The sequence below is a fragment of the Panthera pardus genome, unplaced genomic scaffold (assembly GCF_024362965.1).
Source record: "Panthera pardus isolate Hobbes unplaced genomic scaffold, ASM2436296v1 HiC_scaffold_6, whole genome shotgun sequence".
NCBI lineage: Eukaryota > Metazoa > Chordata > Mammalia > Carnivora > Felidae > Panthera > Panthera pardus.
Window position 1 is genome coordinate 36,813,590 of NW_026526991.1, and position 1,039,974 is coordinate 37,853,563.

The 1,039,974-nt window shown below is 35.7% G+C and overlaps 2 protein-coding genes, 1 non-coding gene and 3 pseudogenes across 21 annotated transcripts; 4 read left to right on the plus strand and 2 right to left on the minus strand.

The window, feature by feature from the left end:
* The first annotated feature begins 244,596 nt into the window (after nucleotides 1-244,596).
* LOC128775119 (U6 spliceosomal RNA) lies at nucleotides 244,597-244,703 on the plus strand. The gene has a single exon (XR_008419771.1). It is a non-coding gene; the product is annotated as a U6 spliceosomal RNA (small nuclear RNA).
* Nucleotides 244,704-298,327: 53,624 nt separating this feature from the next.
* PPFIA2 (PTPRF interacting protein alpha 2) lies at nucleotides 298,328-773,882 on the plus strand. Of its 19 annotated transcripts, XM_019455214.2 has the most exons (35): nucleotides 298,328-298,436; nucleotides 299,168-299,274; nucleotides 303,460-303,710; nucleotides 381,322-381,375; nucleotides 574,968-575,069; nucleotides 586,188-586,352; nucleotides 592,375-592,449; nucleotides 625,433-625,549; nucleotides 651,734-651,955; nucleotides 660,853-660,999; nucleotides 662,014-662,148; nucleotides 667,063-667,149; nucleotides 667,577-667,660; nucleotides 667,918-668,049; nucleotides 669,602-669,664; nucleotides 674,454-674,545; nucleotides 678,721-678,856; nucleotides 680,925-681,145; nucleotides 693,842-694,079; nucleotides 697,414-697,443; nucleotides 701,300-701,430; nucleotides 704,554-704,708; nucleotides 713,606-713,699; nucleotides 727,377-727,385; nucleotides 738,592-738,673; nucleotides 742,620-742,820; nucleotides 750,701-750,763; nucleotides 752,319-752,348; nucleotides 753,934-754,127; nucleotides 758,337-758,434; nucleotides 764,522-764,697; nucleotides 765,587-765,655; nucleotides 769,253-769,412; nucleotides 770,643-770,734; nucleotides 772,985-773,882. In XM_019455214.2, exons 3-34 carry the CDS (start codon nucleotides 303,462-303,464, stop codon nucleotides 770,699-770,701), a joined length of 3,870 nt encoding a protein of 1,289 aa, XP_019310759.1. In that variant the 5' UTR covers nucleotides 298,328-298,436; nucleotides 299,168-299,274; nucleotides 303,460-303,461; the 3' UTR covers nucleotides 770,702-770,734; nucleotides 772,985-773,882. The 19 variants fall into 19 exon arrangements, with proteins under 19 accessions (XP_019310759.1, XP_019310765.1, XP_019310768.1 ...); XM_019455218.2 differs by lacking the exon at nucleotides 298,328-298,436 and having other exon boundaries at nucleotides 298,856-299,274; nucleotides 753,952-754,127; XM_019455220.2 differs by lacking the exons at nucleotides 298,328-298,436; nucleotides 752,319-752,348 and having other exon boundaries at nucleotides 298,855-299,274.
* LOC128774960 (40S ribosomal protein S10-like) lies at nucleotides 444,735-445,292 on the plus strand (annotated as a pseudogene).
* LOC109270228 (hsc70-interacting protein-like) lies at nucleotides 682,251-684,079 on the minus strand (annotated as a pseudogene).
* A 3,237-nt stretch (nucleotides 773,883-777,119) lies between the features above and the next one.
* Nucleotides 777,120-930,751, minus strand: ACSS3 (acyl-CoA synthetase short chain family member 3). Its single transcript, XM_019455239.2, has 16 exons — nucleotides 930,182-930,751; nucleotides 896,564-896,708; nucleotides 882,676-882,864; nucleotides 878,386-878,520; nucleotides 874,198-874,338; nucleotides 864,496-864,576; nucleotides 864,319-864,414; nucleotides 838,739-838,890; nucleotides 824,468-824,571; nucleotides 808,124-808,219; nucleotides 805,344-805,407; nucleotides 795,066-795,147; nucleotides 792,767-792,889; nucleotides 778,941-779,040; nucleotides 778,675-778,850; nucleotides 777,120-777,287 (listed from the first exon to the last, which is right to left on the minus strand). The coding sequence occupies exons 1-16, from the start codon at nucleotides 930,493-930,495 to the stop codon at nucleotides 777,219-777,221; spliced, it is 2,067 nt and encodes a 688-aa protein (XP_019310784.2). The 5' UTR covers nucleotides 930,496-930,751; the 3' UTR covers nucleotides 777,120-777,218.
* A 98,670-nt stretch (nucleotides 930,752-1,029,421) lies between these two features.
* On the plus strand, nucleotides 1,029,422-1,030,380 carry LOC109270559 (KATNB1-like protein 1; annotated as a pseudogene).
* The last annotated feature ends 9,594 nt before the right edge of the window (nucleotides 1,030,381-1,039,974 follow it).

The window sequence follows — 1,039,974 nt, forward strand, 5'->3', positions numbered from 1 at the left end:
AGGTTTTAAAAACTAAGAATTCAGTAGTTACCGTATGTATTTTTAAAAAATATAAACATAAAGGATGAAAAACAACACACATACAGAGCCAATATATATATATATATATATATTTTCCTTTTGGGTACAAAAGTAAGATTATATTATATACATTTTTCTGCATTTTATCTCATATTACATTACTTCTATACTGTGATAATCCATCTGAACCAGCTGAAAATGATCAGGTAAACTAATGCATTCTTTTGGGGTTTAGATAATATCCCATGACATGAATTTACCACAGTGACACACATTTGGCAGTGATCACAGACATTTTTATTGTTACGGCTCACAGGAGTGGAAAGTACTACTGGCATATAGTGGGTAGAGACCAGGGATGCTTCTGAAAACCCTGCACAAGATAGGCTCCCACAACAAAGATGTACTTAGTCTGCAATGTCAATATGTAAGCTGAAAAACCCCTTTCTCTAGGGATCCAAAGAAAAAAAGAGACAGATATAGCTTTTCTTTTCTTTTTTAAAGAAACGTTTAAATATTTATTTTTGAGAGAGAGAGAGGAAGAGAGAGAGAGGGAGGGAGGGAGGAATGGAGGGATGGAGAGGGGCAGAGAGAGAAGGGGGGAGATGGATAATCTGAAGCAGGCTCCATGCTTCCAGCAGATAAATGGATTTAAGGCTTCAACTAAATAAACCATGAGATCATGACCTGAGCCAAAGTTAGACCCTTAACTGACTGAGCCACCAAGGTGCCCCCAGACATAGCATTTTTGACACAAGGGAAGTCATTTTAGCCCCCCAGCTATTTTCTATGGTCTGTGCCTTACTCTGCTCTACTGGCCCAAGCACACTTCTGGCAGAACTTCCTAGGTGGGTGTCACAATTACAAAGAAATACAAAAATCTCAGTAGTTAAGGATTTTAAGGGAATAAAAAGGGACGCAAAATGTAATAGTTTCTACCAGGCCTGGAAATAGCCTAACCACCGACAATAAATCAGTGGTAAACGTCCCCAGTGCTCTTTCAAAAGTAAGCAAGACCTTGTATCCCTTAGTGGGGATGAAGGAATCCAAGACCTCATCCAGTTTGTATGAACTCTCTGAGCATGTACATAGCCCTGTCCCCTTGTCCCACAGTTAAGACAGTTACATTATAATGTTAAAGTCTCCATCCTAGGAGGAGTGCAAACCTCATAAACATAACATAGGATGCAAGTATAGGCTTGCGTTTTAAGTACTCCTGCGAAACCTTACGCCAGCCTTTACATGTGATGACAAAGTTCCCCTTTCTGAATATTTATCCTAAACCCTACATTAAAAATAATAGCCCTGCTTACCTCTCCTCGAAGAGTTACCGTTTTGGAAGTTATCCACCGTGATCTCCTTATTTTTTGCAAATAAAGTTGTCTTTCTGTAACCACTCCACTGTCAGGGAAAAATCTGTTATATGATGGCCAACAGGACTGATAAGGGAATTCAGTCCCTGCCTGAAGACTTCCCTTCCGGGTTTTTGTTCCCACCCTGCTTGCCTCAGGTGCCAAATTACTACTAATGAGGAATGAGGAAGTAACAGCCTATAAATTGTCCCCTCTGTTGATGCTCTGGGTTCAGACCTCTGGAGAATGACCTCCTCTTGAGCCCACCAGTGTAAAATAAACCTCTTGCCTTCCAAGATCTCTGAGTGCCGCTTGGTTCTTCTGCCAGGTGATCCAGACCAGTTTCCATAACACCACCTCGTGCAGTCTCTGCTCACCAAGGAGAGAACTCAATGTTAGTTCTGTTTCAAACAGTGCTGCCCTGGAGGAACCCTGACTAATCATGTTATGCTCAAAATTCATGATCCCCAAAGACCACCAGGGAACCAAGTCCGATGCAAAAGCAAAGAGCCTTTATTCAAGCTAGCTCGAGCTCAATCCCCTACCTGCACCAACGCAGCGGTGAGATGCCTGAGAGAGAGCGAGTTTCAAAAGCACAAAGGTTTTATAGGGATCTAGGGGCAGTTGGTGAGGTGATGGTCGTGGCCTTAGCCAATTGGCTGGGGAAGGGTCAGAGTCCTGATGCACAGGTTGCCGGGCATGGTTTGAATGGGAAGTTTGAACGGGTGAGCAGGAAGTTACTCAAGGGGAGGAGGCATGGTCTGAGGTTTGAGCAGGAATTGCTTTCTGTGGTTTTCCCAGAAAGGGGGCCAGTCGGGAACATAGTCACTCAAGATGGAGGACACAGAACAAAATGGAGTCGGCTGGCCTAGGTCTGCCTTTTTAATCATATACCTCTTTCTCACCTCTTTGTTTTTCATTTTTGATATTTTAGTATCAAGTTGCAAAAAATCTATTTCCTATATTGGTTTTATAAAAGTCTTCTCAAACACTAGATTTTAAATACTGTACAGCCTTTTAAGTTTCCTTCTAATACTTTTATTCATTTTACACTTAAATTTTTAATTTTGTTTTCAAATGCTGTGAATTGGAGTTCTAGGGGGAAAAGCCAATTTGCCAACACCACTGATTAAATAACCTTTCTTCTTTCTTACTGAATTAAAATACTATTTCTGGGGTAGTGTTTCGGGATTTTTATTTTGTTTCACTGATTTATTGGCATATCCTCATGCCGGTAGTACATAATTTGATTATATTAATTTTAACATCTGTTAAGGCATGATGAGCATTTTGATTTATGGTCAGGCTAATCTCACTTTACTCTTAGTAGTGGAATACCAGTGTTATAGGGGATGCCTACGTTCAACTTTAGTACATACTACCAGTTTTCTAATGTGGTTTGTGATGAGGTTTTGGAGTGATGGTGGTGTTTAAAGCTGACAGCCAAGAAAGAATTCTTAAAGACATCTTTGGTGCAAAAAGGTGATTCTATTAAAGCACGGGGACAGGACCCATGGGCAGAAAGAGCTGCACTGGGGTTGTAAAGAGTGATTGGTTATATACTATGGAGTTGGGGGAGGGAAGGCAAAAGGGAGGCCTCCAGAAGGACGTTAATATGCTAAAGAGGACTCATAAGATACCCGTGGCTTTGCTATTACCAAGCTAAGGTTATTTTCCCTCTAGTAAGGCATTAACATTATGACAGTAGGGAGTTGTTGGTGAAGTGTTATACTCTGTATTTGCCTCAAGTGTTTATCAATGGGCTGCAGGTTATAAAACAATTCCATTTTATCTGCCATTTCCTTCTTGCCTTTGTTTTCCGCATCACTATGGAGGAGAGAGGGATATAAGGGCTCTAGGAAACTTGAGTCCATAGGTTTCTGGAGATTAGGCTATTGATATGATTGCCTTTTTCTTATAATTTACTAAGACATTTGTAAACTGAGGGAGACTCCTGTCCTTTATGACTGTGAGCTCTATCAGTTGATCATTTGTTTTCTTTCCTTTTTTTTTTCTTGGGCAGTCAGGAATGCATGAGGAGTATCACACATATCCCACCTGGGGGATGGGGGTGGGTAGTTGTACTAGCTTGTGCTTTGCCCTCAGCTGGCCTTATGGTCTCTCATCAGCTTGTACCAATTTATATTCCTACCAGTAGAGTATGAAGGTTTCTATTGCTTTACAACCTTGTCCATACTTGGTATTATCAAACTTTTTAAATTTACTCCTACTAGCCTTTGAGGACTTGTATCTCGTTTAGATTTTAATTTGAATTTCCCTGATGTCTAATCTCATGTACTTACTGCCTATCATATACTGCGTTTCAAGTTTCTTGCTCATTTTCCTTTTTGGGTTTTCTTTAAATTTTAAATGTTTATTTATTTTGAGAGAGAGAGAGACAGAGAGAGCACACCAGCAGGGGCGGGGCAGAGAGAGAGAGGGAGAAAGAATCTCAAGCAGGCTCCATGCTGTTGAAGAGCCTGAGGTGGGGCTCGATCTCAGGAACTGTGAGATCATGACCTGAGCCAAGATCAAGAGTCGGACGCTTAACCAATTGAGCCACCCAGTACCCCTGGCTTTTCTTTTTATTTTTTTGTAAAGTTATTATATATTTTAGATGCTAGTCCTTTGTCACTTATAGCACACTTATCTTTTCCTTCATAATTAATGCTTTTCCCCCCTATTTAAAAAGCCCTTTTCTACTTCTATTTAAAAAGGTATCCTCTTACATTTTAATATAGAGGAGTTATTATTTCCTCCTATTGACTCTTTACAAGTACGCTCCACTTGGAACTAATTTTTGTATATGTGAGAATAGGTAAAGGATCAAGTATTATCTTTTATATGGATATTAAATTGAACAAACATTGTTCTATGTATTTAATTTTTAAAACAATATTTTTTAGGGAAGTTTTAGGTTGATGGAAGAGTTGTGCAGAAAGCACACAAGATTCTCATGTAGTCCTTGCCTTCCCATTCCCATGCACAGCCTCCCCCACTATCAACATGCTGCATTAGAGTGGTGCATTTCTTCTTCAGAATGGTATATCTAAAGTCCATAATTTACTTTAGGATTCACTCTTGGTGTTGTATAATCTATGGACATATTTTATTTTTGATGCTGATATAAGTGGTATCATTTAAAAATTTATTTTGTAATGTTTGCTGATGGTACATAGAAATGCAATTACTTTTTTTTTAATGTTTATTTTTGACAGAGAGAGAGAGAGAGACAGAACATGAGCAGGGGAGGGGCAGAGAGAGAGGGAGACACAGAATCTGAAGCAGGCTCCAGGCTCTGAGCTGTCAGCACAGAGCCCGATGCGGGGCTCGATCTCACGAACCTCGAGATCATGACCTGAGCCGAAGTCAGATGCTTAACCGACTGAGCCACCCAGGTGCCCCGAAATGCAATTACTTTTTAAGTGATCTTATGTCCATCAACCTTGCCAGATTTATTTGTGAATTAAAAATGTTTTTCTATAGATTCTTTATTGATTTACTAAAACACTGTCATGTTATCTGCAAATAATGTTAGGTTCCCTTTTTTTTTTTCATTTTTCAGCGTCTTTTTTTCTGATTTTTTATATTCTTTGTACCATGAATTTACTTTTCTTGCCTTAGTGCACTGGCTATGTCTGCTAGTACAATGCTGAATAGAAATTGTTTTAAATATTTATCTTTTTAAATATTTTATGTAAGCTGAACTCAAGTTTCCAAATTTTGGGGGGAGGTGGTAAGGAGAGAGGGCATTAAGATAATGCATCTGTACTCTAGAAATTTGATTTATTTGAGAATCTGTTTTGTCTCTCTCTAGATATGGGGTTACTTTCCATCTCAGTCTTTAGTTTGACGGCCGGAGTGCCTTAACTTCACTGATAGTTAACTGTGAGAGGCAGAGAGGTTGCTATTTTTATGGGTTAGTGATTCGTTGGCAAGTGATTTGTTTCTTTACTCTCTGATCCCTCATCTTTCCCCAAACTGGCACTATCTCAGTCAAAATAACAAAGAGAACTCAACCTGTCCATCTGGCTTCTCCTTCATTCTTTGGGGAAAATCCTCTAAGAAACAAACATTACTGTGACTAGGTGCAAGCCAGGCTCTCTTTGGATTCAGAAATTAGTTTTAACTCTCAGTTCAATTTTCTACTGCTCTTACCTTGACTTTTGTCCATATCATCTCTCTCCTTCAGAATCCCCAGTACACAAGGTCTTATTCACTTCTCCTGGACACTGGAACCTGCTTGACTTGAGAGAGATAGGAAGAAAGAATATGGTTGGTGGATGAGGCCTGAAATAGCGATCTTCTTTATCTTTGATTTAGAAAGAATAGTAACTGTTTTCAGTTTCTTTGTATAAATAGATAGTGAATATTCTGTCAGGTTGTCTATCTGCTTTATTCTATTTTCAGCTGTTCTAAAAGAAAGTAAATTTTACACATTGTAATAGGGGAGGAAAAAAACCTATTTTCAAGTAATGTTCTTTTCAGAAAGTTAAGTGCTACAATTCTTTAAGAGAAGATATTGCAAACAACTCATTTGAATGCTGAATGGTGGACATTAATGGTTATTTATAGTGAAGGCCATATCTAGTAGATTCCTTAAATTCTCTTGGAAGGCAATGTTGGTAAGATTCTTGTTAGGAATATGCTTTCTATAAGACTTTAATAGTAGTTCTATTTTTATCTGGAAAGAAATGAACCTTATAATACTAATTTTCTAACTTAATGGATTTTCCTTTTTTAAATAAGCCCAATCCTCTAATCTGGGGTGAGGAGCAGCTTGCTTTTAGCCTGTATAGAAAAGTACACTTACATTATATAAGGGAAAAACAATTCAAGTAAAATAGGATTTTAACCTCTTTTGGAAACTGAAGAAATCAATTCCCAATTTTCCTTCATGTCTCATTCTGGAGGTTGCCTTTGCAAAATCTAGGCTTTTAAATTATGCATTAAGTATTTTACATGATGTGTGCATTGGTGAGAAAGAACATAGGTTTTTAAAAAATGCATGAGAAAACACAAAGGATATGTTTTTTTTTACTGATTTAATAAGTATTTCCTTGTATGCTTACTCTGTGTAGGCACTAGCCCAATCACTAGAAAAACTGGTGAACACAACAGATGATGCACCAGCCTTCAGGAAGCTTAAATTTGTGTGTATTGGAAGACAAAAAAAATAGATGAACAAGTATATAACATGATATTTGGTAATGACAAGTATGATGAAGGAAACTAAAGCAAGGAAAGAGCATAGAGTTAAGTGCTATTTTAGGACACTTGCATGTTGAGTATCAGCTGGTGTATGTATATATACATATACAGATACATATATATATGCATGTGTAATTTATTATAAGGAAATGATCCACCTGAATTCAAAATTTGTTGCCATTTATTTATAGGTATGATTTACTTATAATTTTATTGCTTTTTTATCTGTGATTGTGTGTGCCTTTCTAATTCCTATATTTGTCTATCTTTTGCTCTTTCTCATTTTAATATGATTGATTTATTTTATTGGTCTCAAAAAAGGGGGGGTGCACCTGGGTGACTCAGTCAGTTAAGTGACATATTTTGACTCAGGTCATGACCTCGTGGTTCATGAGTTTGAGCCCTGTATTGGGCTCTGTGCTGACAGCTCAGAGCCTGGAGTCTGTTTCAGATTCTGTGTCTCCCCCTCTCTCTGCCCCTCCCCTACTCGTGCTCACTCTCTTTCTCTCCAAAATAAATAAACATTAGAAAAAAAAGAAATCTTTGATTTTAATTTATACTTTCTACATTGTTTTGTTTTTATTTTCCTAATTCCAGCCTCCATCTCTATTATCTCTGTATACTTTCTTTAAATTCCTCCTAATTTTTCAAAATGGATATTAAATTTCACTACTCTAAACTTTATTCTTACTAATTAATTCATTGATGTCTATACATTTTTCTTTGAATAACATGATGGACATACTCTCCCATCCCATTATAAGGGTGACCGTGGAAGATGAAGAACTTCCTGGAAGTGAAGCCAGGGGCCATGGAGGACAGTGACAAAGAAATTTTGTCAAAGAATAGGAGAACCAGGGGGAGCCAAATGAACTATTCAATAAATATCCCCATAGCTAGGTGTGGAGTTTGATTTTTGAAGAGCAGGAATCAATAACTACTATGGACAAGTGATTACTGGTATTTTCCTCCTGTTTCCAAATGGAAGCTTTCATTAATGTTATCTAGTTCCAATTCTACCTTTGTATATTAATTATCTGGGTAAGAAATTTAGGTATGTAGCCTTTAAAAAATTCTTTATTGGACTATGAGCAGCCACTTTCAGATATGGTAGAGAAAACTGATCATAAAGCAGAGAGCCTGGACTTTGTAATGGACACACTGAATGTATTGAATTTGGAGTTATTTCCCTTGGAATAGGGCAAGTGTGTTTTATCTACTGAAAATAGGATGCATATTCGAAAGGAACGGACTATGAAAGATACTAATTAGCCCCTAATATTTTTTCCCGCCTGACTGCTCAGTAGAATTTTTAGCTTCATTACTCCAGATGAGGATTTTATTTATTAGCCTCTTTGTCTCTAACAGTCGTGTGTGACAAAGGACTGATCAATGGGTTGTGAATGAAAATAATTTGTCCAATTATTATGTCAGGGGCTAAAACGGAAGTGTGTGTCTTCCCTGTGCTCTTCTTCAAGTTCTGCTGCTGGAAGAAGATATGATGGTATAAAGTGGAACATCATTTTGAACAGGTAGGTGGGAACTATTTAAGAATGGGCAACATAACAGAAGGAACATGGGTCCCTATTGATTGTAGTTTGTATACCCATCTTAAACTCTCAACATGGACATTTAAATGAGAGGGAATTTAATACCTACTCTGCTTAAGACATTGTTAATTCTGGGTTTTAGTTATAGTAGTTGAAACTGTATCCTAAGTAATTGTCAATGGAAAGAAGCATTCTCAGACAAAGAAACAGAAGTACAATGGCCCTGGGACAGAAATATGCCCAACATTTCGAGGATGAGCTATGAATTCTGCTTGGCTGGAGCACATTGTGTAAGGGGTTGAAAAGGAGGAAGTAAGGTCAGAGAGGTGACAGGAATTGGGTGTGTGAAACCTTCTAGATCATAGATTTTATTGGATTTCATTCTGGGGGTCCTGAGAAGCCACTGAAAGGTTGAGAACAAGAGAGTGATATGAGCTGATTTATGCTTTAGAAAATACACGAAGTGTAGAGTTCCATCTGCAATTTCAACAGGCGTAATAATATTGAAATTTCTGATTCAAAGAAAATAAGCACATCTTTTAGTCTCATAGTACTTAAAAAGAAAAAAAGCTAAAGTCCTGCTCCTGACTAGACATTATTTTATTATTGCCAGAGACAGTTTTAAAGTCACAAATCTGATCCATTATTCCTTTGCTTATAAACCTTTGATAGTTCCCCATGGATAAAGATTCTTTAACGTTGTCAGTAGACCTAACTGGCCTGGTTTTCTGACATTTCCTCATGCTGTAGCATGGACACATGGAAGTAATTCAAACAATAAACAATGAATCAGTTATTACGTGTCATCTACCATCTACTGGTATAGGTGAGGTTCCAAAATAAAACTGTGAACAAGAAAGACAGTATCTGCCCTCATGGAACTTAGGGTTTTAAAGGAAAGATTTGTTAGACAAACAAGTCCTGAGAATGTAAACTCCGAGTGAGCACCTAGAACAGTAACAGGAATACAATAGATGCTGAAGAAATATTTGTTGAATGTTGAACAAAAGTTAGTGAGTCTTTTCATAGGGGATTAAAAAGGAGTAACAGAGCATTTAGCAATAATATTTAGTTTGATTTGAAGCTGTACTGCCCCATACCACAGCTGGCTCTTTAAATTAATTACAATTAAATAAAATAAAAAATATAGTTCCACAGCCATTTTGGTCAGTTATATTGGCCAGTGTTCAAGAGCCACATGTAGCCAATGGCTACTTTCATTAGACAATACACATGTAGAACATTTCCATCATTATAGTAGGTTCTGATGGACAAAGGATCATGACAGAGGAGATGGTCTAAAGGATCATGGATGGCCTTCTTGAGAACGTTTCTGAGTGCTAAGACCTAAAAGCAGTTCCATACCAAGAGTGGTGTGGGTTGGTGGGAATGGTCTTTCCCAATCGAGGGAAGTACTTTATTACTTATGTTTTTATAATTGTCAGAATATGGTTTTGATAAAAAGTAGACCAATTATTAGAGAGTTTTTTGTTATTTTAAAGTTCTCTATCTACAATGCATTTCTTATTGCCTTCACCTGAGTCAGATTGTTTCCATAGTAACTTCTCTCTCTTTTGGTGCATTCTGTCTAGAAGATATACAGTAAACAGTTAAATAAAGAGTGTGGGGATAATGGTGGGGTGGAGACATATTGCTCAAAGGAGCAGGAACAGCATGTACAAAGGCCTTGGTATAGGAGATACCCAGCCTTTTCAAAGACCCAAAATGAATCTAATATTGTTATAGCATCAGAGAGCAAGAAAGATTTGTGATGATGCTTGGCAGTCATAAAAAGTTCAGATTGTGTAGAGTATTGTAACTCATTTTAAGAATTTTAACTTTTAAGGGGACATCAGAAGAAAAATGTCATTAAGTTAGATCCGATGTAAGGTTATTAAAATAATCTGAGCGAGAGAAGATGATAACTTGGACTATGATGGTGTCAGGGGATATGGAGATAAGTGATACATTTGAAGTGTGTTAATAGTGAATAGCTTGTTGGGATGCCTGGGTGGCTCAGTCAGTTAAGCATCTGATTCTTGATTGAGGCGATCTCACAGTTTGTTGAGTTCAAACTCCAAGTTGGGCTCTGTGCTGACAGTGTGGAGCTTTCTTGGGATTCCCTTTCTCCCTCTCTGTCTGCCTCTTCCACCTTGTGCTCTCCCTCTCTGTTTCTGTCTGTCTCTCTCAAAATAAATAAATAAACTTAAAAAATAATTAAAACTAGTGAATAGCTTATTATAGAGGGCAGTGAGGGATATAATAGGGTGAAAATGACTGACTTCTGGCTTGCACAGTTCTGGGTGATATTTAATGAGATGGAAGTTGGGAGATGAAATTTGGTTTTGACCCACTAATTTTGAGTTGCCTCCAAGACACTTCCATTTTTGGTGGCTGTTTGCTATTTTGCATGCAGGTTCTCCTCTGTGAAAGAGAATCCCTAACCAAGACTCAGATTCTCAATGTAGCTTTAACAGGAAGCTCTAGGCATATTAATTGCTCACTCATTTATAATTCTGTAACAATTTAAACAGAACCTGACTAGAGGTATAATTATATTAAACAGCCTTGTCTGTGCCCTCTCTCTTTCCCCAATAGATGAGAAGCTTCTTGAGGGCAGTTACATCTTCTTACTTTTTATTTTACTTTCAATACAGCTCAGAGATGCAAAAGTGTAGAAGAAGGTCATCCCGAACATTAGTAAACATAAGCCTTTAATCAGACTGCTAGAACATGAGAACGCCAAAGCAGTGTTCTGGTTTGAGGGAAGAAAGGTAGAGATTTCTAGAGAACTTTAGCAAAAGGAGTCAGCCAGAGTGTTACTAATTTCTGTGACATGAGATCAAAAATGGATTTTGGAGAAAAAAAAATTATTTTTATGGTTTAGCAGATGTAAGTTGAGCAACTTAAGTTTAGCAAAAGAGAAGACAAGGGAAAGTTGGAGACTAAGGACATGAGAGGACCACGGTGATAAATTTTCAGTCTTTTAGGTCTCTTGAGTGGTAACTATTACATTAGTTTTTGAATGAATAAATAGAAATAATCCTCCTATTTCTCTTTCCCTAGACTTCAACACTTCTCCACATCTGGGAGAAAGGTTCTTGTATTAGGTATGGTGATAGGTGATGTACCAAATAAACCTTAGTTAGCATCTTTGTGTTTTAATATACTGGAAGTTGATTTCTCATTCAGGTCATAGACCCTTGATAGCATTCCTACCTGGTTGACTTAACATAGGGTCCTTTGGACCATGTTGTAAAACTTGAGGCTACTACTTCCTCTAGGTTTGCAGATTCCTTTCTGATTGGTCCTAGAGTTGAGATCAGAAACAGGAATCATATGCGGAAAGTTTTAAATCCTACTCCTGGGAGTGGTGGCTATCACTTCTGTCCATATTTCATTCACCAGAACTCAGTCTATGGTCACACCTAAATGCAAGAGAGTCAGGGAAGTGGGGCCTAGCTATATATCCAGGAGGAGGAGAAAACAGGTGAGCATGAAATGATTTTTGTCAGTTTTCAGTAAACTTTGTTCATAAATAAATGAGTGAAAGAATGAGTGATGATTTTAAATTTCATAGAAGAGGAGGACAAATGGAAGAATATAACCTCTTCCTTCTTGCAAGGGTATTTTCTTAGAGTTTAGTTTGATGGAATTTTGAGAGTTAGTTGAAATATTTAAATTACAAAGAATGGAGTAAGTTCAAGTGTGATTGCCTGTTGACAACAGATAAAAGTGATGTTAAGCACTTTTAATTTGCCTTTTTCTCCAACCTATAATGTAATCAATACAAAATTAAAGTGCTAGGGTTATTTTTCTTCCTTATATACAAATTTGAACTTGGCTTGATTATTTATTGTATAGAATTCCTTGTAACCAGAATAAAAAGTTGAATTGTGGTAATCAACTGAATGAGTAAAATGGTAAAAGACAATCAATGTAAATATAATTTTGTCATTGAAATGCTCACAAGTCATTAGTCTTTCATTAAAGAGTTATACGATTTTTAAAATCAACTTCTGAACATATTACTAGAATACTTTAATCTTTTTCGTTTTAAAAGTTCACTGTAAGTTTAATCTTTGTTATACTAAAAATTGTATGTTAAAATACAGCTTCTTTTATACATCTGTAACAAATTATCATTGCCTATGTAATCACTTTTTAAGTCATTGAAAATAGAAGGCTCTTATAACTAAAAAAAAAAATCCTTTTTTTTTTTTTTTCCCTTGGAAGGCTTATATATGTATGCCTTTCCTTCATGGGATACTATATCATTTCAGAAAATAGTTGACTTTCTGACCTCCTGATCTATGTAAGTATTATTTTGTCCTGGAGTTGCAAAATAAGTAGGATTACAAATAAATTTGCTAGGGGGCGCCTGGGTGGGTCAGTCGGTTGAACGTCCGACTTCGGCTCAGGTCATGATCTCACGGTTCATGAGTTCGAGCCCTGCATCAGGCTCTGTGTTAATGGCTCAGATCCTGGAGCCTGTTTCAGATTCTATGTTTCCCTCTCTCTCTGCCCCTCCACCGCTCACACTCTGACTCTCTCTCTCAAATAAATAAATAAATAAACATTAAAAAAAATTTGCTAGTTGTTACTCATACTTAGTTGATTTTCTATTATTACAATGAAAAATTTCCAGAGTCTAAATATACAATTTGATAAAAATAAAGAATCTGAGAACTAGAAGATATATAAGAAATCATGTAGTAAAACATTTTCATTTTATAGATTTAGAAACAAGTCTAGAAGATAAAGTGACTGGACTAAAGTTCTAGAACTCTTTAGCAACAAAGCAGATATTGACCACACCCATGCTTACAGTCCAAAGACTTCCATTAACTCATCAAATTTAAGCTCAATATATGAAAATCCTCCTATCAAGCATAATTTAGAGTTTCTTCCTCAATATACATATATATTCTTTTCTGTTCTAAATTCTATCAAACACTTTTTAAATATTGATTTAATGGGTTTTTACTTCAAAAGAAGTAATTAAAAATGTAATTCATTATAATTAATTTAGAAAATAGTTTTAATTTAGCACTAAAATATTTTTATTATGCAAATAAGGTGGCCTACTTAAGAATAGTATTAAATAAACAATTGAACAAATTAAAAAATGAATCCTTCACAAAGGACCATAGCATACAGTTGTTCAGGGTGTTAACCCACCCAATAAGCAGATAAGTTAGTGCTGAAATTCTTCCTGATGGAAGAAGTATGTTTTTCTATTTTGCATAAAGAAGGTGAATAAGTTAGCAGGAGGTCAATTTTAAAACATGTTGTAAGATTAGGAAAGAAATATGTGCTATTGTTAAATAAAAACTATCTGGAATTATATTTCTGAATTCCTTCAGAAATCTTTGCTCAGAAAGACTGTTCAAAATTTATTTAACAAATGAGCAAAAAGACACAAGCTTCAGGAGTTAGAGTGAAGTCAAAATGTTCCCTAAGATTTGGAGATATTTAAATGAACTGATGTTAAAGAAAGAGAAACCTAACAAGATATTGGTCATCCCTTTTGCTAATACAAAGGGTATTTTGTATCTTCTCTTTTAATTTAAAAGAAACTAAACAAAGTTCTCCCTGAAACTCAATTTCTGAAATTCAGAGAAAAACTTTGCTAAAAAGTTCTTGCTTATCTTATGTATTTATTGCACTGACAAATTTCCTTTTTGTAATATTAGCAATGAAAAGCTTAAAATTGTTTTGAGTACTTCAATATGAATAGCATATTATAGTGAAATACAATGTGAGTTTGTACTTACCTTTGCAAACCCTAACGATGTTCTAGATTACTCTTGCAGATATCTGGAACAAGTCTGGCATGCTTACAATGTAGAAAGCACTGCTCTTAAGAACTTTAATTATTTTTGTCAGTGAGGCCTCATTATAAAAACACTGGATACTGTACTTTATAAAAGTCACAATGCAAATGAAAATGTTTAAAAAATTATTTTAGCTGTTATACTTTATTTGATTTTGTGAATTATTTTTAAAATTCTTTGGAAATGTGCCAGCTTATTGTTTAGATTTTGCAAAGACATTCAATAGTCTAGTCTTACTTCCAATTCTGAGAAAATAGATGCAAAGCAATTGTCACTGATGTACTCAACATATTTGAAAGAGCACAATGGCCTTGCTTACCTCTACCACCATCCTTGCAGTCCTTTTTAGTCATTTTGAGCTGATTATAAGTTTTCAAAATATCACAGTTTGGTGCCCTCCTTTTTTTCCACTTGGAATTCCATCTATACTTGCCATTCAGAAATGTAGTCAATTAGAATTTATACAGGAAATATTCATTCGTGCCCACCCTTACGGGAAGAATTTACTTCCCCACCCTATTGATCTCAGGCACAGCCATGTGACTTGCTTTGGCCAATGGGATGTTGAAAAATAAAATGGTAATGCAAAAATTCCTGGAACTGAATGATAATGCAGACAGGTACAACATATCAAAACTTGTGGAAACTGTTAGAGGGAACATTATAACCTTAAAAGTCTATATTAAAGAAGTGATGTTAAAAAAACTCATTGGATTTACAAAGTTAGAGCCACTGACATTTCTTATTCTCACATCCTTATTCTTGCTCAGGACATACAATTCCACCAATGCCCACCTAAAGTTATTTCTGGGTGCTCCAAGTGGGTCACTTTCTCATGTGCTCATAGTTAGTCATTCTTGCTTTACAACTCAGTCTGCCTCTTATCTTTGAACTCTATATGTAATTGAACATTACATACCATTGTCACTGTTGTGGCATTTTTCCAGGAGTGTTTGACAAAATAAGCTCTTTGGATTTTTTTCTATTGTTCTTTTAGCAGCTTTTTTGAGATATAACTCATATCCCATAAAATTCATTCATTTTAAGTGTATCATTCAATGATCTATTTCTATTTTCAGAATTGTACAACCATCATTACAATCTAATTTTAGAATGTATCCCTCACCTCAAAAAACAAACCTTGTGCCCATTTATAGTCATCCCTGATCCCCTCGGCCCAGGCCTAGGCAACCACTAATTTTTTTGGACATTTTATGTAAGTGAATTATATCATATGTGGTCTTTGGTATTTGACTTTTTTCACTGAGCATAGTGTTTTTGAGGTTTATTCATGTTGTAGCATGTATCATATTTTTTGTTGCCTAATAGATTGGTTTTCAGACTCTTTAGAGGGAAAAATTAGTTAATTTATTCCTTGACATAATTTATGGGACTCTGGACACAAGCAGTGCTGCTTCGTAACTCATGAAAAAAGTAAATATCGGTGAGTTAAAGAGAGTGTCATTTCCCTTTCCCTCAATGCTACATAGAATATAGTGTGACCTTGACTCTTCAAGAAATTACAGAATTCAAACCATCAGTTGTACCCTTGGCAAAGATGTTGGTATTCCCATGTTGAATCTAGCAATTTAGGTAGCTTGCTCGTTAGTATAGCTAGTAAATGCTAAAGTCTGGATTCCAAATCAAGAAGTCTGGATTCAGAGTCTCACCATTAGGATATACTGACACTTATGGCCAGAACTCAAGGTATGGCAATGATTCCAACAATAGAAACATCTTTGATTCCCACCACTGGCCACTTTGGCCCTGGAAAATCACACTGTCTTTCTCTCATTTTAGGATTCTTCAAAATAGGAGAATGTGTTGATGGAGCCTAAAATGACTAACAATCACACAATGTCATATGTTTTAGTAAAACAAATGAAAATGATAGCTGGAAATTATAAACATTACTTATCTTTCAAATAATGGTCCACTGTTTAAGTTTAATGTACAAAGATTTTCATAAAAATCAGTGAGGAAAATAAGACAGCTAGTATTGAGTACTTTATATGTGCCAGGTTTTATTCTGACCATTATTAATGTAGTGTCTCATTTAGTGATCATAACAATTCAGTAAAGAAATACTATTTTCCTTATTTAATAAGTGAGGAAATACTTTTTTTTTTATTTTGTAAATGAATGCAATGAGTCTCAGAGAGGGAAATAGCTCACCGTAGGCCCCATGACTAATAGGTGACAGATCTTGGATTGGAACCCTGTGTCTTTCCTTCTAGTCATTCCATTTTGTTTTACTTCCATGAAAGTAAATGGTTGAAAGCATATTAGGAGGATAAGGATGCATAGAAGAGGCTGTGAAAGAAAGGCTGGTTCTTCCACCAAGTTTCATTTTTGTGGGTTTTTCATAAGTTATGAGATATTTGTGTTGTGCATATGTAAAGCTGTGTTTGCACTCTGTATGGACTTTACCTGGAAGTTAATTACATCTAGTCAGCAAATATTTATTGAGCAGCTGAGATTAAGTTACTAGATTACTGTGCTGATGTGAAGTCAATAAACTAAAGGAGAGAGAGAGGGAGGAACAATAACAAAAACTGCCTTCCTTGAAACCCCAAACTCATTGCTTGTGTGAATTCAATCTTTTCAAACATAATTGAACTTGCTCACACCATATTGTATATGTGGGGATAGACAAATATCTTATCTTGCAGAAAATGTGAAAATTGATTTTGACATAATATTCTCTATCTAACATAAAAAACAGAATCACTGAATGTTAGAACTGTGAGAGATGCCTTAAAGCTCATTCAGTCCAGTGATTTTCAAACTTGACTGCACAACAGAAATCAACCAGAGAATTTCCTAAACTCCAGGTTTTGAGATTCTGATTGAGTATTCCAGGATAGGTCTTTGGGTCTGAATTTTTAATAAAAATTTCCAGCTAGTAAGTATCAGGTTTGTACACAGGCCTTGGGAAACCATTTAGTCCAAAAACAACATTTAAAGGTGGAAAATGGAGGCCCTGATAGATGAAGTGATTCTATTAGGTTCAGCATGCATTTCCAGAAGACAGAAGTGGCCTAATATTTTGTCAAATATGCTGCCATGGACGTCCTCAAGTAATTGCATGTCAATTATACAGAACTTAAATAAAAGTTGGGACAATTTATGCAATTTTATTTTTTAATGAGAAGAATGTGAAAACATCTCAAAGCATTAACCTCACTGCTTGATAGAATCATGCTAAGAGAAAGGTTATTTATACTTTCATTTTATCAGATAGAACTGATTAATTTCAGATATATGCAGAGTTTATAGACAAAAAGTTGTCATTTTATAGGAAAGCAGAATTTGTCTTAAAACAGTGACTTTTAAAAGATTGATAATTTTATTATTTTGATTATTGATTTCTACTTGAAGTTACTGCATGTGATAAATGGAATATTCATATTACAATTCTCATGTGTCATCATTAAGTTTAGGGACAGTGAGACTAAAAAGTGTTAATATTCTGGGGAGCCTGGGTGGCTCAGTCATTTAAGCATCCAACTTCAGCTGAGGTCATGACCTCCTGGTTTGTGAGTTTGAGCCCCTCATCGGGTTCTGTGCTGACAATCCAGAGCCTGGAGCTTGCTTGAGATTCTGTGTCTCCCTCTCTCTATGCCCCTCCCTTGCTCGCGCTGTGTCTTGCACGATCTCTTTCAAAAATAAATGAACACTAAAAATTTTTTTAAATAAAAAAAGTGTTAATATTCATATTGAAGCACATTAAGTTTTCTCCCTGTTCTTTTTTATTTCATTAAAAGATAAAAATATGATGTTGCATTTAGTTTTTTGAGGTATTGTGTTTGTAGTGAATGCATACAATGGGTAAAATCAATATTTATAGATAATTATATAAATATTCCAATGACTCTTATTTTTATTCCTGTACTATTAAGAACTCTTAGTGAAATGTGTACGTGCTTTATGGTAGGAGAGGCTTGAGTCTTTGGATGTAGTAAGGGGTAAGCAGGAGTTATTCAGAAAATAAACATCCCCAGAGGCAATTGCTACTTTCATGACAGTTCACTCACATACTTTCTTTGTTGAGGTTGCCTTATCATAAAATGTAATAATGTTAACTACCATATTGTCATATATTGTGAAGATTGAATATGCATGCATGTACAGGCACACACACATAAACACATTTTGAACCAATTGTCTTTTTGGTCGGTCATGCTTATTAATCACACTCATCATTATTGATACTTAAGTGTTCATCATTCAATCATTCATACATTCACTCATTGAACAAACATATATTGAGTGCATACTACGTATCAGGCACTAGAGGTACTCAGAGGAGCTTTCAACAGCTATACATAGATATGAAGACAGATATTAGAGTCCTGGACCCAGCTATGTACACATGAGAATGTCTAAGGGCTGCACTCTGGATGTAAAGATAAAGTGGAAGCAGAGAGGTCCTTGTAGGGAATTTCAGCTTAGCTTTGAGTGATCTTAATCTCTGAAATTGGGTTAAGATGATCCTGGTGGGTTCATGCCCCTAGGAGACTAGAAGTTCACTTTAATCCTTTCTGGAGGAAGATAACATAATTTTAGGATCCAAATTGTTTCTACCAACAATTTTTCAAATACAGTGCCTGACACTAAAAACCTAAACAAGAGGAACCAATGTGGAAAAAGAAAACAGTAAAAACGCTGTAACAGGCCCTATGATATTGAGAGGATGGTGGTGGGAGAACATGTTCTGTTGAGTCTATGGGAAGAGCCAGCTGGAGAATCACAAAAACTTCCTAGAGTTCTAGAAGAAGGTCATGCTAACTACAGTGGATAATTACATGCCTTTTGAAAGATAGTTTTTGAAATGCCCCTGCACACTGGTATAGAGTCTCTGTACCAGACCATGAGCCATCAAGTGACTTCTAGGATTGTCCATCATGAGACATGGGAAACCTACCAAGTTGTAAGGTCAAGCAAAACCAGTGCCAATCTATCAGAAGATGAAAGTACTGAGCACTTGAACATGAGCAAGATTGAACATGAGCAAGACTCAGTGACACACTCCAACTGCATAAACAGGTAGCCCAGACACCCACATTATCTACCACCATTGTCTGATCCCATTTCTCAGCTCACACCCACAGTCATTGGAGGAATTCTTGCAAGCAGCTGATAGAGAAGAAAAATTCCTGAGCTTTACATACAGGTTCGCTTGGTACCTGGGGGCAAGTTAAAAATGGAGAGCTGGACAATAGTCTCACTCAGGGGATGGCCTTGAAAGACTATTGCAAGGGAAAATCCTTCCATTAGGTAGATCTTTACACAGTGCACATGTGTGGCCCATGATAAGAATATGTGTAGAGTCATGGGCAGTGACAAATATATATATATATATATATATATATATATATATATATATATATATATATATTCTCTGTTTCTCTGTCTCTTTCTCTCTCTCTGTGTATATGTGTCTGTATGTGTGTGTGTGTATATATATTCTCATTCTCTCTCTCTCTCTCTCTCTCTCTCTCAATTATTTGTCAGATGCATGTATTGTGAATACATTTTCCCCAGTCTGTGGTTCACTTGTTTATCTTCTTAGTGATAGATTTCAATGAGTAGAAGTCATTAAATTTTTTTGGTGTCCAATTTATAAGTTTTTATGGCTAGTACTTTCCATGTCTTTTTAAAAGCCAATATTATTTTGAGTTTTCTTCATAAACAGCTAAAATCGATCCTGCTGATATGATTTTTCATGGTAAGAAAATACAATTAAAAATATGTCAGCTTCCAGTTGAAAATGAATATATCTGTTCCTTAAAGGTATGTTTCTTTGATTTTATTAACCTCTTTAGATCTCAAGTGATAACTGGTAATATGAATTTAAATTTAAAGCACATTTCATATCATAAAAAACCAAACATATTTTTAAACCTCATAAAATTTGTTCAGCATATTAAATTAGCTGAACAATGTATTCCAATATTAGTGTAAATATTTGAGAGCTGACTATATAGTTAATTATTTGGAAATTTTTTATGTGTGGTATACTCACATTATTAATCTTTCCCTATAATATAAATGCCAAATAGATTTTCAACATTAAAAATTTTTTGATAATGTTAAGTGTGGTTGCATGTGTGTATGTATGTATTTGAAATAGAAAAATTCATCGAAAAGGAGCTTTTAGAATAATGAATATAATATTTTTATACAGTGCAAAAGAGAATTCAGCCTAAAAGTATAAGAACTCAGTAAATTCTTTAAATAAGAAAATCAGATGATAAGAAAGTTGTGTTCAGTTTAACATTATGCAGAAGAAATCTGTTTACATGCTAAAAATGGAAGCCATGATACTTAGGATAATTTTTAACATTTATTTAATACCCAACACTTACATTTTTCCTGAAATGGTAGGCACTTTCTTGTAAAAGCATTGAGCTGCTTCTAAGTAAAGCACTGAAGTAGGTTGGTAATTAGTTAGTAAAATAAATTTCAAAAGGAAACATAACTGTGTTCTTTAAAAATATATCTAACCACCAATTTTATAGTTTTCAATTAATTTGCAAGGTGACATCTAGGGCTGATTTTTAAAATACACTTAAAACATCTTTTCTCTGTGCCTCAGTTTCTGCAATGCATCTCATTTATAGTTTAAAGGAATATTTTTTTTTATGATGAATAGTTTGCTCCCATTTTTTTCTACCTATGGTTAGTTAATCTTGAACTTATCTATCTAATGTGAGTTTAAATCTTGGGTATACTATATATCATAGCTCTACTCTGAATACCAGAAATTACTTAATATATGACCTTGATATGATAATAATACATAATGCACAAAATTGTTGTGAAAAGTAAATACAATTATGCATATAACTGGCTTAAAATAGCATGTTGGGCATTTGGTAGGCATTTAATAAATGTTGACCATTTTTACTAGTATTATATGTGCATACATATATTCTTAGTCTACTTGAGCCGCCATAACAAAATACTATATAGACTTGGTGGTTTCAAAAGTAGAAATTTATTTTTCACAGTTCTGGAGACTGGGAAGCCCAAGGTCAAGTTGCCAGCAGATTTGGTTTCTAGGGAGATCATTCTTTCTGGCTTGAAACGGCTACCTCTTCCCTTTGCCCTCACATGGTAGAAAGAGAGAGAGAGACAGAGAGAGAGGGAGGGAGGGAACTCAGTCTTCTTTTAAGGCCACAGTCTTATCTGATAAGAACCCCACAATTATGACTTCATTTAACCTTAATTTCATCCTAAAAACCCTGCTTCCAGATTCAGTCCCTTTGGGGGTTAAGGCTACAGCATGTGAATTTTGGGACAATACAATTCAGTCCATAGCACCGTGTTTATAAACTGTCAATTTTATTTATTTTATGAAAGGATTTGTATGTATGGAAAGATTTATAAATATGTACATATATAATATATATAAATATTTCTTATACAAAAAAATATAATATACATTTTTAGTCTTGTTTATATTTCATATATAATATACATAAATATTTCCTATATAAATATAATTATTTACATGATAAAAATTCCATATGATTTCACTCATATGTGGAATTTCAGAAACAAAACAAATGAGCAAAGGGAAACAAAAGAGAGAGGAACAGGCATACCAAGGAACAGACTCTCAACTACAGAGAACAAACTGATGGTTACCCGAGGGAGGTGGGTAGGGGGATGGGGGAAATAGGAGAGGGATTAAGGAGTTCCCTTGTGATGAGCACAGAGTATGTATATAAGTGTTGTATCACTATGTTGTACACCTGAAAACAATAGTACACTGGATGTTAACTAACTGGAATTTAAATTAAAAACAGAAGAAAACTAGGGTGTTTTTTTGGTATCTTTATCTACAGAGACCGATTTTTTAAAGAATGGCACAAAAGATGCTATTGGAATTGCTATAATGCATATGGAAGACCAGGCAACTCATACACACACACAATTTAGAGGTTTCTTCCTCTTATCTTTTTTCTCTTTTTTTCTTACTTTTTTCATCAACTTAGATTGCTATAAGTGACAGCACCTTCGTGAAGAATTCATCTTCTATACGCTGTTAATTTTTCCATAAGGAAATACACAACCATATACTTTCAGCTTCAAATGTAATCTCAAAGAGATATCATTCTCTTCTTGGTGAGGGTTGAGGGAGAAGAAAATAAAAGAGATTGTGTTGGAGGATGAAAGCAAATAACCACCCAGAATGTGGATTTGGGATCAAATAAATGGAGTTTCTTCAAAAAGGTTTTCAGAATTCTCCTGATACATTCTCTTCCACATGTGATGAGAATCCAAAGGGTGCCAGTGTTGTCTAGCTGAGCTGCTAGAGCGTTGCCGGGTACGGACACTGCTAAACTAACAGTGAATGCCTCAGAGAATCACTTTCCTTTTTGAAAATTATTTGTATAATGTTTCTTATTCTTTGGGGAACTGGATTTTTTCCCATGTGGTTTTTATGGTTAAAATCAGGAGATTAATATAAAGTTTTCCCATATATATATATATATATTAGAAATATATATAATATTATATATATATATATATTAGAAAAATGTAGGTGACAATAGGAGCTCTAAGGTTCAGAGTTTTAGATTTCTTAAGAGTCTTATTATTTTTGGTCAAAGAATTTTATAGAAGGCTCTGAAAATCATGCAATATTGTTTGATGATGTTTATTAAATGACAGTATTATAAGGTCAGAATACCTGAATTGTATCTCGGTTTTGCTCCTCATTGCTCTGTCACTTTCTCAGTCCTTCTATCCCACAGTTTCCTCACCTGTGAAAGAGAATAATAATAGCACTGATATGTCAAGTTTATTGTGTTATTTAATTCTTGAGATCATATGCAGAAATATGCCTGGCACTAAATAAACCGTAATGTTACATATTACTTTTAGTTTATTAGCCATATTTAATCCCACTGCTTTGTTAAATCTGGTAACAGAGTGGGTCTGTGATGCTGTCTCTGGACAGAGTATTCCATCGCTCAGTTTACAATAATAGGTTTGTTTGAACATGCGATGTAAACTAGACCAATCAGAGTCTCTTGTGGACTTAATTTACTTCAAGCTTTAAAAATAAGGTTGGGGTAGGGGTGCCTGGATGGTTCAGTTGGTTAAGTGTCTGATGCTTGATTTCGTCTCAGATCATGATCTCACAGTTTGTGAGTTTGAGCCCCATATTGGGTTCTATGCTGACAGTGTGGAGAGCTTGGGATTCTCTCTCTCCCTCACTCTGCACCTCCCCTGGTTGCTCTCTCTCTCTCTCTCTCTCTCACTCAAAATAAAAAAATAAAATAAAAAAATATTAAAAAAATAAAGTGGAGTTGTACCAACAATGTCTATCTTTCAAGAAAATCTAGTGGGGAGAGAGAGAACAAGAAAGAGAGAGGGAGAGAGAGATGGAGACTGATAATATTTGAACATCTGAATCCATTTATGCCCGAAGGAAGCATAATCTACTCCAAGACCATTTAGTTGGCCATTAATTTTTTTGTCTTCCATCCTCTCTCTTTCCCTCCCTTTCTTTCTTTCCCTTTCTTTTTTCTCTCGTCTCTTCTTTTCTTTACATTAGTTTGAATTGATTTTCTGTCACTTGCCATTTGACCAATGCACAGGTTTTCTCTAATGAAGTTAGAATAATAATAATTTGAATATAGATTTAAAGGATCTGAATAGGCTAATGGAGAGCAGACACAGGACTGGGATCTGTGGTAATTGTTTCATTGTGTAATACCGAGTCAGTCATTTGAAACAGTAAAACATATTGTATATATTTAACCTTAGTGTAAATTATTTATATAAAATCACCCAAAACATTACTGCTTATACAACAAAATTTATCTAGCCTCCTAAACTAACTTCTACTTATTATGAAGGACATCATTAGATGGTAAACATTTAATCAAGGAACTCACTCTTTTGTGTAATACGTGTACTAAAGTTTAATGTCATTAATTGAATTTCAGTAAATTATAGCTCTTATTTAGGTGAGACTCAATCACTGAAGAAGAGTCATTGATTTTTCTCCATAAACATCAAGCTAATGTTTACAAGTATAAGGAATACCAAATTTGGAATTTTATAGGCTTGGACTTATGATTAAAAATACTTGGCATACTTACAGACTCACAACAGCCAAATAGAGTGAGGAGATTATGATAACAGTTTTTAGAGAAGAAATCTTAGCATTTACCAAGTTTCATGGAAGATCTACTAGGATGATTACTACCATGGCAATGAATGCAGAACAAGACATACAAAGTAGCCGACAAAGTTCAGTTTTTTGGTGTACTTGCAAGAAAAAGTACTTGGAAGAAGTTTCAGAGTGAATCCGACTGAGTATCTTAAAATGTTAGCAAATAATGACATGTTGGATCTCATTGAAGGCCTCTTCACTGTCACATTGTCCAATGGAATATGTCTGTATTTGCATGTATCTGGGACATATTCAATACATCCTTGTTAAGCCGCTGAGAAAAAATAATGGTTTTTGTATTACAGGAAAGCAAGGAACCTTACATTTCAGGACCTGCCTCTCAAGACTGTCACAACCTCTGGATTAATTCATTGGCTTTTCCATATCTCTTTTGTTTTTATTTCATTAAAAAGATATAGTTTCAGAATTTTTTTTTCTGATTATACTTAGGGAAATAGAAAGATACTAAAAAATGTTGATAATTCTACGTTAAAACTCTGATTCTCATTGATCTCTCAAATCCAAGTTTAGGTTCTACCTACTTCCCAAATCTTTGCCTAAATTATTCGTTGTTTTTTCTGAGATTCTATATTGTATCTACTAGTCATTTAGTACTCATTGTTGAAGCTAGTGGGGGTGGCAATAAAAACTATGCCAGTACCTTATCCAAATTCTGAAGCAATTAAAATATAAGACAAATGAGCAGACAGGAGATAAAAAAATATATCATTAGTGATAAACTTAATATAGCTAAACGTGGTTCATATCTTATGGCCAAATAGGTTTGCTAATAATTTTCACCAGAATATTGTAATTCTACTGTAGTAGAAATAACAACTGCTTACCAAATCTCCACATCCTCTCTCCAATATTACCTGAACCCTTTGCAGTTAAGCCGAATAATGTCACTAGTTCTAGACATATGCCAGATGTTAATTCCAGGTTAAAGTGTTTAAATTCACTATACAATCGATTTTTCTTCATCTTAGCAACACTGCCAGAAGTTTACATGTTCAAATAGTATCATGGCAAGGTGTAAGCCAACTGGATCCCTGAGTCATTGTGTAGAAATGAGTAGCCCTATAGAGCTACTGATCTAAGCTGATTTCGGTATGTGAAGCCACTGAAATTTTGATATCTCAGCATTGCCTAATTCAACATACCTAAAACACATTCTCACCTAGTCCTTTGGTGGTGGCAGAATTTCCTCCTGCAGAGAATGGGACAGCAGAGTGGAGTACATTCTCTCTGTAGGGAGCACATTCTCTCTCCCAAAAGAGAAAGACAGCAAGTAGCTGGGCTAAATGTACCCAATTTCTTTTTACCAACTCATGGATCATGTGTGGTGGTGGAACAAGTAAAAAGATACAATGATAGTGGAGTTCTTGCCACATACAAATAAACATCAAGAGTGTGAAGAAAAGTTCAACTCCTCTAACATTCTAGCTGTTCCTGTTCTCTTAGCCCACTGGATTTAATTTTAATAACCCATGGATTACCAGTGTTGTGGCTTTTCTTTTGGGGGAAAGACATCATCAGCTTATAAAGACAATCTCCCTCCTACGTTCATGAGGCCACATCCTTTATATAAACAACTGTTCTTTGGGGATTTTTTTGGGACCAGTGATGGACAATATAATTTTGTTGCCACAAGGCTCTGAAATTGGACCAAAAAATTCAATATTAAATTAACATTTAGGTCTCACTTGTATAAACACTGAAAAATTTATTTACATGTTTATTTCTCTTGCCATTTTGTTCCAAAGTAGCCTATCAATAGTTTATAATTACATTATATGACAACATCAAGATGCAAATAATGAAGTGTCAATATCAGGATCCCCCAAATCTGCACCATGAACCCCTTCCTATTATTGATCTTTGGGGAGAAATCAACATTCAAGGAAATTTAGTCCTCTTGAAGGTCAAGGTATCAAAAAAAATGCAAAAAAAAAAAAAAAATGAAGTTAATATCAAATGCTCTTGTCCCTGGCTATTAAATTTCAAAAAAATTAAAGTCCAAAGTTTATCCTTTTCTTTTTTTTTTCCATCTCAGCTGGAAGGATTTCCTGTGTTTGGGGTGATTTAGGACTTCTTCAGCAGTCTTACCCTGCGGGAACTCAGAAGTTAATTAATTGAATGCCAAGCTTTTAAGTGGCTCGCTTTTTAAGACTCCAAATACTTTGTAGAGCATGCATGATAAGTATAACTCTAATCCCAAGTCTATTAAATTTAGAAAACTAACCATTCCCCATTTAACAGAAGTTATTCCTGGCCAAATTTTATTGCCAAAAGCTATTAGGAAAGACTGAGTTATTTCAGTGAAGGAGAGAGGAAAATAGGGACAGCTCCTGCTCTCAAGGTTTGGTCTCTAGGATGGCAGTGAGTTTATACCAAATGTCTGAAATACATCATGCCTGCGAATCTAAATGCAAGAAGTATAGTTCCCACATTAGAAGGTGAATTTTAGGGGTGCCAGTGTGGCTCAGTCAGTTAAACATCTGAGTCATGATTTTGGCTCAGGTTGTGGTCTTACAGTTTGTGAGATTGAGCCCGGTGTCTGGCTCTACAATGACAATGTGGAGCCTGCTTGGGATCCTCTCTCTCTCTCTCTCTCTCTCTCTCTCTCTCTCTCTCTTTCTGTCTGCCCCTCTCCCATTTGTGCACAGGCAGGTGTACTCTCTCCCCCTTCTCTCTTTCTTAAAATAAGTAATAAACTTAAAAAAAAGATGAATTTGGCATCATATCACTATCATACCTGTGGGAAATACTCTCATGCTTCCTGGTCATGCACGATGAGAGATATCAGGCACAGTGTCTGGATTAATCTGCTGCTATAACAAACTATAATATGATGTCAGTGGTTAAAAAAATTAACATGTTAGCTTCTGGTCACTTTAGGTCACCTGTGTGACCCAAAAGATCTGTCCCACATCTCTTTTTATTCCAGGATTCAGGCTGAAGAATCTTTGTTTATTTGGAGCATGCTGTTCTCATAGCAGAGAGAAAAGAGAGAGAGGGCAAAAAAATATTCAGTGGCTATTAAAGCTGTTCTGTGGACATGGTGAATGCCATATTTGTTCATATAAAATTGGTCAGAGCAAGGGATGTGGTCAAACTCAACATTAGTGTGACAGATATGTATACTCCTCCACTGGAGGTACCCCATGCCTTATGACAGCAATGACACTCAGAATTTGCTTACAGGAAATGGGAGTAAATATGTGAGAACAATACAAGTTATTAGGAGTTACTATTTCCTTCTTGCTAAGTTTAGATTTTTATAAAGTGGGTCATCCAATTGCCTCGTTCATTAAATATATCTCTTTTTTAAAGGTTTATTTATTTATTTTGAGAGAGCACAAGCACACATGAGTGGGGGAGGGACTAAGAGAAAGAATCCCAGGCAGGATCCACGCTGTTAGCACCAACCCTACCTGGGGTTCAATCTCACTAACCATGAGATTATAACCAGAGCTGCAATGAAGAGTCCAACGCTTAACCAACTGAGCCACTCAGGCACCCCTATACTAAATATATCTTAATTTCTGTCTCCTCTCTGAGTGCCATACGTCAGGCTCCCTGGTATTCAATAAAAACTGAGAATAGTCTAGTGTAATTGCATGAAAAATCTCCTGTAAGAAAGTATTTTCATACATTTTCAATCTCTCTTGTCTAGATTTGCTTAGGTATCAAATAAACTAGTCCCCTAGGAATTTTTGTTATAAATTCTTTGACTCATGTAGTATTGGAAGGGGTATTTTTAATATTCTAAATGTGCCTTTTTGATATTAACTTGTAATTTAATATCATTGTAGTCACAAAATGTATAATTCAGATTGTGGATTTTGAAATTGGTTGAGAGTGGTTTTATAGCTTGGTGTGTGGTGGCTTGTGTAAAGAAATTATGTGTGCTTGAGAGAAATGTGCACCTCTAATGTGTGGGTACAGAGCTTTATATGTATCCATTAAATAAAGATTATTAGTTATGCTTTATAAACTTACTACATCTTTATTAACTTTTTTCCTTCATGGCTCATCAATCATTGAGAAAGGCATATTGAAATATTTCACTGTAATAGTCAATTTGTCATATTCATTCTATAACTCTAATTGCCTTATATGTATGTTAAAGCTATTTATTAAGGGCTTTCAATTTTGTAATTGTTACATCTTTCTGTTCAATTGGATTAGATGGCACATAGCTTCCTAGCTAGAAAATTCCTTTTCTGGTCTCTTTTGCAACAAGCTGTATCCATATACCTAACTAATGAGGTGTTCTAAATTCTAATTAATGTAGTGGGAGCAAAGTGAAATAACCTCTCATTATGTGCATTAGAAGGAAGGTAATTTCTCTCTCTCTCCTTTTCCTCTTTCTGTTGGCTGAGACATGTTGTTGACCCAGATTTATGCATTAAAAAAAGCAAACTAAAAAGAGAGTAATACTCAAAGTGGTGGTGGACCATCAAGGTTGAAGGACTATGAGTCTCTTAATGATCTTCTGGTCCATTGCTGCTACTTTCCCACAACTGGCTGACCTCTTGCTTCTGGATTGTCGTATGATAGAACAGGTGTGTTTGGAGTCTAATTTGTTACTGCGGCTCAGGCTGTACCCCAACCAAGTTCATTGGCTGAAATCGACTTGGTCTGAAAGTAAAAGAATCACTCAGGTTTCTTTTTTAGTATTTTGTTGGTATATCCTTTTCCAGCCTCTTCTATCAAACTTTGCATTTTATCATATTTTGGGTATGTCTCTTATAAAGACCATGTAGTTAGATATTTCCCCCCTTCAAATCTGAGAATCTTTGGCAAGTTTAGTCCATTTAATTTTATTGTGATTGTTGGTAATTTTGGACTTGTCTTCATCATTTTACTTTTTTTTCTATTTTGTCATGTTTTTGTGCTTTTTTTTCTTATCACTTGCCTTTTCTAAAACCTTTATTTTTTCTCACTTACTTTTTTCAGTGATACTGTGATATAGTTTTTAAAGTAATACTTAGGGGCGCCTGGGTGGCTCAGTCAGTTGAGTGTCCAACTTCAGCTCAGGTCATGATCTCACAGCTTGTGAGTTCGAGCCCTGCATCAGGCTCTGTACTGACAGTTTGACATTTATTTATTTTTGAGACAGAGAGAGACAGAGCATGAACAGGGAAGAGGCAGAGAGAGAGGGAGACACAGAATCTGAAATGGGCTATGCTGACAGTTTGGAGCCTGGAGCCTGCTTTGGATACTGTGTCCTCTGCCCCTAACCCACTTGCATTCTGTCTCTGTCTCTCTCAAAAATAAATAAACATTAAAAAAATTTTTAAATAATACTTAAAAAAATCAAATTATATCTTGATCCAGTTTTGAGTTTGTTAGAAATTAAACAACATATCCTTGGACAACCAATGGGTCAAAGAAGAAGTCAAAAGACAAAATGATATCTAGAAACAAATGAAAATGAAAAGATAGCATACCAATACCATGGAATGCAACAAAAGTAGTTCTACAAGGGAAATTTATAGTGAAAAATTAAAAAAAAAAGTTAGATCTCAAGGAAATAATCTAACTTCACACCTTGAGGAATTAGAGAAAGAAGAACAAACTAATCCTAAAGTTAGCGGAAGGAAGGAAGTACTGAAGATCAGAGCAGAAATAAATGAGGTAGAAAATAGAAAAAAAAACAGTCAATGAAACTGAGAGTTGGTTATTGGAAAATATAAACAAAATTGACAAACCCTTAGCTAGACTAAGAAAGAAGACTCAAATAGATAAAATCAGAAATAAAAAATAAGACATTACAACTGATAACACAGAAATACAAAGAATCATAAGAGACTAGTATAAAAAAATTATATGTCAACAAATTGGATAAACTAGAAGAAATGGATAAATTCCTAGAAACATACAACCTACCAAGACTGAATCATGAAGAAAAGAATCTTAACAGATTAATAATGAGTATAAGGAGATTCAATAAATAATCAAAAACCTTCCAATAAGGAAATATCCAGGACCAGATGGCTTCACCCATGAACCAAACATTTAAAGAAGAGTTAATACCAATCCTTCTCAAATTCTTCCAAAAAACTGAAGAGGAGGCAACATTTCCAAACTCATTTTATAAGACCAGTATTACCATAATTTATTTTCTGAAATTTTTCTTTCACTTTTATTCTTTCAGCAGACTGTATTTTCCAAAAACAGCCATCACAATATATACCATCTCACATGCCCTTGTGCAACTTGAATTTGCCATTTCATCATCAAGAAATGAGTCTCTCTCTCTACCCTTGAGATCCGGGTGGGCACTGTGACTCTTTTGACCAATACAGTCAAATAGAAATGGTAGAAATGACACTGGTGCAATTCTGAGCAAGGTCCTTACATGGCCTGGAAGACTTCCGCTTGTTGCTTCTAAGAATTAAGATTGTTAATAATTTTTTTAGTGTAAATGTGTCCCAGGAAATACTTAAGATATTTTACACTAAGAAAATTTGTTTGTTTATCTGAAATTCAGATTGAAGTGGGTGTCCTGAATTTTTAAAAAAATTCTTTTAATGTTTATTTATTTTTGAAGGAGAGAGAGACAGACAGTGAGCAGAAGCGAGGCAGAGAGAGGGGGAGACACAGAATCTGAAGCAGGCTCCAGGCTCTGAGCTGTCAGCACAGAGCCTAACGTGGTACTCTAACTCACAAGCTGTGAGATCATGACCTAAGTGGAAATCAGATGCTTAACCAACTGAGCCACCAGCACCCCATGTCCTGAATTTGTATTTGCTGAACACAACAATCCTACTTGAGAGCCAACAAACATACCAGAAGTGTGATTAACCTGAAACAACCATTCTTGAGAAGCTCAAGCTGAGTGACCAGGCCTTGTAGTGTGAGTCACCATGTGGAGAGAGAGACAAGCCAAGGAGCATCAAGGCACCAGCCATATGATTAAAGAAGACATCTTGGAAATAGCTCCTCCAGCTCTAGTGATTCCCACTGATTCCAAGTGGATCAGGTATGAGCCGACCAGCTTGGACTTTCCCAAAGTCCTGGCACACAAAAGTTGTGAACAAAATAATAATAATAATTTTAAGCCAAACATTTTTGGGATGGTTTGTTATACAACAATTCAGAATTAAAATCGATCACTGTTTGAAAACAGAAAACAAGCCCAAATACCATGTCTTTGTCAATTTACATTTGCTGTTACTATTCCTGATGAATTATTCTGGTTTTGGTTAGCAATCATATCTGATTGCTTTTAAGATATTCTCCTGGAAGGAAAGGGAAATTCTATTTTGTTCTGCTGGAACCAGGTCCCAAATTTAATGCAAGTGACTTAATTTTAGCTCCGTATCTCACCAGAGACCTCAAAGTTTAGTATTCTGATCTGAACAATTACATGGGCAGCCCTACCTTTCACCTTCACTGACCATTAATCACTCCTATTTAAGTTTCAGCTCATGGGCTATTGTTTTTTCTTATTCTGGACATAAAATTGTTGTTTTTGGACATTTCTCTTGGTTACTTTAAATTTAACAATGGCTTAAAAAGTTTTTTTTATCTAAAAGTGTCTTTTTTTTTTTTAGTAGAGAATCTCTTAGATATCTATCTGCCTTATTGCACAATTTCCATCTGTTATTTCTTCAGAAATTTTAAAATGTTCCTAGGAGAGACAAGGTCAATTTATGAGGTCCTAAAGAAGCTATACTAAATTCTTTGGAAGACCTCCAATCTGTGGTTGTGAAGAAACCCCAAGTTCATAAGGAGCATTAAGAACATTGACTGAGATCCAGCATGATAAGAAGTTGGAGAAGAATTTTATTTCTTTAGGCTGTACTTAAAGAACAAGATGGTCCAACTGAAGCTTTAGCTCATTTGAATCTTGATGTTTTTAATTTATATCAGGATTTAGTCTTTGCATTTTAATTTCTTCATTGGAATATAAAAAATGACAAGAAATTTATTTTAGATTTGTAAACTTTTACTATTATTATTGGACTATCCTAATTTAACATTTGAACCTATGTGCAAAATCTTTGCTTATATTGGATAGTGTGGGTGGATATAATTTGAGATGGAAAATAGAAGTGAGAGTATGCCGTGACTTTAGGTACAGAATGGACTTGGAGTTAATTCCTGGTGGAACAGGAAATGATCAGTCCTCCATGGTAATTAGTTTGTACACAAGGAAAAAAATCATCAGGTTCAACTTGCGATGGCCCTGTGCCTTTAATTTCAACAGTGTGTAATTTTATGCAGTTATATAAACAATTCTAGGATTTTCAAATTTACTCTTCACATGAATTATCAGACTGTTAAAAGTATTTTGCACTTTTTCATTTCTCTGATTAAATAAAGAAAAAGAAAATTTGCCTGGTTAAGTAGGTAATTAGCTGAAACTCTGGAAGTAGGTTCTTTGAGCTTGACTTGCAGAGTTTGGCTGTGAAACTTTTAGATAAATCCTCTGAGTTAAGTTTTTAAAAATTTCTGGAGCTAAGAATAAAGATTTTTCTTCCTTGTCATCAAAAACAGTCTATAAATAGCCCTATGCATTTCATAACAGTAGCCCTAAACTTTTCCTTCTGGAGGGGTTAGTCAGAAAATTTTCCTCAGCATTTAATTAATTGGAATTTTTAATTATTTTGGAAGCTTTGAGAAATAAAATCTTCACTGTCTACTGGTCCCAGGAAGGTACTGTAAGAAGCAAAGATTGTTAAGGGGAGTAGTGGCTTCATGAAAGAAAAACCAAACTGTCATGATTCTCTTGTAATCTCCAGCAATGGGGACAAACAAACAAACCCCCATGTAACCATACACTTAATGTTTAAAGTCAATGGGTTAAGAGAACCAATAGCTAAGGAAGGTTAGTAGGGGAATGCTTCTTCCTATTCTTGATATTTCCTTATCCCTGGAGGGAGTTTCCATAGTATAGCCCTCCTTGCCTCTCTCTTATCCCTCTACCCCCACTTCTCCCGACAAATGAGGAGTTAGTTATGTTATTGGAGCGCTTACTTTCTCAATCTTTCTCTCTTTCTCTAACACAGGTGATTTTTAAACTTTAGTGTGATACTAAATATACTAGAGATTCTCTTTAAGAATTTTTCTGAGCCCTCTCTTCAGAGATTTGATTTAGCAGGTCTAGGGTGGACCCATGACGTTACATTTTTAATAGTTTCTCAAGTGATGTTGAGGCTGCTCATCCAGGAACCGCACTTGGAGCACCACTCTGTAGTAACTCCCTGGCAAAAAAGAGCATGCATTCTGCTCTGTTCTGCCATGTTAACAGTTCTTCAGTGGCAGCTTCTGCCTCCCTGGTAAGGCCAGCACTACAGTCACGTCTAACAAGATTGGTAAGTCTGTCCAATTCTGGTTCAATATAAGTAAGCCTACTTTGCAATAAATAGAAATGCCTTACCCAGTTTTCATTCTCTGTCTTAATATTTCATGTGTATTTTAACATGATCAGAAGTTGAGTGGGGAAGAAGGGAGCTCTTACTGCGTGCGACTTCTGAAAATCTCAAAATGAGCACATGTTTTCATGCAGTCAGTCGACCTGCCTAGATTGAAGGGAATTTAGAGGTCTATATCTTGTCTACCTTGTAAAGCCAGTATGCAGCCCACTGCTGTTCACTGTGTACTTGAACTCAGTGCTTATTAAATAAAATGTAGCTTATATATAAATGTTATTGTTGCATCCTGGGCAAGGAGATATTTCAATGTTAGTTGGAATTTTAAAAGTTACCTCAAACATATGAGTTCAAACATGAAATATGAAACACATGAAATTCAGCAATCTGTTTTGAAGATCTGATGCTGCTGAAATCATTAAATGGGACTTTCAAGAATGTCCAGGGCACCTGGGTAAAGTGTCCAACCCTTGACTTCAGCTCAGGTCTTGACCTCACAATTTGTGAGATCAAGCCCTGCATTGGGTTCCACACTGAGCATGGAGCCTGCTTGGGATTCTCTCTCTCTCTCTCTCTCTCTCTCTCTCTCTCTGCCCCTCCTCTGCTTGCACTCTTTCTCTCTCTCTCTTTGAAAATAAATATACATTTAAAAAAAAAGAATGATGTCCAGTGCTCAGTAAATGAACCATCCTGATGTGTGATATCCTGGGAAGTTAATTTTTCAAGTTTAATTTATCATTGACTTTATTCCTTCAAGGTTTTTTATCTCATGCTGAGTGGATTACAGTCCAGCAACTACTCCTAGCAGCTAGCCAGCTGGTGATAATTGCTGTTAATTTCCTGGTATTTGGCAACCAATTGTTCCTTGACAACTGGAAGGAGATAACAGAAGTGTCAGAGGGAATTGCAAAAATAACATTTATTGCTTTTGCTTGATTATAAAAATGGTACATTCTTCTTGTTGAAAGTTTAAAAAATATGGAAAATATAAAGAAAACAGTAAGAGTTTAACATGACTCTTCTACTCAGAGGAAATCACTTGCATAATTTAGTGAATTTCAGCTCCACCTATCATCTATCTTTATATGTCTTGATAAATACATACAAATAACCACCACCACTTCTAGTAACAAAAATGTTGCATCATACTATTTATTCAGCTCTGGATTGTACTTTTTCTACTTAAAGATATATCCTCAGCATTCCCCCTCTTTAGTTTTCAGAAAGGTTATTTTTTTGGCACTACAATATTCTTTCATACGGTTGTGGAGTATATTGGTTTAAGAAATAACCAGGAGCAAAAAAGTCCATCAAACTGGCAATTTATCCTGAAATTTATTCTTGAATACAGGAGGAGTAATTCTCAAAAACAGTCAGATAATGTAATTTCACTTGCTAACCAGAGCCTAATAAAGGCCTAGGCAGCCATAGAAACAAGCCCAGTGTTGTTGGACACTATGCTATGTTTTTATTGCTTATATTAATGAGTAAAAACCTAGATATAAGGAAATGAGTATTTCTTCTTTTTTTTCTGATGTGTGTGTGGGGGAGATATTTCTCTCATATCTATTTGTTTTCAATAGGCAAACCTTTCTTTCTTTCTTAATAACTAAATCTGAGTCTAACCTAGATTTATCTCCTTGGTTTATGGGTAAATTCAGTCATAGGTCTCCTCCTTCTCCCAGGTATGCGATGTATCCATAGTTCAGTGCAGCATCAAGATATTTTCTACCTGTAAATGCTAATTGGGGTATAATGCTCACTGACCTAGCCTACAGGTACTGTTCTAATGCTTAAAAATTACCTTAAAGGTTGGGACTTGTATTAGAGTTTTCAGGAGAAGCAAAACCAAGAGCATCTATAGAGATATACATAAGAGGATATTATTACAGGAATTGGCACACATGATTATGGAAGCTAAGTCCCACAATCCACCGTCTGCAAGCTGGAGAACCAGGAAAAACAGCGGTATAATTCAGTCTGAGTCCAAAGGCCCTGGGAACCAGGAGCTCCAATGTCTGAGGGCAGAGAAGATGGATGCCCAGGCTCAAGAAGAGACAGAATTTGCCCTTCCTTTACCTGTTTTTTCCCCATTCAGGCCTCCAATGAATTGGATGATGTCACTCATATTGGTGAAAGTAAATCTCCCTTTACTGAAATAAATGCTAATATCTTTCAGAAATATCTGCACAAATACAGCAGGAAATAATGTCTTACCATCTTTCTGGGCATCCCTTAAGCTAGTAAAGTTGACATATAAAATTAACCATTGCAGTACTCCTTGGTGAGTACTGTTTGGATGCCAATTTTTTAGGTATGTAACACAAGCCTTTCTGAGTTTTACCAGCCTCCCAGCTACTGTCCTAAAGTACATAGGGGTGAAACTATCCCCCCCCCACCCCATTCTCCAAATTTATTTTAGTCTGTGGAAACATCTTCTTTCATTTTTATGATCTTTGAAAACATATTTTAATGAAATAGGCTACTAATTAAAATAGGAAAAAATACTGTCTTCCAATAGTTTCTGTTTTGGTGAGCAAAAATCTTTAAGATAAAGAAGCATCATGGTCCTGAATAACTGTTTGGGCTGGAGTGAAAAGAAAATCACATAAAGTTTAATATATATTTTTGAAAACATGAATGGATAAATGAATAAATGAATGAAGGGTCACTAATTTCTAAATACCAAGGATTTCTACAGTGTAGACAATCACATATATTGTCTTATTTTACCTCACAACAGCTCTGAGGTAGTATTCATTGTTCCCATTTTTATAGGAGAAATAGATGCTTGAAATAGTTTTTAATTGCCCAGGGTCACGTTGTAAAAAATATCCATGTAGTTTTGATCCTATGGTAAGTGTTTATTTTGCCAAACACGGCTCCTCTGTTATGATGGAGTAACCACTAGAGAAAGAAAAAATAGCGCAAGAGTCTTAAGAAAACTGAACATCTAAAAAATCTGTATCAAGCAGTCAGAGAAATGGAGACTGATGTCTCACGAATGGAGACAACAGTTCTGTAGCTTTCTAACTAATACATATGAGACTTGTGGCATCAAGGGTCACACTTGGGAGGAACATGGGTTCTGTGAAAGAAAGATGAGAAAATATTTGGAAATCAAGACAAAGTCACACAGAGTTTAGAAAAGTGATATAACTAGGAGAGTAGAGGGATAAACTGATCTACTGGAGCTCCAAAATCAGTAAGCATGTTCTATTATAGGAAACATAGATTTCTGGGAAAAAAACAATTTAGCAGTGTAATAAATCCCCTGAGTTTCAGTGATTCCAATAATCCAGTTTTGTTCCTGGAAAGAACTGATGATTTGTTGTTGACTCCCTGCCGAGGGTTGTAGAAAGAAGGGGATCCACTGGAAGATGTGCTCTTTAAGTAAGGAATTGTAACAGACATCCTGCCTCTACTCAGTCTAATCTGCTGGATGCTAATTGTTGCTGCTGAGTTATAATAAGGAGGTAAATGATATTTCCAGAACAAAGCTCCCTAAAATCTTAGAGAACTGTGTAATGTGGTTTTGAACAGCAACTGGAAGTACTTCAAGGAATAGTGATGTTTTCAAGTGAATTCAGACATTACAAGTGGTAAAAAAAGGGCATCTAAAATCTGAATCCTAACACCAGAAGCTTGAGTCCTTGACTAAGAAATTAGTTGTCACACAAACCAAGAAGAATGTTTGTTTTTTAAAAATGTACTGTATTTTATTTTATTTTACTTTATTTTATTTTAATTCCAGTAAAATAAACATATAGTGTTATATTAGTTTCAGGTATACAATATACTCATTCAACAATTCTATGCATTCCTCAGTGCTCATCATGATAAGTGTACTCTTAACCCCTTTACCTATTTCACCCATCTCCTTCCACCTCTTCTTTGGTAACCATCAGTTTGTTTTCTATAGTTAAGTGTCTGTTTTTGGTTTGTCTCTTTTTTTTCTTTCTTTGTTTTGTTTCTTAAATTCCGTATATGAGTGAGATCATATGGTTTTTGTCTTTTTCTGACTGACTTATTTCACTTAGCATTTTACCCTCTAGGTCCATCTGTGTTATGGCAGGATTTCATTCTTTTTTTTTATGGCTGAGTAATATTTCATATACACACATATATATACCACTTCTTTTCTATTTATCTTTTGATGGACACTGGGGTTGTTTTCATAATTTGACTATTATAAATAATGCTGCAATGAACATAAAGGTACATATATCTTTTTGAATTAGTGTTTTTGTATTCCTTGGCCAAATACCCAGTAGTGGAATTACTGGATCATTTGGTAATTCTGTTTTTAACTTTTTGAGGAAACTCTGTATTGTTTTCCACAGTGGCTACACCAGTTTGCATTCCCACCAACAGTGCGTGAGGGATCCTTTTTATCCACATTTTTGCTGACTCTTGTTTCTTGAGCTTTTGATTTTAGCCATTCTGACAGATATGAGGTGATATCTTATTGTAGTTATGATTTGCATTTCTCTGCAAGAAGTGATGTTGAGCATCATTTCATGTGTTTTGTTGGCCATGCTTATGCCTTCTTCGGAGACATGTCTGTTCATGTCTTCTGCCCATTTTTTAATCGGATTATTTGTTTTTTGGGTGTTGAGCTTTATAAATTCTTTGTATATTTTAGATACTAACCCTTTATGAGATATGTCATTTGCAAATATCTTCTCCCATTCAGTAGGTAGCCTTTTAGTTTTGTTGATTTCCTTAGCTGTGCAAAATGGTTTTTATTGTGTAGCAGTGCCAATAGTTTATTTTTCCTTTTGTTTCCCTTGCCTCAGGAGACATATCTAGAAACATGTTGCTGTGACCAATGCTGTGACCTTTTCTCTGTGATCAGAGAAATTACTGTCTGTGCTCACTTCTAGGATTTTTTGTGGTTTCAGGTCTCTCATTTAGGTCTTTAATACATTTTGAGTTTATTTTTGTGTATGGTGTGAGAAAGTGGTCCAGTTTCATTCCTTTGCATGTAGCTGTTCAGTTTTCCCAAAACCATTCTTTGAAGAGATGGTTTTTTTCCCATTGCATATTCTTATCTTCTTTGTCAGAGAATAATTGACATATAATCATGGTTTTATTTCTGGGCTCTCTATTATTTTTTATTGACCTATGTGTCTATTTTTATGCTAGTACCATACTGTTTACTACCATTTTGTTATATAACTTGAAATATGGAATTGCAATATCTCCAGTTTAGTTCTTTTTCAAGATTGCTTTGACTATTCAGGGTCTTTTGTAGTTCTATACAAATTTTAAGATTATTATTATATTTTTAAAAATGTTTATTTATTTACTTTTGAGAGAGAGTGTGAGTAGGAGAGGGACAGAGAGAGAGAGAAAGAAACAGAATCTCAAGCAGGTTCCACACTCAGCACAGAGCCCAACACAGGGCTCAATCTCATGACTGTGAGACCATGACCTGAGCCAAAATCAAGAGTCAGATGCTTAACCAACTGAACCATCCACGTTCCATGGATTACTAACTATTAATAAATACAATTTATTTAAGACACATTAAAAAATAAAATTTATGGGGCACCTGGATGGCTCAGTTGGTTAAGCATCTGACTTCAGCTCAGGTCATGATCTCACAGCTCGTGGGTTCAAGCCCCACATCAGGCTCTGTGCTGACAGCTCAGAGCCTGGAATCTGCTTTGGATTCTGTGTCTCCCTCTTTCTCTGCCCCTCCCCCACTCACACTCTGTCTGTCTCTCTCTATAAAATAAAATAAAATAAAATAAAATAAAATAAAATAAAATAAAATAAAATAAAATAAATTTATGGTCTCAGATGTATCATATACCAATTTCCAGGGTATGGCTACTAAATAAACTAAATGTGAGATTATTACATAAGGTGGTAAAGTTTAACCACATTAATGTCCTGAAGAGTTCTTGGAATGGATTCACAAAGGAAATAAGCAATTGGAACTTGTAAAAATACACATAAAAGTCAGGAGAGGAGGACCGGCAGTAGCCAGCATCAGGAAGAAATATGATAATATATGCTGAACTCCCAAATTCACTGGAGCTGTAACTGATAACAGATGTGAATATACTCTCCTCCTAATGCCAGTATACATATATTTTATGTGCACTCATCTTCATGGAGTTAGGAACCTCTTGGAGAAAACAATGTGAACAAAACAAAAATGAAACAAATCAAACAAAATAAACTTTCACTTGTTCAGTACTTAGGGTATAGATCTAGGCTAGATAGGCATTACTGGTAAATTGAGACTATGGGAGGCATCAGAGGCCAAATTATAATGGGCTGAGGGTTGGGGTGGACTCTTTGGCACCTGAGAAATAATTCTTTTAAAGGAAAGAAAAATTTTGAGCATCACAGGAGTGCAATGGCCTTGACTATAATGGGGAGTTGGAAGAAAAGTGAGTTTATAACTGAGTTCCTCACCTTTTCCTCTGGGCAGGCAATTTTGACTGGACTATACCTCCTTATGAATGAATATTCTGGTGAAATTTTCAGGCTGGAAGATAGATAAAGATCTTCCAGGAGCTCCTGTATACTGACCACCTATTGTTTTAGCAGAGAACTGGTTTGAGAGGTCTGTTTATTATAAATAAACCTATAATTTATGGATTGATGAGATATAGCCAAACTGAAAAATAGAAATTAGTCACATAATTTGTGTAGCTACCTGAATTGTAAGGTGTGAAATCTAAGAGAACCTCAAATTAAGCAGCTTCCCTGTAAAGTTTATAGCAGACACTGTTAGTGCTGGTCATTCTAACTTACAACACACTTCAGAGTGGAAGTAATTCTAGGAAAGGGAATCTGGTGGAGTTAGGACATCCCAGATTTTGATTTGGCACTGATTATGTCTCCTTTCATGATTGTGTCCTTTGTGAGTTAGTAGTAAGGCTTGGTGCTGGGTAAGATGTTTTGTGTAATCCTGATTGAGAACTGAGCCCTTTGGAGGAGGGCACTAGCTATTACTTGAACTAAAGATGGACTAAGAGCCTACAGCCAGACATGAGAAATTAATGAACTAGCAAAGTCTAAGTCTGTGACTTAATGTTAAAATGACATCAAACTGGAGAGCATTTGTGAAAAGTAAAGGAGAAAAGTGCTCAAGTAATATCATCTCAGAGCCAAATACATAAATGCTACTTCTTCAAAATTCTTACATTTGAAGGTGACAGACTAACAGATGGAGGGAATGGATGATGTGTTTCTGACACAAATTACAGAACTGGCACAGAGGCAAAGTGAGGGACTTTCTGGACATCTGCTGGAAGTCTCAGTTGGCTAAAATCACAGCATCTGACAAGTTCTTGATTTGCCTTGCTGATGACTTCATCTCCCAAAAGGCAGAAAAAGTAAGAACAGAAATTGCTCTCCTAATTTTGACCCTCTTCTCAAAATAATTGGTAGACTAAAAGAGATGGAAAGCCTTGAGGAAAAGAAACAATGCTGTTTTGGAAGTTAGTAAAACCATGAACGAAAGGCTGGGTGTGTATTGACAAATAGTCTACATATGGTGAAGGTCAGCTTTATAAATGCATGGATTTATAGGCTCACTTCCATGAGCTAGAACTCCACAAGGGAAGAGTTGTGAGTGTATTAGTTTTCTATTGCTGCTATAACAAATTATTACATAATTCATGACTTAAAACAGCACCAATTTGTTATCACAGGTTTGTGGCTCAGAAGTCTGGACACAGTGAGGCTAAGCCAGATTCTTGGCTTAAGACATCATGTGCCCAAACTTAATATCTTGTTTGGACTAGAGTCCTACTGGAGGCTCTGGGGAAAATTACACTTTTTTTTAATGTTTATTTATTTATTTAGAGAGAGAGAGTGTGTGTGCAAGCAGGACAGGGGCAGAGAGAGAGGGAGAGAGAGAGAATCCCAAGTAGGTTCCACACTGTCAGCACAGAGCCCGTGGTGTGGGGCTCGATCTCAGGAACTGTGAGATCATGACCTGAGCTGAAATCAAAAGTCAGATGCTCAATGGACTGAGACATCCAGGTGCCCTGGGAAAATTTCACTTCTAAGTTCATTCAGGTTGTTGATCAAATTCATTTCCTTGAGGAAATGTAGTACTAACATCCCTATTTCCTTGCTGGCTGTCAGCTGGGGCTAATCTTTATTCTTAGGTTGCCTATGTTCCTCTTTCATGCTTTTTATGTCACTGTTTTCAGTAACAGCACATCAAGTCCTCCTCACATTTTTAATATCTCTGACTTCTCTTCCTCCTGCATCTATCTGACTCCATATGTAAAAAATTCTCTGCCTTTAAGACTCTTGTGAAGGGCACCTGGGTGGCTCAGTTGGTTAAGCATCCAACTTTGACTCAGGTCATGAACTCAAGGTTTGTGGGTTCAAGCCCAGCATCAGGCTCTGTGTTGACAGCTCAGAGCCTGTAGGCTGCTTTAGATTCTTTGTCTTCCTCTCTTTCTTTCTGCCTCTCCCCTGCTTGTATGCTCTCTCTCTCTCAAAAATAAATAAGTAAATGTTTAAAAAAAAAAAGGATTCTTATAATTAGATTGGGTACACATGGGTCATCCAGAATCCTTGACCTTTCCTAAGGCCTGTAACTTTAATTATGTCTTCAAAGCCCCCCTGTATTTTTTTTTTCATGTTAAAAGGCAGAGATTAGTGCATAGGTATCTTTGGAGGATCATTTGCATACCACAGTAAGGATCTTCTTAAGATTTGAACTATACAAAGGATAAAAGTAAGGTATGAAAAAGGCAGATTAAATTACCTTGAGCTCACATTTTAAAAGAGTACTTATAAAAAGTTTTTTAAATACTTAAATTTTAAGAATAGTGTCAGGAAGACTAATATCCTACATGAACTGATACATTAAAAATGTTTTAAAAAATACTGAGAGAGCCTTTACATTTATATTTTCTATAAAGAGATAAGGTTTTAGTCCTGGGGCTGGCTGAAAGAAGAGTATTAATGAATATCCAGGAGATAACGGAACTTTGCCCTTAAGATAAATAATCTTGGTGGAAAAAAATTCACTCAAGAAATGTGAGAACTAATTGTTTTAGATGCTCAAATGAGCTGTGTCTTGGCCTACTTTAGCTGAATTATATGCTAGAGCAGTGAGAGGATTTAAGGAAGAAAGTACCAAACATGATTTTTAAGGAATCCTATTAAATGGGAGAGATTCAAGAAACACAAAGTAAAGGCATTGACATTGTTTTGTTCTATTTAGTAGTTTAGACACAGACTTACATGGAGACATAGAAAGGGTTGCTCAGAAGTATCTTGTTCTGGGGGCACCTGGGTGGCTCTGTCGGTTAAGCCTCCAATTCTTGATTTCAGCTCAGGTCTTGATATCATGGTGATGGGTTCAGGCTCCATGCATTAAGCTCCTTGTTGGGCTCAAAGCCTTCTTAAAAAAATAAAAAAAAGTATCCTGCTCTTTAATCAAGAAGGAGAGTTAAAAAGAAAAGGAGAGTTAAGGCACATTTAAACTTTTCAAAGTTCTGATTTCAATGTTTATCAATGGCTACTAACCATGGATACTTATTCAGATGTCATTAATTGATGTTGACACAAATAGTGACCAAATAATATTCTTCAAAAGATAAAAGAGAATTTACAGTGACTGAAGACTATTCTTGTTTTGAGATAAACAAAAATACAAAGATATATAAGTTCTGATATCAACCTCTAGTTTTTCTATGTTAAGAAACTCAAAACCCATAACCAGTATGGAAAAAAATAAATTTTCTGTTGTCTGACCTATAGTCTTTATTTCAGAATTTGGTAATTCTTTTAAAATTGGGCCATGTTCCTCTTGTCCTGAACAAAAAGGGTTTTATGACCACTTTTTATTTTAAAATGTAAATAAAAATAATGTATTCATTTTTCTAACAAGTGATTTTTGAATGCCTGTAATAGGTCAGAGCTGGCTCTAGACAAAATTAATTTCTTTCTTGCATCTCTGCCTGTTTATGAGATTAATTTTCTTTCTGTAATGTATTCCTGAAGATAGTTTCCTCCACTGAGGATATGTTGATGGTAAACTTCCTTAATTCTTATGTGTCTGAAAATATCTCTTTCACACTCACTGTTAGATGATAGTTTAGGTAGGCATAAAATCCTAGGTTAATTGTTACTTTATTTTAGATATGAAAAGTATATTTCTTTTGTTTTACAGTTTTTTTGTTGTTGCTGTTGCTGTTGAGTTCTGTTATCTACTAATTGTTATTATTTTCTTGGTGATCTGTTTTTTTCTCATTGGTTGCTTTTCCTTGTCTTTAGCATTCTACAGTTTCATTTTGATGTGTCAAAGTACAGATTTGGTTTTGTTTCATTTTCCCTGAATTGTTTTTATACTTTTTAAAAAAGTTTATTTTGAGAGAGACAGAGACAGAGAAAGTAGGGGAGGGGTAGAGAGAGAAGGAAAGAGAGAGAGAATCCCAAGCAGGCTCTACAGTGCCAGCACAGAACCCTATGTGGGGCTCAAACCCACAAAGCTGCAAGAACATGACCTAAGCCTAAACCAAGAGTCTGACCTTTAACCGACTGAGCCACCCAGGTGCCCCTGTTCTTATACTTCTTGATTGCTGTTACTTGATTTTCCTTTACCAATTCTATAAATTTTTTAGTGATTTTTTTTCTTTGAAATTTTGCCTCTCCCCTATGCTTTCCACTTGGTAAAATTTATACCTTTACACTCTCAAGAGTCCTTTAATCTCCATTTATAAAACTTTTCTCTCTTTATCTCTGCCTGCTACATTTCAGATAATTTCTTCAGCTCCAACCAGCATTTTATTAATTATCTCTTGAACAATGTCTGGTCTGTACCAAACCATTGAGGTTTATTTTTATTTCAATGACGACATTTTCAATTTCTATAAGTTCTTTGGCTTCTTTTCCAACTTTCCTGGTCTTGTTGTTTTATAGAGTTCTTTCTCATATCTTCAATTTTTATTTGTATAATTATTTTAAATATCCATTTGATCATTTTTTAACTGTAATTCTCAGGGGTCTAATTATTGTATGTGTTGCTTTTACTGACTCTCACAACGTTTTTTTTTTCCCTCCCATATTATGGAAATTTGTATAATATGCTTATTTTCATGAGAGATTTATCTGTGGGAATCTTATGGGGCCTCAATTAAATATATTTTCTTCTGTCAGGCACCTATGGGATTTATTATATATAAAATTATAAAGTCAAAATTCACACTCTAACCTTATATGATGGCAGGACTTTGCAAATTCTTAGGAGGAGACTTTTTGTTATTATTTCTATCAAGATTCTAGGCAGGAATCAAATTTTCATTTGTTAGGAATTCAGTAATTTTTTAAATGTGAATATAAAACGGAAGGTAGTTTATGCAGAAAAGTGGGGCTTAATTATGGAATGCAGTGTAGCTTCATTGAGAACCAGACAGATGAGTTATAGACAGTCATACAATCAGATACTGGCAGATAGATTATACCCAGCCCATCTCTCTCCCTCCCTCTGTCCCTCTTTACAATTATTGGGAAAGGGCGTATGGCATCAATTCATACAATCTGGGAGCTTGTTCACATCACGCAAAATGGATTCTAGATGACTAGCTCTTTAGATAGGTAGAAAATTAAAGAAGGGATAACTATAATTTTGAGACACTTAGGACTATTATTGGTATAATTTAAGCTAACAGCTCTCAATTCTCAATTACTAGGCTTATTTAGAAAGTCATATGGTAACTGATGGTATCAGCACATCAAGAGAACTACCCAAGTGAACATGAAAGTTAGAGAGCAGACACATAATGAAAAATCTAAATTATGAAACCTAAAAGAATAATGGAAGGAAACATGAAATGTAGAGAATGAAGAATTTAACAGTCACAAAGACCACTATACAGACCAGGTACTGTAAACGAAATCCTACAAGTAGTTGTAGGGGAAATGGAGTCAATGTTTTACTGATTTAGAGAATGGAGACTGTGAAGTTTAGGTGGCCCAACATCATACAATTAATAAAAAGAACTGGCATTTGAATCCAGGTCTGGCTCCAAAGGTCATCCTATGAGCACAGTGTTTTGTAACACTACACCATGAGGAGAGCACAGAATCATGCGACTCAGATAGACTTGAAGATACCATGTTCTTCTAGTAAATTTTGACAAGGAGTCACAGAATAGCTTCAGAATGAAATAAAGAACTTACCTATCTTCAATGAATGAAACAAGTTGATTTTAAAAAATCTACTTTATAACCTTGGTTTCAATCCTTCATCTACTGTGATGAATTTTTATCCCTCATGTAGTCTCTTCTTCTGAATCCACATCCAAGTAAAACTTTAATTTCTTATGTCCCTCTCTGCTCTGCACCAACTAAACTCAACTCATGTTCCTCAGTCAAAAGCCCAGGTTTTGGAGTCAAACAACCTGACATGAATCCTGGCTTCACCACTCAACAGCTGTGTGACCTCAGGCAAGCTATAAAATCTCTCTGTGTCTGAGTTTCTTAGCTAAAAAGCAAAAGGGAAAATAATAATAGTCAATACCTCCATATGGCACATAATAAGAACTTCCAAAATGTTAACTTCAGAAATATTCTTGATGGAGAGAGGGACAATACACATATGTAGGTGATACACAAAATCTTTATGTTTGGCATACATGTAAACCAATTAGAACAGATACTGACCCTAGCACTGGAACAGGATCTTGGAAGCATTTAGCTTTTCATTGCCAAATAGGGGGAGGTCCCATGGGTCCTAGAAAAAGACGAAATTATTTGGGCAGTGAGAAGGAACTCAGAGGACAAAGTGCTGGTGCTATTAGCCAGTTAATGTATGAGCATTCTTATCATAAACAAATAGTATAGTCACATAGTATGTACTAGTTTGATATAGTCCTGAGCATATGAAAAAAAAAAAGACAGTGATGAGAGAAACTAGTGTCTATAAAACTAAAACTAGCCAGGCTCAAGATTTTATATTGGAACATTGTTCTTCTGATGGGAAGATTGCCTTTAAATCTCATTCCACTAGTGTAGTTGGTAAGAAAAATAATAATAAATATTGATTGAGCATTTCTTAATTGTGAGGCATTGTGTTAAATAATTTTCATGCAAAAACTAAGCTAATCTTCACAAAAACATATTGAGGTAGCACCATTAAAATATGTACCTTGCAGAAAAAATGAGGAAGACAGAGTGTTAGAATTCATTGAGGAAAGCAACATACCAAGTATTTCAGAGTACATTTAATATGGAGGATAAAATAATGATGAAAGTCAAATAAAATAATGATGGAAGAGAGCAAAAAGGGGGTGCCAACAACATCTAAAGATAATAATGGTTGGGGCCACTGGGTGGTTCAGTAGTTTGACTTCAGCTCAAGTCATGATCTCATGGCTGGTGAGTTCAAGCCCCATTTTCAGGTTCTGTGCGGACAGCTCAGAGCCTGAAGCCCATTTCAGATTTTGTGTCTCCCTCTCTCTCTGTCCCTCTCCTGCTCTCTTGGTCTCTGTATCTCTCTCTCTCAAAAACAAAAACAAAAACAAAAACAAAAACAAAAACAAAACAAACCCGCATTAAAGGTAAAAATGTTTGGTAGCAGCCATCATTCCTGGAGCTAGGAAACAAAAGAGAAGAGATATATTATCAGATCATAGGAGATTAGAGAAGACAGCCTACAGGGTTCAAGTTTGGACTTCTTTGGGGAAGCTCTGCTCACCAGGGCTCAGGCTTGGAATTCTTTGGGAAAGCTCTTCTCAACTGGTGTCAGATCTCTGTGAAAGTGTCATAATCTGCAAGGTACACAGACGACCAAGGATACTGTTGGATACTTGGAAAGCCTAAGGATCATTTAAACTTTATTATGTAAAAAAGCTTATTTATTTATTTATTTATTTATTTATTTATTTGTTTGTTTGTTTATTTTGAGAGAGAGGGCGGGGGAAAGGAGGGGCAGAGAGGGAGAGAGAGAGAGAGCAGACTCTCTGCTGGCAGCACAGAACCCGACGTGGGGCTCAAACACAGGAACCATGAGATCATGACTTGGACGCTTAACTGAGGCTACCCAGCTGCCCCAACATAAAGGAGCATTTAGCTCAAAGGATAAGTAAGTGAGGCATAGGAACAGGTTCAGGTTTATATCCAAACCTGAGTGGGTGTGGTGAGGCTACTGTTTGATGTGAAAGAAGAAACCGTAGGCTACAGCCAACAATTTGCTGCTATTGGATCAGTGCTGATGGAAACTGAATAAAATGTGATTCAAGGCCCTTCCCTCACACACTTTCCCATTTCTTTTTATTGCCCCCCAAGGTAGAACCTAACAGCTGACAAAGGAGACTGGAAAGTGTAATTTTCATAGACTCCACACCAGCATCACAGAAAAATGTATGGAATGAAGAGCTTGGAGCTGAGAGCTGTGTTGCATGGTATTTTGTACAATGTAGGTATATATAGTTTAAAATGCAGAATTTGGAGCTGTGTTAGTTATTTGCCCTCACAGAGATTAAGTAAAAAGCACCATCTCTGGAAACCAGGTTTCTCACTGTTGGGAGGGTAAGTTTACAGATAAGCATGGGAAAGTGATCAGAATATTCCATGTGGCATGGATTAGAGTGGAGATTATCAATATGAACTCATTTTAGCTTAATATAGATACAAAAGTATGGTCACAAACAAAAGCATATATGTATATGCGTGAGTGTATACAATATGTGTGTATATATACACACATGCATGTGTGTGAGTTAATATACATGCATATATTTCCTTCTTTTCTCAGCTAGAGAGTCTAGAAGCAATGGCATTTAGTAGCAATGATCATACTCAAAACCCAGATCTTTTTTTTTGAGAGTTGGGCACTTAACCGACCACCCAGGTGCCCCCCCCCCTTTTTTAAAAAGTTTATTTATTTTTGAGAGAGAGAGCATGAGGTGCAGAGAGAGAGGGAGGGAGTGGATCCCAAGCAGACTCCATACTGTCAGCTCATGGCCCAACACGGGGATTGAACTCATAAACCATGAGATCATGACCTGAGCTGAAATCCAGAGTCAGATGCTTAGCTGACTGAGCCACTCAGTTGCCTCCCAGATCTTATTTTCTAATGACATTTACCAGTAAAAACAAAAAAAAAAAACAAAAAACAAAAAAAAAAAACAAAAACAAACAAACGAACAAACAAAAAAACAACAACCAGGGCTTCTTGGGAAACTTGGTTGATTCTAGGACTGGGAAAGGAAATATATGAGATGAGCCTGTAGCATCATATTGTGTGAGAATGAGGAAAGTCCAAATTGCTTTGAAGGAGGTATGTCAAAGGGTACAAGAACCAACTGAAAATTCTCCCAGTGGAAAATTTAAGCAACAAAATAAAGTAGTAATGGGTTATAACATAAAATATAAAATAAATCGATGTGAGTCTATACTGATATAGATGATTAAATAACACATAAATGAAGAATAAGAGAAATGTCCTATGCAAAAAATTCAAAATAATATATGTCAATACTCTGACCTTAGGTGGTGGAGCATAACTACTTTCTCCTTAAATATGGGTTGTACAGGAGAGCATCTTTTGGGATAAGCACTGGGTGTTGTATGGAAACCAATTTGACAATAAATTTCATATATTAAAAAAAATATATGGGTTGTACACAGTGACTTCATTCCAAAGAGTACAGTATGGAAAGAGGTGCAGGGAGGATAACTTTACAGTGGAGAAACCTGACAAATACTATCTTAGCCAAGTGGCCAAGGTCAATACCAATAGTGGTAAGTCATGTTTATAGTTTGTACCTTTGGTATGATGTGATGAAAATGACACTTTATCCCTGTGGTCTTCTTCCCATCACACCAAATCCACAGTCTAATTTTAAGAAAAATATAGAGACAAATCCTGGTGGAGGGCCATTTTACAAAATACCTGACCAGCAATCTTCAAACCTGTCATGGTCATGAAAAACAAGGAGAGTCTGAGAAACTGTCACAGTCAAGAGGAACATAAGGAGACGTTATGACTAAAGGGAATGTAGTGTACTGGTTAAGACTTTGAAACAGAAGGAGGGCATTAGGTAATAGCTAAAGAAATCTAAATAAAGTATTGACTTTAGTTATTAATAATGTTTCAATATTTGTTAATGGTAACAAATGAACCAACTGCACTAATGTTCACAATTGGAGAAACTAGGTTGGAGGTATGTGGGAACTCTGTACTATTTTGGCAATTTTTCTGTAAATCTAAAACTATTCTAAAAAGTCACCATCTCCCTTGGAAATGTGGATTATATAATTTATTTTTGTATATATACGTGCATATAAGGCTAGATTATACTATTTTACATAGATTATATTATAGATTATATTGTAAGACTGGATAAGAGAAGATTTGTTGAGGGAAAGGGCACTATTTTATTACCTCACATTCAAGTTCTTAGGAAAAGAACCTGTAATCTGTCTTATTAGCATGCTCAGGGGATCTTGGAAACTTGGAAAAGATAATGGTGCATTTGAAATGAGGTGAAGATGCGAGGTATGCGTTACTAGAGTGTCGAGGAAAGCTCAGAGAGGTAGGTACTGCAAGATCTCAGTACCCAACAGAAAACATGTGCCCTAGGGTGCAAATAGGGTATCTTCTTAACAACAGATCAAGGAATGTACTATAAAGGGGGCTATCAGCAATACTGAGAAGCTCAGTGTTGCCTATCCTGTGTTGAGCAGGGTTGGTTGTAGGAAATTCTGGTGAAAACAGGTTCTCGAGTGTCATTAAAATAATAGCTTCCCAGAAGAGGAGCTAGGGATAGCACCTAAACATTTGAGGCAAGGTAGATGATATTAACATAATGGGCAGCAGACCAAATTGCTCCAAGGAGTTATCAACTGCAGGGATCAGCCTGGGTGTTCTTGGGCAACTAGGTGGATTAGAACTGGATAAGCAAGTGGCTGATGCCACCTACTGCCATGGAAAATGACCATCATTATTCAGGTTTGAAATGCGATCCATTTCTCAGACCTAGAGCCCATCAATTGATGAATAGGCCATGTTCTCTAGAAGAATCCCACAACAACCCAAAGATATACAGTAGTGATTCCCTCAGTCATTAACCCCCCAAATACTACTGTCATTTCTCAGAGTAACTGAATTCTGAGGAAAAGAAATTTCCAAAACTTTTTAAAGCTTTTGGATATAGGGTTCAAGCTTACACTGATATTGGGAGTTCAAAAATGCCATCAAAGGGACACCTGGGTGGGTCAGTCAGTTAAGCATCCGACTTTGGCTCAGGTCATGATCTCAAGGTTTGTGAGTTTGCACCCCGCATAGGGGTCTGTGCTGACAGCTCAGAGCCTGGAGCCTGCTTCAGATTCTGTGTCTCCCTCTCTCTCTGCCCTTCCCCCACTCGTGCTCTATCTCCATTTCTGTCTCTCTCTCTCACAAATAAATAAATATCTTGAAAAATTTTTAAAATGCCATCAAGGAGCCTGTATTAGATTGGGGCTCAAGCATCTTTTACTGTAATTTTGAGGAGTCCAGGGCTAACCTGTGTGGTTATTTGAAAATTTCCCGAATTTCTGATATGTATGTATTTAGCATATGGAAGAACCATCATACTGTTTCCATGTAAGGAAAAGCCAGATCTCTAAAACTATATTATCTTGGCCAGATTAATAAATCAGAAACTATAGTGCATCTGAGATGCATAAATGACAGAGTTTAGTGCCACCCTCAAAGATCAGTGACTACAAAGATCAATGACCCTCATTATATATCAATATAGTTTACTAAGCTGGCCCCTTCAAAGGCGATAGATTGTAGTGAATCACAGTGGAATACTACAAAATTTTCCCCATGGGTGGAATGAGAAGAGTGATCTTATTTGAGCAAAGAATGGCTGTTTCTTGTCTTTGTCCTGTATAGTTGGGACTGACCTGGGAAAGTATTACACCCATCACTACATCTATGGGAGGCAAAAGAGGGCATTGATCAGAAGGTTTTGTGGAAAAATAGTCTCAGAAGCCTTTGTATGGGTTAGGTGCAACAGCCCCAGGGGACTCCCTTACATAAGGCATAGAGCCTACGGAGGGGTGGTGATGCCCTGGGTGCTAGTAGTGGGGGATACACAGGGGAAAATATACCTCTCAAAAAAAAAAAAAGAAAAGAAAAAGAAAGAAAAAAGGACACACACAAAAACAATAAAAAAGAAAATATACCTGTCACCATCTTCAGAAACTGCAGCACAGTGGTCAGAAAGCACATATATGAGATCTGACAAATGATTTTAACATAAGATCCAACACATGAGTTCAAGTCAAAGGGTTAGCAGTGCACTGCTGGTATCTCAAAGTTCTGAACTCATTCTATGCCCAATGTTAGTGAGCATCATACACAATCACTTGTCAGGGGTATTCTGGAAGCCAATCTTATGTAATCCTGTGAAAGAAATAATACACTGGCTTGCAGAGAGCAAGGCCACCCTCTAGGCCACCCTCCAGGAAATAAGGCCTAGCCCAGGGGCCTTGGGATGACCTCCCAGGCATGAGTCATGGAGCACCTTGGGGCTTCTGGTTGATCTTGTGCACAGGATTGAAATTTGGGAAGTATCTGAAAGGGAAACACAGAGACCAGGGGAACCCCACTTGGCTCCTCCTCTGAGCCTAAGACTCTACCCTGACATAATTTCTGGCATCAACTGGCCCCAGGCACAGAGGGGGAATTTTAACAATTTTGAGGAAAGCCCATGAATGTGTAGGGCCTCTTGAAGAGCAGAGCCTGGATCTGAGGGAGTTCTTGGTCTCTATTATGAGTTCCAAGAGGGCAGGAATGGGTCTGTTTTGCTCATGGTTTCCCTGTACCAAACACTTAATTCATTTTTGAAGGATGAGTGAATTGGAACTTGATTGCCAAAAACATGAAAGATTAGTTAATCATGGAAAGATTTTAACTGAAGTTTGTATTTCCTTAAATGTAAAGTATATAGCTTAATGCCTTTCTCATAAGATTTTTAAAAACATTACTGTAGTAAGTTATATAAAGTGCTTAGAAGATTATCTGGCACAGAAATATACTTAATACATATTTGTTAAGAGATAAATGAATAATTAATGAGCCTATGAACAGAAGAAACGTTTTTTCAGTTTTTCATGATTCTGACTCTATCATGATTTAAAAAATTAATTTTAGAAATGGTTGTTCTGGCTCTGATTTACCCTGGCTGATAATCAGGAGAACATAGAGATTTTGTCTCCTGACCATTTTTCTTCCTTCCTTCATTCATTCCTTCCTTCCTTCCTTCCTTCTTTCCTTCTTTTCTTCCTTCCTTCTTTCCTTCCTTCCTTCCTTCCTTCCTTCCTTCCTTCCTTCCTTCTTCCCTCCCTCCCTCCTTCCCTCCCTCTTTCCTTCACTCCATCCCTCCCTTCCCCCTCTCTTTCCTTCCTTCCTTCCTTCCTTCCTTCCTTCCTTCCTTCCTTCCTTCTTCTCCTCTCTTCTTTCTTTCTTTCTTTCTCTCTCTCTTTTCAAAAAATGGAACTTCTGGGTTGAAGGAAACCAGTATTTACCTTAGTGTCTACACACAGTAGGTACTTAGTAAATTTTAGTAGAGCTCAGTTGACTTTATTAAATAAAACTAATTGATTATAATGGTGATGCTCTTGTCTAAAAGCTTGCCAATATCTTTATAGGAGTCCCAGGTTTTTCTTATCTGCCCTAAGTGTGTAGAGGCCTTGAAGGTTCTGAGAAAAATCAGTTTTAGAAACTTTCCACTAGAAAGCCTAAAAAGTGAATTTATAGGAGTTAATTTCCTTATGGTTATTTCTAGTTTTTCATTTATTTAAATTTAAAAATAGCACTCTCAGAGGCTTAAAAGATTACAGAAAGCATAACTCAAATATTTTGAAGCCTATAGAAAAATGCTTGTTTTTCATTTAATCTTAAGTTATATGCATTGTATAACAAGCAGAAATATGTTGGATATTTAATTCATCTTTAAGACTCTCTAATTCATATTAATAAAAAATATGTTGAGATTTATTCCCATTGTAGTTTTCCTTGGAAAATCTTTGAGGGCTAAGATTACTCTTTTATACATACATAAAACCCTCAGACTCTGGCACATTTTATCTGAAAATAACAACTACTGTTCAAGAAAAATGTATTAATTCCTTGGTAGCTAAAAGCTAGAAAGATCTCTGCAGAGGTTTAGCATATTTTGAAGGAGAATAAAAGAAAGTCTAAATAATCTTATTTGAATGTGGGGTTAAAATACTGAAAATGTGTACTTTTTTTTTTTTGGTATTTAAAAAGTCATTAGTATGTAAGGACACATAACTGGTATCTTAAAATGTCAGCCATATTGCTCATCTTAACAAATGACTGCATTAGGAGGACAGCTGTCAGTATGATCTTCTGACATAAAATCAGGACTCTGATAATTTCCACTGTTGCCTTAGTTACCCATGAAGATGGTGTCATCTTCAATAGTAAGTAGAAAACTGTCCTCATCACAGGATGTCATGATTTCCTTTAAAGTATTACAAAGATTCAACATGAATATGCTAATTAACATCATGCTAATGGGCACTTTATTGTTGATAATAGAGACTACTTTGTTTCCTTCTTTAAGGAAAACAGGACAACCGATAAGTTGCATCTGACGAATGCATGGCTGGACAGCAGCTCTACATTCTTTGCTCATGACTAACATGCGAAGCATTTCTCCGTCTACTACTTTTAAAGCATCTTTTGAAAAATAAAGCTTTTTTTTAACGTTTATTTATTTTTGAGACAGAGAGAGACAGAGCATGAACGGGGGAGGGTCAGAGACAGGGAGACACAGAATCTGAAACAGGCTCCAGGCTCTGAGCTGTCAGCACGGCGTCTGACCCGGGGCTCGAACTCACGGACTGCGAGATCATGACCTGAGCCGAAGTCGGCCGCTTAACTGACTGAGCCACCCAGGCGCCCCATGAAAAATAAAGCTTTTAAAAAAAATCCCTTACTCCTTTCCTTACATAGAAATCCTGAAACAATGGCAGTGGCCCCTATGCTTTCGATTATTGTAATGATCATTGCTTTTAGGTTTCATTAATCTGGAATGGAGATTTGTTTCTGTTGAGCCTCACCATCAAACCTGTGAAAACATTGATGGGCTATGCAGTGAAGCACCTGTAAAAGGGGAGTATGTTCAAAGAGTGAGGGAGGGTGTGCTTTAGCTCTTTCTGCTTTCCTAATTGCAATTGAGTTCTGAAAACTGAAAGCCTCCACATTCAGAATGTTTTCATCTGACACTTGTTCCACACTGTATGCTTTTTTATTATTTCTGGAAATTGTAACTGGTTATAATATCACTAATTGAACTTTTAGTTTGCTTGTGCTCATTTGATCAATTTGGATGTTGTAAGCATGCAATATACATTGTTAATGAAGAATGCAAAGAAAAATGATCTCACAAACAGATCTTGTTTGTTGAGTTATATTGGATTAAATACAGTAGGTATGTGTGGGGCGGGGGGGGGGGGGATCCAACAGAAAAGAAAAGTATTGTTGATGCCATTCTTCTGGAATAATTCTATCAACTCAATCCAATGTATATTACTCACATCTAGACATACCTAATGTTAAAGATATATAGGTATATACAAAAAGTAATAAAACCTATATGAACAGCAGAAAAATTAGTATTTAAAACAGATTAGTAGATGACAAGGAAGTTCTAAACACATATTTGAATGCTACATGACTTACAGATTTCACCATCATATCATTTTTAGGAAATTTTCACCATAATTTTGGGCCATTAATCACTGAAATAGACAAAGTACATCTGTAGTGACCTAGTTTAGGCTTAATATACATTGAAGTTTAATTTGGAAGGATTTTTAAATTAAGGTTGCTTTTAGGGCACCTAGATGGCTCAGATGGTTAAGTGTCTGACTTTGGCTCAGGTCATGATCTCAAGGTTTGTGAGTTTGAGCCCCTCATAGGGATCCCTGCTGTCAGCTCAGTGCCCCCTTCAGATCCTCTGTCCCCCTCTCGCTCTGCCCCTCCTCCACTCCCCCCTCTCAAAATGAATAAACATTTAAAAAATAATTAAATTAAGATTGCTTTTTTGCATCTGATATTAATGCATGATAACAATTAGGCAGTCTCCTACTTTTCGTGACTCTCCGGTTATACCTGCACACATTTAGCATTCCCTTGATGACAACTCTGCTCCATCCCTAAGCTTCAGTCCCCTCCTTAGCAGTAGATATTTAAGACGCTTTAGAGAGCAGCTTGGCCTCTAACTACTTTTGCTATTATTCATGCTCTAATTTGCCCCAGACCAAGTATCTGAGCTCTTGTCTAGAGTCCCTCTCTATTACATGGGTTCCTGCAGTATTGGCCTCAGTCTCATTCATATTGAATTTAATGCAGATCTCATACTACATTTCCTGCTCATGTTATGTTTCACACATTTTGGTCCCTGTATTAGTTTACTAGGGCTGCCATAACAAAGCACCACAGATGGGGTGGGAGGGGGTGCTTAAACAACAGAAATGCATTTTCTCACAGTTCTGGAGGCTGGAAGTCTGAGATCAAAGTGTGGGCAAGTATGGTGTCATCTGGGGCCTCTCTCCTTGGCTTGCAGATGGCTCTTTTCCTTGTATTTCCACATGGTATTTCCCCTGTGCATGTCTGTTTTCTGTACTCATGTGTGTTTTAATCTTCTCTTCTTACTGGAATGGAGCATACTCTGATGAGCACACCTCATTTTAACTTAATTACCTCTTTAAAGACCTTATCTATAGTCATATTTTACACTGCGGGTTAGGACTTCAATGTATGAACTTGGTAGGGGAGTAGATTCAGCTTATAGAAGTTTCTTCTTTTGTTACAACAGCAACAACTATTATTATTTTTATGGCTAACATTCATTGAGTACTTATTATATGCCAGCCACTGTTCTAGCTTCTTCACATCTTCTGTGCCATAAAGACTGGAGCTCTGACCCCACACCTCAGATCTCTAACCTGAGATGTGAGTCTTGCTATCAGCTGCCAGATTCTCTGACATTAGCTGCTTGATGCCTGACTTTGCAGAGGCAGGGTTGCCTAGTTATGAGTGGACTCTAGAGGTGGAAACCATGGGTCTTTGTTCTAGTTCTGCCTTTTATTGGCTGTTCGACCTTGGGCAAGTTACTAACCTCACTGCACTTCAGTTTTCTTGCTCTGCATAGATGGAGAAATGATACTAACTATAGGGTTGTTGGGGAAGATTAAATGAGTTTACTATAAGTAAACCCCTTAAAGTTTTGCTGGGTGTGTGACTGGCAGAATGAAACACTGAGATAATGTACTCTGCAATAATGACATTTTGGATAGAATGTAATTTGCAGTTAGCCGAGTCCTCTGCAGCAGCCTCACCCCAGTTACTTTATTAATTTCATATAGTGTAACTTCACATCGTACAGGTCATTTTTTTAAATCTCACATACAAGTATTATGATGGAATTTTGCTGTACTTGCTATATTTTAACTCTTGTTACTATTTTCATTTTTCCTGCCACTGGTATTCCTACTTCTATTTCTATACTCGCCTTTGGTAACATCTGTTGTTATCTTCTATGTAGGTATCACCTACCTGAGTTGACCCCTCCCTTATTACTTGAATACTATGCCAGCCTTACGGTGCTTCTGACTGCTTCCTGTATTGACTATGTCTTATTTCTCCCCTGGCTTGGTCATCAGTGCCTATATCCCATACCTACAATAAGACATGAATCCCTAAGATTAATTATCTGTTGCAAATAATTTTGCTGTCTGTGTGTAAACCCATGACCATATTCATTGGAGGATAAATGCTGACCTGTCTGTGAATGTTTCATTCAGTAGTTAACTGTCAACAAACAAACAAACAAACCTCTATTGCCGCGTGCAAGAAGTTGTGGGCATAGTAGTAGTACTTTTGAATATTGTTACAGTACATGATTTAAGACTACCACCTTTGGAGTCATATTGATGGATCTGAATATCAGCTCCACCATTTACTACCTGGGTAATTTTAGCTTCAGTTTCCTCATCTGTAAAACTGGGATATGTGGACCTGTGGGGAGGATTCAGTAAAATAATTTACTAAACAATACATGTCTCAAGTGCTCTACAAACATTATTTTATTTGATGCTCACAGCAACTATGTTAGTTTTATCATTCTTGTTTTACAGAGATATTATGATTCAACCAGAGTAGACCCTGCATTCTTTCTATACTTTCTTGCCATTTTCCTTTAAAATACCATCTATTATTTGGATGCTCAGATATTTATGAATATCCTGGACAGGGAGAGTTCGTTTTGTTTTGCAGCTCTTACTCCTGGTAATTACAAAATGCATCTTTTTTAAATAAGTAAATTAATAACTTTCCCAAAAGTGATTTTTGTAATGAATCTGTCATGGCAATTAGAAGTAATTAATTTTTGGGTCACCTGGGTGGCTCAGTCAGTTAAGTATCTGACTTCAGCTCAGGTCATGATCTCACAGTCAGTGAGTTGAAGCCCCGCGTCAGGCTCTGTACTGACTTCTCAGAGCCTGGAGCCTGCTTCAGATTCTGTGTCTCCCTCTCTCTCTGCCTCTCCCCTACTTGTGCTCTGTCTCTCTCTCAAAAATAAATGAACATTTAAAAAATTAAAAATATATATATATATAAAGAAATAATTATTTTTTTCACTTTTCTAACAGAACAGTCAAATTGGGAAGGTTATAAAAATCCCATAAATAAAAAGCATGATATCAGAAGACACTAATTGCAAAAGATCATTGTTTCCAATAGATCATAATGTAGACTATCTTTCTTTTCTACAAAAAAAGTTGCACAGCTTTTATTTAAAAAGGTCATTAATGGGTTGGCACATCTTTAAAAAAAATTAACATTTATTTATATTTTGAGAGACAGAGAGAAAGAGAGAGAGAGAGAGAGAGCATGAGTGGGGTAAGAGCAGAGGGGTGGGGGAGACACAGAATCTGAAGCAGGCTCCAGGCTCTGAACTGTCAGCACAGAGCCCGACACAGGGCTTGAACTCGCAGACCGTGAGATCATGACCTGAGCTAAAGTCAGATGCTCAAACAACTGAGCCACCCAGGTGCCCCGGGTTGGAAGAGCTTATATTTAATTTTGAATTATTTTCAAAAATGACTGGATAGAAATCCCTTAAGTAAGGCAACCATAGTAGAAATGCAAACATGTTAGAAAAAGGCATATAACATCAGAGCTATGATTAGAACCTTGGTCCTACATGCTCAAAAATGTATCATATTGATAAATGTTGAAAAGAATGGCCTTTAAAACCTTGTATATGTTGTACAGATTTATTCTAGTATAGCAAAGATGTCAGACTTGCCTCATTTAAATTCACTTGCCACTGATGTAATTAAGTTCAGCTACTATTTGTATATTTGTAGCTCACTCGTGGGTCAGTTCTATTCTATAACTGCTTCACTAAAACACTGTCCTTTATGCCACATGCAGCCATTCAATTTGCTCTTGGTTGCATTCGTTGAATACATGAAGGAATTATGTTATGTAAACATAATTTCATTTTGAATTCATTAGAATGAAACCTAAGCCTAAATGCAAGGGAAACTGCCAGGACACATGGGACCTGGAACTCTTGTTGATCTTGCCTCTTGAGAAGATGGTTGTACTCTATCACAAATTGGTAGAAGGGGTAATTGTAGAGAGGACCACATATCCCATGACTGATCCGTTTCTTTTCTCCTCAGTATCACCACATGTGGACATTTCAGTATATCAGACTTTCCTGAAAATACAGGTTTAATATTATATCAATGAAAATAGCTTAGAATTGAATATTAAGTACTCTCTCTTCTAAAACAACGCCTTTAGCCACAAGAAAGCAATCCTCTGGTTCCTTTGTTGTGTTGTCTCTTTCTCTCTCCCCCTTTCCCCTCTGAACTGCTCTCCACTATGCCATCCTCCCTGTCTGATTCTGTTCCTCCTCCCCCACCTCCTTCCTCTCTTCTCTCCTTTCTTCTCTGCTCTCTTCCATCCTAAAATTCTCAATGATTTATTATGAAGTAAAGCTCAGCTATGTTTTTTGTCTGCTTCATTATTGTATAACCTAGATTCAGCTTCCTCCCTAATAAGGCTACATCCCTCTAGCAAATTTGGAAACAAGGAGTTTTGCCTCGCATCTGCTGCTGAATCAGTTTTATACTGCAGCTGCTAATCTTACTGCCTAGCTCTCTTCCTCCAAGTGATGTTTCAGGTAGATACTGTCCCACACAAAGATGCTCCCAATTTTATAAGCAATTGGGGTATCCATGTTGCGATAATAATTTTTTTTTATCTTGGTAGACTTAAAAAAAATCTTGCTCTACTTTCTATTTGCCTGTGTCACTACTTGACCTTGATATTATCTAATCCAGTGTTGCTCCTCTGTACACTGAATCAAGATATTTCTAATTCTTATTTTATTTCCATATCATTGTAGCAGTTGGTATTTAATATGCATTTATGTTTCTTGTTAGAGAAAAACACAGATGATTTATTATATGCTTCTGGTCTGTTCACTTTTCCTCCTAAACTTTAGCTTGGGAAAATAGCTTAGTATTTAGAAATTATGGAACAAAAACTTAAGCAAAAAATGTAAATGGATCCTTGGCTAATAACTAGCAAATGTTATATCTACTTTTTACTTCTGCTATAGAATTATACAACTTCTTTAACATCTGAAAAGGCAAGACTCTGAGAACTGAAACAACTTTAAGGTTATAACCTGTAGGCATGTCAACCTCATATGCAGAAATCAACTCATTATTTTCTGCCACAAGGTGTTTTTCCTTCTTGGTTTCATGGCACTTCCATACATGTCCACATGGCCAATCATTACACAGGGATTGTCAATGGCATTGTTCTCTCCTTCACTTCTTACATTTAAATCTTCTCCAATGTCTGTCAATTCTAATAGTTGGATATCTCTTGAATCGTTTATTGTTAGTCTATCTCTACTGATAGCACTTTGCACCAATCTGCTAACTAGTTTCTGTGTTTCTTATCTCAATTCTGTTTGCTCTTTACATTGAAGAAAGAGTGACATTTCTAACGTGACTGTCTGAGTGGGTTCTTCCTTTACAGTTCAGTGGCTCTTGCTTATATGATACAATCTGAAGTTACCTGCCAAATACAACAGGCCAGTTGCCTATGTACTTAATTTTCCTTTTTCCATTATCAAGTGCCCCTGATTTCTATTGGCTCACTATGGTGTCAGGGATACGGATTCCATGTAAGTTTCAAGGATTCAGCAGGAGACCCGGCTAAGGCCAGTCTGTTTCAGTACCTAGCTTTCATGTGACCTAAATGGACCAACCAAAATGAATCTGTGGATTTTCCTGGAAATAGGACTCGTCTTCCTTTTTTGTTTCTATGCTGGGTGTGATGAGGAAGCAAGCAGGTCTGTGTGGTGCTGATAGTCACTATGAGACCATCAGTGCAAGTGTTTGGGTGCCAAGGATGAAATCTTGGTGAGGAATTGGACCTGGGAAAAGAAAAAAATAAACTGGGTCCTAGCCTAATTGCTTGCACAGTCATCTCAGGACCTAGAGGGATTTGTTTCTGTTACTTGGTTTTGAAAGCATCTGTTGAAAATATCTTAACTTCTACCTCTCTCACCTCAATTTAATCTCTATAATGGAATTGTACAGAATTTCTTTCGGGTCATTCTTTCTCTTATCTGTGGATCATTGCACATACGGTTTCCTCATGTTGAACAGTTTTCTCTCTTTTCTGTTCACTTCTCAAAACTTGGCTAATTTCCAAACATCTTTTAGATCTAAGTTTTGATTTCCAAAAGACTTCCTCCAATTTCAGAATTCATACCACCATTGTGTCCTTCTCTCTTAACAGTGTTTATGATATTGGTTCCTGTAATTGTTGACTTGTCTATACCTTCAGTGAACTATAAGCTCTCTCATGATAGGGACCATGTCTACATTGTTTATTACTACATCTTTGGCACCCAGGTCAGTGCATGACACGTGATAACAATTTGTTCCTTCATCCACTCAGTAAATGTTTATAAAGCTCTTGGTTTGAATCTGGGCATAAAACAGAGTATATTATAGAGAGAATCCTCCTCTTGTGGCATTCATATTCTCGCAGGTAGATATAGACAGTACACCACTGAAACAATACCTACATAATAGGTTAGGTGGTGATAATTGCTATGAAGATGAATTAGATCAGGGGGAAAGCAGAGTGAATGAATGAATAAACTTCAAGAAATTGGGCTTTTGTTTTATGTTGACAGTGTTGTAAAATCTGAGAAACTTAATTGTTCTGGTCATTTAAAATGTTCCTAACAATTATTTTTTATATAGAAAATGATTTACATTTTGAAGTAAATGACCAGCCACTGAAAGACCATTGTTTAATCATCACCTATAAACATTTCTCTTGAACCTCCCCCACTCTACATTTTTAGTGCAAGTAATATTTCTAAGAATCTGTTAGGCATCTTCTTAGCCTTTTATTCATTGTGTTTGAATAGTTCAGATTATTATTAAAGTATAGGTTATGATAGCTTAAAATAATAAAACCTAGAGAAAATTTATGAATATTTAAATTCCTCAATCATATCTTTGAGCAAGTTGTCAGTTTAAAATTGTCTTTAAAATGATTTCTTAAAGTCAGTTTTTTGTTTTCTTTTCAGAATCATGAATTATAAATTATAGTTTGGAAGTACCTATGAGATAAGATTTAATAACAGGGGCTTCATAACATCTTTGAAGTGGTTTGAAATTACCTTAATTTCAGCTTTTGAGTCCTGATACAATTTTTATTGAGACTAGACAGATAAACTATAATAAAGGAAGGAGATTTTTTTCCTATTTTTATGAGTACTGACACTTTTAAAAAAGATACAAAAAACTTTCATTTCTTGTTCAAATTATAGTTATTTGTAAATACAAGTTTCTAGCCTAGCAGTAACATTTTGCTTCTTGTGTTATGTGTTTCTTTTAAAATTTATTCTCTACTATAGATTTTTAGTTTTTCTTAGAAGGTCCACTTTTCCTTGAAATATCAGCAAAAAAATCTAACGTATTACAATATTTTCTTCTGTCATTGTACATAAAAATGGTAGAAATTTTGTACTTTTTTGATCAATAAATATTTAGACTGCCTATTACGTGCCAAGCACTATGTGTTCATCACTCTCAATTATTTGAATCACAATGTAATATAACCTTATTAAAAATATCAATAGAATTCCATCAAATTATATCATTGAAATGAAAATTCCCTGGTTTTTGGAAGTCTTTCTTTACAATTAGTGTGAATTCTGTAGCTCTGAGACCTTAAAGGGTAGGGGGAGAAAATATATTTGTTCTAAAGGGTAGATATGAATAAACTTGAGACCCTTCCCAAAGTATCTAGACTTAATGGGACACATTTGCTTAAGTATTTAGTTGGTTGGTAACATGTGCAAAGCATGATGCTCAGCAAACATTTTGTCCTCTTCTATGCTTTCAGCTTTGCAACAGTGAAGCTTTCAAACATCTACACTGTTTTTGCATGATAATCTTAGGTTAGAATAAAACCTATGTCTCTAAAACATCCAGCTTGCTCAGCACACCTTGTCTGGGCCATTGGAACAAGTGGGCTCTGCTCCACAAGGTGGATAATGGCAGTATGTGTTTGGTAGCCAGCGTCTGAGATGACACCTAATGATTCCCACCTTTTTGAATTCACACCTTTTTGTAGTCCCCCACCACACTGTTACCAGGTTGTCTGTGTGATCAATAGAAGTTAGCAGAAGCGATGGTATGTCCCTTCCAAAATTAGGGGTAAAAGACTGAAGCTTCTGTCTTGAAATTTCTCTTTTCTTTTTCTTGCTTTAGGGAAGTCACGATGTTGTGTGAGCAGTTTTAGGAAGAGGAATATATGGTAGAAAAAAAAATGAAACCTCCATCAGAAGTCACATGAGTGAACTTAGAAATGGATTCTCAGTCCCTAGAACTGCAGCCCTGGATGACTTTGCTGCAATCACAGGCAAAGACTGAGCCAGAAGCACCTAGTCAAGCCCCACCTGAATTTCTGACCCTTATAAACTGTTGAGATAATGCATGTTTGTAACTTAAGTTACTAACTGGGGGAATATTTTGTTACATAGTAATAGATAACTAAAATACTTTTAAGTTATTCCATTTTGTGTTTTGGGTTATAAACTAGGTCAGGAGTTCAGCACGATGAATTTTCAGTAACTGAAACCTATTCTTAGGATGAACTCAGGAAAACTTAGAAAGACTAACCACTTTTCCATGATGTAGAAAATACTTGTCATCCTATTTTTTCAGCCTTCCTTTCTCTTAAACCCATGGACATGTCTTCAAAGAAAGGAGGGAAAAAGAGAGAAAATGAAGAGTGTTGAGGGGGAGTATAGTGAGTCCTAGCTATTTTTCAGGTTTGTGTTAGACAATCCATTTACTCTTGTCCACAATTGCAATAAGCCTTGACAACCCCCTTTTTACTTAAAGAAATTAAATGATATAATGCAGCTAAAACATTTCGCAACTGCAAAAGAAAGAAACTGGATCACTTTCTTACACCATACACAAAAATAAATTCAAAATGGATTAAAAACCTAAATTTGAGACCTAAAACCATGAAAGTCCTAGAACACAGGCAATAACCTCTTTGACACTGGCCAAAGAAACTTTTTTCTAGATATGTCTCCTGAGGCAAGAGAATAAAAAGCAAAAATAAACTATTGGAACTACTTCAGAATAAAAGGCTTCTGCACAGTGAAGAAAACAATCAACAAAACTACAAGGCAACCTTTGGGATGGGAGAAGATATTTACAAATGGCATATCCAATAGAGAGTTAGTATCCAAAACATATAAAGAATTTATAAAGTTCAACACCCAAAAAACAAAATAATCTAATTAAAAAATGGACAGAAGACATGAATAGACATTTATTCAAAAAAGACATACAGATGGCCAACAGACACATGAAAAGATATTCATCATCACTTACCATTAGGGAAATGCAAAATCAAAACTCCAGTGAGTTATCACCTGACACCTGTCTGAATGACTAAAATCAATAACACAAGAAACAGCGTTGGTGAGGCTGTGGAGAAAAAGGAACACTTGTGCACTGTTGGTAGGAATGCAAACTGGGAAAGCCATTGTGGAAAACCGTCTGGAGATTCCTCAAAAAATTAAAAATAGAACTTCCCTATAATCCAGCCATTATACTCTAGGTATTTACCCAAAGAATACAAAAACACTAATTCAAATATGCACCCCTATGTTTGTAGCAGTGTTTTTTACAATAGTCAAATTATGGAAGCAGCCTGAGTGCCCATTGATTAGTGAATGGATAAAGAAAATAAGTGGTATGTACAATGGAATATTATTTAGCCATAAGAAAGAAATTCTTTTTTGCCATTGGCAATGACATGGATGGATTTAGAGAGGATATTGCTAAGCGAAATAAGTCAGTCAGAGAAAGACAAATACCATATGATTTCACTCGTATGTGGAATTTAAGAAAGTAAACAAATAAGCAAAGGTAAAAAGAGAGAGAATTACCAAGAAACATACTCTTAATTATAGAGAACAAACAGATGGTTACCAGAGGAAAGTGGGTTAAATAAGTAATAGGGATTAAGGAGTGTACTTGTCGTGATAAGCACAGGGTGATGTATGGATATTGTACACCTGAAACTAATATAACACTGTGTTAACTATTTGGAAGTAAAATAAAAACTTAAAAAAAATTAAAACATTTCACAACCAGAAGTTAAATATGAGTATGCCTGACTCCAATGACTGATTTTACATTATACAAAACTGCCAAATACAAACATGAAAGATTTAAGTCCATAATGTTGGGATGCTATTTTTTTCCAGTTTAGTTAGAACCTCTGTTAAAATGTTTGGGAAATCCATTTTAAAGGACGAAAAATATCTATATTGACGGATTTGTTGTAAGAATAAAATGAGAAAGCAAATGCAAACAAAACTTTCGCAACTGCAAAAAAACATGCAATATAAGTCCTGGTATGATTTTCATAGGTCTTATGGTGGATGGTCAGTATATATTTGCTCATGGACAAAACAGAGTGAATTTTGTCCTTTTGTACGTAAAATGAGTTTTAATACACATTAGCTTGTTAGACTGTACATTTCTATGACAGCATGGATTTCTATACATATTTCTGATATATGGCTATTTCTTGCATGTAGATTCTATTTTTGAAAGATTTCTACATATATGAAATTTATGAGACAAAATAACCTTTAAGGTATAGTATGAGAATATTATACGAACTGCACATTACCTGAAATGCAAGTATTCAGATGAAGCATTTTTATTTATTTAGTTAGTTAGTTTTTACTTAGTATTTTATTTTATTTTTTTTAAAATATATGAAATTTATTGTGAAATTGCTTTCCATACAACACCCAGTGCTCATCCCAAAAGATGCCCTCTTCAATACCCATCACTCACCCTCCCCTCCCTCCCACCCCCCATCAGCCCTCAGTTTGTTCTCAGTTTTTAAGAATCTCTTATACTTTGGCTCTCTCCCACTCTAACCTCTCTCTTTTTTTTTCTTTCCCCTCCCCCATGGGTTTCTGTTAAGTTTCTCAGGATCCACATAAGAGTGAATACATATGGTATCTGTCTTTCTCTGTATGGCTTATTTCACTTAGCATAACACTCTCCAGTTCCATCCACGTTGCCACAAAGGGCCATATTTCATTCTTTCTCATTGCCACGTAGTTATTCTATTGTGTATATAAACCACAATTTCTTTATCCATTTATCAGTTGATGGACATTTAGGCTTTTTCCATAATTTGGCTATTGTTGAGAGTGCTGCTATAAACATTGGGGTACAAGTGCCCCTATGAGATGAAGCATTTTTAAATTAATGAAAATATATGTGTTGATGTCAATTTTGAGTAATTTATCTTACATATCAATTTGATTTAGAGGTCTATTTCGTTTTTGATTGCTTGACATTAGTTGAGGCATTACCAATGTGCATTTTTGTGAATGGTTTGCTTCAATCAATACCATGATAGATTTGCCTTTGTTCCTTTCAACTGAACGTGTTGTTAGTTGATGTTTGTATTTTAATCCTGTTGCTTTACTAATGTCAATTCCGGAAGCAGTCATATGCTGGGAGGGGGAAGGGTAGGCTAAATGGGTGATGCGGATTAAGGAGGGCACTTGTGATGAGCACAGGGTATTATATATAAGTGGTGAATCACTAAATTCTACTCCTGAAATCAATATTACACTCCATGTTAACTAACTAGAATTTAACTAAAATTTTGAAACAAAAAAATAAAATAAAATCAGGGCACCTGGGTGGCTCAGTCGATGAAGCATCCAACTTCAGCTCAGGTCATGATCTCATGGTTTGTGAGTTCAAGCCCCACATTGGGCTCTGTGCTGACAGTTCAGGGCCTGGAGCCTGCTTCAGATTCTGTGTCTCCCTCTCTCTCTGCCCCTCCCTGCTCATGCTCAGTGTCTCTCTCCCTCTCTCTCTCAAATGTAAATAAACATTAAAAAAAATTAAAAAAAAAATGAAATAAAAGCAGCCATATTTACTGACAAAGTTTAGTAACTTATGTTTCTAGCTAATTAACTAAATGAAAAACTGAATAATAATCCATGCCAGCTATTGGCTTCTCATAAGGAAATGAAGATTCAAGTGAATAATCTGGGAATGAAGGTTTAACTGGCCCTCAGTGCTCACTGGTGTAGTTTTGATGGCCTACAGATTAGATTTCAGCATCTTCATATGTTATAGCAATAGTTAAAAAATTAGTTTGGAAATTATTTTGTGTTCTATGACCTAAAAGACCAGGAATGTATTTTTGTATTATTTTCTATACATAAGTTAAGACTAGAGTCCGAGCAGTTTGCTTGCTAAAGCTTCTAACATGGGATTCAGGGCAATATTCATGCTTGTGGTCATTTAAAGAAGGGGAAATGGTGATAAAAAGGAAGCTCTATAGAGGTAGGATTGTGTTGGCCACATATTTATTAGAACCATATATATATATATATATATATATGAAATTAATAAATAATTGTTAAATTTATAAATGAATTTATGAAGCTGGAGAGGCAATTGTGTGCCAGTCGTTTGGGTTATGATAAGGCTTTGTAATTTTATGTTGACAGAATTGGGGAACCATTGAAAGATCTTTTTTAAAAAAATATTTATTTATTTTGAGAGAGAGAGAGCGATAGAGCATGAGCGGGGGAGGGGCAGAGTGAGGGAGACAGAGAATCCCAAGCAGTCTCCACACTGCTAGCGAAGGGCCCAACATCGGGCTCCAACCCATGAACTGTGAGATTATGACCTGAGCCAAAATCAAGAGTCAGACACTTAACCAACTGAGCCACTCAAGGGCCCCTGTAGGATCTTGAAGAGGAGATGCATGGACAAGTTTTGGATTATACAAAGATTATCTGATAGTAAATGGATTGAACTGGAGGCAATAAGACTAATTAGATGGCTGATCCAGGCCAGAGATGTTGGTGTGTTAGTAAGAATATTTAAATGCGATACAATTCTGAACATGCTAATTAGAAAGGCATTTGACTGAAAGTAATAGAAAATCCAACTTGCAGCGATAAATGTCTACTTTGTTTCTTTCACAAACAGATGCTTGGAAGTAGATGGTGGCTAAAATTGGTTCAGGAACTCAGTGATGGAAGGACCAATGTTTTTGTGGTTCTTTGGGAAATCTCATACTTGTTCCCTCTTGAATACAAAAAAAGTGAGCCAGGAAATGGCTGAAAGGAAAAGGGATGTGCTAAGTGCATATGTTCTGTTTTATCATGAAGGGAAAACCTTCCCAGAAACTTATTCAGCAGTTAACTTAACTTTAACTTCTCCTTAACTTCTTTAAGTCTTTTAATCCAGAAACAGATGCCATAGCCATTAAATTAGGAGAAAATATGGTCAAGATTGGTTATCATGATCCATCACTGGGGTGCCATGTAGCTTTCCCAAAGAAAATATGATTCTGTTAGCAAAGGAGAAAGGGAGAGTGGATGCTGGCAGGAGAATAGTATCTTCCACAGCTAGCCATTTTGACCCAGTGGCACAGTGAAATAGGTCGTCATGACTCTCTGTGCTTCGGTGTAAATGTGCTGCTTTATGGGCTGATCCGTGTCCATGATTGTTTATGATAGTCCTAATTAGTGAATATGTACCCTAAAGGAATGTGAAAATTCAATTAAAAAATAAAACTTCTCAGGCGATTTAATTTTCCTTATCTTTTATTTTTATTTATAACATCCACACACATAACCTGCACCCACCAAAGCATCTCTCTCTTTAGCCAGGCTGCTGTGGAGCTTTTTTTGTTTCATGGTGATAAAAAGGTATGATTTTCATTTCAATTAGAAGGAATTGAAATAGACTTTAGCACTAGAATGCCAAAGGATACCATACCGCTGACTTGTATGAAAAATTTTTTATTATCCAGATATTTTATGGTTTAAATTTTTTCATCAAGGCAGTTGATTTTCCCTGTAGCAGTAGTCTCTCAATAGGAGTAAAATCATATGATTATGCAGCCTGGCACAATCTGCTTCAGTACTTTGGCAGTAACTGCGGAAAGGACATTAACTCCAGGGAGCCTTCATCAGGCTTGAAGAGCTTTGGCATCTGGAATGTTAATCAGGGATTTTTGTAAAGTCAGTGAAAAGGAGGTATCTCCTATGTATTTTTAATTTGTTTAAGAAAATTGAATACCATGGACCTTTAAATGTTATCAATTTAGCAATTGAATAACAGCAATCAAGCTCTTTGTCTACTGAAGTGAAGGTATTTTGCGTTTCCCTAAGATGTATGGAAAAGACCTTGCTTCCTGCTACTGTGCAATAAATACTACTTACTTTATCTTTAAGGGAGAATTGAATGTCTTAAGCAGTTTTGTTATGCAGTAATCTTTTGGGTGGAAACTACAAAATATGTACCTAATATACATGATCAGAAAAAAGAAAAGCTAACTATCTTAGCCAATAGAATTAAATTTATGCCACATTTTCTACCATTTTCTGTTTTCTATTTTCATATTTTATATTTACATATAATATATTTTTCCTGTTATCTACTGTAAATGAATTCTTAGATTTAAATAGATATGTCTTATTCCATGGTGTTTTTATGTGTTAAATTATATTATAAATTTTATAGGCTAAATGAAAATATCCCACTTGTCTGGAAAATGAACAAAACAGTCCACATTGTAAACTCTTAGATTTGTTGAATTTTAGATTACAGAGATGGTTTGAGAGATCAACTTCTTCAACTTATTTTTGAGATAAGGAAATATAAAACCCAGATCACTGAGTTGCGTTTTCAAGATCTCACAGCTCACTAGGGACAGTCAGTAGTAGGTTCACAGGCTACTAATATTCAGTGTTTTCTGACAATTCCAAATTCATTTTTTTAATATTTTATTTATTTTTGATTGAACAAGACAGAGCACAAGTGGGGGAGGGGCAGAGAGAGAAGGAGACACAGAATCCGAAGCAGGCTCCAAGCTGTCAGCACAGAGCCCGACACGGGGCTTGAACTCACAAACTGCAAGATCATGACCTGAGCCGAAGTTGGACACTCAAACGACAGAGCCACCCAGGTGCCCCTCAAATTCATCTTTCTAAATGAAGGTAGAGTCATTGATCAAGCCAGGAAGTCTTTCAACTGTAACCTAATATCAGATTGATGAGATTGGTCTGTTACGAACCAAAGGGCCCCTTAAGTAGTTACTCTTTGAACTTCAATTTGTAGAAGGATGAACCTCTGGTGGAAGGGTGAGAGGTAGTTGACTGGAAATCATTAGTTTTGCTTCATTCATTCATTGATATAGATACATACAGAGTATATGTCAAGAGCCATATACTGTTTGAAGAACTGGGGCTATAATAGTACACAAGACAGTTGAAATTCTTATTCCATAAGTTTGCTTTCTCACCTGTAAAATAGGTCTAACACTATGCACAATACATATTAAGTACTCAATAATGCTATTTTCCTTTACTCCCATCATTCTTAGGGTTGTATCTAATTTGAGGATTATAGATTCAGTGTCTGAAATGGGCCTGAATAAATTTCCTATCTAAGGAATCTCTATCCAGAATCTAATTCTGTTAGAGGTACAGAGTAAGTAATTATTAAGAGCTGGTAAGATAGCAGTATCTAGACATTTTGTCCTCTAGTTAAGGACATAATTGAGTCTTCACTAGGTTTTCCACCATTTTATGAGTAAGACCGATAAATCCATAGACACTAACCCTTTGTCTATGTCTTTTGCCATTTGTCTGATGATTAGAAGTAATGTGTGGGACAAAATGTTGATGCATTAGGCATTTAGTAAGTCCACAGATGGTGGTTCTGATAAAAGATAATGAGTAAGGAAAGCAAATTCAAAAGCAGAATGAGTGTTTATTTCCATGAGGATGTTTTACTGCCTTTTTCACGGTGGAAGAGATCCAAAGTAGTGATCTATTTTAGTATTGTCTTGCTGGTTGATTTTACTGAAGCATGATAACAATGCTGAGGGACTAGTTAGTCACCACTTCTGAAAAACTGGATGACAGTGGTAGTAGACAGGTCAGTCTTCATGAAGACAGTCTCATGGCATTATGTTTGTACATATTCATTCTATGCCCATGCCACCATGGCCACCCTCCTTACTTATGAGCCAACTGAACAAGCACTAGGTTGCTGAGAAGAAAGCTTACATACACCTAAAGTAGATGAATATATGCATCCAATTATTAAAGGTCTACTTCACTGTGAGAGTGTTTTGTTGAGTTTTCTCCCCTACTGTTCTTAGTCCCAAGTCTTTAACCTTGTTTTTTACAAGTCTCTGATCATTAGTCAAGTATTTATAATCCATAGCTCAATAATTGGTATGTCTCCTTATCTTAGGCTATCTATCTTTGCAGGCAGTGGACAATGAGATATAAGGCTAATATTCTGCCTGCTGAAAGGATTTCCTTTAGTCCCTAACCTTCAGAATCTTTTAGAATGTGGTCAAAACGGTCCACTTTTGAATCTGTGTCTCAGCTTTAGACTATTTCATCTATTTGTCTCTGTCAGACAGTTTTGATAATATTTACTTTAAGACAAATTTTAATAGCTAAGAATATGTACTTTCAGCATTTTTCTTTAAAAATATTATAGCTGGGGTGCCTGGGTGGCTCAGTTGGTTGGGCATCTGACTTCAGCTCAGGTTATTATCTTGTGGTTTGTGAGTTCTAGCCAGGCCTCAGGCTGGCACCCCTATGGAGCTGGCTTCGGATCCTCTGTCCCTCTCTCTCTCTGCCCCTCTCTCTCTCTGCCCCTCCCCCACTGGCACCCTCTATCCTAAAGATAAATATTTTAAAATATATTTAAAATAAAAAATATTGCCAATCCTTGCATATTTTTTTCTTTGTGATTTTTATGTTAATTTAAGAAGACTTCATATTTTTATTGTATAACTCATCAGTTACTAAAGGTTTAAGACTTTTAATAAAATTGAGTATAAATGTTGCCTGGTTTTGAAGGCCCTCCAAAATATCAGGACCTCATTCAAACTACATAGCTTTGCCTTGGTAATCAGACTTTTCCCCTCAGAGATACCCAAACAGCTATTTAAATGAATGACAGCAATAAAATATTGTGGACTTATTATGTGCCAAGTAGTTAGCAAAATTGGTGAAAAAATGCTCTCTTTCTTCCAGAAATTTGTGATATAGTAGAGGACATTTGTTAATTTACAAATAACAATGGCACAGTCTAGTCTTTAATAAATGTTCCATAATAAAGATGTGAATGAAGTGTAAATCCAGACTTCCCATCCTATTTCTATCACTTTCCTAATGTTTAGCCATTTTCAAGGCCCAGATGAAAATCATCTTCTACATAAGATCTTCTCTCATGGCCATAATTCTTAGTGATCTAATTCTTCCACTATTCCATATTAACTACATTACCAACATTAACTACATTTACCAACTACATTACCAACTACATTACCAACATTAACTACATTACCAACATTTCCAGTTTGTGTTAGATATTGCAGTATTGGCTTTAAAAATTTATTCCCCAAATTTTACATAAGAGGATGTATTACTATCATATTCATTTTATTGATGAGGAAACAGAGGCTCAAATAATTTACTTCCTCCCAAATCATGCAGTTAATGACTGATGGAATTAGAATTTGACCTAGATTTGTTTGGTTTCAGTGTTCAAACTTTTTCCAATATATTTCCTCTTCTCTCAGATTAACACTAATTTATATGCCATATTTTCTTAGCTTCTCATTGAGCCATGTACATTATATCCTCAGTGCCCATTTGACACTAAAATTCGGTCAACATGTCTACCTCTTTCAGCGTCATAAAAAATTCTTCTACATATTTAACAAGTTTTATTTTTCATCTCTACCTTAAAAGAAAATCTTCACTTTTACCTTGAGAATTTTTCAGTTATGTATCTTTGTATTTTATCACTAGGTGATCCTATAGAGTAGTGAATTTAGGAAGTAATTCATAAATGTTATAGTTTAAAATGTAATGATGGGGTACCTGGATGGCTCTGTTGGTTAAGTGTCAGACTCTTGATTTTGGCACAGGTCATGATCTCACAGTTCGTGAGTTCCAGCCCCACATCTGCTATCAGCCAGAGCCTGCTTGGGATTCTCTCTCTCTCCCTCTCTCTCTGCCCTTCACCCACAAGTGTGCTCTCTCAGCTTTCTCTCAAAATAAATAAATAAACTTTAAAAAATAAATAAAATGTAATGAGAATTACACCTTGGCTATACATGACACTTAAATTTATCTAATATAGTCATTTTCTTTATTGTTTATTTATTCAGTGTCTGTTAACTGCCAATTTTACTATCTCTCTGCTATACTGAGGATACCATGGTAAATAAGGGGGGATACAAAGGGCATACAGGCAGGAAACCCATACTGATTCTTAGTATTTCTGAAGAATGTAACACCTAAACTGAGAGCTGATGGATGAGGATTAACTAGACAAAATAGGGGAAGGGCAGGTTGAACAAATGGAAAAAGTATATGTTTAAACTTGAGATTAGGAAGAGCATGGAGAATTACTGAAGAATAGAACACATGTGTAGGTATGGGTGGGACTTGAGAGTGTGTGCTTGGTAATGGAGAGAAAAAGGGCTCAGTTGTATGCAGGGGATTGTTGTACAGTTTTTGGAAAGTCTGGACTGTCTTGGAGTCAGTGAATGATAGCCAGGAGACTTCAGAGTGTAGTGTTATACTCAGAATTGGGTTGTGGAAGAATTATTTTACTCTAGCTGCACTTTGGAGGATGCATTGAGTTGGTGAAAGTGATAAGATTAGAAGCAGACTTCTCAGGTCAGTGGACAAACAGAAAGATACTGAGGTGGAACCATCAGGACTTTGTGACTGAGGGAATGTGGAGATTCAGGAGTGCAGCCAACTGAAAACAGTGTACCCCAGCAACATGCAATCTGAAGCTACAGCATTTTGAAGAAAATATTAAAGCATAATAAATGCAAAGGTGACTATAATTACAGGAGTTATTTCCTGATAAGTTATAGAGTAGAAATGAATTATTTTATAAACAGTATTTAAAAATAATTTCTAAGTGACACATCAAATGTTAAAGGGGCCCTCAGAGATGATCAACATTAAAGGCTGTTTGAAGAGTGTTGAAGCTACAACTTGATCTATTCTTGGCTTTATTTACAAACAATATTTACTTAGCTATAGATTTTCGGGAAAACAGCAGTCTTAAATTATACACAGTGGGTTTGGCTAGTTCAAACCTAATTAGCTACTTATATTAATCCTTACTTGACAATGTAGAATGTGTTGTAATATTTTTAAATGCATGTATTTCATGTCAATTTTATGTTCTTGCTGCTATAATATATTAGTACTTCTCAGAAATCCATTTTCAAAATCTTTTTTTATTTATTTTGAGAGAGAGAGAAAGAGAAGGAGAGAGAGAATCCCAAGCAGGCTCCATGTTGTCCGCACAGAGTCCAACACAGGGCTCAATCTCACAAATAGTGAGATCATGACCTGAGCTGAAACCAAGAGTTGGATATGCTTAACCAACTGAGCCACCCATATGCCCCAGAAATCTCTTTATCTTACTTATTACTCTTTTCCTCATTGCTACCTAATTTTGATTCTTTCCAAATTGTTGCATTAACATTGTTTTCTCAGATTTTTCTGTTATCCCTATAGGTAAAATGTACAAGATGAAAATTAAACTAAAATTAGACATAATCAAAACATGATTTCATCATAACTCACTACATATTCTCTAATGAACAGAAATCTTTTGTCTTGTTATACACTAATGCCTTAAGAATGAAAGTAGATTACACAGAAAAATTGCCATTGAAGAAAAGAGGGAATAAATGAACTAATTGCAATGAGAGGACAAGTGATTAATCTGTGAATATTTCTATGTTGTTTAATTGCAGTGCACTCTTGTGGTGTCAATATTACTCAGTTATTTAATCCTAGCTACTGTTATTTGAAGAAATTCTTATTCCAGGATACAAGAAAAGGTAAACACCACTGGTACTGTAACACTAATTAGAATTTTTGCATAATACTGGTGGGTTAAATTTGTTTTTGTTGTTTTATTTATATTCTACCTCCATTTAAGAGTATTTGGATATTTCATTTTATAAAATGCTTTCATATTCTTTATATTTTTGATATTCCCAATAATTCTCTTGGAAAATCATCTTTATTCTCATTTTATATGTGAGAAAAATTGAGACTGTGAGGTTGTGTGACTTTTCTGACACCAAACTTGTAAATATCAGAGCTGGCCTTCAAACTTAGATATTCTGACTCTAAATCCTAGCCTTTTTCCTATATCATCTTCATCATGTTAAAAACCCACAAAACATGATGAGTTGTAGTAGCTCATTTCCAATTCCACTAACATTCATTGAATGCTAATTAAGTGCTGGATGCTAATTATGTACAGCTCTGATCAAGGTTTTGAGGCTAACAGCAGGATCTCTTCTCAGATATGAATAACCTCAGTGCATCATAGGGTATGCTAGTCCATTTACATTTTTCTTGAGTTAGTATATTCTTCAGTGAAGAATGTTCTCTTATTATTATGTTCATGAAAACAAGAGAAATGTCATCCACTGTGAAAATTGAGAAGAATCAAATTCCAATCCAGATTGGTTTTCTTGGATACTGGTGATGAGATAGGAGATGATAGTCTTTACCAGTAGCCAGCCTGTGAACACAAGTGTTTTTGTTTTTTCTTTGTTTGTTTCTGCTTTGGTGCTGAAGAAAAGAGTCCAGTGACTTTAGAAACCATTAAAGCCCATGCATAGCCATCTGCCATTTGTCTGATTTTACATAACTTTATTCAGCAAGACAAACAACACAGTATACCTAGTTTCCATATATAACATGAACTAGTGGGATAGTCCAAGTACTACATTTAAAGCTATTTCTCCTTGGGGCGCCTGGGTGGCTCGGTCGGTTAAGCGTCCGACTTCACTCAGGTCATGATCTCACGGTCCGTGAGTTCGAGCCCCGCGTGGGGCTCTGTGCTGATCGCTCAGAGCCTGGAGGCTGTTACAGATTCTGTGTCTCCCTCTCTCTCTGCCCCTCCCCTGTTCATGCTCTGTCTCTCTCTGTCTCAAAAATAAATAAATGTTAAAAAAAAATTAAAAAAAAAAATAAAGCTATTTCTCCTTGAGTGAAGAGGATATAACTTTCTGAATGGTGTGAAGGCTCAACTCTGAGAAGCTTTTCATGAAAAAGAAGAAACAAATATATATTCCTAACTGGCTTTTATATAGTTATTTTTCAGCTAGGAATGGGACTTACCTTTCTTTGTCCTTGAAAAGTATCTTAAAGGAAATAATGATTTAAAAACTACTTTTTAAAAATTAGGGATCAACAATAAATATAAATTTCTTACAGCAAAAAGTTTCCCCCTTTATACAAGCTTGGGTCTTGGGTGTATTTAGATAATGTTTTCAATTACAGAAAATAATTTATTAGGGACCTATTAGAGATGAAAAGATTGCCAGTAGAGCAAACATTGCTTTCAGCTTTTGGCAAGTTGATTATAAGGTTAATAGACTATAGGTAGAAATTCTCAGAGGTAAATGGTCAAATACAAATTATAATGCTCTGAATGAAATTATCTTGGGGAATGTGAACATTTTAATACGTTTGAAATTTTTATTCATAGCATTTTTCTTGTTTTAGTTTACTTCTGCTCGTAGCCAGAGAGAGAGAAAAAAATGTACTTGTTGATGTTTGATTCTGCTAGAACCAGTTTAAAACTTTTTTTTTATTGAAATATATTGGACATATAATATCACGTACATTTAAGGAGCACAACATATTGATTTGATCCATTTATATATTGTGGTACGATTGCCATTGCAGGGAGGGTTAGTATCTCTGTCACGTCATGTAATGATCATTTCTTTTTTGTGGTGGGATAATTAAGATCCAGTCTCTTAGCAAGTTTGATGGTTATAATACAATATTGTTTTCTATATTCACTGCACCATACATTAGATCTCCAGGATTTATTTATCTACCACTTGCAAGTTTGTATCTTTAAACAACATCTTTCCTTAAACAACATCTGCTTAAAAAATATTAAAGACCTGGGACACATGAATGGCTCAGTCGGTTAAGTGTCTGACTTCTGTTCAGGCCATGATCTGGTGGTTCCATGAGTTTGAGCCCCAAGTTAGGTTCTTTGTCTGTCAGCACGGAGTCACTTTGAAGCCTCTGTCTCCCTCTTTCTCTGCCCCTCCCTCACTCATGCTCTCTCTTTCTCAAAAATAAATAGACATAAAAAAATACTGAAGACCTTTTTTTCTGTATGATCGTGAGGTCTACAAAGTATAAATAAGCTCCAAGAAACTACCATACAAATTCTGAAATAATGAATGAAGGCAGAGAATTCCTACTTTATATCCTGAGCAGGTTGTCTCTATTCTCTAAAGAATTTAAAAGAATCCAGTCCTGGTAAGAACACTGTATTTACTCTAGATACCTACAATGTCCTGTCTTAGGCTAATGGAAGAATCGGAATCATTTGCAAGTAGGGACAGAGTAACCTTGTGCAGCTGAGTAGATTGCCTGAGTTTGGTCCCTGAGGGACTGTATTTGAAGGAATATTGATAGATATTAATCATCTTTATTACTTTTGTAAAACAAATCCACAAAGATAATGTGACTACTGATCAAAGTTAGTTACAAGTACAATTTTGTTATGAATATTGTACAATTGTATTCTTCTGTAAAGTTATAGAATTTAGAGGCCTCAGAAGCCTCTGGCCTCATGAAGGCACTTCAGAAAAATAGCTCGAAAGTGTTTCTATTATATTTATGTGTCATCAAGTGCCTAAGAACATGGGAGGAAAACTAAATATGTGTATAGATTAACAACATTTTTAGTAAAAATATGGTTTTAAACTTATATGAAAGATATACTGAAGACAAGTTTATGTTCCACTGTTTCTTGAGTCTGATGAACAAAAGCTTTGTTATCTTTTCATTTTGAAATAAATAATAGACCTAAGATTATTATTGGATCTAAAAATAAATTATCAATACATATTATTGTTAACCTTATGTTAAACAAAAGAATATCATTTGAATGTATTGCTCTTTTACTCTACAAAAAACAGTGTTTCAACACAATTTTATCATTGATTATTTACACCTGCAAAGTATTGCTACAATAATGAAAAAAATGTTTTCCAAATATCAAAATTTGTAAGATTATCAAAAAGTCAAGCATGCTTAAAGTTGATTTAAATGCTTTGTAGTGAGAGATGTATGGATTCTCTGCTTTTGAATCATGCATCTCTTGCTTAAGAGCTATATTACTTCTTTAGGTGAGTAACTCCTTTCATCTCATCTTCCTTCCATGTAACATTGGGTGATAACCATTCCCATGCAAGAGATGTCATCAGGTAACAGAGGCCAGACTAAGCTACACTTTCTGAGAATTCCATTATAAAATGAACACAGAAGCCCAATTTTATATAGTAGAATTATAAAACCTGTGGTGTATTTTAAACATTTACTTTTATGTATTTATTTATTTTGTAGAAAGATAGAACGTGTGAGTGGGGGAAAGGGGCAGAGGGAGAGAGAGAGAGAGAGAGAGAGAGCGAAAGAGAGAATTTTAAGCAAGCTCCAAGCTCAGCGCACAACCCTGGGATCATGACCTGAACCAAAAGCAAGAGTTGGACACTCAAACAAGTGAGCCACCCAGGCATCCTTAAACATTTACTTTTAAATAAATAATATTGGGAACTTTTTTCTCTGTTTATAAATGGACTCTCTGAAGCATAAAAAATGCAAGAAACTACATACAAAAACATGGTTCCATTTATAACCTCATATGGTATATAACCAAAATTCCTCATTTAAGTGAGTCCTGGCTAAGGAGATCTCCTGGTTCTTGCTGGCTATTCCACTGCCTTCAATGCTGAATTAATGGTAGAGCAGCTGTGATGACTAACTACAATATTTGAAAAGTATCCAGTAAATGCTTATTATATCTTTTCTTGTCTTTTCCCTTCATCTGAGGAAAAGCATTTGTACCTTTTGGATTAAATATAGTTATGAGGTCATGGAATTCAGTGTAGATTGTCCCCTACCCCCTATTTTTAGAGACCTAAATTAACACTTCTATAGTGTTGGAGTAAAAGAGTTCTCTAGGGGCTTCCAATCTTTTCTGATAATGACTTACATGATCAAGTACACACACACACACATGCACACACACACACACACACAATATAGGCATCTCTCATTACTGAAACTTAGCCCATTTCTGTAAACTTGTTTAATATAAAATTTTTAACATAGTAGGAACCTTGATGGTCATCATTTAAAAAAATTCAGTGATTTCTCAGCCCATACAAAAGTCCCCTCAAACTTTGCCAAAGTTTATTAAAACAAATAACTCAAATGAATATATAAAAATCTATTAGGAGTTTAAGGATATTATAAATCACTTAAAAGTCTAGTTGACTAATATTGTAACACTTAACGAACTCATTTGTAGGCATATTTTGAGGAAAAACACAATGATACTGTGTATTTTATTAGATACAAAATACATTATCATTTTTCAATGCAAGGGACATGTAACATAATATGATGCAAACAATTAATGGCATGATATTTTAAAATTTCATAATGAAGCCAAATACATTTGGAAAAATAAAAAAATGTAAAAACTTCTAAAATGAAAGCTACTTATCAGTTGAAGGGAGGTAGGATTTAGTGGTGAGAAGGTGGAGATGAATGTGGTAGTCCTCATTGATGTTTGAGGGATGGGCGAGAATGAGCCAGCGAAGGAACAAGTAAAAGAGTAAATGTCCAAATTCCATTTGTGACAAATTCAAAGATCTGGTAGATAGTCTTCTTGGGTCCCAAGATTCTTTAAGAAAATGACTATGCATCACCTATCGTCTGAAGCCTTAGTCAAAGCAATGCAATGAACAACAGAAAAAGTCTTCTTGAGATCCTTTCCCTGCTTAATACTGGGCCTGATAAACCAAGATTTTTTTTTTTGTAATTGCATTTTTGAAAATAAGCTTTCAGCTTATGTCACACTCATTCTCATTGCAATTTAAATGACTTTGTCTTTCTAATATTTTCTTTTTCCTTTAATATTTGATGTCAACTATCCCTGGATCTTTAGATTGACAGTGAAAATTAAATTGACTGAGTGCCTCAATGATAAGCATGGAAATTTGCTTTTTAGTGTAATTTTTTGGGAAAAATTGTTTCTGCCTCACTATCTGTGGAAGGCATTTCACCCATTATCTTATATAGATTTGCATATTTTTCTCAGGTCACTGATGCATCCAATATTTATTGAAACCCAATTCCTGCACCAAATCAACTTCTTTCTTGATTTCCTCTTTCCTCAGATTTTTAAATATGTACAACATATTTTGTAGTATGCATGTGATACTTGATGGCCAATAATCCATTACAGAAAAGATTCTTTAGTTAGTGCAAAAAGATTAAATTGTAGTTTGGTAACATGGTAAAGCTTTCTAGAATCAAATGCCGTGTCCACCATATTTGTTTATGTTCTTACTCATGTCCAGGTTTACAACCTTTATGTGCTTTACTCTATCTATATGGTTTACAACTTCCAACTTCTAATGCATGAGCCTTTCTAGGTCTCTGAATTCAATTACCTTATTTGAAAACATGTACCATTTTTTGAAGACGTTTTTAAGTTAATAAGGGGTGGGTTGTAGCCATAATACACAATACATTTAAATGACAGAAGTACACAATTTGATCCTGTTTGAAGAAAATCTGAACGATGATAACAAGTTGATCTTATATTTTCTTAGACTCACAGGCAACTAAACTATTTTTGTTGGAAAATGCATATATATTTATTATAAAGCTTTTTAGATTTTGACATGATATTTTGAATACACATGATTGCATTCCATTGAAGCATATGTTCAGATAGAGAAACTTTGGCTAGAGGTAATGTGGCTAACTGGATTATTGTTCCAACTCTTCAGTAATAGGATTATATATCCATACCCTTTACCATGTCACTTTGCAGTGCCCTTCCACTGTAGGAAGACTGTCCTTCCTGATCTCTTGGCTCTAGGTTCTTAGGTGACTTGGTCTGGCCAGATATTTGCTGATATAATGCAAACAGAAACATGAAAAGTATATGTGCCCCAACTACTGCCATGGGAAGAACATGAATATGCAACGGCAGCTCTCTGGTCCTAGGAGGAAGATGACAGATCATGGAGTAGAGCCAACCTGAGCCAAGTTGACCACAGAACCATTGACACCCATCCTTTAAAATGAATGAGTCCAGTTGAGATTAGTAGAGGCGTTTGGTGAAGCCTAGACTAGAATAGGCAAACTCTAACCAACCTACCAACTTCAGAGCTAAATAAAATTTTACTGTATGCTGCTGAGATTTAGTTTTCCCTGTTTCTTTTTTTAGTATAGAGTTATTATGGCCATAGTTAAATGATACAGAGGATATTCATATAAATTACTGAAATATAAATTTCACAAAACAATGTTTTTATATGCCAGCTTAACATTATTAAATGCTATGAACTCTGATTTTTTCTATAATTATACTAGTCTATTTTCATTTTCCTTCTTTTTTGTTTCTATTTCATTATTTAAAAATGATGATTATAAACAACTGAAATAAATTATTAGACAACCAATGGATCTCCATCCAAAATACTTTTACAGTTTTGTTGTTTCAGTTCTGGACTCCTTCTATATACCTCATGGCATCTCATGTTCTGAGTTTAAATGTAATATACTCAATGTAGAGCTTCTGTTATTGTCAAGCAAACACACAAGATTGGCAAGGCCAAGCCCAAGGCCAGACTACTTGAGCTGGTAAGGATACAATGAGCCATTTACAGATTTAGACAGTTTATTACTTACATAAACAATGAAAAGAATTATAAGCCAAAGGTGCCCGTTCCACGCTATTTTTGTTCCATACACCAAAAAGGATAATATGGAAATGAAAAGGATGGGAGGTTGCAATGAGATCTTTTGGACATACTGTTGCTGAGGAACCAAATATAGACTGTAGCTAAGTAAGTTTATATTCTGACACTATTCTGGGGGAGATGAGCTAGAAAGTCCCACACCTCATCAGACCCCAGAGACTATGAAAAACTGTTTCATAACAGCCTCTCATGGGATAAAAAGAGTGAGTAGGACAGGGTCTTACAGGTTGCAGCTTTGCAAAGGACCAAACGTTGTAGGACCATATGGCCTGCTTCAGCCCACTGCAGACATGGTAAAACTCTTCACCAAAGAACCCCACTGACCCCTCACATCCTCCATATCTATATTCATTATAGCACCCATCTTAGCCCTCTCACTCGCCCTACCCATATGCATCCCTCTACCAATACCATATCCACTCATTAACATAAGCCTAGAAGTGCTATTTATATTGGCTGTGTCAAGCCTCCCTGTCTACTCAATCCTACGGTCAAGATGAGCCTCAAATTCAAAATACGCTTTAATCAGAGCCCTCCCAGCCAAAGCCCAAACAATCTCATACAAAGCCATCATCCTCCTATCGCTCACATCTCACACTAGCCATCATCCTCCTATCAGTACTACTAATAAATGGATCTTGCACACTAGCCACATGAATTACCGCCCAAGAACACCTATGATTAGTTTTCCCCACAAGACCCTTAGCCATAATATGCTTCATTTCAACATCAGCAGAAACTACTTGGGCTCCCTTTGACCCAACAGAAGGAGAATCAGAATTTGTTTCTGGATTCAACGTTGAATGTACAGCAGACCCCTTTGCCCTATTTTTCCTAGCAGAATATGCCAATATTATCATAATATAATCGTAAAAAACATCCACACAACAATATCACTCTTTGGAGCATTCCGCAGCCAATATATACCAGAACTTTATACAGTCAACTTCACCGTCAAAACCTTACTCCTAACAATTACCTTTCTATGAATTCCAGCATCTCTCCTATTCCAAGAGAATCATAAAGCATCCTGCCAAGACTCAGATATGATGTGATTCAAACCTCTGTTTGTATGGATGTGTGCAAGGTAACCAGGGCACAATGGTGGAGTTGTTTCCCTATAGTTAACACCTTATCTATTTTTGTGGCAGTTAAAGGTCAAAGTTCACAGACTTTGCAGAGTACACAGGCCTCCAATTGTCTATAGAAAAATAGTAATGGCCTGCCTTACTTGTTATCCCAATGGCTGCACAATACATATATTAGCATCTTTTTTATAAGTGCACTTAGTGACTGACTTTCTCCTCTGACCTAATAATTATTTTTTCCTCAGTGATTAGCATTATTCAGACCCTCGTGATTAAAGGGTTACTTAAACCTCTTTTGGAAGGATGAGCAATTTTCTGCTTGAAGTCTTAGTTAAATATGGAATTAGATTGCAGAGTACTATGGGGTTTCTTGTTTAATGCCAATAGCTCTTGTCCAGAAGCAATTGTTCGGAGATTTTAACATTTAATCATTTCATTTGATATTATTAATTATTTCATCAGTATTATGCTAGAGGAAAGATACTGATTAAATAAATAATAGTTTGAAATTTGCATTTCAAATAGTGTTGTCAGATGTGAGTTATTTGTGACCAAACTTTTCAGGGTAAAATGTTATTACACTAAGACAGTGAAAATCCTCTATATAATACTATAATGATAGATATGTGCCGTTGTACAATTGTCCAAATCCTTAGATTCTGCAGCATCAAGAGTGAACCCTAAGGCAAACTACAGAATTTTAGTAATATGATGTGTCAGTATAGGCTCACCAGTGGTAGCAAATGTACCACTGGTAGTAGATATTGGTAATGGGAAGGGTCTGCATGTGCAGTGGGTAAATAGGAAATCCCTGTGCCGTCCTCTTAATTTTTCTGTAAACCTAAAACTGCTCTAAAAGAGTAAAGTATTTTTTTAAAAAAGGCAAAAGAATTTATTACAGCTCAACCATTGTGTTGTATGTACTAAAAAGGAGTTTGTTTCAAAATAAAATTCATTTTCTATAGTATAACAAACTCCTTTTTAGTACGTACAACATAATGGTTGAGCTATACATTTTCTATGCAATTAGAAAACAATGAATTTTCCCAGCATTGGCATAATTATAAATTACTGCAATAATTTCATTACATTTTTTGTGAACAAACATGGCTTGATTATTCTGAGAGGGAAAGCAATTAATTCTGCACACAGGTTCTACAAAATATTTCAGCTAATGAATTTATCAAAATAGCAATTTATACCTGTTAAGTTACTTTTTATAGTCTATAGATAAAAGTGAAAATATCCCCCAGTGTGAGTGCTCACTCTGATGACTTAAAATAACTATCCTTAAAGAAACTTTGTACAAGTTCAAAGTTAGATAATAATTGTTGCAAAGATGTTAAAAATAAAAGAAGAAAAAATATGTGCTCCTTTAATATGCGTAGTCAACAGTTGCAACACTTTATAAAAAGAAGGTTATTTCACAACTTTCTAGAAATTGTACTGGAAAAATTCTGCTATTTTTTGGTTTTCTTTCTCTTCAGGATAAAAGTATACTCTTCATTTAGGGATCCCTTGTTTGCTTGAACCACAATGGTCCATTATAACCTTGTGATATGTCCATTGTATTTGTACCAAACAGTTCTTTGATTTATTGATGTCAGAGACAAAAATGGTAATGGGATCCCAATATAGCTTTCTGATTTGGAAGACTGCATACTTTAAATAATCTAGAATAGAGAATACTACTTTTGGCAAGGTGCACTGGTGTTAATCTTGCTCTGGCAGGTCATCAATGAACAGGGTATTTTCCTGCCCTACCCCGGTAGGAAGTTCTGCTAATGCCAGAGTTAAAAAGTTCCCTTAACATTCATTCATAATTCAACACGTGCCTTCTGATTTCTGAGGACTGTGCCTATCGTTGCAAAAGAAAAATATTTCATTGAAACACAAAATACATGTGATAAGGCAAAATAAATTGCTTTGTATGGGGAAAGGAAATATTTTTATTTAGTGTTTATTGAAATGGTGTTAGATTTAAAAATCCTAACATTAAGGATAATACAATGAAAATTAAGTTTCTTTCCATTACATATCCACATCTCCTTCCTCAGAGGTAGTAACAATGAACAGATTTTTGTATCTTTCTTGAAATAATATTCTATGTTTGCAAATATAAATACTTATACACACACACACACACACATATATATATATTTAATTTTTTTAATGTTTTTATTTAGTTTTGAGACAGAGAGAGACAGAACATGAGCAGGGGAGGGGCAGAGAGAGAGGGAGACACAGAATCCAAAGCAGGCCCCAGGCTCTGAGCTGTCAGCACAGAGCTCGACACGGGGCTCGAACTCAAGGACTGTGAGATCATGACCTGAACTGAAGTCAGATGCTTAACTGACTGGGCCACCCAGGTGCCCCTGTTTTTAAAGCAAAATTGGGGCATACCTTGGAAAATATTTTAATTAATATACTATATATAGGTATTCATATAGGTAGTAAAGTGGAAATATTTCTTATGGGTATATTTAAAGTATTTTACTGTCAGTAGCTATTTCTCCCTAGAGTCAGTTTATGGAGAATAATTCAACATTACCTACAAATTATTTGAGTACTTTGCCAGACTCCTATAGGGGACATATTATTCAAATAAGACATTATTAACTTGAATAATAACAGTAATGAATAAAGTTAATTGAGTGATCCGTATGTACCAGACCCTCTAGTAAGTGATTTACACATATAAACTTATTTAATCATTGAAACAAAAGCTTACTATGTTTATACCATTTTATAGATGAAACTGAATCACAGAAAGACAGGTAACCTGTGAAAACTCACACAGCATATGAATAGCAAAGGCAGAGTTTGGATCCACATAATCTGCCTCATGTTTCTATGTTTTCTGCTATATTAGCTATCAATACTTAATAAGAACTACTTCTTTGTTCTTAATTTGAAAACATTGTCTTTGAATATAACATAGATCTTTTAAAGAAAATGCATGTTATGACATAATATTCCCTTTTTTCCCCATTCTGTGTGTTCCAAACATAAATGACAGAAAAGTCTCTTTCTTTTTGTCCATCATAATATACTTTCTCTGCATTACTCTCCACAACCTAAGTTGCTGTCATCCCCAACTCTTTCCAAAGAACTCTCAGAAATCCTATCTATGAGACTGTCTTGACAACCACACAGAGTGTGCTGGATTCATCTTATGTATCTGAGGTTATGGCACCAAACTTCTGGTCTTATATGATCCATTTGGAAATTGACTTCCTGTCTCTCAGCGTTGGGCTCCTCAGCTGTGTGTGACAGCTGGATAGCTATTGGGCTCTCTCTTGGCTTCCCTCCTACCTTCCCTGTCACTTCCATCAAAACAAAGAATCCTTCAGTGATATATTAATTCTTCTAGAATCAAACCTTTGTTTAAAGGAAGTAATCGTGATTTTACAATGAAGTCCTCATAAGTGTGGAAATGTTGACCCATATTATCTTCCTCAACAGCAACATTCTGCTAACAGTGCCTGAGTGCAGCTGTGCGTGACCAAAATACTTCCATGGACAGTTTCCATTTATCCTTACAGAGCAGAAGCTAAACAATGTTGGTGAAAGAAAAAAACAACTAAGATTTTGAATGTTTTGGAGGAAGATCTCAGCTTCTTTTTGAAATCATATGCATGCTTATCAGTGTAATTAGATATTTATTTTCAGTTTTATATCTCAAATTATAAAACCATCAAATCATGTCTAATGAAGAAGTGAGAGTCACCTGAGAGAGAGAGAGAGAGGGAGACAGAGAGAAAAAAGAGATTACTGCAGAGTAAGGGAGATGTTCCTAAAATTACTCTAAAAAGAATATTGGCTTAGAAGCATGATTTAATCCTTCTTGCCTGACTGGGAATACCCTCTGTATTGCATTTTACATTCAATTTTATGCAAGGGTCAGTTTTGTTCCCTTGAGAATGATGAGCTAGAGGGATAGGTTGACTTGGTGCCAATTTCTATATTTTTTTAAAGGGTGCAAGTTGTAAGACAATATTATAGATTTGTTAGGAACTGGAGACTTTAACTGCTTAGTTGAATTGAGTCTTTCCCCTTCTCCACCATTTATATGTGCATATTTGGGGGGGGGGGATTTTTCTGTTTATTTGTTGTTATTTTGTTGTTTATTTAACTGGTTTATTTTCTTATAATTTTATTGTGACTATTCACAAATATTCCATTTCTCTGCCTTTGTTGCTTTGACAGACAAATTATGAGTAAATGTGGTATGTGGAACTTCCAGGTGTTATCATGTCAGTATGGGATGGAGACTATCAGTCTCAGACCTTGAATGAACTACATGAACAGGCTCTTTGCTGATCTGCTTTGGACATGTAGTGTGAGGGAGAAATAACCCTCTATTGTGCTAATGCACTGAGATATGGGGATTACTTATTACTGTAGCATAACTTAGACACCCTTGCCTATGCTAACACATAATTTTTCTCTTCTGAATATATCCCTATGGATCTTGAATGGTGTAAAATTTGTTAAAATTTATATCAAGATATCTTACTGGAGCACATTAGTTTTGTTATTTCAATTGTCATATATTGTTATATCATTACATTACAATCCCCATAATTCTTATCCTTTTTTCTGCTCCTAGGAGAAATCATACCTGGTTTTCCATGCTATTACTTTTTTCTTTCAAATCACATCCATATGTTCTCTGATTTTGTCTGAGTTGTCATATTCTCACACAATCTTAGTGGTGAGCCACCACTAAGTGAGCCACCACTGACCATGGGTTTGACTCTTAAAATTAATAAGCATGTTGCCCATAGGGTTTCACCTGATACCTACTCACACTATTGTTTGTAATAAGAGGATGTATCAGTCTTTTGAGAAGTTGTTCTGATCTCACTAGGAAAATAAGCTTTTCTCTCCCTGCATTTATAGCATGGAGGAAGAATTCCTGTTCCATTTCAATTGGCAACCCTGGCTCTATAAATAGAATGTATTCTTTTGGAGTCTGATTTCACGAAGTCATATAGTTTTACTTAATATTATTTAAAAAATAAAATCCAGAAATATCGTATATATTGTATATAAATATTGACTCAGGTCAGCCTTTCATTCAACAACAAAGCTTTAAATTAAGATAAGGGACCTCTGGGTGGTTCAGTTGGTTGAGAGTTCCACTTCAGCTCAGGTCATGATCTTACGGTTTTTGAGTTTGAGCCCTGCATTGGGCTTGCTGCTGTCAATGCGGAGCCCGCTTTGGATACTGTATCCCCCTCTCTTTCTGCCCCTCCCCTGCTTGCACTCTCTCTCTCAAAAATAAATAAACATAATAAATAAATAAATAAATAAATAAATAAATAAGACCATTGGGGAGCACAAATTTTACATCAATCATTTTCTTCATTAGAATATATTTCATAAATGATATTAATTTCTCAAGAATTTTATCTCCTATTTTGCAGTCACTCCCTTGTGACTTAACTTTAAGCATTTAAATATATTCATGTAAATAATCTTTCCACTACCTTATACCCTCTGGCATTGACCTCCTCTCCTCCATGACATTGTTCTTCAACCTGCCTTAGCCATACATTTCCATGGGAATACCCTAAAGATCTTGTCCTTTATAATTACAACCACTCCACATTTCAATTTTATGTATCCCTCTAACTACATCCTCTTTTTTTTTCTTATTTTACCTCAAGACCCAGACCCCTAATCTTCTTCAATCTAACCATACCTCCCCCTGTCTTTTTCTTCCACTCAGCTTAAAATCATGGTTTCTGATTTTAATTTCTTATATACCCTCCCTATAGCCTTTTCTTTATGTTATCCTTGCTTTATTTTTTACCTCCTTAGCAAAACACAAATCTCGTTTAATTAAACTCTTCTCCTATACCAAGCTCCACCTGTGCACCAAAAGGCTGGGGGGAAAAACACAACTATGCTAACTTGTTTTACTTTCAATTCATGATTTTGAATCACAAACAAATCCTTCATTTCCCTCAACAATCACACTATATATCCCTAATCATTTCATATTTCTTATCTTCTAAATGACCACTTCTCTTCTTTCCTTCTCAAATTCTTACATGTCTCCATCCTCACCTTACTTTCTACTTTGCTGAGAAAATTATAGCTATCATCAATAAACTTTCACAGAAATCCATGACTACACTTCTTAACCAGCCACCAATATTAGCATATTCATACTCCAGTATGCATACTTGTTGCCATATATGAGACCACAGTGTTTTTATTTAAACATAACACCTCTGCTCATGCTCTAGATCTCATCTCCTGTCACCTACTCAATGTCATTATTCCAGAATGCACTCTTCTCCAATACGTTTGTTTCTTTTTTACTTGCTGCTGGATCAGTATACAAATATATTATTATTTCTTCTGTTTGAAAATATTTCTCTCCCTATTAGTTCCAATGCCAGTTTGGCAAAGATCTGCAAATGACCAATAGGTGTATGAAGAGGTGCTCAACATCACTAATCATCAGTGATGATGATTAGTCAAAACCACGGTGAAATGTTACCTCACACCTGTTGGTGGTTATTTTCAAAAAGACAAGAGACAACTGGTGCTGGAGAGGATATAGAGAGAAGGGAACACTTGTGCACTGTTGGTGGGAATGAAAATTGGTATAGCCATTATGAAAAACAGTATGGAGTTTCCTCATAAGATTAAAAATAGAACAATCATATGATAACAATCCCACTTCTGGGTATATAGCCAAAGGAAACAAAATCACTATCTTTAAGAGATATCTGCACACCTGTATTCATGTGGCATTATTCACAAAAACCAAGATATGCAAACAACCTAAGTGTTTGTCGACAATGGAGAAAGAAAATGTGATATGTTTCTACAATGGAATATTATTCAGCCTTAATAAAGAAGGAAATCCTGCCCTCTGTGGCAACATGGATTAACTTGGAGGGCATTATGCTAAATGAAATAAACCAAACACAAAAAGACAAATACTGTATGGTATCACTTATATATGGAATCTGGACCAAAAAAAAAAAAAAAAAATTGAACTCAGAAACAAAGATAGAATGGTGGTTACTGGTTCCTCTGAAGGTGGAGGAAAGAGGCAGATATTGGTCAGAGGGTACAAATTTTTAGTTATAAGATGAATCATTTTTGAGGATTTGACGTACAACATGGTGACTATAATAAGTATTTTGTATACTTGAGATTTGCTGAGATTAAACGTAAGTGTTCTCAGCACACACAAAAAATAACTGTATGAAGTGATGCATGTGTTAATGAATTTGATTATGGTAATCATTTAACAATGTATATGTATATTAAATCATCACACTGAGCAATTTAAATACATATGATTTTATTTGTTGATTGTAGTTGGGAAATGCAGTTGTCAATAAAGTTCGAGAAAAATTAACCACTTCAAATTAATTCCTTTCATAGAAGAATATGAAGTGTCCCATATTTAGCCACACATTTATATTTTTTAGCTTCTAATTATTTTTCTTAAGTTATATATAGTTTTCTTATGAAAAATCTATTTGTATACCTTGATTTCATGTTGAAAAACTAATAACATCCCACAAAATAATTGGTAAACCTGATGATGCAAATTTACCCCCCAAAAAATGATACCTTCAAATAATTTATTTGTTAAGACACTGTAAACAGATTTTATTCCAACTGTTATTTCTGTTCTTACATGTCCTTTATAGAAAAAGGACATAGTGTTATAATGTATTCCAGATTCATTTGTAGATTTATTCAAGAATACTGTTAAATATGGAAATGAAGTTGGTCTTAAGTACTATAAATGGTACACATAATTCTATATTATTCTATAGGAAGGAAATATCTCATTTAAGTCATATGCCTGCTTATTCTATATATAATTCAAAGATATCTTTGGCCAGCTCAAAATAGAGTCTTGCTAGCTCCCAAACTCAAAGTGGAAATTGAGAGAAAATAACAGAATGAGCAATTCTTGTTGCAAAATATTAATGGTAGATCATTGCAAAGTTTTTTTGAATGTTTTGCCTGACTTTTCGATGGGTGGTATTTTACATATATTTTGGGTGTGTTTTTTACAACACTTAATTTATAAAAATGATACCACACTTAGATTAATCCTTGTTTCTAGTTAATAAAATTACATTTATTTGCCTGGAAAATGTTCTAAGAGTCCAGGGTTTTATGAGGTTACACTTTACAAAATTGTACATTATTTCCTATACATTTACATAAATGATGGTGTCTTATTTTAAATACTTTGAGCACCTTTTTGGAATTGTTTTTAGAATCAAGTTTACTATAAGAGAACTAACCAGATGAAATTGAATTGTGATTCCCTCTTTTTGCATTGGTTATCATATTTTTATATCTGTTAGGAAAATCATATGTAAAATACATGTATATGTATATGTGTGTGTGTGTGTGTATATATATTTGTATATATATATAGTCAGTCTTCTAGCAAATTGTTATAACTCAACTCATTATAAGCATCACCAGCCTTCTTCAACAATCACTTATGATTTCATTTGTGATCCTGAGTTTTTTCTTTCCTAGAGAAGTAATCAAGGTGAGAAGTGAAGTCATAAGACTTTTAAACTGAAGTAAAATAGCTATATTGAGTTTTCTCTTTAAAAATAATCACCATTGGTGACTATGTATTTATGTCATATTAAGTATTTTAGAGCACCTTTCTGAAAATTTTTTTGAGTCAAATTTATGAGTAATAATGTAAGTTGCTTATTGTTAGGCTTAATGTTACATTAGTAATAATGTAAGTTGCTTATGGAAATGTAGTTGTAACCATACCTGTATTTTAAGAATCAAAACAGCACTATGAAATATTAGTCTGGCAACTTTAAGTTGCCTATTACTTTGAATGAAGAAAACTTCAAACACAAAAGGAAGAAAAAAAGAAAAAATGTTTAATTTCCTATATTGAATTAAAGATCCTATCAAATTCTACTAATCCGTGTTATACATTACCTTAGGGGAATGATGGGAAAAACTTATTAGGGAACACTGTCACACATGTAAAAAATTACCTGACATTAAAATATAAATATTGCCCAAATCATAATCCACTCATCAGTGGTATCATTTCAGTGGTTCTTTACAACCTGCCATTGGTCATAAGACATGAGTTAGCTACAAGCATTTCTATTGATTTCCATTGTCTAGAAAGAAACTAAAATATTTCATTTGAGCCAGTGTGCCAACACTGAAATTATTTTTCTGACAGCTGGGCAATATTCATCCTGGTTTGTTTAGACAACCAATTAAAGTAAGATATCAAATCAATTGCTGATTTTTCTATTGTAGTAAAGTCAACACCATGATATTACCCCTTTCATTTTGTCTCATATTTTCATTTTGTCTCCATGAGAATAGTCCTGTAGAGTGTACCAGCTTTTCTCTATTTTCTCTCCGCCCCTAGATTCACTGGATGTGGTAAGTAGAAAGTAGGGAGTACCCAAGAGATTAGTAACATATGAATGCCAGAGAATGAGAGATAAACTCCATGAAACTTAGAAGCCTGCCACTTCTGTGTTGATTCTAGAGGCTGAGACATCTGCCGCATGTCAGGGGGCTCTGTTTAAAGAGAAAGGTACATTTCTCTACATTACACCACTCACCCATGAATAAAGAGGCACAGCACCTACAGAACCTCTCTGGATGTTGGTGTAGAGGCCACATTTCAGTATGCTGCTCTGATGCCCTCACCATAAGCTTTGAGTGGGATCCAGCAAGACAGGGCTCTGCAGAAAGTGTGTGGTGTCCACTCTCCTGCTCCTCGGGCCTTAATTATTCAAAATTAATTGCACATCTTTGGTAGATATTGCATCATTTATAAAAATGCTTGTATTTTGCATATGTGTAACTGTGTAAGTTAACTCAAATTCTTAAAAAGGCATAAACAACCAAGCTGTTAGATGAACATAGAATGAAAAGAATAAAACTAGAAATGGATTTGCTTTCCTTTTTATAAAATGAACTTGCTATGAGGCGTAAGAGACAGATCTATGAATGAAAATCATAACTCCCAATTAGTTAATTAGCTCATAGGTTTACTAAATAAACAAGTGAATGTTAATTTTAAGTAAAAACTGTCATTCACGAGTCTTTTTGGTGGTACATGTTAATCAAGAGTTGAAAATTTTTTGTGATAGATTTCAAATATCAGCAGCATTTTTCTACATTTCTCATGCTACTGAATTTTTTTTGTTGTAATTTACATTATGAGATGGGAGGTAGTATGATATAGCATTTAAGAATTTAGACTTTTGGGGTGCCGGGGTGGCTCAGTTGGTTAAGCCCCTGACTTGGGCTCAGGAGATGATCTTGTGTGCGTGGGTTTGAGCCCTGCATCTAGCTCTGTGCTGACAGCTCACAGCCTGTAGCCTGGTTCAAATTCTGTGTCTCCCTCTCTCTCTGCCCCTCCCTTGATCCCACTCTGTCTCTCTCTTTCTCTCAAAAAATAAACATTAAAAAATTGAAAAGAATTTAGGCTTTTTAGTTAAACTGTATAAATTTAAATGTTAAATGTGTCATTTTTAAGTTTTGGTGGCCTTTAGCAGGTTGTGTAAGTTTTCTGAACTTCAATTTTCTCCCATGTAAAGTGGGGATAATAATGGTACTGGGTCAGAGGTTGGTATGAGGTTTTAATGATATAGAACATGTAATGTAGTGGCCATAGAAGAAGCCTTCAATAAATATGAAGTATTAATATTCAGGAAACTACATGTCAGCTTCTTTAATTGTGAAATAACAAGCCCTTTAAAGCCTTAAAATGGTAGATGTCTGCTATTTTAGGTAATATCTATGTAAAGTGAAGTGAGGATTTAATCAGTTATTTCATGAATAGAGAAAAGAACCACTATGTAATCAAGGTTTATGAACAAATTATAAGGACTGACTATATAGTAGTGACCCACTGAATAATTACTCATGTTTTTTAACTTTAAGAAGTCAGTCTCATTAAAGTCCCTTTTAAAAGCATTTAATTATGCCATAGATCTAGTTATCTTGTATGCCAAATTGTCTTAGCTCCTAGCTACCTCATCCTTTTTCTTCCAACTTATATATTTTTATATCTCCCTCACATAAGGGATTTTGCAATTAGAACAAATAATGTGTACAATTAGCAGTTTAATTTAGGTTGAAATAATGTTTTCATCTCATGTCTGGTGAAAGACAATTTTTTTTTCTAAAACACCTTAATTCTCTCATCAGTACTGTCAAAGTAAATATTTGTTAAAGGCAGAAATATTAATGGGAATGTGGGTCCATTTTCTTCTTCCCAAGAAGGGCAAAAGGACCCAAACACAAAGCACTTTTTTGGCATTTGCAGTTATAGATCTCACAGAAAATAACTGGGTAATTGTTTTGTCAGTTTAGAGATCACACGCAGAATTATAGCGTTTGCTTCATTTCACTTCTGTCTTGGATTGATAGGACAAGCTATTTGGGGGAAGATTCTGGTTTCAAAATACGCTGTGGAATTTTTCCATCAAATCAGTATCTCTAAAAATTTGTGCACGATGAATGAAATTTTGTGCCTTTAATGGTGACCTCCACAGTTCTCAACTGTTTCTCACTGGGGAGTACAGAGTAGTTATCATAAAATGAACTCACATCAGGCTTTCTATTGTCTTCTTCAAGTTGTGAACTGATTTCATATATTTGGATTTCACTGCCTGACCTGAAATTGGTTCATTGATTGTGATATGTCTCTCCGTGCTTCTTCTCATATTGTTTTCCAGAGAATGTGACTTACACGTTAAATGCTAAGTACTTTGTGTAGGATCGGGGGACATCGATAATGAACCCAAGAAGAAAATGCATGATATGTAATGAAATATTGATAATATTCAGCTCATATAACACTGTGACTAGCAGTTTTCATAGAAACCCTTACAATTAAAAGTGAACTTATAGTCACAGACATTCATAATTCTATTACTCAAAAATCTTTTTCTCAACTATGAAAAACATTAATACTTTAGTACTGGTGACAGCATCACAAACATCCTGTTGGAAAACCAGCTTTACCTGATTCTTTCTCTGCAACTCTTCTGCTACTCCTAAATTTAGACCAGATCTCACAAACTTAAATGCCTGAGGGAATTGTACTGTTAACATCTCTTCCATAATGTGTAAAGAAAAAAGAGTATCAGGCAATAAATGCGTTTATGAACCCTATGCATAGCATCTGCCTAATTTCACTGCTATTTATACCAGCCCAAACAAGTCCTACGTTGGTTTAGATTAATTGTCACAACTTGGTTTAGACCATACCTTACCATATACTGTTTCTGCCTTCCATCTCTAATAACTCAAGTACACTCTGCATACTATGTACAGGTCTCCTGTATAACAAGACTGATGACATCGTTTTCCTGTTTACAATATGCTTTCCCTATGTTACTTGATGCACACACTTCACTTTCTAATCCCATCTTCTACCCCTCACCTCATTGCCGCGCGACCCGTGCTCTGGCCCCATTGAGTATCTGTCATATTGAGACTCTTGAGTCCCTCAAGATTTTTCATGACTAACATTTGTCCTTTAATATCCTTCACTCCTAGAAATGTACATAGTCTGTGAATCTTTCCTTGGAAATCAGCAATTTTTCATCCAGGACCCGGGGAATAGGTTCTACCTATTTCCATACCACTTCTCCCGTTGTATTGCAATTTTCAGGGTATGTGTATGTTTCCACTATCTGCCTTTCAGGGCAAGGAAAACTTCTTGTTTATGTTTACAAGAAAACCTAACAACACCTAAACAATTTTTAATTAATTAAAAAATAATATGTGCATGTGTGTGTGTGTGTGTGTGTGTGTGTGTAATAAACACACAAGGTAGCAGTATGGTAAATTAAAATTCTATGTGCACAGCAAAGCACAATAAATGTTTCTTTTAATTTTTCATGTAGTGAAGATTTCTTTCAGCAAAATTGAAAATACAGATAAAAACAACAAATGCAATGAGAATTTTCAAAGGCAATGTGTCCTTTATTTTCATATTAACGGAGGTCAGTCTGTACACAAATCCATATATCTACCATTGTTTCTTAGCCTTGACCTAAGTGCCTTCCATATCTACAGTTCTTTTATAATTTTCTACTTTTCTGTAGAGTTTTCACCTACTTTTCATTGAAGCAACAGAAAGAACTGTCCTTGGAATTTGAATGTTTTAAAAGTAAATGTTTTAAAGTAAATGTTTAGCTTTATGCTTATGAGATAACAGACTTTTTTTATGATTTCCTGCACCTGAGTCTCAATTAGACCTCAAAAGACAAATTGGAAAAAGCACAATAAACTGCCATTTGGTGCATGAATGTGTGTGAGTGTGTGTGTGTGTGTGTGTGTGTGTGTGTGTGTGTGTGTGAATAGTATGGGCTAAAGCTAATGATTTAAAATTCTAAAACACATATTATTACTATTCCTCCATAAAATCTCTGTTTTTCATTACTGGACTTAGAATATTGCTATTACCTGTCTTTGTGATGATTCTGCTGTAGTATCGTTACGATCTCTTCATTAAGCTTTCATTAAAATTGATTTAAAGACGGATGGAAGAGCATAGTCATTGCTTATTTTTTTCAATAAAGGCAATGATGTATATCTAAGGTGTAGTATAAAGCTTCCTCTTTTTTTTAATTTTGGTATTTTTTCTGATTTCTTTAAAAATACTATCCATATTTTTATTAAATCACACTTTTAAAATAAGAAATGTTTATATTTATTTTTTTTAATTTTGTTAATGCTTATTTATTTTTGAGAGAGAGGGAGAGAGAGACAGTGAGTTGAGGAGGGGCAGAGAGAAGAGGGAAACACAGAATCTAAAGCAGGCTTCAGGCTCCAAGCTGTCAGCACAGAGCCTGATGCAGGGATCAAACCCACGAACCATGAGATCATGACCTGAGCTGAAGTCGGACACTTAACCGACTGAGCCACCCAGGTGCCCCTAAATGCTTACATTTCTTATTGCTTAATTACTCTAATAGTTTTCTGTCCTTTTCCATTTCTACAAAGTTCTAAAACTATTCTCTTTGATTTCTGAGTTCATCAGAGCGTTCAGGTAATGAATTAAAGCTCTAGTGTCAGAAATGGTTTGAATAACATCTCTGCCAATTATCTCTATCTTGACTAAGATATTTAACCTTTCCAAGCTGTACAAAAAAATGGGAATAATACTGAAACCATGTCACAGAGTCTGGAAGATTAAATAAGCTAATGTATGTAAAACAGACTGTAAAGTATCTAGCCAATAATAAGCATTTAATAAATGTCAGTTGTTGAGATAATGTGATGTTGATGATGACGATGCTGTTTTATCCGTGTCTATTACACTACGATGCCATTGCAATCCAGCTTCCACCTATGTCACTTCACACTAAAAAAATTGCTGCCTATAATGATAACTGTTTGTCACATCATTCAAAATGATCTACAGTGCACCAGGCCCTGTTCTATTGGATGGAGACACAGCAGTGTATGAACAGATGAAAGTCCCAGCCTTTTAAAAAAGTTTTTTGATGTTTTATTTATTTTTGAGAGACAGAGAAAGACTGAGCATGAGTGCAGGAGGAGCAGAGAGAAAGGGAGACACAGAATCCAAAGCAGACTCTCTAGGTGCCGAGCTGTCAGCACAGAGCCCAATGCAGGCCTCAAACTCATGAACTGTGAGATCATGCCCTGAGCTGAAGTCAGATGCTTAACTGACTGAGCCACCCAGGCCATCCAGTCCCAGTCTTTTTAAAGCTCGAGAGGCGATAGACAATACACAAAGAAAAAGTGAATTATGTTGTATTTTAGGTAATGCTATGTGTCATAGAGAGAAATAAAGCCAGAGTGAAGTATAGATAACTGGGAAGCAATGGTGAAGTTTTAAATAGGGCAGTCACAGGGCTCCTACTAAGAAAGTGATATTTGAACAAAGACAAAATGAGGTGAAGAAAAAACCAAGACACTTGGGTGAATTTCCTAAGAAAGAACATTTCAGGTACAGGGCAAATGCTTACTAAGTGCGAGATCAGAATAAGGTCAGAGGATTAAAGGGATCCAGTATGACTAGAGATCAGTTCCACTATGATATAGGCCATTACCATATGTTGCTTTTCTTCAGGTTAGTAGAGATTTTGAGCCCTAGTAATGACACCCTTTTCAATTTAAGATTGGTTTATGTGTTTGTTCACAGTAACAGTGAGACACTGAGCACCAAAAGGCCCCAAGTGGATCATTTGATCTCCACACAGATTCTTCTCTGTCTTCACCGTGTAAAAGCAGCTCCACCTCCTGCTGATTGGAGTCAGTATCCCAAAGATGATGGCCAACTCCTCTCTTTGCTGTTGATTCCTTGCGAGAGGAAGCCTAAAGCTCTGACAGCAGCTGCAACTTATAATTCAATAGACCCCTTGTGGTATCTCCCGATGAGCCTGTGCCTCCTCTGGGCTCTGAGGCTTCAAGCACTGACAAGCTCAGAGGGATGGGGCCAGGAAGCACAAAATTCTCCAGAGTGTCTTTGGAAGGGATGATAAGTGGGATAACTCCTGCTTCCTGGAAGGACCTATATGTAGCTTTCCTATTACAGCCCTATACCGTGCTCCATGATTTAATGACTACATTACCTTGAAGGATAATGCATTGTCTTTTCATAGTGCTTTCACTTATAACAACAGTTACAACAGTCAGAAGACTGTTGTAGCATTGCATGAGATTAGCTGCTTCTGGATGGTGAGGTTTCAGATTTGACCTGTGGATTCTATGGTCATGGGCTCACTCTCACAACTTTAATGTGAAGTGAGTGCCCTGACCAGAAACTATGTCATGTGGGATTCCACGCTTAAGAACTAGATATTCTATAAGCCTCTTGGTGGTGGTATTGGCTGAGTCTCTGCAGGAAGGGAAAGCAAACCTAACCCACAGTAAGTATCTCCTTCTGAGGGGACAAAGAGCTGGCCCTTCTAGGATGGAAGGAGGCTAATATAGCCAATTTGGCATTCACTGGCTGCTTAGCCTTGTGAGAGAATGATGCCATTTTGAGAGCTCAGTGTTGATGTCTGTTGTTGACAAGTGAGACACTCAGAAGTATTAGTAGGTAAATTTACTTTGAGAGGTGGAGTCCATCATTTTGGTATCCATATGTACTCTTCATGTCTGTCACTGGGGTGACTCTAGAGCAGCTTGGGCTTGATCCCAGCTGTGTTATTTTCATTGTTCTGATGGGCTGCTGTTAGGCGTGTTTAACTTTATGACTTGGCAGTTCTGAAAGAAGCCAACTCATCATGAGTAGCTCTGGATGCATATTCACTGAAAGTCCCCTTGGTCAAACATTTCTTTTCTATCAGGTCCTCAGACTTATTTTTCAAAGGCATACGATTATCCACATGGTGTTGCTTCAGAGTCCCAGTGGTTTACATCTGATTCTCCATGAGAGCTTGCTATAAGCTCCACATTTAATCCTTTCCCATCATGGACATCTCCAACCCCATAACATCTGCCGGATCACATAATGTAAGCAGGAGAGCAGACTGTACCAACCCTGGACCTACTACAGCATCTTTTTGTGCTCCAGGCCCTAGTCAGTGTGGCCTACAGTTACATGTTTCATTTATTCTATAGAGAATTCAAAATGCAGCAATTTGTATTTGAATTTGTGGGAAAACACAGCATTCTTCTGACCACAGGATTCCTGAAAATTTTACCGGAGTTTCCTGTCTCTAAAACTTTCTAGCATTTATTTCTCATTACTATGGAACACATGTGTCTTACCGCAGCCTCTAAACTACTAACTGCCTTCTGCTCATCCTGTTCAATCAACATGATGTTCATCAATGTAATGGATCAGTGAGATGTTCTGTGGAATGTCTAGGTGATACAGGTCTCTTCAGACTATGTTATGACAGTGGATAACACAATTAACACAGCCCTGAGGCAAATATGCAAGTGAAAATTGTCTATTCCATATGAATGGCAGTGATTTCTTATCTTCTTTTCTAATTAGAATGGTAAAAACACATTCACCAAATTAACAACCACCAGTCATATACTTGTGATTTTGATAATCTATTCCAGCAATGACACCATGAGCAGAACAGTCCCTGTTATCAGTACTGCTTTATTAAATCGGAAATAGTCTACAGCCATTCTCAGTATCCATTTCTTCAGGGGCTAGTCTGTGAATTAAGTTAAGGTATAATATGGAGCACTGCCCTTCATCTTTAGTCTTTAATGATAGCACTTATCTCTGCTATAACTGCTGGGACATGATATTGGTTTTAATTTTCCATCTTGGCTGGCAGTGGATGGTTGGAAAATGGACAGTTCCAGAGATTTCCCTTTGGCCTTTCCTAATATTATAGCTCTTATTCTAGACTAGGGACTCTTATGGACTCTACACTAATTCCACTATTCCCTCCAGGACTGGGAAAACAAACACTGACTTGAGTTTCTGGACCCAGTGGGCACACAGTATTTTAGAATTTTGCCAGGATTCTGTTCATTACCTGTTTTCTATAGACTTTAGCGAAAAGGACTGTGATAAAACTACGAGTCTTTAGGTGTCAAAGTCATCTCAGAACATTTGTCTAATAGTTATTGAGAAGTCTGGCTATTTCCCTTTAACTAGGCTACAGTATCTGAGTAAATGGTCATATGTAACTCCCTTTGGAGAGTTTCCATGTTACATACTTGCCATGGTGTTGCCAGGTTATTCTTCCCAGAGATTGGAACACCTCTTCAATTTGTAGGCTCCAGATATGAAAATGGGCTCAGGTATGGAAACTGAGCAAGGAATTGTGATTTTAGTTGAGACTCATCGTCCTGTTTTGCCATTCTTTTCAGCTTGAACTTTTTCCACATTTGTTAACTGCCCGGGTATTTTTCTTTTAGGGACATCATGGTCTATTAATCATCTTCACAACTTTCTGCAGGTAAAGTCCCCTTGTTTGCTCCCCTGACCTTACTGTCAAACAGTAATTACTGTCTCTTGGCTTCTGAATATTAAGTACTACCTATAACATCTATTACCCTGAGGTCCCTATTCGCCCAAGAATGTTAATGACAGCAGCTCACTGATCTATCTCCTCTTCTACATCTACTTCCCTGGGCCTTAGAGATCTATCAAAGATTGTACTCCTGTCACCACACATGCCTGTAGGATTTGTGAATTGTGTATTCTCTGGACCCTCTCCTGGATCAGAATTGTTTGGTGGGTCCTTTGTCCTTACATAATATATCCATTCCAGCATTCCCACTTCTCTTAGACTCTTAATTCCTTTCTCAATCATCTGCCAGGGAAACTCAGGCATTTCTACTTCACTTAGAGTTGGCTATCATTTTTTCCCCAGGCTTCTATGAACCACTCCACTGCAACTTTCCTTCATCTGATGGTGTCCTTGGCAGAGTTTTAAATCTCATGTCCCAAGAAAATGCTCTACCTTTCCAAGTCAATGAATTCTTGTTTATTCAGTCTTACATTCTGGCACTCTTAATTAAGCACACTTCAAATCTAATCCCAGGAGGACTCTTTAGGCTCCTGCTGATAAATGCCAGCTAATTCTTATAATTCCTTATTGTATATAGTCTCTATCCTACCTTATCAGACTGAGCACATCCCCAGCTGAGTTATACTGGGATTTTACTCTGGTTGTCAGCTTAGTGGCCACCAGAGAAGGCGGAAGGACACCTGATGCTTCCTGACAGAGCGGCTCCTGCAGCATATTATAGCAGAGTGAAGTGCTCATTCTTACCAGAGAAGCATGGGTCAGCTCTTACCAGAGAAGCATGGGTCAACTCTCTGCTAGACCTGAGAATTTGAGTGGGTCAGGCATCTCCATTCAGATGTCTCTGAACCATATTTTAGCATTTCAGGTTTTCTATACCAGGCCCTGAACTTTGTATAACATACTTGCCTTAATTGAGCATTCTAATATCTCTGGAGCTTTGTACTCTAACAATCTTCAACCTGGTGCTTGACTGTGTTTGTCCTTCTACTGCAGGTAATAGGGTTCTCTATTGCAGAGGCTCTTGGCTCTAGAACTTAGTCATTAACTGCTTGTTAATAGCCTGAGTCTCTCATTATTTTTACACAGGGCAGCAATACAATATAGCAGTACCCAGGCAACTCCACTATCTTTGTAAGCATCCCCCCCCACCCTGTTAAATTTTTCATTGCCTTCATTCATGTCACCTGCCATGGCACTCTTCTCCATTGGGGCTGATTTCTTCTTTCGTTTTATTTTTTTTTCAAGTCCCTACACGTAAAATTGTTAGCAATTACACTGCCACTTTGAACTAGGGATCACCCATGCCTCATTTATCAACCAGAATGGCATTCCCTTCACTCTTGGGGTGATGGCGAGCCAGTCCCAAATCCAAAACTTACTTCCCACTTTCTCAGATTACTGTAATTCTGATACCCCTTCTATAGTCTAGACCTAATAAGAAGTAGATAATAAGATGGGCTTAGTTAGGCAAGGATTTTCTTAGAGGAGATGCCTCTGTGACATAAAATGTGAGGGAGCTGGAGAAACCTGGGAGAGGTAAGTCTGACCCTTACTAAAGAAAGTTGTATGGAAGCATCCTAGTCTGCCCCACTATCTTAGAAGTTTCAACAGAATCATCAGAGTCTTGGAGGCCTTTTAGGATCCCTGTGTGTTCAGGGAGAAGCCAGTGAGTATGGCCTTGGTGAAAAATGTGGTGGTGTGTTCAGAGTGTAGCAGCCAATGCCTTTGGCCAATTAAGCTTCCTAGACCTGGAGGTCTGCAGGGTACATCCTCATGCTGCCATATTAAGTGAATAAAATATAATACATTAGTTCAAGGGGTAGAGGGGGCTAGGTTACAAACTCAAATAACTACAGGTATGAGTCTATATTATCTAATATACATATATATTATCTAATATAAATGAACAAAGTAGGCAGCCTAGTTACTGGAAAGGAACACTGCTCAAGCTTGAAGATAATTTTGTCTCAGTGTTGGGAAAACAAGGTTTGGTGCTGTGAGGGAATGATTGTTGCATGCAAAAATTGGAGTCAAGCATTTCCAGATCTTCTGGGGTTTTTTGTTTGTTTGCTTGTTTGTTTTGTTTTTGGTGTTTTCTTTTTGTGAAGCCAGAAATGTAGATATTTATATGATATATGAATTGTACATACGGGAAACTAATTTTTAAAAATCTATTGGGTTAGCACAATAGAACACATCAACAACTTGATTTTAGGTTAAAGACTGAGTTTATGCTCCTCCATTTAATTATCTTAACCATTCTTCTCATCTTCCTCTCTGTTCACATACCCCAGCCAGCTCATTCTACACTCTCAAATGTAAGATGGGATAATGTCATTGCCTACCCTTTCTTCTATGTGCCTCCTAGTACTTGAATTCCTGGCATTGCAAAGACAAAGGCCTAAGATACCCTGTCGAGGCAAATTCTGCTCCCTTGTGCTGTGTCAATGTCATGGTCACTGCCAAGGATGCCCCCAATCATTCTCTACTCGTCCCCATTAATATACTTTTTAGAGTTTCCTACAGCCCTTGCCAATATCCTTCTCAGACCTATTGTCGCCACTGAGTATCTGTTGTCATTTCAATTCAAACTAGTAGACACACACTAAGACACTCTTACCTTTAGACAAAATATGTTCCATATGTATGCACCTGTAACTTGGTAGCTTGCTTCTTGTTTTTCAGATTGATAAGCCAAGAAAATAAATATTCCTGGGATTTTTTTCCCTTGCTCTAGAATGTCAGCATCAAAATTTTTCTAAAATTAGGGTGGGCTGAAAGTTGTTGGCTACAGTAGAATGTGAGTGCCTTTTCCCAATGCATAGTTTTCATCTGAATCTTAAAGGAGTCCTTGACCCAAAAAATATATATATGAAAATTTATGTGCTTTGTTTTGTTTTGTTTTCTAATTCAGAATCTCTTCTATAAGAGAAATGTACTTGGTCCCATGCACCCTTTGGACATTTTTCTATGCTGTTTCAAAGCCATAACTTTCTCATCCACCAATAATAGAGATTTATAAAAGTACATTTTTTCTCCTGCACATCTCTTTGCATCCCAATCATTTCTCTCCTCGAATTAGTCAGATTCAATAAATATGATGGTATCATTTCACCTTTCTTTGCTTAAGTGTCCATCTGAGCAAAGAGTGTTTAGAGAGCTTGGGAGTCTGTTCACGGACATTTTTTTCAACCTCTTGCAAGCCCAGTCTAAGCTGCTTGTTTATTCTCAATGCTGAAAACAGTTTAAAATAAGAAATAGGAAATATTATTGTTGCATGTGTAGATATGAAAGACTTATTCATCTAATTCCTTATAAAAACAATGCCATGAATCTTACATTTACCATAAGAATGTTGTTGAGGATGTCACTCTGTGCATTAAAGAGGGTCTTTTATAAGTATCCACAAGATACATTTTACTCTGACCTCAGAACCAGAAAGTTATAGCTTTCCTTGAGAAACTACTTTTTTTTTGTTTTCAGACACTGAGAATGTAACTGAATACATGTCATTCTTCTGGAAAGCTTGGAGCCAATCTGTGAACCCTCCAAAAGTTTAATAGTATTTATTTATTTGTGCTAAGTTCATGCTGGCTCCATTTTATTTCTCCATCCTTATTTTCTCTTTGCCTCATTTTTTTCTCATTTTAGAATTTAATCTTACCTAGCTATATCATTTCTGTCTTTCATTGTATATCTCCTTAAAACTACTTTATGGACCAAAACATATAAATAAATTATACATAAGTCAAAACTCCTCCAACTAACAAGTTCCTAATTACATTGAATGACCACATCTGATATTTAAATATCATGTAAAATTTCATGGGAGCCTTTATCCTGTCCAGTGCAAAGACATATTACCACAGATGGGATTCATTTTAGAGTTGTTTCCTGAGTACATGGTGACATTTATTGAAAGCACATTGCAGTATAAATGCATGGAGTGGAATTAGGTTGTGTCTACTAGCAGAAAACTTGTTAAGTGTGGCTGCAAATGCTGACATTCTTCAATCTCTGCTTCTTACCAGGCTCAGAATAGTCCTGTGAGATGTGACTTCCTGAAGAAATAATTTGATCTTCTAAACCTAGACATTTCTAAAGTAGAGAGGAATTTACCATTCTTCCATACAGATAGGAGTGAAGAGAAGAACAACATGAGCAAGTCAATGTTTCTTTAAACTTCTGAGGCTTAAAATGTTTGGTAGATCAATAACTTCTCAAAAGAAAGTCAGACATCTACTTTAGTTGACATTGTCTTTACAATTAATTTTTTTTTCCATGTAATATAATGGTTGATGATTCCTCCATTTTTTTTCTCTAAAAACTCTATGTTGTTTCGTTGCAATGTGGATGAGTTTGTGCTTGCTGGTTATTGTACATTATAATTTAAAAAAACATTCATGGAACTTACACTTAATCAGATTGCTCCTCTGTCTTCACCTCCTACATTTTCTCTTTCATTCTCAGGGTCCAATTTTCTTTTTATTCTTTTAGCAACCAATATCACTTCCTTCTCAAGTATTGCATTTCCTCCTTCCTTTTCATGAAAATTTCCCCTAGAATCTTCAAATGTCTGACTCTTTCTCTTTATTCAAATTTGGCTTAAGTACACCTTTTAAGAAAGAGGCTTTTTAATGAACAATAGTCTACAGTGTCTATAACAGACTATTTTCCTATGTTCCCACCCAATCATCTCATTACACCATTCTTTTGTTTATTTTATACATCTTATATTAATTAGTTTTATTTATTTGTGTCCTTATTTACTGTTTGGTTTCCATTGGTTGAATGCAAGCTTATTGAGGGAGTAAGCCAGTTTGTCATATTGACTGCCCTATCTTCTGTTTTACTGACAGAACCTGGTGCCCAGTAATTTCTCAATCAGCACTTTTTCTTATGATTTTAATGAATGTAATAAAAATGAAGTACAACAGCTTATACAAACAATGCTGGTTATAAACCTCAATTGTGCTTTACCAAGATGGTGGACAGTCTTCCTGGGAATGTCTTCTTCCCCTACTCTCTAGAAGCTGGATAAGGACTGCGAATGTTGAAATTTTCTTCATTCAGTGACCGTGTTTTTTTTTTTTTTCCTATGTGAAAATTGGTATCTGTGAAATATATTCATTAGTTTTAAATAGCTCAAATGCATGGCCAATAGGTCATTCTGTAAGATTTACTTTTTAATTTGGCAAAGCTCAATGGTTTCACTTGAAAACACTGTGTACTTTCTACTTAAATCTCTAATTGAAAATTACAGTAAAACCTTGGATTGCAAAGTAACTTGTTCTGTGAGTGTTCTGCAAGATGAGCAAACATTTCTAATAAATTTTAACTTGATGAACAAGTGACATCTCGCAATACAAGTAGTATGTGAAATGCCGAATGTCACAGGATGACAACTGAGCCAATGGTTCTTTTCTCTTTCTCTCTTTGTCTCCCTCCATCTCTCTCTCTCTCTCTCTCTCTCTCTCTCTCTCTCTCTCTCTCTCTGTGGGATTGTGGATGATCATATCCCTCACTTGGATGCTCGGTCTCAGGCTGCAGTGTTTGGCAAAAAACTGATTTTTCAGAACCTTGGAAGGTGCCCATGACTGGCACTAGTGTATTTTTTGTCACTTCAAAGCATCTATGGACAGTACTTTGCTTTCCTGTACAAGAGTAAGTTTAGGAATGCCTTGCTTCCTTCTAGGTCAGGCTGCCTGCAGACATAGACCCTTTTCTCTGCTGTCTTATTTCCAGTTACATTATATACAGTATAAGACAAGACTTTATTAATACTATACTGTTCTCAACATCTGTTAGTGATAGTGAAAGTCATCCTACACAATAACCCTCCTCTCTCTTATCTTCCTCACACCAGCCACAGAAGTTTTCAAAGGTAAGTGCAGGTTAATTTGTTTACTTGTCTTTATATTTTGTATTTTCTTTATTATTTTTTATTATATTATGGCATTGTAATCATTTTTATATTAATATTTTTGGGTTGTGGAACAAATCATCTGAGTTTCATTATTTCTTATGAGGAAATTCACTTTTATATATAAGTGCTTTGGATCAGAAACATTTCCGGAACAAATTATGCTTGCAAACCAAGGTATTACTGTATATACATTTTGCTTATCTGCATTATTTTAAAGTTAGTTTCAAAACCCTTGAAACCCAGAGTTGCACAATGTGGTCATATAAATCAGAAAATCATTAGAATGAGATTTGCCTTCCAAACTCCATATTATTTTGTCTTTACTCCTGTTCTACTACATATCTGGTGGAAAAGTTATTTTATGATTTAACCTCATATTTTATACAAAGTACATGAGAGATAGTTGTGAAACATCATATTGAAAACAATAATATTAATTGCATTCACATCACATGCTAGACACTTTTCTAAACACATTGATGTATTATCTCATTTAATCCTAAAACAAACTTCCTTGGCAGTACTATTATTAGTCCCATTTTACAAATGAGGAGACTGAGGCCAAGAGCTCAGAGATAGTGTGGACCTAGGCTTTGACTACAGGTAATCTGACAAATGGCCTTTGTGGCTACCAAAAAGGGAGAAGGACTGACATTTTCTTTTGCTCTCAGCAGAGAAGCTGGTTGACACAGTTCTACTTGCTGTTTGCCTGGATCACAGACTAGACAGATTGTGATGTCTGTTGCTCTGAAAGTGTCTCCTAGGATCTTCTTTCCACTCTACTGAGAAATCTCCTGCCCATACTGCCTTTGGACATACCCTTCAGTCCTTCTCTATTTCTATTTTGTTTGCTTTTTCTTTATTTTTTTTGTTTGTTTGTTTATTTTGAGAGAGAGAGAGACAGAGAGAGAGGAGAGGTGGCAGAGAGAGGGAGACAGAAAGAAAATTCCAAGCAGGCTCTATGCTGTTAGTGCAGAGCCAGACCTGGGGCTCAACCTCACAAACTGTGAGATCATGACCTGAACTGAAATCAAGAGTCAAACACTCAATAGATTGAGCCACCCAGGGACCCCTCTATTTTGTTTGCTTTCTATGATTACAAAAATGTTTGCTCACTCTAGACTATTTTGTAAAGAGTATTTATGAAAATATAAAAATCCCCATAATCTCTAAATTATTAATAATTAGTTGTTTTCTTATAGTCTCTTATGTTGTCTCTCCTTTATAATTAGATACTTCGTGTCTTTATATCCTTATGTTTTGCTTTAGGTCTCCTTAGAAGTGGCTGCAGAGATGGGACTAGACATGCAAGAGATTTATTGCAGGAAACACCTAGGCTGAGACAAGCGGGGAGAACTGGAGAAGACTGAGAAAATCTTCACATCATGACACAGGTCTGATGCCAGTAAAGGAGTGCAAGGAGTGAAAAGAATTGAATATGCAAAATTTTAAGCCATAGGGCAAGTCTAAAAGTTTCAGTGCAGTGGCAGATCAGAGACATAGCTGGTGGGCTGTCAGTTATGTTCTATGTGGCTCATTATCAGGGTCACCAAGATTTACCCATTATGCAGCACACATCTATTTCTCCATGCACATTCCAGGAGCATCTCCTCATGCTCTTGTGGGTCTCTCAACCTGAGGAAAAAAACCTGAGGACTATTGTTAGCAGCATGAACAAAAGTCAATGTCCCTGCTGTTGATCTAGAGGCCACATCTGAGCTTCCTTCTCTACCATCCTTTTGAAACACTCCTCACCTTTAGCTATGACTGCATCAGGTCTTAGTAGATGGTCTAATTTGGGGATTCAAACCTACATTTCTGAGGAGTCTAAGACCTTGATAATTATACCCTCCTCAGGTGAGAGTCACTGTATGTGCTTCTTCACATTTGCAGTGGGGTCAGGTAATACCAGAAGGGTCAAATGAATCATCTGGGTTCCATATGTATTTCTCCATACCTCCATTGTGTAAAAGCATCCCTACTTCTTCCTGATGATCACAGTCAACTATCTATGCCACCATAATGACTTCTCTTCTTACCTACTGGGTCCTAAATATAAGAAATCAAAATTTTTTTGGTAGCAGACATAACTTGTAGTTCAATGAGATCCTTGCTATATCCTCAGGCAAGGATATGCCCCCCTTTGTGGACCACAACATCCAACACTAGAGATCCCAGAGTTGATTTAGACAAGAATGAAAATTCTCCACTAGGTTTTGAGGAGTGATGGTAAGAATAATGCTAAAGACACTCAGTGGTTCTGTCCCTGAATTCCCAGAGACATGTAATCTTCCCACTTGGGACACAACGTCATAGTAGAGTTCTCTGATCTCATACATACATAACATCATGAAGGATATCATCCCATCTTTTCTGGATATTGCCTCAAAGCTAGAGTTTCAGCTGTGCTTTTAGAAGGCTGTTCTATTGTTCTATAAGGTTGGCTATTTCTAGATGATGAGATGCCAGAAATAACTAGTGAGTCCCATAGTCATGGGCCCACTCTCATTCCTCTTTGCTGTGAAGTGGGTCTGCTGATTGGATGCTGTGATACAGGGATTCAGTATCTGTAGATCAGACATTCTGTAAGCCCCAGGATAGTGGTTGGTAACTGAATCTCAGAAGGCAGGAAAGAAATCCATATCCTGAGTAAGTGTCTATCACAATGAGGATGACCCACAACAGTTATCAGCATGGGAGAGCCCAAGGCAGTTGGTTTCCCAAGTGACCAGTTGGTCTCTGGTGGAATAGTGCACACTGGGAAGTCTTGTGATGTTATGGATTGAATTGTGTCCACCCAAAATTTATATGTTAGAGCCTTAATCCTTATTGTGATTCTATTTGGAGATAGGGACCATAAAGAGGTAATTAAGGTTAAGTGAGGTCATAAGGATGGGACCCTAATCCAATAGAATGGATATATTTATGAGCAGAGGAAGAGACATCAGAGCTCACCCGTGCACTCTGTCTCTCCATGCATACCCAAAGAAAAAGGCCATGTGACAACACAGCAAGAAGGTGACATCTGCAAGCCCAGCAGTGAGGCCTCGCCAGAAACCAATCATGTTGGCACCTTGGTCTTGGACTTCCAGCCTCCAGAATTGTGAGAAAATAAATTTATGTTGTATAAGCCACCCAGTCATTGGTATTGTGTTATTGCAGCTAAGCAGAATAATAGGTTACTGATAGGATGGAAATTTAGATATGTAGGACCTGAGTTTATGAGTACATTATACTCTTCTCAGCAGATCTAAGACAGTGGAATATTTCCAAGACTTCCACACATATTCTCTTATTATTCATTAGGCAGACAACTCTGGAGAAATTGAAATTGTCTTAAATATGAGTGAATTATAAAATGCTAATAAAAAGCATTCTCCACTCAAATTCTTATTGAGCCCCTGACTATTTAGGTTAACAGTTCTAGGGAAGAGATGGTTAATACAATATCTCAGCCATTAGAGCTTCTACTAAACAGTGGAAACTCGATTGATATGGTATTTCTGCAAGAAGGTATCTTTTGCCTTTGGTTCCAAAAGGCATTTTGTTGAGATTGCCAAAATTAGAAAATGAAATTGTCTTGAATATCTTTTATGGTTCATTTATTAAACATTCAGTATGAATAAATGTGAATCTGATGTTTTTTAAATCTTGAAATAGATTTTTAGGAAATGACTTCCTACTTCTTTGGAATTGACATCTTTTCACCAGTAGAAAAATTCCTAAATAATTCAGCAAACTATTTTTGCACCTACTATGTGTTATTGTAGCATGTAATGGGGATAAAACAATAAAAAAGACAGGTGTTAATTACTCCTGCAAGGAGATTATGGAATAACGGATTCTTTGTCAGAGATTCACTGAAGGTGTCAAGGTCAAATATTTGTTACATCTTTTGATGCAGTTTTGAGGCCTGTGTATCTGCTTTAATTCCATTAGCATCTGCACAGTCAAGAGGAATAGCATAATGAAAGGAAATACTGCCCAGAGTGTGTGTCATTTTATTCAGTTGATACTCATTGTAAAGATAAATCTTACTAACAGGGTGAGCGAGGATGAGCACTGTCATACTGTGGGTAGTGAGCTGGAAGTACAAACATAAAAGCAAATAAAGGATGCCCAGTTCATGCAGCGAAGCTGGTTCAAACCAAATTTGTGGCCTACAGAAATGGGACCTGGGTAAAATTTTCTAATTGTTGTATATTATTACTCTTCTAAGTTATATGTAGTAGACCATTTGTCTACTGTATCCTAATGTGAGAAGATATTTATAAAGTAGTACATAATTCCCAGTGAGGAAATTCTTTTGTTCATCACTTTTGTTCATCACTTATGATCTTTTAAGTTATCACTATTATTCTTGCACTGTCATGTAGTATATCAAGTGTGCAGTGTGTACTGTGTGTACATGTGTGTGTGTGTGTGTGTGTGTGCGCGCGCCTATGTGTGCATTGCTAGATACAACCCTTCTATTTCTGCCTACAGCATCCAGTTCCTTGTTTTACAGTATACACATTGTAGGGTTTTCCTAAACTACTGTTCTGTATTAAATTGCTAATCCTCATGGGAAAATGTCTTTTCTTTCCCTAAATAGATTTAATATAGGCATACAAAAGTTTATTCCCAAGACCTTTAGCTATATCCAATAAATATGTCCAAGGAAGAACATGCATTATCTTTCATATCATCAAACTCAAGGACAGTATCACTAGAGCAACTTTACAGCTCTCTATAAAATTAAATGCACATAACTCTTTTGTTACAGTTACCACAGAACACATTGTATCTGAAAATGTTTCCAAGAGCCACACTAAATTCACAGAATTGAACGAAGTAGAAGATACTGCTTTATTAATACAGTTTACACTAAACTCACTTAAAAAACTATACCCTGAGATGTGGTGGTAAATTTTCTTCTAAATTAAATTGTAAAAGTCTACCCCATAATTAGTCATATTTGCTAGAATACTAAAAACTGCCACATCTTTCCTCACATGATTTGGTTGCTAGACTACATAGTTAATGATGCGTAATCTATGAAGGTGTGAGTACTCCCTTAGTACTCTGACAAGATGTTTCAGTTAATTGTTCCTCCTTGTAATTTATCTTCAGTTTTGAATGTGATTCCAGGGGCAAAAGCTTTATGAATAAAAATAATCTTTGCTATATCATTTTGCTTTCTGGATGAGGAAATACCTAGGCCTGGAAAGAAGAAGAACAAAGGAATACCCAGTGTTAGGAAATGTATGAGTAGGATACTCTGTTCTATTCAAAAGTGTGCTGCTTTTTTCTTTGTGAATAATATAAATAAGGGTCTTATTTTTTCTTGTTTATTGATTTTTTTGTCATGGGTCTAATCTTATTATTTTTTTTAGTCACTAAACACTACTTCAGTTGGTTTACATTTTTTTAATAAAATTTTTTAATGTTTATTTATTTTTGAGAGAGAGAGACAGAGCATGAGTGGGGGAGGGGCAAAGGGAGAGAGAGAGAGAGAGAGAGAGAGAGAGAGAGAGGTTGACACAGAATGCTAAGCAGTCTCCAGGCTCTGAGCTGTCAGCACAGAGCCTGACACGGGCTTGAACCCACAAACTATGAGATCATGACCTGAACTGAAGTCAGACACTTAACCAACTGAGCCACCCAGGCACCCTGGGTTGGTTTATATTTTGTATAAAGCATATTAACGAGTACCAAGACTGGTGCTGTAACATGCAATCTATATGTGACCTTAACATAGAGAATTATATAATTATGAAATTAGAGTTCTGATTGGTTTTATTTGGTTTGAACAGTAGTGATCCACATTTCAAAGATGCAAGAAGCATAAAACACTCTTGCAACAAACATAATACTGCCTGATTTTATATGTGACAGCTTATATTTGTTACACACAATTTTTTAGGATGGCAGTTCAACAGATTCAGCAGATGAAATAACCGAAGACACCAAACTCATTTATATTATTGTAACAATAAACCAGATATATTCTGGATGGAGTCTCCTGTTCCTTTGAAATAACTTAAGACAGGCTCAGACTCCAAAAATAACCTTTGGAAACCTAAGCCCTTTCTCTAACATTATGTGAGCTTCTGTGAGTATGGTTCCTCTGCCTTTGGGCTTATGCTTTTGTACATGCTGTTTCACCCTCAAACAACCCAGAAGTGAGTTTATCCCCATTTGCAACGTATCAAGAAAAATATTCTACAAAAAAATCACTCGTAACTAAGATAGTTCCATTAAATACTATTTGAGAAGCAGATGATGGCAGGGTGCTGGAGCTGACAGAAGAGAGGCTGTACATTGAAGCAACAGAAAGAGTTAGAAAGTAGATAGTTTCTAATGGATACTTCTTACAGATGTCCCTGCCATGCTCCATCTCTCTGGTTCTGACTCTCTCACAATTCTTTGTCTCCATACACTTCCCTCCTAAGAACAAAAACTTCATATCTTTGTTTCTTACAGAAAAGTGTATCACCATTGTATAGTTTGGTATTTTCTGATACTAACCTTCATAGGATTTACCCTCTATAGAAAGTAGCTTAGCAGGATAATTAGCCAAAGGCATTTCCCTTCTAAGGGAAGTTATTTTGTCTTGTCCAAATGACTTCTGTGAATGAAATATCCTTAGATTAACGAGGCAGAAAGGGTTCACTTGTAGTAACTGAGGGCTTGACATTCTGTAGTTAGGACTGTAGGGGGAGTCTTGAGGTTGGTGGTCAACAACTCACAGTGATCCAAACATCCTATGGGAAAGCTATCTCTGTAAAAGTAAAGTAGTATTTCATAGGAAAATAATTCAAGGGCCTCTTCCTTTGGCTTCAAAGTGTTTCAGGATTTCTTTTTTTTACCTCAATACCTGGGGTTCATTGTCCTGCTGCTTCGAAGAATGAAGAGGTGGACACAAAATAAGCAGCAGGCAAAAGTTTATTACAGTATGAGAAAGTAAGAATAGTATGAAAGCTCTCTTTACAGAGAGGGTGCATTCGAAAGTGAATGCCCATGACTATAGGCAAGGGTCTTTATTTTATAAGGTTTTGGTCGCCCCCCACTCCTACCCCTCCTTTCTCCCTTGTTTCTTCTCAGGTTCTACCCTTATTGACTGAGTAACTCTAAACATCTAGTCATTCTTTTTTGATTGGTTCATTTCCATTGTATGATGAGTGTTCTATGGCCTTACTGTTCCTTGTGGGTCATATGTTTTATGGTCTACTTGGTTTTAGTCGGGTCTTTTTTCAAATTCTTAGGGGAACCTGAGGGGTAGTAGGTGGTGTCCTTTATATCCTTAAGAGGAACTTTACCCCTTGAGGGGGTTTGCTATGGTCAGATACTCCCAGCATTGTTCCAAAATAAGTGTTTTCCCTACCCAAGGAACTCAGGTCCTAATCTTTCCCTCTCTGCCTACTTTATCTTTCCCTGTCGTAAAAAGACCAAACTTACCACTTACAGCTTTATATGAAAAGTGAGTCTTCTCTTTTTGGTTAAGAAGTGACAAGTATATTCCTGGCCTTGTAGTATTAGTGAAAACGTACATTTATTAAGTAATAAATTGCTGTATTTTTAGTGGTGTACTCATAATAAAATTACATTAATTGTGTAGTAATTTCTAAATTAGAATACATGTTATCAATTCAGGTAATACCTTCTTGTCTTGGTATTTTCCCAGAAATAATATCTGTAAAATTCTGTTTCCAGAACAGAATGCATTGATCCAGAACACCCAAATGGTTGTCTGTTTAGAAGTGCTTCAACATTTACAACAAAAAACACAAAAGTATTTAGAAAAATTCTGTCTTGGCAGGCTAACAGGGCCAATTCAGAACTGAAAAATTGTTATTTAAAACTAACTCGATTGGGTTAAGATTTTGCTTTCTATTTCACACTCAATCCATCCACTTTCTTTGAATACACTCACATACATATAATTCATTTTTGAAAGAGAACACTGAAAATATTTATTTTGAAAATAATATGGACTGGATATACAAAAATGTCAGACATATTGCCATAGACTTTACATGCTCATATTTTAGACATGTTTTCATATTTAAGACTTGTTTTACACCGTTGCTTAGCAACATTCTGGTCATTTATTTCAAAAACAACTTCTAAATTACAAAGCCTTTTGTGAAAAAGAAATAAGAAAATTTTGACTTTTTTTCATGTATAGAAAAAAATGCAGAGAAAATGTCCATTGTTGTGCATAAAAGGACTATTGTATTAAATGCTGAAAAATAACATTCTGAGTAAATTATTTGTTGTGATCTTTAAGTCTTTTTATTTAAAACATTAATAACAATGAAGTCATTTGTTCTTCGCTCTTTTCAGTTACTGGTTAATGTGGCATCCAATTTATGTCCAAAAGGTTAAGTGTATATAACAGCCTAATATTTTAAGAAAAAAGCTGGATGAAAATGAGGTTCTTTGTTTTCTGTTTTTGTGTTACCTGAAGAGGTGACTAAGTAGGGAGTTAATATTTAAAACACATAAATATGTATTATATGCAGAGCACTAATGCATCTATTATAAAAACTTGTTACCTTCTGCCTGAGGTATTAGTTTTTTGCACATATTTTATCCTCCACACTAGTCTCTGTGCTCCTTAAGATCAAAACCTTTTCTTTTTTAAAATTATTTATTTTGATAGAGAGAGATAGTGCGCACTCACAAACGAGTAGGGGAGGAGTAGAGAGAGAGAGAGAGAGAGAGAGAGAGAGAGAATCCCAACCAGACTCCGTGCTGTAGCCAGAGCCCGACGTGGGGCTCAATCCAAAGAACCATGAGATAATGAATGACCTGAGCCAAAATCAAGTGTCAGATGCTTAGCCAACTAAGCCACACAGGCACCCAGAACCTTTTCTTATTTGTTGTTGAGTTCTCATAATCTGGTAGTATCTTGTGTATAACAGGCATTCAACATGTGTCAAGTTGAATATTTTAATAACAATAATTATCATAGTAACAGTGACAATATTTTTGAGCAGTTGTCTATGTGCCATGTACCATATCAAGCACTCTATTTTAATTGTAGAAGCAATTATGTTATTTTTTCTGTTTACATCATGGGCAGGGGAGAAGGAACTCTTAAATTATAGTGAATACAAAAGCTGGGAAACGCTCTAATATATAACCAAGAACTTGCAGTCTTCCACATTGTGATAAATAAGGTAAATTGAAATGCTTATACTTTTAAGTATTGATAGGCTTAACAATTGTTTTTCTCAAGCTTAGATCTCAAAACACACCAAGCATAATTAGTTATATCTTGGTGTAATGGATATCTGTTGATTTAGCCTGTGTAGTGTATGTTGTCTCATCTGGTACAGCATCCTGTTTGTTGTTGTTGTTGTTGTTGTTGTTGGGTTTTTTGATTTGTTTTTTCCCTTGAGAAATCTCTCCTCCATTCTCAGTTCATATGGTCACGTGGGACAACCCACCCTCCAACCCCAGAAGTGGGAACATAATCTATGCCTTATCCATGACAGTGGCCTTTCCTTTGGCTATCCCTGTGGTAATTCAGCTATTAATACATGACACAAAGGAAACAATTAGCACTAGGTGTTCTGTTGCAAAAGGGGAAAGAGGTATGCTCTTTTCACTGGGATTGTTGAGCTGGTTGGATTTAAGAGTAGAGCTACTGTAGTCACTATTTCTTCAGCACATCCCTTTGAGACTGAAGCTAGTGAGGAAGAAACAGTGCCAAGGCAAACAGCAAAGAATACCTGTTCCTAACAATGTCCACTGATGAATGCTAAAATCACTGGGTGAAAGTTTGAGGAGAAACAGGATATTAGCATAGTCTCAAAGTGCCTCCTCCAAGTCATTTATCAATTACAAAGGGAGAAATCTTAATTTTACAATGAAGAAATCTGGCAGACAAAATTTAACCAAGCAGTCAAGGTCAACATCACCAGAAATAAGATATATTAGCATTAGATTTCCTCAATATTATATACTTAAAGAGGAAAAATAAATCAATATTTTGTGGTATTCTTGCCAAAAATTCAGAAACTTAACCTAATCATCAGACAAGAAGAAATGTCGGACAAACTCAAAATGAGGCACATCTACAAAATAAGTGACCAGTATTCATCAAAAGTTTCAAGATAATGAAAGATAAGGAAAGACTGTGGAAAGTTTTGAAGAGACAGAACAACTAATGCAATATGGCAACCTGGATTAGGTCTTGGAAAATAAAAAAAAGATTTTAGGCAAAAAAAATTTGGTGAAATTTAAAAATAAGGTCTGTAAGTTTAATTAATAATATTGTACCAACACTAAATTTTCCTGGGTTTTAAAAAAAATTAAGTTTATTTATTTATTTTGAAGAGAGACAGAAAGAGAGAGAGAGAGAGAGAGAGAGAGAGAGAGAGAATCCCAAGCAGGCTCTGCTCTGACAGGGCAAATACAGGGCTCAAACTCATAAAGAGTGAGATCATGACCTGAGCTGAAATCAAGAGTCAGTCGTTTAATCAACTGAGCCACCCTGGCACCCGTCTAATTTCCTGGTTTTGAAAATTGTATTATGTCTATCTAAATTGCTAACATTTTATTTTATTTTATTATTATTTTTTAAGGTTTATTTATTTATTTTGAGGGAAACAGAGACAGTGCAAGTGGGGGAGGGGCAGAGAGAGAGGGTGAGAGAGAAAATCCTAAGCAGGCTCCACACTGTCAGCGCAGAGCATGACGTGAGGCTCAAACCCATGAAGCCTCAAGATCATGACCTGAGCTGAAATTGAATTGGATACTTAACCAACTGAGCCACCCAGGTGCCCTTAAATTGTGAACATTTTAGAGGAAACTGAATGAAGAATATATGTGAACTCTTGGTAATATTCTTCCAAATTTTCTGTAAGTCTAAAACGCTTTCAAAATCAACAGTTAAAGAAACACACACAAAAAGAAATTGAGTCAACAGATTAAGATTAGATTCCTGGCAACTTTGTGTACCTCTATTCAGCCATATTTGAGCACAGACATACCCATTAGTCTTTCAGGTCATGAGTTGAAAAATTCTTTAATCATTTTAGTTGGATTTCTCTCACTTTCAAGCAAAAGAGATATGACAAATATGTATTTATCTTCTTTGCCAGTGAGTTTACTGTGGTCTCTCTAGAAAATGCCTCATGACTAATAAGGTGTTCCATGTAAGGGGATTTTCCCAATAATTTCTATGCTCAAGGCAATACTTTTTTTCATTTTAAAAATAATTTTGCATGGAGGCGTTTTTCTATAATGTACTTTTCACTTTTATATCTTTGCTGTGGAGTGTACTAAATATGAATTTTCATTCTTCCAATGATTTTGAGTCATCATTCTGAACATAGATCATCTTCTATCACAGAATGTGTTGGTATTGATTGATTGATTGATTGATTGAAATATTGAAATGTATGCTTATACATTAATTGACCTCTGATTCTAGAATTTATTTATTTTGTCCATTCTTATAATTTATGAATCCCACTTACCTTATTGGTTTTACATACATTTTCTTACTGTTAAACTATTTATAACAGTGTTCCTCCCACCAGAACTTGCTGTTGTATATCTGCTGTTGGAGAACACAATCTTACTGAAATCAAATTTAAATCAAGAGTCATATGGTAACTAAGGAATATCATAAATATTTCTTGTATGATCAAAGTTCATAGATTTTGTGATATCTTTTTTAGGCACAGAATTTTTGTGGGCTTTGTTTTTTTCATATATGTAACTATGGACTATGATCTATGTGGGTGAATTGAATGTGTCACTTTAGGATATGATAATGTGACTCAATTAGAAATTAAAGTTTGTAGTTTATGTTTTTATTAATATTTTCAAGTAATTTGTTTCCTTAATAAGTCATCAGTGCTCCTGCTCACCATGATATGTTTCCCAAGATGGCCTAAGAAAAATGAACATCACAGAATGACAGGGAGAACTACGAATAAGTCCCTTGGGCAGATTAAAAGTGTCTCCATGTGCCAGGGCCTGTGATTGCTTCTTCCCGCTTACAGAATCATTCATGACATTCTTTTTGTGACAGGTCTTTTGTCCTAGCTGATGTAAATATAGAGCTTCCTTTTTGCCTGTATGTGTCAATTCCCGACAGTCACCTTAAATGCCTATCCCCTTTTATCTTGGTCTCCTTCAAAATGTGTCTCGTGCACATGTATTGGGCTTATAATTAATCTGAGCTGATTGCACTTCTCCTCACTGCCCATATGCATCTATTATTATCCATTCTTCTTCTTTTTTTAATTCCTTCAAGTCAGCAGCAGCTATACTGTGCTGTCATTTCCTTGGCTTGGAATCAATTCTCTTTTCCTGCCAAGTGCCATAGATCCTACAAAGTGCTTCTGTTGCAGTAGTAATTTTGTTACCTAATATAAATGAACAGTAAGGCTTCAGAGTCTACTATAAATAGCATGGAGTTTCTCAAAGGTCTCCCACTGATTGTTCACCAGACTGATTTAATCTCTACTAATAGTCTTAATTCATAAATTGACATTTTAGCATTTTTTTCTGGATTTTCCCCACCACAGTCCCAATTAATTTTTTTTACTGTTTGTAGAGAATTGGCCCTTAATTGTTTTAGTGTACTTATTTGTAACTCTAGCTAGTCTTAAAGAAAGAAGAGAAGGAGTAATAAACAGGGAGATTCAGGTTTTTCCACTATTTCTTATTCTTGTGAACTATTTGTCCCTCAACCTCCTGAGTATAACATAACTGCGAAGGGACTCTTTCTGTACATTTTGTCAATTAAGGTCATCAGCTTGTAAGAAAGTCTATTGATGACTGGCAATACTCAGGGTATAGTGTTCAGTAAAAGGGAAATAGCATAATGATGTAATGCAGAAAATTCTGGGCAGGGAGTTGAAGAGATGGAATTTGGTCACAACTAGACTGATATATTTCTGAGTAATGTGTAAGTTCAGTTCCACCTTCTGAAAATAGTTAGGCTTGACTACATGAACTTAAATTGCTTTCTTCTTTAATATATTATGAGTCTAGAATACTGTGTTCCTCCAGGAATTCACAATTTAATTGAAATGTAGAACGAGAAGAGTTGCATTGCCTGCAATTCCTTGTGAGAGTTTTATAGCACAGGAGCCATGTTTTATTCTCTCTCAGGTCTCAAGTCCAAACACAGCCTAAAACAGAAGATCCAGGTTTTTTTTCCATTGAGACACATATAACAGATGATAGTCACACTTACAATCCATACTTAGAGAAGCACATGTGATTATGATCTATTCCATGTCCACATGGGAAATTTCTCCCCTTCTCTGTCATATTTTGAAATCCACTGTTGAATCTTCTTTTGTTCATTTATTTATACATCTTTATTCAGGTGTAATATACAATAAACTTTATATATAAAGTGTCCAATTTCATCTGTTGGCACATGTATACACCTGAAAAATGATCACAATATAATGAATGTATCTAGCAACTCCAGTGATTTCCTCATGCTTCTTTGTAATTCCTCCCTTCTGCTTCACCATATTATTCTGTCCTCAAGCTACTACTGATCTGGTTACTATCATGAGAGATTAGTTTGAGTTTTCTAAAACTTTAAACAAATGAAATCAAGAAATAGGAAGATACTTTCTGGCGGGAGGTGGGGATTTGGGTTTTCATACTGCACAATTATTTTGTTCATCCCTCTTGTTGTAGGTATAAATAGGTCATTACTCTTTATTGCTGGGTTACATTTCACTATATAAATATACCACAGTATTTTAATCCATTTCCCTGCTGGTGAGCATTTGTTTGTTTCAAATATTTGACTATTACAAAACAAAGCTACATGAACATTCGTATATATAACTTGTACGGACATGTGCTTTCAATTCCCTTGGATAAATACTTAGGAATGATTGGATCATATGGTAGGTATATGTTTAACCTTTTAAGACATTGCTCTTTTCCAAACTAGTTATACTATTTTACATTCTGACTTGCAGTGTATAAGAGTTCCAGGTGTTCTGTCTTCATCAGCATTATAGTCAATCATTTTGATGTTAGCCATTCTAATAGGTGGTAGTATATAATTGTGGTTAACTTGCATTTCTTTAATGATTCATGATTTGAGCATTTTGTGTACATGTATGTCAGAGATCTGTGCATTCTTTGGTAATATGCCTGTTAAAATATTTGCCTATTTTTAAAATTTTTGGGTTTTCTTTTTCATAATTCCAAGTCCTGAGGGTTCTTTATGTATACAAATTCTTTACCAGAAACATGATTTATAAGTATTTTCATTCAGTATGTGGCTTATATTTTCATTGTCTTTATAGTTTCTTTTGAAGAACAGAACTTTTAAACTTCATGCTCTAATTTATTTTTTAAATAATAAATGGCTTGCAGATTCTGGCACTTTATTAATATTAACAAATAATTTGTTACTTACCTCACACCAAATCATGATACATAAATGTGACTTGGTACTATGGAAGAGGATGCTGAGTCCCTACTGGTGGTGAGGTCATGATTAGTGCAGCTATTTTATGGTATTTTTTTTCTTTGTTGCATAGTAATTGCTGATACCCAGTCACTTCATTTTTAGGCCATTTGAAAATAGCTTAGGGTAAAGGTTGTTGTAGATGTAAGCTCCAGGTTGGATAACTTTGTGGATTCATTGTTGTATTTTCAATATTGGAATATTAAGTTTATATCCCTGAAGTGGAACTGCATTGTTGAAAAAACACAAATGTCCTCCTGACAGTCCTAAGCAATTGCTTTTATATAATGCTTTTTATATAGCAATTATGTTTCTTGCCCTTAACTTTATTACTGACAAAGAGTAGATGCTAATCTCCAAGACAGGATTTTTTTTTAAGTTTATTTATTTTGAGAGAGAGAGAGAGTGAGAGGGGGCAGAGAGAGGGAGAGAGAGATCCCAAGCAGGTTCTGCACTATCATCAGCCCAGAGCCCAATGTGGGGCTCGAACTCAGCAACCATGAGATCATGACCTGAGCTGAAATCAAGAGTCAGACGCTTAACTGAACTGAGCCACCCAGGTGCCCCTCCAAGATAGGATGTTTTATGCAAACAAAATATGCAGTCTCAGACTGCTAAAGACAGAGAAATGACAAGACTTGTGACATACAGAATCTGTTCATTCAAAGAAGTGCCATCCCTATTCATGGTAATGAGAAGCATGGACGTGGGAAACTGGAGTCAGTTCCCTTATGGTTGATTCATGCCTTCCTATTCACTGCCCCCAATTTTTGTACACAGAAATGTTGTCCATACATTATCACATTTTGGTTTGATCAAAGTTCGGTCTTAGAATCTTTAGTCTGCTCCAGTAAAATAAAGGTATGGGGTATCCTCCTGTTTGAAATGAAAAAATCCTAGAAAGTATCATATGATATTAAATCTTCACATTTTATAATTGAACTTCATCAAAATATTGTCTAATAATTACACTACACCTGACCATTAAGGTCATGGTAAATTGGTTTGGTGTGAGAAAGGAAGGAAAAGTAATTTTGGAATATCGTCATTGACAACAGGAGAAGGCAAACACAACAGGTTATTGTGTGGTAAGATAAAGAACTAAAGACAAATACTAGAAGTCAAACAATATCTATCCATTATCTCTTTCTTCAATATTAAAGTTCCCAAGTTTTAGCTGAGCCTGTGATTTTCATTTGCAGGCTACGTTCCCACTTCCTTTGCAGTTTGTGTACTCGTGTGACTGAGTTCTGGACAATAACGCATAACTGGAAATAAAGAATGTTATTTGGTCATGCCCATAAAAAGAATTGTACTTATGCTTTCTTGCCTTCTTATTCCCTGCTGTGACAGGTGACGAGTACTTGACAAGACAGCAACTGTGGACCCAAAGATGGAAGTAATGTGTTTGGGACTATAGAATTACCTTCTAATCCAGGCTCCTTACTTCTGGAGAGGTAAGGACTTATGAAAGAAATAATAAACATCTGTTTTCTTTAAGTTTCTGTATTTTTGGATTCTTTGTTATAACAGCTTAGCCTGTGCTCCAATTAATAATGTCAGGATTATCAAAGAAGAGAAGATAACACTAATTTCTACAGAGCATAATAAAGGTAAATTTAAATGTTTCATATATTTTAATTTTTATGAAGCTTGATAATATATGGACAATATTTTTTGTATACAAAACTTGGACTATTTCCTCAAAACAAAATGTGTACTTTTTTACATTACAGGGAGGTTTAAAGAATTCATCTGCCAAATTATTTTTTATATGTAAACTGCATGCAATGACAGAGGTCAGTTTAAAATCTAATGGATACTCTCCTGAATGGTTAATAAAGTATCTGATCTCAAGATTAGAAATTATTGCCTAATTACATATACAGCAGTTAGTTCCTTCTCAATGAATTTACTGAAATATATGCATACACATACATATACATAGATTCATACAGAAAGGTAATCATGTTTAAAACTGATAACTCAGGGATACCTGCATGCCTCAGTTGGCTAGGTCTCTGACTCTTGGTTTTGGTTCAGGTCATGATCTCACAGTTCATGGGTTCGAGCCCTGCATCGGGATCTGTGCTGACAGAGTGAAGCCTTCTCAGAATTGTCTCTCTCTTTCTCTGCCCCTCCCCTATTTGAGCTTTTGCTCTCTCTCTCAATAAATAAACAAATAAACTTAAAAAAAACCCTGATAACTCAGTCTTTAGGAATGGCACAGATCTGTTTTTTGTTTATTATTGTTATTTTTATTGTTTTATTGTATTATTTGTTCCAAGATTTGTATATTTCCCAAAGCCTGGAGATTTTCTATTGGGGCTTAGAGGTAATTTTAAGCCTTAAGTTAGCAAGTAGGAACTGTGGTAGGTTTTGACCTTAATTATATTCAGCAGCCTATGAGTTTCTTGAAGTTAGTGTTTCCTATTTTGTGGTTGACTTTTTACCTATAGCCTGGGGAGATTGCTTTGAACTTAGCTCCTTGTAAAGGCTGGCCACATGGGTTTACGAACTTGCCAGGTTACCACACTTTATGAAGGCTTTATTCACAGGCTTGTGGCAATTTTTATTTAGGTGAACGACTTTTACTCAGGCTGTTTTTAAATCATTAGGACTACAGTAACAACATTAGCAAATGCAGGAAGACAGTCCTGCCCTTAGCAATCAGGCAGAGCAGAGGCAAGGATTCAATTAGGGAGAAAAAGAGTATATTTGTTTCCTGAGACTGTGTAACACATTTCCACAACCTTAGCAGCTTAAAACAGTACAAATATATTATTTCACAGTTTCTATGGTGAAGGGGCCGGTAGATTTTCTGCTCAAGTCTCACACGGTTGTAGTCAGGCTCTTGGTTGGCAGGGAGGGTGCTCCATTCTTATCTGAAGTTTGAGAAACTCTTCCACACTCATTCAATTTGTTAGCAAGATTCATTTCTCTGCATCTGTAGAACTCATGGCAGTTTCCATTTTCTTCTAGGCCAATAGGAGAATGTCTCTCAGGCTTCACCTTATTCCTTCGATCATCTATCTATCTATCTATCTATTTATCATCTATCTATCAATCTATGTATATAGCTATCATCTCTCTATCTATTATTGTAATAATAACATTTAATAGGAGAGCTACCCTGTTGACAAGTCTTGACGGACACAGTACAGTATTGTTAATTACAGGTATAATTGTGTACAGCAAACCTCTATAACTTATTAGTCTTGAACAGCTGAACATTCATTGAACAGCAACTCTTTATTTATCATTCTCTCCAGTCCCTAAAAATTCTATTCCCTGTTTCTCTTAGCTTGACTATTTTAAATACTCACATACATGGCAACATGCAGTATTTATCCTTCTGTGACTGTCTTATTTCACTTAGCATAATGTCCTCGAGGTTCACCCATGTTGTTGAGTGGTGTTGAGAAAACTGGATATCCACATGAAAAAGAATGAAATTGGACCCTTTTACCACACACAAAATCAATTCAAAATGGATTAAAGATTAAAGACTTAAACATAAGGTTTGAAACTATAACACTTCTAGAAGAAAACAGGAGAAAAGCCTTCATGGCATTTGTCTAGGCAATGATTTCTTGGATATGACATCAAAAGCAAAGGCCTTAAAGGCAATAATAGAATGTGAGAGTACATAAAACTAAAAACTTCTGCACTGTAAAGAAAACAATTAACAGAGTGAAAAGGCAACCTAGAAAGGGAGAAAATATTTTCAAACTATATATATGATGAGGGGTTCATTTCCAAAACATATAAGAAACTCGTACAACTCAATAGCAAAAAAAGCAAATAACTCAATTAAAAAATAGAGAAAGAACTTGCTAGACATTTTTCTAAAGAACACATACAGAATGGCCAATGTGTATATGAAAAGTTGCTTAACCTCACTAATTTTCAGGGAAATGCAAATCAAAACTACAGTAAGCTAGCACTTTACTTCTGTTAGATGGTTATTATAAATCTAAAGAATTAAAAATAGTACTCTCATATCATCCAGCAATCCCATTTCTGGATATATAGTGTCCCAAATTGAAATCAATATCTTGAAGAGATATTTGCATTCTCATGCTCACTGAAACATTATTCACAATAGCTAGGATATGGAAACAGCCTAAATGTCTGTCAACAGATGAATGGGTAAAGAAAATCTTGTATATACAAATAATGGAATATCATTCATCCTTAAAAGAAAAAGAAGAAGAACGTCCTGTCACTTCACTTTATTTTAAAGGACTTGGTTAATTAGATCAGACTCACCTAGGATAGTATCTCCAATTTAAAACCAGTTGAGTAAGGATTTTAATTACATCTGCTAAACCCATAGTAACACATTAGTGTTTGAATCACTAGGAAAAAAGTTTGTACAGCAAGGGCTGGGAATCTTGAGGCAGAGAGAGGGGATATCTTATTCTTATCAATTCTGCCTACCACAGGGAATCATTCCTAAACAGACCTTTAGATATTACAGTAGGAAGTCATCTTTCAGCTTCTTAAATAGACTTTTTAAGCTAAATCTATAAGCCGAGTTCTAGGCTTTTATCCACAGAGTTGAGTTCCACATGATGCTATAGAAATCATGTGATATTTTAGATTAAAATCGTTCATGCCAGGCACACCGTGCTAGGCATACTGTCTCGCAGTCAAGACAACTTTCAACCAATCTGCTCTGGAATTGTTAATCACTGAATTCTGAAAGTAGCTTTAGATAGCTAAGTCTCAATGTGTCATTTTTTCACAATGAAGGGATAGATCTTATAAGTCAATAAATAAAAGGAAATAATTTTCTTATTATAAAAAGAATAATCCTTCTTCCAAGGTTGTGATGGTAGAAAAATACATTACTGTAAGCCTCAAGGCTAAGATGCTGGTAGTTCTCATATAAATAAAATGGCAGAGTAGCCAGAAGCTGAGTAAAGAGAAACAGGGAAAGAGACAATCAATAAAAACCCTCCTGGGATTACAGACAACTCTAGGGTTTGGAAAGTCAGTGCACATTTTTTCTAGGCTGAACTTGCTCAGGAACAGTCAAGAGGTGGGGTAGACTTGAAAGCATTCTCCAAGGCTCAAATAGATCAACAATGTCTGAAGCTTCACAGCAAAGAGGCTGAAACACCACCTCTAATGGGACAGTGCCATAACAATAACCTGCTCTGAACAGATCTGACTTCTTTAAAAAAATTTTTTTTAATGTTTACTTATTTTTGAGAGAGAGAGAGAGACAGAGAGACAGAGAGTGAGCAGGAAAGGGGCAGAGACATAGAATCTGACACAGGCTCTAGGCTCTGAGCTGTCAGCAGAGAGCCCAACACAGGGCTCAAACCCATGAGCTGTGAGATCATGACTTGAGCTGAAGTCAGACGCTTAACCTACTGAGCCATCCAGGCACTCCTGATCAGAGACGACTTCTTAAGAAGCCAAGTTTTAAAATAATGTTACAGTCATCCCTGGCAGCCTCAAAAACTATATGAATGCCCAAGGCCACATTCTCTCAAGAATGATCAAAGAGAGAACCTCCAACCTACTCTTCCTGGATGAATATGGGGGAAAAAGTAAAATAAAATTCCTGGACTATGATAGTCTCCAAACCACTCACGCATGTCCAATAAAAGGTAAAACCACACACACACATGTCCAATAAAGGGTAAAAATCTAACTGCCTAAGGAGGCTTATGTGTAATCTTTGACCAATAAGTGGTTTATGCTGACCCAAGAGTGACCAAGACTAAACTACAACAACAATAAGAGAGGACAATATGAGTGACAATATCAGAGGCTGCATACTGCAGGAAAAATGTACCTTATAGAATCATTTCAGTCAAGTCTCTAAACAAAGAAACCAGTGACCGGGCAAATAGCAACCAGGTATAATTAGAATCCAGAATTTGTACCATGTATTTTTGAAAATACCCCATTTTCAACAAAAATAATGAAACATGACAACAAACAAGAGAGTGTGACTTACATACAACAAAAAATTTGGCAATAGAATAGATCTTTGAAGTCATCCAGACGATGGACCTAGCAGACAAAGACTTTAAAGCAGCTATTGCAAATACGTTTAAAGAAGTAAAGGAAGCTATGCTTGAAGAATGAAAGAAGGTATGATGATCATCTCATAAAATATTGAATATCAATGATGAGATAGAAATTATTAAAAAGAACCAAATTAAAATTCTGTGATTGAAAAGTACAATAACTGAAATAAAAAATTCACTAGAATGGTTCAACAGTAGACTTGAGCTTATAGAAGAAAATCAGTGAACTTTAAAATAGATCAATAGGATTATATAATCTGAAAAAGAGAATAAAGAACAAAGAAACATTAACAGAGTCTCAGAGAAATGTGGAACACTATTAAACACAGTAGCATACTTGCAAGAGGGCTACAAAAAGGAAACCAAAGCAAAGGAGAGTATAAATAATCAAGGAAACAAAGGCTGAAAACTTCCAAGTTTGATGGAAAACATTCATGTACAAAGCCAAGAACCCCAAGAAACTATAAGATAAGCACAAAGAGTTGGGGCGCCTGGGTGGCTCAGTTGGTTGAGAGTCTGACTTTGGCTCAGGTTATGATCTCATGGTTTGTGAGTTCGAGCTCTACGTCCAACAGGCTCTCTGCTGTCGTTGCAGAGCCTGCTTCGGATCCTTTGTCCCCCCTCTCTCTCTCTGCCCCTGCTCCACAGGCACACTATCTCTCTCTCTCAAAAATAAATAAACATTACCAAAAAAAATGAAGATAAGCACAAAGAGGAAAACACCCATACTAGTCACAGTCAAAATGTTGGAAGATAAAATCTTGAAAGAAGCAAAAGAAGAAGGAGCCTAACATCAAATTACAGAGTTCAGAAAGAAGTGGGATGACACAAAGTGATAAAAGCAAACACTGTTAAAAAATCTTATATCTAGCAAAATTATCTTTCAAAAATGTGGGTGAGATAAATGGGTGAGATAAAGACATTCTCAGATAAACAAAGATGAGAGAATTTGTTGCTAGCAGATCAACCTTAAAAGAAATAATAAAAGAAGTTCTTATGACAGGCAAGCAAGTGACACAGACAGTAATGCAAAACCACAAGAAAAAGCAGAGTCCCAGTAAAGGTAATTATGTAGGTAATTACAAAATACAGTGTAACTGCACAGTTCTTTTTCTTCCTTCTGTTGACTGATTTAAAAAGGAATTGTATAACATACCATGTACATGATGCTATTATTGGGCATATAACACATGGAAATGTAATATATTTGACAATAACAGCACAAAGGGATGAACAGGAACAAAGCCATGTTGGAGAACAGAAATGACACTAGACAGAAGTAAAGAGAACTAGAGAAGGTAAATAATAAAGTTAACATATATACATGCTTTTATTTATTTAGCTTCTTTAAAAATTTTTTTTAAATTTTATTTTTGAGACAGAAAGAGACAGAGCATGAGCAGGGGAGGGGCAGAGAGAGGGGGAGACACAGAATCTGAAGCGGGCTCCAGGCTCTGAGGTGTCAGCACAGAGCCCGATGCGGGGCTCAAACTCATGGAGCACGAGATCATGACCTGAGCCAAAGTCGGACGCTTAACTGACTGAGCCACCCAGGTGCCCCTATTTAGCTTCTTTAAAACATATGATTCTATGAAGTCATAACTATAACAATATATTGTTCAGTTTTTAAAATATATAGATGTAGTATAAATGACAATAATAGCACAAAAATATAGGGAGGAAATGGAGCTACATAAAATTTTTATATTTTATGTAAAGTTAAGTCAGTATTAATCTGAAACAGACTCTAATAAGTTTAGATGGCATGTTGTAAGTCCTTAAGAAGCCAGTAATAAATTACATTCAAAAATGTAATCAAAACTTTACTAGAGATTTAAAGTGTTACACTAAATATAATCTGATTAATGTAAAAGAGGTTAACAAAGGAAGAGTAGAGGAACAAAAATAAAAAAAATGAGGCACATAGAAAACAAAAGATAAAATAGCAGATTTAATTCCAATCATATCAGTAATATTAAATGTAAATAGATCATACAATTCAATCAAAAGTTAGAGGAAACATAACTCTATGTTTTGTCTTAGAAGAGACATACTTGGTATTCAAAAACACTAGTAGATAGTACCAGCGTGGAAGAAGCTATACCATGCACCAGAAAGGAAAGGAAAGTTGGAGTAGCTATACTCACATCAGACAAAACAGATTTTAAAACAAAAATGTTACTGACACAGAGGTAAACATTTTACAATGATAAAGGATCCATTCACGAAATATGTAACAATTATTGTTGTAATTCACCTTACAATGTAATGTAATGTAATGTAATTCACCTTACAATGAAGTTCCAAAATTGTACTAAATTGTGGGAGGAATATTCAGCTCAAAAATAATAGCTGAAGATTTCAGTCCTACACTTTCAATAACAGAAAAACAGTTGGGCAGATCAACATGGAAACAGACTCACCAGACATAACAGACATCTGTAGATAGAACCATCCACCCCAAAGCAGCAGAATGCACATTCTTTTCACGTGCTCCTGGGACCTTGTCTAAAACAGACTATATGCTAGGCCATCAAGCAAGCCTGAATAAATTTAATAGGATTGAAATCATACAAATGATGTTTTCCAATATCAATAAGATTAAATTAGAAATCAGTAATAAAAGAAAATATGGGAAATTCAGAAATATATTGAAATGAACATACTCTTCAATAATTAATACATCAAAGAGATAACAAAAGAGAAAATAGCTTGAGTAGAATGAAAATATAAAAGTATATGGGGATATGGCTAAAGCAATAAAAATTTAAATAAAGCTGTAAATGCCTATATTAGAAGATATATACTCAATAATTTAACCTTCCATCATAAGAAACTAGAATAAGGAAGAGCAGATTAAGCTCAAAGCAAGTAGAAGGAAGGAAATAATAAATATCAAAGTAGAAATAAATGAAATAAGGAGGTAAAAACAATAGAGAAAATATAAATAAACCCCACATTTGGTTCTTTGAAATATCAATAATATTGACAAAATTTTAGGTAGATTAACCAAGAATAAAAGAGAGAAAACTTAAATTACTAAAATTGAGAATGAAATGAGGGACATCACTGCTGACCTTACAGAAATAAAAAAGATTGTAAGGAAATATTATAATAATATTATAAATTACTATGAACCAACAGGTTAGATAATAGATAAAATGAACTAATTCCTAGAAAGGCACAAATGAAATCTGACTACAAGAAGAGATAGAAATTCTTAGTAGGCCTGACAACAAGTGAAAAGGTTGAACTAATAATTTTAAACTTTCCAAAAGAAAATCCAGACCCAAAAAGTTTCACTAGTAAATTCTACCAAAGATCCAAAGAAACTAAATATAAATTCTTCACAAAACCTTTCAAAACATAGATGAGTTGGAAACTCATTTTATGAGTCCAGTAATACAATGATATGAAAATTAGGCTAAATATCACAAGAAAAGAAAAAAATATAGACTAATATCTCTTATGAATATATCTACAAAATTACTGAATAAAATACTAGCAACATAAATTCAAAAACAAAATAAGGACTATACGTTATGACCAAGTAGGATTTATTCCAAGAATGCAAGGTTGAATTTGTAACCAAAAATCAATTCATGTAACATATCATATTAATAAAAGACAAAAATCATATAATCATTTGAAAAGCATTAGACACTATTTAACTCGCTTTCATGATAAAAACATTCAACAAACTAGGAGTAAAAGGGAATTTCCTAACCTGAATAAGGATATCTATAAAAAAAATACAGCTAATGCTGTGTTTTATGATGAAAGAATGAATGTTTTTACACTAAGATCAGAATAGGTTTTTTAGAGGAGCCAAAAATGTTGTATCATTAGATTGTTGTGATGGTTGCACAACCCAGTGAGTATACTGAAAAATGTTGAATTTTACATTTTACATCAGTGAATTGTACAGAATGAATTGTGAATTATATCTTAGTAGAGCTGACTGAAGATAAATAAAAACAAACAACAACAAAAAGGGAAATGATGCACGAGACCTGTGACTTTTCCAAAGCTCAGTAGGAAAATGTACTGAGGATTATATGACAGAAGTGGATCCATCATAGGCCTCTGGAGTCACAAGCTAGACAAAACAAAACAAAACAAAACAGCAACAAAAACCAAAAACCAAAACCAAAAAAACAGGAGACCATTTCCTTAGAAATATGCTGAAAAGTATATCTCTAGTTGAAACAAATGAAAAGGTTAGGGGAAACCTTTCCTATGCCATTTAATAAGTGTCCTTATTAAATGACTGAACTACATCATAGGGCTAAAATGTTTATTTATAAGATAGTGTGAAAGCCCCCCCCCCCAAATAAGTGGATTAGGAGAGATTAAATTTGATGGCTAGATGGGGAGGAAGTAAAACAGCAAAAGGTGACTGGAACTGCTAGTAATGCAAATTTCTAGACATTGTAAGAAGAAAATAGCTCAAACTCAGCATGAGAAGACAGTATGAATAGGTGACTTTCACCCCAAAATGAAAAATGTTTAGTGAAAAATATTAACCCCTGATGAAAATTTTCTCTCAATTATGTTTCTCACAAGTGTATTTAAATATATGCTGGCATTGAGTACCTGAAATCCCACCATGGCTAAAATAAGTGTTTTCTGCATTTCTTCTCCTTTCTTCAAAAACTGTTGAGTTTATGCTCTGGTGTATGGGAGTAGATTTTTAATTCTGGTTGGATGTTAAAATACTTTGGGCCAAGATGTACTTCAATAGGTGAATAGATATAAAAACTGTGGTATATTTATATACTAAAATTTTATTCAGCAATAAAAAGAAATAAGCTCTCGAGCCATGAAAACACATGGAGGAACTTTAAATGCATCGTGCTAAGTGAAAGAAGGCAATCTGAAAAGGCTGCATATCGTATAATTCCAACTAGGGAATTCATGTGGAAAGGTTCAACTCTGGAGACAGTAATCAGTGGTTGTCCCAGGTTCAGGTTCAGGGAAGAAGGGATAAATTTTTAGGGCAGTCAAAGTTCTATATGATACTGTAATGATGGATACATGTCAGCATACATTTGTCAAAACTCAGAGAATGTTTAACACAAGGAATGAACTGTCATGTGAACTGTAATATAAATGTAATGTACGGACTTTAGTTAAAAATGATGTTTCAAATATAGGATAATCAGTGTAGCAAATGTACCACACTGATGCATGATGTTAATAATAGCAGAGAACAGAGGGGGAAGTGAGGGAGTATATGGGGACTTTTTGTACTTTTTGCTCAATTGTTCTGTTAACATAAAACTGCTAAAAAAGTTTTTTTTAAGGGAAAAAAAACTGGGGAGATTTAAAAAATGTATCAGCACAAATTCCTTCTTTAGAGATATAGATTTAATTGTGCTTGGAAAGATACCAGAATCTTTTACAAGTACTTCAGGTGATTATAATATACAGATAAGATTGTGATCTGTTGGTTGATGACAACAGTAAGTATATTCTTGTAATATAATTTTAACAGGGCATGTTTGGTGTTGTGGTTTGGCTTGTTTTCCATATTTTTCAGGAATGGTCCAATTCTGTGATAATAATAATGTCCTGCTAATGCTTTGATTTTTTTTTTTAATGAGGCACATTAGAGATTTTGATTTTAGATTCAACTTTATAGGTACTATGGGATTTATAGCTTTTCCATGAAAACGATACAATATCTGTAAGTATTATGACCTCTTCTTGCAGAGACTAAATGAGATAAGAAATTGAGGGGAACTTTAAATTCACTAGGCTTTAAATTCTTTCATCTGAACAAGATATTTTGATTTTAAACATAAAATGTCTTCTGATTTTTTTCCATATCTTCCCATGAAATAATTATGGAAGAGATTTGTATTCAAATATGGAGCATATCTTAACTGTTATTTTATCATTGGCATATCTTAGTCATTTAATCTTATTGCAGAAACTTTGATGAGCTATAATGAACAGGAATTAACATAATTTGAGGTGAAAAATAGAAGAGTATGCAATTTTGGATTGAGCCATGCTTGGCATTAATTTAACTGATAAAGTAGTTTTTGGTGGGTTCCTCAGTTTTCTGTGGGATATACATTACCCATCAGAGGATTAAAGATAGTCCAGACAGAAGTCATTCATATTTTGGTTGGAGCCTCTTGAGTATGGAAGCAGGATAGTTCTGACAAAAATACTGATATGCTTTCATGAGAGGCGCAATCACTGCCCAGGTTGACCGTAAGTCAAATGATCGTTCCAATAGCTAAGAGTGCACAAAGCTTGGGGGTGGGGAGTGGTGGACCAAGACCACTCCTTTCTCTAGCAAGCCTTCCCTAGAAAGGGTTCTCCAGATGGACTGAACATTAGTATCATCTGGGGAGCTTTAAAAGTCTCAGTGTCTGATAATACCCAGACTAATTAAATAAGAATGTCTGGGATGAGACCTAACATCACAGAGGTGGACATGACTTACCTTGTTTGGTGAATTTGAAGAATACATTGAATGTGTGTAGCTCACCCACTTCTTTCTGCTCTCATTTTGAAGTTTGCCTAAGTGCAGAGATGTGTATTACCTGTGCCTCCATACTGTGTTTTTTTTTTTCAGTTACAGGCCCTTGTACCTTGACACCTGTAGTATTCCTTCTGAGGTTGTGCATGGGTAGGTAAATCTGACAAATTTAGGGTGAGTTATTAACAGACTTAGCTTTTATCACTAAAGCTGTTTTGATTTCTTTTATGTTTCTAAAGTTACTTCTCAATTGGTTCCAAGTTGGGGACCTAATTTATTATCTCTGAATGACCCTAACAGATTTGATGGCCTGTAAAGCACTGAGGAGCCCGAGGAATCTCAAGGAACCCAGTTGTAGGAAATACAGCTGATTTCACATATATTAGAAGGTTAATAAGCAGCCTCTGTCCCAATATCATGTCCTTTCTCTTCCTTACACTCTAGTTCTCTCTTACTGTAGCTATTTGTCTGAGACTGTATGCTGCACTTTGGCTTCATTGGTCTCTTCAGAATGTCTTGAATATGACTCTCTCTTAACTCACGGTGAGTGTAGGTCTCCACGACAGTGGTTCACACACCCACTGAACAATACCTTATAACTTTGAGAAACAATACCAAAAACCTAAATCCGTGAATTAGAAAGCAAATTTCTGAGAGAATAAGATTAGGTTATTTTGTAATACATGTGCACCTTTGTTCCCATGAATTGTGTTTGCAGTGAAGTCACGGTCACATAGGAGGGCAGCCCGCCCCTTTATCAGAGTCTGGGTCTGAGGATGCTTCTCAGAGAAGTTTTGGCTGCGAAGGCATTTCGTGGTATATCCACAGATTCACCAGCTTTCTTCTGTTTTTACATTTATTTCAGCTCTCCTATGTAACCTTCAACAAGTCATTGAAACCTTTCATCCCAGAATTGTAAACTTCTCCTCGTGAGAATAAATAACATAATTATATGCACTATTTTGAGAATTTTAGAAAAACCCTAATTCATCATATTTTTAGAGAGTTCAGTTGTGTATATTAAAATGTGGGTGAAATAGGAGTATTTAAACTTCAAAAGTTGTTACTATTTTTTAATAAAAAATGATTATTGGAGGTTATATTACCTTAGGAAAGATAATAATCACAATCATTTTATTTTTATAATGATTCCTTTTTAGGCACTAATTATTGCTCTACAACATTTTTTTAAATTCTTTAAAGTGTGTTTTAACTGCCTTCTTGAATTTTTAATTTTGTTTAAAAATAGTCTCCACTGAATTTTTCCTTTCAAGTGAACTCTATAAAAATTGATTTTTGCCTTTCAAGAAAAGTGTTAGAAAATGTAGTTTAGGGGAAGTGTATTATTGTGTTTTCTCCCCCCATGTTCTCTTGTGCTTTAGTTGTTTAGGTTCCTGTCTTTTAGTTGTACTTTAATATTGTAGAACTTGAACATTTCCTAGGGAGACAAAAGTGCCTATTTTAGCTTTGCCTCCATTAACTAATCATTGGATAGAGGCAGTGCTTTCTTTTCTTTTCTTTTTTTCTTTTAAGTTTATTTATTTATTTAAGTAATCTCTACATCCAACGTGGGCTTGAACTCCTGACCATGAGATCAAAAATTCCATGCTCACATGACCAAGCCAGCCAGACATCCCAGAAGCAATGCTTTTTAATGTTGAGATGCCATTAGACAGTTTTGGAAGATTCCACCTCTCTGTAACTAATGAACTAACTGTATGACCCCGGGCTGGTGACAGACAATATTTTTGAATCTCAGTTCTCTCATATGTGAAAGCAGGTAGTTAGAATATATTTTCTCTAATTTCTGATATATTTTTCTGTAAATGGTTCTGTGGTATGATTCTTGGTTCACAGTTTTTATAGTAAGCAATTACATAAACAGAGATTTATATTTTAAAATGTCTATGAAAAACCATTAGAGGTTCCCTGCCACTGAGAGAATCTTGAACCACAAACACTTGACAGTGTTTCTCAGAGAGTTTCTCTGAGTTTGCCTGAAGATCCAGAATGCCATGGTGTTAAAAATAGGGAGTGCCATGGATATCCAGAAATAAAGGATATGAAATTTGAAACTTGTGCAAAGAATAGTATCTTTTTTGAAAAATGTGAAAATAAGTACCCCCTAAATTTAGGAAAGCTTCTATATGGATGGGGCCCATTCTCAGTTTTGTTCATTGGTTTTATGGGCATGTGGACAAAGGAGGGCTCCCAAGACAAAGGCCTAAGCCCTGAATTGGTATAATGTCATTCGTGTTGTGTTGTGTGGGTGAAAGCAAGTCAGGATATCAAAACTTGTGGGAGAATAGACTTTATCTCCCTTTTAAAAATAAAGTTTATTTATTTTTAAGAGTGAGAGAGAGAGACGGGGAGGGGAGGGGTGGAAGGGTGGGCAGAGAGAGAGGGAGAAAGAGAATCCCAAGCAGGCTTCACACTGTGAGTGTGGAGCCCGATGTGGAGCTCGAACTCACAAATCCTGAGATCATGACCTGAGCCAAAATCAAGAGTTGCATGCTTAACCAACTGAGCCACCCAGGCACCCCACACTCCATCTCTTGATAGGAAGAGCTGCAAAGTACTGAGGTCATTTTTGAAATCTATGTATTTCTGATAAAATTGACAAAAATATACTTTGCAGAGTTTTCACGGGCATTGAGTGAAATAGAGTGCTTGTTTCAGTGCCTAGCAAAGAGCAGCCAATCAATAGATAACTTTTTATCAGCTACATAATTATTATTAGAAATGCTACCTGTGTAGAGTGCCTGGGTGGCTCAGTTCCTTGAACATCTGACTTTGGCTCAGATTATGATCTCATGGCTCCTGGGTTCTAGCCCCACATCGGGCCCTCTGCTGACAGCTCAGAGCCTGGAGCCTGCTTCAGTTTTTGTCTCTGTCTCTCTCTTTCTCTCTCTCTCTCTCTCTCTCTGCCCCTCCCCTTCTGGCACACTCTCTCTTTCTCTCTCCAATATAATAAACATTAAAAAATAAAAAAAAAAGAACTGTTACCTATGTTAAGGTCACCAGGAGCCCAAATCCTGTTACTTCTACTCCTATCTTGTATTCCTTCTTCTCTACCTCTATTGCTATTGTCTGAATTGTGAAACCCAATTATTTCTTGCCATGAATGTTGAAACAACCTCTTGAGTAAAAAGCAATTGGCTATTCATCTCTATTGAGAAACTATAAACTCCATGAAGGGCAGGGAACCTGACACTCTGATTTATAGTTGCATTTTCTTTTTCTGATACAGTACATTGATCACAGTAGATGTTCCACAAATATTTGTCAAATATGTGAATAAAAGATGAAACTCTACATACAAAGAAAGCTTTAAAAAATCCAAATCTTGTTACTCTGCCTCCTCATATTCTGCCAATATCTCCACACTTTTCTAAATAAAATTTAAGCTTCTTGGTGTAACCTACAAGGCTCTCCATGATCTGATCCTTGCCTCTAACTTCATCTCTCACTCTTCCTGTACACATAGCTGATCTACCAGCAATTTTCCTGAATCTATCATGATTTACTGAAAATGTCCTTTCCCCTGGAAAAGCCTATTCCCACTTCTTCACCTGGCCTAACTCCTACAATCTTTAAGACTTATGGCAATAATTTCCTCTTCTGGGACATCCTCCTTAATGTTCCAGCATTGGCCACATGCTACTCTTCTTGTCTCCTATCACAATCCTATTACAGCAATTATCACTCTACAAACCAAGTGCTTATTTTTCATCTCCATATGACCAGCAAGTATCTGGTATACAGTAGATGTTTCATAATTATTATGTGAATGAATAAAGGCAGAGTAGCAGGTTTGAAGGAAGGGTAACTCAAATCCATTGTCAGGAGTTTCACAGAATACCCCACTTAAGCCTGGGGATGTGTTTTCCTCCCTCATTAAAGTCTCATTAGAGTATTTTTTCCCCACTAAATGGATGAAATTGCCTTCCTTTGTCCTTAAAGTAATTCTCAGTAGTGAGCTTGGTGTTACTCTGTCCCCAGGTGGCTATTGTTCTAACCTTTATTTGCACTGAAGCCTGACTTCATTTCTCTTTAACTGCTTTTGTTGATTGAGCAGGTGGCTTATGTTTTATTTCTGAACAATCTCAAAAGACAGACTAGTCCAAGTATAAAGCAATGTTTGTATAATGCTAAACTATAGAATTTGGTAATGACTAAATTATTTTGGCATCTTGAGCACAGAGCTAGGCTCAGCTTCTTCCACAGTAATGACAATTGTGTTAATAGAAGTGCCTTCAGGAAAGAAGAGAAATCCAGCATCAATTTGACATGACTAATGTTTAAGTGGATCCTGCTGCATTTGCTTTTCAATAGAAAGTGAAAAATGGTAGTTATTCGAAGCACCCTGTGAATCTTGTGTGTGCTGTTTGTGCATAAGTTAAAGTAGCCCCAGGCAACTTTTTACTTACTCTTCTTTGATTTACTGTCTTTCTTAAATTGGAACACAAATACATTCTAAACAGTTTTAGGTCACCTAGTGCTTTTCCTTATTTCCCAACCATAGCCCAAGCCTCTAAATTCTTAGCTTTTTAGAAGAAGAGTGACAAAAGAGGCATATAACTTAGTACAGAAAGATACAACAGAAGATCACAAATAATCCACGATATGTGAACAACCACATTTTCCAAGTTCTTAAGAGTAAACTGGAGCTAACCATTCCATAAATACATTTGGCAATTTCAGAAGATGTATGGACTTCTTTTTGGAAAAATGTCACCCTTTACTTTCCTGTATAATGTTACTTAAGATTGGGCACGTGCTTCCATTATATATCTATTAATTCCTCTCCTTACTACACTAAATAATAGCTGACATACCAAAAATGCATCTTAAGATGAATAGGAATCTTCTTAATGAAACCAACATTCCCTTTATTCAGGTTAGAAAATTAGAAAATGGAGCCCTAAGGAAGGCAGATGACTAGAACAAATTCACATAGCTATCTAATACAAAAGCTAAACTAGGGCAAAGACCTCATTCTCTTCCCTTTCGATTCTTTCTACTACATCACTATATATTTTTTATTCTACTCATTCTTTTGGTTTTATCCTTTTGAATGCTTATTTATAACAAATTGTTTTAAAGGTAGTTATACATTTAAAAAGAAGTGAGATCTTTAGCTTAAAGGAATTATTTGTAAGGATTTGGTTAGAGATGCAAGATGATTATTATCTAGTTCTAATTTCATAAGCTCTCTTTTTAAACAATATTTTACATAAACAAAAAATAAATTAATATTTAATCAATATTGCTATTGCTATAAGATTGTATAAGTCTTATTTAAGTTATTTTGGGATATATGCTGTAAGCAAGATGTTAGAAATAAAGTATATTATCTATATTTAATTTGTATTGAATTTAATTTTTATTTGATGCCCTAGGAATTGCTTGGGAGTATTCTAAAGTATTGTTTTGCATTTGCTTACAGCATCTTATTATGTTGCACTCAGTCTTTTACATAAATCTACCATATAGAAACACAGTTACATTTGTGATCAGGTCAATGTTGCATTTCTGGCTAGATCAATATTCATGCAATTAAGATACAAATATGTCTGTATGGTATTAAACAATGGTTGAGTTCTTCTTCCCCTAATTTTTTATATTGGATTTTAATTCCAGTATAGTTAACATACAGTATTCTATTAGTTTCAGGGGTACAATATAGTGATTCCACAGTTCCATATACTACTCAGTACTCATCAAGATAAGTGTACTCTTAATTCCCTTCCTCTGTTTTACCCTCCCCCTGCCCACTTCCCCTCAGGTAACCATCTGTTTGTTCTATACAGTTAAGAGTCTGTTTTTTGGTTTGTCTCTTTTTTCCCTTTGTTCACTGTTTTGTTTCTTAAATTCCACAGGAGTGAAATCATATGGCATTTGTCTTTCTCTGTCTTATTTCTCTTGGCATTATACTCTCTAAGTCTATCCATGTTGTTGCAAATGGCAAGATTTCATTCTTTTTTATGAATGAATAATATTCCATTACATATTTATATAATCTGTATTACATAGATATGAAGATTAATTGACCATAACATTGTAAGTTTATTTCTGGGCTTTCTCTTCTGCTCAATTGATCTATTTTTATTTTTGTTATTTTTTTATTTTTATTTTTATTTTTGAGAGAGAGAGAGAGAGACAGAGCACCAACAGGGGAGGGGCAGAGAGAGAGGTAGACATAGAATCTGAAACAGGCTCCAGGCTCTGAGCTGTCAGCACAGAGCCCGACGTGGGGCTTGAACTCACAAACTGTGAGATCATGGCCTGAGCTGAAGTTGGATGCTTAACTGACTGAGCCACCCAGGCACCCCTATTCTGCTCCATTGATATATGTGTCTATTTTTGTGCCAGTACCATACTGTTTTACTACAGCTTTGTAAAATAACTTGATGTCTGAAATTGTGATATTTTGGGGTTTTTTTTTCAAGATTGTTTTGTCTATTGAGTGTCCTTTGTAGTTCCATACAAATTTTAGAATTGTTTGTTCTAGTTCTATGAAAAATGGTGTTGGTATTTTTTTTAAGTTTATTTATTTTTGAGAGAGAGAGAGAGAGAGAGAGAGAGAGAGAGAGGGAGAATGAGCAGGGGCAGAGAGAGAGGGAGACAAAGGATGCAAAGCAGGCTCCAGGCTCTGAGCTGTGACACTGGGCTCAAACTCATAGACCACGAGATCATGACCTGAGCCAAAGTCAGACGCTCAACCCACTGAGCCACCCAGGTGCCCCAGTGTTGGTATTTTGATAGGGACTGCATTAAAACTGTAGATTCCTTTCGGTAGTATAGACATTTTCATAGTATTTGTTGTTCCAATCCATGAGCATGGAATATCTTTCCATTTCTTCGTGTTGTCTTCAATTTTTTTCATCAATGTTTTATAGTTTTCAGAGTACAGTTCCTTTACCTCTTTGGTTAAGTTTATTCCTAATTGTCATTATTTTTGGTACACTTGTAAATGAGATTATTTTCTTAATTTCTCTTTCTGTTGCTTCATTATTAGTGTATTGAAATGCAACAGATTTCTGCACATCAATGTTGAATCCTGTGACTTTACTGAATTCATTTATCAGTTCTAATAGTGTTTTGGTAGTCTTTCAAGTTTTCTACATACAGTATCATGTCATCTGCAAATAGTGAGAATTTTACTCCTTTCTTATCAATTTGGATGAAAGACTTTCATTTCTTGTTGTTGTCTGATTGTTGTGCCTAGGACTTCCAGTACTATATTGAATAAAAGTGGTGAGAGTGGACCTCTTTGTCTTGTTCCTAACCTTAGAAAAACTCAGTTTTTTTCCCCATTGAATATGATGTTAGCTGTGGGTTTTTCATACAAGGTCTTTATTATGTTGAGATATGTTCCCTCTATACCTACTTTGTTGAGAGGTTTTATCATGAGTGATGTTGTACTTTGTCAAATGTTTTTTCTGCATCTATTGAAATGATCAAGTTTTTTTCATCCTTTCTCTTATCAATGTGATGTCCCTTTCTCTTTTAAAAAAATTTTTTTAATGTTTATTCTTGAGAGAAAGAGACAGAGACAGAGCATGAGTGGGGGAGGGGCAGAGCGAGAGAGAGGAAGACACAGAATCTGAAACATGCTTCAGGCTTTGAGCTGTCAGCACAGAGCCCGACGAGGGGCTCGAACTCACAAGCTGTGAGATCATGACCTGAGCCAAAGTCGGAGGCTTAATCGACTGAGCCACCCAAGTGCCCCTCCTTTTCTCTTTAAATTGAATCATTTGTATACATACCAAGGTGCTGGACTGTATATGAATTCCACAGAGTATGGCCATATTTGTAAATATGTGAAAATAACTTGGAAGGTTTTATTTTCAAAATTATGGATTGGATAAATAAAAATGTAAGTATTCTTATATATATCAAGATAAAAATGGCGTATATCTAAGTACTTACATATGCATTTTTAAGAGGTCATTTGCTTAATACCACCTAATTTTCCTCTACTTTATAATATATATCTACCTCTTTTATTATATCATTATCACAGAGCAGTTCCTCATTTTTCAAAACATTTCAGAGTTCTTACTAATTAAAGTTTTGTGACAACACTATGAAGAACATATGTTATAATTTTTATTAGCATAGAAATAAAAAGACAAATATTTTCTAAAAATGTGTTATCCCAGCTGTTTTGTTGTTGTTGTCAGAATAGGTGGGACTGGTTCTCAGGTTACTTGGGTTCCTTTTTTAATACAAGTCATGGTGAAACTTTGTCTCCTTTTCTCATAAAAATGGAGAATATCATTTGGATTAACTTTGATGACTGCACATTCTCAAATTAACTGTTTATCAAGTATGAGCTAAATGATAACTAGCACTCTGGATTTGTTTCCGTGTGTGTGCATGCATGTGTGTGTGTTGACTTGGGAAAGAGGATTAATGATAATGGAAAGAATATGAATGTTTCTGGAAGAGCATGAGAATGTTTGTGGGGTTGCTATTAGCCTGACCTCAGGAGAGAAGGAAAGAGGTGGCCAAAAAGAGAACTGAACAAATGGTAAGAGGAAGCACTGAGAAAGAAACCAACCTTTAAAAATCCCTAGATCAGGGGGTGCCTGGGTGGCTTATCAGTTAAGTGTCAGACTTTGGCTCAGGTCATGATCTCACAGTTCGTGGGTTTGAGCCCTGCATCCGGCTCTGTGCTGACAGCTCAGAGCCTGGAGCCTGCTTCAGATTCTGTGTCTTCCTATCTGACCCTCCCCACTCACACTCTGTCTCTCTCTCACTCTCAAAAATAAATAAAACATTTTAATAAAAAAATTTTTAAAAATCCCTGGATCAGTCAGATATGCTTTGGGATGCAAGTAACAGAAACCCAGGTCAGTCTGGCTTAAGGAAGAAGAATCCTTATTATAAAACATCCAAGGAACAGATATAATTTCAGGCCAGTTCAATCCAGGGTTTTGATACTTTTGATGTCATCAAGATTTTTCTCTTTCTCCATTGCTCAGCTCTGTTCTCAGTAGTTTTTACTAGCCTGACATTTAGGAGTGAGACCTGTAAAAAAAAGGTATAGATTTTGGGGTTACCACCCCATAACTATTAATTATATCCTTGGGAAAGGATGAAATCACCTTTGGGTTCTAGAAATCACATCTGGGTTCTAGAGTGAGAAAAGAAGATCTTGAAGAGAATCTTGACAAACACCAGCATTGAAGGTGGAGGAATAAGAGTTCAACATGGAGACTGAGAAGGAACCTTCTGAAAATGAAGAATACTAGAAACACAGAATCCATGGGCATGGTTTTGTGTCATAGATACACATTATTTGACTATCTGATATATTACAATTTTCCCTTTTTCTATAAATAGTCTCCATATGCGGGAATGGCCACCAGAACTATATGGCTATGATTCGTGGCCATAGCTGAATATTTCAGGTGGGTCCAATTGAGCCAAGCTCACCCATCAGACTCTTGTTTCTAAGAAACTAAACTTTAGAACTGAGAGATGTGGAAACCACATATGGCAGGCTGAGTGGAAGCAAACAAGTAAAACAAATGAAATAAAAATAGAGTCATGGACCTAGAAGGAAGTAGAGGAGTTTAAAAGGGCTCAGAAGTAGAGGAAAAGGAAGTATCTGTTGGAGGAGTGTTGAGGGAGAAAAAGCATAGGGCCTGGGAACATTTTTTTTCTTTTTTTTCAGGTTGTTAAAGACCTGAGTATATTTCATTTTATTTTGTTTTATTTTATTAATTTTATTTATTTATTGTGTATATTTTCAGATTTATATTGTCTCTCCCTTCTCATCAGATAAGCTTGCTTCCTAAATTACAAAAGAAATAGAAGTCAAGAGGTAGAACATGTCTTAATTCCTTGCCACCAAAACTGAAAACTATCAGCATCTGTGTTTATTCCTTTGCTCTTCTTTGCACCATGTCACAATGGAAAACTGCTTCTCTCTTGTAAATTACCCCACCATAACATTGCAAGAAGGATCCCAAAATTAAATAACCTAATATGGGGGGGGAGGGGTACAATTGCAAGATTAATGAAATGAAGTCTGTGTCTACACAGCTATCCATCCTGAGTTCCAGGGGTCTGTCTGCAAGATCCAAATCCAATTTGTCCTGGCTGGTGTTTGGCATGACTTGATAGCTGCTCTCTGCTCTGGCCTAAATATACATGAAGATGATTCTAGGACCTAAAGCTGGCTGTGACTTCCAGGACAGCACTTGAAATTCCAAGAATATTCCTACTTGTTTTGCTTTTGTAAAATTGGGACTGAAAAACACTGCTAACAAAAATATTTTCCGATGCCTGCAGAAAAGGAAAGTATTTTCCTGCCTGACTCCAACCCCTGTCGTATACTTCCTGACTTTCAGAAAATAAGAGCTTTGATTCATTCCAGTTTGAGAATGGGAGCTGGATGGAGAACAGGAGCTGACTGCCAGGTTTACTGTATGTCAGGTTTCTCCTGTTTTCTCAAACATATTTTCCAGGATCTTTGTATCCTTGGTGCCTAGCATAGTGCTGAGTACATAGTAGGATCTAAATGCAATATTGGAGAATCTATGACTGGATGAATAATTTATGCAAACTAAGGGAGGCCTGAATTCAGAGCACAAGATAAAGGATACATTTTAGGGAAGAGGAACTCTTTTTTATTTTCTACTGAAACTTCAGTGTTCTGCAGAGAAGGGAACAATATGGATGCTGCTTCACACATGAAAAAGAAAAAAGAGAATCAGATCATAGATTTTTAATGTTCTTTTAAATTCTGAGAATGGTGCCCTGTGTGAATAAAGAATTATAATTGGGGATATGTTTAAATATTTACTTCTGATTTTCATTTCCAAGTGAATTAATTGAAGTAGTTTGATACAATTTTCCTATTTTGGAACAACCAGCATTATTAAAGTAAGTTATCATGGATTTAACAGCTGTGAGTTTTAAACTAAGCATGGCTATTAAAGCAATGTATCTTAGTTTTGAGAACCAAACTTGGTTTCGCTTTATTACATTGCAGCTATTAAAATGTGGCTATTTGATCAAAATCTTCAAAAAATTTTAAAGGAAAAAACATGTATACACACGGTTTTAAATTGTTAGTTGTTTGCTTTCTTCCTTTTCTTTAAAATAGAGAACAATCCCTATTCCCTAATGCTCTTGGAAATTAATGTAGGACAGGCAGAAACAACTATCTTGAATGAGCTTTGTTTTATTTTATGTCTAATAGGCTACCCTCTCCTGAATTTATTTCATATTGTCTGACTTTATCTCTTGTTATTTCTAAACCATCATGGAACACTGTTTCTGTTTGATAGGCCCTTTCTGATGAATAAAAGAGAAGGGAGAGGGGGGAGAGGGAGAGGGAGAGGGATAAGAAGAGGGAGAGGAAGAGGGAGAGATGAAGGAAGGGAAGAAGGAAGGAAGGAAGGAAGGAAGGAAGGAAGGAAGGAAGGAAGGAAGGAAGGAAGGAAGGAAGTGTCGGGGGACAATCCCTTAGAAATCTCTTTTCAGATCACAAAGAGTTGGAGATGCTTTAATATCAAAGAAGTAAATAAAAATAAGTGCAACTTTGTTCCTTTAATTGCACTTGAACTCCACACTTAAAAGCCCAAGCCAAAGTTAATTGAGGTAACCGTTTTTGAGGGTACCTGTCAGGGAGAGTCTACTATGATGGTTAAATTTGTGTTAACTTGACTATGCTAAGGGGTGTCCAAAGAGCTTGTAAAACATTATTTTTGGGTGTATTTGTGAAAATGTTTTCAAAAGAGTTTAGCATTTGAATCAGTAACACTGAGTAAAGATCTGCCTTTACCCATCTGGTCAGGCATCAACTACTTTGTTGATGACTGAATAAAGCAAAAAGTTGGAGGAAGGGTGAATTCTTCCACCCTCAGATATCCAAGCTCCTGGTTCTCAGATTTGTGGCTTAAGACCAAGAGTTACACTATTGGTTCCACTGGTTCTCAGCTCTTTACTGTCAAACTGAACTACAATAGTGCCTTTCCTTGTTCTCCAGCTTGTGGACAGCAGATTGTGGGACTTCTTGGCCTCCATAACAGCATTAGCCAATGTCTATAATAACTCTTATCTATCTATCTATCTATCTATCTATCTATCTATCTATCATCTATCCCTATTGGTTTTGTTTCTGTGGAGAACATTGATTAATACATTTACCTTTATCTTTCTTAGAGAAAAAAAATTGAGATGAGGAAAGAAGCCTTCAGTTAAAAAATAATACTTCTTAATGAGTAAAAAATAAACTTTTGCTTTAAAACATTCGAATGTGGGCCTTTGTAAAAAAAAAAAGTAGCTTTTTTTCACTAATAAAGGAGCTGACAATCAGAAGTAAGAGTCTTCCATGAAAATTTGAAAGTAAAATATGACATTGGCTTAGGAACAGGTGGCTAGATAGACGGTATCCATGTTATGTGGTAACAATCTATTTTATGCTGTAGCAAAATATTTGGTAAATCTATCTCCTAAGCTAACTTTGGGTGACATATCATGTACACATGATCTTAGTCTTAGGGGAAAAAAGTTGGGAAAGAGAATGCCAACCTGCATGTTCATTGTTGATTACATTTGCCCAGGAATTTTAGAGAAAGATGAACTCAAAAAATGAATTTTCTGAATGTACAGACAAGAATTAATAGGACTAGATACTCCAGAAACTCAAGGCCAGAGACAACTGTTTTTAGATCTTGAAGTGGAGATAACAGTGAGAAACACTTTGAGTAGCAAAGATTGATACAGGTAACAACAAAGGCTGATCTTACCACATCTATCAGAATAGCTAAATCTGAAACACTGACAACTCCAAATACTGGTGATGATGTGGGGCAACAGGAACTCTCGTTCACTGCTGGTGGGAATGCAAAATAGTACAACTACTTTGGAAGACAGTTTGATGGTGTCTTACAAAGGTAAATATAGTCTTACCATGTTATTCAGAAATCCTACTTTTATTTATTTACCCAAAGGAGTCAAAAAGTAATATCTACACAAAAACCTGGACATGAATGTTTTTGGCAGTTTTATCATAATTATCAAAGTAGAAACGATGAAAATGTGTTTCAATAGGTGAATGGATAAACAAACTGTGGTACATCAATGCAATGGGATATTATTAAATGATTTTAAAAATGAGCTATGAAGCTAAGAAGAGACATGGAAAAACTTCAGAAGTATTTTATCAAGTGAACTAATCCAGCTTATAAGGTTACATACTGTATAATTCCAATGATCTGACATTCCTGAAGAGGCAAATGTATGGAAACAGTAGACAGATTAATGGTTGCCAGGGGTTCATCAACTCCCCCTACACACACACTCACCTGACAGTATGTCAGATACTAAGATTTTGAGTCAGTACATTCATTTCAGTTCTGACTAGACATTTCTCTTATTTGAGTAGTGTTGAAGAAGTAGGAGGCTCAGTGGTTAATTACTTTCTAATCTCAGTAAGACTAAGGAAACACTAGTTCAAACAAGAATGAGAATCTAAGACATTGTACAAATAATTTGCAGTAGTGTTAGAGTACTAATTGCATGTAAACTTTGGGGATCTTTAGGAAAATATTTTTCTCCTTATTACTTTATCATTTTTGAGAACAAATAGTTATCTTTTGGAGAACGTGTGTGATTGAGTATGTGAATGTGTGTGTTTATGTGTATTTGATCCAGAGTCACACAATTTTTAACATAAGAAGTCTGTGCAAATCTTAGTGGTGAGAAACTTGGAAGAAACATCAGAAAAATTTATCTAAGTAGACATTGTAGTATCTTGGTAAAACCTGGATTTGAAGTCAGGCAGACTTAGGTCTAATTCATGTTTTAGTACTGTGAGCACCTGAAGAAGTTTTGTTAACCTCTATGAATTTTGATTTACTTCTCTGCAAAGTGGGATTCATAATTTATAGCTCACAGGATTACTGTGATGATTAAGATGATAAATGCGAAGGGTTTGGCTCACCACAGAAGCTCAATCAATGTTAACTAATTTCATTTGAATAAATAGTGGGTCAAGTGAGAAAGTAAACACAGGAAGACACAACCTTGGTTCAAGCTCCATATAGATCTTTGGTACAAATGAATAACATTTTCTTTATACTCAGTCTTAATTAAATATCTAAGTCCTATATTAGACTAAGGTATATGCATTTAAAAAATGTATAATGCTTTTCTTCAAGATGCTTAGAAGGGAGTTCAGAGAGCAGTTATTTATATACCCAACAGAACAAACAACAAACAGTACTAAAATGTGAAGGCTAATTGGCAAGTGAGCACAAATTACTATGATGTGGGAATGTCAACAAAATTCAAGTGGAAAATAATGGATTTTATCTGGGTCTTAAAAGAGGAAAATGGCTTAAATAAATGATTATGTAGAATTAGAACCTGGGAAAGGAATAGATGACTGATGTTGAGTGTCTACTATTTTTCAGGCACTGTCTATTGATACTAAAATATGTACATAGAGCCTGATACAGTGTTTTCATACAAACAGACAGATGGAAACAAAGAAACAGAGAGAGAGAGAGAGAGAGAGATCTAAAAATAGACACAGATGGATATACATCCTCATTTCAACTCTTAAGAGTAGCTGTCATTGGGATGCATGGGGGGCTCAGTAGGTTGAGCGGCCAAACTCTTGATTTCAGCCTAGATCTTGATCCCAGGGTCATGGGATTGAGCCCTGTGTTGGGCTCCATGCTGAACATGGAGCCTGCTTGAGATCTCTCTCTCTCTTTCTCTCTCTGTCTAAAATAAATTTTTTAGAAGTGGCTATTATTAACTCAGTTTTGCAGATAAAGAAATTGAAAATTATTCAGTGATAAACTTGTCCAAGCTCTTATAGACAGCAGGTAGAGAAATGGGTTTACCAGCCCAATTCTGATGCACACTATGTGTTCTTTCTAATATAGCACTTCTTGAGTATTAAAGTGTTTTTTGAAGACAGGTAATGAAATACAAGTTTAGAGAGGTTAAAATTAAGTTACTTACTTATAAAATTTCTGCTCTCTCCTATTCACAAATATTTCTGTATAGATCAGGAGTAAGTCTGGGACCATGATGGTGGAGAGAGGGAATAAAGAAATAAAGATAAAGAAATGTAAGCCTTATTATAGAATACTAACACAATTTTTTATTTGGATTTTTTTTAAGGAACGGTGATTTTATTATTTTCTTCAAAGATGATTAGCTTTTATTTCAAATTGATCTGCAGTTGGCAGCCTCCTACTTTTCTCTGCCTCAGTTTCTTTTTATTGTTATTTTTTGTTTTTAAATTTTTTTCATATTTAAATTTTAGTTAACATACAGTGCAATATTGGTTTCAGGAATAGAATTCAGTGATTCTTTACCTTCATACAACACCCAGTGCTCATCACAAGTGCCCTTTTTAGTACCCATCACCCATCTAACCCATCTCCCACCCTCCTCCCTCCATCAACCATAGTTTGTTTTCTATCAGTAAGAGTCTCTTGTGGTTTGTTTCCCTGTCTTCTCTCCTCCGCCTTCTAATATGTTCATCTGTTTTGTTTCTTAAATTCCACATATGAGTGAGATAATATGGTATTTGTCTTTCTCTGATTGGCTGATTTTGCTTAGCATACCTTCTAGTTCCATCCACATCATTGCAAATGGCAAGATTTCATTCTTTTTGATGGCTGAGTAATATTCCTGTGTGAATATATGTGTGTGTGTGTGTGTGTGTGTACACATATCACATCTTCTTTATCCATTCAGCAGTTGATGGACAGTTTGGGCCCTCTCCATAGTTCATCTATTTTGATAATGCTGCTATAAACATTGGAATGCATGTACCCCTTCAAATCTGTATTTTTTTTAAAAATTAATGTTGATTCATTTTTTGAGAGAGACACAGATGGAGGATGAGTAGGGGAGGAGCAGAGAGAGAGACACACACACACACACACAGAATCTGAAGGAGACTCCAGGCTCTGAGCTGTCAGCACAGAGCCTGACTTGGGCTCAAACTCATGAACCATGAGATCATGACCTGAGTCAAAGTCAGACGCTTAACTGACTGAACCACCCAGGTGCCCCTGAACCTGTATTTTTGTATCCTTTGGGTAAATACCTAGTAGTGCAATTGCTGGATCATACGGTAGTTCTACCTTCAGTTTTTTGAGGAACCTCCATCCTGTTCTCCAGAGTGGCTGCACTAGTTTGCATTCCCACTAACAGTGCAAGACAGTTTCCCTTTCTCTGCATCCTCACCAAAGCCTGTTATTTCTTGTATTGTTAAGTTTAGCCATTCTGACAGGTGTGAGGTTGCATCCCATTGTGGTTTTGATTTGTGTTTCCCTGATGATGAGTGATGTTAAGCATCTTTTCATGTGTCTGTTAACTGGATGTCTTCTTTGAAAAAGTATCTATTCATGTCTTCTTCCCAGTTTCTTAACTGGGTTATTTGTTTTTTGGGTGTTGAGTTGATAAGTTCTTTATAGATTTTGGATACTATCTGTTTATTCGATATGCTATTTGCAAATATCTTCTCCCATTCCCTAGGCTACCTTTTAGTTTTGTTGATTGTTTCCTTTGCTGTGTGGAAGCTTTGATCTTGATAAGGTCCCAATAGTTCATGTTTGCTTTTATTTCCCCTACTAGCAACATGTATAGTAAGAAGTTTCTATGGCTGAGGCCAAAGAGGTTTCTGCCTATATTCTCATCTAAGATTTTGATGATTTCCTGTCTCACATTTAGGTCAGTCATCCATTTTGAATTTATTTTTGTATACGGTTTAAGAATGTGGTCCAGTTTCATTCTTCTGCTTTTCACTGTCCAGTTTTCCCTACACAATTTGTTGAAGAGACTGTCTTTTTTCCATTGGATATTCTTTGATGAAGAATAGTTGGCTTTGATGAAGATTAGTTGGCCATATAGGTGTGGGTCCATTTTTGGGTTTTTATTCTGTTCCATTGATCTATTTGTCTGTTTTTTTGTGCCAGTACCATACTGTCTTGATGACTGTAACTTAGTAATATAGCTTGAAATCTGGAATCATGATGCCTCCAGTTTTGTTTTTCTTTTTCAGGATTGCTTTGGCTATTCAGGGTATTTTGTGGTCCCATAAAAGTTTAGGATTATCTGTTCTAGCTTTGTGAAAAATGCTGGTCGTTTTTGATAAGGATTGCATAAATATGTAGATTGCTTTGGGTAGTATAGACATTTTAATAATATTTGCTCTTCCAACCCATGAGCATGGAATGCTTTTCCATTTCCCATGTCCTCTTCAATTTCTTTCAATTGTTCTATAGTTTTCAGAGAATAGATCTTTTACCTCTTTAGTTAGGTTTATTCCTAAGTATGTTATTGCTTTTGGTGAAATTGCAAATAGGATTGACTTCTTTATTTCTTTATCTGCTGCTTTGAGATTGATGTATAGAAATGCAACAGATTTCTGCATGTTTGTTTTATATCCTGTGACTTTGCTGAATTCATGCCACAAGAAAAAACTTGGAATGGTTTCAAATACATAGAAGTTAGTGAACATCCTACTAAATAATGAATGGGTTAACCAGGAAATTAAAAAGGAAATTAAAAAAAAACATGGAAGCAAATGAAAAAACACGACTGTCCAAAACCTTTGGGATGCAGCCAAGACAGTTCTAACAGGGAGGTATACAGCAATTCAGGCCTGTCTCAATAACCAAGAAAGATGCCAAACACACAGCCTAACCTTACACCTAAAGGACCTAGAAAAGGAACAGCAAATAAAGCCTAAAGCCAGTATAAGAAGGGAAATAATAGAGATTAGACCAGAAATAAATTATATGGAAACAACAACAAAAAACCCAGTAGAACAGATCAATGAAACTAAGAGCTGGTTCTTTGAAAGAATTAACAAAATTCATAAACTTCTATACAGATTTATCAAGAAGAGAAAGGACCCAAATATATAAAATCATGAATGAATGAAAGAGTGGAGGTCACAACCAACACCACAGAAATACAAACAATTATAAGAGAATACTATGAAAAATTATACGCCAACAAACTGGGCAATCTGGAAAAATGGACAAATTCCTATTTGGATTTTCACCTTCTAAGTTCAGAAATTAATTCTTGATATCATTAGTATCTCTTTTATGACATTTGCTTTTATAAAGCTTTTATCCATTAGGAATTTTTCACATCTTCATTGGATTTCTAGGTAGATGTTGTGTTCAAAATTCACAAGCTGATTTCTTCAGGCAAGGTGGTAGAATTGAATTGTATTGCATTATCCAAAATACAATCTGGTAACTTTAAAATTTTTTTTAACATTTATTTATTTTTGAGAGATAGAGTGAGACAGGGCATGAATGGGGGAGGGGCAAAGATGGGGAATGGGCAGGACCTAAAGCAGGCTCCAAGGCTCAGAGCTGTCAGCACAGAGCCACACGCGGGGCTCAAACTCACAGACTGCCAGATCATGACATGAGCCGAAGTTGGACACATAACCGACTGAGCCACCCAGGTGCCTCAAGTCTTGTAATTTTTCTAATAGATTTAAATTTTAAGGAAAGAGTGTTTCTGGAATAAAAGACATTCCTTAAGGATATCTCTTATCATTACCATACCCTATGATTAAAGTCAATGGAAAACTACAATAACGATTTAGTACTATTAATGTCCAGATGCTTTAGGAATGAACATTTGAGTCATCCATCAGGCAAAGAAAACCATGAGCTAAAATTGATGTTTCCTAGAGAAGAAGAAATTGTCCTTTAAGACTAAAGTATTAATCTTACCCCAGTATCCATCCTGGCTCTCTAGGTTTTAAACTCAAGCTGCAATATCAACTGTTTGAGGTACCAGCCTGCCAGACTGCCCTGCAGACTTCAAATTTGCCAGCTCCCACAGTTGCATGAACAATTCCTTAAAATAAATCTCTTTAGATAGAGATAGGTAGGTAGATAGATAGATAGAAGATAGATAGATAGATAGATAGATAGATGATAGATAGATGATAGGTAAAATATATATATTCTATTTCTATATATAGAAAATACATAAACATTATAGACAGATACATATGTGTATATATATGATTATAGAAATATTAGAAATATATAAATAATATTAGAAATATTATTATAGAAACATTATAGATTTCTCTGGAGAACCATGCTATAGTGTGGAGAACATACCATAGCAAGTTTTAATAATTCCTTAAGTCTCAGGTGCCTGGGTTACTCCGTCTGTCAAGCGTCTGACTTCAGCTCAGGTCATGATCTTGCAGTTTGCGAGTTCGAGCCCCACATTGGGCTCGCTGCTGTCAGCCTGTCAGCATACAGCCTGTTTCAGATCCTCTGTCCCCATCTCTCTGCCCCTTCCTCACTTGTGCTCTCCCCCAAATGAATAATTATTAACAAATTATTTAAGTCTCAGTTAGCTTATCTCTTATATGAAATAATAAAATCACTTATATCATAGAGTCATTAAGAGTAAAAAAAGAAACAGTGCAATCAAATTACTTAGCAAAATATCAGACAAATCATAAGTACTTGATAAACATTAGCCTTTGTTCATTTTCTACTACTCTGATTATCCAGCCTACAGTATTCCAGGTATAAGCTTTTTAAAATATCTTTTATCTATATCTCAATTTATTTTAACGTGTAATAATTTTATTTAAGTTTTCCTCCAGCAAGATCCGAGAAATGGTTAAATTTTCTAGTTGTTAAAAGGATCAGTTCTTCTTTGACAATATATTTATTGATTAACTCAAATTTCTCAGGTTGGCTGAACATACACTTTAAGTCTCTGAAACCATCGTATAATTATGACTACCATTAGGACAATGTCCACGGAAAATCTATGACCTAAGAAGAAAATGACAAGGAACTCACACCTTCCCCAACAAACCTTTGGTAATTTGAGTTTAAATTTTGTCCTTTTGACCAGTTATGCAAATGAACACCTATTGTGTTCTACAGATTGATCAAATAGCAGTAAGTAAAACAAAGTCCATTTTCTCATAAAGGCTGCCTTCTATATGGCCATTGTAAGGCTTTTCCTCAGCAGGAAAACAGTAGCCATTGGAGGGTTTTGAACACAGGAAAGAGAGGTGAGGAAGCAGAATTAATAGTGTACCCAGATTCCATAATGAATAAGTGTGCATATCATCTCCCTTGTCATAAACAAACTCTCTATATGGTAGGATACGTAAATAAGCACACAAATAAAAATAGGGCCATGCTTTCTGATTCTAATTCTCCAAATAAATGATATGGTGTTATTTTCCCATAAGTTACAAACTCCTTAGCAAAAACAACCTTATCTATGACTTGAAATGCTAATGAACACACATGATGATTTTGTTATATAATCAATACATATTTAAAAACTGATTTACTATCTTGAAGAGATGAATAAAAACTTGGTTGTCTTAGTCCTCATTCATTTTTCTTTAAATCCTTTTTACATTTTTTATTTGATTAAAACTGGATGATAAGGAAAAAGAAAAATTGTTAGAACAACATCTTTGAGTAATTGGGAGGCCAGTAGGATGTGTGCTAGTACGTATGAACAACAAACTCTCTGGAGAGAAGCCTTGATTTGTTGCATTTGCTGATTTTTGTGGTGTAAATACTCCCTCCTAAAAATTGAACACTGTTCAATTTAACAGTGATTATGGACAAGAGAGGTAAATGCATCTATCTAAAGAGTGTCATTTACACAGAATTTTTTTGAGAAATTTTTTTAGGAAGTAAACATGTCTGTCATTTCGTCATTATTATAACAATGTTCACACATCACAATTTCTAGAATGAAACAATGTGTGTGCTATGGGTTTTTTTAAGTGATAGTAATTTTCCTCTTCCTCCATCCAAGTAGGAATAATAGAAATACAATAATAAAGCTATTATATTCATAATAAAGACACTAAAAGAATTGAATGAAATGATGTCTGAATTCAGAGTCATTGCCACTCCAGTAGACCAGAATTTAAATGGATTGAAGCAAAGCATCACAAGTTTCCCCTAATTTGGGGAATCTTGATATATGACATTGATCATTTCTAATGTGGCAAAATATTCATTCAATAGTCTTCCCTCAGTTTATACACTCTTTTTTTAAGTTCACTTATTTACTTTTGAGAGAGAGAAAGCAGAAGTGAGGGGGGTATAGAGAGACAGGGAGAGAAGGAGAATCCCAAGGAAGCTCCATGTTGTCAGCGTGAAGCCTGACATAGGGTTCTATCTCATGAACTGTGAGATCATGACCTAAGCCAAAATCAAGAGTCAGATGCTTAACCAACTGAGCCACCCAGGTGCTCCAGTCTTCCCTCAGTTTAAAATACAATGGAATATTACTCAGCTATAAAAAAGAATAAAATCTTGTCATTTGCAACAACCCAAGTGGAGTTAGAGGGTATTATGCTAAGTGAAAAAAGTCAGTCAGAGAAAGACAAATACCATGATTTTACTCATATGTGGAATTTAATAAATGAAAATAAATGAACATTAGGGGAAGAAAGAGAAAGGGAAACCATAAAATCGACTCTTAACTATAGACAACAAACTGAGGGTTGATGGAGGGAGGTAGGTGGGGGAATGGGTTAAATGGGTAATGGACATTAAGGAGGGCACTTGTGATGAGCCCTGGATATTGTATGTAAATGATGAATCACTAAATTCTATTCCTGAAACTAATGTTATACTATGTGTGAACTAGCTGGAATTTAAATAAAAACTTGAATCTAAAATAAACACCATGCTTTATGTTTTGTATAAAAAATAGTACAATTTTAAATTTAGATGTTGATCTGAATAATCTGATTTTAAGTTAATGAACAGAGATTTTACAATCAGTGAAAGCCAAATATTATGCTGTATATTCATTTATTGAGCACATAATTTTCCAAATAAAGTGGTGAACTACTTGGATATAGTCTCAGCATTAAAATATTCTGGAGACTTATAGTCTTACTATTTTATAATGTTTTAAAAGGAAACATGTGAAGTATTGTTCATGTGTATTTTAGGAAGATAACTAAAGGTAATGTTGGAGCCTGTCATGGGTTGAGGGATATTCTGAGAAAGGATTTGCATGTGAAGTTTATTAAGGAGTATTTCCACAATTGTAGAAGAAGGCAAAAAAAGCATACTGGAGAAAGGGAGAGCAATTGTGATGCAAACACAGCAAAGGCTTCGGCCAATCCAGAAATTCAGAAAATGATATGATCTTAGAGAGTTTTCCTAAGTTAGGGCAAGTTTTAACAGGCTTTAATAGCCTCAAACAGTCATTAAATGCTGGATATTCTGGGAAGAGCCATGACCCTGGGTGAGGAGATTCTCTTCAACTATAACATTTCTCAATGAATGCTCTGTGATGGTATATTTTATTTATCACCCTGACTAGGTTATACTCTCCAGTTATGCAATCAAACACTAATATACATGTTGCTGTGAAGGTCATGTCAGTTGACTTTAAGGGAGATTATCCTCTATAATCTAGTTGGGCCTGATAAATTGAAAGGCCTTAAGAAAAGAACTATGGTTTACTTGAGGAAGAAGAAATTCTACTTGTGATCAGCAGCTTCAGCAGGTGCCTAGAAGGTCCAGTCTGCTCCTCCTGTTAGCCTGCCCTACAGATTTCAGAATTAATCTTACCAGTCCCCACAATTGTGTCAGTCAATTCCTTGCAATAACAGAACCTACTGGTTCTGTTTCTTTGGTTGAACTTTAACTGATGCAAGCTGACGGCTGAGAATTGTCTACAAACAGAATGTCAAGTAGCTGGTGGATTAATCTGTCACTCCAGAAGGGAGTGAAATCTTTCACTGGGTAGGCATCCCAGTGTTCACCATGGGATAGTTAAATTATTTCTCTATCTTTTACATTCAAATTTATATTCCTGCCACTTGCCAGGCAGAGAAAGATGAGGAGAGACTGGGAACAACTCTTATGTTGTTATACTAGCGATGACTCAGATCAAGATGCAGCAATCCGATTCAAGCAGTCTCCAGCACATATAAAATGAAAATCTGGGAACAATGCTAACTTCAGGTGCTGCTGAACTGAGAGGCCCAAATAAAATGATAAATTTTTGGATTCCCATTCTTTATCTTTCACCTCTGCTTTTCTCTGGATTCCCAACTTCACCATTTGTCTCCTTCACTGCTCAGGACTTCATAAACCTCATTCTAGCAAGTCCAATGCAAACATTCTGATTTTAGTTTGATTTCTCACATTTGGATGATAATACTAACTGCAAACCAATTACTATGAGCAAGAAAGATAGACTATGCTAATTTAACAAAGTCTGAGTAATTAGCTTACTACTGGAGACAGGGGTTTCAAATTTCATATAAGGAAAGGAACTGCAGCCTTGGTGGAGAAGGGAGAGTGAGATAACGCTGGGAGAAATCATTAAGGATAAACTAGAAATACACACAAGTCAGTATGAGAAGATGACAAGGACATTTGTCTGCCTTAGCCTGGACTCTGGAAAGAAAAATAGTCTCATTATTAAATAAGTATGTTTAAAATAAAGGCATAAAATGTCAAAAAATAATAAGTGACAATGTTTATGAAAATTGATGGGATTTTAAAAAGAATAAAATAAAACGTGTACAATTAAAGTATAGGGTTATTGAAATTAAAATTAAAACCCCAGTAGATGAATTAAATAGCTACTTAGTCACAACATAACATAGAATTAGTAAAGTGGAAAATAGATTGAAAGAAATTGATTAAAATGCAGCAATGAGAATTAAATAAAGAAAATCTGAGAAATTAATATAGAGGGAGGATTCAGTATATATTGAATATGAATTACATAAATAGAAACTAAATGAAATGAGAAGTAACAATATTTGAAAGTATAAACACTTAAAATTTTCTAATATTGATAAAAGTCATAAATCTTCATGTTCAAGAATCACAATGGGTTCCTGAGAAACCAGAATAAAAATCAAGCCACCCCTTGGAACATTATAGTAAAAATGGAGAACACCAAGACCAGGTCTTAAAATCAGATGTAGGAAAAATTCAGATCAGGTACAGATGAATTATTAATTTTTAAAATAATTTATTTTTTAATTTACATCCAGGTTAGTTAGCATATAGTGCAACAATGATTTCAGGAGCAGATTCTTTAACATCCCTTACCCATTTAGCCCATGTCCCCTCCTACAACCCCTCCAGCAACCCTCTGTTTGTTCTCCATATTTAAGAATCTCTTATGTTTTGTCCCCCTCCATGTTTTTATATTATTTTTGCTTCTCTTATGCTCATCTATCTTGTATCATGAAGTCCTCATATGAGTGAAGTCATATGATATTTGTCTTTCTCTGACTAATTTCACTTAGCATAATACCCTCTAGTTCCATCCACATAGTTGCAAATGGCAAGATTTCATTCCTTTTGATTGCTGAGTAATACTCCATTGTGTATATATACCACATCTTCTTTATCCATTCATCCACTGATGGAAATCTGGGCTCTTTCCATACTTTGGCTATTGTTGATAGCACAGCTATAAACATTGGGGTGCATGTGTCCCTTGGAAACAGCATACCTGTATCCTTGGATAACTATGTAGTAGTGCAATTGCTACGTTGTAGGGTAGTTCCATTTTTAATTTTTTGAGGAACCTCCATACTGTTTTCCAGACTGGCTACCCCAGCTTACATTCTCACCAACATTTTTTGTTGCCTGAGTTGTTAATGTTAGCCATTCTGACAGGTGTAAGGTGGTATCTCATTGTGATTTTAATTTGTATTTCCTTGATGATGAGTGATGTTGAGCATTGTTTCATGTGTCAGTTGGCCATCTGGATGTCTTCTTTGGAGAAGTATCTACTCGTGTCTTTTGCCCATTTCTTCACTGGATTATTTGGTTTTTGGGTGTTGAGTTTGATAAGTTCTTTATAGATTTTGGATACTAACCCTTCATCTGATATGTCGTTTGCAAATATTTTCTCCCATTCTGTCGGTTGCCTTTTAGTTTTGCTGATTGTTTTCTTCACTGTGAAGAAGCTTTTTATTTTGATGAGGTCCCAATTGTTCATTTTTGCTTTTGTTTCCCTTCCCTCTGGAGATGTGTTGAGTAAGAAGTTGCTGCAGCCAAGGTCAAAGAGGTTTTTGCCTGCTTTCTCCTCTACAATTTTGATGGCTTCCTGTCTTACATTTAGGTTGTTCATCCATTTTGAGTTTATTTTTGTGTATGGTGTAAGAAAGTGGCCCAGGTTCATTTTTCTGCATGTCACTGTCCAGTTTTCCCAGCACCACTTGCTGAAGAGACTGTCTTTATCCCATTGAATATTCTTTCCTGCTTTGTCAAAGATTAGTTGGCCATACATTTGTGGGTCCATCTCTGGGTTCTCTGTTCTATTCCATTGATTTGAGTGTCTGTTTTTGTGCCACTACCATATTGTCTTGATGATTACAGCTTTGTAATACAGCTTGAAGTCCAGGGTTGTGATGCCTCCAGCTTCAGTTTTCTTTTTCAAGATTGCTTTGGCTATTCCGGGGCTTTTCTGGTTCCATACAAATTTTAGGTTTGTTTGTTCTAGCTTCGTGAAGAATTCTGGTGTTATTTTGGTAGGTATTACATTGAATATATAGATTGCTTTGGGTAGCATTGACATTTTAATAATATTTGTTCTTCCTATGCAGGAGCATGGAATATTTTTCCAATTTTTTTGTGTGTCTTCTTCAATTTCTTTCAAAAGTTTTCTATAGTTTTCAGTGTATAGATTCTTCACCTTTTTGGTTAGATTTATTCATAGGTATTTTATGTATTTTGGTGCAATTGTAAGTGGTATCAATTCCTTGATTTCTCTTTCTGTTGCTTCGTTATTGGTGTATAGGAATGCAACTGATTTCTTTGCATTGATTTTACAGCCTGTGACTTTGCTGAACTCGTGGATCAGTTCTAGCAGTTTTTTGGTGGAATCTTTTGGATTTTCCATATAGAATATCATGTCATCTGCAAAGAATGAAAGTTTGACCTCCTCCTGGCCGATTTGGATGCCTTTTATTTCTTTGTGTTGTCTGATTGCAGAGGCTAAGACTCCCAATACTATGTTGAATTAACAGTGGTGAGAGGGTACATCTCTGTCTTGTTCCTGACCTTAGGGGGAAAGCTCTCAGTTTTTCCCCATTGAGGATGATATTAGTGGTGGGTCTTTCATATATGGCTTTTATGATCTTGAGGTATTATCCTTCTATCCCTACTTTCTTGAGGATTTTTATCAAGACAGGATGCTGTATTTTCTTGAATGCTTCCTCTGCATCTATTGAGAAGATCGTATGGTTCTTGTCCTTTCTTTTATTGATGTGATGCATCACATTGATTGTTTTGTGGGTACTGAACCAGCCCTGCATCCCAGGTATAAATCCTACTTGGTCATGGTGTATAATTCTTTTAATGTATTGGATCCAGTTGGCTAATATTTTGTTGAGGATTTTTGCATCCATGTTCATCAGGGAAATTGGTCTATAATTCTCCTTTGTAGTGGGATCTCTGTCTGGTTTTGGAATCAAGATAATGCTAGCTTCATAGAAAGAGTTTGGAAGTTTTCCTTCCATTTCTATTTTTTAGAAAAGCTTCAAGAAAATAGGTCTTAACTCTTCTTTAAATGTTTGGTAGAATTCCCCTGGAAAGCCATCTGACCCTGGACTCTTGTGTTTTGGGAGATTTTTGATTAATAATTTGATTTCGCTACTGGTTTTAGATCTATTCAAATTTTCTATTTCTTCCTGTTTCAGTTTTGGTAGTTTATATGCTTCTAAGAATTAGTCCATGTCTTCTAGATTGCCCATTTTATTGGTGTATAATTGTTCATAATATTCTTTTATTATTATTTATATTTGTGCTGAGTTGGTTGGGATCTCTCCTCTTTAATCCTTGATTTTATTTATTTGGGTCCTTTCCTTTTTCTTTTTGATCAAACTAGCTAGTGGTTTATCAATTTTGTGAATTCTTTCAAAGAACTAGCGTCTGGTTTCATTTTTCTGTTCTACTGTGTGGTTTTTTTGTTTGTTTTGTTTTGTTTTTGTTTTTTGTTTTTTGTTTCGATAGCATTGATTTCTGCTCTAATCTTTATTATCTCCTGTGTTTTGCTGGTTTTGAGTTTTATTTGCCATTATTTTTCCAGTTCTTTAAGGTGTAAGGTTAGGTTGTGTATCTGAGACTTTTCTTCCTTCTTTAGGAAGGCCTGGATTGCTATATACTTCCCTCTTATGACCACCTTTGCTGTGTCCCAGAGGTTTGGGGCTGTGGTGTGATCATTTTCATTAGCTTCCATGTACTTTTTAATTTCCTCCTTAACTTCTTGGTTAGCCCATTCATTCTTTAGTAGGATGTTCTTCAGTCTCCAAGTATTTGTTATCTTTCCAAATTGTTTCTCATGGTTGATTTTGAATTTCATAGCATTGTGGTCTGAAAATATGCACAGTATGATCTTGATCTTTTTGTACTGTTGAGGGCTGATTTGTGTCCCAGTATATGATCTATTCTGGAGAACATTCCGTGTGCACTGGGGAAGAATGTGTATTCTGCTGCTTTAGGATAAAATGTTCTGAATATCTGTTAAGTCCATCCAGTCAAGTGTGTCATTCAAGCCATTGTTTCCTTGTTGATTTTCTGTTTAGATGATCTGTCCACTGTTGTAAGTGGGGTGCTGAAGTCTTCTACTATTATGGTCTTATTATCAATGAGTTCCTTTATGTTTGTGGTTAATTGACTTATATATTTGGGTTCCACCACATTTGGAGCATAAATGTTTATAATTATTAGGTCTTCTTGGTGGATAGACCCCTTAATTATGATATAATGCTCTTCTTCATCTCTTGTTACAGTCTTAATTTTAAAGTCTAGATTGTCTGATATAAGTTTGGCTACTCTGGCTTTCTTTTGTCGACCATTAGCATGATAGATTGTTCTGTATCCTCTTACTTTCAATCTGAAGGTGTCTTTAGGTATAAAGTGGGTCTCTTGTAAACAACATATAGATGGATCTTGTTTTCTTATCCATTATGTTACCCCATGTCTCTTTATTGGAGCATTTAGTCCATTGACTTTAAGAGTGAATACTGAAAGATATGAATTTACTGCATTATATTGCCTGTAGAGTTGGAGTTTCTGGTGGTGTTCTCTGGTTCTTTCTAGTCTTTGTTGCTTTTGGTCTTTTTTTCCAATCTTTTCTCCCCTCAGAAAGTCCCCCTTAAAGTTTCTTGCAGGGCTTGTTTAATGGTCATGAACTCCTTTAATTTTGTTTGTCTGGGAAACTTTTAATCTCTCCTTCTATTTTGAATGACAACCTTGCTGGATAAAGAATTCTTGGCTGCATATTTTTCTGATTCAGCACATTGAATATATCCTGCCACTCCTTTCTGGCCTGCCTAGTTTCTGTGGATAGGTGTGATACAAATCTGACCTGTCTTACCTTGTAGGTTAAGGAATTTTTTTCCCCTTGCTGTTTTCATGATTCTTTCCTTGCCTGAGTATTTTGTGAATTTGACTATGATAGGTCTTGTTGATGGACGGTTTTTGTTGAATCTAATGGGAGTTCTCTCTGCTTCCTGGATTTTGATATCTGTCTTTCCCCATGTTAGGAAAGTTTTCTGCTATGATTTGCTCACATAAATTTTCTACCCCTTTTTCTCTCTCTTCATCTTCTGGGACCTGTATGGTTCTGATGTTCCTTTTTAATGAGTCACTGATTTCTCTAAGTCTTAAATTGTGCTCTTTTGCTTCAGTGTCCCTCTTTTTTTTTTTTTTTTTTTGTTTCATTATTCTCCTTAAATTTGTCCTCTATATCAGTGATTCGCTGCTCTTCCTCATCCCCCTTTGCCGCCATGGCATCCATTCGAGATTGCAGCTCAGTTATAGCATTTTTTTTATTTCATCCTGACTAGCTTTTACTTCTTTTTTCTCTCCAGAAAGGGATTCTAATCAATTTTCAACCCCAGATAGTATACTTATTATTGTGATTCTAAATTCTGGTTCAGACATCTTGCTTGTATCTGTGTTGATTAAGCCCCTAGCTGTCATTTCTTCCTGCTCTTTCTTTTTGGGTGAATTCCTTCATTCCGTCATTTTGAAGGAAGATAAGAAATTATTAAGGTAAAAAACATTAAAAATTAAAACAACCACCCAAAAATCAAATAAAATGCTAGATCATAGGTGTGTTTTGGTCAGGTTGTTGAAAGAAACTTGATAGATTAGTGAGAAAAGGGAAAGATAAGAAAAGAAAGAGAAAAAAAAGAAAAAAGAAAAAAGGAAAACGTTTGAAAATTTGAAAAAATGAATACAATGAAATAGAATAAAATGAAATGATGGAAGTAAATTAGAATTTGAAAACTTTACAGAAAAGAAAAAAAGTACAGTAAAAAATTTAAAGGAAAATATTTTTGATAAAAATTAATAAAAAAATAAACTTTTTCTCTTTCTGTATTCAAGAATAAGAAAAGAAGGGAGTGCCTGGATGTCTCAGTCGGTTGAGCATCCAACTTCAGCTCAGCTTACAATCTCATGGCTCGTGGGTTTGACCTCCACATTGGGCTCTGTGCTTACAGCTCAGAGCCTGGGTCCTGTTTTGGATTCTGTGTTTCCCTCTCTTTCTCTGCCCCTCTCCTGCTCACACTCTCTCTCTGTCTCTCTCTCAAAAATAAATAAACATTAAAAAAATTTTTGAGGGGGGCCTGGGTGGCTCGGTTGAGCATCCAACTTTGGCTCAGGTCATGATCTCATGGTTTGTGAGGTCAAGCCCATGTTGGGCTCTGTGCTGATGGCTCAGGGCCTGGAACCTGCTTCAGATTCTGTGTCTCTCTGCCCCTCCCCTGCTCATGCTATGTCTCTCTCTCTTAAAAATAAATAAACATTAAAAATTTTTAAAAAAATTTTTAAAGAACAGGAAAAGAAAAGAAATTGAATAGATGGACCAGTGAACAGACTGAAATACGATTGAAATTACATTGTTTTCCCTTAGAAGTCAACCTAAGAAGCACTTTATAATCCATAAACTAAGCAGGCAGAGACCAACTAAGCAACACCCAGTTGGGTGGTGTTTAGTGTAACAGCTCTGTTCTCCACTAGATGGTGCTGCTTAGCTTGCTGGGGTGGATTGTTGTGGAACTTGTAGGTGTGTGTCTGCATGCGTGGGATGGGTGAAAATGGCGTCACCCAGCTACCCAGTCTCTAGTATCAGAACTCTGCTCTCCCTGACCAGCAATCACACACCCCTCCTTTGTCTCTGGCTTCTGCCCACTCCCCACTTTTACATTGTCCATGACCACGTCATCAGTTTGCCAGATGGCACCTCCCTCTTGAGTTTTATCTCAGATGTGGCTGTGTTTCCCAACCCCTCACTTCTGAGGGACTGTAGCTTTGACCCGCTCAGACCTTCTGGGGGAGGGTGTCACTGAGCAATGGCCAGGTGCCAGCTGCACCCAGGATGTTCGCAGGACCATGCTGCTGCCAATGCCCAGAGACTGCAGCTGGGTACCAACCCACCCTAGAGAAAGTTCACATGATCGTGTAGAGCAATGTTTCAGGGTTTATGGAAAATCACAACACCCATCTGGCACCACGCTTCCCATTTAACATCCTTCTTCCAGCACCAGCGAATGTGGTTGTTCTCTAGGGTCCATTGGGACCTTTGCTTGTGGAGAGGCCACATAGCCCCTACCAAATGTCCTCCCAGCAAGGGAACCGCCTCTCCCCATGTGGCCTGAGGAACCCTTGGACCTCTTTCTCTGCTGCAGGGGATTTTCTCTTCTAACCAGAGCACCACTAGGTATTGAGTTGCAGAGTTTCAGACTCAGTTCTTCCCCTGTTTATAGAGTCTTAATGGACTTTAAACCCTCTCCTTTCTCCTTTCTCCCTTTTTTTTGTTCACTCCCATGAGTACTCTTTCTTTTCTCTCCAGCTGCTTTCAGACATGGGGATGCTTTCTCATACTCTCCCCCATCCCCTGTCTGCAACCTCTATGCAATCAAAAACAGCTCCCTGCCCTCCTTGGCCTCTCTCTCCCCCAGTTCACCTCTCCATGCCACATACCTGCTGAGTTCTGTGGTTCAGGTTGTGCAGATTGTTGTGTTAATCCTCAAATCAGTTTTCTAGGTGTGCAGGGTGGTTTAGTGTTGATCTAGCTATATTTCAGAGATGCAAAAAAAATTTCTATGTTGTTCTGCCATCTTGGCCCCTTCTCAGTCATTTTTCACAGTAGGCTTTTCTCTATAAAATCAAAAGTCAAAAGAGTATAATAATTAGCTTGAATATAGAGAGAAAAATACTGTCACTTAAAAGTCCATTCAGTAGTTGGCTGGAGCCAGTTCATACTGGCTTGCAAGTGCAAGCTGTTAAACCATTGGCTGCTTCAAATCTAAGCCAAATAGCAAAGGAAATTCCCAGGGAGAATAGGATCTCTATGATATTAGCCAAGGATTTACTGAATTTATAAAAGACTAATTCAGAATTCAAAAGCTCAACACAATTAGGGAAAACAAAAAGCAACACATTTGCAGATGCATCAGAGTGAAAATTCAGAACACGAAAGGCAAAGACAAGATCATAAATGAAGCTGGAGGAACAAAAAGAGGAAAACTAATGCTAATCTGTTTGTCAGCAGTTTTATCTATGTAACTAATGGGAGTCCCAATGCAATGGAATAGTATCTTACAATTTAAAACTACATGCTACTCATATATATGTATTTAGCTAACCCTATTTAAGAAATAGTGTATTTTAATTTGAATTATAATATAAGCATTTGATATTTTAAAAACCGGAATATGTTGTATGTGATTATCTTTTCATATTACACTAAACCTAGAGTGGGAATTTGATTTTAAGAAGTTATTTCTCCCCTTTAAAATATGTTGGCTTATTTTTTGGTTTCTCTTTTACATATTATATAAATATGTATATATGTATAATATATATTTAATATAGGCATACATAAAAATAGACATCTGATTCAGAAAGTAAAAGTATGATTTCAAATCTTCTGTAAGTTTTTTATATTTTTCTATAGAAGTAGTAAAAGTTACCACTATATAATCATACATTTGGACCTTGAACAATGTGGGGATTAAGGTACTGACTATCCACATAGTTAAAAAATTTGCAAAAAATCTTTGTTTCCACCTAAACTTCATAACTGTTGACTGGAGGCCTTATTCATACATAGTCAATTAACACATATTTTGTATGTTATATGTATTATATACTTTACTCTTACAATAAAATAAGCTAGAGATTAAAAAAGTGTTATTAAGAAAATCATAAGGAAAATAAATTTATATTACTGTATTTTATTTACCAAAAAAATCTGTATATAAGTAAACTTTCACAGTTCAAACCCATGTTGTTTAAGGGTCAACTGTATTTTGAATAGAAGGAGTAAATGAGGTATAAAGGGAATGATAAAAATAAAGGAAAAAGTTCATCTTTTTCATCAAATCCTTAGATCATCTGGAAGTACAAAGGCCATCTGAAGTTACAGGCTAGAAGAGATATATTTATTATTTAAAAGCAATTATGCCTATTTGAATTCCTAACACCTCCCAGAAAGTATCTGTATCTACTGTCTTTGACCAGTTGGTCAGTCTGGTAAGTGGACTGATTCATCCCACTGAGTAAGTTCTGATGGACACTATGAACAACCTTTAGTTGTCTTCTTATCCTATTACCTCATTTCTTTAAAAAAATGTTTTTAATGTTTATTTATTTTTGAGACAGAGACAGAGCATGAGCAGGGGAGGGGCAGAGAGAGAGGGGGACACAGAATCCAAAGCAGACTCTCTAGGTGCTGAGCTGTCAGCACAGAGCCCGACGTGGGGCTCAAACCCATGAACTGTGAGATCATGACCTGAGCTGAAGTCAGACGCTTAACTGACTGAGCCACCCAGGCACCCCTTCTTATCCTATTACTTCATTTAGTTAATGATAAACTAATTTTTTAAAGAGATTAATCATGTGTATTTTATGATTGTTTTTGACAAAACCTTTGGTTAAAATTTCATATGAAAGTAATTTGATTAATATAAAACCATTGTACCTAATTAATATTTGTATTTTCCTTTCTTTGTTTTTTTTTTAATTTTATTTATTTGAGTTGTCTCTATAACCAATGTGGGGCTCAAAGTTGTGACCCTGAGATCAAAAGTCATGTGCTCCCCTGATGGAGCCAACCAGGCACCTCTATTTTCCTTTCTTTGAAAAATATGGAACATGAATTCTTCAGTGCTTATCTGACCTTCATTATGTACTTCAAAATTAGTTTTTAGAATGTAGATAAGATGAAGTCTACCCATTAAAATTTTAAGTAGGATGTTTTTCAAAGAGAAATTAGTATGGATTGAGAAGACAAATTTTAGTTTCCTTTTAGAAAACCTTTTAAACAATCACACTGGAATAAAAATGAATAATTTATGTGGTGCTGGATATCTGAAGGTAGGAGATAAAAAAAAATTTTGAATTTGGCAAAGCCTGGAGTTAGAGTATAGCAAGTATAGCAAATTTTTACTTCTGCTTATAGGGAAAAAAATGGTGCAGAATGAGAATGTGAGGCAAGAGAAATTTGTTTTTGTTTCTTAAAACAAAAGAAAAAAAAAACAGCATGAAAGATAACCCAGGAGAAAAGGAGGACATGAGAGAGAGAAAGAGGGAAATTTTGGAAGCAAAACTCTAGACTATGAAAAAGCACATAAATGCAGGGCACAAGTGGCATTTAGAAATACAAGTTGTTCATTTCTTTTTTTTTTATTTTTTTAATTTTATTTTTAGAGAGAGAGAGTGAGATCGAGCAGGGGAGGGGGCAAAGAGGGAGAGAGAGATTGAGAGAGAGAGAGAGAGAAAGAGAGAAAATCCCAAGCAAGGTCCAAGCTCAGTGCAGAGCCCAACATGGGACTCGTATGCATGAACTGTGACATTATGACCTAAGCTGAAATCAGGAGTTGGCACTTAAGGGACTAAGCCACCCAGGCACCTCTGTTCATTTCTTAAAATGGTAGGTGAGACAGAGGAAATGATGACTATAGTGTAGTAGATTGAGGCATATTATAGTGAGAGAATGAAAAGTTGTGTAATAGGATCTGAATACCTCTCTCAAGTTCCCATTCTCTGAAAATTCAGAAAAAAAGTATGATTTTTGAACTTTTCTTGCTTCATGAGAGAATAACAAAAAAAAAGAAAAGAAAAGAAAGGATACTAACATTTAGAGAATATATACCACATTCCAGGCACTCGAGAAATTTTACTTATGCAGTTTTTATCCTCACAAAACTCTTGAAATAAAGGCATTAGTGTGATTGTTTTACAAATAAGTAAACTGAGAAACAGAGTGATTAAACTATTTGTTTAAATGACCCACTGCTAGAAATTAAAAAGTCAGAATTTAAAATGGAAATCTGGCTGACTTTAGATTCCATGTTTTTTCCATAACTCATTACTGCCTAAGTAATTGAAAAATCACATGCAAGAAACTCCATTTCATTTTAATGAAAAACTAATACTACTATGTTTTAAAAATCCTAGGCTGTGAATTTTATGATAATAGTTTGAAGCAATTATTATAAGCTTACTTTTTTTTTTTTAGTTTTCAAGGATTTAAGACCACATGGTATTCTGGTAGTACTTAACAGACAATGCCAAAGAGAGTGCACTTAGAAGCTAATATGTACTTTTACAGTTTTATTTTTTATTAATTTTTCCCCTTCTTAAAATAATTTTTAAATTATAGTTTACACACAGTGTTACATTAGTTTCAGGTATACAATATAGTGTTTCTACAACTCTACATGTTATGTTCACCACAAGTGTAACTACAGTTGTCACTAGACAACACTATAACAATAGCACTGATGGCATTCTCTATGTTGTGCCTTTCATCCCGTGACTTATTCATTCCATAACTGGAAGCCTGTACCTCCCACTCCCCTTCACCCCCTTGCCTACAGTGTTTTATGTTTGTTAAAATAAAGTTCCTCATTCTTTAGTCGTGATACTCTACAAAACAGCTCAGAGAGTTGATTGAAGAAATGGAAAAGTCAATGATGGTGTACACAGGAAACAGAAGAGAAGCTCAGGAACTCAGGGTGCTGGGTTTTCTGCTACCCAGCACCTTGGGAAGGTACCCTTTCTGGTACATCTGCTGGCGTGCCTGGCTTCCATCATGGAAAATATATTCACAATTACCATGAACTGGGCTGACCATCACCTCCAGACATATATGTATTTCTTCCTCAGCAGTTTCTCCTTTTTTTACAGTTCAAAATTTGTCATAATTTGTTAACTCCTCCATTTTGCTACATAATTCTGATGCGCAATAATTTCTTATAATTTTTTAATTGACAATGCACCGTATGTTTAATGTCAAACACTTAGCACTGTCTTCACAAAGTTTTGCATTACAGGTGATATATCTTGCATTTTAAAAACAGCGCAGTGTCAGAATGTAACCACCCAGATGGTGCTGAATATCAGTAATTCTTTTTTATTTGTTTACAATAAGAAAAATGAGTTGTGTATTTTGCCATTCTATTAGTATACATGATCATTTATAAATCAACAGCTTTGCATTAACAAAAATAATTGACTGTGAGTGATTAATATTTTCCTTTTCTTACTGTTAAGTACATAACATATTGAGTTTCTCTGCTTTTTCTTCTTCAGTGTTAGGAGATAAATATTTTATGCTATCCTTATACAGGAGATTAAATAATACTTGAAAAATCTTTATAAATTAGAGAAAAGAAACTTCTGTTCTTCTTTGCCTAATTATTATGAATATTAATACATCTCTGTCAAAAATCAGAAATATGTAGATCATCAAAAGGGACTCTGTCATATATAAAGTTAATAGAATATAGAATAATTTCATTGGAAGTCAAAACAAAAATACAAAGAAGCATACTGATATTATATATAATTCTACCCCTCTTCTCCTTTTCAACAATGGAAACCAGTAGCAAAGACAGAACAGGTCTTCGAAAATGTTAAAAGTTTATACTTGCTCAAAAGGGAAGTTTTCAAAAAAAGGGTTATACAATACATAGGGATGGGCTGTTGTTTTTTAAAAACACAGTGATAACAATCAGAAATATTTAGATAAATTATTTTATGTTGAATATTATGGATGGTGCATAATTAAAAGGAGTCTGGATTATGTTAACTTTTTTGAAAGGGGACTACCAAGCTTTGTTCTGGCAGGGGGATCCCTTTAATTCCATTTTTTTTTTCCTTTGGACAGTTTATTTCAATTTTATTTCCACTCCTCGAGTGTGGTCTTATTCTATGCATGGTCTGTCCTCTTAAGATTTGAACTTTAAGGGGTCTCACTTGAGTGATGGCCTTCCAAAAACATTCTCCTCTTTCAGCCAAGCAGCTTAGGTGTTTCCCTTTGCCTTTGCAGCCCAGCCATTGATCCAAGACTCATAAGGAACCCGCACACAGACTTCTGAATCCTCATCAACCTTGAAACCCTAACTTCAGTCTGTGACGCTTAGTTCAGTGAGACCGTGACTCATGGATTTTGTCTAGTTTTATAATTATTTATGGTGGAGGATAGTTACAATACCAGTTACTCCATTATAGCTGGAAGTGTGAGGTTTTTTTAAATAAATTATTGACCAAAATAAAATCAGGTGTGTTTTTGTTTTCTCCTAAGAACTCTCTTTTCCTGAAAGATATGCATTGAATTGGTCCTAAAATTATAAACGTGACATGTGTATTGTAGGAGAAAGTAAATAAGTGTTATCTTTTGTAACATATTATTTGTTGGTAACAAACATTTTCAGCACAAAGTAAAATGATGGAGGAATTAAAGCAAAGAAGCTAAGGAAAACCCTATAATTCTACTGTTCATGGGAAATAGTAAGATCACTTTAACTTTCCTTTTGAAAATTTACATATTGCCCATCTCTACTGATTGCAAAGATCTAGAGGCAAAGACAGCATAATAGTATTGAACCCTGCTAGCTCTAAGTATTGGTCTGTAATATCATTTCCCATCAAAAGATAGGAGGACTCCTTGAAAACATGGCTGATTTCAAGTTTGGGTTAGAAAATGTAGAAGAGGAGCCTAGGACATCATGTTGTGCTAGAAAATAAGCTGTAAAAAACTAACAAGGTGATATCAAAACTTCACAGGTACTGTCACTGACTGAAGATGGGGCAGTGTGAGTCTCAGGAAAAAAACTGATTTTGATTAAAACATTATGAGTATTAAAGACCATGAATTTCGTGTAGCACTTTTTTTTAAAAAAAAAAGGAGAGGAAAAGGAAATAAAACTCAGTGCATATCACTGGAAATAGATAGCATACCAATAACTCTAATAATTGATAATTTAAAAAGAAATAATTATGCAATTATTCTACCTTTTCAACATAAACTGTAACTTATGGTAACAAAAAGATACTAGCAGTTGTTGGAGAAAAGTTCTTTTACGGAGAATAATTACAGCTAATAAAGGCAGAAGGAATGACAATTAGAAAATAACTGTTTTGCTACCACATACAAAAGGACTGATTTAGGAAATGTTCAATAATGGATGCTAAAACCATTCGGTGAAACTAATGGAGAACTTTGCACTGAAGGAATCAAGATGTTACCGTCTGAAACCACATATCAACCGGTATCACTGAAGCAAGACAATCAATGTGTGCCTCCAAAGGGATGCAATATAAAGTACAAAGGATTACGTATAGGATGCTCTTGTGAAAAAGAAAGAAAAAGTACTTGAATTGAATTGTCTTTAAGAACTTATATCCAGGGAGCCTGGGTAGCTCATTCAGTTAAGCATCTGACTTTTGGTTTTGGCTCAGGTTGAGTTTGGTAAGTTCTTTGTAGATTTTGGATACTAACCCTTTATCCGATATGTTTTTTGCAAATATCTTTTCCCATTCTGTTGGTTGCCTTTTAGTTTTGTTGATTGTTTCCTTTGCAGTGCAGAAGTTTTTATCTTGATGAGGTCCCAATAGTTCACTGGCTCAGGTCACCATCTAACAGTTCGTGAGTTCCAACCCCACATCGGGCTCTGAACTGTCAGAGGGATTGGCATTCTCTATCTCTGTCTCTCTCTGCCCATTCCCCATTCATGCTCTCTCTCTTTCTCTCAAAATAAATAAATATATTTTTAAAAAGAAATGAAAAAGAATTTATATCCAGTCTAATGGAATGTATTGTGCAACACCTCAAGAAATAATCAGCCAAATCTTGACTGTGGATCATCAATAGGATTACTGATCTACTTTTTTTCAAAAAGGCAATGATGTGAAAAATAGAATGGGAGGAGGGACACTTATCTATATTTAAAAACAGTGAAGAGAGGGAAGGAGGGGAGGAAGGGAGAGAGGGAAGGGTGGGGAGGAATACAATAACCAAATACAAAAGTGGACTGTTTGGAATCCATTCTCATTCAAACTAAGGAAATGTAAAAAGACATTTTGAGACAAGGACATTTTAGCTGATAATAAAAAAAAGTATTGCTAATTTTGTTAATTATGTGTAATTATAATGACATTATGGTTTTGATTTAATTTGCCTTTGATGTATATTGAAATAAAAATGACTTGCTGCCTGGGCTTAGCTTTAAAATTCTTCAGCCCTGGGGCACCTGGGTGACTTAGTCAGTTGAGTGTCTGACTCTTGATTTCAGTTCAGATCACGATACCAGGGTCGTGGGATTGATCCCCACACTGAAACTCATGCTAGGCATGGAGCTTGCTTGGGATTCTTTCTGCCCACCCTCCCACCTCTCCACACACATAATGTCTCTCTCTCTAAAATAAATAAAATGAAAAAAATTGAAAATAAAATAAAATGTTTCAGCCCTACCCCTACCCCTACCCCCCTTCCACCCACAAAAGGCAAGTAAAATAGATTGAAATAAGTATATAGCAAAATAGTCATGATTTTTGAAACTGGATGATGGGAGTCATGAAAATTTATTTTACCCTACTATTGCATATGTTGGAAATATTATTAATGCAAATTTATAAAGAGAACATGAAGTTACCTGTGAAGTTATATTTTACTGTCTTTGAAGAGAAAGGAGAAAAATGGGCCTTATTTTAAAATGTAATGTTAATTTCCACCCTTCCCAAATGTTCAGGATAGGAACTTGAACTCAGTTCATATGTAGCCTCAGTATGATACATCCTGTATATATCAGGCAGGAAACTGATGGGATCCTCCAAGAAGTTAACTGATGAAAGTTTAATGCCTGAACTATTTATAGAGGTGAGTTCAGGGTGAATGAAACCAAGGGATGGTGAAGCCTAAGGGATTTATGGAAGTCAGTGTCACCTGGGACTGCAGAGACAGCAGGAAATTGGAACAGTGATGCTAAAACCTGTGAGAACAAGCTCTGGGAAGGGTCTATGGGAGAAGGTAGAGCTGTGTAGAAAACATGCCTGAAGGGAAAGCACCATCTTCTAACCCCTGCTGGTGTCTTCCATCCCTGTAGTCCAGCTGTCAGAGGTGAAAGAGTCTTCCGTCCCACAGAGTTCAGACTGCAAGAGCACAGAGCAGGGCAGAGAATGGTTGTTGGTTGGGGAGGCAAGGAGAAGTGATGGAGAAAATATTAACCTGAATGTTTATACCACTAAAGATCTGATTCTGATTTTGAATAAGTTCAGGTAATATAAGGTGAAATTTTACAAGGTCTTCAGAACTTTCATAATACAGACAATATCTTTCAAATTTGTTTGTATAATTCATAAATTGGCTATTGCTTCCATATTTTGGCTGTTGTGAATAACATGATAACATGGATGAAACTTGAAAACATTATGCTAAGTGAAATAAACCAGACAGAGAAAGACCAGTACTACAGCATGCCACTTATATGTGGAAAGTAAATAAAAAGTCCAACTCATAGAAACAGTAGAAAAGTGGTTGCCAGGGGATAGGGGGTAAGGGGAAAGAGGGAGAGGTTTGTAGAATTATAAGATGAGTTCAATGGTTCAATTATAAGATGAGTAAGTTCTGAGGATCTAATGTATGACATGGTAACTATAGTTGTTAACCCTGTATTATATAATCGAAAATTGCTTAGAGGGTAAAACTTTAATGTTCACAAGCATACACACAAAGATAAATATGTGAGATGATGCATGTGTTACTTATACAGATGGGATGAATCCTTTCACAATGTGTACATACATCAAATCATCACAATGTACACTTTCCATTTCTTACAACTTTATGTCGATTATGCCTCAATAAAGGTGAAAAAAATTGCCCATTGCCCTAAGTGGAATTACTGTTATGTTACATTTTTAAAATATTTGATCACTATATCTGTATTTTAGAGTGCACTAAAATGTGTCCTTTTCCTGAGCATGTTGTACTTTCTCTTTTATTTGCTCAACTTTTTAATAACATGTTCACCTTTGTTTTTAATAGTTTTAGCTACTTGAAATACAAAAGAGGTTACAATGACTTAATTTTTAATTTCTATAATAATTTATAAAGTTCTAAAATCAAGGTATCCATGAGAAAATGACATTGAATAATTTTTAAAACTAGATCATGGATGTGGCAAGAATTTAAACAAAAAATTTAAAGAAAAGACATGGGTGTGAAACAATATGGACCAGGATCATGGTATTTTTTTTTTGTTTTCAAATATACTAAGATGGAGAGAAACCAATGAACTCGTTCAAGAAATGTTAAGCCTCACAGTCTTATTTAATTTTGTATCTGTGCTGCTTAACTGAGTGAATGAAAGTTAGATTATAAATCAGGATTGAATCTCTGTCCATTTGAGCCAAATGTTTGCATAATTTTCACTGAAAGAGAACTTGTAACAAACCAGTTATACAAGCAAGGTCACCTTTATTTAAGACTATTGCAATAGAAGAGAGAGATCACTGTAATAGAGAAATAATATTAAACTCCACTCCACAGAAACAAAGGTGGAAAAGCAGAAAGGTACTGAAGTACACTGTGTGGAGTGGAGGGTTCAGTTAATGAATTGGGCATTTGTGTCTTTTGACTGACATTTATAGAAGTTAGATTCTGACCCTCCCACAGAAACTGGGAGATAGGGGTATTATTTTTCTTGAGGATTACATTTCAAAGGATGACTTCCAAGTCCTTGAGAAAGCATTCATTGATTGTAGAAGATTTATAACTCAAAGGGCAGAGCAAGAATTTACAGTTTCAAGGTTTCTAAAGTAAATATCCTAAGATGCGAGGTCATGGAACTATACAGAGGAAGAAACTGGCCTAAAGTTTTGTTGAACTTAAGGGAATATTAAGGAACGCTATCTTAGTCAACCATATCAATATTCTAGTTATTGAACTTGAAATGAAGATTTCATAAAAACAGTAATGCACTCTATACTTTGTGCTCTGAAGGCATTTAGGGGCAAGTAACTTATTACTATTTCAAAGTTAACCTTATGATTAATCTGTAGAGAATTTGGTTCATTGTACATTTTGTTTAAGTTCAAAGAATTATGTTTCCATAAAACTAAGGCTTCCATATAATAGGCAAAAGGATTTGAGGACTCTTTATCCCAGGGTGAATAAGCAGCCAGTATTTTGTTATAGATGATGAGGGACAATGAGAGGCCCACCTGTTGAAAAAAAGGAATAAACCTTTCTGTTAAGTAGAAAGGAACTACCAGGGTTACCTTGCGGGAGGGTTGGCAGAACCATAAATTGTAAATCAAAGTGCAAACAACCATTGCATGACAAAATATTATTTCAGGCAATTCAGTGAAGAAAATCTATGCATAAATTGTTCTCTTCTCTCTTTTATGATTGATATGTAGTTTATGTTCCAAAAGGCTCTAGTCTCTCTTGGCTTAAAATTTTATACTTACTGCTTCTTGAGCTGTCTTATTTTTTAAGCTGGTTGAAAGTGCACAGGGAAATTTGTCAGTAGACTATTTAAAGGACAATAGGTCTGGGAGATCCCTTGGAAAAGGTAAGAAGAAAAAAAATGAGCATTATTTTTGAACAAGGAAAGGACGAAATTTCAGGTTACCTTTTCTTAGATATGCTGGAATCCAAATTCTGGAATCCAAATGCTTTTCTTAGATATGCTGGAACCAAAATGCTGGAATTGAAGACATTGGAATATGTGGGTTTTTTTAAAGTTTTTATTTAAATTCCAGTTAGTTAACATATATAGTTTAATATTGGTTCTAGGTATGCAATATAGTATTTTTACAAAAGAAAAGAATGAATATTTAGGTTCAGAACAAATATTTGGAAATGTCTGGGAAAAAAAAGAGTCTCTTGTAGTTTGTTTCCCTCTCTTCTCCCCCCCTCCCGCCCCCTGCTTCCTATATGTTCATCTTTTTTGTTTCTTAATTTCCACATTTGAGTGAAATCATATGGTATTTGTCTTTCTATGACAGACTTATTTCACTTAGCATAATACATTCTAGCTCCATCCCTGTCATTGCAAATGGCAAGATTTCATTCTTTTTGATGACTGAGTAATATTCCATTGTATATATATACATCACATCTTCTTTATCCATTCATCAGTTGGTGGACATTTGGGCTCTCTCCATAGGTTGGCTATTGTTGATAATACTTCTGTGAACATTGGGAGACATGCACCCTTTCAAATCTGTATTTTTGTATCCTTTGGGTAAATACCTAATAGTGCAACTACTGGGTTTTAGGGTAGTTCTATTTTTAGTGTTTTGAGGAACCTCCATACTGTTCTCCAGAATGGTTGCAGGAGTAAAATGAATCACTGAATTCTGCTCCTGAAACCAATATTACATTGTATGTTGACTAAGTAAAATTTAAATTTAAAAAATCATTAGGAAATCCAAATCAAAACCTCAATGAGATAACACCCCACATCCATTAGAATGGCTACTACCAAGAGAAACAGAAACTAACAAGTGTTTGTAAGGATGTGAAGAAATTGGAAGCCTTGTGCATTCTTGGGAATGTAAAATGGTGCAGCTGCTGTGGAAAACAGTATGGCAATTACTAAAAAAATTAAATGTTGAACTGCCATAGGATCTAACAATTCCACTTGAGGGTACACTCAAAAGAAGTAAAAGCGCTTGTCTGGACAAGCACTGAGTAATATATGAAACTGCTGAATCACTATATTGTACACATGAAATTAATATAACACTGTATGTTAACTACACTGGAATTAAAATTAAAAATATATTAGAAAAGAAAATCAACCAAGGATTATGATGAAAACTTGTAGACGTGAAGAAAAGAGGTAATTTTCTGAAAATACTGAGGAGAAAATAACATTAGTATTTGAACACATCTATAGATACAGCCTTATATTAGTTGTAGTTTTGTAACTACCCATGCCTGGTTGATAATTATAACATTAAGTATAGTTCATTCTAGTATGAGGTCATGCATTTTTAATTATACTTATACGTATTTTAGGCATATATATATATATATATATATATATATACACACATATATATGCCTTTTTTTCTCCCTTCCTTTTCAAGATTTTTCATCTCTATCTGCTATCAAATTTGAAGCTATTCAAAAAAAAGCTCTTCAAAACTTCGTTCTATACCGCTGTCTCTAATCACTCCATCCACATTCTCAACCCAATTACATCTATGCCCCACTCCGCATATGGTGTGTGTGTGTGCGTGCGTGTGTGTGTGTGTGTGTGTGTTACCACATGAAGGGTGATGGATACATGAGTCACATATTTGTGCATCTAATGCAGGCCTATTCTCTAAGCTCCAAAGCAAAACCAATAGTTTGCCTGACAACTTTTCCTGGGTGTCTGATAAAAAACCTCAATCTATCTGAAGCTGAACTAAAGCCAAGCATGATCCTTTGCCAATCATATCTGTCTTATGAAAAGTAGCACACAGCTCACCTCCCTCTCCCAAACAACCTTCCATATCCAGTGCTTTACCATGAATTGTTACTTTTATGTCTTAAATATCTTTTGAATGCTTTTGCTTCCATCCATCTGTAATGTCACCATCTTTATCCAAACTGCCATCATTTGACATCTACATGACTGCAACAACCTGGACCACCTACATTTTTCCTCCTCACCCTTTCCTCACCATCTCATACCAACACATCCCTTTCACTTCTTCTTACTACAGCTGGAATGATCTTTCTGGGATGTATATCTGGAAATTACATCAACTTCTTCTTTCAATTCTTCAAGGACTACTCTTTGCTTTGAGAATAAAACAGGATTTCTTTACATGACCTTCAAGGCTTCTACTACTTTGCCAGCCATATTCCACTCCATGCTCCCCCTTAGTGTTTCTCAGCAACCACACTGGCTTTCTTTTGCTCCTTTACTACTTCACTAACATCCTATCATGTTCCCACCTAGGGATTCACGCTTGCTGATCCCTCTACTTGAAATATGTACTCCCTAGATTGCCAAATAGGGAGATGGGTCTTGGCTCACTTCCTCAGTAAGACCTTCCCTAACCACCCTATTTAAAATTTAAAACCCCTCTCCCCAACTTCTGTACTTCCTATTCTTTACTCTGTTCTTTTAGTGCCTTATGTGTCTCCATATCCCTTACCATCTTGATATGTACTATATATATTTATTTATATGCATTGTCACATTAGAATGTATGCTCCTTGCTTGCAGGTGTTTTTCTGTGTTTACATGTAATATCACTGAACCTAAAAGAATACCAGGAACACAGTGCTAGATAGTCTTCATTTGCTACACCAGATCTACCCCCAAGTTTTTTTCTTGCCTGTTCTGTGCTATGGGAGGCTGGCCTCTACAGATTGTATATCTGGACTCTCGTCCTCTGGCTTACACTCAGAAGTTTGCCAACTGGGAAATACTTTCAGAGGATTGGAAGAGAAAGGGTATTTAGGTTGGATATTCATTTCTCTTGCAGCACACCAATAGTGGCTATATCTGTCCAGTGAAGGCCAGGGCTGCCCCATAATTCCTTTCCAAAGGTTGTAGGATCTCCAGGTTTTGGTAACTGCTTCCTGTCTTTGCTTCTTAGGAGACAAGTCTTTTGTTTTAATTCTTATACTCTCATACTCTTCCTTTGGTTTCTTCAACCCTTTCTAAAGCCTTGTAATCTGCCCTTCATCAGAATTACCTCAGCTACCCATTTTTTTTCTTTTTTTTTCTTTTTTTTTCTTTTTTTTTTTAATTTTTTTTTTAACGTTTACTTATTTTTGAGACAGAGAGAGACAGAGCATGAACAGGGGAGGGGCAGAGAGAGAGGGAGACACAGAATCCGAAACAGGCTCCGGGCTCTGAGCTGTCAGCACAGAGCCCCCCGACGCGGGGCTCGAACTCACGGACCATGAGATCATGACCTGAGCCGAAGTCAGACGCTTAACCAACCAAGCCACCCAGGAGCCCCCCTCAGCTACCCATTTGAGTGTACCATCTATTTCTGCAGGTACTCTGATCAAATAAGCATTCAACAGTAAGACCACAAAACATATATAGTTAGTGTTAATAAATTATCTTCTAGGAAGATATACTGTTTAAAACCCAGTATATTTCTGAGTGCATTGTAACTTTTCAATTAGTGGTGATTATTATTATTATTATTATTATTAGGCCAACATTTATTCTCATTGTTAGCATCTTAATAGAATTCCATACAGCATTTTGTATATAGTACAGCAGTTTAGCATATATGGCACATAATACAACATTTTACTAAGTCTGTCTGCTTTTTCTCAGTCTGAAATATTTTACCAATAACTAGAAAGTCGCGTAGTGAAACTTCAAGATGTCGGTCTTCGTGATAAATTTATTGTCATTTTATAAAAATTCAAGTGCACCCTCCAAAACTGCTGCAGTGGCAGAAATATATTTATTTTGTTTTATGTCAACTGGGTGACTCCTCTGTGTACAATAGTGTAGTTCAAATACAGCTCAATTTACAATGCAAGCAAGAAGAAGATAAATCATAGAACAAAGATTCTAAAAATAGCCAGTGATTACCTGTCAGCTCCCTGAGTTTCACACTGCTAGTAGAGTGGCTCGCTTCTACTTAATTCAGACAATAGCCACAACATCCAGTTGGCCTGGGTGTTTATGCTTTTAAGCTATAGGGTGTTTAACAATGAACTTAAAGCTAGGTTTTAAAATTCTATGCTCTTCTAATTAATGTTTGTGCGTAAATTTCTCCAGGAAGGTAATCTACATGATGCCATTAATGACTTTTTAAAATTCTCTGCTGGTGAAGAAATCAACATTGCAACCTTCTGTTTAGAATTTCTCTTAAGCTCACACCAGAGCATAATGTAGTCTCCATGACACCACAAGGGATTCCAGGAGATCTTTAATGAGCAGGTGCAGAATTACTGGGATAAGAATGGGATGTCTAACAAGTCCTTCAAGGTCTTCATTGCCAAAAAGATAAACTTTTAAAAAGGGAGGACCACAGCCTTTGATCAAGATAGAAACTCAAACAGAAAATTGAGAATTTTTATTTCTATAGCCACATTATGTAATTTTCTTCATACCTTAATTAAAATTTTAAACTGCATAATTAGTACTTTAAGTTTTAGTAATTTAGTCTAGGAATGTACTTTATCAACAGTACAAATACAAGATACCAAATAAATCTAATATTTTTAAAGGCCAAACCTCCTTTGGAACATATCAAAAAAATCCATGAGAGGTCTATATTTCTATCACTCAGATCCACTGTGACCATGGAAGGCAGGAAACTTCATATTCTTATACTTTCCATAAATTTTTTAATTCAAATTTTTCTGTGTCAACTTACAACATTTGTCTTCCAGATTTATAGTTAAGCAATTTGTCAGGCATCTCTTCACTCCTGGCACATACAACCCAACCAGCTGTTGTCAATTTTCATCCCTTCCAAGCCTTTTGGCTCAGTGACAATATCTCACCTCAAAAGATTCATTGATGTTTTAAGATATGATGAGATAATGAATAAGAAATTTCTTTGGAAATCTCAATATTTTCTATGTACAGAAATTGTTGAAAATTATATTTTAGTAATCTAATCTTATAGATTGATTTGCATCTTTAACAACAGCATATCTTCTTTATCTCCACCTTACTTGGAACCTTTGTTGTCTTCATCCTTATATCTTGAATCTAGTAACGCCTTAACAGTCATTCTTTCTAATTGTCACCGATTTCTCAGCTCCAGAGTAGAGAGTGTCCTTAACTAATCCACATCCAATGCCTCATTTCTGCCCCAAATGCTTGTTTGAGGATGTGGGCAGTCTCAAAGCCAAGGGCCTGCTTAGTGTTCTTCTATAGGTGTATAATGCAGGCAGTAGGATTTCCCTGCAGAAAGGCAAGAGAAATAAGATGAAAACCCTACAAAAATATTTATTAGTGTACTTGTAATGCCATAATAACGTTAGTATATCTGACTACAACTGGAAAGAAAGATAAATGAGTAGCCATGATATCACACACACACACACACACACACACACACACACACGCACACACACAAATGCTTCTGGGAGTGAAAGACTATTATTTCCTTAGTCTAATGATAAAAACAGCTGGAAGCACAGTTTGTCAGAGATCTCTTAGGATAAAGAAATGCATCATCGTGTTCCAGAGAGTCCAATTCTGAACATTTCTTACTCTAGGGTAAAAGAAAGACTGCTATGTTAACTGTTGTGGGTATTCATCTTAATTTGTCTAATCTAGCCCCATTTTTGAAGACCTAAAGGTCTTAAGTTTCATGAAAATATGTGGAAGACTTTAAAATGAGGATGACTCAAATTTGTTGATATTTAAAATAGTGGGCTTAAAAATGTAGTTAATAAGAAAGTCTAACTTTCGTTTTTACTTTAATAATACTTTATCAAGCAAATCATTTGATTTTTCCTCATAGATTTAAGATTCTCTACTTTGGCTAGCCCCACTTGACGAATTGCAGACAGGTAAGCATGACAGAATCTGTGGCATACCCCTTCCCTGTTCTGTAACATCTCCACATTTCCACCTCTTTGTGATATAAAGGAAATGGTAGATGGAAAAGAAAGAGCAATGAGAAATGAATACATGATCTCTATGGCTCTTTCCAGCCTGAAGAGTCCATGGCTTGAGATTACAAACTAAAGAACTCATTTAATCCATTTCTACATAGAGAGTACGCTTTACATATATATTCAGCAATTATAATAAGATTAGGTTTTAGGATAATTGCTCCATCAGGCATATTGTAACATTCCATTTTACTAGATTCATAGACTGCTGCATTTTTCTCTCCATTGACTACCCTCCCTATTTTTTCTTTCATATAACATATATTTATCAAAGTAATATGGACATAAAATTTAAAAATACATAATATTGAAAATCACACCCTCTACTGTTAATCCCCAGTGACAAGCACTTCTTTAACGCCTTTATTTCTTAATTTGTATCTTTGTACAATACCTATTGACTTCCTTTTATGGCTGAGGAAGAGTTAGTTTCCTTGCATTCTTGCTATTCTTTTTCTTCCACTCAATATGGAAATCATAATTTGTAGTTAAATCAGTAATCAGTGTTTACCTTATCATGGCTATGTGAATATTATACATTGTTGAGTGTACTGTGATTTATATTTCCTCTGTTGAATATCTTTTCATGAAGTTAAAACTTTTTTCTTTTTCCATAATTTTGTTTTTGTTGTTGTTAATTTCTCTGGTGAAAGCCTACAGTCACCCAGGTGATAGGAAAACATCGAAGGGTAATATCGAAGAAGGCACACCAATGAAAATTTTAAGTGTTAAAAGTCCATTGCATTAGGGTTCTCCAGAGAAATAGCTCCAGTAGGATGTATATGTATATCTATCTATCTTCCTATGCATCTATATATCTATCCATCGAGAGAGGGATTTATCTTATATTAATTGGCTCACACAATAATGGAGACTGACAAATTCAAAGTTGCAGTGTGTGGGAGCTGGCTTAAGACACAGGAGACCCGATTATGCAGTTACAGTCTAAATGTCAACAGTCAGAGACCCAGGAAAGGTCTCTCCCTTCTGCTTAGGGAGGCCAATGTTTTGTTCTATTCTGGCCTTTGACTGATTAGATAAGGCCCACCCACACTATGGAAGGCAATGTAGTTACTCAAAGTTTACAGATTTAAAGGTTAATTTCACCACATAACACTCTCCAATAAGATACATAAAATTAACCATCAAATCCATGATTTTGTAATGTGCAGTGCTGTTTTAAATTATATCCCAACTCAACCAGATTTTCCCCCAATACAAGTATCTTAAAAAAATGTTGAGAAAAAAATGGTGTCTTTTCTACATCATTATTTATTTGAAATAGTAATTAACTTTGCTAAGATAAGGTGCTCTAAACTAAACATGGCTTGTTTTTCATCAGGGGATATAAAAGGTCAAGTAAAGAGAGTATATGGACTTTCCATGACTAGAATAGAAGCAAGGGTGTAAGGAATGAACTGAATTTTTTTTTATACATATGCTGCTGCCTCTTATCAGTGTTTTCTTAAGTTGTTTTTCCTATACTTCCTTAGATTTGCACTATGCAATAGGAAAGTGACTAACTACATTGGCTCTTTAAATTGAAGATTAAATACAATTCAAATTCCTTTTCTTGATCACAATAGCTAGACTTCAAGTGTCCAAAAGCCACATGCAGATACTTGACTGCACAGTGCAGGTAGAGAGCATTCATGTCATTATGGAATGTTCTACTGAACAGCACTACTCTGGACAAATACTATACAATTAGTAATTGTAATCAAATGCATTGTTCCTGTCTTATGAAAAGATTGAAGTATGAGTTGGTCTTAAAAAGGCTGCTTGATTCTTTTTTCCATTAAAAAGAGCTATTTGGACTTCACACCTAAGACTTGAAAGGAATATTACCTTTAAATCACTCAATGAGGACTTTTTGGTTTTTATAACTGAACCCATTCAATTGATAACAAAGGCCAAGACATGAGTGAGAACATGGGCACATTAGAGGAAGATAAATATGCTTCATATTTTTGAATATGGTACATGAGGAGAGATTCCCAGCCGGTCAGGGGCAGGTGAGGGCTAGGTTCTGAAAGGGGATGTAAAACATGTTGTAAGTTTAGTTTTAGTCCCAAAGACAGTAGAAGAGACATCGACATCTAACAGTTTTAAACATGGAGGTAGTATAAGCAGATTATTTTCTTTAGAAGAAGCTCACAGTTTTATGAAGAAAGCAAGCTAGAAAGAGGATAGGATTTAAGAGTCAATCTTACCTGGATTCATATTTTTCCATCTGCCACAATCAGAATTGTCTTGTACATGTTCCTTAAGTTTAGTCTATCTCAGTTTCTCATTTGCAAAGTGGAGCTAATAATACTTCATGAGTTGTTAAGATAAGTAGATAAGATATGCAAAGTATCTATTGAATACCTGGCATTTAACAGGAATTTTGTAATTTGCTGGTCCCTAGTCCTCCTCTTATTCACATATGTTTAAATTGCAAAGACAAAAGGCACAAAAGGGAAATTCTGCAAGAGGATAGTATATTTGATCCCATAATTCAAGACGATTTATACATGGCTTAATCGACGGGAAGTTCAAGAAGTCTGAGATCAGATGATAGCTTATCGCCCAGTGACAGCTCTGAGTAGAGCAACATCAGAATAGAAATGAATGCCTGGTCATCAAGTGGAAGCAGACCCAGTGCTGATGTACTGACCACCTAACTTAACTGCTACTCTGAGACCCATCAATACAGAATTAGGTGTGGCCACAGTAAATGCAAAAACAGAAAGTAGTTTTTATCCTATCAAAACTGATTTTCAGTCAGTGTTGTGGATCACTGGGGTACCACAAACATGCACAGATGTGCTGCTGATCTTCAAGAGACGTGTATAATTTATATTTTCTACAACTGAGAATACATATTATAATGCACTTATTTGAGCCACCCATATGGCTGGAAAGCTTTCCTCCTAGAGAGTACCATAACTTGTATTTTTGCTTCATTCAGGTATCTGCTCAAGCATCTCTCTTATGAGGGGAACACTTTGACATGCCATCTAAAATAGCAGTTTTCCAAAGTTCTAAGTTTTACTTGGACGATCCAATTTAATCTTTGGCAACAAATACTGTCGGTTGTTTTCTTGAAGTGACAGGCTCACTCTGTTCATTTTCAAGCAAATGTCTGCCAATTACCCAAGTCTGAATAACCGTGGTTTATCTGCCAGTTCTTTCAAGTAAAAATGTTGTTTCATGAAAAAGGCAGCTAGTTTCAGCTCTCAACCCGAAAAATATACAAGTTTCTTTTTTTTTCTGGTTCAACCACACTTTAGTTATGTAGCAAAAGCACTTGTTTTTTATGTTTATATTTATTTTTGAGAAAGAAAGAGGGAGCGGGGCAGGGGCAGAGACAGAGGATCCAAAGCAGGCTCTCTGCACTGACAGCAGAGAGCCCAATATGGGGCTCGAACTCAGGAACTGTGAGATAATGACTGGAGCTGAAGCCTGCTGTTTTACCAACTGAACCATCCAGGTGCCCCTCTAGGAAAAGTACTTTATGCATACTTCCCACTTCATCACATGGAACATTAAAAAGTCAACATTTAATAAAAATAATAATTTTTACTGTTTTAGTTTTAAGCACAACTGACTTTTTCTGCAAGTGCATGGTCAAATGCAATAATAATTGGTAGTACAGTTGGGTGTCAGTGCCTAAGGCACCAATAATTCCACCTACCATTACTTTTGCACTATCTAAATTGCTCACAATAATTAATTAGTATATAAATATTGTAAAAATACTGATAAAATAAATAATTTTATTTATTGTTATTATTAAATAAATCATAACATCTAGGCTTTAAGTATACTCATAACATTAATAAAGAAATATGTTAGAGAAAACACAGATGCACAAAATTTAGAATTAGAAAAATACAATCACATAAAATATTTTTAAATTATAAGAGATTATAATTTCCAATAGCATTTTCATAAATTAGAAATACTTCATGTAATGGCTAATTTTCTACAGAAATGTAAGTTATCACAATGTACCCAGTAGAAGGTATATAATGAAGAACCTGAGGAAACATTAACAATGTAACTTAACGTCAGTGATCCTAAATTTATTTTGGACAAATAAAGGGATAAGATTAGCAAGAAAATATGGGTTGATAATAAGAAGAATTTCTTTTATTAATTTATTTATTTTCATATTTTCTGCAATGAAATTTTATTCATTATTATAACAGAAAAATGATATTTAAAAATATCAACATCTTTCTCTTTTAGAGAAAGGTTAATTTTTAAAGACTATACTTATTAGTGTTAAGAAACAATGTCACTGATGATTAAACTGATGTGAACTCATAAGAATATGAGTTCATTTTTCTCTTTTCCAATTAAAGTATAACCATACAATTTGGGAAAGATAAACATAAGCCATAACAAGTGAAGCAAGGGCTGGGAGAATTGACAATTTAGATCATGTTGAAATTGCCTCACTGATTTTTTTGTCAATGTTTCCCACCTACCATGTTAAATATCCATAGCAAACCCCCCTTTTTATTGGAATTTTCCACTTCTAAAACACACTTTAAACACTTCCAAAAGATTCCTATAGCAAATTCACACTTCCTATCTCCAGATAGCTGCAAATAATCAGATCTGGGACTAGATCATGTTCCTAACTTGAATGCTTCAATTTTGGAACTTTTCTGATCCCCGACGGCACATTGGATTAGGAATTAGAGCCTTTACTCCCAGGAGCAGAATTTTTGACACAATTTATGCCACAAAGGTTGCAAACTGAATGCCACCTTATTACACCTGCCTGGAGGCATTTTTTTTTTCTTTTTGGCCCACACAAGGTTTAAAAAATATTGAATTAACAACAATTTGAAAATATTTGCTTTCATAACAAACTGAAATGTGGGACCCTGAGCTTCATTCTTTCTATCTGGCATGGCAAAAAATCTTCTGGAATAGATAAATTGCAGAACGCCCTAGATGGGGCTTTCACCAAGATCCGCATTGCCTACTCCTTTACAAAATTTGAATTTATGATCACCTCCTTAGGTTATGTACAAAATCTTGCTGTTAGAAAATGATTTCCCAACATACCTGCTATGCTATCATATTCCTATAAATAAAGACTTTTTTTGGTTTATGGAACTCTACAAAATTTCCAGGAAGAGAGCAGATGTGTATCATGGGAGACATTGGTAATTTCAATCTCACATTTACAAAGATTGGATTGTTAATGCCCAAGCAGGGAATAAAGTTCCCAGTGAAGGTGATATAAAGGATATGTAAGTGTTCATGGGGTTGCATTCAGAAGCAATGGGTACCAAACATCGATGAAAGTCTGCGTGATCAGGCTGTGAAAGAAGTTAAAACAGTCCACAGAAAGCAACAAAGTTACTTTTGAAGTTAATGTGTAAAAATTTCCTGACCTGTGGTGAATACAAATACTAGCAGATTAAAAAGCTGCTCACATTGGCTTTTGAACAATCTGAGTCAGTTGCAGACTTCTAAAATGTGTGTTTAAATATACATGTCTTTTAAAGAAAGAGACTGCCATACAATATGTTTAATATTCTATAGTAGTTTGATCTCAGGAGTGCTTTTTAATTCTTATCCTTTCATGAAAAACAATTTTGAAATCTGTTGTTTTCCTTTCAGTATACATGCAATTCGTCTATTTTTGACATTGCTCTAAGAGTAAACATGATTAAAATGGTAATGAAACCATTTATACAGCCACTAATAAAATGTGAATTAAATCCGTATTTAATCCCCAACATGGTTCTTTCTATAAATCTATTCAACTTTTTGAATTTTATCTCAAATAATTTGGAATTGAGATTTACCAGAGTCAGCAGTTCTCAGAATGGTTTACTGCCTAAGGGGATAACAACAACTGGGGCAGAGAATTTAGGTCCATCTTGGGAAACTAGAATATATTCTTTTACTCGCTCAAAAACATTTACCAAAATCTGATCATACATTACTCACACTAGTCCTTGCTGAAGCTATAAAGAGGAAAAGACACGGTCCCTGTTTAAAAGGAGCTAGCAACTTATCTGGCAGAAAGACAGCTGACCAGTACCATGTGATAACTGTGGTCATGATCCCAGGCAACTGCAAAGGAAGCACGGAGGAAGGATAGGTTAATATTGCCGTGAAAATTAGAAAGTTTCCTCCAAAAGCAGTAACAGTGAATTGGACTCAGAAAGAAAACTATGATTTCATCATATAGTGAAGGGATATATGAAAGCACATGGCAGTTCAGGGAGCCATAAGTAAACCCACATGATGGGAAAATGACTTTGATGACAGAGATAAGGATGCTAACGGGTATTGGGATAGGGGCCCCTGGGCGGCTCAGTTGGTTAAGTGTCTGACATCAGTTCAGGTCATGATCTCACGGTTTGTGAGTACCATCTGGGGCTTGTGAGTTCGGGCCTGCGATGGGCTCTGTGCTGACAGCTCAGAGCCTGGAGCCTGCTTCGGATTCTGTGTCTCCCTCTCTCTCTCTTCCTCTCCCCTGCTCATGCTCTCTCTCTCTCTCTCTCAAAAATGAATAAACATGGAAAAATTTTTTTTAAAAAATGATATTGGGACAGAGGGCAGAGTGTTTTATATTATATATATATATATATATACACATATATATACATATGTATATATATGTGTATATATATATATATATTATATATTATATATTCCATTGTCCTAGGAATATTGAGGACATTTGGGAAACTTATTCAAGAGTCTAGGAGGTTATGTACAATTTAAGCAATTGCATGTCTAGGAGTTTAAGAAAATAATGTGGAAAGGAAAATATGATAGAGTAGCAAGGATGCTCCTCACAGCATTATCTAGAACACAAACATTTGGAAACATCTGGAATAGGTAACAATGGGAGCCTGAAATAGGGGTAGACCTTTAGAAATACCTACATTTTGGTCTGTAAGTTTAAGATATTATAGTTAAAGCAAACTGAGTTAAACAAAGACCACTTCAAATATCTAATTTTCTCAAGACTTGTGCTGTTTCTCACATCCTTATCTGCAATCTTCCCATTGACTTTAATGATTTATGAAGAAACTAGCAGATTCAGGGAAGGCCTGGGGTAAATGACGATTGGCAAAGTTAGTCTTCCAGAGAGTCATATTTCTGCATTTGTATCCATCTTTTCACCCTTACCCTTTGTACCTACTGTTCACATGCTTTACTTACACTTCTTAAAGCCAAATTTATCACTCTCCCTGAAGTTAAACATTCTTACTGTGTTTTGTATACACCAAGTAAGACACGTTGCTGTCAAAAGCTATGTTTAAAATAACTCTAACCTCTAAATTCTAGAGTGGCATATGAAGCCAGGCTGCTTAAATGCACATTTTAACTGCCTCACTTTCTACCTGGGTGGCCTTTGAAATTGACTTAACCCTTCTCCTCCTCAGTTTACTCATCTGTAAAAATTAGGGTTGAAAATAATGCCTACATTTTATAGCTTGAATTTTGTCCCTCAAATACTCATATGTTTAAGTTCTAACCTCTAGTACTTCAAAATATTACCCTATTTGGATATAGAGTCATATATAATTAGTTAAATGATGTCATACTAGAATAGGGTGGAACCCTAATGCAATGATTGGCATCCTTATGAGAAGGGGAAATTTGGACACAGACATGCACGCAGTAAGAAGACTAAAGATGAAGGCAGACATCTGCAAGCCAAGGCACATGAACAACTGCCAACAAATACCAGAAGTTGGGAGAGAGGCATGGAACAGATTTTCCCTCAGAGCCCTCAGAAGGAACCAAACCTGTGGCATTTTGATCCCAGACTTCTAGCTTCCAAAACTCTGAGGCAATACGTTTCTGTTGTTTAAACCACCCAGTTTGTGGTAATTTGTTAAGGCAGCCTACCTCAGAGGACAATGGAAAAGTCAAATACAAAGCCTATAGAATGATTCTTCTCACGTAATAAGTTAACATTATCAACCATCAACTAAAAGAGAAATAAAGGGGTAGGTACAGTGGTTCTTTGTGGTACTCCTGAATTATGATACCTATCTGAATCTATCTTGCTGTCTGTAAGTTAGGGAAATTCAAACTCAACACTTACATAACCAATTCTTTTTTTTTTTTTGAATGACATTGTGAACTTTTCTCTCAGGCTGCCTCCTGTCCAGATAACTCTGCTATCTTTTGTCCACAGTTCAATTCAATGTGAAAACTTCAGCTCATCTTTAGCTTTTCTATTTCCCTCAATATTGTTTATAAAGTCTTATTTTTTTGGTATATGTTCAGATTTTCATAAAATAACACTTAAACTATCTTAAGGGTCTCCATATAGTTTTCCCTTTATATTTTAGGCACTGCATTTTAGGCACATCATTCTGAAATGTTCATTTGAGTGCATCATCTCCTTGCTAGAAAATATGCACTGTTTTCAGAAATGGATTTAAACTTTTTACTTAGCATTCATGATCCTTTATGAGTAAACTACCATTTAGTTTCCTAAACTCAGATTGCATTCTTATAAAGTTGATTTCCATTAGCAGTTATTCTCAGGGATACAGGTCATAGCAAAAAAAGGGGAAAAAAAGCCTTCTGTTTTTGCATTTCATCTTGTACCAAATAAATAACATAGTTCAGTTTTCCTATAATCTGTTCTTCTCCTTGGTTCCAGAATACTTCATTGCTATTCTTTAAATACTTAAAAGTATTTTTAGGTTTCTTTATATATTGTGTGTGTGTGTGTGAGAGAGAGAGAGAGAAAGAGAGAGACAGGGAAGGGGCAGAGAGAGAGAGAGGGAGAGAGAGATTCCCAAGCAAGCTCTGTGCTATCAGTGTACAGCCCGATGCAGGGCTTGATCTCATGAACCGTGAGATCATAACCTGAGCTGAAATCCAGAGCCAAACACTTAACCAACTGAGCCACCCAGGCATCCCTATTTTTAACAATTATATTAGACTTATGAAAAAGTTTATAAAATAATATGGTGAATATTCATGTTCTTGTCACCTACAATAAAATATAAAGCATTAAGAAACCTTGGAAGTTAATTATGTTCTCCTCCTCTCCTCCCCTTCTTTCTTTTTTAATTTTTTAAAAAATGTTTATTTATTTTTGACAGAGAGAGAGACAGAGCATGAGCGGGGAGGGGCAGAGAGAGAGGGAGACACAGAATCCGAAGCAGGCTCCAGGCTCTGAGCTGTCAGTACAGAGCCTGATGGGGGCTTGAACCCACGAACTGGGGATCATGACCTGAGCTGAAGTCGGACACTCAACCGACTGAGCTACCCAGGTGCCCCTCTCCCTCCCTTCTTAAACTTCAGAGAAAACCAGATCCATAAATGTCTTTACACCTGCACTATGTTTCCGTCTCTAAATAATGTATAGTACCATTTTAAGATTTAGTATTATATATTTGTGCTGTATGTATCTTTCTGCAACTTGTTTTTTACTCGGTATTATACCTTTAGGACTCATCATGTTGATTCATGTGGACCTAGTTCATTTATTTGCCTTTTGTATAGATTTTTTACTTATGACTATACCAAGATAAATCCATTGTCCTGTTGGTTGACATTTAGTTGGTAACCAATTTTATTTCATTCATTCACTCAAGAAATATTTATTAATCATCAAGGATACAAAAGGAAAATTAGTTCCCCATTCTCCCGAAGCTTATGTTCCAGTACAAACCTGTCTTTTGCAAATGAACAAAAGTTTCTGTAGAATAAATTCCCAGTGGTAAAATTGCTGTGGCATTGATTATTTATATCTTAAAATGAGTAGGTATTTTAAAATTTTTCTCCACAGAGATTGTACCAGAATATTAGAACGTTATTTGATCTATATTCTCACCAATACTTGACATAGTCAAATTTTAAGTTTTACCAGTCTGATAGGTATGAGATAGTATATCCTTATGGTTTAAATATGCAATTCCCTAATTCCTAATGATATACAAATATTTTTATATTCACAGGCCATTTGTATGTCCTGTGCTCTTGCCCATTTTCTACTGAAATATGTAACTTTTTTTTAACTGCTTGGTAGGGGTTGTCTGTCTCTCTCTCTTTCTCTCCTCTCTCTCTCTCTCTCGTTTTTATTTAAATTCCAGTTAGTTAACATACAGTGTAATATTGGTTTCAGGAGTAGAATTTAGTGAGTCATCACTTATATACAACACCCAGTTCTTATCACTACAAGTGTCCTCCTTAATGCCCATCACCCATTTAGCCCATCCTGTGCCCCTCCATCAAACCTTATTTTGTTTTCTATAGTTAAGAGTATGTTTTATGGTTTGCCTTTCTCTCCCCCCCACACACCACGTTCATTTGTTTTGTTTCTTAAATTTCATATATGGATGAAATCATATCATATTTGCATTTCTCTGATTTTTTTTTTTTTTTTTTTGCTTAGCTTAATACTCTCTAGCTCCATTCACATCATTGCAAATTGCAAGATTTCACTCTTTTTTATGGCTGAGTACTCTTCCATTGTACATATATACCACTTCTTCATCCATTCATCAGTTGACGGACATTTGGGCTTTTTCCATAATTTGGCTTTTGTTGATAGTGCTGCTTTAAACACAGGGGTTCATTTATCCCATTAAGTCAGCATTTTTGTATCCTTTGAGTAAATACCTAGTAGTGCATTGCTGGGTTGTAGGGTAGTTCTATTTTGAGCAACCTCCATACTGTTTTCCAGAGAGGCTGCACCAGTCTACATTCTGTGTATTTTTTTACATGCTAATCTAAAGTTTGAAAAAACTTTCAAAAAAGTTTTATAATTTTCTGTACAAAAGGCTTACTTCTTTCATACATTAGTCCTACTCTGTATATTAATTTTTGTAAATGGTGTTTATAAATTACATTTCTAATTGTTTGGGTTGTGAATAGATTTTATTTGGAGATCTAAGTCAGGTGTAGGCAATTTTTTTTTTTATAAAAAGCCAGTTGGGGCGCCTGGGTGGCTCAGTCGGTTAAGCGGCCGACTTCGGCCCAGGTCATGATCTCTCGGTCTGTGAGTTTGAGCCCCACGTCGGGCTCTGTGCTGACAGCTCAGAGCCTGGAGCCTGTTTTAGATTCTGTGTCTCCCTCTCTCTGACCCTCCCCCATTCATGCTTTGTCTCTCTCTGTCTCAAAAATAAATAAACGCTAAAAAAATAAAATAAAATAAAATATAAAAAGCCAGTTAGTAGGCACCTGGGTGGCTCAGTCAGTTAAGCATCCAAATTCAGCTCAGCTCGTGATCTCGCAGTTTGTGGGTTTAAGCCCCACATCAGGCTCTGTGCTGACAGCTTAGAGTCTAGAACTTGCTTTGGATTCTGTGTCTTCCTCTTTCTGACCACCCCCCCCCCCCCCCACACACACATTCTGTCTCTCTCGCTCTCGAAAATGAATAAATGGTAAACAAATTATAAAAGGCCAATTATTAAATATCCTTGGCTTTGCAAACCACGGCACAACCATTCTCATAGAAAAACTAAGAGCCCTTTTTAAACTAAGTGTCATAATTTGTAGATTTGTGTGAACTTTCTAGTTAGGCAATCATATCATCTATGATATGGGATGATTTTACCTTTCTTTCCTTTTCAATCATCATAAAATTACTTCTCTTATATTACTGCATTTGCTTAGGACTTCTAGAAACATATTGAGTAAAAGTGTTGATCGTGGTATACTGTTCTTGTTTTTATACAGAAGAGATTATCTTAATGTTTCACCATGAGTATGATGTTTGATATGAGCTTGTATAGAAGCATTCATCAACTTAAGGGATTATCTTCTATTCCTAGTGTCCTGAGAGTTTATTATTATTTTTTATTACAAATGCATATTTAATCTATGCTTAATGCTATTTCTTCACTTTTAAATTAAGATTATTGTATTTTCTCTTATGATGACTAAAGCAAAGCATATGAAGACTTTTCTGATGGTAAACTCTTTTGCATTACTTGTATTAATGCATTGATAAATAAAATTTGCTTCTATTTTATTAAGAATTTTTCATCCATGATAATATGTGAGATGAATATGTAAATTTTCTTTCTTTTATTGTCCTTTCTGGTTTTGGTATCAATGCTATACTAGCTTCATAATGTGAGATAGAGATTACAATCACTTTATCATTCTTTGAAAGTATTTGCATGCAATTAAAATGATCTATTTTGTGAATATATACACCTCACTGGGAAAAATACCTAAGGCCAGTACTTTTAGATGTGTTTGTGTATGAGTATAGGTTTTTAGTTATTGACCTAATTTTCTAATGGTTATACATCTATTAAAATATTTATTTCTTAAAAATTAGGTTTGATAAGGTATGTTTTAGAATATTGTTCATTTTACCTAAGTCTTCAAGTTCATTGTCATAGATTTGCACCACTTTTGGTTTTAAAGCATTTTATTATAGAAATTTTCCAAACATGAATCCATTGAAGTAATAAAATAATCTCCCTTGTACCCATTGCCCAACTTCAATCATCTATAATTATATAAACCTCTACTATTTCATTTTATTTATCTTCCTGACACACTTTTTTTGGCTTGCATAGTTTAAAACAAATCTAGTAAATCATATAATTTTACCTATATATAATTCACAATGCATTAACTAATAAATTAATAATAATAATTATTAGATTTCTTCTAATAAGTGTCTTCATTTAGTTTTCCTGTTTTTTTTTTTTTTAATGTATGCTTTTGGGGAAAAAATTAAGGTTCAAAGCTCAGTATGATTTTCTCTGTAATTTTCCACTTAGAATGAATGAGTTTTAATAATCATATGACCTTGTTGACCATTTTATCTTCATGGCTAAAAATTATTCCGTAATTACAAAATAATATTGCAAATAGAAAAAAAAACATTGGAGTTGAAATTAGAGAATCTTAATTTTAGTTCCCCTTTTCTAGCTATCTGTGATTTGCCAATTATTTAGGGCTTCTGCGTATCTGTTACCTTAATTGGATAAAACAAAGCAAAAATACCTTCTACTGAGAATGCAAAAACTTACATACATATTAATATACTCGTAAATTTTTAAATGCTATAGAGAATGTCATGTGCAAGAATGATATGTAACACTGTGAGTGATCAGTGCAAATTTCTCTCCACTTCTGAACAGAGAACTCAGTGTGCATTAAGTACTAATGGCATATAAGTAACCCCATTTCTAAATGTTAGGAATTGTGTTTTATGTTTGGGCTCTGATACTCAACATAAGCAGATTTTTGCAGAGGAATATGATTTAATAAAAATCTTACTGCTGCTCTTCGGAGTTAGGTAGAGGAGGTGATGACGTTTTCAACTTCTCTTTTAAAGGTTTGTGTCCTATCTAATGGCAAAAATAAGAATTTTCTTTTTACTACCCCAGGATTTATACCTTGAAAATTATAACAGGAGGGGATTGGCTAGGACTGTATGTATCTACACCTTTTCCATTATCACGTGCGACCTTTTTCATTTTTTTATGTTCATTTAAAAATTTTACACTTAGCTTCTAAACTTAAGCAATGGCCAATTTTTAGTTGTTAAAATATAAATGAGCGACAAGTGCAAACAGAAAATGTGTTATGTTGTCTTTGTCTTCATGCTGTGTAATCATGGAACTGGATAAGGAGTGGTAATAGAGTTAACTCATCTTAGTAGAGAAGAAAAAGTGGAAGCATGAAGGGTAGCTGGGTATCACAATTGAGGTTACATTAGAACTTGAAATGCTGCAATGTGAGAAACTTGCTCCTATTTCCTGCCTTCCTCCCAATCACTTCGCAGAAAAAGGTAAGCAGACATGCCTAGTTCCCACAATTGCTTATAACACAAATCAATACAATGGCAATAGCCCATGTGAGGCTTTTAATACTAGCTAATGTCCAGACATTTTATAACTTATCATCCTCCATGACACTAGGAATCAAAAAATTATTTATCATGCGTTAGACTGACATTGAAAAAAGGGCCAGTGGCCATTTTGAGTGTTAAAAGACTTTTGTTTCTACAAAAATATAAAACTATAAAATTGACTCAACTAGTAAAGGCTTCCACTTCTGCAGATAATATTAAACTGTAACTTTTTTTTAAAAACTGGGACTATCAATCATTTTGCCATCAAAATATCAAAAACTTCCGAGTTCTCAGTTTTGACAGCACCTTGGAGGGTAGATATTGAACCATAAACAGTGACAAGAAGAAAACTATGCAGAGTAAGACGTTTCAACCTGCTCAAGCCACCATAAGATGAAATATAACTTTGTAATGCTATTAGTATTGCCATTATATGCCTCAGCAGGTATATACATATGTCATACTGACTGGGTGTTCTGATCATTCAGGCAGTTCTCATGACATACAAGTTGCTGAAAGTATTGAACATTATCACCGTTTAACTTTCTTGTTTTTAAGTGATATACACTTAAGAACCAGATACAGTGTAGTGTTAGGGGGAGAGAGGACATTTTTGTGTGCGGTACCTAGAGGAAGTGATGGATTAGGTGGGGAGAAGGAGAGTACAAGATGATTATGCTCAAACTTGCTTCCATTTACTAGTTTTGAAATCCCTAACAAGAGAACCATAATTAAAAAGTGAAGGGAAACATTTTCAAAGGGATTTGGGAAATACAGGGAATATATAGTGCTGTCTCAGGGTTTCGGAGACAAAGTGTGATCTTGAGTAGTCAGGAGGTTTATTTCAATTTCTGTGAAGATCAAACTGCAACTCTGACACCATGAGAACCGACACATCATTAGTGTGTATGAGAGCTTCACATCCAGGTGGAAACAAGTAGAAGAAATTGAGAGAATATCTTTGAGAATGTATAAAGCACACATTGGTGACCTTCAGAAAATAAGTGGAGATTGGGGGAAGGATAAAGCAGGTGTTGTGGTCCTAAATTCATTCTCTTAAAGCTAGAAGGTAGCAAAACAGGGTAATAATTTGCATAAATATTTGCATAAATATCAGTTTCATGAACAGGAAGGGATTGTGCCTCATGATTTGATCTTAATAACAGATGGTATAGAGGGAGAGACTATTTTTGTGTATTGCATCAGGTTAAGGAATTATCTCATATTCATAAACTATTTAGTAGTAACAAAACAAAAGCAAACAAAAAATCACTTGTGAGGCTTTTTCTCTTAATACAGAATTTAACCAAGTTATATTCATTACAATCAAAATTTTTGGTTTTCTTCAGGTCATTTATCTTATGTTTAATATGCTTTTTTAGTTTCCTATTTTTAACTTTTGCTTTATGTATAAAGTCACCACAGCTTCCTATTTTTAAAGGTAGTGTTGCTATTTATATATTTCTTTTTTTTTTTTTAATTTTTTTTTTAACGTTTATTTACTTTTGAGACAGAGAGAGACAGAGCATGAACAGGGGAGGGGCAGAGAGAGAGAGGGAGACATAGAATCTGAAACAGGCTCCAGGCTCTGAGCTGTCAGCACAGAGCCCGACGCGGGGCTCGAACCCACGGACTGTGAGATCATGACCTGAGCTGAAGTCGGACGCTTAACCGACCAAGCCACCCAGGCGCCCCAATTTATATATTTCTATACTGACAGTAATTTTCTCTGTATACTTTAAACATTTTATTTCACGGTCTCTGGCTTGCATTTTTATTCTTATTGAGAAAACTTCCTTGATTTTTACCATTGTTCTTTATAAGTTATTTTATCTTGCTTGGGATAAAATGTGCCTTCTGGATAGGTATGTTGTTATTTTTGTTCAGAACTCACAACCATTATCTTTTTAAATGTTTTGGTTAGTACATGTTGGATATAGCCTTTAGATTGTTTTACTTTCACTTTTTTTTCTTTGCTTCTGATATTCCAATCAGAATATCTCTCTCATTCTGCCTTCCATATTTCTTAATATTATAAAAATATATTCATGCCCTTAATTCTGTGATGTATTTTGGTCATATATCCATATTACAGTTTACAAATTACCTTTTTGTCTCTTTCTCATCCACTATTTAACCTACTAGTGCTTCTTTTTTATCTCAAAATCATCTATGGTTATTCCTGGAAGTTTATTTCTAATTATTTTTTTTCCTTATATATATTACGCAGACTAAAGGTTTAAAACAACTCATATGTAACTGTTCTAATATTTGTAATTCCATGTCTTCATAAGTGAATATTTTAGATCTTTTCACTCATTGTTTCATCTGACTCTGACTTATGCACTTTGACTTCTTTCACATTTGGTGATCATTGGTTGACTTTATCCATTGAGAATCTAACACAAAACAATTTGGGAAACATGTCTTCCAGAGAAGATTTAATTCTGGATTTACTAGTGTCCAAACTGAGATCAGCCTCCTGCTGACCATCATCAGTGGGCAAATCACAGACTCTGTTTTTCTGCTCCATCCCATCTAAGACTGAATATCCTGCCAGCATTGTTATCACTGGAAAACTCTCAGAACGACCCATTTTAATGTGGGCATGTATTGTCCCAGCACCAGATCACATTTTTTTTCATTATGAGGAGAATAATCAAAGATCTCTTTACTCTTGTGAAGTCAACTATGCCTCATGGAAAGTGTTCTATTTAGGATATAGTTTGACTGTAGTGAGAATGGTTTATCAATTCACTTAGCCACTTATGTGTGAAACAAGTCCCATTATATATAGATGCTTGTCATCATTATCTATTAGTGTCTTCATTGTTAGAATCTATAAAATCATCTGGACTATTGGTGTGCAATGCTTCCTGTTTTACCTGACATTACACTTTACCCTTTTTAAAAATCTTGGAAGTAAGCAATTAGAGACATGGCAAAGGATTTCATTTATTTTTTTTCCCTGTTGTTAATTTTAAAGCTTACCTTTTTTTTCCATTGTGAAAAAATGTCATGCTTGGACAATTATTTACAAAATACATATTTTAAAAAAGAGGAAGGGGCGCCTGGGTGGCTCAGTCAGTTAAGCCTTCGACTTTCGCTCAGGTCATGATCTCACCATTCATGAGTTCAAGCCCTGCATTGAGCTCTGTGATGATGACACAGAGACTGGAGCCTGCTTCAGATTCTGTGTCTCCCTCTCTCTCTGCTGCTCCCCCATTCATGCTCTGTCTCTCTCTCTCTCTCTCTCTCTCAAAAAAAATGAATAAACATTTAAAAAAATTAAGAATAAATAAAAATAAAAAAGAGGAAAAATGATAACTATAGTCCCTTCACCTAGGAAAATATTATGATCATTTTGAGTCATTCAGTCACAGTATTTATGTGCATTTTATTAACATATTTTTATTTAATATGAATTTTTGCTAATATATTTTCCTTTAGGGAATAGATTTTTTAAAGTAAATTTATATGATTAACTTAGAAATTCAAATAAATTTCAAAAAGTAAAAGAAAAAAAGGCATAACATTTTAACACCATAATGTAACCATTACTATACTTTAATGAACCCTTTCAAGATCTCTAAGTACACACACACACACACACACACACACACACACAGAGTTTCTATCTAGATATATAACATTCATTCTTCTCATGAGATCTCTCAAACATGTGTCTTTGTAAATTATTACCTCCTGTGATTTGGTTCATTCTCATTCATTCTTGCATGCATGTATATACATCAGGCATTATTCTACTATTGAGAGCCTATGATTCTCAGTGCTAGAACTTGATGCAAGGAGGCAAATGCAGCTCTGCCCTTGAGACATACTGACTTAGTGAAGAGGAAACAGAATTAAACACGTATAAAACATACTAGTGACCTATATAGAAAACACCAGGAGTGCTTAGAGGAGTGGGCAATTCTTCCCAAGAGGGAAATGGTATAATAGCCTTAAAGAAGAGTATCTGAGTTGAGTCTTTAAGATATAAAGATGTTTGTTTACCTTGTGGACTTGTAAGCTTCAGGATCAGGGAGAAGAAGTATGAAACAGTGGCTGGTATTCAAGGAAGAGCAACTTCTATAGATTCAGTAAGTCAAGAGTGTGGGAGAATTAACTTATAGGTAGTGGTGGTAGTGGTAAGTGTAATTAGTGAAATATTAAGCAGAAATAAAAAAACACATTTTCCCCAATTCAATTCGTTTTCAGTGATGTGTACTCAGACACAGCTATAGTGTATGCCCTCCTGCTATGATGGTGAGATTAGATATTCATTTCAGTAAACACTTGAGTATGTTTTAATTAAAATGTCTTCTGAGGAAATGGAATGTCACATTTTTAAATAGAATTTCAGGTTGCTATAGTTACTAATAAAACTGTCACTATTTATTCTAAATAACATAAAAAGCATCTTTAAAGATGGTAAATCATTTTCAAAATATCCTGACCATTAGTACTGATATTAAATTGAGTTGTAGTAACAACTAGTTGAATGTTTCATGTGTGAAAAACTGCAGAAAATGGATATAGGAAAATAGAGAAAATAGAGATATCTTTCAAAAGCTTATGAGTTAGATGGAAACAAATGTTAATGCACCTTGTACAGAACAGGAGACAATTTCTCTTCACTGATCAGATCATCTGTTAAGTTCAAATGATGCAGTAAAATTATTTTTTGTTGTTATTCCCACAAAATTATGCCAGTCATTGAAGCATAAAGGTAGTTAAGTGAGGGGTACATTGAGTGACATAAAGGAATAATGCATCCTGGAACTATGGGGCTTTTGTGGTCATATCCCTACAGAAATTCTACCCTATTGCAGACTTTATGACTTCTGAAACAAAATGTCAACTACAAAATAGTTCATATATTTTAAAAAATGGTTTGCACAGTATAATCAATACCATCCAGAATCTCAGACTTCCTGATATGTTTTGAAAATTCATACAGTATAATTAATACATAATCATGTCCCTATTTACCAGATAATGGCCGAGACCCCCAGGATAATTACAAGAAGTAAAGTCAGGAGCTGTGGTCAAGAAGGTGGTCAAGTTTAAAAGTTAAGAAAAATGCCAGCCAAAGACTTCCCAGATGTATTCAAGGCTTGAAAGCAAATTACAAAAATTACAAGTGGCACATAGTACTAATCAACACCATGATGCTTTCTTCCTTTTGAAGAAGGAGCATAATTGCTATATGTTTCTAGTTGGACTTAGTTTCCTCATCTTTCTCTGGACTTCGTTTTGTCATCTTACAAGAAGGGGGTGGGGGTGGAATAATACCTACTGTAAATAAGGAAGTGATTTTTTAAAGTATTCTAGCATAGCACCCTATAAGCCTTGGTTCCATTATTTTGCCCACCCTTTTCAAGTCTCACAAGACCTAATAAATGCTATCCTGTCACAGAAATTTACAGAAGAGTACTTTCACTGAAGGATACAACTTTGAAGTTAAGGAAGAGTTAAAAAGTCCTGCTTTTTTTTGTTTGTTTGTTTAAAGCAGCAGTCCACACATCGCAAAGTAAAGAAATTGGTTTCATCAATAAAAAGATGCAAAAAGGTTCTGAGATGATTCATAATGCACATTTAATGATTCATAATATACATCTAAGGATTCTCATCATATTGTTTTGTTTTGTCTCTTTTATATTTACTAGAATAGTAAGAAAAATGTATTTATCTTCCTTTATAATGTTTTAATGTTTAAAGGATTTGAAAAACTTCACTGAAAATCCTCCTCACATCTTAATGTCTTTCAGGGTTATTCATTTATCTAAGCGGGTTCCTAGAATTTTTTACGGGATGATCGCATAGATGTATGTCTTTCATATTAAATGTCTAATATTTTATGTAAAATGTATACAATATTTATAATATGAAATATTATCATTTTATTTTATAATATATTATAATTTTTATAATATTTATAATTATAAATATTAAAATTTTATAATTTTATTATATATATGTAAAATATATAATATTTATAATATAAAATATTATAATTTGGAATAGGAACAAAATTTTTAAATATAATTTTTGGATTAACCATTTTCCTCATTTGTTTTAGCAATACATGATGGCTAGCATGTATTTTCTTAGAGAAGATAGAGTTAGAAAGTATGATCAAAAGATAACATTTTTTAATGTTTGGTTATTTTTGAGAGAGACAGAGACAGAGTGTGAGTGGGGGAGAGGCAAAGAGAGAGGGAGACACAAAATCTAAAGCAGGCTCCAGGCTCTGAGCTGTCAGCACAGAGCCTAATAGGGGCTCAAACCCACAAATCCTAGAGCATGATGTGAGCCGAAGTCAGACACTTAACTGACTGAGCCACCCAGACACCCCTTAAAAGATAACCTAAATCCTACTAAACAGAGAAAATAATTGCCATGGATTTATATAAAAAATGAATAAACTAGTACTGGACATGTTATTATTGCTTTTAAAATAGTAAAATGAAATAAAATTACCTCTATCTATTAACCAAAATGATCCAAGAAACAGATGGCAAGAAAAAATATTTTGTGTACCATCAATTAATCCATGTTAGTTCTAGCATTCTAGGGAAATAAATATTCTTTTCTTAAATATTATATATTTTTGTAATGCTTAAAGGTAATCACTCTGATATTATGAGGTGGTGAAATAAGGAGTATAAAAATCAGATGCTAAAATTAGAGAATTTTGAATTTTCATCCCTTATCTAGTGAATATATATTTGGCATTTTACTTACCTTCTATAAACCCCAGTTTCCTAACTGAAAATGGAAAAAGTAGTTAACAATTGTGTATAATAAATAAGATAATGTATGTACACCCTTAGTAACCCATTGGTAACCATTAGAAAAGATAGAAATATGTACTCATGCTTTTTCCAAGGAATATTATAGTATACCAAATAATCAGCATTTGCCCTAATATAAGAACTTGACTTTTTGTAGAGTAGAGGAGGTCACAAAATGATTATGATTTCCTTGACTGAGTATTTTAGTTTTTAAAAAATTTGTACATCCCGAGTGCATATATATTTAAGACATTCTACTGTACATTTAAGCCATATATGTCTTAAAGAGTATAACAACTGTATTTAAGGCTTAAAATATCAAAGGTAATTTTACTGCACCACAGAGATAATTCTGAATTCCATGTAATGTGCAATTAAGGACTGACATCAAGTAATATGAATAATTATATGCTCCTTCTCTAGATTCATATAATAGCCATTTTCACTTATGCATTTGCATGACTTTAACATATCAGAGGAAGTGCTTACAGAATGCAAAATGTTTTAAACAGTGTTTCATAAAGTATTTGGGGAAAAGCTTCGTAAGAAATCGGAGAAAACTGGTTTAGAATGTATAAATAGTAGTTTATTCATTTTTATATAAATGCATAGTAATTATTTTCTCTGTTTAGTAGGATTTAAATTACACATTGTTTACTCATGCAATCCCTATCAGCACAAAATTATCACGGTGGTTTTTCATTTTTTCTATATATAGTGCTTTATATTTAAAAAAAATTTGTAAGTCTCAGAAAGGGTTTCTGAACAATGATACCAAATTTGTAGGTTTATTTTCTCAAACCAGATTGAAAGTTCCTAGAGGATAGAACTCCTTTTCATCAACTTGGAATGAACATTGATCAATATGTTATATTCTCGGCAGTTTGATTGGATTCAACTGGATTGCATAAAAGATTCCTGAAGTCTGATTTTTGGAGACTTAGATTCATATTCTAGCTCTACACTTAATAGTCTGTGGACCACTTTTTGCAAACACTTAAAGCCTCTGATTCCTCAGCTGTCAAGCACGGATCATAACATGCTCTGCTTTGCTGACCTCAAAGTTCTGTTTAGTGCAATAATATGAATGAAAACATGTTATTTACAATGAATGCATTGTTTCCTTTCTGATCACACACCCACTCCAGTCAGGGGCTCTTTTTTTACCAACTGATATCAAATTATAGGGCCCAGATTTTACAAAGTCAACCTTTGATGGCAAAATAAACAGTCCTTGTCCCACTTCTTTTCTCGTTGAAAACAAAACAAACTCATGTACACAGATGATTAGCTTATATTCTTCCTATAGAACCAATTATTCAGTAAAATTAGGGAGGACAAAGGTTGCCAAGAACAGAAGTATGTCTATGTTCATTGATGTTTTGAACATAATTTATATCTAGACCCTCTTGTTAATTCTATTATTCATCTTTAATTTTCCTTGTGTTTTATCAACTGTGATCATTGCATTTGAATTGGATATATGCCTTGCCCTGAAACTAGATTAGTCTTTCAGGCAGTTTTTCTTAAAAAAAAAAAAAAAAAAAAAAGAAAACAAGAACAAAAACATAACAAACATCATAAACTAACCACAAACTTTTATCAATGCTTTTATGATGCTATTTCTGGCAATTATTCTATTGAATTATGTATACTATAATATCTAATATGTATTTGACACCACTTTTTAAAAACCCCCATAGTTACCCAGTGTGAGTGTACTATCTATTTCCTGATGGACCCCAGATACAGACTAGTAAGGATAGTAGATAACAAGCAAGAGAAGCTACTGGATATAAAGGATTTTCATTTCATTAAAAGAGTAATAATGAGGGGGCCTGGAGTTGGCTGAGCATCCGACTTCAGCGCAGGTCATGATCTCGCATTTCCTGAATTCGAGCCCTGCATTGGGGTTTGTGCTGACAGCTTGGAGCCTGGAGCTTGCTTCGGGTTCTGTGTCTCCCTCTCTTTCTGCCCTTCCCCTGCTGGCACTCTCTCTCTCTCTCAAAAATAAATAAACATTAAAAAATAATTTCAAAAAGAGTAATGACTTTATCTCATAAATGCCACTGAAGGTTTTTAAATAGAAGAGTAGTGTTTTCAAATGTCCATCCTTATCCTAGTAGTAATTACTCAGACATGACAATTCAATACATTAAGAGATTCTGAAATTTCAGAATTGAGCATATTTAGATTCAGTGGTTTAATAAAAACCAAATGAACAAATAACTTGTCTACATCAGTTTATTGACTGCTGTTAAGGTATGCTTAATCTACATGGGGCAAGATACAAAAAAGAGGGCTTATCAATATTAGTCTTTTCTCAAAAACACCTTCAGACTCCTCACACAAATATTCAAGGACCTCCATTCGTAGACCACTTTGTCATATGGACCATCATTATCATCCTCTCCTTGTCTTACTAAATCAAAAGTACTGACTGATACGTGTTTGACATCTTACCTTGACAGGAATTGTATATTATTCTCATTTCTGAGAAGGAACTTTTCAATCCTCTAAAATTTGTTATGCAATTTTTCTTATTACCTTTTGTCAAAGTCTGAGACCTCCACAACTATTCCCATAAATGTCCTCATTATCTATTCTTTTCAAGGCTGCTGGCGACTTTCCACAGAACCTAAAGTTGCTCAATCTTAAACAAGTTGAGTAAGGGAGACAAAGATCTCCATTTAAAATTATATATCTGTAGTATGTAGACAGCTAAAGAATCTGTTAACAGATTTGTTGTGGAAAGGCATAGTGGTCTTTTAGTGGTTGGATAGAGAAGAGAGGTGAGAAGACCCGGGAGGATACAATTTTAATAGTGTAAATAAGAGATGATGAATGAGTGAGAATAGAATGCAGGGAAGAGATCTAAAAATTAGTCACCAAAAAGAACTTGCAGACTACATGTGGATGATGAGTTAATAGGAAAGCTGAGGGTGGTTATAACTTGACTGAGGGTTGCAGGACCTCATATATTGTTGGTGGAATTATAAACGGATATTTCTTCTCTCATATCATTCTGACTAGGCCTTCACTTCCTCTACTCCAGTAGGAATTGCTCTTATGTAGGTCACTGATGATTTGTATGCTGCTGAACCCTAATGGTCAAATCTGTTCTCATTTTATGGGACCTCCCAGCAGCATTTGACAAAGTTGATCACTGTGTACTTTTTCATACATTTTTGCCACTAGTTTCTGGACACTGTACTCTTGGTATTTTTTCTTTCCCCTCTATTTAAAAACAATTTTATTTTAATTCCAGTATAATTAGCATACAGTGTTATATTAATTTAGATGTTCAAGATAGTGACTCAGTAATTCTATATGTTACTCAGTGCTCATCACGATAAGTGTACTCTTAATCCCCTTCACCAATTTCACCCATCCCCCCCAGCCTCCTCTCTGGTGACCATGTTTGTTCTCTATAGTTGAGTTTGTTTTGTACATGAACTAACTAGATTTTAAAATAAAAATTTAAAAAGGAAAAAAAAAAGATGTTGTATGTAAGTGGAATCACTGAATTCAATTCCTGAAACCATATTGTACTGTATGTTAACTAAGTAAAAATTGAAAAAGAAAAAAAAAGAGTTTATTTTTGTTTGTATCTTTTTCCTTTATTTGTTTTGTTTCTTAAATTCCATCTCTGAGTGAAACCATCTAATATTTGTCTTTCTCTGACTGACTTATTTCACTTAACATTATACCATCTAGACCCATACATGTTGTTGCAAATGGTAAGGTTTTATTCCTTTTTATAACTGAGTAATATTCTATAGTGGGTATTATATATACACTATACTACACACACACACACACACACACACACACACACACACACACACACATCTATTCTTTATCCATTCATCTATTGATGGTCACTTGGACTACTTCCATAATTTGGCTGTTATAAATAATGTGGCAATAAACATAGGGTGCATATGTATCTTTTTAAATTAGTACTTTCTTATTCTCTGGGTATTTTTTTTCCTCCCTAATCTCTCTTTATTTTTCTTTTTTACTTCTCCATTATCTTCTCCTTGACCTTTTAGTGTTAATGTCCCAAGACATTCTTCTTTACCTCTTCCTTATAGTCTTATCCAGGAGACCCCAACTTTTTCCAAATTTATATTTCCTGCTAAGACCCCTCTTTCTCCAACTCCAGGTATGAATAAAAAAACTACATATTTAACATCTTTACTTGAATGCCAAGTGGATATTTTAAACTTGGATGAAGACCTCCAAAAGTATGCTCCAAGATATTTCTTCAACAAACTGTTGTCTTGCCAGACTTGTCATTTCAGGTCATGGCAACTCAGACTTCTGGCTGCTCAGACCACAAGTCATGGGGTTATCTTTGACTTCTATTTATCTTCATACCCCACATGCATCCTCTTAGAAGTCCTTTTGTGTCTAATTTTCAAATATTGTAAAATCCAATCACTTCTTACAAAATTCAATGATGCAAACTTGATTCAAACAACCATCAACTCTCACTTGGATTATTGTAATAGTCTTCTTACAGATATCCTTGTTTCTATCCTTGCCCCTGTACGGTATATTCTCAATACAGTATCAGGGATGGTCCCTTTAAAACATTAATCAGATCATGTCTTTCATCTGTTCAAAATTCCATTTCATTCAGAATAAAACCCAAAGTCCTTATAATGACCTACCATTTCCTGAATTATCTGTGCCACCGCTTACTCCATTGTCTTTCTGATTTCACCTCCTAGTCATTCCTTCATCTATAATGGCATTCATATGCAAGACATTTTGCACTGCTCCCTCTACTTGAAATGTTCTTCCACTCAATATATGTGTGGCCAATTACCTCACTTCCTTTAATTCTTGCTCAAGTTAATTTTCAATGGAATTTATTTGCAACCTTCCCGTGGACAAGTTTCCCAATTCTCCTAAACCTATTGTACTTTTCTATTCTCCATTATGTTTACCACCTTCTGGCATATTTTGTAATTTACTTATTTTATGTATTGTCCACGTTCTCCGTCTAAATGTAAACCCAATGAAGGCTGTTCTTTTCTTTCATTCGTTGATGTATTCCATGGATACAAATGATGCTTGGCACTATAGTTTTTCGATAAATACTTAATGAGTGAACCATTTCACAAATCAGTTTGACCTTGTATTGTGACTGAACAATCATAAGGTTTCAAGTAATTCCATTTCAAGGTACATATACCCAAAGGCAACTTCAGCACACTTGTACTATGCAATATATACAATCCAAAATATATAGGAAACTCCTACAACTGTATAGCAAAAATAAAAACAAAGCTCAATTTTAAAAACTGGCAAAGGACTTAACTAGACATCTCTCCAAAGAAAACATCCAAGTAGCCAATAGATAAATGAGAAAGTTGTCAACATCACTAATCATCAGGGACATGCAAATTAAAACCACAAGGAGATATCACCTCACAAATGTTAGAATAACTTTTATGGGAAAAACAAAAGATAACAAGTATCAGTGAGATTGTGGAGAAATTAAAACCTTTGTAACCTGTTGCTGAGGCTGTAAAATGGTGCAGCCGATATGGAAAGAGGTTCCTCAAAAAATTACAATAGAAGTACTACATGATTCAGCAGTACCACTTCTATGTATATATCTAAAAGAATTGGAATCAAGGTCTCAAAGCCATATCTGCACTCCCATGTTTATTGCAGCAGTATTTACAATAACTGTGATATGGGAACAATACAAATGTCCATCAATAGATGAATGGATAAAACAAATGTGCTATTCACCTAAAACTAATACAATGTTATAATTCAGTTATGTCTCATTAAAAAAATAAATAAATAACTGACTCGGGGCACCTGGGTGGCTCAGTCAGTTAAGCGTCTGACTCTTGGTTTTGACTTGTCATGATCTTATGGTTCATGAGTTCAAGCCCTGCATCAGGCCTAGTGCTGCCTGTGTGAAACCTGCTGGGGATTCTCTCTCTCTCCCCCTCTCTCTCTGCCCCTCCCATGTACTCTCTTTTTCTCCAAATAAATAAAATTAAATTAAAAAAAATAAATGACTAGATAGATTAACAAAAAAAAAAATGAAAGAATACATAAGAAAGCAAGAGAAAATGTGTCATATACATACAATGGAATATTATCCAGTCCAAAAAGTAAAGGGATTTTTTTAAGTTTTTATTTAAATTACAGTTATTAACATTCAGTGTAATGCTAGTTTCAGGTGTACAATTTAGTGATTCAGCACTTAACATTCAAAACCCAGTGCTTATCATAACAAGTACACTCCTTAATCCCTATCACCTATTTTTTTTCCTTTTTAAGTTTTATTTAAATTCCAATTCATTAACATATGGTGTAATATTAGTTTCAGGTGTAAAATTTAGTGATTCATCACTTACATATAACAGCTGGTATTCATCCCAACAAATGCCCTTCTTAATACCCATCAACTATTGAACCCTTCTTTCTACCCACCTCCCTTCCACTAACCCTCAGGTTGTTCTCTATATTTAAGAGTCTATTTCCTGGTTTGCCCCTCTTTTCTTTTTCCTCCCTATGTTTATTTGTTTTGTTTCTTAAATTCCACATATGAGTGAAATCATATGGTATTTGTTTTTCTATGACTCATTTTGCTTAGCATAATTCTCTCTAGCTCCATCCACATCACTGGAAATGGCAAGACTTCATTCTTTTTTATGGCTGAGTAATATTCTATTTTATTATTTTATTCTAATAATCTAATATATATATATATATATATATATATATATATATATATATATATATACCACTTTTTTTATCCATTCTTTGGCTATTGTTGATGATGCTACTATAAACATTGAGGTGCATGTATCTCTTCAAATCAGGATTTTTGTGTCCTTTGGGTAAAAGACTCCTAGTGCAATTGCTGAATCATAGGGTAGATGTATTTTTAACTTTTTGAGGAATCTCTGTACTATTCTCCAGAGTGGCTGCACTAGTTTGCATTCCCACCAACAATGTTAGAGAGTTCCCCTTTCTCCACATCCTCATCAACACCTGTTGTTAGCCATTCTGACTGATGTGAGGTGATATCTCATTGTCGTTCTGATTTGTATTCCTCTGTTGATGAGTGATGTTGAGCATCTTTTCATGTGTCTGCTAGTCATCTGGATGTCTTCTTTGGAAAAGTGTCTATTCATGTCTTCTGCCCAATTCTTACCAGGGTTGTTTGTTTTTTGGGTGTTGAGTTTGATAAGTTCTTTATAGATATTGGATACTAACCCTTTATTAGATATGTCATTTGCAAATATCTTCTCCTATTTTTTAGACTGCCTTTTAGTTTTGTTGATTATTTTTTTCGCTGTGCAGAAGCTTTTTATATTAAGTCCCAATAGTTTCTTTTTACTTTTGTTACCTTTGCCTCAGGAGACATATCTAGTAAGAAGTAACTATGGCCAAAGTCAAAGAGGTTACTTCCTGTGTTCTCTTCTAGGATTTGATGGTTTCCTGTTTCACATTTAGGCCTTTCATCCAAAAAAATGAAGGGAATCTTGCTATTTGCAACAATATGGATGAACCTGGAGGACATTATGCTCAGTGAAACAAGCTAGTCAGAGAAGGTCAAACACTGCATGATTCCACTTATATGAAAGATCTAAAACAGTCAAGAAATAGAAGTAGCACAGGAAATAGTCAAGTACAGGAAAATATGCAATGAATTTTAGTAACAATATTGAGTGAAAAATGCAGATCCAAAGAAATTTTATATTGCAATGAAAGATATAATACTCAGATTACAGACTGGATCAGAGGAATAATCCATAATAAATATCCACTAGGGCTAATATTATAATTTTTAATTGGCAGTCTTTTTATGGGACTTCTTATTTTTATGAAGAATACAAGACAGACAGAAGGCCATGTATGAGCCAATGTGAATAATGTTTCATGAACTATAAGCTATTATAATAAGCTGTTTATCTAATTCTTTTCACTTATGTTCCAAAAAGAAAAAAAGAAGAGTATTTGGAATTTGGGCAGAAATTGTTTATGTTCTCATTGGTTGTGCTTCAGCTGTCCTTTCATCTTCTGACTGGAAAGCCTTAGGATGTTCAGGGAAATCCTCTTCTACTTCTCTGGCCTGGGTGTCTCAGCTCTTACAGAAGAATGCTCAGTTAGCTACTTGAGTCAGGTTATGTCTGTGGTGCAGAATCAATAAATCTCCAGGTGTGCTCCAAAATTTAAAAAGGCCAAACACCATTCTCTTCAAGCAGTTCCAAAAGTGGAAATTTGTTCTCAGCATGCAGCTATCACAGTAAGAGAATTTAAAGGGTCTTTAAACTTTGAAGATTTTAAGTCAAATGCAAAAGTAGTTAATTTTAAGGACAACAGATTCTCTAGTTTTTGAAATAACCGAGAAAAAGTAGAATAAGTAATCAGTAATCAACTACATGGATAAATTAAAATGAAAATAGCCAGCAACATAATGAAATATATTTAAAAATCAAAATTGGTTTTCTTTGAAATTTTGTCAAATTTCAGTTAGGATGTTTTGGTCACTGAGAACTTTTTTTGGCTTTCCAAATGGGAATGTTTGTTTTCTTTCTTTTAAAATATTTATGTATATTTCAGGGCGCCTGGGTGTCTCAGTCGGTTAGGCGTGGGACTTCAGCTCAGGTCATGATCTCGCGGTCCGTGAGTTTGAGCCCCACGTCCGGCTCTGTGCTGACAGCTCAGAGCCTGGAGCCTGTTTCAGATTCTGTGTCTCCCTCTCTCTCTGACCCTCCCCCGTTCATGCTCTGTCTCTCTCTGTCTCAAAAATAAATAAACGTTAAAAAAAATTAAAAAAATAAAATAAAATATTTATGTATATTTTAAAATTCAGCAATATCTTTGTTTCTGAGTTTTATTTTACTTTAGAGACATAACAAAGTAAGTGTGATGGTGATGATGAAGGAAATATGCTGTCTGGCTATGACACTTTCTGAAAATAAGGATTTTTAAAAATAATATTATCCTGAATGTGTGCACTAGAAAACCAATAAAAAATGGAATCCAGATCAAATAATTGGCATCGTCTAGGGAAAAGCCTAGCATTTTAGTCTGCATTAGTCATGTTTTTCATACTAGAAGACACTTATGAAATATACATTTAATATTCATAAAAGTCTTATGAGAATAGTAGGTTTGCATTTCCAAACATACTTAGCAATATGTGAATAATATTATGCTGCAATTTGTATAATAACAGTTATAATTATTTTGTAATCAAAGGGTAAATGATAAATGGGAAAAGCCAAGAATTTTGGCTAGGAAATATTTATTCCTTCCATATGAGACAGAATATTTCCCACTTTCCTGGTTCTTTACCCTGTAAAAGAACTAGATGAGGTGAACATGAAACAATTGTCTACTGTGATAACAATATAAATATCATCAAGATTTACTAACATTTCTAATAAGGATATGGCTTATGATTTTATTAAACATGTTAATTTTATGTAAGAATTCCATCTTGTTATTAGACCACTAATGAAATGAAATTGGATTCATATCTTAATTTTAAAAAATCTTATGTTCCACACAGGAGTTGATTCCAATCGCTTATCAAAAATAAAATAGATTTGTTTGTTTCTTTCTGAGAGATGTTAGCCAAAACTTGCCTTGATCATTATTATAATATAATTAATTCAGATGACACAGGTAAGCAAGGTAGCATTGCAATCATTTATCACATTAGTAAAGTATTTCCTCATGTTTAAATTAAATACTAACAATCACATTCTTGTAATATGCTAGGAGTTCTTACTCCAGCAACACAAAACCTTCTATATCTTCACAGTGCATGATCCATTTGATATTGATAAGAAACCTGATTTTTTCTTGTATTAAACATAATTCCATTTTGGATCAGTAAGAAAACTGCAGTCCACTCAAAACAAGAGATGAAGACCAAATCATACTGTTAACAAATTTGCATGCTCTGAGATGTTACCAGCTGCTGCTCTTAATAATAAATGAAGTCATCACTTTCAGCAATCTGGAAAAGAAACTGAAATAATTATGTTTTCAGTTTTGATTTAACTGAAAAACAGTTAATGGGAGAGAACAAACAGTCTCCCAACTGAAAAAAGCTGTAGTTCACTAACAACCAGGTCAAGTGTGCATTTTTCACAATGGCCTAATTTGTTGGTACGCATATCCACTGAAGTGAGGAAGACCTCAGAGGGCCATGATGTAACGCCCAGGAATAAAACTCAAAAAGCTCTATATTCACAGTCACCAGATATTACTTAAATACATTATTTTGTGATTACTGAGTAGTTTCTCAGTGATTTTCTGACTTTATTTTATAACAGCTGACATTATTGAATAATCTCTAACTTGCTTCCCTGCTACATTAAATATCACATTTAATCCCCAAAATATACCCAAGAGAAGGTTGATGCTATCATTATTCCTACGTTAAATGTAAGGAAACTGAAATCTATTCACTTGCCCAAGGTCACAGAGTTAGTAAGTGACAGATCTTAGATTTCCAGTCTCTCTTATTACAGAGCCGAAGATTTTTTGTTACCTCTGTAATACTGACTTCCTATGGGCTCATTATTAAACCCACTATTTACATTGTGGCATTAATATGTAGATTGTGTATTTGGTTTAAGAAATGTTTTCAAGAAAAACAAAGAAATTCTTTATCTCTTCAGAAAGCATGGCAGCCACAGCATAATTCCGTGAAAACTTAAGATCCCAATATTCCAGAAGACATCACTAAAAGTATCTTGTAGATAAAATAGTTTCTTCTCTTGCTTTGGGTCACAGATCCTTGATTACCTGGTGGAAGTAACTAACTCACTTCCCCTCAAAATTGTGTGTGTGTGTGTGTGTGTGTGTGTATATATATATATATATATATATATTCAGTTATTTTGCATACAATTTTAGAGCGTTCTCTGAGCATTTGAAATCTATTCATTGACTCCCTGAATTCTGACAGGTGAAAAACAAAACAGCAACAACTGAGCTCATTAATTAAGCCAAAATGATGGCAGATAAAAAGGATCTGTGATTTCTTTACCAGAAAGTCTGTAGTAACCCTTTCTTTTTCTAATTCAAAATGCACTCCAAATCTGCCTGCCTCTTCCCACTTCCAAAGCCCCTCTCAGACTGTAGCCACTGTTTGGCTCTCTAGAAGATAACTCATCTAGTCTGTGTTTCCATCCTGCCTTCCTATACTTTGTTCTCTGCACTTCAGCCAGAGTGATGTATCTGAAAGGTATCCCAAATCATGTTACCCACTCATTAAAACTCTAGAGGTTCTATTTATATTAGAATAAACTCACACGTACCAGGGTCTACACGACTGGTATTCTGGCTTGTGCTGACTTCCCCAACCTCACCTGATACCCTGCTCTCCTGTTGTGCTAAAGCTCTAGCCGACTGGCTGCTTCTTCCTCTCCAACGGACAACTTTGTTCCCATCTCGGGCCTCGGAATCTGCTCTCTTTTCTCTTCAGGTCGTCCCCAACCTTCTCATGATTAATTCCTTCTTATAATTACAATCTCAGCTGAAATGTTTAAGCCTAAAGAAGAAATTCCTTAATAATTCAACCAAAAGTACCCTGCTATCCTCATGTCACTATTTCAATAATATATTTTATAACAATTATTAATATCTGACAAATTCTGATTATTTGTGATGATTTACACCACTAATCCTTTTCTCTCTCTCCCCACACACATCCCTCAGTAGAATTTGAATGTTTTCTTCTCACCATTCCTATCTGCCTGGCACATAGTAAGTTGTCAATAAATGTCAGTTAAATCAATTTCTCTAACTAATTGAGACTATGTGTCATGCAGTATTTAGACAGAATCTAAATTACCACCTTTCATGTGTGTCCTGAACAAGCGTACAGTTTTTAGTAATTGCTTCATGTAGACATTTCTGAGATGAAAAACTAACTTTTACAGATGGATTTAGGTTTCTATATAGTGCTCTAATTTGTTTTATACTTACCCTTTTTAAAGAAATGACTTAAGCATTCTTATTTAAAAGCTTGAACTTTCTGTGTATCTAAAGAGAAGATAAAATTCTCTGTATTCTTCCTTATCTAGCTCCTCTGCCAAATTGTATTTCCGCTGATGTGAAACATAAAACAAACACTGCTGAACATTGTTTAGTGTTGCTCCGTAGGTACTGTACAACCAATCCCGAGTATTTGAAACAAATAAAATAAAAATTTAGAACTAGACTGATTTTTAAGTACTAGAAAAACAATGAGTAACATATATAGGATAACTTCTATTCCCTTAAATCCATTTTAAAATATGGGTAGGATGACCATACGTTTCATTTTCCCTCGGATAGTGCTACTTTATGTCGTCTTATCTTAAATATTCATACTTTCTCTCTCATAGTATAATTTGCATAGACAGCAAATTATATGCTAACTATGAAAATGGGCAATATTAACTTTGGTAGCATTATTTGTCAAATAGTAAGAAAGGACAATGAGATTATCTACTTTCATAGGTTCCTGGAAGAATTAAATGAGTTAGTGTATGTAATGTCCTTAGATAGGTGCTTGGCATCTGATGCATGTGAAGTAAATGTCAGCTATCATCCAGGTTTTTTGTTTTTGTTTTTGAGAGATAGAGAGCAGGGGAGGGGCAGTGGGAGAAAATCTTAAGCAGGCTCCATGCTTGCCCAGAGCAGAGCCAACAACAGGGTCATGTGAGATCAGAACCTGAGCAGAAATCAAGAGTCTGACACTTAACTGACTGAGCCACCCAGGTGCCCCAGCTATCATCTAATTCGGATGGAAAAGACAGACCAGTAAGTGCTGCCCAGCTGGGCAGAATAACAGCATTTAGTGGATCCAGAAGTACTGCCCCTTCATAGATGTCTTTTACTATTTAGCTGGATTCAATTTTCACCTCATGTTTGCAGATTCCCTGGTTTTAATTTGTAAATGAAGCCAAACAACTACCCGGACCACCTGTAGTCCTTTAAAATGATTGCTTTCCAGGGGTGCCTGGGTGGCTCAGTTTGTTAAGCATCCGACTTCGGCTCAGGTCATGACCCCTTGGTTTGTGAGTTCAAGTTCCTCACTGGGCTCTGTGCTGACAGCTCAGAGCCTAGAGCCTGCTTTGGATTCTGTGTCTCCCTGTCTCTCTGTCCCTCCCCTGCTCATTCTCTGTCTCTCTCTGTCTCAAAAATAAATAAAAAACATTAAAAAAAATTTTTTAAATGATTGCTCCCCTTGTAGATATATTTTTCTGGCATTTGACTTCACTAGGAACAGGTTATGCTGAACAAAGGACCTTGAAAAAAATATGAAACATTCAGACATTACTTGGTTAGGAAATAGGGATATAATTGTCTTTTCATGTGGGGAGGAAATTGGATTTTGGATGGTGTGAAAACTGGAATTCAGGCATCCGGTGTTTGATTAGAGGTGTTGTTCTTTAGGCCTCTAGTTTTAGAATAGAATTTATTTATCTTAGGTACATCTGTTTCAGATGTTAGCAACTCTCAACTAAAATGAAAGTACTTATATTATATCCCCAACTCACCCCAAAGAGCTGTACTACTCATATACTTAGGAACATTGTGTTTTATGATGAAAAAGATGTGGGGGATTCCTTTCTTTGTGATCCTCAAGATAATGAGCGATATTTAAGAAATACAACTCTTTTGTTTTTCTTTAAAGGAAACACAATTTTATGTCTTTCAGCCTATGCATGGAGATTTCAATCATATTAAATTTGAAGCAGTTTACTTAAATCTCACTGGAAATGTCCTTAGTAGTAGAAACATAATTTGTCAGGAGATCTTCACTCTTGAATATGTCTCTGTGAAAGTTTATTATTTATTTCAGACTGCTAAAGGTATTATAAACTTTTCTTCAGTTAAAAATAAATTGTACAAGGATTTTGGAAAATGTTGCTGATTTAAATTGGTCTTTTCATATCAATTAGTTATCCAGTTCTAGATACATTCTTATGTATGTAGTGTTTTGGGGAGAAATCTACAGAACTATCTTGATGACGGAGAACTCGGTAAATTCCTTTACCGCCAAATTTTGTCTCAGGACAAAAAATTTTCAAAGCTTATGTTCAGTCCGTATTTCCTCAGACTATTTTCTTTAGTGTATTAAATGTTTCAATTTATTATTTTTTAATTTATAAAAAGTGTCAAAGTGACAAATATGCTGTACTTAAATTGTGCATTACTGTGTAAATATAGATCCTTAAATTGAATTCACAATCAGTTTCACTGGCTTAGATTTATACTTCCTGTAGAAGAAAGCAGAAAGTGGAGATCACTTGCCATTTGATTGGTTGTGAAATACCCGGAACCAGTAGGAAGATAACCTGGTTTGTGAATGACAGAAATCCTATACGATTTAAAAAGTTGGAAGATGATGGTTTGTCATTACAGGGTGCTACAACAGAAACTGATGTCGTATATTCTGAAAGTGACTGATAAAATGGCAGCAAAAGCAGTGACTCCTAAGAAATAACATGTGTGATATAGGTTGTCAAGTAGTAACTTCTACATAAGACTGGATTTATACACCCAACAAAATCAGTAGCTTGTTGTTTATTGAATGAATTGCTGAACAGTTTATTCAATGGATTACTCCACTGAAAAGACAACCAGGAAAATGTAGTATTACCACTTTACAAAATTCATCATTGAGTTATTGAAGATACTAACTCTCTTCAACAAAAATAAAGACTAAAAAACTATTGCTGAACCTTTATGCCATTATTTTTAGTGCATACACAGAAGCCAACACATCAACTTACTATAGGTTAGATTTAGAGATGATTATCAATATTTGGATCATTCATTTATTCATTTATCAAATAACTACAATAATAAATATAAAGGAAACAGGCATTTATTGTACAAACCCCTGGAGATTCAGTATGGCAGAATAATTTATTTTCTTCAGGTAATATGAAATACTTTATGGATCAAATGGTATGCTAATGATATGGCCTTAAAAATTGGGTTTACTGTTTAAATTCTCTCAAGTTATCGTCGACTGACAGTTTTTCAGCTATCTTATAGGAAGAACTGGTTGATAAGGCAACTAAGCAAATGTCAAGAAATATTTCATAGTGGAAGCTGTGCTGATAACATTTACGAAGCATTTACTGTGGGTGAGACTATATGTTATATTGTTCCTCACTACAACCCTAGGTCAGTTGTATTAGTTAGAGTAGGGTGAAATGGCAAATGGCTCAAATCCAAAAGCTCAGTTGAATAGTCCAAGGATATTATTGCTGGTTGTTGGACAGATGTTCTCCATGCAGTGATTCAATGCACTGAAAAAGAAAGCATGGAGGAAAATATCCTGCTTAATTATATTGGCTCAGGACAGACAAACATTACTTTTCCTCAGATTCTATCAATAAGAACTGGTAACATAGCCATACCTGGTTGCAATGGGAACTGAGAAGTGGAGTCTCTAGATGAGCAAACATCTTCCAGCAAAACCTGACTAACATAGAAGGGGAGAGTGTCAAACAGCTAACCTACATGTCTGGTATGTGCTAATGTAATGGACATTTTACTGATGAGGGAAGTAAGCTGTAGAATTTTTAGAAAACTTGCTTAAGATGACACAGCTAATAAATGGTATATTTAGGAACTTTATTGAGAATATGCTCACCTTTCATTTTGTATTTCTTAATTTTCAACTACTATTCAAATTAATTTATATGAAATTGCAAGTTACTTCTTAAATTCCCTTCAAGTTTTTCTATGTTTATATTTTTATTTTTCCTAAATAGCATTTATACTTTATAGCAGAGATTCTGCCTTTTTACATTTCTGTAACACTAATATTTTTGTGGCTCTGAGATCGTATCAACTCATAATTAATGTTCAATATATCTTATCTAAATGTCTGATTACAGGTTAATGTTGGGCCTAGTTTAGAAACATGAGGCATGATGTAGGAGTTGATGTAAGAGGAAGGGAAATAATGGTTGAGTTCAGGGTCTTGGCAAATTTTCAGAAATAAATTATAATGTAGCAAGTTAAACTATTAGCACAATCTCTAACCTAACCAAAGAAATGATGCATGTGATATAAAATATAACTGAGTTTTTTTTCTTTTGGTATCATATGAAAATGTCCTTTCTGTATGAGTTGTTAGTATTGTGTGATAAATAGAGGAATGGTTGCAGTGGAGTGTTTAAGTTTATTTTTAAATGCATCAAAGTCTGGGATACCTGTGTGGCTCAGTCGGTTAAGCATCTGACATCAGCTCAGGTCATGATCTTGAGGTTTGTGGTGGGTTTGTGAGTTCAAACCCCTGCATCAGGCTCTGTGCTGACAGCTCAGTCTGGAACCTACTTTGGATTCTGTGTCTCCCTCTCTCTCTGCCCCTCCCCTGCTCTCTCTCTCCCTCTCTCTCTCTTTCTCAAAAATAAATAAACATTTAAAAATTTTTAAAAATGCATGTGTCCGAAGTAAATGAGTTACAGCTATACTTTTATGTCATTTTATTTTCAAAAGCAATAGAAATGTTTTCCAACCAAAAAGAAACAAATTTATTATATAGATAGTAATAAAAACACACTGTAGTTCAAAGTGCTCTGATAATCAAATATAGTGGTTAACTTATGGAATATTCCATTAAAATATTTTACATATCATTTCCCCCTTCAGTTTCTGTAGAATATTTTGAATGTAGATACAAAAGGGGAAATGTGTTAAATATGTTCTTTAGGAAGGGAAAGTTCAGACAACAAACAAGATCATACCACACTTGTAGAATTCATGAGAAATATTCAAGGAAAAATATAAGAACTACCCTAAAATTTTTCAGGTTGACTACATGTTGAAAAGATAAGGAGATAAACCTTAGAATTAAATAAATGTTGCATTCTATATAGAATGGACTGGAAAAGTCTTTATAAAAGACAAATTTAGTTCTAAATTTATTTTGATATATTAAAATGTTCACTATTTTGGTGAACTTAGATTTTTCTTTATATATTGCTTTCAAATCTTGAACATACTATTTCCCTAAGTTTAAGCACTAATGTACAACCTTTGAAATTTTTACCATTTTGCAAACTGCATTAACTATTATTTGTTAAATATTGCATTTAAAACGACTTTCCTTATTTCACTTGAAGAGATTTATTTAAAAATAAAACTATATATCATGTCTTTATATAAAAAAATCAACTTCCACAAATAAAATATGAAAGTTAATGAAATGAAAACAATTTTGTTACATTTATTTATTTAAATAAATAAATTTATAAATTGTATAATCTATTTTACAATTATTAAAATTTTACCAGATAAATATTACTTGAAAAACATATGTTATTAAGTCTAGAAAGGTGTTGAAGACAGCAAAGTGAGATTTTCTTTCTGAGGTGATGAGAGAGATTGAAGATGTACATGTTTCACTCTTTGATTCAATTTTTAACATTGTGTTCACATACATAAAATCGTCTTTTGCCACCAGTGGTATGATCCCACATATTGGAATGTATCAAGAAAATGTATTGGAGATTTTATTGTTATGGAAAGCACTAGTGTTTCTTAGGGGATCTGAGTACCTTCTAAGTTTTTGTATTATCGCTACAGAGAGCAAGAAAGTTGGTTTACTTACCGACAGTAAAATAGTTGTGAATTTTTGCTACAGCCATTCTCTCTGTTTCAAGTATCTTCACTCCCATTTATGCCTGTTAAACACTTCATCTTTTTTTTAACCAAACAGAAATGTGTATATTGATTCACAAAATACATGCCCCAGAATGTTCATATACTTGCTATTTATAACAACCCAAACTGGAAAGAGCCCAGTTGTGCATCAACAGTACAATGGATAAATAAATAGTTCTGTAGTCAGTAAAATGAACACTAGGCAGCAATGAGAATGAATGACCTATTGCTATAGCAGCAACATGGATGGATTACACAAAATGTTTTTAAGCCGAAGAAGCAAGGCACAAAGAGTATATGCTGAAGAAATGCATTTTTTTAAGTATTAAAATAGATAAAAATAAATCTATGCAAATAGAAATAATGATGGCCACTTTGGGTGAAGGATAGTGACTGGAAGGTAATACAAAGGGGCTTTTAATTACCAGTATTGTATTTGTTTTAATTTTATTTAAATCCAAGTTAGTTAACTTGTAGTATAATAATGGTTTCAGGGGTAGAATTTAGTGATTGATCACTTAATTAACACCCAGTGCTCATCCCAGCAACACTGCTTCATCTTTTAATCCCCAAATTTAGGGCGAGCTCTTCTAAGAATCCTTTCAGGATCATCATCTGCAAACCACCTCTTCTCAACTGGTATCTGTTGTTCTGGAATCTCATCTTATTTAGTGTGTGTCCCAGAGTTTTCTCATTAAGTATTATTACTAATAGCACATTAAAATAAGCTGACGTGCAATTGGTTGACTTGACTCTGCCCCATTTCTGCCATAATATTTCCTAGCAGTATCTAAAATACACATGGAGTGCACAGTTTTCACTTCAAAGTGCGTGTGAAACTGGAAGACAACCAGCAGCTACCTATGTCTTTTGCCCCATTCTCTCCAGGCACAAGATAACAAACACTTCTCTTCATGGACAACGTGAAGAACAAATAGAATAAGGCCTTCTAGGCCCCACTAGACTCTGATGTGACAGTTTGTGCATCATGGCGCATTTCACAACCTGAATGATAGAGGAAGCTGCATGGAAGCAGTTGGCATCAGTAGGAAATTATAGGTTAGGTGTAGGAAACATGAGCAAGAAATAGAGGCTGAGCCTCGTATTTTAAAAAGTATACAGAGTCCAGGGGTGCCTGGGTGGCTCAGTCTATTAAGCATCCGACTGCGGCTCAGGTCACGATCTTGCAGTTGCCAGTTCGAGGTCCATGTCCGACTCTGTGCTGACCGCTCAGAGGCTGGAGTCTGCTTGGGATTCTGTGTCTCCCTCCCTATCTGCCTCTCTCTCACTCACACTCTGTTGTCTGTCTCCGTCTCTCTTTCTCTCAAAAATAAATAAACATTAAAAAGAATTTTTAGAAAGTATAGAGATTCTGAATGTTCTTCCTGCCATGGTTTTCCCATTTATTGTTTGATGTACATACATAACTATTAATATATGCTTTTATTTTATATTTGTTAATATCTTTAAATTCTGACAAGTCAAAAAATCTAATCTCTTGTTTAATAAAATGTGAAATACTGAAGATCCATTTCACATGAAAACCGATGTTGATTGTGTAACTTGCTCAAAATGTTTGCTTACATTTAATATCTGCCTCGGGGCTTATAATGATATCAATGGCCCATGAAAATAAAAAGTTATAAATCTGATGAAAAGGCATCAGCATTTACTTCAAATGTAAGTATTGTAACATTCAAATTGTAAGATGTTGTCCCAGAAGATGAATAATTAACTCATGTAGTTGTAGTAGATGTATTTAGGGAGCTCTCTCTAAACCATGACTTTTTATTTAGAGCAAACAAGTATTCTTTTAAAATAATGTCACCGTGTTTCTCCCAAGTTTTCTTTCGCACATACAAAAAGTAAAACCGTCACTGTCAGTGTGTTGGCTCATTAGCAGAAGAACTGTAGAAACAAGTAAAGGATACGTTTTTACATCCACAGTGACTTTTTGTCAGTATTACCAGAGAGAAAATCAGTTGAATGAATTCACTGTTTTCATTCATTTCATGAAATCAAAGTAAAGCTTTTGGAAGTTCATTCTACACATGGTGAAATATCTGACATTATTATGAATGCTGCTGTAAATTCAGTTTAGAAATTCAATGCTTACCATAAAATTAGTGATTTTATGATGAAAATTTAAATGCAGATTTCGAGGAAGCACAATGTCAGGGTAAACTGTTTCTTATCAAATTCAGAACTCTTGGAATAGTAATGTGATTTGATTTTGATTGCGGGGCACATGCAAATTTGTAATTGTGTAGAAACAAACTGTGATATTCCACCAATCAAAATAGGGTTGTACAATAATTACAAGAATTTTTTTAGTACATGCTGTTAACTAATTGAACTAAAATATTTTACGATGAAGCTGATATTAAATACCAAAAAATTACTTAGCATAGCAATATGTAATTTCTATCTTTGCTGCCCATTTCCAATTGGGTTTTAAAAATATTGGGCCTTTGATGAACTACTTTGTAAAATAATCTACGTGTCTTAATATAATATCGAACTTATTTTATGTATTAGTGTTCTAAATTTATTTGCATTTGGCCAAAATCAGTTGGAAACCTGTAACCAATAAATGATGCACTAACAATCTCCAGCTTTTAGAGCTTTTAGTAAGTTACAGTCACCACAAATAACACTTGGAAACAGGAATTCATTTGCTATCTACAAAAGCAAAGGAGGAAGTGAGCAAATTAAATGATGGGAACACATATATGAGATGTAGTTTTGAAATAGAGTAATTGTTATTATGTATCAATTTGTCTTAAGACTCTTTTGAAGGAACTCATATGCTTAATTGAATAAATTTATATTCTATGCTAAAATTGAATTAGCTTGAGGGGCCCTATGATTTTGCAGCATCTAGAGTTTGTGAAATTTTAAAAAGTAAACATAGAATTAATTTATTGTCTAGTTTACTTATAAGATGTAATAAAAAGTTCCTCTGAGTGAAGGCAAAATTTCAGGTATATTTGTAAATGTTTGGGTTGAAATAGATGTCCATTTCAATATTAAAAAATAGAAGTGAAAATACACTCCATTGACCAAAATCTTCTCTGCGTTTCCTTTACTTCAGTGCCTATAGAGACATTATTTTCTGAAATAAGATTATGATCTTTAAAAGAGGCTCAATTAAATAAGTCAACCATTTAAAAGTTATTAGCCACAAATGCAATTTTGAAGCTAATTACAGACAAATTTATGAAAAATAAAAGTCGTGAGACCATTTATTCTTCAGAAAAGTAGCAGATATGACATTAGAATAAGAGACATTTATGAAACTCATTAAAGCTTATGAATACTTACCAAGAACAATTCTTTTCCTTATATAATTTATCAGTGAGTTTTAAAAATTATTAGTTGAAGTATATGTATACAAGTGCACAAATACTATATGTACAACTCCATAGAGTTTCACTAATTGAACTCACTGATGTAACCAGAAAACAGATCAAAAACAAAACATTACCAGGGCCCCATAAGACCTTCTTATGGCCCCCTCTACTCACTATTAAGCTATAGATTTGTTTTGCCAGTTTTGAAACTTATATAAATGGACTCATACAGCATGCAGTTTTATTATCTGGCTTCATATCTCAATATAATATATTTCTTCACTTTTTAAATGTTTATTTATTATTTTTGAAAGAGCGCACACTTGTACTTGCAAGGAGGGAAGGGGCAGAGACAGAGGGAGAGAGAGAGAATCCCAAGCAGGTTCTGCAGTGTCAACACAGAGCCTGATGTGGGGCTGGAACTCATGAACCATGAGGTCTTGACCTCAGCTGAGATCAAGAGTTGGGGGCTAAACCGACAGAGCCACCCAGGCGCCCCTCAATACAATGTTTTGAAAGTCACTCATACGTATATTTGTAGTTAATTCATTCTCACTGCTCTGTAGATTTGCATTACGTGAATACCAAAATTTATTTACACATTCTAATTTTGATGGACATCTTGGTAGTTTCCAGTTTGGGCTATTAGAAATAGTGCTGTTGTGACTATTTTAGTGTACGGTTTTGAAAACATATGTATGTGTTTTTGTTGAATATATAAATAGAAGTAGAACTACTGGGTCATAAGATCATAAGATTATAGTTATGATTATAAGCATTTTATAGATCAACCACAAAAAATAAGACAGTTTTATAAGCCAATATATAAATATTTTAAATTTTTGACTTAATTTTAAGGTCTCTTTGCCCTCTCAAAATTGTCCCAATTTGAAGAGCAAAATAAATGATCACACTAATGATAACATGCTCCACTTTATCAGTCTGCAAACAAAAAAAATGATATGTCAAGTGTGCTTTTTGTTCCCCAAATAAAAGGACACACTTTTCTACTATTAATAAAATGTATATACAATTTGAAATTTGCTTTTAACATAATTCAAGTTGAATACAGATCAAGATGGGACATAAGTAGAAAATATAACATTCCTTGCATTTGCTAAATTTCTTTTACAAATAGTGATGAAATCCAATTTCAAGTGAATGATTAAAAGCACAAAAGTAATATAAAAATAATTTACAACTAAAATTATCCTCTCTTAAAATCCATTTTATTTAATGGATAAATGCCAATATTGAAAAAAATAACGTAATATGTTGGAAATATGTCTATATCACCAATACTGAAAGATTTGAAAAAAATTATTTTAATTATTTATTTTTAAATGTTTATTTATTTTTGAGAGAGAGAGCGCACAAGCGAGGGAGGAGGAGAGAGAGAGAGGAAGACACAGAAATCCAAAGCAGGCTCCAGGCTCTGAGCTCACAGCTCAGAGCCCCACATGGGGATGGAACCCACGAATTGTGAGTTCATGACCTGAGCCGAAGTCAGACACTCAACCGACTGAGCCACCCAAGTGCCCCTGAAAAATTTTAGTTACAGTAGAATAGCTAATGGTACATTTCAGACTATCTAGAAAGAAAAATAATGCTTAACCTTGAATAGATTTAGAGGGAATTGGACTTAAGCCATTGATATTTACTGATAGGTGACATGAACAAATATCATCAAGCTGTTATTTAGTTCTATGGTTAGCTCTTATGTCTTGAATAGTTCTATCACCAACAGTAAGGAAATGTGGCCTGAGAAGCAATTATTTTTATATTAAATATTTATACAAACATTTAATAAATATTATAAAGATATATATTCATAAATATTTACTCAGCTTTTTATTCAAATTATGAGTTGCAAATGAAATATCTTACGGTAAAGAATATCAAGGACTTATTAGTTCCTTTAAATACACTTTATATAAAATTAGCTTGAGGAATTTCCTTATTTGTTTAGCATTTGTTTATGAAAGGTTTGTATAATCACAGTACCCCTCCTATGCTAAGTATGCTCTCATTCTGGAAGCCACACAGGATTAGTCATAGTTAAAGCTCACATGAGAAAGAGAGAGGCCAATATTCCATTTCAAACGCTTTATTTGGTATTGTTTGGAATATATAAAGCATCTGGTATTTTGTTTCAATTATTTTCCTTTACTCGAGCAACCAGCTGAAATTTTATTTCTGAAAAATTTGTTAAAGTTGTGCAGAACAAGTTTCCCCAAATGTGCCATGTGGGCATGTGGACCATTTTGAGCTGAAGGAGATTGAGACTGCAGGCTCACGTGAAAGTTTTACCCCTCCATTTACTACCACAACAATCTGGGGGTCTTTCCCAGACTTAAAGTTATTACCAGAGATATATTTTACCCGAGGGATTCATCTGTATTGCAGGACAAACATCTAATTACCAAGCATCTGCTCTTCTTACTGTCTTGTGAAATGCCCTCCTCCCCTTTGAAGCCCAGGTCTCTATGTTATTCCTTGTCTTAGGATAGGATGTATGTACCTCACTTTGCTTTTTTGTCTTGGAACTTGTCATGTATGTGGGGTTCCAGTACATGTGAAATCAAGTTTGATTTTCTATTATTAATCTGTCTCATGTCAATTTAATTCTTAGACCAGCCAGAAAAAGTTTTAAAAGTTAGATAAAAGTTTTCCTTCCTCAACACCATACAGCCTGTAGGCCATGAGTTTTGTCAGGCATGAACCAAATGATGGAGGCTATGTTGAGGATTTTGAATTCAGTCCAAGGATCAAAGGAAAGACATTGTCAATTTACATAATGTAACATGATTGCATTTGAATTTAAAAATAATTTTGGAGGGAACAGATAGGATTGATTGAGGAAAAAATAGTAAGTTGAAGGACAGTATATCAATTCAGCCTCCAGTTTTCCCCTCATTTTGATTTTAGATCTTCCCTGCGTCCTTTCTCATTCTAAGCAGAAAATCTTCAATAACTTCTCCACTTCTTATGAAAGCTACATTCTTCAATACCAGCGTATAGAAGAACATCAAAAGAGAAACAAGCCCACTTTTAGTATTGGGGAACAGGAGTTAGTCATAGGCATGGACCATAGATAAAGGGAACAGAGAATATGAATGCAGTAACGGTAGACAATGAATGTTTTGAAGGCTAAATTTTTAAAAACCACTGCTCCCATCAATTTCACTTAATTTCTATTTCTTGTCAAGATCTTTGACTTAATCATATATGAGTATGTTAAATTTAGGAATAATACTATATTAATATCATATTTAAAATTTTTGACTGGAACAGGAAACAGTTTGAAAAGGTAAGAGACAAATAGGACAAATAGTAAGAAAAACTATTTTTAAATTATACTATTTGAATTCTCATTCATATTTTTGATGTGTGAATTTTTATATTGGCTCATGAAGCTGAAGATAAATTATATTCCAGTTGATTAATTATTTTTGCTAAACTCATGGAATTTATCACTTTTGAAGTAAATGATAAATTGCAAGTTTATTGCTTACTCTTCTATTCATCTCATGCACATTATGACCAAATAGAATGAATGTTTTAGAAGAAAAAAATGATTATCCTTTAAAATGTATTTATGATTTAAATTATTTTCTTAAAATTATTTTATTATATAAAATCTTTTGCCTTTGATTGTCTCAAAAAAGAAGAGATTTATTAAGCCATATATTTTATATGATATAGAAGATATAGATTTTATATATATCTAAGAAATTCAATGCATTTCACTTGATAATTGACATTCATGGTGCTAAGGTTTTTCTTACACAACTTTACTTTGAAAAGTAAGTATAAGCTTTATAGGGACAGAAAAGTTTTCCCTTCTTCCATTCTAGGTTCTTTGGCTGATCTAATAATTAAATAGATAAAAGATAGCATAACAGGAGAAAAACAGTTTAATAACATGCATACCTACTCTATAAGTGGGAGAGACCCAAGAAAACAGAATGCAACTCTCTAAAATGGTCAAAGTAATCAACTTAAATATCATCTTCAGCTAAAGACAAAAGAACATATTGGGGGAGGTGCTTGTGAATGAGAGGGACAGTCATGGTAGGCTACCAGGAAAAGCACAATAAATAAAAGAAAGATTGTAATGCACATGTAAGTCTTTTTTGATTGCAGTTTCTAAAGATTTCGATATCTTCCTCTTCCTGGTATGCAAAGGAGATCCCCTTACAACTAAGGAGATTTCCCCTATAAATGTCAATGTCTCTTACAAAAGGGTAACTTTTATTCAGTTTTCAGAGCTTCACTGTGTCTGCCACTTCTTAAAAATAACTATTAAAAAAATCAATATGCCAAAGAGGCATATTTCGGGGTGGTATATTTTGCTCCCTTTCAGCTTTATCAAATTAATAAATCATCTTTTCTCTTTTATTTTCATTTTTGTACATAGATGATAATTTTCACATGAACTATTATATAAAATATCTTTAATTCATTCAATGTATATCATTTAATTAGGCACTTACTAGCAGCACAAAATTAAGTATTCAACAAAGTAAAGTAATATAGGCGTTTTTCAAGAGCTGGCAATCATATGGGAATAGATGAGAGAATGGTAGGCATCATGAAAAGTACAAGTAACTGAGGAGACAAGCTCTGCACTGAATTAATTCCTATTTGAAAACCACATCCAGGTTCACAGCTATGTGCCTCATTGGAAGGGAAAAGGACATATGAATTTAAGCATACAAGTGTTATGGGATAAAATTATTAATTATTACGAAGAAACATTTTCCTTAAAAAATCTTCCATTTTCAAAAGTGATTCATCATGTCAGGACATTAATTTAAAAAGATTCATGGTCTTGTCAGCAAAGCCTCACAAAGCATGAAGAAAATAGAAGGAAGTCATTATGTATCAGTATAAAAAATTTAACCAAACTGTTTTCCAGACTTGCTTATACTCAGTCTTAGACAGGAAGCATATTATAGGAGGGTATATTTAGTGGGACATCTTTTCAGCTGAACTCACTTAAGTTTCCATAGCTAAAAATCACAGCTTTCTCCCCTACGTTTTCAAAGCATTTGATCCTACCTATTCGTGTGTGTGTGTCTGTTTATTTTTAGATTGAAGTCCATATCTATACAGTTAATTTCACTAATGTAAGTGTATGGCTGGAGGAATTTTAACATATGATTTTTACATATGAATATACCCATCTAACCACTACCCAGATCAAGATATTGAACTCCAGAATATTCCCTTCAATCTGTGCTCCATCCCAGGGTACCTTTCTCCAGATAGAACTAATATTCTGGTATATATTGCCACAGATTTGTTTACCCCTGAAGCTAATCTAAATTGAGTTATACAACATGTATAACTTCTTTCAATCAAATAATATATACGAGATCCATTTAGGCCATTGTCGTTATCACAAATTTGTTTTTTTTTTAATTTTTTAATTTTTTTTAACGTTTTTATTTATTTTTGAGACAGGGAGAGACAGAGCATGAACAGGGGAGGGTCAGAGAGAGGGAGACACAGAATCTGAAACAAGCTCCAGGCTCTGAGCCACCAGCACAGAGCCCCACGCGGGGCTCGAACCCACGGACCGCGGGATCATGACCCGACCGTCCAACCGACTGAGCCACCCAGGCGCCCCACAAATTTGTTCTTTTTTATTGCTGTGTAGTATTCTTCTATGTATGCACATACACAGACTATATATCCATTCAATTGTTTTTGGACATTTAATATTTTTCCAGTAATTGAGAAGTATAAGTAAAGCTATCATGTACAAATTATTTGGTATACCTATTCATTCTTAGGAGTATCTAAGCATAGAGGTCTAGTGTAATTTGTAGGTTTAACTTTCATAAGTACCCTCTAAAAAGGTTGCCAAAGTGGTTTTACCAGTGTACATGACCACCAGCAGTGTATGAGGATTTTCTTTCCTCCATCTCTATTTTCACACTTGGAATATTCTCTTAATTTAAGTCACTGTAGTGGGCATTTTGTGGTTTTAATTTTAATGTCTTTGATAGTAAATAATGTGAAACTTCTCATATGCTTATTGACCATTTCAACATCCTCTTTTTTGAAGTGTTTGGTTAGTCTTGTCACGGCTTTTTGAAACTGAGTTACTTATCTTTTCATTATTTTTTAGTGAGAGTTCTTTTTATATTCTGGATATGAGTCCGTTGTCAGATTTGTTTATTGTGAATGTTTTCTTCTAGTATGTCTTCCATATTAATTCTCTTGATAATCTTTGATGAACAGATGTTCTTAGTTAGCAATTTTTTAGTGAATATCTTTTGTGTGCTTTGCTTAAGAAATCTTTGCCTACTCTAAGGTCACGAAGATATACCCGTACGTTCTATTCTATAAGTAATATTGTTTTACCTTTCTCATTTGCATCAATAGTCAGAATTGAATTTCTTCTTTATGATAAATATAACAATAGAGATATATTTTTTCTTATTTATATTTAATTTTATAGTGCCATTTACTGAAAAGGCCACCCATTTTCCACTGACTGGCATTGGCATGTGTATTTATGAATAAAATAACTTAGTGTGTTTAAATCTTCTTCTTGACATCCTATTCTAGTCATTGGTTTATTTGAATATTCTTATTTCAGTACCACACTGTCTTAATTACTGTAGCTTTGTAAAAAGCTTTATAATCTGTTAGTGGTAAATTCTATAAAATTTCATTTTTAAAATTTTATTTGCTACTCAAAGTTCCTTGGAGTTTGTTTGAGAACCCTAGGTGGGTTAGACAAAGTCCAGTTCATATTTTAATTAGTCTGTAAATCTTTCTATGGCAAGCAAGGAGTTACTACTTTATTACAATATAAAATTGGCAGGTATTTTTTTCTTAGTGAAACTGGAGATAGCTCCAGTGAGATGTAATTTTTATTATGGACAAATTTGGATTTTGTAATGTGTCACTGAAATTATTCAGACTATCTAGACTCATCAAATGATATGTAAGGATAAGAAATTCACTATACATCACCTTCATATTTAAGCAAATGTCATTGAGCCAAAATAAAATTCCAAATAGTTATGTAGAAAATTTATACTTCAGCAGTTGACTGTTTTAGGAAAATACTATAAATTGGATTGCAATTATTTTTGTTTTAATGCAATTTGAAAATGGTTTTTATGTAGATTTTAAGAGTTGGAAAAAATATTTTTAAATCCTTCAGAACTCTTTTATATCTTTATCAGAAGCAGGAAGAAAATAGGTTGTTAGCCAGATAAGGTTGTATGATGTAGGAAGGCCTTGTGTTTGTTGTCTGTTGGATTATAGGCTTGCTCATCTTTAAATGTAAACACTTGAAAGGCAAAACATGGATATAAAGGAAAGAGAAATAACAACCAATGTCATGAATTGAGGTTCCTGAAAGATCAGAGGGGTCCAAAATAGAAGGATTGGGCTTGGATAGGATGAGGGACACCTCTTTTGAAAGCGGAAATACAGGAGAGAATGAGTATAGATAAATGGTTTGCAAGATAGGTGGGAGGAAGTTGAATCCTTTCCTTCTGTGAAATAGCAAGGGACACCATTTGCTGACAGGGAGGGAGGCAAAGGATAGGATGTAGAGTAGAGAGGTTTTCAAATAGTTTATACAGTAAGAGAGCAATTTAACCAGAGAAATTTAGCAGGATAGCTGTTAGGAGGGGTTGAAAGTTAATATTAGTTTTGTTATCATAAATTTGGTTATCATAAATTTGGTTATTGTAGAATTCTCTCCTGAAACAAGTGTACAACTTGTCATTTTGCAGGTAACACCACAAGCTACTGTATTTTTAAAAAGCTTTTTAAAATATGTTCTCTCACAGACATTTTTTTCAATACAAGTCTAGGTATTCCTTCATATAGAAACATCCTTTGATACAGAATACTATTATGCTTAGAATTTTTTTAAAAAGTCTTTAATATAATTTCCTTATATTATAACTTGGTTCTGAGTGTGATGAAGAAAGAAAATAATTATTAACTATTACCTGTATGATTAATCATCAGCTACTTAAAAGTCATAATGAAGTCACTTCAGGTTGTAGTGGCATATTATATGTGTATATATAATATATATGCAATAGGGTACCTGAACTGTGTGTGTGTGTGTGTGTACATATTCCTGACCCCTGAACAACATGGGTTTGAACTGTGCAGATTTACTTACACGTGGATTTTTTTCAGTACATACGGTACAGTACTGTAAATGTATTTTCCTTTTTTATGAGTTTAACATTTTCTTTTCTCTAGCTTACTTTATTGTAAGAATAGAGTACATACTACATATAACATACAAAATATGTGTTAACTGTTTATATTATCAACAGTAGGCTGGCTATTCGTTGTTAAGTTAAAAAAATTTTTTTTCAATGTTTATTTATTTTTGAGACACAGAGAGACAGAGCATGAACAGGGGAGGGACAGTGAGAGAAGGAGACACAGAATCCGAAGCAGGTTCCAGGCTCTGATCTGTCAGCACAGATACCAACGTGGGGCTCAAGCCCACGAACCGTGAGCTCATGACCTGAGCTGAAGTCAGACGTTCAACTGACTGAGCTACCCCAGGTGCCCCCATTAGTTATTAAATTTTTAAAGAGTCAAAGTTTACACAAAGATTTTTAACTGTTCAGGGGAGCCAACTGTGTTGTTCAAGGGTCAACCATATATATATATCCTATTATATAACCTGTATAATATATCCTATTATATAACCCTTTAGATGAGTTTCCCTGCTGTCTTCTGTTCTTTATATTCCTTCTAATTGTCAGATTTAGAACTCATAATACCTTATGTTTGCATAAAATTTCAGAATTTACCACGTATTTTCCCCTCTCTTGTCCAGGTTCATTCAACTGTTGTGCTGCATGCCTAGGCCATAAAGTTAATTATTCTGTTTCTAATTCTAGTGACATTTCCTCTATAGGACAGAGGGACTACAGTAATACATTGTTAGTCAGATTGATTTAGTTACACTGGAGACTTGACTTGCATTTATTTCTGCATATGTTGTTATTTGAACATAAAGATACAGATATAGGATTTTTTCCAAATATGTTTCATAAATATTTTGTGTAAATTCAAAATTAATTAGTCAGGTAATTAAATCCAGTGGGCTAATGCTTTAAAAGAATTCTTTAATCATTTCTTTCTTTTTTTTTTGGTAAAAATACATATGATCTTACACTAATTTATTTGTTTTGTAAATATAGCCTTTTTATTCCATTTTTTCTAGAGTGAGACATACTTGAACTTAAAAGAAGAAAAATTAAACATATAATGTTAAATAACCAAGAAATTAGACATCTGCATTTCAAATCTATATATATTTTAGGAAACAATTTCAAGCTTTGAAGACATGATTCATGGTTTAATGTTTTATATAAATCAACAATGGCTGAGATCCAAATATAAACAGTACAACTAATAAAGAAAAAATGTTTCTATTTCTTTATGACCCCCATTAATTTACTATTCCATAACAGCACTTGTAGTGACAGTTGAAAGACTCTTTGAAAATCTCCTCAAAATCTGAAAAATCAAGACAAGATCAGTTTTAATTAGATTCATATAAAGAATTCAAACAGATATTTCTCCAAAGGTTATAATCATATTAAAAGGAACTCAATTTCACTAGTCACTAGGAAATGCAAATCAAAACCAGGATGAGATGTCATTTTATACCCACTAGAATTGCTATGATAAAATAGATAATAATGAGTGTGAGCAAGGATACGGTGATATTTGGACCTTTATACATTGTTGATGGAATCTAAAACTGTACAGACACTTTGAGAAGCAGTTTAGCAGTTCCCCAAAATGTTGCACGTTGCACATAAACCAGCAATTTTACTCCTATGTGTATATCCAAGGGAAGTGAAAATATGACCACATAAAAACCTGTGGATGAATTCTTATAGCAGCCTTATTCATAATAGCCAAACAGTAGAAACAACCCAAATGTCTGTCAATTGCTGAGTAGATAAACAAAATATAGTATAATCCATAAAATGAAATATTACACTGCAGTAAAAAGTAACGAAGTTCTGATACATGCCACAACATGGATGGAACTTGAAAGCATTATGTCAAATGAAAGACATCAGTCAGTCACAAAGACCACATATTATATAATTACATTAATATGAAATTTCTCAGAGTAGGCAGATACATAGAGATACAAAATAGATACTTTATTATTAATGGTTACCTATGCCAAAGGAAAATTAAACAGGCAGGGAAGACTTTATTCAAGACTACTGCAATCAGGGTGAGAGACTGAACTTCCTTTCTCTGAAACAAAAGGTGATAGGATTAAGTGCTGGGGTGAGCTAAAGGAAAAGTACTAGAAGATATTAGGGTGAAGTAGATCAGTGTGATTAGGCCCTCTATGTTTGCTAATGTAGTTGGATTCTACACTCCTACAGAGACTGGGAGATAGTGCCGGTATGTCTTTTGATGATTATATTCCAAAAGGATGACTCCCAAATCCTTGTGAAAGACGTTCCTAGGTTGAAAAACTGGTAAGAGGCTGGAGGAAGATTTATCTATATTTCAAAAGAGCAGAAAAAGAATATGCAATCACAAGTTTTTAAAGTAAATTTTCTAAGGAAAGATGGGGAGTGGGTAGGGGGGTCAAGTGTCTATAGTCAGGGAAAAAATCATCTAAAGTTTAGTCAAGCTCTTGGGAAGGCCATCTCAGTCACCTAGGACTAGGAGAAGGGTTGGACAAGAACAAGAGTGACTGCTAATGGATACAAAGCTTTCTTTTGGAGTGAGGAAATATTCTAGAATTGATTGTGGTAACTGTTGGCCACCTCTGTGGATATATTAAAAAAAACATTGAATTGTGTACTTTGAATTATTAATTTAGTTAATTATTTCTCTTTTAAGATGCCTATTTTTTTAAATACCTTGTATAATAATAGGTAAGTAGTCCTACCTATTACCATTTCTTTGCAAATTACTACAAGAAAAAATAATGCAGTGCAATCAGTTATAATTTTGTCTGTGGTGCATGTCTTTTCTTCTTAACAAATTTTACAGGGCTCTCATTACTTGACTCCAGGTGCAATTTAGTGTTTGCTTAGCACCTTTTTTCTCTTCTTTTATACTACCTGAGTTGTCAGCCAGAACAGTCAGCCATCAACATTGTTGCCCCATGATCATTTTATCTAAACTGAAAAGCAAGCTAATGCCCATATCCCAAGTGACAAAATATGTGCTCAGCCAAATGTTATATCATGTACCATGATTTGGATCCAAACCTGGTGTGACCTTCAATTCTAATTTATTCAACAGGTACATACGAGGACCTTGAGAACTTGTCTTGCCTTTTCAACACATATCTTTGATTAAAGGTCAGGTGTAAGCAATAAGCTTTGTTTTTCCTTTTCCTGAGAAAAAGGTTACATTTGACAAGTCAGCATCATTTGACACATTTGACCTCCTGGAAATACTGCCTGTTGCATATTTTCATAATACCAGATTTTGCCAGTTTTCCTCCTACTACACTGACTATTCCCCCTCTCCTTTGCTGAATCTCTTGTTTTCAAACTTCTGAATGTTGGAGTACTCAGATTCCGTGCTCTCCTCACTGCTTTTCTTTATCTACGTGTCTGTCCTATGTGTACTTTACAGGTACACAACTTGCATTTGCTAATTAATGACAAAATTTACATAGCAAGAAAAAGAAGTTTGCATTACTTCATTCAGGTAGAGACTAAATAAGAATGATTTTATTCAGCTATGAATTTAATTTATTATTTACTAAAATAGGTGTTTTAAAGCAGCTTTTTTCATGTCACTAGGAAAGTGCTATTAAAGTGATGAGACTTTGATATTATTTTTGCTTGTATAGTGTTATAAAATGACTACGTCCTTATTTCACATGCAAGAGAATTTTCCAGCAAATATGGGAGAGTATGGTCAACCCATTAACTCTTTTTTTAAAGCAGCAATATGGTATTAAAAAGCAAATGTAAACTCATTCATTTAGTAAATGTTGGTAAAATGTCTCTTTTATGACACGTTCTGCTTCGGAACTAGAGATATAGCAGTGAACAAAATTGAAAAAAAAATTCTGCAATATGGATTCTATATTACACTGTCAAGAGAAAGACAAAAAGGAAACAAATAAATATATAATATACTGTAAAGTAATAAGTGCTATAGAGAAAAATAAATAAGGACAGGGAAAACTGAATATCTTAATGTCTTAATAAGGACATTACAAGAATCTAGGCAAGAGGTGGTGGTTGGTAGTGATCAGCATATACATATACCAAGAGTAAATGTGTATGGATTGAATGTGGAGTATGAAAGAAAGAGAGATGGCAAGGATAACTCCAACTATTTGATTACGTGAGTAGCTAGAAGAACAAATAGCCTTTAACTGTTAAAAGTATTAATGCAGGGTGAGGGGTGTGAGAGGCTCAATGCAGAGATGGTTAGAGCAATGCTAATTTTGAAATGTCCATTACGCATTCAAATGTTGAGAATGCAATTGAATGTATGAGAATGGAGTTCAAGGAAGAGGACTGAGCATGAGATTTACATTTGGGAGTCATTACTGTAGATCCATTATTTATGAGTGAGATCTTCAAGGAAAGACTAGACACAAAGGAAAGTGACCCGATTCCTGGGAACTGAGAGTCAACACAGGAGACTGAAAGGTAGCCACAATGAAAAGAAGAAACCAAGGATATATGGTGTGCTGGAAGCCAAGTGAGTATAATGAATAAAGGTAGAATTGATCAACTGTGTAAATGTGGCTGAGGGGTCAAGTAAGATGAGCAGTGAGCATTGACTATGAGATTAAGCAACTGGTGACTTTGAAATAGAAGTTTTATTGTCTCTGGAAATCCAGTGAGTGACTCAAAGAGAGAATAAGAAAGAAACTTCAGTAAATATGACTTTTTGATTTGTTTTTGTTTTTATTTTGTTTGTTTCTTGCTATAAAAGGGAGCAGAGAAATGCATATATTAGATTGATAACAATGAAGCCATTCAGTCTCTTCAAGGATTCCTGCCACCAGATGTCTTAGTTTTTAAGAATGCAGAAGACACATCTTTTAAGCAGAAGATCTATGAGAACCATGATATCAAAAAGATTTTTATAAACCTCAGTGTTAAGGACACACTCTGGTTTTGGTCTCTCACATTTCACAGTAAATGGGCTGTGGTGATAGAGAATAGAGTAAACTGAGACAGACAGTTCTTCCTAAGGCTTAGAGTACAGTAGAATTAAACTGCCTTCACCCAGCTCCCCTTCTTGTTATTCCTTCATCTCTCAAGTAAGTGCCACCTTCAGGTCCTGTCTATGAGCTTAAAACAAAGGACTTTGAAAAAATAAGACAGATTTCTGGGGCTGCCCCAGTTTAGTTCTATTTGTAATCCAATTTTTGATCCCACTAACAGTTCTGTCCTCTCCACATTATGGTAATGGGATAGGCATGAGCAAGTACCCAGCCAATCTCTTATAACAGGGGGGATAATTGACTGCAGGCACAAGATGGTACTCCTTGAAATCTATTTCACAGCCTGCCTGCCTTCCACAACCTGCCTGCCTACCCCCCTCCAGTGACTAAATGTAGTGGGAATACTAAAGCAGATCCCTTCTAGGATACACAAGACTCTTTTGACCAACTTTGCTTCTCAACTCACAAATGGTTTTGCTGAGCCAACCTTGAACTCCATCCAACATTCTCTTCTTCTGTCCTTCATTTACATCACAGTGTGACAACTTGTCCACCCTTCCCTGGTTCCTTCTCTATTTCTTTTTGTGCAAACATTTCAGGGACTATTGCAAACAAGATCTGAGTTGTCATCAATACCTGGAGATCCAAAGCATTTTCATGCTCTTCTTCTCTGTCCCCTGTTCAAAGGGGAATGTATAGGGGCCAGGTAAAAAAAAAAATGAAGTTTTAGTGAAAGTCTGGCCCACAGTAAGCCCACTGGGTCTGCAGACTCAGTCTGTGGTCATTTCTTGATTCCTGAGCACAGAAATGGAATGGGAATACTTGCCAGTAGGAGTCACTCCAGATTGAGTCCCTGGTCTATGGAGTAAAAGTTAATATAATGGGGGAAGCCTAAGAGGATACTTTAAAATCACTCCTCCTCCCAACCACATCCAAGGAAACAATACCTTTTCCTAATATATATGATGAAGACTAGTGTGACTATTAGACCTAAAAGATACAGAGATATTGGGTCCCTATAACATATATATTTAATTTGGTATTGTACCCCCTGCAGAAACTAGAGAATTAATTATTATAGACTATCGCTGGCTCTATAAGAAGTAGCCCCAATATCACCTGCTGCATCAGGCATGATGTCAACTTCTAGAACAGATTAATAATGTCTCAGGCAAATGGTATATGATCATTTATTTCACAAATGGATTTTTTCTATTGCAATTATAGAAGAAATGAGAAACAGTTTTCATTCACATCAGATAGACAATACTAATTTATAGGTTTTGTTTTGTATTGTTTTCTTTTAATATATGAATTTATTGTCAAATTGGTTTCCATACAACACCCAGTGCTCATCCCAACAGGTGCCCTCCCCAATACCCATCACCCACCCTCCCCTCCCTCCCACCCCCCATCAGCCCTCAGTTTGTTCTCAGTTTTTAAGAGTCTCTTATGCTTTGGCTCTCTTCCACTCTAACCTCTTTTTTTTTTCCTTACCCTCCCCCATGGGTTTCTGTTAAGTTTCTCAGGATCCACATAAAAGTGAAACCATATGGTATCTGTCTTTCTCTGTATGGCTTATTTCACTTAGCATCACATTCTCCAGTTCCATCCATGTTGCTACAAAAGGCCATATTTCATTCTTTCTCATTGCCACGTAGTACTCCATTGTGTATATAAACCACAATTTTTTTATCCATTCATCAGTTGATGGACATTTAGGCTCTTTCCATAATTTGGCTATTGTTGAGAGTGCTGCTATAAACATTGGGGTACAAGTGCCCCTATGCATCAGTACTCCTGTATCCCTTGGATAAATTCCTAGCAGTGCTACTGCGTGGTCATAGGGTAGGTCTATTTTTAATTTTTTGAGGAACCTCCACACTGTTTTCCAGAGCGGCCGCACCAGTTTGCATTCCCACCAACAGTGCAAGAGGGTTCCTGTTTCTCCACATCCTCTCCAGCACCTATAGTCTCCTGTTTTGTTCATTTTGGCCACTCTGACTGGAGTGAGGTGATATCTGAGTGTGGTTTTGATTTGTATTTCCCTGATGAGGAGCGACGTTGAGCATCTTTTCATGTGCCTGTTGGCCATCCAGATGTCTTCTATAGAGAAGTGTCTATTCATGTCTTCTGCCCATTTCTTCACTGGATTATATGTTTACCGGGTGTGGAGTTTGGTGAGCTCTTTATAGATTTTGGATACTCACCCTTTGTCCGATATGTCATTTGCAAATATCTTTTCCCATTCAGTTGGTTGCCTTTTAGTTTTGTTGATTGCTTCCTTTGCTGTGCAGAAGGTTTTTATCTTCATGAGGTCCCAATAGTTCATTTTTGCTTTTAATTCCCTTGCCTTTGGGGATGTGTCAAGTAAGAAATTGCTACGGCTAAGGTCAGAGAGACCTTTTCCTGTTTTCTCCTCTAGGGTTTTGAAGGTTTCCTGTCTCACATTCAGGTCCTTTATCCATTTTGATTTTATTTTTGTGAATGGTGTGAGAAAGTGGTCTAGTTTCAACCTTCTGCATGTTGCTGTCCAGTTCTCCCAGCACCATTTGTTAAAGAGACTGTCTTTTTTCCATTGGATGTTCTTTCCTGCTTTGTCAAAGATGAGTTGGCCATACTTTTGTGGGTCTAGTTCTGGGGTTTCTATTCTGTTCCATTGGTCTATGTGTCTGTTTTTGTGCCAATACCATGCTGTCTTAATGATTACAGCTTTGTATTAGAGGCTAAAGTCTGGGATTGTGATGCCTCCTGCTTTGGTCTTCTTCAAAATTACTTTGGCTATTCGGGGCCTTGTGGTTCCATATGAATTTTAGGATTGCTTGTTCTAGTTTTGAGAAGAATGCTGGTGCAATTTTGATTGGGATTGCATTGAATGTGTAGATAGCTTTGGGTAGTATTGACATTTTGATAATATTGACTCTTCCAACCCATGAACATGGAATGTTTTTCCATTTCCTTATATCTTCTTCAATTTCCTTCATAAGCTTTCTATAGTTTTAAGCATACAGATCTTTTACATCTTTGGTTAGATTTATTCCTGGGTATTTTATGCTTATTGGTGCAGTTGTGAATGGGATCAGTTTCTTTATTTATCTTTCTGTTGCTTCATTATTAGTGTATAAGAATGCAACTGAATTCTGTACATTGATTTTGTATCCTGCAGCTTTGCTGAATTCATGTCGGATTTTCCATGTATAATATCATTTCATCTGCAAAAAGTGAAAGCTTGACTTCATCTTTGCCAATTTTGATGCCTTTGATTTCCTTTTGTTGTCTGATTGCTGCTGCTAGCACTTCCAACACTATGTTAAACAACAGCTGTGAGAGTGGGCATCCATGTCATGTTCCTGATCTCAGGGGGAAAGCTCTCAGTTTTTCCCCATTGAGGATGATGTTAGCTGTGGGCTTTTCATAAATGGCTTTTATGATCTTTAAGTATGTTCCTTCTATCCCGACATTCTTGAGGGTTTTTATTAAGAAAGGATGCTAAATTTTGTCAAATGCTTTTTCTGCATCCATTGACAGGATCATATGGTTCTTATCTTTTCTTTTATTAATGTGATGTATCACACTGATTGATTTGCGAATGTTGAACCAGCCCTGCATCCCAGGAATGAATCCCGCTTGATCATGGTGAATAATTCTTTTTATATGCTATTGAATTCGATTTGCTAGTATCTTATTGAGAATTTTTGCATCCATATTCATCAGGGATATTGGCCTGTAGTTCTCTTTTTTTACTGGGTCTCTGTCTGGTTTAGGAATCAAAGTAATACTGGCTTCATAGAATGAGTCTAGAAGTTTTCCTTCCCTTTCTATTTTTTGGAATATCTTGAGAAGGATAGGTATTATCTCTGCTTTAAACGTCTGGTAGAACTCCCCTGGGAAGCCATCTGGTCCTGGACTCTTATTTGATGGGAGATTTTTGATAACCGAATCAATTTCTTCGTTGGTTGTGGGTCTGTTCAAGCTTTCTATTTCCTCCTGATTGAGTTTTGGAAGTGTGTGGGTGTTTAGGAATTTGTCCATTTCTTCCAGGTTGTCCAGTTTGTTGGCATATAGTTTTTCATAGTATTCCCTGATAATTGCTTGTATTTCTGAGGGATTGGTTGTGATAATTCCATTTTCATTCATGATTTTATCTATTTGGGTCATCTCCCTTTTCTTTTTGAGAAGCCTGGCTAGAGGTTTATCAATTCTATTTTTTCAAAAAACCAACTCTTGGTTTCATTGATCTGCTCTACAGTTTTTGTAGATTCTATATTGTTTATTTCTGCTCTAATCATTATTACTTCTCTTCTTCTGCTAGGTTTAGGGTGTCTTTGCTGTTCTGCTTCTATTTCCTTTAGGTGTGCTGTTAGATTTTGTATTTGGGATTTTTCTTGTTTCTTAAGATAGGCCTGGATTGCAATGTGTTTTCCTCTCAAGACTGCCTTTGCTGCATCCCAAAGCGTTTGGTTTGTTGTATTTTCATTTTCGTTTGTTTCCATATATTTTTTAATTTCTTCTTTAATTGCCTGGTTGACCTACTCATTCTTTAGTAGGGTGTTCTTTAACCTCCATGCTTTGGGAGGTTTTCCAGACTTTTTCCTGTGGTTGATTTCAAGCTTCATAGCATTGTGGTCTGAAAGTATGCATGGTATGATCTCAATTCTTGTATACTATGAAGGGCTGTTTTATGACCCAGAATGTGATCTATCTTGGAGAATGTTCCAGGTGCACTCGAGAAGAAAGTATATTCTGTTGCTTTGGGATGCAGAGTTCTAAATACATCTGTCAAGTCCATCTGATCCAATGTATCATTCAGGGCCCTTGTTTCTTTATGACCATGTGTCTAGATAATCTATCCATTTCTGTAAGTGGGGTGTTAAAGTCCCCTGCAATGACCACATTCTTATCAATAAGGTTGCTTATGTTTGTGAGTAATTGTTTTATATACTTGGGGGCTCCCATATTCGGTGCATAGACATTTATAATTGTTAGCTCTTCCTGGTGGATAGACCCTGTAATTGTTATATAATGCCCTTCTTCATCTCTTGTTACAGCTTTTAATTTAAAGTCTAGTTTGTGTGATATAAGTATGGCTACTCCAGCTCTCTTTTGACTTCCAGTAGCATGATAAATAGTTCTCCATCCCCTCACTTTCAATCTGAAGGTGTCCTCAGGTCTAAAATGAGTCTCTTGTAGACAGCAAATAGATAGGTCTTGTTTTTTTATCCATTCTGATACCCTATGTCTTTTGGTTGGCGCATTTAGTCCATTTCCATTCAGTGTTATTATAGAAAGATATGGGTTTAGAGTCATTGTGATGTCTGTAGGTTTCATGCTTGTAGCGATGTCTCTGGTACTTTGTCTCACAGGATCCCCCTTAGGATCTCTTGTAGGGCTGGTTTAGTGGTGATGAATTCCTTCAGTTTTTGTTTGTTTGGGAAGACCTTTATCTCTCCTTCTATTCTAAATGACAGATTTGCTGGATAAAGGATTCTCGGCTGCATATTTTTTCTGTTCATCACATTGAAGATTTCCTGCCATTCCTTTCTGGCCTGCCAAGTTTCAGTAGAGAGATCCATCATGAGTCTTATCGGTCTCCCTTTATATGTTAGAGCACGTTTATCCCTGGCTGCTTTCAGAATTTTCTCTTTATCATTGTATGTTGCCAATTTCACTATGATATGTCGTGCAGAAGATCGATTCAAGTTACGTCTGAAGGGAGTTCTCTGTGCCTCTTGGATTTCAATGCATTTTTCCTTCCCCAGTTCAGGGAAGTTCTCAGCTATTATTTCTTCAAGTACCCCTTCAGCACCTTTCCCTCTCTCTTCCTCCTCTGGAATACCAATTATGTGTAGATTATTTCTCTTTAGTGCATCACTTAGTTCTCTAATTTTCCCCTCATACTCCTGGATTTTTTTAATCTCTCTTTTTTTCAGCTTCTTCTTTTTCCATAATTTTATCTTCTAGTTCACCTATTCTCTCCTCCGCCTCTTCAATCCGAGCTGTGGTTGTCTCCATTTTATTTTGCAGCTCATTTATACCATCTTTTAGCTCCTCCTGGCTGTTCCTTAGTCCCTTGATCTCTGTAGCAAGAGATTCTCTGCTGTCCTCTATACTGTTTTCAAGCCAGCGATTAATTTTATGACTATTATTCTAAATTCACTTTGTTACATTGTTTAAATCCTTTTTGATCGGTTCGTTAGCTGTTGTTATTTCCTGGAGATTCTTTTGAGGGGAATTCTTCCATTTCATCATTTTGGATAGTCCCTGGAGTGGTGAGGAACTTCAGGGAACTTCCCCTGTGCTGTCTTGAATAACTTGCATTGGTAGGCGGGGCCGCAGTCAGACCTGATGTCTGCCCCCAGCCCACCGCTGGGGCCACCGTCAGACTGGTGTGTGCCTTCTCTTCCCCTCTCGTAGGGGCAGGATTCACTGTGGGGTGGCGTGGTCTGTCTGGGCTACTTGCACACTACCAGGCTTGTGGTGCTAGGGCTCTGAAGTATTAACTGGGGTGGATCGGCAAGGTGCACGGGGACGGGAGGGGTAGGCTCAGCTAGCTTATCCATCAGTGATCAGCTTCGGGAGGGGCCCTGTGGCTCCGGGAGGGAGTCAGACCCCCCGCCGGAGGAATGGATCCACAGAAGCACAGCGTTGGGTGTTTGCACAGTGCAAGCAAGTTCCCTGGCAGAAACTGGTTCCCTTTGGGATTTTGGCTAGGGGATGGGCAAGGGAGATGGTGCTGGCCAGCGCCTTTGTTTCCCACCACACTGCGCTCTGTCGTCCGGGGCTCAACAACTCTCCCTCCCGTTGTCCTCCAGCCCTCCTGCTCTCCAAGCAGAGCTATTAGCTTATAACCTTCCAGATGTTAAGCCCCCTTGCTGTCCGAACACACTCTGTCCGGACCCTCTGCTTTTGCAAGCCAGACTCGAGGGCTCTGCTTTGCCGGCGGGCACCCCTCTGCCCCGTCTCCCTCCTGCCAGTCCGTGTAGTGTGCACCACCTCTCCGCCCTTCCTACCCTCTTCCGTGGGCCTCTCGTCTACGCTTGGCTCTGGAGAATCCATTCTGCTAGTCTTCTGGTGGTTTTCTGGGTTTAGGCAGGTGTGGGTGTAATCTAAGTGATCAGCAGGATGTGGTGAGCCCAGCGTGCTCCTACGCCGCCATCTTCCTCCCAGAATACAATATATATTGTTTTACAACTATCTGTTTCACTTTGAAGTAGGTTTGGAATCACATTCATGTAAAATGCTCAAACTTTAATTTGAGCACTTTTCCCTCATACATAATATTTAATAAATTCAGAGGCAATCTTGTTTGGTAAATTGGTCATATATTTAGTGTTAGATTGTGGGAGAGAAACTCATAATAGACTGCTTTCCTAGACTTTGGGCACCCCGTCTGGAGGGTCTCAAAAATGAGCTCTCAAGTCGGCCTCCCTGAAAATGGCCTTGTAGTTTTATCTTAGGACCGTGTCAACTCTCCTATGCTTTCTCATATTGAAGGCAAAGAGATTCAGACTAGAGGGAAATCCCGTAGAACATCAGACTAAACCCTTACATCAATGGACATAATTCCAATGTGATAGAGTGAACAAAAAATGACCTGAATTAAGAATATATATCGATTCATTTTAATGACCATTGGCCTGGTCAACCGGTCAGGGGTCTGGATGGAAAATGTTGAGAGTGTGCTCGCTTCGGCAGCACAAATACTAAAATTGGAACGATACAGAGAAGATTAGCATGGCCCCTGCGCAAGGATGATGCGCAAATTCGTGAAGCGTGCCATATTTTTCTGGATGGACAACAGGCACATGAAAAGATGCTCAACGTCGCTCCTCATCAAGGAAATACAAATCAAAACCACACTCAGATATCACTTCACGCCAGTCAGAGTGGCCAAAATGAACAAAACAGGAGACTATAGGTGCTGGAGAGGATGTGGAGAAACAGGAACCCTCTTGCACTGTTGGTGGGAATGCAAACTGGTGCGGCCGCTCTGGAAAACAGTGTGGAGGTTCCTCAAAAAATTAAAAATAGACCTACCCTATGACCACGCAGTAGCACTGCTAGGAATTTATCCAAGGGATACAGGAGTACTGATGCATAGGGGCACTTGTACCCCAATGTTTATAGCAGCACTCTCAACAATAGCCAAATTATGGAAAGAGCCTAAATGTCCATCAACTGATGAATGGATAAAAAAATTGTGGTTTATATACACAATGGAGTACTACGTGGCAATGAGAAAGAATGAAATATGGCCTTTTGTAGCAACATGGATGGAACTGGAGAATGTGATGCTAAGTGAAATAAGCCATACAGAGAAAGACAGATACCATATGGTTTCACTTTTATGTGGATCCTGAGAAACTTAACAGAAACCCATGGGGGAGGGTAAGGAAAAAAAAAAGAGGTTAGAGTGGAAGAGAGCCAAAGCATAAGAGACTCTTAAAAACTGAGAACAAACTGAGGGCTGATGGGGGGTGGGAGGGAGGGGAGGGTGGGTGATGGGTATTGGGGAGGGCACCTGTTGGGATGAGCACTGGGTGTTGTATGGAAACCGATTTGACAATAAACTTCATTTATTGAGAAAAAAAAAAGGAAAAAAGCTGAGAGATCTGAGACAAGGTCTTTGGTAGAGTTGTGTGAATGGATATATGGCAGAGAGCATAGAGTGAAGATTTTTGTATTTATATCAGAAAGCATCCATCATGGAAGAGGCACTGCACAATGAAGTAGACAAAATGACTTAACCAGCTTTCTTCATTGACCATCCTGTAATTAGGATAATGAGCACAATAAAAAAACAAATGGCCAAAGTGGCAGAGTTGGAGACTATTTATGGGCTCAATTTCATGAAGTCTGTTACCAATGTATATCTAGTCTTTGCTGCCTCTGCATGTGCAACTGTCAGTGATAGAAATCAACACTGAGCCCCTTGAAAACAGTCAGGAGATGACCTTGATCAGCTGAAGACTGGAGACTAGTATTACTGAGGAGGAAAGAAAGGAATGCATGTGAAACCCTGGTGATCCATTTTCAGTGCCTCCTGGTATTCCCTTCCCCAAGTGCTGTAACTGTGGACAGATATGTGCACAAACTGAGAAGTGTATGATGGTCAAGTGTCAGACCACATAGAGGGGGTATTTTGGAAATGAATTTCTTTTCTTAGCGTTGATTGATTAACTCTTGATATGCTACATCTAGGCTAAAAAACATACTAGCTTTACTTATTTTTAGATAAAATTAGAATCTTCTATATAGACTTTCTGTACAGACTTCTTATCTTAATTTAGATTGAGATTGATGCAAAAAGATTTTATTTAGACATATATCTTAAAGATAATGGTTAGTCCACATATTTTCACCTACAATAAAGCAGCAGGCAAAATTTAAAACATAGTCTTCCTGTTTCTGGTTACTCTTAAATGTTACTGTGTTAGATAACATCCGTTTATCCCACCTTTTTTCCACTCTGCTTTCTGAGATCGAAGACTGACCTGAATAGACTATACCAATGGGTTCCCTTTCCCTATAGCTTTCAGTTAGAATCAGTAATTTGGGAACTTGCAGGAGATCAGAAAAAGGTAGGAAAGTAAGGTTGGGGAATCTTTTACCCTGAAGTCTTTCCTAAAGGAGTACTTTGAATTGCTTGTTTTTGTCAAAGGTCCCAGTTCTTCTAAAATTGGTCACTGGAATATGATTATTTGCTTCTAGATTCTCTTAACTCCACATCTCTTTTTTTTCTCTTAGGGCATACTGTTGATAATACCTGCCCTCACTGATACTAGCCCCAGGATATTGCACTATCTTTTGTGGTTTTCCAACACCTTCCCCATAGCTTTGTAAATAGTTTTTAAAATGAATTCTCCTGGGACTCTAAGTGATACAGTAATTCATTGTTTTTCAACATTTTTTTCATTATCTATCCCTTAAGGAATATTTTTAGACATTATTAAATGCTATTATAATATCCCAGATTTTTTCACACTCAAAATCCAATTTCCCCCACCTGGGAGTGATATTGCTCCTGTTGAGAATATAGGAGTAGCTGGTTAACAGAGGTAGCCTAATGGGATTTATGGTTTACAAGCACATATCATCAAGGACTTCAACTGTTGGGAGAAAATAGGACATGGTAGGCTTATAGAATGTGATTTGTACCTTGAACTAGCAGTTTATAAATGCTTAGAATGCATAGATCTGGAAACCAAGAGGTAACAGTGAAGGGTATCATTATTACATATAGTAACCCCTTGAGAAAATTTTCTTCTTGTCACTGCAACCTTGAACTTGGTGAGTGTGAGAATTGACTATGAGAATTCTAGTGCCCAAAGCAGGAATCTTTACTCAAAAAGATACAATCATGATTCAATGAATGGGAGGCTAAATCTATTCCTGGCCACTTGGGGCTTCTCATGTTTCTTCATCAACAAGAAGGGAACTTACCAAAGTTATTGATTAGGTTCCCTTATCAGGGAGGTATTACAATAATGTACAAAAAGAGGGCTATTATTGGAATCCAGAAGATTTTCCGTGGTACCTCTTGCTATTTCTTTGTGTTTATTAATACCCATAATCAGTGGAATACAGTGGTAAAGCAATGTGTCAGGTTTCATAGGACAGATGGTTCAGGTTACCACATTAAAGAACCCTGTCCAGAAAAGTTCTGGCAGAGAGTAAGGAGAATATGAAATGTATTATGAATTAAGGCAGTTACAATCACCAACCTAGGTTTTTTTGACTAGCTAAAAAAGTGGGGACTTAGCAGCCATATTCTACAGTATTTAACTTTATTTCCTCCCTCCTTTCTCCCAGGATATTCAATATGAAACTAACTGAAGGAATATATTTGGCCAAAGAAAATAATCTGAATCTTGAAAGCTTTGAAATTACTAGCTTGATAAAAATTGAATACAATCTGACTTGTTAAAGTCAGCTGTAATAAAGTGTAATGTTGTTGTACCAAAAACCAAGTTAATTTTCAAAATCAAAAACTTATATGGTAAATTACATACTATTCTACTTATAGGAAGGAAACTTAAGTGAATTCTTCTTTACATTTGTTATTTTGCTTAATTATATATAGGTAAAAATCATGTATACACCTAATGTGTCCTAACTGTATTTAGTTTAGTATGTTATTTTTTAATTTTATTTTTTAATTTTTATTTATTTATTTATTCATTTATTTAGAGAAGAAGAGAGGGGCAGAGAGAGAGGGAAAGAGAGAATCCCAATAAGGCTCCACACTCAATGCAGAGCCTGCCCCTGGGGCTCATCTCACAACCATGAGATAGACACTTAAGCTGAAATCAAGAGTTAGATACTTAACTGATTGAGCAACACAGGCACCACAGTATATTATTTTTTAAAGTAATACTTCAGTTTATACATTTTACATCCTCAAATATAAAACTAGGTTCTAATTCAAACACTTTTTTAAAATTTTTTCTTTAATGTTTATTCTTGAGACAGAGACAGAACATGAACAGGGGAGGGGCAGAGAGAGAGGGAGACACAGAATCTGAAACCGGCTCCAGGCTCTTAGCTGTCAGCATAGAGCCCGATGCGGGGCTCGAACCCATGAACTGTGAGATCATGACCTGAGCTGAAGTCGGACGCTTAACTGACTGAGTCACCCAGGCGCCCCTCAAATACTTTTAAAATATTATTAAGATGATGTTTCTTTCTGATTAAATATATCATCTTTAGTGTTTTGTCTCCAGGTTATAGCACGGTGAGCAACTTACTTTTAATGAATTACAGTAAACTAAGCTATTCGTTGAATGAATGAAAACTTAGTTTAAAACAAACAAACAAACAAAAACTACCAAAAATATCAGGTAAAACATCCAAGAGTTTATGTCACAATCTTATTCGAGATCTAAGACTGTTGATGATCCTTGAATTTTTTATATAACCCTTTATAGATAATATACAGAAAAAAATGTTGGCATTGTTTTTTTTTTTTTAATTTTTTTTAGCATTTATTTATTATCAAGAGACAGAGACAGAGAGCGAGTGGGGGAGCAACAGAGAGAGAGAGGGAGACACAGAATCCAAAGCAGGCTCCAGGCTCTGAGCTTTCAGCGCAGAGACTGACATTGGGCTTGAACCCACTAACCATGAGATCATGACCTGAGCTGAAGTTGGTCACTTAACCAACTGAGCCACCCAGGCGCTCTGATGTTACCATTGTTTTCAATGAAAAAATATGAAATATATTCTAGAAAACTATATCAATTAGAAAGATGAATGATCCAGATATTATAATTAATAATATTGAATTTCTGGAATGTGATAAACCACTGATTTTCTTCAATCTCCCTTACTGTAATTAATTTTGTTGGTTTAATCCTTTTTTGAGATCCAAATCTTTCAAATTTGGCCTGTGGTAAATTAAATTAAAAAGTACATATTATGTTCCATGATACAGACTGACTTTTGTTCATAGCAATGTGTCTACCAACCTCATATTTGCAAGTGTGTATGTGTGCATTTATTGGACCAGACAGTGAACAATGTTTATTATAGAATCTATGAAATTCTTGTTTATCTGAGCTGTGTCCATGTAATGACTTGATTGTCCATAAACCAAAAGATGAACTATTTGGAATTGAATAAAAAGAAGTTTCTAAAATTAACAAGTAAAGTAATCATCTAATAAATTCTAAGTTCCTCTATTTTGATTGTCATGAACATTACTAAATACCATAAAGGAACTAAAACATAGCTCTAATCCATGTGCTTCATTCAAATAAGGGAGATAAAAACATAACCACCCTTCATAGTTTCCTCAGAGAAGTCTGAGTTTATACCTGTGTCCCTACCTTAAATATTGATGCCCCTTTTATTCCTAGAGGTGGTCATGTTAGGTTAATATTATATAGTCATCACCTTAGAGGTAATGCATATAAACCAATAACTAAAATATGGAGTGGTAACTAATTAGTATCAGGAAATAAGATAAATACAAGCAATTACCATTGGAATTCATGATTGGGTGAGTTCAATTCTCTCTGGTGATCAGGGAAGACTTCAAAGCAGATATGGCAGACAAATACGCCATATCTTAAAGAAAGAGGACTATTTCAACAGAGAGAAAATGAAGGAGAGGCAGTTTATTCAAAATATCTATATGTTTAATGTGAAAAATTATTCACACTAAAGTTGAAATGTTGATTTAAAATGTGGATTTTTTGGAGTGCCTGGATGGCACTTCATGACATATATCTCAAGATTGCTTTGCCTATTCAGAGTCTTCTGTGGTTCCATACAAATTTTTTGGATTGTTTCTTCTAGTTCTGTGAAAACAGTTGGTAGTTTGACACAGTTGCATTAAATCTGTAGATTGTTTTGGGGACTATAAATATTTTAACAGTATTTGTTCTTCTAATGGTTGAGCATGGAACGTCTTTCTATTTCTTTTTGTTGTCTTCTATTTCTTTCATCAATGTTTTATAGTTTTCAGAGTATAGGTCTTTCACTTCTTTGCTTAGGTTTGTTCCTAGGTATTTTATTATTTTTAATGCAGTTGTAAAAGGGATTGTTTTCTTAATTTCTCTTTCTGCTGCTTCATAATTGTTGTAAAGAAATGTAACAGATTTCTGAATGTGGATTTTGTGTCCTGCAAATTTACTGAGTTAGTTTATCAGTTTTAACAGTTTTTTTGGTGGAATATTTTGGGTTTTCTATATATATAGTATTATGCCATCTGCAAATAGTGAAAGTTTTACTTCTTTCTTAGCAATGTGGATGCCTTTTATTTCTTTTTGTTGTCTGATTTCTGTGGCTAGGGCTTCCAGTACTATGTTGAATAAAAGTAGTGAGAGTGAGTGGACATCTTAAGGGAAAAACTCTCAGTTTTTCACCACTGAGTATGATGTTTGCTGTGGGTTTTGCATATATGGCCTTTATTATGTTGAAGTATATTCCCTCCAAACTCACTTGTTGAGGGTTTTTATTGTGAATGAACGCTGTACTTTGTCAAATGTTTTTTCTAAGTCTATTGGAATGAGCATATGGTTGTTATCCTTTCTCTTACTGATGTGATGTATCATGTTGATTGGTTTGTGAATATTGAAACACTCTTGCAACCTAGGAATAAGTCCCACTTAATTGTGGTGAAAGATTTTTTTAAATGTATTATTGGATTTAGTTTGCTAGTATTTTGTTGAGGAGTGTTACATCTATGTTCATCAGAGATTTTGGCATGTGGTCCTGTTTCAGTGGAGTCTTTACCTGGTCTTGGTATCAGAGTAATGCTGGCCTCATAGAATGAATTTAGAAGGTCCCCCCCTTTATTTATTTATTGTTTTTTTGAATAGTTTGAGAAGAATAGGTATTAACTCTCCTTTAAATGTTTAGTAGAATTTGTCCATGAAGCCATCTGATCCAGGACTTTTGTTGGGAGGTTTTGATTACTGATTCAATTTCTTTGCTGGTAATTGGTCTGTTCAAATTTTCTACTCTTTCTGTTTCAGTTTTGGTAATCTATATGTTTCTAGGAATTTATCCATTTCTTCCAAGTTGTCCAATTTGTTGGCATATAGTTTTTCATAATATTCTCTCATGATTATTTGTATTTCTGTGGTATTGATTGCTATTTCTCCTCTCTAATTTGTGATTTTATTTATATTATTCCTTTCTCCTTTTTTCTTGATAAGTCTGGCTAGAGGTTAGTCAATTTTATTGATTTTTTTTCGAAGAACCAGCTCCTGGTTTCATTGATCTGTTCTATTGTGGTTTTTTGTTTGTTTTTTGTTTTTGCTTTTGTATCCAAATCATTTATTTCTACTGTAATCTTTATTATTTCCTTTCTTATACTGGCTTTAGGTTTTGTTTGTTGTTATTTTTCTAGCTCCTTTAGGTACAAGGTTAAGTTATTCAAGATAAACCTGTAATGTTTAAACTTCTCTCTTAGAAAAGCTTTTGCTGCATCCTAAAGTTTGTGGATCATGTGTTTTCAGTTTGATTTGTTTCCATGTACTTTTTCATTTCTTCTCTTATTTTCTGTTTCACTTACTCATTTTTAGTAGCATGTTATTTGGCTTCCACGTATTTGTAGTCTTTCCAGATCTTTTCTTGTGGTTGACTTCTAGTTTCATAGGATTGTGGTCAGAAAAGATGCATGGTGTGATTTTGATCTTCTTGAATATGTTGAGGCTTGTTTTGTGGGCTAATATGTGATACATTCTGGAGAACGTTCCATGTACACTTGAAAAGAATGTGTAGTCTACTGTTGTAGAATGGAACGGTCTGAATATGTTTGTTAAATTTGTGTCATTCAAAGCCATTGTTTCCTTGTTTATTTTTGGCTCACATGATCTATCCATGGGTAAGTGTGGTGTTAAAGTCCCTGACTATTATTATATTATTATCCATAATTTTCTCTATGCTTGTAATTAACTGTTTTATGTATTTGGGTGTTCCTCTGTTGGGCATATAAATATTTATAATTGTTATATATTCTTTTTGCTTGTTCCTTTATTTTCATATAGTGTTCTTTTTGCTTCTTGTTAAATATTGTTTTAAAGTCTATGTTGTCATATATAAATATTGCTACACCAGCTTTCTTTTGCCATCCATTTGCATGATAGATGTTTTTCCATCCCTTCACTTTTATTCTGCAGGTGTCTTTAGGTTTAAAATGAGTCTCTTATAGGCAGCATATATGTGGGTCTTGTTTATTTTTTTTATCCATTTTGTCACTGTATGTCTGTTGATTGGAGTGTTTAATACATTTACATAGATATGAGTCTTTGTCATTTTATGATTTGGTTTGTGGTTGTTTCTGAAGAGTTTCTCTGATCTTTTCTTGTCTTTATCTTCTTTCATGGTTTGCTGATTTTCTTTAGTGATATATTTCAATTTCTTTCTCTTTATTCTTTGCATGTTTAGTAGTGGTTTTTGATATATGGTTGCCATTAGGTTTGTATATAACCTTTTCTGTAAGGTTATATACAGAAGATTTGTATATAACCTTTTCTATTTTAAGTTGATGGTCATTTAAGTTTGAATTCTTTCTTTACTCCTCTCCTCCCCACATTTTTAGGTATATGTTGTTATATTTTACATCCTTTTATCTTGTGAGTTCCTTGAATGATATTCATTTTTACTGCTTTTGTATTTCCTACTTCTATACTGTCACTTTTGATCTCTTCTTTCCACTCAGAGTCCCCTTTAGTATTTCTTGCATGACTGGCTTAGTGGCCATGAACTCCTTTAGTTTTTGTTTGTCTGGGAAACTCTTTATCTCTCCTTCTATTCTGAATGATCATCTTGCTGGGTAGAATATTCTTGGGTGAAGATTTTTTCCCATTCAGCACTTTGAATAATCATGCCACTCCCTTCTAGCTTTCAAATTTTTTGATGAAAAATCCCTTGCTAGCTTAATGGGGGTTCCTCTGTATGTAACTGTATTCTTCTGTCTTCCTGTTTTTAATTTTTTTTCTTTATCACATTATTTTGTCATTTTTATTTTGCTATTTTGATTATATGTCTACTCATGGATCTGTTTTTGTTGGTTTTATTTGGGGTTCTCTGTGCCTCCTGCATCTGGATATCTGTTTCTTTCCCCAGATTAGGGAAGTTTTCCGTTATTGTCTCTTCAAATAAATTTCTGCCTTTTCTCTTTCTTCTTCTGGGACTCCTATAATGTGAATGTTATTACATTTGATGGAGTCATTGAGTTCCCTAAGTCTACTCTTGTTTTGCATAATGCTTTTTCTCTTTTGTTCAGCTTGATTACTTTCCATTACTCTGCCTGCTAGGTCATTAATTTGTCCCTCTGCTTCTTCCAGACTGTTCTTCATTCCATAATGTGTGTTTCTCAATTCATTTTTTGAGCCCCTTATCTCTGCTATGTTATTCCTTATGTCTGTGTTAAGGGTCTCACTGATGTCTTCCACCTTTCTCTAAAATCCAGTGAGTATCCTTATGATCGTTACTTTAAATTTTCTATCAGCCATGTTACTTATATCTTTTTCACTACAGACCTGAATGTGATGTGTTTTACTAGATGTGCTTGGTCTACTTGTGAAATAAGACTTGTCGCCATGGCTGCCAGAACTGAGGCCCCACAAAATGCCCAAATCTGGAGATGCAGTGCTGGTAGGGGTTTGAGCAAGTTTTCTGGGAGAAGAGTCCCACTGTGCTGGGACTAGGGCAAGTGTGAATGGGGAGGGTGGTTCCACTGAAACACGTGGGGGATAGGGCTTGGTATAAACAAATGAAGTTGTGAGTATATATGCTGTGTTGTTTCCCACAGATGGCCATGTGCTTATGCTGAGGGGCAGGAGAGGAAATGGTGCCTGCCAGTTCTTTTGTTCCCAGAGGGTTTTTTCCATGAATGCTGCATCTCTGGGACATGCCCCTAGATGACCAACTAGCCTTCACACTGTGTACTCCAGATGCTCTTCATATCGCTATTTCCATGCTATGTATCTGTGGGATATTTGCCCTGCCTTCTCTGCGAGAATAGCCTCAAGGCCTCTGGGCTCTCCTCAAGCCAAGTCCACTGATGTTTAAAACTCCAGGCTTTCAGCCCTACTGGTTGCAAGAAGTCAAGAAATTCAGCCACTACCACTTTCCAAGCCAATCATTATGGGGAATCATCTTCCCCATGTGCTCTCCTGTGTGCTACTCTCTCTTGCCCTTCACCACTACAGCTCCCTCCCCACCTCACCAGCCATGATCAGTTTCTCTCCCAAACCACCACTCCACACTTCCTACTTCTTTGATGTGGCTCTTCTCTATCTTTTGTGAAGTTCTTCTAGTTTTCAGGTCAATTTCTGGGGGTATTTAGGATGATTTGATAGTTATCTAGTTGTATTCATGGGATGAGTTAAGCCTAGGGTTCTCCTACTTCACCACCATCTTCCCCTCCTCAATCAGGCATTATACTTTTAGGGCACCTGGGTGGCTCAGTGGGTTCAGCATCTGACTCTGGACTTCAGCTCAGGTCATGATCTCAAAGTTCATGAGATCAAGCCCCATGCTGGGGCTTGTGTGCCCCTCCTGCTTGTGTGCACGCTTTCTCAGAATAAGTAAAATTTTTAAAAATTAGAAAAGTAAATAATAATCAAAAGTGTGCTTCTCACCACCCATCAAAAAAGACACCTGCACAGAGTGATGTCAGCAAAATGGCAGACTAAGAAGATCCAAGCTCCCATCTTCCTCAAAGACACACCAATACAAAACAAAACAAAACAAAAAGCCCAAAACAGAACAGGCTCTGTCTGAACAAATTCTATAGGAGCACTGGAAAACAATGAAAGGTTTACAGCAACCAGGCGAAAGCCCAAACAAGCAAAGCCATGTTCACAGAGGTAGGGAGGTTTTATGACTCCTTACTCATGCCCCACAGTCTTGGTTTCCTCTCCTCAAATGCAGACCCTGTTTGTTCCAGTCTTCCTGGGAGATACCTGAAAGACTGACTTGCTCACTCAGTCTCGATGACTTAGAACATGTGCAGGAAAAAAAGGCACACACCCTGCTTTAAAAAACTACAAGGTAGGCAACAAATATAAAAATAGGTTTAAAAAAAATACTTCCATGCATCAAGGGACACAATCAACCACATGGAAGGCAACCTATGAAATGGGAGAAAATATTTGCAAAAATAGAGGTGAATATCTAAAAAATGTGAAGAAATTCTACAGTTCAACAACAACAATAAAAAACTAACAGAAAAATGGGCCAAGAACTTACTTGACTATACATTGCTCCCGAGAAGATTACAAATGGCCAAGAAGCACATGAAAAGATGTTCATCATCACTAATCAGATTGGGAAATGTAGATCAAAATCACAATGAGGTACCACTGGATACACATTACAATGACTATCATAAAAACAAAACAAAACAAAAAAGTAAACATTGTTGAAGATGTGGAGAAATTGGAACCTTGTGCACTGTTGGTGCTAATGTAAAATGGTGCAGCCAATGTAGAAGAAGGTATACTCATTCCTTAAAAAAATTAAATGAAATTGCCATGTAATCTAGCAATTTCATTTCTGGCTATCTACGCATATTATTCACAATGGCCATGATGTGTCCACCCAGTGTCCATCAATGAATGAAAGGAGAAACAAAATGTGGTCTATACATACCATACAATATTATTCATCCATAAAAAGGAAGAATATTGTGATACATATGTCTGCTTTTACTCTTTCATTTCGACAGAGAGAGTTCCTAATCAAAGGGATAAGATGAGACACACAAAGGAAATACAAAGAAAATATAAGAATTATGAAGGAAGTGATAAATCCTCTTATTTGCATATGATACAGTTGTCTACATAGAAAAATCTGGGAGAATCAAGAAACAATTATAAGTGATTCAGCAACATTGGTCTTTATAAGTTCCACTTAGTAAAATCATTAGCATTCCTATGCCCGGTATAAATAAATATAAAACATAATAGAAAAACCAGTGAATTCAAGGCTAGCCCTATAATAACATCATTTTACTCACATTTCTTGGGTGGGAAGCAAAAGTTGTTATACTAGGCAGAAAGGGTGAGAGAGAAAGAGTCTCAAGCAGGCTCCACACCCAGCGCAGAGGCCAACTCTGGGTTCCATCTCACAACCATGAAATCATGATCTGAGCTGAAATCAGGAGTTGGATATGTAATTGACTGAGCCAACCAGGTGTCCCAAGTTTTATTCATAATCCAAAAGGATATGGGGCCAGAGAGCCTCTTTCCCTCATTTATCTGACTCTTTCTTTGTCAAATCCTGGAAAGGAAAACTCATACCAATTTCACCTTCTCTCCTCCCTGCTTCCATAATTCCATGGAACAATGAAGGACTGGCTTATCCCTATCCTCCATGTCTCAGCTCCCTCCTACTAAAAACAAAAGGCCTCAAAACCGAACTGTGACAGGAGGAAGAGGCATCTTCCTTTTGCTATTCCTGTGTCCTTTTTTACTGCTCCTCAAAATGCTGAATGGGAGCTGAAACAGTCTGCTAATTTTTTTTTCCTTTTCATAGAACTGGCTCTTCATGACCAGTGTCTTGCTAAAGAGAGCAAAGTCTCTACCCCGTCCTTCTCAGAAAACTATAAACTTCTTCTGGAGGTGGGAAATGAAAAAAATCAAACATGATTTAAAGGCAAAATTAAAATACATTTGGGTCACCATTTGCAAAATATAAATCATAACACACAAACTTGTGTCTTTCAGCAGCTTTTCTTTCCCCCTTACCTTGTTCGCAACATACGCCTTCATAATGGAACACGGAATAATGATGTAAGCATCTGAAACCCTCAAAAGTATAGAAAATTGATATTTTTAACAAAAACAATTAAAAGTTCTATGCTACCCATTGTTAGTACCCTTCAAACTCTAGCTTTTATTTGCCTGGGATAAAAGAACTTTTATGATCAAAGTTCCAAAAGTGACCCCTGTATAAGAATATTGAAACCTTTATGCATAAGAATAAAAACAACAGGTCAGCACTCTGTCATAATTTACAGCATAACTCTCAAATTGTACCTCTGATTTATTTTGTTCTTAATACATATTTAACAAAATAAGTTAAAATTAGGTGGGTTATACTACCAAAAGGTAGCATGGAGTTCAAATTTATCTCATAGTAAGATTCTGTCATTTTTATGCCTCAAAGTAAAAAAAAAAAAAATCACATCCTTCAGTTTATCATAATTTTCTATGGTAGGAAAAAAGGAAAGCATTCTGTCTTGTCTTTAAAATATACTTTGATCACTGCAAATATTTCTATCTTTTTCAATTCTATTAGATATTTGCTCTATTAGGATAATGAGGCAGTTAATTTTCTTTATGATCGAAAATCTGAAGGTTACGTGGTTGAGATCTAGTAAAGCTATTCAGGGATGTCTTCAGGGAACCAGGCTTCTTCTATCACCCTTCTCTTCCATCCTTAACATATACCTTTTCATTTGCTGGCTTTAAGAAAGCTGTTGCACTTGTGATTATCTTTACATTCTAGAGGGGAGGAAGAAGAAAGGGGAAGGTCAAAGGCAAAAGTCTTATTTTCAACAAATTTTGACATTTTGTTCAGGAAGTAAAGCCGGGGGTATCTTCTACATTCTGCTGCCAAAACTCTATCTCCTGTCCAACCCTGTAGGGAGGTTGCAAAGGACACTGGAGTAATTAATGAGTATTTTCCTTCCCAGCCTTCAGAGTAGAGGAAGGCAGTGAGTCATGAGTGAGCCAACAGCCAGCATCTGCCACACTGACATGAGTCTATCTTTTGGCATGTGTTCAAACTTAAAGAAGCTTTGAAAAGATCATTATCTATCTCCATTCATAAGTATAAATTACATTGTAATGATAAAACTTTAGTTATAGTAAACATTTATGATTTTAGGTAATATGTATATTAACTATTGACTGAACAATTTTATGTACTATGCAACACGGGGCATAATTAAACACTAATTCTGATCTATCATGACAGAAGTTTCTTCATGACTGAGACCATAATTCTTAGTCAAAACCATAGTAAGATGACAGTATTTTCAATTATAATAAAAAAGCCATGGTGTGCAATATTAATTTTTCCTCAGGAAACAAAAGAAATTGATTTTCAATTGAAATTCTACTTGAGTCCCAGTGAAAAAATCCTTTGGTCAGCACATCGAAAAGAATACAAAAAGAAAAAGAATAAGGCAAAACTCATGAATAAGAATGAACTTGATTCAGGAGAACATCACATTTAGTTCTTTTATTTTCTTTAAGTAAAGTTCTTTATCATAGCTTCAGTTTAAGATATTATAATAGATCTGATTATATACTATAACTATGCCACTAAGAGACAGGGAGCATTATCTTGAGTTTTTGTTAATACTTTAATATACAATGACAGGAAACTGGTGTATGTTTAATAAGTGAGGAAATTAATTCATATAAATGAGGGGGATGCATGTAATTCTTATAATTTCTATTGGAGAAAAATCCTGAAACCAACTTCTGAAACTGATTTCTCATAAGAAAATAAATATCCTAAAAATACAACTCACGATGGACAGTTTTGAAGAACTTTACCTACATCTGCAGAAATTATTTATTCAGGAAATATTTATAGAGCATCTATACTGTGCTAAGACACAGTTGGAGGTGATGAGAATATAGTAGCAAATAAAAGAGATATTAAGATATTTGAACCATACTTAAATAGTTCTGCCCAGAGAGGATGATATCATTATGCAAATTTGGTTTAAGGGCCCATAACTAGGGACTGTTAGCTGCTGTAATCAAGAATGCACAGTCTGGGGTGGTCAGTCCTCATTAGTGAAAAGTAGTGACTCTGTCCTATAATGATGAATACTGCATTTGGGCTCTCCGCAGAGAATCTAATAATATTTAAGAAATATCCATTGGTGAACATGTTTTTAGAAATACTGTCTTTGCACCATGGAGCATAAGACTCTAACAATCCTGCATCTCGTATCCTACAGTTAGCCTCAGGCAGGGTGATGGCTGGTGCCTGAAGATGATCACAAGTGTAACAGAGGATAGTTTTTTCTGCCTCTTATATAAAAAAAAATGTGGTTGGAGCCCCTAAAAAGACAGAGCTGGGACGTTTTGATGTATAAAATACTTTGTGTGACATATTTTGTGCCTGCTTGCTAATGACTGTACATTTACCAAAATCTGACATGTAACAGAACTGGTCTAAGGTAACTTTCATTCTGATCTAGCAGTAAAACTGTGGAAGAAAAGGAAAGCTGTGGAGGAGGGCTACCTCTCTGGCAGTTGCTATAATGTACAAACATAAAACTAAAAGAATAAAAGCTTAAAAGTGGTGCTTCAAAAAATCTATTTAAATCAAATTACAACAAAATTCCCCCACCCTATGGAGCTTATATTCTGGTAAGAAAGATGGACAATCCATAAATAAATATACCACATATTAAACTAATTTATTGGGTATTCACGGTCCGCCTCTAAGTGAATGATGTCTGAGGTAAGACCTGAATGAAATAGATTGAGGCAAGTTAAAAAAAAAAAAAAAAGATTACATCAGAGTCTTGTCAAGAATCACCAGGATCTGGAAGCCCTTCTTGCTAAAGTGTATCTAAAGCAAGGTTGTTGGAATTAAGTGTATATTAATCATGCAAGGTGGTAGGGAATAGTCTAGATTCTAAAGGACAATTTTATTATCTAGTTATGAGGCCTGGGGAAAGACCGTGACTATTGTGTTTTATGATATGTAAACTGAGGTTGAAATAGAAAATATCTCATGTCTCTTTAAATACTAAAATTTTTGTGATTCTTATTCTGAATACTTCTAGAATTAGCTGACACTCCAGGCTTTGGTATAAATGAAAGTCAAAGCAAACATTTTTAAGAGCTTTAGTGATATATAATTCATACAACTTATAATTCACTCATTTATGCATGTACAACTCAGTCATTTCTAGTATATTTACAGTCATACAACTAACACCACAATCACTTTTAGAACATTTTAGTCACCCGCAAAAGAAACCTTGTACCCATTGACAGTCACCGCCCCCTCCCTCCACAACCCCCACCACCCGTACTTCTTCTTCCAGGGCTGGACAACCACCAATCACCTTTCTATCTCCATTGATTTGCTTATTCTGGACATCAAGTAGAAATGGAATCATGCAATATGTGATCTTTGTGGCTGGCTTCTTTCACTTAGCGTAATGTTTTCAAGGTTCATCCATGTTGTAACAGGTATCAGTACTTCATCTCATTTATTGCCACATAATATTCCACAGTAATATATTGAATGGATGTACCACAGTTTACTTATCCATTCGTCAATTGACATTCAACTTATTTTCACTCTCACCTATTTTAAATCAGATGCTGCTATGAGCATTCATGTACATGTATTTGTATGGACATATTTTAGTTTTCCAAGGCATATGCCTAAGAGTGGAAATACTGGGCCCTATGACAATTCTTTTTAACCTTTTGAGGAAGTGTCAGACAATCTCCAAAGCTGATGTAACATTTTACATTCTATAAGCATGTATGAGGGTTCCAATTTTCCACAAGGTAAACATTTAAAGGTAAGCTTTTCAAATTCAAAGGGTCATCTTGAGGATAGAATAGCAGTTCACGGCCCCCCTAACTTGTACTTAGTAAACCTCAAAACCCTTCTGATTGTGACACTCTGAGATAATCTGTGCAGGTTTATCACCTGTTGTAACTACTAAACAGCATACATTTATTTTTCTCCTCATTCTTTAGATTCTTAATTCACTATCTGCTGTTACTGAAAATAATGACCTTTCTCAGGCAGGATAGACTGAAAAATGGCCCCAAAATATAGTAAGTATTAATCTTTGAGATCTTTGTAACCTTGTGTGGCAAAATGGACTTTGCAGATGTAAATAGTTAAGGGTCTTGAGGTGGAGAAATTATCCTAGATTGGCCAGATGGGGTCTAAATGAAATCCCAAATTGTGAGGCAAAGGAAGATTTGACACAAATAAAGCAGTGTGACCGCTGAAGCAAGATGCCATACTGCCGGTTTTGCTGGTTTTGAGAGAGGGTCATGGGCCAAGGAATGCAGCTCTGGAAGCTGGAAAGTCAATGCAATGGCTTCTTTCTTAGAGCCTCTGGAGGTTGCACAGCACTGCCTATATCTTGATGTTGACCCAGTGAAACTGATTTGAGATATTTGACCTCCAGAATCATAAGAGAATAAAGGTGTGTTATTTGAAGCCATCATATTTGTGGTATCTGGTTATAGTAGCCATAGGAAATTAATACATTAGGTAATATATTTGCATTTTAATACAATTCTTGGAGCTACACACTCTATTATTATATGAATAATTCTGATGATAATTCATATATGCAGTAGGTAGTCGAAGGAGATATTTGGAAGTATATAAGCTTTTTTTTTTTTTTTAATTTTTTCAACGTTTTTTATTTATTTTTGGGACAGAGAGAGACAGAGCATGAACGGGGGAGGGGCAGAGAGAGAGGGAGACACAGAATCGGAAACAGGCTCCAGGCTCCGAGCCATCAGCCCAGAGCCTGACACGGGGCTCGAACTCACGGACCACGAGATCGTGACCTGGCTGAAGTCGGACGCTTAACCGACTGCGCCACCCAGGCGCCCCAAGCTTTTTATATCCCATAAAATCATACATTCTATATGGTAGCTTATTCTTAAATTTCTATAATTGGGAAAGTACACAAAAATCTTTAACCATTGAATAAATAGTGGTCAGGATTCCAGGTAACAAAATCTATTTTCTATCAATTCAGTGTGTAGGCATGAATTCTTCATTGTAATGCCCCCGATTTCGAATCCGAGAGACCACCAAGGAGCCGATACTGATGCAAACGCAGGAGGGTTTATTTGCAAGCTCGAGCTTGGGCCCAAGTATACCCGACACAGCAGAGCAGAGACTTGGACCCCTAGGTTAAGAGGCGTAGCAGCTTAATAGAGGCCAGTGGCCAATGAGATTGTAACACACACAGAAAGTTGCATAGTCATGTCAGTCCACACGCAGGTGGCCAACTGAATTACAATTTACCCTATAGTAACTGTTTGAACTAGCCTATCACTCTGGTCAGAATTGGTGCGCAAGTTTGACGGGCAAAAGGCAGGGTTTACATTCTTTGGCGGTTAGGGCTTCCGCATTCCTATTTGAGCTGGTTTCCAGTAAGGGTGTGCTCAGCAGCTAGACTAGGGTGGGGGAGTGTCTTAAGCAATAAGTAGGTCATATGGGGGTTATACATGAGATGGTGGGTGTAGCACAAAACGGAGTTAGTCTTGCTCTGCTTGTCCAGGGGTAGGGGATTTTTGTTAAATTCCTTGGGTCCCACATTCATATTTATCCTTAATTCTCTTTCCTTTACCAAAAATACTTATAATCACTAGGGGTATGCCCTTGACTTTTCTGTGGCTCCAGTGGAAGGGAACTATAGCCAAATGGTTTGCAAATTCATGTTTGGTATCAGCCTGTCACAAATTGTGCAGAAAAACACAATGCATGTAGATCAGAGATTGTTTTGTGAGGATTGAAGGAGATAAGTTTTGTAAAATACTTAGTACAGAGCCTAGTGTCCAGCCAACATTCAAAAGTGGCCTTTACTTGTTTTAAAATGTTATTAGTGAAGGTATCAATGAGCGAGATCTGCATATTGTTGAAGAGCTCAGATTCCGAAATCAGACTTCCTAGATCTGGGGTTTTCAGACAATATTAGGTGTATGACCCTGGATAAGTCATTTATCATCTGTCTGTTTCCTCCTTTATCAAGTCAATTTAATAATAGAACCAACTCACAGAAACTAATTCATGAGTTCATGAACTGAAGTATGAAGATCCATGCTTAGCACCTGGAAGCTCAATAAATTTTCGTATTATTTATTGAGGAATTACTTCAGTTCTACCTTATCACATCTGAAGGTCTTGTCTTTTCAGTCTGTATTTGTTTATAAGTGAGTAAACATGTAATGTTCCTCTAAGTGCCTTCCAGCTTATTGTTAAACTGTTCACACCAAACAACACTGCCTAGTTCCTGAACCGGTGGGGGAAAATCCCCTTAGGTGGCCCATGTAATCAATCCGCTCAGGCTTTTGCAGTGCTTGCTGATAAAGAGGCTTCTGCAATTCTGAAGGCTTCCCTGAGGGCAATATCCCCAGGCCCTGCTGCTTGTGTGCAAATCTGTTTCTACTTTTGGGAAAGGAGCCTTATTTACCTAATGAGGTTCAGTTTACAGAATCCAGGCTCCAAATTCAGGTCAAGTATGAAGAAGGAGCAAAGCACCCTGCCCAAGCATGTCAGAATCAAGGGAATGAGCATAGTAATAACCTGAATTTTTTAAGTTTATTATTTTGAGAGAGACAGAGACAGCATGAATGGAGGAGGGGCAGAGAGAAAGGAGAGAGACAATCCCAAGCAGGCTCCTTGTGCTATCAGCACAGAGCCGACAATGGAGTTGAACTCACAAACCATGAGATCATGGCCTGAGCTGAAATCAAGAGTCTGATGTTTTAACCAACTAAGCTACCCAGGCGCCGCTATCCTAAATTTTACGTACAGATTTTCCCCCAAAATATTCAGACCAATTCATATAATTTGATTCACACAAACATTTATTTGGAAAACTTTTCTTAAGCACCACGTTTCAGTGTCCCATATGTGCCAGGCACTTTAAATATATCATCATATCTACTCTTGACCACAATTCACTTGAAAAGGTATTATCAGCCCCATTCTGCATTTGATAAAATGAAGTCTAAGATAAGTGAACTAACTTAGACACAGTCAAGACACAGAGAAGAGAGAGAATCAGTATTTAAATCTATGCCTACCTAGTCTCCCAAAAGCAGAAAGATGTGCCAATATTCTTTTAATCATTTTCCAAACGTTGAACATGTAGGTTGTTCCCAATATATTGCTATTAAAAGTAATGCGACAATGAACATATCTGTGCATTAATCTTTGTCAGAATTTTTATTGCCTCCGATTAGAGAACAGTAGGAAGTAGCACACTAGGTCAAAGGGTATGTAATATTTTTAAAGATTTTTTTTTTTTTTAATATATGAGACTGCCTCCCAAAAGAGATTGTTCTGGGCCTTCCTTCCAGCATGAGGAAGAAAGAGTGTCTGATTCATGTACTTTTACCAGCACCATCATCCTGTAATCTTTGCAAATTTGATAGGCAGTCTGTTCTCTCCCTTCTAATTATGTATAATTTCAAATGGGTGCTACTGCATAGATAAACACAGCCAATGGCAACAAGTGAATGAATTGAAGCATCTATATCTTGAACACAGAAAAACTGAAGCAGCAGACATTCTACGTTTGCTTTTGTTGGGGTGACAAGACTGGAAGGAAATTCAAAATGTCACTGAATTTATTTTTTAATTTTTTATATCAAACTGCATTGTACATACATAACAGTGCACAAATCAGAACTGTACTGCTTTGATTAAGTATTGAAATAAATACACCTATGTAACCTATATCAAAATACACTACAGCCTCGTACCATGAGAAGACTCCCTCATGCCTGTTCCCGTGATGTCCCCGCAGATGACCGCTATTCCAACTTGCATCATTGTACAATAGTTTTGTTGCCCTTTTTGCATTTTACACGGGTGGATTTAAACAGTATGTGATGTTCAGACAGGGTGCTGTCGAAAAAACCACCAGATGGCGAATAGAAGCGAGGCAAGATTTTATTCATGGCAGGGCCAAACCTGATCTCCTGATCTTTTTTTTTTTTTTTTTTTTTTTAATGTTTATTCATTTTTGAGACAGAGAGACAGAGCATGAATGGGGGAGGGTCAGAGAGAGGGAGACACAGAATCCGAAACAGGCTCCAGGCTCTGAGCTGTCAGCACAGAGCCCGACGCAGGACTCGAACTCACGGATAGTGAGATCTATGACCTGAGCCAAAGTCGGCCACTCAACCGACTGAGCCACCCAGGCGCCCCCTGAGCTCCTGATCTTAAGGAGAAAAGTGCAGAGAATGGCCCCAACAAAGGTAGCAGTGAGCTTATATGGATTTTAGCAAGTCAGAATACATCATTATTTGGTTAACCAATTACAATTTATGGCGTTTCATGGTAGCCAATTATATTGTGACACACAGACGTTAGTTTTGGCAGGAACCTATCAATTTAAAGTTCTTTGTCCTAAGAGGGTTTAAAATGACCAATCATAGTTAGACACCTGAGATGCCAGAGGGCAGGGAGTACCTGACTTTTTACATATTGGTCTTGCCTAGGTCAGATCTTGGTAGAGGGGGTGGGGGAGCGTTTTGCATCCTAGGTTATCTATTTAGCAAGCAGGCGAGGTCACAGAAGAGATATAGGGTGGTTAGTAATTTACGATAACCCTAACAGGGAACTAAATAAGCCTTTTATCTCAATTATTCATGAAAGGTGAGTTTAAGCTGAACTTATGTACAATAAGCTTTCTGATATCTTATAAGTTGACCTATTACAATGTTTTTATATCTTCAGATCTTTAGATCTTTTGGTATATGATTTTTTGCCTGGATTCTTTTGCCCAACATAATGCATTGATTTTTTTTTTTTTTCATTGTGGTACAATATTCCATTTTAAGAACGTGACACTATTTACTTATTACTGCTGATGATTACTTAGGTTGTTTCCAGTTTAGAGTTATTATGAAGAATGCAGCTATTAATTTAGTGTTGTGCTCAGATTACACATTTCTGTGTGCATGTCTACTTGCTGTGTATATACCCAGGAGTAAATGATTACAGTTAGTTTTGTTAGATACCATCCAACAGTTTTCCAAAGAGATTGTACTTATCCTCCTTGGAGCAATATCCAATGGCTATTTATCCTCACCAACATGTGGCATTGTCAGCTATTTCTTAAGGTGAGGATTGGTATTTCACTGCTCATTTTCATTAAGGATATGCAACACCTCTTCGGATGTTTAAAGGCCGCTTAGATTTCCTCTTTTGTGAAGTGCTTATTCAAGTCATTTGTCTATTCTCTTTAAAAGAATCATCTATCTTTGTCTTGCTGGAATTTTTGAATTTAAAATATTTTGAATGAAATTTCTCTTTAGACACAAGTATTACAAATATCATCTCTCTGAACCTTGGCTTTGAATAGTGCCTTTTGATAAATAAATTTTAATAAAGGTATATCACAAATGGAGAGACATTGCTACCGTGTGGCAGAACTTAATAAATAAGACCCTTTCTGTCTCATTCATCAATATTCTGCCCCCTCCCTTTCTTGGTGGCCCATTTAACCAATTTGTGCCGATAAATTCCTATAAATTTATCCTATAATGTTTTTTTTTCTCTCATGTTCCAATCCATAAATATCATTTATCTTCAGATATCTGTATTACTTGTGAATAAAATACATTATTTGTGACAGGGAAAAAGTGTTTAATATTTCAAGTCCCCAAAGCATTGTTTGCTGAGCTGGGTGATAGGAATGATGAAATTTGCAAAACTAGGAAATCTGATATGTAGGTGAATTCTGCTGAAGAAGAAACTGATGAGCAGATTCCAACGGGTTTATAAAGAAGCTGTGGCCCTGGAGTCTGGAGAGACCTTTGTGGAAAGAGAGCTAACAAAGGGGAATAGACCAGAAGGTGTTTGTGAATAGTCTTAAGTTTGGCTCTGTGGTTGCAATGAATTTCCACTTTGGTAAAATCTACATTGCAAACTGTTGCTTTCTAGAATTGGGTCCACTCTGAGGTAGGGAGTGCAAAAATTTCTTGGGATGATTCAGGAAAGGCACAAGAGAGTGAGATGCTGATCACAGGAACTCCATTACACTTGGGTTACTTGCAGCTCTAATTTGCATCTGCACAGTGTGATTTACGCTGTTTCCAGCTGCATTTGCAGTCAACAATAGCAACAATGATTGCAATCCTATCGCAATATATTTATCACAAAAAGTACAATTATATCATATTTCCAATCTACTATCGTTCTCTAAATTGTGGACATGTGAGAATTATATCAGAATATATCAGAATTGGGCTTGTCTTTGAAAATTAGCCTTTTTTTTTTTTTTGCCACATTATATTTCCATGGTGAATCAAATTTACATTGGTAATATAGATGGTCACTCGCCATCATGTTTTTATAAAGTGGGCTTTGTCTTATTTGACATATTTTGGCCAATCCTTGGTTTTTCCTCTCAATTATTTAGCTTGTCAGGGAAATGAGGTTGCATTGTGTCCAGAAAAAAAAAAAAAAAAGAGCAAGAATGAATAGTAATATTAATAATTGCCTGTCTTTTATATTAATATTTTCTTTTTAAAAAAATGAAAGCTGCACCCTTAGAGGGTACTATTAAGTTTAGAGACCATATTCTATTATGGAATACTACTAATCTTTCCTATTCCAGTTGGTTCTCTAATGTTTTCTCTCCTATAGTGCTGGAAATTGATAAAATTCACTGAACTACTATCCCTGGCAGACAACTCCTGCTTTCCTTCCTACAAAAGAGACTGTCACATAAAATTTCCGTCAAAAGGATTTTAAGACTTCTACAATTTTGTATGCATGTAAAATTCATGTAACATGTGCATTCACAAAGGCCCTCCACACTGCTAAAACTGTGACTTGTGAGAACTGATCAAATGGGCAGGAATGCCAAATGGCCCTGCGGGTGGAAAAGGGATCAGATGATTTCTACAGGGAACTTGAGTGTCATAACTAGAGTCCCGATAGTACACTTTGTTTACGCTTCTAACAGAGATTTTCAAAGTCATGAACGTAGATGTTGCTAATTCCAACATTTCATAAAATGACAGGTAACTCATTTTTTGTGGTATCTTCTATGAAAAAAAATTTAATTTTTGTCTTTGTCTGACTGTCAAGGGCTGATTAGGTAGCACAGAAACTGAATACTAAAAGACTCCCTTTTTAAATTAAGGAATTCATGTCTACAAGTCTCCAGAACAAAAAAAGATTTCTACTCTCTTGCCAGTGGGATGAAGGGAATTTTTTCTAATGGACTAAACATGAGATCAGGCAAAATGTTCAATAGACATGTAGGAAACATTTTGTCTAGCGTGGACCTAGGATTTCAGGAAAGCCCTGTATTCTATATGCACTGCCTTCTCCGTGTCTATGAACAAAGGCCACCAAAAATTCCCAGCAGCCAGTGGCATTTCCTGTTGGAAAAGTTACTCTGCCTGAGTTTCAACACTCAAGGAAAAGGGCCTAAAGATTCTTTTACTTCTTCTATTAGCCTGGAGAGAATGTTAATGATCAGATGCCAATTCTCTTTGTGCTTTTTTTCCCCCTCCTCAATTACCTTACAAATTGGTGTCTAAGTAAGGCAGGCTTATTTCTATTACTATTTCTTTCTTTTTTTAATAAATTTAAAAAAAAAAATTTTTTAACATTTATTTATTTTTGAGACAGACAGAGAGAGAGAGCATGAACAGGGGAGGGTCAGAGGAAGAGGGAGACATAGAATCTGAAACAGGCTCCAGGCTCTGAGCTGTCAGCACAGAGTCCGACGCGGGGATTGAACTCACGGACTGCGAGATCATGACCTGAGCCGAAGTCGGGCGCCCAACCGACTGAGCCACCCAGGCGCCCCTAATATATTTTTTATGTTTATTTTTGAGAGAGCACAAGCAGGGCAGGGTTGGGGGAGACACAGAATCTGAAGCAGGCTCCAGGCCCTGAGATGTCAGCACAGAACCTGATGTGGGGCTCGAACCCATAAACTGAAATCATGACCGTTGTTGAAGTGGGATGCTTAACCGACTGAGCCACCCAGGTGCCCGTACTATTACAATTTCTTTACATTTTACTGAATCTTGGAAAATGTGTCACACAAGACCAATGTGCAGTGTCCCCATTCCAGCTGAATCTTTCCCCTGCCATCTGCTTTATGATTCTTTGCTTTGCTGCTCCTTCCGGGCCCTAATAATCAAGCAAACAGAGAAGGTAGCAGCAGTCTCAATGGTTTTTCTTTCATCCAGCGTGTATCCTCTTGCTGATAATTTTGTTTTCTTGATACCAAATTTCACAAAAAAATGAACACAAGTGTCTGGAAGGCAGTATGTTGTGGTGTGAAGACAGAGGGCTTTGGGGCCAAGCGTCTTTAGTTTGAATTGTGGTTTTGTCACTTTGTCAGGAGTGTGGATTTAGACAAGCCCACATCTCTGTGTTACCTAGTTTCCCTAATACAAGTGATGACAATACCTAGCAGGAAGTGCTGTGCAATTAGAGATCGGAGATATGTATTGTTCTTAGAACACACCGGGCATGATTTAAAAGATGGCTAGAAGTCAAAAATTAAAATCTAAGTTTTCTCTCCATAAGCAGCTTGGAATATAATTGCAGATACATGACTCACACACACTCACAGAATCAGCATTATAATACAGAATATGATTTTGACAAATGATTGATCGGGATAATCATTATTAGGGAATTTCAGAAACCCAAAAGGAAAGATTCTGTGACTTTCATAAGTTAATGGCCTTTTCTGAGCCAAAAGCACCATGGAGGGATCACTGTCTTAGACAAGCGCTCTTGGCATGAGTTGATGCAAGACACCAAAAGTGGTTATGGGAGGTTAGAAAGCTATTGCAAAACTTTAACGACATGTTAAAGGCTGGAATTGTGCAGACAGATAACTCTGTTCACATTGGAATTAAAAGCATTTAAGGACTGAGAGGAGCGAGCAGCACAAATAGGTAATTTGTTCACCAAATGTTAAATAGAGATAAGCACAATTTCTTCCACAGATACATTGGTAGCATCATTGATTTGAAATGAATTAAATTGCATTGAGCTACTTATTAATCCAGAGGAAACCACTTGGGGTTCTGAAGAAGTTTCTTTACAAATTATGTCCCTAGCAACTTCACATGCTGGCGCTAGTGTGGAATTTAATAAAACAGGGTCAAAGAAGCTGTGGCAATTGAAGCACGTAGCTTAGCTACAGAGCTGAGGGAGAGCACACAGGGCTTTATCCAGACTGTTTCACAGGGATGTGTAAGCACCACAGAGAGTGCCCTCAGGATCTGCTTTCTCCCAAGATCCTATTCCTCCCTTCACTGTTGACCACCTACACAGAATAACAATAATTCCAGTGCCCAATTGAGTAATAACAATAACTGTATTATTCTACATTTGCTTAGTACTTTATGATTGTTCAGGTCAAATCCATGTATTTTCAATAGTTTTTATTGGTTATCTTCCCTAAATTTCTTTAAAAAAATTTTTTTACTGTTTATTTTTGAGAAAGCATGAGTGGGGAGTGGGGCAGAGAGTGAGGGAGACAGAACTGAAGCAGGATCCAGTCTCTGAGCTGTCAGCACAGAGCCTGATGCAGGGCTCAAACCCACTAACCGTAAGATTATGACCTGAGTGGAAGTAGGACGCTTAACTGACTGAGCCACCCAGGTGCCCCAAGTTATCTTCCCTAAATTTCTAAAGATATGCTTAAAAATGCATTTCATTTTTTAAGAGTTGCATAATATTTACATTGTTGAAGGACTTTCTGTGAATTAATTTTTTTAAAAAAAAAGCTTAAAAAATATACTGATTTTCAAATCATTTTAGTGATACTAGATGAATAGAAATGTAAAAAGTTTGGTCAGAATAATTATGTCTCTTGGTAGGGAAAATAAACAGAAGTGTGGAGAATCTAGATTTTGTTTTAAAAAACAAAATGAAGTGTTTGAAATACAGCCTTGAAGATTCTGGGTAGTAGAAAAACAGTAACAGTTTCCCCCATATCCCAGTCCAGCTTCTTGAATGCATCAGTTTGTTATTAATATGGTTATATAAGTCTTTAGAGAAAGAGAATAGAGTTTCCAGAACTCTAAACCCAGATATTGAGAATAGCAAGTGTTCTCTTAATATTAAAAGTGACTTTAACAGCACAGTGTGCTCAAGGACAAATGCCCAAGTCGGCAAACACGTATTTCTCATCATCAACTTTAATAAATATGAGCTGTGCAAGTCACAATCTATCTACCACTGTCCCTGACAAGGAAATGAATATTTTTTAAAAGTATGTGCCCTGAGTGGATGATTCAGCTCTTCAACTACAGGAAATCAGTGGTGAAGCATAATAAGCCAAAAGCAAATCAAATAGTAGGCGAGCCTTTTAGTGTGTGTGTGCGTGTGTGTGTGTGTGTGTGTGTGTGTGTGTGAAAGAGAAAGAAAAACACCCAGAATAGCTAGAAAGTTCAGATTAAAGAAAATTGAAAATGAATTTTTCAAAGTGTAGAAGACTGTGTATTTCAGAACGATGATCCCGAGGATTCAGTTCATACATTTTCTAAGAGCTTGAACATCTATTTGGGAAGGGCACAGAAATAATTAATTAGGGACTAATCATACTCTCTCTATCTTTTTCTCTGTTCGAATATGTTGTGAACATAAATTTAAGCCAAAGTCTCCATGAAACTATGTCCAAGGATATTTTAATATGGCAATATTGTAATACTAATGTGTAAAGTGATATTAAAATGAGAATTCCTTGTGCTGCCTATGCTGGACAAGACCAGAGCTGAAGCTGGACATTTCAAAGTAGTGGTTTCCCAAACACATCTTGCCATACTTAATGCAAGAATTAATAGTTATATTTTATTAAAAAAATAAAAAATTTGTGGACAAATAAAAACTGGGTGTGACACCATACCAGCAAGCATAATCCAAGTCTCTCCTGAGCAAACCAAGAAATGTCATCATTCTGGTCAGGAGTAAAGTCAGGGAATTTGGTTTTAAGAAAGTCAAGGAAGAGAGAGTTCTGGGAGACAGGATTTGTCGACATTGCCAACTGTGTCTCGAGCTCAAATTAGATAAAGCCTGTCAAGCATTCTTTTGGTTTAGCAACATGAAGCTCAAAGCTGACCTTACTTAGAGAATATCGGTGTGGGTGTTGGGATGAGTGGGGGCTAATGAAATGGACAGGTGACAGGTGAATATGTCAAGAAGTGTGACTGAAAATAAGAAGAGATCTAAGGTAGTAATTAGTAGAGTAGATGGGTCCTAGGAGGAATTTCAAAGATGGATGGGACTTGGGTAAGTTTATATACTTGTAATAATAAGGAGTCAAAAGAAGAGGAGAGGTTGATAATAGAGAGAGAAAAGATGAGTAGAACAAAACATGGAAAGAGCTCTAGAGACAGGCACGTATTGGAAACGAATTTAAATAAATTTGAATACTTATAAAAAGTTCATTTGTACTTGGGTGAAGTAAATCTAAAGTGAATTAGAACCAATAGAACTAACATACAAATACAAACATACAAAACTAACATACAAAAACACTTTTTAAGAGGGGTAAACTACTAAGTTATGAAGACAAGCTTTCAGTAGTTTGAAATGAATTTCTTTATAAAATACATTAAATAAATGAGAAAATATTAAGAAGGTTGATCATAGCGGTAATGGGTTTTAAGTTTTATGAAATGCTGTGATAATTAGGTCAGAATTTTCAAGTGGAAATTGAGTGGAAATCCTTAGAAATGCAAAATAGTAATGGAACCTATAACAAGAGTGCTATTAAAGTGTTCAGATAAATATAATTCTAGCTCAAATAATTAAGCTTTCATTTATCATCCTGAATCTCAGTAAAATTTGGCTCCAAATGTTTTTATGGAAACTAAAGTTCTGTTTAATAGTTTTTACAGGGGCACCTGGGTGCCTCAGTCAGTTAAGTGTCTGACTTTGGCTCATGTCATGATCTTGTGGTTCACAAGTTCGAGTCCCACATCGGGCTCTGTGCTAACAGCTCAGAGCCTGGAGCCTGTTTCTTGGATTCTGTGTCTCCCTCTATCTCTGCTCCTCTCCCACTCATATTCTCTCTCTCTCTCTCTCTCTCTCTCTCTCTCAAAGATAAATAAAACATTAAAAAATAGTTTTTACAGTTTCTGGAATGAGAATTTCTGAAACTTCACTAGGGTTGAAAAAAAATTTTTAAGAGTTGAAAACCAGTGAAACTACTATGTAGAGATATAATTAAAGAATTCATCTGTTTAAAAACTTTGGTTCAACTCAGTCATTGCTTCTCACATAGCAGTGTAACTAGATAAAGTTTTCATTCATTGCCTACATTTGGCTGTGTCATTCCATCCTTCCATTATTTATGTCACTACTGGAAAGAAATCAGTATCTGTTTATATGCTATGCCTGATAAAAATAAGGTTTCTTCATTATTAAGGTAGATGATGTAGTGACTCTTAGTAAAAACCTAAAAATGAGAAACCTTATAGTCTATGTGGAATATATAGGAATGTGACTTCTCATTGTGTAACAATACAAACACCAGGCTATCTATTTATATTTCACTGCTGCAAGTAAAATTAAATAAGATAACAACTTTCTACATATTCACAAGGGAACAAATTTCATAGATATAACCATCCTATCCTCTATAGCATTTAGAGATTACTATAGCTATTAATGATATATTCTATTTAATGTTGTAATTATTTTATCCAATGTATTCAAATATTTTCGTTGTTGTTCAGGAAGCTCTGTGGCCAATGTGGGACTTAAATAAATCCTGAGATCAAGAGTCCTATATTCCACTGACTGAGTCAGCCAGGTGCCCCTCAAATATTTTTAATAAAACAGTTTTCCCTTGCTATCAAAATGAGTCAAAATAGTTTAACTGATGTTGATTTGTAGCGCTGAAAAACTCACAATGTGGGTCAGAAACAAATTGTTCTCATGCAGGGAAAGAATGCATATGAACGACACCATATTTAAATACATATTGAGAAAAGAGATAGTTTTTCAAAATTAAACGTATCTTTTAGTTGAGCTCAAAAAATATTTAATGTGTGACTTCAGTTTAATCATTAAAAAGAATTCCAAGGAAAGGTGGAATGATATAAACCAAAGGAACATAAGTTTTGCCTAGTTTTATCTTTTCTTTTTTATTAGAATGATTACCCATGTGTGAAAGCTGTTTGTAAACTGTAAAGTCCTTTACAAAAATGTCTTTACTAATATTTTCCTATTCTGGTAATTAGAGTGATTTATTTCTCAAAAATCGTGATACTAGGAGAGTAAACATACAAGATGGGTTTTATGAAACTGTGAAATTTTATTTTCATTTGCCACAAATTTGGATAATGACATAACCATACATTTTGGCCCCAAGCCCTTTTGAATTGAAGTAGCTTATTCTACATATTGATTATTTAATTAACAAAATTGTTAATTAACTATTTTCCTACCTTAATTATTCTTATTATGGACAGGTGTTATGTGAAATATGAATTATAACTCATTACTTCTTAAGTCAAATGAATTTAATTTGGTTTTAAAAATCCTAATTACAGGGGCGCCTGGGTGGCTCGGTCGGTTAAGCGTCTGACGTCAGCTCAGGTCACGATCTCGCGTTATGTGAGTTCGAGCCCTGCGTCGGGCTCTGTGCTGACTGGCCAGAGCCTGGAGCCTGTTTCGGATTCTGTGGCTCCCTCTCTCTCTGACCCTCTCCCGTTCATGCTCTGTCTCTCTCTGTCTCAAAAATAAATAAATTAAAAAAAAAAAATCCTAATTACAAAATGATTCTTTCAGTGACAGCATAGAATTAAATAAATTCCATAATTTATGGAAACAGCTTTTTTTAAAGTACTTTTTGTTTATCACTGTTGTTTGCAGTCACACTATGTAATGATAAAGGGGGAAAAATAACTTAAAGCTGTTTCAGTATGTTACTGGGTCTCTCGGTTCTTGTCCCAGATGCACCAAAGAATTGGACACCCAAGATCAGAATGGGGAGATAGAGTTTATCGAGTAGGTAAGTATAGTACACTTTCAAGAGTAAAAGGGGGCCACTTCCAGAGCAATAGTGGCAATGGCACCAAAAAACTCTAGCTGCATCTTTTTTTTTTAATGTTTATTTATTTTTGAGACAGAGAGAGACAGAGCATGAATGGGGGAGGTGCAGAGAGAGAGGGAGACACAGAATCAGAAGCAGGCTCCAGGTTTCGAGCCATCAGCCCAGAGCCCGAAGCGAGGCTCGAACTCACGGACCGCGAGATTGTGACCTGAGCTGAAGTCAGACGCTTAACCGACTGAGCCACCCAGGCGCCCTAGCTGTATCCTTTTAAGTACGCTTGGTTAACTTGTAAACTTGACTTTGACATTTTTGATTGACAGCTGGTGGTTATAAAACATTTTGACCTCTGTGTATGCACATACCCATGATGCATTGCATTATAATTGTACTTATTTATGTGTTGCCTAGTTATGGACATTTAATAAGCTTTGTTGTGACCTTAAACGTACTTAAGGGCAAGTTGCACCCTTTGTGTACATGCTCAGTTCTTAGAAGTCCCCTCATGGCTTTTGAGCCAGCTCTATGGTTATGCCTTTCCTGTTCTGTTAGCTTCTTAGAAGTGGCTCCTCCAAGGGTATGGTGAGCATCTGCTTTATCTCTTCTCACTCATGCCTAAACAGCTGTCTAACATCCCCCGCTCAAGTGATTGGACCCCAAATTACTGGAAATTGGGACATGACCACTGTGGCTTCTTCAAGCTGCTGGGGGCGTTATGAAGATTTTGGGAGTTCAACACCTGCTCACTATGGATGAGAGAAGGCAGTGGTGGTTGGCAGGCTTCCTCCAGGGACTTCCTTCCCAAAGGAAAGAGTTGTAGGCATCTGAATGTTGATATCTTTGATTGAGGCCCAGTTAGAAATTGGTGGCGGGTACCTTGGAGGAGACAAAGGATACTAACGTATTGAGTAGCTGTGGTCCAAAGAGTAACATAAAAAGAGCCCCTAGAATGAGGAAAGGCAGTCAGGGTGTAATTGTAAGCAGTTGTGATAGATTACCCAGGAAGACAGGTGTTTCTTTGGTATGGAAATTTTTAAGGCAGAAAGGGAAGGGAAAAGTTTGTAGGAGATCTGATTCCACACTGGGGAAGAAGACAACTGAGCTATAAAAGGAAAAGATGACTTTGCCAAGCCCTATTCCTAATGGGATAATGCAGAGAAAGAGAGAAGACTTATTTGTCATGAGGTGGAATAATCAATTCTGCCACTCTATACGGTTTTAAAAGAAGTATCCTATCACAGGTGAATTTGGGTATGGGAAATGCAGGGAGATTAGTTTGTATAGAGGAGGGCATCTATCCAAAAATGGGAGTTAGAGATGAAGGCTGCTTGTAAACAGGAAGTTACTGGAAATGGTGACCACATCCAAAGAACAGATCCAGTCAACAGGGAATCCTAGCCCACAGCAGTGCTCAGGCTGTGGGGTTTATGGCAGGCAAGGGTCATTTTCTGGTTCCTAGAGGTCACCTAGCCCACTGCAGCACATGCAAAGCAGCTGGTGTCAGGGAGCAGGGTCCACTTCCCAGAGGACCACAGGTGGAAGAACCAAGCAGTGTTTGTCACCAGTGGTGGGAACAGTTTCAAGGCAAACCCTCAATCTCATAAAGAACTGGACAGAGGGGCGCCTGGGTGGCTCAGTCGGTTGAGCGTCCGACTTCGGCTCAGGTCATGATCTCACAGCCTGTGGGTTCGAGCCCCGCGTCGGGCTCTGTGCTGACTGCTCAGAGCCTGGAGCCTGTTTCAGATTCTGTGTCTCCCTCTCTCTCTGACCCTCCCCCGTTCATGCTCTGTCTCAAAAATAAATAAACGTTAAAAAAAAATTAAAAAAAAAAAAAAAAAAGAACTGGACAGAATTAGGGAACTAGAGTAGAAACTTTCAGACTATACAAATGTGACAGGAGTAGGGGAAAGAAGCAGCTGGGAGCACTCTCAGCTCTTCAAAGAACTAGCTCTAGAAAATGTCTTCATAAAACTAATTCTAAAATCACACTGCTGACTTTCACACGTTTCTCTGGAATAAGTAAAATGTAATGGAGGGCATCAGCAAGTGTAGCTGAGCCATGAAACATTCTCAGTAAACTTCAAAATACTGGTGTACTAGAAATTGTACAGAGCACGTTCTATGACCAGGTTGTGTGTGTATGTGTGTATTAAAAGATATAATATATTGGGACTTCTGTCTGGCTCAATTACATGTCCGACTCTTGATTTCGGCTCAGGCCATGATATCACAGTTCATGAGTTCCAGCTCTGCATTGGACTCCACACTGATGGTGTAGAGCCTGCTTGGGATTCTCTCTCTCTTCCCCTGCCCCCCTCCTTGTGTCTCAGAATAAATAAATAAACTTAAGAAAATTAAAGTTTTGAAACACAATTAATATTCTGCAAGGTTTTAAAAGGATGTGCTATAAGGACAATGTTCTGGATTTTGTCAGTGTGCCCCTCCACATCTATTCCTTCCCTCTCTCTACTAAGTTCTATCTAGACTTGTATAAATGTCACCAAGAGCTTCCTTGACCTCTGGTTTCGAGTCAGGATGGGACTGGAAGAACAGTGGGAGTTTTCTGCCATTCCCACTCCCTGCTGGGTGACTAAGGTTAGAGTGGGCTGGTGGTTCCTAGAAGGCAATCCTATCTACCCAGTCCTCTCTGGATCTGTATTTTGGGGTTCTTCCAGGTCTAGAGAGATGGGAAGATGCCCTCCTATTACTTACCAGTCCCCCCCCAGTTACCAGCTTCCAGTAATCCTTGTGGTTTTTCTTCACCTCAACCATAACTTTACAAAGAACCCTTAAAATTATTTTAAGTAGCCAGCTGGAACCCTAGGCAATATATGTTGTTTGGTATGACAAAAGGAAGGTGACTATGGGAGGCAGTAAATCACAGCTGTTGAACTTAAGATTCTGGAGTCTGAGCTTGAGTCTCAGCTATACCACTGACTAGAGTAGCTCTGGGAAAATTGCTCAACTTCTTTAAGCCTTAATTTTCCCATGCCTGGATAAAGCAGACACTTTTCTGTTCCACTGGGCTATCATGAAGGTTAACTGAGAATATGAGTGTAATGTACTGACCCAAAAGACTGGTCATTAGTAATAAAAGGCAACAGGTGCTGGTCACTTACCGTGCACCACATATTCCAGGCACTCTATATGTACTATTTTAGTCTTTTCAATAGCTTCGGAATAGAGAGCATTACATAAGCTGAGATGTATATGTGTGTGTGTGTGTGTGTGTGTGTGTATATATATATATATATATATATATATATATATACATGTATGCCTTAGAATAGCATCTGAAACATAGCAAATATCATATAATTGTTTGTATTATTATCATTGTCATCTAATTTCCTAATTTTAAAGATGAGGAAACTGAGAGGTTCAATATTGAAGGTTGGTTTATCAAACAAGAAATTTAGCTTGGATTTGAATTTAGGAAGTGGCTTTAAAACACAATATTTTGGAGTGCCTGTGCAGCTCAGTCAAGTGGTTGAGCGTCTGATTTTGCCTCAGGTCATGATTTTGGGGTTCATGAGATCGAGCCCAACATGGGCTTACTGCTGTCAGCACAGAGCCCACTTCCAATCCTCTGTCCCCCCCTCTGTGCCCCTCCCCCACTCATACTCTCTCTAAAAACTAAAATAAAAACATTAAAAAAACCCACAATATTTTATGTGCACTTATCAAATTGATATTACCTATGATTGTTACTGTTTAAATGATTCTATTTATGTAAACATATATTAGAAATATATTTTATTGTATATATGGTGTATATATATGGTATATATATTTATTATATATATATACACATGATATGAGTATTTGTATGTTCACAGACTATGTCAAGGAAGACTACATAGTAAGCCATTATTTCAAAATTACAGATCTGGAAATTCAAAATAAATTATATAAGTGTATCTGTGTCTATCTACGTGTATATCTATGTAGTGACTACCTGACACATATAGATCTATCTGTCTATAAATGCGTACATATATAGCATATAAAATTGTAACCTATTTATTTCTACATGTATGACAAAAATTAGTACATGTGTTTAAGATTATTTTTGCCTACGTTTCCTAATTTGAAGAATATAACTTTTTCTTGTAGCTAATGAACAATAGTCAAGAGTTTGAAACTTGTTTCATCAAACAAAATGACTAAATCACTAAATATACCTTATGTTTTGAAAATATGTAGTTGTGATATTTTAGGGAAAATAGTGTTTGTTTGCTTATGGATATGAAGAAGGATATCTCTAGCTATGTGAGAGGTATTTTTGCTTTTGTGCTGTCATCTAACATACACAATGATGATTTTTGTCTGAGAAATGCTATTTTACATGTGTCAAAGGAAAGGGTATACTTTGTTCATTTCTGTTTTTTTTAGGAGCTGCCAATATTATTTAATATAAGTAGTTGATCTTTTAAAACCCTTGCTCTTATTGTATCTCCCTCAAGAGGAGAAGCTGCCTAAAAATGCTGAAATATGCCTCAAATGATGGACATAACACAAATTAATACAATCTCTGACTAATGCAGAACTTCTTCTAATGTAACCATGGTTTCATCATTGAACATTTCTATTGTTAGTTCCCATTCTCGTGGAGAAAGGCAAAACAGCAGGACTTTTTGATATCTGAATAATTTGAACATAAAATGACAGAATATAATACAAAAGGAAGATAGCTGAGCTTTATGTACGTATGGATTTAAATATGTATTTTAATTTCCAAAAGGTAATATGGATTCCTAGGCCAAAACGATGACTCTAATTTAAACTACAATTTTTTGTGGAGAATGAAGTGCACGATGAAACATTCAGGCAAACTGTCAACACTGATGCTTGAATGTTGTGATTACAGTTGCTATTTGAGGGCAGAGATCATTTTGCTTGAATTCCTTGCTGGTAAATTTATTGTTCAAATAATATGGTGTCTGAGATGTGGTATAAAATGGATAACTGCAATCAATAAACTTGTGATTTATTTATCTATTGCAGATATTTTCATTGTCAGGTTGCTGTGTACAAAGAAAATAAAGAGGGCTGAGTGGCGAAAATGCTGAAGATGCAAATTACAGACTATGCTTTTAATTAATTCAGTGGCAAGGAAACTTCAAGGCATATACCAGTTTCACGTGTTTTATATTTTTCTTTCTTGTAATTGGAAGACACTAAATGTTCTAAAGGAGGTGCAAAATAACAAGAAACATTAGCTCCTTTGGTAAATGATATTGAACAATGTGATGGTGAAGTTAAATTATACATCATTTACATTGATGAATAGATCTGTGACATAATTGATTAAATTAATAGTTATAATGTGAAGTTTAAATTTAAAAGCTCCCAGAGCAAAACCCTCAAAGATAATTAATTAGCTTTCCTTTAACCTGTTGGCCAAATACTGAGGGACACAAAAGAGAATACCTTTTTTCTGTAATTTTTCCCTTAGCCTCATCAAATTATGTTCAACTAAATAAAAACCTCCTACCTGATCTCTTAGAATGTTATATCAGAGTTCTTAGGTAGATTTTGGCATATTTTTTAGAATTGCATATGTTCTTTAAACTGAAATATCGTAATGATGATCTAATGGTACACTCAAGTAAATAACTCTTCGAGCTAGAGCTCAAAGTACCATTTTTAATCCAAGACTTTCCATATCTATATTTTATTGTGTAGTATTGGAAGATGTTTCCTGACTAATCAGAGATGCAGATTGTAAGAGTGGATATTTTATTTTAGTTCTAGCTTTGATTATAAGCCACTGTATGAAACAAAAAAGTGATTTAATACTTATGACCTAATTTCCTTTACAGGAAAGTCTTTATTATTATTTATATTAACACTATTGTTTTTTATTTTAGTTCACAGTGGGATCATGGAGTGGGGTCATATATGTGGCAGGCAAAAATTAATCTCACTATGGAAATCATATATTATTCTCAAGTTTCTTACATGTGAATAAATTAGTCGTGCATGAAGGAGTTAGAAATGTTTACGTGTATTTTAAGCCCCATACACCATATTTACTACTTACTTCTACTACCATTGTATCTGATCATACTGGAAATTCTTTGAAGAAAGGCAATATATTAGTTTTACTGTTCTCTGTCTTCCACAAATTATATATATATTTATATGCATATGCATTATATATAATTCTGTGTATATATTATCTAGATAAAGATATAGAACAATTTTTCAATCTATGATGCAAAGATAAGCAAATGATTTGTTTTATTTTGTCTTTTTTTGCATTTTTAAATTAAAGTTTTCTAAAGTGATTTTACTTTTTATTTTCAAAGATCTAAATGAAAGTGTAGTGGTTACACTCAGTTTAAAGGCATCATTTAACATGACTACATTTTAATGCAGTTTCCTTTCACAATAATTAAATTGTGAAGTGCATGGCCATAATGGCTCCTGATGTGAAAAATTTGCACTACAGTGATATCATTTAAGAATTGATTTATCTTAGAAAATTGACAGCATAATGGATATAACAACATTAACCTTGAAACCAGGACTTATAATTAGCTGAAGTTGACGAGGAACAAAGGTCACCATCTGAAGGTTATCTTCAATATCTTTATCTAATTTCTAAAGGACAAACTACTGTATCTAACACCCACTGTCTATGTGATCACTAAATAATCATTGAAAATTAGTCAAAACTAAATTACCTTGTCCATCTGTATAGTTCTTTTGTTCTTTGGTAGGTAAGTGACAAAGAAAGAGAATATTAGATTACTCTTGATGTCCACATGTTGCCTGACCCATAAACATATGCAGCCTATTAAGCTAGTGCTGTTTTATTAATCTTGGCCAGATTGGCCAATGTGGCTAGTTCTTTCTAAAATGTGCCCTTCCTTCACAAGTATAGGTTTTTCTAAAGTTCCTCAAGTAGATGATATCAGCTCAACCCTAGAGCCTTGAGTAGTTTTCCTACTTGAATAAGTTAATCATATCTTTGGGTCATGAAAATGCAATTAATTGAATCATTTGAAGGACTTTTAGGCAGAGAGGCAGTCTTCGATTTACATGGTAAGTACATTATTACAGTAAAAGACAAGAAAGTAAATAAAATATTAGTAAAGACACTTTTCAAGTAATGTGGGTTAGTAAGATAATATAAAGCAAGATTTAAACTAAAATGCCTAATATAAACGTGCATGTAGGAAATAATATCTCCTATCCATATAATGCAAATGGTAGGCATAGATGATAGATTGATGATGGATAGGTAGGTATAGGTGTGGATAGAAAGAAAGATATTGTGTTAAAACAGCAATTGTGTAAATATGCAGTGACTGGGAATAAAATATTTTATGGAGTTGGTAATTGATAAATGTAAGATATCATTCTTTAGATATATGCTCATTTTACAATGTTATGGCAGCACCTATTTTATTAGTCATATCTTCAATTATTTAGACAATTTTAATTGTGCATAATCCTTTATGCACAGTTTGAGTTGAAATTTAGAGTACATTCATATGAAATATTATAATTTATTTGTTGAAATTGGACCATTTGATATAAATATAATGTAATGTCTTTTCTGAAATGAACCAAAATATGAATTACCCATTTAAATTCTTGAAATGTAGTGTTTATGGCAATAAACATAAAAGTATATAATGATATTCTTAAACACTGACAGGAATATTGTTTATTCTTGTAGTAAAATGGAAAAGTTAAATTGTATGTTCCCATATTACAACAAAGAAACTCCCAGGTTTATTCCCAATATAATTTTAATGTTCAGTTTTTGATATGAACCCAAATATTCAAATTATCTTAGAGTACTTAAGAGAGTTTCCTGTAACATGCCTTCTGTTTGGAAATTTTGTCACATTTTACCATAAAAATAGTTACTGTGAGTTCAGTATTTAAAAAAAAAATACACGTTTTATTTAAGGTTTTGAAGACGGTTGCTTTTCTAGGAAAGAAAGAAAGAAAGAAAGAGAGAAAGAAAGAAAGAAAGAAAGAAAGAAAGAAAGAAAGAAAGAGAAAGAAAGAAAAGGAAAAGAAAGGAAAGAAAAGAAAAAAAGAAAAGAAAAGAAAAAAGAAAAGAAAATGTTCCCTTCTAATGAAATGCAAAATCCCAGTACTGGGAGATTAAAATATTTTCTCATAACTACTATCCTTGATGATATCAGAAGTTAGCCTGAAACTTATAATATTGACATGGAAATCAAATAAATGACATCTTGGTGAAGTAGAAGAGATACATAAATTAATGAATAAATAAAACAGTTTGATATAGAGTAAAGCAGTTATGAAAAATTGGAGTGCTATGGAAGCACATACTTCTTACCAATTTTAAAGTAAAAATAATACCTTAGAATAGTTTAAGTAGATATTGCTTGTTTTGATAAGTTACTCATCTGAAGTTAACAATTATATAAATTGCTCAAAGAAAGTATGTCACATTCAGTGTTGTATCTGACATAATAAATATTTTTGGATGAATTAATAATTTATGAATTTAAACACAGGGATATCTTCTATAGTTCAAAAACATGTATAATCCTAACATAGTTATATTAATAATATTTTGCCTTGTGTTTTCATGCCTTTTAAAAGAATTCCCAGATAGTCTTGTCAGAGAGCTAGTGTTATTTGGATATCTCTGTCTGGCGAATCAGTATTATTTGGATATCTCTGTCTGCTCTGCCTTCTCATACACTGAGCTCCATACCATACAATTTAGGAATACAAGCTGAAGTCCCAAAAAAGGGTAATTTGAAATGTATTTTCCCCCAAATGAAGATATAAAGGGTTCTCACACAGTTAACAATCTGACCTAACCACGTGTTTACACTCTGATAAAGAGGCAGTGAAGATAACTGTATTAGAAAGCATTTTATAAAATCATTAATAAACGAAATGGTATGTTGGTGCCTTAAATGTTAACATAAATTCCGTATAATTTAGTTATGCATTTTTTACTTGAAGCTACAGAATTGAGAGGGTAGAGCAAGGTATGTTTATCTATCAAGACCATCCCTGACTTTTATCTGCTTATACAAATTTGCTCTACTGTGACCTCTAATTTTTGTCTCAGCTGCAAATACTAGGTTTTGCCTGGTTTCCCAGGTCTGGAATCACTGGTGCTAATAATAGCTGGCATTTATTTAGCTTTGTATGTAAATGATCTTCTTTAATCCTACGTTGTAGATACGATTTTATCCTTCTTTTACACATAATGAAATGGGAAAGACAGTTATTTCCCATGCATTTATTTATGTAACTTTATTTTAAATAAAGTTTAAATCATTTGCCTAAGGTCAGCTAGCCTATGATAGGATTTGAAACCAGGCAGTCTGCTTAGATAATGCTTTCAGGACGACATTTTATTTCCTTGGGGCAAGTTTTCTGCCTTTCTCTTGCAACCCTCATGTGGCTGAAATTGCGCTTCAGTGTGTATCCGAGTAAACCGCACATGCTGCCAGACATCCCACTCGCTCCTGCTTGACTGCTGGAGTCTCACCTGTTATGTGCGGACATGATGGTTCAGATGCTCTGCCTGCTGAAATATTTGTGTATAATCTGTCACTACACCTCCCTCCTTGAGGCTTGCCCCAAGACCGTTTATATTCTGACTTCTTCCTACACTTGTTGAATGCCTACAAGATTATTACAGTCAGTTAAATAACTTCTATAATAATATGGTGTAAGATTTACATCACAATGAAAGAAAGAAAAAAACCAGAAATACTTTGTAGTTAAAACTCAACAAATCTTGATATCATACTAGATACCAGGCCAAAATACAGAATTAATTAAATAGAGATTTCAAAATTATGAAGCTTATTTACTGGAAGGTTGGATGTGTCATTCAGAGCAAAGAGAAACTTGAGAGGAGGTAGGGATACAAAGAAAAGAAATAAACCTGGTTTTGGCTCCCATGAGTTTGAAGCAAAGGAGAAACATACAGAGATTCTTGATATCACCATGTCCACATGTTTATTTGATCACCATGCATGATATATATTTTTAAATTTTAATATCTCATAGTGAAATAGCAGGAGCTTGGGAAATTGCAGTAAGAAGTACATAATAGGTGCTCTGGAATTTCATTGTAAATTTAATTGTAATTAAATGACTAAGGCATAGATTGATATCTAATTTTGACAGTTTCAAGGCCAATTCATTTCAAATTGAATTTGCTACAATTGTTAATAAATTGAAAAATATATCAAATGTTGTCACTTAAAGCAGAATCTGCTTTACAGGTATATTCAATTAATCTTAAAAACTTTCAGTATTATATTTAAAGGCGCTCTAAGAATTTTTATTTTTACCCTTAATAACTACTAAATGAAATTAAAAATCAGTCTAAAAGTTTCTGATTAATGATGCTTAAATTTTAATTCCAGGTCATTTTAAAGGTGTTTTAATAACTATCTTAGTATAGAATTTTATTTCATAAGGAAACAGAGGTTTGAAGGAAAAGATTATGAGATTTGTTCCTGATAATTTGCTTGGGAAGTTGTACATAGTTACTATTTGTAACATTTAAGTATTTAATAAATTGATGCAGTTATGTTTTTAGAGAGCAAAGATTATTTTTTATCTTTGTTTTCCTTCACTTCTCTTCTGTTATTTTTTTTTTTAATTTGTATGTAAGACACTGAAACCCAATTGGACAGAAATTAATTTCCAAGAGAATTATATTCTTTGGTATATCTTTAAAATTGATTGTCCTTAGATTTTGAAGAGGTTCAGAAATCACTAATACAATTTTGTGTCATTTTTAATCCCTTTTATCTATACACGCATGCTCTTACCCACCTGCCCTTTGTGCTCTGTATTTAAATCTATTTTTTTTGTTTGTTTTGTTTCTTAAATTACACATGAGTGAAATCATATGGTATTTGCTTTTCTCTGACTGACTTACTTCATTTAGTACTATACCCTTTAGGTCCACCCATGATGTTGCAAATGGTAAGATTTCACTTTTTTACAGCTAATATCCCATTGTGTATATATAGCATATCTTCTTTATCTATCCATCTATGGATGGACACTTGGGTTGTTTCCATATCTTGGCTATTGTAAATAATGCTGCAATAAACATAAGGATGCATATATCTTTTTGAATTAGTGTTTTCATATTGGGGGGGGTAAATACCCAGTAGTGTGATTACTGGATCATATGATAATTCTATTTTTAATTTTTTAAGGAAACTCCATACTGTTTTTCACAGCAGCTATATCAATTTGCATTCCCACCAACACTGCACGAGCGGTCCAGTGTTCACCAACACTTGTTTCCTGTGTATTTTTAAAAGTTTTTTATTTATTGATTTTGAGAGAGAGAAAAAGAAAACATGCACATGCTAGTGAAAGGGGCAGAGAAAGAGGGTTAGAGAATCCCAAGCAGGCTGTTAGAGTTCACAGCCTACAAGGCCTTGATCCCACAAACTGTGAGATCACAACCTGAGCCAAGATCAAGAGTGGGTCACTTAACCTACTGAGAGGCCCTGATGCCCCTCTTGTGTTTTGATTTTAGTTATTCTCACAGGAGTGAGGAAAATCTGGTTGTAGTTCTCATCTGCATTTCCCTGATGATTAGTGATGTTGAGCATCTTTTTATGTGTCTCTTGGCCTTCCTTGGAAAAATGTTTATCCAGTTCCTCAGTCCATTTTTAAATTGGGTTATTTGTTTTTTGTGTGTGTTGAGTTGTATAAGTCCTTTATATATTTTGGATGTTAACCCCTTATCAGATATCTAATTTTGTTCTTTTTTATTTCCAAATAATTATTTCAAATTGTTTTCTTGTCAACTTTATTAAAATGTGGAAACATCATAATAGTCATAAAAGCCACACGTGAAAATAAACAAATACAATGAGACAATAAAGAACAATTTTGTAAAGTGCATTTGAGGGGTGCCTGAGTGGCTTAGTCAGCTGAGCGTCTGATTTCAGCTCAGGTCATGATCTGTGATCTCACTGTTCATGAGTTTGAGCCCCACATTGGCTTGGTGCTGTTAGCCTGTCAGCACAGAGCCTGCTTCAGAGCCTCTGTCCCCCTTTATCTGCTCCTCCCCCACTTGCACTCTCCCAAAAAATAAATAAATATGTTTTTTTAAAGTACATTTTATGTTTAAGCTTCTCTGTACCTTAATAGAAATGGATATAGAAGTAAAGTGCATTTTAAGAGTAGGATATTTATGACATGCTTCTGGGTAAAAGATTCTTTTTGTATATACACACGTACACACAGACCATGGGTCCGTGGTTTGCAAGGCACTGGACAATAACTGATGTTTGTTACTGGGTCCCATTGTACTGATGAATTGTCTGATAAAAAGAAGATCTGTAATAAATATTTTGAAATAAATGAATACTGGTATATGAACTCCATGAGCATAGGTTTGTCTTTTAAAATTCACTGCCACTTCCTTAACATTGACACATCAAGATGCTTAAGACATATATAATATGAAAGAAATGAAATCCATAAATAAGGAATGAATTAGAAGAGGGAAGAAATTATATGAATATAAAAATGTATTTCCAGCCACTTGGATTAACGCTGTTCCTCCAAGCCCTATATGCTTAATTCCAAACCAAGTATTAAACATCATCTTGTATTTCCAAGTTAACTGCTTGTTCCTCCTCCTCTGTTACCTATTTCCACTTATAATCAACATAATGTTGTTTTTCCTCTGTACTCCAAATGTCTTTGGTTCCTTCTTTCACAAAAGTTTTGGTGTCACTTATTTGAGCAGGTGAATAATTGGCAATTTTGCTGTCTTATCACTATCTTAGGATGTCTTTCTAGTCAGATGGTCCTTCTCATCATAACTCTTTCTCCACTACCCCCATCCCCCAAATTAATTATGTGTAACTCTTCAAGCTGTTTACTCATACTTTTACTCATTAAAAAAAAAAAAAAAAATTAAACCGAATTAACTTCTACCTTCTTTGAGAACATTACTGCTTTGATTTCCATAAAATTTCACTGGATTATACCTTTACATTTTTATGCTAAAGTCCATTGTGATTTTGTCTTATTTATTCCTTAGGACCCCAGGGAGTGTGGCCCATTTTCTTTTTGCATGGTTCATATTAAGTAATATTCTGTCATTCCTCAATATATACTTGTTCTGTGAAAAAAAATAAAATTCTTGATGCAGTCCTTCCTTTGCATTGGTTACATAGAATGGAAAAGGAGAAAAACCTGAGAATGGCAACAATATCCCAAGAATATTGATGTGTGAACACATTAGCCAAAGATATGATTTTGGAAAGTATATTAATATATTAGGCTAAAGGAATAGCATCTCTCTTGGATCTGTGGCAGAAGGAAAAGAGCCATAGAAAAACTGTGATAAAATTTTTTTAGGTCCTGGTATGGCCACTTCTTCCATGAACACAGTCAAGAAACATGAGCAGGCTTATGTCAATACAGGAGGGATGCATACTCTTCCTATGGGAGGCAGTGCAATAAGCATTGCAACAGGTGGGGATTTAAAATCTTCTTCAGGGAATATTGTGAGTAATAGCAAATAGTAATAAAATATATAACAATATGCATTATAATAAAGTAAGTAGATTTGTTTTCTTGTCTCATAAGAACTAGTCACAATAATATATTGTGATTATATACAAATTTAGGTCTCTGCAAGTTATAAAAATTATACATAGAGTATAAAAACTAATGGGTATCTAATATATTACATACAGCTCTGGTTACTAATCTTTTGATCTCTGACTTCCCTCAAGAATCTCATACTATCCGGGCGCCTGGGTGGCTCAGTCGGTTAAGCGTCCGACTTCGGCTCAGGTCATGATCTCGCAGTCCGTGAGTTCGAGCCCCGTGTCAGGCTCTGTGCTGACAGCTCAGAGCCTGGAGCCTGTTTCAGATTCTGTGTCTCCCTCTCTCTGACCCTCCCCCGTTCATGCTCTGTCTCTGTCTCAAAAATAAATAAAAACGTAAAAAAAAAAAAAAAAAGAATCTCATACTATCAATATTCATTTAAAAAATGCACTTGTGTATATACACATACAAATTATTATTTGTGTATTATTTCAGGGGATTCTAGAACTTTCTAAAGCCCACCAAAGGACTATGTGGAGCTCTAGTGACTCCAAGACAAGAACTCTTATATTCTCTTTTCAGTTTACTCTATCCCTTTCCCACCATCAGTAGCCATATTCCTTGGACGGACACTATTTCAACCTGTAATCTCCTTAAGCCATTGTGATTTGTCTTCTATAATTATCACTTCAATGAAACTTTCTTTACTCAATATTCTAGACCATCCCCCACTTTTTGCAATTTTTTTTAACTTATATCCATGTCATATACCCTCCTGATTTTTCTCTCTTATATGCCTATTTCTTGTTAGAATCATTTTGTAAATATTAGTGTTCACTAGGATTCTGGACTTCAGCTCTCTTTTCTAATCCTGCACTTTTTGTCACCAATGTTGTTCACTTCCATGGTTTAAAATACCACTAATGATTTCCAAACAATCAGAGTTCTCATTTGATAGGTTAGCTTTTCCAACGTATTTTGAATATCTGTAAATGGATGGCTCACAGTCAGATAATAAATTTCAACATGGTCAAAACCACATTCATTTTGTTTTAACCTAAATATTCTCCTGCCTGTTTCATATGCCACTGAAGAGTGTTTCTATCTTCATACCTTACCTATAATAGCTTTCTTCTTTCCTATTTTTTTATCCTGCTCCTTCCAAAATATGTTCTCCTTTTTCTTGATTTTAAATTTTCCTAGGCTCCCTCAGGATAAATTTTAGGCTCTTTAACAAGATTTACATGTTCTTTCATGGTCATGGCTGCTGCTTCGATTTTTATTCTCTTCTCTCAGTCTATGTCTCCCCCATCTTCACATAGTAGCCAAACTGTCACTATGTCCTCTTCAGTATGTAAGTTATAGTTTATCTGTCTCTGGTTATTTGCCATTGCTATTACATTTTCACACCATCCATTCATGATTTACTTAGTAAACCTTTCTCTTCCTCAGCTCTGATTTCTCATAAATAGATTAGATGGTTCTTTTCTGGGTTCCCATATCACCTCCAAGTTTTCTCTTATCATATTGTGTGACTCCTGACTCCCTACGCCAGCTGGTTCTTAGATGATTCATGGACTCCTAGAAACAGGAATAAAAACCTTGTTTACAAATGTATGATATCCAAAATCCAAAGACTCATTTTATAATACGAAAACTCTAAAATTGATTGAGAAAGTAAATGAAAAGAAAACACAGACGTGTACTGTAACGAATATTTACTATAGTAAATGATTACTAAAATAAATTTAATTACATAATATGCACATTTGCATAATTTCAAGATTAATCAAAGGATCATAATGAGCCTTTACTGCCAGCTTGCCAGGAGTCCAGGTTCTGGGTCCCCTATACAATTTTAACCTGGACCCAGTCGCAGGTTGGCACCATTTGTTGGTGGTTGTCTGACACAACTTACACATATGGCATAATTTTGGGTTCTGTGGCTGAATGAGACTTCAGGGATTCCAGGGAAAAGCCAGTTGACTGACACCTGGTAGGTTAAGATCAGGTTTTTTACTGTTGTTTTTTGTTTGTTTTTGTTTGGGGCCCAATCCAAAAAGTATGGAAAAATACTTGGAGTTAAAAGAACCCAAACTTTGCCTCCTCACTTCCCAATATGAAGTGTCATAGGACATTGCCTTAATACAATGAATAGTAGCCTCCAAGTAGATCAACAGCAAGCTATCCGGGGGGTCATGATACAGAAAAGCTCACAGAACAAATTAAAATACTTAAATGACACATTTTATCTAGTTTATTAAAAACACACAGAAGCAAAGGGAAAGAGGGTAGGTTAAGACACAGAATATGGTACAGTGCGGAAGGGCTACACGGTCATAATCCTGAGGTATGCAATCATCAAATGTCCTGTTCCTCTCTCTGCTACATCAACCTTCCAAACTGATGGTGTGGTCACAAAGACCAGGCTTGAAGCTTGAGCTTTATTCAAAAGACAAAATACACTCTGGCTCAATGATTCATAGGTGCAGGGACAAATACACGTGGCTGATAGATGTAGTTCTCCCGTTAGCCTAATGAACAGCAATGAGTTTTATTTGTGTTATTTAAGCAGAAGACATATAAAGTCATAATTGAAGTCACCAATGATGGCCAAATAAAGACTTTTGAAAGATAATTTTTCATGTATATCTATTGTATCCTAAATACATACAGGCTTCTTGTATATTTATTATTAGGTATATTTACATACTATAAATATATAGTTTCCAGGTGTCTCATGAATATTATGTATCTCTGATATATCCACCCCTCTCTGCCTATGTTTAACACAAGTATGCTCTGCTTTATAACTACTTATCTTATATTGGACAATTCTCATGAATTCCACCCATGTCTAACAAACATTTTACTTACCAACTCTTCACCTATTTTTAAAACATTCTAAAATACTTTGCCTACACTTTACAAACTAAAAACTTATTCATATAATAGAATATTTTCATAGCAAATGTGCATTTCACAAAAGTAGCCTACGGTGGGTGATTGTATTTGCTAAAAATGGCTTCAATATTACTTCTCTTACCATGTGATTTTGATGCTCCTCCCATTGAGAGGTGAGGGTCTATGTTTCATTCCCTTGAAATCAAGTGGGCTGGTGACTGGCATCCAATAATGAAATGTTGCAGAGGTGACACCTTGACTTCCAAAGCTAGGTCATAAAAAGTGACATAACAAGCTTCTGCCTTGTTCACCACTTGGTTTGACTTCTGCTGTGATATCTGACTGCCCTTAGGCTGCCATGCTGCGAGGAAGCCCAACCTATCCCTTTTAGCAATCCACATGTAGAAGCCATAAGACCACAGAAGGAGGGGGTGAGAAGAGAAATAGAGTTAGAGATATCTCCCCAGTCAGCCTGAGCTGTTTTAGCGTTTCTACTCTCCCAGGCCTAGCCACTGTCACATTACAACCACATGAGAGATTCTAAGCCAGAACTATGTAGGCAAGAACTTCTCAAATTTTGACCAACTGATACCATGATTAAATAAGAAAATGTTTGTTGTTTTACATTACTAGGTTTTGGAATGATTTTTTACCCATTAGCACATGCTAGAACACTTGCCATTTCCCCACCTAGTCTTGACCTCCCTTCCACATCTCACCCCTCTACATTTATGAACGTATTTCCACTCCATTTCAGACTGAGAACACAAGAGCCATTTGTTAAGTACATTATATAATTGTCATTTTGAAGAAAGTTTTGTACAGACTTCAACTGTCTAGGACTCCTTGTTATTAAATTTTTCTTATTAATTTAGGGGCACCTGGGTGTCTCAGTTTGGTTAAGCATCCAACTCTTAATTTTGGGTCAGTTTCATGAGTTTGAGCCCCACATCAGGCTCTGCGCTGCTGGTGTGGAAACTGCTTGGGAGTCTTTCTCTCTCCCTCTCTCTCTCTGCTCCTCCCCCCCCCCCCCCACTCATGCTCTCTCCATTTCTTTCAAAATAAATAAACTTTAAAAAAGTAATTTTTTCTTATTACTTTAATACTGAAGATACTGTTTTCTAATTATGGTCTTTCTGAATCATACATTTATGTGCTTCATTACTCTATGAATTTTTAAAGTATATCCAAAGTGAAGATTACCCATCTAAGTTATTTTCATTGTTTACTTGACTGTCCGTGACTGCTTGCACATGTCTTTGAATGAAAAAGAAATGGTGATTTTTTTCCCAAAGATGTCTCACCAAAAGAACAGCAGTAATCACTGAGCTCAACTTTATTCAGTTTATTTGTGTTGCCAACTGATTCAAAGAAATATTAGATTGGTATCAGTGATGTTGATAATCAAGGTAGTTAGCTAATCAGAAATAAGTTTGAGTCAAATTCTGGAAGATTTATATTTGACAGAAGTTAAAAAGTGCATATTAGAAGTCAAGCCGTGTGTACCTAGCTTCTTCAGGTGCTTGACCTGGAAAACCCAGGAATTATTAGTAATGAGTTTTAATTTACTCACCTGTAAGAATGGAGTTAGATTAGTGTTCCCAGCATAAAATTCTATAATTCTTAGAGAATTATAAGTGAGGATCCCAGAATTTGAGCAGAGGCAAAAATGAAAAACTTTATTATGGGGCTTTATATTAGAGTAAATCTCTCTAGGTGAAAACAACTGCTGAATGTATTTAGGATGTTTCTTCTCCCTTGATATTTCACCTCATAATGATCTAAAGAGGAGGAACATAACAGATTTTTCCCCTACAAATGTTATTTTTCCTTTTAAAAGGAGAAAAAATATTTCTGAAGTTTTCACTATTTTGTTTGTTTCCAGTGCCTTGGTATTAGTCTTAGATTTGATGTCAGATAGCACAGAATGATGCAAGAGAAAATTCTCTGGAACTTGCCTTCTCTTCTCATACTTTGACTTTAGACAATAACAGTTTTTGCTTTTCTCGAATGCTAAGATACTCTTAGTTATGAGCTGAAATCTCAGTGACTATTTGTCAAATTGGTACATTTTACAGTAATCCCATGTAAATGCATGGATAAAGGCTGATTAATGTAGTCTTTTCACAACAATTTATCTTGTGAGAATTGATGCTTATATATTCATGTGGAGGCACAAGAGTTAGCAACAATGTGCTTAGTATAGCTCTCCTATTCTGCAGTTTGTTTTTTAGACAAGTAAGTAATGTGTAGCATTAACACAAGAAACATGAAACCTACATAATAAAAAGTGCTTGCTATTTATGATAGAACCGGATATGAATTTTATGACAATTCATTTCAATTAATTGCATTTGATCTATTTTTTAATATGTGCATAACAGAAAAATTAAACATAATATGCTTTTACATATCTTTTCTTTCTATTATCATTTCACAAACAGTATGTGGGAGAAACTAAGTTTTCAACAAGAGCCTTTTTATTCTTCTTTCAGCCTTAAGGCTCTGTGGACTACTTTTCCAGCTTCTCTTATAAGTGGATATTGCCATGTGGGTTGTTCTCGGGAATGGAACATGAGAAAAGTGTGTGTTACTTCTGGACCAAGGGTTTTAGAAGTGGGGTGCTTCCTGTACCCTATATTTTTCCTTTCACCATCTGGATATAAAACCAGAGGAGATGGCAGGGGCCAGCTAAGAAAGGTGCCCAAATTACTGTGTGAAAGAAAGGAGACCACTGACCACGTCTTACCCTGGAATATTGAGAGAGTGAAGAATAAACTTCATTTGGGATTGAGTCATTATGTATTTGGTGTTTTGTTGCTTATTCTAAATAATACGATGTCATAGTATTGTGTGGCCTTGCTGCTTAATGAAATAAAATAAAATTCACATTCCCACAAAACTATAGGTAAAGTGTATGAAAGGAGTTACTTCTATTTTTTATTCAAATCTGTCTTCAGTTTTAAACTCAACAGTAAGCATAAGTGCAAAAAAATGTCATTTAATTATTTTAACAATGTTAACATAAACTATTGTGAATATAGGCGAAATATTTTTAGAATGAGTAACTATACGATTGAAATGAGGTGCTATTGAGATCAACATGTCTATTACAACTAATATTATTTGCTTTCTTTTTGCATCCAAATTATCCTTGCACTCAAAAGACAAATTACTGTCACTTACCGAATCTTTGTTGTTGTCATGGCCCTTGCTTCTCTTGTGCTTTGATCTCAGTAACTTCATCCTTATAAACAAAACCATCCTTGATCAAAAAAAAAAAAAAAAGCCCTTTTTATTATTATTACTAAAGAGTAGTTGTATGACACCTCCCACTTAAGAAATTATATAGAAAAAAATCGTATGTAAAATAAAATATATGGAGGGAACATTAGTAAGTGTGACTAGTAACACTGTATACCTCTATGGACTAAATCCTTCCATTGATAAAAGGTATTGGGACTAATGAAAGGGGTGATTTTTACTACCTCTTCCCCCTTTTTATTTAAAGTTTAGTTATTCACTTTGAGAGGAAGAGTGAGCTGGGGGAGAAACCCAAGCAGGTCTCCACTGTCAGCACAAGCCCGAAGGCGGGGGCTTGAACTCACCAACGGTGAGATCATTACCTGAGCCGAAATCAAGAGTTGGACTCTTACTCGACTGAGCCACCCAGGTGCCCTGCACTATCTCTTCCTAACACTAGTTGACCAGAAGATAAGCATATCTCATCTTAATCAGTGATCCTTGGTTATTAAAGAGCAGATGGTAACTGTAGCATATCAATTGGTTCTATATTTGTTTGAGAGACTTTTTGTCTTCAATGAACAAGATGAAATGTGTTTTTTGGATCTCTATGTATTTTGTTCCCAAATTCCTTCAGATTTATTTAAGCAGTAGTTCTCAAAGTGGGATTCTTGACCTAGCAGTAGTCCATTGCCCGGGAATTTATTAGCAGTGCAAGCTCCCTGACCATACTACAGACTTGTTGAATCTGTAACTCTTGGGATGGAGTTCAGAAATCTGTGTTGTTACAAGCCTTCTGGAGATTCTCCTACATGCTAAATTTGAGGGCTATTAAACTAGAAGAACTGGTGTAGAGGGTGACTCCTCTTTACTCATGTGAATTGGCTGACCTAATTTCTCCTGCAAAATTGCTATTTATAAATGCTTCTCAGTTTTGATTGAAAAGGTTATTTTTTTTTGTAGTGATGTTAGTGGTAAGAAAATGAGAACGTATAGTTTCTAAGCTGAGAGTGCCCATGAAGACTATCTCTTCTTACTAAAATATTTTTTACCTATGACTATTTCCAGCCTTCCATCATCAAATTCTTCCTTTTTGTGATAGCATCTACTGGGTATCCTTTAATTGTGTGTCAGCCGCATGTAGGGATTATACTGAGAATTAAAACATTTATTTGATGTGTGAATGGGAGTCAGGCAAATCAACACTCTTCTTGGAAATGGTAACAATATCTGAAGCTGTACAAGGCAAATGTTGATTACTAAGGAAATTAGAACCAAGGTTTAATAAGAAAGGAATTCTTCTACAGAGTGACATATAAACTCTCTTTAAACATATGAAGTTTTTTCAAGTATAAAGGGCATTTTATGTCTTCTGGGAAATGCCAGAGAGTGAAAGTTAAAAGAGTACTGATATATGATTAATATGCAAAAATTATTATTAAATTAGGTCTATCTGAAAATGGACTGGACTATTGCATGAGTTAATGAATTTTCTGTAGTTAAGAGTGGTTAAGCCACATCAAATGGTAGGTTGATTGAGTGGTCTAGACCCTTGTTAGTCAAAGTGTGATCTTCTCTGGGAGTTGTTAGAGGTATAGAAGTTCAGGGTTTACCCCAGTCCTGGAGAATCAGAATCCACAATTTAATAAGATCCATTGGTAATCTATATGCATGTTATGTTTCAGAAATAATGGTTCAGTAGACATCTAATGAATCATCTAATTATTCTTCTACTTAATTATTTTTAATTTAAATCCAAATTAGTTAACATAAAGTGTAATAATGATTACAGGAATAGAATTTAGTGATTCATCACTTACACATAACACCCAGTGCTCATTCCAACAAGTGTCTTCCTTAATGTCCCAATTCTTTTAGCCCATCCTCCACCCCAACACCCTCCCAGCAACTTTCAATTTGTTCTCTGTATTTAAGAGTCTCTTATGCTTTGTCTTCCTCTCTGTTTTTACATTATTTTTGCTTCCCTTCCCTTATGTTCATCTGTTTTGTATCTTAAATTTCACATATGAGTGAAATCATACAATATTTGTCTTTCTCCAACTGACTTATTTCACTTAGCATAATACATTATAGTTCCAACCACGTTGTTGCAAATGACAAGATTTCATTCTTTTTGATAGCCAAGTAATATTCACACACACACACACACACACACACACACACACACACACACCACATCTTCTTTATCCACTCATCAGTCGATGGACATTTGGGCTCTTTCCATACTATGGCTATTGTCAATAGTGCTGTTATAAACACGGGTGCATGTGCCCCTTTGAAACAGCATTCCTGTATCCTTTGGATAAATACCTAGTTCTTATATTTAATTACTATAGGATTATGTCATGATGCAGAATTTGAATAACAGTCTAGAAGAGAAGGGGGAAATATATGAACTTGACCTCGCATTTCACTATGGGGTTGCTAACTGAATTAAATGCTACTCCAGAAGAAAAGATCCTGTTTCCTGATATTGTACTTGATTTAAGTGAGATGGTGTTTACAAACTATTTTTTCAGTTAGCTTCGGACTCTTTGTGATACATAAAAGCAAAACATGCCTTTTGGATTTCTTGCCCTAAACCCTGAGGATACTTGCATTAATCCCCATATTATACACAGAGTTTAATCCTTCTCCTTGTTCCCTTCTCCGTGGCCTCTTCCCGTTCACTAAAACTAGGCGAGGCTAATTTCCTTCCCTGACAACCTTTCCTCCCTTCTCAGAGTGGGTACTGGTTTTGTCTCCTGCTTCCTCCCTATTCCTGGCGGAATGAGTCTGTACTGACGGCAGAAGGAAAGGAGAAGAGCTTAAAGAGATGTGTAGGTATAGAGGGGGACTGGAACCCCTTTCCAAAGACCAGACTTTGCTCAAAGCTGAAATTTACTAGGGCGGGGGAGGACTTCGCACACCATCCTTATCGCCAAAGCAATGCATGGAGAAGAGCTGGAGAGGTAGCGAGAAGTGACAGATGCCACCACACCCTAGCTTGACTCAGGTCAACCATGACTACCGTGCCTCGGTCCGGGGAGCAGGGCGCTGCTTAGAGAAATGACAAGCACGGAAGGCCAGAGAGCGAGAAGGTGCCCAAGCGCATCGGCCTCCCCACAGCACCAGCCGACACGCGCTTTCCTGCGGCGACCATTGTGCGGGGGGAAGCCCGGACGAGGAAGAGCGCACCCCCTGCCCACACCTGCCCACCCCCAGCCTTGGCTTCTCAGGGGGCGCTGGGACGGCCGCCAGCCCCAGCAGCCCGGGAGCGGCTTTGAGGGAGTCGTGTGTATCCGCGAGCGCGTGTGCGTGAGGAGGAGAGCAAAGACGTGATTACTTCAGAATTTATTTAAGGGCCGGTGGAAACCACTGCAGCAGCTTCCAGGGGAAGCCCTGGTTCCAGAGGAAGAGGAGGTGGCGGCTGCCAAGGAGGAGGAGGGGGGAGAGGCGGGGGAGGAGGAGCGGCGGCAGCGACAGCACGAGGCGAGTGAGGAGAGACGATGCTGTAGCGTCCGCACCGGCTCCCGGCAGGTTGGTCCCCCCCGGCCGACTGGTGCAAGCAACGAGGCTCGCCAAGAGGCTGGGAGGAGAGTCGGGTGTGGGGGGCCGACGGCTCGCCTCTCCGGGGAAGAGGCGCCTCTTTTGAGTTCGATGAGACGCCCTGGCGCGGAAACAGTCTGGGGGCCGGGAGACGACCTGTCGTGCTCCCCGCATCCCTGGGGAGTCGCTTCCCTTTAGCTTCCCAACTCTCGGCGTTAGCCATCAACTCCGGAGAGGCTCCGGGTGGGGGCATGGGTGGAGAACTTCTCTTCCAGATACTCCTCTCGCCTTTCCCCAAAGCTCGCGCTTGCAGGGACCCCCCTCCGGGTGGCCTGCGAGGGGGGATGGTGGCCGGGGGGGGGAGGGGGGGAGCGGCGCCGCTAGGTTAAGTTTCTGTGAGTCCAACCCAGTCCCCTGCTCCCGGCTTCCCGCCCCGGGTCACCAGCTGCACGCGGGAAGCCGAGGCTGCTCCGCCAAAGGGGCCGCTACTGCTTTAAGAGCCGCCTCCCCCTCTCCTCCCTTTGACAATGGTCTGAACCGAGCTCTGCTTCCCAAAGCAAAATTTGTAATATGCCATTTTTCCGATGGACGCTTCTCCTTTTGGCTGCTGACGGAGCCGCGGGAAGATGCCGGGCTGCTGCCACGCCACCCAGCCGGGGCACGTTCAGGGAGGGCGCCGGGGCACGCGAGTGTCTAAGCTGCCTTTCTCCTCCGGTTGCTAGGGAAATGGTCCAGGAGTGCCGGCTGTGAGCTTCCCCTCTCGTCAAGCCTGAGACTGCGGTTGTCATTGATCAACTGAAGAAGCAGGACCCGAAATTACAGACATTAGGTACCGAAACTGTGTTCGAGTTGCAAGGTTTCCATTCCGCCTTGTTTATTTATTTATTTATTTTTTTACCACCCCCCTCCCCGGCCCCACCCCGCCCCCAGGGAAGATGAGATGCAAATTCCTCCTTGCCAATTACTGTTCCATACCTTTTGCTTTCCACCCCCATCCTCTCCCTTCTCCTGTTTCTCCACCTCCTCCCGACTTGGCTGTCTCTCGTTGGGCAAACCATACAGAATTTTAGTGTGGAAATTATGAAGTCAACTTCAGGGTGGTGGTGGGGGGGTGTGGCTGAGAGATAACTGTCCAGCTGTGTGGCGAGGGCTGGCTCCTGGCCATCTGTAAAAGCACTGGGGTAAAGAAAGTGCAAAATGCTTCCATTAGAGGTGGTAATAATATTTCCTGAGGACAAGGGATTTCAAAGAGTTAAATAGGAGGAGGAATATTCATGTAATGTAATCAGACAATGGCTAGGATTTCTCTCCTTGTGGGTTAACTGAGGTGGAGCTGGGTTGGTTCTTAAGACTAAATCTTTGAAGAGGAAACTAACTACCCAGAATAATTGCATCTTTGCCTCTAGTCGGGTCTAAATCCCAAGGATTTGCTTCAATAAAGTGATTCATTGACAGAAAAAAAGCCTTTTGTAACATTGTCATATCTGAATAAGTACTTCTTGAGAGGCGTATATTACTAAGAAACACATTGGATCTTGAAAGCCCTTGGGTAACGACTCCAGTGGGCATTCAAAACTTTTATTTTGAAATCTGTGAGATCTGGAAGACAGTCAAGGTTACATACTAAGAGTAAGGGAGTTGGTTTTCCTGGTATAACATTCTTCCAGCTAAATTTAAGCACTGGGACAATTAAACCAATCAGATTATCATTTTTTTTCCCTTTCACAACAAAATAAACAATGTCTCTAACTAGGTCTTGAAACCTTAGGTAATTTAATGAACAGGCATCAACATCTAGAAGAGGATAACATAATTCATAAATTCAATTGGCTTTGGAGAGGGGTGCTGAAAAGGCAAATATCCAAGTGAGCTGTTAGGATGTCCTTCCTGGTTTTTCAGGAACTATGTGGTACAATACAATTTTTAAGACTGAAAATGATTGTAAAAGTTAAAAGTGGTATAGGAAGATGGAGTACACTAGAGGGTAGACAGCCTTTGGAAGTTGCTTCAGATGTTGGCCATTCTACAATAGGGTGTTTAACTCTTACCTTGAATATATGATCTTAATACCCAAATATGCATTTAGAAACAAGTTGTATTTTGTCTTCAGGGTTATACAAGTATTTTGTCATTTATATAAGACAGGATAGGAGTTCTAGTGCCAGAAACTAAGCTAGTTCATGAAAGTGGCCTTTAAATTTTTTAGAAAAAAATTTTTTCTTCTAGTTTTGGTGAAAAGACTTTAGATTTGCTCATCTGGGTTGTCTGTTGGTGAAGAAAAAGCAGATTAAGTCATCTATTTCCTAAGTAACTTTTGCATAGTTTAATTTCTCCCAATTGGATTTGAAGAGTTCAGAGTACCCACTGGAATTAAAACTTTAGGCCTAGAATTAGAATGAATCATAAAGGGAAAATATTCTGTCTGAAAAGGTTAATGTTGTTCACTTTATACAATAACTAAATAAATACTAGAATTTTTAATTGCCCTTTAGAATTTTACTGTGTTATCTCAGTCAGGTATTCTATTGAAGCCTTACAATGGGCTTGTTTTAAAAGAAAATCATGGATTCTACCCCTCCCTTACAGAAGAGAATACTGAGGTTTTGAGAGGTGATGTGACTTGCTCTCCTTCCAACGCCTTAGTTGTGAAATCAAGTTGAGTGAATTAATAGGCTAAGACCCTAAGTCCCTAAGCTACTTCTCATTGTAGCATCTCTGGACTGACTAAATCAGACACCAGCTTTTATACTGATATAAGAGCCTAAAGTTCGTGAATGTGTAATGTCCCATGGTGACACCAAGCCTTTGTTAGCACTAGGGTAGTATATCCAGGAGGGCATTGTAGCTGAGGTAATCACTGCAGTTATGCTTTTCCTTGGAATTTCAAGTTTTTATGAGTATTTCAGAGTTAAGATGCACGAAGGGCTTTTTCCCAAGAAGGATATGATGTAAAATACGGATTTAAGAATGTTTAAGTAACCCTAAAATGTAAACCTTGCAAGTGTTCTGGCACAAATTGTCACAGTGCTATAATTTCCTCTCCCAGTGTTTTGTTTTAACCTTAAATGTCAAAAAGAAACACATTGGCTCCTGCTAATGATTTCTCAGAATGACACAGCTGTTCAGTGTGTGGATTTTCATGCATGGCATGTGAACTAATTGTTTTTAATATTCAAATGCGTTGGAACATTTTTTTTCCCCCATTCCTTCTCAATTAATGAAAAGAAGATGTATAGCAGTTAGAAACGAGTCTTCTTTCCATTTTTGTGATAGTGTTTCAATAAAATTCAAATTGAGAAAAATACAACAAATATTATATTTTTATCTGTTAAGTGGTTAGCAATAGTAACAATGTGTGTGCGCACTCGCGTGTGCATTTAAATACATCTTATGTATCTATTCTTTTACTTATTTTAGGGTGAATAAGAAATTGAACAAGTCAATTCTTTTGCCTTCAGGTAGCCCAGTGTTTGGAGTGATGAGCAACAATTCAAACTATTATCTTGAATTATCCTACAATTCATCCCCCCCCCTTACATTTTTATGTAGAATATCAACCACAAGATACTTTCCTTTTATCTTTTAAAAAGTTTCTCCTAGTTTTCAGTGTGCCCTGACCAAATCATTCAGATAATTGAATTTATCTCCTCAATAACCCAATTTATATGAAGAATTGCATAAAAGTAATTAACTATTGACCTGTTAAGTCTGGACATTTTATTTGACTATATCACCAGAAATATTTTCCCCAAGGACAGGAATATATAGGCAGAAAAATGAATTGAACTCGCATTATAAAACCAAAGAATGCTCTAGGATCAACAGCAAAACCAGTATTTCTCCACATCAGCCTTCTGCAAAACCAAGCCCTCTAATTAATAGCTCCTGGCCTCAGTACAACAACTGAAATTGAGATGGGTTTGATTCTTTTTCAAACATAAGATAGAAGGTAAAAGGGAAAATGAGATAATTTCTGATTTTTAAAATGCTATACAGTATATCAGTATATCTAAAAGTCTGTTGTCTATTTTAAATCAAATTAATAAATGATTTAAAAATATTCTAAGCAGTTCATTTATTTCATGACTGGAACCTTGTGATTAACAGCTGAGATGTGAAGTTACTACATTAGCTAATGTAGTTTATGGTGTCTGTTTTGTGGAATATTTGAAAGAGTGTTAGCTTGTATTGTTTGGATGGAAAGCAGACAATGCAGTTCTCAGGAGACAAAGGAATACTAACAGTAATTAGGGGAATAATGACCTAAACAAACTTATGCACCTCAGTCTGTTTCATAAAGCCTCTATCAAATTTAGTCAATATCACTTTATCTACTTTATGTAGACCACCTTAACAATTTAGGTAGAGAGCACATAAAAGTAATAAAATGGGAGTTGTAAAGTCAAGAAACTATAAACTAGTTGGTATGCAAAAAAATCTGTTGGTAAAATTAAAAAGTCAAAACTGATTATTATATAAAATGAATACTCAATTATTCATAGGTTTCCTAAATGAACGAGTGAACATTAATTCATTCAATTATTTAAGTCATTCAAAAATCATTTACTTCCTACCCATTAAGAGCCAGACACTCTGCTTGCTTTTAACAATATAACAAATAAGGGTAAAATGGAGGTGTTAGCTATAAGAGATTTGTAAACTTACAGGTGAAGATCACTTATTAGTAAGTTGAATAACATATTACTATAAATTGAATTGGAGGAATAAATCATGAAAAAAACCCCAAATCTTCGAGAAGTAGGTGAAACCAAGTTGTATCTTGGGTAGAAGCTTTATAGATTATCAATAAAAGAGAAAGGGTGTAGATTGGCAGAAGTCAATGAATCATATTTCATTGAGGTCAAAATATTTAGTTGGAGTTGGAACAGTGTGTAGGAGAAGAAAGAGACAATCAGACTAATGAGTTGCAGAGTTTGGTGAGTTGAGGGTCAAGTGGCATTATCGCAAGTAGTTTCTTAGTACTAAGACTTCCCTCCCCTTTACTTCCTTTAAGCAATGATGTGTGAAGTGATGCCCACGATTAATGAGGACACCCCAATGAGCCAAAGGGGGTCCCAAAGCAGTGGCTCAGACTCAGACTCCCATTTTGAGCAGCTGATGGTGAATATGCTAGATGAAAGGGACCGTCTTCTAGACACCCTTCGGGAGACCCAAGAAAGCCTCTCACTTGCCCAGCAAAGACTGCAGGATGTCATCTATGACAGAGATTCGCTCCAGAGACAGCTCAATTCAGCCCTGCCACAGGTATGATTCCTGGTAATATTTGTCTTTCCTATTGCAATCACAAATGTGACAAGACTGCTTTATTTCTATTCTTAGAATTATCTTTTTGCTTAAAATGTATGATATGTATGTTTTGGTGAGAAAAGCATAAGAATAGATTACTACTGGTTCACATAAAATCTTATCTTAAATTTGTAGTACTTTGGTGATGGTGGGTGTGAAGGCTGAGTTCCTATCAGGTCTTTCTTTTGAAAATTTTATCTGAATGTTTTGGTGGGTGTAGAAAAATCACCTGTTGATCAGCTTTCAATCACCCAAATATGGGAATAGTTAGTTTTCTCTTTCTTGCTCTTTAAACAGTATTATGACATTTGGAAATATGTGTTTTCCATTTTCAGCTGTGTGGTCTGTCTTTGGAAATAATCATAGTTTGGAAGTCTACTGTCTTTCTTTAAAAATGCCTAGCACCTGCTCAAAAATTCTTGGAATTTTCAATGTATTATACCCCCTTCTTCAAAAACATTTCAACCAGTTTCTTGAAAATATATTTTGGAAGTTAGAGAAAAGGCAAAAGTTCAGCCTTACTCTAAGAAACTTAAAATTGTTAGATTAGCTATTTTTCAATATGTTTGTCAAGCATCTTATTTTATAGAAAAAGATACCATTTTAAGAATTTCAAGCTTATTTACATACAAAGTTAGTACTGACACTCAATTTTCTTATTTAAGAATAGAATAATTGTGTTTGTTTTAGGTATGAGAAAAATTATAGAATATGAATGATATTTTTAATAATCAACCCCAATACACTATATTTTTCTCTTAAATACAAATTTGATTGGCCCTCCACTTTAACGACAGTATAGAAATGTTGACAAGTTGACCTCTCTCCATGAAGTTATGTCTTGTAGCAAATATCTTTTCATAAAAATTGAAAATTATATAATCAAAGTTGATAAAATTCTAAACCCAGATGTACTATTAACTTGAAGTGTGTTGTTGAGATATTAAAGACTCTCAGAATGGAAAGGATCACCTAGAATCCTTTATCACATCCCCACTAGGTAACCCCATAACCCTATATGAAGAACTCTTGTTGTAGTCCTTTTTGTTTTCAGTTTGTCTTGTGTTAAGATGCAATACTGTTTTCTGTAACCCTCACCCGTTGGTACACCGGTTTATTTAATTACACAGAATGAGTTGATTCATCTCAAAAGACAGCTATCATATCTTTACCTAGAGTTATATTTTTCAGCTGTATTGAATATTTTGATTATAATAACATCTAAAATTTTAAGTTTTTTTTTAAATTGTTTAATGTTTATTTATTTTTGAGAGAGACAGAGACAGAGTGTGAGCAGGGGAGGGACAGAGAGAGAGGGAGACACAGAATCTGAAACAGGCTCCAGGCTCTGAGCTGTCAGCACAGAGCTCGATGTGGGGCTCAAACTCATGAACCATGAGATTATGACCTGAGTCAAAGTTGGACGCCCAACCCACTGAGCCACCCAGGCACCCCTAAAATTTTAAGTTTTGGATTTGAATTATATTGGTCTGCAATCTCTTATCTCAACACTCTGGGGCTAGTGTGTTTCAGAGTTCAGAATTTTCTTGACTTTTTTGTAAGTAAATGATGTATATTATGGAAAACTAGATGCATTCTGGGAAGCACCCTATAATTCTATGTTTTCATATCTGAAAAGGATTATATGAATATTCCTATTGCATGGAAAAAATAAAGACCATAAATCTCTCACATTAGTACAGCTTTAGTTTTGTACCTATCAAGTTTGCAACATACTTACAAATAAAATATCAGTTTTCAGGGTATATGGGTTTTGGAATTATAGGTTAGGGATTATGAACCTGTATATTCAGATGGACATAGTCCCAAAGTCTTTTGTGAATACTTTGACACTTTTCTTGTTGTTGATTTACATCTTACTATTCTACGTATTTGAATAATGCCTGCAATTCACAGGTCCTTAAAGACAGTGATGGTCCTATAATATTTTTAAAGTAAATTTTAAATAATCTAATCTGTAACTTAAGCGCTCTGGGTATCCTGCAGGCAACAGAGGAATATTTTTCTTTAACTGGTATCTTTGAATATTTTTGACTTTTTTGTAAGCAATGTGCCTGCACTGTTCAGTGGCATTGCATTGGATACTTAGCTGGAAGGAGAAAATGACTACTATAAATGTGTGTTTTGAGACAGAATAAAGCATGTAAAATTGAAAACTACTACAATAACATAAAAATGAAAATTATTTTAACAAACATGGGATAGAATTCAAAGCAGAGTCAATCAAACTTTATGACACACTATGTTTTATATAATACTTTTAGGTGTTGGTGATTTGATGCTTTGCTTTAGTCACTTTCTCTCAGAACATTCCTTTATGAACAAACTTAGCGATGATTTTAACAATCCTAACCATATAAAGTATTTTGTAGCCATAGTGTTTAGTTTTTCATCACTTGATTGGGCGTAACTGTGTTTAAAGAGTACTTATAATTGCACATCACCAGGCCTGATGTTTCTAACCTTCACACTCAATTTTCTACCTTTCTTATGCACAGATGAATTTAAATGTTCCATAGAACCTCAGTTTCAACATGCCCCAAACTCAGTCATCCTCTGCCTCCCATTCCCCACCCAAATCTGGGTGCTCTATCTCCTCACCCAGACACCTGACAGTCCTAAATTCAATCATCATTTAGCCATGTTGTTTTTAATCTTCTAAATAATTCTCAAATCTCTCTATATGTTTTTTGTTTGTTTTTGTTTTTGCACCTGGTCCCAAACTTCTTTGTTTTTACATCTCCTAACATTTCCACTTTAGCAAATGCGTCATGCCATGTGTTTGAATAATATTGCTCAGCTTGCAGGATCTCCATAAGCTTCAGGCTTTTCCGGTCTCTCCTTTGTACATATTCATCTCTATGCCCATAATGTTTTTTCTCAATGTCTTTGCTTCACGTCTAAACTTAGCCAAGACTTTATCTCTTCCAGGAAGGCTTCTCTGAACCCTCAAGTACATTTCCTCTGTGTTCCTTAGCCTTATAATTTCCCATATTATCATTAAATTATCTGTGTATATGCCTGTTTCCCAACCTGGACTATATGCTTCTTCAGAACAGGAGCATATCTTAATCCTCTAACCCTGTGAACCAGTGGAGTACCAGGTCTGGAGTGAGGGCTTTTAAAGTAAAATCAGAACTAAATGCATATTCATTTGGATGGAGAAGTAGCAATAAACTTGATACAGGAAGATCTAGTTTGTATTGTGGCTCTTCTGTGCATCATCAACTTGAGTCAGGACTTCAGGTTTCCAGGCTATAAAAATCAGTTCATACTAATACTTCACAGGGTAGTCTGTGATGATTAAAGAAAATAATATAAGTAAAAACTAATTAATTTGCAATGTATAAATATAAAAAGGCTTGCATTTGTTTTGTCTCCAATGCCAAAAGATAAATTAATTTCTGTATATGTATGGAGCGTTAGAATAATTTACTAGGAATATTAATCAAATAGTTTTAAAATTTTTGAGTACAGGACAGATATTTGTCAATTACTAGTATGCTTATTAAGAATATTTACAGGAAAGGTAAGAGGAGGTAAGAGGAGTGAACTTTCCATTATAAAAAGTCCATTTTATATATATATATAATTTATATGAAGATATATTTATATTTAGTTTATATTTACATATTTTTATTTACAGTATTAAAAAATTGCTATATTATTTATATTCTATTTTTATATTTATTTATATTATTTATATATAGATATATACATATATATTATACATAAAATATATTAGTTCTTCATTTAGCATATATTGAGGGTCTTCTGTGTATTATTAACTAGTTACATGTATTTAAAAAGGGGATAAAGGAGAAAAGGCACATTATTTGGCTCCCAGAGAACTTAGGAAATAAATTTGCTTAGAAACAATATATAAACGAACCCAACTTAATATAGTACCAGAAGATTGTACAAGTATTGAAAAAATTTTGAGCTATAATCTAGGCATATGATTAAATATAGAAACTTTCATGTGTAAAGTGATATTAAGGAGGTCTTTTTACGAAAATGTTGGAAATAATTCAAATATATTCTGTGTGGAGTTGTAGAGTTGCGCATAGGGCCCTCTCAAAGACTTTTGGGGGGTTAAAGTTCAGCCTATGCTCTTCTTTCTAGTCTAGGCCTGAGGTTCCTAATTTGCACAAAGGAGACAGATTAACTAGCAGCATGCCTGAGTTTTGTTTTTATTTTTTGAAAGACTATATAGGAATCAAATAAGGAGAATAACTGAAAGATTTGTTTGTCAAAGGGTTGTAGTGTAGGAATGAAATTTTATATACTGGCAGTGGAGGAATATGACCTGTTAACAATAGGAGTTTGTACACAGTATGATCAGTAGAATTTGGAGTGAACTGGTGACATGATGAGGTAATGATGAAGGAATATTACTCTGCCATTTTGATTTAGGATGGATTACATAATGTACTCATTAGCTATCTATCGCTGTGTAGAAAGACAAATACCATATGATTTCACTCATATGTGGAGTATAAGAAACAAAACAAATGAGGAAAGGGGAAAAAAGAGACAGGCAAACCAAGAAACAGACTCTTAACTATAGAGAACAAACTAATAGTTACTGGAAGGAAGGTAGGTGGGGGGATGGGTAAAATAGGTGATGGGGATTAATGTGTGAGCTTGTTGTGATGAACATCAGGTGTTGTATGGAAGTGGTGAATCACTACATTATACACCTAAAACTAATAACTGTATGTTAACTAACTGGAATGTTAATAAGAACACTTAAACAATAAATAAAATTATGCTATGTAACAAACAACACAAAATCTCAGTGTAAAACCTCATGTAAAATTTTGGATTTATGGAATTCAGCTGATCTTGACTTAGATTGGTTGATCTTGCCTGGGCTCATTTACGCCCAGTTTATGGTTAGCCCAATTTATGGTTAGCTGAAGGTTGGCTCAGTTAGCTGTATGTTGTGGCTATTGTTTGAATTAGGATGGCCTTGGCTGGACCAACTGGGGCCATTCATCTCTATGTATGTGTGTAATCCTGCAATAGGCTAGCCCTGGCAAGTTCTCATGGTCGTGGAAGAGGAGTAAGAGCAAAGCAGAGACAAGCAAGTGGTTTTTAAGCTTCTGGTTGAGTCTTATTTTGGTAAAAGTTATGGCCAAGCCCAGAGACAGAGTGGAAGGCAATACATAATTACATGGCAAAATTACAGGAGGGGATGAAGCATAAGGACCACCACGGTAACTGGTCTATCACAAATATAAGCTAAAAGGGTCATTTGGGCCATTATTATGTTAGGGACAGCTTATTGTGATAATGTAATAATTCTGGTGGGTTGTGGGAATTTGAAATAGGATTGTGCAACTTGAATCTAAGAAAGACAATAGAAATGTAAAGAATGTTGGGGAGAAAGGATGGACAAAGACTGGTAATGAACTGAATGGCAAAGACTTGGAAGTTGAGTCAGAAGATCTGAATTTGAATTGGAGTTCTTCCACTTATTAGCTGAGGGACCATTGGTAAGTAACTTGACTTCTCTGAAACTCTATTTCCTTAATTCAAAGGAGGGATGATATCCTCTCTTGGGAGTGGTTAAAAGGAGGCATGTATATATTCTTCAGAAACCTTGAACATTTAAAAATGTCAGGAGTCATTTTTCATTAATTGGTTTGTGCTAGTAGTTTACTCTGAGAGGAATTAAGTTAAAGGAAGCTACTTAAGGAGAGCAGGAATATGTTTATATTTTGACATTTTAAAATGCAAAATATTTAAGTGACACTTATGGAGAGTCACTTTTATTCTGGAGACAGACTACCTCCTAGGTATCTTTGTGGCTTGCAACGTACTAGCTCAGTGACTCTGGTTAAAGTAGTTAATTCAAATAATGATAGACCTACCTCATAGGATTATTATGAGGAATAAATGACCTGGAACATGTCAAATGATCAATTCAATGCCTCACAGATAGTACATGCTCAATAAATGTTAAATGCCGCTATTGATGCTGTTATTATTATTATAGATATTATCATAATTATCCTTAGCCAACCTTAACTGCATAATTTTGCTGGGTAATAATGAACACCAGCACGAATTGAAAGCACTAAAATGCCGTACTCTCTGCAATCTTTATCAAATTTTGGAAGTCCTTTATCTTTTTTTAAAAAAAAATTCTTAACTACACTCTTCTAAATGGCTTCCCCCAATTTTCCACTTCCTCAATGACCAGTTTCACATGTCCCGTGATTGAGTCAAACAATATCCCTTCTTATTCTACTGAGAAGATAATATCTGGATTGAACTCTTTCCTTTTCAATGAAACCTAATGTTAGTGCACTAAGCATTTTATCCCTTGCTCTGTCAAAGATGCTACATCTTTTGCTGCCTCTTATTATAGTTATTCTATTTTCTTAATGTGCTTTTCTTTCTTCCAGTTAGTTATTTTTCCCCTGGCCAAATGAAATGGTGTTCACAAGCAGCCTTTGTTTCTCATGATTTAGATCTCTTTATTTATATGTCTTTCTTAACCTTTATTTTCAGATGTCTATCATCACCATTTTCTTAAAAATACACTTCTGCATGCCATCACTGGATACAGATTTTGCAAATCTAGTGATCCTCTTTCATTGCCATGCTCCTTGGCATCTCTGTGCCAAGCAATACTATTAATTATTTCATCTTATAATTCCCATGTCCTTAATTCTTTATAACCATTCCTTTCCTAGATTACTAGTTTTGATGTCCCCTAATACTGATTCTCTTCCCACAAATCCCTGTACATTTATTTATTCCATACTCATCTTCATTTTCTTGTGTTGTCCAATCTTAAGCATTGCCCTTTTTGTTTAAGGCTAGTACCTGCCTCTAGATCTTTGATGTCCCCTTCTCATGTCCTTTTGATTATTTTTTTGTCTCTACTATCTTCAATCTTTCTTGCTCTATCAGTTGGCTTTTTTGTAACATATCCAAATCAATTTCTTAAAAGTAAAAGTACAACAATACCCACAAAAGAGTTGCTTAACACTGTGTCTCCGCTTAGCTACCAGTCTATCTTTTCTTTTCCTGTAACTTTATTTCCCAACTTGCCTGTTCTCACTGTCTCAATTTCTTCATTTTCTATTCACCTTTGAGCAATTGAAGTCTGGCTTTCCCTCAGATTCCCTGCTCAAAATGATGTAATCAGCAGCCAAGTGATGGATGCAGTAGGTCTGTTTTATTAAAATTCACTGCAAAATTTGACACTGTGATGACTCCCTTCTCAAAGAGCGAAACAAAACAAACTAAAAAGCCAAACACCTTACACTGTTAACTTGTATGACACCACACTATCTTGGTTTTTAAACATTTTTGACTTTTTCCTCCCCATTTCCTTTTCTGTGAATCCACTCCTTAAATGTTAAATAATGAAGATATGATGGGGGCACCTAGGTGGCTTGGTCAGTTAAGTGTCCAACTCTTGGTTTTGGCTCAGGTCATGATCTCACAGTTTATGAGTTCAAGCCCCGCATAGGGCTCTGGGCTGACAGTGCGAAGCCTGCTTGAGATTCTCTCTCTCCCTCTCTCTCTTTACCCTCCCTGCTTATGCTGTCTGTCCCTCTCTCTCTCATCCAAAATAAATAAATAAATCTAAAAAAAAAGATATAATGAATAATAACAATAGCTAATATTTCTAAACACTCCCACTAGGCTAGGCAATGTTTTATTTAAGTATTCAGATATTAAAATGGGGGTCTTTCTGTCTTTCTCTTTGAAAGAGGCTAAATAAGTGAGGTGTAACTATTTGCAGAAAGTACTAGGACATAATCCAACTAATAAGTCCAACGTTAGTTCAAACTCCATTTTAAGTCTCAACAAAGGTTGAGGTGGTAAAGCTAGAAGAGAGACTGGATTGTTTTGGAGAGCTGTTGGTTTGTTGTACACAATCTACCATTCCATGTAGGAGGGATGGGGTGATTACCATTCAGTTGAACCAAGTGAGAGGAACTTCAGGGCAGACACTTATGAGAACTTGATGTATTTCCTCCAGAAGCCGAAGGATATAGTCTGAAGTCTAAAAGCCACAGCTGTGGCTGGAGATGCCCCTGCCTCTATAATAGATTAGAAAGTCACATGGTAGGAAAGCTTCAAGTCCTCCAATGTCAGAATAAAGGTTGGTAAGATTTTGAAGCCCAGGTCCCAGGTGGTGAATAACGAGAGAGAAATTGGAGGATTGATTTCAAAGGACAAACAGAGCTAGTCAAATAAAACTGGGGAAGACAGATTCTTTGAGAAAGCCATGAACCTGCCCCAGAAGAAGGGTCATTAATTGTGTATTTGCCATTCAGAAAGCCCTGAACACACATGACAATTGTGTCAGCCACATTCCACTGTGATCTTTCATTCCAATTTCACTTTCCTAGGGTCTGACTCTGGAACGGTCAGGAATTGTTGCTGTGAATGTAGGCTATCAGCATGAAGGAGACTGCCTTGTCCCACCCTCCATTGTAGACTTTAAAGCTTGAAACAAGCCTGAGCTAAGTGAAAGGGTGAGCTTTAGGCAGGACAGAAGCTTGGGGCTTTGTATATTATATAGTCCTATATGGAATGAAACTATGAAATTGTTAGACTACTTAATTCCCAAACAAAAGGACAGATAGTTTATTTTCTAAGCATGAGCAGAAAAGCTAAGACACCCACCTGAAATTTTATTTGGGGTTCATTTCTTCACCTGAGGAAATCAGGAGACACAGAAATGTTGATTTCTGAATCCAGCTCCTTCATTAAACTGGTTAGATGTATCATCTCAGTTAATCCTCAAAACATTCCAATGAGGTCGTTATTATTATTATTCCCATTTTACAGATGATACAACCGAGGCACAGAGAGGTTAAGTAACTTGTTCAACACCACACAGTTGGTAAGTGGTACTCACCAGGATTTTATTCATGGCTTACTTTTGTTTTACTCTGAGCCATCTCCTTCATCTCATTATGCTCATTAGATACAAAGAAACCTTTCTTGAAACCTTCTTTATGAGACATGGGCCATTGAAAGTATTTCTCATGACTACTGCTAAGTTTTTAATAAGGCAAACATTATGATTTAAATATGAAAAGATTATTAGAGTTCATATAATTATACACACAATTATTTAAGAATCTCAGTTCTTTGTATTTATAAATTTACCTTTTAATGTATTAAGCATACTTCATAGCCCATCATCTACTTTTTATAAGCAAGAGTGTATGGGTTGCATGGAAAAGTATTTAACAAGAAATTATAGTACGTGGGTTTCATTTTCAACTTTGTGAAACCCCGTGACACAGAAAAACCAGTGAACTTCTGAGGCTTCTTGTTTACTTACATGTAAATGGGTAATTCTGGTTCCCTCTAATATGTTGAATACTTTTGTTAATTTCAAATGATTATAAGGGTATAGACTTCAGCTTTATTGATTTAATAATCACAATTTAATAAACAATTGCTATTTATTTTTATTTAATTTTTATTTGGGGGGGCACACAAGCTAGGGAGATGGGTAAAGGGAGAGAGAGAGAAAAAAAATTTTAAGCAGGCTCTGCACCCAGTGCAGAGCCTGACATGGGGCTCGATCCCATGACTCTGGGATCATGACCTGAGCCAATATCAAGAGTCGAACGTCCAACTGACTGAGCCACCCAGGCGCCCCAAACAATTGTTTTTTATACAACAAATATTTTAGGGCCTACCATGTGTGAGGTTCTATGCTTACAGTATAGTGTTGCTGATAACTATGCTTTATTTTAAAACTTGACTAACCATGAGTCCTAGGAATGTATTGTAACAAGAAGGTAATGCCTACAATCCACTGGATATCATGTTCATTAGTAAATTCTTTGAAATGAGAGTTATTTCTAGTTGCTCCATTGCCTTTTATCCTCTAATGTAATGAACCGTCCATGTTCCTTGAAAAGGGCAGTCCCTCTTTTGTGTTCTAGAAATCACCCCCTCTTGCTATTTCAGGACAAAACGTTTCCCCTCTTTTTCCTACATCATTAAAAAAAAAATTCTATTACCAACTCACCTAACCAAGTTACCACCCCATTTCTTTCCCTTTACAGCAAAAGTTTAAAAAAATTGTCTACAATCATTATTTCTCATTTCTCTCCTCCTGTTTTCTCCATTTTCTCTTGAATCTACTCTAGCTGGGCATTTACCGCAAAAACTTCTAACCTGCTTTGTGAACAATACCTGTAATCTCCATAGTGCTAAACGCATTGGTCAATTCTCAGTCTCATTCCTGTTTATCAGCTGTATTACATACTTTGGGTCTCTTCTTTTTTGAAACACTTGCTTCATTTGGCTCTAGTGCAGTGCATTTGCCTGCTTTTCCTCCTATCTCTTTGGTCACTCCTCAGTCTTTTTTGTTAGTCATTCTTAATCTTCCTGACCTATTAATGCTTGATTATTCCAGGATTCAGTTCCTGTACTTTTTCTCTTTCCATCTTGGGCTAATACCAGTGATGATTTCTCCTATCTCCTAGCTTTATGTATTATCTAACTATTGATGACTTCAGAGTTGACCTCCCAAACCCAGACATTCCCATGACCTTCAGACTCCTATTGTCAAATGTAGAAATTAAACATGTCTCAAACTGAGTTCATGATCTTCACTTACTCTTCTGCATCTAAATTAATAGCAACGTCAGTCTTCTTTTGGCTTAGGCCAAAACCTCAGTGTTTTATTTCTTTCACGTTCTGTATTCCATCCAGCAGTGAAGTGTCTCTATTTTATCTTTAAAATATATGTAGACTTGAACCACAATAATCACTTGTACAACTCCATCCTGGTCAGAGTCACCATCTCTTACCTGGATTAGACAGTATTTTCCTTTCTCCTTGCTCATGTCTGTACCTCATTAATCTATTGCCAACATAACAACAAGAAAGATCCTGATTCTGATAAAAGGTAAGTCAAGTTTTGTTTCATATCTGCTCAAGTGTCTGAAATGCCTCCCCTTCTCACTGTAAATGCCCAGGTCTTTAAATTGGAGTAAAGTTCTAACAGCCCTCCCCTTTTTCTGTCTGATAGCATCTCCTGTAGTTTTCTAGCTCATCCACTCTACTCCCACTATCCTGGTGTCCTTGCTGTTCAACATGTCAGGCATTCAACTGTGTTAGGGTCTTCGCACTGGTGTTCCTTAGGCCTGGAAAGTTGTCCCCCAGACAGCTATGTGACTGGCTCTTTCAACTCTTTAGGGCTTTACTCAGATACCACTTTCTCAGTGAGGCCCTACCTGAGCAATGTATTTTAAATTAAAATAGCTCCCTCCTTAATATTTCCAATCCCTCTTCTCTGCTTTTTCTTCCTAGCACTTATCACCATCCAACACAGTGTATACTTTATTTATTTATTTATTTTTGCCTTATTTTCTATGTCTTTCTTCCTCCACTAGATTCTGTTCCATGAAACCTGGGAACTCTTTTCTAATGATTTACAGCTGTATTTTCTGCCCACAACAGTATCTGGCACTTAGTTATTGTTCAAAAATACTAAATAATGAAATGAAAACAAAAGTCATTCTTTTGCTTATTGAACACATTCTCTGTGGTATCTAGTTTGTGCTTATTTGGCAAGTCTCATACAGTCATAAAGAATTACATATACTGACAGAACAGGAAAACAAATACAATTTATACAGTATTATGGCTAAAGTGTTTATAACACTAAAGTCATAGTATATATGAGGCTGGTGTTGATATTATACCTCAAAGGTCCTTCTAGAATGAAGTGGGTTTTATATCAAAAGATTGTGGCATTTTTAAAATATTTTATAAATCAGAGCAAGGAGATCAGAATGTAAATGGCTTGCTTTGAAGGTATGAACAAAAGATATTAGTCCAAGGCTTTTTTACTTCAAATTCCACTTTTTTCACATTTTCATGTTCTTTTATAGGGAATTTATTGCTTAAATTAAACCAGCTTTCATGAAAGAAATGATGTGGAGAGCTGTGCAATGTCATAATACTACTACCATGATTTGAAATCTATATACAAGTTTTATTTCATGGAAACAGAAAAATAAAAGAATATTTTGGTTAATTTTTATTTTTTAACAGTTTATCTTTTAATTACTGATTTTCTATTTCTTTCTTTCTTTCTTTCTTTCTTTCTTTCTTTCTTTCTCTCTCTCTCATTCTCTCAGAAGGAATTATATCAACAGAAAAACAGCTGTTAGTATTCTCAAGATGAATTTCTAACTTGAGTTTTCCAATCAATTTTATAGCATAATTAGGTGTGCTTAATACTAGCATGCATATGATTCATTTGTTTTTATTAATCCTTGAAGAAAAATTCTAGGTTCAGTAACAGAGACCTTGAAATTTACAGTTTACTTTTTCTTGGTCTTTTTTCTTCAGGACCTTATAGCTTAAGGCTAGATAGCAACCATCACAATGTTCTAGTTTGGGAAAAGAGAGAGTTTAGAACTGTAGTTTAGAATGCTTTACAAACATGACTTTCACACTCTAGTTAATTATATCACACATTTTTGCATCCATTTCTGCAATTTAATTGGTTTAGCTCTCTATTAGCTTATATGTCACAGATCTTAAGTGGGCACCTAAAATTTGTTGTCTGATTACTTAACAATCATAAAGATTACGTGAATAATTCTTAGTGAAGATTAGTAGATCGAAGGGAAATAGTGCTTGAATTTAAATTTTTCTTTGCATTGCAACTGAGTTTGTGACTCTAACTTTTTTTTTTAATACAGTTCTAATTTCCCCCAAGTGCAACAGAATTTATTGAGTGAGATTTTGAATGATTGGTACTTTCTTCCTTGGGCCTTGAATTAGGACAAATTTTCCCCAAAATGGAACTTTTAAATCCTTTTTTGCTTCCCAAGAAGTGAGATCCTTGATAGCAGAAGTAGGAATAGGTGCTGTAGGAACAAGGTAAATATTCCACTTGAGTCTCCCTCCCAGGAGATCTAGAGGTGTCAGATTGCCTGCAAAGGCAGGTGTGAAGATTGACACTAGTTCCTAAGGTATTTGGCCTAAAATGAAGATTTCTGCTTTGCAACACTACTTTGCCTGCAAGCCCACGTTCATTTTGATGTTAATTAAAGGAAATTGTTCAACCATGGATGTGAGCAAGTAGAATTTGGCACTATTTGTCTTATGCTCAACTAATTTTCCTGTTTTATTATTACTTATGATTCTCTTTTTATGCCCACTTTTAGGATAATCTGCTTCAATTAAAGTATATAATATTTTGGCTCAATTTATTATATATTTATGCTAGGGCTTAGAACATGCATTTATGTTTTGGTGACTTACAAAAGATCATTAATTGATGAGCTTTAAAAAATAGTGGTCATCCCCAGCAATAGCACTGCTAGGAATTTATCCAAGGGATACAGGAGTACTGATGCATAGGGGCACCTGTACCCCAATGTTTATAGCGGCACTCTCAACAATAGCCAAATTATGGAAAGAGCCTAAATGTCCATCAACTGATGAATGGATAAAGAAACTGTGGTTTATATACACAATGGAATACTACGTGGCAATGAGAAAAAATGAAATATGGCCTTTTGTAGCAACATGGATGGAACTGGAGAGTGTGATGCTAAGTGAAATAAGCCATACAGAGAAAGACAGATACCATATGGTTTCACTCTTATGTGGATCCTGAGAAACATAACAGAAACCCATGGGGGAGGGGAAGGAAAAAAAAAAAAAAAAAAAAAAAGAGGTTAGAGTGGGAGAGAGCCAAAGCATTAGAGACTGTTAAAAAACAGAACAAACTGAGGGTTGATGGGGGGTGGGAGGGAGGGCAGGGTGGGAGGGAGGACAGGGTGGGTGATGGGTATTGAGGAGGGCACCTTTTGGGATGAGCACTGGGTGTTGTATGGAAACCAATTTGACAGTAAATTTCATATATTAAAAAATAAAAAAAAAATAAAAAATAAAAAAAAAAATAAAAAAATAAAATAAAAAATAGTGGTCATTAATTTAAAAGTTTTTCATGATAAAATCTTACCTAATGATCTATTTCTAAGATAAAGGAGAAAAATCAGTTCCAAATGACAGCGAGATTATTTTATCTTTGTTAATTTTGTATATGGAAAACATTATTTAGCGATATTTATACAAATGTCATTTGGAAAATTCTGTTAGTTAATTGCCTGGTCTATTCTGTCATCAAAATACAGTCCTATGAACTATATTCAATATGTACAAAATAATCCATGGCAGTTGATATTGCTTGAATTAGAAGAAATTTATCAATTAATATCTTTTTAGTAGAAAAGATTTGATGTCTGAAATCAGAGTTTTTAGTAATTATGTTAGGTAAATTTAATTTTTCTTCTAAAACCTTAACTTCAGTTTACAGCTCTAAGTCTAAAATTCTATGTTGGTACGATCACAAATTTTATCTCTTATTATGATGTAGATTCTCTGTTTCTCCCCTCAATTCTATTAATTTTTACATGTTTTGAGACTCTTATTAGTTGCATTCTACTTTATCATTATTCTATTTTCATGGTCAATTGAAAATCAATGATCACCTTTATTCCTAAACAGGCATTTTCTCATAGATTCTGCTTTGTCTGATTTTAATTGTACGATAGAAGATTTCTTTTTTGCTAATCTGTACTGTACACATTTATCTATCCTTTTACTATCACTGTGTCTGTGTTTCTATGTGCATTATTCACAGATAGCAAATTTTATTTTTATGAGTTTGACAGTCTTTCTTTTTTGGTCTTTTTATATTGACTATAATTACTTGAATGTTTGTGCGAAATATACTGTCTTACTAAGGGCTTTCTCTTTTCCTTTTCTGTTTTGTGTTCCTTTTATTAACCTTTCATGCTTAACTTTTGAATTGATTGAATATATATTTTTGTTGTACAATTTCCCCCTCTATTGTTCTGGCAGTTTCATATTCTTTTGCTGTTCTTTTAACAGTTAACACATAAATTGTGATGTGCATTCTCACTATACCAAAATGTAATGTTTAATGTGTACTATTCCTGCCATCTATTCCCATGTGTGTGATGTGAAAGATATTATTTTGTAGATTTATACAGGCAATATTCCTTTAAATTTATTCACACATTTACCATGTGTGTTACTAATTCCTCTTTCTGGATATTGAATCTTCCATTTGAGATCATTTTTCTTCTTTCTGAAGAACAACCTTCAATATTTCCGTAAGCGTAGTCTACAGATGAATAATTTCTCAGCTTAAGACTTTCTGAAAATGTCTTTATTTCACCTTTATTCCTGAAGGATGTTTTCACTGGATATAGAATTTTAAATTAGTTGTTATTACCTTTGGCATTCTTTTTTGTTTGGTTTTGTTTTAAGTTTATTTATTTATTTTGAGAGAGAGAGAGAGGAGGAGGGGCAAAGAGAGAGAATTCCAAGCAGCCTCTGAACTGCCAGTGCAGAGCTCGATGATGCGGGGCCCAAACTCATGAACTGTGAATCATGACCTGAGCTGAAATCAAGAATCAGCCGCTTAACTGGCTGAGCCACCCAGGTGCCCCTTTCCTTTGGCATTCTTTACATGCCATTTTATTCTGACCATCATTCTTGCTATTGAGCAGACAGTTGTGAATTTAATTATTGCCTCTTTGAGGGTAAATTTCTTTTGTTGTTTTCTGTTTTGAGGGAAAGCATGAACAGGGGAGAGGGGCAGGGGGGGAGAGAGAGAGAATCTTAAGCAGGATCCACCTTCAGCACAGAGCCTGCTGGGGGCTTGATCCCAAGACCTTGGGATCATGATCTGAGCTGAAATCAAGAGTCAGATGCTCAACTGAATGAGTCACCAAGGAGCCCTGTTTTTTGTTTTTATTTTTGGCTTCCTTAAATAATTCTTTTTTTTAAGAAGTTTTAGTATTATGTGCTTAATATGTATTTTTTAAATTCTTTTTTGCTTTGTGTTCAGAGGGATTATTGACATTGTAACTCAATGCCCTTTATTAGGTAGGAACATTTTTACTCATTTTAAAAATTCAGTTACATTCGATCTTTCCTCTCATTCTAGAATTCTACTTATTTATTAATCTCATTTTATTCTCTCTTTTATACTCTTTTCTGTATTTTCTATTCCTTTATCTCTCTGTGATTTGTAGGATTTTTTTTGTACCCACCCTTTGGTTCACTAATTTTCTCTACTGTATCTTATTTGATGTTAACTTATTTATCTGGTTCTTTATTGTGTTTGTTGTCCCTTCTGATTTTACAATTTCATTTGTTTGTATGTAAATTTTTAGCTTTCTGTGAAGTTTTACAATCTCATCTTTTATCACTTTGAACACTGTAAGTATAGTTATTTTAAGTCTTTTAGATAACTTCAATGTTTGGGACTCCTGTGGTCTGTTTCTGTTGTTTACTATTTGTATTATCATTTATTCTTATTGTCTTGTAATCTCATGTGTATGGTTATTTTTGACTGTGTGGCAGACATTTCATTTATAAAGTTGTGGAAGTCATTTTAGTTCTAGAATTATGTTATCTTCCTACAGGGAGAACATGTATTTATTCTGACCAGGTGCCTAGGAAAATTGCAATCCTCATTCACCTTTATTCAAATAATTCCTGGGGTGACCCATCATCCAGGGATATTCGCTCTAGGGACCCATCATCCAGGGATATTTCAGAGTCTCAACTTCAAATGAGGAGGATTTCCTAGGGCCCCTTCATCTTATCAGAACTTGACTCCAACGCCTGTCCCTCTAGTCCTATGAAACAGTCACATGTACTGAGCTAGTCCCTTTAAAACTAGGGGAAAAGCAGATCTAAATGTCTGAGACCTAACTTTTCCCCTGATCCCAAATACTCAATTTTTTACTATCTTTCTATATTAGGTCATACATGAATACAAAATAAAATATAGATATAAATAAATATGTATAGATAGATATATCTCCAGTGTTTTTAGTTTTCCTTATCTAGAGAAGTAGTCCAAATTGCACAGTCTGACATTACCAGAAACAGAAGTCCAAGAGCTTTAATGAGTACAATAAATGTAATTAATTGAAAAGAGAGCTGAAAGCAATTTTCTTAAAATAAACATGCTAATTTCTGTGAAAAAATTAAGCAATTATCTTTCTTAATTCATTTTCTAGTATACTCCTAGTCTTGTTATATATTCCTGGTAGGCTTCTGGATGTCAGTAACTGTTTCAACAGTGTTGAAAAATAATCTTTCCTCCAGCATTTCCTCCTTCAAATACATCCTCCTCACAGCTGCAAAAGTCTCTATTTAAAATGCAAATCTGACTTTGCCACTCCTTTCTTAAAATGCTTCCATGTCCACAAAAATCAAAGCAAAACAACAACAAAAACATTATTAGAACTAATACACTATTTCAGCAAGGTCACAGAAGAAAAAATGATTACACAAAAATTGAGGTGACTGATGATTAAACCAATATTTATGATGATATGTGATAGAAGTATAACAATGATAGAAGTATGTAGCTAATGAACAAAAGCAAGGAGACCAGAGCAATGCAATGGGGGAAGAGAAGAAGCATTTGTTGGTCATGTATTATACATGTATAATCATGTATTACATTAGTTGCCACCTTCGAATATCTTATTTTATCCTCAGAAGAGTCCTGAGATCAATCTCTTTAATTCTACATAGACATAGTAAAATGAAATCTCAGGAAAGTATGTTTCCTACTGTCAGATTACTGGTAAATGTCAAAAGCAGGATTTAAATTCAAGTTTCTCTAATTTTATTTTATTTCATTTCATTTTATATTTTATTTTACTTTTTTATGGTATGTAAGGGCACTTAACATGAGATATACCCTGGTAATTTTTTTTTAACTGCACAGTCAGTATTGTTAACTATAGGCACAAAGTTGTATAGCAAATCTCTGGAACTTATCCATCTTGCATAACTGAAACTTTGTAGTATTGCACCTTTAAAATGAAACTTCTCTTATAGCACTTAAGATTATAGAGTCAAAGATAGTCAAAGATAGTTTTTTTTTTTAAAAAACATTATCTATATTTCCTTATTTAGCAAAATCAGGAAAATAATTGTATGATTTTTGCCCAAACTATAAAATTGCTTTAAGCTGTGTTTTTGATTAATTACATTTGTTGTACACTATTCTTGCTCTTTTCCCATACTGAACTTGCCCATCTGTGTTAACATAAAACTTGTATGCATTTTTTTTTTTTTACTTAAGATGTCCATAATTGCATTTGGGGTTGCAGGTAAGTATTCAGCACCTATTTAAATGCAATGTTTAATATATTTGAATGTTTGTATCATTTATATGTTCACCATTTATCCATTTATTCCTATAAATAGGAAGATACTTCATTTTGATTTCATCCATTGGCCTAATGGAATGTAACTTTAGTCAACCTTCTCAGAAAGGTATTTGAGTGTTGGCATGTTTCTGAACACTGAACATATAGGGCAGTGTCTATTGATTTAATATAAGGTCATACTTCATGTTACATCCAGCTATTTCCTTATGTCATGCCATTGCACAGGTTTTGTAATTGGCTTTCATGTTTTCATTGTGTTTTCTTGTTTAAAAGTTTTTACAACTGATCTTCATGCATCCCTGCACCACTAGCTCTTCAAGTGGTAACTACAACCAGAAACAGAAATGACAGCCTCTGTCTGAGAGTTTTTGTACCAGATACAGTTCTAAGGGCTTTACATGTCTATGTAAATATGTTATATATGTTAAATAACGAATTTAATTTGAACCACCACAATATGGACTAGAGGTACTGTAATTATACCCCTTTTACAGCTACGGAAATTAACATGGAGCATGTTCCCAGGCTACAAAGGTAGTATATAGTAGACTTTCAGTTCTCATCATGATGGTCTAATTTCTGAACTGGACTGATACACAACTCTTAAAACCATTTCAAACTTACATATTTTTAAACTAACTGATATGTCTTAAAAGGAAAGGTTGAGAAGTTTTTCACATAAGATACTAGCAAAATAAAGCCCTTTTGTGAAACTTGAGACCCTGAACTCTACAAGACTCTAGGCCTTGATGCACAAAGAAAAGCATTGCCTGTGAAATTTTAAGTTTAGATTTCAAGTTACATCAATGTCTTGAACCTCTCTGTGCCTCCCAGTTCTTCGTTTTTGAAAAATTAGTGAGGTTCATATCCGTAGCCAATAAAAAGTCAGCAAAAAAAGGACTGAAAGTATTTCACATTGTTATGTGGAACAATGGAAAGGGACACTGGAAAGTTACAGTTCGAGTTTCACTCCTTCCAGACAGACCAGAGATAGCCTTCTTTTAACTGCTGGAATCAGATAGGAAAAGAAAAAAGGGAGAGGAAAGAGAAGAAAGCATTTTTGAGCAGCCAGCACCAGGCCAACAGAGCAGCATCCAAAGACAGACTTCTGACAGCAAAGAGTGTATTTCACCTGAGCTTTGTAGCAGTGGTGACAGTGACGTTAGCGTATGGAAGTGGTGGTAATCAGAGTAGCAGTATCAGGATGGCAGGAGACCCAGAGAAGTAATGGCTTAAGCCGACTGTTGACTCTTTTTTGTTATCATTAAAGAGTACCTTTGAGCACTGAACAATTTCACTGTGCTTTAAAAAAATAAATGGCATGTATTTCTTCTCTTGATAGTTAGAAACTTTTCAGAAGCCAAGCCTGTATCTAATTCAACTTTGTTATTTCTAACACTGTACATCATGTAAATATTGTAAATTTCCTGCAAATTTTTGGTAAAGTAGGATGGGCAAAAGTCAGTTTCAATGAGTTTAAGAGAAAATGAATAGAGTACAATTAGAGATTTCAAGTATAAGGAGATGTTTCAAGGAATTTTGCTATAAATAGGAAGATATAAACAGGTGATAGGGGAAGTGGAATCAAAAGAAATAATTTGTTTCTTTTCCTTCCAGACAGAATAACAGGATGTTTTTATGCTGATGGATGCTGATGAGAATAATCTCCATAAACTTGTGATGTATAAAGGTGGGGTGGGGGATGACTTCCTGGATTAGGTCTTTAAGGAGGTGGAAAGGGAAGATAATGAGAATGGTTTCAGTTAGAGAATACCTATTTTTTTGTATGCTAGTAACTGAGATACGTTGGTAGAGGTATTGGTAAGTGGACAGATGTGATTAGGAAGTCTGTGAATGTTCTCTGCTGGTTGCTTCCGTTTTCTCAGTGCAGTAGGGAGCAGGGCATAAGTTCAGAGTGATTATGGGAAAGAAGCTGGACGTTTGAGGATAGAAGATATGAAATAGTTTCCTAAGAGTGTGAAAGAAAAAATGAATTACAATATAGAGTATAATTGCGGAAAAGTATTAACAACCCTCTTAAGATTTGTTATAGCATCCGTTATTTACCTATTGTCTTTTTGCTTTGTGTATCTATGCTTTCTTCTTTTTTCTTTCTTTTTAAAGAATTTTTTAACGTTTTATTTTATTATTGAGAGACAGAGAGAGAGCATGAGCATGGAAGGGGCAGAGAGAGGAGACACAGAATCTGAAGCAGGCTCCAGGCTCTGAGCTGTTAGCACAGAGCCTGATGCAGGGCTCGAACTCAAACCACGAGATCATGACCTGGGCTGAAGTAGGATGCTTAACTGACTGAGCCACCGAGCGCCCCTCTTTTCTTTCTTGATTAAAAGATTCAAAAGGTTATCTGTTTCTTTTCAATTAACTATTGTTTGGATTGTCAGCTGTATAATTTTTTTCCTTATTCATTTATTTATTTATGATTTTAAAATGATTTATTTTTGTAAGTTTATATTCTTTTTTCTATGAGTTGCATGTTTAATTCACATATTTTCAGTATTTATTCTTCATTAATATGAGTATTAAGGCTTTTTTCCCCCTGAGAACTGTTTGGTTTCTCTCCATTAGGTTCAGATATATATGGTATTTAAGATATTCTGTAGTTTTTAAAATATTAAATAATTGATGAAAATTTTTGATTTTTAGGTGATGGGATATTTTTAGCTTGTTTTCTAATTATTATTTCTATCTGTAGTGCATTGTGATCAGAAAATGTGGTCTCTACTAGTGCCAGATTTCAAATTATTGATTTTTTTTGTGTTCCAATATGGCAAAATTTATGAACTAAGGGAATTTGGGAATCAAACTTTATTATTTTTCAAAGCGTAGAATTCAATGTGGATATCATGTAGACCTAACTTGTTTGTTATTAAGTTCTTATAAATTGTTATTTAATTTTTGTTCACTTGATCTCACATGAACTGAGAAAAATCTGAATTAATTATATAGGCAATTTAATAACATTTTGTCATTCCTTATAATTACAGAGCTTTCAAGTTATCAGCCAGGCATAACATAATGTCATTCTGAACTTATAATAAGTAGAATAATTAATGATCACTATTAACAATGTCAAATACAGCCTTTTAAAAGAGGATATCCTATAAATCTTTTAACATTTTTAAGACTATTCAAATTTAAGATAAACAGTTGAAACCAAGACAAAAGATGACTGGAAATACTCTCATATGAAATAGTGGTATTTTCCACTTTATTTTTCTCGTATTTGCAGATAGCTCCATTATTTAAAATAAGCAAAGCAATAATAGTTTGAAATTGCCTTAAATGTGCTTCAATCTCAGGCATTTTAGTTGACAATTTAGATAAAATTAACAGCAAATATCATTTATAATTTATCTCATTTTCAGTCTTGAAGGAGAAATGTCTCTTAATTTTACCCTCTAATTTGTTCTTTCAGATATAAAGCACCTTAAGTGGGGGGAAATTATCCCATTGTAATATGCAGAATTTTCTCAATGAGCTTGCTTTATAGACAGAAATTCTAGGGTGTCTTTATATTTCATAATTTGCATTATAATAGATGTTTTTGCAAGAACTTAATGCACTCAACTGGAAGCTTTTCAGTGTGTAGAGGGAATTGTATTCTACTAAGCAATGACATGATTTTTTTCATGAAGAAAAGTAATTCTTTTCTTGGATACTTGGGGAATGTACTAGAATTGTATATCAAGGACAGAATAGGTGACGATAATTGATAGTTAAAATTGTATTTCATTGATCCCCCCCAAGTACATCAATAGGGACAGTTTTCTGCAGAGTGTTTCCCCTTCGTCATTATTTTTATGAGGCTTAAAAAATTAGTTTTCTACTTATTAATTTTTTTAGCTCTATGTATTTAAAACTAAATGTAGGTATGTCACATATCATCTCCTTTAATTGTCACTATAACCTATGAGGCAGCTTGTACAGTCTTCCAGTTGCATTTTCTATAGACTGACCAAACACGTCCTCCTTATGTTTTGTATTCAACTGCAAGCAGAAAGGGTGCAGTCAGCTAGTTGGTATTTTGAGATGTTAATTACAGCTTTCAAAGGGGATGCATGGAGTTAGTGGAGTACGAGGCAGCAAAGGAAAGGCACAGTGTATTCATAACCTTTATGTTCTTGAACATGTTTGCCTACATGCTTTAACCTGTACACATGTGCAACTGAACTTTTAATTGAGGTGAGGCACAGATGATAGAAGGTTATATCCTCTGGCCAGGTTCCATTGTTTGCAGTTATATATTGTCAATTGATGTGTAATTCATGTATGTCAGAAACCTGACAAGTTGAAGAGGTAATTAATTTCCCTTATGCTTGTTGCACTGCACCTGTGAACTCTCAGAAGAGAAATTTGAAAATAAATCATATCTTGGCAAAGCAGCAAGACCAGATTAGATAAGCATCAAGTGGACAGATTTTTCAGAACAGGAATCTTGCTTAGGTGGGTTGGAATGAGAGAATATGGAAAATCAATATTAAGGCCTCAATTCTGGATAATACAAAAAAAACCACCAACTTCCTGTGTAGAAACTGGAGCTTGCCTGAAATGGTGTCCTGATTTGCATTTGGGAAGGCAAAGAGGAGAAAATATAGTAACTATTCCTCAAGGAATTTTTCTGTGGGAAGCTGAAGTTTAATATAGGAAGTGGGATAGATGCCCTTTCTCTCATGGGGTTCTGTGATGTTAGATAATACTTTGTTGATAAATGAGGAATTATTTTTTATAAAGTATTGAAGGAAATTACAGAAGCTTTGTTACCTTTTATCATATAAATACATTAAAAATGTTAATACAGATTTAGCCAATTTAGATTTGGGAATAAGATATGTGTTCCATACACTTTAAGAGAATCCCCATAAGTAATGACTTGATGGACAATAAATCTTAGAGAAACATCTATCTCAAAGGCAGATTGATATAGATGAAATCAAGTTCTTATTCTTGTATAATGTATTATAACATTATTGCAAAGTCTAACACCATTTGATTTTTGGTTAAGATTAAATTGGGTTGGAAAGTGGGAGTTAAGGGAGAAGGTGAGAAGTGTGTTACATCACAAAACTCATCTGGTTTATACCTATTCTGTATCTATATGAAGATACATCATCATCTATATGAAAACTATATTATTTTAGAGATAAATGCTGTAGGAAATGTTTTTCTCTGAAAAACTGATGCATTTTCCCTTCTGGACATTAGGAACAGTTATAAATTACAGCTAAATTAGTGACCTATACTTATCATACAGATATTTTTTGGTTTTACAATACATTGTTTTAAGTAGTAAAAATAGCCAATGTTTATTAAGCACTTATAATACATCAGACACTCAGTTATCTCATTTAAATCTTTACAAAATTCCTTTGAAGTTGATAATTACAGTTGACTCTTGAATAGCATGGGGGTTGGGGCACGAGTCGCTATGTTGTCAAAAATCTGTGTGTAACTGTTGAGTCCCCAAAAACTTTACTAATAGCCTACTGTTGACTGGAATTCTTACTGATAATAAAAAAAACACATATTTGTATGTTACATATATTACATACTGTATTCTTACAATAAAGTATGCTAGAGAAAAATATGTTATTACTAAAATCATAAGGAAGAGGAAATACATTTACAGTGCTGTATGCATATTTATTGAAAAGAATCTGCATTTAATTGGACCATTTAAGTGGTTGTTCAAGGGTCAACTGTATTATTTTGTATTCCAGATGAGGGGTAAGGAGAATTATTGTCATGTCCAAGGTAAAACACCAATAAGTGATGAAGCCAAGGCATAAGCTTAGGCAGTCTGATTTCAGAACTAATTTTTTAAAAAATACCAACTACGAGTTAATATCCTAGTTTTAAATTTGGGAGATTTTTATATCTGCGATTCTATTTTCTCTTAAAACTTGGGTAATCTGATGACTAGATTTGTATTTATTCATGGAAACAATGAGCGTAAACTGAGTAGCAATTGATCCATTAGGCACATTTCACCAGGGCTCTCACGATTGTACTCATGGGAGCTGAGACCCTGAATGATCAAAGTGATTATGTTCTCTTTGTTTTGATCATTGGGATATTCAGAACATTTATGATTGAACAGTAATTTTTTTCTTCCTTCTGGTATTGATTTTTAATGTTCATAGTTCTCTAATGAACATAATTTGTTGTGCATTTCTTTTTAGGCATGCCAAAGTTTTTGTAGGATGCTTTATTTGACTATTGTGCTAATAGTGCTCTTCGTGTAATTGTATAAAGAACTTGGACTTTAAATAGACATAATTTTGTCAAAAAGAATTTAAATAGATTGCTATGGAAGAGTATTAGAGCTTCTGTGGTGGAGTTGTGTTATTCTTAAGTATATGAAATTTGTGTAGCTAAAAATATATGGATGGTATAGTATCAGTGCTATATCATGAGATTATGAAGAAAGGAGTGGAGTTGTTTTTAGAAAATACTTGTAGTAAAATAATACTTTTCTAATGAAAAAATTGGGGGGATATGCTTTGTGAGACCCCTAATTACAGCTACCTAGTCACTGGGGACAATTTTAGAGCTCCAATAGCCCTTGTGTGTGTGTGTGTGTGTGTGTGTGTGTGTGTATGCTTTTTAAGTGGAATGAAATAAACATGTATTAATGGAATAAAAATTCTGCACAATTCGCTCTACCAGATATAGAAAACATGGTAGCCACAAGCCCTGCCTAGTTGGAGCTTAAAAATGCATGGAGGGATACAAAAGAGTTTAGAACACCTATACAGCCAAATATACAGTCCTGAAGAGCAGACTATGGTTAAGCAAAAATGATCAGGGGAATTTTTCTAGGAAAATCTTTGGGATCAACATGAAAGAATTTCCAAATTTGGCCTCATCTACACTGGTTTCCCCATTTTATTGGAGGTTTTACGCTTTTCCCTTTTATTGTAGTACTAATGTAATTTGTAATTCTTGCAGGAGGCAGTATGAACTGTCAATATTTTTGTCTTGCTAAGGTGTTATCATTTATTTCATAATCATCTGCTTGTTGCATTTTCCAAGTCGAGATTTATGGGACATTCTATATGCCAATTCTGATTTATTTGTTATTACTGCCACATAGAAACATTTCATTTTTCTCTGAGCATTTAACATTTCATCATTTCTAGGAGCTTTGATTGGTCAGAGATCTTGCAAGTTGCAGAAGTTAATTTTAACTAAATATAGTGAAAAAAGAATTAATTAGACATATACAAAGCAGTGCAGTCTCAGAAAGGAAACCCAATAGTTAGGTCTCAGAAAGAATAGGGATGAAAGAAAATCCAGGGATGTGAGCAAGAAGAAAGCGAAAGTCATTCGAATGGTGTTTGCATTTGGGTTGAGCCCCCTCCAGTTCTTTTCAGTGTTTCTGACTCTGTTCAAAATTCACATTCCCAGGTAAAAGAACTGAAGCAGCTGAAGTTGATTGAGAAGCTCACACTTTGGCCAGAAGGGAGCAATACTTTCATCAGTGGTCTTAGCGTAGGTGATAGAGAGGGGTATGTTTCTAAGAAACTGAGGTCTCATTAACAGAAAGGTGGGATAGGCACTGTGCAGGGAAACTGGTAGATGACATTCCTGCTGGAGTCTTAAATTTGATCCATTTTAGTTCTACTCATACTTGTGTAGCTCTTGGCTGTACAAGAATGAAGTTAGAATATGCATTTGACATACAGATGCAAATGTATTTAGTGCCAGTAACTTCAACCAATTTTTCCTCCAAAAACATATTTTATAATCAGTTAGAGCTTTTTCCAGAAACATTTCTCTTCCTAATTAAAGAATCCTGTTGAGAGCAACTGTCTGCCCAGAAGTAAGTAACAATTAGGGATTTGATTTTATTTGAAATTTAAGACATGAACATATATAGGCGATGCTGCTTCACCAATTATATCATAGGTTACTCATATTTGACCCCTTAAGGGACTCATATTTGACCCCTTAGAGAATGCCAGATTAGGTTTAAACTGCATTAAGTATTCTTGAGGTTTACCAACTCTAAACATATTAGAAGGGATATTTTGTTAGTAAAGCAAACATCACTCTTAAACTGCAAGCAAATGAAATAAATGCTTTAACACCCAAATATTCTATATAGTTAAAAAGAGAACATTTAAATAAATTAAACTAATTGTGCTATATGTTACTTACCAGAAATATACTATTTAAAAAATTTTTTAATGTTTATTTATTTTTGAGAGAGAGAGAGAGAGGGAGCATGAGTGGGGGAGGCGCAGAGAGAGAGGGAGACACAGAATCCAAAGCAGGCTCCAGGCTCAGAGCTGTCAGCACAGGGCCCAATGCGGGGCTTGAACCCACGAACTGTGAGATCATGACCTGAGCTGAAGTCGGATGCTTAACCAACTAAGCCATCCAGGCACCCCAGAAATATACCATTTTTAAAAGTCAGAGGACATATATACTATTTTGTAATGACTTTGTCCTGGCAAAATATTAAAGTATAATTGCAGAAAAGAATTGAAGTTTTATTCATTTATCTTTTTAAGATCTCTGGTTAAATACTGTTTTGAATATTTTTTTTAATGTTTATTTATTTTTTGAGAGACAGAGCATGAGCAAGGGAGGGGACAGAGAGAGAGGGAGTCACAGATTCCGAAGCAGGCTCCAGGCTCCGAGCTGTCAGCACAGAGCCCGAAGCGGGGCCCAAACTCACGGCCCTCGAGATCATGACCTGAGCCAAAGTCGGATGCCTAACTGACTGAGCCACCCAGGCTCCCCTTGAATATTGTTTTAATTAAAATAGATAAAGATGTTTAATTGAAAGATTTCACTCCTCCACATATATCAGTTTGACATCATTTTCTAATGTCATTGATATCTCAACATATTTAAAAAAGAGAAGTGTGACACGGAAATGGAAATTAGGCTTCTATTTCAAGGATATCTCAGAAAGGGCTAATCACCACACCAAGAAGTTTTTTTTCTTTTCTTTTTATTTTTAATGTTTATTTATTTTTGAGAGAGAGAGAGAGACAGCATGAGCAGGGGAGAGGCAGAGAGAGAGGGAGACACAGAATCTGAAGCAGGCTCCAGGCTCTGAGCTATCGGCACAGAGCCCCAGTGTGGGGCCCAAACTCATGAGCCATGAGATCATGACCCGAGCCAAAGTTGGTGGCTTAACCAACTGAGCCACTCAGGTGCCCCCACGCTAAGAAGTTTTTACTGGCAAATAATCAGGAAGCACTATTAGGATCAGAAAGTCTTATGTAGGAGATTGACATCAGAATGAGATATGGACTATTTAAGGTAAAGCCAGAAACAAGAAATTGTGTTTGAAGAAAACAAGGTATGGCTTTGCATTGGAGAATATAAAGTATTTTGATGTAATTGAGTTACTGGATATAGTTACTCTACATTCAACAACAACAACAGAGCACAGAAGCAACTAATAAATATTTCTATGAAGGCCAATACTAATATGAAATGGGATATTTCTTTCAAACTAATAGAAGCAACAGGATATCATTAATGTTATTGGGTATTCATGTGCAGTGTCATTTTCAAATTGCTTTATAACTACTTACTGATTACCCTTCAAGGATGGTCTGCTGTTCTCCATTCATCAACTTGAGCATAAAATACTTTGCATTGGACCTAGTAGAACTGACAATTTATGGAGCTATAGTCATCCTGGAAGTAGCTGACTGTTGCATGTAAGGAAAATATGGCTCACTTGCTTGAAACCATATCACCATTTCTCTTCCCCAATGTGCTGGAGTTACAGCTAGAATAAATGCCATGCTCATGCCAGACTGTGAGCATGCATTCTCTGTACATCAGCCAGCTCGCTCTCATCCTCTTGCAGTTTTGCCATTGATGGGGTGACATTAAGATTCAGGACTTAAACCTAATACACAGAAACTGCTCAAATATTTATAGCAGAACTTCCTTCAAATGTACTAACTGGAAGTTGCTTTCCATATACTTTAGAACTCTATCCTTGTCTTTTAGCTTCAATGAGATTTTTTCATTGTAGAAATTCCCTAAAATTTAGAAGGTAGACCAGATGGCTTTTGAGAGACCTCCTGGTTCTAAAAGATATCTTGTGGAACATAGCACTTTTGTTTTCTTAGTATAAGAGCTCAACACCCTACAATGATCTGTAAGGCTCTTTATGATTTGTCACCACTTGTTTCCTCTTCAGCTTAGTTCCTACCTACCTCATTACCCATCCTCAACTACTTCAGCCACATCCACTTTCTCAAACTTCCTAGAAGATTCTAAGGCTAGTTCTTTTTGTTTTTGAAGTTTATTTATTTTGAGAGAGAGAGAGAGAGAGAGAGAGCTAGCATGAGTTGGGGAGGGGCATCAAGGGGAGAGAGAGAAAGAGAGAGAGAGAGAGAGAGAGAGAGAGAATCCCAAGAAGGCTCCCCGCTCCCCCCCCCCCCCACCCCCAGTGCAGAACCAGACTACAGGATTGATCTCACGACCCTGAGATCATGGCCTGAGCTGAGATCAAGAGTTGGATGCTTAACCGACTGAGCCACCCAGGTGCCCCCAAGGCTAGTTCTGTCTTGAGTTAAAGTCTTTCTTTTGGATAACTGCATGACCAAAACTCTTAATTTCCTCAGGTCTCTGAGGAATATGTTTAATATATGTAACTTCCTGTAAATTTTCTCCATTGTATCAATGTGAAGCCAGTCCCCAGATAAGACTATTTCTTGCTTAGATTTTACCTCTTCTACTAAATCTTCCTCCTCCATTCTCCTCTTCCTTAGCCTCTGCTTCTATGGAACTTGACCCAATGCACTACTTTGGAATGTAAGCTGCCTGAGGTTAGACAATTTGTGTCCTTTATTCACTGCCACATTCTCAGCATTCAACTTGGCATCTGTAAATACTTAAATATTTTAGAATGACTGTTTTAATCTTGAAGGCCCTAATTATTTTAGAGGATTTGAGTACTCATTCTATATTGGGTAAAGACAAGCAAACAAACAAATAACAAATAAAAATCAACCAACATTATATTCTCCACTTGCAAGCATCTTAAAATTCAGTTAAAAATGAGTTTCACTAACCTAAATCTTTTCTATTATTCTCAGTGAGCAGTGGGCTTTTTGAAGTTCTGTGTGAAGATTTAGGATAAACTCTGACCTGTGGGTCAAATCCAGCCCTGTTTTGTATTGTCCGTAAGATAAGAATGTTTTTTTTGTTTGTTTGTTTGTTTTTTTACATTTTTAAATGGTTGAAAAAAGATTTAAAAATAATACTATTTCATGATGCATGGGAATTTCGTTGTATGAAATTCTAATTTCAGTGTCCATAAATAAAATTGTATTGGAATAGAGCCATGATCATTTATTCATGTATTGTCTATGGCTACTTTCATGCTACAAAGGCAGAAATTTTTAGTAATTACAAGACTATACTGCCCACAAAGCCTAAATTTTTACTCTTTGGCCCACTGCAAGAAAATGTTTGCTGATCCTTTTCCTCAGATGTAGACTCTCATGTCTCATTACCTCTTGGATTCTTATAAGCACCTTTCATTATCACTTTAGATCATGAAATGTCTTTAATCCAACAGACCCATGACACCATACTTTTCCATGTCATTATTTTCTGACTTCTTTCATTCAAGAAACTAACTTTATTCTTTCCTGTTGGGAACTTCGTTTTTTTTTCCTACTTACCAGCTGTTACATGTCTAGCTGGTAACTTTCTTAGTCATCCAAAACATTTACAACTCTCTCTGAGTATATTTGCTGTCTTACCCAGGAAAACATTCCTGCCACAGTCTTACTAGTAGAAACAAGAAAAAAAAAATTGAATACATGAAAATAGAACGAAAGATTTCCACTTGTGGCAATTTTCTTCTAAGTTTTTATTGTTTATCAGATACAAGTCCCACAGTCTTTTATTCCATATGAAACAAATTTTGTCACTATCTCTAACTTGCATTCTTAGATAACAGGTCTTTTTTTTTTTTTTTTTTTTTTATCATTCCTATGAAAAGTATAGAGAGGAGCCAAAGCTTGTGTGTGTGTGTGTGTGTGTGTGTGTGCGTGTGTGTGTGTTGATGCTTTCTAAGAGGTAGTTTATTATCCAGCTGAAGAACTGTTAGGTGAGAAATAGAATCTCAAACAATAACCATGGATTACATTTGATATTAAAAATGAATGTCTTGGCAGTTTTATGAACTGCTTTATGATTTAACTATTTCAGTAGTTAGATTGTAGTGCTAATGAGTTGAAAAGGATGAACTTGTTTCCTATAGGCTAATTAGCTTTATGCTCTTCTTTGGCCATTGAAACGTCAATTTGGTGAGATGTTTTGCTGGTCCAGATCTTTATTAGCATAGAGACTACAGCAACAGTGTGGATGAAACCAGTAAAATTTAATTATACAGCTTATATACACATTTGAGAAGAAACCTTATTTTATGTAAGATATTTAGATTATATTTTAATATTTATAAGTCTTATTATTCTAGATGATGCATAGATAAATATAAACTCAAAGGTAGGGGCATCTAGGTGGCTCAGGTGGTTTAGCGTCTGACTTTAGCTCAGGTCATGATCTCACAGTTTGTGAGTTCGAGCTCTGTGTCGGGCTTTGTGCTGACAGCTCAGAGCCTAGAACCTGTTTTGGATTCTGTGTCCCCCTTTCCCTCTGTCCCTCCCCTGCTCATGCTGTATTTCTCTCTCTCTCCCAAAAATAAATAAACATTACAAAATTATATAAAAAAACAAAACTCAGAGGTAAAAGTGAACAATTAGCCATTGTGACTAGTTGACATAATGACAATATTAGAACAAATTTTTGTTACTATTTCAAGGTTAATGTTATTCGTTGATTTATTCAATAAATCTATTAAAGATTTATTAAAGAAAATTGATTAAAGAAATTTACTCCAGTTCTACCTAAAATTTCTCTGAACTTTGAGTTTAAATTTAAAATTTGTGGTTCCATACAAATCGTAGGATTGTTTTTCTATTTCTGTGAAGAATGCCACTGGAATTTTGAAAGAAAGTACATTGAATCTATAAATTGCTTTAGGAAATATGGGCATTCTAACAGTATTAATTTTATTGATCCATGAATACAGGATATCTTTCTATTTATTTGTGTCTTCTTCAATTTATTTAATTTGTGTCTGACAGTTTTTAGTGTAGTGATCTTTCAACTCCTTGGTTAAATTTATTTCTAAATAGTTTTGTTTGTTTTTGATGCTGTTATATATGGGATTGCTTCTGCAGTTCATTGTTAGTATATAGAAACACAATTGATTTCTGTATGTTGATTTTGTATCCTGCAACTTTACTGAATTTATTAGTTCTAATATTATTTTATGTCTTTAGGGTTTTCTGTATACACGATCATATCATTGACAGAGGCAACTTTACTTTTTCCTTTCTTACTTGTTTTTATTTGTTTTTCCTGATGAATTGCTCTGCCTAGAATTTCCAGCACTATATTAACTAGGAGTGGTGAGAGTGGGCACTCCTGTCATATCTCTGACCTTAGAGAAAAGCGTTCAACCTTTCACCATTGAGTATGATGTTAGCTATGGGCTTGTCATATATGGCCTTTACTATGCCAAGGTATGTTTCTTCTATACCCTGTTGATTGGGAGTATTTATCATGAAAGGATGTTGAATTTTGTTAAGTGCTTTTTCTGTATCTATTGAGATGATTATATGGTTTTTATCCTTTCTTCTATTAATATGGTAGATTGATTTGTATATGTTGAACTACCCTTGTATCCCAAGGGTAGGTTGAAGTACCCTTGGTTACTGGTATGATCTATTTATATCCTATTGACTTTTATTTGCTAGAATTCTGTTGATAATCTTTGCAAGTGTTTGTATCAGGGATGTTATCCTATAGTTTTCTTTTCTTATAGCATCTTATCTAGCTTTGATATCAGGGTAATTGTTGCCTCATAAAATGAGCTTAGGAGTGTTCCCTTCTCTTTAATTTTCTTGAAGAATTTGAGAAGAATTGGCTTTAATTTTTCTTTAAATGTTTGGTAGAATTCACTTGTGGAGCCATATCCTGAATAGTCAAAGCATTCCTGAGAAATAAAACAATGTTGGAGGCATCAGCCTTTCTGATTTTGAACTATATTATAAAGCTATAGTAATCAAAATAGTACAGTACTGGTAATAAAATAGACATAATAGCCCAGTGGAACAGAACTGAGAGCCCAGAAATAAATCCATACGTATATTGTCAAGTAGTATTTGACATCACAAATAATCAGTGAAGAAAGGATGGTGTCTTCAATAAGGGTTGTTGAAAAAACTGGATATTCATATGCAGAAGAATGAAATTGGACCCCTATTTTATACCGCTCATAAAAACAACTTAAAATAGATTAAAGACTTAAGTGTAAAACCTGAAACTGCAAATCTCCTAGAAAATAACATAGGGGAAAAGCTCCTTGACATTGGTCTTGGTGATGAGCTTTTGGATATGGCACCAACGTGCAAGCAACAAAAATAAAAAAATAAACAAGGGGGACTATATCAAACTAAAAAGCTTCTGTACAGGAAAGGAACCAATCACTAAAATGAAAGGACAAAAAATGGAATGGTTATCATAAAATCTGGTAAGGAGTTAATATCCAAAATATATGAGAAATTCATATAACTGAATAGCAAAAATCCCAAACCAAAACAAAAAAAAAATGATTTAAAAATGGGCAAAGGAACTGAATAGTCATTTTTCTAAAAAAGACTTAGAAGTGGTCAACTGGTACATAGAAAGGTGCTTAGTACCATTAATTATCAGGGTAATGCAAGTAAAAACCAGAGTGAGGTATCACCTTATATTTGTTAGAATTGTTGCTATCAAAAAACAACAAAAGCAAACAAAATAAAACAAAACAAAAAACAAGAGATAACAAATAAAACAAAACAAAAAACAAAAAACAAGAAGGATGTGGAGAAAGGGGAACTTTTGCACACTTTCGATGGGAATATAAATTGACACAACCATTGTGGATAACTGTATGACGGTTCCTCAGAAAATTAAAAATAGAACGACCATATGATCTAGCAATCCCACTTTTGGGTATACATCCAAAGGAATTGAAATTACTATCTCAAAGAGATATCTGCACTTTCATGTTAACTGCCTAAGTGTTGATTGATGAACGGATAGAGAAATGTGCTTTGGGGGCACCTGGGTGGCTCAGTCAGTTAATCACCCAACTTTAGCTCAGGTCATGATCTCACAGTTTGTTAGTTCGAGCCCTATGAAGGGCTCTGTGCTGACAGCTCAGTGCCTGGAGCCTGCTTAGGATTCAGTGTCTCTGTCTCTCTCTGCCCCTCCCCCGTGCTCTCTCTATCAAAGGTAAATAAACATTAAAAATTTTTTTTTTAAAAAGAAAGAAAATGTGGTTTTATATATAGAATGGAATTATTATTCAGCCACGAAAAAGAAGGAAATCCTGCCATTTGTGACAATATGGATGAACCTTGAGGGCATTATGCTGAGTGAAATAAGTCAGAGAGCAAAAGACAAATACTTTTTGGTACCACTTATATGTGGAATCCAAAAAAAGCCAAACTTAGAGAGTAGATGAGTAGTTTCCAGGGGGTGTGGGTGGGAGAAATGATCAAAGGGTACAAACTTTCAGTTATAAAATGAATAAGTTATGAGGGCATAATGTACATTATAGGGACTAATACTGTATGGTATACTTGAAAGTTGCTAAGAAAGTAGATCTTAAGTGTTCTAACAAGAAAGAAAGAAAGAAAGAAAGAAAGAAAGAAAGAAAGAAAGAAAGAAAGAAAGAAAAAATAAAGGTAACTATGTGAGGGGATGGATGTGTTAGCTAACCTAACCTTATTATGGTAATTATTTCATAATATATATGTATATCAAAAAAACACATTATACACCTTAAACTTACAATATGCTTCTTGTCAATTATATCTCAATAAGGCTGAAAAAAATTAAAATTTGTCTATATACCAAGGTCATTCATATGTAATAAGCTGTAATTGTGTTGCTAATAATACACTAAAGCTTGTTCTAATTTATTTTTATAGAGCTATAACTGATATATGACATTATATTAGTTTCAGGTATACAGCATAAAAATTTATTATATGTATATATTGTTAAATGATCACCACAATAAGTCTGGTTACATCCATCACCATATATAATTACATTTTTTCCTTCAATGAGAACTTTGAAGATCTATTCTTTCATCCACTTTCAAATATACAATATATTTTTATTAACTATAGTCACCATGCTGTATATTACATCCCCATGATTTGACTTATTTTTATAGCTGAAAGTTTATACCCTTAAAAGTTATTTTTAAATAGTAAAAAATAAAGGTAAAATGAGATCAGAGGTATATAGGCCATTAGTTTCTCTTAAAGTCATGTGAATTATATGTTTTTATCAGTAATTATTCATTTGTTTTATATAATTTAGATTTCCTTGCCTAAACTTTGTACTCCAGCTTGAAAAGCATTACACTTAAATTACAAATGTGTTTCTCATTATTTACCCTAGCAATGAAGATTACATTCATAAAGTCTACCAGCAAATGTTACATTACTCTCATTGATGTTATGGTCCTCACCTTAATGTTATTGGGGGGAAAAAAAGAACAAAAGCTGAGAGAAAGTACATCATATTTGATCATCTCCTGATCTGCTAATACCCAGCAGCTAACATGAGGCTTGAAAATTAAATCATCTGAAAAAAATGAAGTCTTATTTATTATACCCCTCCCTTTTTAAAAAGTGTTGTCTGTATTAAACTTGGGATACCAGCATGATTTTAAAAATGTGTACCAGACTCAGCAGTTAGTGTGTAGCTACTAACATGTAGTATATTCAGCTATGACATAATTAAATTCTGTTAATATTAGTAAAAAGAGGGAATAGATTAATGAAAATAAAGAATTCTCAGTCTTATAAATGTATAGAAATTGTTCCCAGGACTATACACCTATATAAATATTGTATTTCTGTGGTCTTCTGTTAACATTAGGAAATTATCTGCATATACATACCAGGGTTCTTGTGCCATTTTATGAGGTTAGAGTCAGGGAGTACTTTTATATCTTCAACAATTTGAACTCCTGCTGGACAGAGTAATAGTATGAATAACACCCAGATTAATAATAGGAATAATGCTAATAATACTCAGGAGAATTTGTTAACAGACTTTTCATTAATATCCATTGATCATTTACAGATATTTTATACTTTTTAAAAAATTTTAGTGCTTATTTTTGAGAGAGAATGAGAGACAGAGCGTGAGCAGGGGAGGGGCAGAGACAGAGAGAGGGAGACACAGAATTGGTAGCAGGCTCCTGATGTGGGGCTTGAACCCACAAACCACGAGATCATGACCTGAGCCAAAGTCAGACACTTAACCGACTGAGCCACCCAGGTGTCCCTATAGATATTTTATTTATAACAAATCCTCCACCATTAACTTTTGGAAATGATAAATGTTGGCTTCTGCTCTTGACCCAATTTCATATCAAGAATTAACATATGTATTCTTCTTCAATGCCATTATTTCATAAAATTGTGGGGAAATAAGTTCAAGAATTCCTTATACTTACATAAATGGGTTAAAAAAAAAGCTTAGGGTGGAAAGCTGCCACCACAGGGTGAAAGCACCCAAAGTTAGCTAGTGAGATATTATATCACGAGTAACTTGTATCACCTGCAGGAAATAACTTTGCATCTGGCGCCAATATACTTTGACCACAAACTCCACTTACCGCCCAGACTCTTTACTTCTTACACACAGGAGTTAATGGTTACTATCTGATTGTTTTCTTCATGTTCGCCACATGTGTAAGATCTTGAGCACTCAATAAATATGGAGAGGAAACCCCTGCTCAGGGCTCTTATTTCCTCCCAGACATTAGCGTCTCTCATTTTCACTTCTGCATCCGTTCTCTTGCTGGACAAGAGAGAACTCCAAACTCACAGTCTGTGACATAAAATAATATCAACTTTATATTCCTCTTAGTTCATTGTTAAAGCCAAAGGATCTTCCCTTATTCAAGTACTATATCTCCATGAATTTTACATTGTATCTTTTATTATTAAAGGAGTAGTTGCAAAACATGGTATTCTTATAGAATAGCATCTGAAGGATATTCAGACTCTCTCTATTCCTTCATGTTCTATAGTCTAGTTATTTTTTTACTCAGATGATATAATTTCTTTCTCATCTTCCTAGCCTCTAAATGTCACTATGCACCAAATTTTGTCCTGTGTCTTCTCTTTCTACATTGAGTCTGAGGTGATCTTATCCAGTCTCATGGCATTAAATATGATGCATAATGTGACAACTCCCAGATTTCATCTACAGCTAGTAACTCTTCCTCAAGGAGGACTCATATCTGCAACTGGGTTATTCAACAGTTCCTTTTTGACATTGAATAGGAATCTGAAATTTAACATATTTATAACTTGAATACTTGATTTCCACACCCAACCCTTCAAAAAATATTGCTCACCCAACTTCCATCCACATCTTTGTAATAGATTGTATTCTTCCAGTTACTTAGACCAAAATTTGAACTAATTCTATACTTAATTTTCTTTTTCTTTCATATCTATCCAAACCAGCACTTACCTTCTTGGCTCTACTTTCAGTACATAAATGTATGCATTTATGTATATATGTATGTACACACACATATTTACATACACATTTCCCACTTCATCTGTCCCCTGCATCTTTTTAATCCATACTATTCCCCCCCCTATTTCTTTCCTCCACTCACACTGGCACCCTGGCTGTTCTTCTTAGAATGGTCTTTTCCCAGAGATATATGTGGATCACTTCTTCATTTAATTTAGACCTTTGCTCAAGTATCAATCTCTTGTTGAGCACTACCCCACCATCCTATATAAAATGACTTTCCCCATCCCTGACTTTTTCTTACAAAGTATTTGTAGCTAACTGGCTAATTAACACTCCCCACCCTTATCTAGAATATAAGCTTTGTTAAAGCAGCAATTTTATTTTATTCTCTGCCATTTTCGCAATGGCTGCAACAAGTAATGGACACATAGTACGCATTAAATAAATTCTGATGAACAAAAGAATCAAACTGACCTGCAGGTTAAATTAGACAGCAGAAAATGTTATGATAATGACATGAGGAATATGCTATAGGTTAAGCACATTGGCAAGCTCATGATATACTGCTAACACGTTAGGATTTACAGAACTTGTTAGAGGTAATTAAAATTGGGTTGCTGTAGAACTGTAGAAGTTGGCACTGTTGAATCAAGGAAATGCTGTCTCTAAAATTTTCATTATGACCTTGTTATAACTTCGGACTACGGTAGCTGGAAAAAAAAAATGTAAGCTACATCAAGCACTAGACAGTATACTCTTCGAGAGTGGGCGGTAGAAGCAGTCTGCCCTGCCTTTGTCTTACCTCTACTACTCCTAGATAATAAGTATTGGCAAGTATCTGAATTTGTTGTTGTGTCAATATTCTTGTCTTTCCATTAGTAATACAAATAGAACTAACTTCGTGTTTGCTAAAGGTTAACGGAATGAGTACACTTAAAGCTCCTAGCGTGCAATCAGCCCTCAAAACATTTCTACTTTGATTGTATTTTCTAATAAACTTGTACTAAATATTAAAGGGAATCACAGAAATACTAATCATGAACATGAATCACATGGGTGTACATTTGACTTACTATTAAGCAAGAGTGAAAAAATGAAAAAAGTTAATCGTGGTATTTTAGATTTCCAGAAATAGGCTCCAGCCCTTGCCTTGAGAATAATGACCTAATGATAAAACAAAACTTTACCTACTCAGTGGGACTCTAGCCACACCATCTCTTAGAGATGTAGTTAAAAATATCAGAACCTTTAAGGAAGTTTTAGGCATGGACAGGATGGCAGCTCCATAAGCCAAGTGAAAGGCACCACAATTGGAAGTATAACCTAGCCTCTTTTTGTGGTTGATGTCCAAAAAAAAAAAAAAAAAAAAAAAGAAAGAAAGAAAAGAAAAAGAAAAAAAAAAAAACAGTGATGTCCCACTAAAACATCCTTTTGTGTTATTGTTAGAGCCACAGTGAAGGGGCTGAGTCACCCGGTAAGCCACCTGTTAAATCATGATGTTTCAAACTCTATCTACCTTCAGGATATATTTAAGAGTGGGCTGTTCATTAGTCATAACTAAAAATATGTGGTACTGAAATGTAAAGTAAAAGGCACATTGTCTCTATAACTGATAGTTATTACTCAGCTCGTACTCTAAGTTTCCAAGTCTATTTAGAAGTTTAGACAGCCTTGCTATTATTTGGGAGAGATGCATTTGCAAATAAGCATTTTTGTCCCATAGAGGAACAATATTATTAGGGATGTTTTCTTTGCAATCAATAGGAAACATTAAGTACTTTGTATCAAACTATTCAAATGGCACTTTGATACAAGCCTCAACACATTCAAACTTGCAAAATGGTTTCTCTGATATTATTTTTGACTTTTGCTGAATATTAAAGATAAAAGTGTTACTAACATATAGCATACATGTGTCATATGTATTATAATATATGTATATTGTGTGTGTGGTGTGTGTAATTTTCAGTCTTGGGATAAATTAGGTCCTTTTAAAACTTGATACTGTAAATCTTGATATAAAAAACTTGGTATACAAATTAAAGTTGATATAAAATGTTGGAGGGAAAACCAATTTGACTACAAAACAGCCAACCACATACAATAAGACAAAATACATATTAAAAACTGGAAAAGATATTTGCAAGTTGAGTACATGTATTAAATACTATTAATATATGAATGATCTTAGAAATCAATGAAAATGGTAAATTTTTCAATGGAAAAATTATCACAGGCCATAAATCATTTATTGAAAAGGGGATGATATATCAACCCATATTGAATTGGCAAGTATTGATACTTTCAGTATTGCCAAGAATATGGAGAAATAGTCACTTTTGCACAATGTTGATATAATTAGAAAGAGAAAACATTTTTGAGGAGAGTACAGCAATATGAGTCAAAATTTAAAATGTGTATATTTTTATTTATTTAGCAGTTTAATTAGGGGGATTTATCTGGCAGAAATAATCAGGCATGTGTTCAAATATCTATGTACAAGGATGCAAATAAAAATATTGTTTACAACAGTAAAAAAAAAAAAAGGCACTAATCTAAATATCAACAGTAGGGAATTTGATAACAATATCTACTATATTTGGATGGTGGGCCAGCCTATAACCTTTAAAAAATTTGCTATAGAGATATGCTTTTGGGTTTTGAAAGCTCTCATAATAGATTTTTACTAAAAAAAAAAAGCCTGGCTACCAATATCAGTAGCAACATGAAATTAACCTGGTTATATACATATGTGAATCTGTGTATGTGTATGTGTGTGGTATGTGTGTATACATACCATCAGTTTGTTTGTTAATGGTAGTTTGTTAATGGTAGTGGAAGAACCAAATAAGGTTTTAGTTCTCATGGAGTGTTCTACAGAGGGAAGTTTAAGTGTAAACAACTAAGCATACAAATTAACAAGATACACTCAGAGTTGATGGTTGTTCTGAGGAAAAGAAAGGAATAATTTCTGCGTTAGGGGAAATGATGGTACTTAAAAAAGGAACTCTGGAAAGATGTCTTTTAAGTAATAATGTTTGAACTGAGACCTAAATGAAAAGAAGGAGCTTGTTGTAAGAGGATTGAGAAATCTAGCCTTCTAAGAAGAGGGAACAGCAAAGACAAGGATTCTCTGACCACAATAGGTTTGTAGGGCTCAAGCAGAAAGAAGCCATAAGTGATACAGAGATTTGAGTAAAAAATCTTGCTCTCTCACTTGAGAGAGTGTGAGAAAAAAATCTTTACTATGCTGTATGTTACCCAATTTGAATTTAAATAAATTAATTAAAAAAGAAAGATTCTGTCTGCTTCTCTCTCCCTCTGGCCCTCCCCCACTTGCACACACATACTCTCTCTAAAATAAAAAATTAAAAAAAATTTAAATATTAAAAAAAATAATCTGAGACCCTAGCAATCCAATGAATCCAGTTAGGAGTCTTTTAAAAAAGTGTATTTTAATCTTAGTGCATGTATGAGTTAAGCAGGACTAAATTTTACAGACACAAAAAATTAATGAAATAATTTTATTTTTAAAATTCCCTTGCCTTGAAAAGTAAAAAATTCAAATAGAATTGTTATTGCCTTCCTAAAACAAGAGTATTTCACCTTCCCTTCCCTAAGTTTAATTTAACAGTGAATCAGGTTCACTGAATCACAGCTAATTGTGAAGCTTTCAGAATTAGCAGAAATCTTCCATTAAGGGCCCGGTGATTATGTTTATTAGTATTTGTGGCCTGATTTGTTATTAGGTAAAGAATGCTATTACAGTGTAATCTCATGCATTTTAACAGCTGTGTTATTCCTAATCATTTGAAGGAAGCTGTAAACTGAGTCTCTTACATTAATAGAGATTCCCTAAACACAGTAGATAGTAACAATCCATTTTATTTTAAGGCATTTCACAGAAATTGGTGGTACTATGTAATTAGTTTAATGTTACTGAATGCCACTATTGCTTTATATTAACTCAGCTAAATAAAATATTAGTTGTAATTTTTGTACAAGTAATGATTTTATTAAAATAACCAGAAAACTTTTTATATGAGGGTCATTGACTTAAAAGTAATTTTTAAAGGTACCTTCCTTAATTTTACAGTAATTAATGAATGGGTCTCAAAATATCTAGTTTAGGTTTCACAAATAGATATTGACTATTTGAAGTCATTTTTAACTTAATTCTTAAATTATGTTATCATTGTACTTTTATGTTTCTTTAAAATTAAAAATATAAAGGTAATCACCATGAATATATAATCGTTACACATTTCTACCTGATGTTTATTTTATCTTTAGCTTTAACATGTATAAAGTGCTATTAGAAATCAATAGATTCAAAGGAGGGGATACATGGATTGGAAAAATTAAGTATATTTGTATGTTAATTTTCTAGGGTTCTGGAAATAAGAAAAGTAACAAATAAAGAGCCTCATTAAAAAAATAAAGGTGGTTATGAAATTTCCCATTAGTATAGGACACCTTAGATGTTTTTAGGTTTAATTAAAATTATAAAATACAGTTTCCCTAGGTAAAACTACATTAAAAATGCTCAATGCTTCCCCACATGTATTACAGATTACTACCGTGTTATATAATGCTAAACTTTTATGGTTTTCATTTAAGGCACATATTATTTAGAGAGGATTTTATGGGCTCAGTGTTGAGTAATCTCTAATCTTCTAAATTGGTCTTATCCATTCCTGGAGAATAGTATTAACTTGTTTTATAAACGTCTTAGTACAGCACAGTCCAATAGAAACAGCTGGACATGTAGTTTAAAATTTTCTGGAAGTCACATTTAAAAACAGGAAAAATAGGTGAAATAATATTAATAATATATTTTATTTAAATCAGCATGTGGCAGTAGCCACGTTTCAGGGGCTCAGAGGCCACCTGTGGCTAACAGCTCCAAATCTGGTCAAAGAAGCTTTAGAACATGCATTGATCTAGGACTTAAAAGAGTCCCTGTAGACTGTAGTTTCTCCAAAAGAGAAAGCGTGTTTCAATTAGCAAACATGGTTATAGTGGTAGAAGGCTAAATGGCTGATTAAATAATTTTGTATCATGACAGCAACTAAATGTATCACTCTGCCTTGGATTTTTGCCTTTTTACCTTTTAGTGGGATGTTATGGCTCTGAGTGAACAGTCTTCTATGCTGCAAGAACTTGTTGTATTAATTCACTGAGATGTGCTCAACCCTTGACCTGGACTGCTTTGCATTCCATATTCCTCAGACACCCCGTTCCCTGCCCCCCACTCCCCAGACCTATGACTTTGAACAGGTCATTCATTCTTTCTATCTGGAATAAGCTACTGTCATTTTATGGAAAATCAAAACTCTACTTACCTTTGATGCTTGGCTCCAATGCTTTGTAAACTGTAAAATTGTAAATTTGTAAATTGGCTCCAGTGCCTCGTAAATCCATCTTAGAATCCACTAGATATATAATTCATTGACCTCTCGATAGTGGGGCCTCCATAACATTGTATTATGTCTTCTATACTGCTTGTTGCACTGTGTATATAGACTTGACATTCGTCTCATTATCTTCCTTCCCTTTCTCTCCAACTGGATTATGGAAGCTCTGTGAGTACACACCATATCTTATTCATTTTAGCCAACCTGAATTCAGCTAGAGGATAGACACAACATAGGCCCCTAATAAATGTTTATATATTAGATTTAAATTGCTATCTCAAAGTATTGTACACCACAATTCTGAATTTTTCTTGTAAGTTATCTATATAGTTATTAAAATTTCTCAAGGCACATGAAGCTTGTATGTGCACATTTATATGTAATTTGAATCTGCTACTTAGTGGGATCTACTTTTGTCCTTGATTTCATCTCATTTCATTGGTGCTCACCTTTTGAAGGGCCGTGGACATTTAAGGTTGCTGTCATCAAAGAGACCCATTTGTTATCATTAAGTTTTATTAAATATTTTACAGCTATTTGCGACATCATGAAGTCGTTTCATGTATCCTTTAACCGTTGCTTTGTGTTTTTAAAACTTAGGTCCTCAAGAATGTAAACATTTTTAGAGAGTGATGACTATTTTTATTTTTATTCAACTCTCCCCATAACACCAAGCAGTTTTCTGGGAATAGTGTAGGTACTAGGTTCAGTAAAATCTTCTTGATGAACCCACAATATTCCTGCATAACAATTATGTGTAATATTGAGAGGTTACTCTATATCAATATAGTTAAATTTTTTTAATATTGTATAATTTATAATAAACCCTACTTAATTATTTAAGTGTATGTTGAATGCCTGTTTCATACTTGAGTTTATTCATTCAGCTTTTTGAGTGCAACAAATTAGAGTGCAGAAAATGTATTAGATACTGAGCATGCATTAAAGAAAACAAGGGACAAGAGCCCACCCCTGTGTGTTTTACAGTATAATGAGAAGTACCCATGGCAAATAAATAAGCAAATACATATAAATGAATTCTTCTTAATTCAATGAAGGAATGAATGGTTGAGGAACAGAAAAAAAAAAAAAACAAACAAGAGGAATACATATAGATGCAGTGGAGAGGGACTCTACAAATAGAGGACATTTAAACTGGGGCTTGAATGGGGTCCCTGGATAGCTCAGTTGGTACAGCATGAGACTCTTGATCTCAGGGTCATGAGTTCAAGCCCCATGTTGGGTGTAGAATTTACCAAACTGGGCTTCAGTGATTAGTAAATCATTGCTGTGTGAAGGTGGGAGAAAGAGCATTCCCAGGAGAGGAAACAGCCTTTGTAAGAGCACAGTGCATATTGGAATTTAAAAACTGGCCAATGCAGCTAGGACCCAGTGAGCCAGTGGGAGTGGCATGGGATGAAGATGGAGGAAGAGGGAAGGCACAGGTTAAGCAGAGATTTGCAGGCTATGCTAAGGAATTAGGTTTTACTCAAGGTTTTTAGCAATGAAGGACACGACTCATATTGAACAGAAACTAGTGGAGGAGAGCAAGAGGGTGAATGGAATAAGATTAGGGGCACATTATAGGAATTCTTATGATAGAAGCTGGTGGCTTGGGCTAGAGTTGTCACAATGGTGACAAAGAGAAGATGACATATTGTGCACCGGTTTACAGAAAATTTATCAAGAGATTGTAGATGAGGATTGAGGAAGGGTGAAGAATCAAAAATGACTAACAATTTTTCTGCTTTGCAACTTGTGGATGTTAGATTTTTTTTTTTTAATGAGCTGGCAGAGAAAACACAGTAAGAGGGTTGTTAAAAATAGTTTTTAGGAATGGATAGAAGGTGGCAGAGGTGGACCCTGAGTTTATCCCATCCCACACTTACAACTAGGTATCATCCACATGCAAGTCAATAAACTGGAGAGTGATCCAAAGACTGACAGAACAAACTCACAACTAAATGTAAAGAAGCAGCTGCATCTGGAAGGTTGAGATCAGAGAGGCAGAGGGAGTCTGCTTGTAGGAGGAAGGCAGCTTTGCATGTAGAGAGGGCAGAGAAGCAAGCCCTTGAGGGCCTAGGTTGCTCAATGATATATTTTGGTTTCTTTCTCTTTATTCTTTGCATACTTGTTAGTGGTTTTTCATATGTGGTTACCGTTAGGTTTGTACATAACATCTTCTGCATATAGCAGTCTATATTAAGGTGATGGTCATTTAAGTTTGAACCCATTCTTTACTTCTTTCCTCCCCACATTTTAGGTATATGTTATTATATATTACATTCTTTTTTGTGAGTTTTCTTGATGGATTTTTTACAGAAATATTCATTTTTAATGCTTTGATGTTTCCTACATCTATACTGTCACTATTGGTCTCTCCTTTCTACTCAAAGAGTCCCCTTTAATATTTCTTGCAGAGCTGTTTTAGTGGTAATAGACGCCTTTCAATATTTTGTTTTTGTTTTCTTTTTCTCTGGGAAACTCTTCACTTCTCCTTCTATTTTGAGTGATAGCCTTGCTGGATAGAGTTGGCTGCATATTTTTCCCATTTAGCACTTTGATTATATCATGCCACTCCCTTCTGGCTTGCAAAGTTTCTGTTGGAAAATCTCCTGTTAGACTTATGGGTCTTGTAAGTTACTGACTACTTTGGTCTTGTTGATTTGAAAATTTTTTATCATTATATTTTGCAAATTTAATTACAGTATGTCTTGGTGTGGGTCTGCTTTTGTTGCTTTTGATAGTTGCTCTCTGTGCCTCCTGGTTCTGTCTCCTTCCCCAAATTAAGGAAATTTTCATCCTTTATTTCTTCAAATAACTGCCTACCCCCTTTTCTCTCTTCTTCTTCTTCTGAAACTTCTGTAATATCAATGTTATTATATATGCTGGAGTCACTGATTTCCCTAAGTCTATCCTTATTCTACATAATTCTCTTCTTTCTTTTGTAAAGCTTGATTACTTTCCATTACACTGTCTTCTAGGTCACTAATTCATTCCTCTGCTTCTTCCAGCCTGCTGTTCATTCCATCAGATATGTTTCTTATTTCCTTTATTGAGAACTTTCTCTCTGCTGTGTTATTGCTTATCTCTGTATTAAGGGTCTCATTCATGTCTTCCACTCTTTTATCAACTCCAGTGAGTATCCTTATGATCATTGCTTTAAATTCCCTATCAGTCATGTTGCTTATATCTGTTTCATTTACATCTCTGTCTATGGCCTTGTCTTATTCTTTCATTTGCAATAATTCCTTTGTCTTCTCATTTTGTCTGTCTCTCTGTGTCTGTTTCTAAGTATTAAGAAAGTCAGCTGTGTCTTCTTGAAAGTAATGACTTTATGAAGAAGAGATCCTGGAGTGTCCTGCAGTACAGTGTCTCCTATTCACCAAAACCTAGCAATTCAGAACATCCTATGTGTGTTGCTTACACCCTGCTGTTATGTCTAAGTCACTTTTCCTTTTGGTTCAGTCATTTGTACTGACTCTGCCTCTTGTGGGCTGTGCTTGCTCTCTGTGGTGTTATTGGGACCCAGGCAGGACAGCTTTGAGGGGGTGTGCTTGCTGGGGAACTTGTGAGTGGGGCAGCAGTGTTAACAACATTTGTGCTGGTCCACTAGTATTTGCCAGATCCCCCCAAACACTGCAGTGGTTAGGGGCCACATACCAAGGTAGTTGGGGGTGGGAGCCTGATTGCATTGCACAATGATGACTGGGTGTGGTTGGGTCTAGTGCCTGAGGGTGGCTGAGGATGCACAGCTGGTCATGGCGTGTCATATGGCTGCAGTGCACAATGGCAGCTGTGTGACCCAGTGACTGGGCGAGGTGCGTGCCCGGCTTTAACAAGATTTGCTTGGAGTCCAGGGCTGAAGCTATCAGACTTGGAGTATGCAAGTCCTCATGAAAATCAGTGGGGATGGCACACTGCTAGTGGGTTGGGTAGCAAGTGTCTGTGCAGTCCCATCTCTCATAGGTGTCTCTGTTCTTATGCTGGGGGAAAGGGTAGGAAAATGGGTCCTGTCAGGTCCCTCATTTTTGGAGAAGTCCCTCAACTTTCTCTGAAGCTAGTAGGAACAGATCTGTCTTCCATTTACCCATGGTGTTGTGTACACTGCCATTTTTATATTGCTTTCCTGTGTAGGCTGCTATCTCTTTAAGGGTAGCAACCTTCTATCACTAGCTCTCCCAACTTGCCTGGTGCTGAGTCAGCTGACTTTTAAAGCTCCAGGCTCCAAGTTCCACTGATTCTACAACTCACAGAATTCAGCCCCTCTAGTTTTCAAAGTTAAATATTATGTGATACATCACATCAATAAAAGAAAGGATAGAAACCATATGGTCATTTCAACAGATGCAGAACAAGTATTTGACAAAGTACAATACCCATTCATGATAAATACCCTCAACAAAGTAGGTTTAGAGAGAACATACATAATGAAGGCCACTATGAAAAACCCACAATGAACATTATGCTCAGTGGTGAAAAACTGACAGCTTTTCCCCCTAAGATCAGGAACAAGATAAGGATATCCACTGTCACCACTTTTATTCAACATACGACTGGAAGTCCTAGCTCCAGGTATAAGACAACAAAAGGAAATAACAGGAGTCCAAATCGATAAGGAGTAAGTAAAACTTTTAGTATTTGCAAAGACACGATACTATATATAGAAAACCCAAAAGACTCCACTAAACACTGGCTAAAAATGATAAATTCAGTAAATTCTCAGGATACAAAATCAATGTGCAGAAATCTGTTACATTTCTATGCACCAGTAATGAAGCAGCAGAAAGAGAAATTAAGAAAACAATCCTACTTACAGTTGAACCCAAAATAATAAGATACCTAGGAATAAACCTAACCAAAGAGGTGAAAGACCTATACTCTGAAAACTATAAAACACTGATGAAAGAAATGGAAGACAACGCAAAGAAACTGAAAGACATTCCATGCTCATGGATTAGAATTACAAATATTGTTAAAATGTCTATACTACCCAAAGCAATCTACACATTTAATGTGATCCCTATCAAAACATCACCAGCATTTTTCACAGAACTAGAACAAACAATCCTAAAATTTGTATGGAACCATGAAAGACCCTGAATAGCCGAAGCAATCCTGAAAAATAAGGCACAGCCAGACATATCACAACTCTTGACTTCAAGTTATATTGTAAAAGTTATAAAAGTTATATTATGTAGTAATAATCAAAACACTATGGTACTGCCACAAAAATAGACACAGAGACCAATAGAACAAAATAGAAAACCCAGAAATATATCCAAAATTATATGGTCAATTAATCTTCAAGAAAGCATCTAAGAATATCCAATGGGACAAAGACAGTCTCTTCCACAAACGGTGTTGGAAAAACTGGACAGCCACATGCAAAAGAGTGATACTGGACCACTTTCTTACACCATAAACAAAAATGTGTCAAAAACGGATTAAAGGTCTAAATGTGAGACAGGAAACCATAAAAATCCCAGAAAAGAACACCGGCAGTAACTTCTTTGACATTGTCCGTAGCCTCTTCTTTCTACATGTCTCCTGAGGCAAGGGAAACAAAAGTAAAAATAAGCTATTAAGACTACATCAAAATAAAAGGCTTCTTCTGCAAAGCAAACAATCAACAAAACTAAAAGGTAGCCTTATGGAAAGGGAGAAGATATTTTCAAATGACATATACTATAAAGGGTTAGTATTCAAAATATATAAAGAACTTGTAAAACTCAACACTCAAAAAACAAATAAACCAATTAAAAATGGGTGGAAGAGATGAACAGGCATTCTCCAAAGAAGAAAGTGGCCAACAGACACATTAACAGATGCTCATCATCACTTACCATCAGGGAAATAAAAATCAAAACTACAGTGTGATATCATCTAACACCTGTCAGATTGGCTACAATCAACAACACAAGAAACAACAGGTATTGGTGAGGATGTGGGGAAAAAGGAACCTTGGACACTGTTGGTGGGAATGCAAACTGTTGCAGCCACTGTGGAAAACAGTATGGAGGTTCCTCAAAAAGTTAAAGATAGAACTACCTTATGATCCAGAGGTCACACTACTGGGTATTTACCCAAAGAATATAATAACACTCATTCAGAGAGATCAATGCACCCTTATGTTTATAGCAGCATTAGTTATAATTGCCAACATATGGAAGCCAAGATATGGAAGCAGCCCAAGTGTCCATTGATTTATGAATTGATGAAGAAAAGATTATATATAAATAGAATCTTACTCAGCCATAAAAAAAGAGTGAAATCTTGCCATTTGCAATGACATGGGTGGAGCTAGAGAGTATAATGCTAAGCAAAATAAGTCAGAGAAAGACAACTACCATATGATTTCACTCATATGTGGAATTTATGAAAGAAAACCAACAAGCAAAGGGGAAAAATAAGAGACAGATCGTGGGGGTGGGGAGAGAGAGAGAGAGAGAGAGAGAGATCCATAAACAGACTCTTAATTATAGAGCACGAACTGATGTGCTCAGAGAAGAGGAGGGTGGGGTATGGGTTTAAATAGGTGATGGGGATTATGTCATGATGAGCACAGGGTGATGTATAGAAGTGTTGAATTACTATTTTCTATACCTGAAATTAACATAACACAGTATGTTAACTAACTGGAATTAAAAAAAAAAAACTTAAATACAAGAAAAGGAAAAAAAAATAGACTTAAGTTTGAGGTGTCTGGGACATGCCCAATAAAATGTCAAATAGGCGTATTGTTTCAAATATCTGGAGTTCAGAGGAAACTTTGCGGGTAAAATGCACAAATGTGGAATTCATTGACACACATAGATAGCCTTTAAAGCATGGAACTGGATAGAGACCCCTGGGGGGACAAAGTGTGGAGAAGAAGAGGTGAGGGTTCGAACTAAACCCTGGGGAATACCTGTCTGAGGTCAGGCTGCCAGAACAAATGCCATAGGCAGGCTGTTTATTTATTGCTCTATTTATTATTTCTTTTTTTTGGAGCAAAATGGTGCTTTTATTGTAGCATGGGGACATTTACTTCTTACAGTTCTGGAGACTGGGAGTCCAAGATCAAGGTACTAGCAGATTTTGTGCTTGGTGAAGACCCTCTTCCTGCTTTTGGACGTCTGCCTTTTTCCTGTATCCTCACACGGAGGAAATAGGGACAGCTCTGTGTCTCCTTTTTATAAGCGCACGAGTCCCATCATGGAACTTCACTGTCAGGACCTGATCTTAACCTAATCTTGTCCACAAAGCTCCACTTCATAATACTAGCACACTGTGGGGAGGGGAGTGGAGGGCTTCAACATATGAATTCTGGGGAGATGCAAACATTCAGTCCATGACAACTTTCGTTTGAGAAGAATACACCAGGGAAGTAAGATTAAAACTCAGATATTGTAGTGTATTTGGAGCCTTGCCCTCCCCCCAAAAATCTTTTTGCGGCTTCCTGTGGCACTTTGGATAAAACCCAAGATTTTTAGTGTGTTCTATAAATCTCAGTGTTTTAAAAAAGGATGCGAACACCTCCAGGAGATGCCACTGACATAGTAAAATGTATTTAAATAATTGGGTGATGTCAACAAGATTGGCTTTCCAGGAGTGGTGGTATTTGAAGGCAGATGGGAGTTGTACGCGTTGCATGCTATCATGCAATACAGTGAAGGGAACTAGTGGAGACAACGTTAAAAATTTGGCTATCAATGGCAAGAAAGAGAGTAGTAGCTGGGAAAGAAAATGGACTGGGAAAAGATACATTTAGCCTGGGACATGCTATAGCACTTTTGCATATTGAAGGGGTGTGTGTGCAGAATTACATCAACTTGCAAAATCTGGGCTAGAGTATGGCACTAGACAAGAGTAGTCACAGTACCATTTGTGGTGGGGGTGGGTCTCAGAGAAAGAAGCTACACTCCGGGTGTTTGCCAGCTGCCCTATTTTTCTTATTCATCTCCAGCAACCAGCTGCTAAGAAGCAAGTGATAGGAAATGCCTGCTTACATCCCACGTTTTCTCTCACTTTCTCAAGTTTCCAGTCTGCTGTTCTTTCTCTTTCTTTCCTTACTTATCCAACTCTTGTTAATCTAAGCTTCTAGCCACTGTCTTTTTTATTCTTTTTACCTTGCCATAAAAACTAAGTTTATTTTTATGAAGTTAACTGAAATCAGAAAAAGTACAGTTCAGGGTTTATCAGAACAGTTATGTGACTGATAAAGTGAAGCATAAATAAAACACCTCTAGTTTTAATTGAGGTCTTTTATTATTATTATTATTATTATTATTATTATTATCATTTTGCAAAAAAAGAAGAGGAGAATGGTAGAATATTAGGCAGTGACTGATATTTACTTACTGATCACTGACTATGCTTCATAAACTGTTTACATGCTTTATGTGACATGTGCTATATACACTTCACAATAATCCATTTAGTTACCTATCATTTTTGTCCTTGTTTAATAGATAAATGAAGAGGTTAAGTAACTAAGATAATGCATTTTGCAAGTTTTTGGAGCCAGGACTTGAACCCAAACAGTCTGAAAGAGAGCCTAGGCTCTAACCCCCTAAATCTTGCTGCCTGGAAATGGTGTGGATGAAGTAACAGTGCCAGCATTACGTAGCTCCTTCAAGATGTTATCCTTCTGAATCCCTCAAAATGCATGGATCAGTTTGACCCATACCCCGAAAGGAGGGCACCGTGTTTCTACCAACACCTACAAGTAGTAGTATTAGCAACATCTATGACAGTCACATTTGGTAAGAGATGACCTTTGTTACATGATGACTGAATGCCAGGCACTGTGCCAACAATTCTACTTGGAGCATTTCATTTAATCTGCCCAACAGTCCTGTGCAGGGCTCTCACGATGGTCTTCATCTCACAGATGAGGGAAATGAGATTCAGAGTGGGGTAATTTGCCACCTTGCCCATAAGTACAGGAGGACACAATATTACCCCAGAATCTAGGCTACCAATCTCAAAATCTTGAACACTTTTACTTGTTCAAAATTCTTGATGAGTTTACCCAACTCTCCGTAGCAGTCTCTGCTTTATCTTCCAGATTTTTTTTTTCACTCCAATTTGGGAACAACTTGTAGTTCCCAATTGATAGTTGGGAACAATCAACATTTTATTGATTTTTAAAGTACAAAAAATATAGGAAATTCATATTTTGAGCATTCTCAGTGAAATTTATTTCCATTCAAATTTTTTTCACTCAGTTTTTATATCCAACTAATTTATTTAAATTTTATGTTTCCTTTCTTTCTTTCTTTCTTTCTTTCTTTCTTTCTTTCTTTCTTTCTTTCTTTCTTTCTCTTCTTGGTTGTTATTGGTAATTGTTCTCCGAAATATTTCTGTGGTAAGTTTTAACCATCACTTACTTTTTATATCATTCTGAACACTGAATGAAATTGAAATGTAAATTCAAACATAATGCACAATGCCAGAAGTGAAACTAGTAATCTTTTACATGGTGACATAAAATTGTTTTGAAACACATGTTCCAAAACCATATGCTGTGGAATGTGCCAAAAAAAAAAAAAAACAAAAAAAACCTTTGGACAGAAAAAGTTTTCAGGTTCTATATATTTTTCTTATAAGCTCATCATTTATGTTTTCACAAGCTATGATAAATTTTATATTTAACGGAAGAAAACATTTTTAAAAAGCATAAGAACAGGAATTTTACCTTTTTTAAATTTGAAAGCAATAGACATATATTGAGTCAAAATTTGTCCTTAACAATTGTAATTTTTAAAAACATTTTCATTTACATATCAAGTGCAATTTTGTTACCCTTGTGGTTAGATAGGCTTACTGTGCTTTCTGAGTTAACTGTGGTCCCCAGAGAATAGCCCCAAAAAGCCAAATGATTTTATGTAACAAGGTCAGACTTAGCATTTATGGCAAAGAAAAAAAATCCATTTTTTTGGTCATTTTGGCCCTTACCTGGGGACTTCATTGGCAGCACTGAACAACTCCTTAAACACAGCGGCGCCCCAGAGAGGGTGCAAAAGATATTACTTTCCTAAGATACAAGCTACTCCCAAAGATCAGGGTCAGTAGGATCCTACCCCCAAATGGAAAACAACTCACATTTCTGTCCAGCCATAATTTTGTGGTCCTCAACCTGAGAGTTGCCAAAAAATTTCTCAGGAGACAAAACAAGTCGAACAAGAGGTCAAAGCTGTTCAGGAAAGAGAAAGGATCCACAACCAATGAATACTTGAAAGCCTGAAAGCAAATTCAGGGGTCACAATTTAAAGAGAAGTTATATCTATATCTATTTCTATATGTCTATATCTACATCTATATATTTATAACTATATTTATCTATCTGTATCTACATCATCTATTATCTATATCTATGATGGGTTTTTTGTTTTGTTTTTGCCAGCCAATCTGAATTTGGAAAGGAAAAGGGAACATAAAATTTCACCTTCCTCTCTCAACCAGGCACACAGATAGCTATCTAGGAGAGCTGGCTTTGGTAAGAATTCTTATCCTTTGCCAGCTTCTGCCATTTTTCCCAGAATCTAGTCTGCAGACTCTGGAATGAGCAGATCTCATCCTAGTAATGATAAACTGTAGACTAGGAAAAATAATTACCCTTTATCCTTTATGGTGAGTTTTTGGCTGAGACCCCTTTTTCTGTAGGGCAGCTCATAAATGGATGAGCTCATAAATTACAGGCCTCTGTAATTCAAGACTATCTTTGATAAGTTTAACCTGCTCGTTCAGCCTGGAAGTAGAATTTTACTCACCTGAGGTTTTGCACTCGACCCAGCGCAGCTTTAAGTCCTACCAAGAATGATTGTAGACCAGAACGACTCTGGACCTGGTTTGGTTTCTGAGTGGGACCCAATTTGACCCTGGACAGGATCTGGTTTCTAAGCCGGAAGTAGTTCAACGCCGGACCTGGTCTGGTTTCCACGCAGACGCCTGGATCTGGTCCAGTTTGTAAGCCAGTTCCTGCCTGAACTTGGACTGGTCCCGTTTCTTTGTAGGACCCAGTCCAACCCTGAACCCAGTCTGGTTCTAAGTCAGACCCGTCCAGGCCCAGTTGGTTTCACGGTCCAGTCCAGAAAAAGAAATTCTCAGAGTCTGAAAGTTCATAACGCAAAGCTGCAGAGGATCCGAGAAGGACTTAGGACCCCTTGAGGCAGTGAGAAAGCAGTGAGCTCAAGAGGCTCAACAGGTACCCATCCATGTCTGGTTGCTCCTTGCTCCAGGAGCTTGGGAGGCGGGGAGATCGGGGGTCTCCTTTGATTTTGTCTTTCGACACTAAGAACTGTTAAGCTATAAACCGAGGCATATTATACATTTTAAGAGTTTACTTGAGCAAACATTGATTCAAGTTGGGCAGCATCCAATCTAATTTATAGGAAGGAGCTCTGAGGAGCAGTACAAAATTAAAGACTCTTATAGAAGGAAGGGAGCAGGAACAAAGAGGTTATACTAGGCAAAAAAGTGAGTTCATTACTTCAAAGTTACTTTTGTTTTAGGGGATTATAAGGGTCTGCCATGAATATTACCTAACTAGTGCTGATCAGGAGATTCCTGACTGACTGATTTAAGTAAGATTTCATTTCTGGGAGAAGTCTTGGTTCAGTATTGACATAGGGTTTAGCATAAGCAAATCCATTTTGGGCCTGTTGTCTTTTTTTTTTTTTAATAAAGGATATAATCTTCTCCAACAATAAGATACAACAAAAATCTTGAAAAAACAGAAAAAAAATATTTTTCTGAGGAATACAGCTAAGAAAAGACTAGATAGAATGATAATGGGATCTTTAAATTTGTGCACGTCCTCTCCACTACCTTCCAAACCAGTGTTTTACCAAATGTTATAGGATTGATTTCACATGCCTAGCACCATTATTAGTTCCCTGTTTTATTCTTTGATGACTCCTTATCTATAGTCTATACACAGCCTGTACACCTCATATTTTACCCATCCTACAAAAACCAACATCCTTTGCTAGAAATGCAGATTTTGATTCCTATACCCACGGAATCAGACACTTTTGGATAAGATGTAGAATCTGTATTTCTGTATTTCACATCTGGAAAGATGGGCACAGAATTTGAGACTTACTTAAGAGGTAAAATTAGAAGGCCTGGGTGATGTGATGGAGAAAGGAATCATCCAGGGGTTCTACAAAGCCTGATCTGGGTGATGAATGGTGGTATTATTAATTGAGGTGGGAGGGTCAGTTGAGAAGAAAAGATGAAGACTTCAGTTTGGATACATTACATTTGAGATTTCTCAGTGACAATAAGCCACAGGACAGATAAAGTTTCAGGAATCATCAGTACACTATTGCTGGTAATTATTTCCCTATAAATGGTTGAGATCCTCCAGGGGAATCACAGAGTAAGAAGACAGATGGGTCAAGGATTTAATTTTGAGGGATACTAGTTTCAGGTAGAGACAGGCATGAAAGAATCTGAGGAGTGGTCATTGGGGATAGGGTTAGAACTAGGAGAAAGTCCAATATTTTCATGGAAGCAATTTTCATAGGTTTAAATTTCAAGGAGTGAAGATGCAACCATGTTATAGTCGTGTGGACATCTAATAAGAATTTTATTTACGGGCGCCTTCGTGGCTAAATCAGTTAAGGGTCTGACTTCGGCTCACGTCATGATCTCATGTCTCGTGGGTTTGAGCCCCACGTCAGGCTCTGTGCTGACAGCTCAGAGCCTGGAGCCTGCTTCAAGTTCTCTGTCTCACTCTCTCTCTTTGCCTCTCCCCCACTCAGACTCTGTCTCTCTCTTTCAAAAATAAAATAAACATTAAAAATTTAAAAAAAAATATTTAGACATACGTAAAGATCATTGTGCCTTTGGCAAGATAAAATTCAGTAGAATTTGTAGAAGCAGAAACAGGTTTGGTATTGAATAATTGAAGATATAGGAAGCTAATATACCTTTGCTTCTTCTAAAAGATGGACTAAAAGGCAGGAAAGACAGGAAGATACCTAGAGGATGGTTCAGGGCTAAGAAATGTATATTAAGATACAATAATTAATATCATTTAATGTTGTAAGACAATTACAAAGGATAGTGATAAAAACCACTAAAGGTATTCTTTTATCTTTATGGAATCATCTTAGAATCCAATAATTTGTTTCTTTTTACATTTTGTAATTAGATTACACTTAATCTACACTTGATTCTAATGATCAGTGGAGAAGCTAACTTTTGTTTTAGGGAGTTTACAATAATTTTTATGTTTCTATATTCTGGATAAGGGCTTACATGACTACTATGAACAAAGTAATTTTACCACTACACAATTTTTGATACATAAAATGTTTATGATAAATGTTGGGGAAAAATTTTAAAACAAGAAGGAAATATCTATTGAAAAATTAGTGTTTACACAATCTTAAAATCATTTAAAAATAAAATAATTTTTATGTAGATTATATTTATTTATTTATATTAAAAATGTTAATGTTTATTTATTTGTGAGAGAGAGTGAGCATGAGCAGGGGAGAGGCAGAAAGAGGGAGACACAGTATCTGAAGCAGGCTCCAGGCCCTGAGCTGTCAGCACAGAGTCCAACACAGGGCTCAAACCCACAAACTGCGAGATCATGACCTGGGCTGAAGTCAGATGCTCAACCAGCTGAGCCACCCAGGTGCCCCTTATTTATATTTTTTAAATAAAATGTTTCATATAATGTATACCAGAGTAGGGTCTGCTCAATCCTAGCAGATTTAAAAAATTTTTAATATTTATTTATTTTGAGAGAGAGAGAGAGAGAGCGCGCGAATGCGAGCATGAGTGAGGGAAGGGCAGAGAATCCCAATCAGGCTCCGTGCTATCTTCACAGAGCCTGAAATGGGGCCATCACATGAACTGTGAGATCAGATCTCAGCCAGAATCAAGAGTTGGATGCTTAACCAACTGAGCCACCCAGGTACTCCAACCCTATCAGATTTTTAAACTGCTACTGAAACAAATCAAATACAAGTCAAATTGATCCTGTTTTATCTTTTATTAATGTTTGAGGATATGGGTAGTTAATTTGCCCATTAAAAAAGGTTTCTACTCTATATATCATCTTTAGTGAGTTCTTTTAATTTCTTGAATCCTATCATGTTTCATTTCTGAAGTCTTTATGTTGTTTTATAGTAGTTCTATAATCTGATTCTTTATATCCTTTGATAGTAGAATACTGATTTAAAGCCTTTTCTGAGTTGGAAGAAATAAGTTTGTTTTCAGAGTTACTCATGGATAGCAAATATCTTAGCTTTCCCAGTATTTATAGTAAAGTCCCTTTTGCTCAAATGCATTTATTTTGATACATGGGAATTATCATGGAACATGGAACGAATAACTTAGATCCAGTCTACTTAATCCTGCTACTTTAAAGAAGAAATGGAATGAATTTTCTTTTCCACTAATGGAAATATGTTTCCACTAATAGTGTGTGTGTGTAACATATTTACATTTGTCTGTGTATATGAAAATGTGTGCGCATGATTGTGTATGTAAAAGCCTATGTGTATATATGTGAGTATACGTATATGTATAAATATATATGTATATATATGAAGATATATGTGTGTGTAGAAATATATATGCCTATATGAAAATATATGTATATATAAAATATGGCTTATTTAAAAATGTCATTAAACAAATTTATCTGAATAGGATTATTCTTATCACATTGGTTATAGTATTCTGTATTGCAAATTCTAAACACCATAGATGAAGGTATTTAAAAATTAATTTCACATACTTCCTTGATTGATCATTGTAACCTAATTTGAATTAAAATAGTATATTCATCCAGTCATTCAATCTCACTTATTGAGTACCTGTAGACACTGACCCAGATACCTGTAAAGTGACCAGTGAACAAAACAAAGCCTTGGCCATGAGGAAACGTGCTGAATAGTGAGACAATGTGAGAGCATTTGCAACATTCTGGAAGTTTTTCTGTTGATTGATTTTCATTTTACTGAGGACAACCCATGTTCTCTTGCGGTTTCTAGGTTAATGTTATTACCAAAAAGTGTAAGTTATCCTCTTCTGAATAACGTAAATCTAAATCCAATAGTGTGATATAATTATGTATAGATTTTTCAGTTGAAGTGGCCTTAAAACTCGTCATAATTATAAATCCAACTTATTTAATTTATCCTCTTTTCCTTTCCTTCCCCAGACTAATTAAATATCTCTTCCTAGTCTGAGCTGAGAATTGTTGTAAGGGGAAAGAATTGTAACTAGAGTAAATAATTGTATTTTGTGAATCAGTTTTTAAATAATTTAGCATAATTTTCTGTAACTTACCATATGGTATAACATTTAGTGACTCCAAATAGCCTTAAGGTTTTAAAAATGATTTACTGAGAAATTTTCTGATAACTTTCTGATAAGACCTCCAAAGTGAGAGAGAGGAAAAGATTGTCTTCCTTTCTATGTTTAATTCATTACACAATTAAAACATATTCATTAGAGAAAATTTAGAAATTCAAGGGACAGTCTACATTTTCTATGTAAGCCTGCCACTTCTGTATTAGGTAATGTCTGTCTGTGATTCATTTTAACCACAAAAAATTATTCTAGATTCACAATAAATCCACATTTAAGATTAAAATCTTTTACTTTCACAGGCAAACAGTATCTTGCCTCTCAAAAGAAACAATCAAATTGAAAAGATAGAACGTTATTTCCTTTTAAGTATATGAGGTTTAAGGCTAAAAGAATATCTTTTCATCTTGTGTAGAAAAACATAGCAGGAGATCAAATAGGTCAAGACTAATTAGATCCTATTTTAATAGGTTAACTTTTTTATCGTCTGTTTTCCAAAAAGTGTCCAAAACATTTTTAATTCCTTTTCTGAGAGAAGAATTGAAAACATGATATGGCTTGAGAAATTGCTTGTTCAAAAGTAAGCTTCAAAGAAGTGAAAGCACAGTAATATGTGTTAACACAAAAAGTTTTGCTGAAGCCGAGAAATGCAAGAAGACTTGAAGAGATCCTGCTTAATTTTAGGTCTCACTAAACCTGTAAAAATATCGTGAGATCTATTAACCCTGCCTTATGCCTCTGCTTCATAAGAGAAGCTTGTTTATTTCATGATTTTGTAAGTCAAATATTCAGGGTTTAAGTATGCCAATATTTAAATATGTCAGTCTTTTTTCCTTTTCATTCAGTCACATTGTCTCCTGATGAAATTATGTCACCACGTCCTCATGATTGGATGAGATGCAGAGCCTGGAGGCCGCAAACCTGGTAAAATTGAAAGGCCATACTTTTTTTACTCTGTCAGTATGTAATTCAGAATTTAAAACAAAATACATCAAAACAATATTGCGGTGACTACGCCTGCAGCTGCTTTTGCTGCCTGTGCTGCTACCAGCTAACCCTTGTTTTCGGTTGCTATGCACAGTCATTTACCCTCCCTACCGCCCTGTGAGACAGGTACTATTACAGAAGTTTTATATGTGAGACAGGAAAGCACAGGGATATTAAGTAACTAACCTAAGGTTCCATATCTGGTTAGATTGAAACCCAGGGATTCTGGCTCGAAAGCTCATATTCCCTAATTACACTGTCCAATGCCACATATTAACACTACCACCAAACTATATGACACAGAACCACAAGATGTTGAAATTAGATTATCTTCCTAGTCTATTTTCTCAGTGCAGACTTCTGGATAAATTTGTCTCACATTTTGGGGGACCCTGCTTGTTCAGACAATTACATAATAGTCCTGGAAATAAGGAATGAGGTCAAGGAGTTGCCTAAGGAAATGAGTTGGGGATATAAAATGCAAAACCATTTAGAAGAAGTGGGAATCGATGGTGATCATTTGAGCAGAAAGATAAGGGTTTTTAGGAAAATGTTTTTAAAATGTTTCTGGCTGGTTTGTGTGTGTGTGTGTGTGTGTGTGTGTGTGTGTGTGTGTGTGCGTGTGCATGTGCATGCGCGCGTGCAGAAGAGGCCGGATCATTGTAAATGCTCATATAAAGGGGAATTCTTTATAAGGAATTTTAGTGTCTTTTGTACTTTATAGTGCTTCCTCAAAAGGATGTTTTTAAACTGCCTTATATATTACTAAAGCACTAGGTAGAAATGAATTGGATGGATATGCTCATATTTTTATTAGACGGTCAGACATTGAATGAGGAGTATTTTTAATCTCTGTTGTAAAATATCTCAGGTTAAAAATAAAGTATGAGTCATCTGCTCTGATGGTATATTCAGTAGCTAAAAATCACAGTGCTTTTAAAACATTCTGCTGTGTCAATTTGACTAAGTTGTTCATACATAATTGAAAAGAAACTGCTTTTTCTTTATAAGATTCCATATTGTAACTGATAGTTACAAGGCTTTGAGGTATCAAAACTCAACCTTGTAGTAATCATCACCAAAAAATGTTTTTCTTAGAAATTTAAGAATCTTTATTCAGAAATGGCCAAGACAATGGAAATGTGTTTGGAAGAAGGCATATTGTGAGTTATGCATACTTTTTTATGATTCATAGTGATAAGTATCAATGATGCAGCTAATCAATTGATCACTTAGTGTTTTTTCCCCCAAACATTGCTTTGATTTTAAAAATATAATTATAGTTGTACAGATGCATAAAAAATAGAGGAATGCTTATTTTTTCTGGATATATTAGTATAAAAAGTTTAATCCTGTGCAGTATTTTTGTTTTATAAGAGCACTTATATGGAGAATATATAAAATTGATGATAAAGTAGAAATGTATGAATATTGGGTTTACTTGCTGTATTAGCTATCTAGTCTTTTGTAAACAATTACACAGTTTTGTAAGCCTCAAAACTTAGTGGCTTAAAACAACAGCATTTATTGCCTCACGGTGTCTGTGGATAGAGGTTTGGTGCAGTTTAGCTGGGTCCTCAGACCCAAGGTCTCCCCTGAAGCTGCAATCAAAATATTAGCTAGGGCTGCAGAAATGTCAGGCTCAAGTGAGGGGGGAACTGCTTCTCAGTTCACTTGCATGAGCTTGGCAAGCTTCAGTCCCCAGCTGGTTGTTGGCACGAGATGTTTGTTTCTTGTCACATTGACCTCCCCACAGGGATGCTCACAATGTGGCAGCTTCCTCTAGAGGGTTCTGAGAAAGAAAGAGAGAGAGAGGTATCACAATTTTTTCAAAACCTAACCTAACCTCACAAGTGACATCCCATTACTTTTATCACATTTTCACTAGGTCCAGTTTACATTCAAGGGGAAGGGATTACACAAGGGCATGAATTCCAGAACATGAAATCATTGAGAGCCATTTTAGAGTCTTTCTACCACAGTGTCCAAAGACATACTAAACAATATTGTGGAAGGGGCGCCTGGGTGGCTCAGTCAGTTAAGCATCTGACTGTTAGTTTTGGCTCCGGTCATGATCTCACGGTTGGTGAGTTTGAGCCCTGTGTCTGACTCTGTGCTGACAGCATGGGACCTGCTCGGGATTTTCTGTCTTCCTCTCTCTCTGCTACTCCTTCTCACTCTCTCTCTCTCTCTTTCTCTCTCTTAGAATAAATAAATAAGCTTAAAAAAACCCCTAATATTGTGGAAGAAGGGAGATGTATCTTTTTTTCTTCTCTTTCCCTTTTTGATAACTTTCTTCCTTACGGAATTCTCTCCTTGGGTCTGAAATGACTTGTCTCTTCTCTACGACTGATTAAAGTTTGCTTTGAGCTATTATCCATCAGTAGGTACTTGTTGAAGTAATCTTATTTTGTGTTCAAGATGCTTAGCAAATGCAGCGTAGACAGTAAAAGAATGAGTAACTTAATGTACTTCCTCCCAATGAGTTTGTGCTGGAAGTACTTAAGATGGGTTAGAATATGTTGAAATGATTCACTTAGTGTTAGTGACTAATTCCAATAATGAGTTATCTTTTAATTACGTCTTAGGTTTCAGTGCCTTAGAATAGGAGAATAATGAGTAATGGGACCTAAAAGGGAATCCTTTTTGGTAGAGGCTTTAAGAACACCTTGCTTCCACTGCACAGACAACTGTATACTCCAAGCATCCTTCCTTGAATTTGGGGTTTTTGAATTGACATATTTATCAAGAGATTATAGAACATAGAGAGGTGTAGATAAATCTCTGCTAAGGAAATTAAAATTTTATACAAAAAGAAAACAATGTATGACAATTTGTACATGAAAAAAATATAATGGAAGGTCAGTGGATGAAGAGGTCACTTCTGGCTGGGTTGGTCAGAAAGTGTTGTTTGTTTTGAATCTGAGATATCCTTACAGTTCCTGTGATACAGGCTAAGCCTACTCTGGCTTATATTTTTAATATCCCCTTATGGTAGGTTGAATAGCAAACCTCCAAAGGTATTCACCTCTTAATTCCCAGAACCTGTGAATATGTCACCTTATGTGGTAAAAGGGACATTTCAAGTATGTTTAGGATCTTGAGATGAGGAGATGGTTCTGAATTATTTGGATGAGTTCCTGTAATCATTAACGGGCCTTATAAGAGGGAGGCGAGAGGATTAGAATCAGAAAAAGGAGATGTAAAGGTAGAACAGAGATTGGAGTTCTGCTCTCTGAAGTTGGAAAGTGGGGCCATGGAACAGGGAATGCAGATGGCCTTTAGAATCTGGAAAAGGCAAGAAAGAGTTCTCCCCAAAGTCTCCAGAAGAAACGCAGCCCTGCCAACACCTTGATTTTTAGACTTCTGACCTCCAGAATTGTAAGAGAATAAATGTGTGTTGTGTTAAGCCACCAAATTGTACTAATTTGTTACAGCAACAATAAGAAATCAATACACTTCTTATTCCCTGAAATTCCACTTATCCATCCCTAGGCTAAGTTACTTAACCCTTCTAGGAAGTCTCTTGGGTCAACTACCTTTCAGCATGTACTCCCACCTGTGTAGCCCAAATATGGTCTTCAGGATTGTGTGTGTGTGTGTGTGTGTGTGTGTGTGTGTGTGTGTGTGTTTGTTGGGGTAAGTGAATAAGAAATAGGGGGCCACCTGGGTGGCTCAGTCGGTTAAGCATCTGACTCTTGATTTCGGCTCAGGTCATGATCTCATGGTTCATGAGTTTGAATCCCTCATTGAGCTCTGCGCTGACAGTGTGGAGCCTCCTCGGGATTCTCTCTCTCTCTCTCTCTCTCTCTCTTTCTCTCTCTCTCTCTCTCTCTGCCTCTTCTGTGCACTGTCTTTGTAATAAATAAACTGAAAACAAAAATCAAAGAAATAGGGATGTGTTTTAGTGCCCATGTCTGAAGTTGCCACACATCCTGAAGGCAAAGATACTGCATTGTGCATGAAGAAGATTACGAATGTCAGTGAAGATATGCAAACATTGGAACCCTGTACTCTGTTGGTAGGAATGCAAAATGGTGCCGCTGCTATCAAAAACAGTATGGAGGTTCCTCAAAAAATTCAAAACAGAACTACCATGTGATCTACCAGTCTCACTTCTGGGTATTTATCCAACTAAGAATTAAAATTAGGATCTTGAAAAGATTTCGGTGTAGCACAATTTACGTAGAAATGTGGAAAAATTTTAAATAGATAAATGGATAAAGAAAATGTATGCTTACACATGTGCATATATACACATATGCTGTGCACACACACATTAATACATATGTATGTACAATGAAATATTATATGGCTTTAAAAAAGAAGGAAATCCTGCCAAATGCAACAATATGAATGAAGCTTGAGCCTTTATGCTAAGTGAAATAAGCCAGTCACAGAAGGACTGATTCTGCATGATTTCACTTATGTGAGGTCTCTATAATAGTCAAAATCATGGAAACAGAGAATAGTGGTTTCCAGGGACTCTAGAAAGGAGGAAATGGGGAATTGCTAATCAACAAGTACAAAGTTTCAGTTATGCAAAATGAGTAAGTTCCAGGGAATTGTGTAACATATGCCTATAGTTAATATATACTTAAAATTTTAAGGGGTTAGATCCCATGTTAAATGTTTTCATTATAGTAGAATATATGTATAGAAAGATTTTCTTACCCAATATAACCAATAATGCCCCTCTTAAGACAAGATGCCTGTGAATTTTGCCAGAAACTTTTTTTTTTAATAGTATTCTAGCATGGCCTGGTGTAGCTCCTTGCTTGAGGATGTGGGAATATTTGTCACCATAACATTGTTCCTGGTTTTGGGCCAAACTAAAATTGAGACAGTTTTTAACTTTAATATTGGGTTATACATAGCCACTGCATTATGCATTCAGGATTCACAATCCAGTTTTGGGGATGCTGGAGGCAGAGAAATAAAGACTGATGTACCATTACAATGTAACTGTAGGTAGTCCTTAGTTTCCATGTACTGTGTTACCTGAAACCAGTGGGTGTCAGAACCAGAGAGTGGTGTCCTTGCTTCATACAGTAGCTGTGTTACCACAGAGCCATGCGAAGTCAGGACATGGTTCTTACATCTACCAGTTTCAGTTAACACTGTGCCATGTGAAATGGAGGATTGTCTGCATTTTCTGTCTGGGTGGCTTTAAGCAAGAGAAAGATTCATACTTCTTTGTTATTGCACTAATCCCAGGAGACTTAGTGTTCTGTTCACTTTGGAATTCTTAACCTGGCTGTGTGGCTCAGTTGAATGTTCTGTTACATCTGAGAAGAATAATTAATAGTGAAAAATATATTCCAGAAATATGAAGGAAAAGAAAGATCTGAATACAAAATATTTTAAATCATAGTAAATCAAAGCATATTATAAATGTGAAGCTTGGCTTTATTTATTTATTTATTTATTTAGGGAATCTGATCAAATGAGTAGAAGAAAACAAGGCTGTCTATAGAGCATAAACTGATTATAGAACATTCTGTCATTGACTCTTTAAGTCTTCAAGTTAGAAGACTCTTGCATTATATTGTAATCTCAATTAATTTAGCAGCATAACATCAATGCATTTTATGTTCTCATTTCAGTGAGTTCATTTCCTTTCATTTAATAGTATTTTGAGAGTATGATATAGATATCGTAAACATTGATTCATATCAGAATTTTGGTAGCATCAGTTGAAATGGAGCTGCCCAGAAGAAAAGTAGAGAAATCATATGTTTTAATTGCTATTTCTAGTTACCATTCTAATCATCATTCATCATTTCAAAAGCAGAAAAAATAGGAAGTGAATTTGAAATTTACTTCTTATGATTTAGAACTTGGTAATTTTTTTTTCCTGCCAAACTAAATAGCAATGCAAAGGGAATTTGTCTGCATATCCCTTAGATTCAGATTAGACTCCATTCTGAAAATTTTGCATATCTGATTTTTTTAATGTTTTTATTTATTTTTGAGACAGAGGGAGACAGAGCTTGAACAGGGGAGGGGCAGAGAGACAGGGAGATACAGAATCCGAAGCAGGCTTCAAGCTCTGAGCTCTCAGCACAGAGCCTGACGCAGGGCTCGAACTCACAGACTTTGAGATCATGACCTGAGCCAAAGTTGGACGCCCAACTGACTGAGCCACCCAGGTGCCCTGCATATCTGATTTTAGATAGTGCTACTGATTCCTGTGTTTTCAAGTTCTCATCTCTCCCCTAGTTCTATCTGATTCCTCCATGGCTGTCATTTCCAAAATTAAAGTATGCACATGCAATACATAATGTTTAGCTGACAAACCCATGCCAAACTTTTCTGAAAGTATGAACTTAATGTATTTGACAATATTTTATTTGCTCTCTTGCCAGCTTCTCGTAATTACCTTAAAAACTATTAATGTTAATTGGCCAAATACTTAAATATATTAAGAGAGAAAGATAGTTAGATACTTATTAGAATTATGTGTTTAATATACATATATTTTTTAATAAATTATTTGCTCTGTTTTAGTTTTCAGTTCACAAGCAATTCTTTCTTGCAAGTATTTATAAGTCAAAATGATAAATGGTGTTGAGGTATTTTAGTGTAATTAATGAAATTCCAGATAATAGTTGTTGGAAGGATAGATGTATTTTTAAAAATCACCTTAGATAGGATAATCTCCAGTTAGTTTTTCAACCCAGCAAATATTTTAGGCTCTTATTTATGGAGTTAAAAATAAAACCGGATAAGGGTTTTTCTTAAGGGTAAGATACTGTATTTTTTCCTAGTTATTGTGTTTTGTGTCTGGTAGGGGAAGACTAAGTATAATATAATTGGAGGTTTCATTGTAAACTAAGATCACAGTAATTGAGTCTCTGACTCTCAACCAACAAAGGCTGATAGATAAATCTCCCATAAATTATGTGTATCTAGGATTATAGCATTGATATCCTCTTTTAAATGACAGATCTTTTCTTTCAGTTCCTATAGCACATTTTGAACAGGCTGAAAGCTGCCCACTATGGTACATAAATATGTGATGTCAGATAACACACACTGAAAGAGGAATAAGTTGTGTTTAGGTTGATGGTATGAATTTTATTCAGTAAATAATTCTACAGCAAAAAGATTGCTCAAATTTTAGTAAGAAGAATACAAATTATATATTTAAAACTAATGGTGAAAATTTATAATAACCAAAGCCACAAAAATACCTGAAAAATTATAGGGTGCATTGAGGAGGTAAAATACAGAATTTAGGGTCTTTTGCCTTTCAGGGAAAATACATTCTATAAATTTAATGAAGATTTATAGCTAGAATTAATCTGTATCTGGGTCTTATCCATATGTATTCTAATCCATATCTGTTTCAATGTATACCATGTAATCTGTGTTGATAACCTATCTTTATTTTACTTGTTTATAATCTAATTTGTTGAAGCATTATTTCATGTATAGTAATAACTAATATTAATTGAATATTTACTATAAGTTGTCAATAAGTAACTTTCCATGAACAGTCACAATTAATATTCCAGTGTCCTCCTAAGATAGGTACTAGGACATAGATTGACTTATTTTACATGAGGAACATAAAGAAATTTGCCTGCGTTCACACAGCTAGTAAGGAGTGAACATAGGCTTGAACCTATTCTCCTAATCACTGAAGTATTTCTTCTTTCATATGTATTGCATTTTGCAGACTTGAGGTAGAATTGAAGGGCTCAGGCAGGGTCTCTTGGGATGGTGCCTCTGTTGTGTTAACAAAAATATCTGATCACTCTTGTCATCCAGAAGTTGAATTTCTGTAGTAAACTCAAAGGTAATCAGTTTCTCAGTGGTTGCTTTACACTAATGAAACAAATATGTAATAAGAATGAAAATCTATTATTATAGGATGATGCACATTTCAAAGCAGTCCCAAGCACTAATGTCAGCCAATCAGCTCATCCTCTCCTTGCAGAAGGAATTCATAGGAAGCTAAATTCAACATAAATGTATCAAATTCCTCTAACATTTATTGGTTGTTTTTTGTGGTAATTTCTTAGGATACAGAAGTAATAAATGCAGTACTGAGCTGATTTAACCCTCAAATGAATGGGAAAGACACGAGTAAAATGACAATTACAAAATAGTATAATAAAGTTGCGATAGAGTTAGGTGCAGAATACTGGGGATGACAGCAGAACCATCAGTCTCATTTGAGGGACTCAAGAAAGTCTCCTGAGAGGAGGTGATGCCTGCAGTGTATCTCAAAGGGTAAGATTTATCCAGAGGAGGGAGGTGGCTTTCTAGGCACTAGCGTCTGTGATGCAGAAGCATAGAAGTAAGAAAACACTTGACACAACAAAGGAAGTACAGGATTCATTATGATAAGGGTATAAGGGTTCTTTGAGGAAGTGGTGAAAGGTAAAATGAGAAAAGTAGTCCATAATGATATAATGAAAGACCTCATGCATAAATACACTTGATATTTTTTCTTCCTAAGAAGAATGGGGACTTTATGAAGAATTTTGAATTTGGGAATAATCTACACATATTTGTATTTGAAACACATCATTCTAGAGTAGTGGTTACCGAACTTTAGCCTGCATCAGACTTACTTGGGGGGCTTGTTAAGCAGAGTTTCCAATTCAGTAAGACTGGAGTAAAGCTGAAGAAAATATATTTCTAAGTTGCCGGTGACGCTGATGCTACTGGCCCCTAGACCACTCTTTGAGAATCACTTCTCAGTAGATGAGATCGTATGAGTGTGAGAGTGGAAAAAATAACTCAAAAAATACACTATTTTGGAGAAGGCCTACGTTGGGGTAAAAATAAAATGAGATTCTAAACTAAGGCAGTGAATGCAGTAGTTATTAAAAGTAGGCAATGGATTGAGCTGAGCAGATATTTTAGAAGGAAAAATGAACTGGCTTGGTATATAGATATCAGGATGAGGGAAGACTTTATTGAACCTCCAGAAATCCAGATCGGGCAACTGAATGTTTATTGGAAGGACCAATAACATAGGAACTGGGGGAAGAAATTGAATGGGAGGCAGCTGACCATAGTAATTGCAGAGGAGGAGAGGAGATGATGTCTGATTTGGACTTGTCGAGTTTGAGATAACAAGGATACATCAGTGTATAAAAGTTGGCAAAGAGGAGCTGACAGAGACTGAGTCAGGATTCAGCAAAAGATTCCCTTTATCACCTGAGCCATATGGAAGGGAATAGAAAAAGAAAAAGTAACACACAAAACATTCATAAAGGAAAGCGTTTCAGAGAAGGTATTTCATAGAAAAGGCGCAGAACCTTAAATCTCTTTGGTACTTTCTTCAGAAAACCCTGTTCCATGCAACACTAGCACAATTGTGTCTTTGCTACATTTTAGATGTCCTGTTTAGGTGTGAGTTTGAGGACAATGCTTTGAAATTAAAAATATATGCCAGAAATCTTTGGAATTGTACTTTTTTGCTAAATTCAATGGCATTCACTCTCATATCTTTAGGTCAAAAAAGGCTATTCTTTTTCCCATCAGAGGCGATCCACTTCACCTCAGAAAAATTCTGTTTGCAAGTCAATTCATTCTTTCCACAAATATTGAATAAATATGTTTTCTCTCAAGTCATTATGTGGCATCCCAGGAAGTACTCCCCGTTTTCTCCCCACACCTCCACTTATTTAAGAGAGCATAATTGTTAGAAATCATTGCCTTTGGAGTCAGCCTTTCTAGATTTGAACACTTATTAGCTGTGCGATTTTGGGAAGACTCTCTTCCATCTTAAAAATGATGGAAATTACATCTAAAAGAGCTAAGATGCTATGTAGTAGGACAGTAGAGCTGTTTATACTGTGTCTGGTATAGTCAGTGCCCAGTTAATGTTATTTTGTTACCCAGCCAAGGTCTTAGGACAAACTTACACAGTATGCATTCAAAAACAAATACTGAAACTTATTGTCACCCTATAAAATCTACTCCTACAACACTTGTATAGTATAATTTTAACAACTTGTTTCTCAGAATTCTTCCTCATGTTGTTAGATTGAAAGATCTACTTTTACTCTTAGATTGACACACTCTTTGATTGAACAGATCCTTGAACTGAGAAAGCATGTCATAGCCTCTAGATCCCATACATCAAATTCTGTGTGATGCCTTGTGCTTATTATGTGTACAATATACATATACTGACTAAATTGTCTTTGTCATTTTGACTCCCTACCAGACTCAGAACTCTTTGAAAGCTATGACCTTGACTTATTTACCATCATGCTCTTCATGTTCAGCACAGTCACCACATAGGCTCAATCATTCTTTTTTTTTTTTAATTTTTAAATTTTTAACAATATTTTTAGAAAGATGGAGAGATAGAGTGAGTGGGGGAGAGGGGCAGAGGGAGAGAAAGGGAATCTATGCTGAGCATGGAGCCTGATGCAGATCTTGATCCCATGACAATGAGCTGTCAGTGCAGAGCCCGATGTGGGGCTCGAACCCACAAACCGTGAGATCATGACCTGAGCCAAAGTCGGACACTTAACCAACTGAGCCACCCAGGTGCCCCTATTCTTTTATGAAAGAATTGTGTGGCTCATGGAACATTCAGATTTGGGCTGGACTGTGGTCAAAGTAAAAGTGTAGATATTTTCCTTTTTTTAATTTCAAAGAATGACTACAAAGGGCTTTTTCTGGCTTCTGTAGGAAAGGAGGTTTATAAAACTGGTTGTGTGTGTTTCCTGCTTCTCTGCCTCCCAGGAAATTTACCCTGTAAAGTTGCCAAGGAAACACTAACAGCCGAAAGTCTGGTAGAGGAGAAAGATGCCTCATTAACAAACTCAGCTTCATTATTTGGATGCTTGCCTCAAGGAGATGCTGTTCTCTGATGGAAGTTTGTTTCCATTAAGCATTGTGTGAAAAACTGAATGATTTTTAAGGAAATTTTTTCTTCTATTACTCCTCAGGGCTGTGAACCTACACACTATGAGATGTTACATAAAAACATTATGGAATTGTAGTTTAATGTGTTTGAACTATTATTGCTAAGCATATATGTTAGATCAAGTTTTCAAGCATATCACTGTATAATGATTAAGGTGTCAGGTCTTTAACTTGAAGTATTGGCAGTATTTCACCAGAAGATAAATTTAATATATTGTTTATTATCTATTAAGTCATTTTGTATATTTCCCTCTTATGAACTAGAAACCCTGGGATATATAGAAATTTGTTGCCTTAAGATAATACAGAGTTGAGTGCCTTTTCCTTTAGTAGGATGTCTCATCAGTGATGTATAATGGAAAAAATGTACGTGGTGCTTGGGGTTATAACACTTGGGATTTCAAAGTTTCTTTCCAGAATTTACCAGCTGTTTGATCTTGGGCAAGTCATTTATTAGTTTGTTCATTCAGGCATTCTATAAAGATGGGTTGTGCAAACACTGTTGCCTTGAGCCATCTTTCAAAGTGATATATTTATACAAAAATGAGAAATTCTTCATCATTTCTATACTCTGAGCCTCAGCTATTTTGTGTATAAAAATGGTATTATGTGCTTTATTCAGTCAGTCATTCATCCAGTCAAAAAGTATTTATTGAGCTCCTACTGTGTGGCAAGCTGTTCTAGAGAGTGATGGGAGGTGTTCACCCTTTATTGGGCTCTTGACAACATTGTTCTTTTATCTTCTTTGGATTTAGGGTTGGGTAAAACTTCCAGCTATTACTAATCCCTGTGCTTCCCTATTCTCCTGGATCCATGGAACCATCGGTACCTCTGTAAAGCATCCTTGTATTAATTGCTCTTTTATGATGTTTTTGAGTTTGCCATTTGTTTCCGGGTGGAGCTTTCACTGATTTAGACAGTTAGGGAAGGTCTGTTTGAGATTTTGATACTTAAACTGAGATCTGATGGAGTGAGTTAATTAGGAGGATGTATAGGAAATGAGTATTCTGAGAAGCATGAAAAGCATGTGTAAACATGACCCTAAGATAGGCGTCATATTTGGACTGTTTTTGGAACAACAGTGGGGTCAGTGTGACTGGGTGGCATGAGAGAGTTGGATAATGGAAAAAGGATGATATCAGAGAGATGGCCAGATCACTACAAGACATTGCAGGACATGGTAATAAATTTGTGTTTTATTCTAGGATTAATGGAAACCTCCCTGGGGGTTTGGATCAGAGGAGGAATCTGACGTAACTTACATTTTGAATGGATAGTCCTGACTGCTGTGTGGAGAATACGTGGGGGAAAGAAGAGACATGGACAGATGTAGAGACAACAGTTAAGCTATTTCTTTAGTCAAGGGAGAAATATTGATACGGTCCAATGAAATAGGATGGTCGGAATGTATGTGGTAAGGAATAGTCAAAGTCAAGCCATTTTTTATTTTTTACTTAATTATTAAAAAAATTTTTTTAATCTTCATTTATTTTTGAGAGAGACAGAGTGGGAGTCTCTGGGGAAGGGGCGGAGAGAGAGGGAGACAGAATTGGAAGTAGGCTCCAAGTTCTGAGCTGTCAGCACAAAGCCTGATGCTGGGCTCGAAATCACAAACCGTGAGATCATGGCCTGAGCTGAAGTCGGATGCTCAACCAACTGAGCCACCCAGGCACCCCAAGCCATTTTTTAAAGATAGAATTGGCAGGATTTGCTGAGAAGCTGGGTGAAAGGTGATGTGAAGATGGAGAGCACCGGGACAGGAACTTAATTTGCGGGAGGGGTAGAAGTGGGAATCAAGTTTGACTTTGCATTATTAAATTTTAAATGGCTATAATACATCCAAGTGGAGATCAGAGTAGGCAGTGTGCATCTCAGAGGATAAGTTGAAACTGAATATGTAATTTCCTAATTCATCAGCATACATGATATTTAAAGCCATGGTAGCCAGTACAATCATATAGAGGGTGAAACTAAATGGAAACCACGAGGAAAAGTATTTGAAGGAAGATGGAGCCGTCAGCTTTGTCAGTGTGGCTTAAAGATCAAGGAAGGTGATGATGAACGTTGACCAATGATTCAGCCAATTGGATGTCAATGGCAGCCTTAATAAGAGGGTTGCAGTGATCCAGTGGGGACAAACCTGCATGAAGAGAGAATGGGAGATGAGGGACATTCGAGAAATTTTTCTGTAAAAAGGTTGAGAGAAATGCTTAATTTTGATATTTTGAATATATAAATTTTGTAAGCTTCTCTACAAACATAAAATACCCTGTTAAGTGTTTTTAAATACCTTGGCACAAATTATAAATATAATCATCCAGTGAAAATGGTTGATATCTTTTTTTTATTGATTTCACTATACTGATAGACTTTTGATAGATTATTTTAATGCACTCTGTATTGCTACTGAATCACTTTCCCTCAAACAATTTCTAAAATGGTCCCAAATTTTAAATATGTATAAACCAAAATTTAAAATATCAGTAGCTGATAACAATATTACAATGTTTTAAGTATTTTTATATTATGTAAAGTGATTTTTTAGAAGTGTGCAACTTGAAAATTTGATATTAATTTAAATGCAACTCTCAGATTTCGAGATAGTCTGGGTTTATGGCATGTGCAGTATTAGATTCAGTGTGTTATTTAGAATTTAATTTTCTTCATTTTTAACGTATTTGATACCCAAGCTATTTTAACATCTTTTCTTTGACCATACCTGGCTGATCCACTCTTTAGGGATAAAAATAAGGATATGGCAGTAGCCCTGAGGGAGACCTCAATCCCAAAATCTTTTTTTTTCCCACCTGTATGCAGGGGAAGCAAGACTTAAACAGTGAACTTAAATGATGTGCACTGAAAACCACATGATTAATCCCTAAGCTCCATTATTCAAAGTGTCTGTCAAGGGGGAAAATATGTCAACTCTTGGAGAAGGAGTCACGGGGAGGAGGGTGCAGCTGGGTAACCAACAGCATCAGTGCAGCACAGTGTGGAGTTTATTTAACCTGTCCTGATGCGATCCTCGGTGTCCAGGCTGCCCTCAAATCTTACACTTCTTGGAGCCCTGACACTAATTGCTGCTCTTGCAGCTCAACCTTCCCAAGACTTGAGACTTCTGATTCATAAGCCAGCCTTGGCTGACCTAGGAGCAGAGCTCTCCTGCATTAGACGAGGCTGTCTTTACATGGCTTGTGTCAAGGACTAATAATGTCTCTTAGGTATTTGACACCTTGCAGGACAAGTGAAACTTTCATGATCTAAAATCGTGTTAAGAGATAAAATTGTTTGTATAGTGAAGGATCCTAGTCAGCAGATGATAGCAACACATATAGCGGAGGCGATGTCATACGGGTGTTTAGCAGCAATGGTACCTGAGCGGCAGCATGTGGGCAGGCACTAGGCTGGCTTGGCATCTTTTTATAAGTTCAACCGGGAAACAAGTCAAATGTATTGAAAGAGTCTGTTGCATACACAGCATGACCAAGGTCACCATGGTGTTAGCTCTCTCCATATCCCTCAGAGGGTCAGGACTTGGTGAGACAGGTGGGGTGCTTAGGGCACAAACCTTGAGGAGTCACTGACTCCTAGGATTGTACAGATGCCAACGCTGCTCTTGTAGGCACCTGTAAGAATCAGGTGCCTAAAGGATAAAATTTAAGGAGGCACTCACTGCCAGGATCCTGCACCTGCAGGGTCAGGTCAGTACTTGTATGACCCTTGGAACGAATGCCTCCTTAAATTGTGTGCCCTAAGAGAGGAAAGCATAAGAGACTGTTAAAAACTGAGAACAAACTGAGGGTTGATGGGGGGTGGGAGGGAGGGGAGGGTGGGTGATGGGTATTGAGGAGGGCACCTTTTGGGATGAGCACTGGGTGTTGTATGGAAACCAATTTGACAATAAATTTCATATATTGAAAAAAATAAAATTAAATTAAAAAAAAATTGTGTGCCCTAGACATATCAGTTACCTCACTCTTCCTGGCCTGGTCTCTTATCCCACAGGACAACACTAAATTGGGTGGACCAGATGACAGCAATAGTACGAGGAAGAGGCAACGGGGAGTAGCAAATTCCATAGTGCATCTAAGCAGTTTTACAGCTCGCAGGTGGATCTAGGTTGCGGAAGAATGAGGTGGAAAGTTCCCTGCCTCATTGGTGCCAGAGAGGCAAATGAGAAACAGCTGTATGGAAGCTCTTTCTAAGACTGCCTACCTTGTTATGTTCTCAGAAGGCTGGCAGGACATTCCAGTAAGAATTAGGCCAGCCTGTTGTTTAACTCTGCCTACATGGCCCATGTGGATATGTTCAAGGTAACCAGAATGCAAGGGTAAAGCTATTTCCCTATGGCTGGTATTAAAAAACACAGGTTTGCAGTCCTGCGAGTATGTTTGTAACACCACTTCCTGATAGCTATATGATATTGGGTAAGTTATATAAACTTTTAAAAAAAATTTTTTTAATGTTTATTCTTAGAGAGAGAGAGAGAGCAGGATAGGGCCAGAGAGGAAAGGAGACACAGAATTTGAAGCAGGTTCCAGGCTGTCAGCACAGACCCTGACATAGGGTTTGAACCCACGGACCATGAGATCAGGGCCAGAGCCGAAGTCAGATGCTCAATCAACTGAGCTACCCAGGCGCCCCAAGTTACATAAACTTTTTAACCTCTTAAATAAGAAAAGAAATAAGTACCTTATAAAGCTATAATAATGTTAATGTTTATAAAACATTTACATGGTATGTAATGTTTAAGTAGTAGATATTTTATTAGATGTAAATGAAGCTATTTAAGTGAACATGGTATGTAATATAGTTAAATAAATCCTGTAACTAGTTTTAAAAATCAGTTTGTTTTCAATGTTTTAGTGAAACAACATTATTATAATAGAAAGTTAACAAAGTTTCTAGGAAATCAATGTTTTTTACTTTTTGATGTACTTTTGTTATCTATATAGAAAGATATCTAAGTAACAAGATAGATGGATTTGTTAAGGATTTAAGTTATATTTTGCAAACTATTCAAGAACCATCAAAAAATGGACTCACTTTCAGTTCAGTGTTCCTCAAAAGATTTATTTATCTCACCTTTTAATTTTACAACATAAATGCATTCATGCACACTTACGCTCATTATTCACACCTGAAAAATTTATTTTTGCATCAACTGATAGATAAACTATAATTTTGGCATCTGTCCAAGTAGGACACTTTTTTCTAATTTATACTCAAAATAGCACATAAGCTCAAAAAATCATTTTTTCAATTAAATGAATAAACAGTAAGAATGTGCATCTGTACTCTGTTTAGAGTCATGAGTTCCTAGTGTGCTTTAATTCAACATGTTAAAAATCATAAATACCAATGCCTTTGAATTCATCTTCTAAATTCTTTTGCTTAATTTTTCTGAAGATGATAACTATCATGAAAGGCTTAAAATTTTAGAAATGTGAAAATTTGCTCAACTTATCTAAGATAGCAAGAAATCTTCATATCTATGATACCAAGAAATCTTCAGATATAATTACAAAAAACATGACAATGCAGGGGTGCCAGGGTGGCTCAATTGGTTGTGTCTGACTTCCACTCAGGTCATGATCTCACGGTTCGTGAGTCTGAGCCCCGCATGGGGCTCTGTACTTGACAGCTTGGAGCCTGCAGCCTGCTTCAGATTCTGTGTCTCCCCCCCTCTCCACCCCTACCCCACTTGCACTCTGTCTCTCTCTCTCTCCCAAAAATAAATAAATGTTAAAAAAAATTAAAAAGAATAAAAAAATTAAAAAATGGCAATGCATTAAATAAATGGCTAAACTACTTTGAATCTGAATCAGTTTCTCTGTTACCTCTCTGATAATGACATCAGAAATGTTTATCTTTAATGTACTTTATATGTATGTCTATTTAGAAAGGCATATATTAACTCAAAATGTACTTAACGTTATTTTCTTTCATTTTAAATGTACTTAGAAATAACTTTTAATATGAATAGAACTTTGTTTTTTGTCATGGTCATAACAGGTGTGTTTATAAACAGTGCAATGGCTGTGTGTGTTTTTTTTTTTTCTATTTATCTAGTATTTTAGCTACTTTACTACCTAATTTTGTCAGTTCATTCCATGAAATTCTAAAACAGTTTTAAAAGTTATATTTTACCTTTAGATTAAAAATGTTTGCCAGTTTATAAATGTTTCATACTTTACTTTTATTATCTAAGGACATAAGATTACTTAAATGATTTAATGATAACGTTAAAGAACTTGTTAGATCAAATAATTTAAATGATTTGATTGTTTATGGTGTACATGGTAGTGAAATAAAGAACTTCAGCAAGACAGAAAGGGAGAGCCTTTTACAATAGACTTAACAATGCAGGCATATTAATTGGGATCTTCCTGTTTTTGAGAGGCAGAAATTTAAAGTTGCAGGCAGGAGAACATGTAGTTTCAAATGTGGCCCAAATGATAGAATCAAGGACTTGGACCCTACCATTATATCTTTCTAAATCCACATTGCCTTAATTTTCCATAAGACTTCTATCTCATTGGAAGCAGTGTTTCTAAGCCTCTTTTGGAGCTAGAGTGAGGGAGAGGAAGTTCCTCAAAGGGATGCTGACTGTGGAAAAATATGATATACAATATATTTGTTACAGTGAAGACAACTTAATAATTTTCTTGGCAAGCATTCCTTGTGGTTGCCTTATCATTTATGGCCCTTGATAAAATATGCATGTAGAAATTCATCGCCCATTGAGTTCCTGTTCAAAGTCAGCTTCTTCTGATGGAAACTTCCATCACACCATTCCTTTCTTCTCCCTTATCCTGCCTTTAATGTTGTCTAATGTTGTCATCACATGCTTATTTCAGCCCCTTGTTTTTGTTTTGTTTTGTTTTTGTTAGGACTCCCTATTTTTGAGATACTAGGGAAATAATGTGATTAAGTCACGCATGAATTTGTAGCATAAATCTTCTTAATGGTATAAAGGAATCAGCTATTTCTCTGATCACAGGTATTTAATTTTCTCTTCCTTCAATCTTGACTCCATTCTCTTTCATCTTTGATTTCTTACTGTAACTGTATTTCCCAGGTTCCTTATCCCTATCCTTTCCACTAGATGCAGACAGATAAGTGACCAGGGTCACAACCAAGAAACTTTTTATGAAGTATAACTCTTCAGTGGAGCCCCAGACTCCTATCCAGCCCCCTTTGAGCAGAGAGTTTTGGTTTTGTTTTTTCACTGGGGGGGCTGGGGTATGATTTAAAACTACAGTGGTTGCAAGCATTAAAATCCTGAGAGGTTTTAGTTAAAAATCCAGAATTCTAGCTTTTGAAAAAGTCACATGGTTAGTAACCCTGGAAGCAAAGTCCGGCAACCAAGGTGGAGCTGTATTCGTACCTATAAACAGGCACATGCTCTCCAGTTTGTCGCAGTCACCTGTTTCTCTGTTTATGATACCTTTGACAATATAATCATTACTCAGGCATGATCTTCTGCGGTTACTGATCCAAGATTCGAAATCAGACCTTGTAGAAGAATAGCTAGTCTTTTTTAAAAATATTTTTATCTTCCAAGTACAGTAAAAGAGTAGACTATACATAATTAAAATTTTTATAGGTTCAGCGTTTTCCATGGGATTTGTATTCTTGCAAATAATATGTTAAATTGCAGTTTTGTTAAAATTACTTTTTTTTTTTGTTCTGTCCTCATTTCAACACCTTAGAGAACAAAACATTTGCTTTCCTACCTAGAGCCTAACCTTTTTTTTTTTTTTCATATTTCAAGACTTGTCTATGTACATTTTTTTTCTTTTTACAGAGTGTGCAGAATTAGAGGAAATATCTAGATTTTTAGATACAGGTTATTTGTATAATGTTACAGTATGCAAGACTGTCTGAAAACAAAACAAAGAAAACAAATGTAGCTGTGTGCCCTAACTTAGTAGCTAAAGAAAATATTATACTATGGGTTTGGGAAATTCTCCATGCTGTTGAGTAGCATTTTACAATCAACACCTCTCCCCTTTTCAGGATATCGAATCCCTAACAGGAGGGCTGACTGGTTCTAAGGGGGCTGATCCACCGGTAAGTTAGATTCTTCATTAAATTTAACTATTGACAAATTGAATTATGTACACACCAGATCATGAGATAGTTACTTGTATACAATTTGTGATATAGATACCTTTTGGAAATCTGTAGTTATTGCATAACTAATACAAAAGTGTGAACTGATTTGAGGTGTTGTTTGCTATTTTTAAAAGTTTTAAGATCTCATAAAATTATCTCCATGTACTGACTTTAAAAATAAGAGTAAAATCTTCATTAGAATGTGTAAATACTTTACGTCCTATGGCCTACGCCAAAACTTTTGGAACATGAGGGGAGGTTTTACCATTCTAAATATGAATGTATGATTTGGGTTGCAATATATTTTCTAGTTACTGAGAAAAATTATTGTATCAGCCCATTTTATCAACAGTGTTCATTTGTGATATTGCTGTTTCTTTTCTACTTTATCTGGGAAGCTTCTGGAAAATTAGAAAAAGTGCTCTAAAGTTTTAAAGGATTATTATTTGTAAGCAATAAGAAGAGATTGATAGTCTAGTATTGGAATATCTTGGTACTTTCTGTGATATCTGCTTTCAGAAAATATTGATTAAGATAATGTTTATGTGATTCCATGTTTGAAGTACAAACATGAGTTCGTGGTGTATATCTTAAGTAATAAGATTCAATCTGTTTCAACAGAGAATCAATGCATAAATTTCTATCACTGTTTCCTTTTCACTTGGCACTGTAAGGTTTAATGCAGAACACACAGAACCTACTCTCATCAATTTTATCTATACTTCCTCTAGGTCTCTAGGATCTAGGTGGAGTGCATAATCACATTAAAACATCAGTGAGGTGTTCAAAGACAACTTTGAACGGCACCTCTTTCTCTCCTGTGTCCCTCATGTGTCCATGATGTTGTCTGATCTTCATCAAATTACTCCTAAAGTAGGCTAAACAACATATTTTAGTCCTATCCCTTCCTTTTTTTTCAGTGTCTGAATTTATGTGGGAAAAAATGTATTGTCTTCAGGTATCTTATATTTAGTCCCTGAACCTATTACATTACAGTATAAAGCAAGATGAAATGTAAGTCAGCCAGCGAGTATATTGTGACAGGACTTACAGGCAGCCCTATATTCAAGCAGTGTAGGTGAATGTTTATGTGATGTAATTTCAGCCTGCTGCTTAGCATGGTGTTTTACATAGCACTCAAATTTTATTAGGAGAGTAAACCCATTTCGTTCCAAATCGCACCCTCATAGGTCTACTGATTCTTAAAAGAATTCCACAATTAGAGATTAGTTGGTTTTAAAAGGATTTGTCCCTGGCTCAAATAAAAATTAAACACCTCTTTTCTGCAAGGGGTGATTAAAATCTTATTCATTATTTATATGTTAAAATAAGTTAAGCATGTCCTTTCAAGAAAACATTTTCCAAATATGGAAAATTGAGTGGGCTTAAAGCCTAGTTGTTGAAAGAAGCTCCTTGCAGGGAAAAAAGATCACAGAAAGGAATGATGGTGTACAGAAGGCAAGCCTCATCAACTTCATTCCCAGTTGCTAAAAGTGAAGTGTGTGTGTGTGTGTGTGTGTGTGTGTGTAGTTTATAATATTGTGAAGATAGATGTTCCCTCTTGGCCGTGCCCTACCATGATGTTGGATATTTTATACTGCTGCCTGTATTTTCAGAAATTCAATGACTATGCCTATTTTTTACCTTTTTGTAGAATGGAAAACATGCAGATTTTAGAGTACATAATAGCTTAGGCAATCTAATTAGGGGTTAACACTACACATAAATTTAGTACCCCCCCCATTGTTAAAGATTTATCTAGAATATATTACTGGATGCTATATAATAAAATCATTTTTAGTCCCATATAAACCTTATATAGGACAGTCTAAGTAGAGGTGAAATGGTAATAGTATCTAGTGTTACTTCAGTCATTTAAGAGTAAGACTTTGAATGGAGTTGTTGTTCTTGCCCCCAAGTTAGAAAACTGAAAGTCAGATTATATTAATTATAACCTAAACCCATTTGAAGTTTTATATAACTTTCCCTTTCTCTAAAAAACATCTTTATAATAGGTCATCTAAACACTATTGTCCATTTCTAAAGTTATGTCTTTTGCATAAGTGTTTACAATATATTACCAAAATCATTCAACAATGAAATTTTTATTGGTAAGAAATTCAAGGTCCTTTACTTCCCCCTCATTATACAGAATGTATAAAGTGCTGAATGAATGGCGTCTTACAATACCATCACAATGGTGCAGAGCTGTGAAATAATTTCTTTACCAGTATAACAGAAATCTCAGGGATATTTTTAAATGTGTTATATTAAAAAATTGTAATTTTTTTCTCTGGGTATGCATGTATTATTTCTGAAGCATGGGAAAAAAGTGAAGTTTATATTATCTTAAATAGTATACATGTACAAAAAGTTGTGTACATTTGTAAATGTAATTATAAATAAGTTTGCATACCTGGAAAGAATAAATTTGAGGAAGTCCAAGAATATAATTTACATTAATATTTTTAACAATAAATGTTAGCAAGTTTCTTTTTGAAAATTCAAGCAGTCTCAGTTTCAATACTGATAATGAATGGGAGTATCATTCATTTATGATTTTCAGGAGCAATTCAAGTTTTATGATGGCTTTCTTTCTCTGAAAAGGATTTCAAGAGGATTTTTTTTTAATTCAGAAACTGAAAATTAATTGATTCAGTAGATAGAATTTACAGATTTTTCTAAATCACAGTTATTTTTAAGAACTCTTCTATCATTGAGAAATGTATTAATAGTTTAATATTACCTTGAAACTGCTTTTGAAAAACTGTATCGGACATAGTCTACATTTAGCATATGTTTTTCATTCACAAAAATTGGATCACAAGTTAACTTCCAGTGTAAAAACATAACATATATTTACATATAAAAATAAAGTGAAAGAAAATGTATAATTAAAATCTAAAGGGTAAAAATATCATTAAGTTAAATAGTGCTTTTTATATACCATTTGCCATAGTGTTTTAATTATTTTTCTTGGTTTTATTTAAATTCCAGTGTAATTAATATACAGTTTATGTTTCAGATATATAGTGATTCCACATTTCCATACAACGCCCAGTTCTCATCACGACAAGTGCCCTCCTTAATCCCCATCAATTTCACCCATCTCCACCCCTACCTTCCCCCTGGTAACGAGCAGTTTGTTCTCTATAGTTTGTTCTCTATAGTCTATATAGTCTGTTTTTTGATTTCCCTCTCTCTCTTGTTTTTTCCCTTTGCTCATTTGTTGTTTTTTAAGTTCCACATATGAGTAAAATCAAATGAATTTATCTTTCTCTGACTGACTTACTTTGCTTAGCATACTTTCTAGCTCCATCCATGTCATTGCAAACGGCAAGATTTCATTTTCTTGTATAGCTAAGTAATATTCCTCTGTGTGTGTGTGTGTGTGTGTGTGTGTGTGTGTGTGTGTATACCCCATGTCTTTTTTTTCCTAATGTTAATTTATTTTTATTTTTATCTTTTTAATACAATTTATTGTCAAATTGGCTTCCATACAACACCCAGTGCTCATCCCAACAAGTGCCCTCCTCAGTGCCCATCACCCACTTTCCCCTCTCCCCCACCACCCATCAACCCTCAGTTTGTTCTCTGTATTTAAGAGTCTCTTATGGTTTGCTTCCCACCATCTGTATTTGTACTTTTTTCCCCCTTTTCCTTCCCCCATGTTCTTCTGTTAAATTTCTCAAGGTTCACATGAGTGAAAACATATGATATCTGTCTTTCTCTGAGTTATTTCACTTAGCATAATACCTCCAGTTCCATCCACATTACTGCAAATGGCAGGATTTCATTCTATCTCATTGCCAAGTAGTATTGCATTGTATATATAAACCACATCTTCTTTATCCATTCATCAGTTGATGAACATTTAGGGTCTTTCCATAATTTGGCTATTGTTGAAAGCGTTGCTATAAACATTGGGGCACAAGTGCGCCTATGCATCAGCACTCCTGTATCCCTTGGGTAAATTCCTAGCAGTGCTATTGCTGGGTCATAGGGTAGTTCTGTTTTTAATTTTTTGAGGAACCTCCACACTGTTTACCAGAGAGGCTGCACCAGTTTGCATTCCCACCAACAGTGCAAGAGGGTTCCTGTTTCTCCACATCCTCACCAGCATCTGTTGTTTCCTGAGTTGTTCATTTTAGCCACTCTGACCAGTGTAAGGTGGTATCTCATTGTGGCTTTGATTTGTATTTCCCTGATGATGAGTGATGTTGAGCATCATTTCATGTGTCTGTTGGCCATCTGGATGTCTTCTTTCGAAAAGTGTCTATTCATGTCTTTTGCCCATTTCTTCACTGGATTATTTGTTTTTTGGGTGTGGAGTTCGGTGAGTTCTTTATAAATTTTGGATACTAGCCCTTTATCCGATATGTCATTTGCAAATATCTTTTCCCATTCCATCAGTTGCCTTTTGGTTTTGTTGATTGTTTCCTTTGCAGTCCAGAAGCTTTTTATCTTGATGAGGTCCCAATATTCATTTTTGCTTTTAATTCCCTTGCCATTGGAGATGTGTTGAGTAAGAAATTGCTGCGACTGAGGTCAAAGAGGTTGTTGCCTGCTTTCTCCTCTAGGGTTTTGAAGGTTTCCTGTCTCACATTCAGGTCTTTCATCCATTTTGAGTTTATTTTTGTGTATGGTGTAAGAAAGTGATCTAGTTTCATTCTTCTGCATGTTGCTTTTCAGTTTTCCCTGCACCATTTGCTAAAGAGACTGTCTTTTTTTCCATTGGATACTCTTTCCTGCTTTGTCAAAGATTAGTTGGTCATACGTATGTGGGTCCAATTCTGAGTTGTCTATTCTATTCCACTGGTCTATGTGTCTGTTTTTGTGCCAATACCATACAGTCTTGATGATTAGCTTTGTAGTAGAGGCTAAAGTCTGGAATTGTGATGCCTCCTGCTTTGGTCTTCTTCAGTGTTACTTTCACTATTTGTATCCCACATCTTCTTTATCCATTCATCAATTGATAGACACTTGGGCTGTTTTCATAATTTGGCTGTTGTAGATAATGCTGCTATAAACATCAGGAAGTATATAGAAATACAAGTCTACCTTAAGAAGCAAGAAATATCTCAAATAAATAACCTAATATTACATCTAAAGGAGCCAGAAGAGGAACAACAAATGAAGCCTAAAGCTAGCCGAAGAAAGGAAATAAAGATTAGAGCAGAAATAAATGATATAGAAGCTAAAAAAAAAAAAAAAATAGAACAGATCAATGAAACCGGGAGTTGGTTCTTTGAAAAAAATAATAAAATTGCCAGAATAATTTGCCAGAATTATTAAAAAGGAAAGAGAAAGGACCCAAATAAATAAATCACAAATGAGAAAGGAAAAATAACAATCAACACTACAGAAATACAAAAACTCATAAGAGAATATTATGTAGAACTAAATGCCAGCAAATTGGATAACCTAGAAGTGGATAATTTCCTAGAAACATACAAACTACCAAAATTAAAACAGGAAGAAATAGAAAACTTGAACAGACCAATAAGTGGCAATAATAAAAGAAAATCTTCTAACGAATAAACAAAAGTCCAGGGCCAGATGGCTTCACAGGCAAATTCTACCAAGTATTTAAAGAAGAGTTACTACCTGCTCTCTCAAACTGTTCCAAAAAAATAGAAATAGAAGGAAGACTTCCAAACTCATTAGATGAAACCAGCATTACCCTGATACCAAAGCCAGGTAAAGACTCCACTAAAAAAGAAAACTATAGGCCATTATCCCCAATGAACATGGATGCAAAAATTCTCAATAAAACACTAACAAACTAAATTCAATAACGTTTAAAAAAATCATTCACCATGATCAAGTGGAATTTATTTATGAGTTGCAAGGGTGGTTCAATATTTTCAAATCAATCATTGTGTTATATCACATTAATAAGAGAAAGGGTAAGAACCATATGATCATTTTAATCGATGCAGATAAAGCATTTGACAAAGTACAACATCCATTCATGGTGTTTTAAAGTTTAAAAAAAATATTAAAATGTCAAAATCTGATGAAATTTCTTATGACGGTGTCCAGGTGATCAGTTGTCAGACAATGTTTAGGAAGACCAGGGTAAGATCTAAACCACTCAGCTTTAGAGAGCCAAGAGGATTTTGGATACTGAAGACTGGGGCACAAAGCACAAATATTCCTAGACAGATGTTCTAGCTGCAGTTGGTATCTGGAGAGCTGTGGTATGTAGTCATGTGAAACCAGTATTGTGATGGATCACTGTCTAGCCCATGAGCCAGAGCCAGAGGTGTTGACCAGCCCCACTCAAGAACCAGGATTTGTCCCAGCCTATGGGCTAATTCTTTTTTTTTTTAACATTTTTTTTAACGTTTATTTATTTTTGAGACAGAGAGAGACAGAGCATGAACAGGGGAGGGTCAGAGAGAGGGAGACACAGAATCTGAAACAGGCTCCAGGCTCTGAGCTGTCAGCACAGAGCGCCTATGGGCTAATTCTAATCTGCAGCTAGAATTTAGTAGCTCAACTTGGCCATAAATCTTAAGTTTAATGACAGCAGACCCATACAGACTAACATACACAATGAGGAAGGTTTCTCTTCTTAATTTGGTTTAAGAAATGTCTGATTATTAATTAGCTGTTTGTTTTCTTATCATTTTTGATTCTTTTTAAGGGTCAATATGGGCAAAATCTGATAGGGACAAACCCTAAACTACATGAAACACATTTTTGAACATATTTCACTGTAACATACACATTGGTTAAATGCGGAAATGTCATGATATTTCATAGTGCTAGTATCAGTGTTTGAATTAAGTCTACCTCATTGCCTCATCCAGAACTTATAGCAGTAAAACTGGGGCTATGCAGTCCCTTCCCTGTTTTTCTTTCTGTTTGTTACGTTGGAGTAACAGGATCTATAAATTTGCTTCTTACAGAACTTAGTTCTTTTCATTGTTCTGTTTCCTTTATCCAAATGCTAATGGTTCTTTTTATTTCTAAAGTATGGTGAATAAGTGGATGCCCATCTAAGCCATATCCTTGGGTTTGATATTTACACCATCCTAAACATTCTCTAGCTTTATTAATTTTCTCCACTAAAGAACCAGAATTGTACATTCCATATTTTGCTTTTTTCTGTTCTCATTTTAATATCTTCCTGATGGTTCTGAGCAATTTGGGTAAATACTCCATAGAATTCGAAACAGATTTATTTTCTTGAGGGTGGTGTTTAGACCAGGTTATATATTTTTCAAGTTCTGAATGGTCTTAAATTTTTAGTCTCCAAAACCAATTTTAATTTGATTATTCTAAAAATGCCAGTGTTCTACTTATTTGCTTCAAAAGATAAGAGAATAAAAAAAGTAAATCTGAATTGTGATATAATATAGTTTATTTCAACCTAGACTTTATATTGCTATATTACATACTTTAATTCTTCTCTTTATTTATTTGAAATTCAGTGTATATTTGAGTATACACTATGTGTTAGACATTCGTTTAGGTTTTGGAAATAGTGATGTACAACACACAGTCTCTCACTTCAGAATCTTATGATGTAGTGGAGTAGACAGGTTGGTAAAAACAATTCCAGTGTAAACTAAACACAGGATGAGATGAAAATGAGTAAGATAATTCATATAATCTGATTGTTAGAAGTGAAAGGGGCTGGAGAATCAAGGAAGGTGAATAGAAGAAAATACTGCCTAACTTAATAAGTATAGGATAAGTTGAAGTTTGCCAACTGAGGAGAGTGGGGCATGACATTTTAAGCAGAGGAAACAGTGTGTGTGCATAGGTCAAAAAAAGTGAAAATAACTTACTGTGGCTAGAGTATGAATAAGCTGGAGTGTTGGAGGTAATGGTGAAGATAAAAGGCTAGGTTAGGCCAGGGCAAGACATGAGAAATTTCATGGAAGGAATTTGTTCTCTATAGTAAGAACCATGAAAAACCATTAAAGTCTTTAAATAGGAGATCACTTAATCAGCTCTGTCAAACATTTTTTTTTTTTATTCCACTTGTAGAGTGATTTATAAAAGTCTAAAAAGCAAGAGAACAAGTGAAAGGCTCTTGCAGTCATCCAAAAGAAAGATAATAAAAATGATAACTGCAGCGTGTGTGTGTGTGTGTGTGCATATCCCACTAAATTATAATACTAATAGAAGGCCATATCTCAAGAGAATGTCAACATTTTGAGTGAAACACTGAATGATTAATATGAACCTATAGAGTGGCAGTGAGAATGGAGAGGGATGGACCGATTGAGTTAGTAAGGACACAGTGAATACTCAAGAATAAGGGGTTGTTCAGAGAGGGGAGAATGAGACATACTGAGAACTTAAGGCTGACTATGTTTTGGCAATTGAGTGAATGGAAGACAAGAATAGAGACAAGAATACCATGAGGTAGTGCACTTTTAGAGGGGGGATGATGAGTTCAGTTTGGACACATTAATTTGAGCTGACACAGTTGGGAATGTATGAATGGTGTTGGAATTTCTAGGTGAGATCTCATTTAGAGCCATTGATTTGGACATGTAGAATAGTAATTGAAGCCAATGGAGTTGATGAAGTTACCTCCAAAAAAGGTATTCCAAGTGATGTTCATTGTAAACTTCAGAGGAAGAAAAGAATTTAAGTAATAATCAGAGGAAAGGGAAAGATCAGAGGGAAAGTAGGCCTCAAAAAAGAGCAGAGATGGGTGCAAGGAAGGAATACCAGGAAGCTGTGGAATCAAACATGCTAAAGTCAAGAGAAAGTGGTGATAAGGGTTACTAGCAGTTTCACGACGTTGAGAGTTCAAGGAGAACAGAGTGCCCGTTTTATTGAGCCACAGGAAGGTAAAGTGTTCTAGGTGAGAATAATTTAAATGGAATTAACTTGGGTAGAATCACATTTCCAGTGACCTGAACGATAAAATGGAAAAGAAGACTTGGATTCAGTGACTACAGAAAACATTCTCAAAGAGCTTGATTATGAAAAGTGGGAGGGAATAATATCTGATATAGGTTATGAGGTCGAGTGTGTTGAAACATATGGAAAGCACATAAAGCGGGAGGAGAATTTACTGAGGAAAGATAAATTAATTGATAGAGCACGAGGTGAGGCAAAAAAAGCAAGGACTCCAGCGCATATTATGGAGAAAGAGCAATGTGTCTACAAATGTGAAATGAGTGAGAAAGAAAAGATTGTTTTCAGAAATATGTTTCTCAAAAACATTCACAGGTGGAGGTCTTAAGAAGTTGAAAGTTTCCATTTAATAGCTTTTATTTTCCTCACAAAGTATAAAGGTGCTAATTAGCTGATAGTAGCAGGGAAGAAAATAGAATAAGGAATTTCAGGAATACAGAGATTTATCTAGCCATTATGGATTATGGGAGAACTATGTAAATCACAGATGGATTACTGGAAAGTGTTAGGGGTCCACATGTGGTTTTAGGCAGTGAATTTGTAATGATTTTAAGTGACTCAAAGGTGTGTTTTCAAAACAGTGCTCAGGTGTTGGAGGGGAGAATGCCTGCAAGCATTTTAATTTCAGGTTGCTCTGCCAGACCATTGCTATGGAAGGGCAATGGGGCAAGATAATGGAGAATGTTAGCAAAGATGCCGTACAGTCTAAGCTGAATAAGAATTGCAGTGGAGATAGGAAGAAATTGATAAAACAAGAGGATTCAAAGTTCTTAATAAATTTGAAAAATAGTTGCAGTGGGTGTAGGGAAAAGGATAAAAGGTTATGGTGAGAGAGTAAGATGCTTGATTTAAGCATTTCAGGACCCAAACATTGCCAGGTCTAATAAGATCCAGGTTGTGGTCATGGGAATGGGTGAAGTGCAGAGGGAATGAGGCTCACTGAGTTTGAGGATGCCAAGACAATGAGGGACCAGTGTAGGATGATCATTTCTGTGAATCCTGCAATCTTTCTTACTACATTCATTCCCTTGATAATCCCAACCTATTTTACAGCTTAAGTGGCATCTAGGAACTGATAACTGAATAATTTACATTTCTACACTGGATAACTTTCCTGAACTTTAGACTTGTGTATCCAACTAAATGTTTGACATATCGTCTTATACACTCAAAAAAGGAATTTAAAGCATGACAAATTAAAAATTGAGCTTCTGATCAGCTCTGTCGCTCTCTACAAATTTCCTGCAGTTTTCCCCATATCAGTTAATGGCTACTGTTTCAAAAAAATCAAGACCTAGAGTCATTTTACAGGTTCTGTCTTCATAATTTATGTAGAATCCAACCAAGTCTCACTACCCCTAGAAAACTACCAGCCTTGTCAAAGCCATCATTCTTTCTCATATGCATATGCTCAGTGAACCAAGCAGGATAAGTTTGTTAAAGTCAGATCATGTCACATCTAGGCTTGAATCATTGTTGGCTTCCGATCAGATAAAAATTCCCAAAGCTAGTGAAGTAGCTTCTAAGACCCTTTATGACTTCTCTCATTACAGTGCCTCTAGGAACTCATCTACCTTTTTATTTTTCCAAAGGTCATTCCACTTTGGTTGTACTAATAATTTGCTACTCTTTACCCAGGCAAGCACTTGCTATTGTTTCTTCTGCCTGCCATGCTCCTTCCCCAGATATCACCATGGCTTACTCCCTCATTTTCTTCACGTTTCCCTTAAAATGCTATTTGAACAGAGGGATCATCCGTGAACACCCAATATTCTTTTCCTTGCCTCTATGTGTTTACTGTTAGTGTTCTTCAACTAGAATACAAAGTATATGGTTAGGGTCTTTGTCTCTTTTGTTCAGTATAACATCCAAAGATCTAGAAATAAAATCTGTTATATGAATTCTTCAATATAGATTTGCTGAATGAATAAGTAAGAACAAACACATTTTAGGCACATGATTTATATGATTACATTTGTGTGCTTAAAATGATTACTAGAATACTGCACGGAGAAAGAGATTAAGAATGTTATAAAAATTCTGTAATGAGATTACACAGTTATACTATGATAGTGGTAGTAAGAATTAAAATAGCAGAGAGTTAAAACCTTAAAAAAAACAATATTGGTAGAACTTTTTGGTGGGGAAGGAAGTGAGACTCATGGATAAATTAAAAAATTGGCCACTGGGAAAAAAAATAACAGCAATATAAAACCAGAAGGATATATGTTTGGATACTGTGTATCTTATTTATCTTGTTTACTATCACTATATAATAATTCCCCTTGAAAGGAGAATGCTTCTGTCTGGCTTATAGCCACATTTTCAATGCTTTGAACATAGTGGGCCTTCAGTAAGCGTTTAATGATCAAATGAATGAAGCAAGAGTAGTAACGCTAAAGGGTCTTCAGAAGGTCAAACTGTGAACCAAGTATTGCAAACTTCAGTATAAGGGAGGAAAAAAAGGAGACGTAGTATAAAAGATAAAAAAAAAAAAAAAAAAGAAACTTCCATTGTTGATTCAAAATACTACTTTAAGCTCCAAAACATATACTACTAATGATAAATATCCCCACATTCTATGGAGAATGCTAGACATACTCACCACAGACTTACTAAGTAATAATTACAGTAATATCAGTCCTGCCACTGTGATTCTTGAGAGATGACCAGAAAGGAGTCAGCAAAATTTCAGCTGTAGGGAGTGCTACAGGGTTTTTACCCTGTGAAAGAGAGAAGGGTGTGCTTCTCCTAAATCAAATGAGCCCAAAACAGTGACTCAAAGAAGGACCCAATGGCATCTGCATGTTTGGATATTTATTCAGTAGCTAAATCAGTATGTCGTTTCATGGAATAGATGTAAAGTAAGGAGGGAAAGAAATTAATGTGTATCACTTGGATGCATAACCATTAAATTAGATATTTGCTTCCTGTCTAGTAAACTTGAATGGCAGAAGCATGATTAGAGCTATCCTAAGTCAGGGCAATGGAAAGGGGTCTTAATAGGAGTGGCTGTTACAACTAGAGTTTGTTGTGTCAAAGATGCATGAGCTTCTCATGGACCAGGTTGATGAGGTAGAAGGATAATGGAACCTTCCTAAGATGGCTACTTTCTACCACAATGGGACCCAGTATTAAGAATTAAAAGAATGTCACATATTCTGCCAAAGATAGAAGCTGGGATATGAGGGGAGGCAAGTGGTTAGTCATGAAGCAAATAACAAAATGCCTGTGTCAATGAACTGTGTAGCATGGGACATCCCCATGGGAGGATGTCCAGGGAATTCCCTAATGAATCCCAGTTTAAAATTTTAATATTTAGGCACCTGGCTTATATAAGTCACCAATCATATAAGACTTGGCCTATTTTTGTCTATTATCCCTTTCATACCCCTGTCCTAAACTAGAAGGAAGGTCTGTGAAAAAGAAGATAGGTGAAAAAAAAAAAAAAAAAGAATCATTTCCCTCTTCCCAATATGAGTTTCTCACTCCTAAATCGGACTGATCAATTGAGTTGAATAAGAAAAAAAAGTTAGAGAGGGAGGGAACCAAACCATAAGAGACTCTTAAAAACTGAGAATAAACTGAGGGTTGATGGGGGGAGGGAGGGAGGGGAAAGTGGGTGATGGGCAATGAGGAGGGCACCTGTTGGGATGAGCATTGGGTGTTGTATGGAAACAAATTTGATAATAAATTTCAGGAAAAGAAAAAAAAATAAAGTATTCAAAATGAAACAAACAAACAAAAAAAAGAAACTAAAGTTTTGATACAGTCTTAAAATCCAAAATAAGACTTTTCTTATAAGGAATATGCTCAAGCTGAAGGAGTTAGACATAAGGAGGGAACATATGACAAAGCTTATTTAATGGCAAGGATGGATGAAAAATGAAGTTGGTATTTATTTAGATCTGTTACCTGTATGCAGTTACTCATTTAAATTGAATTCAGCTCATTAAATAAAGTCATTTATATTGTGGAAAGACCATGACATTTATAGCTATTAATGACAAGGAGGGGTGAAGCGAGGGGTTTACTCGAAGTGAAGATGGTTTTACTGGAGACTGGAGGAGTAATGGATTAGAAATTCTAATGGCTTTCAAGAAGGATGCCAACTTTACCTTCTGAAGTGAGCTGAGAAATTATGAACAGAATAATCTTAGTGCTACCCATGAAGCCATATAAATTCATTTCAGTTAAGATGAAGCGATGGTGATCTCCTTCAACAAAGTGATAAAATACACAGGAAAGATTATTTAGTATAAAATAGGAATTTCAGAAGGCATGATGAAAAGTTTGAAGGGAAGAGTGGAAAGTAAGATAAAGAGCAAACAGAATACTACAGGATAAATATGCTAGAGAGACTTGGTGACTTAGAAAGGTTAACATTTTGTGTATCCCCTAAAGATGAAAAAAGTTAATAACTGGCAGGAAACGTTCTGTAATGATTCATACCAAGTGTACATATAGATGCTGCTCAGACTGTAATTTACAAAAAATAAACTCTCTCTCTCTCTCTTTATATATATATATATATATATATATATATATATATATATATATATAATGTATATATAGACATAGTCTCTCTGTCTTTGTCTCCCTCTCTCTCCCTCCCTCCCTCCCTCCCTCCCTCTCTCTCTCTCTCTCTCTCTACACACACACACACACACACACACACACACACACATATTCAGCAATGTAGTATACAAATTACATTTTTTGTAAATCTATACTTGAATTGTTTTGTAATCCATGAGAAAATAGCATAAGATGTAGTAATTTAGAGTGTGGGCTCTGGAAAATGGCCTCAATTTGAGTTTTGGCTCTGTCCCTTTTAGGTATGTGTAATCTTGACCAACTTATTTGAAGTTACTTACTTCATTGTGCTTCAGTTTCCTAAACTATACGATGAGGGTAAAAATATAATCTCTTTCACAGGGTGGTTATATTTTTTTAATTTTTTTAATGCTTATTTTATTTTATTTTATTTTTGAGAGAGAGAGAGAAAGACTGGGCGTGAGCAGGGAACGGGCAGAGAGAGGGAGACACAGAATCTGAAGCAGGCTCCAGGCTCTGAGCTGTCAGCACAAAGCCCGACGTGAGGCTTGAACTCACGAACCATGAGATTATGACCTGAGCCAAAGTTGGACACTTAACTGACTGAGCCACCCAGGTGCCCCCACAGGGTGGTTATATGTAATGAGATACCACATACAGAATGCTTCAGATAGTGTGTGGTATGTGCAGATCCTCAGTATTTACCATCGTAATTTTTATATAAATGAAAGTCTTCATTAACTAATATGGGGTCATTGCAAAGAATTGGCTTAGAGTGTATGCTATATTTTAATTGGAGATGGAAAAGCAATAGTCTGTGTAAATTATTTTTAAATCAGTCCAACCCAATAATTTGATGAACTCCTAAGGATGTTCTTCTTAAGACGTGGGTATATACCAGGGTGGATAGGGAATAGGAAAGAAAGGAATCTGTTTCATTGCAATCAATTAATATTTTTAACTTGTCAGAAAAGGTAGTTAAAATATTGATGGTATGAATATGTAGCCAAAATGCTGAAAGTAGTTCAGATGCAGAAATTTTATCATGAGAGAAATGTGATTGTTAGCATATATGGTACCATGATTCCCATGCTCTGTTATTTCCTACTCATTAAGGCATTACTGATTAGAACTCTTTAAGTGAGCGTCTATATTTCAGCACAAACTACTCACTTATAAAGGGGACATTAGAATGTGGCTTCCTATATTCAAAAGCATGTGCTAAGTGTGAAAGTGAGAAAAGAGATGAATTATAGACTAACATCTGAAAGCTGGGTTTGGAATAATACTGAATGTAGGAAGCATTTATGAGGTCTTTCAGCATATTGTTTCACTAATGATTAATGTGATAAGAAATATTTTAGAAATGATTTCCCCAGTGTAGGTCATTATTTGAGAAGCTCGGGTAATGAAACAACTCCTTGTTGGAAATAGAGTCTTGGTATTTACTGTTAATTTTTAATTTTAAGAAAAAAGATTGTTGAAAAAAATTTGAGGGAAAACCAAAGTTTTTCATGTGAATGAAAAAGACAGAAGTAAAATAAATTATGAACTTACATTATTGCAAAGATACATTATTTTTGTTAATAATAATATTAAACATTGGAAGATATACTGATATATTCTGTTTTCTGATCATATGAAGTTCAATATAAATTAATGCACTTATCTTTGCTCTCCGAAATACCTTTTTCCAAAATAGTAATATAATTTCAACCACAGACATTGTACCTATTTATATTTTGTTCTTTTGTTCCTGCCTTCTTTTCTCTACTATTTATTTTTATTATATATAATGTGTTTATTTGTGTATATGTACATATGTATATTTTTATATATAACATATGTAAACACATATATAACATATATAACATATGTACTCATATATATTTATATATATATATACTTTTCCTACAAAGAACAGATTTTTTAGTCTCTTGAGTTCTTAGCTAAATAAGAGGCTGGTTTCTAATTAGATTGTTATTATCTAACACAATAAAGTGGAACTATTTTTATTTTTGATCAAAGATACTTATAATTTAGGATGTTTTTCTGAAAAGACAGATGGACGAATACAGCTTTTTACATATAATTGCTCATTAAAATGTGAAAAATATAAAGTAAAAATAAAGGTTTATTTAGAAAGCATATCTGTAATGCCTGTTGTGTACTTAGTGCTATTCTAAGCACTTTAGAAAAAATATCAAGTCAGTGCAATAGATTTTTGCACTCTAACTGCTTAGCAATTGTTTCTTTTTAAAACATGTTTAATAAGTATAAAAAAGGGTATATAGATACATTATTATTTTTGTATTATATGGAAATAATTACGGGAAATGTGTTTTTGGGTATTTGATTTTCATTTTTTTGGAAGACTGTTTTGAAAGGTAAATGTTAAGCCAGGTCTTAAAGAGCTAATTTGCATTAAATTAAAACTTATTTTCTGGATGGAAGGAAATCCTCGTATCTAAAGTAGTTCAATTCTATATATAGGTTTTAGCAACTAATAAAGCTGGCTGCTGCAACTTGGTTTTTAGATATCCTTTTCAAAAGTGTGTGTGGGTTATTGTTTTTCTAGGAAGCCCCAGATAACCTCCACGTGCCTTGTAGTTTAAGAACTAAACATTGGTTCACCCTCAGTGAGACTAGGCTCCTGGATGATGCTTGCTGGCCATTCTGGAAAGTGGTTCTGATTGCCCCCAGGGGCCCTCCAAGAGGAAGGGTCTAGTGGGCAATTCAGCATAGTTTGAGGTGACAGGACCTGCTCAGATCCAAGGCTGCTGCTTTTGCTTTTCCAAGAATCCCAGTAAGGTGATGTTCTACCTTCTTTGGAAAGATGAAAAGGAGCTAGTTTTCTAAGAATTTACCCCCTTTACACTTGTGTTATTTATTAAAGTTTTACTGGTAGGAAATTGCAAACTCCTCTGGCCAAGATCTTCCCCTTTTCCCTCATTGGCCTCCAGGGGACAGGAGGCCGCCTGAAAGCTTGCTTGCCTTCTAGCCCTACAGCAGGAACTTGTGTCTCTGTGTGAAGGAACATTTATCTGGAAGGAAAACCACTTGCTCTGACTAGTCTTTATAACCAGATAAGTCTTTTTCAGATGCACACAGTCAGGGAACACGAACCAGCAAAATGCAAATGTTTGAAATTGCATGCATATCCTTCTTTCAGTTAATATTAATTATAACCAGGGCAGGAGCTTTAAAAAGGAATCTCCTGGTATATTCATAATAAGTTAAAGTTGAGATTCTGCAGAATTCTTACTTTCAGTTAAAGTCTATCTATGTTGCTTCAAGAACACTGTATGATAGGAATATGTCCTAAAGATTTTATGATAGGCTATTCAATTATTTTTTGAAAAGATATTTGAAGCTGTTGAAGTATATTTAGAAAATTATAAGCATTATGGAAGAGTGGAATGTTAAAATACCAGAAATTTAATATTTGACAAAAAGAATTCACCAAGATTTTCTGAAAATTTCTAAATTGTCTTCTGGCTACATAACAAATTCTGCAGATATTTTTTATTTCACTAATAGAAATCATTTATATTTTTATTGGAATTTTGTGGAAAAGCCTGGTTATTTTCTCTACTTTCCCTTTCTTTTATCACAGATAAAAACTAGTAATCCACATAAATGACTATTTTATCTCTCTATAGACAGTTCTCTCTGCAAACTTTATTTAAACATTTTTAAAGTTTATTTATTTATTTTGAGAGACAGAGGGAGAGAGAGAATCAATCCTAAGTAGGCTCCACGCCGTCAGTGCAGAGCCTGACACAAGCTCGAACTCACGAACTGTGAGATCATGACTGAGCTGAAGTCAAGGGTCAGATGCTTAACAGACTGAGCCACCCTGGCGCCCCTCTCTCTGCAAACTTAAAAAAAAAATCTTCCTGTTATGCCTACTCAGAAGCACTGGATTTCATTTAATTTATATTACCATTCTCTAAAAGAGCAAGAATTTAACTATAATTTTACATTGCATCCTACCTCATTATTCTAACTTTTACATAAAGGTATTTAAGTAATTGAATTACATTTAAGTGGGGAAAAATGGTCAATTTGAGATAAAGATTACCTGAATAATTTTTTTTAAAGTTATGGGTTTACAAAATAAAATTTAAATATAAGAATAAAGAAAGGTTGAAACTATGATGATAGAAAATATGTACCATATAATACTAACTAAAGAAAAAAAAACCTATGCAACTATATAACATCAGAAAATAATCTTTAAAAGATTGCTAAATATAAAAAGAGAAATACTTTAAGAATAAAAATTGATATAACAGGAAGACAAAAAATTTTTAATTTTATGCACCTAATAACGTAGTCTTAAAAAATAGAAAACAAAAATTAACAGAAATAAAAAGATTTAAAAAATCTATTATGGTGGAACATTTTAATATTTTTCTTAGTACCTGGTTGAACAAGAAGGTGAAATCTGTAAAGGTAATGATAAGTTGAGCAATATGAAAAACAAGCATGGCCTAGTGGTATTTATAGGGAATCTAGTGATATATTTAGGGAGATATATATATATATATATATATATACATATATACTAGATTTCTCTAAATTAACCAAATGTGTGTCATACAGGAAGACTCCACAAATTTCAAAGAATTGAATCAGTTGGAATATTTTCTTATAATAGCAGAATTCAGCTAGAAATTAGTAAAAAAGATGAAATTAAAAAATTAGAAAATACTTATGTTTTTGAAAAGTATGGCAGCTAAATCTAAATAACTCACTGGTTAGAGAAGAGTTCAAAAATTAAAAATTTTTACATTCAGTGATATTGAATACTGCATATTGAAACATGGAGGAGGCAATTAAAACCCCACTTAGAAATTTACATTTATATATATTAGAAAAAACAAAGGCTAATAATCAATGATGTAAATATTCATCTTGTGAAGCTATGGGAAAAGAAGCAAATAAAACCTAAGGTTTATGGAAAACAAGAAATAATGAATCAAGTAGCAGAAATTAATAGAGTAGAAATATTTAAAAGTTACAAATAGAGCTAGAAATTGGTTTGTTGAAAAAATTATTAACGCTAATAACTCTCTGGTGGGTTGGTAAAATAACGAAGTGAGAAGGTGCAAATAAATTAAATATAATAAAAGGAATTTTGAACACAATTTATGCATATGAATTTTAAATTGTAGATGAGATGAGGAAATTCCCAGGGAACCACATATGGCCAGTTTAACACAAGAAGTAAGAAATACAAATAATACTTTTACTATGAGAGAAATCTTCAAATAAAAATCACACAAAGAAAACTACAGGACCAGATGGCTTCACCAATGGATTCTACAATCATTCAACAAAGGAATTATACCAACTATTAAAAGCTTTAGAAGACAATTAAAAAGAAAAGAACACTTTCCAAGTCATTTTATGAGGTGTATTAATTTTCTATTGCTGTGTAACATATTACCACACCTTAGATGCTTTAAGCAACACAATTATCTCAGGTTCTGTGGGTCGGGAGTTTGGGAATAGTCTAGCCGGGTATACTGGTCAGGGTTTAACTGGATGTGATCAAGGTGTGTGCTAGGCTGCATTTTGTTATGGAATTGGGCTCCCTTTCCAAGTTCATGCAATTGTTGGTATATATGCCTATATATACATATATACAAATATACACACACATATACTCGTACATATGTAACAGTGGGAGTGACATCCTATTACGTTTGCCATATTGTTTAGTTAGAAGCAAATCGCAGACACTGCCCATGTTCAAAGGGAGGGGATTAAAGAAAGGCTGAACATGGGGCCATCCTAGGGTCTGCCACATGAAGCCAGAGAGAAAAATCTTAAAGCAAAGCCTGAAAAATTAACCTAAATGTTAGCTAATTAAATGAAGCCATACATAAGGATATGACATCAGAAACTAGTTGGGTTTGTTCCAGAAAGGGAAAGTTAGGGGCGCCTGGGTGGCTCAGTCGGTTAAGCGGCCGACTTCGGCTCAGGTCATGATCTCGCGGTCTCTGAGTTCGAGCCCCGCGTTGGGCTCTGTGCTGACAGCTCAGAGCCTGGAGCTTGTTTCGGATTCTGTGTCTCCCTCTCTCTGACTCTCCCCTGTTCATGCTCTGTCTCTCTCTGTCTCAAAAATAAATAAACGTTAAAAAAAAAATTAAAGAAAGGGAAAGTTATTTTAACTTTCACAAATCAATGAATGTAATTCATCATATAATTGTATACATGAGTATAATATGTGCAGATTTATGTGCATATTATATACATACATAAGTGCAGACAACATGTAGATAAAAACTAAGTACTTTTTAAAATGGTATATTCTTATATATCATATTCTTATATATGACATATATATAACATATGATTCAATATCATTATATATTAATTATATGATTATTTTTATGATAAAAAGTCAACATTCTAGGAATAGAAGTGAACTTTCTTATTCATTAATTACTCCATCATTATTTTATTCAAATATTTATTCAACAACTAATATTCATCAGGAACTCAACTATTTTCCCTGTCCCTATGTGCTCATAAAGATCACTCCCTTTAAAATATTGGCAGCTCTTCATATTCGTTCACTATACTTATCCCACATTATACTTATCAAAGTACTTACACATCAGAAGTACACACAAAGTACTTTACACTAATCAAAATTTACATCTGAACTTATTTCTATTTGATAATAAATATTTTTCCTCCTGTCCTTCCTTCTGAATTTCCTTCCTTGTATTTAACCAAACTTAGTAACTCTTCCTTATCTTTCCATATTTAGCAGTTGGAGTTGTGTCCAATTTTCAAGGTTTATTTAATATAACTACTCCCCTTTAATAGATCACACACATATTTTTTAAAACTATGAAATGAACGAAATGAAAATTTTCAAGGAAGTATGACTTAGTTTGATTTGTTTTTAAAGTGGAAAGAAGGCAGACTATTGCAAGTGAATTATGTAAAATATACTTCCCAGGTAATTAGGAGTATGGAAAAGTTTGCAAACATGAAGGTATTTATACACAAAGTATAAAAATAGCATTATATTCTTTATGTAAAACGATAACCTGCTCCAGAATGAAGACTTGAAAAGTAATATACTCTTTGTTTTGCTGCTCTGTGCAGAACTTCAACTCTACAAACAAATCACCAAAATGCATACATCATTAGCAATAATTAGGGAGGGGATTACAATAGTATTCTTTTAAAGTACTTATAAATGTCTGGAACTTGTTACTTGTAATTATGTTTTGTTTATTTTATGTTTGTTAACATTGGGACTTAATATTTCTCAGCCTAAGGAAAACAAAAAGAGTTCAAGTTTTTAGATGACATTATTAGTATTAAGCAAAAGAATACCATTGATATCATATGGTAAGACTCCCTTCCCCCTTTAAAGTTCTGGTTATGAATCAATTTCTTTGAGGGCAGTAATCAGCTCTTTGGATTGGATTATATGGCAGTCTTGATTTGCTTATCTAAACTAGATGAGGTTAGATGCCATAAGAAACATAGGAAAAATGCCAAATTCTTGCTCTTAAGAAATGTAATTCTGAAATCATCAAGACATCAGCTTAAGTTCACATATTTTAATGCTATTCAAACAATTTTAAATATTTATTTGGACATGAAGGAATTCCATTTTCAAGACATTATAGTAAGAAAGATTGCTGCAAATACTTGAAAGGAAGTTTCATTTATATTAATGTTGAAGATGTGACAAGAATTCAAATGTATTGCCAAAGTGTAACTATAAAACTGCAGGTTTTGCTAAAGTGTATGAAGGTTTTATGTAGATACCTACATCAATCAGGATATCCATAGCCACACATCTAACTCTTATCTCCTGTCAAGGTTGGATTTAATAGGAATGACTCAGAAGCCTACTTTCCTTCCTTTTCCACTCTTAAGATGCTATTGTCTTTGGAAAGCTCATTTTTTTTGGAAGACAAAAAATAGTTCTTTATTGCTGATCCTATCAGAGGACTCTTTAGTCCTTACACTGAGATTAATAGACTGGAAAGTCTAACTTTAGTTTTTGTTCTTGTTTGTTTGTTTGTTTGTTTTTTTAACAACTCATATAATACTAAGTGTTATTGCCCCATGTCTTCCCTTTGAATTTCCATTATTTTCTCATATTTTTTCTTTGACATCTGTTTATTTTTGAATTTTAATTTATTTTTTATCTTATCTCTACACGCAGTGTGGGGCTTAAATTCATGACCCCAAGAACAAGAATCACATGTCTGCTGAGTGAGCCAGCCAGGCACCCCTCTTTTGATACCTTTTAGACCGACAGATGTTCCTGCTCATTTTCTTTTCCTCCTTCCTTGTACTCTTTATACTGAAGGTGATTTTTAAAAACTCTTTCTATTTCTAAAATATCCCACTCATTTCTTGCTAGCTTCCTTTGAGTATATACCATGACAAAGTTAAATTAAAAAATGTTCTCGTGTTCTTAAACTGAGGGTTGATGGAGGGAGGTGGGTGGAGGATGGGCTAGATGGGTGATGGGTATTGAGGAGGGCACTTGGTATAATGAGCATTGGGTGTTGTATGTAAGTGATGAATCACTGAATTCTGCTCCTGAAATCAATATTGCACTGTATGTTAACTAACTACAATTAAGATAAAAATTTGAAAAGAAAGAAAAAGAAATGTTTTCATGTTCTTAAGTGATCATACAGCATGTACATGTGCACATGCATACAAATATGTTACTATATTTATGTTTTCTTTTATATTTATATATTTATATTTAGAATGTATTTATATTTAGTATGTATATATGTATTATATATGTATTCAGTATGCGTGTGTGTGTGTGTATAATGTACATGTACACATACACAATGTGCTGCATATAAAATATACCACTGAAATTATGCATGTTTGGCTAGTATTGTGAAGGCAGCAACAGAGAGCTATTATTAAGGGGGCACCTGGGTGGTTCAGTTTGTTAAGCGTCTGACTCTTGATTTCAGCTCAGGTCATGATCTCACGGTTCATGGGTTCGAGCCCTGGCGTCGAGCTCCACACTGCCAGTGAGGAGCCTGCTTGGGATTCTCTGTCTCCCTCTCTCTCTTCCCCTCCCTTGCTCAAGCTCTCTCTCTCCCTCAAAATAAATAAATAAACATTAAAAAAAAAGATGAGCCATTTAAAGTGTAGATGATGAATGATCTGGGCAATAATATGAAGAATGTGGTGGATTAAATAGTGTCCCCCAAAATTCATGTCTACACAGAACCTAAGAATGTGACCTTATTTACAAAACAGATCTTAAAATGAGATCAACCTGGATTTAAGATGGGCTCTAAACCAATGACAAGTGTCTTTATAAGAAGATGAGAGGACACAGAAACGCACAGAAAACACCATGAAAATGGAGACAGATATTGGAGTCATGCACTTATGTATCTCATGCAGTAATGTATCAGCGAATGGCAAGGATTCCTGATAGCCACCAGAAGCTGGAGAGAAGTATGAGATAAGTTCTCCCTCAGAATTTATGTTTAAAACAGCAGCAACAACAAGAGCAACAAAACAACCTACCCAACAACTTGATTTCAGACCCCTGGCATCCAGAACTATGAGAGAATAAGTTTCTATTGTCTTAGGCCACCAGGTTGTGGTAGTTTATTACAGCACCCTTAGGAAACTAAGACAAGGTGCACAGGACCTGGACAAACATGGCTAAAGTTTAGTGAGCTACAGGAAGGTGATGTTAAATTAAACTTCCCCCGCGCCCATCATATTGGGTCTTATAGGAGTTTGGGGTTTTTTTCATGTGCTATGGGAAGTCATAGGAGAGTTTTATGTGAGGGAAATACATGATAACATTCATATGTTAAAAATATTATGCTGCATGTATTACACTCTTTAAAAATGAGTGGAATAAGACAAGAATGGAAGCAGGAATCACAACTGTGTGAGTCCAGGTAAGAGATGATGGGAGTCTGACTTAAGTTGTTGGTGACAGAGAAGTGAACTAGGCTGAGGTATATTTTGAAATTACAGTTGATGTCTTGATGGTGGTTTGGGTTTATGTGCTGACAAAAATTTAAAAAAAATGCCCTTAAGTTGTGGGCTAAGCTACTGGATAGATGATTATGACATTTACCAAAACAAGAACAAAGAAGAGAAAAATTTGGAGAAAGGGAAGGAGGAGAATGTTATTTAGCTTGACAGGTGTGAGTTGTTTACATGGATTGAGATGTAAATTTCTGGGATGATAGTATATGAATAATATTTAAAGGCATGAGAATAGTTAAGTTCTTCTAGGGAAAGAGTGTAGAAAGAGAGGAGAGAGAAGTCCAAGCCAATATTGAAGCAAATTAGAGGAGAAGTATGCAATATAGGGCATTAAATAAGGAGCTTCCTGGATGAAAACGTAATGAGTGTTAGGTTATAGAAGAAGAGAGCTCTAAGTGGGGAGCCAAGGTCTATTGCCTCACGATATTAGAGTACATATAACATTTACTTGTACGTAAATGAAGGATTTATGAGTCAAATGATTTAGAGTTCAGGACTTTAGCCTAACATCTTGAGAAAAATTTTCCCCAGCAATACATTCAAAGTAAGACTCTAGCATATCTGTGTCTTTTGTCTTTGTGCTGCTTTTTACTATTGAAGATGATACAGAAATGGAATTCTGAAGCAGATTGCCAAAGACATTTTTTGTAAGGTCACAAATCTAGTTCATTTTGCTTTCAATAGCTTCTAAGAGCAATAAACCTCAATAGCATTCTCTTCTTAATTTCATAATCAGATCAAATGGTATAACTTAAAAAAAAAGTGTCTATATGTAAAGGCCAAGTAGCAAGTAAAGGAGGATACAAACCCACAGCCAGTCCAAAGTTTTGTTCATACATATGGCTGAGCAGTATTCCAGTTTTAGACTCAGAGGAGTGTGGAACTGGAAGGTCTTACAAACTGTCTGGAAGTATATCTTTACTCAAAAATAAGGGAATCAAGAATCAGAAAGGCAAGACCAACCAAATAAAAACCAAACTTGCATATAGTCTTATCTTGGCAGAAATGGAACTGGCTTTTTTTTTTTTTTTTTTTTGGTCAAAACTGTACTATTCCCTTATGATAGATAAGGGAATGCTATCATTCAGAAGGCAATAATAGGTTCTAGTTTCATGAGGGAAAGAACAAAAAAAAATTATATACTGTGGTTATACAAGTTGTAATAAAGGACCCTAAGGTTTAATCCCAGTTTTATCACTTTAATAAGCACTTTGATTTTCCTCAGGCAGCATATTCTCACAGAGCATCAGTTTTCTTATCTGTACAATTAAACCTGCATTTCACAAATGCACTCTTATGTGAGGGTTTGCGATGATCCTTTAGTAGCAATCATTAAGATTCTGAGTCTCTTGTAGCCTTCAGTCATAACACCACTAAAGGAACACAATTTTGACTCACCTTGGAAGCTGGCCTTGACAGGAAGAATCAAGTAGAGGAAAGAGGGAAGTCATGAAAACAAAGATAAAAACAACAGTATTTTAAAGTTCTGGTCATGTACGTGTAACACCAATACACTGACCTTAAACTATTTATCTATTACTAGATACAGCTACTGTACAGCTTTTTGTAAAAAATGTTATAAACTTCCCCTGCAGCAGGTTTTTTTTCATTATTATTCTAAACCTTCACTACTTCCCATCTTGTTAGATTACTTTTTTCCCATCTCTCATGGCTTTTTACCTATAGTATCACTCCCCCTTTTTCTTTCAGCATCTTGGGGATCTTTAACCTTCAGATAGTACCTTTTCTCTCCAGCAATCTCTACCTTTCCACTGACTCCTCTTTCTCTACTTTCAAATAGTCCCTGTGCTTTAAACCCTTCTGTAAGATGATACTGTCCTCTCGAGTTTGGGTCTGTATCTCTTCTACGCAACCAGATTCAAACCACATGGTGCCCCCTGCTACAGTTGCTCAGCTCCCTCTCTCCTTCATTTTCTGTGAAATTATGTCTACTCCCAAACTATAACAGAATGTTTGAAAATTATATTTGGAGCTGTCGTAATTGAATCCACTGACCTAATTTCATTCTTCATTTCCCTTGCTCTCTCTGTGGCACTTGATGCTGCTCTGTCCCTGCCTTGAAAGACTCCTCTTCTTTCTCCCACTGCAACCAAGTGAACATACCCTAAAATTCAGTCCTTGGTCATATGCTTCTCTCTGCACATACTTACATTTTTACAGTGCTTAAGAACTACCATGGCTTCTACTATAGTGCAGCTAAATCTAAAATCTCTGACTGCAGACCTAAAGTCTCTTTTGGTCTCTAATCTTCCACTTGCAATTAAAAGGAAAAAAATAAAAACATATTTAAGGAGTATTACAGAGAGGTATCTTAACTTGTGACCCACCCTTCTCCCTACCAATTGTTTCTGATAACCAAATCTAGTTTTACCTTCCTTTGTACATTTTTACAAATTGTACATTTGATTTCATTCTCCTATTCAGGAGTTTTTACTATTTCCTGCTGACTATAGATTATAAGCCTATACTCAAGTGGATTGTTTCTTATGCATTTGGAGTTCTAAGAGCCAGAAGACAAAAAAAGAAAGAAAGAAAAGAAAAGAGTTAAAATTATTTTTGAAAATCCCTTAGGAAGAAGCCATTATAAAGACAGATAGTAAGTACACTATGTTCAACTCATCCAATATATTTATTTAAAAATTATTTAGGTGTAATATATAGGGAGTATATTTTACACTTTTGAAGTATACTGTTTGATTAATTTTTAGTCACCACCCCCATCAAGATATAGAACATTGCTGTTACCCTAAAACTTTCCTTGTGTCCCTTTGTAGTCAAAACCCTTCCTGACACTTAAACCATGGCAGACGTTAATCTGCTTTCTGTGAGGATAATTTTGATATTTCTGTAATTTCATATAAATGTAATCACACAGTATGCCTACGTCCACTTAGCATTAACAGTTTTGAGATTATTACATAGTTTTGCCTGTATCAGTAGTATATTCTTTGTTATTACTAAGTACTAACCTGCTGTATAGTTATACCACAATTTGTTTTTCCAGTTGCCAGTTGATAGACATTAGGGATATTTCTAGTTTTGGCTATCGTGACGAATCCTGCTGTGAGCATTCAAATATGTATTAACTTCTCTTGAAAAGATACCTACAAGTGCGATTTCTAGATTGTCTATTAAGTGGTCTTTATAAGAACCTCACAAGCTGTTTGCCAAAGTTACTTATCATTTTGCATCACTGACACAAAGTATGAGAATTCTAATTGTTCCAGCCTTCTCACCAACACCTGGTATTGTCAATTCTTTTTATGTTTGTCACTCTCGTGGGTGTTTCGTGGTATCTTGTTAGAGTTTTAGTTTTCATTTCTTGATGAGTAATGATATTGAACATGCTACCTAATGCTTATTAGCCATTATGATTAATGGCTGTATGTCCACTAAAAGATATTTTTGTCTTTATTAGTAAGTTTTCATAGTTCTTTACATAGTGAGGAGACAAGTCCATTATCAGATGTTTTACAAATATATTCCGATCAGTTGCTTATCTTCATTTATTCCAACAGTATCTTGCAAAAAGTTAATTTTAATTTTGATGCGGTCCACTTTATCTTTTTTTTATGATTTGTGTTTTGGGTCCTAAGAAATTTTTGCCTAAATAAAGATAAAAAACATTTTTTTCCTATAGTTTCTATGGAAGTTTTATAGATTTAGCTCTGACATTTACATCTGTGTTCCGCGGATCATGTGTCAGTGTTGTGTTTTCTCACATGGATATTCACTTGCTTCAGTTTCAGTGGTTGAAAAGACTATGGCTTCTTCATAACCTTTGCCACAATAAATTCACCATATCTGTTTTCATCTGTTCCGAACTCCCTCTTCTTTTCCATTGATATATAAGTCTGTCTTTTCTCAATACCACAGAGTCTTGATTACTGTGGTTTGATAGTATACTAATTCTTGACAGATTTACACTTTTGTTCTTATTTTTACTATTCTAGGTTTTCACATTTCCATGTAAAATTTGGAATCAACTTCTCAAGTTCTGTTAGTGAGAAGCAGCGAAACAACCTGCCAGGGTTTTATTGAGATTGCATTAAATCTGTAGATCAGTTTTGGGAGAACTGATATCTTACCAGCATTGAATTTTACAATCCATGAACGTGGGATATCCCTCTTTATTTAGGTTTTTAAAAAAATTATCTCAGAAATTGGTTTAATATTTTAATTTCCAATATTCTATAAACTTACAGTTTGTTTTTCTACATTGACCTTATATTCTACCATCTCACTATATACTCTTATTAGTTCCAGTTGCTCTCTATGTAGATAATCATATTTTGTGAAAAAAAAAAGACAGACTTTATCTGGTTAGGACTTTCCAAAAAACACTGAAAAGCAGTGGTAATTCTGACATCCTTTTCCTGTTCCTGTTTTTAGGAGGAGTAGTATTTTGTTATTAAGAAGGATGTTGGGGAGTGCCTTGGTGGCTCAGTTGTTTAAACGTCCGACTCTTGATCTCAGCTCAGGTCTTGATCTCAGGGTCTTGATTTCAGGGTTGTGAGTTCAAGCCCCACATTGGACTCTACGGGAAATTAAAAACACACATATATATTAGCTCTAGGGCTTTCTTTTTTGTTTTGTTTTATCTAATTTTAATAACTTCTTCCATTTCAAATTGAAGAATTTCCTAGTTTTTAGGGACCATTTTAATGAATTGACTTGTATTTTATGAAATTATTTTCTGATTTTCTATTGATTGAAAAATGTATTTTTTCTAGTAAATTGTATGAATTAATTTTGATTGTTGAACTAGCTTTACTCCTATACTACAATATGAAGCCTTGTGGTTTTTATATAATCCTGGGCAAATGTATTTTCATTAATTATGGGATTCTAGATTGAGATTTTTTTTTTTGCCTTTCAGTAAAGGTATTGCTTCATTGTGTACATGCACTCACAATTTCTGACAAGAAGTATCCTTTAATTTGTAATTATTTTTTTCATATTTAGTGTCTTTTTTCTCCTGAGGATACCTTCAAGATTTTCTATTTATCATTGATTTTTAGTACTTTTACTATGATTTGCCTATTTATGTTTTTCTTCCTATTTCTCTCTCTTGGAATTCTCTGAGCTTCTTGAATATATAGTTGTTGTTCTTTTTTCCATTAGTTTTTGAAGTTTTCCATGTATTTTAGACTGTTGGAAACTGTCTTGCAGGTTTTGAAAGTTCTATTCAATTTTTTTTCCCATTCTTTTTTTCTCTACAAGTTTCAGTATGGATAACTTCTATTTACTTATTTTCATTTTCAAGTTTGTCTGCTTCTAAGTCTATCAAGTGAATTTTCAATCTCTTCCTCTCTCAAGAGGAAGAGAGAGAGAGAGGGAGAGCTAGAGGGAGAATGACACTTTCATTGCAATACAAGCTTAAAAGTCCCCCATTTTTCAATTGTATCTATTTTGTATTTTATGTGAGTTTTGGAATGACAAATGGTTTGTTGAAATGTTCTATTCCTCTCTCAACTTCTATAAGACACTATATGCCTATCCTACAAGGGGGGCAGGGAGAAGTCTATTTGCATTCTTGCATCTTCTCTAGCAAGAAATTGCAGTTGCTTGTTACTCATTGCAAGGCTCATGGTAGGAGCCAGGGGAAGGAGGTACTGGGACTTGATAGTTCTCTTCAAGTCTTAGCCTTAAATTGGCTTTGTGGACCAAGCCTCAGGACCAAGTGTTTCTGCATTGTCCTGCCCCTTCCAGGGTGGAAAATTTTCTATCCCTCCTCCAAGGTAGCTGACTGCCTTGATTCAGTAGGTGTTTCAACAAGCAGTTTGCTGCTTCCCTCAAGCAAGAGACCTCTTCTTTAGATCATTGTAGATTCTTGGGATTGAGTAGGTTACTTCCTCCTCCCCCAGTGGCAGATAACTTTTTCTTACTGTCAGTGCTGGTTAGAGGGAGTGGATTTCTGTACTTCTCCCAGTGGTGATTGCCTTTGGCCTGGGAGCAAGGGGTGAGAGGGCTTCTGATCCCTTCCTCAGTGAAAGCCAACCTTTACCTGGGACTTACAGCAGGGACTTTCTATCTCTTGTAGATAGATGACTTAAAAAAAAAAAATTAAAGCAGAATCAGTTGTTTGATATTAGAAGGGTTCTAGCCCTTCTCCCAGTGGCAGATATCTTTTTCTTTTTTCATACCTGTCCCCAAGCAGCAGCTGAGCTCATCTTGTTAAAGAGCTAGTAGTAGACAGGTGCAGACTCCCTTTGGGCATGGAGCTCCCAGGATTCAGATCTCTCATGAGAGCCCACACTAGACTTTTAAGAGTTTGTTAAAATGTGAGTTTATTTCTTCTCACTTACTTTTACACCACCTTTTATTTGTCTCCCATGTTCTGCCAACAATTATACAGTTTTTGTATCCTGTTTTTCCTTAGAGGGGCTTGTCAACCTTGGAAATTTGTTTCGTCTGGATGCCTTGTGTCCTCAGTTTTGTGATTGTTAAAGAAAAAAATTGGTTTTTTAGATCACCTGGTTATTCCTCATTGTTAGCATAGGAGCAGTATTCTCTTAATGCTTCTGTATCCTAAGTGGAAGTAGAACTCCTCATCCAGTTATTTTTTTCCAGTATTGAAATATATTTTTCTTCTTTAGCTGATTACTGGATGAACTCTTTGACTTTCCCTGAGGAGTGATGTAAACATAATATAACAATTTGAACACTAGAATGGGCCTTAAGAAGGTGAGATGTAATACTCTAAGAGAATTGAGGGAACTCAGGGCACTGAAGAAATAGCAGATTCAAACTTCCCACTTTATACTGAGGAAATACAATCCTTGAAAGAAATGGCGAATAAAATCACTATTGTTATTCAATTTCTTTCCTTTTTTCCTCTCTCTCTCTCTCTCTCTCTCTCTGGCTTTCCTCTTTCCTTCCCCACTAGCTGAATCTGTACTTAGTTTAAAGTTAAAAGCTTTCGAAAAAAAAAAAAAAAAGAGTTAAAAGAGGGCTACCCCTAAAAAAAATAAATAAAAATAAAGTTAAAAGCTTTTAGATAGTGTTTCCATGCTCTATTTTAGTTTTCCTGTATTTCCAGAGAAGAACATCTATTCCAGACACATTTATCTTCTTTCTTCTTTCCTTTCATGTTTTTTCTTCTGAATAGAATGCATTTTATTGTTCAGATTTTAACCCTGAATGATTAAGACATCCAAATTTTTAGTAATTGAATTGCTACTAAAACTTACTAGTACATTTAGCAATTTTTAAATAAAAATTCAACTTTAATCCACTAAGTGACATGGGATCAATAAAAATAAATTTTAACTAATGCATGCATTTTCATGGCTCGTTTGATGATTCACAATATGCTGAAGCTTGTGTAATGTCTTTGAACACTATGCAAGTAAAGAACAAAACTGCTTTCTGGTGGAATTTTTAAATTAAGAGCACCACCTTGTGGGAATATGTATTTATATGAAATGTGAGACAGAAATAGTAAGGGAATAAACCTCATTTTGACAATACCTATAATCTATACTAAATTATTAGTGTAAAAAGAAAACATCATACTTTTTCCTAAGGAAGATTAAGAGATATCAAGATAGAATTAGAAAATTTTTATTGTGCAATTTACATCAGTTTTTTTCATACTTTATGAATCAGTAAGAATTTTCTGCAATATTACAATTGCTAATGATTCCTTTTAGATAAACATTATTCTAGAACTGATTTTTACCATAAAATAGTGAACATTGTTATAAGGAACTATTAAGATGATCTAATCCAAAAAAGCCTTACTTTAAAAATAAGGAAATCAAAATTGAGGGAGTGTATTTAGTATGTCCACTAGGTATAACCAATGGTGGGATAGGTATATTCATTGAAACATTGTTGCTGTTTGCATAACTGGTTTTGATCAATTAGCAGAAATTAGAACATGATAATGCTTCATTGACCTCTACTGGGAATAGATTATTTAAGAAAAGTGAATTTTGTTATAGTAAAGCAATGCATAATATATAATATACTATTGTATGCTTAAAATGATTATTTTTCTACAATCTTTCTATGGTGTATTCTTATTTACTTTTTAACATCAAATAATGTATCTATTGTCTCATGGAACTTAATTTGAAAAAAAAAGCTTAATATTTTTATGGATTAAAGTATTGCTGGTTCTTTAAAAAGTTCTACATTTGACATTCCTTCATCTCAGCTTACTTTCAAAGATTGGACTAAAATTTGTTGATATTCATGGGATGAGGAGCCCATGACTAAAAAAAAAAAAAGTAGTTCTCTCCACAAACAAAAAACAAATAGGCTTTTTTATGTCGCAAACTCAAACACTGGTCTTCTGCTTTGGAACTTCAGATTCCCTTACTACTTTTTGATATCAAGTCATAATCATTCTTCCATGTTGAAATTGCAGAAGAATAAAATATGCTTTTTGTTGCTGTTTTATTTTTCTTTAAACATGGAGTTTTGTTGAGCCAGGTTTTCCCCTGTTGTAAATTGTGTGAGTTGGGCAAATATTTCTGGTGAGGTTAAGCAATCTGGCTTTGATTCTTCCAGTTTGTTGGAATCTTCATGAATTCTGATTCTGTTCTTTGTTTCTTATTTCTCTAACTTTGAGTGATAAATAGAATTTATAAATATGTTTTTGAGTCTTCATATACAATAACAACAGTAAACTAGGAGGGGCCAATTATAAAAACTTAAGTCTTGCTTCTGGTACATTTAAGTGACTCTCCATATAGTTATTCGTTCTGCTAAGAAACCGTCTCACCACATCATCCAACTTGTGTGTCCTTATCTTTTCTCCAAGAGCCTTGACTCAGGTGATTATACTCACCAGGATTGTTGGGCTGTAGTAGTATTTATCTCTCTAGTCTTATAGCCAAATATAATTCATATAAATCTATTTGTAACTATTTTCATTTCATAGTTTATTGCATCTAACAAAGCATGAATCTGAAGAACTAGGTTGCATAGATTTATTGAACTATGCATGATTTCCAGAAGTCATTTACAGAAACTTTAGGACAAAAGTCTGAAAATATTTTGGTGCTTTAGGGGACTTTGATATTTATCTTTCAGTTTTTAGAAGTCTTACTTACGGTATATTTACTAGAAACTTATCCTTCAGAGAGATAACGTGACAATAAATTATTTTGGGTAAATTTCAAATAATAATTCTCTTGCTTCTTTTTTTTTTTAATTCTCTTGCTTCTTAAGCCAATCTGAATAGAGTATTGAATGATAGCATATTTTTTATAATGATATTTTAAATAATTTGGATATGTATGTTGCAAGAATTAAATGAGTGTATATAAAATCCTTGGTACAGTTTCTGGCACCCAGAAGTTTCTGAACATGTTTGCAGTTTTTATTAACATTATCATCATCATATCCCCAGGAAAATCTTGTAGCATATAGAAGGATCAGAGGGCCCTAAGTATTGTACAGATGTGAAAACCAAGGCCAGAAAAATAAAATAACCTATATAAAATCTTATATAATTCTGTTTAGAAATTGTTCTATAATGAGAGCTAATCTTCCACCTTTTTCTGCATTTCTTTAACTCAGTTACATAAGCAGTTTTATGTTAGTCTTTTTATAACAGGTATGTGATAAAATGTGTGTGTGTATGTGCGTGTGTGTGTGCGTGTGTGTGTGTGTGTGTGTGTGTGTGTGTGTGTGTGTGTGTGTATTTGAAATAGCAAGCCTGGGGTAACTACAATAATGTAATCAGGAGGTAAAGTATGCCAATAAATTTAATCAGTAAGACATCATTATGAGAAAATAATATGAAACTGTGAAATGCAGTATGTAAGTATAAAAGTGAGGGAATAAATAGTAAGTAGGCTGCTTTGACTAGAGCAGAGTTTCATAAATAAGTAGCCTACATTTTGATGCATACTAGAAACCCTGGCACTTAGTGATTTAAAACAGCAACCATTTATTTAGCCTGTAGTTCTGTGGGATAGCAATTTGGGGTGGGCTGTCCAGGCCAGTTCTGCTGATGTGGGCAATGCTCAAGTGAGCTTGGTTGGGCCTGTTCATATGACTCTAATCAGTTGTCAGATCAAGGATGCTGGCTGGTTCAAGATGGCTCAGCTGGTATAGCTGTCTCATCCTCCTGCTGGGCAGATATGTTTAATAGCTAGCAGGAGCAGAAATCTCAGGAAGGAAGGCAGAAACATGAAAAGTCTCTTGAGGTTTTGATTCCAAACTCACACAACCTCATTTCTGGAGCTTCTGTGGTCCACAGTAAATTACCAACCAGCCCAGATTCAAGGAGTGGGTGACTGCACCCCTTGTTAGCAGATAGATCTGCAAAGAATTGTGGTCACTTTTGTAACCTACTGCAATCAGAATTGGTCGCCATCCATGGAAATGAAAATGGTACATGGTGAAATAATGATCCGTGGGACTTGGAATCAGACAAATAAATGAAGAAGGGAGAAGAGTCAAGTTTAAATTATTGGAACTACGTGATTTAGTTCATTAGAAGCAACATACTTTATATGGTTAAAGATTTGTAGTAAGGTTCACCTGGATTAAAAGTCCATTCAATTTTACCAATTCCCTTCCTAAAAACTGGCCTTAGGCATCTCATTTAATTTCTTTAAGAGCTCATTTGTTGCTTCATTTGTAAAAAACTGGAAATGATAACAGCTACCTCAGGTGATTGGGAGAATGAAATGAAATCATGCAAGTAAAGTGCATAATTGTATGCTTTATATACTAAGGGTTCAAAAGTGTCATTAATTCATTATTTGCAGAATTCATACTTTACTGGTAGTATTACAATTAGTATCCTGATTACAACAAAACCACATCTCAGGACGAAAACTCAGTTGAAGATAATTCTGTTTGGGACAATATTTGACTGTATTGTCAATGGAAATAGTTGCTGGGGCTCTGAATATTTTAAACTGGAGCTTTAGATGGAAATCAGAGACTGAGATACCCATATAGAGATGATGGTTGAAACCAGGTAGTGGAGGAAATATAGAGCAAAAATCTGTGCAAGGAAAAGAACACGCAGCCAAATCTAAATATTTAGGAATTTAGAAGATTAGATTATGATTAATTCAGCCTGTTTGATCAAACATATAAGGTAATATGGTATTTTTGTTGTTGTTTGCTTTCCTGGCACTAAATTTTTGCTCATTCTGTTTTCAGTCATTACTGTCATCACCAACTGTTAGATCCTATTCTGCAAAGAATTATTCATATATCCCCTGCTTTCCATGCTTAATGATCTCAGCCTGTATTGTAGGCAAATAACAGCTCAAGAAATATTTTAATTGAATAAAAGGAAATGCAAGATTCATAATAGGATTCCAGAATTTTATAACACTTCATATATGATAAACATTAAATTTAAACATATCTAATCATATATTTATATATAATCATGTTCACATTTGAATATCATGCATCATAGCTAAACTTCCCCAAACTCAAATTAAACAAAACAAAATAAAACAAAAAAACCTAATAGTTCTTCCTGATAGTTGAGTATAAATTTGCCAGGTACAAATAATATTTACTAATTATATCTGATATAGGAAAACATGGAACCATCTGGTTTCTTCAAGCACAACCTTTTATTTTTTTTATTAATGGCTCACCCCAGGGTAGAGCATTGTCCAGATCAACAATTTTCGTCTCCATTGTATATTTAGTATTATAATCTTAGTGTGAACTCTTCTGTGAAATATTGTATCATTTCTCAGTCCTATTCAAGTTAGAATATATTAGGTTAGAATATGCTATGTGAAGAATGTTCTTGTTTATTAATAAAACGTTTGCCACCTTTGTGTGAAACACATATATTTTAACTTTCTTATGTTAAAATCACAAAAAAAAACAAAATAAGACATTTCAGCATTGGTAGACTATGGTGACTATATAATTTATTTTATTGCTGACTTCAGGAAAACTAATTTATTTCAACTGAGTAGACATTCTTTGTAAATGTGGTTAAGGGGAACGTGTGTGTTTGAGTCATGCTGGAGGTAGGAGGGGATGTGGGAGGTTGTAGTTTATTTTTCTAGGCTGTAGGTGGTATTTGGATATTTTGGGGATATTTCAAGGCTTAGGAGTGAACGTTCTATTGTACTTTCTATTTTCTTTTGTCAGAGATATGCTGAATAGTTGTTTTTGTTGTAGGTGGTATTTGGAAATTTGATCCAGAGGAACATGTTTTAAGAGAAAAAAAGTAGGGGGAAATCAATACCAGTCAAACACTCCTACACTACTCATCTGGTAGTTGTTATTGCTTTTGTAGTTTTGTGTTTTTCATGAAACAGATACTGAATGATGAACAAATTGTTGGCGTTCATATTTGACGCACTAAGGACTTTGACAAATCCCTTAATAACAAGTACTTCCCTCAAAGGAGAGAAGAGAAAACTTGACAAGAAACTAGAGAAGAAATACAGGAAAGAGGTTCCAAAATATATAGAAGTAAGAGAGAAAATTTAAGGCAAAAAGAGGAAAGGCTAGCATTAGTGTTTCCATTTTACTGTGTTAAATATGGAGCTCTAAGAAATTCTTGTATAGAGATTCCAATTTTATAAAATTATTATCATCCTGCATAGATCTTAAACAAACATTGCTTCAACATCCATCCTCCGCATTCTACCTCTCTCTCTCCATAAAATCTTGAAACTCGTGATTCCAAGTATAGCTATAAAAATTACTTATCACTGTAAGGATAAATTTATCTGTTACTATATAGATACTTCTATTATTTATTACTTAGGTTTTTCCTGAGCTCTAGGTCCACTTTATAACTTGAGTGTCACATAAGCACCTCAAGTACAAATCCGGTTATTAACCTTAATTTTTTCTTTTGTGTTCTATGTTTTACTAAATGGGTCTACTACCAAATCAGGCACCCCAGTTCAAAAGTTGGATATTGTTCTTTTGGACCACTCTTCCATTACCAATTTTCATCAATTTAATCTTCAAAATACATCTCAAACCAAACATTTCCCTTTCTTGTCACTTGTCACAGCCGTAGTCTAAATCACTGCTGTCTTGCAGTTAGACCTCTTTATTAGATTCCTTATACCCTGCTTCATTCCCTCAAATTATTCTATAAATATACACTGTGTTTTTCCATAATGTATAAATCTGATCACAGTTTAGCTGCAAAGGAATCCCTGAGGAAGTAAGTTGGAGCACAGGAGACTAGTCAAACGGTTAGAATCCTGAAACCGAGCTTTAGAAAATCACGTTGTCACTGATGATGGTAATAAGATCAAGGTATACCCATCAGCATGTGTCAGAGAAGAACTACTGGAGGTGAGGAGACTGAAAAGCTCAAAAAGCACTTTGTTGAATGAATTTCCTATGATTTTTCAAGCCATTAAGAATGGTGATAGGAATAGGTAGGAGGACCTGGACCTCTACCCTCACCTGGAAATAATGAGGCAGCATCTCCCTCTCCTAAGCACTAGACTGGAGGCATGCTGAAACATGGGATTTTTTGTAACAAAAAAAAAAAAATTAATGTTTATTATTGAGGGGAGTGGCTGAAAGTGGGAGACACAGAAACTGAAGCAGGCTCCAGACTCTGAGCTGTCAGCACAGAGCCCGACGCTGGGCTCGAACTCATGAACCACAAGATCATGACCTGAGCTGAAGTTGGACGCTTAACCGACTGAGCCACCCAGGCGCCCCTGAAACCTGAGACTTAAATAAGATCCAGGGATCATAACCTAATACCCAGAATGTCCAGGTTTCAACAGATGTTAATCCTGAGATGGCCCAATGGTTAGAATTCTATGACAAGGATTTTAAAGCAACCATCATAAAAATGCTTCAATGAGTAATGTTAAACGTGCTTGAAACAAATAAAAAGTAAAGTCTCAGCTAAAGAATAGAAAGTATCAGTGAAGCATTAGAAAATATAAAGGGAGCCAAATGGAAATTTTAAACCAAAAATTACAGTACCAAAAGTAAAAACACAGTGGCTGGGCTTAACAGTGGAATGAAGGCAGAGGAAAAAAAATCATTTGAACTTGAGGAAAAAAAAAAAGATAGGGATTATCTGTTCTGAAAAACAGAGTAAACAAACTGAAAAATGGTCTCACAGACATGTGGAACTAAAACAAAATCTCTATTCATGTCAATGGAGTCCAAGAAAGAAAGGAGAAAGAAGGTGAGTTGAAAAAAATATTCTAATAAATAATAGCTAAAAAATTATTTTTGAGTAAACCCCAACCAAATAGGGTAATTTCAAACATCTACACCAGAAATTTCTGAAAACAAGGACAAAGAAAAAAAATCTAGAAAGCAACCAGAGAGAAATGACACATTATCTATTAGAGAAAAACAATACGAATGAGAGTAGAATTTCATAAACCTTGGCTATCAGAAGTGATACAGTGTTTTAAGTGCTGAAAGAAAAGAACTGTCAGCACAGAATCTTATCCTTATCTACTGAAAGTATCCTTTAAAAATACAGAGGACAATCAGGACATTCTCAGGTGATTGCAAAATAAGAGAATTTGACATCCACAGACCTACTTAAAAGAATGTCTAAAGGCAGTTCTCTAAACAGAAAGAAAATAGCAGTAGGCCACTTGGAACATCAGGAAAGAAGCAAAAACATGGAAGAGGCAGAGCTACAGACTTTCCTTCTCTTGAATTTTCGAAGTTTGTTTAATGGCTGCAACAAAAATGATTACACTGTCTAATGTGGTTCTCAAAAGCAATTATTATGAGAAGTAATGTATCTGAACATTGTACTGTGCAGCATGTCCCTTCAAGGAAAAATACTCCACTTTCACCACAAGAGGGCGATGCAAAAGCATTTGGGAGAAGGATGGTTTTAACCGCGAAGAATTAATGTAGAAGTCACGAAAATGACTCAGATTCAGGAGGTTATTAACAGCCTTCTCAACTCTGGGGAACAACAAAATCACAATTGGATTGGATCGCTTCATCAGTTCACCTGAAGGCCAGAAATACGCTGTTTACTCTAAAGAATACAAAACGAAAAACTTAAACATTTTTCATCGCACAAAATAAGCCTACAGAAATCGTTCTGGTGTTATGAAAAATGGTGTTAGTGGTTACAGCAGGAACATTCAAAGAAAGAATGGAGACCTCTTGCCTTGTCCACAATTTCAAACCCTCAGCTATGAATTTCATTTTGCAGGCTACAAAAAGATGCCAACCTTCAAACCTACAATTTACACAGAGCAGCCTATGAGAACAAAACCCACTATTGTAAAGGTTAGAGACTTTCTAGAAATGAAAGAACTTTTATTTGGAATCCATATTTGGTGTGGCAGGGCACAAAACCTGAAAAAAAAAAAAAAAGGAAAGAAATGGTAACGTTTTCCTTATATTTCAAGCCATTCCGAAGTGAAAACCAGCTGAACACAGAGCACCCTTAAGTAGATTCTTTTTTACCTCCAAGCTTTGCCAAAGAGCCTGGCAGTGTTTAAAGTACCTGGTCTTCTCATTTTTGGCATCTATTCCTGAGCTCCTAGTAAAAATACAAACAGCCTATTACCCCCCTCACCACCTTAACAAAAATCACATTACCCAGAGGAAAATTATAGCTACTTTGATACTCTTCTATCGTGTTTGATGGTTTCTATTTAGTCTCATTATCTTCGTATGTTTAATCGTACGGTTTTTACCTGTGTATATGTTTTTGAACTTTAGTTTATTGAGATTTTTTTCCCTGGCTCATAAAATTCCTCTCCCATAGAATTTCCTATCCGTGCATGGACCATACCCTTCTCTACTAGCAAGCTGCCTTTTAGCTTTTAACAACCACTTTAAAAGCCACTTCTGCCGGGAAGTCTCCCCAGTTTTGTTGTTTTATTGTGTTTTTGTTTGCTTTTGTTTTTTGTTGAATGTCTTGTTTTGTTTTGTTTTTTTTCTGTCTTGCAACAAAAAAGAAAAGCAGCAGCAGCTACAACAAGCTAACCAGGATTACAGCACTAGATTTCACATCTAAGTTCCTGGGTGATCACCAGAATGACTTAGGTCCCATTATATTAGAGTTGTTGGCACATCTGCTTCTCCACAAGTTTCTCAGCAATGAAAAGTGGTGACAATGAGAAATTTATCACTGAATCTCCAGTAGCTAAGGCAGGACCTAGCACACGACTCCAGTGTCTGGTTTATTAAATATTTCCTAAGAGAAAATAAACTTTTTTTCTTTTGAATTATCCCAAGCCTTTCTACAGGTTATTCTTTTATGTTTTGCGTAAGAAAGAGAAATTGCAGGTGTGCTTTAGGAATATGAGATTGGAAAGTATTTTCTTTCCTTTAGTTCCATTAAGCAGAAGGGCACTATAATAAAAATAGCAACACTCTGTTTTGGCCGTCCGACAGTTCCCACATTCATCACTTACTAGATATGCGAAAATGACCAAATTTTTAAAATCTCTGCAAGACTCAGTTTTCTCGTGAATATCATAACTACCTCGAAAGGGTTGCCATGAATATTAAATGTAAAAAACACAAGTAAATGTAATAGAGTGCTTTGCACAGTGTAAGCATTCATTTTGTTTCCTAGTCAGGCAGAAACTGAGATTCCAGTTAGGTCTCCAGTGCCACTAAAAATGAGAGCTCCAAGAACTTTAATAGAGACCTATCACTTGGCCAGAGCCCACAGAGGCTGGGACAGAAAAGAGCAGAGCATTTCAGAACAACCAAGGGCCATTGAAGCCCTCGGGACACAAGTCTCTGACTGTAAAAAAACGGGAGCATTCACAAACATCCTTGCTTACTTTTCTTTGGCTCAAAGACTAAGAAGGACTGCATTTGCATCTTGCAGGCTTCCTTTCTTATTCCTAGGGGGGCTGAGAATGTAAATTTATGTAATTTCTATCACCAGTTAAAGAAAGCTACTGGTAAAACAAGGGGAATGAGAAATGCAAAGAGAAGAAGAATGAAGTAGCAAAGATATCCAGCCCAATGTAGAGTTTTTCTTCCCATCAAACTATCTTATGTTTGTATTGCCTTGATCTTTTGTTAACTGCCTTTGCATTTTTAACAGGTTTAGTGCAGTATACACCTGATCACTTCCAGAAAGATGATTCGTGTGTATATATATACACACACGCATACATACATAATTGCATACATTTACATATATATTTCTACACATGCATATATATATAGTGGGTTTCATTACATGTTTTTCAAATGATGTAAGGATGACCTTTATTTTTATTTATTTATTTTTTTAACGTTTATTCATTTTTGAGACAGAGAGAGACAGAGCATGAACAGGGGAGGGTCAGAGAGAGAGAGGGAGGCACACAATCTGAAACAGGCTCCAGGCTCTGAGCTGTCAGCACAGAGCCCGACGCGGGGCTTGAACTCACGAACTGCGAGATCATGACCTGAGCCGAAGTCGGATGCTTAACTGACTGAGCCACCCAGGATGGGTGACCTTTAAAAGAAATCAGATACTTTTGTCTGGTAGGGTGACAAAGTTTGCATTGCCAAAAATATTGCAGAATGATTTTGGGTGATATTTGTAATTAACTGCAATGAAAACAGGAAAATAGATGACTGCAGTTTACAGAGTCGTTGATTACTTTTATATTCAGAGTATTTTATGGTATACGCATTACTTGAAATTAGAAAATACAAACCAATATGCCACTTTTGTTATTTTCTGTTAACGAATACTTTTGAACGTTGTATTTTGATAAGAAATCTACTTTAATACTATGTAAAAGCACATTACAAAAGATGATTATAACAATACTAGCCGTATATTGTGAAGAAGGATAGTGTTATTTCAGTGAAAAAAATATGTTCACCACACTGGTGCATGGAATACATTATGTAAAGACACATGTATAAAAGATATTTCTAGGAGAATATAAGAGAAATATGTTTTAAAAGACCTATTATTTGTACATGTACTGGTTAATAGTAGTAGAAATGTGTAGAGTAAAAATAGTATGTGTCCCTAAGAATGAACACAAATACACTCAATACATATTTGACTTGTCATAGTTAACATTACTAATATTAAGAACTAACGTGTACTGAGTAGTTTTCTGTGCTCAAGTCACTTAAATTTTTTTAATGTTTATTTTTAATACAGAGAGACTGAGCATGAGCAGGGGAGGGGCAGAGAGAGAGAGGGAGACACAGATCCAAAGCAGACACCAGGCTCTGAGCTGTCAGCACAGAGCCCGACCTGGGCTTGAACCCATGAACCATGAGATCATGACGTGAACTGAAGTCAGACACCCAACCAACTGAGCCACCCAGTCGCCCCAATGTGTCAAGTCTCTTAGGTATTATATGTCATGCCATGGAATCTTGTTACTAACTTGTACAGTAAGTGCTATGATTACTTCAATTTCAGGCATGAAGAAAGTTATTTGGAGATTGTAATTAGAACAGGTGAGAGCCAGAACTGGAAGTCATGTCCATTGGGAATGAAGATTTTGTTCTTGAACACATTTTTACACTGCTTAAATATTTTGGAGTCACTGTAAAACAAAATTAGGATGAAAGCATTTACAGAAACATAAACACTACTACATAGTAGGATTTGTGGCGATTATGTTGTAACTTGGTTGAGATGGTATCTTCTAAATTTAAGATTTAGCAATTCATAACTTTGATCTCCTGTATTCATCACCAGAAAAAATGTTGAGAAAGAAAAACTTAACTTCAAATTTTGCTTTTTGTCTATTTTTGTCAGCAATTTTATAATTCTGTACAATGTTGTCAGTTGTTTTCTTTCATTTAAATACCATCAGACCTTGTGATTAGGTGAGGTAGAGGTGTAGCCAAAGGAACTGGGCTTAGCATCATTTTCACAAGATCAGCTCTTCATTCAATAAGAACTTTATCATGAGGGGTGCCTGGGTGGCTCAGTCGGTTAAAGCGTTCGACTCTTGACTCTTGATTTTGGCTCACGTCATGATCTCGTGATTTGTGGGTTTGAGCCCCAAGTCTGGTTCTACGCTGACAATGTGGAGCATATTTGGGATTCTCTGTTTCCCTCTCTCTCTGCCCCTCCCTTGCTTGTGCTTTCTCTCTCTCTCTCTCTTTATCTCTCTCTCAAAAATAAATAAACTTAAAAAAAAACCTTTATTACTGTATTGTGAATTTATCCAGGCTCTTAACTCATCATTTTTTCACCAGACAACACTGACAAATTCAATAGTATAATCCAATTTTATATTCATTACAATAACTAGAAATGTGTTTTAGTGTAAACGTTACTAATAGCATTGAAATCAATGTCTAATTGTATGGATCAGGATCAGGTTAAAAGAAAGTTCTACAGCCCTTCCATAGCAATGTTTATGTAAGAATGGGACAGAGACTAGCAGCAGGAATTTTTTTTTTCTTTTAATGAAAGCATTATATAGAAAAGACACAATTATATAGAAAATATTTATTTTTTAATATCATGGCATGTCTGAAATAGCTATAGTTTTAGCTACAGTAGGAACTGGCTTTGATCTCTAATAGCTAAAGTAGAAGTTTTAGTTTTTGAAGTTTTATGATTTTGCTTTGAGCTGTTGGAAGTAGTGATCTGGGAAAGAATGGAGGTAATGGATCAGAAAGTCGTCAGGACTAGAACATCAGGCTTCCAAAAGCAATATGATGATGATACAATCCAAAGAATAATGATAATATGAAAGTATAATAATAAGAGATATTTGTACTTTCTTTGGGTTTCCTAGCACCTGAATCTCTCCTATGCTTTGAGGATTCTTCACCATTTACTTCTTCCCCCACTGCATCTAATTTTATTTAGATTAAACTGAGACATGACATTGTGTAAGCTTAAGGTATATAACATAACAATTTGATATGTATGTATATATGTATACATGTGTATATACACGTGTATATATGCTGTGAAATGATTACCACAATAAGTTTAGTTCATGCTCATCCCTTCACATAGTTACCACATAGTTAACATTTTTTTTTCTTGTAATGAGAATTTTTAAGCTCTACTTTGTTAGCAACTTTCAAATCTGCAGTACAGTATTGTTAACTATAGTTCCTATGTACATTACATGCACAGAATATACTTATCTTTAACTGGAAATTTGTCCCTTTTAACCACCTTCCACCTTCACCCATTCTATTAGCCCTCACTCCCCACCTCTGGCAACCACCAATCATTCTCTGTATCCATAAGCTGGGTTTTTTGTTTTGGTGTATTTTTTTTTTTTTTTCAGATTCCACCTATAAATAAGATCATACAGCATTCTTCTTCCTCTTTCTGGCTTTTTTCACTTAGCATAATGCCCTCAAGTTTCATCCAGGTTGTCAAAAAGGCAGGATTTCCTTCTTTTGATACTCCTTCCTATATATACCACATTTTTTATCCATTCATCTGTAGATGGGCACCTAGGTTATTTTCATTCATTGACTTTTGTGAATCATGCCAAAATGAACATGAGGGTGGAGCTGTCTCTTCAGGATAGTGATATCACTTCTGCCAGATACCTGGAAGTGCAATTGCTGGGTCGTAGGGTAGTTCTGTTTTTAATTTTTTGAGCAACCGCCATACTGTTTTTTCAGAGTGGCTGTACCAGTTTACATTCAGTGCACAAATGTTCCCTTTTCTCCACATCTTCACCAGCACTTGTTATCTCTTGTCTTTTTGATAATAGCCATCCTAACGGGACTCAATTGATTTCTCATTGTTTTCATTTGCACATCCCTGATGCTCAGTGATGTTGAGTATCTTTTCGTGTGTCCATTGGCCTTTTGAATATTTTCTTTAGAAAAATGTCAGTTTGAGTCCTTTGCCCATTTTTACATTGGATTATTTCAGGTTTCTTTTTGCCATTGAGTTATAAGAGTTTCTTATATTTTTTGGATATTTACCCCTTATTAGATGTATTGATATGCCCAAATTCGAAAGACCCTCAAGAACAAACCACCAGAGTCCAGAGTCAAAGCCAAGCTGCAAGGGTCGTTTATTGCAGGTTCGAACCCAGACCTCCGCACACTCATTACCGGTGACGCTAAGAGGTCCCGAGCGAGGATCTTACAGCTTCTTTTATAGACAGGCACAAACAAGTTAGGGATTTTTCACGGTTACAGAGCTGTTATTGGTTGACATTTAAATTTGAACACTCAGCAGAACTTGATTGGTTCCTGCCTTTTTTTCAAACCACTCAGCAGAACTTGATTGGTTCCCGCCTTTAGGTCAGACCACAACCAGGCACGCCCTGGCTGGTTCCGGGAACGGCCGGGGGGGGGGGGGGGGGGGGGGTCTTTTCTTTGCAGTTGTGCATACACCTGGTAATTTTTCTCTTAGTCTCTCAGTATGATTGGCATTTTTCCCATGGATTTTTCCCATTGCATAGTTTGCCTTTTCATTTTGTTAGCTGTTTCTTTTGCTGTGCAGAAGCTTTTTAATTTAATGTAGTTCCACTCATTTATTTTTGCTTTTGTTGCTTGTCTCACTGTGTGTGTCAGAGGGAAGCAGAGCCTCTGTGCCCTATAGAAGCTACAAAAATACTGGCTTTATAGGCTGTCATGTGGTTAGGCATTAGCTGCATTCCCTGGGCCTGGCAAGTCTGATGTACCCAACCAGCATTGTAAATGAGCACTAGTGATCAAGGAGGCATCTGCATTGGGGGACTTATTTGTTTCTTACTGCGACTCTAACAAATTACCACAAAGTTAGTAAGTTAAAACAACACAAATGTATTATCTTTTCTAGAAGTCAGAGGTCTGAAATTGATCTTATTAAGCTAAAATGAAGGTGTCAGCCATGTTGTGTTCTTTCTGGCGGTTCTAAGAACCTGTTTCCTTATCTTTTCCAGTTTCTAGAGTCTACTGCATTCCATGGGTCAAGGCCCCTTCCTCCATGGCCTTGCCAGTAGCGTATCATGTTCAAATCACCTTCTCACCCTTGCATTCTGCCTCCCTCTTTTAAGGACCTTTGTGGTTACATTTGGGGCCACTGAATGATCCAGGATAATCTTTCCACCTCAAGATCCCTAAGTTAATTAGATCTTTAAAGCCTTTTTGCAATGTAAAGCAACACATTCATAGATTTCAGAGATGTGGATGTGTTTGAAGAGCCATAACTCTACCTGCTACAAAAATCCTTTCTGTGGATCAACAGAAGCAGCAATATTTATCTCCTAGGGGCTTCAGTGATCTAGGTCTTGGTGGGAACATCTGCAGCCCATTGGCATTTAGTGTTCTCTGACAATAGTATGTTCATTTGATGGGTCTTGTGGTTTGGGGTGGTCCCAATTACTCCAGACCCTCTGTTTTTGTTTTTGTTCTTGTTTTTCCAAGCCAGGTACCTCAATTGCTTTTGGTGGTTCTATGAGCTACTGTGTACTTTTTCTATACTTTCCTTGTCTGCTTAAGTTAATTAGATCCCTGTATGAGAGAGAGACCATATAGTTAGTATGGGTGAGATAGATGATATTTGAAGATGGAAAGTCCAGGCAAAACAACAGCAACAAGAACCCCCAAAAACAGCAAACAAAAAACAATTAAGTTTCCAGCTTCTAGCTGTTATAAAGGCTAATCACTGATTTGTTGAATAAATGTAGTAGAGATTAAGCAGTTATTTTTAATCTTAAAGGAATTTTATCTAAAAATAAGTGTTTTAGGGGTGCCTGGGTGGCTTAGTTGGTTGAACAGCTGATTTCAGGTCAGGTCATGATCTGGCAGTTGGTGAACTTGAACCCCGCATTGGGCTCTGTGCTGACAGCTCAGAGCCTGGGGCCTGCTTCAGATTCTGTCTGATTCCCTCTCTCTCTTCCCTTCCCCTGCTCACACTCTGTCTCTTTGTCTCTCTCAAAAATAAAATAAACATTAAAAACATTTTTAAATATTTTAAATGACTCCTGGATTTTAACTTGCTGTATAGTTAAATCAAACTATCAATGCTCATTCAATGTAATGTACATTGCATTAAAGTAATCGATGCATTATAAAATCAGTCCATCAGTCTCTCTGTATATATATATATATATATATATATATATATATATATATATATATATATAGGTATCTCCTGAGATCTATGTTACATGAACATTCACAAAGCTTGTATGATTTAGTTTGTGTCTGTTTCTCATTGTGGTGGTGACTACAGAGCTGGTTTTACCTTTCTTTTTGGCATATATTCCTTCTGGAAGAGGTAGAAAGGTCAACTAATTCAGTTTACCCAGGGAAACCTGCTTAGCATCTCTCTGCCTGTGGTCCTCTCCCTCCCTTTTATTGTTCTGCACCACTCCTTGCTATTCCAGCACTGAAAGCAACAGGGACTGTAAATATCATGTGTCACTGTGTCCTTTTGCTCTGAGAAGAACTCTCTTTGAAGTTTACAAATGTGACGACAAGGCAGCATCTTTTTTAGAGGAATTAATAGATATTTTGACTTACATTCTAGAATTCAGCTAGAAAGACAAAACAAAACAAAACAAGAACATAACTCTTCATTGCTAGTTAGTTCTTGCTAATGCGATGTAGGCCACAGCTAAAAGGGATGTTAAGATCACCTGGCTCGAACTTGTCATGTTACAAATGAAGAAGCTGTGGCTTAGAAAGCTTAAATACCTAGCTCAAGATCAATACATTTTTAGCAGCTTCATTGTCTGATTGTATTATTTCTTAAGCTGTCTTTGAAAATGAAAGTGCTCAGTATATTAAATATGTTAGGTAACCAAGAATAAATCCTTTTCTAATACTAGTACTTTTCTAATAATAATATTAGATTATATCCTAAAATTTCTCTTTCTCTTGAAATTTATGTTACAGATAGCTTTAGAACTTAATTTGATGAAATTAAATCATATTAGTTTTATGGATCAATGAGTGTCCACGGTTTAAAATTAATAACCATAACAAGACTCCATTTACTTATTTATTGTATTTCTTGAATAATTTTATTGCAGCCAGTTTTGAATTTTCAGAAATCAAGATTTGGGGCTCCTGGGTGGCTCGGTTGGTTAAACATCCAACTTATGCTCAGGTCATGACCTTGCATTTTGTGGGTTCGAACCCCACATAAAATTCTGTGCTGACAGCTCAGAGCCTGGATCCTGCTTACGATTCTGTGTCTCCTTCTCTCTCTGCCTCTCCTCACTTGTGCTCTGTCTCTCTGTCTCTCTCTCTCAAAAATAAACATTAAAAAAATTTTTAAAAAGAAATCAAGATTTTACTTATAACTTACGTTGAAGAATATTCATGGATATTTCATCTTGAAACATTATAAAGTGAATTTTAAGATATAAACCCTCAAATCATTTCCTAGATAGAAAAAAAATACCATACATGAAAAATTTTCATTTTGTTGTTTGTAGCATCACATATGGCCACAAGAGGGCAATCTGTGAAAATAATTGCAATTGCAAGGACCATAGCATTTAATAAGTGGATGTTAGGTACCTTTGATCATGAATTTAGCATCATTGTCAGGATACATAAAAGGGTTCCATTTTAACTACATAGTATTTAATTTTAAATAAGACAAATTAAGCTCTACATTTTCCTATAGGTTGTAATGTTTATAGCTATGCAATAGATATATCCCATGTGTGACACTGGAATAAGATTACATTCTTGTAACGATACCTCAGAAAAGCAATTGTAGTAAACTGCCAATACTGTCCTAGGAGAGTGACAGTGATCAAAATAATTCTTATTTGTAAAGTTGTCGTGGATTTTGATGACTCTTGCTTAATCACTGATAAAGGTATTTCTTGCTTTGACGCACATCACATAAGACATAAGGAAAAATAAAAGGATCCCTTATGGATTAAAAGCTTTTTTGATAGGTAGAAGTAGATCAGTTATTAATTTTATCTACATCCCTATGACTCAAGTTAATGTAGCACAAGAATGATAACTCTTCACAGGACCAAAGAGGAAAAAGTGTTTAGAGGATAAAGAACGGTTTAGCATACTGAGCACTTCAAAAATCTCTGCCCACACTAACTTCCCACCCCAACAATCCCCAAAATAATACATGTCATCTAAAATGTACATTCACTTTTGTTCTTAGGAAAATAATGCAATGGAGTCTTCCAGTCAAATTTCTGGAAGCAGGTGTTCTTTATGATAGCATCACCTTCATTCCTGCCAAGAACATAATGTTCAGCGCACAATTCCAGTTTTATTAATTTCATTATTTTGTGCAGTACTCTGCCCATTCTACCAGACATACTGCAGGGTGACTCAAACAGCTCAGAAGAGAATTTCTATTTATATCCAATGTTGTGTTTATTTGTTACATCCCTTAATTTTTTTAAGATTATATGCTTTTCAAATTTAATAAAGATGCAGTAATAACAAATTTATTACAGAATTATATTTTTGGTGGTACTTCAGACTATGTACTATAGATTTAATTTGAGATTTTATAAATTAACTAAGCTACTTAGTAGAAAACATTCCTTTGAAAATATGCAATGGAAAAGGCTTGAAAATAGCTTTTTTTAATGTTTACTTATTTTTGAGACAGAGCATGAGCAGGGAGGGACACAGAGAGAGGGAGACACAGAATCTGAAGCAGACTGCAGTCTCTGAGCTGTTGGCCCAGAGCCTGATGCCGGGTTTGAACCTATGAACCACATCATGACCTGAGCCGAAGTCAGATGCTTAAACTGACTAAGCCACCCAGGTGCCCTGAAAATAGCTTTTTTTTTTTTTTTTAAACTTACAGAGAATAATTCTTTTACATTTCTTTAAAGTTCTTTTTGACCTAAGAAGCATCCTCTCACTACCTTTAAGGTTCCTGTATTAGGTATGGTGTAAAATTTACACTTACTAAGTTGCTATAAATGGTAGCACCACGAGTTAATGATCAAACTTAGAAAAGGAGTAACTAAAACTAGTTTTACATGTTCTGCTGCAGGAACTGGACATTTCCGTCAACTAAGTGAGGCTCTGGGATTGGGTTTTTTAATGAAACCTGATAACGATTGCTATTGAGTATGGTTTCTTTCTCTTTCTGTGACTTTTGCATCATATTTCTTTTTGTCACAGACACTGAAGCTATAGTGCAAAAAAATTATGGGATGTAGAAATAGAAGAGAGGGAAAAATAAGGAAATAACAATAATGCGTAGAAAATGCCCACAGAATAATAGAAATAACATATAAATGAAATCAACAAATATTAAGGTGTCTGTAATGTTAGTTATTTTCAAATAATATGTCCAGTTACAGTGTTCTCAAGAAATTTCTCAGGTATGTGTTATTGTAGCTAGTTTACAGCCTGAGAAACCATGATGTTAAAAGTTAAGTATCTTGCCCAGGGACACATAATAGCCATTATGCAAAGTAGCAGAGCCATGATTCAGCTGGTGCCATCTGAGACCAAATCCAGTTTATGTGTGTGTTATTTTGTTATTGTTTGTTTGCTTGTTTTGCTCTTGTGAAAGTTCCTAAAGGAAATCACTAAACTACCAGAATACTAGAGATCACAAAATTTCTTGAATATTCATAATGCCTAATAGAAAGAAGAGTCAGAAGGAGAAAGGATGTAAAGAAAGGGAAAATAGAGTAATAGCAAGAAAGAGGAATATAATTTGCCAGGATTGGAAATGGAGAATTTTGATATGGTATCTGAGAGACACCAAAACATAATACAGAGTAGAAGGCACTTTTCCACACATATGCTTTTACTCCCCTGCATTCTGCCCTAAACCCTGCTTTGCCCATGTGCTGTCAGCTCTTGTGGTCTGTGCGTAAGGTCTGACTCACACAGGCACCACAGGGAATAAGGGGCTCGCTCTCAGATGTTACAGCTATGTTACTCAACTTCAGCCAGATTTCTAAAGATTTTTCGGGCTTCATTTTAGGCCCCTTCCTTCCTTCCTTCCTTCCTTCCTTCCTTCCTTCCTTCCTTCCTTCCCTCCTTCCCTCCTTCCTTCCTTCCCACACTGTATTGATGACACCAGTGCTGAGTTTTGACACACAGCTTCCAGATCTTTCCTTTCACATTGAGTTTTCCTGCCTTCTTGGAGTGTTATCCATAGAGAATTCAAATTGTAATAACGAATCTGAACACTGTATCTGAAGTCAAGCATGATTTTTCTCACTAAATTTCATGTTTTGGGATGTAAATGCAGACTTCTAATTCCCCATTCACAGCTTTTTTCCCAGTGCTCAGGACATGTCCATGCAAATTGACTGTAGTATAGACAACCTTGACATATCAGAATTACTGAGACTGATAAGGTTAGGTCCCAACCATGATCTGGTTTAAAGTGTGTAAATGCACAAATTTAGCAGTTAGGCACGAATCTGAGCCCAATTTGTCTGTAGATTATAAAAAATTCTCATAAGCTGAACAGAAGCAATTCTGATATCCCAGAAGCCTCCTGTTCTTTATGTAGAGCACGATTATATGTGTGTGTATGTGTTTGTGTGTGTATTCATGCAGACATATATTGTGTATATATAATATATATATATTATATATACACACACATGTCTGTGTGATATGTGTATCGTATCAATATATCATATATATATTGTGTCATGTCTGTGGTATTTTTCCTTAGAAAAATAAAATATGCAGTTTTATTTATTTTAGTGAGAGTAGTGACATGTCCCATACTTCATAAATTTTTATTTAAACAACCATATTTTTTAGCTAAGTAGGTCCTCCTATGACTCAAGACAAGCTTGGTGATGAACATGGATGAATTCTAGTAAATTCTAGTACCACTTCAGAGAATAAAACTGATTAATTTATTATAATCACAGCATTACTTCATAGCATCATTACCTCTATATTTTAACAAACTGCCTCAAATTCATTCTGTATGAAATTTGCCCAATTATTAGCATTTTAACAGACTAAGTTATTCTGAAATGTTTTTTTATAGCATAGTTAATTGCATTGTGGCCTAACCTCCTTCACTTTTGCATTGATATCATATTTAGCATATGAAAGGGTCTTTTTCATTTATATAACCTGTCACTTAGAAGTTGTTACTTCCATTATTAAAATTCTGAGAAAGCCTGGGACTAGTAAAAGACTATGCCATTCATTGCCTTAATTCTGGTCGCTGTCTGGGGTAAAATGTGGAGAGGAAATTCCTTAAGGTATTTTGTCATCACCCTTATCATAGTTAGATATTATATATAACCCTGCGACCTGGGACAAGTGCTAAAGCAGTGTATAAATTATACGATTTGTCCTGGCTAACAAATTAATAATTAAGAAACAGAATATATAATGAGCATGTATCTACTCTATATTTTTCTAGATTTGCCAGTTTGATTATGATTGTCATATGATTATCAACTACCCTAGGAAGACTGTGTTTTGATGTTTAGTGCTTATACATATGAAGATCCATTTTCCAAACCACCTGTCTCTTCTGTTGCACCTGTTCCTTCCTAGTCACCATTTCACAAGGAATGTTTTCCCTTGCCAAAGATCTATTATTGCAAACCAATTAGTATAAAATATGACAAGTGACTCACTATAAAGGTTTGGTGGCATAATGTTCTGATCATGAACATAGTGAACATTGTTTTTTGTGGTGTGTTTTCTTTTTATGCAACTATTTGACTAGTGCCCAAATGTAACTGCCTTGTTTACAGGAGATAAAAGAGTACTAAGTAAAATTTGCCTTTTTTAACCCCAATGTCACAGTCTTACTTTCATCACATCTTAGTTGGAAAATGATGTGGTTAACACTTCTCTATTCAAAATAGACTCCAAACTCAAAAACATGATATCTTTAGCTAACACATAATAATTTCCATTTCCACAAAAGATTTCCTGGTGTCCTGATGTATCTAACTTAAATTTTAATTTTTTGATATCTTTGTATAAGTTCTGTTAATTGCCATGTATACTTGTGTCATGTCTGTGGTTCTTCAAAACCATAATTATTCCAATTATGAATTTTTCTAATTAACCATTCAGTAAATATTGTTTTAGTAACTTCTTAGCATAGAAGATAAAGTTGTGAGTACGGTCTTTAATCTCATAAGACTTACAGAATCAATTTATAGATAAAGCAAGAAAAAATACAGATTTTTCTGTCACATTTTATGATCTAACCATCGGTAACTTAGTACTAAAGGTTAATAAGCCATTATCCATGGTCTTTAAGAGAACTGACAGTGAATTGAAGGAAATGAATATACAAATAATTCTACTGTAAGAGATAAGGTTGTAAGCCTTCTAATAAAACTATAGACAGCAGGATCTGGGACTATCTGAGAAGGAGAAATTATACCACTGTTTGAATATAAGAATGGATAATTATTATATGAACATTTATATATTATATTGAATGAATAATTATAGCATAGTAATTCACACAAGGATTGGTTGCAACTATGATAAACGGAGTTATTTAGGATGCAAGATTTTCCTTTGTTCTATTTTATACACACATGCACAAATGCACACACACACACACACACACACACACACACACACACACAGAGGCTTTTTAAGAATTCAAAGTTAAATATTTATTTCTCTTTTGGGCGACCTGCAAACTGAATTTTAACCACCTATGGTTGGTTTTGTTGTTGTTGTTGTTGTTTGTTTTGCTTCTATACTTTTGTTTTGTTTTGATTTAACCTGCTTTGGCCTACTTCTTATCTGAGTAAAAAAATCTAATGCCACCTAACCATGTTATAAGGCTTTCCTCTTTCCCTAATTACTTCTGATGATTATCAGCATAGGGACAATTAGAAAAATCAGTTCCTGTCTCCTGCAGTTTGTTTTAATTACCAAATGTTGTTATGTTTCTATATTCACCAAAAATGGAGTGTATTGTCTATAATTTGGTAGTAAAAAGTGAATATACATTTTAGGGCCTCCTATCTATGCAAGTCTATAATTCTACTATTCAAAGTAACTTTTTTAAAGTGAACCTTTTTGGGGTGCCTGGGTGGCTCAGTTGGTTAAGTGGCCAACTTCGGCACAGGTCATGATCTTGCGGTCCGTGAGTTCGAACCCCGTGTCGGACTCTGTGCTGATAGCTTGGAGCCTAGAGCTTGCTTCTGTTTCTGTGTCTTCCTCTCTCTCTGCCCTTCCCCCATTCTCGCCCTGTCTCTTTCTGCCTTTCAAAAATGAATAAATGTTAAAAAAAATTTAAAAAAAATAAAAATAAAAAAAAAATAAAGTGAACCTTTTTACTGACTTCCAGGGAATGGTGTTGTCACTATATCTTGTGTATGTTTCTGGCATTCATTCTATCAACTAATATTCATTGAGTTGTGACTTTGTGAGGCACTCTTCTAAGCAATGAGGTTATAACAATGACCAAAACAAAATTCCCTGCCATTACATAATTTACATAATTCTAGTAGAAGGAAAAAATGAGTTAGTTTGTTTTTTGGTATCAAATTCGTATAAAGAAAAGGTCCAGATGCATATCTGAATCATTAGGACATTTGTTCTTCTTTTGAATGCCTGGTTTTAGAAACTGTACCCACATACCCATAGGATGCAATTGTGGATATACTGTATATGCAATCTGAAAACAGATTGTAGTGGGAGTCTTACATTGCAAATGTTAGTTACTCTGACATCTTTGCAGATCACTTAACTGCTCACATTTGTAAACACTGTTGGCCTTAGACAGAAAATTAATGTTCCAATTCTGTATAGTAGATGGATGAAGTTAATGGCATATCATTTTAGGTCATTAAAATTGCCTAAGATACTCATTATTTTAATGAGCATTTATAAATACCAGTTTATATTTCTCATGACACTTATTCCTTTTCATCTACTCTTTTAAATTAATGCTGTACATTTTGAGCATCTCTGTTTTCACTGTTTTGAATATCTCCTGAATATCTCACATCTCTAAATAAGCTGGAGTATTCCTCTTGAGGGACCCCACAAGATTGCTTTCCTATTCACACTTCCACTTAGTGCTGGCAGAAAGGCTTATCTCTCATTTGATTAAAATAGATTAATATTGCAACTGTGAGTTCATTATCATGCCTCCTCTTTATTGCAACTTCTGTCTTGGTGGCTGTGGAAGAGCATAGTCACTATGTTGTTTCTCTTTTTTTTAACTTTTTTTTTAAGTTTATTTACTTTGGGGGTGAGGGAGGGACAAAGACATGGAGAGAGAGAATCCCAAGCAGGTTCTGCCCTCCCAGATTAGAGCCCTATGGTGGGAGGGGGTGGACATGGAGGGGAGGAGTGTGCTCAGTCTCAGGAACCACGAACTGAGTTGAAATCACGAGTCAGACGCTTAACCAAATGAGCCACCCAGGCACCCCTGTTTTAAACTTTTAAATGCATCTTTTTATTCCCTTATTTTAGATTTAATGTGTTCCTGAAATGGATAAACCTCACTAAATGTGTGTATTCTTATTTACATCAAGGTTAATTTTCTTCTACACTATTAACTTTCTCCCTTTCTTTAAATTACAATTTATTTAAAATGATTGATAGATAGCCCTGGTTATCCTCTTTATGCTATCAGTAGTTTTAGAGATTTTGCACATCATAATCTAGGGAGGAAAAACAATACATTGACAACCTGGACATATTTTATGGAGGTCCTTTTCCCCCAAACCTTTCCTGACTGCTGCAAATGCCGATTATTTTCCCCTCTGAACTGATTAAGGTTTTTTTTTTTTTTTTTTTTACATTTACTCCCAGATTATTTCAGGTACTGGCGTTGAGCTCTGTATCAAATTTAGGCACAAGTTGTTCATTATTATATTCCCCTCCTGACCCTCCATTAGAGTCAGAATGGGAATATAATCATGTGACTGAACATCAACATCATGAACATCATCTAGTTGACCAGGAAAATGCCACTTCCTTTTTCAGTCTACCTGGTTTGCTATCCAAGTTATCGGCTTGGCCAAAGAGGCTGCCTTCTCTAAGTAGAAGCCTTTTGCTTCAGGTAGGAGACTACGAGTGGGATGCTCCACTGGTGAAACACCATCCGCATCCTAGTGTATTGCTTACTGGCCCCTCCTTTTAGCTTCTTTTGCTGGCCCTTCTTCATTTTGCTGGACTCTTTTAATATTGGGGCACTGGAGGGTTTAGTAATTAGACTTCTCTTTTTTTCCAGTATTTACTCCCCTAAGTCTACACACTGAAGACTTCCAAATTTATTGTTCTTGGTAAGACTCTCCACTGAAACCCAAGCTCATGTGTCCAACCACCTAGTTAAAATCTCCATGTGAATGTCTAATAGATGTCCATGTTGAAAATCGAGTTGTGGATCTTCCTTCCAAACTTGATCCAACCATAGTCTTCATGTAGGTAGAATTCTTGGAGTTATGCTGGTTTCTTATTTCTCTTATTTCCAAATCTACCTTCAAAATATTTTTAAAGTCCAGCTAGGTCTCAGTCGCCTTTACCACTTCCACCTTTGTCTGAGCCACCATTAGCTTTCACCTGAATAGCGCCCTAGTTCATTTCCCTTGTACCCCTCTAACCTCCCCTCCCCAAGCCTCATTCTTTTTTGTTTTTAAATTTTTATGTATTTTTAAAATTTCATTATAGTTAAGTTTCAGTTTTACAAAATAGTGATTCAACACTTGTGTACATTACTCAGTTATTACCACTTAATCCTCTTGATCTATTTAACCCATGTACACACCCACCGACCCTCTGGCAACCACCAGTTCTTTATATTTAAGAATTTGTTGTTGGTGGTGGTGGTGGTGGTGGTTGGTGGTCTCTTTCTTTTCTTTTGTTTGTTTCTTAAATTCCACATACGAGTGAAATCATATGGTATTTATCTTTCTCTGACTGACTTATTTCATTTAGTACTACACTCTTTATATCCACTCATGTTGTTGCAGGTGGCAAGATTTCATTCTTTTTTATGGTTGAGTAATACTCCATTGTGTGTGTGTGTGTGTGTGTGTGTATACATATATATATATATATATATATATATATATATATATATACACACATACAAACATATATATCACATTTTCTTTATCCATTCATCTATCAGTGGACACTGGGTTGCTTCAATATCTTGGCTATTGTAAATAATGAAAAGGTTCTCTACATCACTTCCCATTAGAAAAATGCAAATCAAAACCACAGTGAGTTATCATCTCACACCTGTCAGAATGGCTAGAAACACATCCACAAAAAACAACAAGTGTTGGTAAAGCTGCGGAGAAGAAGGAACCCTTATGCACTATAGGTGAGAAGGCAAACGTACAGCAATTGTGTAAAACAGTGTGGAACTTCCTCAAAAAATTTAAAAATAGAATTACCCTATGATCTAGTAATCCCACTACTGGGTATTGTCTATACTTTATTCTTAACCCAGAAGGCAGAATGATTCTTTTAAAACGTTGGTCAACCATTTAATCATGTCTCTCCTCCCCTCAAGGCCTTCCATAGCCTTCCACCCTGCCTCCTGTCTTACTCAGAATAAAAGCCAATGCCCAGTTAATGCCCTATAACATCCACCATAATATGGCTTCTTGTTCTCATTGTGATTTCATCATCTAAAGCTCCCTTGCTCATGTACCCAGCTTGGGACACCACCCTCCCTTTTCTTTATTCACACCCTGAGCATGCTACCACCTTAGCACCTTTGTATTTCTTCTTTGCTTTACCCAATACCCTTTTCCTTTGGATACCTCCATGGCTCATTCTTCACCTCAAGTCTGTTTCTGTTCAAATGTTACTTTTTCCTGGGGGCCTTTTCTAATTACTTTTTAAAAAATTCAGTTCTCCTATTTACTCCACTGGAAGGTAAGCTCCATGAGGAAAGGACTGTTTTTTCTGTTTTGTTCACAGTAACATCCTCAACAGTTCAAACAGCTTTATAGAAAGTATGTATACACACACACACTGATTTCCTAAAGCACATATATATATATATGTGTATATATATATATATATATATATATATATATACACACATATATATATACACATATATATGTATATACATGTATATACATGTATATACATACACACATATATATATGTATATATGTATATATATGTATATATGTATATATATACATATATACACAAATAAAGTATATATACATATATATATACACACACATGTATTTGTATATATATACACACATACAAATATATATTTTTAAATAAATAAATTACATTTCTTTAAGTTCTTTCCTTTAATATTGAAATATGTAAATAATATACTTTATCATGGGTGTGATAGATGTTAAGGTGCCCTTACATTTTGTTAAGATATTTCCTTTAATATCTAAATAATATATCTATCTTATCATGGGTATGATAAATGCTAAAGTACCCTTAACATTTCTGTAGATGTAAAGGGGGATTTTAAATTTGCCTGCCATTTGCATCAAACTTGTTGCTTCTGATTTATGCTGCAGGCTCAATTCCAATGACCTTAGATACTCTTAGATACTACCAGAATCTGTCCTCTCCTTGAACCTCCTTGACTCATGCATGGAGGCATTTCCATTACCTTCTTTCCCTAAATTGTAACAAATACAGCTTTTTATGGATAATTTTAAGATAACGAAGGTATTACATCACCGAACAGAAAATAATTTAAAATCAGTAGTAGACATAATAGTTCATAAAGTTTATTGGTCATTCTCTGCCTCAGACTGTCTTTCTGGCTGTCTCTCACGTGAAAGTTTGGATATTTGTTTATATCTTTATATCATTCTAGGTTTTATTTAAAGTCTAGGTATAAAAGTATAAATGTTGGTACATTTTAACTTATAGATTATAAAAACTACTCAGTAGATCTGGTACTGCATCATTTTGGACCCAGAGGACAAATTTGAACCATATAAACCTTTATGTTTCACTAACCCTTAATCTAAGTGTCATTGTCATCAGGACCAAAGCTCCTAAGAATAGAAGGAACATTTACCAATTCAGGTGCTCCTGGTCCTTCACCAGGGAGAAACAGTTAGCTTTACTCTGAATCCAGGGAGGAGACACACACAAAAATATCAAGCTTCTGTGACCATTGCTGAATGGTAATTTAACTCAAAAAGATTAGCAGTGTGATTATATTCACAATTTTTGGATTTCAATTTTTATAATATATGTATAGGGGTTTTTATTAAAGATTACTTTAAAATAATTATCTCCATTTAAACAATTTTATTATTATTTATTTTTAAATTCTAATATAAATAACTTACAGTGTTATATTAGTTTCAGGTGCACAATATAGTGAATTGCTGTATCCCCAGTGCTTAGTACAAAGCTGAGAACATTATAGGCACTCAGTTTTTAATTGTTGAATTGATGAATCAGTGGTCCAATTTAAAGAAGTTTGTCAGGAAATTTTTTCAATAGAAGTGCCATGGACATCAGAAGCAGAACTTTAAAATATAAAAACTCTTCCCAGTTATTGAGAAATAATAGATTATTGACTAAATTTCAGTCTTCTTGGCCCTACCTCTGATATTTAATAATGATTAGTTGAAGCTAATTATTACCTACGTTCATTTATTCAATGAATATTTATTAACTTTATGCCAAACATTATGGGAATGAATGCAACAGTTAATAAAACAAAAAAAAAATACATTCCTTTATAAAATGAATAAATGTCATTTTTCACATATAGTGCAATGGAGAAAATAAAGCTGACTAAGGGAATAAAGTGTTGCAGGGAAAGAGTGGGGACATACTTTTTAGACCGTCTTCAGATAAGAACTTACAGAAGTGCTGATGTTTAGGCATACCCTTAAGTAACTGATGGACGGAACCATCTGACTATTGGGTGGGCTGGGGAGAGAGCCAGGCAAAAGGAGCCGCAGTTGCAAATACCAAGGAGGCAACATCAATATGGAATTTGAAATCACAGCTCACTAATCCCTCTTCCTTTGTTCTAGTGCCTGTTTCTCTTCACTCTTCTACTTCTTTCCATTACACTTATCCCCTCTGACATACAATTTAATTTACTTATTGTATTGGTGGTTTTTGCACTTCTTCCCACTGCAGTGAGAGCTCTACAAAGAAGGGTGTCTATTGTGTTTACCAATATATGCTAAATGCCTAGAATAGAATCCACCTCATAGCTGGTACTCAGTAGATCTTCATTGTATCAATTGACATTATATTTTGGGAACTGCAAGGAGATCATTTGGCAGTGGACAGTATATAGGGGCGTGGTGGCATGAACTGAGGACAGAATTGTATTTAGGGACTTTGCATTTTCTTCAAAATATGACAGGAAGCTTCTGGAAGGTTGAGAGTAAGAGAATGCAATGGCCTGATTCACATATTTAACAGATCTTACAGGCTGCTGTGTGGAGAACAATCCACATTCTCCAACAGCCCCCAGTTGAGTGTACAAGCACACCAACATGCTAATAACTCACCTTTTGCAGACTTTAGTAAGGGCCACAATTGAAGTGTGGACTAATTGTGTGACAGTAAAAAGTTTCTGGATTGATAAGACTTCATAGATGAGGGGGCAGTGAAACTAGATCTTGAAATGAGTAAAAAGAAAATTCCAGGCAACCAAAAACAATTGGGCAAGGGATAAATGAAACACAATTGTTGTTGGGTTGAATAAAGAAATTTGGAAAGTCGGTTTGGATTCTGAGTGCTGAGAGGGTAACAATGACAGTAAGTTTTTTTTAAATACATTATCTCTGTTTTTACAATGAGTTGAAACCTATTTTATTCCCCACTTCAAAGAAACCTGATGCACAGGGAAGCTAAGTCAAAGCTTTATTTATCAAGAAAGAAGCATGGAGATTTGAACTTGGATCTGTTTGGTGCTAGATCCCATGTACTGAGTTGGTGATTTAATAATAATACAATCAAAGTTCAAAGAATTATCAAATTCCTTGCATCTAATAAGTTCAATCACATTAATATTTATTTTGTATGACTGGGGATGCTAGAGTGTGTAATGCTGTCCAAGGCATCGTAATCATGTTACTGATTATGGCCCTTTTGATATTAAAGCAATGCATTTATAATAAGAATTTCTGTCTTTGTTATGAAATGTTAATATTTATGTTCCTTTCATTTATTTATGTGTGGTGAATGTCAAGTACAAGGCAGATAAATTGAAGAAATTAATGTATGCCCATAATTTATCATGATATAATAAACTCTTGATTCTGTATCTGCATGGCCTTCTAATCAACAAGCTGAAAAATTGTGACTTGACCATAGTCATTTAGATGTCTGCATTTCCAACCAGGAGGTTGTGATCCAGGACATAATAATAACTTTTAATAATTCACTAATACTCATATTCATTTAAAATGAAGTTTTGCTGAGGTCATCCTCTACATGGTGTTTTAACTTTTCATTCCTTACTTAGTTATTGGACAGAAGAAATTACTGATAACACAAAATTGGTCACATGACCTGGGCTTAGAAGAGAGAGGAAACATTAAAAATGGAATTACAAAAGTTTTTTTTAATGTTTTATTTATTTTTGAGAGAGATGGAGAGACAGAGTATGAGCAGGGGAGGGGCAGAGAGAGAAAGAGAGAGAGACAGAATCCGAAGCAGGCTCCAGGCTCTGAGCTGTCAGCACAGAGCCCAAAGCAGGGCTCAAACCCACAAACTGTGAGATCGTGTCCTGAGCCAAAGTCATACGCTTACCCGACTGAGACACCGAGGCGCCCAAAAAATGGAATTGAATGGAGAAAAGGTGAAAAGATAGACTTCTCAAAGAAGAAATATTAGCCAGTGGCTCTTGAGGATAAGCACACACCAGATCAGTGTTTCTCAATCTTGCTCACATTGTAGCGTAAAGAGGAAATCATAAAGTTTTCCATTATACTAATGTAGACAGAGGAGGGTGCTCATGCCTAGTATTGAGTACCTCAGGAGCTCTGGAAGTCCCAGGATTTGACAAATCACTCTGAAGCTGAGAGACTGGTGTTTCAGTACACCTGTAATCTGTTTGCAACACACCGGCTGGGAAGCTCTGTCCTAGTTAGCTCAGAATGATTCATGGTATCACCAAGAAAAGCAGGACATTTTTATCTTGCTTATGTTCGGTTTGACTATAAAAAAAGAATTCCACTACATCAGCTATCCCTTAATCCTGTTTGCACATTGAAAAAAAAAATCTGGGGAGATTTAGAAAAACACCGTTTTGTCATCCTTAAACTAATTACATAAAAAATCACCAGCGTTGAGGCCTAACCATTGGTATTTTTTAAAGCACCATAGAGGATGCTAATGTGCAGAACATTCTACTCCACTAGATGATCACTAGTGTGTTCTATATCTGTAACCATCTAGGATTTTAAGTGATGTTAGGAGATAGTCTATAGCAACCTAAGTTTGGAGAAGCCATTGAATATGTGGATGCTTTGCAGGGACAATTAAGGAAAACCCACAAAAGAGACTGTCTTTCAGAAAAAGTGCAAACCATTGCTAATGATGCCTAAGAAGATCCCCAGAGTTAAAATTGCCTGGAAGCTTCCTTTTCTCCTTGTGACAAGATTCAAGTGGAAGTATCAGTCTCAGACTTTGAGATGAGAGAAGAAGAGATAAGGATAGGGGCAAATAGATATGAGATTGTAAGGAAAGGAATTTTAGTATAAAACAATCAACTATTAATCTGCTGCAAATGAGTGAGCAAGCAACAAAGAGAGGCCTTAGCAGACTGGAGAAATGTTTATTATTGACCTGCTGTGAAAGGAATGTAAGGGATGAAGGGCCAGGCAGTACAGAGAGCACTGCTGAGGTTGAGGATTATGAATTTGTCAGTGTTTTGATTATCTGAGGTGCTCCAACAACACACATCAACTCAGGTTGTAGCAGAGAAGCTGGACGAGTGGATTAATACAACTGTTTACTGAATGGGTCAAACAGAAGTATATTAAGAAAATAGAGTGAGGGTTTTGGCAAGAGAATGAAAGATATGATGGACCATGGATTCTTGGTTGGGTATAGAGAGAGTGAAAATGGGAATTAGCAGATAGATTGGGACAGAACTTGGTCAAATGGTATTTATTTTCATGATGTCCAAGAAAAAGTGTAGTGAAAATAAGAGAACACGAGAATGGAAGAAAGGGGAGTCACATTCTGGGGAATACATTCCCCTCTACTCCAGGTGGCTGGACTCCCATTAGAGTAATTCTTCTGGCCCCATTAGAGTAACTTGTATGCCCCCAGGAAGAAATGACTTCCTTAATAGATGAGTTTGATAGAATGAACTGGGCATGTGTGACTCATCCCTTTCCTCCCTTCTGTTCTCAGTCTGTGGAACTGCCTCCTCCAAAGAGCATGCATTCTAAACTGCTTTCTGCCATGCTATAAAAACTCTAGCTTCTAGCAACCCACCCATTCACAGCCAAAGCTTTTAATTGAAGAAGTTAAAATCAACTGATTTGCTTGCATGTCTAAGCTTGTTCTTTAATATAGGTATATTTTATTATTCTCTCTCTTTTACATGACAGTTTTACATGACAGTTTCATACCATTTCCTCACTTCTTCAAACATTCACTACTCCCTCCCCTAAGCTGACTCTCAGCTGATATCTCAGCTTCCTATGTTCCTGAGCAGTTACACAAACCCCCACCACTATAGTTACCAGCAAGGGAAACCACATGCTCTGCCTTCCCACCTGTTATGAAAGATGGTGTTGTCTTCTGTCTAAAGCCAGTGTCTTCTCTCATACGTTCTACCTCCTTTCACCTACTGAAGGACATTTCTCCAGAAATTCACCTTCTTCACCTATGATGAGCCTACATCACAATCTTTCACCTTCTGCTAGACCGTCTCCCTCAGCACAGCTTGTTCTTATTTCTTTCCCTCCTTTCCTTGTCAGCTACTGTCTCATTTCTTTGGTTCCTTGTACAGCAGTGTGCTTTAAAAGTATTGTATAAACACATGGTTTCCATTCCTCTCCTCCCATTTCATTTTAAATTTACATCGATGAGGCTTTTTGCATGTTGTGCATGCCCCTTCCTTTCCAACTCTGGACCAGGACATAGCAGGTGCCGAGATGTTGATGCCCAGGAAGAACCATACTGCCATTTATGAACTCCCTTTCAAGGAGGGAGTGATGGTGGCTAAGAAGGATGTCCACATGCCTAAACACCTTGAGCTGGCAGACAAGAATGTGCCCAGTCTTCACATCATGAAAGTCCTGCAGTCTCTCGAATCATGAGGCTGTGTAAAGGAACAGTTTGCCTGGAAACATTTCTATTGTTAGTTCACCAACGAGGGTATCCAGTATCTCTGTGATTACCTTTACCTGCCCCCTGAGATTGTGTCTACCACTCTGCGCTGCAGAAGTCCTGAGATTGGCAGGCCACAGCCCAGAGTTCTGGAGAGTGATCTGCAAGACTCACACAAAGGGAAGCTGATAGACACCTATAGACCAAGCGCTGTGTCCCCTGGTGCCGACAAGAAAGCTGAGTCCGGGACTGTCTCAGTAACTGAATTCCAGTTTAGAGGTAGATTTGGTCATAGATGTGGTCAGTCACCTCACTAAAGTTGGAGGAGGTTGTTTTGTGTTGAATAAATCTGTAGTCAGAAAAAAAAAAAAATAGGCTTTTCTCCCAACCATCTGCTGAATCCAGTGGCCAGTGCTCAGTCCTTGTTTTAATTGATCTTTCAGCACCATTTGATACAGATGATCACTCTTGCCTAGCTGCTTCAGTGCTCACCTCTGGACTTCCAGGACACATCCCTCTCTTGGTCGCCCCCACCCCCACCCCCACCTCACTCCGCTGGTTTGTTCCTACTCATTCTCCTTCGCTGGTCTCCCAGGCCTCTTATTTTTGGAGTATACTAGGGCTTGGGTTTGGACCACTTCTCTTGTCTATTTACATTCACTTCCTGATGACTTCATTCCAGTTTTTTGGGTTTCAGTCTGTATGCTAATGTGGTCTCCTGATTTGTGTATTCAACTGCCAATGTGACACCTCTATTTAGATGACTAATAGAATCTCAAACTCAACATGGACAAAATTGAACAATTGGATTTTTCTCAAACCTGCTTCTTTCACAGCCTTCATCTCGTTGGTAGCAATTTCCTCCTTTCAGTGCTCAGGCCAAAAACCTTGTAGTTGTTCTGGATTCCTTTTTTGTCTTTCACAAACCACTTCTGATTCATCAAAAGAACCTGAATACTTCCATAAAATTAAAATAGTTCATCAGATAGCCAATCACCAAAGAATTATTTCGTGTGTGAAATCAGTTAGGAATTTATTAATTCCATTTTCATATTGTGTACTGAATTAAAATCAGTACCAGATAAAGAAGTACCAAGATGTAATTTTGATTTATGGTGTGCCTTTGTAATCAGATAGAACTGGTTTCAAATGATGTGACTTTCCCATTTGCCTAAGATGTGATCTTAGACGGTTACATTTCCCTAAGACTCCATTTCCTTATATATAAGTGAGTTATAAATACCTCCTTTTAGAAGGTTTTGTAAAGGACAACTCTAGCATCCCTATAAATAATATCATTCAATAAGTAGCAACTATTGAATTATTGTTCTTGCTCTTAAACAAAATAAGACAGGATAGTGATTGGCTTTGTCTTTCAAATGAAATTCTTGGAAAAAGTCAAATTAAGGAGAAAATAATGTACCCGTTACCATGGCAACTGAGGCAGTAGAGGCAGTAGAGATCTTAAAGAATAAGAAATGATAGTCTAAAGATTGCTTTAGTCTATATTTTCCACAGTTTTGACTAATAATTGCCTTTGTTCCTGTAATCTTGTGATCTTTGTAATCTTAAACATGGGATTATGAGTAGAATGTCCATCCCTATAAATGAATGTTTTTTTAAATGTTCTGTTATTCCAAGATAGCTATGATAACATTATCTGAAAAGCTCTTGTATAGAATTGATCACCATGATTCTTCTCTTCCTCTCATCCTATCAGTTAAACCTGTATCTTCTGAGATGGTATAGACAAACTACTTAACATCAAATGAACTATATGAAGAGCATTAGAACATCTGCTTTGTTTGCTTGGAATATACCTTTCTTCTCTTTAATATGATATTTCTCCCAAAACTCCATGAATGTGTGCATGGAGATGAATTTATGTGTGTGTACGTTTAAGTGGGTGGATACATGTAAGTTTGCAAAGTTTCTTTCTCATTCTATTTCATATTTTTTAAATGTTTATTTATTTTTGAAAGAACAAGCAGAGGAGGGGCAGAGGATCTGAAGCAGGCTCCACTCTGACAGCGGTGAGCCTGATGTGGGGCTTGAACTCATGAACCGGGAGATCATGACCTGAGCTGAAGTTGGAGCTCAAGTGACTGAGCCACCCAGGGGCTCCAATCTGTTTCCTGTTTTTTAAAATCTATTTTTGAAGCTTTTTTTAAAAATCCATTTTCTAAACTACTAGGCAGCATTATTTAATACAAACAATATGAGTTGGTAGTTAGAATATCTGTGATTTGTACATTCTCTCTTTTTGTTTTTCATTTATTCACCAACAACTTGACTATTATGTACCAAGAAGTGCATTCAGCCCAAACTTTGAATGCTATATATACCACATATTAACTATAAGAATCTGGGAATAAGAGTAAGTATTTTTTGAGTTCTCAGGACTAGTCAGCAAGTCAAAATGAGATAATTACTATTAAAATACAACCCATGAAAAGAGAGAAACAAAACATCCAGAGGAAGATGTGTCAAGTATTTCCCAAATATTTATTGGGTGCCTTCTCTATGCCTTGCGTTGTGCTGGTTTTGTTAGTAGACAAGAAGGTCTGTGTAAGGCCGCTTTTGCACACTAAGGAATCTTATTTCATCTCAGACTTTAGCTGGAAATTATGCTTCTTGATTTAAAAAATAAAATAAAAATTCTGTATCGGTTACTGAGAATTCTTTTGCATCCTGATGCGGTAATTATGGTGTATAGTAACAGAGAACATCTATGGAAACTGGACAATAAATAAAGTAAAAAAGATTGATTTATCCAGAGTGGAAATATTGGTTACAAATAGCTAAGAATTTAGCCAATTTCTAAGAAAAAGGGAAACTTAATATCAAAACTGTACTATACAATAGTATAGTACATGTAGGGTATATCCATGTTTAAGTTCAATATGTAATATTCTATATGTAGGTCTCATGCCATAGAATAGACCCAGTATTTCTCAACTATTTATGTTTATAAAAGTCAGAACTCAGAAACCCCTTCAGATGTTATAAAAACTTGAACTATGTGGGCGTCTGGTATCCACAGTGGTAGATGAAGAAATAACATCCTGTCATAAAACTGTAATGTGAGATTTGTAAACCAGGCTAATGACATGTATTTTAGAACATGAGAGAAGCTTAACAAAATATAGTAAAATTATTGAGTCATAGAATTATAGAGTTCTAATCAATCAGTATTTTTTTTGTTAAAGGACCAAAACAAAACAAAGCTCAATCCTGAATTTCAGACAGTTTAATATTTTTAATTTAAGCATGAAGATGTTTATGGGCTATTATAATACATGTAAATATTTGTGAAAAATGTCATTCAAGCAAAGAGAAACCAAAGTGCAAAAGAAGAAGGATTATGGAAAGAAGATACCATTTTAAAATTTTCTAATTTGAGTTTGGAAGACAATATATATGTAGGTATGTTTGTGCATGTATGTATACATATGTGTATGCACATGTGTATAGTCATACATGTGTATAATGCACACACAAAACATACATGCTCATAAATATATACATGCATCTACATACCTGCCTGTATCTAGACATATATAAAAAACTTTATGAGATTATGTGAAAAAAAAAATAACCCAACACACTATCATCAACATGTGAACTGAAAGCATATTTAATATTTTTGTCTTGTTACAAATGGAAGTTTGGAAATTTCAATATGCTTGATTTGTGTTTATTTATTTAGTCCACATAGCTACAAATCTTGAAGGATCACAAAGGGTTCTATATTTATTTACTTGAGACACTCTCAATGAGTAATTAAGTAGCTAAAAAAATCTCTTGAACTTGGAAGAAAGTCTTTGAGGCATTACAAGTTTTGTTTTGTTTTGTTCGTTGTTTTTTAATTTGGATCTTCTAATGTAAGATCTCACTGCTGGAATTGATTATACCTGTTGGTGGAGTGTCTCATTGGCTTACTACAAACAGTGTTTCCTTTCACTTCATTCACCTGCCCTTCATTTCTGTTCTAACCTGTAAAAGGTGTCTGGCACTTCATTGCTCTTCGATAAAAATTTTTTGAATAAATGCATGAATAAATGAATGAATGAACAAAACCTACCAACTTATGCACAAGCAGCTGTGACTCTCAGGAAGGAGACTCTGAGGCAGGGTGTAAAAGTAAACTTACAGTTTTGTCTGTGTACACAGGGTCATCTTTGCTCAATCTTGTAGAAGTCATGATATGAAGAGGAGGATGCAGATATATAGAGATGCATAAATATGACTACACATTTAGTAGATAGATATGATAGATAATCTAGCTGGCAATATGTACTTAACTAGCTTCCACATGCCATCCATATGGATCACTAGGATGTATTGCCCATCTGGACTGCAAATTTCACTCCATCTGGCATGACTTCTAGCTGAACGCTTGGCTAGAGAATTCTTTGTTATCCTATAGTGTTATGGTGTAAATTGTAGTGATATCTCTCTTCCTCGTCCTCGTCTTTCTCTCTCTCTTTCTCTCTCTCTCTCTCATTCCTATTTTTGTCCAGTATGGCATTTTTCCTCCTGAGCATTTATCAGAAACTAACAGCACATGAACAGCCCTTTCAGTGTATTTCTTAATTCCCCAAAGTATTATCACTCTAGCAAATTTTTGAGCTTCTTATTCAATACCTGTAAATGAACAAAAAAAGGTGTATTGAATTGCTTGTCTTGAAGTAGAATATACCGAACAGTTATTTGTTTAAAAAGTTATATTCAAGGGATATAAAAAAAGTGTGAGCTGAATCCTCCTGACAGTATATGGAATAGTAGACTCCAAAGTATTTTTTTGAACTTTTTATCAAATCAAGTTGATAGCATACATTTCATAAGGCTTTAAGAATAATTATTCTCAGAGGCCAAGAGGTGGATTCAATGACTTCTGGGAATCTTCTCTGTAAGTCTATTAAAAACAGTGTCTGGCTTCAGGACTTTTATTTTACCCATTTTTAAGAAAGTGTAATTTAGTTATCCTTTTACTTTCTCATTTTCGAATTCCTTCTGTAAAACTTCAAGTGGTTGAGACAGCTAGAATTAAACTTTTCTGGAGTTTGTATTCTTAATTTCTTTCTTTTGAGAAGAGATATATCTTGAGAGATTTTTGGGCGGTGGTCCGTGGGTAGCAATTAAAATGGATCTTACCAGTACTTGATGTGGTTGGTAGACATGGCCCAGAAACTAATGAGTCCTGGCCTGAGCACAGTAAGTTTTGTTTCACATAGTAATATTGTGCTATATACTTTTACTTTCGAGTTAATACTTAAAATAGTGTTATTATAAATTGAACGCAATCAAACTAAGAATGAAGTTTTTGACAAGCCAAAAAAATCTTGGAAAGCTATTTGGAAAACTTAAGAAAGATGTCAAAATATACTAACCAAAAGTATGAAAATATGTCTCTACATTTTATATATTTTTTGAGATAAGAATGTTCTTACTTTACTTGATTTCATAGAAATGGGGTGTTGACCAGATTAATAAATCTCTTTATTAATTTCACTTGAGAAAAGTTTATATATGAGAAAACACGTCTAACACAGTTACCTCAGGTGCCCTGAAATGCTTTCAGTCATATTTCCCAAAACATGCCATGTCATCTTATATGTCTTCATGCATTGTTCCTTCTCTTCCTTCAACCTCCTGCCTTTGCCAAGGTCATTTTGATATATCCCTGTATTAGATACTTTTCAGATGAACTCAGTCTCCTTTACATTAAGTCAGTCATTAGCACTTACTAAACTTCATGTCAGTTGTCTTGTTAGTTAATAACCTCTTAGTAATCGATGTCTCTCCCACCAAATTTAAAATTCCTTAATAAAGACAGAGACTGTATCTCTTATAATCATGATGCTAGGGCCAAGAAATAGTACCAGACTTCTATAACCAAAATGGACAAGGCAAGGTTCTGTATCCTTTCAGTTTTCAGATGTGGACACCACTTTCCCTGTTGGCTACCAAGCAGAGAAAGAAAGTTATCTTCAAATAAACATTCAGTACAATTATATACCATCATTATCATAAATAGCCTGCTTAGAAAACAAAAGTTTGGGGAGGAATGTATCTTTTGGCAATTTCTGCAACATTTAGAGTAAAGCACTGTATTTAAAATAATTATATATTTATACTGTTTCTCCTTCCAGCTTACTCAACATTAATTCTTTCTTCCCCTCCCCACACAAAAACTGTGAAAAAGAAAAACCTGTACCTTTCTTGGCTAAAAAGCTTCAGAATTCCTTGCTGAAATAGTTTGTTGGTTGAGGCAAATTCAGCAAATTATGCCAGGGATATGTAATATTATACCATGAATATTTGATTTACTGGCCTTCTAAATAATAATAAGAAATCTAGTGAATCATATGGTCTGTATTATATCAGAACCAATTTACAGGTAAGCATAAAACACACAGGTTTTATTTGCACCATAATAATCTATTTGGCAAAAAAAAAATAAATAAAAATTCCTTTAAAACTTGGGTTCACAAGAAGCTTCACATTTGTTTTCGAGACATTGTTTCCACTGATAGCTCTTTGAGGAGCAGACTTACCTGGCCCTGCCAACCATAAGAGGAAGTATCTCTGAGTGGGAAAAACTAAAATTTTTTACATACACAGCTAATTACCAAAGCTAGTATGCCTGTATACTTATTTTATTTAATTTGATAGTCATTTGAATGAATCCCATGTAGCCTAAAAAATCAGAAGGGAAAAAAGAATTTTTAAAAAATATAAGGTAGCTGCTTAAATAATCATGAAAAAGAAAGCACGATTTTTCTATTTAAATTGCAGTGGTAGAGTTATAGTTAAGATAACTAATAGTTTTAGTAACTAGGTAAATCATGCAGGAGGAAAAAAAGCAGTTTTAAAAAATAATCATTTTTGTGCTCAAAGGAAAAAAAGGATGGGAACACATCAAAGGGAAATAGGAGCCGACCTGAAGGACTTCCCCGTAGCCAAATCTGGGATGATTTAAGCATCAAAATAAATTATATTGTATAATAACTCTACGTATAAAATAAATATCTCTGAGTTCATACTGGTAGAAGTAAATAGTTGAAAAAATAATTATAGATGAGGCAAATCTTCCCTACAGAAAAATTCCATTTAATACATATAAACAGTACCCTCCCCCAGGATGTAAAGCTTAATTTTACCACTTTCTATCACCTCTTGGAGAATATACTAGACTTAGTGGCCAAGTTCCAAAGAATAGAGTATGGAAAGGAAAACATAGTAACTTTACAGTAGAGAAACCTGGCAAACAACACCTTACCAAGTGATGGTTAATATCACTAGTGATAGGTGGATATCACATACTCCCATGATGTTGTGATGAGGTCACTTCATTAATATATGATGAGAAAGACACTTTACCTCTGTGGTATTCTTCCCTAAAACCCATAGCCCAATGCTAATCATTAGGGAAACATCAAATAAAGTTAATAAAAGCATCAAAGCAGGGTAGCCTGTGGGATACTTGGCCTGTAAATCTTAAGTCTTCCAAAGATTATCAAGATCATGAAAAACAAGGAAAAGCTGAGAAGGTGTCACAGGCCAGAGGAAACTCAGGAGACACGGAAACAAACTGAATGTGAAACCCTGGATTGGAACCAAGAACACAAAAGAGACATTAGTAGAATGACTAGTGAAACCATAGTAAAGTCTGGAGTTTATTTAATAATAATGTACCAATATCAGTTACTCAGTTTTGACAAATGTATCAGAGTAATACAAGATGTTAACAGAGAAATCTGTTGAGGGATATATGGGAACTCTCTGTACTATCTCTGTAACTCTTCCATAAATGTAAAATTATTCTCAAATTAAACATTTGTTTAAAAATTATCTTCTGGGGCGCCTGGGTGGCTCAGTCGGTTGAGCGGCCGACTTCGGCTCAGGTCACGATCTCGCGGTCCGTGGGTTTGAGCCCCGCGTCGGGCTCTGGGCTGATGGCTCAGAGCCTGGAGCCTGCTTCGGATTCTGTGTTTCCCTCTCTCTGACCCTCCCCCATTCATGCTCTGTCTCTCCCTGTCTCAAAAATAAATAAAACGTTAAAAAAAAGTTTAAAAAAAATAAAAATAAAAAATAAAAATTATCTTCTGGTTTATTTAGCAGTTTGCCGAGCAAACATTTACCTACTTGCAGAATTTACCAGAATGTGGGGGTCCTATCTAAAGAATTGAGAATCATTTTTCTGCTTCCTCCTCATTGGTATAAATTTGAATCATAGTTGGCAAATAAAAGCTACAAATGAATAAAAAGTTAAGTTTTGAGAGCCCATCACCATCATAGTTTGATCGTCTTCAGGTTCAAAGCAGGTGGTTCCTGGTTGTTAATTATATATAACTATGCCGTCTTAGATACATTCACAAAGTCACCACTTTGGGCTCATTCTCATCTCTGTTCTCCTGAAGTCTCCACCTTTGAACCATGTGTAAATGGAGCATTTATTTTTACCTCTAAAAAGTGTAAAGTCATCTGAATATGATCTTTCATACAGACTGAATAGTCTGTGTTAAAAGCCATAAAAAATGAACACGCTTTGCAGCACAGCCTATATGTTTACAGTTAATGTTTTTGGATATCGACTTAAAAATCTTCATGTATCTAAAAGATAATTTTCTTTTTTTCTATATATGAGAGTTAAAGTTTTGGTTTTTTAAAAACAAGTGTATTGTCCTTTTTTAGTTAACTTTGAAACTTAATGATTTTTGAGTTAAAATGGGAGAAGTAGAGTAATGATTATGCTCATATTGTGATGTGCGTTAAGAGTTCAGAAAAGTAGAAATATTTAGTGCATTTTATTTGACAATACTCCTAGTATTATATAGCTTTCCTGAATTGTATGTCTTGAGCTTTAATGTTCTAGCCAACTATAATATGCTTTGATCTCTAAACTTAAAAATATTCTTCCCTTTCAAAGAAAAGGATTTGTACAAAAGTCTAAAATCTCATTGAAAAGGCTGGGAGTAACAAAGAGATCTGGAAACATACAGAAATAAGAGTGATGGAACAATAATTTGTTGCTAAATACGGCTTTAAACAGCATACGAAACATGCTTCAGGTTAGTCAGAAGAGGTCCTCTGTATTACACTGTGCGCGCTTCCCTGAAATGAAACTGTATGTTATTGGTTAACCAGGATATTTAGCATAATCACTCTGCTAGACTGTGGTGGAGGGAGGTGATTATCACTGAGAACAGATGGGCAGGTCCACAGCACTGCCAGATTCTGCACAAGCTCCATTTATTGTTGGTTCTTGCTTTTTCCCTTCTGTGTTTTAATTTTTTAAAAAACATTGTACGTTCTAAAGAACTAGCTGCACAAAAGGTCGGTGGCTGATAACCTTTCAGCTTAGATTTCAAACGTAGGAGAAAGATTCAAAATGCTATCACTGTGTATCTATGAAGGATGGGGCAGATTTCATTTTACCCTCTAGCCTCCCTCAATGCATGCACGGATTTATCTGTACGCTAAGCTCTCTGCTCTGCATCTGTAGCTCCTTGTGGATTATATTGTCTCTGTGATCAGAAATGATTTTCTCGGATATGAACACCGTTTCTGGCTCCCCTAAAGTGCATCCTCCTAATGGGACCCGGTTTTACACTTTTCAAGTAAGTGTGTTTTAAATGGCTTCACTACTTAGGAAGTTAATGTATAGTCAAACTTTTAATAAAAGGAAATATAATCAAAGGAAAACTGCAAAGTGTGCAAGTGTTAAAGAGGATGTAAGAAATGGATAATGTGCATGTCAGTTTAATCTGTTTTTTAAATATGGAAATAGGATGGCATTAGAATTCTCTGTGAATTCAAGCAAAATAATAACGAACACTTAATTTTCTCCGGGATTTTAAAACTTGCTACTGTGTCATCCTTGAGGGTTTATGAGATGAGTCTCCTGATACTGTTATTTATGGCTATAATATGGTGAATATTAGAGTTACTTCTCTTCTATATCACAGAGAGAATAGAAGTAAGAGACATATTATGGAACTTTGAAAACTATGTCCTCTGGGCTTAGAAAAATGTTTTCTATTTCATACACATAGCTCAACAGAATTTGTTAGTTAATTTTGTTACACGTGCAATATACAGGCAATCAATAATATAGGAAGCTTACATATCATGTTTAGTATGCGTTACAATTTGAGATCAAGTAGAAACTCATTAAGATGGAAGCTTTTCTGTGTTATCAAGAAGTCAGAATGATTTATAATATAAATATAAGTGTGAGTAACAAAGCTGTTACCTACTAAATGTATTTCAGTTGCCTGTGAATAAATCAGTCATCAGTCTGGAAAATGGATAAGCCTAAACTACATCAGATTCTTCCTCATTTTTATCCTCAAACTGCGTCTTTTAGTACTAAGGTTTACTTTGTAATTCAGTCATTTCATCATTACATGAAAAGAGAAAATGAACCTCTTCCCTCCATATATTTTACTTTATGGGAATATAAACAGCCTGGCATTTAATTATTTTAGCTCTACAGTTACAGTGTTCTGAAAAAAATATATATAAAGACCTAGAGATTAATATGGGAGAGAGTCAGAATTCTTTTAAAAGAGGGCTCTGAATAAATGCACATCTGATTTGTTAATGTCTTTTGCCTTTGCAAACTATGAGCAGTAAATATAATTACTCCATCTCTCTCCCCGTTTTTATACTTCTATTTTTAATCCTGTTGCCTCTCCTGCTTTACACTGATGTCTACTGATAGTGCAAGTCTGTGCTGTTACAGAATATATTCACTTCCCAGTGGCGATCTGCTTATTGTGGCAGTGACTCAAAATGCAAGTGCCCTGGGGCTGTTCTGCAGAATTATTACTTTTTTTTTTCTTCTCCGTACACTGAGATATAAACACTCTTTACAATATCCTGTAGCTGGCTCTTTGGGGCAGCTTTTGACATTAGGTATTCTACTTCAGTCTTTTAAAGTTTAAGGGTCAGTAAATTCCATATGCTCAGTCATGACACAAGCTTTTTACAATTCCTTCGGTAAAGATCTTGCTGACACCTTTCTTGGCAGATGATTTTCTTTGAAAACACACTGGAATGATTTTTAAACACTCATTTTGTTGTTGTTGATGTTATAATGATTCATGTACAAACTCTAGGAATTTGGACAAAATAGAAATGTTGACAAATAATGAACTCTATTTCACATTTTTAATTCATAAAGTGACATTTGATCCTGACATTTATGGTAACAGGCAATGTGCGCTTAACTTTTTGTTGCTATTCGTTTTTGTTTTTGGCAGAAGAGAAGGAAGAAAAAAAAAGATCATTTTTTAAAGCATAAAGGTAAAGATTGATAAAAGCTGACTCTTTTTATTTTCAAAGGGCAGAATTAAACATGATTAGTTTTCTTCGTTATATGTATCAACCTATTTTAAGGCAATGTATTTTCTTTGGTTGAAATATTGTTATAAGAGATGAGATGCTGGAGAAGTAACAGACCATTTCTGGGGAAAAACATGAAAATGATTAGTTAAATTTTCAAAAGTGGTTCTCATTATGGAATGGCATGCATAAGTGTGTTTCAGAAACGATTCTGCATCAAGGAGTTGAGATTTTAATGCTTACTTTCTTAAAATTATTTTAGCATAAGAGTTAGCATATGCAAAACATTTAAGATAGCTTAGCATGAATAATATTCAGTTTGAGTTCCATCTTCTCATTAAATGTTCAAACTGTTCTGTCATATTTGCTGAAACTGTACATTACCAAATTTTAAGAGTAAGATTTAAAATGTATTTGACCTGAACAGTTCAAAGGTAAAAAGCCAACAAATAAGCTAAAGGATATTAAGACTTTCTTTTTCATTATATTTTAATTTAGTCAAATATATTCATACTTCTACATACACATGCAAATACTGTTTTTGTATAGACTATCTAACACTTAATTTAAATTAATTTCCTTATGTGTGAGATCTCAGTTCTATATTACTGTGAATATACGCGTATCTGTTTTTTTGTTTTTTTGTTTTTAATTCAGAGGTGCTTTGATCCTGGATGATGCCAGAACTCAATTTGCACTATATATTTAGTGAATTGTTTATCCCCCAAAATCAAGTTCTGGAGTGTGGTTGCTTAGAATGCCTTTTGGTTGACAAAAATTAAGATTAAATGCTACCATAAGAAAAAATTGATTATAATGTTTGTGTGTATTAGAACTGCCAATTTATGGAGCTCAAATGTGTATAAGTGGGAAATCTTATTTAAAACAAATTTGAATGGATATATATATATGTATATATATATGTGTGTGTGTGTATATATATTGTATATATATATGTGTGTGTGTGTGTGTATACACACACACACACACACACACACACACACACACTATACATAAGAATGCAGTAAATTCTCCCTAATTTTATGTCCATAACAATTATGTCCCAATGTGATTTCACATTTAGCTGTAGTGTTGCAAATAAAACAGTCTATATGCTTTATTAAATCTCTAGATCGGCTAATCATGACTTAAAGTGTGAATCCTCCCAGAGGTATTGGGGTCCAGCATACTACCCCTCATTTTCTAGAGATAAACTGTCTTCACCTAGTGGTTTTCAGACTGTAACCACGCAGCCCTGAGACTTCATGAAAGTTTGTTAGTAGATGCCATAAACAGTAGGGAAGAAGAATACACTCTGAGGCTCTTAATGTTTCCCTATTCTGTATTTACCAGTTTTACTCATTGGAGCTCTATGCAAGTTTTATGAACAGCAATAATAACAAACAGCATGGTGTTATCAAAAACAGAACAAAATAAAGGTTATGTTATGTACTACTTCCTCACATTAAAGGAATTTATTTCTGATGAGAGCAACTTTGTCTATTTAATCTGCAAGGAAGTTATTTCTGTTTAGAATACCTTTTTTTACCATTTAATCCTAGCATTAATAACATCAACTGCCAGGACTGTGTATAAGAGTGACTGACTCTGTTGCCCCCTGGGACCCACAGAAAACAAAATATGGCCACATAGTAATCACCATTTTTATTTTTGAAATAAATACTTCATGTATCCTCCATCCTTAAAGGATAAAGTTCATCTCTCCAGCTTGGCATGAAAAGCTCTTCATGGTCTGGTGCACACGCAACATACTGCTAATTTACTTGGCTTTGCTCTCCCAGAATACTGTCTGTATACTTCTGCTGCCCGCCTCTTCCATGAACCTGCCCACTGGGATTTTTTTTGTTTTGTTTTGTTTTTCTTTTTACTTGAAGACTCATCTCAGATGCCACCTCTCCTGTGAAGCTTTTACTCATTCACCTCATTTCTGCAGGCTGTATTAAGTGGCTTCCTTCCCCTTGCTCCTTTGCCTGTGCGTACAATCATTGGAACACTTATCACGCTTTGTCTTAATCCCCAAGAACATTTTATCAGTCTGTGTCCCTAGCACATGGATACTGTCAGTATCTCTGTTTTATAAGCTGGGGGCATATATTAGAAAGGTAAATGATAAAAATATGAAAACTTAAAACAATCAGCAACAAATTCTTTTTTTAATGATATAGGCAGCAGGTGAAGCATTACTGTTAAAATATCTAAAGTGTATGTAAAGGTAAATTTAATAGTAAACTTTTGTGTACTGCTGTTCTTCAAAGTTCTTCAAAGTAGGTAATGGTTACATGAGTAATCAAGGAAAAATGTTAATTTTATTATTTTTAAGATGCATTTTTATGGCAGCTAGACAAAATCTCCTTGAGATTTTCTTCTTTCTATCTCTTTACCATTCCTTATTACTCAGGTTTTTTTTATATTTCATCAAGAGAGATTTAAAATTTCATTAGTATATAGATTTCCCATTCAGCAGATAGGATTAGCACCCAAAATAAACAGAATACTAAAAAGTAAGCTACTAATTTCAATTGCATGAAGAATTTTACTCAAAAGATTTACTGGTTTTTAGTGTGGCACACCATATCTTTGTTATTGAATGAGGTTGAGATAATTCTGGCTTTTTAGCAAAGAGCCAGATTTTTTTTTTTTTTTAACATCTATTCTTTTGGTACTACCTAGGAGTCCACTGTTATTTTTCTATTATTTGGAGCACATTGTAACTTCTTATTGTTGATGATTTTGAAATGCATTGAAAGTATCTAGTAGAACACTTGGCACATGCTATGTGTTAAAAAAAAAAACAACAAAAAACTGGGGCAGCTGGATGGCTCAATCAGTTAACCGTCCGACTTCAGCTCAGGTCTTGATCTCATGATTTGTGAGGTTGAGCCCCGCATCGGGCTCTGTGCTGACAGCTGAGTGCCTGGAGCCTGTTTCGGATTCTGTCTCCCTTTCTTTCTGCCCCTCCCCAACTCACGCTCTGTTTCTCCAAAATAAATAAACATTAAAAATTTTTTAAAATAAATAAATTAATTAATTAAAAAGAAATAAATAAATTAGCCCTATAGAGATAAGAAAGGCCCCATGGCTCCAGGGTTACATAGCAATACAGGCAGAGATCCCCAGCTAAATGAGAGAATTGCGTTTTTTCTCTATCATCCACTTGTATGCAGTCATGATTACGAGTGGCAGAGGTACATAAGAGGTGGAACAGATGGACTAGCATATTCAGAGGCACTTACTGGTGTGTGGGAAAGGCAGAGTTTAGTATAACAGGAACATAAACTGGAGATAAGAAATGGTTAAAAGTGAAGTGTGCAAACTCAAAAATTAAACATAAATTTGAATGTCATCCTCAGGGATCTTGGACTTGAGATTTAAGGATTTTCAGTGAGGATTGACAAGCTTGGAGTTGCTGTTTAGTTAGAATTTTGAACTGTGCCTTGGCTTGATGATAGGACTAGAGCAGAGAGAACAATTCAGTAGCTTTCAAAAAAATTCAGATGACTCTTTATGATTTCTCTGCGCTACAGATGAAAACAAACACTAAACTGATACTCAGAAAAACTGATGCACACAAAAGGATTTCAAATAGTTGTTAACAGTGTAGAGTAAATAATGTAGTTTCTGTCTGAAATCAAAGTTATGGGAACCCAAAAGTCCATGCTCTTTCCCTTATAGTCTGCTGCCTGTAGTGTTGATATTTAAATATATTAGCAAAAGTATTCCAAGCTGCATAATTTCCAACCTCAGTGATCTATCTATTTATAAACATACAGAAATCTGCTCTACCACTAAAAACATTGTACTACAGTCTCATTGTGTGTGTGTGTGTGTGTGTGTGTGTGTGTGTGTGTGTTTAACTTAAGGTTTTCATTTAGTTACCCCTCCTCATTTTATCTTTACTGACACGACATTCTCCTATTGGAAAGGCATTTTTATAGTAACCAAACTATATCCTATACTATATCCTATTACTATATCAGTAAACTTATATCCTGAAATTGTACTGAATGACAAAAAGAGAAATTGGGAGGGAAAGCTCTCCTAAATACATGCCTGTATTAATTAAATAATACTCTGGACATCAGTGAGACCAACCAAGGGAATCAATGAGTAGCCCTTGGAGCTTCCTGTAGGAAATCATAATTCTTTAACCTGCAGAGGTTTCTGCTTATTGAAAATCTCGTGGACTATATGTTCTGTGAGCACCGTGTCCTTCTTTTCACTGTTAAATCACTAACACCAAGCAGAGTGCTTGGCACAGAGCCATGATTAGCAAATAATGTTGAATTGATTAGCAAGTTGAAAGGAAGAATGTCTTGTCCTGCATCATGTAGGCATTACTGATAGCCTGATATAGAATGACCTTCCCCTAGGAACACATAAATGGTTCTAAGATTCCCAGTCTGATGTCCACAAATATATTTCACTTATACCTAGCTAAAATAGCTTCATTTTTCAGGTAGTGTCTGGAGGGGAGGGTAATTGGAAGTAGGGAAATGATTGAAGATGCTTCTGAGATAATCATTTCATGCACCAAGCACAGTGCCAGGTGGTTAGTAAGGGCTCCATAACCAGCAGCAACAGTATCAGAAGCAGCAGAGATAGGGTCTGTGGACCACACTGGAGGTGGCAAGGATGAGCCAAAAGAAATTAAGCATGAGGGAAAAGCTATTAAGAGATACATTCTAAAGAATTTAACTTACTGAATATAGGACACAAAAGAGGACAAGGCAAGATTACCCCCAAAGTTTCTAATGAGGGAAAGAAGGATATGGAGGAGGAACAGCTTTGAAAAACAATATATTTAGTTCAGTTTTGGACAGATTGAGTAGACCAGTTGGAAACACAATTGTGCCTCTCAGGAGAGAGGTCTGAGTAGTAGATGTAAATGTGGGAGGCATCTGCTTACAGAGTAGAGAACACTATGGAAATGGACGAAATGACTTTGGCAATGAATGAGGTGAAGGGGGCAGATGGGACATGAAATCCTTGGACATATCGACCTACTCAGAAGTATCATTATGGGTATATGTACTTGGTTTATTTCATAAACATATTTGGAAGCCTTTTCTTTATCACTCCTCCTTGAATATCACCCCTGAACCTAATTAAAAAAAAAAAAAGTAAGAAAAAGAAAGAGAAATGAAAGCAAATTAGCCCTATAGAGATAAGAAAGACCCCGTGGCTCCAGGGTTGCATAGCAATTCAGGCAGAGGTCTCCAGCTAAATGAGAGACTCTTGAGGTTTTTCTCTGTCAAGTTAGATGTTCCTGCCTCTTTATGTGTGTGTTTGCTTTATTTTGTGAATGCGTTTTGGAAGCTAAAATTCTCTTTCAACCCCCTACTTGAATGTCATTCCTGAACCTTAATTCTTACACTTGCGTAAAGTAATTGACGTATATCTGTTATACCGCTTATGATACTGTGTGTAGTTTTTCACTTAGCTCTAAGACTAGTCTGTGAACTCCTGGAGAGAATAAAATGTATTTTACTTAGCTACTTACAGTTGTTCATTGACACTTAGCCTAATGTCTGTTAAACAGAGGTTGTCTGTATTTTTTGAATGAATGAAATAATTCATGTTTAAGTTGGAGACCGCCTAAAATTAATTCTTCTCTATTAATTCATGAAATCATTAAACACACCTTGTTGAGTATCTCCATTATGCCATACTTTTACAATGGTGAGCAAAACACCTGGTTTCTGCACTTAAAAATCTTAGAGTTTCCTCAAGGAAAGTTATCCAAAAAGTCACGGTAGAACATTATTTGGTTCTCTGGAGTAGACAACCAAAATGCTTTGACTTTAAAGGTACATATAAAGATAGTTTTATCATAACTTGGAAATTTAAATTAAATAATCCTGTGTCCAAATCCACTTTTAATTCTAGTTCATGGTTAACTTTTCTACTGTTACCATATTGGTAACAATAAAATTCCATAATAGTTAAGATTATGTCCTTTGGAATTAAACACAGGATTGAAAACCAAGTTCCGCCATTTATGGGAGTGTGGCTATGAGCAAGAAGAATCATTTCTGTATTTTTGCTTCCCTTAACTATTTATTGTAAAAGAGTAAGTCATGAGGTCATCATTAATGCTAAGTAAATTATTTATGAAATTGTGTAAAGTATTTCCTTCTAATAAACATGGCCCTCAATCAAGATTAGCTATTGTTGTTTTTAATGATTAATGAACTTTCCAACTAAAAGCATAATTTATTTTACAAGTTATATTTTTCCTTTTGGTTTATTTTAAATTTAGAAAAAACTAATGCTAAGAGAGCAGATTTTACCACTTTACTTCATGTACAGGAGCTTATTAAAATATATTTAATTAACTTTTCAAGATCTTAATTTTATATAAAATAGTTTTGTGCCTATAGAATGTATACTTTTGGAGCATTGATACTACATATCCTTTTGAAAATGTACTTGGAGTCCTTTTTACAAATGCATTCTTTATTATCACTTATTATCATCTAAAGTTTTGCACACATGCAAATGCAAATTTAAAATCACCGGTTTGTGAAATTGGCTAATGTAGTATAAAATTCAAAATATCTAAAAATTCTTAGAGAGTATCTCACTTTGTATGTTGGGTGCTCCATACACTATGTAAAGATCTAAAGTAGTTTATGCTACTGGGAGCCAGCAAAATTAAATCTTATTATTGGCAGCAGAAGCATCTGAGAATTGCTGAGCATCTCACAAATAATGAGGCATTTTAACAGTACTAAAAGGTGTGTAATGTGTTTAAAGAATTTCACAAAATGATGTGTTCAATCACAAAGCAGAGCTGGCAAAGTTAAATGGAAAGCTGAACGATGTCATTAAGAAGAAATTATTGTAACCTAGTTCCTGTTGCTTAAATATTCACAATTTCAATTATGTTGGTGGAAAAAAAAATACAGAAGATTCATAGAAAACAGCATTACACTTAGTTTTTCTCTACCAGGTACATTCAGTGCAAAAGTGACAGCTCTGAACTACAGTGTCATTTTACACTGTTACATAGTATACTGTTTCCTTTTATTTGTTTTTCTTATTTAGCATAGCATTAATCTGTTTTCTAAAATGATCCATCTTTGAAGTTATGATAGGCCTATAGAAAGCCACGTGTGTATTTTGATTCATGTTAAATGAGGAAACCTTGTTTGAAATCCTAAAATATATATTATTATAAAATATTATATATTATATTTGAAGAATTATACATTATCATTGTTAAGCTACATTGTTTGTTTAATAGCATTTTGTTTAGACATTAAAATAGTTAATGCATAAAGAACCAAATCATTCGGGGCGCCTGGGTGGCTCAGTTGGTTGAGTGTCCAATTTTGGCTCAGGGCATGATCTCACGGTTTGTGAGTTAGAGCCCCGCGTCAGGCGCTGTGCTGACAGCTCGGAGCCTCGGAGCCTGGAGCCTACTTCGGATTCTGTGTCTCCCTCTCTCTCTGCCCCTCCCCTGCTTGTGCTCTGTCTCTTTCTGTTTCTCAAAAATGAATAAATGTAAAATAAAATTAAAAAAAAAGAACCAAATCATTCAACACACCTTGTTGAGTATCCCCATTATGCCAGACTTTTACAATGGTGAGCAAAACACCTGGTTTCTGCACTTAAAAATCTTAGAGGGTCTTCAAGGAAAGTTATCCAAAAGTCATGGTAGAACAGTATTTGGTTCTCAGAGTAGACAGACAAAAATGACAGAAGTTATAATTAAGGAATAATTTATTTTTGTATAGATTTTAAAATACAGTTAAGGTCTGTTGAAGTGCTCCCTCTGGGAGTCAACATGCACAAATATAAAACAGGTGTAAGTACAGAATTCTTTTTATTAATATTATTATTGAAGTATCAAATATTTGAAAGAAATACTTTGTTTCTCAAGAATATAATTACTTCCCAGGGCATCTGGGTGGCTGAGTTGGTTAAGCGTCCAACTCCGGCTCAGGTCATGATCTCTCAGTGCAGGGTTCGAGCCCCATGTTGGGCTTTGTGCTGACAGCTCAGAGCCTGGAGCCTGCTTCTGATTCTGTGTCTCCCTCTCTCTCTGCCCCTCCCCCATGCACTCTCTCTTTCTCTCTCTCTCTCCCCCCCCCTCAAAAATTAATAAACATTAAAAAAAATTTTTTTAAAGAATATAATTACTTCCTGTTGCCAGTGCATATTCTTTCTGAGAATTGACATTGGAATTTCGGATATTATGTTATTGACTACAGTTTATTTTATCCTTCCTCTCTTGTGGATCAGTGTTAAAGATCCTTAGAATTGTTATAGCGATTCTCAAGCTTCGGAATACGTAACTATCCAAAATGCAGCTACCAAGTGCCACCCCCAGAGATGATTCAGAAAATCTGCTAAGGGCCAAAGAATTTTCATTTTAAATAGAATTCCAAGTGATGTCTGTTCAGAAATGTCACAAATTGGGAAACAGTGGACAGGAGGTGGAGAATTTTTTAGCACTGTGAGAGTTACTTTCTGTTTGAAGTACAGCTGATGAATAGGTGGGATACCCATAAGGCCTTGCTCCAGTTTTCAATACAGTTGACCCTCAAACAATGTAGGAGTTGGGGCGCCGACACCCTGAACAGTAGAAAATTTCTGTATAGCTTTTAATTCCCCCAAAACTTAACTACTAATAGCTTACGGTTGACCAGAAGACTTACCAATAAGTTAATTGGCATATGTTTTATGTGTTGTATATATCATATACTCTATTCGTACAATAAAGTAAGCTAGAGAAAATAAAATGTTATTCAGAAAATCACAAGGAAGAGGAAATACATTTATATTACCGTACTGAAAAAATCTGAATCAGTGCAGTTCAAACCCATGTTGTTAGAGGGACAACTATAATTATTCTGTTTTAGAAAGACATGCTTTTGATTTGTTGTGATGAAGTCATTTAGTTATTGCTTTTCATGTTTCAATTTTTAACTCCAATTGATGTATGGATTTTGAGGATTCCAAACTACTGCCAAGAGAACCTGATTAAATCAAGGACGAGTGCTCAAGAGTGGTGAACTTTAGCTTATCTTTCCTTTAGGGCCTGTGTTGGTCACAGAATTTCCAAATTCAGACGTCATATATTGCCATGTCAAGAAAAATATTCGTTTGTTTTTAATTATTTATTTATCTGTCACCTAGAAACTGTGTAGGATTAAACAAAATCTTTGAATTATTCACTGGTTATAATATAAAAAATAACCAGTTCCTTTTTAAAAATCCTGAGTTTAGGGGCGCCTGGGTGGCTCAGTCGGTTAAGCAACCGACCGGCTCAGGTCATGATCTTGCGGTTTGTGAGTTCGAGCCCCGCGTCGGGTGCTGTGCTGACAGCTCAGAGCCTGGAGCCTGCTTGTGATTCTGTGTCTCCCTCTCTCTGCCCCTTCCCCGCTCATGCTCTGTCTCTCTCTGTCTCTCAAAGATGATTAAACGTTAAATTTTTTTTCTTTAAATCATGAGTTTAAAATAGAACTTGATTAAAATAATAAGTGTTCATTAGAAGAGGGGTGTTAGGTGGTTGCTCTACCCGGCCTACACGATTCTCAGTTATCAAGAATAATCCCTCCTTGTGTGTTTAGCCATTATCTTTATGCCTTCACCTAAATCTCAATTTTAAGGCTTACAGAATGGCACTTAATTTTCATAAAATATCTGCCCTTATACCAGGTTATATCTGCAACTTCAAAATCATGGGTTCATAAGAAAATTGTGATTTTAAAACCCTCACGAAGAAAGTTAACTGTTTAGTTGTAAATTCACTAATTCTTTGTCTCCAGAATTTTTTTTAAGTGTGTTTACTTATTTTGAGAAGACAGACGGCACAAGTGGGAGAGGGGCAGAGAGACAGGAAGAGAGAATCACAAGCAGGATGGGTGCTGCCAGCGCAAGGCCTGATGTGAGGCTCCAACCTACGAAGCCATGAGATCATGACTGAGCCAAAACCAAGAGTCGGATGCTCACCAACTGAGCCACCCCGGTGCCCCTCCAGATTTTTTTTTTAATTTAGCTTCAATGAGAAGAAAGTTGACAATATTACTCTAATTTTGTAAAATAACAGCTATTAAATATATTTTACCTATTATAGAAAAAATTGTTTTAAAATACCAGAATTATCAGTGTTGACTAATGTCTCCATCTCATGCACTTTGTGCTGTATTTAAGAGGGACAGTGGTCACTATGCAGACATTTTTAATCTAGCAGGGTCAGCCCAGAGCAGATAATATTTTCTGAGAATCATGTATGGTTGAAGGAGTGTTAAGATTTGGAATCAGATCAACATATATCCTGCCTTACTGCCTATGTGACTTTGGGCCAATTATTGAATTACTCTGAATTTTAGTCTTCTCACTTTAAAATGAAAATAATTAAACCTGTCTCCCTAGAATTTTAGGAAGCTAAGAAATGATGCAAAGGAATTTTATGAATATTAGCAATGAGTATACTGCTAAGTACATGGTAGGCCCTTTTATAATAAAAATGATGATGATAGTGATAATACTAATATTAGTAATACCTGATTTGTCTTCTGACTTCCTGATAACCTCCAATGATTCTCACCACTTGCTACTCATGCCTTTGTGTAGAACTCTCCTTCATTAAACTAGAACTGACGCTGTGTGAATAATACAGGGTTCAAGTGACAGTGTGTGCCTTCTGAAATGAGATCATGAGGCATTGCAGCCTGTACTTTGTGCCCTTGGAATTGCTCACAAGCCAGTTGCCATGCTGTGGGGGTGCTCAGCAGCCCTGTCAGAATAGCCCCACATGGAGAGCCGCTGCCCCCGCCCGCCAATTGCCAGCATTAACTTCCCAATCATGTGAATGAACCATTTTGGAAGTGGATCCTCTAGTAGTTAAGACTTCAGATGACTGTTGCCCCAACCAACCTCTGACTGCAGCCTCAGAAGAGGCCCCGGGTCGAACTATCCAACTGAGCCATTCCCAAATTCCTGACGACTCATAAAAAAAATGATAGATGATAAATAATCGCTGCTTTTCAGCTACTAAATTTTAGAATTTGTTGTGCAACGATAGGTAACTAACACAATAACAAAGGTCAAAAGACAATGTTGTCATCTCTAAGCAAGTTGATGGTAATGTATTCTGTCCAGATATATTTCATTATCTCTAATAGAACCTTCCTAGCCAAACTGACTTGCTCTTTCTCCACCTAATTTATCTTTGCTCCCCACTTTACTTCTCAGTGCATCTACTTCATGAATATATAAATCTTACAGCATCAATATCTTTCACATTAAAGTTATTTTATGTACTTTTCTTCCTGAAAGTCTTTTCTAAGATATTTACACAGTACCCTTAGAAGTTGCTTGTTAGCAGGTAACTTAACTTCTTTTATTCTTTTAAAAGAACATATGTATGTATGCTCTCTGGTATTTTCCAATGGCTTTTTCTTAGTAGAAAAAGCAGGTGATTGAAGGTTATGTCTACTTGCTAATACTGTGCATAGGAAAGGAGCCTTTTTTTTTTAATTTTTTACTTTTTTTAATGTTTATTTATTTTTGAGAGAGAGAGACATAGTAAGAACAGGGAAGGGGTAGAGAGAAAGGGAGACATAGAATCCGAAGCAGGCTCCAGGCTCTGAGCCGTCAGCACAGAGCCCGACACGGGGCTTGAAACCATGAGCTGCAAGATCATGACATGAGCTGAATGACATCTGACGCTTTACCAACTGAGCCATGCAGGTAGTCCAGGAGCCTTTTTTTTTTAAATTGAAGTATAGTTGACAAATATTACATTAGTAATATTGTACAATGTAGTTGACATAGTGTACAATAGGTGTACAGCATAGTGATTTGATAACTGTACATTGTTATGCTCACCACAAGTTAACTAACATCTTTCAGCATAAAATGCTATTACAGTACCATTGACTATATTCTTTGTGCTGTGCCTTTTTTAAAAAAAAAAATTATTTATTTTGAGAGAGAGAGAGAGAGAGAGAGAGAGTGTGGGGGGCAGGGGAGGGGCAGAAAGAGACAGAATCCCAAGCAGGCCCCGCAAAGCCAGCGGAGCCCCTTGTGGGTCTCAAACTCAAACCATGAGGTCATGACCTGAGCTGAAACCAAGAATCAGTGTTTAACCGACTGAACCACCCAGGCACCCCATCTATGCTGTCCCTCTCATCCCCGTGACTTATTCATTCCAAAACTGCAAGCCTGTAACTTCCACTGTGTTCACCCATTTTGCTGAATACCCTTTTCCCTCCACCCTCCTCTCCTCTGGCAACCATCAGTTTGTTCTCTGCATTTATGGGTCTGCTTTTGTTTGTTTGCTAATTAGGACAGGAGCCTTTTATATGGGAAATAACCAATCCAAAGAGAAAATTTAGAAGAAAAAAAAAAGTAAAAGAAGTAACTCCTTATGTGTTTTTTTTATTTTTTATATTTTAAGACCAAATACACTAATGCTTAACTTCCTTAGGTAAAATACCATTATGTATTGAAAGAATTTGAATCCCTATTGAGTAAATCTATAGATCAGAATAGCCTATTTAGTAATGCATTTTATTATCCTGACCAACAAAATTCAAAATAACAATTCTCATATTTGACTTATGATAATGTTTATGTGAAATTCTAGTATCTTCAGCTGTATTTCAAAACTATTCCTGCCAAGTCTGGATTTAAAAAAAAAAAACAAATGACTGCTCTAAAAGTATTTTAAATAGTTTTGGATAAATTGCCAATACCCTCTCGTCAAAAAATAAATGGGCAGGGGATATTTCCAGAGAATATGTATCAGATGAAAGCATAGCAGTAAAATGGACTTTAGGACATGTTTTCAAAGGAATATTTTCTAAAATGTGAGATTGATCACCTAAGAATTTTCAAAATCTTTACTTTAGCAAAAGTACTTCAAACAGCTTTTATAAAATATGTATGTATGTATATGTGTGTTTGTGTGTATATATATGTATACATACACAATATGTATATATGTGGCATACACATGTGTGTGTATATGTCTATGCACACACACACTTGTGACATTTATATGATATTGACAGGAGAGATTTATTTACTTGTGTCTTTGATACTGTTGGAAGCTTACACAAACTCATTGTAAACCTATGATTATTAATAAACAAAACTATGCACCAGCCTCAAGAAAAATAGTAAAATATGGAAACTAGACCTTATCTAAGGGGTTAGTAAAGGCTGTTATATTAGATAGGATTAGTTAGGATTAGTTTGAATTGCATATTTTAAAAATCTCAAGGGGTGCCTGGGTGGCTCAGTCGTTAAACATCTAACTTCGGCTCAGGTTATGATCTCACAGTTTGTGAATTCGAGTCCCCACATCGGATGAGTTCAAGTCTCACCTTGGGTGAGCACGAGCCCTGTTCTAGGTGAGCCCCGCTTCTGTCTGTCTCTGTCTCTCTCTGTGTCTCTCTTCTCACCCACTTGTGCCCTCTTTCTCTAGGGAAAAAAAAAATCTCAAAACAGCACTGCTAAAACAAGAGATAAGTTCTTTCTTTTCCCACATAAAAGACTACTGGACACCAGTGGTCCACATCCCACTGCAAGGGACGCCGGCACAACCATGTGGATTGTGCCTTTGCCTGGAAAGCCCTTCATTCTCCTCCTCCTGTCACCATCTGTCACCACTATTCACCTTCAAACCTCAGATCTAAAGTCATCTTGCCTCCAAATATCAATTTCTTTCTTCTTTATTACAAGACTCCTGTACTTGCCTCCAAATATCAATTTCTTTCTTCTTTATTACAAGACTCCTAATTCTTAATTAGGCACATTTCACATAGCCGCACCATCCTCTTCTACAGCTAGGTATGGCTGTATGACTAAGTTTTCACCCACTAATGTTTGGGAACAGGTTGTGCAAAACTTCTAGAAAGCTCTTTAAAGGAGATGGAAGGCACTATTCCCCACTTTACTCCTTCTTGCTGATTTGAATGCAAACTGATTTCTGGAGCTCAAGCAGCCATCTTCGACGATGAGGCAGAAGCACATACTTAAATTGGCAGAAACCAAAAAAGGAGTATAGGCTTCTGGCTACTTGGACTTCCTATAAATAGCCTTGGACCACATATATCCAGTAGGTTTTTTTCTATGAGGGAGCAGTAAACTTCTCTCTTGTTTCTGTCACTTTTATTTTGTGATTTTTATATGCAATTGAACATTAGCCTAACTTATATAACAGTCTTTGTTTACGCATTAGGTAAGGTCAGATTTCTCTATTTTCATAGGTTTATAGCACCATATTCTTTTCTTTCATACTAGTTATGTCACTATATAATTATACATTTCTATAAATTGGCTTTCTTTCTTTTTCAGTGTAGACTCCAGACAGCAGGGCCCAGTATACTTGTGCTTACTTTTATTCACTGAAGCCTGTCATAGTGCTGATCACAAAGTCAATATTCCATAGATATCTGCTCAATAAAGAATGATCACAGGGTCAATATGTATGAGCTGAGGTTGATAAGCTTAAGTGGGACTTTAAATTTCTATGAAATACGGTGAATAATGATTATGTTTCAGGCCCACATTTGCACTGGTTGTATGGCCAGTGGTTGTAATGGATTTGTAACTATCTACTTTGTCATAAGAATTAATTGGTGGGGGTGCCTGGATGGCTCAGTTGGTTAAGCGCCTGACTTCAGCTTAGGTCATGATCTCACAATCTGTGAGTTCAAGTCCCGCATCGGGCTCTGTGCTGACAGCTCAGAGCCTGGAGCCTGCTTCAGACATGTGTCTTCCTCTGTCTCTGCCTCTCCCCTGCTCATGCACTCTCTCTCACTCTCAGAAATAAATAAACATTAAAAAAAATTTTTTAAAGAATTAATTGGTGAAAGGAGCGGTATGAGAAATACTGTCTATTTTGGTGGATGAAATTCACTGATGTCATCATACTGTGATAAAATTCAGTTTCCAGCTGTCTTAATTACATTTGTCTTTACTTTTAGGAATTATTTCCATTGTGGAGATGGGGGTATTAAAAAGTAATTATTGGGGGACCTGGGTAGCTCACTTGGTTGGGCATCTGACCCTTGATTTCAGCGCAGGTCATGATCCCAGAGTCGTGGGACTGAGCCCGGCATTTGGCTCCACACTGAGTGTGGAGTCTGCTTAAGATTCTCCCTCTTCCTCTCCCTCTCCCTCTCCCTCTACCCCTCTCCCCTACTTGTGCTCTATTTTTCAAAAAATAAAAGTAATTATTAAGTGTATGGTCATAAATTACATCAAGTGTGTATGTCACAGATAAAAATTTACCAATTTTAAAATCAGTGATCTCAAAAATAGTGCATTTTTAAATTTAAATTTAGAGGGCATCCTTTGGAAATTATTACTCTTCAACCTCCTATAAGCTTTGAAAAAATTTTAATAACTATATAACTAACTATAACTATATATATGTTTTTGCTTCATAATAGAATAATCTGCCGGTTTTCAGAACCAAAGGAAACATCAGTTTACTTCACATTCAAATTACTTTTAATAAAATTACCTGAAAGTAGGAGAAGATATCAAAATCTTTTTGTTTGCATGTCATCTAACCTCAGGTAACACAAAGCCTTACCATAGCAAACAATTAATCTTGGGAAACGTGAGAGCAGTGTAAACTATAAAAGAATCAATCAAATTAGGACTGTGTTTCTATAAAGGAACATGTGACTCATTGAATGCAAGCCCTCTCAGGAGAGCGGAGGTTTATTTTTTTAAGAAAAACAAAAAGTCTGTAAGGACACCATGGTGCCTGCAGGTAGAAATGCAGATGCACATATTTTGTTCATGGGCACTGGAAAGTCAAAGGGTATTCTAGGGATCATATTACTATAGAGGCAATTGACGGGTTGTGCAATGTGTTATCACTGCATTCGTTTAATGTTAATGGAAGGATGCGAACTTTTGTGCCTGGGAAGCTGAACACAGTGACATAGGAGTAAGAATCACCTGCTCTAATTCTGACTGTTTTCTATTTAGTAGGATTTTTGTAAGCTCTTTTTGTTTTTAAATACAAGGAATTTCAAAATCCTGATGGGGCTTCTGAAACATCGAGAAAAAAGTCAAGAATGGTTCATTTAGCGTTAATCTTAGATATATTAAAACTCTTTAAAAAATGATCATCCATCACTATTACACAGAATATTATGTTATCTAGAATTCTCCATTAATTCCCTAATTAAAACAAAAATATATTAGCAAGCAATCCATCAACAGATGGTAAGGCGTGGCATGGAACCTTCTGGCTGCACAGAAGTAGATGATAAAAGAGGAAATGTGAGTTATTTTTCCTGGGTGTCTACAGAAAATGGATATGCAGCCCATGATCACTATTTTTGTATTGTGATATTAGAAATTGTAACATTAAATGTGCAATTGAATACCATCTGTCTAGTTGCAAGCCAAAATCATGATCACAGATCTGACATATTAAGTAAAGCTCTAATGAGAGAGTGAAAGTCAGAGGTACAATTCCTACTGAGAATGTTTATAGCCTGGAACGGTATACAGATGGATTCTTTTCCTTTTGTTATGATATTAGAGTGCTTTTAAGGCAGCATTATTGACCGCTTTGAGATCTTGGGGTCAACCAAAGCATCTTTAACACCCGTAATAGATATTCCAAAAATAATATAATATAGTTAAGGGTGATACTTAATTGCTATTCTGCAGGAGCGTTTTAAATAGCGGTTTTGGAGCTCCTAGTAGCATCAGGGATTGAAGCCCTGCTGCTCTTTTTTGTGTTCCTTCAGGGGGGTTATATGTTCTTAGCTGCAAAGAAAGATTTGTGATTGGACTGTCAGACCACACACAGGATCAGAATCACCAGATGAAAGCTCTGAAATCAGAGGCAGAGAGAGGAACGCGGGGTTCAAGTTTATCAGAAAGGACCTAGAAATAGTGATCACGTGGAGAACCTAAGTATTGACTCTGCCTTTTCTCCTTTGAGGGTGCAGTCTCACTAATGTCTAATGTGGTTCAAGAATCTGAATGGCTGTCTGTAAATACCTGTTAGATGGACATGCATGGATTGTTAGCATTCCAGAATGGTGACATAACACACGCATTGTCAGTAGCAAAGAATTGGCTATTTTCACACTACTACAGAGAATGTGGTACCAGTTGTGTACCTACCCTTTAGGAGATCAGTGGATAAGGAGAAGACAGGCCAAGATATGCTACTGCTTTGTGTGGCACCCCCTCTTTTCTTAAGGTTGGTGACCGTCACCATATTGATTAGGAACTTGTTACACATATCTCTGTGCTGTTCCTTCCCACTAATCTGCAGCACAATCTAAAAATCTGATAGTCATATATGACATTTGGAGCATGACATTTCATTTAAACTTATTATTAGCTTAATTAATTAATTAATCTCATTGCCTTCTCATGATACCAACTAAACAATATTAGTTCTTGTTACATATTGCATTGGTAATTTTAAATATAGGTTATGAATTTTTATTAATTTTTCTTTACATATTTTCTTTACATATGATATGTTAGTAATTCACACTATTTAACAACAAAAAATAGACATTTATAAAAAAACAGCCTTAGTGAGCATCATGTTTTTTTATATGGTCATAATTATTATAACTCTAAGAAAACTCTTATTTTGTTCTATTTTGTAAATTAACCTAGAGTAAAATTGACTTTTTTTGGTATACATTTCTATGAATTATAACACATATATAGATTGCATGCAACCACTACCACAACCCAAACATAGGACAGTTCTGTCACACCAAAAATTCCCTCCTGCTATCATTGTGTCATCACACTACCCCCTGCCCACTATCCCCTGGCAATTTGATCCGTTCTCCATCACTATAATTTTACTTTTATCTTTTCAAGTGTTATGTAAATGGAATCATATATAATCTAACCTCAGGACACTACCTGCTATCACTCAACCTAATACCTTTGGAGAGCCATCTAAGTTGTTGTATGTATTAATACCATGAATGCTTTTAAAAGCTTCTTATACACAGTTCCAAATAAATGTTTCTTTCTCCTGTGTAAATATACCATGGACCAAATTACAAATTTGGTATTTTTTACTAGGAACAGCAAATCTTAAACTACAAGGCCCCCCAAAAGTAATTTGATCTCTATTACAATAATGTGGGGAAAAGATTTTATATTAAAAAAAACACACACACACATTTGCTAGAGGTTTTATAAAGAGAGCATTTTTAAATTACATTTAAATTACATTTAAAAATACTGTTTTTTAAGGGTGCCTGGTTGCTCAGTTGGTTCAGCATCTGACTTCGGCTCAGGTCATGATCTCACAGTTTGTGGATTCGAGCCCCACTTTGGGCTCTGTGCTGACAGCTCAGAGACGAGTCTGCTTGGGATTCTGTGTGTGTGTATCTCTCTCTCTGCACCTCCCCTGCTCGTGCTCTGTCTCTTTAAAAATAAAGAAAAATAACTTTTTTATTGATCTTTCCAAACATTTTATCTTCAAGAATTAAAGACATACCTTGAGTGTGTTTAATGGGAAAAGTTGTATTTGAACAATCATTTATATTAATGATCATTTAATCATTGACTGCAACCACAGTGATCAGAGATACATATTAATAGCTCTGTAACCTTGGGCAGTTGACTTAACCACTTCTAACCTTTTAAAAAATCAATAAAAGGAATAATGACAGTGCCCATTACATAGATTTTGTGTCATTAAATAAAATCACATATATGAAGCTCTTTGCACAGTTCTTTTATTCATTAAGGGCTCGTGGAACGTTTTGATGTTATTATTTAATTTTTCTTTAATTCCACAATAAAAATGTTCCAAACTTGTTTAATATTCTACTATTATGTTTATTATTTGGTGTTAAATTAAAAATATAGGACACAATGTTCCATGTACAGTATGATCCTTTTGTTATAAATGCTTTTGAGTGAATGAACTTTAAAAATTCCGGAAATATATTTTGAAAGTTATTACAACCATTTTTCTTTTCCTGATTTTACATATTATAAAATATGTCTCTCTCAAAAATAATAAACATTGAAAAGAAATAAAAAAATAAAAGCATGATTCAAGATGAATGCACATTGATTAAATTAAAATAGTTGAAATATTGGTTTGTTTTTTAGCAATATCATTATGAAGAAAAACAGAAAAATACCTAATGTAGTTTTACTTTAAACAGGTTTTCTATTTTGGCCATATACACGTATTTTATTATTTTAAATAGATAACAATAAGTTTATATCCTTATTTAACGAAGGATAATGTTTTGAAAAAAGATAAACTGCTTTGTTTTAATTTCTCCATTAAGCCGAAATTTCATTTGTAGCTTCTGAACTCTGACCTTGAGTAGTGATGTAAAGAATGGGTAAAGCCTGATCCTCTCTATAAGAGAAGAAATGACAGGAAGGTGGGACAGATATTGGTCAGGTTAAAGATCTAAAGATATATTAGATAAAAGAGAGGCATATAAAGAAGAAGGAGGATTTGACCATATTGGATTCCCACTCTTTATTCTGAGATGAGACTCCCTCAACTAGGGGTATAAGGGAATGTGGTTTCCTGGACATGCCTATTTTCCCTGTAGGATGAAAAGGCCCGTGGGTTCTCAGATCAAATCTCCCTGAGAGGACGTGATGGAGGCAATTGGTTTGAGTATTTGTGGGTTTGCAGTTGGACCAGCCTTGGGAAAAAGCAGTTTGACCCTGCAGTAAAAGTGGGAGGTGGACGACCCGTACAAGGAGAATCAATGGAGCATGGGGCTTAGGTAAGTATAAGCTGACTGGCAACAGTGACCAGGCTCCATCAGAGATCCCAAGTAACATTAACCAGAGACAGTTTGTGATTATAAGGGAGATGGACAAGGGGTGGAGGAGGTAAAGGACAGCATCTTTTGTGGCCCCTGACCCTTACTCCTTTTTTGTGAGTTTGTATAGGTTCCATCATCCTGAGCTGTCATCTCAGATTATAGGCAGGGCACAAGATATGGAAGTCTTGGGGAATCATAGCTTTATTTAAAGGGACTGTTCAGGGGTACGGGGTGGCTCAGTCAGTTAAGTGTCTGACTCTTGATCTTGGCTCAGGTCATGATCTCACAGTTCATGAATTTGAGCCGCATGTTGAGAGGCAGCTTTGTCCATCAGCATGGAGCCTGCTTGGGATTATCTTTCTCTCCCCCTCTCTCTGCCCCTCCCCTGCTTGCTCTCTCTCTCTCTCTCTCTCTCTCTCTCAAATAAATAAATAAATAAATAAATAAATAAATAGACTGTTCACATTATCAGACTAGATTAAGTTCATTTTTTATCTACTACTCAGTGTGTGTAGCTTCTTGAAGAAGCTTAGATCAGTTACATATTAAGCAGATATACAGGTCACTCTTTACCTTCAAACATAGTGTTAGTACATTTATGGCATGGTCACTGCACTGTGGTTCTGATACTAACTACCCAGAGTTAGCATAGGCTTCACATGTTGAGGGATACAATTTAGACATCAGTTGCAAGCTCTGGGCTTCCCAAGCCACTCACACTTCTGACCAACTGGCTATAAATTTGAGGACCCCCACTAACCCTCTCAAGTTCAATAATTCACTAGAACAACTCAATCAAGGAATATGCTATATTTACAATTAAAGTTTCATTACAAAGATTACAAATTAAGGGGCACCTGGGTGGCTTGGTCAGTTGAGCGTCCGACTTGGGCTCAGGTCATGATCTCACAGTCCATGGGTTCGAGCCCCACGTCAGGCTCTGTGCTGACAGCTCAGGGCCTGGAGCCTGCTTCGGATTCTGTGTCTCCCTCTCTGCCCCTCCCCTGCACATGCTCTGTCTCTCTGTCTCAAAAATAAATAAATAAACATTAAAAAGATTACAAATTACGACTTGCTAAATGTAGAGACACAGGATGAGATCTGGGAGGGACCCACATTTAAAGCTTCCATGTTCTCAGAATGTATCATCCTCCTGACATATTTTAATCACTAATAAGGAAGCTCATCAGTCTTCAGGTATTCAGTTACGGTTAATTGAATCATTGGCCAAATGATTGAATTCCATCTCCTGTCCCCTCCTCTCATTGGAGATCATGAAGTCATGCTAATACCACATGGCTGAAAGCCTCATTACTCCAATCACATGGTTGATCTTTCTGGATTGCCCAGACCCTATCCTGAAACTATCTGAAGGGACTACCATGAGTCACTTTATGAACATAAAGTCAGGTGTGGTTTAAGGGACCCATCATAAGTAATAAAGACAACTCACCACCGGGGACATTCCAAGAGTTTAGAATTTCCCTCCTAGAAACCTGGGACAAAGACCAGACATATTCTTTATTATGCAACAGTTTGTGTATTTTAGAAATTGTATCACTAGGTATTTTGTTGTTGGAGCATTTTAACAAAATTCAGATTTCTGAAATAAGCTTTAATACCATCAAAACATTTCTTATATATGTATATAGTTGAATATTGATATACATATATACACACCATATATGTATTTATATTGATCAGTATATATACAGGTATGTCTCATATATATGAAAAAGAGTATATAAAGTAGAATGGCATCACTTACATATATATCTTATATAAATTTAATTATTCATGTACTGCAACATTAAAAGAAGGAACGGAGAGACAGCCATTTAAGAATTACAGAAGATTACATACAATGAGCGTATTCTCTCCTAGTGAATGCGAGATCAGAAACCTGAACAATTTCTGAAGTTGCTTCTGTGCTCATGATGTGAACGCCTCATGATGCTGAATCAGTCTGTTTTTAAAGATATTTCTCATACATTAAAAAGTACACATTGTACTTTAAAAAAAACAAAGTCCTTATGGTAGGATAGGTCATCCATCTGGTGCTTTTCCCCTGTAGGAGTGATATACTCTTAAGTTGGGAGGAAAATCTCTCAGAGTGGACTGAGTGGGGCATAGTATGTTAGTTTCTTGTGTGATGTCTCCCTGAGGAATTGTTTAGAGTGGTTTTGAGTAAGTTGATTTTTCCTTATGGGCTGACTTCTAAAACCAAACCCACCCCACAGAGAAGATGCAATTTTCCTGTAAATATGTACATTTTGAGAACATCAGCTTCAGGTCTGCCGTTGGCAACTAATTTTTTTCAAAAGGAATAGTTGTGGATTTGTGCTAAAATGAAGTGATCAGATGACAGATAAAGGAAATATTTCTTGCATTATCTTTGAGATATTTAGAGACACATCTTGTAATTTTTTTATAAGATATGAAGGACATTTCTAGGAATCTTATTTTTTTGTTCTTGTTTCTTAGAGCAACATAGTCTCAGCTGTGTTAAGTACCATCCATTTGAGGGTACCTGGGGGTTTAATACTGCATTTAGGAGTTGATCCATCATTTTATAATTGGAATAAATGATGGGGTGGGAAAAGCATGTAATACTCATATACACATTAACATATTTTTCTCTGGACTATTATAAATGTTTTCCAGAAAGGGGTGTGTGCACTTCACTGTGTAGTCTTACTTTTGTGCTCAGTTTTTCTGGTTGGTGAAAGATCATTTGGAACAGAGCCTCGTGGGTTCTAATCCTGTTGTGCCCTGTGTGTGACTTAGAACAAGTGTCTTCCAGAGTCAGTTCCATCTTTATAAAACAATGAGTTTGGACCAGATGGTTTCTGAGATCCCTTCAGTTTTAAAAGTCTTTCTCAGTTCAACTACACCACCTTTGAAGTGCCATTTGATTAATAATTATTTTTATAAGTATTTAATGAAGATGAATGTTTTCTATCCATAACGTTAATCAGAACTAATACTATCACTTAGACTAGTTTTTCATACTTAATCTGTTTTGCAGAATGAGTAATGGTTTATGTCATTCACACAGAATTTTTTAGAAGCTATTTTTGTTTGTTTCTTTCCATTAAAATGAACAGATTTATATATATATTTTAACTTTATATACTTGAATGGGAACAGTGATTTGTATTGAAGTATTTTAAAATGAGACCTCTTCCGTGATACGATTTTACAATGTAAATATCTCTTTTATAGCATTTATCATATTTTATAACAGTTATTTGTGTATTTTTCCTTTAAAAGTTCATATATTATTTATTTAAGTTTATACTTTGGCACCTACCATGATGCCTGTCAAATGATACTGATTAAATATCTGTTAAATGAACCAATTAGTGAATAATGACTGAACACTGTGTCATTATTGAAGTCAAGAAAGGAGATAGTTTTAAAGGAGGGAGTCATAAATTGTGTCAAATGCTAGACACATTATTAGATGTGGACTAAAAGGACCATGGATTTAGTCCATTAAAAATGAAACTGGAGTGCAATGAACAAATTAAAACCAAATGGAAGCAGTGAAGTTATACCCTTTAAGAAGCATAGTTATAAAAAGGAGAAATCTAAGGCAGAAGAATAAAGGTTGTACATATATTAAAGGCATCATTTTTAAACCTTTGAATATATTACTAGTATATAATGTTTGAAGGTCATGCTGAAGGATCCGATGGAGATACTGGGAGAGCAGGGTACCTAGGGTAAGTGGTGGAGTGACAGACACATCAGAGGAGGGAGAAGACAAAAGTAATGACATGTAAAAATGTATACTTTTAGAAAGGAATAGATGGTTGAGTTCTTTGGAAAAGATAATTTAAAAGGAAACTACATGTGGAGTACCTGGGTGGGTCAGTCAGTTGAGCATTTGATTCTTGGTTTAGGCTCAGGTCACGATCTCAGGGTTTCGTGGGTTCAAGTGCTACATCGGGCTCTGTGCTGGCAGCGTGGAACCTGCTTGGGATCCTCTCTCTCTCCCTCCCTTTCTCTGCCCCTCCTCCAATCATGTTGTCTCTGTCTCTCTCAAAATAAATAAATAAACTTAAAAAAAAGAAAATACATGTAAAAGAGGGCAAAATTAAGAAATTTATTCCTAAATAACACTAAAAGTGGAGGCTGTCACTTCTCTGTGTAGACAGTGTTCATTGTGTTCATTGTTCATATGTCCATTGTCATGCATAATGACTTACAAGAATGTCTCTTCTTACCTAATAACCTGAAGAGGTCTTAATACTACCATATTGGAATTCTCCAGAGCCAGTGGTTAATGCGTAGTCAACATACACTCTCTTAAAAAATAGCTATATGCTCTTGAAATATTCCTCAGTGAGCCTTATTCAGCTATCACCTTTAATCCTAACTACACAGAAGTTTTTAATGTTTTCTCTGAATAGTTATCTGTATAATAAAAAAACAAATTATTGTTTGGCAAGAAAATAATGCACTATCATTCTCCAGATTATTTTTATTTTATATGCTGGCTTAATCATTTGTCACATGTTACTTTCATGGAGAATACCTATGCAATTAACCCTTGGTTTATATTAATACACCTTATTCTTCTTAGTAACTTACCACTTTTAGAGTCATTCAGTTCTTCTGTTCTACTGGGTCTTCAGAATTTTCTCTTTATGTCCCCTAAGTTATATTTATTTTTCTGCAGTGCTTGCTAACAGACAACAGCTATAAAACTAAGTCTGAAAAACATGCAGTCCCATCCTCTACTTAAGAGATAAGAACACTTTAGAATTAAAGAAGTTGTGTCAATATTAACTTATTAAAGGATTTTTATCGTTCATGCTATCTCTGTTTTCTGTCACTAGCAAAAAATGTGAACATAGAATATTTGTTACAGTTAAAAGAAAGCCTAGCCAGATGGCTGGGCACAAAAGGCTGTTACTGGACATTGGATAATATTGCCCCCACTTTGGTGGAATGAACTGGCTCTGTCCGTATTGTTGTTTATCACAAGTCTCAGATTATAAACCTCAAGTAGAAGCACCCAAATGTCTGAATGTATTGGTGCTCCAGTTGTTAAGGATCAAGGTAAGCATCTGACCTTTTTGCAGCGAAATGCAGATATTTTCTTCCTGGAGACCCACCCATCCCTCCATCTAACACTCTCTCACCTAACTCAGGTTGGGTTGGCTACTTTAGGTCAAATAGTGACCACCTGATCTAAACTTGCCAATAAGATCTTGCTAGGGAATTTTAGGAGAAACAGGAAAAGAGGAAGCTTTGTGCTTGTACACATAAAGTTTGGAAGCAGTATGAAGTCCCAGGTTTTTTCAAAATTAGGGAGCCTATGGTAGAAAAAGGAGAACTTAAGAGGAGTAACAGAGAAAAGAACCAATATGATTATGACAAGGGTACAGATAAGAAGAGTGAGTCTATGGACATTCAAGTATGCTTTCTTAATTCCTGAGACCCAGTTCTTTTCCCATCCCTGAATTTTGTGAGACATCTATTATAATAATTTGCCCTTCTTACTTAAGTAAATTCAAGTTGTCTGTTAACTCTGGTTCTGTAAATACATTCCTTATTTGTAGGTCAGTTAAAATGAGATAAAATATGGTGAGATTTGATGTGAGATAGTGAAATATTTATATAGTGTTTGACATTTATAAACTTTTAAAATTATGAAATAAATTCTGTAATAAATAATGCCACATAGTTTAGTATAATATAAAAATCCTATTAAAAAGGAGAGAAAACAGAAACTGTACCCTCAGAAAAGCCTGTTATGGTTTGCTTTGAAGGATTAGTTCTTTGACGTGTAACTTACAAACAATAGGTTATTTCTATGTCAACAAATTACTTGCTTACCTGAGTACATTTCTTCTGAAAATACTTTCAGCTTTATGTGTCTATGTTCAAAGTACAAAGGACCTAAAATTATCCCATAGTTAATGCAAACTGGTGTAGCCACTCTGAAAAACAGTTTGGAGTTTCCTCAAAAAGTTAAAAATAGAACTGTCCTACAATCAAGCAATTGGACCACCAGATATTTACCCAAGGAATACAAAATATGAATTCAAAAGGATATATGCACCCCCATGTTTATGGCAGCACTATCAACTATAGCCAAATTATGTAAAGAGCCCAAGTATCCTTCAACTGATGAGTGGTTGAAGAAGAAGAAGTGTGTGTGTGTGTGTGAGTGTGTGTGTGTGTGTGTGTGTGTGTGTGTGTGTGTGTGTGTATGGAATATTACATAGCCATAAAAAAGAATGAGATCTTGCCATTTGCAATGATGTGGGTTGAGTTAGAGAGTATTATGCTAAGTGAAATAAGTCACTCAGAGAAAGACAAACAGCATATGATTTCACTCATATGTGGAATTTAAGAAATGTAACAATGGGGGCACCTAGGTGGCTCAGTCAGTTAAGGGTCTAACTTCAGCTCAGGTCACGATCTTGTGGTTCATGAGTTTGGGCCCCAAGTTGGCTCTGTCCTGACAGCTCAGAGCCTTGACCCTGCTTTGGATTCTGTGTCTCCCTCTCTCTCTGCCCTTTCCCCGCTTGCACTCTGTCTCTCTCTCTCTTAAAAATAAATATTTCCTAAAAAAATTAATTGCCCCTACCCTTCCTAGACTAAAACCCCACAAAGGCTCCTAATTTTGCTCCAAGAAGACTGCCCATTCTTCCTAACAGAGTTTTAAAAGCCCTAGAGGTTGGCTCCCGGGATGTTTTTGGCATCATTTCTTGCTGTTGTCTATTTTATACATTATGCTTAATTAGTTGCCCTCCACATTAAAGCCTATTTCTTATTGTGTGCTTTGCTGAATTTATTCCACCTTTACCAGGTAACTCTATTTAACCTTTAAGCTTCTTCAGATTTCACGTCTTTATTTATTAATCCAACAGTGTTTTTATTGAGTAGCTACTAATTATATGGTGAGAAAGAGCAGAAACAGTGCAGCTGTCTTAGAGCTTCCTGTCTAAAAGAGAGTAAATATTTATCAAATACTCAAAGAAATATAAATATAAAAATTAGTAAGACCTATAAAGTAAAGGGATGAAGTTCAGAAAAAACTTCCCTGAGGAAGTCCAGAACTAGAAAGAAGACTTGGACTGAACTAGTTCAAAGGAAGGACAGGGAGTATGATGGTATTGAATGAGCCCGTGGACAAGAGGTTTTCTACCATAGCAATAGGTTCAATTAGGTATTTTCTTGGTGCCCCTGTATGCCTGTATGCACATCCTGGGACTTATCTCATTAATTTGTTATTTCTACTTGCTTCACCAAAGAGATTGTAGAATTTCTGGAGCATGAACTGTGTCTAATTTATTCTTGCTTATTCTATCATAGTCGCCTGTCACAAAGAAGACACCCCAAACCACTTTATGAATTATTAGCTTATATCCTAATTGAAATGTTATGCTTCAAACTAGTGAGATTAAATTAGTTCCAGTATCATAAGAGAAAAGTGGGACATAAGAGTCAGCATATTGTATGTTCATGCATTTTGCTCTTTGGCATCTCATATAATATATAGTCTGTGTCTGTCGTTTCTCCTGTGTCAGCCACATTAGAAATATGTGCTATCATTTTAAATGAATCATAGGAATAATTTTGGCATGTTATTATACTTTTAAATTTATTAGTGAATTAAGTAAACTATAGCAGTAAAATAGCTAAGGTATATACAGAAATAAGCAGTTAGCTTTTCATTGAGAATAAAAGCTCGTTTATTATAATTTGTGCAGAATGTCTTTTGCATAAGATGTGGTTTATCTGATGCCTATTCTTCCCTCATCAGAAGTCTCAATAAATTAAATGTATCAGCTGTTTTGAGGTAGATGTATTTTGTTAAGTTTTTTGAATTTTCTAAATTTAAGCTTCAAAATCGTTCCCATAATAGTCAGATCTGAGGCCCTAGCACTGAAACTTAAACTTAGGTCTCTGCGACCTCTTTCTCCTATTCCGTGCTTTCTCTTGCTTTAACAAGTAAAGGTTACATGATGCTGGGAAATAGTACAGGCAAACTGTTGAGACATTGAAGCTACATTAAAATGTTTAGGGCTATATACTTAAGATCTGAAAAAGTCTTCTATGAGAGAGAGCCCACTTTCTGCCTGACAAAGTGTAGACCCTTAATGGACATTTGTGGACATTTATTAAATAAGTCAATCCAGTTTTTATTTAACAAAAACTAAGACATCCTGATAAATCTAGTTCTTTTCAAAACACTTACGATCCTCTGTTAGTATTTTATAAGAACAAGTAAATGGTGAGAACACTTCAGTGCTACAACAATTGTTATATGATTACATATTGCTTTTCACATACAATTCTATGTCCAGCGCTAAAGGATTTTTTTCTCTTTTCCTGGCTGTCTGTCTCTCTCCGTCTCTCTCTCTGTCTCTCATGCACACACACGCACACAGTATTTTGTCTTAAAAACCAAAAAACAAAAAAAACAAAAACAAGATGCCAGTACTTTTGACAATGTTTTAAACATTTTAACCATGCTAACTCTGGTAACTGCTGTTTCACCCACATTTTATCTTTCTTGCATCCCAGTGACTGGTACCTGTCTTCCCCAAGACCCAGGTACAGGCCGATAAAAACACAAAAGCAGGTCAGTTAAAAATAAGAAAGAGGGTTCACAGCTTTTTTGCCTCTGTCACTGTGAGGCATAATAACATGCGTTATATTTTCAATGGAGGAGGCCACATAGATCAACCATAAATTAGCATTTGAACTTTTTTATTCAGGCCAAATGAGTCTACTGAAGTAGGGTGATAATTAATTTGAGCAGATGTATGTCAACATCCGTCTAAGGGGAAAATGAGCCAGAAGACTGCCAAATAACTTAGCGTCACAGAACAAACACTGGATAAGAAAAACAAATGAAATGTAAAAATCATTTAATAAGTATCACTATTTTGCAATTTTAGAGGCTTACAACATCCCACCTAAGTATAAAGATGTTTTTCTTTTGATGTTTTTGTGAACTTTTAGATACAATAGCACTTGATCCTATTCTCTTTTTAAAAATGTTTTTTTAGGGGTGCCTGGGTGGCTCAGTTGGTTAAGTGTCCGACTTTGGCTCAGGTCATGATCTCCCGGTTTGTGAGTTTGAGTCCCGCGTCGGGCTCTGTGCTGACAGCTCAGAGCCTGGAACCTGTTTCAGATTCTGTGTCTCTGCGTCTCTCGGCCCCTCCCCCGCTCATGCTCTGTGTCTCTGTCTCAAGAATAAATGTTAAATTTTCTCAATGTTTTTTTATTTATTTTGAGAGAGAGAGAAAGAATGTGTGAGCACAAGAGAGAGAGGGGGAAGGTCAGAGAGATAGAGCGAGAGAGAGAATCCTAAGCAGCCTCTGCGCTGTCTGTGCAGAGCCCCATGCGGGCTTGATGTTGCGACTGTGAGATCATGACCTGCACTTAAATCAGGAGTCAGATGCTTAACCGACTGAGCCACCCAGGTGCCCCAAACCCATTCTTCAGTCTAGAATTACTGAGCCCTAAGAAAAAAGTCTTGTAATGGTGTCTTGGGTATAATTTTTAATATATTTATAAAGTTCACTTAGGTTGAAGTCATAATTTTCATTGTGCAACAAAAACCACTAATTTAACTTTCAGATAAAAAGATATTTTCCTTCCAAGTGAATAAAACTTAGGAGAACCTATAACACGCAAGTCCATGGGATTTCAATCTTATATCATCTTTTCTTGTCCTCTAGTTTCCTTACCACTTAACATACAAACATACATACATCCACTGCTTCCACACACATTTTTTTTTTTTAATGGGAACATGGCTCTTTAACACTTATTTTGAAATGTAATTAGCCGTTATTACCTGAATTTTGTGCCAGTTGGAGCTTCCTAAAGCAATCTTGACTCTTTTAAAGAAATGAAGGATGGCATTTTCTTTGTTTTAAAATTGTTTCAATTATTGCATGAAGTACATTATTCACAAAGGTTCAACTTTTTTTTTTTTTAATTTTTGGGATTATTTTGGATTTAAGAAAAGAATATAAATTGTTCAAATAGCCCGAATTGTAATTCATAAACTTAGAAAACAAATTTCATGCATTTTCTGGTGCAGAAAGGACTGTATTGCAGCCTTTTGAACACACTACATACTCCTCTAGATATGGTACCAATACTACTGTATGGTATAAAATCAAACACGCATGTCTTCGTAATGTAACAGCATGAGCTTCCTCAGGCCACTGCAGCCAGAGGGTAGATTGGTGGAGAGTAACCCATTTTTCACTAGTGCCTCCCTTACTTGCCGTTGCAGGCCTTTAGTTAACACAGAGCTGTCCACAACTTCAGGTATTTTCCAGGTCTCCAGAAATGCCTGAGGAGTCCTCTTAAACAAACCCTTGAGTAATGCACATCAGTTGTCCTGGCTCTTTGGACTGTCCTGGCCTCATTATCATACACTACTCTGTAGCTCTGTGATGTAAGATGGTCTTGTCTCCACTTTCACAGATAGGTTGGCCATCCTGTGTTTCAGGCAGATATGTGAGAATGCTTTCTCTGGGTAGTGCAGTTACCAGCGGTTTATTTGTATGTTGCTTATCTTGATTTCCTAATTATTCTCAGTGGACTCATACCAAATTAAAATTTATATGCAAATATATTTGCATTAAGGTAAGTAAATATAGTAGATCATAGTAACTATACATCACTCCTCCATTTGTTTTAAATATTGGTTTCAGGTCCAAGCTTCACAAATGGAGAAGCATAGAGAACATTTGGAAAACCATGACTATAATTCTATATTTTAATTTAATAATGAGAAGGATCAGATATCATAACAATAATATTTCTTACAAACAAGGCAGAGTTAATCATCTACATATTCTTTGAGAAATGAGCCACAATCCAGGGATCCCAAGAAGCTATAATTTGATAAAACCTGGTAGAATCTTAACCGTTAAGGTGATTTGTGTATAAAAGGGATATCTTCAATATAACATAATGTCTCAAAATACTATCCCTACTATAATGCCATTTTCTCAGGCAAGACCACCTTGAGAGAACCCTATAGTTTTGCCATCCTGTGGCTCTGATATAAGAATTTCTTTAGTTTACCAAAATACATACATTTCTTATCAGCAAGAGTAAGTTAGCTTCTATAACTTCGTTCTCCATTCTATAATGTTCACCCTTGATATGTGTACATAGCTTTAAAATTTATAACATTCTCTTATGGATGCTTCAAAAATACACTGTGGATTTTATATTAAAATATTGTTTATCTGCATGTTATGTCAAATAGCAGCAATTAAATGCGCAATATAATTTTTATAAGACTGACATTTTCAAATATAGCTAAATATGATGTCAAATAATTAGATAAATATATTTCCTTACTCTTTAAATGATCTTTAAAATAGACCATTTATTTCATTATTCAAAATAAATTAAAATATTGTATTATTACACTTCTACATATTAATGACTTACAAAATTGAATTATAACGTATTCATATAATAATTCTTTTTTCAATTAAGGAAGGACTATGTTAATGGCTGTCATGAAATTTGACCCAAGTACAATTCCATAGTCCTGTCTTTCAGATTTTAAAGAATTAGACTGAAAATTTCTATGTCACGTTTTTTGGCTAATAAGGAAAAATTGGGTCTACATTATATTTTGTTTCTATTAGCTATGTAGATTTCTTAAAAACACACATGAAACATTTTAACTTTTTAAAAAAGTTTTTATTTAAATTCCAGTTAGTTAACATACAGTGTAATATCAGTTTGAGGTGTACAACATAGTGATGCAATACTTCCATACAACTCCGATGCTCATCACAACAAGTAAACTTCTTCATCTCCAACACCTGTTTAACCCATCCCCCCACCCATCTCCCTCTGGTAACCATCAATTTGTTCTCCATAGTTAGGCGTCTGTTTCTTGGTTTGCCTCCCTCAACATATTTTTTAAGACTGTCACTAAAATGTTTCATCTCTGATGAAGTAAAAGAAAATATCATATTACACACCCACCAAATTGTGTGGACCAAAAAATGAAATTAGAAGGAAATTCTGGTGTAATTTTAAAATTATGACCTAGGCTACCGACTCCCAAGTACATGACTTGTAACTGGAAACTCACAGTCCTTCAAGAAGCTTGTTGATTCCCTTTCCTATGGTAATGCACTTGGCTCTTGAGAGACATAGTATCTAGTCAGATCTCAGCGTGTGAGCTTAGTGCAGTAATAATTTGTTCATAGGAATTAGGCCATAGCTTTCCTGTAGACAGCTTTCCTGGGTCTCAGATGATATTAGAGAAATAATTTATAGCCAGAGATTTTCTAGGTACATTTTTGCACAGGCATTAATTATTTCAGACCATTAATACTTTTAAGTAAATTACCCATTTAGTGAGCTAAATGCTATTTAATTTGAGAAGGCTCAGTTATGATCTGAAAGTATTTAACTCTGAGTAATGACCTAGACTTAGTGTATTTTCAAGAATTAGCTTAAATAATAGAAAAAGGAAATTATTACAGCTATTCATCTATGCAAAGACTAACTTTAATGATAGCTGGTGGGAATTGCTGAAAAGGGTGCTATCCAGAACAGTTGGTAACCTTTATCATAAGATTTTGAATAAGAAAACATTAAGTGTAACAATTATATAATTTTTTAAGGTTGATCGATTTTAAAGATCCTGCTCTAGTAAGCAGAAGGGAAAATAGGCAAGAATTCTAACTACAGTGATGACATTGTGTGTCTGCAGCAGAAAGGATTTTAAGTATTCATTTAAGATTTGGGGATTTGGGGGCGCTTGGGTGCCACAGTTGGTTGAGTGTCCGATTTTGGCTCAGGTCATGATCTCGCAGTTCATGAGTTTGAACCCCGTGTTAGGCTCTGTGCTGACAGCTCAGAGCCAGGAGCCTGCTTCCAATTCTGTGTCTCCCTCTCTGTCTGCCCCTCCTCTGCTCGTTCTCTCTCTCTCTCTTTCTCTTTCTCTTTCTCTCTCTCTCTTCCTCTCTCTCTCTCTCCCTCCCACTCAAAAATAAACATTAAAAAAAGATTTGTGGATTTTGAGAGTTTATCTGGGGCAAGAAATTATGTTGATTTAGGAATATCATGATGAATGAAAGTAGATCTGAACCCTCCACTCATGGAAATTTAGTCCAGTTGGCCAACAAAATGAATCAAGTAATCTAAGTAATATACAGCTATAGATAAGGAAAGATACACAGTTGTGTACAAGCATGTTAGAATGACTTTTCTTCAACTTGGGAAGAGGATAGAAAAGGCTTCCATAGATGAGTATAATTATATTGCTCTTGATCATAAATCCGGTATCTCATCAATTCTCTAGCAGTCTTTGTAACCACAATTTATTGGTAAATTGATTTGGTTTTACAATGACATATCTAAACGTGAATAGGGATGGGAACTATATCAATTAGAATAACCAAAATTGCAAGAATGATTGGTAGGATTGAATTGGTTAGATAGTCTTAACTTCATTTTGTGAAAAAGACCGCCATTGTGTGTATGTGTGTGTATGTGTGTGCGTGCATGCGCATGTGTATGTTTTGCATAGACCTGATAAACCACTTCTTATTTAATCCCTTCTTTTTCTTATAACATCAATATAAGTATAAAAGATTGTTTTCAGCATTTTAAGAAATTAAGAGCTGCTAGTGTAAATTTATATTGAATCCAAAAATTAGATAATCTGCCATATTCTTTCTACTAAATAAAAAATACAAATAAGTCGAGAAGTGCAAGATGTACCATGTTTATGTACACCCTACATGTTAGCTTCTCTTATATCTATCATGAATTTCAGTAATAAGGACCCCAACAATGAAGTTTCATTCTGTATGTGGAATTTCTCTAAGTTTCTCTAAAGTTGTTGTCACTGATAAGATTTTGCTTGATGTCTTACCAGCCACAGAAGTTAGTGTAGGGGGTGGGTAAATTGAACCAAAACAACCTAACAATGCACTCATCAAAAGCTGGCTTACATTTCTCCACTTCTGTTCCCACTTCATTGCCTACCTAATCTCACCTTCAGCAACAAGCTTTCAGTCATAGGATCACCTATTAAGTCCAATCAACAAATTTACATTTAGTTTGTAAAAGAAGAGTTCAGAATTTTGCATGTTTTAATGTGCATGGAAAATTGTACGAAATATTCCATAAGTGATCATCAAATCAAAGTCAATCAAGTTTAACAGGGAACTAGTTTAAAATGTTAGAATCTCAATGAACCCATTCTATTATTCATGATAAGATGTGTTATTCATTTGATAGCCATAGACTCTTATTTATTCATTGGGTTAATTTTGATAAAATAACCACCACACATTTATCAATGAATAATTATTGGACTATCATCATTTCAAAGTATTTGGCCTAATTAGTAAGTTTTCATTATGATGAATAAGTAATGATAATCAAAAAGTGTGTCAATATAACGTACATTATATAGAGTATTTGGAAATAGTTGGCAAGTGACCTTCAAATACCCAGTCCAGTGATTTTCATATATCGTGGCTAGTCATGGATTAGTGGTATCAGGATCATCAGAGGTGCTTTTGAACATAAAGATTTCATGGTTCTAATAAGAGTTTCCAAAACCTTTTTACTCAGTTTATTTGGGGTTAAAGACCCCCGGGGTCTCTATTACTAAAAACTATTTGGATTTTCCTGACAAGCAGCAAGATACCAGAGTCACTGATTTTTTGTCCTATTATATTTAATGAGGGCCATATTTGAACACCCAGAAGTATAACTGTAACATGTGCATCTCCAATTTTGAAGCTTTTTTGTTCTTTTTTTTTTAAATTTTATTTTTAAGTAATCTCTACACCCAACGTGGGACTTGAATTTACAACCCTAAGATCAAGAGTCACATGCTCTACCAATTGAGCCAGCCATGCACCCCTAATCTTTAAATGTTTGATCTGCAGACATGAGTTGTGATTCTGGATATTTTCTTAAGAAAGATTAAAATGTTATTATTTATTTTGAAAAATATCTCAATTCTGTCAATTTACTGAATAATTAAATTGTGCTGTAGTCTTATTCTTGTCCTTTGTAAAATTAATTGTAATGTTTTGTGTTTTTGCCATTCAAAATATCAGTAAAAAGATTAAATAACAGAAATCAGTGACTATATAACTGTATATTTTCTCCTAATGAAAGTCTGTCATTGTCTGAAAATTATGCCTAGTAAGATACGTAGATTGACAATTCAAAGGATCTCAGATGAATGCTTTTTCCTTTTGGGAAAAAATAGGAAAAGAATTAATGCCAGTGTTATCCCTTAGTTACAGTTATCATATTTAATGAGATTTCTTTCAACAAATAATATATATGGTGATGATTTTATCCACATTATTATATGTTGTATGTTACACAACGTATACTCTAAATTGAAATTGTAGTTTAAATATTTTCTGGTTTGAAATCATGGAATAGATTTTTAAATCAATATTATCTTAAGTGCATTTTCCACAACTGTAATACAGGATATTAGAAAGGTTATTTTTGAATATTGTCAAGTACGTTAGATAACTATGGATATATAAAGTAGGGAGAGGGAGACAGAGAGTTTTCAGATCTTCTAATCTATATAGTGAATGCCTAAGAGGCAAACATAGAATGTAGCACTTGCAGAATCACATGACCACAAAGGTCTGTGTTTTTAAAGTATTTAGAAGAATACTCTTTGGGAAATGCTCTTCTAAAGACAATGAACTTTCTTAAGATTTGCTCACAAACCACACCATGCAATCCTATTCCCCAAAGAATGGCTACCTTTAAATAAAGGGGAAGAGTCTTCCTTTTTTAGAATATCCACCCAACGTTATCACTGATAATTTGAAATGAACTCACATGGTACCGAATGAGAAAAACCCTAGCATACATTTCAAACAGCCTTCAATTATTGTGCTGAAAAAAAGTGCATAGCTTTTTAGTTCAGAAGACATTTCTATTTCAAATACAAAAATAACTTCCACTTGACCTATTGCCCTTTCACTTGGACATAATCATTTTCTTCTATAAGACTGTCTCACACCACAGACAAAACTCTCCTTTGCCACTTTTGAGAATATGAGCACTAAGAAATCAATTATTTTTCAAATATTTGCCCAGGTATTTCTGAAACAATTTGTTCTCGATCTGAGAAAGACAAAGTAGGCTTTCTATTGGATTTTGGACTATTAAATGTAAATCTATTGGATTTTGGACTATTAAATGTAAATCTTAGCTTATGTGGAGGCCATATTTTCCTCCATCCAATATTATTTGTCAAATCTAAAATTTCCTACCTGAGAAAATTGGAAGAAACCATTATACAGAGAGAGAAAAGAAGGAAAGAAAATTCAGAGGAGAAGAAAAGTAGAAAGAGATCTGGGACATTGGGTTCCTAGCTCCAGTTGTCCCAGACACCCAGACACACACATCTCAATCTTTCAGTTCTAAGAGAAACCCCACTGTTCTGCAAATATGTCGCATGTTGCCTTAATAAAATTTAATTTTCTGTAATTTTTGACCATTTGAATAACCCAAATTGTATCTCCCATCCAACTGATCATGTCCTACAAAATTTTTTCTCCTATACAGATCTTGACACCATTTGTGTCCCACCTTCCTCCCACTATTACCATTTTATTTCAGGCTCAATATTTTTATTTCAATTAGTGAAGCACTCTTTTACCTGGTCTCTTGATTCTAATGTTAGACTCTTTCAATTTAAGTTCAAATATCTAACCTGCAAATTATATGAGATCAATTCCTAGCAAAAAAATTTATATGGATCATTTTTTTGTTTTGTTTTATCACTCCCGTTAATATAAAACCAAAATCTTACAATGTCAAGAAGACCATTCTTAATCTGATTCCCAGCTTCTTATCCAGCTCTGTCTCTTGCCACCTACCCCTTCATCACCATCAAAACACTCTTAGTACACAAAAACTTAAAAACACAGTGGCTTAAAACAACCATTTATCATGATTTCTCCTGATCTAAGAGTTGACTAAATGATGCTTGCTGGACTCTGTAATGCAGTTGCAGTTGGAAAGCAGTTGGGGGATGGAGTCAGGTGAAGTCCCAGCTGGGGATGTTCAATAGGGTATTCAGTATTCAATATTCAATATTCAATAGGATATTGGCTACATCCAGATCTCAATGTGGTCGTACAGAAAAGAGCATTTTGAGTAATAGAGGAACTGAATTAATTAATCAGATTATTTTTTTACTAAAACAGTTACAGTGTATGTTCTTATTCTTTTGGAGAAAAGTTTTAAAGGGATACAACTGAGGGGCGCCTGGGTGGCTCAGTCGGTTAAGCATCTGACTTCAGCTCAGGTCATGATCTCGCCATCCGTGAGTTCGAGCCCCACGTCAGGCTCTGTGCTGATGGTTCAGTGCCTGGAGCCTGTTTCAGCTTCTGTGTCTCCCTCTCTCTCTGACCCTCCCCCCGTTTATGCTCTGTCTCTGTCTGTCTCAAAAATAAATAAACGTTAAAAAAAATTAAAAAAAAAAAAGGGATACAACTGAGACTATAATTAAGGCTATGGCAAGGAATACATTAATCCACTTATTTGAAAAGATGTTTATGTGTACAATTTTAAAACATTTTTAAAATAAGAATTTCACAGAGTTACTCTATAAATTTTATAATACAAAAATAAGTTAAACATATAAGTGAAATCGTATGGTATTTGTCTTTCTCTATTTGACTTATTTCAGTTAGCATAAAACTCACAAGGGTCCATCCATTTTGTCACAAATGGTAAGATTTTATTTTGTTTTATGGCTGAGTAATATTCCACTGCATATATTTATACCATATCTTCTTTAGCCATTCATCTATTGATGGCTACTTAGGTCGCTTCCATATCTTGGATATTGTAAAAAACAAAACAAATGAACAAACAAACAAAAGTCAGAAACAGGCTCATAAGTGTAGAGAGCAAACACAGGGGAGGTGGGTAGGGGCATTGGTGAAATAGATGAAGGAGACTAAGAGGTTAAACTTCCAGTTATAAAATAAGTCACAGAGATGAAAAGTACAGCATGGGGAATATAGTCTATGTATCATAATAATGTGGTGTGGTGACAAATGGTGGCTACACTTGTTGTGGTGGACATTGAGTACTGTATAGAATTGTTGAATCACTTTGTTGTACACCTGAAACTAATACAGAATTGTATGTCAACTGTACTTTAATAATAAAAAAAATTAAGTAACTATAAAAACGTAGTCTCTAAAAAGAGACTACTTCCTTATAACAAAACATCTTCCTATGAATATCATAGTATTGTAATGTAACAAAGTTAACTAAATATCATATAATAACACAGCACCCAATAATAAGGAACATTGTTGATATTCCATTTGGGATATGAGTAAACCTGGAATTTCATTTGTCATTCATCTCTTCATTCAGTTACCCCATAGTCTTTTATTCAGCATCTGCCATATGCTAAGTCTTATTGTTTTGACCTTGGTTTGTTGACATTGCCACCAAATTCTGAGTGTAAATTTGTAGCCCGATCATTTCTCCACTCAATATAATCTGTGTTCTCCCTAACCATGACAATTAAATTGCTTTTGCCATGTTTTCTGTCCTGTTTGCCAAATTCAATGAATATTTTTCAATTTATGTCTTATTTGATCTCACTGCATTATTTATTACTGTTGATAACCCCTTCTTAAATTCTCTCACTGGGATTGTAAGAGTTCAGTCATCTGTTCTTCTGATTTCCTTCTCAAACATCTTCCTATCTCAGATTCTTCTTTCCCTTAGCCGTTAAATATTAATTTTCCCTAGGGTTCAGTCCTCAGTCCACTGGTCTTTTCACTTATATGTTCTTTCTCAATATTTTTATTCACATAGTTGCCTTCATTCTCTCTTTTATACTAATAGCATAGCAAAGACATCTTGACTTTATTTCTACTCCCAGATGTCCCATGTGCATGTCAAGATCAGCTTAACTCAAATGCCAAATTAAAAACCATCATTAAACTCTCTAACACTGTTCTGTGTAGTTTCCTCAACCAGAATCCTGAGTCCATTGAAACCAAAGTCTTAACAGGAAACTTGTGCCTGCTCAAAATCCTCTAAGTACTGTTTACTTCCACTGCCTGCTTTACGACCTTCACAACATATCACTTTAATCCCCTGCCTTCTGGCTAATTGCATTGCATCATTCTGTGTGTATCCTGTAAAAGATATCTTATTATTATTTTTCCAAATAAAAATCTTCCATGCTTTTACAAATGCTATTCCCCTGGGTCTGGAGTGCCTTAACTTTCCTAGTGCCTAGCAAATTCTTATGCATCTGGGAAGACTTAACTCAGATCAGATGTTTCCTTCTACGTGAATTTTGCCTTAGGCCATGAGCTCTGTAATCTCTGGATTTTCCCTACTTCTTAAACATCTCATACAGCTCCATTATAGTTCTTAGTGCATTGCCTGTCATCTTTTTCACCTATCTTCCTGACTAGACTGAATTCTGAAAAGGGGAACAGTTTTGTTATTTAGCCTGTATCTCCTGTGTCTAGTGCTAATTAATTGGTCGATTTATTTGAGATTAAAGATTAAAAAAATTAGACTAAATTATTTTTTTACCACAAAGATCACAAATTTTTGTCAGGAAGGAAACTGTTTTGGAATATACCTTAATGAACTTGGTTTCTTGTTAAGATAAATGGTTTGGACTGATTTAGGAAAAAACAGAGACAAATAAATTGCTTTACATAATAAGTTAATTGGGCTCTGCAAATGTGGAGAGAAAATAATAGGGACCCCAACAGGAAATTGGTCAGCTGGACAGCAAGTTTTTCAGTGATGTGGAGAAATAGCGTCTCAGAATACATTTTAGAGTAAAAAAGCTTTATGCTCAGGTTATTATTTATCCTGATGCTACTATGCTGTACTATTATCTATTCTGAGATTACTGTATTAGACAATATCTATTGAACATGCAAATGCCTTATGTGAATGATGTTTTGAGAATATTTAGGGAAAGGGGCCATATTCAAGAATTCAGTAAGATTAAGCACTTTGGGGTGATGAGATTGTTGTGCGAATGAACACTTCTGTATTTAAAAAAAATATCAAGGGTGGGGGTGTATTGGACTTCCCATTGGACATGATGTGGATTTAGCAATCAGTATTATTTAAATTTCAAAATGAAGGAGACCTCCATTGACATTGAGGTCATATTTTAATAGAAGCTAAAATTTCTATCAGTTCCTGTAGTGTTTCTAGTATGTATGCACCAGTAGGTATCTTAAAAGTAGATTTCTTTCTTAGAATACGCATTAACTTTCCACTTGTCAATTCAAATATTATTTTCAATTTTAATGGTAGTCTGTAGTATATTCCAATAAAACATGTAACTCTTACTCAACATCATTAAAGGACAAACATTTCTAGAAAGACAGATATAAAGCTAGAACTATATATAAATAAAGGCAATAATAATATATGTGCCAGTGCTCTTTCCAGGAAGGCATGTGTTTCTAAAGGATATAGTTGGGTTAGGACAGATGGGACAGTATGATTCTCTACTTGTGTGGAGGCAAGCTATGGCTCAAAGACATGATTTCTACTATTTATTTCTCTTGTGGGGAATTAAGCCTCCTCATGTTTTTGCTAGTAAAAAGTTTACTGACTAAAGCTTTGAAATAACACATGTATTTCCTTTGCAAATTTGGTATTATAGCTCCATAATAAGCACCTGTAGTGTCTTTGTGTAAAATCATAGTATCTATTGTAACATTAGTTTAATGATTACCCTCATAATTCCTAACTGTGGCTACAGGTGTCATGAATTAATGTTGTCATTGTTTAAAGGAAAGTAAATATTCTAATTATCTTCTTACTTTTTTTTTTAAATAAGAATAGTCCTTTGCCAGAAAAACACAGTAGAGTTTTGTTTCATTTCCTTATTACATTTTTCCTAGGTAGTTGCTATTGTTATAATTAGAGATCAGTTATTATTTTTTTTTCTACTCAAAATAATAGTTATATGGAATTCACAGAGATTGTCAAAGAACCATATAGAAAATCATTGTGGAATTGAGCTCAAATGCACAGTTTTCTTTGTTTTTTTCTCTAATTCTCTGTTGCCTCTTCACATAAATTTATCACTGATCCATTTACAAGTTAATCAACAAGTTAATAGTTACCATAAAGTGAAGAGTATAGAATTTTGTTTCAGATTGAGACTCAAAGGTAGACTGTGGGTTGATACCTAGATTCAATTTCATTCAAGATGTGTAATTGATCAATAAGATGTTTTGGTAATAAAGTAGGAATACAAACAAAACTTATACAATACAACTTAGGTTTGTAGTTAATTTAAAGTGAGCATAATTCCATAAAGTGAGCACAGTTTCTATAAAAGATAAATGCAGATTGTCATGGACTAGTAATTTTGCTGCCAACACCAGAATCTAGGTGCTGGAAAATATTATTTCCTTTTCTCTTCCAGCACACCCATCCCCAGCATCTGCCACACTTCTCATTGCCAGGCTTAGGACATGATTAGGAATTGAGAAGTCACAACCTGCTAACTCTTTCCATACTGGAGAAGAAAGCAAACAGAATCAGGAGCTTCCTGGACCAGTGGTGCTCAAGCCTCCCAGACCCTACAACCCTGACTTATAATAAACCCAATACTTTCTAATGCATTGCTCTTTTTTGCTTCCTAAAGTGACATTCATGCAAATATAATTCATCTAAATATGTAATTTTTTAAAAGTCAACATAATACCATAACTGAAGTGTAAAAGAAATTTAATGCATAGCAAATAGCATGTATTTTAATATATAAATGTTCAGGCATGTCCAGATATAATGAATTTGTTATTGTTTATTTGTATGTTTGATCTCTGTGAATATGGCAGAAATATGCTCTATTGGTGACTTGACTCACTGGTAGTGGAGCTTTCCAAAATGTTTTCAAATAAAATCGAGTCTGGTCAATTTTCCCTTTGCTACTGAGGTGCCATTTCTTCTTGGCTTTCCCAGCTGACAGAACAATTAATTATATGCATATGCTAATTCATATGTATATGTACATACAGATAGGGTAGATAGATCGATATTAGATAGATAGATCTGTGTTAGTTGCCTGTGACTGTTGTAACAAATTGCATAAAAAGTGAAACAGAAATACATTCTCTCACAGTCTAGAAGCTAGAGTCCAAAATTGAGGTGTCAGCAGAACCACACTCCCTCCCAAGGCTCTAGGGGAGAATTCATTTCTTGTCTCTTCCAGCTTTTGGTGGTGGTAGGCATTCCTTGGCTTTTGGCCACACCAGGCCACTCTCTGCTTCTGTGATCTCATTGCCTCCTCCTCTTCTGTCTCAAAACTCCCTCTCTTGTAAGGATACATGTGAAGCCATCTGTTTAGTTAATTGTTCAATTCCATCATACATCTATAGTGGTGTTAAATTGTTAACTGATAGCCTGGAGCAAGTCATCTGAAGAAAAAGTTTCTTTTTATCTCACAAGCCTGATCCCAGATATCTGAAACACTCAACTAGAAGTCTTTTGTTTATTGATCATTATAAAGACATAGCCTGGGGTACCTGAGTAGTTAAGTTGGTTAAGCATCCAACTCTTAATTTCAGCTCAGGTCATGATCTCATGGTTCGTGAGTTTGAGCCCCACATTGGGCTCTGTGCTGACAATGTAGAGCCTGCTTGGGATTCTCTCTCTCTCTCCCCATTTCTCTCTGCCCCTACCCCACTTGTACACACACACACACACACACACACACACTCTCTCTCTCTCTCTCTTTCAAAATAAATAAACTTAAACAAAATAAAGACATAGTCCATCTGATTAATATAAAAAGGGAACTATTTGTTGATCAATGACAGTTTTTATACAAGTTGATTTTCTTACAGAGAAAATAAAGCCCTTTCCACATTGTTGTAGATACTATAAAGATCACATAGGGACACACCAAAATGAATTTACTTTGTTGTATATCTCTTCTTGGAGTTCACGATTTTCCTTTAGCACTGGATTTCCCACCACAAAAGACAGCCTCTCTCATGGGAATTTCTTATAGAAACATTAGTTTTTACACAAAATTATCTTGTATTAGTATGGACAGTTGTTAAGGAGGGGCTCATGGACAGGGTTGTTAGATTTGACTATGCCATGGACAATTTCCTACAGCTGAATTCATTTGAATAGCACTCATTAAAAAAGAAAATTCCTGCCAATGAATTGTTTGTAATGCAAGGGGAAAAAAAAGTGGAAATAACCTGATTCTCTCTAAGAGAATAAACTGTTTTGTTCTTATAATAAAAATGATTTAGCAATTAAAACCAATGAACTACAGCTACATATATCCATACTGATAAATTTTGAAAACCTAATGATAAGTTATAAACCAAATTATTTATGCAAATGTTCAAACACTGAATGATACTATATTTTTTATGAATACACATATATGTGTATAATATGCAGGAATCTGTAAGGGAGTAATATAGTTCCATTTCAAGATATTGCATATCCCTGGAGAAAGAGATAAAAAAGGACTAGATGAGGAGATACAGTCTTTCATTGTATCTGTGACATGTGATTTTTTTTCTAAAGAAAGATCTAAAGCTAATGTGGAAACATGAAAGATCTCTAAAATCTTGATACATACAGGTTATATGTCATATTATTTCTGTACTTTTCAATATGCTATTTTTATTGAAATGTACCAAAATACCTAAAAATTCTAAAAAAATAATATATGACTATCATACAATTATTTGAGTATTAAATTTTTATTTTGAATACCCCTTTTTATCAATAATACAAAAGGGTATATCGAGATATATATATATATATAGTTTTTCTCTTAAAAATATTTTAAAGCCCTAGTTGAATAGCTATATTTATTTAAAATGAAATAGTTGATAAATTCCCCGTCCCAAAGTTCCATCTTTTAATGAGAGATAATTTTTTCCATCTATCTTAATAGCAACTTAATCTTTACATAGTTCTTGATTTGACAAAATATTGAGATCAATCTCAGCCTTCATGGTGAGTTTGCAGGGAAGTTTTTCTACTTGTATACATATTTATTGTTGAACATGAAGAGGTTCTGAGAGATTAAATCACTTTCCCCAAGTTAGATGTTGGGCTAATATCAAACACAGTTCTTTCAGTTCTTAACTGTTAACTCTTAAGACAAATCTCTCTACCATCCTTAAATATTAAAGAAAATTTCAAAAGATCTGTTGTGTATTTACTTACTGATTTATGTGTTTATTCCCTTGCTATTTGTGATTTTGTATGGTTTATTTGCTTTGGTGAAGGTAGGAGTGGGAGTTGGTGAGAAGTATAGAATCTGCCTGAAATAGGCAATTAATATAAACATTCTCTGTCTCTCTGTGTGTCTCTCTTTTTCTATCCCTCCTCCCCACTGAGGGAATTCATTTGGGTAAACAAGCTCTCTTTCAGAATGCTAATTATCCCTAGATGGGTAAAAAAACCTTAGTTACATTTTCATTGCTTTAATTAGATTTAATGGAAAGGAATTGAAGTTAATGAAATCAACTGGGGAGATTAAATTTGCTTAAAGCAATCATGCCTAAAAAGAAATGGAAAATGAGAAAATAAGAAATATGAAAGTATGTAAAAGCAATAATCTAAGTGTAGTAACATCTTAGGGTCTGCGCTCTCTGAGTGATTGGTCAATACTGTATCTAGTCGAGTGTGTGGTTCTTCACACAGGCTCCATGACAGATTTTTATTAACATTTAAGGGAATCCTTGCAAGTTCCTCCATTTTAACCCAAATCCAACTACCTCCAAGGCAGTGGTTCTTAAACTGAAGCATGCATCACAATCATCTGGAAGAGTTACTAAAAACATGAATTGTTGGTACCACCCTGAAGCTTCTTACTCCTTAAGGCATGAGTAAGGCCAAAGAATTGCATTTCTAACCCTTTTCCTGTGATGCTGTTGATGCTAGTTGGGGGAAAATCATACCTTTTGCTCCTACTTCACTGATTGTACCTTCTCAATTTCCTTTGCTGATGTTTCTCCTTCCCAGACCTCCTGCTACTGGACTACCACTGAGCCCGGTCCTTGGCTACTTGATGATCTTATCAGGTATCATCCAGTCTCAGGGGTTTTAATACCATTTGTAAGCCAAACACTCTCAAATGTATATACTTCCTTCCCGCATTCATCTCCTGAACTTCAGACACAGATATCCAAATGCCTACCCAACATCTCCATTTCTAGTTCTAATTGACATCTCAAGTCTGACATGTACAAAACTAGAAATCTTGAACTTTGCTCCCAAACTGATCCCTCACAGACATGCCCATTTCAGCTAATGACTAGTCAGTTCTTCTAATGGATTGGTGTAAAAATCTTTAAATCATCCTTGATCTTCCTCTTTTACATAATACAATATATCCAGAAATCTGACCAGATCTTAACCATTTATATTGCTACTACCCTGCTCTGAGCAAACCTCTCTTCTGGATTATTATAGGACTAAGTATATATCCTAAACCTTGCTTTTACCCTCGTCTCTTTACAGTCTATCCTCATAACAGATGTCAGAGCGAAGTTAAAACTGTCAGTTCTTGTGGTTTTTCTGCTCAGAACCCTCCAAAGACTCCCTATCTCCTTCCAGATAAAACCCCAAATTCTTAAAAGGACAACACAAAATTCATGCTCTGGCTTCACCTCATTCGATATTCTCATTCACTCCACTCAGGCTATACTAGCCCCCATCCTCTTCTACACAAAATGTCAGGGCTTTATACTTTAAGAACTTTACATTTGCTGTTCATGCCAAGATGATTCTATGCCTGAAATCTACATGCTCACCTCCTTCAAGACTTTGTTCAAATAGCATCTTCTTAATGAGACTGATGGGAATTGCCCAATTTAAATTTAAACTCCTGTTCCCTCTCCTTCTCTGCAGCATTTTCTGTCTCTCTGTATCTTCTCTCCTATTTTTCCTGCAGCACTTATCATCTTCTTTCTAATTATATAAAATATATGTTATATTAAATATATATATTTATTGGATTTTTATATTTACCTCCATCCCCACCAGAATATAAACTCTGTAATGTTTTGTACATGGATGTATCCAAACATCTAGAATAGTGACTGGCACTCAATAAGAATATGTTTCAGAAAGGAATTAATTAATCATCAAGATCCACAACTTCATCTTCTTTGCCTTTGTTATTGTTACGGCAATAGGAACATTTTCTACTTGTTGTGAACATGCAGTGACTGTGCTGTGGTATTTATCCTACTTTATCTTTTTCTAATATTGAAATCCAACTTTTGAGGTTAACTGTCATTATACTTATTTTAGAAATGGGGAAACAGGCTTATTGGGATATAGTAACTTCCAACACCAGCAGCTAGTGGGGACGGTGACATTTGATTTAATAAGATATGATCCAGGGGTTGTAAGCTGAACCACAAGGCTGTGATGCCTGGCATTCACTTGTTGGGATTTGTGCTCATGTCAAATTATGAAAATGGGTGATGTGAGTCTCAGTTTAAAATGTGGGTCCGCTCTTAGCATACTGTCCATATCAAATGTTTCACCATACAAGATGTGGGAAAGGTACTGATCTGGGGAAGATTCTGTAAGGAAATGTCACACCTTGAGATCCTTCATAGCATTCAGCTCTCTTCTCCCTCAGAGCTCAAATGTCTTGTTCAGACTGAACATCTGCATAGGCCAGGCACTGCGCCAGGCCCTGGAAGACATTGGTGAGATAAAGAACTCATTCACAGGCTAACAGGAAGAAGGGATTCTTAAAATACTTTGTGATCTGCACTCTACTAGAGGTGTGTTAATGGTAGAATAAATGGTCTATCAAGAGCATGTACATTTTCCAGGAGGTGTAGAAAGGCATCTCAGGGACCTGGGTTAGAGGAGTAAATTATTTACCAAACGTTGGTGGAGAGCAGTAGAGGGAATCTAAATATCCATTGTATGGGCAAAGGCACAGAAGTGAGAAAGAGCTGATGTCTTCTTGGATGCCTTTGGTTCTAGTTCAGGCCACACTGTATTTTTCTTTCTTTCCCTTACCTCTTTTCCTTCCTTTGTTTCTCCCTTTTTCCTTATTAGTTAGGGAGTAAGGGGTTTGGGGGCAGTGTCTGGATTGCCAGTGGGGAAGATTTGTGGGGAAAAAAAAATTGATGTTTTTTAACATGTTTAAATGTTTAAATGTTGGCTTTAATCTACTACATAATTGTCCCAGCAGAGAACTTTTTTTCTAAACTTGTATCACATTAATTTTTTTTTTTTTTTTTTTTTTTTTTTTTTTTTTTTTTTTGGCCTGGTTTCCCTATCAGTGTTTCAGGTTGAATCTTTTGTGTCATCTATAAAATAACATGTGTATTTAGGTGCTTTATTGGAAGATACTTTTTTTTAATGTTTATTTATTTTTGAGAGAGAGAGAGTAGGGGAGGGGCAGAGAGAGAGGGGCAGCTGCCAGCACAGAGCCCAGCACGGGGCTTGAACTCACAGACCTCAAGATCATGACCTGATCCAAAGTTGGATGCTTAACCAACTGAGCTACCCAGGAGCACCAGAAGATACTTTGTTTTAATTCATTTTCCTTCCGCTTCCTACTTAGGTTTTTAGGGCCCTGTAGTATAAACAGTATGTGCTTGATAAATTAATATTTACTGATGTAAAATCATAAGCTTGTATGGCACTGGCAGGGAATCATTCATGGGTTTTCAAAAATGTTTAATTGTTACACTGAATGTATATTATATAATATATATTAGTAATTTGATAATCTACAGTAGCTAATTTGCCATTCATAATTTTTATTATTCCTTAAGAGAAATTAAATAATTTTATTCTGCTCAATAAAAAATTTTGGAACTTTGAGAGACAGTTTTTCTTTTTGATTTTCTGTAGTAATATCATTGGGGGGAAAACAAGTGATCTTTAGCTGGTGTCTTAAATAAGGTGGTTGATAGTTTTTAGTATGGTATTTGAGTAGTTTGGAAAGTATAATTAAAAGCTTTATTTGTAAAGCACAATAAAAGTCATATAAATTACAGTTTATATATAATATTAAATATTCATGAGTATGTTAGAGTAAAATGTGGAAATTTTACTCTGAGCTAGTGAGGATTACTGTTTTGATAGTTCAGAACAGATGATACATTTATCTTGTTTCATGTTTATCTTAAGCCAATCTCATATGGTAGTAAATAATAGTTGTCAACTTTGTTGTGATTTTTGATGAATATTAAAAATGGGCAGAAGACATGAATAGATATTTTTCCAATGACTTAAGTTTGAAACTCAAAGTTCAGTAACGAGTTCTTAGTCTTTGAGGTCCTGTTACAGACTTTTCTAAAAGTATTCCAAAAGATGAAAAGTAACAAGAAAACAATTTAATTTCCAAGAAGAGAAAATGTATTGGCAGTGTTTCAAAACACAGACCCCCTTCATTGTCTCCATTCTTCAACTTATAAAAAGTCCAGCAAGGGAGTGATAAATGAAAGACAGATATGATGTTATTATGCAAAGTCACTGGGATAGGACAGTGGCTCAAAGCAAGGAAATTTGAAGTTAGAAACCATTTTGACTGAAGAGGATAAGGGGCACCTGAGTGGCTTAGTCGGTTAAGCATCCAGCTCTTGATTTCGGCTCAGGTCATAATCTCACAGTTTCGTGGGTTCAAGCCCCGCGTTGGGCTCTGTGCATGCTCCAGAGCATGGAGCCTGCTTGGCATTCTCTCTCTGCCCCTCCCCCAGTTGCTCTGTCTCTCTCAAAATAAATAAATGCATTTAAAATAACTGCATTTATTTTATATAAATAAATAAATGCATTTAAAATAAAATAAATGCATTTAAAATAAAAAAAGATCTTTGCCATACCATTGATAAGTTCTAATATTTCACACATTTATCATGTTAGGACTATTTCTAATTAAGAGCAATTTTTGCACCCAATTTTATTCCCATCCTGAAACTTTACAAATTTTAAAAGTTCATAAGTAGTGGAAAATCACTATGGACAGTCTTCAACCGAATGTAATCTACCAGAACTTATTTGCCATAGATCTTGAGGTCTGTTCAGTTGTATTTTTTTTAAATCACCTGGGCCTAAACAATAGGATAAAAAGAATATTGAAGACATACATTTAAAGAATATATATATTCTTTCTATACATATATATGATATACCCTAGAATCACAAATGATCTTTAGAGAAAATTAGTACCTTTACACAGTATCCTTTTGTATTAAAATATTGCAGTATTATTTACAACAGTACCATACCTAAATACTTACAAGCATTTTGAACATTTTAACCAGTGCACTTTTCATCATGGTTACACACTGCACTCTATTACTTTCTTTTTTCAGCCAGGTGACATTGGATATGAAACTGAACCCTCCTTTACTCAGAAAGCTAAGTACCCCTTCACAGCATTTCACACCAATGTTACAATGCGAAATTGGAATGTCAGCTAAATTTTGGCCAAAAACCAGATACGTGAGAAACATACTATTAATAGAAAACTCTTAAGTGATATTTGATAAATGGAGACTGATTCTTGGTTGAGATAAAGGGGCTCTTGCTTCCATTGGTGAGAAGCTACTTTAGTTAATATGTTGAGAGAAAGAGGCAAATAACAATTTAAAAACATTTCTAGGTACTCTTCTAAAGAGAAAGAGGTTATGGAATGGGGGGAAACAAACAATAGGCATAGTTCTTGCCTTGATAATAAAAATGAGGATCAAGATAGATTCCATCATAATATCAAGAACTTGCTAATAATTAACACCTAAAATTCTGAAAGTACAACAGACTACCCAAAACAGATACGCTGCTAGTACCTAGGTATTCATAAAGAGGCTAAATAACTTAATAAGTAAAAGAAATTCCTAACTACATTGTATCTTATTTATTGATTGATTTATTGCATTTCCTACCCAGTGTTGCCTTGGTTGCAAGCAACATATACGTACATGCAAACGTATGTATCAAGATCAAGAACAGGGAGTATTGATTATAAAGGTTTGAAGACCCTCACAAAATCCAAGCACGGGAGGGAAAGACTACTTGACTTCATGAGAACTGGCAGGTCTTTAGGAGCTGAGTTGCTGTGACAGTCCCTCAAAGACTACATGATTCTTATCTCATTTTCCTTTTTTATGTCTGTTCTGCCCTCCTTTATGAATTGGCTTAGTCATAAGTTTGCAGAAATTTGCAAACATCCACTCCAGAACCTAAGGGCACATAATCCCCCAGCTGTAAAGTAAATAGCTCACTAGTAACAATCTCTACATCTCTCATCTGATTGCATTAGCACATCTCTGGCTTAAAGCCAGACTACCAAAATCCTAAATTTCACCTAGCAAATGTCATGGCTGCTTTTATTTCAACTTATTTTATTTTATTTTATTTTATTTTATTTTATTTTATTTTATTTTATTTTATTTTATTTTATTTTATTTTATTTTATTTTTTCTCAAGTTAGTTAGCATACAGTGTAGTCTTACCCTCCTTGATGCCTGTCACCCATTTAACCCTGTCCCCCACCCACCTCCACCCCCACCCCATCACCATCAACCCTCAGTTTGTTCTCTGTATTTAAGAGTCTCTTCTGACTATCGCCAAAGGTTGTGGTTGGGGGTACAGGATTGTATTAAAGACAATGCTGATCATTTAGGAAACCAAGCAGCTCAGTTATCAGGAAATGTGTCCATTACATTTATTTTCCTAATTAATATCTGCTTAATGAATTCTCAATTATTTCCAGAACTGATTTCTTAAACGTGAGAGTTGATCTCTGAGTTTCTTTCTTAGTTTCAGACTCTGTTCTAATTACTTCTAACCAATTTTGTTTATTATAGCCCTTAAATTCAATCTTTTTGTCTCTAGTCTCAATCCATTTCAGTGTACCCACCTGTGTTCTTCTCCTTTTTAAAGAAGAAAAAAAGTCTTTACAACCTCCCAGTACCCTTAGGAAAAAGTCTTTCCTTCACATATCCTACTATGTTCTGGGGACTCTAGGCCTTCTTCCTTTCTGTCTCATGTCTTGCCATATCATCACATACCAATCTGTCCATCGTCCTGATCACTTGCTGCTTGCCAACTAGTATTATCTTCTTCCTTATCATTAGTCCTTTTTTTTTTTTTTTTTTTTTAATGCAGTTGGTTAAAACTGATTCATTCCTAGCCCAGGGAACTCTTCATTATTTAAAATTCTATCCAAACAATAATTTACCCTGAAAGTCTCTGATCCTTTGATGTGGTCCTTTGCTTCCCTTTTCTAAGATTTCATGGTACACTCTACTTACACTATCATCGTATTTCTTTAATGTTGTTATTTGATTATGTGTCTCTTCTGCAATACTATGATTTTCTGAAGGTCAGGGGAATTATCTTTCACCTGTGAATATGCACTGCCTAGTCAAGTTCCAGGTACATTGTAACTAACTGATCAATAGGCATGTTTTAATGAATAGAGATTATACTGCTTATGCCAGTTTGATCTGCTGATGTGGCATCCATTCCCTGAATATAAGAAAACTGAAAAACTTAAGAAAGGTGAATGATATGTTAGGAAAATAATTCAAGTTATTTCTTTGAAATGATTTTTGTATCTTTGACCAAAAAAAAATATGACTTTTTGTACCTTATTTTTCTCGCCCATAAAATGAAGAATGAGGAATAAATGATCTCTAATAAGTCCTTAGCACTAATATTATAGAAAAATATTGACATTTTAGTGTTAGTAACATCAGTTTTTTCATCACAAATATTCCTAGGATAAGTCAAAATTATCTGTTGATACTTATACTCTAGGCTTACCACCTAATTGATATAAATGAATTTGAAGTATATTAATACAAAACAAGGAAGCAGATAAACAGGTACAAATTTCAAATGTGTTTCTCCTGCCCTGACATCCACCGAATCCTAATGTGTACATCCAGCTACCAAGTTCACATCTCCACTGGGATATCTCATAAATGTCTCAAAAGAGACATCTTGATTTTCCACCTTTAAAACTTGTTTCTTTTCAGTCTCAATAAATAATGCCACCATCTTTTCAGATTCTCAACCCAAAATTCTAGGATTCATTCTTAATCTCTCTCTTTTTCTTATATGTCTCCCCCATCCACAAATTCCCAATGGACATCAGCAAATTTTATCAGCTTTACATGATTTCATGCATCCAAACATCCTAATTTCCTTTTGGCATGAAGCATTGTCAGATCTTAACTGAAATATAACAGTAGTCTTTTAGCTGGCCACTGTGCTTCCATTTTTCTTTCCCTACATAGCTACCAAAGCGATCACTGAAAAATGCATATCCGATCCGAGGAAAAAAAAATCCCTCAAATCCTCACTCTGGCCTTCATAGCCTAAAGCGCTACACTCAAACCTGCCCCAGTGCTTTGACTCTAGATATTTGAATCAGCCTTAAATGTCACCTCCTTCAATTCTTGTTTCTCTCATCATCCTATGATCCACTTGCCTTTAATCTATATTATCCCTTTAATATATATTTTGCACATCCATGTTTGTTTGTTTCCTTAATTTTGCTCTTCATTCCTACCTTTTGCATACATCCATAACGTCTATTTTAATACATAGAAAATACTTATTTGATGATGACTATAGTTTTAAGAATTAATATTCAGGAATACAGGAATATAAAGTGGTTTAAAGTTATAAGTTCTAAACTTAATTCTCTCATATAAAGCTTTAAATGTTAAATTGTGAATCATATTTTTCTACTCAAAATTTTAGGAGATTTTAACTTTTACAAGGCTTTTGTTAAATCCATACTTTACCATTTATAAACTTAATTAATACATTTTTTTTTTATGTTCTGGTCTGCATCATGTAGTTAATAAATTTGATTTCCCTTTTAATGACTTTAATCGTTTGACAGATAACATCATTTCAAATTGCTTAAGTTACTGTCAAACCTTAATTGTAATATATTCAAGTTTAATTTCCCTTAAATATTTCAATACTGCAAACTTAATAAGAATTTTAGTTCTAAATCAAATGACACAGAACAAGAAATAGTCTTGCTCCCAAAATATTCTTAGTGTCTAGAACAGGAATATAAAGCTTATGTTCTCCCTGGAGGTTATTCCTTCATGTTGGACTCTTGCATTGGGTTTTAGTTCTCCCATTTGATTTTCTCCCATCTTTTTTCTCTCCCTTCCCTCTAAACTTCTGTTTTGTTATGTTTTTTTAATACACATGAGTCTAGAATTATGCAATACAAAATTAAAAAGTGAATAGCATTAGATTGAAAATAGAAGAAAAATACAAAGCAAAAAATATGATATTCCCAGTGGCTCAGTTGGTTAAGCATCTGACTCTTGGTTTGGCTCAAGTCATGATCTCACTGTTTAGTGACTTTGAGCCCTGCATCGGGCTCTGTGCTGACTGTGCAGAGCTTGCTTGGGATTCTCTCTCTCCCTCTCTATCCTCCCCTCCTCCACTCACGCTGTCTCTATCTCTTTCAAAAATAAATAAACTTAAAAAAAATATGATACTGCCTTATCACTTGATGCTGGAAAGGTAAGTGAAATATTAGCATTAGGCTCAGATGTCTTTTTTTTTTTTTGGTAGAAAATATATGATTACCTCATTTTGTATTTTGGACTTAATTTTTTTCAATTTTTTAAAAAATTCTAATTAGTTAACATGTAGTGTAATATTGGTTTCAGGAGTAGAATTTAGTGATTCAACAAATACATATAACACCCAGTGCTCATCCCAACAAGTGCCCTCCTTAATACCCATCACCCATTCAGCTCATCTACCACCCACCCCCCCTCCAGCAATCCTGTTTGTTCTCTATAGTTAAGAGTCTCTTATGGTTTGCCTCCCTCTTTTTTTTTCTTCCTTCCCCTGTGTTCATCTGTTTTGTTTCCCAAATTGCATATATGAGTGAAATCATATGGTATTTGTCTTTTTCTGACAAACACTCTAGCTCCATCCATGTCACTGTAAATGGCAAAATTTCATTCTTTCTGATGGCTGAGTAATATTCTATTGTGTGTGTGTGTGTGTGTGTGTGTGTGTGTGTGTGTGTATAATTTCTTCTTTATTCAGTCATCAGTCATTGAACATTTGGGCTGTTTCCATAATTTGGCTATTGTTGATAACTCTACTATAAACATCAGGGTGCCTGTGTGCCTCAAATAAATATTTTTGTATCCTTTGAGTAAATACCCAGTAGTGCTATTGCTAGGTCGAGGGTAGTTCTCTATTTTTCACTTTTTGAGGAGCCTCCATACTGTTTTCCAGAGTGGCTGTGCCAATTTACATTTCCACCAACAGTGTAAGACGGTTCCCCTTTCTCTGCATCCTCTCCAACATCTGTTGTTTCTTGTGCTATTAATTTTAGCCGTTCTGACAGGTGTGAGGTGGTATCTCATTGTGCTTCTGATTTGTATTTTTCTGATGATGAGTGATATGGGGCATCTTTTCATGTATCTATTAGTCATCTGGGTGTTTTATTTGGAAAACTGTCTATTTATATCTTCTGCCCATTTTAAAACTGGATAATTTGTTTTTTGGGTGTTGAGTTTGATAAGTTCTTTATAGATTTCAGATACAAACCCTCAGGTCATTTGCAAATATCTTCTCTCATTCCTTAGGTTGCCTCTCAGTTTTGTTGATTGTTTCCTTTGCTGTGCAGAAACTTTTTATTTTGATGCAGACCCAATGGTTTATTTTTGCTTTTGTTTCCCTTGCCTCTGGAGACATGTCTAGTAAGAAGTCACTGCGGCCCATATCAAACCGGTTGCTGCCTCTGTTCTCTTCTAGGATTTTGATGGTTTCCCGTCTCCTGTTTAATACAGAGAAGTGTTTACTTTGTTGGTATTTGTTTGTTTAATGTGATTCACTAAAATAAAAATGATTCTCATTTTAGCTGTCAGTTGGATCTTTTCTTCTTTTGACACGTTGGCTTTGATAATGTATTTCTTTCTTAGTTCCAGATGAACTCTTTTTAGCATTGAGAAGAAAATGAATTTCATTAATGAGGTATCAATTAGGATATTTGATTTTTTGCATTTCTTCTTCTAAAATTGGAATGCTAGCTGCAATGCTTTAATTTTAGAAAAATAATCCAAAGTTAGAATATGATATATCCCACTGGTAGTGAAAAATATCACAATGTTTCTTTTCATAGTAGTTATCATAAAATATATATTTTAATACTCATTGGTTTACTTGTAATTGTAGAGTGCACCATGGCTGTTTCATATATAAAATATAATTTTCTGTTGTGTGGGTGAGCACTGCAGTCCCATGATTCTGAGAAAAATAAAGCTTGGCTTTAGCACATTTCCTCTGCTGCTGATTATAGAGGTAATTATTCTGATGTTGCTGTGGAAATACTTTTAATAACACTTTTTGTAGATTGTGTTGCTGGTGTAAATTTCTGTTTATTTACTTACTTAATTACAAATTGGTGAACTTAAACATTTTGTGGGCATAGACAGTTATAAATTATTATTGTTTAGGTCTGAACACAAAAGTACTCAGTAATTTTAATGGAATGCGAATTTCTACCCATTGTCAAGAACTTCTTTTATTTCACCTCAGACCTAGAAGTTATGTTTTCCTATTTTCGTTTACATTCAGCTTTTTTCAAAACAAGTGCTGCCTCTAGAACATATGTTTATATGGATATTTTCTCCAGTTGAAAGCTGATCCTTTATATCTAATTCTATTCTAGAAGGTGGAGTCCTAGTCTTTTTGTTGAGTCTCTGAATTCTTGTTACCTATATCACGATCTGATTCTTGATCTCTTTTAATCAACCTGTCTGCTTTAAGACTGTATGTACCCTGACATCCTGTGGCTACTGATGGTGGCTGCGCTAATTTTTGCTCACTTGATAAATGGTGCTTCTTCATTCATTCAACAAATATTATTGGGTGTCTACTTTTCTAGGAACTGGGATAACCTAATGAATAAAATAGAGACCCTCCTTTGTGAACATTACAATTTAGTGGGAATGAATGGTGGTGATGATAAACATAATAAATATAATATATAATAAATAAATAAAATGTAATAATATATCAGACGATCACTAAGCACTAAAGAGAAATGTAAAGTATAGGACCCTGGAGGTATTAGGGAAGGCTTATCTAAGATTACATTTGCACAACTCATGTAAGAAGGTGAGAAAGGGACAATGCAGATATACGAGAGGGTATGGGGGTGGTCACTGTGAACCTTTTCAAGGTGAGTTTTAGTTAATAGGGTTTGAGAGAAAACAGAAAGAGTGGAAGTAAATACCATGAGTAGAGACCACTTTTTCAAAGAATTTTATTCTAAGAAAAAGCAGAAAAATGGGATGGTAGCAAGTAGGAGATAAGAGGATTAATGATATGCTTTCCAGATAGTTGAAATTGCAGCATGTTTGTATACTGATGGAAATGGTTCAGTGGAAAGAAAAAAATAATAATGCATCAGATGCCCAAATCTCGTTTCTTAGTTTGCTCATACAGTGCTGATACCTATTAAAATAAGATATTGATTAGCCCAGTTCCTACAGGCAAAGAAAATGTTATGGTTTAAAAAATATATCAAGACACAAACATCTTGATCATGAATTTTCCAAAATTAATCTTTCCTGCCATTACCATTTTATAGGATTAGCTGAATTTCCCACCAGTTGTGCTATTATGCCACAGCCTTAGTTCTGATCAAAAGCTAATTTATGTTCTCATAGAGAAAAATCTTTTATTTTAACCATTAGGTCATACTCCCTTCTAGATGCATAGATTCTGTTATTGGAATGCCAAAATACGAGTACCAGTATCTATCGATTTAAACAAACATAAATCATGTGTACACTAGACCAGAACTATCAAGTAGTTAGAGATAAATATCATTAAGAAATCAAATGTGTTAAGAATTTTAAAATATCTGATATTTGTTACTTTTATCTTTGTAACTCAATATTGGGGTAACAAATGCATTATTTTTGGTTTATGTTATCATATGAGGAAAGTATTAACAAAATACCAAAATTATCAATTCAGTTACTTAATATTTTTTAAACAAACCACTAATCGAATGACTGATATTTATACCAAATCCTAGTAATTCCTTGAGAATGTAGTTTTAGAAAGTCTGTCCATTCTAACTTTATGTGTAAGCAACAAAATCCCAACCAAAACTGGTTTTAAGCTATGTTGTGATTTACTGGTAACTGAAAATCCCTGAATAAAGCAGGATTCAGCATTTGGTGGTACAATATTTCCACTAATGTCATGAGAAACACGATTTCTTTTGTTTCCTTGTTCTGCCCTCCAGAAACATCATCTCTGTCATCAAATAGGCAAAACATGGCCATAAATTGGCTTCCATTAGCAACCAGAGTTACCGACATCCTTATTCACATCTAGTAGGAGACAAAACACTTTATGATTCCAGAATTCCAAGTAAAATATTCAGAGGTTACATCCCTAAGACAGTGTCTGAAGACAAGAAAATAATGCTAATTCTCTCAAATCAAAAAGGTTCTCTGAAGTTATGAAATTAATTAGCTTTTTTTTCATACTGCCTGGGATACATGTAGGAAGGGTAAATAAGTGTTCCAAAATCTGGATACTTAGGATAAAAGGAACCAGCAGTGTCATCACTGACCTAGACTTTTATAATAATTTCCTGATTTTTTTTTTTTTTTATTTTGCTTCTTTTACCAATGATTGTATTTACTAGACAAGAGTAGAGGGACATGTACGGGAATTTTCTTGTGTAAATATATTATTAAAATATACTTAAAAAAATGATACTTATTAGTAATAAAAGATTTACTAATTTACTGAATTTTATAGCTAAGAGGGAATTCCTGCCTTCAGGGAACTCAGAGTCTTACTGGAAAAAATATTTGAACAAGCCACAGTTATAGCATGTTAAGTGTTGTGACTGAGTTAGTACACGCTTCTGGGATAACATACATAAAAGTTCTGTATTAGTTTTCTAGTGCTGAATAATGAATTACCACAAATAATACATACACATTTATTATCTCACAATTGTCTTGCTTCTGGAATCTGGGCACGATTTAGCTGGGTTTTCTGCTCAGTCTCACAAGCCCATAATTAAGGCTTCAGTCAGTCAGATCTCAGTACTCATTTGGGGCTTGAAGTCCTCTTTTAAACTCATAGGGTTGTTGGCAGAATTCGGGCCCTTGTGATTGCAGCGTGGAGGCCCTCAGCTCCTAGAGACCACCTACAATCCCTTTCGACAGGAGAGTCTTTCATCTTAAGGGAGGCCAGTGTCTTTCTTAAGGCTTTCCCCCTGAATAGATCAACCCCACCCCCAAAAATAATACGTTTGATTAACTCAAAATCAACAAATATGGAGCATTAATTGCATATGCAAAAATCTCTTTACCTTTGTCATAATCTGTTGGCTAGGAGCAAGTCACAGGTCCTGTCCACACTCAAGAGAAGGAATATATGGAAAGTGAACACCAGAGGATAAAATATCAGTGTCATGACCCTGGCCCTAGGTTCCATTCACCATAGGAGCCAAGTTGACTCTATCTAGAGGAGCAGAGGATTAAGGAAGGCTTCATGCAATGGGTAAAATGTGAGTTTGGTTATGGAAAATAAGATGTTAAAATTTTGTGTGTGTGTTTATTTTTGAGACAGAGAAAGACAGAGTGGGAGCGGGGGAGGGTGGGACAAAGAGGGAGACAGAACCTGAAGCAGGCTCCAGCCCAGGCTCTGAGCTGTCACCACAGAGATTGATGCGGGGCTTGAACTCACAAACCATGAGATCATGACCTGAGCCGAATTTGGATGTTTAACCGACTGAGCCACCCAGATGTCCCTAGGATATTTTTAGATAAGAGAGGAAAGGACATGTGGGTACTGAATTAAAATGAATAGAAGTGTAGATGGAGTTCTAAAAGTGATTAAAAGTAGAATAGAAAAATAGGTCCAATATTGTTCAACCAAAGTGTTGGTAAGAAAAAAAAATAATGTCTTTAGTTTTGATTATGTGTGGCCACATCATAATATGTCATAAAAAGTTTACACTTTCCTCTTTAGACAATGGAGAATGATCACAGGCAATTTTACTTTTGTCCATGCATCCATCCATTCATTCATCCATCAATATTGACAAAGTGGTACTTTGTACAAAGCACCTCTTAGATACCAAGGATATGCCTTTCCCTGCCACCAGGCACTTGCAATATAGTGAGTAATGAGTCGAATTCATTTAACAAATTGTATAAATGGGACTATGAGATAATTATAAATCTGTAGCTTACTTGGTTCAGTCCCAGAGAGACTTTGCCATCCACAGAATCTTGTTCAGCAACCAAAATTATTTCAAAATAATTCAGTTCCTTTACTTATGTTGTTAAAACGGGGAAGGGAGCACAAAGTTTGGTAATAATATTTTCTAAACTTTCCCTCATCTTTCTCCCCATTCGCTATCCTCAAACTAGAAGGAACCTGTTAAAGATCACAGAACGTCCATCCACTGGGTCCTGGAGTGAGTGTGTGCAGCAAAGTTTCCCAGGCCACTAATTAGAAAAAATCTTCTATTGAGATGAAAGGGTTTCTCTGTTGCCAAAGCTACCATTACCATAACTAATAAGAGATATTGTCTCCATGGATAAAAGCATAGGAGAGCAATGCATTCTAAATAAAGCTCGGTTTCAGTCAAAACAGGCAGATGGAAAAGCATTCTGTGAAGAATGCAAGTAAATAAGAGAGTGATTTATTATGGGAAAGGGCTTCTGAGGAAAAAAATGGATAGGAGGGAAACAAAATGGAGTGAAATGAAGAAGCGATATAACTTTTATAAAGATAAGTCTTGCAGCAATATGTAGGGAGGATTGTAGTACTGAACCAGCAGGAGCCTGCAGGCAGAAAGTTTGTGTGATTCCCGATTCAGAAATATTTTTATTGTATACTTAAAAGAGAGGTAGTATTGGGGCGCCTGGGTGGCTCAGTCGGTTAAGGGTTTGACTTCAGCATAGGTCATAATTTAGCCATTCATGGGTTCGAGCCCCATGTCGGGCTCTGTGCTGACAACTCAGAGCCTAGAGCCTGCTTCAGGTTCTGTGTCTCCCTCTCTCTCTCTCTGCCCCTTCCCCGCTCACAGTCTATCTCTCTCTCTCTCAAAAATAAACATTAAAAAAATTAGAGACGTAGTACTGATTGATTCAAGCTTTTTATGTCTAAAGCATTCTGTATAAGAACTTTTAAAACATTTTTTCAGAGAGCTAATCTTTAGATAGGTACAATACTCTTATTTATTTTTTAAATTTTTTAATGTTTATTTTTGAGAGAGAGAGAGAGCACAAGGGCGGGGGCAAAGAGAGAGGGGGACACAGAATCCAAAGCAGGGTCTGTGCTCTGAGCTATCAGCACAGAGCCTGATGTGGACATCAAACTCACAAACCACAAGATCATTACCTGAGCAGAAGTCAGATGCTTAATCAACTGAGTCACCCAGTCACCCCTATAATACTCTATTTTAATGTATTGTATCTTTCTGAATATATGGCATATAGAGTTATATTAAATTTTACATTAAATTTATATGTGTGTATATATATATATATAATCTACACTAAATGATTAATGTGTATTTCTAAAAAGAGGGTATTTGTGTATATAGGAGAGTACTTAATTCCCTGGGAAGGTGTAGGTACTTGAACCAAGAGAAAATATAGCCTGCAACAAATTATTTCAAAGCAATTAGATAACTAGCTTTAAATATCTTAAATAATGAATGTACTCCAGTTCACATTTATTATATATTTCTTCTTCTTTTGAATCTATAGATTTAATATTTTCAAAAAGCTATTATGGAACAAATATGAGGATAGTTGTATTTCAAATATTTTATTAGTCCTAATATCTTTCCTTAGATAAATATATTTATGTGATTATGTTTTGTTGGAATAAAAACAATCACAAATATCAATCTATGCTCTCACCTTTACATAATAATCTGCAATGTAAATTTTATAACAGAGTCAAGCAGGCCCAGATATAATTTAAATTCTTCATAATATAAGAATTATATTATGTGCGTGTGTGTGTGTGTGTGTGTGCACAGCGATTTTAACAAAACTCTATTAACATTTCAAAATGTCTCAATTTGGATGACGTATTGCTATTCAAAATTGTACTTCAATTAAGAAAATAGTCTTGGGGCGCCTGGGTGGCGCAGTCGGTTAAGCGTCCGACTTCAGCCAGGTCACGATCTCGCGGTCCGTGAGTTCGAGCCCCGCGTCAGGCTCTGGGCTGATGGCTCGGAGCCTGGAGCCTGCTTCCGATTCTGTGTCTCCCTCTCTCTCTGCCCCTCCCCCGTTCATGCTCTGTCTCTCTCTGTCCCAAAAATAAGTAAAAAAAAAAAAAAAAAAAGTTGAAAAAAAAAAAAAAAGAAAATAGTCTTATTAAGCACTTACTGAATATACAGACCACACTTAATATTGTGGCTTAGACATTTCAGGTGCTTGCAATATATTGGCTCTTATCCAAAGAATTTGTGATTAGTAAAGATCAGAATAAACTTCCATCCACTCAATTCTATGATTAATATGTCAAATTACCACTCACCAGAGTTACTGTATAAGCAGCATTTATTAGTGGCTGTTATCTAGGGCATGCAGAAGGCTGGAAACTCACTTTGATCTTTTGCTAGTGATCATTAGACCACGCTTTCTTTCATATGACTCCTGAAATCTCTAAGAAGTGTCAGGAACACATTGTTTTCCATTACCACTAATCATTTAGCTACACTCTAGTATTTCTTTTATGAGTATCTAGCACTACTCTTTTTTTATAAGTGTACTATAATTTTTGGGTTTATGTGATTCTTTAACATTATATACAAAATAGGGTGGCATATAAATGAGAAGTTTCTACTATTACCTTTGACAATCCATTGATAATTTGGCACTCCTCCACCTTCCCTCCCTCCCAGACAATGGCTTCTTATTAACTTCCAATAGAATCCATACACCCTCCTTGGAATACCAGGCACTGCATGGTATCAACCCTGCCTACCTACTCTCTCTTCTTTAACACACTTACTGTCACCCACCCTGTTCTCGGCACGCTGGTTCTTAAAATATACTCTGCTTTTCCCACTAGAGGAAAGTTGAGTGGGTGCTCTCAGGAAAGACAGTCACTTCTGATCCCCCCTTACAGCTGTTCTCTTGACTGCCTGCTTTCTATCCTTCAGATCTCAGTTAATTTGTTTGTTTTATTTGTTATTCTGTCAAACCTGTCAAAGTGACTAGCACATAATAGATAACCAGAAAAAGGAAGTGAAGGAAGGAAAGAAAGGGAAAAAAAAAAGGAAAAAGGGAAGAGAATAACAATTGTCTTTTGCATTGTTTATTGCGTACAGGATGGAGTCACAGATACATAAACCCAAATAATTCCTTTTAAAACTAATTCATCATGAATATTATGATAAGCTCTAAACAGCATTTTCTGTGATAAAACTGTGCCGTTTTTAGGAGCATGTTAATTAACACAAGGACTTGAAACATTTCTTTAAGTATACTATTTCATGCGATTTGACATACTGTAGATCTTTGGACGGTTCATTATAGTAATGAAAGCAACATTGCTGTAAACAATCAAAGTAACATGCACGTAAGTGTACAGATATAGGCTCTCCTATTTCAAGCTTATGTAATATGAGTCTCTATAATTAGCTAATCAGTTTAATAGTTTTTACTAATTTAATTTTCTTCTCCATTTCCTATTAATAGATTGTCATGGTTGATTTACCTGATGTAATTAATAACTTGGGAACTACATTATGACTGCTGAAAGGCATCGTTAAATGAATCTTTAAATATTTTCAAACTATTTAATTTCCTTTCTTAAAGACAGATTGAAGAGTAGAATCAATTAGAAGAGAATAAGGGTTTCAGTACAACATTAATATAATTTATTGCTATTTTAATTGGCCATTTTAAGAATTCATTCAATTAGGTATCATATACTTTTTAATCTTTGAAAATTATATTGTTGCTTTTTGAAGTAATTATTGTTACAAAGGTGGGAAATTCTAGAAGAGGAAATAGAAAAGGAAAATTTTCATAGATGTATATTCCAATTTCACAATATATAGCCAAAAGAATACATTTGTATTTTTGTATGTCATTGACTTTACAGTGAACTTTTCCATTTTCCATTAATGGGTAGACCAAATAGAATTTTAAGGAATTGTATTCTATATAACTCATTTTTTTCAGCAAAATATTTGAACATGTATAGTGTTCTAGTTAAATTAAGGATTTATTACTAGATAGTTATGTTGTTAATTTACTCAGTAAATATTTATGGAGCTCTTACTTTACGCTAGACACTATTGTACATTCTGAGGCAACAGCAGAAAAGAAAAGAGTCTTTGGCCTCATGGAAATTACACTCAAGTAAGAAAACAGGCAGACAGATAGATAGATTTCATGGAAAATTATTAAGTCAGGAAAAGTGGTTTAGAGAATGTTAGGGAAGAGAAGGAGATACTTGAAAAGGTGACAGTGTACAAGATTATAATGATGAGTTGTAATATCTCCGATGGGCAGATCGGCATGTGAGGACATGAGAAAGAATGAAGAAATGATAGGCAGTGGGTATGCTCCTTCTAGCTTTGAACAATTCCTGAGTTTGGGGTATGAGACAGTAGAAGATGGTTTATAGAGAATGAGTTGTTCATCATTGAAATTATGGGAATTGGGGTATAGTTATATTATTAGTGGACAGAGCATAAGCCTGAAAGTGGGTGGCTGAGATATGATTGAGAATCAAATCATTGAAAAAGAGAAAGTCAAGATTCTTCTCCATGAATGTTGAATTATTAGGAATTCTGAATGGAGAAATCAAAGTGGTGGTGAGCCAGGTGTTAAACTCATTAAGGAATGAGTGGAAATCATTAAATTACATTTTTAAATTACTTCAACAAAGAAAGGTGGCGGGCAGTGTAATCTGAGAGTTTGGGCTTCAAGGTAAGCAATTTTCAGGAAGCAAGTAGTCTGGAAGAGGCAGTGAAGAGAAGGACGCCTATACCAGGCATTTTCATTGGGCGTCTAAGGTGCTTCCATAACAAACCAACGTTACTAGTTTATCAGGTGGCTATTGTGGATTGGCGCTCAACACTTTGCCACCCTTGCTCTAATGGGCCTTGATGACCAGCAGAATGTGGACAGCTTCAAGCTACATTTTCAAGATTCTTTTGTAGCCAGGGCTAATCACATGTGATTTAGGTCTAATCTTATGCCCTCTCAGAAAGCTCTCGTCCTGTAACTTCTGCTCAGTTGGCTGACAAGCACACCAGAAAGGTATGCGGGGCTTCGGACGCAGACTTAGGGGCAGTGTCAGCATCTCGTCAGGCCCCTCGTGGACGCGGAGAGGCAGGGCATGTGGCACAGATCTCACTGGTGTAGACTGGAACATTTTATGTGCCATGGTTCTGGAGCTGCCACTGCTTTTGTTTTTCTGCTCAGTGCGATGGTGCAGAGACTTCCTGATTTGGGGCAGGGAGAGCAGTTCCCCTGGATCTTTGTTCTGTGTAGTATCTTTAAGGTTAGTTAGTAAATGTTTAACCTAAAGTCTGTTTCTTTAGCCCACCCAGTGGTTCAGTCATTCAACATGCTGTGACAAATGTCCCCACAACTAAAGTGGATTCTGGTCTCTCCAATAGAGGCTCGAGCCATATAGAAGAGTTAGAGTTCCACACATGGTAGACATATGGGTGGGGGGGGGTGGAGTTAAGGAAAAATGTTACATAAATGACAGCTTTCGCTTTTGATCGTGAAGTCTTCCCTTTGGCTCTGTAGCATGTAAGGACTATTTATTCAACATGTTTTCATGTAGGTTCGATAGACTTCCACGTCTGGCATTATCAATATTTTTCGTTAATTGTCTTGTTATCTGTGGTACATTACTAAGCCATATGACAAACGATCTACATACTCTAGATGCATGTCTTTTCATAATTAACCTTCTAAAATAGTTAACAAAAGAACAGAAACATTTATAGAAAATACAGTAAAACAACTTCACTAGTTTGCCCAGGCTGCTGTAACAAAGTCTTACAAACTAGGTGGCTTAAACAACAGGCATTTATTGTCACACAGTTCTGAATGCTCAAAATCTGAAATCAAGCTGTTGGCAGGCTTAATTACTTCGGAGAGCTGTGAGGTGGGGTTTGTACCGTGCCTCACATTTAGCTGGTGGTTGCCTCGGGGACCTTGGTTTGTAGATAGTGTCCTTTCTGTGTCTCCACATGGTCTTCCCTCTGTAAATGTCTGTCTCTTTGTCCAAATTTCCTTGATTCATAAGGACACAATCATATTAGATCAGAACCCAACCCAGTGACGTATATTAATATGAACATCAAAGATCTTATTCCCGGGGCGCCTGGGTGGCTCAGTCGGTTAAGCATCCGACTTTAGCTCAGGTCATGATCTCATGGTTTGTGAGTTCAAGCCCCACATTGGGTTCTGGGCTGACAACTCGGAGCCTGGAGCCTGCTTCAGATTCTGTGTCTCCTTCTCTGTCTGCCCCGCCCCAACTTGTGCTCTGTCTCTCTCTGTCTCTGAAAAATAAATAAATGTAAAAAAAAAAAAAAAAAAAAAAGATCTTATTCCCAAATAAGGTCACATTCATAGATACTGGGGGTTAGGACTTTAACACCTTGTGGGAAAGCACAATTTAACGCATAACAACCAAATAAAAATACAAATGTCTAAAAGGCAAGTGTATAGTAGATTTGATAAATGGAGACTGGAAGATTGTATAACTAATTTACTAATTTAATCTCAACAAGAACTGTAATTGACTAATTTAATTTCGACAAGAACTGTAGCAGGAAATACCATCCTCATTTTGCCAATGAGTAGACTGTGTCTCTGGGTATTTGCATAATTTGACCAAGTTTAAATAAGCATAAAGACAAGTGTTTGAACTCTGAAATTCTAGAACTGATCTATTTAAAATAAATCCAATACACTTTTCCACTCTTCTACACTGTTTTCCCAAAATAGAAAAGCTACATAAGAATTATAAATCTAGAAAGCATCTTTTTCTCAATGCTTGCAATCCTCATGGAAAATAAATTGTTTCAACTATTATTGAACTACTTCAACCATGCAGAACAGAAAATGTGTATGCTTGGAATTTAAGGTCCTTCCAGGTATGGAAGAATTTGATATGGAAACTTTGGTAAGAGGTTTGGCAACAGATGATGAGGACTGTGGAAAAGGAGAGGAGGGATGGGATCCCAGAAATATATCTGGGTAGTATTTGTAAGTTTTAATGATTTATTAGATGTGTAGTAATGAGAAAAAAAGAAAGTTTAGAATGATTTCCAGATTTCTGTTTTGAAAAAAAGGAAGTCAGTCACGAAAGCATTCATGTGTATATAGAACCATATCCAAAAAGAAAAGATACAGGAAAAGTAAGTTTTGAGGGCATGTGATTGGAGGTGACTTTGAAACATCCAGATGAAGTTCAAATATGAGAATCTGAGCCTATGGAAAAAGCCAACAATAGTCTTCAGAAGCCAGGACTGAATATCAGAGTGAATGTGAAAAGTAGTCAAATTCAAACATGAGTCAGAAATAAGAGAAATGGATAATGAAATGGAAATAATTGTGACATGATGTTTGTTTTTGACAATACACATTTTATTAATTATGTAAGCACAGTATGCTGATCAATATCAGTATTATGCATATGGATTTGTATATTTATTTTATATAATCAGAGTGTGATTATATACATATTGGTTAATCCTCAAGACTTCTGAGAAATAGCAGGTTTTATCCTACATGTAAGGTTCCTTTTAATTTACCCTTTGCCAACAACTCAATATATCAAGCAAGTAGGAAAGAGGGGTGTAGTCTTAATGTAGCTTCCATTACTGTTGAGTTAGCATTATCTGTTATTTTTCAAATCCCAAACATTGTTCATTACAAATAAAGTATAGTTTTGTCAGCTCATTTGTATTGTGATTTTAAAGTACATAAAAGCAAACAAATATTGTAAAATTCATGGAGATGTCAGTAATAGGATCATGTTAATATTTTCTCTCTCATTAAATTCACTTTAGTTTCCCCGCTCATGATCTTACAGATTAAAGCAAATAGCAGGGAAAAACACTGAAGGAATGCAAAAAAATGCATAAGAAGAAAGGCACTAAGAATCTACAAGTGATTCTTCTTTAAAATAAAAGCATAAATGATAGCTTAAATAGTAAAATGTCGTAGAATAACAAATGAGTTAATTTATTTCTACAATGTGTTATCAAGAAAAGGACAGTGGGTTGAAGCAAGGAAAAAGGCTAAACCATGTAGGATAGTTTAATATATTTACTTTGAGAAATAGAAATCAAATTTATTATTATATATAAGTAACTATTTTAAATTTCCAGCTGTGTTATAAATGTATCATTTAGTTGTATCAGAATACTATTTTACCTCCCTAAATCTTTCTTTTCTAATTAAACAGTCTTGCTGAATAATTTACTTACATGTGAATTAAATTATAAGAGAATGCATAACTTTAAAAAGATCCTAATTTTGTGTAGATGAAAATACTCTTTTAAAAATGTACTTCTGTGGGGTGCCTGGGTGGTTCAATAAGTTAAGCATCCGACTCTTGATTCTGGGTCAGGTCATGATCTCATGGTTGTGGGATTGAGCCCAGCTCTGGGCTCTGCGCTGAGTGTGGAGCTTGCTTGGGACTTTCTCTCTCCCTCTCTCTCTTCCCCTACACACGTGCTCACTCTCTCTTTCTCTCTCCCTCTCTCAAAATAAACATTAAAAAATAAAACTTTGCTTCTAACAGGGTTAAAATATCTGTTTCTTCTAATGAGTGTATAGTATTCTGTTGTGTGAATGTATAATGATGTATGTAATCATATATAAATTAATGGGCATTAGATTATTTCTATTTTTTTATACTGGCACGAAAAATGATATGCAGTGAACATACATTTACATACCTTTTAAATAATTTTGAAGGTATGTAGTAAGGTAAATTCTTAGAAGCAGGTTTAAGTCAAAGAGTACCTGCATTTTTAATTTTAATAAATATTACCAAGTTCCTTCCCAAAGATATGTATGACTTTATATTTCCCTAGTCGAGTGTGTGCCTAGTTTACCTAAGTCACCTTATAATGACATCTGATATTTATGAATTTATGTATGATATCTATGATACTATAAGGAAACACTGGCTCCCTTTCATAAATGAGGAAAGTGTATTTCTAGTCACATGGGATATTTATTTCTATGTTTATTTATTGGCCTTTTGTATCACTTGGTAATCCCTCTTTTTCTGCCCTTTATTCAGTTTTACAAAATAAATTTGGCTTAGTTTTTAAAAATCACTTTGTAAATTTTCATTGGTTTGAGTTTAATCTATCTAAGCCCTTCTATTTTCATTGGTAGACATTGACACTGTTTGTCAATAACTGTACAGTGGGTTTTATATGTCTACCTAAACAGCAAGAACATGATTCACATATCCCAACAAGAAATAAACCACCTCATTGACTTTTTGGTTTCTGTGTTTGATTATTTTCCCCAAGTCTACACTTTGAAGACATTAAGGACTAAGGTAAATATACTCTCAAATACAATTTTTTACTTTGTTAGAAAAAATAGTATCAAGGCATTCCCATTAGCTGTTAGATTATTTTAGGAAAGGAGTCTTAGTGGTATTTGAAATATGAAATGCCTTTATCAAACAAGATCACACATATGCTAATGATGAAGAAAAAAGCAAATGATCAAAGCCCATAACAATAAAGCACTGTATTAGAAAAAGAGGTGTGTGTGCCTGTGAGATGCCTATGAACATAAAGTGGTTCATTTCTAATTTGCAAGGTAACTTGGAAAGCTCGGTCCATGCTAAATGTGCTTTTATGCTTAATTGGCCTCTTTGGTAAACTTGCCCTAAATAATGAAAACGTTCTTTGAAACTTTAAGCCATTTTGGATTTCGAGCCTGAGTACTGTAATTTCTAACTAATTCAATGTATCACATCAATAAGAAGATTTCACAAGTTCTGCTCCTGTTTCTGTACTCATCCATCTGAAAACACTATGCTAGGCAATTTATTCACCCCATAACTATGTATGGAGCTTCTGCATTGGGCCAAGCTATGTGCCGTGCACCAGAAGAGATGACTGAGATACAGAACCTGACCTTGAATAGGTGCCACTCTGGCGGGAAGTCAGTCAAGGAAAGCTGCAATGGTATCAAAGCCACTTAGGCATGTGTAGAAGAGGAACCCCAGGTCCAGCTGGGAAAGAGAGGACAGAGAAAGTTTCTTGGGAAAGGTGACAGTTGTGGTGAATTTTAAAGGAAGATTAGAACTTAGATCAAGGCAAAATTGTATTGCAAACTAGGGTACAGAAAATACAGTCTAAAGTAGAGAGTTCAGGGAATGTAAGTAATTTAGTTTGGCTGAGGGTACACACAAGACACTAGTGGGAGATGGAACAGGAGAGGTAGAAATGTGCCAGCCCATCAAGTGTCTTTTGTGTCAGTTTGAGGAGTTTAGATTTTGTTATGAAGACATTGGGAAGCCGTTATGGGATTTTAAGTAAGGAATAATAAGGTAACATCTACTAAGTATTAAACACACTGTTAGCTAACATGCTGACATTGATGGACACTACAGAAAAAAGAACTAAAAGCAGGCAGAAAAAAAAAAAAGTACATAGCGCATCTCAATAGATCCTAAGGGATTAAATTTATTATGATAATTGTAGCTCTTACTTATTTAGTGCTGTATGCTTATGGTTAAATGCTTTTCATGCTTTGTGTCATTTAAGCTGCACAAGAACATTATGAGGTTGTTTCTAGGCTGCTATCTTTTTTAACTTATTTTTTACTTATTTTTTACAGTTTATTTATTTATTTTGAGAGAGACAGAGACAGTATGGGTGGGGGAGGGGCAGAGAGAGAGGGAGAGGGAATCCCAAGCAGTTCCTCACTGCCAATGCAGAGCCCCATGTGGAGCTTGAACTCAGAACCATGAGATATGACCTGAGCTGAAACCAAGAGTCGGAAGCTTAACTGACTGAGCCACCAAGGCACCCATCTTTAAAAATAAATGAATAAAAATAAAAAAGACTCTATTGCCTAGTTTTGCAAAATTAAAAGGAGATGCAAACGTCCCTTCCTTTGACTAGAGAATATCTGCTTGGTAGAAGTGCAGTCAGCTTAGGAGTTGGAAATGATTGGGTTTAAAAAACTCCTTACCAGGCATGCAGCTATAAATACTCATTTGTTAATTTTCTGTTGTGTTTTTTGTTTGTTTGTTTGTTTTTGCCCTGAGCATTAGTTATGTTCCTGATATTGAACTAGGTCCTGGAGACATGGGAATGAACAACACAATTTTTTCCTTAATGGACCCTCCAGTATACAGGAGGGTCTAATGCAGCTTTGTGTGTTTTTATGTATTTGAAATCAAATTCTACACACACACACACACACACACACACACTTGCCTAGTGCTTTATAAAACAATATTATTCAAGAAAAATTTTCTATGGCTTTCAAATTTCCATGATTTTAAATTATGTTTTAATCAGTTTTAATTATAAGTATCATTGTATATTAATCTTGATCATCAATTTTATTTCCTCCTAATGATTTTCTAGAGGAGGTATTACTTGCTTAGCAAATAACTTTGCACAAGGTTGTACCAGTTAACACTCCCACCAGCAAAGTGCCCAGTAACAGTGTTGAGAGGAGTTTTTTAAATGTTATTTCTTGACATATTGTTGGAAAATGTGCAAAGATGGGTCAAAATGGTCACAAGGTTGATCTAGCATTTTTCAGAATTCTCTTTGAATGCCAAGGAGTTTTCAGCTTTCATTGTTTTGGTTGAAAATTTTTCAAATTTTTTATTGCTAACAATGACTATTTTTAGAAAAGCTGTCATTTATTTTGCAATAAAAATCTTACAATATGCAGCTTTTCTTGTTGCTAGTAAATTATTATTGTGAGTTTAACAACTACATGTCTACTTCTATTTGAAGATTATGGAAGAGATGAAGATAGAAAACAAGAAAAATAAGACAGTTAATTAGAATATTTTACTAGGCACAACGGCTTCCTGGCTGAAGCTGAGTTACGTTTGTGGGGGTGGTTATGTTTTTAGGCTTGGTCTTCTTTTTATTATTTCTAGTCATGAATATTTTGTTTGCAGTAGCAATTTCTTTGATGAAGGCTTTTCTTTTATGATGACATACAAAATTAGTACATCATGACATTAATTAAATGAAACAGAAATAGTTATGAGCAGACTCTGGAGTTATATTCTGTGTTTAAATCCCTGCTATGCCACACATTTATCACATTTGTGATTTTCTGTACCTCCGTTGTTATCACTAAAATGGATATAATCATGAAACTTATTTCATGGTGTTGTCTAGAATTAAAGATGTAAAATCTGCAGTGCTTTGAATAGTATCTGGCACCTAATAAGTGATTAATAAATGTTAGATATAGTATCATATATTTTTCTTCTAAAAATCAATTCAGTAGTCAATGATTTCATGTTGCTGTGCTAATAGATTAAAAGTTACACAAGGATAAAACGCAAATGTAAAAACAAATTTGAATTTTTTCTGTAATAAATAGAAAAATTAACATGTAGACAAGTTTGAGGTTCAAATTACCTGGAGCTCAGGAGAAATGTATATTTCTCTAGGAAGTTATTATATATATGTATATAATTTGTATACATATATACACATATGCATCTGCCTTTCATGTTTATTTATATATATGTTATTAAGGAAATGTGAAGAAGAGCTGTTTGAAAAATACTCAATTTTTGGATATTCAATTGAGATCTGGAATTGTGTGTGAAGATAACCTTTGGAATCTGCCAGTCGAAGAAACCAATCTATAAGGCATAGGCAACTAGGTGATTTGAATAGTTGGGTTGCACTTTATCTGTGGGATGTGTGTCTTCCTTTTTTCTTCTTCTACTCTCCTTTAATATTTATCAGAATATAATGGTTCTAAACTTTTAAAAATGTTCACATTACTTCTGATGAAGAAAGACAAGGTTGAATTCTCACAGAAACCATCTTGAATCCTTTTTTGTCAGGGAAGAGAGAGAATTTTTTCTTTACAGTCGGTGTCCGACTTCCTCTCTTGTTCAAGCTAGGCTTTTGGAACTCTGACCTGTTCTGGGTCAACAACCGCCACATTTGATTATGGCAGTAAGTAGAGGTCATCCGCAGCTGTGAGCTTGGGGCAGAGAGAAACCAAAGACTGCATTTCACACAGGAAGACTTTACACATTTTTAAGTTTAAAGAGAAAGTTTGGGATCAAGCGCTAACACTGAAATGAAGCATCCTCAGAATGGCTTAGATGGAGCAAGTAGATTTAGACCACAAGGCCCGGAAGTATTTATTCCCTGGAGCAAGCAAACATGGTGAAGAGTGGGGAGCTGCCAAGAGCCCTGAGATCCTTGGGACACTTTATATAAATCCCTACAATTAAAAGCTTGTTCACCTCAGCTCCAAACCTGGTATTTGACCCTGATTCATGATCTCAGACCAAAGGTGAGAGAAGAGGAGGATGGAAAAGACACCCTTAGTAATATAATTTGAAGGTCTGTCCTCATCAACAGGAAGGCTAGAGTTAAAAGCCTTTTTTCCCTTACCGTTTTCTAAGTCCTATATAATACGTGAAGTCTATGAGCCCTTGTGGAGGGCACTACTCACATTTCTACTGTCTATACACCCAAACGCCTCACCAGGAATTCATAGATAAATGGTTCTATTTTGCTTTGATCCTCAATGAAGTGGTATTGTTTCTATACTTTAAATGCCTATAAAATATGCTGTTATTATTTGTAATTCTTTAAATTTTAAGTTTTTAAGTTTATTTTTTATTTTTTTTGAGAGAGAGAGAGCAGGACAGGGGAAGAGAGAGAGAAAGAGAGAGAGAATCCCAAGCAGGCCCTGCACTGTCAGCATGGAGACTACTGCAGGGCTCAAACTCATGAACCATGAGATCATGACCTGAACCAAAATCAAGAGTCAGATGCTTAACTGACTGAGCCACCCAGATGCCCCTGTAATTTTTTAAATTTAAAATTTTAAAATGTTCCACCATAAATATTTTCTCATTTGTTACTTGCAGATGATATAAGAAATAGGATTTGTACTATGAACTTTATTTCAAAGATGAAAAGCAAATATACAGATGATAAAGTTATTGCCATGCCATACAGTTTAGTAAAATGTGACTAGAATCCAGAGCTAAGGAACTTAGGACTTAGGTCAGAAGTAGGAGTAAAGGCTCTTTGGTATTATTATTTTTTAAATCCCTAACACTAATAAAATCATCAGCATATAGATGTAAATTGAGGAAGCTCTGGTCATATAACAGAGCCACAAATGCCAGATGTTCTCTATGCTAGCCTCAAACCGGTCACAGTTTGACAGGTCCCTCTACCCTTTAATAGACTATTATTCATTTAAAGTTTATTATGTCTTGGGGTTTGAGCAAAGGGGAGACTTGTGTGTTCCATGTTTGTTTTAAAAAGATCTCTCTAGAAACTATGGTGAGAATAGATGGAAAGAAACAAGATAAAAGCAGAAATCAATTATGATGTCACTGCAATAATCCAGAATACGCATAAGGACAGCTTGAACCAGCATGGTTGCTGGGAGAGAAATGGATACGTTTTGAAAAGTAGAGCCTGATGGAATCTCTTAATAGACTGAATGAAATGAAAGATAGGAGTCAAGGGTGATTTCAAGTTTTTTTGCCTTGTTAATATCTAAAGAACTCAATGAAAATAATATATCTACTGTAAACCTTCCTGATTATATAATATCATATTATGTCACATTTACCACAAAAAAATCATGAACATTAATTTCAAGATAGAAATCAATGGAATAGTGTAGGAATAATAAAACCTGATATATGTGTTTAATTTAATCCAGTTCATCAAGTAATAGTTCCTTAGCATAGATCCCATGCTGTGTTTGGTTTGGAGTTAAGCAAGAATGAGCCACAATCCATGTGCTTAATGAACCTATATGGTAATAGAAAAAAATACACATAAGCAGATGTAATGCTGTGTAGCAATGTTAAGTTAGAGTTATATGCAAAGACCTATCTGAAATTAAGGTAATTCTGCTGATGGTGTATTGGGGAAAGTTCATGCAGTGTAGGCATGTGACCTGGGCTTCAGAGGACCTTGGAAATTGGACAGGAAGACAAGAAAGAAGCATCCTAAGAGAGAGAGATGCATGAACGAAGAATAAAAGTTATAAAAGCATGTGGGTCTTGGTCCATTCAGACTACTATAACAAAAGTACCATAGACTGGGTGGCTTATAAACACCAGAAATTTATTTCTCACAGTTCTGGAGGCTGAGAAGTCCCATATCAAGCACCAGCAGATTCAGTGTCTGGTAAGGACCCGTATTTTGCCTCAGAGATGAACGTCTTCTTTCTGTGTCCTCACGTGGTAGAAATGAGAAGGGAGCTCTCTGGGGTCTCTTTTTAAGAGCATTGATCTAATTCATGAGGATTTTACCCTTATGACCTAATCACCTCCAAAAACCCCACCTCATACTAAAGAAACATTTAACATATAATTGGGGGGGGGGGGATACATTCCGTCTGTAGCTGGTCTCTGTTGAAAAATAAGTACAAAGAATATTTTATAAGCCCAGTTTAACTGGTGGTGGGAAAAGGAGGACAGCACCAAACTTCCATTTGTATTCTTGTTGTAGACCCTGCAAATGTTCTGGGCAAGCCTGTAGCCAGATGCCAGAAAACAAGTTCCAGCTGCTTGCCATCACTATAGACCTGGGTTTGGATCAGACCCACTTGCATAGGGAACCAGAACTCAACAAAGACACCAAATATAAACGATCATGGGAAAAACATGTGGCCAAAGAGAACAGAATGCCAGATCCTGACCTTTTGATTAATGGCCAAGATTTTCTCTCTCTTTACAAAGATAAAGCCTAACAGCTACTCTACCATTACTCTCAATACATTCGGCTGCCCCTTCTTTTTAAGTTTCCCCTTTCCTTTCCATAGTTCGCTTGCCTCTGAGCCTCAAAAATTTATGAGAAAGAGGATTAATATTTTTAAATACTCGGGAAATAGCTAATTTATTTATGATTAGTTTATTATTTACTGTAAACTGCATATAAAAATATCCCAACCAATTGTAACCTGCCTCCAGAATATCACCATCTCTAATCATCTTACTTTAAACATAGTATTACTTTGCTCAAATTACCTTCTTTGTAACTTTTTCATAAACTACAACAACCCAGAGATTTTCTTTTTAATGAGTTTTAAACCCAGCATTACTTAGACGTCTGCCCCAGTTTTCTATACATTGTAGGTTCTTCTTAAAATAACTTTTTTGTGTGTTTATGCATAGACATTTGCATGACTATTTAGGCTGTGAGGTGAACTTTAAAAATGTAGGATTTATAAATAGGGAGAAAAGAACAATCTACTCAATTTCCCAGGCACCCAGGAAAATTAGTTTCTGTACAAAGACTATAGTTTTCAGCTCATACTTTACCTATAAGGTTATCAAAAACTGCATCAATGACAAAGATTTCATCCTTTCTGTGTTATTTCTTCACTTAGTAAAGTTTATTCTTTTTATGAAACAAAAAAAGAGTGAGTAGTCCTATGTATCTAGGTTTGGCTAGCTAGAGTTGCACCGGAAAATTTGATCTGAGTCAGATTGTGGAAAAGTGTGTATGCATTCTAAACTTGATCTTTGAATAATGGGGATTTGTCTGGATTTTTTTTTTTTTTTTTTTTTGACAATGAGATGAGCAGATCTGAGTCTCAGGGATATTTCTTGGGACTCTGAAGGGATGTTTGCAGACTGAATATTAAAACAAACACGAAAACAACACACAGGAAACTAGCTAGAAAGCTGTTACCATAGTCTTTGCTGGAAGTGGACCCTGGCAGTGGCAGTGCAAGGGAGAGAATGAGAAAAAAGGGCTAATCAAAGAGAAGTGTTTCTTATGGAAAGAAGGAGTGTTCAGTCTGGAGAACGAAAACCTCAGCCAGGGTTTCAAAATTAATTGAAGATCTTGTGTTTGGTCTCAAGTGAAATTAAATTCTCTCTCTGTGTGTCTGTCTCCCTGTCTTACTTTCTCTTTCTCTCTTAAAATTTCTGTGGGCAGATGGCTTCTGATGAGGACTGCAGTTTCTTCTAGAGGAGACATTCCAACTAAAGGGACCAGTATAAGTTGTATTAGGTAGTAAATGGTGGCCTAGTTTTACCATATCTTTGATATTATTTAGATAAATAATAAAAAATAAATTTAGGTTAATTTAAATCAGATTCTCTAAGAGTGAGGCTAAAAGAGAAAGATTGAAAGGTTTGCTCATAATGAGAAAAGGTCACTTGATCTACTTGATTAAAATTATTAATTAGGTCAGGGCATGGCTTCCATGAAAATATGGTCTTCCACTGGAAAACAGAGAAATGCTCAAAAATGCACATCTCATTTTTTTTTTTTTTTGAGAGAGAAAATATTCCTTATTATGTAACTTCCTCTCAACACCGGGGCTCAGATCTATTCCTCTTCAAAGCCACATTAGTGTCTCTAGCTCTGTGCATCTTTGGCTTTCAGTTTCTTGTTCTTTGATCTACCCTTAGGAGCATATTGACAATAGCAATGTTAGGAACACTATTTATACTTAAGAGCCGATCTTCACCTTGGAAATACCACTGAGCATACTATTAAAAATTTTATTTAAAAAATAAAAATAGTAATAGTAATAGATAAACTTCTAACAACAAATGTAAAGATTTAACAAAATATGGCTGCATAATATCAGCTTCTTCGTTAGGCTCCATAATCTAGCAATGCTCAAAATGGAGAAAGGTGCCTATGTCATGGAGCTTACACCATGTTCAGGGGAGACAATAAATAAACTCATTAAAGCAAATATATAGAATGTTAGCTGGTAATAAATACCCTGGTTGAAAATAAAGTAAAAAAGAGTGCTGCAAATTTAAGTAAGGTGGTCAGATAATGCCTTGATGACAAGAGGGCATTCAAATAAATATTTGACTGAACTGGAGAAGCAATAATCTGGGAAAAGGCAAAGAAAATGGCGAGTGCAAAGGCCCTGAGGTGGAAGTATTCTTGGCATATGTAAACAGAGGGAGACCAAGTCTACTACAAATGGTTTAGGATTAAAATATCCTGTGGTTAAATCAGAGAAGAGGGGCGCAGATCGTGTAGGACATTGCAGGCAATAGCTATGACTTTGACTTTTACTGTCAATGAGGTAAGAAGCCACTTGAGGACTGTGAGCAAGGGGTAGTTATACTGGTCTGACTTTGGTATAAACAGGATCTCCTGGCTACTGTGTTGAAAATAGACCAAAGTAGGGCAACGACTATTATTGGTTTTGACCTCTTCCCTGAAGCAGCTTTATCTGAGTTAATCTGATTATGAGGAGCAGAGACCAAGACTACAAGAATCAAGTCCATGGATAAACACAAACAGTGGTTGAGAAATCAGGGTCAAATTAACAGCTAACATTCCAAAAATCTCACAGTTCAAAGGTATGGGTCATATAGCAGATCAGGATATGAATTAATTACTGCTTGACTCTATTTAATACAGCATAACACCCAAGTAAGATAAAATATGATTATGTTAATTTGAATTATATTTAAAAACATAACTTATTATGGAAATGGCAATGGAACAGTTTCTCTTGTGCATCAGTGGAGGCACGTTGTAGATTGACGAGATCCTGGATGCTGAGTGCCAAAAGCAGTGTTGTCTGTAGAGTGTGCTTTTTTTTTTTTTAATTTTTTTTTTTTAACGTTTATTTATTTTTGAGACAGAGAGAGACAGAGCATGATTGGGGGAGGGTCAGAGAGAGGGAGACACAGAATCCAAAACAGGCTCCAGGCTCTGAGCTGTCAGCACAGAGCCCGACGCGGGGCTCGAACCCACAGACCGTGAGATCGTGACCTGAGCTGAAGCCGGCCACTTAACCGACTGAGCCACCCAGGCGCCCCTAGAGTGTGCTTTTTGATCTGGAAGCTTTCTGATCTTAAGGGTTAGCAATTTGGATAAAATATGCAAATATACTCAGAATTAATAAAATGTCATGGAAATTACTTAATTCAACAGCATTTATGGAACATTCATTGTGTTCCAAGCAGTTTACTACAAATATGGGCTTGGCAGGGATGAGTGGTACAGGGGTGCATAGGACAGGGAGGGGGCATAGGACTGCAGTGGTTATGAGGTCAACCTTTGGACCAGAGAAGCTAGAATAACAGTTCTGATACTTGCTAACTTTGTGACATTGAGTAAGTAATTTAATCTTTCTAAACTTCAGTTTCTTCAAGTGTAAATGGCAATCTCAATTTCTGCTTCATAGGGCTGATGGAAGATTAAATTAAATAATTATCTGAAGTGCTTAGCAGAGAGCCAAGCATGTAATGACCCAGTTAATGGTGACAGTTGTTCTGTTGCTGCTTTTTGTCCGAGCTTAAGAGTTTATAGGTTAAGACAATAAATTTACATTTCGTAATGTTATGTGTCATAAAATAGGTTCAATGTAATTGCAGGAATCAAGAAAGATGTCACACAGGTATGCAAGGGAGAAAATAAGATGGATTTTGAAGAATGCTCAAGGTGGAGGTTATCATTCATTCATTCATTGTTAGTTTAATTAATAAATATTTATTTTGTGTATGTTGTATCCTGGAATTGTGCTAAGAACTGAAAATGGTAATCTTTACAAGAAATAAGCTTTGCCCAGCATTTTCCACTATGATAGGAAAGGGCAACTTGTAAGAATCAACGGTTACACCATGTGAATATGTGTTCCCTAAAACTTCCTATATGTTATATACCCTGAGAGTATAGTGGAGAGAAGGCAAAGCTTGATTCTGTTTGAAGTAATGAGAGGAGGAAAATGAAAAGAAAATCCTGCAACTATCTGTTCTAGGAGCTTTATACACTCAGCCCTTACAGCAGCTCTCTGAATTAAATGTTTTCCTTATTTTACAGATGAGGAAACTTAGAAGCAGGGGTGTTAACTATCTTGGCCAAGTCACTTAACTAGCAAAGGGAGGAATTAGGATTTGAAAATGGCCATAGCTAACTTCATGGGGGAAAGGGAAGTGCATGTTGCTATGTGCCCAACAGGAAAGAAGACTTGAAATATTTGTGAGCATCTCTCTCGTGACAACCACAGAAGGCTCCCTGCTTTGAGGAAAAGGTCAGAGTTGTGTTGGCCGAAGTAAATCGGTGCAGGAGGATCATGTCCTTTGGTTTTAGAATTCCTGATAAAGACTGGAAATAGCAATGCAGAGTATTGGAACAGTAGTGTTCTGGAGAGACTATAAAGAGACACTTAGGCGTGGAGAATGATCAGGGACCCAGACCCAGAACCTCACATGAAATTAAAAGTCCTTAGGAAGCACTGGACTGTATATACTTCCATTAGAATTATGTGATCAACAGGGGTTCTCATTTTTAATAGGAAGCGTTAATGCATTGGCATGAAGAAATTTGTTTTGTAACTTCAACATCTTTGCAGACAGATAATGTTAAAGCCAAGAGTAAATTCTTACAAAGAGTAAGAATCTTTTGTGTTTAGTTTCTCATTTTGCCACATTTCCTATAAGAAATCCTTAGTTATTGTTGGGTGGGATTCAGGGAGCCATCAGAAACACAGAAAAACATAATTTTTATTTGCACTTTAGATTTGTTTTAGAGTAGGACTGGCCACGTGAGCGGGGAAGCACCGGGCCCTTAGAGGGAGACACACACACCTCAGACCTTTAACAGAGTTCATTCTATGTACAAATGAATAGCATTAAATAAGAACTTTTTGCAGCCCTTGTGTGCTGCAGATGTTATTGTTCACATCATTTCTACCTTTCGAAAGGAATCAGAAGCACAGAAGTAGCCACTACCAGTTGTCTCAGGGCAATTACTAGGCCATTGACCCTCTGAGAGAATGGGATCGAGATTGTATTTGGGGATATCAGGAAGATGTGTGCATTTCAACCATGAACTCAGAGGGTTTACATGGTTTACCGCCTTCAGGTGAGGGAGGCAGAGACCTTTGGTCTTTACCCTTTATTACCTGGCTGACTTTGAAGGATTTTTTAATCCCACTGGACTCTACTTTCCTCATCTGTAAAATAGGGAAAATAACGTTCACCTCATAGGTTTCTCAAATATAAATGAGATCTAATGAAAAGTGCTCGGCATGGTACCTACAGAATGAGTCATTTTTCCCTTCTCCTTTCCCTATTCCTCCACAAATAATTATTATTCGCTAAACCTCTACTCCCAGGGTGAGAATTAACTGAGGGAAGAGGGTGAACTCCTCTGGGGCATTGCTTTTGACTGTGTTTCTCTGCTCAGATGTAGAATCAAAGAGAGGAGAGAGATAAAAAAAAAAAAAAAAAAAACAAACAGAATATGAGAGTTATAGACTTTTTTTTTTTTTTTTTTTTTTTTAGTTTATCAGCAATTTCTGTAGCTGGAACAAAAGAAAAAAGTAGTCACTGACTCCCCCTAGTTGTCATTGTGGTTGATAACAGAAGATGGAGAGCAGATGTGGAATTGGTGCACCCTTCGAAGAGGCAACAGAGGCATTGTACAGAGATAGGATGTATGTCCTAGCAAAGAGAGATGTTCCTTGAGGTCACTGCAAGGGTGGCAGGCTGCAAAGATTAATGTAGCAGAAGCACAGAAGTTCTTGTAGCACGATACCTGCTAGCTTGTAGTATTGGTTTATGGCTGGTAGGCCAGAAATGCCAGCAGAGAAAGAGTATCGTAACAATTTTCTTCTTCATTGCTTGATGCACAATGCTTTTATCTTACTTCCCAAAGGGAACCATGCATTCCTAAACCTCTATGACCATACTCCCTGAAAGGACGCAAATAAAAAGGGCACATCATCTTTGTCATATTTTTACAAAAAATTCATAACCTCAGTGTAATCATAAGAAAACATCAGATAAACCCAAATTGAGAGCCATTCTACAAAATATGTGACCAGTACTCCTCAAAAAGGTCAAGGTCATGGAAGACACAGAAAGAAGAGACTGTTATAGGGCAAAGTATGCTAAGAAGACATGATGACTAAAAAAAAACATGGTATCTTGATGTCTTGGATTGGATCCTGGGACAGAATATGGATATTAGTGGAAAAATTTAGGAAATCTGAATAGTTTATAGTTTTGCACCACTATTTTTTCATAAAGGTATTTTCTTTCTCTCTTTTTTTTGAGAAAGAGACACAGAGAGTGCATGGGCGTGAGTGGGGAGGGGCAGAGAGAGAATGCCAAGCACGCTCTGTGCTTGATGAAGGGCTCGAACCCACAAACAGTGAGATCATGACCTGAGCCAAAATCAAGAGTCAGACATTCAGCTGACTGAGGCATCAGGTGCCCCAGTTTTTCACCACTGTTAATTTCTTAGCTTTGAGAAATGTTCATGGCTACACAAGATGTTAACAGTCATTGAAGCTGGGTAAAGGGTATAGGGGAACTCTGCCAACTTTGTAACTCTTCTGTAGATTTAAAATTGTTTCAAACTAAATTAAAAAAAAAATCTGTTGCACATACCACGGGATAGGCTCTTGAGCCATGTCAGCTTTATGTAAATTTGTGAGAATGAGAGCTATTAGGGTTTTTGTTCATTTTATCGGCATTTGGAATACAGTGCCGTCTCCCCGTCTGTCTCTTTCCCAAACAATCTTATTGAAGAGCCAGAGAAAGGGATAATTGTGGAAAAAAGAAATGGGGCCCTGCCCACATAAAGTGAAGGAAACTCTTGAGAACTAAAAGCTAAGGTAGTGCTTAAAAGTATCCAAAAAAGATGTAAGAAATATGGGGACTTATTTAGATGCACAAATATCAAGAGAAAAAAGGTTCTTTTTATAGTTCATCCCTATTATGTTTTCTTAACGTAACTCATATAGTAAAAGCATAAAGGAAACCTGTGTTCTAATAGAAAGAAAATTAATTTACAGATAATCTTGGGAAGAAAAGATATTAAGTCACTGGTCTCATCCAGAAATTCAAAGCATCTCATTTTTTTTAATCCTTAATTTTCAATATTGTTGAGCCAACAAATAAATAATAATGAAATGACCTTAAAATGTGGCCTCAGTGCAGTTGGTTCTGTTCTCATTTTTATTAATCACAAAGAACAATCTCTAAGAGGATTATTTCTGTAGTCACAACTGTCATTGGTGAATAAAGCATTTGGTTGTCTCTAGGGAAGTGGGACAGCTGCCAGACAGCTCACATGCATGAGGAACTAAGCACGGGTTAGGACATATATTTTGACCTTTATGATTTAGAACTCTTAATTATGACAAATTTTTGTTAGCAATTATTGAATTCTTTCAAAAAAGCTGTAACTCCACTCTCTAGGGAGATGGTGCCACATTATGGCTAAAGCCACTTTAATGTCTATTAAGTCAGCCCTATTTGCTTGTAGGCATGTCATAGTCAAGAAAAGCACGATGGTTCATCACGTAACGTAACCTATTTTCTCAGATTTATTTTTTATGACTCAAAGCCGCCTCCTTTTCTATCATACTAAACTACCCTTCTAGTCTTACTAATATACCATTATCAACATCCCACAATACGTACGCTTCTACTCAGCTATCCCTTCTGTTTTATTTCCCAACGAATTATCTCATACCATCCCAGAGAGGTGGCTGCTAGAAACTTTGGACTCTGATCATTTGTATTAAAGCTGACAAAATATGTAGAGTCAAAGTTATTGTTATCATTTTTTCCCTTCACATAGATTTATGATTGTTTTGCCATATTTGTTTCATGTATTTCCTTCTCCAACTTGCTGGAGAACTATCTGGAACACTTGAAAGTAAGTGGCAGATAACATGGTGGCTCACCCCTAAAGACTTAGCGTGTCTCTTGTAACAGTGAAGACTTTCTCCTATTATAATACAATACTATTATCACACTCAAGAATGCCACACAATGTTAGTCTCTAACAGGCCATATTCAATCTTCTCTCATTTTCCCCCAAATATTCTTATTATTTATAGGTCTTTTATTCAGTCCAGAATTTAATCAAGGATCACATGGATCCATAATTGGATATTCCATGCACTCCATTTCCTAAAATTGATTTGCCTATTGAAGAATCAAGCTGATTTCTTTTTTATCACACCCCATGTCACAAAAGCCTATCTCCCTCTATATGAAATGAAGGAAGATGAAGGAGAAAGGAAGGATGGAAGAAAGGAAAGGAGAGAGAAAAGGAAGGAAGGAGGGAGGGAAGGAGGGATGCAATGCATGACTTCCATCCATTTCGAATTTTTCATGGTACATAGTTCTAAGTTATAAAAACTCCTGAGATGCCAAACAATAAAACAAAGCATAGCATTGGCATCTATGAAATATTGCTTAATCAACTTACAACATTCCTCCCTATCTTTTTTCATTATGCTATGCACTGCCAATAAAATTTACTTCTTATATCTTAGAAACACCAGACTTTATAATATATGTATACTGTTTTTCTTTGAATAATATTTGACTAACAATTAGTTGGTAATTTTAACTAATAACAATTTGACTAATAATAGTTTATAACAATTCAAACCAGAAGGAAGATTTAAAAGTTGGAGCCTTATAGGGGTGCCTGGGTGGCTCAGTTGATTAAGCGTCCGACTTCGGCTCAGGTCACCATCTCATGGCTCCTGAGTTCGAGGCCCACATTGGGTCTGTGCTGACAGCTCCGAGCCTGGAACCTGCTTAGGATTCTGTCTCTCCCTCTGTCTGCACCTCCCCAGCTCACACTCTGTCTCTCTCTCTCTCAAAAATAAATAAATGTTAAAAATTTTTTTTAAATAAAAAACATTTAAAAAGTTGGAGCCTTATGACATTATACATTTTTACTACCACCTATTTAAACATATTTATTGCAGGCAATTATGTTCGGTGATTAGTGAGTGACTCTAAGCTTTAAAATACATTCTGTGCAGTGAGAAATGAAATAGAAATACAATTTAGGCAAAAGAAAAATGCACAATTTCTGTCTCAGAGGAGAATTTGTGGGTTTTGTTGTTTAGTAATAATGGTGATATAAAATTGCAAACGTACTATGATTCAGTTTGATGTATTTAAAAGAATGACATAATAGTTTTATTTTAATATGCTAAATATATCTATATATCACTACCATATATCAGAAATTGCATAGTTTGTTTCCAGTTAAACATAGAGTGACAAATTTTGTGTCTCACTTTAAAGATGTGTGAGGAGTTACATTCCCTAAATTTCATCGGGGATAATTAAACAAATATGTTTGAAGGCCAGTGCCCTAAACGTTGTTGAACTCACTTTCTCTCATATTTGCGACAGTGCCTTTCCCATTCTCATTCTCAAGTGTTGTTTCTACTTCTTCCTCCAAGAAAACTGAAGTTCCCGTCATCACATCCCATTTCCTTACACTTTATGCCCCTGTTCTATCTTCTCTGTTGTTACTATGGGAAACCTGGTCCTGTTCTTGGCAGAGATAAATCCCTTCTTCAGCTCCCCTCTTGCCTGCTCAAAATGCATTTTCAATAATCTTCCTCTCTTTCTCCTTGTCTTTTCCATCAAAGTTCAAAATTCTGAAATTTTTCCCATGCAAATACTGTCTTTAAAAACCCTCTTGACTTCACTTGTGGATCTAGTTACGCTTCTCACCACAATTTCTCTCACTTCCTTTACGGCAGAGTGACTCAGAAAATTGTGAATGCTCGTTGTCTCCAATTTCCCTCCTCAAATTCTCTCAGTCTCCTGCCCCATCTCTCCCGAGAAACCAATAATGTCAAGAACACCAGAGATTTCCATGTTGCCAAATCCAGTGATTAAATTTTAGTCTTCAAGGGTACTTGGCACACTTCTCTTCCTGCAGCATCTTCCAGCCTTCCGGTAATAACACTTCTGTTCTGTGTTCTTCTCCCTCTCTGGCCACTCTGACTCAGTTTCTTTTATTAGCTCTCTCCTTATCCCAATGCTTAGGTATTGAGGAGTACACCAGACTGAGTCTTTGGCCCTCTTCTTTATTTATTCATCCTATTACATACCTTGGTGAGTTTGGCTGAATTATAGACTTAACTACCATTTTATAAATAATGACTCCCCAGATGAATGTCTCCAGCTTGGACCTAAACTTCAGATTAAAACAAAAATACATCTTAGTTTTCTAAATGGCATCTCAATTTAACATATCAAAAACCGAGCTCCTGACTTCCTACCGCTTGTGACACACCTACTCTTTTCAAAATTTTCTGCATCTCTATTCTGTTCTTCTAGTTACTTTGGCCAAAATTCACTGACTCATCTCTTTATCTCACACCCACATATAATTTTTCAACAGATCCTGTTGGATTTATCTTCACAGTATAGTTTTTATACACTGGCTACTTCAGTCACTTCCATGGCTAATATTCTGGTTCGAGTCACCATTACCTCTCTCTGGATTCTTGCAGTTGCGCTGTCATTGGTATTCCTCTCTTGCCCCACTTCAATCTATCTCACAAGCAGCTGCCCAAAGGATTACATTAACACTGAAATTGGATCATGTCACTTCCCTGCTCAGAATCTTCCAATTGCTTTCCAAGAGCCAAATCCTTACATCAGCCTATAGTGTTCCACATACTTGAGTCCCAAGTTACCTCTGGGAACTGGCCTGCTTTTCTTACTTGCTCACTCCACCCAAACTACTCTGTCCTTTGTACTTGCCCTTCTTTCATACCAGATATGATATGATACTCTACCTCTTAGGTATCCACATCACTACTCCCTCATCTTTACGTCTTTGCTCAAATGTCACACTATCCCTGAGTGCTTTCTTCCTTTCCTATCGACATTGCACTTCCACCTTCCCTGTTTTGTTTTACTCCTTTAGTACTCGCCACCATCTAATATTTTCTCTATTTGCCTTTGTCTTCCTTATTGCCTGTCTTTCCAGCCCCTTCCACTGTCTGTGCAAGGATCCCCACCACCATCCCTTGCAGGCTTCCCAAGGGCAAGTTTTTTTGTATGGTTTGACTGAATATAGTCAGCTACTGTATTTCCATTCTCTGTCAGAGTGCCCAAACCTCTTCTAGGAAGCCTATCAATATTTTTGAGTGTGTGAATCTATGAATGATTAATTTTTGGAAAAAACAAAAACAAGAGATTTTCCTGCACGTCCTCTTTTGTGTGTGTGTGCAGATTTTAGTGTATCAAACCTTAGTAGCATAATACCTACATGATAATTCTTTTCCTAAAACAATTTAGAAGATAATTCAGACACCAAACTGTTTTTGCTTAGGTTTGAGTAATTACGAAGAAAAAAATGAATTGATCACTAAATTCTAGGACAGTTAGAGAAGTATTTATTGAAGTTGTAGGACATGAGCTAGACTTTAAATAAAGAACATACAATTTAGCAATGTAGAAAATGAGTAACAGGATGATCCAGGCAAGAGAAGTGATGTGAAACTACACTGAACAGGCAGGAATGTGTGTAAACATGCTTTTCTTCCTGAGCAGAGTATTCCTGCTGAAGGAGGGAAGTTATGGTTTCGGACTGTAGGTAGAGGCTCGTACATGGTGACGTTGAACAAAGGGCTGAGAGCTTTTCACTTTATCTGATAGGCCAGGGGTTTTCATCAAACGTTGAGGTGACATATTTTGATGGGGTAATGTGGCAGTGAAATGCTAAACAAAGTGTTGGAATAGACAACGTTATGGCTGTAAGACTAATTAAACATAAGAAAGACTGAAGATAGAGAACCTGGATTGGCAATTATTTCAGGAGAGTGGGGGATGAAGCCTAAAATAAAAGAAAGAAAAAGAAAAGTAATGTTGAATTTAGGGAAAAGAGCACAAAATAATTTTCCTGAAGCATGATAGAATGCAGAGATGCAGTAACTGGTAAGAAAGGGTTGCAGAAACCTAACCTAGAGTGGGTGAAAGGGAAGACCTCTCTCAGAAGATGGTATTGAAAAGAGGGCAACATCCCAGGCATAATGAAAAGCAAATGCAAAGTCCATGTGCAGGTGAGAATTTGGTGTGATAAGAGGATGGGTGAGAGAAGCATTATGCTCAAGTAGGAAATGGCTGGAGATGAGGTCGGGAATTAAGTCAGAAGCCTAGAAGAAATGAAATCAGATAATGGCTTGCAGTTGACAAATTAGGGAATCATTTCCTTCAATTAAAAGATATTGAGTAGAGGAGTTATGCTTCAAAGTAAGTTGAATGAATTGAGAATGTTAAACATGAGGAGAATCAATGGAACACGTATAGGCAAATGTCTGCATGTCATCAGCAGGGGGATGAAATGAGAACAAAGCAAGAAAAGAACAATAAGACTGAGGGAAAATGTCAGGTTGGAAAGGTAGGAGGTGGAAGGTGCTGTAACAGGGAATCTGATGGTTTGGAAGTCTTAGAAGGCTGCAGACATTTTTGTTATTGCCTTTTCTCTTGCAAAGTCAAAGTCAGAGCTACTTAACCAGCATTTACTTTTATCTGTTGAATGTGAATCTGACACCCAGAATTTCTATAAGTTTTAAATATACAAACTTCAGCAAACATTTAATTGTATTTAGTGCTTTTACTTTTAAGTGTTCTCAAACATAAATATCCAGTTTACAAGAGATGGTATGTTGCTATTTAGAAACATTAGTAATGGCAAATTAGTGATAGAGACAAACCACCGAAAAGAATGTGCTAATGGCCCGGATGCATTTCTATTTGGCAATAATGCCCTTCCACTGAGGCAGGTGTTTATGTTTATGCAGAGTTTGTGCTGTTTGCATTTGCAATTTCTAATGGATGGTATTTTTAGAAATATCCTAAAAAGCTGTATGCCCCCAAATGAATTATCAACAACAACAATAAAATTAGAATTTTCCAAAGGGTTAACCTGTTAGCTCCTAAAATTCCCAGGGACTCATCTGTGAAACAGCAGATGTTGTAACTTCCAGTTTTGTATTTCTAAACTACCTAATTAGTTTAATTCAACATGAATTTATTAAGCATCTATCATGTGCTCAAAACTGCTAACATGTTTATTCATGATACCATGAAAATGTTAGTTCCTACAATGAGGAAGATCTTATAATGGAGAACCTGGAGAGATAGATAGAGAGATAGAGAGAGAGATAGAGAGATAGAGAGATAGATAGAGAGATAGAGAGATAGATAGATAGATAGATAGATAGATAGATAGATAGATAGATGGATGGAAAGAGATAGATAGATCTATATGTATCTGTATATATGAAGACCATGACAATAAGTAAAAAAAGAGGGGGCAGGGAGTATGAGGATATGAAATAGGTAATAGATGGATAAGAACCGAGAGAAAGAGAAAAAGGGAGGGAGAGTTCACTTATTTCTAATTGGGGGAATATCTGAGTAGCCTTTTCTATACTGGTGAATACAAAATGGATCCTGATAGGTGGGGAGCATATCAATAGCAAGCTATGCAGCAAGAGTTAGAAGGATCTGGGGCGCCTGGGTGGCTCAGTACATTCTTCCTCAGCAGGGAAGAAATAGGGGTATAATAACCCTATTGTGTATAATGGGAAAAGGAGAACAAAAGCATTGTCTAAAGCAGTGGAACAAGAATTGGGATATTTAGTATAGTATTAAATTACAAAGGTGTCTTGTGGGAAAAGTGAAGATAAAGACTATCAAACCTGGAAGGAGAGCAGACACCAGGTTGGAGAAGAGCCAGATGTCTGAGTATAGAGTAAATTTCCATATTTTCCGAAGATAAGTTGATAAGTTGCTCGTAATATGGTGTTAATATGTTGTTTAGAGTTTCAAATGTAGCCACCAGAAGAAGCAAAATGTAAATGATGAAAAGAGTTTGTCTCTGGGGTCTGGGCCTAGAAAAGGGGGAGGGTGTCTGCTTGTTTGCCCTATAAGCTCCATTGTAAACCTTAATTTTTTACCATATGTATAAATTCCTTATTTTAAAGAACAATAATAATAAAGAAAGGAAAACTAAGTATAAAACAAAACAGTGTAAAATGTTCATCCTTAGGAAAATGACATTCAGTGGAGTAAGATAGTTTTTACAGATCATAAATAAATCTTCATAGCTAAAGTAAAATCAAGGAGAAGCTCATCTACAAGCGACACAAATAGCGATGCACCGGGAAGTTTGGGAAAATAAGAGAGATGGTGCCACACAACATCTTGCTAATCTTATGGTGCTCACAGATGTCAAGAGACTAAACAATGCAAGGTGTCCTGTATCAAAGTTAGTGCTCTTGCTGACCTTTTTTACCATGACCTCTCTCTAACTCTGATCTTAGAATTCTTAGGTAATTTGATTTTCTACAAAGAGGAATTCTGTCTTGTGAAGACTAAGAATTTGTACGTCAGGCAGCAGTCAGATTAATTTACCTCTAACTTTGGTATAAAATGCTTTTGTGGAATTTTAGAAGAGTAATTTCTTCTACTGGTCTAAAGATGTTATGACCAGTCTAATGGTCTTATGATGTTCATTTGTCGTATGAACTTCAGAAGAGTTGATCATATTATCCCTTCCCAAAGTTTTCTTTCTGACTTTCATTTAAACCTACCTCCTGAAACTCAGCAGATCTATACATTTATTGAGTTGTTTGGCAAACATTAAGAATCTTTTTAAAATCACAGTAATTTTATTGAAATGAATAGGAAACAGATGACTGGGAGGAAGGAAAAGTAGCAAAATTATATTATCTTTAGTCAAGATATATGATTTAAACTCCGAAAATCACAAAATTGATGGACCACTAAAGGCAATAGAGAATTCTGGATTGAACTGTAGAATGAAAAAAAAAAAAAAAAAAAAAAGGAAATGAGTGGAAAAACTGGTGAAATCCTAATAAAGTCATATTAGTTAATAGTAGTATGCCAGTATTGGAGCATCTGAGTGGCTTGGATGGTTAAACTTAGTCTGACTTTTGATTTTGGCTCAGGTCATGATCTCACGGGTTCATGTCCATGCTGACAGACAGCACAGAGCCTGCTTAGGATTCTCTTTCTCCCTCTCTCTGTCTCTGCTTTTCCCTTGCACGTACATGCCTGCGAGCAGGCTCTCTCTCTCTCTCTCTCTCCCTCCCTCCCTCCCTCCAAAATAAATAAAGAAACATTAAAAAAAAAGTTGAGGCACATTCTGGTCAACCTCCACTTGTGCGATGTTTTGAAATGTTATTTATGATTCATAGGTGAATTTCAAAGTACTTGATAGAAGTTTTATTTCACAGCAAAAACTATATAGGGAGTAACAACTAACAGTTGAATTATTTTAAATTATGTGAAAATTAAACTTTTATCTAAGACAAGTTTGGGGATTGTTTTTTCAGGATTGTGTGGTAATGGGGTATGGTAATTATTTAGCAGAAAAGCAAGAAAAAGACTTTTTTTAAGTATATTTTTGACCACCTGTTCCATGATCCAGACTGTCTAATAATTTTTCTCTGTGTTATTTTGAATGCTTTAAAATGGTACTTTGAAACATATACACATGGAAACATCCAAATAAACATATTTATTTCATCAGAAATAACATCCTTGAATGTGGGAAAAATATCTTGAACTTTTCTGCTACCTTCAAAATATTTGGTAAAATACTTTAAAAAATAAATGTATGCTATAAATATTTTGATCTATTAATAATTTCTTTATATATTATTGCTAGAATACTGAGCTACTAGAGAACCATTTTTGAGCTTTTTCTCTACTTTGCCACTTTGAATACCTGAAAATTCATGAACTACCTGAGTAATTAACAATGCCCTGTACTGTTTATCATTTTTGTAATTCTCAGTGTTACCAAATTAAAATATAGTGAGAATATGGTAAACAGTATATCTTATCAAATAAAAATTGAATATTGGTGATCTGGTCTAAGTAATTTGTAAAAGTAAAGCAAGGTCTTATTTATATGACTGATCTCTATGAACTTAAAATCATTGTACTGTGCTCAGTTTACCTCTACTCCATTATTTATTACTCATCCAAATACATTAGATTCTGTTCTGGTCAAACACCTCATGTGAGAAGGTTAGAACAATAAAAAGACCACAGTTTCTGCCCTACAGATTCATGTGGTCTTGTGTGGGAGTTAGACATCTGCACACATAATTACAGTACCATAAATAGATTGCCTAGTCTAGGGGAAACCTCAGGACAGATTTCTAAATTCTTTTTATTGAAGACAGGGTTCTTAGAATAAAGGGTATGGCATCTAAGTCTCAGACAATAAAGAGGAGTTGTTCAGTTAGACAAGGCAAGCAAGGTCAACATGAGCAGAGGAAACAGGTAGAACAAAATAAGTGAGATCCAGTGCCTTAGGCAAATGCTGTAAGTTCATGAGCTTTTAAGTGACCAAACTCAAACGTTGTCAGGAACCAGATTACACAGGAATTTTAAGCAGAGGAGTCACAGGATGATAATTTTGTTTTTGAAAGATCACTTTGGTGTTGATGTGGAGAGAAAAGGCACCGGGTGCACGAAGAGTTGATAGGAGTCTGGGCCAAAAATAATCTTGATGTTACCTAAGATAATAGTAATCGAGAAGGAAAGGGTGATATATACAAGAGCTATCAGAAAAGCAGAATGACAGAACATGATAATCAGTTGGATATTATGACAAAAGACAGGGAGTAATTTTTGTATTATTTGTTGCCGTCCCTTTTAATTTGTGTGTTTGTATCTGTGTTTGTTGGTAACTTCAGTGAAATTTCCAATTATAATGGAACAGGGATGTATAACACACAGTCTTTAAAAATGAATCATACAAAAGGACATGTGCACCCCCTGTGTTCATTCAGCATTATTTACAATAGCCAAGATGTGGAAACAGCCTAAGTGTCATCAATGGATCAATGGATAATGCAGTGTGTGTGTGTGGGGGGGGGGGGGGGGTGTATACATACATGCAATGGAGTATTATTTAGCCATAAAAAGGAAATCTTGCTATTTGTGACAGCGTGGATGGATCTTGAGGGCATTATGCTATGTGAAATAAGTCAGACAGAGAAAGGTAAATATCTTATTATCTCATTTAAATGTAGAATCTAAATTAAATTAAATATGGAATAATAATAATTAAAAAAAAAAAAACAAGCTCACCCATGCAGAAAACAGATTGGTGGTGGTTGCCAGAGATGGGTTAGAGAGTGAGCAAATAGTTGAAGGGGCTAAAAAGATACAATCTTTCAGTTATAGAATAGGTAAGTCATGGGTATGCACAGCATGGACCCTATGGTTAGTAATATTGTGTTGCATATTTGAAAGTTGCTAAGATAGTAGATTAGACTTATTGCAGTGATTATTTCATCATATATACAGTTATCAAATTATTATATTGTACACCTGAAACTAATATAATGTCAGTTATGTCTCAATTAAATAAATTCTAAAATGGCAAAATGAAAATTTTAGGTGATGAAAATTTTAAATAGGGGTGGTGGGAGGAAATATATAACGGAAGTGCTTATTACACATTTTACACGTTTACTAGTAAAAATTGGCTTCATTATGATCATACGCTCTGTATGTGACTGTCTGATCCTATTTTCCAAATACAAATATTTTTTTAAACTGGAATAATAAAATAATGGGAAAAGACAATGAAAGACCATCAAAATTCTATTTTGTACTATATTGTTCGTATACATATATAAATGCTGGAATTCTCAGTAATGATTAATTTTTTTTAATTTTTTTTTACATTTATTTTTGAGAGACAGAGACAGCACAGGTGGGGGAGGGGCAGAGAGAGAGGGAGACACAGAATCTGAAGCAGGCTGCAGGCTCTGAGCTGTCAGCATAGAGCCTGATGTGGGGCTTGAACTCACATTTCTATTGCTTTTGAAATAAAATGACATAAAAGTAAGCTGTAACTCATTTACTTCAGACACTGATGCATTTTTTAAAACTTTTAAATGTTTATTTATTTTTGAGAGAGGGAGAGAGAGAGCAGGGGAGGGGCAGAGAGAGAGGGAGACACAGAATCCAAAGCAGGCTCCTGGCTCTGAGCTGTCAGCGCAGAGACTGACACGGGGCTTGAACCCACTAACCATGAGATCATGACCTGAGCCAAAGTCGGACGCTCAACTGACTGAGCCACACAGGAACCCCATGATTAATGTTTTAATAAAGTATTTAACTATGTTACATGTCTTTTAAATCCCTGATTTAAGTATCAAATCTTAAGTGGAAGGGCAAATGTTAATCATGAAATCATATTTTGAGATCTGTTACCCCCGCACGCGTTGCAAATTATTTGTATAATCTTTATCTTTTGTCTTCTATGGCCATTTATATTAATTACTCTTTCTGTTCAGTTCTGTCCAGATCCTTTATACATCAGGTTAGCCATCAAACAAATGTCTTTACCATGATATTAGGCCCAATATTACTGGGTGTTTTTCTTGCCATAACAGAAATAACTGGACATCGCTAGGATAAAATTCTGAGGGTGGATCTGAGACTGTGGATATGAAATACCAGTCACGGAAGCTGATGATCAAAGTGACAATGTCAGGGGTGCCTGGTTGGCTCAGTCGGTTAAGCAGCCAACATCAGCTCAGGTCATGATCACATGGTTTGTGGATTCAAGCCCCATACGAGGCTCTCTGCTGTCAGTGCCGAGCCTGCTTTGAATCCTTTGTCTCCCTCTCTCTCTGCCCCTACCCCACTCATGCTTTCTCTCTCAAAAATAAAATAAACATTTAAAAAAATAATAAAGTGACAGTGTCAGTCCCTATACATAAGTGGGGTTTGGGGACATATAGCTTACTCCTCCAATGACCTGTGACATGAGTGTCCTGTCCTTAAAGCCATAAGCTATGAGTTTGTTCCAACAATAATAAATAGTTAATACTTAGCAAGTACTTACACTTGTCTTGCAGAGACAGTGTGTGTTTAATGAAACTGTGTGTTTGGTTCTGTGATTTATCCCTATTTTTCTGATAGGTAATAAGGTAAGACACAAAAAGATAAAAGCAAATTTCCCAAGGGTATACAACTACTAAAAGATGGAGCTAGGATTCTAACACAAAGAGTTGCCTCCAGAGCTGAAAATTTTAACCACTCTGCTACTTTACCTTCCCAGAAGTCACCTTTCTCCTTCATGTAAACAGGGCAGTGACAAATTGACGCCTGATAGATTAGTCTGTCCATTGCCAGATGAGGTTCCAGATGCTTCAAACTCAGCACACAGTGTTGTGAATGTTCAGATGCTTTTCATTGTGAAAAGTAGAGATCACATTATGTTTTGCAAAACAGGAATATCCATTGAATAAAATTATATATATATTTATATTTATACATTTTTTAATTTTTTTTTAACGTTTATTTATTTTTGAGACAGAGAGAGACAGAGCATGAACAGGGGAGGGGCAGAGAGAGAGGGAGATACAGAATCTGAAACAGGCTCCAGGCTATGAGCCATCAGCCCAGAGCCCGACGCGGGGCTCGAACTCACGGACTGTGAGATCGTGACCTGAGCTGAAGTCGGATGCCTAACCGACTGAGCCACTCAGGCGCCCCTATATTTATACATTTTTAAAGAAATTTTAAAAAGAAGTTCCCAGAATTTCACATGATTCATTATTTGACTATAAGAAGGACATAAGTTCAGGTTCATGAGTTCAAGTTCATGAGTTCAAGCCCCAAGTTAGGTGTAGAGATTACTTTAAAAATGTTTAAAAAAAATAAGGACATGAGGTGAGTGGCATATGTTTTTTAGGTTTACTTAAAAGTAAAAATTAGTATTTCATAAAAAACATATTTCTCTTTTAGTTTGACTGCATTCTCTCATCAACAGATTGGAGTTGACAGTTATGTAAAAATAATATATTTAGACTGACTAAAAATGTTATCTACTATTATTATAATGATTCCTACCAGCCAAGAGTGGATATGAGCATGACTCTTCTAAGCTAAAGATGTACAGTTAATTTCCTATTACTGCTAGTGTGAATTATGTGAATGAAACATGGCATACCTGTTAGTTTTAAGAAGTAATCACTAGCTGAGTTGAGGATTCAGCAACCAAGTTTGAAAATATTTGTGTAAGTTTATTCAGTAGAGCTGTGCAGCTTAAAATTAGCATATACAGGGCTCCTGCGTGGCTCAGCCCATTAAATGTCCAGCCCGGGATCTCAGGATTGTGAGATGGAGGCTTGCGTCAGGCTCTGAACTGGGCATGGAGCCTGCTTAAGACTCTGTCTCTTTCCCTCTGCCCCTCCCCTGCCCAGACACATACTCTCTCTCAAAACAAACAAACAAAAAATAAAACAAAACAAGATGATATTGGTATATGTTTATAGTAAATAGATACTTTTCCTAAAGCAATTGGTGCCTGAAAAATGCATTGGTAATATCATTTCTAGAGCTACCATGGGTATTTACCCTTTCTTTGAGCTTACATCCTGAAGTTCTCTGCCTTTTATATTAGACTGAGCTACCACTGTTCATGTTATAACAAATGAGATTGACATACAGTGTGATGCTTAAAAAAGTTGATGCCAGGTGACTAGGTTCAAGTATTAACTCCTCCATATAAGACATTAAAACATATCAGACATTGGGAAAATTGTTTAATTACTTGTGCCTCCATTTTTCCACATGCAAAGTGAGATAATCCTGGTAGCGATACCATATGAAATTGTGATTATTAAGTAAGTCAATACATACAAGGTACCTAAGATAATGCTTGAAATATAGTGCAAGATATGTTTGCTGTTATTTTTATTGCTCCTATGAGTTACATTGTGTTTAAAAATTAATTTCTAATGCTGAAAATGTATGACAATACAACAGATTCTGTTCAATGAACTACTGAAATAAAATACGAAGTCAAAAGAGGAAATATTCTTCAGAAGTTTCCATTTTTTCATTCAGTAAAAGCTTGGTATTGAAAGGTAATTTTTCTCTAGGAAATCTTGATGTTGAAAGACAACTAATTCACTGTCGATCCAATTTTCACAGTAATAATGGATAAAATTTGAATTAGTTTAATATATTAATTATTTCTGAAAACAAAAATTGAGGCCGTAAATGAAGCACTTTGGCCAATGCCTCAACTCCTTCAAGCCATTGCAGCAAGTTTCACCCAAGCAGAACAAACCTAAAATCAAAAAAAAATCAGTGTCCCCCAAAATAATTACATTTTAAATGGAATTTTCAACCATTAGGAAATTATTTTTTTTAATGTTTATTTATTTTTGAGAGAGAGACAGAGCACAAGCAGGGGAGGGCAGAGAGAAAGGGAGACATAAAGTCTGAAGCAGGCTCCAAGCTCTGAGCTGTTAGAGCCCAACGCAGAGCTTGAACTCAAGAACTGCAAGATCATGACCTGAGCCAAAGTCAGACGCTTAACCAACTGACCCACAAATGTGCCCCAAACATTAGGTAATTATTAAAGCTTAGCCCCTTAATAAAATTATTAGCACCTGAAATCAGCAATGATATTTGTATTTTAATGGAAGATATTTAATAGAGAAAACCATTAAATTTTACCCAACAGAAACCTAGAATGGAGATTTGAAAGCTGAGAAGATTCAATATAATCTAATGCATTTCTTGCTGAAATAAGGGTCTGACCTACTATGAAATGTGTATTCTTATTTCTAATGGTTATTTTCAAGGTGCCATAAGAAATGTTGCTATTATTTCAATTTGTTAAGGTATAATTAAATTACAATATATGCATTTGAATAATATGGAAGCCTGACAGCAAATAAAGCCTTTGAGTGTTGGAATATGCTGGGGAATAGGAAAACAACTATCTTTGAAAGCCTTTCTTGGCTCCATATTCACCATTAATCCCACTTCCTCTGGAGTATTTCTGTAGCACTCTGCACATGTTTTTATCATAAGGCCCTGGCCTATAACTATTCATTTGCTTTGTTTTCCCCACCAGATAATCAGCATCACTTGAAACTACGTCTTATTTAAACATGTCTGTCAGAGAGCTGGGCTCCAAACACTACGGACTAATTTTTAAGATTTATTCATTATACCTATCTCAAGAGCTTTTGACTTTTAAACTAATTATATTTCAGGCCTTTTATTTGGGCTTATTTAAAAACTCAAGTTACTAGAATATAATGGATTTATTAATATGGAAATGACCTTTACCCAGGCAGTACCGCACTTCTTTTTTAGTGTTCTTTAAGAATATAGTACCGCAAATGAAAGAGTAGAGCATTTAAAAAGTGATTCCTCTCCTAGAGATACTTAAATTTTCTGCACAAGGGCAAGAACTACTTTATTTTTGTATATTCACCAAGCAGAACAAACAAAACAAAAGAAAAACCAGGGAGTAATTCTATAAAGTACTTTGAAATGAATGCATCTATGTTAAAAATTCCCAAGTATGCAAAAAGGAATTTAATTAAACTTGAAATCTATATCCTATAGAACTGAAAATACTAGACTTCATAAATTGGAAAACTATCTTCTATGAAAGTCCTTTTTCATTTTGATTTTTAAATGTTTTGTATAACTTTATTTCCCTTATAGTTTTTATAGCAACTTTACTAAGATATAATTTACATACCATAAAATTTACCCCTTTAATGTGTACATTTCAGTGTTCTTGAGCATACTCACAGAATTGTACAACCTTTATGACTATCTAATTTTAGAATATTTTTATAACCCCTCCCCCCAAATACCTTGTATTCATTAATAATCATTCTCTATTCCTTCTTCTAGAAACCACTGCCAAGTGCTGAACTGTTTTCTTGGTCTACTACTTGTCTATTATGGACATTTCATTTAATTGACCTCACTAAATAGGTGGTGTTTTGTGACTGACTTATTTCACTTATCATATTTTCAAGATTCATTTAAGTAGTCGTATATTTTCGTATACTTCATTCCTTTTTATTGGTAAATAATATTCCATAATATAGATCTGTCACTCTGGATAAAATTTTGTTTATCTGTTCATTAGTTGATGAAAATTTGGTTTGTTTTCATTTTTTGGCAATTATGAATAATGCTGCTATGAACAATCATATACATTTTTTGTGTACACTATGTGTTTTTATTTTTCTTGGATGTATAAGTAGGAGTAGAATTTCTGGGTTATGTGGTAACTCGATGTTCAACATTTTGAGGAAGTACCAAACTTCTTTCTAAAGTGAATGCACCATTTTTTAATCCCACCAGCAATGATGAATGAAGGTTCTAAATAAGTTTTTATGATATACAGTTGAATTAAAGAAAAATTCCATCTCTACTTTTTGTAATAACTTCCATTTTTTTTTGTTTGTTTGAGAGTGAGAGTATAAGCGAGGGAGAGGGCAGAAGCAGACAGAGAAAGAAACTTAAAAAAAAAGTTTATTTATTTATTTTGAGAGAGAGAGAGAGAGAGAGAGAGAGAGAGAGAGGGTGAGCAGGGAAGGGGCCGAGCGAGAGGGAGAGAGAGAATCCTAAGCAGGCTCTGCGCTTAGGAGCTCCATCTCACCAAGTGTGAGATCATGACCTGAGCCGAAATCAAGAGTCATACACTTAACCAACTGAACCACCCAAACATCCCTAACTTTTAATTTTTATCACAATATAATATATATCACAGTATATCTGGAACATGTCTGTGACCTCCTTAGACTATAAGCAGAATTTAAAAGCCATCTTTGTGATATCAGCACAATTTTGACATGTGACATTTTTCAAATGTTGAATAAATAAATGGGGATTTGTATTTATCATTTAATAAAATATCTATAAATATATCATTCAACTTCTGTGTTCTGCCAATGTGGTAAATATAGACGTCTGAAAGAGCTTCCCAGTACAAAAGCCAACATGCACCAAAAAGGACACTAAAATACCAGTACAATGTTTTCTGAAGACTGGAGCAACCTGAAGACATTTCCTAATCTGAAGAACTGGCAACTTGGGTTTAATGTCAATGGGGTAAATTGGGAGCAGGGGAGGAAGAAAGGGAATTGATACTAAAACCCTGTATGAATCCAGGACTAGTAAATGGCTAACCCCTCAGAGATAGGGTAGCCTAGAATAAATCCGGCATCAGCAAAAAAATGTCAGGAAGACTATCAGTATAAACTTGAGTTAGGAAACTAGGTTTAGAAAAACCACAACAAAAACCATGATTAACAACACAATTTTGCCCTTGAAAAGCGTTGAAGTTCATACTTTTTATTAATTATTTAAACTTAAAGTAGTCCCTGCTTCATAGTGCTTAGCAGAAGGATAAATGTATTCTCACTGAAGAAAGTTCTATCAGCCAGACCTTACAGACTTCCCACAGGTTAAGATAAACCAAATATGAGTTTGCAATCACTGTTTTAAGTCATAAGAGGAACTAAGTTGCCTTGTGCTAGAATCAGAAGAAACAGTAAATACCAAATTCTATTCTCAAGGATATTGAATATTAGAATTATAATACACATAATATAAGTTTAAAATATTTAAAGAATAACACTTTAAAACGAATGAGAGGCACCTGGGTGACTCAGTTGGTTAAGTGTCCGACTCTCGGTTTCAGGTCAGGTCATGTTCTTGCGGTTCATGGGTTTGAGCCCCACGTCAGGCTCCACTCTGGCAGTGCAGAGTCTGCTTGGGATTCTCTGTCTCCCTCTCTCTCTGCCCCTCCCCTGCTTGCTCTCTTTCTCTCAAAATAACAAATAAACATCTAAAAATTAAAAAGAATGAAACTAGTATGCCTATTTTAAAATTCGTTCCTCAATAGCTTTATCAGAAACAAAATTTTCTGTTGTTTTTCTTAAAAATGCTTATTAACTTGCATTAAAGTTGTCATCACTAAATATGAATAGTTAAAAATTGTTTTTATTTAACAAATGTAATTTCTATGACAGGCCCAGTGTGAGGATCTGACTATATTGCAGAGGCAAGAAAATCTTAGTTCTTAGCCCTCATAATTTACCATGTATAAGAGGAAATTTTTATCTTGGATTAGAATTAAACCTTCTACTTTCTGTCTTACTGGGATCTGAAGATTTAGACTCTAGATTAACTAAAGTCAAACAAAGAGTGGCATGAGTAATTTAAAATGAGAGATAACTCTCCTAAAATTCTCATTAATTTTAAAAGACCATTTTTTTTTTTATGTTTTACGTATCACTGTGTTCTGAACAATTTACATTTCAACATCTGTCAAAGTTCTTCAGTCAGGGTCTCCCTTTTCTATGTACTATTGACTTTACCACACAGATTCTAAGAGTGATCTATTCAAATAGAGCAAAATTAACAAACTTATAGGGAATTAAAAGGCTTTTTTTTTTTAATACATTGGAGGCAGAGACTTAGAAACACAAAGTGATTTTTGCTTACTTGTGAAGAGCGGGGTTTTTATTTTTTATTTTTATTTACTTTCTATTTTAGAGAATGAGAGAGAGAGTGTGGGGGAGAGGGGAAGACGGGGAGAGAGAGAGAGAGAGAGAGAGAGAGAGAGAGAGAGAGAATCTTAAGTAGGCTCCATGCTCACCACGGAGCCCCATGCAGGACTCGATCCCACAACCCTGGGATCATGACCTGAGCTGTAATTAAGAATCAGATGCTCAAGTGACTGAGCCACCCAGATGCCCCAGATGCACGATTTTTAAAGAACATAATCAGAAGACAATAATTGTATTTCAGAGCAATTAAACTATTACACAATGGGAGTGGGTGCTAGTATATATTTACAAGTGTGGTATTGTTTTAAAAAATGTAAAAACTCAACATGGAAGGAAGTATTAAAAATGTTTTCTTGGGGCGCCTGGGTGGCGCAGTCGGTTAAGCGTCCGACTTCAGCCAGGTCACGATCTCGCGGTCCGTGAGTTCGAGCCCCGCGTCAGGCTCTGGGCTGATGGCTCGGAGCCTGGAGCCTGTTTCCGATTCTGTGTCTCCCTCTCTCTCTGCCCCTCCCCCGTTCATGCTCTGTCTCTCTCTGTCCCAAAAATAAATAAAAAACGTTGAAAAAAAAAAAGTAAAAATGTTTTCTTCCCCAAGATTTATAACTTCCTCTTACTTCTTTCTGTGTAAAGTTCTCACTCATAGAATATGTTCTTATTCTTGAAGTATATTATTAAATGAACTATTTTTACACCAAAAGATAAAACTGGGAAAAAAGAACATCTGAATATATACATTGACTCATAGCTATTTTTCATTCTCTCAAGCAACATTAGCGTAAGAAACAAAACAAAACAAGACAAAAAACAAGTAAGGAGTATTATGGACACTCAGTCAAATAAAGTAGCTTTTCCATGTTGTTCTCTGCATAATTTATACGTGTAAACAAATGATGATAATCTAAGTCATGGTTCTGCAGTTGAAGAACTTTCTATAATAGAAGTTTCTAACTTGGATTACTTGAAACATTTATTATTATTTTTTGAAGATATAAAAAAAAGTAAATTCCAGAACAGAATGGCAAGTAGGATTCATCTTGGGTACCAGTTTGGGTTAGTAAATAGCTGCTGCTTAAAATTGCATCAAGAGGAATATTGTGAGGCTGCTTCAAGAAACAAATGGTTATTTAAAGTTGTCCCAGGCAAGGGAGGATAGAATGTCAATACTCATGTGGTTTATTTGATACCGCTATAGAAAGATGGTGTAAGATAGCAAAAATCAATTATGTAGCTTAATGTACATTTTACTATCCATATGCAATTTTGTGCACTGTGTGTTTGTGTAACAATTCAATATTGATGGGACTTATTTTATAAATGAGTAAATATCTGTACAATACAGGTAGGTCAGGAGTTTTTCCTAACTTTGGCTAAGTCTTTGCCAAAGATTTCTTATGAGCAGTTGAAAGGTTAAGAATATAGGTGAGTCTTTTTCCATATATGTTCTTCTTGACAAATGTATCTTACAAATTGCTTCCCAAGGAAGCAGTATTCTGAGATTCTTTTTGCTTCTACTGACCAGAAAGATTCAGATGTTAGAGGAAGTCCCCTGGCAAAAGAAGGAACAATGGCATATTTCTTATGTAAAGTGTTGTTTTTAATAACTTTTGTTGCTGGGGAAGGAATACCAAGATGATCAAAAGGATAGGAATGGAAAATTTTCAAATAGCAACAAGCAAATGTTTTTGAAATTGAAACAATTAGGTGTCCAGAAGAAGACCAAGTGGTTATTAAAAAGAGTGTGCAAGGGTATTATTACCTTAATAAACATAGCAAGGTCCAACAACTGGCATTTTGCTGGGAAAGTCCAGAAATTTGTTTGTTTTTTTTCAATGTCTGTGAGTGGCAGATAAACTCCTATGAAGGAAGATGAGGTTTAATAATGTCATTTACCTGCTTAAATCCCTTCCATCGCTCCCATTCTCTTCATCAAAGACCAAAACAAATGGCAAGCATAGCTTATACTCCACTGCAGCCATACTGAACTGCTATTTTTTTTTAAATGTTTTATTGAAACATCATTCACATACCATTTACAGGCCTAACTTGGAGATATTGTGGGTTTGGTTCCAGACCACTTACAATAGAACGAATATCACAATAAAGTGAGAGTCAAATGAGGTTTTTTTGGTTTGCTCGTGCATATAAAAGTCGTGTCTGCACTATACTATAATGTACAATAGCATTAATGCGGGAAACAAAGGCAAAAGAAAACCTCCAGTGAGGCTCTTTCTGCCCACAGGTCCTGTCCCTGCGCTTCAGTAATACCACCTTTTTGCATCAAGAATTCCTTCTTGATCATTCTCTCTGAACCCCAATGTTTCCACATCATTGCCACAACAGTGTACATAATTTAAAAATACTTTATTGCTAAAAAATACTAACCATCAGCTGAGCTTTCAGGGAGTCATAATCACTGATCACAGATCACCATAACAAATATAATAATAATGAAAAAGTTTGAAATATTGGGAAAATTGCCAAAACGTGACACAGAGACACAAACTGAGGCAACGGCTGTTGAAAAATGGCACTGACAGACTTGCTCCACTCAGGGTTACCACACGCCTTCAATTTGTAAAAAAACACAATTCTCTGTGAAGAGCAATAAAATGAAGCACGAAAAAACGTGGTATGCATTGTAATTAACCCATTTAAAGTGCAATTCATTGGCTTTTATTAGATTCACAGAGTTAAGCATCCATCACCACAGTCAATTTTAGAACATTTTCATTACCCCCGAAAAGAAATCCTTCTCTTAACTATCACCTCCAATCTCCTTGCTGCCTTTTTTGGTTTCTATAGATTTGCCTTCTCTTAACTATCACCTCCAATCTCCTTGCTGCCTTTTTTGGTTTCTATAGATTTGCCTTCTCTTAACTATCACCTCCAATCTCCTTGCTGCCTTTTTTGGTTTCTATAGATTTGCCTTCTCTTAACTATCACCTCCAATCTCCTTGCTGCCTTTTTTGGTTTCTATAGATTTGCCTTCTCTTAACTATCACCTCCAATCTCCTTGCTGCCTTTTTTGGTTTCTATAGATTTGCCTGTTTTGGACCTTTCAGATTAATTGAATTAAACAATACATGGTCCCTTGGGGCTGACTTCTTTAATTTAGCATAACATTTTCAAGGTGTGTTCATGTTATAGCATGTGTCAGGATTTTGTTTATTTCTACATAATATTCCATTTTCTGATACGTTACATTTTTTTTTTCCATCCATTCTTCAATTATTGGACATTTGGGTTGTTTCCACTTTTTAGCTGTAAAGAATAATGCTGCTGTGAACATCCATGTGTAAGTTTCTGTGTGGACATGTTTTTCATTTTCTTGAGTATATCTCTAGTAGTGAAATTGCTGAATCATCTGGTAACTATGTTTTACCATTTGAGACCCTGCCAGACTTTTTTCAAAGCAGCTGTACCATTTTACATTTCAGCTAGCAGTGTATAGCTTCTCCACATTCTTGCCAACACTTGTTATTATTTATCTTTTGATTATAGCCATCCTAGTGGGTGTGAAATGGCATTCCGTTGTGGTTTTAATTTGTATTTCTGATGATTAATGATATTGGATGTCTTTTCATTCGCTTACTGGCCATTTGTAGATCTTTAGAGAACTATCTATTCAGACTTTTTTTCATTGTTTAATTGGGTTATTTGTCATTTATTATTGAGTCGTAATAGTTATCTATATATTCTAGAAGCAAGTTCTTACTATCACATATATGATTTGCAGAACATGTTCTCTCATTCTGTGGGTTGTCTTTTCATTTTCAGGATTTCATTTGAAGTGCGAAAGTTATTCCTTTTCATGATGTCAAAATTCTGGTGGTGTAAGCTTGGTCTGCCTTAGACTGGATGGCTGAAGCCAATTTATTTTTTCACAGTTCTGGAGGCTGGAAATCTGAGTTCAGGGTGCCAGGATAGCCAAGTTCTCTTCCTGACTTGCACGCGGCTGGCTGCTTTCTATGTCCTCACATCATAGAGAGAGAGGTCTGGTGTCTCTTCCCCTTCTTATAAGGGCAGAAATCCCATCCTGAGAGGCTCACCCTCATGACCTCATCTCAATTTAATTATTTCCCAAAGTCCCCAATTCCAGATACCATCACATTGGCAAACAGGGCTTAAACATATGAATTTGGGGGAACACAATTCAGGTCATAGCAGATGGTGTCCATTTTATCTATTTTTTTTTGTTGCTTGAGCTTTTAGTGTCGTATCTCAGAAACCATTGCCTAATCCAAGATTATGGTTTACCCCTATGGTTTAAGAGTGTTACAGTTTTTGTATGTTTAAGTGTTTTGTTTCTTTGTTCATTTGCTTTGACTTCAGGAAGTGGTTCATGGTGTTTTTTTGATCTGGAAAATATTTTACTCAACAACACACACTTTGCCTGGCTAATTCTTACTCATTTTTCACCTGTCATCTCAGGTGCTCCCTCCATACACATACTTTCTGCAGGGCTTGGTTGATCTGTGCTTGTGTATGCTGAGCACCCTGGATTCAGCCCCCAATACAGCATTTCTCACATTGTATGGTAATTGCTTCGGCTACCTTTGTTTACTATGTCTTTTTCTCCACTGTACATATTATAAAGTCTGAAAAGATGACAGGACCTCCTGTATATTAGGCATTCAAGAATATTTTATGGGGCCAATAAAGAAATGATCAAAATGTTAATTTATTAACTCCTGGTGAGAGAATTGTCAAGCAGACCTGGTATCCAAACTAGGCCAACCAGGGCAAGTCTCTTCTCTGCAGGAAACTGCCCAGAAAATTCAGTTATTCTAAGACTATGTCTTGCTGTCCGTGGGCTCAGAACATGTTACATTATTTGAACATTTATGGCACCAGGTCATGTTAGTGTGTCCTGATAATTCCAGAGTACACATGTACTTGTCTTAACCCTTATTCTCACATGACTATAACCCTTGAGCCTTGACTCCCTTTCAGAGACAGTGTGCTTAGAAGATCCCTGCCAGCTCTTTTCTTTGGATTGTTTTTCTCTTGTTTTTTTTTTTTTTTTTTTTTTTTTGGCTGCCACCCCCCTCCCCCTTCTCACTGACAAATTCTGCCTGTTTTTGTGTTAATACAACATAATAGGACCCAAAGTGTTATTCTCTGAGCTGTGTTCTTATTCTAAATGCTGCATACAGTAAAATTCTCCAAGGCAGGACAATATATTTTAATATCCTTTATAACTTCTAGGGCACCCACTAGAGCATTTTAACTCAGTGGATAGCAAACACTGTCCTAGCCCAAATATTTTTGGCTGTATAATTATAACTCTGTTGACTAGAGACATGATTTAGTTTTGTTTTGTTTAGAGTTAGAGCCTTGTTGGGCTATGTGGGGAGATTTAAATATTCAGCTTGAATGCTATTTTGTGTGCCTGGGAGTGTTCGCCACAGCAGGTGTTACCTAACCAGATGCTAAAGCCTTTTAAATTAATACGCAGCATCTTGTCAAACATGCCTCCTGCTTTACACCGTTAGAGCTGTTGAAAATTGGCTTTTCCTGCCAACAGAGTTGTCGGTTGGCAATGACTCAGCCCTGACATGCTTTAGCTACGATGCTTACTGGGCCAGGTGATTTTACTAATGTGCTTAGAATGTTGAGTTTTAATAAATTTTCTAATTATTTTCAAGCATCTAATAAGAAAAAAGTATCTTTTGGACATTGGTTTGAATAAAAGATTCATTCCCTCTCTTTCCATAAAATGAGTCAAGCCCAAGGACAAGCTTGTTAATGGGGTTACAGAACTAAAAGGCTTGGTTCCTGTGGTAGGGTTTCTCTCTGAGGATCTTCTCTCTTTTTTCATATATCTGATACAATAAAACCCGGGCCCAAGGCCTATTCCCATTTGGGTAAAAGTACAAGAGGGAGCTGGAGCAGTTTTAAAGGAAAAAGATACCTGGAGTGTGTAACGTCAGTCATAGGCCATTGAGTTTGTCTGTCTTTGTGATTTCAGTAATAATAATATGCAGAGGCACAACAGGATTTGGAAGTTGCAGAAGCAACTCAAAGATAGGATTTGGAAAGCTAGTCAAACTTAGAGCCAGAACCCGAGAGGAAGGGCTCTTCATTCAGTGTGGTCCATCCCACTCACCTGAGTCAGGCAATCTATAAAAGGCTTTAGGCTGTAACCCTGGGTTCCAGCCAGACTTGCAGGCAGCTGGGCTGCTCTCAAACAACAGCTCATAGCAACCAACACAGGGGTTCACTGAAAGCTCCTCAAATATACATTATTTTGTGATTTCACATCTTGAGAGTTGTGTAAGCCCCAAGGGGGGATCAAAAGATACAATGAGGTGTGGAGGGAATTAGAGCAGATAAGGTCACATGCATTTTAGGAGGCTTTTAAGAACAGTTTTATGATGTCCAGAGAATTTCCTCATAGTTTCTTTCTTTACAGACATTAATATTATGCTTAAGAGAACAGAGAGTGTTATTTGATGTGTTTTTGGTAATTTTATCCAAATTAATGGAAGAGAAAGAATATATTAGGTGCAAAGGAGGAAACAGGTACAACAAGGCATTTTCTCTTACAAAAGTGTCTACTCTGTCACATTAATGTCTATCATTTTTACCATGCTATTCCACTAATAATCCAATGGGATCCTTTCTTTATTGTTCCTCTTGAGAGCATTCCTGCCCTCCCTGATTTATTATTAGGATCTTCCAAAAGAAAAGTATGTGTACATGGTAGGGAGTAGGGATCTCAATGAAATTTATTTAACTGATTTATTTAAGTCAGTTATGTGACTCTTGAGTTGCATTTCAGTTGCCATGAATGGGAAAAGAAAATTCATGATATTCTAAAGCATATAATTAAATATAAAATCCTAATATGGAAAACTGGGTCTTAGAAGAAAATAAAAGTGTATATAGAATAACCACACATAGCTAAAAAATAACAGAGTGTATATCATTAACTGTTGGACATCTGTTGTAACCAGGACCTATGCTAGTCACATTTATGTTAATGATCTTATTATTTTATTTACGTATTTATGTATTTAAGATTTTATGTTTGTAGGGCAGTTTTGGATTCACAGCAAAATTAAGTGGGAAGTACATAGATTTGCTAGGTATTTCTTGCCCCCACACATGCATAGACACCTCAATTATCAAGAATTTTCTATAATTGATGAATCTACATTGACACATCAGTGTCATCCGAGTCCATAATTTACATTACAGTTCACCCATGGTGTTGTACATTGTGTAGATTTGGGGGAATGTATAATGACATGTATCTATCATTATAGTATAATACAGGGTATTTTCACAGCCTAAAAATCCTGTGTACTCCATCTATTCATGCCAACGTCCTCTGACTCAACTCCTGGCAACTGCGGTTTTTTTGTTTTTTGTTTTTTTAATGTCTTCCATAGTTTAAACTTTAAACTATACCTGGAATCATGCAGTATGTAGCCTGTTCAGAATGGCTTCTTTCACTTCGTAATATGTATTTCACGTTCATCTATGTTGTTCATGGCTCAAGAGCTCACTTCTTTTTACCACTGAGTAATATTTCATTGTCTGGATGAACCACAATTTATTATTCATTCACCTATTGAAGGACATCTTGGTTGCTTCCAGGATTTGGCAATTGTGAATCAAGCAAGTATAAACATCCACGTGCCGGGATTTTTGCAGACTTACGTTTTTCAGTTCCTTTGGATAAATGTGAAGGAGCACAACCACTGAATCATACGGACTAATGAGCTCATTTTTACCCACACTCATCAAATAAGAAAGCACTGCTACCTACATTTCCTACATAGACAACTGTGGCTTAATAAGTTCACTACTATTGGTTTAGATATGAACCTAGCTCTGTTTCACTCTGAAAGCCACATATGACTTCTATGAGTAGGCAGAGTATAAGCCCAATTTACCCATTAGGCACAGTAAAAGCACTGCTTAGGGTTCACGATATTCTTAGGGGCACATGCAAATGTTCCAATTCCTTTTAAAATTAAAAGCAAAAATGAATATTGTCCAGTCTAGATTATATTAATCTTTATATCAACACAATCACAAAATACAGCTTTTAACACTTTTTTAGAATGAAGGGCCCCACAAAGGCAAAAGTACTTAAGGCCCACAGAAGTCATAATGCAGAGTAGTCAATTTTGGGGTTGCTGAAAAATGTGCTTCCCTCTAAATATGTCCCCAGCCAATCTATGATAGCATTGCCTGTCCTCTGGGATTCAACAACAAAACTGAATTATTTCTAACAGCTGCTTTTAAAGAGCATCTGATACCTGGGGCAGTTCTATACACAGACTGACAAATTAAAGAGTAGACAGAAGAGCAGAGATAAGATAGAAAATGGGAACATTTCAGTGGAAATGTAGTAAGCAAGGCAGGGTAAGAACATGGCTTCATGGTCAGACAGCCCGAGCCTGCCTGACAGCACCTATCCTTGATTTCAACAAATATCCACTTTTTAGATGATGCCAGTTTCCTTGATTGGAAAAGTTTTGAAAACAAAAGTTACCTGGTACCTGTGTCCACATCTAGCATAAAATGAGTCTTGTAGCTTGATTGATTTTAAACAGACTCACATCTCTCGGGTGACCGTAATACATTAATAGAATTTGCTATTATGCAGTTGTAGGGAAAAGACAACACAGTTCTCTTGTTGGAATATGGATACATAAAAATCAAGGGGGCACAAAATATTATTTTCATGGAGTTTAAATCTCATTTTCCTTTTAAATTGGGCAGCCTTACTCAACAATTTCTGTGAAAACTCTGAGAGTCCAGTTGTGCCTGTCAAATTGTATTAGTTATGCAGGCGAGCCTACCTGCAAGCCATCTAGCCCAAGGCTGACCATGAGATATGGCTGTTCCGCACAGTAATTTTGGGTGACAGCTTTTCCTGAGCTCATGCAAGTCTAGGAGGCAATTATGAGACCAGAGGTCATTAACACTGCATTTGATTGCATAACATAATATGGCAATAATAATAGTAAAAAGAAACGTATATATACATACAGAAAGAGAGAAAGAGAGAGAGATGGGATATAAATTTCTTTAAAACAAATGCTTTTTTGTTTTCATACTGAAAATCTACAGACTCTTGTGAATTTATAACTGATATTCTGAGATATATATATATGTGTGTGTGTGTGTGTGTGTGTGTAGATAATGTAAAGACTCTATTAAGACTTTTTGTTTTTTGTTTTCATCTCTTCAATGTGATATTTCTGCTATTAATTTGTTCTAGAAAATATGTCCTATGGTGCAGGGAAGGAAATATGTATCCTTATACATGTAAATTTATGTGCAGTTATATCCAAAGAAATGTAGATATAAAATCCAAAGCTTTCCACTGCGCATTACAAATAAAATTGTTAGAAGAATTTTCAATTTTCAGAAGATGAGACACCAAAATATAGTAAATTGGAGATAGTGCCTAAGGAAGTCATTATAAAAACATTTTGAAGTCGTTAATTTTGTCTAATTTAAATGCTAGATGGTCAAGTCAGCATGCTTCCATGCCATATGCTTTCCTCAGAGCTATTTTTGATTTGCACAAATGTTAGATGGTTGGAGAATAAACTTAAAAGATGCTTTTTTTGTGGTTGGTGAGGTTGTTGGTGGTGCTTAGTGAAGCTGAATTCCAGCTCACCCTTTTTCTCTTTTCTCTCCGACTGATTTTCGCTTACGCTTCTTCAGCCAGTACATACTCAGATAAATTGCAGAAATAAGGCCATTGCCAGCTAATTAATTAAGTGGCACCCAAGAGTAGAGAATGCAGGTTTAATTGGAAGGTAAAGAGGGTTAAAATTGTAATTATGATGAATGGATTGTCAGAGATTACTCTGGAGACTGCTGCCTGGTGTCAGTAACTTGAAATTAAAAGGTTGAATTTCCCTCTTGTCACACAGCTTCTCCTGACCTGCTTTTCTGAGGTGATGATTCACCTATTAAATCAAAGCCTTTCAACCATTTATTTGAATAGAAAATATGTCTTTTTTTCCCCCAAATAAAGCCCCTCGAGTAAGCACAACATTCTGAAATGAGTGTTAGTGGTCTATTTCAGTCCTATGTTTAATATTAAATAACAGAAAACTCACTTAAAAATGAACATGTATCAAAGTAGATATTTCTGCATCTGTCTGAAGATGGACAGCCTAGTGGGCTTCAGGGAATTACCAGGTGAAAAGAGACATGAGGAGAAAGGAAGAGAAACGATGACGAGAGGAAGTTCTGATCTAAACACTCCTCTGTCCAGGTTACTCCCATAGAACGTAATTAGGCACCGGAACTGAGTCAGTCTGTATTCTGCCCTCGTAATTTTCGCTTTGAGAATAACACATCTAGGAACCAAAACAAGAGAAGCTTCTTTGCATGAAACCTGTTGAGAACAAGTCACTGACCTAAAGGCTATTATTTCAAATATTAGCAGCTCAGACACTTGAATTTCTCAAGTTCATCCTTAGCTCTCATCCCAGCAAGCACAGGCAAAACCACTTTTAAGATACAAAAGCAGGTTACCTCTGCTCTGGGGATTCGACAGGCCTTGGCTTTGCCATATACTAGCATGGACCTTGCTAGAGTTAGTTAATCTCTTTTAATCAAGTTTTCTCATATGTGTTCTGGGGAGACTAAGACTGCCATGATGAATAAATGATATAACAGATGTAAAGTTCCTAGCAACATCCCAAGCCTATAATAAAATGCTCAAGAAATAACAGCTTAAGAAGAGAATGATGTGGGCAGAGGAGAAAAGAGGTAAGACTAGCAACTCAGCTGAAATAGACTACTTTAGATTTCATACAGTTTATAAGACTTGTAAATTACAATTAGGGGTATACAGAAACTAGATGACTTGTGTTTGTGTATAAGAAATGATACTTTAAATTTAAAAAAAAACAAAAAATTCTGTCTATATATACATATATAATAGAATTCTTACAGTTATCTACTTGGCTGGCTTTATTTATTTATTTAAATCCCAATGTCATTAACATACAGTGTTGTATTAGTTTCAAGGGTACAATATAGTGATTCCACAGTTGCATGTATTACTCAGTGCTCATGAAGATAAGTGTACTCTTAATCCTCTTCATCTATTTCACCCATCCCCACCCCCCCCAATCTCCCCTCTGGTAACCATCTGTTTGCTATACTTAAGAGTCTGTATTTTGGTTGGTCTCTCTTTTTCTTCCCCCTTTTGTTCACTGTTCTGTTTCTTAAATTCGACATGTGAGTGAAATCATATGGTATTAGTCTTTCTCTAATTGGCTTATTTTGCTTAGCATTATACTTTCCAGCACCACCCATGTTGTTGCAAATGGCAAGAGTTCATTCTTTTTTATGACTGAATTATGTATGTGTGTGTGTATGTGTGTGTGTGTGTGTGTGTGTGTGTGTGTGTGTGTGTATCTCACAACTTCTTTATCCATTCATCTATCAGTGGACACTTAGGCTGCTTCCATAGTTTGACTATTGTAAATAATGCTGCAATAAACATAAGGGTACATATAACCCTTCAAATTAGTGTTTTTATATTCTCTGGGTGAATACCCAGTAGTGTGATACTGGATCGTAGGATAGTTCTATGTTTAATTTTTTTGAGGAACCTCTATACTGCCGTCCACAAGAGCTACACCAGTTTGCTTTCCTACCAACAGTGCACAAGGGTTCCTTTTTCTCCATATCCTCACCAACATTTGTTGTTTCTTGAGTTTTCTTTTTTTTTATTTTAGCTGTTCTGACAGGTGTTATGTAGTATTTAATTGTGGTTTTTATTTGTGTTTCCTTGATGACAAATGATGCTGAGCATCTTTGCATGTGTCTGTTGGCCATTTGTATGCCTTCTTTGGAGAAATGTCTGTTCATGTCTTCTGCCCATTTTAATTGGATTGCTTATCTTTTGGGTGTTGAATTTTATAATTTCTTTATATACTTTGGACACTAACCCTTTATCAGATATGTCATTTGCAAATATCTTCTCCCATTTTTTAGTTTTGTTGTTTGTTTCTTTTGCTGTGCAGAAGCTTCTGATTTTGATGCAGTCCTAAGAGTTAATTTTTGCTTTATATTTTAAAGGAATTAATCTACATTGTGAAGATTTAGTTTTTAGTGTGATTGATATAGCTAGAAATGATTGACTCTTGAGTAAAAGTTGCTTCAATGGTGAATACCTGAATGTATATAAACATGTTGAGAGCAAAGATTTTAAGTTGCCTCTTTTATTGTCATCTACCTAGCACTTAGAATAGTGTCAGTACATAGAGAGTGCTCATAGAAATGTGTGTGTGTACACGTGTGTGTGCGCATGTGTGTGTGTGTGTCAGATACATGAGTATGTGTTAACAAAGAACAGTACATCCGCTTTGGTTTGAGGGTACTTACATGGCACTTTGTGTCCTGACCGCTCTTTAAAATTACAAGAAACAAATACAGTACGGAAAGTCATTTTGGTCCTGGGGAAAAGTAGGAATTTTGGCAGACTATCATTGGGAAAACAAATGATTAGTCTGAAAAGTTGTTGAATATGGCCTATGGTTGGTAACTAATCTACTAGTCCTGTCTCAGTGATTCAAAGCAAACTGAGCTCTTCCTATAGACTCCTTTGAACTCAGAAACAGTGAAGTTATGAATGAAGTTTTCTTATAACATTTATCTTTGTTGTCCTCAGCTTCTGAAAATACTGTTAAACACTGTGTTCTGTGTCTTAACTTTTTCACTTAAAATTATATTTTTGAAATCATTCCATATTTCTATAAAAAGATGTAGCCTACTCATTCTGCCCTTTGTACAGTATCCCATCATGTGCATTTACTATATTTAATTCACCCGTTTTCTATAAATGGAAATCCAGGTTGTTCCCAATTCTCGGCCACAAAGCCAGCTTTCCTCAGAATCTCTAATATTCTGATGCCCATAATGTTGTTCCAACAGCAAATATATGTAATGTAAATCACTTCCTAAATTCATTTGACTATGGATTTTTTTTTTCTGAAAATCTTACAGAAATACAGTTCTATAGACTATAGTTTGGGAAACAATAGGCTAGAGAAGTAACATGGATTAAATATGTATTTTTTTTCTCTGAGAATGAATAAGACAATATAATATAGCCAATGAAAAGGGGCACCTGGGTGGCTCAGTTGGTTAGGCGTCTGACTTTGGCTCAGGTCATGATCTCACAGTTCGTGAGTTCAAGCCCCATGTCAGGCTCTGTGCAGACAGCTCAGAGCCTGGAGCCTGCTTCAGATTCTGTGTCTCCCTCTCTCTCTGCTCCTCCCCTGCTTGCACTCTATCTCTCTCTCAAAAATAAACATTTTTTAAAAATATAGTCAATGGATAAATAATACATCTGAATGCATGAATTATTGGGATAATAGTATCACTTTATATATACATGAAATAAAACATAGTAGACAATAATGCCATTGCTGTGTAGAATATAGCACAGCATAATATTTCAGATGTAGACAAAAACAACTGCTACAAAGTAAAAAGGATATCAGACATGTTATATGTTGTGCAAATTCTAAAGATATCAGAAAAAGAAATAACTACCAAATGATACCTTTTAAAAATCATTTGGCTATTATAGTAAAAAAGTTTGGCAAAAGTGATCCATTCATTTATTGTAAAAACAAGGAATCAGTGTCTATAATTTGTCAGGAACTATGCTAAATCCTAAGAATATAAAAATAAGCAAGATAACAACCTTGTATTAAAGGGTCATACTGTTACTTAGAGAAGATGAACACATAATTCAATTATTTTAAAAACAATTTAGTAAATGCATTGATAGATTTTGGACAAGGTACTGTAAACATTAACAATGTGTACTGCTAATTTAAAAATAAATTAGGCAGAGAGGATGTGGAAGAGTATAAGGAAATATAAGGAGTATAGGAAGAGGATGTTTAAGAGATAGTATGTGAAAGAAAGAAATCGAAAAACAGAGAGAGATGAGGAAATGGAAAGGTGGAAATAGAAACAAGAAAGAAAAATCTGTGGTAGATGCAGAAGACGGACCTCCCAAGAAGGAGGCTTTACAGGTTCAGAGTCACCTGTAAATCAACAATGTCTCTAAGAACGTAGACTAACATTAAGAAGTTAAGTGTGTGTAACTTTAGTGATGGGCTTTTAGTGACAAAAATCCCTAATGCCCCTCAAATGTGAATTCTGAAAGACCTAGGAGGTCGGTGCAGCTAGTGTTGTTATCTCTGTGTCCTCTGCACCTAGCAGTGGGTCTGAAATGTAGTAGGTGCCCCGTAAATGTTGTGTGGGTGGATGGATAAGAAGGATGATAAGTTTGTATCAATTGGAACTATTAAGAAATTTGATAATTTTTCATTTTCAGCCCAAAGAAGGCAGTGTTGCCGAAATTAAGGAGTTTTGGAATCAGGGCGGATTATTTGTAGCTGTGTGACCTTGAGCAAGTTATTCATCCATAATAAGCCTCAGCATCCTCATCTGAAAAATAGGGAAGAGATTAAGTAATTCATATGAAATGCTAATGTCAGGGCAGAGCAAAATGACTCCTGCTCAAAAGGGTAGTTATTGTTCAATGATAAAGTGAATTAATTATGAAAGGGCCATGTTTTAGAGGGTTTCAATTTTATTTTTTTTTTATTTTTTTTTTTATTTTTTTTTTATTTTTTAATATATGAAATTTACTGTCAAATTGGTTTCCATACAACACCCAGTGCTCATCCCAAAAGGTGTAGAGGGTTTCAATTTTAAAAGTTAAAGTCTGTTTACATTTGGTGTGTTTGAAAGTAGGAAGCTCTGAGAAGTTTTGTGAGCTTGAGACCAATAAATTTTTTGCAAAGACTGAAAGAAGGACAAATTAGAAAGAGCAGGAAGAAAAAACAAACAAGTTATCATCTATAGCACTGACTGACTCTCTAACATTGGGCAAATTTCTTATTTTCACTAGGCCTCAGTGAGATTTGTTTTTAAGACTGTATATTCTAAGAGCAGTTTTAGGTTCCCAGCAAAATTTAGGGGAAGGTATAGAGATTTCCTACCCCCATACATGAACAGCCTCCCCTATTATCAACACCCCCCCATCAAAATGGTACATCTATTACAATTGATGAACCTACATTAACACATCATTATCACCCAAAGTCCACAGTTTACATTACCCTTGGTAATTGTTCACTCTTGGTGTTGTGGATTCTATGAGTTTAGGTAAGTATATAATGACATGTATCTAACATTTCTCCCTACAGAGTATTATCACTGCCCTAAAAATCCTCTGTGCTCTTCCCCAACCCAAACCTTGTCATTCACTGATCTCCACAGTTTTGCTTTTGTCATAGTTGGAATCATACAGTGTATATATAGCCTTTTCAGAATGACTTCTTTCACTTAGTAGCATGCATTTAAGTTTCCTCCGTGTCTCTTCCTGTCGTAATAGCTCATTTCTTTTTAGCATTGAATAATATTCTATTGTCTGAATGTACCAAAGTTTATCCATTCACCTATTGAAAGGCATCTTGGTTGCTTTCAAAGTTTTAGCAATTATGAATAAAACTTTTATAAATATCTATGTGCATATTTTTATGTGGACATACTTTTTAACTCCTTTGGGTAAATGCTAAGGAGGGGTATTGCTGGATTGCATGTAAGAGTGTTTAGTTTTATTTAGTGACATTCTAGCATTTTGTTACAGAGTTTTATTATGATTAATGAGATCATACAAATTGCTTGGCAGAGTACCTGGCATATTGTAAGGGCTGAATCAGTGTTAATTATTTTTGGTGTAATTATTATCTCATAAAAGATATATAAAACTCAGTTCATTTTCACAGTAAGGATGGAGAAGTAGGTACAGAGGAGACAAATGTCACAGGAAAAGTATAAACATTTGATGATTAACTCTATATGTGGTGTCGGCATCTAATGCAGTCCCAGATACACAGAATGTGCTTGTCAAATTCTTGTTACTCTGCATGGAAGGTATACTTTGCCTTGGGCCTTCTAGTTCCCTATACTCCCTTTGGACTGAGTAAGAAGGATAATTTACGTAATGGTTATCTAATTCTTCAGATAAGGGGGGGGGGAACTTACTGATAAATGCACTTCAAATCTGAATCATATAAACCTGACAAACAGCTAGGGTGAAGTGATATAGTAGAAGAGCACTAGACAAGGGGTCTAGAAAACTATGTTCACAGTCTAACCCTCTTTCTATGGGTTGTGAGCTTCATGAACTTAAGATTTGAGTCTTAGTATTTCAGTTCTCTCAGCCATCAAATGGGAATGAGACTACCCGACTGATTATTTAGAGAACAAGAAGAGATAAGGAATGTCAAGCAGTGCCTGCAATTTGCTAGGAAGTTAATAAATTTAAAATTAATCTTAATACAAGGAGTCACCAAATAGCGTGCTCGGATTCAGTTCCATGATAAAAAATAAACCAAATCCAAAGTCATCTATCGCCAATAACATCTTGACCAATTGCCGTCCTCAGTTTTGAATACGTGATGGCTTCAGTACATTTATAAATTTGTATTTTTCTCTAAGCATAAAAGCATATTTCTTCATTGTAGAGATGATAAAAATACATAGGAGGAAGCAGAAAAAAAACAAACAAACCTCACATTTTTTTACCACCTGGAAATATATCATGTTAAAATTCTGAAATATTTCTTCCTTCTGGTATTTTGTCTTTCTATACATATATAGTAAGCTGAATCTCTAGAAAGATAAACCCAGATATATTTTTTAAATTGATATGATGTTAAATATAGATTCAATTTATGTTTTGTCTAGTAATATCCATAAAGATTACTTTTAAATGCCTATGTTAACAATATATAATACGGAATTGTCACTTTCTTCTTTTCTCTATCAAAATTATGCTGTTCTTAAAAAGTTTTGTTTTTTATGGAAATGTTTATTATTTTCTACCTGTTGCTTATTTCCATTCTCCACTTAAAGAATATGCTCAGAGACTATCAATAACATTTAAGCAGGCAGCAATGGGGGGAGAAAACATTTATCTATAATGCTAGCCTAAGTGTAACAATGAATTCTTTCATCTTGATTCTAAGCTCTAAGTCTGCTCTGAGGTCTTTGAAGTACCCACTTGGGCTATAGCCACTCAGAAACTCAACAAAATAAATGGTTTGAAGCAAACAAAAATATAAACCCTAAATCTTTCCCAGCTTTGCATAATCATCATATTCACTTACTTTTGACTATATTTGCCTTTAGAGAGGTTAGGTTAACCAAACTGTCTCCCTGATTTTCATTTTTATGTTTGATCCTCTGACAGTGACTTCCAAGCACAGGGCTGTTTTCCGAAATATTTAAATATTTGACAAAGATTTAACAATTCTCAGTTTTATTACTGAGAATCACTTTTAAATAATTTAATGATCATTGTAATGATAACATGGATCTCTTTACTATTTTTCAAAATTATTTTAAAATAATATTTGTTTACACATTGGAATAGCCAAATAATTGAATTAAGTTTCTTGATTTTCTTTTTAAGTAATCTTTACTGTGTCTAAACTCTCAGCCTCATGGTAAAAATACCCAGATTATACAATCTCTGATCCCATTTTGGGGAAGCCATTGAAGATTCCTCCAAAGTGTCATTTGTCACATGGAGACAGGATTACTCCAGAACCCTTAATTTTTTTATTGAAAATAAATACTGAGTACACGCTATGTCTTAGACATTGAGAGTGTAGCAGTGAAGTCTAGACAAAGTCCCAGTTCACAAGGTGCTTATGCTTCAAAGGGAAGAACAGAATAATGTATAAATTAATAATTTGCTAGATGATTTTATTAACTCTTAGATATTATTTTGTAAGAGGTACATTCTCTTTTTTCATCTTGTTAACATATAAATGAACATCTTAATCTCTAAATAGCATAGCATTTAGTAGGATTTTTGTTGTTGTTGGTAATGGTTTTTGTTTTGTTTTCTGTTTTGATTTTTGATGATTTAGTATACTCAGTCTGAACATTGCTAAATAGGGATTAAAGTGAGATTTTTGGAGTTGTTCACAGAATTGGCTAAATTTAAATCAACATTGTGTGTGTGTGTGTGTATATATAATTTGCATATTGTCATACTAATGTCAATTTCAATGTGACATATCTGGTACATTTTGAAATATATTTTATACACTCATCTGAGCAACATATTATAATAAAATGTGAATGCTAAATATCATGGATTAGCATTTTCTGACCATTGGAACCAAATTAATTTAATAATAGCAATATATTTATATTCCTGTCATTGAAGTCATTATTTCCATTTTTGACATTCAGAAGTTTATACTTTGATTTTTTTTATCCCTGCGGGACATTTCTTTTTATATCTGAAATATGTCTTCAAATGTATTTATCCCCTTTTCAGGAATTTGCTGCACTGACAAAAGAACTCAATGCTTGTAGGGAACAACTTCTAGAAAAGGAAGAAGAAATTTCTGAACTGAAAGCTGAAAGAAACAACACAAGAGTAAGTATAAAACTGCCTCTGCTTGGAATTAATTCCATATACAATGCAGTGCCTTATCTCTTGTATACTCATACAAATAAAATATTTTAAAGCTTGAGGAAGACTTTAAGCAGATACTAACTCATAGTGTGTTATTTAAAGTAAAGGAGAATATTCTGTAAAACTCAAAACAGGAAGGCCGGAAACCTAAATTACAGTCTCAGCTACTAAATCACTATGTTGCCTTAGAAAATGTTTTTATTCCTCTTTCCTTTGCTTTATTTGAGTTTACAAAGAAGGGCTGGATTTCAACAGTGAGTTTCAAACTTCCAAACTGTTGTATTGGAGTAAGGGACCAATACCTCAGAGGCTGGAAGTGGGCAGAAGAGGTGTGGCTTAAGAGGGTGTAAGTTTCAATTGTGGGGTGATGTGAGGGAGTGGCTGGGCATTGGTCCTCACTTCACTCCAGCAAAGTATTTATTAAAAAAGAAAAAAAAAAGAGAATGTATAAAACCACTGGAGCAGAACTCTCCTAATTAAGAGAGGCATACCTTTTCTATTTCAGAAGATGATTGAGATTTCCAGTTCTGATGTTCTGATTTCATGATACTGATGGGCTTTACTGTATTCTGTTCTTAGAAACTCATATATTCTTTCAGTCTTATGCCCTGTGACATTAAAGCCCAGAATTTGATCAAAGATGCTGTATTTTCTTATTCAGAAGGAAAAGTCACTAAATTTCATAAGATATATAAATCACCAGATTACCTATAAATTTCTCTACTAAAAACACTTCTGTGTGGATATATAACTCAATTTCAACATGAAGTAGGTGAAAAATATTTTCAGGGTTACAACTCTATCAGATTATTACTATAAAATGAGAAAGTGAGATATAGTTAATAGTGTATTCATTTTATGCTTGGACTTAGAAAGTAACATAAAAATAATACCTCCACAAACAGTGAGCTTGTGCCTTTAATGAGAAGTATGCATTGTATGAATAATGGCTATATGATCAAACTCGATTTATTTCCTTATTCTTAGGGGTCTTATTTTATGGTAAAGAGAATTCACACAGCATACACACAAGGAATTGGTTTTCTTTTTTTTATTATTATTTTTTAATGTTTATTTATTTTTGAGACAGAGAGCACAAGCAGAGGAGGAGCAGAGAAAAAGGGAGATACAGAATCTGAAGTAGGCTCCAGGCTCTGAGCTGTCAGCACAGAGCCTGATGTAGGCTCCAACTCAAAAGCCGTGAGATCATGACCTGAATGGAACTCAGACAACTTAACCGACTGAGCCACCGAGGCCCCCCAAGGAATTGATTTTCATTGAGACTTTGATGAGCCAGTTACATGGGCTGCCTCAAAGAGAACACAACAAAGACAGTTTAGATCATGTTATCGGGTGTCAGATGAATTTTTTCTATTTTTTTCACCCTTGATTTTTAAGTTATAATTTTTTTATGCAAATTTAAAATTTATTTCTGCCATGAGATTTATTCTGCCCTATTTCACTATTTTCCATTTTAATGCTTTAGGCTACATTCCCTGCTGTAGCACAGCACAGCCAAATGTAAAAGTAGGATCCGGAAACTGAACATGGAGGGAAATGCAAACTTCTTGGTAGACTTTCAACTAATTCTCATATTTAAAATACACCAGAAACTCTTCTTTTAGCTATGTATTTCTTCTTTATACAGTTTTTTTTTTCCCTACAGCCCTTTACTCCTTCTTAATGCCTATGAGGGACACATTATAATTACCCCCACTTTACAGAGGAGGCAACTGCTCAGAAAAAGGCATATAGCTTGCCAGAACTTACACAGTGAATAGATAGAAGAGAAGGCATTTGAAAGCTAAGGCAGTCTAACTTCAGAGCCTGTGCCTTTAGCCATGAGACCATTGGCATAATTACTCAAGTTAGGTCTATGGAAAAAAAAACAACAAAACAAACTAAGATTTACAACAGCTTAGAGAAGACATTGCCTAAGAATAAACCATTGCAATATGGAGTGAGTACCTCATTCCTTCCTGATTGTGACTAATTTCAGAGAACTAGGAAGCAGCATCCATACAATATTCATCATATTACACTCCACGAGGTCCAGGAGTACCTGCAGCTGTTACACCTGCAAAGGAACCTTGGAGGATACAGGAAGTAAGGCAAGCTGTACTTGAAATACCTCTTCAGGGGTCAAAGTGAGAAAGATAGAAATATTAAATTCCAGTAGGGTAACAGAAGCCATTGATTTTAAACATGACTTTAAACATGAATTATATTTACTTTGAAACCATGAATAGAGCAGAAAAACACTTTTTCCACATTCCTTAAAGTAGTCGTGTGGAGGACTTTTGTTGTTGATTAAACCAAGGAAAAAAGATTTATGGAACCTTCTTTGTGCAAAGTATCAGTTACATATCAACTTCCTAAGTTACATAATCACCTATCACCCTCCCCTCAAAAATATCCAGGGCTAAAAATCAAACATATCTTCTTCCTTCCCCCATAATGCCCTCTCAATGTTGTAAAATGTAATACTTCTTATAAATTTATGTAATAATGTCTCCTTCTACATGTCTACATGTTCTGTTTTTTGTTGTTGTTGGGGTTTTTTGTTTTGTTTTGTTTTTCCCTGCTGTAAACACCACTATTTAGTCATAGAGAAAGAGCTACAGAATTTGCTCTTGGTGTTATATTGTGAGGAGGTTTAAAGTAGAAGTGAGTGTCTCCATTTCCAGCATTCTGATACCATTCTCTTTCCATGTTGGCGAGTTAACAGATGCTCATGAATTGAGATAAATAACAACAACAAAAAAAGTCCACAAAGAGAACTCATAAGAGGATAGAGTATTTGTGTTAATTTTGAGTATCATCAAAACAATAAATGAGACAGGGCTCTGCTATATAATATTTGAATGAATTATATCTTCTCCAACTAGAACATATGTGTCAGAGGGAGTTCAATAAATGATTTATTGGATATAGCAATTAATAATAATGATCATATTATACTAGCTAACATTAATTACATGTGAACTGTTTTCTAAATGTTTTGTATGTTTAACTCACTTTATCCTTACAGAAATCTCATTATTCCCATTTAATTGATGGGAAAACTAACATATAAATAATTTGCCCCAGGCCACCCAGCTTATAAGTGACACATTTAGGGTATCTACTTCTCAGCTTAACCACAGGATATATATTTAAGAGACCATATTCCTAATGTCACTTGCAAATCATACATGATATAAGGGTTGTGTTTAGGAAAAAAGTAGAGTTTGTCCATTTTTCTATAGTTCAGTTCTAATGTTCAGTAATTTATTCTGTATCAATTGTGTGCAAATTGATAAATACGAGGTATTTATTCTGATGTCAGAGCTGAAAGTTGTGGCCATTTATCATTTTGTCACTATAGTAACACCTGGTCCCCAGCTCAAAAATATGAATGAATGAAAGAAATCAAAGTAATCAGTAAATTCAGTTGCCTCAAGTAATTAAATTCAGGACATCCAAATAAAGTCATCCTAATATTATTAATTACCATGCAAAAGTAGAAATTTCAAAAATTGTAGAGAATATTTATAAAAACATTCAAAAAACTTTACTGTTTAATATTATCACACTGTAAGTGTAGAAAAATGATTAGGCAAAATTTGTTATTTTTTATTTTTTTTTAATTTAATTAATTAATTTATTTATTTATTTTTATTTTAGAAAGAGCAAGAAAGCAGGGAGAGGGACCAAGGGGGAGAGGGAGAGAGACTCTTAAGCAGGCTCTCTACTCAGATCGGAGTAGGATGTGGGGCTCAATCGCATGACCCTGGGACCATGACCAGAGCTGAAATCAAAAGTCCAATGGACACTCATCTGACTGAGCCACCCAGGCACCCCCAAAATTTATTGTTTCTAAAACTTTTCTGACCATACTTAGGCAAATTATATTTATAGAAAATAATTTATTCCTGCCATTATTTCAACATAACTCAGATCGACTACTAAACCTTATCATGTTTTAGTAGAATTAATTAGTAAAAAGCTAAAAGAAAACCAGAAATAATAAACCAGTTATTGTTTATTAATATCAGAGTGGAAAATTTTTATTGTTTTGGAACCATTTTAACTGTTTTTGTGGCTGAAGATTTCAAAGAATGTTTATGTTATTGGCAGTGTTTTAGAAAGTAGCTATTGCCTGTTTCCGATTCTGTGTCTCCCTCTCTCTCTGCCCCTCCCCCGTTCATGCTCTGTCTCGCTCTGTCCCAAAAATAAATAAAAAACGTTGAAAAAAAAATAAAAAAAAATAAAAAAAATAAAAACAAAAAGGGGCGCTTGGGTGGCGCAGTCGGTTAAGCGTCCGACTTCAGCCAGGTCACGATCTCGCGGTCCGTGAGTTCGAGCCCCGCGTCAGGCTCTGGGCTGATGGCTCGGAGCCTGGAGCCTGTTTCCGATTCTGTGTCTCCCTCTCTCTCTGCCCCTCCCCCGTTCATGCTCTGTCTCGCTCTGTCCCAAAAATAAATAAAAAACGTTGAAAAAAAATTAAAAAATAAAAATAAAAAATAAAAAATAAATAAAAAAAAAAGAAAGTAGCTATTGCATGACTTTGTAAAAGAAACTATGAGGCATTCTTAATGTCAATTATAAATAGTAAAGCTATAATTTTATCTTATAGGTCACCAACTAAAAGACTTAATTATCCTCAATTCAAATTAAAGACTAATTTGAAACATTCCTTAAAATGCCCTTACTTTTGTTTTGAGCCAAGAAATTATACAAATAAACGCTTAATTACAATGAGACCCCTTCCATTACTAAAGAGAAGCTTCCCATTTTTGACAAACTTCTGTCTACACTAGTTAATAAAATCCCTTCAAACATACTTCCTCAATGAGTAGAAAGTACAGGCCAATTGAAAGGAAGACCCTAGCAGTTGAAGGCAGGTGAAGACACATGTGCGTGCATATGTGCTTGTATCTGAAAGTGCTCTGGTAGGATATGATAAGCAGAAGAGGACATATAACTAACATATAACATAACTAAGGACATAACTAATAGCACAACTTTTGCAATATGAGACCTAAGCATTTACATAGAACTGTAGGGGATGGTAAACAATATTTGAGGGTAGAGGATGTTAGGTACACTGAGCACAAAAGCAACTAGTTTGAAGTTTCTCATTCTCAGATGTTAGTGATGTATTATGTGGCCGTATTACAGCAGCCAAATTTAGTATACAGTCCAGAATGTATTTCTACTTGAATGTCATTTGTGATTGAAAATAATTTTACACTCAGGGCACCTGGGTGGCTCAGTCGGTTAATCATCCGACTTCAGCTCAGGTCATGATCTCACGTTCATGAGTTCGAGCCCTGTGCCAGGCTCTGTGCTGACAGCTTGGAGACTGGAGCCTGCTTCAGAGTCTGTGTCTCCCTCTCTCTCTGACCCTACCCTGCTCATGTTCTGTGGCTCTCTCTCAAAAATAAATAAACATTAAAAAAATTTTTAAAAAAGAAAAGAATTTATTTCACATAGGTTAGGTGGAATTTAAATGTAATAATAAGTTGTATAATTTTAGAAATTTAGTTCAAAAATTTCCAATGATGCAATCAATATGTACATATGCATATATTATATGTTTGTGTATATGTGTATATATATATAAACCATGGTCATTAAAAAAATTTTTTTAACATTTATTCATCTTTGAGAGACAGAGAGAGACAGAGCACAAGTGGGGGTAGGTCAGAGACAGAGGGTGACACAGAATCTGAAGCAGGCTCCAGGCTCTGAGCTGTTAGCACAGAGCCCAACACGGGGCTTGAACCTACAAACTGTGAGATCATGACCTGAGCTGAAGTCAGATGCTTAACTGAGAGCTACCCAGGCGCCCCTAATCTGTGGTCATTTGAAATGAATTACACTGTAGAACTAGTGGCCATTTATGTAGTCCCTGCAGTCTTTTGAGTACACCAGGGAGAGTGCCTTCGGCAAGATTTATTAAATATTAGAAAAAGAGTAGTTCTTAGCAGAATGCCTCGGTGGCTCAGTTGGCTGAGAGTCCAAATCTTGATTCAGGCTCAGGTCATGATCCCAGGGTCATGGGGACTGAGCCCCCTGTTTTGGGCTCCATGCTAAGCGTGGCTTCTCTCTCCCTTGGCCCCTCTCCCCTGTTCATGTGCGCTCTAAATAAATAAATAAATAAATAAATAAATAAATAAATAAATAAATAAAAGTGTAGCTCCTAGCAAAGGTGTATAATTAGTAGATTATTAGTGGTATCTTATTGAATTCCTCTTTATTTTTCATTTATTTAAATTTGCAAGCTTCAAAGCTATAGGTATATGCTAGATTTGAACATTTTTGGCCACATTCTCTAGGCTAGATAAGTTACATTTATCTTACTTCAATTCAACAAGTGAGTATTAAGCACATATTCTATAGAATATTTTCCTAAGTATTGAGGAGTATCCAGGAGCCCTTAGTATTCAGTTAGTATTGAGGAGTATTCAGTATTCTTAAGCCCTTAAGAAGTCTGTTTTAAAGAACACATTATTTTGTGTTATTATTAGATAAAGTTCCTAATTGCATAAAGCAGTACAGCTTAACTGTATTAATCAAGAAGACATTAATTAAGGAATATGAGAAATCTCTAAACATAGCTTCTGTGCACAATGTCTAGGACCATATTTCTTAGCCTTGTGGGTTTTCCTTACATTCCCAGACCCGGAAACGTGCAGCCTCTGCTACCACCTGTGCCAACAAAATGGACCCCCATGCTAGCAAGTTTCTTCATCTGGCTCCCTTCAGAATCTGCCCTATGTGGGTGACTCTGGTTGGCTGACTCTTAAGTCACATGTCTGCCACCTAGTGGTTAAACATGCCTGAGAAATGTTTTGAATCCAGTATTGGGAGGATGACATTCAGAATGCAGAGAACTATCAAAGATGGAGGATATGTTCAAAAAATTGGGGGCAACCACAAATACGTCTCCACTACAACTTTTGTTGTACTCTTCCATATTAAAATTCTAAGCAGCAGCGATACTGACATGTATCTATCCAGCAATACAACTATACTTGAACATAAACAAAATCACCTTTTCTCAAAAAAGAAAGTCCATGAATGTAGCTACATAACCAGGGTTTGTCCATATGTATACTCTTGCTCTTATTAAATCTCAATCATATCTTAATATTCTATAACCTATTGACTACTTTAAGTGTTAATCAGAATCAAGTATCCAATATAAAATAAAGAGGGAGAATAATATACATTATGTATATATAATATAACAAAAAAAAAATCCCCCTTTCTCCAGCTGGTCAAAAAGTCCTAATGGCAGTTATAAATTCCAATTCTAAACCTCAATTCTTGGACTTCTGTAGATGAACTGATATATATTCATCACCAGCTCTAAGTACATAATTTCAGGATGATAGCCTCCCGGCCTAGCACTGTGTTATCTCCAAGATTGAATTAAGACAGACTCTTCTTTGGATCCTTTAACCGTTCTATAGAATCACCTGCTTCTGAATGATGTGATAGTGTAGTGAAACCAGGGCTGGAGGCATCAGTCAGTTGCATTACCCCCTTCACTTTAAAATGTGGTGTTTTTTTGGTCAGAAGTAATATTGTGTATGATAACAAGACTGTAAGCAAAAATCTTGATGAAATGGTATTGCCAGTAGAAGCATAGCCATTAGAGAAGGCAAATCCATATCCAGAAAAAAAATTACATTAAGAAAAGATAGACACCCCCTCCTTGACGGAAGGGATTTGATGTGATCTGCTTGCATCAAGGTGACAAGCCTGGTCTCTAGGTGGACTGTTATCATGTCAGGGGTTCAAGATTGATGGCTGCAGCTGGTCACTTGGCCATTCAGCTGTGGTGGTAACCCTATCAACCTTAATGATGAGAAGCCCATTTTGCCAGGTCAGTGAATAACTTCCATCCCTGAAACCATGGTCACTTTTCTATACCCATTGAACAAATATTGTGGTGGCCAGAGAAATAGGCTGATATCCACAAGGTGATTAATTTTTGTCTAGCAGATTGTTGAACTAACTAGTCCTAGTTCAGAGGTAACATCCAAGAAATTTGGTATTTTCTTTTCCTCAGTACTGTTACCATGCTAAATAGTTGAGGGTTCTTTTAGAGAAGATCTTTTGATTAGCTATTGGTTCATAACAGACCACACCAAAATTTAAGCTCAGAAACAACATTATACTGTACTCACCAATTCGATGGGTCAGGGATTCAGAAAGGGCACAGTAATGATGGCCCTTCTCCGCTCTGTAATGTTTGGGCTTGCAACCCGATGACTTGATGGCTAGTGACAATGATATGCTGGTAAATGATTTATTTTACCAGAAAAAATTTAAAAAGCACTAACCTATAGTATTTGGAATTCCCATGGTTTTAATACTCCCATGGTGGCTGACTTCAAGCTACCAACATGATATCACTGAAAGCTGAGAAGTGAAATGATGCACAATAGAGAACCAACCTGTGGTATTTCTACCTTCAGATGCAATAGACGTAAACACCCCAAAGAGTGTAGATAATGGTAAAATACTTAGGAATTTTATTAAAAACTTGGAATTTAGTAAAATAATTAGGAGTTAATACATTTTGAGTGTTTATTATCTTTTCAAATATTGTTTATTTAATTATAAGCTTACATAATTTAAGCTTCAACAATAACTATGTTTAACCACCGGCTCACAGAATTCCTGAAAATTAACAATCCCCTCTAACAAGCTGGTATGGGCCAGTGTCAGCACACCATTTGAGGTGGATAACTCAAGTATCTGGACTCTGCAAAGTCTGCTTGGGAGCAACCTATTTCTCATAGGTTCTAGGGCTCTGTGTGAACTTAACGCTGCTTATTTCTCCAACGTCATCTGATGTTAGCCTTTCCCTGACAAACTTTGCTTTAACCACACCAGTCTATTTTCAGTTCCTCGATATGCCCAGCTGTGCCCTCTTCCAGGAGTTTTCTTCCTCTGGCTCTTCATTTGGCCAGCTCTTTCTCATCTTTTAAGTCTCAGTTTCAATATCATCCTCTCAATGAAACATCTGTTTACTGCTCTATGCAAAGTAGGTCTCTCCTCTTTTCAGCTCCCATAACTCTCTGTTTTAGGGTTAAGTTTGTACAAACTCCCATAACCTACGTGAAACAGCTTGGATTTAACCAGTGCACACACGTATCTGTAGACTTCAAGAGAGTAGAATACCATGAATATAATCAAAGATTGAGAAATAAAAGGAAAGCTCTTTGAAAACATTGTGTCATTTCACACGGAAGAACTATTAATATTATTTTGACCCTTAAATATAATCCCTACCTACTGATCTATACATTTAGGGTCTCAGTTATTTGTGTTCTTCTGTGCCAATGCATGGCAAAGTTTTCTGACACTTCGAACCATAATTACTGATGGTGAATGTAGAGAAATTAATTTATTAAGAACTAAGAGGGGCACCTGGGTGGCTCAGTTGGTTAAGCATCCGACTTCAGCTCAGGTCATGATCTTGCAATTTGTGAGTTCAAGCCCCGCGTCGGGTTCTGTGCTGACAGCTCAGAGCCTGGAACCTGCTTCCGATTCTGTGTCTCCCTCTCTCTCTGCCCCTCCCCTATTCACGCTCTGTCTCTTAATAATAAATGTTTAAAAAAAAATTAAAAAAAAAAAAAGAACTAAGAAATGTGACACTAATATGTGACACCGAATTGAACAATGACATTGTGAAAACCAAGCATTTTTACTACTTTAGGATATGTAAGCTTTAGGAAAACTCCTGAAAAAAATATGTTTTCTTTATTTCTTTCCATCTCAGTATCTTATATCTGCTTTTTCCTTTTTTGTTTGAGTAACTTCTGCTTTATTTTACATAGGCATTTGTTAGCCTATACTTTTCACTACCCTTCTGAAAATCTCTCCTACAAAACTTCCTGGTCATATATTATTCTTCCCTGACCAAAATATTAATAACTGAGAAGTTAACCCAGCAGTTTTTTTTTTCAGGTATCTTTGTTTTTAGCAGCAGAACTGCCTTATTAAACTAAACAAAGGTGAAGCCCCAATTCACAAAACACTTTTATTTTTTTAAGTTTATTTATTTATCCTGAGAGAGACTGAGATAGCATGACTGGGAGAGGGGCAGAGAGAGAGGGAGGCAGAGAATCCCAAGCAGGCTCTGCACCGTCAGCACAGAGCCCAGTGAGGCTTTCGAACTCACAAAACTGTGAGATCATGTCCTGAGCCAAAACCAAGAGTCGAATGCTTAACTGACTGAGCCACCCAGTCGCCCCACACAAAACATTTGAAAGTAAAATTTCTTTGGGAAATGTTAGGGTGTAGGTCTGGAACAGACTGAGACACTGTTTTCTGGACTTTCATGGCCCCAGAGGCTACTCTGGGTGAGTGTAGGTTCCCAAGTAGACCGTTATTTAAAAACCTCTTTTCCCCAAATGACTATTCCAAAACCTCAGTTCCTATATTCCGCTTGGTTGCATCTACTTTATTATTATGTAACCTAAGAATTAATTGTAAATAAAATTATTAGTGATTTTCACTGTGATTTTTATAGCAACATGTGATTATAACTATTACTATAATCACTATACAAATGTGATTATCACTATAATCACATTCAGAGCAACATAATTATGCTCATTTCTTTCAATTCAACAATTTTAAATGACCAAATGTGTATTAAGTTAGTTGTGACTTTTAATACTCTTCTAACAAAATCATCATGCATTGTGCAATGTTCTTCAATAATTACTCTATTTGATCACATCTATTTTGTGTTCTATTTCTGCTGAGCTCATGCTGAAATTATTAAATTTTCTAAAAGGATGAATAAGAATTTACATTACATTTTTTAAATGAGTAATTCCATTATATGATAGAGATGCAGTTTTATGGACCTTTAATGCCTTTTATGGACCCTGGCTTAGATTCAGGTGTGTGCTTCTTTGCTGCTACCTGTGGTAAACTCTGAGGTTATCATGAGATGCTAGGTAAACCTGCAATCTTTTCAGATAGAAGTCATTCATAAGTATTAGTAACTTGTGTTCATAAGATAATTGCATTTCGGGTAATTACATTTTCTGTTGCGCCCAATAGCTGTTACTGGAGCACTTGGAATGCCTGGTGTCACGACATGAAAGGTCGCTAAGAATGACGGTGGTAAAACGGCAAGCCCAGTCCCCCTCGGGAGTGTCCAGTGAAGTCGAGGTTCTCAAGGCACTGAAATCTTTGTTTGAGCACCACAAGGCCTTGGATGAAAAGGTAGAGTATTTAGAAAGGTTGATTACAGTTTTATGTGTCGATTATACCTCAGTGAAGCTGAAATTTAAAAAAATAAAATAAACTTCAGCTACCAATTTTAAAGAGTATTGACAGGAGATTTCAAGCTTCACTGTGCTTTCGTCATGAGCATCAGGTTCCTTGTCTTCATCCATGACTCAGCTGACTCCTGACGTAAATGAGTGCAGAGAAACACATTTGAATTATAGGAAAATCATTTTTATAACTGCGGCTGGATTATTGTGTGTATATTGGTGATGCTCATAACCCTGTTTTTTTTAATGCCACCGAATCTATGGCTTATCAAGTTACACTTTTATTGTGGTGCATTATGGTCCTAGTCCAGATGGCCATTTGAAATTTAATATTGTCATTCAGTCTCCCTCTCTCTCCTTCTCTTTCTCTCCTCCCAGCCCCTCTCTGAAATGCATGTCTATAGATCCCAACACAGAAGACCACTAACTGGAAATTCAACATATCTTGAAGTGTAAATTGGATGTATACTCTAACCTTTGGAGGTTTATATTAGAAGCATACATTTTATTCGATCTCTGATAACTTCTGAGTATATATTCTGAGTATATATTTTGAGGAATCTCTGAATATAACAGCATAAGGTATCAGTGGAGAAAACCTGCTTTAGGTCTTTTTAAAAAAGTGGCAGTAAGCTTCTTTTAGCTGTTACTCAAAAAACTTCGACTGACATAAATAAGCCAATATGATGGTAATATCCTTTGGAGATTAATAAGGCTTATGACATGATTTTAATTTTGTGAAATGTTACAGAATTAACTTTTTAAAATTAATAAAGCTTTAGGATTTTGTAGAGTCGGAATTGGGGCACTTCAATTAGAAAGTACCTGATAAGTTCTGAGTATTAAAATCCAAATGAGAGATTATTACCCGGTTATATCTAGGTTTTAAGCATGCAGACACTTGTGCTCTAGTTAAAATTTATGTACATATATACTTTTATCACTGGTCTTTCAGATGGTCTTAGACCAGGGTATTATGTGAAGTATGTGCATAAGGATAACTATAATTCTACCTTCTAGATTGTTAAGAAGAAATTGTAGCTTATTTTTCATTTTAGCCATGAGAGGAAAGTAGTTTATGAATAATTTTGAGTAAGATAGAAATTGATATTATATAAAGATCCTTGATAAATATAATATCACTACTATCAAGTATCAAATACTTAATATGTTTGATGTTTAAGTTCATATTCCCTTTATTATTAAAAAAATACATTGTTAAGAATTTGCAAGACTTCATATTTATGGAATGTCTATTATAAGTCAGACAGATATTTGACAAACAGAAATAGATAAGACATTGTCCTTACGACTGAGGAGTTAAAAGTTATTGCTAGAGATTCACGTGTCAATAACGGGTAATGTTAAGAAACAGTATGTATAATGCAATAGGGAGCCACAGGAAAAGTTGTGACTAATTCCACTTGAGAAAGTGATTTTAAAAAGTTCAAGAATGTCTTCACAGAGGGTATGACATTTGGACTTGAATATTAGAGAATGTGTAGGAGTTTTTTAAGCAGAGTAATGAAGATACTCTGAGCAACAGGATCAATATGTAAAATAACCCAGATGTATAAGAAGAGCACGGCCTATCCAGAGAAAATGTAATAGTTTTGAATGCCTTGAATGAAAGTGCTTGAGAATGTGTGATCGTAGAAGTTCCCTGTATGCACTCCCACATCACTTGAGCGGTATCTTATGAAAGAATGCATGCAAGGCAGTAAACAGTATTCAGGACAAATAACCTGATGGCTGTGAGTACATTTAAGAAGAAAATAGTTGTTGCACAACTTAGACCAGACAAATAATCTACTATGTAGACATTCAGTGAGTTTAGCATAACTAAATGAAGCATTTTATACTATGGCGCTAGGAGCTGTAATAGTATGTACTAACTCACCAGAAGTTCCAGGGACATTGGTTAGTTCATAGGCAACTGAACTGATTATCAGCTAAGTATTGTTGAACAGTCTAAAGGAAAAGTGTTATGAGCTTGGATTCTGGAGTTGGACAGATATGGACAAGTGACTTCTCTAAACATCTGTTTTCCTCTTTTGAATGGAGAGCTAATAGTACTTAGCTCATAGAATTGCCATGAGGATTAAATGTGATCTGATGTGCAAAAAACTCTTATATGGTACTTAGCATATGGCAAGTGCTCATTGAATGTTAATGAGTATTACTGTTAATGTGAATAAATTTCAGCACTTGATAAAACTTTCAAACTAAGTAAAGATGTTGGTGTTACTGTTGATCCACATGCTTGTTTTAAGTAGCATTTTATTTAGTTATTGAAGGATTAATCTGTGCTTTCATGGACAGTTCCCATAGGAATAGCTCACAGCTACTCAAGAGGCTAGGAAGGGTGGGGAAACAAATTACAACATTCTATAAGTACTATGGATACTATGTTATAATACAGAGAGATGATCAGAAGAAGATGCAATTAACCATTTCTTGAGGACAAGACACTACCGACTTTACAGGGTAAAGTTACACACGAAGAGCTAAACAAAGTAGAGAAAATTAAGCATAGCTATGGATGATTACAATTACTGGCAGTTGTCATTATTAATGTCCTTATTTATACATACACTGAGTTGTAAGTTTGAATTTTCCTTATTAGCGAAGACTGACCGTAACTTTGAATATCACTCTCCAGTGTGTTAACCAATTTTGGAGGCTGGAGGAAATGATAAATATACATGTTTAAGTATAAGTAAAAATTCACAGTAAATATATATATGCACTCCATACATATTTCTGTGATCTAATATCATATTGCCCAAACTGGATTTGAACTTCTGGTCTAAGGAGAAAACATTTACAGTGTTTTCTGTTATAGGACTGATAATTCCAAAATGAAACCCTGCCATACCTTACTTTTAATTTGGAATCTATGCTTCTTCCACCAAAGTTTCTTTTCATCCTGAAACACATTTGTTATTTTTAGGGAATTATTTTATTTTAAATTCTCAGGGATAGGATGTATGTAGCTTTGAAACATCCTTTGGGGAAAAAATTCTTTAGTTATTTTTTATACCCTTCTGAAGAAAATTGATATAGTAGATGAAACTATAAATAAAAAATTCTAGGTGTACATAAATATTTTAGAGGTTATACTATAGTTCTATAAATTAAAAAATTAACATGTATTAACTAAGAGACTGCAAACAATGGATTCGTTGAATGTGGTTAAATAGCAAAAGAAATCAGAAAAGGTTACGTATAGAGCTAAGGATATCACCTGTGTACTTACATTTAGGAAAAAAAAAGTTAAAATTATAATTTTTCATGGCATATCAATCATGTCTAGATAGTTCCACAGCACACCAAATCCAACAAGGAAAGTAAAGGTAATTATGTCATTCTGCTGGTGCTGTGCTTAGCAGAGCAGAGCAAAAAGCTAAAAGCTGGTCAGAGACAATATTGTTTTCACTACTAATGCAATTTAAGCTATATAGACAAGGTAAAATGTTGGGATTCTTCATGCCTTAGAAAAGTTACTTTTTTGCATCCCACCTTTTTTCTTTGTTTGTCTTATTCAGTTTAGCAGAAATTAGTACAATATGAATTAAATATAGAGAATAATTTATCCTAATAAAAACATGAATCATACATTTATCTCATAATGTATTGATATTTACCGCCCCAGTTTTTGGATTTACAACTAATTCAAAATATATTCAGAAATTGTTTTTATTTTCTTGTAGAGACACCTTTAGATTCTTTACTTTGTGGGTAATATAATCTCAAGCTGTAGATACCATTCTAAATTTATTTGAGGGGTTATTCTATATTCAAGTTGTTTGATAAGTTTAATGATTTTTACCCTTTGAAGACTCACTATAATGAGAATAAAAATGTTTAACTTTTTGGTAAATAGGAATTATATTAGAACAATTTTTGTGATCATCAGTTTAGCAAAGAAAGTCAGGAAGATACTTTAACCTACAGGATAGCCTGGTTTCAGCCATTCTGTAAATGATTTGAAGAACTCTTTTAGAAACATTCCAGTGTATCAGTATATCTTAAAATAAGACACCTAACCTCTTCACAGCAGTGTTAATGTGATAGTATCAATGTTGCTTATAGTGAGATCGTTAACTTACATTTTGACAATTTCATATTGCTCTTCTCATCAACTACGATTCTTAGAATTTTCTCACTCAGAACACCTGAATTTTATAGCTGGTATTTTAGGAAGTGGGTGTAAAACTTTATAATCAACCCTGTTAAATATCAAGCACATCTACTAAGATTTTTGTTGATATCTGAATTCCACGCATCAGCAATCCTCCTTATTTTCAGCCTTCAGATATTTGCTTCTTTTACATCTATCCAGGCTGCTCATAAAAAAAGTATTCCCCAAGTCAAATCATCAAAGACTTCCTTTCAAGTAGTTCTTGTTCAGTTATTAATCAGAATTATTAGTTTTATGCATTTTAATGAACAATTGGATATTTGTCAAACAGCATGGGTATGTGTCAGGCTATCTAGCACACTAAATATCATGAAAGATCCTATGTAATTAATTATCTTTGATATCAAATATCAATTCATGTACATATTACTAATTTTCAGAGGATTTGAGCATAACTAAATATAATTCATATTAAGCTCCTCTCAGATAGTTATTCTTTCTAACTCAAGATACATTTCAGGAGTGAAGTGCACCCAGCCACCTGAATATGTATCAGTTATCCTTATACAGCACAAAAATATAATTGATATTTTTTAAAATTTCTTGTTAGATTCTAGATTAATAGGATATTAGTGGGGGGGTTTTGTCTGCTTACTAATTGAAAAGTAATGTTAAATTCAACTTTAATTATTATGTGAATTTCTAAAATATATTTAACCTATATTCTCACTTAAATCTTATCTTTTTAAAATAGGAAAATGTGATACACTAAAATATACTGTCAATGCATTAATAAAATTAGAGCTAATAAAAATATATATTAAAATACATATTAACTGCACAAATACTATAACATTCCCATGGAGCAAATTCTTTGTTAGCTCATATTCAAAAATTCACCATGAATTGCATCTTAAGTTGAAGAACTGTGTGTTTTATTGATTGTTTTCTAAGGAAAATTAAGTCACTGTAGACATTAATTTTAATTCCAATTAAATTTGAATTAAATTAAATTAAATTCAGTTAAAATCCTTTCTCTGAATTCCTTAAATTTTTACATGATAATATATATTTTACATATATGTCATGTAGAGCATATCTAAAGATCTGAACATATAATAACTAAAACAATTTTAGAAGTTCTAAGAAAGCAAGAATTAAAGACCACTTCTTTGAGTTTCATTTATTTATGAAACATTTGTAAATCATATTATTTCCAAATCATAAATATTTTCAAACTAAATGTGCAGAGTATTCGGTTCTATAAAATATGATGGCTTAACCTTTGGTATCTGGAAGCTAGTTAGGAATTCCAGAGTAATCAAATAGTTTTCAATCCCTCAGTAGCAATGTAGACCTCTAACTAATACAACACTATGAGCAATAGACAACATTTTTTCAGATTCTGAGAATCTTTTATGAAGTTACTCATACCAAATGAAGCTCACATATTATTTTTTAAAAAGTAGAAAGATTTTGCCTATGTCTCATACTTAATCAGTGAGTCTTTTTCAGGGGAATTCATAATATATTTTTGAACTTTGCCTCCACTTACTGTGAGTCAGAATTAAGAATAAGCACGTCTGTCTCTTTCCCGTTAGAAATTCTGTCATTGAGACTAAAATGACTTGCTTATAAGGAAATACCGTGATAGAGAGATGCTATAAGGTGACAATGTATTCATAGAATTTATGAGCACTTAGGGCTATAACTACGTTAAAAATTCGCCAAATATGACTGTCTCGGATAATGTTAATGATGGATTCAGCACAGTTTAACATGTATGGGATGTACATTACTGCACATATTTTGGTTTTTCTTCTAGGTAAGGGAGCGACTGAGGGTTTCTTTAGAAAGAGTCTCTGCACTGGAAGAAGAACTAGCTGCTGCTAATCAGGAGGTAACATACCAAACTTTCTCCTCTTTTGAGGTGTGATATCACTAGCATTATAGCCCTTGTGTTTCACATCACTTTGATTAAAACTGTCACAAAAAAGAAATTACATTCTGTATATGCCACTGAACAAGGTGTGTTGAAACCAGTTGCCAGAGTCATGTTCCCTGATATCTGGTGGTTCAGATCAGTCACTTAAAGATGAAAAGAAAATTATCAAGCTCTAGTGACAAAGTGGCTTAGAAAGACTGCAGTCAGAATGCCAGTCCTTTCAGAGAGTAAAACACAGCTCCAAAATTGGAAAGCATGTCAAATATCTGCTAAACGTAGAAAATGGCACAAATGAAGTTAAGTCCTTGGAGATATAAACATACTTCCCTTGAGGTTCTTACTCTTCTTATCTTCTAAAGCATCATGCCCGTGTTTAGTGGCACCATTAAATCCACTTCTCTTGCTCTCATTCATGACTAAGGTATTATAACCATCTCTGAGATTTAAAAAGTTGTGTTTTTTTTTCTTTAGAAAAATTGACTTATTTTAGTTTTTAGTATACAGATTAACTTGGGTCACTAGACCAGATATATAGATAGATAGATAGATAGATAGATAGATAGATAGATAGATAGATAGATATAGAGATAGAGATAGAGATAGATATAGATATAGATATAGATATAGATAATTTATATATCTGTAAAAGAATATATTAAAATATATAAACAATAATGTGTATAGGCCACTAAAATCGACCCATCTCTTTCTCTGTCTCTAAGAGAGAGAATACTTGTAAGGCTACTTTTTCCTCCAGAAATGTATTCCAGTAAGGTAAATATTGGCATTGGCTAGTTGGACATACTAAAATAATTCTACAAAATATTCTTATTTTAAATAATTAAATATGTGGGCAGCTAATGTCATTAATTATAAGTATTATCAGGGCGTTCTTACTACAATAATATTTGCATTTACATTACACACACAAATACACGTTTTTAAGGCATGTTAAAAATTTCATCTAGTACAAATCACCTTGTTCTTTAAAATAAGCTAAACCAAAAAAAAAAAACAAGTTTAAAGTTTGCCTTTGTTCTGGGTTTAACAACTTAAACTTTAGAAAAAATGGACTTTTAATTGCAGAGACAATCAGTTCCATGTCAACTAAATGCTAGCTGTGTTAAAAACATAAATGGTGGCATAATAGTTAAAAAATAAATAGACAAAGCATTCAGTTCAGCTTAATAAACTGGATGGCTTCAAATAAATAAAAATAAATAAATAAATGAAACAAAGGGAAATAAGAGATTGGTACATCTTAGTCATCACAGAAGAAAAGAACCTCTGAGATCATGGATGATGACAAGAAGAACTCAGTCTTTTTATGAGAAAGGATAGGTTTTACCTATACAGCAGGTATATGCATTCCTGGAACGTCCAGAAAGAAAATATTAAATGTTTGTTTATTTTGTGTTTTATCATTGTTAATTTTGATTTTCATGTATGTTTAAAAGTACATTTATTTTGGGTACATCCCTCAAAACATTTTATCAATAAGGGTAGAGAAACAAAAGCTTTGGCAACTACGAATATGAAAGCCTTGCTTACCATACAGTAATAAAGCCTCTGTCTGTTATAAACAAAGGTGAGGTGAGACCCCTTGGCCAAAGTATGTAGGCTGTGATAAAAATATCCCTCAAGTTCAAGTAAGGCGCTGAAAATTAGCTCCAGAAATGGCAACTGAATAGTTCAATTAGATATAAAATGGGAGAACAACACTTGAGGGAACCAAAGCAGAGGAAAGACTTTTGCTGGTTGTCTTAAACATTTTAGCCTCAAATTTTTTTGTAGTCTCTTATAGGCAGCATGGTCCATTTGATTCTTATATGTAAATTAAATATATTTTAAATCATTAACATCATTCTACAATTACTGCCGTCCTTCTGAATGCTTTTTGTTTTGTTTTAAATAATTTGTATAAGAGGATAGTAATTGTGTGCTCATTATTAACTTCAATATGTTTTCTTTTTGTTGTTGATTTTTATTAACTTCCAGGTGGCTTAACCAGACTCCCTACTTAGGAAGCCACATATCCACAGATGGGCAAAGGGGTAGCAAAGTTATCTTAGTTTTCTAACAATAAATTGTTTATAAATAATTAATGATTTTAAGAGAGAGTACATGGGAAAAACCAACTTTTACTTCATAATGAAATTTATATTTCACTATGAAAATCAAAAATAGAAAGAGAGAGAAAAATCAGAAGACACCTGCAGTGTGAGTTCTTAGAACAGCAGTTGGTACATGAAATCTCTTATAAGTAAGGCGTCATGTATTGATGATAAGAAACATTTAGAAATCTGACAAAATAAGCTTAGAAAAAATGTATACTATTGGCAGCTTTAGAAAGGGGAACTAGGTAAAGTTTGATTATTAGAGGAAGTAACTGAAAATATTTTAGAAAACAAAGGACAATTTTTTATAGAAAAAAAGAAAACTATTTAAGAACACATTCGTAAGAACCAAACAAAAATATGTAACATAGCCAAAAACAACCAGGTACTAGAACAAAATTCTGCATATGGCTAAATTAGCAAAGCGTTGGGGAAAATTTCATTTGCTGCTTCAGATTTTAAATTAAAATTAAAAATACTTACAAGTGTCCCTTATAATTCAATCTGTGCATTTCTTGAGTTCATATAGCAAGCTTGACAAGTGAGGATACCACATTATCAGAATCTGATTTGTGAGTTTCTGGTAGTGATAATAACCATCCAGATAGCAAGGAATCTATCCAAACATTTTCCTGAATTGTTTCAGTTCCAAAATTCAGAAAGGAGAAATCAGAGAGCGGAGGTTAAGACTGCAAGTGATACCTTGAGATGTATATTATATATCTAGATATCTAGATATATATATATATATTGTAGAGTCTGAGAAAATGATAGAATGTAGTTTATTCTGTCATCATTATATTATACATATATATCAGCAGAATAATCCTGGAAGTTTGGTACTGCTATTATTTTACAGATGAACCTAGAGAGGTTATGTCTCCTAATATGCCATTCTCTCCTACTAGAAAATGTTGTTATCTCTGAATTTGTCTTAACTCTCTGTATTCAGGCAGTGCTAATCCCTCCATTTAATTGTGGCTACTCATTTACTCCCTTCTTTTTACATATACATTAAAACCACTATAGTTCAGGTCTTCATAAATTCTCACTTGGAATATTACTATAGATTTTTATTTATTCTTGTCTCCTATCCTTTTCTGCTATATAATTCTCCCAAGGTTAAACCTGCTAAGCAAAGCTCTAATCATAGTGACTATTTTTAATAACATATTCTAATGTGTAATATATACTTATATGTAATATATAGCATATTAGTGCATTAATAACATAACGATATACTGTATTATCATATGTTAATAATATAGGGATATATCAAGAATCTCTTCAATGGTCCTAACTTACAAATCTAGCTCTAACTCCCACCCCCTTACTGCCCTGACTGAGTCATTCTAAGGTCTTGTTAAAATATAGTATTCACTATTTTTGAAATCAGCCAACATTTTTCCTGCATCTTATGCTAATGTCTCTCTTGGAATGCTTCCACAACCCCAATTCACACACTGAAATCATATTTCCCCATTTAAACTCAAGTTCAGACATTACCTTTTTAATGAAATATTTTATGATTTCTTGCTAACAGTCATCACTCTTTAGTTTAAATTGCTAAAGCTCATTGCTGCAGCATTTATTATGACTGTTCAACAACTATTGGGGTTAATTATGTATCTGTCTAAGCCTAAGTGGTTAGTTCCCTGATAAAGTGGACTGCATCTTGTTCATTTGTATTTATTGTATTCACCACAGTGATATGAACCTCATGATTAATATATATTTGTCAAATTTCATTGTATAGAATTTGTTCTAACCAGTGTTGTCACATTGTTCTTTTGCTGTTTCCTTAATACTCAAGTTTAAATAACCTTCATGCTCAAAAACCACAATGTATTGATTATATGGATTATATGAACAAGATGTCTTTCCAAATACAATTATTGAGTAACCACCAAGTGCAGAAAATTCCAAGTCTCTGACAGGAAGAATAGGAAAAAAATAAAATAAGTGAATCATAATGCAAATTTTCATGCAATTTTCCCTCAAGTGATGAAGACGAACATGTAAACATAAGTAAGATATAATGTCATGCAAAACTAAATAAATGAAAAATATAGGCCCAAAAAGCAGAGAGAAGAGGGTATTTATCTGAACCAAAGGATCAGAGAAGGCTCACCCTTGAAGGAAAACTATGATTTGGCTTTAAAACAGGGGGAAAATGTTTCAGGCTGAGCAGAGCGTATGGAAAAAACAAAACAAAACCTGAAATTGGCCATTTCAAGAGTAAAGGATGATGTTGTGTTGGTAAGGATTTGGGTGTGAAAAGACGTGGCAGTAGAAAGTGGGGTGGTGGGGAGGACTCAATTTCAAGAGGGCCCTAAATGCCGTACATGAAGTGTAAAATTCATACGTTATGAGAATAAAGAAATGAAATGAGAAAGCATTGAAGGCTTTGTTTTATTTCTGTTTTGTTTTGTTTTGTTTTGTTTTGTTTTGTTTTGGTAAAGTGAAAACCACTGAAAGTATGTTCCTTTTTTATTTTATTTTGTTTTGTTTTTTTTTTTTTTTTTTGTAAAGTGTTAGGTTAGAGTGGAGTAGAGCTTGAAAGCTGACATGATTGGCATGGCTGGCTGATGTAATTATCTGCTATGTGATTTTGATCATGACACCTCAATTCAACAAACATTTAATGGGCATCTTCTGTTTCCCAGGCAATGAATTAAGTACTAGATATCAATATATTAATAAAACTCAGACATTGATAAATCAGTAGTTCTCTCAAATATGGGAAATAGACATGTTACAAAGAAATTATAGTGGGAAGTTATTATTTATGAGGATGGAGTTTCAGTTTGAGAATATGAAAAAAGTTCTGAAGATGGATGGTGGTATAACAATGGCATAACAATGTAATCATACCTAATGTCACTAACCTCTACACTTAAAAATGGTTAAAATGGTAAATGGTACAGCTTACTACAATAAGAAATTAATTATAATACAATATGACTAATGTGAAAATGGGAGTAAGTACAAGGTTTTATAATATTACAAAACAGAGTAACCAGTTGTATGGGCACAAAAGAGGAAAAGCAGATGGTATTATAAAAGTTTTCCTAGAGAAATTTTGCCATTTGCAATAACATGGATGAATGTTGAGACATTACACTAAGTGAAACAAGTCAGACAAAGAAATATTGTAAGACCTTACTTATATATGTAGAATCTAAGAATGTTGAACTCACAGAAATAGAGTAGCTTGGTGATTGCCCAGGCTGGAGGGGTGGGAGAAATGGGAGAGGTTTGTCAAGGATACAAACTTTCTGTTATAAGAAATAAGATTAGGAGATCTGATGCATATACCATAGTGGCTGTAGTTAATGATACTGTATTGTATACAGCAAATTTTAAGATTTGCTCGAACAGGAGATGTTACATGTTTTCACCAGCAACAACTAAAAAATGGTAATTATGTGAGATGATGGAGGTGATGTATTAACTAACCTTATTGTAGTAAACATTCCAAAATATGTACATATATCAAATTACTGTTTTGTATGCCTTAAACTTACACAATGTATTTATCAATCATATCTCACTAAAGGTGGAAAAATATTTCAGAATCTTCCTAGAGAAAAAAAAATTACCTAGAATTTGAAGGATGACTTTAAAGAGCTTACCAGATGGACTTGGAGGAAAAGAAGGGAAGCAGGCAGGAGGAGGGATGGGGACTAGGCTGCAGAAAATAGCAGATCTGGGTAGGGACGCCTGGAGCCTGGGCAACAGTGAGCCAATGAAGAGTCATTAAGGAGGGAAGGAATGTGATCACATTTTCAATTTTGCAGACCAGTGGGACCTCCAAAGGTTAAAGGTAAAAAAATGTATATGATAGCCAAAGTACCATGTTTATAGTTCAGATTTTGAAAACTCACTATGATTTTTTGAAAGAAACAAGGGACTAGTGTCAGAAAATACTGAACTGTGTAGAATGGAGGTATTACCAAGTCTGGCATTCTTTATGTTCTTTTAGTAATGGAAAATAATATAAATTAAAGAATCAAGATAATATTGTAAATAAATATATATACATAATAAAAATTTGCTGTCATTTTATGCCTCTTTGAATAACTCCACTTAGGTAGCTTGTATTGTTAATGTTGAATACATTTTCCAGGCCATTGTCCTACAAAAGTGAGTTCAGGTTATTTAGACACAGAAAATACAATAAAGCCTTTATTTCTTGCAGAGTATTTTTGTTACTGCTTAAAATTGGAAAACCACACACACACACACACACACACACACACACACACACACACCAAATGTACAATAAAGGGAAGTGCAAAGAAGAATAAATAGATTACTTCCTAACAATGTGTTCTCTTTTAGCAGAAGCCCATATACTCTTAAAATTATTTGATTAAATGAGACAAAATGGATTATTTAGAAGTTACAGTAAAAACTTAATTGACAGACTAATTTTCACTGAATGTACAGGTGTGCTTATTTTAAAAGCTTTTCTACATGGTTGCATTATACATAAAAAGAACTGGCACATTGAATTGTAGGCTAAACTATATAAATTTTTTTATATTGCTTTCATTCTGTGTTGTTTATTCCAAGCAGTGAATTTACCAACTTTCAATTAGAATTTTCTTAAGGAAATTAGCATTTCATTTCACTTCCTCTATAACCAGCCTTATCCTGGGAGTCTAATTTCCTAAGGAAAAATTAAAGAACTTTCATGGGTATATCAAGTATCATTTGCATTCAGAATATTGGATCAGAATGGTGAGAGGAGCTACTGGTAGCAAGTTCACATTTGGGAAACTTGTAGGACCATGGACTGTGGCCATTGCTTTAAATACATTACATCATTAAGTCATCGAAATGATGTATTGGGTTTGGATAAGACCCAGTACTCTGTGGAATCCATGGAAATGAATGGAGACAGTGAATAGATACAGGTAAAGGGAGAACCTACCTTAAAAAGCAAACAAAAGTCTGGGAAGGAGCAATGAGAGATGTGAGACTCAATTGAGTCAAGAGTTAATGAAGCAAAAAGAAGGGCACCTGGGCGGTTCAGTCAGTTAAGCATTGGACTTTGGCTCATGTCATGATCTCACAGTTTGTGAGTTCAAGCCCCACCTCAGGCTCTGTGCTGACAGCTCAGAGCCTGGAACCTGCTTTCGATTCTATGTTTGCCTCTCTTTCTGTCCCTCCCCTGCTCACTCTCTGTCTCTCAAAAATAAGTAAATATTATTTTTTTAAGTGAAGCAAAAAGAAAAAGAGAAAGTGAGAAAGAGAGTTTTAAGTGTAGAGATTGGAGATGGCCAACAGTGTCAAATGTCTTATGAAGACATAAAAGATTATGTTTAATATGGGGTGATTAGATTTACAATTAGGTTTCTGGAAATGTTTGCAAAGACAGTTTCAATAAAATATAATAGAAGGAGAATAGCTGTGATGGAAAGAATTTATGAGTCAATTATAAGTTTAGAAATGGAGATGATGAGTAATATTCTTCTGAGAAGTTTGGCAAAGAAGGAGAGAGGAGGTTAAAAGCTGAAAAGGTAGGCAATATTGAGAAATAGCCTATTGAAAAAGCTTTCGGCCAAGGAAAAAACAAAGGAGAAGCGATTTTTGATGGGCACCCACAATAGAGGATGGGCATGGTTTCAAGATCTATTGTAGGTAGTAGAACTCTTTCCTCTGAGAAATGGAGAAGGGAGAATGGAATATGTAGTGTAGAGATGAAGGAGGGGTTTGATTTGGAGGGAAAAGAAGGCATAGAGATTTTATCAGAAATATTTTTCCCAAGGAAATAAGGGTCCTCTGCTAAGGGAGGTGGGAACAGAGATACTTTTTATGAACTTAAATAAAATTAAAATAAGACAATGTAGAATATGGCAAGGAGCCAGTAGGACCAAACAATGAAGGGGCATCCGGGTGGCTCGGTTGGTTAACTATCTGACTCTGGATTTTGGCTCAGGTCATGACCTCACAGTTGATGAGATTGAACCTTGCCTTGGGCTCTGGCTGACAGCACAGAACCTGTGTGGGATTCTCTCTCTCTCTCTCAAAATAAATAAATAAACATATTTTTAAAAAAAGATTAAACAAGGAAAATCTCTCAGGGGAGATGCTCATTGAGTTCCCCAGTGAACTTATAATTGCTGGCTTCCACAACACTTACAAACTGAAACAACATGGATTCTACCATGATGTTTCCTTATGTAAATGTATCAAGGTTTGTTATACATCACAATTTGAAAGAAAGAAATAGGAATATGAAATTGAAGTTGTTTCAGATGACTTTGGCCACTTTGAATAAATCCAGAAGTGAAATGCTTTTCTAAAATTTGACAGGGGTAAAAATCAGGAAGCTTCTAAAATCCACGAGCAACTTAGCTATATTTACATAGTTGGAAAGAAATTTAGTAGCTGAACATGATCCAGAAAAATGTGGAAAGTGAGAGAGCTTTAGTAAAGAAATTTGCTTTGGGGGAACTGATAGCAATACTCATCTAAACTTATGTGATCATTTATTTGCAGACTTAATGAAATGACCAAGCCATTTTCCTCTTCAAATTAAAGCTGCCATTTCTGTGAGTGGAAGGCTCCAGATGTAGAAATAAGAGACCACTGCAAAAGTTCTTGAGTTATTTCAGATTCATAAAATTCATAATTATTCATCTTGATAGACTCTGCCAACTACTTGTTTTTTGGTTCTTTTCATTCTCTTTCCCAGTTCCATGAGATGAATGTCTATTACTGCCTTCATAAAAATGATTAATCTTACAACAACCTTCTAATTTCCTGCATGTTTACATATTCCAGATAGCCTAATCAGCTGACTAGCTTATTTTCATCATTAGTAAATGTATGAAACTATTTTCATCATTAGTAAATTCAATGACCAATTTTGAATTAACATTCTCACAGAAAGTCAAATACAAGTTTTTCTGTGTTTTATTAGCATTTGAAGCAAGTCATTATCACTACACTTACCTGAAAATGTTATTTGTTTAATGACAGCAGTGTTTGCATAAAGTAATGACATCTTGCAGCTCCTAACTTCTATCCCTTGAAGACAATGTAAAACTCTCCAATGTGACATTTTTAGCTTGCCTGCAAACTATTATGACTTTCTGATAGACTCACTTATTGGAAACCTATAATTCCTGTTGGAGTTGTATCATTTTGGGTTAGAAAATTGGGTAGTTCTTAATTGATTTTATTTCATTGAAGAGTTTAATAATAGTTGAATGATGTCCTTTTTTTGCTTTACTTTGGTAAACTCAAAGCTTCAGCATTGTCAAACCAACTGTTATTCACAAAGGCCTACAGTTGCTTATTATACTTCTAGATTATCCTTCATGATGATACTGTATTGTAAAGATAAGTGTAGATACTGTAAATTGCTCACGTTATTATCATCAGTAGGAAATGTCTTCTTTGCTGTTGATAATTGTACTGTTCCAACACAAAGAATCTTTCCCCCCAAAAAAGGAAGTCAAGATGTCTTATGACAACATATGTTAAAACGCAACAATGAAAAGAGCTAAAGAAATTGCTGTTTGCTACTCCCACTGTTTTTACTATTTCCAAAACCTGTGTGAAGCAATTGTTTAAAATATAGGTTAAAGTTGTCTCCTGTTGTGTATGAAACATTTGAAGTCTGTTTGCCAATTTTTTTTTACTCTTTTTCCCATTTTGGTTAGAATCTTTTCCCTGATGAAAGCATAGGATTTGTTTTTCTAAGATAGCAGGAATGACTTTTTTATCTTTGCATATGAAGATTATGAACTGGTTTTTTTTAATCTTTTAACAGCAAGATCATGCTTGATATTAATACTTTGATCATAAGCATCATAAATTGACCCATTTTATGTTACCCATATGTTTACTAAAGCATTCTTATTAATTTTAAAGCTGACAAATTTGAAAAAGATTACTTCTCTTTTAAAAAATATAAAAGGAATACTGAAATTTAGTGGGCGACAAGGTAGAGGAAAAAAAAAAGATTCCAGTTGAGTCGTAGAATATCACTTTCTAATTTTGTAACTGCTGGCAAATTATTTACTCTCTCTGCAGCTCAGTTTTCTTATCTGTGAAATAGAATACTAATAAATTTGGGATCAGCTTATCTTTCTTTTTTTTTTCAATATATGAAATTTATTGTCAAATTGGTTTCCATACAACACCCACTGCTCATCCCAAAAGGTGCCCTCCTCAATACCCACTACCCACCCTCCCCTCCCTCCCACCCCCCATCAACCCTCAGTTTGTTCTCAGTTTTTAAGAGTTTCTTATGCTTTGGCTCTCTCCCACTCTAACCTCTTTTTTTTTTTCCTTCCCCTCCTCCATGGGTTTCTGTTAACTTTCTCAGGATCCACATAAGAGTGAAAACATATGGTATCTATCTTTCTCTGTATGGCTTATTTCACTTAGCATAACACTCTCCAGTTCCATCCACGTTGCCACAAAGGGCCATATTTCGTTCTTTCTCAATGCCATGTAGTACTCCATTGTGTATATAAACCACAATTTCTTTATCCATTCATCAGTTGATGGACATTTAGGCTCTTTCCATAATTTGGCTATTGTTGAGAGTGCTGCTATAAATATTGGGGTACAAGTGCCCCTATGCATCAGTACTCCTGTATCCCTTGGGTAAATTCCTAGCAGTGCTATTGCTGGGTCATAGGGTAGGTCTATTTTTAATTTTATGAGGAACCTCCACACTGCTTTCCAGAGTGTCAGCCTATCTTTCAAAGAAGGCATGATACTTGGATGAGATTATATACAAGGGAGTACTTGGTAAACTTGAAGTGCTAAACTTGTATTGCTATTACAAGGCTCAAAAGGCCAATATCAGCTGCTTATTAGTTGAGAAGATGAAAAATATTTTCTGCTGACAATTTCAACTTTATGGTAAACAAAATAACAGTACTTTCTTTTATGCCCAGGACTAAATCTCCTTTTCTTGGATAAATAAACATTTATTCATAAGATGATTGTGTAGCACAACATGCATTTTATAAATTACTTTGTAATTCACTTATTTATGCAGTTGGTAAAAATAACAGCAGTCTACAGTTTTTTGAGAGACGATTGTGTGCCTGCTGAGCACTATATATCTACCCAAACACATGCATACAGTTTTAAGTTAATCATCCCAATTAATTTATGAGAGAAGTAGAAATATTACTAGCATTTTGCAAATGAGGAAATTGAGACTTAGAGAAATTAATAGAATTATTTTGAGAGTTATCACTAGTCAGTAAGAATCCAGAGCCAGGATATCTGACTCAAAATTGGAGTGTTTAACAGTAGCCACTAGGCTGCATGGCCTTTCTCTTAATAACAAAATGTCTTTATATATGAAAACTGTATTTTTAAATAAACAGTTTGCCTTCTACCAGTAACTAAATTCATCGTGACATCCTCATATTTGTTATATTCTTATGGATGAGTTCAAGATTCATAGTTTCATTATATTGACAGGGATAAAAATAGGTGTTAACTAAATTAATAAAACATACATTAAATCAACTAATTAGTCAATTTTTAAACTGTTGAATATTGGATTGAAATTAAACAATTAACTCTATAGAAAAGATTTAAACATCTAGATATTTGCAGTTTGGAAAAATAAGATTACTGGATTTTAAACTTTGCATCTAAGTGTTTTTTCTTGGTATAGACTTAAGTGTCAGTGACTCTGACTAGTGCCCTGAAGTAAATAGCATGGCAATGTTGTGTTGGCCCCTATGTTTTCAATGTAGAAAATGTGAGACCTCAGATTATATTAAAGAAGATCAGAGAGTTTTTATAGCACTTCTTTATTCTCATTTCATTTTCTTCAGGGAAAAACAAACAAAAAAAAAATTAGTGTTGAGAAATTTGGAAGTTTCAAGTAGGTGAACTTTTGAGACATTAAAAGGAAATGGATGGGGGTGCCTGGGTGGCTCAGTCGGTTAAGTGTCAGATTCTTGGTTTCAGCTGAGGTCATGATCTCATGGTTTCATGAGTTGAAGCCCCACATCAGTCTCCAAGCTGACAGTGCAGAGCCTGCTTGGGATTCTCTGTGTCTCTTTCTGCCCCTCACCCACTTGTACTGTCTCTGTCTCTCTCAAAAAAAAATAAATAAATAAAAATTTTTTTTTAAAGAAGGAAAGGAAATGGATGAACAAAAAGGATGCATGAATTGCTTTAATTTCTTTTTTTTTGTAATTAGTAATTTGACTGCTCATGATTATACTTTTTAAAAACTTAATAGCAGAAGACATCACAAATTTGATCAGCTAGTATTTATCATATGCTGTTTGTCTCTATTTGGGCTGCTGTAACATAGCATTGGATGTTTAAACAACAAACATCATTTCTCATAGTTCTGGGAGCTAAGGTGTCCAGAGTCAAGATGCTGGCAAATTTGGTGCCTGCTGAGAGCCCACTCCTGGTTCAAAGATGGCTGTCTTCTCACTGTGTAGTCACATGGCTAAATGGGCAAGGGAGCCCTCTGGGTTCGCTTTTATTTATTTTTTAAAAATTGTTTTAAATGTTTAATTTTGAGAGAGAAAGACAGAATCTAAAGCAAGCTTTAGGCTCTGAGCTGTCAGCACACAGCCTGACACGGGCTTGAACTCATTAACCACAAGATCACGACCTGAGCCCAAATCGGACACTTAGCCAACTGAGAAACCCAGGTGCCCCTCTGAGTTCTCTTTTATAATGACACTAATCCCAATCATAAGGGCTGAGCCCTAATGCACTTATCACTCTCAAAGGCCTCACCTCTTAATACCATCTCACAGGGGAATAGAGGACAGAGGGATTTCAGCATATGAATTTTGAGGGGAAACAAAAGTTTAGAACAGCACTAAGCCAAACTGCAAAGTTTGAAGGTACAGTCCCCTACAAGACTAGCCTCACTTCTGATCCTAACTGCAAGTTCAAGGGATTTGAAAATCCACTCTCAGATTCAGTAATTCACTAGAAAGACTCATAGATCTCACTAAGAGCTGTTACACTCAGGGTATGTTTTATTACAGGGAAAGTATATAGATCAAAATCAGCCAAGGAAACAAATGCATAGGGCAAAGTCTAGGAGGGCTCCAGAGGCTGTTTCTGTTGTTCTCAGGATGCATTACCTTCCTAGAATTGGTCCATAACAATATGCACAGAGCCTGCCAACGAGAGAAGCTCACCAAAGCTTTGATGTGTAGATTTTTATTACGATTTCCTTACATAAACATGATTGTCCATGTGGCTGATCTCAGCCTCCAAGTCAAGATGCAAAACCTCCTAAATCATATGGTTGGTCTTTCTGGGATAAACGGCCCCCAACTTAAGACTATTGTATGTGCCATCCTAGGAACTACAATGTCCAGACCTTGCCCTAAACAAAGACATTCCTAGAAGTCATGGCACAGATCACCTCCTAAAAGCTAAGGGTTGGGCCAAAATCTTTACTATACAACAATAAATTATCTTAACTGTCTGTCTTAATTGAAGATTTTTACAAACACTAAGTGCTGATAATATCTCCTTATTTAGTAACGTGTTGATAAGGCAAATATGTTATTTTTCACCCAGAAAACACTGCCAGTGGGACATAAGGAGGATAGTAACTTATAAGCAGGATCAGAATATTTGTTGAGAGTTTTGTAACAGAAAAAGCATGACAGAGGGAGAGAGGGGAAAATACAGTCTTTTAAGAGAAAATTGCAAAACAGATTATAGTGTCATTAGAAATATTTGGGGGCACCTACTGTTTTGGAGGCATTAGGCTGGGCCAAACACTAAAGTGGTGCTTTTACACTCTCTTTTAGGCAGATTCAATCACTTGCCTCTCCTCTCCTCAGGTTTATGGATCTCTACATCATGAGGTAATTGCTATTAACAGTGAAAATATATTGAGATCGTATTATTGCCTCAACACCATACAGCCATTTTAGAGATGCAGAAACATGGTTCTAAAGCTAGAGGTAACTCACCTGAAATATACAACTAGTAAATTACTGAGCCACTAGGGTTTTCTTGGCTCCATTAATTTCTTCAGATCCTTACTTTTTAAAACTCTTCATAAGGTTTTGGTTATTCCCCATTGATTTCCGGAAGTGTAGCTATTATCTATCCAAATGATTGGATGGATTTGTACCCACACAAATGTTTCTGTATGTTTTTGTATGCTGAATAAAGCAGTTGGAGGAAGAAAATAAGTTAATACTATAACGTTAGAAGAAAAGCAGTCTGCTGAAGCTCTAGTCCTTTTTTTTTTTTAAATCAGTTATTTCTGATATATAGGATTCTGTCACTAAAAAAGGTAAATAAATGGAGAGGAAATATACCATAATTGAATAGTTCTCAACCAGCATCACCTATAAAGCATTTGAAAAATATAAGTATATCTAGAAATTCTTATCCGTTGTTAGCATGAGACCTGGCTATATTCACTTTAAAAGAAAAAGTGTTATAATTGATTTCTATGTTAGCTTAAGATTAGAACTAGAGGAAGGATATAGTAGAGGAAAACCATGGGTTTTGAAGCAAACAGACAGGTTTGACTTTCTAGCCTGCCATTTATAAGCTATATGACTTTCCCTGAGTCAGTTAGTATTTTTTAATGTTTATTTATATTTGAGAGAGAGAGAGAGAGAGAGAGATGGAGACAGAGTGCGAGCAGGGAGGAGCAGAAAGAGAGAGGCAGACACAGAATCCGAAGCAGAATCCGACACAGAATCTGTGCTGAGCTGTCAGCACAGAGCCCGACGTGAGGCTCGAACTCATGAGCTGTGAGATCATGCCATGAGCTGAAGTTGGACACTTAACTGACTGAGCCACCCAGTATTGCCCCTAAATATTTTTTAATGAATCAGTTAACATTTTTAAATCTGTGAGTGTCTATCAGTAAAATATGAATGAGATCAATAACTACTTACAAACCTGTAAGAATGAAATAACAAAGTAAAAAATCTAGCACAATATAAAAATACTCAATAAATGATAAATATCATGCTGATAATCAAAATGGTGATGGCTCTTACTTCTCTAATGAGAATAATTTGGGAGACATATAAACTTGTTCCATGAAGAGATGATTAAAATGTTGTGCAAATGCTCAGGACCATTCTTCCCAAAGCTAGTTAGAAACTCTAGGGATATGATTTGGAAAGTATGATTAAATTCCACCAAAAACTTTTCTTGAAATTAACATGCTCAAAACACTATTTCAGGTATCAAACATAAGGTTCAGAGGATGACACCTATAGGCTCAGTGTGGAAGTATTAACAGGTGCAGATCTAAGTCCTGATTTGCTGCAAGAGGACACTGATGAGATAAGTGTTTGAACCAACTTACCTCTAGTCATTCAGACCATAATCCAGCTCTAATATGTATTCTGATTTACATGTATGACTAAGCTAACATCGAACCCTGAGTCACCTTGCTTTACTGGCTATTTGTGATAGAATATTAAGTAGGGCCCATCTGTCCAATATGACCACATTATAGCAAAGCCCCCAGTCCAACATGGTGCTCCAACCAAGGTGCTCTACTGTCTTTTCACACTTCTGACCATGGTAACAGAAACCCTAATGGTTATTAAATTCATTGCTCAGGGCCATGCTCCCTTGAAATTTAAAGAATCTCCTTCCATTTATGTCAGAATTAGACTCATCACAAGGATAGTGCATCATCTTAGACATACTTCTTGTAACAACCAAAGTAACTAATTTTATCTGTATATAAACTCAATATAGTGCTTCTAAAATATACAGCTGGTTCTAACTCATAACATCCATTTCTACAAGTTGTTTTTATCCTTTCTTACTGACAGAGTTTATCACAAGTTTTTATTGACTCAACCGACACATACACACACGCACAATGACTTTGGGTTGAAGTGCCTGCCATAGTTGTCATCACTCTAGGCAGCAAGAAGGGGATAAAGATGTATATAAAGATAAATTTTAGGGGCATGATAAGGAAGCAGCACACATGATTTTTGTTTACATGCCATTGAACAAATACTCTGAGCTGTAAAGGAGACCAACAAGTGCATTCTCTAGTCATATGGCTGTATGCAGAAGTTCTGTTGCTAAAGAATGGGGGAATTGATATTAATGTGCAACAAGGAGCCTCTAGAACACATGGAATATAAGGAATGCTCGGGGAGCGCCTGGGTGGCTCAGTCAGTTAAGTGTCCAACTCTTGTTTCGACTTAGGTCAACAAGCCTCTTATCAGGCTCCATGCTGATAGTGCAGAGCCTGCTTGGGATTCTCTCTCTATCCCTGTCTCTGCCCCTCCCGTGTTCTCTCTCTCTCTCTCTCTCTCTCTCTCTCTCTCTCTCTCTCTCTTTCTCTGTCAAAATCAATAAAATAAACTTCAAAAAATAAAGAATGCTTGAGATTCATTGGTAAATTGAATAAAGTCATATAAAAATATGTACACAAATATCAGTAGCATTCCCACACTAGCAGTAAATAAATAAATAGAAATAAAAAGTAATAAAATCAAGGGGCACTTGGGTGGCTCAGTCAGATGAGCTTCAGACTCTTGATTTTGGCTCAGGTCATGATCCCAAGGTCATGGGATTGAGCCCTGCATCTGGCTCCATGCTGAATGTGGAGCCTGCTTAAGATTCTTTCTCTCTCTCCCTCTGCCCCTATCCCCCACTCATGCACTCTCTTTCTCTCTAAAATAAAAAAAAATAAATTTTAAGTAGCAAAATCAAAATCACAAAAATTGAAGACCATCAAAAATGATTTATCAAAAATGTATGCAAACGTAACAATTTAAGATCTTATTTATATTTAGCAGAAACAACATTCACTCAACATTCATTGAAATAACAATTGTAACTAACAATTATAGAGTACCTAGAGAGGCCCTCTTCTAAGTGTTTTATGCAGTTTAACTCATTGTGTCTTTACATTAGTAGTCTTTGAGGCTGCTATTACAAACATCATTATTTACAGAAAAGGCAACTGAAGCCCAGAGAAGGTAAATAATTCATGTAAGTTTATCCTGTTAAAAGTGGCAGAACCAGAACTCTACTTCATATCTCCTGCTTTTTTTTTTTAATGTTTTTTATTATTTATTTTTGAGAGTGAGAGAGAGCACAAGCAGAGGAGAGGCAGAGAGAGAAGGAGACACAGAATCCAAAGCAGGCTGAAGGCTCTGAGCTATCAGCACAGAGGCTGACGCGGGGCTCGAACTCCTGAACTACAATATCATGACCTGAGCCAAAGTTGGCCACTTAACCAACTGAGCCACCCAGGAGTCTTATATCTCATGCTCTTAATCAGCACTTTGTATAATCCCCTTGGACAAGTAGCAAGCACTGTTTTGGCCCTTGAGGACATACCGGTAATCAAATCAGAAATTATCCCTGCCTCAAAGAGCTTGTGTTAGAAACATATAAACTTAAAAATAATTTCAGATAGTAATAAATTCTATGAAACAAATCACATGGGGCTATGGATAGAAAATACTGCAAATCTAATCTACAATTATTTTTAAGATATTTCCTTGTTCTCTCAGTTCTTACTTTTGTAATACTATTAATCAGTGTCATGATGTCATCCAAAATTCCTATTTTGACCAGAGAATACCAAAGAGCACATAAGAAGAACACATTCACTTCATTGAGTAATTTCATTGTCAAGGATAATTTATCCTATATTTCTACTGACTTAAATGGCATTAGAAACAATGTGTGAAACTGAGTAGAGAACGGAAGCCTAAAAACTCAAGAAATGCAGTTACAGTTCTTTCACTGGGTCCATTTGAACAGTTTTGAATTTTTTTTATTTCACTTATTTTTTTTTTTATTTGAATATAGTAGACACACAATGTTGCATTAGTTTCAGGTGTACAACATAGTGATTCGATGAGTTTACACATTATGCTATGTTCACCACTTGGGTAGCTACCATCTGTCCCCATGTATCGTTACTACAATATCATTGACTGTATCCCCTATGCTGTTTTTTATTTTTAGGTTTTTTTAAATATTTTTATTCATTTATTTTGAGAGAGGGTGGGGAAGGGGCAGAGAGAGAGGGAGGGAGATAGAGAATCCCAAGCAGGCCCACACCGACAATGCAGAGCTCGAACTCACCAACTCACGAGATCATGACCTGAGCGGAAACCAAGGGTTGGATGCTCAACCAACTGACTCACCCAGGCATGCCCCACCCCGCCACCCCCCACCCATTGCAGCTTTTTAAAAAAGAGATAGGCATGATCTAGTACATCAGGGATCAGCAAAACTTTTCTGTAAAGAACCATCTAATAAATATTTTGGGCTCTGTGGGCCAGATGGTCTCTGTCACAACTACTCTACCATTGTAGAGTGAAAGCAATCATAGACAGTCATGTAAACAAATGAACTTGGCCATGTTCCAATAAAAATTGATTTATGGACACTGGAAATTGAATTTCTTATACTTTCTGTGTGTCACAAAGTATTATCCTTCTTTTGATTATTTTTCAACCATTCAAAAATGCACAAACCATTTTTAGCTTTCAGTCCTGACAAAAATAGGCAGCCTGAGGGCTGTAGCTGAATACCTTTGCACTAGATGATCACTTAGGGCCTGTCCTGGAGGTTCACTGTCACAGGCCTTCAGCAGCTTTTCACTGCACCTGCCTGCCTCAACCTGCGCAAGAGATGAGACAAAAACCCTGAACTGAAGACTTCATATGCACTCATCCTCAAACTGAAGGGTGTAGAATGGTCACCTGGAAGTATATTCAAATTCAGATTCTTTAAAATGGAGTCTACATTTTTAACAAGCATCATAGGAGATTTTGATGCATGTGAGTTTGAACTGCTAACAAGAACCTGGACCTAAATATAACATAAACATAGAACACAGAACCCGTAAACTGGAGATTACAAAACAGTGAGATAAGCAGCTCAGTAGAAATCAGCAGGGGCCAAACAAAGAATACCAGATATTCTGTGAAAAGTGGATACTAGGGAGTAGTTAGAAGTTAGTGTGGACAAGCAGGAAGAAAGTGGCAAGTTTAAAACCCTCTTCTATATAGAATACTTAATTGGGTGCTGTGAATAAATTCTGCCCTGACTGAGAAAAGAAGGGTGAGGGCAAGAGAGGAAAGGAGCAAACACCGCAAATGGGAGCTGTAATCTGCCTGCATGGGAATTTACTTTCTCCCTGAGCCATTCTGGCATCTGCTAGCTCTGTGACTGTAGGCAATTTCCTGAATCCTCTTTGCCTCAATTAGCTCAACCCGCCTAATGAACTTATCAGGTTGTTGTGAGGTTTTAATAAGTTAATACAGGTAAAGTGCTTAAAGGCACCAAGTACCTTTCAGTAAATATTTTTAATGCTGATATTGATCTTTTTAGTCATGATACTGTCCAACTCCTTTTAAAGATGATTGAACTGAGGTCCCGAGAGATGGAGTGTGTGTCCCACAGTGGGACTGACTAGGTAGAGTTTGTTGTGGGGACAGAATAAGGTTTATCATTCATCCTCTGTAAAATTTATTTATCTTTTATCTATGAAAATAAAGTATAAAGACTATATAAGTTCTGGTCCCTTTCCATTCTGATATCTTATGATGTATACACATTTAAAAATCACATAAAAATAAAATTGGAATGTGTGCAAAAGAACCATAGCACATGATTATTACCACTAGAACCCAAGCAAATAGGTACTTTAAAAGGAGTTATTCAGAATAATGGGTTTAGTATGCTTCTTTTGCTACTTCGAAGGAAGAACTAAATGAATAAACTCTTTGTATTGCTCTGGCTTCCTTTTTTATGTGCACGAATGACTAATGGGTATTGTTTCTGCTTTTACATTTTCTCAAGTACTTTTCAAGCACTTTGAAATGCTTTTCTTTCCCTCAAGACTTTTTCCCTTACCTTAACAGAGCTAAAAGGAATTGTTCCAGGACGAGGCCTATAATTTTGTCACTTCTGCCCTGATAGGGAAAAAAAGGGAGGGGCAACAAAAAACTCAAGTTTGTATTCACTGTGTTAGCTGTGCCTGGCTGAGGACATCAAATCTAATAGTGCTTGAAAGGGATTAGAGTCCATCTTCAAAAAGGTTACTTTCATTTATTATTTTTTATATGTTTATTGGCTGTCTCTCTTTTTTTAAGTGTTATTGAGGTATAATTGATATACAAAAGTTGGACATATTTAATGTATACAGTTTGATGAATTTGGACATATGTATACACACATTAATATCATCACCACAGTCAGGGTACTGAATATATTCATCGCCTCCAAAAATATTTATGTTCTCGTGTTGGTTTGTTTTTGTTTTTATTTTGTTGTGGTAATAATACTTAATATGAGATCTGTCCTCTCAGCTTATTTTAAAGTGCACCATGCCATATTGTTAACTAAGGGCGTTCTGTCGTATTGGAGTCCCTAGAATTTATTCATCTTGAGTCACTGACAGTTTGTATTCTGTTAACTAAGGGCATTCTGTTGTATGGGAGTCTCTAGAATGTGTTCATCTTGATTCACTGACAGTTTGTATTCATTGAGCAACAATTCCCCCTCAACTCAACCCTCTGAATGTGCTAAATCTCTTTTCTGATCTCAGAAGCTAAGCAGGGTGGGGGCCTGGTTAGTACTCAAATCAGAGAGGTTAATTTTAAGGTGACATTTTAAAAGATTCGAATATTTGTTGATGGAAATACAGTGTGTTTGGATTATTAAGGTGGAAATTTTATTCCAAATGTTTTTTAATGTTTATTTATTTTTGAGACAGAGAGACAGCATGAGCAGAAGAGAGGGGGAGAGAGAGAGAGAGAGAGACAGAACCAGAAGCAGGCTCTAGACTCTGAGTCATCAGCATAGAGCCCAACACGGGGCTTAAACTCACAGACCGCAAGATCATGACCTGAGCCACTAAGACACTTAACCGACTGAGCCACCCAGACGCCCCTGGAAATTTCATTCTAAAACATCCAAAAATTCCTGACAGCAGATGAGTCACTCTTGAGTAAACAGATGACAGAAATTTGATTAGTATTAGGTAGATTTACCTTTATTAATTTAATAATCAATATTTACTCAAGGCATTTAATAGTTCTTAGTGTATATAAGATAACTAAAGCAGAAACTTTTATTCATGTCTTAACATAGTTCATAAAAATAAACATTTCTTGAGACTTTTAAAGACAGGCTGTTACTCGCAGAGCCTACTTGCTACTCTGTAAACTAATCACGTCTAGACCCATTGGACCATGTAGTTTGCTGTGACTCTCTTCTCCGCAAGTCTTGGTCTCCTCATTTTTGCTTTTTTTTTTTTTTTTTTTAATTTGGAGAGTATGGGATAATTACTACAGTCAGTTGTCCTGCCCTCTGCTGAAGGCCATGTCAAGTTAGCATGTTTCTTTTTGTTTTGTTTTGTTTTGTTTCGTTTTGTTTTGTTTCATTGCTTCTGGTTTTAAGTAAAGGGTCGAGTAAATGATTGTGGGAAGTATCTTGAAGGGAAGCCTCTGTTCAAAGCCAAAATGTCTTTTATGATAATCAATACCTTTAGTAGTAACTCCTATTTGCTTTTTTCACTGTGAGACATGTTAAAAGGTAAACTGAAGCATATTAAAAATTCTGAGTTTCTTTAAGCAAAAATCCATTCGAATTGAGCAGCAGGGTCAAACTGGAAATGTTTGGGAACCCTCCCTGACAAGATAGGGCTAGAGACAGACTGTGTAGAGAGAGTGCCAACACAAAGAAGGATATTATTTGATTTGCTATTGTAAAGTCTAGTGGGATATTTGTGATTGGCAGTCCTTAACATTTTGATTGCTTAACCCTGTGGCATTTATAGAGTCTTATTTTGGTTTGCTTATATAGGGTGCCATGGCATTAAAGCCACCTCAGTCTAATGGCCCCTTTGTTTAATTAATTTAACAGTTTATTTTTGAAATAAGATTCTACTGTCTTCGGGGTTGGGGGACAAGTTATTAGCAACTGGCATCATCCTGGGTGATGGATATTGCAATGTATTTTTTTCTTGAAATTTAATAAAATTTAAGTCAGACGCTTAAACAACTGACCCACCCCAGGTGCTCCTTATTTATATTTTAAATGGTGGCTTGCTTTCTTGCAGTGATAAGTATATTTTGTTCAGAATGTGTTTTCCTATTAGTGACACTTTTGGAAAACTCTTTAGGACTTTGTTTTTGCTTTTTGTTCTCTTGACTAATTATTATACTTTACCACAAAGCGGCTTCCTTGGTCGTTTTTATTACTATTCTTCGATTTTATGACACTCTTAGCTGCTAACCTGCTATAACAGCAGTCCTGTACCTTAACAATGTTCACTAATCCTGTCCATTTTAAATTGTTTTGCATTTTCTGTAGTCATGTATATGCCCCTAATGAAAATACCAGCATTTGACTTTATTATAATTTTAAAGATTAGAGAAATATTTGAATAATGGAAATAAATTAAAGAGTAACCAAGTATCAAAAATGGAATGACTGAAATATCAATTAGATGAACAGAATAGACAGTTTGGTAAAGAATTGTAATTCATATTAGAACTAGGTATTAGTAACTATATTAAATATATAGCTATTGAAATTACTGTTGTTGAATATTATAATTAAATTGAAAATGAACACCATAAGCATTCTATGCAAAAACAAATCTATCCAAGCAAACATTTGAAATACTGTTGTTATCTATTTTATTGTCTATCTATCTATCTATTCCATTGTCTTAAACTTAAAACTAAAAATAAGAGTTTAGGGGCACCTGTATGGCTCAGTCAGTTAAGCATCCAACTCTTCGGCTCAGGTCATGATCTCATGGTTCATGAGTTCAAGCCCCGCTTTGGGCTCTATGCTAACAGAGTAGAGTCTGCTTGGGATTCGGTTTCCCTCTATCTCTGCCCCTCCCCCACTTGCTCTCTCTCTCTCTCTCTCTCTCTCTTTCAAAAATAAATAAAAATAAACTTTAAAAAATGTTTTTCATGCCAATTATTGTTTTAAAAATGGGCCTTAAAATTTTTAAATTGTTAAAAGGATTTTTTCACCTTTAAAAAGTATATAAGGAACCCTTACTTTTTTAGGTATAAGCAAAATCATTTCATATGTAAAATTTGGAAATAGACAAAGTTCATGTACTGTTAATGTACTGTATTTTCCATCAAAAAATCACCAGAAACTTACTTGTGACTTGCGTTTAAATTTGAGCACCCAGTCAATTCATCTAATGGGGATTGGAAAGGCTGGTTAGCCAAAGAGGAGCAGGTTAAACATAAAGGTACATAGTGTGTTCTCATTTATTCAATAAATATTTGTTGACAGAATAGAGGTAGCAGATGGTAAAAATTCTAAACAACCACAAAGTGAATCTTTTTTTACCTCCAAGCTATTTGATTTTTCACTAGGATATATGGATTCATTTATTAAACCATTGTTTAAATATTTTCTGAACCTGAAAAAGGCAGAATCTCACAGTGCAAACGTCTGATTCTTATCTCAAAACAATTTGATCATTCATCGAATCTGCTCAGTTTCACAAGTTTTCAGGTTATCCATGCTCACTGAAAAATAGTGAAAATGAATATTACATGTGAGCTGACCAAAATGCATTAGACTACATGAAGGTGTTTTACTCTGGTTTTAATATGCTTCAGTGGTGCTTACAGATCAGTGGCCAAGAGCCAAAGCTAGAAAGTGAAATAGCTATTGGCTTGTTTGAATAAATATCTAAATCTTTATAGTTTCCCAATTAACACAAACCCATATAAAAACACAAATCCAAACTATTGCGACTAGAGAGTTGCTTAAGTGTAAATTGTAAATCTCTAGTGTTCTACTAGTTGCCATTTTTTTTTTTTTTTTTTTTGCTTTTTCATGTTGCAACGTCAGTGGAATCTAAGCATGGAGTTCAGCTAAATTAGAATAAGTGTATGTGTAGAAGCAAATTATGTGTTAGTGTAGTGAGACTTCTGTAAGTCTCACTCTTGGAATTGTTAATTGAGTTTGGGGTAAAAATAGATGAAAAGAATCTTTGTTAATTAGACATGGGCACTGTCTGGAAGTTGTTGTTAAGTAGGTAAAGGCAAGTATGAATTCACAAATATCAGAATGAAGATCCTTGGAGAATTAGCATGAGGCATAGACATGATTTATTTTAAAAAGCAGTTGGGCAATTTTCAAAGTAAATTGAAAGGCTTGAGCCACATAAGAGTTATAAATAAAAATGTAAGCAGCATGATTTTTATTCCTAGGAGTAATTGAAGATATTTTCTAACTGTATCTAAATTGTTTTGCCAAATCAGGACAGGTAAATTCCCTTGCTATCAGACCATAGAACTGTAGTCCTGACCTAGATAAGTGTTTGGATTGTGTATGCAGTGACTCACTTCAGTAATTTTCAAAAGTCATTATAGCATAATGCTTGAACAAGTTTTGAAGCTATCAAACCTGGATTGGAAAACTGTCTGTGTCACATCTTTTTCTGTACAATTTCAAGTATATTATTTATTCCCTCTGTGCTAGTTTCCTCATTTGTAAAATGAAAATAATAATACCCATTTTATAAGACTATTGGGAGGATGAAAAGAAATAATGCATGTCAATTATTTTTCATGTATGTGGCATGTAATAGATATTCAGCATATACAAGTATTATTATTGCTAGCAGTTCTTAATTAGAAATTTAATTTCTAAATTTCTTTTTCTTATTTCTCTTCCTTCCTTATATAACTTCATGGAATGTCCTATACACTAATATTTTCAAAAAATGAAGAAGAGTAAAACCAAGTGAAAATTTAATTTAATTTACGTTGCTTTTCTTTTTTATTTTAAGAATTCTTTTGGCAGAAATGAATTTCTAGATACCCTTGGAATTCCATTTTTCCATCTAATGTCGATCTGTTGTAAATCTAAAACATGTAAACATAGCATGTACTTCAGTACACCTGAATAGTATTACTTAGGCTGCAGTATACTTGTAAATATTTTAAGACACAATGAGACAGAAAGTCTGGTTGACTTTCATGAAGCTGCCCTCCCATGATCCCATTCCCATCCTCCTTTATAGCCTATGCCTTCCATCCTGTCCGCCTAATACTAGAGCTGTGAATATCCCACAAGGCTATGCCACCACTTCTCATTCTTTTCTTCCTATTTTTTTTCTCAGTGAGTTCTTCCATTCTCATGACTCCTTTCTAACCTTGAATCATGTGGTGTGAACATTGGGGAGATTTTAGGTTCACATAGCCTTCCACACAGATGACTAATTTTCTTCTTCATGCATAAATTTTCAAGAAATTTTCCATCCAATTTTTCCAACTCTCTATAGGTCTTTTCCAGTCATATCATCTACTTTCATTCAACAACCTGTAGTATTTCTAGAGTGTCTCCTACTTGTCCATCAGTGTCCTAAGAGCTGGGAATAAATAATCAGATGTAGTTTCTGGTCTCAAGGCACTCGGTGTCAAAAGGGGCAGTCAGAAAACCAACAGCTAATTGTGATAAAGAATAATAATTTGTATGACATGAGTTATTGGACAATGCTAAAGAATTACATGACTTAAATCCCTGGCAGGAGGATGGTTCCAGAACCTGTCCCAGAGTGGGTGACATGTAAGTGAAGACCTAAAAGGTGACTCAGAAGCAGTCGAGAAGGAAGAAGCATGTGTAGGGGAAAACCCCAATCCACCTCGTGTGTTTCTCCTTTGCTCTCACATGACTACCACACTCACAACACTTCTAACATCAGATGTATGCATGCATGGATGTGGTAGGGAGTGTTCTTCCACCAAGCATTCACTGAAACCCCATCTATGTGTTCTACAATTTAGCTTAATTCTGACACTCCCTGAAAATGGTGTCACAAGTTAAAGGCTCAGTCCCACATGACTATTCCCTCCCTATTTCAGATGCCAGTTATGAGTAAAGTTGTCACCTGTGTTCCTGACTGATTGGCTATAATCAGAGATTCCCATAACCCCCTCTTTGGGTTCTATTAATTTGCTGGTGCAGCTCAAAGAACTCAGGAAAACAGTTGCATTTACCATTATTAAAGGATACAGATGAACAGCCAGATGAAGAGGTACGTAAGGCAAGGCCTCGGAGGGTCCCCAGCCCGGGAGTTTCAGTCCCTGTGGAGTGGGAGTGTGTCACCCCTCCAGCACATGGATGTGTTTACTAACCTGGAAGCTCCCTGAGCCCCATACTCGGGATTTTTATGGAAGCTTCTTCACATAGGCATGATCAGTCATTAACTCCATTTCCAGGCCCTCTCCCCTCTCTGGATAATTGGGGGTAGAGTTAAAAATTCCAAGTTTCTAATCATGGCTTCACCTTCTGGTGACCAGTCCCCATCTAGGAGCCCATCCAAAGTCCCATGATTAGATCAAAAGATGCTCCAAGTGTTCTTCTCACTTAGGAATTTGCAAGGGTTTTAGGAGCTCTGTGCCAGAAACTGGGGGCAGAGACATGTGTATATATTTTCTGTTATCTCACAAAGGGCAACTCACTTGAATATAAAAACTTGCAGTCAAGATGGCATTTTGTATGTGACCACAAGTCTTCAATGAACTAGAGCATAAAGTATGAATAAGAAGATGAAGTTGAAGTGGTGAGTGGAGTTTCCATTATCGTCACTACATAATGAATGATTAGTATACATCATATTTGACTAAGTACTTTACTAAAAGGTAGGTATTATTGTCCCTCATTTTTCAGCAGAGGAACATGAACTTGAGGTTAAGTACCTTATACAAAGTCATACAACCAGTAATATCTAGAAGGACCAAGACTCAACCTGGTTTTTAAAAAAATATTTAGGGGCGCCTGGGTGGCTCGGTCGGTTAAGCGTCCGACTTCGGCTCAGGTCATGATCTCACGGTCCGTGAGTTCGAGCCCCACATCGGGCTCTGTGCTGACAGCTCAGAGCCTGGAGCCTGTTTCAGATTCTGTGTTTCCCTCTCTCTCTGCCCCTCCCCTGTTCATGCTCTGTCTCTCTCTGTCTCAAAAATAAATAAACGTTAAAAAAAAAAAAAAATTTTAATGAATGCTATGCTTCTGGAAATTGTCTCCCAAATACACTATTTGTTACCAATTACTTGTTTCTACTTTCAAGAAATCTCAAACTTGGAAAGAAAGGATGGTATAGATGAAAAGTTGATGCAAAGAAGCAAATTTATATAATGTGCTTAGCACAATTTTTGTACATTGTTAAGAGCTCAATGAAGGACTTTTGTTGTTTTCTCACTGCTTCTTTCTTTTTTTCCCTTCCTTTGTTAGAATGTAATCTCCTGGAGAGAAGGACTTTTATCTGCATTTTCCCCCCCGTGGCATCGATACTTAGAACAGCAATCAATGAAAGTTTGTTGAAAAAATGGATTAAGACATTTTAAACACTAGAGAAATCCCCAAGTTTGAGAATACAGAAATATTAAATAGACTGTTATTTTCTCCCAAATCACATTTCTCCCAAGAATCCATGTTTCTGTGTATTTTCTGACACCTTAAGTATCCAAGTTCTCAACTTTTACTTCTGTTTTAACTTTCTTTTAAAGAGGACATTTACATCATTTGAAGAACTCACTGAAACTTTGCATAAGTCTCAAGCTTTTGTTTTTAATAATGATTTACATTTCCCACACCCTCTGACTACAAAGTTCTTGTCCCAGATATCCACATTGATTCTTCCCTCTTATCTTCAGGTCTCTTTGTAGAAATTACCTAATTCCTAATTAAAATGAATAAATTCCTCCAGGCCATTAAGGAAAACAATTGTTCAAAGGAAAGGGGATAAGAATGGGTCTGTGGGAAGACATAGTGGGATCCCAGAGATAGCCTGGTAGAAAAAAAGGAATGGAGAGCTGGGGTATTTTCCACATGAGAACACAGGACACCAGTAGTCCACTCTATGGGGTCAGAGCTTGTCAGAGATTGAGAAGAGCCAAAAGCAGCTGACAGAGGCAAAGGCAAGAACAAAACTTGGAAGATTGGCTTGGAAATACCATAGTTTGGGAATGCCCAGAAACAATGGGTCAGTCTCTCAGAAGCTAGATGAGCAATCTGGAAATGCAAATAAGGGTCAAGGTGAAGCAATAATAATACCGGGGCGCCTGGGTGGCTCAGTCAGTGAAGCGTCTGACTTCAGCTCAGGTCATGATCTCGCCGTATGTGAGTTTGAGCCCCATGTCCAGCTCTGTGCTGACAGCTTGGAGCCTGCTTCAGATTATGTGCCTCTCTCACTCTGCCCCTCCCCCGCTCATGCGCGCACACGCACACTGTCTCTCTCTGTCACTCTCTCTCTTAAAATAAACATTTAAAAGAATAACAATAGGCCATACAGCAAGAAGCACAGAGATAGCAGAGTGTTTGTTGAGGTACTTTAATTTTTTTTTTTTTAGTTTGCTGTCATTCTTTTATCTTTATCCACATAATGTTTTCCACAGGAATACTGAACAACCTATAATACTGGGAACACAAACAGCTTGTGTTCTATCCACATGGACAGTTTTGGACATGGACAAAATGGACAGTTTTCTCCCATTGTCTCCCTGGTAAATTCTTAGCCACTCTTCAAAATCTCCACTTAGACATTCCATGCTCTTTGTTGCCTTCCACGTCCCCTGTTACACTTGCAAAGACACTTTTAGTTGTAAGTGACAGAAAAGCAAGTTTGAGCAAAAAAGAGAAATTTGGAGCTCATATTAATGAAATGCCAAGGATAGAGATGATTTGAGAATGGCTAGAATTAGGAACAGAAGTGATTCATTAGGGCTCTGTCTTTTTCATTTGCTTTTCTCCATAAGGCAGAACTGATGGTAAACAGCCATCCTGATTGTATCCTGTCAGCTTATCTCCCATAGTAGAAAAAGAATCTTCCCTGCCCCCATATCTCTGCCAGAAACATCTGAAGCAATATTCTGATTGCCCTGGCTTGGATCATGTACTCATGATTTGCCCTGAGCTCTGGCCCCCTAATTGATAGTCTTTCTAGGATTAGAATAGGGAAGGATAATTCCCCAGTGAAAATGTAGGATGCTGTTAACAAAAGGAATATCAAAGTGATGCTGGGCATTTAAAAACAAATGTCAATGAACAGTTGACAAACCATGGTTGCTAAGTTAAAATTATTGTGGACAGTTCCTCTTAACCAGAATTCCATTGGCCTTCAATGGATTGATACCCTGAAGATGTATGTGAATCTCTCCAGGGAGGGGTCCGTACCTTAATGATATACAAAGGATTCCAGGGTTGGAAGGTAACAGTACTTGGAAAGGAAAAGCTTTCTCCCCATCCTCACCCACTACTAATTAATTAACCCTGACTTAAGAGAGTCCAAATGCAAAGCCATCTGAGACCATGTGACAGAGTAGACAAGAAGTTAACTTTAATTTGATTCCTACTTAGTTCTCATCATACTCTGCTTATCCCAGTTTAATCACTTAAGTGTGGATCATGAAAACTATTTGCAGATTAAAATAGTTTTTAGCACAGTCCTTGGCCCGTGCTGAGTTTCCAGTACTTTCCTGCAGTAATGTAACACGGGGTAAGCCCCAGAGACTACCCAGAAGTTATTCCTCCTGCCTGCCATGCCATTCCAGTTGTAGTAGGTCATGCTGTTTAGCAATGAGGGATCCAGGTCTACTTTGGTATCCTAGACCAGTCACTGCCCCCTCCCTGTTACAGCGTTTTCTGTCAGTTGAGAGGCCAGAGAATGTTTGGGAGCCATCAGCTTCTTTTCATTATGCTTGTGCTTGCAAGCTAGGTCTTAAGCCATCTTCTGCCTTTGTTTCTCAAGCCAGCTGGGAGAATTTCCTACAGAGGCCTGTGTTGGAACCCTTGTAATTTCTAGGTGACCATCTCTGCCCCTTGAGCACATTAAAGAGGGGGCCACCCCCCAAAGTTGCATTCACAGGAGAAAACCTCTCACTTTTTCCAGTGTGAAAGAAAGAAATCAACATTATTAGCACCTACAATTAAATCAGATGCTGAAGCTTTGCTTTCATAAATACTCAGGATAATTTGTTATTGGGCAAAAATAGAACCGAATAAAATCATTTAACAGTGATAAAGAATACAGAGTATTCTACATCTATTCTTCTGTTTCAAAAACATGATTTGGGGTCTTGATTAAAGCAACAGAAGTGTGCAGTTTGCATGTTAGTGGTTGAAATTGATGTCTTTCTTGGAACTGTCATGGGTATACTTTGCAAAACACTTAGTTTGTCATATTTTTAACATGGCTGCACAATTGTATTTGCAAAGAGTGTTTTCAATATGAATTTGGTATTTTGACTTTTTTTATTATTATTAAAGGCATTAATTCACTGAGTCATTCAGTAAACCTTTGTATAGCACCTACTTTATTTTAGGCACTAGGACATATTTAAAATTTATCTGAATTACTAAACAAATAGAAATTCCTGGGTAAACAGGGTTAAATTTGGTTTGAATGTTTTTTAAAAAGGTCTCTCTTCACTTCTAAGTAACTAATGGAAGAAAATGCAGAACATTTTTAAATGTATTATTACCTTTGTCAACATACTTGGTTTTTTTTTTTTAATTTTTTTAATCTTTTATTTTTGAGAGGGAGTGAGAGAGATAGACAGACAGACAGAGAGAGACAGAGTGCAAGCAGGGGAGGGACAGAAAGAGAAAGAGACACAGAATCTGAAGCAGGCTCCAGGCTCTGAGCTGTCAGCATAGATCCTGGTGCAGGGCTTGAACTCATGAACTGTGAGCTCATGACCTGAGCTGAAGTCAGATGATTCACTGACAGAGCCACGCAGGCATCCCACAACATATTTAAGTCATGGATGTTATGTTAGTGGAATGTTCGTGTACAATGTTTGAATTTTTAAAAATTCAGAATAAAATTCCATTATGTATCGGTGGTAATATAATATTCTTGTATTCAAGAGACAAGATGTTAAGAATGTAATATAAAAATGATATACCCAGGGACTATTTTATATGTGTTCCTTTGATGTAATTCATTTCTATGTTAACTAACATCAGAGAAATGTCTCTGTAGGTTTCCACACACTCTAAATCTTTATCTTTTGTTATTTCTGAATGAATTAGGTTTACATTCTTTGTTTATCCCTATCCATTCATTATTTAAATCAACACATTTTTATTGAATGAAATAAACCTTGCACATAATAATATGATGTGTTACTTCATATGAAAATGTTGTTTTCAATAAGGTATTCCTTTGAAAATTATTTTCCCTTGAGATATTAGGACTTCTGCTTGCTAAATAAATAAGCAAAGTGATTAAATTAAGAAATAGTAGATTTTAATCAATGAAATACACACAAAAATAAACAGGGACATCGTAACAAGTAATTAATGGCAAAGCACATTTTCTCTGAGGGAATGATATTTCAGTTGAATTTTGAAATCTGGGATTGTGTCAACTGTGGTCTGAGTTGGGGAAGAATGTTTCAGGCATGAAGATTAAGTTCCTAAATTCTGGGTGAAAAAGAGCCCAGTGTATCTGAGAGACAGAAATGAGGCCATTGTGACTGAAGGGATTATATACGATATCATTGACTTTGTTAAGAAGTTTAAGTTGGGAAAACGTTGAGGTTCTTTAGAAAGCAAGGAGGGACACAATGTAACTTAAGTTTAAAAGATGCATCTGGCCCTTTTGTGGATGATTGTAGATAGGCAAGAATGGGAGCAAGGGAACCAATTGTTTGGTGATTGCACTTCTCCAAGAAGAGCATTTACAGAGTTGTTCTTCATTATTTGTGATATGCCCTTACAAAAAGATATGTTGTGTGCTCAAATGCTGCAGGTCATACCCAAGATACCCGATCTCACAAACACATCATTGTGCATCTGGGCATTGAAGCAGTGGCAGTGATCATGGCAAAAAACCCAACCTCTTGATGTTTTATGTTTACTTGCTAATTACTGATCTGTGTGACGTATTATTGGTCTCATAATTTAAACATAAATTGTATGTAATTGACTATTTATTGTGCATTAAATACTATGGGCATTGATTTCCCCAAGAAGCACTAGTTCCATATCTGAGTTGATAATATAATAAAATTTGCCATGACATAAGTAAGTTATGGTAACAACATAAAATACCTTAAAATATATATAAATAGCAACTTTATTTTAAAACATCATTTAAAATGCTAGAATGCTATTTTTTTCCTGTTTATTACTATGATTACTTAAACCAGAACTGAGAATCTTTTGTAGTTTAAAAGATATGTCTGAATATTAAGCTGAAAATTTTCAAGAATTTTGCCTTCTGAGAATTATTTTGCAAACTAACTATATTTGAACTAGCAGTGCTAAGATAATCGCCATTAAAATAATGATAATGAGACCAATTTAATTCTAAGTATTCATGATGGTGCCACAAAATTATGTCCAGTTTATATATTTGTTTATTTTAAAATTACAGATGTGCTACCTCTTAGGGTAAAAGAATGTGCTCATATCTAGCCTTCAGCCTGCATGTTTTCCTTTATCTTTCTTTTATACTTTAAAAATTCAGTATGAATTTTATCACATTTCATAGATTAATTTTAAAAGTACTTTTTGAATGAATAACACACAGATCATGGCATTGATTTAGACACATTTCCAACTAGATAGATACATTTGCAACTAGAAAATATTTTCTCCAATAAATTTCATATTCCTGTAAGTACGATAAATATTCAAAATGCTAATTTAAATCTTAAAAAGATTTTTAAGTAATAATATGAGTAAAATCTAATGTTTATTTTCTGATTATTTGTTTATATTCATTAGCTCTAAACCACATTTGGATAAATTCAGTTTTTCTATACTTTATACTATATTTTAGATTTTTAAGGCATAGTGCTTTTATTTTGCAGATCGTTGCCTTGCGTGAACAAAATGTTCATATACAAAGAAAAATGGCATCAAGTGAGGGGTCCACAGAATCAGAACACCTTGAAGGGATGGAACCTGGTCAGAAAGTCCATGAAAAGGTATGACTCATATGACCTGGCCCTATATGGAAATGTTCACTTGCTATATATCTTTTGACAGAAATATGAAATCCATGTGATAAGCGTTCTTTATTATTTTTTGTTTTGTTGGTCATAAGTCCATGATTTTTCTTCTCACTTATTGCTTTTAATTTGATTTGCTTAAAAATAATATATGTGTGTGTATGCATAGATATGCATAGATTTGAATTTCTTATTACTTGCTGTTAACTTGATCCTCTGAAATATAATTAAATTATGCATCAAATTGAACATATATAATTAAATAAATATATTTGTATAGTTAGATATATCAATAATATACATCTAAGACTTTTTAAAGTACAATAACAATAATTTTGATTTACAAGTGGTATTATGTATGGTTGGTGACTAATCTGTGGCTTATCACAGCAAAAATTTTTTGGTAATCTCCTATTTGATTTAGTATTTTCTGTGTATTTAAGAAGGTCCTAATAGTACTCCTGTTAAAGAAAAGTTATATAAAAGAATCTGAAGTCTTGGGACTTTTACTGTTGTTTAGAAGGGAATGATTTTCCTTTTGGTGGGACTTAGACCCAGGCTAAGAAAACCTAGCAGTCTCTTTGGACCTTTTGTGGGCTCAGCCATCTTTTCCAGCACAAAAGGAAGAAGGTCAGTTGCTGGTAGGTAGGGATCAGATAAGATTATATAGGCATTTGCATATCCAATGACAATAGACAGTCTGCTAAATATTTGCCTTTACAAGTTATATCTTCAGATGGTTAAGCTCTTTAATCATCAAGACTACATGAATTAAGTAGCTAAATTGGTGTCATTGTGAATGTTGAGGGGTTTTAAAACAGAGATTAAGAAACAAGTGACTGGACCACAAAACAACAGCACCAGACTTCTTACCAGAAAATAAATTGAACACTTGCTTCGTTACCGGTTGAAACAAATGGAGGGGCTTCTTATGTCTCCTCCTTCAAGTGTAAAAGCAAAGGAAGCCAAGTAATCCAGACTAATTTCCTGAGACTGCCATCAATTCTGGTGGCTGAGAAGCAAATAGCTTTTAATTTAAGGCTTCACTATTTTAGCCTTTATCCATGTATTTTATAGAAATCTCAAGTTGAGTTTTAAAAATAAACTAAAACCTGAAAGCTAGATTTCATGAGCTGTATTTCAAATTTGAATAAAATTATTTCTCTTCCCTTCAGATAAATGAGCTGACATTAATTCAGTAAACAAACCACTGAGCTCTTTAGAATAAAATGTTTGCACACAAAACTCAGTTTGGGAAACTAATGTAATTTTCTATTACTGTCTCATTTTAATTATGTCATCAGTTATACAGTACTATACCTTTTCCCAGAGAATTCTAAAGTATACTTGTTTGGGTATAAAAATGGACTTTGTGGTCATGCAGTCTTTTCATAGGAATCTACAAAATATTGTGTTTTTAACAGTGTTGTATTTATACTAATCCAGACTATAATTAAAGAAATATGTTTTTGAAAGGCATAAAGAACCTGAGATTTTGTCTATTCTCTAACCAACCATTTGATATATAAAACATTCTTCTAGTACTTTTGGGGGAGGGGCGAGTACTCACACACATATTTTTTTCAAATGCTGTTTTTTTAAACATACAACCCCTAAATATCCAGACATAATAGAACGTAAGACAGTTCATGTCAGATTAACTTTCAGAAACTGGTTACAAGATTAGGATGAGGACCTATGTATAATAGTTGTTTGAAAGTTTATTTATTTATTTTGAGAGAGACAGAAAAAGTGTGAGCTGGAGAGGGACAAAGAGAGAGAGAATCCCAAGCAGGCTCCTCCCAAGCCCGACATGGGGTTTGAACCCATGAAACCGCAAGATCATGACTTGAGCTGAAATCAAGAATTGGATGCTCAATCAACTGTATAATAGAGCCACCAAGGAACCCCTGTATAATAAATGTGTGTCTCTCTTGGATTCTACAGATAAGGTGCATATATGGAGGATTCTGAGTAGTTGGTGATGTAAATAAAGTACTTGTCTCTGACTTGCCTTCCAGTTCTTGGAGAAGGCATTTCAGCCACTTTAGAAGGGAAATTCTGTGCCATTGCTAACTTACTCACTCTTCCTTACGGATGTAACTAAAGATTTTTAAACATTATAATTATTAGTATTCTTTTTTTCAATTTCCCGTGATTGCAGGAAGAGTGATTTCCAAATGCTTTGAAATGATGATATACTAGTATTGTTTAAAATATCATGCTCCTGGGGCGCCTGGGTGGCGCAGTCGGTTAAGCGTCTGACTTCAGCCAGGTCACGATCTCGCGGTCCGTGAGTTCGAGCCCCGCGTCAGGCTCTGGGCTGATGGCTCGGAGCCTGGAGCCTGTTTCCGATTCTGTGTCTCCCTCTCTCTCTGCCCCTCCCCCGTTCATGCTCTGTCTCTCTCTGTCCCAAAAATAAATTAAAAAAAATAAATAAATAAATAAAAAAAATAAATAAATAAAATAAAATATCATGCTCCTATCCTCTTCCAATGTAAACCTAAAATATATATCATGCATATATATATGTATATATATATGTGTGTGTGTGTGTGTGTGTGTGTGTATGTGTGTGTGTGTTTCTAATTTAAAAATAAGTAATTTGTTTCAATTCATATTACTCCTGAGATGATTCAAGAAAGTATTTTGAGGTTTTTTCTTTTTTATTGAAATATAATTGATATACAATATTGTATTGATTTCAGGTGTATAACACAGTGATTTGATATTTATATACCTTACAAAATGATCACCATGATAAATCTAACGACCATCTGTCTCCACACAAAGTTTTTACAATATTATTAACTACATTCCCTATGTTGTACATAACATCCCCATGTCTTATTTATTTTATAACTGGAAGACTGACTGTATGTCTTAATTTTCTTCATCTATTTCATCTATTTCACAACCCCTTCACCCCTGGCAACCATCAGTTTTACATTTATTCATTCATTCATTCATTCATTCATTTATTCATTCATTTATATCACATTTCTTTGCCCGCCATTTTTTTCCAGTTTTATTGAGATATAACAGACATATAACATTGTGTAAGTTTAAGGTATACAAGATGATGATTTGGCATATGTATATATTGTGAAATAATTACCACAATAAGGTTAATTAACATATTCATTACCTCACATAGTTACCTTGTGTGTGTGTGTGTGTGTGTGTGTGCGTGTGTGCGCTAAGAGCATTTTAGAATTATTCTCAGCAACTTTTACGTATTTAATACAATACTGCTGATGATATTCACCATGCTTTGTTAGATTCCCCACGATATTCTAACTGCTGACATATATAGGTAAAATATTAAATGATATCCTAATCATTACAGTTATCATCCTTATATAAATACTCATAACCTCAATAAACATTATAAAGCATCTTTCCTTTATTATCCTCTATAACTTGATTATTTAAAGTGTATCAATAGCATTGAATAACAAGTGTTAAAAGATTGTAATTTAAATACTACCACTTAATTTTTTGTTGGGAATTGTTTAAAAATATATTCAAACCAAAAAAAATATTATTTTGGGTAGTATCTATGCGATTATCAGTATAGCATGACTGTAGTATTAGTGTATAAATTACAAAATGGTTGTTGGGGAGAAATACACAAAACTATTGTTAGATACTATGGAGCTGTCAGAAAGTGACTTGTAAATCCTAGTCACAAGGATTACCCCTTGTTTAGGGTAGTAAATTAGCCAACAGATGTTTTATGTCAGTGGTTTGAGAACTCTGTTGACAAAATAGTTGATAAAAATAGTCTCATAAAAGCACAGTCTGTAACAGGCCTTATTACTCACAGAAAAGCTGTGTAATTATTGTCAACATTTTAAAAACAAAAAATTAAAAGAAAGAAATAAGCTTAACTGGAATTAGTTTAAATGTCTCTGTGGGACAGAAATTTAATCAGTTCTAGAAGAACATACTCACAGGGTAATAAAAATGTTCAGAATACTAAGTTTTACCTCATTAATAATAAGTTCAGAACTGGGCTCAGTAACTTTACTCCTGTTGCTTTCTAGAAGGGAATGAATTTGTGAAATTTTTGCAGTAAACACACTGCTCTTGTAAAGGAGTTAACAATGCTCCTGACGTATATATTCTGAAATTCCGATTATTTTTTGCAGCTGCAAAATTTGCTGAGTGATATGGATAACCAGACTGTTAGACACTGGTAGAGGTTCAGAAGACATAGTCTCTGGTACTAAATTTGCTGCGAAACTAGAGAGAAAAATAAGCATGCCCAAATTACTGTTGCAAAACATGATAAATGAGTAGTGTCAAAAATGATCTTAGAGTTTGAAGGAAAATAAATTAATTGTGATGGGAGGTGGTAGAGAGGCAGCATGGAGTAGTGATTTGTTTGATGTCAGTACACCTGGATTCAGATTCCATCTCTGCCAATTACTAGCTGTGTGACCTTACACTTTTACCTCCCTGAGCATCACTTACCAGTAAATAGTCATACCCAGCTTACAGCTTTGTTGTAAAGAGTAGAGACACTGACTACGAATAACAAAACTCTTGGCACATTGATTACAAGCAATAAATGGTGTGGTTATATTATTTGTTAATCCTGTGTTTTCATTCATTTTTCAATAAATATTTAGTGACAACTTTATCGATAGCGCTAGGATATAGGTCCTGGTCTAGGTGGTTGGACCGTGGTAACGAACAAGGCAGATGAAGGCACAGGCAATAAACAAGTTGTATGTCAGAGGGACTGATGTGCTGAAGGGGCAGGTACAAAGTGGGTGGGGAGATGTTAAACAGACATGGCACGGAAGGATTTTTTTTAGAAGGTGGGGTTTGAACTGAAACCTGAAAGAGGACAGGGATTCAACCATATGGAGAACTCTATGCCATTAGAGTTTTTGAGGCAAAGGAAATCCTAAGGGCAAATGCACCAAGGGTGGGAAAGAGCTTCTTTGGCACATTCTTGGGAAGGAAGGATGACAGGGTGACTGAAGCCTAGGGGTCAGGGGAGAGAGAGCAGCAGGAGACAGGACTGAGCAGTGAACAGGGCCAGATCATGTAAGTTCTCCTAGGCTGTGGCAAGGAGCCCAAGTTCATTCTCAGAGCAATGGGAAGATATAGAAGTGTTTTAACTTAGAAGCATCTTGATTAGGTACCTTTTTAAAAAATCGTTTGCACTACAATTTTATATCCATTTGTCATTTTCTCACACATCAGACTTCTGAAGTAGATAGAGATGTTCCTTTTCTTAATTTTACCGATAATGAAATTGAGGCTTACTTAGAAAGATTAAATGACTTATTTGTCCAGAGGAAGGCCACAACCCTGGTCTTCTCACCTCCAGACAATATTATGCCTTCACATTTCTTCTCATATGCCAGCATGGTTTCTTTAAGTGTTACTGTTGATTTTCAAAAAAAAAAATCATTCTAACCCAAACTTTTTTCTGATCTTTTCTTCCTTTATTATTACACATACTCATTTGTTTTTTTGAGTTGATTATTTTATTCTATTCAAGAGTGTGTTTTAAAAGATTTTTTTTTCATTATTCCCTCAACTTCTCCCAGTTATTTTTTTACTCTGAACAGATCCTTCCTCCGAGGCAGTGGCATTCACAAGTTTTGATCACTCCAAGTATGGCTCTTAAACCGAGGCAAGAGGGGACCGTGATTTAGTGGGCCTTGCTGTGGCCCTCTGTGCCCCTCTACAGGATGAGAAGTTTACGGGGCCAGGGGAAATTGCACACCTGTAAGCCACACCACCACCCCTTCTTGACCACATGCCTGGTACTTGATAGCCAGGACTTTCTGACCAAAGGGACCTTAGCCTGCCTCCAGGGCCTTTATTGACTTCTTCCCAGAAGCAATGTCTATAGTCGGCCTGCATTCTCATGCACTCATTCCTAGACTGAAGGAGTGGCCAAGGAAGCCTTTTTGCTGGGGTTACACAAAATTTGAAAGTGTTGGCTAAGGGATCCATTCAGGCAAAAACAGATCAGTGTTCTGGAAGGAGATGAAACCAGGAAGAGAAGGGGAGCAGGCTGTAGTTCAGGGATCATATCTGGCTAAGTCTTGGTGTAGAACTTCTTGGTGTAAACTATTGTTTAGAATCTGGTCCAACAGTCATTGTGAAAGGTGTATTTTCAAGAAACATAATAGGTGATATTTTTACTTGACAGTTTGCTAACTTGATTTATAATTGTTTAATATTTAGATTTATGGTATATGGACCGCACTTTGTTGTTTTGCCCTGGGCCCCACAAATACTAGGGACCTACCTGTCTACTACACGCTGTAAGAAATACAATTTAATTTCAACCTTTTACTCTGTAATATATGTATTACATCTGTTTGCCTGTATGTGTAAAACTGAAAGTAAAGTCTCACCAAACAATAGTTACATTTTATCATGGGCCATACATCTTGTTACTTCTTATTCATCAGTGACTGAAACTTTAGTTCTTCACAGAGGTTAGAGTGAAGGAGGTGGCTGATTTATCAGTGACCATCCAACACCTGAGGCATATCTGGACGTGTGAGACCCTTTCCAGGCTGGTGGCTATCTGCTACCCTCTGAAGCTTCTTCCTTCCCTTGTCATCCTCACTTTGAACCTAGGTACTCTGGATGATCCAAGCTGCATCTTCCCTTTTCAAAACTGTTGTTCTGTTATTCTCTCTTAAAATCTGACATTACTTCCTGACTGTTTTTAAATTAAAATAAAATGTAACATACCAATTTAAGCAACAGTGATATGTAAATGTAAAAGCTGTGTAAATGCAAACTCAGAAATGGGTTTTTGTTTGCATTTTTTTCAGTTCTTTAGTTCCTGCCAGATAGGCAGGAAAATTTAAGCCAAAAAATGTACAGATCAAAATGAAGAACCAGTGGCAAGAATAATCCTCAGATCAGAAGATCTAGTAACTGCATGTGTAATGCTTGCATTGTAGAACTTTGGTCATGAAGGACACTGAGCTAATGTGTTATAAAAATTGAAATACGGCATGTGCCTTTACCAAAATTAAGGGTTTTGTGGATTTCTAGCAATGCATGCTATGTTTTAGACTGAACTACCAGTGACAAAAAAATAGGCATTTAAGAAAAGTTCATAAAGCTATATTAGTAGCATGATCCTCAATGATGACAGAAGGATTTTATTTCATCATGCTATTGTGTTCTATTATGCAATATCATAACTGAAGATTCTGAATAATTTTCATACAAAGCTGATAGCTGAACATTTAAGTGTTTGGCTTATGAATATACCATATTTCTATTTTAAAATACTAATAATAAACATTATTTGTCACAAATGCCATTCTTTTACAGTCCTCTGCTAAGTTCTAGCTGAAAGCAGTTATCCAAAGGGATGTCTTCAGTGTATTAATTGCATTTTGCCCATGTTTCTGTGCCTTCCTCACTACATGCCAACAACTGTTCTAGAAACTCAGTCTTTGTCAACTGTGGCTTATTTTATTCATTATTGATTAAGCCCCAATTTCTTCTCTGTATCAAAGATAATTATCATTTGGATTTATTTACATCTGAATAGCCCTAACAGAATATTTTCTTCTGTGCATGAATCCCATATATTGTGATCTAATTCCTCATAGTAACATGATAATAATGTGTACACGTCTCTTTCATTCTTCAACTGAGTTTTCAAGCAGTAAAACCAAACAAAAGGATGGGATTTATGAATTTGCCATCTTGGAGTTGGCACACCTCTCAGGAAAGAAAAGGTCTGTAGATACCTGTGGCTGAGTGGCTTAGAGGTCTGTGGCTAGGAAAGGGCCCAGCAGAGACAAGTGTGGGATGTTCCATGGTTCATTCATATGTACATGAAGTTATCCCATATCAATTTTATAGGAGCCGAATTGGAGAGAAAGCTTATGACCACAAGTTAGGCATCTTTTTTATGCAGTGGAAAGAATAAGAAAAATGTTCTAATATTGTGTGGGAACTCATTAAGCTCAAAATAAATCTCTTTCTGATTTCAGTGACTGGGTTTTTGTGCTTTAACTACACCCTTACTAAATGGGAAGAGAAAGGGGAATTGACTTGTTTATCTCTATAAGCAGATTCAGTATCCTTTATATTATCTGTCTAGATCTGAAGACAGAAGAATAAACACACCTTTGCTAAAGTCAGAGATCTTAAGATTTTAAAAGGCTTATTCACAGACCTTGACAGAGTGTGTTCATTTATCTCTATTTTATTGATATAATTTAAATTTTATGCCATGAATTTGCTCCCTTAAAGTGATACAGAGAAGAACAAGTGTTTTTCCTTCCCTGTGTATTGTCTTCTCTGATCTGCCAAGCCAATCCAGGAAAATGTTTAAGTCTATTATTCAGACACTCTGCAATTGATTCTACTTTTATTTTTCATTTTTGTGGAGTTTACCCATCTTAAAATTCTCATATAGTGCTAGTTTGCCAGGAATTTGATGGGTGTTTTACAGAACGCACTCCCCTAAAAAGAGATTTCCTAAGACAAGAATATTAGGACATATTGTGCTGTATATTTTTGAATTGACGTCTTTACTGTAGTACTCATTAGAATTTTTTATTTTTTTTAATATTGTCAAGTTCCAAGGGGAACAGTATTCAGTTTTTCCGAAATTTGTATGACCAGAAATCCCCTTTATCTGCAGGGAAATTACACATGCCAGGATGAGTGTTCTGAAGAATATTTCTTAATGCTGGCTCTGGCCTTTTAATTTTTTTCAATGTTTATTATTGAGAGACAGGGAGAGACAGAGCATGAGCAGGGGAGGGGCAGAAAGAGGGGGAGGCACGGAATCCGAAGCAGGCTCCAGGCTCTGAGCTGTCAGCACAGAGCCCCAACATGGGACTCGAACCCATTGACTGTGAGATCATGACCTGAGCCGAAGTCGGATGCTTAACTGACTGAGCCACCCAGGCGCCCCTCTGGCCTTTTAAAGATAAGCAAACTATTCTTCAAACCTGTCTGGAAATATTATTAGCAAAGGCTACACCCCAAGTATGAACAAGATAAATAACTTGTATAAAGCTCTTCACAGCTTTCCAAAAGTGCTTTCACGCAGTTGTTTTATTTGATCCCTGTAATAACCCTGTGAGGTTTACAGAGCAGGAATTACTGGCTCAAAGTCCTATAGCTTATCAATAGGAGGAGTGGATGGAAATAGTATAACAAGCATGCACATATTAAAAATGAACAAGAATGAAGAAAAGCAACATGTCAACTACCTGATTTCATGGATTTTGAAATATAAGAGTATTTACTTTGAGCAAGAGTGTTTACTTAAATTTGCCCACATGTCTAAGAGGATGAAAGAGCTTATTAGATGAGCATGAATCTTTGAAAAATTCAAAAATAAACCTTAGACAAAGAAAACTTTGTTACCTCCTATGTTGGTGTCTTCAGCAATCACCTAGTCAATTATACTTCTGCGGCAATTCTTACTGGTCTCTCTCTCTTTTGTCATTTTTCTTCTTTATCCCATTCCTAGAACAAAGAAACTTCTTGCAACTCAAAAAAAAAAAAAAATTCTCTCTTTACCTTACTTCTACAATCAGCTATTTCTCTATTTTTGGCTCCCTTTTGCCACAAAGCTGTTCAACAGGGTTGTCGGCTCACTTTCCCCGATTGCTTTCTTTGCATTTTTTATAAATCTATTCCAATAGAGTCTTTGCCCCACCATTCTACAGAAACGTCTCCTGTTACCATCACCACTAATTTTATATTGGTAAGTACAAAGGCCAATTCTCAACCTTTGTTGTAGTTGATGTCATAGTAGATCACTCCTCCTTGATTCCTTTTTTTTTTAACTTGCATTACAGGAAACCACACTATTTTTGTTTATCTCTTACTTCACCAGTGGCTCCGTCACAGTCTCCTATCTTGTTGGACCATATTCTTCTTTCCGACTTCTTGATGTGATCCAAGGCTCAGTCCTCCATTTCTTCTCTCAATGATTGCCAGTCAGTCTTAACTAGTATCCATATGCTAATAGTTTACAAAGCTTTACCTCTAGTTCAGACTCTACAACCAAACATTTATCCAACGGCCTATTCAACATTGCCACTTGTTCATCTAAAAGATATTGCACACTTAAAATGTCAAAAACCCACCTCTTGTATCCCCCCACCCAAGCAAATTGCATCTTTTCCATCTCAAATCACGGAAACTTTGCCTTTCCAGTTGCTCAAGTTGAAAAATATTGAGTCACCTTCAAGTCCTCCCTATGTCTCACACCCCACATCAAACTGTAAAGAACTTGATTTGCCCTGCTTTCAAATTATACCTAGTATCTGTCCACTTCTCATCATCTCTATTAATCTCTACACTCTGAACCACTTCCAATCATCTGTCACCTGAATTATTGTAATTATTTCCTGCCCCATCTCTCTGCTTCTCCAGTGCAGCCTTCACAGTCTATTTTCAACATCTCAGTCTGCTCAAAAGTCTGCAAATGCTTCCCATTTCTACAAGGCTTTAAATGATTTGCCTTTTTTTTTTTGTTACATGTCTTTAACATGGCTTCTGTCTCCATTTTTTTATGAATTATTTTATGTTCTTCAATAAAATTGTTAATCTGTCACATAGAGGTCTTGAAGATTGTTATTTGTTTCTAGACATAGTTTTGTTGCTATTTTGATTATTTTCATATTTTTTCTAATAAATTAATGCTGGCATAAAACATTCTATTGATTTTTCAATATTGATACGACATCCATCAAACTTGCTAACGTATTGGGGCACCTGGGTGGCTCAGTTGGTGCAGCATCTGACTTCAGCTCAGGTCATGATCTCACAGTTTGTGGTTCGAGCCCCATGTTGGGCTCTGTGCTGAGGACTCAGAACCTACAGCCTGTTTCAGATTCTGTGTCTCCCTCTCTCTCTGCCCCTCCCCCATTCACGCTCTGTCTCTCTGTCTCTCTCTCAAAAATGAATAAACGTTAAAAATTTTTTTAAAAAGCTGTCTGACATATTGATTTCAAGAGTATGTTGTGGTCTTAGACTTTTCTAAGAGTTTAAGAAATTTAGAAGTATTTTATTCTTTTTTCTCTTCCCTCCCAATTTTTATTTCTTTATTTCTAATATATTGCCCAAGACTTCAATGTTCAATACAATGTTTAAGACTTCAGTACACCAAAGAGTAGCATGGGTCAGAATGGTATACTTGATTTTATAAACTCACGTTTTATGCAACTTTATAATGATCTAGACTATAATGATAACATTAATTATGATGCTTTCCATGGTAACCATTTTTCAGATTTGGAGTTGCTCTTCTATTACAAGTTTTCTAAGAATTATTATCAAGACTAAGACATCTCTTAGAGTGATGAATTTCATTGATAGGTATTCCGATGGTAAACTATTTTTTTTTAACCTGGGGATTAAATGTTTGTTTTTTAACCATCTGCATGCTTCTCTAACAGAAATTAAATTTTAAATTAAAAAAAGTTTTTAATGTAAAAACATAGAAATTTTAAATTTAAAAACTTAAAATAAAAGTGTTTGATTCACATTTATTATTCTTATATCCATTATTAATTCTTTACATATATAATAGTTATGATCTAATTGGGCTACAAATAAGTTGAGCCCTCTTTTGACTATTTCACTTAAATACAAGAGGACTCACGTGACCCAATGAACAGTAAACCTGGTAGCTCTCTCTTGGGACCATTCTTGCTCTGCCTGAACTATCTAAGAACCTCTAAAACTTAATCAGGTCAAAAGAAGCATTTTTTTTTAAACATTTTGTAAAAAGAGAACTAGAAAATGTGATAAGGTAACAAGTGAGCAACAATTTTTTTTAATTGCCATTGCCTCTTTTGAGTTTTCAAATTATCACTTTTAAAAATAGGTGGCTCCTCAAAATCAAATGTCATCCATGTACCATTGCAATAGCCCACTGACATACAGGCTAAGTGAAATCCTTCCGTACCAGTCACTGGCCTGGTGTGAAGTTCCGCCAGCAGTAGTGACATCCCATGGCAGAGTGGTTCTTCAGTGAGGATTCCCCCTTCTTCAAGTTATACCACCTTGAGGGCTTAGTTTCACAGTTAGGCTACCAAACTCATCAAGATGACTGAGTCAGGAATGTCCTCCAGAGCCAGCTACCCACTGAGCTGGAACCATGACTGATGTTGGATATTGGACTCAGGTCCCAGTGCATACTCCCACTTCCTACATTCTTTTCACTAGCTCTTGGAAACTATAATGATTCAGTCAATTGTCTTAGTTTGTAGGATAATTTGGAATAACTCTGAACTTCAAAACTGAAAGGAAAGCAGTCTTGTTTTTCCTTTCTCCCCTGAGGTTTCCTAGTAATTATGCAAATTACCCTCCTGCTATCCTCTCTTATATCAAGAAACACTGGAAGAGACAGTTTGTCAAGGTTTCATTAAATATTCTTCTAGGGCAGGGGTGCCTACTAGCCTTATATTTACATATCTAAAAGGAGTGCTGAGTGATTCTTCCTAAAAGAAAAAAGATTTTCTCCAATGTTACTTCTTTATTCTATAGCTAAACAAAGAAGGAATTCAAGATTTTCAGTTATAAGCAAAAATGAAAAACAAAAACCAAAAATTCTCCGCTATACATATACCTCCTTATATCTTCTTTTTTTAGAACACTTAAGAATTTTATAGATGAATGTTTTTCCACATTAATCATTCGGTATGTTTATTTCATGTGGTAATATGGGAAATAACTACTCTTTACATTTCTGAGTATTATTAATATCAATCATGGGACTATTGAATAGAAATTCTTCATGTTTCATCTAGATTCAAGACACTACAGAATGAAGTATATTTCTGTCAAGCTACATATACCAGATATAGTGAATAAATTATATTCTACTTTAAACATTATGAAAATATTAGAACTTCAAAGTAACAGATATTCCTCAGATTAAAATATCCTTGCTTTTAAATTTGGTGGAAGTTAAGAATGACTTAAAATGTCTGAGAAAATAATAAATATATTTTATAGTTATTAATGAAACGATTGACCACATTAAAGAACTGACAAGTGAAAGTCCATCAGCTAGATATTCTAACTAAATAAAATTTCTAGGAATTTATGGTATCATAATAACTTTGTAATTCTCAATGTAGAATAATAAAATCATTAATGGGGAAGTAACTATAAGAAATCATCTGATCTAGAAATTTTCCAAGTAGGGCAATTTTCAGTCAACTCTATATAGAGGTTTATTTCTTTCCATCTTTCAAAAATAAGAGGTAGTCAAGTCTTTCCATTTGAACCATTAAATATATTTTAAAATAATTTGTTGATACTACAATAAAGAATACTAATTTCTCAGATCTGTTATTACATCTTTTATTACATTCATTTCACCAGTCATTATATTATTTTATTACTTTAAATTCTTTCCCTCTTTATGGCAATTTTTTAGGTTTGATGACTAAATTGGATACAGTAATTAGTAAAGTACCTGGATAATATGGATCTATGGTTCTTAACACAACTAAACATTACAATTACTTAGGGAGATTTAAAAACAATTATATACCCGGACTCCACTATTGGATATGGTTTAGAGTGGATCATTTTTTTAATTGAAGTATAATTAACATACAGTGTTATATTAGCTTCAAATGTATATAATGACTGAACAGTTTTCTACATTACTCAGTGTTCATCCAGTTAGGTGTACTTTTGATCTCCTTTATCTGTTTCACTCCTCCCTTCATCCACCTCCCCTCCTGCAACCACCAGTTTGTTCTCTGTATTTAAGAGTCTGATTGTTGTCTCTTTTTTTATTCTTTATTTGTTCATTTGTTTCTTAAATTCTACATATGAGTGAAATCATATGGTATTTGTCTTTCTCTGCTTGACTTATTTCACTTAGCATTATACCCTCTCGGTCCATCCATGCTGTTGGAAAATGGCAAGATGTCATTCTTTTTTATGTCTGAGTATTATACCATTATACATATGTGTGTGTGTGTGTGTATATATATATACACATATATATATACACATATATATACATATATATACATAAATATATATTTTTGTATATACCACATCTTCTTTATCCATTCATCTGTGGATGGACACTTGGACTGCTTCCATATTTTGGCTATCGTAAATAATGCTGCAATAAATATAGGGGTGCATATATCTTTTTGGATTAGTGTTTTTATTTTCTTTGGGTAAATACCCAGTAGTAGAATTTGTGAATTACATGGTAATTCTATTTTTAACTTTTTGAGAAACCTCCATACTGTTTTCCACAGTAGCTGTACCAATTCATGCTCTCACCAATAGTGTGTGAGGGTTCCTTCTCCACTTTCTCACCAACACTTGTTCTGTCTTGTGTTTTTCAGTTTAGCCATTCTGACACATGTAAGGTGATATCTCATTGTGGTTTTGAGTTGCATTTCTCTGATGATTAGTGATGTTGAGCATCTTTTCATGTGTCTGTTGACCATCTGTGTGTCTTCTTTGGAAACATGTCTGTTCAGATCCTCTGCCCATTTTTTTAATTGGATGGTTTGTATTTTTAATGTTGAGTTATATAAGTTCTTTAAATATTTTGGATATTAACCCCTTATCTGATATGTCTTTTGCAAATATCTTCTCCCATTCAGTAGGTTGCCTTTTTGTTTGATTTATGGTTTCCTTCGCTGTGCAAAAGCCTTTTAGTTTGATGTAGTCCCAATACTTTAATTTTGCTTTTGTTTCCCTTGTCTGAAGTATTTCTACAGCCAATACCAAAGAAATTCCTGCCTATGTTTTCTTCTAGGAGCCTTATGTGTATCACATTTAGAGTGGAATTCACTTTGTATTTTTATTCAACCCTCCCAAAGTTTCTAATGTGTGGTCGTGGTTGAGAATAACTGATATGGAGTACAGATATTATGTCTGCTTTATTCTAGGTTCTAGATTTGTAAGGTTTATAAATAGATGGTTTACATATGATTAAACAGATTTAAAGAGTCAATGTGGAATTGGAAATAATAGCTGTGGATTCTGTGCTGGAGAATTTCAGAACAAAGACAAAATGTGTGTACATATAGGAGAAGATTTGAAATCTGAGTTCAGGTCTGATTTCTGGGAGCTAAAAAGCAGTATGGAAATTAACAGAAACAGTCTAGGCTGACACAAAATGCCCAGAATCATAGCTGTGAAGCATTTGGACTCCTCAGTGCTTAAATACTTTTTGGTCCTTATGAATTTTGTTAATTGTTTAGTTGCTTGATTTGGTTTACTCTTTTTTCCTATATTATGTTACACTCAGGTAGGAATCCTCATATTCTGAGCCCCCAACCTACTGTCTGGCATATGGTAAAGGCTAAACAGAGTTTTAGTGATTGAATGAATGGATAAATGAAATAACAAGTAGAGATTGAATAAATTCATAAATAACAGAGTAAAGAAACAAAAGTAAGCAGAGAGAGAAAGTGAGAGAATGAAAGAAAGAAAAAGAAGAGAGAGAGGAGAAAAGAAAAAAAATTCCTAGAAATATGACACTGGAATACCTATGCTCATGTTTGAACCTCATCACTTTTTAGTAGTGTGACTGTAAGCAAAATACCTGTGTTCCTTGCTTCAGTTTCCTTTTCTGTATACAATAGTTCCTTATAGGGTTTAGGCACGTCATGCTCTGTAGCAGTGTCTAACACATCGTCAGAACTTAACAAATATTAGTGAAGTAGAATAATTATTAGAAACCCATGCATAGAGCCAGACATCTTATGAATATGTCAGGATAAGTAAGTACTCAGTAAATTATAGCTATTATTATTAGTTGTCATTATTCTAATGAAAGATACAATCCTATTGAGGATTTGGAGGCAAATCCAAATTTGCAGATTTAAAGTAAAATGAAGAGTATAATGGTCTCTTGGAATGAAAGGAAATATTTACTGGGACATCAGATTGGCTGAAGTCTTCCAAAGTCCCTCCTTGAGTCAATGCTTGGTCTAGGATTTACTCATAGACTTCACAAAGAGACTTCACTAACAGCCCATGGAATCCCTGATTGATTCAGTCTTTTTTCTGTTATATACATTTTTTTTCACCCCAACATTGCTGACTCACTTAGGAAATTTCCAATGAACTGGTTCTAGGTTTTTTTTTCTCTATTATTTTTGTGCTTATGAATGCTTTTCCTCTAGATTTGTGTTATTTCATTGTTTTTGGCTCTATATTTCAATAATACTATAGTTTTCTTCTCACAGAGTGAAATATATCTTATAAGACTTTGCCACTTTATAGATTCTCCCCAATCCACCACAGAATTATTAGAAATAGATTGCTTATGTTAATGATTGCAAATCTTAGTATATTTTTCTGACCAAACAATAATTTATTTCTAACCATAATATTCATAGATCTATTTTCAAAAATGGAATGGAAGGGCTTGGTGTGACCCCTTCAATGCTAAGTCTTACGTGTATCTGTGCCTTTAATATCTGGATTTAACTGATAGTAAAATAAATTCCTACTTTCTACTCTTTGGCCCCACCTTTTTTATTTTCTCTAGAGAGATTAATAAACCATGAGAAATAAAATGCCTAAGAGAAAGAGATTTACTTGAAATTAGGAGAGAGTCATTAGGAGAGAATCAAGGACTTATGCATTAGGCATGAAAAACATTAGAAAAGAGGTGTCAAAATGTGCAAATCACGTGTGGAAATATGTTCATAATAAGATTAAATTATCAGCTGCCATGGCGACTACAGTTAAGAGTACTATATTACATATTTGAAAGTTGCTAAGAGTAGATCTTAACTGTTGTCACTACAGAAAAGAAATGGTAACTACATGAGATGATGGATGTGTGTTAGCTAACCTTATTGTGATCATTTCATGACATTTACATGTAATGATTATCATGTTGTACATCTGAAAGTTACAAAGTGTTACATATCAAGTATATCTCAGTAAATCTGAGGAAAAGGTATCAGCTCTCAAAAATAATGGCTTCTTGGTGTAGGCAGAGGTCAAACAAGTATTTCGTTCTGCATAGTCAGTGTCCATCCACCTCAGAGATCTTATAAAGGGGCACCTGGGTGGCTCAGTTGGTTAACTGTATGACTCTTGATTTTGGCTCCGGTCATGATCTCATGGTCGTGAGATTGTGTCCTGTGTCAGACTCTGCTCTGAGCATGGGACCTGCTTAAGATTCTCTTTCTCTTTCCCTGTTCCCCTTCCCCACTTGCTTGCACTCTTATTCTCTCTCTCTCTTAAAAAACAAAAAACAAAAAACAAAAAAAAACTGTCCAAGGGGAACTTAATTATTGTTATACTAATATAGCACTTTAAATGCTCTCTGTTCTGTACATTCAACAGGCATTATTTTACCATTTAAAAGAAATGTGAAAATTATATTCACTATTATGTTTCCTAAACTACTATTCTTTAGTGGGGTAGAGGAGCACTATGTAGTCACTAAAATATGCTCAAAATAAGGAACAACCATTAAACCAAGATAAAATGCAGAATGAAAATGGGCAATTAGTAATTTAACAAGACAACCGGGGTTTTTTTTAACATGTTATACTATTTTTTAACTCAATATTAAAGCCAGAAGTAGGAAGGAAAACATATTAATGGTGAAGTCATTTTGTTGAAGATTATCAAATACAAAGAGAGACATATTTCTAGTATTTACCTGATAGACAATGGAAGAACATGTTTATATTTCTGGCTTTATCTCAGGATTAACTTTAGAAGCACTATGGCCATGACATGGTAGGACATCTGGGGCTTCAGCTTCATTCGCTTCATTTGGTCTTAGATGTAGGCTGTATATTTCTACCATATCATTTACTTTAATGTACATTTATAATGTTTCTTTAGTTTATTTCAGATTTTTCTACCATAAAGATAATTCTCCTGCTTTAAAACAGGAGAAAAATAAGTTCTCTTTCCTATTTGCTTATATTTTTAAGTTTGTGTATTTAGTTTGAGAGAGAGACAGAGAGAGTGAGCAAGGGAGAGGCAGAGAGACAGGGAAGGAAAGAATTCCAAGCAGGCTCTGCGCTGTCAGTGTGGAGCCCAATGCAGGGCTCAATTTCACCAACTGCAAGATCACGACCTCTAGCTGAAACCAAGAGTCAGACGCTTAACCAACTGAGCCACCCAGGTGCCCCTGTATTTGCGTTTTATGAAAATATTTTTTCGTCAACTTTGCACAATGATGGCTGAAAATATTGTCTCCGTATTTTATTTTTCTTTGAATCCTTACTGCTTTTCCTAAAACTCATCTTACTTATTACCAGAAATTTTCTTTCACTCATTCATGCATTCATTCATTCATTTAACAAATATATTTTTGTGGAAGGTGCTGTTTTACTCACTAGAGACACAAGTAATCAAAACATTTATTCAGTCAACCAAATTCTATCTCATTACCATCACATGCCAGGCATCATTCTATGTGCTTGTGATACACAAAAAAGAAAACATATAAAGGCTCTTTTCCTGGCTGGAGCTTACGATCTAGCAAGTTGGAAGAGGTTAACAGACAATAAACAATAAATACAAATAAGTAAGTCATTTAGTATGTTAGAAGCTGATATTGAAGAAAAGAAAAAGTAGATAAACACACACATACACACACACACACACACACACACACACACACACACACACAATCAGGAGTCCTGAGGAGATGTGGAAGTAAGGGCAGTTTTCTGTTTTAAATAAGGTGGTCAGGATCGGCTTCATTGAAGTGGTTGAGGTTGTTAGCCACTTGGAACACTAAGGAAGAACATTTCAGTCAGAAGGACAATTTAGGGTCACCTGGGTGGCTCAGTCAGTTGGGCACCCAACTTTGCTCAGGTCATGATCTCGTGGTTTGTGAGTTCGAGCCCCACATCAGGTTCTGTGCTGACAACTCGGAGTCTGGAGCCTGCTTTGGAATCTGTGTCTCCCTCTCTCTCTGCCCCTCACCCGCTCATGCTCTCTCTCTCTCTCAAAAATAAATAAACATTAAAAACAAAATTTTTTTAAAAAAGGACAATCTAAAGGCAAGGCTGCAATGTGGGAGAGTAATGGACTTATTAGAGGAGCAGTGAGGTTGCCAGTGTGGCTGAATTGAGAGAGCCAGTGCGAAAATAGTAGGAGAGAGGTCAGGGAGGCTGTGGCATGGAGGGAAGGACAGTGGAGTAGGGAGTCAGGGGCGGTGGTTATTGCTTATTACAAGATTTTTGCTTTTGTACTGGGTAGGATGGAAAACCACTGGAGTGTTTTGAGCAGAGGAGTGACTTGATCTGACTACCATGTAACAAGATTACCATGGACCACTCTGACTGTTTTAAAAAATAGGAGTAAGAGGATAAGGTTAGAAACAAAGAGACCAGTTAGAAGGTTATTATAGTAATTCAGGTGGGAGTAGATGACCCAGACATCATGTGTTGAACAGGAAAATCCAGCTACAAATCCCAGGTGAGGATTGGTGTGGAGGATGGCAAAGATTGTAACAATACCAACTGCCAGAAGTAGGAGCCCACAGACCTTGGCCTACTGCATCTTCTAAGGGTTCAGAGTCATCAAAGAGGATTGAACACACAAGGTGTTCCTTGACACATAAAGAGGTCATAGAAATGGGTCTAATTCAAATATGTCACAAGGTAAAGCAGACAAATTTTTTCTAAAAGACTGTCACTCCTCTGCTCAGTACCTTCCTATGGGGCCCATCTAACCCAGAGTAAAAGTCAGTGTCTTACAATGAACTCAGGAACCCCTGGCATCTCAAGAATCAACATCATCTACCCATGTATGCTCACTCCCATCATCTTGCTATAGCCTATTCCATTCTAGCTATACTGGTCCCCCTTGAAAATCCTAAACCCACTTGTGTCTCCCAGTCTTTGATTTTTCTATTTCCTCTGCCAGATAAATACATGATGTGCTCTTATTCTGGATTTGGGCTCAGTGTTTTCTTTGCATCATCAATTCCTCTAGTATAAGCTTAATCCAAATACTGCATGTTATATCTTATTCTAAAAATTTTTCGTTGTTTATCTGAAATTTAAATATAACTGGACATCCTGTATTTTATCCATCAACTCTAGCCATGGGGGGAGGGAAAGAGAAAGTGAAAGGGAAAGAGAAAGTTACTGGTAGTTAAGGCTTTAAATAGGTTACCAGGTCATGAAGAGAGATGAACAGTTTGACAGCAGGTTTTCACGTGTTATTTCCCTCTTCAAAAACCTTTGATGACTCTCTGTCATTCTATTTAGTACTCAAAGTGCATTGTATTTCATACAAAAAGCTAAAGCCATCTTAATCTATGGCAGCCTTTTTTCCCAGTCTCTTGCACTCGTCTACAGCACTCGTGTCTGGCTCTCCACACAGTACAACCTGTAATTGCCCTGCAGAAACTACCTCCCTGCCTGTGCTCATGCTTTACCTTTCTGAAATAAATACCCTCCTTATTTTACTTTAAATGTAATTACTCATCTTTAAAGATCAAAGTCAAAGAGTATCACAAATAGTATCGTCTCTCTGGTCCCATGTCATAAATATTTAGGATGTTTATCATGAAACTTTATGATAACATTCATTGTCATACTTAATAATTGCTTATTTATGTGCTATTCCTCTGCTTGACGAGACTTTCCTTGATGTCAGGAATGTATCAGCACATTTAACAAAATCCCAACACCTAGTTCTTTCTTCCTGGTACAACGTTTAAGAGAAAAACATTGAAACTCTTCATAACCTTGTGTTAGGAAATAATTTCTTGATACAACACCAAAGTGCAAGGTATAAAGGGGAAAATGATAAATTGGACCTCATTAAAATTAAAAACACTTGCATTTCAAACGGCACTGTCAAAGTGAAAAGATAATCTATAGACTGAGAAGAACTATTTGGAAATCATATAACTGATAAAGGAATTGTATATATATATATATATATATATATATATATATATATATATATGTGTGTGTGTGTGTGTGTGTGTGTGTACACACACACACACCTATATATAAATAATTATTGTAACTCATTAATAAAAAGACAAATAACTCAATTAGTAAATGAGTAAAAAATTTGAATAGACAGAGAAGATACATAACTGACAATAAAGACGTGAAAAGAGGCTCCATATCATTAGCCATTAGGAAGTGCAAATCAAAATCAAAATCAAATCAAGTCAAATCAAATGCAAATCAAAATGCAAATCAAAATCACAAGGAGATACCACTTCAATCACACTAGAGTAGCTGTAATAAAAAGGCAGGCAATAACAAGGTTTGGTGAGAATGTGATAAATTGGAAGTCACATGGTTGCCAGTGGGAATGTAAAGTGGTGCAGCCATTTTGGGAAATAGTACTTCAAAATGTTAATGTAGAATTTCCATGTGATTCAGCTATTCTACTCCTAGGAATCTATCCACAAGAATATAAAACACATGTCCACACAAAGACTTGTACACAGATGTTTATAACAGCATTATTTACATTAGCCCAAAGGTGAAAACAATCTAAATGTCTATTACCACATGAATATATAAATAACATGTAGTATATCCACATGATGGAATACTATTCAGCAATCAAAAAAAATCTGATACTACAACATGAATGAAATTCAAACACATTTTGTTCAGCGAATAAAGCCAGTCACAAAAGACTATCTATTCTGATTCAGTTTATGTGAAAAGTACCAAATAGGCAGATTTACAGTGGCAGCAGTAGATAAATCGTGCCTAGGGCTGGAGGTGGGGGTCAGCTGCAAATGATTGTTAATGGACAAGAGGTTTCTATTTGGGGTGACGAAATGTTCTCAAATTAGATTATGTTGATAGTACAACTCTTTAAGTATATTAGACACCATTGACATTTATGCTGTAAATGGGAAAATTTTATGGTTATAAATTCTATCTCAATAAAGCTGTTTAAAAGAACCACTGGATTTTCTTTTAATTCAATAATAGGTCATTTCAGTTAAAGTGCCACAATTTATTTTAAAGATAAGTCTACAAATCACTGTTAAATGATTTCGAACAAAAGTTATGTATTCTTTTTCTAGATATAAATCACAGTTTTTAAATGAACTTTTACTATGAAATTATGAGAAAATATATTAACCTCACCATAAAATATATTTAAGGTGATTTGAATACATGAAATGTTACATATTTTTTAAAAACTAAAAGATTTAAGGGGCACCTGGGTGGCTCAGTCGGTTAAGTGTCCGACTTTAGCTCAGGTCATGATCTCACAGTTCATGAGTTCGAGCCCTGCGTCAGGCTCTGTGCTGACAGCTCAGAGCCTGGAGCTTGCTTGGGATTCTGTTTCCCTCTCTCTGCCCCTCCCCCACTCACACTCTGCCTCTCTCTCTCTCTCTCAAAAATAAATAAAACATTAAAAAATTTTTTTAAAAAAATAAAAGATTTAAAAACACTTCAGAAAAAAATTGAGAGTTCAGAAATTTTCCATGGATAGTCCCAAATTTCAAAGTAGTGTAAAGACCTTATGTTATACATCTGTTACTAAAGGAATTAAAAAGGTTAGCATTTTAAGTGGTTTTTTTAGTTGCCTGATTACTGTTTATACTTAATTAAAACTTTCTTACCTTGAGCCCGTTCAAAATATGCAATTTTTAAACAAGATTTTAATGGACTTCAGGTGCACAGAATTGGACTAATCATTTTTCTAATTAGAAAATTAACATGATTCCGTTGACTTAACAAATATTTACTGAATGCATATGTGTGTGTGTATGAATACACACTACATTCTTGGTACTTGTCTATACCATATACCATGCATAATTTGTATCTGTTGATCTTTATATTCTGAGTAAAGGCAATATGGTAAAGGGTAGATGAACTTAACTGGGAATTAAAAGTTCTGCAATTTAGGGGTGCCTGCGTGGCTCAGTCTGTTGAGCATCTGACTCTTGATTTTGGCTCAGGTCATGATCTCACGGATCATGGGATCAAGTCCAGAGTCAGGCTCTGCGCTGACAGCACAGAGCCTAATTGGGAGTCTCTCTCTCCTCTGTCTCTACCCCTCCCCCATGCATGCTCTAATTCTCCCTCTCTCTCTCTCAAAATAAATAAACTTGAAAAGAAAAGTTCTGCATTTTAATTCAAATCAGCTCTGTGTGATTACGTGAGTCTCAGTTCTCCCAAGTTCTTTAGGGTTCCAGAAACCTAAGTGTATTCTCTCCAGTAACATAAAACATTTTTCAAAGCAAAAATTTGTTTTCTAGTGATTTGTGTAGCTTCTAAAAAATTGCCTTTTTTTTTAGTTGACTAAAGAAAGTCCTCAATGTGAGGAAGTAGAAGTTCTATTAAAGCTTAAGATCGCTTAGTTACCTGTAAGTAGTATACAGAGTTCAAAGATATTTCCTATTATGAAAAAAACCCTGTAATATCATACCTCAGTTATACCAAATTTGGGCATAACTGACTGGCAATTGGCTCTAGCCTTCTTCCCTAAACCAGTTCTCAGTTGTTGCCTAATTATAAACTGGCTTATCTCAGCTCCATGTACACATAGTTGTGTCCTGTATAAGGGTCACCATCAATGTGTTTGCATTTTGTATCCATAAAAACTGTCTAGAAAGTTGGTTTTTCATTAGCTTCCCAGTACCTCTTCATTGTGTGTGGCATTGCACACCTCAGGGATCTTTGGAAAGACCCTGACGGACTCTGATCCCTCAGCAAGCAGCCATCTCAGCAGTCGGGGAAATAGAGTTGCTGGATCTCAGCAGCATCTCTGACATTCCTACATATTTGTAAAATCTCTTACTTCTTTTACTAGATTATCAGATGTTCAGTATCTGCAATTTAAGAGTTCAGTAATACCTTCAAGGTATTAGGTCTGTAGATCTGGCATCTTTGATACCATTTTAAGATTAACTCCATCTTTTCTGCTATTTTAATTTAGATTTTCCAGGTTGCTTCTTCATGTGTTAGTTCCTGGACTTAGTAAACACCCCTTGCCATTGGTCTGTGATCCCTGTTTGCTCTCTATTTTCTCTTTCTCACTGCTTTTGTGGTGCTTTCTGTCCTCCCTCTTTTCTCCTACAGTCAGTGCTGCTCTAATGTGTCATTTGCATCCCTCAAAGTTCTGAGCTCTGCAAAACTGCACAATGCAAAACACAGGGCTTGTGGCAGAAGAGGGGTTTGTGTCACAACTTTATCAATGGCATAAAACAAAGAGATAGAAAACCAATGAAAATTGTAGCACCGTTTTACACGTTAAATAGTCAAGAATTGCATAAATACTGTAAATATGACTCTTGGACTTGAAGAAGACCTGAATTTTGCTTGCAGAAATGGATGTCAGATGGGTTTGGGGGTTTGTGCATTACTGTGAAGTGATAGAAAGTGGGGTATCTGAAATCAGACAGAAAATTGTAACACGATGGGGGTGGTGTGACTCAAAGCCTGAGATACACTGAGGCGATGTTAGATGTCTGAGGAGCGTGCACGAGTTCATTTTGTGTGTTCCTACACAGCTCAGTTCAGCTGGGTATGGGATTCTGTGTTTAACCAGTGATTCTCAGGAATGAAGTCGCGCATAAGAAAACACAAAATTTAGAGCACAGCATAACATATAGAACCGCCGGATCATTATGCTGTGCACCTGAAACTGATGGAACATTGTAGGTCAGCTCGACTTCAATATATTGAAAAAAGGAAAACGCAAAATTTATGTAACATTCAAATAGTTTCTTCATGTGTCTATTGTATTAACACAGATTCGTGTTTTCCAAACAAGCACTGTACTAAAATTAACGGTACTTTCTTTGCTTTTTCTCATTTTCTCATTCTTTTTTCATGTTTATCTTTTTTGATTTGGGGTTTAATTTGGGAAAATTTAATTTGCCCTTTTAATCTGGGCATCTGTTATTTGCATTTATGTTAAGGCAAAGTGCATCATCATTTTCTTATTTCAGCCTGGCTGTGCCCTTTTTCTTTTAGTGCTATTTCTCCAGTTGTGGCCCTGTCTCCACCACAGAACTTCTCCAGTACAGTTAGGCTGTAGGACATGCTTCTGAAGACATGGGTCACCCTGGTTTCTAAGCAGCAAGGGGAGAAATCAGTCTCAAAGTATTTAATCCTTTTAAGCCTCCTTCCTGTGGGTTGTGTGCATTCATGACTTTTATGTTCTTAACAATATAGAAATCAAGGCTTTTTTTATGCTATACCTTTATTCTAGCTAGGTCACATTCACGCCAGGAATAACCTTCGTTAAAAGAAAAATGTGTGTAAAGTTCTTTCTCTGAGAGTCATTGAAAATGAAACTTGCAAATGCACCAGGATCTTGAATAAAAATAGAAAATATGGAGCACCTCAGTGGCTCAGTTAGTTAAGCACCCGACTCTTGATTTCGACTCAGGTCATGATCTCATGGTCCTGAGATCGAGCCCCATGTTGGGCTCTGTGCTGGGAAGAGAGCTTGTTTAAGATTCTTTCTCCAATTTGACAATAAATTTCATATATTGAAAAAAAAAAAAAAAAAAAGATTCTTTCTCTCCCAGGATGCCTGAGTGGCTCAGTCAGGAGCATCCAGCTCCTGAGTTTGGCTTGGATCATAATCTCACATTTCATGATATCAAGCCCCATGTCAGGCTCTGTGCTGAAAACACAGGGCCTACTTGGGATTCTCTCTCTCCCTTTCTCATCTTCTCTCCCTCTCTCTCTCTGCCCCTCCCTTGCTCTCTGTCTCTCAAAATAAAAAACTTTAAAAAAATTTGCTCTTCCCCTCTGTGCCCCCCCCCCGCTTGCATGATATCCCTCTCAAAAATAAATAAATAAATAAATAAATAAAAAATATTACACAGTTTCTGTGCTCCTTCTTATCATTTAATAATATGCTGCTTATATAAATATTGTTTACAATAAACTTTGGATATAACTGACAAAATAATAACTGCCATTTGTTAAATGTTTGGGATACACGAGTGTTTCATGCTAAGTTGCATCTGTTCAAATGCATCTGTTAACCTGTTTGAAAATTACTGATCTACCTTTATATTTTAATGTCCATTAAGACTTTTCTCAAAAACTTAGTTTTTTTTCAAAACTAGTTAGGGTTCTTATTTCTCAGTGTGAAAGCTCCATCAGTTTCATTTCTTTAAGTTCATGGATTTTAAATTAAAGATGAAGAGAATCCTAAGTGCCATTTCTTGTTCTTTTCCTGCAGCGTTTGTCCAACGGTTCTATAGACTCAACTGATGAAACTAGCCAAATAGTCGAACTACAAGAATTGCTTGAAAAGCAAAACTATGAAATGGCTCAAATGAAGGAACGTTTAGCAGCACTCTCTTCCCGAGTGGGAGAGGTGGAACAGGAAGCAGAGACAGCAAGAAAGGATCTCATTAAAACAGAAGAAATGAACACTAAATATCAAAGGGACATTAGGGAGGTAAGTGATTCATAACGCTTTCAGGCTTTGCTTTCTGAATGCTGCTTCTGAGATGCTTTTTGCAAATCTCCCCTAATGGCATATAATCTTTACATCTATTCAGAAAGCCAAAATTTGAGATGCATGATATTAGTTATGAAACATGTCCGCTAAGACAAAAATAGTTTATTTACTTATCGACCCTTTAAATATGTACGGAATTTCATATCAAGTCTCAGGTAGAGTAAAAACTTTCTATAGTTTTTAATGAATTTTTAAAAAATTTAAGCTGCTAATTTTAAATAGCTTTAGATGTGGGTATGAATAATGAAATTGCTACACTCTTAGCAAATGGGAATACTCAAAATCATTACTTTAAATTTTCCCCCTCTTATTTTAGTGTTGTGTCTGTGAATGTGAATATATATTTGGGAATGTGTGCACCTTTCTTTCTCCATGTATTCGGTTCTTCTTAGATGTAACATCACTTCATCTGTTTAATAGAGTACTTGAAAGTTACTGCAAAAAATACGAGATTTTTTTTGTAACACTGCCTAATCATCTTACCAACTAAGGTGAAATGTTTAGAACCTTTCACTTTCTCATTCTATTCAATTAAAAAGAAAATTATTCATAATTGTTAAAAAATTTATTTGGTGACCTTTCACCTTTTGTCATTTTTACATATTTGTTTAAATTACATATTTTATCTTATTTACATTTTTGTATATAATTAACTAATTGTTATTGGAGTTGACTCCACTCCATGTATTCAATTATTTTTTTCCCATTCCCTGTTGAGCCCATTTTACTTACTTTTGCCTCCAACATGCCCTTCTTTGATAAGAACTGATTGCTGACCTCCATGTTGTTGAACCCAGCACTGCATCCAATCATTACTCCCTAAAGTACGTCTTCAGTTGGGTCATAGCACCCTATATGCTTCTGATTTTCATCCGTCTTTACTTCCTGCCCTTATTTCGGGCTTCTTTATTTGCTCAGTGTCTCCCTAGACTTGTAGTGCCTTCCCTTCTCAATCTACTTTCACTTCCTTGCTAAGTTCATGCAGTCTCACGGCTCCAAAAAACACCTACTGCCTTATGACTCCCAGTTTATATCTCCAGCTTATCCTGTGTCCCGTTTCCCAGTTGCCTGTAAAATTAACATATTCTCAAAATTAACACATTCAAGAGTGTTTTCCTGTTATTCTCCCACCCCCAAGGAACCAGAGTTTCTTGTCTTCTTACACAGCCCACCTGTCCTCAATTATTGTTCAGAACAGAAGCCTTGGAGCTGTCCTTGGTACCTGTTTCACTCACACACTGCATATGATTCAGCCAACTTCAAAACTTATCAATAATGTGACCTCTTCTCACAATCTTTATGGCTCTTCCTTATTCCACACAACCACCATCTCTCTCTGAATTATTGTAGTACTCTTGTGACTAGTCTTCCTTCCTCTGGATTTTACTCGCTTCAGTCTATACTCAACATAGCAACCTGAGTGACCTGTTACAATGTTAAGTCAGCTCAAGTTACCATTCTGCTTCAATGGCTACCTATCCTACTTACAGGAAAATCCAAGTCCTTACAGTGGACTACGAGCCGTGTACAATCTCCACTACCACCTTTCTGACTTCTGGGAACTCATCTCTTGCTGTTTCATTTTAGTCCACTCTGTTCAGTTAAGATGGATGGCCTCTTAAACTAGCCAGACCTATTCTGTTGGGTTTTCTTTTCCCTCTTCCTTTTGCTCAAATGTTTTCTTCTCAGTGAAGTGTTCCCTAACCTTGTTATTTGCACATGTACACTCTTCCTCTTCTTTCATTTTCTTTGTTTTATCTCACAGTATTTACTACCATCTGACACAATATATACTTTATCAATTTACCTGTTTGTCATATACCTCCCTCTCCCCTATACATAAAGATTCGTAATGGCTGGGAGTTTTGTTTTGTTGTGTTTTGTTCACTTCTCTATTCTAATCACCAACACAACTATTGAGCTTATAATAGGCATTCAAGAAAACTTTGTTGAAAGAATGGATATTTATAGGTGTTTGATGTAAATGTCAAAAGGCATGGATGAGATTAGAATGCGGGTTAGAACAATACCTACTATCTCAGAAAAAATGTAGATGATCCATGAAGTGGCAGGTTGCTCTGCTACCATGCAAATGATGATACTGTGCTCTCTACTTCTTTATATGAATTGATCGTTCAAAGGCACGTCTGTCATTTTCACTCCTTAGCTGAAGGTTTGCCACTCTTCTATATCACTGTTAAGAAACACTACAATTTCTGGCTGTAAAGCTATTTGTTGAGGCCTTGCTTATCCCGGTTTCTTCATTCTCTTAGTCCCAGAGATTTAGCAATTTTCCTTTCATTTAACACTCCTCTCTTGCTTCCTCTCTTCATGTTTATTTAATGCAGTGTCACAGGTAGAGCCCAGTATCTCCAGCTCCCCCTTTCTTATTGACTATGTAAAAATAATTCCTTAATTCTAATCGTCTTCAGGTGTAGGTGACGAAAAGCTAATTCAGATGGAAAATATCAATCATCTGATGCCAGGTATTTTTTTTTTAATAAGGAAATCTCTTCTAATAGGTAAGGTATTCTGCTTTCATGTGGAATTCTTTTAAAATATAACTATTCTTGGGGCACCTGGGTAGCTCAGTCAGTTAAGCATCCAACTTCAGCTCAGGTCACGATCTTGCCGTTCATGGGTTCAAGCCGTGTCGGACTCTCAGCTGACAGCTCAGAGCCTGGAGTCTGCTTTGGATTCTCTGTCTCCCTCTCTCTCTCTGCCCCCCCCCACTTACTCTCTCTTTCTCTCTCTCTTTCAAAAATAAATAAACGTTAAAAATTTTTTAAAAAGTAAAATAAAATATAACTATTCTTGGGGCATCTGGATGGCTCAGTTGGTCGAGTGTCTGACTTTGGCTCAGGTTATGATCTCCTAGCTCGTGAGTTCGAGCCCCATGAGCTGACTGCTCAGAGCCTGGAGCCTGCTTCGGATTATTTGTCTCCCTCTCCCTCTCTCTCTTTGCCCCTCCCCTGTTCTCTCTCTCTCTCTCTCTCTCTCTCTCTCTCTCTCTCAAAATAAATAAAAACATTTTAAAAAATTTAAATATAACTATTATCATCTCTAAAATTTTATGTAGTTATATTTTAGAAGAGATTTGTGAAGAATATCTCTCATCATTCACCTCTAAAGGGAGGTTGCAAATACAGATGCTTCAAGAGCCAGTCAGGCAATATATACGTATGACACATTCGGCAGTAAAGGTATGACATAGGAAGCGCTAGAAATTAATGAGACCTGGGCAAGAAACCTATACACTGCCTGACTTTCTGTATACATCATGTGTGCTGTGTGTGTGTGCACGCGTGTGTGTTAAGGACACCATGAAAGGCCAAATAAAATGTTTCCAAAAAGGTCCGATTGCCTGAGGCCCTGGTTTACTTCTAGGAAATTCTTAAAGACCAACCATGAAAACTATTACAGGTGTATTATATTTAATTTGTCTAATTTCTTACATCTGTCCTATCCAGAAGGTACTCATCATTATGCCCATTTTTCTCAATTGAGGTAAAGTGACTTGTCAAAGACATATGCACTGCCCTCCGAGCATTGCACTCCTTCCAAACCCTCAGCACCAGGAAGACACAGGATCAGCCAAGCTCCAAAACCTGTGCTTCTTCCACTATGAGCAACTTCTAAAATCAACAAAACAGAATCATTTACCAGTGATAGCACTGGCATAAAAAATGCAGCTGCACTGTAACCACCACTGAAATAATCTTGTGCTCTCTGTTTCCAATAAGAAGAAAACCATGGACTTTAAAAAGGTATCACTTACACTCAAAACTCCAGCTTCCGCTTTTATAATCCAGACTGTGGTCTGTGGACACACAAGGTCTACTAGATTGCAAGTATTTATAAGAGAAAAAAACAGTGGGGGCACCTGGGTGGCTCGGTCGGTTAAGCTTCCGACACTTGACTCTCAATATCAGCTTAGGTTGTGATCTTGTGGTTGTGGGATGGAGCCCCACCTAAGGCTCTGTGTTGAGTGTGGAGCCTGCTTGGGATTCTCTCTTTCTCTCTCTCTCTTTGCCCCTCCCACCATGTGCTCTGTCAACATAAATAAGTAAACTTTAAAAAAAGTGATTCTTCTTGCTACCCAATGTGTAACATTGCTAGCACAGTATGATTCATGTATTGTATTAGCACTATGTATTTGTTGATTAAGGAAAAAAGGGGAGAGTAGGAAAAACCATATAATTAAAAGCTTCAATGCATTTTGCTTTACGTGTGAGGACTGTCTAGTATATCTAAAATGAATTATGTAAGTATATTTCATTAATGCTTTTAGAATATATTTTTGTCATTATTCCTCATCAATAAGTAAATCTGTTTAAAATTTACTTTTTTGATGACTATAAGAGATATACTTTATTTTTTATGATTTTTTTTCTTTTTCAAATTTTTATTTAGATTATCATTAGTTAACATATAATGCAATATTGGTTTTGGGAGTAGACTTCAGTAATTCATCACTTACATACAACACCCAGTGCTCATCATAACAAGTGCCCTCCTCAATACCCATCACCCATCTGGCCCATCTCCCACTCACCTCCCTCCATCTTCCCTCAGTTTTTTTCTCTGTCAATAAGAGTCTCCTATGGTTTGTTTCCCTCTCTTTTTTTCCTCCCTTCCATATGTTCATCTATTTTGTTTCTTAAATTCCACATATGAGTGATATCGTATGGTATTTGTCTTTCTAAAATTTACTTTCTTTGAAGTTTTGTCTTAGTTGCTCCTTAAATTGACTGTGACCTATATGTAGTTGGGGGCTGGAGTAAAGCAAAGAACAGTACACATATTAAAAACATAGACAATCTTATAACATGCTTAGCTCTCCACTTTATAATTAAGAAAGCTACTAATTGGGGGAGTGCCTAGGTGACTCAGTCAGTTACATGTATGACTCTTGGTTTCGGCTCAGGTCATGATCTCACGGTTCATGAGTTTGAACCCCTAATTGGTTCTGCACTGACAGTGCAGAGTCTGCTTGGGTTTCTCTCTCCCTCTCTCTGCCTCTCTGTCACTTGCGCTTTGTCTCTCTCTCTCTCTCTCTCAAATAAATAAATAAATAAACTTAAAAAAAAGCTACTAATGGAGTATTGAATAATACTTTATTAAATATTATGCAAAATATGCAAATATTATGCAAATTTTGATGTGCAAAGAATTAGAATTTTTCTTTAAATGTTTATTTATTTTTGAGAGAGGGAGGGACAGAGTGTGAGTGGGGGAGGGGCACAGAGAGAGGGAGACACAGAATCTGAAGCAGGCTCCAGGCTCTGAGCTGTCAGCACAGAGCCTGATGCAGGGCTCGAACTCACGTACCATAAGATAATGACCTGAGCCATAGTCGGATGCTCAACCGACTGAGCCACCCCAACAAAGAATTAGAATTTAAATTCTATATTGTTTTGTGAATAAAACCAGCTTATCTTTCTAACTTCCTATTAAGAGTTCTTCAAAAATTCCTAAGTAATTAAATGAATACATATCAGTTTTGTCTTTTCCATTATCTGAAACATGGAGTTTTATTTTTTAGTTTACGATGTCTGAGTTACTATAGAGTTATATTTATTTGCTATAATAAAGTCTATTTTGTAAACAAACCATAGGTCAAGAGATAATTGAATCTTTATACTGTTTTCCTCTTTCTTTAGGGAACAGTTTTTAGAGACTAGAAAAAGCTTCCCATTTTAGAATTTCTAAGTGACACACAGGGAAAAGATATTTCTCCAACTTGTAAATTCAAAATTTATTTTTGGCAACACAGCTTGCAGTTAAAAATTGAATCTCCCACATGAATCACTGAATCAAAAATGCAGTACCAAAGTCTGTACAGTGACTCCTGCATGCAATGTATGCCATAGAGTCAGATCAGCTAATTATAGGCACAATAGTAAGTAATAATCAAAAAGCTATTATTTATGGAGTGTGTATTATGCATAAGACCACACAGGGCACTTAAAATACTGTATCACAACAATGTTATATGGTAGATGCTAGTATCCCAACCTAAAACAGAAAACAAAATAGACAAGCAAGCAGAGAAACCAAAAAAGAAAAGAAAAGAGGATGAGTTATAGAAAAGGTAATCAGCATTCACCCATGATAACTGAGTTAAAAAGTAGTAAAAACTGGGATTTGGAGCTAGTAAGTGTTACTCCAATGCTCATGTTGTCAAGAAACATGTATATGTCTTTAACTGAGTTTATCGCTATTATAATTTTATAAGAAGTTATATATGTAGGCTAGATTCAGAAGTCTCTTTTTTGGTTACAAAATTGACACAATATTCCCAGAGTTCTATATGAAAATGAAATTAACAGTATACAGTTTAACAATACATAATTTTTCAAAGACAAATAATGTCAAGAGGGTACACATCTAAATACATGCGCGCGCACACACACACACACACACGCATACACACACAGAGTGCCCACCTACTTTCCATCTCACTTGCCTGAGATTCTTAATTTCAATCCTTTCGCTATTAGTTGTGCTATTTTCTCTCTTATTTAATCGATGCCTTGCTATTATATGAGGATTTTAGTTCTTTTAAGTTTACTTATTTATTTTGAGAGAGACAGAGAGTGTGCAAGTGGGGGAGGGGCAGAGAAAGAGGGAGAATCTCAGAAGGCTCCACACTGTCAGCACAGAGCCCAATGCGGGGCTCAAACTCACAAACCTTGAGATCATGACCTGAGCCAAAATAAAGAGTCTGATGCTTAACCCAGTGAGTCACCCAGGCACCCAGAGGATTTTAGCTTTTTTATTCTCTACTTTTCTCTCCCACCCATCCTTCCACTACAATTACCCCCAAATCACATTTAGTGTCACCATTATTATGGCTGTGTAGGTCATTTCCACAACTGATCCAAGTAGTAATTTCCTATGATAGCATTTCCTTTTGTTGTACAGCTTTTTGTTTTTCCAGGATTTTATTAATTACTTGATACATTTATTTCCTTGCTTGTTTTTAAAACGGTGGTGTATCTTCACAGCCGCTCCACCAGAGTAGTAAAATTGCATAATTTCAATTCAGTTATGGTCAGTGATCAAGCAGATAATTTATCATTCTTATTTTTATTTTCTTTAAATCATTCCTTTTCCTCTTCCCTCCACGTCTCATCTGTACAAGCTTATTTGTAAGCCTGCTTCATTGTTTTAGCTGTAGTTGTGGGATTTACTTCTGCTATCATCTTGAAAATCCAGGACAGAAAAGTGATCAAGGTCCCTAAAGCAGAAAAGGCATAAAAACTAGAGCACAGATAATGATTAAAACTTTGAGAGAAGGCGAACACCTGTTGTAAAAGTAAAAGCTAGAAGGATTCGTGCATATGGTTATTTCCAGGTGGTGATGAGGGAAAATCGGGAAATGAAGGACTATTCATTTAAGGACTTCTATTTCTTTTGGAAGAAAATGTATCTGCTCTGTGCATGTGGCAGGACTGGCTCCAGATCCTGAAGGAGAGGACCAGAAGGGTTGCTTAGGAACATTGACCAAAGGAATTTGGATAGCAACATATGGAAACCACCACTACCAACTCAATTTTAGGCTCCTTACGCAAAAGAGCTCCCCACATTATCAGGAAACCTCCACAGGCCCATGAGGCTTGCTTCTGCAGCTGACTTTTCTTAATATCTTTTTTTAAAAAGTAGGTTATCCACCTACTAGTGAATGTTCATGTAAGCTGTTAGGAAGATAAAATCATCTCCATATTATCTATGAATTAGGTGGTTTAAAAATTATAGTTGAGAATAATATTAATGCCATGGTTATTACATTCACACTGATAGCTGATTTTTCCATAGAGTTGTGTATTCTTTGAGTTTTCTAAATTCTTGGGGCACCTGGGTGGCTCAGTCAGTTACGCACCCAACTTCAGCTCAGGTCAAGATCTCACGATTCATGAGTTCAAGCCTCGCGTCGGGCTCTGTGCTGACAGCTCAGAGCCTGGAGCCTGCTTCTGATTCTGTGTCTCCCTCTCTCTCTGCCCCTCCCCCCTTGTGCTCTGTCTCTCTCTCAAAAATAAATAAAAACATTAAAAAAATCTTTTTTTAATTGGAACATATGTAACAAGGAAAATGGTTACGTTCCCAAGTCAATTGGTCAATTCATTTGTGAATATGACTCTAATTTACTTTTCTGGGGCCTCCTTTTTTTACAAATGTTTATTCATTTTTGAGAGAGAGAGCGTGAGTGGGGGAGGAGCAGAGGAGGAGGGGACAGAGGATCCAAAGCGGGCTCTGTGCTGACAGCAGCAAGCCTGATGCGGGCTCAAACTCACTAACCTTGAGATCATGACCTGAGCTGAAGTCATACACTCAACCTACTGAGCCACAGAGGTACCCCTGGCCTCCTTTTTTAAACACTGGGTTACTCTTACTTATATATGTAGATGAGGATACTGGTGATATTGGTTATCCTTATTTGAAGATTGATTTGCAGTTTGGAATGGTAGCCACCATTTTACTGATTTTATGGTTTACAACTGTACCCATAATTGTACTTATCTCTACTGTATAATGAGCTAATTTATCTGCCACTTCTTTTCTAATGCCAGTTCTACAGTAGGCAGTTTCTTGTACTCCATTCCATTCTCAGAGAGAGGAACTTTTTGTTAACCCAAGATGTAAAGAGAATTCTGACAGGTAAATTGGGAAAATTCACATGAAATTTGGCATGCTTTCCATAAAAAGAAAGGAATGAATATTGCTTCAAGAAAACGGTAGCCTTTGTATCTTACTATTTTATTTAAATAACAAGACAATACATTAAACTATGTGAAAATCTGATTTTAATTAATTTATTATTTTGATTGTAGGCCATGGCACAGAAGGAAGATATGGAAGAAAGAATCACAACCCTTGAGAAACGTTACCTCAGTGCTCAGAGAGAATCTACCTCCATACATGACATGAATGATAAATTAGAAAATGAGTTAGCAAATAAAGAGGCCATCCTACGGCAGGTTGAGTATCTTATCTTGGTTTTGTTCTGGTCCATGTGTGCTCTCACCATTCTAACAAAATACGGAGTAAATAAAATACAGTATTTCTTGGCATTCAACTGTTCTCTAAAATTTAGAATGGAACTGACTCAACAGATGTGATTTCTAGCATGTAATTTACAAATATGTCTTAATAATAATAAAAATAATTACTAATATTTACTTTGGGTCTAGACATGAATCAGACACTGCTAAGCAGTTAACAATTACCTCACTTAAATCTAACCACCACCCGTGAAGTAAGCACAATTATTATACCAAGGCATCAAGGTTCAGAGACATAAAAACTTTACCAATGTCACACATCTGGAAAATGCCAGTTCTTAATGGAAGCCCAAGTCTATTTGGCTCCAGAGCAGAGTCTATTTGGCTCCAGAGCTCCATATTTGGACAAACTATGGCCCATGTGCCAAAACTATAGTTGTTTTATAAATAAAGTTTTATTAAAACATAGCCATACTCATTTATTTAATCATTTTCTGACTGTTTTTGTGCTACAACAGTAGAACTGAATAGTTGGAACAGAGACTAAATGATACACAAAATCTGAAATATTTATTATCTGGCCCTTCAGAGAAAAAAGTTCTGTTAACCCTATCTCTAGAGCTTGGGCTGTTAGTCATTGTGCTACATTTCATCTCTCACTCCAGTTAATACTATAATTTTCAATAATATGCTCTCATGGTACGTCTGAAACCTTAGCGTTGACTTATATTGCACATGTCCACATTTATATTCACTAGTAACTTTTATTTCTTTTTGTTGCCATTGGTAAGAGCTTTTCTATTTTTTTAATGTGCTGAATTTTATTAAGGAATGTGAGTAAGTAACATATAAAAACATGAGTACAGTCATCTCTTTGCACAGTAAGTGTGGTTGATTTTAAATCTAGAATAATGGCAGAAACCCTAGTGTCTGGTGTTTGTTATCCTTACTGGAACTCTTTAAGTGTCTCTTTTTCCATCCCTGTTTCAGATGGAAGAGAAGAACAGGCAGTTACAAGAGCGTCTTGAGCTGGCTGAGCAAAAGTTGCAGCAGACTATGAGGAAAGCTGAGACCTTACCTGAAGTAGAGGCTGAACTGGCTCAGAGAATTGCAGCTCTGACAAAGGTATTGCCATAAAACAATTAGTCAGTCTAGATACACTCATAGAAAGGAGTAGTGATCCAAATGGAATCTATAGATTGTCTTTAGGTTTCATGAAATTTAAGTTTATTTCGTCTTTATTATACTGGTTTGTTACTTAGATGAGTTTTTCATATTATAGATCTTATTTATGCTGACATGAATGATTTACATATGAATGTGATGATACCTTTGCCTATGTAAACGTTAGCAAAAACAAAATTTTGTGTCCTGATGGTTAATTTTCCATGATAATATTTGAACATTAGAATAATCACTGAATATAAACAAATAATGATGAAATTTAATATGTATATAGATAAGTTGCAATAACTTAATAGCCTTAACAGAAGTTGTTTGGTATTAAAAATGTAGGAAATATCATAAGCAGTTCCTTTCTGACTATATATGAAAACATTTGTTAGCAGTTGGAAGTTAGATTCTAAAGTCTAAATTCTAAAGTTACTAAATAGAAAGTGGTTTTAATAGTTACAGTTTCTTCTGAACCAATTAAAGTCAATACTAATCTGAGGAATATTCAAAATTATCTGCCATGTTATGGCTGTCAAATTCTGCAATTATACACATATTGTAAATTTTGCAACCATTATAATGTTAAAAATGACTTATCATTCACAGTGAAATGGAAAGGACAGTGCTTCAAAGTGTATATGTACAATAAAACTTCAGCTTTGCTCACTAAAAGCATGTTTTACTTTTAATATCAGTTCAAAAATGTGCAAACATTTTAGATATTCATGCAATCATTGCTCAGTGCTACATTTTCCATGCACCTAATAAATGGGTAAGACAGATATATGAACTACAGGTTACAAATTCTGGCATTAGGACTATCCAAAACAGTCAATACAGCAATACAAAAGTAGGCACACACATTTGCTTTCCCAAAAAAGTAGATAATTAAAGAGGAAAAGTAGACTGATGCCTATTGGTTAAAATAAGATAATTAGTCAGGTAGTGAAAAGACAAATACTTGCAAAGTAGAGCAGGGTTAGAAAGTTTTGGAATAATTGCTTGTCTACAGAGTATTGGAATAACCAGCTGAATAAAACATTAGTGTGATTAGGATAATGTCACAATCTGGATCCTTCTATAGTCATAGACATACCATAAACCCTTCTGGCAATTTTAGAAATGTGTGCTTTCTCAAATAAAGATAAATTTATCATTTAATTTGAGAAATAATCTCTAAATTATATAAAAATGTGCAAATATAGTAGTAGTATTCTATTTTTTCTTGCAAACACATTTAAAATTACTCAAATATGGATAAGGATGTGTGTGTGTGTGTGTGTGTGTGTGTGTGTGTGTGTGTGTGTGTGTGCATGCATATATATACACACACACACACACACTAAGGCTCTTCATTTGAAGAACATGAACTTATATAGAGTTATTGAACTGAACTATTTTCCGGAGCTTTAAGTGAGTGACTAAATAATAAAAATAATTTTGTAAAACTTTAGTGTAAAATAATCATCAATACTATCCTGAGTAAAATACGAGAAAGTCTGGAATCTCTTCCAAAATAATACAATTTAAAATTCACCAAATAATTGCTCCTAATTAACTTCTGATGGACTGAGGACAAAACATACTTTAAAATATAATACTTGACTTACAAGGCTTCAAAGTATATATCCCTAAGCATCCTTAATTTAGAATATAAAAAAATAACTTGAAATAGGTGTCTTATCTTTTTTCCCCTCATTTTTTCTCTGGGGCTCTTACTTGTTTTTGATACATACTTTCATTCATGTACCCAAAATAATTTCTTCAGTTTACATCTAACTAATAATATAATATATGGTAATATATTACATCTAACTAATAATATAGTTACATCTAACTAATAATATATTGCTAAAATTTCACTTCATCTGAATCCTTTTGATTTCCTCCTTTTTCAGTAGAGTTTCATCTTTCTTAAGAAGTGTTAAAAATGCTAGAGTTCACTGTGTTTCTCTTTTCTCCTGCTTTTTCTTCAGACTGACTTTATATCAACACCATTATTTCAACTACAGAGTTTCTAGATTATTGCCATATTTAATATACACTTGTCTAGAGAAGAGGTTTTATCCTCAGCACACTCTCTATGCTTGTAACATTTTTATAACTTTTGAAGATGCTCTTTCATTTGTTTTCCCAAGTTTTATGGCTACAATGATCTTGTACTTTTTCTTCACCTCTGTTCAGACACTTTTAGGGACTATCTCTAGAACCAGTTTTATTTATATATTTTTATCACTTCCGTCTTTTCAGTATCTCACTGTTATTGATCATCATAATCTTTTTCTACTTCTTACTATTTTTGATACTAAAGTAAAAAGATTTCTGCTTAGCTTAAACCTAGGCTTCCCTCTCCTATATTATGAATGGCATTCTAAATAATGTTTCAGGCATTTTATTTGGCCTATATATTTTTTTTCTGCTTTTATTATCTGCTACCTATTGTTTTCTTCTCTTTGCCCCACCCTATCTGACTTTTATTTCTTCGCCATTTCAAAATCTACTCATGTTTTTCTCAAAGCCATTTCTGCCTATAATTTTCTCTAACTGTAGCTCATTTGAAATTTTCCTATGTCATATTAAAGAGTGAAACCAAGATAAGCCCTGTATCCCATCAAGGAGTACAAAAAATAGATTGTTTTTGTGTGACTTTTGTATTTACACTAATTACTTAAACTACAGTCTTCACAAGGCTAAGATGAACATAAATCAATACTATTGAAATTGATCCCAGTTTTTGTTTAGAAATGATGTCTGAATCTATTCTGTGGTTGATGAGGTGTGTGTGTGTATAGATAGGTAAGGAAAGCTCATTTAAGGCTTTAAAAAGTCAGAAATATTGAGGAGTGGCTACAGATAAATGTTAACATTGGCTATGGCAAGTATGCACAAAATTAACCAATAAAGACTTTGGGATCCCAATTTTATGATTTATTATATTTACTTATTTAATTAAAGTGCATATTCCCTCAGCAAGGACATAATTCGTATTGAATTCCATAAGGTATTTCATTCATTTTTAGTACCAGTAAAACATATCAACAATAACAAAGTAATTTAAACTTGACAGAATTCTTGCTCAATCTTTAAGTGAATTTTTACAATGTTTAGTATGTTTTCAATAGTTAAGATGGAAAGAGGTAGAAGTTTTAAGGACCTTTGGGAAGACCTACTGGGCTTGTGTTTTTAAAGAGACAGCTTTGGAAATTGAAATGTTCATGCTTTGACTACCTTGAATCAGTCACCTGATTAATTTTTATACCACCAACTGCATGTTAAAATGTACTTTTGAGAGATTACAGATATCTTAATGAATTTAGATGATATCATTTCAACAACATTTTGACCCATTTACTATATTCCTATTTGAATTCTAGGTTTTAAGTGATATTAGAAAACCATTTTGTGACATTTGGGAACTATGGTAGCTTTCTGTGTTTCTTCTGCTTGGAAATTTGGGGAGAGAAATTGGTTATTTGTTATGTCTTCATTATTTTCCCCATTTATGAAACAAGAATATCAAAAGGAAAATCTTACAAATGTTAATATTGAGTTGTAATCTATATAAGTACACCAGTTAAATGTTAAATGTTTATTTTATAGATTAGTTGGAATTTGTTGCATAAAGTAGTACATATGTGTGTGAGCCAATACATGAATAGGCTACTATTTCTTTTCAGGTACTGCATGACATATTTATATATAGTCCTATATTTGCATAAAGTAAGTTTCACTGTTTTAGAATAAACTTAGAGAATGTAATGGAATATGCTCTGGAGTTAAATCTTATAGATCTAACATAGAATAATTTTGATGTTATATATACTTGTAATTATGATCAAAATGTTGATTTAACTTTACATGTAATCTGTGCATAACATACTAATACAATTCAGCTATCAGCAATGTCACATGTGTTAACACTCTGTGTCTGTGATAACCTGACAATCACCTCCAAGACATGTAACGAATCCTGGCACTGGGCAAATATTAGCTGACAAAGGCACCATGCTGCCTGTTCACTTTAGGGCGCTATTTTGTTTCCATGGCAACAAATCAATGTAGAAACAGTTTCTGAGTGGTTCCTAGTGTCATTCAGGAGACTTTGTAAATAAATATTCTTGTCCTCACAATATATTGTCACCTTGATAATTTGAGGACTTCTAATCACTTTCATTTACAATGTCAAATTAAGACTACATCTGAGAATAGGTGCCAGGGTACTAGACCAGGTACTACACACTTGTATTCAGAGACCAGAAGTCAGTTTGTCAGCTCGTCACTGTTGCTGAGGAAACTCAACCCTGCTGGAATTGGAGAATACCCATAATAATTAATCCTGTGGCTTAGTTTGTCTTGATGTCTACAGTGTTAGGTTTGTAATAAATTTTTTTTCCAAATTTATTTCACCTGGGTCGTTGTCCTAGCATACACTTCAACGCTGAGACACACAGTTTGCATTATTTTTTAGTAATATGATAAACAAACCAAAATACAAAACATTTAACAATCTATCAGAGACATATTCTAGTGTTTGGTTTCCCATAATCCCAACTATTACATGACTCTTTCAGAGTTGCTTTAATTCATTCTGTAGTAGTCTTTCATCGCCAGCCGTCACTAACCTTCCATACCTTAGGTTGGTAGTTTTTTATTTGGGCGTATCATTGTTTTTCATTTATAACCATTGACTGCATCGTGTTCACCAGATATCAGTGTAGTTCTTTCCATGTAAAATTCTGTCTATTAAAGTATTAAATTTGCTGTCACATTTTTCTTTTAAGCATTCTGTGCTATGTTCTGTTCAGTGTCAGTGTCTTTAGTTCTGATTTTTCAATTTTGTCCCTCTCCTTTTCCTTGACTTGTTAGTCTGATCCAACCTCTTCTACCTCATCTGATGATTATCAATATGTTATGGAAGCTAAACTACAAGAAATGATCTCCATACGTAGGAAGGTAGTCCTACTGGACTTTACTTTCTATTGCTAAATAGAATCCATCTAAGTTTTTCTTTTCATTTATAAAAATTATGTTATTTTTATTTATTGATAATCAACCATCTGTGCAGTTCAGTGCTTCAGGAGCTTAAGATTGGACAATGGCAGGTTTGTGTTCAAACCATGCACAGTCTGCATGTTACATTTGGCTGATTTCATTGCTCATAAATAAGTCCAATGTTTTGCTGATGCTTGGATGTAACAGGCCTTTGTAGCTGACACATTTCAAGCAATGCTGTTCAGCTGCCTGTTTAAAAAAAGTTTATTTTTTGAAAATTACATTTGCGGTTGGTAGTAGCTTGCTTTACATTTTATTTCAATTTATTTAGAGGTAAAGTGTTAATCAAATCTTACATGTCAGGTACATTTTTCATATTTCTTAACAGGCTGAAGAGAGACATGGAAACATTGAAGAACGCATGAGACATCTAGAAGGTCAACTTGAAGAGAAAAATCAAGAACTTCAAAGAGTATGTATATTAAGAACCACTCCCCTCAATCATCAGTCTATGGGCATGTAAGAAATGAATGTCTTTCTTGATGATAGGTTATATTTAAAATCTTATGAATATGCTGTGTGCATTTTAAAGGAAAAAAGAAAAGGTTCTGCCAATTTAATCACACCAGACATAAAATGGAATCCAATTTTAAACTAGAAAAATATAAAAACAAACCCAGTGCTTTTTAAATGATTGTTATGTCAAGTTTATTTTTTCTTGAATATAAGGCTAGGCAAAGAGAGAAAATGAATGAGGAGCACAACAAAAGATTATCTGATACGGTGGACAGACTTCTGACTGAATCTAATGAACGCTTACAACTACATTTAAAGGAAAGAATGGCTGCCCTAGAGGAGAAGGTAAAATGACAGAAGAGTAGAATCACATGAATATTTATCAATGTTCTTAAGAGCATGGTTGTTTTACACCCTGCTGTGATTATTGTATTGGTCGGATGGTCCATTTATTTTCCTTAAGTATATATGACATAGTCTTAGAAGTGACCGAGTAGTTTCTGTAAAAATGTGTAAGATAAATTTTTAAATGAGTAAAAGTGCTGCATGGTATGTAAATCTTGCATATTCTCATGATCATATAGATAAATGTATTAAAATGTATTTTGTGGTGAAAATACTTAGTTATTCTTCACCTGGTGTGCAAAAAAAGAGCAATGAGACAAAAATCGATTATTTGGGGGATGTCTTGCATTGAACTATTCACATGTTTCGAGTAACTGAATCTACTGCTTGTCTAAAAGCCAAAATGAGTAAGTGAATTTATATTACCAATAGAACTAGTGTTGATCCTACTACAGTTTAGGAATGCAATAATTTCAGCTGCATCATTTCCAAAAATTGCCTCTTTACAGTGTGCAATGTCATTCACAATGCTATGTGTCTTGTTGATAGTTAGCGACTACCACACCAGCACGAGTTACATGAGCTGGTTGCCGATTTCAGAGCAGATACAAAGGTAGGGGCTAAAACCCAGATGGACAAATCATTTTGGAAACTGAGAATGAATGCCAGTCACTACTTAAGCTAGACATTTTCCCCTGACCCAGACAATAAACCAAAATAGAAAAAAAATACTCCCCTGAAATTGTTAAAGTAGACTGGCTAACTTTCATTACAAAGTGATAAGGCATGCCTTCTTCCCATTCAAGTCCAAATGCATGGCCACTTTACCAATCACTACACTCTTAGTTTAGTTTTACTAAAATTAAATTTGAAAAAATACATTTTTAAAAATCATGCTTTGTGGTAATATAAAAAAGCATAAAGCTTTTACGATAGCAATCACTTCATGACAAAATTTTAAAAATAATTTCTATGATGCAGCTTATTTCTACATGTCATGAGATGTAACAGTTTTGTACATAGCTAAAATTTCATTTATATTTCTCTAATGATTTAACCTTTATTGGAAATTATTTATTCTGTATTTGAAATAGAAGTCCAGAAATTAAACTTTCCGGAAATAGGATCTGATCATTTATTTTTTTCCTCAGATGATAAAAATGAGTTCATCTGAATCCTTTATCTGTAATACCTTTGGCTAATATTGAGTTTATTACTCACATTTTCTCATTTTAAAAGTAACCTAATTATTTCAAATCTTAAAACACTGAGGAGAAGAAGAAAATATAGCTTAGAAGATAATATTTATTCCATTTGCCAGTCCAAGTGTTACAAAATAACATTTCCCATTTAAATTATGTATTTTTCTAAATGTTAAGGTATTATGTTTAAGGATTCTATTTAAATGTGGTTTCCATGGAAACCAAGAAATAGATGCACCAAGGAAGGAATCAAAGAGAAGGAATCAAAGAAGATTCTTGAGCAATAAAACATTAATCTACATATTCAATTATTTTCTCTTTAGTTAATTATTTTTCTTTCTTTTCTTTAGAATGTTTTAATTCAAGAATCAGAAACTTTCAGAAAGAATCTGGAAGAATCTTTACATGACAAGGTATAATGGAAACTTGCATTTTACCCATTTTTCTATTTTAGACTGACAAATGTGTTATTGTAAAATAAATTTGATAAGAAATAAATTTAGGATGCTACCTTTTTAAAACAATTTTAACTTTTGTATTATACGTCCAGAAAAGTGTACATATCTAGAGAGCTTGATAAATTTTTACAAACCAAACACACTGAAAATCAAGTCTTGTAGCCCCCTTCTTGTTCAAATACAATTACTACTCTTATCCTAAACGATAATCACTGTCTTATTTCTAAAAAAAAAAAAAAAAAATGCTTCTGACTTTTTGTGCTTTACACAATTGGAGTAAACTAATTTGTATTTAGTTTGAGATATCATTTAAGCAGACATGTATTAAATATCATGCACAATGATTGTGCTGAATTATGTTTGCATACATGATCCTGGTTCCAAAGTAGCTGAAAAATGTAATTGAGAGAGAACACACCTTTGACAAAGCAGCAAGTTGCAGAGGAACACATGCCAAGTGCCGAAGGAGTGAAATATGTAGTAAGAGCTACAGGTAGGAGAGACTACCATATACTGCTGCTATAAATAAGGCTTCAGGGAGGTGTCACTTGACAAAGCTCTATGGAAAGGGAAGAATATGTTACAAGCCTTTCAAATACAGTGCATGTGGCATGATTGCCAGTGCTTTGTGTGAGGCAGGAGTGGTAGGGAGTTTCATTTCTTAAATAATGGCGGGCATAACCTGGGGCACGTGGGTAGCTCAGTTAAGCGTCCGACTTGATTTCTGTTCAGGTCATGACCCCAGAGTTATGGGATCAAGCCCTGCATTGGGAGCAGGGCCTGCTTCAGATTCTCTTTCTCTCCCTGTGCCCCTCCCCCTGCTCTCTCTCTCTTTCTCTCTAAAATAAAATTTTCTTAATTTTTTAAAAAAAATAATAGCATAACAGTTTGGCTGGAATCAGTTATTCCTGTTATAGGATGTATTATATAAGAGGCAGATAAGGACCAAATTATGAAATGTTAAAAGCTGTAATTGCTAATATATCTTCTCCTTCTTTATTAGCCTATATATTTTTTGAGTCTATTAGTTATTTTGAAAGAGAGAGAGCATGAGAGCAGGGGAGGGGCAGAGAGAGGACAGAGAGAATCCCAAGCAGGCTCCATGCCATCAGTACAGAGCCCGATGGAGGGCTCGATCCCAACAACTATGAGATCATGACTTGAGCCAAAATCAAGAGTCAGACACTTAACTGACTGAGCCACCCAGGTGCCCCACCTGTAAATTTTTGTTAGCAATTTTGTCTGATTTCATTTTGTTTAGCACAGGAAAATAATGTAATATAAAATTATTGACTTAAAAAGTGACCTACAAATGTGTGTTGAACAAAAGAGAAGAGAAAGAGAGAAGAAGCAAGGGACAGAAGAGACGGAGGGAGAGGAGGGAATATCTGGGAACAGTATGGCATATGGAAAGTATTGGAAAAGATGAGAGAAGAAAGATTTAAAAAAAGGAAAACTGTACACTTAGCCCCACTAAATTCTACATATTATGATGTTAATTTAAAACTATGTGGCCCCACAGTCAGTGTATATATGATCTGAAAGATAGATCTCTCTGTGGCAATACAATATGGTCCCTAGAAGATAGCATCTAATTCTTTCTGAAGTAGTTTAAAAAAAAGTCTACAGAGTGGAGATGCCATTTCATCAGGCTCTTGAAGGCACAAAAGATCTTGCCAAATAGGCAAGGGTAGGGCAGAGGACAGAGCCTATGTGAGAGCACAGAGAAAACAAAAATGGTTGATTTGCTGATTTACCAGAAGTTTGCTGTGACTGGTATGTGTTTAAAGAACTAGGTTGTGCCCAGATTGTGGATTTTGGACTTGATCCTATTATGCAATGTTATGTTTTCCAAAGCTCTCTGTGCTCCTGGCAAGATCCCCAGAACCCACTCCCCCACCACCTACCCAAACCTTGTAGCTTCAACAATCTGCCTAAGCAACTAACAGTACTAATCACTCCATGCTTTACACCCTTGTTCACGCCAGTAACTAGAGGAAGCAAATCCCAGGTCATACCTCATTTCTGAATATCATCCCACACAGCTGAACATATTTCCTAATCTAACCACATCTCCTATAACTTCTGAAATTTCCACTCAGTTCTCTATAACTAACAGTCATTCATTAGCCAAATCTCCTGTGTACACAACCTCTTCTCGTTGTTTCTCATCATCTTGATCTCTAAAATTTGAAATTCCTAGGACTGGTTTTGAATTTCTTCTCATGTTCACTCATTGAGTTGAGGCTCTTCTGATCTCATGGATTTAAAACCATCTATAAATTGAGCACCTCCAAATTTAGATCACTGACTGGGTCCTCTCTTCTGAGAGAGTTCATGTATTTAAGAGCCAACTCAATATCTCTATTTGGACACTTGAGCAACTCAAATGTTCACAGGTTCAATCCCCCCACCCCCAAAATCAGCACCACCAACCTCAACCACCACCAGCAGTAGTCCTCTCAGTAAATTACAACTTGTCCTCTTAGCCAGGTTAACCTTGGAGTTATTCTTGACCCCTTTATCTCACACTCCACATTCAGTCCAATAGCAAATTCAGTTAGTTCTGTCTTCAAGATATAACCCAAATCCATCCAGTCTCTTTCTAACACTGCTATTGTCCAAGCCACAATTTTCTTGCCTATGTGTTTGGAAAGACAGTAATAATTATCTTTCTTCCCTCCCTCCCAGTCTCATTCATCAGGAGTGATCATGTCACCATTTTGCTCAAAAATCCTCCAGTCATTTTCTACCTCACTCAGAGTAAAAACCAAAGACTTAAAAATGGTTAACAAGGCCTTTTAGGACTACCCTTCCCAAGCCCTGCAACCAAAACATTTCTAAGTCTATTCCCTACCTGTCTTTCTCTTTACTGTCCAACCCAGCCACAATGACCTCCTTGCCCTCTCCTTCAACAAATATACTCCTTCTCACTAGGGAGCATTTGTATCTGCTAAACCTTTTCCTAAGACATCCCTATTTTTTTTTTAACTCCCTTCCTTTCTTTAGGTTTTTGCTCAAATAGCACTTTATTGGAGAGATCTTCCATGCTTCTCTTATTTTCTTTTTCCTACAAACATCCTATAGACTCTGTTTATTGTCTTGTTTACTAGATTATAAATTATAGGAGGGCAGGGAATTTTTTATCTTACTACTTTATCTTAGGGCATAGAACAATAGAGGTGCCCTATGTGTGTATGTGGAAATAACAAACAAAGGGATTAATGAATGCAATAAGAAATCATTTAACATTTTAGGCAAATAATTTATTTTATCATATGTGTTTTTTTAAATGATACATCTAAAAGAGAAATGTGTAGGGAAGAGATTGAAGGGAGCACCGCCTCTGTGGAAGCTGGTGAAGTAATTCAGGAAAAAACTTAAAAAGGTGTCGAGTAGGATGATGTTAGTAAGAATAAAAAGGGCAGATAAGAGAAATATTGGGAAAGCCACATTAACAACAAAGTATGGTGAGAAACGAAGTATGAGTCAAGTAAAATGTCAAGCATTGGCTGCTGGGATGGGAAGAAAACAGTAAGAGGAAATCTAGAAGGACATATTTAAACTTTCACAACATTATAAAATGTTATAATCATGAAAACAAAATAAATCCTTACACATGCATTTAATTAAGGACTATTAGGTGACCCTTACATTGAAGATTTATGGACAGAAACTGGTAATGACAATCTGAGAAAATTTTCAGGTGTACAAATAATTCTACCAATATCAAGCTCACAATTTTAACTTATATCAGGTAATGACTCTTTTCCTCATCTTTTTTTTTTGTTTGTTTAATCTTTATTTTGAGAGAGAGAGAATGCAAGTGAGGGAGAGGCAGAGAGTGAGAGACAGAGACACAGAATCCAAAGTAGGCTTCAGGCTCTGAGCTATCAGGACAGAGCCCAATGTGGGGCTTCAACTCACGAGTCGTGAGATCATGACCTGAGCTGAAGTTGGACGCTTAACTGACTGAGCCACCCAGTTGCCCACTTTTCCTCATCTTTTTAATCCATTTTTCTTTCTCCTTCATCATGTGTATTACAACCCTTATAGAATAATCAAAGTCCTTTTCTTCATGAATAAGACCTTTTCTTTATTTTTTTAATCTGCTATGATTATGACTTTGCATTTTGAAGTGATGTATACATAGCTAGTCATGATCTTAGTATTCCTATATGTTTGCAAAAATTTAGGATTAATGAATGCCAGACAATGTAGATAATTTTTTTTAGGGAAGTAAATTTGTATTTTTTATTTTTAACCCAAATTAACTACTGGCAAAACAAACTTTAGGAGTTTTTGACACATCTTTTCATCAGAAATGAACTAACTGATGACCATGAAAGTGCAAAGAAATAAAGATCGAAAGAATTGATATTAGTTGTACTAGGAAATATGACCATTCATATATTGAGTTCAGTTCATTGATGGTGAAGTTTTAAGCATAGCATGTTATTCTGTGTTTATTTTTGTCTCAACAGTCTAAGGTACTACTCTATAAAACATCTTCAAGGCACTAATGTTTAGATAACTTTCTATTGATTTGTGCTTTTCACATTTTCATTACAAGGGAAAAATGAGGCATATTTTGCTGTCATGTCTAATGACCTGTAATAAAAATATATCCATCAGTTTTCCATTTTTAAAAAACCACTAAGATTGATAGCTTGGTTTATCATAATTGAATGTTGGTATTCTTGGCATATGCATATCTTCTGAGTCAAACATCTTTGATTTTTAGGAAAGATTAGCAGAAGAAATTGAAAAGCTGAGATCTGAACTTGACCAATTGAAAATGAGAACTGGCTCTTTAATTGAACCCACAATGTCAAGGTAACATTAAATTAAAATCTTATTTATAGTTTGCCAAAAATCAATATGATTTTTTTATGGTCCCGTATTACCTCAAATAAAATAAAACAGGCCTCTTACTGCCCAGCAGGCATTACCCTATGTTCACTCCTTACTCCTTACTGATTTACTATTTCTATATTCAAAAATAATTCTCTAACTTAGTAATCTGTTCTGCAAATATGCAATAAAAATTTTAAATATTACATTTTGTATTCTGCATTTAATTACACAGCTATAAATAACGTAAAAAGAGTCTTAAATGAAGGAATAGAACTGTATGCGAGGAGATTACTTCTCATTCCAGGAAGAGGCAACACCTCTTTTCTCTACATGCAGAAATGCTTTCAATGTATAATACTTACTGAAGAAGTATCATTGATTATGGTCACTTAGCATCCACCTATCTTGTTAAATTAATTGCAAATACAAAGTGAAAGAGTAATTATACATGTTTTGAAAACAAGTAAATTTAGCCATACTCATCTGCTTTGACTCAGTACCTCATCTTGAAAAAAAGAAGCAATGACATAATTATTTACTCTTTAGATAAATACAATAATCTTGATAATTCACATGTAATTTTCTTTTGTGCTTAGGGCCTTTTATTTAAAGTTAATGAGAAACCCTACAAGGATTTACTCATTTGATCATTTATTTATTAGACAACACAATCGTATCAATTATTTGAAACATTTGACCACCACAGACTTTGAGAAGTTCATTTTTCTTGGTCTTAGAGTTATTCTAAGAATGTTCATTCCACGGGCACTGGAATATATGTTTGTTTTGGTTACTGTAATTTCAGTACCTAAAACAAAGAAACAAACCAAACCTGGTATATAGTATACTCTCAATAGATATCATTGAACAAATGAATATGTGTAATAAAGCATTTTTTTAGATATTCAGATCAAAAATCCAAGTTAAAAAATCCTAAAGGTGCTTATATTCTCTTGAATGTAAGTATTAGTAAAAATAAAGTTCAGTATTTTGAGTATTTTTACCTTCAGTTTAATATAAGAAACACAGTTCTGCAGGCAAAAAAAAAAAAAAAAAAAAAAAAACATCCAAAGAACTTTTAAACATGTAGGTCTTTAATTTAGAAAATTGTGTTTATTTTTCTAAATGCTTTATTATGATTTATGTATCTGAACTGAAATTATTAATTCAGTGATATATGTTCACAAGGTAGGGTGATGATGATGGTTTTGATGAAGGAGAAAAAGAGCTGATAAAATAGCAACAGAATAAATACATAGAATGACCATCATCCAGTCAACAAATTTAGTATTTTTTTAACAGAACCAAATGGTCATTTTGTTGGCTTTTTGACCTTTGGTCTCAGAAATTTGATCTCAGAGTTGTATAAAAAGAGAGAGAGAGAGAGAGAGAGAGAGACACTCTTAAATATAGAGAACAAACTAGTGGTTACAAGAGAGGGAAGCTCGGTAGGGAGAAGGGTAAAATAGGTGAAGGGGATTAAGAATACACTTATCATGGTGAGTACTGAGTAATGCATAGAACTGTGGAATCACTATATTTTACACCTGAAACTAATAAAACACTGTACATTACTGAAATTAAATATATATATATATATACATATATGTATATAATATCCTTAAAAAATAGAGAGTTGTAGAAGTGTTATCTAAAAGTTCTAAAAGTTCATCACTACATTGAGTCATCATGGACAGCCTAATAATATGACATTTGTCCACAATGAAGGATCATTCTGAAAGCTTGGGAACTACATACAGAACAATTCTTCTTTGATATACCAGATTGTAGTAGAAACAAAACTAGACCAAGAATAAGAAGATTGACATTTCTGGGTCTAATACATACAATTATTAGCTGTTTCATTTTGGAAAACCCATTTACCTTAAGAAGTTCAAATTTTATATGTATTTTACATGAATTATATATAAAATAATATTTTTATGATTATCTCACAAGCTTACTTTGTAGATAAAATGAGACTAGTCAGCAAAGGGGTTTTTGTAAACAGTAAATCAAAAGTACAAAGTATTATAGGAATTACTGATTAGACAAACTGATGGAATTTATAATATGTTATAGGATAACAATATGTATTGAATGGCAATTACTTATTGAACAGACATGCTTCTGAATGCACAATTTAAACAGCAATAAGAAAACAGAAGATGCATAGGAACTTCACTGATCTTACAGATGAATGAATAATACCTGTTTCAAATGGGAAACACAGGGATACTCTGAGGACTATTACAATAAAGGGAATATAAGGGGCTACAATAGTATAAGACAATGGGAATTTTAAGCTGACTTTAAAAATGTCAACCACATAAATGTGGGAAGAGACTATTTCTAGCAGAAAGAACATCATGTTCGAAGGCTCAGGATCAAAGGAAAGTGTGAGTTAGTCAAGAAATTGAAAGAAAGTCAGTACAGCTGGATGGAGAGAGAGAAGGGAGATAGTAACTAGAAGTGAAGCTAGAAAGCAGGGTTCCAGATTGTAGAGGGCCTTGTAAGGCCATCGAAGGGTTTTAAGCAGGGCATCAATAGTAGCAGATCTGTGTTTTGGTTCACATTTTTATAAATGACCTGGAGTTGAGAGATAAGACAACAAGAAAACAATACTCCTAGGAAGATGAGTTATAATTTTAGAATCGCCCCTCCAATGACCAAAGAGACATTACCCAAACAGTGACAGACAAGATACCTAGAATGTTCTAAGGTAGACAGTTTAGACTGTATTATGATTAATTTCATTCATTTATGAGCTTACCAGACATTTATCAAGTGTTTATTATATGCTAGGAATGCCTCCTTTAGCATACAATGGTAACTAAAATCTGACCTTTGTCTTCATGAAACATATACCCTGTTATAAATAGGTCCCGAGAGAGGTCCTATTTATGAATGTGACCTGGTTCGTTAGGTTTTATATGTGGCTATTCCATAATAAAACCAGTTTCCTTGATTGAGTTTCAAGTTCACTGCTATAAAAACAATAGCTGCCCTCCACTTGGAGGATGATTCCTTAGTTCATTTGCTTTAAATTTCTGGTTGACAAAACAGGGATTTGCATTAGTTAGGTCAGTGTCTTCTATTGTTGCAAAAATCTAGACCTCACGTAACCTTTTCTGATCTTGCCAATAGTTTGGAAATGCTAGTTTTTTTTTTTCTTTTTTTTCACAAAAAGAACTAACAGAGCATAGTAGATCAGTAGGAGCCCCAAGTTCAAGAGAAAATACAGTGTTAAACATATTTCCTACTGATGATGGATCATTTTATAAGACAGCATGCTGTCACTATTATCATCATTATTATAGCAATAAACTGAACTTGCTATAAATCTATATATAAATAACATGTGTAGCAAAATATTTATTACACTTTGATTACAGTGTTTATTGAAAACCAGTGTGATGATATTTTTCAACCGGAATTTTGCAACTATTTCATCTCTAACCACATTTCAGAATCAAATGTGCTTATCAAAAGATTTTTATATTTTTGAAACAATGTCTTATCAAAAGCTGAAAAATTGTCCTGGTGGTAGGTCCCTTATATTAAAAAAAATAAGATTATTAACCTTGGGTCAATTTAATTTTAAGTATTTTGTTAATTTCCTAAATTGAAAAATAGAACACCTTGAGAGAGAATTCTGGGACCCCAAAAGTTTACACATTTTACTGTTAGATTAGTGGGAAATATTTAAAACAGACACAGCAATAAATAACATATATTGGTATGTACACTAAATAATTCAACTACAATTCTATTTAGTTTTGTTTATCCTATTTGCCAGAATTTAAGCCAGTGGATCTTGGTTGTCAATCTTAACTTGTTTTATTTTACTACCACATTTGAAAATGATAATTAACGGACAGATGTTTTATATTCTGTTTAAACAGACAAGGTCACTTGACCTTCAAGAATGGACCTGAAACCAATTTCTGACCTAAGCCTCAGAAGAGACCCCAAAGAGTCATGACAATTCACCAGTTTTCCTCTGTGATTTTTTTTTCTTTTTTCTTGAGCATTTATGCTTTGTTCCTTTTTTTTGTGCTTTATTCTTTATTGAAAATTGAGCAGTTCATAGTGATTTGCTGGAAAGTTTAACTTTTAAGATTGAGCATATTTCATATTTTTCCCTTTTCCAGAACTCATCTAGACACCTCAGCTGAGTTGCGGTATTCTGTTGGATCCCTAGTGGACAGCCAGACTGATTACAGAACAACTAAAGTAATAAGAAGACCCAGGAGAGGACGCATGGGTGTACGACGAGATGAGCCAAAGGTTAATTTTTTTTATTTCAAGTCTTTGATGATTCTCAGTAAATACACTGTTCCATTTTGGATAGAATTTTAATACTGAGAGAATTTAAAATGCTAGCATTTTTAGTTTCAAGCATGACATATTTTTTTAAAGTATAACTAATGTAAAACTACCACTATGTGCCGGAAGTTGAACTATACACTTCCCATGTGTGTATCCACATAACCTTATGAGTTTGGTACTATTTTTATGTCAATTGCAGACATAAAAAGATTGAAGCTCAGAAATTTTAAGTGCTCAACATTAATTACACAGCCAGCAAAGTGAGAGGATCCAAACTTGAACCTCTATTTGTTTCAAATTCCATGCTTTTATCCAGTATGCTGTATTGCCACACAAATGGACTTTTGGTTTGCTTGGGCACTTATGCATTGGCATTCATATTGTCAATTAAAATTAATTAAATATTTTAAGTCGAATTACTATTTTAATAAAACTTCGGGAAAAATGTACACACACTATTGCAAGTGTTTATGGAGAACTTCTCCTGATAAATTGCAGGGCTGTCTTTCATTCAGTCAGTTAACTTGCAAGCTATGTATATTGTAAGTTTATCATTGCATTTTATACTGAAGTGATATAGTTCCTTTGTGCCCTAAGTATAGCTTTTTCTCCCCAACCACTTTTATGTGTCAAATACTACATAACCTACTTGTCCTTATTTGTACACAGGTTCTTGGATACCCTATGGTTTTTAATTGGTACCCATGTCATGCATAATTTAATCCCTCATAGTAGGCATTCAATATCTGTTAAATGAATGAATAAAGAAGTGAACAGAGGAAGACTAAATCAAATCCATCTTGGTTCTTTTCATATGCCAAATAAACTAGTGCCACTTGTACCAAACCAATTTGTGACACAAATACTAATTCAGGTCATCAATCTTATTTTTTTTTAATTTTTTTTAATGTTTATTTATTTTTGAGAGAGAGACAGAGCATGAACAGGGGAGGAGCAGAGAGAGAGGGAGACACAGAATCTGAAACAGGCTCCAGGCTCTGAGCTGTCAACACAGAGCCCGACGCGGGGCTCGAACTCACAGACCGTGAGATCATGACCTGAGCCGAAGTCGGACGCTTAACCGACCAAGCCACCCAGGTGCCCCCAGGTCATCAATCTTAAATAAAAACTCAGGGCAAAATCGTGTGGTCCCCCTCCCCCCCCCCCACGCCAAAAAAATCATTTTACATCATCACAAAAATGAAAAACATTTTTTTAAATGCAAAAAATTCTTTCTTACTTTCCTTCCTCTCCTACCTTCAGATCACAGCTTGAAAAATGCTGGTCTGTTGCTTACTGAAGATTTTCACTGGGGCACCTGGCTGGCTCAGTCAATAAAGCATGCGACTCTTGATCTTGGGATCATGAGTTGGAGCCCCACATTGGGTGTATCAGATTATTTACAAATTTTTTTTTTCATTCATGTGAGGGATTTATTATATCAAATAAAAAAAACATAGCCATGTAAATTAGTGTGCCTTGGGCTTAAAAAAAATCAATGAAGCATTTGAGTGATCAGAACAGTAGAGATGAAATTAATATTTTTTTAATAATATGTTGTTAGAACCTATGTAAATGAATGTTGGGGAGAGAATTATTATATAATTTGTGTGGCAATATTTGTAGTCAGCCTGTAACAAGAAAGTGTAAGTAAGACTAAATTAGTATAAGAGATGGAAATGCATCAGTACAAGTGAATAGAGGTTGTTATATTTAGAAAGAAGAAAAATGTTTCAAACATAGATGCTTTAAAGTAATTGATACCTCAAATTGAACCAGAAATCATGTGTTAAGTTTATCATAATTATCCCTATTAAAATCTTGATATTTATGCTGACAATTAGTACTTGCCATTACTTAAGATGTCAAAGAAATATTTTATTTAAACAATACATTAAAATTTTAATAATCAGTTCCGCTTTTCCTAAGTAAGCTACAAAAGAGTGTGTGCAAGTTGATTTTTTCAGACTAGTGCTTTGATAATAAGCAATAAGATATATACAATAATTACTCATTTACCATTCAGGTGAAATCTCTTGGGGATCATGAGTGGAATAGAACTCAGCAAATTGGAGTGCTGAGCAGCCACCCTTTTGAAAGTGACACTGAAATGTCTGATATTGATGATGATGACCGAGAAACTATTTTTAGCTCAATGGATCTTCTCTCGCCAAGTGGTCATTCTGATGCCCAGACTCTAGCCATGATGCTTCAAGAACAGTTGGATGCCATCAACAAAGAAATCAGGTGAGTTCAATTATCACTGATGGTTTTAAGGGATTAGAAGACCTTGATCCTAAAAATATCATGATTAGATCAGAAGCACTGGCATCACTTGGGAGCTGCAGACTCTGAGACCTCACACTACACTGAATCAGAATGTGCGTTTTTACAGATTCTTAGATATCTATACATGTCCTGTGTAAAATTAGGACGATCTTTATAAGGAACATATATGAAACATAGGTAAACTAATGATTTTAGGGCAATATAAAAGCCTAAGGTAAAGATAAAATATTCTCTGATGAATTTTAAGTCGCCTTTTAAATTAAAATCTATTTAAATGATATTTTGTGGTAATAAGGTACATTTTGAAGGTACATTTAACACTACAGTAAAGGTACTAAATAGCCTGCAATTAATGTGCAGCCAGCTTCTTAAAAGTATATAGACATCAGAGTGAAACTAACTGACTGAATTATTATATACTAGATATGAAAAAAAAAAACCGCACTGTCACCACACTGATAATAGATGGCTTCCAAAGAGTAGATTAATTATGGGGGCGCCTGGGTGGCTCAGTCGGTTAAGCGTCCGGCTTCGGCTCAGGTCATGATCTCACAGTCCGTGAGTTCGAGCCCCACGTCGGGCTCTGTGCTGACAGCGCAGAGCCTGGAGCCTGCTTCAGATTCTGTGTCTCCCTCTCTCTCTGCCCCTCCCCTGCTCATGCTCTGCCTCTCTCTGTCTCAAAAATAAATAAAAACATTTAAAAAAAATTAAAAAAAAAGAGTAGATTAATTATGGAATTAAGTTGTATAAGTTAACAATTCAAACATTGAGAAATATTGTCACTAAAATAATCTCTCTTTTTTTGGATAATTTCAACTTTAACAAATATATACTTTCTTGAATCCCGATGATTATCATAGTCTCTCTTTTTTTTTTTTTTTTTTTTTTTAGTAAAGAAAAATGTAAGGATTAACACACCCTTTGAATATGTTTTTAAATATTTTTAAGGTTTAAAAAATGCTTACAGTTTGTAGTTCTTAGTAGGAAAACATTACCTGAACATTATCTGAATGAATACCCTAATGAAAAACCACTATAAAATGTTTCAGTTGCATGTGGAGCAGAGGGGTGGGGATTATCTTCACAGCACTCCAGCTTTCTCCACGAGGAGGTCACAGGTACACTGGTTTGTGTTACTGCGACATCCAATAGGTGATCTAAGTTGCTTTTCCTTCAGCAAGGGCTTTATTTGTCAGAAAGGCATTATGCTTGACCTCCAAATTTGGCTGACAATTTACTGATGAGATTCATTACTTTTGTGCTGCTCTGATATTTTGACCTATTTGCTGAGTTCTGGGCCATATCCTGGAAGGCCACCATAACTATTGGATCCTGTATGGCTGCGGGAACCTCTGGGTCACTAAGAATTTCATTGAGCCCAGGCATTCCTGCCATTCCAAGCATTCCCCCTGCCATTCCAGGCATGCCTCCAAGAAAATTACCACACATTCCCCCAGGAAAGCCACCTGGAAAAGAGCCATACTGAGCTCCTGATTGTCCTCTGGCTTCTTCCTCCCTCTGAGCTCTCTCGTGTTCTTCCCAAACCTTCTTAGCCCTTTCCATTCTTTCTTTGATGTTTCTCTCTTCATATTTTTGCTCATACTTTCTCCAATGTTTAGCAATTTTCTGGGCCCTCAGTTGAACTTCTTTCAACATTGCACTAGCATCTTCATCATAATCCAATTTACAAGCAAGAGCAAGATCATGTGCTGCTTCTTCCCAATGGCCCAGAAGTCTGTGTCCTTTTCCTTTACACTTGTAAGGCTGAGCTGAGTCAGGATTCATTTCAATAGGTCTGTCACAGTCTCAAATGGCAGTATTTGGCTTCTATAATTTGATGAAGACCCTGGCTCTCGTGGGGTACAGAATGGCCAAGCGAGGATTCAGCTTAATGGCATGTGTGAACAAGTCAATGGTTTTCCGTAGTTCACCATCATTTAGGGCATCAGTGGCAGCCACTTTTTTATCATTTGCCTGATCCATCATTTCCTGGGTTATCTCCACATTTTCATCTCCCATTTCTTGAGGGGCATCAGTATCTGGTTCAATCATACCTTCATTGTTAATTTCTAGATCACTCTCCTCACTTGATGGTCTGTCTTTGTATTTTCTTTCCTCCACCTTCTTACTATCTGTTTTTTCTTCCTTGATATTTATTGTCTTCTGATTTAGTTTTATGAGTAGAAGGTGGTATTTTTACCCTCCATGCTCTCCGCCCACTCCCGCAGGAAGCACATTTTTCTCAGTGTGCAGCACATTCAGATAGTGCTTACTCATTTTTATGAAGGCCTGAAGCTCACTCACTTTGTGGGGGTCGATGGTCCAGGCAGTGGCAAGGCTAAGATTTCAGCCTGATTCCAGGCGAGGGTACTACATCAGCGTGACTGTGTGGAAGGGTCATAGTTTCTTTTTTATATCATTGACTTAACTAACCTCAGTGAAGAACCCAGCTGTGTCAAGTGGATTTATATTCCTTTGAACATTGAGAAACTATTCTTAACTTGTTTTTTTTTTCAACAAATGAACAGTATTTTACTATTTTGAACAATGTTTTTGTTTTTCTGGCTCTAGCTAAATCTGTCGGCCTCCTAATATGATTCAAATCTATCCAGTTCTCTACTATCATCACCCTATTGGGCATTATAATAAGTTTTCATCTAGATGACAATAATAGTTTCTGCCTGGTTTCTTCATGATATACGGGTTCCCCATCTGACTTTTTAAAACCCAGTTTGCTTATGTAAGGTCACCCTTTTTCAACCCCTTCAGTTGCTTTTAAGATAAAGAACAAAATACTTCATATGGTCTACAATGCCCCATCTGCCTCAACTTTCTCACCTACCTTATTCTATATCCCATTAAACATGACTTCCAGTTCTTTGAATGTTCCATGTTCTCTCCTTTGTTGTTGCTGTTCCTTTCTTCTGGAACATTATCCTCATTCCACACCCTTGTGCCCTAACATTTCACCCTCTTTACCCTTACTCACCATGAGCATCTCCACCATTCCTTCTTCTGACCTTCAGTTTGTTTTACTGTCCTTCAGTTCCTTACCTTTATTAGATTGTAAATTATATAAAAACAAGAAATGGATCTTGCTTTGCTCACTGTTTTATGTCCAGATCTTGGCACTTTTCTTGATAAATAGAAAGTGCTTCATAATGATAGATTAGCATAAATAGAAAAAATAATATAGGGGTGCTTGGGTGGCTCAGTCAGCTAAGTGTCTGACTCTTGATCTTGGCTCAGGGCATGATCTCATGGTTCATGAGTTTGAACCCTGTATCAGGCTCTGCTTGGATTCTCTCTCCTTCTCTCTCTCTGCCCCTCCCCTGCTCATGTGCTCTCTCTCTCTCTCTCTGCCCCTCTCTTGCTCATGTGCTTGTCTCTCTCTCTCTCTCTCTCTCTCTCTCTCAAAATATATAAATAAACTTAAAAAAAGAAAAAGAAGGAATATAGAACGTAAATTCAAACTAAATAACACTTTTTGATGCTTTGCAGTTAATGGTTGAACTCACTGCATAGATTTGAAATCAAGTATATATCTCTGTGATATTTGTTTTCTCTGAAAATAAATACACACACCCTCAATAACAACCTGTGTCCCTCCAGGAACTCAGCTTTGTTACATTAAGATAGTAAAGCCCAGTTATAATCTTGACCTAGGCTAATTAAGTTTGATAAATAGTATGTTCAAACTACTGTCCTTTTATATATTTCTTTGCTGACCCTAGTAATGTATTTAATATAGTTGCTAATTTGTAAGAAATTAAGAAGTACATATAATTTAAGTGTATAGCAACATTCAAAAGACACAGGAATCTTGGAAATCACGGAAAGATTGTGGAGTAGGAGGACCTTGCCTCATCCCATAAACAACTAGATAACACTCATGTCAGTGCAAATAACCCAGAGGATGATTAGAAGACTGGAAGAAAAAAACTCCGTAACTAAAGGTAGAAAAGATATCTGTAAAAATTAGTCAAGAGATTCACAAAATAAAAAGATGTAAAATATGACACTATAGACTAAAATGTGGTGTGGAGAGGATTAAAGCATGGGTTCAAATGTAAGCGACCATCAACTTAATATTGACTGCTAATGTTAATCACAAGTCCAAAACCAGTAATGGATATGCAAAGAATAAAGAGGAAGGAATCCAAGTATATCACTAAAGAAAGCCAACAAAACATGAAAGAGAGAAAGAGAAGGATGAGAGAAAAACTACAAAAACAACTACAAAACAAGTAACAAAATGGCAATAAATACATATCTATCAATAATTACTTTGGATATAAATAGACTAAACACTCCAATAAAAAGACATGAAGTGACAGATTGGATAAAAATCAAGACCCATCTATATGCTGTCTACACAAGATAATTTCAGACCTAAAGACACCTGCAGATTGAAAGTGAGGGGATGGAAGAATATTTATCATGCAAATGAATGTCAAAAGAAACCATTGTAGCAATGCTTATATCAGGAAAATAGACTCCAAAACAAAGACTGTAACAAGAGACAAAGAAAGACACTATATGAGAAATAAAGGGGACAATCCAACAAGAAGACATAACAGTTGTAAATATGCATCCAATATGGGAGCATTCAAATCCATAAAAGGTTTAATAACAAATGTAAGGGAACTAATCAGTAGCAATACAATAATGGTAGAGGACTTTAACTTACATCAAAAGACAGATCATCCAAACAGAAAATCAATAAGGAAACAGTGGCTTTGAATAACACATGAGACCAGATGGATTTAAAGATATATTCAGAACATTTCATCCAAAAACAGCAGAATACACATTCTTTTCAGGTGCACATAGAACATTCTCCAGAATAGATCCCATATTAGGCCACAAAACAAGTCTTAACAAATTTGAAAAAACAGTCATACCATTCATCTTTTCTGACCATAACACTATGAAACTAGAAATCAACCACAAGAAACATCTAGAAAGAGCACAAATATGTGTAGGCTAAATAACATACTACTAAACAAAGAAAGAGTCAATGGAGAAATCAAAGAAGAAATAAAAAAATTACATGGAAACAAATCAAAATGAAAATTCAGTAGTCCAAAATCTTTGGAATACAGCAAAAGCAGTTCTAAGAAAGAAGTTTATAACAATACAGGCTTAACTTAAGAAGCAAGAAAAATCTCAAATAAGCAAATTAGCTTTATACTTCAAGAAGCTAGAGAAAGAGGAGCAAACAAAACCCAAAACTAGCAGAAGGAAGGAAATAATAAAGATTAGAGCAGAAATACATGATATAGAAACTAAAAACAAAAACAAAAACAATAGAACAGATCGGTAAAACCAGGAACTTGTTCTTTGAAAGATCAACAAAATTGGTAAAGCTCTAGCCAGATTCATAAAAACAAAAGAAGACCCAAATAAACAAAATCATAAAAAAAAGAAAGAGAAGAAACAACAACCAACAACACAGAAATACAAACAACTGTAAGGGAATTATTTTGAAAAATCATATGCCCATATATTGGACAATCTAGAAGAAATTGATAGATTCCTGGAAACATATAACTTACTAAAAATGAAGCAGAAAGAAATAGAAAATATGAGCAGACCTGTTACCAGCAATGAAATTGAATCAGTAATCAAAACACTCCCAGCAAAAGTCCAGGACCAGGTGGCTTCACAGACAAATTCTACCAAACATTTCAAGAAGAGGTAACACCTGTTTTTCTCAAACTATTCCAAAAAATACAAAAGGAAGGAAAACTTCCAAATCCAGTGTCCCCTTGATACCAAAACCAGATAAAGACATCACACACACACACACACACACACACAAAAGAGAGAGAGAACTAGAGGGCAATATCTTTCATAAACAAAGATGCAAAAATCCTCAACAAAATACTAGCAAACTCAATCCAACAATACATTAAAAGAAATCATTCACCACAATCAAGTGGGATTTATTCCCAGGATGCATCCCAGTATGCAAGGGTGGCTCAATATTCACAAATCAATCAATGTGATATATCACATCAATAAGAGAAAGGATAAAAACCATATGGTCATTTCAATAGATCCAGAAAAAGCATCTGACAAAGTACAACATTCATGTAAGATAAAAACCCTTAGGGGTGCCTGGGTGGCTCAGTCGGTTAAGTTGCCGACTTCAGCTCAGGTCATGATCTCGCGGTCCGTGAGTTCGAGCCCCGCGTTGGGCTCTGTGCTGACAGCTCAGAGCCTGGAGCCTGTTTCAGATTCTGTGTCTCCCTCTCTCTGACCCTCCCCTGTTCATGCTCTGTTTCTCCCTGTCTCAAAAATAAATAAAACGTTAAAAAAAATTAAAAAAAAAAACCCTTAACAAAGTATTTCTAAAGGGAACATACCTCAACAAAGTAAAGACTGTATATGAAAAACCCACAACAATCATCATACTCAATGGGGGAAAAACTGAGAACTTTCCCCCTAAGGTCAGGAACAAGACATGGATGTCCACTGTCACCACTTTTATTCCACATAGTACTGGAAGTCCTAGCCACAGCAGTTAGACAACAAAAAGAAGGAAAAGACATCCAAATTGGTAAGGAAGAACTAAAACCTTCACTAATTGCAGATGACATAATACTATATATATAAAACCCTAGAGACTCCACCAAAAAACTACTGGAACTGATGAATGAATTCACTAAGGTGGTGGGATTCAAAATCAATGTGCAGAAATCTCTTGCATTTCTTTACACTAATAATGAAGCAGCAGAAAGAGAAACTAAGAAAACAATCCCATGTTCAATTGCACTAAAAATAATAAAATATCTGGGAATAAACTTAACCAGTGAGGTGAAAGATGCTACTCTGAAAACTATAAAACAATGGTGAAGAAATTGAAGACAACAGTAAGAAATGGAAAGACAAAAAAATAACAAAATTTAAAAAAAGGAAATGGAAATACATTCCATGCTCATGGATTGGAAGAACAAATATTGTTAAAATGTCTATACTATGCAAAGCAGCCTACAAATTCAATGCAATCCCCCTCAAAACAGCAACGGAATTTTTCACAAAACTAGAACAAACAATCTTAAAGTTGTTTTTTTTTAATTTTTTTAATGTTTTATTTATTTTTGAGACAGAGAGAGAAAGAGCATGAATGGGGGAGGGTCAGAGAGAGAGGGAGACACAGAATCCGAAGCAGGCTCCAGGCTCCAAGCTGTCAGCACAGAGCCTGACGTGGGGCTCGAACTCACGGACCATGAGATCATGACCTGAGCCGAAGTCGGATGCTTAACCGACTGAGCCACCCAGGCGCCCCAACAATCTTAAAGTTTGTATGGAACCACAATAGACCCCGAATAGCCAAAGAAATCTTGAAAAAGAAAAAACTGGAGGGATCACAGTTCCAGACTTCAAGCTATATTATAAAGCAGGTAGTTATCAAAACAGTATGGTACTGTCAAAAAATAGACACATAGGTCAATGGAACAGAAAAGAAAACCCAGAAATAAACTCACAAGCATATGGTCAATTAATCTTAGAAAAAGGAGGAAAGACTATACAATGGGGAAAAAAATAATCTCTTCAACAAAATGGTGCTGGGAAAACTGGAGAACTACATGCGAAAAAAAAAAAAAAAAAAGAAACTGGACCACTTCTTTATATTGTACACACACACAAAAAAAAATTCAAAATGGATTAAAGATCTAAAGTAAGACCTGAAACCCTAAAAATCCTATAAGACAACATAGGCAGTAATTTCTGACATTGGTCATGTCAGCGTTTTTCTAGATATATCTCGTGAGGCAAGGGAAGCAAAAGCAAAAATGAACTACTGGATCTACAGCAAAATAAAAGGCTTCTGCACAGTGAAGGAAGCAATCAACAAAACTGAAAGACAACCTACTGAATGAGAGAATATATTTGTAAATGACATATCCAATAAAGGGTTAGTATCCAAAATATATAAGGAACTTTTATAAGCTCAACATGCAAAACACAAATAATCCAATTGAAAAATGGGCGGAAGACATGAACAGACAGGTCTCCAAAGGTGACATGCAGGATGGCCAGCAGACACATGGAATGATGCTCAACATCACTAATCATCAGGGAAATACAAATCAAAAGCACAGAGAGACACCACTTCACGCTTGTCAGAATGCCTAAAATCAAAAATACAAGAAATAGCAAATGTTGGTGAGGATGTGGAGAAAAAGGAACCCTTGGGCACTGTTGATGGGAATGCAAACTAGTGCAGTTTGGAAAATAGTTCCTCAAAAAGTTATAAACAGAACTACCCTATGATCCAGTAATTGCATTACTAAGTATTTACCCAAAAATATAAAAATACTAATTCAAAGGGATAAATGCACCCCTGTGTTTATTGCAGTATTATTTACAGTAGCCAAAGTGTGGAAGCACTCCAAGAGTCCATAGATATATGAATGGATAAAGAACAAGTCGTATAGGGGTCCCTGGATGGCTCAGTCAATTAAGCAGCCAGTACTTGATTTTGGCTCAGATCCTGATGTCATGGTTGTGAGATCGAGCCCTGCATTGGGCTCTGCAGTGAGTGTGGAGCCTGCTTAGGATTCTCCTTCTCCCTCTCTCTCTCTGCCCCTCCGCTACTCACTGTCTTTCCCTCTCTCTCTCAAAATAGGTAAATAAACTTTAATTTTTTTTATTTTAAAAAAAGAACAAATGGCATACACACACACATACACACTGGAGAATTATTCAGCCATAAAAAATAGACTGAAATCTTGCTATTTGCAACAACATGGATAGAGCTAAACAGTATAATGCTAAATGAAATGTCAGTCAGAGAAAGACAAATTCCATATGATTTCATTCATATGTAGAATTTAAGAAACATGGCCAGAGGAAAAAGAGAGAGACACAAATCAAGAGACAGACTCTTAATTGTAGAGAACACACTAATGATTACCAGAGGGGAGGGTGTAAGGGAGGGGTGAACTAGGTGATAAGGATTAAAGAATGAATACACTTAGAGTGCACTGAGTAACGCATAGAGTTGTTGAACTACTATACTGTGCACTTGAAACTAAAATAACACTACATGTTAACATATTGGAATTAAAATTAAAAACAATATAAAAAAGAGAAATAGTGTCAATTGTTAGCAAATTTTTGCTACTTAAGTGCTGTGATATAAATATTTTGTTTGATGATTGTGTAAATGTAAAAGTTATGTTTCTATTTTTCTTTAAAGCATTTGAATTTTGGATGAATAAATAGTGCATGTATTCATTTTGAATGTTTCAAAATGAATAAACCCCGTTTATTTTAAAAAAATAAAAAAGAGAAATAGGCATCTTCATAAAAACAGTTGCTCATACCAACTAGAATCTATTTCTGGTGAAGATTTTTCTTCTTTCACAAACTAATTTAAGCATTAAAAAATGCCTCTTTTCTGGTTTCCTCACTGTTCACTAATGTCTCTTAAAGGAAGAGATCAAGTTACTTCATTTGCCAGTGACCTGTTTGTTAGTTAATCTGTGCGTCAGTAGTTAGCTACTGGGCACTTGGGTGGCTCAGGTGGTTAAGCATCTAACTCTTGATATTGGCTCAGGCTGTGATCTCCTGAGACTGGCCCCTGCCATCAGGCTCTGCGCTGAGCGTAGAATCCACTTGGGATTCTCTCTCTTCTCTCTCTCTCTCTCTCTCTCTCTGTCTCTCTCTCTGCCCCCCCCCCCCACTGACACATGCACGCTCTCTTTCCTGCTCTCAAAGTAACTAAATGTTAATATATATTATATTATATTATATTATATTATATTATATTATATATATTATATTAAATATATATTATATATAATATATAATATTATATATTAATATATATATAGTAGCTAATTAGCTACTATTTTGACTCCCTTGCTTTTGTGGTCTTACTTATTGTTTCATCCTTTTGTATATGGTACGCCCTCCCCAACACACTGGGACATTTCAAAGGGTGTCTGTTTTGTTAGTTCTTTTACTTTCTGTAACTACATCCAGATTCTAAAGATAAGTGGATTGTCATTTATTTTTCCAAATGAACTGAATATCTAAGGTAGCATTCGATTTCCTGTTTAATTAAACTTCAGTCTACTTCTTACTCAGCTTTTTCCTCTAGGTGTGACTCTTCCTTTACAATTAATACAATGCCTAGAGTTAATAACTACAGTTAATTCTAGAAAAAAACTTTTTTAGAGGAGTTATTTCCCACCATTTTTAAAAACTTTTTTAAATGTTTGTTTATTTTTGAAAGACAGAACTTGAGTGGGGGAGGGGCAGAGAGAGGGGGAGGCCAACAATCCTAAGCAGGCCCCAGGCTCCAAACTGTCAGCACAGCTTGGACAAGGGGCTTGAACACACGAATTACTAGATCATGACCTGAGCTGAAGGAGGGCGCTTAACAGACTGAGTCAGCCAGGCGCCCCTCCTACCAATCATTTTAAAGTACAAATTCTTTTTTTTAAGAGGAGACAGTGTTTCCTTTGGAATGTGTTTAAAGCATTAATAATATTGTGCTATGTTACTTGATTAAGCTTTCCTCTGGGTGAACTTAAAGTGCATCCATGAAAATAAACTTCACAGTAACAGAATTCATATTCTTTATGGAACTGAAAAATTATAATTAAGAGTAAATATGCCTCCTTGTTGGGATGAACACTGGGTGTTGTATGTAAGCCAATTTGACAATAAATTATATTCATTAAAAAAAAGAGTAAGTCTGCTCAATATTTTTTTTTACTTAAATTTTTGGAGTGGATTAAGGTTCACACAAAGTTGAGGGGAAGAAGGTACAGAGATTGCCCATATATGCCCTGGCCTCACACATGCACAGCCTCCCCCATTATCAACATCCTTCACCACAGTAGTATATTACAATTGATGAACCTATATGACACATAATAATCACCCAGATTCCATTGTTTACAGTACAGGTTACTCTTAGTGGTGTACATTCTGTGGGTTTGCAAAATGTATGACAAGTATCCATCATTATGGTTTCATACAGACCATTTTCACTGCCATAAAAATTCTCTGTGCTCTGCCTATTCATCTCTTCCCGCTCCCAACCTCTGTCAACCGTCGATCTTGTTAATGTCCTCGTAGATTTTGCCTTTCCTAGAGTGTCATGTAATTGGAGTCCTATAATATGTAGTCTGTTTAGATTGGGCTTCTTTTGCTTAGTCGTGTGCATTTAATGTTCTTCCATATCTTTTCATGGCTTGATAGCTCACTTCTTTTTTAGCTCTGAATAATATTCGATTGTCTGGATGTACCTCAATTTATCCATTCACCATTGAAGAAGATCTTGGTTGCTTTCAAGTTTTGGCAGTCATGAATAAAGCTGCTATAAACATCAGTGTGCTGGTTTTGGGTGGACATAGTTTTTAACTCATTTAGCTAAATACCAAAGAACACAATTACTGGATAATATGGTAAGAGTATGTTTAGTTCTATAAGAAACCACCAAACAGTTTTCCAAAATAAATATATAAATATAAAACTTTGCGGTGATCATAACCTTATAGTTAAGGATTATATATCATAGGAGATCACAATAAGCCATTTATAGTTAAGAGGAAAATGTCTTAGGAGAAGTTCTAAACCCTATTTTTTTAAGTCACCTACTGGTACAGTTTCATTATAACAAATAGACACAGCTTAAATAGGGTATTTATGCAACCCTGCTAAAATTCTTTGTTCTTTGCATCTCTGTAATAGTTCATTTATACATATTCTTGAAGTTTCTCTTTATTTAAAAAAAGGAGTATTAGTGCTTTGTCTTCTGAAAAGCATTTATATCAAGAGTTAAAACATTTTTTCACTATGTATGTAAGTATGATGTATGTATCTATCTAGAGATAGATCATCTCCACATTATTAAATTGCCTGGTGCTTATTTTTTTTAATGTTTATTTATTTTTGAGAGGTGGGGGAAGGGGCAGATAGAGAGGGAGAGAGAGGATGCAAAGTGGGCTTTGGGCTGACAGCAGCGAGCCTGATGTGGAGCACGGATGTGGGGCTCGAATTCATGAACCATAAGATCATGACCTGAACCAAAGTTGGATGCTCAACCAACTGAGCCACCCAGGCACCCCACGTGGTGCTTATTTAAAGTTGACGTGGCTGAGTAGGTATTGGTTTAAAAAAAAGTGTAAGGGTTTTATTTGACTAAATGATAATTATGAATGACCATTTATTGAAGATTCTATCAAGTATACTTTTTAATCAGTTGGGATGTAAGATTCAACATCTTTGTTAAGATCTGAGTTTCTAAAAGTCTCATTTATTGGCACCTCGGTTCAAAAATAAGATTAGGGAAAAAAAAATAAGATTAGGATTAGTGGCAAAATTATCTAGGCAGTCAAGGTTTTAAAGGTTTTAGCAGGTGATAGTATAGATAGAAAGAGGGTCAAAGTGGGGAGGAGCTGTATATCATTTGAAAAGAAAGATGTTCTAAATTTCAGCCAGAAAGTGTCTGAAATTTATTGAAAGTTATATTGCCTTTGAGTAAAGAAAACATTAGATTTGATATAAAATGCTCACAGAGTTATTTATTTATTTGTTTATTTATGTATTTATTTGCTTTTTATTATGTGAATTCTCATTACCACTATAGCAGCATATAATGGATCCAAATTCAACTGTGTCTTTTAGGCTAATTCAGGAAGAAAAAGAATCTACAGAGTTACGTGCTGAAGAAATTGAGAATAGGGTGGCTAGTGTGAGCCTGGAAGGCCTGAATTTAGCAAGGGTCCACCCAGGTACCTCTATCACTGCCTCGGTTACAGCTTCTTCGCTGGCCAGTTCATCTCCCCCCAGTGGACACTCAACGCCAAAGCTCACCCCGCGAAGCCCTGCCAGGGAAATGGATCGGATGGGAGTCATGACACTGGTATGATGATGTGCACAGAGAACATTTGACCCCATTAAGACTCATGTGCATTAGCTGATTCATATTGGGTGTTTGTTCTAAGGACTTTCTGTGTGTTTTATTGTTTTTCTTTTTTTCGCAACAACCATATGTGGTAGGTGCAACTACTAATCCGATTATGAGTGGAGGAAATGTAGCCTACAAAGATGTAATTTTTCAAGTCACATAATAAGGAAATAGAAGAGCAGCGATCTAAATGTCACATCAGAAATCTGAGTGACGGAAACCATTAAGTAAATTTTTCCTTATGATATCTTGGTGAAGTAGTTGGGAGTGAGTATTTTACTTTTAACACAATAAATAATAGAAAATACTGGTTCTAATTGCTCCAATATAACAACATAAAATGTTAAATTTTTATAATATAAATAATATAACTTGAATAAAAGAACCACCAAAACCAATAGCAACAATTTCCCAATTTTGTTTTAGAATTTCATGTCAACATTTTTACACTTCTTTATTCTTTAATCCTTTGTTTCATTTATTTTTATGTTTAGAATTAAAAGTCGGAAACCTAAATTATTAGGAATTAAAAGTTGGAAACCTAAACTATTAGGAGGTGCTCTGAACATAACAGAGAAAATCAAAGTGCCCTTCGCTAAAAATAAGGTAGAAAAACCTCTGGAAAAAAAAAAAAATGATAGGAAAAAAAAATGACTACTGAATGCTGTGATGTTTTACTTCCCATCATAACATCTGCACATCAGAGGACACCATTTCAATAGAAAGCAGAAGTAACGGGCGTTTGAGAGCATGAGTAAATTGCCCACGTTTAACACAGTAAATGGAGCTGTATGTCTTTCACATTTGCTGACGCAAAAGCATATACTATTCTGTCCATTTATTTTTTTCTGTGATTACCTAGAACTATGTTTAAATGACAATAATGAAGATTTAAACATTCTAAACTATTTATGGAGGTAAAATTCTGGTTTTGTAATGAATATTAAAACTATACTATTAAAACAAAATTCCAATTAAACATAAATTTGGGGGTAGAAATTAATTAAAAATAAATGGATAAAATAGCTTAGAGACTGTAAAACTAGCACAAATATAACAAATGGAGAGTAAATTAATGTTACCACAGAAGAACATGAAGTGTATATAGTGTTTCTGCATATGTTCAGAAACCTGTGAAGCTACTATAAAAAGTGTCACAATATCTGTATCTGTGTATGTATGTGTGTAAAGTATCTGAACAAAAAATTTTAATTAATTTTCTAAATAGCACCTTTAAATAAATATGTTGCAAAAATGTGTACTGTACCTAATATATATATCTATGTGTATATATATAATACACATATACATATATATGTATATTTCATGCTCTCATGTCTAGGGAAAACTAACACATATTTTTTTAATTTTTATTTTTATAAAATTTATTATGTATAAGTATCTTTTTTCTTTAATTTTACAATTGTGAATTGAAACAAAACTGTATGGTGTGGCAGCATTTTTCATATTCAGACTCTTTGCAATTATGGACTTCAATGCAATAAAGTCAACATAAAAGAGAAATGGCAATATTTTTAAAAAAGGAAACATTTACCTTCTTAAGCCATTGAGTCCTCTATTCTGCGCTCATTTCCAGACTTGATATTAAAAATATTCTTAAAATAGACATCATAGACAATGCCCGTTCAGAACAAAGGACAGTAATCAGAACTGACCCCACCTAGACACAGCACAAACTTTTTAGTCAATGTACTAAGATAAAATAACCCAATATACTGAGCTACGTTATGATGTGGTGATTTTAGAAATCTAGGAACCATCAATTTGACTTTATTAACTAGACATGATACTATCTTTGGCTTAGTTTCTGTTTATATTTGCTACATATATTTAGCTTTTTAAGTATGTTCATAAGCATTAGTATCCTAATCCTTGATAGTGTTAATATTTTTATAATAGCAAAATAACATATTTATAATCATTTAGACATGATTTATATATATATGTATATATATATATACATATATATATATATATATATATGAAAAAGATGCCACTGCTTTCATGCACTTTCTTTAGCAGTTAGTTATAAATAAATCAATACCAAATGAACATTATTATACTATAATTACAGTACTTAAAAAATATTTAAAGCATTTCTTGAGTGTAAAAAAAGTACTTAAAATGTCCCATATCTGACTCAGAAAAACAATAAATGAAACTCAGGGAGTCTTTATCACCTAATAAAACTTCGTCATTAAATTCATCACTGTTATAGTGAAAGGCAGGTAGATTTTCTTTTACCTGTAGAAAATATGAGGGAGGGCATAATTTGGGGGAATATAATCCATGTGTGAATATTCAGAGGAAAATGAAAAATTTGGGAGACAGAAAAGCAGAGATTGAAAAGACATTGTTTTCATTTGTATTGTATGTGTGTATATGTTTTACAAAGATTGTTATTTTTCCTGATTATAAAATGTACTTTTATTTACTTTTACCTCACCACAAATCCATAAGCATAAGGAACATCCTGCCAATATTTAGTAAGAATATTGTGTGGAGTAAATCAACCCATTTTCCAGGAACAAAAATATATAAATGTAAATATAACTATAATGGAATAAAATTGTTTTACTTACATAAGAAAAATTAACAAAGATACTAAGTGAGCAAGATTCATCTGAAATCATAAAGAATTAACTTTAAAAAAAATTATGTAATTTTGTAACATTGTAACGTTGACAAGAAAACAGCAGCCCTAAAAACATATTTTATTGAGGCCAGAGCTCTTAGCATTTGGGAATGGGAGACTAGTTAGGAAGCCAGGAAGTTTGAGATAGCTCAGGAGCAGTATGCCTGTCCAAGGGTGGACCAAGGCTGAGCATAGATAAGGCAAGAGGGAATGCTTACAAACTCCATACATGTGCATTGGATCTTTGTTTATGGATAATCTCTTTCATTCCCATTTATATTTTGGGGAGAAGATAAGTCCCATATTTATTTCTCACTAGCTCACTACATGTGCTTCATATTCCCCAGGGTTCCATGTCTCAGATCCCATGCATGTATGCTTGACCCCATCATGTAGACCTGTCCCCCCCCCCCCCCCCCCCCGCCGCCCCACCATTCCTTCTAAGAAGTTCCCTCTCTGAAGTCACTTTCAGGAGGAGTCCTCTTATAATGGGTAAAGACATTTATTTAGAAAACAATGGAATGAAAAAACAAGACAGTCAAGTTATAGAATACTATTAAAAATTGTAACATGGTCAAATGATACTCATTAATTAGTTCTGTTTTATGTTGCTTTTATTTCTGCCAATCACAGCCAAGTGATCTAAGGAAACATCGGAGAAAGGTAATGTAAATATCTTTTGTGTGATTACTAGTTGAATATTGTTTTTTTTCTGTGAAAGTTTTAAAATTGCATTCCCTTTATTTGAAGCATTTTATTAACATAAACAGAAATATTAAAAGTATTTAAGCATTATCGAATTGTTTAAATATGATTATAAGAGCAAATGCCTCAAAATAAAATTGTTTATGTTTTCTAGAGTAATGATTAGATTATGTAGTCTACATATCCTAGAATTAGATTATTTATTGTCAATGCTAGAAGAATGCTGCTTACTTTTAAATGTAGTTTTACTATTATTCATGGATGTGAGACCAACAGATCAGGAGACTACTGCCAATGAAAAGATACCTTGTTACTCACCCTTCCCTTTGCAAAGGCAAAAGCACCTGAGTAGGTCATGAGGCAAAAAGAACTAGGAGAAAGGATGGGTAGGAGTTTTATCGTAGTTTCTTTTGGAAAGGCAAGGCAGGGTGAGCAGGCTTAAGATTGGCCTGTTTTAATCATTTCTGTGGGCTCTGGGTATAGGGGCTGTCTCTAGTTGTCTGATTCCTGACCTGGCATGATTAAGGCAGAGGAATATTGCCTCCTGGAGTATTACAAGAGCCAGGTCAAGAATATGATTTGGGATACTGGTCTAGATAGATTGATGTACATATGGAAGTCATACTCCAGGGAAGTAGTTTGCAATCTCTAGGAATTAGCTAGTCCTGGGAGGCGCATTATGTCCTGGGTCAGCATGGTGCCAGACACCAGAGCATCAAGAATATAGAAATTACAAAAATATAATTAATCTGCTCCTTTCTTGTTTAATGTGACATCAATAGAATACATATTGAAAATGAGAAACAAAATTGACTCCAGTCCTGATTCACAAAATGACATCTTCTTAGATAATTGATAACAGCAGAGTTCAGACTCATGGGATATCAGATGGGAAAGATTTCAAAGGTTGAACCTACTCTCCAGAGCGTAAATCTATTTTTCAGCATCATCAAGATGTGGTAGGGGGCACCTGGGTGGCTCAGTTGGTTAAGCGTCCAACTTCCACTCAGGTCATGATCTCGCTGTCTATGAGTTTGAGCCCCACATCAGGCTCTGTGCTGACAGCTCAGAGCCTGGAGCCTGCTTAGGATTCTGTGTCTCCTCTCTCTCTCTGCCCCTCCCCTTGTTCATGCTCTGTCTCTCCCTCTCAAAAATGAATAAACTTAAAAACAAAAAAAGATGTGGTAGTCAGATTATGCCCACTTCTAAAACTATAAAAGTATTTTTTTCTTTGTTTCTTTTTTAAATTAAGGGAATCTATATTAACTTGTGTGGCATAGATTGATGGAATTTCTTTTCCGGAGTTATCATCTATCTTCCTATAGCATCTTCTCCTTGATACTAACACTTAGTTCTCAACTATCAAATTTACCATCACAATGTTCTTATTATTTGTCTTTGTCTTTCTCTGCCACTGAAAAGAATTATACTGGGAATATAGAAAGATATCTGAGTAGATGATGGATATAAAAGAAGTTTAGTGGATATAAGAAAAAAAGTCACAAAGGAAGGTTCCATACAGAAATGCAGGCTCAGGGAATTCATAGGATAAAGAAATAGTTGATAAGAAAGGTAGGTCATGGAAAGAAGGCCACAAACTAAAAATTGTTGTTTATCAGGTTAAGGAGTTACAAGTGTGATTCCATTTACCCTTGAAACGAACACATTAAGGTAAGTATTATTAGTTTCCATTTTATTGATGAGGAAATTGAATCTTAGAGCAGGTAAATAATGAGCATGTGTCTTTCAACAAATAAGAGAAACCAGAATTCAAATCCATCTCTGATTCCAAATCCTTTCTCCTCTATTTTATTTATATAGTGTTAACTCTAAGCATTATTCAGAGGAAGAGTGTCTATGATGTTTTTAAGAGCTGATATTTGGAAAGTTTGCATAGTTTGACTGGCAGAATAGAAAGAGGAAGGCATTTTAGGAGGTGTTTCAGGGAAAAAAAAGTAATGGAAGCAGAAAGGTCAGGCTTGGCAGAAATAATCACAGAAAACAATTATGGCTAGATCATGGAACTGTGAAGACATAAATACATATCAGGAAGAGTTTAGAAACACACTTTATGAATTTAGATGAGATGTGAGTTTACAAAGAGTTTTCTGTAGGATTAACATCATGCTGAAAGTAGTTCTTGAAAAAGATTCTTCTGGTGGCCCTTTGCTAGTTGAAATGGAGAGAGGAAATCCTATATAGATGCCTACTTAAATCGTTAAAAGGAATCAAGGCTTGGATGACAAGAGCCCAGACAAACAACTTCATTCAGTTTCTTCAATGCATGAAGTCTTTATCATGTATCATATAGAAACACATTTATGCATAATAGCCTAACATAGAAACAAAGCAAGACATTATGTAGACATAAGATGAGAACACAGCTTTAAATTTTTTTGCTATAGCCATATTGCTCTTTGTCATTAGAACTTCCAGAGCCATATCTATTAGCTATGCTTTCCACAATCTTTCTATGTATAGGTATTTTAACGCACAGTGATGCCATGAAAAGAAATGCAAGATTGTTGTAAAAAATATCTCTTCACAGTCAACTTTACTGTTGAATAGTCTTTACTGTAATGTGGTTTTATATGTCTATCTCTGACAAAATTTATGGTATCTTGAATTGTTCTGGACTCTGAACTACATTCTTTCTTTTTCTTAATGTTTATTTTTTTTCTGAGAGAGAGAGAGAGAGAGAGAGAGAGAGGCAGAGTACGAGGGGTGGGGGTGGGGGGCAGAGACAGAAGGGGACACAATCTGAAGCAGGCTTCAGGCTCTGAGCTCTCAGCTTAGAGCCCAACAAGGGGCTCAAACTCACAAACCACGAGATAATGAGCTGAGCTGAAGTTGGATGCTTAACCAATTGACTGAGCTGAAGTTGGATGCTTCAGCCACTCAGGTGCTCCTGAACTAAATTCTTTAAGGAAAGCCCTTCCATCCATCTTCTGGTTTCTGTATGCCTTTGTCTGTGTTCCCATGGGAGATAGTGAAATGAAACTGTTTGCAAGAATTATGTTCTTACCTTTTATAATCTTTAAAAAGAATTTTTTTTTCTAATAAGCTACAACTCATTTTTTAAACATCTGGACCACATTTCATTTGCCTGCGTTAATAATACACTTTATCTGATAAAGTTGTAGTTTTGCCATCTTCTCTTCTCATTTCAAAAATCTCCTATTTAAAGGGGGCCTGGGTGGTCAGTCGGTTAAGCATCCAACTTTGGCTCAGGTCATGATCTCATGCTTTATGAGTTTGATCCTCATGTCAGGCTCTGTGCTGACAGCTCAGAGCCTGGAGTGTGATTTGGATTTTGTGTCTCCTTCTCTCTCTGCCCCTCTCCCACTTGTGCTCTGTGTCTCAAAAATAAATATTAAAAAAATCTCCTACTTGAAAGATTTCCATGTTATGATAACCTGACTATGCATACCTTCTTAATGAATTAACTCAAATATGTACCCAGTAACTTTTTTGTAAGCCTTTACATTCTGATATGTTGAAACGGAGTCCGTGATAGCTTTTTCATAGTTCCTGGATATTGATCTATGGTGCTTATTCACTCTTAAATAATGTTTTTTTATGAAATGTGTCCAGGTTATATATTAAACTGGAATACCTTCACTTTTAAAACAGTTATTAAACTCACGTGCTTCAGTAATAAGAATTTATATGTCTAAGACCTATATGCCCCAAGTTTTTTGTTTTGTGTTTGTATTAGAATTACTCAAATAGTTTTGCCAATGACTCTCCATTTCTGTCAATTTCATTTGAAATCTAGAAAGAATTCATCTGAATGAATTGTTTTCATTTCTAGATTGCAGTGGTGGAAGAAGATGGTCGGGAGGATAAAGCAACTATAAAATGTGAAACTTCTCCTCCCCCTACCCCTAGAGCCATCAGGATGACTCACACCCTTCCCTCCTCCTACCACAATGATGCCCGAAGGTATGATTCTCTCAGCTCACTTCACGGTTTGCCTGCTCTCCTGAAAATATTCTTTCTTTAAGTGCTGTCAAATAGACTGCTTAAAAATTTATGTGAGAAATTTGGTTTGAGCTATAACTCTCCAGTAGAGTATTGCCCTCCTCCCTCTCCCCTCTCCTCTTGTGAAAAAAAAATGCATTCTGAGATCAAATTTTTAGTTTTAAAATTAACTATGTATTTGTGGTCTTATTACTAGCCAATATTGATGAGATTATCTCTTCTATATTTAGTGGATATTTAGTATTAAAAAGAAGTCAGGCTAATGGAAAGACTCACTAGGAAGAATAGCAAAAAACTTAACAGACTCTAGGACAAAACTATAAATTTGGCTTAGGCTTAGGTGTAAAAGTAAGGTCTGGGGATGCCTGGGTGTTCAGTTGGTTGAGCATCTGACTCTTGATTTCAGCTCAGGTCATGATCTCACGGTGGTGAGACAGGGCTCGGCACTGAGCATGGATCCTGCTTGGGATTCTCTCTCTCCCTTTCTCTCTGCTCCCCTCCCCCACCACCAATAACTAAAACATTTTTTAAAAAGTAATTAAGTTCTGAAAAGTCCATAATTGCAGTTCATTTATTTTTAGCAAACAGGTATGTATACTATCCCCCAGGGTCTGGTGCTGACAGCTATAACAGCTAATAAGCAGAAAGTTCTTAGAGGGGGAAAAAGCATATCTGCCAAAATGTTAAAAGAAGAGGTAAGGGGAAATACCCTATTTGTTGTAGCAACTCATCCTGTGGTGCTTTCCATCTGCCTACAAAATTGCAAGCAGATCGCTATAATAAGTAGCATAAACAAATCTAAGCATGCAATTCACATCTTAAATATATATGCTTTTACAGTCTTATCAATTGCAGCATCTCAAGACACATCATTGATATGGCTGTGCATAATGGCTTAGTATTAACACTTTAAGTAAGAATTTATCTTCTAAATAGTATGAGTTTTACAACAAATATGCTTTAAAACAGAGGTTCTGTGCTGGCAGACATTTGCTCCTTTCTGTTTTATGTTTAATTTCTAATGTGAGTATAAAACCCCAGTTACTCCAGCTTCAAACTATCTGCTTTCATCCTCCAAGAAAAGAATCACTCCTGTTTTAACATGTGAAAAGCTATTGGTTTGGAGTTTAGAGAATGTCAACTCATTAAAGAGGATGAATAAGTAAAGTTAAGTAATTCATCATGGTGTTGTCAAATGGACCCCTGTAGAATAGATAGCAATGTATCTATTGTACCTCTCCTATTAATACTATGTCAGTTACATTGACCAGGAATGGAGTCTAGAGCAACTTCTTGGAAATCATTTCAGTTTATCATGTACCTGAAAGAATACCTGAGAACTGTAAGAAAAAACAAAATGATCACTAGAGCATATGAGTATTTGCTTTTAAATCCCACCTAGATGATTTAAAATTAAATGAATGAGGCACCAGAGGTGCCTGGATGGTTCAGTCAGTTAAGAGTCTGACTTCGGCTCAGGTCATGATCTCAGGGTTCATGAGTATGAGCCCTGAATCAGGCTCTCTGCTGTCAGTGCATATCCCACTTAGGATACTTGGTCCCCCTCTCTCTCTGCCCTGACTCACTTGCACGTGAGAGCGCTCTCTCTCTCTCTCTCTCTCTCTTTCTAAAATAAATAACGGGCACCTGGGTGGCTCAGTCAGTTAAGCGGTTGGCTCTTGATTTTGGCTCAGGTCATGATCTCAGGGTTGTGGGATCAAGCCCCCATTGGGCTCTGCAGTGAGTGTGGAGCCTTCTTAAGATTCTCTCTCTCCCTCTCTCTCTGCCCCTCCCCTACTCACGCTCTCCCTCTCTCTCTCAAAATAGATAAATACATGTTAAAAGTTTTTTTTTAATTTTAAAAAAAGAACAAGTGGTACACACACACACACATTGAAATGACCAAAGGAAAAAAAGAGAGACGCAAATCAAGAAACAGACTCTTAATTGTAGAGAACAAACTGATGGTTACCAGAGGGGAGGGGTAGGAGGATGGGTGAAATAGGTGATAAGGATTAAAGAATACACTTAGGGTGCACTGAGTAATGCATAGAGTTGTTGAATCACTGTATTGTACACCTGAAACTAATTTAACACTGCATGTTAACTATGTTAGAATTAAAATTGAAAACTTAATATCCAAAAGAGAAATAGTCATCTCATAAAAACAGCGATGATCTACTAATACCAACTAGAAGTTATTTCTGGTTAAAATTTTTGTTCTTTCTCAAACTCATTTAACCATTAAAAATGCCTCTTTTCTGGTTTCCTGACTGTTCACCAATCTCTCTTAAAGGAAGAGATCAAGTTACTTCATTTGCCAGTGCCCTGTTTGTTAATCTGTGCATCTATAGTTAGCTACTGAGTGCCTGGGTGGCTCAGGTGGTTAAGCATTTGACTCTTGATACTGGCTCAGGCTGTGATCTCATGGGATTGGGCCCTGCTGTCAGGCTCCAAGCTGAGTGTGGAGCCCTCTTGGGATTCTCTCTCTCCCTCCCTCTCTCCTGCCCCTCCCCTGCTCACGTTTTCTCTCTCTCTCACTCTCCCAAAATAAGCAAACTTTTTAAAAAATAAATTAAATAAATAAACATTTTTAAATTAAAGAAATAAATGAATCAGGTTCCAAAACTGAGAGAGAGAAAGATGGCTAGAAGAAAATCAGGTAAAGCTGTGACCTGGAATAGCAGCTTAAACTTCACTGTTAGTTGAATTTAAATGTCTTATCATAGGTCATTATGTTTAAGACTAAAAAAATCATACTCTGAGGTGGAAATAGGTAAAGGGTCACTTGCTAAATAATGGAAGGTCATTTAACATGCAATTAATAAGCCGGCCTATGTTCATTGGTTGTATTAAAATAAGGGGGAAAATCACTTAGAACAAAAATCATTTTCCTTAGACAAAATTTGGAGGCTCAGAGCCCTAAGGCTGAGGAAAAAAAACAACAACAACAAATTTCAATATGCTTAAGAGCAAATGTGGGAGGAAAGGAAGAGAGTAAGTGTTCTTTCATTTGTCCCTTTATGAAGGAACAAGTCTGTGTACCTTGTGGATGAGCAGTTTGCCCTCTTTTGTGTTTTGCAGTAGTTTATCTGCCTCCCTTGAGCCAGAAAGCCTTGGGCTTGGCAGTTCCAATAGCAGCCAAGACTCTCTTCACAAAGCCCCCAAGAAGAAAGGAATCAAGTCTTCAATAGGACGTCTGTTTGGTAAAAAGGAAAAAGCCCGACTCGGGCAGCTCCGTAAGTGTGCATGAATTTGATAACTTCCACTGTGACTCATTTTGGTCACTTGTGAGGGTCTGTCTAGTTTTCATTTCATTTCTCGTCTCTGCATTTTTCTTTTGCCTACCTGACACACTTCCTTTTTCAGTCAGCTCTGTAAATTCAATTTAGCTGAATAATGTTTGACAAAACTTACAAGGGAAGAATATTATAAAACATCCAATCCTTTTGATTCCTCTGTGAATAACAATAGCTAGACATTATTTAGGACTGACTCTGATAGACACAAGGTCCCTACGAGACAAGTGTTATTACTGTTGTTCTTATTTATCGATGAGTAAACAATGTCTTAGTAATTTACAGAACTGAAATATTCATCTTAGTGTCAATGTTTAAAACCACTGAGTATACTGCCGCTTAAAACACAGATGTATATAAATGCTTTTCTGTTGAAAAAATTGAGATGCCTACAAAAAATCCATAATAACTTTTTAACCAAAATAAAGAATTGTGATATTCAGGCCAAAAAAGTACAGGTTTCTTTATTTAAAGCTATCACAGCTTTCCACAGAATAAACTCTACAGTATGTAAGTGGGAGGACAGAGGAAGGAATAGGGCAATAGGGATTGTGTTAGTTATTGTTGGACACTAATGGAATAAAAATATGGATCAGTACAGGGGCGCCTGGGTGGCTCAGTCCGTTAAGCATCTGACTCTTGATTTCTGCTCAGGTCAGAATCTCACAGTTTGATTTGTGAGAGTGAGGCCGTGTCTGGCTCTGTGCTCTTAGCGCTTGGGATTCTCTCTCTCCCTGTCTCTCTCTGCCCCTCCATAGCTCACGCTTTCTCTCTCTCTCAAAATACATAAATAAACTTTATATAAAATACATAAGTAAACTTTATATATATGTGTATATACGCACATATGTATATATATATACACACATGTGTATACATACGTGTGTATATGTGTGTGTGTATATATGTACATATATATATATATGAGCCTGGGTAGCTCAATTCATTAAGTGTCCAACTCTTGATTTTGGCTCAATTCATGATCTCATGGTTCATAGGTTCGAGACCCACATCAGGGGCTGCACTAACAGTGCAGAGCCTGTTTCAGATTCTCTCTCTTTTCCTCTCTTGGCCCTTCCCCTATTTGTGTGCTCTCTCTCTCTCTCTATCAAAATAAATAAATAAACTTTAAAAGAGATAGATACATACATACATACATACATCAGTACATTTGAAATGACCCTAGGTAAATATACACTTGGCTTGTGTGTATGTGTGTGTGTGTGTGTGTGTGTGTGTGTGTGTGTGTCTTCCTATATTTTTTCTTCTGAAATCTCTTTTCATCACATTGGTTATTGTGATTGCATCTTCTTTTTTCTATCTTTTCTTATTTAACATAGAAATATAGTTAATCTATTGAAAAAATATTTAGCTCCTTCCTCCAATGGTGAATGCTGAACAGAATGATACAAATCTCTTAGCACTTTCTTTAGTTTCCCAAATAAAGGAATGATTACTTACAAGTAATGCTCCAACTTCCTGGCTAACTTTCCTGTCCTGGCACTGAAAGAATTTCTGAGAGCAATATTTATGTTTGCAGAGGTACAAATGTCATATATTCAAAAGTGCCTTTGTAAAATCCACACAAAGTATCGGAAGCCATGAAAAACTAATGTCCAGACAGCTGTGTGATTAAATGTTACTCAACAGATGAATTAAATCCTTTTTGGACTTCTGTTTCTCAGGAAAGGAACTCCTAAGGCTATAAAAAAATTATTGCATAAGGAAAGAAGATAGAAGATGATTATTTTTTGGATATAAAATGTACGTGTCAAGGCATTGTTTTAATTTCTTGTTTGATAACTATTTATATTCTTACCAAATTATTTGTCATTTCCAATATATTACAGTATAATTAACAATAGTGTAGGTAGTTATTTTAAACTATTTTGCTAACATAGTAATCATTTTATTTACTCCTATTTAAACATATATATTCATTTTGGGATCTATAATTTACTTTTCCCTTTTAAAATATATTCAATTGCCTTTCTCTTTTGGCTTTTTTCTATTTTATTTTAAATTTAATTTTGATGAAGAGTTACTGAATCATTAGAAATTTTGCCAACAATATTCTGTCAAAATCAAGGTATCCAAAATATAATTTAAAGTCTAGAAAAATATACATTCTTCTTGAAACCTAGCCTTTCTTACCCATTTTTAGTAACTTTGTGTCTCTATGTCATACCAGTTATAAAGTGAATCAGTGATCAACTCCATCCAAATCAGAAAATAGCAATAGTTATTCATGATCATACCATCACCCTGGGAAGATTTCTGAGCTCTGAGCGATTTTGTTTTACCCTGAAGAACAAAAAAGTTACCACATAAACAAAACCAGAGTCGAAATCACGTTAAGGACTGCAATACTGATGAGGAAGACAGTTACAAATATCTACTCCTCTGGAGCTACGTAGAAGCTATATTGAAGGTGAATCAAAGCTCCTGGAGAAACCCAACAGGCTTGGGAATTTGAGGGAAGAAAAAAAACACACAGATAATCCAAAATCATTTACGTCTTCCTACTTTGAGTGAATAAGCATATATTCAAACACTTTTAAGTTTAGAGTACCAACCATGAGCCTTAGTAAAATGGCTACAGCATAACTGTTGGCATCAAGGAGCTTTCAAATTAGTAGGATAGAGTACATAAGCATATACAACCTTTTATTTAAAACAAAACAAAACTTCAACGTATTTCTGACCCAGAAAAAATTTACCTGCTACATTGTCTATCCTACCAGCATAGCTAGGGAAAAGGGGTTTGAACCCCACAATCTATGATTATACATCAGTTATTGGAATCCTGACGGACTTGCCTTTTAATTTTATCTGAAGGCATTAACCTATTTTGAAGCAAAACAAATTAAACTGTGTTAAAAATAACTATATCAGATGACACTCATTTTTTTTTTTTTATTTTGACAAAGTTACTCCGGAAGAGAATAGGAAGGGCAGTGCGTGAGCTGTGACTCATGGCATCCCTGTGGACAAGATGTCAAAATGAGGCCTAGGTGATGGAAAAATTCAGTGGGGTTTGTAACTGGTCGAATAGTCCTCCTGTTACGGTGCTAATAAGTAGAATGATGACACCTTGGATCAAGGGTTTCTAATGGCCTAATTAGGACTCACTCTGTCCTTGGTAAATACATCCCTAGTCACTGTATGTGAATATTTCAATAGCACAGGTATCTGATTTTTGGATTATTGATATGGATAGGAAACACAAATGGAAAAAAAAAAGGTGTTATTTCTGAAGACTGTCTCAAAAACTGAGTTACGGAGGGTCCAAAATCTCTCTCCCTGTGATCTTACCACATTCTTTGGCTTACTACCTGGGGAAGCACCAGCTTTCCCAGGTCATCAGAGAACTCCAATTATAATGACTATAAAGAAAAAAAGAACAGAATGCACATGACCATCCTAGCTGATGTTAACAATTAATGTTAAGTATAAAGAAAAGAGGCCATTGGGGTGCCTGTGTGGCTCAGTCGGTTAAGTGTCTGACTTCGGCTCTGGTCATGATCTCACAGTTTGTTAGTTCAAGCCCCACGTCAGGCTCTGTGCTCAGAGCCTGGAGACTGCTTCGGATTCTGTGTCTCCGTCACTCTCTGCCTGTCCCTCCCTCTCAAAAATAAAATAAACATTAAAAAAAATTTAGGGAAAGAAGCCATTGACAGGCATTGTAAGAGAGGGCAACACAAATCAAAGACAAAGAGATTTTCAAGAATGGAGACTTGATCCAATAGAAGCAAATGAAACAAATCTATGAAAAACAAAACAGTAAAAAAGAAAAAAATAGATTAAATTTGAACAGGCAATGTCCCCAGTTATTGCTGTATAAAATACATGTATCACTAAGTAAAAATACACAAATACATAATTAAATACATAAATAAATAAAAGGTACTCTTGTGAATTTCCTTTAAATGAATATGAGAGGCTATACATCTCCAAGAGATTTTTTTTTTTTTGCCTACTACATTGTAATTCTGTTTCCTTTATGGTCATCTGACAGATTGTATTATAGTTGCCTGAACTCCTTGACAATAATCAACATAATAAAGAAAATAACTTCATAATGACGAAAACAGCATCAACATTGCACCAGGATTATTTGGCAAGCATATTTCTACACATAAAATTTGGGTGACTTGTGCTGGCCTTTACTCCCAAATTTAGATTGTTCCTAGATGCTATGGAGCCAACAGATACAATGTAAATTCCACAAAGTATCTGTTAAAGATGACTCATACTCTGCATGGTGAAAGGGCCTTTTGTGAAGAAAACACTATTTAGCTTCAATTATGAGAGTGTTTATCACATACCCTTTTTGAGCCAGGCCCTGAGTCTAGGTGCATTTTTTAGAGAGCTAATGGACTAACTGATATAGAGCAATGAAGTAACCATTTATAAACTCAAAGTGTGTTTAAATCCAACTGAATGCTATGGCTTTAATACTGAAGAGAGATCAGAAGAAAAAGATGAAATCACCAATGGGCAACAGATTGCAGTCTTAATCTCTCTGGAGTGAGAAGTCCCTTTTTAAGTCCATTTGTCTATTGGACAAATGAAGAGGCACAGACTTTGCAATGTGGGTTTTGCCTAGAAATTCCTACAGACTTGTACCTCAAGGGCCAACATGAAATAAATTATTTTGAGTGGAATCAAAGGACCAAGCAACATAGAGATATTTGCCCTCACAGTCTGGATGAACAGAAGGCTCCAACCAGTACCATTCATAGATCCAGGTATATGAGAGTCCTTTACTGAACTCCTTGACCTGGGTCTTAGGAAGCCTCATACTTTGCAATACTTTCCTTGGAATTTTCTATCATCCCTCTCTGTTGCCTGGGAGAGACTAGGGCTGGCAGTGCTATCTGGGCAGGACTCTTAGCCAAGATTCGTACCTGTGTGGGTCCAATCACTGAAAGCACTGTTTTTTGTTTTTTGGGTTTTTTTTTAACCTTTCAGACCCTAGGACAAAACAGGGAGGCAGTGCTATCCAGGCATGGTGTCTGATCCAACCAAACCATGTGGATTTGAGTCTCTGTTGCTTCCCTTCAGAGTGTATGCTCTCTACCTCATGCTTGGGGTCAACCAGATATCCCAGGGAGCCCAGAGACTTAGAGCCATGGGGTTGTTCTGGGCCACTGGCCTAACTCTGTTTCCAAGAAGGTGATCTGACAAGTGAACCACTCACTCCTGCTCTCTAGAATGATATTGTATGACATTGGACCACCAGATCCTTGTCCTGCTGATTTGGGGTTACTCAAGATGTTTATGTAGAAAGGGAGCTAGAAAAAAAATACTTTAGTGGAACACTCACATCCCACTGGTGGTCCTGTGTCCAACAATCCCAACTCCTCAAAGACCTTGCCAAAGTAAGAGTGATAGTGATAGCCCAGAGAACTTCATTGAAGATGAGGATTTGGGCTTGGTGTTTGCATGCACAACTACAAGGTGGCCATTGAAAAGTGATAAGCAGTTTATTATCTGAGTAATCCTCTGAATCATGAAACTCAAGACTTGTATTCCTGAATACCTCATGCCATGAGAGGGTGGAGCTAATGATATTCTCTTCATATTCTTAAAAGACCTCCTGGAGAGTGAGCAACCCCCCAGATTCCCACAGACTAATGTTTCATATCAGGGGCACTCCTGCCATTTTAAGGCACATTAGAGGATTTTCTTCTCATTGAAGAATGCTTAGAATCCTTGTTCCCTGCCCAGTATATATCAGTTGCCCTTTGCAGTCACTGTGACATCTGAATATGCGCCTCTCTCCTCCAACCAACATACACAAATACTCATATTTCTTATGGAGATTGGTACAGTCTCCAGTTTACAACCACCGAGATATATAGAGCTGTGCAACAAAAATGTAACTCAAGCCACAAATGTGAATCCCATATATAACATTATGAAAAGTAAAAGGAGACCAGTGAGATAAATTTCAATAATTATTTGTCTATATATCAGAAGTATTTCAACATGTAATCAATATAAAGTTATTGATTAGATATCTTGTATTCTTTCTTTTAACACTACATTTTCAAAATCATATGTGTATTTCATACTTGCAACACTTAATTTGGACTAGCCACATTTCAAGTGTTTCATAGCCCTGTGCGACTAGTAAATAAAATATTGGTATAGATGAATAGGTAGACATTCTTAAAACCCACACAGCCATATGAACCCACTACCAGCTGGGCAAAAATGAGGCAGACTCTCTCCAGATTGGGATGACCATTCATAAAGTAAGAGTTCATAAGCTGGTTTGGCTGACATCATCCTTAACAGAACCTGAAAATTCTTCTATGAAAGAAGGTTCTCACCCAGAAATGTTTTAGCTGGGCTAAAACAAATGCACATGACTAGACTTTTGCTTCTGCTTAAGGGTACTGTCCTACATGCGATGCTTAAAAATAATTGTACCTACTATGGCAATAAGTTTCATTTTTTATTGGCATTTTGAAGTAGGGGGTAGCCATAATTCTCTATTAAGTGCTCTATTCAAAGGATATTAGATTTTGAAGTATTCAGAGTATTTCCAAGCTCCTCATGCTTTTTATTTTAATGGTTTTATTTATGGGAAACAATTCTAATATCTATTTTCCTGGGTCTAGCTTTGACTCACAATATTCTTCTAGAACTTTCTTTGTTTCTCTCCCAGAGCTTTTAATTTTTTTAATGTTATTTTTGCTAATTAAAATTTTGGGTTCTTAAAAACATTTAAATGATAATTTATATGTTCTTCTTTGCTCAGAAAAATATAAAAAGGCTGATTCATATAACCACTTGGTGGATGAAGTGTATCATTGTTTACTTAATGGGTCTACTTCATCAATCTCTATGTCCCCATCTGATCAAGAATTTCGTAACTTTTATGTGAATCATTAATTTTAGTTTTCACTTCAAGAAAACAATTTTATTGTTACTTGCAGACTGTGAATAATAATTTCTAGATATACAATAAGGCAAGTACACCGATGAGAGAAATAAAATATTCACACGCCATGAATAAATGGAAAATCCCACATTTAAAAATGAACCCCAAGAGTCCTTCAGTCAGCTAGTGGATGACTTTCCTAATGGTACCACCAATGAAATTCTTTCATAATAAAAAAATTTTTAAGTATTAATTGCACATGTGCATAATTGAATAAAGTAAATGTTTGTCCCTGAACTCAAAAGTATTGATTAGATCTAGACAGCAGTCAGTGTGTTTTCAATTAAAGAGGATTGTGTTACAATGATATAGTTCAGTAACAGAGTTACTAGGCTATGAGATTAACATTTATACCAATGCTCCAGAATTAGTAGCATTGAGTATTATAAATTGTTTGCTAAAATAAATTATGAAAAACAGTAACAATAAAATTTTTCACTGACACTTTAATAAGATATTACTTTTCACTAGAGAAACCATAACTTGGTCAAGCCCTGCAAATGTGAAGTCAGGAAATTACAGTGGCAGAATAGTAAAATTATCTTTAATAATTTTATTTATTGACATATTGGTGACATTTGTGTGGGTAGTAGTAGTAGTCTTCGTAAGAGTTGGTATTAGCTTAATTCTTTCTACCTAATCTTGACCTTAACTGGAATTGAAATCCCTTCCATTTAAAAAATATGTGTACTTTGGGGCACCTGGGTGGCTCAGTCGGTTAAGCGTCCGACTTTGGCTCAGGTCATGATCTCACAGCCCGTGAGTTTGAGCCCCGTGTCGGGCTCTGTGCTGACAGCTCGGAGGCTGGAGCCTGCTTCAGATTCTGTGTCTCCCTTTCTCTGACCCTCCCCCATTCATGCTCTGTCTCTCTCTGTCTCAAAAATAAATAAACATAAAAAAATTTAAAAATGTGCGTACTTTAACCCACTTAAAAATAGTGAACATTTTTTCACTTACCTTGACTTCATGTTTTTTGCATATAGTAAATACCAAAAAGAAAACAGAGTCCAGGATTAAGTTCTCATTTTTCAAGTGTAACAAAGAATTTATGAATTAACTATATGTTTATGGATCCTGGATGAAATAATTGCATTGTGAAATATGTAATTCTATTTGATGCCCAACATACTTTTCTTTCCTCTTCCTTTCCTTTCAAGGTTATGTATATTGCGTATTTTTCAGCAACAATAAAAATGACGCTACACCAAATAATTAGTGGCTTGCTGGGATAAGAACCATTCTTACCAAGATTTTTTGAAGATATAGGTTTTTTTTTCAGATATAATTATGAAATTTACAAAACAAAACTAACCTGCCAGAACATATGAAGTTCTGGAAGTAAGGCATATACTGAAGGATAAAGGAGTCAGCCAGGTGAGGAAAAGAGGGTGCCAGAAGGAGGATATGCAAACTCTTTAGACGTCAGCAAATACTTCTATAGCCTCTTGACTTAGCATTGAAGACATGCACCCAATTGTGTTCATTGGGCTATCATTTATGCCATTTTACATCAAATATGTCAAATTTAAAATATTGAAAAAAAATTTCATGCACTACACAGATATGTGCTCTTCTTTTTCACAAGAAGAAAAAGAGACCTTGAAGCTTGTATATTCCATGGAGTGTATATTCCATAGATTATATATTATGTCGAGGGTGGTATGAATAGTAGGTCAGTCGTTACCTTTTCTTTTCATTCTCTCAGTGTACGTTCATTTATGTACCCATGCCATTTTATGCATGTTGGTTTGGCAGTATAAGGACGATCTAAAAAAGAAAAAGAATTCACGATACTGAGCAGTTGAACAAATAACTTTTAAAAATTTATTTTCAGAATTGACCCAGTGTATCCAACCTAACATGAATAGTTACTTTTTCACAGGAGGCTTTATGGAGACTGAAGCTGCTGCTCAGGAGTCCCTGGGGTTAGGCAAACTTGGAACTCAAGCTGAGAAGGATAGAAGACTGAAGAAAAAGTAGGTTTGGAGATTTTCTTCCTCTATTTTCTAACTTGCACTTATTCTTTATCATTTGTGGGGGAGTTAAAAAGACAGTCATTGGAAACAATAGACTAAGGCCATTGTTGTTCTAGTATTCCCTAAAACTATTCAATTCTGGAGTTTTCTGGTTCTGCTGAACTACGGTTTGACATAGATGTACACATCTCTGACCTGTAGTAGAATCGACAGTTTCTTCTAAGAGACCAATGCATTGATTGCAAAAATCACATATATTTAAAATATTTAAATGTAGCCTTGTAAGTAATGTGATAATCTATTTGATATGAAATTCAGGGCTGAATTGGTATGATAAAAAGGGAATGTATACTATCCAACTTCGTGTTTCCTCTGACAATTAAAGTATCTCCTCTTATACAGGAGTATTTAAAAGAATATTTCCCTGACTGATTGAACATAAATTTATTTTAGACCCAGAGCAGATTGTTTTGCATCTGGCAGGAAATTATAGTGTATCTTTTCATTCATATATTTAATATGGAACATTTAAATGACTTGCAAAATTGGCAAATGTTGAGTCTCAGCAGCTGTTAGAAAGCTAGTGGGGTCCATAAGCAACATATTTTTGAAATACAAAGTAACATTTTTCAGTGATGAACTAGTACCTATAGAACATGTTCTTTAAAAGCCAAAGGATTTCTCTCTTCCAGAATCTATTGGTGGGTTACTTCTTTTCCTCTCCTCCTTCTCATATATTTTATTACGTTGTGTTTGTAGTTTTTATGTTTACTTTCTTTCCTATGAAATAATATTCATTGCTCTAGTCATCATTATTGTAGCAGATATGCTCATGGGGTTATAGTATTCAGTGTAATCAACTGACTTCATATTTTGCCTTCTCATTTGCTTTACAGATGTTTACTAATAATGAGGAAATACAGACTTGCAAGTTGTAGAAAAGCTCACTAGCCTAATTATTTCACTAATTTTCTACATAGCCCATAATACATATCCAATGTATAAATATATCCAATCTATATTATATTTATATACACATATATATCCAAATTTAATAGAAATACTGTGCAGAAAAAAATTACCTTGAGAAGATTATTTCTTGAATATAGCCAACTGCTCGGTGTTATTCAATACTAGTAGATATTTCTTTTTTCATTACTGATCACTAAATGTATAATTAAATATTATCACAATCTGTTTGAAATGTCTTACCTTTATTTATTACTATCAAGGAATTTTTTATTCAATTTTTTGCCTCTTTATTGAGAAACCATTCTTCTAAAAAATCTTCTTTTGATAAAGTCTTTACAATTTATTTCAAGTGTAAAGAACTTTCAATTTTATTTATTCAAAATTACTTTAAGTCTAAAGGAATAAGAGTGATTAAAGCCCAGCCTGGCTAATGAACTTGTTTTATTTCACTTAAAGGTTAATTTTCATTTCTCCTATAATGAAATACTTACATATAATGGCAATTTGGCCTGTTTTCACATTGCATGCAAGGATGATATTGAAGCAAACAACATAGTTCATTGGTTGTTTATGGAACCAAATTAAATGTCCTTTTCAACAGCCACTAAAATTAAACATTCCAATTATGCAGGATTTAAACAATAATATATTTACATTTTATCTCTTTCTGTTGGATTGACTTAATGTTAACTTTATGGAATTATTTCCCAAATCCTGACTACCCTCATAGTCAGAAACCAGTTTTAATTCTGGACTTAGTTTGAAGATTTTACTGTACTTGATTTTTGAGTGTTATTTTGCAATATGTTTTGGCAAAATATAATTTTATAATGTGTTAAATAAAATACTGGTCTTTGATATTAAGAAAATTCTATAATATAATAATAACATTTCTCAGTACAATTATTTCTTATAGAATAATAGTATTTGGGTTAAAATGGATCCAACAAGACAAGGCAGAGTTGATTAATGGAAGGACAGAAGTATTTCTGGTATTATTGATTATTCCATGTGTGTAAATATGTAACCAGTATTTATGAGATGTATGTAAGTGCTAATACTTATTCAGGACTTGGATGACACTGTGCCTTAGTTTCTGGATTACCAAAATCTCATCTAATGAGTTTTATAAGCTAGACAAAATAAATTATCTCATGTTTATTAGTCTTTCAAGATGGAGGAAAAAATCAAATACATTTTATTGAAAAATAAAAGCAAAAATGAGGTAATTTCTTTCAAAATTTTGAACAATTATAGTTTATGTGCATAGTCGCAATGACTGTGGCTTCCTGCCAATTGTTTATCTACATTCTATCCATTGACCAAGCCAAATGATGTTTCTAGCATGAAGTCTAGCATGAAGGTATAGCATTAACTTAGACCTATGTTCACTGCCCCAAAATTCCTATCAGAGCTTCCTTAGTCTCAATGGTAATAAGCAGAGCTGAATAAAAATCTTATTTTCAACTTTACTAGCGTATCAGGTATCTACAGTTGACAATCTGTGAATTTAAATTTAATTGAGAGAAATCTTATCTAAAGAAGTTAGTTATGACACATTTTTTTAAAACAACCCATATGTGGGAGATACTTACAGAGAACAGCATGCAAGATAGTCCAGATTCTTGCAAAGTTCAGAAATTTGTAATGTTGGCATTCTCAAACAAAGGTCTAATTTGAGGCACATTTGCGATCCAGTATATTCAACATACATAGGTTAGGACAGCTTACTGGCTCTGTGTCCCTACTTCATTCTTTTACTTTGCTTTGTGATGTAGGCATTTGTTTTTCTTATATTTCTAGTTATTTTCCTATGATCAGAAATAGGAATAGGACAATACTGGATCTGCGAAAGCACCCACTTTCAAGAAAATCTTGCCAACCTTTCCCTTCCCGAGTTGGGTAACCTGAGTTATCACTCAGGTGCTATCCCATCAGAACACAGTCTCACCTAGGCCTGAAGTTGATCTACTATTGTTCTGCCTGGTTTGCTTTTACTATGCCTCATCTTTACTACACTTTCCTTTAAAGCTTTAATTGCATCCATTGTTCCAGCAGGTTAATAGAGGGTACAGTTAATACCTACAATGATTGTGTCAAACTGAAACTCATCTAGTAATTCTTTGAGTACTTCACATTAATTTTTCTGGTCTTCCCCATTAAAATTTGACCAGTTTTTCTATAGCCTCATGGTATAGCTCTCCTAATCTTTAAGCATTGAGTCACTTAGTACTCTCAATATGTTCTCTTCATATTAAAACTGTGATTCTTGTAGTTTTCTTGATGTGGGCTGCTTCTGGAGTGTCACTGCTCTCTGAGATCTTGTCCATCATCCTTTGTTTGATTTCAGTGGACTCCAACCACCTTCTCTGACTCAACACATACTAAATGGCATTACCATTTCTAAAATTCACATTATGAGCAACTAGACCTGAGAATTCCACCTCTTCCCTTTTGTAACTGTCACCCTGATATTTAAGAACTTATTTCCCTTTCTTAGCTCTCCAGCTAATGTTTTAATCTAAGACCTACAGCTACTTGCTCAAAGTGGCCAACTGAAGCCAGCCACGCAAATACAAAAGGTAATTGTGTGGCATGATAGAAACTATTGCAAGGTCACAAACTTACATGGTCTGGGTAATAAAAACCTGAATTTCTTTGTATTGTTTTCTCTGAGCATAATATTTTTATTGAAGTATAATTAACATAAAATATTATATTAGTTTCAGGTGTACAACATATTCCAAGTTGAGAATCTATTTGATGATAGACAAAGGAGTCAGGCAATTAGAGATCAAAATGTCAGCTTTATCACCAATCAAATTGTTAGAATATGACTTAAGTATATGGCAAAAAAGGGGTGGTTTCCTAAAACTGAACCCCAAAAGTCAACAAATTTACCTGACACAGAAAAAGCTGGGTTGTCACAGACTTGCAAGGTGTACAAATATAATCCCCACTTCTCCTTGAAAATAGCATCTACAATATTGTGATTTTGTAAATGTGTCCCTCTAGAATCAAGGACTATAAACTTACAAGGAAAGAAATGAAAGTTTAGGTCATTAGCATCTAAAAGAATTTTTAAAGTGTCAATGTTAGTGTATTTGTATTAATATCTCATCATATTTCTTGTCTTTATTTTCCTGGAATATATTTAGCTGACAATTTCCCATATCACCATTTCTAGAAACATGATGTTGGGTGTGTGGCAACCTTCCTGCATCCTTAGAGATCTGGAAATATATTTTACATCTAAAATTCGTTGATAATGGCCAGAAGTGTACAACTATTGGTTTAAAGTAATTTCTCTCAAAACTTTAAAGCTACTGTTCTTCTTGCCTCTAGTTATATCTAATGTCAATTAGTTGTCACTTTTGTATATAACATGTAGGGCTTCTTCTCTCTCTCTCTGAACATGTTAAGATTTTTCTCTTCGGGGTTCAGAAATATCATAAGCATGTTTCCATTCAAATATTTTTTGTTTCATATTTTTACTTTATACTTGCAATCTGGAGACTTGTTAACCTGAACTGTTTTACATGTACTGACTTTTAAAAATTTCATTTTTAGGCTCAACTTTACTTCCAAGAAGCTTATTTTTAGAGACTTATGAGATTAAAGATGAACTTGTTTGTTTCAATAGTAATGTCCTTAATTCTCATGACAGTCTTTGATAGTCAGTGAACATATTAAAATTGACAGAATACACTGTAAATGGATACATATCTCCAGATATATATGTTCTGAAGTCTTTATCCTAATTTTTATCTGCTGATTTTCCTCCTGCGCTTTACACGGTATATGTTTTTTGAAACGTGCATGTATACTGAAATCTTTTGTACCTTGAGACTAAAACTGAAAAGTACCATAAAAATATTAATACACTAATTTATCATTTTCACTCTTTAGCTATAATGTAGGTAATATATTATTATTATTGTGTTAGATATGTTATATTCTTCCAAATGGATATCATTGCTAAATGAATATGGATTTGAAATCAATTTTTCAACATCATTAAAATGAAATTAACATTCCAACTCAGCTATCAGTAGCATCCTCCAGAGAAGCGGTTTTATCCTTGAAGCATGGCAGTCATAGTTAATCACTACCAATGAATCTTTATGTTAGAACTTCAAAGACATAAAAGTGAAGCTCTATAGATTTAGTTAATTTATTTCCATTGCAGTCCTAAGGGTCTTCCTCAGTGCATAATCTTTAATGTGTTTTGAGACTCGGCACTTTTAATCTTTGGCATTTGGAAGGTTCAGAGTTTGCATATCTCTAAGTAAAATAAATATCACTGAAAATATTCATAATTAGAGGTATCACATAAATTCCACTACATTCTCTCATTTAATAAATATTTATTAAGTGTCTGTGTGCCAAGTTAAACTTATAAATGAATTGCATTCCAGAGGTTAGTTTGTAAGACATGTGTTGGAAGCTTTGAATACATTTTCCCTTCGAAGTAGTGCTATATATATTGAAGGTAAATGTCTTTGCTTCCTCCTCAAAAATCTATTTTGTAAGCCTGTTATAGGAATTGAATCTGACTAGATAAAGCAAAAATGAGAATTCATGGTAGGTTATTAGAGTATCAGAGATTTCAGAAACAACAGAGCCAGCACACCTCCGAAATTTCAGCAGTAAGAGATTATGAAATATTTCTGTAGAGTGTTATCAAGAATTCATATTTTCTTTCTTTCTTTTAATGTTTATTTATCTATTTCCGATAGAGAGAGAGCATGAGCAGGGAAGGGGCAGAGAGAGGGAGACAGCGGATCCGATGTGGGCTCTGAGCTGTTAGCTCAGAGACCAGTGTGGAGCTCAAACTCACAAACTGTGAGATCACGACCTGAGCCAAAGTCAGAAGCTTAACCGACTGAGCCGCCCAGACACCCCAAGAACTCATATTTTCTGTGTCACCTAAGTCCAAATTTTAAATTCCTAGGTGAAAGCATGTGATTGGCTTAGTGAGGAACAGATATGTGTGCTTGGGTCAATCAGTTATAGTCATAGGTTCGTTTTATACAGACATGAATGCAAGACATAACCCAAATCTAATGTTCTCAATATTTCTCTGGGAAATGTGTCTCGATTTCTTACTCGAAACTTCACAAGTATGTCTTCTCTACCTGCACTGAGCTAGCGCTAACATTGCCTTGCCATCTGATCCTACGTTGCGGTCTGACTCCAACCACGGACAATTGTAAAAAATTCCCTAAACCTAAGAAAATAATAATATCTGAAGGCTAAAGGCCAAAATGATTTTTTGGCCATTGATTTTTTTTTAGGAAAAATAAAGCTAAGGAAAATCCAAGTGTTTTTATAACTAACTATATTTAGGTATATTTTATCTATTTGAAGGAAGGAAAAGAATTCAGAATGAATAGAGCTGCTGTTTTGAGCCAACAGTGCAATGTTCATAGATCAGAATAAGTAGAACAGAATTGCTATATAGTCTCTATACTTTCTGCTCAGGGGAAACATTTATGATATGGAATGATTAAAATAAAAATTAATAATAGGAAATTAAAACTTAAGATAGCTACATATACTAGAAGAATGATCTCCTTTTCTAAATAAGTCCATATCATTTGTCTTTACTGAAGTATATCCTAGATTAATAGAATACACAAATGATCATTTTTTACTCATTCCCTTAATGCCTATTATGTCCCAAGAACTGTGTTGGAAACTACTGATATTCAAATTGCACAGTTCCATTTTTCAGAGCACTTGTAGAAATACAGATGTGAAAACAAATAATTGCACTTAGGTATTTCAGAGGCCATGATCATTTCTCTAAATCACTAGTCTTTGAACAGAATAAAAAAAAGTGCCGCAAACCTAAAGCTACCTAATGTTCTTATTTCCAAGTTGTTCTCCAAGCTAGGGACCGCTCACCTCATTGTTAGTTGCCAAAATAAATCTACAATATTTATTAGATTATTTTTGATCAGTAAGAAAGGAGATTATTGATTACCAAGAGTAAACGGAATCCTTTAAGAATAAACTGTGCCCTTAAACTTTTCAAACGTTTTCTAGACATATAGAGGAGGAAAAAATACTGTAGAAACACCATTTATTGAGTGCAGCAAGGTATTTAATTTACTTCTAAACACAAGATTGGATTGAAACTAACAAAATGGGTTTATAACTGATGAAACCATTGTAACCGAAGGGGCTGAACAAAAGAACTGGTGAGGACTAAGTAAAATAGAAGGTGACAGACTCAGTTCTTTCACAGGTGACTTAAATAAGAGTATCAGATTTGTGGAAGAATGAAGCTGGAAGACATAGTTAAATTTTTAGATAAATTATTTTATTTAAGGAAGACCTTTACATAGAGGTCCAAATCTAACAAGATAAAGTTTAATAGGGGTGTTTATATAAGTCTACATCCAATTTTACGACTCTACTTACTGGTTACTTGTGTATGGGGGATATGGTATGCGTGTAGGTATAGAGGGATCTTAACTGAAACTCCTAAGATCTCTGTTTCTACAAAAAAGACAAGTTAGCAATGTCTAGCAAGGGCGTTAATGATTTTCAATATCGATAAAAGCAATGGATAGGGCCAAAATTCTATGTACTGCTCAGATTATAGTTGGATATTGTGTTAATTTCTGGGAAATATACTTTAAGTGGATATATTCAAACCAGCATATGTTCCAAGGAACATGACCAGTATAGCAAGATTATATCAAACATGTCTTCAAGGTATGCTAGAAATAATTAGGAATGTGTGGGGTATAAACAACAGAGATCCAGATTCTGCCAAGAGAAAGAACTCTCAAGTAAAGAAGAAATCCTAAGAAAATAATAGGAACTAGGGCAGTGACTTCTACTCAGATGACCAAACCAGAAAACTAGGCTTCATCTTTGCCCTTGGTCATCCTTGTCCTTATTCTTCCTTTGTGTACCTCTGTGCACCTCTGTATACTCTTGCTCCATATACTATCTCTTTAAAATCTCTCAAATGTATTGGTTTTCTTCTTTCCTTTTTCAGACCATCATACTAAAACCATGATACATGCTTGCCTTCCTGTAATCCATTCTTTGTACTTCAGCTAAAGAGATCTATCTAAATTATATTTCTGAACTTGCCTAGAATCCCTCAGCTATTATCTAGCTTCTCTAGGATAAATTCCAGATGACTTTATATGGCCCATAAATCCCTGCATCATCTGGTTCCTATTTATCTCACCAGCCTTACCTCTCTCTACTTCCCATCTTGTATGTTATTGTCTTAATATACTTAATATCTAATACTTGTTTGTAATTACCCCTGTTCCATTTTCCTCCTCATTCTTTGTATAGTAATGATAATATTTATTATATATGTAATAAGAATTTGATAATCACATTGAGCAGTTACAGTATTCTAGGTACTATACTACATATTTTACATGTATTATCTTTTAATTTTCACAAAGCCTTCGAGGTAGATTTTCCTCCACCTATGAGGAAACATAGCTTTCCAGGCACTGTACGATACAAGAGTCTGGATCTCTTGAGTCCAGCCTTTTTCTAAATTATTTGGGATCTCAGGGTAAAGCTGCAATTTAAAGTATGTAGTTGTTTGTCAGCTGGACCTTTATATCCTATATATTTGAATGGTTTATATAGGGAGTCAAAAGAGAATCCCTCACCCTCTTTATACTCCGAAAAGAGTAGCATATTTTTTTTCTGGAGGATAATTAGTTTGTCATCTGACCTTATCCCATCTTTCAACATGAGCAATAAATATATTCAAACCAAACTATTTTTTTTAATACTGGGAAGAGGAGATAGTTTCAAAGCACAAAATGTAGCTGTGTTATAAAGTTGCTTTTTTTCATATAATTAGCCACACATAATATCTCAAAGTTTGATGTAAGAATGGTAATGAGCACTTACAAATAAGCTATGTAAGAAATTTAAATGTGTGCTTGAATCAATCTTACACAATTCATTCCAATAAAACTTAAAAAGTTAGTATCGAATACCAAGGATAATTAAGCTCCTTTTTTAGAAGAGAAAAAGTCACTAATTAGGGTACCTTTAAATATAATGCTGACATCTTAATCTGGAAAGAATTCTCCACATTTGTTTCCACAAATATAGGATCTTATATTGGCTCTGCATAGGTTTTTCATAAGGTCTTTGAAGATGCTATCTCTTCCCACAGTTATTTAAAATTAGCCACCTATCAAATAAGATTATCTTCTTTGTTTCTACATTTCTAAGGAGAGCAGTGATTATCTGTATCTTATTTTCAGAGTTTTATTTTAAAAACTAGTTCTATATGTCCCCTAAAAACATATGTATGGATATATGTATATTTTATGTACACGTATGTAAAAATACAAAGAAATGTCTTTGTTTCAGGTTTTACAGAACCACAACTTTAACTGTGTTTGACTAGGTTAGATTTGCTAGGCAAGTGAACAAAATTCTTAGAAGAATAAACATTTCTTAACTTCTTTAAAAGAGTCTCAAAAATCTCTAACTATTTGAAATTAGTATTAACTTGATTTTTTTTCCTTCTAATTTTTCCTTTAAATTTTAGGTTAACATAGTATAATATTGATTTCAGGAACAGAATTTAGTGATTCATCATTTACATACAATACCCAGTGCTCATCACAACACGTGCCCTCCTTAGTGCCCATCACCCATCTAGCCCATCCCCCACCCACCTCCCTCCAACAACCTTCAGTTTGTTCTCTATAGGAATGAGTCTGTTATGGTTTGCTTCCCTGTCTCTCTTTTCCCCCTTCCCATATGTTCATCTGTTTTCTTTCCAGAATTCCACATATGAGTATTTGTCTTTCTCTGACTGACTTATTTCACTTAGCATAATACACTCTAACTCCATCGACTGATGAATGAATATAGAAGATGTGGTATATATGTACAATGGAATATTACTCAGCCATCAAAAAAAGAATGAAATCTTGCCATTGCAATGACACAGATGGAATTAGAGTGAAATCAGCATTAACTTTAAAGAAAAGTTATTTCTGTAGTAGTGTGATGATGAACCATACTGAAAACTTCTGAACCATTTCCTTTCATTTATAAAGATCACTAGAAATATGCTTGACTATTTATTTTCAATGTGTCCCATGTCTTTATACATAAAGTAAACCTTTCCATCATCCTGTGGTGCCCTAATATCCACATAGATCACCCATTCACAATTTAATCTGTAAGTGTCATGGCTTCCAATGCCATTCTCTACTCAGGTCAGACACCTTCCATGGTCATATTCTATATCATCTCATCTCCTCCAAATCACTCTTATTCCAAAATTACTAATTCTTACTAATTCAAACAGATCATTCCTTCCTAACCTTAGTCTTCTCCTCTCAGCTTTGCTTTGTCATTTTCTTCAACTATCATTCTTCTTAACTTCTATCCTTCCCCAGCACAGTTGCCCCTTTCTGTTCTCTCCTTGCTTCCTATTTAGCTTAGATTCCATGTCCATGATTTCAACACACTCAAAAATTCCTAATTTTTTTTTTTTTTGCTCTTCTTTCATTTGGTTGTATCCACATGCCACTATTGCTGCCATCAATGAATTTTCTTTCTCTATGTCTACAACTGAACACCTCTATGCTGCTGGAGAACATTATAGTACAAGACTTCAGGCCAGCTTCCTTTGGCATTTCATCAGTGCCCTGTAATTACAGTATTTTTCTCTTACCAATCTTGTTTCTACTCCTTGAAGCTTTTGTTAGAGACCTCCACTGTTCTCAAAGCTGCATCCTCTGCAGATGAACTCACATTCTGCTTTAGAGGGAGAGAAGGAAGAAACCATCTGAGTGCCCTAAATTATTTGCGGCCAAATGCATATTAACACTAGCCCCTCTTTTGTTTTATTACAGGAAACTAGGATACTCTCTTGCTTCAGTGCTCATCTCTTCCCAGTCTCTCAGTCCTGTTGTGCTGACTTCTCATTTGCTCTTATACTTTCAAATTCTGCTCTCTTCTTTAAACATTCTCAGGTTTCGCCTATTAAAGGAAATCCTTTCTTTATTCTACTTTTTCACATCAGTTGCTACCCATTCACTCCTCAATCTGGTATTAATAATTGATTTTAAAATCTTTCTGAGTCACCAATTTAAACCTTAAGAAGAGAGAAGCAATCACATTTCACATATGAAGCTCATGTAGTGAATTATGTATCATGTGAAGTTTTAACATTCAAAGTTGACTAGTTTATAAACAGGAAATGGCCCATTCATGTAGTAGGAGATCTAGAAGATTAAAATGAGACGTCTGAACAGTTTCAGGCACCATTTTGGAAAAAAGACAGATGTTCGCTGGTAATGTCTACTTGTGTCTGGATGTATGCTGATGTTCCCAAGGAAAACATGCCAATAATTGGATTTGATCATATTCATTAAATGGTAACTTAAAACCTGTTCTTTTTCTGTGTCAATTAAAACTTGTTATTTGCCTATTACTCACAGTGATCTTTACATGAAGAACATTTATTTTTCACAGAATCTGTCTTGATGTTATCATAACCTTGACAATCTGGAGTGAAGAGAAAACGAATAATGAGGTTATGTGTTATTGTAAATAACTGCTTGTAGGAAAGAACATAGAAGAAAAATTAAATACTTTATCCAGATGAAAAAGCTCTGCAAATATATATTCCCTCTGACATGAATTTAGAGTATTTACCACTCTGAGATATGTCAGAGTCATTTATGACTAGCTTTTTGTCCTTTGCAGGACTTTTTTTTTTTTTTTTTTTTTTTTTTACATCATGAGCTGAAATCCTTAATATTCTAAAGTGAGGTAACTGCTCAGTATTGCTTTCAATTGACTCTGGAGAATAAGAAAGTTCATAAAAACTCTGAAAAATCAGAAAACTTACAACAATTGATAACAAATATATTAGAAATTTAAGTAATACTTTTTGAATGTTTTTTTATATTTGTGTTTCCTGTTTGTTTTCATAATTTACATTTTATATTTAAGGTATTTTTATTGATATTAGTTTTCTATTTTTGAAAATGCTAAATGAATACATGGGGACTATTAATATTCCATTGTGCACATATTTAATCAACTTGTTTTATTGGAGAGCAATTACTAGATAACTGGTAGGCTGAGAAAGATGATTTTGTCCATGGGAATAACTGGCCCCAAATGCTTTTGGCAATTTTCCTGGAAAGCTCAGAAATTGCCTTTTTTAAGAGCTCATCAAAGAGTTCACAGATACGTTGACAGGAAAGCCATTTTAACAATTTAGAAACTGTCTCTTTTTGGTTTTAATTTTCTTTCTGTTCCATGTATGATGTAAAAAAAAAAATGCCTTAAATTTCTTAGGTCATTGTGGTGCCAATATGTATGGACATTTATGTTTTTGTTTATGTGAATATTTAAAGAGCTTCCCACAGCTGTTCTGGAGCTAAGGTCAAAGAATACGCATTTCTCCAAAAGGCCTATTTAATAAAATAATACATGGTTTCTCTGAATGAATGCATTTAGATGAGGCACGTACAGGGTGTTTTCATTGCACGCCAACCTTTTCTTTATAATGACTGAGCAATAAAAAAGAAACTCTCTAAGTTGCCTAATATCTGAGATACGGATTTCTGCTTCATATTTTCTTATATTTAATATATTTTATGAGTTGTAGTAAAAGTTTTATTTTTTCTAAGAATTAGTCTACTATGCTTGTATAGAAAATTTTAAATAATATTACCATGGCTTTTTGTTGAATTATTTAAATTCCATATTTTCCCAGTGCCACTACTATATCCAGGGAGCAAGTGGGCTACCTCAAAAATTATATTTAAATCAATGCTGTTTTGCGATGATTTATGGTAATATTGGTGAACCAAACTAGTTTCCTTTTTCCTCAGAGCAACATTTATAAACATCTGTCCAAATAAATGTTTCTGTCGAAAGAGACTCAGTTGGCACAAACAACATTTATTTTGCCAGTTCAAACAGAGGAGAAGGAATTATTGTAGCAAGGGGAAAAGAGTCATGGGATTCTTTTATCCTTCTCATGTTCTGATTACTGGCAAATGCATATTATAAAAATTATTATTCTTATGGGATTTGTTAGAATATTACAAGTATGGACCTGAATGTATAATTTTCTTCTTGCCCCATATGAAGGTAAGGAGATTGAAAATCAGAACCTGCTGGTAATTTTGACCAATCATGTATAAAAACTAGAACCCCGATATTCTGACGCTCACACCAGTGCTCTCTTAAGTTGCTGCCTCTCCAGGGGTCTCTTGTACTTTTTCTTGAGCTCGAACAGTAGACATGTAAGGCTGTATGAGAATCTGAGCACCATTTTGTAAATGCTGCTTCTATTTGTAAAACAACCCAGGAGTGGCCTGAGGTAAAGAATGTTCTTTAATAAAACGCCTGATTTCTTCCTGGAGTATACTAGAGGCTGGGAAAAATGTGGTCATGCATGTTTCAGAGTGGCTCATTTTCAAGAGACAGACTTACTAGTCAACAATTAGACCTGCCCTCAACCTGATCATGCTTTTGGACGCAGTGAGTATGTGTGCCACGGTGAAATAAAAAAAGACACCATGTCTTTCTCATATCTGAGCTTTTGCACATCTGAAATGATGCTCTTGTTTTATTCCATGGCTTTCTTTGGACTAAAATGTATCCATTAACATTTGTGTGCTTTTCTTTTCCATCCATCCTTCTCCATCTCATGAAAAGCACATCTGGGTAAGTTGAATGACAATGGCTGCTGAACATGTTTATTTTCAGCACCATCCTTTTTGTCTTTTATCTTTAGTATTTCTCTTTTCAGTTTTAACACAAGCTGCACTGCCTCTGACCTAAAATGAAAACTGCAAAGTGTATTCATTTCCACACTGTAAAAGGAATCATTGGTTCAGAGAAATGTTCACACTCAAATTAATTATGTTGGCCTTGCAGGCACTTCTGTTTATTCAGTTCTATTAGACACACGTCAAAAGATATTCCAGACGTCATTTCCTTCCTTCTCAAGTCATGCTTTAGGAGTTAGTGTGGCACTCGGTGAGGCTTAAGTAATAGTTGGAGGCCACATTGTTATTTTGGACTGTGCTGCATGGCTGGGTTGGCCCGTGTGCTCGTTGGTGGTTAGTGGCTCTCCACCCACATTCTCTTCCAGAGACAAACTTCTTTGTTAATTATTAGAACTGCACTTAAATGAAGAGGATAAATGCTGGATCTTCCCCAGTAGGACTTTTACACTTAGATTCCAAAGTAATCCTTGGTTTTGGTTTATTCCTTTGGTTTTGTATGTGCTTCCCATTATTTCCTGTACTACAGGTTAATTTTCAAAGATTTAAAAATCTAAACATCTCAGATTACAGTACCAAATTTTAAATCCTTTTCTTTGAACTAAAATGAAAACATGTTAATTATCTATTCCTAAGACAAATGGGGCTTCAAAGTAAAACAAATTATGCATAACGTTTATAAAATATTTACATTGGTTTAAACTTTTACATTGGTAACATGGTGAGCTTTTAAAAACACTTCTGTTTGGGAAAGGTATTGCTTTTCAATTGAAAACCAAATTTTATATATATATATATATATAACTATATTTGTAGTATTGCTTAGTTCATTAGTATGGTTTATATTTGTTATATTTTTCTACTCTAATTTTAAGTTCTAGTTACTACTAATAATTATTTAGTAATGCAGAATTTACTTCAGTTAGGATAATTTATGATATTAAGGAAAGCCTAGTAAGTGTTCTTAAAAATGCAAGGCAAGCCGTGGTTAGGGTACTATTCAACTATGATAGCCAAATTTGTAAGCTCTTTTTAAATATAATGAATATTCTAGATATTAGATTTAAAACATTGTTTTCATGTTATCATGTAATATCAGTGGTCTGTCTTCTCATGGTTTTTAAGTTTCATAAGGAAAATAATCCCAAGAAATAAAACTTCATTTTCCCTCCACTTTTCGAATTAAATATTGAAAAATAATAAATGCATGATGCATTGTCGTTTATGTACTTTAAGAAACTGATGGAATTGTCTTCATTCTAAAATTGAGATTCTTGCCGTCTTGTACACGCTCCTGGAATTTAACATTTTAGGACTTTAAAATCATTTCCCCGGCAGAATTGCCAAAAGAAAGCTTAGGAGGTTAAAGTGTCAGGAGAAGATAGTACAAACTTAGTGAAGAGAGGAGATTGGAGGTGGAAAGATCATTCCCTGAATTAGGAATGAGAAGGTGAGAATGTAAGCCCCAGCTTTCCCATTTGTTTTGTGTACCCTTGAGTGACTGACATGTTCTCTGTACTTACTGACACTACTATCAACTTCCTGAACCTCACAAGAGGATGAGAAAATATCTATAACCTCAAGAAGGATGAAAACTATAAACTTCAAAATCTGAGTTAAAGAGGGCGAAAATTAGATGAAGCACTAAGGTAATCTAGTCTAAATGGTATCCAAATAACCTGAAAATTACCACTGTTCCTCCAATAAGTCCCCAATTTACTATCAGGAGGTGACTAGGGAGAACAGACCACAGAATCTTTCAAAAATGAAATTGTTTAATGGAAAGTAATACAAATCCCTTTAGTTTTCAGTAACAGCATGAGTAATTGTATTGCTTCATCACATTTCTGTGTGTGCATGTGTGTGTGTGTGTTTATACCTTTTTAATGGCTTTGAAACTGATTAAATTCAAAATAAAGTGAGGAAAGAAATTATGTAAATCCCAACTCAAATTCACAAATAAATTACATTTTGTTTCTGAGACTGTGCCCTCCATTTCAGAGCAGCTTGAAGAAAAAAGGTTTCAGTATGAATAAACTTTGGTTTTAATGTCGTCAAACTATTTCATTTCCAAACAACCTAGCATGTGTTCTTGGAATCCAAATAAAATACTACTTAGAAGTGTAATGGATTTTATATGCACTTCATGGGAAAATGTGCCATTATAGGATATACAAACACACATACACTTGCACACACACACAAAATCACAGTATGCTATGCTTTTTAAAATCAAGTCAACCTTGTTAATGTTGAATTCGAAACTCTTAATTTTATGGAGCTAAATATGTATATTTAGGCAATCAATGTTCTGAAGCAGCTGATTGGGATTTGTGACATTTCTGTTTAGAAAAATTATGTTAATTAAGATATACATTTTCAGCTTGCACATGTTAGAAAAAATGTGGGTGGCACCACATTTTGTTCATACTTGCTGACCAGAATTTCAAATAGTTTCTCAAATATGTAATGTTGATTTTCATAGCATTGATCAACAAGTCTATATTTCTGAATGATAAACTTATAGCTCATCGTCTGTTGGGAATTTGAGATCATATCCTACTTACCCTCCTGACTACTGAATTTTAATGGAACAATTAATAACGGTGTGAAATGAAGTATAAGTAAATTTACTGCTATGTTATGTGAGAGAGATTTATTCTCTGGACTATACTGTTAAGAAGTAGATTCAACTGTCAAATTATTTTGACTTATGTTTTATTCTTGGTTCTTATTAAGCCACATATTTATTTCTTCTGGTTATATCAATAACTAATTACTTGTCATGTGCCACAGTAAATTAATAAGCCCTTAAGATATATTTTTCAATCAGAGAATTCCTTTATATTGCAATTATACAAAATCAATTGAACTGACACAAAGTGCAAGCAATCCAGTTTGTCCATCCCAATGAGATAATCAAGACCAATCTTGGTTCCTCTGGCAGAGATGCAGAACCTGATATTAGGGAGGAAGAAGAAAAGAAAAGGCAAAGCTCCTTTTTTATCTGATAATGTTAAGAATTAAAGGGTGTGATAGTAAGCGGGTAAAGATTATACATATTACCCAGGAGGTCAAATAAATATATGCCACTTCTGAATATAAATGAACCACAAGAAAAGAAAGAAAAGGGAGAGAATACCATTTAATTTAATACTAACAAGGATGTTGCTTTTAATATAATCAAATTATTGCAATCAATTTATCCTCCTTTTTCAGTTAACAAAAAGTTCAAGAGATTAATTAGCTAAAGGATAGAATGGGGGTTAAGAAAGTTAACTCTGTGGCCAAGGTCTTGGGGCTCAAATTCTGGCTCTACCACTGCTGATTCTATGCTCCAAGTGGTTTGTGTTCTTCAGTGTCCTCATCTGCAAATGAGTATCAATATGTATCTTATTGTTGTGAAGCTTAAAGAAATTATCCATACAAAGCTCTTAGGATAGCGTTTCACACAGAATTTGTGGCAATGCGTGTTAGCTGTTGTTATCGGGGATCTAAACCCTAATTTGTCTACATCCAGAACCTTTGCTCTTTCAAACCATGATATCATATCTCAGAAGAATAGAAAGTGGTTTAAATGAAACAAGAAGTCACATTAGAAAAATCTCTATTACAGTACGTACTATATTGAATTGTAGTAAAATCTAAAAAATTACATTTAAATATATTTTTAAATTTTAAATGAGAGGTATAATAAGTGCAATCACTGGAGTATGCACAAGTCATAATATTTGTGTAGAAGAGAAAATTAATTCTGCCTGGGAGAGGCCTTGGAATCTTAACAGGAAGGATAAAGCATGAGCTATGCCTGAAGGACAAGTATGAATTTGCCACGATTATGATGCAAAGAAGGATGTTTCAATCAGAAGAAAAAGGGAGATAAAAGTCACAGAGGGTCAAGTAGAATGTGGTATTGGGGGAATGGCAAGTGTTTCAGTACTGATTGAGCAGAAGAGTTTGGAGAGAGCTGGGGCCAGATTACTAAGGGTCTTTTTCATCATGCTAAGGTATTTGACCGTTACTTTTAGGACAACGGGGAGGTTTTTAAGTAGGCAAGTCTTAACAAAAATTTGCGTTTAGGAAGTTCTCACTGGGAGTTTGAAAAAGCATGGGTGGAGGGGTACCAGAGACAGACTCAGGGAGTCCTTTGCCATGATCCGCGAATGATGAGGATTTGAACAGAAGCTTTGGTAGTAGTCAATTTGCAAAATATCTTATTTAATGTTAAAGAGTGCATGTTTTTCTCTTTCTGAGCAGCCAGTATAGGTAACTGCTAAACAAAATGCTTATTCCTTTTTAAGATGCGATGCATAGTTTGATGTTAACAAAAACAAAATACTTACAATTCATCCTATGATCAAAGATCCCAGGTGGTTGTCAACATTGAGAGTTTTGTGGATTACAGTATAACAGTCATTCGAAAGATTTTCTTGGCTAGAGCAGATGATGAAAAGCATGATGCAGTGGAAGGACAAGCTCTCATCTCTAGGACTTTAGAGTTGGGGGTGGGATATGAGGCGCACACATGTGGTGCTAATCAACAATCTGTATGAGTGATACTGACACACTAGAAGTTTCCAGACTTTGAAGGATAAAGAGTCTTTATGGAATGGGATTATCACAAAATGAAAGCTAGGGTCATAATTTAGGCAAACAGAAAGATTTTGATAGTTGAAGGGAAAGAACTTACCAGCCCTGGAAAATGGTGTTTGCAATGAGAAATTAGAATGCACAAATTATATGCAAAAGTAGTTTTTCAGTTCTGGTTAGAAGTGAATGAAGATGATTAGAAAGGTAAGTCAAGACTAAACCTATTTTAGTATTCGTAATGCAGGTTGAGGGTTATACTTTAGGCATTTAAGAAGCCGTTGGCAGGTTTTCAGAGGACAATACTATGACAAAAGTAACACCTCACATATATTAGCTGCTTCCTTTGTGTGAGGCACTGTTGTAATCACATTACCATATGTTTTCTCTCGTTTAACTTGCATTGCAACCTCCTGAGGTAGGGACTAGTATTGTCAGCTTTATTTGAGGAAACTGAGGTACAAAGAGGTAAAGTGACTTGTCTGTGGATGCACAGCTAAGAAGAGGAGGCACCAAGAATCAGGCCCAAACCATCAGACTTTAGAGGCTGCTCTCTTACCTGTTTTGCTGTCATGGCAGATTTTCTTCTTATGCCAGTGTATTAAGAGGGTTAGAGGACTAGAGATAGGGGCCAATTAAAGGGGTGAAAAAAAAGGAGTATGGTGGTGACAAAAATAGAAAGTAAAGGAAGATGAAATAGAAAATATGAAGGGGGAAATTGGCAGGCATTAAATGGAAAGTGACTGAAATGGCCATCCCGAGTGACAGAGGAAAGGGTACTGTATAGTATTCAGACAGTCATATCACAAATTGGCAATCCCAAAATAGCATTGGAGGCTAAGTGGTCTGAGAATAAAGTCTATTTTCACTGACAGTGATGAACCATTCATGTTGGGAAGAATATGAGAAAGGAGACTTTACTGGCCCTATGGTCTGTGACTTTTTTGAGTAATTAATGAATTTTATTTTTCAGAGTTTAACACTTTATTGAATTTTTTTGATTTATAAGTTGGTTCCCCTACTGTGAGGGCATGAATACAGGGACTTTTCCTACTCCAGGATGAACCAAATTTGTTAGGTAGTCAGTCCTCTCATTTTTATGATCTACAGTGTACCAGGTTTTGTGTTCAGCAAAGAATAAGACCAACTGAATCTCTGAGTCAATAAAATGTTAAAGGTACTCTAGGTAAGAATGTTTGGTATACTAGGGGGCTTATAAAAAGATGTAGTGGATATTGCCTCAGGGGCGAGAAAAGATGGCTTCAGGGAAGTATTTTAGTATGTCTTAAAAATCAAGACAAAGTGACTGGGGAGACAAGGCATGGAGACATGAGGACATTGTTTAGTGTGATAGAAACATGGCTTACAAATGCAAGCATACTGTACCAATTAGGTTAAAACTGCAATAGTTGAGCAGAGACATAAAACCAAAAAAAGTAGAAGCCAGACATTTCCATTTGGTTTGAGTCATTTAAGCAAAGTCAAACTTGCTTAAATTAGTGTGGATTAGGAGTAAGAAACTACAAGCCTGGCAACTGCCTTTGATTCATGTACAGTTTTTAGGCACTCTCGATTTTTATTCAGAAATCCTTGGATCTAGTTATTACTAGGGTGCCCAACCTTGTTCCTGTCTCAGACCAGGCATAGCATGCACAGGCTTCCCTGTGCACAGTTATATCTGAGTATGCAAATGACTCATGCGCCTGGTGGGCCTTCCTAAGGTGTCACTTTCCAGTCACAGTAACTCATTGACACCTATTTCAAGAGAGTCTAATGGCGTTCTTTATTAGAGATGAGAATGTGTTTCTTGAAAATAGTCAACGATTCAAAAATTTTTCTTACTCAAAATGACGTTCCTTTACAATTAGCACTTTTCTTTTTTGGGTTTTCACACAGGTGATGACAACCCTATGTCAGATAGAATTTCTTTTTTTTTTTTATTTTTTTTTTCAACGTTTATTTATTTTTGGGACAGAGAGAGACAGAGCATGAACGGGGGAGGGGCAGAGAGAGAGGGAGACACAGAATCGGAAGCAGGCTCCAGGCTCCGAGCCATCAGCCCAGAGCCTGATGCGGGGCTCGAACTCACGGACCGCGAGATCGTGACCTGGCTGAAGTCGGACGCTTAACCGACTGCGCCACCCAGGCGCCCCTCAGATAGAATTTCTAAAAGGAAGTGCTACTGGTATTCTCTAAAATCTAGTCTAAATCTTAAAACAAAAATGCATATCCATAACTATAGTGATATATAAGTGATCCTTTGGGAAAGGATGATTAAATATTAGATCGTCTGGAGAAAAAAAAGAAAGAAAAACAAAAATATTTCTTCAGGTCTAGATAGAAAAACAGCAATTTCCAGACTCACACTTATACTAGGGAAAGTTGATCCTAGCCTTGCTCTGGAAGAACTGTCTTCTGACCTTTGAAAAGGTTGAATCTCAGGTACAGAATAAATACATACCTTTTCACACATAGAGAGGTTGAACAGAGAACACCAGCATATTCAAAATGCCTATTTGTGGCATATCAGTTTTTTATTTTATATTTCCTAAACAATTCAGATCACTGTTTCTCTGTCAAAATATCTGGTGGGAAGAAGCATGCCCCCATACAATTAATGCTACCTTTAATAATCTGTTAGGAAATCTTCATGTGTTAAACTCAGTGATTTCCAATTATTATAGAGTTGCCCATATTATTTTATTTTTTTAACATTGCTTCTTTCTCATGGAATACACCCAGATATATGTCTCTTATAAATATGTCTCTTATTAATATGGTGAGAGTTGTTTTTTTAATTGAGAAGAATTAAATGTAATATTGCTCTGAGAATTTCAATGCATTTCTTACACAGTTGATACTGCCCTCAGATAAAGGGAAAGCACATCTGGAGTCAAAGTCATGTGACATGCAGCCCTGCTGCAAAACCCAGCCATCTACCCCTAACCCGGCAGTTCCTCCCCAGTTTCAAGTGTGTCAGTTCAAAGGCTGGGGATTCAGCCCTGCCAGCTGGGGACCAAAGAATAGCATCCACTGGACTAGAATTATTTTTCTTATTATCTTAGCATACTCTTACTAAAGTTATTATGTTACAAGAGTTTGTGATTAAACAAAGCAAAAACAAAACTTTTTCAAGAACAAGATCATGCAAAGATTTCACAAACAACTGTGCAGTTAAATTTCTATTCAGATGAAGAATAGAACTATCTGAGCACATTGGATTGCCTCTTAACCAGACTCCTGTCAGGGATTCCAGCCCAGATCAGATTCTTGGCATCAGCTGGAATGGGTGTTAATTCTGACAAACTGGCTCAAGAGGAAGCAAAATTGAAGGATTTTTTTTTACTCTTTGAAACATAAACATTTGAATGGCATTGTAAGCCAAAATATAAAAGGATATTTGGACTATATATATAGTCCTATGCATATATACATATATATATATATATATATATATATATATATATATATATGCATGCCCCCATACAATTATGGGGTCATATATATATATATAGAGAGAGAGACTCAATTTACTGAAAAAAAGAAGTACCTAAATGTGAACCCTGGCAAACATGTTCAACATTCACAGATATTTATTGAGCACCTTGTCAGTGCCTGACTTTGCTCTAGATTCTTCTAATTATCTCTAAACAGAATATGTGAAAACATCAGTCCTCCTTGAGCTTATATTTGAGTGGGATATAATAGACGGAGGTGTAAATGATACTCTGCGTTAGAAGATAAGTACTGTGGAGAAAAATAAATCAAGGAACAGGGATAAAGAATGTCTAGTGAGGGTTGAAGGAGGGAGGGAAGAAGGCATTCAGAGAAGGTGACATTTGAGTAAAGATTAAAAGTAGGAGAGGGAGTGAGCCATGTGGAGATGGAGGCATATGCATTCCATACAGAGACAATAGCGAGTACAAAGGTCTTGAGGCAGAAAGAAGCCTGAGCTATTTCCAGGATCAGTGAGGAGGCCAGTGTTGCTGTGTGAGGTAGCAACTGAATCAGAGAGGGTAGAGGCGGATCCTAACTGCTGCTTTGGCTTTTATTCTGAGTGAGACAAGGAGTGATTGAAGGTTATGAGCAGAGAAGTTACATTATCTGACTTCAGTTTTAACAAGTTCACTCTCGCTTGTGTGGTAGAATATTTTTAGAGAACTAGTGAGAAGTCTCACAATTAAAATGTTCTAACTTTTAAAAATGTCTTTTGTACAGCTCATATAATTCACTTGTTAAATGTTATGTACTTCCTAGGTGTTGAGTGCATATTTACTTGCCTTTTTACTAAATGTGGCCAAAAAAAACCCCAGCTGTAAATGTATATTTGTTTCTTCTCCTTTAATGCCACTCAGCTGTTACATAACTGGAAGTGTTTCTTCCCTATTGGGTATAACATTACAACTCTTAATAATAATCCTCAGCTCTGTGGAGGCCTAATCTCAATTGTCTTGCACATAGTCCAGGCTCAACCTTACTGCATATCCTGCTTAGAACGCCTTCCCACACGCCCTTCAAAGCCAGCTCAGTTACCAAATGCCTTCACCAATCGTTTCCATTGCTGTTAACCCATTTTCAAAATCCTCACGCCCAGAATGTGCCTCACTGAGTTTTAGCATCTATTTGTGTATTGTATTGTGTTTTTGGACAGTTCGTGTGTTTGCTTTTTCTATCTAACTAGGGACCTTGTGAAAAACTGAGCCCATGTCTTCCACGTTGAGCACAGATCTAAGGTCACAACAGATGCTCAATGAGTACCTGATGGTTGGTTGTTTGACCCTTCAACCCATTTCTGTCAATACCAGTAACAGTGAGAGTAGCCTATTCAAGTCAGGTTTTCATTGAAGGAATGTCATTGGGAAGTGCAAGGGAATGGGAAGCCAGGTGAGGAAGCCCCTCTAATTTTCACTTCGTATTCAGGGGTGCTGAGATCACTTTTCCCTGTCCTCGGTGCTGAAAAAGTTACTTGCAGAATTCACCTATGCTTTCCTTGCTATTCAGATAAAACAGCAGTTGATTTATGTGTCTCTTCAGCAGCTATAACTTCAGTTTTTGTTTTGCCTCTTTGTTTCTTTGTCACACTGAACTTTTGTTGGTAGCATCCACTGCAAATATGGAAAGTTCTCGCTGAAAAGCATTTTTGGTTATGTACAGTTGATCATTGAACACCATAGGCTTGAACTGCTGGGGCCTACTTACCGGCACATTTTCTTCGATAAATACACTAAAGCATTGCAATGTATTTTCTCTTCTTTATTATTTTCTTAGTAATAGTTTTTCTCTATATTTATTGTAAAAATACAGTATGAAACATGTATAACATACAAAATATGTGTTAATTGACTGTTTATGTTGTCAGTAAGGCTTCCAGTCAAGGCTATTAGTAAAGTTTGGGGGGAGTCAAGAGCTAAATGCAGGTTTTTGACTATGCAGGGAGTTGGCGCTCCTAGCTGCCATGTTGTTCAAAGGTCAACTGTATCTTAACAAATTATAAAAATCAGTTGATTGATTGATAGTAGGATATAATCAAATGTTTCATTTTGGAGTTCATATATGATATTATTGATAGATTCCCTAGCATGAAAGACACACATTCAAAAGAGTGAATATACACTACATTTTTATCATTTGTGTGTAAGATCAAAGTATACTAAGAAACAGAATATATTTTCCAATATAGCCCTGGTCAGGTATATATCAATTTGAGTTTCAGTAAAAACACATATTTGATATTTTAACAATAAATGACTCAAATTGGCTTTGTAAATGGATGTCAGTTATAAGGCTCAGTTGTAGGGACAATGAATAATAATGCATTTTTCAAGGCTTTTTACATTTTGCTACCAGAAACAACCATTTGTTTTCATTGAAATGTTTCACTTTCATTAAAAACAGGAGTGATTATAAATGAAAATGAATGTACTATTGAATTTCACACCTTACATTGCTTTCTAGTAATAGAAGTTAATTTCTCTCTGAGTTTTCTTTAAATGAGAGGCAATTTCATAGTCTAGATTAAAAAAAAAAAAAAAAAAAAAAAAAAAAAAAACTCCTAATGTAGCTACCGTGACCTGGAGAGCATACTAAAATGAGGCACATCTCTTAAATGGGGATAAAATAACCAAATTTATCCACTGCCTCTATATTCAGACATTTTCTCTATCATTGAAATAGTAAGGGAAAGTAAGTAGGTTGAAAGAAGCCTCATTTAGATTCCATAATGTATGCTTGAAAATGCACATGTGCACCATTTTCTTGTTAAAGAGCTAAGATATTTGCTGATAATATAATTCAGCTTCTTAGTCCATTAACATTTAATGTTTCAATTTTGTGAATAAATGTTGGGAGAAATTATTTTTAGATGTCAATGTTTTACTCATAAAATCAATGGCTGATTTCCATGTATTTCTAAGAGGAAGAAAGAATTCTGTTATTCTATATTAACTCAGAAAAAGCTTGTGAAGGATTATTGGTTTTTTTAAAATATTGGCATTTAAATTAATCACTACCATCTTTTTCCATGTTACCTGACTAATGATCTTTGCTGTGTACTTCAGGCATGAACTTCTAGAAGAAGCTCGGAGGAAGGGATTACCTTTTGCTCAGTGGGATGGGCCCACTGTCGTTGCATGGCTGGAGGTAAGAGAATTAAACCAGAAAGCTCTTAAATTAATGACTTCAATTTGATAGTTTTTCTAGAAACAGGTGAAGATGGGTTCCTGAAGTCACAGCTTTCCACTAGCCTGGAGTAGCTTATAGAGGGAATATTTGCTTTATCCAGGGGGCTGTGAGCATTGTTGTGATGCATTCTTGTGATTGTGGCCGAAGGAAGCACCCAGTAGGATAAAAGGAAGTTTCTCTAAATTTCACTGTCTTCATCTTTAGAAGAAGGGAAGGCAGGTATTGAGCCACATTTCTCATGTTGCAAGAAAACATCTGCCCTCGTCTGTCAGTCTAGAGTTCTTTCTCATCAGCAGGTTACAAACAAGAACCATCTCTATATTCAACATGTTATCCGTGATATCACTGTCACCTATTTGCGCAGAGAGCCGTTTCTTTGCCTGTAAAATGATTCCTGAACCTAATTCTCTAACGCCCAGAGGCCAGCTAGGTTTAGACACTTGGAATTAAGCAAGAGAATACTATCCCCTTGTTCTCTTCTGGGTCTAAATTGAATGTAATTCAGCATTTTTCTATGTAACACGGGGGCCAGGAAAAATAAAAACAGTACCTGAGCACAGTGGAGGCCAGTAGAAGCAGACTGCAACAGTGGAAGAAACGCATTTGACCACAAAGGACCAGTTCATACCACTTAGTAGTAGTGTTCACTTGCCTGTTCCATTCAGTCCTCTAATGTGGGCTGCCGGCAGCTACCAGGATATGCCAATGTCGGGGCAAAGAAGAAAATATGCTTTCCTTGCCTGGCAGAGGCAGTTCGAACCCATTGTTTTAACTGGTTGGGGATTGTAAAATCACTCACTTTCATATCATATCCAGGGCTAACAAATAATCAATGATGAAAAGTTAAAACCCTTTTTTAGTTTAAAAAACAGCCTTTAATAGATAGATGTAATAATATGCTTTGCCTTTTTTTTTCTTGGACTGAGTAAAAGAGGCCTATGTCTTGCTTTATTTTATTCTCTCGCAGCAGTCAGGGAATTTTTAGCATATTAATGATCAGAGCTGCTTCTTCCAAACGTGCCTTTAAAATTACTATACTTTAAAAATCAATTATGAGTCAAAATGCTTAAGAAAACACACCTCGAAATTAATAGCAGCTCTTTGTTCAGTGTCACTCCAGTGAAATGAGCTGCAGTGACAGAGAGTTAGCTCCTATTTTGGCAAATGATGAACAAACCCTTAGATTAAAAAAAGAAAAAAAAAAGATTTACTGACATTAAGGGGCTAGGAAATGACAAGCAGTGAAGTTTTGTGCTAATTAAACCTATCCTGAGCACACAGAAATTGCTCATAATGTGCTTCCTAAAGTGACTCAAATTGTAAAATGGAATAAACAAGATGAATGAGTGGGGTGATCCAGTGAATGAGAGCTCTTAACTCTCACCTCCTTTAGCACCTCCTCATGTGCACAGCCTGCTCAGAATGATGAGCAGAAGGAAGTCTGATGCTTCACACACCATTTATCACACCAAAACCTTTTTAAAAGTCTAATTAGAGTTGGTACTGATAACAATGTATTGGCAAGCATTTGGATAATATTACTCAGTATGGGAATAAAAATATCTTTAAAAAGAGGGAGTGAAAAATCGTTAGGGTCCAGCGAAGGTATGTTTAGATCTTTAATTATTTTTGAACAAGTTGAGTTGATGAACTAAGACATTAAGTCCCATCTTCCATCAGTGGTACCTAATGGTACTTAATGGTACCTATCAAGGTAAGGCCAATTCCTTGTGTCTCACCTGCTGGAAGACAGTATGAACTATTCAGTCATGTGCCCTACTTAGATTCCCCTCTCTCCTGTCTTTTACCTCAGTCACAGCCCAGGCCACAATGACTCAAAGTTGGCTTTTGGTTTGTTTGTTTGTCTCCCCTATAAAAACAAGTAGCCTTCTAATATGACAGAATTTTTTAAATAGAAGGATGTCTAGGTTAGTCCCCTATTACCATGTAACAAATTACACCAAAACTCAGCATTTATTTTCCTCATAGCTTCTGTGGGTCAGGAGTCTGACTTAGCTTGGGGCTTTGATCAAAGTCTTTCACAAGGCTGCATCCAAGGTGTCAGCCAGGGTGGCAGGTATCTCAAGGCTCAACGTGGGGAGAATCCACTTCCAAGATGACTCCTGTTTTCACAGTCATGACTGGGTTCCTTGCCAGTGGTTGGCTAGAAACATCTGTTCCTTGCCGTGTGGGCATCTTCACAGGGCTGTGCACAACATGGCAGCTGGATTCCCCAAGCTAGAGCTCTGAGAGGAGGGAAGTAGAGAGAACTAGCAGGAGTGAAGCTAGAGTCCCTTTGTAACCTAATCTGGAAAGTGGCATCCTGTCATTTTCATAATTCATTAGATATAAGTCACTGATTTCAGCCCAAACTGAAGAGCAAAGAATTACACAAAGGCAGAAATGTCAGGAGGGGCCCCCGGGTGGCTTAGTTGGTTAAGCGTCCGACTCTTGATTTCGGCTCAGGTCATGATCTCACGGTTCATGGGATCGAGTCCCGTGTGGGGCTCTGCGCTGACAGTGCAGAGCCTGCTTGGGATTCTCTCTCTACCTCTCTCTCTGTCTCTCCCCCCCACTGGTGTGCTCTCATTCTCTCTCTCTCTCTCCCTCTCTCTCTCTCTCTCTCTCAAAATAAAAATAAACATTTTTTTAAAAATCTTAAAAAGAAAAAGCAATATCAGGAAGAGGAAATCCCAAAGATCCTCTTAGAAGCTGCCTACCAAAATGCCCTGGAAATAATAAAGCTGAATTTCTTTGTTTTACAAATGAGGAAAGTAAAACTGAGGCTTAGAGAAGTTACAGGACTCACCAGTGACACTGAAGGAATTAGAGCCCAGCCTTCTAGTCCAGAGCTCTTGGCATTGACTTTTGCTGGTTTATACCTTTTCTTCTTTCTCTTACTGTCACTCTTCTTACTCATGTTCTCTCCCTTTTGCTCAGTCTATTCATGTCAACAAATAGTCCAAAAAAAATCAATATTTTGGACACTTAAAGACCAAGATTTAAACTGCTTACTCGCATGTGCCTTGCTTCTTACTCCTATCTAGTGATGGTGGGGAGGGAGAATGGAGAGAATATTCCATTTTTAAGTGTGTGTAATTCAAATGCTGCAACACAATCCATGTGAGTTGGCATTCACCCAGTGCTTAAGGTGTGTGCAGACACTGTGCTGTGCTCCTTGCACTACTGATTCGATTGTCTTTCAAGAGCATCTCAACAAAGTTGAAAAATTGGAATCCCTAATTTCTAATGCATTATTCATTTAGTTACTCTCTTTGCCTAAAGTTTTCCAGATGTTTATAGCTTTAGCCTCTTCCTTTAGCATATCATTTTGTTCTCCAAAACTTTGTTCGTGTAGGACATCAAATTAAGTTCACACAACTATCACATGAGAAAGGGGTCTAGCTACATGCAATACAGGCTTCAGTCTCTTTCCAGGGCAGCTGGATTTCTTTGCACTCAGAATTCCGAAGGAAAATTATAAATTGAAACCACGCATTAAACAAACGTCGATTGAGTCTTCACCAAATGCGGCTTGTGGCTGTTCTTGCCCTTAAACCCACGGCGGGGTGGGGGGGGGGGGGGGTGCAGGGCTGGATTTGGTGATGTGCACCTATTATGTTTAGCCTAATAATATAAATTAGTTGTTAAATTGGACACCCTGGAGACTCGATTTCAAATCTTCCTTTCCATCACTGCCTAGCTGATATTTTTAAAGAAATTGCTTAATGCCTCTGTGGCTCTGTGTCATCTGGGGGAAATAATAATAGCATCTATCTTTTGGGGTGTGGGCAACAAAACAGTTCACACATGTAAGGTACTTAGGAAAATGCCTGGCACATAAGACACTAAACTGTGTAACTATTGGTATAACCTGTGTATGTATTTGTTCCCTATCCAACAGCTCTGGTTGGGAATGCCTGCTTGGTATGTAGCAGCCTGCCGAGCCAACGTGAAAAGTGGTGCCATCATGTCTGCTTTATCAGACACTGAGATCCAGAGAGAAATTGGAATCAGCAATCCCCTGCATCGCTTAAAGCTGCGATTAGCAATCCAGGAGATGGTTTCCCTAACGAGTCCTTCAGCTCCTCCGACATCCCGAACTGTGAGTCAAGCTGAGCTCCTTCCCTCTCCCAGTGCTGGGCAAGTAGCAGCCTCTCTAAGTCCACAGAGCGAGACTGTGGCAGCACACATTTCAATGTCAGCATGAATTATTCTGAAGAGATTTCACTTGCTCTTCATTAACCTTGCTGCTACTTTTAATAGGTTTTCAAGTGAGGAGCTGTGATTCCTATCAGACTTGAAGGCTGAAACCAAGATAGGCTTTTGAGCTAGTCTCTAACGGAAGTCTAGGTTTTTCTCCCAGCCAAGAAGACCCCAATTTTACTCTTTTTTAGGATGTTCCCCTTTTTAAAAAAAGGCAACATCCAGTATCTCAGGAGATGAGTTGTTGGCGTTAGTGCTTTTGGAAGATACAGTGCTTAGCTTAAGCAGTTTCCACAATTATGAAAGTATGCACATATTTGATATTTTATAGGTACCAAGTGGAATACCTTCCTTCAAATTCTATTTGTTTCTCATTTATAAATCCCTATTCTTCTGTAATTTTGTTCCTATCCTAATGTTAGGAAAGAACAAAATGTCTAAAAAATGCATGCCAAATGACAGATCCATATAGTAAGAACAACTCACATAATATTCATTCTTTCTTTAGTCCATTTCTGAATTATGTCTTTTGCTGGTAAAGGATATGATTTCTGACGTTAACTGAATTTCTCTGATCTCAGAGAAATTGGGAAATTTATTATTCTTAATGCAGAACAATAAAATATGGAAGAATGAGGGAAATTTGAGTAGCAGGTAAGAGATAGAAAAGTGGTATTACTTTACTGCAACTTTCAGGAACAAAACTAACTTGAGTTTACTTTTTCCGTGTGGTCTTAAACAGCTTTGAAGAACTAGCTTCATGTTTATTGTATCTATCTTTACATTCCTTCCCAGTATTCCAGATTCTAATGCCAGAAATACCAGGTCAACTTTAAAAAGGTTTTATCTTTCTTGTATAATTCCCTTTTAACTTCTTTCTAAATAAGATGTAGAAAAAAATCTATAATTTAACGAACTCTTATGTATAACATTAAATGTAAATAATGTTGTATACTATAGCTAAAATACTACTCAAGCTAAAAAATAACACAGGATATGTTTAAAATAAAAGCTGAGTAGGCCATTAAAATAGGTATTGTAAGCTGAATTCAGATCTGATAGAGTTTCCTGCATGATTTCCAACTGACAGAGAAGCATCACAACTGGCTTATATCAGCACTCTTTTCCTAAGAGCAAATGCATGCATAATTGCTAAAAATGCAACATTAAGAACATTTGAAGTCCCAATTTCAAGATGAAAAGTAGCATATGCTTTATATTTTTATTTAGCATCCTAATCCATTTATTTCTTACTGGAAAATAGAATAATTGAGCACTGTTTTTCTAAAAATGTCTAAGTGAACTTAAGAAATTTAAATCACAGACTATTAAAAGTAAAAGCATATTCAGTTGTTTAAAGGACAGTCAAATGTGAAGAGAATTTATGAGACTCTTCACGATCTAGCCTCAACTTCACCTCCTCAGGTCAGGACCCCAACGACACAGAACTAATTTCACTTTGCTAAACTTTTATGCTCTTGGGTAATTATGAGCTTTTGTAGTTGCTCTGTGCTGTGACTGAAACATTTTCCCCACTCCAGGATCACTGTCCTTCCCCAACTCATCCTTCATTGAATGAATCTTGAATGTTTTTTCTTGAGAAATCTTTCACCAGGCGCCAAAATCTGGTTTGCTTCCCGTCCCGAATTACTACTCTGTATGCTTACAAAAGCCATTTTATAATTTTCTCTTGTTAATTTATCCTGTTCTAAGCCAACCAAAGATATTATCAGTTTTCCATAGTCCCCAAGTCTTAATTCAGTGCCTGGCAAATTGTAGAGAGTGGTCAGTAAAATTCATCCTAAAAGTGGTGATTGTATAAGTAAGTCACTCTACCAACTATTACAGAGGATATAAAATATCCTGACTTCAGAAAGGATAACTATGGTAAAGAAGGTGAGCCTTGTTCACCACTAGATTAAGTAGGAGATGATATAGTTTAATTCCTCAGTGTTAGGTAGAAGCAAAGAGTTGTGGAATTCCAAAGAAGGGGAAACCATTTCTGGCCTAATAAGGCTTCAAAGAGGATTTAACATTTCAAAGACAGGTAATATAGTATTAATTATTAAAAATTATTTTTTTTCAATATTCACTTTTGGACAGATTAACTTTCAGTTCAGTCTATTTTCTTCATCTGTTTATAAAAATGAATTATTTCATATCATATTTTATATTTTTCTTTTTAAAACTTCATAATATAGCATGAGCATTTTCCTCACTTTATTAAATATGCAATTGTAATATCATGTTTAATTGCTGAATAACTGCTTCATGGAAATACCATAATGTATTTAACCAAATCCCTAATGTTGGACATCTTGCCTATTTGACAATTTTCATTGTTATTCACAATACCGTAGTGGATACACATGAAGTTATATTGTTGCATAAACTGATTACTTACATAGCAATATTTGTATATAGGGTTTTTATATTCTTATTACTTTTCAATCTTAATTGTTAAATTATATTGGGTAGCCTTTTCTTCATCCTTTCATCAGCATTATCATGCTGCTTAAATTTATATTTTTAAAAATGCTACTACAGTTAAAATTTTTTCATATGCTTATTGATTTGGTATTTAAATGAATTACCTGTTAGTAATCTCTTCAATTTTTCTAAAGAATTCTAGGACTATACCTCTTTTTATTAATGTGTAAAATTCTTTATTCAGAGAAGATATATATGCCCTTTACCAAATATTAATACAAATTACATAAAAGATAAGTTGTATCTATTTGTCTTAAAAATGATCTACTGAGTAGGTTTTCTTCCTTTTACTCCACCTACATGGAAGTATTTATTCATTTTCTAATATATTTTGAATACTATTTGCTTTGCAAAACAGGTGATTATAAATTGTTATTAATGAATACACCATATAAAGTGAAGACTAAAGTCATCACATAAAATTATATATTAGGATTCACATTTTAAAAACATAAAAAAGCAGGTTGTCTTTTTTTTTTTTTTTTTTAAGGAAATGGTATTATGTCTCCCAGAACACTGTGACTAGTTCAGGTCATACAGGTGTTTCTGTGTGTTTAGGTTTGGGTTTGAGTTCCTCAGTCAGGTGTATCTTGCTTATTTCCTCAAATTCTCAAGAGAAAAAGACAAATTACTTCACTTGGTTTTTTTTTTTTTTTAATTTTCTACCCAAAAAGAAATTCTAATTCTGCCTCCTTTCTTGTCTACATGAAATGGGCTGAACCACCAAAAGGAAAATCTAATGTTCACATGTATTATTTTCTTGGGCCAACCCTAATCTTCCAGCTTTCTGTTTCTTCTTCTGAGCTGCTGTTACAATGGAAGGTCTCTTACCTCATAGAATAGGGATGGAGATATCAGTCCAATGAAATATTTGGTTATAGGGGAATGTCATAAAGAATAAGTACATGCTTTAAATATTTTATCTTTGATAAAAATATGTAAATATTCAGGCACTTGCAAATTTAGATGAAACACTTAGGACTTTTCTTTGAGTACAATTCCAGTGCCTGGAGTTCGGCATTATCTTTCTTTTATAACTTCATCTATAAAACATCTTCAATTTTTCTAGTTTGAGTGTCTTTTTAATGTGATAACTTTAAGATACTTACAAAGCTCTGTTGGAGTGCAAGATTCTCCTGAACATTTACAGTTTTTTCCCCCAGACTGATTAAGTTGTATCTCATTGATAGCAATGTGTTAAGGTTTGCCTATACTGGTCTTTCCAAATAATTCAACTTAGTGTTCATACATGAGCCAAATTCATTTTTGTTTTATGTAGTATATATTTCAATTGCCTAATTAAAAAATAGTGCAGTAGAAATAAATAGGTTTGGGAACATAGAATTCAGCAAATTTGAGTAGGAATGTAAGGCATAAAATAGGAATCAGTCGGTATAATGTACAGGAGAAACAGCATTTATTAAATGAAAGACTTACTTGAGTGGAGATTGCTTAACAAAATTCCTAATGAAACTGTAGTAAATTTCTAAAGAAATTGTGGTAATATCCAACATCATTGGATGTCTAAGTGTCACATGCTGTTTACATGTAATAACTCATATAAGCCCAACCCTATGAGATAAGTACTTTTATCACATCTGTTTTATAGATGGGAAGAACTGATATACAGAGAGGTTAAGTGACTTGTCTAAGGTCACACTGCTGTGTGGTTTACCCGAGTTTATGCTTCTAATAATAAGTACACACTCCTTCCTGCACTCTGTTTTCTTCTCTTTTACAGAATTCTTCCAGCCTGCTTTGGTTCCTCCTTTCTTTATTAGTAACCTCATAATAAAGTGAGGGATCATTGTACCAATACTAGTCTTATTATAATGAGAAGTATTTATCTTCTCATACTGAGAAACATAAATTCAGATAAGGGAGACATGTGAATCTAGGCCATTTTGGTTGTAAAAAGTAAATTTCAAGCTTATTTACTTTGTAACTCAATTATAAAGTAGAAAAATACTGCAAAATGACCTAGGAAGTAACAGAAGTTACTACCAGGCAGGTAAGGTTTAGGATCATTCTGAGGTCTGACTGCTTTACTTATTTTATATTTCTGACGGCAAGAGAATTAATTATTTTCCCACAATTAATTTTCATGATTTATCCTTTAAACTCATTTTAATATTTATTTTCATGTCGTAAATCTCTCCTGAATGATTTAATTAGGTAAGTGCTTTAATACTGAACATCCTTTAGGAATTTTCCTCCCAATTCTCATTTGATAATACTATATCCATATTCTACTCTAGTTGGACAAAGGTGAGGCAATCGAGGCATGTCAAACACAAAACTGAGGGAGGCACGCACTGTCGGGTATTGACCTTGCATTTGCACTGCCAGGAAAGTGAGAGCATCCTTGAATGGAGTTCCCTTGGCATCCCATCCGCCTCATCCTAGTCTCAGGCCTGTATCAGAATTTGCAATATCATAGCTTAAACTTTTCAATATTTTTTTTCTAGGATGAAGTATATTTTTAGCCCACTTACCAGATGTTGAATCTAAAATTTAGAGAGGTTAGGGAAAGTCCTAGGGTAGTTATTAAAAAGTGGCATAGTAGACCTCAAGCCTCTTGATTATAATTTAGTAAATTTTCAGATAGTTGAAATTTTAGAAATCACCTTTTAGATGCAGACTATGAACCACACACACACACACACACGCACGCACAAATGACTACAGATTTGCATTCTCCAGCTAAGATATTAGGGGCTACAGCATGGACTGCCAAGGAATGAGTAATTCTCAACGGTTCGCAGAGACCACACCCAAATTGCATGATCCGTGTCCTTTCTGCTTTTCCAAGCTATTTTTTCTCACTCTTTATCTTTGGCCCCCGACACAGTATCCTCTGTCCTTTGGCTGCTCAAAGTCTCCCACTCCAGCTCTTATCTAAGAGGCACTCTTCACTGAAATGCTTCTGCTCCGAAGCACCACTTTATGACTCACCCAGGTGAAAGCTTCATACCTTTAACTGGTGCTGAAGAGAAAGGAATCTGAATACTTGGCCCTCTGTGCATGGGCTTGCTTGTAAAATCGACTTGTTGAAACCTACACTAATGTCTAAATGTTTGGGTTGTGCAGAAGCTATTTTGTGAGTTCCTTCACCAGATTCTGGAGCAGGCAGTGCGCCTCACAAGTAAAACTTGAAGATCAAAGGATAACGACTAACATACAACTTAGGAAAGGTTGCCAACCATACTTTAGAAGATTGCCCTGCATATATACTTACTTTGCATGTAAAGCTAAAGATAAAACCAATGACTTCCAGCATCTTGCCTATTCCACAATATGATGATAAACTGGTAAATATACACTTTAAGATAAACCGTGAAAGAGATTATACAGGTATGAATTCCAGTATGAGATAATACTGGTCAAGTTTCTTGTAGAAGAAGGAAGCTCTTAATTATTTGGATTCACAGTTAAGATAGAAGCTACAGAAATCATTGTAAAAGGAGACTGGCTTAAGGTGGCTCAGGTGGTGAGTACCTGAGAGGAAATTCATTTAAAATAGCTCATTTTGAACAAACAGCACAGCCACTCAGGCAAAGCACTGTGGTCACTGGGTATAAAGGGCATGTGCCACATGAGCATGACACATGAGTTTTTAGTATAGTACACTCCTCACACACAAAGTTAATAAAAGCTATTTATTCCAAGTGATTTAATGATTCATACAGTCATGTGCCTCTTTGTTTATAATGAGCACCATTCCCAAAAGCTAGGAGTAGAGGGGAGGGGCTCTTAGTAACATGGATGACCTCTGTATTCTAAATACAGTTTATAGGTGTGCATAGTTTTATCTTATAGGGGAAAAATTCAGATATACTCTAAATTCCAAAACGGTAGGAAAGTGAGAATTTTTTTTACCATACAAATTTTGCACATATGATGACTATCCTCTGGGATTTTTACTACTTAACTCCCCTTTGTTACTCAACTATATATATATAAATGCTCATTCTATATTACTCATTACTCATATATATAATTCTCTAATGAAATTTCTCTTTTATTGATTTATACTCATCAATTTAGTTTATATGTAATTATTTTTCAAATTATACTGAATTACATAATTTATAAGAGAAGGAAAATTAACATGTATGCTATATGTGTTGGTAGAAGAGGCCAGAGTGATTTATGGTGGAGGCTCATGTTGGTGCATCAACTTAGCTACTTCAGATTCTAGACCCCTTCCAAAACAAGTAGTAAGCAATGCATAGAATATTAATTCCATTGTAACTATAGGATGGACATATTTGTAGAAGCTTGCTATGTTCATAAGGATTTCCCAGTGAAATAGTGGAATTTAATAGGAAGTGGTTCCCAGGGGCCATTATCATCAACAAAATGTCTGATCTGTATGTTACTGACTGGACTTTAGTTTAGAAATTGTACATCATTCAGTGTCTAGAACAAGTATCATGGGTTATCTTATTTAGAAAGCAAATGAGACTTTATAAAAGAATAGTGCCTGCTGGAGGGAATTTTATATATATATATGTATATATATATATATATATACATATATACATATATATATATATATATCATGTTCTTCTCTGTAATCGTATAGCACACTGCTGAGAAATTAGGAAGCCTAGCTTTTTTAATTTCTAACAATATTTAGCAAGGTTGAAAAAATACCCTTTATTAAATTAAAAATAGCATTTCACTTCTTTTTTTTCTATAAGAATATAAGAACACAACATACCTACTGAATTGTAAAAGGAAGAAATCATTTGGGAAAAGCTGATATTACTTTCCAGACACGTGATGATAGTGCTTTCAGCTTTCTATTGACAACAAATTTTCTTTTTTCAAGGACATTGAAGAATCAAACCTTTGTGAATGAAATATTGGTAATCACACAGCAAAGTACCTGTGCCTTTGTTTTCTGAAGAAAAAACAAATACGTTCCTCCACAGATCAAATGAAATCAGTTCTTCATGATTGAAAAAAAAAAAAAAATGGATCCAATAGCTACATACCTTTGCAATGCAAATTGTGATTTAGCCTTTTTCCCGATTAATAATTGCAAGAGTATCATCTTAAATCTATCCCACATGAGCTTCACAGCATGCCTCTTTCTATCTAATCTTTTTTAAGTAGAAGAAAAAGGGAGCTCTGAGCAAACCAGCAATGCTGTCTCTCCTGTGCATGCCATAGAGGCAAGAGCATGTCGTGTTGCTGTTAACTTACAGTCCTGCTGCCTTTCTTCTTTACCACTGCTTCCCTCCTGTGGACCCCGCCGCTTCCCCTGAACCGCCTCACTAGCCTTCAGGCAACGTTTGGGTGACCCATGAAGAAATGGAAAATCTTGCCGCTCCAGCGAAAACGGTTAGTCTTACGCCTTTGTTGAACATGAAGAAATGTTATTTTGCTGCTGTTTGGGTGAAAAACGATCTTGTTTGTGACAGATCAAAGTAATGGGTATGTTGACATAGTGATATGCATGAAAACCAACATTTTCATGAAGGTTTTATTTTACTGCACTTGGATATTAAAAAAAAAAAAGAACTTTAATGTTTATTTTTGAGAGAGAGACAGAGTGTGAGTGGGGGAGGGGCAGAGAAAGAAGGAGACAAGGAATCTAAAGCAGGCTCCAGGCTCTGAGCCTGTCAGTCTGTCAGTACAGAGCCCGACGACGGCGGGGCTCGAACTCACCGACCGTGAGATCATGACCTGAGCCGAAGTCGGTCACTCAACCAGCTGAGCCACCCAGGCACCCCAAGAATTTAAAAACACTTTTTTATCCATTTTGGGACATTGGGAATTTTTTAGTAACAGATATCACTTAGTATTGGGCATATTCACAGGTAGTACATGTTACCCTACCCAATTAAAAGAGTGTGAGTGAGGGAGCCACAGAGAGACGGGGAAAGAGAAAACCCCAAGCAGGCTCTGCACTGTCAGCACAGAGCCAGACACAGGGCTTAATCTCACAAACCGTGAGCCAAAATCAAGAGTTGGATGCTTACCTGACTGAGCCACCCAGGTGCCCCTGAATACTCATTTTTAATGGAATAATTTAGTTTCTTGTACTTTACCAATACAGAGCTTAAACCAACCCCTCCCCAAAATGTTCTGTTCATTTGATTTTCAAATACAGACTTGAAAAGTTTTTTTTGTGACTTTGATTAATTGTCAGCTTTTAACACTATAATGTTATATGTAGTCATTTTTCATTTAAAGTAACAAAGTTAAGTATGTCATATATTTTATTCTTAGCAGCTTCTTTTAATTTAATGTCCTTTTGGTTTTATCCATATTCAAAAAATCAACTATCTACTTTATGAAGGGTAAAAATGCCAATGTTTCCTAATTACATTTCTAGTTCAATTTGTTGTGTTTGGTTTTATTGTTGTTTAATTTTGTTTGTTGTTGACTGTTGCTGAAATCTACTGGATTACCACAAAGCTTTGTTAGAGGGAAAAAGTTACTTTTTGCACATGAATTTACTTTATATAAGATTTCTTTATTTTAAATGTATGTGTGTATATGTGTATGTATATATGCATATATGTGTATTGTATATTTGTATACATATAATCAGAAATTTTTATTATAGCTCATTACATTTGGAAAGCTACACACTTTTAAGAATGAAAAGTTTTGGAATGACCAGATCAAATATATCATGAAAACCCCATATGTCATATGTGTGTATATTTAACTGGAATTAACTAGAAACCATGTAGTTGTCCTTGTAGTTGCCCTTGAACTGCTAACCTGATTGCTGTGGATTTGAATAAGGATCCATGTATTTATCTATTTATGTCATAATTAACATTTTCAATAACAAGTTTGCTTCTGCTAGATAAATTTTACTATCTTCATTTGAGATTAATTTATATTTATCTGCTTTATTAATCATTTTCTGCTGCTAACACAGAAAGAATCTGAGGAAGGAAGCTGGGCCCAGGTAGGAAATTCAAATGCTTTAAATACCATTTAGTACGCTATGAGGATATAAAGTAAGAAACTGTAGTATGTCCTAATATTATAAACCTTCACTTAGCTTAGGATTAGGCTAATAGGTATATTTGAATTTATTATGTGTAATACTATATATGTCTTCTTAAAATCACCATATTTTGCAAAGAAAATGATTACCATTTCATGTGTGGCCTCTTTCGGAAAGGGAAATTATCTCTCTCTTTTCCAAAGAATGAACTATAATTTAAATGTCTCTGAAATCGCCCCTGAATATATTTAATCAGGAGTCATTCAAGTTGGATATATAAAAGGGGGGGAGGCATTAAAAAAATACCTTATTAAACATCTGCTTTAAAGTATAACGGAAAGTGTGGGAGGACTGGGGTCGGAGGAACATGTGTCAGCATTGTGACTGCAAGTCAGAACTGACGTCCGTTAATTGAGACGGCGCTATGACGCAAGCATATGGACTTTGAACGAGTCTGTACGTTTGCAAGGGAGCTGAACATTTGTCAGCATTTCCACGTGACGCACAACTGAAAAGAATTAATGCGTGGAATAGCGCATGTGATTCAGATCTCTGGCTGGAAGGAAAATTTTGGCAGTATTGATTGCTAGGACCTGTATTTAAACATTCCGTAAATTAGGGTGGTATTTGGTTTTGATTTTGCTTCGAATTTCATCATTTTCAAGAATACACAAAAGAAAGGGAGCACCTAAGATTTTCAGTAGAAATACATGTTATGATCGCAATTGTGAATTTGTTGTACCATAAAAAACTGAATCAAAGACATAGTAAAATTAATAGATAGTAGTAGTCCTTTTTAAAAATAGGTTTAGAGAGGGTGGTTGACTTTAGTTTTTATTTTGGCTGTTATGAGCAATGTTTGGTTAGATGACTTTGTTCATATTGTTATATTAAAGAATTAGATTACTTGTCTTTATTTTTTTATCATATCCTGCTTCTAAAATACAAAACCTATACTGATTGATTTCTAAAAAGAGACTGATTCTTTCCAATGATCTTTCTGGAATACTGGCTGCATGCTTCACCAGATAACAACATGGTCCACACAAAGCTTCAGCATTCTGTCTCTCTAGCCTTGTTGCTCCTTTCTTTATTTGTTTACCGAGGTTTCTATTTTCACATTGAGATTTGCCATTATACCATAACAATGGTAGTAGTATCCTCGAAGAGAAGGAAATGGTGGAGTATTAGCTGACAGATAAAAATAAATAAACCTATCTAAACAAAGAATTTTTAAGCTAAGCATTAATATTATACCCTTAATTCGATTTTTTAATTTAAAAATGCATGTTTGTATAGAATGTAATTTCTTTTGAGAATATAAAGTGAACACAGTTATTTTCTAGAGGTGGGTACCATGATACATGTACCCAGAGTTCCATTTGATACCAAATTAAATCAAATACTTAGAGTCTAAGTATTATTTTTGCTTTTGTCCTATATATCATAGTAATTAAATGTCAGTTATAATAATATACAGTATCCTCCTATTACCATCTCATTTTTTTGGCTAAGAAACTTGACTGCTATAAAACAATTCTAGTGTCCGGTTTTTCTACAGACTCTGGCATATGGAGATATGAACCACGAGTGGATTGGAAACGAATGGCTTCCCAGCCTGGGGTTACCTCAATACAGAAGTTATTTTATGGAATGCTTGGTAGATGCAAGAATGTTAGATCACCTAACAAAAAAAGATCTCCGTGTCCATTTAAAAATGGTGGATAGTTTCCATCGGTAGGTTTTTTTTCAAACAGTAATTAAAATGAAACAAATAATGTATACCTTACTACAACAAAAAGAGATGTCTAGGAAATAGAGAATGTGTGCTATTCAAGACATCTGTGTACATATACTTGGCAAAATATTTTCATGCAGCAAATTGCAGGGACTATCTAACGTAGAGCTGTGTACGTACTATGAGCCCAAAGTTTATGGAACTGCACATATACACAATTCTCATTCAACATAAATCTTTTTTTTTCTTTAAGAAATTCCATGTTTGTGATTTGTATCTATATATGTTTTTATATTAGAAAATTATTTAATAAGAATTTTAAAATTAAGTCAGTTGCAACTCTATTAGTATATGTGGTTACCAATTATATAATTTAGATACATACTAGAAAAAATTTGAGAAGGAATTCTCTGAAGACAAATTCTTTTGTTCTCATAAGAAGCTTTTAATATATTTTTGCTTCTTTGTGTATTAATTCTCAGAAAAAAATACTGAATGGATTGTGAGACAGCTATAAGCACACAGATGAATAAAATGCAACCTCTCTTTTCAGGTAGTTTACCATCTAGGGGGGTAAAAAGAAGCTTGTTATAATATCATGTCATAAATGTCATGCTGATATCTTTGTAGGTTATGTGAAAAATTGTCAGCTGGATTATGATTCTTTTTTGTTTCAAGTTTTTATTTAAATTCCAGTTAGTTAACATATAGTGTAATATTAGTTTCAGGAGTAGAATGTAGTGATTCATCACTTACGTATAACACCCAGTGCTCATCACAAGTACCCTCCTTACTGTCCATCTCCCATATAGCCCATCCCTACCCAACTCCCTTCCAGCAATCTTCAGTTTGTTCTCTGTAGTTAAGAGTTTGTTTTATGGTTTCATATACAGATTATTATGATGGTAAATTAATACATATAAATCTAGGTTATTTGGCTTATAAAACCCTATTTGATTACATCCTATCCAACATTTAATTAGTGACTGAAATAAAAAAGTTATAAATATCAGATATGTTGATGACATAAAGATAGGATAAAGAGATAACAATCGGACCTCTTTGATTAAACTTATGGAGATGTTTTGAATCTTAACACAGTTGTTGATACTGTTGGGTTAAATTTAGTAGAGATAAATATGGTATAAATTTAAATACCATTAAAATGCTAGATGGGGAATCCATGATTTAAAAGTAGATCAAGTGAAAAAAGATACAATATATAGATGGCACTAAAATCTCAGTTTTGTTTAATGGATTCACAGGGCATATTTAGATTGTGGTTTTTGGCAGATACAATAAAAGTCTACCACGTGGTGAAATGACAACAAGAAACTATTAATTTATGGGCATTAAATTGTTACTGATTGGTAAAATCCCGGTGGAAAAGTTGAAAAAATTGAAGACATTTAGCTTGAATAAGGGTAGACTTTATATGTTTTCCCATGTTTTGATATTATTACATGCTAGAAGAATAATATTTGCTCTGTTGAACATGTACTTTTCTAGTTCAGATGTGTAGGTAGTAGGGTGAATGATTTCTGTCCAAAAGAGAGCTCTGTATAACTCTCATTTGCCATATAGTATACACATTGTTAGGTAGTGAGTTCCTTGTCACTGAACATTTAGGCCCTCAAATTTTGTGTGGTCGTATTAGATGTTTGAATACTAAAATCTTTGATGGCATATTTGTGCCTATTTTCCATTCTTCACTAGATTTACTTTTTTTAAATCTATGGGGTTATTTTAAGCTCATTTATTTATTTTGAGTTGGGGAGGAGAGGCAGAGAGAGAGGGAGAGAGAATCCCAAGCAGGCTCCACACTGTCAGCACAGAACCTCATGCAGGGCTCAAACTCAGGAACTGTGAAATCACTGTCTGAGCCAAAATCAAAAGTCAGATGCTTAACTGACTGAGCCACCCAGGCATCCCACTAGATTGACTTTTAATTGTTTTACATTATGGTAAAAATGATTATTACAATGGTCAAATTTTTTTAATGTGTATTTATTTTTGAGAGAGAGAGAAAGCACACAATGAATGCAAGTGGGAGAGGGGCAGAGAGAGGGAGACAGAGCTTGGAAGTTTCTCTGCATTGACAGTAGAGAGCCCAGTGTGGGGCTCCAGCTCAAACTGTGAGATCGTGAGTGAGTCAAAGTCGAACACTTAACCAACTGAGCCACTCCGACGCCCCAAGTTTTTTTCTTTTAATAAAAATTACTGAAACAGCCGGGTTCTTTTTGTTCTGGGAAATATACAAGCTTCATCTCTGCACCATGCCTAATTCAGACTTAAAGCAGGTAGTACTGACTACACAGTGCATCCCGCTGTCTTTATGGCCCAGTTTTTCATCTCACAGATGCTAAAGTAATAATAATATGTATCATCTTTCTGGTACCGTTTTATATTACCTATAAAAACTTGGCAGAAATTAGCCAAAAGCCATTGGTTTAACCTCAAGCTGCCTAATGTCTATGACTGTTATTACATTAGTATTTTCTGTTTTTCCACTGAATTAGTTTGCTGGGGCTACCATAACAAAATACCACAGACTGGGTAGCGTAAACCACAGAAATGTATTTTCTCACAGTTCTGGAATCTAGAGATCCAAGATGAAGGCGTCAGCACAATTGGTTTCTTCTTGGCTTGCAAATGACTGCCTTCTTGTTGCATCCTTAACATGGTGTTTCCTCTGTGTGTTCACCCCTGATTTCTCTGCATGTCCAACTTTCCTCTTCTTGTGAAAACACCCACCAGTGAGACTGGAATAATACCCACCCTATGGGCTTTATTTTAACTTAATTACCTTTTTAAAAACACTATCTTCAAATATGTTCACGTTTGAAATACTGGGGATTAAGGCTTGGACATTTGAATTTGGGGGAACATAATTCAGCCCATAACACTTGGAATTTTTTTCCAGTTTCCTCCGATTCTGAAATATTTTAACTCAACATTGTCCTTATTAAAATGAAAGGCTTAGAAATGCATACAGTGCTTCAGCATTACCTGGCCAGTGTGTATGTCTAAATTTGTGTGTATTTCTAAACCAGAAATCACTAATAAGCCTAGATAGTTTTCTTTTCCTATTGCACTCTGTCACATCCTTTATATCTAATATCACCATGTCTTCCCCTTTCTTCTCTCTGAACATCTCTAGTTTCTGGATTTGCTTCATATGTTCATGGCAGTTGTCCTTTTTCTGCCCTTTATTTTCACAGCCTTGACCCCTTAATTGGTTGCCCTGTTCCTAGGTTTACCTATTTTCTCTCTCTCTGATTTTGCTACCAGGTTAGCCTTCTTAAACTGAAATGATCATTTTGGTCTAAGGAAGACTAACCTGATAGCAAATGTTATTATGATCATCTCTTTCCCTGTGAAACCATTCAGTGCTTCTCAATCACCTGCATGTGTTCCGCGCTTTCGCTGAATGCAAGCTTTCCTTGATGTTACCCCATTATGTTACCCCGTATATATGTCCCCATATTCCTCCTTACTTCCTATCATGGATTCCCAACACTGTACAGTATGTCTCACTATCACCACACATTTAAAATTTCATTGGCAACCCTGTGTTCATGGTGCTCCATTTTCTTTATTGACTCTTTCTCTCCCACCTGATCGTTTGAGGACAGTCAGTTTTCTGTTCTTCCACGATATCCTTTCCACAGGGAGTTTCATGTCTGGTGACCTATTTCTTTCACATACTTCTGTATCACTGAGAGGTGGTGGCTATTCATTTTGGTATGTGGTTCTCTATCTTATTTTAACTTACTCATGTTTTTATATTATTTTTCTCAGCAGCTTAAGAAGAAAGTATTCATTTCTCATAAATTACTTCCTATTTTCATATTAGCGACTTTAATTTTTTTCCAAATGAGTGAAATGTTCATTTGTCAGCAAATAATGTCAAGACGGCCTGATGGAAGACAAAGACATATGGATGAACAACATAATCCATAATCATTTTAAGAAGGATGGTTTTCTTATTTTGAAATTAATATTTTTACTCTTCAGAAACACTGTGTGCTTAGAATAACTGCAGTTTATTTCCCTCCAGTACTAAAGGATTTAATTACAAACGTAATTTATTATTCTGTTGCCCTGAGAAGTAGTGCAAAATGTTAACTATGCTTAATCAAAGAACATGCATTATCTGCTGAGTAAATTCAATTTGTTTTCTCTTCTTTTTTTAAAAAAAATAACAGAACAAGTTTACAATATGGAATTATGTGTTTAAAGAGGTTAAATTATGACAGAAAAGAACTAGAAAGAAGACGAGAAGCAAGCCAACATGAAATAAAGGGTAATATGTCTTTCTTTCATAGCAAATACCTTTTTGGGGGGAGAGGGGATAGCTTTCACTTTTATGAACCTAAAATGCTTTATATGTTAACAGTGGTCACTAAGTAGCATAAGTATTTGGCTGGAATAGTGTCATCATTATTTCTTTTTCATTACTTTTGTGATTGAAACATTGAAAGGGTATCATCACTTTATAAGGTGAATATCCCATCTAAGACATATTCTTGATTTTTTAAATTGACATTTATTCCTCTGAACCTATTAATTATACATTCTGTTTGTCCTAAAGATGCCTCCATGCAGATATTTTTGTCAAACTTTTAATAGAACATTCTCATATGATTCAGAGAAACATGGTATATAATTTATTTATAGTAGTTCATCTTTGGTGTGTATCATTTGAATTTTATTGCAGTGCTTAGAAATGTTATTTTTGTACAATAGTTACAGAGATATTATGTAGGGATTTTATATAGAAGTTACAATAGAGATTCCCACCTATAAATGAAACTAGTCCATTGATAATTTTAGCTATAATTATTAAGTCAAATAAATGGTTAGAAGCATCCCTAATTGCTGCAACTATTATGTGTACAAAAATGTTTGACTTGAATAAGAAAAGGCATTCCCTATTAAAGATTAGAACACCACCATATTAATAATTAATCCTCTAAATGTTGAGAAATACCTTAATATACAGAGGAAAGAATTGTTTAAAAGAACAACACGTTAGATCCTATACTTATTAGAGACCACATTACTTTTATTATTGTTGATGAAAGAAAATATAATTGTTGGGTATAAGTATCTATGGGTCTTTTTTGGTGAAAATCATCAGTCCACTTATGTCCATTTATATTTTTTAAAGGAAAAAATTCTCATTAAGGGAAACATAACCAAAAGTTTTTGTGGGAAATTTTGGATACAAGCAAAATAAACTATCAGTTGTATTACCATTTACTGTTACCAGGAGTTGACATGTGGAAGCATTTCATCAGATTGAATAGGGGTTTAAACATTAATTGTTTACAGTTAGCCATGAATCTCTGTTTTCATCTTCACTTCCTCTGGGGCCCAATTTAGATATGAAAATAGTATGTACCCCATGTTATGTTACCCTTCCCCTTAAGCTTAGCATTGTTTTATTCTTTAAGATTACCTTAGACTTCTATCATTTTCATTTGTGATAAACAATATCAGAAATTACTTTTATCTTTGGCAGTTTTTGGACAGCACATTAATTCTAGTACAATGGGCTTCAATGCACGCAAAGGTGATTGGTTGATATATTTTTCTATATATGGTTCATTGGAGACTAGATAGACACACAATGGATTTCTTGTAACAGTTCATTTGACTCATTACTTAGGAGCAAGAAAGTGTTTTTCCATTATCAAAATTGAGTTGTTAGATTTCACTTTATTTTGGGGCCCAGGAAACTGCAAGTTGTTTTCAGTACATTGTCATTCAGTTGAACTGAAATTTGGGAACTAATTGATCACACAAAGACCCTTGAAGGAAGTCCATGCTTGACTTAACAAAAGATGTTTTAGTTTTAGCACACATATTTTACCCATGAGATACCACTTCCAGTTTTCTGTCTGAAGTGTTTTTTTTCCAAGTAGATTTTATTATGCTTGGTTTCACCACATAGAATGCTTCATATATAGATAGATATAAAAGAGAAGGAGGAATTACCCATTTGGCCCTACACCAAATATTATATTTGTATTTGGCAGTTGCTGGTTAGAGCACTGCCCTAAGAAAAGCTACTGTGATTCACTTGATTATACACAGACAGCTCCATATGATGGGTGGTTGTGAGTGAGATCATAAATAACCCCTGTTTCCCGTAACTGATCCAGTGACATTTACAGGAATAACTCTTAACTGTGACCAGGGGTTTCTGTTATTATCTGAAGTGTTAATTAACCTTGACCTTAATAAACAGCTTTCTGAAGTGAGGGGACCGAGTGAGTATCAACAATGTACTAACATTTCATTTGTTGCTAGGAAACAGTCAACACTGATCTCTAGCCATTTATTGTTTAGGTCAAGAGGATCCTTACAAACCTTTAAAGTCAGGGCATAAATTTTGCTTGAAAACAGATTTATAGAAAGGGATCTGATTTACAAAATGAAAAAGAAAGGTACGTTGCTGTTCTGAAAAAGAAAAGCTTAGATTGGTGCCGTATTTACCTTCAATTATAACTCAGTTGAATTATTTTCTACATATTATTTTGTAAAAATATTTTGTAAATCTGAGGACTCTTAACTACAGGTGTGGCAATGACATTCTTAACGAAGATATATTTGCAGAAATATGATAACTACAAATGTCTTAGACTATCAAAATATAAACTCATCTCTAGAAAAGAGCAAACACTTCTTATTTGCAGATCCACTTAATGCAAGGAAAACTGGACAGTTTTGTTATTTTTTGAGGAAATTGTTGTCACATTTGTTTTTAAAAAAAAGTGTTGCACTTAGTGAAAGCAGTGGGAGAACTGATGCTGTCAGTTCCTGCCCAACTTTTGAAGTGCAAGTTTAGTATAACCAACAGTTGGAACTAATCAGTTGTTATCAACAGAAGTTGATTAATGTAACCAAAATATAATACTCACCAATTTATATCCCATTTTCTGAGATTTAACACTGCAATAGAACAAGCTAAAGAAAACTCAGAGGAAAGTATATACTTTAGGAATGACCCAGGGAGACCTAGTGAATATATATATATATATAATATATATATTATAATATGATATATAATATAATACAGTATAATGTATAATATAGTATAATATATAAAATGTGTGTAATATAAAATATACTAAAGATCATTAAGGAAGTCTTGCATTGATGAAGAAAGGCGAAAAAGAGCAAAAGTCTGAGGGAGACATTAAACATCCTACTCCCTTAAGAAATTAATTCTGCTTTGACTGGAACAGGAAATAGTAATAAGACTGTAGGAAGAGGATATTGTGGGTCTTTCTTCACATATTCTTCATTAACTAAAAAAATATAAGGATTAGAAAAGATATATAGAAAATCCAAGTAATCTAATGATATGCCATATAATTCAAATTAATATGTGAATTTAGAAGGGTCTGTATATAAAAATTCAATATGGCTAAAAAGAAATGAGCTGTCTAACTGTGAAAGGCATGGAGTGACTTAGTGTGTACTACTAACTAAAAGAAAAGTACTATGTGATTATACTGTAAGAATCATACCACATGATTCCAATCTGTGGCATTCTGAATGAGGTAAAACTGTGGACACAGGAGAAAGATCAGTGGTTGCCTGCAGTTCGTGGAGAGGGAGAGATAAATAAATGATGCACAGGGGATTTTTAGGGCAACTATTTTTAGTAAAACTATTCTGTATGATACTGTAATGATGGATACATGTCATTATACATTTGCCCAAACCTGTAGAGTATACACCCACCGTGAACCCTAATGTTAACTATGGACTTTGTGTCAATGCAGGTTGTCTGTCATAACAAATGTAGCACTTGAGTGAGGGATTTTATAGTCAGGGAGGCTGTGCATCTATGGGGCAGGGGATATATGGGAACACTGTACTTCCTGCTCAATTTTGCTGTGAACTTAAGAATACTCTTTAAGGAGTGCCTGGGTGGCTCAGTCAGTAGAGCATCAATTGCACTCTTGATTTTGGCTCGGTTCATGATCTCACAATTCGTGAGATCGAGCCCCACATCAGGCTCTGTGGTGACAGCATGGAGCCTGCTTGGGATTCTCTCTCTCCCTCTCTTGCTGCCCTTCCCCTGCTCACGTATGTGCACATGTGCTCTCTCGTGCCCACGCGCTCTCTCTCAAAATAAATAAAACTTAAAAAAATACTCTTTAAAAATAAAGGCTATTTTACAGTTTTAATAGAAAAAGCAACTATATTTCCCAAAGTATTCTTTATACTTTTTCTGGAAAACAGCAGAAATGTATTGTCTCACAGTCCTGGAGGCTAGATTAAGGTGTTAGCAGGATTCATTTCTTCTAAGGGCTGTGAGGAAGAATCAGTTCCATGCCACTGCCTTACTTTCTGGTGGTTTTCTGTCAGTCTTGATGTTCCTTATCAAGGAACACATCACCCTGATCTCTGCCTTGCTCTTTGTGGTGTTTTCCTTGTGTGCATATCTTATTTCCAAATTTCCCATTTTTAGAAGGAAACCATCATATTGGATTGGGGCCCACCCTAAAAATCTCTTTTTAATACTTCAATAAGAACCATATCTCTAAGTAAGGTCACATTCTGAGGTACAGGAGATTAGGACTTAAACATATGAATTTTGAGAGGACACAATTCAACCCATAACAATAAGAAATTTACCATAATGGCTAAAAAAGGCAAATAAAACAATTGAGAAATACAGAGTATTGGTAAAAATGCAGATTTTTATACATTGCTACTGGGGCTTTAAATTGTGAGAATGGAATTTATTTAGCATATCTATGAATATTTAAAGCAGCACTATCCTTAATAACCCACGATGGAATCTAGCCAAATGTCCATCAACAGTAGAATGATGAATTGTGGTATAATTATACAATGGAATACTATATAACAATGAAAATAAGATACTTCCATTTCTATAGCAGGGATAAATCTCATATTGAGTGAAAGATGTAGACACAAAAGTACATATTGTACAATTTTATTTATAAAAAGCTAAAAAATCAAAACTAAAAAGCAAAACTAATCTGCGGTGAGAATAGTTAGAATATTGGTTACTGTTGGTGTGAGGTCAGTGGCTGAGAATATGACATAAGGGGTCTCCATTGGGCTGAGTTATCACTATATTGCTTTAATATTAGGCACAAGAAAACCTAACTTGATTATAAATGAATGTATTAGAACAAATTAGTAATGTTTTTGAAAAACGTAAACAATATATACTCTCTCTGCTACTGCCAAAAAAACAAAAACAAAAACAACTACTACCTTGATTTTTACAGACTTTTATAATTTAAATGGGGGGAGAGGAACATGATAAACGGTTGAAGTTGAAGAATATATCCCAGAGTATTCTTTTTTTTTTTTTTTTTCTGGAAAAGCTATACATTTCTCTCAGAAAGAAAAAAAAATTAACAGGAAAACTTAAATTTTAGCATAAAATTAAATTCTGGGTTTTATTTCCCTTTTTACAGGATTAGAAAAAAAAAGTTATCATTTTTTTTCACATTTCCTTCTTAGTTCGTTAACATTCTTTCCTTTCTGTGGAACATTGTGGTCTTCTGTCTATTTTGCTGATTTTTATGTAGAATTCTGTCAACTCATAATGAGAACAATGGAAAAAATATAAATGATAGAATATACTATGACACTCCAGACCAAAAGTCTGAAAAAGGCACATAATGACATTTTTCTCTAAGGATTTTATTTTTAGAAAATAAAATTGCAAGTGTTTTATATCTCAATAAAATGCTACTTTCAACCTAAAAGGAAAAACAACTTGTGACTTGACCAAGTGCTTGATTTTTGCATCAGCATGTGATTGAAACATAATGAACTGACAAAATAGTGGGGTAAATCTAGGACTATGGAATCCCTGTTCTATCTTACTCTTCTGTTCTTTGATTTATTGCTTCAGGTTAAAAAAAAAAAAGGCTCTTCTAGTCTATATTCAGTATTTAATTAGTGGTTAAAAAACAATGATGAAAAACCGTATTAGCTTCTCATTTTTCTGTCTTTACTAAAGAGCTATATATCAAGGCAGGAATAAGAAATGCTCCTGTCTGGTAATAAAAAAACATTAAGCTTGGGACAGATCCCTGGAGCTCCACAACCAAACAGGAAACACCGTGAGACACTGTATTCCATGTGCTGGAAGTGCTTTTCAGTGATAACAAACACGCTTCAAAAGACAACTTTTTTTCTAGGCTAAAAGTAGGACAGGTTAGCTCTGAGAATGAAATGCAACACAAGGGGGCCAGGTGCATTGGGGAGTGGATAAAGAAATCAGCATAAATGCTGACTTGGCCAGACACTTGTGGCTTATTTCAGCCGGTAGTTTTGTTTATTGTGCGAAATACTGCCGCCTAAAACGATGCACCTCTTTTCCTAGATGTGTTGGTGTGGAGCAACGATCGAGTGATTCGCTGGATACAAGCAATTGGACTTCGAGAATATGCAAATAATATTCTTGAGAGTGGTGTGCACGGCTCACTGATAGCCTTGGATGAGAACTTTGACTACAGCAGCCTAGCTTTGTTACTACAGATTCCAACACAGAACACCCAGGCAAGCCCCTTTCCGCTGTAGTTGCACTGTGCCCTAGTTTATAGAGCGATAAAGTACACTTGTAGGGAGGAAAAAAAAAAGTTGGCTGTGTATTCATGAGCCCTAATGAGAGTTAGCTCAGCTCAACCTTTGAAATATGGCACTGGGGCTTTAATTTGAAGCCACTGGATTTCTAGCCAAAACAAAATCATAAAATTAATCAGGAAAAGGGATTTAGAGGTTATGTAGTCCAGCCTTCCACCTGAATGCCAGATTTCCCAAAACAATATCCCTGGCAGATGGCTTTCAGTCTCTGTCTCTCTGAGAGGCATTCATTTCTATTTACATGTCTGAATTAGACAGACATTTAACAATGAGTATGCCACTGGTTCCCCAACCTGGATAATTATTCAGATTGGCCGAGTTTCTTAAAAATTTAAAATAAAACCTACAAGCTACAGCACAGGCCTAAGAAATCAGATATCCAGAGATTGGGTATAGGAATCCAGTTTATCTAAAGTTTCCCCAAATGATGAGCATTTGCCAGGTTTGAGAACTATCTCTATAGACTTGACAAAAATTTGGCAGTCTAACTTCATTTTTCATTTTTTTTCATTTATTGCAAAGTTTATATAAAATATTCAGTTGGATTAAAGTAACGAAGTGCCCCTTGACCTCAGACATGTATGTGAAGCTGTCTCTCCACTGTCCACAGACTGACTATAAAGAAAATGGCCCTAGCTTGTATTTATAACGAAAACTTGCAATGGCTTTTAGACACGGAGGACTAAAATCTTAAGACGCTTTAAATAAAACAGGATTGTAATGTTTTCTCAGATGAATACAATCTCTATGATATTTAAAGTAAACTGTGACCTCAGTGATGGTAACTGTAGTTTGATGTCAACAGGCAAGGCAGATTCTTGAAAGGGAATACAATAACCTCCTGGCTCTGGGAACTGAACGGCGGCTGGATGAAGTAAGTCCTTATCTGTCATTCACAAGGGATCTAAGAGTACAAATAAAACAGCTTTCAAGGGATAGTGCTCAAAAATCAATCAGAAGCTTGTTCTCTGGATAGAATCTAGAATTTTCCCCAGTATTGTGCCTAATTATTAAATTTTATTAGTCATTTGGTTTTGGAAAAACCTTTATGAATTCATAAATATTATCATATCAGCAGTTAGAAACACCTAGAAGTAATTTAAAAACAGATTCTCATGAGTTGTGATGGCAAAATTATGATGAGTGACATTTTTTAAAAAAGCAGTGATAACATTAATCCTGATAAACTCAGCTTTTAAATAATTGTGTGCTGACTTCCTAAATATCAGTGTATCCTACAATAAATTTTAGGATATTACAATGAAAAGAAAACTTGCTTTCGGTAAATGGGAAGCTTTTCATTATTTTAGAAAGTGACATTGAGTTTTCCTTAAAAACATATGAGTAACATTTTAACAGTCATAGGATTTAAAAGTTACATGAACTGTAAGAATCCCAAACATAATATATGCATGTTTAAGTTATTTGGAAAATAATAAACATATGAGTAGACTCCTGAGACAAAGGAATACAAGGAACATTAGCGAACTCTGTGCATTGATAGATGCTGTGGATTTTATTAGTCCTTCTGAGTTTTTTACAGGGTTTTTCTGGAAGAAGTAGAAAGAAAACCCGAGTATGAAATGGAAAATGCAGAGAGGCATAATTCTGTGTTGCAAAATGCAGGCGTTTCTTGACTAGAAAGAAAAGCTGATTAAAATAATTTTGTGAATGAACCCAGCAAATCCTAAAATGAGGCAATTATTTCACATTCAAATGAGCAAGGAAGATGATCTTGGATTTATAAAATCCAAGCTTTCCTTTGTAGAGGAGGTTATAGACAGATTAGCTCTAGTCTTGACCTCAGCTAACTTCCTATAAATCCATACTCCTGTCCAAGCAGAATAATGATTGATATTTTTAAAACAGTTAATACTTAACTGATTTTAATTTTATAAGTTGTTTGATAATCTTTTTAATCCTTATTCTTAATTGTTGAATCAAAAAGATAATCTACATAAGCCCTACATGCTTTTGAATGCAATTATTCTCCTTGTTTAAAAGTTGCAAAAGGAGGGGCACCCGGGCGGCTCAGTCGGTTGAGCATCTGATTTCAGCTCAGGTCATGATCTCATGGTTCATGGGGTCAAACCCCACGTTGGGCTCTGTGCTGACAGCTCAGAGCCTGGAGCCTGCTTGGAGTTCTGTATCTCCCTCTCTGTCTGCCCCTCCCCTTCCTGCTCTCTGTCTCTGTCTCTGTCTGTCTCTCTCAAAAATAAATAAACATTAAAAAAAAATTTAAGTTGCAAAAGGAATGTTAATAAAAATTATTGGGGTGCCTGGGTGGCTCAGTCGGTTGAGCGTCCGACTTCAGCTCAGGTCATGATCTCACCACTCGTGAGTTCAAGCCCCGCATCGGGCTCTGTGCTGACAGCTCACAGCCTGGAGCCTGCTTTGGATTCTGTGTCCTGCTCTCTCTCTGTGCCCCTCCCTTGCTCATGCGCGCTCTCTCTCTCTCTCTCTCTCTCTCTCTCAAGAATAAATAAAAACATTAAAAAAATTTTTTTAATAAAATAAAATAATTAAAGAACCATCCTATTGCTACATTTTAAAATGTGGATTGACTCAAAGGAGCCAGGTAGAGACTCAAGCATATATGAGTTAGTGTTGCTTTCTGAAAGTAATAAAAAGCCAAAAGGTCTAAATGGTATGTGACTATCTGCCTTTAAAATATGCTGCATCTTGTTCTTATTTATTAAATAAAGAACACAGCACATGATTTTATCATTCCAACACTGTAGTCTCTTTTGTCCTAGTTTTTTGTTTGTTTTTTTTGTTTGTTTGTTTTTGTTTTTTGAGTGTGAGCAAAAGTAGCTAAACAACTTACCCAGAACCTGTGCTTGTTTCTGGGGCTGATTACATTCAGCCCCCACTGAAAGAATTTGAGAAGTGCTCCTGTGCTTCTACAGACTTTCACTTCAAGTTAGCGGGTATCCTTTATCCTTACCTCATGGAAACTTTTTCCTCTGATGTTGCTGATAGGTCCCATTAACTTTCTGAGGGAAGACAGTGTAAAAGAGCAAAAGAGATCATGATTTAAATCCTCCACTTGCTTATTTTTGAGTCCCTAACCCTTACATTGCAGGAGTTGTATATCCCTACACTGTAATATAGCGTTTTGTAGAACTGAAGAGTGTTTATGTTTATGCAACAACTCTTCCAAAATTCTGATTTCCAAGAAATCAGAGGCCACAACTGTGAACTTCTGCTTCTTTTCTCTATTTATAAACATTTGGAGGCCTAGGACAATGTAGAACCTGGCAGTGGAGAAAAGGAGTAGCAGACATCTCTTAAATTGTAAAATGGCTCCCTAATCTAAACAAAATTTAGATTTGGATGCTATGGATTCTAGTAGAACAATGGATATATATAATTTCATAGGTGATTTCATTTTTTCCAAATTGACTCTGAATGTCAACTAAATTAGCAGTCCATGATGAAGAATACCTTATAGTTTTACTTATTTAGAACAATGATAATTTGAGCTAAGTATTGACCTATTATTCTATATGCCAAAATGAAGTCACCTGAGCTAATAAAGGTAACCACACACACTGAGATTAACTTCAGGGAATAGATAACCATTCCCTACATGAGAAACATAGTGACATAAGAAGATAAGATCTACGTAGAATGATTAATATTTTCCTTAGAATTTGACATAAAGAGTAATTTGTGTTTAATAAAGAATAATACTTGCTAAACAGTAGATTACATATCACTCCTTGTGAATATAGAGAAAGTTCATTGTATCTAAGCAGATGCTTTGTGTATGCGCAGATAGGGAAGAGATTATATCATTATGATATAACAGAATCAGCAGCCAGAAATACATTTGTAAAACAGCAACCAGAATTATATTATGCTTTTAGTGGTGTCTAAAGAGCTAAAAGGATGGTTTCCAAGCTCCACAGGTTTTTCAATAAACCACAAGTTAATTCATTATCAGCTGAAATCTAACAAATGACAAATTTGGTTTCTTACACAAACTATAGGTTATTTATCTGATATGATCCAGGCTGTATCAAATATAGCTCTCCCATATGTCTCTTGTTTACTTAAAAGCAAAACTCATGAAATAGTTATTTAAGTTTGTGAGTCAAACACGGTTTGTGTAACACTTAGTGAACTAAATATATAATCTCATACTATAAAATCAGTTGGCATAAAGTGTGACAAAGAAGAGATAATATTGGGGTTTTACTTTAGGTTTTCAAAACGATTTACTTTTACAGATAGCAAACCTTAGATTTGGAGTCAGAGGAAAATTTTTATGAAAGCATTTCTGCTGCAAATCTCCTGTGTTACTGTTTTGGAATCAGTAGAACTCTCCAAATAAAACATAATATTCCATAGGTGTGCTTTACAGACAGACTGTAGATATCAGTGTTGCATGTTTCTAAGTGCACAGTTTTAAGGACCTGGACTAGTTTACTTGTTATTACATCCAATTATAATTCTGTACTGGCAGAGTGATGATAAGAATTTCAGGCGTGGGTCAACATGGAGAAGACAGTTTCCTCCCCGTGAAGTACACGGAATCAGCATGATGCCTGGGTCCTCAGAAACGTTACCAGCTGGATTTAGGTTAACCACAACATCTGGGCAGTCGAGGAAAATGACAACGGATGGTACAGTAGTTTTGCATTTCTGCTTATAAAGTAAAAAAAAAAAAACAAAAAACAAAAAACATGTTACCTGTTTAGCAAATGCTAGTATCGTTCTCTGACTTTGCATAGCTTTCTGGAAATTCTTAAGTTGGTTTGCTCTGCTTGAAGTTTACTTTGCTTTCATCAAAAACAGACTCTTGCAAACGGCTGATGCATGAACCCATGGCACCTCATTCACATTATTAAACATAATTTATAAAATCCTGGAAAGGACAGTTTTGGCTAATGTCCACATCTAGGAAGAACAATACTCATCTGCATGATTTGTGTTTCTTTACTCTTCTATTCTCAAAGCAAAGAATTTGTTTAGTTAGAAGATGAATTCGGACTAAAAGGTCCTTAGTAAATGGAAATTAACTCCACAGTCTCCCTACATGTTTGAATATTGCAAGTTTTGTATTTCATCTTAGAAACCCAGATTCATCAGATATTTTCACCTCTGACCAAGGCAGAAGGCCTTAAATAAACAAGCACAACTATGAGAAGAGAATTAAACAAACACAAAGCCAATAGTAATTTCCCAGTTAGTATTATTTCCTTCTGTGGACATTAGACTTGTGTTATATACCTCACAAAGGAAGACAGCCATTCTGAAGGAGAGACCACTTTGAAATAGCAGTCACAAAATTATTTCTATTTGGTAGACATTAAAAGAAAAAAAAATAGCCCCACTCTCTTTATTAAGACAATTGCCTAGAACCATTATTTCTTTTCAGGGTTGTAGCTATCATGGCCCTCAAAATTAGTTCCAGTATAACCCGTGATCTTTGTTCTACTTGTCTTCTAACTTGTTAATATCATGGAACATATTAAAAAATTCAGGAGGAATTTATTGCAACTAAAATTAGTGAAGAAGCTCTTCAGCACTTGGAGGGGGAAAAAATCCTCTATCCTGAATTCTCTGGGAGCAATCTTTGCTTCAAAAACAGAAACACCATGGGGAGCTGCTTTTGTTACAGGCTTCATCTAAGGAGGAATACACAGCAACTTGAAAGTACAGTCGAATCACAACGGAATAAGTTTTCATTAGTAACTTGGTCTAGCGGGAAGGGATAGGAGTGGCTGATGTCTGAGAGAAAGAAGGTCTACTAGTATGTTCAGGATCCCTTTACGCAGGGGATAATCTTTCTCATCTGAGATTTTTGTACTCAATCATCCAAGTTCCTCTAAAGCCCTTTTCTCCGTTTGCAGTTGCCTCATCAAGACTGCAGAGGTTAGACAACTCCACTGTTCGCACATACTCATGTTGACAAGCCACTCAAAGGAGGCAGCACTGACTTGCTGTGAGTAGCTTTCCTCGGCTGACAAAAAAACAAACCACCCAAAAATGGAACCGACATAGAGTAGTAAATCCACACGATACTCTCTGGTATGGCCTGGCAGTACAGAGGGGAGATGACCCTTTTGGACTGCTAGAGGGTGGAAGAGGAGTCTTAATATCGTAGCTCTTAATCTCATCTTTCTGATCACCATCTGTCTGCTCTGATTTAAGGTCCATCTGTTGGAGGCCTATCACTATCTTATTACACATCAGCAGGTCGCAGCCCCAGCCACCGCCATCTACTTTTCAGTAGCATTTTATACGGACGCACATAGCGTTTTATTGAAGAGAATTCGGCACTCACAGAGTAACACACTTTTAAGTGAATATTTTATATAGGGAAAGTTAAAGCAAGCAGAAAGTGATTCTAGTAGGTACACGGAATCAACTAGCAGCAGAAGCAGGTAAATGATGTAGAGGTAGTTTATTATTAGAAGCCAACGTATGACTGATAATTTTGAATTTCAGTGTATTGTTTTTCATCACTGATTTATATTTGCTGAAAACAAATATGAGCTTTAAGGATCTGGGGCTCACAGCATAGGAACAAAGTGAAATTCTAAGAATGGCAAATAGGACTAAAACCTTGATATATAATTATAAGGTATTAGGCATTTGTATTTAGAGAAATACTGGCTGATGGGATCTACTTCCAAGTCCATACAAAAATGGAGTTTTTTTGAAAAACGGTGGTAGTAAGCCTGTGGTTTCCTAGGCTGTACATGTCAAATGCTCATAAAACTTGTTTAACCTAAAACTGAGTTTTACCAAAATATTTGCCATTTATAATAAATTAATATTTTGGAAAAAGACTTTTTAGAGCAATATTTAGAACCCAGTGCGCGCACAGGGACAGGGAGAAGAAGCAGTTACAGGCAGAGGAACAGCTCATCTTGTGTTGTTTATTCATCGCCTTGAATGAAAGCTCCATGCAATTTCTTGTTGGTCTTTGGGGCCTACTATGGGAGCTGGTGTGCTGCCTTATTTGGGTCACTGTTTGAAGCTGCTGATAAAATAAAAAGCTTTAAGAGATTTAATTTCAGAATGTAAAACCCTAACATTAAAAATTTAATTATGGTATACAATTTGGCATCTAATTAGGCATGATCTAAAGTATATAATGATTTGGCTAAATAAGAGGCTTTCCAAAATACTGTTTGTAATAGCTTCTACACATAACATGATAATTTCCCCAGGAACTGAATACTTCACTAATTTACAAATGACTAATATGTTGAATAGGGCTCGCTTCTTAGTTTTTGACTGATGGGTAGAATTACTCTTTAGCTATTTGCAGTTTGTATTTTGTGCATGGCATTCTAGTTCATATTTCCTAATTTTTACCATTAAATAAGATAAAGGTATTTGTTTACAATAACCCAATCAAGGACAGCCAGTTTCTGTTTTGACGAAACATTAACACTTTTATTATTAAAATAATTCAGAACATATTATTTATCATTTCATTTGTGTCAGAAATAGAAATTGTGAGCTTTTTCTAAGTATATTATGACAGGAAGAATCAGTGATGCCACATCACTAATCTAGACACTGATCCAGATCCTTTGAAATATGGTGTTTTTGTCACAAGTAAACAAAGATGTCTTTTCAGGGGCGCCTGTGTGGCTCAGTCGGTTGAGCGTCCAACTCTTGTTTTTGGCTCAGGTCATGATCTCATTGTTTGTCAGTTAGAGCCCCACTTTGGGCTTGGAGCTGACAGCATAGAGACTGCTTGGGATTCTCTCTCTCCCTCTCAGCTTGCCCTTCCCCCTGCCCAATTTCAAAAAAAAAAAAAAAGAAAGAAAAGAAAAAAATAAAGGTGTCTTCTTTTTAAGAGCTCTAAAAGATATGAACTAGAATAAGAATCCATTCCATGAAAGAAGTCAACTCAACCGAATTTACTGATGAGCAAGCTGCAGATTTTTCAAAAGGACTGCTCACATTTTCTATGAATACCTTTGTTTATATTTACTGCCATGCTTTCCACAAACTTGAGCAAATCTTGTGATTTATTAAATTGGCTTGCACAAAGTTGGAGAAGGAGCAAATGTTAATTATGTCCAGCTATCGGCCAGATCCTAGATGGCGTTCTGTTTGTAGACTCCTAGGATGGAAGTAGGCAGGCTCCATGGAGGAGTCTCACTGGTGGCACAGGGGGACTTTCCAGTCCGGGAGCTGACAGCAGACTAACACTGTTCATTAAATATTTCAGATGTCGTCTTTTCAGCCTACTCTACCTAAAGTGCACTACCATCTATGAAGACAAACAGTAAAAACCTTTGTGAAGACTGAATTCTAAGGAAACAACCACCAGTGGTTTATTATGCTGAAAATGTGATTTTGGGGGACTCAGATATTAAGTTTGATTAGTTTACTACAATTGTAAGAAAATGCTTAAGTCATTTGAATAATAAGCATCATCCACGTCATAAATTCTGTACAACAGATGCTTTTATGAAATGGAGCCACTCGTTTTTTCATGTTTTATTGTAAAATACTAGGCATTTATGTATTACTGTGTATGTATTTCTTTTTAAATGTGTAAGTCTTATGTAAATGGATATAAATATGATTTTTAAAAAAATAAAATATATGGTTCATGGAGTCTCGAGTGCAAACATTTGGCAATTCCAAGCACCGTTTGTATTTTACCATTCCACCATTTTTACAGTTTCTGAATTGTAACAGTCAAATCGATATGTTTCTCCTTCAAGTCTGTCAATACTTAAAGCTGAAAACCTGCCTCTGATCATGTAAAAAGGAATGATTTAACCTGGAACTGGAGCCAAAAATAGTCCTTTAAAGGCAATCAGGGATGTCCTATATCTTTAGAAATAGCACTGTGATGGCTCGATCTCCTTTTCAACACAAAACAAAGCTAAACTGTTTACAAGAGTCAAGAGCAAATATTTAAAAAAATAATTTATAAGGAATAAACAGCATCTTCTCTTGTTATCTGTGGACCAAGAAAAAAGAGAAAAAACAACAAAAAAAAAACTTCTTTACTAAGAACCACATGTTCATCAGATATCTCGAACCGCCAGCCGGCACTGTTCAGTGAATGTCAACCACTGCAGAGTCTGAGGCTCATTTCCATTGAAAAAAAACAACCCAGAAACCTTTCCCTTTTGTCAATGTAACAGGGCATTAGCCAGACTCATGTCTAATGTTATAAGCTTCTAGCCAAGATGGCCTTGTTGCGACTTCCCTGAAGTCAGTCTTATCAGAGGAAATAAATGAAAGACAGAATGATTAACATATATAGTGTATAAAAGTATAGAAGAGTAATCTCTTCCCTGTGGCTTTATTTGGTGGTGTTACTGTTGTTTATTCTTTGTTTATACGGGAGATTTCAAAGTAAAACCTATTTAATAATACCATTTATCTAACTGCTGATTTTCTGCTGCTTGATCTTATGAAGCGCAAGACCTGTCATTAGTAATTTCCTTTTTGTATTTAATTTGCTGTTTGCACGTACATTACATTTGTTTTGATGTCTATTTTTGTTTAACAGATTCAGTCAAAAGGTAATGGTAACAGAAACCCTCTCCATTGTCAATAAAAAAAAAAATACTTCCAGTTCTCTGTTTAATCTTTGTTTTCTAGTCACATAATATTTAATTTAAACTATAATGAAAATTGGTCTTCTAGTGACTCTCAGTCTATTTTTTACCTTCAAAAGTGAGTCTGCCACAAGAGGGAGCACTGAACTTGCGTATGAAGGTGATTTTTAAAATTTTCTGGAAATGTTGCCTGAGCAGAAACAATGCAAAGGAGCTTTCTCAGCTCATCTGATCACTGGGATCTTGACTTAGGGAAATGAAATATAATACAGAAACTATGATATTATAACAACACACTAGATCTGTATCTACTCTCAATACATGACTCAGAGAATATCCAGTAAGAAATGTTACTCGTTTATAATAGATTCTAATGTATAGAGAGAAAAAGATCTAGCTATTCCCTCAAAAAAAAAAAAAAAAAAAACCATAAAATACTCTTCAACTTATAGTATAATTTCTGCCAGAATCTAAAATCCATTTACTGGAGTAAGCTCAGAATCTCAATATTTTTCCTTCTGACCAGTTATCAAACTTATGAATTTTCACATTTGTAATGATGAGAGCCTTCTCAAATACAATTTTATATAAACAAAAGTGCTCCTTAGATATAAAGCAGATCTTTTATATATTTAATGTATTGTCTGGAGCAAAATAACTGGAAAACACTTTTCCATAGATTTGAAAGAAAATCTTATTTAAATTTTTCCAGTGTCTTACAGTAAAATATTCTATGAAAATACCAAGAAAAGGTCATGAGGACTTTATTTCAGAAAATACAATGATTGTATTTTTGGTAACATTATATCGTTATTTTTAAAGATACATTTAATCCAGAATATTCTAGGTACTATCTACTGAAAGTGCTTTATGGTAAGTAAGAGAAAATTCCTTTTTTTTTCCTACCAAATTTTAGGCAGTCCAACAACTCAAGTGTATCTTTCTTGCCCCACTTTTAGTCACATGAAAGTAACAGTACTTCCTCTGACTCTTCGGAGGAGATAAATTTCCTCAACCAGATGCAGGAACAGTACTTCCTCCCCAGTCTCATGCACCGAGTTATTGGAAAATAACTTGAGCCTGCTTGCTAATGTGTCCCTTCAGAATTGATTGCTAGGAAAAATGTGCAAGAGGTCCACAGATACACCCTTCACACAGTTCTCGGATCTGCCTTTGTTTATCCCTCACAAATGAACAACGGTACACATTCAGCTAAAGAATTTGCCATTTCAAATTGATGGGATGTTACACGAAAAAATAATTCTTATATTCTTAACAAGAATATATTACTTAAGATTACAGTTGTGATAATGAGTAAAATGTACCCAACAGAAGGGACACTTTAAGGAACTTCACAGCTTCAAATTATAAGTTGAATGTCTATCTAGTTGGTTTAATGCAGGCTACCGAAACTAAGAGAACAATTAGCTGAAAAAATTTTCAGGTGTAACAATCAAGAAGCCAATTTAAGCAAAGAGGACTTTACTTTGAGAAGCCATTGATTTATAGCTTATGGTCCAAAAAAAAAAAAAAAGAAAAACCTATCATTTTCATAATGTCTTTATATATAAGTTGTAAGCATTTTTTATGAAATAAACAAGTAAATAAGCTCTCTGTTATCTCTCACATATATTTCATATACCCAGACTATCATGTTAGGACAGCTGCTCTTAAAAAATAATTTTCCTGATGGACTGAAAGATTGGGAAATACTTTAAGCACCATCAAAGACTCAATGGGCATGGTATATATATATTTTTTAGTTTAAATGTATTCTTCGATAACTGATAGCATGTAGAATCCTAAGTAAATCATATATTTAATTATCTACTCTGGCTAATTGGTACATTACCATAAACTTATTAACAAAGATTCATTTTCAGGATTTTTTCTTAAATTCTCAATAGTTTTAGATAAGTTTAAATGGAAACATGTGTTTGAATGTCACAATGTGTTTTTAGTGAGTTATTATTAAAAAATTAGAGATTTCACATAAAAATCTAGATTTGGGATTACTAAAAACTCCAGGTCTTCAGCATAATATAAAAACTTTTACATTTCTTCCTTAAGAGTTTTCCTTGTCAGTTTACTGCATTTTTGTGTCATTTCCTTGTTTTTATAGGAAGCTGGAATCATTAAGTGTACGGTCAACTAAGAACCTGAGACAGGAGGAACTCCAAAGCGCTCTCACCTCCCTGACAAACAGACTGGATTAAATGACCTCTAGGATCTGTCAGGCATGTGATTTCCCTTGACAAGGTCAAAATGACCCGAGGGCAGAGCTGTATCCTGGTATCTAAGCTTCCCTCAGGAAATGTAGGTCTAGATGGATGCTTGTATTTCAAAGTCATCGGTCTAGGTGATTCCCTAAAACCTCCCATTTTATCTATTTTTTTTTTTAATAACCATGCATGGGGACATCTCAAGAATGTTAGAAAATATTCAGAATTTCTATAAGAAAAATTATCATTATTTTCTGACTTCAACTTGAGTTTTAGGTTTTGGGTCAAAGCTACAGATTCCTCATTTCAGGAAGTACTCTATGTTAATATGCCACTTTCAATTAAAATATTTGAGGGAGTAAGCTTTTTAAAATCATACATTAGCTATATTTTTCCTAAATTAAAGTGATAGACAATCTACAATGAACCATGTTCCAGGCAACCGAAAAAGATGCTAATTGGGTCTAATTAAACAGAAGGCACAGGTCTTCTTCTAGTCTTCAAGTACTATTTTTTTTTTTTTTTTAGACCAAGCTTTATAATTCACATTTCGGGTTGCAAGTAATTTCTACTTAAATATTTATTTATGGGAAAGAATTCAAAAAATTTGACTCCAGTTAGAAAATTGACTCAAATTGACGCAAAATAGGAAAAAAGAAAGTCATGATGCCTGCTTCAGCACTTCTTCTATGTGCCCAAAAATGCTGGGGTCTTCAATTGTAGGTGTTATCTGGAAAGAAAAAACAAGAGATGAATGTTCGTCCCTGAACCCCTTCCATCTCTCTATAATTAAACAATTACATGCAATGTTGTATTCCCCATTATCTTATAATACGCATATAAAAATGTTGAAAACAAAGGAACTCTGATTTTAATATTTTAAAATATAATTTGTAGTCTTCCAGAATAATAAACTGTTCATTTAGCAAAACTATTGGTCCTAAATGATGGGGTTTGGGGGTGTTGGTGAGGGTTTGGAGCCAATGGCCAGGAAAGAATTCTCGAAGAAGTCTTGGTGTCAAAAAGGTGATTTTATTAAAGCACGGGGACAGGACCCACGGGCACAAAGAGCTGCACTGGGGTTGTGAGGAGTGACTGTTTATTATATACTGTTGGGGGAGGCAAAGTCAAGAGGAAGTTTCTTAAAGGGATTTCCACATGCTAAAGAGGATTTACAGATTATTGGAAGCCTACCTATTGTCAAGCTAAGGTTGTTTTTCCCTCTAGCAAAGCATTATCATTAAGATAGGGACTTCACAGAAATTAGGTTATTGATAAAATGGTCTTTTTCTTGTAATATTACTAAGATATTTGTAAACTGATGGAGACTCTATCAGTTTAGCCATTTGTTTTATGTCCTTTCCTTTGTTCTTGGGCAGCCAGGAGTGCCTGAGGAATGTGTCACATAGCCCACGTGGGGGGTGGGGGAGTTGGGGCAAGTCAACTTGCCTTATGCTCCTTCATCACTAAGTGGTACTTTCTCTAGAATCCCTCTAATGAGCCTTTCTTTGTGCCTCTTTTGAATTTTTTTTTTTTTTTTTTTTTTTTACATTTTCTCATACAACTATTTACTGTTGCATCACCTTCTAGTAGATATTGGTGATTAGGTACATACACTTGAATTAGCCTAACATTTTCCAAAATAATTTTCACTCAAAATAGAAATAATTAGAATATATATCAATTAGAGCTATAGAGTATATATGAATGAGAACTATATAACCAGCATATATATTATATATATGATACATACACATATATATATCATATATATCTGCACATATACAGCATGTATATAACCAGCATGCATAACCAGTCTCAATTGTTTGCTTTCTCATTCAGTAATAGCCATTAATGACTATAATGAAGGAAGATGTGTCTTTAATTCATTAAGACTGCATTTCCACTAGTTGTTTGCATTTAACTGACATACTGATAGTAAAAGTATTTTCACACACTGGTTCCTATAATCTCAAAGCATATGGTTTTAATTAATATGTGTTTCCACAACCCTCATTCCTAGAGAGTGGTTATGCATTTTCCCCCTTAACATTAAAAAAAAAAAAAAAATGTAAAAACATTTCAGAACCTGGCGTTGAACATTTTGGATAATTTACCTTATATGGCTTGCCGTTGACCAGGGCAGACAGAGCTGACCGGGGAATTTTTCCAGATCTCGTTTTGGGTAACTGTTTCACAAACACTGCATTTCGAAAAGCAGCCACAGGGCCAATGCTCTGTCTAACATGGTTCACAATTTCTTCCAAAACTTGTTCCTCTGTTGTATTAATATCTAGGGAGAAAGTTCAGGTAGATAAGCACTAAATTAACTAGGGTTAATCATTCAGGGCCCAAACACTCTGGGAGAACAAAGATCTCTCACCTTTTCTCAACACGCAGAGTGCTAAGGGGACATGACCTTTCAAAGGATCTTCCTTACCAACAACAGCACAGTCAGCTACCATGCCATGGGAGAGGACCGACTGTAATAAGGAAAGCATTCATTTAGAAAACCTATGTGTGTGTATATATATATATATATACACACATAAGTATATGTATAAGAATATGTATAAGTATATGTGTAAGAATATATAAAGAGAATATATATTCTCTCTATATATATTTATATATATTCTCTGTATAAGTATATGTATAAGAATATATAGAGAGAGATACGGACATACGTATTTCAATCGGAAAAAAAAAAGTACACGTCAGAGAACTCAAACCTTATAGCTGCCTGCGTGAAAGTTACTACTAATTCACAGTTCGTATCATTATAGCCAGGGTGAATGAATGATTAGGACCCCCACGGCAGTCACTCACAAAAGGCTAACAGTGATTAAGACAAATTGCTTAGCTTACCTGGAAAGTAGGAGAATTGTTTCTTCACCTCACTTGTTTATTAATGAAGTCAGGGCAGGTATGCAGTGAGAACACACTGCAGTGTGCATCCGAAATAAAAGGGCCTCATGGTGATTTAGCGTTAGTGCTGGCTACCATAAACGCACTTTCCAGAGAAATCCAAGGCAGCCCCATGACTAAACGGATTTTATTTCTGTATCTGTTACTAAGCAATGAACAGAGCATCTCTTTTCTTGAATGACCACCCATCCAGAGAGGATTTTCCAACTTCAAAGAAAAGGCTGGAAATAGCATGAAGCCCTGACTTCAGATAATCACCCCTGTCAGGGAGCCATTTTCATACTGCTTACTCTAAGCTCTAAATATCTTAAAGAACAAAGCAGCTATCAATCTAGAATCACAAGAAACCACAGAGTAACCACATGAAATACAGAAGCTTAGGGTTAAAAAAACACTTCTGCTGTGATGGTACTTTTAAAAATGATTGTTCAAAATGTCCTCTTCTGAGAGAGTAATAGGTATTTCAGTGACTGCAAATCTCTAATAGCTAGAGAAAACAGTGGGCAATATACCAACAGCCCATTTGGCACTTCTTATTCTTTATTCTTTCAACAAATATTTACCAAATCCTTCTATGTTCCAACTACTGCACCAGGCTCAATGCTGAGCAAAAATAGGTGCTTACAGTCTAATAGATGAGAACAATCTTAATAAACAATCACTAATATTTGTTATTGTGAATGTCTAAATATAAAAGTGGTAAGGGCTCTGGGGAAATAACGGGGTTTTTATATGAAAGCTATAGCAAAAGCCTCCAAAATAACTTAGGTTTTTATGTGAAATACAGAGCAAAAGCAGAAGGACAGGGGTCTCAGAGAAGCCTTCAGGAAATGACAATGAGCTCAGGTGTCAAGGATGAGTAGACACTGATTAGGCAAGGAGAAAGGGTGGGGCAAATCCCTGAGGAGAGACTTCACACAAAGCATTTGAACCTGAAAGAAACTAATGTGGCAGGAGAGCAGCAAGGCTGAGAGAGGCGCAAGAGGAAAGGAAGCTGTACAGGTAGAAAGGGACTGTGCTAAAGACTTCCAATCTAGTAGAGTTGGAAAAGCGATGAAGCAATTTCAAGAGTTGAGGAGGAGATACAAGATCTTTGTGGATTTTTTTTAACAGACTTTATTTTTTGGAGTAGTTTTAGATTCATAGCAAAATTGAATGGAAAGCACAGAGTTGTCATTTCTCTCCCGCCCCCATATATGCGCAGCCTCCCTCACTCTCAAGATCCCTCACTAGAGTGGTGTATTTGTTAGAATTGACGAACCAACATCAACACGTCATTCTCGCCCTCGTCGACAGTTTACATTAGTGTTCACTCTTCGTGTTGTACATTCTATGGATCTTATGAAATGTGTGCACCATTATATTGCATTTTACAGAATAGTTTCACTGCCCTAAAATATCTCCTGTGTTCTGCTTATTCATCCTTACTTCCTGCTAGCCCTTGGCAAACACTGATCTTTTCAGTGTCTCCAAAGTCCTTTTCCAGAACGCTGGAATCATATAGTATGTAGTCTTTTCAGATTGGCTTCTTTCGCTTCAGATTGTATTTTGAAACACAAACTTACTTTGGGTTCACTGTGGAGAACAAATAGACGATTGTTAAGGGTGAGTATTACAATTTATTCAAATCACCCATGAGGCTACAAGTAGACTAAGGCTATGACAATGGGTAATGGGATTCTAGAGTTTCTTTAAAGGTAAAATGAACATATTTTTATGATAAATTGGATATGGAGCAAGAAGAAGGTAGGGAAGTTATGGATGATTCTATGTTCTTTGGCTTGAACAGATGTTTGGATAGTGGTGCCATTTTCTAAGCCAGAAAATACTAGTGAAGGCTAAGCTTGGAAGGAATGATCATGTATTAAGTCTTGGAGATGTTCCACTGAGGCATCTTTGAGATATCTAAGTCAAAGTAGTTGAGTCTGATGGGAGTCTTAATCTGGAGATGCACATTTAAATGTCATTAATGCATAAATGGTAACAAAAGCTACAGATAAAGATTAGATTATTTAGGGAGATTGGGGCACCTGGATGGCTCAGTTGGTTCAGTATCTAACTTCAGCTCAGGTCATGATCTCACGGTTTGTGGGTTCGAACCCCACATCAGGCTCTGTGCTGACGGCTCAGAGCCTGGAGCCTTCTTTGGCTTCTGTGTCTCCCTCTCTCACTGCCTTTCGCCTGCTCATGTTCTGTCTCTCTCTGTCTCTCAAAAATAAATGTTAAAAAAATAAAAAATAAATTAGGGAGAAAGCAATAAGAAGATGAAGGCCTTAAGGAACTCTGACATTTAATGGCTACATGAAAAAGGAGAAGCTGACAAACGAGACGAAAAAGGCACAACCAGAGAGACAGGAAAAACACAGCAGAATCTGGGACATGATGCTATCCAGTCCCGAAGTTTCCAGGAAAATCTTTTTTTTCTTTTAATTACACCAAGTTGAAAATGAGTCCTGGAAGACTCAGCGAACGACTAGAATGTTGGGTGCAAAGCCGGTGCACTACCTCCCACTGCCCCTGATTAAGCACAGAAATCAACATTTCTCCCATATCCTGTTGTTACCATCCACTTTGAAGGACTGAGTTATAAGAGTTGCCAGCCACATAGTTTTTGACTCTTCTAGTGCTGACGATAGGATGTGTTCAACAAATTATTTTCTGTGGTACATATTTTATTCACTTCATTGCTGAGATAGAGCTGTGTACTGCATCTTCCATTAGTTGGGTCTGACTAAAAAGCTCCTGCAAAACACGTACTATACAGACCACACAACACCATCTTCTCCCAGTGCTTCAGTTGGAACTCTCAAAATGCTTCCAACGGCTTCCCATTTGTTAAGATCTTATTTATGTGTTAGGTGCAGATGCTAGAGACAAATTTCATTGCCAGAGATCTGTACTGGGAGTTAGTATACTCAGTCTGTGGAGACAATATTTTGTCGATGGCAGATAGGATGTCGATTTGGTGGGCCCGATCCTGTACTTCTGGCTTAGGATTCCCTTCATGGGTGGAGAAAAACTTTTTTCTGGCTAACCAGAGTTTTGATTGTCAAAGAAGAAATTGTTAAAGTGTTCATTGGTGCCATAAGCCTCTCTACCTTAGTTTTTTAAATGCCAATGTATCTGCTCAAATTACTATTAAAAAAAATCTGATCATCCAGGTATTTTGTCACCTAACCAGTGTAATTTTAACTAAATCAAACATCAAAACTTCTAGTTTGCCATTCATTCACCGTATTGTTTTAATTTCACCACGTTTCTACCCTCAGTATTAGTATGTTTAGAAGTGGATGGAGGGGAGTTCCTGGGTGACTCAGTTGGTTAAGCATCCAACTTCAGCTCAGGTCATGATCTCACGGCTCGTGAGTTCGAGCCCCATGTCAGGCTCTGTGCTGACAACTCCGAGCCTGGAGCCTGCTTCTCTCTGCCCCTCCCCTGGTCACTTTCTCTCTCTCTCTCTCTCTCAAAAATAAATAAACATTTAAAAAAAATTTTTTAAAGATGTGGATGGGGAAATCTGACTGGTTTTCCATATGGGCAGAGTATTTTAAAATCAGAATATATAACACAGTTTTCTACAGTATCAGAGTTTCACATTTTTTCCTAGTTTGTAGACAAGCTCTTAAAAATCTGTGAAAAACATAATCATTTACCAGAATTTTATGTCATCTATAAACAAGGTTCATTATTATACTGGATAAAATATTATATTAATACATCAGTATTGAAAAGATGCCATAAAGGAAGGGGGGGGGGGATGGCTTTCTATGTTGGCTCCATAAATAATATTTACATGCCAAATAATGATTTCAACAACTGAATCATTAAAAAGGAAAGCATCAAATTATGTCTTGGCAACATTTAAGGGACAGAAACCAAACAAATGTCTTGGGGGGCTAAAAATATCCAGAGCCATTTTCATATATTTTCTCCACATAAAATCCATAAGCCTCTGTGATTAACTGGCATTTAAGAACTGAAAAACTAACACAACTTAAAAGGTAATTGTCTCAACCAAAAGTGTGCAATGGTTCCAATTTACGACTTTTCGTCTTTAGGATGGTCTGAAAGCAATATGAGTTCAGTAGAAACTATGCTTCAAATTTTGAATTGTGGTCTTTTCCTAGGCTAGGATATGTGGTACAATCCTTTCTTGAGACACTGGGCAGTGGGGGAAGCCTCGGTGCCCAGACAGCCAAGTGATCATAGGGTAAACAACTGATACACTTACAACCACTCTCTACCCATACCACCATTCTCTTTTTCATTTTCAGTACCATAGCCAATAAATTACACGAGCTATTCAACACTTTGCTATAAAGTATATTTTACATAAGATGATTTTGCCCAACTGTAGGCTGATGTGAGTGTTCTGAGCATGTTTAAGGTAAGGTAGGCTAAGTTATGATGTTTGGCAGGTTAAGTGTATTAAATGCATTTTCAACTTATGATCTTTTCAATTTACAATAAGTTTATCAAGACATAATGTCTTCTCAAATTGAGGAATATCTGTATAATGTTAGGATAACAGTCCTTGTAAATGCTTGTCATTTGTTGTTTCTGGGGTACTGTCATTTCTGGGTAAATTTTAATGGATTTGGAAGGTTTTGTGGCTTTAGTGAGCTGAATTATACAGATCTCTTAATTATGTTTTTAAGTAGTTTAATCTTAGAAGTATTAGTTTAAATCAAGCACTTTCATAAAATGCAAGGAGCCAGTTTTGGTGGGAGATTGTGTCTGCAGTAGGGAAAAGAAGAATGCTTTTTCGTTCCCTCTGATGTTGGAGTCAGATTCTACATTATTATCAGTAATCATATTCATACTCAGGAAAATGTTCAGTAATTTTACAACTATTTAAATCCAGTAATCATCTAATGCTGAGTAGAACAGAAATTACATGGCATCTTTGTTGAATATACACTTTATGGAAACATATTCAATCCTGAAGAAATCACTCCTAAAAATAGCAAACAAAATAGTCAGCTTGGAAAACAAACAGTGAAACTATGGTTAGAATAAACTTCCAAAGGGCAAATTGCAATGAACACTGCCCTAGGCTTTAAGTGCAGTATTTTAATGCCAGATTTCCAAGTTCCCAACAATACCAGTGGGATTATTTTAAGCTACAAGTGAATGAATGAAATCAGAGAGCCTAATTTGTTCCCTGGAGGTGTCTATGCATGATAGCCTGCCCACAGTGGCGAAAGAGCACCAAGCAAGAAGGACCGCATTGGCTCCTGGTAATTTTGGCTCATAAGACCTGAACTAGCAGACTTCAGACCCAATTTTCTTAAGAACACCTTGAACTTCCACCAAAATATTCCAAGTGTCTAGCTAGATGCCAGACTTTCAAAGATCAACTTTTCAAATAGATACAATTGTTCTTTAATAGTTACAGAAGACCCTAACAGGTGTTGAGATCTGCAAGGATAAGATCCTCTTAAATTTATAAAAGCTATTCTAGAACTCTTGTTTTCTTATGATGAGAACAGAAAAGAACATAGTTTCCTAAAATGTTTTTGATGTAGTAACTTTAATAGAATTTGTTTGATTAGTCTTATGTAATGCACTTGTCATATTTTACTTTAAGAAACTGGGAAGGCACAGATTTTCACTATATACAAAAGCAATATTCAGTCTATTTTTAATTATTACAGATGACACTCCCATGCATTAAGACCCTCAAATCCTATTTCAAAAACTCAAAACAGAATTCAGCATTCAGAATTGACAATTGAGAATCCTAATGGGAATCCTGGAAAGCATCTACATGTAAAGTAAGGTTTGGACACTTTAATAAAAGTTGGTTATGTCATCAATAAAAACATTTCACATACATATTAATTATCAATATGTTAAGCAATTTTTATAGGATGTGGGAAAAAGCCAGTAAAAAATGTTAGTTCCCAACTCTTTAAAGGATGTCGTCATAAAGAAACAAACCTGATATGAATTGAGTTATTAACTTCCTTATTAGACGTAAGTATACAATAGAGTTAATCATTTAATTTATACAAAGGGAGACATTCACTTCAAGAAGGCTTGAAGGCTGGCAGGTGTCCTATTATGTGCTGTAATTACTCCAAGATCTAGTGACAAAATTCTTGTTGGGAAGCATGGATTCCAGCATGCTTTTTTTTTTTTTTTCCAATTTTGTCATTTTAACTATCTTCTGCCTGCCTCATTCTCTGATTACATACAGTGAGGATGTCAGTAGAAACATATATTTAAATAGATTGATACTTCCCTTTTTATTCTAAAAATAAAAGAGAGAACCAAGAACTTTGATAATAAAAGCTGTGCATATGTAATCTCCAAATTTTGATTAGCTGAGTCTGCCAGAAATACAGGTGAATATTGGAGGAAATCTCCTACAGGCAAGAAATTAAAAGTTCATGCAACCAGAACAAACTTTTGCCAACACACCAAAATACATGAAGCATAAATTTCAATTTCAGGTTATCACAAAATTCAGAGTAGGTTAAAAACAAGATAATATTATAATAGAGCACAAGCCACATATCCCAAAATATATAGAATTCTTTCTTTTTACTCAAATGATATCAAACTGTCACACACACACACACACACACACACACACACACAAGCCAACATGACAAGAAGTGTTCATATGTTTTGTTTTAGCTGAAAGTAAGTGTGACTTTTAAAGAAGGTGACCAGTGGGGTGCCTGGGTGGCTCAGTCAGTTAAGCGGCCGACTTCGGCCCAGGTCATGATCTCACGGTTCTTGAGTTTGAGCCCTGTCTCGGGCTCTGTGCTGATAGCTCAGAGCCTGGAGCCTGCTTCAGATTCTGTGTCTCTCTCTGACCCTGCCCTGCTCCTACTCTGTCTCTTTCTCTAAAAAATAATAAATAAATGTTAAAAAAATTAAATAAGGTGACCATCTTTTAATTATAGGAAAGAGAAGTAAACTTTGATTCTGCATGCTCTGATCCTACTGGATTACTACTCATACTACTTTAAACATTTTCTTTCATTTAAACTGTAGTTTGCTCTATTCCATTTCAAAATGATTCTGGGTTTGGTTCTGATAAAGATGGAATAAATACACTCCACCTTATCACTTTCACTAATTGCAATGAAAAACTCTGGGCTGAAAAAACCAGATCAGATGACACTATTAGAATTATAAACTTGAGACACAACCTGATGGTGAATCCCCTCTTTTTTGTTTGTTTCTTTGTAGGATTTGGTTTTTTTGTCATTATGGTTTGTTTGTTTGCCTCCTGCATATTCCGGCCTGGATGCTGGAGTAGCACAAAAGATGGAACTGCCAATAAGTGCAGACAGAAAAAGCCCCCCAAAACATCTGCCTTTACAGAGGTCTAGGGAAAGGAGCAGAGGATCTGGGAAACAATCCTTTTCATGCTACCTCTCTCCTCTAGGTGAACACCAACAAGGAAGCACTGTCCCTCTTCCTTCCTGCCGAGCTGTAGCAACCTTGTTGACTTTCCACAGCCTACTCCAAGTGAAGGCCAGCAAAGAGCTGTGTCCTTTCCTTCCTCCACTACTGGTGTGCATCCTGTGGGATGGCGCCTTGGGAGACCCCCCCCCCCAAAAAAAAAGCACCCAATCTAAGGGAGTCTAGAAAGATTCAATGTCATTTGTCTCCTGCCCCCTCCTCCCACAATAGCAGCCAGGCAGTCCCTGTTAACTTGCCCTGCTCTACACAGAGTGCTGTCAATGAGACAGAGTCCCATCCTCCACCCAGGCACGCTGTGTAAGTAGAACATGCAGTATTGAACCCTGGTAAGAACATAGGGAGGGTAAAGCCCTGACTTTTTACCCAGAAGAGCAGCAATGAGGAGCCTTGGAAATCAGAAAGTACAAAGTAAATTATGGAGAGGAAGGAGTTGGAGAAAGGCATACTTTCAATCTGTGTATTTAAAGTAGTCCTGAGCCAACCCCAGATTGGTGCAGGCATGAATCCAACCAGAATCAGCACAGTGAGGATTTTGAGCACTTAACTCGAGTTTCAGATTGGCCTCTGGGAGAGACACAAGTGAGATGGATCAAATAGCACTTCGGAGTCTTTGAAAATTAAATTGACATTAGAACCACAGCCCATAGAAAGTGGGCATGATCTGATTTTAACTAAAATAAATAATCACAAGAACACAAATCCAGATGATTTAAACAGGATCCAAAATCTCATAATGTCATATTCAAAATATCTAGGATAAAATCTAAAGTTACTGGACATAAAAGAAATTGGGAAAACCTAAACATCTCAAGAAAAAAGACCATCAGTCAATAGATGCCAACTCCAAGATGACCCAAATATTAGATTTATCAGACAAAGATTTTAATGCAGCTATTATAATGGCAGCAGGGGGATAAAACTTTCCTGGATTCTTCACTGTTCCTATAAAAAGCCCTAGCCTGTTGAGAATCTTCAAATACCATGAGAATTTGATCTATAGCTATTTGTCGAGTTAATTGCTCTGATCTGACAGGATAATAAGACTTTTTCTAATTTACCTGGGAGGGCAAAATTATTAAAGTCTAGACTAGCTCCCTAGGTTAAACTTACAAAGTGCTAGGGAGACTGGCTCACTAGCTTCCTAGGTATTGACATGTCAAAAAAGATGAGGCCTCAGATCTTGGAAACATTTCTAGGTTGTAAGAGTTGAGATTCACAGGGCTGTCCGGCTCCTGGAGAGATTTTATTTACATATCAAAGAGTGGAGTCTGGATGCAGGCCCTTCAGTTTAGGAGACCTTCTGAGGAGGAGTGAAGAAGCTGCTCCATTCCCCTTTAGAAGCAGAGAAAAATTATCCCCCTTTTCTGTCATCTAGAAGTGTCTGGTTCTTATGTAGGACTAGGGTTAAGACCTCAGGTAAGAGGAAATGACACACTTACTACCAAGAAATCTGTCTTTGACCCGTAACACCCCATTTGCACATTCAGGATAAAATTGACAAAGATGAATATTAAAAACCCAGAAATAGCCATGGCCCAAGAAGTATGGGCAAACCTTCCTGGAATGAATGGAAACAGAAGTTCTCAGCAAAGAAACAAAAGCTATCAAAAAGAAAAAAAAGAAAAAAAAAAAGAAAGAAATGACTTAAAAGGGAAAAAAAGGCAAATGAGGGGAATGAAGAAAAGGCAAAAAGAAAAACCAATAAACTGATAGGCATAAATATAAACATATGAATAATTAGTTTAAATGTAAGTGGTCCAAAAACACCACCAGTTAAAAGATAGAGATTTTCAGATTGGATAAAAACAAAAGGAAAATCCAACTATATGCTATCTACAAGTCCATAGAAAGCATAATGATCCGGATGATGGATTTATATGGATCCATAATGGGGCGCCTGGGTGGCTCAGTCGGTTAAGCATCCGACTTCAGCTCAGGTCACGATCTCACGGTCCGTGAGTTCGAGCCCCGCATCGGGCTCTGGGCTGATGGCTCAGAGCCTGGAGCCTGCTTCTGATTCTGTGTCTCCCTCTCTCTCTGCCCCTCCCCCATTCATGCTCTGTCTCTCTCTGTCTCAAAAATAAATAAAAACGTTAAAAAAAAAATTATCTTTATATGGATCCATAATGATCCATAATGATCCAAATGAAAGGATGGCAAAAGATAGAAGATTGAAACACAAAAGATGTGATTACCACAGATGACCAACTTCAGAACAAAGAGAATTACTATAGATGTTTGTAAAAAATCAATATATAAAAACATTGCAACCAAGTAAGGTTTATCTAGTAATGCAAGACTGAACATTTGAAAATTAATTAATGTAACTCACATATTAAAAGGCTTAAAAAGAAAAGCCACATGACCATATCAATAGAAGCAGAAAAGGCACTTGGCAAAATATGGCATTCACTCAAGATTTTTGAAAAATCTCATCAAATTACAGGGGCACCTGGATGGCCCAGTCAGTTAAGGGTCCAACTTCAGCTCAGGCCATGATCTCACAGTTCATGAGTTTGAGCCCTGCATTGGGCTCTGTGCCGACAGCTCTGGAGCCTGCTTCTGATTCTGTATCTCCCTCTCTCTGACCCTCCCCTGCTCACACTCTGTCTCTATCTCTCAAAAATAAATAAACATTAAAAAAATTTTTTAACTGATCAAATTAGGAATAGAATGAACATCTTAATTTGATAAAGTTTATCTCCAGAAACACTGACAGGAAACTTTTTTTTTAATGTTTATTTTATTTATTTTGAGGGGGGGTGGAGAGAGAGAGAGAGAGAGAGATGAATGGGAAAGGAGAAGAGATATATGGAGAGAGAGAGAGAATTCCAAGCAGGCTTCATGCTGTCAGTGCAGAGCCCCGTGCAGGGCTCAACCTCACAAACCATGAGATCATGACCTGAGCCAAAATCAAGAGGACATTTAATAGACTGAGCCACACAGCGCTCCAGGAAACATTCATAATGGTAAGGTATTGAATTTTTTTACCCTAAGATAAAAACAAGGCAAGGGTGTCTACTCTCACAACTCTTAGTCAATATCATACTGGAAGTTTTAGCCAGCTCAAGAAGGCAAGAAAAAAATGAATAAAAGGCATTCAGACTAAAAAGACAGCAATAAAACTATCCCTACTCACAGACATGATGGATTATCTATATAGGAAATCTCAAGAAATCTATAAAAAATACCAGCTCAAAGAAGTCAATAGTATTTCTATCCACTAGCAGTGAAAATTTAGAAACCAAAATTTTAAAAAAGATTCTATTTGCAATACCTTAAACATTAAATACTTAAGTATAAAGCTAACAAAATATGCTCAGAATCTGTATACTAAAAAGTATAAAATATTGACGAAACCTATCAAAAGAGACCTAAAGGCATGGAGACATGTATGAAATTCATGGACTGGAAGATTCAGTATAGGTCAGATATCAATTTTTCTCAAAAGAATCTATAGATTAAGACCCAATCAAAAGCTTGTTCTAAAATATATATGGAAAAGTAGGGGAACTGGAACATCCAAAACAACTTTGAAAAAGAAGAACAAATGTGGACACCATTCAACTTGAAGGCATTCCATAAAAGCTACAGTGTCAAGACAGAATATTATTGGTAAAGAGATAAACACAAAGAAAAATGAAAGAGAAGACATGCTCTAAGAATAGATCCATTCAAACACTGTCAGCTGATTTGGACAAAGGTGTAAAGGAAATTTAAAGGAGAAAGGGAGTCTTTGCAAGAACTGATACTTGGAACTACTGACATCCATATTAAAAAAAAGTAATAATCCTCAACTACATCCTGCACCATTCACACACAGACATGAAAACTCAAAATGTAAATGTAAACTGATAGAAAATGTGAAATACTAAACTAAGTGTAAAACATGAAACTATAAAATTCTTAGGTCAAAACAAATGAGAAATATTTATGACCTTAGGTTAGGAAAGAAATCTAAGATACAACACCAACATCACGATCTGTCAAAGAAAAAAGTTAGTGAACTTGACTTCATCAATATAAAAAATACTTCCGCTCTGTTAAGAACACTGTTAAGGGAATAAAAAGACTAGCCAAAGACTGGAAGACAGTATTTGCATATCATGTATCAGATAAAGGACTCTCAAAACTGAAAAATAAGAAAACAACATAATTAAAAAAAAAAAGGAGGGGGGGCAGATGATGTCAACAAGTATTTTACCAAGAAGATATGTGGATGAGAAACAAGCATATCAAAAGATGCCCAATGTCAGTAAGTCATTAGAGAAAAGCAAATTAAAAGCACAATGAGATACCATTTCACATCTGCTAGAATGGTTTAAATAAAGAATAATGACAACTCCAAGTGTTGATGAAGAAGAAATAGAAACCCTCAAACACTGCTGGTGTGAACGTAAAAGTGCGCAGACACTATAGAAAAACAGTTTGACAGTTTCTTACAAGATTAAACATACACTTACCATATAAACCAGCAAACCACTATAGGTATTTATCCTAGAAAAATGAAAATGAATTTTGCCCAAAAACCTATACATGAATGTATACAACAGAATTATTCAAAATTTTTCATAACTAGAAATAATCCAAATATCCTTCAGTGAGTGAATAGATGCAGAAACTGGTTAGTACATGCACACACGGAATACCGCACAGCAATATAAAAGGACAAGTTAGTGATATACACAAAACGTGGATGGATCTCAAATGTATTTCCCTAAATGAAATAACCCAGTCTCAAAATGTTACATACAGTATTATTCCATTTATATGGCATTCTAGAGAAGCAAAAACATAGAAACGAAAAGTCAGTAGTTACCAAGGGTTAGGAATGGGAAGGGTTAGAATACAAAGATAATTTTATGACAGACGTCTTTGGCAGTGTTGACATTTTTCTGTATCCTGTCTGTGGTGATGGTTCCAAGAATCAAACAAGTATAGAAATTCATGGTATTATACAACAATAAAGTGGATTTTACTCTACGTAAATGTAAAAATCAAAAACCAAAAACATTAAAAAAAAATCTTCTGGGGACTCTGTGGCACTGTGTTTACGTTGGAAGAAAATTCTCAGGATTTAAGATTAGAATAAAATGTCTAAATCTCATACCACTTAAAGGCTCTATACAACCTGGTTATCAAGCAAGAGAAAAACAAGAAGATAGAGGCTATCAAGAAGCAAAAATATATAGGCTCTCCTTCTAGTGGGGCGTCTGGGTGGCTCAGTCAGTGAAGTGACCGACTTCAGCTCAGGTCATGATCTCATGGTTCGTGACTTTGAGTCCCGCATTGGGCTGTGTCCTGACAGCTCAGAGCCTGGAGCCTGCTTCAGATTCTGTATCTCCCTTTCTCTCTGCCCCTCCCCTGTTCATGCTCTGTTTCTCTCTCTCTCTCTCTCTCTCTCTCTCTCTCTCTCTCTCTGTCTTTCTTAAAAATAAACATTAAAAAAATTAAATATATATATTTATAGGCTATAGCCTATATATATATAGGAATTTTACGGATATATATGTATACATATGTATATATATATATATATATATATATGTGTATATATATACACATATGTATACGTATATATATAGGCTTTTCTATAAATAACACATATATATCCTTAAAATTCCTCACTACCACCCAGGCAGAGATCAGGGAGTTTGGAGAATATGAAGATTTACACAAGAAGAAATAAGGGAAGAGAAATACTAGAGTAATCTAGCCTCTGCTTCCATTGAAGGGTACAGTAATTTTCCAGGTACAGTGACTTAACCTCAATATTAACTTAAGTTCAGCTCTGTCTCTAAATACTACCTGGAATAGTAAACCAATATTCATCAATACCTCTTCAATAGCACCTGCAGAAATTCTGTGACCTGCAACATTTATCACGTCATCAACTCGAGACATAACATATAGATAGCCTTCTTCATCCATGTAACCAGCATCCATGGTGTCATAGTATCCCTGTAAATAAGAATCAATAATGTCTAATTAGCATGTATTGCTAGGTAAGACAATCATTTAAGCTTGGTATATATAATATGTGATAAAAATGGATTTACTCCATGCATTTGACTTTTTTCATACCTAGACTATGGAATTAAATTCCTTTTGATTTTGGTAACTTACTAGAACTTCTTTGCTCCTCTAACAGCCAGGAATCAATTTAAGTGTTCTTATATATGGTCAAGTTAAGTGTCTGAACTATAAGTTATAAAGTTTATGAACTCAATTTTTTTAATGAAGAATAGTTCAATATTTCCAATATACTTTGGTTTTGTAAAGTAATTCTGATAGATTTCTTCATTAATTATATTAATTTTAAAAGCTTTAAAGCTCTCTATGAATAATTAGAAAATACAGCGCTAAGTTTATTAACATGAATTTGGATTGGACTCAAGCTTCCGTGAAATATAATAAGGATGAAGTATAATTTTTAATCAACTCAAAGTAGCAGCACATCTTCACTGACCCAGAAAATCACAATAGAATGATGAATAAAGAGGAATAAGAAGTAGAAAGAAATATTTCTTCTAACGCTTTTCAGTCATCTTGATTCTTACGTAATGAGCACAGACTTTAGGAATAATCCAGATGAGTCACTATTTGGTTTCCTAATCTTTCTGAGATTCAGGATGCTCATCTGTTAAACAGGGTAGTGAACTATACCCTGTAAGGCTTCCATGAAGCATAAATGAGATGGTTTATACCTAGAGGGCGACTCTGGCACATCATAAGCCCTCTGTAATTGTCAGTTCTTATTGCGATTTCTGTTGGAGAGAAAACCTAGAGTACAGTTAAACAGAATGGACTCTGGAATCAGATTTTATGTTCAATTTTCAGCTCCATCACTTCTAAATGACAGGCAAGTTACTCAACCTTGTTGTACTGTGGCCAAGCCCTTTAATGAGAAGTATGAGGTCAGGGTAACAAGGCGAGTGTAGAGTCACTCCATATAGTTTAACCACAAACTGAGACTTTGAAAGAGCTTTCAGTGTTAAAGGTGATCATGTTAAAACCACACTCACATCTGATTTGCCATTGTCGGGTGTAATTAATCACATCAGAACTCTGATGACTTCACAGTGGCCCATCAGGCAGATAGATTGGGCTACAGGAGTCAACCCTACTGACAAATCTTCCCTGCCACAGTCCTTTGGGGCATGTTTAATCTTAGCTACTGAGGTCATTTAACTCCATGATCTCCTTCTAAAGGAAGCTATTTTAAATCTTGCCATTTGTCTGGCTGATGAGGTTACCTGTCTTTCACTCACAAATAATAAAGATAAAATGCCAAATACTGAGACTTCGTTTTTTTTATGAAATTATGACCATGTATTTATTTATTTTTTCATCTAATGCATAATGAGGAGAACCAAGGATGTCTCAGGGAAAGAAATAGAGATGAAAGGACAGCAGCAGTATGATGGTGGGACCTGATGTGGATTATCAGTAAAGTGCTGTTATAAACACAAAACACATCACGGTGATATGGAGAAACAGGTAAAAAATGACAAAACAGAAAGTAGGAGAACACTTTTTGTTATCCAGGGTACTGGACGTTGTGCTGGGAGAACACCGTCTCTAGCATGTGTCCATATTTAAAAATGAGAGTTTAAAATAAAAAGCTAAGAGAGAACATTCAGGAACAAAATGTCAAAAATAGGCAAGGGATAGAAAAATACAACTTGTGGGCCATCTGAATGAACTTTGCTCACATAACCAGGTTAGGGGGTGAAGGGGGCCTAGTGACAGTGTACAATTCTCATCCAGTGCTTTCATTCTGCAGAGGGATCCAACGTAGGAAAGAATAGATGGCCCCAAAGTTTTTAACTTGACAGAAACTTTCCTGATAATGAGGGCTGCTAAATTTCAGGAAAATGTGCTAAGAGAAACTGAAAATTTTCTGTGTCCACAGACTGAGAAAAATAAACATAAAAATGACTCATTTAGATAATTCTACTTTGGACACTCTTATTTCTGAGATCTAGAACTTGGTCCAGATAAACTTTAAGAGTTGTAGTATTATCTATGATTCCAGAACAAAGCTGCTCAATTTAATAGGCAAGAACTATAAAAAAGTACTTTGGAAGGTTGTTGTTTTTTTGTTTTTTTTTTTTAAGTATAATAAAGTTCTTACAGGAAATTTTTCAAAGTATAAATGCTTGAATGCTTCCTGATTCTTCCAGAGTCCTGAAAAAGCCCCAGGTGGTAATGGCAACCTTATATAAAAACAGAGCAATTAGAATTATGATCAAAATGGTAATAAAGAAAGATTGATTTGAATAGTTTTCTAGTGTGATGGATAATTGCAAGTCAAATCCCACATTGAATACAACCCCTAAATCTGCTGGATCGATCGTGTCTAATAAGGGCTGAAGTAGTTTGATCATGACATAGCAGCATCATTGAGGGATGACTGTAGTTTCTGCAAAGGGCACAAAAGGCACGTGCAGTTGGCATTCAAAGACATATTAGCAGCAATCACTGTTTCAATAAGAAGCGTAACATCTGCAAAAAGGAATAAAAAATGTATCACTGAATGACTTTTTACGACAAATATGCTTCCACCATAAGCAAATAAATTCTTTTTTCTTTTCTTTTCTTTCTTTCTTTCTTTCTTTCTTTTTTTTTTTTTTTTTTTTTGAAGTATCAAGGTCCCAACTGCCACCCCTGCATATCTCTGTGAAGAAATGCTCCAATTAAACATTCCAGGAACAATCTTATCTTCACAGTCAAGCTGCCTCCCCTCCCAGCTCAGGGAATTCCCTCTCAGTACGCCCTCTATTCTTCCTTTTCACAACCATCCCAACCTCTGTGATTTCTCATCCTATGAACACATGGAGATACCTGAGAATATAAAATATAAGGTTGGATACACTTCTTCTTTCCGACCAATTTGCTCTTGTATTTCCTGCTTTCCTCCAAAGTACCAAACAGATGTTTTACGCATGGCAAGGCTTAATCTGTAGCTATCTTTCCTTTTTTTAAAAAAAATTTTAAAATGTTTTATTTATTTTTGAAAGAGAGACAGAGCGTGAGTTGGGGAGGAGCAGAGAGAGAGGGAGACACAGAATCCAACGCAGGCTCCAGGCTCTGAGCTGTCAGCAGAGCCCAATGCGGGGCTCGAACTCACGAACAGCGAGATCGTGACCCGAGCTGAAGTTGGACACTTAACCAACTGAGCCACCCAGGCACCCCTGTCTATCTTTCTGACAGGTAAATGTTAGATTGGTTCCCTGTAAGAAGTGCCACCTGACAAAAATACCCACTCAAATTGTTTTCTGGATACAGAAATCTTTTAGATGCTTTAAAGTCTGGAGATTTAGATACCGTAAAACTTAAAGGATTTTGAAAAACCTTCCCCGTCCATACTCATACAATAAAATACATAGTGAAGCAGGGACCGTACAGTACGGCTGCTGAGAAAACTGAAAACAAAGTAGACGTGGCTGCTGCCCAGGTGAGGCAACGTCACACACACCCCCCTCCCCCCACCCCAGTATTAGGCCTCTGAGGTGCCGAACTGTATTCTCACATTCGGTCAGACGGAAAGTGCTGTTACAGGTGGCATCAGGAGCCCAGCTGCCATCGCCCAGCCCCACTCTCTCCAGCCTCCAGGCAGGTCCTCCCTTGCGAGGGCTTCATTTGGTGACATTTTAAGATGGACGAGAAATGCAACATCTGCATTTCTGGACCTCATGTCATGACATAAAAGTGCATGTGAAAGCATTCTGTAATCCATAAAGAAAACTACAGAGATGCTGCTGTTGTTACTACTGCTGTTCATCACTAAGTCTGCGGGCAGGAGGCAGGCTGAAGCAGATGATCCCTTCAGGTCCTTTGAACGGACTTTACTATGTCAATCCTAAATCACTATGTATATAATTTCACTTCATCGGTGTGTTTTTATTATTAATATTTTACAGACCAGTGTATATCATTGATTAGTAAACATGGACAGAAAATATGGATAGAGAAGCCACCAAAACACATTCAACTTAGCATCATGTTCAAGATGTCGAGAAGGAAGAGGTGAAGAGGACACCAAGAAGGGATGGTAGATGGTGAATCAAAAGCCAAAACAGGCCAGAAGAGATAACCTTAGTCAGTGAAGCTGACTATACATAAAATAAGCAACGCCAACAATAACCCTGCTGGAGATAGATTCTGCTTACATATTAAATAAATCATTTTCAATTGTTTCTCCCCAAATATATCATGATATATAATCCTGTATGTTTTTCATGGTGATATTTTTAAACAATATTCTAAGAAAAATAAAAGATAACTGCCATAATAAATGCCAGCTGACACTAGGCTGTTTGGCAGACATCAGAGAGTGGTGGGGTCTGAGGCAAATTAGAATGCACATGCCAGGTGTAATGGGAGCAGCTGTTTCCTAACTCCATCTGGCATACAGAAATGCCCGTCCAAATACTGAGTCTCTTAATATTGCCCATACTAAAAACTATGCATATAGAAGGACATATTGTTAAACAGGCTTCTCTTTCACTTTATCTACCCCTGGTATTAACAATACATAACAGATACGTTATATTCTGATAATTAATTAAAGCTTAGAGGATTAAAGTCTAGGTAGTCATCCTCCGGGGGCGAGGGGCAGGAAACTTTAAGGACCTGGGCTTTTTCAGCTATTGCACAAAATTTTAAATACCTGCTTAAATTTTGCGAAGAACAGGGACAGTAGGGATTTTTATACCATTTCTCATTCCTGTGTGAAAGGTCTGCATAAGTTTGGGTATACCCATAGACCTTGAGAATTAAGAATAACATACCAAAGATAAGATCCAGGGACAGAGCATGAAACAGGAAGGAGAAATTCAAGGCCAAATGCTATCGTTCTTTAAGGACCAAAAAAAAAAAAAAAAAATTGAACAAAAATAAAATAAAACAGAGATGTATGAGAACTAGGAAAAAATAGTAACTTAGGAGCCATTAAAATAGAGTTTTAATAATGACTGAGTGTTCAACAAGGTCAAATGAAAGCACGGATTTTGTCTGAGGGTGGATTCAAGAGAGGTTAAGGAACTTAGTGATTAAGATATTCTGAGTATTCTTAGGATTGCCATTTCAGTGGTGTGGAGCGGCCAACAAGGGGTGTGACTAAAAACTAAACAGGAAGTTAAGTGGAGGCCACAAGTTTAGACTATATTTTTTTAAAAGTTTGTGGGTGATGGGCAGGAGAGATATGTCATTGTTTAAGGCAGAGAGGCAGGCTGATTTAAGATGGGGAAGATTTGAGTAGAAGTAGCCAGTGGAGAGAGGATGAAGATACGAAAGAGAAGAAAATGCCAGAGAACTTATGTTTCATTCATTCATTCATTCATTCACTCATGTATTTATTTTCTTCATTCAATCAATATTTGTTCGATTCCGGTATTCCTCAATCATTGCATTAGACATTAATGATACAAAGATATAAGAACTCTGGTCTCAGACATATGAAAATCCTGGCGTGTTGTGTACTACAAGAAATGTATTTTTACAAAACAGACAGGGAGAAAGCCTGTCATGAACGATATCTATTCAGTCACGTTAATGAAATAACAACGTAAAGATGTTTGTCAGGCAAGTTTTACAGCAGGTCATTAAACTCTCTACTGGCAGGAGCTCTTGGAAGGGAAGGTTTTATCCCTAAAACTAAGTCACGCCTAATAAGCCAAGGTGTGGATCTACTGGAAATAGCATATTTGCCTCCTGATCATTTTTGAGATGTCCCCAGAAAACTACTTCATTATCTCCAAATCTAACTGAGGAACAGGCTGGAAAGCATATATGAGATTGAAATTGTTAATTAATGGGATAAAATGAGGGAATGCTATCTGTTCTTCACTAATAAAGTCTCATGTTGTTATTTCAATATTAGAGAAGAACTCTTAAAAGGAACCTTGAAAGATGCCATATAATAGTCCTAAGGAAAAGCAGGAAGAGAGGTTTCCAGAATTAGGAATATCTGTGATTATCTATAGGTATATAAAATATATGTGAAATAAAACATGTGAGAAGAGAAGCAATGAGCTTCAGACAGAAGTTAGGTATATATGAGCTAGAACAGATTTTTTTTTTTTGGTGGGGGGGCAGAATTCTAAATTAACACTTTTCTTGTTGATATCCAAATGATTATTCTATACTAAATGTAGGTCTTCTTTCTGGAACAGGGGGTGCACTGGGGCTTTTCTTCTGAAGTTATCTTATAGAAAAAGAACTTTTTTCTGTAGTTACAATAACATAAAGATACACTGGACTGGCAGAAGAAACAGGAAGATATTAAAATCCCAAGGCATCTGCTGGTTAGCATCTGTACTCCTCCTTCAAATCCAAGGTAAAATGCTACCACCCTGTGATACCTTTCCCAACTCTTTCAAGCAGAGTGAAAAGGGTTTTGTTGCAACCTGTCTAATTGTGAATCAAGAGTTACCCCTAAAGAATGTCTTTCCAAAGAGACCATTCTTAAGGGGAAAGAGAAATAATTGAAGTGATCCCACTGGGGGGTGGGTGGAGGGGACACATGATGGGGAAGCATGGGGATGCTGAAAAATCCTTAAATAGCTAAGAAAGGAAGGGAATGCCCCTCATTGTAGAAGGTGACACATTCCTGACCACTCTGAAATATCAAACTCCTTTTATGCCTCCATTCCCAGATACAGGCTGGTCTGTATTTACTGCTCCATCAAAAGTCTCCATGGTAACAGAAGTAAATTGAAGATATAACTCCAGTTTCCTGGAGAATTCTGGGGTTAGATCCCAACTTTGCACCCGAATATTTCCGATAGAGTCTTTAGGCTTTACTTGAGATTTTCTTGTGAGGCTATTTTTTGTCTTCCCACAAAGAGACTGATTAGGCCATAATTTCTTTCTCTTTGGACAGACAAAAGACTAGGTTTGAATGTGAGCTCCAGCTGTGTAACTACTAATGATGTTTAGATACCCATGTCTAAAACGAGGACGACATTGGCCCACTGTCTACCTCACAGTGATGTTGTAAGGCTAATAAAACATCTTGCTAAAATCTGTGTATGACCTTTAGAAAAGGAACATGGTTATAATTATGCGACAAACTTGTACTCAAAGGCTATACTGATGAAAAGAAAGCTGTCTGACCCTTTCCCAAGACAGCAGCAGAGTGACTGAATCATTCCTGCAAAGCTATAAAGATGTGAATAAACAGCATTAGGGGACAGGAGTTCAATATCTCGTGGCTGAGATATTTATCGCCAGGCACCCGAGTAGAAGCCACTTGGACAATGCTATCCGGCTCCCTCATACCCCACCACTGGCTGTGGGGCAATGTTCCCAGGCTTGGCTGGGGGCACACAGCAGGGAGACAGGCCCCACTTCCGGTAGCAACCACTGGATCTGGTCCAAGAAATGCAGGCCCATAAAAGAGGACTTCTGTTTTCTTTTTTAGAAAACCGAATACTGTGGAAACAATTTATTAGTTAGTGCAAGTTGGTTATGATCAACTCTTGCTTACTCATTACAGTAGCCAGAGACCTATGGCTTTAATAACAGTGAGCACTGTGGTACCGAGGAAGGCAATTGCAATGAAAATTTTCTTTCATGCCCTGCTCTGGGTACTTGGACATTACTGACTCAGTTTTATTTCTGCACTTTAGAGCTTTGGACACAATTGCAGGAACACTTCCCCAAATGCGTGAACATCCTGTATTCATAGCAATTCAGATGCCATAACTTTCCCGCTAAATTAATTGCCTGGTGTAGCTTTCAAAATCAAAGGAATTCTCTAACATCCAGGCAGACATGTAGTTTTCTCTTCTACTAGAAAGGAAAAAAATCCTAGGAATGCAAGAAATCTACAAAAGCCTTGGATTCATGTTTATTACATCCTAGAGTCTGCAGTAGTTTAGGAGTCACTTAAATATCTACCTTCCAGTTATAGGATCCCCAGGAGAGCAAAACAGCGGTTTCTAAAAAGCGTTAACAAAGAAAATGGAAAAAACGAAGTGGAACAAGAGCTTTCTTTTTAACATTTCCACATACCATGATTTCTCATTTTAGGGTGAATCATCTTAATATGATAAAATGAATCATTACATTTAATATCTTGAAAAGGGTAAAAATATGATTATAGCTTCAGATTTTAAAGAAACTGTCAGAGAAAGATAGTTTCCAATGTTATTTATACTGTTCATAACACAGTTTATAGCGAAACAAGAAGCTATAGCAGTACTTACAAAAGCAAACAAATTTGGGACTAAAACAATGAGTCATTTTCTTTATTGACTTACTTTAACATAGTTTGAGCCCCATACATTGCAAATATTCTATGCAGATTTTCCTTGCATTCTTGGTTATACTACTATAAGTATAATTAGTGAACATAAATAACATTAGGGAATACTGCTCTTTCAAACTGCTCCCACTCCATTATTATACAAAGTAATAAAGAAAAGCATGGGCATGAATAATTGAGAGTGGACATCTATCTCTGGCCAGGATCACTCCCAGTGCTGGCTTTGGATGCCAGCTCAGTTTTAAGTTCCTCATAGACCCTAATTATTCTTATTGCTGGTGGCTTCACCCCATATCTATGCACAAATAATAAAACATAGCAATACACCATAGAAACTAAAACTTTTTCTGGAAGAAAAGTAATAATTTTGCTTTTAAAATTATTTGGCAAGAAGTCACACATTTAGTTTACGATTGGCTACTATTTGTCAGCAGTCACTGTACATATTTGGAAATTATGCCAAGTAAGAAAATAAGACCTAAAAATTGTTTACAAATGAAATGAAAACTTTATGAAGGCTAAATTGACAATGAAGTTGTTAGGATGTTAAATTTCAAAGATATTTAATGAAATACGTATTAATTTTGTTCCGTTTTTCAAATTTGAGGGTCAATACATTTTGTTTTTCAATTTAGAATCTCAGGGGAGCCTGGGTGGCTCAGTCGGTTGAGTCCAACTTCGGCTCAGGTCATGATCTCATGGTTTGTGAGTTCGAGCCCTGTATTGGGCTCTGTGCTGACAACTCAGAGCAGTGGAGCCTGCTTCGGAATCTGTGTCTCCCTCTCTCTCTGTCTCACCCCTGCTCACGCTCTGTCTCTGTCTCTCTCAAAAATAAATAAACATTAAAATAAATAAATAAAATAAAATAAAATTTAGAATCTCAGATATTAAATAAATAAATAAATAAATAAATAAATAAATAAAATTTAGAATCTCAGATATTTTGTGGACCCTTCTCACCATGTATAATCCCTTTTACATGCCACCTTGTTTTTCTGGGGGCCCATGTAGCTAATCTCTGGAAAGAAGCCTGCTTTCACATCACAGACCTTTTAGAATGTGATCAACACAGAAAGAATTTTATCTCCCAAATTACACACTCCTTTTTAAAACCAAAATAATTTTCATTAAGTCAAAAAGCTGTGTTTTTTTCTCTCCCTTAATTCAACTAAACATATATTTATTATGAGCTCTTAAAAAGCATTCATTGGCTATTTCACATTCTGGATGAATAATGTATCCCCTCAAGGCACATAGAACAGCTATAGACAGACACAAACAAGTCTTATGGATAGATGTTAAACATGAAAACATTCTATGCATACCGCGGGCAGCCATTCAGATGCACAAATAATTTTGAGGTTGGTGGGTTAGGATAGAATGGCCTCTAGAGATGTAGGTTTCAAAAGGAAATCCTTGCTCTCACAGATAAAAATAAGTTCCTAAAATTACATTTCAAGAACTATTCTTTAAGAAAAAAGGGATTTTGGTGGCAACTTTTTTCCTATTTTTTCTACTTTAACCTTTTGAATACAATAATATATATATAATATTTTCAAACATCTAGTTTCACCATTAATGTATGGGAGGGATCAAAGTCCACTGCATGTCATAACATAGTGTATCTCCAAATAGTTCACATAGAAATTTCAGAATCCACATGAGCATAATAAAATTCCCTGTTTAGGAATGCAGAGGGAAGAAAATAATTCTGAATTGGTGACAATTTAAACCATAGAATGACTTAAGGCAATTGTGTTAATTTTAAGTACTTGAAGTAATACTCATGGCTTCAAGAACAAATACAGTTTACATGAGTTATTGCTACGTTTTATTATTTTTGAATGGAAGTAGGGCAAAGCCACCAATAATGAGAATGACAGAACACAGATGGGTGTATAACTGCTGGCATCCAATGGTACCTCTAGGATCTTACAGGAAGAGTTGCTTTATGAAATAGACGACTCACATAGAGTCAGGCAGTTATATAAAATGTATGCTGCTAGAGTGCTCTCAAAGGCTCTCAAAAACCATGTGCTTCCATAAGTAAGCTAAACATCCACCCACGATCTTGTTCAGATTATTAGTTCCTTGGAACGCCATCCTCCCATCCCTACCATTTCCCCCCCAAGAGGTCAGATTTCAACCAGATATTTCAAGCAGATATTCAACCAGAACATGGATTCTGGCTCAGAAAAATTATGACTATAAACGGCATATTCAGTATTTTATTTTTCCATCTTGCCAACAAGATTTATTAAAATTTAAACTTGAAAAGAGTAATATAACATTTATATGTTTACTGATAACATGAGAATCTGAGAAGTGTATCATCAAGTATATCTCCTCTGTTAGCTTTCTATAAGGCCAAAGTATCTTGACCTGAAGAAATACATTCTTTTTAAAGTTACTGTTTTTCATTTAATTTTCACAGAATTGTAATTTTTTTTAACCTGAGGGGGAAAAAAATTGTTTTCTCTAGCTCCATCCATGTCATTGCAAATGCCAAGATCTCATACTGTATCACTGTTGAGTAATACCCCATTGTATAAATATACCATATCTTCCTTTTTTTTTTTTCTCTCAGATCTAGGATTTAGGTTCAGATTAGGGAACGGGTGAGAGTATGTGTTTGGTATCCTGCAGTTCAGAGACCTCACCTGAGACAATTTCATATCAATCTGAGGATGTCAAGTCATAAGAATTCTTCTAAATAAATGAGAAAACAAATCCTTTTCAAGGCTTGACATAGAATGTTCTTTATTTAAAACAGCTCCAGCCAAATTCTACTACTTAAACCATATGAGTAAAGAGACCAGTATCATGCTAATCGGAGGCACTCCAGCAACCTATATCAATTATTACAATGTCACATCTTGTGTGTCCCTCAACTTAATCTACTTGCATTTCAGCTTCTACTATCATAACGATCTTAAGGTATGGATTTAATCAAAGTAATTTTTAATATTTTCACTTCAAATTTTGACATGTTTTGCTTACCAAATGAACAAGGATGAAAAGTGTTAGCAAGGAATTGTGGTACTTGCTAAATCATGGATTTTATATTAGGCTGCTATTTGACCTAGTAATTATACTTTTAGAAATCTATTCAATTCTATAGTAATTATAGAAAGAAGAAAAGACAACACAGGGGCACCTGGGTGGCTCAGTTGGTTAAGCATCTGACTTCGGCCCAGGTCATGATCTCACGGTCCGTGAGTTTGAGCCCCGCTTCGGGCTCTGTACTGACAGCTCAGAGCCTGGGGCTTGCTTCAGATTCTGTGTCTCCCTCTCTCTCTCTGCTTCTCCCCTGCTCATGTCTCTCTCTGTCTCTCTCTCAAAAACAAATTAAAAAAAAAAAAAAGAAAGAAAGAAAAGACAACACAAAAAAGATGTTCAATATAGCATTATTTATAATCATAAATTTTCAAAAAAGACTAAAAGGTCTAGAATGGGGATAAACATTTTTGAGAGGCAGAGTTGAAGTTCAAAATGCTCGTGAGACAGGGTAAAGGAAAAACAGCAGCACAGAAGAATAAGCTGAATTGTTTCAACACTCTAAAATGCTGGCCAAAAAGTAAAAAGTCAGATCTATTATAAAATTAATGCCATATTGCTAAAGTGTGGGAGTATAGAAACTTTATTTACTTCTTTATATATTTGGTATTTAAGTTAAATTCACTACCTACACATTACTTGTATAATCAAAAATTATTTAAAATGCAGGATTTATCTTTTTAAAAGTTGTATCTAAATTTGTTCTACCTTATGGGGCTTCCGTGCTTCAACCATAAGAGTTGACACTGTGTATTCTCACACAATGCACAAGCTTACTTTGCAACCCCCTCTTTAGTACTGTCAGGGCAACCACTCCATTTTTAAGTTTATTTATTTATTTTTGAGAGAGAGCAGGGGAGGGGCAGAGAGAGGAAGACAGAGAGAATCCCAAGAAGGCTCTTCACTGTCAGGACACAGCCTGACACGGGGTTCGAACTCACAGAGGGCGAGATCATGACGTGAGCCGAAACCAAGAATCGGATGCTTAACCAACTGAGCCACCCAGGTGTCCCTCCATTTTTCCCTTAATATTATATACTAATAATTGCTCTTTTAAATAGTAGCATTGCAAATTTTTCTTACTTTACCACAATATTTCCTAAACATCGAGCCTTCAGTTTTTGCATGTTGTCATCCAAAATCATAACTGCAAAGTAAAATATAAACAAATATAAATTTGAATAAAAATGCATAACCTTAAAGATTAAACCTTTCCATATTTTCAATATCCAGCCCCCAAAACTGTGCCTTTAAAGGTATCTTTTAAGTCCTATGAGACCATGAACATATATCACTATGCTAACATCTTACAAAAAATTAAGAGCATATGCTTTGATTCCTAATAAGATTATGAATTTTCCTTCAGAACCTCCATTAAATAAAGACATCGTATTTCAAGCATGCTGTTAATTTCATAATCTATGTTTATATCCACTTCAACATACCCTTCTATTCTATCAAAAACATTAAAAATATATCCAGTTTTTCAAAACTTAAAGGAAACAAATCAAGTTCTTAAATACACCAAAAAAAAATATCTCAAGTAATAAAAATAAACTATTTAAAAGCCTGGAAAACCCCTTTTTTTTCCTAATTTGAGGCTGAATATCCACTTATGAGCCTTAAAGCTCCATTTAACTTTCCCAAATATTATCCCAATGCTTTCTGTGCTAAGCTGTTACAATCCTGAAATACTTTAGGAGGCCGAAGCCTGTATCCCCATTCAGCCACCGCTAGTGCAAACTGGAAATGAGGATATATCATGTTTTAAACTCTAATTTATCCTGTATGCGGCCTCATCCATCCAGGTTATTCTACTGAGTGAAGCTATGAGAAAAGAAGGACATTGTCCCCAGGAAAAAATTAATCATCCCTTCTTTGTGTTCCCAGAGCACTTTGTTTTAAAATTCTATTTTGACAATTAGTAGTGGTGTAAATATCCCTTTCATAAGATGGTGAGATCGTTAAGGGTGGAGGTCATGCCTAACTGTCCCCAAATCCCAGCACAGTGGTCAATTCACTCAATTTACCCTGAACAAGTATTACCCCTTCAATTTCTCTATATAAAAAGTGGGAGTAATTCTTTTCTCATAGTTTGTTACCAGAATTACTTGAAAAAAAAAGTGACAAGCTTCTGGAAGGTACTCAATGAATGTGAAATTGTTACATTACATTGAATATCTTTCACATAAAAAATGGTTTTCTTTCTTTTCCCAAGTGGATACAACTTATGCTTTGAATCTCTGACTAACCACAAAACACAAAAGTCATGAGTCATAATGTCACTATTTCTTTGGTTATAAATACTTTAGTTCTAACGTTTAACCTATGCTGTCTGTAAGCCATTGGCTTACAGACAACAAGAAACTTCTATACTGAAATTTCATGAGGCATCAAAGCTCAACTCATTCTTATAGCTGGATATAAAAATGGTACTGAAATTCTGAAAGGGAAATGTATTTAACATCTCCCATAAACATTAGCCCCTAAAAATGGCTCAACACAAAGCATTTTTTCTGATAAAAGGAATAGGGATGACAGAACTGTTCAAAGTGAGGATATCACTAAAGCTGGGTTCACCTTCCATGCCTGGAAAAGTCACCGACTTCACAGAATATCTATTTCTGCTCTAAAAAAAAATCTTAAGTGTCTTTTTATAAATACATCTGCTAGACTAAACCGAATGATCTCCATTTCCTTAACTAATCATTGTCCTGAAAAGAAAATGCATGTTATTTTAACATGTTACTTTAGAGAAGCAAGGACAAATCTCTGTATTTTATAATTTACATGCAAATAGGAACTCTGTGTAGGAACCATACTCTGTCACCCAAAGATGGGTCCTCATGAATCTATGAAGCTAAATTGTGTGACCTTATGCAAATAAAATAACTCCTGTTCTTCATTTTCCTTGTCTGGAAAATGAATGTGTAAGTCTAAATTGAGTCACCTCGTCCGGCTTCTCTGAAATCTCAGCACACTACTAGGTGAGACTTAGTTCAGTCTGTTTACTGGCAAGAGCTTGCATTAATGCTTCGTTGTGACCCTATGAAGCATGTGGTATTATTATTCCCATTTAGACATAAGGAAATTGAATTTTTTGGAAAGTTAGGTGAATTGTTGCAAAAGTTATACAACTAGAAGGCAGAGCCAAAAAGGGTAATTTCTGAACTATTATAACCACTACCAACAATCTAAAAACAAATATTTAAAATATATTGTATCTCATTTTCACATACCACTGGCATGAATGAAATGATTTTTCTATTTGCAATCTTTAGGCTTTATCTTTAACCAATGAGGTTCAGAAGACTTGTCATCACTCCTAAATTAAAAGGTAGCATATATATAATGGAAAGAACTACAGCTTTTGTGAGAAAAACAAGCAAAGACATAAACAAAAAAATAAAACATGATGGTGGGCGTTCTCTACAGCACCTAACCAGCCATGTTACCTCAGCAAAGTTATTCAGTCTCTCTGAGCAACAGCTAACTCATCTTTAAAATGGTAATGATACCTCTAAATTAAATGTACTTCATCATTAAATGAAATGATGTATGCAAAGTACTCCATACCTAGCAAATATTCCATACATATTAATTTCACAGCCATATTCTTAATGTGCCTTATAAATATTATTTTCTTGGTTATGACAGTCATGTAGGACATGTCCTTGGAAGTTAACAATCTTATTTTTTATCAAATTGACTAATAACAATATTAACGCATTTATTTTCAGTACAAAGTATTCATTCAATCAAATGCTTTTAAGTACCTACTATGCATTTCGGTTCGCATTAGACAGAACAAATACCAAATGTATTAACCTTACATATTTCAAATGATCAGAATCATTTCTCACCATTGTATCCCGGAACACTTTTTCCTGCTTGTCCTGGAGGAGGGGTTTTAGAATTACCTAATCCGATGCATGAGGCTGTAATTGGGGATCCAGTCTCTGGAGAAATAAATATTATTTATCATTTAATATTTCAACTTGAAATCATGATGTTTCCTCAGTGTATGCATTTCTCTCTGCCCCCCACCCCACCGTTTCTCAACAAATTTAACTGCATGAGGAATAAATAGTGCAAGTGTATTATTTAAAAATGAAAAAAAATATATTAGCAATCTATACCAGATCAACATTTTTAAAACTTAAGGATACAAACTGAGAATAACATATATTGTAATGCTTCTTCTAAAGAAAAGAAAGGCCTCTCGAATGTCCTTGGTTATGAATCAAAAGGCATGAAAAATGGAGAATTACGTGACTGAGAATTAAAAAAAAATTTTAACATTTATTCATTTTTGAGAGACAGAGAGAGACAGAGTGTGAGTCAGAGAGGGGCAGAGAGAGAGGGAGACACAGAATCTGAAGCAGACTCCAAGCTCTGAGCTGTCAGCACAGAGCCCAACAGCACAGGGCTTGAACTCACGAACCGCAAGATCATGACCTGAGCTGAAGTCAGACACGTAACTGACTGAGCCACCCAGGCTCCCCATGACTGAGAATTTTACAACACACGTTAAACACTAAAAGATCCCTAGTAAAGATGCCTTCACTTAATTCACCTAGTTATTTTACTATGGTAATAACAGCTACTTGTGAAATATTTTCTGTTATTTATGGATTAATCTCTAAAATTAGTAATCCAAAATTTTGGGGGAATATATGAACAATATCAACGCGAATTTTTTAAGAACTACCCCTGCTTACAGACATTGCATCTGAACTTGAACTTAACAATGCTTTGTCAAACTGCTCTCAGCCTGCTGTTCCAAAAGTCTGGCAGCCAGGTATATAAGAAGGAAGGAAGAAAGGAACAGAGGGAGGAAGGACATTACTGTATGCTGATGATTTCATCAAGAGCAGACACTTAGCCACCGTTAACCTGCATCAATTAACAAAAATGATAGATTAGTTTTCTCTATCTCAAGTTGCTAACCGAATAACAGCAGCTATTATATGATATCCATAAGTTCTGAAAATAATTATTTTTATGGACAAATGCATTTGTTATTATTGGTAAACACAAGTTTGGGGTTAAGAGCATCTTTTAAATATGAGGCATGTGTGTTGGAGGAGCTGGATAAGAGTACTGACAGTGAAAAGTTCTGGAACTACTGGCTTAATATTATACACAGAAACATACACGTACATATCCCCAAAGGATTAATTGTCAAACCAATTGGGTCCAGGGGAATCCAAAATTTTAAAAAACAACTATCTTCCTAAGGACTCAGAATGTATTCTTTCTACTATGGTTTCTATCATAATTTTTCATACATTTATATCACTTTAGCATGGTGGGAGGAATTTATTACTGTTCTTTACTTTCCAGAGTAGCTCAGTTTATTATTCACATTCTATGGATGGTGGCTCGGCTGGCATCAATAACAGAAGATGGACCCTCGAACATTAAAACACAGTTCCTAAGTCACAGTCCAGTGCTTAAGATGCTAAGCCATATGGTCACTGCTGAGGAGAAGCAGCAAGTAACCAGAGCAGACGTTTCTGATGTTTAACAAAAAATTCTCAAGTACTTTCATACTATGAAAAAAAAAACAAAACCGGGCAGGCATTTTATGCAATGGCATTCCATCAGTCATGCAATACCCCTGTCCTTTCTTCCTATGGTGCACGCGAAGCAGGGAAGGAAGCCCCCTTTTTGGAAAGGTTAGCAACATTTTCCCCTCTGCCTTTTTAAAAATGTCTCAGTACTGACCTCAGCTGTCCTCCAAAACTGACAGAGACAAGAACAGCGTGATGACAAGAAGCAACCCTGTCGAGTGAGGCGCTTAAAGGAAGGTATACAGACAGAGCGAGGTGACAACAGGGGCAGAAGCTACTAGGACGCATGAGGAAGGGAGAGGTCCCCTTTATGGCGCCTCTGTTCCCTCTCCCACCCCAAGGCGGGGGAGGGGGAAAGCAGCTGCTAAAGTACGTCTTCTATGTTAAAAGTGTGTCTCATCAAGTTTAGTTTATCACTAGAGGCACTCCAATCATTTCAAGTTCAAACTCTCTACATTTCTAAACTCCATAAAGCCTCTTAGCAACTTGTCAAGAGATGGCCTCAGAACCTACAAATGAACCTTCCAATGACTTCAGGACCTGCTGTCTCAGAGAAGCAAACAGAAACCACAACAACAAAGCTCTAACTGCACTCTGCTTCATCTCGTCTCCATGCGGACTCTCATGAAAGATCCCGGCCCTCTGCCCTTCTTATACCACCGGGAGAGAGGGGATGGGGGCTAGAGGAAGCGAGAATAAAACCTAGTCTTAAAGAAAGACACAAGAACGAGTTAGTGAAGCACGGTCAGTATGTCCTGCCTAAGTAAGTTGACACTATGCGTACTTCCTGAGATTCTTAAGCATCTTTGTATAGTGACTACATATTTATAATCTTGTCAACCTTCCGCTGTTTTGTTATAACCAATGACTGTTAAGTTAAATGAACAGCCTGTTGTTCTATAAGATTACTTTGACTCACTTTTAAGGGCAATGAAAAGGATTATCCATTCAGGTACTTAAAGTAGATACTGTAGGTTTATACTTGAAACATTAGTAATTTGAGTGCCTTGTTGATTTTATTTTGATATTCATTTGGGGGTTTGGGAAAAGAACTGTTGGTAGTGACATGTAAAAGATACATTCAGATGAAATGACAGTTTCCAGGATTCTCCACACAGGGAGCCATAGTTAGGACCAAAGTGGAATAAGAAAGGCCATAATGGTCGCTATAGAAACTTTGGTTGTCTCTCTGTATACCTCTGAACGTCCTGAGACCCAAAGAATGTACTGATCCACCTGCATGGCAAGCACACTCGTGTGCTCACACGTTCATGCACACAGACTGTGTCGCCACCCTGGCTCTCAGGCTTGTCCAGGTGCAAAGTAGGCTTCTGGTTGGGGAAAGCCCTCAGGCACACTGCCGCCCTGACCCAAACTTCTAAGGACTCCCAAAGCCCCATTGCGAAGATGTTCTTAAAACATCTGCTTCACACTGCCCAGGCTATAATTAACTGGCTAGCAGTTATCTAAGAAGACAGGAAATCCGGACGTCACACTGAGACCGAGAAATGGCTGCATTTAAACCAACCAGAACATTCTTTTGAGGAAAAGAATTGGATGCTTCATTTGGAGAAATCTTCCCAAAGATACCTAATCTTAGAAAGAGACACCCAGGAAGAAGGTGGCAGGGAGCTGAAGGCTGTGAAGAAGACGTTAGATTGGTACATTTATATTCATACTGCATTAACAGCTAATGCAGACACTTCACTTTTTATTTTTTTTTATTTTTTAGTATCTTTACTGCCTCTCCACCTTATTGCATTGGTGCCTCTCCACCTTATTGCATTGCTATTACTTAGAGGATTTTTCCCTAAAACCGCTAACTCTAAAGAAAAATAATGAGAACATACATTTTTTTTCAAATATGAATTATGCTGTGTTATGCTAAATGTTTTTTATGTTATTGCATTTAATCCAACTACGCAGGGAGATAGAAAAAAAAGGGATATTCTTTTTACAAATGAAAAATACTAAGGACTGACCTAGAAAATTGAAACCATTTTTCCTGGTTGCATAGTTCTTACAGAAAAGGATCAAAATGAAATAGAAAAGCATACCACTTGTGAGGTTCTTAAGTAGAATATGAAGGGCTGAAATCACCTGGACTGTGTCTCAGAGGAAGAAAAATCCTTGCAACAGACAGTGAGCCCAGTCTCTCAGATTTGTAAATGGAAGTAATGGTGGGACATAGCACTTATCAGCAAATATTTATTGAGCAGCTACTATGTGCTAGGTGCTGTCATCAGAACTGGGGCTAGAACAATGAACAAAAGTGACCACGATTCCTACTGTCATGGAGCTCACATTCTAGACGGAAAGACAAACAATAAAAACACACATAAAACATATGACATGTTAAGGAGTCATAAGCACTAAGAAAATTTTTGAAAGCATAGACGGGGTGTGTGATGTGATGGGGAAGAATTGCGATTTTAGATTGGGTGGCCAGAAAAGACTTCTCTGAGAAGGTAACATTTAAGTGAAGGCTTGAAACGAGTGAGGACCTGTGTCACGTGACATCTAAGGACAAAGAATCCAGGAGGAAGGAAACACAAGGGCAAAGGTCCTGAGGTAAGCTTATTTGTAGAGTGTTTGAGGAATGGTTAGTCAGCTAGTGTTACTGAAGCAGAATAAAGGAGGAAAGTATTAACAGGGAATAAGCTCAGATAGGTAGTGAGGAGACAGATCATTTAAAAGTTCTTTGAAGTCCTCGTAAGACCTCAAGCTTTAGTTCTGAGTGATGCTGCATGCTAATGAGGGCTTTTGAACAAAAAGTAATGAATCACAACAATGCAAATAAAATTTATGTAAATATCTGCACAACATTCAGTTCTATGGCCAAGTTTATTTTATTTGGGGTTTTGAGAGAGCTGTATGTGAGAAAATGCATGGACAGACAGACGTTGCATTAGAATTGTTGGTTCAGACACAGAGATTTCTGTGTCTTCCCGAACACTCAGGAACCAATTCACATGAAAATGCCCTAGACTAGTTGAAAGGCGAGGGTCCAGTCAGGTGATGCAGGGAAGACAACTGCCCACATCAACCAAAAATAATCACTTTTGTTATATAAGTGTTATTGTGTATATAGATCAGCACAACATTTCTGAAAGGCACTTTGGTAACTATAAAAACCCTTAAAAATGCACATACTCTTTAACCCAGTGGTTCCACGTTAAGGAATATATACAAGGAAATGTTTGTAGATGTTCACAAATATTAAGCATCAGGGATATTTATCACAGTATTGTTTATATTGATGTTTAGAAGACTGTCCACAAATAGAGATCAGACCATATTAAGAATCAATGCAAAGCTACTCAAACATCATAGAATAATGTCTGATAGGAAATAATTTTTACAAAGTATTATTTAGAAAATCTATAAAAGAGAATGCATAATATGATTCTTTTATGTAAGTAATATGCACTGAGCAAAATTATATATCTTGGCAAGATACACATTAAAATATTGACAAGTTATTTCTGAATGGTGAGCGAAGGGGAAATTATGTTGATCAATTCAGAAGGCTATATCCACAACTTTGAAATGTACTCACTATGGAGAGTAGATTGGCTGCAATTTGTTGGAGCCTCATCTTATTGAAAGGTGGGACCTATGTCCTCTCGATTTGAGTCTCAGCTACTTTTTGATGGCTCTAATAGAAAAGAGTAGAAGTGACTCTTTGTTTCCAGGCACAGGCCTTAAGAATTTTAGATCATTATCTCTGGAACCTCTGAGCTGCCATGTAAAATGGCCCATTATTCTGAATCCTGCAGGCTAAAAATGCCACTTGCAGGCATTCCCGTCAAAAGTCTTGACTGACTCCAACCTTGTGGCCATTCCCAGGCATGAGAGTGAAGCCATCTTGGACCCACCAGACCAGCCTATTCACCACCAAATACTGTCTGAGTTGTCTCAATCAAGAGTACATGGAGTGTGGGGCCCCTGGTTGGCTCAGTCAGTTAAGCATCCATCCTTGGTTTCAGCTCAGGTCAAGTTATGATCTCATTGTCTGTAGGTTTGAGCCCTGCACTGGGCTCTGTGCAGGCAGTGCGGAGCCTGCGTAAGATTCTCTTCCCTTCCTCCAGTCGTGTGCAGTTGCCCTCTCTCGCTCACAAAATAAGTAAATAAACTTTATTTAAAAAAAAAAAAAGAGTACAGAGTACATGCAGTGTAAAACCTCTAGTTGATCACTGCCCATACTCCTCATCCATAAAACCATAATATATGGTTGTTATTTTAAGCTACTAGGTTTTGGAGTAGCTTGGTTTTGTTTGTTTGTTTGTTAATACAGCAATAGACACTTGGAACACTGGCCACTAAAAATATTATAAAATCTTCCAAAAAAGAATCAGTGCAATTCTCAAAAAAGAATTGTGCACATAATTATATGAAAACACTCTCTTCAAATCAGGTTCTTCCTGAGTGCTTAAGAATCATTTGAATCAGCAGAACCAAACACAGTCTAGTCCCTGACATTTTATGTTCAGGAATTGTTTGCTGACTAGTAAATACATATTTCTTCCATGGGTTTAGGCTCCGGTTCCCATTATTAAGGTCAGGGTTCTTAAAAAAATAAATAGCAGATCACAGAATAATGCAATCCCAAAATGAAATGGGGAGCGGGAGAAATAGAGGACTCAGAAGAGAAAAAGCTGTATGTTATCATTATAATTCTGTTCCAACATTTTCTTATCCCAAGAATGATATTAAAAGGTCAGGCCTCCAATACATATTTATGGAATTCTCTCTGAAAGGCATTTCTTTTAATGGGAAGGCAGTGTTAAGGGTGGAAAGACATGCCAAACAGAAATAGCAGCATGTTCAAAGGTTGAGAAGTTAGACCATCAAGGGACTGACTGCAAGACATTCAGCAGAGCAAAGCTCAGGGGTGTAGGGTGGACAAGAGAAACAACAAGAGACAAAGTCAGAGAGATGAGCAGAGGCAGATCAAAAAGTGCCTTTTGTGCCAGGGTAAGAAATTTAGATATCATTCCAGGAAAAATGGGAGGCAGAGCGGGTTTTAGCAGAAGTGATTTGCTCAGAATTGCATTTTACAAAAATCTCTTCAGTTGCAAACTGGAGCACTAAACTGGGGATCCTAATCCAGAGCAGAAGTCATTTAGATGTTGGTGGTTTGATGAGGGGTGAGCAGCTGTGGAAGATGAGATCAAATCTGAGTTGCACTCAGAATCAGAGGGTCTTGGTGATTGTTTGAGTGTGGAGAAAGCGCAAGAGGGAGAGGTCCAGACAACCCCAGGGTTTTGGCTCATAAATGAAAGGCAATGCAGAAAGAAGAGTAGATGTGAGTGAGGGTTAAGAGGAAGAACACAGTGGCAGGTTCACAAAGCCCATCTCTGTCAATAAGAGCTCCCGCTGCATCTGAAAATCTGCCATTCTGTGCACACTGTGGTTCTAGAAGCACTACACTTAAGCAATATGGATTTAGAAGTTGGTGGCCCATGCAGAGAGCTGAAGTCCTGGAAATCAATCAATTCAGCAGCCTGGTACCGCTGAGTCATATTAATCACAGCATCATCATGGGCATAAAAGCAATTTGTAAAGAAACCATTCTCTCCAATTCTGAATCTATGCAGTGTGCTATAAATAACTTGAATGGTGGCGGCAGAGGGGAAGCAGAACAGTGAGATGTATACCGGTGAAAGAAAATCAATTGAATCTTTGTGTTCACGAGATGGTACGATTACAGTTTAAAATACTTAATTCAAAGCAGCCTAACTTTTTGTACTGGAAGCAGACCATTAATTTGAGTTGTGGTCTTATCCTTCTCCCTTACCAGCCCCTTACTGCCTCTAACTGTGGAGAAACTCATAAATTACCTGCAGTTAAGTTAGATAAGAAACGCTGAATTAATGAAGGCATACGATAAGACCTAGGAAGGGAGGACTGTGGACAAAACAGAGCAATGAGAGTTCCCGTTTTAATCTTAACCAGCAAGTTGACTCCGGGAAATTAAACTCTCTATGATTACTTTTTCTTGTGTACAAACTGAACTCTTACGTTCCAAGTTCTCTTGAGTCTGGATTATCTACAGGCCAGGAGGCGAAAGATGGCCTTTATATTCATGAAAGGTGATTCAAAGAAAGGGAAGGAAAAAGGAAAATATTTATTGAGAGTTCCTGTAGGTCAGAAACTCTGCTGCATTGTTTGTACATATTTCACTTCACTTCAAGCTTCCTACAAGCCCGTGAGATAAAGTGCCCGCAGAAGATCAAGGCCTTGCCTATAGCTGCAGAGTGAGTGTTGCACCAGGATTGAAAAGCAGTCCTGTTAGGAGTCAGCATCACTTTTCACTACCTACACTGCTTTTCCAAGGAGAACAGTCACCTGTGGTTTCTAAAATTAGAACTGACAGTACAAGAGGAACTGGGAACTATTTGGGGGGGGGGGGAGGGTCAATGGGTCCACGATGTAGGGGTTTATAAGCAACAGGGGGAAAATCAAATTTCCAGACAGTAAGGTTTGTCAAGGAAGGGTTTAGGAACTCTTTTTTCTTGTAGAGATCAACAAAACCATAACATATTTTTGCCTTTCAAGAGTGGATTAAATGTGATTCTTGCCCAAGGTAGGAGGATTAGAGTGGATGACATTTCAAAAGCCAAACCAACTTTATATCATTCGTTGATTTCACAGTGTTTAGTCTCTTGTGAAAACATTACCACTAATACAATAATGAGTACAAACAAATATTCTAAAAAGCAATTATACATATCCAAACTACTTCACGTAATCATATTTGGAAAAAAAAAAAAGAAACGATGTTCTTTCTACATGATCATAATATAAAGATGACAACGTCTGATTCAAAGGGTGGTATTTGACTTGGAAGATTCATTTTCAGATGGATTAACAATTTGTAAACAGTTACTCACTTTCAGAAAGAAAAGCCTTGTGAAGCCTGCCTTACATTTGACAAGAGATTATTCCTTCCACAAATCAAATTCATGTAGCTTACCTCTAAGCCCCTGCTTCTCAAATTATCAGTAAACATTACCTACCTTAAACTAATGAAGATTGCTCTAAATGAAAAAAAAAAATCCTGTTGCCAGGCAACAAAGATGGCATCAGGACTTTTTTCTCTCTCACCAGATGGATAGTGTCAGCATCGCTAGCTGAACATTGCTGAGAAGCCACTGAATCCATAAAACTGTTTTTTCCCCAATCACAACTTCTCATGCTAAACTATGTAAAAATTCTTCCCCATGAATGAAAAAAAGAGATGAATTTATTTTTGACTGTGACATTGAAAAAAAAAGTGCAGCAGACAGTAGTAATCCATTCACATAACTAAAGACTCTGCATTCTACTATTTGAAAGTAGCATACGGTATATCCTGGACAGCCCCATTCATGGGGCAAAGGCATTGTCAGTCCAGTGCAGTTCAATCCAGTGAACTGGGTTCCACAGTGTGTATTTCAAGAGTTTAGTGCAATCCTGTGTCTTTGAAAACACAGGCCTGTATTTTAATGAAGCCATAGCACCTGAATTTGATGGACTCAGACATTAAGCAAAACCCAAAAGCAAGGAATAACAAAGAGTCCAAAAGTGAACCTAGGAAGGCGGCATTTGGTTGTACAGAGGTATCTCACTCTGAGATCTGCAGCCATGGGAAGTTTTGCTAGTAGCTCTTGGCACCCAAACTATAGAAAGTATGTTTCAAATAAAGATAGAATCTTCAAGGTAAGTCACCAAGAAGATGCTTTCCTCACTGTCATCTCAGCCATGTAGGGCCTCTTATGCCTGAGTCCTAGAAAAGCATTTTGCGATAAAATATACAGGATTTTACGTGAGGCACAAGTTAAGTACATTTAAGTTAGAAGAAAGTCATAAATTTTTCACACAGTTGTACATTTATTTTTAAAAAGGCAGAAATAGGGGAGCCTGGGTGGTTCAGTAGGTTGAGCATCAGACTTTGGCTCAGATCATGATCTCGCAGTTCAATGAGCTCCAGCCCTGCAATGGACTCTGTGCTGTCAGCACGGAGCCAGCTTCAGATACTCTGTCCCCCTCTCTCTGCTCCTCCCCTGCTTACACTCTTACTTTCAAACAGTAAATAAAATATTTTAAAAAGGCAGAAATAACAAGAGTCATAAAGCTTCCAACGTTGAATTCCAAAGATGAAGAAAAGTCCCTACTGTAGAGTAAATTTAGGGCTCCAGACTGACGGATTGGAATCTCTCAGCAAAAAGTGTACCAACTTACTTATAAAAGCAGAATGTCTGAGAAAGCAGGGGTAATAAGGGAGAGGATGACCCAAAACAGCAAGTGGCTTCCACTTTGATACCCTACCTATCAAATCCTCAAATGTTGGCTGTTTCACAATTAGTCTACCTAGAAGGAATGAGACAGTACTACATTTGAAATGTACCATTTTCCACAGAGGTCTCTGCTTAGGAGAATTGTTACTAAACTGTAATTACTTATTCCATTTTGTACTTTTGATTTTTGTAAAGAAAATGTATTGCTGTCTTTAAAAAAATACTTGGGCTGGGGCACCTGGGTGGCTCAGTCGGTTGAGCGTCCGACTTCAGCTCAGGTCATGATCTCATGGTTTGAGGGTTCGAGCCCCGCATCAGGCTCTGTGCTGACCACTTACCCAGCCTGGAGCCTACTTTGGATTCTGTGTCTCCTCTCTCTGCCCCTCCCCCACTCACGCTTTGTCTCACTCTGTTTCTCAAAAAAATAAATATAAAAAAAAATTTTTAAAATACCTGGGCTAAAGGATCTTGTCGAGATAAACCTAAGACTAGGGACTGAATTGGGTCAGCCTAACTAATTTTTGTGGTTAAAACTGTGGTTGAGTTGTCTGTTCTTAGGAAGTATATCCTACTACACTGTGCGAAAAAAAAGGATTATTGTGTCATGTGGCCTTGACATATCTTAACAAGGTAGTATTGGGAGGGTGTGCTTTTAAGATCAATGATTTTGATTTAAGAACTGGCATGATCGAAGTTTGCTGAAGGCTTTGAATCCACTTTAACAAAATTCAAAATTATCAGATTCCTTCTCAAAGGAGGAAGATTTAGTCTATGTATAGAACATAGTGACTTCAGAACTGGCAACTGCAATTGAAACTGCAGCAGTTCAATCAAACAGAGAGAGAAACACTGATTACTCTGAGACATAAGAACTCAGCAAAGATGGCTCAAGGCAGATAAAGTAAGATCAATAACTTAATTGTCCCCAATGTCTCAATCTGTTAGGTGGCTACTGTTTTCTCATTGAAATCCCTCCTTAGGGTTTCTCAAATACTATGAAGAATCTTATTCCCTCATTAAAGTGACAGAAGCAAAACAAGTAAACAAACAACAAAATCACCCAGTGCCGCTCAAGTTGGTAGCTATTACATCATCACTACTTCATCACTACTTGGGTACTTGAAATACTTTCAATGTAAGCTCTGTATCTTCTGATGGGAATCACACAGACAATATTCTGACAGCAGATAGAAAGAATCACGGATTCCTTTCATCTCAACCCTTTACCTACCAAGGTGTTCTTTATTAAAGCCTTTGTGGAACTTGGGTATTCTAACCTCACAGTCGTTGTCTTTAATTAACTGACTGGTAGCATGTGAAAAAATAGGGTTTCTACTTAACTAACATTAAAAAGTGGGATGCCAAGCTGTTTTGTTACAATCACTTCTAAACCAGTATCATGTCTTACAGTAAATGGAAAGGAAAAGAAAGGAAGGGAAAGGAAGGGAAAGGAAGGGAAAGGAAGGGAAAGGAAGGGAAAGGAAAGGAAAGGAAAGGAAAGGAAAGGAAAGGAAAGGAGAGCAAAGGAGAGCAAAGGAGAGCAAAGGAGAGCAAAGGAGAGCAAAGGAGAGCAAAGGAAAAGGAAGGAAGAAAACCTCTAAAAAGAATAAGGTCTACTGTGTTTTGGGTTCTAGTAGTTAGTCTCTGAAATTTAAGGAATTTTTTTTTTTTTTTTTTTTTTTTGTATTTGGCCATTCACTCATAAGGAAAATGATTCCTTTATAGTTATCTTCAGACAGGGGCACCTGGGTGTCTCAGTAGGTTGAGCATCCGACTTTGGCTCAGGTCATGATCTCACAGTCGGTGAGTTCGAGCCCCTGCGTCGGGCTCTGTGCTGACAGCTCAGAGTCTGGAGCCTGCTTCAGTTTCTGTGTCTCCCCCTCACTCTGCCCCTGCCCTGCTCATGCTCTCTCTCTCTCTCTCTCTCTCTCAAAAATAAATAAACATACAAAAAAGATATTTATAGTTATCTTTAGTCAGAAACACAACAACAACAACTTCCTGCAAAGGACACCATGCACTGCACAGTGCTTTCCAAAATTGTGCTTTGTATCTGATTTTCGGAAAAGCTAAAAATGATTAATAACAGTAGGGTGTTTTATCTGGTGATGTATACCTGAGGATAATGAAGTTTTGGCTGTTTATTTATTTTTGCCCATGAATTACCATATCTTAATGGGACGATTATCTATTCTCTTAATCTCTCCTTTTTGTTTTGTTAAATTTTTAAATGTTATTTATTTAGAAAGAAAGAAAGAAAGAAAGAAAGAAAGAAAGAAAGAAAGAAAGAAAGAAAGAAAGAAAGAAAAAAAGAACGAACAAATGAGCGGGAGGGGCAGAGAGAGACAGAGAGGGAGAGAGAGAGAGAATCCCAAGCATGGGGCTCAATCTCACAACCATGAGATCATGACCTGGGCCGAAATCAAGAGTTGGACACTTAACTGACTGAGCCACCCAGGTGCCCTTAATTTCCCCTGTTTAAACTATAATTGTAGCACCTCTGTTTCTCTTTCTCTATGTATAACAGAAAATGAAAGATTCAGTCAATTATGCAGATATTTTCAATCATTTTAGGGATAAGTTATGGTGAAGATAAAAAATCTGAATGAATGACAACAATTTGTCTTTTATTCAGATTTATGAATCAAAGATATACAACTCTCCTATCTAAATTTAGCAAGACAAATTTTCTTTATGAAAGCATTAAGTGTTTACATTAGCACAATCCAAAACAAGGGCTTAATATTTCAGTCATGTTGAATAATGATGTTTTTATTTAAATGCTCCTGCAAGGAGTTGATTGGTTCTCAAATTTTCCACAGATTAGTTCTCAGTTTAGAACCTTATATATTATTTAAATCAAATATTAAAGAGTGTTGATATCAAGGGGCCAAAAGAGAATGACAGTCCCCAGAAATCTGTTGTTGCTAATACAAATTTCACTAACGTAACAAAAACAACATGGTAATGAAATGGATTGACTGCAGAATGCCTTCTTATAACTCAAGTCACAGAAATTAATCAATTTTTATTCATACATTTTAGTTACTTACCATATCCCTAATTAATTCTAAATCATACATCACAGATTCTAAGCAGCCATTTGTACACATATATTAATGTAATCAGAGAGCAAATTCATAAATTATACATTGTATGGAAGGCTCATAAAAGTGTACGATTATATAAAAAAATCAATTTCTAAGTCAATAACAAGAAAAAAGGTCTTGTAGAAAATCTGAAATTTGAAATGAAAAGTATTTCTTTGGCCAAAGCTTAACATGCCTTCAAATGCTATCAGGTTTTCACATGGCCACTCTTGTGGACATGACCCCATCCATTTAATATGTAAATAGTAGGAAATTCATGACTGTGCCAAACACATTGAATTTTCCTTTCTCTTTCCTAAGAGTTAATAATAACCCACAAAGTACTTGCCTTTTTCTCCCTGGTGAGTTAACATTAATTTGATATCACTTTAAGAAAGGTCTGTGGGGAATGCCTGGGTGGCTTAGTTGATTGAGCATCTCGACTCTTGATTTCGGCTCAGGTCATGTGGGGACTGAGCCCCACATCAGGCTCTGCTGCTGAGCATGGAGCCTGCTTAAGATTCTCTCTCTCTCTCTCTCTCTCTCTCTCTCTCTCTCCCTCTGCCCCTCTCCCCCACTCATACTCCTTCTCTCTCTCTCTCTCTCTCAAAAAAAGCTGCAAATATTAAACCTGAGTGTCACTTTGCAGTTACTTGCCACATCATACAACTTTGAAAGTAATGAATTGATTCCTTCTATGCAACTGAATAAAAATCCGAAGGAAATTTTGTTAGTAGCTGACATCTGCATCACCTAGGATGAATTTCTTTTATAAGGTACAAAACTCCCTACCTGACTGGCTACCTATCCACCTCTCCACATGTATGTATTTCTGTACTTTAATTGGACACATCAAAGTCTGTAAAATCAGATGGGAGGGGATAGAATCAGTCATTATTAGTAGAAATCCACTATGGTTTCCACAGTACTGAGCAGCCCTTCAAACCTGATTAAAATGATGGCACACTGACATAATGTTGCTATTAATTTTCTCTAAACAAGACATTAAAGAAAAAATTGCAAATTCACATGAAACTCAGTGCCCACCAGGGAACTCCTATGTGTGTTTTTCAGGTGTCAGTAAGCTTTTCGTAAGCCTGGATGCACTAACTACATACATCTGCACAAGCTATTATATATAAAGATATTAACAAGAAAAAAAGAATCATAATTTTATTTATTAATATGCTGATTTCCTTCAGTAGGCTTTGGCATAGTCACCTATAGTGGGGGAAAAACAATATTTTTCTGCAAGCACTTGCATGAGGTCACTGTGTTGGAAACAACCCCTCATATTGACCAGGAAAAGGAAAGGAAAATCATCTTAAAGTTGATAAGATATTTTCCTCTTCCTACCTAGGAGAGTAACAGTTAGAATTTTCCTGGTGAATAAGGGGATGCATCAATCCTATAAATACTCTTCCTTGCAGAAACAATAAGTCTTCACTTGTTTTTGTATATTTCTACATATGGCACTGCTCTTTCTCTGAATTCAGTCTTATCATTTTTTATTTCCTAAATAGTTACAAATCTGAATTTAGGTAAGAAGTTTTTCCCTTAGCAAATAAAACTAGAGCGAATAGAAACTCTTTCTGATTTTCACTGTATTTAAGGAAAATGTATTCCACTCTGATCATTCATTTTATATTTTGTATTACCAAAGATATGGAAAACATGTTTTTCCAAAGAGCAATATCCAAGAAGATAATATAAAAAGTATCATTTATCAGAATCAAAGAGTTCTAAAATATCAAACAATGAACTTCAGTTTTAGTCACTCACTTGATTTTCTAGACTCTTATTATTTTTAAAATCAGGCTTAGTCTTTGCAAAGAAAATATATTTAAAAATTGTTTTCATTCAAATTTGATACTCTGCCCCAGTTACTCAGAAGATAAAAATTCTGAAAACATTAATCTAAAAGGGTTGATGTAATTTGTTAAACTAAGTAGAACTGAACTAAAATATTTACATACAGGGGTGCCTGGGTGACTCAGTCGGTTAAGTGTCTGACTTGATTTCAGCTGAGGTCATGATCTCATGGTTCGTGGGTCAAGCCCCGAGTTGACAATGCAGAACATGCTTGGGATTCTCCATCTCCCTCTCTCTCTACCCCTCCCTCACTCACACTCTCTCTTTCTCAAAAATAAATAAACTTTTAAAAATTGCTTTAAAATATGTACATAAAAAGGCCACAAGGTTCTCATAGCTCAGTTACTTTTTGTGAGTCAAATGCAAAACCCAACAAGACCTCTATACTCAGTGAAGGGGAAAACAGGTTCCAGTTAATTTCCTTACTTTCACATATATACACAAATATCCCTAAAAAGAAGCAGCATAGGGGCGCCTGGGTGGCTGAGTCAGTGAAGTGTCAACTCTTGAGTTCAGTCAGCTCAGATCATGATCTCACGCAGTTTGTGAGTTGGAGCCCCATGATGGGCTCCGTGCTGACAGCACATAGCCTGATTGGGATTCTCTGTCTCCTTCTCTCTGTGTCCTTCTCCCACTCGTTCTCTCTCACTCTCTCTCAAAGAGATAAATAAATAAACTTAAAAAAAAAGAAAGCAGCAGAAAGGTTTTTTTCTTTTTTTAAATTGTATTAAATTTCATGTTACATCCGCTTAATATGACAATTTGTTTCCCAGGGATCACTTAGTGGGAGGAAAATAGAGAATAAACAAAATAAGTAAGTAAATAAATTACACATATAATGATAAATGTTTTGGAGAAAGATACATTTAATTTTATAGAACACAAGAAGGGAGCCAGAGAACCACAGAAAATCTTATGAGAGAAACACTGCTTTAAGAAAAGTACTCTGGGAACACTGTGCCAGCGCTACAGCAAAGCAGAGGGAACAGAGATGAGTGATGAGGACAATTTAAATCGGGGCAGATGATAATGCAGCTGCCACAGCTCAAAGGCAATGGGAGCGCTGAAGTGGTATGAATCCAACAGACACTTCAAAGGAAAATCTGAGATTTAGTCACTTATTGGATACAGGCAAAACAAAGAGGAGGAGAAGCAAGCAAGATCTTCAATACTCTATACCTAGAGACCAGGAAAATGGCGTCATTGATATTGTTTACAGAGACATTTTCAACAAAAGGATAACCAAAGAATTGCTTATTTCTACTGAAGCCAGAACCACCTAAGTCCTGAGTTTATGCTTGACGGTAATAGCTCAGGGTCTCCTCCAATCCTTGCAGTGTTTTCGAACACTTCTGCAATATTTCTGTACATGTTTGGAAAATGCTCACCAGTTTGCCACCAGTGGTCTAGGACAGGTACTCTGAAGACCTTTTTGGACCATTCCAGGGTCTCCACATCACATCGTTCTCCAGCCACAAACAACGTTTTGAACCTGAATATAAGAGGGAGCATGAATTCAAATTAATCCTTGAAAATAAATCTAAATAATTTCATCCTCATTCTTTAAAACATTCTAGAATCCAACCACATTAATTCCATCAAGGAAAACAACCGTATTATCACTATATCATATTATAGAATGGTGAGAAGGATTATTTGTTTTGACCCAAATGTAGCCAAATGGGCATCGCAACATTGAAGAAAGGTGCTTCCAAAGAATTTACAACTACAGCTTCTCTTTACAACTACAACTACATTCTTCCAAAGAATTTACAACTACAGTTTGGAGAAGAGCAATTGAGTTGATCTTTGTACTGCATCTGTCATATTCATCTAATGATCAAAGATGAAAACCTTTTTCCTCCTTGACATTATGTCTGCTAATTTTAGCCCCATGTTTGATTGCTGTATTCTATTTAAGTCTATACACAAAAATATACTCTTGAATATCAGCTAAGGCAACAAACAAGCTCATAAATATGATGTGCTTGTTCACTTTGGTGAGTTCCTTTGATAAAAATTACTCTGATTTCAAATACATATTTACCCTATTCCAAGGACATACATAGGAAAAACAGGTTATTTAAAAGTAAATACCATTGTGACCTTTCTGGTCAAAAAGACTCTTATCAAAAGGAATGCAAGGTTATTAAAGAGAGCACTATGCCACAGAATAGAAAGGATGAAATAGATAAATGGAATTGGGTTGACACTTTTGGTGGTTCATTAAAAGAATGATTGTTTTTCTTTTATTCTCAATGTTTCCATGGTCTATCAAAAAAAATGTATGTATGAAGAGTTAATTCATTGTCATCAAAGTAAAAATCAATCAAATAAATAAAAACCTGCCTACCCATTCTAAACAATATAATAGTAGCCACAGGAGATTTCTTACAGTTCCCTTATCATCTCATGAAGATTCATGGAGATGCAGATACTCCCACACCTATGCTCCAACAATATACATTTCCCCTCTTGGTTATAAGCATATACATCATTTTATACTTATTTGTTTCTTGTCTATTTCCCACAGTGGACCGTGAGCTCCTTAAGAGCATTTATCTTCATGACATCAATACCCATAAAGGAATATCTAGGACTTTTAGGTCCTTGAACGTTTCTAGAAGCTCAGGAAGATGAAGTAGAGAGGTGGGGTATAGGTAAAACTTATGTCAGCTTGACTCATTCTTCTAAGTAAAAGAGGAAGCATGCTGTTTTGTTACACAAATATCCCTACAATATTTGTTACACAAATATATTGTTACACAAATATCCCCACAAATATCAAGTGACTTGAAGAGAGAAAATTTCTGGCTATTTTAGGAAATTTTTAATGAATAACATAAAAGCAAAAGAAGTGAAGAGCAGCCACTTGGCTTTCTTTCACTGATTCAATTAGTAGGTCTAGGAGGCCAAGTGGAGACAACACAAACTGGGTGTAGTACAGAAATAACGGGTGGCAAGTCACGCTAAAATTGCTGTCTGGCAAATCTAGAGCAGGTGTGAGAAATAGGGAAGCAAAGTAGGAATAATCGTGATGGAGAAAGATATCAGGAAAAATAATATAAAGACAGAGAGATGTAATTTCAAATGTCAGATCACCCATTACTAGTCTTTGTTAAGAAACCATTTAAATAATGTGGATCAATCATTGTGGTGAGTCACCTCTCAAGGTGCAAGATGCAAGGCTGCTAGGTGATAATTTAAATCTTTAAGAGCACTCAAGGGAAACAGAGAAAAGGGATGAAAGTAGGAAAGCAAAAAGGGAGAATAATAAGAGACAGAGACTAGAAAAGAATAAATTAGACTTTCTGACTATATATATTATGTATACATATATTGTGTATATATATACATAATATATATTATATATATTATGTATACATATATTGTGTATATATATACATATATATATATATATTTACATAATATATATATGTATGTTTGTGACCTGAGATAAAATTTAGATAATTAAATGTATATTCATTATAACATGCTTAACATTAAAATGTGGACACCAAATATGACCTCATCTGGCAAAACAGATATAGCACAATAAAACAAATACTAAAACATTAAATTATTAAAACTAGGTTAAAATATTAAAAAAAAAGAATAGGGGTGCCTGGGTGGCTCAGTCGGTTAAGCGTCCGACTTCAGCTCAGGTCACCATCTGGCGGTCCGTGAGTTCGAGCCCCGCGTCGGGCTCTGGGCTGATGGCTCAGAGCCTGGAGCCTGCTTCCGATTCTGTGTCTCCCTCTCTCCCTGCCCCTCCCCCATTCATGCTCTGTCTCTCTCTGTCTCAAAAATAAATAAACGTTAAAAAAAATTTAAAAACAAGATTAGTGTAAAGTTTTAAAGTTTAAAATGAAGTCAATACATTTGTGTTTTTAGATGCCAGGTAAAAACAAGACAAAAATTTAAATATAAAGGCCCATATTGTTGATAATCCTATGACTCAAAAATGTGAACTTATTTTAATTACATTTTCTTTAAACAGATTCCTAATATTTTAGAAAAAGTCTGTGATTACAACCATTATGCACATAGATCATTTGTATTAAAATTTATAAATGATATGTTTGGGTGATCCCAACAGTTTAGGCAAAGAACAATAAAAAGGAAGTGTTTTACAGATATCAGAGGCCATATTTCCATCATCTATCAAGTCACAGATTACTCCAAAGAGCTCTAGATTGTTCAGATGGTCAGGTGTTCAGTTTATATGTGAAACTGCAGATCTAGAATTATATATATTTTTGAAAACATGGGGTAAAATATTGTCAATTAAAAATATTAACACATAATACAAAATAATTTTTGGCTAATTAAAGGGCAACCGACATCTTGATATCACCAGCATTTTTGCAAGTTTTAATTTATTTTTTTGGCTTTTTTCCCCAGTCAAGTAAATTACAATTAACCTAATTAATTGGTTATAATGATAAAGTATTAACTAGTATTGAGTTTTTATCTGATGACAAATTTCCACATTATGTATTTTAAAGCTTAGTATTTATTATTGTGGTTTTGCAGTACAATTCTATCACTCATTTTTCTTAGAAGTTAATTACATTTTTATCATTATGGTAGCAATATTCATGCTGGCACTAATAAGCCATATATAAAGATGAAATTCCATAATGAGTAGTAAAGGTGACATCTGGCTTTTCTGCATGTCAGTCTCTTCCATTTCCAAAAAAGTCATTTATTATTTACTAAAACAGAGGAAAAATTGCAAGATGATTGGTGATTTAGAAAAATGTTAAAGTAGTATAGATTAATTCCTTTCCCTAAATACACTAAAAACTATCAATCTACTTTTTTATTAAAATTCCTCAAACTGCCCCAAAGTTATTACTTTTGTCAATTACAGACTCCTAATTGTATAACATTATTGAACATTAACATACTGTATACAAAGATTTACGAATAGAATATGACTAATGAAAAAATTAAGTCTTGTAATAAATACTTAATCAAATATTATTAACTCCTGGAGCACCTGGATGGCTCAGTCAGTTAAGCATCTGACTTTTGATTTTGGCTCAGGTCATGATTTCAGGGTTGTGGGATCAAGCCCCACACCAAGCCCCACGTTGGGCTCTTTGCTGAGAGCACAGAGCTTGCTTAGGATTCCTTCTCTCTCTGCCCCTCCCCTCTCATTCTCTCTCTCTCTCTCTCTCTCTTTCTCTCTCTCTCAAAAAATAAACTTAAAAAAAGCTTATTTAATGGAGCGCCTGGGTGGCTCAGTCAGTTGAGCATCCGGCTTTGGCCCAGGTCATGATCTCATGGTTCAGGAGTTCGAGCCCCGCATCAGGCTCTGTGTTGACAGCTCAGAGTCTGGAGCCTTCTTCAGATTCTGTGTGTCTCTCTCTCTCTGCCCCTCCCCCATTCATGTTCTCTCTCTCTTTCTCAAAAATAAATAAACATTAAAAAAAAATTTTAAAAAGCTTATTTAATATATATATTATTAACTCTCAATTCCTCATAGTAAATAAAACCATTCAATGTGATATGATATTTCTATAACCAAGATGATTAGTGAAAGAAAAAAAACAGTATATATCTATAATTATAAAGATAAATTGTAAGATAATTTAAAGATAAACTCATGCCTCAGGTCAGTCTTATTTTTTAAAGGACATTTTGTGGCTTATAATAAAAAAGAATAGTAACATCACTTAATAAACTTCTCATTAATGACCTTGCAAATATTTTATTGATAATATGAAAAGACAAATACCTCAAAATGAAAATATTTAAACAATTTTTCCTTGAAAATGCATTTTATAAACATTAATATTAGCCACTCTTGTAGTAACTTGGATTCTCTGGAATCCAAATTTACCTAAGTTAATTACATAGGTCTTCTATCTACGCTATAACTACACTGTATAATATGGAAGCTCTAAGCTACATGTGGCTATTTAAATTTTAAATTAGTTAAAATTTAAAAAAAATGTATCAATGTCATGATAGGATTATCCTCTTGTCAAGAGTTCAATAGTCACATGCAACTTCTATCCACCATATTGCAGAGCTCAGTTTTATTGTATAGTGCTGCCATAGATTTTGATAGACTAATAAATATACGGGTAATATTCTGATGATAGTAACACAGGGAAAGATGAATTTACTTCCAAGCATATACTACCAAAAACTTAAACAAAATTATAACATACAATATCTAGAGTAGAAAAAACCAGTAGGGGGATAGAATTAATGGGAATGAAACCTGTCTACTTTTCCCCAATTCTGTGTAAAATGGAGTACAATTCAACACTCAAATGAAGCTGAAAATTAAGCCAAGAGAAAGAGAAAAACAATAATATTGTCAAATTAATTTTAGTCCAAAATAAAAAGGAAGCTGCCCAAAAATGGATAAAAGCTAAAGATAAATTCTGATGAAGAATGTTCAGGTAATAAATTAAGAACAGAAGAAAACTAAAGTGAATATTTCTTTCAAGCTCCATAAACTACCAAACAAGTGAAAAGTACTCTTCACTTGTGCCAAAAGAAGTTAAATAAAAATAGATCATTTCAGCAATGCCTCGTCAACTTCTAGTCTACAGAATATCATTACTTTTGCCACCAGTGTCCCTGAGGTTATCTCCATTTTTTCTTCATGCTATTTTCTTCCAGTTGCTCCCCTCTAGAATTCAGTTTCAAAATGTTACAGACACTAGTGTTAGTATTACACATGCATTTGTCACTCTGTCAAGGACCTACTAGCATTTTGTCCACCAGGCTCTCTCTCAAGCACAACCAGAAAAGCTAAACAGAATGTAAAATAGAAACATCTCTTTCAGGTATCAGAGAACTACAAAGACAATCAGCACTGGAAGCATTAACATCCCAAGGAAAAAAATGTATAGAAACGTCTTACACTGACATGCCGTTTTTCCCCCTTTGGACTATCTGCCCAAGCAACTAGGGGCTGAGAAACTGAACAAAAACTGTGACTGAGAGGCTTAGAAAATGAACAGCAATTCCTGCCACCACAATTTCTTGGGGGGGAGGGGGGAACAAACCAACCTGGAACTCAAGACTCATAATGGAAAAGAAGGAGTAGAGGGTTGTAAAACACTCAAGTTTCCATTGGAATGCCTGAAGATTTACATCCTAACAATAGAGATAAACTGGAAAGAAACGTGCCTTCTTAAATACTGAAGTACAGCTGCAAATCAGCTAAAACCCGAACTGGATCAAAGTGATCTTCCCTTATGTTAACAGCCTGCCAAAATAAGAATTACTTTGTAGGACCTTAACAACTCCAGAGTGTCCAAGTAGCTATATAATTTTTAACATATGATGATCATTAAGATAGAAGGCCATGTGACCAACATGCAAAATAGAGTCATCGAAAAAAAATCACAAAGATTCACAGATAGTCTTGTTATTAGACATAGACTTCGCAATAACTCTGAATATGTCCATGAAATATTTGTATAAATTATCAAAGAACTAGAAATTATAATAAAGCATCAAATAAATATCTCTGAACTAAAAACACAAAAGTACAAACTTAGAGAAGTTTAGATCTAAAGAAAGTTTATATACAACTGAAAACAAGATTGAAAACCCAAAATGTAAGTTAAGAGAAAATAACCAATCTGCAACTGAAAAGAATAAAGGAGAAAAAACATAGAGTTTATGAGATATGGGTAATAGGGTAAAACGTTCTAACAAATGCCATTAAAGTATCAATGCCTAAGAAGGGAAAATAGATAGAAGCAATATTTGAAGAGATAATGGATAAAAGAGTTTCTAAAAATAATGAAAGCTATCAAGTTACAAATTTAAGAAGCAATTTGAATGAAATGAAATTGAATCCATAATTTATGGGAGGATGGGTGAAATAAAGAGGATCAAGAGTACACTTATCATGATGAGCACTGAGAAATACATAGAATTGTTGAATCATTCTATTGTACACCTGAAACGAATATAACACTGTGTGTTAATTATACTTCAATGGAAAAAATAAAAAAGGAAAATTTCTTGAAACAAATCTAAGATGTCTTTCATTCAATAAACAACACAGCATTAATGCGATAAATTAAAATAACCTTAATAAATTAAGAGATATACTATAATTATGAACTAGAAGTCTCAATATTAACTTGCCAGTTTTTAACATAGAAATCTATAAATTCAAAATAATCCCAAACAAAATTCTAGCAGTTCTATCTGTGTGTGTGTGTGTGTGTGTGTGTGTGTGTGTGTGTGTGTGTAAACAGGCTGATACTAAAATCTGTATGGAAATACAATGGAGCAGATTAAAGAGCAAAGAAAAAGGTGATGTACTGCTGTTACTACTACCACTACTAGATATCAAGACCTGTTATAAATCTATAAGGACAAAGACACTGTGAGAGTAGCACAAATATAGGCAAATAGGCCAATCAATGAAACAGAATTAAAGCAAGAAACAGAAAGGACTTATGAACACTTCTATGACAAAAGTGGTATGCAGAGCCATGGGAAAGTATGGCCATTTAAATAAACGGAACTTGATTAATTGGATACATATAAGGAAAAAAAAAAACAAGTTTGACCCCTTACTTCATGCCATACACAAAAATCAAACCAGTAAGATTATGTGAAAGGTAAAACAATAAAGTTTCTAGAAAATGATATAGAAGAGGGGTACCTGCATGGCTGTCAGTTAAGGGTTCTAGAAAATGATATAGAAGAGGGGTACCTGCATGGCGTCCAACTCTTGATTTTGGCTCAGGTCAAGATCTTACGTTCACCGAACTATACACGCATATTTTATCAATGTAAATGTCCTAATTTGGTATTGTACTACAGTTATGGAAGATGAAGCCATGGGAGAAACTTGGTGAAGGGTACATAGGCCCTCCTTGTACTATCTTTGAAATCTCCTGTGAATTACAATTATTTTGAAATAAAAAAAATTTTAAAAAAAGATCTCTTGTTCATGAGATGGAGCCCCACACTGGGCTTGGAGCCTGCTTGAAATTTTCTTTCTCCCTCTCTGTCCCTCCCCCATATGCGCTCATTCATTCTCTCTCTCTCTCTCTCTCTCTCTCTATCAAAAAAAAAATAACATAGAAGAATAACTTCTGATCTTCAAATAAGTAACATGTATTAAATAGGATTTTAAAAAGCACTAGCCATAGAGAAAAAATATTGATGAAAAGGCACATCTCTTCATCAAAAGTCACCGCTAAGATAGTGAGAGAAATTCAAATCACAAGGTAAAGATTATTTGTAATACATATAGTCAGTAAAAAAAAAACTGAATTAAAAGTATATGAAAAGTCCCACAAATCAACAAGAAAAAGAAAACTGAAATGTGCCAAAGATTTGGATAAACATTTCACAAAACAGAATCTTCAAATGGCTGATGAAATATGAAAAAGCAGTAAGCTTTAAAATACAATAAACAAGAGATGTAATATTTTTCTATGTTGTATAAATTATTAAGATTTTACTTCTTGGGGTGCCTGGGTGGCTCAGTCAGTTAAGTGTCCAACTCTTGATTTAGGTTCATGACTTGATCCCAGGGTCATGGGATCGAGCCCTGTGTTGGGGCTCTGTGGTGTACACGGAGAATGCTTAAGAGTCTCTCTCTCTCTCTCTCTCTCTCTCTCTCTCTCTCTCTGTCCTTCTTCCCCACTCACACACACTCTCTCTCTAAAATAATAAATAAATAAATAAATAAATAAATAAATAAATAAATAAATAAATAAATTTTTACTTCTTCACATAATGGCTTTAAATTATTTACTTTCTGATTCAACTACCATGGTGATAACTGGCAACTAAGTTTTTTAAAAGATTCAACAATGCAAGCTGGATATTTGGATGGCTCATCAGCAATCCACCACCAACCCAAAGACAGGCAACATATGGTCACTGTCATTCTGAGATTCGGAAGACCACATATTTGGAGCAGTGAGTCAAATGTAGGAGATCTCTGAAAGCTTTTAAAAAAGGACTGATAACTCTGAGGTTTTCTCATTTGTTTAAATTTTAATAGTCGTTGTCACTGAAGTAGGAAAGTTATTTGTTTAGGCGCTGCCAGCTCTGTTAGACCAAATGAAGAGAGGTGCAAAGCATGTACACATACATACCCTCGCCCACCTCTCCTACTATGAAGGCACACCTATAGTATGACATCCTCGATTTACCAAAGTGGTTCAGAGATTTCATGTCAAATGAGCACATAAAGAAAATGGGAAGAATTTTTTGTTATGAGATTTTTAACTTCCTTGAGAAACAGGACAAGAGTAGATGATAATATAATGGACTTATTATGTACATACTGCCCAGTTATGGGATAATTCTCAGTTTTATCATTCTGCCATATTTATTTCACTTAGAAAATAAAATAGTATTGAATTCTCCCCAAACCCTACTTAACTCATAGTTCTCTTCACCATCCCACTAGCCACCTAGTCTCAGTAACTAGCATTACTCAGAGGTTTTCATTTCCTGCATTAATTTCTTTTTTGCCTATTGTGTATCCCTAAACAAGACAATATGGTTTTTCATAATTTTTCAAATTTCTCTTGCTATGTGTAAGAGAAAAATAATCAGTTTTCACTTGCTTTTTAAACTCAGCATTATGCGTTTGAGATTTATCCATGCTAATACTGAAGTTCTGGTCAATTTCCACTTCTGAATATCCTGTTGAATTAATACACCACAATACATAATCTATTTTCTACTATGTTTTTGCTACACATGTACTTACTTATATTTTGTTTTGTTTTGAAACAAACCTGCTAGAAACCTTCAAATGCATGGTTTATTGTTCACATTGTTGAGAGTTTCTCATTCTCATCCCTCCATATTAATAAAGCTTGATCATGGGACATCTTGAGTGCATAAATATCTATTACTAGATATTTCCACTTTATTCTCTCCATAGTAGTGTAAAAACAGTTCTGCTGCTTTATATCCTTGCAAGCAAGTATCATTGTTAGGTATTTTAACTTTTGTCTATGTGATGGGAATAAAATGCCATTTCTCTGTTTCTTAGTGAGATTAAAGATCTTTTAATGTTTTGGACTACTCTTGTCTTCTCCATGAACTGACTGTCCATATCCTTTGCCCATTCGTCTATTGGATGGTGTGTTTTCTTATTGATTTGTAGAAGCTCTTTATATCCTCTACACTAATTGCTTAATGGTTATACATGCTGCAAATATCTTCTCTGAGTGAATCATTCATCATTTAACTTTGTTTATTCTTTTAGTGGGCGATTTTTCATTTTAATGTAGTAAATTTCATCAATATTTTCCTTAATGATTTGTGGTTTACACTTTAAAAGGTTATTCCCTACTAAAAATATATTAAAAGATTTTTCCATTTTCTTCTGAAAGTATTAAGTCTTTGCTTTACAATTTTAGAGCCTTGAATCCAGCTGAAATGTATTTTTGTGTATCGTATATGGTAGGGAACTCATTTTTTTCTACATATACAGCCAGCTGTTCCAGCACCAATTTATCTAAGGGTCTATCCTTCTTCCACTCGTTTGTTAAACCACCTCCTCTATAAATCAGGTTTCCATAGCAATGTGATCCGTTATTCAATTTTATTAGTCTTGTTTGTTGATCCCTGCTTCTATACTCGTATCTTAAGTAGAAGAAAAAGAGATTCTTTGTTGTTATTTTTATCTCTTGCTCCCTCTCCTGTGTTCGCCTTCTCTGTTCAATAAGTTTGTGGGTGATGTAGCTATCCCCCAGCGATCCGATGCCACAATGATGGTCCAGAATTCTTAATACACAGTGATACTCAGGATATCATAGATCCAATTCTAGGACAGCAGGTGGGCAGTTTAGTTCAGTCTACATTTGCTGGGCTATTCTCTGTTTCATTCCGACCTCTGTACCAAAGCTCACTATAAGTCCTAGTCCCAGAAAACAACCTCTAACCATCATTATCAATCTCCTTTCACGAGTGAAGAGTAACACTGCACTGCAAGTTCAAGCACTGAGCTGGCTCTGACTCCACAATCAAAGCTGCAGAATACCGGGTTTCTACTATGATGTCCATGCCTGCTCTTACACCTAGCAAGCCTCTGGCTTCAGCCATGCTTACTACTTTGCAAATCTGTTCCATTTCTGATCCGCAGATATGTTTACTTTAATTCTGAGCTCATCTCTGATGCTCTGCTTTTTTTGTGTATTATCTCTCATTACAGTGCAATTGGGGGGAAAAAGGGCTGCATCGGAGCATGAGGTACTGTGATACCTTGAATGGAAGTACCAGAACTGAATTTTTTCTAACTTTATTAAGATTGAACTAGGAGAAGAACGTGGGAAAATAAATCAACATGACATGATGAAAAAGAGCAGTAAATTAGAAAGCAGACAATAAAAATAGCTATGACAGTCTAGGTTAAGAACTGTTCCAAGTGCTTTGCATGGATCATATAGCTTTTATTTTATTATATTCTTGTGCTATTACTATATTTATATTCTGGAAGGAGGAGCGGGGGGAGAAGGGAGGGAGAAGAGAGGAGGAGAGAAGGGAAGGAGGGCAAAAAGAAAACAAATCAACAACAAAAAGAACAGAGACGCTATGTAACATTGTTGAGGTCATACAACCAGTACATGGTAGACTTAAGCTCAGTGAGTCTAACTCCAGAGTAAGAATCTTAACTATATGACACTGCACTGCCTAGTCACAGCTTTGCTGCAGGGAGCTTTGCAATTCTGGGAACATTATTTCACCTTCACCTCTTTGTGACAAAGTTTTCTCAATTGTGAAATGAGGTAACTATCCTAGATGACTTCTAATCTGTTTTTCTAACTTCTACTCGTCTATGATAAAATGAATTTATAGTTCTGCTTAGTACCCTGTTTCAGAACATCTTTTGAAATTTGCTTTGGGAGTGAAAATTTCTGGCAGATCTCCACATTTATTTTATGTGTTGATTTTTTAAATATTTATTTATTTAGAGAGGGGGAGGGGCAGAAGGTGAGCAAGCAAGAGAGAAAGAGAGAGAGAGACAGAGAGACAGAAAGAGAATCCCAAGCAGGCTCCACTGAGGCTGATGTGGGGCTTGAGGCCACAAACTGTGAGATCATGACCTGAGCTGATATCAATCAGACACTCAACCAACCCCAGCCACCCAGGCACCCCTCCAAATTTACTTGTTTTTAAAAAAAACGTTCATTTATTTTTGAGAGAGAGAGAGTGTGTGTGTGTGTGAGCAGGGGAGGGGCAGAGACAGGGGGACAGAGGATCCAAAGTAGGCTCTGTGCTGACCGCAAACAGCCCAGTGTGGGGCTCAAACTCACAAACCTAGAGACAATGACCTGAGCCAAAGTCAGAAGCTTAACCAACTGAGCCACCTAGCCCCCTCCCCCAAATTTACTTTAAAACAATATTTAATGAGATTTGTAATACATTTTAAAAATACAATTGCATCATTTGGAATGTCCTGTAAGAGAAGAGAGAGGCTAAGTTCTGCAGATATATCATGAGCCTGCAGTCATAATACCTAGTGAGTGTCAGTGCGGTAAATAAGTATGAAAAGTCTTAAACATAAATAAAAAAATTAAAGATACAGTTGTGTGAAAAGACTTGAGTCCTGGTCTTTATTCTGTCTCTAACCCAAACTTAACTTTTTTGGACTTCGGTTTCCCTGTTTTTAAAATCAGAGAGTTAGATTTTTGACGTCCCTTCTGTTTCTAACAGTTCCTTAGTTCACAAGGGAGGATCCATTAAAGTTCAGTGAAGGTATTATCTGAATTGACTCGGTGGCTCCGTCGGTGAGGTGTCCGACTTCAGCTCAGAACATGATCTCACAGTCTGTGGGTTCGAGCCCCATGTCGGGCTCTGTGCTGACAGCTCAGAGCATGGATCCTGCTTCAGATTTTGTGTCTCCCTCTCTCTTTCTGCCCCTCCCCTGCTCATTCTCTCTCTTTCTCTCAAAAGTAAACATTAAAAAAAAAAAAAAAAAAAAGAATGTGGGCCCTTGTCAGATTGCCTGAGTTAATTTCTTTCTAATGGTTTCTTAAACTTTCTGGTCCTAATATTACTCATTCGTAAAATGAGGATAATTACAATTCTTCCTTATTGTGGTGACTGAATGAGAGAAACTTAAACTGCTTATACCTGGCACGTAGTTGGTAATCAGTAAATGTTTGAATTTATTAATAGTAATTTGAATAATTGAGGGTGTTTTCACAGTCTGCATCATTAAACATCTATTAAAACCTACGTGCACACCATCCCGAATAACATAGGTGCCTAAAGACAGAAGGGCATCATCAAGGGGGGACTTATTGCAATTTTCCTTACACTAAGATCTCATATGCCATATTAGTATTAGTTTGAAAAAAGGCATTTGGTGCTGTTCAATATTGTATATATCAGGAAAATTGGAAAAGGTTCCCGCCTTCACAGTAATGGATAACCTTCAAAACTCATGTACAAACGCGAAAAGAAGATGGTTTAGCAAATGAGAGACCTTAGCTTCCAGGATACACAACTTCACCCCCTGCAATCAGAATGCATTTGTTAGTAAAGACACAGTGCAAGATACCACAATCACTGTTTCTTCAAAACTCCCTGAAACTGTCTAAGACATAGAGACTATACACAGCCTATGATGTTAATACCAAAATCTACTTTTCTATCCTTTTGGCTGCAATGGAGGGAACAAAATTGAAATGTAGTAAATGAAGGAACAAATAGAGGGTGAGTGGAAATATTACAATGGAAGGTTCATTTTATGAACACTTTTATTTTAATGAGTATATTGTTTAGATTACAGGTGCAATTTTATGTAAATCCAGACCTGAGTTTTCATAAAATAAAAAAAAAAATAGGACAAGAATGAAAAACAAAGTCACTGACTGCCCAAACTGAGAGCTTCTTCCTTACACCTGCAGTGTATGATATCTACTTTAACTCCTTCTTTGGGTTATAACAACATACAATTCATAACATTTGGTGCTTAACTTAAAAATTTCGAAACAATAATTCAAACCCGTTTTTTCTGGCTTGAAGAAATTACAAAATCCTTCTTTTAGTTTATGATAGCAGTGACCAATTTCAAAGAGGTTCAATAAGAATTGATGTTGGAAACTGCCTTGCAGATACAAATTGCTATAATTATCTTTGAATATACATATCATTAAACTAAAATGGATGTCAATAAACCAACAAAAAATATTTAAACTATTCAGAGCATACTATTATAAAACAACAGAAAAATAATTTCCTTCACTCTTTCAACAACAGTAATTTGGACTATAATTTTCGCGTTTTATCTGTACATATGAAATCGAATAATATTTTCCCTCTATTTACACTATTATTCTATTTTCAAAGGATCGTTAGATGCTATTATACATGTACAAATGCATGTTAAGTCATGGTCTGCATTTTACTTTAAGGGAAATACAAGAAAAACAGTTTAAAAAAAGAGAAATATTTTGGTAAGATCTGAACTGAAATAAACACAATACGGTATTAAAAATATTCCCGGTTATAGTTAACATTCTAACTAATTCAAAGCTATGTTTAGAACAGTCATTCTTAATAACATGCAGAATATTTTGGCTCTTTCCATCGAGGTATCGCAGTGCCAAAAAAATGTATAATGTTCAGTTATTCATTCTGATGGCAGTTTTTAATGTAATTTGCCCCGCGCATCCCAAGTTCACCTTGTCAGAGAGTACCGCTTCCCCAAGGCTGCCCCAGGGTCCTGTTGACGGATGGCTCTAATTGCAGTCGGCGCTGTAAACAAGGCAGCTACTCCATGCTCCGCGAGCACACGGAAATAAGCGCCAGCATCTGGTGTTCCCACAGGCTTTCCCTGCGATGAGATTCATTTAAAATGTCACCGGGTAAAATGTCTCCTACTTCACTGACAGTTCAATGCTTATACACTTAACACAGCAATGTTAATAAAATGGGGTTCTCGACAGATCTGAGTTTTAAAATGTCCCCATACTCTACAGTAAATACATGAAAAAAACAAACGCACGCCCAGGCTTCAGAGAGGCCATTTGCTCCCTTACATCATCCTAAAAGCTTTTCAAATCGCACTGTTTTCCTTTCTCAAGTTTTGAACGATAAAGGATAGGGCATATATATCACATTCAAATTAATAACATAAAACAGCCTTCTGTTTTCCAAGAAATTCAAGACATTGTTTTGTGTGGTAGGACTAAAGGAGAAATATGGTTGCTACGAATTTCTAACTTTGACACTTTTTTTTTTCATAATCACTTCTAAAAGTGACAATAACAATTCTCTAAATTTTTGAGAACAGAGAAAAATATGGAATCACAGTAATTTCTGCATAATAACCTTTTCAATTAAATGCCTCACTCCAAGGAAAGCAACTTCTATGACTTAAAAATTCAGTAAGATATCTCCAGATGTATGCTTTCCATAGCTTCCAAATGACATTTCACATATTCAGTGGAAACTCTGTAAATAAAAATCTAACAATTATTATAGAATACGTAATCAAAGGGACACAAAGCATTTTTATTACTGATGTTTCCGCAAAGTGGAAAATGCGCATAGCATAAATCAGTGATTCTGCAAAAATTCTGTTACATAAAATCTATGTTGGCCCAGCCATATCCCCTCATTCCTCAATCCATTCTCTTCACTGCTAGTTTTTCCTTTGATTCCAAGGCAAGGTGCCTGGAATGTTAATATATGTTATATGAAAAAATATGTATTATAGGTATGTAATATATATTTCACAATTAAATCATTTTGGGAGGTGTTGGGTAAGAAAAAGAAAATAGGTTTCTTACTTTGGACCATCACTTGAAGATTTAAAAGTGTTAAAGAAAATCAAGAATTCCCAAAAGAGGAATTACTATATGTAATATTTCACAATCAAATCCTTTTAGAAGGGGTTGGGATAGAAAAAGGAAAGCAGGTTTCTTATTTTGGACCATTTCTTGGAAAATTAGATGTTAAAGAACATCAGGAATTCCCTAAAGAGAGTTACTATATGTAATATTTCCTAAACTTCTCTGCCCACATCCCCTATATGAACATCTCATAGATCTTATATTCTAGAGAACACACTTGGGAAACACTGATGAGGTAAAAAGAGGAAAGAAGTTGCTAGTAGCAAACTTAGCGCTCTCCTCAAACACAGAATAATAAATGAGTGGATGATAATAAGAGGCCAATCATAGCTGTCTAGTAATTTAGATTCAGTATCTACTTCTGACTGGATCTTTGATAGGGCGTTATTTAGTTTGTACTTTCCTCTTTTTAATGGTTACCCTTAATATTCTTTAAATGCAATTTTATTTTCTTTTGGAAAAATATAACCCCTTTCTTATATTATGTTGCTTTTTCTCTTGGTCTTTTAATACCAAAGACAGTATTTATTGTAACTAGAAATTCACTTTTATTATCACAACTATCCCAAACTTTTCATTTCGGTTTATTCCATTACCACCTCATACAGGTCATGAGGTTGACACAGTATGGAAAGCTGCCAGATACAATTTGGCAACTCATGTACATAACTTGACTCACACATTTTGAAGCCTTGAGCACATCAGTCTAAAATGAATCAAAAAGTTATTCTTTTGAAGCAAGTGAGGTAAACATTTGACTTTTACTTTTTCGATCTGTCTTAGGCACTGATCAGTCCCTGGTGTACTAGATTGTGACCTTGGAAATCTGATCTCATCCACATAAAAATTATTTATTAACTGATCATGTGCAATTGACTTTCCCTATCGATGTTGCCATTTTCTTGCCCACTAAATAAGAATAAATCACTTTTCCAATATTTCCTCGATAAAAGCATTGAGATAATATTTTACAGTAGTTTGACCTCTAATGAAGGAAGATATTTTATAGCCAATTGAAGTTGAATTTCATTACAATTCCAGTGTCATGGGACAAAGACAATATACCCACAAAAGGGTGATATTAGTGTCATAACAAAATACTATACCATAATGACTTTCATGTATTTTACAATGCCTTCAATTAATTATGTCTAATGATAATGACAGCTTAAACATTAGAAATATTAGTTAAAAACTGTACCATATTTTTATAAATAATATAATTGCTGCTGCAATTCTGACCTGCACCAAATAAATTTCCATCAGTATTCTATTTATTGAGAATAAAAATCATGATAACGTAGCATTACTATTAAAATACTAAAGGAAGTGATGTATAAAATCTCACCATATTCCTTTGTAAGTTAGCTGAGCTCAGAAAGGTTCAGATTTTTCCATTTTATTTTCTATTCTCACAGGATCATTCAATGTTATGATATGTTTTACTATTTTAGAATTAAGTGACTCAATAGCTTAGTCGTTTTATGGAAAACTCTTCTCCCCTGGCCTCCTGCACATACACAAGCTTGTGTAAATACACACACGTGCATGCACACACAGGCAATATAATCCCTTTACAGTACTTTGTAAATTTAATCAATAACATGCTAACCACTCTGAGTTACCTAGAGAAAAGGACCCTGATTCTAGAACTTGCATATTCAGGGAGAAGCAACATCCCAAACAATTGAAAAGTAGGAAGATCCCAAGATTATGGGGATTTTTAACAAACAACATATACACCAAAAACAGTAATGCAGCTAAAAGGTAACAATAACTTAAAAACTCTTCAAAACTCAAATCCATTGATGTAATTTACCCTTTGCTTTTATTTCCTTCCCCCAAACTAAGGGGTAAAGTGTTTACTGCCACCCAGAACACGAAAGCAGAAAGCGATCCCTACAACGGTGAAGCAGAGATTCTAAGCTTTCAGCTATTATAATCGTGAATTTTTACCATCAGAGATTTATAAAACACTAACTGCTAATATTTATAATGCGGTTAGTGATGGTACAAAGCATAGAATCCAAGCAGATAAATACCTTAAGATTAAATTGCACGTACAAATTTCTACCACTTATGATTCATTGTGTTAGTTTTAAGGAACCATAAATGATAGACCCTGAGCTAGAAAACCAGGTGATATCTCAACTTTTCACATAATCCCTACTGAGGTTAAGTTTCAGCACAGGAAAGTAGTGAAAGACAGCAACTTAACAAAACGAAGATGAGCTTAAACACTAGACCTAGATCTTTGAGCAAAATAATATTTGTTTTATTGATCCTCTGATTTCGGTTTATCCAAAGCTTGGTGTCAGGGCTACGTGCAGTTTCTCAGACTTTGACATACAAATTTTTGAGTCAACTGTAGTCTTTGCCTCCTTTTGTGGCTGGATTAGAAACACACCTGGTACCTTTTTGAACGCCGCTTCTGAGAATATCACCAAAGGCATGTTTGCACTGCGGTTCTAAGGCGAAGACAGCGACATCCCTTTTAGAAGAGTCCTGAATTTAATTTCAGCAGACAGGTGTAGCAGTGTTGGCTTGTTTATTTTGGAAGCGTGATGAAACTGGCAATAGCATGTGTTGAATTCCTACTATATGCCTTGGGCCTTTACCAAGAGATGAAAGTTTGGGCATGCAACATCTAAACTGGAGACTTATTAAAACATAAGCAGTTCTCCAGGATATAATATTTAGTGAAAGAAAGGTAAAATGCAGAATAGTGCACATATCATTTCTACAATGCCATCTGTATGAAAATGAAGGAGGGGGCATTGCTTATACAATAACGAACCATTATACACATAAGATTGCTTCCAAGTCAAAGAAATTGAACAGCTGGGAACGGGGGACAGTGAGATTTGCACTCTTTACCCTTTTGTGGGTTTTGAAATATAAACCAAATGAGTGTACAAGCTTTTAAAAAATGGGCTTTTTCTTCCCCAAAGTCCCTCTCTCAATAGCTCACATTATCTTTTTCCAATTTTGAAAACATTACCGCTGTTTTAAAGCCATATGGGATAACTGCACTATGCCTTAAAACCTTCAGATCTACGATTTTGTGTTACTATAGCAGATTCCTTTTTAAGGAGTAAAAACTTACTTATAAATACAATCTGATAACTAAGAATTTATATCAACTGACTTGGCTGATTGTTTGCTAGAGATTTCCCATAATTCCATGGGCCTCACCTGTAGGGATATGCTGCCACCTAGCTCTCCTTTATCTTATCCATATCACCGGCTAATTTTACTCTAACCCACTGATTGTCAACCCTAAATGTACATGAGAATTGCTTGGGATGCTTTTGAAAGGTACCAGTGTCTGTTCCCCACTCCCAGAGGTTCTGATCTAATTGGCCTTAATTTGGCCACAAATTTGGCCACATTGTTTCACGTGTCCCCTAAGTAATTCTAATCTACAGCCAGGGTTGAGAACCAACGCATAGTCCTTATATATGAGGCATTACCTGAGGCTAGGACATTATCCAGTACCCACCTGTCTGGTTCCCTTAGGGGATGAGCCTAGAACTTAAGATTAGCCTTTGCTGGTTTTTTTCCCCGTTATTGGGGAGAATTGCTTCATCCTTTGTCTTGTTCTATAAACTAGATTCCAGATTGTACATACATATTAAGATTTATAGGCTGTCACACCCTGAATACACTTACCCTTTTTCCAAAGATGGAAAGAATAGCCCCAGGCCAGCAGCTCCTGTGTTGCCCAGATACTTCTGAAAGCTAAGTTTTAGTTTCAGGGTTTTGTTTTGTTGTATCACTGCTTGAAATGATTATGTCTTAATCTTTTGATGAAGGGTTTCTGACCAGACTTCAGGGAAGTTTATAACTGTTCTGATTTTTTTTAATGTGTATATGTTTGTTTTCCTAGGGAGATTAGTCAATATGATCAGATCCTGAAAAGGAGTCCATAACCAAAAGGTTTCTAGGCCTATGAGAGCCTCCCCAACACAAGAATCTCTTCAAAGATTTTCTGTCTAGCTCTGAGGAACAGCTTGGCATCCATATTGGTAAGGAGGAGTTATACTGTTACTATTTGCAGATGACATGATACTATCCATACTTATACACACTCCACCAAAAAACTACTAGTAGTAATAAATGAATTCAGTAAAGTTGTAGGATACATAAGTAATAACTAGAAATAGATGGCATTTCTATACACTAATAACAAAGTAGCAGAAAGAGAAACAAAGAAAACAATCCCATTTACAATGGCACCAAAACCATAAAAGCATAAAAGCCTAAAACCATAAAACTGGAAACCATAAAACAGATGAGAGAAATTGAAGATGCCATGATATATACTTTAAATATCCTACAATTTTGTTCATTATACCTCAATAAAGCTGAAATTAAAAAAAAATAGATCTACCCTCTGGTTCGGTTCTTCTCCTGCCTTCTCCCACATCTCTGAGAGAGTTAACCATCTGGGACCTTGTGATGAGGCTACCCTCCAATGAATAAGCCATTGCTTCCACCCCAGTCATAAGAGTCCATCTGTCCCACTAAAAAGATGCTTACTTCTGAAAGTATTAATGCCAAGTAAATGAAGCAGAGCACTGGAATTGGTAATTCTGCAGACCCAGTGCTGACCTAATTAGGGACTCTGACATATTTACCACTCTCAGCAGTCACTAAGAGCATTTATCACTAGGATAGCTGGTAGCTCATGGCTTCTAACAGGACTGCTTTCGCCTCTGAATTCCTCCATGCTGATGAGCGATCACTACTATCTGTAGAAGAGGGACAAATTAAGGTTTTCTTTACTCATAGTGAGTAGTTAGACTTTGCTATAAGCAGAGAAATTAAATGGCTTCTTGCTTTTATTACGCTAACAGATTTCTGCCCAGGAAGGGAAGTGTGGCTATTCCATACATACACTGCAGTTCAACCTGAGGTCGTACAAACCCCAGCTACTCCATACCATCCAATAATTTGCCTAAGATAACCTTCAAACATTCTCACATTCCCCCCATGTTTAAAAACAAAACAAACACACAAACCTTCCTACGGAAGTGCTGTCATAAGGGTGACTAATAAAACCCTAATTCCAAAAACTCTCTTCATCTATTGTCCTAGCAGACCTTTTTCTGAAGCAGTTGGCACCGATGATCCCCCACCTTCTGGAAAACCTCCCTTCCACCTCAGTATACCGGTGTTCTGGTCCTCCCACTGCCTAATTTTTCATTCTCAGTTTATATAGCTTCCCTTTCTTAATCTTTACCTCTGAGTATTTTAATCACTTTAGGAACTTGAATTATTAACTCTTCTGTGTCTCTAATTCTGAAAATTTTCCTGAGTTTCCCAATATCATACAAATGTCTGCGTCGTAGGTTTAAAATCAACATTACCAAAACTAAAAATACTCTTTCCTGCTCCACAATAGCTGTAACTCCTACTATGGCAGCTCAGTTGGCAACCACCATCACATTGGCTATCTTAGCTGAAAACATCAGAGTTATTTTCAACTTATTGAGCTCAATCTTACAATATCCACCTGACACCCTAATATCCTGCCTTTGCCTTTAAAGATCACTGATACCCCGGTTCTGGTCACTAGCTGGTATTATTCAGTAATTTCCCAATTGTTCATCTCTAAATTATGGCCAAAGGGCACTGTCTTTGGAGCCAGAGAACCCTGTTTCAAATCCCAGTTCTGTCACTCATGTGCCACTGGTAAAATTATTTAATGTCTCTGATCCTTGGTTTCTAGAGCTATAAATAGGGACTCAAAATATTTATCCTATAGATGTATGGATAGAAATAGTTAAGGCTATGTACATAAAGCGCTTAGTAGAGTTCTTATCAGGCAACACCCGATCAACAGTAGCTATTATTATTACTGGCAGTGTTTTATCCACAAAGCTTTCCCTATCTACTTTAATCCTAAACTTCCCTTAAGAGACCAGTAGACAGATTTTGAGCCTGGTGGGAATGCGAGCTGCCATTTTACAAGGTATGTAACCTAAGGCAACTTATTTAATTTCTTTGATCCTTATTTAGTTCTATCATCACAAAACTGCATCAAAAGAAGTACAAAAATGAAATGTAGACTATTTACCATAGGCAATGGCTCAATGTAATTTCTGGAAAAAAGTTTTATATTTTCTACACTGTGTAAGAAATTTCTTAGGTAGTGTCTTGGTTTGTTTGCTTTCTGTCCTTTACATTAATCTTACTTTTTTTTTTTTAATATAGTGTCAGTGTGTTCAGAGCAAGGAGTGTGTATGATACTTATTCTGTTTCCCTCTCAACCCCTAGAAGATACTGAGCTCACAACAAGCACTAATAAATATTGTTGATGGAGTCATGACAATAGCTGCACTTCCTTATTTCAACATAAAACACAGGCACACAGAGAGAAAAATAAACTCCGGAATAAGTATCTTTGAACAACTAGCCATGTGAGAAATCTAAAAGATGCTAGCATCAGCTTTGCAATCTTTTCCAATTGAGAAGATCAAATTATACAGCCTGAATTAGAGTAATAACTGTGTCATCATTTTTCTCATTTGATACATACATAAAAATACATTGCTGTTATACTAGATTAAAAAAGAAGAAAGAAGGAAATCATTTTCCATTTGATAAGGTGGTAGGACGACTCTGATGAGTGCCTTTGAGGGTACTAGTTAACAACATCACGGCTACTAGTCATAAAAGGAAGCAACGTATCCCTGTGCTTGGAGGAAGCAAATCTCTGTCCCGAAAACAACTGATAATCAAATTAGAGAAAACAGGTTAACACGTAAAATGCAAAATTTTTGCAAAAAGAAGGTAACTCTACACATGCAAGCAATTACATGTTTAAAATGAAGCCTTGAAGGAGATAAGAATTCAGAAGGTCCACGTGTGGAACATACATCATAGGATGTCTTCATGGAGATTATAGGCCCAGTGCAGTACAGAAGTAGGTGACATGTGCATTGAAGGTGCACTGTGGATGATCTAACGAATGTTAAATACAAAAATAATTTTAAAATATTTAAAGTAGTATCCTCAATACTCTCAAACATGAGATTTCACATAGGAAAATGGCTACAAGTTTTGATCCATGTATATAAAGTAATAATAATTATGTGTAAAATATATGTGTGGTCATATTTTACTATACACATACATATTGTGATATTTCTTTGCAGCTTTCAAACTAATTTCATATACATTATCTTATCTGATTCCCATGCAAATAAAGGAAAGTGTAGAGCTCATTTTCACACTAATCATTCTATGAAGAAAGAATAGATAGTATCTAAACTCTTCCTTCTTCCTATGAATTCAGGAAAAGAGCACTCAGTAAGAAATTATCAAGCTGAATATTCTGAATTCTTTAAAGATACATATATCTTAGGGGCGCCTGGGTGGCTTGGTCGGTTGGGCGGCCAACTTCGGCTCAGGTCACGATCTCGCGGTCCGTGAGTTCAAGCCCCGCGTCGGGCTCTGGGCTGACAGCTCGCAGCCTGGAGCCTGTTTCGGATTCTGTGTCTCCCTCTCCCTCTGCCCCTCCCCTGTTCATGCTGTCTCTCTCTGTCTCAAAGATAAATAAACGTTAAAAAAAAATTAAAAAAAAAGATACATACAGCTTATAAACCAGCAATGATAAAGCCCACCAAAAAATAGAAGAGAAAGATTATACATGTTTGGATAATGGTGAGCCATTAAATGTACTGGTTTATTCACAGATGAAAGGCATCAAGGCTACTCTTCTTTCACTCCTGGTTCAACTCTGAAAGGACAGATCCTTGAGGGGACAGATCACTGGATTATTTTCCATATATGCTACTCATTCTTCAAAATCAGTACTAGCAGAATCAACACATCCTTGTGTGCTGATTCCTCTGCCTGGCTCTTAGAAGAAAGTTAATGGGCTCCAAAGGGAGCTGCCTTTAGTGCTCTGATGACTGCTGCAGACAGAGTTAGGAGCATAGACTTTGAAGGAAGAATTGTGGAGCACCCGAATATTCAAGCATTACAATGACTGGATTGCATGGGAATGAACGGTTGGTGTTTGTATCGTAGAATTTTATTCTGGCAAAGAATAGATTCACATGTTTGGATAATGACAGTAGCTTATAATATCCAGCATTTTTTCTACTATTATAGCCCGGCAACCTTTCTAAGGGCTTTTCATGGATTAACCAATTTAATGATATATGAGAAAAATACTGTTATGTTTTTGAAAAGTAATATTAATATTGACATTTATAGATGAGAAAACTGAGTCTGAGAGCAGTTAAGCAACTTATCTGAGGCCAAACAAATAATACATGGAAGTTTCAGGAATCTTACAATGGAAGTCTTAACTGTTATGCTGCCTCTCAAACATTAAAATTTTGGGGGGCACCTGGGTGGCTCAGTCGGTTAAGCATCCGACTTCGGCCCAGGTCATGATCTCATGGTTCATGAGTTCGAGCCCCGCATCAGGCTCTGTGCTGAGAGCTTGGAGCCTGGAGCCTGCTTCAAATTCTGTGTCTCCCTCTCTTTCTGCCCCCACCCCACTCACACTCTGTCTCTCTCTCAAAAATATATAAACATTTAAAAAATGTTTTTTTTAATTTCACTAATTTAGAATGAAATCTTCAGTAATACATTTGAAGAGTCAGTATCATTCTCTAGGGAAAAAATTGAAATGAATTCCAGAATTAAAATTTAAAACATGTTACCAAATAATATACTTATTCTAGAAAAAAAATTGATTTGGAGAAGATTCACGGAAGTGCAGAATGGGGAGACCATGTGTCAATCCTCTAGTTTCAATGATGAAGAAACAGATTCCCCAAGAGGTTGAATTAATTTGCCTAACGTCATATAGGTAGATAAAAGGACAGCAAGATAAATAACACAGGTGTTCGTATTTCCAGTCCAGTAACCATGCTCCTAGACTACAATTCAGAATCTTAAATAAATCCTCTACCTCCTCTAACTAATTTATTGTCTGAGAAGGAGGAATATAGGATATATCTTCAAAGCTAATTGTTGAATTAACAGACAGCCATTGGTCCTGGTTAATTTAGTCAGCATGCATAAGAGTTTATTGAAATGGCTTGCTGTTATGAAGTGTAGAGTTTGTGAAATGCAAACAAACGTAAAATGAGAGCAAGCTTTCCTTCCTTGAGGACTTCCAAGGATACAGTTATTACATAAAAATGAGAACTGCCATATCAAGATCAAGCATACTAACTAGTTTATGACTTAATGCCAAGCTAAAGTTAAGGAGACCAATATCTAGCATTCCATTCTAGGTAATTTAGCCAACAACAGTATGCTACTTTCTTTTTTTTTTTAAGGCAAAGCCTATTTTAGTATATTTTGGTATATTTTTATGTACACATAGTTTTATATAATCTTTCTCAGATTTACTGAGGTATAATGACACATAAAAATTGTATGTATTTAAAATGTGCAACTTGGTGTTTTGATACATGTATACACTTTCTTGTGGGAGGGGGCGGTGAGAACACTTGCAATCCACCCTCTTAGCAAAATACAATATTGTATTTTAAACTATAGTCGTGTCGCTATACATTAGATCTCCAGAACTTATTCCTCTTAAATAACTGAAACTTTGTACTCTAGAAATCAATAGTAAGAAAACAGTGACATTCACAAATATGTGGAAACAACACACTCTTGAACAGCAATTGGGTCAATAGAGAAATCAAAAGAGAATTTTAAATTTTTTCTTAATGTTTTTATTTATTTTTGCCACAGAGAGAGACAGAGCATGAGCAGGAGAGGGGCAGAGAGAGAGGGAGACACAGAATCAGAAGCAGGCTCCAGCCTCTGAGCTGTCAGCACAGAGCCCGACGTGGGGCTCGAACCTGCAGACTGTGAGATCATGACCTGAGCCGAAGTCTGACGCTTAACCGACTGAGCCACCCAGGCGCCCCTCAAAAGAGAATTTTAAAAGTATCTTGAGACAAATGAAAATGAAAACACAACATAGCAAAACTTATGGGATGCAACAAAAGAAGTGACACTAAGAGGCAAGTTTATAGCAACAAACCCTGACATTAAAAAAGCGAGAGAAAGATCTCAAACTAACTTTACATCTCAAGGATCTAAAGAACAGCTAAGATGGAAGTTAGCAGAAACAAGGAAATAATAAAGACTAGAGTAGAAATACTTCAAATAGAGAATAAAAAACAATAGAAAAAATAAAAACTAAGAGTTGTTGGAAAAGATAAAATCAATAAACCTTTAGCTGGACTACTAGGGAGAGAGAAGACTCAAAATAAATAAAATCAGAAACAGCAGACAATGTAACAGATGCTTCAGAAATAAAAAGTATCATAAAGGACTATAATGGGGAGATAGATGTCTGTTGAGTAAAGTTTTCTTGCTTAGCCACACTGCCGCCATTACAGAAGCCTGGGTTTCACAGCATTATTGTAATTGAAATTTATGTACAAGATATACATTTGTACATTAGTACCCAAAGAGAGATGAGGAGAAAAGGGGTCTGAGCAGATTTCTTAGACCTTGAGAAGAAATGTTGGGTTTTGATTCTGCAGATGATAGGCTTTTTGAAAAAGGGGACAGATACAAAATAGAAGACAGAAACCAGAAAGCATATCTGAGTATAACCATCACTTACCAATAGAGACATGTGCCTGCACACACATACCAGGTTGCTAAAGTTGTTTGTACATTAAAGTTCCTATATTAAAGCAATGTTTGTTTAATTTCTCCTCTTTGACAAAACTGCTGTACCAAATATGTCTTTGTCTATCTGTTGTTGGAGCAAGTCTGTGGGAATCAGTGCTCCATTAATAAAGTAAGTTTCTGAAAAGCACTGTTTATTTTCTTCATCTCAAAAATAAGGTCTGAGTTACTCAGAATTGGTTTGCAGTCCAATCTGGCCTCCCAAATTGTACACTTTAAATATGCCTAGTTCAGGGGTGCCTGGGTGGCTCAGTCAGTTAAGTGTCTGACTTCGGCTCAGGTCATGATCTCATGGTCTGTGAGTTCGACCCCTGCATCAGGCTCTGTGCTGACAGCTCAGAGCCTGGAGCCTGCTTCAGATTCTGTGTCTCACTCTCTCTCTTCCCCTCCCCCACTCACACTCTCTCTCCCTCTCTCAAAAATAAATAAACATTAAATATGTCCAGTTCAATGAATAATAATAAATCTTTGCTTATTAAAAATGTAACCTATTACCTTATTTATTTAATTTGTTCATGAAATTCTCTGGTAAAGATAATTAGAATTACTTTTCCTCCCTCAGAGGGACAGGTCTTTACTTACAACTCAAGTTATTTTTTTACTGATATCTTCACTCAGGCATTTATTTAACAAATATTTAGTAGGAACCAAATACATGCAGAGAGCAAGGCTAAGGACACCTATTACACACACTTTCCAGGTTTTGTGTATTACTCAACTGTCACTGCAAAAAAATTCAATAGAAATAATACTTATGCTATAAGTGACTGAATATATATGAAACATATACATTAAAGTACGATTATTATTTTTTTAAAGTCTAGTAGCTGAGAATTAATGGTATGTAAATGTTAAGATGATCTCTTCCCTCTCAAAGAGCAGACAGGGGCAAATAAGCGAATTAAAGGGGCCTATAAACTAATAGGAAACTGTATCTGGGACACAAGCCAGGAGGGAAAACATAAGGAACTTAGGAGAGATGACAAGTTTCAGCTAATCAGAGAGGTCAGAGAGGACTTCCAGGAGGAAAAGACACTTGAGCTGAGATCTAAAGGTTAAGAGGAATATATTTCAGGCAACAAATGGGCAAATTCCTGTAGCGAGAATGAGCACTAGAACAGCTTCTAGAAGGGTGTGCCTTATAAGGGAAGAGATTCAACAACCTTCAAGGGTTGAGAATCCAAGTATTAGTAGGACTGAAAATGGCCATCAGCATTTGGAAAAACAGAGAGGGCTTCTGGGAAGATGGTGGCGTAGGAGGACGCTGAGCTCACTGCGTCCTGCGATCACTTATATCCCACCCACACCTGCCTAAATAACCCAGAAAACTACCAGAAGACTAGCAGAACAGATTCTCTGGAGCCAAGCGCAGACGAGAGGCCCACGGAAAAGGGTAGGAATGGCGGAGAGGCGGTGCACGCTACACGGACTGGCGGGAGGGAGCCGGGGCGGAGGGACAGCCCACTGGCAAAGCAGAGCCCCCGAGTCTGGCCGCCAAAAGCGGAGGGGACGGACGGAGTGTGTTCTGACAGCAAGCGGACTTAATATCTGGAAGGTTATACGCTAACAGCTCTGCTCAGAGAGTGGGAGGGCTGGAAGACAACGGGAGGGAGAGTTGTTGAGCTCCGGACGACAGAGTGCAGCTTGGCAGGGAACAGAGGCGCTTGCCAGCACCATCTCCCTCGCCCATCCCCCTGCCAAAATCCCAAAGGGAACCAATTCCTGCCAGGGAACTTGCTTGCACCACGCAAACATCCAACGCTGTACTTCTGCAGATCCATCCCTCCGGCGGGGGGCGGGTCTGACTCCCTCCCAGTGAAACGGATCTCCAAAGGAAAAGTGAGCTGAGCCTGCCCCTCCTGCCCCTGTGCACCTTGCTGATCCACCCCAGCTAATACGCCAGATCCCCAGCACCACAAGTCTGGCAGTGTGCAAGTAGCCCAGACAGGCCACGTCACCCCACAGTGAATCCCGCCCCTAGGAGAGGGTAAGAGAAGGCACACGCCAGTCTGACTGTGGCCCCAGAGGTGGGCTGGGGGCAGACATCAGGTCTGACTGCGGCCCCATCCACCAGCGCGAGTTATTCAAGACAGCACACGGGAAGTGCCCCATAGTTCCGCACAACTCCAGTGACTATCCAAAATGACAAATGGAAGAAGTCCCCTCAAATGAATCTCCAGGAAATAACAACAGCTAACGAACTGATCAAAAACGATTTAAACAATATAACAGAAAGTGAATTTAGAATAATAGTCATAAAATTAATTGCTGGGCTTGAAAACAGTATACAGGACAGCAGAGAATCTATTGCTACAGAGATCAAGGGACTAAGGAACAGCCAGGAGGAGCTAAAAAATGCTATTAATGAGCTGCAAAATAAAATGGAGACAACCATGGCTTGGATTGAAGAGGCAGAGGAGAGAATAGGTGAACTAGAAGATAAAATTATGGAAAAAGAAGAAGCTGAGAAAAAGATAAAAAAATCCAGGAGTATGAGGGGAAGATTAGAGAACTAAGTGATGCACTAAAGAGAAATAATATAAACATAATTGGTATTCCAGAGGAGGAAGAGAGAGGGAAAGGTGCTGAAGGTGTACTTGAAGAAATAATAGCTGAGAACTTCCCGGATCTGGGGAAGGAAAAAGGCATTGAAATCCAAGAGGCACAGAGAACTCCCTTCAGACGTAACTTGAATTGATCTTCTGCACGACATATCATAGTGAAACTCGCAAAATACAAGGATAAAGAGAAAATTCTGAAAGCAGCAAGGGATAAACGTGCTCTAACATATAAAGGGAGACTTATAAGACTCATGACCGATCTCTCTACTGAAACTTAGCAAGCCAGAAAGGAATGGCAGGAGATCTTCAATGTGATGAACAGAAAAAAATGCAGCCGAGAATCCTTTATCCAGCAAGTCTGTCATTTAGAATAGAAGGAGAGATAAAGGTCTTCCCAAAAAAACAAAAACTGAGGGAATGGGTCACCACTAAACCAGCCCTACAAGAGATCCTAAGGGGGATCCTGTGAGACAAAGTACCAGAGACATCGCTACAAGCATGAAACCTACGGACATCACAATGACTCTAAACCTATATCTTTCTATAATAACACTGAATGTAAATGGATTAAATGCGCCAACCAAAAGACATAGGGTATCAGAATGGATAAAAAAACAAGACCCATCTATTTGCTGTCTACAAGAGACTCATTTTAGACCTGAGGACACCTTCAGATTGAGAGTGAGGGGATGAGAACTATTTATCATGCCACTGGAAGTCAAAAGAAAGCTGGAGTAGCCATACTTATATCAGACAAACTAGACTTTAAATTAAAGGCTGTAACAAGAGATGAAGAAGGACATTATATAATAATCACAGGGTCTATCCATCAGGAAGAGCTAACAATTATAAATGTCTATGCACCGAATATGGGAGCCCCCAAATATATAAAACAACTACTCACAAACATAAGCAACCTTATTGATAAGAATGTGGTAATTGCAGGGGACTTTAACACTCCACTTACAGAAATGGATAGATCATCTAGACACACGGTCAATAAAAAAACAAGGGCCCTGAAAGATACATTGGATCAGATGGACTTGACAGATATATTTAGAACTCTGCATCCCAAAGCAACAGAATATACTTTCTTCTCGAGTGCACATTGGAACACTCTCCAAGATAGATCACATACTGGGTCACAAAACAGCCCTTCATAAGTATACAAGAATTGAGATCATACCATGCATACTTTCAGACCACAATGCTATGAAGCTTGAAATCCACCACAGGAAAAAGTCTGGAAAAACCTCCAAAAGCATGGAGGTTAAAGAACACCCTACTAAAGAATGAATGGGTCAACCAGGCAATTAGAGAAGAAATTAAGAAATATATGGAAACAAACGAAAATGAAAATACAACAATCCAAACGCTTTGGGGTGCAGCAAAGGCAGTCCTGAGAGGAAAATACATTGCAATCCAGGCTTATCTCAAGAAACAAGAAAAATCCCAAATACAAAATCTAACAGCACACCTAAAGGAAATAGAAGCAGAGCAGCAAAGACAGCCTAAACCCAGAAGAAGAAGAGAAATAATAAAGATCAGAGCAGAAATAAACAATATAGAATCTAAAAAAAAAACTGTAGAGCAGATCAATGAAACCAAGAGTTGGTTTTTTGAAAAAATAAACACAATTGAGAAACCTCTAGCCAGGCTTCTCAAAAAGAAAAGGGAGATGACCCAAATAGATAAAATCATGAATGAAAATGGAATTATTACAACCAATCCCTCGGAAATACAAGCAATTATCAGGGAATACTATGAAAAATTATATGCCAACAAACTGGACAACCTGGAAGAAATGGACAAATTCCTAAACACCCACACACTTCCAAAACTCAAACAGGAGGAAATAGAAAGCTTGAACAGACCCATAGCCAGCGAAGAAATTGAATCAGTTGTCAAAAATCTCCCAATAAATAAGAGTCCAGGACCAGATGGCTTCCCAGGGAACTTCTACCAGATGTTTAAAGCACAGATAATACCTATCCTTCTCAAGCTATTCCAAAAAATAGAAAGAGAAGGAAAACTTCCAGACTCATTCTATGAAGCCAGTATTACTTTGATTCCTAAACCAGACAGAGACCCAGTAAAAAAAGAGAACTATAGGCCAATATCCCTGATGAATATGGATGCAAAAATTCTCAATAAGATACTAGCAAATCGAATTCAACAGCATATAAAAAGAATTATTCACCATGATCAAGTGGGATTCATTTCTGGGATGCAGGGCTGGTTCAACATTCGCAAATCAATCAACGTGATACATCACATTAATAAAAGAAAAGATAAGAACCATATGATCCTGCCAATCGATGCAGAAAAGGCATTTGACAAAATTCAGCAACTTTCTTAATAAAAACCCTCAAGAAAGTCGGGATAGAAGGAACATACTTAAAGATCATAAAAGCCATTTATGAAAAGCCCACAGCTAACATCATCCTCAATGGGGAAAAACTGAGAGCTTTTTCCCTGAGATCAGGAACACGACAGGGATGTCCACTCTCACTGCTGTTGTTTAACATAGTGTTGGAAGTTCTAGCATCAGCAATCAGACAACAAAAGGAAATCAAGGCATCAAAATTAGCAAAGATGAAGTTAAGCTTTCACTTCTTGCAGATGACATGATATTATACATGGAAAATCCGACAGACTCCAACAAAAGTCTGCTAGAACTGATACATGAATTTAGCAAAGCTGCAGGATACAAAATCAATGTACAGAAAACAGTTGCATTCTTATACGCTAATAATGAAGCAACAGAAAGACAAATAAAGAAACTGATCCCATTCACAATTGCACCAAGAAGCATAAAATACCTAGGGATAAATCTAACCAAAGATGTAAAAGATCTGTATGTTGAAAACTATAGAAAGCTTATGAAGGAAATTGAAGAAGATATAAAGAAATGGAAAAACACTCCGTGCTCATGGATTGGAAGAATAAATATTGTCAAAATGTCAATACTACCAAAAGCTATCTACACATTCAAGGCAATCCCAATCAAAATTGCACCAGCATTCTTCTCAAAACTAGAGCAACCAATCCTAAATTCATATGGAACCACAAAAGGCCCTGAATAGCCAAAGTAATTTTAAGAAGACCAAAGCAGGAGGCATCACAATCCCAGACTTTAGCCTCTGCTACAAAGCTGTAATCATCAAGACAGCATGGTATTGGCACAAAAACAGACACATAGACCAATGGAATAGAATAGAAACCCCAGAACTAGACCCACAAACGTATGGCCAACTCATCTTTGACAAAGCAGGAAAGAACATCCAATGGAAAAAAGACAGTCTCTTTAACAAATGGTGCTGGGAGAACTGGACAGAAACATGCAGAAGAATGAAACTAGACCACTTTATTACACCATTCACAAAAATAAACTCAAAATGGATAAAGGACCTGAATGTGAGACAGGAAACCATCAAAACCCTAGAGGAGAAAGCAGAAAAAGACCTCTCTGACCTCAGCCATAGCAATTTCTTACTTGACACATCCCCAAAGGCAAGGGAATTAAAAGCAAAAATGAACTACTGGGACCTTATGAAGATAAAAAGCTTCTGCAGAGCAAAGGAAACAACCAACAAAACTAAAAGGCAACCAACGGAATGGGAAAAGATATTTGCAAATGACATATCGGACAAAGGGCTAGTATCCAAAATCTATAAAGAGCTCACCAAACTCCACACCTGAAAAACAAATAACCCAGTGAAGAAATGGGCAGAAAACATGAATAGACACTTCTCTAAAGAAGACATCCAGATGGCCAACAGGCACATGAAAAAGATGCTCAACGTCGCTCCTCATCAGAGAAATACAAATCAAAACCACACTCAGATATCACCTCATGCCAGTCAGAGTGGCCAAAATGAACAAATCTATAGTCTCTATAGATGCTGGAGAGGATGTAGAGAAACGGGAACCCTCTTGCAGCGTTGGTGGGAATGCAAAATGGTGCAGCCACTCTGGAAAACAGTGTGGAGGTTCCTCAAAAAATTAAAAATAGACCGACCCTATGACCCAGCAATATCACTGCTAGGAATTTACCCAAGGGATACAGGAGTACTGATGCATAGGGGCACTTGTACCCCAATGTTTATAGCAGCACTCTCAACAATAGCCAAATTATGGAAAGAGCCTAAATGTCCATCGACTGATGAATGGATAAAGAAATTGTGGTTTATATACACAATGGAGTACTACGTGGCAATGAGAAAGAATGAAATATGGCCTTTTGTAGCAACGTGGATGGAACTGGAGAGTGTGATGCTAAGCGAAATAAGCCATACAGAGAAAGACAGACCATATGTTTTCACTCTTATATGGATCCTGAGAAACTTAACAGAAACCCATGGGGGAGGGGAAGGAAGAAAAAAAAAAAAAGAGGTTAGAGTGGAAGAGAGAGCCAAAGCATAAGAGACTCAAAAACTGAGAACAAACTGAGGGCTGATGGGGGCTGGGAGGGAGGGGAGGGTGGGTGATGGGTATTGAGGAGGGCACCTTTTGGGATGAGCACTGGGTGGTGTATGGAAACCAATTTGACAATAATTTTCATATATTGGAAAAAAAAGGAAAAACAGAGAGAACTTGGGAAATTATCAAAAACTGTTATTATGGAATGATGGTGACAGATGCCAACGTGAGAACTACAGAGTAACTTCCAACTACTGGGTGCAGGCAAGTCTTCAAAGATGAAGACAGTGTTCTAAATGCAAGGGGATAAGGGAATCAAGGATTTCTGTGGGACTGTTTGTTTTAACGAAAGAAATAGTAATGTGTTAAAAATTTGGTAATTATCGAGGCAATTTGGTGGCTCAGTCAGTTAAGCGTCTGACTTTGGCTCAGGTAATGATCTCATGGTTCATGAGTTCAAGTCCCATGTCAGGCTCTGTGCTGACAGCTCAGAGCCTGGAGCCTGTTTCGGATTCTGTGTCTCCCTCTCTCTTTCTCTCTGCCCCTTCCTGGTTCGCACTGTCTCTCTCTCAAAAATAAACAAACATATATTTTTTTTCATTTGGTTTAATTATCAGGAAGTTAAAGGCAAACCCACAGTTAGAATTTCCAATATGTTTTCACTCTACAGATGCACAGCTATATGTACACTATGGCAGAAAAGAAAATTGTATTTAAATATCCGCTGTGTGTGTTCATGTCGAAACACAGATCATTTCAGGTGGGTGACTCTAACATATCTAGAAATTAAACTGATGATCCAACTTAGTTATATCCACTTTTAAGTTTTTTCGGCCGATATAATTATAGATGTGTATTAAGTTCCAGAATATAAAAAAGTGATCTTTGCTGAGAAAAAAATTCATTCATTATTCATTCATTAAATATCACGAACCATTTGCATTCAGTAAGAGGTATGTTTTATGAACCATAGATGACTTGGGCACATAATGAACCAGTACTGCAGAACATCAATTTTTATTAACTCAAAATTCATCAATATGGAAACATATTGTCACACTCACCAATTCAATAACTATGTTATAGCTTTGAAATTCTATAACTCATTTAAAATGAAAATAAAACTTTGAACATACTGAGATGTATATGATTTTATTTCTCTTTAGAAGAGATAATCCTATGAGAAGTACAAGAAGTATTCTATTCACCATAAAAAGAATGTATTTTTAACTTTTTAATGGTATATTTTGGCTTCTTAAATAAAAAATACTAACCAGACAAAAATAAAATAATATTAATTTGGTAATCCACTTAACATTGGGGCACAAATAGGATGATAATTTGGGGGAGGTTAATCAATATTTTTTCACTTGCTGGACTGGTGACAAATCAGAACTCATTTCCAGTTTATTTTAGCTTTGTTTAATTAATGGAGTGAGTTTTTTCCCTGCATTTTGCACACTTGCATTGTCAGTTAATCCCCTTAGAAATGGTTCATTTACACAACAAATTTTACCTACCACCTGGAAGGCACTGTGTCAGGCATGGGGAGGGTACAGAAATGACAAACATCCCCTGCCCTTAAAGTTTACAGCATCACAGCACTGAATCTACAAGGTCAGAGGTATCTAGATACCATAGAAGCACAAAGAACACCTCAATCAGCCTGAGAAAAGCAAAGGAAATATCAGATAGGAGATGATATTTAACTTGATCTCTTAAGAAAAAGGACCACTCTATTACATGATCAGAACAAGTAGAATTTTACTGTCAGGAACAAGCTAATACTGGCAGTTCTGTTCACGTAAGTGCCTGTAAAACAGGATTATTAAGTGGGAAGCTGAGTCAGAAATAAGATTTAAACATAGGAAAGGGCAGATGACTATCAATCATTTGTATCAGGCAAATAAGCTTGAATTATGTTTTTTAACAGACAGGAGTTCTTTGAAGATTTTTAATTTTTTTTTAATTTTTGAATTAAACTTTTTATATGAGCTAACTGTAGATTCACCTGCAAATATGCCATGTACATTTTACTCAGATTTACCCAGTGCTAATAGTTTGCAAAACTGTAGTTTAATATCACAATCAGGATATTGATATAAGTGAGATGTAGAACAGATCCATCTCCATATGGATTCCTCCTGTTGCCTTTTCATAACCACAAACGTTCATTGCTAGTATACAGAAATACAGTTGATATTTGTGTTTATCTTGTATACTAAGACCTGACTGAATTCACTTATTATGTGTTTTTATATGTTCTATAATTTTCTACATAGATAATCGTGCAGACTCAAATAGAGACGATTGTATTTCTTCCTTTCTGAAATGTTTTTGTTTTTGTTTCCAGAACTATGTTGAAATAGAGGGTGAGAGTGAGCATCCTAGCCTTGGTCTAGACACAGGAGGAGTATTAAATCTTTTACCATTAAGTACTGGCCATTGGCCATTCCTTTGAGGGAGGCCTGTGGTGACAAATTCTTATAAGTTTTTCTTCATCCTGAGAATATCTTTCTTTCTTCTTTATTTCCAAAGTATCTTTTGATGGATATAGGATTCTGGATTGACAATTCCTTACTTTCCAAACTTGAAAAATGTGTCACTTTCCTCTGGCCTCCAAAGAAAAATCCTGTCATTCAAATGGCTTTCCCTCATAGATAAGGTATTCTTTCTTTCCCATTGGTCTCAAGATTACTTTTTGTCTTTAGTGTTCAGAAATTTATGATTTGTGTGTGTGTGTGTGTGTGTGTGTGTGTGTGTGTGTGTGTGTGTGTGTGTTTCTGTAGACTAATCTGGTCTGGAGGTTTACTCTGTTTCTTGAATCTATAGATGTATAGTTTTGGCTAAATTTAAGAAGGTGTGAATTTTCATTATTTTTTCAGCCTGACCCCCTTTCTCCTCTCCTTTCATGACACGAATATCAAAAAAGCTAGATCTTGTGTCATCATTCCACATGTCCCTGGAGCTCAGCTAATTTTTCTTTCCAGTCTCTTTTCCTTCTCTTGTTTTCATTGGGTAACTTCTATTGTTCCTTCTTCCAGTTTACTGATTCTTCTTCCCCCTCCCTCCATTCTGGCATTGAGCCCATCCACTGAGGTGTTTTGTTTTGTTTTTTTAAATTTATTATTGAGTTACAGTTGACATACAATGTTATATTAGTTTCAGGCATACAACAAAGTGATTTGACAAGTTTATATACATTACATGATCCTCACCATGAGAAGTGTAGTCACCATCTGTCACTGTCACCATACAGCATTATTATAATATTATTGACTGTATTCCTTATGCTGTATTTTTCATCTCTGTGACTTATTTGATAGCTGCAAGATTGTACTTCTTAATCCCTTTCACTTATTTCACCACCACACCCCCTCCCAACACACACACACACAATGAGTTTTTATTTAGGTTATTGTCATTTTCAGTTCTAAGATTTCCATACAGTTGTCCTTTATAACTTCGACACATTTAGTGTGACTTTCTATTTTGCCATTTGTTTCAAGAATGCTCATAATCCCTGTGGAAGTACTTTCATCATGGCTCCTTTAAAACCTTTGTCATAATTCTAACATCTCAATTGGTCTCTATAAATTGTTTTTTCTCAAGTAGCTTGAGTTCGTTCTAGTTTCTGGTATGAGGAGTGACTTTTTTTTCATCAAATCTTAGATATTTTGTGTATTATATTATAAGACTGGCTCATATTTACATCTTCTGTTATAGATGGCTTTACTTTGGTTCCACTCCATTAAGGAATGGAGAGGTAAAGATAAAAATCCAGATTCCTCATTTGGCCTTCACGGATACCCAAGTGGGAGGATGCTTCTCATTGTTCTGGGTGGGTTCTACTTCTAACAGTAGGCTTCCACTGATAACCCCCAGGCTGGGTGAGGTAAGAGTAACTGCTCCCTGATACCACCTTAATGGGAAGAGGGGTACCTCATTACTGACAGGAGGGGGTATAAGTCCAGACTCCTATGGTTTCCACTGTCACTACAAGTTTGAGGGGTCCTCATTACCACCTGGCAGGGATAAAAGTCTTGGCTCCCTAGTTCAAACTTCTCTGATACCCCTGTGGGAAGATGGAGGGTTACACTTCCTCCTTACCTTACACCTTGACAAATATGGAAGACTAAGCTCAGCTTTTGTTGTTGGGGGTGGGGAGAGAGAGCATGAATTTTTCTATGGTGTTTGCCTAGAGGAGAACCATCTAAAAGTTTTACGTTTTACTTAGGCTTTCTTTTTCCTATTCCTTTGGCTTAAGAGATCATGGTTCTTTACATTTTTTAGGGGTGTGTGTGTGTGTGTGTTTTGTTGTTGTTGTTGTTGTTACTGGTGTTTCTGGGTTACCAGCTTTTTCAGCAGTGAATATAAGATATATGAGGGAAAAATAAAACCCAGGGTCTTATCACCATGTTGTTCCTTGGGTCCCAAGGTCCTTAAAAGCAAGTTTCCCTTCTTCTCTCCAACTTTTAGTCTTGTAATGTTTTCGCTAGACATAATTCTTATGATTTTTAGTCCTATTTAGAGACAGGAATAGAGGAAAGTATGTCATCTTCGTCTTTGCAGAAGTAGAACTTAACCCTTTGAAGGATTTTAAGCAACAAAGTTCTATGTTGGCTTTTGCATTTTAGACAGATAATTACATAAGTAGGGAGAGCTCAGAAACTGGAGTTAGGGGAGAGGTAGACTGAAAGGAACTTTAAAGGCAAGAGCACCCGTTAGAATGCGCTCTAGATGGATTATCTGAGGATAATCTGAAATCTACAACTGCAAAGCATAGGCACGAGTCAAATCAGAAGTCAAACACAGAACACACACCAGTCAACAACATACATATGCATAGCAGCTGAATATCAGCTTTGAATATACGGCAGGAGGCATGGAAAAGAGGATACTCTTGATAGGTACTAAAATATAAACTCAGCAAAATGAAATGACTAATAGGGTGTGATATGTAAGGATAATGAAATTAGAATCACTCCTTGATTCTTAGTTTGGATAACTGAGTAAATGCAGGTCAAATTAACATTGTAGAGTACATGGGAAGAAATGTGTTTTGCAGGGAAGAATGGAGATGGTGAGTTCAGGTTGTCATCTTGAGCATAAGATGTGTATGGACCATCCAAAGATGGTCTAACAATAAGTTGGTGCTCAGCAGGAAGATCTAATATAGACAGGAGTAGACAGAAGCCTTGGTTTAATTTGTACTACTCAAATCCAACTGCATGGAGATTACAAAACATATATATATGATGAGAAAAGAAGGTTAGGAATAAGACCCTTCTAACCTCCAGTGTTTAGGACCAAAGTAAGGGAAACCAAGAGAGGAAAAGGAGGACAAGCTGTCTTGAGAGGTAGGAGGAGAACAAAGGAGTGGAGCTCAATTTAGTTCCATGAGCATTTATTGAGTGTTTAGTGTGTGCTACACACTGTGCCGGGAGACTGGTTTTTGAAGATCTCACACTCTACTGGATATAAACAGACAAAGCAAACCAGTGTGCTCAGCTCAGTGCTCAGTGATAGACATGTGCTCAGGGGGCAATGGAACCATGGAAAGGGCCCTAAACAAAACCAAAGAATATAAGATGGAAACTTTGGAGAGATGATAAGGTCTAAGCAGAGTCTTCAAGATTGGAAGGGAAGGAAAGACACAGGAAAAGTCATGCCAGGCAAAAGAAACAGCCTGAACAAATAGCAAAAGGGCAGGGAGCTCAAGAGGAGAAATAATTACTTGCAGCAAATAGCATGGTTGATGCACTAAAAGAGTGAAAATTAAATCAGATTGAAGACCTTTTGACTTGGTCACTTAAGAAGTCACTGTTGACCTCTGCTGCAGCAGCTTCTATGAAGTCATGTGGATAAAAATTGGACCACAGTGGGATAAAGAGGAACTAGAAGAATATGAAATTCACACAGTGTGAACTGGGTATTTTTTTTCAAGGAGTTCAGTGGCGAAGAAAATAAAGATGGGATAGCTAGAAGTGGGCAAAGGTCTAAAAAGCTTTGTTTTGTTATCAGAAAGAATTGAAGATATTTACACTTGGTATGAAGGAAACCAGAATTCAGATAAAAGGTTTAAGAATGTAGCTATTACATTCACTCCTTTACACAAAAATATTTATAAAGCATCTACATTGCTCTTGAGTACATCATTCCAAAAAAAAAAAAAAAAAAAAAAAACCCAAGCCCCTTTCATAGTATTAAAATCATGTTTCAAATAAACTCAAGAAGTAATAAAAGGCCAATGGTAAATGCACAAGAATTGTATGTTCTTCAGTTCTAAAGGCAGCTTATATTTCTAAATATAAATACTTACAATGGCACCTTCAACTCTGTTACATATATGTTACTAACACCATAATTCATAATAGGGATTCAGTGTTGAGGCTTAATTTGTTTACTTCAAAGAGAATCCTTATTTTTAAAAAAACATTTATTTTATTGCAATGCCTTTGTATAATACTTTCTAGAAATCTGTTAGGGATAGACATCAAGCTGATGAGTGTATGTTTTTCATATTATAATTTTTGCTGGTTTTGTTCAGCACAATTTTAACAGCTGGCTATTATTGTCTGTATTCCATTCTCTTTTGATATCCTATTTTTAACTGGAAGAAGATATAAAAAAGTGTCATGCCCCAAATCCAAATTTTTCAGTTCCCACTTACAAACCACTTCTTTAAAACCTTCAGTTAAAAAAATTGTTTAGATGGTATTAATTTCATCTTATTACCTCATATAAAACTGTTGTGTTCCCATGTAGAAGAGGTCCATAACAGATATAGGAATGTCCAACAACCCAGCCTAAGTCAGAGGCTGCCCACCACACCTAAAAAATAAGAAGGTAATAAAATACATATACATTCATCAGAGAAATGTTCCTGTAACATGAATTTAAAACCATGATTACCTCTCCAGGTTTAAGTCCATATATAGAAGACATTGTCCAGTTTAGCATCACAGCATATCCCCCAGTGGGTCTAACCACACCCTAAAAGAGAGAAAACATGAGGTTAACATCAATAAACAATGTGTTAAAAGATTCTCTGCCTTCACACTATCCATCTCAAAAAGTTCCTGTTTAAAGTCTTTTATATTCCATAAAGTACGTATTTGGTTTTCATCCAACTGTATTTACTTCAATATTTATTTGGTTCCCCCATTAATAATATCCACATCAGTTCACTTGTAGAATCCATTCTCACAGACCATTCTTGACTTTCTAAAGAAAACTTACAACGTCACAGAATTACGTGCAATAAAAAATTTTTTTCCAGTGGTGGCATAAATTAACATTACATTTGCAGGCATATTTGCAGAATGAAAACGGAAATTCTCAAATGGTGTAGACAGAAAAATCAAAGGTAGCTGTGCTCTTCAAACAGACTAACATAAGGATGGCTATTCCATTATATGATTGAATATTAATAGGATGCTTAGAAGAAGCAATGTCATGTTCTAGCTGGAGCCTCATTACAATGCTACACTAGGGATTGTGCTAGCACAGTATTAGAGCTGAACAATTCTTTAATGATGAATTCTAGAATTCCAACAAATCAGTCCTCACCTCATGAGTTGGATCTAAGGCTCACAGACTTGCCTTATATTACAGTTGGGGCAAAAGTAGGGATTGTTACATCACAGTGCCACAGCTTTCTTGAATCAGTTTCTAGCAGCTACACGATACTGAACGTATTCAAATTTAATACAAGATTAATATTTGAAAACTGGCACAAGAGTCACCACAAATAAAAACTGATGGTAAATTTAATAATTTTATTTACTGCTTCATTACAAACATTAATCATCATTGGCTTGAAAAGCCTTAACCATGTGAATATTCAGAATGAGCTAGTGAAAAAGTAAAGCTGTATTCCACTCACATGTATTTTGAAACATCCTTTAGTAGAACAATTATTATTACTGTATACAGAAAATAATTTACCTAATATTTTACCTAAAGGCAAACATGGCCAGAATTAAGAAATGTACTAAGGTTGGGACTTTTTGGCATAACTCTGAAGCTTTAACGTACGTACGTGAATCAGAGAAATGAAAAACAAATCGACTTTCCATTAGTTACTAAAATTGCTGCTCTCCGCAGGCACTGATAAAACATAGGTATCAAGCTGAGGAACACATTTTATCTACCAGAAAAACACCTGGTCTCTCAGCAAATGTCACATGCAGGCATTTGACAGCTACTTTCTAAGTTGTACAATGTGGTCAGCAAACAGCTGGCTCTCTTGATCACCGTCGCGTATTAGAAACCTTAGCCTCCTGCAAGGGGGTTTCACATGTGCATTTTCCCAGGTAAGCTCTTTTCCCAGTATATTCTGTGCCATCTTCCATGAACTTTGCTTATTGGTTTGTTCCACTGAGATCTTTTCTTATGATTCAATTCCTCGAGTAGTTTGACATGAATCAACTTGCAAACACTTTTTTTTTCTGAAAAATTTTATTCATTGTGTAGAGAAGAAAAAGTGAAGCTTCTTTTCATAGATGTTAGCCATATATACTATGGTAGACAGTGAAAATTAATGTCAGTAATGATTTCATTTAAAATGTTTTAGAATTTTCTCTCCATCTACTTGTCCTTGCATTTAGAGCTCGTTATCAGTAATTCTAAATATTATTATAACTGGGTAAATTTATGGTGCAGAGGATAAAATGAATCAATTGGAAGTGAAAAAGGAAGAAAAGGCTCGAAAAAATATAAACAAGTAGTAACTCATTTGTAAAGTGAAAAAGATAATTTAAAGGAATACGTTATCAAATTCCTATTTACCTCACAAATGGACTTACCCTTTACCCTTCTTTAAAGAATATTTACCATTGTTGCTTTGCCCATAAAATAGTGGATATTTAAATCCAAATGATGCCACAAAAGTGAGACTTAAAAATGAGGCCAGGCATTAAAAAAAAAAAACACACACACACATTTAAAATCATAAAGTATTTACAATTGAATTTTGTATCCTATTAGCAAAATTATTTCCTTAGTTCTAGCAATTACTGCTTTTTATTTTTCCCTGTGCTAATACTGCCCAAAAGGCAGAAATGTCAAAACAATTAAAGGTTGCCATCAAAGATTCTCATTAAAAACAATTTAAATGCAGCTAATAGAGAGAAAAGCTGTGACGTCTGTTTTTCATTAGTTTTGATCCACTTGTTTTTATTTTTTTAAGAATAAGGATAAAAATTTCTGTCAAGTATCATTTTACCATTCATTAATCTAGATAAAAAATGTGAGATTTGGCCTTGCCTCCAAAGTATTGGGTGATGTTTTCAATTTTCTGAGTATTTGAGATGATGTAGAAAAAAGCAGCATAATTTCATATTCTCCATTAGATCTTTCATAAAAAGTTTGAAAGTAAAAAAAAATTGAAAGATTCAGTTTAAAAAGAGAATGCCTTTATTATAATATTAAATATGTGACTGAAAATAAGGTGCTAAAGCATTTCTTGTTTTGTTTGTACTCACATTTTCCAGGTAATGATTAAAATGCAAAAGAGAAACTCTGTTCAGCCTCTAAAAACACATAAATCATGTTCAAAAATCAAATCATTATATTCTAATATTCAAAATTGATCAGGAACTGAAAACTACTTAAGAATATATTTGAAATCTTGAGTATGAGATTAAAAATTCTTACCCAGTATCAATGCTTACTCCTAAAACACAAGCATGCTGCATTTTACTTTCTTGAGTCTCTGTTACTACTCTTTTTATGTACTTACACTCTATCTACCTGAAAGTAAAACCATTAGATGAATTAATATATTGTCAGAAAATCCCTGGAACCTACCAATATACTGTTCTGGTTTTTGGAGTATTAGCCGTAACACTTAAAGTCTTCTGGAGAGCTTAAAAGACTTCCGGGTGGGAATAGCATCCTGTACCCCAAATAAAGACAAGAAAGTGAATTCTATCTCAAAAACGCTAAAGGAGGGGTGTCTGGATGACTCACTGGTTAAGCATCTGACTGTTGATTTTGTCTCAGGTCATGATCTCACAGTTCGTGAAATTGAGTTCTGCGTTGGGCTCTGCGCTGACAGCCTGGAGCCTGCTTGGGATTCTCTCTCTCTCTCTCTCTCTCTCTCTCTCTCTCTCTCTTTCTCTCTCTCGCCCTGCCCCACATGCACTCTCTCAAAATAAGTAAATAAACTTTTTAAAACATGCAAAAGGGGGGCAATATGAAAGTGCTCTTTAAAACAAACAAAACAACAACAATTTTTAACTGATGACATTTTAAACTTCAATCCATACAGGTAAAATTAAACTCTGGTTATTAAGTTGCCCAAGAATAGGACCACAGAGTCATCACAGGTATTCTTTATGATTTCCAGCTTAATGAGCTGCCTATGAAAACAAGGAAAGCCACAAAACGTCATAAATGAGGCCATTAAAGTGAAACGTAAGAAAACAGAAAACATGTCAGTATCAAGTGTGGTATGCAGTGTTGGTTGCCACAACTTAAGAAAAATACAAAACAATATGGGTTTTATCAAAAGGAGAAGACCGAGGAGTGTGGTAAGATTAGGAGCTTGGAACTCTACATCCTATTTTTTTTAATTGATCTATAAAAATCTGAAAAGCAAATCTCAAAAATCAGGTAAGAGAAGTCTGGAGTACTCAACAAAACTTCATACTTTCTAAGTTGAGCCCCTCTGTCCTCCTACTGTGTAACAAAGTTTATACAAAAGAGATATGCATATTTACATACATGAGATATGTATTTATTCATACATACATATGTAAACGTGTGTGTGTGTGTGCATGTGTGTTTCGATTTGGCCTGACAAGTTGAGTAAAAAACAGAACAAGAAGAAAGGATAAATGAGTATTTTACGTAAATAAAAGAAAGCCATCACCAGATGATAGCTGGGGTCAGTTCACTGAGAAATAAGAGGTGTGGTTCTGATTACTTAAAATAAATCCAATAGACCAACAGTAGTTGTGTTCTTCCAATGGCTTTACAGATGACAGCCCCTCTTTCTAGAATGAACCCCCATCCCCACCTCTTTCCTGAACCTGGTTAGCTCCTACTTCATCACGCAAGTACTTAAAGACATCATGAAAGTGTCACCTCTTCTAGAAGCTGTCCCCAGTGCCACAGTCTGTGTTAAGTAATGGTCTCTCCTGTCTTGTTCCTTGTCCCCAGAGTCTGCAAACCTCCTCCGGGTGGCAACCTGACACTGTGATGCATCTCCCCCCAACGATGAGCGCTATGAGGAGAAACCCTCTTCATCTTTAGCCCAGTAACTGCCATGGAGTAGGCACGTAATACATTTCTTGACCGATTCAATACATGAACAGTTGAGTGAATAAGCACATGTAAGAAAAATATTACCATCTTCTTTCTTCAGGAGAAAGCTCTGAAACTTGTAGAACTGAGTGAATCATACTGGTGGGAATGGAACGGCTCCTTTTGGGTTAGTTCATCCAACATGAAATCTGTTGCTACAGGTTTTTGGATGACTCTGAAGCAACCTCTATGGAGAATACTTTAGCAGCAATATAATTTTTTATCGATCTGAACAACTGTGATATAAGGGGCAAAGGTATAGCAAGTTCAGCGTCTTAACTGCAAGAATTGTACCACAGATAAGAAAAAAAGTTCACTGCTTTTTATTCATATTTCTCCTATTTTTTGTTCTAGGGTAAGAAACATGAATGTCACCCAACATGTGGGAATAAAAGTGACATAAATTGTGTAAATGCACATCAGGACAAAAGGCCTTCCACCTTCTTGTCATGTCTTTCTCTTTCTTTCCTGTCCTTCCTTCCTTCCTTTTTCTTTCTTCCTTCCTTCCTTCCTCCCTCCCTCCCTCTTTCTTTCTTTCTTTCCTCTTTTCTTGAAGTGTGGTTGACATACAATATTCTATTATTTCAGGTGTACAACATAGTGATTCAACATTTATATCCATTAGGAGTGGTCACCATGATAAATCTAGCTACTTTCTATCACCATAGAAAGTTGTTACATATTAACTATATTCCTTATAGTTTGTACATTGTATCTCTGTGTCTTTTTTTTCTTCATTTTTTAGCTGTTAAGATTGCACCTCTTTATCCCCTTCCCCTATTTTGCCCATCTCTCCAGCCCCTCTCCTCTGCCAACTATCAGATTGTCCTCTTTATTCATAGGTCTGTTTCTGGTTTGTTTTGTTTTTTAGATTCCACATAGAAGTGAATTCATATGGTATTTCTCTCTCTGTGTCTGGATTCTTTCACTTAGCATCATGCCCTCACATGCTTTCCTTTCAATCCCTGGCTTTTCCCCCCCTATTCTCTTGTTCGCCTTTTCTGTTTTGGCACTGGACGTTGTTTTGTGTGTGTGTGTGTGTGTGTGTGTGTGTGTGTGCGTGTGTGTGTAATTATCACTGTCCCTTCATGATATCAAGCTGGAAGCAGAGAAGTATTATCATCACTAAATCTCCCCTTCCCAAAAGGACGCTCCTGCATCCAGATGCAGAATTCTTCCACTGTGCAGTACTTTGAAGTATCTTGAATACAGTCACCCAGGCTAAACAGGACAGAAGCCCACAACATTGCAGAAATGTATGCAAAGTCGCTCAGTTGTGGTTGCTAGAATATTTACAGATTAACCTCTCATAGAGCAACCTGACAAATCCAGGGCTGGCAGATGCAGAGATGCAAATATGTCCTAAATAGATCTTCAACTTCTAACCAAAGAACAGATTGCCTTATGTGTGTCTTATATGTGCTTATGAAAAGTATTTTTAAGCAGAATATTTTTACGGGCCCAGAACATTATTTCTCCTCATGAAGACCAAAGATTGAGAGAACAAATTGTATGATGACATTAAAATTATTTAAATGCTTCATGAATGTATGTGTGCTCATCTTTCCTGTACTTCTATTCTGGAAATACAAATATTAAAATTTCAGATCCCATTAAGCCTGATTATACCTACCAAAAGTGAAATGAGAATCTTCTGAATAAAGAGGAGTCTGGGAACTAACTCAAGAAGTCAAAGATCATTTAACAAATTTTCTGAGAATTTACCATGGCCCAGTTTTTAGGTTAGTGACATAGTGGATTCAAAGATACATGAAATATATTCTGACTTCTGAGAATATGCAACATTATGAAGATAAGTAAATAAAAACTGGTATCCATAAGGTAGAATAAAATAAGTGACATAAAGGTTTGTTGACAATGTATAATTTCAATGCAACTGGAATTCTAAAATGCACTAGAGGAATGAAGGAAGTATTTCTGAGGGACCTTGAGAGATGACTACTTTTCTTGCCATTCTGCATGTCCCACTTTGCAAAACCTACTCACCACCATGCTTTAAACACCAGAGCTGATGAACCACAAAGGTCTATCTCCCAACCCAGATGCACTTCTCGGACCCAGACCTCCATCTCCAACCTCTGGCTAGGGATCTCCATGTTGCATCATACTCAGTATGCATCTGAGGATGCATCATACTCAGTCCAAGATGCATTATACTCAGTATGTTCAAAAACTCTCAGCTTCCCCCAGCCCCAAACCACATCCTGTTTTTCTATTTGGCAAATACTCAAAACCATCTGCCTGGGTTCTCAGTTTTGAGTCTTGGACCTGTCCTCTGCCTCACGCCTGTCTTTGAACCAGATCTGATTTCTCTTTATTAAATGTGCTATCTTAAGTAAAGTCCTAAATTAAAACAGTCTGGAAACAAATCTCCTTGCCTCCATTGTGTGTACTTGCTTATTTTCCCAACAGAATCTTGCAAGGATTTACCTTCCTTCATATTTTTCTCTCCTGCCTAAAAAGCATTAGTGCCCTCTGTCCCTTCCATACAGAATATAGCCTAAACTTCTTGGCTAAATGTTAAGAGTCTGGCCCTTGCCTATGTATCTAATCATTTGTCCTCCTCATTAGTACCACATGCAATAGCCATCCTGGAAACTTTCTTGCACACTCCTGCCTTTGCTTATGCTTACCCTCTCTGCCTACAGTGCCGTCCTCTCTAGGATGCCACTCTATGAAGACATTTTATTTATCCTTCAAACACCACCTTATAAGAGCTTTCTTTGACCACTGTTTAATAGAACAGCTCTCCCACTTTTCCCACCACTCGGTCCGATTACCCTGCTTTATTTTTTCTTCACAACACTTTCCACATATTAAATAGCTCTTTGTTTAGTTCCTGTGTCCTGGCTATAGAAGATAAACTTTTAAACTTTTAAAAAGATAACCAAACACATACTTGGGTGCCCAGTATTATTTGTTGAATTTGTTGAATGGAATCCTTCAGATACCATTCAATCTCATCTTTTCCGAGAAAGAAATAGTGCAGGGATAACAGTCTACCTCGCCTACCTGTGTTCATGAATATTTCAATCCATTAGACTGAAGGGACTGTGGTTCACTCGTATCGTTTAGCACAGAATGAACACTCAATACACGTATATTGAATGGAGTTGAATTTGACATAAATAGAGACCTCCACACAATTAAAGCCTTCTCCAATTTAGTGAAGGGAGATTATCTTTAGGATGGTACATAAGGAAGTAAATGAGAATGACTGAAACTTCAAATGATCTTCAGTTTGGGCATCTCCAGGAGAGAACTTCCTGACCCGAACAACACCTGGAAAAGCTAGGATCCTTCTTTATTTGGAACCGCCATTTTTCCGATTTGATGCTCTACATGTTACTTTCATCTCTACCACACTGGCTGAGTCAGGTTTGAGTCTCTAACAAGCTCTTTCGTTCCTGCCATAGACATCCCCATCCAGACCAAGTGAAATTCAGGGTAACTTAAAATCTTGAAGTGGCACAACTGTTTTTATAAGAATCCTTCAGGCTAATAGGAGCTAAAGTGATTTTGGATATTTGGTTAGGTTATACTATGTTTTCAGGGTCAGGGATTCCCTTTCATGTTGAACTTTTCTATTAGATTATAACTTGGTGAATCCCATTTTATTTTACAGCCACACATCCAGTTAGACTCTATGCAGCTGGTGCATAATGCAGAATTGCAAAAGGTGGAAGGTTAAAGTTAGGGTCCAGAAGATCATTTGGACTGCTTGAACAAGTCATCAATATGAAGGAATATTTATTTTTCAGATGACCAGAGTTGCGAAAAAAATCATAAGGGATTGATTCCACAATGACACAAATTTGTTTTTTTTTTTATGCATGCAACAAAAATTTATTAAGCACCAAACTACATACAAAGCACAATGGTAGTGGGGCACCTGAATGGCTCAGTTGGTTAAGCATCTTGATTCTTGATTTCAGCTCAAGTCATGATCTCACGGTTCGTGAGTTCGAGCCCCACAACTGGGCTCTGGGCTGAGCACGCGGAGCCTGCTTGGGATTCTGTCTCCCTTTCTCTCTGCCCCTCCCCTGCCCACTCTATCTCTCTCTCAAAAATAAATAAAGATGAACTTAAAAAAAAAAGCACAATGGTAGACTAAAATGTAATAAAACATGGTCTCTGTCCTCAGAGAGAATATACTCCCTACCAAATATTTCCTTTTTTATAAGCAAGTGAGTTTGATGTGGAACATCTTAATTTTCTGTTTAAAACTAATCTAATGGAATCACTATTTTATGATTAACAAATTACATTCTCAGAACTCTGATGCTACAGAAATCTAATTATTAATTAAGAGGCCACTGTCCTCCAGGATGTGAGTGATTGTGAAAGCCCCTTCCCCCACTAAAATTTTAGGATTCAGTGACTACTGAACTCCCTAATATGGGCACCTGGGTAGCTCAGTCAGTTAAGCCTTCAACTCTGGATTTCAGCTCAGGTCATGATCTCACAGTTCCTGGGTTCGAGCCCCATGTCAGACACCATGCTGACAGTGCAAGCCTGCCTGGGATTTTATCTCTCTCCCTTTCTCTGACACTTCCCTGTTCCCACTCTCTCTCTCTCTCTCCCTCAAAATAAATAAATAAACTAAAAAAAAATTAAATATGAATAGGAAGATGACATTGCAAGACTTTATGAAGTTGTATGAAGAAACAGTATAATTTGGAGATACAGACAAAAGTGATATTTATTTCTTATCTGACACCTGCAAAAATATTGATTCTTCTAACTTTGTTTTGTGAAAACACCTTTCATGGTAAGCAGATTTAAAAATCCTTGAGTGTCTTCAGTGCTACAAATCACATAGTTCAATACTCTGGATAAATTGCCCGTTGTTCAAACTGTCTAGGCCAATTCTCAATCTTGCATTTATAACAAAGAATTGAATTCCCCTAGATCAAAAATCAATTCCATACTCTATAAAAGTTACACCTTAATTTAGAAAATAAAACTATTTAATTTAAAATATAGTTTTATAAAATTGTATTAAACCAACTGATGTTTGATCAAATACCTATTCATTTTAATAGGTTACTAAATCAATAGCAGCTTGCTTATGTATGTGAAAATTTCGGAAGAAATAGGGGCAAAGCATTTGACATTAAATATAATTAATATTTTTCTAGATTTGAACATAACATAGCTTTAAGGTACAAAGTACCCAAGTCTAATCCTTCAGGTACAGTTGCATTTTCAGTCAGTAATCAAACATTCTCAGGGCAAAAGAAATCTGCCACTATAGATACTTATTTTTAAGAGAGCAAATACCTTCGGCAGCCCTGTTGTTCCAGACGTGTAAAGAATATACAGCGGATGTTCTGAAAGAACAGGAACACAATCATGTGACTGTGCTTTGGCCATCTCTTCATCCCAATCAAGGTCACGACCTGGAGCCAAGGGAACGGTCTCCTGCACAGAAATTATACAGGAATATGCACTGAACAGAGGAGGTTAAGTCAGGAGAACAATGCAGACTGGCTAAATCTGTATTAGTCTGAGCATATGATTGGAAATCTAGGCCTATATAGCACTAACTAGCAGATTTAAGACTATATATTTCAAGGTCATGACTTAAAATAAATATTCCTAAAAAGTCCAACAGTTTGATGTTGGCTTCAACAAAAGAACATGTTTTATTCACATCTAAGGAAATATGTAAGAAATTCAATGTGATGCAGTCATGTTTTCATCAACAGTCAGAGCTTAACGAACAGAGGTTCATGTTTTCCATAAACATACATACACCATTAACTTTATAAACCAGTTTCTATTTTTATAACTTTTCTTCTTTTACTTTGGAACCAAAGTCTTCATAATACAGTATCAACTAACCCATTAAAATTTTTCTTTATATAAGGGCAACTTAGCACTAACACTGAGGCCATCTTTCCAAATGAGGAAACATTAAATCATTTTCAAGGGTGGAGGAGAAATCTGTTTTTGCTTTTTCAAGAACAAAATTAATTTTGAAAACTAATGAGTGTATGTGACATATCTAGAATGCTACCCAATTTTTCCCACAAGTCATTGATTAATATGGCAGACATGTTTGCTTTCTTTTTTGTTCCTAGAACTGAGCTCTGTGTTATAAACCTTATGATAATAGTCATGACTTAGAGACACCTTAAAAAGAATGAGACCTCTTTATTTAAGATGGTGCCAATGAAATAAGCCAGATAGATAAAGAGTAGGGAAGTGGCTTATGGGAAAATTATTCTAATGGAGGGTCACAGTTATGTAAATAGAATTAAGACTCAGTACATGTCTAATTATTTTCTGAAATGTTAACTAAACTCCAGATGACATACCAGAAAGTTTACATTTGGGGAATTTACTAATATAGGCTACACATTCCTCAGTGAGAGTTAGTAAGATCCACCACCTAAAATGTATGTAACCATTCATTTCATCCAGGTGATCCCTGGGTGAAGCCCAGAGACTCTGAGGGATTTAGAAAAGCCAGGCCACTTCCATTCTTCAGGGTCCTTAACATATTAATCGGGGTTGTAAAAAATGATCATATATTTAAATGAGTACATTTACAAAATAACACTTAAATATGATGTCACAAACAAAATGCCTCTGTGAATAAATAATAATAGATAACCATCAGAACAGAACTTCATGAAGATGAAGTTTAAGGCCCAATTGTCTTCTCCAGCCTCACTCTGATGCAGCTGGAATGTACCACTGAGATAAATAAAAATAGTTAACTGTAACCCAGTTGTATATTTCCACTTGTTTTTATGAATCAGATAAACACAACAAATTTCAAATTACCAAGCCTCTGACATTACAATCACAGACCCATAAAAAAATTATCACACCCTATAATGAAAAATGTCAACGGAGGATCACAAAAATTTTTACAGATGAACACAATGAGGACTTGAATGAATGGTTTTTCTTCAGGCTAAGAAAATCCTCTACAGGCATATGTAAAGAAGATTTGACAAAAGGAAGAGAGGGAAAATCAGCATTAGCTTCTACATCTGTCCATTTACTTCTATAGATGTGTCCTGTTATCGTTCTTAAAGAGTAATATTGGCAGAGCACCAGAGTTGACTGATGTGATATTCCTTTGATTCTGTCGTCGCCTGCCTGAGGCTTAGGAGTGGCAGCCAGGTTTTTACCTCCTTTGGCAAAAACGCAATCCTGGTTAATGAGACACACCGCAGAGCCTCATAATTTGTGTTTCTAAGCTGAAAGCAAATCCAGTCCATTGAGCTTAATTACTAACTAAACAGCAGGCCTACTATAAAGGACAGGAGACATCCAAAGCCCTCATCTAAAATAAAGACAAGTTGGGGCGCCTGGGTGGCTCAGTCGGTTAGGCGTCTGACCCTTGATTTCAGCTCAGGTCATGATCTCAGGGTTTGTGAGATGGAACCCCAATCAGGGCCCATGTTGACAATGTAGAGCCTGCTTGGGACTCTCTCTCTCTCTCCTTTTCCCTCTTTCTGCTCCTCCCCTGCTTGTATGCACGTGCTCTCTCACTCTTGCAATAAAGAAATAAACTTTAAAAATAAAATAAAGATAAGTCAAAATAGAGGGAAGAGCCTCAAGAAAAAGGGAAAGTATGCCATTTGGGGAGGGAGGGATGGAGCAGTGGGTCTGTACCTATTAGCAGGAAAGAGAAGAGATGTGCATTAGAAAAATCTGAATAGGAAACTTGCATACCCATATTCAGTGTGTTTACTGAATATGTAAACATATGAACAAGTAAAAGAAATAGTATATATCTTGTTGGGTAAAAGTCATCAAACCAAGTTCAAATTGTGGCCTCAATTATTGGCTGTGACTTTGAGCTATGACCTCTCCATAACTCAGTTTCTTCATCTGCAAAATGGGACCAGTAACAGCACCTACTTCATTCGTTTGTGAGAATTAAATAAGAAGTATTTGAAAGTACTTAGCTTTGGGCATAGCATAAATTCTTTACAAATTCATGACTTTCCGTATGTGTGAATGTCCCACACATACATGATTAGCACACACATACTCACAGAAACACCTGTGTGTATGTGTATGTGTTCCTACCTTTCCTCTAACCTCCTCATACCCCAAGCCTCTTTTATTGCTAACTTTGTATTCCTTAACTTAACAGCAACAGGCCTTTTTTTAAAAAAAAAATATGCTTGAGGGCATCTGAAAGAAACTCAAAATTCTTTGAGACAGTAAGAATATTAAAATCGTTGAGGGACGTGGTTCATAACCACAGACTACTAAAACTTTACACAGGAATTTAATGTGGTAATGGGAATTGCTAGGTGGTAATCAAAGTGACATAGCTTTAATGCTTTCTCTTCTTGTATCCTGTCATTTAAGCATTTTCTGCAGATAACCTCTCAAGAGTTCCATAACATTACACGATTCTTTGCACTCTTATAATTTTTCTTCTGCAAAAAATTGTAAACTGCTAGGAACCCAAGATGGTTCTACTATAAATTGCTGACACTCGCTTGGATATAGAAATAAGGTGATCATTAGATCAAATTTACTAGGAAAAGCACTGTAAACTACATTCATTTTTTGTATTATACTGCTTTTTCTTCCTTCATGGATCACAGAATAATTTATGTGCTTAGAATATTCATATTTTGTTCTCTTGAACATAGTTTTTATTTCTAGACTAAATGCCTTCTCTAAAGTTATTGAAAGACAAATTTTATATACAAATAATCATACCTCTCCACGAGGCAGGATAGCTGGGGGATCAAGCACGTAGTCAGAATGCATGTGTTCAGATCATGACTCTGACACCAGCTGGGCAAGTTATTTTATCGCTGTTCACTGAATTCCTCTTCCATAAAATAGGAATAATGCTATCACCCGGCTCACAAAGTTGTCAGAAAGATTTTTTAAAAACCATTCATTACCAGAATATCAAAAATCATATGGTAAGCGGCCAGTGTTTGTTAAAATTATCATTATTGTTATAATTTAAATTAATATATGGCACCACAATAGATTCTGCAGAGAATCCAATTCATCAACATGACATATTATTACTATATGTATTTCAATCTTATTGTTTTAATCCAGTTTTTAAAATTTTTTTAATGTTTATTTATTTTTGAGCGACAGAGAAAGAGACAGCGCAAGCAGGGGAGGGGCAGAGAGAGAGAGAGAGACACAGAATCTGAAGCAAGTTCCAGGCTCTGAGCTGTCAGCACAGAGTCCAATGTGGGGCTTGAACACAAGACCCGTGAGATCTGAGCTGAACTCGAATGCCCAATTGGCTGAGCCACCCAGGCGTTCCTAAGCTAGTTTTTTTCCATAAAGACAGAAAACATCATTCATACCTTTTTCAGTTTTTTGTTTTTTTTTTGCCAAAATTGTGACATTCAGGAAGTATATTAAATGGTGTATAAATCAAGTATTTCATAAGGTCAACACTAGAATAATCCTTAGTGCATCACCATACGCAAGAACCAAATTCAATATTCAGATTACCATATTTGGACGATTATAAATGAGAACATGATCTGGTTTGTGTTGTCCTAGTCTCAGTGCTTCTTCTAGAAGTGGTATGTATTCTACTCTCCGTCCGGGTTCAATCCCAAAGGATGCTGTAACAACCACCTTGGGCTACAATGGAAAAAATAACAGTAATTGAGAAAGTTTAACAACACCAATTAAGGTAATCCCAATATTTCAGGTGCAGATTGGCAATTTGACATTTCTAAAGAAATGTTTTAATGATTCTGTTCTCTATTGAATAAATGGCTTGAAAACAAAAAATTCATTTGTAAATGTTGTAGACCTAACGAATTCCACACAGATCTAACCTGTTTGAAACTACAAGTTCAGTGAGGCTTTGGGCTAGTGAGTATGAGCTGTTAAAAAATACTTCCCAGGGGCACCTGGTGGTTCACCTAGTTAAGCCTCTGACTTTGGCTCAGGTCATGATCTCAGGGTCATGAGTTGAAGCCCCACATCAGGCTATCAGCGCAGAGCCCGCTTGGGATCTTCTGTCCCCTTCTCCTCTGCCCCTCTCCCCCCAACCCTCAAAAATAAACATTAAAATTTTTTTAAATAAAAAATACTATCCAAAGAATTCATGAAACCAGATAGACTTGCCCTGAACCAGTGAGATGCAAACCTAGGGGCCCCTCACTTACTGAGACCTTTGTACCCGCTGGTTATTGTGACCTTGTAGTATTTCTCAGGTGGGGAGAGCAGCCAATTGCTATCAGGAAGCATTACTACATTTTTAAATGTCAGCATCTCTCCTTAAATGTGACCACAGAAAAAAGGGCTCGAATCTCTGATTTTTCTTTCGCGATTCTTTTCTCATTGCCAAATACTATATTTGTAATTTTGTTGTATTTTTCTTAAAAGGGCCCCCAAATGATTTAAGCTTCAAGCCCCACAAGCCTGAACCTGCTCCTTAAGATACACTCGGTAACTTCTCTTTACCTGACAACTTTCTAGTCTCCTTCAAGATATACAGAGATGTAGCCAAAAGGAGTCCCTGGAAGCTTAAGAAGTTAGGGTTAATCTCCATTCTGGGCAGGCCTCAGATGCCCTACTATATAGTCAAATGTTCCCTCAGCCACACACTGCACAGGAAGCTCTCTGAGGCCAAATCTGGATCCCATTTATCTCTTTGTCTTCTATGCCTGGTACAATGCTTGCTTGCCATATGGTAAGCTCTCAAATGTTTTTGGAACTGAACCAAAATTCTCATTAATTTGCAGAAACAAACATGTCTTTATTCTTTTAAGTACACTGTTTCTTCACCAAGAAATCCAAAGCAAAGGAGGCAGCTAATAAATTATTCAAGAGACAGATAATCAATCCAAGACAGTGCATCTATTCCTGAATTCTGATTTCTAGTTACAATACATTTCATCTAGGGAAGGTTTATATTATACCAAGTATATGCATATATCATTACTGTCTGCTTTTTGAATATCATTTAATATTCATGGAGCTGAGGCTCAGTGCAGTTACATAGCTTGCCCCAGGTTACAAGTAGTGGAATCAGAAAGAGGGCCAGTTTTGTCTGATTACAGAACCTGTCTCTTCCCACTATATCAAGCTACCTTTTAAAAGACACACACACACACAAAGGAAAGAAAACAAAAATAAGTCTTGTTTCCTTTTATTATATTTTTAAAGATCCAGCATTTGAATAGAATTCACATTTTACTATCTGTAATACTCACAAAAATAACTCCAGGCAATATTTCCTAAGATTAGAATTCAGAATAAATGAAAGTAAGTTCCATATCAAATTAAAAATATATAGAGAATATATCAAAACTTGAATAATTTAATAAAGTCAAAATTAGAACCTTCATCTTGAAAAAGAATCCTTTCTACATTTCTATTAACGGCCTTTTATTGGAGGCTCTATTTAGTCTAGACTGACTTGTTAGGGTACTGTACATTCTTCCCATCGTCAGCCGGCAACATAAAGCTTTTTCTTGAGCCAGTTTATTTGAAAATCCTGACATCAAAATCATTCCTGATTTCAATCATTCCTGAGTAATTCTATCCAAATATCTCAGATATATATCTCTATCTTCTCACCTTTAATTTGACCTGCTCAAAGGTCTTGCCCATAGGAATATACACTCATTGCCTAAGCTGCTTAACAAGGTTGTGTGTGTGTGTGTGTGTAATGAAAACTTAGCAAGTGATATAGTAAACATTTTATAAATCCTTATTTTTATGTATCTAAATTTCCCCACATCATATAAATTTTTTTAAAAAGAAAATAATATATCTCATTCTTTTATCCAAATGGTGTTAAGGATTTCTTTAGTTAAAAAACTGGAGTCTATACCTTCGTTGGAGAAGCCCCCAAATGCCCACTGGTTTCCAGGTCAGTGACTGACTGATATTTCCCCCTAGATTTACCTTCATAAGCACTAACTCAACAAGTTTAAAAAAGAGAGGGGAACAAATCTATCTAGTTAGTCCACAAGCCAGCTTCCTAGTTCTAATAACTGATCTATTACAAGATGAAGTCAGATATGCAAACCCTCACTGTCTATCTCGCACTAATATCAGATATTAGTTCCCTTGTTAGGAATGTCTCATCTCGGATTTATGGAACTCTGAAAGCCAACCATCTCTTACTCCCATAACGACCTTCCTTCCTTAATCTTCCCACTGCTATTAGTCTGCTGCACATTACCCAACACTTCACAAACAGATCACGTGCAAAATGTCTTCTTTCACCCTCCCCTCTTCCCCATTCACGTTATTTGCAAGACCTTCCTCCTCTTAGCATTGCCTACAACAAGACACCCACCTGCTCAAAAACGTTGACAGGTCAAGATCTACAGCACCCAGTTCAGACAAAAACTGACTTTGCAAGCTCACCATCTCTCCCTCTCTGGGCTCCTCAGTCTCTTCACTGTCCTCCAAATGAATTTTACCCTTTCCTCTCGAATGCTGGACTCATAGTCTTTTTTTCTTCTTTTGGATCCCCTGACATCATTCTCTTCAACTAGCTGAATCTTGGCCAAGATCTAACCCAAATCTCACCTCTAGGAAGTCTTCTTCAGCCACCCCAACTAAAAGAAATCACTCCTTCCTCTAAGTCAGGGGTCTACGGATGACAGTTGAGAGCCAAACTCTGCCCACAGCATGTTTCTGCAAAGCTTCACTGGGACACTGTCATGCCCTCTGCTTACGTAGTATCTAACGCTGCTTGTGTGCTACAACAGCACAGCTGAGTACTTGCTGCAGCCACGTGTAAACCACAATGCCTAAAACATTTACTATCTGGTAACTTGCCAGAACAAAGTTTTCTGACTCATAGAGGAACGATAGCTAACCTTTTTTTAAATGAGTACTATATACCAGGTACTGTGTTACGTGCTTTCAATGTAATATCTCAATCATCACTTCACAACAGCCTAATCAAGCTTGTTATCCTAGTACCCCCATTTGAAGATGTAACTCTACCCCTACTGGCACCCCTCTGAACCACTGCGTGGTGGTATACCACCATTCCTGGACGTGTGTAAATTATAAAACTTTAATATGCGTTCCATCCATTTGATAAGTATCACTCATTATCCGGATTTAAGGACAGTACCTGGCATATTGTGGGAAGTTAATAAATATATGGTAAGTGAATAAATTGATTATTAGTTATTTTCCCTGTATGTCTTATATACCCATATACATGGCAAGCTAACTTGAAAAGTATATACCTAATCTTCTATTTTACATCCCTCACAGCATCTAGCAAGATGTTTTTCACATAAAACTGACCCCAAAATAAAATATGGTGTGTGTGTGTATGTATATATACACACACAGTGAAATGCAAACCTATATATATATAGGGGCCCCTAGGTTTGCATTTCACTGTGTGTGTGTGTGTATATATATATATATGTAACTTTAAGTTTATATATGTATGTAAACTTTAAGTTTTGTGTGTATATATATATATATATGTAACTTTAAGTTTATATATGTATGTAAACTTTAAGTTTACATATATATATAAACACACACAGTGAAATGCAAACTTATATAGATATATAGGGGCCCCTAGGTTTGCATTTCACTGTGTGTGTGTGTGTGTGTGTGTGTGTGTGTGTGTGTATATATATATATATTTATATATATATATATATATATATAAAAACTTTAAGCATCTCATTGGAAAGGGGAATCTAGTAAGTACAGAGCACTTCCAGATGGTTCCTTCACAGATAACTATGGCTGTACTACACATAGCTACTACTTGATTTCTCCAAATAAAGCACTTACCTTTGCATGGTCAATACGACTACTTAGTTCTTTGGATGCAAATCCCCCAAATATGAGACTGTGGATGGCTCCTATTCTTGCACATGCCAGCATGGTATACATCGCCTGCGGTATCATGGGCATGTAGATAACCACAGTGTCACCTTTTTTGACACCATGCTTGACCAAAACACCAGCCAGCTTAGAGACCTACAACAAAATCATTACATCAGCAAAGTGTTTTCTGTGTTATTTCACTAGACTTCTAAGTTAAGACAGTAACACAAGAAGTTGATCATCCTCTTGGTAGTGGATTAAAGAAGCCTGAGTAACACATATTTGATGATGATGTGAGCTTAGATAGTGAGAGTAATAACAGTAATAACAAACAGTATGACAATAATTGACTATGAACCAACTTATTATTATTATGCCACATGAACTCTATGGCCTAAATTTGCTTAATTATTAATTCAGCAACATATTTAGTGAGCAACTATGATGTACCAGACACTGTGTTTAGAGTTGGGAACATAATGATGAAAAACAAGCACACAGATATATCCCCATGGAGCTTTTATTCTAAAGGGCAAATCTGTCAAGTGAACAGAAAAGTAAAATAATGGCAAATTTAGACCTACACTGGGTTAACTATTAAAAGAGACAAGAACATGTTAGGAAAGAAAACATATCATCTACTTATAAGGTAAGTAAGTAGATTCTGTTATTATTATTCTTATTTTAAATATAAGGTAGCTGAGACTCAGATATAATAAACAGCTAACTCAGAAGCAGAGAGGTAGTAAATACAGCCAGGATACCATCACAAATCTTTTGACCTCATATTCTTTGCCCTTTCTATTGCTTCGAGCCAATTATGTTTTCTTTATAGTTTTTTATACTAATTATCTATACAAAGTGACTGCCCTGTACATTGAGACCAAACATACAAACTTTGCTTAACTTTTAACATGTGTTTTGGAAATTAAAACAGGTTATGAAAAATACACCCAGACCTATGAAAAAGAAGTTCAACATTCTTTCACTTAAAAAATGTATATTGAGCACCTGTATATGGCAGACATTATTTTCTGATACACCAGTAAACAAAACAGGACAAAGATCTCTTATGGTTTAGCAGAAGAAATACAATAAACATAATTAGTAAGTGATCTATTATGTGAAAAGGTAGTCAGTACTGTTGGGGGTGGGAGAGCAGGACAAAGTGGAGGGATTGAGAATGCAGAAAATGTAATTCTCAGTGGGAAGGTGAGGGTAGACCTCATTCAGAAAGTAGCACTTTAGCAAGGAATGTAAAAGTTAAGAATGAGTGGAGTATACTATTTCAGACAAAGAGAACACCAGCACAGAGGTGTAAGGGAGATCATTTGTGATGTGATGGAGGAAAAGCAAGGAGACTAGGGAGCTGGAACAGAAAGAACAAGTGAGAAAGTGGTCGTAGATCAGGTCAGAGAGCTAACGAAAGGACTGTAGGGGTCCAGTGGGCAACTGGAAGGACCTTGGCTTGCCTTTGGATGTGGCTGCTCAAGGTAATGAACAGAGGAGACCTGAGACAAGGAATTGGGCCGCAGGGCTATTTATATGGATCCTTTCATTTTATTCTGCCTTTCCTACTTTTTCAACAATTTGAAAGGATTTGGGATCCTGATCATTCTTCCTTTTTCTCTTTATTCCCTTCCTCTGTGCAGAGGGGGAAAGATGTGGTCAAAATTAAGGGCTCTGGTGAAAGACAGAAAGTAACAGACAGCTATCTTAGTGTTTTATTCTCTCCTATTTGCATGGTATAATTTAGTGCTATTTTTTAAGAACTCAAAGCTGCCCAGCATCAAGTTATGAGAAAGATACACCAAAGTGATATAATCATGAACTTTAATTCTTTCTGGAGCTAAAGACCAAAATAAACACTGGAAGGTTCTATCCAAATCCTCAGTGTGCAATCCATGCAGAAAAGTACCATGCTCTGTGATCACATTACTGGGTATCCCATTTAAGCTACAGCACTAGGAGAGACCAATGAGAAGTCTGTCCTATTTACAGCTATAACTTCAACATCTTGAATAGTGCCTATTGCTGAATAAAAATAACCTTCAACCAACACCCAATCTAGTAGTTATTCAGTAACTTTATATTCTAGTCTCACTTCTCAATGTTGCTGAAAGATGTCCCCCAAAACTTTTCTGTCCTTTGAAAGAAATGAAATCAATGAATTCAAAAAAGTTTTTGAAAAAAAGATCTCAAAATGACCCAATGAGACCCCAAGAAGTATTTAAGTTGGAGTCATGTCACAGCTTCAAAAAAATGAGCCAACATATTAAATTAGAATGTTTCATATACAAATCCAGTTTTCCAGGTTCTCCTGAAAAACTGTCAAGTCTAGCAACACCGAGCCTGTGTTCTTGAATAACAACTATCAACTGAACCTGATGATCAGCTACTAGGTTGAGCTCACCATTCCTGGGGGCATTATTGGCAGAGAATTAATTTTTCTTTCCATCCTGAGTTTAAAATGTATTCTTCTACATCTTGTTTATTTTATATCATATGCTTAAACCATAGTTCTATAGCCATAAAGGTGTGATATATACTGATAATGAATTTTTTTCCCACCCACTTCTCCCACTTATGTTACCTACTTGGCTCCAGCATCTGAATTGTGAACCACTTCCCTGAATGAAGACAACCTTCAATAAATTAGGCTGCAGCAGGTGTGTACAACCACTAGATGGCGCCCATCTGGCCTTCTTAAACTGGCTTCCTGTAGCCATTCAATGTTTTGATACTGTGCTAACCACACCAGAGTTGCTCTAGAGAAAAAAAGCTATATGTGATCAACAGAGAAAATCTATTTTTCAGTAGTTTCCAGGGATAAATGCCGCTCCAGTAAAAGTTTACATTGTAAATTATGTAAATGATATGCATGTATGAAATTATATCGATATAAATGATACACATATATGAAATTTTACATATATATTTATATATATGAATGAAAACAGGGGAAAACATTCATTTCTGGTGAGATTTCTAATAAATATGCATATGGAAAACAAAATATTAACTCATTGCAAGAATGGACATTGGTTTAATATGAACATATGTGATAATATTTCATTAAAAAGTATTTCTTACTAATATTAAATCTAGAATTAGTTAATATGGGAGACCTAGAACAGAATACTTAGGTCTTACTTCAGACACAATACAATCATTTTGAAAAGAAGGGTGAGCAGCAGCAAACAGAGGAAAAATCTAGAAATCCCAGTCACCTGAAAGTTCATAATCGCTCAAATAAAGTGCTATGAAGCTTCAACACAAGGGGGATGTGATGATTGCTATTTCAGGGCTCGCCTTGCTTTTATTGACCTTCAGATGTAAAATTATCAAAGAGAAAGAAATTCTATATTCTTTTTGTTTAATGTTATAGTCTTATCCTACCATAGATATCTGAATGTAAATTTATAATTTCTATTGCTATCCAAAGGGAAAATATTTAACATATATCTTGTATAATTTATAGTTTCTCAACTATAGTTAAAGGAAAAGTTAAATCATGTGTAATTCACCCAATCCATATTCATTTTTGTACCTTCTTAAAGTTGTGTTTTAATTTGTAAACAATCTAATCATTTTATCACTCACACACCACCAAATTTGGTTTTTAGTCTGAGTTAAGGGCAGGACCTATGCTATGCAATCATGGTCAGGCCATGCCTCTCTGCTAGCATGATGATAACTGAGCTGTGAAGGAAGCCTGAAGAAACAAAATGAACACACATATTCATTTAGATACAACATTATTTGTTTCTTCCCACTAGAGACTATATGAATTAATCATTATTTTGGTACTAATTTAAAACCATTCTAACATATGAGTGCCCTGTTACTGACTCAATTTATACAGTATCAGCTATGTATACTAAAATCAAGTTTGCAAGTCAGATGCAAAAGAGGAAGACATAGTCCTTAAAGCAAAGCAATTCAGAGTCCAGGGAAAAATAATATGAATAAATAGTAATACCAACATAAGAAAATACAGTAACAGATATTTATGTTATATAAAATAGTATACACATGTATTTGGTTTATATGTAACACATGCTTATTTTGACACAAGTAAAAACTTTAAACTTTAAAATTATAAAATGAAAACATGCTCATATAAATAATAAAAAAGAATTTTATAGATTTTATGTATTCATTCTGCAAAATCTTCATTCACAAGCAGTCTGTGGGTTAGTATAGTTTCATGATCAAATGCCCAGGACACAAATATAAACATTAGGTGAAACTGACCAAACACTATGTTCTATAGAGCAAATTAGCACCTGCTTCACAAGCAGCAAGTGTGTCCATCTAAAGAAAATAATGTTTGTATGAGAAAGATAGAGCTGGTGTCCAAATTATAGCAAAAAGATAATAATTAGGGGCAATTTCAGGGCCATGTCAAAGAAAATTATATGAAAGAGAAGACACGAGGAAGCCTATTTTCAAGCTGCAGTGATGTCACCCTGCAAACCCTGGTCTAATCAATCACAGAAAATATAACTAATTGAAAAACCAATTATATTATCTGAGAAAACAGACTTCTTTTCCGAGGATTCTACTTGAAAAATATTCAGAAACCTTCCCTTAGTATGCTATATAAAACCACCCTGAAAAATGGGGAGCAAGCAGGGAATTTACAAGTAGCTGCTCTATAAAAGTTCGAATCAGACTTGTTTCAAGCCTAGTAGGTATAGCCAGAGATCCTAAATAAAGATATGCATATGGAATAGTTTCCACAAGGCACAAAGTGGTGGTATCCTTTAATTGCCCATGCAAGCAACTGTTGCTATCATTAAGGAGATTTTAAGCTAAAGGGGACCTATTTATTTCTCTCTTGGACCATTTGTCATCTCTTGACTTCCAATCTTGCCCACCACAGCTTCCTCTTTGGAGAAATCAAAGTGATGGAGCTTTCCATCATACTTAGAATAAAATACAGTCTTTATAATGGTGCCCAAGGTCCTATGGAATCTGACTCCCGGAGGCTCCCACAACCTCACCTTCTTCCACTCTCTTCTCATGGCGGGCCTCCGGGCACCCCATGGTGGTCCAAGTCTGTTCTTGTTCTGGGGCCTCTGTTTCACCTGATTTTCACACAAATGGGAACATGGTTGTCTCCCAGCCTGCATTTGGGTTTGTGTCACTGGGTCATCTCCTCGATGACAAGTAATTTTCTCTGACATACATCTAAAATGGCAGCCCAAGTCACTCTGTAGCATATTTTTCTTTACTTATATTGTATAATTTTTCATTTATGGTGTATTATCTTTTTATTCATAATGTAGCTCCCTAATTAGAATGCAACTTCCCTATGGGAAAAGATTATAATATTCACTACTGCAGTCTATGATGCCCACAGTAGTGCCATATAGATCAGGTGCCCTAAAAGTATGTTTTAATAAGTAAATTGACTCCATCATCATTCCAGTCCAGAAAAATGAATTCAAAACAGTCTACTGATTTTGTTAAGTTGACTTTCTAAAAGTCAGAGTTTAGCCACTCTGAAGATAATACAAATCATCTACTAAGAATCTATCAATGAATGATAAAAATAATCAGTTAAGCAAATGTAAGAATAAAAGCCATGAACCAGAATTTCAGGCTTGCAAGAAAGCCAAGTTAAGGTAAATGTTATAAGCAGAGTTTTAGCTGAGGCAGGATATAAACCTTCACAGTCAGGCAATGCACTAAAACAAGGAAATTTCTCACCATATTAAAAAATAAAAATTTCCCAGTGTAAAAAGAAACTCACAATGTGGAGGAGACAAGTGATATTTTTGGAAATAATTATTTCTCTCAGACAAGGATTACATTTTTCTTTACTTTTTAATGGATGAGTTACTATTCTTTCTATATAATATGAGAGTATGCTGTGAGGTCTGTATTAGACATTGTGTTGGTCTAAAAACAAATACATAAATAAAATATTAACTCTATCTTCAAGGGGTATTACTTTGGCCAAGAAATACGCTAATAAGTAGATATACTAACAAGTAATGTAAAAAGCAAAAATAAACCCATACATGGAGAAAGTTACAAATAAAGTGTTCTGGACTTCAAATCATGGTGAAATAGTTTCTGTTGTAGAGGGAAGTGAAAAGAAGTGAGGTTACACTTCAAACAATCTCAAAAAGTCTGCTGAGAAAATTCAAAGGGAATGGTTGCATTGTTATTTTGGTTGATGTAAAAATTTAATTTAGACATTTGTATTTTGAATACATGACTCTAAACATGGAAAAAGGAAGCTAGGAGATACTAAAATGTTGTTTTCTCATTTAATTAATTCCTATATTATCTATCAAATTGGTATAATATTTATTTTATTTACATGGAGTATTCTTAGAATCTAACAAATTTTATTAAGTTGAGAAGTTATTCAAAACAAACTTTTAGCTACAATTTTGATAAAAATGTAAATCAGTAGTTGGTGCCTACTCATGTACAACTTCACATGAAATACAAGCGTCTACTAAAACGTATTTTACAACATTGCATTATACAAAATAGCTCACAATTGTTTTTAAATTTTTTAATGTTTATTTATTTTTGAGAGAGAGAGAAAGACAGGGTGTGAGTGAGGGAGGGGCAGAAACAAAGGGAGACACAAAATCTGAAGCAGGCTCCAGGCTCTGAGCTGTCAGCCCAGAACCTGACACAGGGCTCGAACTCACAAACCACGAGATCATGACCTGAGCAGAAGTCAGATGCTTAGCCAACTGAGCCACCCAGGTGCCCCCAAAATAGCTCACAAAAATTAAGGCTTACGGGAAAATAAGACTTAACCAGACCACTCAAAAATCAACATAACTAGAACTCTAACATTCATTTAACATAATATCATGTTCAATAGATCATTTACAGCCTTAAACAGTGGAAATAACACTTCCTGTTTTAAGGTATTCTATCAGAAGGCATTCGCTTCTAAATATCCTTGCAAAGAATGAGCAGTCAAAATAGCACAGTGTAGACTTTATCATTAACGATTTTTAAAACAGGGGAGAATATTTTCTTAGCTTTAGATTCTGAAAGGCACTTAACTCAGCAACACTGGCGCTAAAGAATCTTCATCATTTTTTTCTTGAGGTTTTCAGATATTGAAAAGATATTCGCTTTAAATTGTGAGAAAGTCCCTGCAACTTGCTAACAAGGTAACAACAATCCAATAGGAGAATGAATGGGCAAAAGATCCAAATGAGCACTCCAGAAAAGTGAAACAAATGGCCAATAAGCACGGGTGAAGGAGCTCAGTTTCAGCAGTCATTAGGGAAAAGCAAATTAAAAGCACAATGTGATACCACCACACATTCACCCGAAAGGCCCAGATTAAAAAAGACTTGGGGTTGGGGGGGGGTGCGCCTGGGTGGCTCAATCGGTTAGGTGTCTGACTTCAGCTCAGGTCATGATCTCGCAGTATGTGGGTGTGAGCCCTGTGTCAGGCTCTGTGCTAACAGGTCAGAGCCTGGAGCCTGTTCTGGATTCTGTGTCTCCCCACCTCTTTCTCCCCCTCCCCTGCTCACTCACTCTCTCTCTCTCTCTCTCTCAAAAATGGATAAACGTTAAAAGAATTAAAAAAAGAAAAAAAAAGACTTGGGATTCTCAATGCCAACTATTGACAACTAGCATTCTCATACACTGCAAGGGGGAATGGTAAATGGGTACAACCAGTCTGGAAAACTATTACACGAAAGAATCTCATGAACAAAAAGTTGAGTAAAAAAAGCCAGACACAAATGAGTGCATCCTATTATTCAATTTATACAAAGTTCAAAAGCAAGGAAATGTCATCATGGACGGTGTATCAATGTCTGCATGATAATCCCATAAAGGCTGAATGAGAAATGACTAACATGAGGCATGGTAGGTGCTTCTGGGGGTGGAGATCTTCTGTCTCCTGATCCGGTTATGTGGGTGTGTTCTGTTTGTGAAAAATCCAACATGGTTCTGTGTACTCATCTGAATGTATATTACATTTCATTAAAAGTTGACAAAGTGGCATGTGAGAAAAAAACCTACACAAAACACTGTGAATGAAGTTCAACCTCAAACCAGCATCATTCACGGAATGATGATTCCAGCATCAAGCACGGAAAAGGTAATTCACCTTACAGAGACGTACTTTTTAGCAGAGCCGACTGCAGTACAACTGAAGTTCTTATTGCTTATTTAAGAAGCTTAAAGAACGAAAACTGCACACGCCCTGTTGCATTCTTTCCCCTCAACAAGGCAAGTGCTGGCAGGGCTGAATTTCTGCAGGTTCGGCACGTTTTTGCATTTTCAGTTCTTGCTTAAGAAAATGATGATGATGTGACAAAGAAATATCAGATTATCATACCCTGACATACTTCTGAGAAGATGGAAATCACACTTTGAAAAGAGCACCTTAAAGGGCAGAGCTGGAGAAAGGACTTCTCGTGCGACATGACCCTTGATTTCAGAGTAATTTTCTCCTCCAAATTACCCAAACTTCATAATTACAACCACCACTGTAATCATATTTCAAACAATTGCCTTCAGTGGAGATCATAGACACTTTCAGTTTGAATTAAATCAAGAAAATTTGGCACACTCTGGGCTTCCTCAATTCTCCCTGTATATATATATTCATGAAAATTTCTAGTGGTCACATTTTTATTTAGCAAATAAATAAAAATTCACAATTGTTTGAATACCAAAAATAAAATTAAAAAAATAAAGCAAATTCAGAGGTAATTCAAAATGAAATTAGAGATAGAGAAAACAAACTCAAAAAAATTAAAGAAGGAATTTCTTAAAATGATGAATACAGTATATAACATATACAGCCAAATACAAACAAAAACTCTCATACACACCCCTTTACTTTGCTGAGGTTTAATATAACCACTAACTTGAAAAGAGCTAGGGGCGCCTGGGTGGTGCAGTCAGTTAAGCGTCCAACTTCACCTCAGGTCATGATCTCGTGGTCCGTGAGTTCCAGTCCCGCACCCGGCTCTGTGCTGACAGCTCGGAGCCTGGAGCCTGCTTCAGATTCTGTGTCTCCCTCTCCCTCTGCCCCTCCCCTACTCGTGCACGGTCTCTTTCTCTCTTTCAAATGTAAATAAACATTTAAAAACTTTGTAAAGAAAAGAAAAGAGCTACCAAGAGAAGGACACAATAAGCATATATATTTCTCCTGGAATGCAGATCTGGGTGTAAGTGTGGAAAATTCAAAGAGGAAATATTCATCTTGAACTTCCAAGCCAAATGTAAATAGGCTACAATTCTTCAGAGATAGTAAGAGGTCAGAATTTGCCTAGAAAGAAGTTCAAGTTATATTACTGACCCAATTCAAAGATAAGAAGTTCCCACAATAAAGGAAGTTAGAGTCATTTAAAAATTTCAAATACAGTTTCATTCATTCCTTCATCATTGAACACATTTGCTATGTACCAGGCACTATTCGGTGAACAGAACAAAAACCCCTTCCCCTTCCTTCCCTGATGGAAAGTACATTGTAGAAGAGGAAACAGCACTAAAGAAGATAGACAAGTAAAATATAAACAAAGGTACTGAGTAATAAGTGGCAAAATTAAAAAGAAAGTGGAAAAGGAAGATCCGAAGTGATGTGCACATGGGAACATTTGTCTTCAATACGGCCAGGGAAAATCTCATTGAGAAAGTAATACCCAGGTCCTATGAACCATAAGATACCTGGAAGAAAACTATTTCCAGCAGAAGGTAGGTAAGTACAAAGTTGGGAGTAGAGCAAGCTGACAGTTGGCTTCAGGAGGCAGGGGGCTGGGGTGTGTGATGCAGTGGGGCTGGGGAGTAGGTCACCGGAGGCAATCATGCAGAAGCACAGGTCACAGTGGGGAGCGGCTTTTGCTTTTTTTCTTTCCATGCTCTCAAAATTAAGAACAAATCTGTAGTGCCACACTCAGAGTTCTCGAGAGTCTGGCTCATGGGAGTCCCATCCCCCAACCACTTGTGCTTTCTGCCAAAGCCACTGTGGAGGTGCTAGGATCTCCCTGCCCTGAAGATCTCTGGAGGTGCTATTTCCTCTGTCTGCAGGACTCTCCTGTCCACCACTTCCCTTCCCACTTTTGGTGGTTTGGCAATTTTAGGCACTGATTCTTCCAAAAAGTCTTTCTATGCCATATTAACGGTTGGCTGAACTGCATGTTTTCCCATGTGTTTCCACAGAATATACTACTACCCTCGAACATCACCCTGATCGTGTTTATACGGGTTGCTTAGCTCCTTAAAGTTATGGAATGGTGCATTTAGCTTGTATCCCTTGTTCCTAACAGGGTTTGGCATACAAAGTCAATGCTTGTTGAATGAATAAAGAATGGATCTTGAACAAGGTTCAAATCACTATACAAAAATCTTAATAAAGGGTTGTATGAACTCTCAGATCTACATAAAAAATGAAAGTTTCAGAAAAGCTCTACTTCTGAATCATTCAGATCTTTTATGTCACTGAAACAATTTAGTCTAACATTTATCCGTCCGCTAATTAAATAAGAAATGCTAACTAACTTAATCAAGTTTTACATAGCCAGAAACTCCCAATAGAAATGAGATGGGGGAGGTTAAAACAAGTTAAAGTACAAAGCCACTTCTCTTTGTTTGTTCTCAATGGCATTACCATTAAATCTTTCTTCCTCTGTCTTCTCTACTTAATAAAATAAAGGCCACAGGGAACCAGGAGCAGGTAATCAAAGTCAAGCACAATGCCTCCCTCTTTCCTAACACTTCTTCCTTTAGTACTTTAGAGAAGAAAAGCCTGGGGAATCAGAAGCTGTCAGCAGGTGAGAGAAACAGGCCTTTTAAGTACTTTGATGTCAGGCTAAACCGAAACCAATGAACCAGTACAAACCTCAAAAGGGTCTAAGAGTCCAGACTCCATATTAGAAAATCAAGATGGGTTAGCAGAAATGCTTCTAAGCAAAATGTGTATTTATCATATACACTCATACAATTGACTAAAAAAAAAAAAATAGAAAATGAGCAAATTACCTAACTCTTCTTATTTTATGTTTCTCTAAGGCTTTCTCTTAGTTTTTCTTCAGTTTTTTTTAATGTTTTTATTTATTTCTGAGAGAAAGAGAGTGTGCAAGCGGGGAAATGCAGAGAGAGCAGGAGACACAGAATCCAAAGTAGGCTCCAGGTTCTGAGCTGTCAGCACAGAGCCCAACATGGGGCTAGAACTCACATACTGTGAGATCATGACCGAAGCTGAAGTTAGATGTTTAGCCGACTAAAGTCTTAGGTGGCCCAGGTGCTCCTAAAGCTTTCTTGTTGACTCTGATGTTTGGTTATGAATCAAATTCAATATTGGCATAGATAATACTGTGTAATATACAAATAAGCTTCCTAATCTGTATACTAATTAAGATTCACCAGTGTCTTAGGCCTTTAATTAATAAAATGAAACTGTAACAATATGCCCAAATCATAGGAATAAGATTTTAATCATAGACAAAACCTCATCTAAAAGCTGAAAATGTAAACCTACAATAAAACACAGAGTATAACAGGTTATTGGGGAATTTCATTATCTCTTTGAATAAAACATGGCTTTAGATGAGTAACAAGGTCATTTGCTAATGGAGTTCTTTCTCTCTTCAGGCTCAGTGTGAGCTCTGTCTCTGTTTAATTCATTCTGAAAATAGAGTTCCCACTTACAGACCAATACAAAGTATCCAACAGTATCTTTGTGGCAGTATTTTGTTTTGTTCTGTGTTGGGCTGCCCAGCATTTGAACTTCCCTCTTATTATCTTGGAATTCCTACTATGAAATCAAAAGAGGAAAAGACATCTCTTTCTCCACTGCCTGGTGCTTTAGGCATGTAACCTAAAATTGGCCACGTAGGTGTTCCTAATATGTCAATCTAGGAGATTGATTCAAGTCAGCAAGTCTAGTTACCAATTTGTAGGTTCTCCTTAAATTTTTACCGCTGCCCCTTCTCTCTTGGGGCTACTTTTTTCTGAATCCAGTTCTTCAGTCTTCCCTTTTTATGAATTCCTCTTATATTTACATCAGCTGAAGCTGGCATTTGTTCATACAACCAGGCTGAGACACAGCTTGAGCAAAACTGGTTTAAATTTTCTCTTGTTTGCAACAACTCAGGATTGAGACATTGGATTGTCCCAGTTGCCTTTTTTGAAATCTCTTAGAAAAATAAACAAGAATATTGCTGACATAAAAGGGTATAATTTCAGAGAGTCAAGGAAAGTTGACCAGATTTTCTAAAAATCCAGCACAAACACCAAATAGGTTTAAAAAGCAAAAGAAGAGAATGTGTTTCCACAAGCCCTAACTTAAAAGCAAATGCTTCCAAACCCTACTGTGACACACTTTGCCCAATCAGTAGTTCTCAACTAGTAACCATTTTGCCACCCAGGGGACATTTAGCAAGGTTTGGAGACATTTTGGTCATCACAACTGCTGGAGGGGTGCTATTGGCATCTAATGGTCAAAGACCAGGAATGCTGCTAAACATCATACAATGTACATACCGGCACCCCACAGCAAAGAATTCTCTGCTTTAAAAATGTCAACAGTGCCAAGGTTGAGAAACCCTGCCCTATACTATTATCTCCCTTTAAATCAATATAAGTAAATGTCCCACAGAATACGTGTTACATAGTCCACAATACCCAAATCCTTTTATAATTACTTGTGAAACCTCATTTCCACCCTAATGTTCAAAGAAAATCTCATGAGGTACCTGGGTAGCTTAGTCGGTTGAGCGTCCGACTTCGGCTTAGGTCATGATCTCAGGGTTCCTGAGTTCGAACCCCATGTCGGGCTCTATGCTGACAGCTCGGAGTCTGGAGCCTGTTTCATATTCTGTGTCTCCGTCTCTCTCTCTCTGCCCCTCCCCTGCTTGTGCATGTGTGCTCTCTCTCAAGAAAGAAAGAAAGAAAAGAAAGAAAGAAAAAGAAAGAAAGAGTGAGTCTCATAATACATCTGTCAGTATTATAATTCACCCAAGAACTACACAGATGGGAAAGGACAACAAAAAGGAACAAATAAGGGAAAGGCACAGTATGTAAAAAGACCTGTAAAGGGCCAGGAGTGCCCAAGGGCAAGACAGGATCCCCAGGGTGAAGAAGAGTTGTGTTTATGGCAAAGAATATCTGGAAATAAAGCTTGCAGAAATTCTGTGATCAGATTCCAAATGTCTTCTACATCACAGGAGTCTAGATTATACTAAGTAGTAGTAATTTTTTTAAATGTTTATTTACTTATTTTGAGAGAGGGACAGAGAGAGAGAGAGAGAGAGGGAGAGAGAGAATCACAAGCAGGCTCTACTCTGTCAGGGCAGAGCCCAACACGGGACTCGATCCCACCAACCTTGAGATCATGAGCTGAAATCAAGAGTTGGACGCTTAACAGACTGAGCCACCCAGGCACCCCTAAGTAACAGTAATTTTTAAGGAAAACATTTTTAACTAGTTGTTCCTTAGGGAGAAAACTCTGGTGTCACACTAGGTGGTGATCTAACGTGAGAGGAGGCTGGTCATCGGGAGGGTGGGAGAGGCTGCTGCACTGGTACAAGAGCTGAAAGGAGCCAGGCTGACAGGATGGCAACGTGAGTGGAAGCAGAGGCCAGGAGAGGATTTGAACATATTCTTAGAGTCTTGCTCACCTCTCCCTGTAAAATGAGTATTCTCCAGTACAATAACATATAAATATAAGGGATAAAAACTCAATTAGTTAACATACCTCTATTTTTTCCAATGTGCATCAAAAGAAAAGCAAAGTAACACATGTCAGTGAATTAAGTGAATTAAAGTTTGAACAATATGAATGCGTTTTAAGTAATTTCGATAGCATTTCCAAACAGCATATACAGAAAGTGTATGATATTACCTGCTCCAGAACTTCTTTGTAGGTAATAGTTGCTTTAGTATCAGTAACAGGACTGTCATAGATGATAGCAATCTTATCTCCTTGACCATTTTCAATATGACGATCAACGGCATTGTAACAAATGTTAAGCATTCCTTCCACAAACCTGAAAAATTGGAAGGTAAAGGTTAATAATTCTTTCCAAAATATACTGTTGCTTAACTAGGTTGTATATTTCTAGTTTGGCAGCGCTGCCCTTAAATTAGTGCTTCCCGTGGCACACATGCAACGCCAGGTAGTATCTAGAAAGCAGACATTTAAGACGGTACAGAAGTGACATCTTTGTTTTCATGTGTGTTTGCTTTCATGTGCACTAGAAAAAAAATATACCTCACACTTCAAGGTGACAGCTTTGTAGATTTTATTGCTTAGGACGGAACGACAGTATAGACACCAAAATAATCTACGTGAAATGGATGAAATGAATTGTATGTAAGTACAGCGCAGCCCACGGAAGCATTAGGCTGAGAGAACAAATGGCAGATGTATGACTGAGTTTGGGTAACTGCTGTAAACAGACCAGCTTACTGGAAAATTCAATTCTCCTTTAAAAGAGCAGTGTGTATATATATATATATATATATATATATATATATATATATATATGTTTCAATTAAGTGGGATGCCTCCAATTGCCCAAATGGTTAAGCTCTATTCTGCATGTTTGAAGTGCTCCATAATTTGAATAAAGTATGGACATGCATATAACATTTTAATTAATTTTTTCAAAAACTTTTGCAATTTCGTACTTTTCATCTCCCAATTTATCAATGCCTTCCTCTGAAAACACAGACATCATGTAGATGGATGGAGATAACGTTTTGAAAAATATAGCTCATTTTTTTTTCCAAAAGAAAAAGTTTTGCATTTGCCCCTTCTCTAGGAGGAGGGGATTAAACCAAAGCATACAAGGACAGTAATGGTCTATTTGTCCCAACATCAGGCTAGCAAATATCATAACAATGCAAAATAACAGGAAAAAAAAACATTGAAGCAAAAAGAAAAAGTCCTGTCAGATAGCAGAATATCACCTTCAGGTCTTCACCCAAAAAGCCCTATGTGAAATGAGGCAGTGAATTAAAAGCAGCTATAGATACAGTGGCAGCATTAAGAAATAACACATAGAGAACGCAACAGGAGGAGGGATCACTTACTCAGGGTCAAATGACCCTATATACTTCAATAACCCGAATATGACTACCTGACAGCATAGCACAAGGAGCAGCTAATGTAAAGATTCTGAATCACCAAGTGCGAAAGATTCAATGTTTGTTCAGAAATACCGTCTCTTCCCCTTGCCCCACCTCCACGAGTGGAGAATACTTCCCTTGTTTGGGGCTCATGCAGGTGACTGTGCTTTGGCCAAAGAGCTGACGTAAGTCAAGCAGAGGCGTGAAGGCACCTGTGCCTGCTCTCCTTCACCTCTACTTTCTCCAGAAGAGCCTCCTTCACCTCTACTTTCTCCAGAAGAGCCTCCTCCACCTCTACTTTCTCCAGAAGAGCCTCCTTCACCTCTACTTTCTCCAGAAGAGCCTCCGGGTGTCTGTGACTGCTGCCTCCTCGGCCTAGTATCCAAAGCAAATATTTGCAGGTGGAGGAGAGCCCAAGAAGCAGGAAGTGTAACCCAGTCAGATACATGTCTAGGAGCAACGTTTCCAGTCATCTGACCCCGTGACAACCTAGAGATACATGTGAATAACTGCCGAATATGTTATGATTTGGACATTTGGTATGATGATTTGACATGCAGCATAATTGTGGCTTTAATTAGCTAACATGCCAAGAGAAAAGATAGTTTGCTCAATGTTTTGTATCAGAAAGAAGAAAAGATGTTTTATGGAATTTTCCCACAAGAATATTTATTTGTATTGTTTTTGTTTTTGTTCCTGAAAAGAACACGTTTCGGACACACGGAATATTGGCTTGCTGGAATACTTCTTGATGTTGTTATTATTGTCCTTCTCTTTATCTACAACTTCTACTCTACCACTCTGTGCTCAACAGTTAATTACACTCATGACATTGCACAATAAAGAGGCCCTCTCAATACCAAAGATTGATAAAGGATTCACTTTATCATTTGCTGACTATTCTCCTACCTCTTCTTCCTTCTCAATATCTTTCACGGAGTCTACTTCCTCTGCCAGATCTTTGACAGTGATCCCTAAGGTTCCATATCCATCCCTTGGCTTACTCTGCATATACTCCCTGGGTGATCTTAATACTCATATGGCTTTAACTTCCATCCTCAGCTCCAGTCCTGGCCTCCTTTCTGAGCTCCATACTCTTATAGCCAACAGTCTGCTGGACATTGAAGGGAGTCCAGAATGAACCTCCCCAAAACATGCTACTTTGGAATGTAGGTTATTTTGGGTAGAAGACAATCAAGTACCAAGACTCAGGAAGACTTTTTAACCTCCCCTCTTTATTGTCTCTAAGAATTTAGATAGAGGGCCTAGTCCAAGGAAAGGCTTATCACTGAAGATAAGTACAAAGAGTATGGGCTGGGCATGGTAGGGGTGGAGTGGGGAGTGGAGAGTACTTGGCAGGGCCTATTTGTTCAATTCCTCTCTGTATCCCGTGGCCTTTGCATGGCATGGCAAACGTTTGTTTACCAAACGCTTGCTCCTGCCATCTTCCTGTGAACTGTCTTCCTTCCCTTTGAAGCTATAGGCCCCTACCCCCTTCTCCTTAGCTCAGGATGGCATATAAACCTCAACGGTCTCTCTTCAAACCTCCCATGTCTGTGTGAGACTCCCATACATCCAAAATTAATTTCTCTCCTATTAATTTCACTTTATGTCAAATTAATTAATAGATCAGCCAAAAGAACGATGAAGGATACAGGATTTCCTCCCCAACAACATCTATTTGGAAAGAATAACACGTCCAAAACAATAGTCATTTTCGCCCTATCTCAACCCATAGCCCCATGCCAAATGCAAACCCTCCCTTTCTCCTGTTTTCCATATTTCAAGGAACCACCTTGCACCCAAGGACCTGAATTAGAAACCCCACAGTCAGATTTGACCCCTCATTCTCTACATTCAGTTGGGTATATGTAACATTACATTAGTCTCTGTAAATATTCAGTTCTCTCATTCACAACCTGGGTTAGAATTACTGCCTCCTAATTAGTCCTCCTGCCCCAGGCCTTACCCTATCCTCTCAAGTCATCTCTCTATGCTATTAGAATGTTTTTCCTCAATAAGTCAAACTGAGAAAGACAAATTTCATGATTTCACTCAAATGCAGAATCTAAAAAGCAAAACAAATGAATAAATAAACAAAAAGGAGAATCAGACCTATACATATAGAGAACAAACTGATGGTTGCCAGAGGGAAGGAGGTGGGTGATGTGTGAAAGAGAGTGGGAGATACAGGCTTCCAGTTATGTAATGAAGTCACAAAGATGAAAAGCACAGCCTAGGCAACGTAGGTAATGATACAATAGCATTTTACAACCACAGAAGGTAGTTCCACATGTGGTGGGGGAGCATAGTATAATGTATAAATTGAATCACTATGCCGTACACCTGAAACTAATGTAAATTGTGTGTCAGCAATACTCAAATTTAAAAAAAAAGTTTTTAAAGAATGTTTTTCCTCATAAATGTTCTCATACCAACTATTTGGTGCTCAAAGTCATTTACTACTGTTGCATGAAGTTCAGAATAAAAACTACGTATCTTTAGATGGCATGCAAAGCCCATTCATCTCAGCTTTATTTCTCCTCATCCAACTTCCCACACTCCAGCTCTAATGAATTATAAAATCTATATTTCCTGAATCCACTCAGCTGCGGATTCTTTCCGTGATTGTTCTCCACCTTTACCTTTACTCCACCTTTACCTCCCCCAAGCAGTTCCAAAGCCCTATGCACACATCTCTACCATAGTACTTATCACATTGTATTAACAATTGGTCTACCTACTGATATATTTCCCTCATTATACTGTAATCTACCTTACAGCAGAGAAAATGCCTTATTCTCCTTATAGTCCTAGTGATGTCGGAGTGTGGGGCAAGCTGAGGGCAAAACACAGGCTAACAGCAACCTCCCCACCAAGTGGAATGTGTGATATTCCTCAGACACTCCTGGCTACTCAAGAACAAAGGAAAGGGGTTTTAAATGCTTGCCATGGGAATGTGGGAAACTAAGGCAAATGAAAAATTAAATTCCCTTCCTGCCTACAGCCCATTGACAAGTCCTTGAAACTGGCAGAGTGACCGCCCCCTAGAAGCCCAGCTGCCTGGATGATGACACTTTTAGGAGCAAAAGAGAATCTTGGTTTAACATTATCCCAACCTTGAAGATCCTGTAAGTCTACTTGCTTTATCTCAACTGCCCCCAAGACATATGCTGGCAATCGTACTCCAAGATTATGGCCCCCCAATATGCATCTGAAGGGTCTCATGACTGAGGTTTTACTAAACAGTAATAAATGGAATTTCGCTACCAACAGCTAGCCCCTCAAGGTCTTGGAAATCTTGCTTCCAAAATTCCTTAGAGACTTACTCTATCCCTGACCCCCCGTCTCCCAACCTGAGGGTAGAGAGCTGCTCTTCTGCCCAAGTGTCCTATCCCCATGCTTTAATAACATCACCTTTTGCATCAAAGACTTCTTCAAGAATTCTTTCTTGGCTGTTGGCTCCAGATCACCTCACCATCACCCCAAAACTTCATCACTAGGATCTACTATAGAAGCTCTTCTGTATTTGGATGCAGTATATATTTGATAAATCAATGAATAAAAATATTAGTAGGTGTTCAAGAAACATTGGATTTAGAATCCAGCTAGAGTAGTCAGGGTAGTTTTTACTAACTCATTTTAAAGCTGAGAGAACAGAGACTTAAAAAGAATAATTCCCAGGACATTTGGCAAGAAATTCAAGAATGCCACACTGTAACCCAAATCTTTAGGCAACTAGATGTGTATCATTATTCACATCATATTAATTCACTCATTTATCAATCATTTATTTACTATCATCAAATTCACAGATTCTTTCCTCTGTGGTCTCCGTTCTGCTATTGAGCCAATTCAGAGAATTTTTATTTTGGTAAATGTATTTTTCAGCTCTAAAATTTCCACTTGCTTCTTTTTTATATCTTTAATTTCTTTGCTGAAGCTTTCTATTTCTTTTATTGAGGATTTTAAAAATATATTTTGTGTATGTTTATAATTATTTGTTGAAGCATTTTCACGATGGCTGCTTTAAAGTCCTTATCAGAGTGTTCCAATCTCTGTGTCATCTCAGTTTCGGCGAGTGATTTAGGGTTGTATCCTGAACATCGTGGGCATCTTACTGAGACTGTGGAGCTTAAAGATTCTATTTAAATTCCATACCTCCTCTAACACTGTGTCAATGGAGGAGAGGGACGTCTCATTACTCCCAGGTACAGGTGTGTTAGTCCCTGTTCCCCTAATGGCCTCTTTTGACACTGGTGGGCATGAGGGGTATCTCATTACTGCCAGACTAGGGTAAAAGTTCAGGATCCCACTAGGCTTCCATGACACTGGCCTGGCTAAGAGCAGGGGAAATATGTACAAGTTTAGTACATAGGTTACTATACCCTAGGGTTTTCTTTTTGAAGGATACCCTTAAAGAAGTTTTGAAAATTTTAAGGGCTCCCTTTAGGAGGGCAGAAAGGAAATTCAGAGGGAAGGGCCTGCAAACAGTGTTAAACAAGAACTGCCACAGGAGATGACAAATTGGCATGGCTCCAGAGGTGGTAAGAGTTAGTGCATATACCACTATAAATTGGCTAAATTAAAGATTGGTTTACTGTGGTTGACTGGACCAAGTGACCTGCAAGGGGCCTTCCGGCTCAAAGATTTGATTATTCTACTATGACAAGATTCTTATTTCATTTTAACTCAAATCATTTCAGTAAAGGTCAACTGAAAGCCTTCTATGTGATAGCTCTTCATTGTCCCTTGTAAATTCATGAGTAGGTTCCAAAGGGTTTGTCTCCCCAGATTATAAAAATAACTGATGCCCCCCTCTAGACAACTGAGAAAATAACTTTAGAGTATTTTCTCTTATTTTTTATATATGTAAATATTTTGCCTCTATGTTTAAGATTGCATTATGAGCTTTTCCCAAGAGCCTGAAAAATTTAAAACAACAACAAAACACACATTTAATGATGGCATCATATTACATTCAATGGCTATTCAATAATAAAGTTAACTCTGTATTGTTGCAAATTGCCTTTCATAATATTGTTATTATTTTAAATGATCCTGAAATGATGTTTCTTATAGAGAAATATTGGTTACATTGTTTTTTTATTACATTTGCAGGCAAATGTCATTCCTACAATCAAACACATACATCAAATAATTAAATTCCTTCTGGAAATATTGAATCAATTTATATTACAATCAGCATTACCTGAAATTCCATTTTATCACACTCCTCCAAATACAGATTATTCTCAATCTTCTTCAATTTGAGAATTGAAAAATAGTTTCAATTTTAGTTTCTCTGGTTACTGGTATTACGTATGATGTCTTACCAAGTTTTAAAAGCGCTTTATATAGAACATTAGACTTAAGTCTGACACTTACAAATTATTTTCTCAATTTATTCACTAACTTTAATTCATGCCATTTCCTGATATAAAAATATTTGAAATTTGTTAGGGTGCCCGGGTGGGTCAGTTGGTGAAGCATCCTACTGTTGATTTTGGCTCAGGTCATGATCTCATGGGTCATGACATCAAACCCCATGTCAGGTTCTGCGCTGACAGTGTGGGGTCTGCTTGGAATTCTCTCACTCTCTCTCTCTCTCTACCCCTCCCTCCCTCCATCTCTCTCAAAATAAATAAACATTTTAAAACTATTTGAAATTTGCATATAGTCAAATACTCATTTTCCTTTACAATTTCTTTGTGTAAGAAACTTCATACTACTCTCTTCTGGTTTCAGTTTTTATATTGATCTTTGATATGAGCCAATAAGTATTCATACATGTATAAAACTTGTAGGTAATACATGTTATACAGAATATATTATACATATGTATTGTAGGACAACTGTGCATGTATACATATTATGCACATGTACATAATATACGTGTGTGTGTGTATACACACATATTCAAAAGTTCTGGCTACACAGAACCTTCAAATCACATAAGAGGCATCTACACATAGATGTATCACATGACGTCTGTGTGTGTATGTGTGTGTTGATATATATATATATGTATATATATACATATATATATATATTAAATGATAGTACAATTATATTTATTTATCCTTAGTCAATTTTACAAGCATCAATGTTTGACTAATGCTTACTGTCCTCACTTTTTTATGATGCTTCATTCTTCCCATATGTATTATGCATACATACTCCTATATATATATATATATATATATATATATATATATATATATATCAGAGTCTCTGTCAAGGCTATGTAGTTTCTAGCTATAACTACTGGAATGTTCTGTCAGTAGAGTCTTGTGAATAGTTCTCTCTTTAAACTCAGTCAGCTTTAAGTTCTGTTGAAGAAAGAAAGGAAAAAAAACCTCATATTCTATTCTACCCCATCTCTGCCCTGAATTCCTTCTGCAGAAAATTGAAAGAAATCTGAATGCACCCCACAGCTCACTCGAAAAACAGAAAAAAATATAAAACTGAAATGAAATTGATAGCAGCAGTGGAACCACTAGAAATGGAGTGACCACGAGATCACAGCAGTGGCAAATTTGGGGACTACAAGAAGCAAACAGAAGCAGAATGACTGCTAAACCCAGAAGTCATGCCAAACAGGGTGGATGTGGGTGGACTCCTGACATGGAAAGATTTCCATGACATCTTAGATACTATTAGTTAGATTAAAGAAAGAAAATAATGTGTAGAAAAATTATGTAACCATACTATAGAATACATTTATGGGGAAACTATAAACCCCAAGCAGGTAATTAAAAGGCTCGTTAAAAGGCTCTCAATAGAACTCTGAACTATTTCCAAGATCAGAGGCAAGTAGGAATAAAAAACAGGCCATAAATGTTTGGATGTATTATTAACACATAAGCCACACCTACATACATGTCGCACAAACTTTCACCAGCCCAGAGGCTAACTTTCTGAAACAAGTTTCTGCGTGAATGATCTAGGAGTAGGACAAGAACAAGGTTCTATATAATTTCCAGGAGGCCTAGGAACCCCACATACCATTGCCACCCGGAAATCCCCTCTTTTCTCTCAATCACAGTAAGAAGGATTTAAGTAACCAAAATCTACATTTACTGACACATGAACTAAGATCCTTACCTGGATTCTGAAATGTACTCCACTTAGCTACCTGAACCTGGGCACTCAGATGAGTGAGAGTGTGTGTGTGTGTGTGTGTGTGTGTGTGTGTGTAGGTGTTCATGTAGGTGTGTATGAACATATATATGAAAAAGAGGACAGCATAAAGCTGAGATGCGGGAAAGGCATATTGTCAACATAAATAACAAGGGGAAAGGCATATTTTTAACTTCAACAATATCTAAAGTGTACCTAAAAATCAATACAGAAAAAATTAAAAACCCAGTAGGTAAAGAATCTCAGCACACCATCCACAGAGGAAAAAAATGATAATGGTCAATAAGCAAAAAAAGATGATGCTCAGCTTCACTGACAATCAGGAAAATGAACATTAAAACAATAATAATATTCCATTTCTCCCCATTGGATTGATACAAAGATACAATACACAGTAGTTTTAACTCAGCCAAAGCAAGTTGCCTGTATGTTTATCTCTGTGCTTATAGGAAAGCACAGGAGGGTGGGGCGCCTGGATGACTCAGTTGATTAAGCATCCGACTTTAGCTCAGGTCATGAGCTCACGGTTCAGGGGCTCAAGCCCCACATCAGGCTCTATGCTGAGAGCTCAGAGCCTGGAGCCTGCTTGGAGTTCTGTGTCTCCCTCTCTCTCTCAGCCCCTCCCCCACTCGCTGTCTGTCTCTCAAAAATAAATAAACATAAAAAATTAAAAAAAAAATAAAAAATAAAAGCACAAGAAAGAGTCTAGAAAAATGTACAAGAGAGGTAAAGTTGGGTAAAAGAAAAATTGAGGTGCAATACAGAAAAGAATAGTCTATATTTTTCTGTAATAAATACTTGGGTGATTTGATTTTTACCAATATTCTTTTATGTATTAAATATATTTTAATAAAAATATAAATTTTAACAGAAGATTGCTTGGCTCTTGGATTGACCGAATCATCAACTCCATATCATTATAACTGCCACTAATGAAAAAAAATAATTTAATTAATTAATTAATTAAAACATCTCTTTTCAATTTTCTTCTCGTAAAAAGGAGTATTTCTTATACTTATGACAACATCTAAACTCAGTTTTAAAAAACTAAAACGGGCCATCAAATTTTTGCTTTTCCTTTTTATTTATTTTTCTCACCAGAATCAACCTCAAGCAGATATATAGTAATACTAAGAATGGCTAGACAGAACCTTCAAATCGCATAGACAGATCTACTATAAATCTGTGTTCATCATTCTTGCTTGCTGCCCACTGTGATTTTGGTTGCCCTCATTCCAGGCGCTTGTAACACTGCACTAGAAATGAGGCACGGCCACGAAGTTTGCTGTGGCCCATGACGTGGCTACAGAAATAACGCAAGAAGTCTTTAAGATTCAGTGTGTGTTTTCCACATTTCCTTCTGTGTGTCACAAGGACCAGTGACATTCCAAACGGTGACAGCACTGTCGACCTGTATTTTTTTTAAGGTTATGTATTTATTTTGAGAGAGAGAGAGAAAGAGAGGGAGAGAGAGGGAGGGGCACAGAGGGAGAGAAAGAGGGAATCCCAAGCCATCTCCATGCTGTCAGCACACAGCCCAATTCAGGGTTTGAACTCACGAACCACGAGATCATGTCCTGGGCTGAAATCAAGAGCCAGATGCTCAACTGACTGAGCCACCCAGGTGTCCCCAACCTGTAGTCTTGAGTGAACACGGATGATATGAAACAAATTTGCTGCGTAATCAAAGATACATTTACATGAGTGAGATACACCTGGGCTATTTTAAACTAGGGATATTTGAAAGCTGTTTACTCCTACAGCACAGCCTAGTCTATTCCGACTGAGAGAAAAGTCCCCAGACCCATCTATTTTGGCAAACTCAAACAAACTTTAAAATTGTCATAGTTTACAATTTTAGAGGCAGAGGGATACATTCCAGGGCAAAAGCAATGAGTGTAATCTCAGCTGGTATAATTATGTAGTCACTATAGAATTGTTAGATGTCCCTGAAAAGAAGTCAAGGTGCACCATCATCTGTGTCTGAGCTCAGAGAGGTGGAGCTGAGAGGCTTCAGAAGGAGCTCCTTTAAGAAGAAAGCTCTTGGGGCACCTGGGTGGCTCAGGTGGTTAAGTATCAGACTCTTGATTTTGGCTCAGGCCATGATCCCAGGGTCGTGGGATCAAGCCCTGCACTGAGCTCTGCACTGACAGCACACAGTCTGCTTGGAATTCTCTCTCTCTCTCTGCCCTCTCCCCCACTCACTCTCTCTCTCTCTCTCTCTCTCTCTCAAAAATAAACATTTAAAAAAAGAAGAAAGCTCTTGAAATTCTTTCGAGGCTTTTTCTGATGCATAATTTTCTATTTTCCCTTGCCTTTTCCTCATTAACCCTGCTAGTTTACATCCAGAATAAAAACTTTGACTCAGTTCTTTGGAGGGAAGCTTGTTTGAATTTGACTTCTTCTTTAGAAGAACTAAAGACTAAAATGTTCCTCTCAATTTCACCACTCCCTCCTATTTCAAGAACAAAACTTATTGTACTTTCAATAGTGTGGACTATGAAACTCTTTCACAAACTGCCATATTTCAATCTGCATGAAATAGTTATTGACATGAGTATATTTGGTAGTTGCAATGTTGCAACCCTCTCTGTAGTCCCAGATAGTGATTTCTGTACTGGACATACATTTTCTACTAAATAACTGGAAAGTCCAACATATAATTTACCTTCTGATATGAGCTCCTTTCCCTGGATCATATTACAATGTCCTTCCTTGATGATCTCCTATTTGGGTTTTTATTTTGGCACAATTTCAGAAAAAAAAATTCAAGTTCTTTTTCAAAAGTTAAATAAATCTAAGGATAACATACTGAAAAGAATTTGAGGGTAATGGATATATTTGGTTATCTACCTACTAAAATACTAAATCTATATTAGGAATGTGTAACATTTATAAGAAATAATTTATTATATTATAGGCAGACTTTGGCAGATTATAACCTCCAATATTAACTATCAATAATTATTTCCTCAGGGCTCCCCGGTGGCTCAGTCAGTTAAGCATCTGACTTCGGCTCAGGTCATGATCTTGCAATTTGTGAGTTAGAGCCCCACGTTGGACTCTGTGCTGATGGCTCAGAGCCTGGATCCTGCTTCAGATTCTGTGTCTCTCTCTCTGTCCCTCCTCTGCTCATGTTCTCTGTCTCTCTCTCAAGATAAATAAATAAAAACATTAACTTTTTTTAAATAATGATTTTCTCTTCAAATGTGTTTTTTTTTTTTAGCCAACAAATTTAACAATAATTTGTTGTTGGTTCGACCTGAAACTGTTAAGAAAAGGCAAAAAATATAATTGGGAACATGTCCACCATTCTGATTTACAGAACATACTGATTTACAGGCATACTGATTTACAATAACTATAATAAGAAGCAAAATGTGGCCAACTTCCTGGCAGAGGTAGAAACAAAGTGTGATGAAAGCACAGTAAAAAAGAGATTAATTCTGGCTAGGGGAATGTGGTTAGGAACTGGTGATGTTGCAAGGAATGTAGTCTAGTTATAAAGGTCTGAGCCTTGAGGTCAAAAGACCAGAGCTCAAATCTCGGGCATGTCATGTAATAGTTGCAGGCCTGCAGGCAAATTAACATACCTAGGTATTTCTTCCTCCATCTATAAAACCAGGAAAACAAAACAAAGAAAACCCAACAACATAGCACTTACTCTATACCAAGACAACACTATGAACATTTAACACACATTCATTCAATTTTCATAATGACTCAATGTAGACACCAATATTGTCTTCATCTTACAGATGAGGAAACTGAGGTATGGAGAGGTTAAGTGGCCTAGTCGAGGTCCACACTGGTGTGTTACAGGCTTGGACTGGATGTCAAGCAGTCAGGCTCCAAGTCACAACCTCTTATTCTGCACTAAGGAGTTAATACGAAAGTACTCTACACTCTCCACAAACATGCTTTCATACACATTTCCTTGACTCCTTTCAATAACCCTATTAGGCAATTACTATCATTATACACATTTACAAATGGGGAAACTGATTAGATAAGTTATGAAAGCACAGTTTTGTGGCAATGGGTATGATTGGGGCTGAAGCAGGACATAAGGGGAGGGCAACTGTTTCAAGACTTTTTTGCAATAATAATGTTGTGGTGATAGAGATGGAAGGGAGGGAAGGGTTTGAGAAATACAGAAGACTGAAAAAAGAATTTTAGAGAAAAAGAGGAAGAGAATGAAAAGAATGCATATCAAAGAAACTGGAGCTCAAGGGGAGTCAGCAAACTATAGTCACATGCCAAATCTGGCCCACAATCTATGTGAATAAAGTTTTATTGAAACACAACCACACTCCATTGTTTCTGTATTCTCTGTGGCTGCTTTTGCTCGTTAATAGCAAGACTGAGTGCTTGCAACAGAATCTATCTGGCCCGCAAAACCAAAAATACTTACCATTTGACCTGTTAAAAACTTTGCCAGTCTTGTCTCTAGCGAAGCCTTGTACAACAGAAATTTCTGTGATGATGGAAGTTTTCTGTACCTTCACTGTTCAATTGCATAGCCACAGGTAGCTGGCTAAATTTAAATTTTAATTAATTAAAAGTAAATGCAATTCAAAATTTAGTTCTTCAGTCACACTAGCCACCTTTCAAGTGCTCAGTTAGCCACACTTGGCTAATGTTACTGCAGGACTGAATTTTAATCTTAATTCAAATTAAACTTAAATTAAAATAGCCACATGTGGCTACCAACTTTCCTGTTGGACACTGCAGTTGTAGGGAATTTAGAGGGGGCAGAGGTGATCCCCAGAGTCAAATACTGAAGGGAGATCAAATGAGGTAGGACTTCAAGTCAATCCATTGAATTAAGGAACAAACAGGTACTGGTGATCTTGGGGACAGCAGTTTGCATACAGTGATGAGGACTGAGGCCCCCTGCAGTGGATATAAGGGGTATAAGGGAAAAGGATATGTAGGGGTATAAGGGAGAGAAAAGCCTGGAGTATAGACAATGTGGCTGAGAACTGAGGATATCAAGAGAAGGGGGATGCTCTGACATCTCTTTGGGCTTGTGCAAATCTTTCAACTGGCTTTTATCTAAAAGGGTGAAAAGTGAAGGCAGTTGAGGGGAGGCAGCATTGAAAATTAATGGAAATATGATTCTTTAATGGCAATGGCAAGTGGAACATGTGCAAAAAGTAGGCAAAGTTCAGGTTCTGGTTTAGAAGTGCACTAATGCCGCTGAAATAGGAGAAGTGTGTTTAGCGTGGAGCATAACCTGAACTAAAGCAACGAAGATGAGAGTAAGCCTTATCTTAAAAGCCTGGAATGCCTAGTTAAGGAAGGGCAGGCCATTAAAGGGTTCAGAGCTGGAGAATGCTGTGCTTAGAAATGGATTTCAGGTCAGTCTTGAGAGGCAAAGGAGGAAATGGAATCAGCTAGGATCTATACTGACTAGCCAAGAAAGGCAAAGTAAGTAATGAAAACTTGGGGGAAGAGGAACTATTATAGAAACAAATTAAAAAGGAACTAGAAGTAGGGGAAGAGTGACATCAAAGAAAATTGAGGGTTTTTTTTTTCCCCATCTCTGGATGCCAAGTTTATGTTGTCTTTAAGGGAGACCTGGAATAAGAAGAAAAAGAAACAGTTTTGAAGTATGAAAAGGAAATAATATTTTGTTAATCGCCAGTATGCCAGGTTCTGCATCTGGAAATTTATATGCATCAAATCATTTAATCCACACACTATCCCTTGAGGAAGACACTGTTATTCCCATGTTATAGATGAGAAATGAGCCTCAGAGAGGTCAAATAACTCCCCAGAATTATAAAACTAACACATGGCAGACTATAGCCCAGTGCTTTCTGCCTCTAAGGAAAATGTGATGAGTTTCCAATTTTACATGTCTGTCTGCTTATTTGAGTAATTCGTGAACCTTCACGAGAAGCTGTTTCCTGTGCGCAGAGACCACATGCTAGCTCATTAATGGCACACAGCAAATGCTCAATAATTATTTTTAAGTAAATGCCTGCAAGTGTGAATGAACGTGAATTGAAATAGTACTCTTCTGACACATTAACACAAATAAGAAAAAGAGTCTCATGAGGTAAACGCTCAGTAAAAACAATGACAAGCTCCAAAGACTACTCTTGCACACAAACAGACAAGGCTTTAAGCATTTTGAGGAGGGCATCACATTACTTTCTTCACACAGGGACATCTCATCTAAATTACAGATACTTGGCCTTGAGCAGTATCAACTGACTGTTCCAGAAAACCCTCCAAATTGGGTAATTGCCTACTTGGGGCAGCATAATAACCTTACGTTAATTTAACCACTAGGGATATTGTTTTTGTAAACGTACTTGGAAAGCACATCTCTCTATAGGACAATTATTTTAACAGAAAAACCTAACACAAAGAGAGCGACATTCTTTAGCCCTACCAATCCTTTATACATGAGTACGTGTGTGCAGAACCTGGCCCCATCCACCAGCCCTAGCCACAGACTGTCCCATCTCAACATGAAAGGACAGCCCAGGCATCTGCATCTCTGCCAGATCATCTCGGATTAAAACTGAGTGAATTGCCAAAGGTGAGAAATGCAGCCAACAGGAAAAAAGAATAGAAAGAAAGACTTTCAAGAAATCAATACCTGTTATCTGAACTGGATCCACACTGTCAATGAAGAGAAAAGGCTTGAATGAAGGATTTTAAAGATCCACAGACTGTGAGTCATGTCCGACAGTTAAATTCAAAGCTGAAAGTAAAGACACCATTTTGCCTTGTTTGCCTCATTTTTATTCTAGTAAATACAGGGTTTATTTTATTCTAGGAAAATATTTTATTTTATTCTAGGAAATACAGGTTTATTTTATTCTAGGAAAAACAGGGTTTAAGCAAACAGAAATAGGATTCAGTTTAATATAAAAAACAAAAGAGAAAATTATAATGAATTAAATTAATATTAAAGGTCAAATGTTAAAGATACAATCGAAATACATTTGAATTTCAAAGCACAAATCTATTAAGATTGAAATATAATCATAAATGAATATAAATTTAAAAGAACATTTTAAAGGAAAGTAAACCGCATCATTCTGCCCTCTTCAAGACGGTATTTAGCATACTCTTAGGAGCAGAGGTCCTCAATCAACCAACTAAGAAACAAGCCATGATGAGCTCATGAGGAACTAAACTCCAATCTGGGGCAGGTTCCTAGAAAACCAGACTTACAGATCAGGGTGCTCAAAAGGTCTCCAAGAAGGTAACCCTGGAACCTCAAAACTGTCCAGAGAACCAGGAAGGGACAGAAGAGAAGGTACACCTCCAATGTCAATCAGTATTGGTTGAAGGGAAGAAAAAGAGCTCTCAGAATTTAATACTGATAACAATGATGAAGTGATGAAGAAAGAACAAAAAAAAAAAAAAAAAAGGGAAGAGGGGAGGAAAGGAGAAGAGAGATAGTGGCCCCAGGACCATGCAGGGGAGAAGGAAGCTAATTTGTTAATATGGTGTTACTTTACTCTGGTTAAGGAGAAATAGGAAGTGAGGCGAGAAATAGGTAAGAATTGAAACTAATGTGCTCTAACCATGAGAACGTTAGGAGTGTATATTTTTTCCTATTTTCACATTGCATTTTCATCTTAGCTATCCATGTCTTTCTCTTTAAGGCTATAACTCATGTAGAATTACACACCACAATGTTCTGATGAAACTCTCCTCTACAGCTGAGGCTCCCAGAACGCAGACACCACGTTCATTAACTCATTCTGCACAACACTTAGCTCATGTCCACAGAGAGATGTTTAATACAAGCTCTTATTAAAGAGGAGGAATACAATCAGTCATCTTAGAATGTCTGAAAAGAGCTTTTTCTTCCCACTGAGCTACATAAATTATTCTGAGATTGTTTCTACAAAGATTGTGTAGTTGGCAGAGCTACAAAGGGGGCATCAATTTTGTTTTCCTGCTTAAAACAAAAAGATTTAAAGGAAATGTGATACAACATTAAGATTTTACAAAGCCCGGTGTTCGATGTCCACTAGATTATTATCTTTATTTATTCTTCAGATATTTCATAAGGAAGAAGGTTGTGATACCTTATTCACAGTATTAATGTTTTTGAACAAAAAATTTGACTCTATATTAGAAAGGGCATAATATCTCTTTGATCTAGAAATCTAAGAATTCATCAGCAAGAAGAAAGGAAAGAAAGAAGCAGAGAAAGATAGAGACAGAGAGAGAAATCTTCAGAATGCTGTATCCGAAGATGTAAGTATATCTGCCTGTTTATAATAACAATAAAGAGAAACAACCTAAATTTCAGCATGAAGGGATTGTGAAATAAATAACATTCATCCAATATGTTAAAGCATTCTGCAAACATTAAAAATCACTGAATAGAAGAATAGAAGAATGGAAAAATATAGCTTATTGCAGTGGAAAAAAGACCTATCAATAGTAGGGATAGCATAATTCCATTTTTCTGTAAGAACAAAAATAGAGACCTAGAGTGTCAAACAGACTTACAGACATATAGATTTTTAAAAAGCAAAACACATACACAATAAATATGTGTGCCTGCAAACACTGGTGAATCTGATTAAAGTTTATTAGTTTAGTTCATTGTACTGTGCCAATGTAGATTTTGGTTTTGATAATATAATAGTTTTGGTTTTGATAATATACTAGTTGTGTAAGACATCACCATTAGGAAAGGCTGAGGGATAGGCACAAACAAATCTCTTTGCACTATTTTTGTACCTTCTTGTGAGTGTACAATCATTACAAAATAAAAATTTTAAATGAAATAAAAAGGCTGAAGGAAAATATGCAAAATATACCAAGATATACACTGAGAATGTATTGAGATATTGAACTATACAGCCGATTTTCCATCTATTTCAGCTTTCCTGAGTTTACCCAATTAGAATTTAAAGAACTACTGCTTCTTCATGGGGAAAAAACATAAACCTAAATTTTAGTCGTTTTTTTTAATGTTTATTTTTGAGAGAGACAGAAATAGAGCATCAGCAGGGGAGGGGCAGAGAGAGAGGGAGAAACAGAATCTGAAGCAGGCTCCAGGCCCTGAGCTGTCAGCACAGAGCCCAGTGCGGGGCTCGAACCCACAGACCACAAAATCATGATCTGAGTCAAAGTCGGACGCCCAACTGACTGAGCCACACAGGTGCCCCTAATCAAAATTATTTTTAATAAAGCAATGTCACTGAAGAGGCCATGTCAATTCAAACCTAGGTCTCAAACCTAGGCCTTGTAATCATAAAACCTCTGCTCTCTTAATTAAACCCTACTATGTCCCATCCAACTTCCCACCTTCGTTCGTCACCGAAACAACCTTACACTCAGATACAAGCATGCATGCTATGGACATATCTACAAAGATCATCTAATTGGACTAGATACTATTGAACATAACTTAAAATTTTTATTATGCCTTTTTCCCTAGCCTTATCCTCAAAATAATCTGAGAACAATATCACAAACTGTATCTTTGCTTTATCCTTGTCAATGTCCCCAATATCTACATATGTATTATATTCATAAATAAAACATTTCCCATTAACATTTCCATAATATGAAACTTGAAGACAGTGCAGTTTACTCAATTAACCAAGAGTTCATCGTCTAGCTGGTTCTAAGCCCATTATTTCCCTTTATTTTCTTTGTTGTTACTTGTCTTCTCCTCACTTTCCTGTGTATTAGCACCTCTAGCAGAAAATGAGAGATTGTACAAATGGATAAAATTTAAAATGGCTGATTCTCTTATCTATGAAAAGATTCATTAGTCAGAAAATGGCTTCTGTTGACCAAAATGTGAGGTTCTATACTCTACCTATTCACACCTCAACAGTCAAAGGTAATTCAGGGTAGAGTCAATTGTCAAATAAAACAAATTTTATTACCCATATTTTCAAAAATTATAACTAGATAGTACATAGCACTCATAATTACTCTTTTTAAACAGGAAAATGAAAGCTATCTCATTGCACGCAAACACACTTTTTTCCTTTGATGTATGAAATTGCCCTTCAAAGTTACAATCTATCTGGAATCTCATTCAGTATCTGGAATAGCTCCTGGATTGTAGAAGGCATTTAATAAATGTTCAATGAATGAACAAGAGAAAGAAAGAATGAATGAAGGAACAAATGAGTTAATGAATAAATAAATTCTAGAGCCAAAAATACTCCACTCATAAATATAGTAGGACCACAAACATATAGGTGTGTATATATGTATATATGTGCCTGGCTTGTTTTTAAATCTGAAACACTGGTATTATGAGGATAAAATAGGCTTAACTGGAGAGGAATTATGATACAGTGAGATGCTGACACACTCCAGAGTCTAACACATCTGGTTTTTCATCCCAGATCTGCCACCTGCATGCCAAGTAAACATGAACAAGGTACTTAATCTTCCCTAAATTCTTCTTTCAGAACGTATGTGCTTGAGAAATTAAATAACTATGGTAACGATGCATTGTTATCATTACTGTAATAATATATTATGTATTCTGTAACACTTTATCACTCACTCACAAACTCACACACACACGTGTGTGCACACTTACTCATACAAATACACACATATAGAGTAAAATCATCTTCTAGGATTTAAGCAATTTTGATTTAAGAGTATTATTATTTCCATCAGATACAGACTTTGAAATAACTAGATATGTAATTAAAAAAAGGAAAATCTTCCTAATTAAAGATATTTTTTACTGATTATAAATTTAAAAATTAAATTTTTTATAAGTTAATTAAACCTAGATAAGAGAAAATGTCATCAAATTAGATCAACTAATCGTGTAATTACAAATCACATTTCAAATAGCTCTTAAAATATTCAGGCGAAATAATGAAATGTTTCTAGTAGACACATGTAGCAGGTGTTAAACAGTCAGGACCCAGAATTTTAAAACACTAATAAAGGGGCGCCTGGGTGGCTCAGTCAGTTAAGCGTCCGAGTTCGGCTCAGGTCATGATCTCGCGGTCTGTGGGTTCGAGCCCCACGTCGGGCTCTGTGCTGACAGCTCAGAACCTGGAGCCTGTTTCAGATTCTGTATCTCCCTCTTTCTCTGACTCTCCCCTGTTCATGCGCTCTCTCTGTCTCAAAAATAAATAAATGTTAAAAAAATAAAATAAAACAATAAAAATCAGTTTTATATTTTCAAAATGTAAGCGCTTAACAGAATATATTCAGCTTTTACTCCAAATAACAAAATATTAAGATTTGTATCATTATTTATGGCAATACCATAAATGTGTCCTAGAAATATAATATTTTTAGGTTATCTCATTGCTATCACTTTTTTATTTTTTATTGTTTTTTTAATTAAAGCATAATTGACATATAGCATTATATAGGCTTCAGGTATACAACATAATGATTCAACATTTGTACACACTGCTAAATCATTACCACAATAAGTCTAGTTATCATCCATCACCACGCACAAAATTTTTGTCTTTTTTTTTCTTTCTTCTTGTGATGAGGACTTTTAAGGTTTACTCTCTCCATAATTTCCAAATATGCAATACAGTACTATTAAGTAAAGTCATCATGCTATATCCCCATGACATTTATTTTATAACTGGAAGTTTGTACCTTTTGACCCCCTTCACCCATTTCATCCAACCCCCTTCCGGTCCCCACTCTGGCAACCACCAATCTATTCTCTGTATCTGTGAGCTTAGGTTTTTGTTTTGTTTTGTTTTGTTTAGATTCCACCTATAAGTGAGGCCATTCAGTATTTGTCTTTTATCACTTTTAAGCAATAATTTTCATTTGATCAATAAAATTTGGTTTATTTGGTTAACTTATTGACTACAAAATGACTAATAACTGACAATATGGTAATATGTTATTGGTCCAACTATTAAATCTGAAACTGGGAATCTGGTATGTTCCAGAGAGACAACTTTTTCAGTCCCTACTCACATGGGCACTGGGTCTGTACCACATAAGTAAAGTATTTTCCTTCCATGTAATATGTGTGTCTTTGGCTCGATGACTAGAAACTCATGCTGACTGTAAAATAGTCTCTACTACAACTTAAAAAGATAAATGAGCTAAAGAGAAGCAAAGAAAGCCAACTGCCTCATAATGGCACTTAGACCCATGAAGAATGCAAACTGGTGTACCCACTCTAGAGAACAAATGGAGGTTCCTCAAAAAGTTAAAAATAAAACTACTCTACAATCTAGCAATTGCATTACTAGGTATTTACCCAAAGGATACAAAAATAATGATTCAAAGGGATACATGTACTCCAATGTTTATAGCAGCATTATCAACAACAGCCAAATTATGGAAAAAGTCCAAATGTTCATCAACTGATGAATGGAAAATGGTGGTATATACATACAATGGACTATTTACTCAGCCATCAAAAAGAATGAAATCTAGCCATTTGCAAAGACACGGATGGAGTTAGAGAGTATTATGCTAAGCGAAATAAATCAGGCAGAGAAAGACAAATACCATATGATTTCACTCATATATGGAATTTAAGGAACAAAACAAAACAAAAACATAAGGGAACATTAAAAAAAAAAAAAGGAGAGGGAGGCAAACCATAAAAGAGACTTTTAACTATAGAAGACAAACTGAGAGTTGCTGGAGAGCTGGGTGACGGGATGGGCTGAATGGGTGATGGGTATTAAGGAGGGCACTTGTTGTGATGAGGACTGGGTGTTAAATGTAAGCAAAGAAACACTAAATTCTACTCCTGAAACTAATATTACACTGTATGCTAACTAACTGGAATTTAAATAAAAATTTGGAGGAAAAAAAAAAAGAAAATTTCAAACTCTTTGATGCCTTGATAGAAAGAAGATTCATTAAGTCATTTTGGGTTCAGGTAGGATGGATGATTCAGGTAATATGTACCTACAATCTATATAGGAACCCCAATATAAGATAGATTAAGAAAGTACATCTGCACATGGCAAAGTTTTTAAATCAGAGCAACTGATATCCACAAGGTTATCTGCATTCCACTGTGGATATAAAGGTGACTGAATCCTGATCCCTGCCCTTCTATTACCTAGTATGATTGGTTAAATTGCTGGTAAAGTATCCGCGGAGTGTGAGCTTATCAAGTGGATGTATAGTGGATGGAAATGAGTACTGAGTTATTCTTTGCCAAACTACTTAAAGGGAAATAAGATTCAAGGTGACGTGATTTTTAGGGGGAAAAAAACAACACTTAGTCAAGAACACATGTAAGAGTTGATTCTGGGAAAGTGGTGAAGATTTACAATTCCTCTAAAATGAGAGAATGGAAGATACATGGAAGCACAATTGACACAGGACAAAAAGGGAAACTACATCTCTGATTAAAAATTTTTAGAATTGTAACATAGTTCTCATTCTTTTGTACCCTCTAGGTCCTGATGTCTAAACAGTCACAGGACAACCAGACAGAAGTTAAAGAGTACAGTTACAACTCATTACAGAAATTGTGCTTCATAGTGTGACCCAACTGGTTGAAAAATTAAGTCCACCACTATACGGCAAGTCACTTAATCTCTCTGTCCTTTTGTTTACAGAGCTATAAAAGTGCATTATATCTATTTCATAAGGTGTTGGAAGGAGTCAAAGAATACATATATAGTCTTAGCACAGGGCCTGAGCCACAGTAAGTGTTCCATAATTAGTTAACTGCTTTTGTATTGCCATAGTTGTTAGTATTAAAGAATGGAAAAGCTCAGGCATGAGCTAGAGAACAATTACATGTGAATTCCCTTCTCAATCCATTACAGACTCTACAAACATCCCAAATTTCAATGTGGCACATCCTCTAAATACTCAAAGAAAGCATTTTAACATTTTTACATCACGTGTTCCCCAAAGTTTGTTAGATCTATGCAATAACACAGTAAGTGGGAGAGCCTACAACTCATTGTCCTTGTACTAAATTTTTAAAAATTATATATATTTTAGAAATATATATAAATTATATATATCATAATCATATATATGATCGTATATAATATTATACATCATACATAATCATGTATATGATTATATATGTGATGATATATAATATTATATACCATATATAATCAGATAATCTATGATATATAATATTATATATATATAAGCTGTATGCAGTATGATTCCTGAGAAACTCATCTCTGCACTTAACATAAGCCATTTATCAAGGTCTGTCCCTGCACACTAGGATCAAGATGAAAGCAACGAAAGAAACACAGGAAAGAATACTGTAAATGAATGTGTAAATCAGTAATAAATGCAGTAAACAAAATCAACAAGTTCCATAATTACAAACATACAAGAAGTCAAGTATTTTCTTTTACTGAAAGGTTGGAGGGAAAAAAAGTTCAAATATTCATACTTAGATGAATTAATTAGACTGTTCCTATCTTCTAATAAAAATAATATTAAAGCATACTGCAAGCAATGAATAATGTGGTCATTATAGATTTTCCTTAAGCCAGAAAACCAACAGAGCATTTTTTAGAGAGAAGATTAATACTACTTTCTAGAGTCCAAGAAAAATTTCTAAGATAGGTAACAATTAATATAAAGCCTCTCTTCCCCCAACTTTGAGACTGTGGTACACATTTGAAATATTTACATATAAAACATGGTTTATTTTTTTCAAAGAGTATCAACATATTATTCCATATATATAATATGGATATTTTCCAAATGTTTCTGGGAATTAGATCTAGATGTTCTAAATTACTTTTAGTGGTCTCCTTGGAGAAGGGATAAAAAAAGAAAGAAAAACTAAAATTAATTGAGATGCTTTTTAAAAAAAAATTTTAATGTTTATTTTTTGAGAGAGAGAGACAGACAACAGAGCACAAGTGGGGGAGCGGTAGAGAGAGAGGGAGGCACAGAATCCGAAGCAGGCTCCAGGCTCTGAACTGTCAGCACAGAGCCCCACAGGGGGCTCGAACTCAAAAACAGTGAGATCATTACCTGAGCCAAAGTTAGACACAACTGATGGAGCCACCCAGGCGCCCCTGATTGAGATTCTTATTACAGAAACACTATAATGTATTTAGAAAGAGTACAGATGCTAAGCTCAGACTACCTGGGTTCAAATCCTGTATCTGCTACTTACTAGATTTATAAGATTAGGCAAGTTTCTTAAACTCTCCATATCTTCATTACCACACCCATTAAATGAGAATAAAAAACTGAGGAGTGCCTGGATGGCTCAGTCCGTTAAGCGTCAGACTTCAGCTCAGGTCATGATCTCCCAGCTCATGAGTTCGAGGCCCGTGTGGGGCTCTGTGCTGAGGAAATATTATTTCCTATTATTTCCTTCTCAGTCAAAAGGACAGGATGGATTGCACTGCAGTAACAATTGCAAACTCTCTGTAACTTGCAAAAACAAATGTTTATGTCTTACTCATACGACTTCACTGCGGGGTGGACTCCCCAAAGCATTGACATCAATGATTTTTGCTCAGCAATCCAGATTACATCTATTACACACGTGTTCCATGATGGTGGAGAAGACCGGAGAACTACAGATTGAAGCACTCACAGCTAAAGGCTTCACCCTGAAGTGACACACCTTCCTCTTCTCACCGCCTTGGCCAAAGCTAACTATATAACCCTGGGTATAGGGGGATATCCAATCCCCCTGCATGTCTGAAGTAGAAAACAGATACCACTGACTAATAATAACCATCACAGACTAATTTTATAATTCTCCCATTTTACAATTATTTTGGGCAAAGCACTGTTCAAAGACTGGAACCAAAATTCTAATCTCTAGGAATCATTTGTTTTCTCCACTAATAATGATCCTTGATTTTTTTTTTTTCTCCTACCCACCAAAATCGGGTGTCTAACAAACTCCCATTGGTAACTGGCAAACTTCATTTGGCCTTGATGAAGGCAGGGAGTAGGGAGGAAGGCAAAGTCAGGGCATCTGTGGTTTAGAAAAGCACTTAACTCTCAGCTGAGAATCAATACAACCCTGTAAAAAGAAGAAAAACTGTGGAGAGAAAGCAAAGTTAGATTTGTACAAAAATGGACTTTTCTAAGCTCCAATGCTTTGCTTACAGTTATTTAGCAAACAGTCAATGATACTGATGCTATATCCCTTTGACTACTATCTATCATACTAACTTTTTTTTTTTTTTTTTTTACAAATATCTACATTGGTCATGTCTAAGGTAGATACTGAGCATTCTTTTTTTTTTTTTTTAAATCTTCCTAAAGTTCTTTTACCTAACTAATGTATCCACTTAGGAGAGAGGTCTTGAAAGATTATACTTGGGAAATATTTTTATTCTAATATCAAAACCTAAGGAGAAGTTATTCCTATTGTCCAGAGTCAGCTTTTAAGTCAAAGACCTATGGAAATTAATTGCTTCCCTTCCACTTAGAAAAATTTATATTTTAAATCAGTAAAATTCACTATTTACCTAAAATTCATAAACTAAATTCTACTGCTCTCTAGCTTAGAATCTGAAAGTGCTGCTTCTTTTTATTATTATTATTATTATTGTTGTTGTTGTTGTTATTAGCTATTCTAGGACTTTCAACTGGACTATTTCAAACTCAAAATTCTTTTTTTTAAGTATATTTATTATTTTTGAGAGAGAGCAAGTGAGTGGAAGAAGGGCAGAGAGAGAGGGAGAGAGAATTCCAAGTGGGCTCCACACTGAGAGTGCAGAGCCTGATGCAAGACTCAAACTCACGAACCACAAGATCGTGATCTGAGTGGAAACCAGGAGTCAGAGGCTTACCTGACTGAGCCACCCTGGTGCCCCTCCAAGTTAAAATTCTTAAACTTCAGTTTTCCTAGATATCATAAGAAGAATGTCTCTCCTTTCCATGCACTGTCCTTTACCTCATTTGGCCCCAATACTAGCACAAGCACACAGAATCTGTCATAATAAATTCTCTATCCACATGGTTTAGCTAAAAGATTTGAGTTCCACATTCAGATGTGCTTCTAAAACTACAATTTAAAGAGGTTCTTAGATTCATATATATTGTCACAAAGATTCATTAGCCTCCTACATATTTCTCTTGCAAATGTCACACCACAATGGAAAGCAATGAGTTGCTGCTTGTTGCTTATCGAACTGGAATTCTTTTTAAAAAGCAGCAGAAGCAGCAGCAGCAGCAGCGGAGGTAACAGCAGAAGCAAATAACTTCGACCACTGGATTTCTTCCCCTCAACTAATAGTATATGGCATGAACAAAGGAAGACTAAGCCACCTTCCAGGAGGTGCTAAGCCTTTGGATTTTCCCCTACACCTGGTACTTGATCGGGTCACAGCCGATTGAATTTCCATTGTTCATTGATTGTGCCATTTGTGAGGCAATCCATCCTTGCTTATGTAATTGCAGCGTTCCTGTAGTTCACTTCTTTCTGCCCTGAAGGCTCGGCAGCATGAGGACTGAGAAAATTAGATATGGCACAGCCTCAAGCTGCTGACCTTCAGAATATAAAACAAGGCCCATCTTTTAAAATTGGTCTTTCTTGATGAGGTTACTCTGCAGGACTATATTTCCAGCAGGCAATTTTTCATGCTGACCATGTACCTTCTTAAAATATTTTTTGTATTTATAAAAAAAATGATAATTTAAATTTTAAATATGCCTGTACTGTGCACAATATTATGAATAAATTCATTTCATTTAGAGTTTGTCAAAAGGGGACCGATTTTTCATTTTTAGGTAAACCTCTCACCTTCAAACCAGAATTAAATATCATTTTAATAAAATCTGATAAATATGAAGGAAACGTCACAGACTCTTAATAAGTTTAAAAAAAATTCCCAAACAGTTTAATGTGGCTAACCAGTTGACTGCCAAAGTACTAAGATTCAGTAGCGAAATTAAATTACCTCCCGGTTACATAAAAATCCACATTATATTTTGCTTATTTGTTTTCCTTTGAAACACAGTCAAACTCAGAAAAGTTGCAAATACAAGAATAAAAAAACGTTTTTTCCCTCTGAACCAGTTACTTACATGATGCCTAATAACCCAAGAATAACTTAACAAATCAACAAATTGAAATTATTTCACCCCTTTTCAACTGTCTCCGTATCTTCCCTGTCAAACTCACAATCAAATGTGGGATATCTAGCTTAATAGAATTGTTCCAGTATATATCAAGAACATACAGATTGCCTGAGTAGCTCTTTATTTCAACATTTAGGCTTTTCCATTGGGTTTCTTCCATGAACTTCTAGTATCTAAACAAACAAAAAAGATAAGAAACCACACAAAGTTCAACTTGCAAAAAACAGGGAGAGCTGCTGATGAGGAATGGGTTTCAGAATAAGCAAAATTCCCTTCATTCCTATGTCACAGATTTCATCACTTCTGCCATTAGTCAGAAGTTTCTCCTAAAAGGGGAGGAAGGAAAAGTAAAGATGGCGAGGAAAGTTACATAACCCAGGTACCTCCACACACAGTCATCTGGTCTCCGTACCTGTCTCTAACCCCTCCGCCATCGGTTCACTCTGTAACGCACTATTCTCGCCTTGGCCTCCATCTCTACATTGATACCACATTATGAAAAGTCACTGAGGGTTTCTGAATCAAAACTGCCTGTTCAATCCTCAATAGCCTCAAAACATCTCCAGAGCCCTTGACCTCTACTGACTTCCCCTATTTTTATCTCTTCTCTCCCTCATGCTCCATGACACTAAAATATCCTGCTCTTCCTTTTACTTCTTTAAGTCTCATCCATTCTTACGGGGTATTTTTTTTCTTTCTTCTACTTGTCTCCTAAGTTCACTTCTTAGTATTTTGCTCTGCCTCTCCCTCTCTCCCCCTCCACCCCACTCTCCACTCAACATTCACAGGCTTTAACTCTCACATCTTTTTAACTTATAGTTAAATCTATAATTCTACATAAGCTCCACCCAGTTTTCAACCCATTAACTTTCACTTCACAATCAGTTGCTCCAGTTGGACATCTGACTCAAATTCTTGCAGTTACCATAAATGCCTTCCTTCCCTGAATCCCGCTGCCAGGAAGTCATGATGTCTCATTTAGCCTTCCATAGGGGCTACTCAGTTCTGGCCAAGTGTTGCCCACTGCAGATGGATATTCCGCTTTTTTTTTTCCAAAAGAAGACCAAAACTTGAATTGTTAATAGAAATGTAGATTTTAAATAAAATCTTCCAATGTTTAAATACTGAGAACTACCTAAATAAACAAAAACTCAGCACCTGGGGCAAACAAAACCTACCTTCAGGTTTACAGTCAGATTGTGATTTGTAGCCTAAGACATAAATGCAAATCCCTTTTTCTTATTATTCCAAGATTTTTAAAACCATCCTGAAACTACCTTCTGAATCCGAGGTCAGTAGTGCCCCGCCTTTCCTGCCCAATTGTGGTTTCACTTTCTGGTGTTTCAGTTACCTGAGGTCAGTCTCAGGCCTAATGTGATCTCACAGTGCCTATGTCATTCATTGCACTTGATCTCATTCTGTAGGCATTTTATCATCTCACATCATCACAAGAGGAAAGGTGAGTACAGTACAATAAGATACTTTGAGAGAGAGAGACCACTTTCACATAATGTTTATTACAGGCTATTGTTATAATTCTATTTTATTAGTTGCTGTTAATCTCTTACTGAGCCTAATTTATAAATTAAATTTTATGATAGGTATGCATGCATAGGAAAAAACAGTATATAAGTGTTCAGTTCTATCCATGGTTTCAGGCATCCACTGTGGATCTTGGAATGTATAAGGGGGATAAAGGGGACAATCCAAAATAACCTCTACAAGCCAACTGCTCTACTACATTATTCTCTAAGCACACTTGATTCTTTCTAACCTCTATGCCTGTCATGTTTGTTTCCCACACACAAAAAGTTTTTTCCTAAGTCCTATTTTCAAACGCTATCATTTCTCTGAAAACCTCCTAGACCACATTAGCTTATGGGAATATCCTTGCCCAAATCCAAAGACATTCATACCTAGTATTGTGTGTCAGGCACAGTCTCAGACACTTTACAAGCCCCTCTCCACCCCATATAATCCCAAAAAATTGATACTACAATCATTCCCATTTTACAAATAAGGGTATTGAAGCTGGCCCAAGGTAAGTGGCAGAACTGGAGTTGAACTCATAACTATTTTTTTCCAGTGCAGAAATAAGAGTAGGAAATTCATGTTTTGGTCATGCATTATATGATATATTATGTACCAGGAAAAAAATAAAAAAATCCGTAACATGACTCACAAGGCCATTCACCATATGGCTATTTTCTTCCATTTCTTGATAATTTCCCCATCATTCCTTAAGCCCCGGCCACAGTAGTCTTCTTTCAGTTTCTACAATCTACTGAGCTACTGCATACTTCATGGCCTTTGCATATACTGTGTTCTTTGCCTGGAATGTTCCTCCCCACTTCTCATGTCTAATCTCTACTCATTGGAATCTCAGTTTAAATATCATTTCCTCAAGACTCCTCCCATGATCCTTCTAGAGAAGACTATGTTAAATCCACCACTAACCATTGTACTGAATAGTATGTACTGCAATTCTAAATAAATAGCTCTGTGATAGTTTAGTCAATGTACATCCCCCCTGCTACTATGTGGTGAGTTTCTTCACTACCTTTTCCACAATTTTCTCTGTATTATCCACACAGTAAGTTAATGATTGATATCTTTAACTCTATGAACCATTTTAAGACTTGGAGGGATTAAACAACCTTTATCTCATAGCTAGTAAGTGAGATCTTGCATGTTGAAAAAACTATACTCCATTATAGAAATGTTAACCAACCTGAAACCATTTTCTAATAATCTGCATTAAGTTGGAGTCTTTCCTTTTCAGCTTATAGTCACTGTTAATAAATATTAAATTCTAAATCAAATAGTATATGAGAGTCTTATCATGGAACATTGTTTAAAAATAAACAAAAATGGGATTGTAATGCTTCCATAGAAAGGAATAAATTGATGAACTAGACAGAAGAGTCAACCACAATGTGTAATGCAAAAGTAGATTGCCTAATCTTTATATCACAGGGTGGCAGCTCGATTTCAACTTCAGGATAGGCAGCAGGAATCCTAATTCGTGAGGAGAAACTAACCAAACATCCATTTTGTTGTTCCAGGATTAGAGAAACTACTAGGAATTCTAATTGCTTCCCCTTTGGCTATAGTTTTCCACTAAAGTCTCTGAAATAGATATTTCATCACCGCAGAAACCAGGTGTCAACAATGTGAATTGACCACCAAACTGAGAAAAAGGTGGTTCTTCACAACTTCCTAAAGCACCTACATATACCTGGGATTTATTTTCCAAAGATTGTAGAGATTACAGTACCAGAAGTGTATTGGGGCATCTGGGTGGTTCAGTCAGTTGAGCATCCGATTTCAGGTCAGGTCATGATCTCATGGCTCACGGGTCCAAGCCCCACATCAGACTCTTTGGAATCTGTGCCTCCGTCTCTCCCTGCCCCTCCCCAACACTCTCTCTCTCTCTTTCTCTCTCTCTCTTTCAAAAATAAACATTAAAAAAAATTTTTTTAAAGAAATATATTTTACAGGGCTATTGACTTCAGTGAAATGTTCCTTCAGTCTATCACCCTTAACGATTTCTATCCCATATTGAAATACAAATCAAAACCACATTGAGATACCACCTCACACTGGTAAGAGTGGCTAAAATTAACAATTCAGGAAACAACAGATGTTGGCAAGGATGTGGAGAAACAGGAACACTTTTGCACTGTTGGTGGGAATGCAAACTGGTATGGCTGCTCTGGAAAACAGGGTGGAGGTTCCTTAAAAAAATTAAAAATAGAATTACCCTGTGACCCAGCAATAGCACTACTAGGAATTTATCCAAAGGATATGGGAGTGCTGATTTGTAGGGACACGCATACCCAAATGTTTATAACAGTGCTACCAACAATAGTCAAATTATGGAAAGAGCCCAAATGTCCATCAACTGATGAATGGATAAAGAAGATGTGGTTTATACATACAATGGAATACTACTCAGCAATGAGAAAGAATGAAATCTGCCATTTGCAACAATGTGGATGAAACTGGAGGGTATTATGCTAAGTGAAATAAGTCTGTCAGAGAAAGACAGATATCATATGTTTTCACTCATATTTGGAATTTGAGAAACTTAACAGAAGACCATGGGGGAAGGGAAGGAAAAATAAGATACAAACAGAGAGGGAGGCAAACCATAAGAGACTCTTAAATTCAGACAACAAACTGAGGGTTGATGGGCATGCAGGTTCGGTGGGGGATGGGGACAATGGGTGATGGGCATTGAGGAGGGTACTTGTTGGGATGGGCACTTGGTATTATATGTAAGTGATGAATTATGGGAATCTACTCCTGAAGCCAAGACTACACTGTATGTTGGCTAACTTGACAAAAAAAAGAGATTTCTATCCCATGTTTATACTCCTGCATATGTAAATTACCATTGGGTAGTTTATGCCACTGTGAAAGCTAATATGCATTACTATTTATGTGTTGGAGCTTCTGATAGGCCTGCAGATTCTGAGTGGAGTTTACTTTCATGAAAAACAAACAGACAAGATTATAATGAAAAAAGAGAAGCCAAAGGGCATCAGAGATCTTGACTCCCTGTATGTCAGCTCCATCTAGAAGTTAGCTACAGCACCCTATGAACTCCTCAGTTTTCTTAAAGATTTGGCTACCCACATCCACATTTCCAAGACCCCAGCTTCGAAGAAAATAAGCAAATCTCTTTCACATCAAATTGTGCCTATATCCTCTTACTACCTCCCAAAGACATATAGTAGCAAAAATCAGCAAATCTATGCATTCTGTTACTTTACTATAATTTTTTAAACTCATATGTCAGCTCTGCCCTAGACCCTAGGGATATAAAGATAAAAAAAAAAAAAGAGAGAGAGAAATTTCATCCTGCCCTTGAATTTAGCTTTATAGAAAACTGTTAACCAATGAGGAGTGTCTGCAAATAAGTGTCCAACACAGTAATGGATTCTACTTGAAACTGAAAAGTCTTATTGATGAAGTTTAAGATTAGATATGTGATCTTCCACCTCGATTTCCCTGCCCAAATCTGCTCTGCCAACCAAAATTTTTAGTAAGATCGAATCACTCTTCTGAAATAAATACAAAGCCAAAGACTTATCTTTATTCACTTTGATCTTTTGGGCTGCTGTAAACAGGTTTGGCCATGCGATTCCAATTCCAAGAGCTCAAAGATGAAGAGTTCAGCTACAGTATTATCAAATGTCAGTGATCTACAATGTACTGAAGTTTTAAAAATACAAAGACCTTTTGGCAAAAATTCTCATTAAAAACATTTTATGCACACAATTTTAGAAAATTTAGGCGAGGAATTAGAGATTAAGAAGAAGAAAAAAACAGAAAGAAAACCTCCAGGTCTAAAATGTCTACTTGATGAACTTTTGATTTCTGCATTCTCTGCACTCACCTAGGCCCTTGCTAACCCCAACCAAACCCTCTAACAATCTGTCCTTTCCCTTTCATTGCCACTGTCACTGCCTTACATCTGGCCCCCATTGGTTTTTACTTGGAAAAACTAACTTCTCTGCACATGGTTTTAAGGGGAGGGGAGGGTCACATAAATAATTTCAGTACCACACCTTAGGACAGATATGCAGACACAGACCTTTGAGAACACACTCTTAGGAAAGTTATTTAATTTCTGTTTTGATCTGAGAAACACAAAGAGGGTTTTCTGCTCCTAAAATAATTGTGGTTTAAGAGTGCAAAGATAGCTAGCTACTCTTCCTCCAACATTTATAAGGTCTATTTCATCCAAGACATGGTCTTGGGTCTTAAATCTTTACCCATTTAATCCTCATACTATTTCCACATTTATATATAAAGAAATGGAAGCAGAGATTAAATAACTTGGCTGTGAACACACCGCCAGTAACTGGGAGAGCTAGAGCTCAAACCCAGTATTCTAGCTCCACAGACCATGCGGTTAGTCACCATGACTCCCAAAAAGCAGGGGTCTTATATTACTCATGGGCATACACACAGTGCTTGAATCACCGTTGGCCCTGTTAAAAAGGGTTAGTCAAACACCACTGAAACAACTGAACTAGAAGAGAACATGTGTTCAGATTCTAAAGGAAAACAACATAAATATTCCAAACATTGAAGAGAGAACCCGGCATAGTGACAATATAGAACAGACTCTTATTGGCTTGGCCTTTCTCCATTCCATCTCCCTTGCTCTCAACAAGGAGACATTTGTCAAATGCAAACCTGATTGTGTCATTCCCCCAACTCACTGCTGGGAATTTGGAAATTTGGGAAAGTCCACTGTAGTGTTTCTCAAACTTTTACAAGAAACAACTCTCCCTAATGGCTGGAAGATGAGAGCAACCACGTTTTTAGGATTAGGCACATAGCCTAAAGAACACCCAGAACTCTGAACTCTCACAGCTGTGTGCCTCACCCTTACTATTCCGGCAAGTCTGGCATTTATTCTACAATGTATCTGTTTTGTTGTAATGCAAAACTGATGTGTATAACTACTTATAATTGCAACTGCAGAAAAAAAAAATTGTATTCCTACCATGATTTCCAGCACTACCTGGCTATATGTGCATAATTTTGGAGAACCTCATATCACAGCTCCCTATACACGACAGGGCTATGGATCTAACCCAATCTACTGGTCAACACACAGAAATCCCTTCCCCTCCCAACCCTTGACTCACCAGCCAGCCCACTCCCCCACCTCTCCAGTCAACACAATTATTTGCAACCACGGTTACCAGCCAAATTTCAGCCACCTCCTGGTCTTAATAATTAGATCTTTGCCGACCTTGAGAAGATACAACCATACTTCCAGACCCTACTTAGGTGTGATTTTATTGAAGTCTTTCCTCAAATCTCTTCCTCCCTGCAGTATAGGGCACTTGACAGTACTTCCCTATTTGTTTCCGTGGTTGTCTCCTACACTAGACAGTGCTGTCCGTGGAGACAGACCCTTGTTTTTGACCGTGGAACATCTCCAATGCCAAGTGGAGTCCTGCCATATTGGTAAATCTCTGGTCTATAGGAAGCTCAGCTCATAATGGGTAAGCGAATTCCTCAAGAGAAGGGAGGAGAGTTGACTCTGGAACTAAATGAGATTCGAATGAAAAGATCTGAACACGTCTCCGCTCTTGATTTCCTGTCCTGACACAAGGCCGGATTCCCAGAGAAAGGGACGATAAGCCCTGTCGCCCAAAAGTCGTGAGAGTTCTGGCTAGGCGAAGGAAGCACTCACCAACTGGTGGAAGGCGGGTATCTGTTCTCCAGCGTTTTGGTCCAGGGCTTGTACCAGCTGATCTGCTCGGCGGCTTTGCCCCAGAACCTCTCGGGGTCGGCCACCGAGGCCGCGAAGTGGGTCTTGTACTCGCCGCCACCGCCGGCCGACGACAGCGCTCGGCAGCCCCGACCCCCGAGCGCGCCCCGCGGGCCGGGGGCCAAGTAAGCCCTGCGGGCAGTGCCCGCGCCCCGGGCCGGCGAGGACCCGGGCAGGGGCCCCCCGAGTCCCCCGGCACCGGTGACTTTGCGACACTGCAGCCAGGACGGCTTCATCGCCGCGGGCTGGCCCCCGCCGGCAGCGCTGCCCGCGGTCCGGAGTGCACTTCTTGGGCGAAGACTAGGGCTCTGGCGACTTCCTGAGGCCCTCGGGGAGCAGGCGGGAGGCGGAGGCAGATCCCGAGGTGAGCCTGGGGCCCAGGAGTTTGGAAGTCACACTGGAGTTGCCGGGAAAAGCCGACCTGGAGCGGAGGGGGTGGGGGACGAAGCAACAGGCTGGAGTGTTGGGGCTCGGGGGTGAGGGGTGGGGGGCCACAGAGTGAGGAATCCAGCCGCTCGGTGCATTCCCGACCCCGCGGCTCCCCCGGGAAACGCTGCAGACCCTCCAGCGGCCCTCGGAAGAGGCCGACGCGCCCAACTCAGTTTTCAAACAAACAAGTCGCGCGCAGCTTCTCGGGCTTCCTCTTTGGACTGCGCGCTGGTGGAAGCGCACCGCCTCTGGCCTGCGGCGGAAACCCACCGTCGTGGGCTTCGCGGCAAGGCCCCTGCACCGTTTGCGGTGTTTGTTTATTTTTTAAACTCGGCCCAGCCCCGGGATATTAAAAGCACAAGCGGCTCCAGGGCAAGGACTGCTCCAGGATTTCATCACAGCTGAGAGGGTAGGAGGAGTGGAGAATGGTTGCAAAGAATTGAGTAGTGCTTCGTGAGAGTGATTGACAGGCCGCTTGAACTCGGATTCACCTGCTGCCCGACTCCCCCACAGTTGTAGGAGCTGAAAACAGAACCGACTTGTTGCATCTCTTCCCTTCCAATTTGCGTCCTTCGAGTTTCTGTGTCCTTTTATTTATTTATTTATTTATTTATTTATTTATTTATTTATTCTTTTTTTTTTTTTTTTTTTTTTTTTTTTTGATGAGAAAACAAGAAAGCCAAAAGGAGGAGCTAGGTAAAGACGTGAATCAAACAAAAGGGAGAAAGAGGAAGCTGGGGAAAATGAAAACACAAAGGCCCTATAAATTATTATCTGGGTTTAACATTCTAAAAGCGCTTTCGCTGTTTTTTACACCCTAGTGAAATTCGGATGCGATCTTGTTTGCCTTAGCATTTGCCATTTTATTTGTAAAATTGTGTATCCCCAAATCAGAGGTGAGAAATAGCGGAATGTCCCCTGCCCCTGGGAAGGATAGTAAACTTGAGAAGCTGTTGCCAGTTTACTCTGTAGCAACAGAATAATCCGGAGATAAAGGCTAAACAGAACAGAGATAAATGTAATGTAGAACTTAGAAAAGTTAAATAACCACTTCAGTTATTCCCTTTCAACTGAGAAACAAGGCACTAGACTTTCCCCTGACACCTGCAGCCTACTTTATTCCTTCCAAAGGCTTTGCATCAAATGATTTCCAATGCTAAGAGTCACTCACTACCACTTGAACTCAGAGATAAAGCCATTTCACTTCCTAGTCTCTTCCTTTCATCTGCCCAGTTGCTTAATGCTGCTCCCTGGTATACAAGATCCCTTAACTCCAAATTATCCCCTATTGTATTACAATGATGTGCAGTTCCCTTATTTGCTTAAGAAATGTGTGAGCACCTACTCTGCAAGATATGGTTTGTTGGGGGAGATTTGAAGGAGGGAAGCAGACGTTATTGGCACCTACTATGTATGTGTGTGGTGCTCCCCTTTCAAATATGTTAGTGCCTATGATTCTCAAAGAAGTGCTAAGAAGTTGGAACTATTATCCCCATGTTTACAAATGGAGATTAGAGATAAATTAACTTGCTTGAGGGCAAGCAAAATAGGATTCAGACCTTGTTGAGGCTCAGAGTTTGGCAGCCCCTGCACATTTCAGGGCCTGAACGCCCTTGACACTGATCACCATGGCCTCAAACTGGAGGGCTCTCTGAGTCGGTTTGCTCCACTTCTGTTCCTTACCCCAGAATACTCTACAAATAGTATCATTTTCTCTGTGTGTCATGACTGGAACAAGGTAGGGAATTTGACTCTGAAATCTATAATTTTTGCACTAAGGTGATAATCTTCCTATTTAGAAAGAGACAGAAACAGAAGGAGACAAGGAGGGAAGGAAGGAAGGAAGGGGAAGATTTTAGACCTCCAATAAAATATGACAAATTGAGTATCCACATCCATTCCTCTCCTACAAACCCCACTGAAAGAGAATCTAAGAGGGGCAGTAGTAGTGGTGGTAAAAACCTACAAGGGCAAAGAATAGGAGAAAATAACCAAATGAGAATTACAGGGTCACTTAAAGGTGAAGAGGGTCTTGAATTTAACTGCTTTTGTTGGAGAAAGGGATTTTCTCTTCAGAAACTTGGAATGCCTCAGGATTTCAAGGCCCGGATTTCCTCTGAAGGTTCAGAATGAAGGTTTAGGGCTTAAAAACAAAAACATTAATTGAAACATTGTGTGAGACAAAGACTATCACATTGCTGGGTGAAACCATTTTCTCTGGACCTGGCAATACATGGTCTTATTTTAAGTAATTGTACAAAATAGATTACTGGGTCCCTTGGATGGCTTAGTTGGTTGAGCCATCCAACTCTTGATGTCAGATCAGGTCATGATCTCACAGTCATGAGATCAAGCCCCATGTGGAACTTAGAGCTGGGCATGGAGCCTGCTTAAGATCCTCTCTCTCCCTCTTCCTCTACCCCTCCCCCACACAAATGCACATGCTCTCTGAGAGAGAAAGAAAGAAAGAAAGAAAGAAAGAAAGAAAGAAAGAAGAGAGGAAAGAGAGAGAAAGGAAGGAAGAAAGGAAGGAAGAAGGAAAGAGAAAGAAAGAAAAAAGAAAGGGAAAGAGAAAGAAAAAGAAAGAAAGGAGGGAGAGAGGAAAGAAAAGAGAGAGAAAGGAAGAAAGGAAGGAAGGAAGAAAGAAAGAACGGACAAAAGAAAGAAAGAAAGAAAGAAAGAAAGAAAGAAAGAAAGAAAGAAAGAGAAAGAAAGAAAAAGAAAGAAAAATTCTTGAAAAAAAAAATAGATTGTTAATGTAAGTTCCAGTTCAGGCCACAGGAAGAGCATGAGTGAAGATACAGTCCAGCAAAGGCAAAGAGCATAGTGTATAAGTAGAACACGAGTGAGCAATGAGACTAGAAATTTTTATTGGAGCTCAATATGGAAGTGCAAAATAATGCCAAATGCAGACCAGAGTCAGAGGGTACACACTGGCCTTTAAATTAAGCCACTCAAAGCCTGTTGACTGGCCACTAAGCTTAAGATCATTAACCACTGAGTCTCATTTTGGATCCTAGTGCTGGTGAAATTTGGAAAATTATTTACTCTCTTACACTGTAATATCAGTATCTGTATTCTGAGGCTCACAATCCTTATTTAACAGGATTGTTGCAAGATTTAAATATGTGTACATTGATTAGCATCAGGTCAGTAGCAAAACAAGCCAATTTAGGACAGCAGCCAAGCCTATAAACAACCAACCAACCTTAAAGGTCAACCGCAAAAGCCTCCAGCTTCATCAACATACCTAAAAATTTACAATCAGAAAATTATGAAAGAACTTATTTTAATTTAAACGTGCATGGGGGCAGTCAATTAAGCATCCAACTTCGGCTCAGGTCATGATCTCACATGTTTGTGCGTTCGAGTCCTATGTTGGGCTCTGTGCTGCCAGCTCAGAGCCTGGAGCCTGCCTTGGATTCTGTGTCTCCCTCTCTCTGCCCCTCCCCCACTTGCACTCTGTCTCTGTCTTTCTCTCCCTCTCAAATATAATTATTAAAAAAAATAATAACTAAAAATTTAAATTTAAATTAAAAAAAAGCATGGGGATATCTGGGTGGTTCAGTCGAATGAGCATCAGACTCTTGATTTCAACTCAGGTCATGATCCCAGGGTCCCAAGATTGAGCCCCGCATCATGCAGGCTCTGTGCTGAGCATGGAGCCTGCATATGAACGTTTCTCTCTCTCCTTCCACTCCTCTGTCCCACTCTCTCTTGCTGTCTCTAAAATATAAACAAGCAAGCAAACAAACATGCATGTACATTCTGTACTGCTTCAAAAAATAAAACTGTATATTTAACTAATTTGGGGACAGGTTAATCACAACCTTTGCAATGGTTATACCTCTAAACCTCCAGCTTTTTAATACAAAATATTTATTTTCTTGTGTGTCAATATATTGTGTATATATTTTTCATTTATTTATCATTATGATAAGTGTACTCTTTAATCCCCATCCCCTATTTCCCTCATCCTCTCCCCACCTCCCCTCTGGTAACTATCAGTTTGTTCTCTATAGTTAGAAGTGTGTTTCTTGATTTCTCTCTCTCTTTTTTTCCCTTGCTCATTTATTTTGTTTCTTAAATTCCATATATCAGTGAGATCATATGGTAATGGTATTTGTTTTTCTCTGAGTAACATATTTTGCTCAGCATTATACTCTCTATCTCTATTCATGTTGCTGCAAATGGCAAGATTTCATTCTTTTTGATGACTGAATAACATGCCATTGTATATATATACCACATTTTCTTTACCCATTTATCTATCACTGGACCCTTGAGCTGCTTCCATTGTTTGGATATTATAAATAATGCTGCAATAAACGTAGGGGTGCATTTATCCCTTCAAATTAGTGTTTTTGTATTCTTAAGGTAAATACCCAGTAGTGTGATTACTAGATTTTAGGGTAGTTCTATTTTTAATTTTTTGAGGAAACTCCATACTGTTTTCCACAATGCTCGCATCCATTTGTATTCCCACCAACAGTCCATGAGGATTCCTTTTTCTCCATATCCTCCCCAATACTTATTGTTTTGTGTTTTTTATTTTAACCATTCTGAAAGGTATGAGGTGATATGTCATTGTGGTTTTGGTTTCATTTCCCTGATGATGAGTGATGTTGGGTTGTTTCATGTGTCTGTTGGCCATCTGGATGTCTTCTTTGGAGAAATGTCTGTTCATTTCTATTTGAAATGAAATGTCTGTTCATTTTTATATTGGACCACTTGAAGGGTATTGAGTTGTATCAATTCCTTATGTATTCTGGGTTTTATTTATACTTAACTCTTTTTTTTTTTTGGTTTCAGGAGTAGAATTTAATGATTCTTACATACAATACCCAGTGCTCATCATAACAAATGCCCTCCTTAATACCAATAACCCATTTAGCCCATCACCCAACCACCTCCCTCTCCCAACTCTCAGTTTGTTCTCTATAGTTAAGAGTCTCTTATGGTTTGCTTCCCTCTTTCTTTTCTTCCCTTGCCATATGTTCATCTGTTTTCTTTCTTAAATTAGACATATGAGTGACATTATATGGTATTTGTCTTTGACTGACTTGTTTCACTTGGAATAATACACTCTAGCTCCATCCATTTGTTGTTACAAATGCAAGATTTTATTTCTTTTTTATGACTAAGTAATATTCCATTGCATGTGTATGTGTATGTGTGTGTGTATGTATATATGTATGTATATATATGTATATACATATATATATGTATATACATATATGTATATGTATACATATATACATATATATACATATATATGTATATACATATATATGTATATGTATACATATATACATATATATACATATATATGTATATACATATATATATTTATAAACATATATATACATATACATATATATGTATATACATATATATAAATATATATATATATGTATATACATATACACATACATACACACACATAACCCATATCTTCATTATCCATTCATCAGTAGGTGAACATTTGGGCTCTTTCCATAGTTTGGCTATTGTTGATAATGCTATTCTAAACATCAGGGTACATATGCCCCTTCAAATCATTATTTTTGTATCCTTTGAATAAATACCTAGTAGTGCAATTTCTGGGTTGTTAGTTAGTTCTATTTTTAACTTTTTGAGGAATCTCCATACTGTTTTCCACAGTGGCTGCACCAGTTTTCTTTCCCACCAATAAAGTAAGAGGGTTCCCCTTTCTCTGCATCCTCACCAATGGAAAAAAGACAGTCTCTTCAACAAATGGTGTTGAGAAAACTGTACAGCAACGTGCAAAAGGATGAAACTGGACCACTTTTTTTACACCAAAATGAAAAATAAATTCAAAATGGATTAAAGATTTAAATGTGAGACCTGAAACCATAAAAATTCTAGAAAAAAATACAGAAAGTAACTTCTTTGTCATTGGCCATAGCAACTTTTCTCTAGATATATATCCTGAAGCAAGGAAAACAAAAGCAAAAATAAATTATTGAGACTACATCAGAATAAAAATTTCTGCCCAGCAAAGGAAACAATTAACAAAACTAAAAGACAACCTACATAATGGGAGAAGATATTTGCAAATGACAAATCTGATAAAGAGTTAATGACCAAAATATATAAAGAACTGATACAACTCAATGCCCAAAAATGAATAATCCAATTTAAAAATGGGCAGAAGACATGAACAGACATTTTTCCAAAGAAGACATCCAGATGGCCAACAGACACATGATAAGATGCTCAACATCACTGATTATCAGGGAACTGCAAATCAAAACTACCATGAGATTCCACTTCACACCTGTCAGAATGGCCAAAATCACTAACACAAGAAACAATAGCTGTTGGCAAGGATGTGGAAAAAGGAGAACCCTCTTGCACTGTTGGTGGGAATGCAAATTGGTGCAGCCACTGTCGAAAGCAGTATGGAGGTTCCTCAAAAAGTTAAAAGTAAAACTACCCTACAACCCAACAATTACACTACCAGGTATTTACCCAAAGGATACAAAAATACAGATTTGAAGGGGTATGTGCACCCTGATTTTTATAGCAGCATTATCAACAGTAGCCAAATTATGGAAATAGCCCAAGCATCCACCAATTGATAAATGGATAAAGAAGTGGTATAGAGGTATAAAGGAATATTAGTCATAAAAAAGAGTGAAATCTCGGGGCACCTGAGTGGCTTAGTCAGCTGAGCATCCGACTTCGGCTCAGGTCATGATCTCACAGTTTGTGGTTCGAGCCCCACTTCGGGCTCTGTGCTGACAGCTCAGAGCCTGGAGCCTGCTTCGGATTCTGTGTCTTCCTCTCTCTCTCTCTCTCTCTCTCTCTCTCTCTCTCTCTCTGCCCCATCCCTGCTCATGCTCTGTCTCTCAAGAATGAATGAACGTTAAAAAAAATTTAAAAAAAGAATGAAATCTTGCCTTTTGCAATGACATGAATGCAGCTAGAGAGTATTATACTGAGTAAAATAAGTCAGTCAGAGACAAATACCATATGATCTCATTCATGTGTGGAATTCAAGAAACAAAACGAAAGAGCAAAAAGAAAAAGAGGAAGAGGCAAACCAAGAAAAACCTCTTAACTATAGAGAAAAAACTGATGGTTACCAGAGGGGTGGGGATGGGGGGTTACATAGATGATGGGGATTAAGGAATGCACCTGTGGTGATGAGCACTAGGTGATATATGGAAGTTTTGAATCACTATGTTGTACACCTGAAACTAATATTACACTGTATGTTAACTGACTGGACTCTAAATAAAAACTTTAAAAATGCTTTATCAGATAATGAAGTTGTGATGGAAATTCCAATACAAATCATTAATATTTAATTCAGATCACCAAAATCCTTGTGAGATCATTTTAATTCTTCTGTACAGATCATTGCTAAGAAATTGCCCTGTTTCTGTTTCATATTCCACAACTAAAATCACTCTATGGTGCCCATATATTTGTAATAAGACTTTGAATACATAAGAAATTATCTTAGCGTCAGCAAATAAACGATGAAAGGAAAAGAAATATTTTTGTACTAGTATTTTTTCATACAGTGTAATTACCTACCATTACGTTAGGTTGCCATTTTTTATGTTTCTGTGAACGTGTGGAGGGAGCATATGAAATTGAACCAGCAAAAGAAACTTGAAGCCAGTTTATGACAACAAGAGCTATTCTTATATAACCAGGAAGTGAGCAGTAATTTTGGGGTTTCCAAAAAAACGCAAGTATCTCAACTGAAGTGCTGTTTTAAAATTGAAGACAAAGGGGCACCAGGGTGGCTCAGTCGGTTGAGCCTCCAACTTCGGTTCAGGTCACGATCTCACAGTTCACGGGTTCAAGCCCCACAACAGGCTCTGTGCTGACCACTTACTCAAAGCCTGGAGCCTGCTTCAGATTCTGTGTCTCCTTCTCTCTCTGCCCCTCCCCCACTCACGCTTTGTCTCACTCTGTTTCTCAAAAATAAATAAATGTAAAAAAATTTTTTTTAATTGACGACAAAAATATAAGGACACATAAATGACTTACTTTAGATAGATCATGAAGTCAGATGTCTCCTTTATTTATTGGAAGCAGTGTAGGTAAAAAAACTAAAAAGTATAAAGTACACGTGAGGTATATGGGCACCCTCTTTCAGCCATCATGCTGAATGATGGAATGCTTAGATGAATCTTGTGGTACCTTTATGCTTTATTTGTTGATACAACTTTCTATCTGTATTTAGTGTTGAACAAGTAAATGTTTAAGACTTGCTTAAGACATTTGTTTTAAAAGAGATTTTTGTGAGGCACCTGGGTGGCTCAGTCGGTTAAGTGTCCAACTTCAGCTCAGTTCGTGAGTTCAAGTCCCACATCGGGCTCTGGGCTGACAGCTCAGAGCCTGGAGCCTGCTTCAGATTCTGTATCTCCTTCTCTCTCTGGCCCTCCTTCACTCTCTGTCTTTCAAAAATGAATAAACGTTTAAAAAAATGTTTAAAAAAAGATTTTTGTAAATTTTATTAAAAGGTCCAGAATGTATTCAGAATTTTCAGTGGAGATGTTTGTGTATAAAAAGTGTTTTGATTGGGACGCCTGGGTGGCTCAGGCAGTTGAGCATACAACTCTTGATTTTGGCTTAGGTCATGATCCCAGGGTCGTGGGATCAGAGCCGCACATTGAGCCCCAGGTTAGGCTCTGTACTAAGCGTGGAGCCTGCTTAAGATTCTCTCTTTCCCTCCCTCTCTCTTTCTCTCTCTCCCCCTTCTGTCTCTCTCCCCCGCTTGTGCATGCTCTCTCTCTCTCTCTCTCTGAAAAAATTATCTCAATTAACATGTCTTTGTTGTTTGCTTACACTTGGAATTTTAATTCAGATACTGCTATACATTGATGTGAATATAAAATTCATTTCTTTATGCCTATATACTTATAACTCTATGTGGATATAGGGTTTATATTTTTATAACATTTTATTGTTCATTCCTATTGATATTTGTATCAGCTCAGTATAAACCAACTCATCAATTTGAAAGAGCAAGAAAACTGTTATTGGTTTTTTAAATTTTATTATTTGTCCTTTTTTTTTTCGATTGTTGTTTTTATAACTACAAACTTCAGCTAATATTATTGGGCTATGCCAGACATTCTAGCAGAATAGAATAGAGCAGTCTTCCTGGTATTTCTGCTTAAAAGTTATGACAAGACCAGGAGGCAGTACAAAGAATTAGACTTTTTGATAATTCATGACACCTGCAAAATTAACTATAAATCCTTGTGTGTGTAAAATGACTAATTTCTGTTTCTTCTTCTTTAACATCTCTAAAGTTTATTTCTTTTCTCTTTAATGTTTATTTATTTTGAAAGAGGGAGAGAAAGCATGAGCAGGGTAGAGGCAGAGAGAGAGAGAGAGAGAGAGAGAGAGAGAGAGAGAGAATCCTAAGCAGACTCCATGCTGTCAGTGCAGAGCCCAATACAGGGCTCGATCTTGTGAGCTGTGAGATCATGACCTGACCTGAAACTAAGAGTAAGACACTTAACCAACTGAGCCACCCAGGTGCCCCTAAAATCTCTTTCTTCAAAACTTTTCCAATGAGCTAATGTAATAGCCTGCTAGCCAACTTCCTGTCTTCAGTTTCATTTACCTACTATCACTCAATGAATCAGCAAGTATTTACTGATTGCCTATTACCATGTTCAGAAGGATTCTGGGAATGCAAAGAATGATTTATAATGACCAATAATTCATTTATGTTCTCAGGTAGCTCCCAGTCTAGTCAGGAGGAAAACAAGTCAACAAATTCCATTAAAGTTTGTTACTCCTTTTGAGCTAGGTGAAAAGGCAATAGCGAAGGACCCGAGAAGCAAACAGAAAACTCTGTGTTCAAAGCAAAAATAGTCATTCTAAAACATAATTTAATTGTATCACTCCCTTACCTTAAATGTGAAAAGTCTAAAGCCCTCCACATAGATCTGTGGTTTTCATTTGTTATTTACACTGTTCCCCGGAGGGCATTTGGAGGTGAGTAGTGCATTCTTATCTATTGCTAACTAATAAATTATCCCAATTTAGCAGCTTGAAACAGCAAATGTTTATATGAGATTTATGGATCAGGAATTGGAATGGCTTAACTAGGTAGTTCTGGTTATATTAAGGTTATGGTCTGGTTGTTGGTCAGAAGTAAAGTCATCTGAGGGGCACCTGGGTGGCTCAGTCGGTGAAGTGTCTGACTTCAGCTCAGGTCATGATCTCCAGGTCCGTGAGTTCGAGCCTCGCGTCGGGCTCTGTGCTGGCAGCTCAGAGCCTGGAGCCTGTGTCAGATTCTGTGTCTCCCTCACTCTCTGACCCTCCCCCGTTCATGCTCCGTTGCTCTCTGTCTCAAAAATAAATAAACATTAAAAAAGTTTTTTTAAAGAAGTATGGTCATCTGAAAGGGCAGGAGAATCTGGACTGTGTTCACTCATGTGGCTGTTTGCAGAAAACTGCTACAGCTCACTGAGCTGTTTAGAGGGCATGGCAGCTGCCTTTCCCAAGATGAGTGATTTAAGGGTGTGTGTGTGTGTGTGTGTGTGTGTGTGTGAGAGAGAGAGAGAGAGAGAGAGAGAGAGAGAGGCAGAGAGAGAGACAGACAGAAAGAAACCAAGACACACTCCACAATCTTTCAATGATCCAATCTCAGAAAGGCAATTTGTCACTGCTTTTATGCCACTGATCACACAAACTCTAGTGCAAAGTGGGAGGAGACTACACGAGGGTGTGCATAGCAAGAGTCTAGATGATTGGGGACCATTTGGAGACTGGATACCTTTGGTTTGTTATAATGATGGTGATTGTTATTAGCATGGGCAAAGAACAAGGATTTTAAAGTCTTGAACAAGAAAGAATTGTATCCACTCTTTAAACTGTCAACAGTGTTGCCAAATAGCTCTTCTATGCTTTGTGTACATTACCTTTTCCCGTATGTACACACCTGGGCCTCTCCATACCTGGCTTCTGGCAATTCCCTATAAAATGCTATTTCTTCTGATCTCCACAAATCTTCCTTCTGGCTGCAGTGCCTTCTTCACTTTGGCAACCCTTCAAACTCCCTCTTTAGGATTTAGTACAAATACCTTCATCTCCTGGATGCATTCCCTGATCACATTAAGCAGATGAGCCCTTGCTTTTCTCTGTCTTGTTTACATCTTTGTTATAGCACTTACAGTACTTATTACACTGCTGTAACTACCTTTGCCAGCTATTCTCCCTTAGAAGACTAAGAGTCCCAGCAGGAACGTGTTGTATAATCTTAGTTTAATCTCTGCGTCCCCATACCTTACACAGTCCCTGCACACAGGAAATACTTCTTAATACAAGTTTGTTGAATGAATGAACCACTTAGTGAGATGTTGTCTGTGTTGGTGGACATGTGTTTACAAGGATGGTGGCATTTGAGAGAGAACTGCAGAACGTAAGAGATTGAGAACTGATGTGCTCTCTTTCAACCCAGATTCTGCTTTGTTGCATTCATGTCTTATTCAAGTGAAAATTCACCTTCACATTTCATATGTTTTTACAATAAACATCTCGTATCTTTGACCAAAGGATAACCGAAAGTTGTGTTTTCATAGATCATGTCTGCAAATTTTAGGGGACACTACCTGATTAATACACTTATCTTTTGGAGAATGTTCATGTTAAAGAGCTTAGGATCCAGTACAAACCAAGAAAGAATAATCGTGCCTCAGTATATTTCATGATGTTTAAATGTTGAACTCCAAGAGTTAATACATGCATCTTATGTTGCAGCCACTACAATTTATTAAACTGGATCTACAATAATAGGATAAAAGGTTACTATCCTCAAAGAGAAATGGGCTAACTTATGAACAACAGTAATCTGAAGCTACAAAAACTGAAGTTTACTATGCTAAAAGAGTTAATGCAGTATGTAAATGCATTAACTTAAGGAGTAGCTTATTAACAGAAGCACCTGTGCTATTTAGGAATCATTTAGTAGCCTCCTAGGGCTTGGGGCTTTACTTCTGGTGTTTGATCCCAGAATTGTCTGTTTTTGTGTATTTCTATTTATGAAAGATTCAGCCTGCCAGTCATGATCATGCCTTGACTGACTTCCACTAAATCTTCCAGATACTGAATGGCTTCCTGGACCTTCACATGGTCCTAAACTCCTCCGATGCTCTTAGAAATATGGCTATTTCAATGTATATTCATTCATTCAGGTAGCCTTTTGGCAAAGAGCAATTCAATGTCAACTATATGTCAGGCATATATATATGGATAACAGAGGTCAAAAAGAAAGACACTTTTAGCTATATCTCTTGATATTTAGTTTCTAGTGGGCAAATATCGGAAATACTAATCTAGCACATGATAATACAATAAATAAATATTACAGAAAAGGATGTGAACTGTGGTGAAAATAAAACAAAATAAAGGGTGCATGAGTGACTTCCCTTAGGAGGTGATATTTAAACTAAGTCCTGAATTGTAGGAAAAACTGCCATGATGAATATCTGGGGAAAGAGAACTTTAGAGAGACAGAGACTAACAAGCGCAAGGTTTCCATTGTTGGAACAAGTCATGTATGGGAGTCAGAAAGTTAACAAGTATAGTTGGAGCATGTCAAAAGATGGAGAGGTGCAGTATGAGAGACAGGAGGAGCTAGATCAAGAAGGAAGACTATGGAAAGAGGCTCAGATTTTGTTTTCAATTCAGTTGAGAGCCATTGGGTGGATTTCAAAACCGAAGGGATGTTCTGACCCTCCTAACCTGGTAACATAATCATTAGCTCCTGAATTTACATCTCTGACAAAAGGTCTTCAAAGTATCTAAAAGTAGAGGTGGCTTGGGTTTGAGAAGAGTACACTGTCTCTTCTATTTACAATGTTCACATATCATGGAGCTTCAATACAGAGTCCCACCCTGACTCAAGTTCAGGAAGTCCTTTCTCCTAGATTCTATATTCTACTTTTACCTTTTGGTTAGACAGGCACTCAATTCTTCAGTCATTCTCAGCCTTTTTAACTCCCTTGTCAGGTCCATATTAGAGAGCTATAAGGAAACTTCCCCCTCCACATCTCCTCCCCTCCCAAAAAAACAAATGAACCCCCAAAACTCAAACGTCTCAAACTCCATCCCGGGCTTCTTAAGACTAAAAATGATTAAATGGATTAGGCCCTTAAAAATACAATTTTAACACAGCCAGATAATGCCACATATTCCTTGCTCATTCAGTGTCATAACTGATCATTATTTTTTACAAATTGGAGCACATTCAACGGATATTCTAAGTCCAGAACATTCAGACTGCTTAAGAAAGTTCTTAACCTACCAACTTTAGATAAAAGATCATTTACTTTAAGATATTTCTTACCCCCGGGGCACCTGGGTGGCTCAGTCAGTTAAGCATCTGACTTTGGCTCAGGTCATGATCTCACCATTTGTGGGTTTGAGCCCCGCATTAGGCTCTGTGCTGACAGCTCAGAGCCTAGAGCCCACCTCAGATTCTGTGTCTCCCTCTCTCTCCCCTCCTCCCCAGCTCACCATCTGTCTTTCTCCCTCTGTCAAAAAATAAACATAAAAAAATTTTTTAAAGATATTTCTTACCCTTTTCCTCAAAAATTCTCCTCCTCAATATTATCAAGACCATGCTTTTTCCATATAAGTTTTCTATAATGGAAAACCATTAAAAACAAACAAAATCACACCTTGTATAAACAAGTATAGCCGAGGTAGAAAGAGGCTCAGTTATGTGGATGCTCCCTTTATACTTTGCCTTCCTGGGACTCGATGCTTCAGGAACTAAAGTAAACCTTTATTTCTGTCTTTGAACAATATTGTTATAAATAACCCTTAGACCCCAATCAATATTTGAAGTAAAAATTTAGATTAAAAAAAACCAAAATGTCCTTAAACATGAGCATTTATGCTTTTGGGATTAGACAAGGAATAATAGAAAAGTGACTAACTTTGCATCTCTGTACTTCTTTATTATCTACCGGATGTGTAAATATATAATGTCCATTGGTTTTGATAGCACTACAAGGAACGTCTGTGCAGAAGCACTGTTCTCAGACTCTATAGAGGGAAAATAAATTTGAACCTCAACACCATAAATGCATTTTTGGTGATTAAAAAGTCCAAGCTGTTAAAATTATGTTGTAATTAAGGTAGGTAACAAAATTCTTAAGTTTATATGGAAGTCAAAACAATTACATATGGCAAAGCAAATGCTTTTACAGTGAAACATAAATTAAATATATCCTAAGGATTTGGTTGCGTTGTATATAACTGAATGGTGGTCAAATTTTTTTTTGTTGTGTTCACCTTCAAGTTGGCTTGTTTCTCCACAAATAGCATTAGAAAATAACATTTAAGTGATTTATTGTAATAGAAATTTAAATGAATTCAAAATAGAGAATGATGTGAATGTTTAACTGAACTGCCACAGTTTTACTTTTGGTAATTTGATCAAGATTTTGTGCAAGATTTAAATCCAGGAGACTTGGGTTTTGTAGGTAATACTTTTCCTTCACTTCTCAAAAAATAAACTTAGCCAGCTTAGGTTAGAAAAATTATAATTAGTAAGCTTGCAAAGGAAAGGTTCAACCCACTTCAAATTCCTCTTTTGGAGATGGAACATAGCTTTTAAAAAATAACATTAAAAAATAATAATGATTCAATTATCATGCAATCAAAACAGATTTATTAAGAACTAAAAGAGCAGAACTTTTTTTATATGTAATTTATTTATTTTTTAATTTATATCCAAGTTAGTTAGCATATGGTGCAACAATGATTTCAGTAGTAGATTCCTTTTAATGCCCCTTGCCCATTTAGCCCATCCCCCCTCCCACCACCCCTCCAGCAATCCTCTGTTTTTCTATATTTAAGAGTCTTTTATGTTTTGTCTGCCTTCCTGTTTTCATACTATTTTTGCTTCCCTTCCCTTATGTTCATCTGTTTTGTATCTTAAAGTCCTCATATGAGCAAAATCATATGATATTTGTCTTTCTCTGACTGACTAATTTTGCTTAGCATCATACCTTCTAGTTCTATCCACGTAGTCGCAAATGGCAAGATTTCATTCTTTTTGAATGCTGAGTAATACTCCATTGTATATATATATCACATCTTTATCCATTCATCCATCAATGGACATTTGGGCTCTTTCCTAAAAGAGCACAACTCTTTATTTAAATTCTACTCTGAATTTACCTGTAAGCTCCCCACTTATTAAAAAAAAGTGGCCTTTATCCATTCTGTAGAGGTAAATTAATAAAATTTGAGGTGCACAATTTGAAGATGTATCTGTTCAAAATACACGTGGAAACATTGATAATAAACATGTGTAGCTAACATTTACCCAGAGGAGAGAAAAATAGAGAAAGGAAACAAGAATATTTAAAAATTTTATGATTTTTTCCACTCTGCACAATAACCTTTAATGTGGACCAAATAAGCTGTAAATTCTAGGCCATCAAAAACAAAGGAGTAATTATCAAAGACAGAACCAGAGAGAAATTATTATCATATAGATGTTAAGAGTTCAGGCTCTGGACTCAGATAGTCCTTGATTTCAGTCCACATTCTGTCTCTTATTAGCTGTATAATTTGAGGTAAGCCTCTTGTTTCAAGACTCAGTTGCCTCATGTTTAAAATGAGAATAATACTGGGAAGCTTAAGTAAGGTCATGTATATGAAGTACTTGGTACAATGCTTAATTCATTGTTCACACTAAACAATGGTTATTTCCATTCATCCATTCAACATCTATGTATTAGGTACCAGGTATATATGCAAGGTATTCTGCTGGTGAATAGGAATATAACAGAAGCAAGATTCTTGTCATGGAACTTAATAAGAAGGACAGAAAATTAAATAATCCATTATAAGAAAGTGCTGTGGGAATATGGGAGCACATGATCATTCTTGAAGAGGGTGGGGGAAGAGGTAAACCAGAGAAAGCTGCTTGGAGATGATTTTTAAAAGTTTAGAAATGCAGGAATAGACAGGGGTTAAGCAAGAAACAAGGTAAGAAATGCTCCAGACAGAGGAAAAAGCATATGCAAATAGGCCTATTATTTTTCAGAGATTGAGATGGACATACACTTTTCCTATCGTCACCTCTAGTTATTTTTACTTACCGTGACCTCTGTCTAGCATACTTTCTGCCTCTTTGTATGCTCCCTCCCCATTCCACCTCACCCATACACAGTGGTTTCTAATGGTCAAGGAAAGGTGTTATCAGGACCTACAAGGTCATATTAGTACTGTTTAAATCACACAAAGTTATATGAAATTTATCTTCAGAGCCACAAGAAGTCATTGAAGGTTTTTAAGTGTGTGTGTGTGTGTGTGTGTGTGTGTGTGTAAAAGAGAGAGAGAGAGAGACAGAGAGAGAGAGAGAGAGAGAGAGAGAGAGAGAGAGAGAGTGCATATGTGTGTGACACCATTGCTTCCTGGAGGGTACTATTCTTCATTGTGCTTTACTTAGACAGCATCAACTTACATTGAGAAGAGGAGAAATGGATCTTCCTGGATGCTGAGAAAAAAGACCCACAGATGAAATGGTCCAGAAGCTGAAAGTTATAGCATTAATTTAAGATTTATAGGGGCGCCTGGGTGGCGCAGTCGGTTAAGCGTCCGACTTCAGCCAGGTCACGATCTCGCGGTCCGTGAGTTCGAGCCCCGCGTCAGGCTCTGGGCTGATGGCTCGGAGCCTGGAGCCTGTTTCCGATTCTGTGTCTCCCTCTCTCTCTGCCCCTCCCCCGTTCATGCTCTGTCTCTCTCTGTCCCAAAAATAAATAAAAAACGTTGAAAAAAAAAAAATTTAAGATTTATATAGCTCTATAGTCAGTGTGAAAACAGTATCTGCTGTGATACTAAACTCATATATGCAGCAAGAAGAGAAACTGAACCCAGCAGAGTATAAAGGAATAAATGTTCAGAATGTGCAGCCCAAAAGATAGTGACAGCTGTGGTGACAACAGAAACATGACTGTCTGCTGAGAAAACTCACAAGAGGCTTTTACACCAGAATGCGATGCAAGAAATGGACCGTAATGGGTCAGAGATAGAAGAGAAATTGGGAAAATAATTTGATATGCTTATTATACTCCAAATAAACTCCATATTTCTCCACTTAACTTAGAAGTTTCTCCGATGTCTATCCTCTCTTTACCTCTCTTTCCTCATCTCTTGCCACATCCCCAAGTTGCCTCTGGACTTTCAGTTTCTTTATGCCTGCTTCTCATCCCCTGCTGCTTTACACATGGTTTCATTTTGCTAGATCATTCTTTCCTTATTCACTTGCTTAATTTCTCCCTAGCCTTCAGATCTGTCCTTGTATGTTGATTGTTCAAGAAAGCTTTTCTAAGCACAGTATATGCCTCTGGTTACATTCTTCGCCTGTCAGAGCACTTCCCACACTTTACTCTCTGCCCCAACAAACTATAACTTGTGAAAGTAAGGATCTAACTTCCAGAGGAATCATGGAATCCATGATAGCACTGTTGCATAGTGGCCGTTTAATAAGTGTTTGTTGGAGGCTGGATCTGACCTGCCAGTTGACTGAATGAATGAATGAATGAGATAAAAAAAATCAAAACAAAACGACTTAAGAGCACACATGAAAAGAAAGAAGGGAGGGCAGGACACTGTAATGACGCTTTACCCATAATGTTTAAAAAGATTTTACTGCTCTTTGTATTGCTTCATTATCAGTGTACAAAAACGTAACAGATTTCTGTATATTGATTTTGTATTCTACTAATCAGTTCTGATAGTATTCATTTATCAGTTCTGGTAGTTTTTGATGGAATCTTCAGGGTTTTCTATATACAGTATCATGTCATCCGCAAGTTGTGAAAATTTTACTTCTTCCTTACCAATTCGGATGCCTTTTATTCCTTTTTGCTCTCTGATTGCTGTGGCTAGGACTTCTTAGTACTATGTTGAATAAAAGGGGTGAGAGAGGACATCCCTGTCTTATTCCTGACCTTAGGGGAAAAGCTCTCAGTTTTTCACCATTGAGTACGATGTTTGCTGCAGTTTTTTCATATATGACCTTTATATTGAGGTAGATTTCCTCTAAGCCTCTTTTGTTGAAGGTTTTTTTATCATGAATAGATGTTGTACTTTATCAAATGTCTTTTTTTCATCTATTGAAATGATCATATGGTTGTTATCCTTTCTCTTATTGATGCAATGTATCACATTGATTGATATGTGAATATTGAACCACCCTTGCATTCCAGGAATAAATCTCACTTGATCATGGTAAATTATTTTTTTTTCATGTATTGTTGGATTTGATTTGCTAGTATTTTGTTGAGGGTTTTTGCATCTATGTTCATTGGAAATATTGGCCTGTAGTTTTCTTTTTTTGTAAGTCTTTATCTGGTTTTGGTATCAGGGTAATGCAGGCTTCATAGAATGAATTTAGAAGGGTTTTTTTTTTTCTCTTCTATTTTTTGGAATAGTTTGAGAAACATAAGTATTAACTCTTCTTCTTTGGTAGAATTCACCTGTGAAGTCACCTGGTCCTGGACTTTTGTTTATTGGGAGGTTTTTTTTTTGGGGGGGGGGTTGTTTGTTTCTTTGTTTATAACTATTTCAATTTCATTGTTGGTAATCAGTCTGTTCAAATTTTCTATTTCTTCTTGGTTCAGTTTTGATAGGTTAAATGTTTCTAGGAATTCCTTCATTTCTTCCTAGTTGTTCAATTTGTTGGTATAGAGGTTTTCATAATATTCTGTTCAACTGTTTGCATTTTTGTGGTGCTGGTTCTTATTTATTCGCTTTCAGTAGTAATTTTGTTCATTTAAGCCCTCTGTTTTAAATTTAAATATCAAGTGTCTTTAATGCAGTGTCAATTAAAATAAATTAGAAGTGACACCTGTCCCCAAGCTTGAGTAACCAGAATTTTGAGAGAATAAGAAACTTAAAGTTCTTCATATGACTGTTTTGAATATACAAAGCAATAGGCCATGTTTCAACATCTAGTAAAAAATAGAATAGAAGGCTGAATAATATTTACAAGTCAGATACCTTTGAAGACAGTAAGATATAACAGCAAGTTTTGGGTAATATTCCTTTCTTGTTACATCTTGCCACCATAAAATTTATATTTTATCACCTATAAATGTAGTAATTTGTTTGAAAGAAGATCTCCTATGAGATTTTAGTTTTATGATCATTATTTTTATTACTAACCTCAAGATTCTTGTTGCTTGTTTCCTTGGGGTTATGGAAAATTGTACTTAATCTTTGTAGATTTTTTTCTTTAGTAAATTGGATTTAAAAGCACTCAAATTTAACCTGCTGGCAATTATTTAATTGCTCTTATTATAATTAACTCAATCTTTACAAAAGAATTAAGTCAACATGTATATAAGATTGTTCAGAGTCTCAGGAAATTAGGATCAATGAATTAATTCAATTAGGATTAAATAAAATAGTGTTGAGTGTAACAGAAATATTTGTAAAAAATAATGCCATTACTATATCAGCAAGAATCTGTGAACTTAAACCAAGATTCCTTAATTTTTATAGAACACTGGCAAAGCCCAGCCAGTTGATGATCCATATCTATGTTCTCTTATGTTTGGCACACTACTACACTACATTCTAGCCCCTTATGATGTGGGGCCAAGAGTTCAAGTTCTGGACAGCTAATGTGGGCCTGAATGATGTGTATTCTCCAAGCCTGGTTCCTAAACCTTTGAACAAGATGCTCCAGATCCTTTTTCTACCTGTCTGCTATCTAGCGGCAGAAAATCCTTTGGAAGTCTCCAAGACCTTAGAATGTAGTGGAAATACATGACAGAAGCCTACATCCCTGAGAAACCATGAAGAGTAACATCTACCACTTCCTGGCTTAGAGGTGATATGAGTAAAAAAATAAATCTCTACTATGGTAAGCCATCGAGATTTAGGGATAGTTTATTACAGTAGATAGTCTAATCTGAATAATATAGAGGATATGAAGAAGATTCTAAACTTAGTCTGATGCCTTCCTTTCTTAAATACCACCCAACATGCTCAACCTTGCTACATACTGAATTATCATTAATTGTGTACAAATTGGTCTAAACAAAGATAGCATTGATCTGGATATTGCTAGGAAATCTAGTTATCAATTGTTTCCTGCATTTTTATAATAAAAAATGTGAGTCTAAATTAGAAGTATATAGTATTTACCATAGAGCCAAACTATTCTCCTTTTGTCCCACAGAACACTAAAACACCTTTGTTAGTTCTTAGTACTACTTTCTTCCCCCACATGCTCTGTATTTTCTGTAAGATCATTTTACTGGACAATTTCCTATTGGTAGAAAAAGAATAATTTGGGCTTCTAGGGAGTCTGATTTAATGAAAATCCATATTGGTAGTCAAAACCCATTTTATCAAATCATATCATGAAATACTCATTCAAATTAAAGTTAATCCTCATTTTATTTCATCTTATAAAATGAATATACTTTCTGCTTTCTATTTAAAAAAACAAAATTATATGCTAGTTATCAGACTGACTAGCTATTAGCAATATAAAGTTTCTCATTCTTTAAATACATAGAAAGAGTTTGGTCATGATGGCTAACAAAAGTAGTACCATTATTTCTAAAGTACTATACATTATTTTCACTTAATTATACTCAGAATCCACACCACAATAACAAGGAATCACTGTTATTCTAAAATAGCATTTTTGGATTACTAATTTTATGGGTGAATGCAATGTTCCCCTTAATTCTAAAAGGAAGTGAGCATTTTGTATTACATTAAATTTCTCATTTTACAGATGAAAGTATTGAGATTCAGAGCAGGAAGGTAACTTGTTTAAGGATCCACAGCTAATAAGTGGGAGAGCTGCATTTGACCCTAATGAGATTGGCTCTGATAGCTTGACCTTTTAATGACTAAATCCATTAACCAGAATTTTTCAGACTGGAGAACTTACAGATTGTTGAGAATGTATCTGTGGTTCCCTAAGGGTCTATAGACCCTAATTGAGAAATACTACAATTAACTATTGAACATAGTCTCATTATAGCTTGGTCTAGTACAACTATAAACACAAATTTACACAGAAATTACAAGGCAGTTGCACGATGATAAAAGAAGCTATAGAATTACCTAAAATATGTGTGTACATACATGCACATCTGTCTATCCATCCATTTGTTCATCCAGTTATTGAAGAGTCTGGACTTGGTTGTGCGCAAATAGAGACATTAGTTTTCTCTAATCACTGCCTTTGCAGTGGTCTGGAAGCAGTCTCTAAATCTAGGTCTGCACACAGCTGTAACACCAAGACTTTAAAAGTAATAAAGGAGCAAGGGTAGTTGAAAGAGTATCAGTTTCCATACACTCAATTTCTTATGTGTTCTTTTCTAATACTGATCTAGTTTTGGGAGATCTGTGGGAGAGACTCAAAGGCAGTTTCTCCCTCTCCATCTCTCTCTCTCCCTGTGTCTCCCTGAGGCACACACTTCAAAAATCTCCCTGGACATCAAAGAAAGTGATTTCAAAATACTGACCTAAGAAAATATATCACCGTCAATGGATAACCAAGGAAATATACACCATTTTACGACTTGTGCCTTTCCCTATCTTGTAGACATTTCTGTTAAAGCTGAAAAACTAACACTTAAAATGGATTGGTTTTGTTAATTATTGTTTAAACAATATATCTTCCATCTCCCCACTTTTGCCAAAGAATGCATCAATTTTGAGGGGGTTCCACAAAAGCAAAGCAAATAACATATGGGTAAGAAATATTAAAAATTGAAAACAGCTTTTTTCATGTATTTAAATGTAAGCAGTTCTTTTCAGCTTTCTCATCTTTGGGACATGCTTTTAGATGAAAAGAAAATTTTTGAAGAGTTAAAGCAGTATAGGTTAATGAAGTAGATCCTTTTAATATAATTGGAATATTTTTTGAGACCACCAAAATTTTCAAGATACTTTGGATAAAATTTTTATGATTCCTTTCAGAGTTGGTATGTATTATTCAACAAAGGAGTTAAAACCTGTTTTATCAAGTCATATCATGAAATACTTATTCTAATTACTCAGTTCTCCTCTTATCTTATAAAATGACTATATTTTCTACTTTTTATTTATGAAAAATAAAGGTATATACTAGCTTCTAGACTGGTTATGTTTTACCAATAGAGAAATTTCCCTTTGTTAAGATATAAGGAAAGTTTGATCATGATGGCTAGTAAAATTGATAGTGTTCTTTCTAATTTCATATGGAAAAATTTAATTATTCCCAGTGACCAAGTAACAGACCCTGATAGATGAATGTACACATATTTAACAAGGAAATATTTCTGGGTAAATAAATGATTTATGATCTAGGCTTTGTATTACATGCATTATTTTTAAAAATTAGTAATAAGAAATAGCACATTGATTTACAATTTTATTTTATAAATTATTATAAAATTGTATGAATTAATCTTATCTTGATTGAGAGGATTCTATCTTACAAGACATGTTCTATACTATATTTCTCAGTTTTTTGTAATACTTTTGAAAACGAGTATTAACATGCTTACTTGACTAGAAAAATGCCATTAGACTTTCCTTATCACAAAGTATTTTTTTCTGTTTTCCAAGTTTTATTTTAAAGAGGTTATCTATTGATATTTCTTGAATATGTCTCTTCTTTATTCACTGGTATGTATAATTGCATTTAAACTGCAGCATAATGATTTGTCCAACTATTAGTGTCATCAGTTCAAGTGCAAAAAACTTGCTTGGCAAATAGTAATGTTATGTTTGCAATTAGTAGTGTCGTTGACTTATTAAATAAGTGTGATGATAGCAATTTTGTAACATAGTATTGTTTGAGGATGAGAAGACAGAATCAGTAACTATGCTATAAGCCAGCATACTGTATTTTGCTAAGATTTTTATTGCCCAAGTTGAGATTTAGAAAACACCATCTAATCTGTAGCACACAGCAATCCATGCTGTATCACACAAGGAGTCTGTGGTGTGTGCCAAACAACTCTATTAACAGGCAAGAGAGAGTGTAATTTAATGAAACAAACAAGGATAGGATAGGCTGCCGCTTCAAAAGGTCACAGATAGCCAATTTAATGTAAAACTTTTTTCTTTTCTACTGATGAAGAACACTACTCTGGTTTGGATTCACTGTTTATTAGGTTTTCTGTTCCCTCTTTCTCGATTTACTTTCACTTCTGTAAGAACACATTCTCAAGTCCCTTCCTAACAAAGAGGTCGTCAGAGGTAATACTGCATCTATGAATACTTTAAAATGGCTTTAGGGGCGCCTGGGTGGCTCAGTCGGTTAAGCGTCCGACTTCAGCTCAGGTCACGATCTCGCGGTCCGTGAGTTCGAGCCCCGCGTCAGGCTCTGGGCTGATGGCTCAGAGCCTGGAGCCTGCTTCCGATTCTGTGTCTCCCTCTCTCTCTGCCCCTCCCCCTTTCATGCTCTGTCTCTCTCTCTGTCCCAAAAATAAATAAATGTTAAAAAAAAATTTAAAAAAATGGCTTCAGTTGACCCTTACATTTGATTAGGTATTTTGGTTGTTTATTAAATTCTGACTAGCAAATCATTTCCCAACAGAATTTTGAAGATGCTACTCCATTAGATTCTCGCATCCAGTGTTACTGCTAACATTTTGAGATTGGTATAATTCCTATTATTTGTAAGAAGAATTGTTTTTCTGCCTGAAAACCTGTTAAGATCTTCCCTTCATCCCTGGAATATTGAAATATTCAAAGTGCCTCACTGTGGGTTCTGGGTATTTTTTCCCCATCTATTATACGAGGTATTTGATGGGTTCTTTCAGTCCTAAGACTCCTGGCTCTTTAGCTCTGGGAACTTCTTTTCTGTCATTTCTTTAGAATTTCCTCTTTATCACCTTTGTTCTTTTTTCTGGAAATTGTAGTATCTGATATTAGACTCTCATCAGAAAGCATTTTCTCTAAGATTTTATTTTGAAGTAATCGCTACTCCACTGTGGGACTTGAACTTACAACCCTGAGATCAAGAGTTGTATACTCTACCAACTGAGCCAGCCAGGTGCTCCAGATAGTATTTTTGATAATGTGTTTTTCTTTCTTTCTTTCTTTCTTTCTTTCTTTCTTTCTTTTTTTTTTTTTTTTTTTTGGTTTGGCAATGAGAAATGGTTTTACTAGCTAAATTGCATAGTAATCAAACTTAGCTAAATCTGCAGCTCCAAAGTTTTTTTTTTAAATAAAGCTTATTTAAAGCATATGGCAAGAGAAAAACATATTATCAAAAATATTATATTGGCAAATATATATTAAAATTTAGATTAATTTATTTTCCAACATCTCTGAGTACACTGAGGGGAGTTTTAATTTAGTGGGTGAGAGAACAAACTAAAGCAAGATGACCTGAATGGAAATCCTGGCTTCACCACTTTCTAGCCAGGAGATATTAGGCAAGTGACTTAACCTCTCCATGCTTCAATTTTCATCTTTTTTAAAAGAAGTTTATTTATTTATTTATTCTGAGAGAAAGAGAGAGAGAGAGAGAGTGAGAGAAAGAGTGAGGGAGAATCCAAGCAGGCTCTACACTGACAGCACAGAGCCCGACGCAGGGCTTGATGTCACAAACTGTGAGATCATGACCTGAGCCAAAATCAAGAGTTGGATGCTTGACCAGGTGAGCCACCTAGGTGCCCCTCAATTTTCATCTTTAGAATGAGGTATCAACAGGACCTATCCATAAGGTTGTGATGAGGATTGAATTGTTAGTAGATAGGTTAAGCTGTATGAAATTTCTGTGCCAAACCTTTTGACCTATAAGTTCAGTTTCATGGGGTTCAACCTAATATAAGAAGTTCTTAGAACAAACAGTGCCTGTCATATGGTGGGAAATATACAGAATAAGTCTTAGCTATGATTCAGTTCAACTAGATACTATTAGAGTAACTGTTACAGATAACAGTTGTTTGGTAAGTTTTGGTATAGCCATTTCAGAATACTTCCCAGAATTGGAGAAAGCAAATGATTTTCGCCTCTAGGTAACAAATCTTTTTGCAAGTCAGTGCTTTTCAAATTATTTGCTTTTGACAAAACCGAAGGAAGACCTAACTGAGCTATGACTAAATAGCTCATTAACAGTTATTTTTGGTGATAGATTACTGTGCTATTTTTACTTACAACATAGAAAGAGTTCAAATAAGTGAGTGATGTTTATATTAAAAAATACTATCATTCCTATCAACATATTTATATAGGTATATTTTTAGCTCTATACAACTATAAAAAACAGATATGGAATTGATCCTTAATTTGTTGTATTCTAACATTAAATGATATTAATCTTTGCATATATTAACTAATATTTTAAATTTAAATTTATAGATAACTTAATCTCATTAGGAGATTCATTTTTAATAATTTTATATTTGTAATAAAATTTTACCTTTTGTTATTTTGGATTACATTTGTAGAATATGTTGTTTTGATGAATTGCACACCATATTAAAATAACTTGATCCAGAAAAAAATACATGTTAAACCTATAGGAAATTTTTAACAAATTAATAAATTAAGTTTAATGTGTATCCTTAATCTAATTCTCTTAATTCTGAACAGATAGGCATAAATCAACAAATATGCTGCATAGAAAAATGTTCAACTGGGGAATAAGATACTACTATTGACTTCTAATTTCGTGGAGTATCACTTCTTGAGGCTTTCTCTCTTGGATTTAGTAAACACCATTTCTCCACTGTTGAGGCAAAGAAGTGAAAACCCTGGGTTAATAATTTACAATCTGGATTCAGTTCAGCTGTCCCTATTCCCTGAGGTTCTGCTTAAATAAACAGGGTTGGGATGGAAAGTAGGGCAATGATAGGTAGGTAACAGCTAAGCTATTTGTAATCAGCCTTCAGAGAGATCATGGACCCTTAATTATATCTAACATTCTTCAGAATGTAGAATTGTGCTGGACTCCAGCTCCAGCAAGTCCAGGGGTTCCCGAAGGATGGACGGCATCCAGCGAAAAAGTGAAAATAAAACAAAAATAAAATACAACAACTAAAATATAAAAAACTAAAATAAAATAAAAATGGGCACAGAGTTTTCCTCAATATCGAAGCCAATGACTAAATATATTACAACTATTTAAGGCGATGCATATATTTATTAATATAATAGTATTGCCCAAGAGTACAACATGTTGTTTTCCAAATGGCATTGTCTGTTTGGTAATAATATCTGATTTAGTCAGTGGTCAGTCTCTGGCAGCTTCAACATCGTTAACAACCTGAGAACCTGATTGCAAGTGGGAAATTTCTGACCTATTGAAATACCTGGTGTTCGAAGATTCGTGCAACTTGTCTACTAGCTAGAACCTTGATTCAATATTTTATATTATGAATGGACATTTTCAACAAGCTTGGGTATTTGATTTCTCTGCCCACATCAAAGTAGAAGGAGAAGAACTGAAAGCTTCATTTGAGAATTCATGCATTCATTCCATAAACATTTTTGAAAGAACTTCCCATGTGGTCAGCCCTGCACTGACAAACTAACATGTTGTATAATAGTGAAATAACAGCAAGGGGTGGGATAGAAAAACAACCATACTAAAACCAAGAATAAAACTGATGGTCATGAAAATGACTCTGAATTGTTAAAATAAAGCTAAATTGTACCTATGATTTTCTTTTTGCGAAAGCAAATAAAAATGTCCATTCATTATATAAAATATTGAATCAAGGTTCTAGTCAATAGACAACAGAAAAACAACCATACTAAAACTACAAATAAAATTGATGGTCATGGAAAGGACTCTAAATTATTAAAGTTAGAGCTAAATTATGCTTATGATTTTCTTTTTCTGAAAGCAAACAGGAAGTGTGTTTATTTTAGTAGAATTTTTTAAATTTTCTCATCATTTTATAGGATTGTAACTTAAAATACATATTGTTGAAAATGTGATCTTTAATACTTAATTTGGTATTCTTATATAAAATTCATTTATTGAAGCAGTGAATTTCACAACAGCAGCAGGTATATGACAATATTACCACGCAGCGCCTCACTGTTTCTTTAGAAACTTTTAGAATTTATTTTCATAAAAAATAACAATCTCTAAAGGCCAGTAGAGAAATTTAATAAGCTTGAGATTAATTATGATTCCATCATGTCTCAGAAAATGGACATTGTGTAATAAGGCACAGCTAGATTCCCTGGAGAAACCACAGTAGTTATTTTCAATTGGCTATTTCTATTAGATACAGGAACAGCACCAAGAAGCTTTAAAAATATAATAGTCTCTGTCCATCCTAGAGAACTAAATCAGTAGTTTGAAATGCAATGTTATTCTGGATTTCAAAATAGAATATTCTGAATATGTACACACATTAATATTAGCGGTCATTCAGAAAAGTAATCAAACATCGCACATGTTAAACTAGCCATGTAGAATGCCATGAGTTCATAAGTTCAAGAGCTTCATAAAATATTCCTGTGGGCAAGTAAACGTTTAAATAAAAATTGAACAGAGAAGCCTCAGGTCTATAGCTTAGTGTATTTTCTGGTCTAAGTTACATGTACATTATCACATTTTGTGCACATATAAAATGCACAGTTTCCAAAAATAAACACAAATGGTCACCACCAAATTATTAACATCCCAGTAAAATTCAATTTGGCTAAAACCCAAATTTGGCATTCTCATGTCTGATCTCCTAAAGATGTTCTTTGTTTTCTGTATAATATGTACTCATTGTTTTAACCTACCAACATACCTCAAAGCTAGTCATTACCAAAAATAGCTATACATGATCATTCACATATTTTGAAATGTAAAGTTGATAATTATTTCTAAGCAAATGTTTTATATTTTAGCAACTTACTGATTTCTAGGCTTTCCCCAAGAACAGCCGTTTTGAACCAATAATCCTACATTATTCTTGTTATGTTTCTATAAAAGCGTTCTGTTAACAGTTCTTATTATCCCATTATATGTAATTAGAGTTATAAATGCAAATGAAATAAAAATAAAAATTTGACCGGATGTTTGGTTCATCCATTTGTAAAGCAACTGAATAAAATGAAAACCTGCCATCTGTTCTATGTATTAAAATTCCACCTCTTTGCAACACGGTCTATTGTAGCCTTTTCATGTTATTTTGATTTCCAGAGGAAGTATATTCAGATCTTTTTTGATGGCATATTTCAAAATATTTTGGACTCTCAGCAACTTTATGAATTTATGGTTCTTGATACATATCAGTTTTACCTTCCATTCCTTACTTTTACATTATAAATCTAGGGACATGTTTTAAATAATGAAAATAACTTTTACCTTATTTTCTTGAATGATAGAAAAAATTTTTAAAAATCTGTTTCCCTAGGCACAATCACTGAAATCCCAAAAGAATGAGTCTTTAGATGTAATAAAACTGGGAAAAAATAGAGTTTTTTAAGTAATAATATTGTATAAAATCACCAGATGACATCTCCTAGTCTCTATAGAAGATTGCTGTTCTCTTGGTAGACAAAACCTTTGAAAGAACAAAATGACTTATTCTGTACCAGAAAGGAGCTGTTTCCAAGTACTCACTTTATTTTTGTATGTCCTTTCCTCACTTGTTAGTTTCTTGCTTCCATTTTTACTGATGTTAACAAAAAGATTATTTATTGCCTATGTAAACTATCAGGTTTATTACCAAGGAAAGACCTAGAAGCAACCACTAAAATTCTCTTCTTAAAATCTCTCTCTAAGAATATAAACTCCAGGGTGTAAATCAAATGTCTGACTGATGCTCATAATGTGACAGTGGTACTTCTGATTCAAAGCTGAGTTCTGCTGTAATAGGCATAGCCAGAAGGCAAAATTAAATGTGCAATGTCTAAACTGAGTTCACTGATCATCTTGTTTTCCTCTGAGAACCTCAAGCTGTGGTTTACAAACAGTTTTCTTGCAGGATGTGCCCTAAAATAGCAAACTGATTTTAACTTATCTGTTACCTTGGGGCTTTGCTTACTCTCCTAAATGGAGAAGCAGCAGGATATTAAAGAAAGAATTCTGGGAAAGTACGCGATCTAGAACTGTTTCCCCAGCCTTTTGATGTGGTCACATGTTATGTAGAAATAACTGATTCAACAAAAATGAATGTTTTTGTGTATCTGCTTGTTTGAGATGGCTTAGGGGTTTTTGTATTCTAATGTGTTTGGTGAATCCTCAAAAGGAAATATGGATAAAAGTGGTACAAACAGTGGTTTCACCACAGCATGCATGTTTTGTTGATTTCTTATGAAGATTTGATCTCAAATGAAGGTACTTTGGGAAATGTTGGCCTGGTAGAAGCTAATGTTAATACTTTGTTTTAAAGAAACAATTATGAAAAGTTTAATACTATCATTAATGATGTTTTTTTCTTCTTTAAGTGTGATATTAGTGAATGAGAAGATTTGAAATATTTTTTGATTCCAATTTTTATTGGGACATAGTCTATAACATTTTAGGTGTGATGTGTATCATCACATATTTTCTCAAAGAGAAATGTCTGTATATGTGGAAAACCTGAGTGAGTCACTAAATTTTTCACATTTCTATATGAGATGTGTTGATGCAGACTGTGACGTGGCATGGATTGTTCAAATAAATTATTTGAAAGTTTTTGCTGAATCATATAGAATATTAAAGTATGAAGAAGTCAATGGAACTGTTTAATAAATTTACCTCTCTTGCTTTAAGGAAATCCCAGTTCAAGGAGATAAAGTAACATGTTCAAGTCTAAGTATTAGAAAAGAAAAAAAAACAGCAAAAACTAAGAAAAACAGTAATAAACAGGATATCTGTTTTTTTTCTCTCTCGTATCTTTAGGGAACCCAAAGATTTCCAGCCCTGGCTCTTGTCTTGATGACATGGGCTTCCATTCCCAAGGCCCCATCATGGTCCCTGGTAGCTGCTGGCATTTCAGCATTTATGTGTTTGTTCTAAGCAGCAACAAGAGGAGGATGAAAGGATTCTCTCTTTCTCTTTTTTAAAATATTTATTTATTTATTTATTTATTTTGACAGAGAGAAAGAGAAAAAAACACGAGTGGGGGAGGGGCAGACAGAGAGGGAATGAGAGAGGATCGTAAGCAGGCTACATGTTCAGCAAGAAGCCCAACTTGGGGCTCAGTCTCACAACTGGGACATCATGATGTGAGCTGATATCAAGAGTCAGACGCTTAACTAACTGAGCCATCCCAGTGCCCCAAAAGGATTCTCTTTAAGAGCATTTTCCGGAAGTTGCACACCCCTCTCTCCTCATATCCACCATTAGAATTTAGGCATATGGTCAAAACCTAAAGGCAAGGAAGCCATATGCCCAGCTAAAAATTGAGAAGAAAGTGAGAATAGTGATTAAGGGATAATTAACAACCTCTGCCACTCAGGAAGCCAATTAAGGCATCAGCTTTTTAGATTTACTGTTTTTTTCTTTAAATAAAAAAAAAGTTTATTGAGGGAGGGGCCAAGATGGCCAAACAGCATGGAAGTTTTTTTTTTTTTTTTTGCATCACTCGTCCCTGAAATACAGCCAGATCAACGATAAACCATCCCGCACACCTAGAAAACTGATTTGAGGATTAACACAACAACCTGAACCAGAGAACTCAGCAGGTACCCGGCCTGGAGAGGTGAACTGGGGGAGAGAGAAGCTGCGGAGGGCAAGGAGCTGTTTTTGCTTGAGGAGAGAGTATGGAGATGGGGGGAGCAGGGTATGGAAAGCATCCCCCCCACCCCTGCCCAAGCAGCTGGAGAGAAAAGAAAGAGTACACAAGGGACTGAAGAAAAAAGGGATAAAGGAGAAAGGAGAGGGTTTAAATTCCATTAAGACTCTATAAACAGAGGGAGTGCAGAGTCTGAAACTCCACAGCTTGATACCTGGCGGTGCTCTGGTGGGAAGGGCGAATCCCCAGGAGCAGAGAGCAAGGTCCTCAGGGTCCTCAGGCCACATGGGGAGAGGCAGTTCCCCTGCTGGGAGGACATTTAGTAAAGTCTGTGTGGCCACCCCACAGGCCAAGGTCCCAGCAGACCCTGGAGAACAACCACATTGCTGTTGTTGGAACAAGGACATTAAGGAGGAAGCCTGGTGTCAGATGCGTGTTGTGATTTTCCATAAATCCTGAAGCACTGCTGCTACATGATCGCGTGAACTTTTTCTGGGACCAGCTGGCACTCAGCCAGAGTCTCTGATCATCATCAGCAGCACGGTCTCCCAAATGTTCCTGGAGGCAGGCCAGCACCCAGCCATTTCTCAGTGAGACCCTCTCCCAGAAGGTATGACCCTCTTCCAGAAGGGTCAAAACTATAGTCCCTCAGAAGTGAGAGGTTGGGAACCCCACAGCTGCATCTGAAATAAAACTCAGGAGGGAGGTGCTGCCTGGCAATCTGATGGCTTGGTCATGGACAGTGTAAAAGCAGACAGTGGATGGAAGCCAGAGACAAAGGAGGAATGTGCAATTGCTAGTTGGGGAGAACAGAGTTCTGATACTAAAGACTGGGTAGCTGGATGACGCCATTTTCACTCCTCCAGCACCTGTGCATACACACCTACAGGCGCCACAGCAATCCACCTCAGTAAGCTAAGCAACATCATCTAGTGGAGAATGGAGCCGTTACACTAAGCCCCGCCCACCTGGGCCAACCTTGCTCTTCAGGAACATCACAAATCTCTCTGCTTGCTTGGTTTACAGACTATAAAATGCTTCATAGTTCGACTTCTAAGAGAAACCTATGTAATTTCAGTTGTACTTCAGTCTGATTGCTGCTCCATCTATTCAATTTTTTTTCTTTTCTTATTCTTGAATACAGAAAGAGAAAAAATTTATTTTTATTTTCCATTTCTCTTATAAATACTTTAATTTATTTTTCTACTATATTTTTTACTTTTTTGTAAATTTTTCAAATTCTATTTTATTACTTCCATCATTTTATTTTATTCTATTTCATTGTATTCAAATTTTCAGATTTTCAAACATTTTCCTGTTTTTTGTTTGTTTGTTTCTTTCTTTTCTTATCTTTCCCTTTTTTTCTCTAATCTATCAAGTTTCTTTCGACAACCAGACCAGAACACACCTAAGATGTAGCATCCCTTATTTGATTTTTTGTGTTGTTTTTAATTTTTTAATTGTAATTTTTTTACCTTATTAATTCCTTTTCTTCCTTTAAAACGATGAAATGATGGAATTCACCCCAAAAGAAAGAACAGGAAGAAATGACAACCAGGGACTTAATCATCACAGATACACACAAAATGTCTGAACCAGAATTTAGAATCATGATAGTAAGAATACTAGCTGGAGTTGAAAACAGATTAGAATCCCTTTCGCTGGAGATAAAAGCTAGTCAGAATGAAATAAAAAATGGTATAACTGAGATGCAATCTCCAATGGATGCCACAGCAGCAAGGATGGTTGAAGCAGAGCACCAAATCAGTATTACAGAGGACAACTTTACAGAGAACAATGAAGCAGAAAAAAAAGAGGGAGACTAAGACAAAAGAGCAAATTTAAGAATTAGAGAAATCAGTGACTCATTAAAAAGGAACAACATCAGAATCATAGAGGACCCAGAAGATGAAGAGAGACTAAAAGGGGTAGAAGGGCTATGTGAGCAAATCATAGCGGAAAACTTTCTTAACCTGGGGAAAAACACAGACATCAAAATCCAGGAAGCACAGAGGACTCCCATTAGATTCAACAAAAACCAACCATCAACAAGGCATATCTTAGCCAAATTCACAAAATATTCAGAAATATTCAAAAATGTGCAGCCAAGACTTCTTTATCCAGCAAGGCTGTCATTCAAAATAGAAGGAGAGATAAAAAGTTTCCCAGACAAACAAAATTAAAGGAGTTTGTGACAACTAAACCAGCCCTGCAAGAAATTTTAAGGGGGGCTCTCTGAGAAGAGAAAAGACGGGGCTGGGGGGGAAGAGCAAAAGCAACAAAGGCTAGAAAGGACCAGAGAACACCACCAGAAACTCCAACTCTACAGGCAACATAAAGGCAATTAATTCATATCTTTCAGTACATACTCTAAATTTCAATGGACTAAATGCTCTGATCAAAAGACATAAGGTAACAGAATGGATAAGAAAACAAGATCCATCTGTATGCTGTTTACAAGAGACCCACTTTAGACCTAAAGACACATTCAGATTGAAAGTAAGGGGATGGAGAACCTTCTATCATGCTAATGGTAGACAAAGGAAGCCAGAGTAGCCATAATCAAACAATCTAGACTTTAAATAAAGACTGTAACAAGAGATGAAGAAGGGCATCATATCATTATTAAGGGGTCTATCCACCAAGAAGATCTAACAATTGTAAACAGTTGTGCTCTAAATGTGAAAGCACCCGAATATATAAATCACTTAATCACAAACATAAAGAAATTCATTGATACTAATACCATAATAGTAGGGGACTTCAACACCCCACTTACAACAATGGACAGATCATCCAATCAGAAAATCAACAAAGAAATAATGGCTTTGAATGACACACTTGACCGGATGGACTTAACAGACATATTCAAAACATTTCATCCTAAAGCAGCAGAATACACATTCTTCTCCAGTGCACATGGAACATTCTCCAGAATAGATCACATACTGGGGCACAAATAAGCCCTCAACAAGTACAAAAAGGTCAAGATCATACCGTGCATATTTTCAGACTACCACGCTCAAAATCAAAATCAACCACAAGAAAAAATTTGGAAAGATAACAAATGCTTGGAGACTGAAGAACATCTTACTAAAGAATGAATGGGCTAACCAAGAAGTTAAAGAGAAAATTAAAAAGTACATAGAAGCCAATGAAAATGGCAACACCGCAGCCCAAAACCTCTCGGAGGCAGCAAAGGCAGTCATAAAAGGGAAGTAGATAGCAATCCAGGCCTTCCTAAAGAATGAAGAAAGGTCTCAGATACACAACCTAACCTTATACCTTAAAGATCTGGAAAAAGAACAGCAAATAAAACCCAAAACTAGCAGAAGACAGGAAATAATAAAGATTAGAGCAGAAATCAATGCAATCAAAACTAAAAAAACAGTAGAACTGATCAATGAAACCCAAAGCTGGTTCTTTGAAAGAATTAACAAAATTAATAAACATCTAACCAGTTTGATCCAAAAGAAAAAGGAAAGGACCCAAATAAATAAAGTCAAGAATGGAAGAGGGACATCACAACCAACACAACAAAAATGCAAATAAGAGAATATTAGGAGCAATTATACACCAATAAATTGGACAATCTGGAAGAAATGGAAAAATTCCTAGAAACATATGAACTACCAAAACTGAAACAGAAAGAAATAGAAAATTTGAACAGACCATAACCAGTAAAGAAATCAAATTAATAATCAAAAATATCCCCAAAAACAAGAGTCCAGGGCCAGATGACTTTCCATGAGAATTCTACCAAACATTTAAGGAAGAGTTAACACCTATTCTCTTGAAGCTGTTCCAAAATATTGAAATGAAAGGAAAACTTCCAAACTCTTTCTATGAAACCAGCATTACCTTGATTCCAAAACCAAAGATCCCCATAAAATGAGAACTATAGACCAATTTCCCTGATGAACATGGATACAAAAATCCTCAACAAGATATTGACCAAATGGATCTATCAATACATTTAAAAAATATTCACCATGACCAAGTGGGATTTATACCTGGGATGAAGGGCTGGTTCAATATCCACAAAACAACCAATGTGATTCATTACATCAATAAAAGAAAGGACAAGAACCACATGATCTTCTCAATATATGCAGAGAAAGCATTTGACAAAAGATGGCATCATTTCTTGATGAAAACCCTCAAAAAAGTAGGGATAAAAGGATCATATGTCAAGATCATAAAAGCCATATATGAAAGCTAGTTTCATCCTCAATGGGGAAAAACTGAGAGCTTCCCCCTAAGATCAGGAACAAGACAGGAATGTCCACTCTGGCCACTGTTATTCAACATAGTATTGGAAGTCTTAGCCTCAGTAAGACAACACAAAGAAATAAAAGCATCTAAATCAGCCAGGAGGAGGTCAAACTTTCACTCTTTGCAGATGACATGATACTCTATATGGAAAACCCAAAAGAAAGAGAAATCAAGGAATCGATCCCATTTAAAATTACAACAAAAACCATAAAATACATAGGAATATATCTAACCAAAGAGGTGAAAAATCTATATGCTGAAAACTATAGAAAGCTCATGAAAGAAATTGAAGAAGACACCTAAAAAGAATGGAAATAGATTCCACGCTCCTGATAGGAAGAACAAATATTGTTAAAATGTCAATACTACCCAAAGCAATCTACATATTCAATGCAATCCCTATCAAAATAACACCAGCATTCTTCACAGAGCTAGAACAAATAATCCTAAAATCTGTATGGAAACAGAAAATACCCCGAAGAGCTAAAGCAATCTTGAAAAAGAAAACCAAAGCAGGAGGCATCACAATCCCAGACTTCAAGCTATACTACAAATCTGTAATCATAAGAAAGTATGGTACTATCACAAGAACAGACACTCAGATCAATGGAACAGAATAGAGAACCCAGAAATGAATCCACAGACGTATGCCCAACTAATCTTTGACCAAGCAGGAAAGAATATCCAGTGGAATAAAGACAGTCTCTTCAGCAAGTGGTGCTGGAAAAACTGGACAGCGACATGCAGAAAAATGAACCTGGACCACTTTCTTACACCATACACAAAAATAAACTCAAAATGGATGAAAGACCTAAATGTAAGACAGGAAGCCATCAAAATCCTCGAGGAGAAAGCAGGCAAAAATCTCTTTCATCTTGGCGGGAGCAACTTCTTACTCAACACGTCTCCAGAGGCAAGGGAAACAAAAGCAAAAATGAACTATTGGGACCTCATCAAAATAAAAAGCTTCTTTCTGCACAGCGAAGGAAACAATCAGCAAAACTAAAAGGCAACTGACAGAATGGGAGAAGATATTTGCAAATGACATATCAGATAAAGGGTTAGTATCCAAAATCTATAGAGAACTTATCAAACTCAACACCCAAGACAAATAATCCAGTGAAGAAATGGGCAAAAGACATGAATAGACACTTCTCCAAAGAAGACATCCAGATGGCCTACTGGCACATGAAAAAATGCTCAATATCACTCATCATCCAAGAAATACAAATCAAAACCACACTGAGATACTACCTCACACCTGTCAGAATGGCTAACTTTAACAACTCAGGCAACAACAGATGTTGGTGAGGATGTGGAGAAAGAAGATTTCTTTTGCAATGTTGGTGGGAATGCAAGCTGGTGCAGCCACTCTGGAAAACAGTATGGAGGTTCCTCAAAAAACTAAAAATAGAACTACCCTAGACCCAGAAATTTTCACTACTAGGCATTTATCCACGGGATACAGGTGTGTTGTTTTGAAGGGACACATGCACCCCCATGTTTATAGCAGCACTATCAACAATAGCCAAAGTATGGAAAGAGCCCAAATGTCTATCGATGGATGAATGGATAAAGAAGATGTGGTGTATATATATGTGTATATATATACACATATGTATTATATATACACACATATATATATTACTCGGCAGTCCAAAAGAATGAAATCTTGTCACTTGCAACTATGTAGATGGAACTAGAGGGTATTATGCTAAGCAAAATTAGTCAGAGAAAGACAAATATCATATGACTTCATTCATATGCGGATTTTAAGATACAAAAGAGATGAACATAAGGGAAGGGGAGCAAAAATAATATAAAAACAGGGACAGGAACAAAACATAAGAAACACTTAAATATAGAGAACAAACAGTGGGTTGCTGGAGGGGATGTGGGAGGAGGGATGGGCTAAATGGGTAAGGGGCTTAAAGAATCTACTCCTGAAATAATTTTTGTACCATGTGCTAACTAACTTGGATGTAAATTATGAAAAAAAATAAATTATAGAAAATTTTAAAAAGTTTATTTATTTATTTTTAGAGCGAGGAGAGTGGATAAGCAGGGGAAGAGCAGAGAGGGAGGGAGAGACAGAGAGAAAGAGAGAGAATCCCAAGGAGACTCCATGCTGTCAGGATAGAGCCCTACACAGGGCTCGAACCCAAGAACCATGAGATTATAACCTGAGTTGAAATCAAGAGTCGGATGCTTAACCGATTGAACTACCCAGTCACCCCCCTGTTTATTCTTTATTTTTATTTGTTTGTTTGTTATTTTTACCACATCTCCCCTTATTATGTGAATATACTCAGGTTCTCCATTATTAAAGTCTTCAAGCTCTATTTCAAATCTTCCCTTCCTCATAAAGCTTTTCCTGATTATCAAACCTCATTATGATGATTTATGTCTCTGAATTTTCATGTATTCCATCTATACTACAACTTCTGGGTGGCATTGTATTGTAGGCACTTCTGTTTGTATGCAGACTTTTTCCAACTGCATCTCAATTCCAAAAGGCCTGAGAGTACAATGTTACTATAGAATTGTAACTGACCCAAGTTTTTTATTTTCTGGACCCAATGACACTTGGACCTTCAATCTAGTTTAGTAGCTGTAACCTTGTTGACCAGAATTGTTTACAAAGCTTCATCCCACCCCTTGACTTCTGTGGTGTCACACATCAACTCTTCTTATGAGTTGCAACTAGAATGTTAGTGTTAGAACACTGTTCTCACAACCTATAGTAGAAGAAATCTTGCACTTTGAGCCGCACTCAGTGCTCACTTGTAGGATATTTTAATACAGTCAAAGTTTGCACACTGTTAGCCTACAGACTGGATCTGATTTATAGACCTATTTTACTTGGCTCATTAAGGTCATTAAAAGAGTGATTTAGTTGCCAACATTTAAAAATCAGGAGAAGTCATGTTAAAAAAAGAAAATAGAATTTCTAGATGTTCTTGAAAAAATTCAAAGATCTGGCAACATTGGGCCAACATGCCTTCATTCTATTAATAGGCTTGAGCTGAGTAGCTGTTATCCTGTTAGAAGATACAATGCTATGTGTTCACTAACTCTTGTTTCTTTTTCTTGTCTTCTTTTCTGAGCACTTGCAATCAAACAGGTATGGCTGTTTGAGTTCAACCAATACAATATAGTTAAAGTGATACATGTAACTTGGAGGAATGGCTGCTGAAAAAATTGCCTATATGATACTCACTGTTCCCTTTCTTACCCTGTATGTCAGACTGGTACAGAGGATACAATTGGAAAACTTCAAGGCTATAAGAGACAATAGAGGCATAGAAGGAGTCTGAATCCTTGAGCTATTACATGGAACAGAATTCCCATGCTAATCTACACTATAACATAAACAATAAATAAACCCTCACTGTATTTATTAAACCATTAGGATTTGAAGATTGTTTGTTACAATAGTTAGCCTAAACCTCTTTTTTTTAAACTAATCTCTACCCCAAAGTGGGGCTCAAACTCACAGCTTCAAGATCGAGAATCACATGCTTTACTGACTGAACCAGCCAGGCATCCCTAATACAGTCTCTTCAGACAGTGGTAGGCAGTCTATAGTTCACCATGATCTCCACCAATCCCAATTAACCTTCCTAATTCCAATGAGTTGCCTTTTTGACTTAATTATGCACTGAGAGCAGTCATAGAGCAAATTTTGAGGACTGAGTTTAAAAGGAATTTGACAAAGTGAAGTATTTAAAAACTATTTTACTAAAACCTGGATTACTTATCATAAAAAAGAACAGTTGAAAGAATTATGAGTGTACAGCTTGGAAATTTAGAAGGTATTTTAAGCAATCTCCAAATATTTGAAAGGGTTATACAATGAGGATTTGAGCTTGCTTTTTATATCTCTGGAGGACATAATTATGACCAACTGGACAAAAATAGAACTAAAAACCACCTTCCAGGGTGTAACAGAGACTATTTTTATATTGGATTAATAGGTTGGACTAGAAGTCTCCTGAATTTCAGAAAAATTCATAGATTTTATTAAGTTTGTGCTAAAAATTACTCATATTATATGTGACTATACCTATTATATGTGACTCATATTATATGTGACTATACCTATTATAGGTTCTGCTATCCTTGGAATATTACAGTTTTTGTTTTGTTTTAGTTTGGTTGTTTTTATTGTTACAATTAACTTATTATGCTTTGTTTTTACAAAGTGAACTTCAGGGCCGCCTGGGTGGCTCAGTCGTTTAAGTGTCCCACTTTGGCTCAGGTCATGATCTCATGGTCTGTGAGTTCAAGCCCCGCGTCGGGCTCTGTGCTGACAGCTCAGAGCCTGGAGCCTGTTTCCGATTCTGTGTCTCTCTCTTTCTCTGACCCTCCCCTGTTCATGCTCTCTCTTTCTCTCTGTCTCAAAAATAAATAAATGTTAAAAAAAATTAAAAAAAAAACAAAAAAAACAAAGTGAACTTCAGCTGTGTTACAGATTGATTTGTTTATTATGAATACAAAATGAAATTGCCTTGGTAAAGTAATTAATAATCAATAGACCCTAATGATGCTACAGTGTTACTTTCATAGCTCCTAATATTGAAGATAGATGAGCTTTTATGTTTCTTTATGTGAATCTTCTTAAAGAGATCCAGTGACTATTCAATTTATAACCATTTTAAAATTTCATGATTTTTTACAGAATCCTAGTTAATGTTAACATCATTAAAATATAAAATATATTCAAAAGACTTCCCTAAAATAATTCCTTTATCTGAAAAAAAACAAGTATATCTGTCTTTCTGCCCTTTTCTGAACTTTTCAATCTATGTGACCTAATCTCAAATAAAAATATGAGGGTGCCTGGGTGGCTCAGTCAGTTAAGCATCTGACTTTGGCTCAGGTCATGATCTTATGGTTCATGGGTTTGAGCCCTGTGTTGGGCTCTGTGCTGACAGCTCGGAGCCTGGAGCCTACTTCAGATTCTGTGTCTCCCTCTTTCTCTGTCTTCCCCGATCATGCTCTCTCTGTTTCTCTCTCTCTCAAAACTAAACATTAAAAAAATCAAAAATTAAAATGTGAAATTTACTCTTGAAATCACGTGGCTTTCCTTTCAATCCTATTCACTTCTTTATCTTTCCAGAAATAACCATTAACCTAAATTTGGAATTTATTGTTCCCATGCATATTTTGGAATTACTACATAAGCAGGTATTAATAAATTATATATTATTGATTTGGCTGCTGTGAAAACATATATAGTTGACCCTTGAACAATGCAGGGGTTGGGGGGTCAATCCCCCACACAGTCAAAAATCCATGTATTACCCCAAAACTTAACTACTAATAGCCTACAGTTGACTGGAAGCCTTAGCAATAACATAAACAGATGATTTACACGTTTTGCATGTTGTGTATATTATATACTGTATGCTTATAATAAGATAGAGAAAAGAAAATGTCTTTAAGAAAGCCATAAGCGGGGCACCTGGGTGGCTCAGTCGGTTGAGCGTCTGACTTCAGCCCGGGTCATGATCTCGTGGTCCGTGGGTTCGAGCCCCGCATCGGGCTCTGTGCTGACGGCTCAGAGCCCGGAGCCTGTTTCAGATTCTGTGTCTCCCTCTCTCTCTGACCCTCCCCTGTTCATGCTCTGTCTCTCTCTGTCTGAAAAATAAATAAACATTAAAAAAAAATTTAAAAAAAAGAAAGTCATAAGGAAGGGAAAATATATTTACAGTAATGTACTGTATTTAAAAAAAAAATCCACGCATAAGTCAACCCCTGCAGTCAAACCCAAGGGTCAAGGGTCAAGGGTTGTTCAAGGGTTAGCTACGTATGCACCACACGCAATGCAATTTGTTTTTTCTTATTCAACATTATGGGCTTTTTTTTTGGTTTGTGTTCAAAAAAGCGAATGCATTCCTGTTAAATATTTTACTTGTTTTTCTCCTTAAGCATTTAAACAATTAATTAATTTGTGCTAATCCATTCATATGGTTCCAAAGTCAATAAGCATAAAACACTGTAGAGTTAAGTCTTCTTCCCACCCCTGTACTTTAGCCACCCAGTTTCCACCCACCTCCACTCCCCAAAATAGGTACCCATGGTTACTGATTCCTTGTGTATCTCTCCAGAAATGTTTTAAATGCACAAATAAATGATAGCATGCTATGTAATGTTCTGTAGATTGCTTTCTTTACTTAATAATGTATTATCTTTTCACATCCGTGAAGAAAGAACATCCTTTACCCCTTCTTAGTGTAGCATGATGTTTCATTTTATGATTGGACCTTTGCATATTTACTATTCTATTAATGTACTTTTAAGTTGTGTCTATTTTTTTAGCCACTACAAATAATGTGGCAACATATAAGTATATACCCATATATGTAATTTTGCACATATGAATTATATTAGTTATCTATTATAGCATAAGAAACTTTTAGCTTAAATTGACAAATATTTATTATCTGACATTTTCTGTGTGCTGAGATTCCAGATACAATCCACATACAATCTTTAGCTAGATTCTTCTGCCTCAGTAAGTCTCATGAGGCTGTTATCAGGGATTGGTCTGTGTCTGCATCTGAAGGCTTGACTGGGGGAGGATCTGCTTTCAGGCTCACTCACATGGTTGCTGTCAAGATTTAATTCCTTAGAGAACTTTATTTAGAATAAACAAATATTAAAACTATACCCACTATTTCAAAATGAGTGAAAAGGTACCAAATTATTAAATAAGAAATAAATACATAAAAATATTGCAACAATTAGACTTAGAAAAGCCTAGAAGTGTGATGGCAGAACTCAAAAACTAATCAAATTTTATTTTTTAAATACTTTGATGAATAATTGTGCCTGTAGGTTGGAACACAAGTGCTAGAGTTCCACTGCGATATATGCTGAGATGTGGGAATTGCTTCATCCAAGCACCTATACATCTTTAAATTTACTAAATATTGCTAAATTGCTATCTAAAATGGCATAAAAGATAAAGTAAAAGTAGTTTTGCTAGTTTACATTTACACCAATATTTTAGGAGACTTAACAGTTCTACATATTTTTATCTACATTTTTATTGTCAAACTGTTCCAATTTTGCCAATCTCTTGGGAGTGAAATGCTATCAAAATATTATTTAAATTTTTAACTGTGTGATTACTAATGAGGTTTTTCATTTCAATATAATTATCATATTTTTTCTGAATTACCTGCTCATATCTCCTATTTTCCTCAGTTTTCTTTTCTTCTTCTTGACTCTTTGATAATAATTCTTCAACCTACTCTGGAAAGCAGTACTCTATTTGTTATATGCATTTCAAGTATCTTTTTCTTAAGTTTCAGGTATGTTTTCTTAATTTTCAGTGTCTCTTTTTGAAATAAAACTTGTCATTTTAATGTAATATATATTCCAACAAATGTTCACATATGGCTTGTGATGTTAAGTTTTTATGCTTTTCCCCACCTCCTGTCCCTGTAAGAAAAATAATTGTCCTATACATTTGTGAATATTTTTATAAAGTTTTACTTTTCCTTGTGAGTCTTTAATCCATAGATTTTAGTTATCATTTGAGGTATGGTTCCAAAAGTTTATTTTTGCTGCATCAATAACCACATTGAAACCATTTTTTCACTAATACAAACTATGATGCAACTGGCTTCCTTGTGCACATGAGCACATGGAAAAGAAAAAGAGGAGGTACTGGGGTGAAGAAAATGCATGTTTTCGTATTCACTAGCTACTGCCAAAATTATTATCCTAAGGAAATTGTTAAATTGGTTCTATTACTAGTAAAGTATGAGTTCTACCTCCTCATGAGCATCAACAAACATTAAATTGCACCAATCTGATAAGCCTTAATTGTTCTATCAGCAGTCATTTTACAAAGATATTTTTTCTTTCAATTTGTTTATTTGAGATATATTACACACTTACTTTTCCAAAATGGGTGGTCTGTTTTCTAAGTTTGCATGATTTGTGAATCCCAGTTTATTTTTTTCAGTGAGAAGCAAATATCCCCAAAGAATGTATTAAATAATGTATCCTTCCCCCAATGTTACCTTGTATATGAGACTATCTTAAAGGTGATCAAGGAAAAGGAATTTACAATTATTTATTTGAATTTGCTCATCCCTGGGCTTTAAATATTCATAATACTAATAATATCTTATACCTTATGAGCACTGGGCAATTTTAAAGAGTTCTAAATGCATTTGACAAGCATTTAAAACTCAGATTAAAGTTTCTTGTAACTAAGCATAATAAAAGTAGTAAAATGTTCTTTTCATGTGGATGACTCACTTTTAGTTTCTTAGTTATTTATTATGTTATGTTTAATCAAAAATGCTTGCATATTTATATCAACTGTCTGTTTACCCCTTAGATTATTCATGCCTGAGTGAAGTGTCAGCTGCAGAAATAGGAGGTTTAATGAGTTTCATGGGGATACCTCATTCCAAGAACAAAAACTGGAAAAGGAATAAAACACAAGTGCCTGCATACTAATATGGCCCACTGTCAGAGCCAATCTCAGGAGCACAAGATGACAGATAGTCCCTACACAATATACACCTCATTTAGAGAAGCCTTTGGTTCCAATTTGGTTTTCTTTTTATAAGTTAATCTCTTACAGACACCGTGCTAATGCTAAATACATAAACGACAAATACCCAAAGGGAGAGGTTACCACTACTCTACCCTGAATACTGCATTACTCTGCACCTGCTCAGGTTTTATTTTAGACTATTGCTTTGTTCTGCTGCTCTTTTCCTTCTTCTTCTTCTTCTTATTTTTTTTTTTAAAGAACCATTGTTGTTTGTTAGAAATGGATGCCGAAGAATAAACATTTAGCTTATTAGCATTCTACACAGACATTCTTTTTCTTTGACCAAGAGCCTTAATTTACTTTGGTGAAGATAATGCATTATAAAGTACCTTTTTTACATATTTAATATATGCTATGTAGTGCTGGTCTGTTGGGACAGCAAACAAAGTTAATTTAAAAGAGCGAAATTTAAAGTTGATGTATGAAGTGCATGAAAAATGGAGAACTAAGGCAATTATTTATGCTTTTCAGATTAAAAATTCCAATATATGTATAAATAAAAAGAGAAAGATTTGGGATCTGTATAATTTTGATATATTATTTTGTGTATGGTTTCTGTGTGTGCGTGTGTGCATGTGTGTGTGTGTGTGTGTGTGTGTGTGTAGTAAAATACATGGAATTAAATGGTCTTACATTTTACAGTAAAAATCAAACAAAAGGCTTCCAAGAGACCTTACATTTCTTAAGCCACTTGAAGTTTTTAAAGTAACATTTTCCATTTCCAACCAACATTTTCCAACATTTTCAGAAGGATTTCATTAACTCATCTGAAACATAGAAGGAAATATTGTTTGTTTTAGTTTTAACATTGTTTTGAACTATATTCAGCACTTTTAAACTATATTCAGCACAAAGAGAATAAATTTCATTCATTAAAGCAGAAAGATGTTGATTTTTCCACACATAAAAGAATACTCTGATGTGATGCACGGGTAACAATGAGGAAGAAGATAGGTAAGAGAGACAAATGAGAATGAACATTAATATAATGACTAATTCCTGGAAGACATTTTATGTATTATTTATATTATTATTGTGGTTGATGCTATTTCTTGTAATTCACTCATTTATTTCTTTTCTTTTCAAGCATTCTTTTTTTCTTTTAGGCAAATGACCTGAGAGAAGTAAGCAACTTGATCTATTAGAATTCAAAGATTTCCAAACTTCTAGTCCCCTAAACTAATACTCTTCCCACAACTCCAAGGGGTCTATTCAATACATCAGAGAAGGAGGACAGTCAAGAGCCCAACAATGATTTCAAATTAAGAAAATGAGACAATTATTGCAATTATACACACTTCCAAAATTCGTTTTTGTACAGTGTAACCCAAGTATTCAGATTCCAAAACATCCAAATAATTATTTCAATCTTTTCTTTCACTTTGCCAAATAAATTAAATGAAAAAAAAATACTTCTCCATCAATATTTTTTGAATTAGATAGAGAAATATTAAAGAAATACTCTTTAAAATTTCTTGAATAAAAAAAATTTGAACTATCGTTGAAAAATAAAATAAAATTTCCTGAATGTGCTGATAGTAAATGCTACAATGTTTTCAGTCATCAATTAGGAAGGCCATTTATCTCACACTGGGCTTTGGAGTTCTGACTTTCAGAATCCAAATCCTAGCTCTAGAACTTATTTTCTAGACAGTGATATAACATTTCTGAAACTATTTTTTCCATGCATGTAATGGAGACAATAATATGCCTATGAATCATTTATGATGCTTGATTATAAGTTTTATAAAACTCCTCAAAACAAACCTCCAAAACCAAAATGCAGTGGCCTATGTAAATTAAGAGTTCAGAGTTCTCAAGAAGCCTTTGATCCCAGCTCTGGCTTCATTTTTCTCAAGTTTTGTGACAATGTTGGCCTACTTCAGGATGGCCAAATGCCTGCAATAGTTCTGACCTTCCATGTCACGCTGTGTCCTTCTGAGTAAGAGAGCTCTACCTTACAATCGTAAAATGCAAACCCTTCAAGTTTCATTGGGATTTAACTATCTAGAAGGTTTTAAAAATTGTTTCTGCAGCAGGAAGAATGAGGAGTACTCTTAGTGGCTTAAGCCAATGTGTTGATCTGGGCACAGGCTCAGTAGTAAACAGGCCACATAGCAAGCTCACAGTGAGGGAAGAGACAGAAATGGCAATGGAGAATGCCAAAATCGTTGTCCCCTGCAGCCTTCCTTATTGGGTGGTTACAGAGTGAAAGAAGTAATCTATGCAGTGCGCCCAGGAGAGTTTCTGACACACAGTAAAAAAATACATAAACATGAGATAATGTTTTTCCTCTAATGCTTTTACTTTATTTTCATTTCATTTGATGATTTTATTAGCAGACAATCTAAAATATAGGAGGCACAATTATATAGAGTATCTTATAAGTAATTTTTCTAGGATACTTATTCTATATAACTAAATTAAACTATTGTTATTTTATGTGCTGAATTTGACTTATACAGAGAGCCTAATCGTATATCTTGATTCAAACAATTCTTTGCTCTCATCCTCCCTTTTTATTTCCATAAAAATATTTATAATTAAATTAATTATTCAGCAATGGTTTATTTGCAAATAAAAAACTACAGTACAGTAATTTCATTAACTAGCTCATTGGTTCTCAAGCTGTATGTGTTCATGATACACTTTCAAATGCACCAATTTGAGCTGAATATTTAAAGGGATTAAAAGAAAATGAGTAATTTTTTAAAGCACATTTCAGAAAATTAAAGGGAAGAAATCCTCTCATTGAAGTTATTCAACTATCTTTTTCAGAACCGAGTGACTGTGTAGTTTTATATTATGTCCTACTCTGACCACAATCTTGTGAACTTGCAAGATGTTTTCACATATTCTGATAAACATGTCATCTCTCTTTTTTTCCCCTTCCTTTTCTAGGCACCTCTCTCTTTTTTTTTTTATCATAAGAGATTCTATGTCACTTCACCAAACCCAATTTTTTATAATGATAATATTAGCTAAAATTTATTGACTGCCTATTATTTCCCAGAGGCTGTGTTATATCTTTATATGCCTTAAATCTCTCTCTTTTTTAAATGTTTCTTTATTTATTTTTAGAGAGAGAGAGAGTGCGAACAGGGAGGGACAGAAAGAGAGAGAGAGAGAAAGAATCCCAGGCAGACTGCGCTGTCAGCTCAGAGCCAAATGTGGGGCTGGAACCTATGAACCGTGACATCATGACTTGAGCTGCAACCAAGAGTCAGATGCTTAACTGACTGAGCCACCCAGATGCCTCACTTTAGCGCTTTTAATCCTTGAAATGGTCCTTTTAGCACATATTATTGGGAACTCTGGAGTCAGTCTGTCTTTCATTGCACTCTATGCTTCAAGGAGTTGCTTTTATAGTTGGAATAAGTCCCTACAGAAAAGAATGCTTATATTGTCATCTCCCCCCTCCCCCACCACACACACATCTGCTATGTGATAAGTTTAGAGCTCTTCAACCAGCAGGAGTTTCCATGCACAAGAACCCCAGACTCCCTGAGTTTGCAGCTTCATATTCATGCACACATAAAGACAGTTTCTCTTTTTTAAAAATATTTATTTATTTATTTTTGAGAAAGAGAGAGAGCGTGAGCTGGGGTGGGACAGAGAGAGAGGGAGAGAGAGAGAATCCCTAGCAGGCTCTGCACCGACAGTGCCGGGCTCAAACCTACAACCATGAGATAATGACCTGAGCTGAATTCAAGAGTTGGACATGTAAACAACTGAGCCACCCACGTGCCCGGTGTCTACCTATTTCTAAATCATAGTTTCAAATTCCTGGAATAAAGAATCTGATTGATCCAGCTAAGGTTAAATGTCCATGAATGATTCACTCAGCTATATCTAGTAAGAAGAATCTTATAGTTCAAGAAGATGGAGGAGGAGGAGGACGATGACGAGGAGGAGGAAGAATAGGAGGATGAGGAGGACAGGAATAGACCAGTTTTTGCTATTAGTACAACAGCTCTGATGAAAGGAAACAATGCTATATGAATGCGTAGTAGGATTAGAGGAAAACGGGACATACAGAGATCAGAAGAAGCTGGACAAAGGAACAGGAAAGATACTTTGCAGAGGCACAATTCCTTAGCTTTATGTCTAAGGGTCTGGATAAGTGCTTTAGTAATGAACATGGGGAATTTATGAATTATTTATAGTTATTACTTATGTTTAACTTCATAACATACTTGTTTTTTCCTGTAGTGTGAGTTGAACCATTCTTACCAATTTCTCATAATATGAGTCAGAGAATCCTTCCTGATAGTTTTATAAAGTTATATCAAAATAGGGACTTTCAGTGGAATTGTAGTTAAGGTTCTTATAGTTGGTGATGGCAGACCATGTAAGTAGCATGTTTTATAGAATATTGCAGTAATAAGACATTGCTGTCTGGAAGTTTTCTGCTATTATACTCATTCTTTTAAAAAATGTTCTTTCCAGGAGCAAAGAAGTAAAAGAGAATATCAAAACACAACACAACATAGAACAACCAAGAACTCATACTCGGAAGTGCAATAATCACTTCCCTGGACATAATGGCTGTAGATGTCTCTTCACATCCTTTTATAGAGAGTGGCTTGCACTATAATTGAGTTTTCTGGTCCAAAGCTATCCAAGAGCTTCCTCTCTTCTTAGCATGTTGGACTCTTCTCTCCACTACACTGAAGAATACCATAGTTTTCTTAGTTACCATGAAGAGCCACGGATTATCTTTCACAAGCTAACTAGTTAATATCTGTAATGTCCATTGTGGATATTAACATAAAAAGTAAAAGAAAGAATAGGACCCTGCATTAGCAATTCAAACTCAATCCCAAATCAAGATCTGAATCATACTTTCCAACCAGGTTCTTTTTTAACAGGGAAAGATATAAGAAGACAACATTTAATATTATCAGCCTTTTTTTTTATCTTAACAATTTCAGTTGCTGTGCAATGATACCTCATTTCAATTTTAATTTGCATTTCCCTGATGACTAATGATAAATGTACATTTTGTGAGTTTTGGCCACCTGACTCTTATGTCTTTTGTATGCCTTTGTCTTTTTCCCATTTAGAAAATTGAGATTTATGTTTTCCTATTGACTGGTTTTTTTTAACCTTAATTTTATTGATAGATTATTTATTGAATAAGATAGTCTGGAGACAAGTCCTCTGAGGAATGTATGTGAGACAATTATCCATTCTAGTCAGTGGCTTATCTTTCCAGTCTCATAACCGTATCTTTTGTGAATAGTCTTAATTTCATAAAAGCTAATTTATCAAACCTTCTTTTATGATTTGCTTTTTGTGAACTGTTTCAGGGATCTTGCATACCTCAAACATGAAAGCCTTCTCTTATATTTTATTCTGGAAGCTTTATTAATTTACCTTTTATATTTTAATCTATGATCTATCTCAAACTAGTTTTTAAGAGTCAAATTTTTAAAAATGTTTATTTATTTTTGAAAGAGAGAGACAGCACACACATGGGAGTGGAGAGGGGCAGAGAGAGAGAGACAGAGAGAGAGAGAGAGAAAGAGAGAGAGAGAGAGAGAGAGAGAGAGAGAGAATCCTAAGCAGGTCCATGCTGTTAGTGCAGGGCCTGACTCAGGGCTCCAGCCCACAGTCATGAGCTCATGACCTGAGCCGAAATCAAGAGTCAAATGCCTACCTGGCTGAGCCACCCAGGTGCCCCTTTATGAGTCAAGTGTAATTTTATTAGTTATAAATATCCAACTGGCACAGTACCATTTATTGAAAAGACCATCTTTGTATAACAAATTGCAGTGGTGTTCTTATCACAAAACTGATGAACATGTATGTGTGAATCTATCTCTGAACTCCTCATTGTGATTCCTTAATCTCTATGTCTATACTCGTGCCAATATTACACTTTCACAATTACTGTGACGTTATACTAAGTATTGATACCTACTAATATAAGTAATTCAACTTTCTTCTTCTTCAATATTTCCTTGACCCTTCTAAATCCTTTTCATTTTCTTATACATTATAGAATTAGCTTAATTTTCATTAAAAAAGGGTGTTGGGATTTTGATTGGGATTTTATTTAATATAAAGACTAATTTGGATGGGGTCTAAAATCTTTAGTATTTGAGTTTTCTGTCACTACCTAGCAAATTACCACATTTAAGGAATTAAAACAACACATTAATTACCTCAATTTCCATAGTCCGAAGTCTGGGCATGGTTTATCTGGGTTCTCTGGCCAAGGTCAAGAATCACAAGGCTGTTTGTCTACAGCCAAAGTGTTGGTGGGATCTGGGGTCTTAAATGAGGCTCGAGGTCCTCTTCCAAGTACTTGTTCCTTTTTTTTTTTTTTTAATTTGCTGTGTAGATCACTTTTCTGACAACTTGTTGTGACGATGACAGTAATATCAGAGTTTGAATAAGTCCTGCTACTGAAGTAAAATAAATTGGAGGGGAAGGGATGGGATGCAGGGCAGGAGAGGAGAGATGAAGAGACAGCTAAATAATCCAGCTTGGGGATTTGGGGAAGGGAAAGGAAGTTACCACAAGAAGAAAAATATAAACCCTAGTGAAAGCAGTCCTGCAAGAGTGTCCAAATTTAAACACTTCTAGTTGGTAAAAAGTGGTTGAGATTTTTCAAATTTGCGTTTCTTAAGTCAAGCCTGAAGAGGGGAGCATCTAAATAATTAGCATAAGACAGAGAAGCCAGATACCTTCTAAGAGGTGCAATAGCAAATAAATACAGGTCAGTTGGTTAGAAGGATGGAGATGTCAGAAGAAAGGGAGAACCAGATTCTAGCTGGCCTATTCTTACTACCCTTAGCCTTGGGTGAGTTTAAAAATGAGCAAGGCAGGTGGGCAATGTACTATGATATAGATTTGACTAAAGGTTGGCTTTCCCCCTTGGGTTAGTCCTGGTTTAGAGCCAGGCACCTCTAATCTAGTTGGCTCCACAATCCCTCAGTTCATGTAGATAAGAAACTGGCTGGGGTCTGTGTCAGCTTCTGCATCAACTCAAAGATGAATTTCACCTGGTTCTCATAGGCTTGCCATAAGATTTTCTCCCTGATTCCTTGGATACTAATGAAGTCCTGAAGGTAGAGGTCAATTAGGTTAAACCAGTAGATACCAGTCGTGAAGTTCATATAGTGTGGCTGTCTATGTTATGCATACAAATGGTGGGAGACAATATTGACTCCCAGGAAGATGAATCTGTTGGTGCAACTGATAGCCCAAGGCCTGGTCATTCAGAGGGGTTCAACACACAAAACTGGACAGTCATCAGCCACAATGCTCGTGATGAGCTCTTGTCTGAACATGCAGGGTGAATCTGGAAGTGGATTGTGACCTGGATCACTGGGGGAGACGACATTTACCTTGACCTCTACATTAAATATGGTGAGTGCCATGGTGGTTCTCACCAGGTCATTGGTTATGTTTGTCCCTCCATTAACCATAGGATGGGCCTCTCCTTACTTTAAATCAGCCTCAGGGGCACTCAATGGTCAGGAATCAGTTATTTGTTCCTTACAATGTAGAACTCTTGACAGCTTGCTTCTTTAAGACCCGGAGAGTCTCTGACTTCTTCCTTCTTTGCTGTCTAAACCGTCTTTAAAGGGCTCCTGTGATCAGTTAGGCCCACCTAGGAAAATTGCACTTTTCCTTAACTTCAACTAATTAGAGACATTAATTATATCTGCAAAATCCCTTCACTTTTGCCATATTCCTTAGGTAAGAAGCAAGCTAAGGGCCCTGACCACAGTCTAAAAGAGATTATATAAAGTATGAATCATTAGAGCTCATTTTACATTTCTGCATAGTACAAAGTAGTAAGTCTTCCAATACAGGAACATGCCATTTTCTCTACTTAAGCAACTTTTATTATTATTTTTTTAATCTTTGGTTATTTTTTAAAAAAATTTTTTTAACGTTTATTTATTTTTGAGACAGAGAGACAGAGCATGAACAGGGGAGGGGCAGAGAGAGAGAGAGACACAGAATCTGAAACAGGCTCCAGGCTCTGAGCTGTCAGCACAGAGCCTGACGCGGGGCTCGAACTCACAGACTGTGAGATCATGACCTGAGCCGAAGTGGGACGCTTAACCGACCAAGCCACCCAGGTGCCCCAATCCTTGGTTATTTTGAGAGAGAGAGAGAGACACAGAATCTGAAGTAGGCTCCAGGCTCTGAGCTGTCAGCACAGAGCATGATGCAGGGCTCAAACTCACGAACTGCGAGATCATGACCTGAGCTAAAGTTGGACACTCAGCTGACTGAGCTACCCAGATGCCCCTCTTGAAGCCACTTTTAAATTTCTCTCAACCATATTTTATAGTTTGCATTGCAGCACATCTATTGGAAGATTTATTCCTAGGAATTATTTTTGTGCTGTTATAAATAATATTTTAGTGTTATTTTCTAACTGCTGTTTTCAGCATATCAAAATAAAATTTACTTTTGTATATTAACTTTGAATCCAACAACCTTGGTAAATGTACACAGTAACTTCTACTAGTTTATCTATAAATAAATATTATTAGATTTTATATACAATCATGTCATCTGTTCTTTTGTCCCCTCAATTTTATGCTTTTTTTAATGTCTTTTGCATTGGACAGAACCTATTGTACAAATTTAATGGAAGTGGTGATAGTGGCATTCTTGTCTTGTTCCCACCCTAAAAAAGAAAGTTAAATATTTCACCATTAGTTATAATATTTCCTATGGGTTTTTTGTAAATATCCTTTACCCAATCAAGGAAGCTTCCTTCCACTGCAATTTGTGGTTTCTCTCTTTTTTAATATCTAATGAGTGTTCAATATTGTCAGATGATTTTTCTGCATCTATTGATATGATTATATTATTTTTATTCTTTATTCTCTTCATACGATTAATTATATTGATAACTTTTCTAATATTAAACCAATCTTGCTTTCCTGAAATAAAACATTCTTCATCATGATACCATATCACATATTCTGCATATTACTTTATTCGACTTGCTAATTTTTATTTAAGAGTTTTACTTACACACCACGAAAAACACTACCCATAATTTTTCTTTCGTATATTGTTCTTGTCAGGTTTTAGTATCAAATTTATTTTGGCTTCCTAAAATGCCCTGGGAAGTATTCCTTCTTTTTATATGCCAAAGAAGTTTTTTGCCTTTTGATTAATATTATTTCTTCCTTATGTGTTTAGAAGACTTCACCAGTAAAGGCTGGAGTTTTATTTTTTGTGAAGACTTTAAGTTACAGATTCAATTCCTTCAAAGCATATAGGGCTGTTCAGACACTATTTTTTATCATGTCACTTGTGGTAAATTGTCTCTCTTAAGAAATTTTTCCTGTCATTTTCTCCTGTCTTCCTTCCATGTTAGTTCCACAAGATTCTTACTTCAGGCTTTCAGAATTCCCATCTCTGCTCAATTACCAATGAGAGTACGTTAATTCTTGACAAAAATTCTTTTCAAGCTGGTAGGTAAGCTTACTGACTATCAATGATTGGTATATTGCATAATTTCCCCATCTTTCTCATAACCAATCAACCATAACCAACAATCAAGTAAAGAGTTTTTTATTTGTATTTGGTATCTTTTAAATAACTTTTTTTCTAAAAGTTTTTTGTTTTTATAACCTTTGCTAATGAAGTCTCAGTACCTGAAGGGCAAAAGCTAGTAAAAAATTTGAAAGGATTGAAGACCCTTCTGTGCGTGTAACTGCATCCACTCTAATATAGGTGCCAATTGATCATCTAAACATCCCCCTGATAAGTCATCAATGTGGCATAATGTAGATATGCTTCATAATAAGTATAAAAATGAGGGGCGCCTGGGTGGCTCAGTTGGTTGAGCATCTGACTCTTGATTTCATCTCAGGTTGTGATACCAGGGTCGTGGATCAAACCCTATGTCTGGCTCCATGCTTAAGCATTCTCTTTCTCTCACCCTCTTCTCTCTCTCTCTCTCTCTCTCTCTCTCTCTCTCTGCCCCTTCCTCACTCATGCTCTTTCTCTCTAAAAGAATAAATAAATATAAAAATGAAGATAATTTTTACATGTCTTGATAATGTCAAAACATCCTAAAAATGTGGAAGAATCCAATTAACCATTTGGGTTTTGTTAGCTTGTACCTAAAATATGTTTTTATGACTATTTCACCCTTTATAAAGGCTATTTATTTTTAAATAATTCTGAAGGCACTTCAATATGTGAGAGCTAAGATTTTAGCAAATACACCTGAATTTTGGGAAATATGGATTTGTTCAAATATAGTTAAACAATGTTTATGCAAAATACATATACCGTTTAAATATTTTTGATAGATATTGACAATAATACACAAATTGGTGAAATGGCAGTCCTAGATATTTGGGAATTTTGACTTTTATTTCTTCATCATAGCTTAGATAGCTTTTAGCTATTTCCAACACTTATAATTGTACCAAATTTTTACTTATTTGAAACTAGACTTAAAAATACTGTATCATCTGTCTAATCAACCAGAGAGGTATTTATTTTTATCAAGTATAAAGGAATAAGGTTTTCACTTTACACCATTCTGTAAAATGATTTTAAAAATCAAGCAGAAAAATTGTCTACCTGATTTCATTTGCTGGTTGGTTGATTGGTGTTTTGTTGGGTACTCTCAGAAGGGCAGAGCGTTAGTGAAGGATCAGATGGAGGGCACGTATGCTCAGACAAAGACAGTCTTCCACAAGTGTAAGTTGAATATTCTAAGAAATCTGTTACAGCTTGATCAGCATCATCAGTGTTTCACACACCAGATATAAAGTGTACTCTGAAATCCAACAGAGGCTGCCCCTCCAGTGCATTTTTGATGCTTTCCCCCTCTCTGCCTGAGTAGGTTCCTATCTGTTGATGCTTGATTGGCATGACAATTACTCTTTCTTCCTACTGCCAAAAATCCCTTTGATGGCCTCTCTCTAGACCTAGTTCCTTATTACCCCTAACTTTAAACTTGTAAACCACTTATTCCTTTATATGAGTGTGAGTCGACGTGAGTGTGAGTGTGAGTGTGAATTTGTGCCCAAGAAAATAGATTTGTTAGAGTTTAACACAGAAGAGCAAATATATGACCAGCTTTCCCTGTAGGTATCTATTTGGTAGTCTCATGGAAGACAATTTCGTTTAAATAAATTGTCATATCAAGATTTCAATACTTCAGTATTCACTCCTTTGGGTCCTCAGTATTAAAGTCTAAGTATTTCTCACTGGGTAGAATACTTAAACTTGCTGGCTGCTTGTCCTATAAGGAAGAATCAGTTGGAAACTAGTCTCAGTACTTGTAGGGTAAGAAAAAGAACTGCCCAGGTTAGAAAAGGTATCAGGATAATGGAAAGAGAAGCCCAGTGTGATGATTAAATATTTGAAATTCAAGATGTTTTCCTATAGATTCTTCGCAGATTTGCCTGTATTTAATTCTATAAAAATAGGGGCGCCTGGGTGGCTCAGTCGGTTAAGCGCCCTACTTCAGCTCAGGTCACGATCTCACGGTCGGTGAGGTAGAGCCCGGCGTGGGGCTCTGGGCTGATGGCTCAGAGCCTGGAGCCTGCTTCTGAGTCTGTGTCTCCCTCTCTCTCTGCCCGTCCCCCGTTCATGCTCTGTTTCTCTCTGTCTCAAAAATAAATAAATGTTAAAAAAAAATTAATTCTATAAAAATATTTGTTTTGTAAGTGGGATTAACTGCAAATTGGATACTTTAATCAAAGTTAAAGACTATATTTTAATCCTTTCCTATGGGTTATTTAAATATAGAGAAGAATTCTATCTCCCTTCTGTTGTCTTTGGAAGGGCTTTCAGTTAAACAGATATCTCTTCTATGTGTATTAAAGTTTTTGTTTTGTTTTGTTTTGTTTCTCCCTAAACTCAGGAGATATGTACAGACAGAGATTAAACTATGGGAAAGGAAAAGACAAGACACATAGCTTATCTTCTGGCAAACTCTTTGCATTTTCCATTAAGTCATTGTTACAGTAGTTTTGGAATTCTTTGTGTGCCTAATATTAGTATCATGGAACTTTAGAGCTGATAAAGACAATCTAATTTACACTCTTCATTTCCCAGGTGATGAACAAAGATTTCCTAAATCCTAGTTCAGAAGTGATTGTGCAATATCAAAATGTCTCCTTACATATGCATTTTTATTTATAATTGTTTCAGGAATGGAACTGATAACTGTAAGAGAATAATGTTCAGATAAGTTAGCAGAGTGAAGTAATTTTTGAATCAGTATTTTAGGCAAAACACATTGTTTTAGTAGTAATATGATATTTTGTTCAAAACTGAGTAGCTATTTTGCTTATTTTAATGTCATATAAAGATAGTAAAATAACATTATTAGCATTAAAACCTTACAAATGAATATGAAATATAGTCAAAACTCTCCCTTAGCTAAGCAGAGTTATCATAAATAACACATACATCCTTTGAAATTTCCATTTTAGAAAAGCATAAACCCAAGCCTTCAAGTGAGAAATATCAACAAACAATTCATCTTTAGAGTTCAAGTTACTTACACTTTAAAACATGGAACTTCACTAAAAATTCCTCTTTTAAATTCACAGTGTTTTTAATTTTATGCAGTGCTTTAAGTATTGAGGGTCCTGTAGCTCTGGTTTCCTTCTATTCGTTAAATGTTTTATTTTGAACAAAGAGCTGCCTCCTTGGAATGCATGTTGTTGCATTTCATTGAATGAATGTCTAAGTAGATCAAAAATTGAATTTAAAATTTTCTGACTTAACAGAGAATATTTTAGTACTACACAATAGAGAACTGAAAACCAGCTTAGTCACTTGGAATTTTAGAAGTTACGTGAAGTAAAAGTTACCTGGGAGAAATGTTACCATATGGCACATAAACTTAGATGTTTGAAGTTATTAGATCTATAAAATTCTCAGATCTGTACAATTTAACTAATTATAAGAATGTTTACTGCTTAGGGATACTCTGTCTTGAGCAATTTGCTCTCTCCCTTCCAATTTCAGAAAGTGGGATATTATAGGAAAAATAAAGAAAAGGAAGTGAAATCACTATTAAAAAATACCTGGAGTGCCTGGGAGGCTCCATTGGTTAACCATCTGACTCTTGATTTTGATTTCTGCTCAGGTCATGATGTCATCATTGTGAGATCCAGCCCTCTATGGGGCTTTGCCTTGGGCATGGAACCTGCTTGAGAATCCCTCCTCTCCCCTGCTACTCCTTCCCTTCTGTTCCAACCCCTCCCACCCCAATTCCCACTCTCCCCACCCCCGTTCACACTGGTGCATGCTCTCTCAAAAAAACAAAACAAACAAGCAAACAAACAAAAACCCCTCATCATTGTTCTTCCAGGTTAGCTATGTTTTGGTCACCATTTCCTATGCTCATCTAAAATCGTGGGACACATTTTGAGAATTATTGACTTGAACCTCTTGACCCTAATCTACTTTTTCCTCAAATCTATCGCACTTGCTTCCTCTCCTAAAGTTTCGTTTTGCTCATCCTGATTGAACGCTTCCTCCTCTTCTGAATGATATATTATTCTGATAGATGCAATATATATATTATTATCTGCCATTATTTTAAGCCATATAAGATTGCCATTTAAAATACTTAAAGCGTCAAAATGTTGGCAATTTCATATAATTCAGATTAATATATGTCAAGCAGGAAGTGCATGCTCTCAAATGTGTCATTCATTTAATTCCCTCATGTACTCATTGTATACATTTCATTGTATGTAATTAAACATACCATTTTCCCATTTAGCTAGAAAAATCCTAAGGAAAAGAACTGTCACTTTTATTTGTTTCTAATGAAGAAGAGCACATACACACACACACACACACACACACACACACACACACACACAAATTGTTGAAGGAATGAATGAGTAAATGAAATTAGCAGTAGGGAACAAGCAAATACAGTTATTGCATTAACAAATCCACTTGTAACATCTCTTAGCCAGGGCTTCTTTTATAAAACATAGAAAAGATAGAAGTAATACAAAATTTCTTCAACATATGATATGTAATTTTCAATCCAGAAGCATGGATATTTCTTCATTCGTGTATTCATTCATGCAACAGTATGTGGTCTATACTAACTATTGTTTGGACATAATACAATAAGTATGAGAGACAAAAACAACAATATCAAATATTCCTTGACCTCATATGCCAGGCACCATTTTAAATGCTCTACACATTTCAAGTTATTTTACACTCACATGAAATATATGAAGTATTATCTATAGTTAATAGTGAAAATGAGACACAGAGAAGTTAAGTAGCTTCTGCAAGGGCACACAGCTCATAAGTGGTAGAGGTTGGCTTTGAACCATTCAGTCTAGTTCCAGTCTGTTCTCTTAACCACCCTCTAGACTGTTCCTCAAGATAAAATCTATACACAACACCTACTATATGCTGAGGCCAGAAATCATTTATATTGTTTTCATCACTGCATCTTGAGCACCCAGACTGATGACTGATACATTTTATGTACAGAATAGCTGTTGTTGAATAAATGAATGAATGCTCAAGAATTCCTCTAGAGAAGTGATATGGTGAGATAAAATCCATACTAGAGACCTGAAAAAATAAGTATTATGGAAGGTCACAAGTGCAGGATCTGATAGAATTAGGACAGGTTTCATGAGTATCATGTGAGCAGTGTTTAAAAGAGATTAGCCATAAGAGTGTTGTTAGTGTAGAAAACAGCATTTGCAAAGCTGTGAGGCTTGAACAGAGTTAAGTTCTATTGCTGGGTGTTAGTAGAATATAGCGGGGATGAGAAAGCTGGAAAGTTCCTCTTGGATGGTCTATGAAGGGTGATATATCTCATTCTCAGGAGATTGCATTTCATCCTATGGACAATGGAGAAGGCAGCAGTCTTATTTTCTTTGTCTTTACTCTCTTTTTGTTTGAATCTATCCTTCAAAAGTTTTTCACTTCATTAGAAGATTTTCTTGTTGCAGTTATAGTTGTTCCCAATTGTGTCTCAGCTACATTTAGTGAAAAATCATTTATTAAAACAATACGTTTCAGATTTTATAAAAAATGTAACAGTATTTATTTTTATTTCTTTAATTTTTTTAATGTTTTATTTATTTTTGAGACAGAGAGACAGAGCATGAACAGGGAGGGGCAGAGAGAGAGGGAGACACAGAATCTGAAGCGGGCTCCAGGCTCCGAGCCGTCAGCACAGAGCCCAACGAGGGGCTCGAACTCACAGACAGTGAGATCATGACCTGAGTTGAAGTCAGATGCTTAACCGACTGAGCCACCCGGGAGCCCCCAAATGTAACAAAGTATCAAACCAAACCTCCACAAGGTCTAGGGGAATGATGAGTAATTTAACAGCCTGTTAGAACAAAAATAAACATTTTCAGAGAAAGGTAGCAGAATGCACAGTTTCTACAACTCCCCCCTCCATAATGTCTAACATGTAATAAAAAGTACTAGGCTTCAAAGAAGCAAGAAAATATAAATCATTGTCAAGCAATTTTTTAAAAAAGTGTTCAATAGAAAACTCCCTTGAGATGGCCAAGGTATTAGAAGTAACAGAAAAGGGCTTTATTTATTTGTTTTTTTCTAGGTTAGTTTTTACTTTATTTTTTAATTTTTTAAAAATATATGAAATTTATTGTCAAATTGGTTTCCATACAACACCCAGTGCTCATCCCAAAAGATACCCTCTTCAATACCCATCACCCACCCTTCCCTCCCTCCCAACCCCCATCAGCCCTTTTGTTTGTTCTCAAGTTTTAAGAGTCTCTTATGCTTTGGCTCTCTCCCACTCTAGCCTCTTTTTTTTTTCTTCCCCTCCCCCATGGGTTCCTGTTAAGTTTCTCAGGATCCACATAAGAGTGAAAACGTATGGTATCTGTCTTTCTCTCTATGGCTTATTTCACTTAGCATAACACTCTCCAGTTCCATCCACGTTGCTACAAAGGGCCATATTTCATTCTTTCTCATCGCCACGTAGTACTCCATTGTGTGTATAAACCACAATTTCTTTATCCATTCATCAGTTGATGGACATTTAGGCTCTTTCCATAATTTGGCTATTGTTGAGAGTGCTGCTATAAACATTGGGGTACAAGTGCCCCTATGAATCAGCACTCCTGTATCCCTTGGGTAAATTCCTAGCAGTGCTACTGCTGGGTCATAGAGTCGGTCTATTTTTAATTTTTTGAGGAACCTCCACACTGTTTTCCAGAGTGGCTGCACCAGTTTGCATTCCCACCAACAGTGCAAGAGGGTTCCTGTTTCTCCACATCCTGTCCAGCATCTATAGTCTCCTGATTTGTTCATTTTGGCCACTCTGACTGGCGTGAAGTGATATCTGAGTGTGGTTTTGATTTGTATTTCCTTGATGAGGAGCGATGTTGAGCATCTTTTCATGTGCCTGTTGGCCATCCGGATGACCAGACAAGGGCTTTAAAGGAACCGTGATAAATACGTCCAATGTGCTTAGTATGAGATTAGAGATAACAGAAGAAAGTGTCAATGAACTTGAACACAAATCAGTTGAAACTATCCAATCTTAAGATAGAGGAAAAAATTGTAAAAAAAAAAAAAAAAAAAAAAAAGAACAGAACACAGTCTCACTAAACTGTGATAAATATGAAGAGGTCTGCAAATAGAGTTCTAGAAAGAGAAGAAGAGAGCAGAAAATATTTGGAGACATTTTTCACCAATATGGTGACAAGCAAGAAAGCTCAGCTAACTCCACACAGGATAAATGCACAGAAAGCACACGAAGAAAACCATAATTAAGGTACAAATGAATATCAAAGATACAGAGAGTGTCTTAAGCAGCAAGAGGGGGAAAAAGATATATTACATTTAGGGAAATAGCAATATGAATTAAGTGGGCTGATTTTTCACTAGAAAAAAAGATAAAGAGAATGGACTGATACCTTCAATGTGCCAAAAGAAATCAGGATTCTATGTCAAGAAAAAATATTCTTTAACAATAAGGATTTAAAAAGATATTTTTCAGTAAAGCCAAAACTGACATAATCCATACCAGAGATCTATACTACAAGAAATGCTAAAGATTCTAGATGATGAAATGGAATTGGGCAGACTGCTCTTTCTCCTTTATGTATTCCTCCCATCGCAGGTCATGGACTTACTCAAGGTAGGTGCTCAGGAATTAATTTCTTACAATCCATTATTGTAATTAATTAACAAATAAAAAGTAGTTTCCAATTATCTGAATGATCAATAACTCATTTTCCAACTTTTGCAATTTTTGTTTTCCTAGCCCAATTCTGCTATCCCTCGCATTTGAAGATTTTGACTCACCTGTCCTACCCCAAAATTTTACTAGAATCAGGTCAATATTTACAGAAGGAATGAGATTTGTGCTATCCAAACAGAAATTCTGAATAACCAACAATTATCCTTGAAAGATTTATGGTTATATATTATTACTGCCAGAAGCATCTGAGTAATTGCCTTTTATTTTGAGATGTTCCACATTATCATGGTGTAACATATTTACATATTTCTACCTTTATTTTCTAGACACAGTGCAATTTAAAAAGTATCAACATGCATTTTGTTGGGATATATTTTAAGCTACGGCCTGCAGAAAAAGTATTATGGGAAATATTCTGCTGCTGTGAGTTTTCTTTCCAGGACAAAAATTTATTAGAGCCCTAAACCTTCCCTTCTGTATTTTAATTTTCCTAATCTCCCAAACTAGAATACACACTCCTCATGAATAGAATAGAATTTTGTTTTTGAAATCCTTTGATATAGTACTTTCTACTCACTAGTTGCTACTGGTGAATAAAAGGAAAAAAAAAATGAATGAATTTCCTAAATAATAGAATCACTAGTTAGATACACAATTTTCTAAATTCTACCTATTCCCAGGTTGATATTAATGAAGTTGGATTGCTAGCCACACAATTTAATTATTTATATGTTGTTGACCTTATAGCCAAACACCATAAGTTTACTATAATTCCTAACTGTATCCATCGAAATTCTCCTTATCACGGTTACAATGATTTTCATCTTACAGAATGCAAGGGCTTTCTATCTTCATCATATTCCAACTCTTAGAACCAACAACACCTACCCTGGTATTGAAACTTTTTTTCCTCTGGTTTCTATGATTCTACCCTTGCCTCATTTTCCTCCTAGTTCACCAGCTTCTAGACATATAATTTTATTACGTATTATTTCGCTCACTTGTTAAATGGTTGTGTTTTCTTTATAATACATTGATGATATATCAATATATTTCCTAATATTAATATATCCTTGAATTACTATGAATGCCTACAAGATTACAGAGGATTATTAGCTATTGCTGTTTGTAATCAATTCCAAAGTTTTTTTTTTATTCTACATATTCCTAAGCAGGTTTGAGTTAAGTGAGAAAGAGAGTGATTTCCTGTGTCTTGATCTCAGAAATGCATATGTTAACTTTGAAAATAATAGAAAAAACTCTCCATTTTTCTAACCTCTGGTAGTTCCCATAGCACCTGTTACATCTGCAATAAAGCTATTCAGGGAAGAATTCTTAAATAAATTTAGCAATGTCTTTAATAAATATAATAATGTGCTTTCATTTTTTAAATATTTATTTATTTAAATATTTAAATAAATATTTATTTTATATTTAAATAAATATATTTTAAAATATTTAATTATTTAGAGAAAGAGAGACAGAGCACAAATGGGGTAGAGACAGAGAGAGAGAGAGAGACAGAGAGAGAGAGAGAATCACAAGCAGGATCCATGCTGTCAATGCAGAGCTTGATCTCACAAACTGTGAGATCATGACCTGAGCCCAAATCAAGAGTCAGACACGTAACGACTAAGCCACCCAGGCGCCCCATAAATTTTTATCATGGTTATTTATTCAGAATACTTTTTTTTTTTTTACTTCTGGTGTCCATATTGGTAACTTTTCAGAAAATTATCTATTTCATTAATATTTTCAAATTTTTTAGGTTTATGAAAAGCAGTCTCTTAAAACCAATTCGTATTTCTTACTTTTATGTCTAAAGCTATTTTTTCCCTTATTACATTTGTCAGAGAGTTTATATTCCATCTTACCACAGCTTCTCCTCATTCCCATCCTCCACACACATGTAAAAGCAAAAGCAAGTACAACAGAAATCACAATTTTTATATTTATGAATTATGTTTCTTACTAAAATTTTATAAGTTATCAATTTTCTGCCTTGATCCCATTTATTTCCACTTCAGTACTCTCTGTTAACTATGTTTGTCCCTTCTGTATTCTTTATTTGAATAATTTATATTAATTTCTCCTTTCTTAATAACATATTGCCCTCTTTGAAATAAGTTACTTTACCTCTGAGTATACATCTGGCCATCTGTCTTACAAGCTCTCATTTTTCTTTTCTTTATATCTAAGAATTTTATTAATGCAGATTTTATTTTCTATTTAAGCAAATAATTACTTTGGGAATTTTTTTAATTAAGGTTTTAAATTCTTACTCTGTGTATGGCTCTTTCTCTCTGAGAAATATTATTTTCCATTAATGTCTGATACTTGCCAATCAGACCTCCCTGTTCAGCCCCAGGCCCCTGTGCCCAGCTGTTTCCCCTTCTGATTCCCCAAGTCTCACATGCTTTTGCTAGATGTACATACAATTTCCATCCTTTATAGTTTTGCAGAAAATAATATTTATAACTTCCTCTTTTTTCCCCTCCATTCTCCTTGATGCTTTGTAGGAGAGCAATGGGAAGATAAGTAACTAAGTCGTTGCTACTTTTTTTGGAGATTGAATTTGTAAAATATTTATAGTGACTTAATAAATCTGCCATGGCAGAAAGGATCTTTTCTCTCTGCTACGGTCTCTGCTCATTGAATATATGAATATCCTTTTTATAGCATCTCATCACTACTGAAGTTAATTTTAAATTAAACTTTTTCATCAACTAATCTAACTTTAAGTTAATTAATGTTCAGGCATCCTGTGTCTATTCAAAGAATGTGTGATTAACATTTTAGAAGCTAAATTGAATTTATATCTAGGGAATCATACCAAGAGTGATAGCTGGATTACAAGGTATTTTGGAGGATAATGATAAAAATAAAATGAATCCAAAGAAAAACAGTTAATTGTCGATTTGAATGTCTTCAATATTTGGAAAGCTAAGTAAATCACTAGAATAGTCTATATTTTTTATCATGCACTTATTAATTATTCATATGATCTAGTGAACTATTCTGTGACTTCTTTTATTAGTTTGATCTGATTCATTGTATGTATGATATTATCAAACTAATTTGTGTCCCGGACTTCTTTAGCTTTTACATATAAAGTGAAAGGCTATCCAAATTTTTTAAAAAGTTGAGGAAGGACATTAATATCTATTAACATTAATATCTATTAATGTAAGTTTTAAAATATCTCTTAAAAAGAAGTATTAGCAAGTTCCTAATTTTTATGTTTTTGGTAATAGGCTCTAACTAATGATCACTACACAAGATCTATTCTTATCCTAGTTACACGTAAGCCGTCTACATGTAAGCTTATTATTCATCACAGTTGTACAGTCTCTCCTCCCACTAACAAAATTGTCTCTAAAAATTCTAGTGGTAGATTTATATTAATGAGGACTAACCTGTCTCATAATATTACACTATATGCATTTTTCAAACTATCCTATATCATTACCTTTAAAAGTTGCCACCTTCTGCTTGGTTAATTTCCAGCCGTCTAGTTTGGATATGATTTTGAACACAGCATATTGTGAGTTTTTTGTACTCTTATTTCAAGTGTAATTCAAACTTGCCATTGTTATTTGATTCATAGTTTACAGGTGCTAAATGGAATCTGCTTCTGAGAGTAAACTAAATACTTCTGTCAAAAGTACTGGAACAGCATTGTGGCTATTGTGTTAATAATTTCTATGATACCTACATTAATGCATTTTTATGTAGTTCACCTCCAGCCACCGAAACCAATTTTCTTACTAATAACTTAATTGTGATATACACAATGTTTGATCTTTCTCTTCTTTCAGGTCTTAACTCAAATGTTATCTTCCTGGCAAGCCTTTCCCTAGCCATCCTATTTAAAAATATGCTGCCAATGTCCCCTACCCTGATTTATTTTACCTCATAGCGTTTATCACCCTCTGATATTTTATATTTTATTTATTATTTGTTTGTTTGTTTATGGTCTGCCTCAGCACTCTAGAACTTAAGTTTTGAGATGTCAGAGATGTTATATGCCCTTGTTCATGCTCTAATCGCTGCTACTAGAATAGTTTCCGGAATGGTTTCTCAATCAATATTTGTTGAACAAAAAACAAAACCCAGGTTGAAATGGAAATGTATTTATAGAAAATGTCAAGGGTATTATACAGGAAGTAATGGAGAACGTTTTTAAATAAAACTTTTTTTATTATATTATGCAATATGGCATTTAGTATTCTTGGTAACATGTGCCAACAGAAGCTGGTCTATATGAGTTTCTATATTCCCACATAATAGTTATACAGTTGGATAGGACCATAATATTTGATAGTATCTTGAGATAGAAAATAAGAATGAAGCTCTCAGTACTCTGGATTCATATTGACAATGAAAATATTAAATGATGGCATGAGCATGTGCTATGAAGGGTGGGAATATAGTAGAAGATGGAAAACTGAACCAGATATGCTAGTGATAGGTTGCTTCTCCATTCCCAGATGCTGTGTCTCATTCAGTCATCTTCATTGTGACTTCCTCCTCACTGCCAAGAGCAATATAAGAGCTTGAAAAATATAAAACAACTCTGTATTGATTTTTTCCTATCTTCTGGCATGCATAGCAGTAGGTAAATAAAGACACTCAATAGAGTTTGTTCCTCTAGCATTCAAGGTGCTCCTCAGTGTCTACAGAAGCAAAGTGTTCTACAGCTGAATAGGTAGGGGCATACCAAAGCAGCAAATAAGGAACCATAGCTCATTTTCACACTAGTTCCTGATGCAGAATGAAGAAAGTAGCAATATGCCAGGTGGAGATAAATCACTTCGCTGGCTGATTACATCAAATTGCTTCCAATATAAGCAGCCGGGACACATTTACCAAATTGGCATTTCAAATCATTATAAGGAAGTGGAATTAGTTACCCATTTATATGGGTTAATATTATGTGCTCAGTATGTGCCATTAGTAGGCACTTAAAAATGTTAATTATTACATATGGAAGGGAAAATAGAATAACATCACAGTTAATTTTTTTTTTTGGGTAATATTAGACTTATCTTTACATTATGACTCCGGAATATTGTCCTAAATATAAACTCTATTAGCTGTCAACGAATGTTTTTGATTAACCTAAAATATGTACTGAGGCATCAGTGGAGAAAAATAGGAAAAATAGACCTCACCCTAAAACATTCAGCACCTGAATTTCCTTGTGTCATTTTCCATTTAGAGTCAATCAAAATTAGATTGCAACTCATTTTAAAATTTTCCTAGTTCTTCATTGCTATGTGACTGCCAGCCCCTGGATCACAATTCGGCTGTGTTGTGTCCTGTGTACATTTTTCTTGATTAAAGGCTTTATTGGTTGGTTGTGATGAGGTTTTACACAGTCTCTTGATCCACCGAGTTCACTGTCTTGCCATTTTCACATTTCATTACATAGAGAAAATGAAGCATGGGGAAGACTGGGGCATAGTATACATCATTTTTCTAACCTTTGAAACTGATGACATGACAAATGGCAATAAAAATCCATTTTAAATCCTAATATAGTGACATTGAAATTAATGTAAGTGGTGATTCTGTGACTGTCTTCCTTCTCTATTGAAAATAAGTATTATACCACTGCCTTGATTTCATAACAAAGATTTTTTTAATGCTTTTTTTTTAAAGCTGTTTTCAGAGCTAAAGGTTCCCTTTCCTAGGGACTTTAAGACTCTGACAACATCAAAATTAAAAGTATAAAGAGTGGATGGAGGCTTTTCTTTATCACTTCAAAGTAATTTGGTCAGAGAAGTCTCTAAAATTTCACTCCTGACATAGAAAAAAAACTTCCAAACTATTAACACAGGCTACTGCAGGAAGGATTATAATTTTTTGCTACTTGTTAAAATAAGAAATATTATTTTTGAAATTTAAAATATTTAGCAACATAAATTTGATCACAAAAAATAATGAGCTCTCATTTCAAAGAAGTTGGTTAGTCCTTAGTTTTTATAGAGCATATTTATTATAGTCCATATATTCATTTGCCATAATAAGAAGATAGATGTATTCCATCGTTTTTAGTTCCTGGATGTTTTTGTAAGATAGTTGAAAAAAATAATTTTTCTTAAGTTCTCCAGAATTGATAGTGTTGCTTACAACAAAAGCTCTGGTGAAGAAATTGGCTTGGGGGAATAGATTGTATACAGCAGATACTTAGAGAAATAAGAAATTTTGAATTGGTTATGGGCTCAAGAATGTGGAAGGGGAATGGGAATCTCCTGTTATTATGATGCATGGAAATCTGGCAATAAAGGTATGCAAGGCATGAACAATTCAAGACTGTAAGGTGGGGTGGCTACTTTTAATTATGTTGGAAAGAAAAAGAAAGAGACTAAAACTTGTGTTGTCCATTGTGGTAGCCACTAGCTCCATATGGCTAAACTCTATAGATATTAAAGACTTAACGCTTGGAAAAAAAGAATGTAAAATATCTCAGTATTAATTTTTATACTGTTTTTATGTTGAAATGATAATATTTGGGGTATGTTGGATGAAATACAATATAGAAATAATTTCATCTGTTTAATTTTTACTTTTTAAAATGTGGCCACCAGAAAATTTTAAATTACATGAGACTTACATTTCTGGCTTATGGGTTATGGCATTGGTTGAGAAAGTGAGGACACAATAGGGATAGATAGGTGAGATTCTGGAGGACTTGAAATATCCTCATTCTTCAATCCCACTGAACTCCTTTTGCCATATAAAGAAGTCCTTTCTCATTTGCCTAAAACACTGTAATTCTCTTGCATGAGAGTGTTACATAGAAAATTAAGCCAATTTCCTTCATATCACACGGTCCATCCTTCATGGTCTCTGGGCTTCCAGTTGGAGTCAGGTATTAACATGGTTCCTATAGGCTCAAAGAATTTCAGAATGTTGATATTTATTTCTGTAAATGTGTGGGAACATGAGTGAAAATAGATTCTAAGAGTACTCAAAAAAAGGGACTAATATAATTTGAAATTGAGCTGAAAGTATTAATGTAAACATACCTCCCAGAGATTACTGATTCAATATGTTAGGTCAGTCAGCTGACATGAGCCTAATTGTTTATTTCCTAAAGCCACTCGTGACTAGTCACCCACATAACGGCCCAAACACATCAGGGAATTGGTACACTGAGCCTGGTTATCTCCTATTATCCCACATCACCCCTGAAGTCTGTCAGTTAGAATGACTTTATTGCAGTCAGAAAGATAATGGAGTTCTGACCAAAGAAATTCTGCCTCATGGTTGACCCCACTGAAGCCTAATTCATAGAGATTTTATCCACAATCCCTGAAATTATTTTGTAAATTGCATTTCTGCTAAAGTTAGCCAGAGTCCATTTCTATAGCTCACAATAGAGGACATTCACTGGCTGATTAGATTTATGGAACTTAGTCATGTCTTTCACTTATTGGAAAGGGTACTGATATGGAGGAGAATGTACCATCTTTTAAGTTCAGCTTTGAAACTGAGTAACTATGACTTTGAGTACCTAACATCTTCACTTACAAAATTAGAATATTTGACTATCATTTGAGTTGCCCCCAAGCCTAAAATTCTTGATACTTTAACCATGATGGAATCTACATGCAGTAAATGTCTGCAAACTAAATTTATATTTAACCCAGTGGTTTGACAGCTCCTACCCCAAATATTCACGTGTCAACAGAATCAGAATTATTGACAAAGCCTGCAATAAATCTGGGTTTTTTTTTATTTCCCTGCTGAGTGATATGTCCACCAAAGTTCTAAAACGTAAAACCACATTTACTAATTTATCTCCTCAAAAAGTACTCATCATTTTTTAACCTTGTAACTATAGACTTGGATTATTCATTTACAATTAAACCAACTTCTTGAGGCTACAATTTAACATAATCTCCAGGCCAAAGCGGAAGACAATTACAAAAAGAGCAATTTTATAAGCATATCACAACTGTGGTATGTGCCACAAAAGTTGAACAGGGTGCTGTGAAAACACATAACGAGGCACCTGGCAGGTAAGTGCCTCCGAGAGAAGCAATGCATTTTTCAAAGCTGTGATAAAGGTGGAATCTGGATTATATTAAGGCTGGCAGCTGATGGGTACAGGGATGTTCTCCAGCTGATGTGTTTGATGAAGATCAAACTGAGGCACAGGGCAATGTATGGCGTCAGTCTGCTGACATGCTTTATTAATCCTCTTTTCCTCTTGGAGTTCTGGAGCCTCAATCCTCAAAGGGCTTGGATCCAGTTTTCCTCCCCTCACCAACCCAAAATAGGTGTTCACATCACTTGAGAAAGACAGTCATGAAAAAGCAAATAAATGTCTCCTGGTCGCCTCAAACGTCAAGTTATCTGCAAAGTTGCGCCATTCCTGTGTGCAGCCTTTACTTCTCCTGGTTAGGTCCACTTTCTTGTAAACTCAGAGAGTAGAAGTTTCCACCTGCAGGAAATAAATCCAGAATTCTCCTTGAGAAACAGAGTCCCATAAAAACCCACTATCCACAAAGCAGAAAATAGATTTTCTTTTAGGCTAGTGTTCTCATTTTCTTTGCCACTTCAGTTTAATTTAGGTCCTGGGCATGAGTTTATTTTCACAGAGGTATTTATAGAGAGAAGACGAGAGAGAAGTTTAAATTTGAATTTCTCCAGTGCCTTTAAGATATCAGGGCTCTCTCCAAGGAACATGAATGTATTTCCTTCATAGTGGCAGCTTCCTAAACATGATAGCCCAATGGCTAAAAGCCAGGCTCCGAAGCCAATAGAGTAGGTTATTATTTATAACTGTCACTTTCATGGGAAAATAGTTTAATCACCTAAGACTCAATTTTCCAGTCTGTACAATGTGGGCAGTAGTAAGATTCTGGTGAGGAATGAATGAAATACATTTGTGATGGATTTCGTACAGTGCCTGGCCAATATCTCCCCGACAGCTGGTACCCATTAACATAGCCATCATCATTATTTTTTCAAAAGAGTAATTATTTCAAAGAGTATTATTTCAAAGAGTAATACCAGAATATCAGTGGAAGTTTTGGGCCACAGAAAGATAAACAGGGAAAGGAGCACATTCATGTCACATAGGCAGCCTCTGGAAACATTTTAATTTATATAAAACCTATGCTCATCTACATTATTCATTCTAAACATTTTTATTGACTATGCATCTTTGGATTAACCTTTATTTATCACATTACAAGCAAGTCATTAAAATGTTTGAATAAGGTCTCTGGAATCAGGATGCCTGGATGCAAATGCAGTTTCTGCCATTTTCAAGCTATGCAGTGTCAGGCAAGTTACCTCTCTGAACCTCTATTTCACATCTTCAAAATAGTGGTACTAATAGTGTATACCTCATAGAATCGTGAGGATTAAATGAGATAAGATAGATAAAATTTCCAGAACAGAGCCTAGCACAAGGTAAATATTCAAGAAATGTTAGTTCACTATAATGATATTATAGAGCATCATAGATTTATTATGTTCTTCCCTCAAAATCAATAGTGTTCTCATTTCTTATCCTGTAGAGCCTGTTTAAGGATTTTGCTCAGTGTGGTAAATGTTGATCAAATTTTCATCAAAAAAGTTTGGGCTAAAACAGGTAGTGTTGCCAAATCTCAAATTTTCAGGATTGATTTAAGCAATTTGTGGTATCAGTCCGGGTTGAGTCAGAAAAATGGACTACTCTGGTATTTCGAACAGGAAGAAATTTAATACAGTGAACTAGTGACTTAAAAATACATAAGGGATTGGGGCGCCTGGGTGGCTCAGTCGGTTAAGCATCAGACTTTGGCTCAGGTCATGATCTCATGGCTTGTGAGTTTGAGCCCTGGGTCGGGCTCTGTGCTGACAGCTCAGAGCCTGGAACTTGCTTCAGATTCTGTGTCCCTTTCTCGCTGTGTTCCTCCCCTGCTCACATTCTGTCTCTTCTCTCTCTCTCTCTCAAGAATAAATGAACATTAAAAAAATGTTTTTAAAAATACCTAAGAAGGGCTAGAGGAGTAGTGATTGTGGAAAGCACCCACAATTACTCAATGTTATTCACTTTTATCACCAGCCATGAGAGGATTAGAAAGTTCCAGGAGTCACAGGAAAGTTCGCTAATGATCTCAGCTCACCACAGCACCAGATGAACAATTTCCAGGGATCCAAAGGAGTTGCAAAGAATCACATCTGTTGAAGCCCATGAGGTCTCCTTACTGGACGAAGAATAATGGTTTCTGCTTCTTTCCTCCTTTGTGACCTCTGCTTAGTGGACTCTAAACCAGAAAGCTGTTAGCAAGGGATTCTGGGAAATGTGTTTTCTAGACTCTCAGCCACTGTGATGTGAGGACAGCAAGAAAAACAAAAAAGTGCATGCCAGTCGTTCTGGGAAAAATAATATGCAAGTCACTTCTTTGGCCATTCAGCATCCATATAGACCCTTCTACATATATTTAAGTTTAAAAACAGCAATAAAAATAACAATGTTCCTGAATCTAACATATTGCTATTATTTCTTATTTAAATACAGGTGTGCTTACTCTCCTTTTTTTTCTAAATTTTTTAATGTTTATTTATTTTTCAGAGATTGATAGTGTGCAAGCAGGGGAGGGACAGAGAGAGAGAGAGACACAGAATCCAAAGCAGGCTCCAGGCTCCCGACATGGAGCTCGAACTCACAAACTGTGAGATCATGACCTGCGTGGAAGTCCAACACTTAACCAAGGCTCCCCTACTCTCTTCTTAAAGGGAAAGATACCAAATTACATCAGATACTTTATCCAAACCAGAGTGATGTTACTTACCCTTCTAGTTTGGTCATGACACTGTTTTGATAAACTTTAGCCTAAACAATAAATTTTTAAGTTATCCACCACCAGAATACTTTATATAAAATAGGAGAAAGGAAAAAAATAATATAGGTTAATATACACAAGTATATTCATAATGAATCCGGCAAGAAATTATGTCTGGGCAGTATAGTGATTTCTGTACCTAGATAGGAAATAATAATTGATTTTAATAACTTTGTTTTTGTGGTAACTGTTTTGTCACCTTTGTGCTCAGTTGGCACTTTAGCTCCTTGTAGTTCTTTACCTGGTGAGTTGCCCTAAACCTCAGTGGTCCCACTTGCATTAGGTTGCTATGGTCCTCCATAGATGCAAGTCATAAGAATGTCCTAGAAAATCCCTTCTGTTTCACACCCCATCCCACTGTGTAGCAGAGATCTTATTTTTCCTTAATAATCAAGACCATTCACTCCAAACCGTTTAGTGAACCTCTTCTTTGCCTATTGATTCATTGGCAATCTCATCTTCCAGTTTCATAGAAATTCCATTTGTCCTATAGTAGAAGCATTCCTCCCTTGGGACCCAGGGAGCAAAAGTTGTTAGGACAGGATGTGGGACATTAAGAATGAAATGAGCCACTCCCACTTATTTCCTTAGTTTCAGACCCTTGTATTCTCATTACACTTCTAGGTGATTGGTAGCTTGCTTCCCACTGGTCTGATAAGACCAGTGGATCCTTTGGGTATTAGTTCATTCCCTCACTTATAGCGCAATAAATCAGTTCCTTGGTCAGAAACAATGTTTTCTCTGACAGAAACAATGGATCCTATGACAGGAAGTTCGAGGTTGACTCTGCCAGCAAAGTTTATGGGACTGGAGAGGAAAATCTATACCCATAGTGTCTATTGAACAGAGCTCAAATTGCTACCTTTAATGAGATATAAAAATTCAATGGATCAACTTGCCGCCATGTGATTGGCTGATGGTAGGGAATGGTGCAGTACTGGGGACTCAGGTTTCATCTCAGCCCTTGGTGGACTGGGGACTCAGTGATAGTACTCACTGGCTGGATTAGCATTAGAGAACTTCCACTCAAATGGCTTAACTTTGCATGACTTCCACCTGAACTACATTGAATACTTTGTTTTTTAATTCATTGAGCAAACACTGGGGTGGCTGTTAAAAAACAGTGATTAACACGCACGTGATTATTGAGAGTTTCCTCCTCAGTGTATGACCTTTTGGTGAGGCAGCGTGTAAGAGGGACACAAAAATCCTTACACTAAGTAATGACTTAAAAAGGTCCTCTTCTGCTGATCTTTCATTTAATTCCTTCTCTGACTTCCTTGTCACCAGTGTTCCAGCGATGTTCCTCCCATATTTATCACTATTTAGTAAATCCATTAAAATCATCTATTAATTGGTGTATACCTGTATATCTGGTCATTTCCAGATTACCAGCAAAGTGAAACACTAAACGCCTTGCTCAAGGTTCAGTCTACTAGGAAGATTTCTCTTTCCGAGCCTTCTAGGACCCCAACTGAGTAGAGTTATTATGCTACTGTTGTGTAGTTCTGACAGGTTGCAAATCTCTTTTTATGTGTAAACCAAAACCAGCCTTGGAATTTTTCTTTCTTACACAATCCGTTATAAGAAACTCCCCACGAGGTCACCCTTGTAGGCCGAGAGAGAGGTGGTAATGCTTGCTAACTGCAGAATCTGAAGGGGCTCTTTGTTCTCAGTGATAGTGCAAGGTGTAGCAACTTCTCTTGTACTTTGAAGGGAACATGTTAAGATGACAGAGGCCACTGGCACTTTAGAAACTTTGCTGAGGTAGCAGGCTCCAGAGTTTTCATGGAGATTACTTGTGAACTTCTGGCACATTATTTATCCTACCAAGGGCATCTAGGATACCTGTTGATTCTTGTCAACCAGATCCAAAAAAGATGTCATCAGTGCAGTAAACTTAAAAAAAAACTATGGGCTGTAAGGATGATTAAGATTCCTGTAGAGAGGTAGAAAATTGAAATAACCGTGGTAAGCAAAGACAAACTGCTCCTAGTAATCTTTTTAATGGGTTTAACTTTAAAGACTAGCTATAGGCTTTTCACTTGTGTGAATTAGTGTTTTAGAAAAACTGACTACAGAACAAAACATAAATGCTCATCGTCTTCTGGTAATTTACAATCTAATTCATAAACGACTCTAAATCCCTCCTCATTTTATACATCCGTGAATTAAAAAAAATCTCATTTCATTGTTTTATAGTTTGGATTTTATTTTATTTTTAATTTTTTAAACGTTTTTATTTATTTTTGATAGAGAGAGAGAGAGAGAGCACGAGTGGGGGAGATGCAGAAAGAGAGGTAGACAGAATCTGAAGCAGACTCCAGGCTCTGAGCTGTCAGCACAGAGCCAGATACGGGGCTAGAACTCATGAACCATGAGATCATGACCTGAGCTGAAGTCTGATGTTTTACCGACTGAGCCACCCAGGTCCCCCTATAGTTTGGATTTTATAACATTACAGTTCTAATGATCTGTCAACATAAGAAGTTAAGTGGTATGCATTTTAATGTTCGTTTTTTTTCCTTCAGATTTCAGCTCTAGTATTTTATAAAATTTGTTTTATTGAAATATAATTTGCATACCATAAAATTGAACCATTTGAAATGTACAATTCAGTAGTTTTTAGTATATTTGCCACTATCTAATTTTAGAACATTTCATCATCCCCAAGAATTCCGGAGCAATCAGTACTCATTCCTCCTTTATCTGAGTCCTTAGGATTCACCGCCTATTTGTCCATTCTGTACATTTCATATACACAGAATCATACAATATATGGCTTTCTTCATCTAGTTTCATTCACTTACACTGATATTTTCAAGATTCATCCATATTGTACCGTGTATCAGTACTTTCCTGTTTTTATGGACAAATAGGACATGTGGAATACCATATTTGTTTATCCAGTCATCAGTTGACTGATAATGTTGATTGTTTCTACAGTTGGGCTACTATGAACAATGCTGCCATAAACATTCATATACAAGTTGTTGTGTGGACATACGTTTTCAATTGTCCTAGGTACACACTTAGGAGTGGAATTGCTAGGTCATTTGGCAACACATGCCAGTATAAATAAGATCCATTCTTTAACAAAATAACGCATACACAGGTTATAAATTTTATGAATGTCTTTGTCACACCAACCTGGAGGGGTAAAAAAGTTATCATTCATTATCATCTCTGATTATTGGAAATTTAGCATCATTCCTAAATCATCTTATTCTGCATCTAGGTTGCCAGGTTTTTGGACTGAAATTTTCATGAATTTTTCATGAAAAGCCCTCCTGTGAGAAATAAAAGCCACTGGTTGCTCTTGGATCAACAGTGGGATACATGTGAGATTCAGCAGATGTGAAGATTTGCCATAGCCTCTGAGAATTCTCCCATAAATTTCTGCTTGGATACTATAGATGACTATAAATATACACAGTGAATCTTCACATTTCCTGAAGTTGCTTAGGTCTCAGAACGTTAACAGTGAACCTGAGACTTATAGAGCCTTTTTTTTTTTTTACCTTTTTTCTTCCAACATACCCAATGGTTTTCCAAGTTTTTAAGTCCTTGTATTAAATCTTTGCCTTCTTATATTACTTAGAATAATTTTTGTTTTTTCTTATTGAAACTTGATATATTTATGTTGGAGGCTTTACCACACACACATTTTTAAGTCCTGTGAAATCAAAATTCTATCCACATGTGTAAGAGATTTTATTTTAAACATTATTACAAGAAACTTTCTCATGCTGATATATCCCTTGCCTTGGTATTGCTGTAGCTTCATCCAGATTGTCTACAAAAAGAGGGAAAGTTTTCTACTGGTGCTTTATGCTGAGGTCACTGTCTTAGTGCCTGTGGCATAATGGGCTCCGCTGCCTAGCTCTTGAAATATCAGAGTCCAGAGAATTTTCTTCCCACTTCAGTCAGATGTCTCTGCATGGACAACATGTGGGGAACCTCTGATTTCTTATGGGAGGCTCTGCTTACTTATGAGACTTTGTGGGAATGCATGAAGAGATAGTATTCATTTTCATCTTTCACAGTTTTTAAAATTTAATTTTTTTAATGTTTATTTATTTTTGAGAGAGACGGAGAGACAGAGCATGAGCAGGGGAAGAGTAGAGAATGAGGGAAGCACAGAATCCAAAGCAGGCTCCAGGGTCTGAGCTATCAGCACAGAGCCTGACGTGGGGCTAGAACTCACACACCATGAGATCATGACCTGAGCCGAAGTTGGACACTTACCCAACTGAGCCACCCAGGTGCCCCTCATCTTCGCCTTTGAAAAAGAGTTCTTAGAGTGTTATTTTCTGCTCATTTTGTTTTCAGCCAGTTTTCTAATTTTTTTCTTGTATAATACAAATCTGGTACTACAACCAAGGCATGTAGATAAATACACTGATAAAGATGTTGATATCTATAAATACATGTGTAAAGACTGCCATTTTATGAGAAGCAATTATGTGTCAGATCCTGTGTGATTCATTCTATATAATAATGAGATAGTACTTTTTAGTGCATTGTATGTTCAAGGCACTTCACTAAGGGGTTTATAATCATTATCTTATTTAATCATTAAACAATTTGGCAAAGTAAGTACTGTTATCATTTACATTTTACTGATGAAAAAACAGAATCAAAAAAAGGTTAGGGGCCTCTGGGTGGCTCAGTTGGTTAAGTGTCCAACTCTTGGTTTTGGCTCAGGTCATGATCTCACGGTTCCCATGTTAGGCTCAGCACTGACAGCTCAGAGCCTACTTGGGGTTCTCTCTCTGCTGCTTTCTCTGTGTCCCCTGTACACACTCTTCCTCTCTCTCAACATAAACAAACATTAAAAAAAAGGTTAAATAATACTTCCATAGTCAAAAAGTTACTAGGTAGTGAAGCTAGGTATCAAACCCAGGTTTCTGTGTCCTTGAAGCCCATACTGGTTATACCGGCAGATTCTCTGAGTTATATCTACACATATAATAAAGAAGTCTATAGTCTTCATCTGTATTATTCCAACCCATCTTCCATAACCACAGGGTGTTTTGTTTTCTTTTTTTTTCACAAGCAAGTAATATAGTCATCTCTTGCTCATAGTTCTTCAATGGCTCCCTATCACTTACACTATGAAATCTATGCTTTTTAGGATGGCTCAAAAGGCACTTTGTGTTTTCACTCTTTGAACCTTATTCCCTCCCATTTCCTCCAAACTATATCTTTTCCTGACATCATGTTTTTCCATCTGTTTGGAATGCTTATATGACTAGCCAACCCTTAATCATTCTTTAGGTCTTCTGTGAATGTTCTGTGAAGGTTCTATTGATTTGATTTCTTCAGGAAGATGGATAGAATTTCACCTCACCTGACATTGCTTCTTGGCACATCTGAGTTAGTAAAGTATGGCTGTGTCATAGGTGTGTTACAAAGATTAAGTAAGAGTGTCCTTGGAAAAGGCTCAACAGAATGCTTTTACTGCTAAGCGTTCCCTAAATGTATAAAATTAACACATTGTAATTTCATTTGTTTTTATTATAGCTTTCCAGTTTTGATTATTCTATCTTTAATACTGTAAATTCTTTTACACGGTGTTTATGCTTATGACCAGAAAAATTCCTGAGAATGTTCTAGTCATGGTTTATTGGTTAATATTCGCCTGCTGCCGAGACTCTCTAGTTGGTCGCCAAACCACATTTGAAAAGTTTTTAGGTCCTAAGGTGAAAATAATATGTGATGATGCTGTACATGTTGGTTTGTACTCAAATAGTGTTATTAACTGGGAAGAACTGAAGTGAGCCAGTGAGCATCTATGAGGACAATCATAGTTTCAGATGCTCAGCTACTTTAAAAAGTGGTGGTGTAAAAAAAAAAAAAAAGTGGTGGTGCTAAGCCTCCTTTTGGGAACAGCTTGAGGGAGCCACAGGCACTCTTTGCCTGTTCTATTGGCTGCTGGGGCATGATGAAGGTACCAGCTATTTTCTAGCAAGGAGATGACAATACATGACTCACAGCTTGTTAAAAGACACAACAATTCCTATTCCTTCTGGTAGGAAAGCTCATGAAGCGTGGCCTCAGTGAAAGCTAACAATAAAGTGGCCTTTTCAGTTCTTAAACTGAAAGTGAGTATATGTGAATGTGTCTTGTCATTGTCATCGTCAAACATGAAAGAACCCGAGATCTATGACCTGAGTGACATTCTCATCCATTGCTAATGCCCTATCTTTTTATTTTGTGACCACAAATTCTTAGCAATATTCTTGTGCCATATGAGATATTGGGTGAAAGCTAAAAGAAAAGAAAGAAAAAGAAAGAGGGAGACACACGCGTGCACACACACACACACACACACACACACATAAAATGAAGGAAAGGTGGGAAGGAAGAAAGCCTAATAGTCGTTACCTTCCTGAAGAGGAAACTCTTTTTTTTTTAATGTTTATTTTTGAGAGAGAGAGAGAGAGAGAGAGAGGACGAGCTCATATGCGTGCTTATGTATGGGAGGGGCAAAGAGAGAGGGAGACAGAGGATCCAAAACAGCTTCTGTGACGACAGTGCGGAACTCAACATGGGGTTCACACTAACGAACAGAGATCATGACCCGAACCCAAGTGGGACACTTGGGTTAACTAACTGAGCCAGTCAACTGCTCCCCCCATCCTCCTGAGGAGGAAACTCTTAAAAACCTTAGCATTCTTCATTTATTTATTCATTGAACAAATATCTACTTTATAACAAAAGTCATTCAGACAGTTTACTGTATGCTGGGGGCCCTGCCCTCATGGGGACACCAGATAATAACCAGGAAACCAAATGAACTAGAAAACATTAGATAGTGAGAAGAGCTACATATAAAATTAAACAGGATGGTGCGCCAGGCAGTGCCAGGGAATGGGTCGCTTTAGATTGGGTGGTCAGGGGACACTCCTTACCTTATTAGTGTGACTTCACACCTATTCGTGTGCTTTTCTGGGTGAGCTCACACTGCGCCAGGTGCTGTGCAAAACAAAAACAAAATTAGCCCCAAACAATTGCCCACAAATATATTAGTGAGTTTGGGAAGAACTATGACCAAATTGGCCCCAGAGAGCCTGATCAGCTTCCTCTGTTTTGCCAGTCACACCAGTCACCCTTCCAATATTGAGGCCTGGTCCAAATCCAGTCAAAACAGTTTCCATCACAACGAAATTGGTTTATGAATGTGGTGATTCACACTGCCATCTGACTCTGTGCATTTGGCTCGGAGCAGTGCTCCAGGCATGGAGACATGTGAAGCCAATGCAATTCAGATTTAAAAATACCATCAGTATTATATTCGCTAAACACTCCCATTTTTATCACAGTGTTTTTATTGACAGATATGAAAAGGAGAATTATTCTTATCACAACCGCATTTTAAAAAGGGTCAATGAGGGGAAGTTCAAGTGCCATGTAGTACCAAGGATATTTTGTTCTGTGTTGACAGCAAATGAAATAGTCATTTAGAAAAACTAACAGCGTGTGGATTAAGTGGGCAACAAAACTGCTGCACCCAATGAATCTGAGTCATTGACATCTAGGAGGGCGTTTATTGAACCTCAATGTACAGAAAGCCAAAAATTCTCCCTCTGAGCTTTTCACACATGCTAATGCAGAAGATGATATTCCATAAACGGGACAATGGTTTAGCTGACACCCACAATCTGAAGGAAGGAAGAAAAAGGTAGTAGAGATTTAGAATGTGGTTGATACTGTGCATGTATTTCCTCACTCCAGGTGTCCTTCCATGTGGCGTTGAAATACTTCCCCAGGGCATCAACCTCTGCCTTTGATAAACACTCTTCAGTTATGTTCAAGTCTTCTGCAGCTCTTATTGGGATGTAAACATGCAGACTCCATGACTATAGTTACGGTTTATCAGTACAGAAGAGCAGTGTGCCTATTCCCACAAAAGAAGTAAATGCACGCTCACAGGGGCTAAGGCTGCGTATTTATAAAATCCCCTCCTAGAAAGTGTATTTAGGAGATGGATAATCCTATAGTGTAACCATATTTGAAATATACATACATAATCCCTTTCATTAAAAAAATAGAAAAGAAAGAACAAAGAAAGAAAGTAAACAAAGGATTCTGTCATCTTGCCTCTGACTTATTTTTAAGCTTTTTATATGGTAATATCAGGAAAGGAAAGATAATGTCAATATTGCAAAGAGATGAAGGGAAGAGCCAAATACTGGAACACAGGTTGAGAGCCTTTGTGGCATACCCCCTTAGGCTAGGACATAAATTAAACCATTCCCCAAGGGTTGCCTCACAAGAACAGACTGTCTATTAAGGGAAGGTTTAGAGATCATCTTATTTATTGTCTGGGTTTTGTTGTTTCTTTTTGTAACTAAAGCGTATCGGACTTTTTCTCCCCGTATTTTCATTTGAACCAAGGTTATAAAAGTAATCTGAATTATATATGAGCCGTTTACATCCTCACGAAATCTCTCAACATGGCAAATTTGAAAGTGAATGATTATGTGAGGTATGTTTAGAATAGTAATGCCATAATGGGAAATGTGAACTGCATTTTTGACATTTATCCATAAGTTAATTACTCAAGTATTCATGTGTAAGTGGAAATTGTTGAATTTTCTTCATATGTTAGTTATTGACCAAAATCGTATTAATAATAGCTAGATACACATCATTCAGGCATTATTTTCTTATGTGGAGTATACCTCCAGAAATAAAATATGAGCCTCTAGGGTAATTGAAAAACCGATACATTCTACAATTATCAGATAAAGTCTAAGGCAATAAATATTGTCTTTAAAACACCCGAGAAACCATTATTTCTGAAAATAAATTGTAAACTAAGCATGATTTTATTTTGCAGGGCTTTGAAGCTATAAATCAATTTATGCTTGCTTCTATTAGTTTAACCTATTGTTCCCTCACTTCCTTTTTTCCAAGGAGGTGATAATAATAACTCCCCTGTATCTCACAGGGGCTATTATGAAGATAAGTGGCATAATATACGTGAACATGTTTTGGGTTACTTGAAAGAGTATGTATAGAGACTTGAAAGAGTCATTTAGAAGAACAGCCTGTAGATTAAGAGGTCAACCAGACTATATTATTAATTGCTATTGAGAAGCTATAGAATGGACATTTAATAATATTTTTATACTTTAATGTAAATAAAATTACATAGATATATTCCACTTTATCTTAGCCAAAAGGCCGAGAAGTGATTAGATATATTCAATATATTTTTTAAAAAAGCATCAGTGATTTATCACATTCTCTGATTCAGATGATTCAGAATAAATGCTATTGAGTTTTTCTTCTTGAGTTCATTAGTTTTGATCTTCTAGTAAGTCCTCATGGGCCAGCATTCACAGCATTTCTTTCTGGGCCATCGAGCTTAAACCCAGAATTACATACCCAGACCTTTTTATCCTGCATTACAACCATAAACAGTTAAGTCAATAGCTATATAGAGTTAACAAATTATATTCTTCACATTAATTCATAAAATCCATTGTGTTGTTATCTTCAATCTTAATTGTGTTATTTCCAAACCACCATTTTACCTATAAATAGAGATGAGCAATGATGCAAGTTATCAGAAACAACAGATAATCCATTGATCCCTCTGGCAGAATAAGCAATTCTATGCAATGGGGACAGTTGTGGGGATTGTAAAAATGTGACTGTAACTAGGTTGGATTTATTATTTATTTATTTATTTATTTATTTATTGAATTCAATATATTATTGGAAAGGAGTCTCAGCTGGGGTCTCCAATCCCTCGGTTGAATTGTGGTTATTCATGGGTTCAAGGTCATCAACAGTCATTAAATGAATGCAGATTAATATGGGGAATTGAATTTAATTCTCATTACTCTGGAGAAATAGCACTGAGAATGGAGGCTGTGCCTGCTTGTCTAATAGATCCCTTCTGTGCTCCCAAGGCACCTTGCCTACAGAGATATTTTCACTTGGATAAATAAATAAGCCAGGCAATGACATGTATCCTTTACATGACCAAAAGCATCGATTGTGCATTTTTACTCCCAGCAACTAGAATAGTGGCTGGAATGAAACAGATGCAGTATAAAATATGCTTGTGTGAATGAATAAATGTCTTGAAAAAATAGTCATTAACCATTTTATCTCAATTTGGAAAAATATTATTCTTGAATTTTGAGGTCAGCTAAAATTAGAAAAAGAGAACTGGAAAGAAATTTAGGAGAAAATGGTGGAATTTGAATAGTCCTTTAAAGGACAGTGCTTTGTTGGGGAAAGGAGACACTTTATTAGGCTATTCAGTTACACATAAACAAAGCGAGTTCTTTGCCTCCTCTTTGTTCTTAAAGGAAACTGGGGCAATTAATCAGAGCTCTATTTCTTTGGGGAAGTTACTCATAAAATAAAGAGGGGAGTCTCACTCACTTAAGGTAAGGAGTATCGGATCTTTAACCAAGAATTAAATAATGTGCCCAGCACTTTACAGGGATCCACGTATCACAAACACTGGTGAGGAAAGGTTCCCCATCTCTTGCCCAGCGTTTTCGTGTCTTCAAAACAAAGGCACCTGCTGTTAGGTGTGGAGGTTTGCGTGCTGTGCTGTGCCTTGATGAAGTTTGAGACAGACCTTAGTACTTCCAAAGATAGGGATTATTTAAGTGGTGAACAATGGCGAAAGGTGAGAGAAAAGACAAGTAACTTCTCAAATTCCTTCTCTTAGGCATGCAGCAAAGTCTCGCCTAACAAAATCTCATTTCCCATTTGTAACTGGGTGTATGTTTTCTTGCCTACTGATCCAATTCATAGTTTCAGAGGCAGTTTCAAATTGCACAATATTTGTGCCAGTCACTTGTGGAGGCTGAAAAACAGTTTACAATATAAAACAATTCATATTTCTCTTAAATGTGAGTATAGGTTGGTATTTGCTACAATTGATAGTGTAAAAATGTTTAGGAAGATTTAATTGAAATTTCAAAAAGTGATTAAATGCTTCATTTTACTTTACTTAAATAGGCTAGAAGACTAATAAAATAAAATACACGATAAAGTTAAATAATGTTAAGGGCAAGCTCACGAATTAGTACTAAATTCAAGAATTGCAGCCAAACACTTAGAATCACATTGTTTGCTGTGTATGAGCTTACTCTAAACTACTGCAAACAAACAAACAAAAACAAACAAACAAACAAAAAAACATGGGGCTTCAACTAGGCCAATAGTGGAAACATTCTTTGAAATATCTGGTGAAATAAATACCAAATCCCACACTCAGACTCACTATGAAAATGTCTACCACATGGTTTTAAAACAAGACACACTAGAGAAGTTAAGGAAAAAAAACAACAACAAGGTTCTCAGATTAGGAGTGATTGATAAAACCAGACCCCAAATTCAAGGAGTGCCAAGAAAAGGAGATGCTTGGAGGTCAAGCTCCGTTTGGGGAAAGGTTTATAAAACTTTCGTAGTCTATATGTTATTCAAATATCACAACAAAATCTTGTATTTATTGTTTTGTTAAATGAAGTTAATTAGTTCATGTGTTGCCCCCAGAATACCCAAATTATTAAGAATTTGTCTTGAGCAAAGAACTCTCGTATCTCTTTGACCAATTCCATAATAGGTCTGAGAATCTCATGGGATGTGTATAAATGTGGAGCTGTATCTTTGACATAGTATCAGATCTTTATACTGAGATGGGAATTTGAGATGTCAACGTTTATCAATACTTTTGGAATCTGTCCTTAATTTTGCACAAGTGATGTTTGAAATTGTTGTCTATGTGCTGCAAAAAATTAACCACAGATAATGTTCATTATGTATTAAAAATTTCCACTGGGATTAATGTAAATAATTGGATAAGGTATTAAAATAGTAAAATAATTTTTCAAATATCAACAATAACAAAGGAGTGAATTAAGGTCTTTGGCAGAAAATGAAAACAGTTTTAATTTTGTTCTATATACAATTGTTTGGTATGAACTATTGCTTGACATTGATAATGTTAGAAAACACTAATGTTGGACACCTCAATTTTAGACAGTTTAAAGCACACTATTTCAAAATCTAGAGAAAATAATTTTTAAATGGAAAAAAACTGCATATAAGATATGCAACAAAATTGAATTTCCAATAAAATGTGAAGAAATTAAGGAAATGAAAATACTTGCATAATTATAAAGGAGAAGATTCACATCAAATAACAGTGAAACTGTCTACAGATACTATTTTCTAGCTTATAAATTCAAAGTATAAAAGAGTATAAATTCAAAACTAGAATATTCAAAGTATAAAAAGTGTAAATTCAAAGTATAAAACATACAAACTGAAGCATATATTACTACTTTCAATTTTCATTATAATATCTTATTGGAAAAAGTCAAAGAAACACGTATAGTTCTAGAAGTTGTATTATGAAATGGCAAAAATTTGATATAAATAATATAAAATAGTGTAATTAGATATTTTTGTAATAGCTTCTGTGAAGTGTTAATTTTTCATGTATTACTACCAATACAATGTTCGAACATGTAATAATTCCAACTATTGCACTATAAATTTATAAACAATTCCAGACATATTTCTCCAAATTGAAGTTATTAAAGCAAATACACTGTATTTAAGCACTGTGATGATTTGACAAAAGTCTAATTTGACATTGCTGTCAATATAATAAAAATTATTTGAAAACCTTGATGATAGCAATATAATGAGTAATTCTGCTGACATGAGAGCTAGAAAATTATGTGAAATAAATATATAATAATTTATGATTTGCTTTGCTTTATTATTCATCCAAATACCTTCTTCCTTTCAATAGGATAGCCAAGCATGTGTCATATTTAAATTTGTTCATTCTTGATGTATTGCTGACCTTCAGTAATAAAAATTATCAAAGCTTAGTGCACATATTTCAATGTATTCATTATGAAGGGATGTTTGTCAAGGTAAAAAGGAAGACTATATTTCATTTAATAGCCTGTAAGTCTAATTTATAACTTTTAAATATTTCATCTTATTGTATATAGACCTAGATTTATAATATTTTCTAGGTCTCACAAATAGCAGGTGTAAATCTGATAGTGAGTCTTGCTTTGAAGGAAGTAGGCATTTCTATTTTCACTAATCCTGTGAAGAAGCCAGAGCATCAAAGTATAATTTTCTACCAGTTAAAAATATAACTCATAAAAACATAAAGTAAGCTCATGTCGAAAACATTCATAGGGGACTAAGCTAAGGGTTAAACTAGTTCAGTGAAGTATAGGAAAGACCAAAGTGTGCATAGTCACAGAAGGGAAAAAAAGTGCTGAAATGGCATTGCTAAATTAAATACAAAACTATTTAATATCCTCCAGGTCCATAAAACATAACCTTTGGGGTTATCTTTTCTATCAGACAGAACTCATTTGTATCTCAACTGAACAAAAATCATTTGTAATTTAACAATCTTCTAAAGGTTACATCTAACTGCACAGAGTCTGGAACTTTATCAATAGTAAATAGTAAATCAAAGAAAACTGAAGCCTCCTAGAAAATCAGATAAACTTTGACTAGAGCTGTTAGTGTTCTAGCATGTCATGGACAGGATGTGCAGTCATTCTTTGTATCCCCAAATTTTGGATACTTTTTCTCAGTAAGGGAAAGGAAATAAAATAAAATAATATATTGGGGTGAGAGAGGGACTTCTTTAACTGGAGCTTGGGCTGTAGGCCAGGACTCTGATGACTCTAAGTAGACTCAAACACATGCCATGTAGTAAGAGTAACTTGGCTTTGCCCAAGCAGAGGCATAAATAAGGCCAGGAGGTGTCCTGTGACTGGGATTCTTCAAGGATCAGCCAGGAGGGGTGCACTCCAAAAGTAGCCTTATTTTATTGTAATTGTGTTTATTCTGTGTTTTGATAGCTTTTCTGTATCTCCAGCCTTTGGTAAAACCCAGTCAATGGATAACCTCTTGGCTATGGATAGCCAATGGATAAGAACTTAAACAGAGGGTCTGTTCCATGACTGGGTGAAGTATTCATGTTAAGCATGGAGAGAAAAGGGAGGGACAGTAGTTTTCCAAATGCTGAGACCAGTATAGTTAGCAGCAGTTGTGCAAGGAAAGGTGATCAAGCAAGACAACCTATATGAAATTACATAATGTTAAAAATCGTTGGTTATACAAAGAAAAAGAGCTGTATAGATTGAACTTGGCCAACATCAGTGGTAAGCAAAGATCAGGTCATATGAAAGACCTAGGCTGGTGTGTATCACAATGCTTAGAAGGGGGTCCTGGAAAAAACTAGCTTTTGATTTTAGACAAATGAATGAGGGTGCTGAGCACCTGTGCTTGTTGAACTGTAGTACAATTGCAGGTATGAACTCTAGAATCATATTGTCCGGGTTCAAATTTTAATTCCACCTCTTGATAGCTATATGAGTTTGATTGATGTGATCTAGCTTCATATTGCCTCTAATTCCTTGTGGTGAAATACATATAAAGCATACCTACCACACAGCGTTGCTAGGAACTAAATGTATACCCATCTGGGGCACCTGGGTGGCTCAGTCGGTTGGGCATCTGACTTTGGCTCAAGTCATGATCTCATGGTTCCTGAGTTCGAGCCCCAAGTCAGGCTCTGTGCTGACAGCTCAGAGCCTGGAGCCTGCTTCAGATTTTGTGTCTCTTGCTCTCTCTGCCCCTCCCCTGCTCATCCTCTGTCCGTATCTCTAAAAAATAAATAAACATTAAAAAAGTTAAAAATATCTATCTGTCTATCATCTATCACTATCCATCATCTTAAAAGACTTAAAGCGGTGCCTATCATATCGCATATCTTTTGGCAATCTTCTCTTGCCATAACTCTTTCTTGCCTTTCAACACTCCCTTGTGAATTATAGGAGCCATAGCCTGAAAATCGTATTTCCCTTGTTAGTTAGGCTCAGATTTTCGGAAAGCAAAAGGAAGAGAAATGCCATTTTCCTTTCTTTTGGAGATACCTTCAGCAGAAGGAGTAGCAGCATTGTCAGTAGGCTTTTCTGTGGGAATGTCGCTCTCAGGTTTCCAGTCAGTTGCAAAAACAGGAGAGACAGAGCCTCCATCAGAGTGGTGGTTAGGCAGGGCTTTGGCCTAGGTGTATTACCAGCTTGGGATCAATGAAGAAACCCCTGTACCCTTTTGTTCACCCAGCTCTGCCAGTACCTAATACTGCGCATTAAATCCTTTTACACTTGAAATATCTAATGGTTTCTGTTTTTCCGACTGATGGACATAGTTCTTAGAACTTTATTATATTATTTCTATTATTAATATCAGTTATAGTATTAATATTACCATTCATATCCTCTGAAACATTATCCAGGAACCACAATGTCTAAGAATATAACATCCCTATCCAATGTTTTCAATCCACTCCTCTATTTCTTTTCCCCACAGACTTAATCCTTGATCCAGAAGCATATATAATGAATGATCAATAGTTGTATGAACTGTTGTCTCATTTAAATACACCACTATAGGTTTATATCTATCATCGATCAACGGCCTAATGGATGGACAGATTTATTTCCTTTGACACCAGTCTAAGGAAGATCATTGGTGTTTTGGAGAACAGATTTTGAACAATTAGAAAAATGTGTAATCAATAATAGGAGAGTTCTTCTGTCCTACATAAAGCAAACATGTCAAGAAATATTGTGTGATTTACCTTTAATACATTATCTTTCTCTAACTCTCTATTGATTACCCATGACTTACAACAGTTTGAAGGAGAAAATATATACCACACAGGTGACCTTGCCGCTGAAACAACTGTAGTTTATTTTCAGTATCTGGACTGCCTTGCTAGAAGGAACTTTGATCAATGGACTTAGAATCTAGAATTACAAACTCACAGAAAAATTTGTAAATGTGAGGACTTAAAACTAGGGAATAATTTTAAAAAAAATATCTGGAAAAGAGAAAACTGATGTGGAGGGAAAGCATCTGGCTCAGCAATGCACTTAAAATGTCCTAAGAGATCAATCTGGCTCACATTAGGGTCTCTTCGTTTTGATTTGGTTCTCATTCTTCTCTTTCTTCAAGGACTTAATTCTATCTTAAAACTGTCATATCTGTCTTTCCTCATTGTCTTCTTTTGTTGCTGTCTGACAAAGACTATCACTCACTTTGTCAGTCCTATATTCTTGTTTTTGCTGGCCAACAAGAGGCTCCTTATTACACATTAATTATGTTAGCTGGAAAAATGTCTTTACTTTGAATGGCTGTTCCCAACAGTATTTTTCAGCAAGCAGTTTTGTTGGTTAGGTTGATGCCTTTATTAATAATCTGGAGTTGATAACCATACCACATATGAGTAAATATAAATAAGATTGATATCCAGGCATCACACTAGAATCGGCATTGTTGTTACAGTTACACTACTTGTGACATCTGCTAATTCTACACATGAAACAATTTATTGCTTTCTGAAAGCTGAAAGAAGAAAATCCAAAGAACTGCTGGAACGTCATTTGAAAAAGTTGTTTACTAGAAGACATTATGGTGAAATAAAAATAACACTGACTTTATAATGAGAAGCCTTGAACTCATTCCCTGACTCTTTTTTTTTTTTTTTTTTAAGAAATGTTTATTCATTTTTGAGACAGAGAGAGTGCACACACAGGCGCGGGGAAGGGGGGTAGGGGCAAAGAGAGAGAGGGAGACACAGAAACCCAAGCAGCCCAGAGCCAGACAAGGGGCTCAAACTCACCAACCCCAAGATCATGACCTGAGCCGAAGTCCGAGGCTTAACTGACTGACCCACCCAGGCACCCCTGACTCTTTTATTCTAAGGATTAACTCATTTAATTCATCTCTCTCTTTCAGTCCATTTGTCTGTCTCTCTCTCTCTTTCTCTCTCTCTCTCTCTCTCACACACACACACACACACACACACACATGCACGCACATGCCACACATTTGGCTTATATCAGGAGCCAGCCAACTATGACTTGCAGACTAAAGTCAGCCTGTCACCTATTTTTGTAAATAAAGTTTTATTGGAAAACAGCCATATCCATTTGTTTACATTTTCTCTATGGCTATTTGTTCACTTCAAAAGCAATTTAGTAGTTGTGCCAGAGACCAAATGGTTGCAAAATCTAAAATATTTACTATCTTATTCTTTATAGAAAACATTTGCTGATCTCTGGCTTAGATTATAGCAGAATACCAAGAAATAGTAGTCTTGTCCCTTTTAGCTTGAAAAAATATGACAGAACACCTAGTGCCTTGGGTCTTGGTTTTTTTCTAAACCAACCTCCAGTAAAAAGAACCAGGGCTTCTTGGAGAAATGATTGATTCTAGGGCTGGGGCAGGAAATACACAGGATGAGCCTGGAGCACCCTATAGTGGCAAAAAATAAAGAAGCGATTAAAAAAAGCAAAATAAATAATAATAGGGGTATGTCAGTGCGACACAAGAGACAAATGAAGGTTCTCCTGATGGCAAAAGCTGAAACATTTGAGTAAATAAATAGACAAATAAAAAATGGTATTGGATTGTAACTCAAGGTCTAAAATAAATCTCCATGAGTCCAAAGTGATATAAATACCTGACTGAATAAATAACTAATAGGATAAAACCAAAGAATCTCCAGTACAGAAGAATTTTAAATAATTTATGTAGATACTCTGCCCTCAAGGAGGTGTAACATAACTGTCCATTCCTTAAGCATGGCTGCACTAGTGACTTCCTTTGAAGAGTACAGTACAAAAAAAAAAAAAAAAAAAAAAAGGGAAAAGAGTAACTTTGGAGTGGAGTAACCTGATTAACACTACTGCAGCCAGGAGATCAAGGTCAACAGTAACAAGAGTAAGTCAGATTGATAATATGTACCCTTGATATGATGGGATGAGAATGGTACTTTGCCTCCATGGCCTTCCTCTACAAAACATATAACCCAGGACTAATCATAAGAAAAACACCAGAAAAATCCCAATTGAGACTTATTCCAAAAGTGTCTGGCCAGTACTCCTCAAAACTCTCAAGGTCATCAAAAACAAGGGAAAATTTGAGAAAGTGTCACAGTCAAGAGGAGGCTAAGAAGACGTACCTACTGAATGTAATGTTCCTTCCTGGATGGAATTCTGGAACAAAAAAAGGGTATAGGTAAAAACTAAGAAAATCAGAATAAGCTATGGATTTTAGCTAATGATACTCTATCAATATTGCTGTCACATTAATTATAACAATGTATCATACTAATGTAAGATGTCAATAATAGAGGAGACAGTTTGGGGTAAACAGAACTTTCTGTTCTATTTTTATACATTTCGTATATCTAAAACTATGCTAAAAAAAAAGTTTATATAAAGATTTGGGAGAAAACACTTGAAAAGCTAGTGTATTTGGATGGCTATCTCTACGCATTTAGATGTAGAAATTATTTCACCATGTGTCTCTAACAAAGCAGAACAAAATGAACAAAAAAGTTCCAAATATTTTTATTCTCTTATAGTAATCTACTGTACTAAAATGTTTACTTGAAAATTTCTGCAGCTTTTGCATTTGTAACGAATGGGCTCTGATCCTAAAAGTACTAAAGAAATAAGAAACTCTATTTCAAGTAGAAACGACAAAAATAGCAGGAAATAGCAGTCATGTTCTGAAATATAATAAAGTCATTCAGAGGTTCTATGTCATTGCAGTACAAAAAATGAGAAAGGGATACAGTTAAAGGGTAAAATCTACTGGGGACATGTTTAATTCAAGCATTGTGTTTTGGAAACTACCCAAAAGCAGTAAGAGACTTAGCACAATGTCAGGAAAATTAGAGAGAGCAGTACAATAAAATGGCAGTTCATTTGTACATTGGAGGAAAGACACGGGCATAATAAGAAAAAAAAACAACTTTTCCTACTTTTGAAAGAAAAAATAGTCTAAGCCATAAGCACATTTCCCAAAGAAATAACTGTTTTTAGGTTAAAAAAATGTGCAGCTTATTATGTGCAGCTTATAATGCAAGGGCAATGTTTGGCCAAGACTAAATCTAAAATTGACACACAGTTTATTCTAGAGACTGCTAAAGTTTGAATGCTTTAAAAGTTAAATAAAAAGGGGCGCCTGGGTGGCTCAGTCGGTTAAGCGTCCGACTTCAGCTCAGGTCATGATCTCACGGTTGGTGAGTTCGAGCTCCACGTCGGTCTCTGTGCTGACAGCTCAGAGCCTGGAGCCTGCTTCAAAATCTGTGTGTCCCCCTCTCTCTCTCTCTCTCTTCTCTCCCCCGCTCATGCTCTCTCTCTCTCCCTCTCTAAAAAATAAACATTAAAAAATTTTTTAAAAAGTTAAGCAAAAAAATCCAAAGCTGTCATCTGAAGCATTTTAAATCCATGACACAATGCTTGGTTTTAAAATGATGACTCTAAGCCAAATTAAATCATACTGGCAACTTTTCCCGAAAGAGAAACTGGGTATTTCACAAGGGCTGTTGTCAGGTCATGTTGGAGTAAGGTATCGGTACCCTGGGTCTCTGATGCTAGAAGCAAAGGGATTCAATTCTCAGGAAATATCTTTTTCAATCTATTCAAATAGAAGGAAGTAATGCAACCTTTCAGAAAACTATGTTATTCCCTTCAGAAGACATGCTATTGTGAATACAGTTAACCCAAATCACAGGTTTCAATGGTTTTCCCTGAAAGAATAGAAACACTCAGAATTATACCACCTTTGCCTAGAAAATAATTTTTTAAAGATAGATAGTCCTCAAACAACTCAAAGTAATAAAGCAATTTAACTTATCAGTTCCATGATACTAAATGGGAGAATATCTGTTAAATTGAATGTATGTATTGGCTATTGATATTCTATATTTGTACTTACATATACAAAAATCAGACAATGAGCTATTAGGAACTTCACTGTCAAAATTTTATTATAATGACTAACTAAAAATTGAGCATTATAAATTCTACATATGTTTGCTTTAGCCTGATGTCCATAGTGGTGTTGTTGTTGTTGTTGTTGTTGTTTTAACACAACTGGTATTTCATTGAAGAGTAAAACAGTAAAGGTGAAACAGACAGACTGATCCCTTTGACTGCTTAATAGTTAATGTTGTTTCAGTTCTTGGATCCAGAGTAAGAATTAATTTTGCTTATTCCAGTATAGCCTTCGCATAGATTAATCAAGTTTCATTTATTTAACAAATGTTTACTAATCACAAAATTTGCATCAGATACTATACTAAAACTCTAGGGATACAATTGTAAGCAAAATTAAAAAGGGGTGTCTGTCTTTGGGGAGCCTATAAGACAATAGAAGAGACAGATATTAATTAAATAATCACATGAGCAAATGTGAAATTCCTCTTATATAATTGGCAAGAAGGACAAGTACATAGTGCTATGTGGCATAATCAGAGAATTGGAAAATCTTCTCTGACAATCACACTTGAGATCAGACCTAAAGAGTAAGTAAAAGTTCACTAGAACACGAGAAGAGGGAAAATTTCCCAGGTAGAGGGAAAAATGTACGCTACTACATTCTTTGAAAGTTAGTGTGGACCATGAGGAGCTTTGGAGATCACAGTAAGAATATCTGCCTTTATCTTAAAAGAGTAGGAAAACATTGCGTTTTAACCAAAGTGGTGTAACTATTTTTGCCTTTCAAAAATGCCATGTAGTTTACTATGTGGATAGATGACGAGACAGGGTTGATCCAGTTTCAAATACACTAGTTAAAGGGCTATTACAGTATAGGGGATACTTTATAGGGGATAGTTTCTGAGAACCTGAGTCATGATGTTTTCTCTGGAGATTGTAAGAAAGTGGATAGATTTGAGCGCCATTTAAGAAAGAATATGCACTGGACTTGGTGATGGGTGGAACATGGGCTGGGAGATAAAAGAGAGAAAGAAAAACAGGTATAAAAATTAGCCTATAGATTTCTGGTTAGTGTAGTTTCTGGTTAATGTAGTGTAGTGTAGTTTCTGTTAGTGCAGAAAGAAAAACAGGTGTAAAAATTAGCCCATAGATTTCTGGTTAGTGTAGCGGAGTTTCATTGGGACAGACGACAAAAGACTATTAAAGAAAGAAGATGATGTTGAATACAATGAGTCCATTTTGGGATGTTGACTTTAAGATACCACTGGGATCTAGAAGAAAGGATGGCCACAGTGGCACTTCCCGAATGGCAGAATAAGGATTTCTGAAAATTTGCCCCCCGTAAGAACAATGAGAACACTGGCAACAATTGTCAAAATCAACTTTTTTAAAACTCTGGAAATCAAGCAAAGGCTTACAATGATTACAGGAGTTTTCATGTAAGGAAGATGGTTGAATCACAACAGTGAGCTCTGTGGCACTTTAATTTGCCTTACTCCCATCACCCTGTTCCCAGCTGCTCAGTAGCACTGAAAACCCACAAGCTAACAATCAGCACCCATCAGCCACTGGAGGGAACAGAGTGGGTTTGGACCTTCCTAAAGCCCCATCCCCAGAGAAATGTTGCTATTTGGTCTTTCTAGCAGCAAAGAAGGTATAGTTCTCTTCTTAGGGCTTGCGTTTAGTTGACATAACTCAGAACTCCTTCTCTGTTTGTCTTATATCCATTGCATTCATGGAAAATGGTTACTAGTAATTATTTAACATTACAGTTGCTTTAGGCAGCAATACCAGTTGTAGCTAAGAAATAAAAATCACAATCTCAACAAGGCAAATGGGGTAATGACATGTCCCCTGGGGGATTTGAAAGGGTCCAGCATATTTCTGGAAATCCAGAAGGACATGCTCACCTGCGAGGCTGTGCATATACCCAGGAATGACTTGAGAAGGCTCTAGTCTCTCACCTTTGGCTGATACTGATGCTCTGCCCAAGAAAGAAGTAGTGACTAAGGCAGAGTTTAACTGCATAATGGGGCATTGAAGGCATATCCCAGCATACAGGGCCCGTCAAGAAAGACTGAATGACTTAGTGGTTCAAGGCCTCTAAGGAAATATTTGTCTAATCGCTAGCTGATCACTAAGTTAATTGAGAAAAGTCCTCATTGGCTGCACATAACAAAGAACACAGGTGGAAATAGCTCAGGTAAGTCACTAAACAAATAACTTTGTCAGTGAAGTTGCAAAGTGGTGCAGCCATTTTGGAAAACACCTTGGCAGTTTCTAAAATTCTTAAAGGTAGAGTTACTTTAAGATCCAGCAATTCCAGGGGCGCCTGGGTGGCGCAGTCGGTTAAGCGTCCGACTTCAGCCAGGTCACGATCTCACGGTCCGTGAGTTCGAGCCCCGCGTCAGGCTCTGGGCTGATGGCTCAGAGCCTGGAGCCTGTTTCCGATTCTGTGTCTCCCTCTCTCTCTGTCCCTCCCCCGTTCATGCTCTGTCTCTCTCTGTCCCAAAAATAAATAAACGTTGAAAAAAAAAAAAATTAAAAAAAAAAAAAAAAAAGATCCAGCAATTCCATTCCTAGATATATGTCCAAGAGAAATTGAAAATCTATGTTTATACAAAATTCATACATAAACATTCATAGCAACATTATAATAGCAAAAAATTGGAAACAACACAAATATTCATCAACTGAAGAATGGATACAAAAATATGGTGTATCTATATAAGGGAATATTATTTGTCCATAAAAGGGACTGAAGTATTGATACCTGCTAGAACATGGATCATCTCGAAACATCACGGTAAGTGTACAAAACTAGACACAAAATTATTCCATTTGTATTAAACTTCCAGAATAGGTAAATCTAGAGAGAGAAAAGATTTGTGATTTCTAGGAGCTGGGGGGAAGTGGGAATAGGGAGTGAAAGCTTCTGGATATGGTGTTTTCTTTTGGGGTGGTGAAAATAGTCTAAAATTATATAGAGGTGAAGAATGTACAACTATGTGAAAATATTCAATTGTACACTTGAAATGGATGAATTTTATGACGTGTGCATTATAACTCAATAAAGTTGTTACAAAAAATAAAAAGGATGGAATGATAACTTTCAATGTTTGGTGTTTATAGGAAAGATAATAACTTTGGATGCAAGGGTATAAAGTTTTCCTTAAATTTTTAATATGTTTAGGGGCATCTGGCTGGCTCAGTCAGTTAAGTATCTGACTTCGTCTCAGGTCATGATCTCACCGTCCGTCCGTGGGTTCGAGCCCCATGTCGGGCTCTGTGCTGACAGCTTGGAGCCTGGAGTCTGCTTCGGATTCTGTATCTTCCCCTCTCTCTATCCCTTCCCTGCTTGCGCTCTGTCTCTCTCTCTCTCTCTCTCCTTCAAAAATAAATAAACATTAAAAAATTAAGAAAAATTTTAATATGTTGTTCAGTGGAAAGTTTCATCATTGTCTTCATTTAGGTTGCAATAACAGAAACACCATAGACAAAATATATTTCTCACTGTTCTAGAATCTGGGAAGCCCAAGATCAAGGCACCAGCAGACTATGTGAAGGACCACTTCCTGGATCTTCTAACCGGTTCTCATAAGGTAGAAGGGGCAAAGGAGTTCTCTGGGGTCTCTTTTATAAGGACACTAATCTCATTTGTGGGAGCTTCAGCCTTGGGACCAGATCACCTCCCAAAGGTTGCATATCCAAAGGCCATTACATTGGGGATTAGGATTTAAACATGTGAATTTGGGGGAGACACATTCAGTCCATAGCAATAATGAAGTTACAGAGCACAATTTTTAAAAAGAATATAAAAAATAAAGTAGGGGAGATAAGGGCCCTAGGGACTAAACAAAGAGGTGGTTGAAGAAAACATCTCAGAGACATTGCATGTATGTCCCTGGTTTATATTGCCGTAAAGCTATCATGTCAGAGAAAGTAAATATGTCCAAAGTAACTTTGAAACTGGGCAAGAAATATTATTAAGATAAAAGGAGCTCACTAAGGAGATTAAAACATATGGTCCTTTCCTGTTGTTTCTTAAACTTCCAAACTTTACAAAGGCATTTGGATGATAGAACAAAGCATAAAAACAGAAAGAAAACTGAAAGGAGCCATTCACAGTAATTGAAATAGCCCAATGTAAAATGCAAATTGTCTTTAAGGCACTGGTTCTGTGCTTTGAGAATGCTTGAAGGTTTTTTAAGAGGAGCTGGAGATGGGCACGATTTATATGGATAAACAAGAGATTTAAATAAAAAAGAAACAACATTACTTTCCACTTATGTGGTACATTCAAACCACTCCTCAGATCTGAGGGCCAATTATATACATATATAAGAAAAGCTAAAGAAAACATTTGAGTGTGTTCTTTTTGTGAGAAATACATTGTAACTACAAATCAACCTCTGCATCGATCCTCATTGTCTTATATAATTACAGCATTTCTATCTGCTTTGTCCACATTACAGTCTTATTCAAAATAGTGTTCATATCAATACAGTTCCTCTTGGCCAGCTAACCTGCTGGCATTTAAACAATTTCCGGCCTTGAATATTAATCTCAGAATTATTAACAAGGAAGATTGGGGAGGTGATAGGTGAATTCACTTTTGAACAGTGGATGAAAAGCTGATATGGTCCAGGGTACGTCTTTAAAAGCAGCTTTTTGAGAGGTGGAGATAGGGCCGAAAGAAAGAGAGGTGGGCTTTGAAATCAAGCTCATGAGGGAAAGTGGCCTGTGTATTGATTCTCTATTCTTAGAGAGTAGTATCTTCTTCGTAGAGATACAGGAAAGATTAAGTAAAATGATGTTAGAATTAAGACATCAGGAAGTTCCTGGAGAAACATTTTACTCTGCCTGACTCAAGTATTTGTCAGTGGGCTGCAGGTTATAAGGAAATTCAAATTTTATCTGCCACTTCCTTCTTGCCTTTGTTCCCCACATCACTATGGAGGGGAGGGTGATTTGGGGGCTCCAGGAAACTGAGTCTATAGGTTTTTGGAGATTAGGCTATTAATAGATTGCTTTTTCTTGTAATTTAGTAAGGTGTTTGTAAACTGATGGAGACTCTATCAGTTTAACCATTTGCTTTCTGTCCTTTCCTTTGTCCTTAGGCAGCCAGAAGTGCCTGAGGAAGGTCACATGTATCCCACCCTTGGGGGGAGGGTTAATGCCAGCTTGTGCTTGGCCCTCAGCTTGCCTTATGGTCCCTCATCAACTATATTTGCCCCTCACATGTGAATAATACCTGAATGTTGACAAGTGTTTCATATTTACGTAGGATGTGGTCTGGTCTTGCTATCCTACAAAGGAAAGTTAGGTACAGAGTCGCAACAGTGGCACATATTATAGCAAATTTTCATTAATATAATTTTCATTCCTCCCTTCCAGCTCATAGGTGTCATGAGATCAGTGTATCTTCTTCCTCATCCATTGGTCTCCTAAATGCACTATGCGATCTCTGGTAGGCTGCAATACAGAATGCATATTGGTTCAGTGACTGAGATATTCAGACTAGGTATGCTTTCAGCAGGAAAGGGTACAGTCTGCCCTTACACTGGCAGAGGCAGGGGCTCTCCTGACTGCTCTACCAGGCAAAAGCTCAATGGAGGTAATGGTGACAAAGAGGTAGAAGTTTAAGTAACTGGAGTTACAGAACGTGTGTGTGTGTGTGTGTGTGTGTGTGTGTGTGTGTGCAGAGTGAATAATGGACCCCACAGCTTTCAGACAGAGCACCTAGAGAAACCATTCCTTTGGGAATTCTAGCTGGGGTTGGATATGCTGTTGAAACTTGGTGAGCTATCATACTATGGGGGGGCTTTTTGGCCAAGCAGCTGAAAACGTTTTATGCAGAAGGAGTGACGTGGGAGGTCTCAGTGCAGTGGAGTTATAGTATAGGTACTTTTGAGGTGGATTTAGAGCCTAACCCTTATTTCATGGCATTAATGCCTAAGAGCACGAGCCTGATTCCTGTTCAGCGGGGCCTCAAAAAGGTATTGACAGACTGGAAAGATAGATGCAAGCAGTCAAGGTCCTCTCCATACTTTTTCCAAGAATAGTATGCATGTCCAGCTGTGCACGCAAGATTTAACTTAAAATCCTGTAAGCATTTACCTACTGTGTGCCAGGTGACATTTTATCTTGTTACCTCCTCCCAGGAAACAATTTATTTATATTCATTAGGTTTGCAGAGGCTGATTTATTAAAACAGAATGGACTAAATCCTTCAGGCAAACAGAAACATTTTATAATTCTCATCCATCATTTGCTCTCTATTAGGATTTTTATAGTTTTCAAGTCAGGAGGAATAGCGAACACATTTACTACATGCCAGACACCGTTGCAAACAGCTTATACAGATTATCTCCTTTGACCTTCACACCAGCCTATTCCATAGGTACAATTATAATCCAATTTTACAGATGTGGAAACAGAGCAAGAGACACTGTCATTTAACCAAGGTCACACAGGTGCTAAGTGATGGCTCTAGGATTCAAAGTCTGTGGGCTGATTTCAAGGGAGGGACGCTTAAACTGCGGCCACACTGTCTCCCGGCACCAAGTCGCTAGCTACCTGAAGGTTTCAACTTTGGTTTTAAGTTTAGCATGGTAGTCCTCAGATTTTAATGCATTTAAGAATTAGGGCATAAGGGGTGTCTGGGTGGCTAGTTGGTTGAGTGTCCGACTTCAGCTCAGGTCATGATCTCACGGTTTGTGAGTGTGAGCCCTGAGCCGGGCTCTGTGTTGACAACTCAGAGCCTGGAGCCTGCTTTGGATTGTGTCTCCCTCTCTCTGCCCCTCCCTAGCTTGTGCTCTGTCTGTCTCTCTCTCAAAAATAAATAAACATTAAAAAAAAAAAAAAAAGAATTAGGGTATAGACCCAAATCAAGTTTTATAGATGATATAAAGGAATTCAAGGACAATTTTTGCCTTACTAGCTGACTTGAGAATTTAACCCTGGCAAGAAGCAATCTCACTGTAATGTGCAAGATCATAGCCAGCCTGTGAAGTAAATGTAATGTAAGTAGAAGCCAGCCCTCCCTAATAGGGTGCTTGGACATGCTAACTATTGATAACTTATCTATTTGGGCCTAGGCATTTTTTAGGTACCATTAGTGTGCCTGCGGTATTACAGTTAGTATATGAAATGCAAAATGTAAAATAAGTACTTAGAAATGTATTTTTATTGACATGGCCCTGTTTGAATGGCTCAGAGTGGGGCTTGGCCCAGCAGCGGAGGGACGTTCTAGGCTGCCGGGCGCAGCTTGTCAGCCCCGGGGCAGGGCTGGGGTGCTGTGGTACCAAGAGACGCCGGTATTTAAGACATGATGGCATGTGAAGCCCAGAGTGTTAAAAAAAGAACTTATTGTGATACTATGGAGGCCTATTCCACCGGTCTTCCTAGAAAAAGGGTCTCTAATTTTACTAATAAGAACATGAAGGAGGGAGGTTAAGAAATCTCCAAAACAGTTGGCTGCTTACATAAATAGAACAGTTGGACAAGCTGTGAAAAGCCCAGATAAACTACGTGAGGTGATCTATCGCAGAAAGTGCATCATCCTTTTCCAAATCTTTGTTACAGAAAAAAGCAGTCCCCTAGAAGTGCGGGCTGCGACACGGCAAATAAAATGAACTGGCTTGTGCAGGCCACCCACCTGAAAAATTACGCCATGATAGTCGAACATACTTGCTTAACTCCAGTGATTCTGGTTCTTCACAGACAGAAAGCCCATCATTAAAATATAGTGGGTTTTTCTCTGAGGTTTCTCAGGACCATGAAACAATGGCACAGGTTTTGTTCAGCAGGAATAGCTTTAGCGTTCTGGAAAAAGAGAAGTATAAGTGAGCTTGTAGCTTATTTGGTAAGGATAGAAGACCTTGGAGTTGTCATGGATTGCCTTCTTGTGCTCACCAATAGTTTACAGAAGGAAAAACAATACATCTCACTTGGCTACTGTGTAGATTTGTTACCTCTAGTCAAGTCCCTACTTAAAAGCAAATTTGACAAATATAGAATAGTTGCTTTAAATTGGCCTCAGGCAGAAATAAAAAGGTGGTGGTCAGAAATATCATCCAAATCAGAAACTATAAATGATGGACATATTCAGATTTTAAAGCAACAATTAAGTGGTCTATGGGAACAGGAAAATCACCTTACTTTGCTTCCAGGATATACTGGTAACATAGCCAAGGATGTAGATGCTTATTTATTGCAGTTGCATTGAGACACAGTCTACTATAAAGAGCATTTGATTATTTAAAATGTCCCCAGACTAAGATTAAAAAAAAAAAAAAGTCTCATCTGAGAACTGTGAATTGCGCAAGAAATTGAAACCTTTTTTTTTCCTTAAAAAGCCACATACGAAACCACTAATGAAACCCTAACAATCTACGTCACACTGAAGTGGAAAAATATACAAAAGGAGCAGCTTCAACTTCAATGAGGTGAAAGTGCACAGTGAAGACTGTGGCCTTTGCTGCATTTGGGAGTAATATGGTTATTTGGTAACATTGTTCAAGAGCTACTGGGTCTTAATGCAATCCTGCATAAGAATATAATTCATGCTAGGGGTGCCGGGGTGGCTCAGTCAGTTAAGCGTCCGACTTCAGTTCAGGTCATGATCTCAGTTTGTGAGTTTGATCCCCGTGTCAGGCTCTGTGCTGACAGCTCAGAGCCTGGAGTCTATTTCAAATTCTGTGTCTCTCTGGCCCTCCCCAAGCTCGTGCTCTGTCTCTCTCTCTCTCAAACATAAACATTAAAAAATTGTTCTTAATAAAAAAAAGAATATCATTGATACTATGTCAGAAAGAAGACAGGACTTATTACTAGGAATCACAATGACCAATCATTGTGACTTTTTTGAAGATTGTGTTTTATAAGAAAACACTTAAATGTGTGCAGCCATTTTCTTATTTTGAAAAGATTTTGCAAGTTTAAACTGTCATAGGAAATAATCAATACTAAAAATCTGTTGTCCACACTGAGATACTGCGTATACAAAATGCCTTAATTACTAATAAGCCAATGTGTATGATATGAATATCTGTTTAAAAAATTAATACCAACCATGCTTCTGGCATGATAAAATTATGGAATTAAATCAGGGGTTTGCAATCAGGTAGAATATTGTTAAAACTTATTCCATACCATTTTTAAAACTTGAGAATATTTTTAGTATCTCTGATTTTTTTTTGCCAGAATCGTGTCATGTATGTATGTGCTATTCCTATATAAAAGGAAAAGATGAATATATATCTGTATGAATGCTTAACTAGAAATGTCCATGTAGTTGGTTAATTTATATTCACTTTTTATTGTATGTAGAGTTCTAATATTTTCAGTTCTGTATCATTTAAGCTTTCTTCATTTGAGTAAACTCACTAAATATTTCTAAAAAAAAGAAATGTATTTTTGTCAATATCGCCTTTTCAAGCAAGCCTTAATCACTCTTCATTAATTTATTCACTCATTTGTCCCTTTACTCTTTCTCTCCTTTCTTTCCATCTATTCATAATTCATTTGTTACTATGTGCTGGGTATGTGGACCAAACAAAGCAAAATAAAATAAAACTCAAACATGCTCAGCTTATGCCCTTCAAATGACTAAGAACCAGCTACCTTTCTCAGTAGTGCCTTCCCTCCTAGGAACATGCCTGGGTGCCTGGGTGGCTCAGTCAGTTAAGCATCTGACTCTTGATTTATGATCTCATGGTTTGTGGGTTCCAGCCCCAAAACTGGCTCTGCACTGATGGTGCAGAGCCTGCTTGGTATTTCCTCTCTCTTTCTCTCTCTACCCTTCACCTGCACATTTTCTCTCCCTCAAAAATAAATAAATAAATGAATTAATTAATAATAAATAAATAAGAAACACGCCAAATATTAATCAGTGGAACTAGGCCTTTTGCCTAAAGCCATAGAAAAATTTAAGATGCATAGAATTATGTCTTGATACTTATATTTTAGAATTCTAATGGATAAAATTGCGGCAAAATAAGAGGATTAAAATAATCTCTTTTGAATTTGGTACATGTATTTGCTTGTCATCATAACACTTTCTTTTATTGCTAAATAATAGAAATAATGTGTTTAGCTCTTAAAAACGTCCATCTGTTATCAAGCTAGGATATCTGTATTCTATTCTATGCAGTTATCTGTATTCTATTTTTATGTTTCCACATTTAAAATTTCTTTAGTAAGAATTCCTGGATTTTAATTTCTAAATGTTCCAACATTACAAATAGAATTACAAAGTTTGATGCCCAAATGCTATTCTGTCCAAAAGAAAATTTCTAAGTCATGAATATTACCAGAATATTATTAAATGAATCTTGTGAGAAGAATCCAGGCCAATAGGATGAGGAAGTTCAACCTACATCTGATTCTGAAGGAAACACATTTATATTCCCTCAATGCAATAAAGTGATGCCCATTGGAAAAGATCTCCGTTAGTGGAGACAAGGATATTGTCAAGTTTTAGAAAGACATCTTAATATATTTAAAATTTTATGATGAACTTGTAGTTTGTATATCCAGGAAAATGAATGTATGACTCACGTTTTCCATATAGATAAAACAACGATCAAAATCACTGATAAGTTTATGAACAAATATATAAGCTTTTTTACTGTAGAATATACACAGTTTTGTAAAACTTAAAAAACAATTTTAAGTGATTGTTTTTAAAAAAAATTTTTTTTAACGTTTTATTTATTTTTGAGACAGAGAGAGACAGAGCATGAACGGGGGAGGGGCAGAGAGAGAGGGAGACACAGAACCGGAAGCAGGCTCCAGGCTCTGAGCCATCAGCCCAGAGCCCGATGCGGGGCTCGAACTCACGGACTGTGAGACCGTGACCTGAGCCGAAGTCGGACGCTTAACCGACTGAGCCACCCAGGCGCCCCTAAGTGATTGTTTTTTTATCAAAATAGGCATTTTCTGACAGAGAACTTAAATTGTGAGGTGGGCAAGGTAATGACAAGTTTTTTTTAATTTTTAATGTTTATTCATTTTTGACAGAGACAGAGCATGAGTGAGGAGGGGCAGAGAGAGGGAGACATAGAATCTGAAGCAGGCTCCAGGCTCTGAACTGTCAGCACAGAATCCGACATGGGACTCGAATCCATGAACCATGAGATCATGACCTGAGCCAAAGTCAGACACTCAACTGACTGAGCCACCCAGGGACCCCCATACAATTTTAAACATGTAAGTGATGACAAAGGCCTATAAATTTAATTTGACTGTTTCACTAAACCACCTAATAAAATTTGGAACCCAATGGAATGTTCTTTTCCAGAGCTCTCTTTTAAAGGTGAAGAGACAAAAGAAAAGTAAGTTTTGTTTATTCCTTTTTTTAGTAATTTTTGCATTTAATAAGCATGACAATTTACAGTTCACAAAAGGTTGTTTTATATTTCTCTTTGCCACCTTAACTTCATCAAGATTTGTGTGTTTCCAAACTGAACAATGGAATGTCTTAAAATATAGACATTTGGAAAGGTAATATTAATATCAATAAAAAGGATAAAAATAAAAGCAAACATAGAAGTGGAAATTTGAAGAATGACAGCGTGAAGAAAAGAATACATTAGTAGATGGAAAGAAAAATGTAGCTATTTTTTAATTTACATAAATATTGACTTTCTGAATTAGCAAAGTAAACAATGTTGATAGTAATCTGAAGTCTCAAATTTAAAGACAATGTCAACATGAAATTGATGATAATTAGGTAGTAGTATCCTAGTACATTATTATAGTATAATCAACATCTAAATCACATTGTAAAGATGAGGACTCAGATAATATGAAAGCCAAATTATTGAAACTGTGTATTTGAAGTCAAAAGTTCTTTCTTAACAGGGAAGAAATTTCTATAGTCATTGAGTAGGTGGATCCCAGAGGACTAGAAAACTACTAAAAGAGAAAAATGACCTGTCAGATAATAATTAAAATTACCTGCAGGCTTAGCATTGGTGATATACCACAATCTTTAGAATGCCATGGAGACATCTAGTAAAATACCTCTTTCTTCATAAAATCTATTTTTCAAAAGGTTACTTGATAATATTTTCCATGAAACTGTATTTCCAACTCTATATTGAAAATGAATAGATGAATGGCATTTTCTTTATTTTGAAACTGTCTTGAAAGTCAACTTTATGGAATATATTTCTTCAATAACCCAAGGAGTTAGGGGAGGAAAAAAATCAGACATGGGATGTAAATAATAACAAGTGAAGAAAATCTAACAAGTATAGAGATGAAGGAAAATTGAAGGGCAGAAATATAAATGCTGTAATTTTATCTCCACTTTTTCTCCTGAATGATGTTGAATGCAACAATTAACCTGGCACTAACCTCCACCTACACTTCCCATTGACTCAATGGGAGCTCTTTACAGAGCTACAATTATGAGCTGCACATAATACAAAACTGCTACCTTGCTCATTTACCATCTCTCCTATTCTTTAAATATTTTATCTCATCTACTAACATGAAGGTTCCACTGACGTCAAGTGCAGATATTTTGTATCTTAAGAGCTATAATGTTTATATACATCCCATATGAAAATGAAAGATAAATCTCATGTCTTTGCTTAAGATATGTCTTACACACATGAATCTTTGTCTTATATAACCACTTGTCTGAAGACAAATGGCAATCACTGTGCACTAACACATTATGATGCTGGAAGTCTCTGGTAGGAATGTTGTCCAAATAAAGACTTGGGGTAAGGAGAGGAAGATTTCTCCTACCTGATAACATAACCTCTACAGGCTCAGTGACATGTTCCATTTTTTCCCGGGTTTTGTCTCTAATCTAAAAATTGGTGTTAATAGTAATTGTAACAAGAACGACATAAGTAACTCCGTGTATGCGCCGCCATTTAAATCTCTATAGCTATTCTCTCTCCTCGCCTAGTTCATTTTCTTCAAAACATTTCGACTGAAGGAACATATCATGATTTCAAAACTCATCTGGGAATGAAGAGGTTTCCTCGATAATTTCCTAAAGCCTTTCTTAATGAGCATCTTATCCTCGGTGTAATACCATATTTTGTTTATATCCTATCCACATTAAAATTTCTCATCTCCCAATAAAGAAAATGGTAGTCAGTGCCATCAAACCAATGAATCGAGCTATAGTTTGGTGTAAAGGTCTGTATCTATAACCTCAGAATGGATTTGTTGTCTTCAAATGTGACGTGGCTAGAACATCCCTCACTGATATGGATAATTTTGACTGTTTTATCCAATTTAGAACTTGTAATCATTTTTCTGTAATAAATCTTAATATACTATTTCAAGAAGAGCCACATATGACTTTCTCACTCAAAAAGCTCTAAGGGCCTTCTGAATAAATTCTAAGTCCTGAGAGTGACTCCCAAAGCCTTCTGCAGTGCCATTCCCCTTCCCTGCCAGTTTCTTTCTCGTCTTAACATTTGTTTACTTCATGTCTTCCATGTTCTAGTAAAGTGAACTGTTTCAACAATAACACGCAAGCCATTGTTTCCTGACTCCATTTACATGCTCTGTCAGTTTAAGTAAAATGTCTTCTGATTCTATCTCCATCTAAAAAAATCCTCCTATTTTTAGATACCCAGCATAAATGCCATCTCTTCTATAAAGCCTTCCATGTTCCACATAATGCTTTGTTCATATGTCTTGTATGTTGCATTTACCACACACTACCCTGTTGTGCATATAGTTGTAATCTCAAATTTAATCTCTCTGGATCTCATTTACCACTGTTGGTTAGATTTGATGTTCTTTACCATCTTTTATGGCTCAAAAATATCATTATATTTTATTTTGACTCTAGAGAAACACAGTGGATGCAACTTGTTCAATTATATATATGTCAATATCAATGTTGTCTTTTTTAAAAATAATTAGATTGCTTTCTCTCTGGGTAGACCAAATAGAGTACCGGCACATGTATTTACTAAGTAAAAGCACTTAATCTTAAGGAAAAAGAAATCAGCTTCAAACAAATATTTTAGTAGGCCTAGTATAATTTACAAAGTGTTAATAATAAAAAATATAGGATTAGTATGTATTGCTTCAGACAAACGATGGCCCTCCCTATTGGAAACTCCTGGCCAGAAAGTGCGCCAGAGTTGAGTGTTCCCTCCAGACATGTTTATTCAGTCAGATAGTCATGATGGAAAGATGACTTTCACAAGATTAGTTCAGTGCTATAGGAAGGAAATAAGGACACTAAACAATGGCTAAACCATAAACTAAAGAATGTTATGATCTACTTTGAAGAACATTAAAGAGAGTAATTCACAAAGCCATTCAGAGTCCACAGTTTGGCACTTAAGGGATTCGAGATCAGAAGACCTTACAGACCCAGTCATTATCAGTGAATGCAGGAGAAAAATCCCTCTAAGACTGACTGAACCTGGACCTATATCCACTTTTATCAACTCTATAAAATAGTTGCTTCAGATAGTCTCTACTCTTCCCAGACCGACTTTTATCTCAACAGATGGGCTTGTTTCCTACATCATTGAAATCATAGAAGCCTTGCAGTGGGAGCTTTGCCAATCACTTCACAAACTCTACAAACCTGCCTGCAACAGCTTCTATTCTCTTCTCTTATCAAGACCTATCTTGCCACCTATTGTCTGGATCCCTCTTACCTTCTCCTGCCCTCTTGATAACCATATGCTACCTTTTATTGTTTCTCCTGTATCTTCAACCTTCCATCCCTGGTAGCTACTTCTCCCTTAAAAGTATTTAAATATGCTCAAGGATTTCCCTTAACACACCATAAATATTTCATCTTTGGAGAAGTTTTTTCTGAATCCCCAGATTGGTTTAGGTTATAGACTCTCATTGCACCATGTACTTTCCTTAATAGCATTTATAACTTTTTAAATTGAGAAATAATTCAATAAATACCAATTAATTCCAGTAGGGTACTTGTTGTCTTAAAAACTGCTTTATCATCAAGGCTTAGCACATGGTAATCACTTGACATGAAACCACAGAATGAATGAATGTATTTTCCTCTCTCTCTCTCTCTCTCTCTCTCTCTCTCACACACACACACACACACCCTTCTGAAACAAATGGCTTGCATAAGTACTTGTAATAAAATTTTCTCCTAAGCTTTAAAAGAAGCACCAATATGTTGATCGTTTTAGTATTTGCAGAGTGGTATAGGAAGGTGTGGTAGAGAGAGAAAAGAGGAAAGAGTCCGTGGTGGTGGTCACTGTTTACTCTGAATTGCCCATATACACGGACACCCATTCCCTTGGGAGGCCTTCCCCTGTATTTTCCAGGGATCAGGGAAAACAAGTGCCACTGCTTATTAAAACCACTGTATACAAAAGTATGCCTTACATTAAAGCTCCCCATTCATTTTTCTGTATCATCTCTTTAATATATAATTATTTGTGATAATGTATGACAGCAATTCATTTGCAAAGTTCAAAACTAACTTTAGTATAGAAATTCAAGAGTGAATATTTATGTACACACATACATATACATGCAACATACACACACACGGTTAAAGTGGAAACCAAATAGAGATTAAAATAAAAATACTAGTAGTCTTTTAGGATAGAGATGATTTTTGTAACTCTGTATAAATACCTATTTGACACTGATTGTAGTTGCAATAAATATAAGACCAGTAGAGAGCACTGCTTGCACTAAATTTTTAAATATTCTTTCGAATACTAACTAGTAACAACATTTAATGAAAGGATATTATTTTTCATCTTAAATATTACTTATGTTTTTCTCCAATTAATAATCAATGTGTTCTTTTTATTTGAAAAATAAGGTACTTAAACATCTCCTTTTGTTTTCATGGTGTTCCTATCTCATTTCATTTGGTGGAAATAGAAAAATCAATTAAAAAAAACATCTAAAAGTGTATTTTTAAGTTTTTAATTTTCACTTGTTTTAGACATATACACTGTCAGCTTCTTAGGTGAAAATTATGGTAATCATCATTGACTTTCTGAATTGCTGGATGGTGCATCATACCACATATTTTAGACAGAATAATGGACATCAGTCTTTGGCAACTAATTTTTTTAAATCACTTTGTCATCTTAGGTTTCAAAAATTCAATTAAATATAACATTTCTGTAGCTAAGAGGTATCAGCTGGTGTATGATAGAATGTTAATGGAGCAGGAATAAAATAGTCACAGGTATTATAATCTGGAAGCATATCATTGAGAATGGCCACATTTAGCATTGGATTATACAAAAGTACAAAGCTTTCACTGAGTGGAATCTATGTTCATAATGATGATATAAATAACAAAGATTGTCAATTGTAGCACTGTTTGACATAGAAAAAAAACTAGAAAAAACCTGGAAGAATAGCTGTAAAAGCCTATTTCAATGGAATTTTGTGAAGTACTTAAGAAATGTTATATATATCTATATGGATTGCTATGAAAATATCAGTATATAAAATAATCAAGGTGTAAATATGGTGTACAATATAAAGCTATTTGAGCTTTTATTTATTTATTTTGAGAGAGAGAACACGTGTGCATGAATGGGAAAGGGGCAGAGAGAGAGGGAGGAGAAAGAGAATCCTAAGCAGGTTCTGTACTGTAAGCATAGAGCCCACACAGGGCTTGGTCCCACCAACCGTGAGATGATGGCCTAAGCCAAAATCAAGAGTCAGATGCTTAATCCACTGAGCCACCAAGTGCCCCAAAGCTATTTGAGTTTTAAAAAAGATATGTGCATACACATGTGTGTATCTATAGAAATTAAAATATTGTATATAATATTTAATATATGTATAATATATAATATTTAATAAGATACATATAATATAATAATGCAATAATATAATATAATGTGACATAATATGTATAATTTTTGGAAGAATACACCAAAAAAAATCCCTGTTAACATTTATTGCTTGCAATGAGTGAGAGAGATTTTGCAGTACCTTTTGAGAATTGTTTTCCATGTGCATGGTCTTACACTTAAAATTTCAAAACAAAATCACTTGTTAAAAAGAGAATACAGAAACCATATAAAATATTTAATAGTTTATTTACTTGTCCTAGACGAACGGTAGAGATTTGTTTACTCTCCCCATTTATCTGCCAAAAATATTTGTTTGGCTTGATTCGCCACTACTGATCAAGGCAAAATTCCAGGTGACAGGAACGTGAAGATATTTGGAATTAAAACCATTTCTATTTGCCTCACTTTTTTCTTATTCTAGTTAAATCCTCAAGAAGCCAAAATACAAGTCATAATTGGATTTATTATGTGGTACATGTTTTGAGTAAGAAGTAAAATTAAGAAATCTTTAAAAAAAGGAAATTTCTCAGAGACACTATTTCAGGAGGCAGATCTACCTTGTAACTACAGACTCTGGAAAAGGCAAAGTGAGATTATAAGTGTCAGAAAGGGCCACTGACATAGGCAAGTGGGTAAGAGTTCATCCAGTACCAGAAAGGCAGGGAAGGCAGAGAAGCTAAAAGGGAGGAACTTAGTTTAAAAGAGCATAATTTGGGGCGCCTGGGTGGCTCAGTCAGATAAGGGTCCGACTTCGGTTCAGGTCATGATCTCGTGGTTTGTGAGTTCGAGCCCCGTGTTGGACTCTGTGCTGACAGCTCAGAGCCTGGAGCCTGCTTCAGATTCTGTGTCTCCCTCTCTCTGCCCCTCCCCCACTTGTGCTCTGTCCCTCTCTCTCAAAAATAAATAAATAAATATTAAAAATAAATAAAAATAAAAAATAAAAGAGCATAATTTAATCCAACTGCTAAATTACAAAAACAAACAAACTAAAAACAAAAACAAAACAAAACAAACAAAGACAAAAAACAAAACCAAAAACTTAATGCTTTGGGTTGGGGTCAGAAATTTAAATGCAAACCAA

What these genes read in the sequence shown, in the direction of transcription:
- PPFIA2 (XM_019455214.2), top strand. Translation starts at nt 303,462, where the DNA reads ATGATGTGTGAAGTGATGCCCACGATTAATGAGGACACCCCAATGAGC. An exon ending in TGGCTGCCCTAGAGGAGAAG is followed by an intron (nt 668,050 to 669,601) that starts GTAAAATGACAG and finishes TCTTTTCTTTAG; the next exon opens with AATGTTTTAATTCAAGAATC. An exon ending in AAGCCAACATGAAATAAAGG is followed by an intron (nt 758,435 to 764,521) that starts GTAATATGTCTT and finishes CTCTTTTCCTAG; the next exon opens with ATGTGTTGGTGTGGAGCAAC.
- ACSS3 (XM_019455239.2), bottom strand. Translation starts at nt 930,495, where the DNA reads ATGAAGCCGTCCTGGCTGCAGTGTCGCAAAGTCACCGGTGCCGGGGGA. An exon ending in ACAAAGAAGTTCTGGAGCAG is followed by an intron (nt 882,865 to 896,563) that starts GTAATATCATAC and finishes ATTTTGTTGTAG; the next exon opens with GTCTCTAAGCTGGCTGGTGT. An exon ending in CTGCAGGTGCTATTGAAGAG is followed by an intron (nt 779,041 to 792,766) that starts GTATTGATGAAT and finishes TCCTTATTACAG; the next exon opens with TCGGTCCTCTCCCATGGCAT.